We start from the raw sequence: 1,021,061 nt of genomic DNA on the forward strand, positions 1-1,021,061 counted from the left end.
AATGTTCTGCTTTAGAAGATTATTGCCAAATTATCTTCTGAAGTTATTGTATCAACTTACTCTCCTACCCTAGTGTGTACCTGTTATTGCATATCCTAGGCAACATTTGGTGTTATAAGTCTTTAAACATGAATGTACAGTATATCATATTGCACTTTCCTAATTACTAATGAGGCTGAATACCCTTTCATATGTTTAGTGGCCATTTGTATGTCCTTTTTTGTGGAGTACCTATTCAAGCGTCTATTGAGTTACCCATTTTTTTTTCTTTTTTGATTTGTAGGAGATATTAAAATTTTTATCTTTTAAAATATCCTGAATATAAGGCCTTTTTAGCTACAGGTGTTGCAAATACCTTCTCCCACTGGGCTTGCCTTTTTATTCTCTTAATGCTGCCATTGGACAAACATGTTACTAATTTTTTTTTTTTTTTTTTTGAGACAGAGTCTCGCTCTGTCACCCAGGCTGGAGTGCAGTGGCACAATCTCGCCTCACTGCAACCTCTGCCTCCTGGGTTCATGCCATTCTCCTGCCTCAGCCTTCCGAGTAGCTGGGACTACAGGCGCCCGCCACCACGCCCAGCTAATTTTTGTATTTTTAGTAGAGATGGGGTTTCAACATGTTGGCTAGGATGATCTCGATCTCTTGACCTCATGATCCACCCACCTCAGCCTCCCAAAGTGCTGGGATTACAGGCATGAGCCACAGTGCCCAGCCTTCTTCTCAATTCTTACATTGTTAAAAATGTCTTTTTCTTGAATTGTTGCACTGACTAGAACCTCCAGTGCAACGCTGAAAAGAAGCAGTGATAGTGGACTTGCTTGTCTTTTGTACCACTGCATCTCTAGTGTCTAAAATGGAGCATGGGACTCAGTAGCTTTTCAATAAATATTTTTAAATGAATGACAGTAAAGCTGAGAGAAGGGGGAAGATTGGTTCCTGCTTGATCATTTAAGCTTCCAGATCCCACCATGTCTTAAGTCATCCCTAACCTTGGACTTCTTAATGACATGAAGCAATAAATTTGTTCTCCCTTTTTATGTTGTTTTCACCACGTTAGCCAGGATGGTCTCAATCTCTTGACCTCATGATCTGCCAGCCTTGGCTGCCCAAAGTCCTGGGATTAGAGGCGTGAGCCACTGCACCCAACCGGAATCATCTTTAATCCCTACCCATTTCTTAGCTTCTTTGTCCAGCCAATCACCCAGTACTGTCAATTCTGTCTCCAAGGATATCTCTTCAATCTGTTGTTATGGACTGAATGTTTGTGTCCCACCACCCAAATTCATATGTTGAAGCCCTAACCCTCACTGTAATGGTATTTGGAGATGAGACTTTGGAAGGTAATTAGGTTTAGAAAGGGTCAGGATGGTGGGACTCCCTTGAAGGGATTAATGTCTTTATAAGAACAGGAGGAGACGGATGTTTCTCTCTCTCTCTACTATGTGAGGACATAGGTAGAAGGCAGCCATCTACAAGCCAGGAAGACAGCCCTCACCAGAAACCTGACCATACAGGCACCCTGAGTTCAGCCTCTGGAACTGTGAGAAATAAATTTCTGGTGTTTAAGCCAACCAGTCTATGGTATTTTGTTACGGCAACCCAAGCCAACGAAGACATCTGTCTAACTGGTCTTAGTCTTTACCTGACACCTGGACCCCTTGGATAACCTTCTAATTGCAGGTGCCACACCTTCTTTTGGTCATCTCCACTAATTCACTTTCCACATAGTGGGTCAAACCGATCTTTTAAAAACATGCTTATGTCACCTCATTGCCCAAAGCCCTATTATAGTTTATAATAAAGCTCAAACTCCACCAAGACCTACACCTTCTTGTATGCTCTGGCTTTGGCCCAATTGTCTCATTTAATGCCAGCCACATTGGTCCTTTGTTTCCTCTACTAGCCTACTAGTTCTTCATGCCTCAGAGCCTCTTTCTGCTGGCTGTTTCCTCTTCACCACCACTACTCCTCTTCCCTGACCAACTCCTATTCATTTTTCAGTTTAAATGTTGCTTTCTTGGGCAAGGATTCTCTGTTTATCTATGTTAAATTATACTCAGCTTGACAAGCTCTCCTAACTTCTGCCTTCTCATGATACATATCCTAACTATTGTCGAACAATTCCTATAATTGTTTAATGTCTCTCTTCTCACTCCAGATTGTAAGTTCTATGACAGCATGAATGGAACCAGTCTTGCTTACTGCTAGCTTATAGGACCCAGAACGCCCTTGATAAATATCCATTGAGTGTGAATGGATATCTGGATATTTATTTGAGAATGAGGATGTGTGCTGGGGGTTAAGGAGTTCTTGTGTAGAAATATTTTTCCTACCTCTTCATTACAATAAAAGATTTAGAATGAGAATCATAATATTAGTTCCACCATTAAGGGGAATCATAATTTTGACAAAATTTAACCTCATTCTGGGGGCAAGTAGTGAGTAACTGAGGTAGCCACCAATATACTAGAGCAAAATATAGGTAGGTCGGCAGGCAGTAAAGAATCAGCAATTTCCTTCTTGGATGCCATTAACCAGAGAGATATGCTGACCACCTGGAATCAAAGCAGCACTCCACTGGCATGCATGAGTGAGCCAGTTTAATCATAAAGACAAAGCCATTTATACAAGCTTTTTGTTTGCTCATTGATTTGATGTATGCTTGTTGTAGAGCTCTGCAGGGGGAAAAACTGTCAGTAGCCTGACTTTCAATTTGTAATAGACACAGAAATACGTATGCTTTGTAAATGTGTCCTTTATGCTCATTTTACCATTTCTTTTGCTATGCATACTGATCTGCAAAGTAAAGTTGGGACAAACTTAGAAGAATAGAAATAGGCTTTTGCATATTTATGAAGGAAGAATACACGAAAATAGGCTATACATTTTCTAAAATACTGGATTCTTGCAACCAAACAAGAGATCTATGTTTGGACTTAAGAACTGGTAAAGAGTATTTAAAATAATAAATTAATGTATGTTGATTATTTCCTAAGTTATTAAACATCTGTTACCAAGCAAAATCTTTCCTACAAGATGGTTTTTTCTTACAAGTAATGAAAAACTTCATATTTTAGTGAAAGTTCTAACTTTTCCTTTGGGGACAGTGAGAGGAGAATACAATTTTTTTTTAATTCAAGTAATAATTTCAGTTAACATAATTCTTACTTTTTCAGGTATTTGTTGTTATAGCATTTCCTCAGTATAGTGCGAGGCAAAGATCACTAGTCTTAATGTCCTTAAACCCGGTTTCTGATTGGAAATCAGCTGCCACCACTAAAACATGATCTGTCTCAGCCCTCGTCTGTCAAATGAGAGGCATCTGCTGTTCTAAAAGTCTGATTTCAGTGTTTTCTTTCTTTTGAGTTTATTAATTCTATTTTATATATTGGCTTAAAAGCTATTAAATAAAAGCATGGAAGGGAAAAAAATGCTGTTCTAAATATAAAGTTAGATTTTTGGAAGTAAGACTTCTACATTGAAACCAGATGCTGATTGAGAACTTTTTATTAGAGCTCAGGAATTCATAGCAGTAAAGAGAGTAAAAAAATACAGATGTTTCACTGCCTGGTGTAAAGGGAACCAAAATGACCAGACAGTGGCATGAGAATTAAATGACCTTTATAATGCATTTTGGTATCCAGGAAAATCCATTACATAATTGCAATCCATTCTTATATTAATCTCTTACTTTGGATTATGTTGTTAAATTTGCCTAGTTTTATGATGCTCAGGGTTGTTTTGTCTCTATTTGGCTTGCAAAATTTTCCTCACTGCTTGATTTTTATTTTTTTCCATTTAAAAATGTTATATAGTGGGGTAAGAATTTGTATGCCTTGTATTTCTACCCCTTAGGGGGTTCTACCTGAGCAACGGCTGGTGTTGTCGCATACCCAGTTCATGTATAAGGTGGTTCTTGAGAAAATCCTTTAGGAGGCCAACCCTGGCTTCTGTTTTTCTGGCAATGGATGGCTTCTAAATTGCCCACAATTTTCCTGAGAAGTTTTAAACAAAATTTCTCCTCTCCTGAGATAAGTTTTAAATGAGAGTTTTTTTTTCCTGGCTGGGTGCCCCAGCACTTTGGGAGGCCGAGGTGGGCAGATCACCTGAGGTCAGGAGTTTGAGACCAGCCTGGCCAACATGGCGAAACCCATCTCCATTAAAAATACAAAAAAATTAGCTGGGCATGGTGGTACGTGCCTGTGGTCCCAGCTGCTCAGGAGGCCAAGGCAGGAGAATCACTTGAACCCAGAAGGCGGAGGTTGCAGTGAGCTGAGATCACGCCACTGCACTCCAGCCTGGGCAACAGAGCGAGACTTTGTATCAAAAAAAAAAATGCTTTTTTCCTAGTAAATGTTTGACTGTTATATCCTTATACTTCTACTTCATTACAGAATTGCATATTTAAAACATTTTTCTAAACATTATTACTTAAATTACTCCAAATGTAAAATGAGCCAAGAGTATCATCTTGATCATAAATATAATAAATTAATAGTGGCTTACAAAAATCTTGAGTCCTATAACATATCAATGGCAAGTTGTTTTCAAGATATTAGACTAACTGGTTATTTATTCTGCTTAGTGCATGAAAGAAAGTGGTGTATACTTATAACAGCTAGTTTTTTTTTTAGTCATTCATTCATTATTTCAAGTATTTATTGAACTCTTACTTTGAACAGGCACTGTTCCAGGTGTTGGGTGGTAAAGTGGTAAGCAAACAGAAAAAAATCCTTGCCCTCAAAAGAGCTTGCATTCATGTTAGGGACAGATAAACAATAAATAAGTAAAACATATGGAGGGTTAGATAATAATAAAGGCTAAGAGGTGAAAGTGGAAAAGCAGTTAAAGCCTAGTGTTGTAATGAGAAATATGCATGTCAAGAAATGCCTCACTGAGAAGGTGACATTTGAATGAAGACCTGAAGGAAGTAAGGGAGTTAGCTATGCGGACAACTGGGGAAATTCCAGGCAGAGAGAGGTGCAAGTGCAAATGCTCTAGGGCAGGGCCATGTCTGGTGTTTCCCAGGAATCGTGAGGAGTTCAGTTGTCAGAAATAGGGGGAGCAGGAGCAGATAAAGTCAGAGAGGTAACAGTGGGATGAGATCACCTAGGGCCTTGCAAGAACTTTAACTTTTCTCTGAATGAGATGGGAGCTTCTGGAGGAATGACCTGATCTGACTTAAGTTTCAACAGGAGCAAGCTGACTATTGTTTTGAGAATAGACTGGTGGGGTCGGGGGAAGAAGGCAGAAATGGGGAGATGGCCTAGAAGACTTTTGCAAAAATCCAGGCAAGTAGGATCATTGCACTGCACAACTCCAAGAAGCATCATTCACCCTGCCGTCTGTATGAACGGTGCCTTCGGTAATAAGCAGTATATTATAGTCCAACAGCCACAGTCAGGGGCCCCGCGGGCAAGATGGCTTGGATTAGACTGGATGCAGTGTGAATGGTGAGAAGTCTTTAGTCTAGATATATTTCAAAGGTAGAAATAACAGAATTTGCTGACAAATTAGATGTGGTACATGAAAGTCAAGAATGATTTCAAGGTTGCCCACTAGTTTTATACATTATTAAAATTCATTATGCCAAATACCATTTACTAAGGATGGGTAATTCATAATTATTTTAATTCAACAAGCATCTACTGAAAGTCTACTATGTAGTATACTGTTCCAGATTCTGTAGGGAAATTTTTTAAAAGTACGCTGCAACAACAACAGAAAATCCTACCCTGGAAGTAGTTACAATTTAGTTCATTAGACATATTCTCCATAGAATAAAGAACCAAATACTGTATAAAGCAACATAAAGCAAAAATATGATAGCAGGACTAACAAAATGGTATATATAACTACTTTTCTAGGGAAATTGTTCAATTTGAAAGTAATCTTGTATTTGTCAAGATATGCCCATATCCTCTGTTCTACTCAACAATGTAGTCATTATTTTCCTATAGGAACATGACTCCTGTGTTTTCCATTCAAAATAGTTATTGAACTCTTACTTTGTACCAGGCATGGTACAGACACGTACCAGATATGCTCTGTGGTTGACTCCTGCTCCAGCAGGAAGTATATAAAAGGCTTCATGTTTGAAGTACGAATTATTTGTTTCATGTGCTCTTCTGTTGTGTCTTGGGTTGCATTTTTCGGTTTGGTTGAGAATTCATAATTTTACCTTGGCCCCTAGTTCCTATTTGTCCAGTTTCTGACCTGTCAATGTTCTCTCTCTTTCTCTCTCTCCCTTTCTCTCTCTGTCTCTGTCTCTCTCTCTCTCTCTCTCTCTCTCTCTATATATATATATATATATATATATATATAACTTTTTAAAATTATTTTAAGAGATGAGGTCTCACTATATGGCCCAGGTTGGTCTCAAACTCCTGGGCTCACGTGATCCTCCCACCTTGGCCTCCCAAAGTGCTAGGATTACAGGCATGAGCCACCACACTTGGCTTTGACTTGCTGATTTTTATACCTTCTGACCACTGATCTTACTTGCAGCCCGTGGGCTTATAAGGACTTTTGAGATCTTGTGGCTTCTCATGCCTCACCTCAACCACCTCATTCATAGTCAAATCTTGCCCCTTCCTATTTTGCGGGTTTCATTAAAACAGCTTTCCTAATAATAATGATATAGTGAAGATTATAATAATAATTATGATAGTTAACATTTTAAAGTACCAACTATGAACTAAGCATTAAATTATGCTATTTAAGTACAATCGTCCCTCAGTATCTGAGGACGATTGGTTCAGGGACTACCCCCTCCTCTGCAGTTACCAAAATCAGGGATTTGAGTAAGTCTTTTATATAAAATGGCAAAGTACTTGCATATAACCTACACACATCCTCCCAGATACTTTAAATCATCTCTAGATTACTTATACTACCTAATGCAATGTAAATGCAATGTAAATAGTTGTTATACTGTATTGTTTTTTATTGGTATTTTTTATTGTTTTTAAATATATATATATTCAATACACAGTTGGTTGAATCTATGGATGTGGAATCTGCAGATATTGAGGGCTGACTGTGCACTTTAAACGTAATCCTCACAGCACATCTACGAATTCTAAATACAATCATTATCCCACAATGAACTGAGCTTTAAAGAGCTTAAATAATATCCCAAGGTTACTTAGAAAGTGGCAAAGCTGGAATACAAACTCAGAGCCCAGGAACACTATTATGCCAGAACACGTCCTTTTGTACCTTGTACCTATTGAACATGATTCAGAGGGAGAACTGAAGCCAACCCCAGCAATGTTCTCTAAACTCTCAAAGCCTCTATGTCTAATAATGATCTTTCTAATGTTATGCATTTATCATTTTATTTATTTTTCCAAGCTCAAGTTGGAAATAACATTTGCAATACTATCCATCCTTGTTTTTAAGGTGTTGATACTAGAATTGGTTTTGAATGGCCCTAGATACAGGTGCACACACATGTACATGAACTCTGGACCCAGGGTAAATACATAGCAGTTGAAAGGGTAAAAATGCCAACTGGGACTTCTAACAGACCAGGTTCAAAATAAAAAGAGATGAGAGAAAGAGGGGGAACAAAGGGAGAAAACTAACAAGTGTTTATTGAGTATTTCATGTTACCAGTTACTGTGTTAAAATGCTCATTTAATCCGTAAACTCTATTATTAGTCTCATTTTACATGGGAGAAAAATAAAGTGCAAAGAGCTTGTTTTCCCTCTTTGCAGATGAACAAGCTATGAGTTAGAGGCTGATAATAAAGTCACATAGCTAAAGTGTCACAGCCAAGTTTAAAGCCCAAGGTTGGCCAAACTCCAAAGCCTGTGGTATTAATTATAGGCTCGAGGGTAGCCCTTCATGACTGCTACCATCAAAGGCAACCATGATTGTTCACACTTTTTGTAATCCCCTCTCCTCAAGTGTGAGTGAAACTTGTGACCTGCTTATAAACCACAGACTATAGAAAATATGCTAGGATATCACTCCATTTGGCTAGCAGATTCACTTTAGAGACTTTAAAGACACTCCTCACTGGCTGATGAAGTAAACGGCTGTGTTAGGGAAACCCACAGGGTGAGGAACTGCAGGTGGCCTCTAAAATCTGAGGGCAGCCTTGAGCCAGCAAGGAGCCAGGGCTCTCAGTCTGTAAATGCAAGAAAATGAATGCTGCCAACAACCTGAAGGAGACTGGAAGCAGATTCTTCCTCAGTCAAGCTTTCAGATGAGAATACAGGCTGATGGATGCTTTGATTGCAGCCTTGTGAAACCTTAAGCAAAGTTAAGTTGTGCTGAGACTCCTGACTCAAGAAACCATGACATAATAAACGTGTGTTGCTTTAAATTGCTAAATTAGCGATAATTTGTACACACCAATAGAAAACTAATATACCATAGTATCTTGGTTTTTCCCTATGCTTGGGGTGCAGTAAATTCTTAGTAGATTACAGCTGCTATTATTATAATAATCAAAATGGAAATCTGAAATATCGAGGTCAAGAAAAAAGTTAACAGAGAAATTTAACAGAGTTAAATAATTGCTTCCAAAGTAACCAAGCGGCTGATGTAGAAGACAAAAAGATGATATGTTGAAAACTTGTATATTACTCCCAACAAGTATTGAGTACATTACCATCACCATATAAAATATTATAAATTTTCTAGTGGTGCTTATATCTACATTTAGCTTTAATATCTTACACCATACTCAAAGTAAACTGGAAAGTTTTCCTACATTAAGATAGTCCTATATTACCTATGAAGAAATATCAAAACACAGTTTCAGGTTAGAGTCATATTGTTATATATTATCATTTATATTTTTATATACTATATATTAGCTGTATCAAAAATTATAAAATTTTTTAAATTATAAAAACACATATAATTATATATTTATAGATATAACATTTAAGAATAGCTCAAATATGATGCATAAAATAATTCAGGACATTATTGGATAGAAAATCCAAACCCTAATGAAACAATTACCAGCTTGACACCTTCAGTTCATTAGTGCATGTAAATCTTGCTTATCAAAGATAGCTTATTTATACTAAACACAGAATATAATTACACATATTTAGCTGTAGAGTAGGTTAAGAACGTGGATGGGTTTCCATTTGATAGATTCAAGGTTTGCTATCACAGAAAAAAGAAGCTACTGCTTCTATCTTACTAAATTGGAAAATGATTTTTCTCATTGTTCATTCTATCAGTGCCCCCTTTCCCCTCTGTATTTATATAGCACGTGAATGTATAGTTTCTATCAAATAAATCATTAGAAAGGCAATGTTCAGGCCGGACATGGTGGCTCACGCCTGTAATCCCAGCACTTGGGGAGGCCGAGGCGGGCAGATCGTGAGGTCAGGAGATCAAGACCATCCTGGCTAACACGGTGAAACCCCGTCTCTACTAAAAATACAAAAAATTAGCCAGGCGTGGAGGCGGGCGCCTGTAGTCCCAGCTACATTGGGAGGCTGAGGCAGGAGAATGGTATGAACCTGGGAGGTGGAGCTTGCAGTGAGTCGAGATCGTGCCACTGCACTCTAGCCTGGGTGACAGAGCAAGACTCCATCTCAAAAAAAAAAAAAGAAAGGCAGTGTTCAGTGATTGAGTAGATATTGTTAACCTTACTACTGCCACCTATACAAATATGCACAGAATACACAGTAAACATAAACATAGCCCTTTTATAGGTGTTATGGCATTAGAAAATTTGCCATTCTCCCTCTAATTAGAACATATAACCTTGATGGACTATCACCTTTCATGTGATTGGTCGGTAACAGATATAATAAATATGCCAAATACAGTGTTAGTGACATGGTAGCTAAATATTTTCTTCCTGATTCCTTTTTTTGAAGGCAATGATGGAATCTTAACTCCTATCAATTTCTTAATTTTGTATTAATTTCTTAATTTTCTATCATCTGTGCTTTCTGGAAATGTACACTAATAATATATCTATACCTATTTATTTGTGATTTGGCTTTTAGCTCTCATTCTGACTGAAATGATTCAAGTGACAGCAAGTGAACATAGTAATTAATTTGAAATTTATCTAGCTTTAAATGAAATTGCTTGCCCAGTTTACACACTTCAAAAAAATTTTTGCAAACCTGATCATCAGCATTTACTTTCCTGTTTAGATTCAAGATTATGAATTGTTCTGTGGAAAAGTAAAAGTAAAAGTAAACATTGAGCTGGATCTCTGAAAGAACTAAGCACGACACTCAATGTGTATTTTCTTCCTATGGTATGTTATCAACAGATGGATAATGAGGAAGCAAACCAGACTGTCTTGTTCTAGTGTCTGGGAGACAACTGACGGCTATCATTTAGTCCAAGTGCCAAGTTGGAATCTTTTCTGGAACAAGGTGGGGTATAAACACAAATTTTTTTTAAAGGCCAAACCAGCCAGGCTTAAGGAAGTTTTTGAACTGTTGTTGACTTCCTGAGGGGGGTCAAAATATAAGAATTTGCTAAATCCAATTCTTAGCATAATCTATGAACTGATTCTAGACATAAAGAAAAATTATTTTCCTTTCTGGCCTTAGATAAAACTTGGTTAATCCTCTTGTTAATATTTTCACAGTATAAACACATCTTTTTTAATAAAAAATTTTTAAACTGACAAATAATAATTATATATATTTATAGGATCCAATGTGATGTTTTGATATATGTACACACTGTGTAATAACTAAACCAAGCTAATTAACATATCTTTCACCTCACCTACTTTTTTTTTTTTTTTTTAAGAGATGGTGTCTGGCTATGTTGTCCAGGCTGGACTCAAACTGCTAGTTTCAAGGCATCCTTCCACTTCAGCTGAGACTACAAGTGTGGGCCACTGTACCCAGCTTATTTTTTTTATGGTGAGAACATTTAAAATGTACTCTTGGCTGGGCGTGGTGGCTCATGCCTGTAATCCCAGCACTTTGGGAGGCTGAGGCAGGTGGATCACGAGGTCAAGAGTTTGGAGACCAGCCTGGCAAATATGGTGAAACCCCATCTCTACTAAAAATACAAAAATTAGCTGGGTGTGGTGGTGCGCGCCTGTAGTCCCAGCGGCTCGGGAGGCTGAGGCAGGAGAATTGCTTCAACCTGGGAGGCAGAGGTTGCAGTGAGCCAAGATCATGCCACTGCACTCCGGCCTGGGCGACAGAGCCAGACACAGTCTCAACAAAACAAAACAAATAAAGTACTCTTTTAGCTATTCTGGAATATTAAATACATTGTTATTAACTGTGGTCATCATGCTGTGCAATAGATCACTAAAATTTATTCCTCCTACCTGAAACTTTATACCCTTTGACTCACATTTCCCCTTTCCTCATCACCCTTTACCCCCCAGTCTTTGGTAACCACCATTCTACTCTGCTTCTATGTAAACTCATCTGGTTTTATAAGCGATCAGGGATTTAACACTCTTTTACAGTTAAATTTATTTCATATTGGGGAATGATTTTCTCACTTTGTTTCTTACATAATTTTAGAGGATTGAACTTAGAAAAATATAATGTAAGAGTTTTCTCTCAACTATTTTTGATGCTTCCTTACTTTTTGTCCTCTTTCCTCAACTTTAGCTCTTTGGTGGGGAAAATATTATTTCATAAAAGTTATGTTTGCAGTTTTCAAAGTGACTTCTTAGAAGTGAAACTTGGATCAACATTTTTTTCAACCCCCCCAACTATAAGAGTTACATTTTCACTTTTGATTTGTTAAAACATACTATGTCTTATAAATTCTTGAAATTTATTTTTAGGCAAGAATTTCAACATTGAATAAAATCTTCCCAAAATTAAGCCACAAGCACTCAAATGATTGAGGATCTTTTTCTTCCTAAAATATATGTGTGTGTGTGTGTGTGTGTGTGTCTGTATATTTATATACTAAGACCTTCCCTTTCTTGTGGACTGTGTTTTATTGGTTTAAAGTTGCAAGTCCTGTGAAACCAGGCTGAAGTCAGAATTAGAAGGTATTAATTATCATACACACTCCAAGTATCTCAGTCAAGTAACAGGAATAACTGATTACAGTGTCTGGGAGGAAGGCCTGGAACTTGGGGAAGACTTGGAGGGGAGGACTGGCTGGGGAAAAGGCCTCAATAGAGAGAACTGGGTTGTTGCGGAGGGGTGACCTTTAACCTTTGGAAGGGCATTTACTAGGGAACAGCTGAAAAGCATTTACTTCGAGGGGGTGGGGGAGAGGAGGAATCTCGTGGAAGTATTTGCTTTAATAGGTCCCGGGTGATTTAGGGATGTTTCGAGTCGGTTGGTCTTGGGGGTGGCGAGGGCTACGCTGGAGGGGTCGCGTCCCAGTCCCGGGGAAGGCGGCAGGAGGTTTTCTGGGTGTTCCTGAAAACTGGGAGTTGGGGGGAAGGGTGGTGGGGAAAGTGGAATTCAGCGTGGATTTGTCTGCGTGTAGGACTATTAGAGGAGGCGCAGGGGAGCCACGCGGTGTATTCCCCGCCCCGAGAGAACTCTGGCTGCGCCTGCGACGGGCACGCCGGCCTGCGCCAAGGCCGCTTTCCCCAGGCGGCGGGCGCTCCCCCCGGCCCGGGCCGCGGCCCTCCCGCCCCGGCGGAGCCGCGCGGTGGATTGTGGGCTGGGGGCTGCGGCGGCCTCCGGCGCTGTCTCCCCGCACCCGACCGGGCCGAGCCGGCTGGGCCGGCGGGGTGAGGGAAAGCAGTGGAGCCGGGAGCAGAAGCGCTAGAGGCAGTGGTCGTGGCGCGGCGGCGGCGGCTCCCCTGGAGGCCGGGGATGTGGGAGAGGCGGTGGCAGCAGCGGCGGAGGCGGCGCTGCGGACCCGGGGGAAACTGCTGGCTGACAGGACACCCGGGAGAGACGTGAGGGAGCCGCCGCTGCCACCTCTCACCCCTGAGTGAAGCTGGGCTCGAGAGGGCGGCCCTGTGCTCCCCGGGCCGACTGGCCAGCGGGCGCGGGGCGGGGGCGGGAAGCCGGGCTCGGGCCCGGCCGGGCGCCGGGCGGCGGCGGCCGTGGAGCAGCAGCCTCGGTGCGACGTGGAGGGCTGGAGGCGGCGGCGATGCACTAGGCCTCGCTCAGGGCGACTGCCCCGGGACCCGCAGGTAGGTGTGCCCCGCGGCCCCCCGCGCGTCGCAGCCCACTCTCACCCCGACCTACAGCGGAGAGAGGGACCGAGACCCCACCCCCTCGGCTCTCCTCTCCAGCCCCAAACGGACCGAGTTTCGGTCACAGCTGACCGGCGCTGAAGCTTCCATGCTCCTCTCCGCCACCTCCTTTTTTTTTTTTTTTTTTTTTTTTCCTTTTCACTCTACCTCCGGCATCGGGGCTGGCAGCTGTGTTCCCTGCCTCCTGTCAGCGACCGCAAACGCCGCTCTTGCCCCTCTCTTATCTTTCCGGGATCCCAGCTCTGGAACTTCCATCACCCCCTTAGACGCTGCCCCCAAACTTTCCTTTTCTTTTTCCAGCCAGGCCCTTAGTCCTATTGGATTCTACTGGAATCGTTTAAACATTTGTTTGTTTTTCTCTCCGGGGAAGGCTAACCCAAAGAGTTACTCAGTATTTTGCATTTTGGCAATGTAGCTTGAAATAATTTGTGCAATAATTTTCTTCAGTTCTGCCTCCTTCCATCTCTGCATAGACAGAAAGGGCAGGCCCTCTCTGCCGTCTCTGCTCTCCCGTCGTTGACTTGGGAACTTTGGCTTGCCCATTATAATTAGCCATTTGGTCTGTTCATGTGTTGAGTTCCAGATGGTATTTTTAGCATTTTGACTGACCGGCGTTTCAAAAAAAATTTTTTTTCTTCTAACCAGCTTTATTTTTTGGTCTTTATTGAGGCTCTTTCGAAGAATTAAATTGTTTGGACTGTTTTTGTTTTTAATTGGCTGTATTTCTGATTTGTCAAATCAAGGGCAGTCTTAATACTAAACGCCTTTAAGTAATACCGTGATAAATTACTTGTAGTATACCGAGAAATATTACTGCGATAACCTAAACTGCAGATTTTGATGTACATTCACTTTTATAAATCCGAAGGGGAGTTCTAATTGGAAAAAGCACCTTCAGAGCCTAAATGATTTCTAAGCAGTTAAATGATGGAACAGAGGGAATGATGGGATTTGTTTGACTGTATTTGTAGTGTAGTCAGAATCGGATTTCCTAGAAATGGATGTTGATGGTTCGTAGTGCTCATCATTGCTTATGATAGGTTACCAGTAGCTGTAATTGATAGTTGTTTGGGACGACAGTAGATGTTTGCGATTTTATTGTAATTTGGCTATTTTTAAATTATGTTCTGATAACTTAAGAATTATTACACTACCAATCTAAGAGGCAGTCTGAGGATCACTTTTTAAATAAATGAAAAATGTTTTAATGGGTTTTTAAAATAAAGAATGCATCACAACCAAATCGTAAAGACTGTTTTGTTGTTGATATTCGTATATTTTGTTCTTGTAGAAGTATTGTTACTACAGCATTTGGCTTTCTGAAGTGTTTTTGAAATTAGAATTTAATACTAAAAGTTTACTAGGAAAAGGTGATTACTTTTGCATATGCTTATATTTTCTGGAAAGTTAAAATTGATTTCTGGATAAGATAATTTTTTGTGTCAGAATTAAAGTCAATTCCTGTATGGCCCATGAAACGGCAAATTTTGCAGAATTTCTTCATCATACTCTTTTTTTGTTTTTTTTGTTTTTGAGACGGGGTCTTGCTCTGTTGCCCAGGCTGGAGTGCAGTGGCGCTATCTTGGCTCACCGCAACCTCCGCCTACCGGCTTCAAGTGATTCTTCTGCCTCAGTCTCCTGAGTAGCTGGGACTACAGGCGCGCCCACACCTGGCTGATTTTTGTATTTTTAGTTGAGACGGGGTTTCACCATATTAGCCAGGCTGGTCTTGAACTCCTGACCTTGTGATCCACCGGCCTTGGCCTCCCAGAAAGCTGGGATTAGAGGTGTGAGCCACCGCCCCGGCCCTGGCCCATCACACTCTTTTTTTTTTTTTTTAATCAACAAAAGTTAATTACAATTCCTTTTTCCTGCTCTTTGCTTTTTAAAAACTGCTTTATTGAGATAAAATTAACATACCATAAAATACACCCATTTAAGGTGTACCACTTGGCCGGGTTCCGTGGCTCACACCTGTAATCCCACCACTTTGGGAAGCCTAGTCAGGTAGATCACCTGAGATCCAGAGTTCAAGACCAGCCTAGCCAACATGGTGAAACCCCGTCTGTACTAAAAATATAAAAATTAGCCGGGCATGGGGGCGAGCGCCTGTCATCCCAGCTACTGGGGAGGCTGAGGCTGGAGAACCGCTTGATCCTGGGAGGTGGAGGTTGCAGTGAGCCGAGATAGCACCACTGCACTCCAGGCTGGGTGACAGAACGAGACTCCATCTCAAAAAAAAAAAAAAAATGTACAATTCAGTGGTTTTTAGATTAAATAATTGTGCAACCATCACCATAATCTAATTTTAGAACATTTTCATCATTCCCTCAAAAAACCTTTATCCATTAACAGTTACTCCCCATTCTCTTCACCCCACCCCCAGCTTTAGGCAACCACTAGTCTACTTTCTGTCTCAATATTGGCCTAATGTGGGCCTTTCATATAATGCTTCTTGGCTCATAGCTTCTTGAAAAGCTTTTCCTTTAAAATCAGTGTACATGTTAAAATTTTTTATTTGAGCTAGGGAATAAGCAACTGATCACCAATATTAAAAGTGATGTTGTAAATAACTGATACACTTTTTGGTTGTATTCAGCATAAAGTTGGAGAAGGCAGGAATGGCTTCAGTAACCTCAAGAGGTAGTTTAGTCAGCTCGGAATCAATAAGTAAAAGTGGGCATTTTTGTCATTGAATATTAGAATATCAGGGAAAAGATCTTAAAGGTCATCAGCTTACTTCCTGCTCACCTCGCTATTAGTTGGCAGCAACCAGATGAGAAAACATGGAGATTAGAAGCTTGAATCTCTAGGATGTGTGGCTCAAGAACCACAGCGTGGCCATGTAAAGCAAGAAATGGGACTTTGGAAGTTAGAATTGTTTAGATTCTTGTATATATGTATGTATTTGACATTTTGCTAGCAGAGCTGAGAAAGAACTGGACATTCCCCCAACTTTAGGGGAAAAGTGGGTGACTGTATTTAGCTACATTGATGAAACCCATGTTACAAAATCCTCTAAAAATGCTTTAACCTAAGGAAGGGTAGCAAATGTATTATTTAGGTATCTTCTTGTACTATTAATGTCTTATTTTTTTAAATCCAAATTTTAAAAAATTATAATTAACAGGGCCAGTTGGAGGTTTCCTTTTTCAAATATCCAGTGCCCTAACATCTAAAACAATGGCTCTGCGAGGACGGTTTTGACTCCAAGGGAAATTTGGCAGTGTCTAGAGACATTTTTGGTTGTCATAGCTGAAGGAAATGGTATTGGCCAAGGATGTTGCTAAATACCCTACAATGCACAGGACATACTTCTGCAAGAAATTATCCGATTCAAAATGTCAGTGGTACCATTGTAAACCTAGGGGCTGCACGATTTCTGGTAAGGACCTATTGTTTTTGATTCCTACCAGGTGGGAGAATAGTCTCAGTGGGCGATGTTTGGTGAATTAGATTAACACCTTAGATCCTCTAGCAACTAACTCTATTTCTTTGCAAGAGGAGGAATTGAGGGAAAAATAAAAGGAAATCTGTTTACGACATGACGCAGATACTCTTTCGTATGTTTAGGTTGTCTTCAAATCTGAAAAAAGAACCCCTTTTTTTTCTAAAAACAGACTTAATTTACTGCAAATTTGGACTACTATTGTTTTGAATTGTTATTTTTGCATATGTTTTTGAACTTGTAAATAGAATATAGTCATATCTTTTTTATCCAGAAGTGATTTTTTTTTCCCTGGCAGCTTCAACTACCAAGAAAGGAGAAGTAAGCTAAGTGTTTAACTTTATGGATAACACTTATGTTATATATGTATGTATGTATGTATGTATAACACTTATGTTATGTATGTATGTATGTATGTTGTGAATGTCCAGAAAAATTCCAAGCTTATAATGAATCTTTTTTTCCCCTATGAGCTCCACTTTACACTATTTAATGTTTTTAACAAGCTTAATTTGTTGATGAAAGAAGGTAATTGACAGTTGAGATCACTTTTGCTATTTATCATCCATACCTTATGGATAAGTTACTCAAGTTATTCTTTCTGAGCCTCAGTTTTCTCATCTATAAAATAGGGGTAGTGATAATCCATGTATTACAAGGCTATTGTAAGAATTATTAAATGAGGTAATATGTATTAAGATGCAGTGTCAACTATAATATACTGTAGAAGAGTTATTCGCTTCAGAAGAATCAAATTAGGAAGGAATATAGAGGTTGTCAAAGGCAGGAATATAGATAGTAAGGCGGAGAATAGTGATGGCTGACAGCCTCTCTAGGGAGGAGAGAAGCACTAAATACAAATATTGATAACAAACTAGTAAAATAACTAGTATATCACTATAATCTGAAACTCCTTAATATAGGGGCAAACTGACTTCCTTCTGTAGCACCTGAGAGTATCACCGTTATAGCACAGTAAAATAACTGATTATTGGTGAAATTAACTTATTAAGAAAAGATTACCTTGTTTTCAAATATGCTATTTGAGAAGACTTGAAAATATATATTTTACTTCAGAGTTAAAATTTTTGGAAGTGACTTATACAAAAAGTTTTAGTGTTTTTAAGAGTATGCTATCGTTATTTGGATTAATTCCCTTTTGGGGAATAATACTTTTGTCTTCATTTACTATGCCTGCCTTCCTGTGTATTTGAAGGGTTTTTCTATTATCTGAAGGTAATTATTCTTCAGATGTGGGAATTTAACTGAAGAAATAGGGGTTGTAAGCCTGCTCACCATTTGTAAAATCTCATTTCCTTCTAGATTTCTTTTAAAATTATTTTTCATCTTTCTATGCAAAAAAGTCACTTTGATTTTTCTGTATGTCCCGTAGTCCACAGTTATGCTGTAGCGTTTAGAGTTGAATTAATTAAAATGCATGAAATGAATGGGCGAAAATATAATTTCTTAGAATTTTATTATTATTATTATTTTTTGAGACAGAGTCTCACTCTGTCACCCAAGCTGGAGTGCAGTGGTGCAATCTCGGCTCACTGCAACCTTTGCATCCTGGGTTCAAGCAATTCTCCTGCCTCAGCCTCCTGAGTAGCTGGGATTACAGGTGCGTGTCACTACGCCCAGCAAATTTTTGTATTTTAAATGGAGACAGGGTTTCGCCATGTTGGTCAGACTGGTCTCGAACTCCTGACCTTGTGATCCACCTGCCTCAGCCTCCCAAAGTGTTGGGATTACAGGTGTGAGCCACCGCGCCTGGCTTGTTTCTTACAATTTTGTTAACTGGTCACCTTTCTTTCAGAATCATATAAAAATAAGGGTAGAGGTGGTCAAAGGCCCAGCTATTCAGTAAGATTTTTATGGGGTAATTTGAGGGTGGAATAGTTGCAGACAATATTCAGAATAAGTAACGTGGTATTGATTGGTATTATATATGATATATATATCTCTCTCTCTATATATGATATATATATCTCTCTCTATATATGATATATATCTCTATATATGATATATATCATATATAGATATATATTTATATATCTATATATGATATATATGAATATATAAATATATGATATATAGATATATATTGATATATAAATGCTGATATATATCATATATATGATATATATTGATATATTTATATATAAATGCTGATATATATCATATATATATCAGCATTTACCTAATAACATTATTTGATGTATACTCTATACTTAAATCTTCCCATTTGTCCCGAAAATCTTTATAGCTTTTTCCCCCCTCAAATGCAGGATTCATTCAAGGTTAATGCATTGCATTTGGCTGGTATGTCTCTTTAAGTCTCCCCCAATCTGGACTAGTCCTACCGCCTTCCTCTCTTCTTTAGGTTTATCCATTGAGAAGTAGAGACCATATGTCCTGGAGCATGTTCCACATTCTGAATTGGTCTGTTCCTCATGATTAGATTCTAGTCAGACATTTCTGGTGAGACCATCACACAGATGATGTGTATTTCTGCTGTATTACATCAGGAGGCACATGATTTCAGGCTATCACTATATTGGTATTGCAAGTTTGATCACTTGGTAAAGGTGAACTGACAGATCTCTCTACTGTTTAATAAATAATTTATAGAGGATACTTAATAGCCGTGTAAATATCCTATTCCCTGACAACCCTTTAACCAGTGATTTTGGTACCCATTAATGATCCTTGCTTGAATCAGTCATTATGTTGGAGGATTACAAATGGTAACTTTTCTTTTTGCATTTCTTCTACTTTTATTACCTTCTTTGACTTTTTCAGGGCATTGAGGTCAGGTTAGATAAATTCTGAATATAGGCCACTGAATGTAGAAATCAGGTCATTCCTAACCTTTTCTGGAGCCAAGTAAATGGTGAAGATGGAAGACAGCTAAGGAGGTAGACCAAAAAGAGAACAGAGGTTTGCCAATGAAGGGGAGATGAGAAGTAGTAGCTGGAGGAGGCAGGGAGGAGGGAAAGGGCCTTCATTTGGTGCTTGAACTTTTCTTTTCTTTTTTTTTTTTTTGATGGGCCGATGAAGAGATTAAAGATAGAATTGGAGAATAACTAATAGAAAAAGGTCCCAGATGAAGCAGGAAGAGGTAAGATCAAAAACAGCTGTTGGGGGATTAACTCTGGAAAAGAGTAGACACCTATACTCTATCTCAGAAAGTTAAGAGTTGTGTATAGATGAGAATTAGGTACATTTGGATATGAACGGAAAAAACTACATCTGGGGACTTTTTTTTTTTTTTTTTTTTAAACAGTTACTTTTTGAGCCTTGGGTTGTTGGAAGTAGGCTAGGGAACTTGAGGAGAGTGATGAAAGTGTTCCACATATTGTGGGGAATGGAGAAGAGAAGTGTTTCAAGATAAATAAGTGAAAGAATTGCTGAGCAGCATCAGAGGCTCATCTGAGATTGGAACTCATAAATTTGTAATCAGCATATTTTACTGTTTTTTCTGGCAGTGTTCTGCAAGCAGGAGAAAAGCAAAGACAGACTGTATTGAAGGTGGATGAGGGAGGAGAGATGCAAGGGAGATGAAGTAATGGGGATGTAGGCTAAGTAATGAAGTTAGTAAAGTAGAGCAGGGCTAAGATAGCCAACCAGTGGTGAGAGATGTAAGGGTAATGCCAAGGAGTGATTAATTAAAATACTAATTTATTGTTTGTTTGAGGTTATAGTAATCATAAACCCTGTATTTACTTTTCCCTTAAACTAACATTTAATATTTTTATTTGTAAACTATTTACTGACTTATTGCAGATGTTTCTTAGCTATTTTGCTTTATTTTTCCTAAAATGAAAATTCCTTGAAAGCATCATCTTTGTTACTTAATAAGTGTCTAATAGTTTATATATTTGAGACATATTTATTCTTCAGTACCTCTGAATGAGAGATTTTAAGATTATCTTGCTAATATTTTTGGCTGGGACTCCAAGAAGAGAATACCAGTATCTAATATGGTTCATTTTGACTGACAAAAATTTCACTAGTAATACAATCGTATCAGTGGCCCAAAGGAGTAAGAAAGCATCCAAGCTATTTTTTGTTGTTGTTGGAATTTTTACATGCTAGAGACAGATTTTATCTTAGTATAGTTTATTCATATTCCAGGCCTGTGACCCTTAATCAATTTTTTGTTTCTTTTGAGACGGAGTCTGGCTCTGTTGCTAAGCTGGAGTGCAATGGTGTAATCACGGCTCACTGCAACCTCCCCGTTCTGTGTTCAAGCGATTGCTCTGCCTCAGCCTCCCGAGTAGCTGGGACTACAGGCGTGCACCACCATGCCCGGCTAACTTTTTGTATTTTAGTAGAGACAGGGTTTCACCATGTTGGCCATGGTGGTCAGGATATCCTGTCCTTGTGACCTGCCTGCCTCAGCCTCCCAAAGTGCTGGGATTACAGGCATGAGCCACTGTGCCCGGCCTCCTCTTAATTTTAATGGCTGCTATAATGTTATAATTCTCTGAGTGCTGGGGGAAAAAAGACATTGCTTTTATTTGGAATAATATCTAGACTTAAAAAGTATATATTTTATGAGGATATTTATGATTTTTTCTTCCTGATAAAGATATCACATGAAATAGCATTTGTTTTATAAGCCATTTAAAAATATTTAAATTTAACATTACAAATTGTTATAATTTTTATCCTCCTAGTCAATATTATTTCTTATTGTTTCTTGTCACTAAATAAAAAGTAAATAAGCAACTTTAGGAAGCGCATGCATTCAGAGTTTTCTGCAAAGCACAGGGTCTCATAAATGCCATATGAGGATGTAAAGAAAAAGAAAATTAGATTACTACAACTTTGTTCTGATTTTCTGGGTTCCTTAAGCCTCTTCCATACTTCTTTAATGCTCAAGAGGACTATAGAAGTACTTATTTATATGACAGCCCCAATGTTAGTATTTCTTGAGATTATGTTTAAATTGTACCTTCAATATTGAGATTTTTGTGAGCAATAATATGTGATATGCATTTTAAAAAAATTTAAAGATTTTTAAAAATTATGATTAAACTAGATTTTGTCCAATGATAAATCTTAAATAGTGTAGAAGTATATTGCTATTTGTGTATAGGTAGTATGAAAAACTTACATTTGCCAGAAATTGGTTTTTAGATTTCAAAAATGTTGTGGAAAGTACTTCTTAGAACATGAGATATTTGATGTATTTTGTAGTCAAACAGCAAGAAACCAACTGAAGGATGAGATTAAATAGGAACAAGAAAAGGTGGTGGAGAAAGGAGGGGGCAGAGTTTTTACTATGGTAACATAAACTCCTGAGTTCTGTCAAACTGATCTTTGGTAGGACATTACAGTGTGGTTAAGTTTTTCTTGCATATTATCAGTACTTGTAAATTTGGAGAAATGAAATTTGAGATTTTTTTGTTTGCTTTTAAAAAAACAGCAGTCAATTGTGGACTTTTAAAAAAATTAGGTCCAAAATTGTATCAAAATTATGTCAAAAAAGCTCTGTCCAGCTCCAGTGTTAAAAAGAAATTCCACTTTATCCATGTTTTCTCAAATTATAAATAGCCTTTTTTTTAAAAAGTTCATTTATAAGTCAATTATATGGGGCCAGGCGCGGTGGCTCACGCCTGTAATGCCAGCACTTTGGGAGGCCGAGGTGGGCGGATCACCTGAGGTCAGGAGTTTGAGACCAGTCTGGCCAACATGGTGAAACTTCGTCTCTACTGAAAATACAAAAATTAGGCAAGCAAGGTGACAGGCGCTTGTAGTCCCATTTTCTTGGGAGGCTGAGGCAGGAGAATCAGTTGAATCCAGAAGCAGGAAGTTGCAGTGAGCCGAGATCACGCCACTGCACTCCAGCCTGAGTGACAGAGCGAGACTGTCTCAAAAAAAAAAAGGGTCAATTATATGGAATTCAGAAGTTGTTGTTGAAATGGCCTCTCTCCACTGCCTTGGTCAGAGTGCAGTGACGCCATCACAGCTCACTGCAGCCTCAACTTCTTGGGCTCAAACTTTCTTGAAAGTGCTAAAATGATGCGCTAAAGTAGCATATTTATCCCACGTTACAGGTGCACAATTACTCCTTTGGTAAGAAAAATGCAGTAAATTACACTGATGAAAATGTAGGCTGGGCATGGTGGCTCACGCCTGTAATCCCAGCACTTTGAGAGGCTGAGGCAGGTGGATCACCTGAGGTCAGGAGTTTGAGACCAGCCTGGGCAACATGGTGAAACCCCGTCTATACTAAAAATACAAAGATTAGCCGGGCGTGGTGCTTGGGTGCCTGTAGTCTTAGCTACTCAGGAGGCTGAGGCAGGAGAATCGCTTGAACCCGGGAGGCAGAGGTTGTTGTGAACTGAGATCTTGCCACTGTACTCCAGCCTAGGCGACAACAGCGAGACTCCATCTCAAAAAAAAGAAAAGAAAATGTATAGTATCTTTTTTCTTTTGGAATAGTCCTGGTCTTATAAAATTGTCACAATTAGATGTTAATTATTTCTATCATTCAATAGAAGATGGACATAAGTAATAGTTATGAGAGTAAATAATTATTGATTCAGTCATTGATCTGATAAGGAGACAAAGACAGAAAAGGAAAGCACTAGGAGCCTGAAATGGGTGGGAAGGAGTAGTGACATAATTTAAAATTTTTTTATTGGTGCAGAGACAGTGGCATGGAACTTAGAATCAGAAAATCTGAATTCAGATTCCCTCTTCACAGTTAACTCACTGAATGGTCTGAAATCAAGTTACTCTTGAACTTGTTTCTTCATTCATATAATGGAGATCGTTGATTCATTGATTCATTCAGAAATATTTTTCTTACTAGGTTATTTTGAAGATGAACAAAAACATCTGAAAGTAATCTATTATGAACTGTATAGTGTTCACTGTATTTGACTGTATAGTCAGATATTAGTGATGATGCAATTCTTCTTGTCTTTCCATTTCATTCTTCCCTGTCATCCTTCCTTCTTTCATTGATAGCGTATTTTTACATGCTCTTGATCTAGCACTTCACAGAACCTTCAGAGCCTGCAGTCCCAGCTGATTTCCACTCCTCCTCCCACTCACACATTGGGCACAGGAGTAGGGTGTGAGGCAACTTTTCTAGGTCAGCCTGCTTATTTTCTCACTGTTGCCTGACAAAGTCCTGTCTTTCTCAAGGTGTGGCATAAACCTGAGGTGCCTTTTAGTCCCTGGGCTTGATATTCTTTCTTTCTCACTTTGCCTCTCCTTTTCCCATCCCCTCTCACCCCATTCCTGTGTGTATGTAACTCTGACCATCTCCTTTCTCCACCACTTGTTCCCTTTTTTTTTTTTGAGACAGAGTCGTGCTCTGTCACCCAGGCTGGAGTTCAATGGCATGATCTTGGCTCCTTGCAACCTCTGCCTCCCAGGTCCAAGCAGTTCTTGTGCCTCAACCTTCCGAGTAGCTGGGATTACAGGTGCATGCCACCATGCCCGGCTAATTTTTCATATTTTTTGTAGAGATGGGGTTTCACCACGTTGGCTAGGCTGATCTTGAACTCCTGACCTCAGGTGATCTAACCACCTCGTCCTCCCAAAGTGCTGGAATTACAGACATGAGCCACTGCGCCCAGCCTCTTGTTCCTCTTTAATCTCACCCTTCAATTGGCTTCTTGCTGTTTGCCTACAAATATGCTCAGGTCTCCGATAGCCTAAAAGATTCTTGCTCAACTCTTGTTCTTTTTTTTTTTTTTCCTTTTACCACCAAAGAGATGTTGATATTGTTGCCTTTATTACTTCATCACTTACCTCTTAACCTCAGTGGGATTGCTTCTTCCCTAACCACTGTCCTGAAACTGTTCTTAATCCAGTATCCTTTCTAAAGTTAGTAATCTCCTTGATCTCTTTGCAGCATGTTGATGCTACTTACTATTCGCACTTAACTTCCTGACACATCTTCCCTGTGTAAGGATGGTATTTCTGATTGCCTTTGTCTTTTCCTCTAAACATATTTGCCCTACTCCTTCCTCAGAGCTTTCATTAGCTCTCTTCTTTGGCACTTTCTCCATTTGTAATATCACTTTCCTGTGACTATCTGTAGTTATCTACTAATTCATTCCTGTAATGTAATTGAACTAGAAGCAGTAATGGAAAATTCAGGGAAGCAGGATTCTGTTGACTACAAGAATTTTTTTTCTCCAAAGTAATTATGGTTGTTTTACAGTAGTACTCTGCTTTTAAAGTAGTTAATTCTTCATTATTGAAGTTTTCAAGTAGAGGCAAAAAGACCCCTTGTAGAAAGGATTTATATATGAAGTAGAAAGTCAAGCCAGATATTCTTTTAAAGTCTTGTCCAACTCAAAAATTGTAATTTTTATCTCGTCTACTCTACTTCCATGGACTTAACTTTGACCTATGCTCAGATGTCTTCCAAACCATTATTTCCAGTCACTCCCCTACCACCTCCTCGTCTGTCTTCTCTCCCACGGGCACAATTTTGTCATCAAAGTTGCTTATGTTCTAGGCCACCATATTTTCTAGCTTCATTATCACTTTCCAATATTCTTTTTACCCCCTTTAGTGGCAAGGCAATGAGGATCATTTTTCTATGCTTTGGTGACTTTTCTGAAAGTAAGTTATGTCTGCTCATATTGGTTTAGTTTGTTATTGCTGTTTTCCCTCTACTTCCTCCTACCCACCACCTCTCTCTCCAGGATTAGGAATGCTCAAGCAAAGAAAAGGACGCTAGAAGAGGAGGCTCAGGATCCTAAAGTTTGCATTTATTTTAAAATTTTGCATGGCACAGTTGAAATGTTAATGTTTGCTGACCATTTAAAAAGTAAGATGTTTGCTGGGCGTGGTGGCTCACGCCTGTAATCCCAGCACTTTGGGAGGCCAAGGCGGGTGGATCACCTGAGGTCAGGAGTTCAAGACTAGCCTGACCAATATGGCGAAACCCTGTCTCTACTAAAATTACAGAAATTAGCTGGGCGTGGTGGCATGCGCCTGTAGTCCCAGATACTCAGGAGGCTGAGGCAGGAGAATGGCTTGAAACTGGGAGGCGGAGGTTGCAGTGAAGCCGAGATTGCGCCACTGCACTCTAGCCTGCTGACAGAGTGAGACTGTCTCAAAAAAAAAAAAAGTTTATAATAATAGTTGTTGCAATTATTTATTGAATGTCTACTATGTACCAAGTATTATGCTATGAACTCACATAAGTTATTTCATTTAAATCTTATGACATTCCTATGAGGAAGATACTGCTGCTGTCCCATTTTACAAATTAGGAAACTGAGACTTAGGAAGGTAAGACAGTTGTCACACAACTTAATAAATGACAGTGATCTAACTGATTGTATGGCCAATACTCTTAACTAGTATATCGCTTTACAAGGAAGGTGGAGATCTAGAATCAAATTTCAGAAAGTCAAGTAATGTTATACAAACAAGGAAATATATTTTGGATTTATATTTTTAGATTATTTGAAATGTATGTGAACCTTTTGAGGTATTGTGTTAGTGGCTTGTGTGTCTTACACATTTTCTGTGATATTCATTCATTTGCTCATTCGTTCATTGAATAGTCATGCAGTTTATTGAATGCTTAGACTTTGTATTGGGTGTGGTATAGGAAAGTGAATGAAACAAATATAAGTAAGTAAGTTTACAGTATAGTGGGAGAGATAGGAAACAAGCAGGTAAATAATCACATAATTTATTTTAGTCTAGAGTAGTTTCCCACCTTTTTAAAATGACTGAGTATCCAAGCCAGTTTCTTAATAGACTATCTCATACTCTTAATTTGTCTCATTGTTTCCTCATATATGGTGGTTTAAACCTTACTATCCTACTTCCTTCTATTTACTGTAAACTCAAAGGTAGGTCTAGAGCAAGGGTGCTGAACCTTGAGTTCACAGACTCTTGTAGGGTCTGTAGAATTCAGGGTATCTGTGAACTTTAGATGGGGAAAAAAATTACATCTTTATTTTAGCTTATCCCTAACTCAGTGGTTCTCAACCGGGGTGAGTTTGTCTTCTCCTTCCCCAACCCTAGGACATTTTTGATTGTCACAGCTGGGTGGGTACAAGATAGTCCCTGATAACAGAATTATCCCTTTCAAAATGTGAGTAGTGTCAAAGTTGAAAAACTCTGCCCTAACTGGATTTTAGCATTTCCTTTAATTAGGAATATAAGAAACGCTTCATGGATACAGTATGGACAGTACATTTACAGTACCTGTAGCTTTGTCACCAATAGAAATCTCAGGTATTCTCATATCACATTCAATTGCTACAGATATCTTAAGATTTAATTTATGCTCATTTATTGCCTATAAGGTAGTTACTAGATTCGTATTAAGAAGCAATAGTAGACTGGGCATGGTAGCTCATGCCTGTAATACCAGCACTCTGGGAGGCTGATGTGGGAGGACTGCCTGAGCCCAGGAGTTCAGGACCAGCCTGGACAACATAGTGAGACCTCGTCTCTACAAAAATACAAAAATTAGCCAGGTGTGGTAGCGTGCACCTGTGGTCCCAGCTACTCAGGAGGCTGAGGTGGGAGGATCGCTTGCACCCAGGAGGTTGAGATTGCAGTGAGCTGTGATTATGTCACTGCACTCCAGCCTGGGTGACAGTGAGAGCCTGTCTCAAAAAGAAGAAATAATACTATGTTATAATTTAAACAGTTATTTTTGTAGCTGTAGTTCAGTATAATTGTCCATTGTAGTGTTGTGTGTTTTATGCATTTAAAAACATTATTCTAAGAAGGCATCCATAAACTTTACCAGACTGTAAAAGAAATCCACAGGACAATAAAGCTTAACTCCTGATCTAGAGATTGGATTGGATTGGATTAAACATTTTTGAAGAGATTATTTCATAGGTAATGATGTTTATTTCCTATTTTGTCATTTCATGAATTACATAATATCAGGTTGTCCTCCTGTTATCAGTAATGTTAACTTTAATGACTTATGTAAGGTGGTGACAGCCAGGTCTCCATTTTAAAGATACATTTTCCCCTTTGTGTTGCTAAGTAATCTGTGAGGTAATACTTAGGCGCCATGAGAATATAATGTTTTTAACAACTTTTCACCTAATGGCCTTAGCATACTTTGGTGATTTTTGCCTGAATTAGCTTTTACATTGGGGGTTGCAAATTGGTGATTTTCTAATTTGGTCATTCCTTCTATATTTATTACTGGCATTCTTCAGTAGAGATTTTCTTTCCCCACCCCCTTTCCTTATCTTTTTTTTCTCCCTTAAGTATCTCTGTGTATCCATTAATTTTTACTTATTCCATATGTTATACTCTATTACTTTTAAAAAAATATGCTCAAGTTGTCCCAAATGTGGCCAGTGGGAACCCCCTTTTAACTTGGTCCTTTGTCCTCTTGATAGGTCCTGCTGGTCTTTGAGCATATCTTGCTTTCTGACACAAGAGTGCTCAGGGTAGACTTATTCTTTCTGTATTCCATGTCTGGAGTTACATATTCCTTCAAAGAGTCCTGGTTCTTTTAGTTGGAAGTGGTATTTAGAAACAGAAGTCTGGGCACCAGGTGTGTTCATTGCTTGGTGGGGTTCTGGCTGGTGGTTGGGGTTGGGGGAGGCAATGCTTCTAGTGCCTTTCAAAAGAAGTTTTTAACTGAACATAAAAAGATATTTTGAGCTATAAGAAAGAAAATCAAATCTCTATTTACTCATCCTTGGAAATCCTTTTTTTTTTGGAATGGATGATTGTTTTTTCTTTTCCTTATTAGCCCAGACCCATTCTGTTATTACTTAAGTATTATTGGCAGCTGTCTCTCTGTTTTGTCTGTTCTGATATGTTCTACATACCATCCATTTCATTCATCTATAAAATTTTTATTATATGTATGACAGGAACTGTGATAAGCAAATAGAATACACAGAAAAACAGAAACATCAAGAAATTCAAAGCCTGATAGGGAAGAACTGTATGAAAAGCAAAACCTCAGTATGATTGATGCAAAAATTGAAATACATAGAGTGACTAAGTGTGAGAAACCAAAGAAAGCTTCAAGAGAGAATAATATTTGAACATAGTATTCATACAATTATAAGGAGATTACCATGTGAAAAAGGTAGAGCTATTTATAGATTCTCATTACAATTGTTAAAATGCCAAATTTGTTTCTAGATGGTAGTTAACTTGAACTATCAGAAATCAGTAGTTCCCTGTGTTTAGTGCTTAGAGCTTTCCGTTTTCCTGTATTTTGTGTATTTTGTTTGCTTGTTTGTTTTTTCGAACTGATTTTTTTTTCTGAGTAGACAAACTATCATTGCTTATCCTGAAACCTTCTTAAGGTTTCTCATCATTTTTGTTCTTTAGCCTTTCAATGAAAGATTATTTCTTTGCTGAAATTTTGTGATTCAGATGCCATGTACATTTGTTGTATTTGTCTGTACATCTACATCTTATGAATAAATCCATGTTTTCTTACCAGTGATTGTACTTTTATAATTATGTGATGATCAGTACAAAGTTTGGTTCTTACTGTAGGGAGATCTTCTTAATAATAAGCTGTGGATGGTGAAGGCAGTGAAGAGTCAAATGTTTGGAAACTGGGACTCATCTTTATAGGCAGTCCACTAGTTTTATGTAATCCCTTTTTACTAGAGATCTTCCCTCTTGTTATAAGAATTAAGAGTGGTATAGGAAAAAAAAGAATGTGCATATGTTTTCCAATTCAAAATCTTTAAAGAGTAAACCATGTGTTTTTCTCCTCAGATACAGAAATAACTTAGAAGAATCTAGAAATATTTTTCTGCCATCTCCCTGCATATTTCTAGGTTTCTAAAATGGCACTTAGGATTTTTTTTTCTGTAAAAACAGCATGGTAAACAGAATAAATCAAGATATCAGCATAGTATTGTCAGAATGAATATCTAATTTATCTGACATTAAGCAATGGATGTTTAACATAAATACATTTTCCACATGTCTGTGGCTTAACACTTCATGTCAAAATGTATTTATTTTAGATCTGGGGGTACAGAGCAAGATGGTGGACTAGAAGGCTCCACTGGATGTCCCCCTCCATAGGAACACCAAATTTAACAACTACACACCAAAAGCACTTTCATAAGAAACAAAAATCAGGTGAGCACTCACAGAACCTGATTTTAACTTCATATTGCCCAAAGAAGCACTGAACAGGATAGGAAAGACAGTCTTGAATTGCTGACACCACCTCTCCCCCATCCCCCATGCAGCGACTATGTGGTGTGGAGAAATTTGTATGCTTGGGATAGGAGGAGTGCAGCAATTGTGAGACTTCTCATTGAATGCACTATAACAGCAAAAAGCAAAACCAGGGTGAACTCAGCTGATGCCCACACATGGAGGGAGCATTCAGACCAGCCCTAGCCAGAGGGGAATTGCCCATCACAGTGGTTGGAACTTGAGTTCTGGCAAGCCTTGCCACTGTGGGCTGAGGTGTGCCAGGGTCCTAAATAAACTTAAAAGGCAGCGTAGGCCAAAAGGACTGCAAGTCCTAGTGCTGAACTGGGCTCGGCACCAGTGGAATTAGGGGCTCATGACTTACTAAGACATCAATTGGAACACCTAAGGGAGTGCTTGTGCCACCCCTTCTCCAAGCCCAGGCAGCCCAGCTCGCAGCTCCAAAAGATACCCCTACCTTCTGCTTGGGGAGAGGAGAAGGAAGAGTAAAGAGGACTTTTGTCTTACATCTTGGATATCAGCTCAACCACAGTAGGATAGGGTACTGGTCAGGCCCCCATTCTAAGCCCTAGCTCCTGGATAACATTTCTAGACACACGCCTGGGCTAGAAGGGAACCTGTTGCCTTGAAGGGAGGGACCCAGTCCTGGCAGGATCCATCCTGTGCTGACTAAAGGGCCCTTGGGCCCTGAATAACTAGCAGTGATAACCACGTAGTATGCCATGGGCCTTGGCTGAGACTCTGAGACATGCTGGCTTCAGGTGAGACCCAGCACATTCCCAGCTATAGTGGCTACAGTGAGAGACTCTGCTTGAGAAAAGCAGATGGAAAAATAAAGGGGACTTTGTCTTGTATCTTAGGTATCACCTTGGTCATAGTGGGTTCAAACACTGAGTGGGCTCTTGGGGTCCCTGATTCCAGGCCTTGGCTCTTGGACAGCATTTCTGGACCTGCCCTGGACCAGAGGGGAGCTTACTGAAGGGTGAGTCCCAGGCCTGGCAGCCTTCACCACAAGCTGACTGAAGAGCCCTTGTATCTTGTGAACATTGACAGTAGCCTGGCAGTACTCCCTATGGGCCTTTGGTGGTGGTGGCCACAGGGGGAGGCTTCTCTGCCTGTGGAAAGGGGAGAGAGAAGTGGGAATGACAGTGTCTCATGATTTGAGGGCCAGCTCAGCTGCAGTATAATAGAATACCAGGTAGACTTCTAAGGTTTTTGATTGATTCCTAGCTCCTGGAGATAACCTCTGGACTTACATGAGGACTTGGGGGAACTTGCTGTCTTGAAGAGAAGGACAGAAGCTGGGCTGGCTTTGCCACCTGCTGATGGTAGAGCCCTAGGTCCTTGAACAAACATAGGCGGTAGCCAGGTAGTGGTTACGGTGGGCCTTGGGTGAGACTCACTGCTGTGCTGGCTTCAGGTCTGACCCAGTGCAGTGCCAGTGTTGACCACAGGGTGCTTGTGTTGCCCTGCTGCAAGCCCCAGGCAGCTCAGCAGAAAGAGACTTCATTTGTTTGGGAGAAAGTAAGGGAAGAGAACAAGAATCTCTGCCTGGTAATCCAGAGAATTCTTCCAGATTTTATTCAAGACTACCAAGGTGGTACCTCTACAAGTCTGCAAGAACCACAGCATTACTGGGCTAGGGGTGCCCCCTAAAGCAGATACAGCTTAAATCACAACACCCAAATCTATTAGAGTATCTGGAAAGCCTTCCCAGGAAGGACAGGTACAGATAAGCCCAGACAGTGAAGACTACAATAAATAACTTCAATGTCCAGACACTGAAGAACATCTACACCCATCTACATCATCCAGGAAAATATGACCTCTCAAGATGAACTAAATAAGGCACCAGGGACTAATCCTGGAGAAACAGAGTTATGTGACCTTTCAAACAGAAATCAAAACAGCTGTGTTGAGAAAACTCAGAGAAATTCAAGATAACACAGAGATGGAATTCAGAATCCTATCAGATAAATTTAACAGATTGAAATAATTAAAAATAATTAAACAGATACTCTGGAGTTGAAAAATGCAATTGACATACTGAAGAATGCATCATAATGGCTTAAAAGCAGTTGATCGGCCGGGCGTGGTGGCTTATGTCTGTAATCCCATCACTTTGGGAGGCTGAGGAGGGTGGATCATGAGGTCAGGAGTTCGAGACCAGCCCGGCCAACATGGTGAAACCCTGCCTCTACTAAAGATACAAAAAATTAGCCGGGCAAGGTGGCACATCCCTGTAATCTGAGCCACTTAGGAGGCTAAGGCAGGAGAATTGCTTGAACCTGGGAGGCAGAGGTTGCAGTGAGACGAGATCCTGCCATTGCACTCTAGTCTGGGTGACAGGGCGAGACTCCATCTAAAAACAAAAACAAAAACAAAAAACGGCAGTTGATCAAGCAGAAGAAAGAGTTAGTGAGCTTGAAGACAGGCTTTTTGAAAATACACAATCAGAGAAGACAAAAGAAAAAAGAATAAAAATAAGCACACCTACGGGATTTAGAAAGTAGCCTTGAAGGGGCAAATCTAAGAGTTATTGTCTGTAAAGAGGAGGTAGAGAAAGAGATAGGGGTAAAAAGTTTTTTCGAAGGGATAATAGAACTTTTCAAACCTAGAGAAAGATATTAATATCCAAGTACAAGAAGGTTATAGGACACTAAGTAAATTTCACCCAGAGAGGACTAACTCGAGACATTTAATAATAAAATTCCCAAAGGACAAGGATAAAGCAAGGATACTAAAAGGAGCAAGAGAAAAGAAACAACATACAATGGAGCTTCAATATGGCTGGCAGTAGACTTTTCAGTAGAAACCTTACATGCCAATAGAGTGGCATGACGTGTTTCAAATGCCGAAGGAAAAAACCTTTTACCTTAGAATACTATATCCAATGAAAATATCCTTCAAACATGAAAGAGAAATAAAGACTTTCCTAGACAAACAAAAGCCGAGGGATTTCATCAGCTCCAGACCTGTCCTATAAGAAATGCTAAAGAGGTGGCCAGGTGCAGTGGCTCACACCGGTAATCCTAGCACTTTGGGAGGCTGAGGTGGGTGGATCAGCTGAGGTCAGGAGTTGAAGACTAGCCTGGCTAACATGATGAAACCTTGTCTCTACTGAAAAACAAAAATTAGCCAGGCATGATAGATAGTCCATGCCTGTAATCCCAGCTACTTAGGAGGCTGAGGCAGGAGAATCACTTGAACCTGGGAGGTGGAGGTTGCAGTGAGCCAAGATGGTGCCACTGCACTCCAGCCTGGGTGACAGAGTGAGACTCTGTCTTAAAAAAAGAAATGCTAAAGGGTATGTACTTCAATAAAAAAGAAAAAGATTAATGAGCAAAAAGATACCATCTGAAGATGTAAAACTAACTGGCAATATAAGTACACAGAAAATCATAGAATATTATAACATGATAGCTGGTGTGTAAACTAGCCTTAATTAGAGAAATTAAAAGGGACCAATAAAAAATTATAACTACAATTTTTTCAAGACATAAGGATAGTAAAATATAAATAGAAACAACAAAAAGCTATAAAGTGGGGGGACATAATTAAAGTGCAGAGTTTTATTAGTTTTCTTTTTGCCTATTTGTTTATACAAGCAGTGTTAATTGTTATCTGCATAAAACAATGGGTTATAAGATAGTATTTGCAAGCCTCATGGTAACCTCAAATCAAAAAACATGGAACAGATACACAAAAAATTAAGAAACCAAGACATGAAGTCATAACATCAGAAAAAAATCACCTTTACTAAGAGGAAGACAGGAAGGAAGAGAAGACTACGAAACAACCAGAAAACAAACAAACAAATGGCAGGAGTAAGTCCTTACTTATCAGTAATAATATTGAATGTAAGTTGACTAACTCTCCAATCACAAGACATAAAGAGGCTGCATGGATAGAAAAACAGGACCCAGTGATCTGTTGCCCACAAGAAACACACTTCACCTATAAAGACACACACAGACAAAAAAAGGGATGGAAAAAGATATTCTCGAGTAGTTATCAGACAAAATAGATTTCAAGACACAAACTATAAGAAGAGACAATGAAGGTCACCATATAATGATAAAGGGGTCAATTCAGCATAGGATATAACAATTGTAAATATATATGCACCTAACTATTGGAGCACTCATATATAAAGCAAATATTAGAGCCAAAGAAACAGATTGGAAATAAAGAAAAAAATACAAATAATTATCAAGCATCTTCTCTGACCACAATGGAATAAAACCAGAAATCAATATTAGGAATTCTGGAAACCATACAAACACATGGAAATTACATAATATGTTCCTGAATGACCAGTGAGTCAGTGAAGAAATTAAGAAATTGAAAAATTTATTAATAATGGAAACATGACATACCAAAATCTATGAGGATACAGCAAAAATGATACAAAGAGGAAAGTTTATAGCTCTAAGTGCCTACATCAAAAAGGAAGAAAAACTTTAAATAAAAACCTAATGATGGATTTTAAAGAAAGGGAAAAGCAAGAGCAAGCCAAACAAAATTAGTGGAAAAAAAGAAATAACAAAGCTCAGAGCAGAGATAAATGAAATTGAAATGAAGAAACAGGACAAAAGATCAATAAAACGTTGGGTTTTTGAAAAGATAAAACAAAACAAAACAAAACAAAAACTGACACATCTTTTGCCAGACTAAGAAAAAAGAAGACCCCAAAAGATCAGAGATGAAAAAAGGAGATGTTAAAACTGATACCACAAAATTCAAAGGATTATTAGCGGCTACTGTGAGCAACTGTATGCCAATAAATTGCAAAATCTAGAAGAAATGGATAAATTCCTATATACATACAATCTTCCAGGACTGAACCATGAAGAAATCCAGGGTGTGAACAGACCAATAACAAGTAATAAGATAAAAGTTGTGATGAAAAGTCTCCCAGTAAAAAGTCCAGAACCTGAATGGCTTCACTGCTGAATTCTACCAAACATTTAATGAGGGTATAGTACCAATCCTACTCAAACTAGTCTGAAAAATAGGAGGAGGGAATACTTTAAAACTCATTTTACGAGGGCAGTATTACCCTGATACCAAAACCAAACAAAGACGCATCAGAAAACGAAACTGCAGGCCCATGTCTAACGGGGGAACCAGCCCCCTGTATTTCAACATAGGTTCTCTTCTATTTTCCCTAAGTGTCGGCCAGTCTGAGAAATAAAGGGAAAGAGTACAAAAGAGAGAAATTTTAAAGCTGGGTGTCTGGGTGAGACATCACATGTCAGCAGGTTCCGTGATACCCCCGAGCCATAAAACCAGCAAGTTTTTATTAGCAATTTTCAAAGGGGAGGGAGTGTATGAATAGGGTGTGGGTCACAGAGATCACATGCTTCAAGGGTGACAAAATATCACAAGGCAAATGGGCAGGGCAAGTCACCAGGCCAGGGCAAAACTAGAATTACTAATGAGGTTACTAGGCAGGAATTTCCTAATCCTAATAAGCCTGGGGGTGCTGCAGGAGACTAGGGTGTGTTTCATCCCTATCTACAACTGCATAAGGCAGACACTCCCAGAGCGGCCATTTTAGAGGCCCCCCTCCCCAGCCGGGAATGCATTCTTTTCCCAGGGCTGTTAATTATTAATATTCCTTACTGGGGAAAGAACTCAGCAATATTTCTCTTACTCGTTTTTGGCAATAAGAGAAATATGGCTCTGTCCTGCCTGGCTTCCAGGCAGTCAGACCTAATGGTTATCTCCCTTGTTCCCTGAACATCGCTGTTATCCTGCCTGTTCTTTTTTCAAGGTGCCCAGATTTCATATTGTTCGAACACACATGCTTTACGAACAATTTGTGCAGTTAACGCAATCATCACAGGGTCCTGAGGTGACATACATCCTCAGCTTATGAGGATGATGGGATTAAGAGATTAAAGACAGGCATAGGAAATTATAAGAGTATTGATTGGGGAAGTGATAAATGTCCATGAAATCTTCACGATTTATGTTCAGAGATTGCAGTAAAGACAGGCATAAGAAATTATAAAAGTATTAATTTGGAGCACTAACAAATTGTCCATGAAATTTTCACAATTTATGTTCTTCTGCCATGGCTTCAGCCAGTCCCTCCGTTCGGGGTCCCTGACTTCCCGCAACATCTCTCCCTTTCTTTTTATATAAATGTGCCATGGTGATGAAGGCTTGTTCTCTCGATTTTGACGCAGGATTCTTTGACTGGTCCAGCACACTAAAGACAAGCCAATTAAGCAGGGAAACATAATTCCAAAATTTACTACAGTGGAGCCCCCAATAGACTTAATCCAAGTTGTGGGGTTTAGTCCAGAAAGATTTTCTGCCACCTGATCTAATGCCTCAGCTCCAGGCACAATGGATAAATGAGCTTGAGAGGCTTCAAAAATTTGTTTATTTAATTTAGTCATGTCCAATGATAAATTATCTTCCCTACCCAGAAGGTGTCCTTTGACCATTTCCCATGAATGATCAGTCTCGTTATAGGAATACAGGGTGATACAGAAATCTGAAGTATTCCAGTTGCACTGCATTTGCATGTGATGTTCGAGACTCACTACCCGATCTCCAAGCCAAATAACAGACTGTCTTAAATCATTAATTTGATTAGCCAATTTTTGGTCAATGCCTTGTTGAGAATTCAACATTTGGTGGAATTGGCTTGCCAGTCATTAACAAAATGAGCCGTTTGAATAGACTGATGTAACGCCATTCCGGCAGTGGTGGCCATTGCAGTGACTATAATTAGGCCCATGATCACAGCAATTAAAGTGAAAACAAATCTCTTAGATCTTTTAAGAATTCGCTGTAACACTTCATTAATTAAATGTATTGAGGGGGAGGATTCCCAAGGTCTGGGCAAAGTTACTGGAATCCAGATTTCTTCTCCAGCTTGAACCAACATTATACTTTTCCTGGAGTCAAAATGGGAGTTAATACAAGTGTATAAATGACAATGCATTGGACAGTTTGATTCTTCGTCCAAATTTTGATATTTCCCACTAATGGCATGTAAGGAGGCTTAACACAACTCTTTGTGGAAACAGGTTGGAGGTAAGTAAAACAGAATGTCTGGATCTACGTTGATACTGAGAGAGGGGGACGGTAGCAGGGACAACAGACAAAATAGTTTCCCCTTCCCATACTTGCAGTCCAGACATGGCAATAGCCAATTTCTAAAGTTGTGGGTGTTCTGGACTCAGAATGGGGAATATCATACGAGGCCTCAGATGGGGGTAATGCCTTTATCTTCCCATTTTAAGGGAAAGAATGAGCTGAACCTCCTATGCAAAGTAGAATGATGATTCTCGTTCTCCCAATGAGAAATAAAATAAGTAGCCTCCAGGCATTCTCTTCCACCAGAAGAGCAATTGTTTTTTAAATAGCCCTTTGGTGCCCAGTCTATTACTAAACCATATGAGTCATTTTTAAACATTACTGCATGTGAGTTAACACAATCTTCCCAAATTAAGGTTTTAGATGGGCCCTCAGAATTTTTAGGGCATGGTTTTCCTGCAGGTTTATATTGAAAGTATGGGATATCTCCCATTACTCCCCCTTTCATTTGTCTTAAAGGAGAAAGGGAGAGGCCGGAGACCAAATGTCCTGGTTTCTCTGTAGCTGATCTCTCTGGAAGATAAGCAGCCCAGACTTGAGTTTCTAGATGGATACAACCAGGTGCATGTCCGAGGCACAGAGGTGGGTGTTTGTAACCCATGGTAACATTAAATGCAGTGCCTTCTTTTCCTGGTTGAGCAGGGCAATGGTCATCTGTAGCTCCAGGCATCCACACACTATCATTAGTGTAGATTTCTGCAGGAGCGTCCATCCAGGTGAGTGGTCGAATAAGTGGAGGAAAAGGCACATAAGCCCAATAAGAATAATTTTGTGTAGCAGGTAAATCACTGTGAAAGGAAACTGGTGAGACAGAAAGTATAAGGAGGGGAATCATTAAATAAAACCTAGTGTAAGCGAGATTCAGTGCCGAAGGAGGAAGAGAAGAACAGAGGGATGTTATTTTCAGGCTAATATAAATGGTGAGATTTTTAGGTTTGTAAGGAGAAAAAGAAAGGTAATTAGGAAAAGTGGGATTGGTTAGATGGGTCTGTGTTGCCATCAGGGAGGATTGAATGAGACCCATTGTGATTTGGTGGGCCAGCTTCTAAGGAGTCGGCACAGATCTCACCACATCTGAGGGCGGTTTTTGACGCGGACGTCTTTTCCCTGTGGTTTTCGTTTGATGATCTCCTGGTGAAACACAAGCATATTTTCTTTCCCACGTTAACTAGAATCAGAGACAATATTTAAAGGTTTGGGGGAAATCCTATAAGGCAGTAATTACAGCAATTTAACTCTGCCTTTTGAGCAGAGGTATAAGGGGTAGAAATAAGCTTGTTTGTAGGACCTACATAACCAGCATTTCCATTACTGGAGCCATCAGTGAACACTGTAACAGCCTCAGGAATGGGCTGATCTTTGGTCAATCGAGGGACCACCCAAGAAGTCATTTTTATAAAATCAAACAATTTGTTTTTTGGATAATGAATGTCAATAATGCCAATAAAATCAGTCAAGTTAATTTGCCACAGTATGGAATGTTGAAAGGTGACTTGAACTTCGAGCCGATTTAAAGGAACTACAATTAAATTCGGATCACATCTGGAAATTTAAAGTATTCTACACCGAGTCTGTCCAATTAAGATGGCCAGTTGGTCCAGATAAACAGACAAAGTTTTTGACACAGAATGAGGAAGAAAACACCACTTCGCTAAATCATTATGTTGAACTATTATCCCAGTAGGGGAGTGCAATGAGGCGAAAACCAGAAGCTGAAAAGGCTGAAACGGCTGTACTCTAGATAACTGGGTGGTCTGAATTCTTTATGAATTCCAGTTCCAGTGAAGCCTCAGGGGTCAAAGTCCTGGGACTGCGGAGATTGGAATATCCCTGCAGCATAGAAAACAAGTTAGCGCATAGGTCGGAATGCCTAAAGTAGGTGTTAAATAATTAATGTTACCCAAAAGTTTTTGGAAGTCATTTAAAGTTTTCAAATAATCTCTCCTAATTTGAACTTTTTGAGGTTGAATATGTTTATCGACCACGATTCCTAAATATTGAACAGGAGTGGTCTGTTGAATTTTATCCTGAGCGATGTGTAATCCAGCCTCTAACACGGTGGCTCAAAATTTGATAACAGTCAATTCTTTATCAGTGGGGACAGCAATTAAAATATCAATATAATGAAGAATATAGGCCTGGGGAAACTGGGCTCGAACTGGTGAAAGCACTTGCCCAACATAAAGCTGGCAGATTGTAGGGCTATTTAGCATTCCCTGAGGAAGTACTTTCCATTGATAATGAGCTGCAGGCTCTTGATTATTGATAGATGGTACAATAAAAGCAAATTTTTCACAATCTGATTTATGTAAAGCAATATAAAAAAATCAATAACTATGAGAGGCCAATTTTTAGGTATTAAAGCAGGGGCAGGCATGCCAAGTTGGAAGGCTCCTATAGGTTTAATTACAGCATTAATGGCCCTTAAATTGGTTACCATCCACCACTTGCCTGATTTCTTTTTTACTAGAAACACAGGAGAATTCCAGCGGGAAAGAGAAGGTTCCACATTTCTAAGTTGTAACTTTTCAGAAACTAATTGAGTTAAAGCCTCCAGTTTTTCTTTAGAGAGCAGCCACTGCTGAATCCAAATGGGTGTGTCAGATTTCCATTGTAAAGGAATAGGATCAGGAGGCGTGGCAGTGGCCGCCATTAAAAAGGATAACCTCAACCAGCCTTGTCTTCTTTTATAGTAATTGGGAGGAGTTTAGTAATCCCTTCATGTTTTGGACCGAGACCGAGTCCAGGAACATACCGCATGTTTTCCATCATATGCTGACTGGGAGTACTATAAGAGTTATGTGGAATGTTAATTTAAGCCCCAGTATATACTAGACCCTCAAACTTTTTTCCTTGAATGTGTATGGAGGTGGGCTGTTGTTCAGAAATTACATTAATCCAATAAGTGGCCTTTTCACTGCTGGAGCCCATTCCAGGGCCACGTGTCTTATCTCCTTTGTTTAAAACGATATTAAGTAGTAAAAGCAATTGAGCAATTGACTCACCGGCCCGAATGGAAACAGGAAGCTTGGCAGACACGATTAGTTTAATCTCGTCAACTGAATCAGAATTAGTGAGACCAGTATGAATGGTGATTCCTTTAGCAGAGGTGGATGCCCTACCTAACACCAGGCTCACCGAACCTTGAGGTAAAGGGCCAGTGACCCCTGTGGGGACAATTAAAGGCAAAGAGTTAGGTAGTAAATTTAGAGGAATAGTGCTACAGAGATCGACCGCCCCAACCCCTAACGTGGAGGTGGACAAGCATTGTACTGAGAAGAAGAGGCTGGGACCCATCTGGGTTGACTGTAGGTAAATTTGTTTGTGCTGGGGGCTGCGTTGGGATTGCCTGAAGTGGAAATGCAATGTTGGTCTGAGTCTGAAGCATCCCATTTGATATTGGGGCCTGGGACTGGTCCCACTTCCCGTTTCCCTGGTTCTGTGGTAGGGGGTTTCCATCTGTATCATACTTAGAGCGGCAAGTACTTGCCCAATGTTTACCTTGCGACGACGTAAGCAAACAGTAGCAGCAGCATTTGGCCATGTTTGTTGAGCCGGCTTGGCCGCTTTTAAGTTTTTAACAGTGCAATTTTTCTGAGTATGACCAAGTTGACTGCAATTATAGCAGGCTCCAAGAAAAGAATTAGTGGGGCCAGTTTGATTGGTCCTTCGTGGCCCGTGCCCACAGAATAGCTTTGTGGGTGTCTGATCCAATGCCTTCACAAGCTTTAATATATGCAGGGAACACCTCGTGATCAGGTAAATTTTGTCATCGGATGGAATGCATGGCCATTTTACATTCATGGTTCGCATTTTCAAAAGCTAACATACGAAAAAGAATACCTTAAGCATGCTCATCAGAGAGATTTTTCAATGGCATCTTGTAATTTAGCTAAAAAATCAGGGTATAATTCATCATGACCTTGTTTAACCATAGTAAAAGAAACAGGAGCTTGGTCTGGGGCACATAATTTATCCCAAGCTCTCATACACACCTTTGTTACTTGTTCCGTGGTAAGAGCATCAAAGTTTAATTGGGCATAAGTATCAGAGAAACTATCGGAGCCTGTGAGCCGAGCCTGAGTAATTAGAATGCTATTAGTCCGATTTAGCTGAGCCTGCAGATGGGCCTCTTCTGACCACCAGATACAAAATTATAAATGCTTTAATGGGGTTAGAAAAGCTTTTGCCAAAAGGTCCCAGTCTAAAGGAAAATGACCTCAGTACAAAAAGTTTGTAATACCATTTTAACATAAGGAGAAGTAGGACCATACTGAGTACAAGCATCCTTAAATTCTTTTAAAAAGCTAAGATTAAGAGGTACATAACGACACATTTGTACCCTTTGGAAGATAGGAGGTTCTAGTGTGACTGGGTAAGCCCACGTGTCTAATCCACTTGTTTCTTTGTTTTGGCATAATAAGTGTTGCATTGAAGTTTCAAGAGTAGGTATCTGAGACGGAGTTGGCATAGAAGTGATAGGAAAAGCATGTGTAGATAAGGGAAACTGAGGTTGAGGGGGTCGGACCAGGATGAGAGTGTGAGAAAGGGGAATTGAGGGAGCAGAAGGAGCAGAGGTATCCTGGTGATTACTGGCGTGCATGTGTGAAGAAGGGTACAGAGAGGCAGGCTGAGTGGATGGCAAAGTGACCGGTTGAGGAACCGAAATGACAGGAGAGTGAGGGGCTGAAGTGGACGGGGGAGGGCCGGAAGAATTATAGGTAAATTGTAGTTTGGTCCTGGAGCCATTAGGTGACTCCGGAGCTTTGAAGAGAGAAGAATTAGCGTATATGGTCCCGGGCTGTCTGAGTCGTGGCCACGGGAGCTATAAGTACTGGCTCTTCGTGAAAAGAAACAAGGTCAGCAGGGGGTAACGTTAAGCCAAAGTCACCGGAGTTAGACATTGAATTTTCAGCATCGTTAGGTGGGGGAGGAGTAGCTGAAGGGAGAGGCTGATCAGATAACGAAGGCCATGCGGGAGAGGAAAATGGGGGAAGAGGTGGAGGGTCCTCACATTCAGAAAATTGTGGTAACTGTAGGGGGTCACAGGATTGGTATGTCATTAGGATGACATGTACCAAGTCCCAATCACCCCAAAAAGTGACAGGAACACATTTCCCTGCCAGGAACAGCTCCTGGAATGTTGCACCAACACTATCCCATACTTTTACATATGGTTCCTTTTTCAGGAAACCAAGGACAGTATTTTTCCACCGCCTTGAATAGAGTGACCATATTTTCCATGGTTACTCGGACCCTTCCCTGTTTTAACAGGTCTACATCTAAGGTTGCTTTTTTAGGAAACCAAGGACAGTATTTTCCCACTGCCCTGAATAGAGTGACCATTTTTTCCATGGGCACTCAAACCCTTTTCTGTTTTAACCAGAGTGTAATATAGAAGAGATAAGTATAATTTTTAGGCTCCGTGTGACCCGTAGTTAACCTGGACAAATTCACAGACTACTCACCAGTTGTCAGGGAGTCGAAGAAGCATTTCTGTGGACCGAACCGATGACATTTCTCCGCACCTACCAAAGGGAATCGGGTTCCCACATGCACTTAGGAAAAAAAGAAAAACCATGCTGGGCACCAGATATCGGGGGAACCAGTTCCCGATATTTCAACATGGGTTCTTTTCTATTTTCCCTAAGTGTCAGCCAGTCTGAGAAATAAAGGGAAAGAGTACAAAAGAGAGAAATTTTAGAGCTGGGTATCTGAGGGAGACATCACATGTCAGCAGGTTCCATGATGCCCCCTGAGCCGAAAATCCAGCAAGTTTTTATTAGCAATTTTCAAAGAAGAGGGAGTATACGAATAGGGTGTGGGTCACAGAGATCACGTGCTTCAAGGGCAACAAAATATCACAAGGCAAATGGGCAGGGCAAGGTCACAAGGCCAGAGCAAAATTAGAATTACTAATGAGGTTCCCGGTCCCACTGTGCAGGCACTGTCATTGATAAACATCAGGAAACAGGGTTTGAGAGAAGATAGCCGGTCTGACTACAGTTTACTAGGCAGGAATTTCCTAATCCTAATAAGCCTGGGGGTGCTGCAGGAGACTAGGGCGTGTTTCATCCCTATCTACAACTGCATAAGGCAGACACTCCCAGAGCGGCCATTTTAGAGGCTCCCCTTCCCGGCCGAGAATGCATTCTTTTCCCAGGGCTGTTAATTATTAATATTCCTTACTGGGGAAAGAATTCAGCAATATTTCTCTTACTCGTTTTTGGCAATAAGAGAAATATGGCTCTGTCCTGCCTGGCTTCCAGGCAGTCAGACCTAATGGTTATCTCCCTTGTTCCCTGAACATCGCTGTTATCCTGCCTGTTCTTTTTTCAAGGTACCCAGATTTCATATTGTTCAAACACACATGCTTTACGAACAGTTTGTGCAGTTAACGCAATCATCACAGGGTCCCGAGGTGACATACATCCTCAGTTTACGAAGATGATGGGATTAAGAGATTAAAATAAAGACAGGCATAGGAAATCATAAGATTGTTGATTGGGGAAGTGATAAATGTCCATGAAATCTTCACGATTTATGTTCAGAGATTGCAGTAAAGACAGGCGTAAGAAATTATAAAAGTATTAATTTGGAGAACTAACAAATGTCCATGAAATTTTCACAATTTATGTTCTTCTGCCATGGCTTCAGCCAGTCCCTCTGTTCGGGGTCCCTGACTTCCCGCAACACATATCTGTGACTATTGATGCAAAAAATCTTCAACAAAAATACTAGCAAACCAAATTCAACAACAATTAAAAATATTATTCATCATGACCAAGTGGGATTTATTTCAGGAATGTAGATAGTTCAACATGTGCAAAGGTGATACATCATATCAAGAGAATGAAGGAGAAAAAACATATCAATTGATTCTGAAAAAGCATGTCATAGAATTAAACATCCTTTCATAATAAAAACCCTCAAAACCGGGTATAGAAGGAACATTCCTCAAAACAGTAAAAGCCATGTATGACAGACCCATAGCTGTTATCACACTGAATGAGGAAAAACTGAAAGCCCTTCTTCTAAGATCTGAAACACAGCAAGGATGCCCACTTTCACTACAGTTATTCAACATAGTACTGGAAGTCCTAGCCGGAGCAGTCAGACAGGAGAAAGAAAGAAAGCATCGAAATTGGAAAGGAAGAAGTCAAATTATCCTTGTTTGTAGATTATATGATCTTATGTTTGGATAAACCTAAAGAATTCATCAAAAATGATTAGAAGTGATAGATTCAGTAAAGTTGCAGGATACAAAATCAGCATACAAAAATCAGTATCATTTACATATGCCAACACTGAACAATGTGAAAAAGAAATCAAGAAAGTAACAACAGCTAGATTTACAACAGCTAGAAATAAAATACCTAGGAGTTAACCAAAAAAGTGAAAAGTCTCTACAGTGAAAGCTATAAAATGTTGGTTCAAGAAATTGAAGGCAAACACACACACAAAGGAAAGATATTCTGTGTTCATGGATTGGAAGAATCAATATTGTTAAAATGTCCATACTAACCAAAGCAATCTACAGATTCAGTGTATTCCCTATCAAAATACCAATTACATTCTTCAGAGAAATAGAAAAAACAATCTTGAAATTTATATAGAACCACAAAAGACTTGGAATAAACAAAGCTATCCTATGCAAAAAAAAGAAAATTGGAAGAACCACATGATGTGATTTCAAATTATACAACGTATTGGCATATAACCAGACACATAGAACAGTGGAACCAAGTAGAGAACCCAGAAATAAATCCATTCATCTACAGTGATCTCATTCTTAACAAAGGACAATCTTGGGGAAAAGGACAGTCTCTTCAATAAATTGTGCTGGGAAAACTAGATATCCATGGATAGAACAATGAAACTGGACCCTATTTCGCCATATACAAAAATAAAATGGATGCAAGACTTAAATCTAAGACTTCAAACTATGAAACAACGAAAAGAAAGCCTTGGGGAAAATGTCCAGGTCATTGAAGTGAGCAAGGATTTCTTGAATAAATACCTCACAAGCACAGGCAACCAAAGCAAAAATGAACGAATGGAATCACATCAAGTTACAAAGCTTCTGCACAGCAAAGGAAACAACAAAGTGAGGAGACATCCCACAGAATGGGAGGAAAATATTTGCAAACTACCCATCTGACAAGGGATTAATAACAAGAATATACAGGGAGCTCAAACAACCTTATAGATAAAAATCCAATATGTTGATTAAAAGATGGGCAAAATATCTGAATAGATATTACTCAAGAGAAAACATGCAAATGACACACGGGTGTATTTATCATCAGAGGAATGCAAATCAGAAGTACAATGAGCTATCTCACCCCAGTTAAAATGGCGTTTATCCAAAAGACAGGCATTAAGAAGTGCTTGCGAAGATGTGGAGAATAGGGAACCCTCATACGGTTAGTGGTAATGTAAATTAGTACAATCACCATGGAGAGCAGTTTGGAGGTCCCTCAAAAAACTGAAAATGGAGCTGCATGATCCAGCATTCCCACTCCTAAGAATATACAATAAATGAAATCAGTATATTGAAGAGATATCCATATTTATTGCAGCAGTATTCACAATAGCCTCGATTTGGAACAGCTGAAATGTCCATCAACAGACGAATGAGTAAAGAAAATGTGGTACATATACACAATAGAGAACTATTCAGCCATAGAAAAGGATGAGATCTTGTCATTTGCAACAGATGGATGGAAGTGGAGGTCACTATGTAAGCCAGGCACAGAATGAGAAACTTCACATGTTCTCCCTTACTTGTGACAGCTAAAAATGAAAATAATTGAAACTCGAGTGATGGTTACCAGAGGCCTGGAAGGATAAGTGTGGGGGAAGGGGGCCTGGAGGAGAAGGTAGTGGTGGTTAATAGGTACAGAAAAATAGAAAGAATGAACAAGACCTAGTATTTGCTTGCCTAACAGGGTGATTAGAGTAAAAAGTCATTTTTTATTGTACATTTTAAAATAACTAAAAGTATAATTTGATAGTAACACAAAGGATAAATACCTACTGTGTACTCACAAAAATTAAAAAGAAAAAGTTTCAAAAATGTTTTTTGCTGTTTTATTTGATTAATGAGAAAGTTAACATGGTCGATCTTAAATGTAGAATTGTCTTTATCACTTAGTACACAGTGTTTCTGTGTTGTACAGTGTTTCTTACCCTTTAGATAAGTATGTGTATTATCCTTTAGATAAAGATGTATTTTATCTCTCTTAAATATGTGTAAACTTTTATACAGAAACAACCATACACTTAATGTGTGTGGATATAAATGACAGAGGCCTTTCAAAGACTCTTAATTTTCCCAAAGTAACATTTTCATCACAGAACTTTTGCCACCAAACCTCTGATGTCTCATTGCATAGAGAACCAACTACAATTTAACTATACTGTGTGTGTGTGTGTGTGAATATAATTTGTCACTTCTTCCCAGTGTAAACATTTCACTTTAGTCAGGTCAGTTTCCACTATAGTCAGTTCCTTAGTCTTATGATTGATTATTCAGTGTTCATTATCTTTTGTTCATGTTATCGTAGGCTTTCTGTTTAAGCACCTTGAGGAAGTTGTTTATCTTTGTGTATTTTTAAAGCAGCTTGTTTCTTACGGTTTCAGTGAATGGTATATTTGGTTATGTTTCCTTTGCATTGAAAGTACTGAGACAGATACATATTTTTAGTTTTCCAGCAAACTAGAGGGAAGTTAGAACAGATGAACTATTTGTCACGGGTTCTTGCCTCATATCTCTGCTCCTTATTTTTTATTTATTGTTTGTTTGAGACGGGGTCTCACCATGTTGCCCAGGCTGGAGTGTAGTGGCGTGATCTTGGCTCACTGCAACCTCTGCCTCCTAGGCTCAAGCAATCCTCTCACCTCAGCCTTCCGAGTAACTGGACTACAGGCATGCACCACCACGCCCAGCTAATTTTTGTAATTTTTATAGATACGAGGTTTCATCATGTCGTTCAGGCTGGCCTTGAACTCCAGGACTCAAGTAATCGGCCTGCTTTGGCCTCCCAAAGTGCTGAGATTTACAAGCATGAGCCACTGTGCCAGCCTCTGCTCCCCATTTCCTACTCTTATTTATCTTTTTGCCAGATTTTCTAACTTGGCTTTTTGTTTTGTTTTGTTTTTTTAGACTTGTTAAACCTCATATTCTTTCCGGGCCTTTCTATTCTTCTCTGTTTTGAGAGAACTTAGACTAGGTGATCTCTAAACATTTCAGTAATAAAACAATGCATGTTCTTTAGTGTCCAGTTTCAATATTGCTTCATTTATAAAGTCTTACCTGACCCTGTAGCCTGTATTATGTTGTCTTGCCCCACAAATTCTTTCAGTACTTACTTTAAAATGTAGACATAGGTTAACTTGTGTTTTGCTTACATATATTTGTTTTAATTACTTAATACAATTGCAAGCTCTTTGAAGAATGACACTTCCTTTTTAAAGAATTTAATTACTATTTATTTTTTAATCATTATATTACTATGTAGCAGTCACATCATAGTAATAATTACAATGACAGTAACCTCTGAATACTAACTCTGAGGCAGACATTATTTTAAATGCTTTACTTATTATGTCCATTCTCATAATTGGTAACAGGATGTTGATGAGATAAGATCTCGTTTCATCTCCATTTCACTGATGAGGAAAGACACATACATAAAGGTTAAGTAAATTTCCTCACCACTAGTGAGTAAACATAGATGGACCTAAGCAGGGATACTTCAAAACCCATGCACTTATCTGTTTTGCTATAATGCATAACTACTGTGTACTTGCTGAATGAATAGAGTGTTTTTAATCTTTAATATATGTTGGGTACAACCTTGGTATTTTTTGTACTTTGAATAAAAGATTAAGGGTGTTTCACTTTTTTAAAAATGGGGACAAATAACTATCTTAGTAAACTAAATATTGTGATCAATTTTCCCAATTAAGAGCAAATATTCAAATTGCCTACTTTGAGGTATTTTGAAAAATTCTTTTGCTTTTGAAAGAAAATGTGTGACATGTATAATACTTGGATTTTGATTTGCGGTGTCTTAATTAGTATTTCTTACTCATTTTCAGTTGAGTGGTGATTTTATGCAATGGCTTCAAGCCACAGTTCTTCACCAGTGCCTCAAGGAAGCAGCAGTGATGTTTTCTTTAAAATAGAGGTAGATCCGTCAAAACACATTCGACCTGTGCCATCACTGCCAGATGTGTGTCCCAAGGAACCCACAGGTAATGCTTTTTTTTTTTTTGTAGGATTTTTACTGATGATTTCTATTATCTTTAAATGAGTAATCAGGTTTTATATACCAACGTTAGAAGAGTAAATTTTATGATGTTAAAAATCATTTGGGGGGGCCGGGCACGGTGGCTCACGCCTGTAATCCCAGCACTTTGGGAGGCCGAGGTGGGCGGTTCACGAGGTCAGGAGATCGAGATCATCCTGGCTAACATGGTGAAACCCTGTCTCTACTAAAAATAAAAAAAATTAGCCGGGTGTGGTGGCAGGCGCCTGTAGTCTTAGCTACTCTGGAGGCTGAGGCAGGAGAATGGTGTGAACTCAGGAGGTGGAGCATGCAGTGAGCTGAGATCGGGCCACTGCACTCCAGCCTGGGTGACAGACAGACTCCATCTCAAAAAAAAAAAAAAAAATCATTTGGGGCCCGGCGTGGTGGCTCACGGCTGTAATCCCAGCACTTTGGGAGGCCAAGGCAGGCAGATCACTTGAGGTCAGGATGGAGTTCAACACCAGCCTGGCCAACACGGTGAAACCCCATCTCTACCAAAAATATAAAAAATTAGCTGGGTGTGGTGGCGTGTGCCTGTAATCCCAGCTGCTTGGGAGGCTGAGGCAGGAGAATCACTTGAACCTGGGAGCTGGAGGTTGCAGTGCACTCCAGCCTGGGTGACAGAACGAGACTGTTTCTCAAAAAAAAAAAAAAAATCATTTGGAAATGATTGGGAAATTGAAATTTTTTTAAATGTATTTCATGCATTACTTATATAAACTGAAAAAGTGTTGAAAATGAAGGTACAGGTTGAAAGCTGCTTAGTTAAAACATGGTACAGTCAGCCCTCATCATTTGCATATTGTGTATTTGCAAATTCTCCTGACTCCTTAATATTTATTCATAATCCCCAAATCACTACTTGCGGCACATTTGTGGTAATTTGCAGTCATGTGCAGAGCAGTGAAAGATTTGAGATACCTGACACATGCATTCCCAGCTGAAGTTGAACAAGACAAAGCTCTGGCTTTTTGTTTCAGCTCTCATACTATAAACTAATGTTCTTTCTGTGGTCTGTTTTTACTTGGTGCCACATGTTTGGAGCTTTTTGTTGGTGATTTTGCTGTTTAAATCGCCCCTAAGCGCAGTGCTAAAATGCTATCTGGAGTTCCTAAGTGCAAGAAGGCTATGATGTCCCTTATGGAGAAAATACATGTGTTGTGTAAGCTTCATTCAGGCATAAATTATAGTACTGTTAGCCACAAGTTCGGTGTTAGTGAATCAATGATGTATACTGAATAAAGCGTCTTTAAACACACAAAACAAGGTTATGTATTGATCAGTTGATGAAACTATTGTGACCAAAGGCTCACAGGAACCTAACTCTTTAGTTTCCCCACAAGCAGTGGTTCAATATTTGCTAATTCAATATTCACAATAACTTTATAGAACAAATACACTACTAATAATGAGAATAGAGTATATATTTTTCCTTCTTGTATGGTTAATGCCACAGCAACATTTATGTCACCTAATTATAAGCCAAAGGATATTTTATCTAGGAGATCCTGCCATGATATAATAGAAAAGAGGCCTACCTCTAAAAAACAGTGGGGTATTAAAGGATAGAAAATACATAATAGAAAGCAGCATAGTTCTGATGTTGAAAAAAAAAGATAGAGTAATTGTACATTAAGGAAAGGAATTCATGAAAGACTTTCTTTACTATTCACTCCACCCTGCAATCGAAGTTCTCAAATTTTGCATATCTTTTATCTCGTGCATATTTTTCAAAGCCTTAGTAATTGATGCTGCCAGCTGAAGGTTATTCAATCAGATTGATTTTTATTAAATCATTTACTGTGGAAGATTAGTTGGTTTGCGTAAGATGGAATCTATGCATTTTTAGTTTTCTAGTGTGTACTTTCAAACATAGAACCAATTTTACAGCATTTACAGAGTTCTCTTGTTTACTTTTTGCAGGTGATTCACATAGTTTATATGTTGCCCCATCTCTAGTTACAGATCAACATAGATGGACTGTATATCATTCCAAAGTAAATCTCCCAGCAGCATTAAATGATCCTAGATTAGCAAAAAGAGAATCTGACTTCTTCACAAAAACATGGGGATTGGACTTTGTGGACACTGAAGTCATACCTTCATTCTACCTCCCACAGATCAGCAAGGAACATTTTACAGTATATCAACAGGAAATCTCTCAGGTAATATCTAATCTTGGCTAGTTATAGTCAGGTCAAAAGTAATAGAAATATTTTTAGTATGCTTTATTATAGATTTTTGACCAGTAATGTTTGATGAACCTATAGTATTCTTTTCGTTCATACAAATTATACTGTCCTGGGTTGCATTTAATTCTTTGCTTAAATATATTTTAATACATTTCTCTTACAGTAGTGATTTTTCAGAATTACACATTCCAAATAATGCTAAGATTCACCATGAAACCTACCCTGCTTACCAAGGAGAAAATGATTCTGTTAGGCCTATAAAGTCCAGATGATTTGTGAGGTTTGAGAAATTGGCAGAATATTACTGTTTCTATGTCTGATTCACTGCATACAATTCTATAGAGCACCCTAGCTCTACCAGATAGTTAAAATATCTCCAGACATAATTATAACTTAATATATTACTTTAAACCCTGTCTGAGAGCAAGAAGTGAGTATAGTGCAGAGTTTTAGATGGTCTATCAATTCATTTTCAGATTATTAGTAAGTGGCTGTTATCAATACAATTAAAGTCATTAAAGTGGTACAGGGGATATTTATATTTTTATAACCATTCCTTTTTATACTTTTTTCATTAGCAAGCCTAATTTGAATTTAGCTGGTTTTATTTTACTTACTTTGCACTTTTTTGAATATGGCTGTATTAACATTAATACTATATAGCATCTGGTTCATTTTTATTACTATCAAATATTTTTATACAGAACCTATATATTTTATTTGCCTTTGTGTGTATATATTGCCATATTAACAATCACTTAGATCTGATCATTGAAAACAACACAAAAACTGTTTTCAATGATCAGATCTAAGTGATTAAGTGGATGAACATTAATATGCCTTTGTAACCTATAATTTGGTTTTTCTATTTGTGTATTGATCAAATATTTATTGAGTGCCTTCCATGTGTCAGGTAGTCTTCTAAACATGAGGATACAGCAGAGAACAAAACTGACATCCATTCCTTCCCTTACAAAGCTATGTTTTTAGCAAGGGGTTTAACAATAAACCCTAAAGCAACCACTAAAATAGCAAAACGAAGAATTACAGCGAATAATGGAAGACAGAAATGGAATTTTAAAAATTCTCAATCCAAACAAAGCCATAAATAGAAAAAAAAGAATGGATAGGACATAAAATAAATTTCAAGATGATAATCTTAAGCCTAATCATATCAGTAGTTACACCAAATCTAAATGGTTTAAGCATCCCAATTAAAAGGCAGAGATTGTGAGATCTGATGACCCAAGTATATGCTGTATATAAGAAACATACCTTGAATAGAAAGAAAAAAGCATTTGGAAGGTTGAAAAAATATATACCATTCTTAACAGTAGTCAGAAGAAAGCAGAAATGGCTGTATTAATAACAAAGTAGATTTCAGAGCAAAAACTATTAGTATGTATAAATAATGTTATTTTATAATGATAAAAGGGTCAGCTAACCAAGAAGACATAACAGTTTTAAACATTTTTGCCCCTAATAGCATGCTTCAAAACATGTGAAGCAGAAGCTGAGAATTTTATGGCAAAGTAGCTATTCATAATTATGGAGATTTCAATAAATAATAGGACAAGCAGAATATCAGCAAGATTATAATAGACTTGAACCATTAACCAACCTGGCCTGACTTGAAAGAGCACTCCATATAACATAGAAGAATATACTTTTTTTTCAAGTGTTCATGAAACATTTATGGACATAGACTATATTCTAGGTTTGAAAACAAATTTTAATACATTTAGAAGACTTTACCTCATACACAGTATGCTCTCTGACCACAGTATAATTAAAATAGAAATTAATAATGGAAAGGTTGGTGGAAAATCCACAGATATTTGGAAACCAGAACTTTATGCTTCTAAATAAAATGTGAGTCAAAGAAGAAAGAAAAATCAGAAAGTAGTTTGAACTGAATGGAAATGAAAACACAACATATCAGGATTTGTAGGGTGATGCTCAGTTAGCACTTAGGGAGAAATTTGTAGCACTGAATGCATATATTATTGAAAGAAGAATGATTTCAAATCAGTGACCTCAGCTTCCACCTTAAGAAGCTGGAAAAATGGCTGGGTGCACTGGCTCACGCCTGTAATCCCAGCACTTTGGGAGGCCAAGGTGGGTGGATCACCTGAGGTCAGGAGTTCAAGACCAGCCTGGCCAGCATGGTGAAACCCTGTCTCTATAAAAATACAAAAAAATTAGCCAGGCATGATGGCAGGTGTCTGTAATCCCAGCTACTCAGGAGGCTGAAGTGGGAGAATAGCTTGAAACTGGGTGGTTGAGGTTGCAGTGAGCGGAGATCGCACCATTGCACTCTAGCCTGGGTGACAGAGGGAGACTCCGTCTCCAAAAAAAAAAAAAAAAAAAACAGAAAAAAGAAAGAATAAACACCAAAGTCAAAATCAGAGAAACAACAGAGAAAATTAGTGAAACAAAAAGCTGATTCTTTGAGAAGATAAACTCGATAAGCCTTTGGCAATACTGATTAGGAAAAAAAGAGAAGATAAAAGTCACCAATAACAAGAATAAGAAAGGTGATATCACTACAGATTCTACAGAGATTAAAAGCCTAATAATGAAATTTTATGCATAACTTTGTGCCAGTAAATTCAACAACTTAGATGAATTTACAGATTTCTTGAATGACACAAAATACCAAATCTCTTTCGAGAAAAAATAGATAATCTGGCTGGGCATGGTGGCTCATGCTGGTAATCCCCACACTTTGGGAGGCCATGGTGGGCAGATCACCTGAGGTCAAGAGTTTGAGACCAGCCTGGCCAACATGGTGAAACTCCGTCTCTACTAAAAATACAAAAATTAGCCGGGTGTGGTGGTGCGCGCCTGTAGTCCCAGCTACTCGGGAGGCTGAGGCAGAAGAATCCCATGAACCTGGGAGGTGGAGGTTTCAGTGAGCTGAGATCATGCCATTCCACTCCAGCCTGGGCGACAGCAAGACTCCATCTCAAAAAACAAAACAAAAAGAAATAGAAAAATCTGAAATAGCTTTATATTTATTACACTGATGTATAGTTAAATACCTTTCCACAAAGAAAGCTCAGATCCACATGGCTTCACTGGTGAATTCTACCAAACATTTACAGAAAAAGTAATTCCAAATCTACACACATTCTTTCAAATTTTGGTAAAGATGTAGAAGACAGGGCTGGTTCTAGGATAAGGTGAGGCAGGTGAGCAAAATTTGAGAGGCACTGAAATCTGAGAGTGGGTACCTCCTTAAATATTGTACCGTATGCTTCTTGCTTGCTTCATCCTACTGCCAGCCTTCATGGAGTAACTGGAACTCTCATACACCGCTGGTGGGAATTTAAAGTGCTACAACCCCTTTGGAAAAAAGTTTGGCAGTTTCTTAAAAAGCTAAACATACTTCTGATCTGTCACGTAAGGAGCTTGGAAGTTGTCACTTCTGTTCTCACAACAAAAAACCTTAGCAAACTGAAAATCAACAACTGAGAAGCATCTGTGAAGGTCGCAGCCCAGGGGCACAGGCTCACTAAGACTGAAACCTAATCATAAGATCATAGAATACTTCCCCTCCCTTCACGCATTACCACCACATCAGTGGGGTGCTTGAATAATGAGAATACAACGGAAAGGACTACATGTCTCAGACCTTATTTAAGAGGTCTGCAGAGAAACCTGAAGATAGTAGGAGAGGTGAAAAACAAGGACACCAGTGGAAATTTTAGCCTCTGACACCTGCAGCTATAGCAATCAGTAAATAAAGCCTAACTCTTAGCCAGATAAACAAAACTTCATACTAAAGGCCTATTTACCTCAGTTCTTTTTAACTTTGGTATATCATATCTGGCTTTCAGCAAAACATTACAGTGCATACCAGACAGAAAACACTGTTTAAACAGACAGATCAAGTATCAGAATCAGACTCAGATGCGGTTGTGATGTTGGAATGATCAAACTGGGTACTCAAAGTAACTATGTTTAATATACTAAGGGCTGTAGTGGAAAACATGGACAACATGCAAGAACAGATGTAAGCAGAGAGATGGAAACTAAGAATCAAAAGGAAATGCTACAAATCAAAGATAGTATAACAGAAATGAAGAATGCTTTTGATGAGTTCATTAATAGACTTGAAGTGGCAGGGGAAGAAATCAGTGAGCTTAAAGAAATGCTGATACAAACTTATAAAAATGTGTGGGATGCAAGGGAAGTAAGGCTTCAAAGAAGTCTTGCTTAAATAAGCACTGAAGGCTTCATTGAATGCTTAAGAAGAAAATTTAAAATTAATAATCCAAGCTTCTACCTTAGGAAGTTATCAAAAGAAGAGCAAATTTAATCCAAATTAAGCAGAAGAAAAGCAGTAATAAAAATTAGAGCAGAAATCAGGGAAATTGACAATAGCAAATCAGTAGAGAAAATCAACAAAAGCAAAAGCTAGTTCTTTGCGATCAATAAAACTGATAAACATTTAGCTAGATTAAGAAAAAAGAGAAGGCCAGGCATGGTGGCTCATGCCTGTAATCCCAGCACTTTGGGAGGCTGAGGTAGGTGGATCACCTGAGGCCAGGAGTTCGAGACCAGCCTGGCCAACATGATGAAACCCCATCTCTACTAAAAATACAAAAATTAGCTGGGTATGGTGGTAGGCACCTGTCATCCCAGCTACTTGGGAGGCTGAGGCAAGAGAATCACGTGAACCTGGGAGGCGGAGGTTGCAGTGAGCTGAGATCGTGCCATTGCACTCCAGCCTGGGCGACAGAGCAAGACTCCGTCTCAAAAAAAAAAAAAGAAAAAGAGAAGATATAAGCTACTAGTATTAAAAATGAAAGAGGGGCTGTTTCTACTGATCCCGCAGACATTAAAAGGATAATAAGAGAATATTGTGAACAGTTCTATGCCCAGAAATTTGATAGCCTAGGTGAAATGGACCAATTTATTTTGAAAGACACAATTTACCAAAGCTTACACAACAAGAAATAAATATTCTGAATAGGCCTATATTTATTAAAGAAATTGAATCAATCATACTGCTCAAAGCAGAAATCACCAGGCCCAGATGGGTTCCTTGGTGAATTCTACCAAACATTTCAGTAGGAAATTATACCAATTATTTATAATCTATTTCAGGAAATAGAAGCTAAGGACATACTTACTAATGCATTTGGTGAGGCTGTCATGAAGCTAATACTAAAATCAGACAAAAGCATTATAAGGAAAGAAAACTTTAGACCTCTTGTGTGTTTTTTTGTTTGTTTGTTTGTTTGTTTTTTTGAGACAAGGTCACGCTCTGTTGCCCAGGCTGGAGTGCGGTGGCAGGATCACAGCTCACTGCAGCCTCAACCTCCCAGCTCGAGCAATCCTCCCATCTCAGCACCCCCCAAGTAGCTGGGACTGCAGGCGAGCACCACCACAACACCACGCCTGGCTAATTTTTGCATATTTTGTAGTGACGGGGTTTTGCCATGTTGTCCAGGCTGGTCTCAAACTCCTCAGTTCAAGCAGTCTGCCCGTGTTGGCTATTCATTATTTTTAAAAAAAAAGAACTCTCAGCAAACTAGGAACAGGAAGAAATTTCTTTAACTTGATAAAGAATGTACCGGGTGTGTCAGCTCACACCTGTAATCCCAGCACTTCGGCAGGATGCTTGAGGCCAGGACTTGAGACCAGCCTGGCCAACGTGGTGAAACTCATCTCTACTAAAAACACAAAATTTAGCTGGGCATGGTGGCGCATGCCTGTAATCCCAGCTATGTAATTGCCAATGGGTTCACCTTGCCTGCTGCTGCCTAGGCAGCTGATGTACTGAGACAGGGGAATTGCAATAGAGAATGAATAATCCACACAGAGCTGGCTGTGTGGGAGACTAGAGTTTTGTTATTACTCAAATCAGTCTCCCCGAGCATTCGAGGATCAGAGTTTTTAAGGACAACTTGGTGGGTAAGGGGAATCCAGTGAGCCGGCAGTGCTGATTGGTCAGGTCAGCGATGATATCATAGGGAGAAGCCATCTCCATGTGCTGAGTCAGTTCCTGGGTGGGGCCAACAAGATCAAATGAGGCAGTTTATTGATCTGGGTGGTACCAGCTGATCCGTCAAGTACAGGGTCTGCAAAATATCTCAAGCATGGATCTTAGGAGCAGTTTAGGGGGAGGGTCAGAATCTTGTAGTCTCCAGTTGCATGACTCGACTCCTAAACCGTAATTTCTAATCTTGTGGCTAATTTGTTAGTCCAACAAAGGTAGTCTAGCCCCCAGGCAAGAAGGTGGTTTGTTTTGGGAAAGGACTGTTATCATCTTTGTTTTAAACTATAAGCTAAGTTCCTCCCAAAGTTAGTTCACCCTATGCCCAAGAATGGACAAGAACAGCTTGGAGGTTAGAAGCAAGATGGAGTTGGTTAGGTCAGATCTCTTTCACTGTCTCAGTTATAATTTTGCAATGGGGATTTCAGCTACTTGGGAGGCTGAGGCATGAGAATCACTTGGACCCAGGAGGTGGAGGTTGCAGTGAACCAAGATCACGCCACTGCACTACAGATTGGGTGACAGAGTGAGACTCTGTCTCAAAAAAGAAAAAAAAAATCTACAAAAACTCTATAGCTAATGGGGAAACTAGATGCTTCCCACTAAGAACAGGATCAAGGTAAGGATGTCCCCTGTCACTGTTTCTTTTAACATTGTCTTGGAAGTCCTAACTAATGTAATAAGTCAAGAAAAGGAAATAAAATATATAAAAATTAGGAAGAAGTAAAACTGTTTCCAGATGAAATGATTGTCTATGTGGAAAATCCCAAAGAATCCAAAAAGAAACTCCTGGAACTAATAAGTGACTGTAGTAAGCTTGCAAGATACAAGGTTAATATATAAAAGTTAATTACTTTCTTATATACCAGCAGTGAACAATTGGAATTTGAAATTAAAAACCCAATGCCATTTACATTAGCATCAAAGAAAATGAAGGCTTTATGTATAAATCTAAATAGATATAAGATCTATCTGAGGAAAACCACAAGACTGATGAAAGAAATTAAATATCTAAATAAATGGAGAGATAGTTCATATATGTGGATAGGAAGGCTCAATATTGTCAAGGTGTCTCTTTTTCCCAACTTGATCAATAGAGTCAACATAATCCTGATTAAAATCCTAGCAGTTGGTTTCGTGGATATTGAAAACTGACTCTAAAGCTTATGTAGAAAAAGACCCAGAATAGCTAACACAGTATTAAAAGAGGAACAAAGCTGGAGGACTGATACCACTCAGTTTGAAGTTTTGCTATAAAGCTACAGTAATCAAGACAATGTCATATTGGTGAAAGAACAGACATATGGGTCAGTGGAACAGAGAACCCAGAAATAGACCCACACAAACACAATCAACTGATTTTTAACAAAGGGGCAAAGGTAATTCAGTAGAGAAAGGATAGTTGTTTGAACAAATGGTACTGAAACAACTACACATCCACATACCAAAGAGAAAGAATATAGACACATACCACCTTGCACTATTCATGGAAATTAGCTCAAAGTTGATGATAGACCTTAATGTAAAATGCAAAACTATAAAACTTCTAGATGATAACATAGGAGAAAACCTAGGTAACCTTGGGTTTGGTAATGACTTTTTAGATATGAAAGAAAAGCACAATCCATGAAAGAAAAAATTGAAAAGTTGAACTTCATTAAAATTAAAAAGTTCTACTCTGTGAAAGACACCTTTAAGAGAATGAAAAAACAAGCCAAAGACTGGGAGTAAATACTTACAAAACACATATCTGATACAGGATTGGTGGTCAGGTGTGGTGGCTTACACCTTGTAATCCCAGCACTTTGGGAGGTGGAGGTGGAAGAATCACTTGAGACCAAGAGTTCAGGACCAGCCTGGGCAACATAGTGAGAACCCATCTCTACAAGAAAAAATTAGAAAAATTAGTCAGGCATGGTGGTGTGCACCTGTAGTCCTAGCTGCTCTGGAGGCTGAGGCAGAAAGATTCCTTGAGCCCTGAAATTTGAAGTTACAGCGAGCAACTTCAGCCTGGGCAACAGAACTAGACCCTGTCTCAAAAAACAAAAAGGGACTGGTACCAGAAATAAACAAAGGAATTAAAACTCAACAACAACAAAACAAACAGCCAAATTAAATGAGTAAAGGACTTTGAATAGACCTTTTCCCAAAAAAAGATATAGAAGTGTGCAATTAGCACATGAAAAGATGGTCAACATAGCAAATAATTTTACGTGATAAATTTTATGTTATATATATTTTTCCTTAAAAAATATGAGCAAAAGATCTAAATACCTCACCAAAGAAGATAATGCAGATGGCAAATAAGCATATAAAAAGATGCTAAATATCAAATGTCATTAGGGAATTCCTAATTAAAATGAGATGCCATTACATATCTATTAGAATAGCAAAAATCTAAAACACTGACAACACCAAATGTTGACAAGGATGTAGAACAACAGGAACTCTTATTTATTGCTGGTGGGAATGAAAAGTGGTATGGCCACTTTGGAAAACAGTCCTGTAGTAACTGATAGAATTGCTACCAGAACTCTGAACACTGCTGGCCTGCTGCTTTTCTTGTTACCACACTTCACTTTCTCAGGTATCCTTTTGGTGATATCTCTGAAAAGATAATAACATTGTTAGTGGTCATCTAATTCTAAATCAGAGTGAGATTTTTTTTTTTTGATTCAGAACATGTCAATAACTAATTTCTATCTTTCTTTCCTTTTTTTCTTTTTTTTTGTGATAGAGTCTCACTCTGCCACCCAGGCTGGAGTGCAATGGCACGATCTCGGTTCACTGCAGCCTCTGCCTCCTGGGTTTAAGTGATTCTTGTGCCTCAGCCTCCCCAATAGCTGGGATTTCAGGTGTGCGCCACTACTCCTGGCTAATTTTTGGTAGAGACAAGGTTTCACCATGTTGGCCAGGCTAGTCTTGAACTCTTGACTTCAGGTGATCGGCCCGCCTCGGCCTCTGAAAGTGCTGAGATTACAGGTGTGAGCTACCGCACCTGGCCTAATTTCTTTCTATCTTAGATATATAGGTTTTTGAATTTTCTTTCTTGATTCAAATTATTCTCCTAATTGATACATAAATATTTTCCATTTGCTTTCTCACTTTATTCTAAATATGGAGATTTTACTATAATTATATGAGATGGAATGGATGTAGGTATATAGATGTGCATAGATCTCATAGAGGTATTTGGTTTATTAAGCACACTTGTTGCTTGTATTTAAGTTCAGGAGGCTAGTGATTTCATATTAAAAGTCGTAGGACTAATTTGGCATATTCTGATATTCTGTTGCAAAACACTTTCATGCTTTGAATACTCATGTTTACACATACATTGATGATGTTATTTGTCTTTTTATTAGAGAGAGAAGATTCATGAGAGATGCAAGAATATTTGTCCTCCTAAAGATACCTTCGAAAGGACTCTTTTACATACTCATGGTATGAATATGTGTTATTTATAGATAATAAAGCATAGCATAAATATTAGTGAACAAAATCTTTATTTTGGGACCTTATTGCCTATTATATCTATAATTTTTATTTCTAGTAAAATTTTTATAACCTATGATTATAATATTTTCTAAGAACTTCTAAGAGAAAAAGTAGATCTGATAGTAGTATAATCCTTTAGTTCAACAAATATTGATTGGATATCTTCGTGCTTGGTATGTTCCTTGTTGCTTAAAAATAGATGAGTAAGCTAGACATGATGGCACATGTGTGTAGTCCCAACTACTTGGGAGGCTGAGGTGGGAGGATTGCTTGAGCCTATGAGTTTGAGAACAGTAACGTAGTGATACCCTAAAGTAAATCTATAGATAAGTAAAAAGTAGCTTTGGTCCTCAAAGAACTGATATTCTCCTGAATAAGTTTAAAGAAAGAAACCAATAATTGTATCACTGTATATTAAAGAGTAAGTTCAGTGTGGTAATGTTTTATAACATGCCTAACTTAGCTTTAGAAGCATTCCTAGAGTTGACAGTGATTACATGTGTTTTAAAGTCGTTAGTTTGAAACATTTATGTGGGAGAAGGCATTCCAAGAAAAGGGAATAGTTTATACAAAGCCATAGAATAAAGAGAGAACAGAATATTCAAGGAATTGTAAGAGTTTAATATATTGGTTCTACTGGGAGCAAGAGATGAGACTGAAGCATAGGCAGGGGTCAGATCATGAAGAACCTTATATGCTGTGGTAAGGAATTTTACCTTTTCTGAAGACACTGTAAAGCTACATAATATTTTTAACTAGGCATGATCAGATTTATGATTATACATTTATGTGAAAATAGTTGTGGATAGTGAATTATGGGATGATGATTAGACTAGAGGTAAGGAGACAGTTGGAGGCTACTGCAGTAACACAAATGAGAAATGATATTCCAGTAACAGTTACAGTGGAGATGGAGAGGGAATTAGGCCTTTGAGAAGTAACTCAGAGATTGAGACACAGGTTTTGGTGGCCAGTTATTGGTAATGGAGCAAAATGATTCAAGGACAATTCCCAGGTTTCTTGCTTGGACAACTGGGTGGGTGACAGTGCAATTCAGTGAGAGAGGCAATATAGGAGGAGGAATTTTGAGGGAGATGGAGGCAAGTTTAGTTGCAGATTTTCAGTGAAGAACATGCCTTTTTGGCAACCTGGAGCTCAGGTTGAAGATTTAGGCTGAAGATGTAGGTATGGTAGACATCATCATAGACAGGTATGCTGGACAATAGCATGGTAGTTGAATCCAAGGACGTTGGGTGAGATTGCCCAGGGAAGATGTGAATAGTGAGAAGAAAACGACTGGTGATGGAGCACTAATTAAGCTGTCGCATTTAAGGGGCAGACAGAAGATGAGATACCTGTGAAGGAGACAAAAAGTGGTCAGAGAGATAGGAAAGTCAACCAAGAGAGAATTGCACCTTAAAAGTTAAAGCTAGTGAGGATTTCAGAAAGTAAGAACAGTTAGTTGGTCTATAATGTCAGAATAGTTCAGGGATAGATCAATTTGTACACTGAGAAGTCTCCTTTATTTTGGCAATCAGGAGATCTTAGAGCATTTATGGCAGTTTCAGAAACCTCAATACTATATATTAAGGAGTGAGTACAAGAGAAAGAAATGTAGACTACCAGTATTATGTCACTAGAAGATTTGAGATAGATTATTGACTACAGGGAACAGAGTGGAAGAATATTTTTTCATGGCCAGGACTAGATCAGGTAAGAGAGGCATTTGACTATCCCTGAGAGTGAGTGCTTTTGCATCTGAGGTCCTGCCCTTCCCTCAACCTGGTCCTGGCCTGGGTTTTATCTTTTTCTATATATATATATATATATATATATATATATATGAATATGTGTGTGTGTGTATATATATATATTTTTTTTAATGGGAAAGAACTGAGCATGTTTATATACAAAGATAAGAGAGCTAGTACAAGGGAAGAGGCTGAAGATACCGAGATGGAGTAAACTGATTAACCAAGCTCACAGCAGAGGCAGGAGGCAATGGAGTCTAAGTGCAGAAAGATTGGTTTTGAAGAGGAGAGTAGTACCTTATCTGAGTTTGGATTGGCAGGATGAAAGTAAAGTAGGTTCATTTGAAGATAAGTGTGTATCTCAGCCTTAAGATGTCTGAGAAGAAAATTAATATAGTATAAAAAAGCAACCTTTGATCATAAGAAATTCTGGATGGGATGATAGATCTTTTAAACAATAAAAACAATATTCCTACTTTAGAATTTAATTCATTTTTAAAAATTACATAGCATGCCATATTCAGTCTTACCAAAACTTAAAAAGATAGCACAGCAGTCCTCAATCTTTTTGGCACCCAGGGACTGGTTTCATGGAAAACAATTTTTCCATAGACCAAGGGGTTTGGGGGGAGATAGTTTTGGGATGAACCTTTATTATGCACTTTATTTCTACTATTATTACATTGTAAAATATAATGAAATAATTATACAATTCATCATAATGGAGAGTCAGTGGGAGCCCTGAGCTTATTTTCCGGGAACTAGATGGTCCCATCTGGGGGAGATGGGAGACAGTGACAGATCATCAGGCATCAGATTCTTATAAGGAGGGCACAACCTAGATCTCTGACATGTGCAGTTGACATTAGAGTTTGTGCTCCTATGAGAACCTAGTGCCACCACTGATCTGACAGAAGGTGGAGCTCAGACGGTAATGTGATTGATGGGGACTGGCTGTAAATACAGATGAAGCTTTGCTTGTGCCCACTGCTCACCTCCTGCTGTGCAACCCGGTTCCTAACGGGCCATGGCCCGGGGGTTGGGGACCACTGAGATAGCATAAAGCCTTTTATGTCTGATTAAAAAGATTTGAGATGTATTTTGCTGTTTTATTGCTGCTATATAATTGATTACAATTACCTGAAACATTGTTTTGTTCAGCGCTTTGCCTACTACTAGGCATGTAATAGGTGCTTGATAGATATTTGTTGAAGGAATAAACTTTAGTTATTTGGATGTGACCCAGTACAGTACTGAATCTGTCAAAATGTATTTTATGGAGTTAAAATGAAAACAAGTTTTAAAAATAATATTTCCCTTCTTTTTTAAATAGATAAATCCAGGACAGATCTGGAGCAAGTACCTAAGGTAACAAAGCTTAAACATGAGAAAATTGCCTTATAATATTTGATCTTTAATTTTGCCTTACAAGCAGATTTCATTTGGCTTTTTTTTTTTTTTTTTTTGACCCTTTGGCTACTTTGTCTCTTGTGGGGCATCACTTTTCTTCTTTCTTTCTCATTCTTTTCTTTTTTTCTTTCCTTCCTTCTGTCTTTTCTGTCTTTCTTTCTTTTTCTTTCTGCTTTTCTGTTCTTTCTCTTAACTTAGACAGAATCTTGCTCCTTCTCGCAGGCTGGAGTGTAGTGGTGCGATCTCAGTTCACTGTAACCTCCGTCTCTTGGGTTCCAGTGATTCTCCTGCCTCAGCATCCTGAGTAGCTGGGATTACAGGTGCATGCCACCATGCCCAGCTACTTTTTTTGTTTTGTATTTTTAGTAGAGATGGGTTTTCACCGTGTTGGCCGGGCTGGTCTTGAACTCTTGATTTCAAGTGATCCGTCCACCTCAGCCTCCCAATGTGCTGGGATTACAGGTGTGAGCCACCATGCCTGGCCTTTTTTTTTTTTTTTTTTTTTTTTTTAATGAAAAAATGTTTTTAATTGACAAATAAAAATGATGTATATTTATGGTGTTTTTTCTCTTTTGCATCATCAGTCTCTTTCTCATCACTGAAACCTACAAATATTTAAAAATCCTTCCATTAAAAAAATTTTGCTGATCATTCAACCTCTTCAAATTATTAAGAGATACTTACTTTGTATGAAAAATTTTGTCGAGATGTATAATCCATTTTTTTCTGGGAAGAGAGTCAGTTACCTTCATCAGATTCTCAAATAGGTCTGTGACAGTTGTTCTTTAGGATAAGAAAGAGAAGATGAAAGACACAAAAAAGGTAGAAGGATATCATTTATATCATTTATTTGATCCTACAAAATAAAACTCAAAGTTTGTCATTTAAGGCTCAATGTTCACTTCATGTAATCTTTACACATTCTTTACTTCAGCCAAACTTTTTTTTGATGGCTCTGTGCTTTATTTACACTGTTTCTTGATCCTGGAAGACTTTTCCCTCATCTTCCCATATCTAATTCTCTGTAATCTTTTGCTTAAAATGGCAGCTTTACATGGGTACTTTCTTGTTCTTTCCAACAGAAGATAATTGGCCCTTTTGCCAAATTCCCATAACATTTTATCTGGGACTCTTCCCTCATCCCTCTGCTACCCCTTTAAGGATTTGTCCCTCTTCTCCTTTTAAGATTTTTTTTTTTTTTTTTTTTTGAGGCAGAGTCTCTCTCTGTCGCCCAGGCTGGAGCGCAGTGGCACAATCTTGGCTCACTGCAACCTCCGCCTCCCAGGTTCAAGCAATTCTGTTACCTCAGCCTCCTGAGTAGCTGGGATTACAGGCGCCTGCTACCAGGCCTGGCTAATTTTAGTATTTTTAGAAGAGACGGGGTTTTGCCACGTTGGCCAGGCTAGGCTGGTCTCAAACTTCTGACTTCAAGTGATCCGCCCACCTGGCCTCCGAAAGTGCTGGGATTACAAGCATGAACCACTGGGCCCAGTCTCCTTATAATATTTTATATACATGTTTTATCACATCCCTTGGATTGAAGCTTCATGAGATTGGGGTCTCTTTAATAAATTATCTTTGTTTCTCCCTCAGTGCCTAGCATCAGAAGTAGTCAGTAAATATTTATTGAATTAATCAATACTTTCAGTTATAATACCAAAGCAGGGATTAGAAAATTTACTCATGTCTCTAGATTTTTTTTCTACCATATTCATTCTAATTTTTGTATATAGGTAAAATAAATCAGTAAATATAGCATATAAATAAATACATAAATTGATTAAACCATGTTTTAGGGCCTATGCTAGGTGTTAGAGATACAAAAATAAGCTATAAATTTAACCCTGCAAGAACATATGGTCTCCAGAGGGAGATATGCATACTAAATAAATAATTTCTATAAAGTGTGAGGTAAATAATTAAGTATGCATGATATATTTGTGTTCAGAGATGGGAGTCATTATGTCATGCACAAGGACACATTTGCACTTTTGATTGGGTCATGTTCTTCAGGAAGATGTACAAGAAAAGGCATTCTAGGCCAGAAGTATGTATATAAAGATATGCATACTTTATGTATTAATACACTCATTGTAAAAAGAATAAGAGTATGGAAGAGAATTGAATATTGCTAGAGTGTAATGGGTAAATAGTGGGAGTGACAAGATACAAAGAGGTAAGTGGGTCCAGAAAAACAATGAAGGGTTTTGGATGCCATTCTAAATAGTTTGGTCTGTGGGTCATGGGAATCTATTGAGAGTTTTAAACAGGGAAGTTAATACAGTTATACTTGACATTGTAGAGGAGTATCTCTAACAGTAGTATAGGGGATAGATTAGGGAAGGATATCAGTAAATAGCTATTGAAGAGCTGAACTACTGAATGCTGTGGAAATACAGGAAAGCAGAGATTCAAGGTATATTTACAAAATATAACGGGTAGGCCTTATTGCCTAGCTGGTCGTGATATGTAAGGGAAGAGTAGTCTATTCATAAAATTGAATTTGTTTTGGTTTTAATATTTATTGTATGCTTAATCTAAACTAATTTTAAAACAATTTTGAGCAGGAGAAAATAGAAATATAGGTTAGAGAAATTGATATTTGGCATTTTAAAAACTATCAGTGGGAAAGAATGTGGAAATTTTAGGATGAGTATTATATCTGCCTCTGGTATGTACCTGTAGGACTGCATGAGTGAGTATGATCATGTAGTAATAGAATGACCATCTCCATTGGTAAAAGCAAAAAACATTTTGTATCTTTTATGAGTATTTTAAGCTTGGTGAGAAATTTACACATTTTTCTTATAGATATTTGTGTAAAGAACTCAACTGTTATCACTTGCTTTTGCTATTGATACTCAAGATCCACGTTAATTTTGTTTAATGATCATGATGTTAGAAGCGATAATGGGTATAAAGAAAATACTTATCTAATTGAGGGAAATGCATTTTTTTAATAGATTTTTATGAAACCAGATTTTGCCTTGGATGATTCCTTAACTTTTAATTCAGTTTTACCATGGTCTCATTTTAATACTGCTGGTGGAAAAGGAAATCGTGATGCAGCTTCCTCAAAGTTGCTTCAAGAAAAGGTAATTTCTTTTTGACTTTTTCCATGTAGGAAACTATTCTAGTTAAGCGGTACTGTTTGCTTGGGTTCAGATTTAGTTATTTAGTAAGCTGTACTTTTAAATTCATTTTTGTTGTTACTGATAACTATAAGCCTCCCAATCTTAACTGATAAACTAACAGCATTTTGGTTCGATGGAACACAAGTTGTGCAGATGAACAAGGAAAAACTTACTATTTGAGTGCTTCTTACCTGAAAGAGCAGTTGATGGAATTTTAATTGAAAGGCTATATTAGCTAACACAATAAATTGCTTTGCATTTGTCCCAGATATTTTATTTACATACTGGCTAATTTTATTTATTTTTATTTTTATTTTTTTGAGACGGAGTCTTGCTCTGTTGCCCAGGCTGGAGTGCAGTGGCACGATCTCCACTCACTGCAACCTCCACCTCCTGGGTTCAAGCAATTCTCCTTCCTCATCCTCCCAAGTAGCTGGGACTACAGGTGCGTGCCACCATGCTTGGCTAATTTTTTGTATTTTTAGTAGAGATGGGGTTTCACCATGTTGGCCAGGCTGGTCTCCAACTCCTGACCTCATGATCTGCCCACCTTGGCCTCCCAAAGTGCTGAGATTACAGATGTGAGCCACCGTGCCCAGCCCCACATTGGCTAATTTTGTAAGAATGATTTAAAGCACAGAAAACCAATATTTTCCGAGGTACTGTTTTTCATTTTCACCTAGGGATGATTATTTTGAAACAAAAATATCTTAAAGAATACAATATTCCTATTGTTTTTGTAGCTTTGCAAAGCCTAGTCTTTTACATGTTACTAGTCAGCAGTTCTTTACGTTTTACAATGTCATAGTCCAGAAGTCAACACCTTGAAAGTCATTTAATATTTAGATCTTTAAATATAATTTACTTATCAAGAGTCTTCTAAAGACATTTGATCTCTGTTCTTTCTTAGCATTCAGTTTAGAGCTCGTCTAAAACTGAAGGTAGTTCTTAAAATGAGAAATAGTGATTTTGTTTTACTTTAGTGATATCCCCTGGCAATCTGAAAGCTTGTCTCAGGAAGACATCAATAATATCGGGTTCAGTCCTCATTAGGAACTGAAGAAAAGACTAGCTTGGGGAGGAGAGAAGAAGAAATGTGGGGAAGGAATCATGAGTATTCCTTTTCTCACAGTTGAAAACGAAAATGAGCTTTTTCCTTTGGCAACATTTTCACCTATAAAAGGGTTTTTCCATGCATAAGAACAAATTGATAAATCTGACGAAAACCATGGGTTTAGAGACACAGGCTTGCTCATGACACAGGCTTTCATATTCTAAGTATATGCCCTGAGAGAATAATACCTTAAAAAGAGAAAAACAGCAAAAGCCAGTAAAAGTCTCATCAATCTATACAGGTACTTTTAATACAGATAATTTAAAAATTATTTCCTTTATAGCATTTTAATAGGAAATAAACTATAAAAATGTTATGCCTTGAAAAGAGTAAATCAGTGGATTATTGAAAATTCAAAAAATCTTTGAGACTCAAATGCTTTTCTTATGCTGAATGTTTAAAATGACTAAAATAATGGAAATTTTTTTATTTGTAAATTGCAGAATCAGATTTGCTATATTTACATTCTGACTCCTTTTCGTTCTGCTCTGTTCTTAGAATAGGAATAGAAGACAGGATTCCAAGAGAGCACTTTCAAACTCCTTTTATGATGGACAACAGCTGGTTTATCATGTTCGCTTTTAAGAGCAAGGATGCTATAACTAGAATTAAAGAAATTTGTATTCTATTGTACTATGCAAAGTGCTGGTCTGCAGTAAAATAAGGAGTTTGCACTGGAATGCAAATCACTGCACTGCTTACTTCATTAAGAAAGTCTGAAAAAAATATAGTGTGCTTAATGATGTAGTTCATTTACTTTCTAGCAAAATTCTTTATTTTATTATGGCCCTGTTAAACAATCCACAGATTGGCAGCAGCATATAAATCACATTCTGGGTAGCACTGTCCTAAAGTTATCTATTCTCCATTTACTATTCTGGGAATTGTGTCTATGTTACCTTGCAATTTACCCTAGTACATTTGTGCCCATTTTGCTTTTTTAGTGAATAAATGAACAGCCATATTGAAGATGAAAGAGCAAAAGGGCATAAACTCAAGATTTAAACTGTGGAAAAATTTCTTGTTTGTAACCTATTTAGATATTGTAAGATTATTGAAGGAGCATTATTGAAGATATGAATGATACTCTGTGTTTCCTTAGGGAAACAGATTTGATGACCAAATAGTCTCTTCTAATCTTATGAGACCTAAATGTTGAAAGTTCATTAACCCTTTGAAACTGTGAATTATCCCAAGACATTCAGAGATAATGCCCGAAGTCTGAGCTGTGGGTTAAAAAAATCTCAAAGTAAAAAAATGGGTGAATAATGGAAAGATAATATAGCCAAAAAAGGCATATGCAGTTAGAAAGGAAGAAAAGGCAAAACAAGTTTTAGAAGTCCATATTTGAAATTTAGAAAGCATTTTAAATATATATTACCATAAGAATTAATCTTGGTAATGCTACTAATAAAATATATATGAGCTAATTGTTTAAGGTGTTTGTCAAACTTTTAAGAGGAAAATTCGTTGGAAATAAACTGAATTTTACAAATTGATAAAAGAATCACTTTTGAAATGTAAAATAAGCAGCCTGAAAAAAATCCAAATGAATTTTAGTACCTTATCTATAATTTGTGACTGAACCATCAGTCTATCTTGGATTATTCAGCATTTTGAGGCAGAATGGTATAATAGAAACAGCTTCAGTTTTTCAGTCAGAGATATACCAACATTTTAGTTTTGCTACTTAGTAACTACATGACTGTGTTTCCTCATCTGTAAAATGATAATAATAATACCTATATTTCAAGATTGTTAAAATTAGAAAAATTAGATGTGTATAAAATACCTGTGCCTAATCCATAGGAGGAGGTCAATAAATGGAAGGTGTAATCATCTATTTAGTCAGATAAATGATGTGTGATGATATTGGGGGCTAAGGAGATCATTCTCTTTCTCTCAGATCTTAGAACATCTGAAACTGGAAGTGTAATTTGAGATGTCTATGGGGTACTCTTTTAGAAAGCAGTTGGTGTTTGGAAGGTGGTAATGACAGGAACAGAGGAGGAAAGTAAATGACCTTGTACTCTTTTGTCTTACATTTATATCTTTGGGGTGTACCCTTTATCTTCCTTCCATTTTGTTGTGCCCAATTTCAAGGATCTCACAATCAAACAATTCACACAATGGAATTTAAAGTATATGTAGAAATCTTTTATCATTGTCATAAAGTATTTGGATAATCAAGGAAGGTATGCTCATAGTACTTCATATTTTTTTTCCTTCTCTTTTAAGCTGAGCCATTATCTGGATATTGTGGAAGTAAACATTGCTCACCAGATCTCTCTACGTTCAGAAGCATTTTTTCATGCAATGACCTCTCAACACGAGTTGCAGGACTACCTCAAGAAAACTTCCCAGGCTGTAAAAATGCTTCGAGATAAAATTGCACAGATTGATAAAGTAATGTGTGAAGGATCACTCCACATTTTAAGACTGGCACTTACCAGAAATAATTGTGTTAAAGTATACAATAAGCTGAAGTTAATGGCCACTGTACACCAGACTCAGCCTACAGTACAGGTGTTATTATCTACTTCTGAATTTGTTGGAGCATTGGACTTAATAGCAACAACACAAGAGGTTCTACAGCAGGAACTTCAGGGCATTCACAGTTTCCGGTATGTTCATTAAGTAAGCCACTAGAAATAATGTTAGAAATTTTTAAAGGATAAAATTTAGCATGTACTGTTAAAAGTGTGAATGTATTCAAAGTTAAATGGATATTTTTTCTTCCAGATTCATCATTTGTTTAATAATGTTATTCTGATATTGTAGTATTAGCAAAACAAAAACCATAAGGAATAATATTTTCAGAGACATTTGGATGGAGAAGCAAAATTAAAATTTCTAGGAGATGAGATAAATGCAAGGCCAGTCACAACATTAACATTTTGAAAATGTTGAAATAGCTTTGTGTCACAATGGTAGGTCAAGGTGGAGAGAATACCAGCATATTTAAAATTAAGTTTGTGTTGAAAGCCTTTAATAGATTTAAAATTGAATAATTATTAAAATTCATTTCTGATTTGCAGTCTGTTTATCAAATTGCAAAAGAAATCCACATGGTGATAGAAAAGACCCAATTTCTCCTGTTATTATTTTGAAAATACCTTAGGTTTTAAATATTTTATATGAAATCATTCCAAAGTGTTTATTTTATAGACTAATTGCAAGCCATCAAAATTTCGTTCCATTAAGCAGGCTTGCAGTATCCTTGTAGAAGTTCATATCTGCTGGGAAAACCATCCAAACCACGTACTAGTAAGTGACTATAAAGTTTTATGGAAGATGTGCTCTGTAACTTAATCCATTATGGAAAAGTTAGCTTCAAAATACATTTATTTTAATTGAATTATAAATCTTATTGACTGAAGATATGTAATTGGAATGTTTAGGATATATTTTTAAAGCTGAAACCAAATTTAATTAGATGAACAATTGATTGATTCATTCATTTAAGGTATGGCTGTTGAGCACCTATTACATGTCAAGTACCAGACAGAATGAATACTGGGAATATAGTCATGAATGAAGTAGAGATGTTCAGTGCTCTAAAAGTCTGTACAATTTATTTGGCATGGGGAAGGAAGCAGACAAATTACTGCATAGTTATGATATAGTGTAATACAGTGTGATGAATGGAAAGATTGCTGTGGAGCTCTGACCTTAGGGGTGGAACCTAATCCAGACTTGGATGGTTATAGAAAACGTTCTGAGTCACAAACCTCTTTGAGAATCCATTGAAAGCTACTGTTGGACCATCTTTCCACAAAAATATACCTGTACATAAAATTTTGCAATCAATTTTGGGTGATTCATGTTTTTTTGAAGTCTACTTTGAATTCCCCAGCATGGAACCCAGGGCAACTAAATTATTTTTAATTTTTCTTTCACCTTTGAAATTATAAGGATTTATCTTTGAATTTGTATGTCGTATGTATTTTTTCAATAAATGTCAATTTTGTCATTGCCTTAGAAAAATGGATTTCTATAATGACAGAAGCTGTGTTTTTAACTTATCACTTACTGTATAATATCATGAGTGTTGATGAATATTGGGAGCCAGTATCCCATAGATAGTACAGAGCTGAGAAATAGAATCAAGGGTTGAATGCCGCCTTGGCAAACACAAATTCTCAAACTGTTCTAATTTTTACCTCAAAGTTCATGCAGTTTACTTTTACTTTCCTTGACTCATAAGTTTATGGTCAATACTCATGAAAAGTAATTTTAAGAAGAGGGTTGGATATTTATTTATTCTCAGTAGTTTATGATTTATTGGGTTACAGAATAAAAATTTTATAATCTTGTATTTATTATGAGCTTAAGGAAGAGCTTACCTTTGTTTTCAACCTTACTTTTTTTGTTTGTACCTTAAGTCAAAGTATAAAATATTCTTCATTTAAAAATGTCTATTATTTATGTATGTATTTATTTCGAGACAGGGTTTTTATTCTGCTGCCCAGGCTAGAGTGCAGTGGTGCGCTCTTAGCTCACTGTAACCTCTGCCCCCACCCCCAGTCCCCTGCTACCCTGTTAACTCCCCACCCACCACCAGCTCAAGCCATTCTCTCACCTCAGCCTCCTGAGTAGATGGGATTAAAAACACACACCACCATGCCCAGCTAATTTTTATTTATTTATTTTTTATTTTTTTGAGATGGAGTCTAGCTCTGTCGCCCAGGCTGGAGTGCAGTGGCACGATCTCGGTTCGCTGCAACCTCCTCCTCCTGGGTTCAAGCGATTCTCCTGCCTCAGCTCCCGAGTAGCTGGGATTACAGGCGCCCGCCACTGTGCCCAGCTAATTTTTGTATTTTTAGTAGAGACAGGTTTTCACCATATTGGCCAGGCTGGTCTCGAACTCCTGACCGCCGGTGATCTGCCCATCTTGGCCTCCCAGAGTGCTGGGATTACAAGTGTGAGCTACCGCGCCTGGCCTGATTTTTATTTTTAGTAGAAACGGAGTCTTGCCGTGTTACCCAGGCTGGTCTCGAACTCCTGAGCTCACGCCATCTACCTTCCTCGGCTCCGCAGAGTGCTGTGATTACAGGCATTAGCCACCATGCTCGGCCAAAAATGTTTATGATTTTTAAAAAGACCTTCAGATGTTCTGATTTTCTACATTTTGCTCAATATCTTTCTATTTTTTTTTAGAACCACATGTGTAAAGAGTGTTATTTCTTCATGTAAAACGTTTCTGTAAAGTTTCCTATGAAATGTCAGTTCCAATATGTTTATAACTGTTTAAAAGTTTGGTATCAGAACTTGAGTCTCTGACTTCCAATAAACATATAGCAATTTATTTTCAAAAACAAAAATACTCTAAAAGAAAATGTTTTTATAGTCAAGGAAGAATGCTGAATCATACGTGAAGTAGTTTAAGACTTGTTATTATAACCCCATTCTTTTGTTTGTGTTTTGTTTTAAATTTGTGTCAAATCCTATATGATGATTTACTTTCTTGACTTTATCTTTCCTTTTGCTAAAGGTTGTTAAATATCAACATTAGTTACTTTCTTATATAGTTTCATAGATATTTTTAAGACCATTTAACTTTATTTAGAAGCATAAGAATTAGTTTTGGACACTTTATAGATTGATTTTTATCCAGTAAAATATGTATTAGAGATCTCTTATGGTAACATAAGCATTAGGTTATAAGCTGTTCTCCTTAGTTTATTAAAATAATTACACTCTCCCATTAGGAAATAAGAAATATTCTACTTGAATTTCACACGTTTTTGTCTTTTTTATATCAGAGTCCATATTTTAGTCATTTCGTGGGCCATATACTAAGCCATAGGGTCTTACTTGAAATAAGAAACCTTTAGTAGGACAAGCAAAGGACTCTTTTAAATTTATTTGTTAATAGTCTTTCCATTTTATGAATCTTAGTCCAAGTTTTGCTTTTGGCTATACTGTTCTTTGTATTGCTTTTTAAAAATGTTCTATTTAATATACATATGCAGTCTTGCCCTGTCACCCAGGCTGGAGTGCAATGGTGCGATCATAGCTCAACTATAGCCTTGAACTCCTAGGCTCAAGTGATCCTCCTGCCCTAGCCTCCTGGGTAGCTAAGACTGTAGGTCTGTGCCACCATGCCAGGCTAATTTTTAAATTTTTTTGTAGAGATAAGGTCTTGCTGTGTTGCCCAGACTGGTTCTATTGCTTTTAAAGGGAACTTTCATACCACAATTTTCCAGTAGTTAAATTACCACAAATGCAAATCTCTGTTTTCAAAAAGGAATTTTAATAGTTGTATTTGTCTGCCATTTTTCTGTGTACTATTAACTTAACATCACATTTTTTCTAGTCATTAGTAGCAAATAATGCTTACGTGTGTCTTCTTTGACTTTGAAATTATTTTTCATGTAAACTTTTTTGGTGACCTCTGAGCTCCCAGAACACCTTGTTTATATTCTCTAATGAAATTTTACAGTCTCCTACCATGTTTTGTCATGGTTTGTGTTTTTATTTTAAATCTTTCTATCAGGCTTTGAATTTAAATGTCTTGGACAAGAGCTATGTTGTACACATCTTAATATGTATTTGTGAAATCTGTGAATTATTCAGTATATTACCAAATGTATCTTGACACTTTATTCCACTCTTTTTTTTTCCTGTCTATAATCATTGTCCCTAATTTCCCATTTATAATCTATATGACTATAATTCTTAATCCTGGCTGCATAATAAAGTCTCCAGAAGAGCTTTTAAAAAAGTGTGCCACACCTCACCCAAGCCAATTAAGTCAGACTTTCTAGAGGTTAAGGCTTGAGCATCTGTATTTTTTTGAAAGCTCTCTGGGAGATTCTAATGTGCACCATAATTGAGAAGCCTGGTTTATAACTACTATTGGATACTCAACTTTTTCATGATTTGTAATTAAAGTGGTAGCATCTTCCTACATAAATTTGTTCTTTCTAAAATGAAATTTTCAACTAACACATCTTCCTGTCTCTATTCAAAGAGGTTTCTACTAATGGATTTGGGGGTATGATGTATCTGTATAAGTTCCAAGTTTGATTTCCCCTCTTCAGAACTTGAAGGGTAATTTTGACTCATTGCATAACTCATAATTATTATAATTCTTTTGTATATTTGTAGAATTTTTAAATTTAAAAAATTTTGAATGATTTTACTGCCTGAATTGTTGCAAAATTGGGCAATTTTTATTATTAGGACATAATTTTTTTTTTTTTTTTTTGAGATGGAGTCTCGCTGTGTTGCCCAGGCTGGAGTGCAGTGGTGCAGTCTTGGCTCACTGCAAGCTCCGCCTCCCAGATTCACGCCATTCTTCTGCCTCAGCCTCCTGAGTAGCTGGGACTACAGGTGCCCGCCACCACACCCGGCTAATTTTTTGTATTTTTAGTAGAGACAGGGTTTCACCGTGTTAGCCAGGATGGCCTCAATCTCCTGACCCCGTGATCCGCCCGCCTTGGCCTCCCAAAGTGCTGGGATTACAGGTGTGAGCCACCGTGCCCGGCCGGGATGTAAATATTTTTAACCATTACATGTGAAACGAAATTTTGCTATCTATTACCAATAAAAATGATAATCATTGAAACAATATATATCATTTATATACTAATTTAACTAAAAGTATTGCTGAGGCTAATGGCATTCAAATGCTTAAGCAGATGTAGTACATAAGTCTTGTGAGCCCAAGAATGCATTCGAATGTTGATATCTTGCAGGTTTTGATACAGAAAATCTTTAGTTACCTTGAAACTTAGTGCTGTGGTGTCGTTATTTGCTCTTACTGTAAAGCTTTGTGTAGAAACTCTTAGTTTTCATACTTGTCATTAACACTCTATTCCTACTACTTCATACCATGATTACTACCACCGCCATTCTACAACAGAGGACATATATTGAATACTTGAGTATTCTATACCAGATACTGTGCTAAGTATATTGACATCACCCACTCCCCAAAAAACTGTGAGATAGGGAATGTTACCCACACTTTACAGATAGGAAAACTGAGGTCATATAGCAAGTTAAGTAACAGTACAGTAGAGATTCAACTTGGGTCTCACTGGGCTTGAGAGCTATGCTTTTTAATATATTTGTTTGAGGATCTTATGGGGCCTCAAATAGATCACTCTGAACATCAATACTAATTTGATTGTACAAACTGTGGGCATTTGAGCTATAGGTTTGCTCAGCAGCCAGGAACTACCATATTAATGGATTTTGGTGTAAAAATTACTGCAGCTAGCTTGTTTTCTACTTGTAAGCCTTTTTTTGTTTTGTTTTGAAAGAAAAGATGCAAAACACTTAGTTTATTATAGATTCCAGTTTATTATGATTTCATTGATCAGTGGCCACTGTGAGATTCCATTTAAGGGATCTTTATTATTGGATGTATCAAAAGGTATTTAACATGTTATTTGACCTTAAATCTCCTATAATTTAGATTTTAAAATATTGTAGTAAGAAAACATCCACATTGTATGTTTTGTGATGAAGAAATCAGACTTCTTACTATTTGATGAAACTAGAATTACTACAGAGTTTATTGATATACAAGGTTTTCTGATAAGAACAGCACAGAGGTCACTGTATTGAACACACAGCTTAGTAGAAGGTCTGAATTAATGTGCAAATTGAGGCATATCTAAGTAGAAAGTATTGGGATTGTTTCAGTTTACTTAGCTGGATATATTTTTCAGAAAGTGATATTTTAGTTGTCATTTCAGTAGATTCACCACTCTAAATTACTGTATGTGATTATTAGGATACTTTTAAAACAAGGTGTTAGCAGATTTATCTTAAATATTTTTGTTAAGGTTAATAATAATGCATACATCATTATTATTGCATCTATTGTCAAAGTAGCCAAGAATATAAAAGAATAGATTGAGGATGAATAGGTGAAACTTGTAAAATATTATAGTTCTGAAAGTTGCATTTAAGGATTTGTGTAGACAAATTCTTGCATATATAAAATACCTGTGATTATAAAATAAGTACTGTTTGGTGTTAGTATTGAGGTTCTTTATTAAATTAATTATATAGCCTGTATTAGATAATTAAACTTTAAAATTACTTTAAGGATACATAAAAATGAAGCTACTCAAGTTATTTAAAATAATATCTAAGGTCAAATAGAACATTGCATTTAAGTTGTGCCGAAATGAGGGAAAGTTTTATTATTTTGATGCCCAAATATCAGTAGGTACAGTCATATGGACCTCCCACCATAATTCTTTATGGAGATTTGTTGAAGACTATTTATACTTGAGGTAACACATACCTGAGTGCTAACCTCTAGTCTGCATTAAAAAAGAATCAATGATCTTCATAAAAATAATTGAGAGCCAAGCAATATTAGGTCTAAATTTATATCCTACACTGTCACTGTTTTTTTTTAAACTTATACTCAAACATACACAACAATAAAGGAAATTATATGAAAAGAATTATAGGAAGCTAGATGAATTGTTTATCTAAGTTGTCAATGCAAAGCCAAGTTTGTTTTATCTGTATCCTGTATTATTTTGTAACAAACCCCGAACATTTTGTTTCATTCATAAATATTTCATTAGGTATCTTTGAAAGATAAGGATTTTTTAAAAATATAACTCTAATGTCATTTATATTTTCAAATATAGCTAGTCAGTGTTCAGATTTTCCTGTTAGTCTCAAAATTCTTTCTTATGGTGTGTTTATTGTAATCAGGGTCCAAATAATATCTATATATTGCAATTGGTTGATATGTCTCAATTGTTTTTTGATCCATAGTTATCCATTCTAATTTTCTTTCAAAATACTAATCGAAGAAACTGGGTTAGTGGTGTGTATTTCAGTCAAGAAGCATGCAAAGTCTCTCTTTTGATGATTAGCAGCCATTTAATAATTGTTGTCTAGATTTATCATTAATTGTGGACTACAAATTATGATACTCTAATTCTATCCCACTTTCTTTACTTATTCACTGGAATATTTCTATGAATTGATGTTTCCCTATAACAATTATTTGGTCACCCTTTGAAGGACAATTCTTACAAGATTAGACAGGATAAATGCTAGATTCTTTTCCTTTATTTAGCTGTTTTCAAAATAACGAATTGGAAATCTAGCATCCTCCAAAGATAACTGATGAATTTTTAAAGATATTATAAATACATGGATTTATATGCAAAGTGTTTTAAGTTCTTTCTTTTTAATTTTTATCAATGTTCAAATTGAATTATCATTTGTAGGAACCTCCTCAAGTTCATTCTTGAGTCTTTTTGACATGATTTCCTAAGTAGTTGACAGTTTTCTTACTTTGTGTTATGACAGGATGTTTATAGTATGCATTTCCTACCCCAGACCTGTAATCTGCCATTTGTCTAGGGAGTCCTACTTTCTTTTAGTAGGAAATAGTATTTAGAAATCCATATGGGTAGTAGGCATGTTCTTGCTACTGGATTGGCCATTATTTCTAGGCTTTTGTAGTGGACAGAACTGGGAAATAATTTTCTTTTTTAAGTGACTTTGATACATCTTAAGGAAAAGAAGAGGAAAAAGTCCTATATTGTTTGTATTAATAATATTGTTCTGAGACAATCTGTGTATGTTGTGGGATAAAACAAATGAGGAATTATGTTAGTGTCATTAGTAATCACAATTTTCAGCCTGATTAAAAGGAGACGCATATGTAAGATTGAAGAAGTAAAAACCATATAGTCTTGAATTTAAATGGAAGTATCAGTATGACCTCAGTTTTTCTCCTCCACAACCCCTACCATAAGTCGCCATTTAAAAGTTTTAGTTTGTATCTATCTTTCCATCCATCTGTCTGTCTCTCATCTTAGATAAGCGTTAGCGCACTGTACATACTGTTCTCCACCTTGCTGTTTTTACCTTACAATATACTCTGGATATTGTACATGCGCTACGGCATGCATTCTCAATGGGAGATACTACCGCAAGAGGGCAAACGTTGGCTCTTGAAAGGTGAAAAAAAATCTTGAATATAACAGTGGTTTTTGACCCTTCAAAGGGCCATAGTACATAAACAGATATATAATACATTTGTGGCATTAAAGTTTCCTAGGGGTGGCTGGATACCGTGGCTCATGCTTATAATTCTAGCACTTTGGGAGGCCAAGGCGGGTGGACCACTTGAGGTCAGGAGCTCGAAACCAGCCTGGCCAATATGGTGAAACCCTGTCTTTTACTAAAAACACAAAAATTAGCTGGGTGTGGTGGTGCATACCTGTATTCCTAGCTACTTGGGAGGCTGAGGCACGAGAATTGCTTGAACCTGGGAGGTGGAGGTTGCAGTGAGCTGAGATTGCACCACTATACTCCAGCCTAGGCAACAGAGGGAGACTCTGTCTAAAAAAAAAAAAAAAAAAAAAAAAAATTAAAAATTTCATGGGGTTGTGTGTGTGTGAGATTAGAAAAGGCTTCTAGAGGGGAAATAATGAAAAAAAAACTGCTCTATAGCTGTATGTATAGGTATTTATCAATTCTTTTAAAAGTGAGTAATATCTATTTAAAATAAATGCATTGTGATTTATTTATTCAACCATTCTCCATTGGTCAGCATTTGGGTTGTTTCTATTCTGTTACAGTTACCAACAGTAGGGCAGTTAATGTATGTTCTTTGGTATTTTTGCTCATGCATCTTTGAGACAGATTCTAAGAAGTGAGATTCCTAGGTCAAAATTCCTCTGTGATTTTGCTAGATACTGCCAAATTCCTCTTGTGCCAATGTTTTAGTTTGTACTGGTGGAAATATTCTAAATTAGTCTACTGTAAGATATTGATGCCATTTATGAGAACGTTTTTAGTCTATTAACTATAAGAAATATACTTTCCTGTTGTAAGATGCAAACTTATATGTTATTTCACTTATCAGATTTGTTTCGTAATTATCACTACTCCTACTTAACATATGTTGTTTATAAAACAAGAATAATGCATCTACCCAAAAGGTCAAACGGTTTTAACTAATTTTTTGAAAATTGTGTTATATCTCATCTTTCTTAGTAAATATAGTTGCCAATATTAAGGATTTGTTTTTCAAGTAAATGTAGTGTGGATATATTTTAAATGTTTTTTAAATTTTAATGTAATATAAAATTTAAATGTTTTAAAACTGCCCCTCAAAATAGAGCTTAAAACATTTTTTTCCTTGAGATATAAACATATTTTCCATTGGACTCTTTCACTTAAGTTTTGAAATTCTTTGGACCAACTAGGTTATCTAGGCTTCTTTAGCTCATTGCTTTTACACAGCTATTTGAAAGTATGGCAGAATTCCCTTCGTATATGAAAGTACTTCATCCTTACATTTTTCAGTCTTGTGTTTCAATGACTTTCAGTTTAATGACTTAAGGGATGTTGCACAGTAACTCAAACTGATTATAAGAAAGATTGAATTGAGTCCATCTGTACATACAGTCCTTCAGATATTTATTTGCACCCAGAACAGGGCCTAGCGCAGGGTAGGCACAAATGTTTGTTGAATAAATGAATGACTAGGGAGCTACCACCATTGATATTCAGTAAATAGTTAATAAGGAAAGGACTTAGAATGTCAATATTTTGTCTGTGGAAAACAATCATAAATATACCCAGTAACCAGGTTTTCTAGAACACATTTATTTGGAGGCTAAAGGTACACCTTTGACCTTGAACAACATGGGTTTGAACTTGTGGGTCCATTTATACACAGATTTTTTTTCAGTAAATATATTGGAAAAGTTTTTGGAGATTTGTGAAAGTTTGAAAAAACTTACCACATAGCCTAGAAATATATATGCCATGAATGCATAAAATATATGTAGGTACTAGTCTATTTTATCATTTACTACCATAAAATATACACAGCACTATTTAAAAAGTTAAAATTTATCAAAAGTTGCACACAGACTGTATATGGCCCCACTCATGCAGTATTAAATCATAACTGCAGAAAACTAACTGTGGTACATATTGTACCACTGTAATAATTTCATAACCACCTCCTGTTGCTACTGTGGTGAGCTGAAGTGATGCTAGTCATCTATGTTTGAGCAGTTCCTCTCTCCAGTAAATTGAGTATCACAGTAAAAGGTGATCTCTTATAGTTTTTGCATGGTTTTTATTGTCTTTAATACATACTATACACCTTAAATAACACCATGGGACCCATACTGAGTTCACTGGTGATGCTGGAAGTACTCCCAAGAAGCAGAGAGAAGTCATAACATTTACAGTAAAAAGTTTAATTCCTTGATGTGTATAGTAGATTGAGGTCTGCAGTTGTGGTTGCCCATGACTGTAAAAAAAAAAAAAAAAAAAAGGAAATTTGTGAAGTCCTCACTCCAGCTACAACAGCATTTACAAAAACCTTTTCTTTTTGCAAGTACCTTTTTATCCATTATTGAAAATGCAGATTTTATGCAGGTGCAGGCTTACTATGAGAAAGGCATACCTATAGACTCTAATATTACTTGAGAAAAAGCTAAGATATCAAGTGGTAATTTAAAGCAAAAGGAAAGTGAAGGATCTAAAGCTGGAGAACTTAATGCCAGCAAAGGATGGTTTGATAATTTTAGAGGTTTGGCTTAAAAAAATGTCATGATAATAGGAGAAGCAGCTTCTGCTGACAAAGAGGCAGCAAATGAGTTCCTGGATACCATTTAGAAAATAATGGAGGAGAAAGAATATCTACCTGAAAGGTTTTAATGCAGACAAAAGTGCCCTACTCTGGGTGAAAAAAAAGCCACAAAGAACATTTATTAGCAAGGAAGAGAAAGTGAGCACCAGGATTTAAGACAGGAAGGGATAGGCTATCTCTTACTGTTTTGTGCAAATGAAGTCAGGTTTCTGATCAGGATTGCCCTTATCTATAAAGCTGCTAACCCACAAGCTTCAAAGGGAGAAGATAAATAACAGCTGCGAGTCTTCTGCTTATACAACAAAAGACCTGGATGAGAACCCTTTTTCTGGATTGGTGCCATTAATGCTTTGTCTCTGAAGTCAGGAAGTACCTTGCCAATAAGAGACTGCCTTTTAAAGTACTTTTGGTGTTGAACAATGCCCCTCTCCACCCAGAACCCCATGAATTCAGCACCAGAGGCATTAAAATGATCTCCTTGCCCCAAACACAACATCTCTAATCTAGCTTCTAGATCAGAGAGTCATAAGTACCTTTACAGCTCATTACACACACTACTCTATGGAAAGGATTATCAGTGCTATGGAAGAGAACCCCGATAGAACATCACAAAAGTCTGGAAGGATTACACCATTGAAGATGCCGTCATTGTTATAGAAAAAGTTGTGAAGACCATAAAGCCCGAAACAATAAATTCCTGTTAGAGAAAACTGTGTGCAGATGCTGTGAGACAATCAAGGAAATCATGAAAGAGATTGTGGATGTGACAAGGGTGAGGAATGAAGGATTTCAAGATAAGAATCTTGGAGAAATTCAACAGCTAATAGGTACCACAACAGAGGAATTAACAGAAGATGACTTGACGGAGATGAGTGTTCTCAAACCAATGCCAGACAATGAGGAAAAAGAGATAGAAGCAGCAGTGCCAGAAAACAAGATGACATTAGACAATCTGGCAGCAGAGTTCCCATTATTCAAGACTGCCTTTGACTTCTTTTATGACAGGGACTCTTCTATGGGCACTGAAACTAAAGCAAATGGTGGAAGAGGGATTGGTACCATATAGAAACAAACATTTTTAGAGAAATGCAAAAGTCAAGTCAGAAATTACAGTGCATTTCGGTAAAGTTATACTGAGTGTGCCTGCCTCTTCTGCCTCCACTTCCACCTCCTCTGCCACCCTTAAGATAGCAAGACCAACCTCTCCTCTCCCTCCTCCTCCTCAGCCTACTCAATGTGAAGATAACCTTTATGATGATCTGATTTCCAGTTAATCAATAGTCAATGTATTTTCTTTTCCATAGGATTTTCTTAGTACCATATTTTCTCTAGCTTTATTGTAAGAATATAGTATATGGTACACATAATATAGAAAAGAATGTGTTCATTGACTTTATGTTATTGGTAAGGCTTCTGGTCAACATAAGCTATTAGTAGTTAAATTTTTGGGGAGTCAAAAGTTATACACAGATTTCTGATTGCACTGGTGTTTGGTGCCTCTAACCCCCATGTTGTTCAAGGGTCAACTGTAAAGAGAAAAATGGAATTTAGAAGATGAAATGTTTGCAGTTATTTTGGTAAGTTAAAGGACTTCATTTTTTGAAAACATTGCATTATTGCACAGGTACTGTCAACTGAAAAAGTTTTACCTACTAGTTCCCTTGATTGTGGAGCGAATTTGTAGTTTTTAGTGAATATAAATATAACATTTTTCTCTTCCTTTTTAGGCATTTGGGATCACAGCTTTGTGAATTAGAAAAACTGATAGATAAAATGATGATTGCAGAATTTTCTACTTATTCTCACAGTGACTTAAATAGACCACTGGAAGATGACTGTCAAGTTTTAGAAGAGGTATGTGTTTTAACTGTGGAATGAAGTTGATGCCATTGCTTAACAGTCTTGGCTTAGAACACATTTTTCTCAGATTATAGGAATCAAAATTATCTTAAATTTCAAGGGCTATCAGACCTATGAAGTCCTTCACTAGCTATGTGAATTTAGCAAGCACCATGATTGTTCACTATCCTATGGAATTAGAGAATAAAATAATTGTATAGCTTAATTAGAAATTAGAGTTAAAATGAGCTTACAAACCAAGTTAAAAATACAGATATAGGATGAATTAATTTATATTCTGTGTTTATGTGTGCGAGTGCTGGAGCTTGTCTTTTATAAAAAGTGATCATAGTTGGGTGCATTGGCTCCATGCCTGTAATCCCAGCAGTTTGAGAGGCTGAGGTGGGAAGATTGCTTGAGCCCAGGAGTTTGAGACCAGCCTTGGCAACATAGGGAGACTCCATCTCTACGAAAAATAAAAAAATTAACTGGGTGTAGTGGTGCATGCACACCTGTAGTCCCAGCTACTTGGGTGGCTAAGGCGAGAGGATCACTTGAGTCCAGGAGTTTGAGGCTGTGAGCCATTATCGTGACATAGCAAGACCCTGTCTCAAAAAAAAAAAAAACTAAAACCGAAAAAGTGATCATTATCATATGGTAATTACCCGTCATTCAAATTTACTGAGTACCTATTATGAACATGTTTTTTATATATGTATATACAAATACATAATATCCAGGCTTCACTTAGCTGGTAACTTCTCAGTGTTAATCACTGACAACAACTAGTAAAAAATCCCAGAAACCCTGATAACTGCCTAAGTAAAGAAACTTTTGTAGATGTTAGCAGTTGACTTCCCACTGTGAGAGTCTAGGTCATTATTTCAGTTTTCTAGACTATGCGTTACAAAGCATGGGTGAGGTGCAGTGGGTCAGGCCTATAATCCAAGCACTTTAGGAGGCTGAAGCTAGAGGATCGTTTGAGCCCAGAAATTTGAGACCAGCCTGGGCAACACAGTGAGTCTACAAAACAAATTTAAAAATTAGCCAGGTGTGGTGGTGCATGCCTCTAGTCCCAGCTACTCGGGAGGCTGAGGTGGGAGGATCACTTGATCCTGGGAGATCAAGGCTGCAGTGAGCTGTAATCACCTCACTACACTCCAGCCTTGGCAACAGAGTGGAACTCTGTCTCAAAACAAAGAAGCAAAAACCAAAAAAAACCCACAGGGCCCATGGAGTATTTATTGGTCATCAGGGTGTGAGAAGGATATTTTTTACTTGTTGAAACTAGAACAAAAAATACCCTTGTATTGTTTTGCCCGAAAACCAGCTTCATTGGTTCACTGTGGTGGGGTAGGATTTATCTGTTTTACAGCACTGACTCCAAAAATCTCATGATAAGGTTGCTGTGGGAGGGGTTTTCAGGCTGCTAGAAAATACTTTGTGCAGGATAGAGATCTGAGGATCAAACAGAACTCTTGATGCTGAATATTTCTACCTCTAAGTAAAATTACTTCATATTTAAAATGTCAAGTTACATACTTTTATTTTATTTTAACAGGAAAGACTAATATCTCTTGTATTTGGACTTTTAAAACAAAGAAAGCTTAATTTTTTAGAAATCTATGGTGAAAAAATGATTATTACAGCAAAGAATATCATTAAACAGGTAATTATGCATTTTTATTTGATATATTTTGGTCTGGAACCTTTGTGAAGTTTATTTTTATGTTATCCTAGTAATAATATATATAGTGTAATAGTAATATAGCTCATTTATGTAAAAACCGAAAATTTAGAAAAATGAAAGTAAAACATAGCCCTACCAGCCAAAAGATTATTGCTATAGGAATATTTCCATGTGTAGACTGATTTTCTTATGTTGTCATTATGTGTATATGATTGTATACATGTATTTCAGTTACAATCATAAGCAGTTTCTCATATTATTATAAAAGCTTTCAGAAACATCATTTTTAATGATTGTGTAAAGTCCCATTAACATTATGTTAAATCTACTTAACTTTTCCTCTGTGTTGAATATTTAGGTTGTTTTTAATTTAATACAATAAATAGCACTGTGACAGACATCTGTGGTATAAAGTTATTTTGTTTGTTTTTCGTGCTTAAGAATGTTTGTTCTTAGACTGATTCCTAGAAGTATTGGTTAGAGAGTGAAAAGTATTTTTAAGTTATTTGATGTATAGAATTTAATTCCTATTTTAAAAGATTTGCCAATTTATACTCCCATCAGCAGTAGACAAATGTTCATTTCCTTTTTATCCTAATCTCTAAGAAATTATAAACTAGAATCCATGCGTTTTTCAGTATTCCCTGATCTTTGTTTTGACTTTTTTTAGTCAGATAAATCTTATCCACTGAACTTCAGTTTTTTAATATATGAAAAAGATAATATGATTTTAAAGGTATTTATTAGGCTTAATTGATTATTATCATTAGGTTGAATGTACATATATGAGTTTTTAAAGTTTAAGTTTAAAAGTTAAATAAGCAAAAAAATTATAATCATCCCCTCTTTCAAGCACTGATTAGAACACTATTTTTAAATTGGTACAACCACTTTGAAAAATTGTTGGCAATATATAGTAATGCCAAATTTGCATACATGTTGTGACCCAGCATTTCTATTCCTAGGTATGCACCCAACAGAAATATGTATATAAGTTCACCAAAACACAGCAGAAGAATGTTCCTGGCAGTACTATTTGTAATTTTAAAAACTGGAAACAGCCCAAATTCCATCACCAGTAGAAAGGATAAATAGAATTTTGATGTATTTGTACAGTGGAATACTATACATTAATGAGAATGAATAGATTACACAGAATAACAAATGAATATTATACACATAATGTGGAGCCAAAGAAACCAGACACAGAAAAGTATACATTGTATGATTCCACTTATGTAAAACTCAAATGCAGGCAAAATAATTCTTTGGTTTAAAAATCAAGATAATAGTATATTTTGGGAGGAAGTAGTAACTGGTAGGGGAATAGGGGAGGAGCTCTGGGTATTAGCAAGGTTGTTTCATGAGCTGAGTTCTAATTACACAGATGTACTCCATTTGTACAAAAATATTGAGCTGTAAACATAATTTGTACAATTTTCTGTATATATATTTTAAGCAATTTCTAAAAACTGATATGTTTCAATTCCCAGACTTCAAATCTAAGCATTTATTTTTTAATTTTAAACTGTTGCATGTATCACAAGGAAATGTAACTTCTAATACTAATTTCTTTTGGGATTTTAATATGGGGCTTACACGTTGTTCCTAAGTATTATAGTTCTGCTTTTCTGGTGTAGGATTTTGAACAGTTTTGAATATTAGGTGATTTTAATTATTACAATTCAAACATACTCTGAAATAATTATTTAATTGGCTAATTGTAATCAGCTTTTCAAACACTGTGAGAGATACATAAGAGATAAAAATCTGGTAAAATAATTATTGTAGCCAGTAAGAGCCTTTAAATTTTTTTTTTATCTTAAGTTCAGGGGTTCATGTGCAGGTTTATTATGTAAGTAAACATGTGACATGAGTTTTTTTGGTATAGATTATATCATCACCCAGGTATTAAGCCTAGTACTCATTAGTTATTTTTCTGGTCCTTTCTCTCCTCCCACCCTCCACTTTCCAATAGTCTCCACTGTGTGGTGTTCCCCTCTATGTGTCTGTGTGTTCTCATCGTTTAGCTCCCACTTACAAGTGAGAACATGCAGTATTTGGTTTTCAGTTTCTGTGTTAGTTTGCTAAGGATAATGAGCTCCAGCTCCATCCATGTTCCTGCAAAGGACATAACCTCATTGTTTTTTTATGGCTGCATAGTATTCCGTGGTGTACGTGTACCACATTTTCTTTATCCAGTCTATCATTGATGGGCATTTAGGTTGATTCCATGTATTTGCTATTGTGAATAGTGCTACAGTGGACATACGTGTGCATGTGTCTTTAATAATAGAACAATTTTTATTCCTCTGGGTATGTAACCAGTAATGGGATTGCTGGATTGAATGGTATTTCTCTCTTTAGGTCTTTGAGGAATCGCTACACTGTCTTCCACAATGGTTGAACTAATTTACACTCCCATCAGCAGTGTATAAGTGTTCCCTTTTCTCTACAACCTTGCCAGCACCTGTTATTGTTGACTTTTTAGTAATAGCCATTCTTACTTGTGTGAGATGGTATCTCATTGTGGTTTTGATTTGCATTTCTCTAATGATCAGTTATGTTGGCCACATGTATGTCCTCTTTTGAAAAGTGTCTGTTCATATAGTAAGGGCCTTTTTAATGTACAAATGGAACATGGAATACTTAGGATTTGAAAGACAATTAATCAAATTGTTTTTGTTTTTTCTTAAATTTTGCAGTGTGTGATTAATAAAGTTTCACAAACAGAAGAAATAGACACAGATGTTGTTGTGAAGTAAGTATAAATATATAGGTTGGTGGTTATCAGTCAGAGAAAAGATGATAGATGTAAATTAGAATAATTCGAAGTAGATTTCGTTAAGGAATTATTTACTAAGGTGTGAGCAGGGTGTAGGAAAATCACAAGTGACAGTGCGGAACGAAGACAGTGCTTAACAGAATTGAGGAGAAAGGTAGTTGAAAAAAAGCCGTGACCTTGAGTAGAGGGAAGCAGTCACCCTGAGGCAACCCTTGAGAGAGACAGGAGAAATAGGTACCTTTACTAGAGAGCTAGAGGAGTAGGTACCTTTACTCCTTCCAGTTTTTGTAAAGGCTCCTCAGTGGCCAGGCCCACATGTTAGCTTCCCAGAGCAGAGAGCAGGATGGACAGGGACAGAACATAGATATGGAGAGGTAAAATTGGAGATAATTCATTACAGGGGCATAGCAAGCATTATGTTTAAATTTGTAGCTATGTAATTAAAATCAACTTTTAATTGGCTTTGAGAAGTTTGAGTTAATGATTTTGAATTGCCCATGTTTGTATTTTTTTTTTTGTTTTCACCCTAGAAATTCCTATTCTTGGCCAGGCGCATTGACTCACACCTGTAATCCCAGCACTTTGGGAGGCCAAGGTGGGAGAATCGCTTGAGCCCAAGAGTTCGAGACCACCCTGGGCAATAAAGTGAGACCCCATCTCTACCAAAAATAAACATTAAAAAAATAAGTTGTGCATGGTGGCACATGCCTGTAGTCCTAGCTACTCAGGAGGCTAAGGTAGGAGGATGGATTGAGCCTGGGAGGTCCAGGCTTCAGTGAGCCATGATTGTGCCACTGCATTCCAGCCTGCGCAACGAAGTAAGAGCCTGTCTCAAAAAAAAAAAAAAAAAAAGAAAGAAAGAAAAGAAAAATTCCTATTCTATTATTTTAAGAAGAATAGTGATAATATTTTATGACTGAATTTCTTGTTCATATGGATATTTAAATGTTTTTAGCTGGCTTAGATATGAATAGCAATATGTACAACTGTGAAACTTTCTTGGGCCAAACTCACAGAATGGAGTATTAATTTCCACACTATTATCTAGGGAAAACTCAATTTCAGAATTAGTTGAAGCAAACTATAATAATCAGAGAATTGTTAGTGGTTGGAAAACATAAGTCATTGGGACACTATTAGAAGCTCCATGGATGTGGAGAGTCAGTTTTTCTTCTTCCCTAGGGAATTTTCTCCATAGAAGTAGAGAACTTCCTGTATATCAAGTGTTGTAGTATCTTTTTAGAATAAACTCTTAACTGAAGCTGCGTTTATTAAAAATTTAGAGTAATAAGTCATTTTGGTACTATAAAATATCTTTAGGGAATGAATTTGTACTACTTTTTTTCGCCTTGAAATTAATGATTTCTGTCAACTATCAAAATAATAATGGCTGCTGCTTACATGGTACTTTTAAAAATGTGTCATGAATTGTTCTAAGTATTTTTTATTAACTCATATAATATTTACAACAACCATATAAGGTAGGTTCTGTCAGTTTCCTCATGTTAGATGAGAAAATTGGAGCGTGGAGGGGTTAAGTTCACTTGCCAGAGCCACATAGCTAGCAATTCCAATAAGCTGCTGCTATTTTAAACCAAGGCATTGTGTTGTGGTTCCAGGGCTCTTAACTCATGCCATATTACTTCTCATATGGTATTTTTAAAGTTGTAGTTAGAAAAGCAGATTATTAAATTTTGGGGAGAGATGTATGTTTCCATTTTTATTCCAGAGTATATCTTCACACTTATTTCTCTATGGTTTATTCATTCAATGATCATAAAGCTTGTTCATATGAAATTGATATATGATATAGTTAACTTACCAGTCTTAAAAATATTTAAATAAGCCATAACTCTTTGGTAATTTACCTCTTCAACATTTTAGTTAGGTGTCTAAATGAAATTGCATTTTATCACTAGATAGTAGTCTCATTTCTTCCAGTTTGTAGATGTTATATTGATTGGCCCAGAGACAATCATTATTTTTGTTTGAATTATTTTTTTCTAGGCTTGCAGATCAGATGAGAATGTTGAATTTTCCCCAGTGGTTTGATCTGCTCAAGGATATTTTCTCTAAGTTTACAATTTTCCTACAGAGAGTGAAGGTAAGCTTATAATAAATTAGTTTGTCCAGAATATCCCTAAAATTAAGTCAGCTTTCTAGATACATAATATGTAAATAAAGACTCAAACTAGAATAAAACACAGTTTCTTTGTTTTTGTAATTTTTCTAAAGAGGCTTGTTTTTAAATAAAAATTTAGGTACCTCAGAGTTTGACAGTTTTAAGAATTTAATAAGTTATAATTTTATAACTTAAGAAATATTATGCTCTTACTTTACATTAAATATTATACAGTAATATTTCCTCTCATGATTTTTTGTTCTCCTAGGTTATCTAGAGGTACAATATTGTTAAACACCCCAAAATCACCCCAAACTATCAATTTTTCTATAAAGTCAATGTTGATATAATGGTGTTTTAAAATATATTGTTTATATTCAAATTACCTTGCTTATTTACTTTTTTTTTTTTTTTTTTTTTTGAGGTGGAGTCTTGCTGTTACCCAGGCTGGAGTGCAGTGGCGCAATCTTGGCTCACCGCAACTTCTGCCTCCCGGGTTCAAGTGATTCTTCTACCTCAGCCTCCCGAGTAGCTAGGATTATAGGCGTGTGCCACCATGCCTGGCTAATTTTTGCATTTTTAGTAGAGATGGGGTTTCACCATGTTGGCCAGGCTGGTCTCGAACTCCTGACCTCAAGTGATCTGCCCGCCTCTGCCTCCCAAAGTGCTGAGATATAGGTGTGAGCCACTGTGCCTGGCTGCTAATATTCTTTATTTACATTTTTATTCACTTTTTGGGCACGAATCCAATCAAGCATCATGTGTTACATTTAATTATTTTGTCTCTTTAGTCAAGCCACTTAATTTTAAACCACTTAGTATAACAAAAAGAACAGGTCACGTATCATTTTACAGAAGATGTCAGACTCTAATACATACTGGTTTGAATCACCAACATGTCATAGCTTTGGTTTAAGAAGAATACAGGCTGGGCACGGTGGATTACACCTGTAATCCTATCACTTTGGGAGGCCAAGGCAAGAGGATCACTTGAGCTCAGGAGTTTGAGACCAGCTTGGGCAACATAATGAGACCTCATCTCTACAAAAAAAATTTTTAAATTAGCCAAGCATAGTGATGCACACCTGTAGTCCCAGCTACTTGGGTGGCTGAGGTGGGATGATCACCTAACCCCAGCAGGTCAAGGCTGCAGTGAGGCATGATTGTGACACTGTACTCCAGCCTGGCCAACAGAGCAAGACTCCATCTCAAAAAATGAAAAAATAAACATAAAAAAAGAATACAATCATTAGGAATTACCATGTGTAACAGTTAAAAGGGACCATTTGTGAAATTAGATATTTTTTGAGTTATCAAGTGTTAACATTGTGTTTTATGTACTAGTTAACATCCCCAGCATCTCCTGAGTACCATGTTAAATAGTGCAGAGGACTTTGGTACTTGTGTATGACATTAATTTTCCTTTATTCACATTGGAGCAATGCTAAGTCACATGTGTAAGCTCTCCAATCAGGTTCACAAAAGTTTTATAGAGTGGGATTCACTGTGCTTAATTTAGACTGCTTCTAAAATGTTGATCCTATCTATAGATAGTGACAGACACAAACTTGTATCTATAGGTGTTCAATAATAAACCATGTTTTCACTTCTTATATTCTGACCATGACCTCGTCATCACACACTTCAATTATTGCATGTCTAGATATATAGAACTCTTACATTGCATAGTGTAGAATTGGCCAACTTTTTGCCAGAAATTTTTTAAAGTACAGTAAGTCTTCAATGTTATGGATAGGTCTTGGAAACTGTGACTTTAAGTGAAACAACTTATACCAAAGCTATTTTTTTCACTCATCATTATAGTGAAACATTTCCTTCAATGTTTTTTTCAATAACATTGAAGGAAACAGTGTTATTCAAAAACCTGCTGTACGTGGTTTCACTTAAAGTTACAGTCTCCCAGAATCTATCATTCAGATTAAGTGAGGATTTACTGTAGTTATTCCACTATGTGGAATGGCTCTATGTCAGTTAGACTAAGTAGAGTTATTATTTTATGTATGTGCTATATGAAAACTGATTGATTATAGTTGTAATTTCTCATTTTCACATTTGGACCACTTAAACTAGTACTTATGTACAACATCTTTACAGATGACATGAAATATGGTACTTTTTTCTGTGAAAAAAGTTTGTGATTCTGTCAAGTATTACTTCACTGAAAAATAATGTTAATTACAAGCTGTTCATTTTTATTGAAGAATTTAAAAATAACTAAAAATTGGAAAGAACCCAGATGTCTAACAATAGAGAAATGGTAAAATAAATTATGCTTGACACATTCTTTACCATGGAATATTATATACAGCCAAGGATTTTTAATGGTAGGAGAAAATACATACATTATGATATTCAGTTAAAAATGCAAGATACGGGGCCAGGCACCATGGCTCACACCTGTAATTCCAGCACTTTGGGAGGCCGAGGCAGGCAGATCACAAGGTCAAGAGATCGAGACCATCCTGGCCAATATGGTGAAACCCTGTCTCTACTAAAAATACAAAAATTAGCTGGGCGTATTGGTGCATGTTTGTCCCAGCTACTTGGGAGGCTGAGGCAGGAGAATCACTTGAACCCGGGAGGTGGAGGTTGCAGTGAGCCAAGATGGTGCCACTGTACTCCAGCCTGGTGACGGAGCAAGACTCCGTCTTAAAAAAAAAAAAAAAAAAAAAGAAAGGCAAGATGTAGATGTACTTATATAGTGTGATCTCAGCTATGTCAAAAAAAAATTTTTTTTAACCCTTTTATCTTCCTAGAACAAGGAGAAACTTTGGGGTTTTTTGGTGGTTTTCTTTAGCTGGTCAGATTAGATGTCATTTAAATTTTTTATTCTTTTCTATTTTCCCTGAATTTTCTACAAAGAGAAGTATTACTTTTATAATCAGAAAAAGTTGTTTTGTTTTTAAATAGAATTTACCACATTACAGGAATAGACTATTTGAATTTCTTGTTTGATTTACCAGGGTTAATAATTTACTTTCCTACATTGTTGCATTTATTTCTCAAAGACAAAGGATATCCAATTCTATATGTCACTTTAGTATTACGCTTTTTTCGTTTGTTTTTTTTTTGAGGTAGAGTTTCACTCTGTCGCCAGGCTGGAGTGCAGTGGCACAATCTCAGCTCACTTCAGTCTCCGCCTCCCAGGATCAAGTGATTATCTTGCCTCAGCCACCTGAGTAGCTGGGATTATAGGTGCACGCCACCATGTCTAGCTAATTTTTGTGTTTTTAGTACAGATGGGGTTTCACCATGTTGGCCAGGATGATCTCAATCTCCTGACCTTGTGATCCACCCACCTTGGCCTCCAAAAGTGCAGGGATTTAGTATTATACTTTTTAAAAGAAATTAAAGGGTACATTTTCAGCCAGAATATTTCAATAGTATTTTTATTTTGAATGGATAAATAATAAACTATTGGGATTTATAAATTTCATATTTGAGTAATTGTTAACAACTTGAGGATCTGTTGCTGTTATTTGTATTTTTTTAGTGTGTATTTTTTCTTTCTTTTTGGTCATGGTAAAAATAAACATAAAACTTATCATCTTAACTGATTTTAAGTGCACAATTCAGTGGCATTAAGTTCATTTGCACTATTGTGCTACTGTTAACAAACATCCATCCACAGAACTCTTTTTATCTTGCAAAGCTGAAACTCTGTACCTATTACATAATAACTCTGGGCCTGGCGTGGTGGCTCACGCCTGTAATCCCAGCACTTTGGGAGGCTGAGGTGGGTGGATCACCTGAGGTCAGGAATTTGAGACCAGCCGGGCCAACATGGTGAAACCCCATCTCTACTAATAATACAAAAATCAGCTGGGCATGGTGTCTCATGCCTGTAATCCCAGCTATTCCGGAGGCTGAGGCAGGAGAATCGCTTGAACCCAGGAGGTGGAGGTTGCAGTGAGCCAAGATTGTGCCACTGCACTCCAGCTTGGGTGACAAGAGCGAAACTTTGTCTCAAAATAATAATAACAACTCTGGCCAAGGTGGGGCTGAAAGTCCCAACCCTCTAATCCTGCCTTAGTCTTTCAGGTGACCAGCCTTCATCCTGTGGCTATGTAGGGACCCTCGGCTATTTGTCATCTCTTTAGCATATGAAGACATTTTTACCACTCTGGAGATTCCAAGGGTTTAGGGAGCTGCATGCCAGGGAATGGGGACAAAGACCAAATATAGGCCTGACATAGTAGCTCATGCCTATAATCCCAACACCTTGAGAGACTGAGGCAGGAGAATCGCTTGAGACCAGAGTTTGAGACCAGTCTGGGCAACCTAGGAAGATCCTGTCTGCACACACACACAGCCACGCACACATGCACACAAGTCCTGGGCAAACCTAGCAAGATCCTGTCTAGACACACACATACACACACACACCACACACACACACGTTTCCACTTTCTCCAATCCCCTGGCAACCACCATTCTACTTTCTGTCTCTATGAGTTTGACTCATAGAGCACTCATGCTGTGCACCGATTTTTAGGTATTTCATATAAGTGGAATCATACAATATTTATCCTTTTGTGACTGGCTTATTTAATGTAGCTTAATGTCCTCAAGGTGCCATCTGTGTTGTAGCATGTTAGAATTTCCTTCCTTTTTAAGGCTGAGTAATATGAATAATATTCCATTATATGTGTATATACTACATTTTGCTTATCCATTCATTTGTCAATGGACATTTGTGTTGCCTTCACCTTTTGGCTGTTGAGAATAATAATGCCATGAACATGCATATGCAAATATCTCTCTGAGGCCCCCTTTTAGTTCTTATTTTTGTCAACCCCAGAATTGGAATTTCTGGATCATACGGTCATCCTATTTGTAATTTTCTGAGGAACCTTCACACTGTTCTCCATAGCAGCTGTACCATTTTACATTTCCACCAATAGTGCAGGGTTTCAGTTTTTCTGCATCCTTGCCAAAACTTGTTATTTTCTGGATTTTGTGAGACTAGCCATCCTAATGGGTATGAGGTGGTATTTCCCTGTAGGTTTAATTTACATTTTTCTAATGATGAGTGATGTTGAGCATCTTTTTTATGTGCTTATTGGGCATTTTTATGTCTTTTTTGGAAAAATATTTTATTTGCCTATTATTTAATGGGGTGGTTTGTTTTTGTTGTTGTTGAGTTGTAGAAGTTCTTTACATATTCTGGATATTAACCTTTTATCATATACGTGATTTGCAAATATTTTCTCCCATTCCGTAGGTTGCCTTTTTATTCTGTTAATGGTGTCTTTTGAGGCATAGAAGTTTTTCTATTTTGATGTAGTCCAATTTGTCTATTTTTTTTGTTGTCGCCTATGTTTTTCATTTCATATCCAAGAAATCAATGCCAAATCCAGTGTCCTGAAGCTTTTTCCCTGTATTTTCTTCTAAGAATTTTATATTTTTAGAGCTTATATTTAGGCCTTTCATTGACTTTAGTTTGTTTTTATAGGTGGTATAAGACAGAGGTCTACTTTCATTCTTTAGCATGTGGATATTCAGTTTTCCGAGTATCATTTGTTGAAAAGACTGACCTTTCTACATTGAATGGTCTATGCCACCCTTGTCAAAAAACATTTTACTATATATGTGAGAGTTCATTTGTGGGCTCTCTGTATTCTATATGTCACTCTTTATGCCAATACCACACTGTTATGATTACCATAGTCTTGTAAGTTTTGAAATCAGGATTATAAGACTTCTGTACTTCATTCTTTACTATTGTATTTTGACTTTTTATTAAATTCTTGTTTATTGTTAGCACCCTATAGATTAGGCTAATTTTTATAGGTAAGAAAGATAACAGCCTTTAAATGCAGCTTACCTTCTTTTCAAGGAATTCTTAGCTTTTAAATTTCATTTTGTTGTATGGATAAATAATCCTAGTCTGTCATTTCAGAATGACAATATCAGTTGTCATTATGGTTATCAATATGGCTACCAGATATTTCATTAACTCCATTCTCAAGATTGGAAAATTATATTTGGCTTAGCTGTCCTGGTGTTTTTGAAACATGAACTTGTCTATAGACTGTGTAATAGTTCAGAAAGTAAACCATGTATCTACTGTTGAAACTATTATGTATTTTAAAATCTTATTTTTTGGATACCAGTCTTCTGGCATTCTTAAGAATGGCTTTGGATTTGGAAAAAATAATCAGCAAATCTTTAAAAGTGTAGCTACGGTGAAAACAGCAAAGAAGAATCCCTAGGAGAATACCTGATATACTTTATGTGGAAAATTTTAATAACTGTATAAGTGAAGATGTTATTAAAAGGAATGAAGTATTCAAATCAAACTAGTTTAAACAATACAAGGAATGTATTGGCTCTGGGAATTAAAGAAAAGTCCAAGACTAGGAAGGGCTTCATGCATGGTTTTGTCTTGGTTCTCCAGCTTAGTTTCTCTGTTTCCAATTCAGCTTTGCCTTTCTCTTTCCTCTTGGCTTCATCAGTTCTAGGTCTGCCACATTTGCCACAATTCTATACCACCTAGAAGTTTTCTATTTTTTACTTAGAGTTTTCCTTCTTCAGTCACCAAATGAAATTCCTTTATTGATTAAGCCAAATTTAGAATTTTTCACCTGGAGTTTTTCTTCTTCAGTCATCAAATGAAAGTCCTTGGCTTTAATTGATTGAACCAGTTTAGGTCACATGTCCAGTCACTGTGATCAGGAAAATGCTGTGCACTGATTATTAGTTTAAATCTGGATTTTCTTCTCATCTCTAAGCTAAACATTAGGCAAGGAGGTTGGGAGTACACTGAGTGGGCTATTTAGAACTGATACTTGAAGCTGGAAAGTGGGCTTATTTCTACCCAAATTATATGGCTGTTGTACCATGGGAAAAGTGATGTAGAATAGATGTTGGATAGGTCTGTCATGTCTTTTTATTTTAAAAAGTTAAGAAAGAAAATTAGCAAGACAGAAGAGATAAGGAAAAAGACGCAAAACAAGATGGGGGAACTAAGTATATCAAAGATTGGACAGCAGTGAGGATTAAAGCAGCAGTAGTGGAGCAGCAAGTTTGTGACAATACAGAAGAAGCTAGTGAGCAATGAAGAAAGAAAAAAAATGCAGTATCCATAGTAGACACTTTGGTCCTAAAGCTCTTGAAGGCTCTATCTTCGGTATACTGTATGGGCTATTGACTCATTTAAAATGCTTTCAGTTCCAAATAACAGGAAACACAACTCAGAGGGTCTCAAACAGTTAAGAGGATTTATTAGCTCATACAACTAAAAAAAATACACAGAGGTAGGTCAGCCTTAAGGTCTTTCATAAAGAGGTTGTTGGTGTCATCAAGCTTTGGCTTTATTTCTTTGCAATTCTCTTTTCTATGTACCTTACTAATAATTAAGCTCAGATTGTGGCGGTTCCATGTACTAATTGGACTAGCTTAGATCCTTTTGTTGATTTTGGAGACCCGAAGTTAGAGTCTGCTTCCCTAGAACCATGTAGATTCCAAAAAAACTAACCAAGCGTTTTGAGAAAGGGAGAAACAATTGTAAGACTGCAACTGTGAATGTTAAAATAGGCAAGCAGTCCTTTATTTCTTAATTGTCCATAAAGACATTAGTTTACATAAATTTACTCTTCATTTGCCTAGCTTTCAGTATTTACTGAGCACCTCCTATTTGCCAGGCACTATTCTAGGCATTAGGATTACAGTGTCATGGAATGGAGCTGACATTCTAATAGAAGGAGACCTAGAATAAACAAAGATAATTGTACATAATGATAAATGGTTTATTTTGTTTTTTGTTTTTATTTTTTTACAAAAACTGGATAATGGGATAGAGTTGCTGGGTGGAGAGTCAGGGAAGGCCTCTGAGGAAGTGACCACTGGAGCCAGAACCTCAGTGATGAGAAGGAAATATGTGCAAAGATCAAGGTGAGAAGCATTCCGGATAGAGGAAACAGCAGAGGCACTGAGGTGGGAACAATCCTGGAATGAGGGAAGAGTAGAAAGAGAAGTAGAATGTCTGGAGAGTAGTGAATAAGTGAGAGAAGATACGAGAAAAGGAGAAACAGAGGTAGGGGCTAGGCATGGTAAGTAACACAGATTCCTTTTCTTTTAGACAGGCATATCAATGTATATGATTCTCTGATGGGCAAGTTATGTTTAGTGTAACCTTTTTAAGAGGTCAGAGAAATATGCAACATATTTTAGGGAGATTTCCATTTTAAAAATTAGTTAAAATATAGGAAGTTTATTTCTAAGCTTTAGTGAACCCATTTCTCCTAGCCAGTTCTTTTTCACATCACTTTTCCTATGTAATAAAAGATCGGTAGAAATTCTGATATACATGACTTTGACTCATTTATGATTATAGATGTCCAAAATTACATGCACAGAATTCTCTTTTGGGAACTTCAGGTAAGAGATATTTTACGTCCCTTAAAAGTGTGTCCTATTTTCTTGTAGGCAACATTAAATATCATTCACAGTGTTGTTCTCTCAGTTCTTGACAAAAACCAAAGGACTAGAGAATTGGAAGAGATTTCACAACAGAAGAATGCTGCAAAAGATAATTCACTGGACACAGAGGTGGCTTATTTAATCCATGAAGGCATGTTTATAAGTGATGCATTCGGTGAGGGTGAGCTAACACCTATAGCAGTTGACACTACCTCTCAAAGAAATGCATCTCCAAATAGTGAGCCCTGCAGCAGTGATTCTGTATCCGAGCCAGAATGTACTACTGATTCTTCATCCAGCAAAGAGCACACATCATCATCTGCTATTCCAGGAGGTGCGGATATTATGTGAGTATAGTGGCTACTGCCAAATTGACAAGATTTTGAGTCATCTTATTAATGGATTCAGTAAGATTGATTATTCAGTTTATTGAAAAACCATGTAAATTTTAGAATTTAACAAAAATATATTAATTTTATGAAACGTATCTCTATAAAAATGTATGAGAAGTAAGGAGGTGAGCATTGGAAGTAATTGAAAATTATAGAGTTTTAAGTTTGCAAAAGAACTTTAAAGACCTTTTTATTAAATGCCCTCATTTCAGTGATAAGGTAATTGATGCCCAGAGAGCTTAGATGACTTGCTTACAGTGACTAGTGGCAGAACATATACTGGAACCCAGGTCAGTTTTTGCTTTGGTCATTTTTCTTTCTTCTGTGTCACCTTTGTGATTTATATGTTGTGAAGATCTGTTTGATTTATAACTTTTGGTTTTTCAAAGACATGAATTTCCAAATGGATCACATCTTCTCTTAAACCTTACTTTAAAAACTTCTTATTTTGAAATAATTTCAAATTTACAGAAAAGTTACCATAATAGAATAAAAAACTCTCATATAACCTTCATCCAGATTCCCCAGGTGTTAATACTTTACCACATTGCACTCTGCCTCCCTCCCTCTCTTTTTCTCTTTCTGTCTCCTTTTGTCTTTATCTCTTATGTTAATATTTTTTCTGAATCCTTTGACAGTAGGTTACAGACATGATGCACTATTATCCCTGGATACCTGGTGTATATTTCCTAAACACAAGAACACTCCTATATAACCTTAGTATACTGATTAAATATAAGGAAGCATTGATACAATAAATTATTAATATTACCGTCTGATCCACGGATCCCATTTAAACAAAGTTTACCAATTGACCCAGTAATCTCTGTTATCAAAAAAATAGAACCAATAAAATATTTCTGGTCCAAGAATAGTTTGGATTTAGTTATTGTTAAGAATAAGAATATTTTTATTATCTTTATATAAATCAACTCAGTACTTTATTATTACTTCTTTTTCTGTTTTTTTTTTTTTAATTTAAGTTCTGGGTTACATGTGCAGAAAGTGCAGTTTTGTTACATAGGTATACATGTGCCATGGTGGTTTGTTGCACCCATCAGCCCATCACCTACATTAGGTATTTCTCCTAATGTTATCCCTCCCCTAGCCCTCCACCCCTCACAGGCCCTGGTGTGTGATGTTCCCCTCCCTGTGTCCACGTGTTCTCATTGTTCAGCTCCCACTTATGAGTGAGAACATGCAGTGTTTGGTTTTCTGATCTTGTGATAGTTTGCTGAGAATGATGGTTTCTAGCTTCATCCATGTCCCTGCAAAGGACATGAACTCATCCTTTTTTATGGCTGCATAGTATTCCATGGTGTATATGTGCCACATTATCTTAATCCAGTCTATCATCGATGAACCTTTGGGTTGGTTCCAAGTCTTTGCTATTGTGAATAGTGCCACAGTAAACATACGTGTGCATGTGTCTTCATCGTAGAATCATTTATAATCCTTTGGGTATATGCCCAGTAATGGGATGTCTGGGTCAAATGGTATTTCTAGTTCTAGATCCTTGAGGAATCGCCACACTGTCTTCCACAATGGTTGAACTAATTAACACTCCCACCAACAGTGTAAATGCATTTCTATTTCTCCACATCCTCTCCAGCATCTGTTGTTTCCTGATTTTGTAGTGATCGCCATTCTAACTGGAGTGAGATGGTATCTCACTGTGGTTTTGATTTGCATTTCTCTAATGACCAGTGATGATGAGCATTTTTTCATATGTCTTTTGGCCACATAAATGTCCTCTTTTGAGAAGTGTCTGTTCATATCCTTTGCCCACTTTTTGATGGGGTTGTTTGCTTTTTTCTTGTAAATTTGTTTAAGTTCTTTGTAGATTTTGGATATTAGCCCTTTGTCAGATGAGTAGATTGCAAAAATTTTCACCCATTCTGTAGGTTGCCTGTTCACTCTGATGATAGTTTCTTTTGCTGTGCAGAAGCTCTTCTGTTTAGTTAGATCCCATTTGTCAATTTTGGCTTTTGTTGCCATTGCTTTTGGTGTTTTAGACATGAAGTCTTTGCCCATGCCTATGTCCTGAATGGTAATAGCCCAGGTTTTCTTCTAGGAGTTTTATGGTCCTAGGTCTTACGTTTAAGTCTTTGATCCATCTTGAGTTGATTTTTGTATATGGTGTAAGGAAGGGGTCCAGTTTCAGTTTTCTGCATATAGCTAGCCAGTTTTCCCAACACCATTTATCAAATAGGGAATCTTTTCCCCATTGCTTGTATGTGTCAGGTTTGTCAAAGATCAGATGGTTGTAGATGTGTAGTATTATTTCTGAGGCCTCTGTTCTGTTCCATTGGTCTATATATCTGTTTTGGTACCGGTATCATGTTGTTTTGATTATTGTAGCCTTGTAGTATAGTTTGATGTCAGGTAGCATGATGCCTCCAGCTTTGTTCTTCTTGCCCAGGATTGTCTTGGCTATGCGGGCTCTTTTTTGGTTCCATTAGTAGTTTTTTTCATTTCTGTGAAGAAAGTCAGTGGTAGCTTGATGGGGATGGCATTGAATCTATAAATTACTTTTGGCAGTAAGGCCATTTTCACAATATTGATTCTTCTTATCCATGAGCATGGAATGTTTTTCCATTTGTTTGTGTCCTCTCTTATTTCCTTGAGCAGTGGTTTGTAGTTCTCCTTGAAGAGGTCCTTCACATCCCTTGTAAGTTGGATTCCTAGGTATTTTATTCTCTTTGTAGCAATTGTGAATGGGAGTTTGCTCATGATTTGGCTCTCTGTTTGTCTGTTATTGGTGTATAGAAATGCTTGTGATTTTTGCACATTGATTTTGTATCCTGAGACTTTGCTGATGTTGCTTATCAGCTTAAGGAGATTTTGGGCTGAGATGATGGGGTTTTCTAAATATACAATCATGTCATCTACAAACAGAGACAATTTGACTTCCTCTTTTCCACATTGAATACCCTTTATTTTTTTCTCTTGCCTGATTGCCCTGGCCAGAACTTCCAATACTATATTGAATAGGAGTGGTGAGAAAGGGCATCTGTGTCTTGTGCCGGTTTTCAAAGTGAATGCTTCTAGTTTTTGCCCAGTCAGTATCATATTGGCTGTGGGTTTGTCATAAATAGCTCTTATTATTTTGAGATATGTTCCATCAATACCTAGTTTATTGAGAGTTTTTAGCATGAAAGGCTGCTGAATTTTTTCAAAGGCCTTTTGTGCATCTATTGAGATAATCATGTGGTTTTTGTCATTGGTTCTGCTTATGTGATGGATTACATTTATTGATTTATGAATGTCGAACCAGCCTTGCATCCCAGGGATGAAGCTGACTTGATCTTGGTGGATAAGCTTTTTGATGTGCTGCTGGATTCGGTTTGCTGGTATTTTGTTGAGGATTTTCTCATCAATGTTCATCAGGGATATTGGCCTAAAATTCTCTTTTTTTGTTGTGTCTCTTCCAGGCTTTGGTATCAGGATAATGCTGGCCTCATAAAATGAGTTAGGGTGGATTCCTATTTTCTATTGATTGGAATAGTTTCAGAAGGAATGGTACTAGCTCTTCCTCGTACCTCTGGTAGAATTCAGCTGTGAATCTGTCTGGTCCTGAACTTTTTTTGGTTGGTAGGCTATTAATTATTGCCTCAATTTCAGAACCTGTTACTGGTCTATTCAGAGATTCAACTTCTTCCTGGTTTAGTCTTGGGAGGGTGCATATGTCGAAGAATTTATCCATTTCTTCTAGATTTTCTAGTTTATTTGTGTAGAGGTGTTTATAGTATTCTCTGATGGTAGTTTGTATTTCTGTGGGGTCAGTGGTGATATCCCCTTTATCATTTTTTATTGTGTCTATTTGATTTTTCTCTCTCTTCTTATTAGTCTTGCTAGATCAATTTTGTTGATCTTTTCAAAAAACCAGCTCCTGGATTCATTGATTTTTTTTTTTTGAAGGGTTTTTTATGTCTCTATGTCCTTCAGTTCTGCTCTGATCTTAGTTATTTCTTGCCTTCTGCTAGCTTTTGAATGTGTTTGCTCTTGCTTCTCTAGTTCTTTTAATTGTGATGTTAGGGTGTTGATTTTAGATCTCTCCTGCTTTCTCTTGTGGGCATTTAGTGGTATAAATTTCCCTCTACACACTGCTTTAAATGTGTCCCAGAGATTCTGGTACGTTGTGTCTTTGTTCTCATTGGTTTCAAAGAACATCTTTGTTTCTGCCTTCATTTTGTTATTTACCCAGTAGTCATTCAGGAGCAGGTTGTTCAGTTTCCAGGTAGTTGAGTGGTTTTGATTGAGATTCTTAATCCTGAGTTCTAATTTGATTGCAGTGTGGTCTGAGAGACAGTTTGTTGTGATTTCTGTTCTTTTACATTTGCTGAGGAGTGCTTTACTTCGAGTTATGTGGTAAATTTTAGAATAAGTGTGATGTGGTGCTGAGAAGAATATATATTCTGTTGATTTGGGGTGGAGAGTTCTGCAGATGTCTATTAGGTCCGTTTGGTCCAGAGCTGATTTCAAGTCCTGGATATCCTTGTTAATTTTCTGTCGTGTTGATCTAATATTGACAGTGGGGTATTAACATCTCCCATTATTATTGTGCGGGAGTGTGTAAGGTCTCTAAGGACTTGCTTTATGAATCTGGGTGCTCCTGTATTGGGTGTATATATATTTAGGATAGTTAGTTCTTCTTGTTGAATTGATCCCTTTACCATTATATAATGGTCTTCTTTGTCTCTTTTGATTTTTGTTGGTTTAAAAGTCTGTTTCATCAGAGACCAAGATTGCAACGCCTGCTTTTTTTTTTTTTTTTTTTTTTTGCTTTCCATTTGCTTGGTAGATCTTCCTCCATCCCTTTATTTTGAGCCTATGTGTGTCTTTGCATGTGAGATGGGTCTCCTAAATGTAGCACACTGATGGGTCTTGACTCTTTATCCAGTTTGCCAGTCTGTGTCTTTTAATTGGGGCATTTAGCCCATTTACATTTAAGGTTAATATTGTTATGTGTGAATTTGATCCTGTCATTATGATGCTAGCTGGTTATTTCGCCGGTAATTGATGCAGTTTCTTCCTAGCATTGATGGTCTTTACAATTTGGCATGTTTTTGCAGTGTCTGGTACCAGTTGTTCCTTTCCATGTTTAGTGCTTCCTTCAGGAGCTCTTGTAAGGTAGGCCTGGTGGTGACAAAAATCTCTCAGCATTTGCTTGTCTGTAAAGGCTTTTATTTCTCCTTCACTTATGAAGCTTAGTTTGGCTGGATATGAAATTCTGGGTTGAAAATTCTTTAAGAATGTTGAATCTTGACCCCCACTCTCTTCTGGCTTGTAGGATTTCTGCAGAGACATCCACTGTTAGTCTGATGGGCTTCCCTTTGTGGGTAACCTGACCTTTCTCTCTGGCTGCCCTTAACATTTTTTCCTTCATTTCAACCTTGGTGAATCCGACAATTATGTGTCTTGGGGTTGTTCTTCTCAAGAAGTATCTTTATGGTGTTCTCTGTATTTCCTGAATGTGAATGTTGGCCTGCCTTTGCTAGGTTGGGGAAGTTCTCCTGGATAGTATCCTGAAGAGTGTTTTCTAACTTGGTTCCACTCTTCCCATCACTTTCAGGTACACCAATCAAACGTAGATTTGGTCTTTTCACATAGTCCCATATTTCTTGGAGGCTTTGTTCATTTCTTTTCACTCTTTTTTCTCTAATCTTGTCTTCTCGCTTTATTTCACTAATTTGATCTTCAGTCACTGATACCCTTTCTTCCACTTGATTGAATCGGCTATTGAAGCTTGTGTATGCTTCACAAAGTTCTTGTACTGTGGTTTTCAGCTCCATCAGGTCATTTAAGCTTTTCTCTAGACTGGTTATTCTAGTTAGCCACTCATCTAATCTTCTTTCAAGGTTTTTAGCTCCCTTGCAATGGGCTAGAACATGCTCCTTTAGCTCAGAGAAGTTTGTTATTACCGACCTTCTGAAGCCTACTTCTGTCAGCTCGTCAAACTCATTCTCCGTCCAGTTTTGTTCCCTTGCTGGTGAGGATTTGTGTTCCTTTGGAGAAGAGGTATTCTGGCTTTTGGAGTCTTCAGCATTTCTACTCTGGTTTCTCCCCATCTTTTTGGTTTTACCTACCTTTGGTCTTTGATGTTGGTGACCTGTCTATGGGATTTTGGTGTGGATATTCTTTTTGTTGATGTTGATGCTATTCCTTTGTTTGTTAATTTTCCTTCCAGCAGTCACATCCCTCAACTGCAGGTGTGTTGGAGTTTGCTGGAGGTCCACTCCAGACCCTGTTTGTCTGGGTATCACCAGCAGAGGCTCCAGAACAGCAAATATTGCTGCCTGATCCTTCCTTTGCAAGCTTTGTCACAGAGGGGCACCCACCTGTATGAGGTGTCTGTTGGCCCCTACTGGGAGGTGTCTCCCAGTCAGGCTGCACGGGGGTCAGGGATCCACTTGAGGAGGCAGTCTGTCCGTTATCAGAGCTCGAACACTGTGCTGGGAGAACCACAGCTCTCTTCAGAGCTCTCAGGCAGGGATGTTTAAGTCTGGAGAAGCTGTCTGCTGCCTTTTGTTCAGCTATGCCCTCCCCAGGGAGGTGGAATCCAGAGAGGCAGTAGACGTTGCTGAGCTGCGGTGCGCTCTGCCCAGTTTGAGCTTCCCTGCTGCTTTGTTTACACTCTGAGCGTAGAACTGCCTACTCAAGCCTCAGCAATGGCAGACGCCTCTCCCCCCACCAAGCTCTCACATCCCAGGTGGATCTCAGACTCCTGTGCTACCAGTGAGCAAGGCCCCATGGGTGTGGGACCCACCGCGCCAGGCACGGGAGGGGATCTCCTGGTCTGCCTGTTGCAAAGACTGTAGGAAAAGCACAGTATTTGGGCAGGAGTGTACCACTTCTCCAGGTGCAGTTACTCACAGCTTCCCTTGGCTAGGAAAGGGAAATCCCTCGACCCCTTGCGCTTCCCAGGTGAGGTGACGCCCCGCCCTGCTTCAGTGCACCCTCCATGGGCTGCACCCACTGTCCATTCAGTCCCAATGAGATGAACCAGGTACCTCAGTTGGAAATGCAGAGATCACCCGTCTTCTGCGTCGATCTCGCTGGGAGCTGTAGACAAGAGGTTCCTATTCAGCCATCTTGGGAGCGACTGGTCAACTCAGTACTTTATGTAAATCAACTTATGGTCCTGGAGCTTATAAAGGTCACAGTTACAGCATAAAGTCAGCTATAACACTGCTCTTCAGTACAAACAAACCAAACCCTGAGCTATATATTAATAAAGTTTCTTCTGTGTTCAGGCTGATATTTTCACATTTACTAGTTAGGGTGCAGTCTAAAACTGCTATAAAAAGAGATGTAAAAACTCTGTAGCTTAAACAATGTAAAATTTTGTTTCTCTCATGTAACATTTCAGATGTAGGAGATAGTCAGCTGAGAAGACAGTTCTACCATTCTCATGTGTAGTTTTCATCTGTGTCTAAGGTGGCTGTTCTGGCTTTTAGCATTTCATTTTCATCCGTAGCAGCAGGAAGGAGAGGACAAAGGGCTGATACCTTGCTTACTTTGTTTTGCTTGTTAAACATTTTAACAACAGCCATGTAATTTGGGTAGAACTAAGCCCACCTTCCATCTTCAAGTATCATTTGTATTCATCTTCCTCTCAGCCGTTTTATGATCCATTTGGAACATAAGGCACATATGGGAAAATGTAGCAATTATAAAGTGCTCAGCTCAATTAACTAGCACAAAGTGAATGTGTTGGTGTAATTGTCACCCACCTCAAGAACTATAACTTTACCAGCTCTTCAGAAGCCCCTCTTGCTGCTGTAATACTACACTACTCCTTCCCATAGGAAACCGTTAAAACAATTGGTTTTTCCAGTTTTTAAACTTTATGTTAATGGAATAATATATTTGCTCTTTTGTCTCTGATTTCTTTCGTTCAGCATTACAGTTGTGATATCTATCCAGGTTGTTACATGTAGCAGTGATTTTATTTTTTGTGTACAAATAATCCATTTTATGATACACCACAGTGTATGTATGTATTTTACTTTTGATAAGATTTGGGTTATTTTCATTTTGGATTGTCACGAACATTCTTCTAGATACCTTTGTTGCACATATTACAAGCATTGCTGTTGAATATATACCTGGAAACAAAGTATGTGAATGAATGGTCAATTTAGCTAATGCCGAACAATTTCTCAAAGTGGTTGTACTCATTTACGCTCCCCTCAGAAGTGTGGAGCAGTTTGTGTCACTCCACATCTTCCTTCACTCTTAATATTGCCAGTCTTTTACATGTTAGCCATTCTGTTGGGTATGTTGCAAGTGTAGTAATTTTATTTCCCTGATGATTGTTAGGAGAGCATCTTTTCATACATTCGTTGGCTTCTGGGATGTCCTTTTCTATGAAGTGCCTATTCAAGGCCTTTACCCATTTTTCTGTTGGTTTGTCTTGATCTGTAAAGGTTGTTTATATTATATCAGCACAAACCTTTTGCCAGTTGTCCATATTGCAGATATCTTCTCCCACTTTCTGTATTGACTTTTCACTCTTATTGGGTTTTTTGGTGAACACAAGTTCTTAATATAATTCTGTGATTCATTACTTTCCTTTATGATTTATGCTTCTTTGTGTCCTGTTTAAGAAATCTTTCTCTACCATAAAGACTTGAAGATGTTTTCTGGTTACTGTCTAGAAACTTTGTTACTGTCTTTTTCACATTAAGACCTACAGTCCATCTAGAATTGATTTTTATGTTTAGTATGAGGGTTAAGATTTTTTTCCCATATGGATGTGTTTTTGACCTTGCACCATTTATTGAAAAGGCTGTCTTTCCTACTGCTCTATAATGTCACTCTTGACATAAATCAAATATTCAGATAGGCGTATCTGTTTCTGGACTCTATTTCGTTCATTTTTCTGTCTTTACACCAGTACCATTAAGTAAAATTGTCATAGTTACTGTAGTTACTATAGCTTTTGTTTTCTTAAACAATTAGTTTGTAGAGATGGGGTCTTACTATGTTGCCCAGGCTGGTCACTCCTGGCCTCAAGTGATCCTCCTGTCTCAACCTCCCAGAGTGCTAGGCATGAACCACCATGCCCAGCAACTGTAGCTTTTTAATCCATATTAATATCTGGGAGATTAATTTCTCCCACTTTTTCTTCTTTAGGATTGCCTCAACTCTTCTTGGTCTTTTACAAATCCATATACATTTTAGATTTGTTAGTTCTCTGTTACCTTCACGTAGATTTGTTTATATTTTATTCTTTCTTTTTAAAAACAAGCACAATCCAGAATTCACACTTATTACTTCCACTCACATCCTAGTGGCCAGAATAATTACATGACTATGTCTAGCTATAAGGGAAGCTTGAGAAATAAGTCTTTAGCTTGTGGACTATTTGCCCAGCTAGAGCTGTCATTGTGGCAAAAGAGAGAACAGATACTGAAAGATAGTTAGCTTTCTGCCACACCATTTGAGATCCTTTTAAACTGGATGCAGTCTCACAGTTTTTATCCTTCCCCTCCTACCTTCATTGTGGCTCACTTTATACATTGAACCTTCTCTGGCTTGCCCCAATTGCATCCTCCTACAGCATGAAGCATAGGTTCTGTAGATGGTTCTTTCTGTGTTCAGTAGGCACATAAATGTCTGGGAACTACCCAACCCAAAGGGGCAATGAATTGAGTATACTTATATGTGTGAGTCTCACTAGTTCTTTCATACAACGGCTCTGACTATTCCTGTAGCAAGTGTTTTTGTGGTATATAATTGAATCACTGATATAGAACATGCAAAAATACGTCTGACGTTCTAACTTTGTTAGTGGTAGATTTTCCCTATTTTCTTACTTCGAAATAACCTGCAATTTTGTAAGTTTATTGCAATGCAAATATGGCACAGAATAGGAAATACTTTTCTAGGCAGGAAATAGGAAAAGAAAAACAATGGAAAATATTAGAGTTGCAGAGCATAATGTCCTCAAGTTTCATCCATGTTGAAGCATATATCAAAATTTTCTTCCTTTTTAAGGCTGAATAATATTCCATTCACATGTATGTGATATATACATACAAGATGTATATGTATATATCACATTTTGTTTATCTGTTCATCCATTAGTGGACACTTGGGTTGCTTCCACGTCTTGGCTATTTTGAATAGTGCTGTTATGAACTTGAGTGTACATATAAATCCTAGAGATCTTACTTTGTTATTTTGGATATATACCCAGAAGTAGAATTGCTGGATTATGTTTGAGTTCGTTTGTTTTTTTCCTATTGACGTGAAAGTTAGAGATCTAACTGAAGTTAAAAAATAATTTTTTTTTCTTTTTTTTTTTCCTCACTCCTTCGCCCAGGCTGGAGTGCAGTGGTGCGATCTCGGCTTACTGCAAGCTCTGCCTACCGGGTTCACACCATTCTCCTGCCTCAGCCTCCCAAGTAGCTGGGACTACAGGCGCCTGCCACCACGCCTGGCTAATTTTTTTGCATTTTTAGTAGAGACAGAGTTTCACCATGTGTTAGCCAGGATGGTCTCGGTCTCCTGACCTCATGATCTGCCCGCCTCGGCCTTCCAAAGTGCTGGGATTACAGGCGTGAGCCACCGCGCCCCAGCCCCAAAAAATCTTTTTAAAAGCAGAATTACAATGAATGAAATTATTTTAAAAAACTAACTTTGGGCTTTTTGGATTAATTCACTCTTTTTTTTTTTTTTTAAGGACTTGAGTTATTTTTATTTGCTATTTTCTGTTTATATTTTTGTGAATTGGTAGGATATTGCCAAGAGTTTCAAATTCCTTAATCATTCTGTTACATGGGGGAAATTTTAAGTAATGTTTCAGGAATTGAAAATTTACTTCAGTAGTAAAGTTGACTTTGAAATGTAAGCAAGAATTTTGCAGGTATTCTGTTTTGAAATACTACTAGACTGTTTATATAGAAATGTCGGAGCAGAGGAAGCTTACTCGATTAGAAGTAGACTAATTCTAGGTTCTAGTTCTACTCTCTTAATATTCTAACCTTGGATAGGTCACTTTAACTTTCTAAGATTCAGTGTTCTCCTCCATAGGTGGTTATTTATCTACCTACCTCAGAGTGTGAGAATGAAATGAGATAATGTTTCTGCGAGTACTTTAAGAATATTAATTCTTCTGTAATTTTGAAGCATTAGTAAACAAATTTGGTGATATTATGATTTTGAAGGATAGCAGGTAATAACCTTCTTTAATACCATAACCAATTAGAATGGTAGTTTGCCTCAAAGTCATATACACCAGAGCCTCTTTGTAGTATCTTTGAAAAGTATTTTAATTCAACTGAAAGAGACAAAAATGAGGTTAAGGTACTTCACTTGGCTCATGGTGACACTAAACTGAACTGATGGCATGGAATCATTGGTCTTTATATATGCCCCTGGGGGAAAATGTTCAAAAATAGAAAGTTTTGCATTTCCCCTCAAAATTGAAAAAAAGTACATTATGTCTTATAAATACTCCTCTTTGAGTTTAGGTTCCTTGAAAGCAGCAACCTATTATATTCCCTCTAGTGCCTAGCGCTTAAGCATGGTAAATGCTTAGTAAATATTAGTTCAGTTGAACTGAATATTTATACTCATTCATAATTACAAGTAAAAAGAGAGCCTGTTTGTCATGAAATAACATTCCTTCCCTCTTCTTGCTTCCACTGTATCATCCTAGGTGCCTATGCACAACTGTCACCTGACATAGCTACTACCTTGTACCTAATCTAAAAATTTAATTTTGCTATAGTTTCTGCAGACTTTCCAATTGGAGTCTGAACCAAGTGTTGAAAATACTACAGTGGAGAATGAAAATTCTTATTTAAGATTATGACAAAATACATTTGTGGATGGGCACAGTGGCTCACACTTGTAAATCCTAGCACTTTGGGAGGCTGAGGTGGGAGGATTGCTTGAGGCCAGGGATATTTGAGACCACCCTGGGCATTGTAGCAAGACTCTGTCTCTACAAAAAATTTTCAAAAAAGATTAGCCAGGTGTGGTGGTGCACACCTGTAGTCCTAGCTACTTGGGAGGCTGCGGTAGGGGGTTCGCTTGAGGCTAGGAGTTTGAGGTTTCAGTAAGCTCTGAATGTGCCACTGCACTCCAGCCTGGGTGACAGAGCAAGACCCTGTCTCAAAACAAATAGTAATATAGATAATAGTTGTATTATCTGAGCATGTTTAAGTAATGTTTCACTATAAAAACTATAAGATATTTGGTACATCATAGAATTTTTCTTCAAATGTGAATTTTACAGCTTTTTCATCCTTTTTATTGATAGGTCACCTGTGGAGAATACTATGTTTACAACTTTCCCTGACTAAATCTTATTTTGTCATTTTCAGGGTCAGTGAAGATATGAAATTAACTGACTCAGAGCTAGGAAAGCTGGCAAATAATATCCAGGAATTATTATATAGTGCCTCAGATATATGCCATGATCGAGCTGTCAAATTTCTCATGTCAAGAGCAAAGGTAGTTATTTTCATAAAGCTTTATATATTTTATACATAATAATTTTGAAGATCTGGAATTATGTCTTTGCTTCCTGTGTTCCCCATAATGCATATTATATTTTTAACATTTAATAAAGTCAGTGTTACCACTGATGTGGTCTACTAGGGAGATGTTGAGATATGAAGTAATCTAAAATAAATAGGAGTTATTAAAGCATTATTTTCAGATAAATGATTAAATGACATTTTGAAATATATGTTAATAACTAATTTGAAATGTTGTTTTACATATATAGTACGTGTATATATGTATACCTAAATATATGTAGTTAAACAAGTTTATAATAAAACTCCAACATTGTGAAAATTTTATAGTATGACCTAAATTCATTTGAACTACTATATTAGTTATAAAGGGATCAGAATCAAATTTGGACCTCTTAAGCATTTCATGCTCAATTTCTGGGTCTGAAGTATTGGGAAATATTATTAAAATAAAAAATATATAGATTATAATAATTGTTAAACTAACTTGGTTTCATAACTCAATTTGGTGTTATACTAACTCTCATGATTTTTGTATTAAAATTTAGGATGGTTTTCTTGAGAAGCTAAATTCCATGGAATTCATAACACTTTCTAGATTAATGGAAACATTCATTTTAGACACCGAACAGATCTGTGGAAGAAAAAGCACGTCATTACTTGGAGCACTTCAGAGCCAAGCTATTAAGTTTGTAAATAGGTTTCATGAAGAGAGAAAAACCAAGCTCAGGTATCATCACCATGTCCATTCTGTTGTTTGATTTTTTCATTTTTCTTTGTGAAACACAGTTATGTTTAAAAGAGGAAACTTAATTGGCCAGTGAAAATGCCTGATAAAGGTTTTTTTAATTAAAGGCAGATTGTGGAATTAAAATCACATTTCTTGGCTTTTCAAAGTGGAGTTAGAATGTTTAGTTCTATTAAAGTACTTATCAGGAAGATCCTCAGTAAGTTGACTTTTGTTCCCACTCAAAGTTAAGTAAATTGTTTCATCATTCTTTTTGATTAGGCTGAGATATAAAAAGGGAACTATTTTCTAAGTATTGGTCCTGCTTATTAAAGTGTTCAGCACTTTTTAAGTCTTATGTTCTCGCTCAGCTCTTCTTCCTTTTCTTTTAAACCAAGGAAGATGGTGTTGAAATGTTAAAGTTTACCTTCTTTTCTCTTTACTGTGGACTAGCCTCCTCTTAGACAATGAGCGCTGGAAGCAAGCAGATGTTCCTGCAGAATTTCAGGATCTTGTTGATTCTCTGTCAGATGGGAAGATTGCTTTACCTGAAAAAAAATCAGGAGGTATGTGTATTCATTCACACATTCTCTTTCAATTTTATATTGTTTATTTATTTTGTATTAATGCTTAATATTTCTTTAGTTGACAATGCCTATTTCAAAGCTAGAACCAATATTTCCAGCTTAGTAAATACTTGACAGGAAAACTATGGTAATTTATAATAATTATTTCAAATATTTATTGCGTGTTATAACCATATGCCAGACACTGGATCATGTTCTTTACATGCATTACTCCAGTTCATTCTCACAACGATCTGTGATACAGGTACTATTGTTACTTTGTGTAACAGTGAGGAGGCTTGAGGCTCAGAAGGGTTAAGGAATTCTTATACAAATGATGAGTTGGGATTTGAAACCAGCTTTATATAATTTCATAGCTATGTTCTTAGCTACTATACCGTATTGTTTACATACATGAATTGAGTAAGCGCTAGTTAGCTTCTACTTTGTGTCCTATATTGAGACAGAATTGAGACAGAGATAACAGCTGTAATTCTGCTTTAAAGAGGCTAAGTCTAATGAACAAAACCAAAAAATACATAAGCAATCACAAGTAATGTAGTTACATGATAGCGAAAACCCAAACATAAAGAAAGAAAACCATGAAGGAGACAAAAAAGGAAGAACCAGAGAGGCAGGGAGAAATCTAGAACATAGAAGTAAAATGATGAGAGAGTTTTCATGTGGAAGAGATGGCTGGGAAATATTTTTGTACCCTAGTTCAGGTGGAGTCATCATGTGATAATAATGTAAATTTATTTATAATAGTCCTATAAGATTTACAATTATGAAATTCTTGAGTATTTCTAATAGAGAAGGTAGTTGCACTATTTCAGATTTTATGCATTTAATCAAAGTTTTAAATTTCTACACAGAAGTATTTTTAAATTGTGTACTTCACATTCGCACAAAATGCAACTAGACTACAAGAGAAAGACTTGAGTAAAACACCAACAGTAACCATTAGTTTGATACATAGATCATTTGCAATCTCAGTAATTCAGTGGAGTGATAGTCAAATTGCAGTTCAGTGCTTAGTAACTGGAAAAGTGAGGAAAGGTAGACAAGTATATCCTACTTTTTCAACAGATTTGGCTGTGCAGGAAAAGTGAGTGATGAAATAGTAGCTAAAGAAGTTAGAGAGGGTGATTTACAGGGCAAGGTGCATGGAATCGAATCCAGTGTTTAAGAGAAAGGCTACTACTTCTGCCCCTGTGACAAGGGGAAGAGGGTTAAGGACAAGTATAAACTAGATGAGTTGATATAGGGCAGAGAAAACTTGAAGGAATGAAGTAAATTTTTGTCATATGACAGTTTTTAATAGGTAATAGCGTTGGGTGGTAGAGTTTTCTACTTGATTGTATGATATTGGCACAACTAAAGCATTCAAGTAGCAAGAGCTGATGGAAAAATAAAACCCTCTGACCACTCTAAATCACTAGTTTAAAATTATAAGACTTATCACTCATCTAGTCTTTCAAGCTATATTTAATTGACTTCCCTCTATGTGAGGTGCTGTGCTAGATGACTAGGATATGTTTTCTGTCCCTGAACAGCTCATGGTCTTTTGATTCCACTGTTAAGCAAAGAGAATGATTTCTGAATTAAAATCATAAATGTGGAATAATTGAATTAATCGTGTGTTTTGTTTGAAACATGAACTACTTGTTTTCACTTCTCTGGAGGATATTGATGGTAGGAGGTTTCTCTTACATACCTTGCTTCATCTCAGTCTTTGTTTTCCTCTCTGAATAGCATAGGTGTATGCTATTAGAAGTCCATTAACATTTTACTAGTTCTTTTCAAGTTAAGGATCCTGGATTATTACCCATTTATCCATGATACATTAATTGGGTTACTATCCACTCAGCTAGGCATTGGGGAAATGAAGATTAATGGATAGCAGCTAATATTAATTGAGTGTTTACTTACACTGTTTTGTTCTAAGTATTTTACATGTGTTATCTCATTTACAGGTCCATGAGCTAGACATTATTAGTATTCCTATTTTACAAATTTAGAAACTAAGGCACAAAGAGGTTAAGCAACTTGTCTAAGGTTACATAGCTAGGAAGTGGTAGAGCTGGGATTCCAATCCAGGCAGACTGACTTTAGGGCCATTTCTCTTTTCTACGATGCTATGCCACTTCTCTGTAACATAGAGAAGTGATGAAGACACAGTCCTTAAACTCAAAAAATATACTTCTGACATACATAGTAAATTGTGATTGGAATATATATAGCTCTCAAATAGTCAAATATATTTACAAATCCTAAAGGGATTTGAAGCTTAGGGAAGCATAATGAGCTGCCCATGGTAATCTAATCAATTTGGCGTATCCAGGATAAAATCCAGTCCACTGTTCTTTTCACCTCAATATGCTGAATTCTGTTTAAAGAAATATCACATGCTGAAAATAAAGTAACGTCTGGGTTGAAGTATGAAAAATTAAATATATAATCTTTCCATCAAATTTAGAAATTAACTTGTATTCTATAATGATAATAGTAAAGACAACCAATTTAAATGCTAGTTCTGCCTTTCCAAAACTAATAACTTTTTAAAAAACTATTTGCTGATCATTTACCTTGTGCCAGCCCTAAGGGATAGGCAGTTTGTGATAATTATTTCTACCATTAACAACAACCCTGAAAGATATTGTTGTCCACATTTAATAGATACAGATAGTGATACTCAAAGAGGTTAAATAATTGCCCCAAAGTCGTGTATCCAGTAATTGGTAGTACTGGTACTCAAATCCAAATCTCTCCAACTTCCAGTATACTTTATTTACTGTGTGCCAAATAGTTTCCCAGGAAGTAGATGTTTATTTTCAGAAATGAGAGTTTTTGGCCTTAAACAGGAATTATCTTCTTCAGCTTTTTCTCTATTTTCTTTCGTCTGGTACTCTTGTCTCTCGTTTATTTGCTTTACTCTGTAGCCACAGAAGAAAGGAAACCAGCTGAAGTTCTTATTGTCGAGGGACAACAGTATGCAGTTGTTGGGTGAGTGACACATTTTTCTTTAGCAGTTGAGTCAACTATTTAAAACACAAGTCTTCTAGTTCTCCCTTGAAGTGAATTGGAAATTTTGGATTAACAATTTTAACAGTGTTAAATTTGGATTAACTGTTTTAAATCCTGCAAAGAACTTAAAGGAAACTTTATGGATTTCTTTATCTTCTCTCTTCTGTAGCATACATTATTAAGGACTGCACTGGCTTAACACAAAAAGCTTGATTTTTATCATATAACAAGAAATCTAGACAACCCAAGAGTAATTGTAGTGGATCCATGATATTATTGCTATCCCAGGCTCTTTCTATCTTTTCTTCTGTTGGTTTCTTAGAATGTATTATAGCATAATAGTTTAAGTTGTGAACTCTGGAACCCACACAATGTGGAAAATAGTACTATACACAGAATTATTGCGAAAATTAAGTAATTCATGTAAAGCATTTAGCACAGGTCTAGCACCTAATAAGTTGATAGTTGTTGGTAGTTATTCTCATTGGCATCATTTGATTCACTAGATCTTTTACCAATAAAAGTATCTCAAATTCAAGTTAACTAAGAAGCATACAAATTCCATCTTTTTTTGTCTAGTACTATGTCTTTTATTAAATTGGTAATTAAAATATATCTTCATATTCTTTAACAGTACTTCACAGCTTAAGTGTTTTCATATATATGTGATCTCATTTGATCTTTACAACTACATTGTAAAATAAAGATATTGGGGATTATTATTTCCTTTTTCCACTATGAGAATTGAAGCTTAGAAGATTAAGTGGTTCAAGTGACCCAAATGGTGTCAGAATTCAAATCTAGGTCTAACTGCTAATATCTATCCCAGCATTCTTTTTCACTTTTCTTCTTGTCAAGTGTTTTTTGAAATGGCCACCACCTCCAGGAAGAATGTAATTCTATGTCCCTCAATCATGGCACTTACCGTAGTATAATAGAATTGTTTATTTATGTATATGTCTTCTCATTTGACTCTGAATTCCTCAAAGGTAGAGATGAGGTCTTACCGTTTTTATTTTTCTTGGCACCATCATAAGCACTCAAAAAGTATGTATAGAATTAATCCTTTTTCTGTATCTGTATTCAAATACCTGAAGTCCACACATTCTAAACTAAAGCCTCCATTCTTTTCTCTTCTGAAGTCCTTCCCTGTTTCTGGTAGGGAAAGCTTTCTTCAGTCTTCCTGTAATCCCATCCCTTCAATATAATTATGATTTCCCTCCTTAACTACTGGTTATCTGGTCACTCTTCACTTGCTTGATGGATATGGTCCCCTCTGGCCATCTTGCTTTTGGCTCTTTAAGCAGAGAGTCTGTTGCCAAAAAACTAAATTCCCTGGCTAAAGGGGAACTATTACAACTTCTGAGAGACAATTACAAAAGATAAGCAATGGATTCATGCTCATTTAGGCAGACTCTAGGAGAAATAAGCATAGAGACCAGTATGCATATATGGTCTGACAAGCTGTTATAAAGGCTAGACACCATTTTTCTTGAATCATTAGTTCCTGATATCTTTCAGGCTCTTATAAATCCTTATTTTACGTAGATCTTATTTCTGAGCATCTCATTGAACTTAGATATCCTATGATGAATGGCTTTCTCCTTAATTTCAATCTTCTTTAACCTCCCAGTAGTGTGTCTTTTTAACGTGTGATTTGTCCTTCTATGGAGGTGATAACTTTAACTTTATCATCTTTGGAAAACTTTTTTTTTTTTTTTTTTTGAGACGGAGCTTTGCTCTTGTTGCCCAGGCTGGAGTGCCATGGCATGATCTCAGCTCACCACAACCTCCGGCTCCCAGGTTCAAACGATTCTCCTGCCTCAGCCTCCCCAGTAGCTGGGATTACAGATGTGCAGCACCATGCCCAGCTAATTTTGAATTTTTAATAGACACAGGGTTTCTCCACTGTCAGGCTGGTCTTCTCCATTGTCAGGCTGGTCTCGAACTCCCGACCTCCAGTGATCTGCCTGCCTTGGCCTCCCAAAGTGCTGGGATTACAGGTGTGAGCCACCGCGCCCAGCCAGAGAACCTTTTGTGACCTACCAATAAAATTCTTAGGAGACATGTTTTCCTTAGAAGCCATTATAGATTTTTTTTTTTTTTTCCATCTCACTAAGAAAATCTGGACTAGGTTTTCTTCATCAATTCATTAGTTATGATGGAGGACCTACTATGTTGGTAATCAGAAACACTGGATAGGCTTTTTGTCAGTGTTTCTGAATTGGCTAATGAATGCAATACTTGTCTTACTGAAGAGACTCCCTTACTTAATAAGAATGCCATACAGAGAGTATTATGCCTGTTGTACAGAATTTAAGGAGCCACTCATTCTCAGTGTTGTGCAAGCTGATCCTGCAATTGCACAGGGTAAGAGCCTCTTAAAATTTTGCATTCTAGACACCTCTCTTGTCTTGTGTTAGTCAAGAACCTGCTGTACTAGTAGGTAAAATGCATACTTTAACATAGTTACCAAGGTCATTATATTCTCAGAGATCCTTTGTGCCATTAAGTAATTTGATTTTTATATGCCAAATCCTTTTGATTTTTCTTGTTTTGATTTCCTATTGGGCCATTTTTCTTTTCTTGTAGAACCGTATTGCTGTTAATAAGAATTATCCTTGAATATTGCCAGTGCGTGGATAACATCCCATCTGTTACTACTGACATGCTTACTCGTCTGTCAGATTTATTGAAGGTATGTATGACTTCACTCCATTATGGAAAAATTGTTCGAGGAATTAATACATTAGGGTGTGACTAATCTTAACTCAAAGACATTTCAAGGTCAAATTAACTTTAAGACATTAGTTTTATAACATTTGATTGTGGTTGAATCACAACATGTTATTGGAAACAGGCTGCCTGCTTCCTTCTTACTCCACAGTTAGTGATCCTCATTCACCCATAGAGTTGTTAATGACATTGGAGACAGGAGATAATTTGTTTGTTAGGTGCTGAACATGACTGAGGCCACTTAGGTCAAAAAACCTGGACTGGCTTCAAATGTGCATGGAAGGAATTCACTGAACTTTACAAAATTCATCTCACTAAGGTTAGAGATTTTTCTTGCATCATTCTTTCAGAACCATTGATATAAAATGAAAATGTGATGATTTTATTCAGCCATTTCATATTGAGATATTTTAAGCTACCAGTACGGAGGAAATGCTTTATTATTTTTTTCAAACCTCTAATCTATTAATTATGTTCTGACTTGAGTTGTCATGTTTTAGCTGAGAAAGATTTTTATAACTTTTGAAAATAGAACTTCCCAACAAGAATGACTGAAACCGAATTTGTTTTGTACATGCAAATTAAAGATTAATTTCTGCGAACTGATTTTTAGAATTTTTCAACTTTTTTCTTACCAGTAAATATTATCATTTAGAATCTCCCCTTCTCATTTCTTTTTCATTAAATAAATAGATACTAATTGCTTCTACTAGATAATTCATTTGGCCATTGAATGAGAGGAAAGGGGAATGTATTTTTATAACAGCACATTGCCAGGATATAAAGAACAGTTTTTAGTAAATTTTGGGGTTTTTTTCTCCTTCTTTTGTTAGTACTTCAATTCAAGAAGTTGCCAGTTAGTTCTTGGAGCTGGTGCACTGCAAGTTGTTGGACTAAAAACGATAACTACAAAAAATTTGGGTATGGATTCTTGCATTTAATTCACTTGCTGAAGTGTTAACAGTGATGTCACTGTACTCATCATGTTTTTTTATACCTCATGTTTTCATGGCTCTAACCAAAGTGGCATTACTCTAAAAATAAATGCTACTTACTCTTTTATGTATACTCATCACTGAAAAAAACTAACCATGGGGAAAAGGTTACGATGCATTTCCCCTCCAAGTATAAGTTACTTGGAAGTTACACCACTCTAGAAAATATTAAGATATAATGTGTATAAAGTATTTGGGGGTGAAAGCTATCCGAATGTCATAAGAGAATCAGTTGTCTTGTTATTGTGATACTGATAATACTCACAACTTGAGTCCTTTGTGAAAGCAGCATATTCATTACATTATTCAGTATCAAATTATTAGACAAAATGAAATATGTTGCCTTCTGCCATAGTGCTCTTCGTTTATGAAATAAACTGGATCTTTATAAGTGTTTTTTATTTGATTTGATTTGTAATTAAAATCAACTAATACCTTTTTTTTTTTTTTAATTTCTCCATTATATATCTACTCCCTGGATCTTCAGCTCTTTCTTCACGATGTTTGCAGTTAATTGTGCACTACATTCCTGTGATCCGGGCTCATTTTGAAGCTCGACTACCACCTAAGCAATATAGCATGCTTAGGCATTTTGATCATATCACTAAGGTACTTTTTCATATATTTTCTATTGGCGTTTCATAAGTTTAGATCCTTAATTGTTAAGTATTTTAAAAATGTGTCCCAGGGACTTAAAAATACAATTATCATTTCTCATTGCAGGACTACCATGATCACATAGCTGAAATATCAGCTAAGCTTGTAGCGATAATGGATAGCTTATTTGACAAGCTGTTATCTAAGGTAATGATTTATAGAAATTATTAGACTTTGTTCAAAGACATTATGATTTTCTATTTTATAAGGAGTACTTTATAAATTAAGATGTGAAAAGATAATCTAAACTTTCATAGGATATTTACCAATTAGTAGAATTTTAATTTTTTTTTCAGGAAAATGTGACCATGTGCTGTGACCAAGACCCCCCCCCCCCCCCCATAGTGGTCTAACCTGCAGTTTTCTAACAAATTATTCAGGGTTTAGAAAACAACTCAACAAAATTTTCGGATTTCCAAAACAGTTGATATTCTAAGAGGCTGGCAGGAGTAGGAGAGATGATTCTAAGGATGGTAGAAACCCTATGCAGAAGTATTTTTATGTTAATTCATTTCAACATTCATTTCTGTTTGTTTTTCATTCCCAATATGTCATTAAATGAAGCAGTGTTCCCCAAAGAATTCGCAATTATACTGGGAGAGTATCTTCAGAAAAATATCATTTAGTCAGCCCCAATCACTCTTGATCTATCTTTCACTCTTTCCTTTCCCTAAGTTTTTCAATTCACGTCTTAGGGGGAAAGCCAAAATTTCATAACTTGAAAAGTCTGAAAGTTTACTCAGTGTATACTGTCTGTCCAAGATCATATTTGGAATAACCTTAATAGCAAAGAACTTTGATTTGCTTTTTATCCTACTTGCATCCTTCAGATTCCGAAATGGCAGGAACAGCAGGTACATAAGAATCAAAAGGGCAAGATAAAGTGGTGTCCATTCAGTCACACACAAGACTACCCAAACACATATTCTATTAGCCTTCAGAATAATGATATCACAAGTCATCTAAAAATCCCCACTGTTCAATCATGAGAGAATGAGAGTAAAATAGATAAATAGCATCTTATTAATAATATTATTATGAAAGCGGCTTTTACTTCCCAGATTCCTGGAAAGGATCTCTGACTTCCGGGAATCCTCAGACTACACTACACCTCTGGTGTAGTTGGTAATACAGGTGTTTTATGCTTCACTTTTAAGAAGCTTAAGGAATTTGTATTTATGTACAAACATACCTATACTATGTTATGCCTATTTAAATTAGTTTCTAGTTGTGAAGGGAGAAAAATTACTGTTTAGAGATGCTTTATTTTCTTCACGGGTGCCAAGTACAAGCTACATTCAAAAGCAATTCTATTCTACCAGTTTCCTTTTTGATATACAGCATTCTTCTGTGTACCAAAAGTCGGTAACATATTGTGTCTGCTCTCAAGAAGCTTACCATCTAACAAGGTAGAAGACTGTAAACAGCTAACAGTGGAGAATAGAATATATGTTAAATAGTGGAACTAGGCTGGGAATAGTGGAACTATGCTTGAGTCCAGGAGTTCCAGCCTGCAGTGAGCTGTGATCACCCCACTGCACTCCAGTCTAGGTGACAGAGCAAGACCCGGTCTCTAAAACAAACAAACAAAAATAGTGGAACTATTAATAGGCTGTGGAATACAATGAAGAAAAGCCAAAGATGTGCTAGTACTCTTAAAACTCTGACTTTAGTCTGTCACTTTGGTCATCCACAGAGTTTTTGAATAAGAATTGTCACAGTGACTAGACTTTTTCCTATGACAACTTACTTTTTTTTCTGTAAAGAAAAAAGAGAATTGTTTAATTAACTTCCCATGTATGCATCACCTATATTTGTTATTAATAATTTGCCTTTTTTGCTAAAATATTTTATAATAAATTTGAGGCATTATGGTATTTTATCCCTAAATACCTCAGTATGCATTTTTAAAAACTAAGAACATTTTTACATAACCACACTATTATCACACCTAACAAAATTGATAATTCCTTAAAATCATCTAATATTTATCTCCTATTTGAAACTTATTAATTGTCCCAAAAATGTCTTTTTATAATAATTTGTTTGGACAAAGGCTTCTACACGGTTCACAGATTGCATTTGGTTATTACGTCTCTTAAGTCTTATAAACTAGAACACGCCCCTCCTCATTTAAAAAAATATGTATCATTGACCCATTGAAGAATATGGCCAGGCTTTTATAACATAATGTTCTCTCTAGTATCTTCTCCATTGATGACTTTTCCTATTACTCTGGCATATTACATTCTTCCTGTGTTAACAAGTCTCTCTTTGCCACTCCCTATTCTGTTTGCTTTCATGTGTTGCTCAGGAGTTTGACCCTGTTTTTAATTAATATCAAAATAGCAGACAGTGTTTGGTTTGGGTTTGCCTTTCAGTTTTTAACCTTTCATGTTCTTATCTGAAAATATAATTTTAGGAAAGGATGACACAATAACATATGGGTTGATTCTAAGAAGCTAATAAGTGGCCAGGCATGGTGGCTCAAGCCTATAATCCCAGCACTTTTGGGAGGCTAAGGCAGATGGATCACCTGAGGTCAGGAGTTCAAGACCAGCTTGGCCAATATGGTGAAACCCTGTCTCTACCAAAAATACAAAAAAATTAGCCAGGCGTGGTGGTGGGCACCTGTAATCCCAGCTACTCGGGAGGCTGAGGCAGGAGAGTTGCTTGAACCCAGGAAGCAGAGGTTGCAGTGAGCCGAGATGGCACCATTGCACTCCAGCCTAGGCAACAAGAGTGAAACTTTGTCTCAAAAAAAAAACAAAAAAAAACAAAAACGGCCGGGCGTGGTCGCTTACGCCTATAATCCCAGCACTTTGGGAGGCCGAGGTGGGTGGATCGTGAGGTCAGGAGTTCAAGACCAGCCTGGCCAAGATGGTTAAACCCTGTCTCTACTAAAAATACAAAAATTACCCGGGCATGGTAGTGGGTGCTTGTAATCCCAGCTACCCGGAGGCTATGGCAGAGAATTGCTTGAACCCACGAGGTGGAGGTTGCAGTGAGCCAAGATCGCGCCACTGCACTCCAGCCTAGGTGACAGAGTGAGACTCCATCTCAAAAAACAAAACAAAACAAAACAAAACAAAACAAAACAAAAAAGGCAGCTAATAAGTAAGGGTACCATTGCCTGGGTAGGATGAAACAATATCTAATTGTACTAACAGCTAGACTAATGTTCCAACCACCATTCATTTATTCATTCATTCTGTAAGTTATATATTAATATAAACTGTTTTGTTCAGTATCAGGGATACACAGGGGTGAATAAGCCTTTGATCTTGTCCTCCAATAGCAAAATATTTGTCAGGGAAGTACATCAATAACTATGACAGGATGTAGGATATATGTAAAGTGTTATAAATAAGGAGCTAATTTAGTGCTGGAGCTTTTAAGGCTTTGGAAGAGATGGTGTCAGCTGGTGAAGGAGATCTGGGGAAGTTTTATGAATGAGGCATGCATGTAAATTTTGCTTTTAAGGATAGATAAGATGAGGGCAAATGAAGTTGAGGAGAACAGATCTCTGAGATAACAGCATAAGCAAACATGTTGGTAGAAATTTTAAGGCAATTCATTGTCAGGGTTTTGGAGTCAGGTAGACCTAAATTCAAATCCCATGTCTGTCACATACTAGCTATTGAAGGACCTTGGGCAAATTATTAATCTCCTTAAGCCTCAGTTTCTGCCTCTAAATGAGGATAATAGTGGAGCCTACTTCATACAGTTGTATTAATGAGATAATATGTGTGGATTGCTTTCCTTTTATCATGTATCTGACTATAGCAAGTTCTAGTAAATATTGACTGCTAATACTTTTGCTATTGTTGTTACTAATAATAAAGGTAATAGTTCCATTTGACTAATACATCAGAGTGGGCACACATGAGTGGGAGATATGGTGGAAAGATAGTAGAGCGCTGTGACTACCAGTAGAAAACTAAGCAATTCATATCAGGTTTATTGAGGTATAATTTACAGTCAGTAAAATTCACCTTTTCTAAGTGTATGTATACTATCTGTATCTAAATACAGATAGTATAACTGCAAGTTATAGAACATCATTGGTAAACATTCTCTTGGGCACTTTTGTAGTCAGTTCACTCCCCATACTCAGCCTCTGAAAGCTACTGATCTGATGTTTGACCATGTAGTTTTGCCTTTTCCAGAATATCCTCTAAGTAGAATTATACAGAATGTAGTCTACTGTGCCACACTTCATTTAACATAATGTTTTTGGAGTTCATGGATGTTACAGCATGTGTCAGTGGTTTGTTCCGTTTTATTATAGAGTAGTATTCATTGTATGGATTCACTGCTATTTGTTTATCCATTCACCAATTGATAGACATTTGAATTTTCTCCAGTTTTTGGCTGTTATGAAGAAAGCTGTTATAAGCATACATGTACAGTCTTTGTGTAGGTATGTGTTTACATTTCTTTAGTATAAATACCTTGGAATAAGATTGGCGATTGTGGATTATGGAAATATAAAATTTTATGGTAACTTTATAAGAAACTGCAAAATTTTTCTAAAATTTTCTAAAACGCATCATTTTGCCTTTTTACTTGCCATGTAGAAGAGTTCCAGGTGCTCTTCACCATCACTTTATTTTTTAATGTTCATCCTCTTGTAGGTGTATATGGAGTGATACTCATTGTGGTTTTAAGTTACATAATTACAGATATGTTAAGCATCTTTTCATGTGCTTGTTTGCCATTCATATCTTTTCTTTGGTAAAGTGTCTGCTCAGATTTCTTGCTCATTTAAAAATATTAGGTTGTTTGTCTTATAAGAGTTCCTTATATATCTTAGATACAAATTCTGTATCAGTATGTGGTTTCTAAGTATTTTCTCCCAGTTTGTGGCTTGTCTTCTCCTTTCATGAACAGTGTCTTAGAGCAATTTTTGATTTTGATGAAATTCAGTTTATTTATTTATTTTCTGTTCATGCTGCTTGTGTCCTATCCTGAGAAATCTTTTCTTTTCTTTTTTTTTTTTTTTTGAGATGGAGTTTTGCTCTTGTTGCCCAGGCTGGAGTGCAATGGCGCGATCTCAGCTCACCGCAACCTCCGCCTCCCGGGTTCATGCTATTCTTCTGCCTCAGCCTCCTGAGTAACTGGGATTACGGGCATGCACCACCACGCCCAGCTAATTTTATATTTTTTTAACAGAGACGAGGTTTCTCCATGTTGGTCAGGCTGATCTCAAACTCCCGACCTCAGGTGATCTGCCCACCTCGGCCTCCCAAAGTGCTGGGATTACAGGCGTGAGCCACTGCGTCCGGCCAAGAAATCTTTGTATAACCCAAGTTACAAAGATATTCTCCAATTTTTTTTCTAGAATGTTATTGTTTTAGGTTTTATATTTAAGGCTATGATTCATTTCTAGTTGATATTTATATATAATGTAAAGTATAAGTCAGTGTTCATTTTTTCATAGTTCCAGCACCTTTTGTTAAAAAGACTATCATTTCTCCATTGGCACCTTTGTTAAAAATCAACTGTTTTTGTTTGGTTTTGAGATTATATTCTGTTCCAGTACCACACTGTCTTAGCTACTCCAGCATTATTGTAAATCTTGAAATAAGACAATGTGAGCTCACTAATTTTGTTCTTTTTCAAAATTGTTTTGGCTATTCTAGGTCCTTAGCTTTTCCCTATAAAATTTTATATCAGCTTATCAAATACTACCAAAAAGGCTGCTCAGATTTTGATTGAAATTGCATTGAATGTATAGATCACTTGGGGTGAAATTGACATTATTGAGTCTCCTGATCCACAAACAAGGTATATCCAGTTTTGTACCAGAGCCAGATTGCACCTGCTAGCCAGAAACTATGTTATGTATCTCTTCCCAATACTACATTCAGTAACAGCACACTGGTAACTTTGCCAGTGGTGTGAATATTTACACCATGGAAATTAACAAATACTACAAACCAGTGCTTTTCCCCCAGTGAGCCCATTAAATGTTTACCACACACCACTGGACCTATCTCTTTACTCCTTACATCTTTAATTTCTTTGATCAAAATTTTGTATTTTTCAGTAAACAGATAATGCACACATTTTATAAGTATTTCTTGTTTTTGATGCTATTGTACATGGTATCTTTTTTTAAGATTTACGTTTCCAATTATTCAACGCTAATATATTGAAACACCTTGGATTTTTCTATATTAACTTTGTGTCCTGCATCCTTGCTAAACTCACATATTAGTTACAATGCCAATTTTGTAGATTCTTTGGGATTTTTCTGCATACACACTCATGTTGTCTGCAAATAGAATCTTGCATCTTTTTCAATCTGTATACCTTTTATTTCTTTTCCTTGTTTTATGGCACTGGCTAGGACTTTCAGCACAACGTTGAATAAAATTGGTGAAAACAGATATGCTTGGTTTCTCCAGTCTTGGGACAAAATGTTCAGTCTTTAACCATTAAGTATGATGTTAGCTGTAGGTTTTTTTAAGAGGCCTTTATCAGGTTAAGGAAGATTCTTTCTGTTCAAGTTTGCTAAGAGGTTTATATGATGAACAGATGTTGAATTTTGTCAGATACTTTTTGTGCATCTGTTGAGATGATCATATGGTCTGCATTTCTTAGTCTGAAGAAATTAATTTCTAAATTTCTAAATATTTTAGGATTGCCTTTAGGATTGCCAAGGTGAATTAACTTCATTGATTTTTTTAAGGTTGAGCCAACCTTGCATTCATAGGATAAACCTACTTAAGGATTTTTTTGTGTGGTGGGGGGGTATTATGAAGGATATTGGTCTATAGGGTTATTTGTTTTGTTTTGAAGTGCCTATTTGATTTTGGTATCAGAGTAATACTGGACTCATAAAATGAGTTGGACAGTATTCTTCCTTCTATATTTCCTGGAAGAAGAATTTGTGGGGAGTTGGTATTATTTTTTCCCCAAGTTTTAGGTTAGAATTTACCAGTAAAGCCATTTGGTCTTTGTTCTTGATTTACAGGCAGGTTTTTAATAAGTTCATTAAAAAAAAAATACATATAGGACTATGTGGGTAATCTACTTGAGTACACTTTGGAAGTTTGTTTCTTCGAATGGATTTATCTATTTCATCTGTTATTAACTTGGAAGCATTAACTTGTATATGATATTCTTTTATTCTTTTAATGTCAGTGAGGATCTGTATTATCTGCTGTTTCTTTCATGATATTGGTAATGATGTTAATTTATAAAGTCTTCCTCACCTCCCCCTTTCTGGCTAGAAGTTTATCACATGTTTTGATCTTTTAGTAAAAGTAAATATTTCCTGCTCTTTTTCTGCTTTTTATTTTCCTGCTCCAGTGTGTGTTATTTATTTTCTATTTTCTTTTAACTTGCTTTGGATTTAATTTGCTGTTTTCTAATTTCTCAAGGTAGAAGCCCGGATTTTTGATTTGAGACCTTTCTTTTCCTTTTTTGAATATAAGCATTTGATAATCTGTGTTTTCCTTTATGTACTGCTTTTGCTGTGTCCTGCAAATTTTGATACTTTGTGCTTTTATTTTTATTTATTTCAAAATATTTTCTAATTGCTCTTGTGATTCTTCTTTGGCCTTGGGTTATTTGGAAGTCTGTTACTTAATTTCTAAATATTCCAGGATTTTTCCAGCAATCTTTGTTTTGATCTCAAGTCTAATTCTGTTTTGGTCAGCAAACAGAGTTTATGTGACTCCAGTTATTTTATGTCTAAGATTTCTTTTGTGGCCCAGAATGTGGCCAAAGAATATCTTGGCTAATGTTCCACATGCACATGAAAACAATGTGTATTTTGCTGTTGTTGGGTAGAGTGTCCTGTGTATATCAACTAAGTGGTGTTGGTTGGTAGTGTTATTTAGGTCTTTTCTGTCCTTACTGATTTTCTGTCTACTTCTTATATCAATTACTGAGAGATGAGCACTGAAGTTTTTTACTGTAATTGTAAATTTGTCTGTTTTAGTGTTCAGATCTTTGCAAGTTTTTGTTATATGTATCTTGAAGTTCTATTGCTGGATACATGCACATTTAGGATTACTGTGTTTTCTTAATATTTATTGTGTGATCTCCCTTTTTTTTTTTTTTTTTTTTTGAGACCAAGTCTTGCTCTGTTGCCTGGGCTGGAGTGCAGTGGTGCAATCTTGGCTCACTGCAACCTATGCCTCCCAGGTTCAAGTGATTGTCCTGCCTCAGCCTCCTGAGTAAGTGGGATTACAGGTGCCTGCCACCACGCCCAGCTAATTTTTGTATTTTTAGTAGATGTGGGATTTCACCATGTTGGCCAGGCTGGTCTCAACTCCTGACCTCAAGTGATCCGCCCACCTCGGCCTTCCAAAGTGCTGGGATTACAGGCGTGAGCCACCACGTCCGGCCTGTGATATCCTTTTTATGGCTGGTTATGTTCCTTTTTTTGAAGTGCATATTATCTAATACAAATGTAACCATTCCAATTTTTTTGAATAGTGTTTTTATAGTGTTTCTCTTACTATCCTTGTGTTTTTAACATATCTATGCCTTATTTAAAGTTAGTTTCTTATACCCAGAATGAAGCTGGATCTTGCTTTTTTCCCTTAGTCTTATAATTACTGTCTTTCATTGACCTATTAAACCATTTAAATTTTTTTATATAGTTAGATTTAAATCTGTCATCTTGCTAGCTGTCTTCTGTTTGTTCCTTCTGTTCTTTGACTGATTTTCCCCTCTTTTTTCAGATTAAATGTTTTTTATAGTTTCATTTTGTTTAATCTTTAAAGTTGGTGTACTAGCTATATTTCTGTTTGTTTCTAGTGGCTGCTCTAGGGATTATAACATACATCTTTCAGTTTACCTTTAAATTATATGATGAAATTACTTCCCTGATTGTGTAAGAACTTTATGACAGGATACCTGTTTTCTCTCTCTCCTGCTGTGTGCTATTATTGTCATACATTTTACTTCTACGTATTTTATAAAACCTGTGATACCTTGCCACTGTTTTTGCGTTAGATTATCAGTTATCTTTTCAAGTGATAAAAATGAGGAAAACAATGCCTTTTATATTTATCCTCATTTTTATGAAAAAATGAGGGTAAATTTTTGGAGTTCTTCATTACTTTGCTTGGATCCATCCGATACCATACTCTTCTGCCTGAAAACATTCCGCTCATATTTCTTGTGAATATATCTGCCAGCAATGAATCATCTCAGTTTTTGTTTGAAAAAGCCTGTATTTTCTCTTCACTTTTCAAAGATATTTTTGCTAGATGTAGAATTCAGTTCAGTTGTCTTCTGGCTCGCATAGTTTTCAACAAGAAGTCTGCTGTAATTCATTGTTTTTTGCTCTATTTGCCTTCAAAATATTGTCTTTGATTTTCAGCAGTTTCACTATGATGTGTCTAAGTTTTGTGTGTTTTTGATCATGCTTGAGTTTCTTCTGCACTTCTTGGACCTGTTGTGTGTTTCCTTTTTTATAGTTTCAATTTCTCTCTTGAGATTTCGGTTTCATTAGATTCTTTAACATGTTAATCAGTTATTTTATTTTTGTTATGTTATGTTATGTTATGTTATTTTTTGAGACAGTCTCACTCTTTCGCCCAGGCTGGAGCACAGTTGCATGATCTCAGCTCACTGTGACCTCCACCTCCTGAGTTTAAGCAATTCTCAGGTCTCAGCCTCTGGAGTAGCTGGGATTATAGGCATGCGCCACCACACCCAGCTAATTTTCGTATTTTTAGTAGAGATGGGGTTTTGCCATGTTGGCTAGGCTGGTCTGAACTCCTGACTTCAGGTGATCCACCCGCCTCAGCCTCCCAAAGTGGTGGGAATACAGGCTTGAGCCACTGTGCCTGGCCTAATCAGTTATTTTTATATCTCCCTCTAATCGTTTCAACATCTGGATTCTCTCTCAGTCTGGTTCTGTTGGTTGCTTTATTTCTTGACAGTGGGATATTGTATTCTTTTTTGTATATTTTGTTTTTTTTTTTTAATTAAATGCTGAACCTTGTATGTAGAAGAACAGTAGAGACTGTGAGGTAAATAGTGTTTATGCCTGGAAATGGACATGCCTCTTCTGTCAGGCTATTTTTGTTATGGTTTGAATCAAGTTATTCAATAACCAAGCTAGGTTTCTGTTTTGTTGTTGTTGCTGTTATCCTTAGTATGCCAGAGGCTTCCAACTCCTTCAGTAGTAGGCTGCTGCTACCTTGTGTTTAATGTAGGGCCTGAGGTGTTGTTAGAGGGTTTTTCTCAGTGTTTGTTTCACCCTCATCTTTTAGTCATCTCTGTACATCTCCACTACAGAGCAGGAGTCTTTCTCCAGACTCTCATTGCTAGGCTCTTAAGGGTAATAGGGGAAATGCTTGTTCTTCTTGTCTGGTCTCCATCTTAGGTAGAGCCTATATACCTGGCCTTGAACGTGGAGCCCATACTTCTGCTCTCAACTTCTGCTTTGATTGGTGCAAGATCCTGGGCTTCAGGTGTTTTTGTCCCTTTCTTCAGCAGCAGGCATGTTTTTTCATTTTGTTTTATTTTGAGACGGAGTTTTGCTCTTGTCTCCCAGGCTGGAGTGCAATGGTGTGATCTCAGCTCACTGCAACTTCTGCCTCCCGGGTTCAAGCAATTCTGCTGCCTCAGCCTTCCAAGTAGCTAGGATTACAGGCATGCACCACCATGCCCAGCTAATTTTGTATTTTTAGTAGAGACAGGGTTTCACCATGTTGGCCAGGCTGGTCTCAAACTCCTGACCTCAGGTGATCCACCCTCCTTGGTCTCCCAAAGTGCTGGAATTACAGGCATGAGCCACCATGCCCGGCCCAGGAGCAGGCATGTTTTGTTCCTGGCTTCACACCGTGACCCCAGTGGTGAGAGTTTGGTGCCCCTTCTCAGTGACTTAGGCCTTTTACTTTGTATGAGAATAGGGTTTGGGGGAAATGGATGATGGCATTTGTTTCTATTTCCTTGTGGCAACTAATCACCTCCTGAATACCTGTGCTACTGGGAGTGGATCTATATGATCTTCTCCCTTTGATCCTCCTGTTTCTTCTGATTACCTCCTGGAGGCCGTGAAGTAAAACTTGTGCATGAGTGCAAACTCTCCTTATGGCTAGGGTTTTCAGTTATCCTAAATATATCCTAGCCCACGTTTGGCCTTTAAGAATTTGTTAAAATTTTACTTATTTTCATCTTACTTGCTTCTCTTGTGGTTACCTCTTCTTTTTATGCTCTGCCAAAAGTGAGACAGTTCCTGTGTATCACCTCTCCTCAGAGGGCCTTTTCAGTCTTTGGAATTAGTTCCCCTGATCTCTGTTCTCTGATGTATGGTCTTACAGATTATCTGTTTTTTGTATTGTTAAGGTAGTAGCAATGTTCTATTGCAGCTTTCTAAATTTTAAATAAAAGTAGAACCGAAAAGTTTTTTAATGAATTAATCATACAATTAGAATGGTACTTTAGAAGTATTAATCAGATAGTGTATAAAACGGATTTGAGGTCGGACGTGGTGGCACACGCCTGTAATCCCAGCACTTTGGGAGGCCGAGGCTGGTGGATCACGAGGTCAGGAGATCAAGACCATCCTGGCCAACATGGTGAAACCCTGTCTCTACTAAAAACAAAAAATTACCCGGGCGGGGTGGCGAGTACCTGTAGTCCCAGCTACTCGGGAGGCTGAGGCAGGAGAATCATTTGAACCTGGGAGGCAGAGGTTGCAATGAGCTGAGATTGCACCACTGCACTCCAGCTTGGCATCAGAGTGAGACTCTGTCTCAAAAAATCAAAAAAACAAACAAAAAAAAACCAGATTTGAGATGATATGGCATGTCCTCTACTTGGAGTATTTTCACCTGTTTATTTTCCCTTTGAAGACTCAACACCTCAGGTGGGCAGCTCGGGAAGCCATTAGACATCATTATGTAAATATCCTTCACTTGAGTTCCTATAGCGTTCCTTGTCCACTTTTTGGAACACCAACCAGCTTTTAGACAGTTATCTCCCCAAAGGGAGATATAGTATTTAGCCCAAATTTGTCTTATAAATAAAATGGTATATAACTTCAGCTGTGTGAATTCTAAAATATAAGCTAAAAGATGGTTTTTAAAGTCATACTACCATATTGTTTCATATGTAAGAATAGTAAAATGAATTTACCTAAGTTTAAATTTTTAGCACAGAACATTGCTGAAAAAATCCTCCTTTTAATGTTAGGGTAAAATATTACTATATTGACCCACCTACAAAATAAAAAACATATTTATTCTGCCAGATTTTTCTGTTGATTTCAGATACGATCATACTGACACACTTTTTTTTTTTTTTTTGGAGACAGAGTTTCACTCTTGTCGCCCAGGGTGGAGTGCAGTGGTGCGATCTCGGCTCACTGCAACCTGCACCTCCCAGGTCCAAGCAATTCTCCTGTCTCAGCCTCCTGAGTAGCTGGGATTGCAGGTGCCTGCCACCATGCCCCAGCTAATTTTTAAATTGTTTAAAACATAATCTGTTTATTTGGAGTGGCTATATTGTATATTGAGCCAGATTAGTAGCTAATAATTTTTTGAGTACTTACTTTGTATCAAGCACTGTTTTGCGTTCTTATGAGTCCTCTTTTTTAATCCTCACAGCAGCCCTTTGAGATAGATAAATTAAATAACTTGCCCAACATCACCTACCTTAGAATGGGAGGAGCTGGGATCTGAACCCAGCAGTCTGTTCTAAGATTGGAAGCAGGCTTTGTTCTTAGTCACTGAGCTATTTTAGTTCCTTCAAAATGAATTAAGTTGTTGAATGAAAAGTTCTCAAGATTTGTATGAGTAGCGCAGATCACAGTTGAAAAGTGTAAGCTTAAGTACTATGCCAGAATTGGATATGTGGAGGGACAGTAAATATATGTCTCAGGGAATGGTGGAGACATTATGCAATTCAGAGGACATGAACATAATTCTCATTATTTTTTCCTACCAGTATGAAGTGAAGGCTCCTGTTCCTTCTGCCTGTTTCAGGAATATTTGTAAGCAAATGACAAAAATGCACGAAGCTATATTTGATCTCCTTCCAGAAGAACAAACACAGGTGAGTAGTAAGTAATTCCTAAAACTATTCATGTATATGTAACATACAATATCTGTACAGAATTGGGGTGTTTTTACATGCTTTTGGCAGTTAAGCTGTTCATGTTCCAATATGATTATCATTTTTTTACATTGTTATATTGACTGGTAGAACATGGATAAAAATTTCTAATTTCTAAGTGCTCCTTGCAGTGACAGACCAGAGCTAGAGCTTTACTATATTATAAACAATTCTAAAAAGTAGGTTTTCCATTTGTCCATGATCAGTAGTCCCAGATTCTGCTTACATCATTTATTACGCTGTTCCTTGGAAAATTAGAGTTGGCCTTTATCAATGAGTAGCAAAATATGTTATGGTGATTGTAATTCAAATTGGATATGGAAAGAATTAGTGATAGAGTTAATAAGATTAACACATATAATTAACTCAATCTGCTTTATTGTTATGTCAGCATAAGAGATCTGTAGTAAAGACAAACTAGGAAAAAGAGCAAAATGGAGGGTGGGGGAGTCTTTGGCACCTCTCAGCTATAAAGTATCCACCCTTCTATCGCTACTGTATTCCCTTACAAAAGTATTATCACAGAGTTCTCTTCACTCTTCAGTAACAGCTCTACCCCCTACACCCGTTGCCCTCTCCTGGAACTTTGAAGTTTTCAGTATTCCCTTTTTTACCAGTTTTTTTGTTTGTTTGTTTAATCTCAGCTTATTTCCTCTGAACTAAGTGTGCCTGGTTTGTAGAATAAATGGTATAATATTAAAGTCTAGTTGCTGTATGACTAATGAATTTAACTTTCACTGAGATTTCTGCTATTCAGACAAGTTTATTTATTTCAGTTTGTCTCTCTTACTTGGTTGAGTGCGTGGAAATGGTATTTGGGAGCAGAGGGTGGCTTTCTTAGTGTCTCTTGCCTACTGTTGCTCCTGCTGGTCTCCTTTCCTATGCCACCTCAAACTTCCATCCTATACTAGCTATTAACATTTTCTTCGTACTTCCCTAGGTTTTCATAAATCATACCAAACTCATGAATAAATATCATGTAACTCCTTTGGGACTCACTGAGGACTGAAGGGGAGCCATAAAATATGACGTACCCACTAGGGTCGTCTCCTTTTTCCTTCTAATTTCTTCTTAGCCAAGCCATCCTTTCCATTCCACATGTAAGATCCTCCACCTCTGACATTCTAACCTTCTGGATTTGCCATCTGAGTTCTAATTCTAGAGCAGGACTTACCCAGGTCAGGGAGCTGGGCATACAGGTACTTCATGTGTTTTATCTGTGGCGTAATTTAAAGGGTACTCTTGTCAACGCTGGGCAAATGTTATTTTATGTCACTGTTGCCACTTGAATACTAGTAATTCCACAAAACTTCCATAGATTATTATATATATTTTTCCCACAGAAAATGTTATTTCACAAAATCATTTCATAATTTCATTGTATATAATTTTAGGTTAGGTATTTCCCAAAGAAATATTGGGTCATTGCATGCAAGAACAATAAAATGCTTTGAAGTGATTTCACTAGATTAGAAGTACGAAGGTATCTTTGCCTCTATAATTATGACATTTTTTCCCCTACCAACTTCCTACTTACTATGTTACAAAATTCCCCACTACTTTTTATTATTTTTACCTGTCACAGTTGATCCCACTTACGGGAATTTTTCCAAAAAGGAGTACTGCTAAGGAGGGTAAAAAGGTTTTTCCAACTAAGGAGAAAAAATGTAGTGAAATAGCAATAGAATACTTTCAGAGGAGGATTTTTAAAGTATATGTCAAAGCAAAGGTTTTGGTTTTTAAAAATACTTTCTCTAAATAATATTGATAACTCAGATATTTACATCTTCTATTTCCGTAGAACTTTAAGAAACGTAGTTTTATTTCTTTTTCAGATGTTATTTTTAAGAATTAATGCAAGTTATAAACTCCACTTGAAAAAGCAGTTATCTCACTTAAATGTGATAAATGATGGAGGACCTCAAAATGGGTATGTTTTTTAACATTTTCACCATATACTCCCATATCAAATTGTTTTAATGATCAGTTTTGATTATTTGTGCCATCCTTTTCTGCTGTAATCACACTGAAGACCAACGTTGTAAAATCAGCAAGCTTTTGTGTTTTTTTTTTTCCCCCTGTGGAAATATCTGTTTCTATCTAACTATCTAAAAGGGGTTTATACATGGACAATTGCTTACCTGACGTTATGTATCTGTTTTGAGGCAGTGTGAATTAGTAGCACTTCCTTAGTTACCCAATAGCTTTCCCCATTCCAAACAGGATTCAAAAGTCCTACTGTGTGACCATGTGAATGTCACTTAACCTGCGTGCCACATTTATAAAATAACAAGGATGAAATCTGTCTTAATTCTTTCACAGGGTTATGAAAAATAATATATGTGTGTATATGTATATATTTTATTGTAAGCTATTGAAAAATTGTATGTATTACCGTAAAATAGCAAAGTACATAGAAAGCATAGGGTAGGATTTAGAATCTGAAAACTTGGGTTAAGTTCTAGTTCTGTCACTTACTAGCTGTTGTAACTTTGGGCAAATCACTTACTCCCCCTCAGCTTAGGTTTTTTAGATTTGAAAATAGGGATGATGATAAAAGTTTCCTTAATAGGATTGTTTGAAGAGTTATGTAGATAAAGATATGGGGAAGAGATTTTATAAAATTTAAAGCACTGATCATTTAGTTACGTCTTAATATCAATTCTTTAGTGTTCTAGGGTTTTTAGGAATAAAATTTTATTTCCTGTTAAAGGAATTTCAGGCTCAAATTTCAAACTTATAAGAACAAATGGAAAATGAAAAAAATGTATGTTGGGGTCAGAAGTTGGCCCTGCCATTTAAAAAGAAGTACAGTGAATCAATTTTGCAAAGAGCTATGTGAAAGCTTCGTTCTGTTGAATCTGTTAGGCTGAATTTAAGAGTTTTATGCAAGAATGATAGTCTTATTATCTGATTCTTCTTTTTCTTTTTAAAGAATTATTTGTTTTCAAAAATTTCAAAGCCATGAAACACTTAAAGGACAATAATGAACACTGAATAGCTTTTACCTAGATTTATCAACTGTTAAAATTTTGCCACATACTCCCTGCCACTTTTGCTCCTTCTCCCTCCCACCCCCATACCTCCCTTTTGACAAACAACCAAAAAAGTAGGCTGCAGTCATAAAATTTAACCCTTAAATACTTTGGCATGTGTCTCTAAAAACAAGAACATTTTTATACAACCGTAATACCTGAACCCCACCTAAGAAAATCAACATTAATTTAATAGCGTTATACCAACATGGAGTCAGATATTTTCAGCAAGAACATCACATGTGGTGACGCTGTGTATATCTCTCACTTGATGTCAGATGATACAAATGGTACATATATAAGAGACCTGCTCCTGAAAAGATAATAGCATATTAGAAACTTAGAGACTCTTGGTAGAGATGTATACTGCGTACCTTAAAGAGGGTGTTCAAAAAAAGCTAATAATATTTTTAAGGCCTACCCTGCTCATACCCTTTTACTTTTATTCCTATAACTAAATCTGGGTTGGTTAGTTGGGTTTTTGTAGACCAGTAGTTCTGAAGCACCCAAGCTAACTCGTTAGCTGTTACTTTTCTTTCTTAATATAGCTATTTGGAAGTCAGTCTGACCTTAGAGAATCCTCACTGTCACATGCTAACAGAAACTCATTCTTTATAAGTCAATTCATGTCTTTGAAATATCCCTGAAGATTAACCTCTACCTGTAGCCAAGGACATAAACTACCTGCTTAAAAGAATTTTTTGTTTCTGAAATTGCTCTAAAAATGTAGCTTTTGACTTTTTTTGAGGTGAAATTCACATAACATAAAATTAACTATTTTAAAGTGAACAATTCAGTGGCACTTAGTGTCTTCACAATGATGCGTAACCACCACTTCTATCTAGTTCCAAACATTTTCACTACTCCAAAAGAAAATCCTGTACCCATTAGGCAGCTGCTTCCTATTTCTCCCTCTCCCCAGCCCTGTACTTTCATTTTATTTTGAGATGGAGTATCACTCTGTCACACAGGCTGGAGCGCAGTGGCGTGATCTCAGCTCACTGCAACCTCCACCTCCCAGGTTCAAGCCATTCTCCTGCCTCAGCCTCCCAAGTAGCTGGGATTACAGGCACGTGCCACCACGCCTGGCTAATTTTTGTATTTTTAGTAGAGACGGTTTTACCATGTTGGCCAGGCTGGTCTTAAACTCCTGACCTCAGGTGATCTGCCTGCCTCGGCCTCCCAAAGTGCTGGGATTATAGGTATGAGCCACTGCACCCGGCCCAGCTCTGTACTTTTTAATGTGATTTTTTTTCCTCTAAGATATTTTAAAAATAGAGACATACAGAGAATAATAAATTATTTATATTTCTACTACCCAGAATTGATCAACATTTGTCATTTTCTCTTGAAAAAAATATTGTATTTTTAAAATGGTATTCAAAAAATTGCATTCCAGATGAAGCTAAGTACACCTTTACACCCCATCTGCAGTCCGATTCCCTTTTTCTCCCAGCCTTTAGGTAACATTTCCAGTGAATTTAGTCTACATTCTTTTAGTCTTATTTATTGTACCTAGATTTATGAAAAATATGTAGTGCTGTTTTGTAAATTTACTTATATGGTATATTGCATATATGCAGCTTGCTTTCTACTAGGCATTTTTACTGATTTATCTATGTTGATATATGTTGAGTAGTCTGTTTTTGACTGCTGTACAGTATTCCATCAAACAACCTTTTTTTTTTTTTTTTTTTGGAGACAGGGTCTCATGGTCACACAGGCTGGAGGGCAGTGGTGTGATCATGGCTCACTGCAGCCTCAACCTCCGTGGCTCAAGCAATCCTCCCACCACAGACTCCCCAATAACTGCGACTACAGGTGTGTGGCACCACACCCAGCTAATTTTTTAAATTTTTTGTAGAGACGAGGTCTCACTGTGTTGCCCAGGCTGGTCTTAAACTCCTGAGCTCAGGTGATCCTCCTGCCTCAGCCTCCCCAAGTGCTGGGATTACAGGTGTGAGCCACTGCTCCTGGCCATGAATCAGCCATAGATAAATTAGACATTTCCCCTAGTGATAAATTGCTAAGTCATTACTTTTTTCTATTATAACCATGCCATACTGAAGATCTTTATACATGTCTAACGGTGTGACCATTTCTTCAGGGCATATACCTATAAGTGAATTGGAGCTAATACACTTTTCATATTGTTAGGTATTGACAGTGGCTGTACCAACTCCCACATTAGTGGAGTAGTTTGTGAGAATTTGTTTCCCACATCTTTTCAACATTTGCTGTTAGATTTCCTAATTGTTGCTAGTCTGATCGGGGATAGTAGTACCTTGTTTTGATTTGCATTTTCCTGACGTTTACCATTTTTTCAGTTTATTGGTTATTCAGGTGTTCTCATCTGTGACTTCTTATGTTCTTTCCTATTTTTCTCTTGGGTTTTTAAAGAAATATCTAGTATCGCTTATATACATGAATACTAGTCTGTATTTAACGCCTTAGATGACACTTAGAAACCTGGCCTGCTTTTCCCTTGAGTTTACTATTTTAGTCAACACTCCTATACTCTAGTGCTAACCAATCAAAAACATTTTAGTTTAACCTGTTATTTTCTCTGTATATTAATTCATGCTGTTTCAAGATAAATCTGATTTCCTTGGGCTGAATTTATCATGAAACTGACTAACAGCCATTGGTTTATTCATTTTCCAAATATTTATTATTGAAGTACAGCATTAAATGGCCTACTTATTCATAGCAGGAATCCTGCTAAGTAAAGTATTTGGACATTTGGGCACTAAGAAATCTGAATTTTAGATAATAGGACTCTGACTCGGTGAGCACTGTTACTTTAATTATCTGAATAGAAAGTTTGAGATTTAAAAAATAATTTTCTCTCCATTATTTAGGTTGGTCACAGCAGATGTAGCTTTTTACACTGGAAATCTTCAAGCCTTAAAAGGCCTTAAAGATTTGGACCTAAATATGGCCGAAATTTGGGAGCAGAAGAGGTGATGTCATCCTGGAAAACTGGGTAGTTCATCTGACCATGGGATGTGTTTGTTATGAAGAAAATCTGGATGCCTGTGATTCGAGAATTGAACCTGAAACCCAAAGTGAACTGGGGTGGGGGAAGGGAAAAAGGAAAGTATCAAGTGTTGGGAAACTGGATTCAGTGGGATCTACAAGGAATGTCATTTTTGTGCATCCTACAGTGAGGAGTAACTGATCAGGTGTCTATAACATTTTTCATTCTCTCTGGAAACAGACTCAGGTTTCTTTGGACCAAATCCAAAAGAACACATAGCTGTAACACAGCTGTAGTTGACTAGAATGCTCTGTATACTTTATATTAAAAAATGCTTTGCATTTCTTCCAGTGCAATGAAATTCATATGGTGTCCCACCTTATTTAATGATGGTACAATTTAAAATCTTAGTCAACTTCTGTAGAAAGTTTTCTCTATGAAAGTAAAGCTGTTTGAAAAATTATTATTTTTTTACAGATCTTTCTATAAAAAATAAACATCTTTTGATTGCTTGGATTTAGGAATTCAATTTTTGTTTCAGTGACCAATGTCAAGTTGCAGGCTTTGTGTGTTGCATATTTAATATTTCTACTACCACCGTATGTCAACTGGGTAAAGCCTTCCAGAGCTCTCTAAATACCTGAAAGACTTAAGTCTTTTTTTTAAGTAATTAATACTTAAAAAAAAAAAAAGATACCGGCATCTATTTATGCAACTAAATACTTTTCAGAAATGGTATATAAAAGGCTACAGTTTAATATCTGTATTTTTATAAAAGTATGATGAAGGGTTTGGGGTGTTTTTATTTGTAGCAGAGGTAAGAATATGTATTCATATAATCTGCCTACTTTTGAGTTCTCATATTAACATTTAGATAACATATGAAGTATGGCCCCCTTGGATCCTTGTTTTTAAGTTACTTTCGATGTGTATACGAACAAAGACCAGGGAGAAACAGAACTTTTAAAACTATAGGCTGCTGTGTTGGGGCCAGAAATAAGGTGACAAGACTTTTATAATACCTACCTTCAAAATTAGAATCAGCAGCACTCTACAAATAAAGTGCCTGTGCTTCACCTCACACCAAGAATCTTGCCTAACCCTGTCAGAGTGCCTAATATCCTGTGGTGATTATGTATAATGAAACAGTCTTATTTTGTGCTCTTTGGTTTCTTAAAAGGAAAGCTTGTTTTCTTTCCTTTATCATTACAGAGGTATGTCTTTGGTTCTTAAACTATCTGTCTAAAATAAAGCTGTAAAAAATTAACAGACTTTAAAAGGCAACTTTTTTTTAAATGGTATATTGTGAACTTTAAGTTAAACAAGCAGCCTACTCAAAACAAGTATGGATGAATTTAAAGAAAAGGCATAAATTGAACTACCAGCAGACCTGAATGGAAAGATTATTAATGATCATTTTTTCAGTGATAATAAACAAGCTTCAGGAAATGAAGCTTCAGGGAAAGGAACTTTTTATGAAGCTATACCCCCTACCTCACTATAGAAGAGTACAAGGATGTGAAAGAAATGCCTTCCCTTTGCCCACTTCCGTCAGCTGGGAAAATAAATGCCACTTTGTTTCAATAAATGGAGAGTTTGTGGAAAGCATGGCAGGCATCCCAGTTTTAGAACTAGATGAAAGGTACTAAATACCTTCAGTTTAATTCCTATGGAAATAATGGTATGATTAAGATTCTTAGAAATGCCAAAAACTGGACTCATTAAGTACACACTGGCTAGGTAACTAGCCAGTGTGTACTTAAAGGGCAAATCTTTCAACTAATATAGTAACTGTCTAACAACAATAAACCATTTTATAGTTAGCATTATAAAGTACCAGTGTACACAAGTATTGCTTCACTGCTTTATTTTTGAAATCACAAGCAATTCAAAGTGATCATCATTGAGGCTTCTGTTAAAAGTTCTTCCAAAGTTGCCCAGTTTTAAGATTAAACAATATTGCACTTTAAGATGAACTAACTTTTGGGATCCTCTTCAAAGAAGGAAAGTATTGCTCCATCTGTGCTTTTCTTAGACTAAAAGCATACTGCAGAAAACTCTATTTTAAAAATCAACACTGCAGGGTACAGTAACATAGTAAAGTACCTGCCTATTTTAGAATCCTAGAGAACATTTCATTGTAAGAAACTAGCCCATTATTAAAGTGTCCACAGTATTTTTCATTTCAGTGGTCCAAGATGCGAAGGTTTCCAGACACAATCTTGTTCTCTAATACTGCTCCAGGTGGGATATCAATTCTGTCACCATGATTTGCAATGATGATAACCGTTCCCTAAGTGACAGGGAAAACAAAAGAGTGTACTTGCAACTGAAATGCAATTTGATTATCTTACAGTGATCAAGTTTATGTACAACTTTTTTTTTTTACAGTGAAGTAACTGTATTTTTTAATAAACAATATTAAACATGAAAAACAAATAACAGTTAAGGAAAATTGTAATGTGTCCTTCTGTAACAATCCTGGCAGTAGTTCTAGATTCTGTCTCCTTGTTAGAGGTAGAACTAAGAGCGGGAAGTGGACCTGGTGCCACAGCATGGCCAGCCCCCTTTTGGAGGCCTACTTGCAAGGCCACCAGCATTATCCAACCTTCATAGAGAAATTAAAAGGTGCTTGGTTTACATTTACATATAGGGCTTTTGTTGTTGTTTTTATAACAGTTCACTGATAAGATTTTTCATGTCTTAAGTCTTTAGGCAGTCTCAGCAATAAAATTCAATATATGTATTTGTTTTTTCAAGATCTTCATTTAAGTAAGTAGCTTTAATGGGAGGAGTACATGAAATCTAGTTAGGAGATTTTTAAAAAAATTACATGATTTGGAAAAAGCTATTGTATCTTTGGTGAGCTTTAATACTTTTATACCCCCATTTCCCTATTTCTTACGTGAGGCTGGAATGACACTCAGAGTACCTGAGTACTACAATAATGTAAATGAATATTCTTACAGTGATAACATTCCTTTAATAGGGTATATTCAGTACAAATTGTCATTTTTTTCTGCTTTTACTCAATCATCTTTAGTAAGCTAATGCTAATAGTGATCCTATTTTAAAGATTCTCATTTCAGTAAAATTATTTTAAGGATTCTCATTTCAGTAAAATAGTGCCAACTTAATTACTAGTGTAATTAAGACTAACAAGTATTCCTTAAAGTAAATGTAAATTTATGACTAGAAAATGAGACCTATATTGTAAAGCTGTAAGAAATATAATTTTCATTGTAACAACATACCTTTAATGAAACATTTTTTCCAAATGTCACATCTCCTGAAACTGTGAGGTGATCCAATTCAAGCATATCTGGTATACTTTCAAATCTTCTTAGATAATCTTGAACCTTACAGAAAAGTTGAAACATAAAAATTTGTCTCAAATGGGTTCAAAGAAAGACAGGAAAAATATTAACAAGAAAGTTTAACTGAACTGTAGAAACCTTTTTTGGCAAAGCTCAGGTCCTCTGTGGGAAGCACCTACTTATTAAGCACTCATTATATGCTAAATGCTGTGCAGGAAAGACCAGGAGCTACAAACATTGTTTTTATACCAAGCAATTTATAAGACAGTTGAGCAGATCTAAGGTTTTTTTTTTTTCTTTTTTTTTTTTTTTAAAGATAATCAACATGCCAAGAGCCAGATGAATAGTTCACACAATCTGAATTTAACTGAAAAAAAGAGATCATGCTTTGAAGCAGGCTAGACTGGAGCTGGACTTTAGTGGATAGGTAGGATTCTGAAAAATTAGAGCACATTTTAGGAAGAGCAACAGCACAAATTATTATGTTATCATAATAATTTGTCTTTTTATTTCCTTAGATTTACAAGCACTAGAGATTGTCCTATGTGACCCCGTTTCCTATTTTGCTGGGAAAATGGGAGCAATCAGAAAACTTCCACTTGTTTCCATCCACCACCACCACTACTTTGCCCCCATTGCCCATTACTCTGCCTTCCTAGTACTGGAATTGGACTGTTTCTATTCCTACTTAAAGCCAACCTCTCCATTTGTGCATCAGATCCCTTCTTACGGCCTATCAAGTGTTGTTTCAGCAATTCTCCCTCTTCAGTCTTTTTTCCCTCCTGACTGCATTCCCATTAATGTATAAACATCCTCCCATTAAAAAAAAACAAAAACTCAAATCCTATATTCCTTTCTACCTATAGCCCCATTTCTCTGTTTCTCTTTAAGGCAAAACTCTTGAGTTTTCGATATTCATATCTCCAGTTCCTCGTTTTTCATTCTCTTTTAAATCCATGCCTGTGAGGCTCCCAAACCTCCATACTGATAAAACTAATTCTCATCTTACTTGAATCAGCAGCAGCATTTGACACATGATCATTCCCACTTTCTTGAAATATTTTCTTCATTTGACTCTGAGGACACATGCATTCATAGTTTTCTAATTCCCCATCTGCATTCTACAAATCCACAGCAGGTGGCACCAAACCACACCTGCTGTGGACTAAAACAGACTTGGATGGCAGAGCAGGACCCCATAGGCCAACCACAAAGGCTCACAGTGTCACATTTCATTGATTAAATTTTTTGGATTTCACTTATCAGGCTAGGGTGGAGTTTTACAGCAGGTCCACAGATAGTGCTGTTTTGTTCAATGTTACTTTGTTATAACGCTGATGAGGGGAAAAAAAAGATTGCCAGCCAGGGCTACTGTCTATGTGGAGTTTGCACGTTCTCCCCACATCTGTGTGGGTTTTCTCCAACTATTCTGGTTTCTTCCCACATCCCAAAGATGTGCATGTTAGGTGAACTGGTGTGTCTACATGGTCCCAGTATGAGTGTGGATATGTGTGAGTGTGCCCCGAGATGGGATGGCGGCCTGTGCAGGGTTGGCTCCTGCCTTGTGCCCTGAGCTGCCGGGATAAGCTCTGGTCACCCGTGAACCTGAACCGGAATAAGTGAGTCAAGAATTATCTTGTTTTTATTAATCAATGTATGTACAGCTCACATTTATTTCAGGGTTTAATATTAGAAGTGTTTTGTTTTTAAAATTTGGTGATATTTTTGTGACCAGAAATAAACTGTAGGAACTGAACTCTTGTTTATATCAATTAGCCTATGGCAAAATGTGTTACACATTGTTCTGCTTACTGTGGCAGTTTCCAAGAACATACTGATGACACTGAGGACGTACTGTACTTGCTATTCCACCTGTCTAGAACACTTTTTGCACTAGATACCCATTTGTCAGACCCAATCAACTCAATGAGGCTGCCTGTGGCCACTCAATGTAAAATTACACCATCAACACCACCCCGCCACCTCCCCAGGCATTCCCTATTCTCCACCCTTGCTTTGTTTCTCCATAGCATTTTCCACCACTTGGTATATCATACATTTACTTACTTATCGTCCTTTCCCCACTAGAATGTCAATTCCGTGAAGACAAAGATTTAGTCTGTTTTGTTTAATGCTAAATCCCTAGAACCTAGAACACTGCCCAGTGCATGATAGGCGTTCAATAAGTATTTGTTAAGCCAGAATTAACCTTTTCCCACTGATGAAAGCAGTACTGGTCTTGGAAGAGACAGAAGATAAAATGCCCCAAAATTTAAAGATTATTTTCTACTCTCCATATGGCAATCATGTTTCAAATGTGAAGTAAAATATTTATCTTCTATGGTCAATTCCCTTTAAAAGGTATCAAAGACAGAGGAATACAACAGGTCAGTGGTAGAGACTGTAATTAGTCTCCAATTCACATGTATATCATATCTTTATAATTACACATTTAAGAAATATGAACTCACATATCTTTATAGTTACGTACCTTTGTAAAAGAACTGCCTAATTTAACCAAGGGCACTGTAGGAAATTCCCGCTTTTCACTCATTGTCAGAGATCCTGCATTAAGACTATAGAGGTTTGACATCACCAGCAAGAGATCTGATGTGGTTTTGACAGGCAGAAAACGGCTCCTTGGCACATTAATACCTAGAGAATTCTCAAAACTTTTGATGGCAGCCCCTACTGCAGTTTCTAATTGAATGACATTCAGGCCTCCATCCAAAGTCTGTAAGAAATTAGGGGTGGGGAATAGAAAACAGAGGTTTTAGGCACCTACAAACTTAGTTCCATGTAGGTTAGTTAATATTTGGGAAGTGATTTCAGAGATCCATTGATGGAAAAAAAAAAATTTTTTTTTTTTTTTTTTTTTTTGAGAAGGAGTCTTGATCTGTCACCCAGGCTGGAGTGCAGTGGCGCAATCTCGGCCCACTGCAGCCTCTGCCCTCCTGGGTTCAAGCAAATCTTATGCCTCAGCTTCCCGAGTAGCTGGAATTATAGGCATGTGCCACCTACCCAGCTAGTTTTTTGTATTTTTAGTAGAGATGGGGTTTCACTATGTTGGCCAGGTTGGTCCTGGCCTCAAGTGATCTGCCGGCCTCGGCCTCCCAAAATGCTGGGATTACAGGTATGAGCCACTGAGCCTGGCCAGAAAAATAATTTTGAGAACTGACATTTATCAAGCACCTATCATATGCCAAACTCTTAAACATGTAATCTTTTTTCAGTCTTAAAACTCTTCTGTTCAGTAATATCATTTCCATTTTATGATAAACCATAGGTTCAGAAAACTCATGCAAAGTACCGATGGCCAAATGACCTATGAGTGTCAGAGGAACAACTAAGACTGAAGTAGGTTCTCCACTTTTGAAGCCCAGTGTTTTTGCCACTACCACAACCCAGGGTCAAATATAGGGCACCATAACTTGGCACACTAGAGGGGTGACAGCAGATTCTGGAAGACAGGGCTAGGAACTAGAGAGTCTGAAAAGGCAAAAGGGAGTGACCAATGGAATAGATGGGATAGAGGGAGTGGGCGATGGGGTCTGTGTGTAGCCTACTATGACCTTAGGAACCAGGAAGCTCAATGGGCCACAACCTTGGCTTACCTTTGCATTCACAATGATTTCCATGTCAATGGCATTTTGCTCCTGCAGTCTTTTAACTGCTGCAAGAGAAATCCATAGGTTGTTTGTATTAAATATTTTGAACTTTGATACAGACTTGAACTCATCTACATGTGCTTTTGGCACTTGAGCAATTTCCACCAGTCTCAGTTTGCCTTCATATTGAGTGAGTGTCCCGCCCTAGAAAGGCAGAAAATAGTGAGTGCCTCCACATCAGTCCCAAGTGCATTTTTTTGTAAATACAAAGATAGTGATTATATAAAAAATATATAAATACATTATGTAGAAACAGAGTAAATTTTCATAAAAGGGACAATGAAATAACATTTAAATGCCAAACTAGAAGAGTATTAAAGGTTTGGACAACTTTACTGAAAGGTTTCACATGTTTCAGATTTTTGCCATAAATATGTATGAAATTATTTTAGTTAAAATTACTGATGTAGCTTATCCAAAAAAATAGAGATGATTTTGATACTATTTATTATGGATTTATGATACATACTATTATGTCAAACAGAACATATTAAATGTGTTGTTTAACATAGAAACTTTCAAATAAAAAAGGCTTTAACTTCATAACTTACGAAATGTGAAAACATGAAGCCCTAAACTGCTTCCTCTCGGTATTTACCTTTACATCTGCACGTGTTTTATTTGTGACTTCCATGACAAATTCACAGCGTTTTCCATTGGGTGGGTTCATTAGATGATTAAGAATATACAGATCCACTGTGGCACCCAGATTATCTATGTTAGACACAAAAATATACTCTTTGCCTTCTCCTATAAAGGTATCAAGCAATCCAGAGTTGTAGAAACTGGCGTAAATATCACCATGACCTGGAGGGTACCAAGCTTCTGTATTTTCCCCTGAGTAAGACACATCCTTTGCTACAGGAAGTAAAGATTCTTTATTAATCCTCGGGTACCTTTAAAAAAAAAAAAAGTTCTTTTTCAATATTGACCCTGTAGAGCATTTCAGGCCTTTAAATAAAATAATACATTAAAGTTAAATAAAATTTCACTTCTTTTCAGAGTCTATCAATAAGTAATTTAATTATAGGTGAATCCATTTAAGAAAATCTCTCAGTATCTGTGTTGTCCAAAATCTGTTTTCCAGATGGTGATAGCTGCTGCAAAAACATGTCTCTATGGTCACAGATGGGAGGACCCATCATATTTTTAAGATATTCATGTTTTATGACTCTCCAAAAGGAGGGATATATCAAGTAAATTTTCTCAAACTTATGTAGTTGTGAGATTGTTCTTTTCCCTGAAAACCTATCTGGGAAATACTGCCCATTCTTACAAATGGATATATTCAGGGGTGGATCTCTTTCTTTCCCAGAAAATAAGCACCAGGTTAGCATTCCAAGATGTCTGCTTCCCACCACTAGTGAGAAAGGTAAAGCTGGTGATGGGGCAAGAGGAAAACAGGAGCTAGCACCACAACAGACTAAAGACCAGAAAATAAAGGGAAAACATCTGCAAAGTAAAAAAAAAAAAATAACCATGGGAAATAGATCTTAAAAACAACCAAACTAATGACACAACTTTAGAAATGTCCTTTCTTTTTTATTTTTATTTTTATTTTATTTTTGAGATAGGGTCTTGCTCTGTTGCCTAGGCTGGAGTACAGTAGCACAAACAGCCTCGACCTCCTGGGCTCAAGTGATACTCCCACCTCAGCCTCCCAAGTAGCTGGGCTACAAGGGCACACCACCAATGCTAATTTTTAAATTTTTTTTGTAGAGACGACGTCTCATTATGTTGCCCAGGCTGGTCTCAAACTCCTAGGCTCAAGCAATCCTCCTGCCTTGGCTTTCCAAAGTGTTGGAATTACAGGTATAAGCCACCACACCCAGCCTCAAAACATCCCTTCTGTACAAGTTCATGTGGACTGATGTCCATCCCTTAAATGGAAGTCTTATTTCTCCAGTTTCCTGGCCTTCAATCAGAATTCATCATCTGAATTTACTTTTTACTCACTATTCCCCAAAGATTTCCTCCAGAATTTATTAAATTACCCCAAGCCCATAAAAGATGTTAAAGAAATTCCTTTCCATAGGAAAGGTTATCAATAATGTAGGAATATAAAAAGATTTTCACAGACCCACCTGGAGACCAAATATGCTCTCAGAAAGCAAAGGCTTAAGCTATCCCCAAATATTCTGGACATGGAACAGAGTCTCAAGCAGACTGAATTTTAAGAACTGGAAATTAGAGAACCAGAGTGATTATAACAATCACATATCAACAAATGCTCAGCTTTTATGGGCATCAAACACTTGTGAACATCAATATTTGGTACCTGTACATCTTGAAACTGCTCTGTTATAAACAAGATAAAGAAGTCCTTTCCCAGGAGTAACATACCCAGAGTTAATTTTTTACTCATTGTACCTGCTTTGATTGAAAGTGTAGATTTTCACACGACAATGATTGTACTTCTGTAGTATTTTTTTGGTATCTTCATCCGTGTTAAAAGAGTTCATTAAAACAAGAGGAACATCTGTATTGTAGGTTTTATTCAAATGCTAGGGAGGAAAATGACAATTAGATTACCCAGACTCACTTTTCTTTTGCTCAAATATGCAAAATTAGTTCTTAATGGTTAAATCATAAAATATCTAAAACATCATCTGTACGTAGCCAAATATACAGATTTGACAAAAAACTGCTCAGCATGAGCCAGACATTTTGCTAAGCAAGTCACCATGCACTTGCTCATTAAATCACTACCCTCTGAGATAGAAACTACTGTCTGCATTTTACGGATGTCTAAACTAAGGCCCAGATAGGTGGTGGGTCTGGCAATGGCAGAGGCAGGACCCCCACCTCCCCACCCTAGGCAGTTTGAGTCTGGAGCTTGTGTACAGCCACAGTGCTCCGTGGCCTTACTGGGTAGGCAAGTGCTGATTAAGCATTTACTCTATGTTAACATCTCTGTAGGGATGAAAGTACAAATGTGACAAAGACATGGATCCCTACTCTCAAAATTAATGATCAAAAATTTTGAATCACACCCCAACTGAAATCTTTTCAACCTCAGAAGAGCTACGAGGCAGCAGAGTGTGAAGAAAACAGGGTCTTAGAAGTCACACTGCCCTATGTTAAATTTTTAATTCTGCACTTACTAACTAGCTTGGGAACCTTGGGCAAGTAACCAACCTCTTGTGCTTTGGTTTCCTCATTGGTAAAATGGGGATAACAGTACTTACCTCACAGAGTTGTTGAGAGGAACAAATGAGTAAATTCATATAAAGAGCTCAGAATAATACTTGGTGGACAATAAGTGCTGAATACATGTTAGCCACTGCTACAACTTGCATTAGGATTATAGTTGCCAGCACCATACTAGGCAATAGGATAAGGAGATGGAAAAAATAAAGCCACTGCCCCAAAAGAGCTTATGGTATATGATTAATGACTTTGTCATAAGAGAGAAGCCAAGAACAGTTCTTAGCATGCATGGCCTGCAGCCAAATACACAGCATCCTCCCCACCCTCCCAAAAGGGGTTAATAAAGCAAGATCATCCCAGCCTTGATGAAGGCTGCCACCAGAAAGAAAGTGGGTAGAGCAGTGGGAGATCAAAAGAGAATCTCAACAGACCCAGAGATTTCAACAACCACAGGTGCTATTTAAGATCAAAAGCCTTTACATAACCTTAAGGATTTGCCCTTAAGAACACGAAACCTTTTTTCCACCAATAAAGAGACTAAAGATAGCAGGCTCTTTGGTTAGCTCAAATTCACATCTGCTACATTTTATAACATTTATGATAACTTAAAAACTAAAAACTATTTTAGTATCTCATGAGAAAGGCTAAATGTTACTCACTTCAATTTGCTGAACAGTCAGATCCAGAAAGGTATTCTCATTCCTCACACCAATCAGACTTTTAGGGCCTTTGCAGCCCATGCTGGTTCCCAAACCACCATTGAGTTTCACCACCACTAGTTTGTTCAACACAGAAGATATATTATCAGGCAAGCCCCTGGCCTTTATCTTTTCATAGGGTTGAATCTGAAAGAAAAATAACATTATAGGAGTAATTTAAACAGCTTTAAGGGACGTTAAAGCATATCAATCCCAGGGTTATTTCCATGCTTCCATAAAGTTTCGGTTTCTCTGTGGAAAGTTTTAATCAACTTTTCTTTAATGTCATAGGCCCTTGTGGTTCAAAATCAAGTACTTTAATAGGCAACTTCCCTTGCACACAGTAGTTCAGTGGCTCATTTACTTTACAATGGAGTACGAGAAGGGGGAAAAAGTTGTAGGCCCTATATATTGTCTGGCTGGTTAAGAACATCCAGATCTCTTGGAGTATCTTCAAACACTCAATTCCCAATTTGCATCAACATAGCAAATGATCAAGTCATTTATTTAGAATCATCAAGTCTAAATATTTCTGTTGTACTGTGGCTCTACTTCAATTCTGGAGAACTACATATAAAATTACACATTATTCCTTCTACCACAGGAGGCAAATACCAAAACACACTTGTTCTTTGCCATTCTCCTCTATGCAGTCGTAAGTTTGCCTTTCAGAGGAACGTAGCATAGACTTTTTGTCAAACTTCTAGGTATGCACAAGGACAGAATTCCTTCCTCAAGAATTTAACTTTCAGGTGTCACCATATAAAAGCCAATACTGGAAAATTAAGTGTTGTCACTGTTCTAAGAAATGCCCTGGAAGGGAGGGAAAGGGCAAGAGGTGGGGCTGAAGAAAATCCCAACTCAATCTTCTCCCCAGCATCCTCATCTATTTCTGTGAGCAGAGGGCCTTAATCTATAACTTCTCCCTTACAGGAAAGGAACAGTGACACAACTTACAGCAGAGGCCCAGATTCTTTTCTTCAAAGCAGAGGCACAAGCAAGTCTAAACATCTTACAGTAAGAAGGAAACCTTTCAGAAAGATCACAATGTATTTTCTATCCATTTATGTGACATGTTTGCTGTTATTTTGCTTTAATGGAATAGGTCTTCAAATTGACTCTTCAGTTACATCATGGTGTACGACAGCTAACACATAATGGACTGAAAAAAATAAAACTACCCCATAAGTGCTTTGTGGACGTTAGCTGTTATTTGTTCTGCTACCGTAGGAACGTGTGTGTGTGTGTGAGGGGGTGTGTGTGTGTGTGTGTGTAATGGGTAGGTGTGACTGGGAAAGAACTTGACAGGCTCACACTCCAGTGATCTAAGCCTATGGAGGCAGAAATCTCTTTATGCTTGGTCAGATGAACATACATACATATATCATATGTTGCCTCCTGATAACAAAATTCTTGTTTTTAACAGCTTTCCACAAAAAAACTAGTCTGTGGTTCTTATTTCTTCTACCCTGCAATATACTATGTTAACTGCCAAGTGTAAATTAATACACTTTCTTGTTTGGTGTAAATACAGAAGAACATGAAGCACTCTTCTCCAAGGCTCTCTACTTGTTATTGCTCCAATCATCACTAATGATCAATTCTTTCCTCATGTGGTAGGATTGTCAATCTTCCTGGTAAGTGCTGCTAAGTAGCTTTCTAAAGCCATTCATATTCATGAACCAAAATAAGGGCTGGTTACAGAAAAGATAAGAGGAGGGGACAGGCCTGTGGGCACTCCAGGGGGTGCTACATAAATATTGGGATGTGAAATGACAAGGAAGAGGAGGGAGGCAGGAAAGAACGCAGATCACACCGATGGCTGCAGACCACACTGATCGCTTCCCCTGCAGCATGTGGTCCAGGTGAGGACAACGCAGGGCGATAACAACTTGACCCCCCAACACACACACAAAGCACCCTGCAGAGTTGACAATCCTTGAAGGATGTTTTCATTTGACTCTACTGCCATGACCATCATTTGTTCAGCATTTCAAAGAAACTGGTAATATTGCTTAGGAGAGAAAAACTTCCAATTTATGCCACACTGCTAGAAAAATAAGAGAAGATGACAGTAGCACCTTTGTCACCCTGATATAACAGGGTAGCTTATAATCTTTTCTAGCCCAGCAACTGAAAGCAACCAGTCACTAAAAGAAACAGGCTGGATGTGGTGGCTCACACCTCTAATCCCAGCAATTTGGGAAGCCAAGGCAGCCTAGGGGTTTGAGACCAGTCTGGGCAACATGGTGAAACCCCATCCCTACAAAAAATACAAAAATTAGCCAGGCATGGTGGTGCATGCCTGTAGTCCCAGCTACCCAGGAGACTGAGGTGGGAGGATCACCCGAGCCCAGGTGGTCAAGGCTCAAGTAAGCTGTGATCATGCCACTGTACTCCACAGAGTGAGACCCTGTCAGAAAGAGGAGAGGGAGGAGGGGGGAGGGGTAGGGGGTAGGGGGAAGGGGGAAGGGGAGAGGGGAGAGGAGAGGAAGGAAAGAAAGACCACTGTGATCAATGGCTGTAAGTAGCCTATTACTAGTTTAGAAGAGTCAGCAAGTGGGACCAGGCCAATTATTTTCCAATTATTTTGTAAAAGCCAAGAATTTCCATTTATCAGTTATTTTTCACTTCCTAGCAAGGACCTAATATTTACAGAGGTCTCACAAGGATGTGAAAATCAGTTGAAAGTCACCGAAAACTCCTAGTTCATGCATTCATTTTAGGTAAAATTGTTAGTTCAGAGACAGTCTTACCTATTTATGTTTTGACTACACTTTTAAAAAAGAGTACACAGCAGCAATTTTCCACATGGTAGGACAGGCCTGTCTTCCAATTTTACCTAAAATTTTTAATTGTGGTACATCGCATACATAAAAGTTTATAAAATATACATATGCAGTTGAAAGAATAACATTTTTAAAAAAGGAACACTGCCATGCATCTGCCCCTAATCACATTCCTCTTCTACCCCTACGGGTATCCGGACTTTTATTCTATAGTTTTACCACCTATGTGTGTAACAATATTGTATGCCATTTTATTTGTCTCAAAACTTTTAAATAAATTGAATCGTACTATAAAGTATGACCCATCTTGTCATTTCAATATCAGGAACTTAAACAAGGGATATCATTGAGTTTGTTGTTATTTGAATATTCTATTTCAAACAGAGGTAAACGTTATCTAGATGTAACTTGGAGTGAAAATTTTCATGTAACATCAATATTTTATCAAAGTATAAATGCTTATTATAAAAGTAAAAATGCTACAATAATTCTGAAAGCTATTTTATATATAACAATGTTTTCAAATAATTCAGTAAGTTGGAAAACAGAATGACAATAAACATAAAACTCAGTACATTAGATAGGTATCTTTAGGAAAATATTCCCTTTTTGAGGGAACGAATATTTATACAAATTTAAATAATAACGTGAGGCAGAAAACTCTACATTACACCTTAATTCTAATCTTTACAGAAATGTTTGGTATACTAACATTCATAGCATTAAACAAAGTGAGCTTTAGGAACCATGTTTAATTTTGAGCTATTTAATTTGATTTAGGACATAAGTCATCAAGAAAAAGTACTAACAGGAACTTTTTTTTTTTTTTACCTCCAGTGAAAATGAATTAAAAACCAAATGTCAACCTTGCTGCCTTAAAATTTCACCAGAAGAAAACAGAACTCCAAAATCATATGTATTCATGCTAAATCAGCTTTGATCCACACACCATAAATAATAGAAAGTTCTGGCTGGATGCAAGGGCTCACATCTGTAATCCCAACACTTTGGGAGTCTGAGGCAGGAGGATCACTTAAGCCCAGGAGTTTGAGAACAGCTTGGGCAATATGGTGAGACCTTGCCTCTACAAAAAAATTTTTTTAATTACCTGAGCATGGTGGTGCACACCTATAGTCCCAGGTACTCAGTGGGAGGCTGGAGTGGGAGGACTGCTTGAGCCTGAGAGGCTACACAAATAGACTGCCAACCCTTTTAAGTAGAAGAAAACAAATATTTGCCCACGTTCTGAGTCCTAGGTACAAAGTTCCTTGTAGAAACATGTTACTGGAAAGTTTTATTATAAATTTTAGTTAATGAAATTAAATATGCTGCTTTTCTTTCCTGTACTTAGTCATGGAGACATAATCAGAGCCTTTTTTAAGTGTGAAAGCAAAATACAATGATCAATTCAACAATGCTAAAAACATACCTGATTGAAGAAATATTAAAGATAAAAGTGTTATGCAATTATCAGTGACAAATAGGGTGAGAGAACGATTTAGGAATCATCAACATTCAGTGTTTCACTCACACTTTTCACCTGCTGGCTATGAGCTAAGAGAGGGTGGGCCACTCTCATAATTCTGCTTCAAAGACAAGCTATCAGAGAACATCGCTTACATGAGATGTTTATACAAGATGGAACAGCACTTAATACATTTTATATAGGCTGTTTGCACAAAAAAAAGTCCCAAAATTATGCTTCGGAAGTAACAAAACCAACATAGCAGGACTTACTAACAACAGTTCAATCGCCAGAACTGCTAAGAAATAACCAACTTAAGTGTCCTAAGCATGCAGACTTCTTACAAGACAAGCTGTGAAGATCTTCCACTCATTCTGTTCTAGAGAAAATGTAAAAATTAATGTTTATGCAATGAAAACTGATGTTCAGAGACACACTTGTCATGACAGCCATTACTCCATCACCAAATTTCTAGATCCAAAATGTAAGATCTCAAGTGACTGTGTGAAGGAACAAGTGCATGCTGAAGTATTTTTGAAAACGCACACAAAATAAGGTAATATAAATGAGAAAGTATTCAGAAATTATCCGTCGACATGCACAAAACTTCAGTTTGTGAGATAACTTCAAGGAAATGGCATCATTGCCATAAATTAATGAAATTTACAAGCTCAGGATACTGAGAGGACAGAGCTTCACTTCAGTCAGTTACTATTAGAGAGGAAGGAAAACTTGACATCATGGCAGCTACATCATAATCAGCACATTCAATACTAGCAAAAATAGTTGGAAAATATCTTGCTCCTCCAACAACCTCCGTTGACCAAAGTAAGTCCATTTACTGTTATAGATGTGCATTATGGTGACTGCAAAAGCAATCTACCAGATAACCATGCTGATGAACTATTGTTCTTGCACTGTAACATCAACATTTTAAAGCTTGGTTACTAAATTTCTAAATAGAACTGTAACAACTGCAATTTCTTTGTTATCCCAAAAACTTATTCTATGATGGTGATATAGATTCTCAGCCTCATATTGATTTTAACACTAGGCCATTTGGCCTTCTGCCAAAAGGTATACTAAATATACTTCTAGTTTTAACTCGAATATCCCCAAGGTTGGCATCTTAAGAAACTGAGTTTCAATTTAAAATGTAATTTTGAATACTGTTCAAATATTTGGTATAAAATAAAATGAGCTGATCCACGGACAACATTAAGAATTCAAAAACCAAGTCAATAAAGACTTCTGGGAACAGGCCCTGGCAACTCACAATACAGAGACTTATGTACCATTCAAGTAAGTGCCAGATTTCTCTGTGATGTGTTGTATTTATAACCTTGCATGCTAAGTTAAGGGGGCAGAAAGCCGCCCCACCTCTTAAAATGTCAAGGAACCATGGTTCTTTATGTAGTGCTTTCAATAATATCTTCTTGTCTTGCTATATCTAACCCTTAAAAGCAGCTAATTAAATGTAGGTCCTGCCGAGGAATTTGTTAACCACAGAAGACTCTCAGAATAACTGTGGAAAGGAAAGAAAGAAGTAACAGCGTATGAAGACGGGAGAAATATTTCAAGTGGTCAAGATAACGTTACTGTTGGAAGCCTCCAGGGGAGGTCTTTCACTGATGTTTCCTGACATACCCAGCCCCTACCACCACCACCCCTCAAAAGACACAGGGGTGTGCACAAAGGTACTAGTCATTTGATTCCAGGAAGCCAGGGAACTTTCTGTCTAAAGCTTATTACATGTTAAATTTGGCGGTAAGCACAGCTTTCCATCACATAAATCACCCTATTATCAGCAGAGGTGTTCTCTCTTGGTGACACTGTCCACACCCTCTACCAGGCACCTAACCAAGCAGTCCCACAGAGCTTGGTTTAGTTCAACAAGCCAAGGGGATATGTGTTAGAAAATTGCTTAGCAACAGCTAAAGTCACACTGGACACACCTAGTCACAGAGACAAGTTTTAGGCCTGCCTTCCACTTTCCCTACTTAGCTCCCCCAGGAGAATGCACAAAGACATTTACTCAAGCAAAGATGGCTAGTGTTCAGAGACGACACAGGGAACATCACATACTACTGGATACAGCCTCAATGTTACTCTGACTGAATCACTTTAGTCAGTCACCAGTGCGATCTTTGTGCTTTCAATTCTAATCACCCTGTTTCTCTCTTTCCCAAAACATGACTAAAATTCAGTGTTCTAAGACCTCTACTGCAACTAAACAGACAGGAGGGAAACTCCACAGGTGAGGTGGGGCAAACCGCATGAGGCTCCTGGCAAAAAGTCCAGAGGAGGCCAGGCCACTCATGTTCTCTTCTCACTGGTGGAAAAGAATTGGCCAAATAGCTAACATCCTCTGGGGGATAAGTGAAAGAAAGTTAATTGGCAATCTACTGAAGAACACGCTCTAAACAACATTCAGCCCTCTAGGATGTCAATCTAGTTTTTCTGCAGAAAGTGGAATGAGATTTTTAAAAAGATCTTTTTAAAACGATCTACCATGATCTGTACCTTGCCAAGTTTGTTCACAACTTAGTTTCCAGTTAGAAGAAAAGCCAAATTCATCATCACACAGTCATAGACACACTGTTCCCATTAGTAATAGGATAACCCAGTTCTTGGTAGCATATTTGTGCTATTCCTGGAGACACTGCCAAACACCCAAAGCAAGCTAACAGTACCTGCCCTGTACGCTTCACAAGGGTATGATTATTGCAATCTGAAAGAATTTTTTTTTCAACAAAAGCAAGTTTGCCTGAAGGAAAATGAGCTGTGTAAACAGTTAACGAATTAGGAATGCCACTCCGTATGTACAGAAAGTGTTCCAAGAACACTGGCTTATTCACTAAACCCTTACTGCACAGGGTTTGTGTGCCAAATTCTGTGCTAGTCACTTTCATGTATTGTCTATTTCACATTTCTAAAGGTAATAACCAAAATCTGGATCATTTGAAAGATCCTACAAATTTACTTTATAACAGAAAAGTCATACCTAGAATAATGTCTTTGTCCAGTTGTGTTGCCATAAAGGAATCCCTGAGGCTGGGCAGTTTATAAAGAAAAGAGGTTTATTTGGTGCACGGTTCTGCAAGCTGTACAAGAAAGAAGCATGGTGTCAGCATCTGCTTCTGGTGAGCACCTCCGGAATCTTCCACTCATAGTGGAAGGCAGAGGGGAGCTGGTTTGTAGAGATCACATGGTGGGAAGCAAGAAAAAAAGGGAGGGAGGTACCAGGCTTTTTTTTTTTTTTTTAAAACAATCAGTTCTCACTATAACTAATGAAACGAGAACTCATTCATTACCACAAGGACAGCACCAAGCCATGCATGAGGGATCCGTTCCCATGACCCAAACACCTCCCACTTTGCTAAGTTGCTAAATCCTATCAATAACATCAGTACTTCTTATCTGCACTCTCAGATACATCTGACACAACAGACCAGTCCCTAAACCTTGAAGTGCTCTATTCCCCTTGACCTATGAAACACCATACTCTGTTTTCCTCCTCTTTCTGCCTGCTCCTTGAAAATCTCATTCTAAGTAGACCTCCTCTTCTACACAGTCAGCTTCAATTACTCCTGTCTCTATGGCAATATAACATACTCGGCTGCTAAGACAGAAGCCTGCTCATATGTGATCAATGACCAAGTCCTGTCAGTCTCATGACCTGTGTTGTTGCAGTGGTCTCTATGATCCTTTACCTCTTTCCAACCCACCCTCCATCTCTCAAGTGGCAGTCTTTTAAAAAAGAATTTGAGCATGTTTCCCTCCTTATTGCATCATTCATAAAATAAAGCACTGGCATGGCATGGCAGAGATTATTAGCTGCCTACCCCAACATCATTTTTTTCCCCTTTCACTTTAGAACCCTGACTTTCAGCTGGGCACATTGCCATCCAGAATAAAAGACTCCATTTCCAGCCTCCCTTGCATCTATTTGTTCCAAATTTCTGGTCAATATGATTAACTAGAAGTGAATTAAAAGATTTCCAGGAAGTCTCTGTGAAAGGGCAGGGTCTGTGCCATCTTCCTTCTTCCTGCTGTTTGGACTAGAGGCATGATGAATAGTGTTCATTCTGGTGGCCATCTGGACAATGAGGAGATAAGGGTGGCAGAGCAGCCAGACAGAGAAGCCCAAGTTTCTGATTACCACATAATTGTCTTACTAACTCTGGATTGCCTCTCTCCAGATCTACTGTGTTATTCTGGGTTTCTCTATTCTATGTAGCTGAATCTAATCCTAAGCGGAAGATAGGGTTTGTAAGGTCCTTAATGATTTGACCTTTTTTACCTTCCACTCTTTCTTCTACTCCCCCCTAACACGCTGCTCCAGGAACATGGAGCATTGGGTTCTCTCACATACCACATCTCTTGCTTGTAAAGCCTTGCACTTTTTCCTCTCATACAACTTCATTTCACCAACTACTTTTTCTTTCTCTTCCACATCTCAGCTAAGACCGGCGATTTACAGGCTTTATGAGCCAACAGGTACTTGCGAAGATAAAAAAACAGAGCCTCTTTCAGACTAGTTCACCACCCCCAAAAAAACAAAATGTTTGCTTACAATTTACTTCACTACATTGCAAATGTCATTCACAGAATATAAAATTCATCTTAGTAACAGAAGTCATTCATTTCCCAGTGAAAATTAATGTGCAAATAGAGTAAAAAATAAACTTTACCTCTCTCCAAACTAAGTTTCAATGAGAAGGCTTCTGTTTGGCTTGAATAAGAAGCTGATGCTGTGATGTGGTTTGAGATGATTACGTGCATACCATCTTTAATTGCCATTCCATTTTGACTTTTCTTTTTGATGGTCACAAGTGCTGAAAACCCTAATGTGCTCAAAAGCAAGCTCCCACAACTTTTGTTCTGTTAGTTGTATGCAGCCTGTGCTACAAACACCAGAATTCTCTAAGACTGAGAGCTGAGTGGTTCATGTGTGTCCTGTATCTTTGAAAGTCAATAAGGTCATCTTTGCAGAAGTCTGCATCATTCATACAGGATTGCACCATCCTGGATGTAAGGCTCACGGATGCAGAAGAAGGTGAATTACAGTAATACGTGGAGCTCACTCTCCTCCTCTGCAGCAGGACCAGAAGTGCTGGCTAGCATCACAGACACTCTACTGGCATACAGAGCACCAACACCTCGTCCAGCATGTTTTGCTTGGCTTAGACATGTTATCATTTAAAAAACACTTTCAGAAGAGGTTCATAAATCTTTTTTTTTTTTTTTTGAGGGCACTGGCATGCAATAGCTGGCTGCAGAGAGAAATGTCTGAAATTGCAAGGACATGCTAAAGGGAAATTATGTAGTTGCTGTTTCCTCCATGACCCGATTCAATAAACTACATCAATTCCAGTATGAATGATATCATTTGACAAAAAGCCTCCTTTAAATCTAATGAGACAGTAAAATATAGTAAGTGAGAGAGAACACAGGCTTTAATGCCAGGCTACCTGGGTTTCTTAGAATCCACCACTTACTATGGCAAATTATTTAACTGCTCTAAGTCTTTTTCATTTACTTCATTAATTCGTTATGAAGATAAATGAGATAATGCATATAAAGTGCTTAGCAAAGTGCCTGGCCCCACAGTAAATATTCAAATGTTGGCTGATATTATTACTACTTCACTGATTCAGACACACTCCCTCACCCGTACCCAACATTTTAACATTTCTGAAAGCAGGATCCACCATATAACCAATAGGTTCTTACAATTAATTGGTTGATTTCTTTTCTTTATTAGTGGTACATAAAAGGTGTAACTTATAATCAATGGCCCAAATTTGATGAAATATAGTATTGAATTTCTAGGTTTCAAGTCACGAACTAGCTGAATGATCTCCCAGACATGGGCTTCAGCCAAAGTTTCTCTCCAGTCATGTGTAGCCTGAGGATATTAAGACAGAGATCACAAACTATGGTCTGTGAGAGCTGCCACTTGTTTTCATAAAGTTTTATTGGAACATAGCCATACTCATTCGTTTACATATAGTCTACGGCTATTTTCATGCTACCATGGCTGAAATGAGTAATCATCCCCAGATTGTATGGCCTATAAAACCTAAAATATTTACTATCTGCCCCTTACAGAAAACGTTTGCCAACCCCTGGTTTAAGAAAGCCTTCTGGAAAAAACCCAAGCTTTGATAATATTTCTCCCTTTTCAAACCATGCTTCTTCTCCTAAAATAGCTCCATACTGCCTGAGACGCCTCAGGATGGCCAGAGAAAAGAGGGTCTCTCTAACTAAGGCTATATGTTGGCTTCGTGCTTCCACTGGCAAGAACGCTGCCATATAAACAACCCCCTAGGCTTTTGTATGTTCTCAAATTTCTCCAGGAAAGCAAAACCAGTAATATGTAATTGGTAACAGAAATCAGGCAATTTTCAAAACAACAGAAAGAAAACTTGAGATTTAAAAAGGTTTTTGTGGCCGTTCACAGTGGCTCACGCCTGTAATCCCAGCACACTGGGAGGCCGAGGCGGGCAGATCACCTGAGGTCAGGAGTTCAAGACCAGCCTGGCCAACACGGCGAAACTCCGTCTCTACTAAAAGTACAAAAATTAGCCAGACATGGTGGCGCATTCCTGTAATCCCAGCTACTCAGGAGGCTGAGGCAGGAAAATTGCTTGAACCTGGGAGGCAGAGGTTACAGTGAGCCAAGATTGCACCACTGCACTCCAGCCTGGGCAGTAAGAGCAAGGAGGAAAAAAAAAAGGCTTTTGTCCACTAGTGAGTCATCTAAAGTAATCAAATTCATACAGACAGAAACCAGAATGGTGCTTGCCAGGGGATTAGGGGAGAGGGGGTAGAAGGGAATGGGGAACTGTTCTTTAATGCTACAGAGTCTCAGTTTTACAAGATGAAAAAGTTCTGAAGATTGGTTGCCAAATAATAAAAATATACTTAACAACACTGAAGGATACATTTTAAAATAATTAAGATAGTAAATTTTATGTTATGTGTATTTTACAATTTAAAATTTAATTTAAAAAATATTTTGTGTGTGTATGTGCAGTCACACATGTATGCCCCATCAAGGAGTTCAAGAACCAAATGGCAAAAGTATCACTTCCTTTAGAAGCCATTTGTGACCCTCAGCCCTAGTAGTGAATCTGGTGCAGCTCTTGGCTTTGGGTGCTACCGCCTCCTATCACAGCAATTCTTACAGTCTCCAAACTGTCTGCTAAGTTCTCTGGCTCTATTATAAGACTGTTAACTCCATAAGGGCAGTAACTTCCACCTGATACTCCCCACCATATTCATCACCTTTAAACGAACGGGTTAGCTCCCCAGTGTTGGCAGCACTCAAACATTTGTGAATAAGCGAATAAATGAATAAAACAAACGGCTATTAATTAATGAAATCTGTTCTCTGAAAATTATTTCTTGTCCTACTTTTAAATCCTTAGTTTAAAATAAAAGTGGTTTGATCACTGATTAGAAACCAGATTACAACCACCCACTACTTTAATTCAAAAAATAAAATACTGGATCAATAGACGTTATACACAAGTTTGATGAAAGAAAACCTAAATAGAAAACTTTGTTTTGCATAAGAAATTTTATAGGTCATAAAATTAGTACAGGAATTACAAAGCAATCCCCCTATAACAAACAAATAGAATGAACAATCACATATCACAAGCCCAGAAAAGTAAATTTCCTAAGAAAGTTTTTTGTCTTCTACCACTTATAAATTATAAGCAAAGCAAACTATCAGATCAAGTACATATTTTTATTTTCCCAGCTATTAACTCCCATATCTTTGGGGTTTTTAAAAATTAATTTTAGGGGCGGGCACGGTGGCTCACACCTGTAATCCCAGCACTTTGGGAGAGAGAGTCAGGTGAATCACAAGGTCAGGATATCGAGATCATCCTGGCTAACATGGTGAAACCCCATCTCTATTAAAAATACAAAAAATTAGCCAGGCATGGTGGCCGGCGCCTATAGTCCCAGCTACTCAGGAGGCTGAGGCAGGAGAATGGTGTAAACCTAGGAGGTGGAGCTTGCAGTGAGCCGAGATTGCGCCACTGCACTCCAGCCTGGGTGACAGAGCAAGACTCTGTCTCAAAAAAAAAAAAAAAAAAAATTAATTTTAATTACTCTAAAATAAATGTTACTAACACTATGGAAAGGAAAACACGAAGGCAATTTTTCCAGCGATGGATGAGTCCTCACAGTCCAAAGGCAAAAATTTGTAACATTTTTACATGTAAGTAAACAGGTCTTTTCAAAGAGCTAGTTAGAAATCTTGGCACCAACACTGTCCTCCAAACAGCTACATACACCAGTACTAACACAATCATTCATGCTCAATATCCTTCAATATAATCTGCTACTTCAGTTACTAAAGTCAGCCTTAGTAAAACTCTAAGCAAAAACTACGTATTTGTCAGCCAGAATCATAAAAGTCACTCATTTTCAGCCTAAATTCTGCGCTGTCCTCTCTAGGAAGCCAAACTTGAATAGTGTGCCTTTTTGTTATATTAAAGCATCATAGCAATTCAAAATCCAATGACCAATTACTACAAATAAAAGGTTAGTTCTCTATTAAATGTTTCAAACAGCAGTTAATACAACAGCCAATGGAAAAAAGATCAACCTGCTAATAAATAAAAATCAAAGAAAAATCTAGAAATTTAAAAATATTTTTCATCTCAACTGGCAAATATGTTTTAAAGTGATAATATTCAATGCTTTAATAAATACAGTGAGATTGGCAATAAAACAGACTATAGGTCTCTACTCAAATGTCAACTTAGAGACGCCTTCTCTACCCAGCCTATCTAAAATATTACCTCTACCCCTTCATTCTCTGTTCATCTTTCTTTTTCTTCATTCACTTATCGCTACTTGAAATCATGTTACATATTTTTTATTGTCCACTTCTTTACTAGATTGTAAACTAGAAACTAGATGAATGGAGGGTTTTATCATTATGGTTCTCTACTAATATACATACAGTTGGTGCTCAAAAAACAGCTCTTGGACCAACAAATTAATATGAATGGGAGTGCAAATTGATATACTTTCTTTTTTTTTTTTGAGATGGAGTTTCACTCTTGTCGCCCAGGCTAGAGTGCGATGGCGTGATCTCAGCTCATTGCCTCCCAGGTTCAAGTGATTCTCCTGCCTCAGCCTCCCAAGTAGCTGGGATTACAGGTACATGACACCACGCCCGGCTAATTTTTGTATTTTTAGTAGAGATGGGGTTTCACCATGTTGGCTAGTCTCGAACTCCTGACCTCCGGTGATCTGCCCACCTCAGCTTCCCAAAGTGCTGGGATTAAAAGTGCTGGGATTACAGGTGTGAGCTACCGCGCCCAGCCTGATATACTCTTTTTAGAAAGCAATCAGAAATACAAAACAAAACCTTTAAAAAGTGCATATCCTCTGAAGAAAACACCATTTCTGAACATTTATTCTTAGAAAATTCAGAAATGCAAAGTTTTATATTCATTACACGGTTTTAATAACAGGAAAAAATCAGAACCAACCTACCCAACTATAAGAGAATCCGCAGAAGTAAAAGGAGCTGATATGCTCACACTACCGTCAACTACAATATTTCCTTCAAGTGATTAACTGAATCCACTGTCTTATTTTCCACCATCAAAAAATTAAGAAAAGACATTTTATTTCCAAGGTTTTGCCATGCTTAATGATAGATGATCAAAGATCCTATGATGGCCATCAACCATCCTTCCTAAAATTTCACCCAAATTTTGACAACTTAATGCCAAGGACACTGTGCAAAGCCTCCTTGGCCCACTAAACACCACATAATGAACACACACCAACTCTTTAAACATCTCCACCTCCATACAATATGAAAACGGGTACTTAATTATTTTAATAGCTACGATAGTCCTCTAAGACAAGGCCTACCTCTTACATTTATCTTGAGTTTGGTAGACATAAAACCTATAAACATGGTTGGAGTTGCTGGTTAAAGGTAATTCTACATATAACCTAGGGCTTTCAGTATGTGAATCTAGATATCCTTCAATAAAACTCATTAAACAAAATAGTCACCTAAGCATGTTCATAATGTTGTTTGTGCTCAATGACCTGACAGACTAGAGGCCTCCTGCAATCCTGAAGTTTAAAGAATTAGTTAAAGTGTATCTTTGCAATAACAAAAATTTGTTAGGCTAGATGAGTTATTTAATACAATGAAAACTGCAGACTAACAACACATTTGATAAAGAAAATTATAAGAATGTAAATATGGTTCTTCTACTTGATAGAATATCTTGCTAAAAATAAAAACAGTATTAAATTATTCATGAATCATAAATGAAACATACATCAAATTAAGTACACTGATAACAAACATATAAAAATATATTTAAAACCAAAGGCAAAGAATAAATATGAAAGTCATAGAATTTTAAAAAGCACAATCTAGACTCTTAATTCCATTGTTTTTACTGTGCCCAGCATAATACCTGACATAGAGGAGGTACTTCATAAATATTTGTTGAATGTGTAACGATAGCATCCTTTGCTGTGGTTGAGCCTTTGCCAAAATGCCTGGCACACAGTAAATGCTTTTATGAATATTGTTAATAATCCTCACTAAAATCCTATAAAGTAGGTTCTTTTATTATTTCTACTTTTTATGAGTAAGGAAACCGAGACTTAAAGAAGTTAAATAACTTGCCCAATGTTACATGGTTAAGGAGTAATGAGGCTAGGACAAATCTCTTAAGCCTGTTTTTTTATCTCACTGCCATTACTAACAAATTGGAAAAAAAAGTGTTAAATACACTGAAGGCAGAATGAATTCAAAATGTATATGTAGGTGGTCTTTGTAATGGTAGGATTTTTTAGTGATTTACATAGAGCTTGAAGTGATTTCTCAGATACCTGTTGACTGTGCACTTGTTTAAGAATATTATAGCTCTCTATCATAAAATTAGGGATTTTAAAACTATAAAAATTCACACAATAAACAACATAAATATACAGAAATTAAACCACAAGCTCAGCTATCCCTGAGAAATGGTGTTAAAAATAAAGAATTTAAAAACAGGTAAATGTCAAAGTAGCCATTTCAGTAACAGTGACCAACAACCACGAGAAATCTGTATTTCCTATGTAATTTGGAGTTTCAGATTGAGGAATTTAAAGCACAGCTACTCCCTACTTGCTTCCTAAAAAATGCATCTGCCTAGACTGCTATAAGGCATAGGATCGTCCATCCTGTGTTTTCCAGCGTCTTATTTCAGCCAAAATGATCCCCCAATTGACAATGAGCTTGCAGCATGGCCCCCACTACCTTGCCTACCCTCATTTCCCACCTATTTGCATTCTTATTCTCCAGGAGTACTATAAAAATTATAGTTCTTAGAGCACGTTCTGTTCTCTCTTGCCTGTGGGCCTTTGCATACCACATTCTCTTAAACCTGGAGTATCTGCATACCACATTCTCTTAAACCTGGAGTATCTACCCCTGATTTTTTGGGCAAACTCTTAGTCATACTTCAAGTCTCAGCTCTAACATTACCTCTTATCCTTAACTTGATTAGGACTTCACCAACTCACCAGCTGCTCCTTCTCCTGCTACACTGAGCCCATATACCAGAAACCCACTTATTTAATTATTTAGAACATCTGAACAAGTAGTCAGTTAATTTTAAAAATAAGTGCAAGCATAGAATCATGAAAAAGTTTTAGACACATTAACTGTTTTAACTTTTTACAAATAAGTCTACATTCATTCACCAGGGTCTTTTCCTTATTTATAGCACGAATCTGTTGACCCAGAGCTGTGTGTCATCTTTCTTATATAAACCACATCAATAATATACATTCTGTGATTTTCAGTTTCAGTTTCTTCCAAGTGGACCAAGAGCTTAGACATTTGTGAAACAATCTGCATGCAGAAGAATCATTCTAGATTTATGAAATTTTCCCAGTCTTTCTTAGTTGTCACACCTATTCAACATTTTTTTTTGCTATTCCTCTTTATCCAAGTTTCCCAAAGCATTCAATTCAGTTTTCTTAGAAAGAGCTTTTTTAAACCCATTTCACTAGTTTGTATAAAATTTAATTATATTATGTCATTATAACCAAGATAACTAGCATGAACACATTTGAGAACAAGCACAAATGACTTCGGTAAGCAAGCCACTCACTTTGGTGGGAGAACATATGCATAATAAAAAGTAGACCCAAGGCCAGGTGAGGTCACTCACACCTACAATCCCAGCACTTTGGGAGACCTAGGTAGGAGAATCGCTTGAGCCCAGGAGTTACCAGCCTGGGTAACAGAGCGAGACCTTGTCTTTACAAAAAATTTGAAAATTAGGTGGGCATGCTGACACGTGCCTGTAGTCCCTGCTACTCAAGAGGCCGAGGCAGGAGGATCCCTTGAGTTCACAAGTTCAAGGTAACAATGAGCTATGGTCACACCACTGCACTTCAGCCTGGGCAACAGAGTGAGACCCTGTCTCTTTAAAAAAAAAAAAAAAAAAAGTAGACCCAAGCATTCTGAGAATGGAGAACACCAGTTATTCATTCTCTCTAGGTAGAAGCCTGTTAGTGAAATATCTCCTGAACCACATTCATAGCTATTACTCAGTTGCACAATAAACATATTTTTGTGCAAACATCTCCTCACTAAACCAAAAGTTCAGAACTGGCTTGCTATTGCATGCCTGTGTTATTGACTCCTTCAACCCTCTAGGCAGCTGGGCAGGGCTGGAGGCAGCCACAGCCTCCTTCCCAACTAAACGGCCTCTTACATTTACCCTACTCATTTTCTATGGGAAAATTTGGGAAACACTGTATGGTCCAAATTTTAAGTTCTTTAAGGGGAGTGACTGTCTTTATTTTTGCATTCCCAATAATTAAAATAAAACAGTGGGTATTTGATAGGTCTGTAAAATAAATGTAATGAATAAAGGAGACTTCGACAGCCTCACATAGTGACTACAGATAAACCACAAAAAAGGACTTCAGACAGGGAGATGTGACTGTTGGGGGTAAGCCTGGGCCAGAAGAGCAGTGATGGGAAATTAGTCTTCTAAATTATTTTATTTATTTATGAATTTATGTTTTATCTCTCCCACTAGAATAGAGCTCTGTTAGTATTAGGCCCTTGACTATCTTGTTCACTTGTATCTCAGTGCCCAATGCCTATCACACAGTAGCTATTCAATAAATATTTGTTAAATGTATCGTGGGAAGAACTTCAAAGAGAAGTGAGGGTATTTTAGGCTCTAAACGAAGGAATGGAGCCTGCTCTACTCTACTCAAAGATGGAGAACTGATGGAAAGGCCATACTTTAAAGACTTTGAAGTTTCTTTCAAACACTGGTGGTAACTGGTGGGTGTTCTACAATACATCATAGTGATTAGGAATGCGGGCTGAGGTAGACCTGGGCCTAAATTCTGCCTTATTAGCTAAGGAAAATTGTGTGGATAACTCAATCCCTCTCAGCCCCCACTGTGTCTTGCATTATGAAAAAAAGGATAATAGTGAGCTCCTAGAGTTATCTGAGTATCATGTAAGAAAACACATGTAGAAGAGTTGAGAAGAATGCTTATTAGTGCTGAATAAATGTTTGTTGCTATTGTTATTACTACTGTTGTTAATAAGCACATAAAGTATGCCACATTCTGTGCACTAGAGATAAACATAGGGATGTACTCCTTATTGTTACTACAGGATACCAAAGAACCAGGTCTTAGGGCCTGACTATCTACCTGGTTCATCAGGGCCCCTTCTCTTAGGTGACTTACTCTGAACTTCAGTTTCCTCTTTTGTAAAATGACATAACAGTACCCATCTTCCAGGTCTGTTATGAATATTAAATGAAATCACAAACATAAAGGATTCAGCACAAAGCCTGACATGTGAGTACCCAAACACTGGCAATAATCATTAACTACAGAATATAGAGCTTTGCATACACAGCTTTTTACAAAGTTTTAAAAATGGAAAAATGCTTAAAGCTTTGCTTCATTAAAACCAAAAAACCCTTTGAAATGGTGTTTCTTGTTCTTTTGAAATAAGAGAATATTTTCCAATCTGCTGTTGGCATTAGGACTATGTACGATGAAGACACCTGTCTTAAATAAGCCCATCTATAAATAGAAATCTGTATTTAATGGCCTACTTCTACTTCTTTCCATATTTACTCTAGTCATAGGTATTCTCCTGGCACATCCAAGTTTCTTCTCAGCTATCTTTTATATATTTTCACTTTTGACCTTGAAAGAAAAATTCCATCAGTACTCTTAGTTATTACCTTGTCCTTCCTTTGACTCAGTGGGAATTTTAAAAATGAGATACAGATAACAAATTAGCTTGGATAGCTTTATAATGTTTCTAGTTAAAAATAGTGTATCTTTGCAACATTTTTGTAAATCAAACTATTCTAAAATTAAAAGTTGATTTTAAAACACATACTGTAAGTTGCTTCTCACTTATTCAATGCTCATGTGTTAACCTACTTACAGCATTTTATTTCTTCCTCTTGATATATTTGCCTCTCAAACTCCTGTAACTACTGCCCTTTCATTAAAAATTGTAGCAATTTCCAAAATGCTAAAGAGATGTAAAATTATAATGCTCCCAACTGTGTACTTTAAACCTGGAAAACTAGAGAAGAGATGACAATAAAAGAATTGGCAGAAAACCCAGATAAAAAAACAAGAAATAAGTAAAACACTGTGGTTACAGATGGCAAACGATCCTACAAAGTAGATAGTACCTATGAAGAGAAGGTACCAACTGCTCCCTAAACCTTACTGTATCTAGAATTTTTATAGAAATTTTAAGAAGTTCAAAGACTTCTGAGTATTTTTTAAGTGTAAAAGGTAAAAGTAATACACAGATGGTTTAAAAAAATTCAAACACTACCAACAGTTATGTATATTCATCACCTTTTTATAGAAGTCAGCTGAAGTCATAAAATTAGTCAACCTTGTGGAACATCTGACCCATATCCTTATCAGCTAAGAAGATAGTTTTAAAAGAACACTCCACTTTAGTATGATTAGAAAGGACAAAGGTAGATGACTCAGGGAGCTGGAAAGGTATGCTAACAGAAATGGAGTTCCAAATACCAACCTGCTTACGTCACAATCTGTTCCAGTAAAGTCCTTAGTAAAGGACTCTTTACTAAAATCATCTTGTATCTCCCTTCTTGTTAGCCTACCTGTGGGCAAAAGAAGTTTCAGAATAATTTATAATCCTAAGTGCGTAAAAAAAAAACCGAAAAAAACCCACAGCCTCTTACGTCATCCTGCTTATGCTGTATGCTAGCCTTAAACTCTGAGGTATTGAATAGCCTGTGATTAAAGCACTGTAAAATACAATGATAGCTGTTTTTTTTTTGAGGCAGAGTTTCGCTCTTTCACCCAGGCTGGAGTAAAGTGACGCAATCTCGGCTCACTGCAACCTCCGGCCCCCCAGGTTCAAGTGATTCTCCTGCCTCAGCCTCCTAAGTAGCTGGGATTATAAGCACCTGCCACCACACCCAGCTAATTTTTGTATTTTTAGCAGAGACGAGGTTTCGCCATGTTGGCCAGGCTGGTCTCAAACTCCTGACCTTAGTTGATCCACCTGCCTTGGCCTCCCGAAGTGCTAGGATTACAGGCATCAGCCTACACTGGTAGTTTAATTATGTAATTCACATAGTTGGAACAGCTCCAGAGAAATGAAGGTGGGAATGGGGAAAAGGCCAGAGGCTATAAAAACAAAGTTCTATAAAAGGTTAAAGGGCTGGTATGGGCGAGTTATACGAAAGGCAAGATGATATAAAACAGAGAGGAGGCAAGGCTGACCTCTTTTTTGGATGTATAAATGAAGAAAAAGGCAAGATCTGCTTAGCTTGCGTGTTTAAGGGAAAATCTATAAAGAAGTCCATTTCAAAGGGGCACAAGAAAACGATTGGAGATGATGGAAAAGTTCTGTATATTTATTGTGGTGGCAGTTACCTGACTATGAGCATCTGCCAAAACTCATAAAAATGTGCACTAAGCGGGGGAGAAAAACCCCAAAGCTATTAACAGCTAAAATTCTGATTAACCTTATGAGGTTTATCACAGTGAAAAACAAAAACAATAAGCATCTTTTAACTAATTGGGTTAATGTTTTATAATGTTGAAAAATTGAAACCAACTGTTTCAGTTATGTAATGAAGCAAGGTTTTACAAGTTTGTTCCAATCTTCTCTCCCTCAAATGGAAATTGAAGTTTCCGATATCTCCCCAGTGCAACCCACCAAGAGAAGAGGGAGGATCTCAGCCTGGAAGAAGGGCTGCAGTGGCAGGCAAAGAGACTCAGCATCTGGCTCTCAGGGGCTTTCTTCTGGCTCCAGATATGGAGCAGCAGACCCATCTACCATATGCTCCACCACCAGAGAACAGCTACATGCTATTAAGTTCATTATTTTTAGACATCTACCACTCTCAAAGCTTTTTTCTCTTTGATCATCCCTCTATCCTCAGGGAAATCTTGCCTCAAGGTTACCCCAGGAGTCTAGCCTAATGCCAGAAAGTCTTTCCTGATTCTCAGGCCAGTAAGATGCTTCCACAGCACCCTATGGACTGTTAATTGTTTGTTCTGTAGTTAGCTGTTTTTGGACCCATTTCCTCCACAAACATGGGGCCAAAATTCTGAAAAGAGACCAAGACTTATTTTTCTAGCGCCAGCATCCAACTAGTGCCTCGCAGAGAGAAGGTACCCGATAAATGTGTCTTGAATGAGATTCTAGGACAGTACTTCTTATCATCTTTACAGGTCATGAAACCCCGCCTTTGAAAATCTAATCAAAGTCAGGTAATCTACTCTAAAAAATGTACATTTACACATGGTTTCACATATGATTTTAAGAACTCTATGAAGGGACTGCAATTCCTACAAAGACCTCCCAAATTGAGATGTCTGGCGTAAACATTCTAGTCTCATCTTAGCTATATATATACAATGCGACAAGTGAAGTGTCAGCTGTTTAAGTCTGATCTAGAACAAAGAAAATGAATTAGTAGGAGATCCCCCAAGTAAGAGATGTCAGGGAAGAAAAGATAAGAAGTAGACATGGGCCACCCATCCCATTTTATATAAAGATTCCCCCAGTATTTATATTAAATAAAGATAATGGGGCCTGGCAAGGTGGCTCATGCCTGTACTCTCAGCACTTTGGGGAGGCCAGGAGTTTGAGACCAGCCTGGACAACACAGCAAGACCCAGTTTTCTAGAGAAAAAAAAAAAAAAAGTTGTTTATAGTTAGCTGGCCATAGCGACACATGCCTGTAGTCCCAGCTACTCAGGAGGCTGCGGCAGGAGGGTTGCTTGAGCCCAGGAGTTCGAGGCCACAGTGAATATAATCATGCCACTGCTGCACTACAGCTCGGGCAATAGAGGTAGTCACTTTCTCCAAAAATGTATATATGCATTTTCATTCCATTATAAGACATATGACACACTTAGGGAGTAGAATACCAAACTTATCTTTATTAGTTATCACTAGCCCTGTGACACGAGCTGAGTTCTAAAAAGACTCTCTGTGGGGTGGAAATTGGAATTGGAGGGACTGGCAATGTTCAAATAGTAGTATTACCACCTAAACCCACACTCTGATTTTCCTAATGAATTCAATTCTGTGGGACTGGACTGCCCTCTACTTTGGACACAAAGGCAGTAGTTAGAGACCCTGGTCCAACAATAAAACCTGGAGTCTATCAAATCAAATATGTAACTGCCATTAAAGTTCCATGTATTTGCTATTGCTATTTCTAAAGTGAAATTATAGACATGTAACCAGTATGGAATTAATAATCATAGGCTTGTTGTCAGTTCCTTTATCAGGTCCCCATTTCTGAAAATCCTGTACACGAAGGAATGTGAAGGAAGGTAATCCCAAGGGAAATTCAAAAACTGTTCAATTCATCATGAAATCAAAAGTTGAAGCTTTGGCAATATTTGCTAAATTAGTATGTCTGCTTAGTATCAGTATTTCTATATATTACTGTTTTAAAACTTTATGTCAAAGAAATGATGAGACTCTTTGGTATTCAGCCATGTCCTCAGAGCCATTTCTTTTAATGCCACTAATTCCTTTTTGTGGAATACTTTTTAGGATCTCATTTGTGTGTGTATCTCCACATACACACAAAACAAGTCTCTAATGGCTTTACCATTGGCTAGTTGCAGCTGGGAAATCTTCACATGCTCAAAGCAAATCATCCTATATGGCATACTATATCAGATGCTTGGCCAGATTGCCTCAAGATTTTTTTTTTTAATGTGCAAACTAAAGGCACAGTGTACTACGGTTCACCTTCAGAAAAAAAAAATGCTATGTATCTGTACTCTGCACACATAAACTGTAACTTCCTCAGACTTCCTTATAAACAATAGCTTTTAATGTTTTTTGTATTGATAGACTAAGAAAAAGTCTCAGCAATTTCATGGAACAAAACAAAAAATCCATTGGAGCTAAATACCACATTGATGCATGCTATTCTCTTCATGCCAATTCTCTACCCTATGACCCTACATAACTCCTCCCTGTTCACAAATATACCTTCACTCTTTTGATCCTATTAAATATTGAAATGAAAAAGTCGTTTTTGTTTTTTTTTTTTTTTTGAGACAGGATCTCACTCTGTTGCCCAGGCTGGAGTGCAGTGGTGATATCATAGCTTACTGTAGCCTCAAACTCCTGGGCTCAAGTGATCTTCCTACCTCAGCCTTCCAAGTAGCTGGGACTACAGGTAGATGCCACCAGGCACAGCTAACTAAAAAAAAAAAATTTGTAGAGGTGAGGTCTATGTTGCCCGTGCTGGTAAAAAAGCCTTCTTTAGAGAATATTTTGTATAGAAATGAAAATACATCACCACCAGGGGTCAGTGCCAGCCATGTGACTAACAGGTTTTAAATTAGCGCTCAAGAGAACTTTTAGCTCCAATACCTTCTTGAACAGGCCCCGTACTTCCTCGTAACTCTGATCTATTTCCCATCCCTGTCCATGCCCAACGTGTAAGCTTGGCCAAGACCAAGACACTCTCATAACCTCTCTGGAAAACAATGAAATGGTCAAATAAGCTACATATGCTGGCTTGTCCTTCCTTGCTCTAATTTAAAACATTAACCTTTATATATATATATAAAATTTTTTTACTTATGTAGTTAAATATCAAGATAATCTTATTATTACATTTAGTTAACATTTACAAAGAAGGAGCAGAGTATTATCCATAATGCTATAAACTGGGTTCTTATTAGCCATAAATCATAAAACATGAACTCAAAAGACTTCTCACAAAACATCTATGTACTCACTGAGAGCTAAAACAAAGCATTCAACACAAAAGGTAAGAATGAGTAAAACCTCACAATATAAAATTTCAATGCCTATCTATAAAATATGTCCTTCAATCTAGTATTTATGAAAAACTATTTTTATCTAAAAAGTAGTTAAGGCAGGAGGATCACTTGAGGCCAGGACTTTAAGACCAGCCTAGACAACATAGGGAGACCCTGTCTCTACAAAAAAAAAAAAAAAAATTAGCTGGGCCTGGTGGCACAATGCCTGTAGTCCTGCCTACTCAGGAGGCTGAAGCAGGAGGATCTCTTGAGCCCAGGAGTTCGAGGCTGTAGTGAGCTATGACTGTGCCACTACACTCCAGCCTGAGTGACAGAACAAGACCTCATCTCTAAAAGAAAATAAAAAATAAAGATAAAAATTAAAAGTGATCATCTGAAATGACAAAGGCAGTTTTCTGAGGGCCAAAGAAATAAAGAAAGCTACTAAAGATGTTCTGAAAATACATACACTAAAATGGGGTCAGTAAATGGGCTAGATAATAAGTATTTCAGGTTTTGTTACAAGCCATACTGTCTCCACTCCAACTATTCAACTCTGCCATTGTTGCAAAACAGCAGTTATAGACAATACATAAATGAATGTGTGGGTGTGTTCCAATAAAACTTTACTTACAAACCAGGTGGCTGACTCTGCTAATTGTCAACTCATACACAAAAATATAGATCCACTGGTATGACAATGTTTATGTCACACCTTTGCTATAAGGCTGACATGAGAAATGTTACTCTAAATGGCTGTTCTTCCACAGTAATTTCTTTTTACTCAGGAATATAAAATATTATTTGCATTTTTTTTAAAAAAGACCTATGTTCACTTTTAAAAATTACATTTTGAAAGGAAAATTGATCTCTATAATAATCTCTAAGACTTGAGAAAGGAAATCTATGGGAAAGAGAAGAGTAGGACGAGGAGGCTAGAAGGAGGAATCCAAAAGAACCAAGGTGAACAAACATTAGCTCAAGATTTGTATTCTCAGAACTATCTGCAAAAGCTGGTAACATGCATATCGTATATAAAACACATTTGTGCCCTCAAGAAACTCATGACGTAGTTGAAGAGCAAACTTATTTTTTGCCTCTGCATTCCAAAATTTTCAAGATTAAGGGCATATGGGATTGCAAATACATTTTTTGAAGAAGCTTAAAACTTATGCTTCAAAATAAAGACACTTTTAATGAAGACTTACACTTTTATAAACAGAAAAAGACGGCATAAAATCATATTACATCTAGAATTTATTTTATATTTCTATTCTTTTGTCCTATATCAATTCTGTATTACTATCAGTAACTATGGCTCACTACATGGGCATAGCCTCCTGAAAGAATTTATCAGAACTTTCTTGGGAATGGGGTAGGGTAGTACTGAACCGAAAAAATCCCATGATTCCTCTTCTCCTTCCTTCTCCACCCTCTGACCCCCACTTCAAGAATCCCTACTATATATCATGATCTCTCAAAGTACAAAAGATAGATTTCTCCACTGAAAAAAACTAATTCTTGAATCCTAAAATATATTGAACATAATAAATCTGCGTGCCTTCCTTCAAGTAGGCTCTGTCTCCGAAAAGTTAAGTTTGTACAGTAGAAAACAAAAAATTCCCAGGTCTGCAAGCAAGAATTAAGACCAAAACCACTGTCAGGAACAGTGGTTCATGTCTGTAATCCCAGCATTTTGGGAGGCCAAGGCAGGCAGATTGCTTGAGCCCAGACGTTTGAGACCAGCCTGGGCAACATGGCGAAACCCCATCTCTACAAAAAAAATACAAAAATTAGCCAGACATGTTGGTAAATGCCTGTGGTCCCAGCTACCCAGGAGGCTGAGGTGGGAGGACACAAGCCCAGGGAAACAGAGGCTGCAATGAGCCTTGATCATGCCATTGTACTCCAGCTTGGGTGACAGAGTGAGACTGTCTAAAAAAAAAAAAAAAGAAAAAAGAAAAAAGAAACTACACTTCTATACCCAGGTCCATCATAAATTATATAAGTGAGGTTACTTAAATTAGGGTAATTCCTAAGCAAAAGTTATAAGTGTTTCGGCTGGGGGGGGAATAAATAGTGCCTAAATTTATTATAATTTTAGGCTGTTCCCAAACATTTTTAAAAATCTGACTGAATTTATACCTACTTATTTTCTTAAACAACATACCTATCCAGAAGAATTCTAACTCTTTCTTGGAAGAAAATACTATTAAATCTACTACTTAAAAGTAGAAAAATAAAGCACAATTCATTCACTAGGGTCAAGGAAATTAAAGACCAAAACAGACCCTAAAAAAAAATGCATATTGTAACTGTTAAGCATTACAGCCAAGAAGAATTTTAGCTTTAACATCAAAAATAAGAGGCTCCTCAGAGAGAACATTACATGAGATTTTTATTTTTTAGCTTATTTTTTTATAGTGAGAATGTTATGTATAATTTTTAAAACATTAAGAACTGAAAGACATTTTCCACATATGCAAATAAACGTATCTCTAACTAGGAACTATATATATAATTTTCTCATTAGGAAAAAACAAGAGAGATTCATTAGCTTAAGCTATGATAAATAGTATATAAATTAATGAGTGAAGCTGTATTCCAATAAAATACAAGAAGAGAGCTTTAAGGTCTGGCTAAGCATCCATGACCCTACAGGCAATGAGAAATCAAATGTTTTGGGAGAGAGAAGGAAGAAACAAAGTAAACGAAGCTCTTACACGGTATATTTAGTACTTTGCAAAAGTCATTTCATATCCAGGGATACTGGGTACTGCCACAGGGAGATCAGACTGTTAGAGGACCTCAGCAAGACTCAGAGGTCTAAAAGAAGGGAAAGGAGCTGAAGGCTGTCTCCATAGTTTCAGGATGAGGGGTCAGAGAATTCAAAGCAAGTCCTGTCTTGTCTCGCATGATTGTTACAGGTCCCCTACACTACCCAACCGTCCTAAGTTAAAACCAGTGTCCAAGATTACCCTACATTTTCCTACATTTTATCTAAAACTTACCGAATCTTCAGGGGGTCTCTGGATTTTTCCCCAATCCACAGAAGGCCCCTTTTCTTGCAAAAATCTATGAAATAGCTTCCGAAATCCATCCAGGTCTTTTTTGGTGTGCTGTGAAAATAGAAGTCATTGTTACAACCAGCAGAATGCTTAATATTTAATAAAAACATAAAGACAGATATAAGTTACACATTTAAAATATCGTTAAATGAAATTCTTACACCATTAGGACATGGAGGGAGCAAGACTTTTTCACATCCTAAAAGCTAATACAGGCTGGGCATAGTTGGTGCATGCCTGTAATCCCAGCACTTTGGGAGGCTCAGGCCAGCTGATCGTTTGAGCTCAGGAGTTTGAAACCAGCCTCGGCAATATGGCAAAACCCGGTGTCTACAAAAAAAATACAAAAATTAGCCAGATGTGGTGGTGTGTGCCTGTAGTCTCACCTACTCAGGGGCTGAGGTGGGAGGATCACTTGAGCCCAGGAAGTTGAGGCTGCAGTGAGCAGAGATTGCACCACTGCACTCCAACCTGGGTGACAGAGTGAGATCCTGTCTCAAAAACAAACAAAAACAAACAAACACCATTTGTTTAATGGGAATTCCAACTGGCTCTGTACTTTTTTTTTTTTTTTTTTTTGAGACAGAGTCTTGGTCTGTTGTCCAGGCTAGAGTGTAGTGGCGCAATCTCGGCTCACTACAAACTTCACCTCCCAGGCTTAAACTACCCTCCCACCTCAGCCTCCCCAGTAGCTGGGACCACAGGCGCGTACCACCATGCCTGGCTAATTTTTGTATTTTTTGGTAGAGACAGGGTTTCGCCATGTTGCCCAGGCCAGTCTCAAACTCCTGAGCTCAAGCAATCCTCCTGCCTTGGTCTCCCAAAGTGCTGGGATTACAGCTAAGAGCCACTGCGCCTGGCCGCTACACTTACTTACCAATATCTTTCTCTACTTCTCAATGAAAATTAATCTTCACTAAAAGAACAAAAAGAAAGAAAACACAGCTAGCTTCAAAACATTAAGTATAAATTGAAATATAAAAATGAAAATACTAACCTATTGATTTATAAGTAAAAAAGTAAATGCCTCCCAGTTCTGGAAAACTTCTATGACAATTGTCAAAGTAGCATGGTTCTATCAGAAGTGACTCTCTGGAAAAGGCATGCAGGACATATGAAGCTAACTTCTCTCAATTACAACTGAACACAGGTATGCATTTCTCCACCCAATGACATCAAAACACAGAACAAAGTATAATTTGGTTCTGATTATTTTAATGACTTTGAAAACTTCCTAGGCTTAAATGAAAAAAAGATGATGGATTTACAAAGGGCAAATGTTAAAAGCCCGTAATTGTTAAGCAATTCTAATTTTTTTGTTTTTGATGTTATCGTACATCTTGTGCTGATTTGAGGTGATGATTATCATCATCACCAGCAGCAACTCAGCATGAAGACAGATGAAGGGGGGGGGCGGGGGGGGGGGGGAACACTGTAGAGACCTCCTTACCTCAAATTCATGTGATGATGCTGTGGTGAGTATTTTTTCTAGTTCCTTCTTCACAGATAATTCTAGCTCTTGCCGAATGACTTCTTGGAACTGAGAAGCACCATCTTGAGACATTGCTTTGCTAAGATCTTAAAACAAAAACATAAAACCACCAACAGAAAACTCCAGGAAGCCATTCAAACAGCTGGTAAGCTATAACTGATTTCTGGTATTCAGCAAATGAAAAGGGCTCAATCCCAAGGTCCCTTTATCCTGTGGCAGTAATTCAGTGGTGTCAACTAGTTAAGACTCGTTTCACTCCAGTTTCATATTCTCCACTAAACAAGAACCCCTTGAGAGGTACTGGCAATTCCAAGGTGCCTCTACTTCCCTGTATCAACGTTTTCATTTTAAAAGGAGTAGGGCATAGGGCTGCCTGCCATCTTCTGGTTCCCAATTTCAGCCAAGACTTTGCACTGCTTACGTGTGTCAGACTAGACTTTTAATGCTTTTGGCATAGCCGGGCACTTCTGTGACAGATGGATCTCACTAAAGGTGACGGAAATCCCTCTTAGATAAATACAAACAATAAAAGTAGAAAACTACAGAAAAAGGCTGGGCAATGGCAGCTCATGCCTGCAATCCCAACACTGTGGGAGGCTGAGGCGGGTAGACCCTGGAGCCCAGGAGTTTGAGACCAGGCTGGGCAACATGGCAAAACCTCATCTCTACAAAAAATACAAAAATTAGCAAGGTGTGGTGGCGCCTGTCTGTATTCCCAGCTACTTGGAAGGCTGAAGCAGGAGGATACCTTGAGCCGAGGAGGCAGAGGCTGCAGCGAGGCGAGATCGCGCCACCGCGCTCCAGCCTGGGTGACAGAGGCAGATCCTGTCTCAAAAAGAAAAGAAAAGAGAAAAAAAAAAAAAAAAAAAAAACAGAAAAAGAAACACAACACCCCAGACCCAAACACCTTGGGAGAAAAATACCAACACAGGCTGTTTTATACTTTATCTAGAAAGTAATCATCTTATTTACTTCTCATAAAATAGGGACAACTGGATTATTTGTCCACCCTTCCCCTTCTATCCTTAGTATTTGATTCAATCTTATTTTAAAAATGTATTTGTAAAGTTTCTATTCAAATAGTTTGATAACTAGTTATTTTTACAAATGCCTGTTAATTTAGCAGAATCACAGTTCAATAAGGCTAAAAACTCTTTCCCCTTATATACTCCACCTACTATAAATTCTTTCACTTATATTTGAATAAAAGACATTTATACAGATAGAATTAAAGACAACATATAAGATAAAACTAAATGTAACTACAAAGTTTAGAAGTAACTAAAGTAGCTGTTTGAGATTTGTCTAAATGAGAACCATTTGAAAACAAAACAAAACATTTTAGAAGCTCCCTCTGCAGAACAATAACTTATTAATTTACATGATTTAAGGTCAAAACACACAGAACCCAAGTCACTATCCTATCAACCCAAGCTAAGAAAGGCTGGCTGAAAGACTCACATTTAATATTGCATGTGCTCTCTGTCAACACAGGTCTAAGTTTCAGAGGCAGACTTGAAAAAATCCCAGACACAGGATCAAACTCGAGAAATGTCTCTAACCTTTGTTTCTTTCTTTTGTTTGATACAGCACCAATGCACATGAAGAATAATTTGTTTTCTTCCACCCTCTTTATAAATATAATCGGCTTAAACAAAAGAACATTACAACAAGCCTGTCACCTCTTCTACCCCTCTAAAAGCTCTGTTTTTAGTGATTAAAGAATCAGGAAGGGCTTGTAACGAATAAAAAATATTCAAGAATAAAGAATAAGGAAGAGTGCTTAGACAAGAAGTGTAGCTATCTTCAGCATCTGGGCACAGACCAGGAGGCACAGAGCAGGGAACCATTTCCCTTAGTGGTGACTTCTTCATCCATCCTGAATTTTTTAAGAAAGGTCTGAAATTTCTGGTAGGAAAAGTAGTACAGATGTTAGAAGCTTTCTTGGATTTAACATTCTCAGGTTACACTTCTGACAAGGACAGTTGTGTTTCTAAAGGAAGGTCAACTAAAATCCTCTGAATAATCCAAGATTTCTAACCTCATGAAGTGTTTTGTCCCTATTTCCTAGCAATATAAAATTGATTCCCCACGACTTTAGACATAGAGTGGATTGGGAGTCAAACATTTCATTACCTTAGTCAAACATTTTTATAGATGGGAGGGAGCATTTAACCTACTCTCATCATTTTACAGATGAGGAAACAGGTTGAAAATAGTTGAATGACTTATCCAAGGTCACAGAGCAGGCCAATGTTGGAGCCCAGAAGCAAAGCCATGTTTTTTTAGTCCCATTCCACCACAGTGAGGCAGAAATACCTTGCTAATGTTTTTTTCCTGGCCTGGCTCTCTTTAACCTTGACGCAAAAATCCCTAAATACCACACTCTCCTCCAAAAGCATTTATATCAGAACCTCTTCTTACGTTCAATCAACAGACAAGATAATTCCCCACCACATAAAACTGGACTTACTAGATACTTTAAGTCAATTTCAGATAGAACAGGCAATAACTTTTTTTCACAAGTTCCTCCTTTCCCCCAGTTTCCTAATTCTTTCTGTTCATAAGAACTAAAATTTCAACATCATGGGCTTTTTTATCCAGCTGGACCCAAAAAAGAGAGAGGGCTACAGTCAATCTGACAAGTGAATATTTTTGTTTCTTAATTCATGGATCTCATTTCATGTATTTCAGCAAGTAAGAGGGATACATAATACCCTTCCCTGACACCCTGACACTGGCGCAAACAAAATAAGTACACAAGCTAGTTTCATAATGCACAGGCCATGGAAAAACCACAGGGAAGGCACCAAGAGCAACAGAGAAGTTGAAGAGCCATCCCTAGGCCACCTCTGTCTGATCAGTCCCAACCTTCCTGGAAAATCCACAATGAGAGATACTCAAAGTCAGAGAATTGGAGAGCCCACTTAATCTTAAATCGGGAAATGACTTGTGATCCAAATAACCATAAAACTCCAAGAATTTAATGGCAACTGGAAATAATCAAGATAAAACTATCTTGATTATTTCAAGACATAATCAAGACATAATCAAGATAAAGCTATCTTGATTATTTCAAGGAAATATGAACTATGCCGGCTAGATTTACAACCAATTCAAGCTAACCAGCTTCTTCTGGGCTCATTACAGTCCTTTAAACCCAGTTATTTGTGAATATTCCTCCTAGAAAAGCTCTTTATGGGGTTCCACTACTCAAGTTTATCCTATATCTTTTCTTACCTCTCTGACCACACCTCAGTTTCCCTAACTGGCTCCTCCTTTCCTCTCCTGAGATTCCTAAAATTCTGTCCCCAGACCATTTTTTTCTCCTCAATTCTCATGCCACTCTCCTTACTGATCACTCAAACATGTGCCTCTCATCCTAAACTTTTTTCCTGAGCTCCAGGATCACATTCTTTACTTCCTTAAAGATTTCTGACACCTGGATACCCAGCTGGGTACCTCAAACTCAACATGTCCAAAACATGACTGATCATCCAAACTAAATTACTCTTTTGCCCACCCTGTTCTCCACAGCATTAACATTTCCATAGAAACTAAGGTTTAAACCTCACAGTCACAGTTGGCTCTTCCCACCTTTCCCCTCACATTGGACAATGCAATATCAAAACTTCTTAAATGATTGCTGTAATTCCATTCACTGTTTTCCATTTCCATTACTGCTACCTTAGTTCCCCTAGCATTTTTATTCTCCTAGTCATGACAACAGCTTTCTAACTAGTCTGCCCATCACTCTAATCTAATAGTGCCAAGGCGGATGGATTGATCTCCTTAAGCTGCAACCCCCATCATATCACTTCTCTTCCTTGCTTGATGAAATTCTCATTGCCTATGGAAATAAATACAAATTCCTTATCCAGGCATGTCTCAAAAGCCAAGCTGAAGTATCTTTTGGAGTAGCCAAAGCTAATGAAAGTATGAAAGCAGACTGCCTAAAGGCTGCAATTTCCTACTCCATTTGGGACATCTAGAATAGTTCTTCTAAAACTTTAATGTACATACAAATCACTTGGAGGCTGGTTAAAACACAGATTCCTGGGTAAGCTTCCAGAGAGATTCTGATTCAGTAGGTTTGGGGTGGGAAAGATATGCATATCTAATAACCAAACATTGCCAGTATGGCTTTGAGTAGCTCTGGTAGATTACACTCCATTTATCTTAACATATTTGTAACAGCCATATTCTTCATCCTTCTTGCTACTCCAATGCTATTCTGTCACCAACTCCCTGCCCCAATGCCCTGTGTTTCAGAGACGGCACCAGGCCCAGATTGGTCCAAAGCCTTCCCAGTGATTGGTTTAAGCATAAAATGTAATACGATTCTGGCCAGTAAGCCATAAGGGTATAATCTGTCACAGCACTTTGGAGAAAGGTGTTCCTCACTGAAAAAAGACATACATGAGAAAAGATAGTATTTTTTCTACTCACATAATGAGTATGTGTCCACCAATCACCCCACGTTTCTTCTGCCATGATTAGTGCCCTTGAAAGAAGCTGACCCAAGAATGAGGCAGATATGTCAAAGATAGCACAGCAGAAGGAAGGTCTGATAAGCTTTTGTACTGAATTAACCAACCCTGCATATCCTACTTCAGGATTTATGGGATAAAAAGACCCTCATTTTTGAAAGCCAAGTGAATTGGTATTTTTCTGCTCCATTAAGTTAAAAGCATCCTAACTATAAGATTGTTCGAAACCATGCACTTCAAATACCACTCAACACTTTTAGAAAAGGGGAGGCAGAAATGAGAAAAAAAGTAGAAAAATAAGAATGGCCCAGTATGAGTTCCAGAATAATGAGAATCATCCCAATCTCTGGGAAACCGCCCTGATCTCTCAATCCCCAAAGACTCAAACTGTTTTACTTGATTAGCTTCTGTCATTTTGATGGTGGTATTCCTAGTGTTCTAAGTAGTGGCTTCTGAACATTCCAAGAGGCCTTTCTTTCTACCACAACTGATTTGGGAGTTTTAATCACTCCTGTCTCTGTATTATATCAAACACCCCTCAAAACCCCAATTCTTTAGTTAAATGTCTGTCTGCAATCCTAGAACATATTCTCTTGAGGGGGAAAAAACTACATTATGTCATGCAACTTTGTTTTCCCAAAACCTACCTTAGCACCTTGCACAGTACAGGTGCCTAATAATGGTATGTAACTAAACTGTAGATCAGGACTTAAATTCTCATATAATAGTAGTTTGAATAGCTCCTATTCATTTGTCAGAGTTCAGTTTAAATATTACCTGAGATTATCCTCCTAGAAATCTTTCTAAACTAAGTTACCTATTACATGCTCATATGCTAGATCCTTGTACCTCTCCTTTATAACATCATAATTTTAAAAATTTATTCAATGTTTATCTTATCCAACAGACTGTAAATTCTGTGAAAGTATATGTCTGTAATGTTCACAGCTGTATTCCCACTGCCAAACACAGAGCCTGAGATATAGTAGATACTCACGTAACATTTATTAAATGAGTAAGAGCCTATTATGATCCAGCTATGCTCTGGGTATACAGAAGGCAAAGTCTAGTCTAGTGTAGGTAGTGCCTAGTAAGCCCAAAGTGAAACTGTACAAGAGCCATGATGTCTGGTCACAGAAAGGCAGAGTTAAGATAAGTATAGACTGTCATAAGTATCTGAAGCCCCAGTCCCTAAGGCTTCTCAAGCAGAGGCTGATTTATTAGTCAAGTATCAGGGATATGGTCAAAGAAGTTTCACACAGATAGGTAGTCTAGACAAATGACTACTAAATTTCTTTTCAATTTTATTAACCAATATAAATGCCAATGTAATGTTTTCACTAACTTTAGAGATTAAACAAAATTGGGCAATTTATATGTTTACATTTAGTTTAATTTAGGGAAAAATATAGAAAAAATATTCCATGTCATTCAATGATAAATTAAGAAAAGTAAATTCAATTAAGTTGCATCTTACATAATTTTATATGATCTTTTCATACTAAAGTTATTAGACTGTCAACTGACTACACTGAGATATATTTTTAGATGACTCAGCTTTACATTCATATGAATGCTTAATAAATGCTTTTTGATAACAAAAATAAAAGGATATCAGGCTTTCAAGAACTGTTGCAGCAACAAATATGCAGAGCAGCTCGCTAAAAAAGATTTTTGCTAATCATGCATTGCTTTACTTAAAAAAAAAACTGCTACAATTTATATATAAACCAGACTTCTCATTAACAATTAAAATTAACCCTACTCTTATACAATAGAGTAGCTCTTAAAATCTCAAAGGAAAAAGAAAACACTACTTATGGAAAACAGAACATTCAGAAGAGATTTGTTAAATAATACCACTTTGTTTTATGTTTAATGGATGAGAAGAAAGTCATCACAAAAGGCCTCACACTCCTTTATTGAGAAGAGAAAGAGGTATAACATAAAATCACGATGAAAAGCCAAAAAATGATCCGGTAGTCCTGCCGTGTAACTTGCTATGTGTGCATTTAGAGAAACTTTTATGCTTAGAAGGGCTTTAAGGTCAGTGAGTCCAATTCCTTATTTTGGAGATAAAGAAACAGGGGCCCAGAGATGCTGACTTGCCTAAGGACACAATGCCAAGCTGGAACTCAAACCCTGTTGCCTGGCGCCCTGTTTCGCATTCTTCTGGAGCAAGGTCTCTCCTTTCTCAGTTACAGTGTATTTACATGGTTTACCACCTCCAGGTGTTTGCCACTAAATCTGAATGAAAACCGGCAGCTCAACTATGTCTGCTATGTGAGGTTAAAACTACAATTAGAATAATACTTTCTTACTGCATCTCATGCTCTTCAACTCTTCCTTATACACTGTGTTGTCTAAGCAGCGAAAAAAATCGAAGAATGCTTTTATGCATTCCATAAATATTTTATTACCAAGGCTAAGCATTTTACCATTAGCACAAATGAACCCAAAACAGTGGATATAACTATGTTGTTCTGTTTTCCTGTGCTCTTTGGAAGTTTTAAAATTCTAGGCAGGCATATAACACAAATGAAATATTACATCAGCTTCTGCCAGAGCAGCAAATAGAAGAAAATACAAACTCCAATCACATTTTCATTGTGGCCAAGGAGCAAGAAGAGCTACTGTCAAAGAAAGGATCCCCTGAAATAGTATTTTTACAATATGTTGACTAGCAAGTAAAAAGGAGACTAAGCATAATACAACTAATTTCTGGTCCATGAAGACAATTAATGGCTTTTTGTTTGTTTTTTAGGACACAAGCGAAATCACAAAGAAACAATTCTCTTGATTTACACAGAAAAAACTAACAGAAATATCTAAAAATGTTTACGGAAATGAAACATTTTATTGTTTATGTATATTAACGAGACAACATAGCCAATTTCTCCAAGTTTCTCAAAAACAATCCTTAATTGTAAAATGGATTGGGGGCACAATCGATTTCATTTGTTAATGACTGAGAAAAATAAACAACAGAACTGTTGGCAGAGGCAGAATTTGAGTCTTAGACAATTACTGTGCAACAAATTAAAGGAGATGCCTGCATCACCAATCAAGAAAACTGGGAAACAGCTTTCGAACAGAGTATTATCTTTTTTCTCACACATAAGTCACCCAATCAAAAAACACACAAAGTTTAATTTTCTTTGATAGCTTCATAAAGCCAACTTTCAAAGAATGTGTTATTAATAGAAGGACACGTGCCTGGCAGTGGAATTTTAAATATCTAAGAATTGGCTGGGCACAGTGGCTCACACCTGTAATCCCAGCACTTTGGGAGGCCAAGACAGGCGGATCACATGGTCAGGAGTTCAAGACCAGCCTGGCCAACATGGTGAAACCCTGTCTCTACTAAAAATACAAAAATTAGCTGGGCATGGTGGCGTGCACCTATAATTCCAGCTACTCAGGAGGCTAAGGTAGGAGAATCACTTGAACCTGGGAGGCGGAGGTTGTGGTGAGCCAAGATCGCGCCACTGCATTCCAGCCTGGGCAACAGAGCAAGACTCCGTCTCAATGAATAAATAAATAAATATCTAAGAAGTATGGTTTCAGTTAATAGTCATTGTGCCTGGGACAATCCATTCAATTACCAAGACCAAGATGGCCACAATTTCAAACACTATTACTCCAAGTTCAAAATATGATATTTAGAAAAGAAATTGTAGGCTATGTCAAAACGGCAACAGTCTTTAGAAAAACTCTGTCTTCTAAAGAGATTCTATCCAACCAAAAAGGTAGTAACTGAATCATATTTTCTCATCCATTAAACCCCAAGCCAGAGAACTTGCCCTACTAATTTATTCATATTGCTGGAATTTTCTCCAACAGTATAAATGCTGGATATCAGGATGAATAGCATTACAGAAAGTTAACACACTCTTCTTCATTTTCACAGATAATCCAGGTTGACTTTCAAATATCTGTTTATGTTAACTTTTCAGTAATTAATATGGCTAACTTTCTGAGAACTCATAATGCCTATGTCAGGCCTCTGAGCCCAAGCCAAGCCATTGCCTCCCCTGTGACTTGCACATATACGCCCAGATGGCCTGAAGCAACTGAAGAATCACAAAAGAAGTGAATATGCCCTGCCCCACCTTAACTGATGACATTCCACCACAAAAGAAGTGTAAATGGCCGGTCCTTGCCTTAACTGATGACATTACCTTGTGAAAGTCCTTCTCCTGGCTCATCCTGGCTCAAAACCACCCCCACTGAGCACCTTGTGACCCCCACTCCTGCCCGCCAGAGAACAAACCCCCTTTGACTGTAATTTTCCTTTACCTACCCAAATCCTATAAAATGGCCCCACCCTTATCTCCCTTCGCTGACTCTCTTTTCGGACTCAGCCCACCTGCACCCAGATGAAATAGCCATGTTGCTCACACAAAGCCTATTTGGTGGTCTCTTCACACGGACGCGCATGAAAGCCTATACTTCTGCAAAAAGCTTGGTGGGAACTAGGAAACTACAGTATATTTCTTTTATTTGAAACACTTTCATTATTAGGCCAACTGATGTTCCTCACACAATCTAAGTATCCCATTATTTTAATTAAACTTGCTATAATTCATCTATGAAGGGAAAAATAATACATACCAACAAAGGGAAGGGTCTCTGTGAAACAGTATTACAAGAAAATACCTACGGACTAAAATAACACCTGAATTTCCTTTTAAGGTCATTTTTCAATTTATTCAGAATATTAAAATGGCACTCCCAAAAAGAGTACCAGTTAATATTTCTAATTTCTCTAATGTCCCTTATCAATTTTTTTTCCTCAGTAGACTTTCACAAATGAAAATCATCCATCTTATTAGAAGAAAGGCTGAGTTAGCAAGAACAGGGACAATTTAACCACAGAGATTACAAGGTCCATGTTGGAAAACAGCACTTTTCATCAGCTCAACTCTTCATTTTAAATTTCTTTAGAATTTTTTTTTTTACATTTATAACTGTGACTGAATTTAACTAAACCCTTCTCTTCAAACAATATAATAAATCTTAAATCAGATCTTTAAAAAATGAGGGGTATGCCCTAGTCATTATTTTCATGGCTCTTGTCCTCACTCAAATCCATGCCACTATCCCTGTGCTAAAAGTGCCCTCATCATCTAAATAATCAGCAACAGGCTAAATTTGGTTTTAGGATTTGAGAAGAACCAGGCCCCAGAATGCCTCTCATCTCTGTATTCCTTGGAGACCCCTCCAGTTATAATTAGCTCAGTAATCTTCCCTGGCTAGCTGCCATCTATCAAATAGGAGTCACCAAAAAAGTTATGAAAAGAATTTTAACAAATGGGAAAGCTGATAGGCCTCAAGCATTTTTTAAGTGACAGAGGTACTTAAATGGCTTTCCCTGAAATGTAAGTATGTACCTCAATTTAAGAACATCAGGGACATTTTTACATAATTTAGATAGATAATGGCACATTTAGAATCTTTTTTTAAAAAAAAACAATGCCTCTAATATTAGAGCATTAGCATCCATTATGGCCTTAGCTGGCTAGATAACATTACTCTCTTCACTATTTATTAAGTTTCAAAACATTTAGAGTGATTACCCCATAACTCTCAGAACTTTTTAAAAGCAAAATTCCAAATGGCACCCACTGACAAACCTGACAAAAACCCACAGCTGCTGATGACCCCCGCCCCTGGTACCTTAAACTATGACAGGGAGCCCCCTTTCTCACTCAGCTAGGGAAGAGATGGTACTCACATCCATTTAGAATAACTGGGGGCCCTGGAACAATCCCTGGAGCAAGGAAAACCAGAAGCAGAAGGAATGTCACAAGTAGGCAGAAGGTGACCCAACAGCAGAATAGCTAGGAATTATGCTGCAGATCCAGTAAAGAAAGGTCTTCCTAAGAGAAGGAATGTTAAGTGCCTGAGGGACAGAGACTTGGGGATGTGACCAAAGAAATGTGAACCTTTTTTTTTGACCAAGAAATATATACTAAGAACTCTCCTGCCTACCTCAATATTTTTATTAATTGAACATTTCCACCTAATAGTTTATGGTCAATGTGCTTGAGGATGGAGATACCCAGCTTTCCTGTAAGGCACAATGCCTAGGATTTGGAGAAGGAGATACAAGCCAAGTATAGCAACCATTCTACTACATTCAAAACAGGTGTACACAACACTTAGGTGTAATGCCCAGATCTGCTGAACTTCAGTGCCTACCATAAGGGATATGCCAGAAATCCTAATACAGTACGTCATACATAGTAAGAGCTCAAAACAAATTTTGTTCACTGTATTCAGAAGAAAACCGTCACCAACTTGTACTCAAGTTGAGAGGTTATAAAAACTACAACCAAATTCACATTGTCCAAACGTTACCTTGTCCCACCCCGGCACTTTTTTTTTTTTTTTTAACATAATAACACCTAGGCCTGAACATGAAACCTGGAATAGGAAAATAAAGAACTGTCATACCTGCCTTTTTTCTTTTAGTTCTGTTGATGACATGTGGTTATATTTCGGGTGGCAATGCTATCTGAAAGGCCACCATCATTTCAGGAAAGAAAAATAAAATTGACTGGCTACCTAATATGTGCCTAGCACATCCACATAGTTCATCTCATTTCAGCTTCTCAATAACCCTGAGGCATAAGCATTACTGCCCAATTTTTATCTAAGAAGAAACTGAGGTTTGAAAGGTATGTGCCTAAGATCACCTGCTAGTAACGGTATTCAAATCTAAGTCTGTACCTTTCCATCTTTCTCAACATTTATATAATCTAAGAGGTGTTATAAAAACTACAACCAAAAATGTAAGATAACCTACTAAATAGTAGATGGAAAGTGCTAAGCTGTGGGCTTCTCATTTGTCATCCATGACAAATTCATTTAGAGTATCGTCCACTTACAAAACACTGTATTTCTCCCAAGGATATAATATTATCTTTGCCCAATGGGAACTGACAGTCTAGCTGGAGAAACAGGCCATTTCCACAGTTGTTAATGTTAGAAGCAACAAAAGATGTCGGGAAGGACTAGGGTTTTAGACACACTCATGTAAGAATTTCAGTGCTGGGCACTAGCAGCTCACACCTGTAATCCCAGTACTCTGGGAGGCTGAGGCTAGAAGATCGCTTAAGACCAGGAGTTTGAGACCAGCCTGAGAAACATAGGGAAAGCCTGTCTCTTTAAAAAAGGAGAAAAGTAGCCAGGCATGGTGGTGTGCACCTGTAGTCCCAGCTACTCAGGGGGCTGAGGTGGGAAAATTGCTTAAGCCCAGGAGATCAAGGCTGCAGTGAGCTGTGATCGCACCACTGCACTCCAGCCTGGCAACAAAGTGAGACCCTGCCTCAAAATCAATCTATCAATCAGTCAGTGCTTTATACAAGCTGTTTACTTTGGACAAGATACTTAATTTTCCTCACCTGTAAGGGCAGGATAAAAAATCTACATCTCAGGACTCTTATAAAGCTTGAGAAAACCCATGAAAAAAAAAAGTTAGAAACCTAACATTTGTTAACTCTTTCCCCTATGAAGAGCATGAAGTACTAAGTGCCAGTGATTGGAAATATCAATATTTTCTGCAGCAGAGATCAAAGAATTTGATTTGCTTAAAAAAAAAATCAAAACCAAAATTTCCAACCCTTACACTTGAAAGCTCTTTTGTGGAGACAGCTGTGTCATTTGCCAATTAGGTTTATCATTTACAACAGCAGCAGAGTTAAACATATAGAGGGCTCACACTGTACAAAATTTAAACAATGATAAACAGGAGCACATTCGTGTCAAAAAATTTTGAGGAGGTGTCATATTCTTGTGCAAAACTGCCCATCTTAAAAGGAAAACTACCATTTAAAGTAAAAATGTATGACAACTATAGGCTATGGCATATGCCTAAGTCCCATCTACTCAGGAGGCTAATGCAGGAGGACAGCTTGAGCCCAGGGGCTTGAGGCTGTAGTGCACTATGATTGTTCCTGTGAATACCCACTGTACTCCAGCGTGGACAACACAGTAAGACCTTGACAAAAAAAGAAGAAAGAAAAAGAAAAAAGAAAAAAAGTGGCTGGCAACTAAGTGCAATCTGGTATCTTAGAGTGAATCATGGGAACTGTAATCTGAACAAAGTCTTTAGTTAACAGTAATGTACCTATGTTAATTTCTTAGTTTTGACAAATGTGCAACTTTTCTATAAATCCGGAAGTATTCCAAAATATAAAAAGTTTTTTTTTTAAAAAGTGGATGACAAAGTAATGACAAACATACACAGCAACTCTTACCACTTGATTTTGAATCTTCTGAGGACAAGGTGGCATTACAGCAAAGGCTGTGAAATCAGTCAATGCTTGCCAATTCTGCAACCTATTCTAAAGCATAACTCTACATGGAACACCTTGGGTTTATTAATATTTCTAACTTTTAAAGAGAAGTAACTTGTCCACTTTTACCTAGCATATTCTTGCAAAATACCGCCTTTATGGTAACTGAATATTGTTATTACAAAACCAGTACGTTTCTAACAGTTCTGCCTTTCTATTCTTGAATAAGACATTTACTCAATCAGAACATAAGCATCTCTTACCACACATAAGGTATAACATGAATTTGAAAGTCTAATAACAAGTGACATTTCTGAGCTTAGCGCTAAAGGCAAGCATAGCGTTCGATCTGTTTCGATAATAACACAGGCAGTCGAATTCTCTTACTTTAATCTACTACACAAAATTTAAAGAAGAGTTAATAAAGCGATGTAGAACTCAGTAGGGCATTTTTATTCCCAGGGTCAAATGATGGCCATTACTGACACAACTTTTTTTTCCCAAAAGTACACCTACATTTATCAGGAAGCATAATAAGTGTTTGTGAACTTTACTAGCTGTGTGTTCATCAAGATGGCTGAAGCTTTCACACACTGGAGTCTACAAGGAAAGAGTTTACTTGCATACCAGAAGGCAAATCTCATGCTACAAACTGGTGTCAAAGGTTTATGCCAGCACCAATTTCAGTGAGTACACCGTACACACATGCATTCATATACACGTTACTGATAATCTCAGTTGAGGCATTCCCTAACCCTTTTTAAATACACATGTGGAATTTAGAGAGCAGTTTTCAAACTTCAAAGGAACCTTAATCATCTTTTCATAGTTCAAAAAAGGAAAAAATAAACACAGCAATGCAGCAAAGTCATTTCTCCAGCTGAAATGACCTCCAGCTTCTTCGGGCTACTCCCAGTTTCGCAATAAGTGAATCTGAGACGCAAACCACGTACACACAAACGAAGCAGAAGCGGAGAACACTAAAGCTTCCCCAACAGTCCCGGCAAAACCCACCTGGCCTTTCTCAGTCCTCCCGCTTCCCCAGCCCTTCCCGTCTGCGTGCACGCACAGGTACCTTGACACAGACCAGGAAAAGAGAACAAGGATTAATTAGCAGCCAAAAATCCTGTTTTATCACTTACAGCCACTATCCAGGAAAGCGACGGTACTACTAACCTGATTTCAGGGAGGCAAAACTAAACCCAGCAGGGTACAGGAACATAAATTATACGCGTCTGGAACGTCAACCCAGCAGCTCAAGGCAGCTCAGATGACAATTCAACGAAAAGGGTTTCGCAAATGTTATCTCAAATGAACATTTCCACTTCCAAACCACCCACCAACCTCTCCACTGTCAGTACCCAAATTCGCCTGAAGCAACTCGGGATATAAGCAGCAGCATTTCTTACCTTGTACAAATCTCGACATTTTAGGGGCTTAGTAAAATACTCCGGCTTTTTTTTTTTTTTTTCTAGAGGAGTCACGCTATAGGGCAGGTCTCTCTTCCTCTCCTGCTTTAACAACCGATGTATTCTTTCTCCTCCTATATTTAACTACTTAAGGGAGTATTTATTCAAAGCGATTAAAACTGGCTCAAGAAAAAAAAAGAAAGAAAGAAACTCCTTCCCCAATTCCAAAAGACGGAAACTTGGTGCGACTGAGTCGGTTTGGGAACTCCTGAGCTCCGGACACAAATGAGGGCCAGCTGGAGACTCCCGGAAAAGGTAAAACCACACGAACTTAAATTTCTTCAATGAAAGAGGCGGACCTACAGCGGCTATTTCACCGCCCCCCAGTCCCCACGCCCTCCAGGGCTGGACTGCAGGAGGCTCTGGCAGGCCGCGCCCCTAGCTGCCCCCTCCCCGCGCCGCCATCCAGCCCCCAACCGCCTCCCCCGAAAACCCCGGTTAACAGCGGCTCCCGCCCAAGCAGGGGTCGGGGAGGCGGGCGAGGCCGGCAAGCGGGGGCAGTGCAACCATTTTCACCAGCCATAAACATCCTGGGACTAGGAGGCGCTACCAATTCCACGCTCTGGCTGGCCGACCAGTCGGGGCCTCAGCTCCCCGCCTTCCCGCCTCAAGCAGTGAAACCCGGCCGCAGCTTTTTCTCGGTAGGGGCCGAAGGCTACGCTGCCCCTCCCCCGCAGCGGACACTAAGGGGTCACCGGCTAGAGGCAGACCCGTGCACCGGCGCGGGAGTCCCAAGGGAGGGCACCGACCCTTCCCGCACATATTCTCGCCCCGCCTGCCCTGCGCTCCTCACAATCCCAAATTCCACCTCCGAGACCACACAGCGGGCCAGGGAGAGCGGGAAACACACTCATCCAGGGGGTCGCCGGAAGCCCAACCCCGCCCCTCCTCAAGCCGCCAGCGAGACCCACCTTCCTCTTCCTTTAGCAGCTGGGAAATTGGGGGCGTTTATGGCGCCCCGGGAAGAAGGCTCGCAGGCTGAAAGTCACCTCTGAGGCGCCCTTCTCTCTCTCTCTCTTCCCTCACACATGCACACCTTGAGCCCCTCCCTAACGGTCGTAGCCCAGCTGCTAACCCCCCCTTGTCCACCCGTCAGCCGGCTCCCGACACCCACAGCCCCTACTTTCTCCTAAACACCTCCCCTCCCCCTCCATTCGGAGCAGCCCCTTCAATGCGGAAATGTCCCTGCCGCACGGACCGACAGGCGCAGCCGCCAGTCAGGAGCCGAGGCGGACGCAGGCTCTGGCCAATGAGACGTGCGGAGGTGGCAAGGGGCGGGGCGTTGCGGCACTTGAGAGCCCGTCGGAGTTGGGCACTGAGCAGTACGCGGGGATACCGCGCGTGGGAGCAGTACTTACGGCGGCGTTGCGGCCAGGGAAGCCTCGCCAGTATATCTCAGTGAGGGAGAGCACCTGAGCACGACTGGTTATTTTTCCAATCAGTAAAAATATTCCCGCTGACTAGGGACTAAAGAAAGCCCTGCGGATAGAGCCGGAGCTCCCCACCGCAGCTGCCCCGAGGGAGCCCAGACGCTTCTCAGGGGACGCTTGCTCCCCCCATCACATCTGGTTGGGGGAGGGTGAGGATGCGTTAGGGAGTAGGCATTGGCCTGTGTGGGCCAGCTAACAAAAGGAGGGTTTAGGCATTGAAGAAAGTGACAAGTGAAGGCTCCCTCACCGGAACCACCACCATCCCCATTGCCCCGGTTCCTAATCCTGTAGAGATTTCTGCTGTGATAGGCGTTTACTTTTCTCTTCAACGTGGAACTGGCTTAAGTTACTCCTCAAGAGATGCTTTGCTTTTGGTAGATTCTTGAAGTCCTCAAGGAAAGAGGATGTTACACGGAACTTGACACTAGCCTGGGGACTGTTACAGGGCCAGCCCGCGGCTTGTCAAATCACACCTGGTACCGTCAACCCCACCTGCACCTAAGACTCAGTGTGGCTGGCAGCGAGTGCATTTCAGACTTTGCATTTCCTCTTTAAGACTCAAATAGCCTGCACCAGGACCGATGAATTGCCAGCGCCTTCTCTTAAGTGCCTCCAATAAACAAGTACAGTAATTACAGAAGAGTTTGAGGCTTTGGGCAACACTAATCAACCAAGGTAAAGTGAGAATTTTTTAATGACTCATTGTCTAAACAAAGGAACTTTGATTTTTTGGTTCTACGTCTTTATATGGAAATGTTATTAGAACAAACAACACAGAAAAGGCTAGTGAAAAATTGTTATACTAGAGAATGACAACCATTGGTACTGTGTTTCTTACATGAAATCCAAAAAGATTACACTCAAAACCTCTCGGCCGTAAAACGAATTTTCCCCAGACAAAACAAAAAAAGTGTCTAAAATCCAGATGTCTACAGTTTAATAACAGCATTTGGAGACTGAAGATCTTAACAAAATCTCTACATCCTTTGTATACAGTACAAAAATTGTTCTAGCACTGAAAAAGCAGTCTTTACCAATGAGCATTAGTACCAAAATAAAATACTACCAAAAGATTTGGGCCACGTAGGGTTACTTAGCCTGCAAAAGATGAAGGACAATGAAGAGATTTATTTGTTGTTGTTGTTTTGTTTTTGTTTTCGTTTTGAGACGGAGTCTTGCTCTGTCGCCCAGGCTGGAGTGCAATGGCACAGTCTAGGCTCACTGCAACCTCCGCCTCCCGGGTTCAAGCGATTCTCCTGCCTTAGCCTCTCGAGTAGCTGGGACCGCAGGCTCGTGCCACCGCATCTGGCTAGTTTTTGTATTTTTAGTAGAGGCGGGGTTTCGCCATGTTGGCCAGGCTGGTCTCAAACCCCTGACCTTGTGATCCGCCTGCCTCAGCCTCCCAAAGTGCTGGGATTACAGGCGTGAGCCACCGCGCCTGGCGAGTTTTTAATTATACAAGGTTTATTATAAGAAACGATGATCAGTTACTGTATTTTCTGCCTTCATGGAAGATTAAAAAGGAAATGGGTTTTAATTGCAGCAAGAGCATTTGTTAATACCTAAGAATGGCATCTTGATTTATGAGTGATTGAATATTGAGATACAGTACCAAAGGTTGTTGTACACTTGCTGCCTCAAGAACTCTCCAAAAGGTAACTAACTACCCATCTTCAGGGGTTACATCTGTAACTACTCAGTCACTAGTTCTTAGAGAAGTAGCACTCTAGAAGCTTAGTTTCCAAATATTTCCAAACAGTACTTATAAAATGAAATTTCTGTATACATCGGTATAAATTTAAATTTTGAACCCACAAACACTTTGTAAACGAGCTTCCCACTCTCTCAGAGCCACTAAGAACAACCTCACTTGACAAATCCTGTGGAGATAGGAAAGAAAGAGGTGGAGTTCTTGATGGCCATGGAGCAAAGACATGCTTAGAAAGCAGTTACCTATTTCCCTTTATATATTTCAGTCATTGAAAAATTGCTTTCTCTGGGCAAGTGTGTGTATCTTTAATCCTTTTTTTCATAAGATACTACTCTGGAATATCCCTTCAAGGTGCATGATGTTGATCATCTGTATCATTAGAAATCTGTAACATCGGTAGATTTATAGATTTTACCTTTGCAGAAACCTGGGGTGGGGGGATCCAAAGAATGAAGATGGGGGCTGATAAGAGTGTGTACAGGGTTAAGGAGGTGGAGTGAAGTGGATTGTGAATTAGAAAGAAAGCCTGGAAGCCAGTTTTTGTCTGGTTCCATATGCGACCATCCACGGATGATACAAATTCTGCCTATAATTTCTTCCTTCTTTCTACTTTCCCATAGAAACTTGAGGAAACTCAGTTTGGTTTACCCAGTCCCATATCCTAGGATGTATAACAACCTCACCATATCTTTTTCCTTTGCTTTAGACAGGAGCTCTCTATCAACAGCAAGGAAACCATGTCTGTGGTCCTATTTCTAAGCATCTTTTTTGGTGCCTTTTTAGATTTAATGCTTGGCACAGTGTCTGGTACATAGCGAACATTCCATAAGTATATATTGAATGACCAGTTTAGTGCCACTAAATCATTTTAACTCACAGTGTTGTATCCTACTCTCCACTCTTTTTTTTTTTCTTTGAGATAGAGTTTCGCTCTGTCACCCAGGCTGGAGTGCAGTGGCGCGATCTCGGCTCAATGCAACCTCCGCCTCCTGAGTAGCTGGATTCTCATGCCTCAGCCTCCTGAGTAGCCAGGATTACAGGTCCCCACCTGGCTAGTTTTTGTATTTTTAGTAGAGACAGGGTTTCGGCGTGTTGGCCAGGCTTGTCTCAAACTCCTGACCTCAGGTAATCCTCCTGCCTCAGACTCCCGAAGTGCTGGAATTACAGGCGTAAGCCACAGGCCCGCCCCTACTCTTTGCTCTTTGAGAGCCATATAAAACATAAAAAGTTTATATTTAGAGGTAACGTTTTTTAAGTTTCAGTTATTTCCACCTAGGAGATGAACCTGGGCCAAATTATAAGAATAATAGCAGCAAATGCCCTGATGACTTTACAATAAGCTGTGCTAACTACCCATGAGCATTATCTAATAAGGAGTGCTTTAGGAATTGTTAAAGGTATGAAATAAGTATACAGATCATCAATGTGTGTGGTCCTTTATTTTTTCTTGCCTATCCTCTACATTCAAGAAAATAAAGCAGTGTAGTTTGAGCGAACATGTACTAGACATAAAAATTTCTGTGTCATGCCCAAAGTGTTTAGCCAAGAGACCAGGCAACAGTTATCCACTGGACTGTTGCCCATACTCAATATTGGCTCCCATCTGTACCCATCTAAATCCTAGGCCACCCACATGAGAGAGGAAAAAGGGGCTACTGTTACTCAGTCAGCAGTTGCCAGTAACTGACTACATCTAACAATAGGGCATTTCACTTGAGTAAAAAGGTAACCAAACGGGCTTAACTGGAAAAAGATATCAAATTATATCTATGAGATGGACTACTAAGAATGAGTTGTCTAAAAATGAATGGGTTTCCAAATACTTGAGGAAGAGAAAGACTTCATTCTTTCCTGTTGCCAACACCCTGTTAATGAACCAGGAAGTTTGCTGAAACAAGTTGTGAATTTAAATTATGACATATCCTTCCATTTGTTCACAGTATGATTTTTAAGTTATATTTGAGAGTTATATAACTTTTACATCAGAGCAGTAGCAATTATTTCAAATAACTGAGATGCTTTAAAAAATGAAGTTAGTTCACATTATGAATAGTTAATTAAAGGTTCATAAACCAATCTTCTAAGTGGTTTTAAAAGTCATTAGGCTCCCAAGCATGTTTAATCAAAACATACATTATCTTGTTCATGTTTATCAATAATTCCCCTCTAGATTCTCCTCTGAAAGTTGAAGGAAGCAGGTCCTTACTATTTTGTTTTCTGTTTAGTCTGTTCTGCATGTTCCCCAGAGGAGAGTGTTGGTGAGAAATGGTGACACCCATGAGGTTGTTGTATTTCTCTCATGTGCAAAACTGTATCTCCAAATCGTGTCCGCCCCTTTGATTATAGAGGCAATAGAGCCATTCCCTTTAGTGAATGGCCCAGGAAAAAACATAAATAAACTCCCTATATTCTCTCAGGGATTTTAACAAGCGTAGATTGTTATGTGATTATAATTTGAAAAGATAAAAAAACTAAAAAGAAACCATCTTTTACCAAACTCATAGATAGAATAAATATTATTTTGATTTACTGTAGTGATATATGTATAGAAGTTCAGGTTACTTATTGACTTTGAAATCCTCACAGAGAAGAGTTGTGAAGAGAAAAGCATTCAGTTTAATTCTATTTTTTCTGCCTCTTTCAACTATATTAAAGATTCCCTGTTGTGCATTCCATCAAATGACTTTTGATGGTTTTCTAAACATCTCTGCCTCTGGTCTAGTTTATTAAATTTCCTGCTAGTGCCACCACTGGAAAGGAAAGGATAAAGAACTTCTGTTTCCTAACTTAGTCTCAGGGAATGTATTTTAAGCATTTCACACCCACCAACCTAACGAAATATTAAAGAGAAGATTCTCAGCTGGGTGCAATGGCTCACACCTGTAATCCCAGCACTTTGGGAGGCCAAAGCTGGTGGATCATCTGAGGTCAGGAGTTTGAGAGCAGCCTGGCCAACGTGATTAAACCCCCTTCTCTACTAAAATACAAAAATTAGCTGGGCTTTGTGGCAGGCGCCTGTAATCCTAGCTACTTGGGAGGCTAAGGCACAAAACTCACTTGAACATGGGAGGCGGAGTTTGCAGTGAGCTGAGGTCGCGCCACTGCACTCCAGCCTGGGCTACAGAACAAGACTTTGTCTCAAAAAATAAAAATAAAATAAAGAGAAGATTCTCAGGACTGCTTTTTGGGTGAAGATTAAATAATTGAATAATTCTATGTCATTAGATGGATAATATGATTAGAGAATAAAAAGTAACTATTTTTTCTCTCTAATGAAAAAGAGGAGGAATGTCATATTTAGAGAAAAAACTACAGGAAAAAATATGAAATACTAATGTTAAGTTCTGGTGCCATTTTATTATTATTTTTATTTAATTTAATTTTTTTTTTTTTTTTTAGATCACATAGCTACTATGTGACAGAACCAGGATCTGAACTGAAGCTATCTGACTCCAAAAACCCACAGGGAGGAAAATTTTCTCCCTTCGGTTTCTGGAGGTTGATTTGCTACCCCTCTCCATCAAAACAGAAAGGAGTGCAAATGGTCAGGCCTTTATCCGGGACAAGTAATCTCTTAATGACTGAAGTTCTCTAGTAATACTGTTTTCTTCTTTTTTTTTTTTTTTTTTTGAGATGGAGTCTCGCTCTGTCACCCAGGCTGGAGTGAAGTGGTGCAGTCTCTGCTCACTGCAACCTCCGCCTCCCAGGTTCAAGCAATTCTCCTGCCTCAGTCTCCCAAGTAGCTGGGATTACAGGGGCCTGCCACCTCACCTGGCTAATTTTTGTATTTTTTTGGTAGAGACAGGGTTTCACCATGTTGGCCAGGCTGGTCTCAAACTCCTGACCTCAAGTGATCCGCCCACCTCGGCCTCCCAAAGTGCTGGGATTACAAGTTTGAGCCATGACGCCTGGCTTCTGGTGCCATTTTAAATTGCACTTCAATTTTTTTTTTAAATTTCAGTAAGAATACACAGCTTAAAAAAAAAAATCCAGATAGTACCAAAATGCCAATAATGAATAGCAGTACTTTTTTCTAGAAAGTACTTTAAAATAATGATGAAGCTTTAATTTATAAAACATGCATGCATTGTTGGATCAGTCAGACCAAAACTACTTTGGATGCCACAAAAAGGGCACTTCAGCTGCTAACGAAAAATATCCAATGTCTACGAAATCAGAGTTTCAGAGCCACCAGAGCTGCACCATCCAGGAGCTCCATGTTGGCTGCAATGTGCTGAGCACAGCCAAGGAGGTAGGTGTTCCATTATCTGGACATCTACTTCAGGAACCAGCTACTGAACATACCACTCTTCACCTTGGATAAGAGTCCTGTGGAATTATTAGATGTTTTTTTATCATCCACTCTACCTGTAGAGATGCTGCTCCTCTTGGCCACCTTCCAGGAAGCTCTGGTAAATGCTGCTAGCAGCTGGACTGCAACCAGGCCAGGGGTTCCCAACTTGCGTGCCCCAGGCCTGAAAGAATCAATATGCTTCACAGCTTTAAGTCATTCAAAACATATAATTAGAAAATTCTGGTCTATATTACCTCTCTCACAACTGCTGAGCAGCATATTAAAAAAAAAATGAGAATTTGGAGCAGAGAGCAGTACTAGGAGAAAGACAGAGGCCATTCTCAATTATCAGTGACTTACAACAAGAGTTTACAAAGAAAATGTTAAGAGGTCAGCAACTTACTGAAGTTCTAGCTTTGCATGGATCTGTACAGCAACAAATTAAAAACAGACTATTTGGGTAATAGAAATAAATTTATTGAAGACTGCTGTCTGGATTTGCAGCATCACAGACAGACTGAGAGATGTTCAGCTGTTTGATATGTAAGCCTTTCTAACACAGACCAGCATGGAATGGAGACCAGATAAAGTCACAAATGGAGTAATAGGATAATGAAAGAAAAAAGAATACAGATAGACCTTTGCTTAAGCTATGTTAGGCTGAAGGTTTTACCAGTTTCCTAGTGAGAAGGAATAAAACAGTGATAAAACCACATTGATAATTATTTGAAATTTGTGTGTGTGTGTGTGTGTATGTTGGCATACACTTACACATGTTCATATATTTATTTATAATTTATATTCTTTCTTATTCTAAAGAGAATTTGAGGCCAAGCAAGGTGTATATATTCCTAATTAAGTTCATTGCTTAGTAAACTGACCATACTATAGTTCATTCTTATAGTGGAAATTCAATTTAGTCATTCTCATCTAAAATCCTTTTTGTTGTCTTTAGATTGTCATGTTAAAGAACCTCTTCTTATATTATTTTTTAAATGGCTTTTTCTCAACCCAGTGAACCCAAGTGATAACAGTCTAGATTCTGGGTCTAGAAAGAGTTAGGAAGTAAGCAAAATTCCTCAACATTATAGATGATATTCTAGATTAGGTATGCTATATATTACATGGTCAGTCTCTGAAACTGTAAACACTGAAGTCTCTTCAAAAGAATCTCCACAAAATATGTACCATCATGTAAGGATTGGTTGGTTGGTTTTAATTTATTGGTGTTTTTCTGTTTTCGCATATTGGTGTCTAGGGAAGCAGAGGAGTACATTGGAAAAAGCAGAGTTTGGAAAATAGGTCTTTTTTTTATTTCAAATTTTGTCACTTAAACCTGAGTAACCTTGGATAAATTACTTAGATAACCTTATGAATCTTAATTTCCTCACTTAAAGATGAGAATAACAACTAATAGCTTGTCTCAGCAGACAGAGAGTTATTATATAATACAGAGGTGTTTGTTTGTTTTTTGAGATGGAGTCTCACTCTGTCACCCAGGCTGGAGTGCAGTGGCATAGCCTCAGCTCACTGCAACCTCCACCTCCCGGGTTTAAGCGATTCTCCTGCCTCAGTCTCTTGAGTAGCTGGGATTACAGGTGCCTGCCACCACACCTGGCTAGTTTTTATATTTTTAGTAGAGATGGAGTTTCACCATGTTGGCCAGGCCGGTCTCGAACTCCTGACCTCAAGTGATCCTCCCGCCTTGGCCTCCCAAAGTGCTGGGATTACAGGTGTGAGCCACTGTGCCTGGCCTGAGTTATTATAAAGATCTTCTCACTCTGTTAGCACAGAGTGTAAGTTCAGCTAATGATTATTCCCTGTATTGCCATATCATAAGATTAATCTCAAGTTATTGTTATTAATTGATTTACTATTATAACTTATTAAATATTTATTTCCCCTTCATAGACTATAAGCTCTTTAAGAGCAAGGACCATGTCTCTCTTGTATCCCCAGAGTGTATCATAGTGCTTGACACATAATAGGCACTCAAAAGAAATTTGTTCAATGAATTATCAAATGAGATATTTATGAATGAATTTAAAAACTGTAGAGTACTGTATAGGTGTATATTAGAGTTTTCCCATTATTTCTATTGGAAACATGTTTTGGATGGCAAATAATCAACTTATAAATGTACTTTTATAACACAAAAGTGATCACTTCTAAGCAAGTCCTGCAGTAATAGATTGTTTGCAGAGATGGCCACAATTCTTCCCATCCCTGTGCCCCTTGCTCTTTTACAGTGTGACTTTGTCACTCCTCCCATTAGGAGGTGGAATTTCCCCCCCCCAACCCCAACACCTGGAGTCTGTGTTGGCCTGGTGATTTTCTTTGACCAATAGAATACAGCAGAAGTAATGTTATGTGACTTCTAAGCCTTGGCCTCAAGAAGCTTTTCAGCTTTCAACCTCATGCCTTGGAATACTGACCTGAGACTGCTGCATGAGGAAGGCCATTATTACCTGCTGGAAAATGACAAGCTACATGAAGTAGAGATGAGTTTTTCCAGTTGAGGCCCCACTAGACCAAACAGTACAGACAAACAGGCTGCCAGATGCGTTGTAGCCCATCTTAGGCTATCCAGCTCTCATTAAACTGCCTAATGAGTCAAACTGGCCACATGAGTGAACTAGGTAAGACTAGTAGAAGAATCACCCAGATAAGCTATATCCTGTGCAGTGTATTGATACATAGTAAAAGTTAATTCATACCATAATTGTAGTCTCAAAGAAAACTCAAACCACTCAAACCACACTCATTTGCTCTTTGCTTAGTCCCAGAACTGCTCTTCATCTTTCCACAAGATGGGACTATGTTTTTCAGTCCACACATTTTTCACCTGTAAACTGTATTCTCCAAATCCTTCTGAGGAAGAGATCTCCTTTTATCACTTTCCTTGTCAAATCAATGCCCCCAAACTTAGAGATGTGCTTTTCCTCTACAGTTCTGAAGATTCTTTAAATGAAAAAAGATTGGTTTTGATGTTAAAAAATATTTTTACACATGATTTAAATATATTGCTTTTGATATTCACTATATATATATACACACAAATATTCCATGCAGTGTTTTAATAGTTTAAAAACATTTTAAACATTTAAAAACTATTTAAATGTTTAAAAACGAGGATACAATTCAAATATCACTAATATGGGGATTTAAATTATGTTTTAATTTATTTAAATTATGTTTAATTTAAATTATATTATATTTAGCATCAATATAAAAGGATAGTATCACTCATTAAAAGATGTGGTGGCAGTGTGTATTGACAAAGATATTCTTTATGTCTCAAGTGGAAAAAAGATCAGCCATATAATGACCTGTGGAGCAAGTATGCCAGATAGAAAGGCAAGAACCAAGGCTCTGAAACAGAGCATTGTGTATTCTAGGAGAGAGGAGACTGGAGTGAGGAAATGAATAAGTGCAGAATGGCAAGAGGCAAGAAATGAGTTTGGAGAGGCAAGATATAAGTTTGGAGGCCTGGCTGTATATGTTTTAAATTTATCCTAAATGCAGTGGAAAGCAATCTAATCATTTTAAACAGAGAACTGACATGACCTGATTTACATTTTTAAGAGTTTAGAGATATATTTTGAAAGTGGAAATAACAGGAATTACTGATGGCTTAGATGAGGAGGGAGTTGTTAGGAGGAGGGAATGAAAAGGAAGAGTCAAGGGGAACAGTTAACCATGGGACCATTTTTTGAGTGGTAAAGAGTGAAGGAGATCCAGATTTAGAGATAGAGATCCATTTTGGTCATTTTAAGTTTGAAATTCCTAGGAGACAGACAAGACAGAGGTCAAGAAGATATTTAAAGATGTGAGTCTGAACCTCAGAAAAAAAATCTAGCCTGCTGGTATAAATTTAGGAATTGTCAACATATAGTTTTTTAAACCATAAGAATGGATGAGAGCATATAGGGAGAAGACACAGAATAGAAAAGTGGGTATAAACTCCATCATTTAGCGGTCACATAGAAAAAGGAAAACTGAGAGAGAATAAGGAAGAATAGCCAATTATTTAAGAAAACCAGGATAACGTGTGCTATAGAGCCCAGAGAGGAGAGTATCAGATATGGCCAGTTATGAGAATTCAGTTAACTGTGGAGAGAAAAGAGAGTCAGCCAAACAAAAGTCAGTTACCCTTATAAGAGCAGTAGAGTGATAGGAAGATTAAAGTAGATTGAATTTTGTCATTTATTAGCACCATTGATTATTAGATGACTATTATTAGATTATTCAAACAGCAATATCTTTATAGTTCTGAGAGAAAATTATTCTAACCTAGAATTCTACAGACAAACAAAACATTTAGGGATGAGGATAAATTAAAGATGTTCTCACCTTTTTTTGACTTTTTACCCATTTCAGGGGAAAAAATTGCTTAAGAAATGTTCTAGCAAAATAAGAAGAGAACTGAAGAGAGAACATGAGATCCCAGTAATGAGATCTCAGTAATGAGGTTCCAGTAAAGATCTGTTGAAGGTGTGCAATAAAAAGGTATTTCAGGACCACAAATATTTAGGCCATCAAGATAATTAATAATAATAGGACAAGAAACTGGAAAATTTCAGAGAATGGCTTTAAGAAAAAAGTAAATTTACTTTATGAAATATCATTATTAAAAACCTTAATCATCTTTATGATAGGCTGATGATGCTTCTCTTGTCAACAAGAAAGAAGAAATAGAATCTTTAGTAAAGGCAAAAAAATTGTATAAGCCATGGCTCAAAGACGAAATGAACTAAAATGTGTCATTATTATGAGTAATCAGTGGACATAATAAGAAAAGAAAATCCATTTGACATTGACACCTAGAACATTCTCCTTCAATAGGTGTAGATTTAATAACACGGCTTACATTTCTCTTCCCACACGTCCATTCATACCACTTGATTCTGCAGTGAATAAGATGTACAAAATTGTAATACTGAAAAAATCTTTAATTTTCAAAATAAAAGACAAAATTTAAGACAAAATGCACAAGACGATTATTCTAACAGAGCAAATAATGCAAATATCAACAATGTAAAAGTACTGGTGTAACCCATGGTATTTGGGAAATGGAAGGAAGCGAAAGGATAAAATTTTTTAATCTTACACAATGGAAAAGTCAGGAGACACTTTCTAAATTAAGTACATCAAGAAATAGGTTTAAGTATTCTTTAAAGGAATAAAGTAGCAAATAGAATGTAATATAATTTAATTTTAAAAATTGCAAAGAGAAGACTAAGGGAAGAAAAATGGAGAGTACTGGAACTGAGCTAAATTCTCATTGTTCATTCTCAAAATGTAGAGTCAATTTGTTAAAAAAGCAAGGAGTTGAACCAAACAGTGGCAGTGCAGTGCGTGTGTATTATTTTAAATTATGGAGTAACTATCAGAAGAGCTAAAAACAGTTTGATGTTGGCACCTTTTGGGCAGTGTTTTCAAGCTGTGGGAATGAAATCAATTTAGTAGGTTGCCACCTACATTAGGAGACAAGAAGGAAAAAGAAATATCAGGTTGCATTGCACTAGTAAAGACAGTAAAGATGAGTAAAATGTGTGAAACGTTTTTCAGCTTTCTGCATACCTGTAAAATGTATTTCCTACTTGAGTTTTGGTCAATAAAGTACTGTAGGAAGTAGAATTGGATTGTAAGACAGTTGTTTGGCTGCATTTTTATGTTTTATTTTTCTGCTCATCTGTAATGTTTGAGTTTTTAAACTCGTGTATTACTTTTATCATAATAATTTTAAATGTTTCTGTTTTAATACATAAAAATACAAATTTATAAGCTTTTATAACACAAAGTGATATACATATTTTCTAACAAAAGCAAATATTAAGCAATTTTCTTGAGTAAAAAAATGATAGTCAATCTTACCATTGCTTAGCAAAATAGAAAAAGTTAAACTTAATAATTTTTAAAGATTATTTAAGGCTCACAAGAGGGAAGGCTAGGGCAGGGGCAAGAGTTTAAAACATTAGAATCCAGGCAATGGATTGAATAGGAAGAAGACAAAGCAAAAGAAATAAAAAATCTTAGGTATCATTGTCACAAAGAAAACCAATGCTAAGGATGATCTTGAATACAACCTTGATGATTGTATGTAGTAGTGTTCCATCTGACAGTGAAAATATTTGGGCCATCTGCATAGTTACACAGAAAACCTCATCTGCCTAAAAAGGAGAAAATGAAGCATAGAGGAGAGGTTATTTTTTCATTAAGTCAACAAATGTTTGAGCCTTAGGCACCGTTCTAGGTACTAAGTATATAGCAATGAGTAAAACGGTCTCTCCCCACATAGATATATATTCTTGGAAGGAGAATGATGAACAAATATTTCATATAATATCAAGTAGTACTAAGTTTTATTTAAAAAGCAGGGTAAGGGATAGAAAGTTTGAAGAAGTTGGGTTCAGGGAAGTCCTCTCTGAGGAAATAGTTGGAGCAGAGGTTTGAGCCAGTTGGGAAAGCAAGCCAAAAATATATCTGGAAGAAATGCTTTCAAGCTGCAGTGCTAGGACATGCAAAAACTTTGAGTTGGGAGCATTCTGGGGAAATTCAGGAGACACAGTGGCAAGAAGAATGAAAAAAAAAAAAAAAAGTAAATCCACACCTAAATAAAGATAAAGAAGAGATCTAAAAAACATCCAGGGAGAAAAGACAGATTTCTCAATTGTTACATAAATGGATTAAAGATGGCCCCTGTGTATTAGCCCAATGTTTACTTCTTTGCAGCAGGCTAGGACCAGTAGATCAAAGCCTGCCAGTGCCAGACTCAAATTCTTGCATGTCTAGTTGCTTTAAATATAGCTCAAATGAGCATATTTTAGCCATTAGATCATACCTGCTTGGCATACCCCCATGAAACTGCACCCAACATCTTCTGGCCATAGATAAGACAAACTCTGTGGCTATAAAAGACCACAAACAGCTGCTGCCCTTCAGAGCTATTGACCTAGAGATTCCTCACCTTGCTGCTTAGTGACGTTACCTAGACATGTTAAGATCCCTCTTGTTAGGAATTCCATGAAGCCTGAAATGAAGCCAGCATAGTGGAGAATGAAGAGACAGAGTTTTGATTACAAGGTTTGAACCGTTTAACTGAGATCCGCCTCTGCAGGCTATCCATGGACTTTTAAATTATGTGAGCCAATAATTTTTTTTATTCGTTTAGGCCATTTTAAGTTGGATTGTCTGTCTTATGCAAATGAAATGATCATGTTAGAGATGGTAGACTCAGCTCACTTTCTTAAATAAATTATTATAGAATCCATGATCAGTGAATTTCTTAAAATGTTGCTGGCTATAAAGATGGCTGTGACTAATAAGGCCAATATGCAATCAACATGTATAGGAGACCATAAAACCTGTGCACTGGTTTGATTGAACTATTTGAATCATAGTAATATTACATCTTTTGAGAATTCTAAGAAAAACAAAGAGAAAAGAAACAAGAAAAATACTGAGCATATTTTGTTTAATAAAACAAAGCTGAAGGATTGAGAAAAATACAATGACACAGGGTCAGAAGGAGGGCTTAATTTTGTTAGCCAAGTAACAGGGGTAACGGGATTGTATAATAGAAAATAAACTCTTGCCTCATTTTTTGGGGTTTATTGAAGGAATTTTTACAAATATGCAGTATAAGCTGCTTTTAAAATTTGCACATTTTGTTCACTAGGGAGTCTTTCTAGGATGACTTACAAGGAAGAAAGATTCAAGGAAGTCTGAAAGTCTTGAGACACAAGAGATTACATTTGCATTTTTAGAAGATTTTTCAAAAGATGGGAGACCTAAAAGTCAAATAAATACCAAATGGATTTGTGACAAAGACAATGGTCTATAGAAGTGTTCTCAAAATTAATTTTAGCTTTGGACCATTTTTCCAAATTAAATCTTACAGAGAACTTCAAAATTAGAACTTCAAAGTTAGAAAAATGATATATTTGTTAGTACAGATTTATTTTTTAAGTTTAACTGTATAGCATTTATTTTTTAAAGAGTAGAAGAGGGATGCTATTTGGTGAACATGCAAAATATTTAAAATCAGGAGTTATGGATGACAGTTCCACTCTTATCTGCATTATCATTTAATTTATTTCTCTATTTTGGTTATGCAAGAGTAAGGTAAGTATTTCCAAATGATAATTTCAGGATACTTCTCAATTAAACTAACTTAGAAGCCTAAGAAAGAAGTAGCAGACTTTTTAAAAATTTTATTTCAAAGTTACACCACTAGTGTGTCTGTTAGTGGAATTAATTTTCATAAATATAAAAGTTAGAGAAAAAAGAACTAAAAGTTAACAAGGACTGCTTAAAATACCTATAATAGGACACAGTATTCTGGTGACAAGATGTCACCATAATGAATACTGAGAATTGTGCTAAGTCAGAAGATAAGAGCCTTTTAATATATATTGCCAAATATTACCCACTAGCGAGGCAGAGTGGCCTTTTCACAGTACTCTTGACTCCTGATTCTGAGGATATGTATTAAATTAAGCAAAGCAAAAACTTTCCTAGTAGGCAAAAAAGAAAAAATAGGATACAGTATTCTGTATCCTATTATAAGAAGTAAGACACCATACTTAATTGTTAATGTGTTATTTTTGGTACGTAAGTGACTATTTTTCCTCAACAGAGAATTTGGCAAACTGATGCATCTGAACTTTTAATGGCATTGAATTGAGCAAGATACATGTGTATGTTGGCTTTTTGCTCATTTTTATAATTTTGTGTCAGGAAATATTTGCTGATGTGTTTTAATTTTTTTAAAAAAAGATAATGCAGGACTGTAACTTTCCATTTAATCCACATTTACAAGAAGTTTAAGTGAGCACACAAAGATGTAGATAAGGAAATCATAAGAACTGTTCACAAATATTCCAATTCTCCTCCTGGATATTTGGTAAGATTGCTCTTCCTTGTCTTCTTTGGAGTTAGTTGTAGCCATGTGCCTTGCTTTGGCCAGTGAAATGTGAGCAGCAGTAATAGGTATCATTATGGGGCAGACATTTTAAGAACAAGTGTCAGTGCACAATTCTCTGTTTCCTTTCCCCTGTCACATGATTAAAGTTCACTTTTGAGATGGAGTCTCCATCAACCTCAATTCCTGGGTGATGATGAACAGAACCCCCTGCTAATCTGCACTGGATGTATAAAATCAGAAACCATATACAAGCAGAAGAATGTAGTTTGTTAGCAGAGAATAGAGAGTGGGACAGACTTGCAGAGAGAATTGGAGATGCCATCAGAGAAAGAGAGAGCAGCTGATCCCTAGAACTCTTTTGGCTCGAGGTGCTTCCCAGGTCTCATGGGTTCTAACACTAAACCTCATATTATCCTATGAAGCTTGAATAGGACTCCCAATCCTTGAACAATAGCAACAACAAAAAGCCTATATAAAACATTATTTCCACTCAGCAAGATGTCACCGTAATGAATACTGAGAACTGTGCTAAGTCAGAAGATAAGAGCCTTTTAATATATATTGCCAAATATTACCCACTAGCGAGGCAGAGTGGCCTTTTCACAGTATTCTTGACACCTGATTCTGAGGATATGTATTAAATTAAGCAAAGCAAAAACTTTCGTAGTAGGCAAAAAAGAAAAAAACTGTATTCACCGGCATTTATTAGTGAGACTGAAATTTTTTCAAATGTTTCTAAGTCATTCACCCTTTCTTTTGTAATTTTAAAAATTTATCTCGCGCCCAAATTTATTAAGGTCTTAAAGATTTCTTAAGGATTTATATGAGCTTTTGTATTATAATACCTTTCACAAATATTTGCCCAATTTGCTTTCAGCTTTCACGTTTTTATTATGTGAAAATGTCAATTATTAACTGTTATATTGTAAAATACATATTTTCCTTTGCTAGTTCACCATTGTGTCTAAGACTAAAAGTTTTACCTAACCAAAGATTATTCATTTATTTTTCCCTTTACTCTCTTTTTCTCATCTATTTGATTCTCATTTATATTGTACAAAAACCTTATATCAGTTTAAGAAAACTGTAAATACAAAAAGAGATACACAAATGACCAAACTATTATTTTCTCTTTTAATGGTAAGATTTAAGACTTTTTAACCTATAATGTATAATATATTTTAATTTGGCATACAGTATAAGATAAAGATTTGATTGATTCTTTTAAAAAATGGCTAATTATCCTGGCATTTTATTGAACAACCCTTCCTTTTCCTGTTTTTTTGTTTTTTGTTTTTTTGAAACATGGTCGCTATGTTGTCCAGGCTGGAGTGCAGTGGCGTGATCACAGCTTACAGCAGCCTGGACCTCCTGGGCGCAAGCAGTTCTCCCACTTCAGTTTCCCAAGTAGCTGGGACCATGGGTATGGGCCACCATGCCTGGCTAATTTTTTTTTTTTTTTGTAGAGATAGGTGCATTAGTGCATTTTTATACTACTGTAAGAACTGCCTGAGATTGGGTAATTTATAAAGAAAAGAAGTTTAATTGATTCACAGTTCCATGTGGCTGGGGAGTCCTCAGGAAACTTAAAATCATGGTAGAAGAGGAAGCAGGCATGTCTTACATGGTGGCAGGAGAAAGAGAAGATGTGGAGGAGGAACTGTCAAACACTAATAAAACCATCAGATCTCATGAAAACTCACTATCATGAGAACGGCATGGGGGAAACTATCCCTATGATCCAGTCACCTCTCACCAGTTCCCTCCCTTGACATGTGAGAATTAAGGGGATTACAATTCAAGATGAGATTTGAGAGGGGACACAGAGCCAAACAATATCAACAGGGGTCTCCCTATGTTGCTCAGGCTGGTCTCAAACCCTTGGGCTCAAGCAACCCTCCTGCCTTAGCCTCCCAAACTGCTGAGATTACCAGGCATGTGCCACCATGCCCAGCCCATTTCCCACTATTTTGTTGTGCTTTTCCAGTATCATTTTTGACCAAATATAATGAAGTCTTTATTTCACTGTATCCATTCTACAGTTCACATATATCTGTTTCTTTGTTTCATGGTGGCTTTTGAAAGATTCCATTGAGTATAACAAAATTTGGTTATCAAAATATCCCTTAAAGGTTACTGGTGTATTTAGGGGGAGAATGTATTTAGGGAGAGAGTGTGATGATGTCTATGATGTTTGCAACTTAATTTCATTTGGTTCTGGAAAAAGAGACAGAAAACAAACAACAAAATGTTACTCTAGTGATTCTAGTATTCACTGTACTATCTTCTATCTTTTATGTCGGTTGGAAAAGTTTTTGTTTGTTTGTTTGTTTGTTTTTGTTTTTGAGATGGAGTCTTGCTCTATCACCCAGGCTGGAGTGTAGTGGTGCAATCTCGGCTCACTACAACCCCCGCCTCCCAGGTTCAAGCAATTCTGCCTCAGCCTCCTGAGTAGCTGGGACTACAGGTGCGTGCAACCACGCTTGGCTAATTTTTGTATTTTTAGTAGAGACGGGGTATCACCGTATTGACCAGGCTGGTCTTGAACTCCTGATCTCATGATCTGTCCACCTTGGCCTCCCAAAGTGCTGGGATTACAGACGTGAGCTACTGCGCCTGGCCAAAGTTTTTTGTTTTTTTTTTTTTTGGGTGAAACTTTTTGTTCCTAAATGAAATTTTTTAAATTGAGGTATAATTTACAAACAGTAAAGTAGGCTTGAAATTTTACAAAATGAAAGTGAGGAAAAAAATAAAAACAAGACATTTTAAGTGAGATTTGGGATTTGGTTCAATGTTTAAGACAAAAAACTTGGTATCAGAGTTTTTCTGATGAGTTATTTGTTGTGCCATTTTTTCAAAGATTTAATTAAATTTGTCAATGGGTGTTTTGTATTTTTACAGACACCAAGATAGGTTAATAATAACAGAAGCAGATCTGATCAAATAAATGAATATATATATACCAAATATATATATCAAATATATATATATATTTAGAGACAAGGTCTCACTCTGTTGCCCAAGCTGAAATGCAGTTGGCTCAAGCAATCCTCCCACCTCAGCCTCCTGAGTAGCTAAGACTACCGCTGTGTGCCACCACACCCAGCTAATTAAAAATTTTCTTTTAGAGACAGGGTCTTGCTATGTTGCCCAGGCGGGTCACAAACTCTCGGCCACAAGCAGTCCTCCCACCTTGGCCCCCTAAGGTGCTGGGATTATAGGTGTGAGCCACTGTGCTCAGCTGACTGAATACTTTTCTCTGTCACTCATATTTTGAGATCTGTGTAAAAAATAAGAGCTACTTTTAATTACTGTTTGACTTTTTCAAATCTGTGAGTTATATGTTATTCATACAATAAAGTAAAATCCAAATTTAGTGTGTGCAAACTGATACTTTGAAAGTTTTAAAATAAATCTCCAAAGCTGAATTTTAATATAAAAATTCTACAAACTCCAATTTCTTTTAATTATGTGATAATAAATAGGTAACATATTGGCCAGTGCTTTGTGTTTTGACAACTTCAGTGTCAACAGTACAGAGAGTGGACCATGGTGAACTACCTCAGACAAAGTCTGGTTAGGATGCAGTCACAACAGGCCATCTATTGCTATTTCCAATGTTTGACTCAATATTAGTCTCAAATTCTATTTTAAAATTGTTACATAAAACAAAACAGTCATTTTACATAATAATTTTAAAAACAGAGATTAAAAACGGAATAATTTTAAAAAACTGGGAATAGCTATTAATATTATTCCCCATATTTTCCCTTTGAAGTTCAGATTGATTGATTCACAAACCCCATCTCTTTTCTATTTTCTTTAATAAAACATTGAATTGTTTCACAGTATATCTCAACAATCGTAATCCCTCTTCCCTCACACAGAGGTGGTTCATATTTTACTCTTATGTTAATTAGCTGAGTGACTGAAAAGGTGCTGAAAACCTATCCTTACTACTTAACTTCATACCTTAAGTGTGCGTTTGTGTGTGTATTTTTTTCTGAAATCCTTTGATATCCTCAATTTTGAGCTTTAAGCCTTTGAGTAGGGCCTATAGTTTTAGCTCATTTTCACTGACTGTTTTCATTTTATGTAACAATTTTAAAATAGAATTTGAGACTAATATTGAGTCAAACATTGGAAACAGCAATAGACGGCCTGTTGTGACCACATCCTAACTAGATTTTTGTCTGAGGTAGTTCACCATGGTCCACTCTCTGTACTGTTGAAACTGAAGTTGTCAAAACACAAATCTGATCTTGTCACTCTGCTGCTTACAAAGCTTCCACGTCTCCCAGCCACCTACAGGTAAAATCAAAACTCCTTAAACGAGAAAAAGAACCTTTCACCATCTGATCTCACCTAACTCTACCCTCCTCATTTGTACTACACTCAAAGGAACACAGGAGCTGTAGCCACGCAGTGATACTTGTAAATCTTAACAATTATTTTCCATGTCAGTGCTTTTGCACTTATTCTGTTATTTCCATTTAGATTGTCCTGCCCTTCTCTCCCTACTTCCTCACCCCAAATCTTAGTATCCTTCAAGAGCCAACCCAGAGTTCACCTTCTTAATGACACCTCCAAGTTCAGACTCCCTGGCAGAGTCAGTCACCTCCTCCTCTAGGGACTAGACAAATCATAGTCTAGTGGGTGAGAGAGACGTGGAAACAAATAGTCAAACACATGGTCAGAAGAACTGTGAACTCCTCAAGGACAAGGACATCATCATTTATTCATGTCTGTGTCTCCAGTACCTACTAGTCACATGTCGAATTAAATGTAACTGAATCATGTGGAATGAATTTATAATTGCATTTTCACTTCTAAGAATATTGACTATGTAGATTTTCAAAAGCTATAGGTTCATAATTTGGCTTTAAAAAACAAACCACAAAATGGTTGCTAAAGTTTTAGAAATAAGTATATATACTATAGTTTTTAATAAATTTAAGTTAAATTTATATGGGATTTTTGTTTGTTGTTTTTTTTACTTTAAGGTTTGTGTAATTCCTAGAACCTAGGTAAATGCCTCAGAGTAATTTGAAAGCGTATAAAGCATAGAAATAATATTGGAATGGATAACTAAGATACAAATATTAAGATTGTCCCCAGAAAACCACCAACTGTTTCCTGAAAAGAACACACGTTTTTTTGCAGAGACCAAAATGTGGAAATATTTAATGAGGCATTGCAAAATATACAAGCCCCCGCTTCTAAGGGAGGCAAAGTCAAAGTTCAGACTGAACTTTGCTTAGCAACTTTGGAACCATGTGTTTAAAGAATGAGATAGGTTTGTCAAGACTGTCTGCCAAAGCACATCACAAGCTTAACATGTGCTTACTGCCTGCTCTCAAAAACGAGTCTCAAAAACGAGCCAGCCAGCTGCTAGCATTTGTGTTATCCTCTAGCTAGTTAGGTCTCAAACTGGGTTGCATCACTATTTCCCAAAAGAAGCTCCACAAGCTTTCTGTTGTCTCCTCTGTCTCTCAGATTACTAATCTGGTCTGTTTTATAAAATTCCTCAACTTTAACCTTAGAGCCATGATACAAAAATTTATCAATATGAAAATAAATATAAAATTTATAAACATTAAAATGTTCCTTACTATTCATTTTCCTGACAAACCTGTTCATCTCATGTACTGTTTCTGTTATGATGCAACCATCTTTGCAAACATCCACTTCAAAAAAGTTGAAGTCATAACAATGACAGTAACATTTATTAAGTACTCTTAATGTCCCAGACATCATGCTTTTATCTCCCTTAATTCTCACAGAAGAAGTTTTTGGGAAGAAAATGAACACATGTTCCTGATCTCTCTCTTCCCACAATTCCTTACTGGAGCAACTCAGGGACTAAAAGCAACCACCAGAATCCCTTGGAAGTAATCCATGCTTCTGAGAAAATCTGTGAGCTCTCATAGGAGAGGGTAAATGAGCAACATATGAAGTCTGTAGCTCAGGAAGGCTGACCCCTGTCTAAGAGGAAAAGGGGGCCTGCATAGGTAGATGGAGTCACTCTCTTGCCAAGTGTCTGTGAAAACTGTCTCCTTTGTACTTGGAGAGTCTGAGAGCAAAGAAGCTCCTTCCTCTCTCTTTTAAGTGAAGGGGACCCAGTTTACCAACTTTTCTGACATTGGGCTAGAATAGAGGTTCTAGAAATACTGTGCCTGGACCAGAAGCAACAGTATCACCCGGGAACTTACTAGAACTTGTTAAATAAATGCAAATTCTCATGTCTTACTGCATGTCTATGAATTAAAACTCCGAAAGTGGAGCCCAGCAAGCTGTATTTTAATACAAGTCCTCCAGGAGATTGTGATAAACACTCATGTTTGAGAACCACTGGGCTTGCAGAGCAGAAAGCTTAATATCCTCCACCTGCTGGTTTATGACTATTAGGGTAACCCAAGCCACCTGACCTGTAAAGGTGCTGAGGAACTCACAGCCATTAGTAAAGCACAGGAAATTACAATGCAGGTAATAACTTTAGTAAATTGAGGGAGATCCCTCAGCTGATCAGTCAGAAAAGGTCACAGAAAAATAATGACAGATCAAAATTTTAATCCTAATAACAGCCCTGTTAGTTCCTCTGATAAAAATTGAGGCTTAGACAGGTTAAATAACTTGTTCAAGGTCACACTACTAATAAATAACCAAGATTTGAACCCAGAGCTGCTTTGCCCTCCATATCCTAATTAAGTCATAATTAAGTGTACCTCAGCTATTTCTGTACAATCTTTTTTAAAACCTTGATTTAAACTGTGATATATGGAGAAAACATATATAAGAGTGCATATATCTATGTGTGTATATTATATATATGTGTGTATACATCTATTTATAGTAAATATATATCAAGAGACATTTGTATTTATGTATATTTATATTTGTTATTGTTACACAGCCAGCACCCATATAATCGCCACCACTTAGGGCAAAATAGAACATTGCAGCCCCAGAAGCTCGTATATGCCTTTCTCTTCCTCCTGGAAGTAACCATTAATTTGACCCTTGTGATAATTGTTTAATCACTTTTTCTTACTAAATCACCTCTATAAGGATTCTCAAGCAACATAGTTTGGTGGGTTTTTTCCCCTGTTTAGCACCTTATGTGAAAGGAATCATACTTTTTATATTCTTTTGTATCCTGCTTCTTTTGCTCAATATAATGTTTGTGAATGCATCCGTGTTGTATGTAGCCATAGATCATTTTCATTGCTATGTAGTGATGCATTCAGTGGGTCATAAACATTTTCTTTATCCTGGAATTCATTTCTTCGTTCCCACTGTCACTCTCCTAATTCAAGAATTCAGTATATGTTTTCTTATTAATTAAATTATCCCAGTGACCCCTAACTGTTCTCCTCATCTCCAGGCTCTCTCTGACGGCTGGCAGAGTAATTTTTCTGAAGGTCAACACTGATTATGTGTTGACATTATTCAAGGCATTGGTGACCATTTTAAGGATTGTGGTTTTTATTCTAAAGGCAACGGAAAGCCCTTTCTGGCTGATAGCTTTGACTTTCTAAGTTCAGTTACTCCTACACCAGAGTCCCTAGACCATCAGCTTAGACCCTTTTAATAATTATGTCTGCAAGAATACAACCAAGTGTGCTAGGCCCTTATTATGCTCTGCATAGTGCCTTGGGATTGCTTAGGCTGCTAGTTGGTTCTGTCAGCCCTGGCCCCATTGGTTGCCAATTCTCTTTCATTACTCTGTAATGAACTGTTGTATGCCTAGCATATCTCACAGATGAGGCCATATAAGTTAATGCGTTTATGGATAACATGTGATGACTTTTGATAGTACAATAGTGAACTATTAATTTTGCTAAAAATGGCAAGTGAAAGAAAAAAATGGAATAACTAAGAATTGTAATATTTAGCTGAAAATCTCGCCTAAGTGCCCTACGGTAAAGACATTTCAAGTGTCTTAACAGACATCTCTGATTCATACCATTAAATATAATGAGAATCACAGAATGTTAGAGCAAGAAGAGGCTTCTATAGTTATAAATGTAGTCACAGACTATAATTTTTCCCCCTCACTCTTGCTGTCATCTTACAGACTATAACTTTAGTAGAGAGGTTGGCAAACTTTTTTTTGTAAAGGGACAGATAATAAATATTTTCAGCTTTGCAGACTGTCTGGTCTCTGTCACAGCTACTGAACTCTGCCTTTGTAGAGTGAAAGCAGCCATAGACAATATGTAAATGATTGGGTCTGGCTGTGTTCCAATAAAATTTTATTGGTGGCAGGCAAGATTTAACCCATGGACTATAGTTTGTCAACCCCTACCTTAATGTGTAATTTCAGTCCTCATTGCTGTTTGTTGTTTTGGTTTATTCCTTAGTTTTTAAAAATTAAGTTGTAATTTACACTCAATAAAATGTAGTAGCTTGGCTGGGTGCAGTGGCTCACTCCTGTAATCTCAGCACTTTGGGAGGCCAAGACGGGTGGATCACGAGGTCAGGAGTTCGAGACCAGCCTGGCCAACATGGCGAAACCCCGTCTCTACTAAAAAGACAACAATTAGCTGGGCTTGGTGATGGACACCTGTAATCCCAGCTACTCAGGAGGCTGAGGCAGAAGAATTGCTTGAACCTAGGAAGCAGAGGTGGCGCTGAGCCAAGATTACACCACTGCACTTCAGCCTGGGTGACAGAGCAAGACTCTGACTCAAAAAAAAAAAAAAAAAGTAGCAGCTCTTGAGTGCAGTGTCTGATGAGTTTTTGACAAACTATTCGCCTGTGTAACCCCACCGTCCTAATCAAGATATAGAATATTTCCATTGCCCCAGAAATTGCTTTCATGCCTCTTTCCCATCAGTCCTTACCTTTGCCCCCAGAGGTTAACCACTGTTCTGATTTCTATTCTCATAGAATAATTTAGCCTGTTCTTGAACTTCATATAAATAAAATTACACAGTGCATGTCTGAGTGTATGGCTTCTTTCACTCAACTTATTTGTGAGAGTCATCCATGTTGTTGAGGGTGTCAGTAGTTCATTCCTTTTATTACTGAATAGCATTCCATTTTATGAATATACCACATTTTTAGGAATATCCCTGTATTAGTTTCCTAGGGCTGCCTTAACAAATGACTACAAACGTGGTGGCTTAAAACAACAAAAGGTTATTCTCTCATAGCTCTGGAGGCCAGAAGCCCAAAATCAGGGTGTTGGCAGGGCTGTGCTCCTTCTGAAGACTCTAGGGGATAATCCTTCCTTGCTTCTTCCAGCCTCTGGTGGCTCCAGATATTCCTTGGTTTGTGGCAGCATAACTCCAATCTCTGCCTCTGTCTTTATATGGCCTTCCTCCCTGTGTCTCTGTGTCTTTCTTATCTTCTGTCTCTTATATGGACAGTGTCATTGATCTCATCTCAAGATCCTTAATTTCATCTGCAAAAATCCTTTTCCCAAATATAGGCACATTCACAGTTTCTGGGTGGAAACTTTTAGGGGGTCACTATTTAACCTACTGTAATATCACAGTTTGTCAAGTCACCTAATAATATACATCTGAAGTATTTCTTTTTTGTTGTTATTATGAATAAAGCCGCTATGAGTCATACCATACCAGGCTTTTTGTAGATTTGTTTTCAGCCTCACAGTTTTTGAATTCCAGTTTTAATTATCTTAATATAAAATGTGATTAATTTTCTTTTTAGTGATAATTACCCATAATATTTTTAATTTTGGCAGGAATTTCTGTAAGAATTGTTCAACCTGTATACATCTGACTTAGATATTTTGTACAACTGAAAACATAATAATGCCAAGAGACAAGATACGGAATTCTACTATCTTCATTTTTGTTTCTCAAGATAATATCAAGAAATGAACAAGTTCCATGAGGCAGTGCCTTTAACTCATTAAAATATCAGGAGTACCTGATTAAAGTGAAAAAAAAAATAAAAAATAAACAAACAACAACAACAACAAAACAAAGACAGTTTGACTCCATTGTGTCTTTTGTTTTGTTATGATACTTTATTAGTACTTGGAGCTATCACCTAGGCTAAATGTGATACATTTATCTCATATGGGAATGACTAATACTGACCTTCCACTGTTTTGGAATTTAAATGCAGCTCCTTAATAAACAACCAAATAAAGCCATTCATCTGGGCTGCCCTCCCACCCTTAGATTCTGATAGGCCAACTACTACTGGTATGTGGTTTGGAGACTTTCCGACTGTATTTAAGAGTATGTGTCTGAATGTCACTTTGCAATGAAAGCTTCTTAGAGAGCAAGAACTAGGTCTCATTTGTCTATGTATCTCACAACTCTAGGCCCAGCTCAATGCTTTCTTAATCTTACAAGTGTTTCCTGACTAAATAGTACCTGTTAATAAAAAATAAGGAAAAGAGTATCTTATTTCGTAGTAGAGTAATTCCACTAATGTAGAACAATTCCAGCTAATGAAATTTTTAGAAATAGTTTTAATGACTGATTCCTTTTTTTAATCCACTAGAAAGTCTCTGATTATTATTTATTATGCTGGTGGTTTCTTATTGAATATTTGTTCCCTTTGTTCAAAATTCTAGGAACTGGTGAGTGGCTTCACTACTCATTTAAAAAAGCAATTTAAAACACTTCTCAGTCCCTGTTGACACTTGGCAAATCTAACAGAGAAAAGTGTAGAGTTCTCATTATACTTTTTAGACAGCTTTAAAACATGGTCTTGTAAATGGTTTGGAGTTTTTTTAATGGGCACAGTATTATGTAATGTGCTTTGTCATTACCACTCCAGTCTTTTGCAATGTCTATAAATCGAAAATCTTATTTAACTGTTTTAGAAAAGTATAGATACAGTTTCATTATTTGGAATAGAATTACTTTGAAACTTTTAGGTAAATAAATTTGGAAGTTTATTCTGTTCCTTTCATTTCCCTTTTGGTTGTAATAGTTCTACCTCTGAAATCAGAGTTGACAAATATATCCTATTGAAACCATATTTTCTTCATTTTTGACACAATTATCCACAGGATGAGGTGTAACAGAAAAGACAGTGAAGACTATGACAACACAGTCACATGTAGATAGTGTAACTTATGATAAATATATTTAAAGACACATAGTGCTGTTTTCAAAAACACAATTTAAAATCAAATAGGCATTTTAAAGTCATTTCGTGTGTGGCATTATTAACCAGATAATATTATTAGCCAGGATTTCTAAGATATCTTCCACTAGTTCGGGAATATTTTCAACTATAAGTAACAGAATAACAGACTAACAGATCTTAAACTAGAGGAGTTTGTCTAACAACAAGAGTTAGGTGCCTTCTGGCATTGGTGTAGTGGCTTAATGTGAGGGCTCTGGATTGGTATCTCTGTGATTTCCTTTGCCTTCTCTTCATAGTCACAAGATGAATGCAAAAGCTCCAAGCACCAAAATTTTCAAATGTAGGAAGCAGGAGATATGACTGGACAGATCTTTCTGCTTTTTTTTTTTCAAACCAGGAAAGACATATTTTTTTTTCGAATCATCCATTGAGTAGATTTCCCCTTGCATTTCAATGACCAGAATGTGTCACATGACTATCTCTAGCTATAAAGGAGGCTGGGAAAATAATTGTTTACTTTGATCTCTGTAATTAGAGGGAGGCAAGGAAGAAGGGGTTGGGAATAACTTTTGGGTAACCAGTCACATATTGCATACACTAGGTGTTTGGTAACTATATGTTAAGTGATCCATACTCTTAAACAGAGCTAATATTCCAGGTATACATCCACCCCTTTGTTATCTTTCCTATCAAATTTATATTTTCTTTTCCTCATTTCTTCAGAAACAGAAGTTCTTAGTTGTACTACTAGTTATCAGCAAACATTTATGATATGGAATTTATCAGCAAACATATCTGTGATATGGAATACATTGGTATTTATTAGAAAACATATTAGTATTTATCAGCAAACATATTAGTATTTATTATCAAACATATTAATATTTATCTGCAAGCGTATCTATGATATGGAATATGTTAGTATTTATTCTGTGACTGGAGAGGGAATAAGGAATGGCTTTATATAAGACATTTATCCATTCATTCAATAAATATTTATCGAGTACCTGTTATATTCCACACACTGTTCTAGGTTTTTGAGACATCTGTGGACAAAACAAAGTGCCCTGCCCTCAAGGGAGCCCACATTCTAACAGAGCATATTGACATTTTTAAAAGGTGAGTAGGATTTTTATAAATTTGATGAGGGGGAATTGCATTTCATTCAAAGTGAACAGCATCAGCAAAGACATGGACTTGTGCGTAGGCGTGTCCTGTTTGTGGATCACCAAGTAGCTCCATGAAGTGTAGAACACATGATGAGGACTGAAAGGGCAGCTTGCTGTCAGGTTGTGACCAGAGAAATGTGAGTTTTTCCAGATCAGAACTAGCATCTTGCAAAGTTAGTACTGAAGCTTAGTAGACATCTTCACCTGGAGGACCTATGGACACTTCAAATTATCATGTCCCAAATATACTCGGTATATTAATACTTCTCCTGAAACCTGTGCTTCTCCTTTATTTCCTAACTTGGTAAATGGCACTGCTATTTTTCTGGTTTAGGCCTTCACCATTTCTCACCTGGGCTATTGCCATTATTTCCTGCCTTTTGAATCCATTCTCTCTTAAACTGCCAAGTGATTTTTGGCTGAGCATGGTGGCTCATGCCTGTAATCCCAGCACTTTGGGAGGCTAAGGTGGGAGGATCACTTGAGCCCAGCAGTACAAGACCAACCTGGGCAACGTAGTGAGACCTCATATCTACAATTTTTTTTTTTTTAATTAGCTGAGTGTGGTGTTGTGTGCCTGTAGTCCCAGCTACTCAGGAGGCTGATGTGGGAGGATCAGTTGAGCCTAGACTGAACCACTGCACTCCAGCTTGGGCACCAGAGTGAGACTCTGTCTAAAAAAAAAAAAAAAGTGATTTTTTTTCTAAAACTTACGTGACCCAGAAGTTAGATGGGGGACATAGATTATGGAATATCTGTAAACTTGAGGGATGGGGTACAGTAGCGGGAGCAAATATTTGTATTAGTTTTCTATTGCCATGTAACAAATTACCACAAATTTAGAGAGGTTTAAAACAACACCCATTGATTATTCCACAGTTTCTGTGGGTCAGGAGTCACAGGCACAGTTTAGCTGGGTCTTCTGCTTAAGGTCTCACGAGGCTGCAAAGTGTGGACAGGCAGAATGGCTATTATTAAAAAACTGAAAAAAACCAACAGATGTTGGTGAGGCTGTGGAGAAAAGGGAATGCTTATACACTGTTGGTGGAAATGTAAATTAGTTCAGCTACTGTGGAAAGCAGTCTGGAGATTTCTCAAATAACTTAAAACAGAACCATCATATGACCCAGCAATGCCGTTAGTGGGTATATATTCAAAGGAAAACAAATCATTCTACCAAAAAGACACAGCCTTACCTGTTCATCACAGCACTATTCATAATAGCAAAGACATGGAATCAATCTAGGTGCCCAGCAATGGCTGGCTGGATAAAGAAAATGTGGTATATATACACGATAGAACGGTGCCATAAAAAAAGAACAAAATCATGTCCCTTGCAGCAACATGGTTGGAGCTGGAGGCCATTATCCTAAGCAAATTAACACAGGAACAGACAACCAAATACCAGTCAGGCATGGTGGTTCATGCCTGTAATCCCAACACTTTGGGATGCTGAGGCAGGAGGATCATTTGAGCCCAGGAGTTCGAGACCAGCTTGCGCAACATGACAAAACCCCATCTCTACAAAAAAAAATACAATTAGCTGGGCATGGTGGTATACGCCTGTAGTTCCAGCTACTCAGGAGACTGAGGTGGGAGGATCACCTGAGCCCAGAGAGGTTGAGGCTGCAGTGAGCCTTGATTATGCCACTCTACTCCAGCCAGGGCGACAGAGTGCGACACCCTGTCGCAAAACAAAAAGAAAACCAAATACTGTATGTTCTTACTTGTAAGTGGGAGCTAAACAGTGGGTACACATGAACACAAAGATGAAAACAGTAGACACTGGGGACTCCAAAATGGGGAGGGAGAGTGGGGTACAAGGAATGGAAAACTGCCTATTGGGTACTATGCTCAGTACCCGAGTGACAAGGTCTTTCATACCCCAAACCTCAGCATCAAGCAATATACCCAGGTAACATACCTGCACATGTACTCCCTGACTCTAAAATAAAATTTGAAAAAAAAAAAAAAAAGTGTGGACAGGGCTCTGTTCTCATTTGGCAACTTGACTGGGAAATAATCTGCTTCCAAGTTCACTCAGGTTGTTGGCAAACTTCATTTCCTTGTGTTGGTAAGGCTGAGAGCCCCAGCTTCTTTCTGGCTATTGGCTGGAGGATGCCCTTAGCACCTAGAGACCACCTGTAGTTCCTAGAGGCTACTTACACGTGGCCTTTTCCAACTTGGCTGCTTACTTCATCAGACCAGTGAGGAAAGTCTCTAGAGTGAGTCTGTGAGCAAGACCGAGCCATGTAATTATGGGAGTGACATCCCATCACCTTTGCCGTATTAATTTATTAGTTATAAACAAGTTAAAGGTCCTGCCCACACTCAGAGAGGTATGAATACCAGAGATGTGAACACCAAGAGGCAAAGATCATGGGGAGCCACCTTATAGTGTGTTTGTCACAACATTTTCACATGGTCTTCTCTGTCCTTGGGTTCCGCTTCATGAGTACTATCTCTGGGACTGGTCTTGAAGTGAAGCCTGGTTTCTGCCAACAAACAAACCGAAAAAACAACCACTCAAAGTGTTTATGAGTTAGTATTTTATAGAAGATATAGGGGTCCTCTGCCTTTGGCAATTTTGCTGTTTTTTCTCACTTCTCTCCTATTTTCCTACAATTGTCCTAGGAAATTCCTTCTCCCTCTGGAAAGCACATCAGTCCAGCTTTTCTAGGCTTCCACTCACAAACATGTACAGTCAAATTGCTTCAGGGCTCAGCACAACAAATTTAGTCCATATTGTTTAGAAAGCAATAGGGATTAAAATAGAAAAGCTTTTCCCTACATTATATCCAAATTTGATCCTGTTTCTCCTTTGCTTAAAAAGCCCTTTAATGCTTGCTTCCCTATTGCTACATAATAGGTATAAAAAATATGGAATAAATTTGAATTCCCAAGTATAACATGTGAGACCTTCCCTGATTTGGTACTTGCCTGGTTTCTGGTTACCCCCACCTTGTACTATAAGGCCCAGATTTTAGGGAATTCTTTTATAGCTTGCTTCCTGGTTCAGAAACTTGACTCCCACTGTTCTTTTTCCCTCCAATGCCTGTCATCTGTCTCTGTCACTCCTTCCTCTAGACATCTACTGAAGTATTATTTCCTCTAGGAAGCTTTTCCTGTCTTCTTATTTTGTAAACTCACAGAACCTTGTATGAACTGATACTGGTATCTATAACACTTTTGTAACTTTTTATATGCCTGTATCTTTTTAGAAAACTTGAAGAGGTTGTCCTATCACAAAGATAAATACAGGTCAACACAGCAGGACAGAGGTGATAGCTGGAGTATATATTTGAAAGTAGTCAACATAAAAGATGGTATTTGAAGTCATGGAGTGGACGAGATCATCCAGAGGAAAATAGAAGAGGGCAGAACAAAGCAATATAGAACTTCTAATTAGGATGCCCAGTGAAGTATAAAACCAACTTCTGTTTGCAGTTCACCAGGTCTTTAGGTGCTCTTTGTATATTGCTTATTTTTTGAATTACTTTTTGTCTACACTAAATAGATTAGCCAAATGTTGTAGAGTAGTGTGGATTCTGACTACAGTCTAAATAAGGTATACAATGAAAAATTTCGTTTAAGGAAAAAATATTTATCATGAAGGAATTAATTTTAAGGAAACTCAGATAAAATGTTCTCTATGTTTTATAATTTGAGCAACTTAAATAATTTTTCAGTCTCCTGCCAGTTTAATTTCAGTAAATTCCTGTCCTAAATAGCATTTCTATTACACACCATAACATATAAACTTACAGCCTTGTGGCCTCAGTTATTTTCTTGAAATGATGAGCCCTGAGTGAATTAAAGGTCTTAATGTTCAGAGATAAGAGCTCAATTTCTCCAGATTTTATGTAGTCGCTCTTTGTAATAATTCAGTAAGTACATTGAATATCTATCATATGAATCTGTTATTGCCTTTGTTGGTTTGATTGTTTTCTGACAGATGGCTTCCATAAGATATTTGTAAACTTCATCAACCTAGTATAATGTCACTTCCTCAAATTTAATTTTTGGTTTTAAAAATACTATAAATTAGAATTAAATTGCAAGCAAAACTCAGTTTTAATCTTCAAGTTCTTTCATACAGAACAGTCTTGTATTTAGTATTCCTTCCTTCAAAATAAGTTTATTGCTAAAATTGTTCACAGTTTGAGAAGTGAGACAAATTGTTGTGATAAGATTTTGAAAGAGGAAAACATACTTATAGTGATTTTAAATTTATTAACTTTTGTGCTAATATGTTTGTGAGAGATTAGTAAAAGTCTTTTATATTTATTTATTAAGAATAGAGTTTTATGTTATTCCACTTGCATTGCCATAAAGAAATACCTGAGGCTGGGTAATTTACGAAGAAAAGACCTGTGATTGGCTCATGGTTCTGCAGGATGTACAAGAAGCGTGGTGCCAGTATCTGCTTCTGGTGAGGGCCAGAAGCTTCCAATCATGGTGTAAGGCAAAGAGGGAGCAGGCACATCACATGGCAAGAGTGGGAGCAATAGAGAGAGATGGGGAGGTGTCACACTCTTTTAAACAACCAGATCTCTTGTGAATTCAGAGCTGGAACTCACTCATTATCTCAAGAATGACGCTAAGCCATTCATGAGGGATCCCCTCTTATGGTCCAACACCTTCCTCTAGACCCCCTCCTCCAATAATGGGGATTGCTGTTGCGGGAAGTCAGGGACCCCAGACGGAGGGACCAGCTGAAGCCATGGCAGAAGAACATAGATTGTGAAGATTTCATGGACATTTATTAGTTCCCCAAATTAATACTTTTGTAATTTCTTATGCCTGTCTTTACTGCAATCTCTAAACATAAATTGTACAGATTTCATGGACACTTATCACTTCCCCAATCAATACCCTTGTGATTTCCTATGTCTGTTTTTACTTTAATCTCTTAATCCTGTCAGCTGAGTAGGATGTATATTGCCTCAGGACCCTGTAATAATTGCATTAACTGCACAAATTGTACAGCATGTGTGTTTGAGCAATATGAAATGTGGGCGCCTTGAAAAAAGAATAGGATGACAGCAATTGTTCAGGGAATAAGAGAGATAACCTTAAACTCTGACTGCCGGTGAGCCGGGTGGAACAGAGCCATATTTCTCTTCTTTCAAAAGCAAATGGGAGAAATATCGCCGAACTCTTTTTCTCAGCATGGAACATCCCTGAGAAAGAGAATGCGCACCTAGGGGTGGGTCTGTGAACTGACCCCCCCCCGGGGCGTGGTCATCTCTTATGGTTGAGACTGCAGAGGTCAGATAGACTCGTCTCCCGTAGCGCTCCCAGGCTTATTAGGAAGAGGAAATTACCGCCTAATAAATTTTGGTCAGACCGGTTGATCTCAAAACCCTGTCTCCTGATAAGATGTTATCAATGACAATGGTGCCCGAAACTTCATTAGCAATTTTAATTTTGCCTCAGTCCTGTGGTCTTGTGATCTCGCCCTGCCTCCACTTGCCTTGTGATATTCTATTACCTTGTAAAGTACTTGATGCCTGTGACCCACACCTATTCGCACACTCCCTCCCCTTCTGAAACTCCCTAATAAAAACTTGCTGGTTTTTGTGGCTTGTGGGGCATCACGGAACCTACCGACATGTGATGTCCCTCCCGGACACCTGGCTTTAAAATTTCTCTCTTTTGTACTCTGTCCCTTTATTTCTCAAGCTGGCCGACGCTTAGGAAAAATAGAAAAGAACCTACGTGAATATCAGGGCAGGTTCCCCGATAGATTACATTTCTTTTCCTTTTCTTTTTCTCTTTTTTTGAGACAGGCTCTCACTCTGTCACCCAGGCTGGAGTGCAGTGGCGCAATCCTGAATCACTGCAACCTACGCCTCCTGGGTGCAAGTGATTCTCTCACCTCAGGCTGCCCTGGGACTACAGGTGCTCACCACCACGCCTGGCTAAGTTTTGTAATTTTTGTAGAGATGGGGTTTTGCCATGTTGATTGCCTCAGCCTTTCAAAATGCTGGGATTACAGTTATGAGCCACTGCACCCAGCCAGGGATTACATTTTAACATGAGATTTGGAGGGGACAAACATCAAAATCATACTAAGTTCTGTATTAATAATTTGTGGTACATTCCTGTTCTACTGCTCTCAAATTATTTTGAAATGAAATGGAGGATTTTATTTATCAGAATTCCTATGGCATTGCCCCTCCTAATGTTGGGAGATGGTGTGCTTATCCCTACTCTTCTGTTTTCATGTGGAGGGACTTCCCCAGAGTAGTAGCACTCTGACCTCTTATTCCACCTGGTTGGTGGCTGACAGCCATTAATCTGCAGATCATAATTGGGTGGAGTGAATCTATCAAAAAATCATATAAGCACATAAATGTTCCATTCTGAACCAAACTGAGTCAGTTTCAATTTCTGTTCTGGGGTCTGATTTGGGGACAGAGTATGAGTGGGATAGGGCAGAGTATGTTAGGAAATATTAGCTAGCTCATTTAGCTCTCAGCCCTAACCCTCATTCCACAAACAGTTTTATCAATAATAAAAGTGACATTTTGACCTCTAATTTCCTAGATTCCTTCCAGTTCTGAAATTCCATGATCTTAAATGAGATTAAGTGGGTGGGTACACTCACTGAGCATATGGGTTCAAAACCCAGTAGAAAGCAATATGCTTATCAAAAGTACGTCTACTTCTTGATTTAAATTGTAAATTGTCCCTGATGCTTTTCTTTCTGTAAGGGAGAATAAAACTTCAAAAATTTGACATGAAATGGGTAGCTTTTGTTTTGCCCCTGTCTTCAGCCAGAGACACTCTGGCATGGACTCTTTCTTTTCTTTTCTTTTCTTTTTTTGAAATGGAGTTTCACTCTTTCACCCAGGCTGGAGTACAGGGGTGCCATCTTGGCTCACTGCAACCTCTGCCTTCCGGTTTCAAGCGATTCTCCTGCCTCAGCCTCCCGAGTAGCTGGAATTACAGGCGCCCGCCACCAAGCCAGGCTAATTTTTATATTTTTATTAGAGACGGGGTTTCACCATGTTGGCCAGACTGGTCTCGAGCTCTTAACCTTGTGATCTGCTCGCCTCGGCCTCCCAAAGTGCTGGTATTAGAGGCATGAGCCACCGTGCCCGGCCCAACATGGACTCTTTATATGACAAATCTAGACCATCAGGAGATAGGCCTGAGGGAGAGGGAGTTGTAGGAAGAGAGATCTTGAGTCCTTCTAAGTTATTCTAGTCGTTCACCAACATTATCTTGCAAAGGTGGGATCTGGCCACCTTGCAGCAAGGAGAAGGACACATAGAGTTAGGATAAGTGTCTGGCTTGGGTCGGGCGAGGTGGCTCACACCTGTAATCCCAGCACTTTGGGAGGCCGAGGCTGGCGGATCACGAGGTCAGGAGATCCAGACCATCCTGGGTAACACGGTGAAACCCAGTCTCTACTAAAAAATACAAAAAAAAATTAGCCGGGTGTGGTGGCAGGTGCCTGTAGTCCCAGCTACTCGGGAGGCTGAGGCAGGAGAATGGCGTGAACCCGGGAGGCGCAGCTTGCAGTGAAGCCGAGATGGCGCCACTGCACTCCAGCCTGGGCGACAGAGCGAGACTCTGCCTCAAAAAAAAAAAAAAAAAAAGGAGTATGTGGTTTGTTCTTCAGGACATTTCTATGCTTCAAAAAGCCTAGGATAGGAACTGAGAAAAACACTTCTCCTTAATGTACTGGGTAAAGTGTGGTGCCACCCCTGCTCTAGATACGAAGGGAATAATTCAGCCTGATAAAATTTCATAGTCACAAGCCCATTACCAAGTGAAGTATCATCTAGGATAAACCTGGTTTTAAATGAAAATTCCCCCCTAGAGGCAACTATTTCAATTCAATGCCAATTTTTCTCAGTCTATCACATGTAGTTTTCTGGTAATAGAAGAAATATGGAAATAGATAATTGAAAGAACAATGTGAAACTAAATACAAAAGCATGGCATTTAATTGTCAGTAATGTTAAGTACATATCTAAAACTAAACACTGAAATTATGTGTATTCATGTTCCGTAACTTAAATTCCCAAAACATATCTGAAAATGCCTTACATGTAGTAGAACACTGAGTATCATACATGGTGAGTGAAATTGAGGAGAGCCAGCTCTAGTTGTAGCCTCCTTAGTAATAATAAATAGGTAAGTTAATAGGAAATAACATATTTTTTGTGTGTCTGTTTTGTAAAAATAATGAAACAATAAATAAATGTAATATTTAATAGCTTTCTATATTTTTATATAATTCCTATATTAACAGCCATTAAAAAGTACCCCAAAAAGCCAGAAAAATAAAGAGGTAAGGGTTACAGCAGATGGTAAATGCTGGCCAATTATGTAACTCATTACTCAAAGTTACTTAGGTAGAGAGCCAAAATTTTCTACATTTGGAATATGCTAGTTCCATATTATTTAACAATATAATATAAGATGGTACTTTTCTGGTTTACGTTATACAAATTCTGCCAAAAAGAAATACCATACCAGTTTTAGTGGGTATTCCATATATTTATTGCAAGAAATAAATCCAATAACCAAATTTTTTTTCAGTATTAAAATCGATTTTTCCTTGTATGTTTAAAATACACAGGTCATACTTAACAGCATTGTCTGTCTTTAGGGTTGGTATCTCTGCCAGAGTATGAATGTCAAAGTGAAAATGTCTGAAATCTCATGAGTCAGTTTCATAACAGCTTAATTATTATTCATGATAAATACCTATAGATTGAAAACAAATGCTGGTGGGCAGGTATGTGTTCCTCTGATCACCCATTTGAGGTGTCTGTGTTACTCCATATATGGCTTGTTTGGGCCTGTGAAATGTCAGGGTCTCTAGAAATGCTATAAAGGAGCTCACTAAAAAATGAAAACCTTGAACTTTTTGTGTTATTACAATGTAAAAAGGGTTCACTCCTTGAACAGGTGCAGTGTTTCAGATGGGTAGAGTTTGAGTAATGCCCCAAGCTATATGTGTAATGTCCCAAGCCTACTTCCAATAATCGGTTTAAAATGTCCTAAAGAAATCTAAGAATTTGAATTCTTCAGAACTCTTGCTGTTTCTCTTTTAGCTGGAAGAAACATAATACATCTCTATGTGTCTTTTTTTTTTAAAGCTGTACTATATAGACTAACAATAATATAGACAATTTCCTAATTCATTTGCCGGACTAGGTACAATGCAGCAAAATTCTTAGGTGAGATGTTGTGAATTCTATGCAATTAAAAAAATCATCATCTGTAGGAAATGTTCCTTTAAGAAATTCAGTCCAAAATTCTTCACAATTTTTTTACTTTCAGTCACAGCTAGAAAAAAATCCAGCAAGGTAGTTCTTTAGGACAGTACTATACCTTGTGGCATCTGTAAACCTTATAATGAGACTGAAATATCACTGGAAATATTGTTATATGGAGAAAATAGTGTAAATGGTATTTGGTATCTATGGGTTAAAAGAAATATTTTGGTAAACTACTTGAGGCTGGTGAGTGGGACCTCCTTCCCATAGGGCATGCTGAGAATAATAAATCTTTATTTTTATTTTTTTTAAGAGAGAGGGTATCATAATGTTGCCCATGCTGGTCTCGAACTCCTGGATGCAAGTGATCTGCCCACATTGGCCTTCCAAAGTGCTGGGACTACAGGCGTGAGCCACCATACCCAGCTTACTTTGAATGATGATGTTAGAATATGCAAGTTTGAGGTTAAAGCTAAATCATTCAGAAAAAATAGAGGAGATGCAATGTGCATGTTCTTTGCTATTTGTTGTGGTTAAAATGTGTCCACAAATTCTTTGATAACCTTTCTTGAAGAGGTGGTGCTTACTAACCTTCTTCTTGACTTTATGGACTTGCTTTCCCTTGCTTGACTTTATGGACTGCATGACTTGCTACTTACAGATAGAATATGGCATAAATGACAATGTGTGACTTCTAAGACTAAGTCCTAAAAGACAATGTGACTTCCTCCTTGCTCCTTCTCTTGGATCGCTTGCTTTGTGGGAAGCTAGCTACCATGTCATTGAGAGGTGAAGCCAGCTGGACTTCCTGGGTAGAGTGGGAACTTGGGGAACTTTCCTGTCTTGCAAGAGGATTGTAAAACGCACCAATCAGGAACTTTCCTGTCTTACCAGAGGTTTGTAAAATGCACCAATCAGTGTTCTGTAAAATGCACCAATCAGCAGGATTCTAAAAGTAGCCAATCGCAGGGAGGAGTGAAAAAAGGGCATTCTGATAGGACAGAAATGGAACATGGGTGGGGACAAATAAGGGAATAACAGCTGGCCACCCCAGCCAACAGCAGGAACCCGCTGGGTCCGCCTTCCATGCTGCGGGAGCTTTGTTCTTTTGCTCTTCATGATAAATCTTGCTGCTCCTCACTCTTTGCCTCCCTACCACCTTTAAGAGCTGTAACACTCACAATGAAGGTCCACGGTTTCATTCTTGAAGTCAGCGAGACCGTGAACCCACTGGCAGGAACCCACCCCAGACACATCATGAGACACTAAAGGAGCACTATGGAGGGACTCACATGGGTGAGGAACTGATTTCTTTGAGCCATCTTGGAAATGTATTTTTTAAACTGAGGCAAACCTTCATATGATTCCTGCCCCGGCTGACAGATTGACTGCAAAGTTATGAGAGATCCTGAGCTGGAACCAACCACCCAGCTAAGATGCTCATCAATTCTTGACCTACAGAAATTGCTGAAGAAAAAATGTTTGTTGTTTTATTTTTATGTATTTATTTATTTTGAAACATGGGCATACTCTATAGTCCAGGCTGAGTATAATGGTGTAATCCCGGCTCTCTGCATCCTTGACCTGCCGGACTCAAGTGATCCTCCCACTTCAGCCTCCGGAGTAGCTGGGACTACAGGCACACACCACCATGCCTGGCTAATTTTTAAGTTTTTTGCAGAGATGGGGTTTCTCTCTTTTGCCCAGGCTGGCCTTGAACTCCTGGGCTCAAGCAGTCCTCCCCCCTCAGCCCTCCCAAAGTGCTTGGATTACAGGCGTGAGCCATGATGCCTGGCCTGTTTGCTATTTTAAATTGCTGAATTTTAGGGTAATTTGCTATGTGGTAATAGGTGCACTCTTTTCCATGAAGCACTTAGTGTTAACTATAAATAAATGTTGAGCATTTATTTTTTATATATCGCTTTAAAAAATGCCAAATTAGTACTCTGCCTAGGGGACCCACATATTTAACCCTGGAGTTATATTCCCCAGATTCATATCTGCTATGGGCAGTAATCTTTCCAACATACTTCTGAACTTTTGATTGTTTTATTTGTTCATTTATTTATTTAATTAGAAAAAAATACAACTCTCATTACTATGCTTGATGCTGTGGGAATATAGAAACATGGAAAAAATATGGTCTCTGTCTTTAAATAATTTACAATCACTTTTCTTATGTGACACCATAATAGGAGAGACAGGTCTGAAGAAAGGCTACTTCCACTGTGCAAGAACCAGAAATGCAGCTGTACTGAGCTCCGTTACTCACTATACAAAGTAACATTTTATCACACAATAAAAGGAACTCAAAAGTTTCTCAGTGGTTCTGAAATAATTGCCAGAATTCCATTGGGTTTTTTTTTAGAATTAAGTTATATGTTGCCATTCAGTTGTGAATCCTATTTGGATACATTCTAAAAGCCTAAGATGCCTTATTTGGGATCAGTGAATATTCACAAAGACTCTTAGATGTTGAGATTTCAGGGAATAATAATATATATGTAATTTTCAATTAGGTATATAGACCAGTACTTTTTTTTAACCAAGGAAGAACATAAAAAACAGAACAAGCAAAATCTTACTGTCTATGTCATCACAATTGCATACAAAAGAGAACATTTTAATGCTTCTCCATCCCCCACAATGGAGGAAGGGCATGATTTCAGAACAGAGGATAGTCCTTCATACTGAACGAATTGAGTTCATTACATTGCCCTTATTTTTTTCATTTTGCTGGGCTAATGAAAACTTTACTGACCAACACTCTCTGACATATAACAGGTATTGAAAAACTACTAGCCTAGGGGATAAATGTGGCCTTCAGCCTATTTCTTAACAGGAACTCAAGCTAAAAATGGTTTTTATATTTGTGAAGGGTTACGAATTTAAAAAAGAAGAATATGAGACAAAGACATTTTGTGGCCCATGAGACCTAAAATATTTACTATCTAAGCCTTTACAGAAATGTTCGCAGATGTCTTGCCTACATCACCCTAGAATTATATCCATCGAGAAAAGACTCTGATGTTGGTACAAACCATTGAGGCTACTATTGAGTGGTTGTCTCCATCAGGGCTAGTGTTAAGGAAAGACTGAAGTCAAGGCTACTTTGGTATATTCCAAAAACTGCCACTAACTCAGATCTTGGGCAAATCACTGAATCTCAGTAAGCTTCAGTTATCTCATTTATAAGTTGATAATAGTTGAGGTCACTTCCAAATCTAAGTCTGTTTCTAGAATACCAATTATCTTCTATGGTTCACTCTCCTTTATATTCAGTTTTTCCCCCTGAATTCAACAACTAACAAGATATTGGTGATCCTTCCTAATTTCTTCATAGGCTAGATTTCTTGGACTTTACTGTTCACTTTGAACAACATAGCTTTTCAGAAATGTAGTTGACAAACGTAATAGGGAAAATTCCAGGAACAGAAAACTATTAGTTGTATTGGCAGATTCTAAAGTGTGAAACATTCTTAGTAGGTATGGTAATTAAGCAAAGGTAAGAAACACACATTTGCTCACTTTTAAAGTATTTCAGATCATGAATAAATCTTAGATGTAGGAACACTGATCACCTACCAAAATTCAAAATAAGTAATTCTTGAAATCTATTTTGCTTGATATAAGTATAGCTACTCCGGATCTGTTTGTTTGTTTTAATTGGGATGGAATATATTGTTCCATTCCTTTATTTTCAGCCTATGTGTGTCATTTTAGGTGAAGTGTGTTTCTTAGAGGCAACAGATCACTGGGTCTTGATTTTTAATCCATTCAGCCACTCTCTGTCTTTTGATTGGAGAGTTTAGTCTATTTACGTTCAGTGTTATTATTAATAAGTAAAGACTTACTACTGCCATTTTTTATTTATTTTCTGGTTGTTTTGTGGTCTTCTTTTACTTTTTTTCTTTCCTTCCTGTCTTCCTATTAGTAAAGGTGTTTTTCTCTCATGATATGATTTAGTTTCTTGTTTTTTATTTTTTGTGTATCCATTATATGTGTTTTGGCTTGAGGTTACCATGAGGCCTGAAAATACTATCTTATAATTCATTATTTTAAGCTGATAACAACACTGTTTGCATAAGCAAACCAACAAACAAGCAAAAAGAAAACTAATGAAGACTATGCCTTAACTTCTTCCCCCTGCTTTTTAACATTTTGTTGTTTCTATTTATATTTTATCATACTATGTCTTGAAAAGTTGTTGTAGTTATTTTTGATTGGTTCATTGTTTAGTCTTTCTACTTAAGAGTAGTTTACACACCACAGTTACAGTGTTATAATAGTCTGCGTTTTTCTGTGTACTTAATTACCAGTGAGTTTTGTATCTTCAGATGATTTTTTATTACTCATTGACATTGTTTTCTTTCTAACTGAAGTTTAGCATTTCTTGTAGGACAGGCCTTGTGTTGATGAAATCCCTCAGCTTTTGTTGTTCTGGGAAAGTCTTTATTTATTCCTCATGTTTGAAGGATATTTTCACCAGGTATATTATTCTAGGGTAAAAGTTTTTTTCCTTCAGCATTTTAAATATGTCATGCCACTCTCTCCTGGCCTGTAAGGTTTCCACTGAAAAGTCTTCTGCCAGACATATTGGAGCTCCGTTGTATGTTATTTGTTTCTTTTCTCTTGGTGCTTTTAGGATCCTTTCTTTGCCCCTGACCTTTGGGAGTTTGAGTATTAAATGCCTTGAGCTAGTCTTCCTTAGGTTAAATCTGCTTGGTATTCTATAACCTCTTGTACTTGGTATTGATATCTTTCTCTAGGTATGGGTTAGTCTCTGTATTTTTCCTTTGAGTAAACCTTCTATTCCTACCTCTCTCTCTATTTCTTCAAGGCCAGTAACGCTTAGATTTGTTCTTTTGAGCCTATTTTCTAGATTTTGTAGGTGTGCTTTATTCTTTTTTCTTTAGTCTCCTCTGAATATATATTTTCTTTTCTTTTTTTTTCTTTTTCTTTGTTTTTTTCAGACCAAGTCTCAAAACACTGAATGTAAATAGACTAAACTCTCCAATCAAAAGACAGAGAGTGGCTGAATGGATTAAAAATCTTCGGTCAGTTTGTGGTGAATGCTGCCAGGCCTGGGACTCTTTCCTTCAGGGTAGTGTGCTCCCCTCTGGTCTGGGGTATGTCCAGAAATGCCGTCCAGGGGCCATGGTCTAGAATCAGGAACCCCAAGAGCCACTTGGTGCTCTGTCCTACAGTGGCTGAGCTGATACATAAGCTGCAAGACAATGTCCTCTTTACTCTTCCCTCTCCCTTTCTCAAGCAGAAAGAGTCCTCCTTGTAGGAACTGCAGCTGGGAATATTCTGGGTTACACCTGAAGCCAGCACAGCTCTGAGTCTCACCCAAGGCCCATGGCAAGTACTACCTAGGTACTGCTGCTGATTATTCAGAGTCCGAGATCTGTTTAGTTAACAGGTAATGAATCCTGGCAAGTCTGGTTTCTTCCCTTCAAGGCAGCATGTTCCCTTCTGGCCCAGTCATGTCCAGGAGATAGGGCCTGGAATGGAGCCTCAGGACTCTGCCTAGTGCCCTTTCCTTCTGTGGCTGAGCTGGTAGCCAAGTGGCAGGACAAAGTCCTCTTTAATCTTCCCTTTCCCTTTCTCAAGCAGAAGGAAAGAATCTTTCCTGGAGCTGCAAGCTGCGCTTCCTGGGGTTGGGAGAGGGGTGGTGCAAACACTCCCTTGGCCACCCCAGTTGGTGTCTTACTAGGTCTTGTGCCCCTCAAGTCCCCTGGCTCCAAGCCCAGCACAACACGAGGACTTGCCTAGGAATTGGAGTCCTTGCCGCCTAGACTGCCTTCAAGTTTATTTAGGATCCCAGAGCATTTTATCCTGTGGTAGTAAGAACTCGGTTAATTCTCCTCTGGCTACGGCTGCTCTCCTCTGGCTGGGGCTGCTCCCTCTGTGGGCTGGCTGACTTCTGCCCCATGTTGCTTTCCACCATGACAGGGCAGCACTGAGTTCCAATGCAAATGTTTCACAGTCACTGTGGCCTCCTTCTCCCAAGCACACAGATTATCTCTTTGTGCCACACAGCCACTGCCAGGGGATGGGGGAGGGGGTAGTACCAGCAATTCAAGACTGTCTTACACTCTTCAGTGCCCCTTTCAATGATATGAAGTTAAAGCCAGGTACTGTGATTGCTCACCTGATTTTTGGTTCTTATGAAGATGCCTTTTTAAGTGGATAGTTGTTCAATCTGTTGTTCCTACAGAGCAGGCAATTGGTGGAGGCTTCTATTTGACCATCTTGCTCTACCTCCTCCTGCTCCAACACTGCTTGATTAAATGTCTGAAGAACACTGTTTCTTTCCATTGTTTTCCTCTTCTTAGCATGTCAGCTTCGTACTTAGTATAAGGCTCTCCTCATGGTCACCTGATAGCTGCAGCAGGTCCATGTATCACAACCTGACATGATAAATTACAGCACACAGAGAGAAGCTATAACTCTCTTGTATCTTTTTTAAAAAGTAGAGAAACCTTTACCAGAAATCTTCTAGCAGCCTTCTCATGTCTCATTGCTCAGCACAACCATGTCTAAAACAATTACTTGCAAGGGGAATGGGAGAATCATGATTGGTCTAGACCAGTCAGGATTTACCTCTTTGGAGAGACCAATCTCTCCTGATGCACATGGACACATAGAAGGGAGTGGGTACCTGAACAAAAGTAAGATTCTTTCAATAAGGAATAATGGGGGATGGATGTGTAGTAGAGAGCCAATAGTATCATACATGGTTAGTAAAGTTTCATGCCACACATACTATCCTGGCACACATACTATCTTTAAAAATGCCCAGCCAGGCACAGTGGCTCATGCCTGTAATTCCAGCACTTTGGGAGGCCAGGGATTCTTGACCTTCTTTCCTTCTTTACTATGGGTTTTTAGTGAAAGCCCTAAGAAATAGCCAGTACACACCAGTGTTTTTCTTTCTTTCTCTTTCTTTCTTTTCTCTTTCTTTCTTTCTTTCTTTCTTTCTTTCTTTCTTTCTTTCTTTCTTTCTTTCTTTCTTTCTTTCTTCCCCTCTCTCTCTTTCTCTTTCTCTTTCTCTCTTTCTTTCTTTCTTTTTTTTTTTTTGAGACAGGGTCTCACTATGTTGCCCAGGTTGGATTCAAACTCCTTGGCTCATGTGATCCTCCTGCCTCACCCTCTCAAGTAGCTGGGATTATAGATGTGCACCACTGCACCTGGCTCAACATTCTTATTCTTACCATTTTCCCTAATACTAGAATCTCAGAAGGCTGTGCTCAGGTACAAAGTGATAGTTCAATGAAATGTTATTAACCACAGAACAAGAGTGACCATCCTCTCAGCGTGAAAACAGTGGGATCCTCATTGTTGTTCCACTCATCCAACTCCACAATTTTGGGGTTGTTATTTGCAGAATTCCACATTCTGGTAGCAAATTCTTTATCATTTAGGTTATTTTCAAATACAAACAACAGAATGCCCTAACTCAAATTGTATTAAACAATGAGAATTTCTGTTAATCAGATAATAAGAGGGCTGGAAGTAGAGTATTCCAGCAGTTAAATGACTCAGAGCTTTTTCCACTTTTCTGTGTTTTCATTTTCAGCATATTGACTTTGTCCTCAGGTGAGCTTCTCTCTTGGCTACACAAGGTTCATATAACCTGTCCTACATGATAATGTCTAGTGGGAGAAGCTATGAATAAATATTGGGTAGACAACAAACAGTGTTTACTGCAAATGACTAGATAGAAGAGTGCTGGTGATTAGAGCTAAGAAAGCCAAATGGTGCACCTGATTGGAAGCAAAGATGGTAGTCAAAAGTGGTAGGAAATTGCATCACTTAGAATGCTTTCAGCTGCAAGTAACCGAAAACCCAACTCAAAGTGGTGGCTTAAACAGTAAGGAAATGTAGTGGTGCACACAACTGGAAGTCTAGAGGTAGAATAGGCCTCGGGCTTGGCTGAAATGCAGTTCAACAAGGTCATCAAGAACGCAAGATAATATCAGGCTTATCCTAAGGTGGTTTCCTAGTGATCATAGGATGATAGTAACAAATACAGCTACGTGCTTTGTTCATGCCAGCAGGGGAAAAATGCCATCCCTTTTTAAGAGTGAGGAAACTTTTTCCTTAGCAGTCTTTTTGACATGGCTCATTGGCCTAGATACTGTTACATATCTGTTCCTAAGTCAGTCAGCCTTTTTCTAAGGGAATGCCATGTGCTACTTGGTTTAAGCATGGGTTCCTAAACCAGTTACAGGCAAAGAGGATTTTCTTGATTGAATCAGACTTATCTGAGGCTGTCTCCATTGCTGGGGTCAATTCCTTAAAACATATGGCTACTGTACGTTGTGGGAGGGGTGGAGTAGATGTTGAAGAGATGACCTCAGTGTCTACTACACAAGTAGAAGCCAACCTTAAGGAATAAAGGAGAAATGGCAAAGTACAAACATGAAAGAGAGCAATTCAGAATGGGGCTTTGGCTGGAATATGTCTTTTTTTGCATGACATGGCCGGGTTGACCACATGAAAAATAGAGGTTTCAACAACCAATATCTAATATCTTTCACCTAATATTTTATCTGTATATATGATTCAATAGTTGTCTTTAATTATAATTCAGTTTCCTTAAGTTCTTTTATAATCACTTCTTAAAAATTAAATTTCCTGCCAGCATTCTAAAAATGGCAATATGATACACACACACACACACACACACACACACACACACACACACACACACACAATGTAAGTACTAAGTATTTTACAAAATTGAGATTTCTTAAATTTCTTGATATAAATTGTCAATAATATTTATAGAGAGTTCAGTGTAGACATAGGTTTCCCCTGGTCCCGGAAAGAATAAACATTTCACATTAATTTCCATTCATAGTCATTTTCAGTCAGACCTGTGACTATCGGGGATGCATGTATAGCTATTAAGATCATAGATTTGGGAGCACATGTAGGGATCCTGATATTTCATTTTATTATTTTATTAAAATAATAAAAGAGTCTTGCTCTCTCACCCGGGCTTAGGTGCAATGGCACAATTATAGCTCACTATAATCTTGAACTCCTGGGCTCAAGCAGTCTTCCCACCTGGGCCTCCCAGAGTGTTGGGATTACAGGTATGGGCCACTACACCTGGCTAATTAAAAAATTGTTTTTAATAGAGATGGGATCTTGCTATTTTGCTCACGCTGGTCTTGAACTCCTGACCTCAAGCAGCTCTCCCACCTCAGCTTCCCAAAGGGTTGTGATTACAGGTGTGAGCCACCATGCCCAGCCTCATTTCAATCATTTTGGAAAATGTATAGTTTTGTTCTTAAAAAGAATCAAGAAGCTCAGCCTGTGGTCCCAGCTACTCAGGAGGCTGAGGCAAGAGGATCACTTGAGCCCAGGAGTTTGTGGCAATAGTGTGCTATAAATGTGCCTGCAAATAGACACTGTACTCTGGTCTGGGCAATTTAATGAGACCCTGTCTCTAAAAAAAAAAAATCAAGAAGCTCAAACTGAAAGACTTTTTATTCTAAAAATGTTTTATTTTCATTATCCTATTGTCTTTGAAATTATTCTGTGATGACATTTACATTTCAAAATTAAGAAGAGGAGAGCATACCTCTTGAGTAGCACAGGAAGGAGGAATTGTCAAACACTTATAGGCTTCTACCATGGTAGTTCTGCCTTTTTTTTTTACAGTGTTATTTGAATCTATGATGTTATTCATGAGGCCTTTGGAGTGATTTTTTTTTCTAAAACACAAATCTGATCATTTTGTTCCTCTGCTTAAAACCCATCACCTGCTACTCACAGCCCTCAGGTCTGATCCTACATTCCTTTGCCCAGCCACAAAGGCCATGATGAGAAACCCCTACTTAATTTCCACTTCCTGCTCTGACTCACCTCCCTGTCCTCTGTCTGTATTCCAGATATGTTGATAGACTACTTGCAATTTCTCAAATGCGTCAAGCTCTTTCATGCTCTGCCAGGAGCACCTTTTATCCCTCTTTTCTCCTAATCAGCTCTTTTCTTTAGGATACTCTTCCAGGATTGTCTCTCCTGGTTTAGATGCCCCTCATATGTATAGCCGTATCACTCAGGGCTGACATGTTGATATGGTTTGGCTGTGTCCCCACCCAAATCTCATCCCAAATTGTAATCCCCATAATCCCATGTGTCGAGGGAGGGACCTGGTGGGAGGTGATTGGATCATGGGGGCAGTTTCCCCCATGCTGTTCTCATGATAGTGAGTGAGTTCTCATGAGATCTGATGGTTTTATACGTGTTTGACAGTTCCTCCTTCAAGTGCCCTCTCTCGCCTGCTGCCATGTAAAACATGACTGCTTTCTTTTCTGCCATGATTGTAAGTTTCCTGAGGCCTCCCCAGCCATGTGGAACTGTGACTCAATTAAATTTCTTTTCTTTATATATTACCCAGTCTTGGGCAGTTCTTTATAACAGTGTGTAAATGGACTAATATACATGTCATTGCACTATTCACAGCACACTGTTTTGAAGATGTCTATTTGCTGATTCTTTTTCATGTCATCGCCTTTGTACCTCCAGAGCTCAATACAATAATTGGCAGCAAATAGGCAACTAAACATTTGTTGGATGAATTAATATAGTTTTTTCCCTTACATTTGCTAATAACTAAATAGCAATGATTTAAGCAGCTTTTACATGCAGGCACCGTAGTAAATGCTTTATATTATTTATCTCATTTAATTTCATAGTTGTTATGTGAATAGGAATCATTATCCTCATTTTTGCAGATGAGATAATAGGTCTGGAAACATTAAGTAATTTATCTAAAATTAAGTGACAGAGCTAGGATCAACCCTACGTCTGTTAGGTTCCAAATCTTTGCTTTTATCCTCCATGCAACACATTATGGAGATCCTCCCTGATACCCTAGGTGAAGAAAGAGACTGGAGACTCTGGTCTGATGGCCTTCAGGATCAATATTCAGTCAGCTCCATTCAGTGTCCAAGGGTGTAATGGTGCTAATCTCAGTGTTATTCTAGGCAAATATTCAAGCAGTAAGTAGTGCTCTAAGATAAGCAAGCACCATTTCCATGGCTTTAGGGTTATCATTTACCTTCCAAGAAGAATGCTAGGTGGAGGCTATGGGTATAAAAAGCAGGATTCAGTCTTTTAGGAGACAAGATCCAGAGCTAACAATGCATCAGATGTCCAGCTAGGAAGACTAGGTCTTGGTATAAGTCTCCATCCCATAAAGAATTGGAATACTAAGTAAGGAACGGAGATTGGAGCACAGTGATAGAAACTTAGCCAACATGGCAGCATTAGGGACTAATATGTGGTCATCCTGAGCTTGTCAAACACCAAGTCTATGCCAACAAGGCAAATTCTAGATTCCACTTACAATATATTGAATCCTCTAAAGTATTCCCTACCCTAGACCCAGGAATTGAGCAATTATATGTGGGGCTAAATGATAGACCCCAGTGACGTCCAGAATTGGAAACAGCCTATCTCCCTGGTGAGTCAGGCAGTGAGTCAAGAGAAAAAATGTGCTGAGTAGCTTCCTAGGTGAGGAATTCATGTCAAACAGTTGCTAAATCAGTATTAGAAAGAGAAAGCAGCTTTCTTTATCCTAACTTAATTCTTCCTGAATTTTTAAAAAAGAGGCCTTAATTACATTCTCTATTGACAGTTACTTTCTTGCCTTATTATATGTAAAGGAATACTAAAGAATGTGTGTTTTAAAAATCTGATTATTTCTTTCTTCCACTAAAAATATTTCCCCTTACTAAGAGGTCTTCTCTTTCTTAGAAGTAGCTTAGAAGAGTCAAGTTATTTTCTTTATGTCATTAAGTTTTATGTACATGTTCTCTTTTGATGTTTTATTTCAAAAGTCCTGTACAGAAATAGAACTTTCCTTTATTTCATCATCAGTTCTCGCTTGGCTCCAAGTTTCTGCAGTTCCCTTCTTCCCTCATCAAAGGCTTCATGGTCCTAACCATGAGCTGAACTTATCCTACTGTCTATTATACGACTCGAACAGAAGAGGTTTAAGGGGCTGTAGCCCAATACTATGGGATTCAGCATCAAGTCACCCATGTTGCCAGGCCAACTCTGACTACCTGCTCAAGTTCTGATTACAAGTCTCTGTCTCATCCTCCAAGATCCACTTGTGCACCTGCTTGTGCTTCAGTTTAGTTAACGGAGTTTCTGCCTTGCTTCCTTGTGGCTGGTACTGACTCTGTTATTGGTTTGGTTTCTTCTTGGTTTCGTATTTTCTCCCATTTGGGGCACCCCACTCTGAGTATCAGAATCCATAGCATCAACTGTGTGAATTTATCGATTGTTATACACTCCTTAGGTATCATGATGCACTATAATTTCGCCCAGCACCTTGAGTGAGGACTGCCCACCCCATCTCTCCCATCAGGCTCTGGGTGATCCCACCTGGTCTGATGGGTGGCTCTAGATCTAGGTGCTGGTGCTTCAGAAGCAGCTCCATCATGAAGCAGTTAACCCAGCCCCATATCTAGATTTGACTTCATCTTTAGTTAAGGGAGTTTCCTAAACTTCTAGCACTTGAAGCAATCTACAAATTTTGAGGTTAAACATTATTTTAGGGTGGAAATAGTACAAACATAAATAGAATAACAATATCACAATTCACAATTCACATGCTAATTCAAGTAAAGTATTTTAACTTGGAACTCTATGTGGAAGACTTCAGTCACTTCCAAATACTGATATCTTGGGACTTGATGTAATCCTACTCACATATGTTTCGCATTATACAGTGTAAAGGGAAGGGTGAGTAACCATATTCTTCAAATGAGAAACATAACTCAAAAGAATAAATTTCCAAGCACATGAAAATTAATTTGCATACTCTTTGGAGACAGAAAGAGTTTCTTTTCATTAATTTCAGTACCCTTCAAAAATGAAAGCATAAGGAAAAATATTGTTTCTTGACTGTAAAACAACATGACAGTCTTCGGCCTCATTTTCTCTGCCTTTGCTATCTCGGCTTCCCACTAGCTGAGTTTAGGATCTCTGCTGGCAGGTGTAGTTCTACCACTCTCCCGAAACTGGTCCAGTCTGGAGGCTGGATATGCTAAAGAACTCTCAGCATAGGCTGACTCTACTTTCACTAAGCTGAGTATGAAGTCACTACCCTTGGGTTGATAGAAACAGAGTGTTCCTTTCAACAAACACCTAATTTGCCAGGTTCTGAGCCAGGCACTGGGCAAAGGCAGACCCAGGTTTTGTGTGGCCTGAAGATTATGTAATTTGGGGGCCCTTGCTAAGAAAAAAAATACTTAATTGCAGACCAAAATTGGTATGAAAATGAATAAGAGAAAAAAAATTGTGACAAATTTAAGTTTTCAAAAACTGACAAATACCACTAAAAATTACAAAATCCAGAAAAATGATATAATGTTTCTATTAACTTACCTGGCACATCTCTGTTATATTTTTCTATACTTTTGTCTGCATATTCTTTAACCATCTTTTCATATAACAATAATTATGTGAATTTTTTATAGAAATAAAAATAGTAGTAAGAATGACAATGTTAAGCCAGGCACAGTGGTGTTTACCTGTAGTTCCAGCTACTCAGGAGGCTGAGGTGGGAGGATTGCTTGAGCCCAGGAATTCAAGACCAACCTGGGCAGCATAGTGAGGATCTATGTTTAGGGTTTAGGGTCTGAATGCTCAGAATTATAGGCATACTCTATAGATAGATATGTGTGATACTGAAGTCTGGCAATGCCAGGAGCAGAAGGTGATATCAGTGGATAGGTAAAGAAAGAAAAGGGATTTGAAAATGTGAGGTCAACCAAGGCAGATAGAATTTATGTGCACCTAATCATAGTTTTTGAAAACCATTTGCAGAATTGGTGCAAAAAAATTAAGGCAAGATTTTTTCTTTGATTTATTTCTTTTTTTAAATCAGTAGCACAAGGAACTTTGGCAGTTTGTTTATCTTGGTAAAAATAAAAATGTCCTTTAGATAATATTCATGTTGATTATAATGAATGATACAAGTAAGTAAAATAGAACTAAGTATGTATTTAGCATTAGAAAAAGAAAAAGTCCTTAAAAGGGTTCTGAGAGAGGTCCTAAAGATGTGCTCCAAGTTGTAGCTGCAAACAGTTTTCACAGGCCTCCCACTGCTGCTAAGTCTGTAAGTACTGAACCATATGTTTCTCTCAAGTATAAAAATATGAAGTTGTAAATTTTACTAAGAAAAATTCTGTTTATCGTTATATCTGTTGAGTAGACTCCCTATTGGAAAATTGCATTAGCTAATGCCCTGCGAGTCATACCCACCAATGACATATTGCTCATTTTGTTTTTTTATGGTACTTGACTGTACTGGAACATCATGGTCTGGAAAATTATACTACTTGTTTGTACGTGTGTCTTGAAGGGCTGTGTAGTCATTCTAGCTATAAAATGTTGCAACATACAGCTACAGATGTGCTAGATATCATGAGTTCTTTACAAGATTAAAATAAAAAGAGATAATATGGTATTGGACTCATTTTTTATTTTATTTTATTTATTTTATTTTATTTTTTGAGACAGAGTCTTGTTCTGTTGCCTAGGCTAGAGTGCAGTGGCACATGATCTCAGCTCACTGCAACCTCCGCCTCCCAGTTTAAGCCATTCTCCTGCCTCAGTCTCCCAAGTAGCTGGGATTACAGATGTGCGCCACCACACCCAGCTCCTTTTTGTATTTTTAGTAGAGATAGGGTTTTACCATGTTAGACAGGCTGGTCTTGAACTCCTGACCTCAGGTGATCTGCCTGCCTCAGCCTCCCAAAGTGCTGGGATTAGAGACATGAGCTACTGTGCCTGGCCTGGACTCAATTTTATCGATCAAATTAATGTAGTATTTTGGTTCCATAGTTTAGTAATTATTTATATTTACTATAATTTTAATTGACAGAAAGTGGATTATGGTCAGTGCCCAAACTTACCTATAATTTTAGACAATGCTGCTCCATGATATATGTTTTAAATATATCTTTTTAATGTAATGTGTTCTGGAACAGCCAACAAAAATCAGTCACATTTGATTCTTCATAGTTTCAGTGCCCTTAATTAATGAGGCCCTTAAATTTTTTTAAGTCAAAATTACTTTGGTCTAAGATAAGACAAACCCTCCCCAAGACTGCATATTTCATCTTTTTGTCCAGTAGTTTTACCAGCAGGTATAAGTAGAGAAACTTCTCCGTCTATTTTTCCACTCTACTTGCTTAAGCGCACTTTGCTTGTGGTGTAGGAATCTGGTTGACCCTGGCAAAATTACAAAGAAGAAACATTTGTCTTGGATGCCTGTCTCTTCTATCCTGAAGGCACACTTCCCCACAGGGGCCCATCTCCAGCAATCTGTCCTTCTAGATTCTTCCCTTCAATTCCTAATACCTTATTCTTTAAAATCACGAATACCATAATTTCTTTCTCCATTTAAAATTTAGCTATTCTGTGTTTATTTTCTTAGGATCCAAGGGTATCCTAGTTTATATAATTTTTTTAAATGTCAAGGCAGATTTACTCATAGGAGAGGGTTAGAATTGTCATGATCAAGGAATGTAAGAATCTTCTAGAAATAGTACCCTTTCCTCATTCATGTTGTCTCAATCATTCATTCATTTGACATATATTTATTGACTGACTATTGTGTGCCAGATATATTCGAGGCACTTGGAATACATCAAATAACAAAACATAAAATTCCCTGTGTTTGTTTTTCATATAACAATAATTTTGTGATTTTTTTCTGTGTGCTCACATTTGTTCAATTTTATATCTCTTGAGAGTATGAATCATTCTTTTTCATTTTGTAAGTTGTTACATCAGTGCATGCAATTTGGATTTTTTGCAGTCTGTTTCTGCTGATCATGCTTTACATATGTCTGTATTACTTGATGAAACACAATTTAGTGTCTCAGATGTGGCCGTGTAAGTGGCCAAGTGACATACTTGCTTCTCACCATATTGAAAACAAAGTGAGAGGCTGACACTTAAAGGTCACCATTTTCATGGAGGTAAGGATATAGATCAGAATTTAGTGAGAGGCTGTGCTCAACACACATATGGCACTGGCAGTATCGTGAACAAATTCTAGACCTTAAAATTTTTCCAGGACTCCTGTAGCTTTGGACTAAAATGGTTACTTAGATGCTCTCTTCCAAACTGTATAGAGCCATTCTCCTAAAGACATTCCATAATGGGACTTTTTTTAAAAAATTCAAATGTTTCACTTTCTGCTTAGTTGAATATCACATAAAAAAACAAAATGAGGCCGAGTGTGGTGGCTCACACCTGTAATTCCAGCACTTTGGGAGGCTGAGGCAGGAGGATTGCTTGAGCCCAGGAGTTTGAGACCAGCCTGGGCAATATAGTGAGACCTCGTCTCTACAAAAGAATTTAAAAATTAGCCAGGTGTGTTGAGGCTGAGGTAAAAGGATTGCTTGAGTCTGGGAGGCAGAGGTTGCAGTGAGCTGTGATTGCGCCACTGCACTCCAGCCTAGGCAACAGAGAGAGACCCTGTCTCAGAAAAAAAGAAGAAAAAACAAAAGAGAATCATAAATATTTTGAATGAGGAATTTATCTGTGGAAAACACATAACTCTTTTTTAAAAGTTTAGCTGAGCCAGGTCAGTGTGGTTAATCTTGTTTGCAATACATGAAGCTATGCTACCAAATGTGTACTCTCTTTTTCATAGTAAAAATGTATCAGTTGTTATTGTGATCATACTGTCTTAATATAGTCTTTTAAAAAAATATCTTTGTCTTGCTGCACAATCATATAAAAACTAGATGTTAAATCAGGTTTCTCCAGATGACCTAATTTAAAACTTGTAAGCCTCCAATTTGGGGACAGAAAATGAATCTAAGAAAATTGTAGTGGTTGTTTTGCTTCAGTTAAGTTGAAGACTGCATGCATTTATAAGATGCCTGATTTTCAGCTAACCAACAACAATAAAATATAGAATATAATAAAGAGAAGAACAGAGAGGGTTTATCATATTTCCTAAACCTTTCCTAAAATATGGCCCTCTAGGGAAAAAATTATCTGCTGGAGTGTTACATGAAAACTTTATAAATATTAAAGCAGAAAAGTAAATGTATATAATATAATATTTACGCGTTCTTAATTTATAAATGCCAATGTAGTATCCTTTCAAAGTAGTGACTAAAAAAAAATGACACTACCCTTCTTCAATAATGAATGAGTTCAGCTCTCCACACCAGAGAAAGGGAAAAGCAGTGAATGTGAATTCATGCTAAGTAGCCAGCCTAGGTGTGTACAAAAGAAGCAGAGGGGGAGAAGGGAGAAAGGAGGAGTAACTCCTCTGGTGTGAAAAGAACCTGGGAACAAAAAAGACATTTTCTCTCCTCTCTGCCTATGGAACATATTTTCACTAGCCTTGACTAGGAAGAATATGTTTAAATATTCTTCTTGTGGTTGAGGGAAAAAACCAACTCAGTGTAATTAAAGAGCAAAACCAATGGAGAAAGACTTTTAAGAAATATTTTTCAATGTTTGAAGGAGATAGTTTCATTTGTTTAACAGTAATTGTCATTTATTGAACTCTCATAGGGTAAGCGTAGCCAAGCTCTGTATATATTGTTTCATTTAATCTTTACAACTTTATGAGGTAGCATAATTATTTTCATGGTCCATATTAAGAAACTGAAGTTTTCAGAGATGAAACCAACTTAAAGCAGTAGGATTTATACCCAGGTTTGCCAATTTTAAAGCCTGTGTCCCAAACATAACATTGGTTCCTCATATAGTTTCAATACTGAGATTTGAATTCAAGTACTACAATACAATTGTATACATGGGTTGTGATTTTAAATTTATAAGAATATAATCATCTTAAAACATCTCAGATTGCTAAATTTGTATTGAGTAATTGGGCCTAAATTTTGACTTGTTTCTTCACTGTCTTTCTTTATTACAGCAAGATCTTTGTCAGAATTTCCCTCTAGAAGTTTCATATTCACACACACACACACACACACACACACACCAGCTAGAGATATTTTTTCAAAAGTTCAGAATTTTAAAATCATCTTTGAAGAGTTGTCTTTCACATGTTGGTGACTCTCATTTGTAATCTCTATTATTAACATTATAGAAAGAATAAGAGCTTTTTTGGACCCACATTCTCTTATGCCCAAATTCTGCTATTAAGTGCAGGCATGTTTCATTATTTTCAAAAGGAATTTCATATGCCAGCTAACCTAAGGCAACCTTATTTTAGTCTTGGGCCAAAATTTGTCTTTGGGACCCCTTCTCTCTTCCTTTGAATGCCCTTCTAACTGCTTCAGAAGTCCTTTCCTGGGACCTTCTTGATGATACTGGCTGCTCAGAGTACCCCACCCTTCCTTGACTTTTTCCTGCTTGCCCTCATTGATACACTTTTGTTCATTCACATGTCAAATATTTATTGACCATATGTCTCAAGTACAGTGCCAGATGCTAGATATACAATGATGAGAGAAGAGACATGCTCATTGCCCTCATGGAGTTAATGATGTAAAAAGGAATTAGGTGCTAATCCAATGAATAAAGTTTACACAAACAAAAGCAACACTGCAAATGTGAAACGGTGCTGGAGATTTGGTACTGGGATTTGGCTAAGTCAGGGAAATCAGGCTAAACTTTTTTCTTTTGATTTGTATAAATTTAAGGGGTACAAGTGCAATTTTGTTTCATAGATATATTGCATAGTGGTGAAGTCTGGAATTTTAGTGTCTCCATCACTTAAATAATGGTCATTGTACCCATTAAGTAATTTCCCATCATCCAGCACCCAAACCTGCCCACCCTTCCAAGCCACCAATGTCTGTCATTCCACACTTTATGCCAAGGTGTACACATTATTTAGCTCAGACTTCTAAGTGAGAACATGTGGTATTTGTCTCTTTCTGAGTCATTTCACTTAAGATAATGGCCTCCAGTTCTATCTATATAGCTGCAAAAGACATTATTTCATTCTTTTTTATGGCTGAATAGTATTCCATTGTGTATATATACTTATACTTTTTTTATCCAGTCATCTGCTGATGAACATTTAGGTTGATTCCATTTCTTTGCTGTTGCGAATAGAGCTGCAATAAACATATGACTACAGCTATGTTTTAAAATATTATTTATTTATTAAAAATTTTTTTTTAGATACAGAGTCTTCCTCTGTTGCCCAGACTGTGGTGCAGTGGTGCGAACATGTCTCACTGCAGCCTTGAACTCCTGGGCTCACTAATCTTCCCACCTTAGCCTCCCAAGTAGCTAGGACTACAGTGTGTACCATGACACCTGGCTAATTTCCTTTTTAATTTTTTTTTTTTTTTTTTTTTTTTTTGTAGAGACAGAGTCTTGCCATATTGTCCAGGCTGGTCCTGAACTCCTGGCCTCAAGTGATTTTCCTGCCTAGCCTCCCAAAGCACTGAGTTTACATGCATGAGCCACTGTGCCTGGCCAGGTATCTTTTTGATGTAATTATTTCTTTTTCTTTGAGTAGATACTCAGGAGTGGGATTTCCGGATCACATGGCAGTTCTATCTTTAGCTCTTTGAGAAACCCCCATACTGTTTTCCACAGAGGTTGTACTAATTTACATTCCCACTAGGAGTGTATAAGCATTTCCTTTGCTCCTTCTTTTAATAAGGAAGTGACACTTAGCTGCAGTTTGAAGGATGAATTAACACTGGAAAGGAGAAGGAAGGGCTTTTTTGGACTAACTGCCCATTTCTCTCTCCATTTTCCAGTCCTGAGGGAATGTGATGGCTCCAGGTTGTCCTTTTATATATTACACACACACACACACACACACACACACACACACACGTTGCCTGTGGACTGACTGCTTCAGATTAGGTGGCCAACTTTGGCCCACCTTTGCCAACATTCATTGTTTTTTGTCTTTTTAATAATATAATAGAATTTTAAAATTCTGACTGGTATAAGACAATATCTCATTGTGGTTTTAATTTGCATTTCTCTAATGATTAGTGATATCGAGCATTTTTTCATATGCTGCTTGGCCATTTGGATGTCTTCTCTTGAAAAATGTCTATTCTTGGCCTTTGCCCACTTTGCCCAGTTTTTAGTTGAGTTGTTTTGCTGTTGTTGTTGAGTTCCTTCTAGATTCTGATATTAGTACCCTGTTGGATATATAGTTAGCAAATCTTTTCTCCCATTCTGTAGGTTGTATGCTCACTCTGTTGATTATTTCTTTTGCTGTGTAGAAGCTTTTTAGTTTAATTAAATCCCATTTGTCTATTTTTGGTTTTGTTGCTTGTGCTTTTGAAGTCTTAGTCATGAATTCTTTGCCTATTCAAATGTCCAGAAGAGTTTTCCCTGGGTTTTATTCTAGTATTTTTATAGTTTCAAGTCTTACGTTTAAGTCTTTAATCCATCTTGAGTTGATTTTTTAATATGGTGTGAGATACAGGTCCAGTTTCATTCTTTTGTATATGCAAGCCAGACTTCTTAATAAGAAAGTGATACTTAGCTGCAGTTTGAAGGATGAACACTGAAAAGAGGGGAAGGAAAGGCTTTCTGGGCTACCCAATTCTCTTTGCATTTCCCAGTCCTGAGGGAATGTGATTGCTCTAAGTTCTCCTTTTATATACACACACACATAGGTTGCCTGTGGACTGACTGCTTCAGATTAGGTGCCCACCTTTGGCCCAGAGAGCTGTGGCTGGGTGAGGGAGAGTTCCTGGGTCCTGGGCTCCTTAACAAGATCTAAGCAAGTGACAACTTCACTTACTGGAACTATGGCTGTAATAATTCATTTCGGGGACACGCTGCTGCCTCCAAGAAGCTTCCCTAGTTCCCCCAAGCAAAGTGATTGCTCCCTTCTCTTTTCTTCTCTTGTATCTTATACCTGCTTCTGTTGGTTGCACATATCCCATAGATTGTTTCGTTTCTGTTGTTAACATGACTCTCTGCCTCCCAAGTAGGCTGTACTTCTTGAGGACAGAAAATATGTCTTATTTATGTCTGTTTTCCTAGAATCTAGCATAGTGACTGTACAGTGCCTAGAGTAAGCACTCAATAAATGATGCTGAATGAATGAATGAAATGACAAACTGCTACTGGAGTACTTCTCAAAAATGAATGAAATAAAGAACAGGAGAGTAGGCACTCTATCCCTTCCTTCTCTTTCTCTTCCCAAGTCACCCCACAAATATGTGTCCCATTCAACATTTCTGGTACACATATTTGGCACATGTGACATATGCTATATGGACAGGCAAGTGTGATGGCAAATATATACCAGTCATGCAATGCCCGTGCTCAGCAAATACCTACATGGCATTTTAGAGCCAACCCAAGTCCTGGCATTTGGACTGGGATTGAGTATGGAAATACTATAGGAAATAAACAGCAAGATCTTATGGTGCCCACCAGTGGTGCAGATTTGAAGTAATAATACAGAGTCGGGGGAAATAGCACTAATTAAGCTGAATGGCTCAAAGAGCAATACCGTTTCTCAAACCAATTCTGTAACAGACCTGGTTCTTCAATTTTCTATTGTTGGCTCAATTCTAACTGTGCTGAGATTCCATCCATTTCTGAAGTGGTTTTATTTGGTGAGGGAGGAATACAAAATGACTACTTGGCCCGGTTTTCAGGTCCCACATGTTGTTTGGTTTTTGTTTTGTTTTATTTTGGATTTTGTTTTAAAGAGTCTAAAAGGGCTTCATTACACTGGAATCTAACTACCTATTTATTTTCTTTACTGCTTCCATTCTGCCTGAAGTTAGTTACCATAATAAATGTTGTTCTCCAAGCTGTGCATATATTATCCATCACTGCTAGGAAACAAAGAAAGATGTGTTTTCCTGAGAAGACTGCTGTTGTTAAACAAAGCAGCAGGTGTCTTGAATCAGACCGTGTGGGCTGATTAAAACATTGTGATTCTCCTCCTGACTTTGCCTTTCATTTCTTACACTTCACCTCCTACTTCTGATTAGGCCAAGTATGTCCTTGGGAGTTACATGCTTAGAAGGAAAAGCATGTAACAGGAAAAATACCTACTTCTCTATAATTGAGGATAATAATGTTCAGCTTGGTTCATTAACAGGGTATCCTTCTGGTAAGGAGTAGAATAATCCTTCTATCTCTTTCTTCCAGATTGTATTCTGGCAGTCACAGCCCTCAAAGACCTGCACGAGAACCCTTTCCACTAGCTTCTTTTGGTGGCTGGGAGTTTCTCTCAGGGTACAGTGATACATGCAATATGCATTCATCAAACTAAAATGTGTTGAACCAAGCCTCCTCTGGTCCAGGTACTGTACCCAGGACTCGAAGGATCATCGACTGCCAATCACTTTTTGGCACCATACATTTGTGACTTCTGCAAGATGGAAATAAACAGCTGTGCATAGCTGAAAATGTGAGTGCAGGGCACAGAGCTAGAAATAAAAATAAAAGACAACATCCCTAGATTGCTTGGAGCTTACAAAACAGCCGTGAGGGGGTTATAGGTAGGCAGGGGAAAGACTAGGAAAAACCTGAGCACAGGAATTATGTGTTTATTCACCCTTGCATACCAAGAACCCTAACTATTTGATAAATTATTAAGAAATATGTCAAAGATGAGGATGGCATCTTGACTCTAAGAACTAGTTTTTGGAATCTTTTTGGAAAAAGAAATGAAAGTATAATTTAGATCTTATGTATCACAAAACTAGATTAAGCTTTAAAATCCTTTGCTTACACAGTGAATTAGAAATTGAGGCTGAGTGAGGTTTAAGGGTTTTTTTAAACAGTATTTTCAGCCCATCTGAGAAAGTGATTTGAAAAACTTTGGTGAAACTGCCTCCTCTCTTTGCACTCAAGAATGGAAAGCATCTGCTATTTATTCCTCACAAGGCGCTTAATCAACATCAAGCCCTCTTCTCTGCCCCAAGGATATACGTACCTAGAGATCGATGGTGATTTATCCTCAGGAGGAAGGTGTGGGCACCCCTCCCCACCAAAGAGGGTTGAACAGCCTTGCTCAACCGTAGAAGCACTGTGTTGCCTCTCAGGCTCAAGTGGAATCAGAATAAACCAGGACAAGCAATGCCTTATTTCTCTGAAATTTTATTTTGGCTCTTCTCAACTTAATATAATTACCCCAAGTACTCTAACATCCTACCTTTTACTGTGGGAATGAAAGTGAGATTCCAACATCTGTTGTTCCCTGAGTCTCTGCTGAAAGTATGTCTTATGTTTGGAGGCCATAGCAATACATCCTACCATAAAGTAGTCATTTATACGATAGGTTACATGTTTTGGAAAACAGTTCCAGCATTTTCACAGTTCCTGCTAGGTCTTTCAAATTCTTGAGAGGATGCTTGTTTATCCCAGTGATTTATCTAAAAGTATTTTGTCACTTAGTTTTGAACCTTCTTGTGAATTTACTGTTATTTTCCTATTGAGCCTGTCCCCTCAAAGTATAGTTGCAATTCAATTAGATTTTATAAACCTTCATTGAGAGTTTACTGTGTGTCCAACATTGGGATTCAAAGAAGGAAAAGATACATTCCCCTTCTTTAGTGAGGTGTTTCTCAATTGGGAGAGAGAGGGATGTATGCCAAAATCTAAGCAGCTGAAGGGAGGGAGAAACACATATAACTTGAAAAAAGCATATTCAATGATAAAATATTATCTTTTATTTGGAAAACAAAAATATGTTATTTTATAACACAAAGACGGAAAGTAAAGCTTGAACAAAAATTTCGGACTGGCAATATTATATAGAGGATGCGGAGATTCTCAGAACCAACAGTGAGACTAAGGGTTAAGACATTTATGTTTATCAAAAGAGAGCATAGAGTTTTTAAAAGCTGAACAGTGCTGCTCTGGCCAGTGGTAGAGTTTGAGATATAAAAAGAACATAGAATCAGTGTGTTGTAAGTTTGAAAATAGTGTTTATGCAAACCATAACAGGAGCAACATAAGACACAGGAACTTTCAGAAGGAAGTTAGGAGGCCATCTCAGAGGTCGAGACATTTTAGTTGGCTCTTGTAGGATGGGAAGAAGTTCAACAAGTGGACGAGGGAGGCTGGGCGCAGTGGCTCACGCCTGTAATCCTAGCACTTTGGGAGACCGAGGTGGGTGGATCATGAGGTCAGGGGTTCAAGACCAGCTTGGCCAAGATGGTGAAACCCTGTCTCTACTAAAAATAAAAAAAATTAGCCAGGCGCGGTGGCAGGCGCCTGTAATCCCAGCTACTTGGAAGGCTGAGGCAGGAGAATTGCTTGAAGTCGGAGGGTGGAGGTTGCAGTGGGCTGAAATCGTGCTACTGCACTCCAGCCTGGGAGACAGAGTGAGACTCTGTCTCAAAAAAAAAAACAAAAAACAAAAAAAAAACAAGTGGGCAAGGGAGAGACAACCTCTAGCTAGAGAAAACACCATGTCTAAAGACTCAGAGACATGAAGGAAGAGGCATAATCAGAGCACGTAAGCAGCTCTGTGTGCCCATAGCACAGAATGGGTCAGGTGGAGTTGAAGGAAATAGGGTAGAAATATTGTAAAAGGCATTGCATACTAGGAGTTCAGTTTTTATCCCAAAGACCAATGGCTCTCAATCTTACCTCCTTACCAGAATCATCTATACAGCTTTTAAAGACAGCTTTATTGAGGTATAATTGCATACAATAAACTGTGCATATTTCAAGTGTATAATTTGATGTTAGACATGCATATATACCCATAAAATTATCACCGCAGTCAAGATAATAAACATCTCCATCACCCCTTAAAGCTTCCTTATGCTCCTTTGTGATTCTTCCCTTTCACTCTTTTTACTCCCCTCATCTTCAGGCAACCACTGATCTGCCTTTTGTCACTATAGAACAGTTTGTATTCATTAGAATTTTATATAAATGGACTCATACACCATATATTCTTTTTTGTCTGGCTTCTTTCAGCATAATTATTTTGAGATTCATTCATATTGTTGCATGTATCAATAGTTTATTCCTTTTATTAATAAGTGAGATTTCATTTTATGGATATACTACAATTTGTTTATTCTTTCACCTGCAGATAGACATTTGGGTTGTTTCCAGTTTTGGGCTATTACAAATAGAGCTGCTGTGAACATTCAACTACAGGTCTTTGGATGTATGCTTTCAATATGGTAGTGGTATGTTTAACTTTTTAAGAAACTGCCAAACTGTCTTCCAAAATGGCTGTGACATTTTACACTCCTATCAGCTGCAGAGAGTTCCAGCTGTTCCACATCCTCACCAATTGTTGGCATCTTCAGTTTTTGAATTTTAGACTTTCTAGTAGGTATGGTTTTAATTTGCATTATGGTTTTTTAAAAGTTTTAATTGACAATTATTTTTTAAAAGTTTTAATGGACACATAATTATATATATTTATGGAGTACAATATGATATTTCAATACATGTATATATTGTATAATGGTCAAATCACGGTACTTAGGATATTCATCACATCAAACATTTGTCATTTCTTTGTGGTGGGAACATTCAAAATCCTCACTTCTAGCTATTTTGAGATATACAATACCATATTGTTAACTGTAGTTATCCTACTGTGCAATAGGACACCAGAACTTACTCAGTCTTTCTAACGGTAACTTTGTACTCATTGACCAACCTCTTCCCATTCTCTTCTATGCACTACTTCTATGAGATCAACTTTTTTTATGTATGAGTGAGATCATGTAGTATTTGTCTTTCTGGGTCTGGCTTATTTCACTTAACATAATGTTCTTCAGATTCGTCCATGTTGTCACAAATGACAGGATTTCATTTTTTATGGCTAAATAGTACTCCATGGCACTGTGGTTTTAATTTGTATTCCCTAACAACTAATGATGTTGAACATCTTTCATGTGCTTGTTTTCTATCTTTATATCTTTTTTTTTTTTTTTTTTTTTTTTTTTTTTTGAGACAGGGCCTCACTCTATTGCTCAGGCGGGAATGTAATGGCACAATCATGGCTCACTGCAGCCTTGACCTCCCAGGCTCAGGTGATCCTCTTATCTCAGCCTTCCTGGTAGCTGGGACTATAGGCATGCGCCACCACACCCAGGTAATTTTTTGTATTTTTTGTAGATATGGGGTTTCACCACGTTGCCCAGGCTGGTCCCAAACTCCTGGGCTCAAACAACCTGCCTACCTTAGCCTCCCAAAGTGCTGGGATTACTGACATGAGCCACTGCACCCAGCCTATCTTTATAACTTCTTTGGTGAAATGGCAATTCATATCTTTCCGTGTTTTATACTGGGTTGTGTGTGTTCTTATTATTGAGTTTCGGTAGTTTTTCATGTATTCTGGATACAATTCCTTTATCTGAGGTGTGATTTGCAAATATTTTCTTCCTGTCGGTGGCTTATCTTTTCATTTTCTTAAGTTTCTTTCTAAAGTTCTTTTTTTTTTTTTGAGATTCAGTTTATCAGTTGTTTCATTTGTGGAGCAACTTGTGTATGTATGTATGTATGTATGTATGTATGTATGTATGTATGTATTTATAGGCAGAGTCTCACTCTGTTGCCCAGGCTGGAGTGCAGTGGTGCAATCGTAGCTCACTGCAGCCTCAAACTCTTGGGCTCAAGCAGTTCTCCCATCCTAGCCTCCCAAAGTGCTGGGATTATAGGTGTGAGCCGCTGCACCTGGCCTGTTTTTATTTTTTAATACTAATGCCTGGGCATCTTCCCTTAAGATCCTCATTCAGTAAGTCTTGAAATAAGCCTGGGCATCTGGGTATGTATAAAACTTCAAAGATGATTTTGATATCAGCTACTGTTGGGAATACTGCATAAAACAACAGAAGATAGTAGGATTTTGTATTTATTTATTTGAATGTTTGTGTATTTATTTAGTTATCTCCTTTTATTTCACCTTGTTCCAGAAAGACTCTAAGATAGTTTATAAGGATCCAAGATAGCATAATTTGAAAGTAAATAGAAGAAATAAAAGCGAAGTGGGACTGAAGCTACTAATGAAGCTAAAGATGCATACTTTAATGATGTATACATGGACTCTGAGCAGGACACAAATTTGCCTTCAACCTTTCCAACAATTCAGTGTGTATAAGACACAAACAAGCCAACTGCTTAGGAGACATACTAGTACTAAAACTATATATGAATTTCCTCCAAAGAACCTCATAAAGAGGGAGGAGCAGTGTTGTAGACAGCAACAGTAAGTTTCAAAGGGCAGTTTGTTATAACAATGTTCAGTATGGGCTGACCGCATTACAAGTAGGTGCAATTCAATAAAAGCCATTCTTTCAGAGAGCCAGTGCAATGAAGAATAGGTATCCAGCTCACTGCTGATCTAAATTGATGCAAGAGTGTACTTAAGACTATCTGGACTATAAGAAAGGGTAAATAATCTTCATTTCAGACAATAATCCACATTTTCTCTTAAACAAGTTTTTGAAAATATTGGTTGGGGTCTGTGACGTTGAGCCCAAGATTATGCTCCCTGCTTTTCTGTGCTGCTTGTTGAATATATATATATTAAGGGAGACAGTTGGATTTGGGATTAGCATCTCTCTTTGCGAAGGCTATTGCCTAACAGAGTCATTCCACCTATGCCAGGATATCAAGGAAATCTTATAGTTAGGGACAAGAACCATTAGAGGTCTTAAAGCATGAGATTGATGTGACTTATATTTTAGACAGATGAGTTTGTTAGCAGTGTGAAGAACATATTGAAAGGGGCAGAGAAGTTAGGGAGATGGGAGACTATTGAAACAGTCTAGGAAAATGAAAATGAGGGGCCTGCTCTGAGACCATTGTAGTGGAAACTGAGAGGTGGGGATTCAAGAATGACTTGAAGAAGCTGAAGAAGAACTTGAAAATGACTCTAAGATTATTCTAGGCTGGCCAACTAGGAGGACTGTTGGCCAAGTCACTGCACTTTAGAACAATGGAGGAAGAACTGGGTATGCCATAAATGATCATGAGTTTAGCTTTTGACATTTGAAGGTTATGTCTTTAAGTTATTCAAGTGAAAATAGCAGTAGAACATTAAAAATAAATCTCTGGAGCTCAGAAAAGAGAGGTGGCTGGATATAAAGATTTGAGGAAAAATATACACACATAGGTGGTGGGTCAAAATCTTGGGAAGAGTTGAGATTTCCTGGGGAGATTTTATAGAGAAGGAACAGAAGAGAACTGAAGTGAGAAAATTGATACTAGGGAGTTTAGATATAAGATATTTTCTAAAATATTTTTCAGTAAAGATGAAAGCAAAAAAAGTTCTATCTGCAGCTATGCCTTCATTTTACATTCGCTCCATAATGCTGACCTGATTCCACTGATTTTCAGTCTGATTTTGAATATTTTCTGTCATAAACTTTTGTTATTAGATTTTATGTCCCTGGAAAGATATTTCCATAATTGTTTGGCACTGTGTAATTTCTGACCTACAATTTCCTAGGCTTTACTGATCTCACTTAAAATTATACCTGTTTTACTTTGCATATAGCCATGGCATATTTTTATTAGAGTAGGAGGTCTTTTAATCTGAGGTTCAATTTTTCCCAGACTTTTAAAATATTTTATATAATCCCTAGAATATACAGTGACTTACTATATTTTTAAGTCTCCATACCATTATTTCCTCACAATGCTCGTATTTTTTTAAAAAATCTTATTTTTTTGCTGCTCCTTGTGGACAGGGCTAACCCATAGCCAGTGTGCTCAGAGTCAGCCAATACTCAACGTTTTTATCAGTTTCCAACACTAAAACAACATGATGAGATTTAAAAATTTTTCTCTCTTTCAGAATAATGTTGAACTGAATTACATTCATTAAATTATATAGCTCTTTTGGCAAAGTTTGATTTATCTCAAAAATATTTTTGCATTGAACCTGGTATTTCTCAAAGACTTCTTATTTAACAGCCATTCATTTGCATGTACAAGTAAAAAAGATTTCTTCTTTAGTATCTTGTACAAGTATCTTTATGGATTATTTTATTGAAGTATAATATATACAGAAAAGTACAAAATTCATAAGTACTCAGCTTAATAAATTTTTATGCAATGGTTATATCCATGTAATGTCTACTTAGATGAAGAAATAAGGCACTACTGGCACCTCAGAAATCCCCCCTTTTGCCCTTCCCAGTCACCCTTCCCTGCTTTCTAAATGGTAATTGGTCTTCTGACTTCTAATCTCATAAATTAGTTTTGTCTGTTTCTGAGTGTCATATAAATGTTATTATACAACATTTACTCCTTATGTCTGGCTTTTTTCATTCAACATATTGCTTATGAGATTCTCCATATTCTTGCATCTATCATTAGTTTGTTCCTTTTTGTTGCTATATAGTATACCATTACATGAGTATATCTCAATTTATTTTTCCATTATACTGTTGTGGGCATTTGGATTATTCCCAGTTTTCTGGCTATTATAAATAATGCTGCTGTAAATGTCTTTTGGCATACATATGTACATATTTTATTGGATATATATATAGGAGTGAAATTATATAAAGAAATGCAATGCTAATGGTTTCTCTAAAGATTCTTTTGGATTTTGTACATACATGATCATATCATCTGTGAATAATAACAATTTTATCATTTTTCTTTCATTCTAATACTTTTGTTTTTCTTGACTTATTGTAGTGGCTAGGCCATTCAGAAAAATAGTGAATCACAGTGGTGACAATAGGCATCCGTGACTTGATCCCAGTATCAGGAGGAAAACTTTCAAAGTAATAAGACATTTACTGTAGGTATTTTGTAACTACTCTTTATCAGGTTAATGAAGTTTACTTTTATACCTCATTTGTTATGAGGTTGCTGTTGTTTTATTTTATGTCATGAGTAATTGTTGAACTTTTTTATTGTTGATGCCTTTTCTGCATCTACTGAATTGATATAATTGATATCTTTTATTCTATTAATGTCATGAATTACATTGATTGATAATCAAACATTAAAGCAATATTGCAGTCATAGAATAAACCCAATTTGGTTTTAGTATATTATTCTATTATGCATCCTTGGATTAAGTTTGCTAATCTTTTGTTTAGGAGTTTTGCATCTGTCATAGAAGAGATTGACCTGTGTTTCTTCCTTGTATTGGCCTTGTGAGGTTTTGGTACCAGGTTATGTGGTCTCATTAAACAAGTTGTCTATTAGACATTTATATACAGAATCTATAAGGAATAATTCAGCAAGCAAAAACCAAATAACCCCATTAAAGAGTGATCAAAGGACATAAACACTTCTCAAAAGAAGACATACAAGTGACCAACAAACATGAAAAAATGCTCAACATCACTAATCGTCAGAGAAGTGCAAATCAAAACCACAATGAGATGCCATCTCACATCAGTCAGAATGGCTATTATTAGAAAGTCAAAAAGGCAGATGCTTCAGAGAAAAGGGAATGCTTGTACACTGTTGGTGAGAATGTTAATTAGTTCAGCCAGTGTGGAAAGTAGTTTAGAGATTTCTTAAAGAACTAATAGAACTGCAATTCGACCCAGCAATCTCATTACTGGGTATATACCCAAAGAAAAATAAGTCATTCTACAAAAAAGACACATGCACTCATATGTTCATCGCAGCACTATTCACAATAGCAAAGATATGGAATCAAGTCAGGTGCCCATCCGTGGTGGACTAGATAAAGAAAATGTGGTACATATACACAATGGAATACTATGCAGCCATTAAAAAAATATCAAAAGTAAGTCCTTTGCAGCAACATGGATACAGCTGGAGGCCATTATCCTAAGAATTAATACAGGAAAAGAAAAGTAAATACATGTTCTCACTTATAAGTGGGAGCTAAACATTGGGTACACACAGACACAAAGATAAGCACAATAGACATCAGGGCCTCCAAAAGAGGGCAGGGAGAGTGAGGGGGCAAGGAAAAACTACCTATCAGGAATTATGCTTGCTACCTGGGTGACAGGATCAATTGTACCCCAAACCTCAGCATCATGCAATATAACAACCCAGACCTGCACATGTACTCCCTGAATCTAAAATAAAAGTTGAAATTAAAAAAAAAAAACAACTTGGCAAGTTTCCGCTTTTAGTCTATTCTCTTGAAGAGTTTGTGTAAGATTGGTGTTATTTATTCTTTAATTGTTTGGTAGAATTCACTGGCAAAGTCATCTGGGCCCACAGGTTTTGTGTATACCAGAGAAAGGTTTTAAATTATAGATTAAATGTTTAAATAGATATAAAATTATTTGTATTTTCTATTTTTTTGTGTGTCGCTTGAGTAAGTTTTATATTGTTAGGAATTTATCAATTTATTAAAATTTCAAATCAATTAACATAAAGATGTTTATAACATTTTATTATTTTTTAATGTCCATAGACTTTATAGTGATATCTCCTTTTTATTCTCGATATTAGAGATTCATGCCTTTATTTCTTTTTTTCTTGATCACCATCACCACTGATAAATCAATTTTATTAGCTCAGTGATTCTCAGGACTCTCTACACTTTTAAAAATTATTGAGGACCCTAAAGATATTTTGATAAATATTTATGTTACAGGTTAAAAATGTGAAAATTTTAAAATATTTATTTTTTAATTTACTTATAACTATTATACTTTAGCATAACATATTTTATGTTATTTTTAACATAATAAAGATAATAGAGATAAAATGTTTATCTCTAATGAAAACAGTAATTTTTTTTAAAACAAGAAATTGGGAAGAGTGACATCGTTTTACATTTTAAATCTCTTTTAATGTCAGGCTTAATAGAAGACAGTTAGAGTCTTTTACCTATTTTTGCTGTCAATCTGTTGCAATATTCCCTGTCATGCATCCACTGGAAAACTCTGTTGTATACTTGTGAGGAAATAAGGATGAAAACGAACATATTATTATTGTTATAAAAATAATTTTGACCCTGTAGACTCCTTGAAAGGACTTCAGAGATGTCCAAAAGTCCTCAGACCACACTTTGAGAACCACTGTATTAGTCTTCATAAAGAAGCAACTTTTGGTTTTGATTCACACCACTATAATTTTGTTTTTTTGTTTGTTTGTTTCATTATAGCTTGTTAAGTTCTGTGATTTATTATTTATTTCCTTCTATTAAATTTAACAAAATGAAATTGCTGTTTTTGTAGGTAAAAAATAGTTGAATACAGATAATTTAATATGCTTCACTTTAACACTTCCTTTAGGTTTAATTTGGTACTCTTTTCATGACTTTTTCAAATGATTTTCACCTTCTTTTTGAATATATTCATTTAAGGATACAAATATTTTTCTGAGTACAACTTAAATTGCACTCCAGTTTGAATATGTTGTATTTTCCTAATCTGAAACAAAATATTATTTTCAGATGAGTTTGGGCACGTTCAGGGTGGTATAGTGGTAGACTAAAATATTATTTTCAGCTCAAAAAGTTTCCAATATTTGTTGAAGTTACCTTAGAACCATAGGTTATCTAGAAGTGTATGTGTAATTTCCAATGACTTAGCAATTTTTAAAGTATCCTTTATTACTGATTTCTAGCTTAATTCCACTGTAGTTTGAGAACATGCTTTGTTTCGTTTCAATCATTTGAAATTTGTTCAGACTCATACATGGCATTTGTCTTGGGGGGACTCTACCTGCTTAAGGCTCTCAAAAGGAATGAGCCATGTTGAATAACACAAGGAATGACTGAAGGAAATAGTGACTCTGAACTTAGAGAAAAACTAACAGAAACTTAAAGAAAAACTAACAGAATTCTGTATCCCTCACACAGAATTAGTTACCCACCAGCAATGTATTCATTTTTTTCCCCATCAACCTTGAAATGTGAATTATAATATACCTACAGTTGTGACCCAACAGTATAATGTAGCCATTTCATGAAAGTTTCATGAAAAATTTTAAAGAACTATTTCATGGAATCAGAAACTCAGAGTAGTTACCAAACTCAGAGTAGTTCTTGCTTGTTGAATTATTCCGTATAGATTCTGTATATAGAGGTCTAATAGACAATTTGTTTAATGAGACCACATAACCTGGTACCAAAACCTCACGAGGCCAATACAAGAAAGAAACACAGGCCAATCTCTTCTATGGTCCAGAATATGGTCCATTTTGGTCAAGATTCCATATGCCCTTGAAAAAACTAATTATATTTCTAAATCTGTCAAATATTTTAGCTGCTACTTTAACTCCATACAAACTATACTCCATATAAACTTTACATTATCCTGGTCATGTGATCAATGCAATAGATTCACCCCACATATTTTTATGTTACTGGAATTTCCTACCCACAGAAGTTTCATGGTTCTGAGCTTCTTTTTCTCAGTGAGACAGTTGCATTATTACTATTTCTGTTCTCTGTCCTACATAATGCTGTATGCCCCTGTGTGTTCTTATCCCTCACACAGAATTAGTTACCCACTGGCAATGTATTCATTTTTTTCCCCAACAACCTTGAGCTATGAATAATAAGAAAGCCTACAGTTGTGGCCCAACAGTACAAAGTAGCCATTTCATGAGAATTTCATGAAGAATTTTCAAAAAGTATTTTATGGAATCAGAAACTCAGAGTAGTTACCAAACTCAGAGTAGTTCTTCCAAGAACTCTTCTGATACTGAAAAGCCTCTGCAACTTTCTTGTCAGTACATTGTAGGGAGCTGGTGAATGTTTAGTGAATGAATCCCACTAATCTCTAGGACCAAAGAGATCTCCCCTCCTAGAAAGCCCATTGTTTCTGAGGACATCATTGACTGTTGAAAGTACCTCCTTGGGCTAAGATAATGTCTGATTCCCTGAATTTTCTGTCTGTTGGGTTTGCAAGAGTCTAATTCCTCTCCTGTATGATAGCCTTTCAAGTCCATGTCTCCTTGAAAATTTTTCTCTAAGCTCAGTGTCACTATTTCCTTCAATTATTCCTTGTGTTATTCAATATAGTTCATTTCCTTTGGGAGCATTAAGCAGGCAGAGCTGCCCGCAAGACAGATGCCAGAGCTCAGTGTTCACAACTCTGGCTGTACATTAAAAGCACCTGGGGAATTTCTTAGAAAATACAATGGCTTGTCTCGTCCCCAGAGATTCTGATTGAATTGGCTTGGAGTAACCAATACCCAAGTGATTGAAGACTTGATATTTTTAAGACATCAATTATCCCCAACTTCATCTATAAATTCAATGCAACCCCTATCAAAATTTCAGCAGATTTTTTAAAAGTTGACAGATTGACTCTAAAACTCATAAAAATGCAGAGGACCTGGAATAGCCAAAACAATTTGGAAAAAAAAAAAAAAAGGAACAAAAATGGCACACTTATACTGTCTGACTTAAAGACTTAAAGATAGTGACATAAAAATAGTCAAATAGTTCAATGTTATAAAATAGAGACTTCAGAAATAGGCCTACACATGTATGGTCCATTGATTTTTAACAGAAGTACAAAGTCAATTCAGGAAAAAAGCATAGTCGTTTTCAACAAAAGGTACTAGAACAATGGGACATTTATTTGCAAATAAATGAACTTTGGTCCATACCTTCTACCATAAATAAAATCAACTAAAAATTGATCATAGACCTGAATATAAAACCTAAAATATGAAACTTATTTTTTGTTGTTTTTAAATTTGTTCTTTTTTGTTGTTGTTGTTATTTTCCTAGGCATCAACCTCAACTTAACTAAAACTATAAAACTTCTGTAAGGAAAAATTAGGAGAAAAACTTGGTAACCTTGGGCTAAACAAAGCTTCCTTAGATACCATATGAAAGAAATGATCCATTTAAAAATTTTGATAAATTAAGCTTTATCAAAATTGAGACATTTTGCTGATAGAAAGACACCAAAGAGAGTGAAAAGCCACACAGACAGGACAAAATATTTGCATATCACATATCAAATAAAGGACTTCTATCTAGAATACATAAAGAATTCTTGAAACTCAACAATAAGAACACACATACACAAATAAACCTACAGATAAGATATTTGAGCAGACTTTTTGTCAAAGAAGATATTCAGATGGCAAATAAGCACATAAAAAGATGTTCATCATCATTGATCATTACAGAATGCAAATTAAAACCACAATGATATACCTATACCCACTAGAATGTCTAAAATTAAAAAGACTAATCATACTAAGTTTTGGAGAGGTTATGGAACAACAGGAACTCTCATACAATGCTGATGAAAATGTAAAATGTTATCATTGTTTTGGAAAATGGCTCAGCAGCTTTTTAAAAAGTTAAGCCATACATCCACCAAATGACCCGTTCAACTCCTAGGTATTTACCTCAGATAAATGAAAACTTACACCCACACAAAGACTTATACATGAATATTCACAGCAGCTTTATTTGTAATAGCTCAAAACTAGAAACAACCCAAATGTCCATGTACAATGAATGAATAAGCAAATTAAGTATATATACAATGCACTATTACTCAGTAATAAAAAGGAATAAATTGTTGATACAAACAACAACATGGAGGAATCTCAAAGTAATTCTGTTGTATGAAAGAAGCCAGACTTGACAGAAAGTGTACATTATAACTCCATTTGTATGAAATTCTAAGGAACAAAAACTAATCTATAGTGATATAAAACAGATCAGTGGTTGTCTGGGGATGGGGTGAGGGTGGGGCAAGAAGGTGGCATTAAAAAAGGACAAGATGAACTTAGAGTAGTCAGAATCATAGACAGAAAGTAGAATAGTGGTTTCCATGGGCTCGGGATAGAAGGGAATTGGAGTTATTGTTTAATGGCTATGGAGTTTCAGTTTTACAAAATGAAAAGAGTTATGGAGTTATATGGTGGTGATGGTGCATAACTTTATGAATGTATTTAATAACACTGAACTGTATACTTAAAATGGTTAAGATGGTAAATTTTATGTCTATGTGTATTTTGACAAGAAGAGTCTTTTGAGAGTGATGCATATATTCACTATCTTGATTGTGGTGGTGTTTTCACAGGTGTATTAATGTGTTAAAATTTTTCATAGTGAGACTTTAAACATATGCATTTTATTATATGCCAGCTATACTTCAGTAAAGCTGTTTTTTTTTTAAGTAACATACAGAAATCCATAGATTAAGTATATCCATAGAGTAAGATAACTATACATAATCCTATTGTCAAAAAATTAATATTGGCTGGGCATGGTAGTACACGCCTATAGTCCCAGCTAAATGGAAGGCTGAGGTGGAAGTATCATTTGAACCCAAGAATTCAAGGCTTCAGTAAGCTATGATCATGCCACTGCACTCCAGCCTGGGTGACAGCACAAGATCCTGTCTAAAAAAAAAAAAAAATTTAATATTTGGGCATATTTACTTCTAGCCTAATTTCTTTATAAATATACTTTTAAAACATATCTTAAATAAAACTTATATGTATGTAATGTATATGTTCAGGGAGAGATGAGACTCACTGATTTAGCTGCTGGCTTTTCACATCTCTGCAAGCAAAGAATGCTAATCTTTTGGGTTAGCTGGGAACTGCTTTAGCAGAACTGCCTGCTGCTCTGTGCTCTACCTCCACTCATCCATTACAGTGATATTTCTTGATTTCCTAAAATGCACCTAGGTGCATGTGCTAGGTGCTAGTGCTCTAAACAAGATGGACAACTTTTGAGGCTCCCTGGAGCTATGGATGGTTGGAGGTGCTATCCCTACTCATAGAAGTTCTGCCCAAATATCTGATAGGAAGCCTGGCCCTGATGTGACTGAGAGATGTATGGCTCTTCACGCAGCTCATTCCTGGTAAAATGTTTCTGCTAGGTAAAGCACAAGCATGGCTGCATCCTTCCTACAACAAAAGAGTCAGTGTCATGAGGGGTTTCCCATGCAGATGAACAAACACATGTGCCCCCGAATTGAGCCAAAATTGTTAACCAGGCAGTAGGCCAACCCTGTCAGCACCACATGCCTTAGCTGTGGTTCCTGGTCTGAGACTTGATCCAGAGTCCAGGATAATTTTGGAGTTTCTGGAAGGGATTGAATCCATGTCTTTGGGACAATGTTGCATAGAAGCCAGAGGCATGTGACCTGGCCACACAAAAGGCCTAGTGCATCTAACTAGAGGGGTAACCAGACACCTGCCTAATCCATTTACCAAGCCCCTCAAGGCCCCAGTTCAATTCATACCCCACAACCTTACAACAGTGAAGGTCTCTCTGCCCTGCCTGTGGCTGGTTTGCTTGCTGGCAGAACAGTCCACAAGTGCAGGGAAGTAGCCAGCTCCTTCATAAACTGTTCTGCTGCTTTTCTCACTGGCCCCTATGCTTAAGCCCACTGGCCTCAAACTCCAGCTCTTCCCACCTCAAAACATTTACACACACTGTGCCTACTGCCCCACCCTCTTGACTTCCCTACCCTTTATTGTTCAGATCTCAGCTAAAATGTCTCCTCAGGGAAGTTTTCCCTGTCTTTCCAGACTGGGTTAGAGTTCTGCCATTAAACACTGCCGTTGCCTAGTGAACTATTCCTTTGTAGTCTTTATTGTAGTCAATATTTATGTAGTCCTATTTTAAATATCTACCTTTAGACTGTAAAATTCTTGGAGACAGGGAGTATATCTGTCCTGTTTACCATTGTATCTTCCATGTTTAACAAATGCCCAGCACATAGTGCTTTCCACACATCTTTGTTGAGTGGAAAAGCTACCTTAGCCTAGTTCAGGACTCCCTCTTAGATAAGCAGCTCTTTCCATTTTCAATTTTTTATTTACCATGTTCCTACTCTACCCCATCCAAACATGACCTCAAAGAGAATCTGGGCTAGGAAAGTAATCTGAATGACAATATAACTCTGGAATCAGAAAGATCACACCCCTTTGGTGACTTAGCCTTTGTTTCCAGCCCAAACTCCTCCTTCATTGTCTTGCTTTAAAATAGATTTTCTCCTCAGGAAGCCTCTCGGTCCATCCCCTAAATAAACGAAAGCCCCTTTACCAGCACAAATTCCTCATCAAGAAAGTCAAGGTTGTAAAGAGGCATTTCCTAAAGCCTGTCAGTGTGTAGTGTTTGTGGCTTTTTTCACATTCCAATCCATTTATATTTAATCTGCTTTTTAAATCACTTACCATATCTACTCTTTGCGTGGTGTTTGACAATTCAAAAATCATTTAAGTCTGAAAACCTTAAATACACTTAAAAACTCAGTTGACATTTTGGTCTTCCGGGATCATCCCAGGTAGCTTTCTCAGAGGCCTATGCAGAGATACACCTGCTGCCCCTCTGGAGGTCAGACCATGCCCATATGTTCAGCATCAGAGGTCACCACGGCATCACTCGAAGGATCACAGGCTAGCCCTTGACTGGTCTTGCAAACCCTATTATTAAAGTTACAATTTTTATACTTTTTGGAGGAAAATACTTTTCCTGTTATTTTTCTATTACAGAGCTGATAGGACTGGTGCTTATTATGTGGAGCGAGAGATTAAATAATTCTCAGGGTGACTGCTTAATGGGTATGAGGTTTTCTTCTGGGGTGATGAAAGTGCTTTGAAACTAGAGAGAAGTGATAGTTGTATAATATTGTGAATGTACTCAAAGTCACTGAATTGCACACTTCAAAATAATTTTATCTTATGTGAATTTTACCTCAATAAAAAGTAATAACAATAACTATCAGGGAACAAGAATTGATAATTATCAATAATTATCAACTGTAGAATTCCTCTCACAAGAAAAGTCCAGGAAAAGTCCAGGAATTTTAGTCAGTCATCACTGAGGTCATAGAATTCCCTAGAGATCTGGCCATCTGTGACCCTCCCCCCAACACCACCATCCTGTACCGTTTGAAGCCAGCTGGATTTAATCTACCACTTAAAGATTCTATTTTTAAAAACAACTTCTAACAGTAATTTTTTGGCACAAGTAAATAGCCATAATGGAAGAAAATGAAAATAACTCCTGACTATCTCTGAATATATCCTTTTTAGGTATATTTTTCTACATAATTTCACTAATCAAAACAGTTTTTTGTGCTACATTTCCGAATATATGAGAAGAATTTTGGTTTCATGAAGTTTTAGTCATGCTAAATTAACAACATGTGTATTTTGGATGCATTTCATGAGTTATGTTATTCTTACTGCAAATGAATTCATTTATTCCATCAACAATTTTTTTTTTTTTTTTGAGACAAAGTCTTGTTCTGTTGCCCAGGCTGGAATGCAGGGCCGCAATCTCGGCTCACTGCAACCTCTGCCTTTCAGGTTCAGGTGATTCTCTGCGTCAGCCTCCTGAGTAGCTGGGATTACAGGTGTGCCACCACACCCAGCTAATTTTTTGTATTTTTAGTGGAGATGGGGTTTCACTATATCGGCCAGGCTGGTCTCAAACTCCTGGCCTCAAGTGGTCCACCCTCCTCAGCCTCCCAAAGTGCTGGGATCACAGGCATGAGCCACCGTGCCCGGACCATCAACAAATACCTTTTTGTACTTTCTGTGTGTCAGTCAGGGTATTAGGTGCTAGGAGTACTGAGAACAATAAGGCATACCCCCAACTCAAATAAGTATGGTCTTGATAATCACATTAAATATATAGATGATCATGTTTCAAATATAGAGAGAGCTGCATCAGAAGATGAAAGTGAGCTTCAAGATATCAAGACTCTGTTTGTCATGGTCACTGTTGTATCCCAACATATATAACAGGTCTGGTATACTGGAGAAACTCAGCAAATTTTTTTAATAAATGGATGAAGCTTTCCACAATTATATACCACCTTCATTGTTTTACTTAGTTCTTATTGCTATGGTTTGAATAGCCCCTCCAAAATTCATGTTGAAACTTAATCCGCAATGTGGCAGTATTGAGAGGTGGGGTGGAGCCCTTAAGAAGTGATTGGATCGTGAAGGTTCTGCCCTCATGAGTGGTTTAATTTATTCATGGATTAATGTGTTATCATGAAAGGAGAACCAGTGGCTTTATAAGAAGAGAAAAAGATCTGAGCTAGCATGTTAGTACACTCAGCTTCCTCACCAGGTGATAACCTCCTTCGGGACCCTTCAGAGAGTTCCCACTAGCAACAAGACTCTCACTGGATATGGCCTTTCAACCTGGGATTTCTCAGCCTCTAGAATTGTAAGAAATTAATATATTCTTATAAATTACCCAGTTTCAGGTATTCTGTTATAGGCAAAAGAAAATGGGACTAAAGACCATACATTGTCCTGCATTGACTCAAACCAAAAATGCCCAGTTTATTGGCATAATCTGAAAGGGTTAATAAGTGCATTTTTTCTTACCCTCCTCAGTGTACAAATGTTATTTCGTGTTAGATTTTCAGATTGTCTGATTTTAATTCATTTAGCTTGCTCACATAATGATCAAAGGGCCACAGAAAAACCCTTATAGAAAAAGGCATCCATCCTCCTCTGCAGCCTCGTTGGTCCCCTCAGTCACCAACTCTTCTCTTTTCCCCAGTGATTCAGACTCCCACATTTACCTCTTCTCCTGCCCGACCACTTGGACTTAGTGGTTTGGTTTGGGGCTATTTGCACTGATTTGGGTCATAATGCCCCCACTCAAGGCAACTTTTAGTATCTCAATCCTGTCCTGAACCTTGGCCAGAAAGAGATGGCAATCTTGCAATGGTCTTGAAGAACCACGCTAAGACTTTTACTAATATCTCTAGTTATTTGATGCACGTATTTTTTTTAAATGTAAGTATTATTGTCCAGGAATTAGTAACTAGACCCCCAGCCCAAAAGAAGATGTGTTAATACCATGTTACAAGGCAGCCACCAGTAATGGGGACAACATATCTGTGATGGTTAATACTGAATGTCAACTTGACTGGATTGAAGGATACAAAGTATTGATCCTGGGTGTGTCTGTGAGGGTGTTGCCAAAGGAGATTAACATTTGAGTCAGTGGGCTGGGAAAGGCAGACCCACCCTTTAGCTGGGTGGGCACAATCTAATCAGCTGCCAGCATAGCTAGAATATAAGCAGGCAGAAAAATGTGAAAAGAGAGACTGCCCTAACCTCCCAGCCTGCATCTTTCTCCCATGCTGGATGCTTCCTGCCCTGGAACATGAGACTCCAAGTTCTTCAGTTTTGGCACTTGGACTGGCTCTCCTTGCTTCTTAGCCTGCAGATGGCCTATTGTGATTGCGTGAGTTAATGCTTAATAAACTCTCATATATATTATATAAAATAGTATTAGGATGATGCTAGAAAAAGGAAGAATATCAGGCTTGTGGTTTGCCTTAGTCCATTTTTTGTTGCTATAACAGGATGCCAAAGGCTAGATAATTTATAAAGAAAAGAAATTTATTTCTCATAGTTCTGAAGGCTAAGAAGTCCAACATCAAAATACTGGCATCCGGCAAGGACCTTCTTGCTGTGTCATCCCATGGCAGGAGGCAGAAGGGCAAGAGAGTGTGAGAGAGCAAGAGAGGAAGGGAACCAAATTCATCCTTTTATCAGAAACCCACTCTGAGATAACAGCATTAATCCATTTATGAAGGCAGAGCCCTCATTACCTAATCACCTCTTAAAGGTCCCACCTCTCAACATTGTTGCGTTTGGGATTAAGTTTGCAACACTTGAACTTTGGACAGGGGGACACATTCAAGCCATAACATGGTTCATCCTCCCTTGAGGGAGAAGAGGGAGCCTTCACCTCCCACCCCAAGCCAAGTGGGCAGGGGAGGAGCAGGAGAGCCTAGTAGTAAACCCAGTAATAACAGAGTATTGGATGTACCACTGAGTGGATGGGTGATGGCTGTGGTTGAGGTGGGGTGGCGTCATCTGCATTGGAGATTCCTGTGGTGGGCAGGCCTTGACTCTGAAGAACTCATACATGTACCCCACAAGGAAAGCAGAATTTAGGGACTGTCACACAGAGGGCATCCTTAGAACCACAGTGTTAGTCAGAGAGAAGTGACAACCCACCAAGTTGGAAGAGATTCTTGTCCTAGACCTTCGCCCTTTTCCTACCTAATGCTGGAGACTTCAGCTTTGGAAAAGGTAAGAAGGAAAGATGTTGCAGAAACAGATTCTCTAATAATCAGGGTCCCAGGTCAGTTCTACCCTAGGAGGAGGGGAAATGAGATTTAAGTTGAGGATGAGATTAAAGTCTTTAAATATACCGAGTTTTAATAGCCAAAATGAGTAGTTATGGAATCTGAAAGTTAGGAATCTAGTTTGCCTATAAGTTCTAGAAGTTGTTAGGGGCAGGAAGGGAGATATTCCACAGATTTCATGTTGAAAGGGAGAATTGGAGAAAAAGAAATCCTTTTCGTGTGTAAACACTCTGTGTTATAGATGCAATCAAGCCCTCCTGGAACAGAGTTGTAACACTGATATGTAACAGTGGATATCAACATCAACTCTGGCTGTCGTATTAAACTCTCAGGCAAGGCTTCCTTCATGGATGCAGTCTCATAAGGCCTCATGCTCAGAAGGGGGCTTTATGCTTGGGGTTTAATATTCTGTTGTCACCATCTTAAAGTTCTTAATACTTTATCTTCAAATTTGTGTTTGGTAAGTGAAGTCTGATAAGACAATGGAGCACGTACTTGGGGCTTGGAGCCCAGGCTCATTCACAGTCCTGCCTCCCACCACCTTCCCAAACAGCTTCTTCACTGCCCACTGCCCTATTCCCTGAAGCCCAGAGACTCATCCAGCCTCCCTCTTACTGCCCCCACCCAGTGGCAGCTATAACCCATCACCCCCTGGGTGTAGGCTTGGGGAGGGTTGGGACCAGTTGGACATGGGCAGTGCCATCTTCATCTTGTACTGATAGTGCCACAGTATATTAGGCAAGAACTTGGCTGAATGAGCCTCTAGCCTAACCCTCATCCAGGTATCTGGTATATCTGGAGGTTCTCCTGTTCATTGTGGATTGTGGCAGCAGGCCGGTGAGAAGGAGAAATGCTTGACTTAAATTTCTCACCCTGACTGTGGGCAAAGCATTGGTTTAGTGGTTGGTGGGAGGAGAAACCCAGTAGTTGGTGTATCGTGTTGGGGCAGGGGCCCCTGGCTGCTTGAAATCTCCATGCACACCAAGCCTGCATGAACATAACATTAAATGGCAAATTTAAAATACCATGACAGGTTGAGAGAGAGAAAGTGGAAGAAAGGAAAAAGATTTATATATTAGTTCCTGTAACAATACATGTTTCCTGCTTCCTGGACAAAAAGCCTCACATTTTCGTTTTGTACCAAGCCCTGCAATTGTGTAGCTGGTCCTGTGCTCAAGTCCCCTTTCCCAGGGAAGGATTAATTTCCTAATATGGAGTGTCCTTTACCTGACTCCCAGTGCCTGAAGCTGTGACAAGGCTTTCCATGCCAGCTTACTGCCTCCATACAGAGGCAGATACAGGTTGCATGGACCTGAAAGCTCATATAATTTAGGGGGCAGTCCTTTAAAAAACTACAAATACAGGATTGCTAGGTCCCCTCACAGGACCTTAGAAAGGGCCTGTGCAAGTGAGAGGTCCTAAAGCGTATGCCTTATGAGCTTCATGGTAACTCCACCCCTGCCTTCCCAGCATGCCTTCTATTCACTCCTGGGTCCACTTTAAGAATCTGGAGCTTTTTTTTTTTGGCCGTGCATGGTGCCTCACGACTGTAATCCCAGCACTTTGGGAGGCCAAAGCGGGTGGATCACCTGAGGTCAGGAGTTTGAGACCAGCCTGGCCAACATGGTGAAACCCCATCTCTACTAAAAAAATACAGAAAATTAGCCCAGCATGGTGGTGCACACCTGTAATCCCAACTACTCGGGAGGCTGAGGCAGGAGAATCGCTTGAACTCGGGAGTCTGAGGTTGCAGTGAGCCGAGACTGGGCCACTGCACTCCAGCCTGGGCAACAGAGTGAGACTCTGTCTCAAAAAATAAAAATAAAAAAAAAGAATCTGGAGCTTTTTTTAAAGATTCCAGAACTGGGCTGTACGCAGTGGCTCATGCCTGTAATCCCAGCACTTTGGGAGGCCGAGGCAGGCAGATCACTTGAGCCCAGGAGTTTGAGACTAGCCTGGGCAACACGGTGAAACCCTATCTCTACAAAAAGATACAAAAATTAGCCAGCTGTGGTGGCATGTGCCTGTAGTCCCAGCTACTTGGGAGGCTGAAGTGGGAGGATCACTTGAGCCCAGGAGGTCAAGGCTGCAGTAAGCCAAGATCGTGCCACTGCACTTCAGCCTGAGTGACAGAGCCAGATGCTGTCCCAAAAAGCAAAAACAAAACAAAAAGATTCCAGAACCTCTCCTGGTTACCCTGAAACCCACAAATTAAAAGCTAAGCAGTCATTTTTTTTTTGGTAAACTTTCATTGAGGCCCTCATAATTTCAGTGTTTTTCTCTCCTGTCTTTCACTCTTCTTTGCTGCCACAGAGTACTTATTTGTGGCCTCCTCGAAGCACCTCTTCTGCTGAACCAACCCTAGACTTCTTTATGAGAACTCTTTCCAATTCAGTGGTGCTGGGCTGCTGAGGTGAGATGGTTGACTTTATTAAATTTTTGGCCAACAATTTTACCTAGTACTGGGAAATACAATTTATTAGGTTGGTTATAAAAAAAAAAAAACCAACAACACTTTATCTCAGGTTGATTGACATTGATCCTACTTGTCTTTGTGAAGGAAATAATTTCAATGAATTAATAAAATGTGTGCTTGTGTTAATAAAAGTCTACTGCCTTTTACTGTAGTAACAAACAACTTTCATATCACAGAGGCTTGATCACAATAAATATTTATTTCTTGCTCACTCTACATTCAGAACTCAGGTTAGCAAGAAGGTCTCTGTTCAACTTAGTGACTCAAGGACCCGGGCTGAAAGAGATTCCATCTATACATGTGTTTCTGTGATCGCTATGGTAGGAGAGAAGAGAAACATGTGAATAAATGAATTTTGCCTGAAAGTGACACATATCATTTCCACTCACATTTCACTGGCCAGAGTAAATTACCTGTCTATGTCTAACTTCAAGGGGCAGGAAAGTACAGTCCCATCATATCCCCGGAAGAAGAACTAGAATATTTAGAATAGCTCTAATGGCTACATGCCTTTTGGTCACCAAATGTTTGATTTGCTCTATTTCTGAGATGCAAAATATACCCACCCATTCCCTTAGGGAGAAAGCCCCAAAGTCCTAGGCAAGCATAGCATCAAGGTCATAATCTGTGACATCTGGGTGAGGTATGGTAGTTTCTAATCATGATCTGCTTCTGTAGATCCTACTTACACCTGTGAAATAAAAAAGACAGATTTTCTGCCTTCTCTCACCTGATACATAAGGGCTGATACAGGAACAGGATAATTGTAATATTCTCCTTGGGGAAAATGGAAAACACACAGCAAATACGTGTCTATAGAATTCTGAAATCCTGTTGGGAACAAGTTTTGAGGGCCCCCTACCTGTGTTTGAGGAATGTTACCTGATTAATTCTGATTTTGAGATGCTCCTTTTGCTTAGTGGTCTCTGTAGCCCCTGGATCTGCCTTCTGAAAGTTTTGTCCTTTTTCATTTTCTTCTTTGACTGAATCTAAAGTGGACATTGGGAAATATGCCTTCTTTCAGGACTGAGCAAATTTCTCATATATAACCAATTTGGACTAAGCTTTTCCTCAGGGTGCTAAAATACTCCACATTGTAGTACCCCCAACTCCCACTACACATGTATAACCAACCAGTAAGGTCCCATACCTCCTGCAATTAATTGGTTTATATGTCCCATGCAAGAGACTTTGATATGAGCACAGTGTAGTGATAAGTGCACTAGAAAATTTCTTGGATATATGATCTTAAGCAGGTTACTTGACTTCTCTGTCTGAATTTTCCCATGTATGAAATTCTATTTTTAGATTAACAGGATTAAAGGACCAATAAACAAAACCTTTATGTGCCATATAAATGTTGGCTAAGTTCTTTTACATTTTTCCCTCTTTTAATCTATACACGGTCTTAAGAGGTTATTAGTATTTGTTTTTATATGAGGAAACTGGAACTCAAATAGACTAGATGACTTGCCCATGTAAGAAATGATATGGCTTGCCCATATATTAAATGATATGATAAAGCTAATAAATGATAGAGTCAAGATTCCCAGCTTGATATCTTGTGTACATTCTACTCCCACACAGCTGCTCCTTGTTTTGAGGTAAATGTTATTAAATTCTATAGAAAATATATAATGTATATTTGGTTTTTTATCATGAATCAAGATGTCACAGAGTGATCATAATCATTGACAAGAATTTTGCCATCTGATTTACACATTTCTCCATTACAAGGAACTGATGGACCCTGAAATAAGGCTATTGCTTTCTTAAATTGTTATAATAACAATGCAGGATGCAGCAATTCAAAGGATACAGAATTTTTTATAATGTGCTACTTCTATCATTCCAATCAAATGTAGTCAAGCAAACTTACTTTAAAAAGAATGAATATATACTATCTTCAGTGGAAATGTGGGCAAGACTAGTTCTGAGTTGTTAAATGTTTAGGAAAAATCAATAACATTCTGAATTCCAGTTCACTGATGCAGAATATGACTCAAAGCCAAAACAGAATGTTTGGGACAAATTAGGAAGAAAACTATTTTTCACTTGAGGTTCTTGTTACAACTGAGATTATCTCTTCCTCATTAAGCAAAACTAATTAAAAAATCTTTTGGTTCAATATTTAATCTTCTATCTGAGATTTTACTGTTTTAATAGGAAATGCAATGAGAATTACCTGGTCTCTGACCTAAGTCAGTGCATAGGAAACATTTCTGCAGGGGAGATTCTCAAAGAAGGGATGGAATATTTTGCACCTTGGTTACTAATTTTCCAGGCAGCAAGTGTGTAGACAAATTATATTTTCCCTGTTGTATATGTGTCTTGGATTTCACTAATGGACATTAGTATTTTTTGCACTATTTTTAAAAAGTCAGTTACTTAAATTGAAAACATTTGTTAAGGCCATGCATGACTAAGATGTTGGATTTTTAAAAACAATCTATCAGAATTTAAGAGCTTTTGCCTATGAGATTCTATAGACAAGAACAATTTTATGAAATCAGAAAAGAAATTTAAGCATTATGTAGGTTTGGGTACATAAAGAAATTTGCTCACTAACGTCAACTTTTGTTGTTCTTTTAGTTATTCTTGTCTTGAAGATTTTTTCTTCCTGTTTCATTTTCCCAATTGTAGCAGAAGCTGCCAGATGTGCATTTAAATATTTCCCTCCTCCTTCCACTGTAATAAAAGGTACATGGCTAACCAACTGTACGTCATGTCCTTGCGTCTCCTGCTATTAGATGTAGCCATGCGAGTAAGTGTACTCCAATGGAATGCAAATAGGATTTGTCCTTAAAAACCTCCCACACGTGCTCCTCTAAGATGATAGCCCACCTCCGAGATGGCTGTCAGTGATTCTTGGCTCATGGTCCCTGTATAATTCCCTCCTCTACTGAATATAGCAGACCTGTGTAACGAACAAGATAGTGCAGAAATGATGGAATGTGATTTCCAAGTCAAGGCCATAAAGGACATTTAGGCTTTCATCTTGTTCTCTTAGATTACTTTCCTGAGGGAGGTCAGCTACTATGTCATGAGGACATTCCAACAGCCCTTATAAAGAGGCCTGAGTGTCAGGAAACCAAAGCCAGCTGCGTATAGCCAGGACTAAGGAAGCCATATTGGAAGCAGATACTTCAGCCCTAGTCAAGCCTTCTTATGACTGTACCCACAAAACACATCTGATGGCAAACTCATGAATGACCTTGAGCCAGAACCATTCAGCTAAGCCACTTCCAAATTTCTGACCCAAAATAACAATGAGATAATAAATATTAATTGTTGTTTTAAGCTGCTAAGTTTGTTATGCAGCAGCAGATAATTAATACACCCAGTCAGCTGGATGGCAATACTCATGAGAGTCTTGGAAATCATGTCTTGAAGACTGCAGAGCTGCTGTCAGCTCAGGTGCCTGAATGATTGTGTAAAGGAGGGCCCTTTCCTCTAGTTTCTCCACTCCCCACATCAACCTGGACTGTTGAGAGAAATAAACTTTAGAGCCATTACATGTTTGGGGTCTAAAATTTACAACAATATAGCCAGCCCTAACAAATACACCAACTTTGTATTCTATTTCTTCCTTACATCAAGTCTTATTCATCTGTGAGAATATTATTCCCCTGAACAAGGATTATTATTGGCATAGTTCTTCAAACACTATCAAAAATATTGTATTGGCTACAAGGCATTACATTAAATATTCAAAGCACTTCCCCCACCTGCAAATCCTATTTTATTTGCCAAGGACTCTATGTTTACTATCAGAGTTGTGGTTGATACTGTGGTGCCCTGTCCAGATCCTGTTCACTTGGTTAAAGCTTCTATCCCCAAGGTCCTATGAGTGGTGGCTGGTAATAGCTTACAGCTAGCCCTCTTCTCTAGAGAATTGCCATCAACTGATAGGAGCCAACTTACTAGGGAAGTTATGCTCCCTCCATAGATGACCCACAACAGTGGCCAACTGACATGATGGCATAAAAGTCCAGCCCTTGCCACCAGGGATGACAACTCTGCTGTGCTGTTTGTATTTCAGATCCCTCCCTTCTGTGGTTTGGGCCAGGACTAGACTTTACCTAAGACCAGATCCTTGCTTGGCAGCTCTTTTCCCTTCCCTATCATGCTCCTCTCCTTCACTTACAGGTTTTTCCCAAGGAGTCCCTCAATAAACCACATCCACCCAAATCTCTGTCTCAGATTCTGGTTCCAGGGAATTTTATCTAAGGCTACCTACTTCCATAAAACTGAACACAAGAGGTAAGATCCTCTTCTCAGGTACTTACATTACTTATATGGTTTGGATCTGTGTCCCTACCCAAATCTCATGTCGAATTGTAATTTCTAGTGTTGGAGGTGGGGTCTGGTGGGAGGTGATTGGATCATGGAGGTGGTTTCTCATGGCTTAACACCATCCCCCTTGGTGTTATCATAGCGAGAGTGAGATATTGCAAGATATGCTTGTTTAAAAGTGTGTAGCACCTCCCACCTCTCACTCTTCCTCCTGCTATGGCCATGTGAAGTGCTGGTTTCCCCTTTGCCTTCTGCCATAATTGTAAATTTCCTGAGGCCTCCCTAGAAGCTGCTATGCTTCCTGTACAGCCTGTGTAACCATGAGCCAGTTGAACCTCTTTTCTTTATAAATTACCTAGTCTCAGGTATTTCATTTTTTGTTGTTGCTGTTGTTCGAGATGGAGTCTTGCACTGTCACCCAGGCTGGAGTGCAGTGGCGCGATCTTGGCTCACTGCAACCTCCACCTCCTGGGTTCAAGTGATCCTTCCACCTCAGCCTCCTGAGTAACTGGGATTACAGGCACCTACCATCATGCACGGCTAATTTTGTATTTTTGTAAAGACGGGGTTTCATCATGTTGGCCAGGCTTGTCTTGAACTACTGACCTTGGTGACCCGCCCGCCTCGGCCTCCTAAAGTGCTGGGATTACAAGCGTGAGCCACTGCGCCCAGCCCCTAGTCTCAGGTATTTCTTCATAGCAGTGCAAGAACGGACTAACACAATACTGATATATTTTATGCATGATAGGAAGAATATATATTCAGTCCAAAACTTTGAAAAAGACTTAAAAACAGAAAAACAATAAAGAATATTAAGAAATCTAAAATTTGGCTGGGTGCGGGGGCTCATACTTATAATCCTAGCACTTTGGGAGGCCGAGGTGGGTGGATCACTTGAGATCAGGAGTTCGAGACCAGCCTGGCCAACATGGTGAAGCCCCATCTCTACTTAAAAAATACAAAAATTAGCTGGGCTGGTGGTGGGCGCCTGTAATCCCAGCTACTCAGGAGGCTGAGACAGGAGAGTCGCTTGAACCTGGGAAGCGGAGGTTGCAGTGAGCTGAGTTATCAACAAAATTGATAAATCCTAAAATGGATTAAGAATATAACATAAGGATACATTCATTAACTTACTTCTTTCTGCCTGTGGTCGCTACCAAGGAAGAGTTGCTAAAGTCTCTTCCCACCGCCACCGTCATGTCTAAATCAGTCTCTTAAAGAGCCTGAGCAGCTCTTCACTGGAAGGCTGAGCTTTGAAACAACTGATGAGAGGCTGAGGAGCCATTCTGAGCAATGGGGAATGCTCACAAGCTGTGTGGTCATGAGAGATCCCAACACCAAGTGCTCCAGGGGCTTTGGGTTTGTCACCTATGCCACTGTGGAGGAGGTGGATGCAGCCACGAATGCAAGGCCACACAAGGTGGATGCGAGAGCTGTGGAACCAAAGAGGGCTGTCTCAAGAGAAGGTTCTCAAAGACCAGGTGCCCACCTAACTGTGAAAAAGGTATTTGTTGCTGGCATTAAAGAAGACACTGAAGAACATCACCTGAGAGATTATTTTGAACAGTATGGAAAAATTGAAGTGATTGAAATTATGACTGATTGAGGCAGTGGCAAAAAAAAAAAAAAGGAGCTTTGTCTTTATAAGCTTTGATGACCATGACTCCGTGGATAAAATTGTCATTCAGAAATACCGTCGTGTGAATGGCCACAACTGTGAAGTTAGGAAAGCCCTGCCAAAACAAGAGGTGGATAGTGCTTCACCCAGCCGAAGAGGTTGAAGTGGTTCTGGAAACTTTGGTGTTGGTTGTGGAGGTTGTTTCAGTGGAAATGACAACTTTGATTGTGGAGGAAACTTCAGTGGTCATGATGGCAGCTGTGGTCATGGTGGATATGGTGGCAGTGGGGATGGCTATAATGGATTTGGTGATGGAAGCAATTTTGAAGGTGGCGGAAGCTACAATGCTTTTGGCAATTACAACAATTAGTCTTCAAATTTTGGACCCATGAATGGGAGAACTTTGGAAGCAGAAGCACTGTGGTGTTGGAGGCCAATACTTTGCCAAACCACAAAACCAAGGTGACTATGTCAATTTCAGTAGCAGCAGTAGTTACAGCAATGAGAGAAGATTTTAGTTACTACCAGGAAACAAAGCTTAGCAGGAGAAGAGAGCCAGAGAAGGGACCTGGAAGCTACAGATTACAACAGATTTGTGAACTCAACCAAGCAACAGTGGTGGCAGGGCCTAGCTGCTATAAAAAAAAAGACATGTTTTAGATAAATACTCATGTGTATGGGCAAAAAACTTGAGGACTGTATTTGTGACTAAAGGTGTAACAGGTTATTTTAGTTTTTGTTCTGTAGAAAGTGTACAGCATTCCAACAAAGGGTTTTAATGTAGATTTTTTTTTGCACCCATGCTGTTGATTGCTAAATGTAATATTGTCTGATCATGACGCTGAATAAATGTGTCTTTAAAAAAAGAATAGAACATAAATCACCAGTATCAGAAATAAAAGAGAGGTTATCACTATAAATTCTACAGGCATGAAAAGGATAATAAGATACCATTACTAAAATTTTATACTAAAAATATGACAACTTAAATAAAATGGATAAGTTCTTTGAAAAATGCAATTTACCAAAGTCAATACAGGTTAAACAAAAACATTAATAGTCCTATATCCATTTTTAAAATTAAATTTATTGTCAAAAAATTCCACAGTGTAAATCTAGATTCAGATGGTTTCACTGATAAACATTCACTGAAGAAATAACACTAATCTTACACAAACCCTTATAAAAAACAGAAGGAGGGAACACTTTCCTGCTTGTTCGTGAGGCCACCATAACTCTGATACTAAAACCTAACAAAGAAATTACCAGAAAAAAATTTGCCTACCAATATTTTCCATGAACATAGACTTAAAAATCTTTGAAAACTTAATGCATTGATTGCAGCAATATATATCAGTAATAATATACAGTGACCAAGAAGGGTATGTCACAAAAATGTAAGATTGGTTTAACACCCACAAATTTATCACTATAACCACATTAACAGAATAATGAAGAAAAAAAACATAAGATCATTTCCATAGATGCAGAAATAACATTTTTCAAAATCCATCACCCAATTATAAAAACACTTTTAGCTAACTAGGAATAGAAGGGAACTTCCTCAATTTCATAAAAGGTAGTTACAAAAACCTAGAGCTAACCTCACACTTAATGATCATACATTGAATGCTTTTCCCCTCAGATCAGTAACCAAGAGTGAAGGCCCACCCTTACAACTTGTACTCAACAGTGTTAATGAAGGTCCTAGCTATTGCAATAAGACAAAAACAGGCAGCAGTGGGGAGAATAAAAACTTTAAGTAAAACTATCTCTGTATTCAGGTTTTTTTTTTTTTAAGTATATGCTTTCCTATTTATTTTACCAAGGTTGTGCGTGAAATAAACCAAAATATTTCAAGAAAACTTGAGTTTAGATAGGATTGCCTTCTGAATTAGAGTTTTTAATTTCATAGGAATTCTGTTGTAAGTTATTCTAGTTATGGTTATATAACTAAACCTAGGCAAAATTGTGAGGCAAGAGAAATTTATTTTAGTGCCTTCCTATCTTTGGGGGTTTTAAGTATATCTCTCATCCATTCTGATGCCTCCCTGTGTCTCCCAATCATCGATTGCCCAGAGTAACATACCATTCCAGTCTATTTTTCTTCAATAATATCTCATTCTTCAAAATCACTTCTCTTTTCTTACCTATTTTTATCACAAATATATATATTCTCCCACTGTTTCAGAGTTCTAGTCACAGTTGTCAGAGGAATACATCTCAAAAACTATTTCAAACTAGTAAGTTCACAGTTAATGTGTTGTCCCTCCCAAGGATATTTGCATTGGAAGAGCATATTTATAAACAATAATAGCAAAATTAAGATAACAGCAAGACTATAGGATGGGGATATAAACATTTAATATAGTAATTTCACATAATGTGGAAGAATAGGCACCTAGTTTGTCCTTTTTTAAGAAAACAACAAAAAATTCTAGATTATGTGTTCAAGAAATCTTAAAAGCATCAATGAACTACAGATGCTTCTTATAATGGGGTTACTCCCTGATACACCCATTGAAAGTTGAAAATATTGTAAGTCAAAAATGCATTTAATACACCTAACCTACTAAACATCATGGCTTAACCTAGCCTACCTTAAACAGGTAGTTGGGTGCTAAAACGCCTACATTAGCCTACAGTTGGGCAAAATCATCTAAGACAAAGCCTATTTTATAATAAAGTGTTGAATATTTTACATAATTTATTAAGTCGTGTACCGAATATGAAAAACAGAATGGTTGTATGGGTACTCAAATGGTTTCTACTGAATGCACATCACCTTTGCACCACTATAAAGTCAAAAAATTATAAGCAAACCATTGTAAATTGGGGACTGTCTGTACAAGAAAGTAAGGAAGTCTCAGATCAGGGACTAAAAGAGGAAGGGACCTTGGAGAAGTGTAGTATTTTAGCCAGTTTTCTTTCTGAGTCTATTTGTTAACTTGTGTAAATTTGAGCCTTGATTATCCTGAATCTACAGAGCCCACAGAGCAGGAAACAAAGACAAGGACTTTCAAAAGGTAGCAATTTATTAGCTCATCCCTTACTTTAAAAGAGCTGAAATATCAAAGTTCTAAACAGTCAGTGTAAGCATGACCTGGAAATAAACCCATCCCTTTCTTGTCCCTGAGGTCTAAAAAGAAAATATCCTTGACCTTTAGCAAAGAGTACAGGAGGTAAAAATAGTTGCTGAAAATTTGGAATCACAAGATGGTCCTCACACAGATTTGTAGCGCAAATTCACAGAAACTGTGTGTTACCAAAAACCACAAGTTAAGAATTTAAATTAGAGCACCCCAGACTTGTAGTGCCTTCATATGGCTGGTCAGAAACAAATGCAAATTAATCTATAGTATCCCACCATCATCTCAGTCTTCAAAGACTTCAAAGAAATGAAACTCTAAGTAAAATGAACAACTCACAACAAAAACACAGCAAAATATACGAGTGAACAAAAGCACCATGAGTGATAAACAGCAAAAGCAAGAGCTACAAGGAATATGTCCATATGTATTTCACATACCAGCTATAAAGTTAAAATGTTTACTATGCTTAAAGGAATAAGGGATAAGCTTCAAAGTATATGCCAGTAATAAAATATTACCAAAAACATACCCAGCAATGGGTATGAGATAATATATCAAATTAGGTTTATCCTGATAATTCGGGATTGGTTTATACTAAAAAATTAGTAATGTCGTTCACTATGTTAACAAATTAAAGGAGAAAATTTATATGATCATCTCAATAAATGCAGAAAAGGTGTTTGATAAAATTTAACATTCATTTATAATAAAAACATCTAGTTAACTAGGAATAGAAGGAGCTTCCTCAGTCTAATTTAAAAATAAATAAAACTAAGGAAAATATTATATCTTGTGGTTATTCAAATAATTTTATCTAAGATTAGGAACAAAACAAGGATTCCCATTTCTATTTAACATTACACTGTATGTACAAGTCACTGAAGAAAAGCAAGAAAACATAACAAAAGAATAAGGATTGAAAAAGGGATAATACTATCATTGCTTTCAAATAATACTGTTAATATGTAAAAAAATTCAAAATGAACTACCAATAAATTTTTTAAATGAATGTAAATTTAACAAAAGTTGTCAGATACCAACTCAATATAAAACTCTATTTCATTTCTATATAGCAGCTAGAGTTAGCAAATAACACATACACTCTTTTTCTTTTTCTCTTTCTATTTCCCTCACTCTCTCTCTCTGTGTATATATTCATTCCATCCACATGTATTTTTAATGGAAAATACTTATGTATTAATCTAACAGAATATACAAAACTTTTAAGAAACAATAGAACTAGAAGATTCTATATTATAAAGATATCTGTTGTCCCCAGTTTGATCTACAGAATCAATGCAATCTCAATCAAATCTCTGATAGATTTTGTTTAAAAAGTCAAACATGACCATCATATTCTAAAATGTATATGGAATAACAAAGGACCAAAAATAGCCAAAACACTCTTAAAGAGGACAAATGAGTTTGTCCTACCAGCTTTCAGGACACTAATAAAGCTGTGGTTCTTAAGATAGTATAGTATTAGTGCTGGATAGACAAATAGATCTATGGAACAGAATTAAAGCCCAGAAATAGACACTGACATATATAGATACTAGATATATGATGGAAGTGGTATTGCAGATGACAGGAAAATGATGAGTTTTTCAATAAATGGTACTGGATAAAGATATCCATATGGGAAAAAATTATATTGAGTCTCTACCTCACACTATAAACCAATAAAATTTTGGGAGAATCAAAGACCTAAAAGTAAGAGGCAAAACCAAAGCCTTTAAAAAAATATATAGGAAAATATCCTCATGGCAACAGAGTACAGAAGGATTTCTTGAACAAAGTACAAAAAGACAAACAGGTGAAAGATTGAAAATTTAAACTAAATTAAAATTAAGAATTTTAGATATGTTTCAGATCATCAAAGGACAACATAAAAAGTGCAAAGACAAGTTACAAATTAGTAGAAAATATTTGTAGCATATGTTACTAAGATCTAACATCTATAGTATGCAAGAGCTGCTACAAATCAGTGGGAAAATGACAAAATAGGACCAGACATTTTATCAGGGAAAATTCAGCCCCCGATATTTCAACGTCAGTCCTTTTCTATTTTCCCTAAGTGTCAGCCAGTCTGAGAAATAAAGGGAAAGAGTACAAAAGAGAGAAATTTTAAAGCTGGGTGTCCGGGAGAGACATCACATGTAGGCAGGTTTCGTGATGCCCCCGAGCCATAAAACCCAAGTTTTTATTAGCAATTTTCAAAGGGGAAGGAGTGTACGAATAGGGTGTGGGTCACAGAGATCACATGCCTCAAGGGCAACAAAAGATCACAAGGCAGAACGTCAGGGCGAGATCACAAGTTCAGGGCGAAACTAGAATCACTAATGAACTTCCATGTCCCGCTGGGCACGCATTATCATTGATAAACATCTTAACAGGGTTCAAGAGCAGAGAAACGGTCTGACTAGAATTCACCAGGCTGGAATTTCCTAATCCTAGCAAACCTTGGGGCGCTGCAGGAGACTAGGGCGTGTTTCATCCCTATCTACATCTGCATAAGGCAGACACTCCCAGGGCGGCCATTTTAAAGGCCCCCCCTGGGAATGCATTCTTTTCCCAGGGCTGTTAATTATTAATATTCCTTACTGGGGAAAGAATTCAGCGATATTTCTCTTACCTGTTTTTGGTAATAAGAGAAGTATGGCTCTGTCCTGCCCAGCCCACAGGCAGCCAGACTTTAAGGTTATCTCCCTTGTTCCCTGAAAATTGCTGTTATCCTGTTCTTAAGGTGCCCATATTGCATATTGTTCAAACACACATGGTCTACAAACAATTTGTTCAGTTAATGCAATCATCTCAGGGTCCTGAGGCAACATACATCCTCAGCTTACGAAGATGACAGGATTAAGAGATTGAAGTAAAGACAGGCATGGGAAATCACAAGAGTATTGATTGGGGAAGTGATAAATGTCCTGAATCTTCACAATTTATGTTCAGAGATTGCAGTAAAGACAGGTGTAAGAAATTATAAAAGTATTAATTTGGGGAACTAATAAATGTCCATGAAATCTTCACAATTTATGTTCTTCTGCCATGGCTTCAGCCGGTCCCTCTGTTTGGGGTCCCTGACTTCCCGCAACACATTTCACAAAAGAAGAAACTCAAATGGCCCATAAACATATGAAAACATGCTCACCTTCATTAGCGATTAAGAAAATGCAAATACAATGAGATATTTCCTATCTATCAGATTAACAAAAATTTTAAAATAGCCAATACCATGGGTTGATCAGCATCTGTCTTAATGGGAACTCAGCTGTGCTGGTGGGAACGTAAATGGGCACAAAAACAGTTTGGCAGTACTTCATAAAGAAGAAAAGAGGCACACTTTTTACCCTAGTAACTCCAGTAACTCCCTCATACTCATCAGGAGTCATACGGAACATTCATGGAAACATAGTTGATAATAGCCCCTATATTAGTCAAGATTCTCCAGAGAAAGGGAGCAAATAAGATGGAGTACAAGTGTGTGTGTGTGTGTGTGTGTAAGTGCGTGCATGCACATATGATTTTAATCATAATGCAGAGCTATAAGACCCATACCCAAACTCTAGGCCTTCCAGATGAAAGGGCTATAATAAAACAACAGTTGAAAAATCATTACCTTGTCTAATTAAAAATATCTAAAACCAACAACTATGAATTCTAAACTATGAATGTAAATACATATGTTTTTAAATTTAATAATGATAGTAATCAACCAACAGTGTAGAGAAACTGGTACTCATAGTTGTTGGCAGCATTGCCAGTTGATACGATCATTCAGTGGAAGTTTTAACCATATTAGAAATATGAAATGAGATATTAAAACATTGCCATTCTTTGACTCAGGTTTCTGCTTTGGGAAATTTAAGGTTATTTAAGAAAATAATTTTTAAAGGGCAGAACAAACCAATGTGTAAAATAATGTTTAAGGCAGAAATATTTATAAAGGCAAAACTTAAAACAATTCAAATTCCTTACTCTTTATAAATCCTCAAAGTAGAGTACATTACTTACGAAAATAACATAAATATATACCTTGTATTGATATATGGATATATTAAACAACATCAAATGAACAACCAGACTAAACATAAATTCGCATATTATTTATATGATTAAAAAGATCTGCAGAAGCACTGAAAATATCAGAGAAATTTAAAGTAATATAAATAGTTGTGTTAGGCTTATGGGAATGTTCAATGACGTGATTATTATTTTTAAAATAAGTGGGTATATATTTCATCTGAAAGAATATATTTAATGATGAAATTTCAGGCAGTGTTATAGACAGATGGTGAAACTATTTGTGCAGGAGGTGGGGTGGGTAGGGGAAAGGGGGACCTAGAATCTCACCACATGGAAGTTTCTATAATCAGAGGGTTTTCTCTGGGTTGTGCAGACTGTGGAGCCAAAAGGCAGACTCATACAGAAGACTTCTCAAAGGGGAAAAAAGAACTGAAAGGACTATAATTAGAAAAATGTGATTGTAAATTAATTTCCCTTTAGGATGTAAGCTGCTTTTCTTTTCTTTGTTTCTTTTATTTGTTTATGTTTAAAACAATTGCAACTTAGTGATTTACTACAGTATATGAGAGAGGCTGTTTTCCAGAGAGTCTGAGTTCTGTGTCCTTGGTCTGACTAATTTGTTTGATTTAACATTGAGAGAAGTATGGACAGTGTAACTATGGAAGAAGCTTATCAATTCACTGGCATCCAGTTCCTTTGATGGCAGCAACATTAAGGTGGCTGTCTTCTCAGAATCTTGTCTCATTTACTGAAGACAAAAACGAGGAATGATGTGCCATTCTGAACCAAAGGCCAGCATAAAAGAAGGTCAGTGAGCAAGAGGAGAGGGCTGCATTGCTGTTGCAGCTTTCAGGTTAGAGTATATTGGAAACAAAAAGAAGGCACCATTTCCTTAAACTGAAGCTGTAAAGTATGAATATTCTGCTCGAGAAAAAGTGCAATGCAGCTAAAACTGTGTTGTGCATCCAAGAACACTCTGACTGCAACAGATCACTTCTCTATTTCAGTTTCTCCAGTTATAAAACAAAATGAGAAATAACTCCCTCTGTCTACTATCCCTCCACACCCCCACCCTTCATACATCTGGAACATATTATGACAGATTAGAAAAATCAATAATTTCTTTTTAGAACATGATGTGTATAAGTTGCCCCTGCCATTAAGGGGCTTATTACACTTTAATTAGTACTGCTTTCTGTTTTGTACATTAAGTTATGTGATTTCTACTCAAGTGTTTTGTTGAGAGATCTTAAAGTCACAAAGAGTGATAAGCAATGAATAAATTTTTTAAACATAATTTTCCATTTTATTAAAGTTGCAATAAATATATCACAGACAATCAGTTGTTACTTTTAAGCAGCTCATGGTATTTTTTTTTAAAAGCTTTTAGTATCACAAGGTCTACAATGTAATCTCCCTAATAAGATCACTTGATATCAAGTTGCTCAACTGTGCACATGGCCTTTCAAATAGAATGCCATCTCTTAATGCTGTGGACTGTCATGCAAGTCTTCATAACTTGGGATTAACTTTCATATGAATTATTTGAGAAGTCTACATAATGCCAACAAAATAATTTTCTAAAAACCTCATTATCTTATTTCCAGGTATATCTTGATGTATTTTTTTAAAAACTGTAGAATCAACAAATCCCTTTGGAATCTAAAGTTTAGATGATGTCACAAACTATTCAAAGGAATTAGCAAATCTTTCCAGCAGCTGTTCTTCCATTTTCCCTGGCAGCATCAGGTGGCAAGGACAGGCGGTAACCAAATCCATTTAGTGTTAAGTGTGACTCTAACATTGATGACCTTACTGAAATAGTTGGGTCTGATGCTCTGAAGAATGATTAGGTAGGGAAGCCACGTAGCAGGCTGCACATACCACCTTATCACAGAGCTCATTTAGAATATAGTTTGAAATTTTGTTGGAATAACAACTTGCAGGTAGGAAGAACAGCTCAGGAGAAAGAGCACTGGAATGGGACAGATCTGGATTCAAATTCCAGCTCACCACTTACAACATCAACCCCTCCAAGCCTTGTTTACTCATCTGTAACATGAAAATACAAACAATATCAATTCCACGGGGTTGTTTGGGGATTAAAAAGATGTAAACATCCCTTCTGGCATAAAACAGAGGCCCAAGAAATGTTAGTTCCCTTCTTTCCGTTCACCTGCGTCATGTGTCATGCTGGCCTTTCTTATTAAATTTTCAGTTCATTTTCAATTATAGCACCCTTAAATTCTTTACAGGCTAGTAATAAAATGCAACTGATAACATTGGGCTCTGTGTTACTGAGGCAAGGACCGGGTATAGAGTTTCTCTGGTGCTGCTTGGCACATTACCCAGATGTTCTAGAAGGTCATGGTCTGTGGCATTGTGTGGAACATACAATAAACAATCCACCAACGTTTTTATGTCATCTCGTATGGGTCTTTTGTTAGTTATCACCACTCTCAAGTTTTGTGTTGATAATCTACAGATAATGTCATTAGAATTTATAAGAAAAAAGAACCCTCGTAGGCATGGCAGGCTGCATAAAATAGATTGAACAAGATGAGGCTTTTAATGCAATCTACCTCATTAGTGAGAGGATATGGATCAGGCAGGGCACGATAAATTCTGAGGACCATCCCAAAGTGATCCTTGGGACCTATTCTGTAATGAAGTAGGAAGGCCAGACCGATCTTAAAACACTAAGTCTCCCTATAACGTTGGGTGAGTATCATCCACAAGTTACATGGCACTTTAATTAAGAGGACCACTAAAATTATAAGCTAGAATACAGACATTGAAATAGAAACTTTCCTTCCTTTCTCCCTTCCTTCCTCCCTCTCTCCCTTCCTTCCTCCCTCCCTTCCTTCCTTTTCTCTTCTTCCTGTTTCTTTCTTTCCATTTTATCTTTTTACAGAAAGAACAACAGGCTACTGACAAAAACACATACACTGTAATAAGACGAACTATTAGAGATAGGGGAGACTAATATTCCTGGACATACAGTCAAGAAATTCCTCTGGGTTTATGCCAAGAGATAGACATCAGACTGAGTCAAGCCCAAGCACACATGATTGAGATCTCTAAAATATGCCTGACATGTGAGAAAAAATTTATCTGGAGTTCAGCTAATCCATATCATTCAGTTTTCTTTTTCTTTTGTTAAACTGAAGTAAACTTTAATAGTTCTTTATTAACCACCAGCTGTTGTATGATCCAATTTTAATAACATTTTCTATTTATCTTGCTTTTTGTTTGTCTAATCTTTTATCTGTATATAGGCATAGAGAAGTCTGGAATAATATTCACCTAAAGTTAGCAACAGTCATTTTCTGAGTGGTAAGAGGGGGCTTTATTTGTTGTGCTTTTATAAATTGCTTGAATTTTTAAATGATTTATTTAAAGAAATCAGAGGGTTTTTAAATAAAATAATCCACAACACTGATTTTTCACTTACCCAGTTTCTGATTAAAAGTGGCAAATGAGGAATGACGTTACGTTGTTAAGCCATTAAATTTGAAAAAAAAAGGCAAATATTGTAATCATGCAGGTAAACCAAAAAAATTTAAGATGCAATTTATCAAAGCCAGAAATCATTCAAAGTAGGCAAGCAAAGAAAGTAAACATTAAGCATAGTGAAATACAAGAGACCAACTCTACTTAAACCATTTCCCATTCAATTAAACAATTAAATGAAACATTTATTTCTAACAGCTGGCTACCAGAGATGCCCAGGAGAAACCCAGCTCTGTGCAGGTATCTTAACTCAGGGTGTACAGCGGATAAATGAGCCTGAAAAAAAAAATAAATCAAAGAAGGTCCAAGGGACCTGAGACTGACTCCCTAGCTAGTGCTTAATGGTGCCACAAAAGATGTCTTTATTAAGTGCTTTGTCTCAGTATTTTTGAAGGATCAGCTTACAGCAAAGTAAGAGACATTGCACAATATCAGAAATTTGTTACTGATTGTTAGAGTCAACCTTTATCCAGAAAATTCCAGCGTCCTTCCCTAAGGACAGACATTATCCAGAAACATCTGACTTCCTGGATATCCCATTAAGGATATAAAATTTCTCAGCAATAGCTTTCCACATACCACAATTTTGATTAATACTAAAATTGGTTAATACCAAAATCATCAGGACAGAATTTCACAAAATAGATGTGCCAAGAATGCATGAGCAGAAGGAACTAGAAGTAAAGCAATTATATATTCCTCATGGACAGGAGAAAGAACTATGTTTTTATACCAAAAGACAATTAACTGCTCATGTGTTTGGCATGGCTCTGGGCCGTAGGAACTAGGAGCAGCAAATGGACAAATTACCTTGTACAGTAAGACTAGAGTGAGGTCTTAAACTTCTTAAGGTATTATGGAAATTGTGGTTTGAGGAAGAGCATCACCTGCAGGAAAAGTTGCTACAAATAACAACTGCCTGTTACCAAATGCAAAGTAATGTTGGTTACACATTTAGATTACAGCTGCAAACACAGAGAATAATCATTATCTTCCCATTCATAATATACTTTGTGGCTTAAAAACAAACAGATAATTTATGGCAGGAGGAATATTCACTTAGACAGCAAATTCACTAAGGTATCTATTTACAAATTAGTTGCGAAGCCCAATCATTTATTAAAGAAAGATGTATGCCTTGATTGCTTGAAAGTGATAGAAGTTGTGCAGTGAACTTAAGATGTATGAAAATTAGATAAAGACACTGATAACTTAAATCTAGTCAAATCTCTCTTTAGAGTAATAAGTAAAATCCAAAGTGTTGGAAACAATGTGGAGAAACTGGAACTTTGATACACATCTAATAGAAGTATAAATTGGCACAATCACTTTGGAAAACTTTTGGGCAGAATCTCCTACAGCTGAATATACATATATCCTCTGACTCAGCAATTCTACCCCTAGCTATATACTTAATAGAAGTACACATATATGTGCAGCAAAAGACATATATGAGAATGTTTGTAGCAGCACTTTTTCTAGCCCCATCAAAATGTAAATAATCCAAATGCTCATCAATAGTAGAATGACTAAATTGTAGTGTAATCACATAATGGAATACTATACAGCAATGACAGTGAACAAATTATGATTATATATAACAATGTTAATGAACATAATGTTCATTAGTGATGTTAATGTTTATTAACCATGTTAAATTTACAAGAGAAAAAAACCCATTAAATAGTGGACAAAGGACATGAATAGACACTTCTCTAAAGAAGATATACATGTGGCCAACAAGCATATGAAAAAAAAGCTCAATATCACTGATCATTAGAGAAGTGCAAATCAAAACCAGAGTGGGATAACATTTCACACCAGTCAGAATGGCTATTATTAATAAAAGTAAAAAATAACAGATACTGGCAAGGTTGTCAAGAAAAGGGAACACATACACTGTTGGTAGAAGTGTAAATTAGTTCAACCATTCCTCTTTGAGGAATCACCACACTGCTTTCCACAAAAGTTAGATTGCTGCTACCCACAAAAGCAGTGTGGTGATTCCTCAAAGAGCTAAAAGCAGAACTACCATTCAACCCAGCAATCCCATTACTGGGTACATACCCAGAGAAATATAAACCATTCTACCATGAAGACATATACATCCGAATGTTCATTGTAGCACTATTCACAGTAGCAAAGACATGGAATCAACCTAATTGGATAAAGAATTAGGATTGGATAAAGAAAATGTGGTACATATACACCATGGAATACCATGCAGCCATAAAAAAGAATGAGATCATGTATTTTGTGGAAACATGGATGGAGCTGGAGGCTGTTATCCTCAGCAAACTAACGCAGGAACAGAAAACTAAATACCGCATGTTCTTACTTATAAGTGGGAGGTAAATGATAAGAACTTATCAATGCAAAGAAGGAAACAACAGACACTGGGGTCTACTTGAGGTGGGAGGAAGGAAAGGAGCAGAAAATATAGCTATTGGGTACTGGACTTAATACTGGGGTAATAAAATAATATGCACAACAACCCCTGTGAAACGTATTTACCTATATAACGAACCTTCACAAGTACCCCCAAACCTAAAATAAAAGTTAAAAAACAATGTTAATAAACATAATGTTGATCAAAAAAAGCCAGACACATGGAGTACATATTGTATAAGTTCATTTGTACAAATTACAAAAATAGGCAAAGCTAATCTATGCTGTTAGAAGTCAGCATAGTAGTAACCTTGGGAGTTAATATTTGAAAGGGTTGTCGGGGGGATTTTGGGGAGCTGATAATGATCTCTTTCTTGCTCTGGGTGGTAGTTACATGAGTGTGTTCAGTTGTGAAAATTCAATGATCTGTACATTTATGATGTATATACTATTCTGTTTATCTGTTAATACTTCAATAAAAAGTTTAAAAAACATAAACATTTATCCTTTATGACAGATTTAAATTATCCTCACATATTACTATGCCTATAGCTATGAATATAATCAGCATTTCGTTTTCAGGCAATGTTTGGTCTTTGACCAAGGTATAGATTAAAATTTCAAATACAGATATGCTTGAAAAATCACCATTTAATTCTAAAAGTGACATGATCAAACAGACAAAAATGAAATTGCTTTCTCATTTGTCTTAAGCATTCTGGCCTTTCTCATTTTCCACTTCTGGATTGAGCTGATATCAAGCAGATCTATGTGCACAGGAGAAGGAGTGGGGGTGGTCCCCGGAACAAGCAAATGTCAATAGTAGCCCTGATAAAAAAAATAAGAACCTGAGTATTTGCTGAACATTCTGTTGTGAGGCCATAGATAAACCACGTATTACAAGTGAAATAAAGTGGATAATATTATACAATCATCTCCATGAGTCATGCTGTAAAAGGGATTTCACCTGAAATATTGAGACTCACAGAATTTTCAGACTCACAGGCCAAGCAGTTAGTAATAGAAATGAATAAAACGGGTCAGATGAAATGCAATGGGGACTGGTGAGGGGTGTGGGAAAACTACAGAGCACCTAAGCACTGGTTGTCAGAATATGTCACCAGACCAGCTACATTAGGAACTAGGTAGACATTCAAGTTATCTGGCCCCCAACCCAGAGCCATGGAATTAGAAATGCTGGGGGTGGGGCCCAGCAATCTAAGTTTTAACAAGCCCTCGAGTTGTAACAAGCTTGATTCTGATGCACATTCAAGTATGAGGACCACTGATCTAGATGTATACTAACTCAAACAAAATTTTTAAAAATCATGTGTGCTTAAAAAAAAATCATCTGGCCAGATTCAGCCTACAGGCTGCCAATTTGTAACTCCCAATGAGATTCAAATGAAAAACAAAAACTTGAATTATTTGTATAATTATGTCAGTTCTGTATTTTCCTTTTTTAAGATGAAGAAAGATAGTATGTGGTAAAGGTTGAGCCTAAGTTTTATCTTCCCCAGGATTCAGGCATATCTGGACATGCCTGGTATCTAGTGGGATGGGCCTTCTGGAATTCTACTTTTAAGACAACTCAAGTAGCCTCCAGGAAAGAACTCATCCCAGTGGAAGGAAGAACCAAAGTACAGAGGTTGTATTAAGACAGCAGATGAAGTTGAACATGTCTGAGTACACATGATGTCTGCCACTCAGGTTGCTTCTAGCCCAGCAAGGAGGACTAATTCATTCTTTCAACAAATAGCTATTGAACATCTACCTCATCTGTCTCTGAGTTCTGTGACCCCAAAGTGTCTGTAATGTAAGACCTAGTAGAAACTAAAGGAGTTGGTGTTTGCTAATCTTCTTAGGACATGGAGAATGCAGCTTGTTTGTGTCATGAATATTGGTGCCAGTGGCAGCAGCCTTGGCTCCAGGACTATCAACATCTTTGATGCCCTTGAAGTTGAGCTTTGAGCCTTGGAGGCCTGCTTGCACACATCAGCAACTGCAACAGTGGTGGTAGTGCTTTTGGTGGGCAGTGGGACATGGCTTGAAGGATTGCCAGCAGCTGCTTATATCAGGCATGGAGAATTGTGAACCACATGGCAGCCAAGAGACCTGTTTTGGGAGTACACATGAGACATCCCTGTACATTTTTGGAGGATGAGAGCCCTCCAGGAGAGGTAGAGAAATGGTAGTTTATAGCTTGTTTTTGTGCTGTCGTTTGAGTCTATAAGGTAATATATGGTTTTTTTTTTCTTTGTCTTTGGCAGCATTTAAAGAAATTACATGCTGCATCTTGTAATAAGATTGACATAATATGCCTGCAGTGAACATGGTGGACTCAAAATCAAATCTCAAACATTTGGTTTTGTTTTTTAAAAATAAAAAGCAGCAAAATTATTATAGGTTTTGGGATATGAGGTTTAAAAAATCACAGCATTCATTCCTAATTTTTTTTTCCTTTCAAAACATCCCTATAAAATCAAACAACATTGCTGATGAGCTGTTCTTTGGCACCAGCGAGCAGCTTATTCCAGAGGAAAAATAACTTTGGAAATAGCCACTCCTTTCCTGCCAGAATTTTGAGAGATTGATGCCCTTTTCCTTCATTTCTGCAATGCCTATAGGCTGCAGATTTTCAGTTACTTCCTGAAATCCTAAATTGAATTCTATTAAAAACATATTTGGTGTTCTCAATAAAAAAAAGTTTGGTATTATATTTTGGAGACCACAAGTTCTCTGTAAGACCTAAGGAATTCCCCTAAGTAATCAGAGTTTTCCACAGAGTTAAGTGGTTGCTACATTGCATTTAAGCCAGTGTTTTATGATACCTGATAAGTAAGGCATGTGGTACATCAGTATTTCATCCAGACAGCAATACCTTGCAGATTTCCAATTTTCTGATGGAGTCATATTTTTTGTTTGCTATTTATTTGAAACCAATTTTTTAAGCCCATGTGAACTAAAAGAGTCACTTTATTTTGATACCTCAGTTCTAGCCAACATAGAATATCCACAGCAGAATATGCATTAATGAGATGAGGGTCAGAGATCAGGAGATTTGCATTCTAACCAGCAATGTTTTCCTGGACAAGTCATTTCCTCTATGGTGTTCAGTTTCACTGTCAGTAAAATTGGAGGTGGGGAAACTGGCCTAGACTTCAGTGTCTAGAATTCTGCAATCCTTAACCTCTGGATTATGAGAACTCTCCCTGGAGAATCTTAATGATGGATTAAGTATTTCAAAAAGAAAAATTTAACTGGAAAGGACTCTCGAAAACCATTGGTATTATAAGTTTCTTTTTTAACAGAGAGCTAGGGTTATTTTCTGTGTATCTTTGGGTACAGGTGCCTGATATTGTCACCAGTCAATCAAAGCTTGTTTCTATATTAACTTAATAGAATTTAGCTTTCTGGAACACAATTAACAACAAGAATATGAAACATTTATTCGATTCTGATTTCATAATATTTCTTTCTTCCATGCCTCTAGTCTGACGGTGTCTCTCTCTTTTGGACCATGGTAATAGACTCCTAACTGGTTTTCCCACTTTGGGCCCCTTCTTCCGACCCTTTTTACATGATTTTATACTTGGATTACAAGTTAATCTTTCCCACATACAGCTCTTCCCTATTACTTCCCTGCTCAAAAACCTTAATAGCTCTCTGTTGGCTACAATATAAAATATGAACTCTTTCTCATGGCATCCAAGACCTTGCACTGTCTGACTCAACCCTGTTTCCCATCCTGTGGCCCATTGCTCCTTGTCCCACAGTCTTCTGAGCTTCCTGTTCTTCCTTCACATGCCCAGAAATGCTCTGATTTTGTCCCTTTGTCCCACCGGTTCTTGCTCCCTGTTTCTACCTGTTCAGATTCTACCTCTCCTTACAGTTTAAGGCCACGGTTCTGATATCACCTTCTCTGCCTGCCCAGCTTTTCTTGGTCTCTCTTAACTGCAAGGGACCTATAATTTTTCTGAACTCCTGTAACAATTTATCTGCATCTCTATCATAGGAGCTATCACTTCCACTCTATATTATAGATATTTGTATTCATATCTTATTTTCCTCACTAGATACTCATTTTCATGAGGTCAGAAGCAATATTGTTCTGTATTTGTAGCCCTCAAGATACCTGGCACATAGTAAGTAATTCTTCTATAAATGTTTGCTTAATGAATAAATGATATCAGAGTTACCATGGAAATCTGAACTTACCCAAACTCCTTCAACTAAATTAGAACCACTCACAGGGCATATTTTTTAAGTGGGAAATTTCTTCATCTGTCTATCATCTATCTATCTGTCTGTCTGTCTGTCTGTCTGTCTATCTATCTCCATCTATCTATCCTTCTGCAACTTAAAATTTCTCAGCCTATGTTTGGTTTCAGTGAGGAAAATTAAGAAAAAAAATAAAAAGGTGCAATAACTTAAACTGCAGGTTTAGCAAGTAATTTTTATCCAGCTCCTTTCTTTCATGCATTTTGCCATGGTCAGCTTTCAACAATGGTTTAGGTTCACATTTGTTTGCATACTGTGATGTTCAAATGTTTGTTAAAGCTGATGCAACTCTGAGGAAGATCAACACTAACTCTGTAGATGGAACATACAAGTTTTAATCCAGTGAAGTGAAGATTTACTCGAGGTATTGTTTCATGTAGGGCACTGAGAAAAGTCATGGCCTTTTAATTAATTAATTTATTTTTTTGGCAAAGAGCAGCCATTCGATGGAAAATGTGTACCTAAATAGGGAAAGTTAGATGTAGATAACTGGTCACAAGATCTCATTATATAGACATTATATGCATATATATGTATATATAATAAAGTGGTTATATATGTAAATACATACATAAAGCCACTTTATTAATTTCTAGGCCTTTTGTGATGTTTGCCAATTTTTATACAAATTCTTTATCTTAAAATTAATCTTAAGAACCTTATATCACATAATTGGAATTTGTCTAGCTGAATGTAAGAATAATTTCCAAATATCTGCACACTAGAAAAAAATTAAAGGAAATTTAAAAAAACTGAAAATGTTCATCAACTGGTGAATGGATAACAAAATGTAGTTTATCTATACAATGGAATATTGTTTTGCCATAAAATGGACTGAGTACTCATACCTGCTACAACATGGATGGACATTAAAAACACTAAGTGAAAGAAACCAAACACAAAAGGTTACATATTGTGTGATTCTATTCATGTGATATTTCTAGAATAAGCACATTCATAGAGACAAAGTAGATTCTTGGTTGCCAGACGCTGGGAAGAGGGGGAAATGAGGGGCTACTTATGGGTTTAGAGGTTTTTTTTATGGTGATGAAAATGTTTAGAATGAGATAGTGGTGATGGTTGCACAATTTTGTGAATATACTAAGAGCCACTGAATTGTACACTTTCAAGGGGTGAATATTATGGTAGGTGAATTATATCCCAATTTAAAAAAAAATACAAATTGAAGATTCTGCACAAGAAGAAGATTGTCCAGAGGTTTTCTTCCAGCCAGCACTGACAAGTACAGAGAAGACAGTCGTTGGCAATCCCAGTCTTCAACACACTTGCCCTTGCTGGTCACTGTGTTTTATGGTAACCGAGCAGGACCAGCTAAATGCTTCTGCCCTCCTTGCCTGGACTGTGTGAAAGCCCATCACTGCTATGCTCCAGTGAGATAAAATCATTTATTTGTATATTAGCTTGTAATTTTTAAAGAACTTTCACTCCCACTAACTCATATGGTTCTCAAATGTTTTCTTTCCAAACATACTTATATTTTATACCCATTTATAGTTGTTCATCAAAACAGAAAAGTTTTATTTCTTATAAATGTAATGGGTTTCTCTTTGCTGTCTTTGCTGACACTTTTGTTTCACTCTCCTCTTTCTTCTAATACATTTTGCCCAGTTCTCCAGTACTGTGCATATATGTCCAATTCTCCTGACTTTTTACATATCTGTAGTTCTTCATGTTTCTGCCTCCTGAGTCTTTATTTTCAAGTTTCAGTGATTTACTCTTCATCATTCACCCTTCCCCTGAATAAGATCAATAAGCTTTTTCTTCAAAACTGTAATTCACTTCTTTCTTCCCCTTAATCTTGGTTGAGTGACTCCAAAAATAATGTCATATCCCATGCAATGGTATTTGCTGCCCCTATCGAATATTTTTATTGTAGAACCATCATTTCTTAAATAAATAAAACATTTTGTAAGATATTTCTGTTTTATATTTACTATAAACTGGTTATACTTATTCCTTTATTTCTTGTAGACTCCTATATGTTATTTTTATGTAGTACTCAGGTTTATTATTTATTCTCTAATAAGTATATATCTCCTTTAAGAGTACTTTGATAATTTCTTATTATAGTTTTTAGGTCCTCAATATTTACATTCCATTGATGATCTTCTGCATTTTATCTTATGGAAAGATACCCCTCTTCTATATTTACAAATCACCTTTCTTTGTAGCATGATTTGCCATTTCATCTTGGCCAGGGTGGAATTTGAAGCTTAGTCTCCAGCAGTTGCATTTTCTTCCATCTTGGGGCATAAGCCTAGTCTTTATAGCATCAATGCTATGGTACTCTTATGTCCCATTTTAATTTTGTTGGCATCCATAACAGCTCATGTTGCTCATTCTTTATATGTCTTAAATGCACAAATGATGCCTTGAAAGCTATGATTGCATAGCACCCTCTTTTCATTTTCCCCCATCTGTGTCTTGGATTTGGCTTGTACTTTATTGTAAGAGTGTCTACACACCATAAAACCATAAAGACCAATAGTCACATGGAGCCTTAACTATCTCCCCTCTTTCCTCATTTATTCCTAGGGAGTGGGGATTCACTTCATGTGCCCATGTAACATTTGCCTTGATTTTAGCAGTTTGTCTGGCATCTGCTTTTCATAGTCTTAAAGAGAAAATCATCATTGGCTCAAGCACTAGACTTTGCTTAATCTAAACAGAACAAATATACTTCTTATCACCTTCCTTTGGTATCTTATCCTTTCTCTATCCAGTCCCTTGTCTCTTGCTTACCTTGTACCATTGATGACATGTCTGAATTCATCTTGAGATTACAAGCTCTTTTGAAGACTAAAATCAGATTGCATTCATATTTGCTACCTTCCCTATCCTCCCTCCAACCACAGTATCCAACACTCTGCACAGTACATTGCACATTATAATGTTCCAGCAAAAATTTGTTAAATATGATTTTTAAAATATTTATTTTTATATTAATCCGTTAGCTACTTCTCACTTATTGCCATACCACTGGATCTTAGTATCTTACTTTCCTCCATTTTGCCAACTTTCCTAATAGTATTTCTTCAGACTGCATTGTTATGGGTACAGGGTTGCCTTGTGGGGTGATGAAAATTTCTTGGGAGTAGTTAGAGGTGATAAGTTGCACAACATAGTGAATATATACTAAGTGTCACTGAATTGTACATTATGGTTAATAGGTTAATTAATGTTATGTGAATTTTACCTCAATTTTTAAAACTGCACTACTATCAGTTAATAAAACAAAAAAACCCCAACAGTTTATAAACAGTCTCATTCTTGTCTTTTTTTTTTTTTTTTTTTTTTTTGAGATGGAGTCTCACTCTGTTGCCATGCAGGGGTGCAGTGTCGCAATCTCAGCTCACTGCAACCTCCGCCTCCCGGGTTCAAGTGATTCTCCTGCCTCAGCCTCCCAAGTAGCTGGAACTACAGGCACGTGCCACCACACCCAGCTAACTTTTGTATTTTTAGTAGAGACAGGGTTTCACCATGTTTGCCAGGATTGTCTCGATCTCCTGACCTCGTGATCCGCCCGCCTCGGCCTCCCAAAGTGCTGGGATTACAGGCGTGAGCCACCGTACCCAGCCTCATTCTTGTCTTTTAAGATAGTGCTTGTATTTTTTTTTTCATGTACTTGGCTATTTTACCTTTCTCTCCCATATATCATTGAAAATAACAGCAAAAGGTGAGTCCAGCCAACTTTCTAAAGATTGGAACTCAGCAGTGAGGACATCAACATTTAATCACTGCTTATTTTTTGGCTGTAATTCCTACTAGTAAATCATTATCTTTTCACTCTTTTAATGATACTCTCCTACTAGTGCCCATTCTTTCTTTTCTCTTTTCTCAGTACCTTTTCTTGCTCTTGAATTGAACTTTGCCTTACCACGGTGATCATGTCATATCTCCTGGGGATGCCCTAAAGAAGACAGTAAAATAAAAAAATTAGCGAGGTATGGTGGTGGGCACCTGTAATCCCAGCTACTCGGGAGGCTAAGGCAGGAGAATCACTTGAACGCGGGAGGCGGAGGTTGCAGTGATCTGAGATTACGCTGTTGCACTCCAGCCTGGGCAACAGAGCGAGACTCCGTCTCAAAAAAAACAAAAGAAGAAGACAGTATTACTAGAGAACTTCAGTCATTAAGAGATTACTTGTCCCTGATAAAGGCCTGACCATTTGCACTCCTTTCTATTTTGATAGCGAGGGGTAGCAAATCAACCTCCAGAAACCGAAGGGAGAAAATTTTCCTCCCTGTGGGTTTTTGGAGTCAGATAGCCTCAGTTCAGATCCTGGTTCTGTCACATAGTAGCTGTGTGATCTTGGGTCAGTCACTTTGTAAGTCAAATTCCTCATGTAAAAAAAAAAAATGAGAATAACAATAGTACCTACTTCCTAAGGTCCTTGTGAAGATTGCATGAGATAATGCATACAAATGTCGCTTGGAATTACACACATGCCTGTGTATAAGTGTCCATGTTCACACTTACTCTTTTTCTACTTGTCTCCTAGTATCTGAAACTACTCTTTCCCTCCCTTACAACAAACACTGAGCTACTTATGCCCCTGCCTGGGGAATGGCTCTTTCTCCCATTCTCACTATGCGTAAATAAATGCCAGCCAATGAAGCACCAAGTAGAAAAATGAGCATGGACTATATTTGATGAATTTCAGCATTATAAGAAAATAATACAGGAGCATGTGTCAGGCACAGGAAAAACAAACAACCTAATTCCTCTTTGTGATCCTTATTTTTGACTGTATTTTTTTTTCACTACATAAAGCAGCATAGGAAACATAACTAGTGTGCAGAAATTTGGTTAAAACTGCTGTATCCCTTTAGTCTGGGGGAGAGAGTAGCCTTAAACTATAGATGAAAGTTATTCCACATGTTAAATAAGAAAATAGAAAATTGAGTTGTGCAATATTTCTGGGTTTTTTTGTTTTGTTTTGCTTTGTTTTGGCATGAAGGTGAAATCACCTGATGTGCTATCAGGAGGCAGCAGGGTTCAGAGGAAGCGCTTTGAATTGGGGGTTAGGAGATGTGGGTCCTGGCCCTGCCACTAACTGGATGACCTTCAACAGGCTACTTCTCCTAACTGGGGCTATGTGTTTCCTGAAAAATACAAACTGAATCTGCAACCCCCACCACCGCCTATTCTGTTATTCATTTATTTTTACTCCAAAACTCCTTTCCACAGAACAACTCCACTTCTTAGGAATTAAAATTTTTTTTTTATCATTTTTTGTGGTGTATTACAAAATGGTTTTAGGTTAAAAAATTTTTAGATCAGATTTAATACAGCATCTATTAACATAATTTTAATAAAATCATTAATGTATAATCAGAATCCTATGTTTCCTTTTGTGACAACACTGGGTTAAAAAATACTGAATCATATTATCTCCAAGTCAGTGTTTGATGTAGAAAATATTTTTTTCAGGAATAATTTTATTTAGTGACACATGGCACTGTGATTGATTGATATTTACTTGGACCTTCATACGGAAGAGAATATCATGAGTGTGGATAACGTGGAGTGGCCTCTTTGAGGGGCATAATTAACTCTTGGTCAAAAGCCATTAAAAGTGTCAGTGTATGTTCTTAGAAAATATGAATCAAGGATTCTTTTTGTTAGAAATACGTAACTCTTAGTGCTGGTCCTAAATAGCGATTGGATGAATAGTTAGATGAAGAATGAGTTTATTTTAACTTCCCAAATATTTTCAGTTCATGTTCATGAGACTGTATATTGAAAATTTCCTTGATGCCTGCTGGAAGGAACCCCTGTGGAACTCAGAGAGAAGCAGTCCGTGATGGCATGGGAATGGAGCACTGAGTGGAAGGATGCCAACACTAAAGTCACAAAGCCCATGTTCAAGTCATGCTATTCAACTTGCAGTGGGATAACTGCAAGTTATCACTTAACCTTGATCCTCAGTCTCCTCATCTGTACAATGAGGATAATTATATATTTACTTCCTAGGGTTATCATAAGATGTAAATAAAATTTAGTATATGACATTACTTTTAAAAAGTATCACATTTGTCAAAAAGCATTTTCACAGGACAAGGGTGAGGTGATTAAGATGCCAGCCAGCCTAGTGGTCAGAATTTAAGGAGGCCCCTTCACTCTCAGGATCATACAAGTGCAATGTCAGCCTTGAAAGTGAGCACCTACTCAAAGTTTGAGCCCAGGCTCCTCACTTCTCTCACCCTCGTCCAGGTCCTGGTGTTTGGCCAAGTAAGCTCCTTTGAATAGGAGCCATACAGCTTCAGATGTGGGTCCAGTTTCTGAAAGACCGTTTTTGTTCACTTACACTTAGTAGGTCAGGAGCAACTTTTCCTGCTAGTTTCCAAAAAATATAATGCTACTGCTTGTATTAAACAATCTTCCTCTAACTTCTTTTTTCTTTTAATTGCCTTATTATGCTACTTATATCTCTGTGCATAGTTAGTTGTTAGAAGATACATTAATTTTGTCTTCAGATATTCTCCTGGAGGTAGTATTTCATTATGACCTATTGATAAACAATACCATGTCTGCATTATTATTTTCTGAAATTTGTAGTACTGAGGGGGAAGATCTTTTAGCTTTAGCTTCTTTAAATTGCTTACTTTCAAAAAATAAGATTGATAGACTGCTAGCTAGACTAATAAAGGAAAAAAGAGAGAAGATCCAAAAAAACACAATCAGCAATGACAAAGGGGACAGTGCCACTATTATGAGCACCTCTACACACACAAACTAGAAAACCTAGAAGAAATGCATAATTTCCTAGAAATATACAACTTCCCAAGACTGAACTAGGAAAAAATTGAAACTCTGAACAGACCAACAATGAGTTCTGAAATTGAATCAGTAATGAAAAGCCTACCAACCAGGAAAAGCCATGGATCAGACAGATTCACAGCTGAATTCTACCAGACATATAAATAAGAGTTGGCACAAATACCACTGAAACTATTCAGAAAAATAGAGGAGAAGGGACTCCTATCCAACTCATTCTATGAGGCCAACATCATGCTGATACCAAAGCCTGGCAGAGACATAACAAACAAATAAAGAAAAATTCAGGCCAATATCCCTGATGAGCATAGATGTAAAACTCCTCAACAAAATACCAGCAAACTGAATCCAGGAGGACATGAAAATGCTAATCCAATACGATCAAGTAGGCTTTATTCCTGGGATGCAAGGTTGTTTCAACACATGCAAATCACTAAATGTGATTCAATACATGGACAGAGCTAAAAACAAAAACTACATGATTATCTCAGTAGACTCAGAAAAGGCTTTCAATAAAATTCAACATTCCTTTATGTTAAAAACCCTCAACAAACTAGGCATCAAAAGAACGTACCTCAAAATAGTAAGAACCATCTTTGACAAACCCACAGCCCACATCATACTGAATGGGCAAAAGCTGAAAGCATCCTCCTTGAGAGCCACAACAAAACAAGGATGCCCATTCTCACCACTCCTATTCAACATAGTACTTACTGGAAGTGTTAGCTAGAGCAATCAGGCAAGAGAAAGAAATCAAAGATATCGAAATAGGAAGAGAAGTCAAACTTATCTCTTTGCAGACAGTGTGCTTCTGTACCTAGAAAATGCCATAGTTTCTGCCCAGACTTTCCTAGATCTGATAAACAACTTCAGCTGTTTTAGGACATAAAATAAGTATACAAAAATCAATAGTATTTCTGTGCATCAATAACATTCAAGCTGAGAGCCAAATCAAGAACTCAATCCCATTCACCATAGCCACACAAAAGGAATAAAATGCCTAGGAATACATATAGCTAACCAGGGAGATGAAAGATCTCTACAATGAGAATTACAAAACACTGCTGAAAGAAATTAGAGACAACACAAAGAAGTGGAAGAACATTCCATTATCATGGATAGTAAGAATCAATAGTGTTAAAATGGCCACACTGCCCAAAGCAGTTTACAGATGCAATACTGTTCCTATCAAACTACTGATGACACTTTTTACAGAACTAGGAATAACTATTCTAAAATTCATACGGAATGAAAAAAGAATAGCCAAAGGCAATCCTAAGCAAAAAGAACAAAGCCAGAAGCATCACACTACCTGACCTCAAACTACAGTACAGGGCTACAGTAACCCAAACAGCATGATATGGTACAAAAACAGTCATATAGATGAATGGAACAAGTTAGAGAACCCAGAAATAAAGCCGCCCACTTACAACTGTCTAATCTTCAACAAGTTCAACAAAAACAAGCAACAGGAAAAGGACTCCCTATTCAATAAATGTTGCTGTCATAACTGGCTAGCCATACGTGGAAGATTGAAACTGGACCACTTCCTTTCACCATATACAAAAATCAACTCAAGATGTATTGAAGACTTAAATGTAAAACATAAAAGTATAAAAACCCTAGAAGAAAACCTAGGAAATATTAATACTATTCTGGACATATACCCTGGCAAATATTTCATGATGAAGCCTCCAAAAGCAATTGCAACAAAAGCAAAAATTGACAAGTGGGACTTAATTAAACTAAAGAGCTTCTGCACAGCAAGAGATACTATCAATGGAGTAAGCAGACAGTTTACAGAATGGGAGAAAATATTTGCAAACTGTGCATCCAGCAAAGGTCTAATATCCAGAATCTATAAGGAACTTAAAAAATTAACAAACAAAAGAAAACCCATTAAAATTAGCAAACGACATGAATGGACACTTCTCAAAAGAAGGCATACACGCAGCCAACAAGCATATGAAAAAAATGCTCAACATCACCAATCATCAGAGAAATTTAAATCAAAACCACAATGAGATACCATCTCATACCAGTCAGAATGGTTATTATTAAAAAGTCAAAAAAATAACAGATGCTGGCAAGGTTGTGGAGAAAAGTTAACACCTACATACTGTTGGTGGGAGTGTAAATTAGTTCAGCCACTGTGGACAGCAGTTTGGAGTTTTCTCAAAGAACCTAAAACAGAGCTACCATTTGACTCAGCAATCCCACTGCTAGGTATATACCCAAAGGAATATAAATCATTCTACTGTAAAGATACATGCATGTATATATTCATTGCAGCACTATTCACAATAGCAAAGACATGGAATCAACCTAAATGCCCATCAATGTTGGACTGGATAAAGAAAATGTGGTACATATACACCATGGAATACTATACAGCCATAAAAAAGAATGAAACTATGTCCTTTGCAGCAACATGGATGCAACTGTAGGCCATTATCCTAAGCAAATTAATGCAGAAACAGAAAACCAAATACCACATGTTCACACTTATAAGTGGGAGCTACATTGAGTACACATGGACACTAAGGGAACAATAGACATGGCAGCCTGCTGGAGGGTGGAAGGGTGGGAGGAGGCTGAACATCAAAAAACTATCTATCGAGTACTGTGCTCATTACCTGAGTAAAGAAATAATCTATAAACAAAAACCTTGTGACAAACAATTTCCCCAGGTAACAAACCTGCACGTGTCCCCTCTGAACCTAAAATAAAAGTTAGAAAGAAAAAAAACTGGCTGCTTTCAAGGTAGAAGCCATTTGCTTGCCAAGTAAAAAGATGTCACAGGTTATTATTTTTAAAAATCCCGTAGGAGAATGGATATGAAAGCAGTTCTTCCAGGCTCAGAGCCAGAATTCAAGAAGCAAATATGAGTTGCCCCTCTGTACAAACAGATTTTTCAAGAGTTGTTCACATGCCCACATGTGCTGGCAGAGGTGGGCTTTTCAGGATAACAGTTCAGTGACAAACCTCTCAATGAGTTATTTAAACAAGAGAGGCTAGTGTTACTAGTTACAGTTTCAGAGCTTTCTAAATTGCTTGCTAGTAGAGTTTTAAACTTTGTTGCCCACTTTTCCATTTGGGTTTCCTCATGCTGCTGTTAAAAGGTTTGACCCACTCTTAAATTTTGCTTTATGATGCCCCATACTTGTCTTTTAAATCTTTGCAGATACCCAGGTTTTATATCCTGAAATTTTATATTTGTCTCTGATGCTCCCATAAGCATTGGTGTGATTTTATTAGTGATATTTTGAAGCTAAATCTGTCAGAGAGGAATTGTGATTTTTTTTAAAGATATGACTATTTAAGTCAGGCTCAATGACTAGCAAAATCCGTAGAAGCAGGAGAACTGGAAAGTAGGTTCCTCAGAAAATGTGATCAACAGTGTAAGTATTGATGAAATTCTTTCAAAGATTGCATTTTTTGCCCTTCAGTAGTTTAGAAGATGAAAAAAAAAAGGCTGAAGACCATTTTTTAAGTCTATTAATTTAATGGAAATTTAGGACATAGATGAAATGTGGTACTTTTAGCCCATTTTTGTTCTGTTGTTAAAGGTAGATATATTTATGGGTAAGAATTGCAGCACAGCAATGAACAACTATGTATCTACATCAAACTAGATATTTATCATTCAGGCATTTTCCTTTATTACTCAGCATTCTGCATGTTTTGGTTTATAAATTATCTCTCATAGAAACTGCTCAAATTGGGCAGGACATAGCTATATGCTAGATGTGTAGATTGTTAGTTAAAGATGAAAAAATTTCAAATTGAATCTTAGGTAGCAAATCTGAAATGGGTATGAAAGCAGTTCTTCCAGGCCCAGAGCCAGAGTTCAAGATGAGTTGCCCCTCTGTACAGATTTTTCAAGAGTTGTGTAATACCACACAAATTTATCAGAAGTCAGTGTCCTGGATGTCGAAGTTATGGGAAATTTTCCTTCTCCTTTTTTTTTTTAACTTTGCCAAATTTTCAAAATGAGAATGTCATTTAATAAGGATTTATAATCCATGTTGCCTCAGCTTTCTTGGAGATGTGCTAAGATCTCAGTGGTGCTGCAAACCAGCATTGGGTGGGGCCAGAGGTGTCACTCATCAGCAGTTTAAGTTGTTGGGGGATAGGTAAACTTGAGTACTGTCCAAACTGACATTAATATATATTCATTTGTCCATAATTCAACAACTATCTGTAGAATGCCAACTATGTGCAAAGCATTGTGTGAGGGGTTAGGCAGCCACTGATGAGCTCCAACATGGAGATTCTGTTCTGGGAGAATTCTTTAGATGCATTATGATAATTTCTACAAAGAAATTATAAGATTCTAAAAGAGCTTATAATAGCAGAATCTGACCAGGGAAAAGGGCAGAGAGACACTGGATGGTGACTATGAAGAAGTGACATATACTTTGAAATCTGAAGAGTAAGCAGGAATTAGCCAAATATGAGGGTGAGAAAAAGGGAGCATTCTAAGTAGAGGGAATGGCTTGCTGGAAGGCCCAGAAATAGGAAAAAGAGTGGCAAGGCCAAAAAATGGAAAGGCCGTTATAGCTGGAGCCAGGAGAATGAGAAAGTTACTGGTTATGAGATTTTAAAAATTTATTTATTTTTTTTTAAAAAAGACACTCTGACTGCTCTGTGGAGTGAGATTAGAAGGGGTAAGAGGGGTACAGGGAGGAAGAGGCTATTACAGTGGTCCAAGTGGGAAAGATGGTGGTCTGTGTGGCAGTTGGGGCATCAGGCTTGGGGCATAATAGACAAGTTCCAGAGATAACACAGGAGATAGAGTTGACAAGATTGCTGTCTGGTTGGTTATGGGAAGTTGTCAAGAATGATTTCCATTAGCTGGCATATACAACAGCCAGAGCACCTCCCCTCATGACACCACTCTGAAGTGGACAGATCAAGAATGCTCACTGTCATTTTGTAGATTTGCAAACAAATAAATCAAGCAATTGAATGACAGCCCCATTTATGCAGTCATGCCAATTTTCCTTGACTCATGTATCTAAATCAGTGTTTGAATTGTGAAAACAAAAATTGTCAAGGTAGTTTCTGCCTTGTATAAGGAAGCCTATTAAAGAACTGTTGTTTGCTTCAGGGTTTTCTGTTCAAATGTCCCTATTAACACTTGAAATGTCAGATGAGATATTACTTTGCTATTGACATTTCAGGCTCCAGGTTAATGACTATCTGTCAGGTATGGCAGCATACTCAGAGAACTGCTAGCTGTTTCTGACTGGGGGAACTTGGCTTAAAAATGTACAAGGTAATTTAGATACTCCATTCTTGACATTCATTTCAGTGGGCTGTGTTAATATTTAGTTCTTTGTTCTGATGATTTTATTTTTCCTCTGTATTGTTTCTGTTTAACTGCCATGGGAGTGACTGCCATCCCTAGCAGAAATTCCCAAAGAACAAGACAGTATGTATATGCAGAGATCACAGGAATGTTGTTTGTGTTCAGAAGTTCAGCTTTTATTTTTTCAGATATCACCTCAACCTAGGGGTCAATGGAAAGAGACACATTAGACTTAATAATGTTATTTTCTATGTAGGAAAAAAATCAATGGGGAGGGTAAGTGAAAATTTGGCAGAGCACCGGGTAAGCCATGGCAGCTCTTAATCATGCTACAAAACTAGCTAAGGAGTCTGCCTTGAGAATTGATTTTTTTTAATTGAGGATAGTACTTTTTTGTTGTTGTTGTTTTGTTTTGTTTTGTTTTGTTTTTTTGAGGTAGAGTCTTGCTCTGTCACCCAGGCTGGAGTGCAGTGGCGCAATCTCGGCTCGCCGCAACCTCTGCCTCACGGGATCAAGCAATTCTTCTGCCTCAGCCTCCCGAGTAGCTGGGACTACAGGCGCACACCGCCATACCTGGCTAAATTTTTTTGTATCTTATAGAGATGGGGTTTCGCCATGTACCCAGGCTGGTCTCGAACTTCTGAGCTCAGGCAATCCACCCGCCTCAGCCTCCCAAAGTGCTAGGATTACAGGCATGAGCCACTGCGCCAGACCTATTTAGCAATTTTTAAACTAGGGCTTTATTTGTTGTTTTCTTGGGATTTTTTGTTCTTTAGTAATGACACAAATATTATAAAAGATTCAGAATACCAAAAAGAAGAAAAAGGTCAATTACCCATCTACTCCAGAGGCAACCACTATTCATAGTTTCTTGGGTATCCAGGTATTTTCTGTGCATATATAAGTAGAGATAGATGATTGCTCTATAAATACTAGTATAACATAGGTAACATTCCACATCTTGCTTTTTTCGCTCAGAAAGGCTAATTTCTAAGGCTAATTAAGGTTAATTTCTGCATTTGATTTTCTTATAGCCTAGTATATGGTAAACTTTTATAAACTTTTATAACTTATAAACTTTTATAAATTATAAGCCTTATAATTTATAAACTTTTATAAATATTTCATTATGCTCCGAAATATTTCATATGCTCAAAAAGAATGTATGGGAACATACATTCTTGGGAACAAGTTGTCTCTCACTCTCTCCACACAGCCCACCCACCACACGTCTATTAAATCAAACTTGTTAATTGTATTGAACAAATATTCTGTATCTGCCTAATTTTTGATCACTTTGTCTATCAGTTTCTGACAAAGTGATGTTAAAATTTCTCACCATGATTGTTTTGCCAGTTATTCTCCATTTGTACATCAGATCCATTCTTGGCCTTTCTCTACCAGCCTCTTTTGCCTCTGATTTTCAGTTAGGTTTTGTTGGTGGGCTTGGTACTATCAAATCAGAGAGCAGACAGAAAAAGAGGTCAGGGTATTTAACCTCTCACTACTGTCGCTTGCCCTGTCCCACATTCCCTCCCTGCACCACCCAGGGTTCTGGCTGCCATCCTCTATGGCTATAACTCATTCTAAGTAGCCCCTCCTCCGCATTTCCAGTTCTCTCTGGCTCCGGTAATACTGTCCTCACCTCTTGTACTGTCATGCCTGAGGGAGTAATGTCATGCCACTCTTGCTAGTTCTTTGGTCCCTCATAGTCCCTCTTGTTCCTTCAACCTATACACCTCTGTAAATAGTACATTCATTATCTTCAGTTAAATCTCTTAAGCTTGACAACTGTTTCCTTGTCAAGACTCTGACTAAATTTTCCATATCTTCTTTTAAGTCTGTTCATTTTTGTTTGTAAATTTCAAGGCTATATTGGCAAGTACCCATAAAATTATGATTAATGTATCTCCTTGGTGGATTTCTCCTTTTATATATTAATTGTTTTTAAAAAAATATTATTTTGTCTAACAGTAACTGATAAGCCAGTCTTCTTTTGGTTTGTATTTACCTAGCATAGTTGAGTTTTTTCATCTTTTGTTTTTCAACCTTTCTGTATTTTTTTGAAGTACATTTTTGAAGCATCTTTTAGAAAGTTTACAGACTTCTACAAAGCACAAGAAATGATCCATAAAGTAAACAGACAACCTACAGAATGGGAGAAAATATTTGCAAAGAATGCATTCAACAAATGGCTAATATATAGAATCTACAAGGAACTCAAACAACTCAACAAGGAAAAAAACAACCCCATTAAAAAGTGGGCAAAGGACATGAAGAGACATTTCTCAAAAGAACACATGCAAGTAGCCAACAAACATGAAAAAATGCTCTACATCACTAATCATCAGAGAAATGCAAATTAACACCACGAGATACCATCTTACATCAGTCAGAATGGCTATTAATAAAATGTTAAAAAACAACAGATGTTGGCAAGGATGTGGAGAAAATGGAAGACTTATACATTGTTGGTAAGAACATAAATTAGTAAAACCCCTATGGAAAATAGTATGGAGATTTCTCAAATAACTAAAGATAGAACTACCCCTTGATCCAGCAATCTCACTACTGCCTATCTACCCAAAAGAAAAGAAATCATTATATAAAAAAGATATTTGCACCCTTATGTTTATTGCAGCAATATTTACAATAAGATATGGAATCAACCTAAGTAGTGTCCATCAATGGATGATTGGAGAAAGAAAATGTGACATATATATATCATATATATCATATCATATATTTATCATATATATGGGATCACTATTCATTGTTTAATGTTTTTATGTATATTTTTACCTCAAATGTATTTTCAGTGCCTCAGATACAATTTAATCTTAAGTTTTCAAAGGCCTCCTAAAATAAAAAAAAAGTACACTTTCTTTTTAAGCTTTCTTACTTTCTGGTAGTCAGTTTCCCCCACAGTCTTCAATTTTACCCTTAGAATTCACAAACTTCATCAGATCATCTGTGCTCATGGACTTGGACCTCTCTAGAGGGAGGCCTCGGGCTCGCCTTCAGATGTGCTGTGCCAGTATACCCACTGCTTATGACACCCCAAATAGTACTATGTAGTAATTCGTCTCCATCATACCGCAGTACTGGAGCAACACCCAACTGTGGGCATCAACATTGGGCCAAGGATTCTTGGCCTTGCCCTGCTCTAAGAGGATTTTGGACAGAATCTTGTATAGTTGAGCAGTCAGCTTAACATGGGGTCACTAGGCAGGTGTTTCAGAGCAAACTCTCACTGACAGGTATACCATGAATCAGTCTTCCTTAGAAGACTGCATGGCCAGAGCCTGGGACAACCTGTCCTGAGTTTGTTCGAGATGTATTCTCTTAAATGCTCATCTGACACATCTTTGCCGCCCTTAATTCTTCTCCACCTTTAGTTTTGGGCAGCAGCCTCTGGCATTCAGGGATACCATGACCTTAAAAAAACAGACACTATCATCAGGATCAAGAACTGACATTTCATGTACCAGTCCTTGGTGCCTATTGTGCCATCATTTTTCATGTTCACAGTGATTTGGCCTGCCACCATCTTGCCATGTTGCTGCCTGAAGGTCTTAATTCTGGCCTGCTTCTTACGCATCAGGTCAGCCAATATGTCTTTCAAATTCGTGGAGGAAGCACTGGCATGCTGGACAGCAAGAATACAAAAAGATGCATTCTTCATTTCCAAGAGTCAGGTGGCAACAGTGAGTAATGCCATGGCAGGTGAACTCCAGAATATAGTGGAGACAGAAGGAGGGAAGAGAGCTGCCTCAGGAATGGGAACCACCACTGCCTCTCCAGAGGTCATACCGATGAAGTGGACAAGGTTGAAAGGAGACACTTCATAATATATTTATTTTATATTAACTGAGCTTCCAAATGTGGGCAGCCTAGTTCAGTACATGTAGCACTGAATTCGTAATAAAGTACTCCTAACGTCAGTTCTGCTACTGATTGGCTGTGTAGTAGTAAGTAAACTATTTGTTGTTTCTTTGCCTCACTCAATCCTTTGGCCTTTAATTAGTAAAATATAAATGTAGCACAGGAGTTCTGGTCAGATCAGTCTTTAATATTTAATTTGAGGAATTCCTGGCCCCAGGGCCAGTTTTTATTTTCCAATAAAGTCCTCATGGGGCAGTGCATCAATACCATCTCCTTCTTGCTCCTTGTCCTCCCGTCGGCCCCACACTGCACACCCCAACCTCTTCCAAACAAGGGTTTTTCTGTGACCCTATATAAAATGATAGCAACTAGAAACAAAATGGGTGGACAACTCATGCGATCTATTATTTTTGCATATTTATTCAAATAGCACTTACACTTCCTTTCAAAAGTTGGGCCCCCCCATCATAGAGATTACTTCTGAGGACAATAAAGCGGTTTAAAATAATGACAAAAGTGCCACAGAGATGATCAAATAGATTTGTGAGAAAAAAGAACTAAACCAGAGAATGCAAAACTTAGCTGGGGTAGGGAGGAGCTTACTGCAATAGTGACTTTGATCCTTGTCCTCACTAAGGTTAGGACAATAAGAAAGTAATCATGAAGCAATTAATTATGTTAGATACAGGCAGAGAGGTCTATTAAGTTACTAGAGGTCTATTAAGTTACTAGAAAGAAAGTTGTCCTTTCTGTCCTGATCTGTTACAGCTTTCCCAGAGTCAGAGAAGTGGACTGTCCCTTCAGAGCTCATCAAGTCCACCAGCTTCTCAAAGAAATGCTTACTAACCTGAGTCTTAAAAATGTCTCCTGAAGAAACATTATACTCTCCTTTAGTGTCTTATTTTGATGTCTTTTAATTCTTGCAGCAAGAACACATTAATGCCAAATAGAAACCCCTCTGCAGTTAAGCACATTTCCTCTTTCCTCTGGGAAGGAAGAACAGAAGATCACCAACCTCGACCTCATGTGACATCCCTCAAATACTAAATTCCTATACCATGTCTTTCTTTTCTTCCTTTATTTCCCTAGCCCTCACTGGGTCTAGGTCCCAAAACCTTAAGTATTGTTCTTGCCTCTCTGATTTTATGACGAATGGCAATCCTGACACCTCCTGATGCTGAGAAGTAGAGAATTCTTGACTTTATCTTTGTATTAAAAATTTAAATGCAATGGAATGTATGAGCAGAAATAGGCTATTTTTCTTCTACAGATCACTAATTGCAAGATTCTTTTCATAAAAACAAATATATCATTTTTCTATTGAAAGTACATTTTTTGTGAAGCATGAAAAAATTTAATCTCAAGCTCTGTAGCTGTCAGAGAAAAGAATGGCTCTTCTATTTTGAAATGGCTGTCAACAAATATGAGGACTGGGTATTGTTTCTCTTTTTGGTGAACTGTCAGGCTTCTCTTTATGAAGCTGGCATGTTACAGGTAGCTAAAGTAGCTTCTCATTGTCAGGAATTGGTACAAACAGTTGTTTCTCTACCTATGGCTTATAGTCCTCTTGCCTAAGGCTGAAAGGGTATTCTGAGTTGCATCATACTTAATGCAGAGAATTGAACAAAGTGCTGTTTTGCATTTATTTTCAAATTATTTTATTGGGGCAAAATTTGCATAACATAAAATGAACCATTTTAAGGTGAAAAACTCAGAGGCATTTAGTATATTCACAGTATTTTGCAACTACCATCTATATCAAATTCCAAAATATTTTATCACCCCACAAAGAAAATCCATACCCACTTACCACAAGGCCCTAGAAACCATCTATCTGCTTTCTATCTCTATGAATTTACCTATTCGGGATATTTCATATAAATGGAATCATCCCATATGTGACCTTTGTGTCTGGCCTCTTTCCACTTAGCCTAATATTTTCAAGGTTCATCCATGTCACAGCATTCTTTTTTAATGACTGAATAATATTCTATTGTATACATATATCACAATTGGTTTATTCATTCATCTATGGATGGACACCTGGGTTGTTGCCACCTTTGACTATTGTGAATTGTGCTGCTATGAACATTTTTGTACTATTATTTATTTGTTGTTTGTTTGTTTGTTTTGAGATGGAGTCTCACTCTCTCACCCAGGCTGGAGTGCAGTGGTGCAATCTTGGCTCACTGCAACCTCCGCCTCCTGGGTTCAAGGGATTCTCCTGCCTCAGCCTCCCAAGTAGCTGGGACTACAGGTGTGTGCCACCATGCCCGGCTAATTTTTTGTATTTTTAGTAGAGACAGGGTTTTACTGTGTTACCCAGGATGGTATTGACCTCCTGACCTCGTGATCTGCCCGCCTCGGCCTCCCAAAGTGCTGGTATTTATTTGAATACCTGTTTTCAGTTCTTATGACTGGAATTGCTGGGTTGTATGGTAATTTTATGTTTTACCTTTTTAGGAACTGTCAAACTATTTTTCTATATTTATTTTTGAAAGAGAAAACCCACAGCATTAATGAAATGAACTTATCTTATAAGGGAGGTATAGTCCCCTGAACCTGAGGAGGATTTTCTGAAGAATAAAAGGAAGGCCAGGCGCGGTGGCTCAAGCCTGTAATCCCAGCACTTTGGGAGGACAAGGCGGGTGGATCACCTGAGGTCAGGAGTTCGAGACCAGCCTGGCCAGCTGGCCAAGATGGTGAAACCCCATCCCTACTAAAAATATTTTTAAAAACTAGCTGGGCATGGTGGCGGGTACCTATAATCCCAGCTACTCGGGAGGCTCAGGCAAAAGAATCACTTGAACCCGGGAGGCAGAGGTTGCAGTGAGCCAAGATGGCACCACTGCACTCCAGCCTGGGCAACAAGAATGAAACTCCGTCTCAAAAAAAAAAAAAAAAAAGAATAAAAAAGATACATAGTTGTTCGCAGCGAAGATATTTTAGCTGACTGTCCTCTGCTCCTGAACAGACAGAACCAAAATATACTTGGAACAACAACAATGACAATAACCACAATCTCTATAAATATCAGGGGAATGAATCTCAAATTAGCCGCAAAGCCCACTTAAGTTTTTGCCATGTTGTTTCTCTGAGATACTTTAATCAGCACAAATCTATTGCCCTTTGGCTATGTTCCTACTATAATTAACCTCAAACCTAATGATGAGAATTGGTTTAAATGAAGAAGCCAATTCTGATGAGGTATATTCTAAGGAAAACCTGAAAAACATTCTAGTTGGCAGAAGTCAGGTTTGTGCCCCTTTCTTCTTGTCAGCATAAGTATCTACCCTTTGGGTGTTTGACTAATGTTAGCAAATTAATTACCATTTAATTATGATGTAGAAAGACATCTACCTATTTTCCAGAAACTGCTACTCTGTTATGGGTAAATTGGTATGAAGATTAATCTAATTTGCCTATTGTAGAAATAGGCTGGACTTTAAAAATTCATGCCTTATGTTCAGTTTTCAGAACGTTCCCATAGACATTGCCTTTTATATGACATTGCTATTGAAGATGTAGTGGAGCCCTGAATGATACTCATCCTACAGTGCCAATGAAAGGCTGTAGGAGACAATTCACCATTCCTATCCCTCTATGCTTGATAAAGCTGTGCTGGTCATAAAATGAACTTGTCTTGGTAAGGGAGGTACAGCCCTTGGAACCTGAGGAGGATTTTCTGAGAATGAAAGGACCCAAAGGGGTGTGTATGGAATGGAGGTGTGTGATGGAATTAAAACTGTAACAGGATCAAAATGGAAACATTAGAAACAAAGACCTCACTCTTTCTTGGAGGTTTTGTTCAAGTCAGTATAATTGAGATAATATGCCCACATAGTGCACCCAGAAGATGAGCTCATCCATTGTGGATCCTGCCATGTTGTAATTCAGAGTTACTCCTCAAAATTACAAAGCTGTTACAGTCTGAGTGGCAGCTTTGCCAGAGAATGAATCCTCAGAGAACCCTGGCTAGCCCAAGTCAGAGGAACCACTCCTTGGCTGCTAATCCACTGTGTCTATAATAGTTCAGCCCTGATCCCTGACATTATGCTGCCTGAGTCACATGCTCTTGGAGAAGATGACATCAGGTTTAAGTAGAAAGGTCAAAAGAGGACAGGGAGGCAGGGCAACTTGGGTCTAGGCAGATGAACCCTCGATCAGATTATTTAGAAACAGATTAATGAGAACACACTACAGGGGGTCTCACTGTCTTCACACAGAAAAAGACTTCTCCTTGAGGAGGGCTCACAAATTCCTGAGAGTAATTATTATGCCTGTGGAGAAACAAAATGTCCCTGAAGTGGAATTTTTGAACCCACTTATAGATAACTGGTAGTGGCAGACAGGAGAAAGCCTGACGCTGCAGGCTTCAAACATATTCAGGAAGATGTAGTTCATAGAGTAATTCATATTAAAACCTTAAGTCTCAATCTCTCCTTATCCCAGGTTATCACTTTAAGATATTAGGCTAGTTAGATCTCTAAAGTTTGATTAACATTTTCCAAGGACAGGAGAAATTATTCTTGCTATGGGAGTTGATATTCCTCTTTCAGTAATTTATCTCCTTGAGCTATTACAAAACACTGAATATATTGCTACTTTTAATATTTTCAAAAAATATTGGAAAATGCATCTGATGCAAATTGGTAACTCACGGCAATATTTTTGGATGACACCTGGGTTCACTGCCCACATGAGCTGAGCCCAAGCCCACATTATATGGTGGAAGTTGTCAGGCAATATCCTTTCAGCTGGCACACCGGGCCCTTCCTTTTCTCACCAGAGCATAGAACAAGTTTTTGGTAAACGTGCAAAGCTCATATGACTAATGAGACTTGGTTTGGCCCCTAATGAGATTCTAAGTCCCATTACGCCAAAATAGAAATCAGAGCATCACATCAACCTTGTGAAAGCCCCAAGAACTATTCCTCTCTCTAATATAGGGAGAATGAATTGCACAACCTCAATAAAAAAAAAAATCCTTAAATGTTGCCATACTCACCAAATCCTGCATTCTGATCCCAGCAGCAGTAGCAAGGGAGTTTGTGGGAGGGCCCGGTTTCTCCAGTATCAATCCAAAAGGTCAGGAATGTGTTTCAGCTCCCATCAGGAAAGTACTATCAATTTACCACACATAGGGTTTACCTAATCCATTAGAAGCTATTTCTGTTTTATTTGTTTGTCAGTTCGTTTTAAGAACTGTGTCTTGCTCTGTCACCTAGGCTGGAGCACAATGGCACCATCACAGCTCACTGCAGCCTCGACCTTCTGAGCTCAATGAATCTTCCCCCTTTAGCCTCCCAAGAAGCTAGGACATTTGCACACCACCAGACCAAACTAACTTTGTTTTGTTTTGTTTTTTAGATAGATGGGGTCTCACTATGTTGTCCAGGCTGATCTTGAACTCCTGGGCTGAAGCGATCCTCCAACCTCGGCCTCTCAAAGTTCTGGGATTATAGGTATGAGCCACTGCACTTGGCCTAGAAGCTATTTCTGTAACCCATTTATTCCCAGATTCCCAGTCTATAACAACAATGGAAAGTATCCTTCCATTTCATACCAAAAATATTACAGTATTCTCTCCTATGAACCCACTTGCTGGAAATTCACCTCTCTCAAAGTGGTTTCAACTATATGTGAAACTTTACTGGTACTACCTTATATTTGGTCTAAAACAGAGCTCTCCCATGCTTCCTCTCTCATTTTTTTCAACTCATTGTTTTCACCTTCAGGAGAGCTCTGCTGTCATGTTCTCATATCTACCCACTGAAGCCCACTGTTATCCTGACTTCAGCCTCAGGAGAGATAAACTTTTTCCTTTGGTCCAAAGAAAACATCCTGATAATGATTCCTGCTTTTTGGTGGGGCTAGGATGAAGATGTAATACCTTTTGGGCCTAGGGGGTCTTTACCTGGCGTTTCTTATCAAAATATGCTGGTTGTTTCCTTCTCTGAACTGCTGTTGTCCCTGTTGCCACTCTGACAAAAATAGAAGCTTGATGTTGCAGCTTCCCTGGGCACAGCTTACTCCAGCATGAGCCTGCCTTTTCATACCTCAAAGTCCAGGACGAAATAGATCCCTAATACAGAGACAGGTGGAGGTCCCTCCTTCTACAGTCCATAGTTTTAGTTTATTTCCCACATGGGGATTATCCACTTCCAAGGATGACTGATAGTGGGAACATTCATTCTCTCAAAAGAAAAAGCCTACTTCCACCCAACCATTCAGCCCAACAGGTGCTCCTTGGCCCCAACAATACAATCGCAAAATGGTCTAATATTCACCTCTTTCCCAAAGTCAGGGCTAGTGTCTTATCCATGGTCACTTTTTAAACATTTGTATTTTCTACGCTTATTATTTCTTAGTTACAGAGATCTCTTGGTCCATTAATTAGTACATCAGTCAGGGTTCGGCATGGGTCTGGAAAGAGAGGGCATACTCTATGTGGGCAATTGAGAGTAGTCAAGGCACTGTTTACAAGGCCCGAGCAGGGTTTGCAGAAATCAGCAATAGCATATAGTATCTGGAATTTGCAACAATGAGGGGCTATTACTGCTCATAATTCTGAAATGGAAAGGAGAAGATATGTTTACCAGAACTCACAAAGCGTATGGAGAGAACTGTGTGACACAAGTGCTAGCTTTCAGTAGACAAACTCAGCCAACCTTGGGCACCCTGGTGGGGAGGAAGCTGGGGAATAAATACCCCGATCTTACTTTCCTCCATTTTCCACTTTCCTGCCACAGTGCTGCTCATCGCCACCCCACTCACCAAGCCCATCACTAAGCCAGAAGGCAAAGGTGCTTGTTGATGTGGTCAGTGTAGATCAGCCTACTAGGACCAGAGCAGGGTAGAAAAGGACAAAAAGTAGATCCGGAGGGGCAAAAGAAGTTACCTAATGAAATTTCCTATTGCGAAACTCAAGCTTTTTTTTCTCAATTTATTTCTTAAAAGTTGCAAGAAATCTTCTAGTGTTAGTGTAAGGATACTACAATTAGATTCACCTCATTTTTACCCCTTGATTTTAAAAGCTTTAACCATGTGCCCTCTGAATCATTGCTTTCACAAACCCAAAAGCTCTAATCATTTTTGTTGTTCCCTACTCAGCAGTAGCCCTTCGTCAAACATTTTATTGTAACTCTCTGCTCCTGAATATTTTCAACAATTTCCTTAAGGTTCAGCAACTAAAACTGCATACATTATTCTAGAAGCATACATCCCAAGGTAGGAATGGAAAATATGCTAATTAAATCATGAGAACTTTCAGGACAATAAAAGTTAAAATAAAACTTAAGGAAATAAGAAAATATAGCAATGTTAAGAATTGAAACAATTTAGAGGCAGTTAGGAATTATTAGGAATTAGCACCACATAGACCATAGACTTAAATTCATAGCAGGCCTTGGGGTGGAAGTTTCCATAAGTTTAATGTATTTCTGGTGGCTTGAAATTGATTCTATTTATTGGGAATATTTTGCATAGCGTAATCCAATACCACCCATGACTAGATATGAAATGTGCATGAATCTAGCCCCCAAATAAAATGTCAAATATGATAATAGCACCAAAGCCTGAAGGGGATGGGACTGAGGGTAAGAACGGAGGAGGGAAAAAGCAGCTAAATTTTCCATTCTTTTTTTCGAGACGGAGTTTCGGTCTGTTACCCAGGCTAGAGTGCAGGGGCACGATCTTGGCTCACTGCAACCTCCACCTCCAGGGTTCAAGTGATTCTCTGGCCTCAGCCTACCTAGTATCTGGGATTACAGGCATACATCACCAAGCCCGGGTCATTTTTTTTTTTTTTTTTTTTTTTTTTTTTTGTAGAGACAGGGTTTCACCATGTTGGCCAGGCTGGTCTTGAACTCCTGACCTCAAATGATCCACCCCCCTCGGCCTCCCAAAGTACTGGGATTACAGGCATGAGTGCCTGGCCAAATTTCCCATTCTGTTTAAGAATGGGTAGCTATTGGCCAGGCGAGGTGGCTCATGCCTGCAATCCCAGCACTTTGGGAGGCTGAGGTGGGCGGATCATGAGGTCAGGAGATCCAGACCATTCTGGCTAACACAATGAAACCCTGTCTGTACTAAAAATACAAAAAATTAGCCAGGAGGGTGGAGCCAAGATGGCCGAATGGGAACAGCTCCGATCTAGAGCTCCCAGCGTGAGCTGGGACGGGTGATTTCTGCATTTCCAACTGAGGTACCGTGTTCATCTCACTGGGGAGTGCCGGACAGTGGGTGCAGGACAGTGGGTGCAGTGCACCGTGCATGACCCAAAGCAGGGCGAGGCATCGCCTCACCCGGGAAGTGCAAGGGGTGAGGGAATTCCCTTTCCTAGTCAAAGAAAGGGGTGACAGACGGCACCTGGAAAATTGGGTCACTCCCACCCTAATACTGTGCTTTCCCAACGGGCTTAACAAACGGCACATTAGGAGATTATATCCCACACCTGGCTCGGAAGGTCCTACGCCCACGGAGCCTCGCTCATGCTAGCACAGCAGTCTGAGATCAAACTGCAAGGCAGCAGCGAGGCTGGGGGAGGGGGGCCCGCCATTGCCCAGGATTGAGTAGGTAAACAAAGCGGCCTGGAAGCTTGAACTGTGTGGAGCCCACCACAGCTCAAGGAGGCCTGCCTGCCTCTGTAGGCTCCACCTCTGGGGGCAGGGCACAGACAAACAAAAGACAGCAATAACCTCTGCAGACTTAAATGTCCCTGTCTGACAGCTTTGAAGAGAGTAGTGGTTCTCCCAGCACACAGCTTGAGATCTGAGAACGGACAGACTGCCTCCTCAAGTGGTTCCCTGACCCCCCAAGTAGCCTAACTGGGAGGCACCCCCTAGTAGGGGTGGACTGACACCTCATATGGCTGGGTACTCCTCTGAGACAAAACTTCCAGAGGAACGATCAGGCAGCAGCATCTGCAGTTCACCAATATCCATTGTTCTGCAGCCACCGCTGCTGATACCCAGGCAAACAGGGTCTGGAGTGGACCTCCAGCAAACTCCAACAGACCTGTAGCTGAGGGTCCTGACTGTTAGAAGGAAAACTAACAAACAGAAAGCACATCCACACCAAAAACCCATCTGTACATCACCATCATCAAAGACCAAAGGTAGATAAAACCACAAAGATGGGGAAAAAACAGAGCAGAAAAACCGGAAACTCTAAAAATCAGAGTGCCTCTCCTCCTCCAAAGGAACGCAGCTCCTCACCAGCAACGGAACAAAGCTGGACGAAGAATGACTTTGATGAGTTGAGAGAAGAAGGCTTCAGAAGATCAAACTATTCTGAGCTAAAGGAGGAAGTTCGAACCAATGGCAAAGAAGTTAAAAACTTTGGAAAAAAATTAGATGAATGGATAACTAGAATAACCAAGGCAGAGAAGTACTTAAAGGACCTGATGGAGCTGAAAACCATGGCACGAGATCTACGTGATGAATGCACAAGCCTCAGTAACCGATGCGATCAACTGGAAGAAAGGGTATCAGCGGTGGAAGATGAAATGAATGAAATGAAGCGTGAAGAGAACTTTAGAGAAAAAAGAATAAAAAGAAATGAACAAAGCCTCCAAGAAATATGGGACTATGTGAAAAGACCAAATCTACATCTGATTGGTGTACCTGAAAGTAACGGGGAGAATGGAACCAAGTTGGAAAACACTCTGCAGGATATTATCCAGGAGAACTTCCCCAATCTAGCAAGGCAGGCCAACATTCAAATTCAGGAAATACAGAGAACGCCACAAAGTTACTCTTCGAGAAGAGCAACTCCAAGACACGTAATTGTCAGATTCACCAAAGTTGAAATGAAGGAAAAAATGTTAAAGGCAGCCAGAAAGAAAGGTCGGGTTACCCACAAAGGGAAGCCCATCAGACTAACAACTGATCTCTCAGCAGAAACTCTACAAGCCAGAAGAGAGTAGGGGCCAATATTCAACATTCTTAAAGAAAAGAATTTTCAACCCAGAATTTCATATCCAGCCAAACTAAGCTTCATAAGTGAAGGAGAAATAAAATACTTTACAGACAAGCAAATGCTGAGAGATTCTGTCACCACCAGGCCTGCCCTAAAAGAGCTCCTGAAGGAAGCACTAAACATAGAAAGGAACAACCGGTATCAGCCACTGCAAAATCATGCCAAATTGTAAAGACCATCAAGACTAGGAAGAAACTGCATCAACTAATGAGCAAAATAACCAGCTAACATCATAATGACAGGATCAAATTCACACATAACAATACTAACCTTAAATGTAAATGGGCTAAATGCTCCAATTAAAAGGCACAGACTGGCAAATTGGATAAAGAGTCAAGACTCATCAGTGTGCTGTATTCGGGAAACCCATCTCACGTGCAGAGACACACGTAGGCTCAAAATAAAGGGATGGAGGAAGATCTACCAAGCAAATGGAAAACAAAAAAATGCAGGGGTTGCAATCCTAGTCTTGGATAAAACAGACTTTAAACCAACAGAGATCAAAAGAGACAAAGAAGGCCATTACATAATGGTAAAGGGATCAATTCAACAAGAAGAACTAACGATTCCAAATATATATGCACCCAATACAGGGGCACCCAGATTCATAAAGCAAGTCCTTAGTGACCTACAAAGAGACTTAGACTCCCACACAATAATAATGGGAGACTTTAACACCCCACTGTCAACATTAGACAGATCAACAAGACAGAAAGTTAACAAGGATACCCAGAAATTGAACTCAGCTCTGCACCAAGCAGACCTAATAGACATCTACAGAACTCTCCGCCCCAGATCAACAGAATATACATTCTTTTCAGCACCACACCACACCTATTCCAAAATTGACCACATAGTTGGAAGTAAAGCACTCCTCAGCAAATATAAAAGAACAGAAATTATAAAAAACTGTCTCTCAGACCACAGTGCAATCAAACTAGAACTCAGGATTAAGAAACTCACTCAAAGCTGCTCAACTACATGGAAACTGAACAACCCGCTCCTGAATGACTACTTGGTACATAACGAAATGAAGGCAGAAATAAAGATGTTCTTTGAAACCAACGAGAACAGAGACACAACACACCAGAATCTCTGGGACACATTCAAAGCAGTGTGAAGAGGGAAATTTATAGCACTAAATGCCCACAAGAGAAAGCAGGAAAGATCTAAAATTGACACCCTACATCACAATGAAAAGAACTAGAGAAGCAAGAGCAAACACATTCAAAAGCTAGCAGAAGGCAAGAAATAACTAAGATCAGAGCAGAACTGAAGGAAACAGAGACACAAAAAACCCTTCAAAAAGTCAATGAATCCAGGAGCTGCTTTTTTGAAAAGATTAACAAAATTGATAGACTGCTAGCAAGACTAATAAAGAAGAAAAGAGAGAAGAATCAAATAGACGCAATAAAAAATGACAAAGGGGATATCACCACCAATCCCACAGAAATACAAACTACCATCAGAGAATACTATAAACACCTCTATGCAAATAAACTAGAAAATCTAGAAGAAATGGATAAATTCCTCGACACATACAACCTCCCAAGACTAAACCAGGAAGAATTTGAATCTCTGAATAGACCGATAACAGGCTCTGAAATTGAGGCAATAATTAATAGCTTACCAATCAAAAAAAGTCCAGGACCAGATGGATTCACAGCCGAATTCTACCAGAGGTACAAGGAGGAGCTGGTACCATTCCTTCTGAAACTATTCCAATCAATAGAAAAAGAGGAAATCCTCCCTGACTCATTTTATGAGGCCAGCATCATCCTGATACCAAAGCCGGACAGAGACACAACAAAAAAAGAGCATTTTAGACCAATATCCTTGATGAACATTGATGCAAAAATCCTCAATAAAATACTGGCAAACCGAATCCAGCAACACATCAAAAAGCTTATCCACCATGATCAACTGGGCTTCATCCCTGGGATGCAAGGCTGGTTCAACATATGAAAATCAATAACGTAATCCAGCATATAAACAGAACCAAAGACAAAAACCACATGATTATCTCAATAGATGCAGAAAAGGCCTCTGACAAAATTCAACAACGCTTCATGCTAAAAACACTCAATAAATTAGGTATTGATGGGACGTATCTCAAAATAATAAGAGCTATCTATGACAAACCCACAGCCAATATCATACTGAATGGGCAAAAACTGGAAGCATTCCCTTTGAAAACTGGCACGAGACAGAGATGCCCTCTCTCACCACTCCTATTCAACATAGTGTTGGAAGTTCTGGCCAGGGCAATCAGGCAGGAGAAGGAAATAAAGGGCATTCAATTAGGAAAAGAGGAAGTCAAATTGTCCCTGTTTGCAGATGACATGATTATATATCTAGAAAACCCCATCATCTCAGCCCCAAATCTCCTGAAGCTGATAAGCAACTTCAGCAAAGTCGCAGGATACAAAATCAATGTGCAAAAATCACAAGCATTCTTATACACCAATAACAGACAGAGAGCCAAATCATGAGTGAACTCTCATTCACAATTGCTTCAAAGAGAATAAAATACCTAGGAATCCAACTTACAAGGGACGTGAAGGACCTCTTCAAGGAGCACTACAAACCACTGCTCAATGAAATAAAAGAGGATACAAACAAATGGAAGAACATTCCATGCTCATGGGTAGGAAGAATCAATATCGTGAAAATGGCCATACTGCCCAAGGTAATTTATAGATTCAATGCCATCCCCATCAAGCTACCAATGACTTTCTTCACAGAATTGGAAAAAACTACTTTAATGTTCATATGTAACCAAAAAAGCGTCCACATTGCCAAGTCAATCCTAAGCCAAAAGAACAAAGCTGGAGGCATCATGCTACCTGACTTCAAACTATACTACAAGGCTACAGTAACCAAAACAGCATGGTACTGGTACCAAAACAGAGATATAGACCCATGGAACAGAACAGAGCCCATGGAACAGAACAGAGCGAGACTCTGTCTCAAAAACAAAACAAAACAAAACCCCATCAAAAAGTGGGCAAAGGATATGAACAGACACTTCTCAAAAGAAGACATTTACGCAGCCAAAAAACACATTAAAAAATGCTCATGATCACTGGCCATCAGAGAAATGCAAATCAAAACCACAATGAGATACCATCTCACACCACTTAGAATGGCGATCATTAAAAAGTCAGGAAACAACAGGTGCTGGAGAGGATGTGGAGAAATAGGAACACTTTTACACTGTTGGTGGGACTGTAAACTAGTTCAACCATTGTGGAAGTTGGTGTGGCGATTCCTCAGGGATCTAGAATTAGAAATACCCTTTGACCCAGCCATCCCATTACTGGGTATATAACCAAAGGATTATAAATCATGCTGCTATAAAGACACATGCACACATATGTTTATTGCAGCACTATTCACAATAGCAAAGACTTGGAACCAACCCAAATGTCCAACAATGATAGACTGGATTAAGAAAATGTGGCACATATACACCATGGAATACTATGCAGCCATAAAAAATGATGAGTTCATGTCCTTTGTAGGGACATGGATGAAGCTTGAAACCATCATTCTCAGCAAACTATTTCAAGGACAAAAAACCAAACACCACATGTTCTCACTCATAGGTGGGAATTGAACAATGAGAACACATGGACACAGGAAAGGTAACATCACACATTGGGGACTGTTGTGGGGTGGGGGGAGAGGGGAGGGATAGCTTTAGGAGTTATACCCAATGCTAAATGACGAGTTAATCGGTGCAGCACACCAACATGTCACATGTATACATATGTAACAAACCTGCACGTTGTGCACATGTACCCTAAAACTTAAAGTATAATTAAAAAAAAAAAGGTAAAAAAAAAAAATTAGCTGGATGTGGTGGTGGGCGCCTGCAGTCTCAGCTACTCGGAAGGCTGAGGCAGGAGAATGGTGTGAACCCCGGAGGCGTAGCTTGCGGTGAGCCGAAATCGCGCCAATGCACTCCTCCCTGGGAGACACAGTGAGACTCCGCCCCCTACACCAAAAAAAAAAAAAGAATGGGTAGCTATTAATTTTTGATGTTGATGTAAAAATGTAGCCTTAAATATGTCAGGGCAACCATTAGCACTGTAAAGATGTTAATTAAAACTTTTTTAAATTCTACTTTTTATTGATATATACTAGGTGTACATATTTTCAGGGTATATATAATTTGTAAAGATCAATTCAGCATAATTAGAAGATCCATCACCTTAAATATTTGTCTTTGGCTGGGCACGGTGGCTCACGCCTGTAATCCCAGCACTTTGGGAGGCCGAAGCAGGCGGATCACCTGAGGTCAGGAGTTCAAGACCAGCCTGGCCAACATGGTGAAACCCCATCTCTACCAAAAATACAAAAATTAGCCGGGTGTGGTGGCATACGTCTATAATGCCAGCTACTCGGGAGGCTGAGGCAGGAGAATCGCTTGAACCTAGGAGGCGGAGGTTGCAGGGAGCAGAGATCGTGCCATTGCACTCCAGCCTGGGCAACAAGAGCGAAACTCCATCTCAAGAAAAAAAAATCGTCTTTTCTTTATGCTAGGAACAATTGAATTATTCTCATCTAATTATTTTGAAATATACAATAGATATTGTAAACTATGATCATCCTATTTATCTATGAAACACTAGGTTTTATTTCTTCTATCGAACTGTATATTTGTACCCATTAGTCAACCTCTCTTCATCCCCCTCACCCCACCGTTTCTGGTGCCTGTGGTAACCACCAATCTATTCTCTATTTCATGATAGTCACTTTTTAAGCTCCCACATATGAGTGAGAACATGTGATATTTGTCTTTCTGTGCTTGGCTTGTTTCACTTAATATAATGACCTCCAGTTCCATCCATGTTGCTGCATGTGACAGGATTTCATTCTTTCTTATGGCTGAATAATGTCCTGTTGTATATATATATAACACATTTTCTTTATCCATTCATCCATTAATGGGCTATTAATGTTGGTTGGTTCCATATTAATAAGGTTGGTTCCATATTTTGGCTATTATGAATAGTGCTGCAATAAACTTGGAAGTACAGAAGTCTCTTTGATATGCTGATTTCATTTCTTTTGGCTGTATATAAGTAGAAAAATTGCTGAACATATGATAGCTCTATTTTTAGTTTTTTGAGGAACTTCTATACAGTTTTCCATAGTGGTTGTACTAATTTACATTCCCACCAACGGTGTATGAAGGTTCTCCTTTCTTCACATCCTTGTCAGCATCTGTTATTGCCTTTTTGACAAAAGCCAGTTTTAATTGGGGTGAGATATCTCTTTGTGATTTTGATTTGCATTTCTCTGATGACTAGCAATGTTGAGCATTTTTTTTATATTCTTAATGGTCATTTATATGTCTTCTTTTGAGAAATGTCTATTCAGATCTTTTGCCCATTTTTAAATTGGATTATTTGTTGTTTTGCTATTGAGTTGTTTGAGCTCCTTATATATCCTGGTTATTAATCCTTTGTCAGATGAGCAGTTTGCAAATATTTTCTTCTATTCTGTGGATTGTCTCTACCTTGTTGCCTCCTTTGCTGTGCAGAAGGTTGATGTAATCTCATTTGTCTTTTGTTTTGGTTGCCTGTGATTTTGAGGTCTTACACCAAAAATTCTTTGCCAAGACCAATGTCCTGGAGTATTTCCCCAATGTTTTCTTCTAGTAGTTTCATAGTTTCAAGTCTTAAATTTAAGTCATCAATCCATTTTATTTGATTTTTGCATATAGTGAGAGATAGAGGTCTAGTTTCAATCTTCTGCATATGGTTATCCAGTTTTTTCAGTGCCTTTTATTGAAGAGACTGTTCTTTCCCCGTTGTATATGCTTGGTGTCTGTGTTGAAATGAGTTGGCTGTAAATACATGGATTTATGTCAGGGTTCTCTATTCTGTTCCATTGGTCTGTGTGTCTGTTTTTATGTGAGTACCATGCTGAGTATCAAAACTTTTAAACACTGTATGCGAGAGAAAAAGAATAACAAAATTTTACCATTTAGAAAAAAATCAGTAAAGGAAAAAATGTTCAACACGAAAGCATAATGAGTAGGGAACATAAATTACAATGACAGGCATACCACATTTATCTTCGTTATCCATCTGTAATTGATTTTTGACTCCTCTCTCACTCACCATGTCTGTGCAGTTGACTCACTTGATTTTTCCTTGGAAAAGTCTTGTATCTGACCCTTTCCATTCCCACTACCACTTCTCTAGTTCCCTGGAGCCTGTACTAATTAAGTAGCTCTAGCACAGCATTTTTTTCTTTTTCTTTTTCTTTTCTTTTTTTTTTTTTTTTGAGACAGGGTCTCACTCTGTCACCCAGGCTGCAGTACAGTGGCACGATCGTGGCTCACTGCAGCCTTGACCTCCCCAGGCTCAGGTGATCCTCCCACTTCAGCCTCTCAGGTAGCTGGGACTACAGGTGTGCACCACCATGCCTTGCTAATTTTTGCATTTTTTGTATGAGGTTTGGTCAGGTTGCCTAGGTGGGTCTCAGACTCCTGGGCTCAACACATCCATCTGCCTCAGCCTCTCACCATGCTAGGATTACAAGCGTGAGCCACCATGCCCAGCCCAAAGCATATTCTACCTTGGCCTTACCCACAGCAATGAGCAATCTTCATAAAACATAACCTCACACCCCTGCTCAAAAGCCTTCAGGAGCTTCTCATTTCTCACCATCTACCTTCTTAGCTGGTTTTTGAGACCTTGTATAATACTATCCCAGTTAACTGTGTTTTGTCAATTCTAAGACACATTTTTTTAAAAGACCTTTGAAACACCTCTGAAATCAGAGTGCATGTTACAATCGATGGCAATCATGGTGTCTTAGATTCAATATTTCTTTTCCCAGTTTGCCCTGGCTATGGGATACCTCTGTGCTAGAAAACGAGACTTCTCGCTTTGTTATGCCATGACTCATTCTTTTATAGCTCCAAACTTTTTTTTAGACATCTCCCTCTCTCTGGGTATCCCTCTTCCTCTGCCTCCCTTAACATATCTCCCTGTCAAAATCAGCTCATCTTTAATAAGGCCCAGCTCAAAGGCCAGCGCCTCAAAAACTGCTTTATCCACCACCTTAGTGGGAACAACCGTCCCTCTGAATCCTCTCAGTTCCTTCTTTGTAAGTCTAGCATCTGTTATCACATAGTTCTTTTTAGTTAAATACTTGCATCCAGATTCGGTCCTGCAAATTGCTTGAGTGGACAGCTAAAATTGTGACATTATGTGAAAGAACATGGGTTTCTTTCACGAGGACATTTTGAATAATTTCATTACAATCTGTGAAGTACTACCATTACAGAACTCAGTGAGAATCCTGCTTTGAACTGCCCTCTAGAGGTAGTATATTATCAGTGAGCCAGAGAGAGACCTACAACCATGGATGGGTGAAAGACAGTGGCTGCTAACCAGCTGGGAAGGGGAGCTGCTGAGAGTGTTCCTTCATCAGCAGGACTCACTAATTGGCCCTGTTTGTGGGAGTAGCCGTTGGAAGGGTCAAGCTCTGGGAAACCGTGTTGCTTGGAGATTGCCAGCCCTCTCCAGTTTGCTCAGATGAGTCACTGTGATGTCTTGGAAGGGTGGGGCCTGACTAAGTAATAGCTTCCCTCAGGAAATCCAGACTGGGCTGGAAGTCCAGGAACTCTGGGTCTTTTTCCAGGGAGATACTGAGCATAACCACATCCTGTCAGAGGGTGTAGTCTGGGAAAAGACGGCTACATGTCCATGTCATTGTCTGCAACAGGATTCTTCTCCATCACAGCTAATTTTGAACTCTCCCAAGCATAAATCTTTACTGCAATACATTCACAAAGCTTTATTCCCCCCTCCCTCTTTTTCTGAGTAAACTTCTGTGGCCACGAGAAGATAAAAGTCATCTCAGGTGTTCTCTTGCTAGCCAGGAAATTCTGTGACTAAATTTTAAATGACTTGTGAAATTTCCTGCTTACTTCTGCTTCCTAGGGCAAATGCCATTTTCTGTAAGTGCCTCCCTGTTACCTGACTTGACTTTCCATAGGCATCCCCTCCAGCCTCAGTCTGTGCCAACAGAGGGATTAGATTCTAGAGGCTCCAGGTCCCTGCCAGCTTCAACATTCTAACATCTGCTTGGTGCTCAACATAGCTTGCCTCCCAGGCACTGAGTTTACGCATTAATGAGTTTGAAGTTCATTTTCCTCTGAGGCAAATCGGTTGGCATGATGTGATCTGGGAATGTCCTTTGAAAGCTTTCCATAGGATGTGACTTCTCTCCATGTCTTCATACCAGAAGACCTTGCATAAAGGTCACAATTGTTGAGCTGATTTCACCACAAGAAATCATTTTGTCTTAGAATTTTTTCCTCATTAAAAAAGTCGAGCACTTTGGGAGGCCAAGGTGGCAGATCACCTGAGGTCAGGAGTTTGAGACCAGCCTGGCCAACATGGTGAAACCCCGTCTCTAATAAAAATACAAAAATTAGCCAGGCATGGTGCTGCACATCCGTAATCCCAGCTACTCAGGAGGCTGAGGCACGAGAATCACTTGAACCCAGGAAGTGGAGGTTGCAGTGAGCCGAGATCATGCCACTGCACTCCAGCCTGGGCAACAGGCGACAGAGCGAGACTCTATCTTAAAAAAAAAAGTCATAGGCTGGGCATGGTGACTCATACCTGTAGTCCCAGCACTTTGGGAGGCCAAGGTAGGAGGATCACTTTTGAACTCAGGAGTTCAAGACCAGCCTGGGCAACATGGCAAAACCCCATCTCTACAAGAAATACAAAAATTAGCCTGGCATGGTGGTACACCCCTGTAGTCCCAGCTACTCCAGAGGCTGAGGTGGGAGAATCACCTCAGCCCAGGAAGTCTAGGCTGCAGTGAGCCAAGATCACGCCACTGCACTCCAGCCTAGGTGACAGAGTGAGACTCTGTTTCAAAAGAAGAAATCATAAAGATTTATTATAGAAAATATAGACATTATAGAAAATTATTAAAAAGGAAATAAGAATCACTTAAATGCAACTTCTCAGAGGTAATACTATTAACACCATGGCAGGCAACACAACAATTTTTCTTTGTGTGTATGATCATACGATTTTTTAGTGCTTGATACGGAATTGGAATCACACTTTTCAAACTGTTTTTTAGCCTGCTTTTCTCCTGTAATTATAAATGATTAACATTTCATTTGTAATTATGCAACAGTTCACACAGTGGACTCTGGATCTATCTGAATTTGAATCTTGGCTCATCACTTACTGTGTGACCCTTGGGTGTGTCCTTTAACTGAAATAATTTCTGCAAATTCCTCATCTGTAAAATGGGGATAATAATGGTTCCTACTTCACAAAATGTTGTGAATATTTAAGTGAGTCAACATTTGCCAAGTACTTAGAGCAATGCTGGCAGGTAGTGTGGGCTTTATGGGGCCCACACTACTACAACTACTATAACTACTACTACTACTACAGCTACTACAACTACTACTACATTTTCTTCTACAACATCATTTTAAGACTGAAGAGGATTACATTGTTTGGTTGTGGCGTAATTTATTTAGTCAAAGTCCCATTCTTGAATAGAGTGTTCTGCTTTTTTGGTATTATAAATAATACTGCAACAAATACCCTCTTCTGTAACAGGACAGACTATGTACCAGGTAGGGGAGGAATGCAGTGATGGGAGATGGAAGAACTATGTTTTACCTTCTTTGTTTTGAGCTTGGTGGAGAGGCAAATATTTTGATATCTCACTTTTGCCTGGAAGGCTGCTACTGAGAAACCATTCAGACTTTCTGGCATCAGCCAGTCAAATATTTGGTGGTCCTTGCCAAACTGAATCACCTGGATTCCTAACCTAAGATTCTGGTCAGAAAAGGATTCTTAACCACCCAGGTCATATACTCTGGCTCTTTACCCAATTACCCAGTTGCTACCATGGGTGTCTCAGCCATGTGGGCTCTGCTCCAAGGAAGCATTGGTGTGTACTCAGTGAACTGTAGTGGGTCCCTGGAGCCTCATTTTCCAGGCTGGTGGAGATGAAGGTCCTGCTCTGCCTTCTCTTGGAGCTCTATTCCTGTGGCCCTCCCCCTCAATACTACTGGAGAGAAGGGGAAGGGACCCCTTCTGGTTTCTGTCCTTAGTTATGGTAATGATTATGATGCATTCTTGTAGAATGGGCGTAGTTATCTGTCTACAAACTGAGGGAATGATAGAAAAATTTCATGGCTTCATGGAACAACTTTATACAACAAAGCTGTGCCATTGCAGACCAACACTGCCAAGAAGAAACCTTGCTGAGGTATTAGCAACGGACCGGATCACTTCCATGAAGATGTGCATGCGGGAGTGTGTCAAATGCCTAGTTCTTACAGTCTCTCGGGTGTCATCAACCAAACCACCTGCTTGGTTCTCAGCCCCTCCTAGCCAAAATTCATAACCTGACCACATTCTGGAAGACCCACAACTTCTAGATTTCTGCCTTTATTATCTCTTAGGTCCACTGGAAGTTTCTACCCACCTGCTACTGTGGGGTTCTAGATAAATACCACTTCCTAGAGAATTCCCTTAATACATGGAGATGGAAGAGCTGTCCCCCAACCTCAACCATCTCCAAATCAAATGGTCATTTAACCTGGTGCCAGGGGGTCTTTGTTTCTATCAAGTGAGTGGATATTCTTTTAGAATACAAGGATGAGGCCACTGACACTAGATAAAAATAGTTGTGAAATAAGCAAAACTAGTTTATACTTTTAGAAGTCAGGATAATGATTACCCTTAGTGGAAAGGTCAAGCTCTGGGAAACCATGTTGCTGGAAGAGGGTACAAGGGAAGCTTCTAGGGGGTGGATAACATTTTGGGTTTTGACCTGGGTGCTGGTTACATGGGTGTGTTCAATTTGTGAAAGTTCAATGAACTATACACTCATGATAAGTATACTTTTATCTATTAAAAAAATTTAAGTAGGAGATATTGATAAACCAAAAGAGCCCAAGGAGATCCACCTCTCTTAAGACTAGTGGTTCTTTCCTAGTAGGGCTACCAGATTTAGCAAATAAAAATACAAGACAGACAGTTAAATTTGAATTTCAGGTAAACAATGAATAATTTTTAGTTTAACTATGTCCCATGCAATATATGGGACATATTTATGCTAAAAAAAGTATTCATTGCTTATCTGAAATTCAAATTTAACTGGTTGTCCTGCATGGCAGGATTTGATCTAGCAACTCTAATCTTAAATCTTCTAAATAAGTCTCTTCATCAATATAACAAAGTAAAAAAAGGATATCTATTGAATTATATATATGAAGCATATATAGTCTAGGAAGGGAATACTAAAATCTGTAAATAAAGCATAGGAGACAAAGAAATGAGAAAATAAATGTTTTAATTTTTTGTTTTATCTATTCCTCATTCATTTCATATTTCTCTTCTGTTGTTCCTTGGTTTCTCATTCCCACATTCATATCAATGAAAATAAGGGAAATAAGATAAGTAAGAGAAATAAGATAATGCCAAATACTTCACACTTTCATTTAGTAAGTTTGAATTCACAACTCTGTTGGTCAATGTTTCTGAAAATATTGTTCCTGTATTTGTCTGTGTTTTTGTTTCTTATTTTTGACTGAACTATTTCCTCCCTATTTCACTCTCTTTTAGAACTTGGCCTGCAACCTTTGACCAGACAGAAGTTGAACCCTTCTCAGTCTAATCAGTGTTTTTCCTGCCTTTTCTTATCTTTAGGTTTCATAGGCTAAATCTGAAAAATCTATTTGTTGTTGATCTCAAAAAGGCCACATTTTCCTCTCCAACAATGTTAACTTATACATACCTGCTACATTTCAATTGTTTTTTAAACAAATATGAACCAAAGTCAGAATTCCATTTCATTTCCTTTTTTATGCTTCCTACTCTTAAAGATGAAGAAATTCTGGTACAAATTATTTGGTACAACTAGGCTCTATCAGTACATGGAATTGAGTCCCCAAGATTTTGTGCTTTGATACATTTTCAGTATATATTGATGGATGGTAATAAAATAAAATTATTTCCTGCCTGAAAAGGCTCCTAAATTGTGACTTTGTCACCAAGAGTGTCATCTACTTTATTCAGAGTAAAATACTCAATAATTATTTTTATTATTTTTTTCATTTAAACAATAAATACATGTCCTACAATACTTGAGGAGAGAAAGAAGGGGAAAAGAGGGAAGTTGCCTCAACATCAAAGAAAGATTATAAGGTGCCTCTCAACAACCCGCCTTTGAAATCCTAACCATCTAAAGGCTAACTATCCTAGTCTTTTCAAGTTAGTAGTTTCCTGCAATATTGTCAACTAAAAAGTATATTTTTGATTGAATCACCTCACCAATCATTGATCTACTCTAAATGACTTCAGACAATAGTTTTCCTTTATTATCTTAGACACAACTGATTAAATCAACTGATTATCCTGTCATGGATACAACTCTTTTTCTATACCATAAAACAGACATATTTAACCTGAAACCCTCTGTTCATAAGTTTTGCTGTGAAAATACAGTAGAGAAGAGGAGGGAAGAATGATAAAGGTTTAATATGTGCAGAGAAGAATTTAAAAATATACACAGACAAATTGGTATGAAAGCATTATAAATAAGGTAGAAAAATAACACTAATTTTCAAGAAATGGTATTAGCAGAAATACATATATCAAGTAGCTCTGGATTTTTCAGAACACTCCATAAGCATTAGTGAGTGGTCCATTAATCAATAAATGATGTATACAATTGCAGAATCCTTAACAACTCTAATAGTATTTTCAACTCTAATATTCTACAGCAAATGCAATAATGACTTTAGCAGCTAAATGAGCTCCCAGGAATGTGCTGGGTTGTTAGCAACAACTTATCAATTACTTGCCCTTGTAGTCTCTAGCATTCCTAACATTCAAAGGTCTCCAAAATCTGCTCCCTCCTACTTGTCCAACCTTATTTTCCACAACCCGCCTTGGGGGTCTGTTCTGATCAGGTCTTATTGGTTTCTAATCTCTGTACTCCTGGGGCTGTCAGATTAGTACCTTTCCTACTTCCTCCTTGTCCCCTCAAATCCTCCCCACTGTTCAGGCCTAGCTCCATTCAACTCCCACCACCTCCATTAAATTCTATCTATCTATCTATCTATCTATCTATCTATCTATCTATCTATCTATCTATCTAATATCTATATCTACTCTAGTCTATAGCCATCTTTTCTTTTGCTTGGTTATATTATTAAATTACTATCTGTACCACTAATATGGTATTTTATTATACATACCAGCTTATACCATCTTCTGCACTGTTTTCTTGAAGAGTTACTTAATATTCATGGGTATATGAACATACTTTTGTAAACTATAAAACATCCTACCAATGTAAAGTTTATTCCCTAGTTTATAGTCCCCTTGTGCATATATTTTTGTATGACATCTAGGAGAGCATTGTATTCTCCAATTAATATTTTCTGATGAGTGAATGCATGGAAGACCACTGGAATTGGAGCTAAACCACCAGAGTTTGCATTTGCCACTTGTCACCTCTCTGACTTTGAACTAGTTATTTAATCTCCATGCCTCAGTTTTTTATCTGTAGAATGGGGATAATAATAGTATCTACCTCATAAAGTTGAGAATTAAATGAATTTATACATTTTAAGTGCCTAAAACAGCTTGCTTATGTAGCACATAGCCAGTGCTCAATAATGTTAGTTGAATGAATGAATGAGACAGAATGCATTTCAATTAAAATCTAGAAACAACAATGTTATATTTTATTATCCCTGGAACTGTCATTATAAAATAACACATAATACATAAGAATGTCAAGGGAAATCAGTATATCTGTTTGAGATATGAGCCATTATGTATATATTTATTCCTAGATATATTTTTCAGAATGAAGCTTATATTCTGTATCACTTAATTTGTACTTCTTAAATTTCAAAAATCATTTAAGGCCTATCTAAAAGAGATTTTAGTACAGTCACTTTTCTAAACATCACATTACTTTTAGATCTGAATAAATAATGATTGCTGAATATTCTTGACCTTGGTTTATACTGTTTAGAAGATGACACTTAAAAGCAGCAATTAATTCCAGACAATTTGCTCTTGATATCTGTGTTGAACTACTTTTGCATATATTATGGGTAAATTTTGATGTAGAAGTTGACAGTGATAACTTCATGATGAACTTCTTGAAAACTATTTTCTTCTAAAATTTTACCAAAACATTTGGCTTGCCTAAGTTAATTTAACAAGTTAAATGTTTTCATTTTTACCATTCCAGTTTCTCTCATACACACACATACACACACAGAGAGAATGTAAAAAAGATTTCCTGTAATAATGATTTACACATACATCAGTTTTAACTTATGTCGTGATTTTTTTTGTTGTTGCTCTGTAGAGCCATCTGCTGGTCAATGATGTGTTTTATATACTTATATTAAAGTTTTTCTCTGTGTAATGTAAGGCTCTAACAAAATCAGGCACTCCCAGTAAGAGTAGAGCTAGAAATCTGTGGCTCAAACAAAACTTGAAGAAAATGTCCTTCCAGGAATAACTGTTGAGAGTAACTTGTAATAGTATAATGGAGAAAATAATCATTTATAGACAATGAGTAGGTCCTATATTTTGGATAATTATTTTATTCATTCAGTAAATATTTGTAAACTTCTTCCTGTTAATAGAATAGAAAAATACACACACACACACACACTTTGTAGTATATCATTTTTTAAAATCTTGTATAGATCATACCTTTCTACTTATTAAAGTTAATAAAGTAAACCAAAACTTTTTTATTCTCCTTTTGTATGTCAATTACATTTTTATCACTTATAATTAGCATTCCTCCTTCAGCATCAGTATGAACTCACAGCCTTTTACAGTCTCAGCTGGTTTCAGTTACCCATTATTATTGATATTACTACTTCTTTTTCTTTATTTCTTTTTTTGAGATGGAGTTTCGCTCTTGTTGCCCAGGCTGGAATGCAGTGGCACAATCTTGGCTCACTGCAACCTCCGACCCCCAGGTTCAAGCGATTCTTTCACCTCAGTCTCCCGAGTAGCTAGGATTACAGGTGCCCACCACCACGCCCAGCTAATTTTTGTGTTTTTAGTGGAGGTGGGGTTTCAACGTGTTGGCCAGGCTGGTCTCCAACTCCTGACCTCAAGTGATCTGCCCGCCTCAGCCTCCCAAAGTGTTGGGATTATAGGCATGAGCCACTGCGCCCAGCCTACTACTTCTTTTCTGATACACAAATGTTCATAACCTGTTCAGGGGAGGCGTCCTTATATAGTGCCTTCTGTCCTCTAAGCATTTCTATCCTTGTATCCTATCCAAACATCCTGATGTTTCAGACCCAACATAATTTTTTCCTGCCCTCAAACTATGGAATCGACCATCCCCCAAATTTCCTGGTTCATATTAATGGATAATAGAGACTAAAAGCTGGATGCTAAGGGTGCCCACGTGAGATTTAGTTGAGAGCAAAAATGCTATCATTGATGTTATTGTTGCTTATAACAGATCTAGATAAATATATGTTTTAAGGTTATGCATGTACATTCATTTCTCCCCACTGATATACATTTGCATTACATTTCCCTACCCAACTATTCTTGAATTATGTGGTTTTGTTTTACTAGTACCATGGCATTCCCCTATGTAATTTAATATGCTACCTTTGGTAGATATTTGTATTAATTCCAATCTTTTGCTTTTAACAACTACGCAATGGAATCATTACAGGTAAACTTTACACATGTTCATAATTATTACCTCGGAGCAATCTGCTTGAAGTTTTTTGTGGGTTTTTGTTTGTTTGTTTGTTTTGTTTTGTTTTCTCGAGACAGGGTCTCACTCTGTCACCCAGGTTGAAGTGAAGTGGCACGATCATGGTTCACTGCAGGCTCTGCCTCCTGGGCTCAAATGATCCTCCCACCTCAGCCTCCTATAAGCATGCCCCCCCGACACCTGCCTAGTTTTTGTATTTTTTGTAGAGAGGAGATCTTGCTATGTTGCCCAGGCTGGTCTCAAACTCCTGGGCTCAAGCGATCTGCCCATTTCAGCCTCCCAAAGTGCTGGGATTACAGGCATGGGTCACGGCTCCTGGCCTGCTTGAAGTTTTTGATGTTACTGCTGAACTACAGAAGGCCAGGATGTTCCTAAGTGGGACTTACTGGGATGGTGTGAAAAAAGCACAGAATCAGGAATTAAATAGGGATTAAATATCTAGCTCTACATAAATCACTTAACTTCATTGTGTCTCAGTTTCCTCATTTATAAAAGTATGATAATGATAATTAGCCTTTCCAGGTGAATTTAACAGTTTTAAATAAGGTTTTACAATAATTTCTATCCAATCTACTTCATGGGAAATTGTTTTACAGGTTAATTAAAATAACCTGTTAGAAGTGCTTTGAACAGGGTAGAACAGACTGGAAGAGACAGATGGTTCACCTCATGACTGTCCTTTGTGCATGGGTCCACTTAGCTGGAGCTGTCTGGTTTCTCCTCATGCCCTCATTCTTGACATCTTTAAACACTCATTCAGGGGTATCCACCACCATCTGAATGCAAAGGTGATAAGTACATACATTATAGGATATTGCTCACATCTGTCTTAGCTCCTCTTTGAAGTCTGTGCTAGTCACTTTGCAATGATGTTTTATGGCTTTTATTATTGCTTCTGTGCAGTACACTGGGCTAATAATGTCAAGTTGACCCCTTGGCAAGGAAGATTGAATAGGCCCTGGAAGTTTCTGGAGGTCTTTATTTCATATGATACTGAGCAGCTGAATTATTCACTCTGCATAAATAAGAATAAAATTTATTTCTATTTCAGAAATCTTATATCTGAAGAAATAAGAGAGGATGATGAGGAAATGTTGGATCAGGCCTACTTTAAAATTAAGAAACTAGGCATCAGAAGCAATGATGCTGTTTTCTCCACTGAATAAGGTTAACCCCCAACAGGCATTTTTCCCCTCAACCCCTTAGAAGTATCCCTCCTGAATACATCTGTACTACTTGCATCAGGAGTTTCAGTTACTTGGGTTCACCACAGCCTGATAGAAGATAGTTGAAAGCAGATAATTCAAGAACTATCCATCACAATTACCTTAGGTATTTACTTCACCCTCCTACAAATCTCAGAATATTTCGAGGCCCCCTTTACTCCACTGAAAAGCTTTTCAGTGGAGAAAACAGCATCAAAGAGTCTGATGCCTAGTTTCTTTTCTGAAGTTAGAGGGTTTGACCAGGTTATCTAAATTTGTGAATTCTTCTGCTCTTTGAAGAAAAATTTACAGAGAAGAATAAACTAGTTGCTGACAATACCGTGGATCATTTTTTTAAAAAACAAATTGATCCATTAAAATTATATTCCCCCTCCCCATCCCAAAACAGACCCTAGTAATAATGCTTTGCCACTTTCCACAAAGCCCTGCAAGAGGGATGTCTTAGCACATTTTCTGTTGTTAAAACAGAATACCACAGACTGGATAATTTATAAAGAACAGAAGTGTATTTGGCTTACAGTTCTGGAGGCTGGGAAGTTCAAGAACATGGCCTTCATCCCATGGCAGAAGGCATCATATAGTCAAAGAGGGCAAGAGAGAGAGGGCAAGAGCTCATGAGACAGAAAAAGGAGGGCCCAACTCCTGAGATAGCTGATCCACTCCGACAATAATGGCATTAATCCATTCATGAGGACAGAAACCTCATGACCTAATCACCTTTTAAAGGCCCCACCTCCCAACATCATTATATTGGCAATCAAATTTCAACATGAATTTTTTTTTAATTTTTAATTTTTGTGAGTACATAGTAGGTATATATATTTATGGGGTATGTGAGATATTTTGATACAGGCATGCAATGCCTAATAACCCTATCAGGGTAATGGGGGTATCCATCACCTCAAGCATTTATCCTTTGTGTTACAAACAATCCAATTACACTCTTTTAGTTATTTTTAAATGTACAATTAAATTGATTTCTTTACTATAGTCACCCTGTAGTGCTAGCAAATACTAGTTCTTATTCATTCTTTCTAACTATTTTTTGCACCCTTTAATCATCCCCACTCTCCCCAACCCCGCAATAACCCTTCCTAGCCCCTGGTAACTGTCCTTCTACTCTCTATCTCCATGAGTTCAATCGTTTTAACTTTTTTTTTTTTTTAGATGGAGTCTCGCTTTGTCACTCAGGCTGGACTACAGTGGAGCGATCTCGGCTCACTGCGAGCTCCGCCTCCCAGGTTCACGCCATTTTCCTGCCTCAGCCTCCTGAGTAGCTGGGACTACAGGCGCCCACCACCACGCCCGGCTAATTTTTTTGTATTTTTAGTAGAGACGGGGTTTCACCGTGTTAGCCAGGCTGGTCTCAATCTCCTGACCTCGTGATCTGCCCGCCTCGGCCTCCCAAAGTGCTAGGATTACAGGCGTGAGCCACCGCGCCAGGCCAATCGTTTTAACTTTTAGCTCCCACAAATAAATAAGAACATGTGATGTTTGTGTTTCTTTGCCTGGCTTATTTCACTTAGCTATAATGATCTCCACTTCCATCCATGTTGTTGCAAATGACAGGATCTCATCCTTTTTATGCTGAATAGTACTCCATTGTATGTAAGTACCGCATTTTCTTTATCCATTCATCTGATGATGGACACTTGGGATGCTTCCAAAATCTCGGCTATTGTGAATAGTGCTGCAATAAACATGGGAGTACAGATACATCTTCGGTATCATGATTTCCTTTCATTTAGGTATATACCGAGTAGTGGGATTGCTGGATCACAGAGTAGCTTTATTTTTTGTTTTTTTGAGGAGCCTCCAAATTGTTCTCCATAGTGATTGTACTAATTTACATTCTTACCAACAGTGCACGGGGGTTCTTTTTTCTCCACATTCTCATCAGCATTTCTTATTGCCTGTTTTTTGGATATAAACCATTTTAACTGGGGTGAGATGATATCTCACTACAGTTTTGATTTGCATTTTGCTGATGATGAGTGATATTGAGCACCTTTTCATATGCCTGTTTGTTGTTTGTATGTCTTCTTTTGAGAAACGTCTATGCACATCTTTTGCCCATTTTCTTTGATGGGATTATTAGATTTTTTCCTATTGAGTTGTTTGAACTCCTTACATATTCTGGTTATTAATCCCTTGTCAGATGGGCAGCTTGCAAATATTTTCTCCCATTCTGCTAGTTGTCTCTTCATTTTGTTGATTGCTTCCATTGCTGGGCAGAAAGCTTTTTAACTTCATGTGATCCCATTTGTCCATTTTTGCTTTGGTTGCCTGTGCTTGTGGGATATTATTCAAGAAATCTTTGCCCACTCCAATGTCTTGAAGAGTTTCCTCAATGTTTTCTTTTAGTAGTTTTGTAATTTGAGGTCTTATATTTACATCAAGCTTGTCCAACCCATGGCCCTTGGGCTGCATGCAGCCCAAGATGGCTTTCAATGTGGCCCAACAGAAATTTGTAAACTTTGTTTAAAAATTATGAGTATTTGTGCGATTTTTTTTTAGCTCATCAGCTATCATTAGTGTTAGTGTATTTTATGTGTGGTCCAAGACAATTCTTCTTCTGATGTGGCCCAGAAAAGCCAAAAGATTGGACTCTCCTGATTTAAGTCTTTAATCCATTTTAATTTGGATTTTGTATATGGCAAGAGATAGGGGTCTATATGAATATGGATGTACAGTTTTTTCAGCACAGAATGTGGATCTGAATATGGATATACAGTTTTTTCAGCACTATTCATTGAAAAGACTGTCCTTTCTCAAGAGACTGTATGTTCTTGGCAACTTTGTCAAAAATGAGTTTACTAAAGATGTATGAATTTATTTCTGGGTTCTGTATGCTGTGCCTTTAGTCTATGTGTTTGTTTTTATGCGAGTACCATTCTGTTTTGGTTACTATAGTACTGTAGTATAATGTGATTCCTTCAGTTTTCTTCTTTTTGCTCAGGGTAGATTTGGCTATTCTGGGTCTTTTGTGGTTCCACTTAATTTTAGGATTTTTTTTCTATTTCTCTGAAGGATGTCATTGGTATTTTGATGGATTGCATCAAATCTGCAGATTGCTTTGGGTAGTAGGACATTTTAACAATACTGATTTTTGCAACCCATGAACATGAGATATCTTTCCATTTTTTAATGTTCTCTTCAATATCTAGAATCAGTGTTTTATAGCGTTCATTGCAGAGATCTTTCCCTTTTTTGGTTAAGTAAATTTGTAGGTATTTTATTTGTAGCTATCATAAACAGGTTTACTCTCTTGATTTCTTTTTCAGATTATTCGCTATTGACATATTGAAATGCCACTGATTTTGTGTATTGATTTTGTATGCAACTTTACTGAATTCGTTCATCAGTTCTAATAGTTCTCTGGTGGGGTTTTTAAGTTTTTCCAAATATAAGATCATATTTGCAAACAAGGATAACTTGACTTCTTCCTTCCACTTTGGATGCCCTTTCTTTCTCTTGTCTGATTGCTCTAGTGAAGACTTCCAGTAATATGTTCAATAACAGTGATGAAAGTCGGCATCCTTGTACTGTTCCAGATCTTAGAGAAAAGATTTTCAGTTTTACCCCATTCAGTATGATACTAGCTATGGTTCTGTCACAAATGGCTTTTATTGTGTTGACATATGTTTCTTCTGTACCCAGTTTTTTGAGGGTTTTTATCATGAAGTTATGTTGAATTGTATCAAATGCTTTTTCAGCATCAATTTAAATGATCATATGTTTTTTGTCCTTCATTCTCTTGATGTAATATGTATCACATTTATTTATTTGCACAAATCAAACCATTCTTGCATCCCTGGGATAAATCTCACTTGGTCATGATGAATGATCTTTTTAATGTGTTGTTGAATTTGGCTTGCTAGTATTTTCTTGAGGATTTTTGCATCAATATTCATCAGAGATATTGGCCTGTAGTTTTCTTTTTCTGATGTGTCTTTTCTGGTTTTTGGTATTGGGATTATACTGTCCTCATAGAACGCATTTGGAAGTATTCCCTTCACCTATATTTTATGGAACAGTTTGAACAGGATTGGTATTAGTTCTTCTTTAAATGTTTCGTAGAATTCAGCCATGAAGCCACTGGGTCCTGGGCTTTTCTTCGCTGGGAGACTTTTTTACTACAGCTTCATTCTTGTTACTTGTTATTGGTCTGTTCAGGTTTGGATTTCTTCATGGTTCAATCTTGATAGGTTGTACATGTCTAGGAATTTGTCCATTTCTCTTATATTTCCTAATCTAGTGACAAAAGTTGCTCATAGTAGCCACTAATAATCCTTTGAATTTCTGCTCTATCAGTTCTAATGTCTGCTTTTTCATCTCTGATTTTATATATATGGGTCTTCTCTCTTTTTTTCTTAGTCTGCCTAAGGGTTTGTCAATTTTGTTTATGTTTTGTAAAAAACAGCTTTTCCTTCCTTAGTTATTTGTATTGTTTTGTTCATTTCATTTATTTCTATGGCCTTGATCTGTATTATTTCTTCTACAATTTTGAGTTTGGTTTGCTCTTTCTTTTCTAGTTCTTTATGATGCATTGTTATTTGAAGTTTTTCTTTGTTTTTGGTGTAATCACTCATAGCTATAAACTTCCCTGCTAGTACTGCTTTTGCTGTACCCCATTGGTTTTGGTATTTTGCATTTCCATTTTCACTTTCTTTAAGACATTTTTTAAATTTCCTTCTTAATTTTTTCATTGACTCACTGGTTATTCAGGAGCACATTGTTTAATTTCCATGTGATTGTATAGTTTCCAAAATTCCTATTATTATTGATTTTTAGTTTTATTCCATTGTGATCAGAGAAAATGCTTGTTACTATTTCTTTTTCTTTTTTTTAAATTTTTAATGACCAAAACAAAGCATCTAAAACCGCAGCTTCTGGAAGAACCACTTGTTCTTGCCTATCTTGTATCTCTCTTCAAACTTGACCTTGACCTCTTGTCGGGCCTTGCGTTTAAGAGCAGGATCTCTGAAGACATCCTTACTGATGACAGTTTTGTTCAAGGGGATATCCACAGAGTACCTTGTGGGCATTAGGTGATCGTAGTTATAAACTGTCACAAAAGACTTGATCTTTGACCTCTTGGCGATCTTCTTCTTGCCCATGGCAGCTATCACTTTGCGGGGGTAGCAGTCAATTCCAGCCACCAGAGATGGCTGTAGGGGTGATCTGAGGTGCCATCATCAATGTTCTTCATGATGATGGCTTTGCGTCCAGAGTAGTGTCCAGCCAGGACAAGCAACACCTTCCCAGGTTTCATGAACTTGCCCATTTCAGCAGCAACCACTTGGGCCTACAGCAAAAAGGGCGTTTCTTACTATTTCAATTTTTTGAATGTTTTAAGACTTGTTTTGTGACCTAACATATGGCCTATCCTTGAAAATGATCCACGTGCTGGGGAGAAGAATACGTATTCTGCAGCTGTTGGATGAAATGTTCTGTAAGTATCTACTAGGTTTATTTGGTCTATAGTGTAGATTAAATTCAATATTTCTTTGTTAATTTTCTGTCTGGAAGATCTGTCCAATGCTGAAAGTGGTGTGTTGACGTCTCCGGCTATCATTGTATTAGGGTTAATCTCTCTCTTTAACTCTAGTAATATTTGCTTTATATATCTGGATGCTGCAGTGTTGGGTGCATATATATTTACAATTGTTATATCCTCTTGCTGAATTATCCCCTTTATCATTATATAATGACCTTCTTTGCCTGTTCTTTTTTTTTTTTTGAGATGGAGTCTCACTCTGTCACCCAGGCTGGAGTGCAGTGGCACAATCTTGGCTCACTGCAACCTCCGCCTCCCGGGTTCAAGCGATTTTCCTGCCTTAGCATCCCAAGTAGCTGGGACTACAGGCGCATGCCACCATGCCCAGCTAATTTTTGTATATTTAGTAGAGATGGGTTTTCACCATGTTGGCCAGGCTGATCTCCATCTCTTGACCTTGATCCACCCGCCTTGGCCTCCCAAAGTGCTGGGATTACAGGTGTGAGCCACTGCGCCCAGCCCTTTGTCTCTTTTTATAGCTTTTGTCTTGAAATCTATTTTGTCTGATATAAATATCATATTATGATAAATATAATGTGATAAATATCATAATATGATATTTTAAATGTGACATTTTGTCTGATATAGCTATTCCTGCTCTCTTTTGGTTTCCATTGGCATGAAATATCTTTTTCTATCCCTTTATTTTCAGTCTATGTGCATCTTTATAGATGAAATGTGTTTCTTGTAGGTAATAGATTAGTGGGTTTTGCTTTTTTTATCCATTCAGCCACCCTATGTCTTTTTGTTGAAGAGTATAGTCCATTTACATTCAATGTTACTACTGATAAGTTAGGACTTGCTTCTGACATTTTGCTTTTTGTTTTCTGGTTGTTTTGTGGTCTTCTCATCCTTTTTTCCCTCCTTCCTGTCTTCCTTTTAGTGAAGGTGATTTTCTGTGGTGGTATTATTTACTATCTTGCTTTTTATTTCTTGAGTATCAGTTGTATTTTTTTTTGAGGTTACCATGAGGCTTGCAAATAGTATCTTATAACCCATTATTTTAAACTGATGGCAATTTAACACTGATTGCATAAAAAACACAAGCAAAGAGAAAACTAATAAAAACTATAACTTCATTTCTCTGCTTTTTAACTTTTGTTGTTTCTATTTATATCTTAGTGCAGCATCTATGTCTTAAAAAGTTGTTATAGTTATTGTTTTTGATTGGTTCATCTGTTAGTCTTTCTACTCATAATATGAATAATTTACCCAACACAATTACAGTGTTGTAATATTCTGTATGTTTTTTGTTTCTTTTCTCTTGCTGCTTTTGGGATCCCTTATTTATCTTTGATCTTTGGGTGCCTTGAGGTTCTTAAATCTGCTTGGTGTTCTATAAGCTTCTTGTACTTGGATATTTATTATCTTTCTCTAGGTTTAGAAAGTTCTCTGTTATTATCCATTTGAATAAACTTTCTATCTGTATCTCTTTCTCTGCCTCCTCTTTAAGGCCAATAACTCTTAGATTTTCCCTTTTGAGACGATTTACTAGATCCTGTAGGCATGCTTCATTGTTTTTTATTCTTTTTTCTTTTGTCTCCTCTGATTGTGTATTTTCAAATAACCCATCTTCAAGCTCACTAATTCTTCTTCCTCATCAATTCTGCTATTAAAAGATTCTGATGTGTTCTTCAGTATGCCTATTGCATATTTTAGCTCCAAAATTTGTTCCATTCTTTTTAATTATTTCAATCTCTTTGTTAAATTTACCTGATAGAATTCTGAATTCCTTCTCTATGTTATCTTGAATTTCTTTGAGTTTCCCCAAAATAGCTATTTTGAATTCTCTGTCTGAAAAGTCACATGTCCCTGTTTCTCCATGATTGGCCCCTGGTACCTTATTTTGTTCATTTGGTGAGGTCATGTTTTCCTGGATGATCTTGATGCTTGTGGATGTCTGTCAGTGTATGTTTGAAGAGTTAGGTATTTGTTTTGTCTTCGCAGTCTGGGCTTGTTTGTACCTGTCCTTCTTGGGAAGGCTTTCCATGTATTCAAAAGGACTTGAATGTTGTGATCTATGTTGTATCTGCATTGGGGGCACCCCCAAACCCAGTAACACTGTGGTTCATGCAGACTTGTGGAAATATCAGCTTTGTGGTCTTGGGTAAGATCTGGAAGAATTCTCTGGATAACCAGGCAGCGACTCTTTGTTCTCTTCCTTTACTTTCTCTCAAACAAAGGGAGGGTCTCTCTCTGTGGTAAGCCACCTGGAGCTGATGGTGCAGTGATACAAGCGCCACTGTGGCCACCACTGCTGAGACTGTGCTTGGTTAGACTAGAAGCCAGCATAGTATTGAATCTTGTCCAAGGCCCTCTGTAACCACTGCATCCCTACCGCCTATATTCACTCAAGGCCTTGGGGCTCTGCAATCAGCAGATGGCAAAACCAGCCAGGCCTGTGTCCTTCCCTTCAAGGTGGTGAGTTGCCCCAGGGAAATCCATAGGTACCATAGAGGTGTCAGGGACTAGAGACAAAAACCTTAGAAGTCTGTCGGTGTTCCATTGTTTGCAGCTGAGCTGGTACTCAAACCACAAGATGCAGTCCTTCCCACTCTTCCTACCCCTTTCCAAAGGAAGAGGAGCCCCACTCCATGACCACCACCACCATAGGCCCATGGGGAGTACTACCAGACTACCACCAATATTTCCTTAAGGCTCAAGGACTCTTCAGTCAGCTTGTGGTGAATGCTACCAGGCCTGTGACTCACCCTTCGGAGCAGTGGGCTCCCCTCTGCTCCACAGCAGATCCAGAAATGCCATCCAAGAGACAAGTCCTGGAACTGGGAACTCTTAAGAGCCCTGTTGGTGCTATACGTCCCTGTGGCTGAGCTGGTAGCTAAAGTGCAAGACAAAGTTCCCCTCAGTTTTCCTTCTGCTTTTCTCAAGCAGAAGGAGTCTCTCACCATAGTTAATGCAGCTGGGAATGTGCTGGGTCTCACCTGAAGCCGGTACATCTCGGTCTCACCCAAGGCCCGTGCTGTACAACCAGGGTATCATTGCTGGTTTCAGGGCCCAAGGTTTCTTTGGTCAGCAGGTGATGAATCCTGCCAGGACTAGGTCCTTCCTTTCAAGGCAGCAGGTTCCCTTCTGGCCCAGTGTGTGTCTAGATATGTTGTCCAGGAGCTAGGGCCTGGAATGGGTGCCTCTCAACTCTGCCCAGTGTGCTATACTGTGGCTGAGCTGATATCCAAGATTCAAGACAAAGTCCTCTTTACTGTTCCCTCTCCTCTTCTCAAGTAGAAAGAAGAAGGAGTTGCTTTCGTTGCTGTGAGCTTTGCTGCCTGGGGTTGGGGAGAGGTGGCGCGAGCACTTTTTTAGCCACCCCAGCTGGTGTCTCACTGGGTCACATGTCCCCCAAGTCCCACTGACTCCAAGCCCAGAACAGCACTAGGAATTGCAGCTCCTTGTGGCCTAGATAGCCTTTCATGTTTATTTAGGACCCCAGAGACTTCATTCAGCCTGGAGTGACAAGGCTTGTGGAAACTCAAATTCTGACCACTGGGATGGGTGATTCCCTTCTGGCCAGGGCTGGTCCAAATGCTCCCTCTGTGGATGAGTGTTGGCTGACCTCAGCCTGGTTTTGCTTTCCACTGTGACAGGGCAGCACTGAGTTCAATGCAGGGTCTCACAATTGCTGTGCTGTCTCTCCTGTAAGCACACAGATTCTCCATGCTGTGCAGCCGCTGCTGAATGGGGGAGGGGGTGGCATCAGCTATTCAAGACTATCTTTCTTACCCTCTTCAGTGCCTCTTTCAGCTATGTAAAGTTAACTTTCAGCTATTTAAAATTAAAACCAGGTACTGTGATTGCTCACCTGATTTTTGGTTCTTACGAAGATGCTTTTTTGTATAGATAGTTGTTCAATTTGGTGTTCCTCTTGGGGAGATGATCAGTGAAGGCTTCTATTTAACCATCTTTCTCCACTCTGTCTCACTATGAGTTTTGATGGGGATATTCAGACCCTAGCAAGGGATGAACTTGGCCTAGAAGTAGCCAGTGTAGAAAAGATGAATGAAAACATAGTTTTGCTGAGAGAAGTGGTCTCTGCCTGCTGCCTACACTCTAAATTGCCTGCAAATGTTACAGTTTAGAACCTTGTAGTGGGGGCTTTAGGCCTTTCTCGAGCATTTTCCCTTAAAAGCTCTCTACCAGTGAGAAGAAAGAGAGGCCAGTCCCTAGGGAAAAAATTGATTAAAGGTGATATCTTTCCATAGAGGGCTATTGATTCAAAGTGCTCCATGCAGTGGCCATGAAGCTTAGGGACAGAGACTATGTCCCTAAGCTATGAGTAACTATGGTTACTCATATCTGGGATCAGCAAGAATCCGACTAACTAGAAACCTACTAACGAGGTCGTGGAAGCTGCAAAGAAATGCTGGCCTAGCTTGCTGTCAGCCAGTGACTAACTGCTCAGCCCTCAGGCTCCTAAATCCACCTCAAAAGGAGATGGTTTATAAAATCTGTATAGGAATGGAATGCTCTCCCAAATATTAATAAGATGTGGCTATGGGGGATAATGAGAAGATTCTCCCATAGGGCAGAACCAGGACTGACAGACAGATGGCTCAACCAAGGAAGTGACTCCACTGTCAGCATAGAGTACTCACCACTCCTGCCCAACAGGATTCTGCATGTGCCATGACCACTGACAGCTCCGTGTGTCATGTTCATAGTGTAGTCATTCTAATTCTCCACACACTGTACACCGAGAATGTAGAAGACAGATTAATTCCATGACTCCATGGGGAGCCCATATAGGAACTTGACAGGAATAAAAATCACTCAAGCTGATTGCAAGAATTGAGTTTAACCTGAGGGAAGGGATGACTCCCTCTAAACCAAGTATATATTTGATTAAAAGATTGAGTAGGGATATTGGGAACCTAAAGAGATGATTTGAGGCAAATTATATAGGCCAGAGTCAACTGCAGAAACATAAACTAGCTATTTTAAGCAAAGGTATTTAATGCATGGGATTAGAATTTACGACATTTTAGGTAGGAGCAAGCTCCAGGCTAGGTCTTCAAAAATAAATCCTAGAATTACCCTGCAGAAGTAGCCACCAGAGATGTTATTTCTGCCACCATCATTGGAACTGTTGGTTTCAGAAGCATGTACCAGGGATCAGGTAGCTCCGGCCACCACCGCCACTACTGCTAGCTCTAGAACTATGCTGACTCTCTTAGATGTGCATGCTCTACATCAGGCACATCCCTACCCATGAAGCTAGCGACTTGCCACTGAAATGCTGGCACAGAAAAAGCCAGTGCTTCTCTGCCTGACTGTGCCTGCCAGAAGAAAGAATCAAAAGAAATAGCAGAATCGCTTTCATCCTATCACTTCCAGGTCCCAACTCTTGCACAAGTGCATCTGATTAGCAAAAGCTAAATCACACAGGAACCTAGTTGGGAAAAGTAATTTTTAGCTCCCTAGCCTCTGCAGTACAAAAAGGTGCACTAAAAGGAGGGTAGAGTCAATGTTTAGTGAGCTAGTTGACCTTATCCCCCATGCAGGTACTGTAGGCTGGCTTACTTCAAATTAATTCCCTGCCCCATTCCCTTTTGTCTTCCTGTGCATTAGAGGCTGGAAAGATAATAAATCAATCAATTCTTAATCAATTCTCCAACCTCTTTTGCAATTGGGGTGCCCTGTGAAACAGTCTGACCAAGAGGATGTGAGTAGCAGTTTGATATGTGGTTTTGGGAAAGTATTGTTTCCCCCCTAAATGGAGAACAAATTAGCTGATGCAGCCTTTTGCTCTTCCCTTTTCTTCCTGCCTAGGATGAGACTGTGATGCCTGGATGTACAGCCATCTGTTGACCATAATACTGAAAGCCAACAAACTAAGAACGATGGAGCAGAAAGAAAAAGGCTGAGTCCTTGATTACTTTCGGCAACTGCAAATACCATAGATTTGGCATTTGCATTAATTTCTTGTTATATTAGAAAAATGAACCCCTATTTTCAAGCTTTATTTAGTTTTCAAATACTTGCAACCCACATTCCTAAATGACACACAGACTTTCCTGTCATAGAAAGATTATGAAGATGATATATCTTATATGAGAATACTTTTTGGAAGTGTTGTTACATAAACAAATATTTTGAAGCATCTACCAAAAATATATTTAATAAAATATATACAGGCAATATTCATGTAGATTTACCCACGTATTTACCCTATCCATTGCTTTTCCCAAGTTTCATCTGGGTTTGTTTTCCTTTTGCTAGAGAACACTCTTTCATATTTCCTTTAGTGACAAATTCTGTCAATTTATAGTAGTCTGAAAATGCTCTTATTTTACTTCATTTTTGAGGGATAGCTTCATCAGGCATAGAATTCTAGGTCGGTAGTAATTTTCTTTTAGCATTTTGAAGATATCACTGCATTTATTCTGCATTTCCTATTTCTGTTAGGAATTCAGCTATAAGTTTAATCTTATGGCTGTTGCTTTATAGTTTTTATTCTGTGGCTGCTTTTAAGACTTTTTTGTCTTTGATTTTTAGTACTTTTATTGTCACGTGCATAGGCATGGTTTTCTTTGTACTTTTTTCTGCTTTGAATTTTTTTCTTTGTGGCTTTTCTGTTTGTATAGCTATTTTAACTATGGCTATTTTTAAATCTTTGGCTGATAACTTCAGTATCTGGATCTTCTGTGGATCTGTGTCTATTATATGTTTTTATTCTTAGTTTTGTATGAAGTCTTGTCTTGATGTATATTGAGTATGAAAAACCATAGAGATAATTTGTGATCCTGAATGATGTTATCTTCTTACATAGAGGATTTACTTTTGCTCTGAAGGGAATGGGCCTAGTGATAATCTTAATCTATCCAAGTATTGAAATTATTAAAAGTGCCTTCATTCCCTGTAAGTCAGTGGTTCTCAATACTGGATGCACATTAGAACCACACAGGAAGCTTCAAAAATATGCATGTGCCTGGACTCTACTTCAGAGATCTGAATCAACTGATCTGGAGTGAAGCATTGATTTTTTGTGGGGGAGTAGTTTTTAAAAACATTTTTTTGAAATAATTATGGATTCACAGGAGGTTGCAAAAAATGCACTGAAAAGCTCACGTAGCCCTTCCCTAAAGCTTACCCCACTGAATGCAAACATTTCACACAACTATAGTACAATGTCAAAACCAAAAAACGAACATTGGCACAATCCATAGAGCCTATTCAGATTTTACCAGTTATACATGGACTTGTGTACATATGTGTGTGTGTGTGTATGTGTAGTTCTATGCAATTTTTTCACATCTGTAGCCTCCCTAAAAAGCACCACAAATGAGATACTCAACTATACCGTCACTCCCTGTGTTATTCCTTTATAGCCATACCCATCCTCTCTCTTTCTTTTCTAACCCCTAGCAACCACTGATCTGTTCTCCATTCCTGTAATTGTTCCACGATTGTTAGACAAAAGGAGTCATGTAATATGTATCCCTTTTTTTTGTTTGTTTTTGGTTCTTTTCACTCAGCATAATTTTGTAGAGATTTTTGGAACTATGGGGCATTGATAAATTTTTTAATCTTCGTAGGTAATTCTCATGTTTATCCATGATTGAGAACCACTGCTATAAGGGCTGGTCTGTTTCTGGTTCACTGTTACTCTTAGACCATAGCCTTTAAAAGTCCCAAACAAAAGGCTGAGGTGTTTTCCAGGGTCACTCCTCCTTTGTGGGCTTTTCCTAGCTCAAGAATCTTGCCAAAAGTTCTGCTCAACTTCTCATGCACTTAGTTACCTTTCACTTTCAGAATTAGCAATTGCCTTGAAAGAAATGGAGACCAAATGCCCAGCTCCCCTTTGTAAAGTTTCTTCTTCTTTTGGATTCTTGGCCCTGTAAATTCTCATTCCCTCAGTGGCTTTCCGATGTCTTTGAACAGATGTTTATTTTATATTTTGTCCATTTTGTGTGATTCTTATCAATGCCAGGATTACTCCAAAATAACCGAGCCAGCTATTGCCAAAGATAGAACTCTATCTAATAACATCTAAGTAAAAGTAAAAAAGATTAGTCCTAGAGAAAATATATAGACCAAAGGGAAAGTAATCGTAAACTATGAGGAAGAATTGGTCATAGAGTATCTGATCATAAGGTTTTAATATTTGGTATAACTAAACCATAAATTTGTCTGTGTTGTATTGGGCAATGCTTTGATATTAAATTATAGTTTCTATTCATCACATCACTACATTACACTTAAATAAATGATATTATTTCATATATTTGGTCTTGAAGGGGAAGATGGCTATCTCTTAAGGCAAAAAATGGCAACTGAATTCCTAAATAAATTATTAAACAGATTGAAACAATAGGCTGAAAACATTTTTATTTGCAAAACTTAGTATTTGTTAAAAGAGAAAACATTTTCTTACCATTCCACACTAGATTTAAATAGAAAATGCCAAATTTGGAGGACTAAGCATAATTTATATAAAACTGGAGTTGAAAGGAGTGCATGACAACATATAATGGAGATTTTTCTGCCCTTGCCACCCCACCACCCCGCGAAGAAAGGAAATGAGAGAGCTTGAACAGCAGTTAGAGGATATTTTGGAGGGAACCAAATAAAGCATAGGCTTTTCACTTTAGAACCATTCCCTTACCTGCTCCATTATATACATGCCACCCACCTGGACTTAAATAAAGCCCAGATGGAGAGAGTATGATAGAAACACCCAGAGAGCTTTGAGGGAATCCCAGCCAAGGAGACTGCAGAACTCATAGGGAAGCCTAGAGTTAAGTGAGTTTAGCCAAGATTCTGAGAAACTCACTGCCTGGGTGGTAGAAGAGTCCCAATGAAGGAGGCGTGTAGGCAGATGGGCCTAAGAGGGGCTTGGCAGAGTCTCACAATCCTGGGTAGTTCCAGAAGGCACTGAAAATTCCTGAGCTCCCAGTGGAGGTTAAAAAAAAGTGATGAGAGAACCAGAGGACAAAAGGAAGTTTGGGGTGGGGTTCAAAAGGAACCCCAAGACCAGGGCAGGTGAGAACCAGTTATACTCTCATGTAGACATAGGCTGGCATAAGAACAAGAGGCTGCTGCCTCATGCCAGGACATCTGCTATGTCCCCAGGATAACTTAGATCACAGACACATACATACCTGTCAAGAAGGTGGGTATTCTCAGATCTTAGGGTGGACCAGATATTTACTTACAAGGAACTACATTTTAAACCAAACTTACTGAGCTAAAATATGAGGCAAGACTGAGTATTTTCCGTCATCAAAGAAAATGAGAGTCAAAATTTGAATTCATTTATAACACACATATTATATAAATTTTAAACCATTGAATGCTTTTTTTTTTGTAGTGTCAAGAACACTTAACATGAGATCTGCCCCTTAACAAGTTCCTAAGGGTACATAGAATACAGTATTGTTAACTATAGGCTCGATATTACACAGCAGATCTCTAGAACTTATTCATCCTGCATAACTGAAACATTATGCATATTGAACAGCAACTCCCCATTTCTCTCTGCCCCAAAACAAAATTATCATTCTACTCCCTGCTTCTTATGAGTCTGACTATTTTAGATACCTAATATAAGTGGAATCATGCAGTATTTATCCTGCTGTGACTGGCTTATTTCACTTAGCATAATGTCCTCTAGCTTTACCCCTCTGTAGCTTTTCTTTTTCAGGAATGTTTTGACCCTTGCTCCTTTTTCATTCTACCTGATAAACTTTGAACCAGTTTGTTAAATTTTCCAAAAACCCATGGCAAGCTTTGATTACTCTACATAGGTCTATATAGTAATCTTGGGAATTTTTTAAATAAAACAAAAAAAAAGTTTTAACCTGTTAAAGTTGCAGCCAAAGGAAAAAGCAAATACGTAAAATCAATCGCATTGTTCTTTTTATCCATGAGGAGAAAATATTTGTTTCCCCCAGACCAATGTGTCCTTGGGACTCTGATGTGGATTTGGCTCCTCGAAACCAGAGTTGTGATCAAGAACAGGGCAGGGCTGCCTGAGGCTTTGGGGACATGAGACAAATACAGAAGCAATGGCAGTATTCTGGGGAAAAGTCAGACCTGGGAACCAATAAAGCATACCCAGCTTCACGTCCAGCAGGAATTAGGTAGAAAGGCAAATTCCACAGCAACTGGAACTGGAAAATGGAACAGGTTCCTGAGGACAATTAGAAAAACATTTGGTAAGATTGCCTCAGATGGGGATGCAGAGTGCCAAGTCCTTATGAAATTTTGCCTGTATTTGGGGAAGAAGTTTTTATAGGGACCAAGTTTGTTGAGACACTCAGGAAGACTTTCTCAAATAAGACTTTTTATAGACTGTACAGATATATGATGGAAATCTTTCTTATCCTCACAGCAAATGCAGTAAATGAGTAATGGGTTTTTGATATGCTATTATGGGGCAGGGGCATGGAGATGTGCTTTTCAGGTGTCCTGTTAGAAGAACCTCTTGTGGAGAGTGTAGCTGACCAATAGCCTCCAGCCTCTCCCACCAATGACTGGTGGCACAGTGGAGATACTCAAATCAGGCCATTCCTGCCTGATGGGGATTCCTTTAATGGGCAACTCTGGCTCAGGAACTCCCATCAGCCTGGCCAAAACTTGCTCAGAACTGCAGTATTTGAGACTCTTCCTACCCAATCTTCTTTCCTTCTCTCTCTCCTTTCACATGTGTCAAGCTGATATTGTGGTCTGAAAATAATTCCTACTTCAGCTCCCTACCACTTTATCCTTCACAGGCATTTTCTCCAATAAATCTCCTGTGTATCTATCTAATCCCACCTTGGCCTCTGTTTAGAGGAGTCAATTTGACACTATTTTCTAAGTGGTTTGGTATCTCCTCTATACTTTACCCCCACCCACACACGTCTGCATACTTGTACATTTATCAAGCACTTAAGTACCTTATGCACTTAAGGTATTATGCTAATTAACACATATTTATATTATATTTAATCCTTGTAAACAAGTGCATAGTTTAAAATGGTTAAAATGGGCCAAGAGCAATGGCTCACACCTGTAATCCCAGCACTTTGGGAGGCTGAGGCAGAAGGATCACTTGAGCCCAGGAGTCAGAGACCAACCTGGGCAACATAGGGAGACATCCCCACCCTGTACCTACAAAAAAAGTTTTAAATTAGCCTGGCATGGCTGCACATGCCTATGGTTCCAGCCACTCAGGAGGCTGAGGTAGGAGGATGGCTTGAATCCAGAAGGCTTCAGTGAGCCAGGATCATGCTACTGCCCTCCAGCCTGGACAACAGAGTGAGACCCTATCTCAAAAAATAAAATAAAATAAAATAAAGTAAAATGAAGGCTTCACTGAGCCAGGATAATGCTACTGCCCTCCAGCCTGGACAACAGAGTGAGACCCTATCTCAAAAAAATAAAATAAAAATGAAATAAAATAAAAAATAAAGTAGTTAAAATGGTAAATTTTAGGTTATGCATATTTTACCACAATTTTAAAAAGTAGAAAATCTTGGTCTCTCAAGAAAATAAAATGTCTTCTTGTTTAGACATTTATATTGTTGGAAATTTTCTTTAAACAGGAGAGAACACTATAGTTTGCATGTTTTCTATGCAAATATTTCTATGACAATTTCCCCAAGTATGTTTATTGTGTTCACATCCTCTGATTTATATAGTAATTATAAGCTCATTAAAGTAATGCTTCTCAGAAAAACAAAACAAAACTGAGGATATAGCCTTAGAGTAAACTCAGTTCTTTCTTTTTGATCCAAGATGACCTGTACAAGTATTCAGCTTTCTGACAGATCTAATGACAAATTTTAGAATCTGCAGGATTGGTTGGACAAACAAGGCTCCCCATGTGTCATTCCAAATAGGCTTCCTCTCTTTGATGGGGCAGTTCAATGTCAAGGCCTCCAAAAAGTCCTAGAGGGCAGGTACTCTATGTCTTGCTTAGGTTAGACCCCCTATAATGTAGAGATCATACACGTTAATGCCACAGTTGACTTCTTTCTAGTGGAATTTGAGGAGTAAAATCAAGCCTTTTACTTGGAAAAATGGATATCCCACCTCCCCACAGAGACGGACTGAGAGAGTGCCCACTGACAAAGCCAGAAAACTGGGTTTATTTGAGCATGGGAGTGACTAGCCAGGTCACTGAAGTGTTTACATCACACTCAGAGCATGGTAAAGGTCTGTTAGTATAATTGAGTAAGCACTGATTTAGGCCTTGTATTGTATATAATGAGTATTGAGAGCTGGGATTTTATGTTTCTGCTAGTTCTTGGATATTATATTAGTCTGAAGAGCAGGTACCAATTTGGGATTAAATATGCAAAGATTGGCAGGGTGTGGTGGCGTGCACCTGTAATCCCAGCTACTAGGGAGGCTGAAGCACGAGAATCACTTGAACTTGGGAGGTGGAAGTTGCGGTGAACCGAGATCGCACCACTGCACTCCAGCCTGGGTGACAGAGTGAGACTCCGTGTCAAAAAAAAGGCAAAGGTTATATTAGGGGGACCACTTGTGAAAGAAAATGAAGAGGGAGCCAGACAAGGCTGGGTGAGCATCGGCTAATAAAGCAAGTCTGACGCTAGGTGAAGGAGATAGAGAAGGTAGGTTGGGTAGAAGCATGCTACACTGCTGGAGTTTAAGAAAACTTCAGTTAGGCTGTTTGGGAGTCCCTAAGCCAAAGTAGCTATCAGAAGACTCCTGTGCCTCTGAGAAATGGGACTGTTAGTATCCCTGCTGCACTTTGTCATTGGCTAGGAGCAGCCTGTGGGAAGCATGGCCTGGGAACAAACGTGATGATGGATTTCAGAGTCAGGAGCTGGACCCTTAATCAATTACACTCTATGTAGTTGGAGGTCTAGTAGGCACACCTCATGGCAGTCAGAGATAGGAGAGAATCATGCCAGCAGAAGAAAGAGGATCCCAGCTACCCTCCTGGGCAGTCTAGGAATTACTCTAGCCTCTCTAAAAATCTCAAAGCTGAGCCTGAGTAGGGACAGAATTAAAGGTTTGAACTGTGCAATGGGATTCCCCTCTTTCATTCCCTTCTCTGCGGAATACTTTATGTGTAGCAGTGGCAACTATGCCTGTTACTGGTTCTCCAAAAGCTGAACTTTTTATTTAGCCTTCCCTTTTCCCTAATTTTTTCCTACTTCTTTTTTCCTCTCTTTCATTTCATACTTGTGCCTTAGATGTGCTTCCACTACCCCAAGGTAATAAGAGATTGCTACCCTTGTTATTTACGATGTTAACTTGGTCTGAAGGTGAGTGTGATTAGTAACCTCAGATGCCATTTCTGACCAGGTCCCAGACCTTGAGGCAAGTTGGCAAAGGGCAGATGGGAACATGGTCTCCAGTAACTGTTGGTTCTCATCACTGCTTTCCTCCATCTCATTTTCTCTCTTCCTCCCTGTTTTTTATACCATATCCACTTTACCTCTATACACACTCACCCTTGGGCACTCGCATTCCTATAATCTTCCTGCTGCATTGCTATTTTGCTCTGTCTGTAATTTTCCCTCATGGTCCCAGACCTGGCATTCAAGGGCAAGAAATTAAAAAATCTACAAGTCACCTTTCCCAGTGTACTTGGTCCTGGTACTTGTAGCTACTAGATCCCAGGATCACACTTTCCTTAGGTTCTAACTCTGTTCAAGATTCATATAGATTCTCCATGGTGGGCAGTCACTGGGATGGGAGAACAGAGGAAAAGGGGCTCTGTAGCCAGAGCCAAAGTATACCAGACAGCACTGGCTGTGTAGCAACCCCACAACTGCAGCAGAACTGAGGGAAGACCTGGTGATATAAAAGCCTGGCACCTTGAAAGAGCTCTCTGGAAGTCAAGATTCATAAAATTACATCATGTTAGAGCCTTTGAAAAGCTCTCCTCCCCTATGCAAATGTTCCATTTTATCAGCGTTACAGATTGTGCTCTCTGTGGCTGAGATATCAGAGAAATGGTAAGCTTATTTGTTATTTTTATCAATAATACCTAACAATTATTATCATTTTCTTAACTACCTCATTTAATCCTCACAGCAATCCTAAGGGGTAGATACCATTATCATCCCCTTTCTATAGTTGAAGAATATGAGCCTTATAGAAAATAAAAAACTTCCCTGAGTTCACACAGCTGGTAAGTAGCAGACCAGGATTCAAACCAGGAGCTCCATGTACTGTCCTGCAAGCTGTGCACTGGACAAATCCTGGGGTTGCTATTCACAGACCATGACGTGGATGGTGCTTCCTGGAGTTGTACAGTGCAGCAGCCCTGACCAAGCAAGAATGCATAAGCACAACACTGGGGTTTTGAGCAAATGCATGTAACAAGAGAAGAGCTTTTTAAATGTATCTAACAAGAGAATATACTCTTTAAATTAAAAATTAGGCTGGGCACGGTGGCTCACACTTGTAATCCCAGCACTTTGGGAGGCTGAGACGGGTGGATCACCTGAGGTCAGGAGTTCAAGACCAGCCTGGCCATCATGGCAAAACCCCATCTCTACTAAAAATATGAAAATTAGCTGGACATGGTGGCACGTACCTGTAATCCCATCTACTCGGGAGGCTGAGGCACAAGAATCGCTTGAACCCAGGAGGTGGAGGTTGCAGTGAGCCAAAATTGCACCACTGCACTCCAGCCTGGGTGATAGAGTGAGTCTTTGTCTCAAAAAAAAAAATAAAATAAAATAAAATAAAAAATTAGACATTGTAGAAGAATCAGGTTGCTTAGATTGCATTTAAGCACATATCCATGTTGTGCTTAGACATTTTACTACTTTGTACTCTGCAGACTTTAGCTGCTATTTATATCCTGCCAGATTTCATAGTTTTACCTTCTGGATTTCTAAAGAAAATGGGTAGAGTTCAGAGAAGCTAATGACGAATGTTTCTCCCTAATGTTTTGCCTGAGTATGGATCTTGGGACATCACTATCTACTTCATACCAGAAAAGAACAGATGTGTTACTGACCTAAGCATTCGACAGAAGTTTACCTAGCAATGCTAAGTAAGTGTTAGTGTTTTGTGTAACTCGGTGCTGTTGACCAGGGTCTAGCCAAAAGCATGCTGGCAGTAGTTCCCAAAGCCTGTGCTTTCTCTCCTGGGAAAGAAGGGTTATTCTAGAAAGCAATTTAGTGTCCCTAAAATTACACCAAGCACTAATATATGGGTGATATGCCAAAATCAGATTTAGATCTAATTCCTGCCTATTAGAGTCTGTCACAAAATAAGAAAAGATATAAACCTAGAAGAGAAACAGGAGTGTACAGAAAGGAGGAGGGGAGAGAGGGAGAAAGATGTGTAGAAACAGAAGAGGAAAGAATCGAAGTCTTCAGTTTACCCTGGAAAGCGGGGGCAGGGAGTAGTGTGGGTGATAAATCTTCTACCATCCTATTCTCACCCCATTTGTGGGACTGCCAGCAGGGGAGGGAAGCACAGACCTTGGTCTTGTGTCCTGCCCATGAAAATATATTTACGTTATAAATAAAAAGTATAATTTCACACTTTCGGTCAGTACCCTGTTTTACTAAAAGTACAGATCTGGATTTTCTTTTGGGGTAGACAGTTCTTTTGGGGTTGGGTTAGGAATACTCTGAATGGTTCTTTAGTTATGCTAAAACCTAATCCAGAAAAAACAGGTATAGAACAATATGAGCTAAAACTTTCCTGCTGGTTATTGTAAAACAATTGGTTTATGGAGAGAATCTTTTTTGTTGTCTTCTCCATTTTTCTGGGAACACTGAAGCTGCAGTTTTGAGGCTTGGGGAGTGGTGGGAGAGGGGATGCAGGAGAGAGTTAGAGATGACCCCAGCCAGGGAGAGATGGCCAGGGACAGCCAGGGACTCCTGCAAAGGAGGGTAGCCAGTGGGCTCTAGGAACAGAGACATCTGACATCTCACTTTGTGTCCTGTTCTGCCGTATAGTGGCCACCTATCTGTTGCCATTCCACTAACCAAAACCCTTTAAAAGGCTTTTGTTAATCATCACAATTTAGTATTAGACTTGAATTAGCACTCATTGCCTTAGGGAATTCAAGTTTTAGAACAAGGAGAACTGGAGAAAGGGCCCAGCATCCTGGAGAAGCACTAATCAGATAGAGAAAAGTGGGGAGTAGGAAGGCATCCAGAGTGTGTGAACATTCCCTGGCAGCCCTAAGAAACATATGAGAAGGGACTGGAGCATGGGGTTTGAGTTACTTTATTTGAATATTAAAGGAAGGAAACCTGGATAACATGAAGACTACTTGGGTTTCCCTAGCCAGAATCCAGAGGGTGCAGCAAGTATTAGCTAAAGCCAGCAGCTCTTCCTCCTGGGATATCATGGGACCCTATCCCTATATATTCCCTGTTCCTCTGCATTCTCCAACCTACCCTGCAAAAGAGACCCACAGAGGCTTTCTAGAGTTTAATGTAGCTCTAGAAGAAGAAGGAAAGAGAAGAAGAAAACATGATACAGGGAGAGAAACTCCAGAAATGTTCTGAACTGCTTTTGAATGTGCGTAATATAACTCCACCTTGAAAACTGGCCAAAAAAACGGAACAAACAAAAACTGGCAACAACAAAACAACCAAATCCACAAGCAACTAACTATTACTGTTAAAATGCTAGCAAAACATCATTTCAGAGTTCCATCCAGAAGTCACTGGATTGCTTGTTCAGGTTTTTGCAATGACTTTGCGTGTGGTTTGAAGTTCATACCTATCCCCAGGATCTCTGCCAGCGCTGTTCTGCCCTAGAGGACAAACCTATGCCAGCCTCACCCCATGGCGAATAAATGGGTGTGTGAACATCACTTGCCAAATTCTGAAATACAACCATGTCAGTGAGAGACCACACACAAAAATAACAGACAAGTTTGTTCAGGGGCCCACACATTTTCATAACAGTTTTCTTGGCATATACTTGACATAAACTGCTCTTATTTAATGCATACAATTTAAGTTTTAATGTATGTATGCACCCCTGAAATCGTCACTACAATCAAGATAGAGGACCACCACTTTAAAAAGTGTTTATGGGTGTTTCCAGGAGATGGTTCCATTTAGCCAAGTATCTCATCAAATGAAATAAACTTCCCCAAAAATATTTAACAAAAAGCATCTGCATTGTGATTACCTAAGCTGCTCTTTTTGTGGGTCTTTTGGGCTATATTGGTGGGAAATTTGACAAGGTTCCAATGCTGATTTCCTTGATTCTCCAGCAATGAATGTCTGTGGAATTGAGAGTGTGGTGTGGACATATTGACATGGGGTAGGATTTGTGGTAAGGTTCCGACACGTTCAGCATTTCCACTCCCCATGTTAAGCAGATGAAAATGGTGGGGTAGAAAGAGAAGGAAGTGAAAAATGCCCAGCACTGAGAAAGCTTGGCCATAGCAGGAACTTCAAAAGATCCTGGCAGCCAGGTGGTCACACCCTGGGAGAATCAGTCATTAGCACACAGGACTAAACTGTTTGCAGCCTGAAGGCAGCGGCACAAAATTCAGTTCTGCAGGATTATGCGTGAAATGAATTCACCAAAACAGTAGGGAAGTTTGAAAAGGAATAAAGCATTTCTTTCAAACTGGAGTTTTAAACATACACGGAGAACCAATTCCATGTTCTCAGTCACACATCTCTGCTTTCAGAGCTTCTCTGTTTCTGAAATACAGCAACTGACCCTAGCAAAGTGAAATGAAAACACACAGCAGGCAGTGAAATCAGCCTTCTAAATCCTAACTCCTTCCTGCTAGCAGTAGAGCTCAAAAACTATTTGAATTTGCTCTATTTGAGCTCTTGCATTTCAGAAGAGTATCTCCAGGCAGAGGACATATTTCATTTTCAGGAAATGAAAAGCATTTCATTTTCAAGGAATGAAAAAATGTCTGAAGTGTTCTATTACTCATTTAAATAACATTAACATTCAGGAGGGATATATGTAAAGGTCCTTAGTATCTAAAATTATGTCTTCATTTTGAAACACAGAAGTTTCAGTGTAAATATCCTACCCTGAATTCCTCAGAGTAACAATCACTATGGCAACACCACCACATGTTGTGCAGATGTCTACCCAAAATCAGTTGTTGACTTAAACCACAATTCCTAAAGATTTGGATTCACACGTAGGAAGTGACACCACCAAACCATAAAATTTCTGTTTATAGTATCAAGTATCTTGGTAAAGGCTATGCAGGGATCTGCCTTCCTGTGTAGGGAAAGTCTACCTTTCTTGACACATCAAACTTCTATAGAGAATTGTCTATGCTTATTCCCTCATGTCCTCCCCTAAGCCCTTCCTCCATGTCAACTTCTATAATATATGTGTACCAGCACCATGCTACTGAAATTGTTCTTGCCAAATCTCCAGCCACCTCCTAGTTGTCAAATTCAATAGTTTATTTGCAGCCAATATCCTACTTTACCTTTCTGTCACATTTGTGCAGTTGACCACTGCTATGGGTTGAATTGGGTCCCCCAAAATTCACATGTTGAAGTCCTGACTCCTAGTATCTCAGTGTGTGATCTTATTTGGAAGCAGGATCATTGTATAATAGATGTAATTAGTTATGATGAGGTCATACTGGAATAGGGTGGACCCCCATATCAATATGACTGGTGTCCTTATAAAAAGGGGAAATTTTGAGACAGACATACACAGAGTGAAGATTGTGTGAAGAGATACAAGGAGGATGCCAAGTGAAGGCAGAGATTGGGACGATGCATTTACAGGCCAAGGAACATCAGATTGCCAGCAAACCACCAGATGCTAGGAAAGAAGCCTAGAACAGATTCTTCCCTCACAGTTTTCAGAAGAAACCAACACTACTAACACCTTGATCTTGGACTTCTAACCTTGAGAACCATGAGACAACGCATTTCTGTTGTTTGAGCCACCCAGTTTGTGATAGTTTGTTACAGCAGCCCTACTGAACTAATAGAACCATAATTCCTTTAAACTCTCTTATCCTAGGCTTCTGATAGAGAGAGCACTCTCCTAAGGGATTCTGTCCAGCTCTACAATCATTTATTTCTTCTCAGTCCATCTCACTTTCTCTATCTGCTCCCTAAATGTATGTTTGCTAGAATGCCATCTTCATCCTCTCCATGCAGAGGCAGTGTAGTGTAGTGGTAAGAGCATAAGTCCTAGAGTCAGATCTCCTTGGGTGACCTGGGGCAATGTGTTTGATCACTCTGTTGATTCAGTTTCCCTACATGCAAACCAATAATTCCTACTTGAAAGGGTTATTCTAAGAAGTAAATTATTATATATATATATAAAGTGCTGAACATATAAGTGCTCAACTAACTTGCTATAATTATTATCTTCTCTTCTTATTTTCACATTTTCTCTCTCATAATCTTAGCTTCTATTCTGGTAGTGGACATTTGTTATATCTTTTGGCTACACTGCCCATTTCACCCCCTTCCCTACATTAACAGCTTCTGCCTCCTGTAATAGACGATAGATTGCTAGTCATGTTTCCAGCCTCACTTGCAGCTATGATGCAAGCATTTCAGTTGTACCCACGATAGACTGAATTGGGAGCCAAGGCAGAAAGAAGGAGTCCCTCATGGAGCTCTTTTGCCAAGGATGGAAGCAGAACCTCCAGTATCCAGGGGCAATTGCAGCAGAGCTGATGGTAGTGCCCAATCCCACATATTGGCAGTGTTGATGGTACCAGCTGCAGAGACAGAGCCCAGTCCTGCAATGTGATTTGAGAATTGTTTCTTGTCATATAGTCTCTAATCTTGGTTCTCTATCTTCCTGGACATTCTTCCAGCCACCCATTTTCACTAGTAAATTATTTTCCTACTTAAACTAACCAGGATTGGTTTCTATTGTTTGAAACCAAGAACTTTGACAGTCACAACTTTGGTTTTAATGACCACTCACGTACTGATGATGCCTAAACTGAGATTGTCAGCTTCTACTTCCCACTTGGAATTCCATCTGAGCCTCTCTATCTGCATGTTCTAAAAATGACCTTGAGACAAACATGTGCATAACCAAATGTAATGATTTAATTATCTCAAACTTCCCTAAACTGTATTTTCTCAATTTAATGAAATTGCTAGATGCTCAAATGCCCTTCAGTACTGCTTGGGTTAAAGGTGCGGTGGTTGTTGATATATGAGGGAAAATGCCCTCTTGACTTCTCAAACTGTGATGTCTGTTTCTATTAAAAACATGAAAAAAAATCCACAAATGCATGATGTGAACATCAATTATCAAATTTAAAAATTCCCATTCTAGTTCTTCCATGATAGCATGATTGAATATTTTTATCTAAATATGAAAGTGCAACATTACAACATCCAATTAATCTATAACCTCCATCCAAATGTTTTAGTCACACGACACTCAGCTTAGAAACTGAATTCACCATGAACTCTGCCCTCTTTCTCAAACTGTATTCAGTCACCAATTTTTATAAATCACACCTACAAAATCTTAAATCCTCCATGTCTTTTCTCCATTTCTATAGCCAGAGTTCAAATGATCATATCTCATCTATAATCTGCAATTGCCACTTTACAGGAGTTTCCATCTCTGCTTCCTCTCTCTCTACTCAGACTGAGTCAGGCTGGGAGCCAACCCATGCCAGCATTCATGATTGCTTTCCTCTCTGATGTTTCCTTCCAGTTATCTGTATCTAGTCCTAAGATAGAGAAGGAGTACATTATGCAACTGGTTTTATAAAGTTCCAAGTATGTGCTTCAAGTGTGAACCAGAGATATTGAAGAAGTTGGCCTCTTTGTTCTCCAGTTCCCTTATAATAAAATTTCCCAAAATAATAGTCGTCCTGCATTGTAGCTGCCAACAGTAGCAGAGGGCAAGGGGCAGGGTACAGGGAAGCTACCAATTAGTAGTTAAAATGGTTAGCCCTCCAAACACAAGATACTCTCCAGAATCTCTAATCTACAGAAATTATATTTGTGAAAGAAGCCCCAAAAAGCAGCCAACAGATTGTTGTGTTGTAAGGCAGGAAATGACCAAATGGAAGCAGGTACGACATAACATGGCTAGGGCTGTTCACCTTGAGGTACCTCATGGCTGGTGAGCTTTTGGTCTCTCAACAACAGTGGCATGGGCATCTGTGGGAAAGGGTTTAAAAGTAAAGAGCACTGTTTTCAGACTCATGAAAGAAGATAACCTTTACTGACTACCTACTGTTGGGATGCAATTCTCCATGAATATTTTCACATTTCTGCACTGTTTGGGCTTTCTGAACAAAGAACACTGGCAAACTCGGTTAAAGAATGATTGAATGGCAAACACACCTAGGAAATTAGAGATATAGTACTGTTCTGGAGAGATTTAGAGGCTTATCTTTCCTGGAGCCACCTACCCCTCTCTCCAGGAGACATTTGCTTAAATTCCAGAGCAAAGATAAGCTCTCTCTCTCTCTCTCTCTCTCTCTCTCTGGAAGAGATGATGGGCAGATAATCAGCAGCCCATATAAAGCTCCAAGTCTCATGACTTTGGTATTCCTCTCCTGTGCTGCAACCCTGGCTCTTATCATGGGCTTAACATGGTAGGCTCTTCCCACGTTGCTCTGCAGGGCTTGGGGAACCAGTGCTAAGATACTGTGTGAATAATGAATGGTATGTTCTCTGATCCAGAAATCTCATGTTTTCTGTCATAAATATGAATTTATGTGTGTGTATGCATACATACATATACACATATACACAAACAGACCATGTGGTAAACGTAGCACTATCTAATTTAATCCTCAAAAAACCCTGCAAGTGGTATAAACTATTATCACAATTTACAGATGAGGAAACCAAAGTTCAGAGAGGTAGCTGTTTGCCTAAGGTCAATCTGATAGGTGGCAGAGCTATGTTTCAAATCCAGCTATTTACCACCAAAGTACGTGCTGTTTATACTCTAATAATTTGTACTCTGTACTGGCTTGTTGTGGCACATAGGGCAAGTCATTTGACCTCTTTGTGCCTCATTTTCCCTGTATTTAACATGAAAAGATTAGATTATGTGACCATCATGATCCATTCCAATTTCATCATTTTAAGATTTTATGCTTCCCCTCTTACCTTGTCTCTAAGTTCTCCCTAAAGGCAATTTCTCTCTTGCCAGCTGTTCTATTATGGATCCCTATGCACAACATATATACCTTCGCCTTCACATCTTTGTCCCAGTGATTTTTGCCACCTGGAAGCTCCCCTTACTGACTTCCATTCATCAAGGTCCTGTTCATCAATCAAGGAACAGGAATCATTAAGATAGCCTTGGTGATGGCTCTCCCCACAGCACCCACTGTCTGCAATATTCAATTACCCTGTATTGTATTTAGCATCTATTATGTCACCTACTATTTTGTTTGTTTCGTAGATAACTTCAAAACACAATGTCAGTGTATAGCTATTTATCTCCATAGATTGACAACCGAACATTGTAACAGAAATTGTGTGTGTATTTAAGATGATTCAAGCAATACATGTCATGAATGATACTTAAATATCCTTTTGTTTTGTTCAAGCAGCAATAATTACAGCAAGTATGTTCATTCTATCATTATTTTGACAAGCATGTATTAAGTCCCACTTTTTGCCATGCATTGTACTAGGTGATAAGAACATTGTCATGAAAAATAGATGTGGTCCTAGCCTTCAAAAAGTTTACAGTCTAATGAGTAGGATATGGAGGACAGACATTAACTGAATACTCACTAAGGAAACAGCATGTGGCAAGAACCCAACAGCTTATAAGGAATTGAAGCCTCAATTCTGTAGTCTGAGAGGAAGTGAATACTACCAACAACTATTTGAGTAGGCTTAGAAGTAAATCCTCCCTAGTTGAGTCTTTAAATGAGATGTTCCCAGATGACACTTTCATTGCAGCCTTGTGAGAGATCCTAAAGCAAAAGACCCAGCTAAGCTGTACTCACAGAACCCATAGAAACTGTGAGATAATAATTGTGTGTTGTTTTAAGCCAGTAAATTTTGGGGAGATTTGTTGCATACCAATAGATAACTCATACATTCACACAAATGAACTACAGATGATGTTAAGTAAGTGCTATGAAACAAAAGTCAAGAATGGAATAAGAGATTATAACAGGATTTCCTAATTTAAATTTAGGTTTAGATCTCCACTAAATGGAGTTAAATTTTATCAAATAATGTCATTAAATGGTCATGTTTAGTGATATGGAAAAAATATTTGCAATAATAATTTATACTTTAATTCTTATATGAAGAGTTCTCACTAAACTCCACTACTAAATCTTTTTGAAAATAATACTGTGTTACTAAAATGTTATTCAAAATTAACCATACTTCTGTGTCCCTGAAATTTTCATTATCTGATAATACAAACATGTTACTTAAACACAGAAATCAAAGATAGTTTAGAATTTGATATCTCATTTTGGGACTATTCAAGGAGCTGTAGTTTTTTTATATTTCAACTTTTATTTTAGATACAGGGGGGTACATGCATAGGTTTGTGACATGGAGCCTTAGTTTTGAGGTAATAGAATAACAATATAGAGCAGAGGAGAGAAATCGGACTGGGAGGCAGGAAGCCTGTTGGAATGGACACTTGTTTTCATCTGCCTATAGCCCATCCCTTTCTTACATCCATGTTCTTAGTAAAACTACTCTTCTCCTACTCTCTGTAATTTTGCTGCAACTACCAATTGCAATTCAAGCAAGCCTTATCAGAGTTCTTCCCTGGAATTCTTTGCCTTGAAACTGGGAAAGGAATTTTTTCTTTCTCTTTGATTTGTGAATTTTAAGGGTGGAGCTTAGATTTACCAGTGTGGAGGTAGGGGCATCCCAGGGACTTTGACCTTGAGTCCCAACTTAGAAATTGATCTAGGACTTGTAGTCCTGGCAAATAAATTAATAATGAATTTTTTTAAAAAAAGAAAAAAGTAAACAAATCAACTCCAAAATATCTAAGTTACAGCTTATCATTATATTGCCAAAGATAAAAGGCTATATTTACTTTTGGGAATCAGAACTCTTGGTTTTGCGAAAAATACTTTAGTGGATCTTTGGCTGTGAAAAAATAATCTAAAAAGAGATAAGGGTAAATATAATATACAGCATATTATTTAAAAGCCAAATTGTGGCCAGAGTTGTATCTTTGCAAAGATTATTAAAATGATTGGATTATTAAAACGAAAAGTTTTCTGTGTTCTTCAGAGTAAAAGAGAAGTTGGGATCCTAGACCATGAGAGAGCAAGCTGGTCCTACAACCTTGCCACAGACCAGGGGCTAAGGATGGAGGTGGCCATTAGAGGATACTCTGTGGAAGCTCACGGGCTCATATATAGTTGTATCTACTGTATTAGTTCCTCTAGGGCTACTCTAACAAATTGCCACACACTAGGTGACTTAAAACAACAGAAATGCATTCTCTCACAATATAGAGGCCAGAAGTCCAAAATCAAGGTGTCCTCCCTCCCAAGGCTCTAGAGGAGAATCCATAGCTTGCTTCTTCCAGCTTCTAGTGGGTATAGGCCTTTTTTGGTTTGTAGCTGCAATACTCTAACCTCTGCCTTCCTGGTCACATTGCCTCCTCCTCTTGTTTGTGTGTCTGTCTCCTGTGCTTTTTTGATATAATATCCCTCTCTTTTATAAGGATACACGCAATTGCCCACCTGGATAATCCAGGATAAGCTTCTCCTTTTAAGATGCTTAACTTAATATCACATCTATAAAGTCCTCTTTTCCGAATAAGGTAACATCACAAGTTTCAGGGATTAGGATGTGTCATTTAGGGGACCACTGTGCAGCTCACGATATCTAGTTTTAATGTTTTTCTCTCGACCATTATTATAAATTCTTTCTGACATCCTGAAACTTCCAGTTAAACGTGGTTAGACCTAGTCTTATTTTGACAGAAGAGCTCACTTAACTCTTTTAGTTCATTTCTGGCCACAATTTAGCTTTTAAATAATATGCTGTATGCTATATTTACCCCATCTCTTGTTAGATTTACTTTTTCACAGCCAAAGATCCACTAAAGTATTATTTACAAAACAAGAGTTCTGGTTTCCAAAGGTGAATATAGCCTTTTATCTCCAGCAATATGATGACAGCTATAGCTCAGATATTTTGGAGTTGATTTGGTTACTTTTTTGTTTTGTTTTTGTTTTAAATCAAGACGACGAAAGTCCTAGATCAATTTCTAGGTTAGGATTCAAGGTCAAGTTAGTGAGAGGAGAACTGAGGAAACAAAAGCAGTGGACCAGAGCCTGTCGGCCAGCTGAGATGATCAACAAAAAGTGGCTCATACTTGTGGAACATGTCAGCATTTCTCAGGGATTCCCAGAAACACTTGGATCCAGCAACCCAATAAATCACAGGACTTCCTGCCATTACACAGGTTGGGGGTGCAAACTATTGTTATTTGAGCATTAAAGGCCAGGGTAGCTCCTGACCTTGGGAATTGCTAAGTTACATGTTTTCCTAAATTTTTCATAATGTTTTGATTTTCTGATACATAAGAATAAACATAAATTTTGGGGTCCTGTTTGATTGAAATACCACACTCAGTGCTTTTTTGAGTGGTTTCTTCTTTGGTATTCTCTGCTGTTTGTCCTATACAGCTATTTTTACTAACTACTGACCTTTCTGCATAGTTGGTACATAGGTCTGATTACCCCATCACAGAAATGGAGAGGAAAAGTACCTGGCTGACAAACAGCTGACACATCCCCATAAGGACTTTCTGAAGCTATTTTACTCTGTCTTTTTCCAGGGATGCATTTTGACATTAGACAGAGATTATCCAGGGCAGAGATTATCTGGACCTTGTGTACACTCCTTGCACTGTTTCAGAGTATATATGAAGCAACTCTATTCAAGCCATATAAAACACACATTGGAACTTTTCTTAAAACCAAGAATCAGAATCAAAGGTATAATGTGAAGCAAGATTAGGGCAATGGAGTTGTAGAACACTACTCAGACCCATAGAGAACAATGGGATGTTCATAAAGGGTGGACCTTCAGTTTTTTGAAGCTAAAAAAAATGCCATTAAAAAAATTATAGATTGTCCTTTATCTTCTAGAAGGAAACTAGAATTTGTCTTGGGGGATAACCAGTTAGGAAGGCAACTTTGATGGAACCTTTTAAATTAAGCAGATATAAAGCAAGGTTTGTGCTCCACAAACCTAGAGATGCCTGGGTGTTGTAGGTGGTGAGGGGTGGACAGGTCCCTGCCAAGCAGAGGCCAGCTGGACAGGGAACCAGACTGAGGGACTCTACTGTAAGGATGGGCCTGTGGGTTCTGAGAGTAGCTACCTTCACAATACTTCTATAACTTTTTTCTATTTACGAACAATGGGAAATACACTCAGTGTTTTTGCACTGAATGTTTTCAGGAACAAATTAATGACAATAAGTGGGAAATGCCAGTATATCTGAAATCCGCCCGCTTACCACCACCTGCACCACCTACATTCTAGTCTGTCATCATTTCTTGCCTAGATGATTGCAGTTGCCTTTAAATATTCCTCTTCCCCAGTCTATTCTCCACAGAACAACCAGAGTGACTTTTAAAAAATATCACTCAGAGGCCGGGCGCCACGGTGACTCACGCATGTAATCTCAGCACTTTGGGAGGCCGAGGCGGGCAGATCACGAGGTCAGAAGATCGAGACCATCCAGGCTAACACGGTGAAACCCCGTCTCTACTAAAAAATACAAAAAAATTAGCCGGGCTTGGTGGCAGGTGCCTGTAGTCCCAGCTACTCAGGAGGCTGAGGCAGGAGAATGGCATGAACCCAGGAGGCGGAGCTTGCAGTGAGTCGAGATCGGGCCGCTGCACTCTAGCCTGGGTGACAGAGCGAGACTCCGTCGCAAAAAAAAAAAAAAAAAAAAAAAAAAAAAAATCACCCAGAACCTGTCTCATCTGTACGCAAAACCCTCCCCAATAATTCATAGCCATAATTATAATAAAGTAGCCCTTACCATGGCTTGAAAGCCTCACACAACCTGGCCCTTACCACCCTCCCCAGCTTCAGCTCTTAGCACTCTGTCACTAACTCCACTCCAGCCATCCAGGCCTTCCAGCTTTTCCTTTACTTTGTGAAGCATGCTTCAACCTCAGGTCTTTGGCACTTACTTGGAATTCCCTTCCCTAGATAGTCTCATGGTTATTTCCCCCACTTTGTTCATTTCACCAAATGCCATCTTCTTGTAAAAGGCTCTCCTGACTACTCTTGTCTTAAAAGGCAGACACCTTTCATTCCTCAGCCCCCTTGCTCTTCTTCACTTTCCTTCATTGAACTTTACTACCTTGATAGCCTTTGTTTATTATTTTATTGTCTGTCCCTACGTTGAATGTAAGTTCATGAGGACAGTCACAGTCTGTTTCATTTATTGCTCTGTCTTCAGCACCTTGAATAGTGCTTGGCACATAGTAGGTACTCAGGACATTGTTTTTGATGCTGTTTTAGTTGCTCAAGTCGGCTTTTAATCTTGACTTTGTCTTCTCAGTCTCCATTCTATACATGGCTCCTGAGTAATTTCTGACTAGCTGCTCTTAGCTCTTGAAATATATCCCAATGTTTGTGTGTCTCCTTGGCTTTGGCCCATTTCTGGCTTCCAGTCAGGTTCCATGGCCCTCTCAGCCCGCCTGTAGCCCAGGTATTTGGCCTTGGCACTTCCCAATGCTAATGCCAGCCATTCTCCATGAATCTCAAGAATCGTGAATCTCTGTGACTTCCAAGCCACCAACCCAGTCTGCACCTGGGGCCAACCAAGCCTGACCCACTGTAGGGCTCTAGGTCTGAGGCAGAGAGGCAATCAGGGTATGGCCTCACTCTTCACTGGAATTGGGGAAGTAGACAGGTTGTTGCAGCAAGATCTTAAGATACTGATACCCAATGGTCAAAAGTGCTACTTGGGATCTTCCTGTTTTCCTAGAACTGGCAACTGGAACTCACAGTTGAGAACAAAAGGCACCAAGTACCCGCATTCTAAGTTCAGAGAAATAGGAGCTGTGATGTCAGCCAATTCCCCACAGGGCTTGCAAAGAGGTTCTTTTCAGCAGAACCAGCACAATAATCCCCCATCCTTCATCAGATTAATTTATATTAAAGGGTAGGAAATCCTGTTTCTGAGAATACATCCTACAGAGTCATTTGCACCATGTGAATTGATGTATATACAAGGTTACACATTGCAGTTCATAAGGAACTGGGGAAATAAATGATATGGTGCATACATACAATGGAATACTGTACAACTGTAAAGAAAGAATGAGAAAGTTCTTCATGTATTAATGGGGAAATATCTTCAAGATATATTGTTAAACTTTAAAAAAGGTTTAGAACAGCATATATAGTATTACACCTTTTGTGTAAAAAGGTAGTAAACAAGGACATATATAGATTTTGCTTCTGTGTGCATCAAGAACCTCTGGAAGGATGCACAAAAGCTAATAATAGTGATCACCTAAGAGTGAGGTGTGTGAACAGACAGAGGACAGAAGTAGTTTCTCTTTTGAATCATGTGAATGTATTAAAATATAAAAATTAACCCCTCTTAAAAATGAAAAATAAGAAAATTATCATGTACTGAGATGGAAAGATCTCTAAGACATAAGATTAAGCAAAAAAATTATAGAAGAGTGTATAGCAAGGTGTTATTTAAATATATATATATATACATGTGTATATATATACACATATGTAGCATGTATATATGTGTTTGTAATACTAGAATTTCTGTGGCAGAAGACACTGGTAATAGGCTTTCCACTGGAAAAGTAAACCAGATGGCTGGAGAAAGGGAAGGGGGTAATACGAAGAGAGAGCAATGTTCACCAAGTTCTCATTTGGTGAAGAGCCAAAATGTGTGAAAATGTGAGTTATGAGTCACACTTTCTCTGGGTTATGAGCCACACTTTCTTTGTGTCTCCCATTTGCTTCTTAACATTTCCTGGCCCCTTTGCAATTGGGCAGACCCACATGCATGGTTTTGGCCAATGAAGCATGAGTACAAATGACATGAGCCATTTCTGAGCTGAGATGGTGAAAGTCTATGTGTGATTCTCTAGTCTCTCATCTCTGGCTTGGTCTGGTTACTAGAATGGGGCTGAATATTCTGTGGGAGATGAGTGGGCTCAGGCATGAGGAGCTGAGAGCAAAGGCAAAGCTTAATCCCAGTACAGTCAGTCCCCCATATCTGTGGTTCCACATTCACAGATTCAACCAACCATAGAGTCAAAATATTTGAAAATTAAAAAAAAATAAAAATATACAAAATTTAAGACCAATACAGTATAACAATTATTTGCATGGCATTTACCTTGTACTAGGTATTATCGGTAATCCAGAGATGATTTAAAGTATGTAGGGGACTGTGCATAAGTTATATGTAAGTATTACACCATTTTATATAAGGGCCTCAACCATCCATGGATTCTGCTATCCCTGGGGGGTCCTGGAACCAATCTCCCACAGACACTGAGGGACAACTGTGCATATGTGGCTAAAGAACATGTTCCTTATTGTGGAAAGTTTGTCCTTTCACATCAAGCTTTTCCTCTGAAAGGAGAATACAAGAGAGTGAGGAAGGAAGAAGGCATCCAAATATTCAGCAACATGAAAAAAATCCATCCTCTGATCAGTGGACATCTCAGCCTGATTGTCCACATTTTCATCTTCCAATTAGTGACAAATGCATTGCCCATCTAGACCTACAGTCATTTTTTAAGTGGACAGAAATAATTTTAACTATTTCAGCCCTAAGAACCTCTATTCTGCCACTGCTTGTACCATAATGTTACAATCTTTTTCTCTCTGTGCCTCGTTTTAGATTATTTTTATTGTCTTCTCTTTAGCTTCATGGTTTATTCTTTTGCAATATCTAACCTGCTATTTAATTCTGTCCAGTAAAATTTTTACTTCAGATATTTTATTTTTCATCTCTAAAAATTTATTTTGTTTTTTACCCCAAGGTTTCTGTATCTTCCATTTATCTCTTTATTGTGCTCATATATTCTTTTAAATCCTTGAGCTTATTTATATTATTTCTGATAAGTCTTTTAAAGTTCTTGTCTAACTAATTTCATCATCTGTCATTTCTGGGTCTGTTTCTATCAACTGATTTTTCTCTGGGTTATGAGCCACACTTTCTTGTGTCTTTGCATGTCTAGTAATTTTTTTTTTTTTTTTTTTTGAGATGGAGTCTTGCTCTGTTGCACAGGCTGGAGTGCAGTGGCACGATCTCAACTCACTGCAACCTTTGTCTCCTGGCTTCAGGTGATTCTCGTGCCTCAGCCTCCCGAGTAACTGGGATTATAGGCACCGCCATTACACCTGGCTAATTTTTGTATTTTTAGTAGAGACAGGGTTTCGCCCTGTTGGCCCGGCTGGTCACGAACTCCTGACTTCAAGTGATCCACCTACCTCAGCTTCCCAAAGTGCTGGGATTACAGGCATGAGCCAACGTGTGTGGCCTCTAGTAATTTTTATTGGATATTGGACTTAAATTTTACATTGCTGAGTGCTGGATATTTTTGTATTCCTTTAAAGATTATCTTTACACTAGCAGAAAGTTATTTGCAGATTAGCTTAATCTTTTCCAGACTTGCTTTTAAGGTTTTTTGTCAGGGAGTTTATCTGGAGTAGCCTTACTCTAGGTCTAGTTTAGTCTCCCTATTAAAGTAAGTTTGACCTATCTGGGGTGTCTACTGAATTCTCCATGTATTCAGCAAAGTCTCTTCACTCTAGTTGGTGGGAACCTGATTCAGTCCCAATCCTGTGCAAGCTTTGAGTTATTTGGCTTCCAGTGTCCCAATAATTACTCTTTCCCGGCTCTTTGTTCCACCTCATAAAGTTTCCTCCTTTGCATGCACAAATTGATAGTCAAAGTCTGAAAAGGACCTCTATATAGATTTCTGGATCCTTTTTCACTGTAAAGCTCCCTTCTGTCCACTATTTATGATCTCTGTCTCCACTCAGCAAGACCACCAGGCTCTGTTTGGGTTCCCTCTTCCTGAGCTACTGCCAGGAAATAGCTTCCAGGAAGAAAGCCAGAGCAATTGAAGGATTCATCTTATTTTATTCCTTTCTCTTGAACATCATAGTACTGCACTGCCTATTATCCAATATCTGAGAATGGTTGTTTCTTTTTTGTCTAGTTATCTAGGTTTATTACCGGTAGTTGGGGAAGAGTGCAGACTTCTAGTAGTTACCCCTTAAGGGCCACAGTCTTACTTTAAACTCCCTTATCTGGGATTGTATCCATCCATATGCTCTACATTTTTGCTGAGAACAAATAGGATAAAGATCAATGGCCCACACTGAGTTGGACTTAAGTTTTCCAACCAGGTACTAAGAGCAGTTTAACTTGTAGTAAATTTGGCACATTTTATCTTCAGAGCCAACTGCATTTCATTTCTGAATCCTTTTATCCTCAGGTTCCTGCATTTCTATCAAATCTTTCCTCAGAAAGCCTAAAACATTTTAGAAGTGATCAAGCCTTAGCAGAAGAAAATGAAGCTCCAGTGCTGATAAATTGCAGCAGATGGTAGAGACTTTGTGGCAGGCGAGGAAGCCATCTGGTGGGATCCTTCCACACAGTTGCCTACCTGTAGACCCAGTGACAGTCCTGATTTCAAGCAAGTGAATTCTTTCCTTCTCGTCTCAAATAAAAACACACCTTTGCTTGCGTTGAGATCTGCTTCAGCTGAGGGCTTTCCTGTTTCTCAGTAATAAGTTCAAGTACTTGAATTTTACAAAAGTTTGTGAATTGCATAAGTGTTGTGACCCACCTTCACCCAGAGGTTGTGCCATCCAAGTTGCTGGAAGCCAAACGCAAGCCTCCAAAGTTAACTGGACATGGTGTCTGTGTCTGTGTCTGTGTGGGTGGCCAGGGAACTTATACTGGGCTAATGTTCTGTTCTTGCTAGAGCTTCACAGAAGCCTTCTGCAAATGCATCATGCCAGTGTCCATGTGTGGAACCATCAGGGCCACTTGCATCATTCAATATTGCATTATCTGAACAAATGGCCCTTCAGAATTGCAGCATTTAACTCACTGATTAAACTAGACTGTGGGTTTAAATTAATCTTTTTCTCCATATGGAGTCACGGCTTAAATTAGGCTGTTTATATCCTTGAGGAAAGTTATTATAGCTCCAGGAACACACGGCCAGATAAGAAGCATGCAGAAATCATCCTGATATAAGTCATGTGCTTATTGAAATTTTATTCATTCTTCAAGGTTAAGCTCAAATACCACTTTTTATGAGAAGTTGTGATGGGTAGTTTTACATGTCAACTGAGTTAGGTTATAGTACTGAGTTATTAGATCAAGCATTAATGTAGATGTTGCTGTGAAGGTATTTTGTAGATGTGGTGAACATCTATGATCAGCTGACTTTAAGTAATGATTACCCTCAGTAAGGCCGGTAGACCTCATCAAATCAGTTGAAGGCCTTAAGAGCAAAAACTGAGGTTTACCCAAGAAGAAATTCCATCTCAAACCTGCAACATTAACTCCTCCAGAGTTTCCAGCCTGCCTGCCTGCCTACCCAATGGATTTCAGACTTGCCAGCCCCCACATTGCACATTGTATGAGCCAATTTCTTATTTCTTAAAATAAGTCTCTGTGTGTGTGTGTGTGTGTGTGTGTGTGTTGTACACACATATAAAATAGATTTTGTTTCTCTGGAAAACCCTAATTGAAACGGAAGCCTTTTCTGACATCTCTAGACCAGAGTCACTTCCCCTTCCTCCGACTTAGCACTTAACTGTACACTACCTTTATTTTTATAATTTCATGTCTTCTATCCCCACATATTTTTGGTATGTATTTATAATATACCCATACTTGTTAAAGGACAGACTAAACTGCTATAATTAAGAAATTCAAAAGTATAGTGGCTTTTAAAAAAATAGAATTTTCCTCTCTAAACATTCCAGAGGATGAGCAGTCCAGGCTGACAGGGTGGCTCTGCTCTACACGGTCGGAAAGCAACCTAGGAACCATATTGTTGTTCTATCATCTCCAAGGGTGTTGTCTTTATTTATAAATGTCTTTATTGATAATGGTCTCAAGTTTGTCTCTTTGTATTCGAGGGAGACAAATTTCCAAAGCCCTGTACATCCAAGTCCACTAGGCTACTGCCAGTTCCCCACACTCCATCTTTCAGCCTTCTTGGCAAGGCATCTGGCAAAGTATTTTTAAAGTACTTATGTTGTTTTACCTCCTACTAACAATACTACAATTGTAATCATGTCTTTCCACCACAGACTTTGCCAACCCCAATGCATTGCACCTCTCATTGCATGTGAATGATGGCTCCTGTTCTATTCTCTCACCTTCTAACACCATGAAGTCCATGCCAGCTGGTCAGTTGCTAAGAAAACTACCTATGGTTACCAAGAAGGACCTCCAGGAAACCTCAGATTGCCCAAGGATCACTATAAGAAGTAAGAGCATCAATTCAGGATCCTTTTCACTTCACTTATCTTCCTCCAATTTTTACTCACAGCTTCCTGAGTCATACTAAGAACATATTTTTTCTTCTTTATCCCAGTTATCTCCCTAAAAGAAACTTAAGTAGGGTGAACATATGGATCATATAAGACAAGTAAAGAAGCCATGGCAAACTCCAGTACTAAAGTCACTGGGCGGGGCAAGTCCTGAAGGAATGATAGTGGGGACCACCTCCCTTCAAAATGTTTTTCAGTGGGATAAAGTCATTCACTAAAGCAGAAGTTCTCAAAGTATGTGTGGTCCCTGGACCAGCAGCATAAACATCACTGGGGAACTTGCTAGAAATACCAATTCTCAGGCCCCAACAGTGTCCTGAGTTTGAGTCATAAACTCAGGGAGTGGGGTCCAGCAATCTGTGTTTTAATAAGTCCTCCAGGTGACTGACTCAAGCTAAAGTTTGAAAACTACTGTACTGAACAAATCTTGGGAAACTTCATGTCATTCCATCTTGAGCAAAGGTCTTGGACGTAACATCCAAGCTGGTTATTCCATTATCTCATTCCAGACCCAGAGAAGAAGGCACAGCCTCTGCTGGATTCTTGGCTGTACACACCACTGTCTCAGGGGATCTCTCTGTAACACATCAACTGGTTTTCTCCTCTTATTGCCTTTGCTTCTCATTCCTGACCCCAGAGGTTGTCTGTCAGACTTGGTTTAAGCCTCTCTGGCCAAATACTGTATCTGTTGCTTTATCTGGTCTGTCTCTTTGGTTTCTGAACAAACCTTTCCCTTGGATCCTATATCTGTTTCCCTTTTGCTCCAAGTCCTGTAGCCATTGATCATTTCTGCTCTACTCCAGACCCCTCCCCACAAGCCCCCCTTTCTGGGAAAAGGAGTCAGAGTACCAAATTAACTTTTTCCATTAAAAAAGCAAAACAAGTTAATAGGCTGGCTGAGCAGAGGAATGATATTTGATGAATGATGAAATTTAAGAAGGACAAATATTAGGTATTTCTATGGAAAACAGTTATTCAGTTCCTTAGAAAATTAAGCAGAGTTATCTTATGACCTAATAATTTTACCATAGCTGTATATACCCAAGGTGTTTGAAAACATATTCCCACAAAATCTTGTACACAAATGTGTTTATAGCATCACTATTCACAATAACCAAAAGGTGGGAAAAAATCTAAGTGACTATCAGCTAATGAATGGATAAACAAAATGTGGCATATACATACAATGAAATATTATTCAGTCATAAAAGAAGTTCAGTTGTTACATGTTACCACATAAGTGAACCTTGGAAACATGCTAAGTGAAAGAAACCAGACACAAAAGACCACATGTTGTATGATTCCATTTAAATGAAATGTCCAGAATAGACAAATAGATACAGAAAGTAGTTTAGTAGTTACCAAGGGATGGGGAAGGGGAGAATAGGGACTAGCTGCTAATAGGTATGGGGTTTCTTTCTGGGGTGATGGGAATGTTCTAGAAGTAGGTAGTGATGATAGTTGCTCACCATAGTCAATATACTAAAGTGTACATACAAAATGGTGAATATGTTATATGAAGTATATATCTCAATTTTTAAATGCTATCAAAGAAAAAAAAGTTGTGGTAAGTATTGTACTTGGGCCCAAAACATCATATGAGTCCTAGCAATTGCTAAACAGCAATCCATGTGAAAATGATATGGGATTTTTAGTTAACTGGAGCCTAAACGAGGTAATTTTGCAATCTAACTGCTGAGAACACTAAGTTGATCTTTGATTGCAATTGGCAGTGTTCCACTTAAGGAAGAAGGTAGTCATTCTTTCTGCTGTGTTCACCAGAGTGGACCATTTCTAAGGTCTTGGATTCAGTTATGGGCATTTAAGAATGTTGCCAAAATTCAGCAATAAAAAGAGATTAACTACTTATTCATGCAACAAAATGGATGAATCTCAAAAGAATTATACTAATGAAAAAAGCCAGACACAAAAGTCTATACATTTTTTGGTTTCCATTTATATGACATTCTGAAAAAGACAAAACTATACGTACCCAAATCATATCAGGGGTTGCATGTTGTCAGAGGATGGAATTGACTGACTAGGGGCACCGTATTTTGGGATGATGTAAATACCTTGATTGTGGTGGTAATAATTACACAACTATACATTTCCCAACTCATTGAATGACATACACTTTAAAAGGATTAATTTTATTGTATATAAATAATACTTCAAAAAAAGAATACTGATGAATTTTAAAGTGACCAACGAGTCCAGATTTGGCCAGTATTTTCATTTTAGCACATGAAAGTCCCACATCCCTGGGACACCCCTAAGCCTCAGATAAATTGGAATTAGAGTGGCTAGATAGTGAGGAGTTTGAAACCATGAGAAAAACTTAGGGGGATAAGACTAAAGATTTGTCACATGCCTGACAGATTGGCCCACAGGGAAGCCCTAGATCATACAGAGAGGCAGATTTTGGCTCAAAAACCAAAGAATGTTCTATGATACTCTCCTATAGGCAGACGGGCTGTCTTAACCAGAAGAGTGTTCCTTTTCCTAAAAATATTCAAGGAGCTATCCGGGGCACCTGTAGGGGAGGTTTTTGGAAGGAATTCATGCATCAGTAAGAAGTTGGGTTACATCATTCATTCTCAAATGGTAGTATGCAGAGTTAAGGAAGTTGTTAGAGATATAGATTCTTGAGCCCCATTTCTGGAGTTCCTGATTGGTCAGGTTTCAGATGGGGCCCAAGAACCAAGTTTTTTTAAATTAAACTTTTTATTTTGAGATAATTATAAATTCACATGCAGTTGTAAAAAAAATAATAATAATACAGAGAGGGTCTTGTATCCTTTACCCAGTTTTACCCAGTGGTTACATCTTGCAAAAATATAGTACAATATCAAAACCAGGATATTGACATTTATACAGACAAAATAAAAAAAGGTTTCCATCACCTGAAGTTGTCCTTTTATAGGCAGTCACTTTCCTTTCACTCTCACCCACTCTGGAAACCACTAGCTTGTACTCCATGTCTATAATTTCATCACTTTATGAATGTTATATAAATGGAATCATACAGTATATAACCTTTGGGGATTGGCTTTTTTTTCACTCAGCATAATTCTCTGGAAATTCATCCAGGTTGCTGTATACATCAAGACAGGCTATTTGAAAATGCATAGGCTGGGTGTGGTGGCTCACACCTGTAATCCCAGCACTTTGGGAGGCCAAGACAGGTGGATCATGAGGTCAGGAGTTCAAGACCAACCTGGCCAAATGATGAACCCCATCTCTACTAAAAATACAAAAATTAGCTGGGCGTGGTGGCGGGCACCTGTAATCCCAGCTACTCAGGAGGCTGAGGCCAGAGAATCGTTTGAACCCAGAAGGCAGAGGTTGCAGTGAGCCAAGATTGCACCATTGCACTCCAGCCTGGGAGACAGGGTGAGACTCCATCTCAAAAACACAACAACAACAACAAAATGCATTATCAGAGGAGATGAAAGGAAAAAAGAAGAAAAAACAATGAAGCACACCTACAGGATATAGAAAATAGTCTCAAAAGGGCAAATCTAAGAATTAATGGCCTTAAAGAGGGTGTAGAGGAAGAGATAGGAGTAGAAAGTTTATTCAAAAGTATAATAAGAGAAGTTCCCAAACCTAGAGAAAGATCTCAATATCCAAGTACAAGAAGATTATAGAACACCAAGCAGATTTAACCCAAAGAAGACTACCTCAAGACATTTAAAAATCAAACTCCCAAAGATCAAGAATAAAGAAAGGATCCTAAAAGCAGCAAAAGAAAATAAACAAATAAGATGCAATGGAGCTCCAATATGTCTGGAAGCAGACTTTTCAGTGGAAACTTTACAGGCAGGAGAGAGAGGAGTGATATATTTAAAATGCTGAAGGAAAAACAAAGTTTTACTTTAGAATAGTATATCTGGTGAAAACATCCTTCAAACATGAAGGAGAAATTAAAAACTTTACCAAACGAACAAAAGCTGAGGGATTTCATTAACACCAGACCTGTCCTACAAGAAATGCTAATGGAAGGACTTAAATCAGAAAGAAAAAAAAAATGTGAACAAGCAGTATGTAATCACCTCAAGGTACAAACTTGCTGGTAATAGTAAGTACACAGAAAAACACAGAATATTATAATAATGTAACTATGGTGTGTAAACTACTCTTAAGTAAAAACATTAAATGATAAATCAATAAAAAATTGTAACTATGACAACTTTTCAAGACAGAGAGAGTACAGTAAGATACAAATGGAAACAACAAAAAGTTGAAAAGCATGGGAGGAAGGGTGAAGTTAAGGCATAGAAATTTTATTAGTTTTCTTTTTGCTTGTTTGTTTATGCAGAGTTGTTATCAGCTTAAAATAATAAGTTATAAGATAGTATTTGCAAACTTCATGGTAACCTCCAACCAAAAACCATACAATGAATACACAAAATATAAAAAGCAAGAAACTAGATCATATCATTAGAGAAAATTACCTTCACTAAAAGGAAGACAGGAAGGGAAGAAAGAAGGAAGAGAAAACCGCTAAACAACTGGAAAACAAATAACAAAATGGTAGGAGTAAGTTCTTATCAGTAATAACAATGAATGTAAATGAACTAAACTCTCCAATCAAAAGACATAGAGTGGCTGAATGGGTGAAAAACAAGAACCAGTGATCCCTTGCCTACAAGAAACACACTTCACCTATAAAGACACACGTAGACTGAATGTAAAGGGATGGAAAATGATAGTCCATGCTAACGGAAACCAAAAAAAAGCAGGAGTAGCTATACTTATATCAGACAAAATAGATTTTAAGAGAAAAACTGTAAGAAGAGACAAAGGTCACTAAATAATGATAAAGGAGTTAATTCAGCAAGAGAATATAACAATTGTAAATATATATGTGCCCAACACTGGAGCACCCAGATATATAAAGCAAATATTATTAGAGCTAAAGAGAGAGATAGACTCCAATATAATAATAGCTGGAGACTTCAACTCTCCACTTTCAACATTGGACAGATCTTCCAGACAGAAAAATAAATAAATTGCACCAGACTTAATCTGCACTATAAACCAAATGGACCAAATAGATATTTTCAGAACATTTCATCCAATGGCTGCAGAATACACATTCTTTTTCTCAGCACTTGGATCATTCTCAAGGGTAAACCATATGTTAGATCACAAAACAAGCCTTAAAACATGCAAAAAAAATTGAAATACTATCCAGCATCTTCTCTGATCACAATGGAATACAACTAAAAGCTAATAACAAGAGGAATTTTGGAAACTATGCAAATATATGGAAATTAAATAATATGTTCCTGAGTGATGAGCGTGTGAATGAAGAAATTAGGAAGAAAATAAAGCATTTCTTGAGACAAGTTATAATGGCAACACAACATACCAAAACCTTTGTGGTACAGCAAAAGCATTACTAAGAGGGAAATTTATAGCTGTAAGTGATTACATCAAAAAGAAAAAAGGCTTCAAGTAGACGACCTAACAGTGCATCTTAAATAACTAGAAAAGCAAGAGCAAAGCAAGCTCAAAATTGGTAGAAGAAAAGAAAAAATAAAGATCAGGGCAGAAATAAGTGAAATTGAAATGAAGAAAACAACACAAATGATTAATGGAAGGAAAAGTTGGTTTCTTGAAAAGATAAACAAAATGGATAAACCTTTAGCCAACTAAGAAAAAAAGAGAGGAGATCCAAATAATCAAAACAGAGATGAAAAAGGACACATTACAGCTGATACTGCAGAAACTCGAAAAATCATTAGTAGCTATATGAGCAACTATATGCCAATAAATTGGAAAATCTAGAAGAAATGGACAAATTTCTAGATGCATACCACATACCAAGATTAAACCATGAAAAAATCCAAAACCACAACAGACCAATAACAGGTGACAAGATTGAAGTCATAATAAAAAGTGTCACAGTAAAGAAAAGCCCAGGACCCAATGGCTCCAATGCTGAATTCTACCAAACATTTCATGAAAAACGAATACCAATCCTCCTAAAACTATCCTAAAAAATAGAGGAGAAGGGAGGCCGGGCACGGTGGCTCACGCCTGTAATCCCAGCACTTTGGGAGGCCGAGGTGGGTGGATCACGAGGTCAGGAGTTCAAGACCAGCCTGGCCAACATGGTGAAACCCTGTCTCTACTAAAAATACAAAAATTAGCTGGGCGTGGTGGCAGGTGCCTGTAATCCCAGCTACTTGGGAACCTGAGGCAGAGAATTGCTTGAACCCAGGAGGCGGAGTTTGCAATGAGCTGAGATTGCGCCACTGCATTCCAGCCTGGGTGACAGAGCAAGACTCTGTCTCAAAAAAAAAAAAAAAAAGTAGAGGAGAAAGAAATACTTGCAAATTCATTCTGTGAGGCCAGTATTACCCTGATACCAAAACCAGACAAAGATACATCAAAAAATAAAACTATAGGCCAATATCCCTGATGAACATTGATGCAAAAATTCTCAACAAAATACTAACAAACCAGATTAAAAAGATCATTCATCACTCTTTCTATGCCTAGCACAACCATGGCTTTGGTCCTAAGAAGCATCTGAAGTGAGTACCAGCTCCAAAGCATTGGATGCTGGATAAATTGATTGGTGTGTTTACTCCTCATCCATCCACTGGTTCCCACAAGTTGAGAAAGTACCTCCCTGTCATCATTTTCCTAAGGAACAGACTTAAGTATGCCTTGACAGGAGATGAAGTAAAGAAGATTTGCATGCAGTGGTTTATTAAGATCAATGGCAAGGTCCAAACTGATGTAACCTACCCTGCTTGGATTCATGGATGTCATCAGCATTGACAAGACTGGAGAGAATGTCCGTCTGATCTATGACACCAAGGGTCACTCTGCTGTTCATCATATTACATCTGAGGAGGCTAAGTACAAGTTGTGCAAAGTGAGAAAAATCTTTGTGGGTACAAAAAGAATTCCTCATCTGGTGATTCATGATGTTCACACCATCCACTACCCTGATCCCCTCACCAAGGTGAGTAACAGATTCAGATTGGTTTGGAGACTGGCAAGATTACTGATTTTATCAAGTTCAACATTGGTAACCTGTGTATGGTGACTGAGGGGTGCTAACCTGGGAAGAATAACCAGGGAGAGACATCCTGGATCTTTTCATGTGGTTCATGTGAAAGATGCCAGTGGCAACAGATTTGTCACCCACCTTTCCAACATTTTTGTTATTGGCAAGAGCAACAAATCATGAACTTCTCCTCCCTGAAGAAAGGGTATCTGCCTCACCATTGCTGAAGAGAGAGACAAGAGACTGGCAGCCCAACAGAGAAGTGGGCGAAATGGTCTCTAGAGACATGTTAGAAAGCTTTTTGTACTTAATTAAAGATAATATAGCATGAAGAAGAGATCATTCATCATGACCAAGTTGGATTTATCCCAGGAATGCAAGGATTGTTGAACATACACAAGTCTATGAATATGATACATCATACCAACAGAATGAAAGCCTAAAACCATATGATCATTTCAACAGATGCCAAAAAAAGCATTTGATAAAATTCAACATCCCTTCATGATAAAAGAAAAACCTCAAAAAACTGAGTGTAGAAGGAACATAACCTCAACGTAATAGAAGCCATATATAATAGACCCACAGCTAGTATCATACTAAATGGGGAAAAACTGAAAGCCTTTTCTCTCAGATCTGCAACACAACAAGGATGCCCACTTTTGTCACTGTTATTAAACATATTACTGGAAGTCCTAGCTACAGCAATCAGAGAAGAGAAGGAAATAAAGGGTCTCCAAATTGGAAAGGAAGAAGTAAAATTATCATTGTTTGAAGATGATATGATCCTATATTTGGAAAAACCTAAAGGCTCCACACACACAGAGACATATGCACACAAAAACTATTACAAGATAAACAAACTCAGTAAAGTTGAAGGATACAAAAATCAACATACAAAAATCAGTAGCATTACTGTATGTTAACAGCAAGCAATCTGAAAAAGAAATCAAAATAGTAATCCCATTTACAATAGCCACAAATAAAATAAAATCCCTAGGAATTTTCCAAAGAAGTGAAAGATCTCTATAATGAAAATTCTAAAATAGTGATGACACCAAAAAAAAAAAAAAAAAAGAAAGAAAAGATATTTCATGTTCATGGATTGGAAGAATCAGTATTGTTAAATGTCCATACTACCCAAAGCAATCTACAAATTCAATGCAATCCTTATCAAAATGCTAATGGCATTCTTCACAAAAATAGAAACAACAATTCTAAAATGTATATAAACCACAAAAACCCACACTAATCAAATCTATCCCAAGCAAAAATAACAAAACTGGAGGAATTATGTTACCCAACTTCAAATTATACTACATCAAGATAGGGTAAGAAAAAAAATTATACTACAGCGCTATAGTAAACAAAACAGCATGGGACTGGCATAAAAACAGACACATAAACCAGTGGAACAGAATAGAGAGTCCAGAAACAAATCCCCATATGAACTCATTTTCAACAAAGGTGCCAAGAACATATACTGGGAAAAAGTCTCTTCAATAAATGGTGCTGGGAAAAATGGATATTCATATGCAGAAGAAAGAAACTAGACCTCTATCTCTCACCATAAACAAAAATCAAATAAAAATGGATTAGAGACTTAAATCTAAGATCTCAAACTATGAAACTACTAAAAAAAAATTGGGGAAAGTCTCCAGGACATTGGTGTAGGCAAAAATTTCTTGAGTAATACCCCACAAGCACAGGCAACCAAAGCAAAAATGGACAAATGGGATCACATGAAGTTAAAAAGACTTTGCACAGAAATGGAAACAATCAATAAAGTGAAGAGACAACTACTAGAATGGGAGAAAATATTTGCAAGCTGCCCATCTGACAAGGGATTAATAACCAGAATAAGTAAGGAGCTCAAACAACTCTATAGGGAAAAATCTAATAATCCAATCCAAAAAATGGGCAAAAGATGTGCAGAGACATTTCTCAAAAGAAGACATGCAAACAACAAACAGGCATATGAAAAAGTGCCCAATATCACTGATCATCAGCAAAATGCAAAACAAAACTACAGTGAGATATCATCTCACCCCAGTTAAAATGGTTTATATCCGAAAGACAGGCAATAAGAAATGCTGGCAAGGATGTGGAGAAAAGGGAATCCTCATACACTGTTGATGAAAATGAAATTAGTACAACTACTATGGAGAACAGTTTGGAGGTTCCTCAAACATCTAAATATAGAGCTGGGTATATACTCAAAGGAAATCAGCATATTGAAGAGATATCTGCACTCTCATGTTTATTGTAGCACTGTTCACAATAGCCAAGATTTGGAAGCAACCCGAGTGTCCCTCAACAGATGAATGGATAAATAAAATGTGGTACATATACACAATGGAGTACTATTTAGCTATAAAAAGAATGAAATCCTGTCATTTGGAACAACATGGGTGGAACCAAAGATCATTATGTTAAGTGAAAAAAGGCAGGCGCAGAAAGACAACCATCCCATGTTCTCATTTATTTGTGGGATCTAAAAATCAAATCAACTGAATTCACGGAGATAGAGTAGAAAGATGTTTACTAGGGACTGGGAAGGTTAGTAGGAGGTTAGAAGGAAGATGGGGATGGTTAACGGGTACAAAAAATAGTTCGAAAGCATGAATAAGACCTAGCATTTGATTGCACAGCAGGGTGACTATAGTCGATAATAATTTAATTGTACATTTAAAAATAACTAAAAAAGTATAATTGGATTTTTTGTAACACAAAAAATGAATGCTTGAGGGGATGGATACCCTACTCTCCATGATGTGATTATTACGCATTGCATTCCTGTATCAAAACATCTCATATTCCTGATAAATATATACACTTACTATGTACCCACAAAAATACAAACAAAATATTTTATTTCTTTTTATTGTCAAGTAGTATTCCATGGCATGGATGTGCCACAATATGTTTAACCAATTATTCACCTGGTGAAGGACATCTAAGTTTGTTCAAGTTTTGGACCACTATAAAGAAAACTATATAAACACTCATTTGCAGGGTTTTGTTTGGTTTTGTTTTGTGTTTTTCAGAGAGTCTCACTCTTTTGCCCAGGGTGGAGTGCAGTGATGTGATCACAGCTCACTGCTGCCTCAACCTGCCAGGCTTAAGCAATCCTCCTGCCACTGCCACCTGAATAGCTGGGACTACAGGGGAACACTGCTACATGCAGCTAATTTTTCATGTGCAGGTTTGTATATTAACATTAAATCTGGCCGGGCATGGTGGCTCACACCTGTAATCCCAGCACTTTGGGAGGCCGAAGCGGGAGGATCACAAGGTCAGGAGATCGACCCCATCCTGGCTAACACGGTGAAACCCCGTCTCTACTAAAAATACAGAAAATTAGCTGGGCGTCGTGGCGGGCGCCTGTAGTCCCAGCTACTCGGGAGGCTGAGGCAGGAGAATGGCGTGAACCCGGGAGGCGGAGCGTGCAGTGAGCAGAGATCGCGCCACTGCACTCCAGCCTGGGAGACAGCGAGACTCCGTCTCAGAAAAAAACAAACAAACAAACAAACAAACAAAAACAACATTAAATCTTGATCTCTCTGGAATAAGCGCCCAAGAATGCAACTTCAGGGTGATATGGAGGTTGCATGTTTAATTTTTCAATAAACTGCAGTATTGTTTCCATAATGACTGTACCGTTTTACTTTCCTACCAGCAATGTGTGAGTGATCTAGTTTCTCCACATTTTTGACAGCATCTGATTTTGTCACTATTTTTTATTTAAGCCACTTTGTTACGTTTGTAGTAATAACTCATCATGGTTTTAATTTGTATCTCTAATGGCTAATGATGTTAAATACCTTTATATGTTCTTGACACCTGCATATCTTCTGCTATGATTTAAATGTTTTTGTCCTGTGAAACTCATGTTGAAATTTAATCCCCAATGTAACAGTATTAAGAAGTGAGGACTTGCCATGGATTAGTGGGTTACCATGGTAGTGGGTTAGTTAACATAAGAATGGGTCTGTTATAAAAGCCAGTTTGACTCTCAGTGTGCCCCTCTCACCTTGATCTTAGACTCCTCAACCTCTAGAACTATAAGAAATAAACTTCTAGGCCAGGTTAGGTTGCGCACACCTGTAATCCCAGCACTTTGGGAGGCTGAGGCAGGAGAGTTGCTTGAGGCCAGGAGTTTGATAGATCAGCCTGGGCAACACAGTAGACCCTGTCTCTACAAAATTATTTTTTAAATTAGCCAAGCATGATGGCGCATGTTTGTAATCTTAGCTACTTGAAAGGCTGAAGCAGGAGGATCTCTTTTTTTTGAGATGGAGTCTCACTCTGTCACCCAGGCTGGAGTGCAGTGGTGCAACTTGGCTCACTGTAACCTCCGCCTCCTAGGTTCACTCCACTGCACTCCAACCTGGGCAACAGAGGATTTTGAATTATGAATTCAGTTTACTTAGTAGCTATACAATGTTTCAAATTCTCTATTTCATATTGGATGAATTGTGTTTTTTAAGAAATTGATTCATTTCACCTAAGTTGCCAAATTTCTGAACATAGAATTGTTCTTAATATTCCCTTATTATTCTTTGAGTGTATGCAGGTTCTATAATGATATCCCTGTTTTCTTCTTGATATTACTAATTTGTGTCTTCTCTCTGTTTTTTCTTTTCAGCCACCCTAGAGGTTTGTCAACATTGCTAATGTTTTCAAGGAAACAGTTCTTTGTTTCATTGATTTTTTCCTTTTTTTTTTTTTTCTTTTTTTCGAGACAGAAGCTCCCTCTGTCACCCAGGCTGGAGTGCAGTGGTGTAATCACGACTCACTGCAACCTCAAACTCCTGGGCTCAAGTGATCCTCCCACCTCAGCCTCCTGATTAGCTAGGACTACAGGCATGTACAACCATACCTCGTCAATTTTTTAAATTTTATAGAGACAGAGTCTCACTATATTGCCCAGACTGGTCTCATAATTCAGGCCTCAAGCAATCCTCCTGCCTCTGCCTTCCAAAGTGTTGGGATTACAACTGAGAGTCACTGCACCCAGCCCATTTTTTCATTTTTTAAAAGCTTTATTGAGGTATAATTGATAAAATTGTATATATTTAAAGTGTACAAGATGATTTGATATATGTATAGATTGTGAAATGATTACCACAATGAAGTTAATTAACATAATCATCGCCTCACATAGATACCTTGGATGTGTGTGTGTGTGTGTGTATGTGAGAGAGAGAGAGAGAGAGAGAATGAGAGAGAGAGAATGCTTAAGATGTACTCTCATAGCAAATTTCAAGTATACAGAACAATATTTTTAAGTATAATTCTCACACTGTACATTAGAACCTCAAATTGTATTCATCTTATTACTGAAGGTTTGCACCCTTTGCCCACCATCTCTTCATTTCCCACAGCTCCAGTCCATGGCAACCACCATTCTACTCTGTTTCTATGAGATCACAATGGCAGTATTTCCTTCATTTTATGACTCAATAATATTCTATTGTACATACATGACACATTTTTTATCCATTGATAAAATCCAATCCAATGTTCATCCATCCAATGAACATGAGAGTGTAGATATCTCTTTAAGATACTGATTTCCGTGACTTCAGAGATATACCCAGACTTGGGATTGCTGGATTATATAGAAGTTTTATTTTTAGTTTTGTAAGGAACCTCCATGCTGTTTTCTATAGTAGCTATACCAATTTACATTCCCACCAAAAATTTGAGACAGTTTTCATTTATCCACATTTTTGCCAACGCTTGGTATCTTTTGATATTTTTTATTAGAGACATCCTAACAGATGTGAGATTATCTCTCATTGTGGTTTTGATTTGCATTTCCCTGACGGTTAGTGATGTTTAGTACCCTTTCCTGTATCTGCTGGCCATTTGTGTATCTTCTTGGAAAAATATTCATTCAGGTCTTTTGCCCATTTTGAAACCAGATTATTTGTGTTTTTATTGTTTTTTTGTTTGTCTGTTTGTTTGTTTTGCTATTGAGCTGTATGAGTTCCTTATACATTTTAGTTGTTAGCCCCTTATATCAGATATATTTTCTCCCATTCTGTAGGTTGCCTTTCCATTTTGTTGATTGTTTAGTTTGCTGTGCAAAAGCTTTTTTTTTTTTTTTTTTTTTTCCTGATGTAGCCACTGGTTTTTTTTGTTTGTTTCTTTGTTTTTGTTTTTTTGTTTTTTCTTTTTTTTTGTGAGACGGAGTCTTTCTCTGTCACCTAGGCTGGAGTGCAGTGGCATGATCTCGGCTCACTGCAACCCCCATCTCCCAGGTTTAAGCAATTCTCTGCCTCAGCCTCCTGAGTAGCTGGGATTAAAGGTACATGCCACCATGCCCAGCTAATTTTTTGTATTTTTAGTAGAGGTGGGGTTTCACCATCTTGGCCAGGCTGGTCTTGAACTCCTGACCTCATGATCCACCCTCTTTGGCCTCCCAAAGTTCTGGGATTACAGGCATGAGCTACTGCGCCCAGCCGCCACTCTTGTTTGTTTTTGCTTTTACTGCCTGTGCCTTTCGTGTCATAGCCAAAATATCACTGCCAAGACTAATGTCAAGGAGCTTTTCTCTTTTTCTTCTAGGAGTTTTACAATTTTGAGTTTTACACTTAAATGTTAAATCCAATTTGAGTTAATTTTTGGAAGTGATGTAAAGTGGGGATACAGTTTCATTTCCTTGCATGTGGATATCCTGTTTCCCAACACTGTTTTTTGAAGATATTATCTTTCTTCATTGTGTATTCTTGAAGCCCTTGTCAAAGACTGGTCGATTGTACATGTGTGGGTTTATTTCTGGGCTCTGTATTCTGTTCAATTGCTTGGTGTGTCTGTTTTTAGGCCAGTATTGTACTGTTTTATTACTATTTGTAATGTAGTTTGAAATTAAGAAGTGTGATGCCAGCCTGGACAACATATTGAGACCCTGTCTCTACAAAAAGTGAAAAAAGATTAGCCAGGCATGTGGTATGTACCTGTAGTCCCAGAAACATGGGAGGCTGAGATAGGAGGATGTCTTGAGCACAGAGATTGAGCCTGCAGTGAGCCATGATTGCACCATTTCACATTGCCCTCCAGTCTGGGTGACAGAGTGAGAATCTGTGTCAAAAAAATAAAGGAAGTGTGATGCCACCAGCTTTGTTTTTTCTCAAGATTGCTTTGGGTGTTTTGGGTCCTTTGTGGTTCCATCCAAATTTTAATATTGTTTTTACTATTTCTATGAAAAATGATGATAAAATTTTGACAAAGATTGTATTGAATCTATTGATCACTTTGGATAGTATGGACATTTTAACAATATTCTTCCAATCCATGAACATGGGATATCTTTCCACTTGTTTATGTCTTCAATGTCATCGTCAACGTTTTGTAGTTTTCAGTGTACAGAGCTTTTACCTCCATAGTTAAAATTATTCCCAAATACATTAATTTTTTTGATGCTATTGTAAATGGGATTGTTTTCTTGATTTGTTTTTTGGATAGTTCCTTGTTGAAATGTAGAAACTGATACAACTGATATTAATATGTTGATTTTCTATCCTGATATTATATTTCATTTGTTGATTACTTCTAACCAATTTTTGGTGAAGTCTTTAGGATTTTCTATGTACAAGACCATATCATCTGCAAACAGCAATTTTACTTCTTCCTTTCCAATGTAGATACCTTTGATCTGTTTTTCTTCCCTAATTGCTCTGGCTAGGACTTCCAGTACTATGTTAAATAGAAGCGGCAAGAGAGGACATCCTTGTCTGTCTTGTTCTACTTCTTAGAGGAAAACCTTTTAGCTTTTCACCGTTGAAATGATATTAGCTGGGAGCTTGTCATATACGGCCTTTATTATGTTGAAATACATTACTTATGTGCCTAATTTGTTAAGAGTTTTTATCATGAAACATGTTGATTTTTAAAAATGCTTTTTCTGCATCTATTGAGATGATCATATAATTTTTATCCTTTATTCTGTTAATCTGGTGTATCATCTTTATTGATTTGTGTCTATTGAACCATCCTTGCATCTCACTTGATTATGGTGTTTGATTCTTTTAATGTGCTATTGAATTCAATTTGCTAGTATTTTGTTGAGAATTTTTGCATCTGTGTTCATCAGGGATATTGACCTCTAATTTTCTTTTTTACAGTATCCTCATCTGGTTTAGGTATTAAGGTAATGCTGGCTTCATAAAATGAGGTTGGAAGTGTTCTCTCCTCTTCAATTTTCTGGAAGAGTTTGAGAAAGATTGGCATTAATTCTTCTTTGAACATTTGGTAGAATTTGCCAGTAAAGCTACTGTTCCTGGTCTTTTCTTTTTTGGGAGATTTTTGATTACTGATTCAATGTTCTTATTATTTATAAGTCTATTCAGATTTTCTATTTCTTCATGCTCCAGTCTTGGTAGGTTGTATGTTTCTAGGAATTTATACATTTCTTCTAGGTTATCCAATTTACTGATGTATAATTATTTATAGTAGTTGCCTATGATCCTTTGTATTTATGGAGTAGCAGTTGTAATGTCCCCTGTTTATGATTTTCTTTATTCAAGTCTTCTCTGTTTTTCTTACTTAATTTAGCTAAATGTTTGTCAGTTTTCTTTATCTTCTCAAGAAACCAGCTCTTAGTACCATTGATCTTTTCTATTGCTTTTCTACTCTCTATTTCACTTATTTCTGCTCTGATCTTATTTTCTTTCTTCTGATAACTTTGCACTTAGTTTATCCTTTTTTAGTTCCTTAAGGTATAACATTAGGTTATTTATTTTGTTACATTCCATAAGTTTTGGTATGTTGTGTTTTCATTTTTATTTGACTCAAGATATTTTTAAATTTCCCTTTTGATTTCTTCTTTTATCCATTGATTGTTCTGGAGTGTGTTGTTTAATTTTAACATATTTGTAAATTTTCCAGCTTCTTAAATTTGTTAAGACTTGTTTTGTAGCCTGACATATGATCTACCCTGGAGAATGTTCCATGTGTGCTTGAGATGAATGTATATTCTGCTGCCATTGGATGGAATGTTCTGGATATGTCTGTTAGGTACATTTGATCTAAATTGTAGTTCAAGTACAATATTTCCTTATGGATTTTCTGCTTGGATGACTGTCCATTTTGAAAATGAGATGTTAAAGTTTCTACTATTATTGTATTGCCATAGATTTCTCCCTTTAGGCCTTTAATATTGGCTTAATATATTTGTGTGTTCCAATACTGGGTGCATATTTACAATTGTTATATCCTCTTGATGAATTGACCCCTTTATCATTATTTTGACTTATAGTTTATTTTGTTTGATATAAGTATAGCTATCCCTGCTCTCTTTCAGTTTCCATTTGCATGGACTATCTTTTTCAATTCCTTCACTTTTTCAGCCTATGTGTTTTCTTAAAGTTGAAGTGAGTCTCTTGTAGGTAGCATATAGTTGTATCTTTTTTGTTTTTGTTTTTGTCTACTCAGGCACTCTATGTTTGCTTGTTGACTGGGGGATTTAAATCCACCTTTTTTCGAGATGGAATCTTGCTTTGTTGCTGGAGTGCAGTGGTGTGATCTCAGCTCACTGCAACCTCCACCTCCCAGGTTCAAGTGATTCTCCTTCCTCACCCTCCTGAGTAGCTGGGATTACAGGCATGCACCACCATATCTGGCTAATTTTTGTGTTTTTAGTAGAGACAGGGTTTTACCATGTTGGCCAGGCTGATCTGGAACTCCTGAACACAAGTGATCCACCCGCCTTGGCCTCCGAAAGTGCTGGGATTTCAAGCATCAGCCACTGCACCTGGCCGAATTTAACCCATTTAAATAAAAAATAATTGTTTATAGGTAAGGACTTACTATTACCATCTTGTTAATTGTTTTCTGGCTGTTTTTAGTTCCTTTGTTCCTTTCTTCCTTCTTTCCTGTCTTCCTTTGTGGTTTGATGGTTTTTCCATAGTGGTATGCTTTGATTTTTTTCTGTTTATCTTTTGTGTATCTACTATAGGTTTGTACTTTGTTGTTACCATGAGGCTTCCATAAAATATTATATAATTATAACAATCTATTTTAAGTTGATATTAACTGAACTTCAACTGCATACAAAAACTTTACTCTTTTACTCGCCTCCATTTTATATTTTTGATGTCATAATTTACTTTTTTTGTTTTTATATTATGTATCAATGAACAAATTATTGTAGCTTTAGTTATTTTTAATGCTTTTGTCTTTAAACCCTTATACTATTACAATAATTAGCACATTCTGAATTTGACTATATATTTACCTTTACCAGTCAGTTTCATACTTTCTTATGTTTTCATGTTTCTATTAGTGTCTTTTCATTTTAGCTTGAATAACTCCCTTCAGTATTTCTTACATGGAAGGTCTAGTGGTAATGAATTCCCTCAGCTTTTGTTTGTCTGGGAATGTCTTTCTCTCTCATTCATTGCTGAAGGACAGCTTTGCAGGGTAAAATATTTTTGATTGGCAGATTTTTTTCTTTCAGGACTTTGAATATATCTCACTCTCTCCTGGCCTATAAGGTTTCTGCTGAGAAGCCTGCTGGTAGCCTTATGAAGATTCCCTTGTATGAGATGAGTTTATTTTCTCGTGCTACTTTCAAAATTTTCTCTGTCTTTGATTTTTGACAGTTGTATTATAATGTGTTTTGGTGAAGTCCTCTTTGGATTGAATCTGTATGGGGATCTATGAGCTTCATATTCCTATATATCCATACATATCCCCAGACTTGGGAAGTTTTCAGACATTATTTCTTTCAATAAGCTTTCTGCATGCTTTGCTCTCTCTCTCTTCTCCTTCTGCAACTCCCATAATGTATACATTGGGCTGCTTTTTGGTGTCCTATAATTCAAATATATTTTCTTCACTTTTAAAAATTTCCTTTTTTATTTCCCTAACTGGATAATTTCAAATGACCTGTCCTTGAGTTTATAGTTTTTCCCCTCCACTTGTTCAAGTCTGCTGTTGATGCTCTCTATTTCAGTTTGCATTTTATTCATTGCATTCTTCAGCTCCAGTATTTCTGTTTCTTTTTTATAATTTCTATCTGTCTGTTGAACTTCTCATTTTGCTCGTATATTGTTTTCCTGATTGCATTGAGTTGTCTATCTGTGTTCTGGTATAGCTTACTGAACTTCCTTTAAACAATTATTTTGTATTCTTTGTTTGGCAGTTTGTAGGTCTTTATTTCTTTGGCATTGGTTATTGTAAAATTATTGTGTTCCTCTGGTGGTATTGTGTTTCCTCTTTTGGAGGAAACATCATACACAGACATGTTGATGTCTGTGTATGTTTCCACTATTTTTGTTGTTGTTGTTGTTCTCATGTTGATATCTATGTATTTTATGGAGCAAGCCTTTCTTCCAGATTTTACAAATTGGTTTTTGTGGGGAAAGACCTTCAACAAGGCGGTGCTGTGCTGGTGCAAGGGCACTGGAAGAATGGGGTGATGGTTTCAGCTCTATAGAAGGAACAGTGGTGTAATATCTGTGCAGCTCTGTCAGCTGAGATCATCATCAGTAACGATTGCAGGGGTCCTCAACATACATAACAGCCTATCCTTTTGTGGGGTGCTCAGCAGTATCTCTCTCTCTGGGGAGTCTGTGGCAGCAATGACTGTTCATTATCTCAATAATGAAAGATGCCAGTGTCCTCTGCAGAGCAGGATGCTGGGGTTGGCACCAATGAACACTACAGGGTTCTCCACAGTGAAAGCTGCACAGAGTCTGTGGCTGTCATCAGGGCTATTGAGTTCCTGAGCAGCAAAGGTTGCTGGAGTCCTCCATTGAGCAGGCCACTTGGGGTTACAATGGCACCTGCAGCATGGCTGATAAAGATAGCCCCCATGCCTTGCCTTTACTCCCAGCCATCTCCAGATATCTCTAATTAGCTAATCTCCTTAGCAATCTTTTCTGTATGGTTATTATCTTTTTTTGCTCCACTGTATTGCTGTAGTTTTTAAACGGACATTTGAGCCCTCTCAGGGCTATTTTTATCCTTGGATAGCTGTTTAATTATTATTTTTTGTTAGAGGAGGGAGGCTCCATCTTGCTGACATCATTCCTCTCCCTATTGTTTTTCTATTTTCAATTTTATTGTTTCCACTTTTATGTTTATTTTTCCCTTCTGCTTGCTTCTCTCTTCTTTTTCTAGCTTCCTTAGGTGGAAACTTAGATCATTAATTTGAAACTCTTCTTTTCTAATGTATGCATTCAGTGCTATAAATTATTTTCTCAGCACTGCTTCAGTTGTGTTTCACAATTTTTTTAAAATTTATTTTGAGATGGAGTCTCACTCTGTTGCCTAGACCGGAATGCAGTGGCGCAATCTTGCTCACTGCAACCTCTGCCTCTCGGATTCAAGTGATTCTCCTGCTTCAGCCTCCTTGGTACCTGGGATTACAGGTGTGCACTGCCACACCCAGCTAATTTTTTGTATTTTTAGTAGAGATGGTGTTTGACCATGTTGGTCAGGCTGGTGTCGAACTCCTTACCTCAGGTGTTCCATCCACCTAGGCCTCCCAAAGTGCTGAGATTATAGGTGTGAGCCCACAATTTTTGATATATTATATTTTCATTACTTGTTTACTTTCCAAGTATTTAGTGATTTTCCTATTGTCTTTCCATTGTTGATTTCTAATTTGACTTCACTGTGATCAGAGAACATACTCTGTATTATTTCAGTTCTTTTAAATTTGTTGAGGTTTGTTTTATTGCCTAGAATAAGGTCTATCTTGGTACATATTCAAGAAAACTTGAAAAGAATGCATACTTTGCTGTTTGGGGGGTAGAATTCTGTTGTTTGATGTTGTTGAGTTCTTCTATAGCTTACAGATCTTTCTGTCTCATTGATCTATCCATTGTTGAGAAAGAGGTGCTGATATCTCCAACTATGATTGTGTATTTGTCTATCTCATTAATCCCATCAGTTTTTGCTTCACATATTTTGCATCTCTGTTGTTTGGTGCATACATATGTACGACTGCTATGTCTTCTTGGTGGAATGATCATTTTATCATTACGTTAAAGGCCTTCTCTGTCCCTGGTAGTTTTTTTCTCTTTATCTGATATTAATATAGACACACTTGCTTTCTTTTTGATTAATGTTTGCATGATATCTTTTTTCATTCTTTTACTTTCAACCCTGTCTCTATCATTATATTTGAAGTAAGTTTCTTATAGACTGTATGTAGTTAGGTCATCTTTTTAAATCCCTTCTTTCAATCTGTCTTTTAACTGATGCCTTTAGACCATTTTCCTTTAAAGTAATTATTGATATATTAGAGTTTAAATTTGCCACTTCATTTTTGCTTTCTATTTGTTTCCTCTGGGTTTTGTTTCCATTTTATTTTTCCTTAATTCTTGTGGGTTACTTGAATAAGTTTGTGAATTCTATTTATTTAGATACAGTTTTTTGAGTGTATCTTTTTGTTATAATTTTTTCATGGTTGCTGTAGATATTGCACATCACTTATGCTTAGCTTTTCTGATTTTTCATTTGTTCCAAGCATGTTCATAATTTCTCATTGAAGCATTTATAATAGCTGCCTTTAAATCCTTGTCAGATTTAAATCATAACATTTCTGTCATCTCAGTATTGGCATCTATTCATTGTCTATTTTCATTCAGTTTGAAATTTTTTAGTTCATGGTGTGACAAGTAATTTTCAATGGAAATCTGGACATTTTGAGTATTACATTATGAAACTCCAGATCTTAGTTACATGTTTTGTTTTACATGGCTTTCTCTGACAGTGCTACAGCAGGAAGGGTGGGGGCACCACCGCTTTATTGCCAGCTGAGGGTAGACATTTAGGTCCCTCCCTCAACCTCCACTGATACCCAAGTGGGGTTGAGGGCTCCTTGTTACTGCTGGGTGGGAGTGGAAGTTCCAACTCTCCACTAAGCCTTTACTGATACTTCCTGACTGAAAGGGGTAGGAGTGTGTCATCATTGCTTCCCGCATGGCCTCCACTGCCACCAGGAGGGAGGTGGCTTTCTTTGCTGATATAAGTCCTTACTGTCCACTAGCTCTCCTCTGATACCACACAGCATGTAGGTGGGAGAGGAGTGCCTCACTAATACCGAGTACGGTGGAAGTCCAGACTTCCCACGTAGTCTCCACTGATACCGTAAAATTTCTCAAATTTCCTAGTGGGATGAAAGTCATAGAATTCTACTTGGCCTTCTCTGATACTTCCCCAGTGGTGGGGTTATGATGCCTTTTTACAGCACGGCCTGAGGGGAACTTTGGGCTCCCCATTTGGCATTTGCTGGTGTAGCTAAGATGGGGTTACAGTTCTTTTCTGTGGTGTAGAGCAATTATTGCCTAGAAGTTTTTTCTGTTGCAAAGCTGCCCCCTTTCCTGCTCCTTTGGCTAGAGAGAGCAGACTTATGATGGGCTTTTTTCTTTGTTTGTCTGTGCCTGTTGGTGTTTCCACTTTGCTGGCTTCTGGGATCTATACAAGGTAAAAATAAAGCCCAGAGAACTCACCACCATGTTACTCCTTTAGTTATACTTAGAGGAAATAATAGATGAAAGAATGTCTACTCTACCTTTCTAGAAGCTAAAGCCCTGTGAAACTTTTTGTTTTGTTGGGTGGTTGTTTTGTTTTGGAAACTCATTGTTGAGTCCAAGTGTGGGACCACTAGACTAGGTAACTGTGAAGCCCATTCCAGCTCCAAGTTGGTTTTCTGTATTGTGGTCCTGGATCTGGGTTCTTAGGAGGCACTTTGCAGGCATTAGGTCAATTGGTTGCTAAGCCAGTTGCCATAGGATGTGCCCTTCTCTCAGACCCCTGTGATTGTCTATTAAAAAGTTGAGCAGCTGCTGTAAAGGACATTATTACCAACTCCCTTAGGCCACATACCAAGATGTCAAATTGGGAGCTGGTCCTTTGTATGGAAAAACTGAGGCCTCCTAAACCAGATGGTATCTAAACTCACAGTTGTGAATTTCCTCATAGAACAGAAGCTTGCAAAATTTTCTGTTTTGAATCTTAAACTGAAACCTCTCTATTTTAAGATCACTCTGTCTTAGTTTTTCCTCAGTTGAAACTTATGCTTTTTAAATCGATTATTTTAAGATAGCTCTGTTTTGGTTTCTGTTTAGAAAGTCATACATAGAATTGTCAGAAGGTATGTTCATTAGCAAAATATTTTATATTATATTTGATATTATACAAAAAAGATGATATCTATTCTCTCTCACTGAGTGAATGTAATTATCTTTATGATATTCATTTTGTTTTGAAAGTGGAAAATAGCATTTTTTTCTATTGAGAAAAAAATTTTTTATCGCCATAAAATAGAAAAATAGTAGTTACCATTATCCTATTTTGTAGAGCAGAAAGCTGGTATATAGACTATATATAACATTACTGAAACAGGAGATTTTCCCTGACCCCTTTGCAGGCCTCGGCGACAAGGCTGCCTCAGCTTTCTCAGCCCACAGCTCTCAACCCCTAGCAGGACCGGGAGCACGCAGGTGGGCGGGTGCCAGGAGTCCTCGCGGCAGGATCCAGTCTGGGGATACCCATGACCCTTAAAGCCCCAGAGGGTGTGCGTTACAGTGCGCTCTTTTAGTTTTGCCGTCCGAGGACGGCTCAAGTGTTAAACAGCTTAGTGGGCCCTCTGCGTTTTTGCGTCAGGCAGTTGCTCTCCACCAGGAGGGCAGAGGGTCAGTGTGACAGCCTTTAGCATCTGCAGACATGGCACCCAAGCTCTTGTTCGGCGTCCAGGAAAAATCAGGTCCCACGAACAAATTGAAGTGGTGAATGCAGAGGATTTTATTGCCGATGGAAGTGGTGCTCAGCTGGAAAGGGAATGGAGCGGGAAGGTATTCTTCCCTTCAAGTCTGGCAGTCTCTGGAGGGACTCTGCTCCGAAGTCCCACTGTCAAGCCGTCCCGTTGAAGTTAAGCTGCTTCTCTCCAATGTTCAACTACTCCTTCTCTTTTCCCTTTCTCTGCTCTCTACCAGTGGAGCCTAGGGTTTTTATGGGTACAAGATGGGGGGCAGGTCGGGCCATGGGTGGTTGGAAAAGGCAACGTTGGAGTGGTAAAACAGGAATGCATGTTCTCACTTTGGGCTGTGGTTCCAGGCTTGAAAGTGGAGCTTCGCAAGGGACCCCGCCCTTTTCTGCCTAGAATTTCTCTGCCTCCTGTCTTTATCATTACAGATATGATTTTCAGTATTTTTAAAGAACGAAAAGAAGTTTCTCTATGTCTCTCTGATCTCTGTGTCTCTCTAATCTAGTCACTGACTAGGGTGTAAAAATCGTCAGTGGAATACTCCTTGAATATTATAACTCCAGATCATGACAATCTTGGGGGAGGTTGACAATACATGAGCTTTGTCTTTTCAACTAAATGTTGTGTTCTAGCAATCCTGTTATTGGAAAACTGAGAATAAAAATTATAGCATTTGAGATTAATGTTTTAGAAAACAAAATAACTAAGGTCAAAGCAGAAAAATTACTTATTAATGGAAGTAGTCACCAAATGTGTCATTTAACTAATTCTTGGATTTTGTTGTTGTTGTTGTTATTTATATATTTTATTCTCTTGGGCTTTTGTTTTTTAAATTATGCTTTAAGTTCTGGGATACATGTGCAGAACATGCAGGTTTGTTACACAGCATGACATGTGCCATGGTGGTTTGCTGCACCCATCAACCCGTCATCTACATTAGATATTTTTCCTAATGCTATCCCTCCCCTATCCTTGCACCCCATGGCAGACCCCAGTGTGTGATGTATTGTATTTCTGGTTCTAGATCCTTGAGGAATGGCAACAATGTCTGCCACAATGGTTGAACTAATTTACATTCCCACCAACAGTGTAAAATCGTTCCTGTTTCTCCACATCCTCTCCAGCATCTGTTGTTTCCTGACATTTTAATGATTGCCATTCTAACTGGTATGAGATGGTATCTCATTGTGGTTTTGATTTGCATTTCTCTAATGACCAGTGATGATGAGCTTTTTAAAATATGTTTATTGGCTGCATAAATGTCTTCTGTTGAGAAGTGTCTGTTCATATCCTTTTTTAATGGGGTTATTTTTTCTTGTAAATTTGTTTAAGTTCTTTGTAGATTCTGAATATTATCCCTCTGTCAGATAGATAGATTGCAGATATTTTCTCCCATTCTGTAGGTTGCCTGTTCACTCTAATGATAATTTCTTTTGCTGTGCAGAAGCTCTTAGGTTTAATTAGATCCAATTTGTCAATTTTAGCTTTTGTTGCCGTTGCTTTTGGTATTTTGGTCATGAAGTCTTTGCCCATGCCTATGTCCTGAATGATATTGCCTAGGTTTTATTCCAGGGTTTTTATGGTTTTAGGTCTTACATTTAAGTCTTTAATCCATCTTGAGTTAATTTTTGTATAAGGTGTAAGGAAGGGGTCCAGTTTCAGTTTTCTGCATATGGCTAGCCAGTTTTCCCAACACCATTTATTAAATAGGGAATCCTTTCCCCTCTGCTTGTTTTTGTCAGATTTGTCAAAGATCAGATGGTTGTAGATGTATGGCCTTATTTCTAAGGCCTCAGTTCTGTTCCATAGGTCTATATATCTGTTTTAGTATCAGTACCATGCTGTTTTGGTTACTGTAGCCTTGTAGTATCATTTGAAGTCAGGTAGCATGGTGCCTCCAGCTTTGTTATTTTTGCTTAGGATTGTCTTGGCTATATGGGCTCTTTTTTGGTTCCATATGAAATTTAAAGTAGTTTTTTCTAATTCTGTGAAGAAAGTCAATGGTAGCTTGATGGGGATAGCATTGAATCTATGAATTACTTTAGGCAGTATGGCCATTTTCACGATATTGATTCTTCCTATCCATGAGCATGGAACGTTTTTCCATTTGTTTGTGTTCTTTTATTGCCTTGAGTGTGGTTTGTAGTTCTCCTTGAAGAGGTCCTTCACATCCCTCTTCACATCCCTTGTAAGTTGTATTCCTAGACATTTTATTCTCTTTGTGGCAATTGTGAATGGGAGTTCACTCATGATTTGGCTCTCTGTTTGTCTATTATCCGTGTATAAGAATGCTTGCGATTTTTGCACATTGATTTTGTATCCTGATAGTTTGCTGAAGTTGCTTATCAGCTTAAGGAGACTTTGGGCTCAGACGATGGGGTTTTCTAAATATACAATGATGTTATCTTCAAACAGAGACAATTTGACTTCCTCTCTTCCTATTTGAATACGCTTTATTTCTTTCTCTTGCCTAATTGCCCTCGCCAGAACTTCCAATATGTTGAATAGGAGTGGTGAGAGAGAGAGCATCCTTGTCTTGTGCCTGTTTTGAAAGGGAATGCTTCCAGCTTTTGCCCATTCCGTATGATATTGGCTATGGGTTTGTCATAAATAGCTCTTATTATTTTGAGATACATTCCATCAATACCTAGATTATTGAGAGTTTTTTGCATGAAGGGGTGTTGCATTTTACCAAAGGCCTTTTCTGCATCTGTTGAGATATTCATGTGGTTTTTGTCATTGGTTCTGTTTATGTGATGGATTACGTTTATTGATTTGCATATGTGGAACCAGCCTTGTGTCCCAGGGATGAAGCTCACTTGATAGTGGTGGATAAGCTTTTTGATGTGCTGCTGGATTTGGTTTGCCAGTATTGTTTTGAGGATTTTCACATCAATGTTCATCAGGGATATTGTCATGAAATTTTCTTTTTTTGTTGCCTCTGCCAGGTTTTGGTATCAGGATGATGCTGGCCTCATAAAATGAGTTAGGGAAGCGTCCCTCTTTTTCTATTGTTTGGAATAGTTTCAGAAGGAATGGTACCAGCTCCTCTTTGTACCTTTGGTAGAATTCGGCTGTGAATCCATCTGGTTCTGGGCTTTTTTTGGTTGGTAAGCTATTAATTCCTGACTGAATTTCAGAATTTGTTATTGGTCTACTCAGGGTTTGACTTCTTCCTGGTTTAGTCTTGGGAGGGTGTATATGTGCAGGAATGTACCCATTTCTTCTAGATTTTCTAGTTTATTTGCACAGAGATGTTTATAGTATTCTCTGATGGTAGTTTGTATTTCTGTGGGATCAGTGGTGATCTCCCCTTTATCTTTTTTTATTGTGTCCATTTGATTCTTCTCTCTTTTCTCCTATATTAGTCTGGCTAGAGGTCTATCTATTTTGTTAATCTTTTCAAAAAACCAGCTCCTGGATTTATTGATTCCTTGAAGGGTTTTTCTGTTCTAATCTGCAGTTCTGCTCTAATCTTAGTTATTTCTTGTCTTCTGCTAGCTTTTGAGTTAGTTTGCTCTTGCTTCTCTAGTTCTTTTAATTGTGATGTCAGGGTGTCAATTTTAGATCTTTCCCACTTTCTCCTGTGGGCATTTAGTGCTATAAATTTCCCTCTAAACACTACTTTAGCAGTGCCCCAGAGATTCTGATACGTTGTGTCTTTGTTCTCATTGGCTTCAGAGAACTTATTTATTTCTGCCTTAATTTCGTTATTTACCCAGTAGTCATTCAGGAGCAGGTTGTTTAGTGTCCATGTAGTTGTGCAGTTTTGAGTGAGTTTCTTAATCCTGAGTTCTAATTTGATTGCACTATGGTTTGAGTGACTGTTTGTTATGATTTCTGTTCTTTTGCATTTGCTGAGGAGTGTTTCACTTCCACATATGTGGTCAGTTTTAGAATAAGTGCAATGTGGTGCTGAGAATTTATATTCTGTTGATTTTGGGTGGAGGGTTCTGAACATGTCTATTAGGTCCACTTGGTCCAGAGCTGAGTTCAAGTCCTGAATATCCTTGTTAATTTTCTGTCTTGTTGATCTGTCTGATATTGACAGTGGGGTGTTAAAGACTCCCACTATTATTGTGTGGGAGTCTAAGTCTCTTTGTAGGTCTCTAAGAACTTGCTTTATGAATCTGGGTGCTCCTGTATTGGGTTCATGTATATTTAGGATAGTTAGCTCTTCTTGTTGTGTTGATCCCTTTACAATAATGTAATGTTCTTCTTTGTCTTTTTTTATCTTTGTTGGTTTAAAGTCTGTTTTACAGAGACTAGGAATGCAATCCCTTCTTTTTTTTTTTTTCTGTTTTCCATTTGCTTGGTAAATATTCCTCCATCCCTTTATTTTGAGCCTGTATGTGTCTTTACACGCGAGGTGGGTCTCCTGAATACAGCACACTGACAGGTCTTGACTCTATCCAATTTGTCAGTCTGTGTCTTTTAATTGGGGCATTTAGCCCATTTACATTTGAGTTTAATATTGTTTTGTGTGAATTTGATCCTGTCATTATGATGCTAGCTGGTTATTTTGCCCATTGATGCAGTTTCTTCATAGTGTTGATGGTCTTTACAATTTGGTATGTTTTTGCAGTGGCAGGTACCAGTTTTTCCTTTCCATATTTAGTGCTTCCTTCAGGAGCTCTTGTAAGGCAGGCCTGGTGGTGAAAAAATCTCTCAGCATTTGCTTGTCTGTAAAAGACGTTATTTCATTTTCACTTATGAAGCTTAGTTTGATTGGATATGAGATTCTGGGCTGAAAATTCTTTTCTTTAAGAATGTTGAGCAGGGCTGCGCCGGAAGTGGCGCGCGGTCGGACAACTCATGGCGGCGGCGGCAGCTGCTTGGGCGCGGTGCGGTGGTGACTGAGCTACGAGCCTGGCAGCAGGTGTGCGCCGAGTCCTGGCCCGGCCCGGCCCCCGCGTGCCTCCCAGGCTCCGCACCCCTGATGCTGCGCGGGTGCTGAGCCCGCTTCGGCCGGGACGATGGTGAAGTATTTCCTGGGCGAGAGCGTGCTCCGGAGTTCCTGGGACCAAGTGTTCACCGCCTTCTGGCAGCGGTACCCGAATCCCTATAGCAAACATGTCTTGACGGAAGACATAGTACACCGGGAGGTGACCCCTGACCAGAAACTGCTGTCCCGGCGACTCCTGACCAAGACCAACAGAATGCCACGCTGGGCTGAGCAACTATTTCCTGCCAATGTTGCTCACTCGGTGTACATCCTGGAGGACTCTATTGTGGACCCACAGAATCAGACCATGACTACCTTCACCTGGAACATCAACCACGCCCGGCTGATGGTGGTGGAGGAACGATGTGTTTACTGTGTAAACTCTGACAACAGCGGCTGGACTGAAATCCGCCGGGAAGCCTGGGTCTCCTGTAGCTTATTTGGTGTCTCCAGAGCTGTCCAGGAATTTGGTCTTGCCCAGTTCAAAAGCAACGTGACCAAGACTATGAAGGGTTTTGAATATATCTTGGCTAAGCTGCAAGGCGAGGCCCCTTCCAAAACACTTGAGACAGCCAAGGAAGCCAAGGAGAAGGCAGAGGAGACGGCACTGGCAGCTACAGAGAAGGCCAAGGACCTCACCAGCAAGGCGGCCACCAAGAAGCAGCAGCAGCAGCAACAGTTTGTGTAGCCAGCCCACCACCACCACAGCACCCCAGACAGCTAGGCTTAGCCCCTCTGCCCTCCTTCCATTGTACTTTATCATTAAAAATCAACTTCCAAAAAAAAAAAAAAAAAAAAGAATGTTGAGGGGTGGGGGGAGGGGGGTGGGGGGAGGGGGGAGGGGGGAGGGATAGCATTGGGAGATATACCTAATGCTAGATGACGAGTTAGTGGGTGCAGTGCACCAGTACGGCACATGTATACATATGTAACTAACCTGCACATTGTGCACATGTACCCTAAAACTTAAAGTATAAAAAAAAAAAAAAAAAAAGAATGTTGAATATTGGCCCCCAGCCTCTTCTGGCTTGTAGAGTTTCTGCAAGCAGATCCACTGGTAGTCTGATGGGCTTCCCTTTTGGGTAACCCGACCTTTCTTTCTGGCTGCCCTTAACATTTTTTCCTTCATTTCAACCTTGGTGAATCTGATGATTATGTGTCTTGGGGTTGCTCCTCTTTAGGAGTATCTTAGTGGTGTTCTCTGTATTTCCTGAATTTGAATGTTGGCCTGCCTTGCTACGTTGCGGAAGTTCTCCTGGATAATATCCTGAAGAGTGTTTTCCAACTTGGTTCCATCCTCTCCATCACTTTCAGGTACACCAATCAAACGTAAGTTTAGTCATTTTACATAGTCCCGTATTTATTGGAGGCTTTGTTCATTACTTTTCATTCTTTATTCTCTAATCTTGTCTTCACATTTTATTTCATTAAGTTGATCTTCAATCTCTGATATCCTTTCTTCTGCTTGATCAGTTCGGCTATTGATACTTGTGTATGCTTCACGAAGTTCTTGTGCTGTTTTTCAGCTCCATCATGTCATTTATGTTCTTCTCTAAACTGGTTATTCTAGTTAGCAATTCCTCTAACCTTTTTTCAAGGTTCTTAGCTTTCTTACCTTGGGTTAGAATGTGCTCCTTTAGCTCAGAGGAGTTTGTTATTAGCCACCTTCTGAAGTCTACATCAGTTAATTTGTCAAACTCATTTTTCATCCAGTTTTGTTCCCTTGCTGGTGAGGAGTTGTGATCCTTTGGAAGAAAAGGGGTGTTCTGGTTTCTGGAATTTTCAGCCTTTCTGTGCTGGTTTTTCCTCATCTTTGTGGATTTATCTACCTTTGGTCTTTGATGTTGGTGACCTTCGGATGGGGTTTTGGTGTGGGTGTCCTTTTTGTTGATGTTGATGCTATTGTTTTCTGTTTGTTAGTTTTCCTTCTAACAGTCAGCCCCTCTGCTCAGGTCTGCTGGAGTTTGCTGGAGGTCCACTGCAGAGTCTGTTTGCCTGAGTATCACCATCAGTGGCTGCAGAACAGCAAAGATTGCTGCCTGTTCCTACCTCTGGAAGCTTTGTCCCAGAGGGGCACCTGCCAGATGCCAGCTGGAGCTCTCCTTTATGTCTGTTGACCCCTGCTGGGAGGTGTCTCCCAGTCAGGAGGCAGGGGGTTCAGGCACCCACTTGAGGAGACAGTCTGTCCCTTAGCAGAGCTCAAGCACTGTGCTGGGAGATCTGCTGCTCTCTTCAGAGCTAGCAGACAGGAACGTTTAAATCTGCTGAAGCTGTGCCCACACCCACCCCTTCCCCCAGGTGCTCTGTCCCAGGGAGATGGGAGTTTTATCTCTAAGCCCCTGACGGGGGCTGCTGCCTTTCTTTCAGGGATGTCCTGCCCAGAGGGGAGGAATCTAGAGAGGCAGTCCGGTTACAGTGGCTTTGCCAAGCTGCAGTGGGCTCTACTCAGTTCGAACTTCCGAAAGGCTTTGTTTACACTGTGAAGGGAAAACTGTCTACTCAAGTCTCAGTAATAGTGGATGCCCCTCCCCCTACCAAGCTTGAGCATCCCAGGTAGACTTCAGACTGCTGTGCTGGCAGTGAGAATTTCAAGCCAATGAGTCTTAGCTTGCTGGGCTCTGTTGGGGTGGGATCCTCTGAGCTAGACCAGTTGGCTCCCTGGCTTTAGCCCCCTTTCCAGGGGGGTGAACGCTTCTGTCACACTGGTGTTCCAGGTGCCACTGGGGTAGGAAAAAAAACTCCTGCAGCTAGCTCGGTGTCTGCCCAAATGGCCACCCAGTTTTGTGTTTGAAACCTAGGGCCCTGGTGGTGTAGGCACCTGAGGGGGTCCCCTGGTCTATGGGTTGCAAAGCCTATGGGAAAAGCGTAGTATCTGGGCTGGAATGCACCATTTTTCATGGCACAGTCCCTCACGGCTTCCCTTGGCTTGGGGAGGGAGTTCCCCGACCCCTTGCGCTTCCCAGGTGAAGCAATGCCCCACTCTGCTTTGGCTTGCTCTCCATGGGCCGCACCCACTGTCTAACCAGTCCCAATGAGATGAGCTGGGTACCTCAGTTGAGAATGCAAAAATCACCCACCTTCTGCATTGATCTGCCTGTGAGCTGCAGACCAGAGCTGTTGCTATTTGGCCATCTTGCCAGCCACTTCCTAATCCTTGTATTTTTGTGTGAACCAGTTGCATGGTGCTAATATTTGAAATTGATAATAATTATTGAAAGATCTCCCTAGATACAAAGCATGGTGCCAGGCACTGTTAAAGAATAGAAGATGTAGATCCTGTTTTTCAGGTGCTTACAATCTAGTAAAATAGGACATAGACCGAGGAAGAGTAAATAATGACAGCAGTTAAGTTCAAAGGGAGGCAATGCTGCAAGGAAGTGCATGACCAGTGGCCACATGAGTTAGCTGTACCAAAAATCTATGAAAGCTTTGAAGAGGAAGGCTCATTTTAGATTGAGCTTTATAGAGTAGATGATAATTGAATCAAGTCATCAAGGGTAGGAGGGATGTGGATATATGAAGGTAAAGAAGGTTGGGTACTCCAAGTCTTGAAATCCCTTCTGTTAAAATCTTTTAAAAGGAAGCTGGATAATTTTCTCTGATGATCTGTTACCCATGACCCAACATACTGATATCAGTTTAAAACTCTTCTCTGCCCTTCACTATTTTTGCGTGCTTCCTAAATGGCCAGCCAACTAACATGGATTGGAGGAAGGGAGTGGTGGTCAAGAAACAAAGAAGATGACAGAATAAAGTCCTCCTGGGAGACCTGATAGTGGTTCTGTTTAATTTTACATTTTAACACGGATCAGGATGAAATAGATCCTCTTCACACCATACAATTTACAACCCATTTAAAACAAAAAATGATTATCCAGGCTGGGCGCAGTGGCTCATGCCTGTAATCCCAGCACTTTGGGAGGGTGAGGCGGGCGAATCACTTGAGGTCAGCAGTTTGAGACCAGCCTGACCAACATGGAGAAACCCTGTCTCTACTAAAAATACAAAATTAGCTAGGCGAGGTGGTGCATACCTGTAATCCCAGCTGCTCAGGAGCTGAGGCAGGAGAATTGCTTGAACCTGGGAGGCAGAGATTGCGGTGAGCCGAGATTGCGCCATTGCACTCCAGCCTGGGCAACAAGAGTGAAACTCTGTCTCAAAAAAAAAAAAAAAAAAAAAAAAATTACTATCCCACTTCTATCCTTCTATCAAAAGTAACACATTTTAAAAGGCCCACCGTACCCATGCTTCAAAAAGTGAACCAAGGGCATGCAGAATTATCAATTAGAGCTCAAGAGTGTTGAATAAGAAATCGTTCCAGTGTGGTGGTATCAGTATCTAAGGGAGGAACATAGGGGATAATCACTGATCATTTCATAATTGCAGCAAATGAATTCAGGAAAGAAAAAGAAAATGCTTAACACCTGGGCAATTAAATTCTTAATAATAAATTGGTGATGAGACTCGAATGTACTCTGTGTGTTGAAGGAAAGCAATGAAGTCCATTTCTACCTTAGTTGCTGATTGTACTTCCCGTTAAGCTATTAAGTTCAAAGGTGCAGTTTCCCCCCAGGAAATAAAACCTTCCAGATAAAGCTTTCCCAGTTCTTCATTCCACTCTGTGCTGGCTGAGTTTTCATTCTAAGCACTTGCTTGAGCATTTTGGGGAATCTTCTTCTCAACAGGGCGTTGATATTTGAGCAGAAAAGAAAATTGTTCTCATTTCTGACTCAAAGGTGGTATATTTACATAAGCCCCTCTTTCATTTAAATCTGTCTTAATCCTCAAGGATTTAGTAATTGAAATGCAAAATGCATTTTTTTATCAATGGAAAAAAAACATAAGAGAAAACAAACAGTACAGATAAAGAATTTTTAAAAACTATTTTCTTTTTTATTTTCATGTTGTCTTGCCTAAAAGCAGTGTGGTTTCAAGATAATTGTTTGTATTTACCTGATCTGGGTTGAAAACAAATGTGTACATATATGCATATGAAGGGGTTCAGAACATTCCATTCTAAAATATGTTGCTTTGGCATGCTGATCATTTTGAGCTAAAAGAAATTGAGAACCAACTCTTTATCTCAACTGCCTAAAATAAAGTATAAATTTCCTCTTTTATAAAGGAAATTTACATTTATAAAGGAAATTTTCATTAGTAAAGGTATTTGTTCCAGGAAGATGGCCATCCCTGAAGACAACTTTTATCACCTGAGAGACTCTTATCTGTATAACAAGGCAGGCAACTTTTATTCACTATACATTTCCTCCTCTAGCCTTCCCACAATTTGCCTCCACCACCCCTGAGCAGTCCCAAACCCCTATTCCTTTCTGTAACCCCAGACAATATGAAAGTCTCAATCATCTGGCTGCTTAGTTTCATATATCTGTGGGACTCCTATGTGTACATATGTAATTATTTTTCTCCTATTAATCTATGTCAGTTTAATTCTTAGACCAGCCACAGAACCTAGAAGGGTATAAGAAAGCATTTTTTCCTCCCAAACACGTATGAAATAAGGAAGATATGAGGTTATAATTTCATTTGAAAGTACAATGTAATCATTTTAATCTTACTTTCAACCCATCTCTAAGTTCAAGATAATTTTGAAAATCCTTATTTTCAATTTCATAGCTGAATTGAAAGGCAGCTGGTCTACATTATCACTCCAACAAATACATTAAAACATGGTTAATTATCTCTTATGGCTGCAAGAGCATGGCCAATGTGGAATTTATTCTGTGTCTTGAATGGCTTTCTTGAGAGTTATTACAAATTTTTCCTGTGGTGAGGTGCTAATTACAAGTGCTCAGTTCTGCCCCAGAAGACCTGCTGCCAAATCAGAGACAAAGCAAAAGCTCCTGGTTTGCATCCATTTCTAAATTTGTTTTTCCACTTACTCCAGCTTTATTTTTACTTTTGAGGATGTTAGAGAAAGGCATTTTGTTTTTACAAACAAAAAATTCTTAAACCTTAAATATCCTTGTCATTACTTCAATTAAAAAAAAGCATTTTGTTGGATAATCTCAAAGTTTCTTCCAGCTTTAAAATCCTTCTATGGATTGTAATTTTATTTAGTCCTTTTCACATTATCACTAATATCCTTATTTGCATATACTTTTTAAAATAATGATTTTTTTCTTCTCCACGTGAGTTGCTGTGTTTAAATAATGCTACTTATTTGCATTCTAATATAGGAGGAAGGGAGGAGAGTAATATGGTCTCTTTCCACATAAGCAAAGTTGTCCACTAATCAACATTATTGGCAATGCTAAAGCCACTAGAATCTTAAAATTATTTCCTTTTTGTTTTATATTTCTTATTTTATGCTATAGAGTAAAGGATATATAAAAGACTCAAAGGTGCACATTAGACTTACTTTTGCATGTTAAAAAGAAATCTAGCCTATTAGGCTAAAGTGAGGGTCTAGCATGGACTGGCTCCTACTTACCTCTCCAATTCCATTTTCAGCCCCTTTACCCTCCCTCCCTTAATTCCCCCAGTTTGTTTTAGGCCTAAACAGACCTTTTCTTTCCTAAAACAGGAGGAGTTTTTTCCAGGCTCAAGGCTTTTCCATTTATAATTCCCTTTGTGAGGTAAGGAAGGAACTCCCCCTCTCCCTTCTTATTCTTCAGATCTTGGCCTTAAATATCAATGCCTCAGAAAGATTTAGAGAACCATCCCTATCTAAGTAGATTCTCACCTCTGTAAGTTTCTTAACATTGCACTATTTCCTGCAAAGAATTTATTGTACTATATGTGTGTTATTTATAGTATGTTCCATAAAGATAGAATTCATCAATGTACCTGGAATTAGCACAATGCCATGCACAGACTAATCTCTCTGTTGAAAAAATAAATGAACAGGAGAGCATTAACTCTGAGCAACTTTATTCTGGAAATGCCCCAGCTCAAGCCTGAGAATATTATTATTACCAAGGTAACTTCCAGCCAGAATAAGTAGTGCTATGAATTTAGCTCTATGGTGAAACAAGAAAGCTTATTCTCAGGGCCACAAAGTAAGAGAAGAAGCATGAGTAGAAAATCATGCACACATAAATCATGTGCGGAACCCAGGTGTAATCCTAAGGGTTGTGGCTGACACCCCTCTTGAAATGGCCTCATTGCCTGGGGTGGCACCTGAAGTTCTTGGTCTTGTGGCTAAGGAAATCAAGGACACAAACACACCAAGGGTGAGGTTAGAGCAGAAGTTTAATAGGCAAAAGAAACAGCTCTCTGCTGCAGAGTGGGGTCCCCAAAAGTGTTGCCATTCTGCAGGGAAATGCAAGGGTTTTTATAAATGAGTTAGTGGGGAGGGGGTATCTTATTTACCTAGGGCGTGAAAAACAGGTTAGAACCAGGTGTGCCATCTGCACAGAGCACGAATCTCTGGCAGCCCCCACCCCTACCTTTTATTATGCAGACGGCTCCTTGGCCTCAGCTTCTTCGCATTGCTTATTTCTTTCCTACTGTGCATGTGCTAAAAAAGGGAAGGTAGATCCCACATGGTGGACATGCCTGGCCCCAGGTACTCCTTTCTGTTGGTGCGGCTGCAGGCATCTCCCCATGAGTATGTCGAAAAAAGGAAAGGAATGTGCTCACTAAGGCCCATTGTGTTTACTGGGACCCACTGTATGTATGTGAAACTTGCCAATTACCCAGGAAGCTCCACCTCTGTGTCATAGCTGCTTCCTTATCTGTGTTTGCAGCCTGATCTTCCAGGCTGCTCTTTGTTAAAAGGTAAGTGATTTCCTGGGCTGCTTTTTGTTAGAAGGGAAGTTCTGCCGAGAACTCTTTGCCCTGTCTGCCTAGCTAGTTTCTTTCTACCTCCTCTCTCACTATAACAAAAACAGGTTAACAAGAGAAAAGCCTCAAAAACTTATTTTATCAAAGTTTTATGTGATACAGGAGGCTTCAGAATGAAAATCCCAAAACCTAGGGAAAATTGTCTGTTTTTATGCTTAGGTTCAATGAAGAATAGACAGTTGTGTAGAAATGTGATTGGATACAGGGTATGATCTAATGGTAATCAACTGAGGGGAGAAACCTAGCAAGGCCTGTCTGTTCAGATTCTTGAAATTCCTCTCTGGGAAGCATTTCATCCTCCAAGGTATGGGGCAGAATCCCTATGGAATGAGGTTCTTCAAGTGAAAAAGTATGATGTCTTTGTGTTCTGAGCCCTAACAGTGCCATCTCCCTCTAAGTATAAAATGATAGAGTTCATCTAGGCTTCATTAGGAGTAAGACTAAGTGGGTAGACATAGGAGTGGAGGGAAAGTTTGCCATTTGCCTTCTGAAGGTTTGCTGAAATGAACTGACAGTAGGGAGATTAACAGGAGAAAAAGGCATACAAATTTATTAACATGCAAGTGTGTACAGAAGCCATACAAAATATGAAACTCAAAGAAGGGTCAGATGGTTGAGGTTTAAAAATCTTCTTCATAGGGGAGAGGGAATGGGGGATGTGGGCAATTTTGAGGGGTAGTAAATGATTTTCAGGATAATTGAATGAGCCCAAAGAACAGACATTGGTCTGGAACAAAAATTCATTCTGAGCACTAGGGGAGGTGGTGGGATAGTGATGGGCAGAGCTTCCCTGTGAACGGAGGTTCTTATATTATGTAAATAAAGTCTCCCAGGTAATCTCTTGGAGCTGCTCTCAGAAAAATGAATAAAAAGTCTGTCCGAGCATGGTGATGATGTTTAGTCTTTTCTCCAGTGGTTAATCTTGCCTAGTTATTTGATGAGATTCCTAGGGAGGGGGTCTTAAGACAATTGCATTTCTTCTGAAAGAAGTTTTCCTCAGTCAGACAAGGGAAATTCCAGGGATAACCTCTCCCTGTGCTTGGGGTTTGGGGTAGAAATAAGAGAAGGCTAGAAACTCCTCGGTTCTTAGCCTTTCCAAGTTCCTTTAATTCAGAAGTGTTCGGCATGACAAAGCATCATACTTTGGGGTATTGTTCTCTGCACTCCAACAGTGGAAATGGTGAATAATGTTGGTGTTTCTGCCCAGATTCCTTTTAGCACCCATGCTCCCATTCCCTTGGACTTTCCTTTGCTTCTAACAGCTAGCATCTGGGGTTCTTTTTGGAGGGCTGTGCCTGTACTGCTACAGCCTGCTTTGCTGGCAGCATAGAGAGCAGGCAATGGCTGGGAATTACATTCTCCACCCCCATCCCATGATTGGGAGGTTTGGGAGTATGAAATAAAAGCCCCAGGCTCCTTGCCTAAGAACAGAAGTTTCCCTGATTTCATCAGGCTGGAGCCATCCTTGGCTAGATGCACCATTGCTTGGCTTCCTCCTTTTCCCTGCTCCTGCTCTTCTTCCTTAGAGATTTCTCCTGGGAGCACTGCCTTAGTAAATCACATGCATTTGAATCCTCAGAAACCTCATTTTAGGGTCTACTACTGGAGGACTAGTCTTAAGACAGTGGGACAAAGGTTCTTGGGATTTTTTCCCCCCTTAATCAATATGCACAAGTTGGCTACCTATGTGTAAGGCAGTCTAGAGAAGCAGAGAAGAGCATTCTAAGCAAAGAGAACAGCCAAACAAAGGCATGGAGCCATGCACGTGACTAACTGTCCAAGTACTTTAACATGGCCAGCATGGAAGGTATGGAAGGTACACGGAATAATAGTCAAAGACGGGGCTGGAAGGTGTCACTTGAGGCCACATTATAATAGACTTTGAAGTGATGCTAAGAAGTAAAAAAAAAAAAAAAAAAAAGAAAGAAAGGAAAAGAAAAGGAAAAAACCTATGGGGAGAAAAAAATAACATTTTTCCCCTACCTGCCTAGGTCCTAGCCTCCATCTCGGGCCCTGGAAATCTAACTGACAAAAGACAGATTAACAAAAGAAAAACAGAATTTACTAACACATGTAGTACACATACATGTGGGAGAAACTCAGTGATGAGTAACTGAAAACGATGGTTAGAATTTGAGTTTATATAGCATCTTCACAAAAAACCAGCCCATTTAGATGTGACGAGTCAAAGGAAAAGGTTTTAAGCTTTCAAGGGTGGTAAACTGTGGAAAGGTAAGTGTATGGGGGAAACAAAAGGAATAAGGTTTGTTTTCATATGTCCATGTCAGTGCCAACTTTCTGTCTTCTTCATGGTCATGAAACTTCCCTAGGAGAGAGGATTTATGGCAGTCCTCATTTTCAGAAGTTTCTGCTTTTAGTCAGACAAGGGAGGCGCTGGGAAGGCTGCTTCTGTATCTGTTGAATCTGAAATGACTTTAGCTCAAAATACTTCTTATGCTAAAGTGGCATATTTTGGGGTGGCGTATTTCGATCCCCTACAAACCCAATAAGTAAATTGAGCCCTTACCATGTGCTTTCCATTTAAATAATCCTCACAAAAACATTTTAAAGGTTGTACTATTAATATCCCCATTTTGTATCTGAGGGAGTCAAAACGTAGAAAGGTTGTTTAAGGACACCTAAAAAGAGTCAGAGCTGGAATCCAAGCTTGTCTGACTTCCAAGCCCATGAGTTGGTCTATTCTTCAAAAAACGTGAAGTAAAATGTCGTTGTTAATCAGTAACTCTAGAGCAAGTCTGGATTGGACTAGGGAGAGAGGGGAGGCATAGACTCCAAACTGAGCTCCCATTTCCATTGTTATTGCAGAAGTCTTTTATGAAGAAATAATGATGGCTTGGACCAGGGTGATGGTGGTAAGGACATGAGAAAACTGGATGGTTTTAAAGATGTCTATTCTGCTTAAAAGTGCTTTACTCAATTGTGCTACCCAGGTCAGGCTATGAGTTTGATTTAGAATACGAGTCTATTCCCAGCAGAGTTAGAGGGCAAATTGACAAGAACCCATTTATTCAACAATGTGTATTGAACTGTCACTATATTGTGCTGGATGATACCAATTAGGTGACACTACTGGAATGAAAGCGTATATATTTCTACTGAGTCAGTAACCATTTTAGTTTGTCTAAGAACCCACCAATATTCAGAAACCAAAACAGATATGTTTCTTGTTTTGAGGTTTGTTTAAAGCCATCAAGATCATAAAGATGATGAGTTCTCATACCAATTTCACAAGGACAACTAGGAACTTATTTTTGTTGCTTTTTGTTTTTCGTAGTCAAATTCTTAAGCTTACATACCAAAAAGGTACTTTCTAATATATTTTTCCCCTGGTCAACATTTCTTGAGAAATATTGTGGCTGGTTTAATCAAGGTATTGTTAAAAAAAAGTGGGGGGTTAGAAAGGACAGTTAAAATGGTATTAAATGTACATATAATATCAAATCCAGAAGGCTGCTGCTTTCATAACAAACTAGATTCAACAGTATTAAAAAAAAATCTGCTGTGTTTTAGGAATTTATCCTGCAGATACACTTGTACATGTATGAAATAACCAACTTACAAAAATAGTCCAGCATCTTTATAGTAGTAAAAGATTGAAAAGAATCTAAAAGTCCATCAATAGGAGACTGGCTAAATAAAGTTTGGTATATCCATTCAACAGAGTACTACATAACTTTAAAAATGAATGGGGTGGCTCTGCAGGTATCTATATAGCTTTTATGTTTTTTTTGAGACAGGGTCTTGCACTGTCACCTAAGCTGGAGTGCTGTGGCATGATCTCAGTTCTTTGCAACCTCTGCTTCTGGGGCTCAAGTAATCCTCCCATCTCAGCCTCCCAAGTAGCTGGAACCACAGGTGTGAGCCAGCAAACTGGGCTAATTGTTTTATTTTATTTTTGTAAGACGGGGTCTTGCCATGTTGCCCAGGTTGGTCTCGAACTCCTGAGCTCAAAGCGATCTGCCTGCCTGGGCCCCCCAAAGTGCTGGGATTACAGGCATGAGCCACTGTGCCTGACGCTAAGTATCTATATAGCTTTAAGATGTATTACTAAAGGAAAAACACAGAGTGCAGAACAGTGTGTTATAATTTATGTACAAAAGGGGATGGTTACATGCACACACATATATTTACATACATACTTTGGTTATGCATTGAATGTTTCTGAGCTATAGGCCATGGGACAAAAACGAGGCTTAAATGGGTGGGAGTCAGGTGAGCAAAGAACACTTCTTTTCACTATGTATTCCTTTTTTTTTTTAATTCTCAAAATAAATATGTGTATTTTTTGTCCTGTAAGGATAAACAAAAACTTGGTTTTCATTTAACACCATTTCATTGATTTTCTAATGTATATATAACTTTTATTTAAATTATGATTTAACTGGCAGTTGAATTATAGGGTTTTTCCCCCACTCCTTCTTTATGTTTTATTAGAATTAAATAAAGCTGCACTGGCCATCCACTTGTTGTTCAGGAAACATTACCAGGGTCATGATCTGCAGAGGTCAATATTCCCTTAAGGTTTAGGTTTATACAGATTGTACCTCTTTTGGAAAGCTTCTTAATCTAACTTTATTGGCTTAAAATGTAATGCCTTTTGCCCTGTAATGCACCCATGTATCATTTCCTCAAGTACTAGTAAAAATGCTTAGGAAAGGCATAGGCTTTTCACATATTATCATGCTGCTTGAAGACACAACTTCCTGGGCCTGGACTCCATTAAGAGAAGGAGCAACAAAATGCTTTGTTCTCTTGGTAAAGGTGATGGAAGTGAAGAGCATTAAAAAAATGGCATAAAGAGATAATCAGTTTCACAGTGTGAATATTCAAACCGAAACCCATGCTTCAAAGGCAAAGTTGGTGAAAAATTACTTGTTTCTACAAGTAATCTAGATCTCTCCAATAACTTTCATATATACATACTTTCTTCATATAACATTTTCTTTCGTTTTTTAAAAAGACAATCTTGCTCTGTCACCCAGACTAAAGTGCAGTGGCATGATCATGGCTCACTGCAACCTTGACCTCCAGGGTTCAAGCGACCCTCCCACCTCAGACTCCCGAGTAGTTGGGACTACAGGTGTGCACCACCATGCCTGGCTAATTTTTTATTTTTAGTAGAGATGGGGTCTCACTACATTGCTCAGGCTGGTCTGCAATCCTCCCACCTTAGCTTCCCAAAGTGTTGGGATTACACGCATGAGTCACTGCACCCAGCCAAGATTTTCTTTTTAATTCTACATGAAATTAGTTTTCATGCTTCCAACTAATTGCTCTTCTAAAGATATGTTTGATTCATTTGTTTTTTTCTTTTCTGGCTTATATAAAGTGGATAGAAGGTAATGATAGAGGAAACCAACAGGAAGGAGTAAGAGCATGTTTTCTTTCTCTTCTGCCATCCAGTCCCCCTCTAGTACCCTTTATTAGTGTGTGTATATATATATTTTTTGTTGTTGTTGTTTTGTTTTGAAATGGAGTCTTGCTGTCACCCAGGCTGGAGTGCAGTGGCATGATCTCGGTTCACTGCAACCTCTCAGGTTCAGGTGATTCTCCTGCCTCAGCCTCCTGAGTAGCTGGGATTACAGGCATGCACCACCATGCCTGACTAATTTTTGTATTTTTAGTAGTGACAGGGTTTCACCATGTTGGCCAGGCTAGTCTTGAACTCCTGACCTCAAACGATCTGCCCGCCTCGGCCTCCCAAAGTACTGGGATTATAAGCATGAGCCACCGCGCCTGGCCTATTAGCACATTTTTAACAAGGAGCAGCTGGTAAAGAAATGTGGCTTGCCAAATTCCAGTCCTAATGTCACGAGAATATAGAAGGGAGTGTTTGGAACTGAAAGAAAATAACAACTGGTACAATTCATACTTACTTTATACAAAATTTTATTCATTCTATATGAAATTTTGTTTTTGTGCTTCCGATTAATAGTAGTCCTAAAGGTAGTTTTACTCAACTTGCTTTTTCTTTTCTACATCATATAATGATCTAGGTAATTTTTAATTTTTTAAAAAGGAGACGACGGTCTCACTCTGTTGCCTAGGCTGGAGTGCAGTGGCGTGATCCTAGCTCACTGCAGCCTTGAATTCCTGTGCCTAGGTGATCCTCTTGCCTTACTTTCCGGAGTAGCTGGGATTACAGGAATCCACCACTGCACTCAGCTAATTTTTAAATTTTTTTGTAGAGATGGGGTCTTGTTTTGTTGCCCAGGCTAGCCTTGAACTCCTGGCTTCAATCAATCCTCCTGCCCTGGCCTCCCAAAGTAGTAATTTTAAATAAGTCCAACCAACAAATATTTGAGCATCCATGAAGAGTACTATGTTAGGCCTGGAGATATTTATTAATACAATATTGCCTATTACATGTGGACAGTGTGTTAAGCATGAGGATGAAAAGATAGAAAATGCCTTCTGCCATCATAGGTTTGGGGAAAAACAAGACTATTTAAAAAACTCCACTATTTTTCTAGTAATAAGCTTAGTTTATTACTTACTCCTAACATCATAACACTATGCTAGTGTTACTCCTAACACTAGCATAAACTTCTGTGGTATTTAGTGGTTTTGAAATATAAATGATTCCTTATCTGCTAAAAAGTAATACCTCCAGTGAAAACCTATTACCATTTTTTTAATATAATGAAAATATTCTAATTTCATCCAATGGCATAACACTGTTAACAATATTATCTGCAACTTATTTAATATTAGTAGCTAGCCTTAAAATCAAATTATCTACAAAGCGTAAACCTTTAAGATTTTAAAAATATGGTATTTGTTCAACGTAGGTAATGTTTACAAATATATGCTGAAATAGACTGATTCATTATCACAAGGTGGGTTTCTATATTCTATTTAAATACGAGATTTATGCTTTATCTTTCTAGCCTTACTGCCTTCCCCTGGTTAAAAAAATGTATATATATCTATCTCAAAATTATTTAGGCAACCTGGGAAACATTCGAGTTTGTTTTCTTTTCTTCTTTTTTTTTTTGAGACGGAGTCTCGCTCTGTGCCCAGGCTGGAGTGCAGTGGCGCCATCTGCTCACAGCAAGCTCCGCCTCCCGGGTTCACGCCATTCTCCTGCCTCAGCCTCCCGAGTAGCTGGGACTACAGGTGCCCGCCACCACGCCTGGCTAATTTTTTGCATTTTTAGTAGAGATGGGGTTTCACCGCGTCAGCCAGGATGGTCTCGATCTCCCGACGTAGTGATCCGCCCGCCTCTGCCTCCCAAAGTGCTGGGATTACAGGCGGGAGCCACCGCGCCCAGTCCTCTTTTTTTTGAGACGGAGTTTCCCTCGTAGCTCAGGCTGGAGTGCAGTGGCGCAATCTCGGCTCACTGCAACTTCCGCCCCCCGGGACAACCTATTCTCCTACCTCATCCTCCCAAGTAGCTGGGATTTCAGACCTGTGCCACCACGCCTGGCTAATTTTTGTATTTTTAGTAGAGATGGGGTGTAACTATTTGCCCAGGCTCGTCTCAAACTCCGGACCTCAGGTGATCTGCCCATCTCAAGCTTCCCAAAGTGCTGGGATTACAGGTGTCAGTCACTGCGCCTGTCCGCAAGTTTGCTTCCTGAATAGACACTAAATATTAGCTAGAAACAGAGTCTGAGTCACTTTCATTTGAATATATATTTATTTAGAATGCACACTAACAGCATGACGATAAACTGTCATTCACAAACCTGTACCAAGAAGCACGTAATCTTTAAAATGTGTTGTTTTTCACAAGTAATTTAAGTATAGCATTATTATTATTTGGTACTTGAGTCAAAGACGACATTTAGATTCTTCAGCTTTGAAGCATTTAGTAGCATCATTGTCTAGTCAGGCAGAGGAAAGAAATTCAAAAGCACTTTCTTTTTCTTCTGTCAGTTCCTTTGCAGTAAGATCCATCTTCTCACGTGAGAAATCATTAATAGGGAGACCTTCAACAAACTTCCAGGTCTTATTCTGTTTGAAAATAATGCAAATAAGAGATTTAAACTGGAACTGATCTTTCAGTAAGCAACAACCTTGTTTGAACTTATATTTAGAGGTATATCGTTTTAAAGTCTGATTCTAAAGTAAATAAAAATCCAGATTTTAATTAATAGATAATTCTAATAAAAACTCAACACTTGAATTTTAAACCCCTTGAATCTAAAAAAAAAAAAACTTCAAAAATGACTGACTTTAGCACAGTTATAATAAAGAACAACACTGAAAACCATTGGTTCATTTAGAAATATACTATTTGTAGGTCTCTAATACTAGAGGCATAATAACATAGTGTCTAGTGGGAAGAGCTGAATCTTCCTTTCCAGATTAATTTCAATCATAAAAACTTTTAATGACCTGAAGCTGAAATACATATAGTTTTAAAGCTGAGAAAAATGTCTATTCTAGTAAAGGAACAATTTTCTAGATTAAGTGATAACATTCTGTTTTCTTTTTTGGGGGACAGGGTCCCGTTCTGTTGCCTGGTGGAGGGGTACTGTCATGGTTCACTGCAGCCTTGATCTCCTAAGCTCAAGTGATCCTCCTACCTCAGCCTCTCAAGAACCTAGGACCACAGGTGTGTGCCACCATGCCCGGCTAATTATTTTATTTTTGCAGAGAGGGGGTCTCACTATGTTGCCCCGGCTGGTCTTGAACTCCTGGGCTCAAGCAATCTTGCCACCTTGCCCTTCCAAAGTGTTGGGATTATAGGCGTGAGCCACTGTGCCTGGCCAATAATACCATTCTTAAGAGAAACATATAACTACTTCCTCAAAGAAGGGAAATAGCTCCAAAATACCTTACCTTGATTACAACAGGGAATGAGTAGAGCAGATCATCAGGAACACCATAGGAGTTGCCATCAGAGATAACACCCATGGACACAAACTCTCCCTGAAAATAACAATGTTTCACATACTCATGATGATTAGTTTACACAACTGACACATGAACTAATAAAATTAAACCAGGTGACCCTTTCTTACTATGTTCATAACATCATTACTGTGTAAGGAACTATCATCAGCACCAGGTACTGGTGACAAGGTAACTTTCATGGATATTATTTCATTCCACGCTTCCATATCATATGTGAAGTAGGCCAGGGAAACCTAATCCTTATTTTACAGATGAGGAAGCTGTGGCATAGAAGAAAAAAATCCACCCCTACTATGTATCAGGCATTGTGCTAGGTGTTTTCCATGTGCAATCTCCTTTAACCCTCACAACCCTGTGTATAATAGTAATGTCATGTAAAAGATGACAAAACAGCTCAGAAAGGTCAAGGCTAACAAACCCCGAAGTTTACTTGTTAATAGGCAGCTGAGCTGAGAAATGAACCTAACCTGACTGACTGCTAAGGCTATATTCTTTTTATATTATATCATCAGGCAACAAAAATAAAACAGAGTGACCTGTGCAAATCACTAAATCCTTACCTCTGGGGTTCCAAACCAGATGTCCCTGACGTGGTCACAGATGGCTTTTGCAGCAGACATGGCACTGGATAGTTTTCGAGCCTTGATGACAGCAGCGCCACGCTGCTGCACAGTCTGAGAAGGGGGCAGGTGAAGGCAGCAGTATTACTTGGTCATGATAGCAAAGTTTTCATTAATTCCAAGTCGACCTTGGGGTGAAAAGCTATGACCAGAGCTTAATGTTTCCCCTCCAAAATCATGCAACAACCCAATGTCAGCCTTACCAATCCTTCTGGAAAAAGGAAACTATATATCTCCATACAAAGTTTATCATAGGTCAGACAAAGACATGGATCTTGGTATAAATCTCAACTGCTGTGCTACAGGTCACATCAGATCACACTAGATCATGACTGGCTTACTACGATCCGAAAAGTATGCAGTCATCAGAGCAACTGTGAAAGACCTGCCCTCTTTAAGGTTTTCTGCCCTAAGAGTCTCTCAAGAGTTCTTTATGCTCAGTGTTAAGAAGGCTCACAGATTTTTCTTACCGTGACAAATTCTCCCTTGAGCCAGCTGTCATCTTTCAGAGCTTCATAAACACCAACTTCCTTTCCTTGCAATTTCACCTTGGCATGGTTGACATCTGGATACTGAGTCGAGGAATGGTTTCCCCAGATAATGACATTCTTTACATCATTAGCAGTCACACCAAGTTTAAGAGCAATCTAGTTAAATTGAAAACAAATACATTACTGAGACAAATGGTTTTTATTTCCAATTGGGACCTGTTTTGACAAATGCCCTTAAATAAAGATAAAAAGCTTCTGAAATTTCAAGAGAACACAAGAGTTATATTGACTTGTAAAAAATGTAAATTTATTGCTTGGCAATTTCCTACAACAGCTTAACAGTGGTAACAACTGTGGACTTGAAACCTTATGGAGTAGAATGTTTAAGGGTATGAAGCATCCCATAGTTTGTGGTTAACTTATTAGTACAGTAGGTGTATCAAACATAAAACATTAATCGTTACTGTTATTTATTAATCAATTTACTATTTCTTGAATATGTAAATGTGATCTTTTGTTTCACTGTTAATGTTTACTTGGAGATGTCTTCTCAGTGCTTCTGAGTAATCAGGTATTTAGGCACTTTATATTTAGGTAAAATTTTTATTATATACCATATAGAAATTAATTTTCAAATAACCCTAAATATGAAATTTTAGAGTTGGATAGGACTCAAATTACCAAGATATGACTGTCTTCATTTTATATATCAGGAAACTGAAGGAAAGAGGTTTTATATATGTGTATGTGTGTGTGTGTACACACATATATACACTCTAAAATTATAACATATGTAACAATCTCTAGCTATAACTCCAGAAAGCACTTTAGGGTCCTGCAATGCCTTACAATCACATGTAGTACAGTAGCCACAAAAAAGGTTAGAAAGTTATGTCTTGGGCTGGGCATGGTGGCTTACGCCTGTAATCCCAGCACTTTGGGAGGCCAAGGCGGGCAGATCACCTGAGGTTGACAGTTCGAGACCAGCCTGACCAACATGGAGAAACCCTGTCTCTACTAAAAATACAAAGTTAGCCGGGCTTGGTGGCACATGTCTGTAATCCCAGCTACTTGGGAGGCTGAGGCAGGAGAATCGCTTGAACCTGGGAGGCGGAGGTTGCGGTGAGCCAAGATCGCACCACTGCACTCCAGCATGGGCGACGCAGCGAGACTGTCTCAAAAAAAAAAAAAAAAAAAAAAAAAGAAATGTCTTGGTAGATTTAAATAAAATCAGCCTGCTTGTTATTTGTCTGATAAGTTTATGTGCAGAAAATAAATTATGATCAGGTATATGTATAATTTGTTCCTAACTAGACAACAGAATTTATGATGAACCAGAAGGGAATGTGGAAAAATATTTTAAGAAGCTGATCTGTTTTGGTGACATTGTGGGCAATTCTTCCTTCCTCTGTGTCCCAAAAAGAATGGGAGAGAAAACTAGTTGTGCCAGAGTCTGTAGCTTTAGCACACATAAATAAAGCATTTGAGTATTTAACATGTAAGAAAAGGAATACACTTTGATATTTTAAGGAAAATTTTAAAATAAGGGTAATAACAGCTCCAAACTGAAACAACTCAAATGTCCTTCAAGAATGGTTAAATATGCCAGGTACGGTGGCTCACACCTATAATCCCAGCACTTTGGGAGGCTGAGGTGGGAGGATCAGGAGGTCGAGATGGAGACCATCATGGCCAACACGGTGAAGCCCCGTCTCTACTAAAAATACAAAAATTAGCTGGGTGTGGCGGTGTGTGCCTGTAATCCCAGCTACTCAGGAGGCTGAGGCAGGAGAATCTCTTGAACCTGGGAGGCGGAGGTTGCAGTGAGCCGAGATCGTGCCATTGCACTCCAGCCTAGGCGACAGGGCGAGACTCTGTCTCAAAAAAAAAAAAAAAAAAAAAAAAAAAAAGAACGGTTAAATAAACTGTATTATGTCTTACATAGGCAATGGAATAAATAAAAGGGGTAAGTGGAAAAACAACAAAAAGAAACAAACAACAACCTGGATGGATCTTAAAGGCATTAAACTGAGTGAAAAAGAGCCAGTCTCAAAAGGTTCCTTACTGCATGATTCCACTTTTGTAAATTCTCAAAATGACAAAATTATAGAGGTAGAGTGCAGAAAAATGATGTCAGGGACAGAGGGAGGTGTGACCATAAGGGAGAGTATGAAGGAGTTCTTTTGTGAGTGATGAAGAAATTCTGTACCTTGACTATGGGGGCAGTTACAGGAATCTACACTTGTAATTAAATGTCATAGAATCATTCATAAAGACACAGAAAAAAATAAGTGAATATAAAACTGGTTAAACTTCAGTAAGTCTAGTTAATAGTATTGTGTAGTTCATCAACTTCCTGGTTTTGATAATACTCTGTAGTTATGTAAGGTACCATCAATGGGTGATGGGTACATGGGCCTTCTCTGTACTATTTTTTTGTGACTTCAGAGTCTAAAATTATTTCAAAAGAAAAAAAAAAAAAAAAAAAAACCCAACCAACCAAGCGAAAAGGATAAAGATGAAAAAAAAAGGCCATTACCTAAAATGTCTGCAATGACTCGACTGGTCTTCATACTAATTTATTCAGTTAAGTAAGAAGTAAACTGTCTTTACTTTCACTCCCACTCTTAAACTAGTTGAGACTGCTTTCTTAAATCCTAAAATAGTTAAAAGTTTACTTAAAAATTTATGTTCGTGATATTGTAAATCACTTTTGACCGATTTAATCCCTGCAAGTCTTGCAAGTATTAGGACTATTATCTACAATATTTGCATTAGTCTCCACAAATTAGTTCACAGTTGGGTTTCTGGGGTACCCAGCTATTGATCTGCTTAGCCTGTGGGATAGGGTAGAGTGGCACGCTGTTCAATGAGTACCATTTTTTACGTGTGCCATGACCAGAAAGAACTGGGGAAGAAACTGCTCTTATATTTATACTTAAATTTAGCTGGTATGGTATATAGAAAAAGATAAATTTATACCTTGAACAATTAACTCAAGATATATATTACCAGGAAGTTAGAGCCTATAACTTCCCTGAATGTCTGCTTCAATGCTCCCAAGTACAGTGAAGACAAAATGCCTCTAGGCCTCTCCACCCTCAGTCCTCCTTGGCTCCCATGCCTTCCTTTGTTCTTGTTGCCCTCCTCCTCTTGCTCCTTCTATCTCTTGAGCTAATCCAGTTCTGTCTGGACAGCAAAGGCCAGGTACTTTGCATCCAGCAGATATAGTTTCTTAATATGATTCATGTCACAATTAGTCTAAATTAATACATACCCAGGATAACAGCTCTTTGCTCCCTTAGACACTCATGTCTGTCACATAGGTCTGTTGAAAGTTTTTGATTAATTCTCCAGCCCTAGTAATTTTCTTACAAGCTAACTGGTATCATTGTCAAATTACCTTATCTGGTATCAATGTCAAATTACCTTATCAGCAGACATAAATACAGCACTGGTTTGCAAATACACAGGCAAGTTCTGCAGGTGTTAAACAGTCCCTAAGTAGCTAAGGCCTCTGAATTCCAAGACAAAAATATCTAGCAACCAGTCCTGTAAGAAAAACTTATCTTTGGGTTTGTTATTTTTCTCACTGGATAAACAACTTCTTTTAGAGGAAGAAAGTGCTTCTTCAATGACTCCCTAAAAGCTCTCACTATGCCAGATTGACATGCTGAAACAATGCCTAGCCAAGGTCCCAGGAGTAACAAAGAACATGTCCCCAAGTGAAGGTTAAAGTCTGAGGAGATAGCACGTTCTTTCCTCTTTGCTCATTCAGACTTGAGCCCTGCAGTGAGAACTGTTTCAGCCACTAGGACAAAGTATCTCTTTGAAGTACCTTTGGAAGCAGAATTTTCCAATGCCTATCTCCACCAAAGCCTCAGGTGAAACAACAAAAAGTGGTTGTTAGTGTCATTGTTGTAGGAACTTTCTTGTTGTAGGAACTAAATAAGTCACTTTCTGGCAATCCAGAGTTTACAACTGTAACATGTATAATATCTCTTCCTTTACAACTGTCCCACAGAACTCAAACTGCCTGCCATTCAAACAACTCCTATTCGTTCTCAGCTACCACCAGACCCAGCTCACAGCCTATAGCCTCTCAGGGAATATTTGCACTTTAAGCTAAAAATTTAAGGGTTGTTATCCAACAACCCTCTAAATTAGGAATGTTTAGGCTGTATGCTTCTTAGAAAGAAGAAATCAACTAATAATAGCAGCCAACCTTTCTTGTATTTACTATGTGCAGGCACCATGCTAAGGGCTTAAAACAGATCTTATTTAATCCTCATAAGAACTCTCTGAGGTAGATACAATTATTACATTTTAAACATTGAATATACTTTCTCAAAATCACAGAGCTAGTAAGTGGACTAAGGTTAGTTGATACCATTAGGTAAGAACATACATAAGGGTTTGGAGTCAGGCAAATCAAGGTGGCTCCGTAATTTATGAGCTGTATGACTCTGAGCAGGTTCTCTGACTTCCCTGGGCCTCAGTTTTCTTACCTAATGCAGGGATAATATGAGATACCCATATGGTTACTATAAAAATTAAATGGAAAATTACATGTATAGCATTCAATTTACAGTAGATGCTTAACAAATGTATATTCTTTTCTCTTTCACTAGGCATTCCAGAGCTGAAGGATTATTAATTCTCAGGTTAGGGCAGTAGTGCTTCAGCTTAGACCTCACAGCATCTTCTGGTTAACAACAATTTTTTTTTGAAACTAAAGTTATCTTCTCTAGAAGAAAAAGCACTGAACTCATAGACCTATCTAGCAGTGATGACCTACAGACAAGAAGGGATGGCCAGAAAAGCATTAGGGCAAAGGAAAGAGGTTCTGTCCAAGAACGGGCACCAGGACCAGTTAGATCTGAAAAAGCCTAGGAAACTAGCTCAGATCAGTTGCCTGGCTTCTAATTTTTTGAAAAGCTATTGTTAATTCCCTGGTCACTGGCTCCTTGGCATACTTATCTATGGCTCTAAGAGTAAAGAAAATTAGCAACAGACTTTAGCTCCTAAGTAGTGGAAGTAGGAAATTTTACAGATACACATAGAATATTAAAAAGACATAAAACTGAAAATTAAATATAAAATTAAAAATTAAAATCTGAATTTGATGGCTTAGCTGCAGCTAAAATAGAAGCAGAACCACACAATCACACAAAGCTCAAGTCTTTGTTTATATGAGATTATATGTATCTGAAAAAATTAAACTAAATTATGTACCATCATGTATAACTAATTTTTAACCACTGTAACAACAGAACATTAGTAACTGCATTTCATTATAGTTAGCAATTGAAATATAGTTAAAGACAAAATCAAGTGGGAAGTCCAGCCTCTGGTCCTTTAAGAGAATACATTTAAAGACTCCCTAACAAATGAATAATAATTTACTTTTAATTTAATAAAAGTAATAGGTTCCTACTAAACAAAAACAAGAAAAAAGCACAAACTCAGATTCAGTTATTTTAAAAGTGAGAGAAAAATGTTTTAAAGTTCAACAACCACAAGATTTAAAAGACATTTTTCTTACTTGAGCTTTAGCTCGGTTGTGATCCAAACGAGTCAAGCAACTGAAGTTCTCCTTGGGGATGGATGGAGCCGACTTGGAAGCAGTCAGGCAGTTGGTATTGGCTGGATTACCCACAACAATAACCTAGGAGGAATGGAAGGCACTGAAGAGTTACAGACTATATAGTTACTAACTAATCTATGTTAAAATTTGACTGAAAATGTCTAACAGGTAGCCTTTGTACAGGGGAGGCCTGGGAAACATCAAATACAATATAGCATAGGAAAATGCATTTTAAGTTATAAAAATCTTTTATAAAATGGTAATAAAAAATTTTGAAATAATATCAGATTTATAGAAAAGTTACAACCATATTACAGAGACTGACTCCCATATATCTTTTTTTTTTTTGGTACCTCTTTTGACAAGCTGTAGACAAGATACTTCATTGTCTCTAAGTAGTGCAGTGCTGGCAAATATTTCTCACGAACAAGGACGCTTTGCAGAGGTGGAATTACTGTGCAAGGAGTACTTTACCTCCAAATAGCCTGCAATTTAGCAGTCTGAACAATCTTCTGATCTTTTACTGGCACCTGTGGATTTCTATTAAACTCATTTATACTATTTTCTGTGATGACAGAAAATAAGTTAACTATTTAAAATGAAGTGCACAGAAAGCAAAAAATGCAGATATCTATGAAATGTTATTGATAGAACATTATAATGGGCAACTTAAAAAATCTTAAAAATTTTTCTTTCACCTTTTTTTGAAAGATAGGAAAGTATATGGAAATCAGTTAAACCTTTAACCGGCAAGCCTATTTGCTGGGTGACAATTAAGTTCTAGTTAATTGATAGTTCACTAATAAAAGAAGGTTTGGCTGGGCGTGGTGGCTCACACCTGTAATCCCAGCACTTTGGGAGGCCAAGACAGGTGGATCACCTGAGGTCAGGAGTTCGAGACCAGCCAGGCCAACATGGTGAAATCCCGTCTCTACTAAAAATACAAAAATTATCTGGGTGTGGTGGCACGCAACTGTAGTCCCAGCTACTCACGAGGCTGAGACAGGAGAATCGCTTGAACCCGGGAGGCAGAGGTTGCAGTGAGCCAAGATTGCACCACTGCACTCCAGCCTGGGTGACAAAGCAAGACTCCGTCTCAAAAAAATTAAAAAAATAAATAAAAAATAAAAAAGGCTTACTGCAATATTAAGACATATTAGAATCTAAAGTAAATAGTTTGAACACAAAGAGAGAACTATAAGTCATACTGACTCAATTCTTCAAGAGACAAGCATATTAAAATTCCTCTGCATTAAGAAAATCTGAGCATTCAGAAACCACTATCTTCTATTCCTGAGAATAAACTTACCTTACAGCTAGCTATCTCCTTTCACAATCACACACAAATTTAAATGTCTAAATAAATATTCCCACGCAGCAAAAATGCACCAGAAGGTCCTGTGCCTTCTCTATATGTTTAAGAACTAATACTAAATTTTCACGTTATACTAATAGGAAAAATATTTTTGAGCACTCTGAATATAGATTTCTACACTGTAAGAAAAAACCCAGAAAGGGAGAGCTTATCAAGCAAAACTCTAGAGCCGTATTTACTGATGATTGTACAGAACTAGAAAAAAGGGCAAATAATTTTGGTTTTGCTTAAATGCTAAAAGCATAAGTTTCAAATGCTAATAATGAAAAATCACATAAAATACAGCGTTGGTCACCTTAACTGACTTCTTGGCGTATTTATCTAAGGCTGCACCCTGGGATTTGAAGATTTTCACATTTGCTTTCAGTAAATCTTTTCTCTCCATGCCTTCCCTTCTTGGCATGGAGCCCACAAGAATGGCCACATCCAGGTCTTTGAAGGCAACCTCTTCTTTATCTGTTGCGATGACATCTGTGGACATGGCAATAAATACGCAGAGCTACTTAAACATCAAAGTTTGAAGTTTTCTTTTTCATATTGAATCTACCCATTAATTCTTTCACTTGTTGCAAGTGTTTACATATCACACTGATATACATTTCAGGAGCCTAAGAAAGATAATATATTAATTTAACAATCATAACATTAGAAATGTCAATAGATTTATTTTGCTTTTCCTGTTTCAATAATTATCTTAAATGTCAAAACTCCATAGCTTTTATCTTTTATAATCATATATGATGCAAGATATAATGACGACTTTTGAAGTGGCACTTGTTATTCACACTAATTACCACACAACACAAAAGAGCAACTAATTCACCTAACCTTTAAACTACAATTACTTTAAGGTCTAAGACACCAATCACAAATTTAAAAATAATAAATGTTTATTGAGGAGTTTTGTGCCAGGATAATGCTAAGAGATTTATATTACTATCAAATTTAATCTTCACATTTTATAGATGGAGACACTGAGGTTTAAAGAGATTAACTCGCCACCATCAAAAGATAATGGAGCTGTAATTCCAGCCTAGGTTGGTCCAGAGTTCAACCACTACGCTCCAGTGCTAGTACAATAAGCAAACATCACTTGCTTTTTGACTAAAGAACATAAGTCATCGCACTTCTTTGTTGATTGTATTAAAAAAGCTATGACCAACATTCAGCATTTTCACTGGAAAATTGGCTAGTTGCATCATAGTCAAGGCTGCCATAAGTCTGAAAATGGGCATAGACAGGAACACCAGTTGGAGAAAAAAAAAATTATCTTCCTCTTTCCCAGTCACATGTCCTTATTTGCTGAACTTTCCCTTCCCTGTCATATTCATATCTGGCAGAGGACAAACCAACAGCAATCTGGGCCCTTTAGAGAAAAAGCACAGGGAACTCAGCAGAGAAAGGAATACAAATGGGAAAAAGCAGCAAAGCTGATTTGGAAAGAGCTGTGGGTGAGAAAAGGGAACCAACAGAATAGTGTGGGCAGTCATGTATTCTTCTACAGAACTTTGCAACCAAAAGACTTAGATGGCAGAGTATCCCTTCTAGCAAATGTTTATTCAACAGATGAAGAATTTTAAGGAAAGTTTTTCTTGGAAGGTATATATTATTTTGCTTTGTGCAAACTTCTAGGAGAGTATCATTAATTAATCCTTACCAAAAGAAAGACTATGATGAAGAAATAGCTGAAGAAAAATATTTAAATTAATTTAGAATATTTTAATAAACTTTTCGATCAAATTTAAGGCTTCCTTATTATATCTGTGTTATAGTTCAATGATTTGCAAAGGCCCTTAGCTGAGCTCTTCTGGGTTTTTTCAAACTATAGAGCATATGGTAAGGACAATTTACACTATGTCTCAACCTGATGATTGGTAGATGGGATGGGGACCGTGTAAGAGGAACCAACCAACTTCCAGAGCAATGTATAGCTATGAAGGACATCCTTCAAAACTGAGAAAGTTTTCCATTACAGGATGCTACTATTACCATTTAAGCAGACTCCGTAACAACACAATGTAGACAATTCCTACGTTGTCTATAATGTGTGTGTGTGTAGACAATTTCAGGTGTATAACCCTTGTGCAATATTACACTTAACTGGTATAATAAATTATATACACACACACACTGGGGAAAAAAGGATAGTCCTTTACCTGACATTGATTGTTGCTCATTTCTTACCCTTATTTATCCTTGGTATACATAACTAGTTAATAAGTAGTGGTAGTTCAAAATAAAAAAATCCTCTTATGAAATAATTTCTAATTGAGAGCCTTTAACAAAAACCTAAAACCTGTATTTTGTAAGAAATCAAATACCATAAAATCCCTTCTCCACTCCCCAACCCACCTTTCAGGAGGGGAAGGGCACAGTCTTGCAGTTCCATTAGGACACCGTCCAGGACACCCATCATGGGGGTGATATCCAACAGCACAAGAATTATAGGCTACCAAATAGCAAGGACAGCATCTGTTAGTGTAGGCTATTTCATTTAGACACAAGAAAGTCTTTTCACATAGTTTTTATTTGGTATGTACATGCATGTAATTCCCATTAATTAGTCATGATAATTATTTTAGGAGGTCAGGTATCTAGCACTATGCCACTTTCAGAAAGGATGCTATAAAACCAGCATTGGTTTGCTAACAGACACAGTGAGAGGAATCACCACTACTCAATTTTAACAGTATATGAAAAAAACATTAAACTGAGTGACATGCCATAGCTTGCTCTTATTGTTAATAGCTGTATATTTGATTTCAGTTCATGGAAAGCTAAGTACAGTATCTGACATGAAAGAATAATTCAGTATCCATGGATCAAGAAACTGAATAAATGAATACCTTAGAAAAGGATTTTAGTGTATATTAATCAGGCTTGCTGGAAGTCGGAGTGCCTGCTTCAGCTGGGAAGCAGATTTCCTTACTCTTTTGGTTCCAAAGGCCATTTATGAACAAGGGAGTGCTTACTGAGTAACTCTCTCCCACATGACTGTAAGTTACTGTCATTAGTGATATCTCCCATTGACTGACACCTGCTGGTTGCACCAAGTCAACTGAGTACAATATATGGAAGAGTTCTCATTTGCAAAGTGTTTTCAGTGCCTGGAGGCGTACATATAAATACCTTAGTAGCTTCCATTTATAGCAATGTGCCTATTACATTTACTGGGATTACATATTCCTTCACTGTTTAACAATTTGTGTACAACTAAATACAGATTTTTATTAACCATATTCTTACTCTAATAACTTAAGATTTATAGACACCTGTTCCTACCTGATCTTTACCAAAGACAGATCCATTTCCAATACTGTACAGCAGTGAATATGCAATTTGACCAGCTGCTCCAGTCACAAGGACTCTGATTGGTTCAGACTGTAATGAAAAAGACCCATTAACATCTTTAAGTACTACTGTACCTTAAAAATATCCAGGATTTTAATCTATAGTAAGAAATCCACATACTTTAAAAGTGAATGTAAAATTTTAAAGTCCTTTTGCATCTGGCTCAGTAGAAAATGAATGTGCTGCATATTTACGTGGTGTTATTTAACTCTCACCATGTAGGGAGCTAAAAGTGTTACCCTGGATTTACTTACATAATCTTATCCACCTTTTTTGGGATATTTTACCACTAAAATAGGCTCAACAATGTTGATGTGTTCAGTATGTGGTGATCCAAACCCTGGCAGCCACTAGAGCCACACAAATCCTTATTATGCAAAGCCCCCACTCCCATCTGCTCAATAGAATCTTCATACCAAGAAGAAGAGTGAAAGAGGCTAAAACTTTCCATTTACATTGAGCCAAAACATTTAAATAAGACAATTAATCGTGCTTCAACTTTGTCTGGAGGAGGAAAAACAAGATTTTTTATTTCGGGAGAAACAACAGCAACATGTAGTGACAGACAGCTGACAACCTGATTCCAAGGGAAAATTATTTTTAAAAGCAAGGAGGGAAGACATACAAACAGAGATTTCAACAGTTCCTGAACAAAATACAGACATAGAAACAAAGATAACTGATATTCAAAGTGATGACTCTGAGTAAAAAAAGACTAAGCTGACAGAATTTTAAAAGATAGAAATATATCTATTAAAAAGAACAAAACAATAATGTTTAGAAACGTAATGGGTAGGTTTAGTTAGACAGAAAAATTCAGTTAAGGTGAACCATTCCTTTCCCCGATAATGCTGGGTAAATGTACTTCCACTGTCACCTTTACCCCTACCTGCATGGAGAAATGGTCCACTGATGTGACTAAGCCTAGAAGTGTTTGGTTTCTTTTTACTTAAAGTTCCTTCTTCCAGATGAGAGTCACGTCTCTGAGACGAAACAAGGATGGATAGCCTCGAAGGCTTCTTTTAAGCTTCTGACACTAAGCTCTGAAAGTCAGCAGCACTCAGCAATTTGGTACTCACTCATAGAAGTCAAAGAAAAAAAAATTTTCAAAAAAGAAGTGTCAGGCCAGGGATGGTGGCTCATGCCTGTAATCTCAGCACTTTGGGAGGCCGAGGCAGGCGGATCACCTGAGGTTGGGAGTTTGAGACCAGCCTGACCAATATGGAGAAACCCCGTCTCTACTAAAAATACAAAATTAGCTGGGTGTGGTGGCAGGCATCTCCCAGCTATTTGGAAGGCTGAGGCAGGTGAATCACTTGAACCCGGGAGGCAGAGGTTGAGTGAGTGGAGATCGTGCCATTGTATTCCAGCCTGGGCAACAAGAGCAAAACTCCTTCTCAAAAAAAAAAAACAAAAAACAAACAAACAAACAAAAACAAAAAGCGTCAACTGGTGTAGAGAAATGAATTTGATCATAGCCAACTACATACTACACAATATTTTTTTCTAATTTATTACTATTTATAGAAAAATCTTTAATGGCCTACACGTTTTTCATTCTGTCATTTTCCCTTCTTTCCTTGAAGTAGAGTAGGTGATGAAAAGGGAATACAGGAAGAAATTATTACTCCCTTTCCCTTTAGAATATGAGATCCTTAAGGACAGGAACTTTGTCTATTTTATTTACTGCTGTATCTCAATTGCCTAGAACAACACCTGTCCTGTAGTTGGAACTCCGATATTTGCTTGAAGGAATAGCTGGGTCCTGTAAAACTATCAAAAAGATGGAAAAGTATAAGAACTGTTTGAAAACATATGTAACGTGCTTTAAAAAATTTTTAAAGATATTTTATTTATTTAAGCTATTTCAGGCTGAGTGCAGTGGCTCACACTTACAATCCCAGCGCATTGTGCGGGGGGACAAGGCGGGTGGATCACTTGAGCCCAGGAGTTCGAGACCAGCCTGGGCAACATAGTGAAACCCTGTCTCTTAAAAAAACAATTTAGCTGGGTGTGGTGGCAGATGCTGTAGTTCCAGCCACTCAGGAGGCTGAGGTAGGAGAATCACTTGAGCCTTGGAAGTTAAGGCTACAGTGAGCCACTACTGTGTGAGTGCACTTCAGCCTTGGTGACAGAGTGAGATCCTGTCTCAAACAAAAACTTATTCATATATACTATGAAAACAAAAGGTATTTTATTCATATATATTATGTATTGAGAAAACTGGAAACTTAGTGACCACAATAGTTCCAACTATAGCTAACAAAATTGTCATTAGTACTAATGATATTACCTTATAAATCCACTGATGAACTGTTTTCTCATTTAATTCATTCATTAAACAAAACATCATTAAGTTCCTATCATGTACTTGGTACTATTTTAGGCCAGGGAATCCATTGGTGAATCACGTGAAGGAAACAAAAGGATACACCAATTTTCTAAAACGGGGCTAGAGAAGCAGTAGAGAGTAGTAATTAAAGAGATGGACTCTGGAGTCAGACTTTCTGTGTTCAAGTCCTGGCTCCACAACTCATTAACTGCATGCTCTAGGACAAGTTACTTAACCTTTCTGTATTATTTCCCCATAGTAAAATGGAGATAATAATAGCAATTACCTAACAAACAGAGTAGTTTTAAGGATTAAAAGAGTTAACACACAAAGCACTAAGAACAGTACATAGTGAGTATTTATAATTATCATCACATAATTTTCCTCTAAAGACTTTAATAGCCTGTGGTTTTCTATTTACATTTCTGTTGCTCTGTATTAGGCCATGAAGCGCTCTTGAGAACAGTCTGTCTTTGATATGGATTTGCATTTCCACATAGTGTTCAAAAAGTATTTGTTGAATGAAGGAAGGTTAGGGTATAAAGTATGAACAGATACTACTTCAATGAACAGCAAACTAGGATAAGAAAAGGGGGGCTGGAGAGAGTGAAGATCACTATCTATTAACTTCCCATAAGGTCACCTATATGGTTAGAATAATGCAGTCAATTTTAGTAGCTACTTAAAAACATGTTCACAGTATCGCAGTCCTTAGTGAAGGGGTTGTGGCCACCTAATGAACAGTTAATTCCACCTCAGCAGTTTTCTTCTGTGTCTTTGGGGAAATTACTTTCCCAGCTAGGTAATTCCATCTTATTAATGGTAGTATGAGGCTTAGTTAGTGTTTGAATGTCTGAAGATGAAACAGAGAAAGAAAAGTCCATGTATGGTTCTTTCTGCTCTTCTGCAACATTGCAGTTGAAAAGCAGGAGGGTGGGAGAGTCCTGCTGACTTTCACAATGTTATAGTGTGAACATAGGTTACTATTCTTTGCTCAGATATCTGGGCAGTCTGCCAAGATCCAAAAAAGGAATGTCTTTGCTCTTAGCAGGGCACCAATGACTTTCCTGCAGATGCAGGCTCTGTGCTAACTTCTCAGCTATAAAGATTGAATTTAAGTGTCTCTGTTATTCCACAGACAGATCCACATATTTCTTTTTCACTTTCAAATTTATATATATTTCTAAATTACATGTATTTCTATAACACAAAAAACTAAGCATACCATTTAGATTCCTTCATACAGTTTATTTTGCTGTCACTCCCTATAGACAACAAGCAAAGAATCCTCCGCTTTGAATGAGCTTACAGAAGAAGGCTCTTTTCTAACTCTGTCCATTCACACACCCTCCTGAGGGGGCAGGGAAATTGAGTCATGTGTGAGTTTGCTGTCAGTTCCAGCAAACTGCCAGACAAATTCTTCCTCATGTTCTGTCTCTGTGTTATCTGGCACCCCAGTGACCTTCCAACGGTGGGGCCTTGCTAGGGAAACTAGCTAAGAATCTGGGGCCCAAAATCTCTGTGACCTTGGGAAAATTATCTGACCTCACCAGACTACATTATAAGAGTAGATAATATAATCTCCAAATTCCCTTTTAATTCTACAATTCCAGTATTTTGAATTGCAAGGAATAAAGCTATCAAGTCATCTACATGCTGATAACATATTTGAGTTTGTATATGCAGTATGAACTGGTAACTTCATCCGGAATCTCAGCTAGTAAAAATAAGTTTTCAGGGAGTTGAGTACACTGTCTCTCCCCCGCTGCGAGACCTCACTGCGGTGGTCCCTATAAAAATAAAAATTCAGAAAGACTTGGTAAGTGTAAGACACAATATAGAAAAATGGCAAGAGTGTGAGACTCTTGGGGCAAATCACATTCTCTCTGGGTCTCGATAAACTCAATTTTAAGATCTGAAGTGGGGAGATTCGTCAAGATGGCCTTTAAAAGAGCCCATTCAGTTCTAAAAGCAAAAAGTCCAAGGTTCTCAGATAATAAGTACCTCTGCTTTCTAGCTAAGGTTATTAGGACAGAAACTACCGAAACCATAATTTAAATGACTAATTATGTGACAAAACATTTAGGAAACCTAGGTTTAACACCTACTGGAAATTAGTAGCTGTCTCCACTGGCCCCGTTAGACAGGCAGAGAGAGTAATGCCCTTGCCTTGAAAACGTGTCTTTTCAGGTTCTGGGAAATTTCCAATTCATTCAAACATTTCTCCACATTCTCCAGCCATTTTAGTATTTTGCAGATAAAGTAGGAAAAACAGTCGCAACTATAAATACAAGCCATTGTATTGATAGTATGAAGCGATTTCTCTGAGTTTGATGACAAATGTCACCTTCAAGCAGTACGCAGATTATTCCTACGCCAGAGTTCCTTCATCAACTCTCCCCCTCCCCCTCTCTTTCAGCAGAGACAAGCGATGGAGATGCAGGTTACCCAGGTCTTCCATGACAAAATGGTTACTCTGTTACATTTAAGAGAGGTGCTTCTGGAATTCACAACATACAGTTCAATAAAGAATATTTGCAGTAGTTATTTGGTTAGTGATGCTGTCACTTCAATATGTCCTGGCATTACAAAAAAGGTCAATGAACGGGTTCCAAATAACATTTTGAGAAATTAGATATGGCGGAAACACGTCTCCTGCAAACGCAGATCGTAATCTGGAGCACCTGGTAAATACTACCTTTCCAGCTTTTTGCTTTCAAGGTCCCTGTGACAAAAGCCGTTATAAACACTGTGGGCAAATGAGGAGAAAAAGGGGTTAGGACCCAACCTTTCCCTTCCATCGCAAACCTTATCGTCCTTATCAAACACCGTAACGTCCTTTGGAAAATAGCTGCAGCGTCGCATTTTGTCCTCCCGCCATGCAGCAGGATTAAGATCGCTCCTCTCCCAGGACAACTACTTCTCCAGAGTCCTCCTAAGAGCGCCCCATACCCCGCAAGGTGGAAATCAATCCCTTCCCATTACTGGGTCACTGCGACAATCCCCAGAAGATGAGTCCGAGCTTGCCAAAGGGCGCGAAGGACAGTGCCTTGCACAGCTGCCTCCCAAAAGTCCCTAAAGTGCAAGAAACCCCACACAAGGGCGCGAGAGCCAGAGGTGGGCAGGAACCCGGGGCCCACACTCACCATGATTGAAAACTGCGGGGACAATTTCAACAACTGCAAAATGAGCCTCAGAGAGTCAGGTCACCTCTACCGCGGAACTGACTCGGAGAGGGCGAGCGGTGTTAGCGAGAAAAGGCTCCGCTCCCGACGCGGCGCTCTCTGGGAACTGTAGTTTACGCTGCCCTGGTTGTGGCGCAATCTCCAAAGCATTTCCTTCAAGTGTTGAACTACACTTCCCGATACCAGAGGTTTTTTTCAAGCTCTTCTCACTGCGCTCTGCGCCGATTGCAAAGTAGTCCCTGAGGATGAGCCTCTGTGATTGGAGGACGACAACAAACGGATGGTTTGGGCTCAGGAGGAAAGGACCTGCCTGATGGCGCCCGGCAATTGGCGGGAGAGATAGCGTGTGTAACTCTAGGGAGGGGAGAATCACCCCTTAGCGACATCACCCCCACGCGCGTGACTGAGACTGCATCCTCCCATGAGGGTAAACGTGGGAGGTAAAGAGACCTTCCGCTGCGTAAAGCTGGATCGACCCGGAAACAAAATCTTTTAAAAAACGATTGACACTCTGGAGGGGCGGGGGAATTGATAAGTTGGGACTACCGGACAGCTTCTCAGGTTGCTAAGCGACGAGGCGGGAGCGCACGCACACCCTGGCTGCTTTGTAGCACCTGAGGAAACTGTGGCGGCGGCGGCGGCGGCGGCGGCGTCCTGGAGACCCAAGAGACCAAGCGAGCGTGTCGCTCCCTCTCGGGTCCGAGGACCTAGCCCAGGAACCTTCTGCCCGGGGTAGTGTCTGGTGATGAGGCGAGAGTTTTGCTGGGACGCCTACTCCAAAGCGGCCGGGAGTCGCGCTTCTTCCCCACTCCCGAGACAGGTGAGCCCTGGCCCGAGGGCAAGGGGTTTTCTTTTAACCTTAGGATCCGGAATGCGGTTGGTGCGCCGTCCCGCTTTGCTTTTATCCGCTGTGCGGATGCCTGCAAGCTCGCCGGTCCCTTTTCTGAGCGGAGTATGAGGGCTGTGGGAATGCAGCTATTTTGGAGGGGGTGGTGCCCTGGAGTAGGTGCACCCCCGACCCCAAATGGAGCTCTTCCAGAGTTATATCAAAAATATTTATTGAGCATTTACTTTGTAGGAGGTGAGCCTCTCCCTCCAGGAGGTCACAGTATACGGTTCTAATTTGCTCTAAGCCCTCCGTGAATGTTGAGTTTTGTCCATTCCCTTTTGGAAGAAACAGGATGCGCCTTAAACCATCTTGAGTCTTAAAGTTATGCCAAACAGGCATTTCTAAGGAAAGGCTGGCAACTGAAGGGGAGACACTGGTTGTTTAGTCAGTCAGTCTCAGCTGGTAAAACAACTTAAGAGGTTCTCTTAAAAATTAATGCTGCCAAGAGAATTGCTGTGCTTTTTGAAAGCTTGTTTCTTGTGGATGTTAAAAGGAAGATATGATGCTCGGGAGTAGCATACACAGCATATACGTAATGAAAATGAATAAAACATCTCTATTAGATAACATTGTTAGAACTTCCGTTTTTTCTCTGTCACTGATAAATGAATGCCAAGAAATATCTTTCAATTTTTCTCTATTTCATTTTGGAGGATTTGCTATTTTTGGAAAGAAATGTAATGCTTTACTTTTAGCATTTATTAATATCATACCTGAATGACTCTCCTTGTATCTCTTTATTCATTTGGCTCTCAGACCACATACTTTCCTGGTTTTCCTCTTTTGTTACTGGTTCTCAGTTCTGCGGAGTTTCTAAATTTTTTTCAGTTGTGATCTCTTAACATTGGGGTGCCTGTATTCTCTGTCTATACTAAATCCCTCAGTGAGCTAATTCATAAGTTGCATCACTTCAAATGCTACTTTTAATGTCAAAAATTCTCAAATTTTTGTGTCTAGTCCTGAATTAGTAGGTGTGCATTATTCTCAAACCTAGGTTCTCTGAGTTTTACTTTTTACTCTGAGCAGTTACGAAAAATTTCTCCCATTATCCTCCTAAATGAATTCTTCTACTAGCTGCTAACAGAAAGATTTTTCCATGTTGTTGTCCTTAAAAATATCATGATTTTACCTAATGTAAATGACGAGTTAATGGGTGCAGTACACCAACATGGCATATATACGTACATATGTAACAAACTTGCACGTTGTGCACATGTACCCTAGAACTTAAAGTATAACAAAACAATCTCATGATTTTTGTCCTTGATTTACAGTGAATTTTACAAGGGAGACTTTTTATAACCAGAATTCTCACTGCAGTCCTATAGCAGGACAGGACATTCCCATACTCCAAGAAGGCCACAAACATGTAAGCCCTCGTATTCCCATCCAGTCCAGATACACAGAATTGAAGTCACCTGTGTGGTAGTTCATGGGCCTTGTTCTGTTTATTGCTAGTTGCCCTTGTAAATCAAGTTAAGGAGCATATTAGCACTGATTGTAAGTTACTTTTCTCAGGTAATATAATACACTGCAAGAGAAGATGTTTGGTAAGGTGGGTATATCAGCACATTTCCAATTATACTAATAAGATTGTCCGTGTTCTCTTCCTTTTGAACCGTCTTTGGTAATAGCTAATGTCAAGTAGCACAATATATCATTGCACTTTCACTGTGAGTTTGAATCTCCAGGTGGTTTGTGAATGTGTTGCAGACATTCATTTTTTGTTAAGGCAACAAACAGAGCATTAAACTGTTATGCTATATTTGGAGATATGCTTAACATTTTTTTTGCCCAGCCTCGCGTTATTTAGTAAGGTAATATTTAATTCAAATTGTAGAAAATGTTTGAAATACCATTCTAACAACATCCAGCAAAGATATTAAAGGATCATTAAGTTTCAATTGATACCCAAGGCACTTCGGAACTCACAAGATCTTATGCTTTTTTATAGTATACAATTATTTAACCACAGCTAGGCGTGGTGGCTCACACTTGTAATCTCAGCACTTTGAGAGGCTAAAGCCGGAGGACTGCTTGAGTCGAAGAGTTTGAGACCAGCCTGGGCAATATACTGAGACCTTGTCTCTACAAAAAATTTTTAAAAAATTAGCTGAGTGTGGTGTTGTGCACCTGTAGTCCCAGCTCCTCAAGAGGCTGAGGTGGGAGGGTTGCTTGAGCCCAGTAAGCAGAGGTTGCACTGGCATCACTGCACCCCAGCCTGGGCGACAAAGGGAGATCCTGTCTCAAAAAAAAAAAAAAAAAATTATTTAACCTTATATTAATTTTATCTGTAGCATATATAAAATTGTTATAGATCTAGTTAAAACTCATTCATCTTAATGTTTTCTTTAATGAAGTTCTATTACACTTTTAAGCTATTTTATAACAATTTTGTTATAATCTGGTTCCTTTTTGTTGAAAGTAACAATGTAATATTTAGAGAGTACTATAATGTAAAGATGCCTTTACATTGCTGTCTGTCTAAGTAGCTACATTTTTAGAAATATGTACTTTACCATAGGATCATGTAATTAGTAAACAGCCATGTTAGATAATGGAGTGTGATTGAAAATAGGATTATTTATAAAGCAAGATTAAGACTTGTGAAATAAATCAGAGACCAAATTATTACAAATATTTTTTAAAGGAAAGATTGCAGAGCTAAATAGTTGACCTTAGCTGAAAAAAAAAACTTTGGCTTTTTACCCTTTTTAAAATTTAAGTGTAATGCTAGGTATCTTGGAAATTATTTGTTGGCTTAAGTGACATGCAGGACATTTTTGAAAGTATTCTCAAGTAATTTCTTAAAATGAATATGTAGTATTTTAAAAATAATTATTACATTCACTTTAGTGAATCTTAAACATAGTAATTCCAAATTTAGTTATGGCAAAAATAAAAGTGCTTGTAATTTAATTTAAAACTGTAGTCTCAATGAGAACCACTTTATTACTATGTCTTATAATTTTATACATACACAATTTGTACACATTTTAAACTATAACATTTGACTAGAATTTTCAGGAATGGTGAAATACAGGATATTTTAATAGGATAAAAGTTTTAATCATGATCATTATGTAGTCAAGTTGCTTTGAGTGGTCAAGTGGTAGAATTGAGTGGAATAATTTGCTAGGACCTCCTCTTTTAACTTTAGTTAAACAAGATAAAACATTATTCATCAGGATTCTGTTTGATAATTACATGTTTCCAGAAGTATGAGCTACCTAACCTTGAGTTTTTTTCAAGTGAAAGGAGCAGAATTTATTGGTCTTAACTTTACTACCTAGCTGTGTGACCTTGAACAAGTTTCCTGGTCTCTATAAATCTTCATTTATTAATAAAATGAGGCTAATAACACAGAGTGATCATTATATCTGGAAACATAATGTAGCAATTCCATTTCTTTACATACCCATTTCAATCAAGAGATGTACAAGATGTTCATAAGCACTGTTTCTAAGAGCACAGCTCTAGAAATTACCCATATGGCCATCAATAGGAAAATGTAAAAATATATTGAAAATGAATAGAACATAGCTACACACCAACATGGATTCATTGAAATCCATTGGATTGATTGAAAATGAATTCATTTTCATTGGATTCATTGAAAATGAATATAGCTACACACCAACATGGATGAGCATCAAAAATACAATGTTAATTGAAAAAAGCAAACCATATAATAATATATACATTATGATTTAATTTTTATAAAAATTAAAAATTTGCAACAAATACTGTTGTTCAGGATTTCATACACATCTGGTAAAACCATAAATAAGAGCAGAGGAATGATTAATTCAGAATTCAGGATAGTGGTTGCTTGGGGAGGAGAGTAGGAGACGGGGTACTGGGGTCTTCAAAATATTAGTAATCTACTTCTTTTTAAGCTGTGTTAGTATGTGGGTATTTATTCATTCATTTATTTATTTTGAGGCCATCTCACTCTGTTTCCCAGGCTGGAGTGCAGTAGTATGATCATATCACTGTAGCCGCGATTTCCTGGGCTCAAGTGATCCTCCTGCCTTGGCCACCCAAAGTGCTGGTATTACAGGCATGAACCACTGCACATAGCCTGGTTTTATTTTTTGTTTTAGTTTAAGACATACATATACCTCTGACCACTCTTTTTTTTTCTTATTCTTCTTTGAGATGTGGTCTCGCTAGGTTGCTGAGGCTGGTCTAGAATGCCTGGGCTTGAATGATCCTCCTGCCTCAGGCTCCCAGGTAGCTGGGACTACAGGCACTGACCACTCATATGTATCCTATTTTATATGAAACATGGTGACTTAGAACTTTATCTTTTATTATTGAACAACAAATTTGAGAGAGAATACAGTCACTCATGACACTAGTACCCTAAAATAACTATTTACATTTTTCAAAATTTCTTTCTTTTTTTTTTTTTGAAACGGAGTCTTGCTCTGTCGCCAGGCTGGAGTGCAGTGGCGCAATCTTGGCTCACTGCAAGCTCCACTTCCTGGGTTCAAGCAATTCTTCTGCCTCAGCCTCCCGAATAGCTGGGACTACAGGCACGTGCCACCACACCCAGCTAATTTTTGTATTTTTAGTGGAGATGGGTTTTCACCATGTTGGTCAGATGATCTCAATCTCTTGACTTCGTGATCCGCCCGCCTGGCCTCCCAAAGTGCTTGCATTACAGGCATGAGCCACCGCGCTCTGCCAGGTTTTCAAAATTTCAAGGTTAAATTTAAATGACGTCTTGCTATTTGTCTTCAATTTGTCCCATTTGTTCTCTGTTCTCTCTTCTTTTCTTCCTTCTTTTTGATGAATTGAAATTTTTTACAATTCCATTTTATCTCCTTTATTGGCTTATTGACAGTAACTTTATTTTAGTGACTGTTGTAGGGTTTATAGCATACATCCTTTATCATAGTGTATTTTCAAGTGATACTATACCATTTCATGTATAAAAACCTGCCAATAATTTACTTCCATTTTTCCCTTCCTGACCACTTTACTTTTACATGTTATGAGCCCCATACAACATCATCGTTATTTTTGCTTAGTCAATTATTTTTAAAAGAGATTTAAATAGTGAGAAAATATCTTAAATATTCATCAATATGGTTACTATTTTCAGTCTTTTAATTTCTTTTTATAGATCTGTATTTCTAATATAATATGATTTTTCTTCTGTCTAATGTAGTTCCTTTTTAAAAATGTTTCTTGTGGTTAGGATTGGCTACTGAAAAATTCTCTCAGCTTTTGTATGTGTGGAAAAATGTTTGTTTGAAAGATATTTTCACCGGATATAGAGTTTTAGATTGATAGTTTTTTCTTTCAGTACTTTGAAGATCTTGATCCACTGTTTTTTTTCATTTGCCTTGTTTCTGATTAAAAATCTGCTATCATCTTTATCTTTCTGTATTTGTACTTAAGTGTCTGTTTTTCTCTGGCTGCTTTTAACATTTTTCTCTTTATTACTGGTTTTGAGTAATTTCATTATGATGTGCCTTGCAAGTGTAGTCTTTTTTATGTTTCTTGTGCTTGGGGTTCATGGAGCTTCTTGGATCCATAGGTTTATAGTTTTCAATGAATTTGGGGAAATTTTGACCTTGTTTCTTGAAATACTTTTTTCTGTCTGCTCTTCGATTCTTGCGCTGTTTTGGGGATGACAGTTATATGTATTGTGAGCTGATTGAAGTTGTCTCACGGCTCATTGATGCTCTGTTTATTTTTAAAATTATCTTTTCTTTCTAGGTTTCATTTTGTAAAGTTTCTGTTGCTAGGTTTTCAAGGACACCAGTTTTTTATTTTGCAATGTCTAATATGCTATTCATTCTATCCAGTATATTTTTTATTTCACATATTGTTTTTATGTGTAGAAGTTGGATTTGGGTCTTTTAAAAAATATCTTTCATGTCTACTACATTTGTTTAACATGTGGAATACAGTTATAATCATTGTTTTAATATTCTAGTCTCCAGGTTATAACATGTCTGCCAGTCCTGGGTTGGTTTTAGTTAATTTTTATTTCCATTATGGGCCATATTTTTATGCTTCTTTGGAAGTCTGGTAATTTTTTTTATTAAATGTCAGATTGCGAATATTACATTTCTTTTTTTTTTTTTTAAGATAGGGTTTTGCTCTATTGCCCAGGCTAGAGCTAGTGGCCAGTGCAGCCTCAACCTCCTAGGCTCAAGCAATCCTCCATCCTCAGCTCTCAAATAGCTGGGACTACAGGTGTGCACCGCCATACCTGGCTAATTTCTTGTAGTTTTTTGCAGATACAGGGTTTTGCCATGTTTCCAAGGCTGGTCTCAAACTCTAGGACTCAAACGATCCACCCGTCTCAGCCTCCCAAAGTGCTGGGATTATAGGCCTGAGCCACCATGCCCAGCCTGAATGATTTTATCTTTCTATAAATAACTTTGAGCTTTATTCTGTGATGCAATTAAATTATTTGAAATTAGTTTAATTCTTTCAAAACTTGCTTTTAAGATTTATTAAATATTAGTCAGGATTTGAGTATTGCTCAGCTACTAGGGGTAATAATTTCCTACTCCTGAGCCAAGACTTTTCTGCGTACTCTACCCAATGACTGTGAATCACAAAGTTTTTCTGTCGGGCTGTTGAGAACAGGCACTATTCCCAGCCCGATATGAGTGCCAAGCACTGTTATCTGTAATCATTTCTAGTTGCTCTTTCTCCAGCCTCATGGTTTGATCATATGCATGTGCTGTCAGTACTCAGCTGAATTCTCAAGCGGAACCCTCTGAAATTCTCTGGAGTTCTCTCTGTATGATTCTCCCTCTCCAGGGAACTAACTACCTTGTCTTCTCCAGTTTTTCAGTTCTGTCTGCTCAACTCAAGTTTGCCGGGCTACTCCTGGTTTCCCCTTCCTTGCACTGTACGTTCTCTCACACAAAGACATATGGAAATATGTCTTATGGAACTAAGCTCTAACACAGCTTTGTATGCCTTCTACGTTGGTTTTTAGTTCCTACTTTTTGGTGAAGAGAAGTGCTCTCTCTTACAAGCTCAGCTATTTTTTTTAGTCTTTTATTTTGAAATAATTTCAAATTTACTGAAGAGTTGTAAGAATAGTAAAAAGAACTTCTAAGGCCCCCTCAGTTAGATTTACCTTTTAAACATGTTGTCACATTTGCTTTATCACATGTTCCCACCACACTATCCCCTTGATTTTTTCTGAATCATTCGAGAGTAACTTGCAGACAATGTGTCCTTTTATATTCCTATATTCTTCAGTGAATATATTCCAAGAACAAGGCATTCTTTTGCTTAACCATTATACAGTTAAGAAACTTAACATTGATGTGTACAAGTATCTAATATACTCTCCTGTTGACATGCTGCCAGTTGTCTCAGTAATGTCCCATAATGTTTTTCCCCTCATACAGGATTGTGCATTTAATTTAGATGTCATATCTCTTTAATCTCCTGTAATCTGGAACAGTTTATCGGCCCTCTTTGTCTTTCATGACATTGACATTTCTGAAGAGTATAGGCTAGTTTTTTGGAGACCATCCCTCAATTTGGGTTTGTTTGATGTTTTTTTGTGGTTAAATTCAGGCTTGCATTTTTGGGAGGAAGATTACATAGGTGATGTTGTGGCCTTATCAGGGCATTAAATCAGTATGTCTTATTATTTATGATGTTGATTTTAATCATTTGGTTAAGGTATTCACCAGATTTCTTTACTATAAAATTACTATTTCTTCCCCCTATAATTAATAATCAGTGAGGACATACGTTGAGACTACATTAATATCCTGTTTCTCACCAAACTTTTACTCATAGTTTTAGCACTTATTGATTATTTTTGCCTGAATCAATTATTACTATGGTTGTAAAATGATTTTCAAAGTCTGTCATTTTTTCACCACTTAGTAAATGGCATTCTACTGTAAGTTTGAGTTTTTCCTTCTCATCTGCCTTTGTTTGCTGCTCCTACGTATAACAAATACTACAGACTGAGTGATTTATAAAGAATAGAAGTTTATTTGGCTCATAGTCCTGGAGGCTTGGAAGTCCAAGAGTGTGGCATTGGCTTCTGGTGAGGGTCATCTCATGGCAGAAGTCACCACATGGCAAGCAAGTGTGAGAGACAGAGAGGAAGGGGGCTGAACATATCAGGAGCCCGCTCCCACAATAATTAACCCATTCTCCTGATAGCAACATTAACCAGTTTATGAGGACAGAACCCTCATGACCTAATCACCTCTTAAAGTCCCCACCTTTTAATACTATTACAGTAGCATCAAATTTCAACATGAGATTTGGTGTAGACATCCAAACTAGCATTATCTATCTTGTCTGTCTGTCTGTCTATCTATCTGTGTATCTACCTACCTGCCTACCTACCTATCTAGTCTATCTACTCCATTTGGATTCATGACTTCTCATTTTATTCAGTGGATTGCATTAGTACGAAAGGCTTTGTTTTTCTTTAAGTGATTGTTGATGATTTTTTCTTTTTCTTTTTCTTTTTTTTGAGATGGAGTCTAGCTCTGTTGCCCAGGCTGGAGTGCAATGGAGTGATGTTGACTCACCACAACCTCTGCCTCCTGGGTTCAAGTGATTCTCCTGCCTCAGCCTCCTGAGTAGCTGGGATTACAGGTGTGTGCCACCACACCCAGCTATGTTTTGTACTTTTAGTAGGGATAGGGTTTCACCATGTTGGCCAGGCTGGTCTCAAACTCCTGACCTCCAGTGATCCACCCACCTTGGCCTCCCGAAGTGCTGGGATTACAGGCATGAACCACTGTGCCCAACCAGTTGATGACTTTTTTCTAATTTGGCATGACTTAATAAGAGGAAATGAGCTAAACATCAAGACAGATGATCTTTGATTTAGCATCTTTTATTTAACACTTATTTACTGGCCTCCAGACTGTGTGAGGTGCCCATTCCTAGTCCATTCAGGTTTATGTGTGGGGCACAGTTGGAGAAGACTTATGTTTAAAGTACACATGATCTTCTATTTAGCACTTTTAGTGAAAAGTGATATAAGATGCCCTTTCAATTATTTTCTGGAGAACGTAAGGAACAGAGACCACCTCAGGTGCTTTGTCATAGGATGCTATAGTGTAAGGATATGCATGATAATAAGAAGAGACAAATCTTGGCCACTTAGGAAGACCTCAGGGGAACCCAGGGAAAGCCAAACTGTGAGATTCCAATCCTATTCTCTCCTCTCCTAAATAGGAACAAATAGGGCCATTATTTGAGCCTCATTAAGAATAAGTGAATCTCATGGAGAATAGAATCGATAGGCCATTCTAGAATCTCAAAATGTTATGGGTTCTGTGTTACCTGTCCTAGCTTCATCAGTCCACAGATCTTAATTCTAGTGTTTTATCAATAACCTAACTTAACTTTTAAAATCTTTCTGCTTTTCTTCTTGCTCTTAATTATCTGGGTGTCCATAGTTCCTTAGAGAGACAGAGGTAGATTGGCCTGGGAGTTCATCGCTGCTGTTGTTTTGGCAGAGCTTCCCCTCCTAAGTTTCCCGTTTTACTTACCAACCTCCAGGCTATGTCAGGTGCCCATTCCCAGTCCACTCAGGTGAGGGCACAGTTGGAGAGGAATCATGATGTTTAGAACACATATTTCTTTTCATGGAATATCTTGTGGCTCCCCTTGTGGTAGGGTTGGTGGAAAGTGCAGTTTTCATAAGTTGCTACTATAGATATAATTGGCAATATGGATTTGCATCCTGTTCTTCATCCTAAAGACAGAGTCCTACTCAGAGCTGTGCTCTGTCTGTAGGTAATATAAGCTAAGTGGTTTACTTTTTGAGTTATTTTCGGGATACTAATATGGTGAGATTTATTTAAATTTATTTTAAATAATGATAATGCTGAAAATTGGTATAAAACTGGGACAAGGATTTCCAGTAATTTGATACCTTGTATTATTCACTAAAATTGTTATGAAACCATGACTGTTAATTGAGTCTGCCTTATTAATTTGGCCTGATTAAGAGATATAAATATAACACAGTGTATTTTTTTAACTTTTCCGTTATTACCGCATCATTTAGTATTTCCTTAAAAGAGCTATTCAGTATTTCTGTGAACATCTGTGTAGATTGTTTGCAGTTAACATTTTCCAGAAGCCAAAACTAGACTTCCCACAATGTATAATTTACCTTTGAAGATTTCCTGTGTTGGGTATCACTTGTTCATGTGTTCTTGTTATTTAATATGAATGAAATATTAATAACTAATTGTTTAAAGTGCAGTATTTAAGTTAATTCCATGTATAATTAAAAAATTTAAATACATTAACATTTCACAACATAGTCTATGATTGGGATTAGGACTGTTTGTGTTTGCTGTTCAAATATTCAGTATAATATTTGATATTTGGATAAACTGCTATTTTTCATATCAAGTATATTTGTTTAAAATTTTAGAGGGGATATACCAGGGAGCTTGGAAAATTTGTATTTGACATAAAATTATTTGATTATTTTCAGATATTAAAAATGTAGAACAGTTTTTGGCAATCTCACAGGCTTACATGACTATTAGATTTTGCAGGTTTGCATCCTTTAATGATATGTTACTTTTTCTGTCTACATAAAATATTTAATTTCTGGGTCATGCTTGAAATGGGATAAAGGAAGGGAAAAATGAGATGAGATGTCTTTTCACTTCTTTTCTAGAGAACATAAAGCTGTTTCATTTCCATTCAGCAAACTCTCCCAAACAATAAAATTTATTTAGAGGAAACATATCTTTAATTTAAGGTACAATACTTTCCATGTACATTGTGTGAATTGTTAAGGGTGTTGACAGTTAAAAAGCTGTCTGACTGAACCAATTATTTACAACAAGCCCAGGCCAGCCAGAACTACTTTGGGAAGGGATATAGACTTACTAATATAAGGCAAGATTACTCTAGAGACATGAAGTCTGGGTTTTGGCTTCAGGAAATATCACTTTGGAAATTACACTTTAGGTCAGATTAAATATAAAAAGTTGAAATATGCATCTAAAATGAATTAAGTTACCATATTGACTAGAACTTCTTGATTGCAAAGGGATCTTTAAAAAGCATTTTTATTACTGTTATTTGAAATTACATTCAGAATGTTTGAAACTGCATTGTGGAACTACCTTATAGTGAAGACTTCAAAAGAACATGGTCTTTTCTGGCTATGAAAATCTGATTTTATTATTAAGATGCCTGTGAGAAACCTGTTAATGATGGATATTTATATATCATTTATGATATAATTAGAAGTATATATTTGGTCTCTGCCCCTGGTTCCTGGTACACAACAACCCAAACCCTTGGAATGTCTAAAGTGATAAGTGTTTTTTGTATGCTAGTGAGATGACTGGTAGCTGGAGAGTCCTGGATAGCCTCAGGATTGGGGGGCTGGTTGCCAGAGGAGCCAACTGTGATTAGAGGGTTGGCTCTTTCAGCTGAACCCCACAACCTCTAGAAGCTGAAGGTTGGATAGATTCTGTCATGACTATTGATCTAATCAATCATGCCTACATAAAGAAACCTCCATAAAACCCCAAAAGGACAGGGTTCAGAGAGCTTCTGGATAGTTGAACAGCTGGCGGTGCCTGCAGAGTGGCATGCCCAAAGAGGACATGGCACTCTGTGCCCCTTCCCACATGCCTTGCCTTATGCATTTCTTCCATCTGGCTGTTCATCTGTATCCTTTGTAGTAACCTTTATGATAAATGGATAAGTATAAGTAAAGTGTTTCTCTGAGTTCTGGGAGCCACACTAGCAAATTAATTGAACCCAAAAAGGGGTTCGTGGGAACCCTGATATATAGCCAGTTGGTCAGATGCGCAGGTCACAACATGGGGTTTGTGATTGACATCAGAAGTGGAGGGTGGGGGACAGTCTTGTGGGACTGAGTCGTTACCTGTGGGATCCGATGTTATCTCTAGGTAGATAATGTCAGAATTGACTTAAATTATAGGACAACGCATTTGGTATCTGCTAGAGAATTGCTTATAGTGTGCAGAGAAATGCACATACATCTGGTATGAGAAATGTGTTGAGTGGTGTGTGAGGGTAGGAAAAACACTTTGGTTTGTCCTGTCTCTATACTGTGTCTAATTGAAAAAATAAAATTACTTAACTGTGTGCCTGTAAAAAGGAAATAAACTCTTAATGCCAAATTATGAATTGTGCTTTCATTGTATTAAAATAGTTTACAACTAGATGAAGAGTTAAAATGCCAGAGTTAGTCTAGGATTCATGTTATTTACTGGATTCATATTCTAAATAATATAAATTATCTCCCATTTAAATATTGGCACAGTTATTTTCTATATTGTCTATTATATACATACGCACACATGTGTTTGTATATACTGAATGCTGTATACTTTATATGTGTCTCTGTGTCGTATAGTAAATAAGACATTTTTAGTAGTATACAGTATACTGTATAGTAAATAAGATATATTTAGTAGTATACAGTATATATACTGTATAGTAAATACCTTTGGTAGTATACCGTATATATACTATAGTAAATAAGATCTTTAGTTATATAGTATATATACAGTATATACTATATATACAGTATATACAGTATATACTATATATACAGTATATACAGTATATACTATATATACAGTATATACAGTATATACTGTATATACTGTATATATAGTATATACTGTATATACTGTATATATAGTATATATAGTATATACTATATATAGTATATATAGTATATACTATATATACTATATACTATATATACAGTATATATACTGTATATATACTGTATATACTATACATACTGTATATATACTGTATATACTATATATACTGTATATATACTGTATATACTATATACTGTATATATACTGTATATACCATATATACTGTATATACCGTATATACCATATATACTGTGTATATATGTACATACTATATATACATACTATATATGTGTATATAATATGTATTATGTATAGAGAGACATACTATCTATAGTAGAGAACAATACATTTCTAGACTATTTCTATTATGTAACATAGAGAAATAATCATTGTATTGATCCCAAGTCTGTTTTGTTATGGTAGTTGTCCCCTAGGCAGCCCTCCTTTGCCATGTTTTTCAAGGTTGCATTACAGAATTATTGATGACAGATATGTATGTTGTCTTTCTATTTTAACCCTCTACCAAGCAGACCATTTTTAAAGGATAAGGTTAAAAAGTGAATATGATCATGATTCTCAAAAAAATATAAAATGATAATTTGTCAAAGATTATATTTAACTCAATAATGATATTATTGCCAGTTGAAGTACCACATATTGAATGCAAAACTGGCAAAACTGATGAATATCCACTGAGCAATAATCAGTTCCATTTTACAGGACATAATTTGCATTTCTATGGACAGGAATTGTTTGTATTATTATCAGTTTTCTACAACTTTTCTCTCTACTGAGTTGTAGCATGGCCTAGTTAATGACAGACAAATGGACAAGCTAGCCAAAACACTCACTGAATTTCAGTCTTTTACATTTTTTTTTCTTATTGTTCAATACTGGTACCCCTGGTACTTCATATTAGCTTGATTTTAGTAGCTTCAGTAGAGTAATTGATTCATGTCTACCCATGTTTTTAAGTTATTCATGTCTACCCAAGATGGAAATTCTGTGAGGGTAGGCACCTTAAAATGCATGAATCTATAAATGAATAAAATGATGTTCTTGGTATAAAAGCACAAATTGATTGGTTAAAAACTGTGTCCTGATTCAGAAAGTAGAAGAAAATAGGGATTTTCTAAATCTAATCTTATTTCAGTTGCTATCGGGGGAAATTCAGCCAGATATCGGGTAAAATTCACCCCCGATATTTCACGTAGGTTCTTTTCTATCTTCCCTAAGTGTCGGCCAGTCTGAGAAATAAAGGGACAGAGTACAAAAGAGAGAAATGTTAAAGCTGGGTGTCCGGGGGAGACATCACATGTCGGCAGCTTCCATGATGCCCCCTGAGCTGTAAAACCAGCAGGTTTTTATTAGTGATTTTCAAAAGGGGAGGGAGTGTATGAATAGGGTGTGGGTCACAGACATCACGTGCTGCACAAGGTAATAGAATATCACAAGGCAAATGGAGGCAGGGTAAGATCACAGGACCACAGGACCAGGGTGAAATTAAAATTGCTAATGAAGTTTTGGGCACACATTGTCATTGATAACATCTTATCAGGAGACAGGGTTTAAGAGCAGACAACCAGTCTGACCAAAATTTATTAGGCGAGAATTTCCTCGTCCTAATAAGCCTGGGAGTGCTACGGGAGACTGGGGCTTATTTTATCCCTACTGCTTTGACCATAAAAGACGGCTGCCCCCTGAAGCGGCCATTTTAGAGGCCTACCCTCAGGGACGCATTCTCTTTCTCAGGAATGTTCCTTGCTGAGAAAAAGAATTCAGCGGTATTTCTCCCATTTGCTTTTGAAAGAAGAGGAATATGGCTCTGTTCCACCTGGCTCACTGGCGGTCAGAGTTTAAGGTTATCTCTCTTGTTCCCTGAACATTGCTGTTATCCTGTTCTTTTTTCAAGGTGCCCAGATTTCATATTGTTCAAACACACATGCTCTACAAACAATTTGTGCAGTTAACGCAATCATCACAGGGTCCTGAGGCGGCATACATCCTCCTCAGCTTACGAAGATGATGGGATTAAGAGATTAAAGTAAAAACAGGCATAGGAAATCACAAGGGTATTGATTGGGGAAGTGATAAGTGTCCATGAAATCTTCACAATTTATGGTCAGAGATTGCAGTAAAGACAGGCATAAGAAATTATTAAAGTATTAATTTGGGGAACTAATAAATGTCCATGAAATCTTCACAATCCACATTCTTCTGCCATGGCTTCAGCCGATCCCTCCGTTCAGGGTCCCTGACTTCCCACAACAAGTTGCAATGAGGGAGCCAGTTATATAAAGGAATCCAGCAACGAATCCTTTTTCTTTTTTTCCTTTTTTTTTTTTTTTTTGAGGCAGGTCTTGCTCTGTTGCTCAGGCTAAAGTTCAGTGGCATGATCATGGCTCACTGCAGCCTCTACTTCCTGGGCTCAAGTGATCCTGGTCTCAGTCTCTTGAGTAGCTAGGAGTACAGGCACATGCCACCAGCCAATTAAAAAATTATTTTTTTTAAGAGACAGGGTCTTGCTATTTTGCCCGGGCTGCTCTCAGACTCTTGGCCCCAGTCAATCCTCCTGCCTTGGCCTCCAAAAGTGCTGGGATTATAGGTGTGAGCCACTATGCCTGGCCAATGAATACTTTTGAAGAGCAGAAATCCTCTTCTAACTAAAGTTATTTCTTGCCTTATGTGTTTTAAAAATGAGAACTTTGTATATCAGATTTTAAGTTGGGCATAACTTTTCACTCCAAAATAATTAGAAGCATTGAACCAAGGAAAAAACAAGCATGACAAGTTATTTTTACAAATTTCTCATATTGCATGATTTTGCCCTCTTTACTCTCTTGCTAGTGATTTATGCTGTCCAACTTTTTTTTTTTTTTTTTTTTTTTTTGAGACAGAGTCTCACTCTGTCACCCAGCTGGAGTACGGTGGTGCAATCTGGGCTCACTGCAACCTCCACCTCCCAGGTTCAAGCGATTCTCCTGCCTCAGCCTCCTGAGTAGCTGGGATTACAGGCGCCCGCCACCATGCCCGGCTAATTTTTGTATTTTTAGTAGAGATGGGGTTTTGCCATGTTGACCAGGCTGGTCTCAAGCTCCTGACCTCAGGTGATCCGCCCACCTTGGCCTCCCAAAGTCCTGGGATTATAGGCATGAGCCACCATGCCGCGCCTACTGTCCAATTTATAATTAATAACAACATATTAGAAATAACTTACAGCTGGATACCCTTTTTATCTGGGGCAAATACTACACATGATAAGGTAGTTTCTACCTATCTACTCCTGGCAGTTAGACTGAGCCAATCAGATAGTTCTGCCCAGAGAGCTTACTCTTAAGGAAACAATTGGTGTTAGATTAGTTAGATTAGATGAAGTAGCTGTGGAATAGTTGTGAGTCTAGCAGTATGGTGGTAGGGAGTGAGGAAAAGTATTCAGTGGGTTAAGGGATATGGGACTGGAATACACAATATAGGATTTTTGCCATTCCTTGCCTCCTTTGGTTTCCTCTGGAGTCTGATTATCTATACGTCCACTGCTTCTGTGATTTGCCTGATTTCTTTGCAGTAATTTTCCTTTCTGTTAAAGTTTACTGGAGTTGGTTTCTGTTGTTTTAAACAAAGCGAGAAGGAGAAAAAACCAAGTACATGATTATGTGTCTGGGCAGATGATCATTATCCAGTTTACATGGGAGAGAGTAAAATATATATAAAATATATGTGGGAAAAATAGAAACAGTGCTGAAATAATTAGGTTGCTGAATTATAACCCAGTAGACTACATGAATTAACTTATGGTATGATACGAATAACTATGAATATATCATGTTGAAGCATTGTAGTTCATCTTTCACCTGATGGTCTTGTGTCCAAGAATGTTTGAATATTTAAAACTTTTCTGGCATCTTAAAATACGAGCCACTTCTAGTAATGGTGGAGTAGGTCATATTGAACTAATCCTTTTACAGAAAACCATGATAAATTCTGGACAAAATACAGAAAACCCACAACTCTCTGAAGGCACTGGAGAGTGACCATAGCAGGCATAAACTGAAAGGAAGTCTATACTTAGAAAGAGGGAGTATCACTGAATAAACAAAAATGAGGTTTTGTTGCCAGCAGACCTTCACTGCAAGAAATGCTAAAGGAAATTCTTCAGGCTGAAAGGAAATGATACCAGATGGAAACTTGGATCTGAGGAATGGAGAACTCCAGAAATGGTAAGTATATGGGTAAATATATTTATTTCTCTCAATTAAAAAATGACTACGTTTAAAAATTATAACATTCTTCTGTGAGGTTTGTGGCATATGTAAATATAGTACACTGATTTATTTTACACACGAGGTAAGTGACACATGGTAATGTTAAATAATTTACCCTGACCGGGCGCGGTGGCTTATGCCTGTAATCCCAGCACTTTGGGAGGCCGAGGCAGGCAAATCATGAGGTCAGGAGATCGAGACCATACTGGCTAACACGGTGAAACCCTGTCTCTACTGAAAAAAAAAATACCAAAAATTAGCTGGACCTAGTGGCACGTACCTGTAGTCCCAGCTATTCAGGAGGCTAAGGCAGGAGAATCGCTTGAACCAAGAGGCGGAGGTTGCAGTGAGCTGAGATCGCGCCACTGCACTCCAGCCTGGGTGACAGAATGAGACTCCACCTCAAAAAAAAAAAGAAAAAAAAAATTTACCCAAAGTTTCATAAAGTGTAAGTGGCAGAGCAAGGATTTGAACACAGTGTGTCTAACTTCAGAGTTTATGCTCCAACCTACTATATTATACACCTCAGAAAATGAAAACTGAATTAAACTTCATGACTAGCATATGGCAAATAAAATACAATATATGAATAAACTAAAAGTATTTGTCAAAAATATGAAATATGAGAAACATTTAATTCCCATCTCTAGTGTACTTGGCATTCTGTTTTTCCTACATATAATATATACACTTCAATTTCTCCCCTGTAAACATGATAATGATCATCTACCTAGATGTATCCCTGTGGTTAATCCCTAGGGCAGGTAATACCTATCCCAAGTTCATCATCCCTTGGCTTTATTTTGTCACTTAGCCCTTCCTTTGCTTTCACAACCCCTATTTTAATATGTTTGACTGGAAAACAAGAGCCGACAGCCTAGAGTAGGAAAGCTAAGGGAAAAGTTGATGAGGTGAAGGTTAAGGGGAGGATAGAAAAATCAGGCTATTCTTTGGTGGGGAAGGACATAAACATCCATCAAGTTCATAAAAATTCTCCGTGTTTTGTCCAGTTTGAGAATGCATGATAATACATATGTTTTCAGACCTTTTTTAAGTAGCAAAGAACCCTTTTTCCAAGTTATATATTTCATTTTATTGCAGTGTATAAAACAAATACATTGTTTACACGGGTGTTTTTGTACTTTTACATTTATAAATATTTGCATCAAGTTAATGGGATTAGCCATTTTTTGAAAAAGGCCAAATTTGAAAATGAGAGTTGTGGATGTCAGTTGTGATCTTAGTCTCAGCACCCAGTTATTTCTGTAGTTTTAGTGAATAAGTATTGAGATAAGTGGTGAAAATGGCCCTACTAACAGAAGCAGGGAGCCAGTCATTCAACCACATCCTTAACCCCTTTTCTTGAGCTGTCTTTTGTGATTTTAACTATATATAGGTACTCGGGGTTCAAAGCATATGAGAGAGTCTGAAGGTGTTTTAAAACTACCCATTGGGGTACTTTCAATGCTATATATAGTCAGATAGTCCTTTCTGAGGGCTTCTAAGTAAACTGAAAATATGCTTGCTAGCCCCATCTACCAGGATACAGCAAATTTCATGTAGGTGGGGAATTTGGGGGGAAATAGTTATCAACACACTGTTAACTGGCTACTTGATTCTGCATGTCAGTGGTAGCTCTGACCCACTGAGCCCTTGCCCACGTGAGTTAGCAAATGTTTGTGAGGAAATTGAGTACAGGCTCCCAGCACTTAAGCTATAGAAGGAAGAAAGCCAGGTGTTCAATATCAGGTAGGATAGCGCTTATAATCTTTGGACCTTCCTGTCTTTTTTTTGTCATGACATTGCTTCCTTGGGCTTTCCCATTCTGCTGGATCTTTCTTTTTTGCATTGGTGACATAGTATAGCTTTAGCTAGATATATGTGAAACAACACATAACATATATAAGGCCAAAGGAAAAAAAAATATGTGTACCTGCTCTCCAGCTTAAGAAATAGAACATTAACAGTGCTTTTGAACCACCTACAGATCCCTTCCCAATTGCATTCTTCTTTTTCCTCACCAGTGATAACCATTGTCTCAAGTTTTTAGTTAATTATTCTCTTGGTTTTCTTCATAGACTTTTCATTTGTATTCTAAATAGAAGGTTTCATTTTGATCATTTTTGAATTTTATAGAAATTAGCGTTTTTCTGCAGCTTGTTTCTTTGTTCAACATTGTTTTTGAGAGTCATCTATGTTGTTTTCTACCTTATACTTTATTTGTTCTCCATTTTCCATTTAATGACATTTAGGTTGTTTCCAGTTTTTAACTATTTCTAACATTGGTACTGTGGAAAATAAAGTAGAGATTCCTCTTCAAAGACTTTCCTCCCCATTTAATTAGGAATAAATAGTAACTTCTCTTAGAAGCAAAATTTATTCAAAGACCTGTGCTAACATTCTTAAATATCTGCTAGCCGTGATAAAGAAATCAATGTACTTTATGTTGTTAGCTCTCACAATTTAGCCTAAATATTTGCCCTGGCATGCTTATACTGGTCCAAGCAAGCATTAGGTCATAGCCTGTTTCTCTTCCTTATTTGAAGGTGTTTTTACCTCTCTTAGCGTTCCACAAGTTACTTCCTCCTTCCTTTGTTCTCCTCTGCCTTTGCCTCTTTTAACAAGTTCTAAGTTGCTAGCCAGTCAGGACAAATACAAAATGTGAGGTCCCATTCCAGCCAATGGAAACTGGACACAGCAGTAGGGTGGACGCGTCAGGTTATAAATGACCCTGTCTCCTTTGTTTGGTGTACTCTCGTGGCAAAACTGCTGGTGAGTGTACCCTTTCTGCAGGAAGTAAAAATGGCCTTGTTGAGTAAATTAAATTTATGTTCAAGTGCTGTTTCTTTATGGCACTGGGAAACAAGCGTTTCAAATAGTACTATGTGCACTTTTATAAATATCTTCCATTACAAATGAGAGGCTGTTGTGGAATTTTTAGAGCTCTTTAGAGAGAGAGGTGTTTTTTTTTTTTTTTTTTTTTTTTTTTTTAGGAATTTATTCAGCATTTATAGTCAGAGACTTCTTCCTTCTTTCTAACCTAAAGTAGTTATATTACTCTTAAACTTGTTTCCTTTTATTCTAGAAGGCATAGTAGTTGAACTAGATTGCTTGGGTTAAAAATTCCCAGCTCTCTCATGTTTGTTTAGTCTAGGGCAAGCTAATTAATCTCTCTAACCTTGTGCCTTCACCTGCAAACAACCTCATATGGCTGTCATAAGGATCATTGAATTAATACATGTAAGTGCCTGAAACATGGGAAACTTTCAGTAAATGTTAGCTCTTATTATTCTTAATCTACCCATAATGGAAGTGGAAAAAGCTGTCATTATTTTTTATGGGATACCCATTTGTACACTTAAATTCAGTACTCCTCAACCCTATTCTAAATTCAAAGGCATACTTATTGGATTTTAATTCAAATTATATCAAAATGAGGTATATAAAAAATTATGTATTCAATGAGTTTAATATCTACTGGATGCCTGGCATCGTGAAAGGCACTGGCCAAACAATGGTCAACTAAATTGACATGGTTTCTGCCCTTAAGAAACATCAGAGTCTAACAGAGAATAAAGATCGAAAAAAATAGACAAATATCGAATTTCAAACTGTTATTAGTGCTATGAAAATAAAGAATATGGGCTATGAAGGGGAAAAAAACAAGGGATGTCTACTTTAGAGGGAAGGATTGGGGAAAGCCTCTTTTAGCAACTGATATTTAAACTGTAACTGTAGCTAAGTAGGGGGAAAAGTGCTTCTTACAGAGGGATCAGCATGTGTCCAGCTCCTCAGGTGGGAGAGAGCCTGGCGTATTGGGGGCTCAAGAGAAGCTAGAGAGGCTAGAGCTTAGTGAACAAAGTGGGAGCTGCATGAAGTTAAGTTGAGAGTGTGATATAATGGGAAATGAAATATATACTTGGTCTTTGTTCCTGGTTTTTAGCACATAGCTTCTAAAACCCTTGCAATCTCTGCAGTTGATAAGAATGTCTTTTGTATGCTAAGATGACTGGTGGCTGGGGGTCCCTAGATAGTTTTGGAATGGGGGCTGGTAGCCAGAAAGACCAAGGGAAGGATAGGGTTTGAATTTTCAGCCCCACTCCCTGACCTCTAGGGGAGGGGAGAGGGGCTAGAGGTTGAGTTCAGTCAGCAATGTCCAGAGATTTAATTATTCACGCCTATTAATGAAACCTTTAACGCCACTAAATAACAGAGTTCAGAGCTTCTGGGTTGGTGAACACATTGCAGTGCTGGGAGGGTGGCAAGCCAGTAGAAGGCATGGAAGCCCTGTCCTAACCTTTCTCCCCACAACCACACCACCCCCGACCTCAACTCCACCCGACCCCTGCTGCCATTTGCCCTATGCATCTCTTGCATTTGGCTGTTGCTAAGTTGTATTCTTTATGATAAACTGGTAACAGTAAGTAAGGTTCCTTTCTCAGTTCTATGAGCCATTCTAGCAAATTACAGAACCTGAGGAGGGGGGTCGTGGGAACCCTTGAATATATAGCTAGTCAGTCATAAGTATCAGCAACAACATGGGACTTGCAACCAATATCTGAAGTGAGGACAGTCTTATGGGACTGAGCTCTTAAACCTGTAGAGTCTGTTGCTAATTCTGGATATTGTCAGGATTGAACTGAATTGTAAGACATCCAGTTGGTGTCCAGAGAATTGGAGAATTGCTTGGTGTGGAAAACCTCCACACATTTGGTGTCAGAAGTGTGAACCCAGAAAATCTGAGACAGGTCTCAGTTAATTTAGAAAGTTTATTTTGCCAAGGTTGAGGACGCGCCTGTGACACAGCTTCAGGAAGTCCTGACAACATGTGCCCAAAGTGGTCACAGCACAGCTTAGTTTTACACATTTAGGGAGACATGAGACATCAATCAATACAAGAAAGAAGTACATTGGCTCAGTCTGGAAAGGCAGGACAACTTGAAGCAAAGGCAGGACTAGAAGTGGGGAGAGCTTCCAGGTCACAGATAGGTGAGACACAAATGGTTACATTCTTTTGAGTTTCTAATTAGCTTTTCCAAAGGACGCAAATCAGATATCCATCTATCTCAGTGAGCAGAGGAGTGACTTTGAATTGAATGAGAGGCAGCTTTGCCCTAAGCAGCTTCCAGCTTGAGTTTTCTTTGGTGATTTTGGGGGACCAAGATATTTTCTTTTCACAGACGTATAAAAACAGATCAGAGTGGTACATTCAAGGTCCTACAAACCAAGTAAAGGGAAATAGATGGGAATTCTCGAAGAATTTGAGGTTGGAGAAGAGAAGGATCCATTTTATATCTTAAAGGATCTGTCTGTAGCATAGAGAAAGTACTGAATATAGATGAGTTAGGAGACTGTAATAGATTGTTGAGGTAGAAGATGATGGTGGCAGTGGATATAAAACTAGACATTCGGAAATATTTAGGATATAGAATAGACAGGACTGGGCGATGGCTATATATGTACCTGCAGATGGTGAGAGAGAGGGAGATGTCAAGGATAAGAGTTTTGACTAATCAATCTCCTTTGCAAAGTTTTAAATTGTGTTTGTGGTTTTTTATTCAACCTGCTCAGGTTTACAACTTTTCTCTTTAGTTATATAACCTATAATATAATTCAGTATTTTTTCAAAAATAGAGGCTTAACTAATGTGGGATTCCAGGTTATATATGCTGATTTCCTGCTTGCTTTTTAAGATTATCTATCAATATAGTAATTTATTCATTAATTCCTTGAGAATTTACATTTAGCAAGGCATTGGTAAGATACAATGATTCAGAAGTGAATTGAATGAAAGCACAATGCTCAACCACTGACACCTTATTTTTCTCAGTGACTCCTTGATGTTTTATTATACTATAATTCATATCCTATAGAGTTTAAATATTTCTTTAATTTTCTAAGGTTATTTAAAATACATACTTGTGTATTTTCAAGGTGTATATCTCCAGCTTATATTCTGTTGGTTCTGACCAACAGTCATCCATACATTTATTCAAACTCTTATTGAAGCGAATTGAATTTTCAGTCTATGTATTCATAACAAATTCATAAGTTTTATAAAAAATAATGCATTACTTTTTTTGGTCTTAAAACAATATCCTGCAAGCTTTGAAGGTTGAAAATTTTAAGTCTAATAATCTGGGATTTGATAATCATTCTGTGTTCAGCCTTTTCATGACCTTCATGCTTTAGGATAAATCTCGTTTTGCTTTCATCATTCTGGACAGTAGTCTGATCTTTTTTAAAAGTGCAGTTTTGGCCAGGTGCCGTGACTCACGCCTGTAATCCCAGCACCTTTGGAGGCCAAGGCGGCAGATCATGAGGTCAGGAGATCAAGACTATCCTGGCTAATATGGTGAAACACCATCTCTACTAAAAATACAAAAAATTAGCCAGGTATGGTGGCACGCACCTGTAATACTGGCAACTCGGGAGGCTGAGGCAGGAGAATTGCTTGAACCTGGGAGGTGGAGGTTGCAGTGAGCCAAGATCGTGCCACTGCACTCCAACCTGGGCGACAGAGCAAGACTCTGTCTCAAAAAAAAAAAAAAAGTGCAGTTTTAAGCTTTAGTAACATCACAAGTATAAATACTATAGATTTAGAAAGAACATCATTTGAAAGTTTAATTATTTACATTTGTTTTATAGTCATTTATCTTTGTTAATTTTGAATAACAAAATTTTAACTTTGATTTTTCATTTCAGTTGATTGAAGATCAGCAAACATTGAAAAAAAGTTAATTGTGCTATCTGGTTAGCCGAACTCAAACTCACGATGACAGAAACAAGAAAACTCACTTCCTGTCATAAGAAGGAGGTTCCCCACAGACATTGAATTAACAACTGGATGAAAACTTCAAGGAAACTGGGTTCATAGTTCACAACAAGCCTAGATCTGGGAGATGCCAGCAAGCAGAAAAACTGTGGCTGAAATTGAGGCAGTGTTAGCAGAGTCCCAAAAGCATGCACTGCACATTTGCTGAATTGAATATTCCAAAACCACAGGTTACAGAATTCTAACAGTGAAATTCCGAAGCATACCTAAATGTATAAATGCTGCAAGTTAACCAGGCTGAACTTGGCTTCTGTCATCTAATGAAATGAGAAAATGAAATTTCCAAAAATATTCTTGACAAGTTGACCCTTATAATGAAGCACCTTTCCACCTAAGTGACATTGTTTTCTGTCAAAAGTACTTCGTTTTATGTACAGAGAAGCCACCAAAGTTTAGCAACATGAGAATCCCCAAAAGTTAATGTTTGGTGGGCCATTAAGGAATCTTGCATTACCAGCCCTCCATTTTTATTGTGATATAATTCATATACCCTAAAATTCACCCTTTTAAAGTGTACAATTTAATGGTTTTTAGTATACTCAAAAGTTTGCCACCATCGCCACTGTCTTAGCCCATTTTCTGTTGCTAGAACAGAATACCTGAGAGTGGGTAGTTTATAAAGTGAAGAAATTTATCTCCTATAGTTCTGGAGGCTGACAAGCCCAATTTCAAGGGGCTGCATGAAGGATGAAGTCCTTCTTGCTGTGTGGCAGAAGGCATCATATGGTGAGAAACAGGGAGTGTGTTTTCTTTCTCTTTTTTAAGGCCACAGTCCTTTTGCACTAGGGATCTACCCTTGTGACCTCAATTTAACCTGAATTGCCTCCTAAGAACCTATCTTAAGGGATACATTGAAACCATAGCAACCACTATCTAATTGAGAACATTTTTGTCAACCCAAAAAGCAGTCCTATATGCATTAGTAGTCATTCCCCATTTCTCCCTCCCTGCAGTCCCAGCAAGTAATCTACTCAGTGTCTCTATGGATTTGCCCCATCTACACATTTCATATATATGAAATTATACAATATGTGGCTTTATGTGTCTATTGGCTTTTTCTTTTTGAAGAACCTATAATCAATGATAAATTTTACTTGGCAGTGCTTCAGTATTTTTTCATTTCCATACTATAGTGGTTATTCCATTAAATGATGCTATTTTTCAACAAGCAGAGGACTTGTTATACGTTCCATATGTGGCATTTTCCGGATGACACTTTTTCAGACTAGTGAATTAGTAGTAGAAGAGATTGTCTTGCTTGCTGTTCTGTGTCTCACTTGTTCTATTAACATTACAATTTTTTGATGGAGTTATGTTAAAACTGTCGTATATGCATCAAAACCTTGTTCTTTGGATGGTCTTAAGACTAGAATTAGAAATGCAATCCTTTCAGTCATTGCACCAGCAGTGGGCTGTATGTATGTATGTATGTATGTATGTGTGTGTGTATTTGTGTGTATACCTACATATATTTCCTACCTCTGATCTCTGAGAGGACTTAGAAGCAATGACAGTCTAGTAGCAGTGAGCACACTAGTGTCCACATCTCTATTTTTGACTATCATTTTCCACTAAAAGGGTTCAGGGCCTCTTAGAGAAATAGCTTGCTGTGCCAGAAAACAATGAAATGTTGAGACAATGATAAAACCATGTCAAAAGCACACAGGAGCAAGCTTGAAGGAACTCCAGTGGCCAAATCTGGGACATTTTGAATGTCAGAATAAATAATAATACATTTAACTCATTGAGTAAGTTGAAATTCACAAGTACATACATGAAATTTATAAATAAGTTTCAATTGGAAAGCTCTACCTTACAGTATAATACCAACTTATGTAGAAAAATGTTGGAATTAGAAAATCATCTTTGGCGATTCTCATAGTAATAATTTATTTGGGCAGAATCATCAGTGGATTCTGTAACTGGTAGGTGAAATTTTTGTTGGAAATTTTTTATTTTTAAAAATTTTATTATTTTTAAAGTTTTAAGTTCCAGGATACATATGCAGGATGTGCAGCTTTGTTACAAATGTGTGCCATGGTTGCACCTATCAACCCATCACCTAGGTATTAAGCCCCACATGCATTAGTTATTTATCCTGGTGCACTCCCTCCCACCACAACCCCCGACAGGCTCTACCCAGTGTGTGTTGTTCCCCTTCCTGTGTCCATGTGTTCTCATTGTTCAGCTCCCACTTATAAGTGAGAATATGTGGTGTTTGATTTTCTGTTCCTGTGTTAGTTTGCTGAGGATAATGGCTTCCGGCTTCATCCATGTCCCTGCAAAGGACATGATCTTGTTCCTTTTTATGGCTGCATGCTATTCCTGGCATACATGTGCCACATTTTCTTTATCCAGTCTATCATTGATGGGCATTTGGACTAATTCCATGTTTTTGCTATTGTGAATAGTGCTGCAGTGGAAATACATTTGCATGTATCTTTATAACAGAATGATTGATATTCCTTTTGGTATATACCCAGTAATGAGATTGCTAGGTCAAATGGTATTTCTGGTTCTAGATCTTTGAGGAATCATCACACTGTTTTTCACAGTGGTTGAACCAATATGCATTCCCACCAACAGTGGAAAAGCTTTCCTGTTTCTCCACAGCCCCGCCAGCATCTGTTGTTTCTTGACTTTTTAATAACTGCCATTCTGACTGGCAAGAGATGGTATCTCATTGTGGTTTTGATTTGCATTTCTCAATGATTAGTGATGTCTAGCTTTTTTTCCCACATGTTTGTTGGCTGCATAAATGTCCTCTTTTGAAAAGTGTCTCTTCATGTCCTTTGTCCACTTCTTAGTGGGGTTGTTTTTTTCTTGTAAATTTATGTTCCTTGTAAATTCTAGATATTAGACCTTTGTCAGATGGATAGATTGCAAAATTTTCCCATTCTGTAGGTTGTTTGTTCACTCTGATGATAGTTTCTTTTGCTATGCAGAAGCTCTTTAGTTTCATTAGATCCCATTTGTCAATTTTTGCTTTTGTTGCAACTGCTTTTTTTTTTTTAATTATTATTTGAGATGGAGTCTGGCTCTGTTGCCCAGGCTGGGGTGCAGTGGCATGATCTCGGCTCACTGCAACCTCCGCCTCCCGGGTTCAAGCGATTCTCCTGCCTCAGCCTCCCGAGCAGCTGGGACTACGGGTGTGTGCCACCACGCCCAGCTGGTTTTTTGTATTTTTAGTAGAGACAGTGTTTCACCATGTTAGCCAGGAATGGTCTCAATCTCCTGACCTCATGATCTGCCTACCTCGGCCTCCCAAAGTGCTGGGATTAGAGGCGTGAGCCACCGTGCCTGGCCTGCAGCTGCTTTTGACATTTTCATTGTGAAATCTTTGTCCATGCCTATGTCCTGAATGGTTTTGCCTAGATTTTCTTCTAGGGTTTCTGTAGTTTTGGGTTTTACATTTAAGTTTTTAATTCATCTTGAGTTAAATTTTGCATAAGGTGTAGGAAAGGGGTCCAGTTTTAGTTTTTCTGCATATGGCTAGCCAGTTCTCTCAGCACCATTTATTTATTATACTTTAAGTTCTAGGGTACATGTGCACAACGTGCAGGTTTGTTACATATGTATGCATGTGCCATGTTGGTTTGCTGGACCCATCAACTGGTCATTTACATTAGGTATTTCTCCTAATGCTATGCCTCCCCCAGGCCCCTACCTCCCAACAGGCTCCAGTGTGTGATGTTCCCCTCCCTGTGTCCATGTGTTCTCATTATTTAACTCCCACTTATGAGTGAGAACATGCAGTGTTTGGTTTTCTGATCTTGTGATAGTTTGCTGAGAATGATGGTTTCCAGCTTCATCTATGTCCCTGCAAAGGACATGAACTCACCCTTTTGTATGGCTGCATAGTATTCCATGGTGTATATGTGCCACATTTTCTTAATCCGGTCTATCATTGATGGACATTTGGGTTCGTTCCAAGTCTTTGCTATTGTGAATAGTGCCACAATAAACGTATGTGTACATGTCAACAGCATTTATTAAATAGGGAATCCTTTTCCCATTGCTTATTTTTGTCAGGTTTGTTGAAGATCAGATGGTTGTAGATGTGTGGTCTTATTTCTGAGATCTCTATTCTGTTCCATTGATCTATGTGTCTGTTTTTGTACCAGTACAATGCTGGGTTGGTTACTGTAGCCTTGTAGTATAGTTTGAGGTTGGGTAGCATGATACCTCCAGCCTTGTTCTTTTTGCTTAGGATTATCTTGGCTATACACACTTTTTTTTGGTTCCATATGAATTTTATTTTATTTTATTTTATTTTCTTGCGATGGATTTTTGCTCTTGTCACCCAGGCTGGAATGAAATGGTGCGAACTTGGCTCACTGCAACTTCCACCTCCCAGCTTCAAGCAGTTCTCCTGCCTGAGCTTCCCAAATAGCTGGGATTACAGGCATGCGACACCACGCCTGGCTAATTTTTTTTGTAGTTTTAAGAGACAGGGTTTGGTCAGGTTGGTCTCGAACTCCTGACCTCAGGTGATCCACCTGTCTTGGCCTCCCAAAGTGCTGTGATTACAGGTGTGAGCCACCATGCCTGGCCCCATATGAATTTTAAAGTAGTTTTTCAAATTCTGTGAAGAATGTCAATGGCAGTTTTATGGGAATAACATTGAATCTATAAATTACTTTGGGCAATATGATCATTTTCATGATATTGATTCTTCCTATCCATGAGCATGGAATGTTTTTCCATTTGTTTGTGTCGTCTCTGATTTCCTTAAGCAGTGGATTGTAGTTATCCTTGAAGAGGTCCTTCACTTCCCTTGTTAACCATTATGTTAAATATTCCTAGATATTTTACTCCCTTTATAGCAGTTGTGAATGGGAGTTCACTCATGATTTGGCTCTCTGCTTGTCTATTGTTGGTGTATAGGAATGGTTGTGATTTTTGCACATTGATTTTGTATCTTGAAACTTTGCAGAAGTTACTTATCAGCCTAAGACACTTTTGGGCTGAGGTGAAGGGGTTTTCTAGATATAGGATCATGTCATCTGCAAACAGAGACAGTTTGACTTCCTCTCTTCCTATTTGAATACCCTTTATTTCTTTCTCTTGCCTGATTGCCCTGGCCAGAACTTCCAATACTATGTTGAATAGGAGTGGTGAGAGAGGGCATCCTTGTCTTGTGCTGGTTTTCAAAGGGAATGCTTCCAGCTTTTGCCCATTCAATATAATATTGGCTGTGGGTTGTCATAAATGGCTATTATTTTGAGATAGATTCCATCAATACCTAGTTTATTGAGAGTTTTTAACATGAAGGGATGTTGAATTTTATCAAAGGCCTTTTCTGCATCTATTGAGATAATCATGTGGTTTTTTTCTTTAGTTCTGTTTATGTGATGAAATACTGATTTGCATATGTTGAACCAGCCTTGCATTCCAGGAATGAAGCTGACTTGATCGTGGTGGATAGGCTTTTTGATGTGCTGCTGGATTCGGTTTGCCAGTATTTTATTGAGGATTTTTGCATTGATGTTCATCAGGGATGTTGGCCTGAAATTTTCTTTTTTTGTTGTATCTCTGCCAGGTTTTGGTATCAGGATGATGCTGGCATCATAAAATGAGTTAGGGAGGAGTTCCTCCTTTTCAGCTGTTTGGAATAGTTTTAAAAGAAATGGTACTAGTTCCTCTTTGTACCTGTGGTAGAGTTCAGCTGTAAATTCATTTGGTCCTGGCGTTTTTTTGGTTGGTAGGCCATTTGTTGCTGCCTCAATTTCAGAACTTGTTATTGGTCTGTTTAGGGATTCAGCTTCTTCCTGGTTCAGTCTTGGGAGGGTGTATGTGTCCAGGAATTTATTCATTTCTTCTAGATTTTCTAGTTTATTTGCATAGAGGTGTTTATAGTATTCTCCGATGTTTGTATTTTTGTGAGGTCAGTGGTGAGCTCCCCTTTATCATTTTTTATTCTATTTGATTATTCTCTCTTTTCTTTTTTCTTTCTTTCTTTTTTTTTTTGAGACAGAGTCTCACTCTGTTGCCAGGCTGGAGTGCAGTGGTGCGGTCTCGGCTCACTGCAACCTCTGACTCCCTGGTTCAAGCAATTCTCCTGCCTCAAGCCTCCCAAGTAGCTGGGATTACAGGCACGCACCACCACACCCGGCTAATTTTTGTATTTTTAGTAGAGACGGGGTTTCCCCATGTTGGCCAGGCTGGTCTCAAACTCCTGACCTCGAGATCTGCCCGCCTCACCCTCCCAAAGTGCTGGGATTACAGATGTGAGCCACCACACCCGGCCTCTTTTCTTCTTTATTAGTTTAGCTAGCCGTCTATTTTGTTAATTTTCAAAAAACCAGCTACTGGATTCATTGATTTTTTTTTTTAAGAGGTTTTTATGTCTCTTATCTCCTTCAGTTCTGCTCTGAACTTGGTTATTTCTTGTCTGCTTTGATTCTCTAGCTCTTTTAGTTGTGATGTTATGGTGTTGATTTGAGATCTTTCTAGCTTTTTGATGTGGGCATTTAGTACTATAAATTTCCCTTATGACACTGCTTCAGCTGTGCCCCAGAGATTCTTTTATGTTTTCTCTTTGTTCTCTTTGGTTTCAAAGAACTTCTTGATTTCTGTCTTAATTTCATTATTTACCCAGGAGTCATTCAGGAGGAGGTTGTTCAATTTCCATGTAGTTGTATGGTTTTGAGTGAGTTTCTTAATCTTGAGTTCTAATTTGATTGCACTGTGGTCTGAGAGACTGTTTTTATAATTTCACTTCTTTTGCATTGGCTGAGGAGTGTTTTACTTTCAATTATGTGATAGATTTTAGAGTAAGTGAATGTGGCACCGAGAAGAATGTGTATTCTGTTGTTTTTGGGTGGAGTGTTCTGTAGATGTCTGTCAAGTCTACTTGATCCAGAGCTGAGCTCAAGTCCTGAATATCCTCGTTAATTTTCTGTCTAATATTGACAGTGGGGTGTTAAAGTCTCTAGCTGTTATTGTGTGGGAGTCTAAGTCTCTGTAGGTCTCTAAGAGCTTATTTTGTGAATCTGGGTGCTCCTGTATTGGGTGCATATATGTTTAGGATAGTTAGCTTTTCTTGTTGAATTCAACCCTTTACCATTATGTAATGCCCCTTCTTTGTCTTTTTTGATCTTTGTTGGTTTAAAGTCTGTTTTGTGAGAAATTAGAATTGCAACCCCTGATTTTTTTGCTTTCCATTTGCTTGGTAAATTTTCCTTCATCGTTTTATTTTGAGCCTTTGTGTGTCTTTGCACGTGAGATGGGTCGCTTGAATACAGCACACTGTTGGGGTCTTGATTCTTTATCTAGCTTGTCATTCTGTGTCTTTTAATTGGGGGCATTTAGTCCATTTACATTTATGGTTAAATGAGTGAATTTGATTCTGTCATTGTGATGCTAGCTAGTTATTTTGCAGACATGTTGTAGTTGCTTCATAGTGTCATTGGTCTTTGTACTTCAGTGTGTTTTTGTAGTGGTTGATAACGTTCTTTCCTTTCCATATTTAGTGCTTCCTTTAGGAGCTCTTGTAAGGAAGGCCTGGTGGCCAAAAAGGATTTTATTTCCCCTTCACTTATGAAGCTTAGTTTGGCTGGATATGAAATTCTGGGTTGGAAATTCTTTTCTGTAAGAATGTTGAATATTGGCCCCCAATCTCTTCTGGCTTGTAGGGTTTCTGCTGAGAGGTCTGCTGTTAGTCTGATGGGCTTCCCTTTGTAGGTGACCTGGCCTTTCTCTCTGGCTGTCCTTAACATTTTTTCCTTCATTTTGACCTTGGAAAATCTGATGATTATGTGTCTTGCGGTTGATCTTTTCATGGAGTATCTTACTGGTGTTCTGAAAACTAAAAAAGCCAGAGTGCCTCTTCTCTTCCAAAAGATTTCAACACCTCTTCAGCAAGGGCACAGAACTGGATGGAGGCTGAGATGAATGAATTGACAGAAATAGGCTTCAGAAGGTGGGTAATAACAAATTTCACTGAGCTAAAGGAGCATGTTCCAACCCAATGCAAAGAGGCCAAATTTGAATGTTGGTCTGCTTTGCTAGTTTGGGGACGTTCTCCTGGATTATATCCTGAAGTATGTTTTCCAACTTGGTTCCATTCTCCTTATCTCTTTCAGGTACCCTGATCAATCGCAGATTCGGACTTTTTACATAACCCCATAGTTCTTAGAGGTTTTGTTCGTTCCTTTTCATTCTTTTATCTCTAATCTTGTCTGCCTTTCTTATTTCAGCAAGATAGTCTTCAAGCTCTGAAATTCTTTCCTTCACTTGGTCTATTTGGCTGTTAATACTTGTAGTTGATTTGTGAAGTTCTCATGTTACGTTTTTCAGCTCCATCAGGTCATTGATGTTCCTCTCTAAACTGGTTATTCTGGTTAACAGCTGCTGTGATGTTTTCTCATGGTTCTTAGCTTCTTTGTAGTGGATTAGAACATGCTCCTTTAGCTTAGAGAAGTTTGTTATTACTTACCTTCTGAAGCTTACTTCTGTCAATTCATCCATCTCAGCCTCCATCCAGTTCTGTGCCCTTGCTGGAGAGGATTATTTGGAGACGAGGCACTCTGGCTTTTTTATTTTTCAGCATTTTTTTCACTGATTCTTTCTCATCTTTGTGAGTTTGCCTAGCTTCAATCTTTGAGGCTGCTGACCTTTGCATGGGGTTTTTTGGGGACTTTTTTTGTTGATGCTGTTGTTGTTGTTCCTTTCTGTTTGTTTTTCTTTTAACAGTCAGACCCCTCTTCTGTAGGGCTGCTGCAGCTTGCTGGGGGTCCACTCCAGACTCTGTTTTCCTGGGTCCCTCTCACACTGGAGATGTCACCAGTGGAGGCTGCAGAACAACAAAGATGGCTGCCTGCTCCATCCTCTGGGATTTCCATTCCAGAGGGGCACCGACCTGATCCAGTGGGAATGCTCCTGTATAAGGTGTACTGCAACCCCTGTTGCGGGGGGGTCTCACCTAGTCAGGAGGCATGGGATCCGGGACCCACTTAACCAAGCACTCTGGCTGCCCCTTGGCAGAGAGGGTGTGCTGCACTGGGGGGAATCCCACTGGCCTGGACCGCCTGGATTCTCTAGAGCCAGCAGGGGGAAAGACTAAGTCCACTGATCTACGGAGATCATGGCTGCCTCTCCCTGCAGGTGTACAGTCCCAGGGAGACCAGAGTTCTGCCCATAAACCCCTGGCTAGAGTTGCTGAAATTCCCTCAGGGAGGTCCCCCCAACTAGTGAGGAGGGATGGGTCAGGGTCTGGCCTCAAGAGGCAGTCTGGCCACAATCTGCCACAGGCACTGTGCTATGCTGTGAGGAATTTCTCCCGTGTCCAAACTGCCCAGTCTCCTTGGCACTGGCAGGGGAAAAATAGCAGACCAGAGCTGCAATGATGGCTGCCGCCCCTCTCCCTGGGAACTTGGTAGTCTTAGGCAGTCTCCAGCCAAGTGGCTGTAAAGAATCTGCACATCTCTGTGCGTTAGACTAAGGCCCTGCTGGCATGAGCTCATGAGGGGATCTCCTAATCTGTGGACTGCTCAGATCTGTGGAAAAAGTGTGGTTTCTTGGGCAGGGTAGCACAATTTCTCACCCCCTCTTGGCTGAGGGGTGGGAGCTTGCTTTCCCCCATGTAGCTCCCAGGTGGGCTGTCACACCACCCTGCTTTTCCTCAGTCTCCATGGGTCTCACCAACTGCCTAGTCAGTCCCAGTGAGAGAACCTGGATACCTCAGTTGTTGGTTCAGGACTCAGTCACCATTTTTGTTCTTCTCAGTAGTAGATGAAATTTTGATGAGGAGGATACTTGCATAATTTCATAATATCTGCCCACAAAATATTTATTAATCTTTTTTTTTTTGAGACGGAGTTTCGCTTTGTTACCCAGGCTGGAGAGCAATGGCGCAATCTTGGCTCACTGCAACCTCCGCCTCCTGGGTTCAAGTGATTCTCCTGCCTCAGCCTCCAAAGTAGCTGGGATTACAGGTGCCTGCCATCACACCCAGCTAATTTTTTGTATTTTTAATAGAGATGGGGTTTTGCCACGTTGGCCAGGCTGGTCTCGAACTCCTGACCTCAGGTGATCAAGTACAAGATATTTATTAACTGGGGGAAATCATGGTAGACACCAATTTACCAAGTGACATAAGTTGCCAACCCCAATAATGGGACAAATTGACATTGTGTGCCTCCTGATATAATGAACCTAGAAGAGCATGGCATCAGTTCTGCCGTATTCTTGCCAAAAATACATAAGCCACATCTAATTCCAAGGAAACATAAGAAAAATTCAAAGCGAAGAAACTTCTATAAAGTAACCAGCCTTTATGCATCAGAAATGTCAAAATCAAGAGACAGCAGGAAGTGTTCCAAATTGAAGTGGACCAAAGAGACATAACAGTGAAATGCAAAGCATGATCCTGAATTGGATCTAAACATTATTGGAACAATGGGTGAAACTGGCATTTGGTCTCTGGTTTAAATGGTAAAATTGTGTTGATAGTAAATTATTAATTTTGATGGTTGTACTGTGGTTATGTGAAAGAGTGTCCTTGGTTTTAGGAAATACACACTGACATATCAAGGGGTAATGGAGCATTGTGTCTGCAACTTAATTTCAAATGGCTTGAAATAAATTTGTGTGTGTGTGTATAAGAGAATGTTAAATTGAATGAGGTAAAATGTTAATTGGGGAATCTGGGTCAAGGGTATATAGGAGTTTTTTTTAAAAATCATTTTTGCAACACTTCCATTAACTTGAAATTATTTCACAGCAAAGCTAGAAAAACAACCCTCTTTTCTTCTAAAATTGAATATCCCTATGACCCAATTCACATTGAATGCTCTACTTACCAAGAAAAAAGTTGTTGTTTTTTTTTTTAAAGCATCAGATTGATGTAAAGGTGAGCTTAAATATTTACACAAAATAGAAGAATGGAAAATTATGTCTTGAATATGTTGAGGTCAACATGAGACATGTTGATATTTTAAATCTTGAAAAAAATACCCTGCACTGCAAAATGCATAAATCATTTCCAAACGGAGATGAATTGAGGAAAAATAGCATCCTGGAGGACAAAACACCTCAGGCATTCATCCCCTGACCTAACCAAATGACAGATCTTGAAGCAACTTCAAAGCTGCAAAAATAACTGGCTGTAACACGTACCAGGATCGGGAGGATGGGCGGGAAATACTTCCCACAACCTTGAAATAAATGATTAGTTCTTACAGAGAATAAAAGAAAATGTTGTATCATATTTCATAAATGGAATTTAACAGTTGAAGAGTTCACATTACTCATTTGTAATTTTATTATTACTTGGCAAAAGCTCGTAAAATTAAATCAAGCTTATTTTTATATCAGTTCTTCCTCTCTCCCTCTTACAGTGGTGTGGGGAGAACTAAACGCTTAAAAAATACTGTTGCTTTCCCCAAGTGTCAGTGAGTCTGTTGGATGCTTTTCCTTCAGTGCCATCAGGCCCAGAGAGGTTAAATTTCATTTCATAATTCTTAGTTTGGCATGCAAGGCCTTCTATAGTTTAGTGGTAACCTATCTAACTTTTCTTAACTTCACTGTTTAGTAGAAATCACCTTTAGACACACTTGTATTTATTTTATGCTGAAAACAATCTTTGGTTTTTATTATGTGTGATTCTCTTATCTCTGTTACTTTCTAAAAGTTTGCTACTCATCTGACAAAACACAGGTTCTATTCCTTCCAAGAAGCTGTTTCTAATCACTGTTGGTCCATAGTGATTTCTCTGTATTAAGTGATTTATAGCTTTTCTGTTAGTGCCTTTTATTTGGCATTTAGTCACACATTTCCTATCAAATATCCTGTATTATTGTTCTGCTGTTTGTATCTGTGTCCTTTGTCTTCTCAACTAATTTGTAAACCCTAAAAGAAGAGATACCCAGCATCACGCAATATACCCATATAACAAACCCACACATGTACCCACTGCATTTAAAAGTTGAAATAAAAAAAAGAGGAGATACTGTGTTTATACCTTATAATCTTCCTGACAGTGTCTAGCTATTTTTTAAATTGAATTACTTCTTTATTACTTTTTAAAATGCAGATATCTTTTAAACACTTGTTACTTAATATGAGAATAAATCTTTAAAAATTGGCATTTTATTACTGCTTTCTAGAATCTTTAAAATTAAATAATTTTTATGCATTAGAGTAGGTATATATATATCTCTGGGAATAACTGGAATAATATAAAAGAGAAAGAATAGAGAAAATTTATTTTTTATAAGTCTTCATTCTGCTCAGTTTAACAGTGCCCAAATACAGAGTAAATATTGATACTAGTGAAATAACTTTTCACAACTTTTTTTGGGTACTATAATAGAATACTTGGATTTTAAATAGAATATAGAATATAAAATATTGTTTTAAAGAAAGCAGGGCCAAGTGTGGTGGCTCACACCTGAAAATCCAGAACCTTAGGAAGCTGAGGTAGGAAGATCACTTGAGCCCAGGAGTTGAGACCAGCCTGGGCAACATAGTGAGACCCTGTCTCTTAAAAAAAAAAAAAAAAGAAAACGAAAGCAAAACAGAATATTCATATTTAGGTTTATACTAGGATAAGAAGATTTAAGAAGGAAAGACTGTGATGGGGATAGGTTAAAAAAGGACAATGAGAAATCTGGCATATTATAAAAAAATCACCCTTTTCAAATGGGTGCCTTTTATGTAACATAATTTACATATGTGTCTTTGGTTTTAGAAAACAAAAGCATTATGCCAGCATTTTGCTTTTAACATATTTTGGGTCTTATTTGCCTTAATATTATCTAAGAGCAGTGTGTCCAACATGTCCTTGTCATGATAGGAGTCTGTATTAGTCCATTTATGTTGCTATAAAGAAATATCTGAGGCTGGTAATTTATAAAGAAAAGAGTGTTATTTTGGTTCATGGTTCTGCAGGCTGTACAGGAAGCATGGTGCTGGCATCTGCTCCTGGTGAGGCCTCAGGAAGCTTTCAATCATGGTGGAAGGCAATGGAGTCATTGTCATTGTATCACATGGCAAGAGGGGGAGGTTCCAGACTCTTAAATAACCCGATCTCACTTGAACTCAGAGTGAGAACTTGCTATCTCAAGGAGGGCAACAAGCCATTCATGAGAGATCTGCCCCCATGACCCAAACACCTCCCGCCAACACCTCCCGCCAGGCCCCATCTCCAACACTAGGGATTATATTTCAACATGAGATTTGGAGGGGACGCAATCCAAACTATATTACAGTCATATTTTTTACTAGTGGATTTTTTTTTTTGTATTTATTTATAAATGAAAGCTAAGCTACTTTTTCTTGTGGATTAGGAAAGTTTATATTGTACATAAGAAATGATGAATTTGAAGGTCTTAATTTTTGAAATCTTGGAATAAATGCTGATATTTCAGAGAAGAGATTTAGATCATTTTGAAAGACATTTATAAGGTAGACTTTAGTGGGTAGTGGTTGACTGGATGTGAGTAGCAAGGCAGAAGGAGGACAAAAGACTTATATGTAGGTTTCCGCCTTGAGCAATTGAATGAATGATAGTATTGTTTACTAAAACTGGAATCACAGGAAAATAGACAGGTTTGCCTGGCGAAGAGAAGTTCAATTTTAGTCCTTGGTAAGTAACGTTATAAGGAATTCTTATTTCAGGAGTTGGGGGTAGATGAAAGGGAAACAGCTTGCCTTTCTATGGGTGTGTATATATGTATACATATATATGTACATATGCACATATATATGTATACATATATATGTACATATGCACATATATATGTGTATATATATACATATATATACATATGCACATATATATGTATATATATATACACACACATATATGTATATGTGTGTGTATATATATATATATAAAATGCTTGAGATTTAATTTTGTAGATGGAAATTGAAGCTGTGGAAGCAGATATGATCACCCAAGGATAGCAGATAGAAGAGGACCTAAGACAGAATTTTGAGGAATATTAGACAGAAACAGAAAAATGGTACTTAAGGAAGAGTGGTCAGAAAGATAGGAAGTAAACTAGTTTGGGAGCAAAGAGAAGAAAATAGTACTAGAAAAAAGAGATGTTAACAGTGTCAAATAATAGGAGAAACCTCAAGTGAGATAAGGCCTGAGAAAGGTCCATTAGCTTTAGGGACAAGGAAATCATTGGTGATCTTAGCGAAAGCAGTTTCCTTTTGTGGTGAAAATAGAAACCATAGTGCAGGGATTGTGAATACAAGAAGAAAACTCTTTCAAGACTTGGTTTTTAAACCAAGGAGAATGGTGGTCATTGGAATTAGAGGAAGGGTGTGTGTGTGTGTGTGTGTGTGTTAAGATGGGAGACAAATATAGTTAATGCTGTTGGGAATGTGTGAGATAAAGAATCTACTCATGAGAACATAGGAGAAGCCAGTATAATGGCAGAACTAAGTTTTATAGAAGACAAGGAGAGAGAGAGAGAAAGCATTGGTTGATGCATTTGAAGATGTTTAAGACAGAGTGGAAGGAAGTTCAGAGAGTACTGCAGAAAGGTCTGGAGTGGAGGGAAGCAGTGGGAGATGGCCTAGGAAAGAGAGGGAGTGAGCACATTTTTACTGCATAAACAACTAAATTTCAGATCTCCCTTTCTTACTATTTGGAGCAACAAGATCAGAACCTTGAGTGGAAGTAGCCACTGATGTGGGTGTGTTCTTATGTCTGTCTTCCTAATTCCTGTTTATGAGAATAGTTTTGTTGTTGTTGTTTTTGTTTTTTTGAGACGGAGTCTCACTCTGTCGTCCAGGATGGAGTTGCAGTGGCTCGATCTCAGCTGACTGCAACCTCTGCCACCCTGGTTCAAGTGATTCTCCTGCCTCAGCCTCCCGAGTAGCTGGGATTACAGGCTTCTGCCACTATGCCCGCTAATTTTTGTATTTTCAGTAGAGATGGGGTTTCACCATCTTGGCCAGGCTGGTCTTGAACTCCTGACCTTGTGATCCACCCGCCTCGGCCTCCCAAAGTGTTGGGATTACAGGCGTGAGCCACCGCACTTTGCTGAGAATAATTTTAAAATTTCTTTTATGCTAATGACTTGGTAATTTTTTTTTCTAGTTTCCATTACAGTATAAAACAGTTTCTTGACTGTGGTGTTTTTGTTTCTGAATTCATTAATTCTGCTAATTTTATTATTTCCTTCCAATTACTTCAAATTTCCTTTGAGGCTCTTTTTATTTTTAATTCCTTTAGATGGATGCTTAGCACAAATGATATTTTCTTTTTTTTTTTTTTTTTTTGAGACAGTCTTGCTCTATTGCCCAGGTTGAAGTGTAATGGCAGGATCCTGGCTCACTGCAGCCTCCGCCTCCCAGGTTCAAGTGATTCTCCCTGCCTCAGCCTCCTGAGTAGCTGGGATTACAGGCGTCCACCACCATGCCCAGCTGATTTTTATATTTTTAGTAGAGACTGGGTTTCGCCATGTTGGCCAGGATGGTCTTGAACTCCTGACCTCAGGTGATCCACCCACCTCTGCCTCCTAAAATGCTGGGATTACAGGTGTGAGCCACCACGCCTGGCCAACAGATGATATTTTCATCACTGTTTAACATACATACTTAAAACTTTTTCTGCCGGTATGTTTCTTTCACCCATGGTTGTTTAGAAGTGTGTTTCCTGATTCTTAACATATAGACATTTATTTTAATTATTTTTTGGTTGAGTTCTAGCTGAATTAGTTAGAAAATGTGTTTTGCTGGGCATGATGGCTCATGCCTGTAATCCTAGCTACTCAGGATGCTGAGGCTGGAAGATCGCTTGAGGCCAGGAGTTCGAGATCAGCCTGGGCAACATGGCGAGAGCTCGGTCTCAAAAAAAAAAAAGGAAAGAAAATGTATTCTTTATGATCAAAGTACCTTAACATTTGTCAAGACTTAAGATGTGGTCCATTTGATTTTTTAATGTCCAAATTGAGTTTTAGAAGAGTACATATTCTTTAGCTTTTGAGTGTAGTGTTCTCTACATGCCAATTGTGACAGATTTGTTAATGCTGTTCTAAAATCCATATCTATTATGATTTTTTTTTCTGATTGCCATTCAGGAAACTAAGAGTAGATTTACTTCTGTTAGTTTTTGTTTTATATATTTTGAAGGTATGTTATTGGATGCATATTAATTATAAATTGTTTTTTCATGGTGAGTTGAACCTCTGTCATTATCAACTGACTCTCTTTATCTTTAGAAATAATTTAAAAAGCCTTTTTTGCTTGATATTAATACAACTGTACCAGGTATCTTTTTGTTAGTATTTTCATGAAAAATCATTTTTCCTTCTTACTTTCAATCTTTGTGTTTCCTTATATTTTAGATGTGTCTCTTATAAGTATTATGTAATACTTACATTTGCTTTTAAAAAAAAATTTGGATTGCTTCTAGTATTTATTATTTTTGTTTTGAGTTATATGTCTTAAGTTTTTAATTAATATTTTTTATTGATGCATAATAGATGTACATATTTTCAGAGTATGTGATAATTTTGATACATTCATATAATCAAATCAGGGTAATTAGAATATCTCTCACCTTAAATATTTAACTTTATGTAGAAATATTTGAATTATTCTCTTCTAGCTATTTTGAAATGTATAATAGATTACTGTTAAGTATAGTCATTCTACTGATCTATGAAACACCATTTGTATCTATTAATAAATTGCTCTTCATCATCCCCCACCCCACCTTCCCAGCCTCTGGTACCCACAAGTCTATTCTCTATCTTCATGAGAGCCACCTTTTTTTTTTTTTTTTCTTTTTCTACCTTCCACATATGAGTGAGAACATGTGATATTTGTCTTTCTCTGCTTGGCTTACTTCACTAACATGATGACCTCCAGTTCCATCTATGTTGCTGCAAATGACAGAATTTTGTTCTTTATAATGGCTGAATAATATTTCAGTGTGTGTGTCTGTGTGTGTATGTATGTGTGTGTGTCTGTGTATACATACCACATTTTCTTTATCTGTTTATCCATTGATGGGCACTTGGGTTTATTCCATACTTTAGCAAATTTTGTATAGGGCTGCAATAAAATGGGAGTGCAAATATCTCTTTGATATATTGATTTCCTTTCTTTTGGATATTTACGCAGTAGTGGAATTGCTGGATCATACGGTACTTCTGTTTTTAGTTTTTGAGAAATCTCCGTACTGTTTTCCATAATGGCTGTATTGATTTATGTTCCCACCAGCAGTGTTTAATAGTTGAGCCTACTCTCCTTTTTGTCTACATCCTTGTCAGCATATGTTGTTTTTTGGTCTTCTTGATAATAGCCATTCTAACTGGGATAGGATGATGTCTCTGTGGTTTTGATTTACATTTCGTTGATGATTAGTGATGTTGAGCATTTTTAATATATTTCTTGGTCATTTATATGTCTTTTTTGAGATATGTCTTTTCATCATTTGCCTATGTTTTAATAGAATTATTTGTTAAACTGTCTTTTAAACTAGCTCACTCTTTCATGTTTCCCAGCTCTCTAATCTGGAATTAATTCTTTCTATTCAGTTTCTAATTTCAAGTATTATATTTTTCATTTCTAGTTTATTTACTTTCTCAGAAATCTTTTGTCTTTTTTTAAAAAAAAAGTTTTCTGTTTTCTGCAGTATTTCCAACCCTGTTTTTTATGTCTTTAGATGTAAATATAGTTATTTATTTTCTGTGCCTGATTCCAATATATTAAGTTTTTGAGTTTGTTTCTGCTTTCTAATACTTTTACTGGTTCTTTTTCATGATACCTTGTTTTATTGTGTCATTTTTTAAATTTGAAAAATTAAATAAGGCTTTGGGCTCTGGAATGATCATGTAATTATTCTTCCAAGAGGAATTTTGTTTGCTTATGCTATGCATTTGAGGTCACTTACAAGCCTGGCACCAGTTTGGGCTAAGTCAAGATTTAAAATGTTTTGAATACACCAGTCAAGAGAATTTGGACTGTAACTGTATGCAGTGGCTTGCTTCAGGCTATGGTGTCTCAGATACAGAATCCCCTGGCCTCCTTTCAGTGCCAAGGCAATTTTAGTTGGAGTTCTCTAGAGTAGGAAAGATTGGGTGAGTTTACTTTTCTTTCCCTTTTATGTTGAGAATTCAAACTTGTTTTTAGAATTGGATTGTCTATTAGATCCCCTACCTTGAGCAGGCCTGGACTCTGTCTTCTTTCCTCTTGAATTTAAAAACTACATTACTGTTTTGCTCTGAGTTCATATTAAAGGTTCTGAGTTATCTATTTCCACATACGTCATGCATAAAATATCTCCTTTTACCATTTTCACTTCATTTTATTCTTTAGGAGGAACAGTAATGAGTGTTACCCCATTTCTCCATTTTGCTGATCAGAGGAGCTAATTACAGGCTAAGGCCCTCCCAAGCGTGGCTCTCATTTTTCTGCTTCAGTGAATATAGTATCCCACAATATTTTTGTAGGTATAGTTCCTTGGTGTGCTGGGTTAGACTTAGGATCCTGAGAGGTATGGCTGTCAGATCTTAGGAGATTGTATTGTTACAGTTGATCTCTAGGATCATGGGAGCAAGACCCTGCATCAGTCTAGCAAAGATAAAGGTTTTGGTAAGTTTTATGCGAGTCAGGAAAAGCCTTCAATCCACAGGCACATTTCACAGTACTTTTTTTTTTTTTTTAATCTGAGCACCTCATATCACTATAAAGCTCAGTTCTCAGGATGAGTAATAGGAACCTGTCAGAAGAAACGAGAGGGGCTGGAAGAGCCCTTTGTAGACCATTGCACCGTTTTTTGCCAAGGAGGTGTCATATTCTTGTGTACCTTCAGCCTCTAGAGAATACACCGTGGTCCATGAACACTTGAATGTTTCTAGGTGGATCTGAGTTCTACTTGACATCATGGCACCAAGAAAATCACTTGGATTGTTTTTTTTATACCCTGCTTTAGAGGAACAAATTATATAAATCATACCTCGACTAGAAAGAAGGAGAAAAATAAAATGTTTGGGTAGATTATCACAGGGTGGATAAGAAAATTCATCATTATAGAAGCCTGATGCTGGAGAACAGAGGGTAGTAGACACTATCCAAAGAAGATTTGATTGCATACCTTTGCAGTTTAAATGGGAAGCCTGGACTAGTTTTCAATTTGGATTGAAATTGAAGCCCTCCATTTTCATTCATCTGTCTCTTTTTTTCTTTCTCTTTCTCTCCCTCCTCTCTCTCTCTCTGTCTCTCTCTTTCACACACACACACACACATACACACACATACACGTGCACACACACACACAGACACACACACATTCTACTCACACACTTTAACACTTAGGACTACTACTCTAAGCCAAATTGTATTTGGCTTTCTCCTGGCTTTCAACACTGGAGGTTGGCAAGTTGGAGAACTGGTATACTTACCAGCCAGGGAATTCTGTAATCCATGGCCGTGGCACCCTGCTGCTAGAAAAGGAATAGGATTGGCTCTCCCAAGTGTAGATAATGGATCATAAAGTCTTTGGAAAGGCCTTAGAGTACCTTTCTGTTTTGCCTGAATTCCTCTTTTTCTCCCTCCAGCTTACTTTATGAATTCTTAGTTTTAACTATGTAAAGTCAATGTTGATTCTAGTAATTCACATGAATAGTTTATCACTTATGCCTGATTAAAATGTAGAACTGCAATAATGATTAGTAATAATCAGGTACATTATTAAATAAGTGTCAGGTTAATATTTTAAATTTCATATAATATGGTAATTTATCATTCACAGATGCACATTTAAAAAAGTTATTGCTCAACACTGTAACAGGAACATTAATTTTAAAAAATCTAATAACTATTGAGGAAACTAATAGTAGCATACCTTTCCTTATATACAGCTTTTAAAATATGATTCTGAGTGAAGAACAGGAAAAAGAGCCTACTCTGCCTACTACTCTGTTGTCCTCAGGAAGCCAAAGGAGTAGAGAGAAGAGGAGATATACACCATTATCGCTTTTGCCCATGAAAATGGTAGGCCACCTACCATTCTCATTTTTGTCTATTAATTTTGACATTGAAATACATTCTAGATTTTTTAAAGTGAGTCTTTTTGAAATAATAGAGAATCAGTTTGAACACATTTGAAATATGTATTTCAGTGTACACTCAGAATATTTTAAATAGATTATAATTAAAATCCAAAATTCTAACATATCCCAAACTTAATAGTTTATAAGTCTTTTTATAAGTCAAACAAAGTTAAACTTTATAAGTTAAAGATAACAAAGTTTAGATGGTTGATGTAGTATGGTGGTATCATGGTGGTGATGGTAGGGGTTTTTGTTTTGTTTTAAATGCTGAGAAAACTTTATTAAATTTGTGGAATTACTGAGTAAACACTAGGTGGTGCAATTGTGCAAGGACCATATAATGAAGTATGCATTTTTTGAAAAAAGGTGTCAGGATGAAATTAAAATTATAGTTTGAAGAAACTCTTTGGAAATAAGAATTATCAAAATACTAAAATAGAATGAATGAATCTTGCTTTGCTATTAATTGGTCTGGGATTTAAATGGGGACCTATCTTGTGATTTACACTAGAAGTCTCAAGCTATTGGTATATTGTTTGTATTGCCTTTTAAGCTCAGCTAACCATACCACCCTCCCCAGAGTACAAATAAAGTACATAAAATATAAAAGAAAATACGACAACAAAAAACTGATCCAATTTGGTTTTCTGTAAAATTTAAATATTAAATTGCTCTCTGACTACAATTAAAGAGGCTTACCTTCTACTATTTCAAAGTATTCTAAAATGCCCTAGGATTTGAGTAATTTTCTGTAATATTATATCTCATCGAGTAATTGTTGATCAGTTAAAACTTGAAAAGTAGCTTTCCTTTTGGCCTATGTGTCTTCTTTTATTCACTGAAAAAACCCTTGCATTCCTATGTATATTCAAGTCATTAAATTATTAAAGAATCAGCTTCTGCAATGAAAAATAATTATTATTGTTTTATTTATATGTTGAAATAAAGTAAAAAAAATTATATGGATAATAATTTAAAGCCTTAAGTCTTAATTTGGAGAGGTTTTATTTTCCTTTTAAGTTATTTTCCAATTTGAGACACAATACTTTTTGGGAATTAAAAAGAAAAGCCATCTGTGTTTTCCCATGATTTTGTGAATAATGTTTCTGTTACATTTGTATTTAAATATTTTTCAATATTTTTGAAGCACAAAATAAGGCTGTCTTATCATTTCAAAGCATTCAATGGTCATCACAGAAAATCAGGATCAATTTAAGTACTTCAGTAGGCTATTATAACTGACAGAATTACACAAACTATATGTGTATTCGTATATGTTATTTTTCTGTAAATAAGATAATGCTCTCTCAGATGCAGAGTCATACAAAACTGATTTTTGTACTTCACTAATGTAGTGAAACAATATAGGATATAAATGATTTTCTTTTAAAACTTATTTTCCATTAACAAACAACTGTACAAAAATTACAGCATTTTTGGAAATCTAGATTTATGTTTTATGAAATTCTTTCCCTATAATGTTTTACTACTTCTCTTCAAAACTACCACCTTTAGTATTTTTCTTTTGAATATTTGATATTTTTATTTTGAGGTAATGTTTCATTGCTTATGAATAAATTATTACACATTTATTTCAGAATATGTTCAAGTTTCCTTATATATAAGAATAATTAGATTTTTTACTAGTAATTAGCAGAGGAGGTTTGAAGGGAAGAGGTGTTTTCCTTCTGTTTGTGAAACAGATGTATATGTGCACAGACTCATGGACATACATATGCGTCAGAGACTGCCTGGGATTACTGTAAGTCCAGGTGGCTGGGCCATTGCTCATGGTTTGTTTGATGATATATATTTTCATTTTAAATTTATTTTAAGTTTCCTTTGAAACTTTTGGAATGAAACATGTAATTAATATTTTAAAAATACATATTTAGTATTTGAGTAATGCAAGCCAGTTTTAGACAAAATGTTACAGAAATAATTTGTGGAATTGTAAAATCACTATTTTTATAATAGTTGGAGCCTTTATAAAGTTACTTGCTGCTTTGCAGATATATCCATTATCGCAATTGCCACTATTTAATGGCACCCATGGTAGCTACATTACCCAGGGGGCTGAATAGCCATGAAAATGGGAGTAACCTCTGACCTCAGAAATCGTTCTTTTAAAAGAGGATTGAAACATTGGTGATAGGAAATTTGAATTGCTCTTGCAGCTGCAGTGTTTGTTCTGTGAATACTTAATTTAGTTTAGAGCTATACTTTCTCGTCCAAATCTGTCAGTCTTTCAGAAGCATCAAATTCACTTCAGGAAGAAAAAAAAAATGCTTCCTTCCCAGGCCTGTATTATTGAATGCAGTATTCAGGCTTCAAATAGTTTCATTTAGGTAATACATATAGTCTCAAGAATGGGAGTCCTCACATTTGACACGCTCTGTTAAATATATAGTTCATTCAAACCCCGTCCAAGATATTGCTATGCAGTCATTTATTTTGGATAATCCTTTTAATGACTATAACTCAACTCCTTAGCTATATAGAGAACTGATAGAGAGTGTGTGTGTGTATGAATTAATATATAAACATATATGTGTATATATACATTATGTAAATATGTTTAGGCTTTATAAAGAATTTAGATTTTTTAATAAAATTTGAAAGATAAACTATGTATAAACTATGAAGGCCTTATGTTGGGTGCATAGAGAGTTACACATAGAATACTCATTAAGGTAATGGGATTGCTATGATTAATTCTTACATGCTGACTGAAAATGTAGCCCAAAGAGATTTGGAAGTGATGTCAAAAAAGCAAGTTGGTCTGTGGTCTTATTAGTTTGATGTTATTAACTAGTTGGTATGGCACTGGCTTTTACATGACTCTTATCGCCTTACCTTTAACATTAAATAATGCATTTATTGATAAGAGAAGGGGGAAATAAGGGCAGAAACCCAGCATTTGCTGGTTTAATAACAAACGGGCAAAATGGAAACATTTGCTATATACTTTAATATTTGTTATTTTACTTTTCATTATGATAAATGGTTTTGAAAAAACAAGAAAGGATGTTATGGTGGAAAAACCAGTATTTATGAGAGTAATCTGAAATATGCTTCTTTTTCAACATTACACAATTAAGAATAATGTGAAATGAAAAACCATGTATAATTGTAACTTATTTTATTATACACTGTATTGCATTATAAATCTTGATAGTAACAAGCCATTTGTTTGCATGCAGTTTTGAAAAAAACAAAGGACTACTGAAGCCCATTTGGGTTAAAATGCTTATTAGGCTGGGCATGGTGGCTCATGTCTGTAATCCCAGCACTTTGGGAGGCCAAGGTGGGTGGATCACTTGAGGCCAGGAGTTCAAGACTAGCCTGACCAACACGGCAAAAACCTATCTCTACTAAAAATGCAAAATTAGCCAGATGTGAGGACACATGCCTGTAGTCCCAGCCACTCAAGAGTCTGAGGGAAGAGAATCACTTGAACCTGGGAGGCAAGGTTTCAATGAGCCGAGATCATGCTACTGCACTCCAGCCTGGGCCCCAGAGGGAGAGTCTACCAGAAAACAAAAAAACAAAAACCACCAGCCTGGGCAACATGGTAAAACCCCATCTCTACAAAACAAAAACAGAAAAACACAAAAATTAGCCAGATATGGTGGTGTGCACCTGTAGTCCCAGCTACTTGGAGGGAGGATCACTTGAGCCTGAGAGGTTGTGGCTGCAGTGAACTGAGATCGCCCCACTGCACTCCAGCCTGGGCAACAGAGTGAGACTCTCAAAAACAAACAAACAAACAAACAAACAAACAAAAAACCACTATATCAAAATGGATCCAATTAAAAACTGAAATATAGAATTTAATCATTTTAATTAAGAAAATGTATAACAGTTCTAGTTTGCTACTTTTTGCATTTCATATTTAACATAAGCAGTTACATACAGAGACACGTTTATAAACACATATAATATAAAACAGTCTTATATATTTTCTGGCACATCATTAGTATCTTCTTATGTCTTAAGGTTTAGAGGTGCTTCTTGGTGAACACTGAGTGCATTCCTTAGACAACCATAAGGGGGGGTCTTCTATGTCAACAAGTTGCTCTCATTACTCTCCTTATCCCACCATGAGAGGAGGTCTTTATACCAACAAGCTGCTCTGTTTGAACAGTGTGTACATAATTATCTACTCTGAAGGTGAACGTTTTGTGTAATGAATTTTCTGAATTCCATAACTCTTAATTCATTAGAATAATTGTGTTTGCACTAATTGTTTATACTCTGACTTTATATGAGTTTAAATAACCTAGTAATAAAACAGAAATATTTTGATGTTTCAGAAGAATATTGAGGCCAAATAAATATTTGTCTATTGTTTATAAAAATAATTAGTAAATTAAATACTATTTCTAATGTAGAAAACTTGTTTTTGTCTTGAATATACTTATACATAGCATGTTTAAGTCACCTTTAAGTAGTGATACTGAAAAGTTTCTATGTAGTTAATAAAAGTAATTGTTTTTAAAATTTAATTCTCAAGAGACTATTCATTGCATCGCTCTTGGAACATAACCTTTTAATGGAATATCCTGCTTTTATTTAACATTCCAGTGAGAATGGTGAAATTATTAAATTAAGTACTAAAGAATGCAAAACATGTCCTGAATAACTCAAGAGATGACTAATTATTATTTATCTACTCATCCATCTATCTATAAATAAATGGCAATACTTAATAGAATTATTGGTTCACATTCTGTGATTATCTATAGATGATAGAGTAGTTTACTGGAAAGAAATATATTACTAAAAACTTCAGTTGATACATAATCAAAGTTTTACCTGAGTTTTATTTTTTTATTATTTTTTTTGAGACAGAGTCTTGCTATGTCACCCAGGCTGGAGTGCAGTGGTATTATCTGAGCTCACTGCAACCTCCTCCTCCCAAGTTCAAATGCTTCTCCTGACTCACCCTCGCAACCAATTACAGGCATGCGCCACCACACCTGGCTAATTTCTGTATTTTTGAGACAGGGTTTCACCATGTTGGCCAGGCTGGTTTCAAACTCCTGGCCTCAAGTGATCTGCCCTCCTTGGCCTCCCAAAGTGCTGGGATTACAGGCATGAGTTGAATTTTTTTTTAACCATCATTTGTGGAACAGATATTATTCAGTGAAGTCAGTTTAGTTTAACTACATGTTACAGAAGCATTGGCAATGCAAAATAATTTCTGTCTGCTTTCACCTTGTAATATCTGTACAATTTTTACTTCAAATGAGAAAGGGGCTTTAGCTATCAAAAGCCAGATTATGATGAGATAATGCAGTTTTTCACATAAATGTAAATTATGGGTTAACTGTCTTAGTAGAAAATATAAATTTTTAAAAACTAATCTAATTGCATATTGGGGAAAGTTTCACTTTTCATCAAATACTATTTTTGATAAAATATGTTTAAATATTTTAGCAACAAACATTTAAACAATATTCTTTAATGGTATGTTAAAGGTCTAGGAGACTTGGATTCAAGAATTGCAAAGGAGAAAATTGAGAAAAGTCTGAGAAATAGACACCAGCTGTGAATTTTAATGACTGGTGTTATATTGTTTTGAAAATATTTTCACTAACCACAGTTATTTTGCAAGTCACCTTACATAATTTTTCAGAAGAGAATAAAAGTGACTGATTTCTAGTGATAGGATACTGACTCTCAGAGCTATTATATAATGAAATTCTGTCAGACTAGTTTTATCTTTTCTGCTACTTTATTACTCTGAAAAATATAAGTCTTTATAACTGCTGAGTTCTTGTCAGTTTGAAAATACATGTCAAAATATATATGCTTTAAAAATATTTTCCTTGAATGATGCATGAATGTTTTTAAAGGAGGTGTTGACACTAGTGATTTTGATGGTTGATATTAAGCTATAAAGAAAATATACAGAATGATGCAATATATTTAAAGCAGATTTATGTTAGTATATGCTAAAAGTTAGGATATGGAAATCATCTTTATAGCTGGGCAAACTTGCTTGTATGAATTTCTCTCCCATAGAATGTGCAAAACAATTTGTCAAAGGCAATTTTTTTATTATAAAGGGATGGCTTCAAATATTTTAAAATTATGAAAGCTCTAAACTCAAGTAGATTTCAGCATTCTAATTCTGTGGGATATTCACATTTCTCAGTGTTTCTTCTTTTTCTACACTAGCATATTAATGAATTCATGTAGAGTAAGTCAATTTTTATTTTAATATCTTATTTGGGGTTCTGTACATCTAATTTTGTAATTTTTCATGTTATTTTTAATAATATTGCTGACAGTAATTTATAAATACTTGATTACAGCTGAGGGATTATCTTTTATTTGTTTAAAGGCAGGGGCTTGAATTGTGTTACTCTTGAGATCTCTTTCTCAACATTATAAGTATACTTTTCTATTGTACATAATGTTCTTTAAAGTTTAAGATTTATTTTGACCTATCTGAAATTAAAAAACCCCCAAAACCTTGTTTTTTAGCGCATATTATATGATGATTGCAAATTTATCAGATTCAGATTTTGCCATGCGGGACTTATGCTCTTGTTCGGCAGAGATGGCATTTGTTTATTCATTCATTGATTAATTTATCTGACAGCAAATATTTATAGAACATTTACTATGTTTAAGAACCTGGGTATAAAATAGTAAGTTACCTGTTATGGCTCAAGTTGCTTACAGTTTTGTGGAGGAGACAAACAAGTAAATACGTAGTTAAAATCTTAAGTGTGTAAGATGATGTTATGATTGAGGAAAGTACAACCCATCTAACTGAATCCTAGTGGGGCCTGATGTTGGGGAAAGCTCCCTGGAGAAAGTTTTGGCTAATCTGAGGCCTAGCGTGTGTAAGCATTAGTCAGGCGAAGGGTTGGAAGAGGGAGGAAAGCAGGGATAGGTAAGTGCATTTCAGATTAAATGATATGTAAAAAGGCAAAGAGTCTAGGGAACATGGTATGACTCATAGGACCCTAAGACTTCAGTGTTCAGAGGTGAGGCCAGAGTTGTGAGTAAGGATCATTTCATGCATGGTCTTGTGTATCATCAGAATTTCATCCTTGGTGCAATGTGTAGTCATTAAGGCTTTTCAGAGAAGTGACATAATTGTTTTTTGGAAAAATTGCCCTGGCAACAATGTGGAGAATGGATTCGAAAGAGTCAAATTAGAGGCAGGGATACAAACTTTCTGAGTTTTTACTTGAGAGGCATTATCAGCATAAACTATGATGGTAGCAGTAGGGATGAAGAAAACTAGATGTATTTGTGAAATATTTAACTAGTAACAGCAAGAGAGTTGATTTACTAGATATGGAGGTTTGTGGAAGAAACAGTAGTAAAGGCGGCACAAATTTTTGTTAAAGATAACTGGGTGGTTGGTGCTTCCATTCAATGGGATTGGAACCAATGAAGGAGTCTGAAAGCAAAAAATGTGAATTCAGCTTTAGAAATGGTGAGCGGGGCTCCACAGCTCAGGCTCCTAATTCCAGTACTATGGGAGGCTGAGGCGGGTGGATCACTTGAGGCCCAGAGTTTGAGGCCAGCCAGGCCAACATGGCGAAACCCCGTCTCTCTTAAAAATACAAAAAAATTGGCTGGGTGTGGTGGTGCATGCCTGTAATCCCAGCTACTTGGGAGGCTGAGGCACAAGAATCATTTGAACTTGGGAGGCGAAGGTTGCAGTGAGCCAAGATCGCGCCACTGCACTCTAGCCTGGGTAACAGAGATTCCATCAAAAAAAAAAAAAAAAAAAGCATGAAGAATCTGAGATTTTTACCATTTTTTTTTGGTTGTTTGTTTTTATCTTTCCATTTATTTATCTTCCACCTATCCATTAATCCGTCTTATGTTCTGATGCACTTCTGATGCACTTCAAAGTATATTACAGATAATTTTTTTTATATTTAATTTTCTGTCCTTGCGATAGTTTGCTCAGAATGATGGTTTCCAGCTTCATCCATGTCCCTACAAAGGACATGACCTCATCCTTTTTTATGGCTGCATAGTATTCCATGGTGTATATGTGCCACATTTTCTTGATCCAGTCTATCATTGATGGACATTTGGGTTGGTTCCACGTCTTCGCTATTGTGAATAGTGCCGCAGTAAACATACGTGTGCATGTGTCTTTATAGCAGCATGATTTATATGGGTATATGCCCAGTAATGGGATGGCTGGGTCAAATGGTATTTCTAGTTCTAGATCCTTGAGGAATCGCCACACTGTCTTCCACAGTGGTTGAACTAGTTTACATTCCCACCAACAGTGTAAAAGCGTTATTTCTCCACATCCTCTCCAAGACCTGTTGTTTCCTGACTTTTTAATGATCGCCATTCTAACTGGTGTGAGATGGTATCTCATTGTGGTTTTGATTTGCATTTCTCTGATGGCCAGTGATGATAAGCATATTTTCATGTGTCTATTGGCTGCATAGATGTCTTCTTTTGAGAAGTGTCTGTTAATATCCTTCGCCCAGTTTTTGATGGGATTGTTTGACTTTTTTTTGTAAATTTGTTTAAATTCCTTGTAGATTCCAGATATTAGCCCTTTGTCAGATGGGTAGACTGCAAAAATTTTCTCCCATTCTGTAGGTTGCCTGTTCACTCTGCTGGTAGTTTCTTTTGCTGTGCAGAAGCTCTTTAGTTTAATTAGATCCCATTTGTCAATTTTGGCTTTTGTTGCCATTGCTTTTGGTGTTTTAGATATGAAGTCCTTGCCCATGCCTATGTTCTGAATGGTATTGCCTAGGTTTTCTTCTAGGGTTTTTATGGTTTTAGGTCTAACATTTAAGTCTTTAATCCATCTTGAATTAATTTTTGTATAAGGTGTAAGGAAGGGATCCAGTTTCAGCTTTCTATGTATGGCTAGCCAGTTTTCCTAGCACCATTTATTGTAATAGGGAATCCTTTCTCCATTTCTTGTTTTTCTCAGGTTTGTCAAAGATCAGATGGTTGTAGATGTGTGGTATTATTTCTGAGGGCTCTGTTCTGTTCCATTGCTCTATATCTCTGTTTTGGTACCAGTACCATGCTGTTTTGGTTACCGTAGCCTTGTAATATAGTTTGAAGTCAGGTAGCGTGATGCCTCCAGCTTTGTTCTTTTGGCTTAGGATTGACTTGGCAATGCCGGGTCTTTTTTGGTTCCATATGAACTTTAAAGTAGTTTTTCCAATTTTGTGAAGAAAGTCATTGGTAGCTTGATGGGGATGGCATTGAATCTATAAATTACCTTGGGCAGTATGGCCATTTTCACGATATTGATTCTTCCTATCCATGAGCATGGAATGTTTTTCCATTTGTTTGTGTCCTCTTTTATTTCGTTGAGCAGTGGTTTGTAGTTCTCCTTGAAGAGGTCCTTCACATCCCTTGTAAGTTGGATTCCTAGGTATTTTATTCTCTTTGAAGCAATTGTGAATGGGAGTTCACTCATGATTTGGCTCTCTGTTTGTCTATTATTGGTGTATAGGAATGCTTGTGATTTTTGCACATTGATTTTGTATCCTGAGACTTTGTTGAAGTTGCTTATCAGCTTAAGGAGATTTTGGGCTGAGATGATGGGGTTTTCTAAATATACAATCATGTCATCTGCAAACAGGAACAATTTGACTTCCTCTTTTCCTAATTGAATACCCTTTATTTCTTTCTCCTGCCTAATTGCCCTGGCCAGAACTTCCAACACTATGTTGAATAGGAGTGGTGAGAGAGGGCATCCCTGTCTTGTGTGAGTTTTCAAAGGGAATGCTTCCAGTTTTTGCCCATTCAGTATGATATTGGCTGTGGGTTGGTCATAAATAGCTTTTATTATTTTGAGATATGTCCCATGAATACCTAGTTTATTCAGAGTTTTTAGCATGAAGTGCTGTTGAATTTTGTCAAAGGCCTTTTCTGCATCTATTGAGATAATCATGTGGTTTTTGTCTTTGTTACTGTTTATATGATGGATTATGTTTATTGATTTGTATATGCTGAACCAGTCTTGCATCCCAGGGATGAAGCTGACTTGATTGTCATGGATAAGCTTTTTGATGTGCTGCTGGATTCAGTTTGCCAGTATTTTATTGAAGATTTTTGCATTGATGTTCATCAGGGATATTGATCTAAAACTCTCTTTTTTTGTTGTGTCTCTGCCAGGCTTTGGTATCAGGTTGATGCTGGCCTCATAAAATGAGTTAGGGAGGATTCCCTCTTTTTCTATTGATTGGAATAGTTTCAGAAGGAATGGTACCGGCTCCTCTTTGTACCTCTGGTAGAATTCGGCTGTGAATCCATCTGGTCCTGGAGTTTTTTAGTTGCTAAGCTATTAATTATTGCCTCAATTTCAGAGCCTGTTATTGGTCAAGTCAGAGATTCAGCTTATTCCTGATTTAGTCTTGGGAGGGTGTATGTGTCCAGGAATTTATCCATTTCTTCTAGATTTTCTAGTTTATTTGTGTAGAGGTGTTTGTAGTATTCTCTGATGGTAGTTTGTATCTCTGTGGGATCGGTGGTGATATCCCTTTTATCAATTTTTTTGCATCTATTTGATTCTCCTGTCTTTTCTTCTTTATTAGTCTTGCTAGCAGTCTATCTGTTTTGTTGATCTTTTCAAGAAAACCAGCTCCTGCATTTATTGATTTTTTGAAGGGGTTTTTGTATCTCTATCTCCTTCAGTTCTGCTCTGATCTTTGTTATTTCTTGCCTTCTGCTAGCTTGTGAATGTGTTTGCTCTTGCTTCTCTAGTTCTTTTAATTGTGATGTTAGGGTGTTGATTTTAGATCTCTGCTGTTTTCTCTTGTGGGCATTTAGTGCTATAAATTTCCCTCTACACACTGCTTTAAATGTGTCCCAGAGATTCTGGTATGTTGTGTCTTTGTTCTCATTGGTTTCAAACACATCTTTATTTCTGCCTTCATTTTGTTATGTACCCAGTAGTTATTCAGGAGCAGGTTGTTCAGTCTCCATGTAGTTGAGCAGTTTTGAGTGAGTTTCTTAATCCTGAGTTCTAATTTGATTGCACTGTGGTCCGAGAGACTGTTTGTTATAATTTCTGTTCTTTTACATTTGCTGAGGAGTGCTTTACTTCCAACTATGTGGGTCAATTTTGGAATAAGTGTGATGTGATGCTGAGAAGAATGTGTATTCTGTTGATCTGGGGTGGAGAGTTCTGTAGATGTCTATTAGGTTCGCTTGGTGCAGAGCTGTGTTCAGGTCCTGGATATCCTTGTTAACTTTCTGTCTCATCGATCTGTCTAATATTGATGGTGGGGTGTTCAAGTCTCCCATTATTATTGTGTGGGAGTCTAAGTTCTTTGTAGGTCTCTAAGGACTTGCTTTATGAATCTGGGTGCTCCTGTACTGGGTGCATATGTATTTAGGAGAGTTAGCTCTTCTTGTTGAATTGATCCCTTTACCATTATGTAATGCCCTTCTTTGTCTCTTTTGATCTTTGTTGGCTTAAAGTCTGTTTTATCAGAGACTAGGATTGCAACCCCTGCTTTTTTTTGTTTTCCATTTGCTTGGTAGATCTTCCTCCATCCCTTTATTTTGAGTCTATGTGTGTCTCTGCACATGAAATGGGTCTCCTGAATACAGCACACTGGTGGGTCTTGACTTTTTATCCAATTTGCTAGTCTGTGTCTTTTAATTAGAGCATTTAGCCCATTTATATTTAAGGTTAATATTGTTACATGTTAATTTGATCCTGTCATTATGATATTAGCTGGTTATTTTGCTCGTTAGTTGATGCAGTTTCTTCCTAGCATCGATGGTCTTTAGAATTTGACATGTTTTTGCAGTGGCTGGTACCATTTGTTCCTTTCCATGTTTAGTGCTTCCTATAGGAGATCTTGTAAGGCAAGGCTGGTGGTGACAAAATCTCTCAGCATTTGCTTGTCTGTAAAGGCTTTTATTTCTCCTTCACTTATGAAGCTTAGTTTGGCTGGATATGAAATTCTGGGTTGAAAATTCTTTTCTTTGAGAATGTTGAATATTGGCCCCCACTCTATTCTGGCTTGTAGAGTTTCTGCTGAGAGATCCGCTGTTAATCTGATGGGCTTCCCTTTGTGGGTAACCCGACCTTTCTCTCTGGCTGCCCTTAACATATTCCTTCATTTCAACCTTGGTGAATCTAACAGTTATGTGTCTTGAGGTTGCTCTTCTTGAGGAGTATCTTTGTGGCATTCTCTGTATTTCCTGAATTTGAATGTTGGCCTGCCTCACTAGGTTGGGGAAGTTCTCCTGGATAATATCCTGAAGAGTGTTTTCCAGCTTGGTTCCATCTCCCCATCACTTTCAGGTACACCAATCAGACGTAGATTTGGTCTTTTCACATATTACCATATTTCTTGGAGGCTTTGTTTGTTTCTTTTCACTCTTTTTTCTCTCAACTTCTCTTCTCGCTTCATTTCATTCATTTGATCTTCAGTCCCTGATCCCCTTTATTCCACTTGATCGAATAGGCTACTGAAGCTTGTGCATGCGTCACGTAGTTCTCGTGCCATGGTTTTCAGCCCCATCAGGTCATTTAAGGTCTTCTGTATGCTGGTTATTCTAGTTAGCTGTTTGTCTAATTTTTTTTCAAGGTTTTTAGCTTCCTTATGATGGGTTCGAACATCCTCCTTTAGCTCGGAGAAGTTTGTTATTACCGATCTTCTGAGCCTACTTCTGTTAATTCATCAAAGTCATTCTCCGTCCAGCTTTGTTCTGCTGCTGGCGAGGAGCTGCGATCCTTTGGAGGAGAAGAGGTGGTCTGATTTTTAGAATTTTCAGCTTTTCTGCTCTGGTTTCCCCCCATCTTTGTGGTTTTATCTACCTTTGGTCTTTGATAATGGTGACCTACAGATGGGGTTTTGGTGTGGATGTCCTTTTTGTTGATGTTATTCTTTTCTGCTTGCTAGTTTTCCATCTAACCATCAGGACCCTCAGCTGCAGGTCTGTTGGAGTTTGCTGGAGGTCCACTCCAGACCCTGTTTACCTGGGTAGCACCAGTGGAGGCTGCAGAACAGCATATATTACAGAATAGTAAATGTTGCTGCCTGATCCTTCCTCTGGAAGCTTCATCTTAGAGGGGCACCCAGCTGTATGAGGTGTCTGTCAGCCCTACTGGGAGGTGTCTCCCAGTTAGACTACTCAGGGGTCAGGGACCCATTTGAGGATGCAGTCTGTCCATTCTCAGATCTCAGACTCCATGCTGGGAGAACCACTGCTCTCTTCAAATCGTCAGACAGGGATGTTTAAGCCTGAAGAAGTTTCTGCTGCCTTTTGTTCAGCTATCACCTGCCCCCAGAGGTGGAGTCTACAGAGGCAGGCAGGCCTCGTTGAGGTGTGGTGTGTTCCACCCAGTTCAAGCTTCTGGGCTGCTTTGTTTACCTAGTCAAGCCTCTGCAATGGCAGATGCCCCTCCCCCAGCCTCGTTGCTGCCTCACAGTTCGATCTTGGACTGCTGTGCTAGCAATGAGCAAGGCTCTGTGGACGTGGGACCTGGCGAGCCATGCTTGGGATATAATCTCCTGGTGTGCGGTTTGCCAAGACCATTGGAAAAGTGCAGTATTAGGGCGGGAGTGTCCCGATTTCCCATGTACTGTCTGTTACTGCTTCGCTTGGCTAGGAAAGGGAATTCCCCAACCCCTTGCACTTCCTGGATGAGGCAATGCCCCACCTTGCTTTGGCTCACACTCTGTGGGCTACACCCACTGTCCAATAAGTCCCAGTGAGATGAACACAGTACCTCAGTTGGAAATGCAGAAATCACCCATCTTCTGTGTCGCTCACGCTGGGAGCTGTAGCCTGGAGCTGTTCCTATTTGGTCATCTTGGAACCTGAGCTGACCATGTTTTCAAACCAACAATTTGGCCTGCCAGTTGCATGGATCCTGTTAGAAAATATGACCTTGGGTCAGAGATGAAGGACAGTTTATTACTCACAGTAACAGAGTAGCTGAGGTATCAACATTTTTGCACTGGCTCTCTAAACCTTAATTACCTTAGAGTGACATGAAAAGGGCCAGATAACACATGTACACACAGTGGGCTGCATTATAGGAGAGGAACTCCAAGCTTAAGAAACCCAAGTCTTTTATACCATACATAAAGCATACCTGCCCTGAAATAAAGATGTTCTTTGAAACCAATGAGAACAAAGACACAGCACACCAGAATCTCTGGGACACATTTAAAGCAGTGTGTAGCAGGAAATTTATAGCACTAAATGCCCACAAGAGAAAACAGGAAAGATCTAAAATTGACACCCTAACATCACAATTAAAAGAACTAGAGAAGCAAGAGCAAACACATTCACAAGCTAGCAGAAGGCAAGAAATAACTAAGATCAGAGCAGAATTGAAGGAGATAGAGACACAAAAAACCCTACAAAAAAATCAATGAATCCAGGAGCTGGTTTTTTGAAAAGATCAACAAACTTGATAGACTGCTAGCAAGACTACTAAAGAAGAAAAGAGAGAAAAATCAAACAGATGCAATAAAAAATGGTAAAGGGGATATCACCACCGATCCCACAGAAATACAAACTACCATCAGAGAATACTATAAACACCTCTACACAAATAAACTAGAAAATCTAGAAGAAATGGATAAATTCCTAGACACATACACCCTCCCAAGACTAAACCAGGAAGAAGTTGAATCCCTGAATAGACCAATAACAGGCTCTGAAATTGAGGCAATAATTAGTAGCCTACCAACCAAAAAAATGTCGAGGACCAGATGGATTCACAGCCGAATTCTACGAGAGATACAAGGAGGAGCTGGTACCATTCCTTCTGAAACTATTCCAATCAATCCCTAACTCATTTTATGAGGCCAGCATCATCCTGATACCAAAGCCTGGCAGAGACACAACGAAAAAAGAGAATTTTAGACCAGTATCCCTGATGAACATCAATCAAAAAATCCTCAATAAAACACTGGCAAACCGAATCCAGCAGCACATCAAAAAGCTTGTCCACCATGATGAAGTTGGTTTCATCCCTGGGATGCAAGGCTGGTTCAACATATGCAAATCAATAACCGTAATCCATCACATAAACAGAACCAAAGACAAAAAACCACATGATTATCTCAATAGATGCAGAAAAGGCCTTTGACAAAATTCAACAGCACTTCATGCTAAAAACTCTGAATAAACTAGGTATTGGTGGGACATATCTCAAAGTAATAAAAGCTATTTACAACAAACCCACAGCCAATATCATACTGAATGGGCAAAAACTGGAAGCATTCCCTTTGAAAACTCACACAAGACAGGGATGCCCTCTCTCACCACTCCTATTCAACATAGTGTTGGAAGTTCTGGCCAGGGCAATCAGGCAGGAGAAGGAAATAGAGGGTATTCAATTAGGAAAAGAGGAAGTCAAATTGTTCCTGTTTGCAGATGACATGATTGTATATTTAGAAAACCCCATCGTCTCAGCCCAAAATCTCCTTAAGCTGATAAGCAACTTCAGCAAAGTCTCAGGATACAAAATCGATGTGCAAAAATCACAGTCATTCTTATACATCAATAATAGACAAACAGCCAAATCATGAGTGAACTCCCATTCACAATTGCTTCAAAGAGAATAAAATACCTAGGAATCCAACTTACTAGGGATGTGAAGGACCTCTTCAAGGAGAACTACAAACCACTGCTCAATGAAATAAAAGAGGACACAAACAAATGGAAGAACATTCCATGTTCATGGATTGGACGAATCAATATCGTGAAGATGGCCATACTGCCCAAGGTAATTTATAGATTCAATGCCATCCCCATCAAGCTACCAATGACTTTCTTCACAGAATTGGAAAAACAACTTTAAAGTTCGTATGTAACCAAAAAACAGCCCACATTGCCACGTCAATCCTAAGCCAAAAGAACAAAGCTGGAGGCATCATGCTACCTGACTTCAAACTATACTACAAGTCTACAGTAACCAACAGCATGGTACTGGTACCAAAACAGAGATATAGACCAATGGAACAGAACAGAGCCCTCAGAAATAATACCACACATCTACAACTATCTGATCTTTGACAAACCTGATAAAAACAAGAGCTGGGGAAAGGATTCCCTATTTAATAAATGGTGCTGGGAAAACTGGCTAGTCATAGGTAGACAGCTGAAACTGGATCCCTTCCTTACACCTTATACAAAAATTAATTCAAGATGGATTAAAGACTTAAATGTTAGAGCTAAAACCATAAAAACCCTAGTAGAAAACCTAGGCAATACCATTCAGGACATAGGCATGGGCAAGGACTTCATGTCTAAAACACCAAAAGCAATGGCAACAAAAGCCAAAATTGACAAATGGGATCTAATTAAACTAAAGAGCTTCTGCACAGGAAAAGAAACTACCATCAGGGTGAACAGGCAACCTACAGAATGGGAGAAAATTTTTCCAATCTACTCATCTGACAAAGGGCTAATATCCAGAATCTACAAAGAACTCAAATTTACAAGAAAAAAACAAACAAACCCCTGAAAAAGGGGGCGAAGGATATGAATAGACACTTCTCAAAAGAAGACATTTATGCAGCCAACAGACACATGAAAAAATGCTCATTGTCACTGGCCATCAGAAATGCAAATCAAAACCACAATGAGATACCATCTCACAGCAGTTAGAATGGCGATCAATAAAAAGTCAGGAAACAACAGGTCTTGGAGAGGCTGTGGAGAAATAAGAATGCTTTTACACTGTTGGTGGGAATGTAAACTAGTTCAACCATTGTGGAAGACAGTGTGGCGATTCCTCAAGGATCTAGAACTAGAAATACCATTTGACCCAGCCATCCCATTACTGGGCATATACCCAAGGGATTATAAATCATGCTGCTATAAAGACACATGCACACGTATGTTTACTGCGGCACTATTCACAATAGCGAAGACTTGGAACCAACCCAAATGTCCATCAATGATAGACTGGATTAAGAAAATGTGGCACATATACACCATGGAATACTATGCAGCCATAAAAAAGGATGAGGTCATGTCCTTTGTAGGGACATGGATGAAGCTGGAAACCATCATTCTGAGCAAACTGTCACAAGGACAGAAAACCAAACACTGCATGTTCTCACTCATAGCTGGGAATTGAACAGTGAGAACACTTGGATACTGGAAGGGGAACATCAGACACCAGGGCCTGTCGTTGGTTGGGGGTGGGGGGAGGGAGAGCATTAGGACGTATACCTAATGTAAATGACGAGATAATGGGTGTAGCACACCAACATGGCACAGGTATACATATGTAACAAACCTGCACGTTGTGCACATGTACCCTAGAACTTAAAGTAAAAAAAAAAAAAAAAAAAAAGCATGCCTGCCCTTTGCTCTGTTAGTAAACTAGCTTGATTTTCTAAGACTGCTTGCTATTTTTGAAAAAATAGTCAAGAACAAAGCAGTGCCTTGCTTGCAGAAATGTGAGAGACTTCTAGAGAATTATTGTCCAGCACCTCAAAACATAATTTTTATCCTTATTTCACTCATATTCTAAAAAATAAAAGTTATTTCTTTTCATGGCTGACACTCCAAGTTTATGAGGAAGCCTTGTTTCATTGGCTGTGTGTTCTCTTCCCTAATCTCCGTTCATCGAATATTTATTGAATACTTTGATACATTGGGGAATATTATAGAGCAAATTTATGTGGCATGCATTCTAGTTCATGTACTCAGATGAGTAAGCAAAGAAATAATCAAGGTAATCCTGGACTAGGATAAGCTCAATAAAGTTAAAACCAAAACAGAATGTGACAAAAAACTGGGATTGAAGTATGGGGGTTATTGGAGAAGACTTTTAGGAAGAAACAACATTTGCAAAGAGATCTGAATCATGAGAAGCAGCCAGCCATGTAAAAACCACAGGGAAGAGATTTCTACATAAAAGAACATCAAATACAAAGGCTCTGAAGCAGGAATGAGCTTGATATTTTTTGAGGAATAGAAAGCACAGGTTTCTGGAGGATAGTCAGCTATGGAGGAAAATGGCAAAAGGTGAATTTGGAAAGGTAGGTCACGGCAAGAGGTTTGAGTTTTATTCTGATATCTTTAACCTTTGTTACTCCCCTGTATCTTTCCTCTTAATTTACAAATATTTTAGGCCTTTTCCCTTTAAAAAATTCCTTTTCAAACAGTTGCCACTGCTTCTCCTTTTCACCCCAAATATTTTAAAATAGAGGAGAATGAAAAGATACCCATAATAGTGTTGGACAACACGAAATAGTGCCATCAAAAATTGTGAGGAATTCCTGAGAGACAGAAGCGGAAGGCTGGAAAACAAGTACTCAAAATGACACACAAGAAAAAACAACTGTATGTGAAAGTAGAGCCTCAAAAACTTCAAGACTTGGTTATAGGGATCTGTGCCTTAAATAGAAGGGCTGGTATGTCTTTTTTTCCCAGTTCCTCCTCTGTTCTCAAGTTATGCACGTGCATGGGAGAGCACATGTATGTGTGTGTACACACACACACACACACACACACACAGAGTAGCAACAGCAACGACAGAAGTATTTGCCCTTTCCTGAAATTCAAAAGCCGTACATACATAAGGTAATCCACTTATCTGGGAAAGACTTCTGGTGTGGCTGTTGCAACCTGAGGAAAGCATAACCTGAAGTGACTTGGGACTTACCTATATTATAGACACAGATGGGAGGAAAAAATGAAAAGGAAAGGCAGCCTTGCCTGGGAGGAAATTACATTAAAGTACTCCAGTGTACTTTACCAGTGTAAAGCTCTTCTTTTTTGCAGTTACGGTGCTCTCAACTTGCCTCCCTCGGCCCACACATCTTAATGTGGCCACGGCCACTAACGTGACGGCAGTCAGCCCTTCTCTCTAGGAAAGAGACCAGATGGAGGAAACAGAGCCCTGTGTACTCATCACCTTAGACCTTCATTTGTAAATATGAATAATAGCCCAGGATCATCAGACACTAAGAAAACCAATAGCCGGAAAAAGAAGAGCCAAGATGAGCAGACAATGGATTTGGATGAAACTTGGAATTTAAAGAATAGAGGAATACATAAAATGTATTTTAATCAATGATTCCAGAAGTGAATAAAATAAGAACAGATCACTATCCAAAAGAAGCAATGAGAGAAAGAGACTTTTTATTCTTTTTATTTTTTATTTTTTTAAATTTTATTTTAGGTTCAGGAGTACATGCGCGGGTTTGTTATATAGGTAAATTGCATGTCACAGAGGTTTGGTGTACAGATTATTTTGTCACCCAGGAAATAAGTATAGTACCCAACAGGTAGTTTTTCTGTCCTCACCCTACTTCCACCCTCCACCCTCAGGTAGGCCTTGGGTCTGTTGTTCCCTTCTTTGTGTCCATATGTACTCAATGTTTAGCTCTCACTTATAAGCAAGCATATGTAGTATTTGGTTTTCTGTCCCTGTGTTAGTTTGCTTACGATAATGACCTCCAGCTCCATCCATGTTGCTGCAAAGGACATGACCTTTTTCTTTTTTTTGGGCTGAGTAGTATTACTTTGTGTATCTATACCACATTTTCTTTATCCAGTCTACCATTGATGAACTTTTAGGTTGATTCTCTGTCTTTACTATTGTGAATAATGCTGTAATGAACATAAGCATGCATGTGTCTTTGTGGTAGAATAACTTATATTCCTTTAGGTATATACCAAATTGTGTGATTGCTAGGTTGAATGGTAATTCTGTTTTAAGTTCTTTGAGAAATCATTATCTCCCATTGTGTAGGTTGTCCATTTACTCTGTTGATAGTTTATGTTGCTGTGCAGAAGTTCTTTAGTTTAATTAGATCCCATGTGTTAATTTTTGCTTTTATTGCATTGCTTTTGCCATCTTCATCATGAAATCTTTGCGAAGTCCTATGTCTAGAATGGTATTTCCTAGGTTGTCTTCCGTGGTTTTCATAGTTTTAGGTTTCACATTTAAATCTTTAATCCATCTTGAGTTGATTTTTGTATGTGGTGAAAGGAAGGGGCCAAGTTTCAATCTTCTGCGTATGGCTAGCCAGTTATCCCAACACCATTTATTCAATAGGGAGTCCTTTCCCCATTGCTTGTTTTTGTTGACCTTGTCAAAGATCAGAGAGTTGTGGTTGTATGGCTTTATTTCTGGGTTCTCTGTTGTGTTCCATTGGTCTCTCTGTCTGTTTTTGTACTAGTACCATGCTGTTTGGTTACTGTAGCCTTGTATTATAGTTGGAGGTCAGGTAGTGTGATGCTTCTGGCTTTGTTCTTTTTGCTTAGGATTGCTTTGGCTATTCTTTTTTGGTTCCATATGAATTTTAGAATAGCTTTTCCCAGTTCTGTAAAAAATTGTCATTGGTAGTTTGATAGGAATAGCACTGAATCTGAACATTGCTTATGGGCAGTATGGCCATTTTAACAATATTTCCTATCTGCGAGCATGGAATATTTTTTCATTTGTTTGTGTCATCTCTGATTTGTTTGAGAAATGTTTTGCAGTTCTCATTTTGGAGGTGTTCCACTTCTCTGGTCAGCTTTATTCCTAGGTATTTTATTCTTTTTGTGGCTATTGTGAATGGGATTGCATTTTTGATTTGGCTCTCAGGTTGGATGTTTTTGGTGTGTAGGAATGCTACCGATTTTTATACATTGCTTTTTATTTTTATTTTTTGGAGACAGAGTTTCACTCTTGTTGCCCAGACTGGAGTGCAATGGTGCGATCTTGGCTCACCACAACCTCCACCTCCTGGGTTCAAGCAATTCTCCTGCCTCAGCCTCCTGAGTAGCTGGGATTACAGGCATGTGCCACCATGCCCAGCGAATTTTGTATATTTATTCGAGATGGCGTTTTGCCACATTGGCCAAACTGGTCTCGAACTCCTGACCTCAGATGATCCGCCCACCTTGGCCTCTCAAAGTGCTGGGATTACAGGTGTGAGCCACTGCGCCCAGCCTGTTGATTGCCTTTGTATCCTGAAACTTGCCCAAGTTGTTTATCAGATCAAGGAGCTTTTGGGCAGGGACCATGGAGTTTTCTAGGTATAGAATCATAGCATCTGCCAACAGGAATATTTTGACTTCCTCTCTTCCTATTTGGATGCATTTTATTTCTTTCTCTTGTCTGATTGCTCTGGGTATGACTTCCATTGCTATGTTTAATAGGAGTGGTGACAGATGACATCCTTGTCTCCTGGTTTTCAAGGAGAATGCTTCCAGCTTTTGCCCATTCAGTATGATGCTGGCTGTGGGTTTGTCATAAATGGCCCTTATTATTGTGAGGTACATTCTTTTGATGCCTAGTTTGTTGAGAGTTTTTAACATGAAGGTATGTTGACTTTTATGGGAAGCCTTTTCTGCATTTATTGAGATGATCATGTGGTTTTCATTGTTAGCTGTTTATGTGATGAATCACATTTAGTAAATTTACATATGTTGAACCAATCTTGCATCCTAGGGATGATGCCTACTTGATTGTGGTGGATTAGCTTTATGATGTGCTGCTGGATTTTGTGTGCTAGTATTTTGTTGAGGATTTTTGTGTCTCTGTTCATCTAGGATATTGGCCTGAAGTTTTCTTTTTTGTGTGTGTCTCTTCCAGGCGTTGGTATCAGGATGATGCTGGCCTCATAGAATGAGTTAAAGAAGAATCCCTTCTCAGTTTTTGGAGAAATTTCAGTAGGAATGGTACTAGCCCTTCTTTGTACATTTAGTAGAATTTAGCAGTGAATCTGTCTGGTCTAGGGTCTTTTCTGGTGGGTAGGTTTTTTATCACTGATTCAATTTTGAAACTACTTGTTGGTCTTTCCAGGGATTTAGTTTCTTCCTGGTTCAGCCTTGGGAGGTTGTATGTTCTCAAGAAGTTACTCATTTCTGGTAGATTTCCTAGCTGTGTTCATAGAGGTGTTCATAATAGTCTCTGAGGGTTTTTGGTATTTCTGTGGGGCAAGTGGTAACATCCTTTTTGTCATTTGTGATTGTGTTTATTTAGATCTTCTCTCTTTTTCTTTATTAGTCTAGCTAGTGGTCTATCTATCTTATTAATTCTTTCAAGGAACCAGCTCCTGGATTCATTGATCTTTTGTATGTTTGTGTGTGTGTGTGTGTGTGTGTGTGTGTGTGTGTGTCTGTCTGTCTGTCTGTCTGTCTTGATTTCCTTTAGTTCAGCTCTGATTTTGGTTATTTCTTGTCTTCTGCTAGCTTTGGGGTTTGTTTGCCCTTGTTTCTCTAGTTCCTCTAGGTGTGATGTTAGGTTGTTAATTTGAGATCTTTTTAACTTTTTGATGTGGGCGTTTAGTCTTATAAACTTCCCATTTAGCATGTTTTCACTCATAAGTGGAAGTTGAACAATGAGAACACATCGACACAGGGAGGGGAACATCACACACCGAGGCCTGCCAGGGGGTGGGGGGCTAGAGGAGGGATAGCATTAGAAGAAATACCTAATGTAGATGACAGGTTGATGGGTGCAGAAAACCACCATGGCACTTGTATACCTATGTAACAAGCGTGCACATTCTATACATGTATCCCAAAACTTAAAAGTATTAAAAAAACCAAAAAAAAATTGCTTTGGCTGTGTCCCAGAGATTTTGGTATGTTGTATCTTTGTTCTCATTAGTTTCAAAGACCCCCTGATTTCTGCCTTAATTTCACTGTTTACCAAGAAGTCATTCAGGAACAGGTTGTTTAATTTCCATGCAATTGTGTAGTTTTGAGTGATTTTCTTAGCAATAATTTCTGTTTTTATTGCACTGTGGCCCGAGAGTGTGGTTGCTGTAATTTTGGTGTTTTTTAATTTGCTGAGGGTTGTTTTATGCCCGATTGGGTGGTCAATTTTAGAGTATGTTCAATGCCCAGATGAGAGAAATGTATATTCCTTCTTTTGGTTTTGGGTGGAGAGTTCTGTAGATGTCTATTAGGTCCCTTTGGTCCAGTGTTGAGTTCAGGTCCCAAATATCTTTGTTAGTTTTCTGCCTTGATGATCTGTCTAATACTGTCAATGGGGTGTTGAAGTCTCCCAGTATTATTGTGTGTTTATCTAAGTCTCTTTGTAGATTTCTAAGAACTTTACTTTATGAATCTGGGTGCTCCTGTATGGGGTGTGTATTGAGCCTTTTACCATTATGTAATGCCCTTCTTTGTCTTTTTTGATTTTTGTTGATTTAAAATTTGTTTTGTCTGAAATTAGATAGCAACCCCCTGCTTTCTTCTGTTTTCCATTTGTTTGGTAGATTTTTCTCCATCCCTTTACTTTGAGCCTATGGGTCTAATGCCATGTGAGACGAGTTTCTTGAAGACAGCATATCATTGGGTTTTGCTTCTTATCCAAGCTGCCACTCTATGCCTTTTAATTAGGGCATTTAGCATGTTTACATTCAAGGTTGGTATCGATATGTGTGGATTTGATTCTGTCATGTTGTTAGCTGGTTATTATGCAGATTTGTTTGTGTGGTTGCCTTATAGTATCACTGGTCTATGAGTTTAAATGTGGTTTTGTAGTGGCTGGTGACAGTCTTTCCTTTCCATATTTAACACTCCCTTTAGGACCTCTTGTAAGGCAGGTCTGGGGGTAACAAATTCCAAATTCCCTTAGAGTTTGCTTGTCTGAAGAGGATCTTATTTGTCCTTTGAGTATCAAACTTAGTTTGGCTGGATATAAAATTCTTGGTTGAAAAATCTTTTTTTTTTTTTTTTTTTTTGAGATAGGGTCTCACTCCATTGCCCAGGCTGATGTGCCGTGGCACAATCATGGCTCACTGCAGCTTTGACCTCCCCAGGCTCATGTGATCCTCCCACCTCAGCCTTCCGAGTAGCTGGGACCACAGGTGCATCCCACCATACCTGGCTATTTTTTTATTTTTATTTTTGTAGAGATGGGATTTTGCCATGTTGCCCAGGCTGATCTCAAACTCCTGGGCTAAAGTGATCCATCCATCTTGGCCTCCCAGAGTGCTGGGATTACAGGTGTGAGCCATCACGCCTGGATGAAAATTCTTTTTTTAAAAAATGCTTAATGTAGGCATCCAATCTCTTCTGGCTTGCAGGGCCTTTGCTGACAGATCTGCAGTAAGCCTGAATGGGATCCCTTTCTAGGTGACCTGCTCCTTCTCTCTAGCTGCCTTTAACATTTTTTCTTTCATTTTGACCTTGGAGAATCTGATGACTATTTGTCTTTGGGATGATCTTCTTGGGTAGTGTTCTGCAGGAGTTCTGTGCATTTTCTGAATTTGAATGTTGGCCTCTCTAGTGAGGTTGGGGAAATTTTCATGGATGATATCTTGAAATGTGTTTTCCAAGTTGCTAGGTTTCCCTTCCTCCCTTTCAGAGATGCCAGTGAGTTGTAGATTTGGTCTCTTTATATAATCCCATATTTCTTGGAGGTTTTGTTCATTCTTTTTTATTGCTTTTTTCTTTATTTTTGTCTGACTATTTTGGAGAACCAGTCTTCAAGCTCTGAGATTCTTTCCTCAGCTTGGTTGATTCTTCTGTTAATATTTGTGATTTAATTATGAAATTCCTGTAGTGTGTTTTTCAGCTCTGTCAGATCAGTTTGGTCTTTCTTACAATGGCCATTTCACTCATCAGCTCCTGTATTATTTTATTATAATCTTAATACTCCTTGGATTGGGTTTTGACTTTCTCCTGAATGTTGATAATCTTTATTCCTATCCATATTCTGAATTCTGTATCTGTCATTTTAGCTAGTTCAGCTTGGTTAAGAACCATTGCTGGGGAACTAGTACGATGATTTGGAGGTAAGAAGACACTGTTTTTTTGAGTTGCCATTTTTTGTGCTGATTCTTTCTCATCTTTGTGGGCTGATGTTCCTTCAATCTTTGAAGTTGCTGACTTTTGATTTTTTTTTTTTCTTTTATCCTCCTTGACGTCCTTGGGGGTTTGTCTTGTGGTGTAAGGTGGGTTCAGTTGACTTCTGGATAATTTTAGGGGCCCAAGGCTCAGCTCCTGATTCCTGGGCTGCATGCTCTGACTCTGGGGAGCTGGTATCAGGCCCCCAGATTTGTTCTCTCACCCCTTGAGGTTAGGAAACTTCTGTGCTGGAGGGGCTGAGGTGTTCCAGACTACTGGTCACTAATGGTGGTGCCAGCCAAAGCTCTTTGGGCAGTGTCAGTGGGATCCATGCCCGTTTGCATTTGCCAGCCACATGGCAGCATGTACTCTCATAGTCTGTGGCAGGGCACTGGCAAGTGCAGGAGTGCCAGCCTCTCTGTGGGCATTTGCAACAGTGGTGATATTGGCTTGGGGGTGACTCAGGGCACTGGCAGGTGTGGGGTTGGGGTTCTCCATGCCAATGTTCCTGCGGGTGGCAGTGGCTCTGCAGGGCAGAGGGCAGGGCTACTGGTCTCTGTGCGCAGGTTTACAGTAATGGTCGATATGGGGCAGGGCGCTAGTGGAAAAGAGTCTGGTGATCTCTTTGTGCATGAACGTGCTGGTGACAATGATGGTGCAGTTTGGGGGCTGGGGCAACTGGTTTCCTTGTGTGCCTTTAGGTTGGCAATAGCAGCATGGGGGGGGGGTGGCAGGATGTGCACATGCTGACAGTGGTGGCACAGTGGGTGCATGTGTACCATGCACTGGCAGTGAATGGGAGGTGAGGTTTGCCCAGGTGCACATGTACCAGCAAAGTGATATGGGGGTGGCCATGGGCGAAGGGGAGTCTGTGGGTGGGAGGTGGGCATGAGCAGGTTAGTGTGCATTTGTGGGGGCCGCTCTGCTGGAGTGCTCTAATGGTCAGATCCAGTTTGCCCCTGCAAGAGCTATGATGCGACCCAACGTGGTACCCTAGTTGGGTATCCAAGGCTGCACTGTAAGCAGGCGTGGTCAGGCTGGGGCCCCAGGAGAGGCCAGGTGAAGGGGGCTACTCAGGTTGGACTGGCCCTGTCTCATGGGCAAGATTGTCCTGCACTGTTCAGGTCTGACAGTTCCCCTAAGGCTAAAGTCTCCTAGGGGTGCCTGGTGAGCTTTGGGGGGTGTGGGCATCCATGGCCATGCTCCACTACAGATGTTCCCACACCAAACCCTCTGGGCTCCCCACTGGCTTTAGTTCTGCCCCTACCACTCCTCTATGCAGCTCTCCCTGCCAGTTCAAGTGTCTGTGGGGGTTATGGGGCCTCCTGCTACCAGAATTCCAGAGGTTCCTGGTGAAAGCAGATGGCCATTTACCTGCTCAACTCACTCTGTCTCTAGGAGTCACTGGGGACCGGGAACAGGTCCTGGTGTTGGTAGCCATGTGCTGTGTTCCCAGCTTCCTTCCCCTTCAGATCAGGATTTGTGTCTTCCCTCTGTCCACTCCCAGTGTCATCCCTTCATCCACCCAATGCCTTCCCTCTGAAGATCAGAAAGAGGTCTTTGAAATTAAAAATATAATTTTTTAAAATATGAAACTAGGCCAGGCATGGTGGCTCATACTCATAATCCCAGCACTTTGGGAGGCCGAGGCGGGTGGATCACTTGAGGTCAGGGGTTCGAGACCAGCCTGGCCAACGTGGTGAAACCCCATCTCTACTAAAAGTACAAAATTAGCTGGGTGTGATGGCACATGCCTGTAGTCCCAGCTACTCGGGAGGCTGAGACAGGAGAATCGCTTGAACTTGGGAGGCAGAGGTTGTAGCGAGCTGAGATCGCACCACTGCACTCCAGTCTGGGCAAGACAGAGGGAGACTCATCTCAAAAACAAACAAACCAAAAGAAAAAAAAAGAAAGAAACTAAAAATAATGCTCTGTGTGTGTGTGTATGTACATAGAGAGCAAAACAATGTAACAGATCTAACTACAGATTGAAATAGTAATATGACATGTAAAACAAAGAAACATTTACAGATTTAAAGCTAAAAGACAAAATGTGACAGGGAAGTTGAGACTTAGAAGGGCCATCCTGTAAATGCAATACGACTAGAAATTAAGAAATAAAGGATGGCTTCCTGCATCTAACCTAAGGCCTTAGGGAACTATTCGTATTAGTGGTTGGAATGGGGCCCTGGACCTTGCTTCAACCAGTCTTTACTTGTACAAGTTTTATATATCGGAGTCTTATATAATGTTTTATTATAAGAAAAAGTGTTCTGCTAGAAAAAATGTTTGAAAACTATTCATCTGTGGGATACATTTAGACTTATTGCATTTTATCCTAGATTCTTTATAATTTCACCCCAATTTGTCTTTTTTGGGGTAATAAAGGGAGATTATGTACAAGAGACAGGCAGAGGCAATCTCACATGGGTATATAAGCCAGTATAAGGACTTGAAACATAGGAAATGAAAATCTTTTGAAGGGCCTTAGACAAATGATCTAATTCATATATTTAAAATATACTTTTTATTAAATATTATACATAATATATGAACATATAAAATAGTGTTATATTTTTATAGGAAATGGGTTATAGGGACTCAAAAGTCAAAATGGGAGTCTAGTCAGAAAGCTATTGAAGTGCTCTAGGCAAGATAAGATGAGGGCATAAACTACAGTGGTAATAGTAGAGATGAAGAAATAGAAAGATTAGGATGTAGTTTAGAAGAAGACGAGCCAAGAAGGGAAAAGAGGACATGAAGTGGTGACGGATAGTGAGATAGAGTTCAAAGGGTAGGTTTTTGTTTTTCTTTTTTTCTCTTTCACTTCTTTCTCCCATCTTCTTCCCTACCTCCCTGTTTCCCTCCATGTCCTCATCCCCCTATATAAAAGAGTGAGCAATTTTATGTAGCCACCATGTTGCTGGGAAAGGAAAAATAGTTTGTGTTAAGAGTGGGAAGATTGCTCACATTTAAGATGCATTACTCATATTTTAGAAAAGAATATCAGAACTTAAAAAAAAAAACCCATCATCCTCACAGTTTCTGTGCATCAAGTATTTGAGAATGGACCAGATAGGCCATTGTGGCTCAAGATTTCCTATGAGGTGGCAGTCATCTGAATGCTGGCCTGGAGCTGGTGGATTTCCATCCAAGGTGGCTCATTCACATGGCTGACAATGATGTGCTGGTCATTGGCAAGAGTCCAGCATCCCCTCCTCTTCACATGGGCTTCCCCACAGGCTGTTTGAGTGTCCACAACACAGTGGCTGGCTACCTCTCTCACTCTGGTCAGAGGAGACAGGTGTCTGTGAATGAAGTCTCTGAGCCTCACAGAGGGCTGTAGCAGCCCCATCATGAGGCAAAGTAGTCAGAACTTTAAAAGTAGGTAGAAGAAATAAGACTAGTGTTTAATAAATCAGTAGAGTGACTAAATAATCTATTGTATATTTCAAAATAGCTGGTAGAGAATAATTTGAATGTTCTCAGAATAAAGAAAAGATAAATTTTGAGGATGATGGGTATCCCATTTACCCTGACTTCATTATTACACATTTATGAATGTATTGCAATATCACATGTACCCCAAAATATGTCTATTATGTATCAAAAAATTGTTCTAAATACCTTACAATGAAGGAAGCATGTAGTGACGAAATGATGGGCTTTGGAATTAGACAGATTTGTGTTAAAAATATAGCTACATCACTTTTCCACTTTATAAAGTAGGGAAATACTACCTTATATGGTGATTAGAAAATCTTTTTTTTTTTTTTTGAAATGGAGTCTGGCTGTATCGCACAGGCTGGAGTGCAATAGCGTGATCTTGGCTCACTGCAACCTCCGTATCCTGGGTTCAAGCGATTCTCCTGCCTCAGCCTCCCAAGTAGCTGGGATTACAGGCGTGCACCACCACGCCCAGCTAATTTTTGTATTTTTAGTAGAGATGAGGTTTCACCATGTTGACCAGGCTGGTCTCGAACTCCTGGCCTCAAGTGATCTGCCTGCCTCGGCCTCCCAAAGTGCTGGGATTATAGGCGTGAGCCACTGCGCCCAGCGGTGATTATAGAATCTAAATGAGAAAATGCATGTAAAGCATTCAACACATAGTAGGGGCTCTATAAATAACTGAGAAGAGAACTTTCTCCTTGATCAAACATAAAATGGTAACATTAAAAGTTTTGGCGATTTTCCAAATTTGCCAAGATTTAGAAACAGATAAATGCAATCTCTAAAGGCAAATTGCACTTTTCCTAGCACAATCAGTTACTTAAATTATAAGTGAGAGGTTAACAACACCTCACACAAATGCAGTTTTTAGGAATTGACCATTTCTTTGTAACAGCATTCAACCTTTTATTGAGCATCTTTAATAGAAAGTACTTTTGAGTGTGCCACATATTGGATAACGTGCAAGTCACACAATGAAGTTTATATTTGAGATAACTAAATCATGTTCAGATATCAGTTTTGTAAATTAGGCACTTTACATAAGTCTAAATTGGAATGTTCATCAAAAGAGAATGTATAGTTATCAGTGCTTGTGCCAAATCTACCACACACTCATATGTATTAAGCTGTACCAGAAGAAATTAATACTCCTCTGGTATAGCTTACTGTAAAGCTTTTAATTTATAAATATATTAAAATATTTTACAGTTAAAATATGTATATCATCTAATTTTCATTAGAAAATAACTGACAAACAGTATTTATTACCTATTGAAAAAATGGCAAACTGTCCTTTGAATACCTAGACATCTTCTCGTTGGCTGGAACCAACTGTGATGATTTACAGACACACAGCTGCAGCCTGAATTGGCACCAAAACCAATTACTGATGCTGTGTTATTTGCAGCCCTGGCCCTGGCTAATTTTTCTTGAAAGGAGGGTATGGGAAGAGAGGTTGCAAATACAGGAGTGGCAAGAATAATTGATAGTTCATATCTATTCTGTCTTAAAATATAAACCCTCCCTTTGTCTTGAGAATCCTCTAGCTATCACTCTCTCTCTATCCACATCTGTGGCTTCAATTGCAGGGTTGGCTCCTAAACCTGTATTTTCATTCCAGATCTAACTCCTGAGCTCCATATCTGTATTTAGGTGTTTAACGTCTATCTAGAGCTATAACTTAGCCTGCCATTCTACAGAGCATGTAACTCCTAAATAATAAATGCTAACTGTGGGCAGCCCAGCAGTTTTCTACCTATTTTTAAGTGCCAGGTGACATCATGGAATGTTGCAAAGCCAAAGTGCTGAATTATCCTGGAAAAAATCCTGGTTGCACTTCTAATAGAAAATATTCTTTCATGGAAAGTACCTGTCAAGGTAATATGATTAGCTGTATCAATGGTGCAACCCATGTAGTTAAACGGACCATCAATTTGAAGGAAGAATAAGGGATGCTCACCAAGACATTAAAGGCATTAGCACAGGAGAGGGCAAAGCACCTGGGATGAGGCATTTACTCAGTGTTCACTGCTATTCCCATCTTCTAATGTGTTCTGAGTCAACTTGGTAGGAGGTGGGGCACTTAAAAAAATCCATATAGCCCATATATATAGTATAAAAGGCCAAAGAGTTCTACAAGGCTCATTACTAGCAACAGCATTCATCTTTCCCAGCTCTCTCCAGAGGCAACCAATTTTAATTCTTTAGTTATTTCTTCTGGTATTTGCTTCCATGTTTATAAACAACATGCATATACTTATTTCATCATTTAAAAAATTTTAATTTTTAACCTATTACCTTCTTACTTTGAAAGAAGAGAACTTAACTCTGGAGAGATAGCAAGGGGTGATACTTTTCCTCACCCATTATAAGAGTTATAGCCAACACTCCTTTAACAAAGGACAGGTAAACAAGAGAAAAGCGTAGTAAATTTATTTAACCAAAAGTCTTATGTGACACAAGAGCTTTCAGAAATGAAGACCTAAGGATCCAGGGAAAACTGTCTATTTTCATGCTTAGGTTCAATGAAGAATGGACAGTTGTGTAGAAATGTGACTGGACATAGTGGGGAATAATGGTAATAGACTGAGAGGGGAAACCCAGCAAGGCTTGTCTGTTCAGATTTATCTTGGCCTCTCTGTGTAGCATTCCTTCCTTAGAAGTATGGGGCAGGACCCCTGTGGAATTAGGGTCTTCAAGAGAGAAAGGAGAGAGTAACCTTTCTAGGTTTTATGGCTTGCTTTGAGGCAGAGGAGTTCTAGTGTCTATGACACTTGAGGAAGAGGAATTCTGGTTTCCGTGAATCACTTTTGGGGGAAAAAGAGGAGGGAGACAGGAGAGCAGTAGAATGTCTGAGATACCTTGCTTCAGAGACCTTCAAATCCCCTTTAAAGTGCTCAGCATGCCAGAGTGCCATACTCTGGGGTCTAGTGGTCTGAGCCTCAACAACCCCTACTTCAGCACTCATCCTCTCCCCAACATACTTCCTTTCTCCCCTCCAACATGGTTATGCCACCATTTTTGGTTAATCAATATTGTATGTTTACATTTTTCTAACGATGTAAATATTCAAAGCAAAGCCCATATAATCATGTAGCATACTATATTTTTTGTACAACTTTTTTCTCTGCAGTAAATAATTGCCTTTACTTTTTAAATGTGCTTTTTTAATAGACCTATTATTTCTTCATTCCCAACTTCCCCAGAAGTATAAGTCTTCTTTAAGTAAGTTCAGAAGCCTCAGGCCTCTATTACTCTGTAAATTTTATTTTTCCTTGAAGCTATCCCTCTGAAACTTCTTTGCTCTCCTGCTTAAACCTGAATTTACTGTCTTCCTCATGAGACACAGATATCCTTGTAGGATTTCCTTTCATCATTATCCTGGAAATTGTTTTTTCTTTGTTCTTGTGTTGAATCCCTTATTTCCTGGATTCTTTTTTTTTAATTTTTAAAAATTATACTTTAAGTTCTGGGATACATGTGCAGAATGTGCGGTTTGTTACATAGGTATACATGTGCCATGGTGGTTTGCTGAACCCATCAACCCATCATCTACATTAGGTATTTCTCCTAATGCTATCCCTCCCCTTGCCCCCCAACTCCCAACAGGCCCCAGTGTGTGACATTCCCCTCCCTGTGCCCATATGTTCTCATTGTTCAACTCCTACTTACGAGTGAGAACATGAGGTGTTTGGTTTTCTTTTGCTGTGTTAGTTTGCTGAGAATGATGGTTTCCAGTTTCATCTATGCCCCTGCAAAGGACATAAACTCATTAGTTTTTTATGGCTGCATAATATTCCATGGTATATATGTGCCACATTTTCTTCATCCAGTCTAACATTGATGGGCATTTGTGTTGGTTCCAAGTCTTTGTTATTGTGAATAGTGCTGCAATAAACAGATGTGCATATGTCTTTATAGTAGAATGATTTATAATCCTTTGGGTATATATCCAGTAATGGGATTGCTGGATCACATGGTATTTCTAGTTCTAGATCCTTGAGGAATCGCCACACTGTGTGACACAGTGACTGAACTAATTTACACTCCCACCAACAGTGTAAAAGTGTTCCTGTTTCTCCACATACTCTCCAGTATCTGTTGTTTCCTGACTTTTTAATGATTGCTATCCTAACTGGCGTAAGATAGTATCTCATTGTGGTTTTGATTTGCATTTGTTTGATAACCAGTGATGATGAGCTTTTTTTCATATGTTTGTTGGCTGCATAAATGTCTTCTTTTGAAAAGTGTCTGTTTATATCATTTGCCCACTTTTTGATGGGGTTACTTTTTTCTTGTAAATTTAAGTTCTTTGTAGATTCTGGATATTAGCCCTTTGTCAGATGGATAGATTGCAAAAATTTTCCCCCATTCTGTAGGTTGCCTGTTCACTCTGATGATAGTTTCTTTTGCTATGCAGAAGCTCTTTAGTTTAATTAGATCCCATTTGTCGATTTTGACTTTTGTTGCAATTGCTTGTAGTGTTTTAGTCATTAAGTCTTTGCCCATGCCTATGTCCTGAATGGTATTGCCTATGTTTTCTTCTAGGGTTTTCATAGTTTTAGTTCTTACGTTTAAATCTTTAATCCATCATGAGTTAATTTTTGTATAAGGTGTAAGGAAGGGGTCCAGTTTCAGTTTTCTGCATATGGCTAGCCAGTTTTCCCAGCACCATTTATTAAATAGGGAATCCTTTCCCCATTGCTTGTTTTTGTCAGGTTTGTCAAAGACCAGATGGTTGTAGATGTGTAGTATTATTTCTGAGGCCTCTGTTCTGTTCCATAGGTCTATATATCTGCTTTGGTACCAGTACCATGCTGTTTTGGTTATTGCAGCCTTGTAGTATAGTTTGAAGTCAGGTAGCATGATGCCTTCAGCTTTGTTCTTTTTGCTTAGGATTGTCTTGGCTCTATGGGCTCTTTTTTGGTTCCATATGAAATTTAAAGTAGTAGTTTTCTAATTCTGTGAAGAAAGTCAATGGTAGCTTGATGGGAATACCATTGAATCTATAAATTACTTTGGGAAGTATGGCCATTTTCATGATATTGATTCTTTCCATCCATGAGCATGGAATGTTTTTCCATTTGTTTGTGTCCTCTCTGATTTCCTTGAGCAGTGATTTGTAGTTCTTCTTGAAGAGGTCCTTCACATTCCTTGTAAGTTGTATTCCCAGGTATTTTATTCTCTTTGTAGCAGTTGTGAATGGGGGTTTGCTCATGATTTGGCTGTTTGTCTATTACTGTTGCATAGGAATGCTTGTGACTTTTGCACATTGATTTTGTATCCTGAGACTTTGCTGAAGTTGCTTATCAGCTTAAGGAGATTTTGGGCTGAGATGATGGGGTTTTATTTATTTATTTATTTTTTGAGACGGTGTCTTGCTCTGTCATCCAGGCTGGAGTGCAGTGGCTTGATCTCAGCTCACTGTAACCTCCACCACTCAGGTTCACGCCATTCTCCTACCTCAGCCTCCCAAGTAGCTGGGACTACAGGCACCCGCCACCACGCCTGGTGAATTTTTTTTGGTATTTTTTAGTAGAGACAGGGTTTGCCATGTTGGCCAGGCTGGTCTTGAGTACCTGACCTTGTGATCTGCCTGCTTTGGGCTCCCAACCTGTTGGGATTACAGGCGTGAGCCACCATGCCAAGCCAGATGATGGGGTTTTCTAAATATACAATCATGTCATCTGCAAACAGAGATAATTTGATTTCCTCTCTTCCTATTTGAATACGCTTTATTTCTTTCTTTTTCCTGATACCCCTGGCCAGAACTTCCAATACTGTGTTGAATAGGAGTGGTGAGAGAGGGCATCCTTGTCTTGTGCCGGTTTTCAAAGGGAATGCATCCAGCTTTTGCCCATTCAGTATGATACTGGTTGTGGATTTGTCATAAATAGCTCTTGTTATTTTGAGATGTGTTTCACCAATACCTAGTTTATTAAGTGTTCTTAGCGTGGAGGAGTGTTGAATTTTATCAAAGGCCTTTTCTGCATCTATTGAGATAATTACGTGGTTTTTGTCATTGGTTTTGTTTATGTGATGAATTATGCTTATTGATTTGTGTATGTTGAACCAGGCTTGCATCCCAGGGAGGAAGCCGACTTGATCGTGGTGGATAATCTTTTTAATGTGCTGCTGGATTCGGTTTGCCATTATTTGTATAAGGATTTTTGCATTGATGTTCATCAGAGATATTGGCCTGAAATTTTCTTTTTTTGTTGTGTCTCTGCCAGGTTTTGGTATGAGGATGATGCTGGCCTCATAAAATGAGAGGGAGGAGTTGCTTTTTTTTCTGTTGTTTGGAATAGTTTCAGAAGGAATGGTACCAGCTCCTCTTTGTACCTCTGGTAGAATTCGGCTGTGAATCCATCTGGTCCTTGGCTTTTTTTGGTTGGTAGGCTATATATTACTGCCTCAATTTCAGAACTTTTTTTTGGTCTGTTCAGGGATTCAACTTCTTCCTGGTTTAGTCTTGGGAGGGTATATGTGTCTAGGAATTTATCCCTTTCTTCTAGATTTTCTAGTTTATTTGTGTAGAGGTGTTTATAATATTCTCTAATGGTAGTTTGTATTTCTGTGGGATCAGTAGTGATCTTCCCTTTATCTTTTTTTATTGTGTCTATTTGATTCTTCTCTCTTTTCTCCTTTATTATTCTGGCTAGTGGTCTATCTATTTTGTTACTGCTTTCAAAAAAACCAGCTCCTGGATTCACTGATTTTTTTGAAGGGTTTTTTGTGTCTCTATCTCCTTCAATTCTGCTCTGATCTTAGTTATTTCTTGTCTTCTGTTAGCTTTTGAATTTGTTTGCTCTTCTCTAATTATTTTAATTGTGATGTTAGGGTGTCAGTTTTCGATCTTTCCTGCTTTCTCCTGTGGGCATGTAGTGCTATAAATTTTCCTCTAAACACTGGTTTAGCTGTGTCCCAGAGATTCTTGTTCTGGGACCAGAACAAGAAAAAGAATCTTTGTTCTTACTGGTTTCAAAGAACTTATTTATTTCTGCCTTAATTTTGTTATTTACCCAGTAGACATTCAGGAGCAGGTTGTTCAGTTTCCATGTAGTTGTGTGGTTTTGAGTGAGTTTCTTAATCCTGAGTTCTAATTTGATTGCATTGTGGTCTGATAAACTGTTTGTTTTGATTTCCATTCTTTTGCATTTGCTGAGGAGTGTTTTACTTCCAATTATGTGGTTAATTTTAGAATAAGGGCTATGTGGTGCTGAGAAGAATGTGTATTCTGTTGACTTGGGGTGGAGAGTTCTGTAGATGTCTATTAGGTCCGCTTGGTCCAGAGGTGAGTTCAAGTCCTGTATATCCTTGTTAATTTTCTGTCTTGTTGATGTGCCTAATATTGACAGTGGGATGTTAAAGTCTCCCACTATAATTGTGTGGGAGTCTAAGTCTCTTTGTAGGTCTCTAAGAACTTGCTTTGTGAATCTGAGTGCTCCTGTACTGGTTGCATATATATTTAGGATAGTTAGCTCTTCTTGAATTCAACCCTTTACCATTATGTAATGCCCTTCTTTGTCTTTTTTGATCTTTGTTGGTTTAAAGTCTGTTTTGTCAGAGACTAGGATTGCAACCCCTGCTTTTTTTGCTTTCCATTTGCTTGGTAAATATTCCTGCATCCCTTTATTTTGAGCCTATGTGTGTCTTTGCATGTGAGATGGGTCTCCTGAACACAGCACACCGATGGGTCCTGTCTCTATTCAGTTTGCCAGTCTGTGCCCTTTAATTGGAGCATTTGGCCAGTTTACAGTTAAGGGTAATATTGTTATGTGTGAATTTGATCCTGTCATTATGATGTTAGCTGGTTATTTTGCCCATTAGTTGATGCAGTTTCTTGATAGTGTCAATGGTCTCTAGATTTTGCTTTGTTTTTGCAGTGGCTGGTACTGGTTTTTCCTTTCCATATTTAGTGCTTCCTTCAGGAGCTCTTGTAAGGTGGGCCTGGTGGTGACACAATCCCTCAGCATTTGCTTGTCTATAAAGGATTTTATTTCTCCTTCACTTATGAAGCTTAGTTTGGTTGCATATGAAATTCTGGGTTGAAAATTCTTTTCTTTAAGATAGTTGATTATTAGCCCCCAATCTCTTCTGGCTTGTAGGATTTCTGCAGAGAGATCCGCTGTTAGCCTGATAGGCTTTCCTTTGTGGGTAACCCAACCTTTCTGTTTGGCTTCCCTTAACGTTTTTTCCCTCATTTCAACCTTGGTGAATCTGACGATCATTTGTCTTGGGGTTGCTCTTCTTGAGGAGCATCTTTGTGGTGTTCTCTGTATTTCTTGAATTTGAATGTTGGCCTGTCTTGATAGGTTAGGGAAATTCTCCTGGATAATACCCTGAAGAGTGTTTTCCAACTTGCTCCCATTCTCCCCATCACTTTCAGGTACACCAATCAAATGTAGGCTTGGTCTTTTCACATAGTCCCATATTTCTTGCAGGCTTTGTTCATTCCTTTTCATTCTTTTTTCTCTAATCTTGTCTTCACACTTTATTTCATTAAGTTGATCTTCAATCTCTGATATCCTTTCTTCCACTTGACCAATTCGGCTATTTATACTTGTGTATGCTTCATGAAGTTCTCGTGCTGTGTTTTTCAGCTCCATCAGGTCATTTATGTTCTTCTCTAAACTGGTTATTCTAGTTAGCAATTCCTCTAACCTTTTTTCAAGGTTTTTAGCTTCCTTGCATTGTGTTAGAACATGCCCCTTTAGCTCGGTGGAGTTTGTTAGTACCCACCTTCTGAAACCTATTTCTGTCAGTTTTTCAGACTAATTCTCCATCCAGTTTTGTTCCCTTCCTGGATTCTATATCATCCACCTTCTTGGGTTTATTTCATCCTTTGGTGTGACACATCCTCCAGTAACTTCCTTAAAAATAATACATGATTGTTAATTTTTGAGACTTTGGTCCTCTGAATGTTTTTTTCTAACCTCACACTCAAGTGACAATTTGGCTAGATATAGAATTATAGGTAGGAAATAATTTTCTTTCAGAAATTGAAAGCACAACTCCTTTGTCTTCTAACAGCTCCCAGTGTTGCGATTGAGAAAGTCTGTTGCCCTGATCCTTTTTATGTGACCTATTTTTTTTTCCTTCTCTGCAAACTTTTAGTATATTTTATTTATCTCCAGTATTTTGAGATTTCACAATAATATGCACAGGGATTGTATGTTTTGTAATTCATTGTATTGGGTACTTAGTGATTTCTTTCAACAGAGAAAATCATGTACTTCAGTTCTGGGGAATTTTTTTGCATTATTTCTTCATAATTTCTTTCCTTCCATTGTCTCTGTTTTTTGTCTTAGTCTGATGTCTGACTAAGAATCACTGTGACTGATCACCCAAACTCCTTCTCTCTCTCTCTTTCTCTGTACGTTTCTTTTTTTCTTCTGGGAGACTTCTTCAAAAGTATCTTTCAAGTCTTCTTTTGTTTGTTTTTGTTTTGGCTCTCATATTTTTATTTCCAGGAGTTCCTTTTCTCCCTGTTTTCAGCATAGCCTTCTCACTCTCAGCAATGTTTTACTTCTAAAGATGCTCTGATATAACCTCTCATGAGTCCATTTTCAATTTTCTTCTGTGGTAGGGAGAGATCATTGGCCAACTGTGTTGGCAGGGAAGAGCACCTAGAATTCTAAGTATTATATCCACAGACTTTCAAACAGTTCTCTTGTTTTCAGTTCTAAGCAAAGCCATTTCTTCAGAAGTACTTGGTGCTTCCAGTTTCTGAGCTTTTCTAGGGTTCCAGTACGTGTGCTTTTTGACTTCATCCACCCCGCCATTGGTACTTGCTTTCTGCTTTCTCAGATCTATTGTCCGTTATCTCTTGCCCATCTGCTTTTTACCCTCCAAAATTTTTATGACATCTGTTTTGTGGTTATCTTGCCACTAGTTCCTTTGCCTTTTTTTTTCTCCTTTATCATTTTTGTGAGAGTTTGGGAGGGAGTGCAAATAACTACATGTGCTGAATCCCCCATCTTTTCTTGGATGGTCCTCTGTGTAGGACTTTGTATATGTTGCCAAGTTATTTGGAGCCGGTCTTGCTGCCAAAGGAAATCAAGCATTGGCATATACCATGTTTCCTTGCTTCTAATCTACCATTGGTTGTAAGGTACTGTTCATTTAGGTGCAAGTTTGATGAAAAAAAGCAACACTATATTAAATGTACACCTTGATTATAAGATACATAAAATTTCAGAAACTATCAAATGTGAATTACAGTGACTTTAGAATTAGTAAATTTATGTGGATCACATGCTTGATATTCATTTTCTTTAAAGAAGTTTCAGGTTCTGAAAATGAATATATGATTTCTATTTTTATTGCGATAGAGATTTTGTTAAATGCTAGAAATTATAACTCTCTTCTTTGTACTAAATTCCTGGACATGGTTTTATTTTATTTGCCATACTCTGACGTAATTGTATTCATTATTTTTCTCCTCCATCCCAAGCTCCCCACTAAGTTTTGATATCCTCAAGAACAAGTTCTTTGGTTTGTTAACTTCATATTGTGAATGCCTAGCATGGTGCCACTCAGTGGTTGCACTTAGTAGATGCTTTGCAAATGTAGGTTGAATCATACTAAAAATAATTAGAAGATAAAATGATATCCAGTGAAACTCCTTTTTTTCAGGTAGGTATTTTTGAGATCAGACTCATTATTTTAAGGATATTGAATGTTCATGAAAGAGAAGCACATTTATTGAACAGTTATTTACCACAAATTTTCAAATATGTTTTTCCATTTACTCTTCTATGTCTTAATATAGAATTAAAAAAGCATAAGAAACATTTTTTATTAATCTGTAACTTGTTTGGGCTTTAGGGCAAAACATGGTCATAATCTAGAATCTTCCTTATTTTATTCTACGGATTTTTAAATATCAGGTAATAATTTCCTACTATATTAGGGAATTAACATTTTAAGCTGTGATGATGTATGCCTGTGTTAAATATAGTACGGCGAAATTGATCCCTTCTCAGGGGACCTTGGTGGTTTATTCACAGGCTTTCATTTCAATAAGAAAAGGCTGTTCTTTCCTAAGTTATCTACTTTGGTTCTCTATTCAACCATTGAAACAAAATACTAAAAATTTTATGTAAGTACGAACACTGTGACAAACCGTTAGTAAAGTTGAAAGCAAACAATCAGGGAAGAAAGAGTATGAAGGAAGATCCAATTACAATATTAAAGAATTCACTGCAGAATTCTTATAAATTGTGACTATTTAGGGCTTGTTTACATTTCATTAAGAACTTGTCATAAAGACTAAGGGGCTGAGAACTTAATGGGTGCCACTACCAAATAAGGGTAGTCAAAATAGAAATAAAGCTTCTGTGACGTAACACAATAACTTAACAGGAAGACCTTAATTTATTGACCAATCGGCCATAAATATTAATAATTCATATTGGAGCTTACTTTTATATCATCTGTGAAGTTTGCTAAGCAATAGTGGGAAGATTCTTTAGGGCATAAGAAATATCAAATTTAATCTGATATTTAGATACATCAATTTACTTATAAACTATTGATATACTAATTTAAAACACTCTTTAGTCATTCAGTTAACTTTCTCCAAGAGCTTTCTAAGCAAAGTAAATTAAAGTAAAAGTTGGTCAGAAGATAGTTTCCATCAATATCCCTTTCCATGGATTAATTATACAAGTCTAAACTGACATTTGTCTCAGGGGTCAAAAGGCTCCATTTAGCACAGCATTTAGGCAGAGGGAGAGAGAGTTGAAAGAGCACTGCACAGATAATTTGTGGACAGAAATTTTAGTCCTAATTGTTCCTCTAATGAGATGATTGAATTTGTGCAAATTACTTTACCCTCATAGATTTCAGTTTCCATATTTATAAATTAAGGGGTTTAGGGTCTCTCAGAGTTGATTTATGGGAGAGGAGGTACATGGACTCTGGAGAAACTGCTATTTCCTGCCCAGAAAAATATTTTTAAGAATACGTGAATAAAATACATCACACGCACACACACACACACACACACACACACACACACACACACACACACACAATTTAGTACGTAATTTCAGAAGGCTCTTGTGAGGATTAAATGAAATAATGAATATAAAGTGCATTTAGTAGGTATTTTAAAATGTTACCCACGTTTCTATTCCCCATGTTAAGAGGGTTCTTTAGCTTCTAAGTTTTTCTAGAAGCCATAGAAAAAAGGTTTTCAGGTCTCTTTTGGAAAAGAAATATTTAAAAGTATACAACTATCAAGTTGCATGAGATATTTCACTTTTTATAAGAAGCCATTTCTTTCAGCAGTTACTAGAGTTTGTTTTTCAGAGGAGTGGGTAGCAATCTGTCATCAAAGTGTTGACAAGTGAAATCTGACAAGGTAGAGGTGGTATAGCTGCGGGCCACTCCAAAATTTTCCACTATCTTTTCTATTTGTAGATAAAGGATTTCTGTTTTTTTTTTTTTTTTCATTTGAGCTCACTTCATAGCAGTCTTTGATTTCTAACCTTTTCAAAACAATAACCCTGAATTGACAAATTATTTTGGTATTTAAGCATTGGTTTAGATAAGAGCATTTCAGTGTTCTCTTGCCTTTATTTTAGCTATTTAGGAGTTATTCCTGAAATTCAGTTTATTTTCTCTTCAAAGTTACGTTTTTTCAATTTATTCAAGTGTGGCATAAAATTATATTTATAGAGTTTTAATCTAGAATTAATTATCATTGTTACATTGCTAACATTTCTGTTTTCCTTGTCCTTTTATTGTTGTGGTTGAGGTACATCCTAAAAAGAATGAAGTTCATATTTTTGAAGATCAGAAAAGTAGGTATCTGTGTTGAGTGGAGGTGGTGAGAGGTGATGATGATGATGATGATTATTTGCTTATGCAGGCATACCTCCCCCCAATGCCTGATATAAACTATTGCAATTATTTTTTGAGGTCATGGAAAAAATGCACTTCAACTAGATACAAGTCTCTTTGGGATAGTGGAAAATTGTGTGCAGCAAAATATTTAAAATGAGCATTAGCAAACAAGATGTTTGTATTAATAGGAACCTAGAAAATGACTATGCAAAGGTCAGCACCGATCTTTAAATATTAGTGAAATTTAATTTGTTGCATGTAATGAGTAGAAAGAAGAGGAAGCAGACCACAATGAAGAAGCCATTGATAAATTGTCTAAATGTCAAAACTGCTTATAATACGGAAAATGTTAAATTGACAAGATCTATTTAACTAAGTGAATTAAACCATTTGAACAATGCCCTAGAGAAAAATTTTCCAAATTTAACTAAAACAAAAGATTTTAAAAGATTTTTGCCACAATTCTTTGATGAAAGTGAAAGGATTCCTACTTTTCTTTCGAGGCATAGAATTTGTTCTAACCTCTTTTAGTAAGAACGGTGCACAGATTATCTTGGAACATAGAAATCTGTCACCTTTTGCTTCATGTTGAAATAGCATCATCTGACCAGTGGTTAGCAGCTGTGAAGAACCACAGTCTGGCTGGGGTCTAAATCTCTTTGGCACTTTGCACAGCACTAGCTTAATTGAGTTTAAAGAGCTTTTTATGTTATGCCCAGTTTTTTTTTTTTTTAAATCAGATTCTACATTCTCTTATTTTCTTCATATATGTTAGTGAAAAAAATTTTAAATGACTAAACATGCACAAACTTCATAACAAAGGATTAATATTATTCATACACACATAGGGATAAAGAACTTAATAGAAAGATGAGCAAAATATAGGAACAGGTAATTTATAGAGGGAACAAATTGTTTTAAAAATCCATGAAAAGATGTTTGGTTTCATTAATGAATGGAAAAATGAAACTTAAAATTACAAGATAAATTTTCACCTACCAGGTTGGCAACAACTTAAAACTTGGATAATGCTGCATGCTGTTGAGGATATAGGAAAAAGTACAGTCATGTTTTGGGTGGAAATGTAAATTTACCAATCATTTTGGAGGCTAATTTGGCAATATCTATCAAAATGTAAAGTGTGTATGTATATTTTCATGGTTATATTATTTGTAAGGTAAAAATTAGAAACAGATGGTTATTTATTAAGAGAATGGATAAGTCAATTATGGTCACTATTCAATTGAACATATTGTGGCTATTAAAACATCAGGTAGATCTATCTGTTTATGCTAACAGAGTATCCATGCTGTGTTGTTCAGTGAACAAAGCAAGTTGTATATATAGTAAAATTTTATCTTTATAAAAACACAAAATGAACAAGTCAGTATGGGTGTGCACGTGTTGTAAGTACATTTAGAAAGTCTGGAAGGCCACATGCCACACTGTGCAATGGCTTCCTTCAGAGTGAGGAGGGCAGCTTGGAGGAGAACACATTAATTTTTACACCAAATACTTATGTATGTTTGCATTTTTTAAAAAACAATAAGTATGTGTTGCTATTGTAATTTTAAAACCTGAGAAGAAACAAAAGACCAGTCAGGCACGGTGGCTCACACCTGGAATCCCAGCACTTTGGGAAGCTGAGGCCAGTGGATTACCTGAGGTCAGGAGTTCGAGACCAGCCTGGCCAACGTGGTGAAATGCTGTCTCTATTAAAAATACAAAATTAACCTTATGTGGTGGCTCACGCCTGTAATCCGAGATACTTGGGAGACTGAGGCAGGAGAATTGCTTGAATCCGGGAGGTGGAAGTTGCAGTGAGCTGAGATCGCGCCGCTGCACTCCCGCCTGGCTGACAAGAGTGAAACTCCATCTCCAAAAAAGAAAGAAACAAACAAAGGACCAGACAGAGGCCTAATGCATTTGAAAGTTTTTTGTTTTTTTGAAACTTGGTCTTGCTCTGTCATCTAGGCTGGAGTGCAGTGGCAGGACCATAGCTCATTGCACTCTCCAACTCCTGGTCTTGAGCCATCCTCCTCTGTCAGCCTCCTGAGTAGCTAGGAGTACAGGCAGGTGCCACCACACTTGCCTAAGTTTTATTTATTTTTTGTAGAGACAGGGTCTGACTATGTTGCCCAGGCTGATCTTGAACTCCTGACTTAGAGCAATCCTTCTACCTCGGCCTCCTAAAGTCCTTGGATTATAGATGTAAGCCTCTGCACCTGGCTTTCTCTCTTCATTTTTTGCACACTTTTAGGTTCTAAAGCTTGTTTTAAAAATAGGGACTTAGATAGTATTTTGAACATAATGCTTTGTGCTTTTGCATTTTGCTTCTATTTAGTTGCTTAGTGTTATTTGTTAAATCTGAAATTTTATAATTAAAAATACTACCTTTGGTATTTATTGAATACTTGCAGTGGGTGCTCATTTTCAAATAAATATGTCCTGAATACTTACATTTAATATTTAGGTTGAAAAAGTGTCCTAGGCTTCTGAACTGATTTAGAACTTTATATGCCATGAGATGACAGTTGTAAAATAGATCTAGATACACATTCAATAATAAATTTAATATTAACATTAGAAGCTAAATGTCACTAAGGGAGCTAGAACATTTATTTGATAACTGCTATTTGCCTAAACTTAAAGGATAACATTTCTAGTATTATAGACAATTAGTTATGTAATACTCGCTAATAATGCTCAGCACTTTTAATCTTCAAAGCATTATACACACTAGTTAATCCTTACAACACCGTTACAAATGTAGGTCAATATCATTATCCCTGTTTTTGCAGGTGGGGAAATTGAGGCAGAAGTTAAATGATTTGGAGTAAGTTTGTCATAGCAGGATTAGAATGAAGGCATTTTTGGCTTACAGCCCAGCATTCAGAACAGTAGAACCACACCTTTAGCAGACTTAACCTCTATGTACTTGATAAAACATTACTTCTCATTAAATCATATTGAGGTCATCTCTGCATTAAAATTCAGAACCAACAAGTTTGATCACTGTACAACCACTTTACACACACACACACACACACACCATTTTCTCTTTCAAGGCTTTCTTGACACTATATTATCTTAGTCTGTCTTTTAAATTAACTCTTTATTGGAGAATTACCAGACTATCTATCTTTGACTTTATTTTTCTTCTGTGATCTTACTCAATGGCTTTACTCTCTATTTAGAAAATTCCAAAGTAGTTTTTATGTAGTCCAGGCCTCTCTTCTGTATTTCTAGCTACCAGCTAGACATATCTACCCAGAGCATTTCCTTGTACCTTTATCTCCCACTGAGTCTAAAATTCAACTTATTAACAAAACTTGCTCTTCTTCTAGACTAACCTGTTTCTATGTGTGTTTCAATCCAAGTCCTGCCCTTGAAACTAGGATCAACTAGGTGGGAACAAGTCTGGGTAAGGGGTTCCTGAGAACTTGATGTGGCCAAGAAGAACAGTATTCATGGGTCCTTTGACAGGATGAAGAAGTTGAATCACAGTTTAAGAAGAAGAGCCAGAGTTACAAACTGAGGGGCAAGGCAGAAGTAAAACAGGAGACCACGTAGCCAGGTTAGTAGCTAGGAACATTGATGTGTGTGGGTTCAGTAGTTGAGGCAGTCATTGTGAACAGATGGAATGCACTGGTACCCATTTACTGGGCACATGATGATGCAGGCATGCCTGTTCAGTGACGGCATGGTCAAGGCAAGGGTCACTATATGAGCAGTAACCAGATCCCCATCCATTGATGGTCACTCCAGATTCTTCTCTCTTACTCCCTTACACTGTCTCTTACAAATCATCAGTGCCCATATGCTGTCGATTCTTTCTTTAAAAGATCACTTACAACCCTTTCTTTTGTTATATTCCAGCTGCCACCACCCCAATTCAGGTCCTTGTTACTGAATATTAGTGTTATCTGTTCCTTTAATACCTTTCTAACAGGTCACTCGTATCAAACTTTCCTTCACTCCTCCAATATTTTACCCACCAGTTAATCTTCCAACAATAATTCTGATCTATTAATTATTCTTTTTAAAAATACCTTCCCAGATCAGAAACTTCATTGTTCCTAATTAGCTACCTAGCAAATACAAAGTCCTAATTCCTGAGCTTGGCAAAGACTACCTTATTATGGCTCTGATTTATCTCTTCTACCTGAGCATCAAACCAGATTGCTTATTATTCCTCAAATAAGCCTTGCATCTTTCTAATTTATTCTTTTGGGTATTGTTCCCTCCTTTTTATCTATTTCCCTCTAGCAAAATCTGACAATCCTCAAATGCCCTTTGAACCCCCCTAGCCCTTTGTGTATGTTACCATATTAGCACTTACTACACACTTCGTATTGTTTTTGTGATTATTTTATCTGCTACCCTGATTATATGGTGTTTGATAGTAGAGGCCCATTCTATAAAACTTTGTATCTATGACTCAGTAAACATATACATAAAGTGCTCAAATTGTGATATTTAATTGGTATTTAGATCTCATAAGGCCCTGTGAGGTACAAATGAGCCATTGTTTCTAGTACTCCATTCTTTGGGTACAATAGGTTAGTCCAAGCTTGAGGTCTCCTTATTTACCTTAGGTTCTTTGCAGTCTTCTGCTAATATACCTCCATGTTAAATGTCTTATGGATGCCATGCTATCATTTATCCTTATTATAACTACAGCAATGTCTTCTATTTCTTAATTCTTTCTTTGCTATCATGTTTCACATTTGGGTTTTCTTTGCCCTCAAGCTTCCTGTCCTTCCCATGGCTGCCAAAATAGCTGACTTAAGAAACCGGGGAACTGCATAGCATACTTTACCCGGGCAGAGTACAGGTATTTTGCAGATTTATTCAGTGGCAAGTAATCTCTACTTCTAAAACATTTATTTTTCAAAAGGAGATTATCAACAGTATAGTAGTGAAACTATTTCTATTTTGCATGTTACTTTCTCAAAATTTAGTCTATATGGTAAAATTATTCTTAAGACAAATAAATATTAATTTACTCTAGTGTAACCCAAATTGGAGTGAAGGTATTAAAAACTGAAATTTTTTAAGGATGTAAGTATAAAGTGAAAAGGGGCTTTCTAGAATTCTTACATCTCTGTCCTCAAAATTTGGGCAATCATAGATTGTCCCCTGTATAAAAAAGAGCAGTCATTCTAAATGTATGTGAAGCTCAATTTAAATCATGCTGTTTATTGTCTCATGTAGGAAGCTTGGATTCAAAACGGCCTTCTGAGACTGTCATCAATGCCTTATGTAATTAAAGAGGAAATTGTAAAAGTTAGAAAGGTGTTTAAAAATAAATGAAGTTACATTATGGGTGATTTTTTGTTTGGGTTTTTCATTCTACTATTTTCATTTGGATAATTCTTTTTCTGATTCAATATTTAATAGTTGGACAACTTGCTATATATTATATTCTTTCATTCTTTCATTAATTTCTCCCAGTACAGCTACTTTTATTACAGTTCTATGCCATGTGCATTGGGTTTTATTGCTCAGGGAAATGTACAAGGGCACCGAGTGGGGCAGCATTGCTCAGCTTACTTTGGTAGATGCCCCCTGACTATTTCACTACCTTTTTAATCCCTGCCTGCACCCCCTTCTGAAAATGCAGAATCCAGCATTCTTCTGACATTCTTTTCTTCCCTCCTTCAAAACAACTATTTATGCACGAATACAATATTTGAATAATACAAGCTCAGTCTTGACTACTTCCTCCAGGCGGATTTTTCAAACCAGGAAATTACCAGCATTCTTTTTAACTGGTGGCACACTTGAGTAAGATTCAAGATGTTTAGAGCTCTTTAAAAAACTTGTGTCTTTCAAAAAACCTGCATGACATATAATGCTTGAAGACTAAAAAGGATGTTGATTTGGTCCTCTCCCACCTTGCCCATCTAGTTATTATTAAAGATTTTTACAAACTTGTTTTATTTACTCCATTAATTTTCTTTAGTTTTACCTGGTTTTCTTGGCAGATAGTTGAAGTTAAGGAAAAAAGAAGGATGAATAACCCACATTTGACTATCTTCCCCCCGCTCCCCTGTTAATGCGTGACCACTTGCAAAGCCCCCTCCTTAATCACACAGATCTTGGGGAATCCACAAGAGTTGTGACATTTTGTTCACAAACCAGTCCAGTTATCTACTAATAGACATTGGCCATTTTCTTCTCATTGATGTACCCAATACTTGCTAATTATTGCTGCTGTTTCTTCAGATGATACAGGGCACTCCTTGACCACCCATGTCTGCTTTTGCTGGATACAGATTCTGCTTTGTCTGTATACCACCACATTCACCATTCCTGCTTACTTTCTGCTGCACACCACTTCCTGCAGCCACTTCTCCATTCTTTTTTTTTTTTTTTTTTTGAGATGGAGTCTCACTCTGTCACCTAGGCTGGAGTGCAGTGGCGTGATCTTGACTCACTGCAACCTTCGCCTCCTGGGTTCCAGAGATTCTCCTGCCTCAGCTTCCCAAGTAGCTGGGATTACAGGTGCATGCCACCATGCCCAGCTAATGTTTGTATTTTTAGTAGAGATGGGGTTTTGCCATGAAGGCCAGGCTGGTCTCGAACTCTTGGTCTCAAGTGATCCGCCTGCCTCAGCCTCCCAAAGTGCTGGGATTACAGGTGTGAGCCACTGCGCCTGGCCTGCTTCCCCATCCTTTTATGATAGATTCCCTGTGGGGCCACAAAAGGGTCATTTTTAAAGTAGGAGAAGAATGTCTCTCTCCTTCTTTTGTCCTGTGCTTTTTAATGGGAAACTAGAGCAGTGTTGTTTGTACATCAGAGCATTTTGAGAAATACCTTGTACATTTTTCTCAGTCCTCCCACCACCATTGGTCCTAGATATGGATCGTTTGGTGCTGAGCTGGAAGACAAGTCCAGGTCATAGACTCTATACTGTACTATGCTCAGGATTTCTCATGTTCAAATGTAGAGAATTAATGGTTTGACTCTTGGCTTTGAAGCTCTTCACAGATCTCATTTTGCTTATTCTCCTTGAAACACTGTAATTTTTGATTAATTTAGGACTTTCAAACTTAGTGAAGATATGGGGAGTGGACCTATCAGTTTTTCAAGTAAAAGGTGTTTTTCTGCCTCGTAGAAATAGTCAGTGTAGACTATAGTGGAAACTACACTACACTCTCCAGTTCTGTTATCAGGAGAAAGTTTTGACAAATTATTACTAAATTGACTTAAACTGAAATACAGAATTTCAAGTGTTGTCTTCTTTTGATATGTAAGTAAAGGTGCAGTCTTTTGGTTTCATCTATAAAATTTTATCTGTATTTAATTTACATGATAAGACATTTTTATATAGCAACAAACAACTAAACTTCAGCCTTGTCTTATGCAGATTGTCATAAATTAGTATTACTGGTATCTGAATAAAAACTAAATTGAGTAATATGATTTTTATTTTTCTAGTATAGTCTAGAAGTTGGTGACTTTTGATGCTCAATGTCAGAGGAAGTATACACCTGTTTTACCATCTCTTTTCTTTCTTACTTGCAATGGAATATTAACCCATTTGCATGTCCTAATTCAAATACCTTCTCTTGTGTAGTAACTTCTCCACATCTGGATGTTTTTCCTTCATAAACCTCCTGTTGTGCTTAGTACTTACTTATTTCATACTGTGAGATTACCATATAAGGTCAGAGATCATATTTATTATTTTATTTTTTTCCATACAAGTTTGCATAGTGATGGATATACTGAGTAATAGCAAGCAGCAACTGCAGTGTTAAGGTAATTGAGTAAGTGTACCTTGAAAGCAGTCCTGATGTAGGTACTTTATTATACCCATTTTATAGCTGGGGACTCTTAGAAATAGAGAAGTTAGGTAATTAGTCCAAGTTAGCTACTAAGCTGAGAAATTAGAATAAGAAAAGAGGCAGGCAGATTCTAGAATGCACACATTAAGCTAAATAAATGCAAAATAAATATTTAATTCACTAACTGGTATTTTAAAACAAACATTCCAGTCCTCACATTTCCATATGAAAAGGCTGCAGTTTACTTATTCTAATACAGTAAGTATTTTAGTTAAGAAAAAAACTTAACTGTAAGATGACAATTCTAAAATAAGCCTCATAAAACTAACTGAAAGCAATTCCAAAGAACACTGCATTGGAAACATTTTGAGTAATAGTAGGCTTACTAGAGTCACTTCCAAAGTGATAACGCTGAAAGATAATACTCAGTCGAACTGAAAAATTGGTAACTAGTTTAATATCCCTTTTTCTCTACTGCTTGCTGATAATGAACTGCATTCTTTCTCTTAGTAATGCATTCCACTAGCTTTCCAACTCCATACCTGTATACAATGGCAGCCAGCATCTAGGCACAGCAGGGCAGATCTGGGGATTGAGGGGTTCCTTATTTCATCTCTTAGCTTTAAAGGCATTTAATGCACGGAAGAAAGTAAATTCAGATCAACCCAAAATTTACTATTGTAGCCTGTTTCCTCCTTACCCTTTCCTACTTCACCTATCACTATCCACTGTGCACTTTAATCTGCTGTCATACTTGGGTCATGCCATCTTTTTTTTTTTTTTTTTAAGACGGAGTCTCGCTCTGTCGCCCAGGCTGGAGTGCAGTGGCGCGATCTCGGCTCACTGCAAGCTCCGCCTCCCGCGTTCACGCCATTCTCCTGCCTCAGCCTCCCGAGTAGCTGGGACTACAGGCGCCCGCCACCACGCCCGGCTAATTTTTTGTATTTTTAGTAGAGACCGGGTTTCACCGTGTTAGCCAGGATGGTCTCGATCTCCTGACCTTGTGATCCGCCCGCCTCGGCCTCCCAAAGTACTGGGATTACAGGCATGAGCCACCGCGCCCGGCCGGGTCATGCCATCTTTTTACTCAAACATCTGTATATACTCCATCCCACAACTCTGCCTACCCCAATACGGTAGAGTACTGTGGTTGCAAACAGACTCCGGAGCTAGTCTGTGTAGATCCAAAGCCTGCCTCCACCACCTGCTAGCTATGTGACCACTCTGTGCCTAAGTTTCCTCATTACAGGAATGCTGATGGTATTACCTCAAAGAGTAGCTATGAGGATTAAGAGAGTTAATACATGTAAAATGTTTGGAACAAGTAAGTGTTATCTGTTGTTATCACCATCATTTTCTTCCTCATCTTTTTCTCCATCATCATCATCATTGTCGTCGTCGTCATCATCATCATCATCATCATCATCATCTGGTGAAATCTTATCCTTCTTTGAGGACCCACTAACATTTCACAACTTCTCTGAGCTTTCTCACAGCCCAGCTGTTCAGGCAGGATTGGGCCCCTCTTGTGTGCTGCCACATTTTTCACTCTGCCATTTCAGTCCGTAGCATACTATATCTCATTAGTTCAACATGCATCTGTTTCTTGATTGTAAGTGCATTGAGGTCAAATAAATGTAAGGATGAAGGGCGGGCCGAGGAAGTTTGTACTATGTCTGAAATTATTTTAGATTATCACCCATATGGATACTATGGGAAATATTTTTAGTCACTCCTAATGTTAAAGAAGCTGAAGGATTTTTCCTCCATTAAAATATGTCTTAAAATATTTTTCAAACTCTGTCATTCGGAAGTTTACTGGAAAGAACATTTCTTTCATGATTCTATAAAGAAAATGTCCATAGTTTAAATTATTGTATATATTTCTAATATGTAGTATAACATAAATACAGTATAGTACTATATGTATTTCCAAGCAAACATTTGAAAATTATATAAATTCCTTTCAAACTTTTGTAAAATGTTGACCTTTTTTCTAATGCAGACTAGCCTTCTCCCAATCAGTCTAAATCGATGAGGTAGTACTTGATTAAAAAAAAAAAAGTATTCATAGTGTCCATCCCTAGCCCCTGCTAGGGGGAAGACAGGATGTATATTATTACCATTTTGTTTTTTCAAAAAAAAAACCCCATAGAATAAAATATCTGGATCCATCATGACATGCAGATTAACATACTAAGTTGAATGCTAATGTGGTTTCAGAGTTTACTTTTAAGTAATTATGTTTCTTATAATAGTAACTATATACCATTTACCTTGCAAATTCCACTTTAGTTAGCCTGTTTGTATGTAGGATATTGTAAATATTTGCTTTATATACCAAAAATGCACCACAAAATGTGCTCGTACTTAATAACTACCAACAGATGTTTCCTTTCCTTAAAATAAAACTTAAAAAAATGCTTAAATACTAAATAATTCTAAATATACTCAGAGCCTTAACCAAACATATGCTATTGAAAACCCAAATACTATATATATTCTTCTTACCACATTTCTCAATGTGATGACATACTAAATCCAGGAAAAGAAGTGTATTTTTCCTCTTTCTAGAGTTTATTTCTGGATGGTTAACCAAGGATACACTAGAGCATGTTTATTCTAATGGGCCATATTTCAAATAACAGTTGTGGCGAATGATTCTTTTTACTATTTCTAAGGTATCTTGGTTTTATTGGCAATAGAAGATAATTAATTGGCACCTCTTTTTAATTATTTTTTAAACAGGACAGAGATTCCTTCTGCCATCAGATGTCTTTCTGCTTGACTGAACTGCACCTGTGGTCTTTGAAGAATACCTTACACATTGCGGGTAAATGAGCTCTGGATTAATTTCAATATTTTTCAAATATGTTACACCATTATAAATAAGTACTAGCAAAGGTTAGAGCCTGAATTCTCCAGCTGGAGTTGCATTCTTTCTTTATTCTTAATGAAAAATTGGTTAATGGAAAATAATTCCTTTTAATTACTCTTACTAACTTAATATTTACAGCTTGAGTTAGGTTTTCACTTTTGAAAATTAATCTTATTGGCTTAATATTTGTTCTCTCTTAAGATACACACGAGCCTAGGAGGTTGACGCTGCAGTGAGCCAAGATCGTGTCACTATGCTCTAGCCCAGGTGACAGAGCGAGACCCTGCCTCTAAAATAATAAATAAATAATAAAATTTATTGAATGGTAAAAAAAAAAGATACATATTCAATTTTTTTTCTGGGATTCTTCATAATAAGATTTATATTCATAAATATGTACAGGATAGCTAATGGTAAAGGCATTTCTATTTGATATTAAAATACATTTCAAACATATAGGTAAGATGTACGATTATTTTCATGTTCTTTGTTTTTCACAATTTTGGGGGGGGAGAATAATATGTGTGTTTTAACAATGCTTATTAACATATGATACAGTGTACTTTATAAGAAATATCTTTAAAAAATCTTTAATTATACGAAGTAACACTTGTATTTAGGAGAAGAATATTATTTATATCTTTTAAGCATCATTACTAAGAAAATGATTTACCTTACAAAGTATTGTTTCTTCATATCAAATATAGAATTAAGGATGACTGTGATATTTTCATCAAGTTTATCTGCTTTAAAATGTATAAAGATTGAAATTTCAGTTAAAGTAGATTTAACATTTGTTTGCTCCCTCCTAAAACTCTTCTAAGATGCCAATAAAGGAATAAAAATAAAGAAGGTATAAACCCTTTCGACAGAGGGGACAACTGAAATTGGACAAATTTTGGAAGATGGGAGGGAAAGAGGAATTAGCAGAGATGAAAAACCTGAATATAAATTGCCTGCAGAGGAGAGTTCCAATGACAGCCAATTTATGACTCAAAATTCTGGAAAGATACAGAAATTTGAGGAGCCAGATATTGTAGAAGATGGTATGTGTCATCAGAGTGACAGTAAAGGGACATGAAAGTTTGCAGAAAAAGTTGGGAGATACCTTTCATGCTGTGGAAATATTTAACTAAGGAGGCTCTAAAGTTGGGAACACCAGGGGCAGTAGAAGAAGACCTGCTGAACTGAAAACAGGCATGAAATGGAAGGAAGCCTACGTACTGATGGGTGAGGTCTTCTTAATCCCACTTGGTTCTGAGAATGTCATACCTATTTGTACACTTTCCAAGAAAGAAGGAACTTGAGATATTCCTCTCTGGAATGACTGCAAGACCCGAGAAAGAAGACCTAGTATATAGACGTTTGAGGGAGTCCTTTGGTGAAATACCCCAGTCCTTGGCTGATCAGTGAAGCCCACCAGTTGGCAAGCTCTATGTGTGTACACAGGGCTTCCAATCAGTTTTTTAGTGCCTCACTTGTAAATACAAACAGAGAACTAAGGATCACTAGATATTTGAGGAATATCTTCAACAGGAAAGAAAACAAAATGAATAGGTGAATGGGTCTCTGAAGAAACAGAGATAATGTAGGAAGGGGGGGAAAAAGTACAACAGAGACCTAAGGAAAAATACTAAATCCATGAAGCAAGAAACAAAAACAGAAGCTTCAGAAAACATTTGAAGTTATACAGGTCTCTTGGAAATTAAAAATATGTTGCAGAAAAAATTCAAAATTCAAAAGTGTAAAAGAAATCTCAGAAAATAGAAAAAAGAAATCCCAAAGTGAACTTATTTTACTGCTGGTCACAATTTTTAATTGAAATGTTTTCTTCTTTAATCATAATTGCCCATTTTTCATATTATTCCCTTATTCTCATGTAACTAGGTTTTATGCTTCTTTGAGATGGTCAACCTTTTAATCGCTTGACATTCTCCTAGTCCATTGGGTTTTCTTCACTTATCTTCCTACCCAGCTTGGACCCCATGGTTGGAAGTCTGAGCTATTCCATCTTCATCCCCTTTTACCCCTTGTCCTCTGTTCATGCCGAGCAAATTCCTTCCCTGTCCCTCCATGTGTCCTCAAGTTTTCTGTCCCTGTTCCTTCTATTCAGAGTCAGTGAATGGTTTTTAGAGAAGAATCACACAGTGGTGCACAGTAGCCCCATGAGAATAGTCTTCAACCCCAACTGCATTTTTGCAGGGCCTACCCATTCTCTCTATTGGGACATTCTTCTATTTAACCTTTTATGAATCCTACTTCTTTAGGGCTCGGCTTTATTAAGTCACTTAGAGAAGCCTTTCCTGCTATCTAGACTAAATTAGTAACCCTGTTAATGTGCTCTCATTATGCTTGATGTTTATTTTTTAAATGTTTGAAATAATCACAAACTTATAGAAAAATTGTCAGTACAGAGAATTTTTTTTCTTGAACCGTTTGAGAGTTGTAGCCTGATGCTTTATCACCTCCAAATACATTCATGTATATGTCCTACAAAAAGGATTTTGTCCTGCATTACTGTATAGCCATTGAAATCAGGAAATTAACAATGATGTACTTCAGTCTAAATGGACCAGTTCACCAATTGTCCCATCATTGTTCTTTTTTTAGGAAAAGGATTTTTGTTCACAGTAACACATTGCATTGTTGTTTCTTTAGTGTCCTTCATTATGGGTTATTCTTCATCCTCCTCCTTTTTTTTTTTTTTTTTTTACATTTTCGTGACCTTAATATTTTTGAAGATATTAGGGGAGTTATTGTGTAGGATGATTGTAAATTTGGTTATATTTGAAATTTCCTCACAATTAGATTCAGGTTATGCATTTCAGTGCATCCTATCAGGTGGTGCATAATTTCAATTTGTCCCTTTCCTGATGGTATTCATGATTACCTGATAAGATAGTGTCTGCTCGGCTTCTCCACTGCAAAGTTACTTTCTTCTTTGTGATTAGTAAGTATTTCATAGGGAAGTACCTTGAAATTATGTAAATATCCTGTTCCTCATCATGCTTTAAATATATTATTATATATGATCAATTTATTTTATCTCTGTGGACTCAAGTTTTCCACTTTATGGAGTTGTTATAGTCATATCATTATTTTATTTTATTTCATTATGTATTTTGATGTTTAAATTGTCCCTGATGTGGCCAGAGGGACCCTCTTCAAGCTGGCTTCTGTGTCTTTTTAACATGTCCCTGTCAAAATCTGAGCACTTTAATTCTTTCTGGTACAACAAATGTTCCAGACTCATGTTGTAATTTCCTTTCCCTAGCCTAGGAATCAGTCACTTCTCTAAGGAGCTTTGTTCCTTTTAGAGGGTAAGGGTTCTAGAAGCCAAGTTCTGCTTTAGGTGCACTCATTATTGGAGTATTGCTGCTGCCAGGCCCTCTCAGTGGACAGAGCTTGCAGAATGTATGTATCTATGTATACACACATATTTACATCCATATTTATTTCTGTATCTATCTCTCTATATTGAAACCATGAGTTTACATTGGTACATCTCATTCCTATCTACCACCATAGGGTTCATTCTAATTTTCTCCCTTTCCATATTTGTATTTTTCTTCTCAGACAATGGGAAACCTGGAGCTCCCCTATTTTTTATTTATGGACTTATCAGTCACCCTGTTTGCAGTCAATCCCCTATCTCTGTGGCTACTCCCTCCCTGTATAGATACCCTTCTCACCCCATGTGGGATTTGATATACCATGTTGGGTTGCCCCCATATGTAAATGTCCTCCTTACCTTGTTTAGCCTCTAATACCCCACACCAGGCTGTTGCTTCATGTGAGTATTCTTACCCTGCTGGAGTTCTAACACACCATGTCAGGCTGACTCTCTGAATGGACACCTTCCCCATCGAGCTCTGGTACCCACTGTAGGGCAGGTTTTCTTAACTGGATGCTCTTCTTATTCTGCTTGTGTTTTGACAGTTTCCACTCTGGGCCAGATGCAGTAGGTCAGACTTGTGCACATAATTCAGGATTCTTTATGATCTTGATAGTTCTATTCTAGAGTTATGATATATATTTGGATGTATGGAATGATGAGTATAATTATAGGGTGGAATATTTTAATGGAGATATTGTCTGCATATGTAGTGCCTGTGGTTCTTAGATTTTTTAAAAAAGCCTTTTTATTGAAGTATAATATATGTACTGAAAAGTGTAAAGATCATAAGATTATGTTGTGAACCATCAGAATATGAAAACACCCATAAAATCACCATCCAGGACAACAAATAAAATATCAGTATCCAAGAAGTCCTACTCATGATTTTTCGCAATAAATCCTTATTAGATATATTCAGTCTAACCAGTAGACATAAACTGCATTCTTTAAAATTGTATGCCTCTACTAATGGCATGATGAATAAAATAGAGCTTTAACAAGTACACACAATTGACTATTTTGAAAGACTATATTTGAAAAGTTAATTATAGCAGTAATACTTTTTTTTGAAGTTTTATCATTCAGTTTGAGAAAGTCTGGAGCAGTCAGTCACTAGGGGGCAGCCTGTACTGCTTCCACCTCTTTAGAAACAGTTGTATACTCTTTATCCTTATGTTAGTAACTGAGAATTATTTTGCATTGAAGAAAACAAATGTTCCTTCAATGAAAGAAATATTTTATTATTCATAGATATGAAGAAAATGGACAAAATTATTTTGTTCTCTTATATTTAAACTGGAATAATTCCTTGGTTAAATGAATCTTGACATCTGGGAAGCCCAGCTTTGCTTCTTAGGTAGCCCCAGCAAAGTGTCCGAATTTAGGTTTAGAAGGGGTTTTCCCTGTCTAAACAAGTTTCAGATAATAATGTATCCAAACGTTCCTCTAATCTTCCCTTTCTCGTCTGTGGATTTCTCCCAAATGCCGTAGAATAGGAACTAGACTCTTGAGCTAAATTGGAGAAAAGAAAACCACAGCTCAGAATCCAACAGGGCATTTTCTTCCATCCACTGATTTCATCTGGCATTGCTTAGTGGCAGTTCCTTTTGGTAGAACCCTGTGAAAAATATCAGAGGATGTGTGAAAGAGAAAACTTGGTGTTTCTTGATTTCAGTTCTTTACTAATCTTTTTCTCATGCCATTCTAGTTTTGTGTAAATCTTTTCTCATTAGATTGATAAACTTTCCAGTTTCTGCATATCCCTAGAATAGATGAACTCATCTCCAGATGCTTTTGAGCCATTTTATTTCTAGTAACATAAGGAGACTGTTTCTGCTTTTCTCCCTATCCTTCCCCTAATATAGTATGGCTTGGCTTCTTATTCTCTGTGACTTTTAAATCATAATTTAATGTTATTTCTTCCTTTCTATAGATAGAGACATTGGGATCTACCAGTATTATGACAAGAAAGATCCACCAGGTAAAGTACCTATTCTGTGCAATTAATTTTTATTAACTAAATATTCTAAACCATGAAATACTGACCATTAAAAGCTCTCTTCTCATGAGCTTTAGATAAATTCTAGAATTTTAAGAAAAGTCCCTTCAGTTCTTTAGAAAAATGCTGAGGTTGATATCTATCTGTTCTATATAAAATAAAGTAGTATCGAGAAAATGCTGTAGAAAGACATGAAAATTTTCATTTTACTGCTGATCAGGCTGATTATAGGGCAGTCTATTCACATTTATTTATCAGTGTCCCAGTAGAGGGCATTGTTAATGCATGGGTCCTACTGATGCTGGCCTCCTGGATCCTCACCTGATATCTGAAATAGGCATTTCTGAGTGAATGATCAATTTTCTTTATCTGATTAATCCTGCTAATCCCAGAAGTTTTATGATGGGCCAAAAGGTCTTTCTAGCTAGAGTTACTTCCTGTTTTGGTCTCCGTTGAAGTGGGCTTGTGTGAGCAGCCTGTGTGCTTAGCTTAGTGGTTAATAGGCTGACTTCATGGTTCTGATGACAGACTGAAGCAGCTTCTGTTCTGGGCTCTGTTGCAGTTCTCTTTCCTATCTGATCAGATTGGAAGCTCAGGATATTGGTCCACCTGTTGTGCCCTTTCACTGCAAATTTAGGAAATATCTCTATGAAATGAAAACATCCAAATTATGGCATTTTTTTCAACTGTCCTTTTAGAACCTAAGCATAATTTATTAATCTCAATAATGCATGTAATGTTAATAATACCTTATACATGTACATATTAAAATACAAGGCATTATAATAAAAATAAATTCTACTTTTGTTTTTTTCTTTCTATCCCTTCTGCCACAATATCAGCGACAGAGCATGGTAACTTAGAAAAGAAGCAGAAGCTGGCAGAGTGTAAGCTTACTTTATATTTTTTGGAATTATTATAAAACTGGAAAGTTCAGTATTATAAAATATTCATCTGGAACAAAGAGGAAACATTATTCCCTCCAAATTTTTAAAATTCCTATTACTTAGGAATATAAACATATAAGTAACAATTGTATTTGTCAGGCCTTTCTAATTTAGATCCTGGAAATCTCTATTCAATTTTGATAAAATGTTTGTTTATATAAACATAAAATTTCATAATGAACTATATATTAGTATATTTAGGATAATTATACCAAGCTTAAATTCTGATAGTAACATTTAATTATTCATACTTTGCCTAAATTGTTAACATGTCTTACCCATTTTTAAGAAAATAGTATTTGTAATATCAGTATTAGCATTTTATTCACTCTAGTCTTTTCTGATCTCCAGTATATAAGTATGTTGTATATATTATGGCGACAATGTAATACGGTTTTAATGACATAGAATTAAACATACATTAAAATTTTTTTGGATTATAGCTAGAGCTGAAAATCCCATTTGTTCTCTTGTTTTTTAAATGGTTGAACTGACATTTAATTTTAAAAAATAATGTATTAGTAGCTGCAACACAGATTTAAAAATTTGCATATACGTTCTACATCAAAATTGTTTATAGACCCAAATTCATTTGCTGAAATAAGATGTATAGCAATTCTACTCTCAAATTTAAGTATCTATGTATACTATATATATGTATATGTACATATAACACACATGTAAGCACAAATACACATATAACTCATTTAGAATTATTAATGAGGAGAATCCAAAGATGAATTCATTTTTCTGATAAAATAGACATGTTTAACATTTTAAAATTATTTTAAACAGAACTATTTTTAATTTATTTTAGGCTAACATGACTCTACTAAATAATTTTATCTTTCACTTAATTTATTTAAAGCAAAACGAAGGCTTATCATTATTCAATTGTGGTGTATACTTTAAAGATAACTGTTTTAAATTAAAAAGAGCACTATTAGGGCCTAATTTGTTAAAACTTGGATTTCCCTCAGATTTTTCCATAGTTTTAAAATGTGGAGCTTTAATGCTTAACTTCATATATTTTTATGTACAGTTTTATTTTTTATTTCTTTTCATTTTATTTTATTTCTTTGCTCATTATATTCATTTACTCATGATAATTTTTTTTTTTTTTTTTAGGTCTGAGTAGGTTACTTGTAGAATTTGGAATTTCTTTTGGATTGAACATTTAATTATTTACATGAAAAAGTTAGTAAAGACTACATCATTTACCATGAATTACTAGATTCACAAGCCTAGCACACTTTCCCAGGGATTCTCCAAGCCTTGTTGGTTGTCATTGTAAAATTATGGTTAGGGAGATTGTTTTGTGGTAAAAATCCTGTTCCTATGACAAAGCCTTTCATAAGGCTGTCATTTGATGATGGAAATGAAGCCCACTTCCTCTCGATTATAGAGGTGTTTTATTTTAATCTTCCTAAGGCACACTGCTAAGCAGAATTTCCTTTTTAAATCTTGTTTAACTAACTGTAGTACATGTTTTATTTGCCAGCACGAGATTATCCTTGGACGCTCAAAAACAGACGCCCAGAAAAACTCCGAGACTCGCTCAAAGAGTTGGAGGTATCTTTCAAAAAGTTTCAAAAATGGCAACAAACAAATCTGTTTTTAAAACATCTTTCAACAGCTTTAATTTTCATAAAGGATCAACTCTCATGGTGATGATAGCTTTGCTTTTGTCCAGTGATGAGTTCCAAAACAGTTGCATCTTTGTGTGGCATGTTGATCTTTTTTTGCTTGCAAATCAGAGGCACTTTAACTGATAATGACAATGTGTACAGCCAACTACGCTCTCTCTTTTTCTGTTGTGCTTCAGGAGCTGATGCAAAACAGTCGGTGTGTGCTAAGCAAATGGAAGAACAAATATGTCTGTCAGGTAAAATGATTTGACAAGCCTTTGCAGTGTTTAACCAATGGAGCTGAAAACTATGTAGTAATTGGTATTCTTGTGTTATGTTAGGTAATGGACAAAAACTTTTTTAGCAGTGGTTATTTCATAGTTTGAATTCTAGTTGTTCTAGAGCTAACATTAGACAGATTGACACAGGCCACCAGGCTCATTAATCAGTATTAACCAGTATAGTTGTACTAACATACAAACACTAATAAAAATCTTTTCATATTGTATTTTTTTGTTTGAAGTTGTCTGAATGTTGTAGTAGATGTTTGCTGGCATAGATTTAATAATATTTTTGAGTGAAGATGAAACCACAGGGCAAAAGACTTTTTGGCATACTACTCTTGTAAGCATTTGTGAATATCATTGCTTATGCAAATCAACAAGCCGACTACATACAGTTAGACCTATCATAACAAGACATTTAGTCTTACTTTTTGAACCCTGTAAGCTGTGCTGTTTACTATGGTAGCCACTAGTCATATGTGACTGAATAATTAAATAAAATAAAAAATTCAGTTCTTCAGTTGCACTACCCGCATTTAAGTATTCAGTAGCCACATGTTATCATATTGGACAGTGCAGATACAGAACATTTCCATCTCAGACAGTTCTATTGGACAATAGTGTTAAGGCCTAGACAAGTGATCTAAGTATTGAATGGGTAGATTCAGAACATAATAATTCGTGTACACTGATTACAAGATAATGACAAATGCTTTAGCTTTGCTGATAGGCTTAAAAAGTACTATATGCCTAGAAAAATTTAATATACTTGTGATAAAAAGAATAATTATTAGTCATCTGTGGAATTGAAGTTGCATTAGTTCTAATAATAATTATAACTGATGTATGGAATCAAATATTCCTATATTAATTTAAATTCTTTTTTACAGTGTGATTTATTTTGTGTAATCATTCTTGTTTGTAGTTTAGGCCCATGGTTCTATTCATAAAGCTACAACGTCAAATTTGTAGCAATTATAAACAGATCTTAATCTACTATTTGAATATATATACTATCATTTTTGTGGGTTCTAGTTTTTCCTCATTTTTTTGTCTAGTCTACCTTTACTCATGGAGGCAACTATTTAGTTACCTTCTCAACTGGCATAAACTTTTATTTTTCAGAGGTCGTTTACAAGGGTGAATTAGCATTTTGAGAATTATAATACTTCTTAAATTTGCCTTAGGATACTATTAAAAAGGATGGCATTTAAAAAAATTATAGCTTATTTGCATAATAGTACATTTCAATCAGACTTTAAAACTTGAATACAAAATACGCTCCAGAAAGTTTCAAACTTAGTACCAAACTTGTAGTTTTTAATGCATTACTCATGTTAAAAACAGGCTCAGAATTATTTGACCAGAGGGCCAGCCTGCCACCTATAGTAAGAGGCATGTCTCATGGCCTCCACCCTTACCCATCACACAGGGTAAATTGGAACATGTCGGGCATCTTAAAATATGCAGTGGAGCATCCCAAAAGACAATCCTTTTTAGATAGAGTTTAATGAATTTTAATTTAATAGTAATTTTGTGTGTGTCTGACGAAGGGATGTCTGGAGAAGAATGTCCCTCACTATTACATTAATTCAACTCAGAAAGGGAATTTTCATGATAAAATATATATATAATTACTTTTGTAATTTACAGTAATCTAATCGGTTAATCAGGCTGGTGTACCAATGAATCTGCTTTTAACATTTCTAATAGGACTTATCTTTTTTTGTTGTTCTGTTATATTCTGTGCTTCATTTCTATGATTATAAAGATATTTCTAAGATAGACCTTATACTCTCAGCACATTCTTGATGTGGTATATTTTAACAAGATAACTTCACCTCCACCCTGCCCACAGGTCTAGGTTAGTCTTCACATATTTAAAGTCTTTGAGAGACCTCCTAACATTATCCCTTCACTTCTTCAGTTTCTAGTTAAGACTGTTAGCTAGTTCTTCTAAAAATCTATGTAGGTTCTATTTCAAAAGATCTCTGGTATCACAATAAATTAAAATTTTGATGTTCAAGCTACATTATTAGCTTAAGGGAATGAACCCCTTAGCCCTTTTAGTTAAATTTCTGTTAAATTTTCCTTAGTTATAAAGTAAGTAAACCACCTCAACAGGCTCCCCAAGGGACCTCCTTTTGTGCACATATCCAGTATGGTGGTTCCAGAGATAACATGTCAGCTGACTGCAACATAATGCTCTATAACTCTTAGAAAAGGAGTGAAAAAGTTCATCAACATCTTCATGCTAACATGTTTGGATGCTCAGTCTTTTAATTTGGCTACCCCTCTGCTAATGTACGTCATTTTCTCCCAAGAAATGGTAAATTTAGGATTTATGAATTTATTTTAGTTGTCATCCCTTACTGCTTTAAAAAGTCCAATTGTTTAAAAATGAGCCAGGCAACCACAGCAACATAAGATTTCAGAGGATGCAATCTGAGGTTGGATCTTTCTCTGTGTCAAACAATGAGTTTTCATCATTTACCAAAGCTTAGTTGATGTTGTCAATCCAATGATCTGCACATTGTACCATTTAAAAACTAATTCCCGTCACCTGTAAATTCAGAATTATTTTCTTTCTTTTTTTGTGGAGGATAGTAGTTTATTTTATTTTTCAGGATGTTTACTTATTTTTTCTCCTGTTTTTATTTTTTAATTTTATTTTTGTTTTTTATTTCCATAGATTTTTGGGGGAACAGGTGGTGTTTGGTTACATGAATAAGTTCTTTAGTGGTGATTTCTGAGATTTTGGTGCACCCATCACCCGAGCAGTATTCACTGTATCCTATTTGTAGTCTTTTATCCCTCACCCCCCTCCCACCCTTTCCTCTGAGTCCCCAAAGTCCATTGTATCATTCTTATGCCTTTGCATCCTCACATCAAACTCCCACTTATAAGTGAGAACATACAGTGTCTGGTTTTCCATTCCTGAGTTACTTCACTTAGAATAATGGTCTGCAATTCCATCTAAATTGCTGTGAATGCCATTATTTCATTCCTTTTTATGGCTGAGTAGTATTCCATGGTATATATTTACCACAATTTCTTTATTCACTTGTTGATTGATGGGCATTTGGGCTGGTTCCATATTTTTGCAATTGCGAATTGTGCTGCTGCAAACATGCATGGGCAAGTATCTTTTTCGTATAATGACTTCTTTTCGTCTCGGTAGATACCCAGTAGTGGGATTGCTGGATCAAATGGTAGTTCCACTTTTAGTTCTTTAAGGAATCTCCACACTGTTTTCCATAGTAGTTATACTAGTTTACATTTTCACCAGCAGTGTAAAAGTGTTTCCTTTTCACCACATCCCCACTAAATCTATTATTATTTTTATTTTTTGATTATGGCCATTCTTGCAGGAGTAAGGTGGTATATCACATTGTGGTTTTGATTTGCATTTCCCTGATCATTAGTGATATTGAGCGTTTCTCCATGTGTTTGCTGGCCGTTTGTATATCTTCTTTTGAAAATTGTCCATTCATGTCCTTAACCCACTTTTTTTATGGGATTGTTTGTTTTTTTTCTTACTGATTTGTTTGAGTTCATTGTAGATTCTGGATATTAGTCCTTTGTCAGATGTATAGATTGTGAAGATTTTCTCCCACTTTGTGGGTTGTCTGTTTACTCTGCTGACTGTTCCTTTTGCTGTGCAAAAGCTCTTTAGTTTAATTAGGTCCCAGCTATTTATCTTTGTTGTTATTGCATTTGCTCTTGGGTTCTTGGTCATGAAATCCTTGCCTAAGCCAATGTCTAGAGGGGTTCTTCCAATGTTATCTTCTAGAATTTTTATAGTTTCAGGTCTTAGGTGTAAGTCCTTAATCCATCTTAAGTTGATTTTTGTATAAGGTGAGAGATGAGAATCCAGTTTCATTCTTCTACATGTGGCTTGCCAATTATCCCAGCACCATTTGTTGAATAGGGTGTCCTTTCCCCACTGTATGTTTTTGTTTGCTTTGTCAGAGATCAGTTGGCTGTAAGTATTTGGGTTTATTTCTGGGTTCTCTATTCTGTTCCATTGGTCTATGTGCCTATTTTTATACCAGCACTATGCTGTTTTGGTAACTATGGCTTTGTATTATAGTTCGAAGTCAGGAAATGTGATGCCTCCAGATTTGTTCTTTTTGTTTAGTCTTGCTTTGGCAATGCGGGCCCTTTTTTGGTTCCATATGAATTTTAGGATTGTTTTTTCTAGTTCTGTGAAGAATGGTGGTGGTATTTGATGGGAATTACATGGAATTTGTAGACTGCTTTTGGCAGTATGGCCATTTTCACGATATTGATTCTACCCATCCATGAGCATGGGATGTATTTCCATTTGTTTGTGTGATCTGTGATTTCTTTCAGCAGTGTTTTGTAGTTTTCCTTGTAGAGATCTCTCACTTCCTTGGTTAGGTATATATCTAAGTATTTTTTTTTCTTTTGCAGCTATTGTAAAAGGGTTGAGTTCTTGATTTTATTCTCAGCTTGGTAGCTGTTGGGCTACTGATAATAGCAGAGCTACTGATTTGTATACATTAATTTCGTATCCTGAAGCTTTACTGAATTAGTTTATCAGTTCTAGGAGCTTTTTGGAGGAGTCTTTAGGGTTTTCAAGGTAAACGATTGTATCATCAGCAAACAGTGACACCTTGACTTCCTCTTTACCCATTTGGATGCCTTTGATTTGTTGCTCTTGTCTGATTGCTCTGGCTGGGACTTCCAGTACTATGTTGAATAGAAGCATTGAGAGTCAGCATCCTCGTCTTGTTCCAGCTCTGGCTGGGACTTCCAGTACTATGTTGAATAGAAGTGTTGAGGGTCAGCATCCTTGTCTTGTTCCACTTCTCAGGGGAAATGCTTTCAACCTTTCCCCATTCAGTATTATGTTGGCTGTGGGTTTGTCATAGATGGCTTTTATTACATTAAGGTATGTCCCTTCTATGCCAATTTTGCTGAGGGTTTTGTCGAATGCTTTTTCTGCATCTATTGAGATGATCATGTGATTTTTGTTTTTAATTCTGTTTATGCAGTGTATCACATTTATTGAATTGAGTATGTTAAATTATCCTTGCATCCCTGGTATGAAACCCACTTGCTCATGGTGGATTATCTTGTGATGTGTTGTTGGATTCAGTTAGCTAGTATTTTGTTAAGGATTTTTGCATCTATATTCATCAGGAATATTGGTCTGTAGTGTTCTTTTTTTTGTTATGTCCTTTCCTGGTTTTGGTATTAGGGTGATACTGGCTTCATAGAATGATTTAGGGAGGATTTCCTTTTTATCTTGTGGAATAGTGTCAATAGGATTGGTACCAATTCTTCTTTGAATATCTGATAGAATTCAGCTGTGAATTTGTCTGGTCCTGGACTTTTTTTTGTTGGCAATTTTTTATATTACCATTTCAGTCTTGCTGCCTGTTACTGGTCTGTTCAGAGTTTCTATTTCTTCCTGGTTTAATCTAGGAAGGTTGTATATTTCCAGGAATTTATCCATCTCTTCTAGGTTTTCTAGTTTATGGGCATAAAGGTGTTCATAGTAGCCTTGAATGATTTTTTTCTTTTGTATTTCTGTGGTATTGGTTGTAATATCTCCCGTTTTGAACTTATTTTGATCATCTCTCTTCTTTTCTTGGTTAATCTTGCTAATGGTCTATCAATTTTATTTATCTTTTCAAAGAACCGGCTTTTTGTTGCATTTATCGTGTGTGTTTTTGTTGTTGTTGTTGTTTGTTTGTTTCAGTTTCATGTAGTTCTGCTCTGATCTTTGTTATTTCTTTTCTTCTGCTGGGTCTGGGTTTGGTTTGTTCTTGTTTCTCTAGTTCCTTGAGGTGTGACCTGAGATGGTTTGTGCTCTTTCAGACATTTTGATGTACGCATTTAAGGCTATGAACTTTCCTCTTAGCACCATCTTTGCTGTATCGCAGAGGTTTTGATAGGCTGAGTCACTATTATGGTTCAGTTCAAAGAATTTTTAAATTTCCATCTTGATTTCATTGTTGACCCAACAATCTTTCAGGAGCAGGTTATTTAATTTCCATGTATTTGCATGGTTTTGAGGGTTCCTTTTGGAGTTTTATTCTACTGTGGTCTGAGAGAGTACTTGATATAATTTCAGTTTTCTTAAATTTACTGAGACTTGTTTTGTGGCCTATTCTATGGTCCATCTTGGAGAAAGTTCCATATGCTGATGAATAGAATGTATATTCTGCAGTTGTTGGATGGAATGTTTTGTAAATATCTGTTAAATCCATTTTTTTTCCAGGGTATAGCTTAAATCCACTGTTTCTTTTTTGACTTGGTCTTGATGACCTGTCTAGTGCTGTCAGTGGAGTACTGAAGTCCCCTGCTAATACTGTGTTGCTGTCTATCTAATTTCTTAGGTCGAATAGTAATTGTTTTATAAATTTGGGGCCTCCAATGTTAGGTGCATGTATGTTTAGGATTGTGATATTTTTCCTGTTGGACAAGTCATTTTATCATTATATAATGTCACTCTTTGTCTCTTCTGTGCTGTGTCTGCACTCCCAATTCACCCCCTCCCTTGAGTTCTGTCCAGCAAACTTCACATTCACATTTGGTTGAAATTGTTACAAAGTTGAGCTGGAAGTTTCCTTCTCCCTGTGGTCTCTTCCCAGGGAGCCCTTCCCAAGGACCTCTGCAAGACAAAAGTCAGAAATGGCTTCCCTGGGGACTGAGAGCCCATAGTTCTCTTCCCACTGCTTCTTCTACCCTTTTGTTTTGCTTGGCTCTCTAAAATTGTCTCAGCTCCAGGTAAGGTGAGTTCCTTCTCCTGTGATCTAGACCTTTAGGTTCCCTATTTAGGGTGTGTGTTCGGGGGTGGATGATCCTCCTTTCCCACTTTCACACTTCGGGCACTCACGGTTTGGGGGCTGTTTCCCAGGGCCTGCAGGAGCAATCTACTTCCTTCAGAGGGTCTGTGGATTCTTTTGGCTTTTCTGTTAAGTTCCTGTGGTAGTTCTTGGAGCAAAAGTTCATGATGTGTGTCCCCACGTGCTGCTCTGTGTGTCTGAGTGGGAGCTTTAGTTTAGTCCTGCCTCCTATCCACCATTTTCCTTCTACCTCCCAGAATGGTTTTCAAATCAAGACTTACCTATACATATGTTGAGGATAAAAATTGTCTTTTAAAGTTGATTTTCTTCAGACAATGCCTGTCCCTAGTTTGGGATACATTAAAAGGTATGAGATATATAGTTTTAGTTTTACCAGCTATTTAATATATTTCTCACATTTTTTTTGTCTCCTAAAATCATTTCACTAAAAGTGTTTAATAATTTCTTGCTTTGAATTTCTTAAATCATTAGAAATCTGTTCCTAGAGAATAATAGTTTTAACATTAATATACTATTAAATTGTTCATTAGTCTGGTGGAATTTTTGAATTTAATAAAGTATTATGGTTTAAGTCACATTCATGTTTGTAGATTATTATGCAATTAGTTTAAAACAGTATTATCATTAAGTATAGATGTAACTTCATATATGTTCATTTTGGATTAAATTATTTGAATTGTGCATGTAAATTTAACTATAAAAGTATATAATATAGTCAGCTGTACCATGGTTTCCATCCATAACAACTCTGCATTTTCAGGCACAATCATAAAAGGTCAACTAAAGATAGTTTCCTTTTTAAATGCCTCTGGTAAATTATTTGACAGGCTATGTAAAAGTACAAATTATTTTCCAAGCCTATCACAGATAAATTGTGACCTTATGAAACTCATTTGATCACAACTCCCTTAATTGTAGAACTTGATTTTTCTTTTTGTCAAGTTGTGCGAAACTCAATTTGCTTTTCTCATAAAATAATAATAGACATACCATGTTTTCAAGTTATAACTATTAATAATAGCTTATTATTTATACAAAACTCATCACACAGTATTTATTGATTTCAACCATTGTGGAAAGAACTGTGGGAGTCACTAAAGAAATTTAAGGCATGGGCTGGGTCCACAGCATAACCTAGTCAAGGAAAATAGACACATGAAATCACTAGGACACTAATGAGTGCCAAATTGTATGACACTGAGTAAAATGATAGTAGAAGTTTAGAGAAAGCATAGCATAAAATAAGAACAAATTTGTGGAGAATTTATAACTTTACTTAGACCTAAAAAGCTGTGTGAAATTTGGTTAAGCCGAAAGGAAAAGTATTCCAGAAAAAGGGAATTATATTAATTGAGACTTAAATAGGGTGTCTGCATAGTATTGAGGAGGTGAGCCCATTTAGAAATACATGGTTCATGTTGAAGAATGAAGGGACTAGAAAGGCACCTTGGAACTTCCTTGTCGGGGACTTTGAATGTTATATTAAGGAACTGACACATTGTCCTGTAACACTGTAAACACTTTCATATTGCGGAGTACCATATTAAAATTAGGCTTATAGAAGGATTAGCCTGGCAGTGGGATGTAGGGTAACACGTGAGAACCAGAGGCTCTGAAATCATTTCAAATGATAAGTACAGTGAGCTTAAGGTGCAGAGGGTTTTGAAAGCCAGAAAAATTTAGAATGACAGGTAAAAAATTTAGTTTTGACTCTGTTACATGTGAAGTGACCAGAGGTAATCAAATGATGATATTATTGGAAGTATGGAACTGCAGTGAAAGGTTGGTGTTGAAAATTTGAGAGGAGACAGCCTCCCAAATCACCTAAGAGGTGATATTAAAACCATCTAATAGGGTGCCCTCAAGAAGGAGTAGATGAGTATCTTGGGAGAAGAGCTAGAGCCAAGGATCTTCTCATTTGGAGGACAGGAGAGGAAAATTAAGCCAACAGAAGAAACATAAAGATCAATTAGAGTAATGAGGAACTGTGGAGAAGTTTATTTCCCTAAAAATTAGAGGGTTTAGAAGTCAGAGGGCCTGAAAAAGCCTTAACTTATATTTTGATTCCTGTTTTAATATTTAACTACTTACAAGTCTCAATGTTGTTATTATTAAGCTGTCTATCAACAGGCATTTGTTGAGGCTCAACAAGAAACCCATCTTTATGTTAGGGACTAGTGAAAATATTAGATGGAAATTTGAAATATATTTGGGAAATGAAACTATAAAATATTAAAGGATAATTTGATATTGAATGTTATATTTGTTGATACAGTATCTAAAGTTTAATATCTAAAGTACAGTATCTTAAGTTCAGAGGTTGTTACTGATTAAAGTAGTTGGTTAAGATTTCATAAAGGAGACTGGACATAGCTGGACTTTGCAGGAAGGACATAACTTTAGGCAAGCAGAATGAGAAAGGACAACATTCCTAGTCAGGGGAAATGTACCATCAAAGAAAAACTGTCTTTTGATAAGCACAAATTAAGGGCTAGAAAGGTAGTCTGAAAAGATTGCTCCATAGATGTGTATTTGATTTCCTCTTTTGACATACTCTACAACTGTTTTGTTGCAGGGTTGGGCTAGTTTCACTATTATGATAAACAAATAAATAATACTGTGTAGGGGCTACGGAACTTAGCCAGTATGTGGCAGCTTAGCACTTTATATTTTCCCACTTAAAAAAAAAGTATTTACTGGTTTTCTTTAAAATTATGAAAATAACAGACATGCTTAAGGCAGAAAATTTGGAAAACACAGAGAAGCCCAAAGGGACATAAATCATCTAATTCAGCCACTCAGTATTACCCACTATTCACCATTTGATATTTATCTTTTTACTGTGCAGACATTTACTTACAAGTATTTGCTTAAAAGATTACATAGTTGATATACATATACTGTACATATGGCCTAATTATTTTAACACATAATATTTGAACTTACATTAATACATTACATATATTCTTTTTCATGTGTCATAAAATAAACACGTGAACCCAACACTGAACTAATGAATTAGATTATTACCAATATTGTTGAATCTGCCTATTATTCTTCCTCCACCCAGTTGCCCATCCCTCTCAGATACAGATGGTTTTAAAGAGCTTTTCCTACCAACCATTAAAATGTACAAATTAAAATAGCAGTGAGATACTATTTTTTCCACTTAGGAGATAAGCAAATATTTAACAGCCTCAGATATTAATGGTAAGTTTATAGGAAAATGAGTATTTTCATAAATCACTGGTCAGAGTGTACAATTGCCAATTGGAGGGCAATTCTATTGTTAGATATGTATACTAGAGAAACATTCACATAAATGTCCAATTAAAGTAAATGTTTAAAATTGAGAACCATCTTATGTCTGCCAATTAGTGCAGAACCTTTTATGTATACTTTGATTCCATTTATGTAACATAAATTTTCTAATTTGCCATGGATATGTATTTATGTGTGTAAAATTATTTAAAAATGCAATGGAAGACACAATTCTAGTTACCTCTGATATCCTGTAATTGGATATTCTTCAATTCTGTATGTATTTATTTAAGTTCTATATTACCTGAATATACATTTTTTATTTAAAATTTACATAGCATTTCCTATGTGCCAGGCAATCTTTGAGTATTTTATAAATATTAACTCATTTTCATTTCTCATAGAACAAATATTAACTCATTGTACTCCTCACAGCCCTATGAGATAGCTATTATGTCTCCATTTAATAGATGAGAAAACAGGAATACGGATTAATTACACAACTAGTAAGTCATACCAGGATTCACACTCAAACAAGGTGGCTTCAAAGTTCATGCCCTTAGTCACTGTATATCATACTGTTTTTCAGCAAAACGTAATTATAGAAAAAATATTCAAATAAAAATATCCTCAATCACAGTAAGATATGGAACACACATAGGTCTTCCCATTAAACATGGGTAATTAAACCTATATTATTATTCTCATTTCCTCTTATAACTTCACTAAATTATAGTAAAGCAATGGAAAAAAAAGATGTAAAGTCATGAGGACAAAGAGAATAAAAAGGCTGTGAAAATAGGAGATATCAGTTTTTGGAAGTTGCAAACCAGATGGCTATGTGGTACCTGACTTTACAGACCACAGGCTTTCCTGAAATATCAGTGGTTGCAGCAAAAGATACCAATGGGGAGTAAAAGTTTAGTACTATAGAACCCCAGAAAGGCACAAATATTGGGATGACCAAGTGCATTAGGAGGTAGAACTTAAAATAAGGGGGTATGTTGAAAGTTTGTATAAAGAGAAAATGAGATGGAATAATTTTTGGGAGACACCAACCCACAGGGTTTCTGGACTTGAAAACACTAAGCACATTAAAAAGTAAACATGAGGTGGCTAGACTGAAAATAAGGTGATTAATTGAGTCTGTATCCAGAATAGTGAGGTTTTTCCCAACTCTTTCCCTGCTCCAGCAACAAGGCTTATGTCTCTATGTTACTTGCTTAGAGGATCCTTCTCTGGAAAAACAGATTATTCTTCCCAGAGTAAAACGTATACATACTGATGTTTGACAGTTCTCTCTGAAAAGGTAGCTGTGCCAACTAACCTCCTTACAATGAGGCTCAAGTTAACAAGCCTACCCATGTAAACCAACTTTCTAATCACCTTTAAATATAATCGGAGAGCCAGAGATCACCATACTTTTGTGGAAATTCTCCATCTGTAAATCTCAGATCTGTAAGTCTAAGGCTTCAGAAAATAGAATCAGGGACAACGCCGTAAACGGAACTAAATTCAGAGAATTAAAATGTGTATCCACAGAGAAATAAGAGAAGATGTTGCATCCTGGAAACAAGAATGGTATGCTGTTTTTAACAAGGAATAATTGGCCGGGCACGGCGGCTCATGCCTGTAATCCTAGCACTTTGGGGGGCCAAGGTGGGTGGATCACCTGAGGTCAGGAGTTCCAGACCAGCCTGGCCAATGTGGCAAAACCCTATCTCTACTAAAAATACAAAAATTAGCCAGGCGTGGTGGCACACACCTGTAATCCCAGCTACTCGGGAGGAGGCGAAGGTTGCAGTGAGCCAAGATCGCACTACTGTACTCCAGCCTGGGAGACAGAGCGAGACTCCATATCAAAAAAATAAAAAATAAAAAATAAAAGTAATAATCAGGAAAAAGGGAAAGGAATTCTTGCAAGAACATGACAGCATAAATAGAAAAATTAATACATTTGAAAGATAAAGTTGAAATATCCCTATAATGTGGAACGGAATGACAAAGGGACCTGATAATGAACCAAAGGTGATAGGAGATAAAAAAAAATTAGAATATTAAGTCAAAAGATGTAATATCTAACTAATAATAGAAAACAGAAGAGAAGAATAAAAGAAATAATAAAAGAAAATTTCCCTGAACTGAAGGCATGTCTGTAGTTTGAAAGGACCCAATGATTAAAAAAAGATTAATAGGCGTATTTCGTGAATTTTAGAAAAGGCATTTTTGTTAATTTTAGGAAATCAAAGAGAAAAAAAGAAAATCCAAAAAACTTCTAGAGTTTAAAAAAAAGAAAAGAAAAAACAGCAAGATACATACAAAAGACTGGGAATCAGGATTATATCAGACTTCTCAACAGTAACACGAGGAGTTAGAATACAATGAGGCCTTCAAAATTCGGAAAGAAAGTGATTTTTAGCCTATAATTCTGTATCTAAAATTCTAAATTGTCACATGTATACATATGTAACTAACCTGCACATTGTGCACATGTACCCTAAAACTTAAAGTATAATAATAATTAAAAAAAAAATTCTAAATTGTCATTCAAGCCAGACACTTTCAGACTTATTAGCTCTCAAAAAAATTTACCTGCCAAGAACTTTTCTCAGGAAGTTATTGAAAGATGTGATGCCCTAAAGCCATAGAGTAAACAAGATTCTTAGGAATCAAGAAACAGTGAATTTCATACAGGAAAGAGGTGAAACAAAGTTTTAGAATGACTGTGCCTTAGTCTCAGAGAGCAGCTAGTCCAAATAGAGGCAGGGAATGGGAGGTTCCAGGAAGGATGTTGAAGAGATGAAAAGCAACTGATAGATCATTTAATGTAAGATAATTAATAAGAGATAATAAGAGATATGATAAATCTGCATATATGATAATGGGAAGTCAATAAGTAATGACTAAATCAAGAAACAGCATCTATTGAAGACACTACTCCTTGCTTGTCCATCATCCATTTTTCCTTATGAACTGACCTTGATGTTCAGAGTAGCAATATAACCAATTAAAAATTCTTGGCTTTCCTATTCCCCTTCCAGCTGCAGTTGGCCATATGAAGCACGTCTTGCTTTGCTAAGCAGAGGTTACTGGTGGGACTTCCAAGAATTGGGTTATAACTTCTCCGCTTCTGCTCTTCGCCTTCTTTTAGAAGTCTGAATCTGAGATATGATCCAGAAAGGGTAGGGGCAGCTTGTGACCATTCATTCACTCAATGCATATTTATTTAGTACCAACAATATGCCAGATAGTATTCTATGTGCTGGGGATAGCAGTGAACAAAAGGGACAAAAGTGACCAATATCCCTGTTCTCATGTAGCTTATGTTCTAAAAGAGGACAGAGTCAAGAAAAGATGAATAAGGAAAATATGTAAGAGAGTGCAACTACTAGAGAAAAATAAAAGCAAGCAAGAAAGCATGATGGGGGATGGTAGGGCAGGATGGGCCTCATATTTGGTGGCCAGGAAAGGCCTTAATGAAGTATCCCCAGATTGAGATTAAGATATGAAGGAAGTGAGGGAGTAAACCATGGAAGATACCTGGGGAAGAGCGTTCCAGGTAGAGGGAACAACAGGTACAAAGGCCCTGAGATGGGAGTATACCTGGCATGTTTGAAGAATAGCAGGGAGTTGATATGAGTGGGGTGAAATGAGCAAGAAGAGTAGTAGGAATTGAGGTCAGAAAGGAAATGTGACACTAGTTATATGTCTTCTAGGCCATCCAGAGGGCTTGGCTTTTACTCTAAATGAGAAGAGAAGCTCTTGAAGAGTTTTGAGTGGAGAAATATGTTTCAATTTACTTTTTAATTGGATCACTGTAGCTATTGATGGGAATAGATTGAAGAGAGTGAAAAAGATGAGTTAGAAGGCTGTTGCCGTAGTCCAGGGTAAGGTGTGATGGTGGCTTTGACTGGATGATAGCAGTGGAGTGGTGAGAAATGGCCAGATTCTGGGTATATTTTGAGTGTTGAGGCATCAGAATTTGCCGATGGATCAAATGTGGGGTATAGAGGAAATTTCTGAGGAATTGGAAGAATGGAGTTGTCATTTACTGATGTGGGGAAGATTGAGAAGAGATATTTTTGAGGGACTTATCAGAAGTTCAATTTTGGACATGGTATGTTTGAAATGCCCATTAGATAGCCAATTAGAGAAGTCAAATAGATTGTTGATTATTGGAATTTGTAGTTGAGGGAAAGATTTGGGCCAGATGTATAAATTTGAGTGGCAGCAACACAGATGGCACTAAAAGCCAAAAGACTGGTGAAGATCACCAAAGGAGTGGGTGTAGACAGAGAAACAGAGGAGACTGAAGAGCGGAGCCCTGGAGTCCACTAACATTTTAAGATTAGAGAGATGGAGAAAAGGGAAGATGAAGAAAGGAGACAGAATGGAGTAGCTAGAGAAGTAGAGCACAATGAAGGGAGTGTGGTGTCCTGGAAACCAAGTTTCAAGAATAAAGTGGAGTGTTACTAGTATGCCAAGATACCTGTAACAAGATGGTGGCCATTGGCCACTGCATGGAGGAGCATGCAGGTCATTCATGATCTAGATAAAAGCAGTTTCAATGGAAGGTGATGGTAGAAGCCTGATTGGAAACTATTTTTTAAAAAACTTTTATTTTAGGTTCAAGAGTACATGCGCAGGTTTGTTATATAGGTAAATATGTGTCATGGAGGTTTGTTATACAGATTATTTTGTCATCCTGGTACTAAGCTGAGTACCCAGTAGTGATTTCTTTTGCTCCTCTCCCACCTCCCACACTCCATCCTCAGGTAGGCCCCAGTGTCTATTGTTCCCTTCTTTTTGTTCATGTGTTCTCATCATTTAGCTCCCACTTACAAGTGAGAACATGTGGTATTTGATTTTATGTTCCTGAGTTAGTTTGCTAAGGATAATGGCCTCCAGCGCTATCCATGTTCCTGGAAAGAACATGGTCTTAGTCCTTTTTATGGCTGCATAGTATTCCATGGTATATATGTACCACATTTTCTTTATCCAGTCTACCACTGATGGGCATCTAGGTTGATTCCATGTCTTTGCTATTGTGAATAGTGCTGCAATGAATATATGCATGCATGTGTCTTTATGATAGAACTATTTATATTCCTTTGGGTATATCCCAGTAATGGGATTGCTAGGTCAAATGGTATTTCTGACTTTAGGACTTTGAGGAATCTCCACACTGCTTTCCCCCAAGTGGTTGAACTAATTTACACCCCCACCAACAGTGTATAAGCATTCCTTTTCTCTGCAACCTCACCAGCATCTGTTATGTTTTGACTTTTTAGTAATAGCCATTCTGACTGGTGTGGGATGATATCTCATTGTGGTTTTGATTTACATTTCTCTAATGCTCAGCGGTATTGAGCTTTTTCTCATATAGTTGTCGGCTGCATGTATATCTTTTTTTTTGAAAAGTGTCAGTTCATGTCCTTTGCCCACTTTTTAATGGGCTTTTTTTTTTCTTGTATTTAAGAGAAAATGGGAGGAGAGAAATTAGGGGCTTATAAGAAAGGGTTAACGTTGTAAACGAAAATGGAGAAATAGAGTAGGAGCTTGATGGAGAAATGGAGTCAAAAGAGGTTTTAATTTTTTCTTTCTTTTTTAGATGAGAGAAATAACAGATATTGGTATGCTAATGAGAATAATCCAATGGAAAGAGGGAAATCAATGCAGGGAAAGGGGAGCATTAATTGCTGGAGCTGTTGGCAAGAAAGAAGGAGAGAGAGAGACAGAAAGAAAAACATACCTGCTAAGGGGGGAGGGAATAGAACATAGGTGCCTGGTATCTGATGACATCATGGAGATGCTTTATAGTCCTGGACTGCTCAACTTCATATTTCTTCCTGAGTGAGAATAACAAGCCCTATTTGGTTAACTAGTGAGTTTTCAGGTTTGTGTTACATACACAAGAATGCATTTCTAACTAACATATCATGTTACTTAGAAGTGTGAGGTAGCAACAGAAGAAGCTGCTAAGAGAATTGAAAATGATTATCTTTGAGAGTGGGATGAGAGGCTGTGGGGTGGAGGTAAGACAGTAAACAGCTGTTTTAATTCCAAGTATTCTCTGACATTTTAACAATTTATACATGCATTCCTTTAATTGAAATCCTTTTCAATCATGCTCAGTGTCAGTTTGGGTCTTCTAAGAAGCAGATGGCAAGATAGTACTAGCCATGTGAGAGATTTGTGGGGGAGATGTGAAAGATGATGAAGAAGGGAGCAGGAGTAGGTGGGGAGAGCTTTTAAACTATGATGCTAGTCTGAACATGTGAAAGGAGAGAGAAGGAAGGAGGGTTGGATAGAAAGAGGTGCAGGCTGAAGCATGGTGCTGAGAAAGTTTCAGCCAGGCCAAATGTTATTCATTAGAGGAATCCCCTGTTGGACAGGATTGGGCTGGCCCTAGTACCCAGTGATGCTCAGTCGTTGGCTGGTAGCCACCCAGGGAAAGTGTGGCTTCTCTCCATCAACTATACCGCCAGCCTCAGTTCCTCTTGAAGGAGTTCTGAGTGGCACACAGCCATAGCCATCACACTCACAAAGATTTACATTAAAGGATGTGTGTATGTTTGTGTATACACACAACATTGTACCTGAGGAATCTTAAATGTTCAGCTAGTGAGTTTAATATCATGCCCTTGATAATTAGTCTTCCTTGGGCAATTTTTTTTTTTTTTTTTTTTTTTTGGAGACTGAGTCTTGCTCTGTCACCCAGGCTGGAGTGCAGTGGCACAATCTTCGCTCACTGCAACCTCTGCCTCCTGAGTTCAAGCAATTCTCCTGCCTTAGCCTCCCGAGTAGCTGGGACTACAGGCGTGCACCACCACACCTGACTAATTTTTTATTTTTAGTAGAGATGGGGTTTCACCATATTGGCCAGGGTGGTCTTGAACTCCTGACCTCATGATCCACCTGCCTTGGCCTCCCAAAGTGCTGGGATTACAGGCCTGAGCCACCACGCCTGGCATTTTCTTTCTTTTTTTTGTTTTTTTGAGATGGGGTCTCCGTCTGTTGCCCAGGATGGAGTGCAATCTCGGCTCACTCCAACCTCCACCTCCTGGGTTCCAGTGATTCTCCTGCCTCAGCCTCCTGAGCAGCTGGGATTATAAGTGTGTGCCACCATGCCCGGCTTATTTGTGTATTTTTAGTAGACATGGGGTTTCACCATGCTGGCCAGGCTGCTCTCAAACTCCTGACCTCAGGTGATCTGTCCACCTCGGCCTCCCAAAGTGCTGGGATTACAGGTGTGAGCCACCGCTGGACCTTGGACAAAATTTTTATTCCTTTCCAAGAAAAACAGGAAATTTACATTGTATCTTGACTACTTCAATCCAAAATTCAATGACCTATGATAATTGACTGATATATTACTTATGCTTAAGAATACAGTAGAATATTTACCCGATTTTGCAACATGGTTGTGACACAAAGAAACACTTGGTCTTCTTTTTAATAATATATCTTTGTATCATCAATCAACATTTTCTTCCTGTTCTCTTCATAAATGGTTATTTCTTTGCTTTTATTAATTGTTTTCATTTTAAAACATTTCTTTAAAGAAACTCTTAATTTCCTGGCTCCACTGTTGGCATTCATGACTAATAACGTTTTGGAAGCTTCCATGTATTTTGCTACAAAGGAAGCCAGTTCAGGACTATTAATTTTTCTCATATTTATTCAGTTATAGTTAATCATATGTGTCAAGCTAAATGAGTTCAAAATCTGAATAATCTAACTCCTCTCTTCTTGTTTTTCACGTGTCTTTTACAAACACATACCAAATATTTATCTAGTTTTTAAAGGGAGGGTAAAGTTGTACTTCCATAGTTAGCTAATGAGAAGACTTTAATAAATTATATTTAAATACTAGTACTGATTTTTTAATCAGGTTTTATCAGTTTTGTAGAAACTTAAAAAGTGACTTATTTTAAATTTATAACTTTGTATTAAATGTACAAGTTAGAATGTGATATAAATGTATGTATAAACTAAGCATCTAAGGTTAAGTGTGAAAACACAGCAAATTTATATTCACGATATTTGAGAATATTACGTTTTATATATATATATATATGTCAATGTAACTAATAGAGAAAACACATAAGGTACTTTTGCCAAATTGTAATTTATATGTCCCTTAGTTTTTTTAATAAAGTGTTTTTTTAAAAAATAAAAATATTAACTTAGCAGATAAACTACTTAACAAGTGACTGTGAAATGAAAAGCAGTTATAACTACTCATAAAATAGTATTGTGTATAAAATGTTCACAGTGGCTCTCCACAGTGAAGAAGTACCTGTCCTTTGGTAGTCCTGTTGGTCTTAGTGGAATCCTAGGTTGAATTGTGAGGCCCCACTAAGCATATAAATTGGTCTATTTTTGTGTTCATCCTTCTCCCATAATAGAACAGTCCCTTGTTTTATCTGAGCCAAGTCTTCCACCTAGACCTAAAGTTCCCAAACTATGCACAGAGGCACCCTGGGTACTACAGTGAATTCACAGGCATGCTGCAGGATGTTTTTTAAAGTCTCAAGGAAAACACAGAGACTACTGTCGAAGATACAAACTATTAGCCCCAGATAGTTCAGAGTTTCAATGTTAGTTTATGCTACATTCTTTTTCAGGTTGTCATAGCTATTTGAAGTTGGGTTTTCAGGGCTTGCTGTGATAAAAAGCAACTACTACACAATAATCAGCATAGAACAGGAATTAGGGTGAGGATGTCCAATTTGATTTCAAAATTTGACAAGTTTTGTGGTGCCTGTCTTCTGTTAGTACACACAACTTGTTAGTAAGTAGTTATTTAGGAATGAAATAAAAATCTTTTTCTTTCAATCTCTGTGTATTATATTTCCAAATGGCTATTAACTTATTAGGACATAAATACTTATTAAGTTGTTTTAATCTATTTAATAAATGGAACTATTGGTATTTCTTTTGGCCTAGGGGCACTGTAAAAAATTAGAGAGACACAAATGGTACTGTGAACTGAGAAAGAATAGGAACCTGTGGCCCTCACTTTGGATCCCAAAGTGGGATCCAAACCTTCTCAAACCTAATGTGACTGTCACTTCTCTGATGTGCAGCATAGTAGTGGAAAGCACAGACTGCTCCATTTTTCTTGGTGTCAAATTTTGGCTTTCCCAGCTGTGTGACTTTGGGGAAGTTACTTCATCTATTTGTGCCAGTTTTTATTTAGCTATCAAACAAAAATAAAAATACCTAAGTCATAGGTTTATTATGAGAACTCAGTAAGTTAACACATATGAAATACTTAGCACAGTGTCTGGCACAGGTACCTGCTTTTTAAATAAATAAATAAATAAATAAATAAATAAATAAATAAATAAATTTAACCTGTCAGTTTGATCTTCCCAGTCAGCTTTTTTTTCAGTAAAAAACTTTAAATTAATTTTTTTATTGTGATAAAAACATATGGTACTGTGTTTTTAAAACACAATTGCCCATCTTTAAGTGTACAGTTCAGTGTGTTAAGTATATTCACATTATTGTGAAACAGATGTCCAGAACTTTTTCATTTTGCAAAACAGAAACTCTATACCCATTAAACAACAATGCCCCCTTTTCCCCCTCCCCTCAACCCCTGGTAACCAGCATTCTACTTTCTGTTTCTATGAATTTGACAACTTTAGATACCCCATCTAAGTGGAATCCTACAATATATATCTTTTTGTTACTGACTGGTTTCACTTACATAATGTCCTCAAGGTTCATCCGTGTCGTAGCATGTGACAAGATTTCCTTCTTTTTTTCAGGCTGAATAATGTTCCAGTGTATGGGTATCTACATTTTTTTTTCTCCATTCATCCATAAGTGGACATCTGGATTGCTTCCACCTCTTAGAGTTTGTGAATAGTGCATCTATGAAGATGAGTGTGCAAATATCTCTTCAAGACCCCACTTTCAATTCTTTTGGATGTATACCCAGAATTGAGATCACTAGATCATATGCTAGTTCTATTTTTAATTTTTTGAGGAAACACCATACTGATTTTCATAGTGGTTGCACCATTTTACAATCTCACCAGGAGTGCATGAGGATTCTAATTTCTCCACATCTTTGCTAACACTAGATCTTTTCTGATTTGTTGTTGTTTGTTTTTGTGGTAGTAGTCATTCTACTATCAAGCTATGAAGTAGTATTTCATTGTGATTTTGATTTGCAGTTATCTAATGATTAGTAATGTTGAGTATCTTTTCATATGATTGTTGGGTATTTATATATCATCTTTGTAGAAATGTCTATTTAAGTCCTTTGCCCATTTTTAAGTTGGATTATCTGATTTTTTTGTTGTTGAATTGTAGGAGTTTTAAAATGTATTTTGAGGATTAACTCTTTCATATGTTTTGCAAATATTTTCTCCCATTCTGTAGGTTACCTTTTCATTTTGTTGATTGTGTCTTTTGATACCTAAAGGTTTTTAAGTTTGATGTCCCATTTGTCTGTTTTTGCTTTTGTAGTATGTGCTTTTGGTGTCATATGCAAGAAATCATGAAGTCCACCCCAATGTCATAAAGCTTTTCCTCTGTTTTCTTCTGGAAGTTTTATAGATTGGGTCCGTGATACTTTGCTTTTCCAGGGTTCTCTCTCTACATTTCTGTCTTTAATCCATTTTGAGTTAATTTTTGTATATTATGTAAGGTAAGGTTCAACTTCGTTCTTTTGCATATGAATATCCAGTTTTCTCAGCATCGTTTGTTGAAAAGATTGTTCTTTCTCCCCATCGAATAGTCTTGGCACCCTTGTGGAAGATCATTTGACCAATTATGTGAGGATTTATTCCTGGGATCTCTTTTCTGTTCCACTGGTTTATGTGTCTGTTTTTATGCCAGAACCACACTGTTTTTGATTAGTTTTGTAATATATTTTGAAATCAGGAAATGCGAATCCTCCAACTTTGTTCTTCTTTTTCAAAATGGTTTTGACTACTGGGGGGCCCTTGATATTCCCAGTCAGCTTTTAAACAGGCTCAACTCTTCTCCATTTAAACAAATGAACCCAACTCTTGGTCAGTACCACATTCTCCTCCAGGTACCATCATATCATATCCTTCTCCTTCCAAATCAAATTTCTCAACAAAATTGTCTGTATTTAGAGTCTCCATTTCCTTCTTGCTTACTCAGCATTCACCAACTTTAATCATGCTTTTTTCCTGATTATTACACAGCCAAATCTTCCACTAAGGTTGTAGAAAACCTCCATATCACTAAATCTAGTAGATGTAAAAAAAATCTTATCATCTTAAATACACAGTAGCAGTTAACATTACTGAGTACCCCTTGTTCTTGAAATTTTTTTTTTTTTGTTCTTTCAGTGTTCTCTCTATTTCTTTTTCAGGTCCGTGTTCCTTTCCCCTGTCTTTGAATGTTGGAATTCCTCAAGGCCCAATTCTGAACCATCTGCTCTCCATTCTGAACTTCTAGATTATCAAATTTATAACCACAGCTTCCATGGTTCCTCCTAGAGCTCAAACCTCTCCCCTGTGCTCCAAGGTTATAAATCCAGCTGACTACTTAATGTCTCCCCTTAAGCAGCTCAAAGATAGCTCAGACAGTATCTTTAAAATGAAACGCAGAGACCCCTCTTTGGTCCTCTTCCACCATTCCCAATCTCAAGGAATGGCCCTGACTTCCATCCATTTATAGAAACCAGAAACCTGGAAGTCAGCTATTTATCTTCGAAATTATCCTCTTCTTTATCCAACTCCTTCTTTCCCTCCATATCCAACTAATCTCTGGTTCTTGTTGATTTTAGTTTCTAAATTTCTCTCACCTCTGCCAGAGGTTCTCCATCCCTTTCTGCATATTTTTAGCCAGAACCTCCTCACTTCTTCTCTCTCTAGACTACTTCAAAACTTCCTAACCACTCTGTCTATTCCGTGTGTGCCCCTACCAGTCTGCTCTCCACATAGTAGTCAGAATGATTTTTTATTTAATTAATTATTTATTTATTTTTTATTATACATTAAGTTCTAGGGTACATGTGCACAACGTGCAGGTTTGTTACATATGTATTACATGTGCCATGTTGGTGTGCTGCGCCCATTAGCTCATCATTTACATTAGGTATATCTCCTAATGATATCCCTCCCCCCTCCCCGACCCCATGACAGGCCCCGGTGTGTGATGTTCCCCACCCTGTGTCTAAGCATTCTCATTGTTCAGTTCCCACCTATGAGTGAGAATATGCAGTGTTTGGTTTTCTATCCTTGTGATAGCTTGCTGAGAATGACGGTTTCCAGCTTCATCCATGTCCCTACAAAGGACATGAACTCATCCTTTTTTATGGCTGCATAGTACTCCATGATGTATATGTGCCACATTTTCTTAATCCAGTCTATCATTGATGGACATTTGGGTTGGTTCCAAGTCTTTGCTATTGTGAATAGTGCCGCAGTAAACATACGTGTGCATGTGTCTTTATAGCAGCATGATTTATAATCCTTTGGATATATACCCAGCAATGGGATGGCTGGATCAAATGGTATTTCTAGTTCTAGATCCTTGAGGAATTGCCACACTGTCTTCCACAATGGTTGAACTTTTTAAAAAACAAATTTGTTACTCCTCTGCTTAAAACCCTTCTACAACTTTGGAGGACAGGTGGGAAACTGGAAACTGATTAAAAGGGATAGAGAAACGTGGGTAAGGGGATACAGGGATGAGAAGAAGACTTTTAATGGTACACCTTGGTATAATCTGCTGTTGTGTTCTTTTGGAGCTACATGAATGTATTATATATTCCAACATGAATCAATAATTTGAATTTTAAAAATTATAACATCAACAAAACTGGTCCCAATCTACCTGCATTTTAAATTTCATCCCTTACTGCACTCTTTTTTAATCTCATTGGCCAAGCTACACCAGGTGTATTAGGCCGTTCTTGCATTGCTATAAAGAAATACTTGAGACTGGATAGTTTATAAAGAAAAGGGGTTTAATTGGCTCGTGGTTATGCAGGCTGTACAAGAAGCATGTTGCTGGCATCTGCTTGGCTTCTGGTGAAGCCTCAGGGAGCTTTCAATCATGGTGGAAGGCAAAGGGGGAAGCCAGCATCTCACATTGCAGGAGCTAGAGCAAGAGAGAGTAGGGATGGGAGGTGCTACACATTTAAACAACTAAATTTAGTGAACACTGTCTCACTATTGCCAGGATAACACCAAACCATGAGGAATCTGCCTGTGTGACCCAAATACCTCCCCGCAGGCCCCACCTCCAACACTGGGGATTACATTTCAACATGAGATTTGGGCGGGGACAAATATCCAAACTATATCACCAGGCTTCTGTCAATCCCTTATATTCTACATACTATCTCTTGCTACCTGGCCTTTGCATGCACCATTCCTAGCTCTGCCTAAAATGCCCTTTGCTTCCCCTTACATGGAAGTAACACATTCTTAACCTTAGATCCCAGACTATCAGTTGTCTCTTCCTCAAGGAAGCCTTCCCAGAGAAGCTTTATCCTTTATTTTGTGGTTTTAGAACATCATGTATTTCCTTTTTTTCTGCTTATAAGAGACTTAGTGGCTGGGCGCAGTGGCTCACACCTGTAATCCCAGCACTTTGGGAGGCTGAGGTGGGTGAATCACGAGGTCAGGAGATGAAGACCATCCTGGCTAACATGGTGAAACCCCACCTCTACTAAAAATACAAAAAATTAGCTGGGTGTGGTGGCAGGCACCTGTAGTCCCAGCAACTCAGGAGGCTGAGGCAGGAGAATGGTGTGAACCCGGGAGGCGGAGCTTGCAGTGAGCCGAGATCGAGCAAGACTCCGTTTCAAAAAAAAAAGACTTACTTTATTTTCATGTATTTTTTGTTTTGTTTTTTTTCTCTTTTATTGATACATAATTTACATATTTGTGGGGTACATGTGAGTGTTTACATGCAAAGAATGTGTAATGATCAAGTGTGAGTAATTGGGATGTCTGTTAACTTGAGCGGGTAGTATTTTTACATGTTGGTATTACTTCAAGTTCTCTCTTCTAATTATTTTGAAATATACATAATATTGTTGCTAAGTATAGTCATCCTAGTCTGCTATCAAACATTATAACATTTCTTCTATCTAACTATATGTTTGGACTCATAACCGAACTCTCTCCCCCACCCCCGATTCCCAGTCTTTGGTATCTGTGCCTTCTATTCTCTACGTCCATGAGGTCAAGCTTTTAGCTCCCATATATGAGTAAGAACATGTAGTACCTGTCTTTCTGTGCCTGGCTTATTTCATTTAACATACTGACCTCCAGTTCCATCCATGTTGCTACAAAATGGATGATTTCATTATTTTTTATGGCTGAATAATATTCCATTGGTTATATACACCACATTTTCTTTATTCATCGATCTGTTGATGGGCATTTAGATTGATTCCATATCTTTGCTGTTATGAATAGTGCTGTGATAAACATGTGAGTGCAGATATCCTTTTGATATAAATATATTTCTTTTCCTTTGGATAGATACCAAGTAGTAGGATTTCTGGATTGTATGGTAGATCTCCTTTTGTTTTGTTTTTCTTCTTTTTTTGAGACAGAATCTCACTCTGTTGCTCAGGCTGGAGTACAGTGGCGCAATCTCACCTCACTGCAACCTCCCCCTCCCAAGTTCAAGCCATTCTCTTGCCTCAGCCTCCTGAGTAGCTGGGACTACAGGCACATGCCACCACTTCTGGCTAATTTTTTGTATTTTTAGTAGGCACAGGGTTTCACCATGTTGGCCAAGCTGTTCTCAAACTCCTGAGCTCCAGTGATCTGCCTGCCTCAGCCTCCCAAAGTGCTGGGATTACAGGCGTGAGCCACCATGCCAGGCCTCCTTTTGGTTTTTGATAAATCTCCATACTATTTTCCATAGTGGTTGTACTAATTTACATTCCAACCAACAGTATATAAGAGTTCCCTTTGCTTTCTTGCCAGCATGTTATTTTTTGTCTTTTAAATAATAACCATTCTAACTGGGGTGAGATGAAATCACATTGTGGTGTTAGTCATATACCTCTTGTCTATATGTATGTCTTTTGAGAAATGTCTATTCATGTACTTTGCTCATTTTTTTAAATGAGTTTTTTTTTTTTAACTGTTGAGATGTCTGAATTCCTTGTATGTGCTGGGTATTAGTAGTCCCCTATTGGATGAGTAATTTGCAAACATTTTCTCCCATACAAGAGGTTGTTTCTTCACTCTGTTGATTGTTTCTTTTGCTGTGCAGAAGCATGTAAATTTAATATACTCTCATTTGTCTATTTTTGTTTTTGTTGCCTGTGCTTTTGAGGTCTTAGCCATAAAATCTTTGCCTAAACCAATGTCCTGAAGAGTTTTCCCTAGAACTACTACTATTTCTAGTAGTTTTATACTTTTGGGTTTAATCCATCTTGAGTTGACTTCTGTATATTGTGAGAGATAGGGGTCCAGTTTCATTCTTCTACATATAGAAGAATAAGTGGTTATCATTTATTGAAGAGGGTTTTCTTTCCCCAGTGTATGTTCTTGAGGGCTATGGAGAAGATCAGTTGGCTGTAAATATGTGGATTTATCTCTGTGTCTCTAGTCTGTTCCATTGATCTATGTGTCTGTTGTTATACGAATATCATGCTGTTTTGGTTTCTATATCCTTGTAATATGTTTTGAAGTCAGGTAGTGTGATGCCTCCAGCTTTGTTCTTTTTGGTCAGGATTGCTTTGGCTGTTTGGGTTCTTTTTTGGTTCCATACAAATTTTAGGATTATTTTTTCTATGTCTGTGAAAAGTGGCATTGGTATTACATTCAATCTGTAGATTGCTTTGGATAGTATGGTCATTTTAACTATGTTAATTCTTTTAATCCATGAGCATGGTATTTTCTTTTCACTTGTTTATGTCCTCTTCAATTTCTTTCGTCAGTGTTTTACAGTTTTTCTTGTAGAGCTCTTTCACTAAATTAGTTAAATTTATTCCTAAGTATTCTATTTTTTGTAGTTACTGTAAATGAGATTGTCTTCTTGATTTCTTTCTCGCCTAGTTCATTATCGTTGTATACTGATTTTTACATGTATGCTGATCAGTGTACTACTGATTTTTATATGTTGATTTTTGTATCCTGCAACTGAATTTGCTTATCAGTTCTAAGAGTTTTCTAGTGGAGTCTTTTGGTTTTTCTAGATATAAAATCATGTCATCTGCAAAGAGGGACAGTTTGAAATTCTGTTTTCCAATTCGAATGCCTTTGATTTTTTTTTTTTTTTTCTTGCCTGACTGCTCTGTCTAGGACTTCTAGTACTATGTCGATTAGGAATGGTGAAAGTGGGCATTCTTGTCTTATTCCAGTTTTTTGTTTTTTTTTTTTTTTTGAGACGGAGTCTCACACTGTCACCAGGCTGGAGTGTGGTGGTGCGATCTCGGCTTACTGCAACCTTGGCCTCCTGGGTTCAAGCGATTCTCCTGCCTTAGCCTCCCAAGTAGCTGGGACTACAGGTGCACACCACCACACCTAGCTAATTTTTGTATTTTTAGTAGAGATGGGGTTTCACCATGTTGGCCAAGATGGTCTTGATCTCTTGACCTCATGATCTACCTGCCTTGGCCTCCCAAAGTGCTGGGTTACAGGCGTGAGCCACCGTATTCCAGTTTTTAGAGTAAAAGCTTTCAACCTTTCCTTATTCAGTATGATGGATGGTCTTTCTATGCCTAGTTTGTTGAGAGTTTTTATCATGAAGGAGCGTTGAATTTTATTACATGCTTTTTCTGCATCTTTTGAGATGATCATATAATTTTTGTCTTTCATTCTGTTGATGTGATGTATCATGTTTATTGATGTGCATGTGTTGAACCATCCTTGCACCCCTGGGATACATTCTTCTTGATCATGATATATTATCATTTGATGTGCTGTTGGATTTGGTTTGTTAGTATTTTGTTGACGATTTTTGCATCTATTTTTATTTAGGGATATTGGCCTGCAGTTTTAGTTTTTTGTTGTATCCTTGTCTGGTTTTGGTATCATGGTAATGCTGGACTCATAGAATGAGTTAGGGTGAATTCATTCCTCTTCAATAGTTTGAGGAGGTTTAGTTCTTCTTTATACATGTGGTAGAATTCTGCAGGGAATCCATCTGGTCCTTGGCTTTTCTTTATAGGGAGACTTTTTATACTGATTCAGTCTTGTTATTGGTATGCTCAGGTTTTCTGTTTCTTCCTGATTCAGTCTTGGTGGGTTGTATGCATTCAGCAATTTATCCATTTCCTCTAGATTTTTTAGTTCGTTAGCATATAATTGTACCTCTTAGTCCCTGATGATCTTTTACATTTCTGTGGCATCAGTTGTAATGTTTCCTTTTTCACTTATGATTTTATCTGGGTCTTCTCTTTTGTTCTTGGTTATTCTAGCAAGTAGTTTATCCATTTTGTTTGTCTTTTTGAAGAACCAACTTTTCTTTTTTTGTTTTGAGATAGAGTCTTACTCTGTCACCCAGGCTGGAGTGCAGTGGAGCAACCTCGGCTCACTGCAACCTCGGCTCACTGCAACCTCCACCTCCCAGGTTTAAGTGATTCTCATGCCTCAGCCTCCCTAGTAGCTGGGATTACAGGCATGTGCCACCAAGCTCGGCAAGTCTTTGTATTTGTAGTAGAGACAGGGTTTTGCCATGTTGCCCAGGCTGGGCTTAAAGGCATCAAGTGATTCGCCTGCCTCAGCCTCCCAAAGTGCTGGGATTACAAGAGTGAGCCACCGTGCCTGGCCTGAAGAACCAACTTTTCATTTCATTGATCCTTTGTAATTTTTTTTAGTCTATTTTGTTTAGTTTTGCTCTGATCTTTATTATTTTCTTCTCTCTGCTAATTTGGGGTTTGATTTGTTCTTGCTTTTCTTGTTCCTTGAGGTCTATCATTAGATTGCTTATTTGAAATCTTTCTGTTTTTTTGATGCAGGTGTTTATGTCCCAAAAACACAGCACAGGTTTGGGTATATTGTGTTTCCATTTGCATTTATTTATTTATTCATTTATTATTTATTTATTTTAGACAATCTCACTCACTCTGTTGCCCAGGTTGTTTGATGGTGTTTGTTTTATTCTTGTAAATTTGTTTGAGTTCATTGTAGATTCTGGATATTAGCCCTTTTTCAGATGAGTAGATTGCAAAAATTTTCTCCCATTCTGCAGGTTGCCTGTTCAGTCTGATGGTAGTTTCTTTTGCTGTGCAGAAGCTCTTTAGTTTAATTAGATCCCATTTGTCAATTTTGGCTTTTGTTGCCATTGCTTTTGGTGTTTTAGACATGAAGTCCTTGTCCATGCCTATGTCCTGAATGGTATTGCATAGGTTTTCTTCTAGGGTTTTTATGGTTTTAGGTCTACCATTTAAGTCTTTAATCCATCTTGAATTAATTTTTGTTTAAGGTGTAAGGAAGGGATCCGGTTTCAGCTTTCTACCTATGGCTAGCCAGTTTTCCCAGCACCATTTATTAAATAGGGAGTTGTTTCCCCATTTCTTGTTTTTGTCAGGTTTGTCAAAGATCAGATAGTTGTAGATGTGTGGTATTATTTCTGAGGGCTCTGTTCTGTTCCATTGGTCTATATCTCTGTTTTGGTACCAGTACCATGCTGTTTTGGTTACTGTAGCCTTGTAGTATAGTTTGAAGTCAGGTAGCGTGATGCCTCCAGCTTTATTCTTTTGGTTTAGGATTGACTTGGCAATGCAGGCTGTTTTTTGGTTCCATATGAACTTTAAAGTAGTTTTTTCCAATTCTGTGAAGAAAGTCAATGGTAGCTTGATGGGGATGGCATTGAATCTATAAATTAACCTTGGGCAGTATGGCCATTTTCACGGTACTGATTCTTCCTGTCCATGAACATGGAATGTTCTCTCATTTGTTTGTGTCCTCTTTTATTTCGTTGAGTAGTGGTTTGTAGTTCTTCTTGAAGAGGTCCTTCACGTCCCTTGTAAGTTGGATTCCTAGGTATTTTATTCTCTTTGAAGCAATTGTGAATGGGAGTTCGCTTGTGATTTGGCTCTCTCTTTGTCTGTTATGGGTGCATAAGAATGCTTGTGATTTTTGCACATTGATTTTGTATCCTGAGACTTTGCTGAAGTTGCTTATCAGCTTAAGGAGATTTTGGGCTGAGACGATGGGGTTTTCTAGATATACAATCATGTCATCTGCAAACAGGAACAATTTGACTTCCTCTTTTCTTAATTGAATATCCTTTATTTCTTTCTCCTGCCTGATTGCCCTGGCCAGAACTTCCAACACTATGTTGAATAGGAGTGGTGAGAGAGGCCATCCCTGTCTTGTGCCAGTTTTCAAAGGGAATGCTTCCCATTTTTGCCCATTCAGTATGATATTGGCTGTGGGTTTGTCATAGATAGCTCTTATTATTTTGAGATACATCCCATCAATACTTAATTTATTGAGAGTTTTTAGCATGAAGCGTTGAATTTTGTCAAAGGCCTTTTCTGCATCTATTGAGATAATCATGTGGTTTTTGTCGTTGGTTCTGTTTATATGCTGGATTACGTTTATTGATTTGCATATGTTGAACCAGCCTTGCATCCCAGGGATGAAGCCCACTTGATCATGGTGGATAAGGTTTTTGATGTGCTGCTGGATTCGGTTTGCCAGTATTTTGTTGAGGATTTTTGCATCAGTGTTCATCAGGGATATTGGTCTAAAATTCTCTTTTTTTGTGTGTCTCTGCCAGGCTTTGGTGTCAGGATGATGCTGGCCTCATAAAATGAGTTAGGGAGGATTCCCTCTTTTTCTATTGATTGGAATAGTTTCAGAAGGAATGGTACCAGCTCCTCCTTGTATCTCTGGTAGAATTCGGCTGTGAATCCATCTGGTCCTGGACTTTTTTTGGTTGGCAACCTATTAATTATTGCCTCAATTTCAGATCCTGTTATTGGTCTATTCAGAGATTCAACTTCTTCCTGGTTTAGTCTTGGAAGGGTGTATGTGTCGAAGAATTTACCCATTTCTTCTAGATTTTCTAGTTTATTTGCATAGATCTTTTTTCTTTATTTTTGTCTGACTGGGATGTTTTAAAAGTCCCGTCTTCAAGTTCTGAGATTGTCTCTTCTGCTTGGTCTAGTTCATTACTGATGCTTTTGACTGTATTTTGTGTTTCATAGAAGGAATTCTTCAGTTTCTGTATTTCTCTTTGGTTCTTTTCTATATTTCTCTCTTTGGTAAATTTCTCATTCATATCTTGAATTCTTTTTCTTATTTTGTAGTATTATTTTTCAGGATTCTCTTGTATCTTACTGAGCTTCTTTAGTATCATACTTTTGAAATCTTTTTCTGGAAATTCTTGAATTCTTTTTGATTGGAATCCGATGTTGGGGGATTATTATATTTCTTTGGAGGTTTTATATTTCCTTGCTTTTTCATACTTCCCGTGCTCTTACATTGATAGCTGCCCATCTGGTGTAATAGATGTTTCTTCCAGTTTTTTGAATGTGTTTTTGTAGGGGATGACTTTTTCCTGAAGTTATATCAATTCTCTTGGTTGGATGGGGTGTTTTGGCTTTGATTCTGAGTGTGTTCAGTAGTATAGTCTCTGTATGATTTCTTCATCTGGAAACAGCATCAGTGGTATCTGTGATTTCCTCAGTGGTTTAGGGTGTGGTTATTTGTGGGGGCTATGGTGAAGTTTTGCTGAGGACAGGGGTGCCAGTTGGGCTAGTCTTCAGGCCCCAGTGGTAGTAGTGGTGGGCTGAGTGTGCCTGATCTTGGGTCCTGGGGCTGTGTGCAGTGGCACTGGTGTTAGCAGTACCAGGCAGGTCAGTTACTGGACCTTCAGATGGTTTGTTTAAATGTTAGTAGTGGCAGTGGTGGGCCAGGTGTGTGAGTGGGTTCATGAGTCCCCGGGCAGCTGGCATGGTATGGGTGATGCCAGTAGCAGTGGTGGGATGACTCTTTCGGTCCTGGGTGGTGCATACTGGTGTTGGCTGTGGCTGCAGTGCAGGGTTGCCACCCACAACCCCAGACAGGTAGCAGCACCACAATGCTGCTCAGCAATGGGGGAGGAACCCTGTCTCTCACATGTAAGCCTAGGCATGGAGGCCATTCCACTGTTGGGGACTCAATCACCACTCATAGCCCCAGACAGGCAGCCCTCCAGCTCACTTACTGACTATGCCTGCAGTGGTGTGTGGAAAGGAAGAAGGAGTCCTGGTCTCTATGTGTGAGCCCAGGAGCAGAGTTTGTGCTACTGCTCGAGGCACGGTCACTTCTCACATCCCTAGATAGGGAGCTCTGGGGCTCTGGAAAGCATGCACTTTGCTTTCCTTTGTCCTGGGGGCTCCCTTTTTGGTGCACTGCACTCTTCTTTCCCCGAGGATTAGTACTCTTTGTAGGCTAAAGTACTGGAGACCTCATGGCACCTTTGGGACCAACCAGTGCTGTATTGCTGTAGCCTTCTGAGTGGACACTGGGATGTCAGTGGAAGCTGTTAGGATGTGGATATATGGGGACTGTGGTTTTCAGGGCAGGATGCAGTCCTGTGACAGCTGTGTAATGGTGCCCAGCTGCAGCCACTTAGGTCTCAGGGGTAGGGTCCATAACCCAGTACAAGTTTTCTGTCTGGTGTAGTGCCCTCTCAGGGTCTCCAAATCACACCATGCTAATATCGGGGTTTGTGTGGGTAGAGGAGGTCTCTTGTGGTTCAGATTGCAGCAGTCCATAGTGGGGATGTGGACTGCTGAAGTTCTGTGACTTACTCTTTCCTGGCATTACCAAGCCCCTCAGGGTCCCAGTCAATCTTGGATGAGGTGGCCACTTGCTTTCTTTTCCTTCTGTACCTCAGGTGTTTCCCATGACTTCTCTGTTAGACTGTAGTTCTCTCCTAGATTTTCTATTCAAGGTGCAATTATCTATTCATAATTTTGGTCCTTCTTTCTGGAAAGTGGGGGGGTATCTGATGTCTCTAATCAGCCATATTGAACTGCATTTCATGTACTTCTTGACACTTATTGCAGTTCCAGCTGGACATTTATTGTGTGACCATCTAATGACTAACTACCTCACTGACTTGACTGAAAGTTTCAGGAGAGAGGTTATCAAATATTTGGGAGGAGAAGTTGTAAAACTCCCTGCAAATATTTTGTGATAGATTTTTTTTCACTTTTATTCAAGTTGTTAATTGATAAATAATAATTGCATATATTTATGGGGTACAATGTGATGTTTTGCTATAGGCATACATAGTGGAATGATTAAATCAAGCTAGTTAACATATCCATCGTCTCACATACCATTTTTTTTTTGTGGTGAGTACATTTGAAATCTGATACTTTAGCAATTTTGAAATATACAACACGTTATTATTAACTTTAGCCACTGTGTTGTACTATAGATCTCTAAAATGTATTTCTCCTGTCTAACAAAAACTTTGTACCTTTTGACCAGTATCTCCCCATTTCCCCTACCCCTAGCATGGTAACTACCATCATACTCTCTAGTGCTATGAGTTTTACTTTTTTAGATTCCACATGTAAGTGAGATCATGCAGTATTTGTCTTTCTGTGCCTAGCTTATTTCCCTTAGCATAATGTCCCACAGATTAATCCATGTTGTCACAAATGACAGAATTTCCCTTTTTAAAGGCTGAATAGTATTCCATTGAGGATATATACCACATTTACTTTCAGTGATCGTTTTTATTCTCAAAGATTTTGGGGTTTCATATTTCTAACTAAACAAAACATAATGGTAACAATTTAACAGTACTCACTCTAAGAGATTTCTGCTGTGCTTAAACTCACCATAATACTCTATGCTGATAAATGAGGAAGCATATCTCATTGCATATTAAGGGTGTGTGTGTGTGTGTGTGTGTGTGTGTTGATGTATTTTTAATTAACTCAGGTAGCATGGTTGTAAGTCTTTGAGAGGGGCCTATTATATGAAAAGTTGCCAAGCTTACTTTCTTGAAACATTATTCAAAGATTATTATTTCATGGACTCTGCTTTGAGAAATGGTCTTTTTTCATTTATTCTTTTTTAATTTATGCCACATTAGTATGGATTATGGAGGAGAACTGGAAGTTGTAAAGGGCAACCGTTGAGTGTGGTCCTAGTAAAAGAGAATGGACAAGGAGGTATATTAAAAGTGGTAGATCTGAGCTAAATGGAACAAAGAGTATCAGCAGAATTTACTGATGAATTTGAAGTTTGTTAGCTAAAGGTAAGAGATTAAAAAGGGCGATCTCATACCAAATGAACTGAAAAGAGATTTAGTGGAGATCTTTATTCCCTCTTTTAATGTTTTTAAATTTAAAATAATAAAATGATTTCTGGTAATCATAAAATGGCATAGTATACAAATAGATACATAGTAAAAACTATATGCCTACCCGAAACTCATTCCCTTCTCCAGTAGTAACTGTGTTCAGCAATTTGGCTTATATCTTTTTTCAAACACTCATCTGTGTATGTGTATGTATACACACATTTAAAAATAATGGAATCACTCTATACATATTTTTCTCTAACTTTCTTTACGTAACAATATATGACCATCTGTCAATGATCTATATCTACCTCCCTATTTTTACTAGATACATAGTAATCCATAATTTGTATATACCATACTTTACAATTATTAATGGCAATCTTTTTAGTAAATATGGAAATTGGACATAGATGAGTAATCAAGGCAATGTAATAAGAACAAAATGGTCTTAAAATTTTTTAATAAGTTAAATAGCAGAGACGAGGACTCATTTCAGTTTCTTATTTGATCCTTTTAGTGAGGAACAACTCTTAGTGCATTTTCAGTATTCCGACTTTTGAGAAACACATTTCTAGCATCTCTTTAAAACCATAAAATAAGAAGTATATTTGTGGCCAGATATTTTAAGCGTTCCCTTTTTTTGAAAATTTTTATAGAAAAATACTGAATAACACACAAAAGTTTTAAAAAATCATCCCTAATATCAATTTTTAAAAATTTTATAAGGCAAGAAGTTGAAGTTTGTGCCCTCTGGGTTCCAATTTTATCTCTGTGAGATGCCTGCTATCAACAGCTTTGGTTTTATTTTTTCTGATATTTTCTTGTGTTTCTACAATTTCTTTATGCGTATATGTACCCATACTACTCTTGTTTTTTTCCTAGTAAAACAGAATGATGCTACTTGTGTAGGTCTGTAACTTTTAAAAATGCCTCCCCCCACCTTCAACAAGGTATCATGCAGTTGGGAAAAAATTTCTGATTAATTAAATTTATTTATCTTTTATGTTATCTCCATTTATTTTCTTGTACTAACAACATTAACAATAGCCAAATTCAGATGTGACTGATTTATTAACTGGAATGGCAATTTATTAATTTACTATGTGAGATATATTTGGCATCATAGACATTGCTCATTTCCTTGGGGCATTACCTCACGGATAAGTTATTCAAGAGACTGAAGTATAGATAAGAAGGCTGATTGGTGAGCAGAGAATGAGAACAAAGGCAAGAGGGTGTTCTAACAAGATATTTCTTTCAAGCTAAGGTAGCTCGATTACTTGCTATGGGGCACTTTCAATCTTGAAAAGTAGCATTAGTCATCAAAGTGATAGCCCTGAACATGGTTAGAGACACACAGGGTGGGTTTCCTGTGGACTGCTGATCTGGACTGTGCACTGCCCACCACTCCATTTGAGATATCTGACCAGGCTGTCATACATGAGAGAGGATAGCTTATCACATTACCCTTTCTTTATGTGAGAAAAGGATTGATTAAAATTTGGGAAGTTTCCAAATCTGCCTAATGAAGACATGGAAAACATCTTTGCTTCCACAGCAACTCATTTAAAAGCACTCTTTTAAAGAGAGGCTCTGTGAAGATGGCTAATATATAAAGGTGGTGACAGCTGCAGTGTCTCTAGACGTTGCCAGATGTCATGTCTCCTGGTGGCCAAAATCATCCCCAGTTGAGAACACATGCACAGTTCCCAATAGGGTTTACCTCCTATGAGAATGTAATGCTGCAGCTGATCTGACAGGGGGTAGAGCTCAGGCGGTAATGCTTGCCCACTCACCGCTTACTTCCTGCTGTGTGGCCCGGTTGCTAACAGGCCACAGATGGGTACTGGTTAGTGGCTTGGGCATTGGGGACCCCTGGTTTAGAGGGAGACTGGTTTGAGTGAAGAAAAGAGCTGGAGAGAGAAAAATCAGATGGGATATTGCATGGAAGTCAACTGAGAAGTGAGAGTTAAGGATATTAGTTCCTAAATAGTGGTGAAGGAGTATATAGGATTTGTCATTAATAGACCTGTCTTGGTCTCCAGTTTCCCACTAATTATGAGACCTTTGATTAATTGCTTTACCTTTCTGATTGGGAATTAGTATGAGCATGAGATTAACCTTATTACTATTGTTTTTAAAACTTGCATACTTATTTTGTATCAGTTATACTGTCATTTTACATGCATTATGTTGCATATAAAAGTCTTCTGTAAATTATAAAATAATATACAAAAAAAGTGTTATCTGATTTGCCTTTCTCTTTACTTCTCACCACTGCTTTTAACTCTTTAGATCTTTAAAACTACTGACAAATACAAAATCTACTTTCGGACCTTGTTTTATTTTGAGATGCCTCCCTTTACCACCTTGCCTGCTCTTTTTTATTTTCTGAGCTACCAGAAGCCTCCCTCCAACCCCTTGCAATGGAATAGAACACTGTCTTGGTGCTCTTTTTCTTTTTTGTCCTACCAAATTTGACCATGTTTCTATGGTCAAATACTTTCTAGGAATGATCACTTTTCTTTTATGGAAATATAGTTAGCAGGATTTTAAAGTTAAATTAGGGATTGAAATATGGCATCATTTGTTTTATAATGAGAATAAGTGAGAAAATTAGGTTTATTAAATTGAAATAGACTTTGCAGGCAGATTTCTAGGTACATTGTATTCCATATATTGAATAACACCGTACAAATCTTTGGGAAATCCCACTGGGAGACCCCAGTGAGGAACCTCACTTCTCTATCCAGAAAAATACTTGTTTATTTCTTGTTCTTTTGTTTTTTCTCATTAAGTCAGTTCTCTGTAGTAAATCAACTAATTTTTTTAAAATTCTTAACTATATTTACTTTTGTTTCCTGACATGTAGGAGGAACTTACGTGTTTTTTTTTTAACCTACTGAATGAACAAAACTCAGATGTTATTTATGTTTTGTTTCAATTAATGATGTCATCTGATATAATTTTCTCATTTCCCTCAAAGTACCATTTCACTTCCAATTTAATCCTCAGTCTAAGTACTGTAGACTTTAGGGTTAAGAGAAGCCAATTTGAAGAGCCATCTGGGGATTGTGAGAATCATTTCTGAGTTTCTTAAAGAGAAAGCTTACCTTCCCAGTATGAGCTTATTTGAAGAAAATGAAAAGGAGCAAATGAGAAAGGCAACATAAAGAGACATGGTCAGAGCAGGAATAATAAGGAAGGTACTTTTTGTCTGGCGGGGTGTCAAAGAAAAAGAAGAGTTTCGGTTTCTATTTGCCTCAGTTATCTCCTGCACAACATTTAAACAACATTCAAATTGGGACAGTGTTGGGAGATACCACTGGCCTTCTCGTTGGTTCATCCTGCGGGTCTTTTCAGTTCAGATCTGCTTCAGAGATGCCTCCCTTTACCACCTTGCCTGCTCTTTTTTATTTTCTGAGCCACCAGAATCCTCCCTCCAACCCCTTGCAATGGAATAGGACACTGTCTTGGTGCTCTTTTTCCTTTTTGTCCTACCAAATCTTACATAGACCCTTTCCATTTTGGAGGTCTTAAGGACTAACCACTTTGGGGAAACAGGCAGAGGTGAGAATAGCACTTCCCTGTCTGGGCTGGAATATTCTTTCCTTGACTATATTTTTCTAACTCTGGTTATCTCCTTTACAATATCCAGGAGTATTTTTGGCACCAGTATTTGGCAACTCTATGCTTCCCCATAGGCTGTTTTATAAAAATGCATTAATTAGCTTATTAATTGATTTATACCTTCTTATTCCAAAATCTGGTGTCAGGGATGCCTCTAGTCCATAGGACATTTGGAAATATGAAATGGTGGACATACTTGATCTTTCAGGTGTCCAAACTCAGGTTCAATAAGAGGGCTAAACTGATCTTTTGGGTCAGAATGTCCCAGAGCTCAGACCTTAGATCTCTTTCTGTCTTTCCACTCATTTTTTAAAGGAGAGCATGTCCAGTACCATGGCTTTAAATACTACCTTTGTATTGTTGATGACTCCCAGATATACCTCTGTAGTCCCCCATGAAGTTCAGACACATTTCTGATTATGTACTAGATCTCTCCACTGGTATGTCCATAAATACTTTAAACTTAACGTGTCAGAATCAAACTCTTGATTCTCCATAATCTAAATTTGCTTTTCTTCTAGCATTCCCAATCACAGTAAACTGTTGCTCAGGCCAAAAATCTTTGAGTCTTTCTCTCATGTGCCACATTCAATTTTTCAGCAAGTGCTAGTAGATACTTTTTAAAATATATCTCAAGTCTGCCCACTTATCATTTCCTTCAGCATTACCATTCTAGTCCCAAGCCATCATCTCTCACCTCAACCACTGCAATAGGCTTGTGATGGTCTCCTTGCTTCACTCTTGCCCTGATCCCCCACTTTAAAACATAAATTATATTATAGTTCTGTGCTGCTTAAAACTCAGTAACTTCTCATCAACAAGGTCTAACCTAACCTGGTCCTTGACTGCCTCTCTGACTTCATCCTCTATGAATATCCCTTTCACTTACTCCCCTCCAGCCACACTGGCCTAGCTTTCTTCAATCAGCCTAGGCACATTGCCACCTCAGAGTTTTTGCATTAGCTCTTCTCTCTGCCTCGAACTCCTTTTCTCCAGATATTTATGTGGCTTGTTCTTTTACTTCATTTGAGTCTATATTCAAATGTTATTTCCTCAGAGAGGCTTATTTCTTTATTAGCCATCTTGCTTAAAGTAGCACCCTCCTAAATTTGCTCAATAGTTCTTATTGCTATTGTACATTATATTAAAACTATTTGTTTTATTATCTGTGTCCACACTTGAATGCAGGCTCCATGAGGCCAGGGAGGGCAAGGGCATTGTCTGTTTTGTTCATTGCTGTATTCTCAGCACTTGGAACAGTGCCTGGCTCATATGATATACTAAATATATATATTTTGGGGTAAATGAGTGAATTTATGAAAAAGTGGCTGTACCTATTCTTTGAGAAGGATTCTGAAGGAATGTCCAACCTCACTTGGCAGGATCCATAGTCTCCAAATCACTGCTCCTGCCTCCATGCATAGATCAGTTATCTAACCAGTGTATGCATGCTTTTGGCTCCATGACACTCACCCCTCTGAATCTTTTCCGGCATAAGTTCCCTCATTTACTTACTCTCACAGGCTGTACTTTCCTTCTTCATCTCATAAAAGTGGGTTTTTAAAAGAATTTTATAACAAACGCTCATACATAGAAAAAGCAGTTTTTGTTAGGATATGAGAGTTATTTCATGAGAGCAGTGGTGAGAACAGAAAACAAGGTAAAAGAAATTAGACACTTGGAAAAATTAAATTCCAGAGTTCTGAAGGAACTTGCAAATATTTTGGAGATAATATCCTTGTGAAATCATAGCCAATGGGAGAGGCAACAAAAGATTGCATTTTTTACTAATTGTAACTCACCTGAGTGTCACATATCTAACATTGAGTCCAACCTGGGTTACAAGGTTTTTAAAAAGACAAATGTGCTCAGAGTTGGTTAACAACGTAGTGAGGATATTTGTTATTTGATATAGGATTCAAAGGGGTGAGCGTCATGGAGGCAAGAGCATGCATACATTGGTTAGATAACTAATCTATGCCTGGAGGCAGGAGCAGTGATTTGGAGACTATGGACAGCATCCTACAATTAATGGTTGAATAATAATAATAATTGCAAACACTGTGTGCCAGGCATTATTCTAAATGTTTTTTGTAAAAAGTTATTTAATCCTCATCCTATGAAGTTGATACTATCATGTTTATTTTCAGGTGAGGAAATGAAGGGACAGAGAGGTTAAATTACACTGTCAGTGTCACACAGCTAGTAACAAGTAGCCAATATTGAATTTATTCTGATTTCAGAGTCTGTGCTCTTAACCACTGTGTTATTATCCTTGAATATTTGAGGTGGGTGCTACCGAAGAATAATTGGGGTGACTGTTGAAGTTGTAGGGAGTCAGTTGTATCCTCAGCCTCAATCTCAAGAGTCACCACCTCCTTATCAGTCAGACTCTGAGTCTACCCAGTATGTACTTCTATAATAGGTCTGGTAAACTGGTAACAGCACTTCATTAGTTATTTGCTTTGAACTCGACCTCTTTCTATTAACCTACTTTATTTAACCTACTTTAAGAATTATATTTGATTTCTTTTTGAGCCCTTAAATTTAATTTAGTGCTTGGCATATAATGAATATTCAGTTTTTGGTGAATTAAAAAAATGAATGAAGGATCTTTAAATTGATTACAACTGACCCATGGTAGAATAGTTTTCCTGTGAAGCAGTGAGCTCCTGATCACTGGCAATATTCAAGCATGGGCTAGATGCTTGAAGGGATGCTGCAGAAGGAACATCCATGTCATATGAAAATGGAAAATTAGACCAAGTTTTTTTTTTTTTGTAACTGCAAATTATCTGGTGTTCCATTGAGTTAGTTGTGATTCTTTCTCCAAACATTTATTGAGCACCTACTGTATTCCTGGCACTACAAAGATAAATGTGGCCAAGCCAACATCCATAAGGAGCTGGTAGTCAATGAGTAATTAGGAAAAGAAGTGCTTAAGAGTATAGGTGTAAAGCTTTAGTAGATAAAAATAAATAGAAAAGGGTAGATTTTAGAGATGTTTTGAATAAAGGAGGAAGGGGAGAAGTAGATATAAAAGATGTCCCTAAAATTGCCCATCTGAGAAGGAATTTGGGGAGTTAAGACCACCTGCTGTGTTGCTATGGGGGGATTCTTCAAAAGGGAAATATCACCATTTGCCATTAAGGTATGTGGTAGGGCTGGGTGTAATTCAGTAGAGATTAATTTGTGAAGCATTTTAAATTTCTTGAAACAAATGTGCCTTCTCTTAGTAGTCTCCAAAACCCATAAAAATGATTAAGTACCCTCCCCCCAACTCTCTGCCCCTGTAGAGGTATTAACGCAAAATGGAATAATCTGTTAACTCAAATAAAGGTAAGCTTTCTGGTGACTAGGACAAGAGTTCTAACAGTAAATGCAAAGCAACTCTTCAGTTTCTTTTCTGAATCATGTGCCTGGAATCTGTTAGGCAGTGAGGAATGGTGGTCTGTCTTTATATTACCCTGGTCCCTCATGCTGCTTATCTTTCACACATGTCCAAATATGTCTCAACACAGAATCATCCTCCCTAGCTGGGACATGATGCCTAGGTGGGTGGGGGATTCCCCTGTTTTGTTTAAAATCAAAGTTGTCTTTGAATTTGGCTAGCATGTTTGTGATTAGTTTACTGACAATTGGTTTTTTTTCTTCTTATACCATATGTTATTCCATGATTCATCAGCTTTGAGTCTGTTGCCTTGAAGGTGAAACAATTTCTTCCAATGTTGATATTTCATAATCTCATAGATAACAAGCATACGCATATGCATAGTCCTTTCAGAAGTTTTAAACATTTGGAGATGAATGAATTATGCTGCCACAAATGGAAAGGAGCAGTATAAAATTATAATGGTGATATTCAATCATCTTTTGTTGAGTGGTTTTGTGAACACTGATATTGATAAAGCCTGGATGCTCTACTATATTCCTTTATTTCTCCTTGTGAAATTGTTTCTGATATGTGTTGTTTATGATTTTAAAAATTTAACATTTTACTTAATTGCCTTGATTTACATGTATTTTAAAATTTTAGACTGACAAGATCTTTATTTTTAGAAGTAAATAGTGTTTAACTTCCAAATAAATGCATAACATTAGCTGTTTATATTGTAATAGTGGCATCTCTTCTATATTTAATGTGTAGCAATGACTATTCAAACCTCAAGAAATGTTTTAGTTTATAATAGTAATTTTTCAAAATAATAGAATACATTACATTTTCTGAATCCAAAACAAAGCAGTTATGTCTGCATATGTGCTTTCTAAGTATTTAGAAGATTAGATTTCTAATAAACATGGCCTAAATTAGGTTTCTGCATGTAGCTTTAATCAATGCATTTATTGTGTTGCATGCTTTAGCCACCTTTCTCTTTTTACTCACAATGTCAGTAATTGTTTTTCAGTGAAGAAAATCTTTATGATTTTGTAGTGTAGATGCATGTGTAAAATATCTGTATAAGTTGTATATTTGGAGAGAGGTTTTTTAAAGATTCTAAATCACAGCATGTCTTCCTCCCTCTCTCCCCCACTTACCTGGTTTTAGCTCCTTTTTGGTTCAGGTGTGCTGGTGTCTCTAAGCCTTTCTGGGCCGCAGCTGGAGAAAGTGGTGATTGACAGAAGCCTGGTGGGGAAGCTCATCTCAGACACCATCAGTGATGGTAATTACCCCCATGTGCAAATCAATTGCCTACATTAACAGTAGGGCAGGAGAAATAGTGTGTCAACAGGTAGACTAATTATTACCACTGGGGACTTGCAAACACAACAAGTAATTGCTTGTAATAGCGTACTTACACCCCCTGGGACCAATACAAGTTTCGACTAATATTTAATATCAAAGTTTTTTTCGTCTTGTCAACTGTTAAGCTTATATTCTGAGTTGTTTTTTACTTTTTCCTTAAAAGAAGTGAATATTTTTTCAAAATAGGGTTTTGTTTTCATTCTTTCAAAATTATTTCTCTATAACTGGCACTTCAAATATATATTTCATTTCCAAATGAATTTTGAATAAATAACACAAATATATCAACACAACCACCAGTACACAATTGATGCTTTGGCTCTCATAGGAAGATTCTTTGTTACTAAAGTCTTAGAGAGATTTTGGGCTATATTTTCTAAATAGTAAAGACCAATGCCTAATATATTGGACAATCAGGTCCTATTAAGTGACATCTCAATCAGTCTGTAATTGGTACAAAGCACGTAAGAAAAAGATATTAAGCCAGTTATTGTATAGGAAGGATACTGACATTTATTGAACCAAAAGGCTCTATATGCTGGGTTCCTAACCTACCTATTTAATACAAGAAAACAATTGTATAAGGTATAGTTATTTCCATTTTTACACATAAGGAAACGAAGCTGAGCTACTAAGGAACATGTCCAGAGTCATATAGCTAGAAAGTGACTGAGCTAAGATTTGAATACAGGTTCGGGCTGTGAAGCCCATTTTCCTTTCACTATACTGTTCTGACTCCTGAATTTTTAAAGATTATATTCTTTTATTCAAGGTAAAAAGGTTGAGAAACATTGTATTATCATGAAAGATTGAAAATGGTATCTTAAATTTAGTAATCAAAGGAAATATGTCCTAGTGGAAAGGACAGAGGTGAGAATAAAGAAATCTTCCGTCTGCTGTGTTCTCTCACTTGCTACCTCTGAATAAATCAGACACAATCACATCATCTTGAAGAAAAGAACTCTGCAGGATGGCCATAATTAGCAACATTACTGATAGTAATAAGCTGGGGGTAGGATTGTAAGCATGCCATTTCCCCTTCCTTACAGGAGTAAGGTGCTGAGGAAGCTTCCCTGTAGAAGAGGTTCCATTTTCATATGTCTAATAATTGACCCCTTCATTGGTACTGCAAATAAAATACTGGCTGTGATGATTTTGTTATATTGATGCTCCTCAATGAGAATTAAAAGGAAACTTTCAGCACAATTCGTGTCTCTGAGTTATCCTTTTTCATGTATTTCTTTTATTTGTACCCAAAAGAATACACTTTCATGGGAACATGGTAACAATGTGATTTCTTGGCAGTTCTCCAGATTCTCTTGTAATTGTGTAGATCCACTGTTGGTCACTGTTTGTATGGTCAGGGGTGTGAAAGTAAAGGAAAATGTATAAAACATTTAATAATTTCTTTATGCTAGGAACAATGCAAAACATTTCTCAAATTCCTGTAACATGTTTTTATCAATAATTTTATGTAACATTAATAGCCCTTTATATAATCCACAAATATTAGTTATTTACCTACTTGTGTGCTTTGGTGACAAAGCTGTAGAAATATTGTGCTAATTTTCATTATTAGATATTAATTTATGTAATGTACATATTGGTCATAATATGCTTTATTTCATCCAGCTTGTATACCCCTAAAAGAAGATTCACTGATGAAAATTTTTTAAATAAATAGACTGGTAGAGAACACTGATCAGTATCCCCTAATAAATCCACTTTATCCTCGGATGGTTTCTATCATATAAACATAGGATTAAACTCTTAGCACAAATAAAATGGAATGTTTTCATCTCTACATTCAGGTGTGAAATAATTTTCTTAAAATACCTTCATAGCCCTGTTTCTAAATACATCTCATCCATTGGTGGTCCCCAAATATCAGTGTATATTGAAACAGTCACAGGAAAAAAACATCACATATGATTAGATTGACAATTATTGTTTATTCCTAATATCTTTAATATTTTTATAAAATGCTATAATGATATTCAAGAGACTAGTGATTTCAGTTAATATGTATGTTTGAAAATAGCTTTTTGTAACATATCAGTGGAAAAATCTATTCATTATTTTATTCTAACTTGGTATTATCTAATTATGTTTTTTAGCTCTTCTCACAGACAGTTTTATCATCTTATCATTTTTGGCACAAAACAAACTATGTTTTATTCAGTTTACCAAGAAGATGGATTCTTCTGATGTAAACAAAAGACTGGAAAAACTCTCAGCCTTGGATTATAAGGTAGAGATTTTGATTTATATAGTCATATTATTAATTATTAAGGTATGTGAGAGTATCACATAAGTTGGTATTCTGCTCATTATTCTTCAACATTTCTGGATTTCAGAAAAACTGGAAATATTACAGGATTAAGCTTAATTAACTGTAAACAGTGGCCATCCTAAGTTTTCTTTTATACTCTCACTATGGGGGGTTGTCTAACAATGGCACGTTTGGAGCAATTTAGTATTTATAGACGTCAAAGACAGATAATAGAGGCAAGTTACACTTTTGAAAATGGTTTTCGTGCTAGTGGTAGTATATATACCATTCTCATTTTCCCCTAAGACCCCATATCATCTTTCTAGGGTAGGATAGCTTTCTAGGGTAGGATACTTTCCACTTCACAAGAAAAGAAAGAAAGATGAAGGCACTTTGAAAGGTTAGTAGAAAAGTGTAATAAACAAGGAGGGGGAAGAACCCTCCCCCTCCAGCTATAACTGGACAAAATGCAAAAAGAAATCTTCATGTGTTAGTATCTCACCCTTCACTAATTCCAGGTAATTTGTTTCCTTCCTGTATCAGGAGCTTTACATCTATTAAGGCAGAATTTTTATTTTAAGTGATGTGTTTAATTTGAGTTTTGCCACATTACATTTTAACTGCTGGGAAGGCATATTCTCTGCTAGGATGAGTAATACATTTTCCAGGCTGTTTCAGTTCAAGGCCTCTTTTCAACAGTGACTTGTGTTTGCAAGATTGATCCAACCTCTATGATGTGGATTTGAGACAGTTCACTGTTCACTGGGAACAGAGCTGATATACAGCTTCCTTAAAAAAGATGCACACTTATGCCATACCTAGAGCATCTGTAGCAAGAGCAAAGAGTTTGAGAAGCTAGCTCTGTAGCTTGAAATGTGTGTGTGTTTTTGGCAAAGTAGTATTTAACCTAACCTTTTGCCCTTTGGGATTATTACTTATGAATGAGGTGGTGGTAGCATGGGAGGATTTAGTTTTATTTAGTAGAAACATTTATTCTTAAAAAAAGATTTTTAATGTGGAATAAAATAAATGAGTTTTTCATTGTGGTGATAAACTACCATCTAGTTTCGTTTGCCAGCTTTGTGAAACTTCTATAAAACCTTAATATAGATTTTTTTAAAACTGGAAATTAGTGCTACTTATTATATTTGGTTAGCCAAAACAAAAATGGTATTAGCATTCTTAAAGGGATGTTAGTTCTAGAATGGCTAACTTCAGATTTACTTGAAATACTGTTTATTTACTAAAATTGATCGGTCTTTAAAATGCACCAGTGTGCATTAACTCAAACCATTTAAAGTAAGTATATATAAAATTCTGGATGACTAGTTTCTTTATCTTAGGTGTGATAGCTTGATAAAATCTTCTCAACTGAAGAGTAGTAGCTACCTGAGAACAGAGAGAAACTGTCAAGATGTCATCTTTTCTTATGAAAAGATGAGGAAAAGACATCTAGCGTTTGGGTCCTTAAACCTTAAGTAAGGGAATTACTTACTTGCTTATTCGAATATGCCTTTGGATTTAGGAAAATAGGAACATTGGCACTCCATGTCATTCCTATACATTAGAGAAGTAATCTGTTCCCCTTTGGAAAGCTCATTAATTTCATTTCCTGGTTTAATATTTAAAATGTATATTTTTAATACTTAGTCAAATCTGCTATTTGTCCATTGGAAGGATATTTTAAGAAATTTGTTTATTTTACATTCCCTCTTGGTCATCATGACAGAATACTGATAATATTAAACTCATAGGAAACATGAAATTTCCTAACATTTCATAACGTAAGTGATTTGCATTATGTGACAACTGAAAATGTCAGTCACTCATTGTGACTCAATTTCCTCATCTAGAAATTCATAGGTAACACACTTATGCAGCAAATCAGACATCGAAATAATGTATGTGTATTTTTAAGTACTTAGCAATTTCATCGTGGTATTTCTCTCAAATAAGAAGACTTAATGATATTGAGAGCTTAAATATAAGAAATTACACTTAATAGCATAAAGTACATCTGTGTTGTCTGTCATTGCCCATTTGGATTTTAAAACAAGGAAGTGGTATAGAGTATTGTACTTTTGCTTTTCTTTACAGCTGTACCATAGTTTAATTCTTTCAGATTGACATAATTTTGGCAAAGAAAATTGCAGAGTAAACATCCTTAAACTATTGACCTTTAACAAGTTTTCCTGTCTACATCTGAAAAAAATCCAATTCAATTTATTTAACAGTGAAGGGACACTGTGAGGAGTTAAATGTTTACCATGAGAGAACAACACTGGTAATTACTTTGATTTCAGTTCCTTTTGATGTGCATTCAGAGGATGAAGAGGTCAATAATATTATGGCCATGCAAATAGAAAAGGGTTCCTTTTGACCATATTGAAAAAAAATAGCAGAGGATTATTAAAGCATTAACCTTGGTTTTAATGGCCTTGGTTGAGTGGTGAGATCACAATTTGGATGAGCCTGATTATTTACTAAATACAATACATAAATGCAACGGGTTCTTAACACCCGTTGCACTCTGGCATTATCGCATTACTGCCATCCTTTGTTGCCTTGCAGACAGGAATATGAAAGCAATCTGTCATGTAGTGAGACTGGCTCCAGAAGCATTTCTCTGATAAGAAGACCCCCTGCCCTTTGCTAGTGTCTGGTCCAGTAGGCTTAGCCATGCGCTTAATCCCCAGAAAGTGGTTCGATTATTGCTGACCAGCAATGGCAAGATAGTTTTTTTTTTTCTTCCAAGCTATCAACCTTCCATTAATTCCTTAAGCAGAAATACGGTGCAATCTATATTTCCTTGGCATGTGTCACACAGATGGTGCCGTGCTTATGTTTTCAAATAACCATGTTCCAAAATAACATAGTTTGAATAATAAATTCTACAAATCCTGCCTAAGAAAGAGAAGCATAATTCTCAGAAGCTGCATAAACTTTTATGCATGATGCTGTGGCTTATCCCTTTTATGCAGAATATATGTGTATACGTCGCATATATTCTTTAAAGAGATATTTGCCTCAAGTTGTTTTTCCTTTTTTTGTTGTCAGTCATTGTTAACACGTTATGTCTTAAACAGTAGTGAGCCTCTCTTGGTCAGCAGTACTGAACTTGTCATTTTATACAGCTGGTCCTAAATCCTATGTGTAGGTCGATGCTGTCAGGCAACCATGACTGTACATTTTGGTATTGATTGGAATTGCTACATTCAATTCCTTCCTAGCTCACATTTCTCCTTTTCCTTCCTTCGCTAAAAATGGGGAGAATTTTGAACATATGTCTTTTTTATATATGTGTCAGAAGAATTTGGTAAATTCTGACACCTTCTTACGCACATGTTTAACATGCATATTTACTTGCATGTAACTACATTTCCAGATGCTTTAATTTTTGTAATACTTGAGGATTTTGCATCTTTTAAAAGAAATGTTTCATGTATGCTTTTTTAAAATTGTTAGATTTTCTATTATGAAATACCTGGCCCAATAAACAAGACAACAGAGCGACATCTAGCTATCAACTGTGTTCATGATAGAGTTGTTTGCTGGTGGCCACTGGTCAACGATGATGCTTGGCCTTGGGCCCCCATTTCTTCTGAGAAGGACAGAGCCAATCTACTCCTCCTGGGTTATGCTCAAGGAAGACTAGAGGTAAATCTAAAACAAATATGTACATTTTAATAAAGTGTAAATAAAATAGAATTATTAGATTTTCTATTCTGAAATAAATGTGAATATTTTTTACCTATAATTTATGTTTTTCAAATATTCAAAAAGTATCATATCTAGAAGATACCCAGACAATTCCAGGGCTGGCTAGAATAGTGTAGTAATTAAGAGTCCAGGCTTCCAGGTTCAAATGCTAGCTCTGCCACTATGTAGCTTCCTGTCCTTGACCAAGTTACTAACTTGTATGTGCTATAGTTTCATTATTTGAAAAATACAGTTCATGATGATAAATGAGTTAATACATGCATTTAGAGCAATATCAATGTATAGTAAGCCCTGAATCACTGTTCACTGTTATGACTCTTATTATCATTATTAGTTCTATTATTACTGTTTACTCATGATATCATGCCTGTGAAAGCTTTTATTACCAATTACTCTCTTCAGACTTCAGTCAGTTAACAAACATTAGTTAAATGCCTATATTGTGTAAGGCCCTGTCGTGCCAGACCGCATTTGGCGCAAGGATATTTAAGGAGAGCTATAGATTATGAGGTGAGGACAGTATCCTCTATCAATTCATGATAATGGTTTGATCATTCATTCATATATGTGAACCTATGTATATTTTCAGTTTGTACTAGTACTTTGGTTACAGAATTCTCTGTTTTGTTGTATTATAGCTGTAAAAAAAGCTCCCTCTCCCCCACTTTCTTATGTAGGTAAAATAGTATGTTCCTATATTTGCCTCTAAATCAGTTATCTTTTAGACTTTAAGGAGTATTTCCCAGAATTAGTATTCGAGATAAGATGAATACTCTAAGCTTCTGCCTGCTTCTAGCTAATTCTGTGTTCTGTGCCTTTGAGTAGATCACCTACCCTATCTGACTTTAGTTTTCTTATTTTTAAAAGGATTGATTTAATTCAGTTAGGTCACCTCGAGGTCTCTAACAGGTCTAAAAAGTGCTTCTGTGGATCCTGAAGCACAGATCTGATTTAGACATTGCCTGCTTAAAAGTCTTCTGTAGATGCTAAAACCAAACTCAGCCTCAGCACTAAAAAACCCACCCTGATTGCCCTTGGCCTACCTTTCCAGTGTTGTTTCCTTACATAAACCATGTCTTAGTGAAATGAATTTACTTGCTGACTCATTATTTCCTACCTCTGCATGTGCACATTAATGGTATTTCTACTTGAAATAGCCATGTCATTTAGCAACTACATATCCCCTGGTATGAAAAACACTGTATTTCATACCAGGGGATATGAATAAGAAACTGTCCCTGCCTTCAAGGATCTTAGTGTCTGCCAATAAGAGACAAATATGAAAATGTGTAAGTGCATTAAAGTGTTAATGGTGCTGTGGGTAGAGTATGTGTAGGCTATAGTGGGACCCAACAGAAAGTGGTGATCGATTCTACTTAGAGAGATGTTAAGTAGGGAAGATTGAAGAGGCTTCCCAATGTGCTTAAATATGAGCTTGGCACACAATTTTACTTTTTAAAATTATCCTTTCTTATCTAACCTTTCTAGAGTTGATATTATTAGCTCTGTGGAACGATTTGGCTAGCTTTTTCCTTTTCTCCTCTCTGTAACAGTACCAAAAGGAATTGATACTTGAAAGTTTGATAAAACTTACCTGTAAAACTTCCTGGGTGTGACGTCTTTTAAGGAGGGTAGATTTTTTTTCATTACTGATTCCATTTTTAAAGGGTTGTTTTTTTCCTTTTTTTCCCACAATTGGTGTTTCTAGAAAATTATTCATTTTATGCATTTGAATATTTTTTCATAAAGTTGTATGCAAATTTCTACATGATTCTTTATTCACCACTGATTGTATAATTTCCTCCCTTTTGATCTTATTAAGATATATAATTCATTTTTTTCTCAAGAGCTTTTGTTTTAGGAATTGGCCCTTTTAGTTATTCTAGCAACTGGAAAAATTTGTAAAGATTTCTTTTTTAGAGCTTCATGTGAAAGTCATTATGCAAAAAGTATAATCTTGTAGAAGAAATTTCTAGGGCATTAATTGTTTTTCTTGTGTGTGTGTGTGTGTGTGTGTGTGAAGACATAATCTTTAAATACGAAGTATAGAATTTTTTTTAGAATATCGTGAACCAAAAGTACCAGTCTATTAAAGTAGTATTCAGGCATATTCCTTTAATTTTTTTTTTTCAGTAGCAGCCAAGGGACTTCTTGGACTAATCATCAGAATAAAGATACAATATGCTCTTAAACCCTAAAATTCAAACTAAAAAAAGAAAACAGCCTTGTAGAGAAGAAATTTAATCATTGGATCTACTGAACTATAGAATTTTTAAAAAGCATTTATCATCTAGGTTCTATCAGAAAAGATAAGCTTTTATTTGGACAATGGCAGGATCCTAGAGCAGTAGTTCCTAGCTTTGACAACACATTAAGATCACCTACAGAGCTTTTAAAAGAGGCCCACCCAGACCAGTTACATCAGAATCTCTGGAGGGGAGGGAGTATCAGTATCTTTTACAGGTTCCCTAGGCGATTCTCGTGGGCATCCAAGTTGAGAACCACTGCTATACAGCAAACTTAAAAAAAATGTTTTTTAAGCCATCTTTTTTTACATAACAGACCATGAAAAGGATAAAGCCCACATACTGAACCAAATGAGAGTTTTAACAGTAGATTCTAAGTAGAAAATTGGCTTACCAAGCAGCTGAAAACAAAACAAAACAAAGGAAACATAGAAATAAGCTCTCTGTGACTGAATTATGTGACTTTCAGAGGAGAAACATTTTTAAATTATTTTATGGATATTAGAAAACTGCTGGTCTAATTTCACACCACAGAACTCTAAACAACAGTCCACACATATATTTTAGACGTAGTCTCGCTCTGTCACCAGGCTGGAGTCCAGTGGCGCAATCTCAGCTCACTGCAATCTCCGCCTCCCGGGTTCAAGTGATTATCCTGCCCCAGCCTCCCAAGTAGCTGAGACTACAGGCATGCACCACCATGCCCAGCTAGTTTTTGTATTTTTAGTAGAGACAGGGTTTCAACATGTTGGCCAGGATGGTCTCGATCTCTTGACCTCATGATCTGCCCGCCTCGGCCTCCCAAAGTGCTGGGATTACAGGTGTGAGCCACCACGCCCAGCCCAACAGTCCATATCTTAATTAGAAGAACAGAACAGAGAGAATTATGTAGTCTAAGAAAAAATTCTTTTGAAAAATATACAGTAAATAGTACAGAAAAAAATTTTATCAGTAAATTCATTTAAAAATATTAATATATTTTAATGTTCTATATGTAGATATCACATATAACATGGTAGTTGTTTTCATTTGAATTTCCACATACTCTTTCTTTTATTTTTCAACTTATTTTAGAATTGGGAGGTACTTGTGCAGGTTTGTTAACAAAGGTATATTGCAGGTTGCTGTGGTTTGGGGTATGATCGAAACCATCACCCAGGTAGTGAGCATAGTACCCAGTAGGTAGTTTTTTAGTCCTTGTCCTCCTCCTCCATCTCTCCCTACTCTACTATTAGTCCCCACTGTATATTGTTTCCCTCTTTATGTCCGTGTATACCCAGTGTTTAGCTCCCACTTATAAGTGAGAACTGTTGTATTTACCTTTCTGTTCCTGCATTAATTCACTTAGGATAATGGCCTCCAGCTGTATCCCTGTTGCTAGAAAGGACATACTTTTATTCTTTTTTATGGCTGCATAGTATTTCATGGTGTGTGTGTGTGTGTGTGTGTGTGTGTGTGTGTGTATCACATTTTCTTTATCCAGTCCACCATTCGATGGGCACCTGGGTGGATTCCATGTTTTTGCTATTGTGAATAGCACTGCAGTGAATTTACAGGTGCACACGTCCTTTTGGTAGAATGATTTGTTTTCTTTTCAGTGTATACCCAGTAATAGGATGGCTAGGTCGAATGGTAGTTCAACTCTTAGTTCTTTGAGAAATTTCCAGACTGCACTCCACAGTGGCTGGACTAATTTACATACCCACCAACAGTGTGTAAGTATCCCTTTTTTTCTGCAGCGTCACCAATTTCTGTTATTTTTTGACTTTTAACAAAAGCCACTCTGACTGGTGTGAGATGGTATCTCATTTTGGTTTTGATTTGCATTTCTCTGATGATTAGTGATTATGAGCATTCTTTCATATGTTTGTTGGCGATTTGTATGTCTTCTTTTGAGAAATTCATGTCCTTTGCCCGCTTTTTATAGAGGTTATTTGTTTTTTGCTTCTTGATTTGTTTATGTTCCTTATAGATCCTATGTATTAGACCTTTGTTGGATGCACAGTTTACAAATATTTTCTCTCATTCTGTAGGTTGTCTGTTTACTCTCTTTTTAGTGTTTCTTGCTGTGTAGAAGCTCTTTAGTTTAATTAGGCCCCGCTTAATTTGTGTTTTTCTTGTATTTGCTTTTGAGGACTTTACCATAAATTCTTTGCTAAGACTGATATTGAGAAGGGTGTTTCCTAGGTTTCCTTGTAGGATATTTATAGTTTGAGGTCTTACATTTAAGTTTTTTAAGTGAATTAATTTTTGTTTAATTTAATCGTGAATTAATTTTTGTTTATGCTGATAGGAGGGGTTCCAGTTTCATTCTTCTGCACATGAATAGCCAGCTATCCTAACACTATTTATTGAATAGGGAGTGTTTTCCCCATTGCTTATTTTTGTCAAGTTTGTTGAAGATCAAGATGGTTGTAGGTGTGTGACTTTTTTTCTGGGTTCTCTATTCTGTTCCATCTCTAGGTTGCTTTGGGCATTATGGCCATTTTAACAAGAATGATTCTTCCAATCTCTGAGCATGGAATGTTTTTCCATTTATTTGTGTTGTCTCTGATTTCTTTCAGCAGTATTTCGTAGTTCTTATTGCAGAGATCTTTTACCTCCCTTGTTAGCTGTCTTCTTAGGCACTTTATTCTTTTTGTGGCTATTGTGAATGGGATTGCAGTCTTGATTTGGACATTACTGGTGTAGAAAAATCTTGCGTGATTACCCTGGCAAGGACTTCCAGTACTATATTGAACAGGAGTGGTGAGAGTGGGCATCCTTGTCTTGTTCCAGTTTTCAAGGAGAATGCTCCCAACTTTTGCTCATTCAGTATGATGTTGGCTGTGGGTTTGAAATAGATGGCTTTTATTATGTTGAGGTATGTTCCTTCGATACCGAGTTTGTTGGGTGTTGTGAAAGGATGTTGGATTTTATTGAAAGCCTTTTCTGCATCTATTGAGGTAATCATGTGGTTTTGTCTTTAGTTCTGTTTATGTGATAAATCACATTTATCGATTTGTGTGTGTTGAACCAACCTTGCATCCCAGGGATAAAACCTACTTGATTGTGGTGAATTAACTTTTTGATGTGCTGCTGGATTTGGTTTTCTAGTGTTTTGTTGAGGATTTTTGCATCTGTGTTCATCAGGGATATTGGCCTGAAGTTTTCTTTTTTTGTTGTGTCTCTGCCAGATTTTGGTATCAGGATGATGCTGGCTTCGTAGAATGAGTTAGGGAGGAGTCCCTCCTCCTCGATTTTTTTTTTTTGGGGGGGAATAGTTTCAATAGGATTGGTACCAGTTCTTTTTACGTCTGGTAGAATTTGGCTGTGAATCCATCTAGTCCAAGGCTTTTTTTGGTTGGTAGGATTTTTATTACTGATTCAATTTCGGAACACATTATTGGTCTGTTCAGGTTTTCACTTTCTTTCTGGTTCAATCTTGAGGGGTTGTGTGTTTCCAGGAATGTATCTATTTCCTACAGATTTTCTAAGTTTTATGCATGGTGATGTTCATAATAGTCTCTAAGGATCTTTTGCATTCCTCTGGGATCAGTTGTAATGTCATCTTTGTCATTTCTGATTCTGCTTATTTGGATCTTCTTTCTTTTTGTCTTATTAATCTAGCTAGCACTCTATTAATCTTGTTTATTCTCTCAGAAAACAACTTTTGGTCTCATTGATCTTTTGTATGGATTTCTGTGTTTCAATTTTGTTCGGTTCTCTGATTTTGGCTTTCTTTTCTACTGCTACCTTTGGGGTTCATTTGTTATTTTTTTACTAGTTCCTCTAGGTGCAATGTTAGATTGTTAATTTGAGAGCTTTCTAACTTCGTGATGTAGGCATTTACTGCAGGAAATTTTCCTCTTAACACTCCTTTCACCCAGAGATTTTGTATGTTGTGTCTCTGTTTTCGTTAATTTCAAAAATTTTAAAATTTCTGCCTTAATTTCATTGTTTACTCAAAAGTCATTCAGGAGTAAGTTGTTTAATTTCCATGTAATTTTGTGGTTTTGGGAGAACTTTTGATATTGATTTCTATTTTTATTGCAATGTAGTCCAAGTGTATAGTTGGTATGATTTTGATTTTTAAAAAAATTTATTGATACTTGCTTTATGGCTAAGGAGGTTGTCAGTTTTTCAGTGTGTCCCTTGTGCAGATGAGAAGAATGTATGTTCTGTGGTTATTGGGTGGAGTATTCTCTTATATGTCTATCAGGTCCAATTGGTCAAGTGTTGCAATTTAGTCCAGAACTTCATTTTTAATTTTCTGCCTTGATGATCTGTCACATGCTATCAGTGGGTTGTTGAAGTCTCTCTATTATTGTGCGGCTAAGTCTTTCACATAGGTCAAGAAGAATTTGTTTTATGAATGTGGGTGCTCCAGTGTTGGATGCATATATATTTAGGATAGTTAGATCATCTTGTTGAATCGAACCTTTTTTTATTATTATTATGTAATACCCTTCTTTGTCCTTCTCGACTATTGTTAAAGTCTGTTTTATCTGATGTAAGAATAGTGGCCCCGGCTCTCTTTTGATTTCTGTTTGCATGATAGATCTTTCTCCATAGTTTCTTTCCCCTTTCATAGATCTTTCTCCTTAGTTTGAGCTTGTGGGTGTTGTTAAATGTGAATTGGCTCTCTTAAAGACAATAAACACTTGGACCTTGTCTTTTTATTCAACTTGCAACTCCATGCCTTTTAAGTGGGATGTCAGGACCATTTACATTCAAAGTTAATACTGATATGTGAGATTTTGATGCTGTCATTGTGTTACTAGCTGGTTGTTTTGTAGATGATGTTTAGTTGCTTTTGATGTGTAGTTGCTTTATAGTATTTGTGGGCTATGTGCTTGCTTGTGTTTTTGTGGTAGCAGGTATTGTTCTTTTGTTTCTATGCTTAGCACTCCCTTAAGGACCTCTTGTAAGGCTGGTGTACTGGTAATGAATTCCCTTAGCATTACTTGTTTGAAAAGGATTTTATTTCTTCTTCACTTATGAAGCTTAGTTTGGTGAGATATGAAATTCTTGGTTGGAATTTCTTTTCTTTAAAGTTGCTGAAAATAGGCCCCTAACCTATTTCTTCTGCCATTTGTTTTGTTTTGTTTTTTTTTGAGACAGAGTCTCACTCTGTCACCTAGGCTGGAGTGCAGTGATGTGATCTTGGCTCACTGCAACCTCCGCTTAAACTGGGTTCAAGCGATTCCCCTGCCTCAGACTCCTGAGTAGCTGGGACTACAGGTGTGCGCCACCACGCCCAGCTAATTTTTGTATTTTTTAGTAGAAATGGGGTTTCACCATATTGGCCAGGCTGGTCTCGAACTCCTGACCTCATGATCTGCCTGCCTCGGCCTCCCAAGAGTGCTGGGATTACAGGCGTGAGCCACCATGCCCGGCCTCCTCTTTTGCCTTTTAAGTTTCTGCTGAGAGGTCTGTTGCTAGCCTGACGTAGTTCCCTTTGTAAATGACCTGACCCTTCTGTCTAGCCCCCATTAAGATTTTTTCTTTGATGTTGACTTTGGGCAATCTGAAGAGTATGTGCCTTGGGGATGGTTGTCTTTTATAGTATCTTGCATGGGTTCTCTGTATTTCTTGAATTTGCATATCAGTCTCTCTAGGGAGATTGGGGATGTTTTCTTGGACTGTATTCTCAAATATGTTTTCCAAGTTGCTTACTCTCTCTTCTTCCCTCTGAGAAATGCCAATGAGTCATAGGTTTGATTTCTTTACATAATCCCATATTTTGTAGAGGTTTTACTCATTTTTAAAAATTCTTTTAAAAATTGTTTGTCTTACTGAGTTGATTTGAACTGGTCTTTGAGTTCTGAGATTCTTTTCCTAGTTTAGTCTATTATGTTGTTAATGCTTCCAATTGTATTTTGAAATTCTTGTAGTGAATTTTTCAGTTTCAGAAGTTGAGTTTGGTTGTTTCTTAAAATGGCTGTTTCATCTTTCTACTCTTGAATCATTTTACTGGATTCACTGGGTTCTATTGGGTTTCAACTTTCTGCTGAATCTTGATGAGCTTCATTGCCACCCAGATTCTGAATTCTATGTCTGCCATTTCTGTTGCTTCAATCTGGTAAAGAACTGTTGCTAGGGAGCTAGTGCACTTGTTTGGAGGTAGGGGGACACTCTGACTTTTGAATCACCAAAGTTCTTGCGCGGATCCTTTCTCATCTGAGCGGGCTGGTATTGTCTTTTTGGATTTGCTGTCGTTGAATGGGGCTTTTTGTTTTTATATAATTTATTTCCCTTGAGTTTTTAACTGTGGTTCACGTTGAGTATAGTCAATAGGGTTTGTTTCTGGATGCTTTCAGAAGGCCAAGTGTCTGCACAGGATCTTCATGTGTGGCTAGATTCTTGCTCTCGGTTTCACAAGCTATGTATACTGGAAGAGTATTTTTTGTGTTGTAATTTAGGCTGCAATCCAGCAGATGGCGCTTAAGAGTAATGACTGGCAGATAAGTTATTAGCCACGTGGCTCTTGTATTTCAGCACATTCGCAGCATCTCTGTGGTGTAGGGGGAAAGATAAGCCCCTCGCCAGATCCATTCCCGGGCCTTGGGGATTCCCCTCCGATCACTCGCACCGCGCCCAATACCTTTGTTAGGTATTCTAGGCCTCAGGCTTTCTTAGATAGGGGCTGTGGCTGGCAGACAGGCTATACCCTTCCCAGATAACCCTGTGGAGGGAGGCATGCCCCAGGCCCACACCAGCCCACGAATACCCATGTTTCACTCTTCTGAGTGTTCTGAAAGTGGGAGCTCTTCCCCCGCTTACATGCTGGCCACAGATCTCAGCTTGGCTCCCCTGAGCTGTGTGCTGTAACCCTGGGGGATTGGGACTGGGCCTGCAGCTTCGCTCTCTGGCCCCTGGTTTGGGTACCGGCCATATTGGGGCAAAGTGCTCCAAGGCCACCAGCAAAGCACTCAGGCTGGGCAGTGGAGGCTGTGCTATGTACACACTCTTGCAGGAGTGGCCAAGCGGGGCCTTGGGAGGGGCTGGTGGACAACGAGGGTGTGAAGAACAGTCATGCCTCAGTCTTATGAGAAAGACAGTCCTCTTCTCTCCTGGCTCAGTGGTCAGTTGGGGGATAGAACTACCTGGAGGAAAATGGAGAACCTATGACCACGTTTTGCTGCAGCTGCCCCACTTACAAGGGCTGACGCACACCCCCTCCCCCACCCCCGCCCCCAACACACACCGCGCGCCTCCCTGGGCTCCATGCTGGCTGAAGCTTTGTCTCTGCTTACTCTCTGGGCAGATACCCCTGCCAATTCAAACGTGTATGGGGGTTGTGGGATCTCTTGTAGCTAGAATCCCAGAGGTAAGCGGCGAGAGAGCGTTCCCCTGCCATCACTTCACTCACCCATTCCTTAGGAGCTGTTCAGGGCCAGGACTGCTGTCCTGGTGCTCAGCAATCCTATGCAGGGTTCCTAGTTTCTTCCATCTTCAGCTTCGTGTCTATATCCCTCTCTATTGAATGTCAGTGTTTTTTCTCCGAAGATCTGTTCCAAGTACCTTGGCTTACTCAATATTTTCGTCTCTCTCAGTGGTAGAGGTACATCCTGGCTGTGTCTAGTTGGCCATCTTATCCCTCATTAATCTCCACATACTTTTAATATTTCTTTTTGGAAAGTTATTACCATCCTCCTAGAACTAGTATTTTATTCATTTGCTTTGTCACATAATTCATTTGTCAACAAATACCTTCAGCTTGAACCAACTTTTATCAGTAATGTGAACCAGTATCAATCACGTGATGGCAACTTATTCTGCCCTTTAGTATCTAAGCAGGTACTTTAACTTTTCAGATGTGTAGACTTGATAATGCTTTCTGAGTATGGTGGTAATTTCATGATCTCTTACTCAGAACAGGTCCTTGAATTTGTTTACCAAATTAACCAAAAATATATAAGCAGAGCTATTAAACCTTAAAATATGTTGTCAGGGAAACATAACATTATGAAAACAATTTTCCCATAAGAAGAAAAAACTAGTTTTCCAGGGATTTTTCAGGAGCAGTAACTTATGGGAAAGTAATAATGTAACCAACTATTAATGTAATTTGACACAATAGGCATTCAGAAGGCATTATAAATGCATCCAACTGTAAAGGCAAAATACTTAAGAAACCTGTCTTCCCCAAAAATGCATATACTGTGTTAGCTTTCAACCAGTGACAAAGATATTCTGCTTTAGGGATGGCAATTTTTAAAGAAACCTCTTTATTATAAAATAAAGCACACATAAAACCACACAAAATAAATGCATAGTTTAATGAGCTATTACAAAGGAAACACTCCTGAAACCACCACCCAAGTGAGGAAATAGAACTGTGCAGGCACCCAGAAGTACCTCCATGTGCTCTGTCATGATCTTAACCTCTTCCCTGTCCTCCAAAGTAACTACTATCATGACTTTTTATCACTTTCTTGTATACCCATATAGCTTTTATCACCGAGTGTGCATCCCCAGAAACCATAGTTTAATATTAGCCATTTAAGACATTTTAATGTATATCTTAAATCTCTTTTAATGTAGAAGTCCCCCATCCATCCTTTCTTTTTCTGTAAAATTTGTCTGTTGAAACTGTAGTGTCCCACAGTCTGGATTTTATTGCTTGCATATTCATGTTTGGTTCAATATGTTTCTCTGTTATTTGAAAATTCCTCAAGTTAGTAGTCAGTTTTGGCAAGACTATATGAGATGGTGTGTCTTTCGTCAGGAGGCACATAATTTCATATTTTCTCTCAGTTCTTTCTCTTTTTTGATGTTAGCAGCTATTCAATGTTCAATGCCTAGATCCATTAATTCATTAGGGTTGCAAAATGGTAATATTATAATTATATTATTTATTTTTCATTGATTACTTGGGATACTTCCATAAAGAGACACTTCCACTCAACTCCTATGTGTTTCCCAATGGTTGTACTTGTATAGGGTAAACAGGACAAATGTCTGGTTATTTTCTATTTACCAGTTTTTGAGATAATGAAGTGATTCTCTAGTACTTTCTGAAGGTGCCCTGTTAGCTTTTGTTTTTAAAATAGCATTATTAATTCATGAATTTTAATACATTTGATTTGATGGGGTCCTAAATTATAATTGTTATCCTTTGGAAGCTCAGATTGTCCCATCTTAGGCCAGTGGGAGGCTCTTCAGGTTGGCTGTTCTTTTTGTATGGCCTCAGCAGTCTTGGGTAGCTTCTCTGCTATCTGGTGTGATAGTATATTCCTTGTTTATCTTGTATATTTTCTGCCCCACACCTGGAATTAGTCATTTCTCCAAGACACTGTGGTTTCCTTTTTAATGGAAAATGGTATTTTACGCCTGAGTCAGGGTGTTAGGGATATTAGGCTGTTGTTTTTGGGTTGATTATTGTTTCTAGGTTTCTTCAGTAGAAAGAGTTGGAGATTTTATACGTATACATATTCGTAATGAGTCTGTGCCAACACTTACAACTCAAATTCAGGACTACAGAGTTTTTAATTTAACCTCTTCTGTATTACATTTATATCTCCTTCTTTCTGTATCAAAAATCCTAGTTTGTAGGGACACGGATGAATAGGAATATCCCATAATTTCTCATTTACTTTAACCCACAGTACACACTTAACAGTTTCAAGATAATCATGCTATTACTACCACTACATGTAATGTTCTCTTTCTTTTAATCTTCATCTAGTTGTCCGTAGGTTTTGGGTTTTGCCCTTTAGTTTAACTGTCTGTTTTATGTGGGGACTTAGAGACATTAAAAATCTGTAGTACTCCTCGTGACAACTCTCCAGAATTAGGGATGCCATGTTTATGGTCATGATGAACACCTTTAGTTTGAACCAACTTTTTGTGAAAGCTTAAGGCCTGTGTTTAGATTCACATTTTTGCATGTGGATGTCCAGCTGTTCCACCACTATTTCTTGAGAAGACTATCCTTTCTGCATTGAATTGCCTTTGCTACTTTGTCAAATATCAGTTGATTATATTTGTGTGGGTCTATTTCTGGGCTTTCTGTTCTGTTCCATTGATCTATTTGCCTGTTTTTTTAATGAAATAAAGTTTTTAATATATTGTGTTGACTGTTATAACAAGTAGTTCTGTGGATTGGAGGATTTTATTAATATAAACATAATTTGTAACTTTCACATGCCCAAAAGTATGCATAAGAAAATGCTTATACTTACTAGTAAATATGTATGTTTTTCTAAACTTTTCTTTTTATTCTGGTAAGACATTTATATATTTATCCTGTATACAAATGACAGATTTCATTGAAAACGATTACAAATAAGAGAGGTATCCATTTGAAAACAATTGCTACTATTTTGTTTTTAATTGATAATTTGAATAAGTAAAGATGTAGAGCAATAGGGAACTCTCATTCACTATTATTGTAGAGTAAATCAGTAAACTTTAATGGAGAGCAGTTTAGCAATAGGTAATATAATTGAAGGTGAGTATCCTACACTAAGAAAAACTGGCCCATGTGCACAAAGAGGCATGTAGAATAGTGTTCATAGCATCACTGTAATAGTAAAAACACATTAGAAACAACTTAAATGCCTACCAACAGGAAAATGAAAACATCTTGTGAATTCAGAGGGTGGAATGCTCTACAGCAGTTTAAATGACTGAACTAGAGCTATGTGATCATGTGAAATCTGAAAAGAATAGGTTGAGCAAAAAGAAATTACAGTATGACAAAATACAATAACATTTACATAAAATTTTAAAACATTCAGGATAATGCTATAACACATTGTTCTTGATTGATGATGAAGTAGTAGTATGCATAGGATTAAATACCAAATTCATAATGGCGTTGCATCTGGGGAGAGAGGCAAGGGAATAGGATTTGGCAGGCCTTAACTTTATCTATGATATTTCTTTCATTCTTTTTTTTTTTTTTGAGATGGAGTTTCACTTCTGTTGCCCAGGCTGGAGTGCAATGGTGCCGTATCGGCTCACCACAACCTCCCCCTCCCGGGTTCAAGTGATTTTGCTGCCTCAGCCTCCCGAATAGCTGGGATTACAGGCATGTGCCACCATAGCCGGCTAATTTTTCTGTTTTTTTTTTTTTTTTTTTTTAGTAAAGACGGGGTGTCTCTATGTTGGTCAGGCTGGTCTCAAACTCCTGACCTCAGGTGATCTGCCCACCTTGGCCTCCCCAAGTGTTGGGATTACAGGCGTGAGCCACCATGCCTGGCCAATATTTATTTCATTAAAAGAAATGAAGCAAAAGGATAGTATTTCATGAAACTGGTTTTCACATTTATCATATTATTCTGATTTTATGTGTTTTGAATGCTTCATGGTAAAAAAGTAAAAATAAAATGTACCTTTTAAAAAAGTAAAAATAAAATGTACCTTTTAAAAAAGTAAAAATAAAGTATACCTTTTATCTCCTGTTTCTAAAAATTTCCACAAAGTAAGGAGGGAAATAGAGATTTCAGAAAAAAATTCTGCTGATAAGCTAAGAACTTTTGGTTGCTGCATAATATTTTAAATGATTGTAATAGCAAAAAATATGTAATAGCAAAAAATAATCGAAACATTAAATGTTTACCTACAGGAAAATGAAACATCTTGGTTACTTACTGGCACTTACTGGTGAAAGTTTTCAGTTCCAGAAAAGGCCACTCTTTAAGTAAATTTTTTTCCTGATTTATATATCACGTGACCTTAAAAGGATTATAATAGATATATTCCATACCTGAAACATGAAACATGAGGATCTTAAGCCTATCTCTGACTATTGTTTTTCTGCTTTTTGTGTTTTCCTGATTTTAAATATCTTCCAGAGATTGGCGTCAATCATGTTGACTGATTATTTTTCTTCCACCTTTGATGGCATTTGGATCAATTCTATCTACATTTTTCAAATGTAGCTTTTTAAAAATGAAAATGAATCATTTCAGTGATGCATTTTTCAGCAGGTTTCAACCTTAAATAAGACAATGTATGACTGATTTATAGTTGGCTGAAACAATCACTTTAAGATACACTTAAGGGGCCGGGCGCAGTGGCTCACACCTGTAATCCCAGCACTTTGGGAGGCCAAGGCCGGTGGATCACGAGGTCAGGAGTTCAAGACCAGCCTGGCCAAGATGATGAAACCCCGTCTTTACTAAAAATACAAAAATTAGCTGGGCATGGTGGTGGGTGCCTGTAATCCCAGCTACTCGGGAGGCTGAGGCAGAGAATTGCTTGAACCCGGGAGGTGGAGGTTGCAGTGAGCCAAGATCAGGGCACTGCACCCCAGCCTGGGTGACACAGCGAGACTCCATCTCAAAAAACAAAAACAAAAACAAAAGATATACTAAAGGATAAACTACTACCTTGTTCATCTTTGAAATTGGGAAATCCCAGGACTTTTAGGGACTCTTTATGTTTTCTACTCTTTGTTAGTTTGAATTTTTCAGTTCTCACCATTTCTTTCTTTACCACACAGTTTTCTTTAAAAGCAAAAAAACAAACAAGAAAAACAAAACACTGGACGCTGGCCATCCGTTTCTTGTGTAACAGTCTTCCCTCCCTGGCCATTTTTAATACTGCGTAGCCTGTGGTTTAGCTAACACACTGCCTGTGTTTCTGTGCTTTTCTTCTTTGTCCTACCCTATTGCCTTAGAATTAAAACAGATATATTTTCCTTTAGATTTTTAGACTTTCATCAGACTTTTCATCTCATAAAAGTTTTTTCTTCTTCCTTTAATTATCTATACTGTTTTCCCCCTTCTTATTGTTTGCCTTTTCACCATGCCTTTGTTAGAACTTTTTACCCTGTTCGTTATCACAGGCATTCTCTTTTGAATTCTAATGACCAGTTCCTGAAATCCCCAACATGTATTTTAAGACTCTTTAGTTATTAGATTTCAGAATTCACCAAGTCTAGGAAGTACCTGAAGACAGGATTAAGACCAAGAACCCAGTAAGTGAAGGAATTCTTGATCATGAGGTTTGCTGATAACAATAAGCATGCCTCATGGAAGATGGGAGTAGACTTCAAATTAATCTTGATAGATTACACTAATGTCACCAACCACTATCCTATCTTTTTGGATTCTTCTTTCTCCTTTGTGCTTTTCTTCAGATCATTGTCATTTAGCATTTCTCCCTTCATTACACACCATATATTTTGTTCTTTTTTCTTAGCATCATATCTTGGACTTGGTCATCTCTTGACTAGTAATTCAACCTAAGCTGATTTTGGGAGAAAAACCAGGTGCATGAATATAGGATGAGAGATGTCTTAGTATGGACAAGTTTGGATTTTTAAAAGTCTGGTTTTTTCTAGGTATTTTCAATAACTACATAATTCTATTTGATGTTTTCACCTTCTTATTTGCAAGGATCTGCTAACAGAAAGTCTTATAGCTAGAAAATATATTCACATATTTTTGTCTTTATATAGTTCTTTAGTCAACAGAGTATACTCTAATAACTTTAAAGCTGCTAAAATGCAGCTATTTGCACTTTATCATCTTGGTCTATCACATTAGCATTTTCCTAGAAGAACTGAATGAATTTTCTTCTACTGATTGCCATATTTTATCTGAGCCCATTTTTATTGATGATTGTCCATTTCTCCCTACTTTTTAAATACAAAATGTCTTACTTCAAAATTTTAATTGAAATTCCAATCTACTTTTTCTTTCAATTAAAAATATTACTATAATTTAATATATAAATATATATTAATATTAATATAATTTAATATAATATAATTTGATGTCATTTCAGTCTTCTTGATCAACTTAAACTTTTGCACCAAGGGTCTGTGCTGTGTGAATCAAATTATTTATAAACATTTCCCTGTGCAGATTTATTATCTCTATATGCTTATTCTTGTTTCTTGTTTATTATAGTACATGATACCTTTATCATAGCAGTATACAAATTTATTATTTTCATAGACATTATTTTCATTATTTCATAGACATAGAAACAGAAATATTTCATTCTAATAATATTGGTTATCTTTAAAAATCACATTGTTAAGTATGAATAAAAATAAATTTAAAATTATGAAATTAAATATGAAATGTATATTTTATTTGAAACGTATTCCATCAATAGTGTTTTATTGAGCTACTACCATATGCCAACTACAGGGTTAAATTTCATAAATCAATTAAATGAGTTTAATATTAACTTCCAAGCTACATCCTTACTATGTTTAAAACAGTTTGCACTATATAAATATCAGCCATAAATTCTAAATAACCAAATATGGATTTTATTTAGTGTCCATGTTTTTCATTCTTTTTTTGTTTCATTCTGCTATTCTTGCCAAATAATCCAGGGCTTTCTCATTAGAAACAACAATAATAGCCGCTATTTACTCAGTGCTCCTGTCCCCTGCATTTAGTTACATTATTTTTAATTTGTGCAGCAATCTTGTAACACAAGTGAATAAATCCTTATTTTAGAGATGAGAAAACTGCAGTTCTAAGAGATGATCTTGCTCAAGATCCCAGCATTCTCTATTGTCAAAACAAGGGGTCAGGCCCTGTTATTTGCCTTTTTAACTGTACAGTGTTGTCTGTGGCTGTTATACAGGGTCAGGTCCAACTTGGAATTATATTCTGAACCCAAGTATTTAAAATACTTTAAACATAAAAGTATTTTGGGCCAGGTGTGGTGGCCTACACCTGTAATCCCAGCACTTTGGGAGGCCAAGGTGGGCAGATCACGAGGTCAGGAGTTCGAGACCAGCCTGGCAAACATGGTGAAAACCCGTCTCTACTAAAAATACAAAAATTAGCTGGACGTGGTGGCGGGGACCTGTAATCCCAGCTACTCGGGAGGCTGAGGCATGAGAATCGTTTGAACCGGGGAGGTGGAGGTTGCAGTGAGCTGAGATCGTGCCATTGCACTCCAGCCTGGGCAACAGGGCGAGACTCCGTCTCAAAAAAAAAAAAAAAGTATTTTTGGTGTTAATGCTAATGTCATATCATTATAAGGGTCATATCAACTTGACCCTGCCTGTTCTTGACATACGACTACTTTCAAAAGATTCCAGCCAAGTGTGGTGGCTCGCACCTGTAATCCCAGCACTTTGGGAGGTTGAGGCAGGTGGATCACTTGAGGTCAGGAGTTCGAGACCAGCTGGGCCAACATGGTGAAACCCTGTCTCTATTAAAGATACAAAAATTAGCTGGGTGTGGTGGTGTGCACCTGTAATCGCAGCTACTCGGGAGGCTGAGGCAGGAGAATCACTTGAACCCGGGAGGCGGAGGTTGCAGTGAATGGAGATTGCACCACTGCACTCCAGTCTGGGTGACAGAGCGAGACTCTGTTTCAAAAGAAAAAAAAAAAAAGAAAAAAAAGATTTCATGCAACAGCATAGGAGGAACTTAGTTTTCCTTTTTATCTTCTATATAAACAGATGCAAAACTAGCAATAATGTTTTGTATTTGTATAATTTTTGTTTTGAGGAGATAATTTAGTTTTTATTTGGTTCATTTTAGGAATTTTTTTCATTTACATTTACAAAGCATTATCTTTATTTTTAGTACAAATCAATCAATAAAAGAATGAAGCATCTTTATGAGAAGTCAGCTTATTAAGAACTTCCCCTTCCAAACTTTTTCAACCATTCAGAGCAAAGTTACCTATATTATTAGCTACTGGACAAAAAGCACAAGCTTCTTTCTTTTCCACCCCAAAGTTAACAGGCTCTACTATCATTTGCCCTCTTTTCAGTCCCTTTACCTTTTTCTCACTCTTCTTTCTTCTGTGGGGGCTCCCTCAGCCTCACTTAAGGTGCCCTGTGGTTCCCATTTCCTCTCTCTGATTGTATAAAGGAAAAGCTGATACAGTCATGTAAACTTATTAGTTACCTATGCTTGACAACATGCAGCATGTCTTACAGAGATCTTGGTTTTTAGAGTCAGACAGACCTGGATTCAAACTGCAACTCTATCACTTATTAGTGGGACCAGGTGCAATTTATACCATCTCTCTGACCCTCACTTTCCTTATCTTTAGAATGCAGATTATAATACCTAACTTTGGGGTATTGAAAATATTAAATAAGACAATGCATGAAAAGTCAAACAGTATCCTATTTTCTTGCTTACTACTATTATTATTGGTGAGGTTACTCTTTACGGGAACTTACGCACATTCAAGTATTTTCCTTTGTTTTTTTTATAGACAGTCTTGCTTTGTCACCCAGCCTGGAATGCAGTCGCATGATACTAGCTCACTGTAGCCTCAAACTCCTGTGCTCAGGTGATCCTCCCACCTCAGCCTCCCGAGTAGCTAGGATTATAGGTACATGCCACCGTGCCTGGCTAATTTTTTAATTTTTTTGTAGAGACGAGGTCTTGCTAAGTTGCCCAGGTGGGTCTCAAACCCTTGGGCTCAAGTAATCCTCCCGCCTTGGCGTTACAAAGCACTGGGATTATACTAAAGTATTTTTTTAATCTTTAAACTTTTATGGTATCTTTAATTATGCTGTGCAAGACATTTTCCACCCTTAAATGAGTGTTAGCCATCTATCATTACGTGGACAGTTAGTTGAGAAGACAGCAAGTGATCCTCTGGCCTTGACTGGCTTTTAAGAGTAATCTAGGATTGGCAGCTGGGGAAAGGGGGTACATAAGTCCATGGTCTTACTCCTCTTTTTATTATTTTCCCATAACTTATTGGGGTACAGGTGGTATTTGGTTATATGAGTAAGTTCTTTAGTGATGATTTGGGAGATTTTGGTGCACCCATCACCCAAGCAGTATACACTGCACCATATTTGTAGTCTTTTATCCCTTCTCCCCTTCCACTCCTTCCTCCAAGTCCCCACAGTCCTTTGTATCATTCTTAGGCCTTTGCATCTTTATAACTTAGCTCCCACATATCAGTGAGAACATAAGATTTTTGGTTTTCCATTCTTGAGTTGCTTCACTTAGAATAATAGTCTCCAATCTCATCCAGGTCACTGCAAATACTGTTAATTCATTCCTTTTTATGGCTGTGTAGTATTCCATCATATGTATATATGTGTGTGTGTGTGTATATATATATGTGTGTGTGTGTATGTGTGTGTGTGTATATATATATGTGTGTATATATATATCACAGTTTCTTTATCCACTTGTTGATTGATGGGCATTTGGATTTGTTCCACAATTTTGCAATTGTGAATTGTGCTATGCAAGTATCTTCTTAATATAATGACTTTTTTTCCTCTGGGTAGATACCCAGTAGTGGGATTGCTGGATCAAATGGTAGTTCTACTTTTAGTTCTTTAAGGAATCTCCACACTGTTTTCCATAGTGGCTGTACTAGTTTACATTCCCAACAGCAGCATAGAAGTGTTCTCTGATCACTGCATCCATGCCAACATCTACTGTTTTTTTATGTTTTGATTATGGCCATTCTTGAAGGAGTAAAGTGGTATTGCACTGTGGTTTTGATTTGCATTTCCCTGATCATTAGTGATGTTGAGCATTTTTTCATATGTTTGTTGGCCATTTCTGTATCTTCTTTTGAGAATTGTCCATTCCTGTCCTTAGCCCACTTTTTTTATGGGATTTTTTTTTTCTTATTGATTTGTTTGAGGTCGTTGTAGATTCTAGATATTAATCCTTTGTCAGATGTACAGATTGTGAAGATTTTCTCCTACTGGGTTGTCTGTTTACTCTGCTGACTGTTCCTTTTGTTCTTTGCAAAAGCTCTTTAGTTTAATTAAGTCCCAGCTATTTATCTTTGTTTTTGTTTGTTTGTTTGTTTGTTTTTGAGACAGAGTCTCGCTCTGTAGCCCAGGCTGGATCTTGGCTCACTGCAACCTCCACCTCCCAGGTTCACACCATTATCCTGCCTCAGCCTCCTGAGTAGCTGGGACTACAGGCTCCCGCCACCACACCTGGCTAATTTTTTTGTATTTTTGGTAGAGATGGGATTTCACCATGTTAGCCAGGATGGTCTCGATCTCCTGACCTCATGATCCGCTCGCCTCGGCCTCCCAAAGTGCTGGGATTACAAGTGTGAGCCACCATGCCCGGCCTTATCTTTGTTTTTATTGCATTTGACTTCGGGTTCTTGGTCATGAAATCCTTGCCTAAGCCAATGTCCAGAGGGATTTTTCCAATGTTATCTTCTAGAATTTTTATAGTTTCAAGTTTTAGGTTTAAGTCCTTCATCCATCTTGAGTTGATTTTTGTATAAGGTGAGAGATGAGGATCCAGTTTCATTCTTCTACATGTGGCTAGCCAATTATCCTAGCATCATTTGTTGAATAGGGTGTCCTTTTCCCACTGTATGTTTTTGTATGCTTTGTCGAAGATCAGTTGGCTGTAAGTATTTGGGTTTATTTCTGGATTCTTTATTCTGTTCCATTGGCCTGTGTGCATATTTTTATACCAGTACCATGCTCTTTTGGTGACTATGGCCTTATAGTATAGTTTGAAATCAGGTAGTGTGATGCCTCCAGATTTGTTCTTTTTGCTTAATCTTGCTTTAGCTATGTGGGCTCTTTTTTGGTTCCATATGAATTTTAGAATTGTTTTTCTAATTCCATGAAGAATGATGGTGGTATTTTGATGGGGATTGGATTGAATTTGTAGATTGCTCTTGGCAGTATGGTCATTTTCACAACATTGATTCTACCCATCCATGAGCATGGGATGTGTTTCCATTTGTTTGTGTCATCTATGATTTCTTTCAGCAGTGTTTTATAGTTTTCCTCGTAGAGATCTTTCGACTCCTTGGTTAGGTATATTCCTAAGCATTTTTTTTTTTTGCAGCTATTATAAAAGGGGTTGAGTTCTTGATTTGATTCTCTGCTTGGATGCTGTTGTATAGAACTACTGATTTGTGTACATTAATCTTGTATACAGAAACTTTGCTGAATTCTTTTATCAGTTCTAGGAGCTTTCTGGAGGAGTACTTACGGTTTTCAAGGTAAACAATCATGTTGTCAGCAAACAGTGACAGTTTGACTTCCTCTTTACCAATCTGGTTGCTCTTTATTTCTTTCTCTTGTGTGACTGCTCTGGCTAGGACTTCCAGTACTGTGTTGAAGAGGAGTGGTGAGAGTGGGCATCCTTGTCTTGTTCCAGTTTTCAGAGGGAATACTTTCAACTTTTCCCCATTCAGTATTATGTTGGCTGTGGGACTGTCATAGATGGCATTTATTACATTGAGGTATGTCCCTTGTGTGCCAATTTTGCTAAGAGTTTTAATCATAAAAGGGTGCTGGATTTTGTCAAATGCTTTTTCTGTATCTATTGAGATGATCATGTGATTTTTGTTTTTAATTCTGTTTATGTGGTATATCACATTTATTGACTTGAGTATGTTAAACCATCCCTGCATCCCTGGTATGAAACCTACTTGATCATGGTGGATTACCTTTTTGATATGCTATTGGATTCAGTTAGCTATTATTTTGTTAAGGAGTTTAGCATCAATGTTCATCAAGGATATCGGTCTGTAGTTTTCTTTTTTGGTTATGTCCTTTCCTGGTTTTGGTATTAGGGTGATGCTGGCTTCATAGAATGAAGTAGGGAAGGTTGTTCCTTTCTCTATCTTGTGGAGTAGTATCAAAAGGATTGGTACCAATTCTTCTTTGAATGTCCATTAGAATTCTGCTGTGAATCCGTCTGATCCTGGACATTTTTTTGTTGGTAATTTTTAAATTACCGTTTCAATCTCACTGCTTGTTATTGGTCTGTTCAGGGTATCTAATTCTTCCTGACTTAAGCTAGAAGGGTTGTATTTTTCCAGGAATTTTTTCCCTCTATTCTAGGTTTTCTAGTTTATGTGTGTAAAGGTGTTCACAGTAGCCTTGAATGATCTTTTGTATTTCAGTGGTGTCAGTTGTAATGTCTCCTTTTTCGTTTATTAGTGAGGTTATTTGGATTTTCTCTCTTCTTTTCTTGGTTAATCTTGCTAATGGTCTATCACTTTTATTGATCTTTTCAAAGCACCAGCTTTTTGTTGCATTTATCTTTTGTATTTTTGTTTGTTTCAATTTCATTTAGTTCTGCTCTGATCTTGGTTATTTCCTTTCTTCTGCTGGGTTTGGATTTGGTTTGTTCTTGTTTCTGTAATTCCTTGAGGTGACCTTAGAATGTCAGTTTCTGCTCTTTCAGTCTTTTTGATGTAGGTGTTTAGGGCTATGAACTTTCCTCTTAGCACCACCTTTGCTGTATCCCAGAGGTTTTTGTAGGTTGTGTCATTGTTGTTCAGTTCGAAGAATTTTTTAAATTTCCATCTTGACTTTGTTTTTGACCCAGTGCTTATTCAGGAGCAGGTTATTAAATTTCCATGTATTTGCAAGGTTTTGAAGGTTCCTTTTGGAGTTAATTTTAGTTTTGTTCTACTGTGGTCTAAGAGAGTGTTTGATATTTCAATTTTCTTCCATTTATTGAGGTTCATTTTATGGACTATCATGTGGTTTATCTTGGAGAAGGTTCCATGTGCTGTTGAATAGAATGTGTATTCTGTGGTTGTTGGATGAAATGTTCTGTATGTTAAGTCCATTTGTTCCAAGGTATAGTTTAAATCCATTTTTTCTTTGTTCACTTTCTGTCTTGATGACCTGTCTAGTGCTGTTAGTGGAGTATTGAAGTCCCCCTCTATTATTGTGTTGCTATCTATCTCATTTGTTAGGTCAATTAGTAATTGTTTTATAAATTTGAGAGCTCCAGTGTTAGGTGCATATATATTTAGGACTGTGATATTTTCCTGTTGGGCAAGATCTTTTACCATTATATAGTGTCCCTCTTTGTCTCTTTTAACTGCTGTTGCTTTAAAGTTTATTTTGTCTGATATAAGAATAGCTACTCCTACTCACCTTTGGTGTCCATTTGCACGAAATGCCTTTTTCCATCCCTTTACTTGAAGTTTATGTGAGTCCTTATGTGTTAAGTGAGTCTCCTGAAGGCATCAGGTAGTTGGTAGGTGAGTTCTTACCCATTCTGTAGTTCTGTATGTTTTAAGTGGAGCATTTAGGCCGTTTACATTCAATGTTAGTACTGAAATGTGAGGCACCCTTGCATTCACAGTGCTATTTGTTGTCTGTGTACTTTTGGTTTTTTGTTTATTGTTTTGCTTTATAAGTTGTATTTTTGTTTTATAGGTCCCGTGTCATTTATGCTTTAAAGGTGTTCTGTTTTGATGTGTTTCCAGGATTTGTTTCAAGATTTAGAGCTCCTTTTAGCAGTTCTTGTAGTGGTTGCTTGGTAGTGGCAAATTCTCTTAGCATTTGTTTGTCTGAAAAAGACTGTATCTTTCATTCACATATGATACTTAGTTTCAATGGATACAAAATTCTTGACTGATAATTGTTTTGTTCAAGGAGGCTGAAGATAGGAGCCCAATACCTTCTAGCTTGTAGGGTTTCTGCTGAGAAATCTGCTGTTAATCTGATAGGTTTTCCTTTTTAGGTTACCAGGTGCTTCTGTCTCACAGCTCTTAACATTCTTTCCTTTGTCTTAACCTGATGACAATGTGCCTAAGCAATGATCTTTTTGCGATGAATTTCCCAGATGTTTTCTGTGCTTCTTGTATTTGGATGTCTCTAGCAAGGCTGGGGAAGTTTTCCTTGATTATTCTCCCAATTATGTTTTCCAAACTTTTCAAATTCTCTTCTTCCTCAGGAACACCAATTATTCTTAGGTTTGGTCATTTAACGTGATCCCAGACTTCTTGGAGGCTTTGTTCATATTTTCTTATTCTTTTTTCTTTGCCTTTGTTGGAAGACTTTGTCTTCCAGCTCTGAATTTCTTTCTTCTACTTGTTAATGCTATTGCTGAGACTTTCCAGAGCATTTTGCATTTCTATAAGTGTTTCCAATGTTTCCTGAATTTTTCATTGTTTTTTCTTTAAGCTCTCTATTTCCTTGAATATTTCTCCTTTCACTTCTATCGTTTTTCGAATTTCCTTGCATTAGGATTCACCTTTCTCTGGTCCCTCCCTGATTAGCTGAATAACTAACTTCCTGAATTCTTTTTCAGGTAAATCAGGGATTTCTTCTTGGTTTGGATCCATTGCTGGCGAACTAGTGTGATCTTTTGGGGGTACTAAAGAGCCTTGTTGTGTCCTGTTACCAGAGTTGGTTTTCTGGTTTCTTCTCATTTGGGTAGGCTCCGTCAGAGGGAAGGTCTAGGGTTGAAGGCTGTTGTTCAGATTCTTTTGTCCCTCTGCGTGTTCTCTTGATGTAGTACTCTCCCCCTCTTCCTATGGATGTGCCTTCCTGTGAGCCAAACTGCAGTGATTGTTGTCTCTCTTCTGGGTCTAGCCACCCAGGAAGTCTACCTGGCTCTGGTCTGGTACTGGGGGTTGTCTGCACAGAGTCCTGTGATGTGAACCATCTGTGGGTCTCTCAGCCGTGGATACCAGTGCCTGTCCTGGTGGAGGTGGTGGGGGATGCAGTGGACTTTGTGAGGGTTCTTAGCTTTGGTGGTTTAATGCTTTATTTTAGTGGTCGTTGGCCTCCTGCCGGGAGGTGGCGCTTTCCAGAGAGCATCAGCTGTGGTATTATGGAGAGGGACCTGCGGTGAGCAGGGCCCTAGAACTCCCAAGATTATATGCCCTTTGTCTTCCACTACCAGGGTGGGTAGGGAAGGATCATCAGGTGGGAGCAGGGCTAGGTGTGTCTGAGCTCAGACTCTCCTTGGGTGGGTGTTGCTGTGGCTGCTGTGGGGCATGGGGGTGAGATTCCCAGGTCACTGGATTTGTGTACCTAGGAGGATTATGGCTGCTTCTGCTGAGTCATGCAGGTTGTCAGGTAAGTCGGGGAGAGCCGGCAGTCACAGGCCTTACCCAGCTCCCACACAAACCAAAGGGCCTGTCTCACTCTCACTGCCTCACACAACAGTCCCAAGTCTGTTTCCAGGCAGTGGGCGAGCCAGGCTTGAAAACTTGCCCTAGGCTACCTGCCTCCTAGCTGTGAAAGAAAAGGGCTTGCTTCTCCCCCTGCCTGTGGAGTGTGCATCCCGGATGTCTTGTCCTGTTCGAATTGTTACACAGTTCAGCTAGAGATTTCCTTCTCCCTGTGGAGTTTTACCCGTCTTCCTTCTGGCCACCCCCTCAATGGATCCCTATGGTATCAGGTTAGGAATGGCCTGCTTGGGGACATAGTGAGCTCCCAGGGCCTTTCTGCTACTTCCACTACCCCTGTATTTTGCTCCGCTCTCTAAATTGACTCACTTCCAGTTAAGGTCAGAAACCTCTCCTACAAACAGACCTTCAGTTTCTCCATTCTGGGGGTGTGTTCAGGAGAGGAGGCTCTCCCTTTCCCACTCCGCAGTTGGGGCACTCACAGCATTTGGGGTGTCTCCTGGGTCCTGCAGGAGCAGTCCGCTTCCTTCAGAGAGTCTGTGGCTCTTCTTGGGACTGCTGGTTTGTTCTTGCAGTCTGTCTGGGCTAAAATTCACAGTGCGAGCCTCCACACACTGCTCTGTCTGGAGGCGCACTCTAGATCTGCCTCCCATCCACCTCCACTTTTTACCCCGTTTTCTTCGTGAAACTACAGAGCCTATTAGAGAGCATCTCACAAACTTTGGAAACAAGGAGGCCTGGGATCCTTTTTTCTGGATCATGAACGTAACTTGTTCAAGTCCAAGACTGCCATCTGTTTGGGCCCCTTCTTTTAGGCTGCCCCTTTGTGAGTACAGGCTCTACTCGACATGACCTGGCCTCTCAATCATCTGCCCTAAGGCTTCCTTTGCAAATCTTTAAGCTTTCTGGAAGTACGTTATTTCAACCAGCATTACAATTTTCTTTTAATTCATAGTTTAAGAAACTTCCTACCAGCACAGTTTTTGGCTAGCTGCTACACAGGTACAAAAAAGTGTAAAATATATAAGACAGATTATTTTTTTAAAGATGCCAGAAGCTAGAAGGAATCCAACAAATGAGGATACTTTTGGTGTAGCATATATGTAAGTACGGTTAGTTAAGTATGGTTGGTAGGACAAACAGAGTGTGTAGGTGAAGACTGTGGATTTCAGGCAAAAGACATGAATGAAGTTATAGAGCAGGGAAAATGTGGGGCAGGTTTTAGTTTGAACTTGGAGCAGGAGTCCTGGAGGGGAGACTGTAGGAGATAATACTGGAATTTGCAAAGCAGATCATGTCCCTCCTTTGTTCAAAACTTACAGCCTCTCATCTGATTTAGAGAAAAAATCAAAGTCCCTAGTGGCCTACAAGCTATCACACAATATCCTCCCTGTGCCTCAATTCCCATTTCCCATGACTTTCTTCCTTGCTTCCCCTTCTCTAGCTATATTAGTCTCCTTGATCTGGCCAATAGAGATTCCACCTCAGGGCTTGTTTCCTCTGCTTGAAGCTCTCCTTTCCCACATGGCTGCATGGCTCACGCCTCTTTCAGGTCACCTTTATGAGAGAGGTCTGTCTCGATCTCTCTGTATCACACCCCGAGCCCCACTCCAGCCACTCCCTATTCCCTGTACTTTGCTTTATTTTACTTCATAGTGTTTAGGATATCTATATGCTTTTATTATTATTGCCTCTGTTTTTGCTATTAGGATGTGATGGTGTGTGGAAAGTGCTACCCCCAAATACGGCATTTTTGGCATACTGAATGTTTAAAGCTGAAGGAAATTGAGAAAACCACAGAAGCAGAAAGGTCCCTTTGTCTTTGTCATTCTCTTTCTCTGACATCCTTCCACCTTTCTCCCCTGAAGCCATGAAAAGAATTCTCTGACCTAAAAGTAGATCATAAGACCCTCATGTGACAAGTGTCTACCCTATACATGGAGGAAAGGAATGAGTACACAGAGACACAGAGAAAAATCTGAACAAATAGGACTTGCTAAGTTCCCCTCAGTACATTAGGTCATACCTGCTTTTTGTCCAGCCATACTTCTACATGACTATCAATTCTTCATCAAACCTAAGCATAAAATAGTTTTCCCTGGTTCTTTGGGTCTTCATTTCTGAAGGCACCTGTGTTGCATAAAACTTTGGTTACATAAAATCGTTAAGCTTTTCTCTTATTAATCTGTCTTTTGTTATAGGGGGTGTCAGCTATGAACCTTGTGATAGGAGGGAAATGTATTACTTTTTCTCCTTTACAAGTGTATGCCCCTGATCGAGAAGATTTTATGCAATGTCATATCCCTAGCCCCCAGAACCAGTGCCTGGCACATGGCTCATATTCAAATATTTATTGGACAAAAAAGAAAATGACTGCAGCAAAAAGAGTGTGAGGGAGGGAAGGAGTTGGATATGGATCCTGTGGTAGTTTATGTTCAGGCAAAGGAATAAAAATTTAACGTATTAGTCAGTGGGTAGCCATTGAACGGTTTGAAGAGTGGAGTAAAGGCAAAAGCATTTAGTTTAGGGAGATTAATTTGGTGATAAGGTGTAGGATGGATTTTTTTTAAGTCACATCAACTCCCCACCCCTCCCCAATCCAGCACTCTGCCACACAGCTCTATGTGCTTTTTTAAAAAATGACTTTTAATCTTGAAATAGTTTGACTCACATGAAATTGTTAAACAGTACAGTAAATGCTCTTTCTGTACTTTCCCCCAGTTTCCCCAGTGACATCTTACATTACTGCAATACACTGTCAAATACAGGAAAATGACCTTGTTACTATACTGTTAACTCAGGTGCAGACCTTAGATGGATTTCATCAGATTTTACATGCATCTTTTCTGGGGGATGTACAGTTCTATAAAATTTTAATGTGTAGATATATGTTTTTTAATATTTCTGGGTCTGACCTTCTTTAATACCACTCTCCTGGTTCTTGGACTCCTGTCATTTACATATGAATAAAGTGAATGGCCTGTGGTTTTATTTGATGTTCTTCTGCATTGTGTTCCATGTTGGTAGATAGCCTTTCCTTTCTATACCAAAGATGCTTTTAAAATTTTACTCCACCAGGATTGACAAATCATATTGCAGTTGTCCCTCGATATATGTGGATGATTGGTTCCAGGACCACCCCCGCCAACACACACACACACACACACACACACACACACACACACACACACACACACACACACACACAATACCAAAATCTGCATATACTTAGCCTTGTGGAACTCAAGTATATGAAAAGTCAGTCCTCTGTTTACATAGATTTCCCACATACTGGGAATACTGTATTTTCTATTTGCATTTGGTTGAAAAACATCCATCTATAAGTGGACCCTACAGTTCAAACTCATGTTGTTCAAGGACCGACTATATATACTAGGTCTTAATTTTTTAATGTTTATTTTAAAACTAGTACATTACATTATTTCTTTCTATTGGTCACTTGTCTACTTAGAATTCCTATATATCCTTTCTGATAGTAAAATATTTCCACAAGATTGTTAACAGGGTTCTAAAGTTTTTTCCTTTGTCTACCCAGCCCTACTAATTAGAAATATATTTCTAATAAGCTATTTACCAATAATTTCAGAATTGACAAGGGTGGTAGGTTGAAGGAGATTAACTAATCATTTAAAGTCCAACTTTGTGTTGGTAAGTTCTTATTCATTCTTTTTAACTTTTTAAGATATTCTGCTAACCATATGATATTACTAAAAGCTGACTTTCTTAGTTTTTATGTACTGTGGAACATATTTAAAGTGATTTACAGGCCTTCCAAAACAAATTGTTAAAGTTAAAATCTTATAGTTTAATTCTTGCAGCTGTGCTATATGTATATTTTTTATTTTTTTAAGACAGGATCTCACTGTGTCACTATATATATTTGTATACATGCTGTATATGAGATAGATGTGCTATATGTATTTTATATACTTATATGTTGCTGATGTTTAAGATAGTAATTGATGTTCTTTAATAGGTTTCTGAATAAATATGCAGTCCTAGGTGTGAAGTTGAAGAAAAACCAAAGTTTATCTGAATGTACTTGATATATTTCTTAACAGGTTCTGAGTTCTCTCCGCACAGAATGGGACCCACTGGATGTTCGCTTTGGCACCAAACAGCCTTATCAGGTGTTCACAGTGGAGCACTCCGTAAGTGTAGACAAAGAGCCCATGGCTGACAGCTGCATCTATGAATGCATTCGGAATAAAATCCAGTGTGTGTCAGTCACCAGAATACCACTAAAGTCAAAGGCCATCAGCTGCTGCAGGAATGTTACTGAAGACAAACTGATTCTGGGCTGTGAAGATTCTTCGCTAATTCTTTATGAAACTCACCGTAGAGTGACTCTCTTAGCACAGACTGAACTTTTGCCTTCATTAATAAGCTGCCACCCAAGTGGTGCCATTCTGTTAGTTGGCAGCAACCAAGGGGAGTTGCAAATTTTTGATATGGCTCTATCCCCTATTAACATCCAACTGTTGGCTGAAGACCGCTTACCCAGGGAGACTCTGCAATTCAGTAAATTATTTGATGCCTCCAGCAGTCTTGTTCAAATGCAATGGATAGCTCCTCAGGTTGTTTCTCAGAAGGGTGAAGGTAGTGATATCTATGATCTCCTCTTCCTCAGGTTTGAAAGAGGACCTTTGGGTGTGCTGTTGTTTAAACTAGGTAAGTCAAGGAAAGTGATGAGTAAGTAAATTAAAATGTTTAGGATAGTGACATAATTAAGGCAATAAAACTATTCTTAGAATATAGATTTTTCTATTTATCATCCCATAAATATGTTTGCCTTTCAAATATCCATATAGTTCCCTTTTGTGGATGACTTTCTAACTGCCAAAGGAACACTAGATATTGAATAATTTGTAAATTGCACTAATTGTCAATCATGACGCTTCAAAAGCCCTAACTTTTACATTTGATACGCTCTAAAATAAACTACACTACTAAATAATTCCTTAAGAAATAGACATGTGAATATTTTAGAATGACTTACTTTGTCCATTGAAAAATTCTGTGTTGTAGGAATGGAATAATTTTTCTATAAAAATTATTTTAGATTATTGGTGTCTGTTGCTTCCCAGACTGGAATTGTGTGAAGCAAGTGTTTTAAAAGAAAAGAAAGCAGATATTTAGTTAGAATTTGCTGAAGATACCTGTATAACTTTTAGTTTCTCTTTTGGATAAAAATATTCAAAAGGATAGGTATTTTTATAGATGTTGATAAGTTAATAGCTATAAAATTATATATTAATATAGCCCATTTCAACCAAGAGAATTTTTTTTTAACTTTTATGTAGGTTTGTGGGTACACATGCAGGTTTGTTATATAGGTAAACGTGTCATGGGGGTTTGTTGTACATATTATTTCATCACACAGGTATTAAGCCCAGTACCCAATAGTTATCTTTTCTGCTTCTCTCCCTCCTCATATCCTCCTCCCTCAAGTAGACCCCAGTGTCTGTTTTTTTCTTCTTTGTGTTCATAAGTTTTTATCATTTAGCTCCCACTTATAAGTGAGAACATGCGGTATTTGGTTTTCTGTTTCTGCATTAGTTTGCTAAGGATAATGGCGTTCAGCTCCGTCCAAGTTCCTGCAAAAAACATTATCTTGTTCTTTTTAATGGCTGTATAATATTCCACAGTGTACCACATTTTCTTTATCCAGTCTGTGATTGATGGGCATTTAGGTTGATTCCATGTCTCTACTATTGTGAATGGTGCTGCAACAAACATTTGTGTGCATGTATCTTTATGGCAGAATGATTTATATTCCTCTGGATATATACCCAATAATGGGATTCCTAGGTCAAATAGTAGTTCTGCTTTTAGCTTTTTGAGGAATTGCTATATTGCTTTCCACAATGATTGAACTAATTTACACTCCCCCCTCACAGTGCATAAGCATTCCCTTTTTTCCACAACCTTGCCAGCATCTGTTATTTTTTTACTTTTTAATAATAGCCATTCTTTGTGGACCTGGGAGGCGGAGCTTGCAGTGAGCCGAGATCGTGCCACTGCACTCCAGCCTGGGCGACAGAGCAAGACTCCGTCTCAAAAAAAAATAGCCATTCTGACTGGTGTGTGATGGTATCTCATTGTGGTTTTGGTTTGCACTTCTCTAATAATCAGTGATACTGAGCTTTTTTTCATATGCTTCTTGGCTGCATGTATGTCTTCTTTTGAGAAGTGTCTGTTCATGTCCTTTGCCCACTTTTATTTTATTTTTATTTTTATTTTACTTTAAGTTCCAGGATACGTGTGCAGAATGTGCAAGTTTGTTACGTAGGTATACATGTGCCATGGTGGTTTGCTACACCTAGCAACCTGTCATCTAGGTTTTAAGCCCTGCATGCATCAGGTATTTGTCCTAATGCTCTCGCTCTCCTTGCTCCCCACCCCCAACAGGCCCTTGTGTGTGTTGTTCCCCTCCCTGTGTCCATGTATTCTCATTGTTCAGCTGTCACTTATGAATGAGAAAATGTGATGTTTGGTTTTCTTTTCCTGTGTTAGTTTGCTAGGATGACGGCTTCCAGCTTCATCCGTGTCCTGGCAAAGGACATGATCTCATTCTTTTTTATGGCTTCATAGTATTCCATGGTGTATATGTACCACATTTTCTTTATTCAGTCTATTATTGATGGGCATTTGGTTGGTTCCATGTCTTTGCTATCTTAAATAGTTGTGTAATAAACATGCATGTGTCTTTATAGCAGAATGATTTATATTCCTTTGGGTATATACTCAGTAATGAGATTGCTGGGTAACATGGTATTTCTGGTTCTAGATCCTTGAGGAATCACCATACTGTCTTCCACAATGGTTGAACTAATTTACATGCCCAGCAGTGTAAAAGTGTTCCTATTTCTCCACAGCCTCACCAGAATCTATTGTTTTCTTGACCTTTTTTTTTTTTTTTTTTTTTTTTGAGACAGAGTCTCACTCTGTCACCTAGGCTGGAGTGCGGTGGCGTGATCTCAGCTCATGGCAACCTCCACCTACTGGGTTCAAGCAATTCTCCTGCCTCAGCCCCCTGAGTAGCTGGGATTACAGGCATGTGCCACCACGCCTGGCTAATTTTTGTATTTTTAGTAGAGACAGGGTTTCACCATGTTGCCCAGGCTGGTCTCAAACCAGCCTCAAGTGGTCTTGAGCTGGTCTCAAATCCTGACCTGAAGTGATCTGTCTGCCTCAGCTTCCCAAAGTGCTGGGATTACAAGTGTGAGCCACTGCACCTGGCCTCTTGACTTTGTAAATAATCACCATTCTGACTGATGTGAGATGTATCTCATTGTGGTTTTGATTTGCATTTCTCTAATGATCAGTGATGATGAGCTTTTTTTCATATGTTTGTTGGCTGCATAAATGTCTTCTTCTGAGAAGTGTCTGTTTGTATCCTTTGCCCACTTTTTGATGGGGTTGTTTGTTTTGTTCTTGTAAATTTGTTTAAGTTCCTTGTAGATTCTGGATATTAGACCTTTGTCAGATGGGTAGATTGCAAAACTTTTCTCCCATTCTGTAGATTGCCTGTTCACTCTGATGATAGTTTCTTTGGCTGTGCAGAGGCTCTTTAATTTAATTAGATCCCATTTGTCAATTTTGGCTTTTGTTGCAATTGCTTTTGGTTTTTTCGTCATGAAGTCTTTGCTCATGCCTGTGTCCTGAATGGTATTACCTAGGTTTTCTTCTCGGGTTTTTATGATTTTGGGTTTTACTTTTAAGTCCTTTATCCATTTTGAGTTAATTTTTGTGTAAGGTATAAGGAAGGGGTCAGTTTCAGTTTTCTGCATATGGCTAGCCAGTTTTCCCAGCACCATTTATTAAATAGGGGATCCTCTCTCCATTGCTTGTTTTTGTGTCAGGTTTGTTGAAGATCAGATAGTTGTAGATGTGTGGTGTTATTTCTGAGGTGTCTCTTCTTTCTCTTCCATTGGTCTATATATCAGTTTTGGTACCAGTACCATGCTGTTGTGGTTACTGTAGCCTTTAGTATAGTTTGAAGTCAGGTAGTGTGATGCCTCCAGCGTGTTCTTTTGGCTTAGGATTGTCTTGGCTATATGGGCTCCTTTTTGGTTCCATATGAAATTTAAAGTAATTTTTTCTAATTCTGTGAAGAATGTCAATGGTAGTTTTATGGGAATAGCATTGAATCTGTAAATTACTCTGGCTTTGCCTGCTTTTTAATGGGTTTGTTTTTCTCTTGTAAATTTGTTTAAGTTCCTTATAGATGCTGGATATTAGACCTTTGTCAGATACACAGTTTACAAATATTTTATCCCATTCTGTAGGTTGTCTGTTTACTCTATTCATAGTTTCTTTTGTTGCAATTGCTTTTGGCATCCTTGTCATGAAATCTTTGCCTATTGTCCAGGATAGTATTGCCTAGTTGTCTTCCAGGATTTCTATACTTTTGGGTTTTATATTTAAGTCTTTAATCCATTTCCAGTTGATTTTTTATGTATCAACCAAGAGACTTTAAAATAAAATTTTATTATGATGATTCACTTGCCTATTGTAGCTTTGCATTACTAGCTGTGCCCTGAAATATATGATATACTTTAGGTAGATTTCTACAATTTAACATTCTTGAGAGAACCTCACTTAGGTGTAAAAAATAAATTTTAATTAATGTACATTATGGCTATTTGAAAACATAGAAAGGTAAATACATTTTCAAACCCTTTATGGAATTTGGCTCTGTGGTACAAAGTTAGATTTTTAAAGACATTGTAGTGTTTGTTAAATAGCTTTCAATTTACTTTGTTTTTTCATGGATCTGCTTGTCTCTGAAGTTGAATACATGAAATAAATCTAGTGAACACGATTTGATTTACCTGAAAGATATAATACATACAATGTGAGACCTATGTTCTTTTCACATAATAAAAATGCAGCTAAATCTATTCATAATGTTAATATTGTTCAAGAAAAAAATGTTTGGAGTCTCATTTATTACGAGATAATCCAGTTATACTTTGCCTAACTACATGTTTAACAGTTGTATGTCTCCATACACAACACTAATTAAAGTGGATGTTTGATGTTTTGCATGTCTGTTAAAACACACACACATGCATGCACTCATGCTCTCTCTTTCTCACATACTCTGTCTCTCTCTCTTCCCGCCCCCCGCCCTTCTTCCTCTCTCTCTCTCAATCTCTCCTTTCACCCTCTAAATTACCCAGTTACCTGTCAAACAGAAGGCTTTCTGCCCATATACACCTAGCTTTTCTTCAGCCCTCCCTTGTGGGCCTACTCACAACAGCTTTGCAAAAAGCACAGCTTTCTCTTCCTATCTCTAGCACATTTGCCTTCTTACTAAAGTAAACAGGCTCTCAGTGTAGGGATTTAGAGGGCTTCCTGCTAATTGCCAGCTTGTAAACTTAATTGGACTGTCTCCCTGGGCACTGTTCCTAAATCAATTAGGCAATGAGTTGGCTGTCACCTCTTTTTCCCAAGAAGGTCTCTTGGAAGAGAATTATCCAATAGAAGTCAAGCATTCAAATGAAAAGGTGATAACTTTTGCAACTGACATTTATCATTTAAATTTTATTTTCAATATGACTCTTAAGTTTTATAGAATAGGGAAACTGTACAGTCTTATAGGCTCTTTAAAAGATCTAAATGTGGAATTTCCAAGGATTTTTTAAAGTTTTGTTTCTCATTTTTAATGTATAAGATTAATATTTATTACAAATTATTTTTCCTCGGAAGAGTAGATTCCTTGAAATAGAAGATTCCAACTAGCAGATTTTTAAAAGAAAACCCAGTATAAAGAACAGATTTTTCTTATGATCTGCTACTAAATACATCCAAAAAAATTAATATACTTCTTGAATTTGTCAGTGCTGATTCTGGGCATCCATGTGGAGTTTTCATGTATAATTCAAGTTACTGCATATATAAACAGGTAGTTGCATGTGCAGTTTTCCCACTAGGGAGCATTTATGAGATTTTTTTTTTTTCAGATGCTTGTTATGCAAGCCTTTGGAAAATTTGACATGAAAGGTGTAGCTTACAATTTAAAATTGTAAAGATAGATCATGGATCGTAGTTTAAAATAGAATGCTTTCATATGTAAACGTGACAGTGCCTAATGCCAATATGCTAAGATTTTTGGAGTTAGACTCTTAGATTAGGTCAGTTAGTGTAATGTTGAAGGAACATTGCTCCAAGGCTAGAGCTTCCATTTCTTAATCCTTACAATGATCACACAAATGTGTTGGGCATTAAAAGTCCATCATTCTTGTCATTAGAAGAATTCAAAGATTATGTCTTCCTTAGGAGGTAATTAGAAGTGTCATTACATGGAAGCCAAGAAATGTTGTTTTATAGAAAGCAATATGTATTCAGAATCTCTTTATGTGGCAATAATTATAACATATTTCTTCATATATAGACTGAGATTAATTTTAAAAAGTGGAGGCCCTAATTATACTATTAAGATATTAAAGCTTTTCCATTCTCACCAGTACCTTTTCCAACCTTCACTGCTCTCCTTAAACTCACATTATCAGCTCCCTATTCCTCTCAACAGAGCATCTCACCTTTTGTCACTTCATTAAGTTTATCTGCTTCTTACGACGCCCCCACTCAACCACTTATCAATATGCACATGAATCTTTCCCTCTCAGTTCAGTGAAAAAGGATCCCTTCCTCTTGTCCAAGACTAGCGCCACCACTATTTGCTCTGTGGATCCCATAACATTCCCTTTGACACCTTTACTTTGTCACCCTCCCCGGCCCCATCTATCTTGGAACAGCAGCAGATAAACAGGCCCAAACTACACCATAAAAACAGACTAACAAAACTCTTCCCTAAAATGGTTTCCTCTCTGTTGCTGATCTAATATTCACCTTCCTTTCATAGCCAAACTCATTGAAATAATACTGAACATTGCCTTTTCTCTGCTTCTTCACTTCTCACTCCTCAGAACACTGTGCTCTGGCTGTATCTTCTGCGGTGTCTCAGAACTGCTCTTGGAAAAGTCACCAGTCACTTCCTACTTGATAAATACATTTCTCTTACATTGTTTGATGACTTTTCAGCATTTGATGGTTGCTGACCACTCCCACTTTCGCAGAACCCTCATCAAACAGCCTTCTATGATCCCAAATGCAACTTTCTATCACTTTTTTATGCTCTTCTTCTGCCTACTCATGAAAATGTTGGGGCCATCCAGGCTTCCATTTTTAGCCCTCACTTTGTGCAGATTTAGACTTTATTTTCAGTTTTGTTATCTGATCTCTGACTCCAGCCCAGACCATTCCTGACTCCACATCCACATATTCATCTGGCTTGCTGGATACCTTCTCTTGGATGTACATGTGTGCCTTAGACTCATTATGTGCAGACATGAAGTCATCTTTTTTCTCTCCAGACCTGCTTTTCCTCTCGTATTCTTCTTTTTGGTGAATGGTACAATTATTCAGATGGAACGTCCAAGTCAAAAGTCGTTCTAGAATCCTCCCTCACTCCTAATGCCACATCCAATTAGTGACCAAATCCTATCGATTCGGCCTTCTAAATACAGTCAAAACATTTCATTCAATTCAGCGTCACTGTCATTGCTTTAATGTAGACCTTCTCTATTTTACCATGATCAAGCAGAGGCCCTGTATCTATATTCTTCTGCCTTCCAGTCTTGTCATCCTACTCCGCAGTTAATCCCCTGAGTGCTATCCTAGTGATCCTTCTAACAGTACAGATTTGGTCATGGATTCTCCAGCTTGAAATACTTCATGTCTTTTGTGGGAACATGGATGGAGATGGAGGCTATTATACTTAGCAAACAAATGCAGGAACGAAAACCAAATACCACATGTTCTTACTTATAAGTGGGAGCTAAATGCTGACAACTCATGAACACAAACAAATGAACAGCAAACACTGGGGTCTACTTGAGGGTGGAGTTTGGGAGGAGGGAGAGAAGCAGAAAAGGTAACTATTGGGTACTGAACTTAATACCTGGGTGATTAAATAATCTGTTCAACAGGCCCCCATGATATGAGTTTACCTACGTAACAAACCTTCACATGTATCCCCAAACCTAAAATAAAAGTTAAAAAAAAAAAAAAAGAAATACTTTAGTGGTTGATAAGCCCTTTCCTGCCACTTGGTCTCTATCTCCCCAGCTGAGTTGCACTAGTGTAGCTTCCCAGCCATGGTGTGTGCTCTCACGCTCACTCCTTCCATGTTGGTGATGATAGTATTCCCTTTGCCTAAAGTGTCCCCACAATGCCCTCATAGAGTGTGCAAAGTTAGGAAAAGGTTACATGTTCAAGTAATGATGTTAAACAAGAGGTAATTAAAGCTAACATCTTCACTCTCATAGAATTTTTAAAATCACAGGCAACGTGTGTATGTATGTCTGTCTGTCTCTCTTTCTAAAAAACAAACAGTATGATTTTTCTCTTAGAAATTTGGTACAAAGCAATTTTCCTCAAGAGTTATTTTCAAAGAGTTATTTTAACATTATACTCTACCCAGGTGGTATTAGGTTATTTATTGCTGAAAATGCTAGACACTTTGTTAGATGCCTACTCATCTTAAAATTGGATCTCATATCATTTAAAATGAACTTTTATTCTAGATAGCCTTCTACTTTCTTCAAACTAGAGTGATGATGAATTTTAAAAATCAAGTTTATTGAGGTATAATTTACATAAATAAAATACACACATTTAAAATGTACAGTTAAGGCCAGGCGCGGTGGCTAATACCTGTAATCCCAGCACTTTAGGAGGCCGAGGTGGGCGGATCACCTGAGGTCAGGAGTTCAAGACCAGCCTGACCAACATGGTGAAACCTGTCTGTACTAAAAATACAAAAAAATTACCTGGGTATGGTGGCACATGCCTGTAATCCCAGCTACTCAGAAGGCTGAGACAGGAGAACCGTTTGAACTTGGGAGGCGGAGGATGCAGTGAGCCGAAATCACGCCATTGCACTCCAGCCTGGGCAGCAAGAGCAAAACTCCTTCTCAAAAAAAAAAAGTACAGTTCAATGAGTTTTGACAAATGTATATACCCTCATGATTACCACCACAATCATAATATAGAACATTTCCATCATCCCAAAAAATTCTCTCAAGGCCCTTTTCAGTTAATTCCCACCTCTCTGGAAGCTGATGAGCATTGATACGCTTTCCATTATTATAGATTATATTTGTTCATGTCCTTTGCAGCAACATGGATGGAGCTAGAGGCCATTATCCTAAGTGAAATGGCTGTAAAACAAAGTCAAAAACTGCACATTCTCATTTATAGGTGGGAGCTAAACAGTGGGTACACGTGGACATACAGAGTGGCGTAATAGACACTGGAGACTCCAAAAGGTGAGAGAGTGGGAGAGGGGTGAGGGATGAAATACTGCCTATTGAGTACAATGTTCACTATTTGGGTGATAGGTACAGTAAAAGCCCAGACTTCATCAATGCAATATGTCTATGTAACACAACTGCACTTGTATCCCTAAATCTATAAAAAACATTTTTTAGATAAAAAAATAGATTCGATTTGCCTTTTCTAGAATTTCATAGAAATGGGATCATGTAGTAGGTACTCTTGTGTCTTGGTACTTTTGCTCAGCATTATTCTGTGAGAATCTTCAACGTTAGTACGTATTTCTGTATTTTTTTGTTACATTACTGAGCAGTAGGTCATTATGTCAATACACCACAATTTTTTTAACTTTTAGGTTCAGAGGTACATGTGCAGGTTTGTTTTATAGGTACATTGCGTGTCTTGGGGGTTTGGTGTACAGATTATTTCGTCACCCAGGTAATAAGTACAGTATTCGATAGGCAGTTTTTCGATCCTTACCATCCTCCCACCCTTCACCCTCAACTAGGCCCTGTTGTCTATTGTTCCCTTCTTAGTGTCTGTAAGTACTCAATGTTTAGCTCCCACGTATAAGTGAGAAATGTGGTGTTTGGTTTTCTATTCCTGTGTTATTTCATTTAGGATAATGGCCTCCAGCTGCATCCATCTTGCTGCAGAGCATATCATCTCATTCTTTTTTATGGCTATGTAGTATTCCATGGTGTATATGTACCACATTTCCTTTATCCAGTCTACTGTTGATGGGTATTTGGTTTGATTCCAAGTCTTTGCTATTGTGAGTAATGCTGTGACAAACATACGTGTGCATGTGTCTTTATAGTAGAACAATTTATATTTCTTTGAGTATATACCCAGTAATGAGATTGTTGGGTTGAATGGCAATTCTGTTTCAAGTTCTTTGAAAAATGCCCAAACTGCTTTCCACCACGTCTGAGCTAATTTACGTTCCCACTAGCAGTGTATAAGCATCCTCTTTTCTCTGCACCCTCACCAGCATCTGTTTTTTTTTTAGCTTATTAATAATAGCCATTCTGACTGGTATGAGATGGTATCTCATTGTGGTTTTGATTTGCATTTCTCTGATAATTAGTGATGTTGAGCATTTTTTCATATGGTTGTAGGCTGCATGTATGTCTTCTTTTGAAATGTCTATGTTCTTTCCCAATTGTTAATGGGGTTGTTTGTGTTTTGGTTGTTCATTTGTTTAAGTTCCTTAAGATTCTGGATACTAAATCTTTGTCAGATGCATAATTTGCAAATATCTTCTCCTATTCTTTAGGTTGTCTGTTTACTCTGTTGATTGTTTCTTTTGCTGTGCAGAAGCTCTTTAGTCTCATTTGTCAATGTTTGGTTTTGTCACAACTGTTTTTGGCGCCTTTGTCATGAAATCTTTGCCAGGGCCTGTGCCCAAATGGTATTTCCTAGGTTACCTTGCAGGGTTTTCATAGTTTTAGGTTTTACATTTAAGTCTTTAATCCATCTTTAATTGATTTTTCTGTATGGTGTAAAGATGGGGTCCAGTTTCAGTCTTCTGTATATGGCTAGCCAGTTATCCCAGTACAATATACTGAATAAGAAGTCCTTTCCCTGCTTGTTTTTGTTGACTTTGTCAAGATCATATGGTTGTAGGTGTGTAGCATTATTTCTGGGCTCTCTATTCTGTTTCATTGCTCTCTGTGTCTGTTTTTGTACCAGTACCATGCTGTTTTGGTCATTGCATCATTGTGGTATAGTTTGAAGTTGGGTATGTTGTGATGCCTCCAGCTTTGTTCTTTTTGTTTAGGATCGTGTTAGCTATTCAGACTCTTTTTTTGGTTCCATATGAATTTTAAATTAGTTTTTCTTTTTTTTCCCCTTTTTTATTTTATTTGTTTTTATTATACTTTAAGTTCTAGGGTACATGTGCACAACATGCAGGTTTGATAAATAGGTATACATGTGACATGTTGGTTTACTGATCAACTAGTCATTTACATTAGGTATTTCTCCTAATGCTGTCCCTCCCCTAGCCCCCCACCCACTGACAGGCCCCAGTGTGTGATGTTCCCCTTCCTGTGTCCAAGTGTTCTCATTGTTCAATTCCCACCTATGAGTGAGAACATGCAGGGTTTGGTTTTCTGTCTTTGTGATAGTTTGCTGAGAATGATGGTTTCCAGCTTCATCCATGTCCTGGCAAAGGACATGAACTCATCCTTTTTTATGGCGGCATAGTATTCCATGGTGTATATGTGCCACATTTTCTTAATCCAGTCTATCACTGATGGACATTGGGTTGGTTCCAAATCTTTGCTATTGTGAATAGTGCCGCAATAAACATGTGTGCATGTGTCTTTATAGTAGCATGATTTATAATCCTTTGGGTATATACCCAGTAATGGGATTGCTTGGTCAAATGGTATTTCTAGTTCTAGATCCTTGAGGAATCGCCACACTGTCTTACACAATGGTTGAACCAGTTTACAGTCCCACCAACAATGTAAAAGTGTTCCTATTTCTCCACATCCTCCACAGCATCTGTTGTTTTCCTGACTTTTTAATGATCGCCATTATAACTGGCGTGAGATGGTATCTCATTGTGGTTTTGATTTGCATTTCTCTGATGACCAGTGATGATGAGCATTTTTTCATGTGTCTATTGGCTGCATAGATGTCTGCTTTTGAAAAGTGTCTGTTCATATGCTTTGCCCACTTTTTGATGGGGTTGTTTGTTTTTTTCTTGTAAATTTATTTGAGTTCTTTGTAGATTCTGGATATTAGCCCTTTGTCAGACGGGTAGATTGCAAAAGTTTTCTCCCATTGTGTAGGTTGCCTGTTCACTCTAATGGTAGTTTCTTTTGCTGTGCAGAAGCTCTTTAGTTTAATTAGATCCCATTTGTCAATTTTGGCTTTTGTTGCCATTGTTTTTGGTGTTTTAGACATGAAGTCCTTGCCTATGCCTATGTCCTGAATGGTATTGCCTAGGTTTTCTTCTAGGGGTTTTATGGTTTTAGGCCTAACATTTAAATCTTTGATCCATCTTGAATTAACTTTTGTATAAGGTGTAAGGAAGGGATCCAGTTTCAGCTTTCTACATATGGCTAGCCAGTTTTCCCAGCACCATTTATTAAATAGGGAATCCTTTCCCCATTGCTTGTTTTTGTCAGGTTTGTCAAAGATCAGATGGTTGTAGATGTGTGGTGTTATATCCAAGGCCCCTGTTCTGTTCCATTGGTCTATATCTCTGTTTTGGTACCACTACCATGCTGTTTTGGTTACTGTAGCCTTGTAGTATAGTTTGAAGTCAGGTAGTGTGATGCCTCCAGCTTTGTTCTTTTTGCTTAGGATTGTCTTGGCAATGCAAGCTCTTTTTTGGTTCCATATGAACTTTAAAGTAGTTTTTTCCAATTCTGTGAAGAAAGTCATTGGTAGCTTGATGGGGATGGCATTGAATCTATAAATTACCTTGGGCAGTATGGCCATTTTCACGATATTGATTCTTCCTATCCATGAGCATGGAATGTTCTTCCATTTGTTTGTGTCCTCTTTTATTTCCTTGAGCAGTGGTTTGTAGTTCTCCTTGAAGAGGTCCTTCACATCCCTTCTAAGTTTGATTCCTAGATATTTTCTTCTCTTTGTAGCAGTTTTGAATGGGAGGTCACTCCTGATTTGGCTCTGAGTCTATTATTGGTGTATAGGAATGCTTGTGATTTTTGCACATTGATTTTGTATCCTGAGATTTTGCTGACATTGCTTATCAGCTTAAGAAGATTTTGAGCTGAGATGATGGGGTTTTCTAAATGTACAATCATGTCCTCTGCAAACAGGGAAAATTTGACTTCCTCTTTTCCTAATGGAATACCCTTTATTTCTTTCTCTTGCCTGATTGCCCTAGCCAGAACTTCCAATATGTTGAATAGGAGTGGTGAGAGAGGGCATCCTTGTCTCGTGCCGGTTTTAAAAGGGAATGCTTCCCGTTTTTGCCCATTCAGTATGATATTGGCTGTGGGTTTGTCATAAATAGCTCTTATTGTTTGGGGATATATTCCATCAATACCTAGTTTATTGAGAGTTTTTATCATGAAGTGCTGTTGAATTTTGTTGAAGGCCTTTTCTGCATCTATTGAGATAATCATATGGTTTTTGTCGTTGGTTCTGTTTATGTGATGGATTACGTTTATTGATTTGCGTATGTTTAATCAGCCTTGCATCCCAGGGATGAAGCCAACTTGATCGTGGTGGATAAGCTTTTTGATGTGCTGCTGGATTCGGTTTGCCAGCGTTTTATTGAGGATTTTTGCTTCGATGTTCATCGGGGATATTGGTCTAAAATTCTCTTTTTTGTGTGTCTCTCTGCCAGGCTTTTTTATCAGGATGATGCTGGCCTCATAAAATGAGTTAGGGAGGATTCCCTCTTTTTCTATTGATTGGAATAGTTTCAGAAGGAATGGTACCAGCTCCTCTTTGTACCTCTGGTAGAATCTGGCTGTGAATCCGTCTGGTTCTGGACGTTTTTTGGTTGGTAGGCTATTAATTATTGCCTCAACTTCAGAGCCTGTTATTGGTTTATTCAGAGATTCAACTTCTTTCTGTTTTAGTCTTGGGAGAGTGTATATGTCCAGGAATTTATCCATTTCTTCTAGATTTTCTAGTTTATTTGCATAGAGGTGTTTATAGTATTCTCTGATGGTATTTCTGTAGGATAGGTGGTGATATCCCCTTTATCATTTTTTATTGCATCTATTTGATTGTTCTCTCTTCTTTATTAGTCTTGCTAGCGGTCTATCAGTTTTGTTGATCTTTTTGAAAAACCAGCTCCCGGATTCATTGATTTTTTTGAAAGGTTTTTTTGTGTCTCTATCTCTTTCAGTTCTGCTCTGATCTTAGTTATTTCTTGCCTTCTGCTAGCTTTTGAATTTGTTTGCTCTTGCTTCTCTATTCCTTTAATTGTGACGTTAGGGTGTCAATTTTAGATCTTTGCTGCTTTCTCTTGAGGGCATTTAGTGCTATAAATTTTCTCCTACACACTGCTTTAAATGTGTCCCAGAGATTTTGGTACATTGTGTCTTTGTTCTCGTTGGTTTCAAAGAACATCTTTATTTCTGCCTTAATTTCATTATTTACCCAGTAGTCATTCAGGAGCATGTTGTTCAGTTTCCATATAGTTGTGCGGTTTTGAGTGAGTTTCTTAATCCTGAGTTCTAATTTGATTGCACTGTGGTCTGAGAGACAGTTTGTTGTGATTTCTGTTCTTCTACATTTGCTGCGGAGTGCTTTACTTCTAATTATGTGGTCAATTTTAGAATAAGTGCAATGTGGTGCTGTGAAGAATGTATATTCTCTTGATTTGGGGTAGAGAATTCTGTAGATGTCTATTAGGTCTGCTTGGTGCAGAGCTGAGTTCAAGTCCTGGATGTCCTTGTTAACCTTCTGTCTCATTGATCTGTTGAATATTGACAGTGGGATGTTAAAGTCTCCCATTATTATTGTGTGGGAGTCTAAGTCTCTTTGTAGGTCTCTAAGGACTTGCTTTATGAATCTGGGTGCTCCTGTATTGGGTGCATATATATTTAGGATAGTTAGCTCTTCTTGTTGAATTGATCCCTTTACCATTATGTAATGGCCTTCTTTGTTTCTTTTGATCTTTGTTGGTTTAAAGTCTATTTTATCATACCCTAGGATTGCAACCCCTGCTTTTTTTGCTTTCTATTTGCTTGGTAGATCTTCTTCCATCCCTTTATTTTGAGCCTATGTGTCTCTGCACGTGAGATGGGTCTCCTGAATACAGCACAGTGATGGGTCTGGACTCTTTTTCCAATCTGTCTGTTTGTGTCTTTTAATTGGGGCTTTTACCCCATTTACATTTAAGGTTAATATTGTTATGTGTGAATGTGATCCTGTCATGATGTTAGCTGGTTATTTTGCCTGTTAATGGATGCAGTTTCTTTATAGCATGGATGGTCTTTATAATTTGGCATGTTTTTGCAGTGGCTGGTACCAGTTGTTCTTTTCCATGTTTAGTGCTTCCTTTAGGAGCTCTTGTAAGGCAGGCCTGGTGGTGACAAAATCTCTCAGCATTTGTTTATCTGTAAAGGATTTTATTTCTTTTTCGCTTATGAAGCTTAGTTTGGCTGGATATGAGATTCTGGGTTGAAAATTCTTTTCTTTAAGAATGTTGAATATTTGCCTCCACCCTCTTCTGGCTTGTAATGTTTCTGCAGGGAGATCCGCTGGTAGTCTGATGAGCTTCCCTTTGTGGGTAACCCAACCTTTCTTTGTGGCTTCTGTTGACGTTTTTTTCTTCATTTCAACCTTGGTGAATCTGACGATTATGTGTCTTGGGGTTGCTCTTCTTGAGGAGTATCTTTGTGGTGTGTTCTGTATTTCTTGAACTTGAATGTTGGCCTGTCTTGCTAGGTTGAGGAAGTTCTCCTCGCTAATATCCTGAAGAGTGTTTTCCAACTTGGTTCCATTCTCCCCATCACTTTTAGGTACACCTATCAAACCTAGATTTGGTCTTTTTACATAGTCCCATAATTCTTGGAGTCTTTATTCATTTCTTTTTACTCTTTTTTCTCCAACCTTGTCTTCTCGTTTTATTTCATTAATTTAATCTTCAATCACCAATACCCTTTCTTCCACTTGATTGAATCGGCTATTGAAGCTTGTGCATGCATCACGAAGTTCTCGTGCCATGGTCTTCAGCTCCATCAGGTCATTTATGTTCTTCTCTACACTGTTTATTCTAGTTAGCCATTCGTCTAACTTTTTTCAAGGTTTTTAGCTTCCTCGTGATGGGTTTGAACATGCTCCTTTAGCTTGGAGAAGTTTGTTATTACCAACCTTCTGAAGCCTACTTCTGTCAACTCGTCGAAGTCATTCTCCGTCCAGCTTTGTTCCACTTCTGGCGAGGAGCTGCGATCCTTTGGAGGAGAAGAGGCGCTCTGGTTTTTAGAATTTTCAGCTTTTCTGTTCTGGTTTCTCCTCATCTCTGTGGTTTTATCTACCTTTGGTCTTTGATGTTGGTGACCTACAGATGGGGTTTTGGTATAGATGCCCTTTTTGTTGATGTTCAATTCCTTTCTGTTAGTTAGTTTTCCTTCTAACAGTCAGATCCCTCAGCTGCAGGGCTGTTGGAGTTTGCTGGAGGTCCACTCCAGACCCTGTTTGCCTGGGTATCACCAGCCGAGGCTCAGTTGGAAATGCAGAAATCACCCGTCTTCTGTGTCAGTCACACTGGGAGATGCAGACCGGAGCTGTTCCTATTCAGCCATCTTGGAACGGCTCTCAAATTAGTTTATTTTTTTTTCTAATTCTGTGAAGAATGTCATTGGTAGTTTGATAGGAATAGCACTGGATCTGTAAATTGCTTTGGGCAGTAAAGTCATTTTAATGATATTGATTCTACCTATCCATGAGCTTTGAATGTTTTTCCATTTGTTTGTGTCATCTCTGATTTCTTTGAGCAGTGTTTTGTAATTCCTGTTGTAGAGATCTTTTACCTCTCTGTTAGCTGTATTCCCAGGTGTTTTATTCTTTTTGTGGCTTTTGTGAATGGGATTGTGTTGCTTATTTGGCTCTCAGCTTGGATGTCGTTGATGTATGGAAATACTACTGATTTGTATACTTTAGTTTTGTATCGTGAAACTTTGCTGAAATTGTTTCTCAGATCTAGGAGCTTTTGGGCAGAGACTATCGGGTTTCCAGGTATAGAATCATATTTTCTACAAACAGAGATAGTTTGACTTCATGTCTTCTATTTGGATGTGTTTTATTTCTTTCTCTTGCCTGATTGCTCTGGCTAGGACTTCCGGTTCTATATTGAACAGGAATGGTGAGAGAGGGCATCCTTGTCTTGTTCCAGTTTTCCAGCTTTTGCCCATTCAGTGTGATGTTGGCTGTGGATTTATCATAGGTTACTCTATTATTTTGATGTATATTCCTTCAATACCTAGTTTGTTGAGGTTTTTTTTCTTTTTTTTAATATGAAGGGATGTTGGATTTTATTGAAAGCCTTTTCTGTGTCTATTGAGACGATCGTGTGGTTTTTGTTTTTCATTCTGTTTATGTGATGAATCACATTTAGTGATTTGTGTATGTTGACCTAACCTTACATCTAGGGATAAAACCTACTTATTTGTGGTAGCTTTTCATTTTGATGTGCTGCTGGATTTCATTTGCTAGTATTTATTGAGGATTTTTACATCTACGTTTATCAAGGATATTGGCCATAAGTTTCCTTTTTTTGTTGTCTCTCTGCCAGATTTTGTATCAGGATGATGCTGGCCTCATAGAATGAGTTAGGGAGTCCTTCCTTCTCATTTTTTTGGAATAGTTTCAGTAGGAATGGTACCAGCTCTTCTTTATACACGTGGTAGAATTTGGCTGTGAATTGTCTGGTCCTAAGCTTTTTCTGATGGTAAGCTTTTTATTAGTGATTCAGTTTTGGAGCTTGTTATTGGTCTGTTCAGGGATTCAGTTTCTTCCTGATTCAATCTTGACAGGGTGTACGTTCCCAGAAATTTATTCATATCTTCTAGGTTTTCTAGCTTGAGTGCATAGAGGTGTTCCTAATATCCTCTGAGGGTTTTTTTTGTATTTCTGTGCCACAGTTTTTTAATCCTTTCACATATTGATGGACATTTGGTTTGTTTCCAGATTTTCGCTAACAGATTAAAAATGCTATGTACTTTCATCTACAAGTCTTTGTATGAACATATATTTTCATTTCTCTTGTCAAAAACCTACAAGTTTAAAATGGCTGGGCCATATGCTAAGTGTTTGTTCAACTTTAGAAGAAACTGTTTTCTAAAATGATTGTGTCATTTAGCATATCAGCAATTTATGGGAACTCTAGTTGCTCCAAGTTCTAACACTTGAAATTAATGGTCATTTTAATTTTAGCCATTCTAGTAAGTGTGTCGTGGTACTAATTTGCATTTCTCTGGTGACTGTTGGAATCAAGCATCTTTTCATGTGCTTATTTGTTGTATATCTTGTCTGATGAAGTATGTCTTCAAATCTTTTGCCCAAATTTAATTGGATTTTTTCTTTACTTATTCTTGAGTTGTAAGAGATTTTTTATGTATATTTTATGAATACAAGGCCTTTGTAAGATACTTGTATTGTGAATATTTTCTTTCAGCCTGTAGTTTACCCTTTCATTATTTTACCATTGTTTATAAAGTAGCAGAAGTTTTTAATTTTAATGAAATTCAGTTCATAATGTTCTTTGTTTTATGGCTTTTGCTTTTCACGTCCTAAGAAAACTGTTTAACGCAGGGTCACAAGGATTTTCTTATAGAAGTTTTGTGGGTTTAGCTCTTACATTTAGGTTTATGGTCTACTTCAAGTTAATTTTTTGCATATGGTATGAGGTATGGGTTGAGATTAATTTTTAATATAAATATTTATTGTTCCAGCACCAATTGTCAGAAAGAGTATTCTTTCTCCCATTGAATTACTTTGATCTATCAATAACTGTATTGTCTTTTAGTGAATTAAATGTCTGTACCTTAAGCAAGTACCATTCTGACTTGATTCCTGTGGCTTTACAGTAAGTGGCTTTACAGTAAGTCTTGAAATCAGGTACTGTTAGTCCTTCAACTTTATTCTTCTTTTTCCTATTATTTTGACTATTCTAGATCCTTTCCATGTCTATATAAGTTTTGAAACTGGCTTGTTTCACCTGATGGGATTTTGACTGAGATTGTGTTGGATCTATAGATCATTTTAGGGAGGAATGTTTCTTAACAATATTGAGTCTCCTAATCCATAAAAGTAGTACCCTTCTCCAATTATTTAGGTGTTCATTAGTTTCTCTCTGTGTAGTTTTATAATTTTAAGTGTAAAGGTCTTGTACATGCTTTGTTATATTTATCCCTAAGTATTGCATGTTTTTGGATTATATTGTAAATATTTTTATTACAATTTTTATTGTTCATTGGGATTATGTAGAAATAAATTTTTAAAATATTGACTATGTATCCTGCAATCCTGTTAAACTCATTCTTAGCTGAAGTAACTTGGAATCCTTAGGATTTTCTACATAGATGACCATGACAACTGGATTTAGAAGTGTTACATCATCTTATCTAAACTGTGTGCTTTTTATTTTATTCTCTTCACTTCTTACAGCTAGGACATCTGGTACAATATTAAATAGAAATGGTAAGAGAGGACATCCTTGCTTTGTTTCCAATCTTCGGTGGAAAACATTCAATCTTTCACTATAAGTATGATGGTATTATATTGAGGAAGTCCCTTTCTATTCCTAGTCTGCTGAGATATATTATCTTAAGTGGATGTTGATTTTTTTTTCAAGTGCTTTTTCTGCAGCAATTGAAATGATTATAGGTTTTTTCTCTTTTTTCTCATCATAAGGTAAATTATATTGATTGGCTTTCAGATGTTTAAGCAACCTTGCATTTGTGGGAGTAATCTTGCTTGTTCATGGTATATTATCTTTTTAATATATTGCTGGATTTGCTAATATTATGTTAAGGGTTTTTGTGTTTGTTTATGGGAAATATTGGTCTGTAGTTTTCTTTTTATTTTCTTGTGATATCTTCATTTTTGGTGTCAGTGTAATTCTAACCACATGAAATGAGTTGGGAAGTATTCTCTCTTATAATTTGAGTTGTATTGAATTTATATTATTTCTTCTTTTGTTAATTTTTTTTTTTTTTTTACGCATTACTATTTTTTTTTTAGAGACACAGTCTTGCTGTCTTGCCCAGGTTGGACTTAAAACTCTTGGGCTCAAGCAGTCCTCCCGCCTTAGCCTCCTGTGAGGCTGGGACAATAGGTGTATGCCACTGTTCCTGGCTTTATTATTTCTTCCGTTAATGTTTGAGAGAATTCACCAGTGAAGACATCTTAATATGCAGGTCGTGTTTAATTATGTGTGTGCATTGGTGCACGTGTGTGTGTGTGTATGTGTAAAGGTTTTTTTTAACACTGACTTCAAACTTAAATAATATAGAGCCATTCAAGTTTATTCCTTCTTGAGTGAGCTTTGATAGTTTGGGTCTTTCAAGGAATCCATTGCATTTAGGTTATATTTGTTCATATAAAAACTAATTATTCACTGATTTTAAATGTCAGTAGTTCTGTAGTGATCATTCTTTTATTGGTAATTGTATCATCTCTCTTTTTTTCTCAGCTGAGACAGAAGTTTGTCAATTTTACTGATCTTTTCAAAAAGCAAGCTGTTGAATTCATTGATTTTTCTATATTTGTTATTTACTATTTACTGTCTTTATTATTTCCTTCCATTTACTTTGGGTCTTACTTTAATTCAATTAAAAATATTTTCTAATATACTTTGTGACATTTTTTTCTTTGACCCATAGGTTATTTAGAAGGATGTTGCTTAACTTCTAAATATTTGGGGATTTTCCAGATAATTTTTCTGTTACTGATATTTAATTCTATTGTGGTCAGAGAAAATGCTCTTATGATTTTAAAACTTTTAAATGTATGTAGCTTCATTATATTACTCAGAATATGCTCTATCTTGGTCTGTGTTATGTGTGCACTTAAAAAGAATGTATTTTACTGTGGTTGGGTGCAGTGTTTTATAAATGTCAATTAGGTCAAATTCATTGATAGTGTTTTTCAAGTATTTCTTATACTTACTGATTTTTTGCTTACATATTCTCTTGATTATTAAAAGTGCTGAAATCTCCAATTATAATTTTATTGATTGATTGATTGATTGAGACAGAGTCTCACTCTGTCACCCAGGCTGGAGTGCAGTGGTGTGATCTCGGTTCAATGCAACCTCCACCTCCCAGATGCAAGCGATTCTCCTGCTGCAGCCTCCCGAGTAGCTGTGATTATTGGCCCCTGCCATCATGCCTGGCTAATTTTTGTATTTTTAGTAAAGACTGTTTTGCCATGTTTGCCATGCCTGTCTCGAACTCCTGACCTCAAGTGATCTGCCTGTCTTGGCCTTCCATAGTGCTCAGATTACTGGCATGAACCACCGCCCCTGGGCACCAATTATAATTTTAGATCTGGCTTTTTCTCCTTTTAGTTCTGTCAGTTTTTGCTTTATTATTTCACAGCTCTGTTATTAGGTGCATTTAAGGATTGTTATCTTTCTTCATGAATTTTGGATCATTTTTATAAAGGTATAGAATTCTAGATTAATTTTTTTACCTCTCAGTACTTTTAAAATGTCTTGTTATTGTTTTCTGGATTACATAATTTTAGATGCAAAATCTGTAATCATTCATATCTTTGCTTTTTTGTACATCCAGTGTATTTTTTTTCCTGTGGTTGCCTTTTAAGATTTTCTCTTTATCACCTTTCAATGATTTTATTATGATTATATGTTAGCTTTTCTTCTCAATAGATGAGTTCTTTCTCTTGTTACTAGTAGAAGTATTACATAGGGTATAGGTGGAGTCAACAGACTTCAGATATTTTTGGTTTCCTGCAAAGTTCCTATGAATTAATATCTACTGCCAAGGAACCACCCTGATTTATGAGGACTTCCAATGCCTGACTGCAGGCTCATGAAGGCTGTTGGACGGTCACATTCTTTGATTTTACCAACACAAAAGGAATAGTAAAGTTTTACTGCTTAGTATAGTCAGGGCAATTCCCCAGATTCCCTATCAAGTTGAGTCCTGTTAATAGCACAAGTTTTCATTTTGATGTGATTTGAAGTTAGTATGAAGAATTTTAGCATCTTTCTCATGAACTAATACATTTTTTAAAATCCTGAAGCCTATAACTATTCCAGTTAAATGATGATGATGATGATAGTAATAAAAAGAATTACAGTAATATTTTATAATACTTTGTGGCTTAAAAGTAATTTCAGATACATTTTCTCATTTTCTTTCATGATTATTTGTACTGAGAAGAAGTTTTTTAGACTTTAATCAGTAAACATTGAAGAAAAAAAGATTTTGTAACCTACCATTTTGAAAAGATTTTAAAAATTACATAAAACAAGCAAAAAACCTTGTTTTTTTTTTGCTAGTACTTATTGTCATTTAATACACAGAAATTATTAATTTCAAATGAGGTCAGCCATATTTAAAAGACAATAAAACCAGAACAGAATGCCACCCCCCAATCTTTGTTTTATGCTCTTGGTCCTAAGAGTAAAAGTGAATTTTCTTTCATTTTAAAAGGATCAACAGATGTGTTTTTGTTGTTATCAGTGTATCTTATAGCAAATATTAGTTGAGAAGGAGATCAGTCCCACATTTCTAGCACTTAATGCAAGCAATATAGGTTTTTTTCTTTATGGAAAAGTTAACTCTTTTTGTTATTCTACTTTTATTTTAAAAGATTCACCTGGTTTTCCATGTTTTGTGATAGGCGTCTTCACTCGAGGACAGCTGGGCCTGATAGACATCATCTTCCAGTACATTCACTGTGATGAGATCTATGAGGCAATAAACATCCTGAGCAGCATGAACTGGGACACTCTGGGCCACCAGTGCTTTATCAGCATGAGCGCCATTGTAAACCATCTTCTTAGACAGAAGCTCACTCCAGAGAGAGAAGGTCAGACTTGAAATATTTTTCATAGATGAGTTTTGTATATACATGAAATAGATTTTGAGTTATTTTTTGAGGTTGTTTTTGAGTCATGGTATTGGAGATTAAATGATAAAAATGTTAGTGCTCTATTAAAACTGAAAGGATCAGATATCAAATAATTGCTCCCATATAGTACTTACTGTATAGTATTTGTCAACATAAAGAACAGCTTTTCTGTATATGCTTATGTTGGAGCTTACAGTGCAGTCATTGTACAATTCAGTCTAAGCTCACAGACAGAACATGCTCAGATTTCAAACTTTGATCAAAAATTTCATGTACTCCGTGGGGTCTGCTAGACAAAGGGCACCAAACAAAAGTCTTTATTCCTCCCTCACATTAGATATCAATATTTTTTTCTCACACCGAAGTCCTCTGTCCAGACAATAGTCCTTAACACTTCCTTTTTTTGTATATCTGAATTGTAGCCCAGGCTGCTCCTTCTTGTTTTCCTTATTCTGACGTATAGTTGTAACACTCTTCTCTCTTCTGCCTGCTTGGATTTCCTTACCTTTGCCCAATAAGTAATTTTGTCGATAAATATCTAAGATGTTTAATTTTAAAAGAGAAGGTAAAAAAACTAAGGTCAGGGGGTGGGGCAGTGGGGAATGCTGTGACACATACAATAATGAAATAAATCTTTATATTTGCCAATTATCTAATAGTATTATTTTTCTTATAAGTTATTTACTTAATGTACAATGCACCTAAACATTCTAACATTTGCATCTTTCATATCTTTGTGGTAAGCATTGACATTAATGGTGGAAAACCATGGTGAATGAGAAACTGTCCCTAGGTAATTTACAAGATAGGAGGAACAGGAAATATGTCAAAAGATCTTTACTTGAAGAGCTATTCTTTTCTACTTTCTTTGCATTTTTATAGATTTTTCTTATCCCACTTTATTACATTGCCAAAATAAACAAGTTGTTTGGATAGAATTCTGTAGGTAACCTTCATTTTAGTAATTTTAGAGAAGAATAATTAGTAAGTACATGCTCTTCCAGGAAGTCTGTATCGTGGGTCTTGGCCCAAGTCACACATGGCCCACAATAAATATTTATTTAATGTTAATTAAATGTTCTTTTTGGAGGTAGTCAAAATTTATCTCGGGAAATTCCGATATTTTTCTTTTTTTATTTAGAGACAGTCTCACTCTGTTGCTCAGGCTGGCATGCAGTGGCATGATCTCGTCTCACTGCAATGCCTGCCTCCCGGGTTCAAGCGATTCTCCTGCCTTAGCCTCCTGAGTAGCTGGGATTACAGATGTGCACCACACACCCAGCTAATTTTTCTATTTTTAGTACAGGGATTTCACTATGTTGCCCAGGTTGGCCTCAAGTGATCTGCCTGCCTAAGCCTCCCAAAGTGCTGGGATTACAGGCGTGAGCCCGTACTGCACCTGGCCAAGAAATTCCAGTATTTTTACAATGAGAAAATGCCTAGTGCATGGCCCACTACTTCGGTACTCAATGAGTATTAGTTAAAAATAAAAAGAAGAGTATAACTCCATAATTTTTAGGGTACAAGGTACTACTATAATATTGCTGCCTGCAGTTATCTTAACTAATTATTTCTTAGTATTGATATACTGTAATGACTGAGTGTATACTTAAAAAAAACATGAAAGAAAAAATTTTAAAAAGCAGGGTCCCTAAAGAATGCTTATGTTATACACAATCTATATAAGAGATCATAAATTTACAGTTAAAGAAGAAATATGAAAAAGATAAAATATTGACCCTCAGCACACTGAAAAATTGCTAGCGCCTTAGTGAATTTGTCTTGTAAGATTACTGTGTTATAGGAAAGATTATTAGGGAATACACAAATGGGCATTATCAGATTCTTGCCTTAATAAAGTATATTTTCAAGGAACCATATTGGGGAGATAGGGAAATAAAAAGCTTGTATGATACTAGGCTATTAAAATAAAATTTTTGCATGATGCTGGGTTATCAGAATATGTACATTTTAAGTAGGTGTGTGCATTTTCCTCCAAGTAACTACAAAACATATTTCTAAAACATTCACAATTTTTTTTCTCTCTTGAGACCTATTCTATCTGAATCTAACAAATTTGACCTGGTAATTTGTTTTCCTTTTATTAGCGGAACCCAGTGAGCTCTTTTATTTGTAGCCATATTGTAGTTATCTTTGAGATCTTCATTTCTGCCTTAAACATCAAGCTGGGCTATCTAATGAATCTACAGCTGTGCTGGGAGTTATGAGTATTCCATGTAGGTTCAAATATTTCAGATGTACGAAACATGCTGTCAAGAAAACAAGCAATGGCAAGAGAATCTGGCTTGTTTTCACAATAGCATTGCTGTATTCAATTGTAATCTAAATTGACTGCTGCTTTGAAAGAAAATACCCCTAAAGTTCATCTTACTTTACTGTCTAGATTTGAGATTAAAAAAAGAAATTACTAACAGCTTAGCCAAGTCCATAGTAATTACTCTGATGAGGTATTTAATACTTTCAAACCCAAATATGCCTAAAACTAAAGAGTTTTGCTAAATAAGGAATTGTTTATTCAACTCAGTGCTAGTAGCATAAAAATCAGAGAAGTCTTACTGTGAACTGTAGGGTTCTCATACATACTCTTACTCTCACCATTATGGTAATTACTTAACTTCCAGGTATTTCTGGGAAAAAACCTAGTCCCATGAGCATGTCTTGGTAAAATTCTGAAACAGGCAAAATGTGCCCTTTCCCCCAATCTTAGCCCTCTAGTTTATCAAAACCTGCCTCTCCAGTCCTTCTTTCCTCTCCCAGAGGTCTTAGTTTTCACACTTGGATAAAACCAAGACTTTTGCTGTTTAGGGCAGGACTTAGGGAAGATATAGGGACTTTCACGGTTGTCTTAAAATTGCAATAGAGATATATTTCTACTCCAATATGCCTGTTTATTTGTATTATTTTAAAAAACATTTCTGCTATATCGATTTCAATTCCCAATGAAGAAAGGTCAGTTTTCTCCTTTTAGCCAAAGACAGTAAATGTTTAGCACACTGTGAGTTGATTTTACTGGAAGTACTAGTTCAAACTGTGTTACTTTGATGAGTCACTGTTTTAATTACCCATTTGTGGTGAGAGGTTGGTTCATTATGGATTTCTTCAGTTTTGACAGCTTTTTGTTGCTCAGAGTCATTGTCAGCTTTGCCTCAAGTGAAAGTTTATACACAGGTTTGTTTTTGTACCAGCTGTCATATTTTAATTTCATCTTTCCTGCAACAAGTTCATGTTTCATCCAAGTCTGCAAAACCTGACTGACTGCAAACATGAGTATTTTGTTGTAATTGAAGGAGTTTTCACTTGTTTTAGTGCTGCTATGTTTGAATTCCACAGCACAGCTTGAGACAAGCCTTGGAACCTTCTATGCTCCAACAAGACCACTTCTGGATTCCACTATATTGGAATATAGAGATCAAATCAGCAAATATGCAAGGAGATTCTTCCATCACTTGCTCAGGTGAATGATATGTTTGGATTGATTAGTGTCAGACTAATTACTTATTTCAGGAGACATCCTCTTTAATTAAAATATTCCATAGTAAGGCTACATGTTTCCTAACAGTCCATCTCCTCAAAGAAATATACATCTTCTTTTGGTCTTATTTAATTTGTTATTGTTTTCATTTTAAGGAAATATTTGAATATTATTTGGGGGTTTTATATAACCGGTACTTTTTAATATACCTTCCTCTTTAATATGAAAGCTATGTAAAGTCAATGTAGAAATATTAACTGAATTGTGCTACTCGCACTAAGTAAATATTTTCTTTTTAATTGAAGCTAATGATGTGAATGTTCTGTAAAGCTCTGAGACAGTCATTAGTTTGTTTTTCTTTAAGAATTACTGTAGAAAAACTTGTCCATTGTCTGCTTATATAATGTGGCAAGTTTCTAGCTTCACCGCACCCCATTTTCTCTGCTTTAAATGGGTATAATAAATTTTGTTAACCTAGAAAATATGTGAAAAATAATGTCAAGAAATTTCTCTAAGAAAAGTATTGCAGAAGTTAAAGGAAAAATACAATAGCATGTATATATATATATACATGAAGTTCAGAAAGCAGGATTAATGGATGGAAAGAAGGAAGATGAATGCATGGATAATTTAGGGATACATATATAAATGTGGCAGTACTATAAGTAAAAGCAAGCAAAAAAATTAGCACACAATTTAGAGCAGTCTGGAGTGAATGAAAAGAAATAATGATAAAATAAGCATATAGTAGCCTCTAAGGTATTAGTAATGTTCTGTTTCTTAAGATGAGTGGTAAATATCAGGGTATAGTAAATTATTAAATTATTAAAAATAAAAAATTATTTTTAAACTGTGTATATATACACATACATATACATATGTATGTCTGTGTATGTTTGCATATATGTATACATATATGTATAGTATTCTTTTATATATGACATGTTATACAATGGAAAGTAACAGAATTTTCAACTGTGTACCAAAAAGGAGGATTACATCAAGGAGTTGATTTTAGACTTTTAATTTTACTAATAATATAATCTGTTATAGTGCTTTTCACTCTTTCAAGGGCTTTGATGTATATTCTCTTATTTTTTTCTCAGAAACTCCTGTTAAAGTAGTAGTATCATTTGACAAGTGAGTAAACTGAGGCATAGATAAGTGGCTTGCTTAGATCAAATAACAAGTTATTGGTGGTGTCAGATCTTTGAACTGATTTTGATTCCCTGTTCCTTACTCTTCCCTTAAAACCATTTATCTATTATTGATTGTATATTTTTTAGATCCTAGCTTATAAAATAACTGGAAATTTTTATTCACTTAAGAGTAGACTGTTTGGTAACTATTTTTAACTGCCAAAAAGAAGGGGGAAACTTCAGATTGGTCAAGATTTGAGAATTTGTATTGTTGTGTAGATATTCATGTTCTATAATTAGATTTTTATATATAAAGTGGCATTTTGAAGTCTACCAAGCAGTGAAGCCTCTGGAAAACAGCAATTTTAGAAGCTGAGAAACGTTAAAATATTGCAAGGGTTATGATATGTAATTGAATCTTGCCTTTTCATCTGAATGACATTAGCATATTCCAGGACTCTTCATATAAATGAGGCTGTCTTCTATGAATGAACATATGGTAAAAAGTGCTGGGGTTAATGTCACATTTATTTGGACTTAGAGCTTTGTTCTTTGCTCTTATTGCTAATATTTGTTTCCCTGTATCTGGGGAAAATTAATGAATTCTCCTCCTGCCTAAAGAGCCCAAAAAGATGAAAGTGAATGAAACAGAAGTTTGGAAGCCTATTCTTTGTGTCCTCATTGTCTCTGGCCTCTGAGATTTTATGCAGTGATTTAGTTTTCACATAAGCATCATATTTGTAACCATCCTGCTGGCTCTAGGATGCTCTATTCTACTAATGTGAATTTTTTGTTCATTGGTTTTTCTCAAATGGTTTTCTAATTATTTTTTGGACATACTTTGATAAGGTCACTATTATTGTTATCAAAATTATTATCCTCCAGCTTTTCTATGTGGTTACATCTGGAACTGGATGTTTTCCCTTGGGGCATACTAGCTTTTTCATGTTTCTTCTTTTGCATACTTTGCTACTGTTTCAATTATAATGAGTGTTTTATTAGTTCTTCTTTTGATAGTAGGCTATACAGTATTATGAAAAAAGAAACAAAAGTTTTGAAGAAATTAAATGAGATAGCTTAAGTTGGAACCATTCTTTTGTTTAATGTGCTACCAAGAAGTTCTCATGCTTAGGGGAAGAGAAACAGGCCAAATACCTTTTTGTATTTGTGAAGTGCTAGAATTACATTACTCCCTGTCCTTTGGCTAGTCAATATTTTAATACTCTGAAAAAAGAAACCATATTAGACAATGGAATATCCCTAAACAGTAAAGACCATCATAGGGAATTTTAAATTAAAGATGAGGAAAAGTTGCCCCACAGAGATTAGGGGTGTGCCTAAAATTACTCACATGGAACTCAGATTGCCTGAATCTGGATTGGATTATTTTGATAAAGAGTAAAATATTACATTGATTTTAATTTCATCTAGCATATGAAGGGTAAGGTCATAGTATGAATTTGTGATAATAGACAAGTATATACCATGTAGATTATTAAAATAAATGTTTTATATACAATTTTATTTTTGTCTTGAGAGGAGAGGAATTCTATAGACATTGCTTTACACTTTTTGGTCTTTTTTGTCTTTAACAAATATAAAAAATTATCTGAAAGCCTTTTTCCAAATCCAAACAAATCTAAACTTTAAAATTCACTTCTCATCTTTTTGTATGCATTCAAAGTGATCAATTTTCATAAAGAAATGCTCCCTAGAAATGTAAATTAAGCTCCTAACGTTAAAGATAGGAAAACAGTAGAAGCACAGTCTTGATATGGTAGCTAATGAAGTGTTTATTATAATAAAATTTTAAAGAGATGATAGAATCTAATTTATAAAATCATTAAACTGGAAGACACTTACCTACAGAAGGTAAATGCAACTTTGCCTAAACTAAGTTTAAAAGGTAATTAGTCAGCTGCCTCCATGAAATTGAATAGTCTTCCACAAGTACTGAACAGGGAAATGATGGCAAATGAGAGCTTTTCATCATAAACAAATAGAAACTATAATAGGAACCCCTAAATATTGATGAAATGAAAGGGCAAACATTTCAAATGAATGTGCCACATATGAAGCTTATTACTAACATGGAAATATAATGTATTATAAAGAGTTAATAATTTATTTTTAACTTTTCCCCCTTCTTAACTGTGAGACTGTTGTTTTCTGACTCAAATAGTGTTATGTGATTGTGGCACAGAGAGTTGTGCTTTTTAAATGCTTATAAAAATATTAAGCAAAACTTGGGGAATTTGAGATTTATTGCCTAGAAATAAAATTTTTTGTTTATGAAATATTGGTGGGGTAATGTATTGATGTCTGCATTTTCCTTTGTAATGTAACAACAAAAAGTAATATGAATTGATGGATAAACAGAGAGATAGATAGGTAAATATGTGATAAGCAATATTGTAAAACGATAAAGTCAGAATACATGTGGTAGATAATCTTTTAACTTTGCTCTATGTTGGAAATTTTTACAGTAAGATGTTGCAGATAATATACTGGAGTCAATATTTACACTTAGAATTCAGAAAAAAAGGGCAGTCTTTTGGAAATGGCTTTTAGCTTATGTAAAATATATATGATAGGCAAAACAAAAATCATTTTGTGACTAAAACAGTTCTTAAGCAATTCCATGTATACATGGCTTTTTCAGTTATACTTTTCGCTGATAGAGCATATATAGTAAATACAACATTTGTATGAAATCATTTTAAAGAACATGAATACTAAAAAAGTTAACCTAAGAACATTCAAGGCAACAAGATAGAATGATTTTTAGAGAAAATCTCCTGGTCAGATCATCCAAAAATGCTAGATAATATATTCAAAATATTTATTGAAAGCATGGTTGAGCTGGCAGTAAAGTAAGGGAAACAGGCTGAAATGATAAGGATGCTTGATTCCGCAAGAGTAAGCAAACTCAACGTTCTCCTGGAGGGCATCCTCTGGCTCACAGTAAGATAGGTGCTTGGTTTACAAAGGTTGTGTACTCAGAGGATAGGAGACATAACTGAGAGCTCATGCAGAATGGGAGGTTGTATCAGACATCCATACATAAATCTAGAACCCTTGAATGGGACAGCATCCTTCCTGAGAGAACTGGAATGAAGGAAGTCATGAGATGCAGAAAGGAATGGTAGACAAAAAAAAAAAAAAAAAAATCATAAACTTGTGGAAACCTAAACAAAAATTGATCATATAAAGCATATACACTAATGTCTAATTCAGGGGGTTAAAAATTAAAATAAAATCTTGGACAATAACAACATATAAATCAGAAGAGGAGTGAAGAGAGTTAAAGCATTCTAAGGTCCTTATACTTTTCAAGAGGAAGATAAAGATACTCATTCTAGATTTTAGTAAGTGAAATACAGAATTTCTAGGGTAATCACTAAAAGGAAAGAAATAGAGTATATAATTTTCAAGGACGGAGAGGGAAAATGTTGGATAAAGAAAAAAAATTAACCCCAAAGATGGCAAGAATTAGGGGAAAGTGCAGCATGCAGGGGAAGAAACATGGGAAAAAAGATGGAAAATAGAAAACACACAATGAGATACTAGCAATGAATCAAAAACTCAATAATCATTGTTAATGTAAAACAGATTTTTTTCCTCAGTTTTTTTTTTTTTTTTTTTTAAAGACATCTAAAACAGAGAAGGTGGCTGGGTGCTGTGGCTCACACCTGTAATCCCAGCATTTATGGGAGGCCAAGGCAGGAGAATCGCTTCAGCCCAGGAGTTTGAGACCAGCACAAGCAACACAATGAGACCCCGTCTCTACAAAACGTTTTTTAAAAAATTAGCCAGGTGCATGGTGGCACACGCCTGTAGTCCCAGCTATTTGGAAGGCTGAGATGGGAGGATTGCTTGAGCCTGGGTGTTCAAGTCTGCAGTGAGCCTTGTTCCTGCAATTGCACTGGGCAACAGAGCAAGACCATATGTCATTTAAAAGAAAAAAAAAACAACAACAAAAAAACAAAAACAAAGAAAATTTAAATGTCAGAGAATATAAAAAAGTTTATACCAGATAAATACTCCAAAGAGGGCTAATATAGTAGTAATCGGTTTTTTTGTTTTTGGTTTGTTTGTTTGTTTGTTTGTTTGTTTGTTTTGATATGGCATTTCACTCTTGTTGCCCAGGCTGGAGTCCAATGGAGTTATCTTGGCTCACCGCAACCTCCGCCTCCCAGGTTCAAGCGATTCTCCTGCCTCATCCTCCCAGGTAGCTAGGATTACAGGAATGCGCCACCATGCCCGGCTAATTTTGTATTTTTAGTAGAGACGGGGTTTCTCCATGTTGGTCAGGCTGGTCTCAAACTCCCAACCTCAGGTGATTCACCCGCCTCGGCCTCCCAAAGTGCTGGGATTATAGAAGTGAGCTACCGTGCCCAGCCTATATTGGTAATGTAATACAAATAGTCTTTAAAGCAAAATCATTAGTAGAGATTACTAGAGATCAATATTGACAGAAAAATCAATTCTCTGGGAAGATAAAACAATTCTAAATGTGTGTAACATAGCTTCAGTGTACACAAAAGTCCACTGTCAAGAATTTTAACTCCTTTCATTTAGTAATTGATAGATTAAGCAAACAAAGTGTCAGGAAATAGGAGATTTGAACAATACTGTATAATTGAAATCTTGATTTAATGGACATGTGTAGAGTCCAACAAGTGGAGACTATACTTTTTTCCCATGAATAAACATTTATATAAATTGACCATATTCTAGGTAATAAAATTCATGAAAATGTCAAGGAGTAATTTTTATTTACTCCACAATTAATTACTGAGTACTACATGCCAAGCACTTAGCTAGGAATATGGCAAAGGGCAAAACAGACCAAAAAAACAGAAGTTTGTATATTTGCCCCTGCCTAAATCTCATGTTGAAGTGTAATCCCCAGTGTTGGAGGTGGGGCTTGGTAGGAGGTATTTGGATCATGGGGGTGGATTATTTATGGCTTGATGCTCCCTGTGATAGTGAGTTTACAAGGACAGCACCAAACCATAAGGCATCCACCCTCATGACCCAAATGACCATATTTGGTTGGTTAAACATTGGTGGCTCTCCCTCCTCTTGCTCCAGTTGTTGCCATGTGAGATGCTGGCTCCCCCTTTGCCTTCCGCCATGAGTGAAAGCTTTCTGAGACCTCACCGGAAGCCAAGCAATTGCTAGCACCATGCTACCTGTATAGGCTGCAGAACCATGAACCAATTAAACCTCTTTTCTTTATAAATTTCCCAGTGTCAGGTATTTCTTTATAGCAATGCAAGAATGGCCTAATACAATAAATAAGTGGGTAAAATACATAATATGTCAGGTAATGATACATGCCATGAAAGAGAACATGCAGGGACAGGGCTAGGAAGTATTAGATGATGGGTGAGTAGACTGCAGTTTTAAATAAGATTGCCAGATTTCTTACATTTTAATCCTTAGGTAAATTCTCTTGTTCTCCCTCATTCATCTCATCCTAGCCTTAGCCTTGGCCCTGGCCCTGGAAAATACAAATTGTTATGAAAAAGGTTTTTTTGGGGGAGTGGAGGCTTGTTTTACAAAATAAAGAATCATACTATTAAAAAAAAAAGATTGTCAGGGAAGGCCTCACTAAAAAGGCAAAATATTAGTTAAATCCCAGCAGTTTGGCTGGAGCAGTGAATGAGAAGGAGAGGAATGAGACAATGGGTCAGAGAGGCAGCAAGTGGCCAGGTCATACAGGACTTTGTAGATTATTGTAAGGAATTGAGAGTATTCTCTTGAATAATAGAGGAACTCAATAGATGATTTGAAACTACCTAGTGAATGGATAACTCAGATCCTGTGTTGAGAATTGTCCTTAGAAGGTCAAGGAGAAGGAGACCCATTGGGAGGCTATTGCAGTAATTGAGTAAGCGATGGTGGCCAGTTACAGATTGGTAGCAAAGGGAATGAAGATAGAGTGGTGGATTTTGAACATATTAAAGGTTCTGACAACAGGATTTTCTAACAGATTGGACAAAGAATATAATAGAGAAGTCAAGCATGACTTCAAGTGTTTTGACCTGAGCAATTGGAAAAACAAAATTGTTACTGACAAGATTGATAAGACTCCAGAAAGAACAGGTATGTGGGAAAAGACCAGGAGTTTGGTTTTGGAAATGTTGAGTTTGAGTGAGAAATTCAGAAGTGAGTTCTGAGACAGGGCTATGAAGGGAAATATATATATTTAAAATGTTTTTCTTGGAAAAGAAGAAAGACTCAAAATTTATAAGCCACGAAATTTTTAAAACTTGCAAAAAATATCAGTAAAATAAATCTGAAGAAGGAAGGAAGTTTAAAAATAAATGTAACAAAAACCAAAATTATAAAATAGGATTAATAAAGCTAAACATTTCTTCTTTGACAAGATTAGTCAAACAGAAAAAAAAGCAAAGGGAATACAATGAACAATTTATGACAACAAACATGAAAAATGGGGAAAACTGAAAATTTCTTAGGTAAATAAAAACCAAAACTGACTAAAAAAGAAATAGAAGATTTAAATAGTCCTGTACACATGAAAGAAAATGGTAATTAATGTTTCTCCTATAAAGTAAACTACAGTCCCAAGATGTTTTTTGCAAGTGAGGTTCCATTGCTATATTCACACAATTCTTTTCTATGTTGTTTTTTTTTAGTCCTTTTTATCAAATGCATTTTTTACATAGTTGTAATCATTGAATACATGAAATTTTAACATCTTTAAAAAATTCTAAGAAGTTTGATTCATTATGATGACATTCCAAGAGATCTGTACTCTTTGGTATGGTAGTTGGATTTAAAGGTTGTTTAAGCCTAGAGTGGTCTGCACACATCTGAACAGACCCTTGGTTAGGGAAAGGATGAAAAGGCAAAAGGAGAAATAAGCAGGAGGGAACAATAGCAAAACCTCAAGTCTTTTAACTGGAAGCACCTAGAAAAATGTGATTTTATAGATGAAGGAGCTGGTTTTTATGTGGGCACAGTTAGGGCCATTTAGGAAGGAATACCATGGGTATAAGGGCTCTTTAGATTCCTGCCAAGGGATGAGGGTTCCTTTACCATAATGGCAATTTGAAGAAAAGTTGTTATACTAATCAGTAAATTAGGATACCAAACAAAATTGACAGAATATAGGTATAAATAACTCGATGGTCATTATATGAACAAATTTTGTATACCTTGCTTTTCTTCCTTAAAGCCCCTTTCATAGCTAATTGGGTGTGTGAGTGAGGGGTGTGGCCCAAAGCATCCATGCTGTTTTTCATCTGGCAGTCTGGTTTCCTTTAACAGCATTGCCTCCTAAATATAGCAATAGCAGTAAAAGAAGTCCTTACATTTTGCTTATGTTGTTCGTATTCTAAATTATGAATGGTATTTTGTCTAAAAATCAAATGGGTAAAAACTGCAGTGTTAAAAAGGGAATATCATGATTATGTAAGAAGCTACCCTAATACCCACTCTGTTCCATTTGCATTGCTGTGATAACCTTAACAACTCTTTTTTTCTGTTGTGAGAGAAATAGACTGGATTCATTGTACAGATAGAGGTAAGAGTGGGGATAGTCTGCTTATTAGGCGTGACATTGAACAAATGAATCTTAAGACTTTTCTTCACCCTAGACATTAGTTATTTTTTTCATTTGGGATGTACAAAATGTGTTTTCTGCCCAAATTCTAGTTGAGGTATCTGTTCGGAATTGTTTATTACTCTCATTTTCTTTTGCTTGTAACTCCTCGCTGTCTTCTCTGGTACTTTTATTCAGTGAGTGAGGACCTGGGTAGAGGACCACTTTTATAAGAGAGTGAACTGCATCTGCAGACCCACCATACTCCTGATCAAGACAGTTGTTGACCTCAAACTCCAGACTGTCCCCTGCTGATGACCTCATCATGCTTCTTGTCAGCAAGCTTGGCTCTCTTTAGTTTGGCGAGGATTAAAAGACATACAGTGCCTATATTCACTGTATTAAGTAACTGACCTTTAAGGACATTTGATTATAGTACCAGCAGAAATTAGTATGTACTGGAGATGGCTATAGACACTTCTGTTACAAAGCTACAGTTGTATTAAAGCTGTGGGATGAGGACAGCCTTTACCAACATGGTCAAAATCAAAGATTTTTTTTTTTTTCTACTATGTAGTGAAGAGCATACATAGTATGTGCAAACTACAGCTATTAAGAGAGATATGATGATTTTTGGCTGTTTACATTCATGAATACTTTATAAAATCCAGGAAAAATTTTGTTAGATACTCTACTCTATTGAAGTCTGAAAAGAAACATGCAGAGAAAATATAATCAAGAATTTATTTGGCAGATTTATAACATCTGCAGAGCTCAGAGCTCAAGGAAAGACCATAACACATAAAATATGAACATCAATAAATGTTCAGAATGTGTCACTGGATGTGAAATATATTTGTATTTCCTTTGTGTTTAATACAATGTAGACACAACCTTAATAATCCTTTACACTTTTATTACATATTTAAACTTAACAGAACTTGCCAGGTGTATGCCTGTAGTTCCAGCTACTTGGGAGGCTGAGGCAAGAGGATTGCTTGAGTCCTTTTTTTTTTTTTTTCAATTAAATAAAATTGGCTGGGTGTGGTGGCTCACGCCTATAATCCCAGCACTTTGAGAGGCCGAGGTGAGTGGATCACCTGAGGTCGGGAATTCAAGACCAGCCCGGCCAACATGGTAAAACCCTGTCTCTACTAAAAATACAAAAATTAGCCAGGCATGGTGGCATGCGCCTGTAATCCCAGCTACTCAGGAGGTTGAGGCAGGAGAATCACTTGAACCTGGGAGGTGGAGGCTGCAGTGAGCCGATATTGTGCTACTGCACTCCAGCCTGGGCGACAGAGCGAGACACTGTCTCAAAAATAAATAAATAAATAAATAAAATAAAAATAAACTTAGTAGAACTCAAAAAACTATTGACAGGTGATGTAATCTTTTTCTCCTTCTAGTAAGTGCTCTCAAGCATCTGTCTCCTAGAGGAGACAAGGATAAGTACAACTCATTTCTTTTGAATTCTCCCTCTTTCCTTTTCCTTCCCCACAGATATGCATGTGTAACTAAAAAAGTATTCAGCTTGCTGTAGATTCTGGTCCTTATTCTCTATCTCATTACATTTTATTGAAAAAGGTATTTGAGTTTTGTCAATACCTGGAAACTGAGGGTCATCTGTCTAAATCTGAGGTAACAAATATTAGCTTTCCTCAAAGATCACATTGTTTATGGGCCTCAGCAGTGTTGAATTAGTTGAAAAAAATACATCACTTTTGTGAAATCTTTAATGAACACTTTGATCACATGTGGTTATTGCTATGGAAGGATATGTATTTGTCTTTTGGTTCATAGGTTTAATAAATAAAAATTGTTTAAAACTAAAGCCCTCCCATTAATTCAAGTTTTCCTGATCCATAGACTGCCCAGCCACTATAGTTCTTTGGAACACTTATGTTTTTTCTAAAGCAAAAATAGCTTTCTGATTACAGGAGTAACACATGATTTTTTTTCAAGACATAAATATTATGGCCTTCTATTTATGTTAATAAACATAGATCTATATCACACATTTATTAAGTATAGACTACCATAATTTATTCAACTATCCTGCTATATATAGACATGAACAATTTCCAGTGTCTTGCTACTATAAACAGTGCTGCAATAAACATTGTATTTGTGTGTGTATAAAACATTCACACATCACACATATCTCTGTACATTTATCTGATTATTTCCTGAAAATAAATTTCTATAAATGGAATTACTGAGTCAGAAGTGTGTATACATTTTAAGGAATCTTGATATGTATTGTCATATATTCCTGTCACTATTTTTTTGTGAAATTTACTTACTACACCCACAGTTGAAATAATCAGTATTTTTAAGTGTTGACAGTTAAACAGATGAAATTTGGCATCTTGTTGTTTTAATTGTTTTAATGTATGAGATTCTTACTTTTTTATTGGTCTTTAAGTAATTATAAGCTTTATTTTTAGAGTAGCCTTAGTCACAGTAAAATTAAACAGAAAGAACAGAGAATTCCCATATACTCCCTGTTACCACCTGCTTTAATTTTTTTTTTTTTACAAATGATGATTGCATATATTTCATATATATAAATGAATATATATATTCATATAAATATATGGATTGAATGATTACTATTTAATGTGTGCTAGTGAAAGGTAAGGGCTTTATAAACATGATCACATTTAAACCTCACATTCTACTATGTAACCATATATAATTCCTATTTTATAGATGAGTACACAGATTAAATAACTTGCTCAATAACCACAATGTGTGATAGACTAGAATTAGAACTTCAGTCCATGTGTGTGTTGTGTGTATGTTTTATGTGACCTCAAAGTCCACACCTTTCACCTTCATACTATGAAATAAACCACTTCAGGATACAAGGAATTTTCTTCTAGAGGTATTTGATAAGAAGGGAGATACATACTGATGTAGAGGGCAGTATGGTATAGAGGATAACAACACGAAAGTTTGAATATGAGGACATTCTTAATATTTCTTAGCTTCAGTTTCTTAATTTGTAAGTAAGGACAATCATGGTACCTGTCACACTGGGATGTTGTGAGAATTAATATGATAATCCATGTAACAAGAATTTAAGCGAAAGTCTGGAAGATAAGGGCACAGTGAGTGCTAACTATTATTGATGACAGTGTTGTAGAGATACACAAATTAGATAAAGGTAGACTAAATGATCTTTAGAACAGCATTTCTCAACCTTTTTTTCATTATTGCCTCTCAAAGGAGGAAAAATATACTTAAATTAATTTTAAATTAAGTGATTTTAATTTCTAACAAGATCAATTAAATGCTAAGGAATAAGACTTTTCATGTAGGGTTGGGCTTTGGAGGGACAGAAATCATTGTTATTAGCTAAGAGTTTTTTCATTCCTTAAAGACCAACTTTTGCTCCCTTGAAGGTGATGCTGCCCTTCATTGACAATATATATTTTGAAACAAAATGCCTCCTTTTGAAAATTAAACAGAACCCCACATATCAAACTAGTAAGAGAGTCATCCTGGATTTGGGAGAATTAGTGGAGGTATGTGAGATTTCCTCGTACTTTTAAGGTTCTTTCCAACATGAGATTCTATGATCCTATTTATCAGGCACCTTTGAGTAGACAAGTCAAGTCTCAGTTCCCTAAGCTAACCTCCTATCTAGTGGGTTCAAAATTTTCCAAGTTCTCATTGAACAATTAAGGAGTATCTGTAATAAGTCATGAAGAATGCCACACAAATAGTTTAGGGTTAAATAAATTTACAACAGTGTTTATCTGAGACATCCAATAATATTTACAACCATAGCTTGGCTACATGCTACTAAATGAACTTATATTTTTTACAATGAAACTTAGTTCTGCGAGTGGTAAGGTAAATGGGACCATGTGATGTCAGTTGAGGATGCTGCTCCACATTGAGCCATTGTGGCAGTTGTCTAATGTCTGCATAGGGCCATTTTCTCTTACTTTGGGCTGAGCGAACCTGTAGCGAGGAGCTTTCAAAAAATATTGGTGCTCTGATTAGTCTTACCATTAGGAAAAAAGAAGGGCTACCCCAAAAATGCCAGTCCTAAGAGATCAAAGATTATGGTTTTAGGTCCTAGTCTACTCCTAATCTGCTGTAAGAATGGGAATTTAATTTTTTTGTAGTTCTCACTTTTCTTAACTTTGTCATGGAAAGAACACCTACCATGCATACTTCTAGGGTAGTTATTGAGCTCAAATGAAATATTTGAAAGTTCTTAGCAAAAGGTAACTGAATATTATTACGATTTTTGTTATAGCTGTAGTAAATTCCTGCCATTCTTTGGGGTTACATACAGCAGAATAGTCTTCTGAATCCCTTTAGTAGAGCATAGCACTGGTTAGAATGCTGGTGCTGAAGAGACCTTGCTAGGTCAGCACATTACCTACATTGACTCATTCTTCCACATGGGCCATGTGGTGCTGAGTTCAAATTTGTGCTAGTTGGCTATTAATATAATCCTTACAACAACACTATTTAAGTCCACCCATTCCAAGTCAGTACATGGCCAGGGACCTTTACTTTGACTGCAGTTGCCAAAGTTGATTGTATAAAACAGGAGTCAGCAAATTACAACCTGCCTCTCATCTTTGTAAATACGGTTCTTTTGGAACACAGCCAAGCCCATTTGTTTGCATATTGCCGATGGCTGCTTTCATACTATAATGGCAGGGTTTACTTGTGATAGGGTTCATATATCCCTCAAAGTGTATTACTGTTTGGCCCTTTACATAAAAAGTTTGCCAACTCATTATAAACTAAACAGCAAGAGATAATTTTTTGGAGCATGCAGTCTGAATATGAAAGGAAAGAGAAGGAAGATGTAAGAAGAGTTCCATTTGTAATATTGTGTTAATTTCTTCATAAGTAAGAGGTTATTGAAAATATTGAAATGACTTCATAGGTCCTAGCACTCTGTTGAGAGTTTTATTGTGAGAATGGATTAAGAGGTAATTTTGACATACAAAACACTACAGACATGGACCAACCTAGGTGTGCTATCACAGTGGTGGGTTTGGGTCCACATATAATAGCACTGAGCTATGTGTCTTGGGGAAGAGGTAGGACAGGTGACAGGCAGGGAATAAAGACAAACAACCGTGAAAATCAAGACAGACTTGAGATAATCACAGTGAATGCACATGAAAGACAGATTAAGGCAATTAGAAATATGTATTTGATATAGAAGACAGATGATTCAGCATTAAACTAATAGGAACAGAAGATGTACTCAAAGATATAATTCAATAAAAAGTCTCTGAAAAGAAAAAAGAATCTAGAAGTGTGACCCGAGAATATTATACTTGGTTGAGATTTTTGTCACATTTAGAGGCAACAGGCAAATATTCTCAATCATGTAAATCTTCAGAGAATAATAGCATCTGTGAGTCCTTCGTGAAAAAACTGCTTAACAATGAATGTAAATAGAAGACTTATCAGAAATGGAGAATCTGAATGAAAAAACAAAGAATCATGGTGGTGAGCAATCCACTTATGAGTAACTAATGCTAAACAACCATAGATATTATGATTAGAAAAGAAATTGAGTATTTTTTTTTAAAGACAGGGACTTGCTGTGTTGCCGGAGGTGGAGTGCAGTTGCTATTCACAGGCATGATCATAGTGCATGTCTGCCTTGAACTCCTGGCCTCAGGCAATCCTCCTTGCTCTGCCTCCAGAGCAGCTGGGACTAAGGCACAGGACACTGTGCCTGGCAAAAATTGGGTATTATCTTGGTTAATGTAAAAATACAACTATATGATAAAAAGTGGAATTTGGAGGAAAGAGAAATGGAGAAAATATCAGAGTTATCACTTTCAAAACAAAGAGTCCAGAATACTGTTTAAAAGTCATTAAGTAGTTAAAAAAAATATATTCTTCCTAATCTCCTAACTTTAGAGGGATCTTACAGAAAATAAAATATGGTCAGGAAATACGTATTTGAAGGTTAATAATTCCTATAAAATTTCACTTTTCTTTTTTAAGTAAAATTAAATTTAATACTCTATATATTTTTTGAGACAGGGTCTCTGTTGCCCACTCTGGAGTGCAGTGGCCTGTTCATGACTCACTGCAGCCTCAACCTCTCAGGCTCAATCAATCGTCCCACCTTAGCCTCCCGAGTAGCTGGGACTATAGGCTCACCCCACCACACTTGGCTAATTTTTAAATTTTTTGTAGAGATAGGGTTTCACCATGTTGCCCAGGCTGGTCTCAAACTCCTGGCTCAAGCATTCTGCCTAACTCTGCCTCCCAAAGTGCTGGGATTACAGGTGTGATCCATTGCGCCCAGCCATAATACTCTTTATTAACAATAGGACGTATAACATAAACCTATTAACATAGAAGAATCCCTTCGTATCCTTCCATCTGCAAGATATGGAGGGTGATGCATATCTAATATGAACCATGTTAATTTCTGGGTATTGCAAAGTGGAAGTGATATATATTTCCATCTTTGTGCTTCTTGTATTGTTTGAATTATTTTTTATGAACATAGATACATTTTACAAAAACAAGAATAATTATTTTGTCCATATTAAAAAAAAATCTAAATAAGTGGAAGTATATATATCCAGATGTGAACAGTGGTAATTAAGTTGTTCTTTGTATTTTCTTATTTTCAAAATTTTTAAGTTTTTAAATTACAAATGAATAATAGTACTAAAATTGTACTTGAACTATAATCTTAAGGACTTTCATGTTATAGGGAAACTGAAGCAGAAAGTATGCCTAAGAGTAACCTAGTTTGTAAATAAAACATTTTATCATACTTGTTAAGAAAACTGATTTTTAGCAGGGTGTGGTAGTTCCAGCTACTTAGGGGGCTGAAGTAGGAGGATCACTTGACCCTAGGAGTTTGAGGCTGCAGTGAGCTATGATTGCACCACTGCACTCCAGCCTGGGTGACAGAGTGAGACCCCATCTCTTAAGAAAAGAAAATTGATTTAATTTATAGAAGCAAAAATTTTCATGTTCATGTAAAGTAAATTAATTTCTGAGAGAGCCAGCTCATTTTTCAAATCTATGGGAACACCTTAGAGATTTCATACATCGGGCTCACTCAGACCACAGGGGACAAGCAGAGCTAAGAAGACCAGTATTATTAACATAATTTGTTCTCCTGGCAATACTGGGTACTATTCATAGTCTTGGTGACTACAGTATTAATAAACACCACTGATGACCCAAATAATAATAACAAATTTTCTAGTCACTCTGAGCAGAATATTGTTTTACTTTCTATTTCCAGATAATCTGCCTCTTTCCCTCCCTCTCTCTTCCCCTCCCTTCACCCACTTCCTTTCTACACACACACACACACACCCACACACCCCTGACCACAAAAAAAAAAAAAAAAGGGGAATTTTACCAGGATATGCATGTAACAATACCTCATTAAAGAGGAAAAAATTGGGTTGCAAAAAATAGTTAGATGGAAAAAATAAGTTCTGTTATTCAATAGTACGGTAAGGAAATTATAGTCAACAGTAACTTGTATATTTCAAAATAATTAATAGCTAGAAGAGAAGTGAAACATTCCCAACACAAAGAAAAGATAAATGAGGTGATGGATATCCCAATTACCCTAATTTGATCCTTACACATTGTACACAGGTGTCAAAATATCACATGTACCTCCAAAATAGATGCAACTATGATATATCAATTTTTAAAAAGTGGGAAAAAAGGAAAAGCTCAAAACCTTCCTCCTCAACCCCAAATTTTTAGGTGAAGCTTCCATGCCCTGAGATACCGTGAATCTTGGAGCTTGGATGCCTCACCCCTCCCGCTCTGAGAAGCACAGCTTTAACCTTTGTCAGCCTTGTCCTCACTGCTCCTCTCTCTTTTCACCTCTTCACTTGCACTGTTTGCAAAAACCAAATAAAGAAAACAACAACAACAACAAACAAATGAAAGAATCAGGCTAGTGCTTGGAGCAGGTCATGTGCTACCAACATAAAATTAAGTAGGGAGAGTTTTCTACCCTAAATGGTGACACATGTGCATAGTTTAGATGGCACTAGACTTAACTGGCTTTATTTTCATGTTCCCTATGTTATTCTTGCTTTCCTCATAATCTTCTACAAATTTTTCTTTAGATTTTGCAAACATCATTAACTCAATAAATACTTGTTTACTATATGCCTTGCACTATGCCAAGAGTGAAGAATAGAGCTCAAAAGTCTACTTTTTTGTAGCTATTGAGGCTGTAACCCCATGCTTGGTGTAATTTAGGATTAGTGGCCAGTGATCAGTATCAGAATATTCCAATTTATACATGTATTATCTCAGTAGCTATTTTGGCCACAATAATACACTGTTTAGTCCTGATTTCTTGTTTGATCCACTCTGTAAATGTTTCTGAATATTCTCATCTAGTCCCTCCCCATCTTAATCAATTTTATGCATTTTATTTCCAGTGACTCACAGTTACTTTTAAAGAACTTTAATCTTTTCTGACTACATGTGCTAGGTGATTAAGGTCACTATGAATTCTGACCTGGTCCTTCTCCTTTCTTCCATCTTATCTTGTCATGAAAACACTCTACTAAGATCTGCGGCTGGAAGACGGACATGCATTTAGTTAATTTCCCAAGTTCCTGTTCTTATAGTTAAAATTATTCAGACACTGCATCCAGATAACTGACATTTATCATTAGAACATATTTCATTCTTAAATTAGAGCCGTGACTTAGGGCTGCCTGCATTGACTCTGTGTAGTCATCCTGATAGTTTTGCTCAGTAAAACATGGCTTTTCTGTTAAGTTTGAATGATCATCACAGTGAAAGACCTGCAGCTGGAATGGAAGAAAAGCTGCAGAAAATTATTGAAATAAAAGATGGGATTTGGACCACTGGGGGTTGAGCAAAAGAAGTGTGAAACAACAGCTGCCATGGGATGTTATCTACGTTTTTAAATTAACATCTGTTTTTAGCTGAAAGCAATTTGCAGAGAATGCACCACGTGCCTTTATTCAGAGCTAAACACCGACTACTGAGACGCCGCTAAGTAGTAAGGGGTTAGTAAAATATAAAGATTTTCCTTGGGAGGAAAGAATAATGGAGATTATTCACTGGATATAGATGTCTAAGAGAAATCTCTGTTAAACCTATGTTTGGCATAAGGTATGGTAGCAGTTTAAGAATTTTTTCATGTTGGGAAAATTGAAAGAATCTAGAGAATTGAAAAAAAAATAAAAACCAACAAGGGGTTGTGGAAGGGAGTCAAAGTAGTCTTCTTGATTAGCTTTTGTCAGATAGCGAAATATGTACTAGTTGAGACTAACTGTGCAATATTGGTGCTTAAGTTTCTCTGCATAACCACTGCATAACTGCAGTTATAACAAGACACAGACTTCCATTATTCCGCCTAAAATCGAATTCAAAGCTAAGGTTTGGTTTGGTTTGTACTGTTTGGAGGAAAAATGATTCTTAGAAATGTCTTAATAGGTACTTCTTTTTCACATATATATAAAGCTGCTAGTCTGACTCTCCTAAGAAATGTTATTTTATAAAGTACAATTTTTTTTTTTTAGATGGAGTCTTGCCTTGTCGCCCAGGCTGGAGTGCAGTGATGTGATCGCGGTTCACTGCTACCTCCATCTCCTGGGTTCAAGCGATTCTTCTGCCTCAGCCTCCCGAGTAGCTGGGACCACTGGCATGTGCCACCACACCCAGCTAATTTTTGTTGTTTTTAGTAGAGATGGGATTTCACCATGTTGGCCAGGCTGGTCTTGAATTCCTTACCTTGTGATCCACCCGCCTCAGCCTCCCAAAGTGCTGGGATTACAGGCATAAGCCACCGTGCCCGGCCATAAAGTACAATTTTTAAAAATCATGGAATTCACTTCTCAGGGGGTATTTTGGTTGTGGCCAGTTTGGGGCTATTACAAATAAAACTTCCATGAACATTCATGTACAGGTTTTTGTATGGATGTGATTTCATTTCTCTGGAATCAATGCCTAAGAGGGTGATTGCTAAGTCTGGTGCTAGGCCATGTATGGTTAGTTCTATAGGAAACTGCCATACTGTTTTCCAGAATGTCTGTGTCATTTTGCATTCCCACCAACAATGTGTGAGAGATCTGGTTTCTCCTAGCATTGCCATTTTTTATTTTAGCTATTATAATAGATATGTAATGATACCTCATTGGGGTTTTCATTTGCATTTTCCTGATGGCTAATGATATTGAACATCTTTTCATGTACTTATGTTCTATCTTTATGCTATCTAGTGAAATATCTTTTCATGTCCGTTGCCTATTTTCTAATTGAATTGTTTGAACATATGCTTCTAAAAAAGTTTATGGATTTTTCCTTGGAAATGCAAGGTTGCACGTCTTAAGCATGAGAGAAATATTGCAAGACAATTTGATGATATTATAGATGTTTAAATGTAGATGTAGGAACTAGAATGTTGTGATTGGATTATGGTAAGACTCAAATATTGGCAAAGTAGTATTGAGATACAAACATACAAGGGAGGGAGAAGGAAAAAGAAGGGGAGGGAATGAGGGAAAGTGGAAAGAGGAAGGAAGGGAGGGAAGGAAAGAGAGAGTGCAAGGACAGGGAGAAGAGATAGGTATACATAGAAATAAGAAAGCGGATAAGTAAGGGAGAGAGTGGATCCAGGGAAGAAAATGAAATATGTCAAGTCTAAGTATAACCTAGGAACAAGGGCTTTTGTCAGGGACTAGAAAGTATTTATGGGACTAATGGGCAGTGAGACTGGGTAGTCTGTATAGAAATTTTGGGGATTTAAAAAATGAGTTATAATCTGTGATAGTGGAAAAGAATTTGACTTCCTTTAAATTGCATCTATGCTGACCGTTAGTGGTAGAGTTAAGAGAGCACTGGAGGCCATCCTGGTGGCTCACACCTGTAATCCCAGAACTTTGGAAGCCAAGGTGGGAAGATTGCTTGAGGCAACTAGTTCAAGACCAGCTGATGCAACAAAGTGAGACCCCATCTCTACAAAAAATAAAATAATTAGCCAGGTGTGATGGTGCACACCTGTAGTCCCAGCTGCTCATGAGGCTGAGGTGGGAGGGTTGCTTGAGTATGAGGCTGCAGTGAGCTGTGACTGCACCTGCACTGCAACTTGGGTAACAGAGCAAGACCCTGTCTCTACCAAAGAGTAAGAGATCTTTGACAAGCTACTTATCTATATACTGGGAAATCAAATCGTCTGAATCTCCTGTATTTCTGGAGTGTTGTATCCAATAAGACAATTACTAGAAAACATTTTTAAATCTGTAAGGTGTTCTGTAAATAAAAGCTGTGAGTGCTAGTTAAAAAAAAAACAGGAATATAGTAACAGGACTGAAATATTATAAGAATGCAAATACAACCATGATTTTTTTTTCTTTTTTAAAAAACTTTTAGGTTCAGGGATACATGTGAAGGTTTGTTACATACATAAACATGTGTCATGATGGTTGTTGTACAGATTATTTCATTACCCAGGTATTAAGCCTAGTACTGAATAATTAGCTTTTCTACTCCTCTCCTTCCTCCCACCTCCACCCTCAAGTAGACCCCAGTTCATATGTTTGTATCATTTAGCTCCCACTTATAAGTGAGAACATGCAGTATTTGATTTTCTGTTACTATGTTAGTTTGCTAAGGATAATAGCCTCCAGCTCCATCCATGTCACTGCAAAAGACATGACCTCGTTCTTTTTTATGGCTGCATAGTATTCCATGGTGTATATGTACCACATTTTCTTTATCCAGTCTGTAACTGATTGGCATTTAGGTTGATTCTATGTCTTTGCTGCTATGAATAGTGCTGCAATGAACATTTGCATGCATGTGTCTTTATGGTAGAATGATTTATATTCCTCTGAGTATATACCCAGTAGTGAGATTGCTGGGTCAAATGGTAGTTCTGCTTTTAGCTCTTGGAGGAATCGCCAAACTGCTTTCCACAGTGGTTGACTAAATTAACACTCCCGCCCCCAGTGTATAAGCATTCTCTTTTCTCCGCAACCTTGCCAGCGTCTGTTGTTTCTTGACTTTTTAATAATAGCCATTCTGACTGTGAGATGGTATCTCATTGTGCTTTTGATTTCCATTTCTCTAATCAGTGATACTGAGCTTTTTTTCGTATGCTTCTTGGCTGCATGTATGTCTTCTTTTGAGGAGTGTCTGTTCATGTCCTTTGCCCACTTTTTAATGGAGTTGTTTTTCTCTTGTAAATTTAAGTTCCTTATAGATGCTGGATGTTAGACCTTTGTCAGATGCATAGTTTGCAAATATTTTCTCCTATTGTGTAGGTTGTCTGTTTACTCTGTTGGTTTCTTTAGCTGTACAGAGGCTCTTAAGTTTAATTAGATCCTACTTGTCAATTTTTGCTTTTGTTGCAGTTGCTTTTGGTGTCTTTGTCATGAAATCTTTGCCTGTTCTTATGTCTACAATGGTATTGCCTAGGTTGTCTTCCATGGTTTTTATAGTTTTAGGTTTTACATTTAAGTCTTTAATCCATCTTGAGTTGATTTTTGTATGATGTAAAGAAGACCTCCAGCTTCAATCTTCTGCATATGGCTAGCCAGTTATCCCAGCACCATTTATTGAATAGATACTCTCTTCCCCATTGCTTATATTTGTCCTTTGTTGAAGGTTAGATGGTTGTGGATGTGTGGCCTTATTTCTGGTCTCTCTCTTCTGTTTCACTGGCCTATGTGTCTGTTTTTATACCAGTAGCATGCTGTTTTAGTTACTATAGCCCTGTAGTATACTTTGAAGTAGGATAACATGATGTCTCCAGCTTTGTTCTTTTTGCTTAGGGTTGCCTTTCAGTGTGGACATGTAGTGCTATGAAATTCCTTCCTAACACTGCCTTAGCTATGTCCGAGAGATTCTGGTATGCTGTATCTTTGTTCTTATTATTTTCAAAGAACTTCTGGATTTCTGCCTTAATTTCATTGTTTATCCAAAAGTCATTCAGGAGCATATTTTTTAATTTCCATGTAATTGCATGGTTTTGAGCGATATTCATAATTTTGACTTCTATTTTTATTGTGCTGTGGTCCAAGAGTGTGTTTGGTATGCTTTCAGTTTTTTTACATTTTTTTGAGGATTATGTCCAATTATGTGGTTGATTTTAGAATATGTGCCACATGGCAATGAAAAGAATGTATATTCTGTTGTTTTGGGGTGGAGAGTTCTTTAAAGGTCTATCACATCCATTTGGTTCAATGCTGAGTTCAGGTCCTGAATATCTTTGTTAATTTTCTGCCTTGATGATCTGTCTAATACTGTTAGTGGAGTGTTGAAGTGTCCCACTATTATTGTGTGGGAGTCTATTTCTCTTTGTAGGTATTCTAAGAGCTTGCTATATGAATCTGAAGGCTCCTGTGTTGGGGTCATATATATTGAGGATAGTTAGGTCTTCTTGTGGAATTGAATCCTTTACCATTATGTAATGTCCTTCTTTGTCTTTTTTGATCATTGTTGGTTTGAAATCTGTTTTGTCTGAAATTAGGATTGCAACCCCTGCTTCTTTCTGTTTTCTATTTGTTTGGTAGATTTTCCTCTATCCCTTTATTTTGAGCCTATGAGTGTTATTACCTGTGAGTTGGGTCTCTTGAAGACAGCATACCATACCAGTTGGGTCTTGCTTTTTTATCCAGCTTGCCACATTGTACCTTTTAAAAAGTGGGGCATTTGGCTTGGTTACATTCAAAGTTAGTATTGATATATGTGGGGTTTTTTTGTTTGTTTGTTTTTTGAGACAGAGTCTTGCTCTGTCACCCAGGCTGGAGTGCAGTGGCACAGTCTCAGCTCACTGCTACCTCCACGTCCTGGGTTCAAGCAATTCTCCTGCCTCAGCCTCCCAAGTAGCTGGGATTATAGGTTTCCGCCACCATGCCCAGCTAATTTTTATATTTCAGTAGAGATGGGGGTTGGGAGGTCTCACCATGTTGGCCAGGCTGGCCTTGAATTCCTGACCTCAAGTGATCCACCTGCCTCAGCCTCCCAAAGTGCTAGGATTACAGGCATGAGCCACCGTGCCTGGCTGATATGTGGGTTTGATCCTGTCATTGTGCTGTTAGCTGGTTATTATGTTAGCTTGTTTGTGTGGTTGCTTGATAGTGACACTGGCCTGTGTGTTTAAGTGTGTTTTTGTATTAGCTGGTAGCAGCCTTTTCTTTCTATATTTAATGCTCCTTTCAAGATCTCTTGTAAGGCAGGCCTGGTGGTAATGAACTACCTCAACATTTGCCTATCTGAAAAGGATCTTATTTCTCATTCACTTTTGAAGCTTAGCTTGGCTCAAACAAGAATTTCAATTCTTGTTTGAAGATTTTTTTATTTAAGAATGTTGAATATAGGTGCCCAATCTCTTCTGGCCTGTAAGGTTTCAGCTGAGAGGTCCACTCTTAGCCTGATGGGGTTTGCTTTGAAGATGACCTGCCCTTTCTCTTTAGCTGTCTTTAACATTTTTTCCTTCATTTTGACCTTGGAAAATCTGATGATTATGTGTCTTGTGGATGTTCTTCTTGTGTGGAATGTTGGAGGAGTTCTCTGTATTTCCTGAGTTTGACTGTTGGCCCCTCTAGCAAGGATGGGGAAGTTTTCATGCACCATATCCTGAAATATGTTTTCCACATGTTTGCTTTCTCCCCCTCCCTTTCAGGGATGTCAGTGATTCATATATTTGGCCTCTTTACATAATCCCATACTTCTCCAAGTTTTTGTTCATTCCATTTTATTCTTTTTATTTTTGTCTGACTGTCATTTCAGATAATCGATCTTCAAGTTCTGAGATTCTTTCCTAAGCTTGTTTTATTCTGCTGTTAATATTTGTGATTGCATTGTGAAATTCTTGTATTGTGTTATTCAGCTCTGTCAGACCTGTTAGGTTTTATATACATATATATACACACACACACACATACACACATGTACATACATACATACATACACACATATACATACACACACACACATATATATACACACACATATATGTGGTGTGTGTGTGTGGGTGTATGTGTATATGTATTTTTAATGTTGAAGCTTTGGGGTGTGATCCACCTGGTGGCACTTAGACTTATTGGTCAGTTGGTAGACTCTTGCTTAATGATTGTGACTCCCCTATGTTTGCTCACAGTTGCAGCCATTTTCCCTATCAGTGCTCTGAATGTGTGGGTTCCTTTCCCCCTTGAGTGCTGGCTGTAGATCATGACTTGGCACTCCTGGGGTGCCTAGTTAAGCTCTGGAGAGATCTCAGTGTTTATGTTCCTTCCCCAGCTTGGAGGCAGCAGAGGAAGGGACCTCATAGTGGTTATGGCCAAGTGTTGTTTGCTTGTCTCCTGGAGGCTCTTCTCCAGAGAGATGCAGGTCAGCAGTCACTCAGTGCAATCAGCCCAGGATGGAAGGTCTGTGCTGTGGGCCCAAGCCAGGGGTTCCTTGTCTGGTGACAAGCACTTGGGGATGTGTGGGATTGGTGGGAGACGGACTGGCCTCTCTTTGGGTCTACTGCAGCTTGTAAGAGGTGTGGATAAGGCATTTAGGGTCTTTGCCCCTTTGTTAGTCTGAGGGTGGCAAGGGCGGTTCCACTGTAGAGGCAGTGGCAGAGAGGCTTTCAGTTGCCCCTGAAGGCTCTGTTCAGGGAGTTGCTGACTTGCTACTGGCTCAGTAGCTCTGGCAGGGGATGACTGGAGGCTCAGACCTGGAGGACCTGCCCAGTGAGGAGATATGGGAATGGGCAACCACATATAACAGTTTGGCCACTTTTCTATAGGGCTGCTGCAGTATTCTGGGGGCCTGCTCCCGTCCCTTGTCACTTCGGATTTTCCAGTACCTGGAGGTATCACCAGGGAAGGCTGCAAAACAACAAAGATGGCAGCCTGCCTTTCCCTCTGGGAGCTTCATCCCAGGGACATACGGGGCTGTTGCCAGCCCAAAGACACCTGTAGGAGGTGGATGGAGACCCTAGTTGGGAGGTCCTGCCAAGTGAGGAGGAACAGGATTGGGAAACTGCTTAAAAAAGCACCCTGGCCACGTTTTGGTAGAGCAGCTGTGCTGTGCTGGGGATCCTTTCCACCCCTGGTCAGCTTGGACTCTCCAAAGCCTGACTGGAGCAGCTAAGGCACCCAAATAGCAAAGAGTGTGGCCTGCCCCTCCCACCAGGAGCGCCTTCTCAGGGAGGTGCAATGCTACTACCAGGGGCTGGCTGGAATTCCAAACCAGTGGGTCTTATCTTTTGAGGTGCTGTGGAAGTGGGACTTGCAGGCTGTTTTTGCTCAGTCCCTTGGATTCAGCCTCTTTCCTAGGGGTATGTTCCGATGTCTAACCTCCCACTTTGCTGGAGCCGCAGCTACTTTTGCCAGAAAGCCCAAGTATCTAAGGCTCCATGGTCTCTACGTGTGCCTTAGGGACTGTTCTACAGAGACTCCAGGTAGCTCTGTCTGTCAGACTGAAGGCCCCGGTGGAGTGGGTTCACATAGAGATCTCTTGACCTGAGGGTTGCAAAGATCTGTAGGAGAATCGTGGTTCCCTGGGGTCACACATTCATTCACTGCTTCCCTGGCTCTGTGTTGCTTCCGGGTGGGCCATCGTCCTGTTGTGCTTTTCTTTGTTCTCTGTGGGTCAGGTTGTTTCCTTGATTAGTCCCAATGTGAGTATACAACCATGATTTTTTTTAAAAAAGGACTTTACTAATTTTTATTAGAAAGGGCCACTACCTTACTAGTTTTTTTATTAGCATAACCATTATTACACACTAATAGGACATAGCAGGAGTCAGTAAATTCATGTCATATTCACATTATTTGTGAAGTATGAATACCAGCATCCAAGGCACAGAGCTTGCACCCTCAAGTAGAGAATGTGTCATTCCTTTATGTATGTTCCTAGCCTTAATGGAGGCCAGGGAAGGTGTCTGGCACCAAGATCATATGCTCAACAGCTGCCTTTCCACTGTAGGAGATACTGGCTCCACGTTCTTCTCCTCTTTGCTTTTGAACCCAGATTGAATTAAGAATATTGAACTGTATTCAGGCTTCTGGCTGTTGTCTTGTCAAGTACAACTTACTATGATTCCCTGAATGCATTCATCCCATGATTCAGTTAAATATCCATTTAGTTTACATTTTATCATACTACTAAGTTATAAAGTATCGGCACTCAACATTGAAAATGGTTTCACATTGATTTCTGAAGCATATTTATTGCCATACATTAATTTATCACTGTAATCTCATGAATTTGTTGGGAGCAGAAATTATATCATTCTTGCCTTTTAGATAAGAATATGAAGTATAGGAAAGTACTGAAACTTAACACTTTTTGAAAACATTTTCAACTTTTAAAAAAACAAAAATAGACAAGTGCATCCTGATTAAATGAAAGAGCTTCTGCACAGCAAAAGAAACTATCAACAGAGTAAACAGACAATCTACAGAATGGGAGATGATAGTCACAGATTATGCATCCAACAGAGGTCTACTACCCAGAATCTATAAGGAAATTAAACAAATCAACAAGAAAAAACAACCCCATTAAAAAGTGGGCAAAGAACATGAACAGACACTTCTCAAAAGAATGAAGACATACAAGCAGCCAACAAACATGAAAAAATGCTCAACATCACTAATCATTAGAGAAATGCAAATCAGAACTATAGTAAGATACCATCTCACGCCAATCAGAATGGCTGGTATTAAAAAGTCAGAAAACAACAGATGCTGGTGAGGTTGCAGAGAAAAGGTTATGCTTGAATAGAGTGAAATTTTGGATGGGTTTTAAATTAACTAAAATAAAATTAAAAGAAAATAAATTTTTAGTACTTTATGACTTAGAATAATAAAATAGTACTTCTAAACATTTAAACTAAGATCTGAATTATTTTATTTTTGAAATTTATGCCCTATATATACAAAAACAATGAGTTAAAATTTCTAGTAAAGAAACAGGTACTTCCAACAACCTCATATTTCTAGAAAAAAAAACCAGGAACTTTGACTAAATCATTACTTCTATTCATACTTCACAGACAAAATTTAACATGAACAACCAATCCATGTACATTTTTTACAGATTTATTAATCACAAATTTTCATCCCTATACTAAACACACAGGCACACAGACCTCTCCTACTTCAACAGGAGAACTCGGTTGTAGTTTCCATAAGTGGCCATGAGAAACATTTCTGAAAACTTCTATGGACATCTCACTATCTCAACATGTTTTCAGGTCCACAATTTATACTGCTATTTTATCAGCTCAGCTTTTCTGAATATCCCTGATGTCTGAAGAGCCAGAATATGTTCACACTTGTTAACAGTTTTCTCCAGAGGCATATCCTTGGTTAAACAGTAGTGTTGAAACTCTCCTTTGTCGGGCCTTATCTTTTTACTCATATTCTTATTTTTTAAATATACTTGCTGCCATTAATTTGGAGTTTTATATTTTAATTTATTTTAGACTGATTTACTGTCATGGAATTATTCTTCAACTTAGTATTATTTTTCATGTAATTATAATGTCCGTAGTCATTTTGCAACATTATATCATCAATACCCATATAAGCACAATTAAATATACATGGTATCTCCTACCATTATTATATGGTAATAGAGTCAGTCTATTACCAGTTTCCTCATCATTGCTGTCAGAAAAAAGTCTTAGAAATAATGTCTTTAGAAATATAACACCAACAATAAGATTAATTGGTACATGTCATCTCAATAATCAACAGCAATTATAATTAAGAATAGGCCCTCTACTAGGTATTGAGGAGGATGCACTAGTTATGAATGCTTCCCTAATTCTTCATTGACAGCTCTGCTATAGCACTTACAGTCTGAAGTTTAAGTCAGTTGTGGAGATAGCATGCAGTAATTTTTGAAAAGTCCAAGGCTTGGAGTCAAACACAACTAAGTTTGAATCCCAGCTTCCTAATTTATTGGATGGGTAACTTTGGGTGAGTTACTTAAGCTATTACTATTATTTCCATCTTTATAGATGAAGAACTTACCAAACTTTAATTAAATGCCAAGATTATAAATAATAAATAATAAAGTGACTAGCATGTATTAAGTACTTTGTAAGTGATAGCTATTATCATTGTGTTTGTGGCTATCTCGCCTACTAGACTGAGTTTCTTAAGGTGAGAAAGACTAATGTCATTAGTTTTTCTAAACTTTTTAGTCCTACCACAGGACATCAAGCATTAGGGGATTTTGAAAATACCCCATAAAAGTAAATGTAGTTATAGCTGACATCTAGCTGATGATAACTTTTGAATGATACTAATTTTAAAACTTGCAAGGTCCAAAATGACAGAAGTTTAGGTCCCTAACATATAAGTCAAAGAGGGAGCTGGCATTAGGGAGGGCCACAATCAAAAGTCAGGGCCATAGCTGGGACTCAATAAAGCTCAGATGAATATCCAGTCGGGGGCGGGGGGGGGGGGCAATTTCCCCTCTCAGAAGTTATTTCTTCAACACCCAATGACCCCCACCCCAAAAACAGCCCAACATGGGAGCTACCTGATCATTCTTTTTCCATGACTGCAACATGGCATTTCTAATCTTGAATTCTGAAAACCAAAGAACCAGATCTAAAGAAGGATCTATAAGCCTGGGGCAAATACTTAATTCTTTTCCAATGACAGTAGAGCAACACTATGGTAAAGAGTGTGAGTTTTGGAGCAAGACTGCCAGGCTCCATGTCCTACTATGCAATTGAGTAGCTATGGGAGCTTGGACAAGTTAAGGGTTGCCAGATTTAGCAAAAATACAGAATGCCCAGTTAAGTCTGAATTTCAGATAATAAATAATTGTTTCATATAAGTATGTCCCAAATATTGTATCAGATATACTTATAATCAAAAATTATTATTCATCTGAAGTTCAAATATAACTAGGTGTCTTGTGTTTCACCTGGCAACTCTTATTTAACATCTCTGTACTTGAGTTTTCTCATTAGTTGAATGGGGATCATAGTACTACCAACTTAACAGGGCTGTTGTCAAGATTAAATGAATTAATATATGTAAGGTACTTAAAATAGTAACTAGTACACAGAAGATCCTAATAAATATTACCTGTTGTTGTTACTGTGGCTATTGTTGTTAGGGTTGTAATATTTAATGAAAATATTATTTGAGAGTTCCTGCTTTCAGCTATGATAATTATTTGGAAACAGACTGACCCTCTTGCCATAGACAATTATTAAACTGGACAAAATGCACTGAAAATTTGTCTTTAGATATTAAAAGATTGACAGTATAGGACTCTGATCCCTGAGAATTAAAAACAAATGAGGTCAACCTTATGATCCTCTGGTTTTATGATGAGAGGCACTTTCTAGACCAGAGAGCAAAGAGAGGGAATGCAAGTGGAACATGGCAGTTTTTTGAGTTAGTTGGAGTTCAGGGAAGCTGAGGCAGCTTGAATTTGCAGGTTTGTGTACTGGAGAGGCAGGTGCTTTGTGGAGAAAGAGCTCCATAAATCTACATAAGAGTCACCTTCAGTCTTTGGCTGAACTCTAAGCTATGCATTCATAGAGTGAGATGACTTGAGGCTAGGCAAAGAACAATAACAGGACAGTTCCATGTCTCCCAGAAAGGGAGCTGCCCTAGAATCCCTGCTGGGGATTGGCTGGGAGCAGCCTGTGGGAATTATATGTTCAGTGCAGATGCACTAATGGATTTCAGACCATAGCAGCCAGGGCTGCTGGTCTATTTTGTTGAATGAAGTCAGAAATCTGAGGGGTGCATTCTCAAGATCTCCACTATCCACCTATTGGCTGAATAGGTCTACTTTTCCACATAGGCTCGGCTATTCCATAGTAACTGAGGGGAGGTGAAATGGGAGGTTCATAATATAAACTGAACCCACTGTCACTGCATCTCATCTCGGCTTCAAATGATTCTTACTCTCCCTGCTATGCTTTCCATTTTTTCTTGTGCCATAACAATTGGGGTATTTCCACTTCATTGAGTATTGGACATTACTTTTTCCAGGCACCTGAGAGCCATTCCAGCAGCAATTAACTCCATCTCTTGGGCTCCTCAGTAAGGTGTTAAATCCTGTGTCCTGAAAAAGTACCTCCACATCAATGGACTCTTACCCAGTTTTCCATTCCAGCTCCCATGTTCAAGCATCCTCTTAATCCAATCCGAGGGGTGCTCCCCTATTTTTGCTGGCACATAGTGTCGAATTCTTGCAACTCTTTAGTTGTATAGTCTCCTACCTTATCAGGTTCATCATGTCCCCAGCTGGATTGTGCTGAGATTTGACTGTAGTTATCAGCCTGGCAGCCAGGATAAAGGTAGAGGCATTTCCTGAGAGAGGGGAGTAGGTACTACATTGTGGGGAAAGGTCTCTGAGCTTCTTCTAGTACAGTGGAGTGCTGGCTCAGATTCAAGAGTTCTGCAGTATCAGAATACTCAAGGGCATCTATTCAGAGGTACCCATTTCATATTTCAGGATTCCAAGTGTTACTAAGCAGTGCCCTGACTTTAGTAAAGCAGACCTGCCTTGATGTTGCATCTTAACATCTCTAGAGTTCTGATCAACAATTAGATCTTCTACTTGTCTACTATGTCTGCCCTTCAAATTAAGAAGATAAGAACCTCTGTGAGCTACCAGATTCTCTGTCACATTTAGTCATTACCTGTAAATAGCACTCAGTCTTTCACTAGCCTTCCTGAAAGCATATACAGCTTAGTAGCAATCAGCAAATTCCACTGACTTAGTGAGCCTTGCCCATCTGTGTCCTGCCAACTGCATGTACTGCAGAGCGGTTCTACAGAAAGGGCACTGGGAGTCTTCAAGCCAAAGTTGCCCAACTAAAGTGCCTTATGTCACCTAGAAACAGACTGCCTTAGTATTGCTCTTTCTGAATAATCACCCATTGCCTAGGAGCAGCTTATGGAAAGTGTAGTCCTAACATGAAAATACAGTGATAAACTTCAGAATGCAGCAACTGGGGCTGTAGTAAATTTTCTGTGTAATAGGAAATTGGAGACATATATGGTAGTAGATGCCACACTGTGGTTTATAAATAGAAGCAGGAGTGATATCATTAAACACTGCTGAGTAAGAAGCTCCAAGAATTAATGCCTCCACTGAAGCAACTGTTAAGTAGGCAAAAACTGACAGAATCAATTTTTTGAAAATTAGATTATAAAGAATCTAATGAAACAGAGCAATCAGGTGAGTGCTTAATGAAGATAGAAGCTGCTAAATTTTGGTTAGAAAGCATGGTGGCATTTTGGTTACCTGTGTATCACCCCCAGTTCCCAGTGTGATAGTGGCCATAAGGACATTTCTGGTGTGGTTAGTTGGTGCCAGAGGGCCATTACAAACCTTGTTCTCAGAAACTGTGGTTGCGTATTTTGACCAGTCTGGTAGTTTCCAGAAGAACTGATACAGAGGTTCGGTTTTTTCACATCCCTCAGGCTGGAATAGCATTTCTGGCAGTGTGTGTCTAAAGCATGTAAAGACATGTAATACCTATATGTCTGAGAAAATACCTAGCTGTCTCAATCAAGGGATGGCAAATGGGGAAAGCAGCAGACAGACCAAAGAAACCTGGGAAAGAAAAGGATGAGGAGAAAGATATTTGGGTGAATAGGAGCCATGAATAGCTACTTGCATATGTTAGTGAATTGTGTACAACACCATGCCCAGAGCTGGACACAGGCTCAGAAATAATGAGATGCACCCTGGGTTTACACCTCTGGAGGACTTTCAGAGTCTGCACAAGTAAGAAAGAAATGGTAAGGTAGAATGTCAGGCAGCCTGGCTAAACAGTGAAGGAGTGCCCTAGTTCTCGGAAAATTTTTGTCTTTGTTCATTTGTTATTGTGCTTCAGGATTTAAAGGCATCTCTGTTAGGTCACCAGCTAATGACAGAGATAATGAAATGGAGACTTCACCGACCACAAATAACAAGGAATACAGGCTTTGCAAGATTAGTTTGGGAATGTCACTAATAAAATGGGTGACTGCAGCCCTCAGCAGTAACAATAGCAAACCATGGAGAGGGAAATAATCTGATTTCCAGAGTTATAACATTAAAATATTTAAAATGTCAACAAAAGTTTAAAAGCAGGAAGGTATGGCCCATTCACATAAAAAAGAAAAAAAAATAGAAAGTATCCCTGGGGAAGCCCAGACATTGAAATTACTAGACAAAGACTTAAAATCAACTGTCTTCCTTTAAACTCAGAAAGCTAAAGGAAACCATGGACAGTAAACTAAGGGAAACCAGGATAATGATGCCTCAGCAAATAGAGAATATCAATGAAGAGATAGAAATTATAAAAATGAACCAAATAGAAAAGTTGGAGCTGGAAAATATAAGAACCAAAATGATAAATTTGCTAGATGGCATTCATCAAGTTTGACCTGGCAGAAGAAGCATTAAAATAGGACATGAAAATAGGACAATTGAAATGATCAACTCTGAGGAATAAAAATTTTAAAAATGAAGAAAAATGAACAGAGTCTGTATATGCAGCATAGCAGCATATATATTATGGGAGCCCTAGAAAAAGAAGAAAGACTATCAGAAGAAATTATGGTAGAAAAATCCCAAATTTGATTGAAGACATGCATCTGCACATGCAAGAAGCTCAACAAAATTCAAGCAGAATCAACTCAAAGATCAATACCAAAACACATTATAATCAAAACCAAATGACAAAGAGAGAATCTTTAACAGAAAGTAAGAAGTATTTTGTCATGTAGAAGGGATCCTCAATATATTAACAGATAATTTTCTCATTAGTAATCCATGTAGAAGGGATCCTCAATATGTTAACAGATACTTTTCTCATTAGTAATCATTGAGGCCAGAAGGCAGTGAGAAGACATATGCAAACTGTTTAAAGAAAGAAAAAAAATCACCTGTAATCCCAGCACTTTGGGAGGCCGAGGTGGGCAGATCACTTGAGGTCAGGAGTTTGAGACCAGCCTGGCCAACATGGCAAAATCTCATCTCTACTAAAAATGCAAAAAAAGAAAAAAAGCCAGATGTGGTGGTACAAGCCTGTAATCCCAGCTACTTGGAAGGCTGAGGCAGGAGAATCGAACCTGGGAGGCAGAGGGTGCAGTGAGCTGAGATGGCACCACTGCACTCCAGCCTGGGTAACAGAGTAAGACTCTGTCTCAAAGAAAAAAACCAACAACAAAGAATTTTATATCCAGCAAAATTATCTCTTAAAAATGAGGGAGAATTAAGACATTCTAGATAAAAGATGAGGGAGTTTTTGCTAGTAGACGTGTCTTATAAGAAATGCTAAAAGGAGTTCTTCAGACTGAAATGAAAAGACACTGGACAGTAACTCAAAGCCATAGAAAGAAATAAAGAACGTGTAAAGATAACTACATAGGTAAATATAAAAGACAATACTACTGTATTTTTAGATTGTAAGTTTTCTTCATGATTTAAAAATTAATACATGAAACAATAATTAAAACCTATGTAAATGGGGATACAATATATATACATGTAATTTATGACAATAATAACAGGGTAGATAGAGCTATAGAGAAGCAAAGTATTTGTATGTTATTGAAGCTACGTTGGTGTGAATTGAAACTAGATTGTTATAAATTTAGTACATTAATTATAATCCTTAGGATAACCGCTAAGAAAATAACTAAAAATATATACAGAAAAGGCAATGAAGATTAAAATGGTACACTGGAAAAAATTTGCAAAATAAGGCAGTATTGGAAGAATTATATAACAAAACACATATGATTTATGGAAGACATAGCGAATGGTAGATGTACTTTCTTATCAGTAATCAATTTAAATGTAAATAGATTAAATTTGATACTTAAAAGGCAAAGATTGGAACAACGGATTAAATCAGGGCTCCCCAATCCCCAGGCCATGGACCTGGTTAGGATCCCCAATCCCCAGGTACCATGGCCTGTTAGGAACCAGGCCACACAGCAGGAAGTGAGTGGTGGGAGATCGAGCATTACCACTTGAGCTCTGTCTCCAGTCAGATCAGTGGCAGCATTAGATTCTCATGAGACCATGAACCTTATTGTGAACCGCACATGCAAGGGATCTAGGTTGCATGCTCCTTATGAGAATCTAATTCCTGATGCTCTCAGGTGGAATGGTTTCATTCCAAAACTATCACCCCCTCCCCACCCCATCCATGGAAAAATTGTCAAAAAAGTTGGGGACCACTGGATTAAATAACATGATCCAACCATATATGTTCTAGGAGTGACTCACTTTATATCCAAAGACACAAATAGGTTCAAAGTGAAAGGATGAAAAAATATATTCTATGCAGTGGTAACCAAAAGAGAGGTGGGGTGGCTATACTAATAACAAATAAAATAAGATGCTAAGACAAAAATTATTACATGAGGCAAAGAAGAACATCATATATTGATGAAAGAGAAAATGCATCAAGAAGATATTACATATTTAACATGTGTGCAACAAACAGCAGAGACCAAGATATATGAAGCAAACATTGATGCAATTGAAGGGAACAGAAAGTTATACACTAATAGTTGATGACTTCAATAGCTCTGTCCCATCTCTCTAGATGTCCCACCTCTAGAGAGAAAGTCAATAAGGAAATTGAGGGTTTGAACAATGCTATAAACTAACGACACCCAATAGATACATAAACAGAATACACTACCCACTACCCACAACAGCAGAATATACATTTTTCTCAAGGGCATTCTGCAGGATAGATCCTATATTAGGTCACAAAACAAGTCTGGGGCTGGGCGTGGTGGCTCACGCCTGTAATCCCAGCACTTTGGGAGGCCGAGGAGGGTGGATCACCTGAGGTCAGGAGTTCGAGACCACCCTGGCCAATATGGCGAAACCCTGTCTCTACTAAAAATACAAAAATTAGCTGGGCATGGTGGTGCGCTCCTGCAGTCCCAGCTACTCAGGAGGCTGAGGCAGGAGAATCACTTGAACCTGGGAGGCGGAGGTTGCAGTACGCCGAGATCACGCCACTGCACTCCAGTCTGGGCAACAGAGTGAGACTCTGTCTTTAAAAAATAAACAAGTCTGAATACATTTAAAAAGACAAATCATACAAAACAGTTTCTGTCAGAGTAGAATGAACCTAGAAATTAATGAAGGAAAACTGAAAAATTCAGAAATATATTGAAATTAAACAAAAGACTCTTAAGAGGTCCCAGAAGAAATCACATTGTCAAATTTGACAGAAATTAAAAATGAAAACAATGAAACTTACGGGGTACAGCAAAATTCATGCTCACAGGGAAATTTATAGTGATAAATGCCTCCATTTTTAAAAAGGAGGAACTTCTGGATTTAAAATGGCAGTGTAAATGCAAGCTGGCTTAACTCCCCCTCCCACAGAAAACCAGAAATAAATATACAACGCTGAGATTTCTACCAACAACAACCCAGAACTCAAATATGAGGATGATACAGATCCCAGGGCCACAGAGAAGTGAAAACATTCTGAGCAGATGATAGGAGAATTGGACTTTCACATCCATCATACCCCTTACTCCTATTCTGCCTGGCAACAAGTGAATGGAAAAATCTTCACTTCAGTTCACAGTTTCTATACTGGAAAAAGTGAGATTAAGGTGGTCAACCAGCAGTCACACTATATTGGGGTCCCTGGTAGGAGACCTGCCCTTGTGTTAATCCACAAGAAGCATCATGACTGCTTAAATGAAGAAATATCCCTTAGGAGAGGCAGAGACAGAGTAGGTAGGCAGGACTACTATCCTCCACCCTGGAAACTCTGCTCTGGAACTTGGCCAAAGGAGACGCCAAATCACAGTGGTTATTCAGCAGCACCACACTTTAGGAGGTATGTTTCACAGGTCCCTTGGACAGGAACTCCTAGCCAGCCTTCACATACTGCTGGGATAATCCCTTTAGGACCGCACCATTTGGGACAGGCAGAACTCTGATCATTTACTATAGCTGAGGAAAACCTGGGCTTAAAGAGCCACCTTGAGCCAAAAAGGAGGCAGTGACCTACCAGTAAAGATAGGCTAAGCAAATATATTCAATAAAAAACAAAACAAGCTGGACAGAAAAAACAGGAATGAATAATCCTTCAATGCAAAGACGTAGATGTATACCCGTAAGAAACACCAACAAAGAGAACCATGAGCTTCCCAAAAGGACTAAGTAAAAATCCAGTGACTGACGCTAAACATGGTATATCACATTAACAGAATAAAGAACAAAAACCATATGATTATTTCAATAGATGGCAAAAAAAAGCATTTGATAAAATTCAATATACCTTTATGATTGAAAACCCTCATCAAAATAAGTATAGAAGGAACATACCTCAAAATAATAAAGGCCATCTATGACAAACCCACAGCTAAAATCATACTGATTGGGGAAAAATTGAAGACTTTTCCTCTAAGCATTGGAAAAGACAAGGATGCCCACTTTTCACCACTTTTATTCAACATAATATGGAAACTCCTGGTGAGAGCAATTAGGCAAGAGAAAAAAAGAGAAAGGGCATCCAAACTGGAAAAGGAGAAGTTAAATTAGCCCTGTTTGCAGATGACATGATCCTATATGTAGAAAAACCTAAAGACCCCACCAAAAAACTGTTAGAACTGATAAACGAATTCAGTCAAGTTGCAGGATATAAAATTAACATACAAAAATCAGCAGCGCTTATATATACCAACAGCAAACAATCTAAAAAATAAATCAGGCTGTGCACGGTGGCTCACACCTGTAATCCCAACACTTTGGGAGTCAGAGGTGGGCGGATCACTTCAGGTCAGAAGTTTGAGACCAGCCTGGCCAACACAGTGAAACCCCATCTCTACTAAAAATACGAAAATTAGCTGGACGTGATGTCGTGTGCCTATAGTCCAGCTACTCGGGAAGTTGAGGCACAAGAATTGCTTGAACCCGGGAGGCAGAGGTTGAAGTGAGCTGAGATTGCACCACTGCCCTCTAGCCTGGGTGACAGAGTGAGACTCCATCTCAAAAAATAAAAATTAAAAAAATAAGAAATCAGGAAGGCAATCCCATTTATAATAGCTACAAAAAAAAAATTAAGTACCTAGGAGTCAATATAACCAAAGAAGTGAAAGTTCTGTACAAGGAGAACTGTAAAACTCTGATGAAAGAAATTGAAGAGACACACATACAAAATAGATATTCCATGCTTGTAAATTGGAAGAATTAATATAGTTAAAATCACAATACTGCCCAAAGCAATTTACAGATTCAATGTTATCCCTATCAAAATACCAATGACATTTTTCACAAAAATAGAAAAAAAACTATAAAATTTATATGGAACCACAGAAGACCCTGAATAGCCAAAGCAATCCTGAACAAAAAGAACAAAGCTGGAGGCATTACACTACCTGACTTCAAAATTTACTACAAAGCCATAGTAACTGAAACAGCATAGCACTGGTATAAAAACAGACACATAAACCAATGGAACAGAATAGAGAACCCTGATATAAATTCACACTTTTATAGACAAGTCATTTGCGATACAGACATCAAGTACATATAATGGGGAAAGGACAGTCTTTTCTAATTATATATATATATATATATATATATATATATATTTTTTTTAGATGGAGTTTTGCTCTTGTTGCCCAGGCTGGAGTGCAGTGGTGCGATCTCGGCTCACTGCAACCTCCACCTCCTGGGTCCAAGTGGTTCTCCTGCCTCAGCTTCTGGAGTAGCTGGAATTACACGCACCCGTCACCATGCTTGGCTAATTTTTGTATCTTTAATAGAGACGGGGTTTCACCATGTTGGCCAGGCTGGTCTCAAACTCCTGACCTCATGACCTCAGGTGATCCACCCGCCTTGGCCTCCCAAAGTGCTGGGATTATGGGCGTAAGCCACTGTGCCTGGCCCTAGGAGAGTCTTTTCAATGAATGATGCTGGGAAGACTGGATTACTCTTTGAAGAACAATGAAGGTAGACCCCATCTCTCACCATACACAAAAATTAAATTAAAATGGATTAAATACTTAAACCCAAGACCTGAAAGTATAAAACTACTAGAAGGTATCATTAGGGAAAGGCTCTGGGATACTGGTTTTTGAGAAGACATTTTGTGTAAGACCTCAAAAGCACAGGTAACCAAAACAAAAATAGACAAATGAGATTACCTCAAGCAAAAAAGTTTCTGCATAGCAAAAGAGATGATCAACAAAGTGAAGAGCCAGTCCACAGAATGGGAGAAAATATTTGCAAATTATTCATTTGACAAGAGATTAATAATCAGAATATATAAGGAGCTCAAATAGCAAAAAAAATCCTATTTTTTTTAAATGGGCAAAAGATCTGAATAGACATTTTTCAAAAGAAGACATACTAATGGCCAACATATATGTGGAAAAACTGTTCAACATCACTAATCAGAGAAATGCAAATCAAAACCACAATTACCTATCATCTTATCCCAGTTAAAATGACTTGTATCCAAAAGACAATAACAGATGCTGGTGAGATTGTGGATAAAGGGGAATTCTTATACACCGTTGGTGAGAATGTAAATTAGTATAGCCACTATGAAGAACAGAATGGAGGTTCCTCGAAAAACTAAAACCAGAACTACTATATAATTCAGCCATTTTACTACTGCTTTAAATATATACTACTGCATATATATCCAAAAGAAACGAAATCACTATATCCAACAGATTTTTGCCCGCCCATGTTTATTACAGAACTGTTCACAATAGCCAAAATATGGAAGCAACCTAAGTGCCCATTAATGGATGAATGGATAAAGAAAATGTGCTATATATACACAATGGAATATTATTCAGCCATCAAAAAATGAAATCATGTCACTTGCTACGACGTGGATGGAAATGGAGGTCATTATGTTAAGTGAAATAAGCCAAGCACAGAAAGACAAATACTGCATGTTCTCACTCATAAGTGGAATCTTAAAAAGTGACTCTCATGGGCCGTGCGCAGTGGCTCACGCCTGTAATCCCAGCACTTTGGGAGGCTGAGGTGGGTGGATCACGAAGTTAAGAGATTGAGCCCATCCTGGCCAACATGGTTAAACCCCGTCTCTACTAAAACTACAAAAATTAGCTGGGCATTGTATCACAGGCCTGTAATCTCAGCCACTCGGGAGGCTGAGGCAGGAGAACCACTTGAACCTGGGAGGCGGAGGTTGCAGTGATCTGAGATCATGCCACTGCACTCCAACCTGGTGACAGAGCAAGACTCTGTCTCAAAAAAAAAAAAAAAAAAAGTGACTCTTATGAAGATAGAGAGTAGACTGGTGGTTACCAGAGGCCAGGAAGGGTAAGGAGTAGGATAAAATGGGAAAAAAAAATATATAAATATATTTATTAGCACTGAACTGTACACGTAAAAATAGTAAAGGTGGTAACTTTATATGTATATTTTACCTAAAAATTAAATTAAAAAAAGAGGAGAGATCTGAAATCAACCTAATGGGTAGATTTATCACAGGAATACAAGGGCGTTTCAACATAAGAAAATCTGTCAATCATGAGTGGAAGCAACGAGGAAAGCCATACAATAATCTTAATTGATGCAGGAAAAGTGACCACATTCAATACCCATTCATGTTAAAAACACTCAGAAAACTAAGAATAGAGGTGAACTTCCTCAACATGATAAAGGCCATTTATGGAAAACCCACAGCTAACCTTATATTCAATGGCTGAGTGGTTTCTGCCTAAGACTGGGAACAAAATAAGGATGTTCGCTTTCACCACTACTAGTCAATATTGTTCTAGAACTGCTAGTCAGAGCAATTAGGTAAAAGAAAGAAATAGCACCTAAATTGGAAAAAGAGTAGAAAAACTATATTTGCAAATGACATGATTCTATTTTGAAAATTCCAGAGAGTCCACATAAAAACCATTATGTTACAGGAAAGGGGTCCTGATCCAGACCCCAAGAGAGGGTTCTTGGATCTTGTGCAAGAAAGAATTCAGGGTGAGTCTGCAGTGCAAAGTAAAAGCAAGTTTATTTAAAAAAGTAAAGGAATAAAAGAATGGCTACTCTATAGAGCAGCCTTGAGTGCTGCTGGTTGCCCATTTTTATGGTTATTTCTTGATGAAATGCTAAACAAGGGGTGGATTATCCATGCCTCCTCTTTTTAGACCATATAGGGTAACTTCCTGATGTTGTCATGGCATTTGTAAACTGTCATGGCGCTGGTGGGAGTGTAGCAATGAGGATGACCAGAGGTCGCTCTCGTTGCCATTTTGGTTTTGGCAGGTTTTGTCTGACTCCTTTACTGCAACCTGTTTTATCAGCAAGGTCTTTATGACCTGTATTTTGTGCTAATCTCCTATCTCATCCTGTGACTTAGAATGCCTTAACTTGCTGGGTTGCAGCCCAGTAGGTTTCAGCCTCATTTTTACCCAGTTCCTATTTAAGATGGAGTTGCTCCGGTTCACGTGCCTCTGACAATTAGACCTAATAAATGAATTCAGCAAGGTTGCAGGATACAGGATCAACACACAAAAACAGTAGCATTTTTCTACACCAGCAATGAACAGTTTAAGAAGGAAATTAAGAAATCCTGGCCAGGTGTGGTGCATGCTTCTAATCACAGCTACTTGGGAGGCTGATGTGTGAGGATCTCTTGAACCTGGGAGGCTGAGGCTGGACTGATCTGAGGTCGTGCCACTGCACTCCAGCCTGGGTGACAGAGCCTACACCCTGTCTCAAAAAAAAAAAAAATATCTTTCATTCTATTTACAATAGCATCCAAAAGAATAAATTACCTAGTGTAAATCAAATGAGCAAGGAGAGTCTCAATCATTTTAGGAGGTTTATTTGCCACAGGTAAGGACATGCCCAGGAAAGAATACAGATTCACAGGAAAAATTGTGGTCCATGCTTTTTCCAAAGAGGGTCTGGGGACTTCAGTATTTAAAGGGAAAAGGGCAAGTATTGGTGAAAGAGGAAGAAATTTTAAAAGGGCATGGGTAGATAAGAGGCAAGGGGTTGCATTCTTTTGAGTCTTTGATTACCCATATACATGTGAAAGGGGTAGAAGAATAGTCACTTACGCATCTAGCTCATTAAATCTGCATTTTTTAAATAAGATAAACATAGAGCAGAGGAAGCAATCAGATATGCATTTGTCTCACTCAGGTGGGCAGAGGGATGACTTTGAGTTATGTCCTTTGTCCCTTACCTGTGAAGATAAGCTATTAATTTACATTGTCAAGGTAAAAGTCAACAGAACTGTTTTAGGGTAGAGATCTTGGGGCCCACAAGAAATTTCCTCGTGGGCAAATTGTGAAGGAGGTCTATAGCTTTTAAAAATCTTTGTATCTGTCCTATTTAGGAATAAAATTGGAGGCAGGTTCGTGTGACTCAGTTTCCAACTTGACTTTTCCCTTTGGCTTAGTGAGTTTGGATCCTAAGATTTACTTTCATTTCACACTAGCAATAACTATAACCAAGGAGATTGTGAAAGGAAAATAAATCTTGGGGCCCCAAACTCACTAAGCTAAAGGGAAAAGTCAAGCTGGGAACTGCTTAGGGCAAACCAGCCTCCTACTACTCACTCTACTCACTAAGATAAATGCATATCTGATTGCCTCCTTTGGAGAGGCTAATCAAGTTCTAAAGAATGCAACCATTTGTCTCTTGTCTACTTATGACCTGAATGTCCCCTCCCCATCTCCAGTTGTCCCACCTTTGCTTCAAGTTGTCCTGCCTTTCTGGACCGAACCAATGTTCATCTCACATATGTTGATTGATGTCACATGTCTCCCTAAAATGTATGAAACCAAACTGTGCTCTGACCACCTTGGGCACATATCAGAACCTTCTGATGCTGTGTCACAGGCACGCATCCTCAACTTTGGCAGAATAAACTTTCTAAATTAACTGAGACCTGTCTCAGTTAGATATTCAGGGTTCACAAGGTGAAAGAAATAAACACTGAAAGCTATAATACATTCCTGAAAGAAATTAAGACTTAAATAAATGTAAAGACACCCCATGTTCATGGATTAAAAGACTTGGTATTGTTAAGCCGGCAATTGTAAACAAAGTAATGTACAAGTTTGATGGTACCCCTCTCAGAATTCCAATGGATGTGTTTTTTGTTTTCTCAAAAATAGGGAAAGCCAATCTATGAATTCATATGAAACTACAAAGTGCCCCCAACAATCTTGAAAAAGAACAAAGTTTGTATATTTCCCCTTCCTGATTTCAAAACTTATTACAAGTGGGTTTTTATTAACTTGTCAAGATAATTCTATGTGGAATGTGTTGTTGAAAAGAGTCAAACTCTGTAAAATATTTTAAGAGATTTATTCTGAGCCAAATATGAGTGAACATGGCGCATGACACAGCCCTCCGGAGGTCCTGAGGACATGTGCCCAAAGTGGTCAGAGTGCAGCTTGGTTTTATATATTTTAGGGAGGCATGAGACTTAATCAAATACATTTAAGAAATACATTGGTTTGGTTCAGAAAGGCAGGACAACTCAAAGCAGGGGCTTCTGGGCTATAGGTAAATTTAAACATTTTCTAGTTGACAATTGGTTGAGTGTATCTGAAGACATGGGATCAACAGAAAGGAAATGTTCAGGTTAAGATAAAGGATTGTGGTGACCAAGTTTTATTGTGTAGCGGAAGCTCTCAGATAGCGGACTTCAGAGAGAACAGGTTGTAAAATGTTTCTTAGTGGACTTAAACGTGTTCCTAGCTCTTAGTTGATTATCTCCTGGATCTGCAAAGGAAGGAAGGAAAACAAAGGGGAAAAGGGAAAGGGGATTCTCTACAGAATGTGAATTTTTCCCACAAGAGACTTTGCATGACAATTTCAAGGTATGACAAGGAAATATATTTTGGGGTAAAACATTTTGATTTTCTTCCTTGTTATGCCAGAGTCAGATTGGAAAGTAAGTCATGATATACAGGGTTTAATAAAACCCATCTGATGAGAATTTTTGGTTTGTAGGGCATGAGTCCCCAGACCCCTTATACAGGAATTTGGGCAAGATAAAAAAAATCAGAGCTTAGTCATCAAATGAGTAATCTTTTCAATAAATGGTGCTAAAACAATCGGATATCTGTGTGGGCCAAAAAAATAAAAACTCGTGTTCTCATACCAATACAAAATGTACTTGAAATGGGTAAAGCCTAAATATAAGAGGTGAAACTGTAGACCTTCAGGAAAAGTGGATAGAAGATAAACATTAATGATTTTGATATAAAGATTTCTTAGATATAACATGGAAAAAATAGGTCGAGTGTGGTTGTACCTGTAATCTCAGTGCTTTGGGAAGCTAAGGTGGGAGGATCACCTGAGGCCAGGAGTTCCAGATCAGTCTGGGCAGCACAGTGAGACCCTGTCTCTACAAAATCAAATAAGGAAAAAATAAAGAATAAAAAAGACAGATCTTCATCAAAATTGGAAGCTTCTGCTCTTCAAAAGACACCATTAAGAAAATGAAAATGGAAGCCACAAACTGAGAATGTTCTCAATATATGTATCTGATAAAACAGTATCTGATTAGAGTATTGTATCCAGCATATATAAAGAATTCTTACAACTTAACAGTAAGATAACACAATAAAAAATGGACAGAAGATTTGAAGAGACACATTACCAAAGAAAAAATATGGATGTCTAGGTAGCACATGAACAATGTTCAACATCATTAGTCATCAGAGAAATATAAGTTTTACATATAATAAGAAGCCACTACAGTAGGAACCATTAGAAGGATAAAATTTAAAAGACAATACCAAGTGCTGGGGAGGATGTGGATATACTGGAAATTTTCTGTGTTGCTCTTGGATATATAAGATGTTATAACCATACTGGAGCATTGTTCAGCAGTTCCTTTTAAGAATACATTTACCATATTACCCAATAATTCTAACCATTCTAATCATATATATGTATTTCTGTTAGGGGGGAGATATATATTTATATTTATACATTCTAACCATTCTAATCATATGATTAGAATTATTAGAATATTATTAGAATGGTTAGAACATAAAAATATATATACACATATATATACACACACACACACATATATATGTATGTCCCCCCAAGAGAACTGAAAATACATCTCCACACAAGAACTTATACATGAATACTTAAAGCACCATTATTCATAACAGGCCCAAATGGGAACATCTCAAATGACCACCAGTTGGTAAGTGTATAAACAAACTGTTGATTAATGCTACTCAATTTTTTTTTAAAAGCTAGCTACCTGAACAAAATGGATGAATCTCTAAAGATTTATGAAAAGAAAGGTAAAAACAATAGATTCTGCACTATTCCATTTATGATATTATTGAAAAGGAAAAGCAAAGCCTGATACATTTTAGACTATATTCTGTTTGATATCACACATATGACATGCTAGGAAAAAAAGCAAAAGTATAGTGACAGAAACAAGGTGGATAAATTGTTTTTCAAAGCCTGAAGGTGGGTGGACTAAGGGCATTTGCTGCAAAATAGCACATGGAAACTTTTTTGAGATGATCTAAAAAATACTTATCTTGATTGTAGTTATTGTAACATAACTATACATTCATCTAAACCCCTTGCACTGTTTAAAGTGGTGAATTTTATTATAAGTGAATCATATCTCAATAGGTGATTAAAACATTCGAGATATCTTTCCTGAAATAGATGACTTGAATGTACGTACTGAAAGAACTCACAATGTACCTGGAAAATTAACCCAAACAGTCAGACTGTTCCATGAAATAGCTTAGTAAAACAGACTTTAAAGATAATGTATCCTCCCAGTCTCCAGGCCAAAACATTAAATCATTTTGAAAGGGTAAAAATAATCAAGTTAACATCAGATTTCATACCAACAAAAGAACACTGGTGCAGTGACTACAAAATACTCAAGGAAAAAGGGGATGGGCCAAGGATTTTCTATCTTCCCAAGCTGTTCTACATGGTGTCAAATCTGGCTTTAAAAAAATATGGCCGATGGCTTTAAAAAAATTAGGCATGATGGCTTATGCCTATAATCCCAACACTTTGGGAGGCCAAGGTGGGTGAATTTCTTGAGCTGAAGATCAGCTTGGACAACAGAGCAAAACCCTGCCTCTACTAAAAATACGAAAACTAGCTGGGTGTGCACATCTGTAGTCCTGGCTACTTGGGAGACTGAGGTGGGAGGATCCTTGAACCTGGGAGGTCAAGGCTGCAGTGAGCCATGATAGTACCTCTGCATTCCCACCTGGGTGACAGAGCAAGACCCCGTCTCAAAAAAAAAAAAAAAAAAAATAGCCTTGGGAACAGTGAACATATGCATCCTAAGGATGAAACACACAATATACCAAAACATAACTAGATGCAGCAAAACAGTTCTAAGAGGGATGCTTCTCTTATACCATACAAGCAAGTTAACTTAAAATGGATTAAAGACTTAAACATAAAACTGTGAAACTAAAACTGCTAGAAGTAAACAAAGAGGTAAAGTTTCTTGCCATTGGTTTTGGCAATGAGTTTTTAGATTTAATATCAGAATCATAGGCAACAACAGGAAAAATAAAGAAATGAAACTACATGAAACTAAAAAGTTTCTGTACTGCAAAGAAAAAAAAATCAGCAAAATGAAAGGCAACCAACTGAATGAGAGAAAATATTTGCAAACCATATAGCTGGGAAGGGAGTCAATATCTAAAATATATAAGGAACTCATACAACTCCATAGCAAATAAACAACCAAATTTTAAACTGGGCAAGGGAACTGAATAAACATCTTTCCAAAGAAGATACACAAATGTGCAACAGGTATATGGAAAGATGCTTGACATTACTAATTATCAGGAAAATGAAAATCAAAGCACAAAGAGATAACACCTTACATCTGTTACAATACCTACTAACCAAAAAGTCAAAAGGTAACAAGTGGCTGGCAAGAATGTGCATAAAAGGATACCACTTGGTGGGAATGTAAGCTGGTGTAGGCCCTGTGGAAAACAGTATAAAGGTTTCTCAAAATATTAAAAACAAAACTATCATATGGTCCAGAAATCCTACTTCTAGGTATATGTCTAAAGGAAATGAAATCAGTATCTTGAAGAGACATCTATACTCTCATGCTCATTGCAGCATTATTCACAACAGTTGAGATATGGAAACAACCTAATTTTCCCTCAAAAGTTGAATGGATAAAGAAATGAGATACATATCTATATAATGGAATATTATTCAGCCTTTAAAAAGAAGGAAATCCTGTTACTTACAACAATGTGAATGAACCTGGAGGACATTATGCTAAGCGAGTAAGCCAGACACAAAAAGACTCCATGATCTCACTTACATGTGTAATCAAAAAAAAGTTGCACTCATAGTAATACAGAATAGGATGGTGGTTACCAGAAAGTTAGGGAAATGAGGCATTCTGGAAAAGGAGAGATGTTAGGCAAAGGGTACAAAAAAAATTCAGTCAGCCCTAAAAAATTTGGATATTTCACATTAAAAATTTTTTTAAATGAAAAGACCTTTGGGGGAAGGGTAATAATGAAAAAAATTGAGAAACATTGATATACAAAACCAGAATAATAAAATTCAGACTACCAACTTCATCTACAAGGCAAATTAGGAAGTTCTGTGAGGATTAGTCAATCTCTAATTCTTAGCAGAATTAAATAGAATTCAAATACTTGCAAAGTTCTATTAATATCATCTGTATCTTTCACTTATATTGCAGTATAATCAATAAAAGCAATGTACTTGCAAAAAAAAAGTGCAGTATGTACATAAATAGAATATCATTTTGCCTTATAAAATAAAGGAAATTATAACATGGATGAACCCGGAGCACATTTTGCTGAGTAAAATAAGCCAGGAACAGAGGACAAATATGACTTACTCCACTCATATGAGAAATCTAAAGTCAGACTCATAGAAACATGGAGTAGAATAGTTATTGCCAGGGCCAGTGGGAGGGGGAACAACATGTGTTAGTCAAAGAGCACAAAGTTTCAGATATGCAAGATGAGTAAGACCTAGAGATCTAACGTACAGTGTAATACCTATCATTAACAAATACTGTACTACATACTTAAAAATTTGCTAATAGGGTACATCTTAAGTGTTCTTATCATGAAAGTAAACAAATTAAGAGGGCCAGGCATGGTGGCTCATGCCTGTAGCACTTTGGGAGGCCAAGGCCCAGCAGATGGCTTGACCCAGGAGTTCGAGACCAGCCTGGCAACATGACAAAACCCCATCTCTACAAAAGATACAAAAAATTGGCCAGGCACAGTGGTGTGTACCTGTAGCCCCAGCCTACTCAGGAGGCTGAGGTGGGAGAATCACCTGAGCCCAGGAGTTTCAGGCTGCAGTGAGCCATGACTGCTGTACTCCAGCCTGGGTGACAGAGTGAGACCCTGTGTCAAAAAGAAAAAGTAAAAATTAGAAAACAGAATAAGAGGAAATTTTTGGAAGTGATAGATATGTTTATGGCATTGAGTGTGGTAATGTGTCTGGAATTGGCGGGTTCTTGGTCTCACTGACTTCAAGAATGAAGCCGCAGACGCTCACAGTGAGTGTTACAGTTCTTAAAGATGGTGTGTCCAGAATTTGTTCCTTCATGGTCTTGCTGACTTCAGGAGTTAAGCCACAGACCTTCACAGTGAGTGTTACAGCTCTTAAAGGTGGCACGTCCAGAGTTGTTTGTTCCTCCTGGTGGATTTGTGGTCTCGCGGACTTCAGGAGTGAAGCTGCAGACCTTCGCAGTAAGTGTTAGCAGCTCATAAAGGCAGCGCGGACCCAAAGAGTGAGCAGCTGCAAGATTTATTGTGAAGAGCGAAAGAACAAAGCTTCCACAGCATGGAAGGGGACCCGAGCGGGTTGCCACTGCTGGCTCGGGTGGCCTGCTTTTATTCCCTTATCTGGGCCCACCCACATCCTGCTGATTGGTCCATTTTACAGAGTGCTGATTGGTCCATTTTACAGAGAGCTGACGGGTCCGTTTTGACAGAGTGCTTATTGGGGTGTTTACAAACCTTTAGCTAGACACAGAGTGCTGGTTGGTGCATTTACAATCCTTTAGCTAGACAGAAAAGTTCTCCAAGTCCCCAACCAACCCAGAAGCCCAGCTGGCTTCACCTCTCAATCCCCTCTCTAAACAGGACACCCCAATTGCTGTTGGGAATTTGGCCGATGACCACTCTAGCTATTTCCTGCCGGATAGGGGCGAAGAAGGGACCCTGCAGTTGTAGTGTCCTTCAGAGGGGAACTCTTTAGGCCAGTGGAAGGGCCAGCGGGTTGGTCCAGGGGTCCTTGGTAGAGGTTGTTAGTCGAACTCATTTGGGGTTCCATTTGTAAGACCATCTGTAGCTTGATGGCCTCGATTCTAGAGGAAACAAATTTGACAAGGAGGTTAAAAATACAGGGCCCTGAAGGCAAGTAATAATAAGATGGCTGTCTTGGGACCTAGAAAGGGGAGAAGACATGTTGCCCAACTCCAGAGGTTGGTTTACGAGTTTGAAAGGCGTCTGATTTCAGAAGCCTTTTCCTGTAAATGCCGGGCGATATCTCATACTGTCCCTGACTGGTTAGTGTAAAAGCAACGTTCTTCCCCTAAGAATGTGCAAAGTCCTCCTTTCTCAGCAGTGAGGAGGTCTAGGCCTCGGGGGTTTTGGAGAGTCACTGCTGCCAGAGTCTATTTGGGATTGTAGAGTAAGGATAGATTTAGTTATTTCTTGCAAACTGTCTGAGAAATCCTTTGAGAGTGTGTGGTAGTAGGATAATGCATGTTACACTGTTAAGTTTTAGCAAACTTTAGTTGAAAACCTTTAAAGTTTGGGATTTTAATTTTTCTTTGATATTAATAAAACCTCGTTCAGTCCATATTAACTTAGAATTGGTATAGATGGCTCCTTCCTGATTCTGTAAGTACTTTAAGATTTGGCTGAGTGCAAACAACTCGCAGGTTTGAGCAGATCAATTCTTAGGCAATTTTCCTAAGTCTGCTTCTACAAGAGTTTCCTTATCACTTACTGAATACCCATTGTGTCTTTTTCCCTTAATCGCCTGGGAGGAACCATCTATTGTCCTGTCCTGAAGGGAGTTCTGCCCAGATTTGATCAGAACTTTGTATGGTAATTAATTAAGATTTAGATCCCCTGTTAGGAAACCTGTTAGGTTAAGGATTTTTGATAGGAAGGCTATGGGTTGTCAGTGGCCTCAGTGTTTTCAGGCTACACCCTTGTTCACACTGACAACAAGGTGGTATTGGAGTGTTGTTACAGGGTTACAGAGAAGACCTTCAGTTATCAATTAGAGGTTTTAAATTTACCTGGCTTTTAAAGGAATAGGGTACACTGTTTTTTCTTTACTACTTTCATCTCTCTTTCTCTTTGACATCTTCGTCTCTCTTTCTGACTCCCTCTTTGTCTGTCTCTTCCTCTCTCTCTCTTTCTTCTGTTCCTTCCTCTCTCTCTCTGACTTTCTGTCTGTCTCCTTCTCTTTGACTTCCTATCTTTCTCTCTCTCTGTCTCTCTGTCACTTACTCTCCCTCTCTCTCTGTCTCTCTGTCTCTTCCTCTCTCTGTCTCTTTCTCTCTTTCCTTCTTTGACTTTGTCTCTTTCTTTCTTTCTGACTCCCTCTTTGTCTCTCCCTACCCCTCTCTGTCTCTTTCTCTCTTTCCTTTCTGCTGGTCTTTCCCTTTCCCAGTTCTAAGGCTCAGGTAAGTGCCACTAGTTCTGCTAACTGGGTGCTGGTCCCTCGGGGAAGAGGCTTACTTTCAAGTACAGTTACATCACTAACTATGGCATAACCTGCCCTTTGCATCCCACTCTCCACAAACGAACCTCCATCAACATATAGGTTAAGGTCAGGATTAGCCAAGGGGACCTCCAAGAGATCATCTCGGGCGGCATAAGTCTGGACTATAATTTGTTGGCAGTCATGCTCGATTGGTTCCTCATCCTCTGGGAGAAAAGTGGCAGGGTTGAGGGCCACGAACTTATGTATTTGAAGCACCAGTCCCTCAAGGAGTAGCGCCTGTTATCTAAGTAGGCGGTTGTCCGATAGCCATAAACTTTTTTTAGCACCTAGTACGCCATTTACATCATGAGTTGTCCAGACAGTGAGATCCTTTCCTTGTATTATTTTGATAGCCTCTGACACTAAGACAGCCACCGCTGCAACTACCTGTAAACAGTGAGGTCAACCTTTTGCTACTACATCAGTTTCCTTACTTAGGTATGCCACTGGTTGTGGGGTTGTCCCATGAGTCTGAGTAAGGACTCCAAGAGCTATCCGTGCTCTCTCTCTGACATATAAAGAGAAGTTTTGTCCTGTGGGAAGGCTTAAAGCTGGAGCTTCAGTTTGTTCCTTCCACTGCCCAGACTTCAGGGTTGATTTTCTTCTCAAGTAAGGGGCAACAAATGGGTAACTTGTTCCCCATATTCGTGTAGCTAATAGCTCCAGCTTTGGCTAATATATCCCTCCCTAATAAGGGTATGGGACTTTCAGGCATAACAAGAAAGGCATGTGAAAAGAGCAAAGTCTATCAATTACAACTGAGGAGGTGGGAGAAATACCTGGTTACAGGCTGTCCCAGGATTTCTCCGATGGTAACGGACCTTGAGGACAGTCATCTGGGACAGAAGGTTAACACTGAGAAGGCCACACCAGTGTCCAGGAGGAAGTCAATTTTCTGGCCCTCAATGGTTAACCATACCTGGGGCTCAGTGAGGGTGATGACATGAGCTGGCGCTTTCCCCAGGCACCCTCAGTCCTATTGTTGGATCATCTGGTTGGGGGCTTTTTTCTGGCCCAGAGAACCATTGCACTCTGGGGCAGTGTGCCTTCCAGTGATTGCCTCAGCATAGCGGACATGGACGAGGGGGTGGCTTGTTTCTCATTGGACAATCTTTTTTAAAGTGTCCTTGTAAACCACACTGATAACAAGCCCTACCAGATGATTGGCCTGCTCCGTTTTCTGTTCTCTCTGAACCACCAAGGTTTGTTTGTCTGAGGGCCATGACAAAGGCTGCAGCATTTCTCTGATCTTGCTTTTCCTTTTGGGCCTGTTCCTCTTCATCCCTATTATAGAACACTGAGGTTGCCAGGTTTAATAATTCCTCCAGATTTTGTTTAGGGCCCGGGGCTTGCTTTTGGAGCTTTCTCCTGATATCTGCAGCTGATTGGGTAATAAACTTATCTTTTAGAATCAATTGACCCTCGAGTGATTCAGGTGATGGGAGTATATTTTCTTAAGGCCTCCTGTAGCCACTTGAGGAAAGCAGAAGGATTTTCTTCCTTTCCCTGAGTTATGGTGGACATCATTGAATAATTCATGGGCTTTTTCCTAATTCTCCTTAGTCCTTCTAGAACACAGGTCAACAGATGTTTGTGACTCCAGTCCCTATGATCTGAGTTGAGGTCCCAGTGGGGATCCATACTGGGGACAGCTTGCTGACCAGTAGGGAATTTTCCCTTTCTTCGGCTGTCATTTTATCATTTACTTGACTAAGATGCCAGGTATCTCCAAACTCTTGGGCTGCAGCTAAAGCTGCATTCTTTTCATTAAAGGCCAGGGTTTGATCTAACAAAAGCATGACATCTTTCCAAGTGAGATCGAAGGTTTCCCCTAGACCCTGTAGGACATCTGTGTACCTATCAGGATCATCTGAAAACTTTCCCAGGTCTGCCTTGATCTACTTTAAATCAGAGAGGGAGAAGGGACATGTACCTGGGTTGGGCCAAATTCCCCTTCCCCTACAGCTTGAAGGGGACGTAACCGATAGCCCGGGGGTTTTTGTGGTCCTTTGGAGATTTCTTTGCTTATTTCCTTCTGGGCAGGGGAGATTAGAGGAGGCTTATCATTAATAGGAGGGGGAGCTATAGGGAGGCTAGGATATGGGACTAAGCTGAAAGGTCCTCCTGGGGGATGTAAATTGCAAGCTTTGCATAGTCATGTATTTTCCTTCAATGAAAAGAGTTTGGACATAAGGTATTTCACTCCATTTGCCTTCCCTCTTACAGAAAAGGTCAAGCTGCAAGATAGTATTGTGATTTATACTTCCCTCAGGTGGCCATTTTTCCCTATCAGAGAGAGAATATTGGGGCCAGGCTGTAGGGCAGAAAAAAATGAGCCACCTCTTTTTCAGGGTTTGTGGGTCAAATTGGTCCCAATGGCTTAGGATGCATTTCAAAGGTGAGCCTGTTGATGCCTGAGTGTTTCCCATCTGAAAGACAAAACCGCCTGTGGTTTTGGTTTGTTTTGTTTCTCCCCCACCCACAAACCTGCAATGGTCCCTGGACCCTGCTGATCGGAATAGTTGCGCTCCCTGACGCAGCAGCAAAAATACTAGTTTTCCTCCCAGACCACAAGGGGGACTGAGAAAGGTCGGATTTAGTGGCCCTTACCAACGCATTCTCGAAAACCTGCACCCTTGCCTGTCCTCCTAGACCACAAAGAGGACCGAGAAAAATCGGATTTAGTGGCCCTTACCGACACATTCTCGAAAACCCATTAGAGTCCTAAGCATTCACCTGTTAGTATTGGGACCTTAACCATGTCCTATAAAGATGTTATGCCCCCAAAATGAAGTGGAGGGCCATACCCTGAGGGAGGGAAGGGATGTCCAGGGTTGGAAGAGTGACACCTTTTGTCCTTACTTATATGAATAGGAAGGATACAATTTCTGAGGCTCCCCATATTCTAGCTTCAGGAATAGCTTTTGTTAGGCCTGCTAGTCTGAGGAGGGATCCTAAAATTCCAGATAGTCCCCCCTACGATGGGGCTTTGGGCAAAAATTACGTCTTTCTGATTGGCGAGCCTGGGTGCCCACAGAAGGTAACAGAATCCCAAATTTATACTAGAAATCATTCTTATAGGAGAAACTAGAAAAGCACCAGAGACAGAGAGTGGTTTTTAGAAGCAGGACTAGCCTGGAGAAGAGAGGCAAGAGGAAGTTTGTCTGGCAGGCGTTAGGACCCAGGGGGCAATGGTCAGGGTAGATAGAATAGATGGGCAAGTCTCGCTTGGGTGACATGACTTTGAGAGTTCCACTCATGGCCACAGGGTCAACCAACTTGTTGTTGGGACCCCGGAGCTGAATGGCTTTCCTCTCTGTCGACCCTGGGCTCAGCCCAGAAGTACAGGAAAAGCGGAAGCTGGTTCCAGGCAAACCAACGCTACCAACTCTGAAGAGTCAGGGATTGTTAGAGAGGCCTTTCCCAGAAAGCCTGACACCTGTGTCTTTAGTCTGGCAGCTGCGCTAGTAGCTTTTAACTGGCCGACAGGTGCCCAGTATTTAGCGCCCGAATTCTAAGGAAAAATAGGAAAGAATAGCAAGCGAAAGGGGTCCGATGGTACTCACCACTTGGCGATAGGCGATAGTCTCACTTCTTGGCGATAGGCGATGGTCCCATCTGGGTCGCCAAAATGTGTCTGGAATTGGTGGGTTCTTGGTCTTGGTGACTTCAAGAATGAAGCTGTGGACCCTTGCGGTGAGTGTTACAGTTCTTAAAGATGGTGTGTCTGGAGTTTGTTCCTTCTGATGTTCAGACATGTCCAGACTTTCTTCTTCTGGTGGGTTCATGGTCTCGCTGACTTCAAGAGTGAAGCCGCAGACCTTCGCAGTGAGTGCTACAGCTCTTAAAGGTGGCGCATCTGGAGGTGTTTCTTCCTCCCAGTGGGTTCATGGTCTCACTGACTTCAGGAGTGTAGCTGCAGACCTTCACGGTGAGTGTTACAGCTCATAAAGGCAGCACGGACCCAAAGAGTGAGCAGCAGCAAGATTTATTGTGAAGAGTGAAAGAACAAAGCTTCCACAGCATGGAAGGGGACCCGAGCGGGTTGCCACTGCTGGCTCAGGTGGCCTGCTTTTATTCCCTTATCTGGGCCCACCCACATCCTGCTGATTGGTCCATTTTACAGAGTGCTGATTGGTCCATTTTACAGAGAGCTGATTGGTCCATTTTGACAGAGTGATGATTGGTGCATTTACAAACCTTTAGCTAGACACAAAGTGCTGATTGGTGCATTTACAATCCTTTAGCTAGACAGAAAAGTTCTCCAAGCCCCCTACCTGATTAGCTAGACACAGAGTGCTGATTGGTGCATTTACAATTCTTTAGCTAGACAGAAAAGTTCTCCAAGTCCCCACCCAACCCAGAAACCCAGCTGGCTTCACCTCTCAGTAATAGCTTCAGTGGTGTCTACTTCCCTCCAAATTAATCAAGTTGTATACATTAAATATGTACAGCTTTTTGTGTGTCAATAATACCTCAGTAAAGTGATATGTAAAAAGAAGACAATAGAAATAAAGAAAAAGGAGCTCAAGAGAATTACATTAATTATACATACTTGAGTTTATAAAAATGTAAACATTCCTATATACAAAACAAATATGAAATCAAAACAATTTTTTAAAAAGTAAAGCAAAGTTGCCATATGGCAAAAAATACAAACTAAGCAGGGATTGTTATATACTGTATAACAAGACAGAATTATGCCACAGATTATTAAACAGAACAAAGAAAGTCACTCTACAATGCTGTGGGCTACCTTTCATAATAAAAAAAAGTTATATCCGTGTACCAAATAAAATGATAGGAATCTTCATAAAGCAGAAATTGTAGGAGATATAAGAAGAAACAGACAAAAGCAAACCAGTAGTTAATTTGCACGTAACATTTTCAGTCTAAGATGGGCCAGAATGACAAAAATGAGGAAATAAATCAGCAAAGTAACAATAAGGAGCTCTCATGTGGGTGGATACACACACACACACACACACACACACACACACAGAGTGTATATATATGTCTATACACACAAAGTACATATCAAAATGTATATATATATATACTCTGATAATAGAGACACACTTCAGTACTTCAGACTGATATTGTTCTATAATATCAGTTACATGAATATAGAGATCATCTATTACTTTATTTGTTTAACTTTCCATTTGTTTATCTTGCTGATTGAGGTGTGCTAAAAGCAACTGTTAATATAATTGTCTTCTTTATTTCTGTCACCTTTTTTTTGTTTCATATATTTAAGACACTCACAGTCATGATTGTTGGGTCTTCCTGATGAATTGGTGTTTTTATCATTATGAAATGTCCCTCCTTTAATACTGTTTTTTAAAGTATATTATATCTGATAATTATTGCCATTCTAGCCTTTTCATATTTACATTTTTCTATTTATGTACTTTCAAACTATCTGTGTTTGTATATTTATAGTGGACTTCTTACAAACAGCATATATTTGGTTCTTGCTCTTTTATGACAGTCTTTGTCTTTTAATTGGAATGTTCAGTTCATTAACATTTAATGTAATTATGGATGTAGTTGCAATTCAGTCTGTCATTTTGTTTTCTGTTTGTACTAATTTTTACTAATTTTTGTTTCTTCACTCCTCTTTTCCTTCCTTCTTTGGATTATTTTAATATTTTCCAGATTTTTTATTTATTTGCTTTTTCAGTCATACCTACTTGCACTGTTTTTTTAGTGGTGCTGTAAGGGTTACATTTATATCCTTAGTGTTCTACAGTCCACTTAGAATTAAAATGTAGAAATCTTCATGCAGTCCACTTCATGGAAAATGTAGAAATCTTGCAATGAACTGTATCAGTTCATTTACCCACCTTACCCCATCCTTTATGCTATTGTATAACCTACATGTTACAACCCTCACAAAATGTTATAATTTTTGCTTTCAACAGACTAGTGTATATTAAATAAAGGTAATGGAGTTCTTTATATTTGCCTAGGTATTTACTGTTTCTCCTACTTTTCATTCTTTCTTGAAGATCTGCATTTCCATCTAGCATTTATTTTAGCCTAAAGAGCTTCTTTTAGTCTTTCTTACGGTGTAGTTCTACTTGTGATAAATTTTCTTGGTTTCTTCCTGCAAATGTCTTTATTACACCTTCATTTGTGAAAGAGTCTTTGCTGCATATAAAATTTTTTGTGTGTTTCTTCCTTCCAGTACTTCAAACATGTTATTCCACTGCCTTCTTGAGATTATTCTGCTATTGTTTTTTTAAATTATTAAGTTGGATATTTAGTTTATCAATTTTTAACCTTCTTTTCAATATAAGCATGTAAGGCTATAGATTTCCCTTCAAATACCTCATTTGCTCAAGTATTTTTTTATAGTATTAGCATTTATTTAAGTATTTTAAAATTTCTATTATGATTTCTTCTTTGACTAATGACTTCATTTCTAAGTACGTGTGCATATATTGCTTATCTTTTTGTCAACTAATTACATTGTTGATGGATTAATTATAATGTTTAAAATGTATTGAGACATGCTTTTTTACTTACTACATAATATAATTTTGTAGATATCCCATTTGTGCTTAAGAAGAATGTGTATTCTCTGATTTAAGATTTAAAGTTCTCTGGGCCAGGCACAGTGGCCTGTAATCCCAGCACTTTGGGAGGCTGAGGTGGGCGGATCATGAGGTCAGGAGATGGAGACCATCCTGGCTAACACAGTGAAACCCCATCTCTACTAAAAATACAAAAAATTAGCCAGGCGCGGTAGTGGGCCCCTGTAGTCCCAGCTACTTGGGAGGCTGAGGCAGGAGAATGGTGTGAACCCAGGAGGTGGTTCTCTGATTTAAGTTCTGTGTATCCAATAAATATAACTTTGTAATTAGGTTGTTTAAGACTCCTTTTTCTTTCTAATTTACTCACTGCTTAGACTAGCAAAAATTTAGAGATAACCCTTAGTCTCACACAGTGATGGTAGTCTGATCATTTGTTTTAATTCTACTCATGTTTTGCTTTATACATTTTTGAGCCTATTTTATTAAGTACATTCAAGTTTAGAATTTTTGTATATACAGAAGATTGAAACTAGGCCCCTTCCTTTCACTGTATACAAAAATTAACTGAAGATGGATTAGAGACTTAAATGTAAAACCTACAACTATAAAACCCTTAGAAGAAAACCTAGGAAATATTGTTCTGGACATAGGCTCTGGCAAAGACATCATGACAAAGACTCCACAAGCAATTGCAACAAAAACAAAAATCGACAAATTGGAGGAGTCTCTGCTCAAAGACTTGATGCTTATTTTTCCTCCATAATTTGAAGATACTTTCTGTCTTCTACCTCCCATTGTTGCCAATGAGAAGTCTAGGGTCAGTCTATTTGTAGTTCCTTTTTAGATGATATGTCTTCTCTCTGGCAGCTTTTTCTTTTTTTAAACTTCATGTATAAGTTATTCTTTTTTTCTTGCACTTTTAGGGTCAAGGGTACATCAGCCGGTTTGTTACAAGGGTAAATTGCATGTCATGGGGGTCTGGTGTACAGCTTATTTCATCACCCAGAATAACTATGCTACTAATGAGCATAGTATTCGATAGGTACTTTTTCAATTCACCCTCCTCCCACACTCCAGCCTCAAGTAGGCCTTGGTATCTACTGTTACCTTCTTTGTGTCCCTGTGTACTCAGTGTTTAGTTCCCACTTATAAGAGAGAACATGGGGTATTTGGTTTTTTGGTCCTGTATTAATTCTCTTAGGATAGTGGCCACCAACTCCACCCATGTTGCTGCAAAGGACAATCTCTTTCTTTTATATGACTGCATAGTATTCCATGGTGTATATATACCACATTTTCTTTATCCTGTCAACCACTGATGAGCATCTAGGTTGATTCCATGTCCTTCCTATTGTGAATAGTGCTGTGATGAACATACACATCACATATCTTTATGTTAGAACAATTTATATTCCTTTGGGTATATACTCAGTAATGGGATTGCTGGGTTGAATAGTAGTTCTGTTTTAAGTTCTTTGAGAAATCTCCAGACTGCTTTCCACAGTGGCTGAACTAATTTACATTGCCAGTAGGGGTGTATAAGTGTTCTTTTTTCTCTGCACCCTTGCCAGCATCTGTTGTTTTCTGACTTTTTAATAATAGCCATTCTGACTGGTAGGAGATGGTATCTCATTGTGGTTTTGATTCACATTTCTCTAACGATTAGTGATGCTGAGGATTTTTCCATATGCTTGTTGGCTAAGTGTCTTATTTTGAGAAGTGTCTGTTCATGTCCTTTCCCCATTTTTTAATGGGGTTTTAAGTTTTTTGCCTGTTAATTTGTTTAAATTTCTCTATAGATTCTGGATATTAGACCTTTGCCAAATGCATAGTTTGTGAATATTTTCTCCCATTCTGTAGGTTCTCTGTTTACTTTTTTGATAGTTTCTTTTGTTATGAAGAAGTTCTTTAGTTTAATTGGTCTTTCCATTCATCAATTTTTTGTTTTTGTTGCAGTTGCTTGTGGAGTCTCTGTCATGACATCTTTGCCAGGGCCTATGTCCATAATGATATTTCCTAGGTTTTCTTCTAAGGTTTTTATAGTTTTGGGTTTTACATTTAAGTCTGTAGTTCATCTTGAATCGATTTTTATATACAGTGAAAGGAAGGGGCCTAGTTTCAATCATCTGTATACGACTATCCAGTTACTCCAGCACCATTTATTAAATAGGAAGTCATTTCCCCATTGCTGCTGTTGTCTATCTTGTCAAAGATCAGATGGTTGGTTGCAGGTGTTTGGCTTTATTTCTAAGTTCTCTAATCTGTTTTATTGGTTTATGTGTCTGTTTTTGTACCAGTACCATGCTGCTTAGTTTACTGTAGCTTTGTAGGAGTTCGAAGTGCATAACCTGATGCCTCCAACTTTGTTCTTTTTGCTTAGAATTGCTTTGGGTGTTCAGGCTTTTTTTGGTTCCATATAAATTTTTTTTTTTTTTTTTTTGAGATGTAGTTTCACATTTGTTGCCCAGGCTGGAGTGCAATGGTGCGATCTCGGCTCACTGCAACCTCTGCCTCCCAGATTCAAGCTATTCTTCTGCCTCAGCTTCCCAAGTAGCTGGGATTACAGGTGCCCGCCACCACGCCCAGCTAATGTTTTGTATTGTTTTTTTAAGTAGTGCTGGGATTACAGGTATGAGCCACCATGCCTGGCCTGGTTCTATATAAATCTAAGGTTTTTCTAGTTCTGTGAAAAATGTCAGTAGTAGTTGGATAGGAATAACATTGAATCTGTAGTATGGCCATTTTAACGGTATTGATTCTTATTATCCATGAGCATGAAATGGTTTTCCAATTGTTTATGTCATCTCTAATTTCTTTCCATAGTGTTTTGTAATTCTCATTGTAGAGATCTTTCACCTCCCTGGTTAGCTGTATTCCTGCTTATTTTATTCTTTTTGTGGCTATTGTGAATGGAATTGCATTCTTGATTTGGCTCTCAGCTTGGACATTATTGGTGTATAGAAATGCAACTCATTTTGCACTAATTTTGTATCCTGCAACTTTGCCAAAGCTGTGTATCAGATCTAGGAGTCTTTGGGCAGAGACTATGGGATTTTGTAGGTATAGAATCATATCATCTGAGAAGGGAGATAGTTTGACTTCCTCTCTTCCTATTTATTAATAGATGCCTTTTATTTCTTTTCTGGAAGCTTTTAGTTTTTTTTCTTTTATTTTTATTTATTTATTTATTTATTTATTTATTTTGAGGCAGAGACTCACTCTCTTGCCCAGGCTGGAATGCAGTGGCACAACCTCAGCTCACTGCAACCTCTGCCTCCCAGGTTCAAGTAATCCTTGTGCCTCAGCCTCCTGAGTAGCTGGGAATACAGGCACCCACCACCATATCTGGCTCAGTTTTGTATTTTTAGTAGAGGTGGGGTTTTACTATGTTGCCCAGGCTGGTCTTGAACTTTTAGCCTCAAGTGATAAAATCCATCTCGGCCTCCCAGAGTGCTGGGATTATAGGCGCCCGGCCTAATTTTCTTTTTTTGTTTAGTTCTGCATTTCCATTACAAATGTGGATATTTTAAATTTCCTTTTTATATCTCCTGCCTGATATACATTGTTTCTTTTGTGTTGATTGTCTCATATCATTTATCATCTCTGGAAATTCTTAGCCATTAACTTAATTCCCTGTGTAGTCATATTAGACTTTTTCATTTTCTGTAATTTGCTCAGCCTCTCTTTATATTTTTAATCTCTTTTTCCTCTGTGTAACATTCTGTGTAATTCCTGACTTATACATAATTTATGCACTTTTATTTCACCAATTCTTTCTTCAAATGTGTCAAATTGACTGAGCACAGTGGCTCCCACCTGTAGTCCCAGCATTTTGGGAGGCTGAGGCAGGAAGATCACTCGAGCTCATGGATTCAAAACCAGCCTGGGCAACATAATGAGACCTCATTTCTACAAAAAAAAAAAAAGTATTACCCCAGCATGTGGCACATGCTTGTAGTCACAGCTGCTTAGGAGACTCAAGGTCTTCTAAGACACTCGAGGTACTTACGAGGTTGATGTTGCAGTGAGCTATAATCACGCCACTGTACTCCAGCTTGGGTAACAGAGCAAGACCCAGTCCAAAACAAAAAAAAAATCAAATTATTTAACTTCAATAATTAGATTTTTATTTCTAAAAGTTCTGTTTTATTCTTTAAAATAGTAACCTGATTATTCTTTATTGTATCATATTACATGCTTATTTTCATGACTCCCTCATTTCTTTAAATATTTTATATTGAATTATTTTATATGCCTACTTTAATAATTCAATTATTTGAAATCCATGAAGATCTAAATTTGTTATTTTTCTAATTTTTAGTTATAGTGCCTTGTTTTCTTGTGTTTTTGATTATCTTTATGAACTCATACTTGTTTGATTTTAATTTATGTTAATTTTATGTTAAAAAATCATTGAGGGCCTCTATTAGAAAGGCTTTAATCCAGACATGAATTTGTTTGTTTCTGTGAAAGTTAGTGGCACTACTAACCTGGGTCTCTTTTAGCCCCTGGCTTAATCAGAATTCTTGGGTTTAGCTCTTTTACTTGCCTTAATCAACAGTCTGAGCTTATCACCTTTAACTTGAGTTTTGTTCAGGCTTATCTCCTAAGGGTGATGGCCCTGTAAGTAATTCTGCCCTGTTTTTCCCCCTTATTTGTTGTCTGCTGAGTGATCCTTACTCTGATTTCTATCAAGGGATTTTGTTTAATTGGTTATTTTTTTATGGAGGATATGGCCCCCTTGGTATTTACTTACTTTTCATAGTCCTATGATTTACTTTAACTAAGTATTTTATAAACAACCTAGTTGGGAGTCTCCTTTTGCTATTTCTGTTTCACCATGCTGCCAGATGCCAATGTCAGTTTTTTAATTTTACCATGTATCATTACCATCTACTGTCTATCATTACCTCTTACCTAGAAAGAAGAGCACATCCTAACTTATCCCCCTTAATTTCACTCTCTCCAATTTCAGTTTGCCCTCTATGATTGCCAAATTGATGTTTCAGTGAACATGTTAGACATGTTAACTTTGAGGTGCCTTGAAATAATAATTTGGAGATCAGGGAAGAGATGGATCCCAGAGGTGTAGATTTGTAAGCCACTGATAATTGATAAGCAATGCCCTGGGTGTGGTAAGGTTATTGAGGAGATTGGAGACAGTGGGTAGAAATAAAAGAGGATCATAGAATACTGATTTCATGGGGAGGCAGAGAAAAATGAACTAGCAAAGGAGACTAAGAAGAACACATCTAAGGAAGGGAAAACAAAAAATTAAGGAAAGCAGGGCAAGCCAAGGTAGGAGAGGGTTTCAAGGAAGGGCAATTTATAGAATTAGATGGGACCAAAGGGGCACAAAAGGTAAGAATTTACCTTTAAGTTTGATCCTAAGAAGATGGATGACAATGGCTCAGGCCTATAATCCCAGCACTTTTGGGACGCTGAAGTGGGTGGTTTGCTTGAGCCCATGAATTTGAGACCAGCCTGGGCAACATGGCAAAAACTCCATCTCTACAAAAAATACAAAAAATTAGCTGGGCATAGTGGCGTGCACCTGTAGTCCCAGCTACTTGGCGGGGCTGAAGTGGGAAGATCATCTGAGCCCAGGAGGTCAAGGCGATGATTGCACCACTGCACTCCAGCCTGGGTGACAGAGTGAGACCCTGTATTTAAAAAAAAGAAGATGGGGCCAGGCACAGTGGCTCACGCCTGTAATCCCAGCACTTTGGGAGGCTGAGGCAGGCGGATCACGAGGTCAAGAGATCAAGACCATCCTGGCCAATATGGTGAAACCCCATCTCTACTAAAAATACAAAAATTAGCTGGGCACGGTGGTGCGCACCTACTCCCAGCTATCGGGAGGCTGAGGCAGGAGAATCACTTGAATCAGGGAGGTGGAGGTTGCAGTGAGCCGAGATCATGCCCCTGCACTCCAGCCTGGCGACAGAGCGAGACTCCATCTCCAAAAAAAAAAAAAAAAAAATATATATATATATATATATATATATATATATATATACACACACATATATATATGTATGAATAATTAGTATTGCCAGATAGTTACAATGGAATGGGGACAAATGCAAAACTGCAGTGAATGCATGGACAAATAGTACAATTTGCTAATCCTCTGACCTCTTCCTTAGTATATCCCATCTCCACTGAATATATAATGAATCAATAAGCTTCCTAGTACAAGACACTCTTCATTCACAAAATAAACACAATTGCCTTTTGATTTCTATAGCTGAGAGGGATTCAGGCAAATATAGGAGGTACTAACAAGAAGAGGCAACGTATTTTCTAAGCTATCATAGTCAGCAGTGTCTACTTGGGGTTATGTTTATTCTTGAAAGTTATACTTAAGGCCTCCACAGGCTCTGTGCCTCAGCCCCTCCTAAATGTAATAACTTTGCACATATGGAAGATCCTAGTAGGCCAAATCCCTTCTGTTTGAAAATATTTTTCCAATCAGAAGGACAAAAACAGTATCACAGAAATATGTTAAATAAACAGCTCTTTTCTTTTATATATTCTTGTTCACAACTAACATAATATTTTTTTCTGCCTTGTAGGTACCAGAGGTTTGAAAAGGCATTTCTCCTAGCTGTTGACATTGGTGCTCGTGACCTCTTTATGGTGAGTCATTTTCAGAGATGATTTTGTGCCTTCAGTTCTAAGGCTAAGTTGTCAGCTTTTGTGACCATAAAAAGGGTTACTGTCATTTTGCAGCCTCAGACACAGGGTGGGAAAGCATTATTCCATCTTGACTTGCAGGTTTGCTTTCGTGAAACTGGTCAATAACCATCTAGTATCTTTTGATTTGTTGACATTTTGTTTGCTGGCTCCAATGGATCTTTTGTGTTTTCTAAGAATTTATAATTCTTGAACTTTTCTCCTCATGTACCTTGATGCAAGGGGATGACACCTATCTATCTAGTAAGCTTAAATGTCTTTCTAATCCATTCTCTGAAGAAAAGCTATAGAATCCAGGACATAGGGCAAAAGATGTCCCACAGATCTCGAATGTGCTTAGTTGGTCCCTTATATTTTAGTGTAGAGTAACAAAGTAGGAATGTTCTCACATGTATTTTTTCAGTAACCATAGTACAAAGTGGATCCAAGAGGTTAAATTCATGTACACTCTGGCCCTCCCATTTATTAGCTACAGAACAGTAAAACTGACCAGTTTCTTACAAATCCTTGTACTCTGTATCAGGTTTCTGTTTTATAAGATCTTGCACTACAGTGCCACATTGAGATCAAATGAACAAAGGAAAAGTCCTTTCCTAGTTTCCCAGCATATTCTGTTAGACAGCAATTTCATTGTTTCCACAGAAACAACAGAGCAAAAGGTTCTTGAAAGAAGAAATGCTTCTAGAAGGTGCTTTTGCCTGAATCTTTTGCACAATTAAGACATTTTGTAGTTTAAATTAAGCTTTGATGTTTCAGATATTCTGTTATACAGCAATTTCATTGTTGTCACAGAAACAATAAATCAAAAGCCTCTTGAAAGCCAGAAATACTTCTGGAAGGTGCTTTTCCTGAATCTTTTGCACAGTGAAGACATTTTGTAGTTTAAATGAAGCTTTGATGTTTTAGATAATATTATGGATTCATCACATTAGATCAATCATCTTTGGATTGAGTTTGATATTTAAATTCTAAATGTATGTCATTCAATTAATTATACTATTATTGATCATAAAAAATCTAATTTCAAAAGTGTGAACATTCTATTGTTCGTCATCTGCATTTTGTGATGTCTGATTGAGCAGGCATATTACATTGAGGGAAGATTTTATTATTTTCATCAAAATCTATACATGCAGAGATCACAGTGTCAGAAAATTAATTACACTTTTTAGATTTTCCAGCCCCATTGACTTTTTTCCTTATCTCCACCTTTTCACCTTTGCCACTTACCCCAATAATGGTAGATTTTCCCCATATTTCTTTATTTTTTATGTCTATAGTTTCAGTCTTTTTTCTAGCCAAGATAAGAACTAAAGAGAGGAATATTTAAATGTTTGGTGCCTGGTAAAATTTCTCTCTCAAGGTATTATGTTCTTTAATTTCTAATGTTGTAATAATTAATAGAAACATCACGAAAGGCACCTTCTAAACTTTTCTCAAATCATATCTGTTTCAGCTTTCGGTCTCAGTTTAGCCAATAACAATATAAAGTGTCCATGTTAGTTCAAATCACCTTCATCCAGTAGCCTTTCTACTGATAGGCTAATCCTAAACCATGAGGATTTTTACACATAAAAGATGAAAATCTAAAATAAGGGAAGTATAGAAGTGGTTTTACTGTCCTTTTTATTTGCAAAAGCAAACAGTCATTATTCAGAATGCTGCATTGTTACTCTTCATACATAACTTTATTGATAGCCCAAGGTCTGCTTTAAAGAAGCTCAAAATATTGAGAGCATTAAAGCCTCAAAGTTCTATTTAAGCTCATGAATCTACTATATACATTTAAGGTTCCATGTAGAAATTGCCTAAAAGGATTTATTTTTTTAATAGATTCATTCTTACTATCTAAATTTCATCTAGCCAGAGGTCTATAGCCTATAGATTGAAAAATGTTACCTCTTTTGAAATTAAAAGCTTGTAGATTAAACAGGATTATTCCTATTTATACATGATTTTCTACCCTTGAGATATCTCTTGCTAAAAGACTAAAAATAATAACATATGAATCACAATGGGATCACACAAAAGTGTATCAGTTAACCTGAAAATAGTCCTTTTTGCATTAGCATATTATCAGTGGTAAAAAGTTACAAGGCATACAACATGATAAGAAAGTTGATATGGCTGGAAAGCAGAGAGACTAAAGGGGCTTACATTCCATATAAAGGAGTTAGAATTTATCTCAAAAGCAATAGGAAGTTACTAAATCATTTTAAATAGAAGAGTGATATTATCAGTATTTTGGCTAGGAAACTTTTCCTCTAAAGGGCCAGGTAGCAAATAGTTTAGGCTTGCTTGCTTGTTTGCTTTATTGATTCATTGATTGATTGAGACAGGGTCTTGGTTTTTCACTTAGGTTGGAATGCAGTGGTGTGATCATAGCTCACTATAACCTTGAACTCCTGGGCTCAAGCAATCCTCCTATCTTAGCCTCCAAAGGAGCTAAGACTACAGGCATGTGCCACCATGCTTGGCTTAGTTTTGCAAATATTTTAGACTTTTTACAAGCCATATGGGCTCTGTTGCAGCTACTTAACTCTGCCATTATAGAGCAAAAGCAGGCATAGTCAATAAATACAGAAATAAGTTTGGCTGTGTTCCAATAAAAGTTCATATATAGACACTGAAATTTGATGTCACATAAAACTGTTCCTGTGATTTTTTTTTTTTTTTCCCAAAAACCATTCTTAGCTTGGGTTAGACTTGGATGGCAGGTCACAGTTTGCTGATTCCTTGTTTAGAGTATGATCACTTAAGGCTGCATTGTAGAAAATAAACTGAAACGAGACAAGGCTCCTAGGTACAAGTGTGAAGTAAACAAAGAGGTGGGTTCTTTCAGGCCCATTTCCTCAGGTCCAGCAACCTCATAGTAATTTTCTTATATTTAAGGCCTGTTGATTCAACTCCAAGCTCTCTCAGTTATTAGCTGCATAATTTTGTATAATTTACCTAACTTTGCTTGCTTTCATTTTATTACCTGTGGTGATGATAATGCATAAATCCCTAGTGTGCTTTAAGTATCAAATGAATTAATAATATATATGAAGTGCCTGGCATATTGTAATGACTTAAGAACTACAGTTCTAGTATATATTTTATATTACTCACTTTTCAAATATTTAGGTAGTACTTCACTTTACATTGTTTATACATTTGTCAGATTAACAATGCTGGAATTTAGGTAGCTATTGATATTTGGGTGTTTAAAAACAAGTAGTCTCTACCTGAAAGATTGGAATTGAATCAAGGCAGCCTAGTTTCAGAGTACATACTCTGTGTTTTCATTTTTATTTGTCTCTAAGCATTTTCTAATTTCCCTTGTGGTTTCTTTTTTAATCCATTAGTTGTCTGAGTGTGTTATTTACATGATTTCCAGAAACTGGGGTTTTTTTTTCTTTTAATTCTGTTATTGATTTGTAACTTCATCCCATTGTGATGGGAGAAGATACTTTGATATCTATCGTTTTAAATCTATTGAAACTTAGTTTATCCTAGAAAATGTCTTATATAGACATGAGAATAATGTGTATGTTTTGGGGAAGAATATTTTGTATTTGTACAACTAGTTGATTTATTGTGTTGTTTAAGACTTCTGTTTCCTTCTGTCTGGTTTTCTAGCAATTATTAAGAGTACGGTATTGAAGTCTCCAACTACTATTGTAGACTATTTCTCACTTCAATTCTATTTGGTTTATTTTAAGAGACAGGGTCTCACTATGTTGCTCAGACTGGACTTGAACCCTTTGGTTTATGCAATCCTGCCACATCAGCCTCCCAAGTAGCTGGGATTACAGGCATGCACCACTGTACCCCTCCTGTCAGTTTTTGCTTCATATATTTGATGATACGGTATTAGGTACATAAATGTTAATTATTGTTATTTTTCTTACTGTATTTAAATTTGCATCAGTATATGCCATGTTTTAACTTTTTTTAGTTTTACATTCAGAAGTACATGGACAGGTTTGTCACATGGATACACTGAGTAATGGTGAGGATTGGGCTTGTGGTGTACCCCTTATCCAAATAATAAACATTGTATCCAATAGGTAAATTTCTAACCCTTACTCCTCTACCAACTTTGGAGTCCCCAGTGTCTGTTATTTCCATCTTTATGTCCATGTGTACCCAATATTTAGCTCACACTTATAAGAGAGAATATGTGGTGTTTGATTACCTCAGTTACTACAACTAGGATAATGTTCTCAAACTCCATCCATGTTGCTGCAAAGGACATGATGTCATTCTTTTTTATGGCTGAACATTATTTCATGATGTATATTTACCACATTTTCTTTGATTATACTTTAGGTTCTTGGACACATGTACGGAACATGCAGGTTTGTCACATAGGTATACATGTGCCATTGGTTTTCTGCACCCATCAACCCGTCATCTACATTAGTTATTTCTCCTAATGCTGTCTCTCCCCTAGCCCCCGACCCCCTGACAGGCCTCAATGTGTGATGTTCCCCTCCCTGTGTCCATGTGTTCTCACTCTTGAGCTCCCACTTATGAGTGAGAACATGTGCTATTTGGTTTTCTGTTCCTGTGTTAGCTTGCTGAGAATGATGGTTTCCAGCTTCATCCATGTCCCTGCAAAGGACATGAACTCATCCTTTTTTATGGCTGCATAGTATTCCATACTGTATATGTGCCACATTTTCTTTATCCAGTCTATCACTGATAGGCATTTGGGTTGGTTCCAAGTCTTTGCTATTGTGAATACTGCTACAGTAAACATACGTGTGCATATGTCTTTATAGTAGAATGATTTATAATCCTTTGGGTATATACCCAGTAATGGGATTGCTGGATCACATGTTATTTCTAGTTCTACATCCCTGAGGAATTGCCACACTGTCTCCCACAATGGTTGAACTAATTTGCACTCTCACCAACGGCGTTAAAACGTTTCTATTTCTCCACATCCTCTCCAGCATCTGTTGTCCTGAGTTTTTAATGATCACCATTCTAACGGGCGTGAGATGGTATCTCACTGTGGGTCTGATTTGCATTTCTCTAATGACCAGTGATGATGAGCTTTTTTTCATATGTTTGTTGCTGCATAAATGTCTTCTTTTGAGAAGTGTCTGTTCATATTCTTTGCCCACTTTTTGACGGGGTTGTTTGTTTGTTTTCTTGTACATTTGTTTAAGTTCTTTGTTTAATTTCTTTGTGTTTAAGTTCTTGGTAGATTAGCCCTTTGTCAGATGGATACATTGCAAAAATTTTCTCCCATTCTGTAGGTTGCCTGTTTACTCTGATGATAGTTTCTTTTGCTATGGAGAAGCTCTTTAGTGTAGTTAGATCCCGTTTGTCAATTTCAGCTTTTGTTGCCATTGCTTTTGGTGTTTTAGTCATGAAGTCTTTGCCCATGCCTATGTCCTGAATGGTATTGCCTAGGTTTTCTTCTAGGGTTTTTATGGTTTTAGGTCTTACATTTAAATCATTAATCCATCTTGAGTTAATTTTTGTATAAGGGGTCCAGTTTCAGTTTTCTGCACATAGCTAGCCAATTTTCCCAACACCATTTATTAAAAAGGGAATCCTTTCCCTGTTGCTTGTTTTTGTCAGGTTTGTCAAAGATCAAATGGTTGTAGATGTGTGGCATTATTTCTGAGGCCTCTGTTCCATTTGCCTATATATCTGTTTTTGGTACCAGTACCATGCTGTTTTGTTTACTGTAGACTTGCAGTATAGTTTGAAGTCAGGTAGCATGGTGCCTCCAGCTTTGTTCTTTTTGCTTAGGATTGTCTTGGCAATGTGGGCTCTTTTTTGATTCCATATAAAATTTAAAGTAGTTTTTTTCTAATTCTGTGAAGAAAGTCAATGGTAGCTTGATGGGGATAGCATTGAGTCTATAAATTACTTTGGGCAGTATAGCCATTTTCATGATATTGATTCTTCCTATCCATGAGCATGGAATATTTTCCATTTGTTTGTGTCCTCTCTTATTTCCTTGAGCAGTGGTTTGTAGTTCTCCTTGAAGAGGTCCTTCACATTCCTTGTCAGTTGTATTCTGAGGTATTTTATTCTCTTTGTAGCAATTATGAATGGGAGTTCACTCATGATTTAGCTCTCTGTCTATTATTGGTGTATAAGAATGCTTGTGATTTTTGCACATTGATTTTGTATCCCGAGACTTTGCTGAAGTTGCTTATCAGCTTAAGGAGATTTTGGGCTGAGATGATGGGGTTTTCTAAATATACAATCATGTCATCTGCAAACAGAGACAATTTAACTTCCTCTCTTCCTATTTGATTGCCCTTTATTTCTTTCTCTTGCCTGATTGCCCTGGCCAGAACTTCCATCACTATGTTGAATAGGAGTGCTGAGAGAGGGCATCCCTGTCTTGTGCTGGTTTTCAAAGGGAATGCTTCTATCTTTTGCCCATTCAGTATGATACTGGCTGTGGGTTTGTCATAGATAGGTCTTATTATTTTGGGCTATGTTCCATCAATACCTAGTTTATTGAGAGTTTTTAGCATGAAGTGGTGTTGAATTTTATGGAAGGCCTTTTCTGCATCTATTGTGATAATCATGTGGTTTTTGTCATTGGTTCTGTTTATGTGATGGATTACGTTTATTTATTTGCATATGTGGAACCAGCCTTGCATCCCAGGGATAAAGCTGACTTGATCATGGTGGACAAAGCTTTTTGATATGCTGCCAGAGTCAGTTTGCGAGTATTTTATTGAGGATTTTTACATTGATGTTCATCAGGGATATTGGGCTGAAATTTTCTTTTTTTGTTGTGACTCTGCCAGGTGTTGGAATCAGGTTGATGCTGGCCTCATAAAATGATTTAGGGAGGAGTCCCTCTTTTTCTATCGTTTGGAATAGTTTCAGAAGGAATGGTACCAGCTCCTCTTTGTACCTCTGGTAGAATTCAGCTGTGAATCTGTCTGGTCCTGGGCTTTTTTTGGTTGGTAGGCTATTAATTACTGCCTCAATTTCAGAACTTGTTATTGGTCTATTCAGGGATTCAACTTCTTCCTGGTTTAGTCTTGGGAGGGTGTACGTGTCCAGGAATTTGTCTTATTTCTTCTAGATTTTCTAGTTGATTTGCAGAGAGGTGTTTATAGTATTCTCTGATGGTAGTTTGTATTTCTGTGATCATTGGTGGTATCCCCTTTATCATTTTTTATTGTGTCTATTTGATTCTTCTCTATTTCCTTTATTAGTCTGGCTAGCAGTCTATGTATTTTGTTAATCTTTTCAAATAGGTCCCGGATTCATTGATTTTTGAAGGGTCATTTGTGTCTCTATCTCCTTCAGTATGCTTTGTGAAGTTCTTGTGCTGTATTTTTCATCTCCATCAGGTCATTTATGTTCTTCTCTAAACTGGTTATTCTAGTTAGCAATTCCTCTAACTTTTTTTCAAGGTTCTTAGCTTCCTTGCATTGGGTTAGAACATGTTCCTTGAGCTCAGTGGAGTTTGTTATTACCCACCTTCTGAAGCCTACTGTCAATTCGTCTCACTCATTCTCCATCCAGTTTTGTTCCCTTGCTGGCAAGGAGCTGTGATCCTTTGGAGGAGAAGCAGCTTTCTGGTTTTTGGAATTTTCAGCCTTTTTGCCCTGGTTTTTCCTCATCTTTGTGGATTTATCTACCTTTGGTCTTTGATGCTGGTGACCTTCGGATGGGGTTTTTGTGTGGACGTCTTTTTTGTTGATGTTGATGCTATTTCTTTCTGTTTGTTAGTTTTCCTTCTAGTAGTCAGGCCCTTCTACTGCAGGCCTGCTGGAGTTTGCCTGGGTATCACCAGCAGAGGCTGCAGAACAGCAAAGATCGCTGCCTGTTCCTTCGTCCCAGAGGGGCATCTGTCAGATGCCAGCCGGAGCTCTCTTGTATGAGGTGTCTATTGACCCCTGCTGGGAGATGTCTCCCAGTCAGGAGTCACGGGGGTCAGGGGCACACTTGAGGAGGCAGTCTGTCCCTTAGAGCTTGAGTGCTGTGCTGGGAGATCCACTGCTCTCTTCAGAGCTAGCAGGCAGGAATGTTTAAGTCTGCTGAAGCTGTGCCCAAAGTCGCCCCTTTCCCCAGGTGCTCTGTCCCAGGGAGGTGGGAGTTTTATCTATAAGCCCCTGACTGGGGCTGCTGCCTTTCTCTCAGAGATGCCCTGCCCAGAGAGGAGGAATCTAGGGAGGCAGTCTGGCTACCGCGGCTTTGCTGATCTGTGGTGGGCTCTTCCCATTTTGAACTTCCTGGCAGCTTTGTTTACAACGTGAGGGGAAAACTGCCTACTCAAGCCTCAATAATGGTGGATGCCGCTCTCCCCACCAGGCTCGAGTGTCCCAGGTGGACTTCAAACTGCTGTGCTGGCAAGAATTTCAAGCTAGTAGATCTTAGCTTGCTGGGCTCCATGGGGGTGGGATCCGCTGAGCTAGACCACCTGGCTTCCTGCCTTCAGCCCCCTTTCCAGGGAAGTAAACGGTTGTGTCTCACTGGCATTCCAGGCACCACTGGGGTATGAAAAAAAACTCCTGCAGCTAGCTCGGTGTCTTCCCAAACAGCCGCCAAGTTTTGTGCTTGAAACCCAGGGCCCTGGTGGTATAGGCACCCGAGGGAATCTCCTGGTCTGCAAGTTGCGAAAACCATGGGAAAAGTGTAGTATCTGGGCCTAAATGCACTGTTCCTCATGGTACAGTCCCTCACAGCACAGTCCCTCACAGCTTCCCTTGGCTAGGGGAGGGAGTTCCCTGACCCCTTGTGCTTCCCATGTGAGGCGATGCCCCACCCTGCTTCAGCTCGCCTTCTGTGGGCTGCACCCACCATCTAACCAGTCTCAATTTGATGAATCAGGTACCTCAGTTGGAAATGCAGAAATCACCCACCTTCTGTGTTGATCTCACTGGGAGCTGCAGACTGGAGCTGTTCCAATTCAGCCATCTTGCCAGCCACCCATATGTCACATTTTCTTTATACAATCAACCATTGATGAAGACTTCAGTTGATTCCATGACTTTACTATTGTGAATAATACTGCAATAAACATATGAGTGCAAGTGTCTTTTTTATATAATAATTTATTTTCCTTTGGGTAGATGCCCAGTTGTAGGATTGCTGGGTTGAATGGTAGTTTTATTTTTAGTTCTTTGTAAAACATCTATACTGTTTTTTATAGAAGTAGTACTAATTCACATTCCCACCAACAGTGTACAAGGGCTCCCTTTACTCCACATCCCTGCCTACATCTGTTTTGTGTTTTTTTTTTGTTTTTTTTTTGACTTTTTACTAATAGCCATTCTGAGTCATGTAAGATGAAATGTCAGTGTGGTTTTAATTTTAATTTCTCTGATAATTAGTGATGTTGAGCATTTTTTCATATGTTTATTGACTGCTTATATGTCTTCTTTTGAGAAATGTCTATGTCTTTTGCCCACTTTTAATGGGATTGTTTGTTCTTTTCTCTTGCTGGGTTGTTTACCAAGGCCTTCTTTAGCATTCCCGTTGCCCCAGAGAGCCAAGACCAATATGCATTCATCTGGGAAAAGAGAACGGTGAATCTTTACCGTGTTGCCCCTGGTATTTTTACTTAGCCCCACTGTCTGTTGTGGCCAAAAGGCCTCCAACCTCAGTCAGTGGACCACTCCAGAGGGGTATGTGTTTTCCATTATACTGATGATATCATGCTAACTTCTGAGTCTTTTTCTAGCTTAGAAACTGCAGCCCCAACCTTGCTGTCTTACTTGACCTACAGAGGTACAATGGGTGGTCAATGCAAAGTCCAGGGTCCAGGTGTATCAGTCAAATACCTGGGTGTCATCTAGTGGGGTGAGACTAAATTTATTCAGTCTGACATTATAGAATAAGGTAAAGGCCAACCCACGTCCTACCACACCAGAGCAGCTGCAAACCTTCTTAGGCCTTCTAGGGTATTGATGTCCTTTTATTTCTCCATTTGGTACAACTCCTTAGGCCCCTAGATGGCTTAGTCAAGAAGGAGGGCCACTGGAACTGGTCCACAAAGGAGGATGTGGCCTTGAACAAGCTAAAATCGCAGTGAAATAAATGCAGGCCTTGGAAGTTCTAGTGCAGGGATAGCCTTGTGAATTGGAGGTAGCCAGTTACTCTGAGGGGCTTGGGTGGGGCCTGTGGGAAACACACGGACATATACATGTGCCTTTAGGATTCTGGTACCATCTATTGAAGTGGCTACTTTGGGGTATATACCCTGACCCCACTCAGAAAACTGGCTTCTGATTTTGTGGCCCTCACCGAGGAACTGACTTAGCACAAGAAGATAGTCACCATTGTAAAATGGCAGAGACTAAAACAAAATATTGCCATGTGTTTACAGGTCATGTTCCCAAGGACATGAAACAAGATGGAGGCCTGTAGCCAAGTTTGTTACTGATCATTTTGTTGGGCTGGCTTGAACAGCAGTCATATGGGGTCCTGGGTCTACATCTTAACCTAAAGTACCCTTTCTTCTGACAGAACCATACAGAAAGACACACAAAGCACACCAGAGTGTCTACAGCTTGAGACCAACCTCACAAATCCTTTTTCATTAAAACTTTACAGAGAATATTAGCAATTATCCTTATTTATCCCTTTTACCAATTTTCACAGGGAGAGAGAAGCCAAAAGCCCAACTGGTAAGAAATTTTTACCCTTTTGTTGGCATGTCAGGCTTCTGGGTTTCCTTCCTCCTAGCTCAACTCTAAGCCAAGCATTTTAACGGTTGGGAAATTAATTTTTCCAAAGTTGGAAGAACATTATAAAAGAGAAGCCATTTTAAACTATGAAAGAAGGAAAAACACCATAGAAAAGTCTGGTAGTTTCAATTAAGATTGTGAACAGGTATTTCCTATCCTACTGGGAATGGTATTTGCTGTATTTCTTCCCCTTTTCTATTTTCTCTTTTGGCCCACTATAGGAGACATATTGCTCATCTTTGATATTCTCTGATGCTTGCAGAGCTGCCTGCTTCTCAGCTGTGGTTAGGGTTTGGCTTAGGAGCAGCCTAACATCCTTCTATGAGAGGTCAAATACATGAGTTAAATTTTGGAAAGCTTCTATATACCTATCAGAGTCGTTAGAAAATTGACCTAAGTCTCCCTTTATTTGCCTAAGGTCCTGTAATGACAAGGGAACTTGAAGGGGCCCCAAATGAGGGGGATCATGAGGTGGTTCCCTTCGAAGTTGCTTCTCTAATTTTGGAGAAATATTCTTTTTGGGTCTGCCCGATATGATTGCTAAAAGCACTAGGTTGATTTTGTAACACTTGGAAAGATCTAGTAAAAAGGCCATGCCCTTGTGCAAAAGAAAATGAGCTGCTTTTTCTTTAAAGTCTCAGGGTGAAAGAAGTCCCAGTGCTTCAGAATGCACTCAAGGGAGTGCAGGTTTCAGATAGTACCCATCTAGAAAGAAAAGTGGAAAAAAAAAAAAAAAAAAGGCATCCCTTTTTCTCCTTCCTTTTGGTGTGACTCAGTGTGGAGAGGAAGACAGTGGGGGTGTCCCCTTGCTGTTTTCCCTCTATGGTTCCTGGGTCCTGACACCTTGTTGAACATGCTGCTCATGGTTGCTGGCGTGACCCCCAGCCATGGAACCAGAGGAACTAAGAGATTGGGATTAGTCATGCTCACCCAAGTGGCTCTAGTTCTCTGCCTGTGATTTCCCTTTGACTTCCTAGATTTGTGTGACCTGCCTGGCTCCCTGAAAAATGGATCTCCAGAAAAACTACATAATAGTTGAAGAAGGCCACTTTAATGGAGGGGGTATGCTAGATTGAACTTTATATCTTGCTATTATGGCCTGTGCTGAAGCGTTTACCCATAGAGAATGGTTCAGGCTAACTTCTGAACTTAAAATCCCCTTACTAATTAAGTACCACTCTAATTGGAGACAGAACTGGTACCTTAAAAGAACGTAGAGACTGAATGGCCATTTTCCTGCTGATGGGACAGTATCAAGACTAAAATTTGGCTTTGGAGGATATTTTAATGCAATTGTTGAAGGCAGAATTTTCCCGTTTACCAAAGCAGCAGAAAGCCTGGTTTCCAGTAGAGAGGCTCAAAAAGGGAAGATAATTGGGAGGCTAGGGTATTTTGGTGAAGGACCAACAATGTGCCTCATGGATCCCTGTTCCACTAGGTGGCACTGTTGACCTTGAAACACCATGTGCTCTCTAGACCAAGGGCAGAGTGACCTTGACATGCCATGTGCTCTTCAGACCAAGGGCAGATAGAGACCTGGAAATGCCATGTGCTCTACAGACCAAGGACAGAGAGAGACCTGGAAATGCCACATGCTCTCCAGACCAAGGGCAGAGAGAGACCTGGAAATGCCACGTACTCTCTAGACCAAGGACAGAGAGACCTGGAAATGCCATGTACTCTCCAGACCAAGGGCAGAGACCTGGAAATGACATGTGCTCTTCAGACCAAAGGCTAAGAGAGAGACAGTCACTGTGGTGGGGGGAACCCTCTGTTCCTAGAAAATGACAAAGACATCTTCCCTTGAGCTATATCCCCAGTTACTAGACATTCTCTCATATTGCCAAACAAGATTACTTACCTGAACTGTAAAACTTCCCGCATATATTTCATACACAGGATAAGAGATATGATAGTTGCAAACAGGAAAGGAGGAAAATATGATAGGAAAGTTGGGGATCCTGTTGCTGACACCCCTTCAGGGCAGTCAGAGGCTGGGGTCAGTCCAGAAGCCTTTGAATAATACCAGGTGGCAGCTCTGGCCAGAAGAAATATTCATTTGCCCAAGGACTTCTTTCAGTCCCATGCAACAACTAAGTCCTCCATGAAAGGTCTAAAATGGAGGCTGAGAGCCTCAGAAGGAAAGGACAGAGTTGGAGTTCGCTCCCCTCTACTCACCATTTTGATGAATGTTGTACTTGGTATCCTAGACAAGGTTCCCATTATGAAGTGGCTACATTGTCTGGGTTATAAACCCTGGGGTTCATTGTCATGCACCAGGAAAATTTAGGGCACAGACACACATGAGGAGTTTAGGAACAGAGGTTTAATAGGTAGAAGAGAAGAGAAAGAGAAACAGCTTCCTCCGTAGAGGAAGAGGTCTCCTAGCGGAAAGGGCCAGCTGGCCAAGTTTATAGTCCAGTTTGAGGAGGTGGTGTCTGATTTATATAGGGCTCATAGAATCTGTTCCATCAGGTATGATGTTTACATAGCAAGCAGGGAAGGCTAGTTGTCCCAGGGCTTTCCAGTTGATCAGTGCCATCTTATCTGCTCCTTACAGTACACGTGGCTGGCAGAGAAGGGAAGATGGAGCCGCCATCTTAAAAATGTCCAGTCCTTAGTTCCTGCCGGCATTCATCCATGCAAGCTCCCAGCTTGCAGGCTGTTCTTTGTTAGAAAATGATCGGGGCTGCTTTTTATTAAACAGAAAAGCCTTTCCAAGGACTCCCATGTCCTTGCTATCTGCCTAAGTGATTTCTTCTTAACTCCTGTATCACTATGGAGGGGGACTGGAGTTAAATGTAATGTCGCAGAGCAACAACTTTGTGCTACATATTATGCCTTACAAGTTGAGGACATTACAAAGAGGGTCTCGAGGCTCGTATGCACACCGTACCTCACAGCAGGTTGGCTGAAGGGTACCTTCCAGAAACCAAAGTCTATGAATGCCCAGACTGGCCAAATGTGAAGCCTGCCTTCAACGGAGGAGCACATGAACTAATAGCCCCTTGATTGCAGAGCTCCATTTGATGCTTGGACCTGTCACTTATGTTACAACTGAAGGACAGTCTTCAGTGGAGGATGCTGAGCCTCCACAAATCCCTTCCTTTTTACAGTAGGGACAGGGTCCAATTCCTACCCAGGCCTGGTACACAGATGGCTCATCACGATGCAATCCTTGCAACTAGACAGTTGTGGCCACTCAGCCATCCACTGATAGTATCTGGTTTGATACAGGTGAAGGGCATAGTAGCCAATGGGCTGAGCTGTAGGCAGCTTGGATGGTCCTCCTTCATAAGCTGGACCCAGTAGTCCTATGCACTGACAGCTGGGCTGTCTTTAAGGGACTCACAATGTGGCTACTATAGTGGAAAACACAGGATTGGTCAATAGCAGCCTGTGCCCTTTCAGGTGCTGACGTGTGGAATGACGTTCTCCATGCATCCAGAGGATGCATGTAACAGTCTACCATGTGGATGCCCACATTGCATCTACACCACCTGGAAATCAACAGGTAGACAAGCCTAGCCTACATTCTCCTCCTCAAGGAAGTGCCCACAAAAGATGTGGCTTACTGGCTACATAAAAAGACAGGACATTGGGGACCATATACCTTTTGGGACACAGTGAAAATTGAGGACTACCACTATGATATAAAGATATAGTACTCATCTATCAGCAATGTCCTACCTGTGCACAGAAACACCTCAGGCCCTTTCCACACAATACTGAACAGATAGGCCAGGGCTGCAGCCAAGTGCAACAGTGGCAGGTAGACTACATAGGACCTTTGCCTCTATGTAATGGCTGCCAAGGAACCCAGTAATGGCTCAGCCCAAGTCCCAAAACCTCAAAAGTAAGGAAGTCAACAATGTGGCCTCACAGCTGTGGCTGAAGGCCTAGAGCCCCTGGCAAACCACTGATGTAAGTCCAAGAGTCCAAAAGTTGAAGAACTTGGAGTCTTGAGAGCAGGAAGCATCCAGCATGGGAGAAAGATAAAGGCAAGAAGACTCAGCAAGTCAGCTTCTTCCACCTTCTTCTGCTTGCTTTTCTAGCCATGCTGGCAGCCAATGGGATAATGCCCACCCACATTGTGGGTGGGTCTTCCTGAAGGTGGTTCTTCCTCTCCCAGTCCACTGATTCAAATGTTAATCTCTTCTGGCGACACCCAGAAACAATACTTTGCATACGTCAATCCAATCAAGTTGACAATATTAACCATCACAGATGGCTATCCCCACAGCAATGTAACCGATCCCTTCAAATAACCAAAGATATGTGGCTGGGTGGCAGTATAACTCTCTCCACATGGGGGCCTATCCCTCCCCTTGGGGATTGTTATGGGCTGTGATACCCACAGCTGGCCTTACTTACCCTCTAATTGGACTGGTATATGCACCTGGTGACATCCTTGTCAGTATGCGTTGTGTCCCGTTTAGATACCATGCATTCCTATTCACTGGGAGAGTGTAAAAGTCAGGTACTGCCAGAAGCATGCATTCTGGAGGTTTTACCCTTTGGCCATTTTTTCTCCCCAAGTGGCAACAATAGATATAGATAGAGCTGCAAGTTGAGGCTAAACATATGGCTGCAGCCATTAATGATACCAATCATGCTATTCTTCTTCTTACTGTAGAGACCACCCAAATCAGACACATTACTTTGCAAAATGTCATGGACATCTTAACTGCTGCCCTGGGTAGAACCTGTGCATTAGTTAAAACTGAATGTTGTGTATATATCCCTGGTTACTCTCACAGTGTAACTAGGCCATGCGGGTCCTAAATACCAGTATTTAGGTCTACCCTGTGCATTATATTCTATAGTGTATATTATAATAACACTATAGAATCTCTGTCTTACACCCCTATAACAACATGGTTAAATCAACTCCCAAGCACTTGGTAGAACTTTTCTATCCAGTGAGATTGTCATTATATTTGTTATTCTTTTTTGTTGTTGTAGTTTGTATTGCTGCTGTAGCATCTGGCTGAAATGCTCCTCCACATACCTGACTGTAGGAGAATGATAGAAGTAATGGCATGATAAGAATGAGAGGGCCATTCAAGAGTATGTTAGGGTGGAGTGTATGGCACACGCACCTGACAGCAATAACTTAAGTATACCCTGAGAATGATCCTGTTGTCTTACAAGAATGTGTGTCTGGAGTCCTAAGCTAAGGAATCCAAGAGTGACGAACCTGAGGATCTATTCCATATTTACGGAGGACATCTGAACCCCCAGCCCACCCCTTGGAATGCAGGCTGTACTGGGGATTATTTTGGCCAAGTGGAGGTTGTTAAGTGAAAATGCTACATAAACCACATGCTTTTTACAAGCGGTAACAGTTCTCCTGTCCAACTCACCACCTCTGGACCATCCTTTTATGTAAGTTCCTCACTAAATGCTGTGCCTCGTTTGCTGACTCCGGGTCTCTTCTTCAGCCTCTCAGACATGGTGCCATCCTTATTGGAGTCAGTAGGCATCCAGAACAACAGCAGTCAGATAATGTGATGCTTTCAGCTTCATTCTTTTTCCTTAGGATTGCTTTGGCTATTTGGGCTCTTTTTTGATTCGATAAGAACTTTAGGATTGTTTTTTCTAATTTTGTGAAATGACATTGGTACTTTGATAGGAATTGCATTGAATCTGTAGATTGCTTTGGGCTGTGTGGTCATTTTAACAGTACTGATTTTTCAAATCCATGAGCATGGAATGTTTTCCCATTTTTTTTGTATCATCTGTGATTTCTTTTATCAGCATTTGTGGTTCTCCTTGTAGAGATCTTTCACATCCTTGGTTAAATATACTACTAGGTATTTTAATTTTTATGGCTGCTGTAAATGGGATTGAGTTCCTGATTTGACTCTCAGCTTGAATGTTATTGGTTTATAGAAATGCTACTGATTTCTGTATGTTGATTTTGTATTTGGAAATTTACTGAAGTCATTTTTCAAGTCTAGAAGTCTGTTGGAGGAGTCTTTAGGATTTTCTTGGTATAAGATCATGTAATCAGTGAATAGAGATAGTTTGACTACTCTTTTCCTAGTTGGATACGTTTTATTTCTTTCTCTTGCCTGATTGCTGCAGCTAGGACTTCCCAGTATTATGTTGAATAGTAGTGCTGAGAGTGGAAATCCTTGTCTTGTTCCTGTTTTAAGGGGGAATGCTTGCAAATTTTCTCCATTCAGTATGATGTTTGCTGTGGGCTTGTCATAGATGGCCGTTATTATTTTGAGGTATGTTCCCTCGATGCATAGTTTGCCAAGGGTTTTTATCATGAAGGGATGCTGGATTTTATCAAATGCTTTTTTTTTTTTTTTTTTTGCATCTACTGAGATGATCATATGGTTTTTGTTTTTAATTCTGTTTATGTGGTGAATCACAATTATTGATTTGTGAATGTTGAACCATCCTTGTATCCCTGGAATAAAGCCCACTTAATCGTGAGTTACCTTTTTAATATGTTGTTAGATTTGGTTTGCTAATATTTTGTTGAGGATATTTACATCTGTATTTATTAGGAATACTGGCCTGTATTATTAGGAATATTTGTTGTGTCTTTGCATGATTTTGGTATCAGGATGATACTGGTTTTGTAGAATGAATTAGGGAGGAATCCTTCCAACTTGATTTTTTTTTTTGGAATAGTTTCAGTAAGTTTGGTACCAGCTCTCCTTTGTATATCTGATAAAAGTAGTCCATGAGTTCATCTGGTCCTGGGCTTTTTTGTTGTTGTTGTTGTTGTTGTTCGAAGATTTTTTTATTACTGATTCAATTTCAGTACTCTTTATTGGTCTGTTCAGGATTTCTATTTCTTCCTGGCTCAATCTTGGGAGGACGTATAGGAATTAATATATTTCCTCAAGGTTTTCTGGTTTATGTGTGTATATATGTTCATAGTAATCTCTGATGATCTTTTATATTTCTTATCAGTTGCAATTTCACTGTTATCACTTCTGATTGTACTTATATAATATTCTTTTTTTATCTCTTGTAACCTTTTTAAATTTAAAGTCTGTTTTTTTTCTGAATATTAGTATTACCATACCTGTTATTTTGGTTACTATTTGCATGGAATATCTTTTTTTTCATCTTTTCATTTTTAATCTATTAGAGTCTTTGCATCTATAGTAAATCTCTTACAGCGTATAGTTGAGTCAGTTTTTATCTATTCTGTTAATATGTCTTTTGATTGGAAGTTTGATCCATTTGCATTAAAATTACTAATACAGAGGGTCTTCTGTTATTTTGCCAGTCGTTTTTTATACCATACAGCTTTTTTTGTCCCTCATTTCCTGGATGACTGTCTTTTTCATGTTTGGTTGATTGTTTTTGTAGTGAAATATTTTTTTCTCTCTCTTTTATTTGTGTATATTCTATAGCTATTTTCTTTGCAGTTATCATGGGGATTACATTTAAATATCCTAAAGTTATAAGGCTATAATTTGGATTTACATCTGGTTAATTTTCAGTAACACACAAAAACTCTGCTCCTTCATGCCTTTCTCTACACCCTTTTTGGTTTTTAATGTCACAAAACTACTTTGTTACAAGTTGTTTACTCTATAACATAAACTAATAATTCTTTTACATGTATCTGTCTCATATAAAATGTAAAATGTAGTATTACCAACCAAAGTTACAATAATGCTAGCTTTTAGACTCATAATTTTTAAAATGAATTAGTATCTTAATTTGTATAGAGAGCAAAAGGTGGAATTTTGAACCATTGTTACAATAATGCTAGCTTTTATAATATACCTGGCAGTTAATTTTATTGAGTTTTTTTTTCTTTGTATGGCTTTGAGTAGCTGTCTAGTGCCCTTTTATTTCACCCTACAGGACTCCCTTGCACATGTCCTGCAGGCAAGGTCTAGTGGTAATGAACTCCCTTAGTTTAGGTTTATCTGGGAATTTCTCAATTTCTTCTTCACTTTTGAAGGACAATTTTGCCAGATACGGGATTCTTGGTTGACATTTTTTTTCTTTCAGCACTTTTTTTTTTTTTTTTTTTTCCGAAACAGTCTTGTTCTGTCACCCAGGCTGGAGTGGAGTGGCATGATCTCAGCTCCCTGCAACCTCCACCTCCCGGGTTCAAGTGATTCTCCTCCCTCAGCCTCCCAAGTAGCTGGGATTACAGGGGCTTGCCAAGATGCCCAGCGAATTTTTTGTGTGCGTATTTTTAGTAGAGATGGGGTTTCCCCCTGTTGGCCAGACTGGTCCTGAACTCCTGACCCCAAGTGATCTGCCTGCCTCAGCCTCCCAAAGTGCGGGGATTACAGGCATGAGCCACCATCCCTGGCCTCTTTTGGCACTTTTATCAGCCCAGTGCTTTCTTACCTCCAAAGCCCTTGATGGGAAATCTACTGGTAGTATTACTTAGGGGCCCTTGTATGTGAAAAATCACTTCTCTCTTTCTGCTTTCAACATTCCCTTTGTCTTTGTATTTTGAACATTTAATTATAATGTGTCTCACAGTGGGTTTATTTGAGTTCATCTTACTTGGAGTTCACTGAGCTTCTTGGATGTTTGTATTCATACCTTTCATCAAATTTGGGGAGTTTTTAGCCATTATTTCTTTTAAGATTGGCAGTTTCTCTTTTCCTTCTGGAACTCCCATGATGCATATGTTGATCAGCTTGATGGTATCTCTCAGGTCCGTTAGGCTCTATTCACTTTTCTTCAGTCTTTTTTCTTTCTGTTCCTTAGGTTGATAATGTTTATTGTCCTGTCTTCAAAGTTCCTGATTCTTTTTCTGTCTGCTCAAATCTGGCTTTGAAATCATCTTGTCATTATATTTTCCAGCTCCAGAATTTCTTTTTGGTTTGCTTTTAGGTTTTCTTTTTATTGATGTTTTCATTTTGTTCATTCATAATTTTGACTTTCCCCACATCTTCCTTTAAGTCTTTGAGCAGATTTTAGACAGCTGTTTTACAGTCTAGTAGGTCTGCCATTAGGTCTTTTTTTTTTCAGGGACAGTTTCTGTTTATTTTTTCCTCTTAAAATAGGCCATACTTTCCTATTTCATTATATGCCTCATGATTTTTTGTTGCTGAAAACTGGACATTGGAATCTAATAACATGGTAACTGAGAATCAGATTCACATCCTTCCCCAGGGTTTGCTGTTTTTTATTACTGTTTTAGGGTTTTTACAATTGTTTTAGGCTGACTGTGGGCCAAAGATTATACTAAGGTGAATCTTAAGGTCTTCTCAGGCCTTGTCCAAAACTATACTTTTCCTGCCCTTGGAATGTGTGGTAACTTTCTAATTTTCCCCATATATGCAGTTGCATTTCAGAGTCCTAGTCTTTAATGTTTGGTTCGCAAAAGGGCAAGAAAGAAAAATGAAGGGGGTAATGAGAGCACAGCTCCTTAAATCAACTACAAGTCACTTCAGGCAAGGAGGAGGGGTTTGCAATAATGAGGGGTGAGGTGTAATGAGGGGTCAGGTGCCCTGCCTCCCTGTCTGCACCTCTGCAATCAAGCATCAATTCACAGAGCACAGAACCCCTATGTTTTGTTCACCCTCGTTCCAGACAGCTGACCACCAGCTGCTCTGGAAGGTGTGCACAGTTGCCCACCATACAGCTGGGGTGGTGGATGTGTAACAGATACTGTGCTAAGAGCTGAAATTGAAAATTAACTGCAATTTACCATCCAAGCCTTTCCCTAAAAGTTGCAAGCCTCAGTAGACTCCATAGTTCCAAAACAATTACATCAGACAGATTCTGCCAATGCAATTATTATTTAGGTTCCAGATTCCTGGTGCTTTCTACTCTGTCATCTTCCCAGAGATCAGTGTTCAGAATCCAGGGATGATAAGAGATCTAAAATTTTTGATATATCAGAAAGAGGGAATCCGTGTGAAGAGTTGAGACCCAGAAGTCTTTATTGTGGTCCCCTTTGGGTCCTTAATGGAGAGCTAGACTATAGGTAGACAAGGCATAGCAAAAAGCCACTGCTGTGAGATTAAGGGCTAAATGGAGATGCTAGAGTTTTCACAGTTCTGAGAAATACTAGAATTCTGACTCACCCAAACTTAAGCATCCTCATTGGGCATTTGTATAAAATCCCACATTAAACATGTCTTATATTTACTAAAAACAAAAAATTGGACAATTTGTTGTTCTGTTGTGAGATTTTTTTTTTTTAAATAAAACTGTTAGGATAGAAAATCCAGCTGCATTAAATGATGATAATGTTGATATCCTTCTCCATGACCCTCAACCTGATAATTCTATTACAGGGTTATTTTGTGGTCTTTTTAAACCTTCTCATAAATTCATTATGGAGACTAAAAGAGCCAACTTTCAAATTGCTAACAAGATCTTCCCATTTCCTCTTTGGGTTTGTCTTTTCTTTGCTTTTTCTTTTTCTTTTCTTTTCTTTTTTTTTTTTTTTTTTTTTTTTTGTAAGAGAATCTCACTCTGTTGCCCAGGCTGGAGTGCAATGGCACAATCTCAGCTCACTGCAACCTCTGCCTCCTGCATTCAAGTAATTCTCCTGCCTCTCCCTCCCAAGTACCTGGGATTACAGGCATAAGCCACCATGCCCAGCTAATTTTTGTATTTTTAGTAGAGATGGGTTTTCACCATGTTGGCCAGGCTTGTCTCAAACTCCTGGCCTTAAGAGATCTGCCCACCTTAGCCTCCCAAAGTGCTGGAATTACAGATGTGAACGACCATGCCCAGCCTCCTCTTTGTTTTTCATTTCCCTAGATTTGTAATCCAAAAATCAGAGACACAAAAACACCATCACTATGGAGACATTAATTTGCCTTATTCTTCCTTCTCTTTGACAGTGAAAAATAAGTCTGTGTAGCACATACAAAACTGTAATTGACTCTCTGGTGCAGCTGCCATTGGGTCTTTCCTATAAGAAATTGTATTAGCCTTCCTTTTAAATGTGTTCTGGGTAATAAGTCATCAGAAATGTTCAAGGATTTTCAAGGAAATGATGAACATAATGATTGAAAAGATAGGGATTCTCAGGAGAAACATAGAAACTGTATGTTTTTTTAAAAGCAAAATAGAAATTCTAGAAGTAAGAAATATAAAACCTGAAATGAAATATTTACTCAGTAGAAGATTGGACATAATAAAGGGTCAGTGAACTTAAAGACAGATCAGTATAAAGTATCCAGTCTAAAGAAAACAAAAATATTTCAAAAAATGAGCAGAGTCTCAGTGACTTATGGAACAAAATCAAATAGTCTAAAATACATGTAATTGGAGCTTGGTGAAAAACATTGGCCTACAGATCCAAAAATCTCAGTGAATTCCAAATATAAGAAATCAATACCTAGGCACACCATATCTTGGCACAGCATAGACAAATTACTGAAAACTAGTGATGAGAGATAAATCTTTAAAATACCCAGGAAACAAAAAATTGTATCTTTAAAATACCCAGGAAACAAAAAAGAGCAACAGCTAATACGAATTATGACTGACTTCAAATCAGAAACAGTGATGCCAAAAGATAATGGAACAGCATCATCAACATGCTAAACAAAACTAAAACTCTCAACTCAAAATCTTATATCCAGTGAAAATCATCCTTAAGTGAGGGTGAAATAAAGATACTTTTAAATTAGTGAAATTAAATTGAAATTAGCAGCAGCACTACTAGAAAAGCTGAAGGAGGTTTTTCAGATAGGACAAAAATGATACCAGATGAAAACTCGTCTCTACATGAAAGAATGAAGAGTCCTAAAAATCATAAGCATGTGGACTAATACTAAGTCTTTCCTCCTTATTTTAAAATTTCTTTAGTATATAATTATTTAAAGCAAAAGTAATAACAATACATTGTGATAATTATGTCTACAAGAAATGAATGACAGCAACATCAGAGGAGGGGGTAAATGGAATTATATTATTGTAAGATTTGTGCCTTTTAACTGAAGTGGTGCAGTATGAATTCTAGGTAGACTGTGATAAGTTAAAATTGCATATTATGGTGCCAAGAGGATTTTTAAAAAAATGTAAATAGGTATGTTGCTTTAAAAAGTCAAAAGAGGAAATTTTAAAATACTTTTAAAATATTCAATCCAAAAGAAGACAGAAAAGGAGGACAAACAGAAAACAAATAATAAGATGTTACACTTAACCCCAAATATATTAATAAATAACGACCGTAAGTTCAAACTGGATGGATACTCAAAAAGCAGACATGAATTTTTTTTTTTAAAGTCAGAGATTGTCAGACTGGATAAAAAGCAAGACCTAATTATGTTTGGTGTATAAGGGAAGCACTTTAATTATTATGACACAAATAAATTTAAAGAAAAAATGTGAAAAATATATATCCTGCAAACAGTAAATATAAGACAAAGTGACTTCAAAAACAAAGAAAGTATCACCAGAGATAAGAGAGACATTATAATGACAAAAGTTTAATCAGGCAGACATGACAATCCTAAAGAAGATAACTGAGCTTCAAATGCATGAAGCAAAAGCCGACAAACCAAAAAAGAAATAGATAAATATAATAATTCATAGAACATGTCAAAAAATCATGAATATATAAAATATGTGAACCAACTTGATCTGACATTTTTTGAACCTATATCCAACAACTGCAGAATACACATTCTTTTCAAATCTACATGGCATATTCCCTAAATATAAACTGTATTCTGGTTCATAAAATAAAGCTCAACAAATTCTAGAAGATTGAAATATGACAAGAAAGGAATTAAATTACAAGTCAATTACATCCAAATATCTATGAAGTTCCCAAATACAAAGTAAATAATACTTCTCTAAAAAGATCACGGATTAAAGAAGGAATCACAAGAGAAAATGAGAAATATTTTGAATTGAATTTTAAAATGAGAACATAATATATCAAAATGTGTAGGATGATTATAACATGTAGCATAAAATAAGGCACCATGACTTCATAATGATACAAGTAAATAAATCCAACTAATAAATATAAAAGTAAAGATAGAATTAGAAAATGACAATTTGGCAAACATCATAGTGATAATTTTCTAAGACAAGAATCCATAATGGATGCTATAACTGGTGAGAAAAAGTTTCATGAAAAACAGGATATTTACATAGCCTCAAAATATTTTCTCATGAAATATCTATGATTTACAAAGGGAAAAGGAATAACTTTGCAGTGGAGAAGGCTGGCAGATGCCCTGTTAATCAAGTAATCAAAATTTATATTTATATCATCAATAATGGAAGAAATAAAAGTAATTTGTCACCTCATATATTGCAGTAAGAACACAACATCCTTTCGTTGGTATTCTTGAAAAAAAAAAATGCATAACCCGAATCTAGTCATGGGGAGTATCGATTGAACCTACATTGAGAGACATTCTAATAACCAGCCTATACTCTTAAAAACTGCTAAGTTCATAGAAAGTAAGAGCAAAGAACTATTCCAGATTAAAGGAGACTAAAGAAACATTACAACTAAATGCATCAAGAAATGGATATTTGTGATAGGAAGGACATTATTTGAACAACTGGTGAAACTTCAGTGATTAAGTTTGAGTAATGATATCAGTGTTAATTTCATGATTTTATTGGTTTGATTGTGGTTATGTAAGTGAATGTCCTAATTTGTGGAAAAGAAACGCTGAAGTATTCAAGAATATGTTGGCAACTTACTCTGAAATGGTTCAGAAAAAAAGTGATCTTTGTACTGTACTTGAAACTTTCCTGTATCTTTGAGATTACTTAAAAAATATAAATTTTCACTTACTATCACAGATCTAGACTCTACTATTACATGCATTCTCTCAATAGATGCTGTGTGGTTTGGAAGTCGATTTGGCCACAGAAATGCTGCTTTTAATTCTTTGTCTTTAGGACATTATTCTGCTTTTGAAAATTCAGGTAACCTCTCCAAACTCATTATTACTGTGCCATAAAAGCTACTCATTTTACTTTACTCATTGTGGCATAAAAGCCACCCAAGATTGCATCTCTGGCTTCATGTTGGATGGCATGAGGATGAGTATGCCTTCTGAACATTCTCATGTTGGCATCCCTAATTACCTTGGCCATTGGCGCAGGTCCAGTTGGAATGTCAACTGTGCCATCTGATAATGCTATAAAAAGACCTATAGCTGCTGCTCTCCAGCCATCTGTGCCTTCCCTTGGCATGATACTGTTGGGTAGTTTGTCTTTCATTGGCATGATTTTTGTAGGATGGCTTACATCTGCCACTCCTAGGCACTTGCTTGGTGATCAAGTTGACATAGAATTGCTTTGTTGGCACTGTTTTTATATAGAGGAGTTTTATACCTGCTAACTTCTGAAACAAGACTTACCATTTATTACATACCTTATAATTGCAATTTTAAATATTATGAATATAGACTCGTTTTTGCCTCTGTTGACTCAAACCTAGCTTGGACTTTCAAGTTTAAATTCTCCCAATTGGAACTCTCCAGTCAGAAGAATTAACTATGAAATGAAATGTACTTCTGTTTTAAGATATTAGATTGAGTGTACACATAAATCTCTTCTACTTCTGTGCCAAATCTATGGAAATGATGGAAGATGCATGTGTATGCGTGTGTGTTTTAAAAATTTATAACTGGAATTCAAGACAAGAAATTTGATGGACCAGAGTTTGTGAGGAATCTATTGAAAACTGTAAAACAGAATGAAATAGAAGAAACAAAGCAGAAACCAAAATGTCAAGAGGAGAAGATTGCTACCAAAATTGGGAGGAGCACCAAAAAGTTCTTCATGCCCTGAGAAAAGGGATACTAGGAATGGGAAAGTGTTCCTGGGCAAGCAAGGATGAATAATTAGGGTGTTACAACAGGAAGAGTAGGGTGAGTGAGTGGAGAAAAGTCAGAATAAGTGGATACTGATTAAACCCTAGGTATTTTTAGAAAAATAAGTTGATATGAGTATGTTGAAAATTTAAGGATATTCAGCCAAAAAAGAAAAAAAAAAAAAGAATGGATGGTGTCATGGACTGAATTATATCCACCCTTCCCCAGTTCATATGTTGAAGCCCTGACCTTCAATGTGACTATATTTGGAGATAGAACCTTTAAAGGAGGTAATTAAGGTTAAATGAGGCCATGAGGATGGGCCCCTTATCCGATATGACTGGTGTCCTTACAAGAAGTAGAAGAGACACCAGGAATGGGTGTGCACAGAAGTAAGACCATGTGAGGACACAGCAAGAAGGTGGCCATCTACAAGCCAAGGAGAGAGGTTCAGGGAGAAACCAAACCTGCCAGTTTGACAATGAATTTCCAGCTTCTGGAACTGTGAGAAAATAAATTTCTGTTGTTTAGGCCACCCACTCTGTGGTATTTTGTTATGGCAGCCTTAGCCAACTACTATAAATGGTATAACTTTAGAACTAGTAAATAGGAAAAACACAACAAAGAAAACTTGATAAAAAATTAAAAAGCAAATAGGAAATAATCAAAAGGAAATAGTTAAAGGTATGGTAAGAAACCATAGAATAAGCTAGCTAGAATGTCTAAACATCATAAATTATAATAAATGTAAATGAATTAAATTCACTTGTTGAAAATCAGTGACCATAAGATTGGATTTTTAAAATATCCATGTCACGTGTGTCTGTGTGAAGAGACCACCAAACAGGTTTTGTGTGAGCAACAGGGCTGTTTATTTCACCTGGGTGCAGGCGGGCTGAGTCCGAAAAGAGAGTCAGCAAAGGGTGGGGTGGGATTATCATTAGTTCTTACAGGTTTTGGGATAGGCGGTGGAGTTAGGAGCAATGTTTTGGGGGCAGGGGGTGGATCTCACAAAGTACTTCTAAAGGGTGGGGAGAATTACAAAGAACCTTCTTAAGTGTGGGGAAGATTACAAAGAACCTTCTTAAGGGTGGGGGAGATTACAAAGTACATTGATAGGTTAGGGTGGGGCAGAAACAAATCACAATGGTGGAATGTCATCAGTTAAGGCTATTTTCACTTCTTTTGTAGATCTTCAGTTGCTTCAGGCCATCTGGATGTATATGTGCAGGTCACAGGGGATATGATGGCTTAGCTTGGGCTCAGAGGCCTGACAATCCAGATATATATTACATTTAGAAAATTTAAAAATTTGAGTGTGGTGGTGTGCGCCTGAAGTCCTAGCTACTTGGGTGGCTGAGGTGGGAGGATTACTTGAGCCTAAGAGTTCGAGGCTGCAGTGAGCGATGATTGTCACTGCCTCTCAGCTTGGGTGACAGAGAAAGACCCTATCTAAAAAAAACAAAATGAGAGAGAGAGAGAGAGAGAGAGAAACTTGTTTCATGACCTTGTGTTATTATTTAATGTTCCATGTGTACTGAAAGAATGTATATTTTGCTCTTGCTGGATGTTGCTCTTTAAATGATAATTAGGTCAGTTGGTTAACAGTGAAGTTTAAGTCTTTATATCCACTGACTTTCTGTTTGTTCTCTCAACTACTTCGAGAGGAGTGTTTAAATCCTCTTTACTTTAGAACTAGTAAATAGGAAAATCTATTTTTACTATTTACGGTAATTGTGGATTTCACTACTTCTACTTTCAGCTCTTTCAGAGTTTGCATCAACTATTTTAAAGCCATTGACCTTCTTTTTCATGAAATGACTTTTTCCCCCAATAATAGTTACTGTTCTGAAGTTTACTGGTCCTTTATTAATATAGGCATTTCAGCTTTCTTTTGATTGGTGTTTGCATTATATATATTTTTTATTCTATTATTTCTACCTATCTTTGTCTTTAAAGTGGGTCACCCGTAGACAAAATGTAGTTGATTCCTGCTTTTTCGTCTAGTACAATAATCTCTGGGGTTTTATTTTTGGACTTTTTTTTTTTTTTTTTTTTTTTTTTTTTTTTTTTTTTGAGACGGAGTCTCACTCTGTCACCCAGGCTGGAGTGCAGTGGCACGATCTCAGCTCACTGCAAGCTCCACCTCCCGGGTTCACACCATTCTCCCGCCTCAGCCTCCTGAGTAGCTGGGACTACAGCCACCCGCCACCACACCTGGCTAATTTTGTTTTTGCATTTTTAGTAGAGCCGGGGTTTCAGCATGTTAGCCAGGATGGTCTTGATCTCCTTACCTCGTGATCCGCCCCCCTCGGCCTCCCAAAGTGCTGGGATTATAGGCATGAGCCACCGCACCCAACCTTATTTTTGGACTGTTTAGACCATCTTCATTTAATGTAATTATGTATTTCGATTTAAACCTGTCATTTCATTTTTTTGTCATATCTGTTCTTTGCCTTTTCTTCTTTTTACCTTTTTTGGTGCTTCATTTGAATTAATTTGTTTTTGTTTTGTTTTGTTTGGTATTCCAATTTACCTTCTATTTTGGTTTATTAGCTATACTTCATTTTTAAATTTTTTTGTGTGTGTATGTCCATGTGCAAATGCTTGTTCTAGGGCTTAAAATACAGTAGTCCCCTCTTATTACCAGCAGCTTCACCTTCCATGGTTTCAGTTACCCACAGTCAACTGCAGTCTAAAAATATTAAATGGAAAAGAAAATTCCAAAAATAAACAATTCATTTTAAATTGTGTGCCATTTTGAGTAGCACGATGAAATCTTGTGTTGTCCTGCTCCATCCTGCCCAGGATAAAAATCATCCCTTTGTCTAACATATTCATACTTTATACAGCTACCTGCCCATTTGTCACTTAGTAGCCATCTTAGTTATTATATCAACTGTTAAACTATTACAGTGCTTGTGTTCAAGTTACCTTTACTTTGCCAAATTATGGCCCCAAAACACAAAAGTAGTAATTCTGACAATTCGGATATACCAAAGAGAAACCTTTTTAAAGTGCTTAATTTAAAAGAAAATGTGCAAGTTCTTAACATAATAAGGAAAGATTAAAAAATCATATGCTGAGGTTGCTAAGATATATGGTTAGAACATTTTCTGTCCATGAAATTGTGAAGAAGGAAAAATAAAACCATGCACAGTATATATAGGATTCAGTATTATCCATGCTTTCAGGCATCCACTGGGGACCCCCTACAGGTAAGGGGGGACTACTTTATGCATGTTTAAGTTATAACCATCTGCTTTCAAATAATATACCACTTCATGGATAGTGTAAGAACATGACAACAGTATATATTCATTCCTCCTATCTTCTGTGCTATTGTTATTAATTTCACTTTTATATATAATACATGCCATAATACATTGAAACTGTTTTTGCTCCTAGTTTTTAATGTAAAAAAAAAAAGTCTTTTATATGTACCCATGTATTTACCATTTTGGTACTCTTCATTCCTTTATATCATTCCAAGTATCTATCCGATATATTTTCTTTTTTGACTGAATAACCTTGTTTAGTATTTTTGTTGCGCTGGCCTTTACTGATAAATCCTCTCAGCTTTGTATCACCTTCATTCCTCATTAGAATTCCTCATTGTTCTCTAAGTTACTCCTAAGATACAGGAGCAAACAGAATCGAAACAACACAACTACCTCGTTGGTCATAATATACAGCACTGCCCTAGCACTGTTTAGAACCTTAGTGCCAGTGATACGGAATTAGAGACAAAAAGTCACAACCCTAATTCCAAAGTACTCAAAATGTTACAGATTTTGAAGCATTTTGGATTTTTAGATTTGGGATGCTCTGCTTGTCCTGAGCGTGTTATTGTATTGGAGAAAGAGCTAGAACAGAGGTTGGCAAACTTTTTTTGTAAAGGCCAGATAGTAAATACTTCAGGCTCTGCAGGCCACAGTCTCTGTCACAACTATTCAACTCTGCCACTGCAGCTCAGAAACAGCCATCGGCAATATGTAAACAAATAAGTATGGCTACGTTCTAATAAAACTTTATTTACAAGAACTGGTCATAGGCTGTATTTGGCTCACAGGCTGCGCTTTATCAACATATATACAATGTTTATAGAATGTTTGAATAATTATACAAATATTAATCCTACTTGTAAAATTATAAAAGCATTCCAAAAGCTGGGTGTGGTGGCATGCACCTGTAATCCTAGTGACGCAAGGGGCTTCAGGCAGGCGGATTGCTTGAGCCCAGGCCTTTGAGGCTAGCCTGGGCAATATAGCAAAACCTCTTAAAAAAAAATTCTAAGATTTCTTTGCAGTTCTTTTCTTTGTAAATGCATCCCACAAGTGATTAAAAAACATTTACATTTTAAAGTGACTTGAAATCATGTTCTTTATAAAGTTATGCCACAAATTTGATACACAGTCAGGCCACTATATCTGTTAGTTCCCCATCCATGGATTCCACCAACCATGGATCAAAAACATTCAGAAAAAAAAATTCCGCGAAATTCCAAAAAGCAAAACTTCAATTTTTCCCAAGCCAAACGCTATGTTGAATCCACATTAAAGAAATAATGTGTAGGAATTATAGTAAGTGTTATAAGTAATCAAGAGATGATTTAAAGTGTTTTGGGAATATGTGTGTAGGTTATGTGGAAATGCCAGGCCATTTTATATAAAGGACATGAATATCAGTAGATTTTGGTATTCTTGGGGGTGGGGGAAGTCATGAGACAAATCCCTCATTAATACTGAGGGACCACTATACTACTAAGTTCATTTAGTTAATTTTGCTTCTGATTCTTGAGAACTGCCTTTCACTTTTATTTATTTTATAATTATGTAAAAATGTATATGGCTGTAAAGTAACATCAAAAAAATTACATTCAGAGAGATCCAATATTAATCTATGTTTTATAAATCAGTTGGCTGTAAAGATGTAGATTTCTTTCTGAGTTCTCTATTCTGTTCCATCGATCTATGTGTCTGTTTGTTTGTTTATTTATTTATGAGACAGAGTCTCGCTCTGTCGCCCAGGCTGGAGTGCAGTGGCGCGATCTCGGCTCACTGCAACCTCTGCCTCCCAGGTTCAAGCAGTTCTCTTGCCTCAGCCTCCTGAGTAGCTGGGACTACAGGTACGCACCACCACGCCCAGCTAATTTTTGTATTTTTAGTAGAGACAGGGTTTCACCGTGTTGGCCAGGCTGGTCTTGAACTCCCAACCTCATGATCCACCTGCCTCAGCCTCCCAAAGTGCTGGGATTACAGGCATGAGCCACTGCGCCCGAGCCCCTGTGTCTGTTTTTATACCAGTTCCGTGCTTTTTGGGTTACCATAACTTTGTATTATATTTTAGTAGAGTGCCTTCAGCTTTGGTCTTTTTGCTCACATTGCTTTGGTATTTAGAGTTGTTTGTCGTTCTATAATACTTTTAGGATTATTTTATCTATTTCTGTGAAGAATGTCATTGATATTTTGATAAGGATTGCAGTGAATCTGTAGATTGCTTTGGGTGGTATGGTTCATTTTATTTTTTTTTTATTTCAATAGGTTTTAGGGAAACAGGTTGTGTTTGGTTACATGAATAAGTTCTTTAGTGGTGATTTCTGAGATTTTGGTGCACCCATCACCCAAGTAGTGTCCATTATACCCAATTTGAAGTCTTTTATCATTCACCCCACCCCCACCATTTTCTCTGAGTCTCCAAAGTCCATTGTATCATTCTTACAATATTGTGTTGTCATAGCTTAGCTCCCACTTGTGAGTGAGAACATACGATGTTTAGTTTTCCATTCCTGAGTTACTTCACTTAGAATAATAGTCTCCAATTCCATCCAGGTTGCTGCAAATGCCATTATTCAATTCCTTTTTATGGCTGAGTAGTATTCCATAGTATATATATATCACATTTTCTTTATCTGCTCGTTGATTGGTATTTGGACTGGTTCCATATTTTTGCAATTGCAAATTTTGCTACTATAAACATGCAGGTGCAAGTATCTTTTTTGTATAATGACTTCTTTTCCTCTGAGCAGATCCCAGTAGTGGGATTTCTGGATCAAATGGTAGTTCTACTTTTAGTTCTTCACAGAATCTCCACACTGTTTTCCACAGTGGTTGTACTAGTTTACATTCCCACCAACAGTGTAAAAGTGTTCCCTTTTCACCACATCCACACCAACATTTTTTTAAAAAATTATTTTATTATGGCCATTCTTGCAGAAGTAAAGTGGTATCACATTGTGGTTTTGATTTGTGTTACCCTGATAATTAGTGATGTTAAGCATTTTCCCATATGCTTGTTGGCCATTTGTTTATCTTCTTTTGAGAATTGTCTATTCATGTCCTTAGCCTACTTTTTTTATGGGATTGTTGGGTTTTTTTTTCTTGCTGATTTGAGTTCTTTGTAGATTCTGGATATTAGTCCTTCGTTAGATGTATAGATTGTGAAGATTTTCTCCCTTTCTGTGGGTTGTCTGTTAACTCTGCTGATTATTTCTTTTCCAGTGCAGAAAAACTTTTTTAGTTTAATTAAGTCCCATCTACTTATCTTTGTTTTTGTTTCATTTGCTTTTGGGTTGTAGTCATGAAGTCTTTGCCTAAGCCACTGTCTAGAAGGGTTTCTCTGATGTTATCTTCTAGAATGTTTATAGTTTCAGGTCTTAGATTTAAGACTTCAATCCATCTTGAGTTGATTTTTGTATAAAGTAAGAGATGATAATCCAGTTTCATTTTCTGCATGTAGCTAGCCAATTATCCCAGCACCATTTATTGAAACGGGTGTCCTTTCCTCACTTTATGTATTTGTTTGCTTTGTTGAAGATCAGTTAGCTGTAAATATTTGCCTTTATTTCTGGGTTATTTATTCTGTTCCATTGGTCTATGTGCCTATTTTTATACCAGTACCATGCTGTTTTGGTGACTGTAGTCTTAGGGTATGGTTTGAAGTTGGGTAATGTGATGCTTCCAGATTTGTTCTTTTTGCTTAGTCTTGCTTTGGCTCTGTGGGCTTGATATGGTTTGGCTGTGTCCCCACCCAAATCTCAACTTGAATTGTATCTCCCAGAATTCCCACGTGTTGTGGGAGGGACCCATGGGGAGGTAATTGAATCATGGGGGTCAGTCTGTCTCATGCTATTCTTGTGATAGTGAATAAGTCTCACAAGATCTGATGGGTTTATCAGGGGTTTCCGTTTTTGCTTCTTCCTCATTTTTTCTCTTGCCTTGGCCATGTAAGAAGTGCCTTTCACCTCCTGTCATGATTCTGAGGCCTCCCCAGCCATATGGAACTGTAAGTCCAATTAAACTTCTTTTTGTTCCCACTTTTGGGTATGTCTTTATCAGCAGCATGCAAACGAACTAATACAGCGCTCTTTTTTGGTACCGTATGAATTCTAGGCTTGTTTTTTCTAGTTTTGTGAAGAATGATGGTGGTATTTGTAGACTGCTTTTGATTGCTTTTGACAGTATGGCCATTTCCACTATATTGATTCTACCCATCCATGAGCATGGGATGTGTTTCCATTTATTTGTGTTGTCTATTATTTCTTTCAGCGGTATTTTGTAGTTTTCCTTGTGGAGGTCTTTCACCTCCTTTGTTAGATATATTCCTAAGTATTTTTCTTTCCTTTTCCTTTTTTTTGCAGCTGTTGTAAAAGGGGTTGAGTTCTTGATTTCATTCTCAGCTTGGTCACTGTTAGTATATAGCAGAGCTACTGATTTGTGTGCATTAATTTTGTATCCTGAAACCTTGCTGAATTCATTTACCAGTTCTAGGAGCTTTTTGGAGAGTCTTTAAGGTGTTCTAGATATATGATCATAACATCAGCAAACAGCAACAGTCTGACTTCCTCTTTACCAATTTGGATGCCCTTGATTTCTTTCTCTTGTCTGATTGCTCTGACTAGGACTTCCAGTAATATGTTGAATAGAAGTGGTAAAAGTGAGCATCCTTGTCTTTTTCCAGTTCTCAGGGGGAATGCTTTCAACTTTTCCCCATTCAGTGTTATGTTGGCTGTGGGTTTGTCATAGATGGCTTTTATTACATTAAGGTCTGTCCCTTCTATGCTGACTTTGCTGAAGGTTTAATCCTAATGGGATGCCGGATTTTGTCTAATCCTTTTTCTGCATTTATTGAGATGATCATGTGATTTTTGTTTTTAGTTGTGTTTATGTGGTATATTAAACCATCCCTGCATCCCTGATATGAAACCCACTTGATCATGGTGGATTATCTTTTTGATAGGCTGTTGGATTCAATTAGCTAGTATTTTATTGAGGATTGTTGCATCTATGTTCATCAGAGATATTTGTCTGTAGTTTTCATTTTTTGTTATGTCCTTCCCTGGTTTTGGTATTATGGTGATACTGGTTTCATAGAATGATTTAGGGAGGATTTCCTCTTTCCCTATCCTCTGGAATAGTGTCAGTAGGATTGGTACCAATTCTTCTTTGAATGTCTGATAGAATTCAGCTGTGAATCCATCTGGTCCTGGACTTTTTTTTGTTGGCAGTCTTATTACTATTTCAATTTCACTGCTTGTTATTGGTCTGTTCAGAGTTTATATATCTCCCTGGTTTAATCTAGGAGGGTTGTATATTTCTAGGAATTTATCCATCTCCTCTAGGTTTTCTAGTTTACACACAAAAAGGTGTTCATAGCAGCCTTGAATAATCTTTTTCTATGGTATCTGTAGTAGGATCTGTCGCCCAGGCTGGAGTGCAGTGGCATGATCTCAGCTCACTGCGAGCTCTGCCTCCCAGGTTCACACCATTCTTCTGCCTCAGCCTCCTGGTAGCTGGGACTACAGGTGCCCGCCACCATGCCCGGCTAATTTTTTGTATTTTTAGTAGAGACAGGGTTTCACTGTGTTTGCCAGGATGGTCTCAATCTCCTGACCTCATGATCTGCCTGCCTCAGCCTCCCAAAGTGCTGAGATTACAGGCATGAGCCACCGTGCCCAGCTGGATGTTCTCCTTTGCTTGGTTAATCTCACTAATGTCTATCAATTTTATTTTTTCAAAGAAACAGCTTTTTGTTTCATTTATCTTTTGTATTTTTTTGTGCGTTGTTTCAATCGATTTCATTTAGTTCTGCTCTCATCTTCGGTATTTCTTTTCTTCTGCTGGTTTTGGGTTTGGATTGTCCTTCTTTGTCCAGTTCCATGAGGTGTGACTTTAGATTGTCTCTTTGTGCTCTTTCAGACTTTTTGATGTAGGCATTTAGTGCTATGAACTTTCCTCATAGCACCGCTTTTGCTGTATCCCAGAGATTTTGATGGGTTGTGTTACTATTCTCATTCAGTTCAAAGAATTTTTAAATTTCCATCTTGATTTCATTGTTAACGTAAAGATCATACAGGAGCAGGTTATTTAATTTCCATGTATTTGCATGGTTTTGAGGATTCCTTTTGGAGTTGATTTCCAATTTTATTCCACTGTTGTCTGAAAGTACTTGATAGAATTTAGGTTTTTCTTAAATTTAGTGAGACTTGTTTTGTGGCCTGTCATATGGTCTTCATATGCTCTGTCTTGGAGAATGTTCCATGTGCTGGTGAATAGAATGTATATTCTGCAGTTGTTGGGTAGAATGTTCTGTAAATATCTGTTAATTTCATTTGCTCTGGAGTATAGTTTAAGTCCATTGTTTCTTTGTTGACTTTCTGTCTTGACGACCTGTTTAGTACTGTCAGTAAAGTATTAAAGGCCCCCACTATTATTGTGTTGCCATCTATCTCATTTCTTAGGTCTAGTAGTAATTGTTTTATAAATCTGGGAGCTCCAGTGTTAGGTGCTTATATATTTAAGATTGTGATATTTTCCTGTTGGACTAGCCCTTTTATCATTATATAATGTCTCTCTTCATCTTTTTAAACTGCTGTTGTCTTAAAGTTTGTTTTGTCTGATATAAAAATAGCTACTCCTGCTCACTTTTGTTGTCCATTTGCATGGAATATTTTTTTCCACCTCTTTACCTTAAATATATGGGAGTCCTTATGTGTTAGTTGAGTTTCCTGAAGACAAGAGAAATTTGGTTGGTGAATTCTTATGCATTCTGCCATTCTGTATCTTTTAAGTGAAGCATTTAGGCCATTTACATTCAACATTAATATTGAGATGTGAGGTACTATTCTATTCACCATGCTGTTTGTTGCCTGAATACCTTGTGGTGGTTGTGTTTTTGTTTTTGTTTTTCCCATTGTGTTATTGTTATGTAGGTCCTGTGAGAGTCATGCTTTAAGGAGGTTCGATTTTGGTGTGTTTTGAGGATTTATTTCAAGATTTAGCTTTTTTTTTTAGCAGTACTTGTCATGCTGGCATGGTAGTGGCGAATTCTCTCAGCATTTGTCTGTCTGGAAAAGACTGTATCTTTTCTTCATTTATGAAGCATAGTTTCTCTGGATACAAAATTCTTGGCTGATAATTGCTTTGTTTAAGGAGGCTAAAAATAGGACCCCAATTCCTTTTAGCTTATAGGGTTTCTGCTGAGAAATATGCATTACTCTGATAGGTTTTCCTTTATAGGTTACCTCATGCCTTTGCCTCACAGCTCTTAAGATTCTTTCCTTCATCTTAACTTTAGATAACTTGATGACTATGTGCCTAAACAATGATCTTTTTGTGATAAATTTCCCAGGTGTTCTTTGAGCTTCTTGTATTTTCATGTCTAGATCTCTAGCAAGGCTAAGGAAGTTTTCCTCGATTATTCCCTCAAATATGTCTTCCAGACTTTTAGATTTCTCTTCTTCCTTGGGTACACCAATTATTCTTAGGTTTGGACACTTAACAAATCCCAAACTTCTTATAGGCTTTCTTCACATTTATAAATTATTTTTTCTTTGTCTTTGATGGATTGGGTTAATTTGAAAGCCTTGTCCTCAAGCTCTGAAGTTCTTTCTTCTGTTTGTTCAGTTCTATTGCTGAGACTTTCCAGTGCATTTTGCATTTCTCTAAGTGTGTCCTTGATTATCAGAAGTTGTGATTGTTTTTTATTTATGCTAGCTATTTCAATGAAGATTTTTCTTTTCATACCCTGTGTCATGTTTTTTATTTCTTTAAGTTGGACTTCACCTTTCTCTGGTACCTCCTTGATTAGCTTAATAATTAACCTTCTGAATTCTTTTTCTGGCAATTCAGATTTAATCTTGGTTTGGATCCATTACTGGTGAGCTGGTATGTTCTCTTGAGGGTGTTAAAGAACCTTGTTTTATCATATTACCAGAATTGTTCTGGTCCCTTCTCATTTGGTGGACTATATCAGAGGGAAGATCTGGAACTCAAGGACTGCTATTCAGATTCTTTTGTTCCATGGAGTGCTCCCTTGATGTGGTGTTCTCCACCTTTCCCCTAGGGATGGGGTTTCCTGGGAGTGGAACTGCAGTGATTGTTTTTGCTCTTCTGGGTTTAGCCACCCAGTAGAGCTACTGGGCTCTGGGCTGGTAGTGGGGAATGTCTGCAGAGTCCTTTGATGTGATTTGTCTTCAGATCTTTCAGCCATGGATACCCGCACAGTTTTTCAGTGTCTCAGGGAGCCTGCAGGGTGATCAAGTTCCTTCAAAGAGTCTATGGATTCTCTCAGCTTTCTTGGTATGTTCTTGCAGTAGTTCTTGGAGCAAAAGTTCATGATGTGAGTTTCTATACACTGTTTTATCTGTCCAAGCAGGAGCTGCAAGCTAGTCCTGCCTCCTATGCACCATCTTTCTGGTGCTCTCTGATTCATTTTAATGAGATTAAATCTTCTGATCCATGAGCATGGGATGTCTTTCCATTTGTTTGTGTCCTCTTTGGTTTTTTTTACTGGTGTTATTTCATTTTCCTCATACAGGTCTTTCACCTTCTTGGTTAAACATTTCTTATGTATTTTTTTGTGGCCATTGCAAATGGGATTTCTTTCTTGATTTATTTTTCAGCTAGTTCATTATTGATATATAGAAACTCTGATATTTATATGTTGATTTTGTAAACTGAAACTTTACTGAGTTCATTTATCATTTCTAATAACTTTCTAGGTATAAGATCATGCCGTCTGCAAATCTGACTTTGTTTTTTCCAGCTTTCCTTCTCTTGCTTGATTGTTCTAGCTAGTACTTACAGTACTGTACTGATCAGGAGTGGTGAAAGTGGGCATCCTTTTCTTGTTCAGTTCTTAGAAGGAATACTTTCAGCTTTTGCCTATTCAGTATGATGCTAGCTGTCTGTTTTTCATATATGGCCTTTATTATATTGAGGTAGGTTCCTTTTTTGCCTAACTTGAGAGTTTTTACCAGGAATGGATATTGAATTTTATCATGTTTGTTCTGCATCTATTTGATGATCAAATGGTTTTTGTCCTTCATTCTGTTTTTTATCGATTTGCCTATGTCGAAGCATCCTTGCATCCCTGGGATAAATCCCACTTGATCATGGTGTATTGTCTTGTTGATGTCTTGTTGGATTCAGTTTGCTAGTATTTTGTTGAGGATTTTTGCAACTGTGTTCATCAGGCATATTGGCCCGTAGGTTTTTGGCCTATAGGTTTTTTTCTTTGTCATATCCTTGTCTGGTTTTGGTACTGAGGTAATGTTGACCTCATAGAATGAGTTAGGAGAATTTTTGCTCTTCAGTCTTCTGAAATAGTTTGAGAGGAATTGGTATTCATTTCTAAGTTTGGTAGAACTCAATAATAAAACAGTTGGCTTTTCTTTGTTGGGAGAGTTTTTATTACTGATTAAATCTTGTTAATGAAGAAAAAACTCGCTCTCTTCAGGTTTTCTATTTCTTCCTGGTATAATCTTGGTAGGTTGTATATGTCCAGGAACTTATGCATTTCCTGTAGGTTTTCCAATTTGTTGGTGTATAGTTGTTCATAAAAGTCTCAGATGATCCTTTCTGTTTCTTTGATATCAGTTGTAATGTCTCCTTTACCCTTTTTTGATCTTATTTATTTCAGCTTTTCTCCTTTTTTCTTGTTAGTCTAGCTAGAAATGTATAGATTTTCATCTTTTCAGTGAACCAATTTTCTTGTGTTATTTATTAGTCTCTATCTTGTTTAGTTCTGCCCTGATCTTTATTATTTCTCTTTTTCTACTAATTTTGGGTTTTGTTTGCTGCTTTTCTAGTTCCTTCAGGTGCCTTGTTAGGTAGTTTATTTGAAATCTTCTTACTTTTCTGATGTACAAAAAAGTACTTCTTAGCACTGCTTTGGCTGTATCCCATTGGTTTTAGTATGTTGTATTTCCATTTTCATTTGTTTCCATTTTTTTATTTCCTTCTTAATTTCTTATTTGATTCAGGGGTCATTGAGGAACATATTGTTTAATTTCCCTGTATTTGTACATTTTCCATAGTTCCTCTTAGTATTGACTTCTAGTTTTCTTCCTTTGTGGTCTGAGAAGATACTTGATATGATTTTTTTAAAATTTGTTGAGAGTTGTTTTGTGGCCTAACACATATGGTCAATCCTGGAGAATATTCCATGTGCTGACGAGAAGAGTACATATTTCGTAACTGTTGAATAAAATGTTCTGTAAATGTCTGTTAGGTCCATTTGGTCTGCAGTGCAGTTTCAATCCAATGTTTCTTTGTTCATTTTCTATCTAGATTATCTGTCCAATGCTGAGAATGAAAAGTGTTGAAGTCTCCAACTATTGTATTTAAGTCTGTCTCTCCATTTATATATAACAATATTTGTTCTGTGTGTGTGTGTTTCTGCGTTGGGTGCATACATATTTAGAGTTGTTAGACCCTCTTGCTGAAATGATCCCTTCATCATTACATAATCACCTTCCTTGTCTCTTTTTAGTTTTTTATTTAAATTCTATTTTACCTGATATGAATATAGTTACTCCTATTCATTGTTGGTTTCCATTTGTGCAACACATATTTTTCTATCCCTTTACTTTGTTTATTGTACCTTTACAGGTGAAGTCAGTGTCTTATAGGAAGCATATAGTTGGGTCATGTCTTTTTAATACATTCAAGCTGTCTGTATCTTTTAAATGGGGAATTTAATCCATTTACATTCAAGGTTTTATTGTTAGATGAGGACTTATTTCTGGGTTTTTTTTTTTTTTACATGTTTTAAGTTTGTTTTGTATATTCTTTATTCTTTTCTTCCTCTCTTACTGTTTATTATTGTAGTTTGTTGGGTTTCTGTAGTAGTAACATTTGACTCCTTTCTCTTATCGTGTGTCTGCTCTACCAGTGAGTTTTATACTTTATGTGTTTTCATGGTGGTAGATATCATCCTTTTGCTTCCAGATCTAGGACTTCCTTAAATATTTCTTGTAGGACCAGTCTAGTGGTGATGAATTCCCTCAGTTTTTGCTTATCTGGGAAACATTTTATTTATTTTTCCTTCATTTTTGAAAAGCAGCTTTTCTGGGTACAGTACTCTTGGCTGACATGGTTTTTTTTCTTTCAGTAGTTTGAATATATCATCCTATTCTCTCCTGTCTTGTAAAAAGAGAAATCCAGTGTTAGTCTGATGGGATTCCCTTATATGTGACTTGACACTTTTCTCTTGCTGTTTTTAGAATTCTGTCTTTCTTTGACTCTTAACAGTGACTATAACGTGGCTTGAAAACCTTTTTGGATTGTATCTATTTAGGAACCTTTTGATATTCCTGTATGTGAATGTCCATGTCTCTTGTAAGATTTGGGAATTATTCAGCTATTATTTTGTTAAATAGGTTTTCTATACCTTTGCCCATATTGTCTCCTTCTGGGACTCTGAAAATTCAAATATTTGGTAGATTTATGGTGTCAAAACTGTCTTCCAGTTCTTAGATTATTTCTTGTATTTGATCTAATCTGTTGTTTAAACCCTCAGTTGTGTTTTTTATTTCATTCATTGAATTCTTCAGTTTCAGAATTTTTAAAATGATATCTCTGTTGAATTTCTCATTCGGATCATGAATTGTGTTTCTGATTGTTTTAAAATTTTTATCTGTATCTCATTTTGCTTCTTTAACATTTTTATTTTGAATCCTCTTTCAGGCATTTTACAGATTTCTTTTTCATTGCAATCTGTTGCTGGAGAATTATTATGTTCTTTTGACAGTGTCAGGTTTCCTTGCCTTTTCATGTTTCTTGTGTCTTTATGTTGATATCTGCACATCTAGTGAACAGTTGCTTCTTCCAGTTTTATAGATTGGCTTTCATAGGGTAAGACATTTTCCTAAATATGTATCTATAGTGTTGGTTGGGTAGGTTGATTTGGCTTTGATTCTGGTTGGGCATACTCATGTAGTTGTCATATGATTTCATTGGCTGTCATCAGAATTAGTGGTGTCTGTTAATTCCTCAGTTGCTTGGGCTGCAGTTGTTAGTGAAAGGTATAGTGAGGCTTTGCTGAGGATGGGAATGTCAGGAGGGCTGGTCTTCAGGCAGCAATAGTGGTGGTGGTGGTGGGCTGGATGTGCACCAATTCTTGGACCCCCAGGTGACATATGGGGGCACTGGTGGTAAGTCCATGTAGGCTAACCCTTGGACCTCCAGGTTGCTTGTTCAGGGACCAACAGTGGCAGTGGTTGGTGGGTGGGTGGGTCCTTGGGCAGCATGTATGATGTTAGCAATGACGGTAGCAGTGTTGGGACAACCTAGAGGCTCATAAGCAATACATACTGGCACCAGTGGTTGCAGCAGTCTGGGCAAGCCAGTTTCCTGTCTCCCAGGTGGCACATGTAGGTTGATGTTGGCAGCAGTAGTGGCAGCAGGCTGGGTGGGCCTGATGTCATGCTCTCAAAAGGCAGGTGCAGGTGCTAGTGTTGGTGGGTGGGATGGGTTGATTCCCCACGTCCTCAAATGGTGTGCTTGGGCAGTGGAAGCAGTGGCAGTGGGCAGAGTAGACCTATCTTCAGGTTTCTTTATGGTACATGCAGTCACTGGCAGTGGGCAGGGCAGGCCTGTTTTCAAGCCCCCTCCCCCGCACCACAATGATGCATGTAGGCACCAGTGACAGTGATGGGAAGAGTCAGTCCCGAGGACCCTAGATAGTGTACTCAGATGCCAGTGACCAGGGGAGACCTATTCTCAGGCTCCTCAGTGGTACATGTGGGCACCAGCAGTGGTGGCCAGATAAGCCAGTCCTGAAGCTCCTTAATGTTTCACTCAACCACAGGCTGTGGCAGACAAGCAGATCAATCCTCAGGGCCCTGGACAGTGCACTCATGCAGTAGTGGGTAAGATGGGCCTGTCCTTAGGCCTTAGGATGGTGCCCAGGTTGGCTGGTCTCTGGGCTCCTCAAAGGTGTGTGCAAGTGCACATTGGCTTTGCTGCTGGGAGCAAGGAAGGGCTGCTCTCAGTGACAGTGGACCTAGGAAGTTGGCTCTCAGGCTCTGGTGAGCACACACTTTGGTTCTGGCTCCCATTGTCCCAGAGGCAGCCTCCCCAGTACACATCACTGCCCATTTCCCAGGTGCAGGACAGTATGTGGGCTAGAGTGCTGCAAACCTGGGCATACCACTGAGTCTAGCCGGTGCCTCAATGCTACAGCCCTCTGGGCTGATGTTGGGGGAAATGTCAGCAGGGCTCCAGTGATGTGGACATTCAGGGGCTATTGTGCCCCAGAGAAGCATATCATTTCTTGTGACTGGGCTCTCAAAGTGACGTCATGCTACAGCTGCTTGAGTCTTGGGGGATGTGGGATGCAGCGCAAACTACCTGTCTGGAACAGTGCCACTGCATGGACTCCGAGAAGTCCCTATACTAGTCTCAGGGTCCATAAGGACTGAGGGGCTCTCCTGTGACTAGGACTGTAGGAGTCCATCATGGGAGAGCAGACTGCTATAAACCTCTCACTTTAACCTTTTCCCTGCACTGGGGAGTTTCTCTTGGCTCTTTGTCAATCCTGGCTGGCTGGCAACTTTTCTTCCCTCTCCTTCTGTGTCTCAGAGGTTCCCTGTCACTTCTCTCTGAATTCTAATGTTCTCTCTTAAATGCTGTATTCAATATGTGATTATCTACTTGATATTCTGGTCCTTCTTTGTGGAGGTGGTGAGTGCTGGTGCCTCTAGTTAGCCATCTTGAAAGCCTCCTCCCCACCGTGAATAATTTCCAGAAAAATATAAATGGCTAAAATCGACATAAGAAATAAAAAAAAATTAAATAGTCCAGTAACCCCATAGAGAAAATTCAAACAGTAGTCAAAAATAGAACTCCTGAAAGGAAGCACTTGGTTTTATTTACAAGTTCTACAAAACCTTCAAAAACATGTAATTCCTACAAGCTTATTCTAACATGAGAATATACGACAAGCCAAGTAAATTCTTAATTTGGTAAAATAAAATATCGATTCTTTCCATATATTTTCACTTTTAAAGTGATGATTCATTGTTGTGACCTAATATAAGAAAGACTGTGGAACATTTATATGAATGTTAACAATTGATTACTAAAATTTTTGTTTCTATTAACGTAACTCTGAGGTAAGTTATTTAACATACTTCCTTATCTTGAAAGTTACATTCATTCTCTTCAAAGCTACAAAATATGGTGCTTCTAAAATACAGCATTAGAAACGATATTTTTCCCCAATTCTTAAAGCTGCTTATTGATCAGATTTGTCCAAAGGAAATGTTATTTTAAAATAAACATAAAGAGGATTGTATCAATATTTTACACATTTATGTGTAGGTGAAATAGCATGAATTTGAATGTGTTGAAGGCAACTTTGACCAGAGATTAAACCTGTAAAGCTGTAGAATATGAATAAAATTTTTCAATTATCAATGGATTTGAACTAATCAAAGCATCATACAGGACAAGAACACAGTAATCATAAATATGTATAAGCTGTTGCATGTCTTTGTTAGTGCTTCCATATCTCATAGAAACCTATCAATCCTAGGAACATTTCACAAATTAGAAAAGGTTATAACAACATCAATATGTTATAGTACTTATAATTATCTGTCAATAACTGATCCAAAGTATGATTTAAGATGAAACTCCATTCAAGATTTTTTTAGCTTTAAATGCTTTTTTTGCTGTAAATTTGCATATTCATTCTGGTAGCACATTCAGAAGTCTTCTGTGAAAGGTAATGAAGTCCCAGGAACAGCAAGTTTTTTATTTAGATCTTACATGTATAGACAGAATATGTGTACATTTTGAAATCTGGATCAAGTCCAGAGACTGTCAGTTTGTCATCTTTTGTTGAGTGGAAGCCAATTTCATTTAATAGTGCTAAATGATGATGCTAATATAAGTCAAATTGGCAAATGATAAATTATAAAATTGTCATTGAGAATGACAGAAACTAAGTGGTATTCATTCTTCTGAATATCTTTCTGAAAACTTGATTCCAAGTTAGTAACACTTTTATAAGTTAACCATCTATCAACTAAGTAACACTGGTTGGGTTGAAGTAAAAGTTAAAAATTGTCAATATGACACTTTTCAAATCTGTTATGTATAATGTCCATTTAGACTTGTGATATGACATTTTAATTTTATAAAGTGACTCCAAAAAGGGGCCAACAAATAAAAAAAAAGACTAAACATCTTACAATGTTTTATTATGGCTCTCTCCAAGATGCATGATTCTTTTATATTTTTAATTGACAGATAACAATTGTGTCTATTTATGGGGTACAATGTGATGTGTGTATATTTGTGGGGTACAATGTGATGTTTTGATCTATGTATACATTGCAGAAAGATTCCCTTGAGCTAATTCACATATCGTTACCTTACCAATTTATTTTTTATGATCATAACATTAAAAATCTTTTTTGAAGGCCAGGAGCAGTGACTTATGCCTGTAATCCCATCACTTTGGGAGGCTACAGTGAGAGGATCACTTGAGCCCAGGAGTTTGAAACCAGCCGGGGCAACATGGCAAATTTGTCTCTACAAAAAAAAATAAAAACAAAAACGAAACAAAACTAGCCAAGTGGGGTGGCATGTGCCTGTAGTCCCACTACTTGGGAGGCTGAGATGGGAGGATCACCTGAGCCCTGGAGGTCAAGGTTGCAGTGAGCCATGGTCGTGCCACTGTACTGCAGCCTGGGTGACAGAGTGAGATCCTGTTTTACAAAATAAAATATAAAGATAAAAAATAAAAATCTATTTTGAAATATACAATACATTGCTATTAATGCTGGTCATCATACAGTGTAAATGATCACTAAACTTATTCCTACGGTCTAACTGAAACTTTGTATGTTTTGATCAGCATCTTCCCTTTCCCCACCACTATCACCTCCAGCCTCTGTCATCACCTTCCTGTTTCTATGAAATCAATTTAAAAAAAATCCATATATAACAAGTGAGATCATACAGTATCTGTCTTTCTGTACCTAGCTTCTTTCACTTAGCATAATGTCCTCTAGTTCCATCCATATTGTCACAAATGAAAAAATTTTCTTATTTTTAAAGGCTATATATATAATATCTCATTGTGTTCATATACCATATTGCCTTTATCCATTCAACCATTGATGGACACTTAGGTTGCTCCATAACTTGGCTATTGTGAAAAATCTTGAAATATATGGGATTACCAACGTCTGCTTGACATATCAATTTCAATTCCTTTGGATATATACCCAGAAGCACAATTGCTAGATCATATGGTATTTTTAGTTTTTTTTAAGAAACCTCCATACTGTTTTCAAAATGGCTGTACTAATTTGCATTCCCAGCAGCAGTATATACAGGTTCCCTTCTCCTCATATCCTCACCAACACTTATTCTTTTTTTCTTTTTTGACATTAGTAGCTATTCTAACAGGCATGAGGTGATATCTCGTTGTGGTTTTAATTTGTGTTTCCTTGGTGATTAGAGATGTTGAGTGTTTTTCATGTATCTGTTGGCATCTACCTCTCTTTTGAGAAATGTCTGCTCAGATACTTTTACCAGCTTTTAACTGAGTTTTCTTCCTATTGAGTTGTTTGAATTCCTTATATATTTTGGATATTGGCCCCTTATCAGATGTATGGTTTGTAAATATTTTCTCCCAATACATGGTTTATCTCTTCACTGTTACTTCTTTCTTTTGCTGTCCATAATCTTTTTCATTCATTGCAGTCTCATTTATCTATTTTTGCTTTTGCTGCTTGTGCTTTTGGAATCCTAGCCAAGAAATCATTGCCCAGGCAAATGTTGAGGAGTTTTTCCCTCCTCCTCAAGTTTCAAGTCTTGTGCTTAACATACTATCTTTTATCCATTTTGAGTTGATTTTTATATGTGGTTTGATGTAAGGGTCCAATTTTATTATTCTGCACATGAATATCCAGTTTTCCCAACACCATTTATTAAATAAATTGGAAAGGACAATAAATTGTTCTTTCCCATTGCATGTTCTTGGCCGCTTTGTTGAAAATCAACTGACCATAAATACTTGGATTTGTATCTGGGCTTTCTATCTTGTACCATTCTTCAGTGTGTCTGTTTTTATGCCAGTACTATGCTGCTTTTGTTTCAATAGCTTTATAATATGTTTTGAAGTTATTGTGTTGCCTCCAGCTTTGTTCCTTTTGTGCAAGATTGTTGGCTCTCTAGGGTATTATCTGGTTCCATATTAATTTTAGGACTGTTTTTTCTATTTTGCTAAAAAAAATGACATTGGAATTTTGATAGGAATTGCAATGAATTAGTACATTACTTTGGGTAGTATGAACATTTTAACACTACTGTTTCTACTAATCCATGAATATGGGATATCTTTCCATTTATTTATTTTTTAATTTTATTGATTGATTGGTTGATTGAGACAGAGTCTCACTCTGTTGCCCAGGCTAGAGTGCAGTGGAGTGATCTTGACTGATGGCAGCCTCCACCCCCCGAGTTCAAATGATTCTCCTGCCTCAGCCTCCTGAGTAGCTGGGATTACAGGCGCCTGCCACCGCACCCAGCTAATTTTTGTATTTTTAGTAGAGATGGGGTTTCACCATCTTGGCCAGGTTGGTCTTGAACTCCTGACCTCGTGATCCACCCGCCTCAGCGTCCCAAAGTGCTGGGATTACAGGCGTGAGCCACCATGCCCAGCCGATATCTTTCCATTTATTTGTGTCTTCTTTAATTTCTTTCATCAATGTTTTACAGTTTTCAGTGTATAGGTTTTTCATCTGTTTGGTTAAATTTGCTCCTATGTATTTTCTTTTTTGGTGCTAGTATAAATGGAATTGTTTTCTTAATTTTTTTTTGGATAAGTTTTTGTATGTTGATTTTATAACCTGCAACTTTACTGATTTTATAAGCTGCAAAATCAACCAAATTTGGTTTTGCAACTTGCAAATTTATCATTTCGAACAATTTTTTGTTTTTTCTGTATGTAAGATTGTGTCATCAACAAACAGAATTTCACACCTTCCTTTCCTATAAGGATACTTTTTATTTCTTTTCCATGTATAATTGCACTGGCTAGGATTTCCAGTGCTGTGTTGAATAGAAGTGATAAGAGTAGGTATCCTTGTCTTATTTCTGATCTTAGAGGAAAAACTTTCAACTTTTCACAAATGAGTATGACATTAGCTGTGGGCTTATCATATATGGCCTTTATTGTGTTGAGGTATATTCCTTCCATATTTTTTTGAGTTTTTATCATGACCAGATGTTGAATTTTGTCAGGTGCTTTTTCTGCATCTATTGAGATGGTCATGCAGTTTTTGTCCTTCATCTTGTTAATACACTGTATCACACTTATTGATTTATATATGTTGAACCATACTTGTGTTTCTGGGATAAATACCACTTCATCATGGTGAATGATCTTTTTTAATGTGCCACTGAATTTGGTTTGATAGTATTTTGTTGAGGATTTTTGCATCTATGTTCATCAGGGACACTGGGCTGTAATTTTCTTTTATTGTAATGTCTTTGTCTGGCTTTGGTATCAGGGTAATGCTGGCCTCATAGTGAGTTTGGAAGTACGTCCTCTTCAGTTTGTTGGAAGGGCTTGAGAAGGATTGGTTTTACTTTTTCTTTCATTGTTTGGTATAATTCAGCAGTGAAACCATCAGATCCTGGGCTTTCCTTTTTGATTATTTATTCAGTCTCCTTTCTCATTATTGGTCTGTTCAGGTTTTCTATTTCTTTCTTTCCTGACTTAGTAGACTGCACGTTTCTTGGAGCTCATTCATTTCTTCTAGGTTATCCAAGTTGTTGGTATACAGCTGTTCATAGTAGTAGTAGTATGTTGTGATTCTTTGTATTTCTGTGGTATACAGTTATAATGTCTCCTCTTTCATTTCTGATTTTATTTGAATCTTCTCTTTTTTCTTTGTTAGTTTACCAAAAGGTTAGTCAGTTTTGTTTATCTTTTCAAAAACCAACTTTTAGTTTTCTTGATCTCTTCTGTTATTTTTCTAGTATCTGTTTTGTTTCCTTTTTCTCTATTATTTCCTTCCAAGTTTGGGCTTATTCTTCTTTTTCTGGTTCCTTGAGGTGTAATGTTAGATTGTTTATTTGAGATATTCTTTTCTGAAGTAGGCACTTTTTACCATATACTCTCTTAGGACTACTTTTGCTGCATCTTATACGTTTTGGTATATTGTGTTTTCATTTTTGTTTGTCACAAGGTATTTGTAAATTTCATCTTTGGCCAATTGGTTGTTCAGAAAGATGCTTCATTTATACATGTTTGTGAGTTTTCCAAGATTGTTCCTGTTACTGATTTATAGTTTCATGCCATCGTGGTCAGAAAATATATGATTTCAGTCTTCCTAAATTTGTTAAGACTTGTTTTGTGGCCCAGCATATCATATGTTCTGAAGAATGTTCAATGTACTCTTGAAAAGAATTTATATTCTGTTTCTGTTGGATGCTGATGCTGTAAAATATCTGTTAGGTCCATTTTTTAAATTGTAGTTTAAATTGATGTCTCCTCATTGATTTTCTCTTTAGATGATCCAGTGTTGAAAGTGGGGGTAATGAAGTCTACTACTATTATTGTATTGCAATCTCTCTCCCCTTCAAACTTATTAATATTTGCTTTATATATTCATGGGCTCCAATGTTTAATGCAAATATATTTACCATTGTTATAACTTCTTGATGAACTGAACCCTTTATCACTATAAGATGACCTTCTTTTTCTCTTTTCATAGTGGGGTTTCACCATGTTAGCCAGGATGGTCTCGATCTCCTGACCTTGTGATCCACCCGCCTCGGCCTCCCAAAGTGCTGGGATTACAGGCATGAGCCACCGCACCCAGCCTTTTTACTAAAAGTATATCTTGTCTGATGGAAGTATAGCTATCTCCAATCTTTCCGTTTCTATTTGAATGGAATATCTTTTTCCCATCCATTTACTTTCAGTCTGTGTGTCCTCAGAGGTGAAGTGAGCCTCTTGTACACAGCATGTAGTTGCGTCTTCCAGACAAGTGATTCTAAACAAGTAGCATATAGTAACATAGTCCACTAGTCTGTTATAACCATGATAGCTAGGCATCTGGCCGGGGGTACATCCATGTTTTACAGGGCCTGAAGCTGATATAATTTGAGGAATTTTTTTTTTAAGAAAAAGGATTTACATTTTCAGATACAAAATTAGATACCAGAAAGGACTTCTACAAGTAAGAGGTAATGAAGCTTAAGCTTCATTAGCTTCATGGAAAATTCATCTCTGTATCTGGCACATAGTAAACATTGCATAGTTATTTGCAGAATGATTTTTGATTAGCTAATATCTGTTGATTAAAACTAATGTTACAATGAGTATGACTACCCCGCTGGTGGCCGCTTGTTTGCAATTTCTTCAGTATATTTAGACTTAACAGTACCTTAGCATTAGTCTCAATGAGCTTTACTCCATGTCCATTATTCCTGTATGTGCTAGCCTACTCAGGTAAAGGACATAAAAATGAAATATACAGCCAAGTGGGTTTTATTTTCTTGATTCATTTAGACTATGACCATTTCCCAGACATTTGTTGTCTTAATCCGTTTTCTGCTGCTACAACAGCATACCACAGACTGGGTAATTTATAAAGAAAACAGATTAACTGGCACAAGACAGGGATGCCCTCTCTCACCGCTCCTATTCAACATAGTGTTGGAAGTTCTGGCCAGGGCAATCAGGCAGGAGAAGGAAATAAAGGGTATTCAATTAGGAAAAGAGGAAGTCAAATTGTCCCTGTTTGCAGACGACATGATTGTTTATCTAGAAAACCCCATCGTCTCAGCCCAAAATCTCCTTAAGCTGATAAGCAACTTCAGCAAAGTCTTAGGATACAAAATCAGTGTACAAAAATCACAAGCATTCTTATACACCAACAACAGACAAACAGAGAGCCAAATCATGAGTGAACTCCCATTCACAATTGCTTCAAAGAGAATAAAATACCTAGGAATCCAACTTACAAGGGATGTGAAGCACCTCTTCAAGGAGAACTACAAACCACTGCTCAAGGAAATAAAAGAGGATACAAACAAATGGAAGAACATTCCTTGCTCATGGGTAGGAAGAATCAATATCGTGAAAATGGCCATACTGCCCAAGGTAATTTACAGATTCAATGCCATCCCCATCAAGCTACCAATGACTTTCTTCACAGAATTGGAAAAAACTACTTTAAAGTTCATATGGAACCAAAAGAGAGCCCGCATCGCCAAGTCAATCCTAAGCCAAAAGAACAAAGCTGGAGGCATCACACTACCTGACTTCAAACTATACTACAAGGCTACAGTAACCAAAACAGCATGGTACTGGTACCAAAACAGAAATATAGATCAATGGAACAGAACAGAGCCCTCAGAAATAACGCCGCTTACCTACAACTATCTGATCTTTGACAAACCTGAGAAAAACAAGCAATGGGGAAAGGATTCCCTATTTAATAAATGGTGCTGGGAAAACTGGCTAGCCATATGTAGAAAGCTGAAACTGGATCCCTTCCTTACACCTTATACAAAAATCAATTCAAGATGGATTAAAGATTTAAACGTTAGACCTAAAACCATAAAAACCCTAGAAGAAAACCTAGGCATTACCATTCAGGACATAGGCATGGGCAAGGACTTCATGTCCAAAACACCAAAAGCAATGGCAACAAAAGCCAAAATTGACAAATGGGATCTAATTAAACTAAAGAGCTTCTGCACAGCAAAAGAAACTACCATCAGAGTGAACAGGCAACCTACAAAATGGGAGAAAATTTTCGCAACCTACTCATCTGACAAAGGGCTAATATCCAGAATCTACAGTGAACTCAAACAAATTTACAAGAAAAAAACAAACAACCCCATCAAAAAGTGGGCAAAGGACATGAACAGGCACTTCTCAAAAGAAGACATTTATGCAGCCAAAAAACACATGAAAAAATGCTCATCATCACTGGCCATCAGAGAAATGCAAATCAAAACCACTATGAGATATCATCTCACACCAGTTAGAATGGCAATCATTCAAAAGTCAGGAAACAACAGGTGCTGGAGAGGATGTGGAGAAATAGGAACACTTTTACACTGTTGGTGGGACTGTAAACTAGTTCAACCATTGTGGAAGTCAGTGTGGCGATTCCTCAGGGATCTAGAACTAGAAATACCATTTGACCCAGCCATCCCATTACTGGGTATGTACCCAAATGACTATAAATCATGCTGCTATAAAGACACATGCACACGTATGTTTATTGCGGCATTATTCACAATAGCAAAGACTTGGAACCAACCCAAATGTCCAACAATGATAGACTGGATTAAGAAAATGTGGCACATATACACCATGGAATACTATGCAGCCATAAAAAATGATGAGTTCATATCCTTTGTAGGGACATGGATGAAATTGGAAACCATCATTCTCAGTAAACTATCGCAAGAACAAAAAACCAAACACCACATATTCTCACTCATAGGTGGGAATTGAACAATGAGATCACATGGACACAGGAAGGGGAATATCATACTCTGGGGACTGTGGTGGGGAGGGGGGAGGGGGGAGGGATAGCATTGGGAGATATACCTAATGCTGGATGACGAGTTAGTGGGTGCAGCGCACCAGCATGGCACACGTATACATATGTAACTAACCTGCACAATGTGCACATGTACCCTAAAACTTAAAGTATAATAAAAAGAAAATTAAAAAAAAAAAAAAAAAAAAAGAAAACAGATTTATTCAGTTAACAGCTCTAGAGGCTGGGAAGTCCGAGAGCATGCTGCTGGGATCTGGTAAGAGTGATCCCATGGTGAAGGGTGGATGGCAGAGTAAACACATGAGACAGAGAAAGGAAATTGGGCCAAATTCACTTTTACAACAAACCCATTTTTTTGATAACTAACCCACTCCTGTGATAACAGCATTAATTTGTTCATGATGGCAGAGACCTCATGACCTAATCCTCTCTTAAGGGCCCCACCTTCCAATACCATTGCATTGGCAATTAAGTTTCAACATGTGTTTTGGTGGGACATTCATATCATAGCATTTAATTGTGTAAATCAAACATTTAAACTAAATTCCTAGGCTAAATCTATCAAAAATTATTAAATGAAGTCAGAAGATAGCCACTTGAGAGCTGATATAGATACTAGATATGTCTTTCACCAGATCCTAAAGCTTAATTAACTCTGTCAGACCTCAGGGGCATGGAATTATAGAGATATACTCTTGAATGCATTTTGCTTAAGTCCACATTCAAATATATGAATAATGAGGAGGTCCACAAGTGAATCAGCAAATAAATGGACTGCATAGTATGTTTCCAAACAGATTATGAAATTAAGACTTTCATGGGAGAGATATAATATCAACTTAAGAACTATTAATGTTTGCCCTCTTAGCCAGTACCTGTAGTCCCACCTACTCAGGAGACTGAAGCAGAAGGTTCACTTGAGCCCAGGAGTTTGAATCTAGCCTGGGCAGAGTAAAACATGATCTTTTTTATTTTTATGTTTTAATTTGCCCTCTTCAAATCGACGACCCCAATTCCCTAGAACTTTTTTTAAAATACAGGGGAGAAATCAGAGAATTAAGGAAGAATGCAAAAATAGGAGACAGAAAATGTTCCAGAAATCATTTGTTGACCACAGATCTTATAGCCCACACTTACATCTAAACATAAAGTACTCATAATAGTACCACAAATAGAACCATCTATATATGGGTATGTTTCTTGTTTCTTTTCTTTTCTTTTTTTTTTTTTTTGGCTTATATGGTTGTATATCAGTGTTCTATAGTTTTAAAATTAACTAGAATAAGTTTTAGATATTCTTGACCATTTGTTTTGACCTATTAATTTTAAGATCAGTTTATCAAGTTGAGGGGATTTTGATTAGAGCTCCACTGAGTTTTACAGAATATATGGGGTCAGAATTGAAATCTTCATAAATGTATGGTCTTCCTAGATATAAACATGTGTATGTCTGTATTTTAATCAGATGTTCATTTATGTTCTTTAGTAATGGTTGGTAATGTCTTCTCAAATGTATTGCATATTTTTTGCTTTCAATAATAAATACAAAGTTTATCAAAGAACAGAAAACAGGGAAAGCCACCTAACTCATTTTATAAGGCCAGTGTAATGTTGATACCAGTCAAGGGCAGTCCAAGTAAACAAAGTCACAGACTATTCTTAAGAGCATAGATGTAAAAATCTTAAATATTAGCAAAGTTGAAAAAAGTATATATTTTCAACTTACCAAATTCTTCTCTGAATATAAGGATCTATTATGAAAGTATCATGCTATTCTTGGATTAAAAATTAAAAACCACATGATTATTTTGATTGTACATTTTAGTTGCCCCCAGTTTTTCACTGTTATAAACAATGCTTTAATTACCAGTCTTGGACACTGTCCCATCATTTCCTTAGGGAGATTTACCAAAAGTATATTTTAAATTATGATATATTGTTAAAATACAGGGCCAGCAAACCTTCTCTACAAAGGGCCAGATAGCAAATATTAGAGATTTGTGAGCCAAGAGGCAAAACTGAAGTTATCATGTAGGTACTTATATAACAAGACAGAAAATTTCCATAAATCTTTATTGATGAAATTAAAAGAGGACAATTTTTGTGATATAGCTCTATATATGTGAAGAATGGAATCCTTTTCAGAGGAGGTAACATTTCACTTAATTGGGTTTGAAAGCTGGTGTTTCCTATCATCAAAATCTTTAGCTGACGTTCATCTGTTAATGCTTATCTACAATGAGATTTTACATATTTCACCTTTGAAAATGTCTTTCCACATATATAAGTACTGCCAAATACTGATATCAATCCATGAGTATATGCTTTTAATTGAGTATATTCAACAGACTGGCAGGCATTTTTAGAATTCTATTAGCTAAAAGGCTAGAATGCCTTTTAGCATGTCATTACATTGCAAATCACTTCCAATTAAAGTTCCTCAATTGCACAGTTAAATGGATTTTGGAATATGTAAATTTCCTTTGCACTTGCATCAAGGTCTGAAAAACACTGCTGTAGTTTGAAATCAGAAAATATATTGCTGAAAATTTGTGTAGGAATGGAGATTAAAAAAAAAAAAAACAGAAAAAAAAAAACCTTTCGACAGTGCAGGAAGTATGTGATGCAGCCTGACATTACTTGCAATTCAAACAATGTTCTCGTTGAAATGAAATGACTTTATCACAGTATGTTTCACATATAAGCACTGTTTTACATTGTAGCTTTAGCTTGAAACCTTTTCAAATCTGCAGCAAAAGCTAATTTCAAAGCCACTCAGCATTCAATAGCAGTGATTGAGCACAGTTCTTCCAACCATTAAAAATGTAAAAACCATTCTTAACTTGAGGACTGTATCAAAAGCAGGCTAGATTTGGCCCATGGGCCATAGCTTACTGATCCTTGGCTCTATAAAGTCTTTACCGGCCGGGTGCTGGTGGCTCACGCCTGTAATCCCAGCACTTTTGGAGGCCGAGGCGGGCAGATCACAAGGTCAGGAGTTCGAGACTAGCCTGATCATCATGTTGAAACCCCGTCTCTACTAAAAATACAAAAGCTAGCCAGGCGTGGTGGTGCGTGCCTGTAATCCCGGCTACTCAAGAGGCAGAGGCAAGAGAATCACTTGAACTGAAGAGGCAGAGGTTTCAGTGAGCTGAGATCATGCCACTGCACTCCAGCCTGGCAACAGAGTGAGACTCTGTCTCAAAAAATAAATTAATAAATAAAGTCTTAACCAATTATATTCCCAGTAAATGTTACATGCCTGTTTTCCCAAAACTTTGCAACCTGTAATTATTATTTACTTTTAAAGATTTATCCAATTTGAAATTACATTTTTCAGCTTGCATTTATTTGCAGAAGGTCACATATCTTTTAATGATAAGCCATTTATATTTATTTCTTCACTGTAAACTGGTTGTTCATATTCTTTTCCCATTTTTATTTCAATAAAATTTTCATTCCAACAATCATTCCGCGTAGCAAAAAGAGATCTAAATCCTTTTTAGTGGCTCCACTTGTTCAGTATTATTTTTCACTGCTTTCTCCCACACATCCAACACTCCTTCCATATCGAAAGATCTGCCATTGTCAGAGAGAGTTGTGTTTTCTCAAGCTTCTCTGCATATCTGCACCAGATGTCATTCATTCCCTGTCAGTCACCTTTTCTCCATTTTCCCCCTCTTATAGTAACTCTTATTCACCCTTCAAGACTACCATCAGAGATCAGTTCCTCCTCTTTGGCTCCACAGCACTCTGCACATATGTGCTATAAAATCTATCATACTTTTTTGTAATTAACTATTGGTTTACAGTGGTCTCTCTCCCCACTGGGCATACAGCTTTCTGAGATATGGTATTATAATTGATCGCCATACTCCAAAACAGTGCCCAGCAATTAGTCGGTACTAATTATTTGAGTTCAAAATACTAGTAATATTAATAATAACAAATATATGCCATATGCAGCAACAAATCTGTTTAGTATCCCTTGTATCGTGCTTAGCGTAATATACAATTAAAATTTGAAGACACACTCTTGGATATTAATGTCTTACCAAAGAAAAATAGCAATTAACATTTTTATTCCCTGACAAAACTATGTCAAACACTTTATTAAAAACTTGTATTTTCCCTCACAGCTTAAAATAATTTATTTAAATACTTGCCTTTAGTTATAGCTGTGATCTCCAATTCAGAAAAATTTGCTTATACTAGAAAACTAAGAAACTTAAAATACAGAAAAGAATATTTACAAACTGTTTCTATTTTGTAATCTGGACAATAAGTTTCCTTCAAAATCCTCCTTGTAACTTGGGCAAGGTTCATTTTGAATCAATCTTTTATTTTGCTTTATTTCCTCAGGATATTCATTACCTTGCACTAGATAAAGGTGAATTGGCACTAGCTGAAGTGGCAAGAAAAAGAGCTAGTGACATTGATGCAGAATCAATAACCTCTGGGGTTGGTAAGAATTAACGCTGTTTTTAAGTGCTTTTTATTTTAATCAATAGTTAGTATCATTTCTATTTATGTTTGGAGGACATGGATGGTTAATTTGAATTACTTTGTTTGTAAAGACAGTGCCTTATAAAAAGAAGAATCAAGCTTTGACAAACAGCACAATGTTGATACACAAGTTGGAATTGTGTTTATGTGAAAATTTCTAATCAGTGATTACTATAGTCATCATTTAGCAAAAAGTCAAAAGGATATTCTTTTCATAAGATTTTGGGAGAAAGAGCTTAGTATTATCATAGTGCTGTTACTAAAATTAACCAACACAGAAATTTATATAATCCTTTATTTATACACAGACATGTCATTTCTCAAAAGAATTCTCTCCTATATCAGGCAAAGTATTTCATATGAGATTTTGGGTTTGATGGGTGATTGTTTTTGTTTAGAAGCTGCTAGAATCATTTTAAACCATAGTATTCTGAAGAAGACAGATCAGAAGCCTTAGAATGAATTTGAAAGTCCATTTAAATTTTATAACATAAAAAATGAAAGTTTATAAAAAGTATTGTAATATCAACGCTAACATCTTTTTTTAAAACTCAGTTTATCTAATGCTGCTAAATTGAGCAATATTGATACTTACAAATCCAATTCCTTTTCTTCCTGAGTATTTATTATTCCTAAAGTAGGCAAAGAACCCTCAGGATTGTACTAGAATTCATTTTTCTGTGGAACTCCTCTGAAACAAATAAGTTTTAAAGCGATTTCCACTTTGTAAGTGCTTGAAAAATCTTATACAAGCCTTTCCATTGACAGATCTTGTGCTTTGTTTTTGTAATGCTGCTTGCAGCCAAAGGGACCAATTGTCAGCTTCTCTCTGATGCCACCACATAGATCTAATCTTCAAGGTGGTACTGAAGGACTCAAAGCCATTCCAGCAGGGTAGCTCTAAACCTGAATACCAGGGCTGACAGGTACTAGCAAGATAATCCCATTCTCCTTCCCCCATCCTGAAAGAGTTCCAGATTGATTAGACCACTTTCATATCTCTGTTTCTAATGGATAGGGAATACTCACTATTAATGCAGTATTGGATAAGAATAACTGTAATTGACCTATCACTATATCTTGTTACTTTCTAGGGAGGGATATTAATGTGTGTACTACTACTAATAATAGCACCTAATATTTATTGAATGTTAAGTTACAGATAACTAATTTTCACCACAACTCTGTGAAGTAAGTACAATTTATATTTGCTATGAGAAGTCACTTCTAACTAAATGATGAAAGCATACCATGTTTATAGGAATGATGACGTTATATGATGGGGAAATATCCTCCATCCCTATCCCTCTAGCCATTTAGGAAAACAAAGCAGGAAGTTAAGTCCTAGCCAATTTTCTGGGAATTTTCCTTAGTTGTCCTGTACCCTGCCTTTTATTCCAGGGTATCAGATATAATGAGGGCCATCTTTGCATTTTAAAGCTATTTAAAACTAGTAAGAGTGAAAGAGAATGTGAAGAGATTATCACAAAATTTCAGCAAAATGAAGAAACTCCCCAGTTCACCAAAATGCATCTCATTTCCTGTGTATTCTCTGATGAGGTTACTGTGGCCAGCGGATAATTCCTAGCCAGAAAGCTTAGTGTACCCACTTTGAGCCCTGCGTCATTTCTAGCAAATATATTTTCACTGATACCCTGTGACTTCCCTTTTCTCAGCCTTGTCTCAGGCCTCAGCCTTTGACCTAGATTACTATGTTTTGACAAAGATACTATTAAATAACATCAGTAACTTTCAAGAGGTTGCCCTATTACATGAATGTTCTACTCTAGTTTTGCTGCAGAAAACTGGGTGATTCTCACTCATAATTCCGAATGGAATTAACAAAGAATTTCTTGTTTCCTCATCATGGTCTCTACCTAGTTCTTTTTTGCAGCCCACATCATGCTGGGGAAAGCTAATTTTCTTTCAAATTCCCTCAATTTAATTCAATTATTCTCTTAAACTTATCCCAAAGCTGAAAGTTATTAAATTTTTGGCTTTCAAAGTGGTTCTTTGATGCAAGCAAGGAGCCAAATTATGTGAGATAGCAAAAGAGTAGTTCCATTTACATGGGAAAGTCTGTAAAAAAGCATCAGACATAAATACTGTCACCATAGTTAAAAGCAAGAGGCGCCAAAGGAAAAGCTGGATGATGATAATCTGAACAATTTGGTAATTTTTAAAACTTTTTATTGAAGTCTAACATGCATACAGAAAAGTGCACAAAACATAAGCATGTGACAATGAATTTCACAAAGTGAACACATCCTTGTAAACAGTATCCTGACCAAGTAACATATGTTACCAGGACCCCAGAAGCCTTCCTATACCCACTTCGAGATGCTATAATCTCAGCCCAACTGTCCAGATTTGTAACATTATAGACTAATTTTGCCTTTTTTCAAACTTAAATGGATTCATACCTATATTCTTTTGTATTTGGCTCCTTTTATTCAACATTATGAATCTGAGAATCTTTCATATGTTGCATATAGTTATAATTCTTCCACTCTTCTTGCTGTATAACAATATTCCAATGCATGAATGTACTTCAATTTATTCTACTTTAGATGGATATTTGGGTTGTTTCAAGTTTGGGGCTAATGTGAATAGTGTTGCTATGAACATTCTTGTGTATGTCTTTTAATGGACATAGGTAGGCAGATCTGTTTGACTGTGCTTAGAAGTTGAATTCCTGTGACGTAGGATATGCAGCCTTAGTAGCTACTTCCAGTTTTCCAAAGTAGTTGTTAACAATTTCCCTTCTCACCAGCAGTATGTAAGAGTTCCAGTTTTGGCCATCCTCAATGATGCTTGATATTGTCTCTCTTTTTCATTTTAGCCATTCCGGTGGAAAAGGTATTGTAATTTTGTATATGTGACAGTATAATATATAGGCTGTTTCTGGACCATGTTCTATTTTATTACTCTGTTTGTCTATACTTGCACAAATATCTCACTGCTTTAAGCAACTCTGGCTGTCAATGTTATTATTTAGTAGTGAAAATTGCCCAGCTTTGTTCTTTAAGATAGACTTGGCTATCCTTCCATATAAATCTCAAAATCAGCTTATACCCTGACTCACTCAAGGAAAAAAAAGAAACAAAAACAGTGGGGGCTGAAATTCTGGTTAGAATCTCATTTAATTCATAGATACATTTGGGCTGAATTTATTTCTTTATAATATTGTTTTCCAATCCATGAATATGATCTATCCCTCCATTTATTTAGGTCTTCTCTATTTCTTATGAAAAATGTTTTGTAGTTTTCATAGTAGTGGTCTTCCACATCTTCCTTTAGATTTAAGTATTTCTTTTTCTCCTTTGTATGTGGTAATCTTATTTTTAAATTTCATTTTCTGTTTTATTTCTGGTATATATACAATTGACTGTTGTATATATTGACCTTATATCTAGCAATAAGTGATAAATTTGCTTATTAATGCCAACAGTTAGTAAATTCTTTTGAATTTTCTGCATCCACATCATGTCGTCTGGAAATGTGTTCGTCTCTTTGCATTGCTATAAAGGAATACCTGAGACTGAGTAATTTATAAAGAAAAAAGGTTTATTTTGGTTCAAGGTTCTTCAGGCTATATGAGAAGTATGGTGCTGGCATCTGCACCTGGTGAGGCCTCAGGAAGCTTCAAATCATGGTAGAAGGTAAAGGGGGAGATGCCATATCACATGGTAAGAGAGGAAGAAACAGAGAGAGGAGGAGGACCCAGGCTCCTGTAAACAACTAGCTCTCATGTGAACTAACAGAGCAAGAACTCAGTTCTTACCATGGGGAGGGCACCAAGCCATGTAAGAGGGATCTGCCTTCATGACCCAAACACCTCCCATGAGGCCCTACCTCCAACATGGGGGATTACATTTCAATATGAGAGTTGGAGGGGACAAACATCCAAACCATATCAGCAAATAAGGACATTTTAATTCCTTCCTTTCTAGTTCTTATGCTTTTTACTTCTCTTTCCTTATTATTGCACTGACTAGAAGCTCTAGTATAAAGATAAGTAGAAGTTGTGACCGGCATTATTTTCTATTTCTTGATTCTTAGGGAAAGCTTTCAATAATTCACCAGTTAGCATAAAGTTTTCCCCAGGTTTTTAATAAACCTTTTATTCATATTAATAAAGTTCCCTTCAGTAACTAGTTTGCTAAGAGTTTCTATCATGAATAGGTATTGAATTTTATCGAATACTTCTCCTGTGCCTATCAAGATTATCATGATCTTTCTCCTTTGTTCTATTAATATCGTGAATTGCATTGATTTTCAAATGGCAAACTAACCTTACGTTCCAGAATAAATACTTCTTAATTGTGATGATGTATTTTTACATATTCCTGCATTTCATTTACTATTTTTAAATGTTGGCATTTACATTCATGAGGGATCAGACTTACAGACTCATGGTTTTGCTTCAATATCTCTGCCTAGTTTTGATATCTAGATTATTTTGACCTAATGCCTAAATGTCAAACATTCTAGAAAGGATACATTTGAACATGTAATAGTACTTTATGATCCAGCTCTTTATATATGGCATATGTAACACTTCCTACAACTTAAAAATTTTACATTAATCTTGACTGTATTAATGTGAATATTTTGGTTGTAACATTGTATTAAATTTTTGTAAAATATTATCATTGGAAGAAACTGGATAAAAGAGACATGGGACTTCTCCATTATTTCTTAGAACTGCATATTAATATATAATTATCTTTAAAAGTTTAATTTTTAAAGTTTATATTAATATAGTGTCCTATGTTAAGTACTGTGACAAACATTACCTTATTTGGTCCTCCCAAATTATCTCTAAAGGAGAAACTACTGTATTGGTGAATTTTTTAGAAGTTTTTTTCTTTAATAATTTCAACTTTTATTTTAGATTCAGGGGGCATATGTGCAGGTTTGTTACATGGGTATATTGCATGATGCTAAGATTTGGGGTATGAATGATCCCCATCACCCAGGTAGTAAGCAATAGTACCCAAGAAGTAGTTTTTCAGCCCTTGCTCCTTGCCCTTCTATTAGTCCCCAGTGTTTATTATTCCCATCTGTATGTCCATGTGTACCTAACGCTTTACTCCCACTTACATATGAGAATATGTGGTATTTGGTTTTCTATTACTGAGTTAATTCACTTACAATAATGGCTTCCAGCTACAACTATGTTGCTGCAAAGGATGTTATTTCAGTCTTTTTTATGGCTGTATAGTTTTCCATGGTGTATATATACTACATTTTCTTTATTCAATCCATCATTGATGGGTTCCTAGGTTGACTCCATGTCTTTGCTATTGTGAGTAGTGCTGTGATGAACATACAAGTGCATGTGTCTTTTTGGCAAAACAATTTATTTTCCTTTGGGTATATACCCAGGAATGGGATCAACGGGTTGAATGATAGTTCTCAGTTTTTGAGAAATCTCCAGACTGTTTTCCACAGTGGCTGAATTAATTTACATTCCCACCAGCAGTGTATAAGCATTCCCTTTTCTCCACAACCTCACAGCATATGTTATTTTCTGACTTTTTAACAAAAGCCATTCTGACTGGTGTGAGATGGTATCTCATTGTGGTTTTGATCTGCATCGCTTTGATTAGTGACATTGAGCATTTTTTCATGTTTGTTGACTGCTTGTATGTCTGCTTTTGAGTAATGATTGTTCATGTCATTTGCATGCTTTTTAATGGACTTATTTGTTTTTATCTTGTTGATTTCAAGTTCTTCATAGATTCTGCTTATTAGTCCTTTGTTAAATGCATAGCATAGTTTGCAAATATTTTCTCTCATTCTGTAGGCTGTCTGTTTACTTTGTTGATAGTTTTTTTGATGTGCAGAAGCTCTTTGGTTTAATTGGGCCCCACTTGTCAATTTTTGTTATTGTTGCATTTATTTTTGAGGACTTACTTAATCATAAATTTTTTACCCAGGCCAATGTCCAGAAGGACATTTCCTAGGTTTTCTTCTAGGATTCTTATATGGTATGAGGTCATACATTTAATTATTTAATTAATCTTAAGTTAATTTTTGTATATGGTGAAAAGATATGGCTAGCAAGCTATTCCAGAACCATTTATTGGATAGGGAGTCCTTTCCCAACTTCTTTTCTTGACTGTTGAAGATCAGATGCCTGTAGATGTGTGGCTTTATTTCAGTGTTCTCTATTTTGTTACATTGGTCTCTGTGTCTGTTTTTGTACTACTACTATGTTGTTTTGGTTACTGCAGACTTGTAGTATAGTTTAAAGTTGGGTAATGGTGATCCCTCCAGCTCTGTTCTTCATGCTTAGGATTGCTTTGGTTATCTGGGCTCTTTTTTGGTTCCATATGAATTTTAGAATGGTTTTTGTTCTATTTCTATGAAAAATGACCTTGGTAGTTTGATAGATACAGAGTTGAATCCATAGATTGCTTTGGGCAGTATGGACATTTTAATGATATTGATTTTTCCAATCCAGGCACGTGGAAGTTTTTCCATTTGTTGGTGTCGTCTGTGATTTCTTTCAGCGGTATTTTGTAGTTCATTCACTTCCTTGGTTAGGTGTATTCCTGTGTATTTTATTTTGTTTGTGTATTGATATTGTAAGTGGGATTATGTTCTTGACTTGGCTCTCAGCTTGAATGTTATTAGTATACAGAAATGGCACTGATTTTTCTGTTGATTTTTGTATCCAAAACTTTACAGAAGTCATTTATCAGGTCTAGGAGTCTTCTGGTGAAGTCCTTAGGGTTTTCTGTGTACAGAATCATATCATCAGCAAAGAGAGATAATCTTTTCCTATTTGGATGCCTTTCATTTCTTTCTCTTCTCCTGATTTCTCTGGCTAGGACTTCCAGTACTTTTTTGAACAGGAATGATGAGTGTGGGCATCTTTGTCTTATTCCTGTTCTTAAGGGGAATGCTTCCAGCTTTTGCCATTTAGTATGATGTTGGCTATGGGTTTGTCATAGATGGCTCTTACTTTGAGGTCTGTTCCTTCTATGCCTAGCTTGTTGAGGGTTTTTTATCAAGGAGGATGTTGGATTTTATCAAAGGTTTTTTCCATGTGTATTGAGATAATCATATGGTTTTTGTTTTTAATTCTGTTCATGTGGTGAATCACGCTTATTGATCTGCATATGTTGAACCAACCTTGCATCCCAAGGGTAAAGCCTGCTTGATCATGGTGAATTAACTTTTTGATTTGCTGCTGGATTCAATGTGTTAGAATTTTGTTGAGGATTTTTGCATTTATGTTCATCAGGCATATTGGCCTGTGGTTTTCTTTTTTCATTGTGTCTTTGCCAGGTTTTGGTATCAGAGTGGTTCTGGCTTCATAGAATGAGTTATGAAGGAGTTCCCTCCTACCTGATTTTTGGAATAGTTTCAGTAGGACTGGTACAAGTTCTTCTTTATACATCTAGTATAATTCAGCTGCAAATCCATCTGGTCCGGGGCTTTTTAAAAATTGATAGGCTTTCTGGCTAGGCACGGTGGCTCATGCCTGTAATCCCAGCACTTTGGGAGGCCGAGGCGGGCAGATCATGAGGTCAGGAGATCGAGACCATCCTGGCTAACACGGTGAAACCCCGTCTCTACTAAAAATACAAAAAATTAGCCAGGCATGATGGTGAGTGACTGTAGTCCCAGCTACCTGGGAGGCTGAGGCAGGAGAATGGCGTGAACCCAGGAGGCGGAGATTGCAGTGAGCCGAGATCATGCCACTGCACTCCAGCCTCGACGACAGAGCGAGACTCTGTCTCAAAAAAAAAAAAAAAAAAAGGTAGGCTTTTTATTATTGATTGAATTTCATAACTTGTTTATTGTTCTGTTCAGGGTTTCACTTTCTTTCTGGCTCAATCTTGGGAGGTTGTGTGTTTCCAGGAATTTATCTATTTCCTCTACATTTTCTAGTTCATGTGCATTCAGATGTTTGTATTAGTTTCTAAGGATCTTTTGTATATCTGTGGGATCACTGATAATATTACCTTTGTCATTTCTGATTGTGCTTATTTAGATCATCCTTTTTTCCTTTGTTATCAAATGAGTGGTCTATCATACCTGTTTATCCTTTCAAAGTATAAACTTTTGGTGTCGTTCATTCTTTGTATGGATTTTTGGATCTCAAGTTCGTTTAGTTCTGCTCTGATATTAGTTACTTCATTTCTTCTGCTATCTTTGGGGTTAGTTTATTCTTGTTTTTCTAGTTCCTCTAGGTGTGATGTTAGATTGTTAATCTGAGATCTTTCTAACTTTTTGGTGCAGGCATTTAGTTCTATAAACTTTGGAGAGATCTTTTTTGTATAGGCAATGAAATGAGGTTACAGTGGAAATGCTCCATAAATTGCAAAAAATTGAGAGCCAGTGCTCTATAGCAATTCTAATCAGTTTTCTATGGATATAGTTCCCAGATTGAACTCCTTAATATAATAGTGCCATAAAACACTCAGTAAAATAAAATATATATGGCTAAATACTTGAAGGATATATTAAGACAAACTAATTTCTTTAAAAATTTCTGGTGTACATGAAATGTTCTCAGAAATCACAAACTTAACTATTTGTTTATCTTAACATTTCCAAAAATTTTGACCATACAACCCTCATCTTTCTCATCGTTCCAGGCAAGAGCTATAAATTCACAGAACTTGAGATTTTTATAATTCACATGGGGAAACTTATAGCTTAATTGCACAGCTGTAAATCTTTATCCTTGCTAATAGGCTTAGCATGATGGTACTAGCTATTAAAATAATAATAATCATTCAATTGAGGTAAAGAACTCAGATATTTATACTGTTATTATAGTAGTCTCCCCTTATCTGCTAATTTCCTTTCTGTGGTATCAATTACCTGCAGTCAACCACAGCCCAAAAATATTATATGGAAAATTCCAGAAATAGATAATTCATAATTTTTAAATCGTGCACTGTTGAGTAGTGTGATGAAATCTCACACTGTCCTTTTTTGTTTTGTCCAGGATGTGAATCCCTTTGTCCAGTGTACCCACACTGTATATGCCACCTGCCCATAAGTCACTTAGCAGCCATCTTGGTTAAAAGATGGACTGTAATGGTGTAGCACTGCTTGTATTCACGCAACCTGTATTTTACTTAATAATGACTCCAAAGCACAAAAGTAGTGATGCTGGCAATTCAGATATACCAAAGAGATGCATCTTATGGTGCTCTCAGTGAGTAAAAAGGTGAAAGTTCTCAACTTAATAACGAAATATATCATATGCGGAGCTTGCTAAGATCTATGGTACATTACATATGAATCCTCTATCCATGACATTGTGAAGAAGGAAACAGAAATTCATGAGTTGTGCTGTTGCACCTCAAACTGCAAAAGTTACAGCCACAGTGTGTGATAAGTGCTTAGCTACGATGGAAGTCATTAAATTTGCAGGTGAAAGACACAAACAGAAAGGTGTTCGAATTGACAGCCATCAGATTCGGTAATATCTGCTATTTCAAGCATTCACTGGGGGTCTTTGAACATATACCCCATGGATAAAGGAAGACTACCATACCTGGAAAATTCCTCTCCCCTCAGCCTCTTCCTTCTTTCAGTTCCACACTCTGAGTGACATACAGCCAAATTTCAGAATAGGAAGCTCTTTGTCCTTGTTACCCCACAGTTAACATAAAAAATCAGAGGTAAAGACATGTGCAGCTGGTAATGTCTCAGACTTTCTTGACAAAACTGGAGAGATTAAATAAGCATTCTCATGAGGGGTTATATTGCCAAAACCCATGATCACTGTAGAGGCTAGATAAAACATCTTTATTAGGGATTATCTATGCTACAGGCATTGTCTAAAGAACTTGCTGCAGAACACCTTGGTATGTAGGAGTCAAACATCCATCATCATGTCAGTTTTGCTTCAAGATGACATCACTGTTGCCATGCAACAGGCCATTTTCTTACAGAAATTAAGGCATTCAAAAGCAGCCATGTATACAGGGGAATTGAGAAAGCCACACACAGGCCCAGTCAACACACATTTCAGAAAAGACCTGACAAGACCATAAGCTTTTACCTCAGGCCAATTCCTATGCTCAGAGCAAACCTAGCTAATTAGTGGGACTGTCCCAGCACACAGCTAGTCTGCAAAGACCGGGAAAGATGGCTTTTTCAAATGCCCAGTTTCACACACACACACACACCCCACAAGGCATACAAAGAAACAGGAAAACATGGCCTATTCAAAGGAGCAAAATTAACTGGTAGAAATCAAACCTGAGAAGGCACAGACATCTTACTAACTAGGCAAAGTCTTTAAAACAGCTGCCTTAAATATGTTCAAAGAGTGAAAGGAAACCATACAAAGAACTAAAGAATATTAAAAAAAAAACACATAAGAACAAAATGAAAATATCAAAAAAGAAAAATTATAAAAAGGAACCAAACAAATCCTGAAGCAACTGAAAAGTCCAATAACTGAATTTAAAAATTTACTAGAGAAGTTCAAGGTTTGAGTAGGCAGAAGAAAAAAAATCAGCCAACTTTATGATATGATATTTGAAATTATCAATTCTAAGGACCAAGAAGAATTATGAAAAGTGAACTAAACCTATGAGATTTATGGGACATCATCAAATATACCAATATATACATTATGGGAGTCCCAGAAGGGGAAGAGAGAAAGGATCAGAAAGATTATGTGAAGAAATAATGACCAAAACCCTCCCAAATTTTAGGAAATACATGGATCCACAAATCCAAGATGCTCATTGAACAGAGAAAGGATCAGAAGGATGATATGAAGAAATAATGACCAAAACCCTCCCAAATTTTAGGAAATACATGGATCCACAAATGTAAGATGCTCAATGAACTTCAAGTAGAATCAACCCAAAGGATACCTTATAATCAAATTGTTGAAAGAGAATCTGCAAGCAGCAAGAGAGAATAAACTCATCATATGCAAGGGATTCTCAATAATGAGGGATTCTGACTTCTCAGCAGAAGCTTTGGAGGCCAGAAGGTATAATTAAAGTGCTAGAAGAAAAATAAAGATTAACCAAGAATTATATGTCCAGGAAGACTGGGCAGTCAAATATAAAAATCAGTATTATTATAATTTTAGTTTGTAACTCTACTTATTATTATCAACCTGAATTAAAACACAAAGGCATAAAAATAATTATAAAGCTCTTTAGTAGGTACACAATATATAAAGATGTAATTTGTGACATGAATAACAAAGTAGGGGAAGTGACAATGCTTTATAAGAGTTTTTGTATACACTTGAGGTTAACTTGATATCAATTTAAATTAGATTGTTGTAACTTTAGAATGTTATACATAATTCCCATGATAACCACAGAGAAAATAACTATCGAGTGTGTACAAAAGGAAATGAGAAGGGAATCAAAACTTGTCACAACTAAAAACAAAAGAAGGCAGCAATGGAGGAAATGAGTAACAAAAAGCCTATATGTAAAAAACAAAACAAAACAAACAAAAAACAGCTCTAAGACATAAGTCCTTCTCTCAGTAATTACAGGTTAACTGTTCACTGTCTGAAATGCTTGTGACCAGAAGTGTTTTGGATTTGGGGTTTGTTTGGTGGTGGTTTTTTTTTTTTTTCAATTTTGGAATATTTGCAGGTACATACTGAGATATCTTGAGGATGGTACCCAGGTCTAAACACAAAACACCTTACACACATAGCCTGAAGGCAATTTTATATAATATTTTTGATAATTTTGTGCATGCAACAAAGCTGTCTACATTGAACCAATGGAATGTAAAGGTGTCACTGTCTGAGCCACCCATGTGGACAATCTGTAATTGTTTGGCATCACCATCATTCCTGACTGAATTTATATGCTACCAATAAGCAGTCATTTTCTTACACATTCATTCATAAGTACTTAAGAGTAAACATGTGACATACCATTACTACAGTAAAAAAATGTGTTCAGGATAACTAAGTAGTACAGTAGCATCATCAGAATACCTGTTATCAGCTGTTACACAACAGCAACAACAAACAATGGCAAGCTTTCTGCCTCTACCTACAATGTTGTGTTCTGAGTAAAAGATTACTGCATAGGGCATTTTATTTTTCTGGGTGAGAAAAACAGCAGCAGCAGTTAAAGAATCCGGAAGTGGGTCATCTAGGGATAAGAAGGAATCCTGTTCGATGGCATTTTGAAATGTTTCCTTTAGAGTTATCTGCCTCATTAACAAAGGTTTTTGTCTTACAAATTTCTTTTTGGTTTTATAAACTGACATGATTTCTTGTTCATGCTGCTCTAGTCTTTCAATAAGCCCATCACACATTTTCACAGTGTCACTTCCAGGCACTTTTTCTGCAGTGTTAACAGTTTCATCATCACTATTATCATAATCACCTTGATTCAGAACCATTTTGGCTATTTCACCATTGGTCAATGAATGAACAACTGGAGGCTCATTAGTGATGTTAAAAACCACTCCAATATCCATCTCTTCCAGCTTACTGATGGACTCTGAAGGTATATTTGTTGCATATGTAAAGAGGTCAGACATTTTTCTCTCACTTGACATACAGAATCCTTCAAAGTCACCACCTTGTTTATCATCATCAGTTAACGTAATCACAGGCCAGAGATTGTGCCAGTCATGCACAACTGTGTCTTTAATCATGTGTTCAAAGTGTTGGCAACAGCACATGTGGCATCCTTCATGCTAAACATCCTTTTGAAAACCTTCTGCACTCATGCTTCTGCTCACTGCTGATAGGATGCTCTTTAAGAAAGTGTTTTTATATTTACTCTTCATTGATCTAAGGATACCCACCCTGGTCACATGGCTGAATTAATGAAGTCACACTTGGGGGAAAATACATGGCATAAACATTTTTTAATGAGAATTTCAGATGGAAGATGAGCAGAAGTTATCAAGGAATAACAAAATCTTGCAGTCATCACCCAGGCCAGCTTCCCTGCAGTGAGCACAAACCACTGGTATACAATGTTTATGAAACCGACCAGGAAAGATGGCCCTGGTGATCCATGCCTTTTTGTTAGCATAATAATGGACTGGTGAGAAATTCACTCCTGGAAAATAGCAAGGATGCAAACTTTTGCCTATCATAGCAAGTTTATAATTATGCGGGCCTGCTGTATTAACATATCTCAGCAGAGTTCTTCTGTCATTGGTATCCTTAATTCATATAGGGGCTGTCTCACCTGGGGCAGTAACAAAAACAGTGATGTTTCATCAATATTATAGACTCGTTCTGGTGTCAGATTTTTATTTCTGATGACCTTAGTGAACTCGTCAGTGAATCTGTCCACTGCTTTATAATCAGCAGATGCTTTATCACCACAAATTTTTAAAACAACTAAGAAAGCAGAATTGTAATGTTCCTAACACGAAAAATAGTAAGTGCTAAGGTGATGGATACCCCAGTTATCCTGATTTATTACATATTTTATCCCTATATCGAACATCACATGTACCCATAAATATATAGAACTATTATGTGCCCATAAGTAAAAGTAATAATAAAAATTTAATGCCATATCTTCCTTAAATTTCTGCAACCAGCTTATTGAATATCCACAGTTCCCTTCAATTTTTAGTTCATCATGATCTTTGCTGGTTTCATGATCAGTATACCATTAAGTGGCATGTGTTCACTGCAATACTGATGGATCTACTCAATACATGATCAAAATCTTCATTTTTAGCTTGATGGCATGCATTGTTTTTCTATTTTTCATTAACTTAATCACTTTTAGCATAAAACAACAGTTTATCCTCCTGTTTATACAAGTCATTTATAGTGGTTGTTCCAACACCCTTCTGCTCTCCAAGATGTTTTACACTTACACCACTGTCCTTTTCTCAAAAAGCTCGACTTTCTGTGCAATAAATATAAATGCTGCTTCTTTTTCTTATCACTGTTACCCGTACAATTATTTAATATAGACTATTTGGACATTTCATGAATATCTTTACAAAGAGCAGAGAATACACAAAACGACACAGTGAGTAATACACATAGGTCTTGGCCTTATGCAGGGTATCATGGGGAACCTGACATTGGCACACCTGGCTTGCGCTTGTGCCATTTTATTAACCTTTGTGGGTGTGCTTGTGTGAGGGCATCTAGCTGTGTCTGGAAAAGATATGACAGCTGAGGGGGCGGGGGAAGGTCTTTCTTCCTTGGGAACATTTAATAAACTGTGCGTGCATGCATTTTTATTGCCACCTGTCACAGGCGGTCAGATGTAGAATTTCCACTTATGCCATCAATATTGGCACTCAAAAAAATTTGAGATTTTGGGTCACTTCAGATTTTGGATTTTTGGATTGAGGATGCTCAACCTATGCTTTAAATGTAATGGATTAAACTCTCTAGTCAACTTCACACTGATAGAAGTTGCAGATAGGACTTGGCGTGTGAGTTATGTGAATAAGGATAACTGACCGACACCCATCTCAAAATAAGTGAAAATGGGAATACGTCACTGCAATCATGGGATACATACTAGCAGCAAAGAGGGGAAATGCGGCTGTACCTCAGAAATAGCTGGACTTACTAAAAATTACTTATTTGATTTCGGAATTTGTTATTGGTCTGTTTAGGGTTTTAATTTCTTCCTGGCTCAGTAGTGGGAGGTTGTGTGTTTACAGGAATTTATCCATTTCCTCTAGATTTTCCAGTTTGTGTGCATAGAGGTGTTCATCATAATCTGTAAGGATCTTTTATATTTTTATGGGATCAGTTGTAATGTCATGTTTGTCATTTCGGATTGTGCTTATTTGGATCTCTCTTTTTTTCGTTGTTAATCTAGCCAAGCTAGCAGTCTACCAATCATTTATCCTTTCAAAGAACCAACTTTTGGTTTCATTGATCTTTTGTATGGATTTTTGCCTCTCAATTTTGTTCAGTTTTGCTCTGATATTATTTCTTTTCTTCTGCTATCTTTGGGGTTAGTTTTTTGCTGTGGTTGTTGTTCCTCTATGTGTGATGTTAGATTGTTAATTTGAACTTTTTCTAACTTCTTGATGTAGGTGTTTAACTATAAACTTTCCTCTTAATACTGTGTTTACTGCACCCAGAGATTTCGGTAAGTTGTGTCTCTGTTTTCATTAATTTCAAGAAATTATTTGATTTCTGCCTTAATGCCCAAAGTAATTCAAGAGTAAGTTGTTTAATTTCCATGTAATTGTGTGGTTTTGAGAGACCTTTGATATTGATTTCTATTTTTATTGCACTGTGGTCTAAGAGTGTCATTTGGTATGATTTTAATTTTTTTTTTCATTTATTGAGACTTGGCTTTATGGCCAAGCATGTGGTCAATCCTATGTGGTCAATCCTAGAATATGTTGTGTGTGCAGATAAGAAGAATGTATATTCTGTGGTTGTTGCATGGAGCATTCTGTAGATGTTTATTAGGTCTAATTGGCCAAGTGTTGAGTTGAAGTCTAGAAGTTCTTTGTTACTTTTCTGCCTTGATGACCTGTCTAATGCTGTCAGTGTGCTGTTGAAGCCCCCGAAGTCCCCCATTATTATTGTACGGCTGTCTTAGTCTTTTCATAGGTCTAGAAGTACTTGTTTTATGAATTTGGGAGCTCCAGTGTTGGGTGTATATACATTTAGGATAGTTAAGTCTTCCTGATAAATTGAACACTTTATCATTATATGATACCCTTCTTTGTCCTTTTTGATGCTTGCTGGTTTAAAGTCTGTTTTCTATGATCTAAGAATAGCAACTCCTGCTCTTTTTTGTTTTCTGCTTTCATGAAAGAGCTTCAGCACAGCAATAGAAACTGTCAATGAAGTAAACAGGCAGTCTACAAAATGGGAGATGTTCACAAACTATGCATACAACAAAGGCCTAATATCCAGAATCTTTGAGAAAATTAAATAAATCACAAGAAAAAAATAACCCAATTAAAAGTGGGCAAAGGACATGAACTATGCAAAAGAAGACATACAAGCCCCCAAGAAACATGAAAAAATGCTAATCATCACTAACCATCAGAGAGATGCAAATCAAAACCACAATGAGACACTCTATCACACCAGCCATTTGTGTGAGGAAAGTAATAGAGATGGCCATTCAATAAGTTTTCCCTTAAATAAGACTGTATTTTTATATTGTGTCATTTCTAGCATAAGCCTGAGAAGTCAGATTGACATATGTCTACAGTACAATATGGTTATGAAGTGAAATAGTCTAAGCTACTGTAAAACAAGAGACCATGAAACCCAGTAACTTCAGCAAGAGAATTTTCTTTCCTTCTTGTATAACAATCCTGGGACGTGTTCCAGGACTGGTAAGGCATGCTGGTATTAGATTACTAGGCCTTATCTGTTGTGTTACTTTGTCATCTCTAGGGTAAAGCCTTCATCTACATCATTGAAGATTTGCATCCCAGCCTACAAAAGGAGGAGAAAGGAGGCAGGCATAGTCCTATCTTGTTCAGGCTACAACCCAGGAGTTGTTACATATCACTTCTGTACATATCCCATTGGACAGAACCTGTTCCTAAGGCTACACTAACCATAAGAAAGTCTGGGGTGATTATGCACCCAGCAAAACACCAGTTACTGTAAAAGCAAAAGCCATTTGGGGACAGCTAGCAGTTCATCTGTTACACTGAGATTTGAAGAATAGCATTTATTTATTTTTTAGAGACAATGTCTCACTCTGTTGCCACGGCTAGAGTGCAGTGGTGCCATCATAGCTCACTGCAGCCTCAAACTTCCAGGCACAAGCAATCCTCCTGCCTCAGCTTCCTGTGTAGCTGGGACTATAGGAGTGCAACACCATTCCTGGTTAACTTCTTATTTGAAGAATATTATTTAGAAAAAGAAAAACATGGAGAAACAACTTCTTTTATATAATCCTCATATGCAGAGAAATGAAAATATAAAAGAAATCCTTTTCAAAGACATCCCAGCTGTACTTAATGTGGCGGTCTACAAATTTGCATATTATGAAATCCTTCCAAATGCATTATATTTCCAAATACATTTATCATATATGATCTTGCAGATACTATGCTATAAAAAAGCTGTAGCATTATAAGTTGCCATCTCCTTTTAAAATGTATTTTAAAATTCTGATATAACAGCTTATTCATGCTTAAATGGGTAACGTTAGAGAATGTAACATAAAGAATGTAAAAGATAAAGATCACTCATATTATTACCTGGAGATAACTGATAAAAAGAGTTATTTTAGTGTATTTAATTCCCTTTTTTCTATGCATATATTTAACAAAATTGGAATCATTATTTATCTTCCTATTTGTTACCAGAGACATGTCATCACTACATTACCACGTCATTTTAAAAATCATTCAAAAGCTTGATTTTTTATGTTATCTTCTTCCTAAAATGGCATTAAAGTCATGAGCCTAGGTGCAGTGGCTCACACATGTCATCCCAGCACTTGCAGAGGCTGAGGCAGGAGGATTGCTTGAGCCCAGAAGTTTGAGACCAGCCTGGACAGCACAGTGAGACCTCATGTCTACAAAAATTAAAAATTTAGCTGGGCATGGTGGCAAACACCTGTAATCTAGCTACTTGAGAAGCTGAGATAGAACATCATTTGAGCCCAGGAGTTTGAGGTCACAGGGAGTTATGATCAGGCCACTATACTCTAGCCTTGACTACAGAGCAAGACTGTCTCTAAAAATACTTTAAAAATTAAAAATCATGGTACCATTGTAAACATATATAAAAATTCTATCCAAGAGGTGATACATGGATGAAGGTAAAGATTTGCTCTTATACTTTAAATATCTTATTGTAAATACAAAATTCTTCTAAACTGAAGCTACAAAAGCAGTTTTTAATTCTATAAACAATTGAAACTGCGGCCAACTGTTTAACTTCCCACACTGTGCATTACAGGGTGCGTTATATTATTTGTTTGACTTAGATATATTCCTGCCAATCTACTTTTGGCTTCACTTCACCTTTCCTCCTTTATTATGTAATGATGTCAGTTTTGATCTAAACCTTACTACCTATAGGCATCTTTCCCTAAAGACATCCTAAATATTTCATAATTATGAGCACATCAAAGACTAACTGCTTGCTTGACTGCAGAGGTCTATACAAGACTGTATTACTTGTATATCTTAAGAGATGTACAGTTTTCAGTAAACTTATTAAGTATGCTATGATTATCAAACCTTTGTTCCTTTCTTTGTGGTGACATAATGTCAATCACAGAATGTGACATATGGTAATTAAGAATTGGTGTTATTGAATAAGTACGGATTTTCTCTAAATTAGTTATTTTCAGATGGAAACTTTCCATAATTTAAATGTTATTTAACATATTTTTGAATTCTGAAATACTAGATTACTATATTCCAAAACAAGTTGTCAACTCTTCAGAACTTACCTAGTCATAAAATGACAGTTACTAAGCAAAAGGTAGTGGTCTTTTCCTGTGGAGAAAGGTACAAATGTTAAATGTTATGCTTTTAGCCCTTCTGTTTTTCTTTCTGAGACAGGAGTTGAATGTCTCAAACCTCTTTCTCTGCTTTAGTTATTAGACTAGCAAATTATGCCAATCTGGGGCAGAATAACCCATATTCACATTTTCTATAAGAAAATAATGAAAGAATTTTGCTCAAGGATTGGTATATAACATTAAGGGTAACTAATGAAACTATGTAGTTAAAGAATAAACAGAATACGTGTCCAATGTAGCTAGTGTGGAGTATAACAAAAATATCTTCTATCAATAATTCCAAAATGTGGATGGACAAGTAGATTTATGCAGTTATATGGTACAAACTAAGAATATACTAAGGATGGGCCAGTCATGGTGGTTCATGCCTGTAATACCAAAGACTCAAGAGGCCAAGGTGGGAGGATAGCTTGAGGCCAGGAGTTTGAGACCAGCTTGGGCAATATATCAAGACCACAACTCTACCAAAAATTTTAAAGCTAGCTCGGGGTGGTGGCACGCACCTGCAGCCCTAGCTACTTGGGAGGCTGAGGTAGGAGGATCACTTGGGCCAAGAGTTTGAGGTTACAGTGAGTTGTGATCATGCCACTGCACTCCAGCCTGGGCAACAGAGCGAGACCCTGTCTCTAAAAAACAAAAAATACTAAGAGTGATGGGAAAGCTGAGGTCTAGTCTTGGCTAAACTAGTAAAGACTAGCCAAATAACACTTCAACAGTCCCTTTTTGGGGTCTCAGTTTGCTCTATTATAAAATAAAGACACAGAAGAGTCTGTCTTTTCCAGCAGTAAAATTTTATGCATGTGATTAGATATGACAAAATAGAATCCAAACTCAGGCACTATAAAATTCTAGCCAACATATAACTCTGTGAAAAAATCATTTATTCATATCCATTTAATAGTACAAACAAACCCATACTAAAATAATAAGCTTGAATATTCTCTTAGAGGATTTCCTTAGAGGGGAAATTGCTTTATTCAAAAGATACTTTTAAATTAAATCCTCTTAGATACTGCCTTTAAAAGACGTTATACTAAATTTAAAAGTGTAGCAAAAAGCATAACATTAAAGTGCCCAAGCAGAGGAGCTATTATAGAAACAAGAATTTCTAAATAAACAGAATGATTTAACATATATTAGCTAACAAAACTCATAAAATTATCGAACTTTAGAGCTAAATTTGGACCTCTTACAGATATTTTACATGTATAAAATTCTCAATATGTCAGAATTTATATCAATTCTGAAGGTAATCTTCCTATGCCCTTATTATGTCCCTAGGAAATCTCTATTCACAAATGTTTGTTATGTAGTTGGCCTACTAAGTTTCTAAGTTACAATCATGTATCTTGTTTTATCAAAATTAAATGTCTTCACCTGTTTTTACCATTTTACAATTTACAAAATGGCTTCATGTAACCATAAATCTATATTCTCAAGGGGAATATGGAAAGAATCAGAGTTTTTATAGTCACTTAGTTTCCAAAGGCTTAAAGAAAATGAAATGCCCTGAACCCAGGAGGCGGAGCTTGCAGTGAGCAGAGATCACGCCACTGCACTCCAGCCTGGGTGACAGAGCGAGACTCCGTCTCAAAAAAAAGAAAAGAAAATGCCCTACTTTCATAGAAATAATAATCCTATAATACTTTTTTGCTATAGGGCAGAATTTAATTTAAAGCTGATCTATTTCAGCTCCCACATACACCCATATATACACACACATATCTTTCAAGAATATAGATGTCAGCAACTCAAAGTATTCCAGTGCTGCACTGAGGCTGGATTCTACGGCCTCATGAGTGCCAATTATGTGCATCTCTTCCCAACTGTATGTTCAGTGACCATGTTGGTAGCTCGAAATTGGCCCTGGTAGGAATATTTATGTCGTGGAAATTGGCAAACTCTACAAATTGGTTGTTTTTTGGTTTGGGTTCTGGTTTGGTTTGTGGAGAGCTAGTTGTTAATCATTTAATAGTGCATAACTGAAGTAATGCCAGGTCATAGTTCATGAAGGCCATGTCTTCACCTATCAAAGAAAAGACCTATTACTCCCCTATTCTACAAATACAAGAACTGAAATTTTTTACTTTCACATATACTATTCCAACTTCCTAGGTTTGGACTAGAAGGATTAAAAAAGGGAGTAACGTCCATGTCATATATGGTTTGTTGTGTGTCTTTAAACCTGTGTAGCAATGATGTCCAATAGAAATATAATGCAAGCCACAGACAGAATTTTTTTTTTTTTTTAACATTGGTGAAATCCACAGAGTTTATTCAGATTTTACAGGTTTTACGTGCACTTATTGTATGTGTGTGTGTGCCCATCTGTGTGTATGGTTATATGAAATTTTACTAACCTGCACATTGTGCACATGTACCCCAAAACTTAAAGAATAAAAAAAAAAAAAGAAAAGAAACTGGATCACTTACACACTGCTGGTGGAAATTTCTTTTTTTTTTTTTTTTTCTTTTTTTTTTTTTTAATTATACTTTAAGTTTTAGGGTACATGTGCACATTGTGCAGGTTAGTTACATATGTATACAAGTGCCATGCTGGTGCGCTGCACCCACCAACTCGTCATCCAGCATTAGGTATATCTCCCAATGCTATCCCTCCCCCCTCCCCCCTCCCCACCACAGTCCCCAGAGTATGATATTCCCCTTCCTGTGTCCATGTGATCTCATTGTTCAATTCCCACCTATGAGTGAGAATATGCGGTGTTTGGTTTTTTGTTCTTGCGATAGTTTACTGAGAATGATGGTTTCCAATTTCATCCATGTCCCTACAAAGGATATGAACTCATCATTTTTTATGGCTGCATAGTATTCCATGGTGTATATGTGCCACATTTTCTTAATCCAGTCTATCATTGTTGGACATTTGGGTTGGTTCCAAGTCTTTGCTATTGTGAATAATGCCGCAATAAACATACGTGTGCATGTGTCTTTATAGCAGCATGATTTATAGTCATTTGGGTATATACCCAGTAATGGGATGGCTGGGTCAAATGGTATTTCTAGTTCTAGATCCCTGAGGAATCGCCACACTGACTTCCACAATGGTTGAACTAGTTTACAGTCCCACCAACAGTGTAAAAGTGTTCCTATTTCTCCACATCCTCTCCAGCACCTGTTGTTTCCTGACTTTTGAATGATTGCCATTCTAACTGGGGTGAGATGATATCTCATAGTGGTTTTGATTTGCATTTCTCTGATGGCCAGTGATGATGAGCATTTTTTCATGTGTTTTTTGGCTGCATAAATGTCTTCTTTTGAGAAGTGCCTGTTCATGTCCTTCGCCCACTTTTTGATGGGGTTGTTTGTTTTTTTCTTGTAAATTTGTTTGAGTTCACTGTAGATTCTGGATATTAGCCCTTTGTCAGATGAGTAGGTTGCGAAAATTTTCTCCCAGAATTTTAAATTATCTACTACATCTTAGGGTACATCTCAAATCAGATGTTAAATTTTCATTGGAAATACATGATCTATATTCATATTTCATAAAATTTACAGTTGAAGTAGTTTGTTACCCAAGTCGTTGTACACATTCTTTAAAATTTCACAATTACTAGATAGAATATCAATTTTTTAATTTAATTGAAATTAAATAAAATTTTAAAATGTAGTTCCCCAGTCACATGAGCCGTGTTTCAAGATTCAGTAGTCACATGCAGTAGTGTCTACCATATTGGAAACTGCGGCTTTACAACATCAATAATTCAGGAGTTTCCCAGAAGCTTAGGCCTTTTTCTGTGCTTGCTTATATTGTAGAATCAAAAATGAATTATTTCACTTTTCAGTGGTGTAATTATCTGAGACAAAAATAACCTTTGAAGAATGAGTTGCTAATAGTTATTAATAGCTGTCTAATAAAAGAAATTTGTATTATTGCTATAATCATGAAAAGGTTCACATGATATACCACCTGCCATTTTGGGCATGTCATCTTATTTAACAATCAACTCATGAAGCTGTAGCTGCATTTTGTTTTTTTTTTTTTTTAGAAAATATTTATTTTTAATTTTCATTTGAGATTAGGGGAATGCATGTACAGGTTTGTTACAAGGGTATATTGCCTAATGCTGAGGTTTCGGCTTCTATTGACCCTGTCACCCAGAGAGTGAATATAGTACCTAACAAGTTTTTCAGCCCTTGCCCCTCTCTTTCCCTCTTTCCTTTTGGAGCCACCAGTGTGTGTTGTTCCCATATTTACATCTGTGTATACCCAGGGTTTAGCTGCTCCTACTTTATAAGAGAACATAGAATATTTCATTTTCTGTTTCTGCATTATTTCACTTATGATAATGCCTCCAGTTGCATCCATGTTGCTGCAAAGGACATGATTTCATTCTTTTTTATGACTGACTACATAGTATTCCATGGTGTATATGTACCACATTTTCATTATCCAGTTCACCATTATGGGCACTAAGGTTGTTTCCATATCTTTGCACTTGTGAGTAGTGCTACAATAAGCTTACAAGGCCGGGTATCTTTGGTAGCACAATTTTCCTTTGGGTATAAACACGGTAGTGGGATTACTGGATGTAACTGTAGTTCAACTCATTTTTTTTAGAAATCTCCAAACTGGTTTCTACTGGGGCTGAACTGATTTTTACATTCCCACCAACAGTGTATAAGCATTCCCTTTTCTCTGTAGCCTTGCCAACATCTGCTGTTTTTTAATTTTTTAACAAAAGCCATTCTGATTGGTGTGAGATGGTATCTCATTGTGGTTTTGATTTGCATTCCTCTGATGATTAATGATATTGAGCATGTTTTTAATGTTTGGCCACTTGTATGTCTTCTTTTGAGTAGTGTCTTTTCATGTCCTTTGCCCACTTTTTAATGGGGTTATTTTTTTTTCTTAATGATTTGTTTAAGTTCCTTATAGATTCCGGATATTAGTCCTTTGTTGGAGGTGTAGTTTGTAAATATTTTCTCCCATTCTGTAGGTTATCTATTTATTCTGTTGAAAGTTTCTTTTGCTGTGCAGAAGCTCTTTAGTTTAAGCAGGTCCTGATATTCCATTTTTGTTACTGTTGCAATTGCTTTTGAGGATGTCTATCAAGTCATAAATTCTTTGGCTGTGTCAATTTCCACAAGAGTATTTCTTAGGTTTTGTTCTAGGATTTTTATATTTTGAGGTTTTACATTGAAGTCTTATTCATCTTGACTTAATTTTTGTATATGTTGAGAGGTAGGGGTCCAGCTTCATTCTTCTGCATATGGCTAGCCTATTTTCCCAGCATCATTTAATATATAGGGAGTCCTTTCCCCATTGCTTATTTTTGTTGGCTTTTTGAAGATCAGTTGGTTGTAGGCATACAGCTTTATTTCAGCATTCTCTATTCTGTTCCACTCTATTCTGTATATCTGTTTTTGTACCAGTACCATGCTGTTTCGGTTACTGCAGTCTTGTAATGTCGTTTGAAGTCAGATAGTCTGATGCCTCCAGCTTTATTCTTTTTGCTTAGGATTGCTATGGCTATTCAGCCTCTTTTTAAATTCCATGTGAATTTTGGAATAGTTTTTTCTAATTCTGTGAAAAATGACCTTGGTAACTGGATAGGAATAGCATTTAATCTGTAGATTGCTTTGGGTGGTATGGACATTTTAGTGACATTAATTCTTCCAATCCATGCACATGGAAGTTTTTCCATTTGTTTGTGTCATCTATTATTTCTTTCAGCAGTGTTTTGTGGTTCTTGTGGAGATCTTTCACTTTCTTGGTTAGGTGTATTCTTAAGTATTTCATTTTGTGTGTGGCTACTGTAAGTGGGATTAAGTTCTTGACTTGGCTCTCAGCTTGAACGTTATTGGGATATAGAAATGGCACTGATTTTTGTACATTGATTTTGTATCCAAAACTTTACAGAAGTCATTTATCAGGTCTAGGAGTCTCCTGGTGAAGTACTTAGGGTTTTCTACATACAGAATCATATTATCAGCAAAGAGAGATGATTTGACTTCCTTTTTGGATGCCTTTTCCTATTTGGACGCCTTTGATTTCTTTCTCTTCTCCTGATTTCTCTGACTAGGGCTTCCTGTACTTTTTTGAATGGGAGTGTGGGCATCTTTGTGTTGTTCCTGTTCCTAAGGGGAATGCTTCCAGCTTTTGCCCACGCAGTACGATGTTGGCTGTGGGTTTGTCATAGATGGCTCTTATTATTGTGAGGTTTGTTCTTTCTATGCCTAGTTTGTTGAGGGTTTTTATCAAGAAGGATGTTGGATGTTATCAAAGGCTTTTTCCGTGTCTCTTGAAATGATCATATGGTTTTTTTTTAATTCTGTTTATGTGGTGAATCACATCTATTGATTTGCGTATGTTGAACCAACCTTGCATCCCAGAAATAAAGCCTGCTTGATCATGGTGAATTGACTTTTTAATTTGCTGCTGGATTCGATGTGTTAGAATTTTGTCGAGGATTTTTGCATATATGTTCATCAGGGATGTTGGCCTGTGGTTTTCTGTTTTCATTGTGTCTTTGCCAGGTGTTGGTATCAAGGTGGTTCTGGCATCATAGAATGAGTTAAGAAGGAGTTGCCTTCTACTCAATTTCTGGAATAGTTTCAGTAGGATTGGTACAAGTTCTTCTTTGTACATCTGGTTTAATTCACCTGTGAATCCATCTGGGCCAGGGCTTTTTTTGATTGGTAGCCTTTTTATTACTGATTCATTTTCACAACTTGTTGTTTACTGTTCTGTTCAGGGTTTCACCTTCTTTCTGGCTCAGTCTTGGGTGGTTGTGTGTTTCCAGGAGTTTATCTGTTTCCTCTACATTTTCTACTTTGTGTACATTGAGGTGTTTGTATCAGTTTCTGAGGATCTTTTGTATATCTGTGGGATCTGTTGTAATGTCTCCTTTGTCACTTCTAATTGTGCTTATTTGGATCTTCTCTCTTTTTTCTTTGTTATTGTAGCTAGTGGCCTATTAATCCTGCTTAGCCTTTCAAAGAACCAACTTTTCGTTTATCCTTTATATTATTTTTGGTGTCAGTTTCTTTAGTTCTGCTCTAATTTTAGTTATTTAGCTTCTTCTGTCTTCACAGCATTTTGAAGAAGAGCTTAATGATGTTTATATTAGTGGTAATAAATGCTAAGCATTTATGGAGTACTTTTCATCTTTGAAGGGCTTTACAAATAGTTATTAATCTGATAACATAAAAATATATCATTTCTGTTAGAAGTGAATTATAGAGCCAAAGAGGGCATTTCTTCTCAACAAAAACCATGAGTACGCTTGTCATACATTCTATACTACAATGTACATAAACTTATGTTAATATCTTATTCCTGAATAAGACAAAATATTCATATTAACTAAGTTTTCTGATTCTAAGTACCATAATAAACTAATCACAGAGAAAAATGATTCTTCTTTAATGTTTATCACCTGTGTATTGTCTACAAAATTAACAAAAGCTAGCCACAGCTTTCTTGATTATATATATTTTAAAATGACATTTTTATGTTATTTATCCTCTCAACTGCCATCCAAATTATTATATCATCCATTTTGTAGACATTCCAGCTTTCAAAGGGATTACTTGCATCATTTTTTTAAGAGATGAAATCTTGCTCTGTCACCCAGGCTGGAGTGCAGTGGCATGGTCATAGCTCACTGCAGCCTCAAACTCGTGGGCTTAAGCAATCATCCTGCCTCATTTTCCCAAGGATCTGGGATTACAGGTGCAAGCCACAGTGCCCACTTCATTTAATATTGTTATCTCAACAACACTAAAAGATAGATGGTAACAGGCGTTGTTATACCCATTTATTCTTTTCTATGAAACTCAGGCTAGGTGACTTGCTCAAAGTTAACATACTGATTGGTGCAAGAACTAGAGCCAGAATCTAGGTATTGTGATTTTAGCCACCCTTATTTAGTATTTACTGTATGATGGAGAATGTGTTGAACACTGTTCATACATTATCTCATTTTATGGTTACGGCCACCTCACAACATATCTATTTTACCCATGAGTAAAAATTATGATGCTGAGAGACTGTTACATATAGGTCCTTTTTACCCTAAGCATATGTTCTTAATTTTTATAATACTATGCTGAATCTACAAATGGAATACTGGGTAGGTTGGCTGGGCACAGGAGATGGCTGCACCTCCTGCAGAGTTAACCTTGGCTGAGCAAGAGGCTCCAGGGCTGGGCACCAGATCAACCTCATACCCCTAAGTGAGGGCATCATTAATGTCTGTGGCCTGCAAGTCGAGGCATGCAGGCAGTCACTGGGTCAACATCTGAGCACTCCTGGACCAGAACCAGTGCATTCCAGAATTCTTGAATTGAGGATACTAAGACAGGGATTCATAATGCCCTCTGCTTGATGTGCTGATGGTTGCCAGGAGGCTTGGCTTCAGATTCAGAAGAAGATACCAAAAAACTCATCGTTTCCTTGAATTGGCTTTTCTATTTACTTTGTCTGTGTCTCTCATATTGAGTATCTTAAGAGAGATGCTGGAATATTTTGGCGTTCCTCTAGAAGAAGTTTTACCGATTTGAGAAAATAAAGAATGTGGATCGAGTAGGAATATCATTTGTATTATCGGGAAAATGCTTCCATTAGAACTTTGTAGAGGACTTAATTTTGAGTTGGTCCCACTCTTGAACTGTGTAGACTCTGTGGATTTATGCTTCCTTCTTTTGCTGACATTTTCTGTGTGGCAAATGATGAAGAAGCCAGCTAGCTCTGATTTTTTAATAGTATACAGAAAAAAGAAAAGAACAAAATTGAATTTTTCCATATTTTGCAACTAATTTGGGATCCATTGTCACCTACCCTAAGACATAACAAACCGGTGAAAAAAGATCTGCCTGCAAATGAAGCTGCAATTTAAAAAAGTAGTTGTCCTTGAAGTTAATTTTTGTTTTGGCTGTCACATTGCTGCAATTGTGGAAATGCAGGAACTTAAAAAGAGTACAAATTCTAGCTCATTTGGCTTGAACGACAGGCCCATTAGTTTGAGACAAATGCCAACATTGGGGGCTGCTCAGATGAGTTTCCAACTTAAAGTCAGATCAGTTTCCAAGTTCAATGCTTTCTTTTCCTCCTTGCTTCCTTCTCCACCACCACCACTTCCTCCTCAGTTTTCTTCTCTCCAGCCTCCATATTCCTCCCATACAACCAGGATCTAATATTTGTAACTCAGATAATCCAGCTACTGAAATAAACAAAGAGCATGCAGGTGCTAGTAAGACCAATTATAATTATCATTAAAAAAAGCTAGAGAAATATATTCCAAACATATTGGATGTTCTAAAGGATATGAAAAAGGTTAAGCTTAATGTGATTGAATGGTCACCTAGCAGCAAACCCGTTCATAAGAGGAAAAGACAAAATTCATATTAGGACCCGATGTCTTTAATATCTCATGCACTTATGCAGAAATTTGCGTTTCAGGATTCTTTTGAGAAAGTAAATACATCTTGAGAGTCTTCCCCATTTTCTAGTTCAATAACTTCAAGGTTTGGACATCACATTTCGCAGTAAGAACAGTGAACTAAAGCAAAACTGATAAACACTGCAGCTGTTGGCCAAGGTATCAGCAACAAAATCTGTGTCTAAACTTAGAAGGAAAGATTGCAAAAATACACCAGCCTGTCTTTCACTACATTTCAAAGGATCTTCTCTTCTGTTAAATGAAGTTAAATAAACTCTGTATGCTGGAATATGCTAGTGTGGAGGTCTGAAAAGTCTGGACTCTTAAGAATACCTTGTCTCAAAGTCCTTGGCCATGCCTATGGTCTGAATGGTATTTCCTAGGTTTGCTTCTAGGGTTTTTATGGTTTTAGGTCTAACATTTAAGTCTTTAATCCATCTTGAATTAATTTCTGTATAAGGCGTAAGGAAGGGATCCAGTTTCAGCTTTCTACCTATGGCTAGCCAGTTTTCCCAGTACCATTTATTAAATAGGGAATCCTTTCCCCATTGCTTGTTTTTGTCAGGTTTGTCAAAGACCAGATGGTTGTAGATGTGTGGTATTATTTCCGGGGGCTCTATTCTCTTGCATTGGTCTATATCTCTGTTTTGGTACCAGTACCATGCTTTTTTGGGTACTGTAGCCTTGTAGTATAGTTTGAAGTGAGGTAACATGATGCCTCCAGATTTGTTCCTTTGGCTTAGGATTATCTTGGCAATGTGGGCTCTTTTTTGTCTCCATATGAACTTTAAAGTAGTTTTTTCCAATTCTGTGAAGAAAGTCAATGGTAGCTTGATGGGGATGGCATTGAATCTATAAATTACCTTGGGCAGTATGGCCATTTTCATGATATTGATTCTTCCTATCCATGAGCATGGAATGTTCTTCCATTTGTTTGTGTCCTCTTTTATTTCATCAAGCAGTGGTTTGTAGTTCTCCTTGAAGAGGTCCTTCACATCCCTTGTAAGTTGGATTCCTAGGTATTTTATTCTCTTTGAAGCAATTGTGAATGACAGTTCACTCATGATTTGGCTCTCGGCTTGTCTGTTATTGGTGTATAGGAATTCTTGTGATTTTTGCACATTGATTTTGTATCCTGAAACTTTGCTGAAGTTGCTTATCAGCTTAAGGAGATTTTGGGCTGAGATGATGGGGTTTTCTAAATATACAATCATGTCATCTGCAAACAGGGACAATTTGACTTCCTCTTTTCCTAACTGAATACTCTTTATTTCCTTCTCTTGCCTGATTGCCCTGGCCAGAACTTCCAAAACTATGTTGAATAGGAGTGGTGAGAGAGGGCATCCCTGTCTTGAGCGACTTTTCAAAGGAATGCTTCCAGTTTTTGCCCATTCGGTATGACACTGGCTGTGGGTTTGTCATAAATAGCTCTTATTATTTTGAGATATATCCCATGAATACCTAGTTTACATGTGGTATTTGTCTTTGGTTCTGTTTATATGATGGATTACGTTTATTGATTTGCATATATTGAACCAGCCTTGCATCCCAGGGATGAAGCCCACTTGATCGTGGTGGATAAGCTTTTTGATGTGCTGCTGGATTCGGTTTGCCAGTATTTTATTGAGGATTAAAACATCAAAAGCAATGGCAACAAAAGCCAAAGTTGAGAAATGGGATCTAATTAAATTAAGGAGCTTCTGCACAGTGAAAGAAACTACCATCAGAGTGAACAGGCAACCTACAGAATGGGAGAAAATTTTTGCAATCTACCCATCTGACAAAGGGCTAATATCTAGAATCTACAAAGAACTTAAACAAATTCACAAGAAAAAAATCAACCCCATCAAAAAGTGGGCAAAGGATATGAACATACACTTCTCAAAAGAAGACACTTATGCAGCCAGCAGACACATGAAAAAATGCTCATCATCACTGGCCATCAGAGAAATGCAAATCAATACCACAATGAGATACCATCTCACACCAGTTAGAATGGCGATCACTAAAAAGTCAGGAAACAACAGGTGCTGGAGAGGATGTGGAGAAATAGGAACATTTTTACACTGTTGGTGGGACTGTAAACTAGTTCAACCATTGTGGAAGACAGTGTGGCGATTCCTCAAGGATCTAGAACTAGAAATACCATTTGACCCAGCCATCCCATTACTGGGCATATACCCAAAGGATTATAAATCATTGCTGCTATAAAGACACATACACACGTATGTTTATTGTGGCACTATTCACAATAGCAAAGACTTGGAACCAACCCAAATGTCCATCAATGATAGACTGGATTAAGAAAATGTGGCACATATACACCATGGAATACTATGCAGCCATAAAAAAGGATGAGTTCATGTCCATTGTAGGGACATGGATGAAGCTGGAAACCATCATTCTGAGCAAACTATCACAAGGACAGAAAACCAAACACTGCATCTTCTCACTCATAAATGGGAATTGAAGAATAAGAATACTTGGACACAGGGTGGGGAACATCACACACCAGGGCCTGTTGTGGGGTGGGGGGAGGGAGGATGGATAGCATTAGGAGACATACCTAATGCAAATGATGAGTTAAGGGGTGCAGCACACCAACATGGCACATGTATACCTGTGTAACAAACCTGCACATTGTGCACATGTACCCTAGAACTTAAAGTATAATAAAAAATAAAAATAAAAACTAGTTACGCTTATTTTTTTGTCTTTTTTCTTTTTTCCTTTTTCTGGAGAACAAGGCATCATGCTACCTGACTTCAAACTATACTACAAGGCTACAGTAACCAAAACAGCATGGTACTGGTCCCAAAACAGAGATATAGACCAATGGAACAGAACAGAGCCCTCAGAAATAATGCCGCATATCTACAACTATCTGATCTTTGACAAACCTGACAAAAACAAGAAATGGGCCGGGCGCGGTGGCTCACGCCTGTAATCCCAGCACTTTGGGAGGCCGAGGCGGGCGGATCACGAGGTCGGGAGATCGAGACCATCCTGGCTAACACGGTGAAACCCCGTCTCTACTAAAAATACAAAAAATTAGCCGGGCGTGGTAGTGGGCGCCTGTAGTCCCAGCTACTCGGGAGGCTGAGGCAGGAGAATGGCGTGAACCCGGGAGGCGGAGCTTGCAGTGAGCCGAGATCGCGCCACTGCACTCCAGCCTGGGCAACAGAGCGAGACTCTGTCTCAAAAAAAAAAAAAAAAAAAACAGAAATGGGGAAAGGATTCCCTATTTAATAAATGGTGCTGGGAAAACTGGCTAGCCATATGTAGAAAGCTGAAACTGGATCCCTTCCTTACACCTTATACAAAAATTAATTCAAGATGGATTAAAGACTTAAATGTTAGACCTAAAACCATAAAAGCCCTAGAAGAAAACCTAGGCAATACCATTCAGGACATAGGCATGGGCAAGGACTTCATGTCTAAAACACCAAAAGCAATGGCAACAAAAGCCAAAATTGACAAATGGGATCTCATTAAACTAAAGAGCTTCTGCACAGCAAAAGAAACTACCATCAGAGTGGACAGGCAACCTACAGAATGGGAGAAAATTTTTGCAACCTACTCATCTGACAAAGGGCTAATATCCAGAATCTACAAAGAACTCAAATAAATTTACAAGAAAAAACAAACAACCCCATCCAAAAGTGGGCAAAGGATATGAACAGACACTTCTCAAAAGAAGACATTTATGCAGCCAAAAAACACATGAAAAAATGCTCATCATCACTGGCCATCAGAGAAATGCAAATCAAAACCACAATGAGATACCGTCTCACACCAGTTAGAATGGTGATCGTTAAAAAGTCAGGAAACAGGTGCTGGAGAGGATGTGGAGAAATAGGAACACTTTTACACTGTTGATGGGACTGTAAACTAGTTCAACCATTGTGGAAGTCAGTGTGGCGATTCCTAAGGGATCTGGAACTAGAAATACCATTTGACCCAGCCATCCCATTACTGGGTATATACCCAAAGGATTATAAATCATGCTGCTATAAAGACACATGCACACGTATGTTTATTGCAGCACTATTCACAATAGCTAAGACTTGGAACCAACCTAAATGTCCAACAACGATAGACTGGGTTAAGAAAATGTGGCACATATACACCATGGAATACTATGCAGCCAGAAAAAAGGATGAGTTCATGTCCTTTGTAGGGACATGGATGAAGCTGGAAACCATCATTCTCAGCAAACTACCGCAAGGACAAAAAAACCAAACACCATATGTTCTCACTCATAGGTGGGAATGGAACAATGAGAACACATGGACACAAGAAGGGGAACATCACACACCGGGGACTGTTGTGCGGTGGGGGTAGGGGGGAGGGATAGCATTAGGAGATATACCTAATGCTAAATGATGAGTTAATGGGTGCAGCACACCACCATGGCACATGTATACATATGTAACAAACCTGCACGTTGTGCACATGTACCCTAAAACTTAAAGTAAAATAAAATTTGAAAAAGGAATATAGAATCAATCAAAAAATTCAAAAAAAAAAAAAAAGAAAAAGAACGAAATAAAACAAAAATAAAAGAATACCTCATCTCTGTTTTGGAAGATCCAGCAACATATTACTGATTATAGTTAGGTGTAAGGATTTTTTTTCATGTGTTAATATTACTGAAAGTTGAAATATATACTTCAAATAGTTTTCCTAAGCAATTGTGACTTGCTAATTTAAGAGCCTTTGAATCTTTTAAAAATTGGCAGTGATCTGATGTACATGACCTCCAGCAACTTGGAGATTTTCAGAAGATAAAAGTAAACTTTTTTCATTAAGAAAGTCATAGTTTGAGTCATATATGTTGAGCCTTCTAAAACTTCTTCCTGAGATGATAAATTATTCTTAGCAACTGATTTTGACTATTAAATGATACAAGTAGTAACATTTAAAGAAAGACTCTTCTCAACAAATTTTGCTATACTTGGTATGTAAATATGTATGCCTGTCATTTTTGTTTCCTTTGTTCCCTGTTAGATTTATACTCTGTTCCTTTGTAAATACAGTGTAAAATAAATGTACCTTTTGAACTTGAAATAAATAAAAATGGAATATTATCAAGGTTAGGGAATATAGGAACCAATCTTCATTAAAAATAACTACTATTAGCACATGCTATTTGCAAGCCATAATGCTAAGCTCTGTAATTACTATCATATTTCATAGTTACAACTACAGAGTTAAATATTAGTTTTCCCATTTACAAATGAGGACACAGACTCAGACTGTCAGTGGCAGATTTTGAAACCATGCCTGTTTGACTACAAATCTCATACTCTAAATCACTTTGCTAGTCTGCTTTTTAAGTCCACTGCCATTTCCCATATTTTTTACCACCATAATGTTGCATGTTACAGATTAGTTGTGTGGTTCTTTTTTAATTTTGGCATAGAAAAGATAGCAAGAAAGGTTTTCTTTGTCTTGTTTACCATATTATATTAACAATGCTACAAGCAAGTGCTTACACCACTTACATAGCACAGTGCAGCAAAGTAGCTTTGAGCCTTGTATCACACAATCACTGTAACACCTTTGCATGGTATCATACTGACAGGTTTTAATACTAATGTGGAACTGGAGGTTTTTACCTTAAACCTTGATCTAAGCAATTCCTTCATTTATGAAATGGAAACTTCTACAATTCCTCTAGAACTAAAGGAAGTTGTTCATTCAGTGGGCATTTTAAAGCTATATTTATAATAAAATATGAGATAGAGGATAAAACATTGCTTATCATAGCTAAATAATTTACATTAATGGGGACTGTTAATTATGTGCATAGAGTGATTCCTTTTCCTTAGGAAAATTTTTTTCTACATTACCTGAATATCCTTCTGAGAGCCTCACTTTATTTTGCCTTATTAATCAAAAAAGACGTGTTTGGAGCTATTCTAGGTTACTTAGATGTTCATAATAATGCTTTTTCATAACAAATTGTGTGTTAAGTTCCATAAACACTTTCTGGCCAAATTTTCTGTTAACTTTCAATTAGTTCTTTCTTCTTTATTTTCTGGCTAAATTCCACTTACAGTAGATAGTTACCATGTTGTGCATAAGACTGCTTCCAAGAAAGAAGTAAAACAAGTTTGTACATGTACATTCATATGAAAAGACAAAATGTGAAAGAGAAACATAATATTTCTAGTAAAACTCTACCCTTATCTAGAATTAAGTATACTCATAAATGTATGTTCTACAGTAATACAGAGAGATTACTCTTTCATTATTTTGTAAAGTGTGTAATTTTTCCAAGCTAATAATCTAGGTATTTGAGATGCATTCATTTAAGCAGAAGGAATAGCTGGCAAATATTTTCATGTCAGGTGGTATGCATGCTAGGTTTTTATAACCTTTCTTCTGTTTATTCGATGTAAGGTAACTTAATGTGACAGGGTGTGACACATCACAAAGATGACTCAGGTCAGGAATTTCAAGAAATCTTGAAAACAATACCTTAAAATGATTTAAATAAATAGTATTTTAAGGTCGTATAGAATATATAGTCTTTTTTTTCCTATCAAAGAATTTAGTTCAAATGCTTAGGAAAATCTTTTACTCAAAAAAAAGGAAAATATATGGCAATTGAAGTAAGGGAGGAATCCCTAGGTTTCTCTGGGTTAGAGTCCCTTCCAGCAGACACAGCTATTTAGTTAGAGTTTACACATTCCATTGTTGACCAAACCATTCTAGTAATAAAATTATGTTTTCCTCATCTACCTTTATTTTTCTAAAGCCTCTGCAGTATATTTAGCTGTCATCACAAACTCCTGTTCCAAAGCATGGGATTTCAACATAGAGTATGGGTAGATGAGTTGATAACAAGATTTGCTTTGGAAGAGCCAAATTTTGTTTCTATTATAGTGAATATACATATTGTAAGTGTTCAACTCAAAGAATTTTGACTAAGTGAACACACACATATAATTGGCATCCAGACCGTGAAACTAAATTTTACCAGCACTCCAAAAGGCTCCTTTGTCCCATCTTCTTATACTGCAAAGGATTAAAGTTCCTGCATTCTAATACTATAAATCAGTTTCACCTGGTTTTGGAAGAGAATTACACATCCTTATCCAGAAATAAGTTCATTCATAAATATATATACTATAGTAATACACAGAGATGACTATTTGCACCTTTCTGTGTGTTGGCAGAGGTAGATGAGGAAAACATAATTTTATTACTATTATGTTTGTGAAATGCACCCATATTGTTATGTATATTATCCCACTGTATACCACAATTTGTTTATTCATTTCATCATTAAGAAGCATTTGGGTTGTCTCCAGTTTGAGGCTATTATAAATATTATTCTGCATGTCCTTTGTGAATGTATATACCCATTTCTTTTGAGTATAATATCTGGGACTTGAATTGTTGGGTCTTAGGGCATGTGTTTTTTCGGCTTTAGTAGATACCTCTTAGGATTTTTCCAGAGTAACTATAGCAATTTATGTTCTCACTGCCAATACGTGAGAATTCTCTTACATCTCCATCCTTGCCAACACTTGGTATCCTCAGCCCCCAACCACCACTACCATTTTACTTAATTTGTATTTTTCTGATGATTCACAAAGTTTCTTTTTATATGTTTATTGGGAATTTGGATATATCTTTTGTGAGGTGCCCTTTCAAGACTTTTGCCTTCTGCCTATTGTTCTGTAGAGTTATCATCCCTATTCTTACACTTTCCAAGAGTTCTTCATATATTCCTTATACAAATCTTTTGTTAAATGTATGTACTGCAGAACAAGCCCAAAGTCTGAAAAGTACTTTTTAATTCCTGAGTATCTTTATAAAAATTATCTTAATAGGTTTCTTTTTTTTTTTTTAGTCATTGTAGGTTCACAGCAAAATTAAGCTGAAGGTACAGAGATTTCCCCTATAACCCCAGTTCCCACACATATAACAGTCTTCCCCTATAACAACATCCCCTTCTAGAATGGTACATCTGTTACAATTGGTGAGCCTATATTTATACATCATTATCCTCCAGAATAATAATTTACATTAGTGTTTGCTCTTTGTGTTGCATATTCTATAGGTTTAGACAAATATATGTACAATGACATATATCCACCATGTAATATCATATAGACTAGTTTCACTGTCCTTAGAATCCTCTGTGCTCTGCCTGTTCATCCCTCTCTCCTCCCTAGTCCCTGGTAACCACTGATGCTTTTATTGTTTCTATAGTTTTGTCTTTTCTAGAATGTCACATAGTTGGAATCATACAGCCTTTTCAGATTGGCTTCTTTCACTTGGTGATATGCATTTAATAAGGTTTCTTCATGTTTTTTTCATTGCTTGATACCTCGTTTACTTTTAGTGTTGAATAATACTCCATTATCTAAATGTACCGCAGTTTATCTAGTCATCGACTGAAGAACAACTTGGTTACTTCTGAGTTCTGGCAGTTATGAATAAAGCTATGATAAATATCTGTGTGCAGGATTTTGTGTGGACATAAGTTTTCAGTTCCCTTAGGTAAATATCAAGGAGTGCAAGCATTGGGTCATACAGTATGAGTATGTTTAGTTTTGTAAGGAAGCACCAAACTTTCCTCCAAAGTGACTGTACCATTTTGCATTCCCACCATTGATGAATAAGAATCCTTGTTGTTCCACCAGCATTTTATGTCATGAGTGTGCTAGATTTTGGTCATCCCAATAGGTGTGTAGTCGTATCTCCTTGTTATTTTAATTATTGAAAATTGCATTTCCTTAATGACATATGATGTGGCGTATCTTTTCCTATGCTTATTTGCCATATGTATATCTTCTTTGGTAAGGTGTCTCTTTAGGCCTATAACAGTATTTTTGGTGTAAACTGACAACTGATTATAAGATGAAAATGGAAATGCAAAGGACCAAGAATAGCTAAGGCAATTCTGAAGAACAACAAAGCCGGAAGACTTACAGTGCTGGAAATCAAGAACTTTTACAAGTCTATAGTAATTGAATAGTGATATTGATGCAAGAATAGACAAACAGACCAACGGAAGCAAATAAGCCAGAAACACACCCCATATATAGTATGGCCATATGATTTATGACAAAGGTGACACTGTAGTGCAGAAAAGAAAGGATAATCTTTTAAATAAATGGTGCTAGGTTATTTGGGATATCTATGTGATTAAAATGTAAGTTTTTAAACCCCCGCCTAATAGCATACACACAAAGCAATTCCTTATGGATTAAATAGTTTAGAAGCAGAGGGCCAATCTCTTGAAACATATTGCTGCTAGGTATTTACCTGGCCATGCTATAGCCCTGCCACCATATGCCACAATTGTAGTGAGTCTTATGTTTCGCAGAATTCACTCAATCCTTGCCCACTTACTGCCCTGGAATAAGGCCTCTTGTAAGCTCCACAGAAAAGCACAGACTGGATTATTACTATTTAGTTTCTCTTTTCCAGGGGAGCCTTTATGTAACTGTAGGAATATTGCCTTTATAATGGCTAGTTTGTGAGTGCCAATCAGATTTTCACAACCAAACAATATGCTATCTCGGGATTCTCACACGTGAGGGTGGTAAAACGTTCTCTGATAATATCATTAGGTTAATGAAGAATCTAGGTCTTTGCTGATTGCCATCTGTGTATAAGAAATTATCCGAATAGTTGCAAATGCATTGCCCAATTTAGTCAAAACTCACCCAACATTCAAGTATGAATAGAATTCATAAGCCTATTTGATAGCAGGTGAGTTGTTTCGTCAAATAGGAATTGCTAGCTTTCTCATTTAAAATGTAAGACATCCTACATATAGACATATTTATATTTAGTACTGATACAGTCATATTTTGTTCAATTAAGGACTAAAAGATTATACCCATTTTATCTTATCTGGTTATAGATAATTGGTTTGTTAGGATCATTTTCCCATTTTTTCTTATGTTTTATATCAATCAGGTGTTCTTAACCCTCTTAGACCTTTTCCCCCTTTTAAAACATATTTCAAAGAAGATCAATTTTACTTTACTCAAATCGAACTCATAATGAACACATGTATATGTACACATATTATTAATGACAATGAAATGTCATAACTTTATAGAGAAGAAATAAATGGAAAATAATTTATAAGTTAAAAAATAGATTCATGTAACAATTCTATACTAAAAGACATAAATTATTTAGTTGCTTATACCTGTACACAAAATCACAGTAAATGTTACAGCTACAAATGCAGCTGATACAGCTATGTGTAGTGCTGACTTAAACTATGATAAGCTTCACCTCCAGGCACTGCCTTAAGCATAGTCTGCAAACTACCTACCTAGATGTGCCATATGCTCTATCCACTCCTAAAATTCTAACCAAATGTACTGCTTCCTATAGATCTTCTCAGACGAGGAGACAAAGGAGTTACATTGTCACCAGAACTGCAGGTGAAACACTAGGTGCTTGACATGATAAACAGTGTATTTAATATCTAAGCCAGAGGCCCTTGCTCCCACATTCCTGATCTATGGCCACGCCAGTGTCTTGTTTTTTAAAAGTTGGGAGTTGAGGGAATCCTGTTGTGCTAAATCCCCACAAGTCTGATGGTAGAAGTTTTAAAGAAGCTAAACTTAAACAGTAGAATTGTAAGTGAGGAAGCCTTCCAGACACTGTTAAAAGTGTCTGTTACTAAAAGTAACTGGTGATGTTCTTAAGTCCATAAAATGCTATAGGCACATTACAAAGGTTGGTCCGTAATATTAGGAGTAAACATATATAGAGAGAGATGAAACTGCTTTCTCTCTTTAGCCTCAACTGCATATGAGTCTCTGTCCAGGCAAAAGTGAATTGCCTGCAAGAGTACTACCACTGGACCAATCCCTAAAATTGTATCTTTGAGAGCCTGGTGGTGACTCTTATAAGTAATGTTCTCTCCAACTATGGGAAAGGATCCAACCCAGAATGGGACAGCCCGCACCCCTCCTCAAAGATATTTAAATGTTCCTAGGATTTGCAGGTTATTTCATCACCCATTTTTCTAATGTCATTGCCCTACCTAATGAACTTTCTCAAAAAAATACAAGGTTTTGCTTGAGGTCTGGTCATAAATTCTCTACACAATTTTAATTAACTGAGATAATTAGGAGGAAACAACAAGTGGACACCTACATATAGCAATGCCTGACCTAATCGAGAACCTTTTAGAGTCAAGCCCCTGAAGATAAGGAATGCAGGCCAGGAAATGGAGGGGAATTTATCTACCAATACACCTGGTTCTATGTATCTTTTAAAAAGCTCCAGCAAAGCTTTACTTTTGTGATACATGTACCTCCAGCAAAGACCCAGAACGTCCAAGAAGTTGCTACATCTGAACTGTCTTCTAAATACCTTTAGGAAAGTGTTGCTATGGATGTTATAACAAACATGTCCTCTCAAGGATGACCTTTAATCCTGATAGTGGTAGATGTGCTTATCGAAATGGCTCTATTACCTTCACTGGGCCTATTGGCTCCTCTGTTCTATTAGTATATCATTCATCAAAGTTTTCTACCACTATTAACTTCCCCACAGCCTATTCCCTTATCCCACAGTTTATGTATGCAATTGTGGAAAGCATTACAAAACAGCTGCTTTAGCTGGAAGAATTCATATTCTTCTATTCACCATTCAGATGAAGGGAAGAGAAAACTAACACTACATGAATCCTGGAAAAATAGTTCTACAGCTACATATGATATAGACAACACTCCTGGTTCTCTTATCTCATTGTTGAAAAATAGACATATACTATTCACAATAGCAAAGACATGGAATCAACCCAAATGCCCATCAATGATAGACTGGATAAAGAAAATGTGGTACATACACACCATGGAATACTATACAGCCATAAAAAGAATAGGATCATGTCCTTTGCGGGACAGGGATGGAGCTCAAAGCCATTATCCTTAGCAAACTAATGCAGGAACAGAAAACCAAATACTACATGTTGTCACTTGTAAATGGGAGCTGCACAATGAGAACTCATGGACACAGGGAGGGGAACAACACACACTGGGGCCTTTTGGTGGGCAGGGGGAGGGAGAGCATCAGGATAAATATAGCTAATGCATGCAGGGCTTAGTACCTAGGTGATGGGTTGATAGGCAAACCACCATGGCACATGTTTACCTATGTAACAAACCTGCACATCCTGCACGTGTATCCTGGAACTTTAAATTAAATTTAAAAAAAGAAAAATATGCATATAATAATGTACTACATTCATTTTTACATCACTGCATAGTAACTTTAACTTCCATACCTGCATTTTGTCTGCACTACTGGGTAATTTCACAAACCCTTGCCAATCGACAGCTAGAAAGAACTTCAGACAAAAAAAAACTAAAACGACTCAGAGTAAACCTTCTAATATGCCAAGCAATAAACAGTAGTTATCAGAAGACATAATCCAAGTTGGAGACACCATTTTCCTCCAGAACATATCCATACTATCAATTTTAGCTAAACATTTCCTAGAGCCATTCAGGGTCACAGATGCAACCAACCACCTAATATTCAGCCTAGAGTTGTTTATGTTCAGTCAGATTTACCCCCCTTCTCTTTTTCTGCTGATCCCTACTTCTCTCATTAAGTTCTCACCCCATTCTCCAATCCCAGAAGCTAACAAATTCTCAAAAACTCCATGGCCAGCTCTGAAATTGATGATAATGGGAATCAATCAGTTTTCTAAAACCAGAAAGTGCTAAAATACATGTGCAACTTTTATTGGCTTAAAATCTGGCTTCAGCTACCCAAATCTATGCCTTTAACTTAAAACTTAAGGATAACATATTTCAGGTAGCAGAAGAAGGAGGTGCAGTCAGTGTAGCCAAAGGCTTTTGTTGTTTGTTGTGTTTTTACTATACCTTTTTATTTTTTATTTTTTTTGGGAGACAGAGCCTCACTCTGTCGCCCAGGCTGGATTGCAGTGGTGCGATCTTGGCTAACTGCAACCTCTGCCTCCTGGGTTCAAGCGATTCTTCTGCCTCAGTCTCCCGAGTAGCTGGGACTATAGGTGCTGCCACCACCCCCGGCTAATTTTTGTATTTTCAGTAGAGATTGGGTTTCACCATATTGGTTGGCCAGGCTGGTCTCGAACTCCTGACCTCGTGATCTGCCCGCCTCAGCCTCCCAAAATGCTGGGATTACAGGCGTGAGCCACCGTGTCCAGCCTGTTTTTACTATATCTTAATATGCATACATTCAGTGAAAATGATACATATTTTAATTCATTCACATTAGAATTTTTTAGATGTGTAAAAATTATAGAAAATGTTGGAAGCAAGATGAATAACCAAAGTTTTAACAATTTTGTTAAAATATTAAGTTTTTATCATTCTTACATCAATCACTTTAAGAAAATACAAGACTACTCTTTTAAATGGAAGAAAAGTATCTGCTTGAGGACTTCAACTTTAATCTGGGGTTTTCAAACACTGATATGGTTGCATGGCCTTTTAAAAGCCTTTGGGCACAAAACTGATAAAATGTGGTTTTACTTATTGGCATGTCTGTGCAACAAAGCATTTGAGAGGCATGACTGACAGGCCGGAAGTATGTATGAGGGAAAACCTATGCTTATGTCTGCTTCAGTGACTTTTTTAGCCACACCCTACTTGTAAATTGTAAACTGTCATTCAGAGTAGCATAGTGATGTTTCAAACAAGTCAGGTTATAATACCTCTACTTCTTTTGTCTTAATGCCCAGAGGTGAATTCAGAAAATGCTCCTATGTTTTGGCTCATAAAAGCATCCATCTGGAAAATACTAAATAACAAACCCTAATAGTAAAGAGCATTGCAAAGATTTATGACACTATGCATACATGTAAATTGTATATTCAAACATCATAATTAGCTAACTCAGCCTTCATTATAGTTCAGCACGTATTTCAGGTTGAGGACAAAGAAAAGCATTCTATTGTTTTGTGTCAGGTTTTAAGCCATATTTTAAAACATACTATTAACCCTATACACTGAATTAAAATTGCAATTAATAACAAAAACTTCATTGGAGATTTTTAGTATCTAAAAAGAACTATAGAACAATCTGTATTTTCGCTAGCTGCAGTGGCTCATGCCTGTAATCCCAGCACTTTGGGAGGCCGAGGTGGGCAGATCATGAGGTCAAGAGATCAAGACCATCCTGGCCAACCAACATGGTGAAACCCCGTCTCTACTAAAAAAATACAAAAATTAGCTGGGCGTAGTGTCGCACGCCTTTAGTCCCAGCTACTCAGGAGGCTGATGCAGGAGAATCGCTTGAACCCGGGAGGCGGAGGTTGCAATGAGCCGAGATAGGGCCACTGCACTCCAGCCTGGGTAACAGAGGGAGGCTCCGTCTCAAAAAATAATAATAATAAAATAAATAAAAGAACAATCTGTGTTTTAAAGCATGCTGTATTTTATGAGAAACATCCAATTTAACTTTAAGATATTAAACAGAAACACATATATGTTCCCATCATACTTTTCTTACAACTGTACAGTTCTGAACTGAAATAAGGCATGAAAACAAATATTAGTTTGACTTTTATTAATACTGCTAATATCCCTTCCTGAATATAAGATAACGCTATCATATTTCTAATAAAAGTAATATATATTCATTTGTAAAATTCATACAGTACAGGAAAGCATAATATATTCAATAAAAATGCCCCATAATCCCCTCCTTCACTGACCAAAAACTTTACTTAAAACAAAATAATTTTTGTGGTCTAAATTTCAATAAGGGTAGTAATTCAAATGTATAGCTTTTAGATAAGTATTAAAGGTTTTAATCCATTTACCATAAATTATCAAATTGAATTCTCATTAGTACTCAAATTTTAAGGTAAAGAGCATTCTGTATAACTGCTCAGTAAATTAGTACTCAATAATGATACTTCAAATTTTTCATTTCTGAAGGATATCTCCACAGAGGCAACCTTAAGGGGACAACCTTAAATAGTCTAATCTTTATCAAGGAGTTCAATTGTGGGATTCTTGGGTTTTTCTTTTTGAGGTGGACCAAACTGCAAAATGATGTCTCAGGAACCCCATTTATCTGACAACTAAGAAAAGATAAACACCTGTAAGTCGATGTTTAAAGCCCAAACTAGTTTTGAAGTAACAAGAAAGAGAAAGCTAATAGTTCAAATTTCAGTCGCTTTTCATCTAAACCCATCAATGTGTGCACTGGTCCATTAATTATGTGGCTCAGCACAAAATGATATGTTAGTCTTCCCTTTTACTCTAAGATGACAGCTGAGAGGTAAAGTTTTAGTTCAGGAGAAAGAAAGCTATTTCAAATACTTTATTTGTTGGTCTCAAGAATGTACATAAATCATGAATGAAAATGAAAAATTTTCCTAATTGAGGATCAAACCAATTATTTCTTTGATCACTCTGTTAGAAACTAAATAATACTAAGGTCAAGGATTTAAAACTCATGATACTAATACACCCAGCTTTTCCAGATTAATGAAATATTTTAAAGCAGAGGTAGGCAATTTATTTTTCTGTAAAGGGCCAGATAGTATTTTAGGTTTTGTGGGCCACACAGTTTCTGTCACAACTACTTGACTCTGCCCTTGTAGTCCAAAAGCAGCCATAGATGATACATAAATGAATAATCAAGGCTGAGTTCAATAAAACTGAATTTATGGACATAAATATAAATTCTATATAATGTTGACAGATCCCAGAAAATTCTTTTGATGTTTTTCCAACCATTAAAAAGTAAAAACCATTCTTACCTCAAAAGTTAAAGAATAACAGGCATCAGCCTGGATTTTGTCTGAACTTAGTTTGGTGAACCCTGTTCTAACAGATTGTTTTGGTTCTTGATTTATAGACTGTACCTATGCTTCAAAGGAAAAACATATCACTGAGGTATTTTTTTAAATTTTGTTTAAAGTATTTGATAGGTTCAAGAATCCTACCAATTGCCAGAATAATTATTGGAAGTAATGCCATTTAAAATATTTCTTTCAGGTGAACCCAATTCAGTGTCTTTAGACCACATTTTCATTACAGTAGTCCTTAGTAGAAAACATCAGTTTTCAGTATAAAACCTTTTGTTCCATTTACTTCATTAAAAAATTTCCTAAGCTAATAAATTTTTAGGAAAAAAATTAAGTTTGGCCATGTTCTACATTAACTATTTTATTTATTTTTTTTAGTTTATTTTTTTATTAAACTTTAAGTTCTAGGGTACATGTACCCAATGTGCAGATTTGTTACATATGTATCATGTGCCATGTTGGTGTGCTGCACCCATTAACTCATCATTTACATTAGGTATGTCTCCTAATGCTATCCCTCCCCACTCCCCCAACACCACGACAGGCCCTGGTGTGTGGTGTTCCCCATCCTGTGTCCAAGTGTTCTCATTCTTCAATTCCCACCTATAAGTGAGAACACATGCAGTGTTTGGTTTTCTATCCTTGTGATAGTTTGCTTAGAATGATGGTTTCCAGCTTCATCCATGTCCCTAGAATGGACATGAACTCATCCTTTTTATGGCTGCATAGTATTCCATGGTGTATATGTGCCACATTTTCTTAATCCAGTCTATCATTGTTGGACATTTGGCTTGGTTCCAAGTCTTTGCTATTGTGAATAGTGTTGCAATAAACATACGTGTGCATGTGTCTTTATAGCAGCATGATTTATAGTCCTTTGGGTATATGCCCAGTGATAGGATGGATGGGTCAAATCGTATTTCCAGTTCTAGATCCTTGAGGAATCGCCACACCGACTTCCACGATGGTTGAACTAGTTTACAGTCCCACCAAAAGTGTAAAAGTGTTCCTATTTCTCCAGATCCTCTCCAGCACCTGTTGTCTCCTGACTTTTTAGTGATCGCCGTTCTAACTGGTGTGAGATGGTATCTCATTGTGGTTTTGATTTGCATTTCTCTGATGGCCAGTGATGATGAGCATTTTTTCATGTGTCTGCTGGCTGCATAAATGTCTTCTTTTGAGAAATGTCTGTTCATATCCTTTGCCCACTTTTGGATGGGGTTGTTTTTTTCTTGTAAATTTATTTGAGTTCTTTGTACATTCTGGATATTAGCCCTTTGTCAGATGGGTAGATTGCAAAAATTTTCTCCCATTCTGTAGGTTGCCTGTTCACCCTGATGGTAGTTTCTTTTGCTGTGCAGAAGCTCTTTAGTTTAATTAGATCCCATTTGTCAATTTTGGCTTTTGTTGCCATTGCTTTTGGTGTTTTAGACATGAAGTCCTTGCCCATGCCTATGTCCTGAATGGTACTGCCTAGGTTTTCTTCTAGGGTTTTTATGGTTTTAGGTCTAACATTTAAGTCTTTAAATCCATCTTGAATTAATTTTTGTATAAGGTGTAAGGAAGGGATCCAGTTTCAGCTTTCTACATATGGCTAGCCAGTTTTCCCAGCACCATTTATTAAATAGGGAATCCTTTCCCCATTTCTTGTTTTTGTCAGGTTTGTCAAAGATCAGATAGTTGCAGATATGCGGCATTATTTCTGAGGGCTCTGTTCTGTTCCATTGTTCTATATCTCTGTTTTGGTACCAGCACCATGCTATTTTGGTTACTGTAGCCTTGTAGTATAGTTTGAAGTCAGGGTTATTTCTGAGGGCTCTGTTCTGATCCATTGGTCTATATCTCTGTTTTGGTTACTGTAGCCTTGTAGTGTAGTTTGAAGTCAGGTAGCATGATGCCTCCAGCTTTGTTCTTTTTGCTTAGGATTGTCTTGGCAATGCGGGCTCTTTTTTGGTTCCATGTGAACTTTAAAGTAGTTTTTTCCAATTCTGTGAGGAAAGTCATTGGTAGCTTGATGGGGATGGCATTGAATCTATAGATTACCTTGGGCAGTATGGCCATTTTCATGATATTGATTCTTCCTATCCATGAGCATGGAATGTTCTTCCATTTGTTTGTGTCCTCTTTTATTTTGTTGAGCAATGGTTTGTAATTCTCCTTGAAGTGGTCCTTCCCATCCCTTGTAAGTTGGATTCCTAGGTATTTTATTCTCTTTGAAGCAATTGTGAATGGGAGTTCCCTCATGATTTGGCTCTCTGTTTGTCTGTTATTGGTGTACAGGAATGCTTGTGATTTTTGCACATTGATTTTGTATCCTGAGACTTTGCTGATGTTGCATATCAGCTTAAGGAGATATTCGGCTGAGACGATGGGGTTTTCTAAATATACAATCATGTCATCTGCAAACAGGGACAACTTGACTTCCTCTTTTACTAATTGAATACCCTTTATTTCCTTCTTTTGCCTGACTGCCCTGGCCAGTACTTCCAACACTATGTTGAATAGGAGTGGTGAGAGAGGGCATCTCTGTCTTGTGCCAGTTTTCAAAGGGAATGCTTCCAGTTTTTGCCCATTCAGTATGATACTGGCTGTGGGTTTGTCATAAATAGCTCTTATTATTTTGAGATACATCCCATGAATACCTAGTTTATTGAGAGTTTTTAGCATGAAGCACTGTTGAATTTTGTCGAAGGCCTTTTCTACATCTATTGAGATAATCATGTGGTTTTTGTCTTTGGTTCTGTTTATCTAATGGATTATGTTTATTGATTTGCATATAATGAACCAGCCTTGCATCCCAGGGATGAAGCCCACTTGATCATGGTGGATAAGCTTTTTGATGTGCGGCTGGATTCGGTTTGCCTGTATTTTATTGAGGATTTTTGCATCAATGTTCATCATGGATATTGGTCTAAAATTCTCTTTTTTGTTGTGTCTCTGCCAGGCTTTGGTATCAGGATGATGCTGGCCTCACAAAATCAGTTAGGGAGGATTTCCTCTTTTTCTATTGACTGGAACAGTTTCAGAAGGCATGGTACCAGCTCCTCTTTGTACCTCAGGTAGAATTCGGCTGTGAATCCATCTGGTCCTGGAGTTTTTTTGGTTGGTAGGCTATTAATTATTGCCTCAATTTCAGAGCCTGTTATTGGTCTATTCAGGGATTCAACTTCCTCCTGGTGTATTCTTGGGAGGGTGTATGTGTACAGGAATTTATCCATTTCTTCTAGATTTTCCAGTTTATTTGTGTAGAGGTGTTTGTAGTATTCTCTGAGGGTAGTTTGTATCTCTGTGGGATCGGTGTTGATATCCCCTTTATCATTTTTGTTGTGTCTATTTAATTCTTCGTCTTTTCTTCTTTATTAGTCTTGCTAGCAGTCTATCAATTTTGTTGATCTTTTCAAAAACCCAGCTCCTGGATTCATTGATTTTTTGAAGGGTTTTTTGGTTCTCTGTCTCCTTCAGTTCTGTTCTGTTCTTAGTTATTTCTTGCCTTGTGCTCGCTTTTGAATGTGTTTGCTCTTGCTTCTCTAGTTCGTTTAATTGTGATGTTAGGGTGTCAATTTTAGATCTTTCCTGCTTTCTCTTGTGGGCATTTAGTGCTATAAGTTTCCCTCTCCACACTGCTTTAAATGTGTCCCAGAGATTCTGGTATGTTGTGTGTTTGTTCTCATTGGTTTCAAAGAACATCTTTATTTCTGCCTTCATTTCATTACGTACCCAGTAGTCATTCAGGAGAAGGTTGTTCAGTTTCCATGTAGTTGAGCGGTTTTGAGTGAGTTTCTTAATCCTGAGTTCTAGTTTGATTGCCCTGTGGTCTGAGAGACAGTTTGTTATAATTTCTGTTCCTTTACATTTGCTGAGGAGTGCTTTACTTCCAACTATGTGGTCAATTTTGGAAAAAGTGCGATGTGGTGCTGAGAAGAATGTATATTCTGTTGCTTTGGGGTGAAGAGTTCTGTAGCTGTCTATTAGGTCCACTTGGTGCAGAATTGAGTTCAATTCCTGGATAATTTTGTTAACTTTCTGTCTCATGGATCTGTCTAATGTTGAAAGTGGGGTGTTTGAGTCTCCCATTATTATTGTGTGGGAGTCTAAGTCTCTTTGTAGGTCTCTAAGGACTTGCTTTATGAATCTGGGTGCTCCTGTACTGGGTGCATATATATTTAGGATAGTTAGCTCTTCTTGTTGAATTGATCTCTTTACCATTATGTAATTGCCTTCTTTGTCTCTTTTGATCTTTGTTGGTTTAAAGTCTGTTTTATCAGAGACTAGGATTGCAACCCCTGCTTTTTTTTTGTTTTCCATTTTTGTGGTAGATCTTCCTCCATCCCTTTATTTTCAGGCTATGTGTGTCTCTGAACGTGAAATGAGTCTCCTGAATACAGCACATTGATGGGTCTTGACTCTTTATCCAATTTGCCAGTCTGTGTCTTTTAATTGGGGCATTTAGTCCATTTACATGTAAGGTTAATATTGTTATGTGTGAATTTGTTCCTGTCATTATGATGTTAGCTGGTTATTTTGCTCGTTAGTTGATGCAGTTTCTTCCTAGCATCAATGGTCTTTACAATTTGGCATGTTTTTGCAGTGGCTGGTACCATTTCTTCCTTTCCATGTTTAGTGCTTCCTTCAGGAGCTCTTGTAAGGCAGGCCTGGTGGTGACAAAATCTCTCAGCATTTGCTTGTCTGTAAAGGATTTTATTTCTCCTTCACTTATGAAGCTTAGTTTGGCTGGATATAAAATTCTGGGTTGAAAATTCTTTTCTTTAAGAATGTTGAATATTGGCCCCCACTCTCTTCTGGCTTGTAGAGTTTCTGTGAAGAGATCTGCTGTTAGTCTGATGGGCTTCCCTTTGTGGGTAACCCAACCTTTCTCTCTGGTTGCCCTTAACATTTTTTCCTTCATTTCAACTTTGGTGAATCTGACAATTATGTGTCCTGGAGTTGCTCTTCTCGAGGAGTATCTGTGGCGTTCTCTGTATTTCCTTAATTTGAATGTTGGCCTGCCTTGCTAGCTGGAGAAGTTCTCTTTGATAATATCCTGAAGAGTGTTTTCCAACTTGGTTCCATTCTCCCTGTCACTTTCAGATACACCAATCAGATGTAGATTTGGTCTTTTCACATAGTCCCCGTATTTCTTGGAGGCTTTGTTCATTTCTTTTTACTCTTTTTTCTCTGAACTTCTCTTCTTGCTCCATTTCATTCATTTGATCTTCAATCACTGATACCCTTTATTCCACTTGATCGAATTGGCTACTGAAGCTTGTGCACGCATCACATAGTTCTCGTGCCATGGTTTTCAGCTCCATCAGGTCATCTAAGGTCTTCTCTACACTGTTGATTCTAGTTAGCCATTCGTCCAGTATTTTTTCAAGGTTTTTAGCTTCTTTGCGATGGGTTCAAACTTCCTCCTTTAGCTCAGAGAAGTTTGTTATTACCGATCTTCTGAAGCCTTCTTCTCTCAACTCGTCAAAGTCATTCTCCATCCAGCTTTGTTCTGTTGCTGGCAAGGAGCTGCGTTCCTTTGGAGGAGAAGAGGCACTCTGATTTTTAGAATTTTCAGCTTTTCTGCTCTGGTTTCTCCCTATCTTTGTGGTTTTATCTACCTTTGGTATTTGATGATGTTGACATACAAATGGTGTTTTGGTGTGGATGTCCTTTCTGTTTGTTAGTTTTCCTTCTAAAAGTCAGGACCCTCATCTGCAGGTCTGTCGGAGTTTGCTGGAGGTCCACTCCAGACCCTGTTTGCCTGGGTATCACCAGCGGAGGCTGCAGAGCCATAAATATTGCAGAATGGCAAATGTTGCTGCCTGATCCTTCCTCTGGAAGCTTCGTCTCAGAGGGGCACCTGGCCGGCTGTATGAGGTGTCAGTCAGCCCCTACTCAGAGGTGCCTCCCAGTTAGGCTACTCGGGGGTCAGGGACCCACTTGAGGAGGCAGTCTGTCCATTCTCAGATCTCAAACTCCATGCTGGGAGAACCACTACTCTCTTCAAGGCTGTCTGACAGGGACGTTTAAGTCTGCAGAAGTTTCTGCTGCCTTTTGTTCAGCTATGCCCTGCCCCCCAAAAGCAGAGTCTACAGAGGCAGGCAGGCCTCCTTGAGCTGCAGTGGGCTCCACCCATTTCGAGCTTCCTGGCTGCTTTGTTTACCTAGTCAAGCCTCAGCAATGGCGGGCGCCCCTCCCCCAGCCTTGCTGCCCCCTTGCAGTTTGATCTCAGACTGCTGTGCTAGCAGTGAGCAAGGCTCCGTGGGCATGGGACCCGCCAATCCAGGCATGGAATATAATCTCCTGGTGTGCCATTTGCTAAGACCATTGGAAAAGCGCAGTATTAGGGTGGGAGTGATCTGATTTTCCAGGTGCCGTCTGTCATGGCTTCCCTTGGCTGGGAAAGGGAATTCCCTGACCCCTTGCGCTTCCTGGGTGAGGCACTGCCTTGCCCTTCTTCAGCTCACAGTCCGTGGGCTGCACCCACTGTCTGACAAGCCCCAGTGAGATGAACCCAGTACCTCAGTTGGAAATGCAGAAATCACCTGTCTTCTGCATCACTCACGGTGGGAAATGTAGACTGGAGCTGTTCCTATTCCGCCATCTTGGAACTTCCCCCTACATTAACTATTTTAAATGAGTTTTAAATGTGTGTAAAGTTAATTTACACAAATTTTAATTTAAAAAATTTTAATTTGTGTAAATTAATTACACCAAAGAAGTTTTAATCTGTGAAACTTTTAATTTTAAATTACATTTAATTTTTTGAATAATAAATACACACATGGCTCAGAATTCCAAAGGTTTCTAGTTAAAGGGTCTACTGCCAAACTTGTTCTGTAGTCATCCAGTCTTCTCTTCAGAGGCAAATAATGTTAACTGTTAGAAACCTAACAGCCCATATTAGGTTTGCAATTACATATGTATATTCTGAAAATATATAACATTTATAATTTTATATGTATATTAATTTTATCTTAATTTTATAGCATAGCCATTGTTTTCAAAATGTACTCTTCTTTCTAATGACAAGTTAATACATTCACATTACATAAAACTCAAACATTTAGAAAATAAGAGATCTGTATAATGCCACCAACCAGAAAAGGAATCTTAACATAGTACATATTTTCTAGCTTTTCCCCTTTCACATATTTTTAACAAAATATAATCATGCTTCCTGTTTTGCAAAATGACTTTTTAAAAATTTAACAAAATATTTTGGAACACTATGTGTCAGTATACGTAGACTGACCCCTTCTCTTTTTTATAGCTATATTATTCAATTGTATGAATATATTACAATTTAATCAGTACCCAATTAGTGGGTGTTTGGATTATTCCTTGTTTTTACTAAAATCTGTGCTGCTAGATAATTCTAAAAAGATGCTGTCATTGAAGTATTTTAATCCCCTGGAACCTCTCTTAACAGAAAGAGCAACTACAATAATGAACACCAATATCCATGGACAGCATCTACAACAAACTTTAGTGACAACATATTCTTATAAACCCCAAAACATAAGTGGACAGGGATAAATCACCAACAGCTACAGGACCCACTAAAAACTTCATGAGGTCTAGAGGGTCCACAGTGGGTGTTGAAGCAATGTGATTTCTGTGCAGTCCTCTGAATGCCAACATGAAAAAATTCAGTGAGGCTCAGGTAAGTGGCAGTAGCAACTATAGGTCTCTCAAGGAACCCTAAAGCTTGGTCATTTAATTAGTGACACACATGAATGGATGACCAAGATTCCTACTGTCCCTATCTACTGTCCAGTGAAACCTCAGCCAAGGGAATGAGTATGGCAGAAACAGCTATGAAAGGTGAACAATAAGTGTGAGGGAGAACATTTATTCTATTTTATGGAATAAAGTGTTATGCAATTCTACAATTACAAAAAGTAAAATAATTAGAGGCACCCCTGTGAAGGAGTGGGATGGAGGCAGCCTTTTGGGCTGCCTGTGAAATATATCACTACTCTTACTGTTTTTGTTTTTGTTTTTTACTGGCCCAGTATGGGGAGAGTAGAAAGCGAGCCCTAATGGGCTGTTACTTCCGGCTGTAAGCACCCAGTCACACCAGCCAGATACAACCCTTGCCAGAGCCAGAGCCAAATGGGGAGTTAAACTGGGGGGAAGCAGTGTGGGAGGGTGCAGGTATACCTATGAAATAATAATGCAGGTGTTCCAAGGCAAGCTCAGGGAGGGTATAAACCTCCTATGGAGCAGAAGGGCAAAAGCTGACTTGATCTTGATTTTCAGTATAAATACAGACCATGAAAGCAGAGTCTCACACAAACAAAAATAACAACAACAACAGCTTCATGGGAGAAACACACAGAAGGTAGGGGGACTTCTAATGGTCCAGACAGATGAAAACTTCAACTACTAATTGGAAGATTTTGTGAAGTCATTCTCAGAACAGCAGCAGAAAATAGAGATGATTCTGTAGATTCCAATTTGTGGATACAAGAAAACTGTAGAAAGTATGGAGGTGCTGGGATGGTCTAGATTCTGGATCCTATAAATGCTTAAGACTAACAAATCAAAATAATCTTTCTAGATAAATCCCCAAACTTAGGAGAAACAGTTCAGAGTAGAGCCCAAATTGAGCACACCAGGCACAATGGGGGAAAGGAAAAAGAATGTAGAAATTAAAGGGGTAAAATAGAAGACCATATTTTTCTCTATATGATGAACACAACAAACTCAGAAGCTCCAGACCTATGCAGATAAGAAAGCTTTCTTGGCACACTCACCCCCTTAAAAGTACAGAAAAGGCAGTTTTCCATAAAAATGAACAAGAACAAAGGGTTGCAATCACATCCCATACAAAGCAGCATTTGAAAAACAGAATAAGAATAATAATTTCCCTATCAACAATGAAAGCACTCTAGAAAGACATGCCCACAAATAGATGAGAATTGACCCCAATATTTTAAAATAATCTTAAATACAGTGATATAAGTTATGAAAGAATAATGTAAATAAGGATAACAAACTCAGAGGTGATTAAAGAAGATTTTTTAGAGAATGAAAGAATAAGAAACAGAAAAAAATCATGTTAGAAATGAACATTAACTTAGAAGGATCACAAGACTAAGTAAACACAATTGCTTATGATAACTAGAGAATTTAAAAGAGGAAACACTTAAAAATCAAAGATAAATGAAAATGGACTCAAGAAAAAGTGCTAGAGAAAGATGATAGGCAAAGAAGATCCAACATACATAAAATGAGAATTCCTAGAGAAGAAAAACCAACGCAATACAGCAGAATCCTGAAAAACTCTTAAGAAAAATTTCCTGAAATAGAAAAAAACTTTATAGTACTAATGAAAGAGCACATCATGACCTGGAAACACCAGCCCAAGTTGGTCGACATCAAGACATATTCTAATGAAATCCTCTGAGCATTCAGATGAAAAGACCAAGTTCTTATAAATGAATGAAAATGGATTATGATCACTTTTTGTCAGCAACACTTTATGCCAGAACGCAATACAGAAATATATTTAAGATACTCAAGAAAAAGGTGAGCCAAAACGACCTATTTGCATTAGGTCCATTCTCACATTGCTATAAAGAACTACCAGAGACTGGGTAATTTATTAAGAAAAGAGGTTTAATTGACTCATAGTTCCGCAGGCTGTACAGGAGGTATGGCTGGGGAGGCCTCAGGAAACTTACAATCAGGGTGGTAGAGTGAAGGGGAAGCAAGCACCTTCTTCACATGGTGGAGAGGGAGAAAGAGAGTGAAGGGGGAGGTGCTACAGAAACAACCAAATCTTGTGAGAACTCACTGTCATGAGTTTGACATGAGATTTGGGTGAGGACACAGAGCCAAACCATATCACTATTATTTCCATGAGCCACTACTAGGAAATCTATTGGATAATGAGATTCAAACAGCCAACATGACTTGAGACATCTATGTAAGGACTAGTGATAAGCATAATAAATACATCTACATTTAAAACTAACTGATGAAGCCAGTCACAAAAGGGTAAATACTATATGATTCCAGTCATATGAAGTAACTAAAGTGGTCATAACTCATAGAAACAAAGTGGTGGTTGTCAAGAGCTGGAGAAAAGGGAGGAGGAGAATTAGTTTTTAATGGGTTTCAGTTTTGCAAGATTAAAAAGAAGTTCAAGCAATTTGTTGCCCATCAATGTGAGTATAGTCAACACTACTGAAGTATTCACTTAAAAATGGTTAAGATACTAACTTTTCTTATGTGTTTTTTACCACAATAAATGAAAAACTATTAGCTTGTAAGTAAATTAAAAATAAAACTAAATGATGGTTAAAGTGAGATAATGATACAACCCAAGACAAATAAAAATATAGGGAGAATAAGAAGAGTAGAATAAAAATACAATAAGTGGGATGCTGAGACAGGAGGATCACTTGAGCCCAGCCTGGGCAACATGGCAAAACTCCATCTCTATAAAAAGTACAAAAATTAGCCAGGCATGGTGGCACACTCCTGTACTCCCAGCTTCTCAGGAGGCTGATGTGGGAAAATTGCATGAGTCCAGGAGGTCAAGGCTGCAGTGAGCCATGAGCCACTGCACTCCAGCCTGGATGACAGAGTGAGACTGTGTCTCAAAGAAAAGGAAAAAAATAAAATTAATAAAGGACTGCCTTACAGATGCTGGCTAGAAACAAGAAGTGTATTACTTCATATCTGACACTGGGAGAGAAAAAGGATAAAGGGGGAAATTGGTTACTAATTCGAGTAATGCTCATAGTAGAGAACCAACAGACAGTACTCCTCTAAAAATGACAGGAAAAAAAGAAAACAACTGGTGAATATCTCTGATGAATATTGATGCAAAAATCCTCAACAAAATACTAGCAAACCAAATTGAACAATACATTAAAAAGAGCGTTCATCATGACCCAGTGAAATTTATTCCTGGGAGGAAAGGATGGTTCAAAATACACAGATCAATGAATGTGATACATCATATCAACAGAATGAAAGACAAAAGCCATATGATCATTTTCATTTGATGCCAAAAAAGCATTTGATAAAATTCAACATCACTTCAGGATAAAAACCATCAAAAATGGTGTAGAAGGAATATACCTCAGCTTAATAAAAGCCATATATGACAGACCCACAGCTGGTAACATACCGAATGAGAAAAAACCGAAAGCCTTTCCTCTAAGTATGGGGACACAAGAAGGATGCCCACTTTCACCACTGTTACTCAACATAGTACTGGAGGTCTTAGCAAGAGCAATCGGACAAGAGAAAGAAATAAAGGGCATCCATATTGGAAAGGAAGAAGTCAAACTGTCCTTGTTTGCAGATGCTATGATCTTACACTTGAAAAAATTTAAAGAATCCACACAAAAGAACTGTGAGAACTGATAAATTCAGTGAAGCTGCGGGTTACAAAATCAACCTACAAAAATCAGTAGCATTTCTATATCCCAACAATGAACAATGTGAAGAAGAAATTTAAAAAGTAATCCCATTTATAATAGCCACAAATAAAATAAAATACCTAGGAATTAATTTAACCAAAGAAGTGAAAGATCTGTATAATGAAAACGATAAAACACTGATGAAAGAAATTGAAGAGAACACCAAAAAGTAGAAAGATATTCCATGTTCATGGATTGGAGGAATCAATATTGATAAAATGTCCATACTACGAAAACAATCTACATATTCAATGCAATCCATATCAAAATACCACTGACATCCTTCACAGAAATAGAAAAAAAATCCTAAAATTTACATGGAACCACAAGAGACGCAGAGTAGCCAAAGCAATCCTAAGCAAAAAGAATCATATTACCTTACTTAAAATTATACTACAGAGCTATAGTAACCAAAACAACATGGTACTGGCATAAAAATAGACATGCAGACCAATGGAACAAAATAGCTAACCAGAAACAAATCCATGCACCTCCAGTGAACTCATTTTCAACAAAGGTGACAAAAGCATACACTGGGGGAAAGATAGTCTCTTCAATAAATGGTACTGGGAAAACTGGATATCCATATGTAGAAGAATGAAACTAAACCTGTATCTCTTGCCATATACAAAAATCAAAATAAAATGACTGAAGACTTAAATCTACAACCTCAAACTAATACAAGAAAATATTGGGGAAATGCTCCAGGGCATTGGTCTGGGTAGAAACTTCTTAAGTAATACCCCACAAGCACAGGTAACTAAAGCAAAAATGGACAAATGCGATCATATCAAGTTTAAAAGCTTCTACCCAGCAAAGGAAACGATCCACAAAGTGAAGAGACAAGCCACAGAATGGGGGAATATACCGCAAACTACCCATCTCACAGGGATTAATAACCAGAATATATAAGGAATTTAAACAACTCTGTATTAAAAAAACATGTAATAATCCTATTTAAAAATGAGCTAAAGATTTAAATAGACATTTCTCAAAAGTACAGGCCAGGCGCAGTGGCTCATGCCTGTCATCCCAACACTTTGGGAGGCTGAGGCGGGCAGATCACCTGAGTTCAGGAGTTTCAGACCAGCCTGGCCAACATGGTGAAACCCCGACTCAACTAAAAATACAAAAATTATCCGGGCGTGGTGGCAGGTGCCTGTAATCCCAGCTACTCGGGAGGCTGAGGCAAGAGAATCGCTTGAACCTTGGAGGTGGAGGCTGCAGTGAGCCAAGACTGCACCATTGCACTCCAGCCTGGGTGACCAGAGTGAGACTCTGTCTCAAAAAAAAAAAAAAAATGGCAAACGGGCATATAAAAATGTGCTCAACATCACTGATCATCAGAGAAATGCAAATCAAAACTACAGTGGGATATCATCTTACCCCAATTAAAATGGCTATTATCCAAAAGACAGGTAATAAGAAAAGCTGGTGAGGATGTGGAGAAAAGGGAAAACTCATACACTGTTGGTGGGAATGTAATTTAGTACAACCACTGTGGAGAACAGGTTGGAGGTTCCTCAAAAAACTAAAAATAGAGCTACCACATGATTCAACAATCCCACTGCTGGGTATCTACTCAAAAGAAGGTACATTAGTCTATGAAAGAGATATCTGCACTCCCATGTTTGTTGCAATGTTGTTCACAGTAGCCAAGACTTGGAAGCAACCTAAGTGTCCATCAGCAGATGAATGGATAAAGAAAATGTATATATGCACAATGGCATACTATTCAGCCATAAAAAAGAATGAGATCCTGTTATCTGCAACAACACAGATGGAACTGGATGAAATAAGCCAGGCACAGAGAGACAAACTTCTCATGTTCTCATTTATAAGAGCTAAAAATTAAAATGATGGAACTCAGAGAGAGTAGAAGGATGAAAGACAAACTTCTCATGTTCTCACTTATTTATAAGAGCTAAAAATTAAAATAATTGAACTCAGATAGCGTAGAAGGATGGTTACCAGAGGCTGGGAAGGGTAATGGAGGTAGCGGGGAAGTGAGGATGGTTATTGGGTACAACAAAATAGAATGAATAAGACCTAGTATTTGCTAGCACAACACAGTGTCTATGGTAAAAAAATAGTTGTACATTTTAAAATAACTAAAAGAGCATAATTGGATTGTAAAATAGAGAGTAGAAGGATGGTCACCAGAGCTGGGAAGGGTTAGTGGGGAGTTGGAGATGGTTAATACATACCAAAAAAAGATAGTTAGAAATAATGAATAAGACATAGTATTTGACAGCACAGCAGGGTGACTTTAGTCAATAATAATTTAATTGTACACTTTAAAATGACTAAAAGGGTATAATTGGATTGTTTGTAATAGAAAGGATAAATGCCTGAGGTGATGGATACCCCATTTCCACAATGTGATTATTATACATTGCATGCCTGTTTCAGAACATCTCATATACTCTGTAAAGATCTATACCTACTATGTACTCACAAAAATTTTTTTAAAAATTAATAAAAAAGACAGGTGCCAAGGGTATTATATAAAGCAATTGATATAAATGCAACTATTGGAATAAATACAAACTTTACTAAGTATTAAAAGTTTATACACACACACACGCACCCCAAATAAGGCAGACAACACAGACTCTGTACGTGTGTACAATGAAACAATATGACAAATTTGAGGCCAGATATAAAGATCTTATCGATGAATGTAAATGGGCTGAACTCACTTATAAAAAGTTCAGATTAGTAACAGAGCAAAATCTAAAACTAGGCTGAATATAAGATACACAGATAGATACACAGACAAGGGAAGGAAGGAGGAGGAGGAAGAATGAGAGATTGATTTAGAATGGTTGAAAATAAAGGATAAACAAAGATGCAGACAAATGTAATGTGATGCGCAGTCTTGGTATCTGAGAAAGGTATATAATTCAGATCAAAAAGAGACAGAAGGAGGGCTTTCATAATGCTAAATACTACAATTCACAATGAAGATGTAATGCTTTATGGAATCTCCTAATAACACAGCAACAGCTTTCATTAAGCAGAAGTTACAGGGCTGCAAGTAGAGATAGAAAGAACTGCACTATAAAAGGAAACTTTAACATACCTCTCTCAATTTAAGAAAAATCAAGTGGACAAAAAATTATGGAGGAAATAGAAAATCTAAACAACATAATCAATGAGGTAGATCTTTTAGATCTGTAGTAAACTCTGAATTCTGATAATGGAGGATATGCCTTTTTTTAAGTGCTGATGGGAACATTCAGGAAAAGTTGGCCATATCTTAGGCAACAAATGAAACTTCAATCATAAGTCAATTTCAAAGAACAGAAACAATAGAGAAAAATACACCCTGATCTGAAAGCAATAAAATGAGAAATGATTAACAAAATACAATCAAAAGGCCTGCTATTTGGCATCTTAAAAACATAACTATTGAATAATTCTTAAACTGCAGAATTTCTTGAAAATAAAACTAAAGAAAATCCTATATATATATAAAATGATTGAGTTATTAGGGTAAAATATATAGTACTTAATGTTTATATCAATAAAAATGAAATTTAAGAAAATCAGAAAATCTTAAAAGCTGTGAAATAAAGCAGTCCTCAAAAAAAAAGGCAGAAGGAAGGACAGAATTAAAAACGCAGAAATTAATGCTAGAATTTATAGAAGTTAAATCTAGAAAATAGAAAAACAACAGAACTAACAAATCCCAAATTTGGCCACTTGAAAAATGAATCACAAAAATAATCAGCTGTTGGAGGAAGGGAAAAGGCACAAATATACAAAATAGAAATGATGAATAATTACCAAACAGAAAATTTTAAGTATTATAAGAGAATACTTCATACAACTCTGTGCAAATAAATTTGAAGAGTCACATTGGATGGATAATTTCTAAGAAAATTACGGTTTACCAGACTAACATTAAGTCCTAAATGACAAATTACCTTAGAAGAGAATAAGAAACTTAAAGTGCTCCCCCCACAATAATAGTCCTGGCTCAAAAAGTTTAGTGATGAAATTCTACCTAACCTGTAAAAATCAGATTACCCGTGGTTCTTAAACTTTACTAGAACATTAAAAAAGAGGAAATTGTCAAAATTGATATTATAAAGTACAACATTGATCTAAAACCTTAAAACCTATTGTACTGCAGATCATTCTCACTCAATGAGTATCAGTGTAAAAACTTTTAAGTATTAGCATGTGGAATCCAAAGCACATTTTAAAAATACTATATCATGACCAAGTGGGGTTTATTCCAGTTTGCAAGTATGATTTTTGTATTTGTCCATTCTCACATTGCTAAAAGGCACTACCTCCTGAGACTGGGTAATTTATAAAGAAAATAGGTTTAACTGACTCACAGTTCTGCAGGCTGTACAGGAAGCATGGCTGGGGAGGCCTCAGGAAACTTATAATCATGGTGGAAGGCAAAGAGGAAGCAGGCATGTCCTACATGTCTGGAGCAGGAGGAAGAGAGTGAAGGTGAAGGTGAAGGTGCCACACACTTTTAAACATCCAGATCTCATGAGAACTCACTCTCTATTATGAGAACAGCAAGGGGGAAATCCTCCCCCATGATCTAATTACCTCCCACCAGGCTCCTCCTCCAACATTGGGAAATACAATTTGACATTAGATTTGGTAGATTTGGGTGATGACACAGACCCAAACCATATCATTTAGCCCCTGACCCCTCCCATATCTCATGTCCTTCTCACATTTCAAAACACAATCATGCCTTCCTAACAGTCCCCCAAAGTCTTAACTCATCCTCACCTCCCCACTACCCTTCCCAGCTCTAGTAACCATCCTTCTACTGTCTATCTTACATACAATCCAATTATACTCCTTTAGTTATTTTTAAATGTACAATTATTTTTTACCGTAGATACCCTGTTGTGCTAGCAAATACTAGGTCTTATTCATTCTTTCCATTTTGTTGTACCCAATAAACATCCTCACTCTCCCCCACTACCCTTCCCAGCCTCTGGGTTCCTCTGGGTTCTATTCTCTCTGAGTTCCATCATTCTAATTTTTAGCTCTCATAAATAAGTGAACATGATAAGTTTGTCTTTCTGTGCCTGGCTTATTTCATCCAGTTCCATCCGTGTTGTTGCAGATAAAAGGATCTCATTCTTTTTTATGGCTGAATAGTATACCATTGTGTATATATACCACATTTTCTTTATCCATTCATCTGCTAATGGACACTTAGGTTGCTTCCAAGTCTTGGCTCCTGTGAACAATATTGCAACAAACATGGGAGTGCAGATATCTCTTTGATAGGCTAATATACCTTCTTTTGAGTAGATACCCAGCAGTGGGATTGTTGAATCATATGGTAGCTCTATTTTTAGTTTTTTGAGGAACCTCCAACCTGTTCTCCATAGTGGATGTACTAAATTACATTCCCACCAACAATGCATGAGTTTTCCCTTTTCTCGTCTTAAAAAAGACAAGTCCCTTCCACCTATGAACCTGTAAAATCAAAAACTAGTTACTTCCAAGATACAATGGGGGTACAGGCATTGGATAAATACACCCATTCCAAAAGGGATAAATCAGCCAAAACAAAGGGACTACAGGCCCCATGCAAGTTTGAAACCCACCAGAGCAGTCATTAGCTCTTAAAGCTCCAAAATAATCTCCCTTGACTCCATGTCTCACATCAAGCACATGCTGATGCAAGCAGTGGGCTCCCAAGGCCTTGGACAGCTCTGCCCCTTTGGCTCTGCAGGGCTCAGCTCCCATGGCTGCTTTCATGAGCTGCTGTTGAGTGCCTGTGGTTTTTCCAGGTGCACAGTACAAGTTATTGGTGTATCTACCATTCTGGGGTCTGGGGGATGATGGCCCACTTCTCACAGCTCCACTAGACAGTGCCCCAGTGGGGACTCTGTGGGTCGGCGGGGGGGCCTCCAACCCCACAGTTCCCATCTGCACTGCTGTAGTAGAAGTTCTCCATGAGGGTCCTGCCCCTGCAGCAGACTTCTGCCTGGACATCCAGGCGTTTCCATACATCCTCTGAAATCTAGGCTGACGTTCCCAAGCCTCAACTCTAACACTGTGCACCTGCAGGCTTAACACCACATGGAAGCCACCAAGGCTTAGGGCTTGTACTCTCTGAAGCAATGGCCCAAGCTATACCTTGGCTCATTTTAGCCATGGCTGGAGTTGGAACAGTCACAATGAAGGGCGCCATGTCTGGAGGCTGCACAGAGCAGCAGGGCCCCGGCCCTTGCCCACAAAACTATTCTTCCCTCCTAGGCCTCCAGGCTTGTGATAGGAGGGGCTGCTGCAAAGGTCTCTGAAATGCCTTGGAGGCATTTTCCTTATTGTCTTTACTAACATTCAGCTCCTCTTATGCAAATTTCTGCAGCCAGCTTGAATTCCTCCCAGAAAGTGGATTTTTCTTTTCTACCACATGGTCAGGCTGCAAATTTTCCAAACTTTTACACTCTGCTTCCCCTTTAAATATAAATTCCAGTTTCAGATCATCTCTACTCACTCATATGACCACACATTGTTAGAAGCAGCTGGGCCAAACCTTGAATGCTTTGCTGCTTAGAAATCCTTCCGCCATATACCCTAAATCATGACTCTCAAGTTGAAAGTTCCACAGATCCCCAGAGCAGGGGCACAATGCTGTCAGTCTCTGCTAAAGCATAGCAAGAGTGACTTTACTCCAGTTCCCAGTAAGTTTCCATCTCCATCTGAGACCACCTTAGCCTGGACTTCAACAATTTAACCAGTCTCTAAGAAGCTCCAAACTTTCCCTCATCTTCCTGTCTTCTTCTGAGCCCTCCAAACTGTTCCAACTTCTGCCCACTACCCAGTTCCAAAGTTGCTTCCACATTTTCAGGTATCTTTATAGCAATGCCCCTCTCCCAGTACCACTTGTCTGTATTAGTCCTTTCTCACATTGCTATAAAGAACTATCTGAAACTGGGTAATTTACAAAGTTAAGAGGCCTCAGAAAACTTATAGTCATGGCAGAAGGCGAAGGGTGAGCAGGAGGAAGAGAGTGAAGGTGAAGGTGCCACACACTTTCAAACAATCTGATCTCCTGATAACTCACTCACTATTACTAGAACAGCAAGGGCAAAATCTGCCTCCATGATCCAATCACCTCCCACCAGGCTCTTCCTCCAACACAGGGGATCACCCCTCCCAAAGTTAACTTACAAATTTAACATTATGCATATAAAAATACCATCAGACTGTTTTTCCCTGGCATCCACAAGTTAATTGTAAAATTTATTTGGAAAGCCAATTAAAAAAAAATCTGGGAATATCCTGCAAAAGAATAGTAAAAAGAACCTAGCCCCATAGACATTTAAACATACTGTAAAAACTCTTTAATTAAAATTACAGAGTATATTGGTATCCCAATGGAAATGAGCAGAAAATCTGTATGGAAATTTAGTGTATGATAAAAGCAGTTCAAATCAGTGGAGAAAAGATGAACTTCAGCTTTTTAATAAATGGAATTTCCATAAGTGTATTAGATTTTTTAATGATAAAATTGGATTCACTCCTCACACCATAATAAATTCCAGAAGGATGAGGGATTTAAATGTAAACAAACGAAACCATATAAGTACTAGAAGAAAACAAAGGTCAACTCTGGTATAACCTGTAAATGGGAGAACTCTTCCTAAAAATGAGTAGTAGACAAAATATCTCCCCTGAGAGATGTTCACATTCTAATCCCTAGAACCTGTCAATATGCTACGTTACATGGCAAAAGGGACTTTGAAGATTTAACTAAGATTACAGAGAAATTATTCTGTATTATCCAGGTGGGCCCAATCTAATTAAATGATCCAGAGAACTTTCTTTGGCTAGGTAAGATGTGGTAGAAAAGGAGGTCTTGCAGCAACATGGATAGAACTGGAGGCCATTATATTAAGTGAAACAAGTCAAACACAGAAAGACAAATATTGCATGTTCTCACTTATAAGTGGGAGCTAAATAATGGCTAGTTTCAGATATGTTGAAATTTCCATAATAAATAATGTATGTTTAATCACAAGCTTGCATAAGTACCCTTATACATATCTTCATGCTCATTCTATTGATGTTTTTTACAGGATATACTTCAATAGGTAGGCTTTCTAGGCCAAAGAGTATGAATATTTTTATTTTTATTTTTATTAATACTGCCAAATTGCCCTTTTAAGAGTACAACTAACCCTTGAACAAGGTGGGGGTTTAGGGGCACCCCCATGAAGTAGAAAATACATGTATAACTTCTGACTTTACCAAAACTTAACTACTAGTAGCCAACTGTTGATTGGAAGCATTACCAATAGCATAAACAATCAATTAACATATGTTTTATATGTTATATTATATACTATCTTCTTACAATAGAGTAAGCTAGAAAAAAAGAAAATTTTATTATAAAAATCATAAGGAAGGGAAAATACATTTACCATTAAATGGAAGTGAATTATCATAAAGGTCTTCATCCGTGTTGTCTTTGTGTTGAGTAGGCTGAGAAGGAGGAAGAGGAGGGGTGGGTATTGCTGTCTTGGGGTGGCAGAGGCAGAATACGTGAAGGAGGTTGAAGGAGAGGCAAGAGAGAGGTAGGCATACTTGGTGTAACTTTATGGAAATACATCATAATTTGTTTATTTCTTTTTCATTTCTCTAACAATGTTTCTGTATTGTACCAATCCTTCTTCCATTGTTTGCTTTAGTTTCAGTGCTTGTTTCATAGAAGGGTCTGTGTCAGAAGTAGTCAAAAGCAGTCTTGAACAGTCAGAACCCTTCTGCCAGATTATCAATTTGTTTTCTGGCACTGGTTCTTCTATGTCTTCTTCCTCATGGTCTGACTACTCATAGTCGGAGGCACTCATGTCTTCCTTACTAATAAATGTCCTTTGTGGCATATTTTTCCCCAAGAGTCAAGCACTTCTGTCTACATTAAACACCTCAGGTAGATATCCTTTCTTCTCAATGATTTTCTTAATCGTGGCTGAGAACTTGTCTGCTGCTTCTTGGTCAGCAGAAGCTGCTTCTCTTGTTATCTTGATATTTTTAAAGCCAAACACCTGTCTAAAATTATCAGACCATCCTTTGCTGGCATTAAATTCTCCAGCTTTAGATCCTTCACCTTCCTTTTGCTTTAAGTTGTCATATAATGACTTCACATTTTCTCAAATCATTATAGTCTATGGATATGTCTTTCTCATAGGAATCCTGTACCCACATGAAAGCTGTATTTTCAAAACAAGATAAAAGGGTATTTTGCAAAAAGTGCAAGATTTTAGCACCTGCTGGCATAGCTTCAGTGACAGCGTCATGAATTTCCTTTTCCTTATTTAGAATGGTCCTCATGCTGGATTCATTTATCTTGAAATGGTGAGCAACCACAGCTGCAGATCCCCAGTCTATTGTACATATCAAGCAATTCAACATTATTCAACATTTTCTTGTAACGTCAGGACTTTTCTCTGCTTCTTGGCAGAAATTCCAGCATCACTAGTGGCACTTCACAGGGAATTGATAGTGTTATTCAAGGTTTCTGGTATTGCACTAAATATAATGAAAAATACACAAGAACCACAAAAGATCACTTTTTACTATGATACACAATTTACTTAAGAGACAAACTGCTCGTGGATAGATGATTAGCATCATGCAGCATTTTAAGCAGATACTCAAAAACCTCAAATCCACCACAGTAGCAACAGGAGGTGGCTATACAATTATTACAGTAGTACATTATGTGTACTACAGTTAATTTGATGCTATTATGACTTAATATTCAATCTTTATATTTGTTAACATTTCTTTTGATTGAATGGTTCCATGTATGGTCTATAAGTGTGTGTATACATTTTGATAAATTTTAACTTTTTATAACAGATTGTATTTATCTTAGCCTAGTATCTACATGTTTTTTTGAATTCATGAAATATCCTTTTCTTAATTTTTTTGGATATTTTTAGCCTACGTGGTTCATCTGTGAGTTTTTTCAAATTGTCACAAACCTCCAAAAACTTTTTTAAAATATATTTGTTGAAAAAATCTATGTCTGTCCTGGCATGGTGGCTCACGCCTATAACCCTTTGGGAGGCTGAGGCAGGAGGATCACTTAAGCCCAGGAGTTTGAGGCTGCAGTGATCTGTGATCACTGCACTCCAGCCTGGATGCCAGAATGAGACCCTGTCTCAAAAAAAAATCCATGTATAAGTGGACCCATGCAGTTCAAACCCATGTTGTCAAGGGTAAACTGTATTGATTTACCAATAATATGTAAGATGCCCACTTCTAAATGCCACTTCCAACAATCTGAGAGATTACGTGACCTGCTTAAGATCACATGGCAGAGTCTAGAATAAACCTCATAATTATCAGTAATTATTGTTGCCTGACTCAGTACAGTTTATTTGAACAGTTTGTAAATTTGCGTCTATGAAACACTGAATAAAAAGGCTCATCAGCCTTTGACTCCTCTACCAATTATAAAAATGTCATCTTGGTTTTGAGTCAATAAAAATTTAAAGAATAAGTGCAAAATAAGTTAAATATTAACTCTAAAAGAAAAAATTTCTGAAATGTAAAGATTAAGTCATTTACTCAAGACTACTCACTTGTTTATATATTTCCTAGCCCTATATTTAACTACAAAATTACCATACATTTTTGAGAAAATATATTTTAAAAAAACAGTAATAACTAGTATCCTACCAGTACATTTTAGATGTAAAAAACCATCTGATTACTACTGAAATACCATAAACAGATTTTGTGATTCCTGATATTGATTATATTTTCTACTTGCAACAAGCAATGAAAACTGAAATCTGATCTTGTTTAAGAAAATTTGTTTTCCTATCAAGTTATGCTGGAATAAACTGGTTCAAATATCTACTTTTTCCTGTGATATGCTTTGATAATATATAGACACTGAAACTCAATGTATCAATCAACACATAGTAATGATAACTGAAAATGAAATTTTTAGAAAATACTTTAATCTCAATACCTTTACATCTCCCCAAAGAATGACTACTTAGTTCCATATAGGCACATCAACTCATATCAAAGATTTCTAAGATGAGAAGGGAAAACTCAATGTTAAAGACAAACTTTTGTACATAAATATAACACGTTATCATTAATTGCGTATTTTTCCTGTTTTGCTTACTTATTTTTCTAATGAAAAGAACTGTCAACAATATATATGTGGGTATTTCTTACACAGGAAGGCATAACTTCCATAGAGATCACATCAACACTTTGAAGTAACTAAGACCAACAGTATGGGACTTCATAACATTTACCCTAAAAGATAAGTTGCCTGTTATCACCCTTTTGGGTCAAGGTAACACTATCTTTTTTCTTTCTTTCTTTTGATAAGCTGCTGACACTTATTGAACATCCTAACACTTCCTCCATCATCATCTTAGTCTCTTGCCTTCTTCTAGTTCTAAAAAATGGAAAAATATTATTTTCTTTAAGAGCAGCATGGAAAATACTGTATTTGGAAGGACAACAAAGTGTGAACTAAGTGAACTTGAAGGTAGAAAAAATAATATCAAAACATTTTTAAAGGTTTGTAATAATTCCATAATTTACAGGGATACTTAAAAATGAAAGTATGTGGTTTTCTCAAGCTATTAGTATATCACAGATTTAGAAATCACTACCAGAAGGTTTTCTTTCTTTTCAATCTAATGGTCTTACCAGTAAGTAGCAGTCATTAAATAAATCAGCAAGCTCATGTTATCAAGGATCATGACCAGTATCATTCTTCCATTAACTCAAAATTTCCCAAAAAGCCACCTTCACATACATATAAACTTTTTTCCTTATGAATAACCTTGGGTTGTAAAAGTTACATATGACTGCTCTATTTTGATAAAATTAATTTTACCCAACAATGCAAATTTTTAATGTTTACTTTTTTTTAAAAAATCACTTAGCTTATATATAAAATATCAAATTACTAGCCTAGGCAACATAGTTAGACCCCATATCTACAAAAGTAATTTAAAAATTAGCCAGGCATGGTGGTTCGTGCTTGTACTTCCAACTACCCAGGAGGCTGAGCTAGGGAGGATTGCTTAAGCCTAGCAGTTAGAGGTTGCAGTGAGCTGTGATCATGCCACTGCACTCCAGCCTGGAAAACACAGCAAGGCCTTGTTTCTAAATAAATAAATAATGTCATATGAACAGATAAAGGCATAAAATGCAAATGTTCAGTTACTTTTAAACATTTTTGTTAACATATATTGGTTTGCTCTCTTGATCTATTTCCCACAACTTCTAATTATTTATATAAGAAACTTGGCTGTAATTCTAGTAGAATATAAAATGCAACTGAGTTCAATAGAGATTCATTCATATGTAACTATCTTCTAAAAACAAAGCTTTTTTTGGAAAAAAATAAAAAACACCTAAAATGTAAAGCTTATTAAAGGATTATGTTTGGGGGTTCCGTAAATTGTTTCCAAGATCAGTATGGAAAATTCTTGTAAACAGTTCAGTTCTTACTCAGCCTGTGTCCTTTTAACTTAAAAGGCTTTGTAGTATAATTGCTGTGTAAATATCAGAATTTTCCATATATTGTGCAATGTACATAAAGAAGTCACCAAATGGCTTATCTCATACTTATCAACTAGTTTATTTTTATGCCTCCAAAAAGCTGTATTTTTTTACAAGAGCAGCTGCTACTTTGTAAATATTTTAATGGTTTCTGTTAAGTAGAGCTGTCAGTTTAACAAACAATATTATAAAAGATTTTCATTCTTCCATGTGATTGAACATCTTGAAAAGTGTTTTACCTTGAAAATCCTTTGGAGATTTTAGACTGGAAAGGATATCTCCTTTGAAGGCACAAAGCCAACAAAAGAATAGATAGGTTTAAAAAATAATGTATAAGATCACCAGAGAAACAGTGCCATTTATTTCAGAAGACAAATGTATAACAGCAATAAGTTCTCTTAGCTCACTTCTCTTCTTTTGACTTCAGCAGTTTGTTGAAATGGAAGAGCACTGGCTTTGTGCCAGACATTTCAGGTATGAACCTTGATTCTTTTGCCACTTAATAGATATTGGTTTAGAGCAAGCCAATTAACCTCTTTGACCCTCAGTTTCTGTATCTGCAAATGGGGTAATGATACCTACCTTAAAGGGTCATTATGAGAATTAGAGATAATATATGCAAATGGGCTAACTGAATAAAGGTGGCAATTATTATTCTATCCTACCTACCTAGCAACCAGGAGTCTCCCAATCATTCTTTAGTCTTTGTCCTTTACATTTTTATTCACCCAGCTTATCTCTTCTTTCTTTTTTGTCTACTTCATGGAATTGAAAGTAAGAAATATTTTAGAGATGATCTAATTTAGCACTTTTGTTGAACAAATGAGGAAATAGAAGCTCAGAGAGATTAAATGACTTGTCTAAGATCACAGATAGTTAAACACAGAGATCAGAACCCTGGTCTCCTGAGTTTTTCACTGTTTTCATTCTTGCTGTGAAATGGAATTTGATAAGGTAATTCTAGCCTGGATCTAAAGGAACATGTTAAGATAGGACAGCAAAAAAACAGTGAAAGAGACAAGAAAAGGAAAAAATTTAAAGGGGGGTAAGGAGAGCTTTTCCTTTTGTTCTGCATCAAGGCTGAGCAAATTTTTTAAAGGGCCAGATAGTAAATAGTTTAGGCTTCTCAAGTCATATGGCCTCTATCTCAACTACTCAACTCCGACACTATAGTACAAAAGCAGCCTTAGACAATATGTAAACAAACAAGCATGGCTATGCTCCAATAAAACTTTATTTGGACACTGAAATTTGAATTTCATATAATTTTCACATCTAAAAATATATCTTTCTTGTATTTTTTCAACCATTTGAAAATATAAAAACCATTCTTAGATTGTGGGCCATAAAAAAAACAGATGTGGGGCTGCATTTGGCCCATGTGATCTATAGTTTGATGCCTTTAGAAGTATAAGCCTGATAAGTAGAACAGATATTCAGCCTTGATGTCATAGAAATAATAGAGTTTAATGGGGACTGGGATGAAGTGGAGTGTGCCTGCCCCACTAAAGTGGGCAGTAGCCATTCTGATTAAGGAGACTGTGGCTCTTAGGAATTGGAGGCCAAATACTGCAAAATCTGAGTTTTCAAAAAGCCTGAACACTGGATTTTTATGCTAAATCCCTCCATTTTTTTTATGAATTAGGGTAGCTTCCATTGCACAAAACAGAATGAAAGGTCACCTAAATGTCCCAATTTTTTCTTTTTTTTCTTTTGAGATGGAGTCTGGCTCTGTCGCCCAGGCTGGAGTGCAGTGGTGCAATCTCAGCTCACTGCAAGCTCTGCCTCCCGGGTTCACGCCATTCTCCTGCCTCAGCCTCCCGAGTAGCTGGGACTACAGGGGCCCGCCACCACGCCTGGCTAATATTTGTAATTTTTAGTAGAGACAGGGTTTCACCATGTTATCCAGGATGGTCTCGATCTCCTGACCTTGTGATCCACCTGCCTCAGCCTCCCAAAGTGCTGGGATTACAGGCGTGAGCCACCATGCCCAGCCCTAAATGTCCCAATTTTTAAGTGTTGGTAAATAATTCAAAATAGTTGTTAAATACTGTAGATCAAACATCTATAAACTGAATTTGGCACATGGACTCCCAGTCTAAAATCTGTGTTCTAGGAAGACAAAGCAAAATTCTAGGTAATTCATGCTTCCGAGCAATAATTCAAATTTACCCAATTCAGGATCTTTCAGACCAAACACTTAACCTTTCCATAAACTGAACACAAAGGTGATTATAAAGTAATAGGTCATTCAGGCTATAATCACTCCCTATCCCATCCTGTACCCCACCCCCACCAAAATTCTGCTTCTTTGTAGTTTATTAATTTAAGACATTAAGCTTTGTTTAGTAGGTGGTACCAAAGTACTAGTCACATCTAGAACCTTTCCTGGAATTGAGTACACTCAGTATTATATTTCAAAAATATAATCACATATTATAGCTGTAATCTAAGACTATCAGATTTAAAATAGTTAATATAAATTTTTTTTCTAACTCTTGTTGTCCTTTCTCAAAGTTATAACCATATTAAATTGCTGCCACTATGGATCTTACTTTCATTTTATATTGAGGAAAACACAATTTAAACATATTTACAAATATAAAGGACCCAAAATATGTCCTTTAGCATCTTCTAAAAACTTTTCTCCTCTACTTTTTTTTTTTTTTTTTTTTTTTTTTTGAGACAAGGTCTCACCCTGTCACCCAGGCTGGAGTGCAGTGGCATGATCACGGCTCACTGCAGCCCTCAACCTCCTCAGGTCAGGTGCTCCTCCCATTCAGCCTCCCAAGTAGCTGGGAGTACATGTGTCTGCCACCATGCTTGGCTAGTTTTTGTATTTCTTTTTTTTAAGAGATGGGGTTTGGCCATGTTTCCCAAGCTGGTCTTGAACTGCTTGGCTCAAGCAATCCGCCCGCCTCAGCCTCCCAAACTGCTGGCATTACGGGCGTGAACCACAGCACCTGGCCTCTTCTCTACTTCTATGTTGTCACTATTTGTTTATTTTTTTCTGCCCCCTCTCCCCACCCTGCTATCACACTGTAAGCTCATTAAGGATGGGATTATGTCAGCTTCATCTTTATATCCCCCAATCAGTAAAGATATCTGCACAAAATAGACCTTCAATAAATGTTTGCTTTTAAGAATGAACAATGAAACCTAATTTTCACACTTGAAAATGAAACCATCTAAGAACTCCATTTACTGGTAGAGATACATTTTCATTTTATCTTAATGAATAGCAAAGAGTACAATTGATCCATGTAGTGATATTCTGGAAAATAAGTATGTTAATAGAAGGACCTACTACACTTTTCATCCTTAAAATAGTACTAGCATATCCAAGCAGAATGTATTACAGAAAGTTTTGGGAGGAGACAGTCCATATGCTATATGTATCTTCTAATGGAATATAAAAAGAAATTCAATAACAGTAAGGATTGGGAAAAGGACTCAAGGTGAGAATAAATATAATGTTTTGTCTGTCAAGGAAAAAGCATTTAGTCCTCACCTGCTGCAGTTTTCACATATATATATCTATGTAGATCTATATACACACTGTGGAAATAATATACATAAGTGACATTAGCAAGATGGCAGATTAGGAAGCTCCAGGCCCTCATTTTTCTAGGGAGACAAATCATCTGTAACATATACATAAAAATAGCTTTGTGATAAATCTAGAAATTAGTTAATGGACTACAGGACTCAGGCAAGTGCAAAAACAAGAGAATGGATGGTGCCTGAGAGGGTAAGAGAGTTCATTGCATTTTGCTTGCCTGACCCCTCCCTTGGAACAGAAGAAATAGAGTGAAACTTAAGTCCAGCATGCTAACTTGTTTGTGGGCTGCAGTACTTTGCTCAGGGAACTGATGAGAATGACAGTTTGCATAGTTTGGATACAAGATTAGAGGCCACTGAAAACAGAGGTTAATGCCTTAGCATGTTAGACAGGAGAGACTCTGCGGTTCTGCAGGCAGGCTCTAGGGGGAGCAAGAGATTAAGGGCAGAGGACTACAACAGAAACAGCTCCCGCGAAGACACAGGAAAGAAGACAGTCAGAAGCACCCAGATACACTAAAAGTAAACATACAACCCCAAAGAAAACGCATCCCCAGGAAAAATCTGAGAGGTCTTAGAACCTCTAGCCAGCCTGACTGGTCACAGTTTTCCCCTAAGTAAAAGTAGTTCATAAAGATTGAGAAAGGTGGCTGTTTCTTCAAATGCTCAAATCCCAACAAAAGACGACAAGGCATACAAAGAAACGGGACCATGGCCTGACCAAAGGAACAAAATTAAGCTCCAGAAATTTGCCTTAAAGAAATGCAGATCTGTAAGCTTCCTAAAAAAGAATTTATAATAACTCTCATAAAGATGATCAAGACCTACAAGAGAACACAGAACTGCACAGAAATCAGGAAGACAATGCATGAACAAAATAAGAATATCAACAAAGAGAAACTATTTTCAAAAAATTATAAAGCCAGGCATGATGGCTCAAGCCTCTGATCCTAGCACTTTGGGAGGCTGAGAAGGGAGGATTGCTTGAGCTCAGGAGTTCAAGACTAGCCTGGGCAACATAGCAAGACCCTGTCTCTTGAAAAAAAACAAAAATAAACTGTGGACCTGAAAAATATAAGTGAACTAAATAATTCACTAGAGGGGTTCAATGGCAGACTTAAGCAAGCAGAAGAATCAGTGTTCTTGAAGTTAGCACATTTGGAATTATTGAGACTGAGGAGAAAAAAGAAAAAAAAATGAAGATAAATTAACAGAACCTGAGCAGAATAATATATGTAGTATGGGAGTCTCAAAAGGAGGAAAGAAAGGGAAAGGGACAAAGAGCTTATCTGAACAAACAGTGGCTACAGACTTCCCAAGGCTGATAAAACAAATGGACCTACACACTCAAAACTCAATGAACTCCAACTATGATAAACCTGAAGAGACCCATACCAAGACACATTATAATCAAATTGTTATGAGTCAAAGGAAGAATCTTGAAACCAGCCAGAGAAAAACAACTCATCACGTACAAGTGAGCCAACTAAGGTTATCAGCAGATTTCTCAATAGAAACCTTGAAGGCTAAAAAGAAATGGGATGATTACAGTGCTAAAAGAAAAAAAAATCAACTAAGAATACTGTATCCAGCAAAACTGTCCTTCAGAAATGAAGAAGAAATGAAGACCTTTCCAGATAAACAAAAGCTGTTTAGTCAATGTTACTAGACAATAAATACTAAGGAGAGTTCCTCAAATTAAACAAAGGATGGTAGGCACCAACATAGTAATATGAAATTATAAAGTTCTCCACTAATGATAAACATTTAAATAAATATAGAATCCTATATTGTAATTCTAGTGCATAAATCCACTTTTAATTCTTGTATATACAAGTCTAAATGAGTAAATCACAGACACACACAATTATAAATCTATGTTAATTGGTACACAATATATATAACAGGTAATTTATGACAATAACATAAGGGGGGAAATGGCAGCTGTAAAGGAGAATTTGTGTATGCAATTGAAATTAAGTTATTAGCCTAAAATAGATTTGTTATAACTTTAAGATACTTTCTGCAATTGCAGTGGTAACCACAAAATATCCATACAATGCACACAAAAGGACAAAGAAGGGAGTCAAAGACAGACAGTAACAGAAGAATGAGGGTCCAAAAAGCCACAAGATATACAGGAAACAGGTAACAAAATGGCAACAGAAAATCCTTCCATATCGGTAATTAAAGTGAGGCAATTAAACCCCTCAGCCAAAAGACATATTGGCTAAAATGGATAAAAAAAAAAAAAATAGGATCCAGTGATATGCTGCATAGAAGCACTTTAAATCTAACACCACATAAAGGCTGAACTTGAAGGATGAAAAAAGATATGCTATGCAGACAATAACCAAAAGAGAGCAGGGATATCTATACTAATATGAGGCAGAATAGACTTTAAGTCAAAAACTGTCACAAGAGACTAAGAAGGATACTATATAATGATTAAAGGGTCAATTCACCAGGATGATATAGTAATTATAAATATTTATGCACTAAATATCAGAGCTCTTAAATATGTGAAGCAAACATTGACAGAATTGAAGGGATAAATACATATCAACACAGTAATAGTAGGAGATTTCAATAGCCCACTTTCAATAATGGATAGGACCACCAGATATAAGATAAGATCAATAAAGAAATAAAGGACTTCTCTTTTTTTTCCCCCAAGGCGGCAGATCAGAGACTCTTTTAGCATGCTTCACCTATTTGGAAGCAAAAAAAAAACACACACACACAAAAAACAGTGCATAGTCATATAGTGCTCTTTTATTCAAGTGCTCTTTTATTCAAGGAAATTCAAATCCTGGAAAATAAAAGGTGAGAAGGCACCCTGAGTAGCAGCATCTGGCTGAGAACTGTGAGTGAAGCCCCCGATATGGTAGAGGAGCAAAGAGTGTACCTCTGTGATCTACCTTTCCTCTGAGAAACCATGCCACCCAGGCCATGGGAAACTACCTCGGCCCTTCTAAGCCCTGGGGCTAACATGGCGAGAGGCCAGGAGACTGAGAAAGAAAAATACTGGGAAATGCTCCAGTATTTTTCTCAGACCTGGGATCTAACAGGAGGATGCCCTTCTCAATCTTGGCTCACAACAAACTGGGCAGGATTCAGTAACCTGGCAACAGTAGCCATGGGCATTAGAGATTCTTGGGCTGGAGAATGGAGTGCTGGGACTGGAGGTGGGGAAGGGCCCCCACATCCAGAACTGAGTGGTGATTGTGGAGTGCATTCAAGCCATGGGTTCTGAAATTGGGCTTTCCCCCTTTGTGGAACCAGAGAGGGAGGAGATTTGCTAGAGAGCCATGGTTTTCCCCAAGTGGCAAGATTTGTGGACAGGGATGGCACTGTGATCTAAAGCCAGTCTGCACTGACTTTCCTGAGTGCCCCAGCTCATACCAGGGTGGGATTCAACTCCATTGGTTCTGAGGAGTGAGAGGGAGGCAGATTCCCACACCAGCTCACCTGGTCTAGGAGCTTTGGCTGCCCTGGTCTTCACATGTGAGGAACTTGGTGCATCAGCAGTGTTTCTACCCTTTACTGGGCATATCTCCAGGCATTTGGTGACTGCTCCCTAAACTCTCCTCAGAGATAGTGGTTGCATTCACTGTTTGGGAGGTGGGGGGGCCGGGAGGCGGGAGTAGCGCAAGTGCAGGGTTGCCTGGTCCAGCTCTGTCCAGCTTCACACACTCTCTCAGGCTGAGGATAAAACCCAAACCACTGAGCATTCCATAATCCAGCCCATTGCCTGGGACACTGGAGAGTTTCTCTTGGTAAACAAAGATCAAGCATGAATTTTACTACTACCACCACAGCCAGCTCTTACTTACAAGTGCCACTGACTGGCCTGGAGGTCAACCTGCACAATACAGGACAAAATCTGGTAACACAAGCCCATAGCACTTATGAATGAGATGAGCTCCTTGTGACCTATAACCCTGGCTTCACAGGAGGTCATGAGCCTGCTCACCTGCCTGGTATACCGCTACTACAAACAGCATTTGAAAAAGCCACCACATGATGGTAATTTACAACCAAGGAATTCATACATAGTCTTTGCCACTGAATGCACCCAGAAGCAAAGCCAAACAGCCCTGCACAACATATATTACAGTCACATCCTCAAGGATTTGGGGGTGGGGGAGGGGGGGAAGTCCTGTCCAAACCCAAGTAAATTCAATAATAAGAAGTGACTATTTCTCCAAATGAGAAAAAATCTGCATAATACTGGAAGCATGAAAAGTCAAGTCAGGGAGTTATGACACCCCTCAAAGGATTACACTAACTCTCTAGCAATGGATGCTGACCAAAAGGAAATTTCTGAAATGCCAGATAAAGAGTTCAAAATATTGATTTTATAGAAGCTCAATCAGATCCAAAAGAAATCTGAAAACCAATAGAAAGAAATCAGAAAATTAATTCTGGATATGAATGAGAAATTTATCACGGAGAACTTCACCAGTTTTTTCTTATCTAAAAATGAACAAACATAACTTTTGGAAATGAAAAATTCACTGAAGGAATTACAAAATATGGCTGAAAGGGTCAATAACTGACTAGATAAAGCAGAAGACAAAATCTCAAAATTTGAAGAAAATCCTTTGAATTAATCTAGTTAGACAAAGATAAAGAAAAAAGAATAAAATAGAATGAATATTTTGAGAAGCATGGGATTATATAAAGAATCTAAACTTACGAATCATTGGTGTTCCTGAGGGGGAAGAAAAAACAAAGTTTTGAAAATCATTTAAGGAAATAATAGATGAAAATTTCCCTAATTTTATAAGAGATTTAGACATGCAAATACAAGAGGCCAAATGAATACTAGGAGAACACACTGCCAGGTGGATTTCACCACAACGTATAGTCATTAAATTGTCTAAAATTAATATAAAGGAAGAAATCCTAAAATCAGCAAGAGAAAATCATCTAGTCACTTGTAAAGGAAGCTCCATCAGACTAACAGTGGACTTCTCAGTGGGAACTTTATAAGCCAGTAAAAGATTGGGATTCTATTTTCAATGTGCTTAAAGGAAAAAAAAATTGTCAACCACAGATTTTGTATTCTGCTAAAATAAGTTTCATAAATAAAGGAGGTACTTCCCAAACACTGATGGAATTTATCACCACTAGACGAACCCTATAAAAATATTCAAAGGAGTTCTAAACATGGAACAAAATGGTCAATGTTTGCCATCATAAAAAATACACAAAACTATAAAACTCACAGGTCTTATAAAAACAGTTAGTTACACAAAGGAGGAAGAGAAAGAAATCAAATTACAACGGGACAGAACTCCACCAAACAACAAAGACAAACAGAAAGAGGGAAAAAAAGATGCAAATAATGTACAAAGCAATTTGATAACAATTAACATTATGACAGAAACAAACCTCACATATAACTATGAACATTGTAAATAAATAGATAAAATGCTTAATTTAAAAGGTATAGATTGGCAGATGGGTTTTTTAAAATATGAACCATATTTTCATAAGAACTATAAGAAACTCCCCATATTGGTAAAGATTCTTATAGCCTGAAGGTAAAGGACTAGAAACAGATCTCCTGCACAAACAGAAACTAAAAGTGAGCAGGAGTATCTACGCTTATATCAGATAAAACAGACTTTTAATCAACAAAAGTAAAAAAAAGACAAAGTCAGTCATTATATAATGTAAAGGGATCAATTCTACAGAAGGATATAAAAATCCTGAATATATACACACCAAACACTGGAGCAGTCAGAGTCACAAAACAAATATTACTGGACATAAAGAGATAGACAGCAATATAATAATGGTGGGAGACTTCAACACTGTACCTGTAGCAGTTCACAGATCACTGAGACAGAAAAACAAGGAAACACTGGACTTAAATTGATCTTGAGACCAAATGTACCTGACAGACATTTACAGAACACTCTACCCAACAACAGCGGAATATAGATTCTTCTCATCAGTGCATGCAGCATTCTCAAACACAGACCATATATTAGGTCACAAAACAAATCTCAATAAATTTTTAAAAATTGAAATCATACCAAGTATTTTCTCAGACCACAGAAAAATAAAACTATAAATCAATACCAGGAGGAACTGTTGAAACTATACAAATACATGGAAATTGGATAACATATCCCTGAATGGTCTTTAGGTCAAAGACAAAATTAAGATGGAAACTTAAAAATTTTTAGAAATGAATGAAAATGAAAACAACATACCAAAACCTCTGGGATACAGCAAAAGCAGTGCTAAGAGGGACGTTTATAGCATTAAATGCTTACAACCGAAGAACAGAAAAATCAAATTAACAACCTAACATCACACCTCAAGAAACTAGAAAAAAAAGAACAAAGAAAACTCAAAGCTAACAGAAAACAAATAACAAATCAGGGAAGAAGTAAATGAAATTGTGAACAAAAGAACATTATAAAGGGTCAAAGAAACAGAAAGTTGGTTCGTTGATAAAGTTGACAAACTGCTAGCTAGACTAATCAAGAAAAGAAGACAGAAGATCCAATAAACAATCAGAAATTTAAAAGGAGACATTAGAACTGATACCACAATACAAGTGATCATCAAAGACCACCATGAACATCTCTACACTCACAAACTAGAAAATCTAGAAGACATATAAATTCCTGGAAACATAAAACCACCCGAGATTGAACACATAGAAATCCTAAGCAGACCAATAACAAGTAGTGACACTTAATCAGTAATAAAAAAGTCTCCTAAGGAAAAAAAAAAAAAAAAAAAAAAAAAGTCCAGGGCCAAATGGATTCACAGCCAAATTCTACCAAATCTACAAAGAACTGGTACCAATGCCCTCTGAAATGCTTCCAAAACTTCAATGAGAAGGGAAGCCTCCCTGACTCATTCTACAGAGCCAGTATTATTCTGATACTAAAGCCAGACTAGCACACAACAAAAAATGAAAACTATAGACCAAAATCTCTGATGAACATAGATGCAAAAATCTGCAGCAAAGTACTAGCAAACCCAATACAACAGCACATCAAAAACATAATACATCACAATCAAATGGTTTTATTCCAAAGATGCAAGTATAGTTCAACATACTCAAGTAAACAAATTTGATTCATTACATAAGAATTAAAAACAAACTATATAAATATCTCAATAGATACAGAAAAAGCATTTGATAAAATTAAGGATCCTTTTGTGATAAAATCCTCAACAAACTAGGCATAGAGGGAACATACTGCAAAATAATAAAAGCAATATATGATGATAAGACCACAGAAAACATTATACTAAACAGGGAAAATTTGAAAGCAGTCTCCCGAAGAACTGGAACAAGACAATGATGACCACTTTCACCACTCCTATTCAACATACTAGAAGCCCAAGCCAGAGCAATCAGGCAAGAGAAGAAATAAAAGGCATCCAAATTTGGAAAAGATGAAGTCAACTTATCTCTGTTTGCTCATGATATGATCTTATACCTAGAAAATCCCAAAGACTCCCAGATGTCATAAGTTCAGTAAAGTTTCAGAATATGAAATTGGTGTACAAAAATCAGTGTCATTTCTATACATCAACAACAAACTGAGAACCAAATCAAGAACTACAATAGCTACAAAAAAAGTAAAATATTTAGGAATATATTTTAAACAAGGGGGTGAAAGATCTTTACAAGGAAAACTACAAAACACTGATGATAGAAATCATACATGACACAAATGGAAAAACCTCCCATGTTCATGGATCACAAAAATCAATATCATTAAAAAAAAACCATACAGAGGTATAGATTGAATGTAATTCCTATTTTTAAAATGTAATTTTTCATAGAATTAGAAAAAACAATCCTAAAATTCATATAGAATGAAAAAAGAGCCTGAATATCCAAAGCAATTGTAAGCAAAAAGAACAAAGCTGGAGGCATCACATTACTTGACTTCAAATTATACTATGAGGTTATAGTAACCAAAACAGCGTGGTACTTGTATAAAAATAGACATACAGATCAATGTAACAGAATAGAGAACTCAGAAATAAAGCCATATACCTACAGACAACTGATCTTTGACAATGTCAACACAAACATACCCTGAGGAAAGGACATCCTTTACAATAAGTGGTGCTAGGAAAATTGGATTACCTGTGCAGAAGAATGAAACTGGACTTCTGTCTCTCACCATCTACAAGCCAACTCAAGATCAATTAAAAGCTTAAATGTAAGACCTGAAACTATAAAAATACTAGAAGAAAACCTACGGAAAACTCCTCTGGACATTGGCCTAGATGAGCAATTTATGACTAAGGCCTCGAAAGCAAATGCAACAAAAACACAAATAGACAAATGGGACTTAATTAAACTAAAGAACTTCTGCAAAGCAAAAAGAAATAAGAGAACAGACAATGTGTAGAATGGGAGAAAACATTTACAAACTATGCATACAACAAGGGACTAATATACAAGGAACTCAAACAACTCAACAACAACAAAAACAAATAAAAGAACATAAATATTTTCTCATCCTTTACCCACCTCCTACACTACTGAATGGGCAAAGAACATGAATATTTTTTCAAAAGAAAACATACAAATGTCTAACCTGGATATGAAAAAATTTTTAACATCACTCACGATCAGAGAAATGCAAATTAAAACCACAATGACATATTTCACGCAAGTCATAATGGCTAATACTAAAAATTCAAAAAATAACAGATGTTGGTAAGGATGCAGAGAAAATGGAACACTTACACACTGTTAGTGGGAATGTAAATTAGTATAACCTGTATGAAAAACCGTATGGAGATTTCTCATAGAACTGCAAATAGAACTGCCATTCTAGGCAGCAACCCCACTACTGGCTATCTACTCAAAGGAAAAATAATTAGATCTAAAAGATACCCACACTCATATGTTTATCACTGCACTATTCACAATACCAAAGAGATGGAATCACCTACGTTTACATCAGTGAAGGACTAGATACAGAAAATGTAGTATATATGTGCAACGGAATACTACTCAGCCATATAAAAGAATAAAATCATCTTTTGCAGCAACATTGATGGAACTGGAGGCTATAATCTTAAGTGAAATAACTCAGAAACAGAAAGTCAAACACCACAAGTTCTCACAAGTGAGAGCTAAATAATGTGTACATATGGACATAAAGTATGGAATAATGGACACTGGAGATTCAGTAGTGTAGGAGGTGGGTAAAGGATGAGAAATAAATTAATGGGTACTATGTATATTATTCAGGTGGTGGTTACACTAAATGGCCAGACTTTACCACTACACAGTATATCCATGTAACAAAACTGCACTTGTACCCCTTAAATGCATACCAAAAAAAAGTAATAGAGGTCTTCAACAACACAGTCACCACCCTCCCACTGTTCTGAGGCTCCAGTGTCTATTATTGTACACTCTATTTCCATGTGTTCACAGTATTTAGCTCCTATTTATAAATGAGAACATATGGTATTTGACTTTCTGTTTTCTGAGTTATTTCACTTAAGATAATGACCTCCAGGTCTATATAAAGAACAGAACATATACAGAACACTCACCCATCAACTGCAAAAAAACACATTATTTTCAAGTGCACATGCAACATTCTCCAAAACAGACCACATGAAGGCCACAAAACAAATCTTAACAAATTTTAAAAGACAGCAATCACAGAAAATATCTTCTCTGATTACAGTGAAATGACACTACACATCAACAACAGAAGGAAAACTGGAAAATCCACAAATACATGAAAATTAAGCAATGCACTCTTAAACAGGTCAAAGAAGAAATCACAAGGAAAATTAGAAAGCCTCTTGAGACAAATGAAAATGAAAAAATGTTCCTGTGTTAGGCCATTCTTGGATTGCTATAAAGGAATACTCCAGACTGGGTAATTCATAAAGAAAAGAAGTTTTATTGATAGTTCTGCAGGATCTACAAGCACAGTGCTGGCATCTACTCAGCTTCTGAGGAGGCCTTAGGGAGCTTTTCCTCATGGCAGAAGGTGAAATGGGAAGAGCAAGGGAAGGCTGCAGAAGGAGAAAGAGAAGGGGGAGGTGCCACACACTTTTAAACAGCCAGATCTCATGAGAACTCACTATTGCAAAGACAGCACCAAGGGGATGGTGCTAAACCATTTATGAGAAATCTGCCCCCATAATCCAGTCACCTTCCATTTCACCTTCCTCCATGAGGAAAAGTTCCCTGAGTCCTCCCCAGAAGCTGAGCAGATGCCAGCATCATGCATATACAGCCTGCAGAACAATGAGTCAATTAAACCCCTTTTCTTTATAAATTACCCAGTCTCTGATATTTCTTTCCCCCCCCCCCCCCCCCAAGACAGGGTCTCACTCTGTCACCCAGGCTGGAGTGCAGTGGTGCAGTCTCAGCTCACTGCAACCTCCATTTCCCTGGTCAAGCGATTCTCCAGCCTCAAATTCCTGAGTAACTGCAACTGCAGGCATGAGCTACCACGCCTAGGTAATTTTTGTACTTCTTGTAGAAATGAGGTTTTGACATGTTGCTCAGGTTGTATGGTATTTCTTTATAGTGATGCAAGAACAGCCTAATACAAGGTCCCACCTCCAACACTGGGGATTACATCTCAACATGAGATTTGGAGGGAACATCCAAGCCATATCAGTGCCCAAACTTGTGAGACGCAGTGAAAACAGTACTAACAGAGAAGTTTATGGCTATGTTTACGTTAAAAAAGAAGAAAGATTGAAAATTAATAACCTAACTTTGTACCTTAAGAAACTGAAAAGAAAGAAAAACAAACTAAACCCAAAGCTAACAGAAGAAAATAATAAAGTTTAGAGCAAAGATCAATGAAATACAGAATACAAAAGCAATAGAAAAAAATCAACAAAACTTAAGAGGTGGTTTTTCTAAAATATCTACAAAACTGACCAATTATTAGGTATACTAATTAAAAAAAAGAGAGAAGACTCAAATAACTAAAATCAAAAGTGAAAGAGGGGATATTACAGCCAATACGACATAAAATAAAGAGGGTTGTAAGAGAATATTACAAACAGTCGTATGCCAACAAACTGGAAAACTTACATAAATGGACAAAATCTTTTAAACACACAACTAACCAAGACTGGATAATGAAGAATTACATAATCTGGACAGACTTACAACTATTAAAGAGATTGCATCAGTAACCAATACTCCACACAAAGAAAAGCCCAAGACCTCATGCCTTCATTAGAATATTCCAGCAAATATTTAAAGAATTAGCACCCATTCTCCTCAAACTCTTCCAAAAAAATTAAAAGAAGGGAAAATCCAAAATTCATTATATAAGGCCAGCATTACCCTAGTAACAAAGCCAGATGAAGACAAAGAAAACTACAGACCAACGTTCTTGATAGATATTGGAGCAAAAGTCATTAACAAAATACCAGCCAACGAAATTCTTAGGCATAGTAAAAAGATAATACACCATGATCAAGTAAAATTTACTGATGTAAAGTAAGGATGGTTCAACATAAGAAAATCATTCTAATCACATTAACAGAATGAAAGATGAGAACTACATAATCATCTCAATTGATACACACAAAAAAAAGCATTTGACAAAATTTGATGTTCTTTCATGCTAAAAATGTTCAACAAACTAGGATGTAAGGAAACTATTAATACTCCAACATAATAAAGGCTATACATGAAAAGACCACAGGTAACATCAGTCTCAATGGTGAAAAACTGAAAGCCCTTTCTCTAGGATCAGGAACAAGACAAAGATGCCTGCTTTCACCCCTTCTATTTAACATAATACTGGAATGTCCTAGTCAAAGCAATTATGCAAGTGAAATAAAAGGCACCAAAATCAGAAAGGAAGTAAAATTGTCTCTGGTTATAGATATCTTAATTTCCTATGCAGCAAGCCCTAAAGATCCCATTTAAAAACTTTAGAATAATTGAATTCAGCAAAGTTGCAAGATACAAGTCAACATACAAAAATTCATTGCATTTCTGACACTAAAAATGAGCAATCTGCAAAGGACAGTAAGAAAACAATTTCATTTACAATAGCATCAAAAAGAATAAAATACTTTGGAATAAACCTAACCAAGGAGGTAAAAGATTTAAAACTAGAAAACACTGCTGATAGGTATTAAAGACACAAATAAATTGAAAGACATCCAATATTCATGGATTGGAATACTTCATGTTGTTAAAATGTCAGTATTGCCCAAGGTAATCTACCAATTCAGTGCAATCCCTATCAAAATCCCAATGGCATCTTTGGAAACATAGAAAAATCCATTTAAAAATTCATATGGAATCACAAGGGATGCTGAATAGCCAGAACAATCTTGAAAAGTGAAAAAGAGGTCTTTCTGATTCAAAACATATTACAAGGCTACAGTAATCTAAACATTAGTATTGGCATAAACACAGACATATAGACCAACAAAAATGAACAGAATTGAGAGCCCAGATATAAACCATTAACCATATGGTCAAACAATTTTTGACAGATGTCAACACCATTCAATGCAAAAGGAACTATCTCTTCAACAAACGTTGCTGGGAAACTGGATATCCCCATGCAAAAGAGCAAGTTGGACCCTTTTGTTACACCACAAACAAAAATTAACTCAAAATGAATTAAAGACCTAAACATAAGAAACAAAAGTATAAAACTGCTAGAAGAAAGCATTAGAGAAAAGCTTCATGATATTGGATATGACAATGATTTCTTGTATGTGACACCAAAAGCATAGGCAACAAAAGCAAAATAGACAAATGGGACTACAAATGGGGCTTAATCCAACTTAAAAACTTTTATGCATTAAAGGACACAATAAAGTACCAATAAAGTGAACAGACAGCCTAAGGAATGGGAGAAAATATTTGCAAATCTGACAAAGCATTAATATCTAGACTACATACAGAGCTCCTACAACTTAAAAACAAAAACAACCTAATTAAAAATGGGCAAGGGGGCTGGGCGCCATGGCTCATGCCTGTAATGCCAGCACTTTGGGAGGCAGGATTACAGGCATGAGCCACCACAGGAAGTGGGAAGATTGCTTGACCCCAGGAGTTCAAGACCAGCCTGGGCAACCTAGTGAAAGCCCCCTCTCTACAATAATGTTTTTTTTAAATGAGTCATGCATTGTGGTACACACCTGTAGTCCCAGCTACTCAAGAGGGCTGAGGTGGGAGGATCACTTGAGCCTGAGAGGTCAAGACTTTAGTGAGCCATGATTGTGATACTGCACTCCAGCCTGGGCAACAGAGTGAGACTCTGTCTCAAAGAAAAAAAGGACAAGTGACTTGAATCCACATTTCTTCAATGAAGGTATACAAATGACCAACAAGCATATAAAAAGATGCTCAGTATCACTTATTAGAGAAATGCAAATCAAAACCATAAGGTAGCATGTCACATTCATTAGGATGACTAGTTTTAAAAAAACAGAAAATAACAAGTTTGTCAAGGATTTGGAGAAATTAGAATCTTTGTGCACTGTTGGTAGGATTGTAAAATGGTGAACCACAATGAAAACAGTATGGCATTTCCTCAAAAATTTAAAGATAGATCCACTGTATGATAGGCAATCCCCCTCCTGAGTATATGTCCAAAAGCATTGATAGCAGGGTCTCGGAGATATCTGCACATCCATGTTCATAGCAGCATTATTCACAATAGCCAAGAGGTGGAAGCAACCCAAATGTCAATAGATAGAGAATGGAAAAACAAAGCATGGTATATACATACAACAGCTTACTATTCAGTCTTAAAAAGGAAGAAATCTTGTCACATACTACAACACGGATAAACCTTGAAGACATTATGCTAAGTGAAATAAGCCAGTGACAAAAACATGAATACTGTATGATACCACTTATACAAGATCTAAAGTTATCAAATTCATAGAAACAGAAAATAACATGTTGGTTATCAAACTGGGAGAGGGGCAAATGGGGAATTGTACAATGGGTGCAGTTTCAGTTTTGCAAGACAAAAAAGTTCTGGAGATTTGCTTCACAACAATGTGAATATACTTAACACTATTGAACTGTATGCTTTAAAATGTTTAAGATGGTAAAAAATATGTTTTGCCATACACGGTGGTCCTAAGAGGTTTTTTTTTTGGTTTTTAGTAAGGTTTATGTTTCTTACAAAAAATATATTTTTCACAGCTTCATTATGTTTCAAACAACATTTTTAAACAATGCCCTGTCAAAGTTGCCAATATCTCTCTATACACCTCTGTACATCTCTAAGATATGGGAGTATATATCTCCCTATAAAGTTTAAAATGCTAATTGAAAGCAAATATTGGGAAAGATATTTTCCTTTTCTTTTCAAGTTATGTGCTATATGTGAAAGAGTAAAATCACTTCCTGCAATATTCCAAGATAAAATATTCCAGTAATTGGCTAACAAAAACAAAAAAATTTTATAAATAATATGCTCGTTAAAAACACTACACATAAGCAAGATATAAATGAATTTTTTAAAATCTATACTTGAAAACATTCACTATTCTGTTATCAAACTGCTGAAGTAAGTATAAGAATGACAGAAGTCATAGGGAACTAGGACAACAAGATTTTGAAATTGACAAAGAAAAAAGTTCCACTGGGATATGTGAATGTTGTTCTGTAATCTTACTTATAAGGGAGTTAGCAGAAATTGTACTTAGTATTTCACTCACATATTAATCATTTTTAACAGAACTCCTGGGACCCTTGGACAGAGGGGATATGCTAAATGAAGCATTTATTGGCCTGTCTTTAGCACCTCAAGGAGAAGACTCATTTCCAGATAACCTCCCTCCCTCTTGCCCAACCCACAGACATATTTTACAACAAAGAATACTGAATGGCTCTTCTAACAGGTAAGAAATGTTGAACTGAGGAAATTGCTCCATAAAGTATTTAGTATTACCTGTTCAAATGCGAACTAATAGCAAAGCAAGAATATTTCAAAATGTCAAGGAGAAAAATTTGCATTTCTCATGGCTCAGACTTTGCAGTAGTTTGGTTATTTGGAGCAGGCATAATGAATGGCAGAAGTGAATGTAAAAATAATATTGCTACAATAAATGTTACTCTGGGCCAAAATGAAATTACTATAAGATATTGAATTGTTTGTATTCTGCTGTTAAATTCTAGGATTGTTAGGCTACCTTTAATAAATATTAATTTTTAGAATATGTAGTTTGAATTATAATTTATATAATATTTATTTAATGCAAGTTTACCATTAGTTTTTGAAATCTGATAAATGATAGTTTAAATATCTGATATCTGTCCAGTTTGCTACATGGGGTTATTGAGAAGATAAAGAATAAATATGAAATTTAAAAAACAAACAAAAGTAATAATGTTATTTAAAGTGGTAATTATAATATTAATTATGATAATGATTCTCTCAAGCAAGGGTCAGCAAGCTTTTTGTGTAAAGGGCTAGAGAGCAAATATGTTAGGCTTTGCAGCCCAGACAAACTTTTGCAACTACTCAATCCTGCTGTTACAGTAAAAAAGTGGCCAGAGACAATATATAAATGAATGAGAATGGCAGTGTTACAATAAAACTTCATAAAAATAGGCAGTGGGTCAGATCTGTTCCCTGGTTTATGCATAACATCCCTGCTTTTGAGGATCCTATTTTCAGTAATTGTAAAGAGGCCACATTAAAAAATACGTATATATCAATTATACATACCCACCTATAATACCCTCAAGAAAAATGCCTCAAACTGTACACATTAACAGCAAATAAAGAGGGGGAGGATTTCCAAGTATCAAAGAGTTTATTTGGATATCAGCAAATCCTCTCCCCAAGAAACAAATATAAAACTAGACAAAAGCCATCATTTCTGGGCTTTGGAAATCACACAAAGGCAAACAACAAATTGAGAAGCATTTATTCATGAAAAATTGCTGAACTTCTAGTAATAAAGTAGAAGTCTCTTATTTTCTTGCCTGAAGCTGCTTCCATCCTCCTGCCCATCCCCAAACTAATTCTACCATGGTAGGACTGGCTTTGAAAACCAACAGCTGACTTGAGCTGAGGGTGGGAAAACTCTGCCTAGCAGCATTGTCTAATAAAAGTAGCAAACTATTGTCAGTAAAATTGACAAACTTGATAGGAAATGCCAGTTCTGCCCGCCTCATTAGGGCAAGTGACAGAATGGCAAACTAGCCAAAAATTCAACAGGGAGAGGCTGGAAATGAGAAAAACAAAGAGGGGCTAATTAAGCTCTCCACAATTTTTTTTTTTTTTTTTTTTTTTTTTTTTTTTTTTTTTTTTTTTTTTTTTTTTTGAGACAGAGTTTCACTCTAGTTGCCCAGGCTGGAGTGCAATGGCATGACCTCAGCTCACTGCAACCCCCACCTCCTGGGTTCACGCGACTCTCCTGCTTCACCCTCCATAGTAGCTGGGATTACAGGTGCCCACGACTGTGCCCTGCTAATTTTTTATTTTTTATTTTTAGTAGAGACAGGGTTTCACCATGTTGGCCAGGCTGGTCTCAAACTCCTGACCTCAGGTGATCCACCCGCCTCAGCCTCCCAAAGTGCTAGGATTACAGGCATGAGCAACCACACCCAGCCCACAAATTCTTGATGGGATTGTATGACCTCTCATTTTTTGGTTTTCTCTTGTCCAGTATTTTCCTCCTTATGCTTCTTTCTTCCTTCACACCCAAATGCCAAAAGTGCCCCTCTCTTTCTGCCTTTTCCCTGAGAAGCTATCTTTTTGAAAACTGCCTCTTCAGACTGCATGGTACTTTATAGCGTCTTCCCTGTAGTCCATGCTCCGATGTACCAGAATATCAGGAGCTAGAGAGATCATGCATTGGCATTTGGTGTTTTTTCCATTTTATTTACAATTATTTTGAAGTTTGGACATTCTCTGTCTTCAAGTCATGCTAAGAACATGATTGTCATGTAGTTTCATTTTTCCTTGTATACTGTTCTGTATTGTTTATAAAAGAAGTATTGGGAGCTAGAACATAGGCTACTGCTGTTATCTTCAGCTACCTAGAAGTCCTACCTCTTTATTATTATTTTTTGGAGGGGTGGGGGGCGGCATCTCACTCTGTCACCCAAGCTGGAATGCAGTGGTGCGATCATGGCTTACTGCAGCCTTGACCTCCCAGGCTCAGGTGATTCTCCCACCTCAGCCTCCCAAGCAACTGCAACTACAGGCACGTGCCACCATACCAGGCTAATTTTTGTATTTTTTCTGTAGAAACAGGGTTTCACCATGTTGCCCAGGCAGGTATCAGACTCCTGGGCTCAAGTGATCCTTTTGCCTCGGCCTTTCAAAGTGCTGGGATTACAGGCGTGAGCCACCACATCTGGATACTTCTTTAGAAACAATTTTACTGAGATATAACTTACATATACCATAAAATTCACCCATTGTAAGTATACAAGTCAGTGATATTTGGTAAATTTATAAAGCTGTATGACCATCACCACAGTTTAGGTTTAGAGCATTTCCATCACCCCCAAATAGTTCCCTTATGCCCAATTTCCACTCTCCTAACCCAGCCTGAGGCAAACATTGCTCTGCTTTCTGTCTCTAGAGAAATTTTATAAAAATGAAATCATATAATCTGGACATTTCATATAAATGAAGTCATACAATATATTGTCTTTTGTATCTGGCTTCTTTCACTTAGCATTATGTTACTGAGGCTCATGTAATGTGTAGTTTATTCCTTCTTAATTGCTGAATAGTATTCTATTACATGGATGTGCCACATTTTGCTTATCCACTCACCAGCTGATGGTATCTGGGTTATTTCCATTTTGGGGCTATTATGAATAATGTTGCTGTAAACATTCACATTTAAGTTTCTAAGTGGACATATATTTTCATTTCCCTTGGGCAGATATCTAGGAATTGAATTGCTGGGTCTTATTCTAAGTTTATATTTAATTCGCTAGTTTTAAGAAACTGCCAAATTGTTTTCCAAAGTGCCTGTAACATTTTACATACCCACCAGCAATATATAAGGGTTCCAATTTCTCAGTATCCTCACCAATATTTAATATTGTCAATGTTTTTTTATTATAACTATTCTGTTGGGTGAAGAATGGTATCTAATTGTAGCTTTAATTTGCATTTCCCTAACAACTAATGATGTTGAACATTTCTTATTTGCTCATTAGCATTCTTTGTTGTTATAACTATTCAAATTTGTTGTCCATTCTTTAGTTGTCTTGTTATTGAATTGTAAGATACTTTTATGTATTCTGAATACAAGTTCCTTATTAAATACCTGATGTGCAAGTATTTTCTCCGTCTGTGGTTTGCCTTTTCATTTTCCAGTAGTGTCTTTTGAAGTGCAAAAGTTTCCAAATTTTGGTGAAGCCAAGGATAGCAATTTTTTCTTTTTTTGATTGTCTTTTATGTGTTGTACTTAAATTTCTTTCTAATCTGAAAATGTGGATATTTTCTCATGTTTTCTTCTAGAAGTTTTATAGTTCCAGCTCTTAAAGTCCATTTTGAGTTAATTTTTATGTAGGATGTGAATAAGGGTCTAAGGTCATTATGTAGTACATAGAAATACACGTTTCCCCAGTGTTTTTTTTTTTTTTTTGAGGAAAAAAAAACTCATTTTCCCCACTGAATTGCCTTTACACCTTCATCAAAAATCAACTGACTATAGGTGTTAAGTGTTTATTTCTGGATTTGTCATTCTGCTCTATTGATCTATACGTCTATTCGATGAATATATGCTAACAAGTGCCTAGACTTTGCTCTACTGAGGACCCCACTGAACTAGGATCTCACAAAACATAGCCAATACCACAAAAATAAGCAGGAAAAAGATGAACAGTTGCATACAAAGTAACAGAAAATGAAAACTACACACATCAGTTAAGGAAAATTATCCTCCCCCAAAACAATCATGATGTCAAAGAAAACTGTATAACACCACACCAGGCAGAATTAGATACATTGGAATAAGCAACTGGGTATATTGAAACCCACTCTGAATTATAAAGACAAAATGAGGCCAGGCACGGTGGCTCACGCCTGTAATACCAGCACTTTGGGAGGCTGAGGCGGATCACCTGAGGTCAGGAGTTCAAGACTAGCCTGGCCAACATGGTGAAACCCTATCTCTACTAAAAATATAAAAATTAGCCTGGTGTGATGGCACACGTCTGTAATCCCAGCTCCTTGGGAGGCTGAGGCAGGGGAATTGCTTGAACCCAGGAGGTGGAGGTTGCAGTGAGCTGAGATTGCACCATTGCACTCCAGCCAGGGTGACAGAGTGAGACTCCATCTCAAAAAAAAAAAAAGAAAGAAAGAAAAAGAAAAAAATGGAAAATAGAAATGGACAGGAGAGGAGGAGGGAGGGATGGAAGAAGACACCAAGAAAATTGTCCAGGTGTGGTGGCTTGCACCTGTAATCCAAACACTTTGGGAGGCCAAGGTGGGAGGATCCCTTGAGCCCAGGGACTCAAGACCAGCCTGGGCAACATAGCGAGACCTCATCTCTACTGAAAAAAAAAAAAAATTAGCCTGGCATGGTGGTCCACGCCTGCGGTCCCAGCTACTTGGGAGACTGAGGTAGGAGGATCGCTTGGGGCCCTAAACATTAAGGCTTCAATGAGTCCTGATTATGCCACTGCACTCCAGCCTGGGTGGCAGAGTGATAGAGTCTCAAAAAAAAAAAAAAAAGTCCACTGTAACAAATAAATGAAAATAAAAAGCATAATATTATCCAAAAATGAAAAATAAGTTACAGGGTACCCAAATGAGAATAAACTCATAATAAAACTTAATTAAAAACATTGAAAATGGCGGAAAACAAATGAAAATGAGAAGTAAAAAAGTCAAAGAAAAAGTAATGGAATGGGAGATAAGACAGAGAAGCAACAGCATTTGTATAATTGGATTCCTTGAAAAAGAAAAAATAAAACAATGTAACAGAATACTTGAAACTAAAAATCCAAGAAAATGTTGCAAAATATATTCATGTACTTTTGCTTATGTAAGTTATTTGATCTTTTTACCAGAAGGCCCTAAACATTTTTTAAATTAATCATTGAAATATAAGAGTATAGCTAGGATATTTCTTGGAGCTGATTGTTCTAATTTTTCTCAGACACCCGAAGTGCACTTTCAGGAAAAAAGTATCGAACTTTTCAAACAAGTATCAAACTTTTCAAAAAAATAAAATATAAGGCAAGGCAAAAGCAGAACTACAATTTTCAAAAACTCAGTGACTGAAAGTGTGAACCAAGGATAGTATAGTCATCCATGATCTCCTTCAAGTATGAACGCTAAAAGAAACAGTTTTCAATATAGGAAATTCTGTACCCATGAACCCTTCTTGAGGAATACTAGAGGAAGAGTTTCATCTAACCATGAGATGAGTAACAAAGTGTCAGTACAAGGACCGACTATATTTTAATAAATATAAATGTAGGCAGAAGATAAAAGGGGTGGAAGACCCATATACAAATACTGTATGTTAAGTAGAAGTAATACAACTTTAGAAAATGGGAGTGGAACAGAGAGTGAAAGAGTAAGATAGAATAAGCTCACTGATGGTTGTATAGCCAATAGTTGGGAGTTAAAAGAGACAATAAAATCTCATATGCCACATAATAAAAGGTTAACTAGGAAAAGAAGAGACTAAAGGCATTAGAAAAGACACAAGTACAAAGGTAACCACTAGAACAAAACCACAAGCCTTACTAACTACCATTTACTTTTTATTTTTTTAAGAGATGGAGTCTCACTGTGTTGCCCAGGCTGGAGTGCAATGGTTATTCACCAGGCACAATCCCACTACTGATTGACCCCCTTTCCAGTCTGGCCCGGTTCACCCCACCTTATGCAACCTGGTGGTCCTCAGCTCCCAGGAGGTCACCATGTTGATGCCAAACTCAGTGTGGTACCCAATGGGCATTTTGCAGCCCACAACTCCTGGGCTCAAGTGATAAATAAGTGAGAAGAAAGGAAACACATACCTCAGAGAGAAACACAGCAAATATATCAAAATTCACAAAATTATAAAATATTAGTAAAAGAGTTGAAACCTAGCATATCAGTCATATCAATTGATGTAAATGGACTCACCTCACCTATTAAAAGAAAAAGATTCAATTTGCTCATAAAGCAAGATCCAGCTATGTACTGTAAGAAAGACATACATCTAAATAAAATGATTCAGAAAGGGTAAAAATAAAGGAATGGGGAAAGATATTCAGGCAAATGAAAATAATAAGAAACCAATAGTAACCATACTAATTACAGAATTCAAGCCCAAAAGCATAAAATCCAACAAAGAAAAAAAAATTAATGCAAATTTCACATAGATAAAACACTTAAGAATATTTGTACAACAAATAATATAGAAGTCACCTTTATAAAGGAAAATCTATAAAAGATGCAAGGAGATATAGAGAGATATGAGTAATAGGAGATTTTAACTTACTATTCCTTTATTTATTTATTTATTTTTTGGCAGGGTCTCACTCTTGCCCAGCCTGGAGTGCAGTGGCGTGATCATGGCTCACCACAGTCTTGACCTCCTGGGCTCAGGTGATCCACCTCAGCCTCCTGGGTGGCTGGGACAACAGGCATGTGTCACCACATGCAGCTAATTTTTTGTATTTTTTGTAGAGATGGCGTTTTGCCATGTTGCCCAGGCTAGTCTTGAACTTCTGGGCTCAAGTGATCCACCTGCCTTGGCCTCCCAAAGTGCTGGGATTATAGGCATGAGCCACCACACCCAGCCTAACTCACTATGCTTACTACAGAATAGATCAAGTAGGCAAAAAGTAACAAGAAATAATACCTAAACATAATAATGTAGATATTATGAATATTCATCAAATTCTATTCCTTGATAAAAGAAAATAAGTTTTCTTCCTAAGAATTCATGGACTATTTACAAAAAAGGTATGTTACTTGCCAAAATATATCATTAAATTTCACTAAATATTACAAACACTCTCCAATCACAATGTAATACAACCAGCAATGTTTAACAAGAACCAACATGCCCTTTCTTGTGGAAATTTTAAAACCTTTTATTAAACAATTTTTGGATGAAAGAAGAAATACAACATGAAATTTCTAAGAAGTAATTATAATAAAACACTACATATCAGAATATATGGGATGTATTTAAGTAATAATCAGAGGAAAATTGATACCACTAAGCATTTTTACCAGAAAAAAAATGAGAAAAGGGAACAATTCTAACTCAAAAGCTTTAAAAAATAACAAGACACTACACCAAAATAAAGCACAAGGAAAGAAATAATAAAGATAAAACCAGAAATTAATGAGGCAGAGCAGGGATTGGCAAACTTTTTTCCTAAATGGCTTCAGTGTAAATATTTTAGGCTTATGGACCATATGTTCTCTGCTGCAACTATTTAACTCTGTTGTAGCATGAAAACAGTCATAGACAATACATAAATGAACGGATGTGGCTGTGGTCCAATAAAACTTTATTTACATGGAACTGGAGAACATTATGTTAAGTGAAATAAGCCAGGCACAGAATGACAAACTTCACATGTTCTCACTCATTTGTGGGAAGCTAAAAATTAAAACAATTGAACTCATAGAGATAGTGAATATAATAATGGTTACCAGAGGCTGTGAAAGGTAATTGATGGTGGTGGGGATGGTTAATGGGTACAAAAATACAATCAGATAGAATGAGTGAGATCTAGTATTTGATAGCACAACAGGGTAATTACAGTCAACAGTAATTTATTGTATATTTTAATAAAAATAAATAAATGAGTATAATTGGAATGTTTGTAACACAAGGAAATGATAAATGCTTTAGGTGATGGACACCTCATTTACCCTGATGTGCTTATTACACATTGTTTACCTATATCAAAATATCTCATGTACAGCCAGGCACGGTGGCTAATGCCTGTAATTCCAACATTTAGGGAGGCTGAGGCAGGCAGATCACTTGAGGCCAGGAGTTCGAGACCAGCTCGGCAAATATGGCGAAACCCTGTCTCTACTAAAAATACAAAAAAATTAGCCAGGCGTGGTGGAACACGCCTCAGGAAGAGTGAGGCATGAGAATCGCTGAAACCCGGGAGGCAGAAGTTTTAGTGAGCTGATCGCGCCCCTGCACTCCAGCCTGGGTGACAGAGCAAGACCCTGTCTCAAAAATTTCATGTACCCCATAAATATATACACCTACTACGTATCCAACAAATTAAAAATTAGCCAGGCACGGTGGCTCATGCCTGTAATCCCAGCACTTTGGGAGGCCGAGGCAGGCGAATCACGAGGTCAGGGGTTTGAGATCAGCCTGGCCAACATGGTGAAACCCCGTCTCTACTAAAAATACAAAAATTAGCCAGGTGTGGTGGCACACACCTGTAGTCCCAGCTACTCGGGAGGCTGAGGCAGGAGAATTGCTTGGACCCGAGAGGCGGAGGTTGCACTGAGGCTAGACTGCGTCATTGCACTCCAGCCTGGACGACTGGGCTTGACTCCGTTTCAAAATAAAAAAATTAAAATTAAAATTAAAAAAAATAAATTTACAAAGCAAAAAACAAAACAAACAAAAAACTTTATTTACAAAAACAGGCAACCAGTCCATAAGCCATAGATTACTGACACCTCAGGTAGAAGACAAAGAACAAAACAAACAAACAAAAAACTGTAGTAAGATATCAAATCCAAATGTTTTTGAAACAACAAAATGGACCAACTTGATCAAAAAAAGGAGAGAAAACAAAACATATAAAATTAAGAAATGGCAGAGGGAGGAAGGGAGAAATTAACCATTTAAACAAGGGAGGGTTTTTTCTTTTTAATCATAAGAGACTACTTCGCAAATTTCTATGCAAATGAATTTGAAAACTTAGAAAACAATAGATAATATACTAGATAAATACAGATTGCCAAAAGTGTCCACCACTGAATTTAGAAATCTGAAGCACACCAATTTTCATAAAAGAAATAGACAAGATTATTAAGAAATTACCCTGTAAAAGAGCAAAAGGCCCAGATGACCAGGTAGAATTCTACCAAACCTTCAAAGATCAGATACTCCGAATGCTCTATAAATTATTCCAAAGCATTGAAAATAAAGAAAAACTTTTCCACAGAAAAATGACAAGCCAATATCATTCATGTAAAAAATATTAAGTAAAATATTAGTGAAAAAAATCCAACACTTGGATCCACCCTGAAAATACAAGGTTGTTTTAGTGTTACCAAATCCATTAATATCATATACCATATTAATAGATCTAAGGTTGATAAAAATCATACAATTATTTATATAGATGTTGAAAATGCCTTTGACAAAATTCAGCTCAATTCAGCTCCCAGTCCTGATGAAAACACAACAGGAATTGAGGGACACTCACTTTACGTAAGAAAAACAATATATTTTTTAAATTCTCTTTTAAAGTTTCCACTTTGTCTCTTACATAGTGTCACATATCTTAAAAGATTTGAAAGTGATTCTTTTTAAATTCATTCCACCAATCTCTTCCTTTTAATTGGAGGGTTTAATCCATTTATTATTAATGTAATTACTAAATAAGTCAGGATTTACATCAGTCATTTTGCTGTCATATTCTACATTCCTTGTAGCTATTCCTCTATTCCTCACTTATTGCCTTCTCTTGTGTTAAGTAGGTATTTTAATACCCTTGTAATTTCTTTGGAGGATTTTTCTTTTGTGGTTCACCTGATGATTATAAATCTTAATTTATAACAACTTAGTTTGTTTTAATATCAATTTAACAACAATAGTATATAAAAACTTTGCTCCTGTATTGCTCCATTCCTCTCTCTTGCTCCTTTGTGTTGTTATAAATTACATCTTTATACATACACATTTGTGTGTAATAAAGCCTTAAATATTATATTGGTCTGTCCTCACATTCTTATAAAGAAATACCTGAGACTGGGTAATTTATAAAGAAAAGATGTTTAATTGGCTCACTCTTCCTCAGGCTGTACAGGAAGCATGATGCTAGCATCTGCTCAGTTTCTGGGGAGGCCTCAGGAAACTTACAGTCATGGCAGAAGGCAAAGGGGGAGCCAGCACTTCACATGGTCAGAGCAGGAGGAATAGAGGGGTTTGGGAGGAGGTGCCACACACTTTTAAACCACCAGATCTCATGAGAACTTACTTGCTATCACAAGAACAGCACCAAGGGGACAGTGCTAAGCCATTCATGAGAAACCACTCCCACGATCCAATCACCTCCCACCAGGTCTGACCTCCAACTCTGGAGATTACAGTTTGACATATCTAATGTCAAATTTGATTTGGTGAGGACACAGATCTAAACCATGTCAGACACTGTATAAACAAAATGAATGATCCTAGGACTAAATTAAAAATAATTAGATTAGGTACAGCCCTAAACTAGTTCTTGTATTTCAAATAAGTCAACTTCTCTGCTTGCCTCAATTTTCTCATTAGTATTAGATTATCCTTTCCAAGGTCTAAAATTATTTATTGTAGAACAAATAAACCTTGTATTTGCAGTAAATATATCTACTTTGATATTTACAGCTAGAAATTAACTACAATATTGGTTGGTTTCCTGCTATTATAATGAACCAGTATTGAATTCATACATAAGAAACTCCAAATGAAATACTATCTTGTTAAAAGTTGTTAAATTTTGGCGTGATTTTATTTGATTCATGTCTAAGCAGTTTTCCTTTAAGTTGGAACAAACCAAAAATACTGATCTATTCAGAATCCTGGTGTGTGCCTATAAACAATATAATGGATGAAAATTTTCAGTGTTTACAAAACAAAGAAATTGTCAACAGAATGCCTGGCAGTAGACTTACCAGAAAAAAAAAATTACAGCCTATAATTCATGAAGATTGGCTCAAAACAAACTGTCCCTGCCAACAGAAAATCTGACAATTATTCTGTTGTCTAATTTGGCTCAGCCTAAGTTGACCTTGTTTATTCATCTCAGTCTTTTAATTCTTGTTAACTTGGCATGAGAGGAGAACATATGGCATATGTCTAGGAGTCCATTTCTGTATCTTAAACTGAAATAAATGTAGAATATACTAAGCATTTCCAGTGTGTTGAGCTCTTAAGGTAGCTTTAATGTATATTACATAAAACTGTAAGTTCATATTGTGCCCACCAGGTGCTTTATGTTTGCTGCCTATAAAACCAGAAACTCACTAGAGACATCCTTTTCTAAGCCTTGGTATATGATTAAATGTGTCTAATTTTAAACATCTTTCCAAAGAAGATAAACAATCTTAAGCTCTTTTAAAACATAAAAATGAAAGGGTATAATCAATTTGGCAATCTAAAGATGTTTACACGTTTTCACTGACTCTATAGCTATTTTTAAGAAAACTGATAATGTGAGAAAGACAATGGGAGTTGAAGAACAAAAAGATTTCCATTTTCTCTCCAGCTTAATCTGGCCTATTTTCTTAGTTTCTTTTTCTGATCCACTAAAGCTTATTGAGTAGGAGAAGTTATATTTTATTGTGGCTTTAATATGTCTCAAGAAAAGCTGGAAGGAAATGAGCTGCTTTATAGATTCACAGCTCTTTTATGGAACTGCAGTTAGTTCTCCAGTACCAGAACTAGACAAATGAAAACCTTAGAAAATCTAAGGCACCAAAATTTATGTATTTTAAGAAGTGTTTTCACTTGGAATGTTTCATTTTCTTTTTAGTAACTAAGTCAAATGAGGTATAATTTCATGTATAAAGCCTTATCTATATTACATATTTTGAAATCCTTAACCTTTATTAGTGGACTTCATGTGACATTTACTATTTGCATAGTACTTTTATCCCACAAAGCTCAGAGCATTCAAACTTCATAAGTTGCATTCAAAGATATAATTTTTTAACTACAGGGGTTCCTAATTACCCAAGTATTCATTATCTGAGACCCTGTAGTTATGAGTTTACATAGAACAATAGTCCTTATAACATGAAATATTTAATAATAAGTTAACTACTTGTAAACTCAGTCCTCTCCCCATTCAAATATCCCTCCTCAGTGAAGACTAGCATTTATCTACACCTATGAAATATTAGTTTATCAGTATTTTCACTGATTGTCAGCTCTTTAAATACCCAACACAGCAATACAAACATATTTCAAAACAACTAAAAATCTTGTAAAAACAATGTTTCATGAAGTCAATGAAAGAGATGTTACAGAAATGTCCAGATCTCATGTAAAACTATTGATAAATCAGGAAAAGGAACTTAGACCAATTAAAAAGAGAAATTCAACAAGAATAATAAAACTGCAAATGAATTTATCAAAGTATTAATAGAATCCCTCAGAAAAGTGATTAAGTCCTTGAATATTTTTTGAAAAAAAAATGGTCCTCTTTCTGAACTTGTATGCTGTGCAAGTCGAATATGAAGTTAAATATGCCATATCATACTGTAAGACAATTTGGTCAGAAAAAGTAGAACCATTCCCCACTCTCCAAATCAAACTGACTGACTTTGTTCCATCTAAGAATTTACGCACAGATGGCTGGGCACAGTAGCTCACGCCAGTAATCCCAGCATTTTGGGATGCTGAGGCACGCGGATCACTTGAGGTCAGGAGTTAAAGACCAGCCTGGCCAACATGATGAAACCCCATCTCTACTAAAAATAAAAATACAAAAATTAACTGGGTGTGGTGGCACACGCCTGCAGTCCCAGCTACTCAGGAGGCTGAGGCAGGAGAATCGCCTGAACACAGGAGGCGGAGGTTGCAGTGAATTGAGATCGTGCCACTGCACTCCAGCCTGAGCAACAGAGCAAGACTCCGTGTCAAAAAAAAAAAAGAAAAAAATGAATTTATGAACAGTTGAAATTACAACGTATATTTTATTAATACAAGTAAAAGAAGCTTATCTATATATTTTTACCTCTTATTTTTAGTCAAATTATATTGTCACCATTTATTATGATTTTCAACCCCAGTTTAAATTGATTCACTTTAAGGGGCTTTTTTTGTTTTATTTTCTGAAAGCAGTTATTCTCAGATATGGAACTCCTGCAGCTTTGTTAGTGAATAATGAAATATTGAAGTGTGTGTTTCAAAATCATGAAATATTGCCATTGCAGAACAGCCAGAAATGTCCTTTTCACTATTTCTTTGGGTCTATTTATTATCTCTGTGCCATATTCTTTGAATCTAGGTTCACATACCTTTCTGTGTCAAGAAGGAGTGACAAAAAGGTTAAGAAATTCAGACTTTCAGAGAGGGAATTACGGAAAGTGAAAAGCACATAAGGAATATGGCGCCATTTATATATATATATGCAAAAATTATAACTAAATAATAGATGCTTTTGTCTTTGCTGTTTCCTGCACAACTGAAAACGGAGCTAGACAAGGGTACTGAACTGCCTTCTGCAGATATGGCAGAGGCCCAGAAAATTCCTTAAGTATGCCCTGACTCACTTCCACAGCATCATGTAGTATTTTCCTTACAGACCATATCTATTAACTATGGTTCAACGTACATCAAGCTTTGTATGCTTCTTCCCACAGATACACTGCATATCTGGAACAAGGGAGAAGAGCACATGTCATCTGCAAATCCCCTATATTTATACATTTTTATTATTTTGCTTTCTTACTTATGGTTCTATAAGCAAATTTGGGGAAATTGTTGCTTTGTGTCCAAGTAATGCATAGTAGATGGTGCTGTGGGCTTCCTATTACATCACAACATGAGGTATATAATGTCTTTTAGTGAAGCAAAGACTGATTAATGGAATTCTCCATTATAAACTTCCCCATCAACCTTTCACCTGATGTTTTTTAAATCACTGATGAACATTGCCTAGATTATTTTATTAGGGGTTGTGAAATGATGATTTTCTAATTTTGTAACTCCTTCTGCATTTATAAGTTTGAGTAATTCTATACATAATAAAAGTTTCCTTATCAACTATTCAGTTACCTCGAAAGGCAGAGTAAATGCTTGATAACTTCCCTAGATTTATCAGTTTTTAGGATAATAAATTAACCCAGCAACCCCCAGTAGTGGCCACTGTTTGGGTAGTAGGGGAGGGGAGGTTCATATGGATTTTTAAATATCATTTGATGTGTTTTAATGAATTGTGGTCAATATTCTTTGTGATGGTCAAATTTGTAAATCAGTATCAATCTTTCAGAAACTAATTTTAGCAACATATAACAAAAGCCCAAAAATGCCATAACTTTAAATTTCATTTTTGTAATATAAACATAAAAATGTTAATCACATTGTTATTGTATAAGTGAATGACCTAAAAATATATGTGGGGAATTAATGACTAAATTACAGTATATCTAAATAACAGATACTATATACTCACTTAAAAATCACGATTATCAGGTTCTGGTTCCCAGTAAGATGGAGTAAGCACATTCCTCCTGTCTCACCCATTGAATGCAGCTAAAAATCCTAGGTAGAATATATTGGAGCAGCTGTTTGGGGAGTCTGAAAAGTAAATAATACAGAAGAAATAAGGACGAAGACAAGAACTTAAGATGCCTCTGAACCTATGGCAAGTTTACTAGTGTGTTTTCCTTTAGTTCATCACCACTTGGGCCTAGTCAAGTGCAACCATGGAGGTACACGGAAGCATAAGATAACTAAAGATGCAGCTTCCTGGATCCAGAAAGCACCAAAGGAGATTGCAGACATGAAAGCTTGTGAAAACAACCTCATTAAATTGTTTATAAACTCCAGGGCTTACCCCAGGGTATGCATGTGTGGATCTGATTCTAACCAGTATATAAAAGACTTTGAGATCTAAACTGATAGATAAACTATCACCCAGGTTATATATTTGCTACTGGATGGTACACACACTGACAGCACTGCAAATATCACCAAATAGCACGACAAACAGCCCTGCAAAGAGGCTTTGAAAAGTAAACTGACATACCATAGCTCACAGAGGAACACTGTAACTTGAAGCCTAAACATAAGATAATTGCTTGCTAAAACAAAAATAACATTCATCACAGAATTTTAACAAGATCAAGTCTTAAAATATTCAAAATTTCCAGGATACCAAAAATTACTTGATATATAAAGCGGCAGGAAAATCTCAACTCACATGAGAAAAGATTAGTAAAAGACAATAATGCTGAGATGACAAATGTTGGAATTATCTGACAAACTTTAAGGATCTCCAACAATCAGTAAAATTACTGAAACAAGCCAGGCATGGTGGCATGCACCAGTAGTCCCAGCTACTTGGGAGACTGAGGCAGGAAGATCACTTGAGCCCAGGAGTTGGAGGGTAGCCTAGGCAACTAGTGACATCTTATCTCTTTAAAAAACCAACAAACAAAAAAAACCCAAGTATCAAAAAGAAATAGAAGGTATAAAGAAGAAACAAATAAAGAATTCAAAAGTAAATTAACCAAAAAAAAAAAAAAGTTTTTTTTTGAGACAGGGTCTCATTCTGTCTCACAGGCTAGATTGCAATGGTGCAATCACAGCTCACTGCAGCCTTAACCTCCTGGGCTCAAGCGATCCTCCTGCCTCAGCCACCCAAAGAGCTGGGACTACAGGGGCATGCCGCCACACCCTGCTAATTTTTGCTTTTTTTTTTTTTTTTTTGTAGAGATGAGGTTTTACCATGTTACCCAGGCTGGTCTCGAACTCCTGAACTCAAATGATCCAACCACCTCAGCCTGCCAGAGTGCTGGCATTACAGGTGTGAGCCACCATGCCTGGCCACCACAAAATTTTTTAACTCATTGATAGGTTTGATAATAGCAGAATAGAGATAACAAAGGGAAGTCAATGAACTTGAAGACAGATCAATTGATAGTATCCAATGAACAACAAAGAAAACATATTTTTTTAAAAAAATGAACCGAGGGACCTGTGAGGCAATGCCAAAAGGTCTAACATTCATGACATTAGAGCTGTAGAAGGAGAGGATAAAGAATGCAATGCTGAAAAATATATATATACAAAGAATACCTGAAAACTTCAAATTTGGTGAAGGAAAACTTAGTAAATATGTTTCCAGTAGATTTGTTATTAAAGAATTACTAAAAGTTCTTGAGACATAAGGTAAATGATACCAGAGGGAAACTTGGGACACCAGCAAAGAAGGAAAAGATGATAAAAGAGCCAATTTATCAAGAAAGCATAACAATTCTAAATGTGTTTGCATCTGACAAGAGAATGTCATAATATATAAGAAAAAATGATAGAGATCACAATGGGAACAGACAGATCTACATTTGCATTTGGAGACTGCATCAGTCCTTTCTCAACAACTGATAGAACTAGTGACAGAAAATCATTCCACCCAACAACAGTAGAACGCACATCCTTTTGCACGTGAACATTTACCAAAACAGACCATATCCTGGGTCATAAAACAAACCTAGAAGAATACACAAAGTATGTCCTCTGACCATAATGGGAATAGATTAGAAATAAATAAAAGAAAGAAATAGAGAAAATTCTCCAAACGCTTAGAAATTAACAAACTTCTAAATAATCCCTAGGTCAAAGAGATGGTCTTAAGGAAATCAGAAAAGATTATAAACTGAAAAAAAAATCACAGCTTAAAATAAGAATTTTACTCAATTAAATGCTTATAGAGAAAAGAAGAAATGCCTCAGTCAACAATCTAAGCTTCCATCTAAACAGACTAAAGGAAGAAAAGCAAAGTAAACTCAAAGGAAGCAGAAGAAAGGAAATAATAAAGAGCATATATCATTGAAGTTGAAAACAAAAAAATTAATGAAGTCAAAAGCCTGTTTGAAAAGATCAACAAAATTGAAAAAACTCTAGTCAGACAAAGAGAAAAAGAAGACATAGATTATTGATATCAGGAACGAAAGAGGGTATATTATCTTAAACTTTACCGACATTAAGTAGATAAAAAATAATGTCATGAACTACTGTATGCAAATAAGTTTAACAACATAATTTGAATGGAATAATTCCTTGAAAGCCACAAACTCCCAAACTGGCAGAAAATGAAAGAGATCATCTGAATCCTATGGCTATTAAAGGAATTAAATTTGTAGTTTAAAACAAAACAAAAAACTCTGTAAAAGATATCTCCGGGTCCCGATGGTTTCACTGGTGAATTCGTTGAGAGAAAAATACACTAGCAATTGTGCACATTTCTTTCAGAAAATATGAGATGATAATTCAACACATCCCAGCTCATTTTCTGAGGCTACTACCCAAAGACAGTACAAAAAAATATATCAAGCAGTCCCATGGAATTTTTTACAAAACGAAAGAAAAAAAAGTACAAAAAACTATAGACTACTGTCTCTCATACATATAGAAGTAAAAATCCTCAACAAGGATTAAGAATTTAGTAATATATAAAAATAATAGTATACCAGAATTAAGTGGGATTTACCTTGGGAATGCACAGCTTATTCAATATTCAAAAATTAATGTAATCCACAATTTTAGCAATATAAATAAGAAAAATCAACTGATCAAATCAACTGGTACAAAACGCATGTCTGACAAAATTCCATACCCATTCATAATTAAAAAAAAAAAAAGCTCAGAAAACTAGGAGTAGAAGGGGGCTTCCTCAAACTATAAAGAGTTTCTACCAAGAAGGAAAAAGAGAATACTACAGCTATTATCCTACTTGATAGAGAAAGACTGAATGTTCTCCTCCTAAGATTGGAAACATGGTAAAAATGTCCACTTTTACCACTCTTATGGAACACTGTACTAAAGAAGAAATGAAACCATCCCTTTTTGAAGACAAAATGGTTCCTACAACTAATAAGTGCATTTAGCAAGGTCACAAGATATATGGTCAACACATAAAAATCAGTTGTATTTCTTTTTTTTCTTTTTTTTGAGACAGTCTCGCTCTGTCACCCAGGCTAGAGTGCAATGGCACGACCTCGGCTCACTGCAACCTCCACCTCCCTGGTTCAAGCAATTCCCCTGCCTCAGCCTCCCTAGTAGCTGGGATTACAGGCGCATGCCACCACGCCTGGCTAATTTTTTTGTATTTTTAGTAGAGATGGGGTTTTACCATGTTGGCCAGACGGGTCTCGAACTCCTGAACTCAGGCGATCTGCCTGCCTCGGCCTCCCAAAGTGCTGCGATTACAGGCATGAGCCACTGCTCCCGGCCCAATTGTATTTCTATATACTAGTAATGTACAATTGAAAACCAAAAAAGCTTTTTAAATTACAGTAGCTCCAAAATAAAAGAAATACTGTGTTATAAGTCTAACAAAACATTCCATCTGTATGCTAAAAACTTAAGAAGATTAAAATAAATGGGCCTGGCATGGTGGCTCATGCTTGTAATCCCAACACTTTGGGAGGCCTAGGAGGGCGGATCACCTGAGGTCAGGAGTTCGAGACCAGCCTGGGCAACATGGTGAAACACCGTCTCTGTTAAAAATTAAAAAAAAATTAGCCGGGTGTGGTGGCACACGCCTGTAGTCCCAGCTACTCGGGAGGCTGAGGCAGGAGAATCGCTGGAATCCGGGGGGCGGAGGTTGCAGTGAGCCAAGATCCCGCCACTGCTCTCCAGTCTGAGCAACAGAGCGAGACTCTGTCAAATAAATAAATAAACAAATAAATAGACGTGTTTACGGTTTGGACTCAATATAGTAAAGATGTCAGCTGTCTCCTGACTAATCTAAAGATTTCTGATTAATCTAAAGATTTGATAAAATTCTGATCAAAATCCCAGAAGGATTTTTTAAAGATATCAACAAGCTGATTCTAAAATTTATACAAAGAGACAAAGAAGCTAGAATAACAAAAAACATTTTGAAAAAGGAAAATAATGTTGGAAGAATCATACATGATCTTAGGACTTTTGCTAAAGCAGGGGTTGACAAACATTTTCTGTGAAGGGCCATTTAGTAAAGATTTTTCGTTTTGCAGGTCACATAGTCTGTCACAACTACTTAACTGTCATCATAGCAAGGAAGCAGCCATAGATAATATAAAATGAAGGTGTTCCAATAAAACTTTATTTACTAAAATATGTATGAACTGGATTTGGCCTAGGGACTGTGGTTTGCCATCCCCAAAGCTATAACTAATCAAGAAATTACAGTATTAGTAAAAGGACACACACAGATTAATGAAACAGAACATATAACCCAGAAATAGACCCATATAAATATGCCCAGCTGATTTTTGACAAAAGTACAAAGGTAATTCAATGGAGAAAGGACAGTTTTTCAACAAATGGTATTGGCACAATACACATCTATGCACACACAGACACACAAAGAATCTCAAACTAAACCTCACACATTACTCTCAAAAATTAACTAAAAATAAATCATAGATCTAAATATAAAATGTAAAACTATCAAACTTTTAGAAGAAAGCATAGGAGGAAATATTTGTGACCTGGGATTAACAAAGAATTCTCCAACTAGACACCAAAAGCATGATCCATTTTAAAAAAAATTGGTAACTTCATCAACTGTTGTTCCTCAAAAGGCACTGTTAGGAGCCTGAAAAGACAAGCTACATGATGGGAGCAAATATTTGCAAGTCACATATCCAGCAAAGGAGTTGTATCCAGAATATATACAGAACTCTCAAAGCTCAACAGTAAGAAAACAAATAGCCCAACTACAGTGGTCAAAAGACTTGGACGGACATTTCAATAAGGAGATATATGGATAGCAAACAAATAAATTTAATATCATTAGCTATTTGGGAAATTGAAATTAAAACCATGATGAGATAGATACCTCTGTACACCTATTAGAATGTCAATAATTTTTAAAAATACTGATAATTCCAGGTGCTGGTGAGGATGATGCAAAGTAACTGAACTCTCATTCATTGTCACATGAAATGTAATATAAAATGGTACAACTCTTCTGGGAAATGGTTTTGCAGTTTCTTATAAAGTTAAACATGTATTCACCATATGATTCAACAATCCCATTAAGTATTTACACTAGAAAAGTAAAAACAGGTTCACACAAGAACCTGTACATGAATGCTTGTAGCAGTTTTATTCATAATTTTCAAAAACTGAGAAAAATACCCTTCAAAAGGTGAATAAATAAACTGGTACACACATCTGTAATGGAATACTGCTCAGCAATAAAAAGCAGTGAACCATTGATACACGTTTAACAACTTGGATGAATATCAGGGCATTATACTGAATGACAGAAGTCAGTCACAAAAGTTTATATGGTATAATTCCAATTATACAACATTCGTGAAGTCAAAACTATAGTTATGAAGAAGATTTCTGTGGTTGCCAGGGTGTATAGGTTGAGGGGGGTGTGACTATAAAGTATATAAGGGAGGGTTTTTTGGCATGATGAAACTGTTCTATATTCTGTAATGGTAATAACAGGAATCTAAACATCTGTTAAAATTCACAAAACTCTATACCTTAAGAAAGTCAGTTTTAACATATAAACAGTACAAATTTTGAAACAAAAAAAAATAAGTGAAAGATGATGACATGAAATTTCACAAGACCACATTATCTCAGTTTTATTTTTTTAAAAGATACATAATAATAAGTAGTGGAGCTAAATATCCAGAGAACAACTCTGGATATTTATATTATTCTTTTTCTATGTTTTGGTGGGGGGTTTTCTACATCAAAAGTGAATTACTTTTACAAGTTTATAAAACTTCATCATTCATTTTAATTTTATAATAACCATGAGTTCAGAGCATCACATTTGGTTTCCATGATTGTTTCTCTTAAAACTTCATATGTAAAATACATTATCTGTATGTTAAAGTTTAATTTAACTGCTCTTTGAAATGTCCGGTAAAATATTTAATGGTGGAAAAATTAAAAGTGGCTTTCTCTGTTTTTAAATATAATGGTATTTAAATGATTACTATATTGTTGAAAGTTTCCAAAGAAATTTTTTAATTACATTTTTTAACCCAGAAATTTTAAAATATTTTAATACTTTAAAATCTATAACTTATACCTAACCTTAAAATTTTCTTTTTTAATCCTTTTTCCAATTAAAAACACCCATATACTGCAGACAAATAATTGACAGAAGGAATGAACTTGAAAAAGACATCTGTTCTGGATTTTTGATGACTAATACCTGTAATGCAGAAGGTAATGGTATTCAAGACACCCAAGTATTCAAAGTATAACAGAAAAACTATGTTATAGCTTGCAAGAACTTTCAGTAAATTAATAAAAATAGGAAAACTCTGAGCATTTCTAGTTGGTATAAGACTGCTTGTCATTGATATAAAATACCAAGTTGCCTGATTATTACAAAGGTGAAATTTCAATGATCATACAAATAAATATAGATAAATTTGGAGATCTTGTTAAAAAGTTGATTCTGATTCAGTAGATCTGGGCTGGAGCCTATGGCTCTGCATTTCTAATAAGCTCTCAAGTGATATGCTGCTAGTATATACTATAGTATATACTGTACATAGTAAATACTGTAATGCAAGGTAGCCATACACATATATATGAAAATGATTGGCACTTTCATACTATGTTAAGGTTTGGTTTTTTATTTCTCTAGAGTTCTCAGCATTGTAACTTGTTATTATTTTAAGCATTTCTGTTTTTAGTGTTGTAAAAAAATTTTCTTAAGGTCCATTATTAGACTTTTAAGATAATTAATGTTTTAATCTTTTACTTTAGACGGAGAACTGAGAGAAGACGGCAGAGAACAGGTAAAACACTTTCTCTGTTTATTACTAGACATTTAAATTCTAAGAGAAAAGCATAATGTATGTGATTATTTTGAACTCAAGAAATGCTATCTATTGGTCTACATTAACTGGACTACATTAACTAGATTAACTGGTCTACATTAACTACACTAACAGCTTCTAAAAAACTATTCAGCTTTTCAGTATTCCCAAGTTGTAATTATTATTTAAAAGCTATTTTAAAATAAAATTGTGCATAACAGAGTAGGTACAAATGAAATTACACATCTTCAAGTTGACTCAAAATGATTCAGTAGGGAGAAAGTAGAAGGGATATAGGTGAATTAAGAGTAACCAGATGTTGGCAGGGTGCGGTGGCTCATGCCTGTAATCCCAGCATTTTGGCAGGCCGAGGCAGGTGGATCACTTGAAGCCAGGAGTTTGAGACCAGCCTGGCCAACATGGCAAAACCCTCTCTACTAAAAATACAAAAATTAGCCAGGTGTGGCGGCTGCACCTGTAATCCCAGCTGCTTGGGAGGCTAAGGCATGAGAATTACTTGAACCCAGGAGGAAGAAATTGCAGTGAGCCAAGATCATGCCACTGCACTCCAGCCTGGGTGACAGAGCAAGACTCTGTGTCACAGAAAAAAAAAAAAAGAGTAGCCAGGAGTTGATAACTGATGAAGCTGGGTAGCAGTTTGCAAATGTCATTCTCTCTTTGGTATATGTTTGAGATTATCCAAAGTAAAAAATTTAAAAATAAAAGGTGTATAATAATGATTAAATTATTCAATATATTTTATTACATATAATTTTTATAAATAATGCATATAAAATATCACATCTGACAGGTAGTTCTGAACCCTTCTCCCTGTCTGTCTCTGACATCGCATCTCAGTTCATTTTGAGAGGAAATAGCAATTCCCTGTTATACCAATTACAGAAAGGCTAGGATTTATTGTGAGACTTGAGTCTGAATGATAGTCCCACAATTTCTAGCATTATAACTTTGGGCGAGTCATTTCATCTCTCTAAGCCTCAACTTCTTCATTCCTAAAATAGAGATAATGCCACACACTCCACGGGATTTTTATGAAGCTCTTTTGTGAACACAAATGTGATAGGACTTTGCTAATTATATGGAACTATACTAATGATAGTAATGGTCAATATCATTGCTTCAATCTACTTCTTTCTGGACATACCTGCATTGAAAATAAAAATAATAATCTTTATTTGCTTGGAGGGAAATACGCCATATTACAGTTGAATATACATGCCTAAAAATTTGTTTAATTTGCGAAAGCTTCAAGAAACTTTACCATAAATTGTATATATTTTAAATAGCTTATTTTTTTAGAATACTTGTTTTAAAAAAAGAACAACAACAACATCCTGGCCAGGTGCAGTGGCTCACACCCAAGCACTTTGCGAAGCTAAGGAAGGTGGATTGCATAAGCCCAGGAGTTCGAGACCAGCCTGGACAACATGGCAAAACCCCATCTCTACTAAAAATACAAAAAGTAGCCAGGCACAGTGGCGTGTACCTGTAGTCACAGCTACTCAGGAGGCTAAGGTGGGAAGATCACTTGAGCCCAGGAGCTGGAGATTGTAGTGAGCTGAGATCACACCACTGCACTCCACCCCGAGCAATAGCAGAGTAAGACCCTGTCTTGAAATAAGCAAACAAACAAAAAAACAGCATCCTGTCACAACTTTACAGACACATCCACTTGGATAAACAAGTGTACATGAAATTCAATCAAGAAACTGACTTCCCAAGGATCTTTCTGGAAGGGTCTTTATAGAGAATACGGGAAATATCAGTTTGTGTACTAAAGTATAGGATGGTTTTTGTAATGTAATTTGTCACAACACTGAGTTCAGTTACTAATATAGCTTAAATTCAGATTAGCACTAACTCATATACACTTTATGTTCAGTGCTCTGGTTTCTTGTTTAGAAATTGCTATTAAGTACAGATAAGATACGGATTATAACAGGCTGTCATTGTTTGCAAAGTCTTCTTGTGAAATTTCCACATGCTACATTTTAAAGTAGGGTTTCTGCATATGTGTGTCTTTGCATAATTTTCTATTGCTATAATAACTATTTTTCAACATATTTCTTTTAATCAACTTTTTTCTCAACCAATTGAATATATTCAACAAAAATAATAATAAAACATTATTGTTAGTATTTATCAAGTACTTCTTATTTTTCTGGTTCTGGACTCAATACCTTATGTTTTAATTCAGTTAATTCTCACAACAAACCTATAAGATGGATACTACTATTAGCCTCATATAAACAATGATACTGAGACATACAGATTAGTAATTTCCCATAGTCTCCCAGGTTGTAAAGTGCAAAGCTGGAATTCAAACCCAAAGAGTCTGGCTCTTAGAACAGGGTTTCTGAACCTTAGCGCTATTGACATTTTGGGCCAAATAATTATTTGCTCTTGGGCTGTCCTGTGCATTGTAGGATGTTTAGCAGCAATCCCTGGCCTCTGTCTACTGAATGCCAGTAGTTTCCCAACCCCAGTCACGGCAACCAAATAACTCTCCAGACATTGCCAAATGTCTCCTGGGGGGAGGAAGATAGTAAAAAGTCATCCTTGGTTAAGAAACACAACCCTAGAGAAACCCCTACATGACATCACCTCTCAGAAAGCCACACATACAAAAATATGGAAAGCCAGAAAACAAAATAGAAATCACCTTCATCCCACCATTGAGAGAAAAATCATTAACATTACCAGTACCTTTGAAGTCCCCTGGGTGTCCCTCCTCAATTACATTTCTTCTTCCATCTACTCTCAGTCTTAAATTTTGTCTTAACCATTCCTTTGCTTGTCTTTATGGTTTTCCCATATGAGGCAAGTTCCATAAATAAAATCTTTTTTTTTTTTAAGAGAAAGAGTCTCACTCTGTCACCCAGGCTGGAGTGCAGTTGCATGAATACAGCTCACTGTAACCTCAAACTCCTGGGCATAAGCAGTCATCCCACCTCAGCCCTCTGAGTAGCTAGAATTATAGGTGCATGCCACCATGCCTAGCTAATTTTGGGCTTTTTGTAGAGACAGGGTCTTGCTATATTGTTGGTCTCAAACTCATTTAACAACTTGTTTAATTTTACTTCTTTCTGAACTTTATATAAGTGGAAACATAGTGCATTCTTCTTGTTACTTACTTTTTTCACTAAATATTATTTTTGAATATAGCCATGCTGACATATGTAGATGTAGGTATGTTCATTTTCACTGCCTATAGTATTTCACCAACTGAATACAATTTATTCATCCACTACTCAGTTTATTCATTCTTCTGTTAATGGACATTTATGTTGATTCTAGCTTTTTCTATTACAAACAGGGCAACTATATATTCCTAGGGTATATACTTAGGAGTGAAATTTCTGGTCACAGGCAATACACATCTTTAATTTTAATAAATAATTCCAAATATTTCCTAGAGTAGTTTTGCCAATTTATATTTCCACTAAACAAGTATAAGAGTTTCCATTTCTCCACATCTTGCTAATACTTAAACACTCAGGTTTTTAAATGTTTGCCATCCCTAGTAGCTGTGTAGTGGTTTCTCATTGAGGTTTTAATTTGTATTTGCCTGATTAATAATGAGGTTGAACATCTTTTCATATGTTTCTTGTCATCTTGTTTCTTCTTCCTTGAAATGCCTATTCCTATGTTTTACTCATTTTTCCACTGAGTTCTTTGCCTTTTTCTCACTGATTTGTAGTAGTCTTTATATATTTTAGAAACTAATCCTTTGTCAGTGTTACAAATAACTCCTCCCAAGTTGTTGCTTATCTTTTTCCTGTCTTTGTGGTTGACGAAAAAAAATTTTGACTATATTAAAGACAAGAATGCACCATTATACCTTTATGGTATGCTTTTATATCTTGTTTAAGATGTCCTTCCTTATTTCCAATCTCATACAGATAATCTCCTTTCATTAAAGTTTTTACCTTTCACATTTGTCTTTAATCCATTGGGGTTTGGGGGGTGTGTGTGTGTGTGTGTGTGTGTGTGTGTGTGTGTGTGTGTGTTGGCTCCTGTGTCCTTTTAACCCTATTAGTCTTTGGCAGCAGCCTAACTTTTATGGCATGAGATGTCCCAGACTCATCTTGTAAATTCCTTGTAAATTCCCTGTCTTACACCTAGAATCTACTATTTCTCCATTTCTTCTGTTTTCTCTGGGTTAATCTTGGCTTTTAGACTTTTTTCGTGGACAGAAAAGAAAATACTTTTTTTTTTTTTCTCAGCTAGGAGTAGTGGTTCACACCTGTAATCCCAGCACTTTGGGAGGTGGGTGGATCACGTGAGGCCAGAAATTCAAGACCAGCCTGGTGAACATGGTGAAACCCTGTCTCTACTAAAACAAAAACAAAAACAAAAACAAATATTAGCTGGCGTGGTGGTACACGCCTGTAATCCCAGCTACTCGGGAGACTGAGACACAAGAATCGTTTCAACCCAGGAGGCAGAGGTTGCAGTGAGGAAAGGTCATGCCACTGCACTCCAGCCTGGGCGACAGAATGAGACTCTGTCTCAAAAGGAAAAATGAATAACTTTTTTTTTCTTGATACAGTGTCTCATTCTGTCACCCAGACTGGAGTGCAGTGGTGTGATCACAGCTCACTGCAGCCTTAACCTCCCAAGCTCAAGCCATCCTCCCACCTCAGCCTCCTGAGTTGCTGGGACATTTTTATCAACTCTCAGGAATCAGCAGCAGAAAGACATTAATTGGTATCTCCAGTCCAGGCTTCATCCCAGGCTTCAAACTGATAATAACTACAAGCCAATGTTAAAATAACTGTTCCTTCTAGGAAGTTCCATACCATCTTGTACTTTTCCTATCACCATAAATATCACTTTTTATTATAACTCTGGTTTAATTATCTCCTTCACTAGGCTGTAACTTTTTTTTTTTTTGAGACAGAGTCTTACTCTGTCACCCAGACTGCAGTGCAGTGGCACGATCTTGGCTCACTGCAACCTCTGCCTCCGGGTTCAAGCACTTCCCCTGCCTCAGCCTCCCAAGTAGCTGAGATGACAGGCACGTGCCACCACTCCCAGCTAATTTTTGCATTTTTAGTACAGATGAGGTTTCACCATGTTACCCAGGTTGGTCTCGAACTACTGAGCTCAAGTGATCTGCCCACCTTGGCCCCCCAAAGTGCTGGGATTACAGGCATAAGCCACCGCACCCAGCCTATTAGGCTGTAACTTTCTAAAAGGCAGTATCTGTATCCATTTTGCTCTACATCTTACTGTTAGCAACAGACATGGAATTCTATAGTGAATGTTTTTAAAATAACGTAGGCAAAAATGCATGAATAAAGAAGTCTTTGACTAGATAATATCCCAAACATAAGATGTCTTAAACTAAACTCATCATTTTCCCCTCAAACTCCAAACTTGCTCCTCCATATGTGGTCTCTGTCGTTCTTGATTCTCTATAACCCACTTACAATTAATCCAACCAATCAAATTCAATTGATTAATGCTCCTAAATATTTCTAGAAACTAGCCCTATAACCATTGGAATTTAGGCTAATCAATCATCTTCACTTGGAGTACTGCTTCCTAATTATTATCTTTGTCTTTAGTCTATACCCACTACCACCACCACCACCTCCTGAAATCTAGCCTCCACAATGCTGCTAAAGTAACCTACCTAAGTATCATTCCCCTCCCTAAAACCCCATAGGATAAAGTCCAAGCTCCTTATCATGGTGTATAAGACTCTCTATTAACTAACCTGTGCTTTCCAGTTTTATTTCCTGCCACTCTTTACCTCAAAGAGTCTGAGTTACTTCATTCTTACATCCCTAATACTTATTATATCACTTTGAGCACTATAGGTGTCACTAAATGTTGACTGAACCAAACTAGACCTATGTAGGCTTAGATACCTTCTCAGTAACACTAGTTTTACCAAAATTTTATTATGAAAAGTTTTAAATATACAGTAAAGTTCTAAGAAGGTACAGTAAACATCCGTATGCCCACTATTTGGATTCGACCATTAATGTCTTACAATAATTGCGTTATCACTTATCTGTCCATTAACCTGTCCCTTTATCAATCCATCTTATTTTTTTCAACTTTTATTGCATTGAAACATCTTATTTTTGATACATTTCAAAGTAAGTTGCAGATATCCATACGCTTCGCCTCTTTAGCCACTTTAGCATACATATCATTAACATGTTAAAAACTCTCGGCCGGGAACAGTGGCTTACGCCTGTAATCCCAGCACTTTGGGAGGCCGAGGCGGGTAGATCACGAGGTCAGGAGATCAAGGCCATCCTGGCCAACATGGAAACCCCATCTCTACTAAAAATACAAAAATTAGCTGGGCATGGTGGCGTATGCCTATAGTCCCAGCTACTCAGGAGGCGGAGGCAGAGATTACAATGAGCTAAGATTGCACGACTGCACTCCAGCCTGGGCAATACAGCAAGACTCTGTCAAAAAAAAAAAAAAAAAAAAACATGCTCTCAATAAACTAGGTACTGAAGGAACATACCTCAAAAAAAAAGAGCCATATATGACAAACCCATAGCCAAAATCATACTGAACGGGCAAAAGCTGGAAACATTCCCCTAGAAAACTGACACAAGACAAGGATGCCCTCTCTCACCACTCCTATTCAACAGAGTATTGGAAGTTATAGCCAGAGCAACCAGGCAAGAGAAAGAAATAAAGGGCATCCAAATAGGAAGAGAGGAAGTCAAACTATCCCTGTTTGCAGACAACATGGTCCTATATCTAGAGAACCCCATAATCTCAGCCCAGAAGCTCCTTCAGCTGATAAACAACTTCAGCAGTTTCAGGATACAAAACCAATGTACAAAAATCACTAGCATTCCTATACACCAACAATAGCCAAGCCAAGAGCCAAATCAGGAACACAATCCCATTCACAATTGTTACAAAAAGAATAAAACACCTAGGAATGCAGCTAATCCAAGAGGTGAAAGATCTTTACAATGAGAACTACAAAACACTGCTCAAGGAAATCAGAGATGACACAAACAAATGGAAAAACATTCCATGCTCATGAACAGGAAGAATCAATATTGTTAAAATGGCCATACTACCCAAAGCAATGTATAGATTCAATGCTATTTCTATTAAACTACCACTGAGATTCTTCACAGAACTAGATAAAAACTACTTTAAAATTCAGGCCCTTTTCTTTTGCAGCTGGGAGGCAGGTAGCCCAGGACAAGTTTTCAAGCCCATCATGCCCTCTGCCTGGAAAAAGACTCAGGACTGTTGTTGGGGGGCATGGTGGGAGTGAGACAGGCCCTTCAGTTTGCATGGGAGCTGGGTGAGGCCAGTGACTGCCGGCTTTCCCCTACTTCCCTGAGAAACTGCATTTCTCAGCAGAGGCAGCCATAATCCTCCTAGGTACCCAACTCCAGTGACCTGGGGATCTCACCCCCATCCGCCACAGCAGGCACAGCAAGACCTGCCCAAGGAGAGTCTGAGCTCAGACATTCCTAGCCCCACCCCCACCTGATGGTACTTCCCTATCCACCCTGGTAGCAGAAGACAAATGGCATATAATCTTCGGAGTGCCAGGGCCCACCCACCGCTGGTCCCTCTCTATATTACTACAGCTGATGCTTTCTGGAAAGCGCACCTCCTGGCAAGAGTCCAACCAGCCCAAAAATAGAGCATTAAACCACCAAAGCCAAGAACCCTCACGGAGTCCATCACACAGCCCTGCCATCTCCACTGGAACAGGCACTGGTATCCATGAATGAGAGACCCATAGATGCTTCATATCACAGGACTCTGTGCAGACAACCCCCAGTACCAGCCTGGAGCCAGATAAACCAGCTGGGTAGCTAGACCCAGAAGAGAAACAACAATCACTGTAGTACGGCTCACAGGAAGCCACATCCATAGGAAAAGGGGGAGAGTACTACATCAAGGGAACACCCTGTGGGACAGAAGAACCTGAACAGCAGCCTTCAGCCGTAAACCTTCCCTCTGATAGAGCCTACCCAAATGAGAAGGAACCAGAAAACAAACCCTGGTAATATGACAAAACAAGGCTCTTCAACACCCCCAAAAAATCACACTAGTTCAGCAGCAGTGGATCCAAATCAAGAAGAAATCCCTGATTTACCTGAAAAAGAATTTAGGGAGGTTAGTTATTAAGCTAAAGAGGGATGGACTAGAGAAAGGTGAAGCCCAATTTTAATGCGAGGAAATCCAAAAAGTGATGCAACAAGTGAAGGGAGAAATATTCAAGGAAACAGATAGCTTAAAGAAAAAACAACCAAAAAATCAGGAAACTTTGGACGCACTTTTAGAAATGTGAAATGCTGCCCAGGCATGGTGGCTCACCCCTCTAATCCCAGTACTTTGGGAGGGTGAGGCGGGCAGACCACAAGGCCAGGATTTTGAGACCAGTCTGGCCAACATGGCGAAACCCCATCTCTACTAAAAATACAAAAATTAGCTGGACAAAAATACAAAAATTAGCCAGGGAATCACTGGAACCCAGGAGGTGGAGGTTGCATTGAGCCATTGAGCCGTGCCACTGCACTCCAGCCTGGGTGACAGGGCGAGACTCCGTCTCAAAATAAAATAAAATAAAATAAAATAAAGGGTAAATGCTCTGGAAAGTCTCACCAATAGAATTGAACAAGGAGAAGAAAGAAACTCAGAGCTCGAAAACAAGGTCTTTGAACTAACCCAATCCAACAAGGTCAAAGAAAAAAGAATAAGAAAATATGAACAAAGTCATGAAGAAGTCTGGGATTACGTTAAACAACCAAACTTAAGAATAATCAGTGTTCCTGAGGAAGAAGAGAATTCTAAAAGCTTGGAAAACATATTTGGGGGAATAATCAAGGAAAACTTCCCCAGCCTTGCTAGAGACCTAGACATCCAAATACAAGAAGCACAAAGAACACCTGGAAAATTCATTGCAAAAAGATCTTCGCCTAGGCACATAGTCATCAGGTTATCCAAAGTTAAGACAAAAGAAAGAATCTTAAAACCTGTAAGACGGAAGAACCAAGTAACCTATAAAGGAAAACCTATCAGATTAACAGCAGATTTCTCAGCAGAACCCCTACAAGCTAGAAGAGATTGGTGCCCTATCTTCAGCCTCCTCAAACAAAACAATTATCAGCCAAGAATTTAGTATCCAGCAAAAGTAAGCATCATGTATGAAGCAAAGATACAGTTGTTTTCAGACAAACAAATGCTGAGAGAATTTGCCATTACCAAGCCACCACTATAAGAACTGCTAGAAGGAGCTGTAAATCTTGAAACAAATTCTGGAAACACATCAAAACAGAACCTCTTTAAAGCATAAATCACACAGGACCTATAAAACAAAAATACATGTTAAAAAGCAAAAACAACAAAAAAAACAAAGTACGCAGGCAACAAAAATCACAATGAATGCAACGGTACCTCATATTTCAATACTAACATTGAATGTAAATGGCCTAAATGCTCCTCTTAAAAAATACAGAACTACAGAATGGATAAGAACTCACCAACCAACTCTCTGCTGCCTTCAGAAGACTCACCTAACACATAAGGACTCACATAAACTTAAAGTAAAGGGGCAGAAAAAGGCATTTCATGCAAATGGACACCAAAAGCGAGCAGGGGCAGCTATTCTTATACCAGACAAAACAAATTTTAAAGTAACAGCAGTTAAAAGAGACCAAGAGGGACATTATATAATGGTAAAAACCTTGTCCAACAGGAAATATCACAATCCTAAAAACAGAGGCACCTGCGGTGACATGTGCCTGTAGTCCCCGCTACTCCAGGAGGCTGGGGCAGGAGAATCGCTTGAACTTGGGAGGCAGAAGGTGTAGTGAGCCAAGATCGCACCACTGCACTCCAGCCTGGATGACAGCAAAACTCTGTCTCAAAATATGTATATAGATGGGTGTGTGTGTGTGTGTGTGTGTGTATATATATATGTATGTGTATATATATGTGTGTGTGTATATATATGTATGTGTATATATGTATGTGTGTATATATATGTGTATATATATATACACACACACACACACACCCCTAACACTGCAGCTCCCAAATTTATATAACAATTACTAATAGACCTAAGAAACAATTACTAATAGACCTAAGAATAGACCTAAGACCTACACTACTCCACTGACAGCACTAGACAGGACATCAAGACAGAAACTCAACAAAGAAACAATGGATTTAAACTATACCTTAAAACAAATGGACTTAACAGATATAAACAGAACATTTCATCCAACAACCACAGAACACACAGTGCATGGAACTTTCTCCAAGATACAGCATATGATAGCCCACAAAACGAGCCTCAATAAATTTTAAAAATTTGAAATTATATCAAGCATGCTCTCAGATCACAGTGGAATAAAACTGGAAATCAACTCCAAAAGGAACCTTCAGAACCATGCAAATACATAGAAATTAAATAACGTGCTCCTGAATGAGCATTGAGTCAAAAATGAAATCAAGATGGAAATTAAAAAATTATTTGAACTGAATGACAATAATGACACAACCTATCAAAACCTCTAGGATACAGCAAAGGCGGTGCTAAGATGAAAGTTCATAGCCCTAAGCACCTACATCAAAAAGACTGAAAGGGCACAAACTCACATTCTAAGGTCATACCTCAAGGAACTACAGAAACAAGAACAAACCAAACTCAAACCCAGCAGAAATAAGAGAACTGCCAAGATGAGAGCAGAACTAAATGAAATTGAAACAAACAAAAAATACAAAAGATAAATGAGACAAAAAGCTGGTTCTTTGAAAAGATAAATAAAACTGATAGATCATTAGCAAGATTAACCAAGAGAAGAAGAGAGAGAAGCCAAATAACCTCAATAAGAAACGAAACAGGAGATATTACAACTGACACCACTGAAATACAAAAGATCATTCAAGTCTACTATGAACACCTTTAGGCACATGAACTAGAAAACCCAGAAGAGATGGATAAATTCCTGGAAAAAATACAGCCCTTCTAGCTTAAATCAGGAAAAATTAGATACCCTGAACAGACCAATAACAAGCAGCGAGATTGAAATGGTATTTTTAAAATTACCAACAACAACAAAAAAAAGAGTCCAGGCCAGATGGATTCACAGGAGACATTCGGATTCTACCAGACATTCAAAGAAGAATTGGTACCAATCCTTTTGATACTATTCCACAAGATAGAGAAAGAAGGAACCCTCCGTAATTCATTTTATGAAGCCAGCATCACCCTAATACCAAATCCAGGAAAGGACATAACCAAAAAAGAAAACTATAGACCGATATCCTTGATGAACATTGATGTTAAACTTCTTAACAACTACTAGCTCTAGCTAACCAAATCCAACAACATATCAAAGAGATAATCCACCATGATCAAGTGGGTTTCATACCAGGGATGATGTAGGGATGGTTTAACATATGCAAGCCAATAAATGTGATACACCACAGAAACAGAATTAAAAGTAAAAATCAGCTGGACATGGTGGCTCATGCCTGTAATCCCAGCACTTTGGGGGGCTGAGGCGGGTGGATCACGAGGTCAGGAGTTTGAGGCCAGCCTGACCAACATGGTGAAACCCTGTCTCTACTAAAAATACAAAAATTAGCCGGGCCTGGTGGCGCACGCCTGTAATCCCAACTACTCGGGAGGCTGAGACAGGAGAATCACTTGAACCCAGGAGGCGGAGGTTGCAGGAGCCAAGATTGCACCATTGCACTACAGCCTGGGCAACAGAGTGAGACTCTGTCTCAAAAAAAAAAAAAGTAAAAATCACATGATCATCTCAATAGATGCAGAAAAAGCATTCGACAAAATCCAGCATCCCTTTATGATTAAAACTCTCAGCAAAATCAGCATTCAAAGGACATACCTTAATGTAATAAACTCCATCTATGACAAACCAACAGCAAACGTGATACTGAATGGGGAAAAGTTGAAAGCATTCCCTCTGGGAACTGGAACAAGACAAGAATGCCCGCTGTCACCACTCCTGTTCAACATAGTACTGGAAGTCCTAGCCAGAGCAATCAGACAAGAGAAAGAAATAAAGGGCATCCAAATCAGTAAAGAGGAAGTCAAACTGTCACTGTTTGCTGATGATACAATCGTTTACCTTGAAAACCCTAAGGACTCCTCCAGAAAGCTCCTAGAACTGATAAAAGAATTCAGCAAAGTTTCTGGATACAAGATTAATATACAAAATCAGTAGCTCTTCTATACACCAACAGCAACCAAGTGGAGAATCAGATCAAGAACTCAACCCCTTTTATAATAGCTGCAAAAAAAAAAAAAAAAATACTTAGGAATATACCTAACCAAGGAGTTGAAAGACCTCTACAAGGAAAACTACAAAACACTGCTGAAAGAAATCATAGATGACGCAAACGGAAACACATCCCATGCTCATGAATGGGTAGAATCAATATTGTGAAAATGACCATACTGCCAAAAGCAATCTACAAATTCAATGTAGTCCCCATCAAAATACCACCATCATTCTTCACAAAATTAAAAAAACAATTCTAAAATTCATATGGAACCAAGAAAGAGCCCACACAGCCAAAGCAAGACTAAGCAAAAAGAACAAATCTAGAGGAAGCACACTACCTGATTTCAAACTATAATATAAGGCCATAGTCACCAAAACAGCATGGTACTGGTATAAAAATAGGCATACAGATCAATGGAACTGAATAGAGAACCCAGAAATAAGTGCAAATACTTACAGCCAACTGATTTTCAACAAAGCAAACAAAAACATAAAGTGGGGAAAGGACACCCTTTTCAACAAATGGTGCTGGGATAATTGGCTAGCCACATGTAGGAGAATGAAACTGGATCCTCATCTCTCACCTTATACAAAAATCAACTCAAGATGGATTAAGTACTTAAACCTAAGTCGTGAAACTATAAAAATTTTAGAAGATAACATTGGAAAAACCCTTCTAGACATTGGCTTAGGCAAAGATTTCATTACCAAGAACCCAAAAGCAAATGCAATAAAAACAAAGATAAATAGCTGGGACCTAATTAAACTAAAGAGCTTTTTCACAGCAAAAGAAACAGTCAGCAGAATAAACAGACAACCCACAGAGTGGGAGAAAATCTTCACAATCTATACATCTAACAAAGGACTAATATCCAGAATCTACAACAAACTCAAATCAGTAAGAAAAAAACAATCCCATAAAAAAGTGGGCTAAGGACATGAATGGACAATTCTCAAAAGAACATATACAAATGGCCAACAAACATGAAAAAATGCTCAACATCACTAATGATCAGGGAAATACAAATCAAAACCACAATGCGACACCACCTTACTCCTGCAAGAATGGCCATAATAAAAAAAATCAAACAGTAGATGTGGGCGTGGATGTGGTGAACAGGGAACACTTCTACACTGCTGGTGGGAATGTAAACTCATACAGCCACTATGGAAAACAGTGTGGAGATTTCTTAAAGAACTAAGAGTAGAACTACCATTTGATCCAGCAACCCCACTATTGGGTGTCTACACAGAAGAAAAGAAGTCATTACTCAAAAAAGATACTTGTACATGCATTTTTATAGTGGAGCAATTCACAATTGCAAAATCATGGAACCAACCCAAATGCCCATCATCAACAAGTGGATAAAGAAACTGGTGTGTGTGTGTGTGTGTGTGTGTGTGTGTATACACATATATACATACACATATACACACACATACGTGTATATATGTGTATATATACGTGTATATATGTGTATATGTGTATATACACATATATATACACACACACATACATACATACACAGTGGAATACTATGCAGCCATAAAAAGGAGTGAATTAACAGCATTTGTAGTGATCTGGATGAGATTAGAGACTATTATTCTACGTGAAGTAACTCAGGAATGGAAACCAAACATCGTATGTTCTCACTGATATGTAGGAGCTAAGCTATGAGGACACAAAGGTATAAGAATGATACAGAGGACTTTGGGGACTTGGGGGGAAGAGTAGGAAGGGGGTGAGGGATAAAAGAGTACTAATATGGTGCAGTGTATACCCATATTTGATGGGTGCACCAAAATCTCCCAAATCATCACTAAAGAACTTACTCATGGGCCGGGCGCGGTGGCTCACGCCTGTAATCCCAGAACTTTCGGAGGCTGAGGCAGGTGGATCACGAGGTCAGGAGATCGAGACCATCCTGGCTAACATGGTGAAACCTCATCTCTACTAAAAATACAAAAAATTAGCTGGGCGAGGTGACGGGCGCCTGTAGTCCCAGCTATGTGGGAGGCTGAGGCAGGAGAATGGCGTGAACCCCGGGGAGCGGAGCCTGCAGTGAGCCGAGATTGCACCACTGCACTCCAGCCTGGGCAACAGCGAGACTCCGTCTCAAAAAAAAAAAAAAAAAAGAACTTACTCATGTAACCAAATACCACCTGTACCCAATAACATATGGAAAAATTAATTAATTAATTAAAATAAAGTAGCAATATCTGGTGTTGCCAAGGTTGCAAGGAAATGGGCACTGGTATACACTGCTGAGCATGCACACAGTAGCACAACCTCTCCTCAGGGCAGCTTGACACTATGCATTGAAAGAGTTAAATGTGAACTGTAATTCACTCTCTGGAAATTCATCCTAAAAAGATAATTAAGGATGAGTACAAAAATTTAATCATAAGGATGCTCACTGCAGTGCAATTTTTTATTACAAATAAAAGTGGGAAATAATCTAAATCACCAAACAGAGGAGTGTTAAATAAACTATGTGCACCAAAAAAAAAAAAAAAAAAAAAATCATATGGAACCTAAAAAGAGTCCAAAAGGCCAAGGAAATCCTAAGGAGAAAAAAAGAAAAACAAAAAGCTGGAGGCATCATTGCTACCCAACTTCAAACTATACTACAGAACTACAGTAACCAAAACAGCATGGTACCTGTACAAAAACAGACACATGGACCAGTGGAACAGAATAGAGAATGCAGAAATAAGACTGCATACCTACAACTATCTGTTCTTCAAAAAACCTGACAAAAACAAGCAATGGAGAAATGCATCCCTATTCAATAAATGGTGCTGGGATAAGTAGCTAGCTATATGTAGAAAATTGAAACTGGACCCCTTCATTAGATCATATACAAAAATTAACTCGAGATGGATTAAAGACTTAAATGTAAAACCCAAAACTATAAAAACCCTAGAAGAAAACCTAGATAATAGCATTCAGGACACAGGCATGGGCACAGATTTCATGATGAAGATGCCAAAAGTAACTGCAACAAAAGCAAAATTGACTAATGGGATCCAATTAAACTAAACTAAAGAGCTTCTGCACAGCAAAAGAAACTATCAACAGAGTAAACAGATAACCTGCAGAATGGGAGAAAATGTTTGCAAACTATGCATCTGACAAATGTCCAACATCTATAAGGAACTTAATATACAAGAAGAAAAAAAATCTATTAAAAGTGGGCAGCGGACACAAGCAGATACTTTTCAAGAAAATCATACATACAAACAACAATCATGAAAAAATGCTCAACATCTTTGATCATCAGAGAAATGCAAATCAAAACCACAATGAGATACCACCTCACACCAGTCAGAGTGACTATTAAAAAGTAAAAAACAACAACAACAACAACAACAACAGATGTTGGCAAGTTTGTGGAGAAAAAGGAATGCTTATACATTGTTGGTGGGTGTGTAAGTTAGTTCAACCACTGTGGAAGAGAGTGTGGTGATTCCTCAACGTCCTACAGCCAGACATGCCATTTGACCCAGCAATCCCATTACTGAGTATATACTCAAAGAAATATAGATCATTCTGTTATAAAGACATGCATGCATATGTTCATTGCAGCACTATTCACAATAGCAAAGACATGGAGTCAACCTAAATGCCCATCAATAATAGACTGGATAAAGAAAATGTGGTACATATATACTGTGGAATACTATACAGCCATGAAAAAGAACAAGATCATGTCCCATTCAGGGACATGGATGGAGCTGGAAGCCATATCGTTAGCAAACTAATACAGGAACAGAAAATCAAATTTTGCATGTTCTCACTTACAACTGGGAGCTAAATGATGAGAACACATGGACACATAGAGGGAAACAACAGACCATAAGGCCTATTGGAGGGTACTGGAGGGTGGAGGGTGGGAGAAGGGAGAGGATCAGTAAAAATAACTAATGGGTACTAGGCTTAATACCTGGATGATGAAATAATATACACAAAAAACCTCAAATCCCCACTACACAAGTTTACCTATGTTACAAACCTACACATGTATTCCTGAACCGAAAAGTTAAAAAAAAGAATATTTGTTTATACTCCTTTCCCTCCCCCGTAAAATGCATATAAATAAAATGCACCCATCTTAAGTGTTCTATTATGTGTCTGTATATAATACATAATACATTATATATTTTATTATACCCATATTATAATAGATTGTCTCTTTCTCTTCCTCTCTCTCACTCTCTCCATCAATCCCTGCAGGACTTTTTTCCCAAATAATTTTCTTAAATTTCATATTCTGCTCAGACCTGAAGTTAGTTTACGATTAAAGTAAGCAATGAACTATTTTTAAAATCACTACTTATTTTAACCATTACCTAGCTCTAGGCTTCATGAGATTATAAACTTTAATTCTAAGAAAACTGTTTGGGTAAAAGTCCTCTGGGGAATATATATATATAGAGAGAGAGTAATTTAAGTATAAAGTTCTCTGACACTTTGAATTAGTTTACTAAACCTTTGGTACTACAATGGCTACATCTTTAATAGAATACATTACTGCCTGTTTACTTCTCAAGAAAAAGTATGTCCCTCAGATTTCCTTGTTCAGTGCAGTGGCTCACACCTGTAATCCTAGCACTTTGGGAGGCCAAGGTGGAAGGATTACTTAAGGCCTGGAGTTTGAACCAGCCTGGGCAACATAGCAGGACCCCATCTCTAAAAAAAATTTTTTTTTAATTAGCCAGACACGGTACACGTGCCTGTAGTCCCAGCTACTCAGAAGGCTGAGGCAGGAGCATTGCCTGAGCCCAGGAGTTAGAGGCTGCAGTAAGCCATAATCACACCTCTGCACTCCAGCCTGGATGACAGAGTGAGACCCTGTCTCAAAACAAACAAACAAAAAAACTTAATTTCCTTGTTCATATTCTCTTTTGTGGAAAAACATAAAGAGAGGATTATGTTGCCATAATTATGAGAATTTTATTAACTTGAAATAATAACATTTGGCTGGGCACAGTGGCACATGCCTATAATCCTAACACTGGGAGGCTGAGGTGGATGGATCACCTGAGGTTAGGAGTTCAAGATCAGCCTGGCCAACATGGTGAAACGCTGTCTCTCCTAAAAATGCAAAAATTAGCTGGGCGTGGTGACGCATGCCTGTAATCCCAGCTCCTCGGAAGGCTGAGGCAGGAGAATCGCTTGAATCCGGGAGGCCGAGGTGGCAGTGAGCCAAGATTGCGCCACTGCACTCCAGCCTGGACAATAGAGCAAGACTGCATCTCAAAATAAAAGAAATAATGACATTTGAAGAACAATTATATTAGCCTTTGTGAAAACAAAAATATGTTCTGACAGTGCTTGGCTAATTCCTCCTTAAAGTTTATGAACACGTTCACTGAGATCTTAAAAACATCACGTGCCCTGAATTTAGTAGACTATTCTCTGATGGATGTGGTCCATTTTAAGATTTTTGCACACTTTATCTAGAGCTTTTTGTTTTGTTTTATTTGAGACAGGGTCTGGCTCTGTTGCCCAGGCTGGAGTGCAGTGGTGCGATCTCAGCTCACTGCAACTTCTACCTCATGGCTTTAAGTGATCCTCCCACCTGAGCCTCCCAGGTAGCTAGCACTACAGGCCCGTGCCACCACACCTGGCTAATTTTTGTATTTTTTGTAGAGACAGGGTTTCACCTTGTTGCCCAGGCTAGTCTCAACCTCCTGAGTTCAAGCAATCCACCTGCATTGGCCTCCCAAAGTGCTGGGGTTACAGGTGTGAGCCACAGCGCCCCCCCATCTTGAGCTTTGAAAAACACATTTAAATGGACCTTAACTGAGATACACAGCAATTTCCCTATACTCAGCCACAATGAAGGAAAAAATTAGGAAATTCATAATTTTTTAAATACATACTTCAAAGATGGACACAATATTGACTTAATCAGAAGCCATCAGAGGTCACTAATAAATGAAGCAATTTGCATATGTGAATTTTACAAGTTTCATATTTGATACCAAGAACAAAAGGTTCTCAGAATTTCATATTAAAAACACCAGTGTTCAAAGTGCTCATAGTATAAGCCAAGTATCTAAAACCTTTGAAAACACAGCATTCTATGAAAACAATATGTGTACATGTATGTGTATGTCTGTGTGGGTGTTTGTGTATGCATATATATAAATTTACCAAATACTTTTCTGGCATTCTGTGAAACTTAGCCAGAATTTAATTTTTATTTCCTTTATTTACATGCCGAGTGGGTATTATTGATCATAATTGTGATCTATTATATTGGAGCAGGAAAGGATATGAGTTAAATCATAGAAATAAAATATGAATTTTGGAGGAAAAATAAAATAAAACTGGGGAAGAGAGATACAACAGAGAAATTACATTCTATAACCACAGAAGTGGGGTGGGCAAAATAACAAGGATTTGACCAGGTGGGATTAGAATTTCACTAAAGTTCTCACACTGCATATATTATTCAGGGTTGTATTGACAGTGGAGTCCCCTTCCCATGCAGTAAGGAAACCACATACAACCAGAGGAAACAACGATTAGAAAACCCCTAGGAAGAATGACATCAGCAAAATGTGACTAAGAAGCTTCAGACCCTCATTCTCCTTAATAAACATTAAAGAAACAACTATACAGTGACTAAATAACTTTATAGGAACTCTGGAAAACAGTCAAAGGTCTACAGAAACCAAGTAAACAAACAATCAAGAACAAGCTACATCCCGAACAGTAGGACATGTCATGGCATTTTTGCTCACCCTTGTTCCACTCCTCCCCAGCCGTTGTCTTGGTTTGGAGGAGATGGCAGTTCCTAATTCCACCTGTATTAGTCCATTCTCATGCTGCTATGGATAAATATCTAAGACTGGGTAATTTATAAAGGAAAGAGGTTTAGTTGACTCACAGTTCTGCATAGCTGAGGAGACCTCAGGAACCTTATAATCATGGCAAAAGGCAAAGGAGAAGCAGACAGGACAGAGTGAATGCCAGCAGGGGAAATGCCAGACGCTTATAAAACCATCAAATCTTGTGAGAACTCATCACTATCATAAGAACGGCATGGGGAAAACTGCCCCCATGATTCAGTTACCTCCACTTGGTCCCACCCTTGACACGTGGGAATTATTACAATTCAAGGTGAGATTTGGGTGGGGACACACAGCCAAATCATATCACCATCCCTTGAACCAAAACGAACAAGGCTGACCTTATTTGCAACATTCTAACTTGTCTAAAGGCTGCCTGAAGAATTGATCCCTGATTCACCTAACTCAGATCTCTGCTAGGAGACAAGCATGGCCTTAATCTCAGATGAGGAGAAGCAGTAGTCATGGCTCAGAAAGCTGCAGAGAGACCCTACAGATTCCTGGGGCAAAAGATTAAAGGTGGAGACATATGACAGACCATCAAGACCCCACAAAGATCTCTTGGGAAATTTAAGACAATTAAAAGCAGCCATCTATACAGAGATTCAAAAAACCACAAACAGGTCCAGGCAAGATGCATGCTCAGTAAAGACCTGAGAAGACCTTTAGCTTTCTCTTTGATGTGATCTCAAAATTCAGAAGCAAGGCCAAGATAATTAGGAAAGGACTTCCATGGCAAAGAGCCAGTCTACAGAGAATGGGAGAAGTAGCTGTTTTTCTTTTTGTTTTCAAATCCCCAACATAACTATTGTGAATTTAAAATCCCAAAATCACAATGCATAAAAAGAAACGGAAACATGGACCATTCAATAATAATAATAAATTGGCAGAAACTATCCCTGAAAAAATACAGGTATCAGACTTACTAGAAAAAGATTTTCAAACAATGTTTTAAATATGTTCAAACAGTAAAGAACAACATGGACAGAGACCTAAAGGAAATCAGGTAAATTATATGAACAAAGGGGAATTTCAACAGAGATAGACATTATTAAAAGAACCAACCAGAAATTCTGGAAATGAAAAATATAATGGGCACACTGGGGATAGTCAAACTTAAAAATTCACTAGAGGGATTCAATAGCAGACTTGGACAGAAGAAAGAATAAACAAGCTTAAAGATAACTTATTTGAAATTATCTAGTATGAGGTGCAAAAAGAACAAAAGAATAAAAAAGTGAACAGAGCTTAAGAGACACTATCAAGCAGGACAATATATCCATTATGAAGATCCCAGAAGGAGAAGACAATAAGAAAAAGGTAGGGAACTTATTTGAAATATAATGGCCAAAAACTTACCCAATCTGAGGACAGAAATAGACATATAAACTCAAGAAGTTCAACAAATTCTAAGTATAATAAACCCAAAGAGACACACAACAAGACACATTACAATCAAACTGCTGAAAGTCAAAGACAAAGAGATAATCTTGAGAGCTACAAGAGAAAAATGACTCATCACATACAAGGGAGCCTAATAAGATTATCAGCAAAGTTCTCAGTATGAATCTTGCAGGCTAAAAAGGAATGGGAAAGTATATTCAAAAACATCAACTGGGCCGGGCGTGATGGCTCACACTTGTCATCCTAGCACTTTGGGAGCCCGAGGCAGGCAGACCACTTGAGATCAGGAGTTCAAGACCAGCCTGGCCAACATGTTGAAACCCCATCTCTACTAAAAATACAAAATATTAGCCAGGCATGGTGGCACACACCTGTAATCCCAGCTACTCAGGAGGCTGAGACAGGAGAATAGCTGGAACCTGGGAGGTGGAGGTTGCAGTGAGCTGAGATCGCACCACTGTACTCCAACCTGGGAGTCAGAGCGAGACCCCATCTCAAAAAAAAAAAAAAAAAAAAAGAATACTGTATCTAGCAAAACTGTCCTTCAAATGTGAAGAAATGATGACATTCCCAGACAAAAGATGTATAGTCAACACCACTAGATGTTCCCTACAAGAAATGCTAAAGAGGGTCCTTCAAATTGAAACAAAAAGATACTAGACAGCTATACAAAGTCACATGAAAGTATAATGTTCTCCATTAAAGGTAAACATATGGGCAACTATAGAATCCCGTGTTATTGTAATTCTGGTGCATAAATCCACTTTTAATTCTTGTATAGAATCTATAAAATTACTCACACAAAAAATCTATAAATCTAAGTTAATAAGTACACAATATATAAATGTAAGTTTTAACAATAAAAAAAGGAGGAACTGTAAAGGAGAATTTTTGTATGCTAATGAAGATTAGTTATCAGTGTAACATAAATTGCATAAATTTGAAATGTGTTACATAATCACAATGCTAGCCACCAAGAAAAATATCTATATAGTGCACACAAAAGGAAATGAAAAGGGAATCAAAGTATGTCACTATAAAAAAAAATCAATGGATTACAAAGGGAGGGCAGTAAGAAAAGAAATGAGGAACCAAAAAGCCACAAGACATACAGAAAACAGGTGACAAACCAGCAATAGTAAATCCTTCCATATCAATCATTACTTTAAATATGAATAATCCAACTACTAGTCAAAAGACATATTGACTGAATGGATTTTTTTAAAAACTCTAACACTCCGCTGCACACAAGAGACTCATTTTAGATCCAACACATAAGCTGAAATGGAAAGGATGGAAAAAATATTTCATGTAACTAGTAACCACAAGAGAGCAGGGGTACCTATAATGGTATCAGATAAAATAGACTTTCAATGAAAAATCATCACAAGAGACTAGGAAGGATAATACATGATTAAAGAGTCAATTCACCAAGATATAATTATTATAAATATGTATGTACCAAACATCAGAACTCTTAAATATATGAAGCAAACATTAACATAATTGAAGAAAGAAATAGACAGCAATGCAGTAATATTAGGAGACTTCAATAACCTGCTTTCAATAATCGATAGGACAACCAGACAGAAGATCAATAAGGACAACAGAAGACTTGAAAAACACTACAGACCAACTGGATGGAACAGACACATACAGAACTCTCCACTCAATTCCTACCAAAATCTCAATATATCTTTGCAGAAATAGAAAAAAAAATACTCATCCTTAAATTAATATGGAAAATCAAGGGACCTTGAAAAGCCAAAATAATCTTGAAAACAAACAATAAAGTTGAAGAACTCACACTTTCTGACTTCAAAATTTACTACAAAGCTACAGTAATCAAAATATGTGCTAGCATAAAGACAGACATATAGAACCATGGAACAGAATCGAGAACCTAAATAAAACCTTTGTGTATGTGGATAAATGATTTCTGACAAGGGTGCCAAGACCATTTAATGGGGGAAAAGACAGTCTTTTCATCAAATATTGCTGGGAAAACAGGATGTCCATATGCAAAAGTATGAAGTTAGACTCTTACCTTACACCATATACAAAAATCAACTCAAAATGTATCAAAGATCTACACACAGGCCTAAAACTATAATTCTCTTGGAGAAAACATAGGAGAAAATGTAGCATTGAATTTGGCAATGATTTCACAGGTAAGACACCAAAAGTACAGGCAATAAAAACAACAACAAAAAAACAGATAAACTAGACTTCATTAAAATTATTGTTTGTCCATCAAAGGATACTATCAACAGAGTAAAAAGGCAACCCACACAACAGGAGAAAATACAGTTGGCCCTCTGTATCCATGAGTTCCTCATCTGTGGATTCCACCAACAAGAGATTGAAAACATTGGGGAAAAAACCATCTGTACTAAACATGTACAGACTTTTTTTCTTGTAAATTATTCCCTAAATAATACAGTATAACAATGATTTACATAACAATTACATTGTATTAGGTATTATAAGTAATGCAGAGATTATTTAAAATATATGTGAGGATATGTATAGATTATATGCAGATACGACGCATTTAATATCAGGGACACAAGCATCTGCAGATTTTAGTATCTCTAGGGGGTCCTGGAATCAATCCCCACAAATACTGAGCGACAACTGTATTTGCAAATCACATATATAATAAGTGACAAATAACCAGAATATAGAAGAACTACAACCCAATAAAAAAAATTTAATGTGCAAAGAACTTCCAAGATATACAAATGGACAAAAAGTACATGAAATGATGTTCAACATCACTAATTGTTAGAAAAATGCAGATCAAACCACAATGAGAAACTACATACATTGGAATGGCTATTATTTGATTTTAGCCAAAAGGCTGAGAAGCAATAAGATGGCCATTACCAAAAAACAGAAAGCAAAAAGTGTTGATAAGGATGTGGAGAAACTAGAACATTTGTACATTGCCAGTGGGAATATAAAATGGTGTTACCCCTGTGGAAAACAGTATGGTAGTTCCTCAAAAAATTAAACATAAAACCATTATATGATCCAGCAATTTTACTTCTGGTATACACCCCAAAGAATTGAAAGCAAGGACAAGAACAGATATTTTTACACCTGTGTTCATAGCAACATTAGTCACAATACCCAAAAGGTGGAAACAACCAAAATGGCCACTGACAGATGAATGAATAAACAAAAGGTGGTATATACATATAATGAAATATTATTCAGCCCTAAAAAGGGAATGAAGTTCTGATACCTGCTACAGCATGGATGAACTTTGCAGACATTATGCTAAGTGAAATGAGGCTCAAAAGGACAAATATTGCATTACTCCACTTATATGAAGTACCTGGAATAGTCAAATTCTTAGAGACACAAAGTAGAACACCGTGCACAGTGGCTCATGCCTGTAATCCCAGCACTTTCAGAGGCCAAGGTGGGTGGATCACCTGAGGTCAGGAGTTCAAGACCAGCCTGACCAACATGGAGAAACCCCATCTCTAATAAAAATACAAAATTAGCAGGGCATGGTGGCACATGCCTGTAATCCCAGCTACTCGAGAGGTTGAGGCAGGAGAATCGCTTGAACCCAGGAGGCGGAGGTTGTGGTGAGTCGAGATTGCACCACTGCACTCCGGCCTGGGCAACAAGAGCAAAATTCCATCTCAAATAAGTAGAACAGTGGTTATCAGAGGCTTAAGGAAGTATGAAATGGGAAATTGTTATTTATTGAGTACAGAATTTCAGTTGAATGATTAAAAAGTTCTGGAGATGGAGAGTGGTGATGGTTACATGATGATGTGAATGTGCCTAATCCCACTAAAGTATACACTTAAAAATAAAGTGGTAAATTTTATGTTAAATATATTTTACCACAATAAAAAATAAAGGAAAGGGAAAGGAAAGAAATGAAACCACTAGTGATCTAGTTACCTCTTGGGAACATTCTGGAAAAAATTTGTGGTAATGACAGAAACGGAAGGAAAAAGTTTTAATTATCTTTTAAACTTTAATAGGTAAATTTAGAGGTTATCTTGGGGCTACATGTTTGAGTGAGTTTCTAGGTATGGGGCAAACCTCTTGTTTCCTCCCACTGACTTTGCTCATAGTCAAGGGTAATAAATCATGTAGTTACCTATCTACATTGTCTTGTTTGTACTATTCATTGGCATACTGTCTGAAAGAAATCTTATATTTATTTATTTATTTTTTTTGAGGTGGAGTATCATTCTGTCACCCAGGCTGGAGTGCAGAGGTGTGATCTCAGCTCACTGCAACCTCCGCCTCGCGGGTTCAAGTGATTCTCCTGCCTCAGCCTCCAGAGTAGCTGGGATTACAGAAGCACGCTACCACACCCGGCTAATTTGTTTATTTTTAGAAGAGACAGGGTTTCACCATGTTGGCCAGGCTGGTCTTGAACTTCTGACCTGAAGTGATCCACCCGCCTTGACCTCCCAAGTGCTGGGATTACAGTCGTGAGCCACCGTGCCAGGCCACAGAAATCTTGTATTTAGAAATGGCAGAAACCCATTCTTTTAATGTGGAATTATGGTAGATATAGCAACCTGCTGCATTTCCTGTTTTTACTATCACCCAAAGAGGGGAGTAATACATATAGAATAGGGAATGTGTGCATATATATATGTGTGTGTGTGTGTGTGTGTGTGTATATATATATACACGCACATACACATACATGGTATTTACATGTTGACAATTACACTAATACAGCATCTTGAAGTATAAGTGTATAACCTCTAAAAATGATAAAGTAGCAATTTTTGTGTTTGCTACTACTTCTATCATAAGTTTATCAATTTACTTGATGGAATATAGTATCTTCAAGTATTGGTTGAGATGGAGTAATTGATAAACTATTCTCATTCTTTCCTCTAAAAATTGATTTTTAAAAAATATTTTCAGGCCGGGTGCGGTGGCTCACGCTTGTAATCCCAGCACTTTGGGAGGCCGAGGCGGGCGGATCACGAGGTCAGGAGATCAAGACCATCCTGGCCAACATGGTGAAACCCCGTCTCTACTAAAAATACAAAAAAAATTAGCTGGGTATGGCGGCTCATGCCTGTAGTCTCAGCTACTCGGGAGGCTGAGGCAGGAGAATTGCTTGAACCTCGGAGGCGGAGACTGCAGTGAGCCAAGATTGTGCTACTGCACTCCAGCCTAGTGACAGAGCGAGACTCCATCTCAAAAAAAAAAAAAAAAAAGTTAAATATGTCAACATACTTTATCTCAGCATTTATGATCTATTTACTTTCTGAAAGATTTGGGGCATTTCACTAAAGTATTTTATATATCATATCTAAAATAAATTATATACACAGCAAAAGTCAATTAAAAGTTGCAGGCCAGGCATGGTGACTTACGCCTGTAATCCTAGTGATTTGGGAGGCTAAGGCAAAAAGTTCGCTAGAGCCCAGTAGTTTCAGACTAGCTTAGGCAACATAGCAAGACCTTGTCTCTACAAAAATAAAAGTTTAAAAAAATTATCCAGGCACGGTGGTGCACACCTGTAGTCCCAGCTACTTGGGAGGCTGAGGCAAGATCACCTGAGCCCGAAAGTTTGAGCTGTACTTTTGCTGTGAGCTATAATTGTGCCACTGTTCTCCAGCCTGGGCAACAGAGCACAACCCTATCTCAAAAAAAAAAAAAAAAAAAAAAACACAAAACAAGTTGCACAGTTATGTGATGTTGAATATCGGGCTGTTTTATACAAGTTAAAACTGTGTTTAGCTCTGAATTTGGGAAGGCAAAGGCAAAAAAGTGAAATAGGTTTACTTTGAGAAGCATCATGGTATAACAGAAAGAATGCAGTATTATAAGCAAACTGTCTCAGTCTAATTTTGTTCCACTACCTCCTCACTGCTACACACCTCTATACCTGTTTCTTCATCTGTAAAATGAGAATAGTTATGTTTAATTTAGTAATATTACATGATTAATCTGTCAAATTAGGTAATGGAAAACCATTCTGTTCTAAAACATGGTTCATGATTATTGTTTTTATTAATTTTTTAACACATGCAAATAGTAAATTTATCTAGATGGAAACACTTTTTCAGCATTCTATAGTCACACTCAAGAATGTTTGTGCAGCCCAGGTGCATTGGCTTACACCTGTAATCCCAGCACTTTGGGAGGTCAAGGCAGGCGGATCACTTGAGGCCAGGAGTTCAAGACCAGCCTGGCCAAAATGGTGAAACCCTGTCTCTACAAAAAATACAAAAATAGCCTGGTGTGGTGGTGCATGCCTGTAGTCCCAGCTACTTGGGAGGCTAGGGTGGGAAAATCACCTGAGTCTCGGAGGTCAAGGCTGCATTGAGCCTTGATTGTACCACTACACTCCAGCCTGGGTGACAGAGTGAGACCTTATCTCAAAAAAAAAAAAAGCTTGTGTAAAAAAAAACTGAAAAGCAGCCCGGCGAGGTGGCTCACGCCTGTAATCCCAGCACTTTGGGAGGCCAAGGTGGGGAGATTGCCTGAGGTCAAGAGTTCAAGACCAGCCCGGCCAACACGGGAAAACCCCATCTCTACTAAAAATACAAAAAAATTAGCCAGATGTGGTGACATGCGCCTGTAGTCTCAGCTACTCAGAAGGCTGAGGCAGGGAGAACTGCTTGAATCCGGGAAGCGGAGGTTGCAGTGAGCTGAGATCACGCCACTGCACTCCAGCCTGGGCAACAGAGCAAGACACCATCTTATTAAAAAACAAAACAAAAAAAACTGAAAAGCAAGCTGGGTGTGGTAGTGTATCCCTACAGTCCCAGCTCCTTTGGAGGCTGAGGTAGGGGAAGTGCTTGAGCCCAGGAGTTTTAGGCCAGCATGGAGAACCTAGCAAGACCCAATCTCTAAATTTTTAACTGAAAAACAAACTACACATGTCTTAGAGTTTTGAAAAGGATAGACATTCTAGTCACATAGATGTTTCTTATTATAACTCCTCTTTATAAGGTAAAATACTTAAATCATAATCACTAAAGGCATTCCTGTGGAAAGGTGAAATGACAAGTTCTAAGTACACTCCTTTCTGATGGCTTACTTAACACAGAAGTTAGAAAGTTAGTTAGCTTATCTATAAACTTGTCTCTCGTATGTACCAGAAGCCTCAAGCCAACCTTTGGCAAGTGCTAGACTACAGTCAGTTTGAGACTGCATTCTCTACAAAAAATGTCAAGTACCAAACTCTGCCATGTTGATGAAAAAGAAACCTATATATGATACCAAATATGCAAGAAGCAGAGTTCAATTTCACAATGTTCAGTAGTGAAACTTGAATAGCTGGTCAACTTACTCAGAAAAGCGTCTCCTGCCACATAGGGTGGACCACTAGCTAGCATGCTTATAAGCAAAAGCCTTAAATGAGAGGAATAGGGAATCAGAGAAGTTAATCATAAAGCAGCCTGTGGAACAAGTATTGTTAGTACATTAAAAAACTACAGTGGAAAAAAAAAAACCCCTTTACAGAGAAATAAGAACAAAATTATAATCCCAACTCTGCCACTAACTGACTTTGGACAAAACACTTAACCCATATGAGCCTCAACTTCTTCATCTATAAAATAAAACAATTTCAGATTAGGGAGTTTTAAGATTTCTTCCATGTCTAAAATATTATACTTCTGGGATTTAATTATTATTAAACCAAATCAGAAACTTCAAGACAGACTGTTAGTAACACAGAGGAAACCTAACATAATAAACTGAGATGATCACTTACTGTATTAAAATTTAAAAATCTGCATTAAGTGAGCCACAGGTCAAAATCCAGTTTATAGCAAAGCAAAGCTTAACTTGTCTGCTGAATTTACTTACAAAAGTCTGTGTACATTTAAAGGAAAGTGACCTGATATCACCCAATATTAGGTAACAGCAAAAGGGTGTGGCTCAGAAAATGCACTTAACCACATGTAGAAAGCAATGAGGGACTGGGGAAAACCCTTTCGTTGCTGTAAAATTACTACAAGAATTAACACGTAGTTTCATTCAGTCAAGGCTGAGCACAATTTCAACACATTAAAAAAAAAATAAAGATCAGTCTTCCTTGGAACCACAACTTCCTATTATTGAACAAAATCACCTCCTCCCAAACTAGGAAACAAACAAAGCAAAACTACCAATTCTACAGTGTTTATCCAGAAGCTTAAAATTTCATAAGCTTTTGGTCCAATAATTCTATTTCTACAGTTCTATACCAAGGAAATAATCCTACAAACAGAAAAAAAAAAAAAAATTCATGCCTATCTATCATAGGGTTATTTATGAAAAAGAAGAAATTGGAAGCAATATAAATTTAACCAAAAAAGGAGTGGTTAAATAAAGCTATAGTATTTAATGGAATAATAAAATTCAGCCATTAAAAACAGACTATGTAGGAACATTAAAAAGTTTTAAAGTGTTATAAGGCCAAAAAAAAAAAAAAAGAAAAGAAAAGATACAGAATTATATATATATACACAATATAATTCAAGCTGTGTTTAAAATAAATAAATAAAACATGTGGAGAAAAAGAGACTAGAAGCAAATTCATGTTAACTTTAGTTTTGTATAACTGGTAGGACTGTGGGTAAATTTTCATAGTTTCCTGTTTTCCAAATTTTATTTAATGATTATGTTTTACTTCAAATAATGTTTAAAAACTTGAATGTAAAATAAATTATTTTATAAATCTTCAAAATATCTGTGTAAGGTACGTAGAGTATAAGTCAAGGTTATATAGCAATGGAAACCTTGGAAATGCCCTGAAGTCTTTTTAAAATGCAATGGATTTTAAAGAAAATCCCCCAAAGGAATATTTTTTGTTTTGTTTTTTTAAATCCTGGAAGATCTTGAGAAGTTAATTCTATGATTCTTACTTTTTAAAATGTAATTCCTAAGGTAAGAGAGGATTAAATCATGGATAGAAGACACTACATAACAACAACAACATGGCTGAACTACACGATAGTTCTTAGGTATGCCATCAGCCTTCTAGCAACAAGTATATCTAGATATTAAGAAAATAAAATAATTTACCTAGGATCTCTGCCAGTTGATGAACAAGGCCAAAACCTAACTCATTTTCTCAATGACCATTCTCGTGGTATAGAAACTAGACTTTGGTATGGTAGTTTATAAGCCAAGAGTTGAAGCTTATGTTTTAAAAAATGACAGTGCTTAGTTTTCTTTTTAAATTGAAAGCTACCTAAAAGCCTGGAACTTGCCAGCACACACTCAAGCCTCAGGCACTATTAAATTACGCATTCTTCTTGCTACCTGTTTTTCCAGGTTTTTTTTTTTTTTTTTTCAATTTTGTGTACATCAAGGTCTACAGGCACATACCTACATACATGTGTTGCCCTTATTTTTTAGCCGCATATCTGTTTCCTTTGATATGTGACTACTTAAAATAGTATAAATGCAGACTTTCTGAAAGGCTTCTCTTAGTAAAAATAACTTTTAAGATATAACTTACAGAATAACTTTAAATTTATTTTTTAAAATTACTTTCACCTATACTTTAAGTAAAATGTCTCCAATTATGACATGATAGTGTAAGTGCTGTTATCCCTACTCTCTTTACCTTTTACTTTTACCATTTCAACTCTAAGTAGGTTATCTTCAAATTTTAAAAACTGTCCCCACTGTATTATTTTTCACATAATATCACTCATCTTTAGTCTTATCTTCACACATCATCCAACTTCAGAAGCCCATAAGATCTTCTGTTTTTCTGTAACTGACAGGGATGGGCAGAAGGTGCAAAAGAAAGAATAACAAATGCGAAATAGATGAAGTTGTTGTTAATATTTCTTTGCAGCTTCATAAAATGTTATGAAAGTCTTATAAAACCACAATCTTTTCTATTTTATAAACTATTATCTCAATAGCCATTATCAAATACTCAGTAAAACACCAAAATTAGGAAATATATGCTATATAATACCTTTTAGAACACACAGTATTGAAGATATTCAGAGAAGGACTGTGTGGTAGATAGAGCTCCCTCTCCCCTCTCCCCTCTCCCCTCTCCCCTCCCCCCTCCCCCCTCTCCCCTCTCCCCTCTCCCCTCTTTCCACGGTCTCCCTCTGATGCCGAGCCGAAGCTGGACGGTACTGCTGCCATCTCAGCTCACTGCAACCTCCCTGCCCGATTCTCCTGCCTCAGCCTGCCGAGTGCCTGCGATTGCAGGCGTGCGCCGCCACGCCTGACTGGTTTTCGTATTTTTTTGGTGGAGACGGGGTTTCGATGTGTCGGCTGGGCTGGTCTCCAGCTCCTAACCGCGAGTGATCCGCCAGCCTCGGCCTCCCAAGGTGCCAGGATTGCAGACGGAGTCTCGTTAACTCAGTGCTCAATGGCGCCCAGGCTGGAGTGCAGTGGCGTGATCTCGGCTCGCTACAACCACCTCCCAGCCGCCTGCCTTGGCCTCCCTAAGTGCCGAGATTGCAGCCTCTGCCTGGCAGCCACCCCGTCTGGGAAGTGAGGAGCGTCTCCGCCTGACTGCCCATCGTCTGGGATGTGAGGAGCCCCTCTGCCTGGCTGCCCAGTCTGGAAAGTGAGGAGCGTCTCTGCCCGGCCGCCATCCCATCTAGGAAGTGAGGAGCGCCTCTTCCCGGCCGCCATCACATCTGGGAAGTGAGGAGCGTCTCTGCCCGGCCGCCCATCGTCTGAGATGTGGGGAGCACCTCTGCCCTGCCGCCCCGTCTGGGATGTGAGGAGTGTCTCTGCCTGGCCGCCCTGTCTGAGAAGTGAGGAGACCCTCTGCCTGGCAACCGCCCCGTCTGAGAAGTGAGGAGCCCCTCCGCCCGGCAGCCACCCCGTCTGAGAAGTGAGGAGCGTCCTCCCTCCTCGTCTGGGAGGGAGGTGGGGGGGTCAGCCCCCCGCCCGGCCAGCCGCCCCGTCCGGGAGGGGCACCTCTGCCCGGCCGCCCCTACCGGGAAGTGAGGAGCCCCTCTGCCCGGCCAGCCGCCTCGTCCGGGAGGGAGGTGGGGGGGTCAGCCCCCCGCCTGGCCAGCCGCCCCGTCCAGGAGGCGAGGGGTGCCTCTGCCCGGCCGCCCCTGCTGGGAAGTGAGGAGCCCCTCTGCCCGGCCAGCCGCCCCGTCCGGGAGGGAGGTGGGGGGGTCAGCCCCCCTCCCGGCCAGCCGCCCCATCCGGGAGGGAGGTGGGGGGGTCAGCCCCCCGCCCGGCCAGCCGCCCCATCCGGGAGGGAGGTGGGGGGATCAGCCCCCCGCCTGGCCAGCCGCCCCATCCGGGAGGGAGGTGGGGGGATCAGCCCCCTGCCCGGCCAGCCACCCTGTCCAGGAGGTGGGGGGGCGCCTCTGCCCGGCCGCCCCTACTGGGAAGTGAGGAGCCCCTCTGCCCGGCCAGCCGCTCTGTCTGGGAGGGAGGTGGGGGGGTCAGCCCCCGGCCCGGCCAGCCGCCCCATCCGGGAGGTGAGGGGCGCCTCTGCCCGGCCGCCCCTTCTGGGAAGTGAGGAGCCCCTCTGCCCGGCCAGCCGCCCCGTCCGGGAGGGAGGTGGGGGGGTCAGCCCCCCGCCCGGCCAGCCGCCCCGTCCGGGAGGGAGGTGGGGGGGGTCAGCCCCCCGCCCGGCCAGCCGCCCCGTCCGGGAGGGAGGTGGGGGGGTCAGCCCCCCGCCCGGCCAGCCGCCCCGTCCGGGAGGGAGGTGGGGGGGTCAGCCCCCCGCCCGGCCAGCCGCCCCGTCCGGGAGGGAGGTGGGGGGGTCAGCACCCCGCCCGGCCAGCCGCCCCGTCCGGGAGGGAGGTGGGGGGGTCAGCCCCCCGCCCGGCCAGCCGCCCCGTCCGGGAGGGAGGTGGGGGGGTCAGCCCCCCGCCCGGCCAGCCGCCCCGTCCGGGAGGGAGGTGGGGGGGTCAGCCCCCCGCCCGGCCAGCCACCCCGTCCGGGAGGGAGGTGGGGGGGTCAGCCCCCCGCCCGGCCAGCCGCCCTGTCCGGGAGGTAATGGGCGCCTCTGCCCGGCCGCCCCTACCGGGAAGTGAGGAGCCCCTCTGCCCGGCCAGCCGCCCCCTCCGGGAGGGAGGTGGGGGGGTCAGCCCCCCGCCGGGCCAGCTGCCCCGTCGGGGAAGTGAGGGGCGCCTCTGCCCGGCCGCCCCTACTGGGAAGTGAGGAGCCCCTCTGCCCGGCCAGCCGCCCTGTCCGGGAGGGAGGTGGGGGGTCAGCCCCCCGCCCGGCCAGCCGCCCCGTCCGGGAGGGAGGTGGGGGGGGGTCAGCCCCCCGCCCGGCCAGCCGCCCCGTCCGGGAGGTGAGGGGCTCTTCTGCCCGGCCGCCCCTACTGGGAAGTGAGGAGCTCCTCTGCCCGGCCACCACCCCATCTGGGAGGTGTACTCAACAGCTCATTGAGAACGGGCCATGAAGACAATGGCGGTTTTGTGGAATAGAAAGGGGGGAAAGGTGGGGAAAAGATTGAGAAATCGGATGGTTGCTGTGTCTGTGTAGAAAGAGGTAGACATGGGAGACTTTTCATTTTGTTCTGTACTAAGAAAAATTCTTCTGCCTTGGGATCCTGTTGATCTGTGACCTTACCCCCAACCCTGTGCTCTCTGAAACATGTGCTGTATCCACTCAGGGTTGAATGGATTAAGGGCGGTGCAAGATGTGCTTTGTTAAACAGATGCTTGAAGGCAGCATGTTCGTTAAGAGTCATCACCACTCCTTAATCTCAAGTACCCAGGGACACAAACACTGCGGAAGGCCGCAGGGTCCTCTGCCTAGGAAAACCAGAGAACTTTGTTCACTTGTTTATCTGCTGACCTTCCCTCCACTATTGTCCTGTGACCCTGCCAAATCCCCCTCTGCGAGAAACACCCAAGAATGATCAATAAAAAAGAAAAAAAAAAAAAAAGAACACACAGTATTTTAAAATCACACTGTAGAATCCAAATGATGACCCACAGTGTGCAGTTTTTCATTGGAGGAACCCTCAGATGCTTCTAAATTCCAATTAACATCCTGTCCTTTCTTTGCCTTTTAATGCTTATTATTTCTTGACTAGTTTTTATAAATATCGTATCAAAATTTTGATGACCAAGTCAGGTAAGTATACAGTTATCTTATGTATCTATGTGCAGTACATTTTAAACTATTTTATTTTGTTTCACTATTTTTAAGTACTTAAAAATAATAAAGATACAAATGTTAAGTCAATTACTTTTTACTCTGCTTAAACATTATTTTTATTTGTTTATTTGCAGGAAATCAGAGATGGTGGTTCTCTCAAAATGATTCACTTTGGTCTGGTGTAAACATTAAGAAAAAAAGAGAACTGCCTTCTTCATATCTAAACTTTTCATGGCCTGATACAGACTTAAAATCCCCCGTGTGGATTTTTAACAAGAGACAGTATGAATCATATAAATTAGTTAAGAGTTTTGAGTTGAGTGTTTTCAAAATAAAGTTTTATTATTTCAAAAACATGCAGCATAACAGCAAAGTGATCGTAAGTAAAAGTCTTCAACCTACTTATTTTCAATAATGTAAAATTTTGAAAGTGTCTTAAATTGTATGTTAATTAGGTGCTACAAAAATAGAATATTTAAACTTTGTTCTCCCAGGTACTTTAAAAAAGGGGCAGTAGGGGGCAGGCATAGTGCTCATGCCTGTAGTCCCAGTGCTTTAGGAGGCCAAGGCTGAAGGATCACTTGAGCCCAGGAGTTCAAGACTAGCCTGTGCAACATAGTGAAACGCTGTCTCTAGAAAAAATTTTAAAAATTAGCCAGGCATGGTGGTACACGCTTGTGAAGCTGAGGCAGAAGAATTGCTTGAGCCCAGGAGTTCAAGGCTACAGTGAGCTGTGATCGCGCCACTGCACTCTAACCTGGGCAACAGAGAGTGACCCAGTCTCCAAAAAAAAAAAAAAAAAGAAAAAGAAAAGAAAAGAAAGAAAGTCCTCTTCTGCTCTTGTTTACATTATTAATTTACATTACAAATACAGTATTTATTATGTAAATTTTTCAGCCCAGATCCATTGTTAGAAGACAATTCTCCATGGTTCTCTCGAATTACTGCTATGAGTAATTTGCCCTGACTGCCCCTTAGAACACAGATACTGTTACCCTCTGGAGAAAGGGGCAGGCATGCTTATCAACTTTTATATGAGATTTGAGTTCTTTAAACTCAGAATGCCTCTCCTTTACACTGCCCATTGAGTGTGCAGGTGTCATCTAGCCCTCTTAACATTGCTCTATAGGAATAGGGCTCAGAGAATCCATAAAGAAAAGAAAAAAATGCCGATACCCTGGTTACTATCGTTTGTCTCTGACTCAGGAGTCTCATGTCTTCTAACAGCATCCATGAAACTATAGTGTGGTAACTTGTTAGCTAGTAAGTAGGGTAAAATCTCATACCCTTCACAGTTATTGACACCCATTCTTTAGCAGATAACTGATATTTCACAATTATAGACATCTATAGGCCAGGCACGGTGGCTCACACCTGTAATCCCAGCACTTTGGGAGGCCAAGGCGGGCGAATCACGAGGTCAGGAGATGGAGACCATCCTAGACAACATGGTGAAACCCCGTCTCTACTAAAAATACAAAAAAAAAAAAAATTAGCCGGGCGTGGTGGCATGCACCTGTAGTCCCAACTTCTTGGGAGGCTGAAGCAGGAGAATGGCGTGAACCCGGGGGGTCGGAGGTTGCAGTGAGCTGAGGTCACGCCATTACGCTCCAGCCTGGGTGACAAAGTAAGACTCCGTCGCAAAAAAAAAAAAAATTATAGACATCTATAATAATAATCAACATTGTTTAATATTAGACAATAATTACATTACATAATTAAATCTTAGAGTTCAAAGTTAATCAGACTGAAGGCTTTTATACTTCAAATTTTTCTTTCTACTTCCCATTTATCTGTACCTCTACCAGAGGGTATGACAAAAAAAGGTGAAACTCAAATTAGATTTTTCATTTTGTTATTGCTCTGAAAAAATTTTAATAATGCATAACATGTAAGCCAAACTGAGTTACCAGCAAATTTTCATTCTCCTATTCCCAACCTTCTTTATCACACAGATAATCAAAAGTTAACTAATTTTTAGAGAAAAAATTGTATTTAAAAAAATAGGGTTTTGTCAAGATTGCAGAATTTTCTCCAGATTTTCTGGGTAAATAGTCATTAACCCAAAATACCTTTCCTGTGAGATATTAAAGATAAAATATGGATATTGATACATCTATGTTTTTCTACATAATGATAATAATAATGAAAACGTTTGCCAGTTATGTAGGTGAAAATTAAACAAATCATAGTTCTTAAAGTACCCATTTTCCCCACTTCACATACCTCTAGAAAAATTAAATGTACAGAAAACCAAGTTTAGATAGTAAGAATATATTATGAATGATCTTTGATAATGTCCATGATTTATAAATGCTGTTATTTCCCAGATGTTGTAAATCTGAGAATATTAATTAAATTGATATTCCTCCTTTGCTAGAACCTGAAAGGATTATGAAGGGGCTACCATAGCTCTAAAGTAAGAAGAATGGTATAGGCAGGAACAGCTAGGTAGTATCTGTCCTAGCACTGACAGGTTCACAGGTTGTCCTTTAGGAATAGACCCATGAGCTTTTTCAACTATTTTCCAGATTTCTCAGATCTGAGGTAATTTCCACAGTAATTTATATTAGCTGTCACATTGTGTCTTATTGCTAGAATAAACTTTGCTTGGAATGCTAATGTCTAAAAGTTTTTGCTTCATTAAAAGGCTGTGTAACCAAAACTTGGTATTATACTTTCTTCTTAGTATCTTGAAATGTTTGTTAAGGAGTTATAATTATACCACTCTCTACTGAGAGTTTGATCAGTGCTACAACACACATAGCCCTGTACCTACATAGGGATTCTCAATGAAACTCAGTGAGGAAGATACATCATCATCATCATCATCATCCCTACTCTATCGATGAAGAAACCTGATGAGCCTTCTAGCACCAGGTGTCACCTAGAAAGGACAGAGGGACCTGGCCTCCCCTCCCACAATGTGCCAAGTGGAGTTTGAGCTGGCCCACACTGCCCTCAAGCAGCTGAAGGGTACTGTGTGCGATCAGGAGAAAACTGCTGGTGTATAGCTTCTGCAAACAGCCCACCCAGAGCGACTGCAACATCCCTGCCCCTTCAGCCTCAGATGTGAAAGCCAAGGCCAAGTAGGAGGCATGGAATGTGAACAAAGGAATGTCTAAGATGGACACCATGAGGATCTATGTTGCCAAAGTAGAAAAGCTGAAGAAGAATGAGGCTGGCTAAGGACACATTAGCAAACACAAGGAAGCAGCATGGCTCCTCTGGTACAGAATGCTCTTCCTTAAAAACCTTGATGGCTGAAATGTCCTGAAACAAAAGCAAGTTTAGCTGAGACATCAATAAATCACTTAAACTGCATGAGAGTGACTGTCTGCTGCTGGAAAAGAGAAACACAGTGACTGTGAGTGCTCGGGAGGTGTCCAAATGTACAAACTGGTTTTTTGTATGGTTTTGAGTGGAGTTCCCAGCTTTCCTATTATAAGAGTTAGGTAGGCATTTGGCAGGAGTAGAGGGGTTAGGGGGAAAATGTGCTATGGAAATGCCCAAGGGCTGAGGTCAGTGAGACCATTCTCCAGTGACAGCCTCTTGGGAGGCTGAGGCTCCAACCCTTTACCTCTTCAGGGTTGATTCACTAATAACCCAACACTATAAGGGGAAAGGGACTCTGTCCTCCAAAAAGCTGAAGTCAAGTCCAAAAGGCCCCATTGGCACACAGGCCCTAAGAAGTTAATGTTTTTAGGGAGACCAAGTTTTTAGTGATAATGTGGTGAAACAATTGATGCAGCACAATACAGCAGATGAGAAACAATGGAGCACATAGTGTCAAAATACCAGCCTCAGAAAGACTCATCTATGGCCTAGCAACCAAAATTTTCTTGAGGTTATTCTGCCCCTAACTCTGGTTTCTGCTTGGGGATGTTTGTGGAACAATATGCATATGTATGTATATGTGGGATTTGTTACAAGAACACAACATACCCCTCGACCTATGCAAGAGCCAGAGTGTCTAAGCCCAACTTCTACTCCTCACTGTTAGTTATCGTGGAGGCATCATTGCACAACCAATATGCCTGGTGGCTGGAGTATAGACTGCTAAATGGTATTCAGCGAAGCAGGTCTATAGTGACATGAGATTTCCTGGTACTTCTTCCTTAATTAAAAATTATATTCATAGATCATGACATCAGGTCAGTTCCAGTTCTTGCTGGGAACAATAATAGAAACAACAACTGTAAAGACTTCAGAGAACAGACCGGGCATGGTGGCTTATGCCTGTAATCCTAGCACTTTGGGAGGCCAGGGTGGATGGATCACGAGGTCAGGAGATTGAGACCATCCTGGCTAACATGGTGAAACCCCGTCTCTACTAAAAATGCAAAAAAAAAAAAATTAGCTGGGCCTGGTGGCACGTGCCTGTACTCCCAGCTACTTGGGAGGCTGGGGCAGGAGAATCGCTTGAAGCCAGAAGGCAGAGGTTGCAGTGAGCCGAGATCATGCCACTGGCCTCCAGCCTGGGCGACAAAGTGAGACTCCATCTCCAAAAAAAAAAAAAAAAAAGACTTCAGAGAACAAAGGCAACCAAACCTCACCATGTATCTTCAAGATATTCTGTTCACATATACATATTTGCAGGGAGTTACTATAGACAAAGTACATTACTTAAGAATGAAGCCTACCCAGGGCATCACAACAACTAAAGAACTATTTCTTGTAACTGTAGACTGGGCAAGAGCCACAGTGTAGAACAGCAGTGCTGTTCTGTCTTCTTTGTAGGATGTTATGAAGACACTTTGATGCTTTTAGGATCATGATTCATGTTAAATGTAAATAGTAAAAATAATAATACATTTTGCTCCAAAATATGGTAACAACTTACAAGCTGTAATACATAGCCATACCACTCTTCAAATCATAGAACCTAAAAAGTAAAAATGTGCTGTAATTAGGACAGTAAAAAGTAACTGTAAGATAGATTAAGTTTAAAAAAGGAGAAACAATAGGATTTATATATGTGTATTTCCTTATGACGTCGTTACCTATAGGATGCAGGGGAAATGGGACTGATGCAGATGGGGTAGGAGCAAGATTTTTCTATGGTTACTGTGAAAAGAAAAGAAAATCTCAGGACTCACTAATGAAAAAAATTATACCATTCTGGCATATTAACTATTTAAGTTAATAGAGCACTTGAAAAACAGCAGGTGAAAAAAAGATCGCTATGACATTCATGCTGGTTCCTAAGGCAAGAAATGAAATTCCTATATAAAAGATGCAACATTCTTACCATGGAGGACAAAAAGCTGAGGCCAAAGGAATACTGTACAAACAAACCTAGTTACACCAACGCTTATCTTCCTGGCTACTTACCTACACAATTAGCTATCCTAGCCTAATCCCCTTTGCCTTATCACATTTTCCCAACTTACTGTTCTTTGTCCAATTCAGTATTTAAGTAATTGACTCTAACAGCTTCTTCAGTTCTTCATTTCTTTATGAAGGCTCCCATGCCACATAAAACTTATATTGAATAAATGTGCATGCTTTTCTCCCGTTAATCTAACTTATATCAGTTTAGTTATTGGGCCCAGTCAGGACCCTAAGAGAATGTAGGTGAAGTTTCACCATTTCTACATTAGTAAAGACTATCAAATTTACAACTAAGACTTTATTTTAAAACATACTAATTGGCCAGGCATGGTGGCTCACGCCTGTAATTCCAGCACATTGGGAGGCCGAGGTGAGCAGATCACCTGAGGTCAGGTGTTCAAGAACAGCCTGGCCAACATGGCGAAACCCCATTTCTACTAAAAATACAAAAATTAGTTGGGCATGTGGTGCGCGCCTGTAGTCTCAACTACTCATGGAGGCTGAGGCAGGAGAATTGCTTGAACCCAGGAGGTGGAGGTTGCAGTGAGCCAAGATCGCACCACTGCACTCTAGGCTGGGTGACAGCGTGAGACTCTCTATGAAAAAAAGAAAAAAAGAAACAGAAAGAAAATACTAATTAATTAATTATATTATTTAAATATATATATATATACAAACAGACATATAGACCAATTGAAGAAATACAGAGCCAAGAAATAAACCTTAGAGTATATGGTCAAATTATTTTTGATGAGGGTGCCAAGACCATTAAATGGGGAGGGAAAGGGCAGTCTTTTCAACATATGCTGCTGCTGGGAAAACTGGATATCCACATGCAAAAGAATGAAGTTGGACCCTTACCTTATGCCATATACAAAAATAACTCAAAATTGATCAAAGACCCAAACATAAGACCTAAAAATATAAAACTATTAGAAGAAAACACAAGGAAAACTTCTTTACATTTGATTTGGTGATGATTTCTTGGATATAAAGCCCAGCAACAAAAGTAAAAATAGATAAACTGGACTCCAAATCAAAAACTTCTGTGCATCAAAGGACACTACCAGCAGATTGAAAAAGCAGTCTATGAAATGGAAGAAAACATTTGCAAGTCATATCTGATAAGGGCTTAATATCTAGACTATATAAAGAACTCCTACAACTCACACAAAAAATAGCAAAATATTTTTAAATGGGCAAAGAACTTGAACAGACATTTCTCCAAAGAAGATATACAAATGGCCAATGAGCACATGAAATAATGCTCAACATTGCTAATGTAGTCGCTAGTGGAAATGAAAATCAAAACCACAATCACATACTACTTTACATACCTTAGGATGGCTATTACATTATAAAAGAAAGAAAGAAAATAACAAGTGTTACCAGGGATGTAGAACATTTATACACTGTTGATAGAAAGTTAAAATTGCACGGCCATTACAGAAAACAGTACGTTCATTCCTCAAAAAATTGAAAATACAAAGATCTTATGATCCAACAATTCCACTTCCGGTATATAGCCAAAAGAATTTTAAGCAGTGACTCAAATAGATATTTGTACACCCATATTAATAACAGTATTGTTATTCACAATGGCCAAAAGGCAAAAAGAACCCAAATGTCCACCGACAGATACATAAACAAAATGTGGTGCTTATGTATGTCTGTACACACACACACACACACACACACACACACACACACTAGAACATTGAGCCTAAAAAAGGAAGTAAATTGTGACACATGCTACAACATACATGAACCTTGAATATATTATGCTAAGTGAAATAAGTTAGTCACAAAAAGACAAATATTTTATGATTCCACCTATACGAGGTATCCAAAATAGTCAAATTCATAAAAACAAAAATAGAATGGTAGTTGCCAGGGGATGAGGGGAGAGGAAAATTGTGAGTTGTTATTTAATTGATAGAGAGTTCCAGTTTTGCAAGATAAAAAAAGTTCTGGAGGTTGGCTGCACAGCAGTGTGAATATACATAGCCCACTAAGCTGTACACTTAAAATGGGTAAGATGGTAAATTATATGTTATGTGTATTTATCACAATTTTGAGAAATATATATGTAACATATAGTTTTTCCTTAATATGACTTTGAAGACTGAAATTCACTGAGATCTGCTCTCTCCTAAAATAACTCCAAAAAAGCTGACTTTCAGAAGTAGCAAGATTTTGCTAAGAATATTTCTATATTTTAATAATCTACAACTATAACCCTAGTTACGTAACTACCAATTTGCTTTTTTAAAAAAAATCATGGAAGAAAATCCAAAAGAATTCACAAGAAATCTGGAATAAGCAATTATAGCAAGATTGCAGGATACAAAGCTAATATACAAAGGTCAATTGCTTTCCTATATACCAGCAATGAACAAGTGCAATTTGAAATAAAAAACACGATACCATTTACATAAGCACCAAAAAACTGAAATACTTAGGTATAACTCTAACAAAATATTTACAAGATCTATATGAGGAAAACTATAAATAAATTGGAAGATATTCCATATTCATAGATAGGAAGACTTAATATTATCAAGACATCAGTTTTTCCAACTTGATCTATAAATTCAATGCCATCCCAATCAAAATCCCAACAAGTTATTTTGTAAACATGAACAAACCAATTCTAATGTTTATATGCAGAGGCAAAAGACTCAGAATAGCCAATACAATATTGAAGGGGCATAAAGTTAGAGGACTGACACTACTCAACTTAAAGACTTACTGTAACACTACAATAATCAAGACAGTGTGGTACTGGTGAAGGAGAAATAGGTCAATGGAATAGAATAGAGAGCACAGAAACGGAGCCACTAAATACAGTCACCTAATCTTTGACAAAGGAGCAAAGGCAATACATTGTAAAAAAAAAAAAAAAATATATATATATATATATATATATAGCCTTTTCAATAAATGATGTTGGAACAATGGACACCCACATGCAAAAGATGAATCTGGGCCGGGTGCAGTGGCTCACGCCTGTAATCCCAGCACTTTGGGAGACCGAGGTGGGCGGATCACCTGAGGTCAGGAGTTCGAGACCAGCCTGGCCAACATGGTGAAACCCCATCTCTACTAAAAAAAATACAAAAATTAGCTGGGCGTGGTGGCAGGCGCCTTAATCCCAGCTACTTGGGAGGCAGAGGCAGGAGAATCATTTGAACCCAGGAGGCGGAGATTGCAGTGAGCTGAGATCAAGCCATTGCACTCAAACTTGGGGGACAAGAACGAGATTTCTCTTATTAAAAAAAAAAAAGATAAATTTAGAGGAAGACCTTCACAAAAATTAACTCAAAATGTATCACAAGCCTTAATGTAGAATACAAAACTATAAAACTCCTAGAAGATAACAGGAGAAAATCTAGATGACCTTAGATTTGGTGATGACTTTTTAGATGTGACACTGAAGACATGATTTATAAAAGAAAAGAGTCAATTAGCTGGATTTCATTAAAATTAAACATTTCTGCTCTACAAAAGACACTGCCAAGAGAATGAAAACATGGTCACAGACTAGGAGAAAATATTTGCAAAAGACCTATCTCATAAAGGACTATTATCCAAAATATACAAAGAATTCCCAAAACTCAAAAATAAGAAAACAACCCAATTAAAAAATGGACCACCATCCTGGCTGACACGGTGAAACGCCATCTCTACTAAAAATACAAAAAATTAGCTGGGCGTGGTGGCGGGCACCTGTAGTCCCAGCTACTCAGGAGACTGAGGTAGGAGAATGGCGTGAACCCGGGAGGCGGAGCTGGCAGTGAGCTGAGATCGCACCACTATACTCCAGCCTGGGCGACAGAGCGAGACTCCATCTCAAAAAAAAGAAAAGGACCAAAGACCTTAACAGACTTCTCACCAAAGAAGACATAGAGATGCAAAAAAAAGCATATGAAAAGATGCTCCACATCATATGTCATGAGGGAAATGCAAATTAAAAAAGAAGGTAACCACTGCACACTTATTAGAATGGCCAAAATCCAGAACATTGATAGCACCAAATGCTAGCAGGGAGGTGGAACAAGAAATATCATTTATTGCACATGGGAACACAAAATGGTACAGGCAGTTTGGAAGAAAGTTTTGTGGTTTCTCAACAAAACTAGACATACTCTTACCATATATATCATTCAGCAATTGAGCTCCTTGGTATTTATCCAAAAGAATGGAAAATTTATGTCCACACAAAAGCTGCACATGGATGTTTATCAAAGTTTTATTCATAAGTAACAAAACTTGGAAGCAATCAAGATGCCCTTCAGTAGGTGAATGGATAAACTGTAGTACATCCAAATAATGGAGTATTATTCAACACTAAAATAAATTAGCTATCAAGCCATGAAAAGACATGAAGAAACCTTAAATGCATAATACCAAGTGAAAGAAGTCAATCTGAAATGGCTACATAATGTATGATTCCATCAATATGACATTCTGGAAAAGGGGACTCTGGAAAACTATGAAGACAATAAAAAGATCAGTGGGTTCCAGGGGTTACAGGAAAAGGAGGGATGAACAGGTGGAGCACAGAGGATTCTTAGGGCAGTAAAACTATTTTATATGATACGATAGAGTAGATACAGCTCATCATACATTTGTCAAGACCCAGAGAATGTACAACATCAAGAGTAAACCCTAATATAACCTATGGACTTTGGGTGATGATACATCAATGGAGAGTCATCATCTGTAACAAAGACACCATTCTGGTGGGGGATGTTGATGGGGGGAAGCTATTGCATCTGTGGGGACAGTACATATATGGGAAATCTCTGTACCTTCCTCTCAACTTTGTTGTGAACTTAAAACTGCTCTAAAAAATTAGCTCTTGCCAGGCGCGGTGGCTCATGCCTGTAATCCCAGCACTTTGGGAGGCTGAGGCTGGTGGATCACAAGGTCAGGAGTTCGAGACCAGCCTGGCCAATATGGTGAAACCCCATCTCTACTAAAAATACAAAAATTAGCTGGGTGTGACGGCATGTGCCTGTAGTCCCAGCTACTCGGGAGGCTGAGGCAGGAGGATCGCTTGAACCTAGGAGGTGGAGGTTGCAGTGAGCCGAGATCATGCCACTGCACTCCACCCTGGGTGACAGAGCAAGACTCTTGTCTAAAAAAAAATTAGGTCTTATAAAAAATAAGTCATGAAGTTTACTACTCAGGAGGCTGAGACAGGAGAATCGCTTGAACCCAGGAGGTGGAGGTTGCAGTGAGCCGAGATCATGCCACTGCACTCCAGCCTGGGTGACGGAGTGAGACTCCGTCTAAAAAAAAAAATTAGGTCTTGTAAAAAACAAGTCATGATGTTTAAAATACAATTCATTTTAAAAATCAGATTTTAACAATCTAGTTCAGTATTCTACTTTTATTCTCAACTTTTCGAAAAAAGCAGTATTCCTTTATCCTCTTACAATGATTTTAACATAAATTACATAATATTGTTCATGTGTTATGTAAAAGTTTATTAATACTTTTAACTTTTTTTTTGAGACAGAGTCTTGCTTTGTCACTCAGGCTGGAGTGCAGTGGCACGACCACAGCTCACTGCAGCCTCACCTCCCAGGCTCACACAGTTCTCCCGGCTTAGCCTCCTGAGAAGCTGGGACTATAGGTGCATGCCACCACACCTGACTAATTTTTAATTTTTTTATAGAGACAGGGTCTCACTATGTTACCCAGGCTGGTCTTAAACTTCTGAACTCAAACTATCCTCCTGCCTCAGCCTCCCAAAGTGCTGGGATTACAGGCGTGAGCCACTGTGCCCACCTATTTATTTTCAACTTTTTAATTAATTTTTTATGTTAATATTTCTGCTCTATAGCTGAACTATTTACCTAAATATGATACATTTAAATTCTTTCATGCAACCTCTCGTTAGGACAAAAACACATTGCTTTACTTTATTTAAATTTCCTTTAACTATTAAATATACATTAATTTCAAACTATAATCCTCACTGCTATCTTTATTTTTCACACTCCCTTTTAACATTCATTTATATGCATATAATTTTACCTATTTCATTCAAAAACATATAAGCAAATGGAGTAATGTTCTCATAGTATTAACTATTTTGTTTAAATGCAAAAGTTTATCTGTACTTGTTTCATGAGAAAATTTAAGTTTAAAATAATGCAGAAACTTTTATATAAAAATACAAAATTATCCTCATTCAGTAACTTTAACACACTTTAAGCCTAATAAAGTGGGAAGAATCACAGAATATTTATATTGTTCTATTTCACCACATAAGCTATCAGAGATACCTTTTCCATGAATCCTTATGAAACTCTGAGAAAAATGCGTGATTATGAGGTTTATTTAAATTTAATTTGGAGAATTATACAATCAGTCAAGAAGCATACATTCTTCATTCTACATAAAATAATGAAATGGTTACTTATCCATTGAATTTTTTGGTGAATTACAGTCATATTTCTATCAGGTCAAGTGACAATCTATGTATGAGAGATTAATCTGACACAAGACAGTGAAGCTTAATCCTTCAATATATCATAATCTACTTACTCTGTATGCTAGAAGAATTTCAGATTTTAAAATTACACAGGAAGTAATGCTAAACATGTACATAGAACAAAAGCAATTTTCCTAAAATATTTAGTTTTAATATCTACATAGCATGAATGGACTTATTTTAAAAGGTGAAATACAATGCTTATTTAATTTTATGGGGTAGAATTAAAATCATCATTTGATAACATTTTATAATTTTTTTAAACTTTTTAAAATTTTTGAGGGTACAGAGTAGATGTATATATTTACAGGGTACATGAGATGTTTTGATACAGGCATGCAATGTGAAATAAGCACATCATACAAATGGGGTATGTATCCCCTCAAGCATTTATTCTTTGAGTTACAAATAATCAAATTACATTATTTAGGTTATTTAAAAAATAAATTTAAGTTATTATTGACTATAGTCACCCAATTGTGCTATCAAATAGTAGGTCTTATTCATTCTTTCTATTTTTTTTTTTGTACCTATTAACCATCCCTACTTCCTCCCTAACCTCCTACTACGCTTCCCAGCATCTGGTAACCATCCTACTACTCTCTGTGTTCGTGAGTTCAATTGACATGATTTTTAGATCCCACAAATAAGTGAGAACATGCTGAAATCTTCAATCCAGAGATTTACTTAAGATAATTCTATCTAGACATCAATATGTTCTCATTTTGTGACCACTCTATGAAGCTACCATTACTGTGTTCACATAATTCACAAGTACAGTGGAAGACACTGAGACTTAAAAAAAAAATCCTTTGCTTTATCTGTGATTATTCACATTACATATAAAAATTAAAATTATTCACAACATGTATCAGAGATGCCAATAATTTCTTCTTTAAGAATCTGTCCTGCTTATAACCCTGGAAGGAACAGATCCTTTGTACTATTTGACCCTGTTCCTTCACTCCCAACCCTGTCCCCAGAACATAAATGACTGAAGCAATTAGATACTCTTTCTTGGGGATTTGGAATTAGAACATGAACACTTAAGTACGTGTGGGAGAGCCAGAAGTCATGTAGACTCTGGGTCTGAGGCTATCATTCTGAGATGGTCACGATGAGACCGTAACTAAGAACTTCCAAAAACATGACAACAAAGAAACAACCCCAAAACTCCTTATATTCCTTTTAAAATATCTAAGAGCTGCTGCTTTTTCAAGTGTGAGAAACCAGGGGAAAATGGCACCATTAAATAGATATTGTCTTCTACCTCTCAGCAATCTTCAGACAGTCACTAAAGCTATGAAACTTCCTCAGCTCAGAAAACTCTTTTTATTCTCATTCTTACAGAATGTTAATGTGAAGATTTAATCTGGGTATCTACCTTATTTACTTCTTCCAGTTTAGTGTGATTTTGTTTTTAAAATTCATTAATATTAGATTATTTTATTATATTATTTAAACATTGTATCACTTTATTATTCAATCTTTTACCTTCTGGTTTTAATTGGCTTATATTGATTAATCTTAGCATACATTATTGTCTTACCATTTTTGCTATCTTATCACTTTAAACTCATATTTTTATCCTCTTATGAATACTTAAGTTTGCATTCATTTCTTTTTATTTCTTTCATATGCAATATATATCTTAAATTTGTTTATTGATAATTATACAAATGTATGGAGTACATATGATAGTTTTATACATGCATACAATGTGCAATGATCAAATCAGGGTAATTAGGATATCTATTACCTCAAACATTTATAATTTGTTTTGGGAACATCTCAAATCTTCTAACTTTTTTGAAATATACAGTTAGCAGAAGTGCCCTTTCTTCCTTTCTGATGTAGGCCTACTTGGTTGTTGTCGAAATGGGCAAGTTTGTGAAACCTGGGAGAGTGGTGCTGGTCCTGGCCTGATGCTACTCTGGACTCAAAGCCAACACATCATCATGTAGAACATCGATGACGGCACTTCAGATCACCCCTACAACCGTATCTCTGGTGTCTGGAATTGACCACTGTCCCTACAAAGTGACAGGTGCCATAGGCAAGAAGATCACCAAAAGGTCAAAGATCAAGTCTGTTGCGCAAATTTATAAATACAATCATTTCATGCCCACAAATACTCTGTGATATCCCCTGGGGCAAAACTGTCTTCAACAAGGATGGCTTCAGAGACCCTGCTCTTAAACACAAGGCCCAGTGGGATTATTGTTAACTATAGTCATGCTACTGTGCTATACAACCCTAGCACTTTTTCCTTCCATCTAATTATTTTATACCCATTAACCAACCTTTCTTCCACTGCACCCCTTCCCAGCTCTAGAACCATCGGAGAACAGATATCTCTTAATCTTATTATTTTTCCTCTAAATTTAAGAATATATATTCATGATGGAACATTTGAAAAAATTACGTAAGTTATTACAAAATAAAATTAAAAATGTGTGCTTCCTTTCATTGTCCTTTATTATAAATATATTTTTCTTATAAAACTAGGGTCACATAATATGTATAGTTTACTATCCTGTTTTTTGTAATGAGCATTTTGTAATTACACTTAAACATTTATCTGTTGATTAACATTTTAATCACTTTTCAGTTTAAGGTTTATATTAATACTAATGTCTTTTTGTTGTTTATATATACATATTTCTGGTTATTTCCTTAGGACAAACTGGAATGTTGTGTGAAAGAAAATAAGTATTTTTAAGAATTGTAAAATACATTACCACATTGTTTTCCACAAAGTTTTATAAATTCTGAGGAAACATGTTTGTATGTGGTATTTTTTAAACTGAATCCTCAATATATTGGTTTCATTTTTCTCTGTAAATTTGACAAGCTATTTTCATTGCACTTATTATATTGTGAACAACTTTTCAAATATGTCTCATTTTATTTTTTGAAAACTTTATATTCTACCTTCTAAAGTAGAAATATCTTTATTAATTTTTCTAAGTACAAAAATTATAGGTCTTCCGAGAGCTGGTTGGAAGGCAGAGTAAAACCACATCACAGTTTCTCTTTGTCAAAGCCTAACAAAAGCAATTTAAGAGTACTTTAAATGGCAAAAAAAACCAAACAGTAAAGGATAAACGATATGCTATGAATCTTCAAAAAATAATAACTAAGGAAATCTGTGGGATGGCTATAATCTCTATCCCAAAGAAGAGGTTCTAAGAAAAGAAGCAGCTTCAGAAAAATCATGAGGCGAGTTGATTCAAGATGACTGACTAGATCCTACTAGTATGCACCTCATCCATGGAAAGGAACCAAAATATCATATAGATACTTACAGTTAGAATAGATCCTCTAGGAGAAAACACTGGAATTCAACCGAGAAGTTCTAGGAAGCACCGAAAGCAAGGAAAGGACAGAAATGAGGCAGCCTCCTTGGCCAAGATGCACTGGAAGCCAGGAGAAGCTCTGTGACACAGAGAAAAGGTAAGTCAGAGACCCCAAGGGTCCACACTCCTGCCACGAACTCTTACAATCCTAGCTAGAGGAGAGCCCCTTGACACTCATGGGCCTTGAGACTCACATAGGGAGCTGCCTAAAGATTGTGCAGAGGCATTGCTACAGAGAGGGAGCTGACACTGTGACCCACAGGCCCCTAAGCCTTGAGTAGCTACCACAAGGCACCATTCTGAGACCCTAGTCCCAAAAGGACTGTGTCCTGCCCTGGAGCCGATGCTACTGCTGCTACTCCCAGGCCAAGGAGGGAGAGGGGAGGCTGAGCACTTTCATGTGCCCCAAAGACAAATCCGATGACTGCTGCTGCTGCAAGCTGTTGCAGGACTGAAGTGCAAGAAAATCATACACTCCAGAACTGTCTGCGTTTGCTGCTCCCACTGAGAGTGGCCCCACTTTCCCCAGTGGCAGGCTTCTGCAGCACAGTTGCCACTGTCCCTATCTGAGCATTTTTCCAGTGGCCTAGAGACAACTCTACCCCTATTATCATAGCTAGTGCCTAAACACACTACCAGGGACCTGATAACAAGTCTGCTGGACCAGTGTGTCCCCCTAATACTTGAGCATGCTGTCCAGGTGCCTAAAAATTGCCCAACCCAGCCCATCACTGTTGACATCTGAGCACTCCTCCTGAGGTCTGAGATCAGGCTGATGCAACTGGTCAATACCACCACAGCTGGCACCCAAACACATATGCCACCTGTGGATCAGAGGATTGGTCTTCCCAACCCATTGCAGCCACCACCAACAGCAGCTTGAACCACTTGGGTTCCAGTGATTTGCCCCACCACTGCCACTACCATCACCCACATCACACCTGCTGCCCAGGAGCCCAAGAACATCCCCACATGCCTGGCCTACCACTGCCAGTGCCAGCATCCAAGCAAACCACCTGGAGGCCCAGGAACCAGCCATCTGGACCCACTAATGCTAGAATCAGCATACACCACTCCAGGGCTCAAGGATAATCACTTCAGTCTACCACTGCCACCCCTGGGGCCCAAAGACTGGCCTACCTGGCATCCCAGTCCCGAGCAAAACTTCAGCACAACCTCCACTAATAATTGCACCTAAGCTACACAGAAGTCACAGGTACCACTAACACTGTTTATAGCCAAAGAAACCATACAGGAACTACACTACTGCATGCACCCGAATCAACACCAAAGTGCCCTACCCAACCAACGTCATAGATACATCTTCAGGAAAAAGTCCTCCACTACAAAGGCAAATTCAAAAATGTGGAAGAAGCAACAGTTACACCAGATGTACAGATATCAATAAAAGAACATAAGAATCACAAAAAAGCAAAGAAATATGACACCCCCAAAGAAACACAATAATTCTCTAGCAACAGATACCAATTAAAAAGAAATTCGTTAAACCTTAGACAAAGAATTCAAAATGCTCATTTAGAGAGGCTCGATGAGATACAAGAAAATTCTGAAAAACAATACAAAGAAATTTGAAAAACAATTCAGGATATGCACGAGAAATCTACCAGATAGATATTTTTTAAAAGGATCAAACAAATTCTGGAATGGAGAATTAATTGAAATACAAAATACATTCAAAAGCTTCAACAATAGACTAGTTTAAGCAGAAGAAAGAATCTCAGAACTTGAAGACGGGTTTTTTGAAATAGTCCAATGAGAGAAAAATAAAGAAAAAAAAAAGGATTTAAAGGAATAAGCAAAGTCTTTGTGACATCTGGGACAACATAAAGCAACCAAATATTTGAATGACTGGTGTCCCCAAGGGCAAAGGGAGAATGAAAGGCCTAGAAAACCTATTTGACAAAATAATTGATAAAAACTTCCCAAGTCTGGCAGGAGACTGACATGCAGATCCAGGAAGTTCAGAGATTCCCCCAACAGATAAAATGCAAAAAGGCTTACTCCACAGCACGTTATAATCAAAATGTCTAAAGTCAAAGACAAAGACAAGATTCTAAAAACAGAAAGAGGCAAGTATCGATATATCTATAAAGGAAACCCCATCACTGGATTTCTCAGCTGAAACCTTACACCCCAGAGGAGAATGGAATGACATATTCAACAAGCTGAAAGAAAGAAACTGCCAAGCAAGGATACTATATCCACCAAAATAAGCCTTCATAAATGAAGAAATAAGGTCTTTCCCAGACAAGCAAACACTAAGGGAATTCATCACCCCTGGGCCAGATCTATAAAAAATGCTCAAGGAAGTCCTAAACCTGGAAATGAAAGGATGACATTTATCATCAAGAAAACACATGAAACTATAAAACTCACTCATAAACCAAATACAAATAAAGAAGAGAAAGGACTCAAAAGGTATCACTATAGAAAACTATCAAACTACAATAACCAGCAATAACAGAAAAAGAAAAAAAAACACAAAGAATACAGAAAACCACACGAAAACGATTAACAAGAACAAATAAAAAACCTCACATGTCAATAATAACCTTGAATGTAAACAGATTAAATTCTCCACTTAAAAGATAGAGACTGGCTGAATGGATAAAGAAACAGGAACCAACTATATGCTGCCTACAGGAAATGCACTTCCCCTGTAAAGACAAATATGACTCAAAGCAAAGGAATGGAAAAAAATATTCCATATACACAGAAACCAGAAGCAAGCAGAAGAAGCTATACTTACATCAGAGAAAACAGACTTCGAGTCAAAAACATTTTAAAAAGATGTAGAATGTCATTATATGATGATAAAGGTATCAATCCCACAAGAGGATACAATAATTCTAGACATATGTGCACCCAATACTGCAGCACAGATTCATAAAGCAATATTACTAGATCTAAAGAGAGAGATAGACTCCAATTTAATAATAGTAAGGAACTTCAACACTCTATTCTCAGCATTAGTCAGATCATGTACACAGAAAATCAACAAAGAAGCATTCAATTTAAACTGGACTTTAGACCAAATGGTCCTAAAGACATTTACAGAACATTTTATCAAACAACTGCTGAATATACATTCTTCTTATCAGCACATGGAACAGTCTCTAAGATATGTTAGGCCACAAAAGAAGTCAACATTTTAAAAAAATCTAAATGATATCAAGTGCCTTCTCAGACCACAATAAAATAAAAGTAGAAATCAACACCAAGAGGAACTTTGGAAACTACGCAAATATGTGGAAAATTAAACAACATGCTCCTGAACAACCATTGGGTTACAGCAAAGAGGGAATTTTATTACAATACCTACATCAAAAAGGTAGAAACATTTCAAAAAAAAACAACCTAACAATACAATTAAAGGAACTAGAAAACCAAGAACAAACCAATCCCCAAATTGGCAGAAAGAAAAAATAAAGATCAAAGCAGAACTAAACAAAATAGAGACTAAGAAAACAATACAAAGGAGCAACAAAATGAAAAGTTGGTTCTTCAAAAAGATAAACAAAATTGCTAAACTGCTAGTTAGACTAACCAAGAAAAAAAAAGAGAGAAGACTCAAATAAACAAAATCAGAAAAATGAAACAGTACAACTGATACCACAGAAATACAAAAGATCACAGACTATTATATACAACTCTACACTAACAAACTGAAAAACATAGAGGAAATGAATAGATTGCTGAAAATATACATGCTACCAAGACTGACTCAAGAAGAAATAGAAAACCTGAGCAGGCTGGGTGTGCTGGCTCATGCCTATAATCCTAGCACTTTGGGAGACCAACAGGGGCAGATCACTTGACGCCAGAGGTTTGAGATCAGCCTGACCAACATGGTGAAACCTCATTTCTACTAAAAATACAAAAATTAGCATGCATGTTGGTACATGCCTGTAATCCCAGCAACTCAGGAGGCTGAGGCAGGAGAATTGCTTGAACCTGGGAGGCAGAGGTTGAGTGAGCCGAGATCATACCATTGCACTCCAGCCTGGTTGACAGAGTGAGACTCCATCTCAAAAACAACAACAACAAAAATCAAAAACCTGAGCAGACCAGTAATGAGTGTCAAGATTGAATCAGTAATAAAAAGTCTCCAAAGAAAAGCCCAGGACTGGATATACTCACAGTCAAATTCTATTACTGTAGAAAGAAGAATTAATACCTATCTTCCTGAAACTATCCTAGAACACTGAAGAGGAAGCTCTCCCTAACTCGTTCTGAGAGGCCAACATCACCCTGATACTAAAACCAGACAATAACACAATAAAAAAGGAAAATGACAGGCCAATATCCCTGATGAACATAGATATAAAAATCCTCAACAACATTGTAACAAACTGAATCCAGCAACCCAGCAAAAAGGCAATAGACCATGACCAAGTGGGATTTATACCAGTGATGCAAGGATGGTTCAAGATATGCAAACGTCAATAAATGTGACATATCACATCAACAGAATGAAGGAAAAAAAATATGATCATCTTAATAGATGCAGAAAAAAGGCATTTGATAAAATTCAACATCCCTTCATGGTAAAAACTCTCAACAAACTAGGAATAGAAGAAACATACCTCAAAATAATAAAGACCAAGTATAACAAACACATTGGTAACATCATACTGAACGGGAAAAAAGCTAAAAGCCTTTTCTCCAAGATCTAGAAAAAGACGAGGCTGTCCACTTTTACCACTTCTATTCAATGTCATAATGTAAGTCCTAGCCAGAGCAACCAGGGAAGAGAAAGAAATAAAAGGCAACCAGATTGGAAAAGAGGAAGTCAAATTGTACTCCTTTACTGATATGATCCTATATTTAGAAAAACCTAAAGATTCCACCAAAAACTTCCTGGATTAGATTAATAAATTCAGTAATTGTATGCAAAATCTGCATTAAAAAAATCAGTAGTTTCCATATACCAATAATCAACTAGCTGAGAAAGCAATCAAGAAAGCAATCCCATTTAAAATAGTTACAAAAAAAAATCTAGTAATGCTTCTAACCAAGGAGGTGAAATATGTATACCAGGAAAACAACAAAACATTAATGAAATAAATTGAAGAGTACACACACAAACAAATGGAAAGACATCCCATGCTCATGGACTGGAAGAATTAATCTCATTAAAATGACTAAACTGCCCAAAGCAATCTATAGATTCAATATAATCCCTATCAAAATACCAATGTCTTTTTTATAGAATTAAAAAAAAATCCTAAAATTCATATGGAACAAGAAAGGAGCATGAATAGCCAAAGCAATCCTGAGCAAACAAAGTGAGAGGCATCACACTGCCTGACTTCAAAATATATTAAAAGGCTATAGTAACCAAAACAGCATGGTATTGGTATAAAATCAGACATATAGACCAATGAAACAGAAGAGGGAACCAAGAAATAAATCCACATGTTTACAGCCAACTAATTTTCAATGAAGGCACCAAGAACATATATTGGGGAAAGAACACGATCTTGAATAAATGGTGCTGGGAAAACTGAATATCTATACACACAGGAATGAAACTGGACCCTTCTCTACATGTAAAATCAACTCAAGATTAATTAAAGACTTAAATATAAGACCCCAAGCCATAAAACTACTGGAAGAAGACATAGGGGAAACACTTAAGGACAACTGGTAGGCAGATTTTATGCCTAAGACCTCAAAAGCACAGACAATAAAAACAAAAATAGACAAATGGGACTATATTAAACCAAAAAGCTCCTGCACAGCAAAGGAAACAATCAACAGAATGAAGAGGCAACTTGTTGAATGGGAGAAAATATTTGCAAATTATTCACCTAATAAACTAACATCCAGAATATACAAGAAATTCAAACAACAGGAAAAAACAATCCCCTGAAACAATGGGCAAAGGATCTGAATAGATATTTGTTATAAGAAGACAAACAAATGGCTAACAAGTTTATGAAGATAAAAGTTCAACATCACTAATTATCAGGGAAATGCAAATGAGAACTTCAATGAGAGATCATCTTACCCCAGTTAGAATGGCTGTTATTAAAAAGACAAAAAATAACAGATGCTGGTGAGGGTGCTGAGAAAAGGGAATTCTTATACACAGTTGGTGGGAATGTAAATTAGTAAAACCACTATGAAAACCAGTATGGACATTTTTTAGAAAACTAAAAACAGAACTACCCTATGATCTGGCAATCCCACTAATGGATATTTATCCAAGGAAAAGAAATCTGTATATCAAAAGGATACCTGCACTGGCATATTATATGGCACCATTATATGGAACCAACCTAAGTGTCTATCAACAGATAAATGAATAAAGGAAATGGTGGTATATATACACAATGGAATACTAGTCAGCCCGAAGAATGAATTCCTGTCATTTGCAACAACATAAATGGAACTGGAGGACATTATGTTAAGGGAAATAAGCCAGACACACAAACTCTCAGGCACATCATTTAAAATACAGGCAGTGCTAACTATCCCCAACAATAAACAGGAATTTAGCAAAACCAAACACCAAACACACAAAGACAGATAACGTGTTCTCAGTCATATGTAGGAGCTAAAAATGTTGGTCCCACAGAGGTAGTGAATAGAATGATAGATACCAGAGAGTGGGGTGAGTGTGGGTGGGAGAGTGGCATAAAGAGAGGTTGGTTAGTAGGTACAAACATACAGTTAGATAGAAGAAATAAGCTCCAATATTTAATAGCAGAGTAGGGTGACTATAGTTAGCAAGAATATATTACATATTTCAAAGTAGCTAGAAGAGCAGATGTGAAATGTTCCCAACACGTAGAAATGATAAATATCCAAGGTGATGGACACCCCAAATACCCTGGCTTGATCATTATAGTCTATACATGTAAAAATACTCATATGTATCCCATAAATATGTAAAATATTTTATTGCTGCACATTATAATTAATTAAATTTATTTATTTTGGTAACAAAAATAAAAATTATGAGGTTTCTCACTGGTGCCCCAATTTGGAAAAAAGCAGACTGAGGAAATGAATAAGTGAGTAAGTGGCTCATGGAAAAGAAACCAAAACTATCTTTTTATTTTTATTTATTTATTTATTTATTTATTTATTTATTTATTTATTTATTTTGAGACAGAGTCTCACTCTGTAGCCCAGGCTGGAGGGCAGTGGTGCAATCTGGGCTTGCTGCAACCTCCGCCTCCCAGGTTCAAGCAATACTCTTGCCTCAGCCTCCCAAGTAGCTGGGACTACAAGCATGCACCACCACACCCAGCTTATTTTTGTAGTTTTAGTAGAGACAGGGTTTCACCATGTTGGCCAGGCTGGTCTCAAACTCCTGACCTCAAGTGATCCACTCACCTTGGCTTCCCAAAGTGCTGGGATTACAGGCGTGAGCCACCACACCCAGCTGAAAATATTTTTAGAGTAGACAAACTCTACATAAAAAAGCTAGATTCTAGTGAGGAAATGAGGTACTCTCAGACGCATCATTTAAAATACAGGCGGAGCTAACTATCCCCAACATTAAATAGGAATTTACCAAAACCAAACACAAAAGGAATGTGAATTGTTATAAACTATAAGTATTGAGGTGGAAATGAGTAAGTAAAATGGGGTAGGATGTTTTTCCCTAATGGAAGAAAAGGCACTAGAGTTACATAACACATTGGAGGAAAACATGTCAACCCTGAGCACATCCCACACAGGAAAAGGATACCCACTCATCAGGAGGAATGAACCCTGGTCAAGGACACTTAATAAAACCTGAAAGAGGAAACAAAACCCATGTCCTTTACAAAAACTTGCAAAACCTCAGCTGAATAACTCTCCCTACTCCCCTCACATTCCCAACTTTACGAGTACAGAAAGCAGGTACAAGGCATTATCCAACCACCAAACTGTAGCTCAGAAAAGACAAACTGGTCACAGAGAAGTCTAGAAAAATTCATCCATATTGCAGTAGAGCAAATAGAAAGTTGGGGTAAGGACCCAGACCTTAAGAATGAACAAGATAAGGCCGGGCGCAGTGGCTCACGCCTGTAATCCCAGCACTGTGGGAGGCTGAGGTGGGCAGATCACGAGGTCAGGAGATCAAGACTATCCTGTGAATGGTGAAACCCTGTCTCTGCTAAAAATACAAAAAATTAGCTGAGCGTGGTGGTAGGTGCCTGTAGTCCCAGCTACTCAGGAGGCTGAGGCAGGAGAATGGCATGAACCCAGGAGGCAGAGCTTACAGTGAGCCGAGATCGCGCCACTGCACTCCAGCCTGGGCAACAGAGTGAGACTCCGTCTCAGAAAAAAAAAAAAAAAAAGAATGAACAAGATAAAAGAAATAGCAAATCAACTAGAAAATCATAGAGTAGCATAATGAAAAGAAGAAAACTGTCTATATGGAAAATCCAAAGACAGAAGCTTAGATTATTGAGTTGAGTTGTTTTTTTTTTTTTTTTGGAGATGGAGTCTTGCTCTGGAGTCTCGCTCTGTTGCCCAGGCTGGAGTGCAGTGGTGCGATCTCAGCTCACTGCAACCTCCGCCTCCCGGGTTCAAGCAATTCCTCTGCCTCAGCCTCCCGAGTAGCTGGGATTACAGGTGCGCACCACCACACCCTGCTAATTTTTGTATTTTTACTAGAAACGGGGTTTCACCATGTTGGTCAGGATGGTCTCGAACTCCTGACCTCATGATCCACCCACCTCGGCCTCCCAAAGTGCTAGGATTACAGGCATGAGCCACCGCGCCCAGCCAAGTTGTTCTTTTCTAAGTGTTACGGGAAAGGCATCTGGATCCAGACCCCAAGAGAGGGTTCTTGGATCTTGTGCAAGAAAGAATTCAGGAAGAGTCCACAGAGCAAAGTGAAAGCAAGTTTATTAAGAAAGTAAAGGAATAAAATAATAGCTATTCCATAGACAAAGCAGCCTGAGGGCTGCTGGTTGCCCATTTTTATGGTTATTTCTTGATTATACGCTAAACAAGGGGTGGACTATTCGTGCCTCTCCTTTTAGACCATATAGGGTAAGTTCCTGATGTTACCATGGCATCTGTAAACTGTCATGGTACTGGTGGGAGTGTGGCAGTGAGGACAACCAGAGGTTACTCTCATGACCATCTTGGTTTTGGAGGGTTTTGCTGGCTTCTTTACTGCAACCTGTTTTATCAGCAATGTCTTTATGACCTATATATTGTGCCAACCTCCTATCTTATCCTGTAACTTAGAGTGCCTTAACCATCCGGGAATGCAACCCAGTAGGTCTCAGCCTCATTTTACCCAGCTCCTATTCAAGATGGAGTTGCTCTGGTTTAAACGCCTCTGACATAAGCGTTTAATTCTATTAATTTTCCTCTATTTTTAGGCCAGGCACAGTGGCTCATGACTGTAATCTCAGCATTTTGGGAAGTCAAGGTGGGCAGATCACCTGAGGTCAGGAGTTTCGAGACTAGCCTGCCCAACATGGTGAAACCCCGTCTCCACTAAAAATACAAAAATTAGTCAGGCATTGTGGTGGTGTGCGCCTGTAGTCCCACCTACTCGGGAGGCTGAGGTACAAGAATCACTTGAACCTGGGAGGCAAAGATTGCAGTGAGCTGAGATCATGCCACTGCACTCCAGCCTGGGAGATAGAGTGAGACTCTGTCTCAAAAATAAAAATAGAAATAAAAATAATAAATTTCTGTCTATTTTTAGTGCTATAAATTTCCCTGTATTCTGTATCCCACAAATTATGTTATGTTGTATTTTCATTTAATTCAAACTATGTCAATTTCTCATGAGATATCTTTGACCCATGAGTTATTTAGAACTATGTTGTTTACTTTCTAAATATTTTCAGACTTTCTAGATATCTTTTTTTGATATTTTTCTAGTTTAAATCCATTATTGCCAGAGAACAGACTTTGCAGGATTTCAATTTTTTTAAATGTGTTAAGGTTTGTTTTATGAACCAGAATATTGTTTATTTTGGTCAGGGGAGTGCAAACTACGGCCTTTGCACCAAACCCCGCCGCTGACAATTTTTGTATGGCGCATGTACTAGGGATTATATTTATATTTTAAATGACTGAAAATATCAAAAGAAGAATATTTCATGATGTGAAAATTACATGAAATTCAAATGTCAGTGTCCATGTATAAACTTTTATTGGAACATAGTCACACCCATTTATTTATGAATTATCTAAGGCTGAGTTTGCACTACAATGACAGAACTGAGTAGTTGTGACACAGACCACACGGCTCACAATGCTTAAAATATTTACTATCTGGCACTTTACACAAAATATTTGCTGACCCCTTATCTTGGTATGTTCCATGAGTATTTGAAAAGAATATATATTTGGCTCTGTTGGGTGATATGTTCTTTAAATTCAATTAGATCTAGTTGATTGATGGTGTTATTCAATTGTTGATCTTCTCTTTTTTTTTTTTTTTTTTTTTTTTTTTGAGGCAGAGTCTCACTCTGTCACCCAGGCTGGAGTGCAGTGGTATGATCTTGGCTCATTGCAACCTCTGCCTCCCGGATTCAAGCAATTCCCCTGCCTCAGCCTCCCGAGTAGCCGAGACTACAGGCATGTACCACCACACCTGGCTAATTTTTGTACTTTTAGTAGAGACGGGGTTTCACCATGTTGGCCAGGCTGGTCTCGAACTCCTGACTTCAAGTGATCTGCCCACCTCGGCCTCCCAAAGTGCTGGGATGACAGGTGTGAGCCACCATGCCCGGCCTCTCTCTTCTTTCTTTATCACTTAGGATAGTGATTGGAGTGGATAGGAAAGGAGTCTTGAAGTCTCCACCTACAAGTGGATTTTCCCATTTCTCCTTTCTACCAGTTTTTGCTCCATGAATTTCAAAGCGCTGTTGTTAGGCACACAGTTGTTTTAAATTGGTAGAGTCTTCTTGGCAAATAGACCCCTTTATCAGTATGTAATGCACCTACTAATTTTCCTTGTACTGAAATCTATTTGGTGAGGTATCATCCAAGTATCTTTTGATTAGTATTTGCAAGGTATATCTTTTTCCATCCTCTTGTTTTAATCTGTCTGTATCATTGTATTTAAAGTGGGTTTCTTGTATAGACAGATATTGTGGGGTCTTTTTATTATTATTATTGAATCTGACAATTGCTGTATTTTAGTTCTTGTATTCAGACCACTTATATGCATATAGATATAGATACAGATATGTTTGGATTTAGGACTACCATTTTATTGTTTTCTGTTTGTCTCTGTTTTCTTCTGTTTCCCATTTCCTGCCTTTTTGACAATTTGAATATTATTTAGTATTTGATTTAAATTTATCTATTGTGCTATTACTATATATCTTTGTATCTTTTTTAGTGGTAGCTTTAGGGATTACAATAAAAACTACTCAGTCTTCTTAGAATCACAATTTAACAATTAAAGTAGACTATAGAAACATTACCATCATATAGGTCCTTTTGCTCTCCCCTTTGGTTATAGTTATCTATATATCTATACACATTGAAAACCCCATTAGACAGTGTTATTTTTTATTTCAACTGTAAAACATTTACTAAAGAACTAAAAAAAAAACTGTTTATGATATTTACCATTCCAGATGTTCACACAAATGAACAGACTGGTACCACTGAAAATGCATAGTTACCTATCTCAGTTTGGTTCTCAGCTCTACCAAACAACCCTTCTTCACTTCCCTAGTCAGTTCCCTCCCATTCTTCTTTACTTTCCTGACACCTCCCATCCTGCTGTTTCTCTACTTGGTCTCAGCAAATGACCTTGCCTGCTATTTTAGTAAAAGACATCAGCTAAGAACTCCTCGAATTCTTGCTATCACACTTAAAGTGACATATACCCATAACTATCCATTTCTCGGAGCTGGATTAAAGGGTTGACTCACCAAATAGAAGCCTGAGCACCAGTCTTCAAGTGGCACTATAACATCACTGGAATAAACTGATAATAAAGAACCATTTAATGCAACTGCTTCATAACCAGGCAAATGTGTAATGGTCCCTAACTCCTCAAAGTTGAAAGCATTTTTAAAAAAAATTTTAATACCTCTTGCCAACATCAACCTATCCTCATCAAATATTTTTTGCAGACTGTACTATACAGTACTACTGAAGGTTGTACCACCAATCCTGATCCAGATGGTTAAAAGGGACTTAAAACTGATAGTCACAATCTCCAGAAAACTAGAAATTAAACCATGCATTGCATGGTGCTATTTACCAGGAGCAAGTAATTTATTTTTTAAATTTAAATTTGAAATCTTTAATATGCCTCACAGGAAGCTGTCTGGTTCAGAAAACAGCACAAGAAAACTGATTAAAGAAAAAAATACAGAAAAGTGAGAAGCATGTTGCCAACACAAAAACCATAAAAGTAACCTGAAAATATATTTTGAACAAGACTTTTCGACTTTAATAATGTATTCAACAATATTATTGAGCACCAATTATATACCAGGTACAGTTCTGGGAAACCAAGGATATAATGGTAAACAGGACAAACAAGGTCCCTGCTCTTGTGGGATTTACATTCTAGGAGGAACAGATACCAAACATATAAATGAAGATGATACATAATAAACACTATTTTTAGAATAACATAGGGGGACACATAGAGAAGACTGGGGATAAAGAAGTTGCCAATAGAGATTAAAAGTAAGGAAAAGCCACATTGAGGTACAAAAGACCTAAAGGATAAAAAGGAAATAGCCATGCAAAGATAGAGAAGAGTAGAGAACAGCACATGCTAAGCAGAGGAAAGTGGCAAGTACCAAAAACAGAAACAAGGACCTCTCTGTGGCTGAAATGAACAAGGAAGCAAATTACAGGAGATGACTTCAAAAAGGGAGGGAGGAGTCAGATCAAGTATAGGCCACTACCCCAATCCTTAATGAGTGTGAATAAATAATGCTACCTAATTTTCAGTGGTAGTATATCAATGAGTTTTTAAATATATATATAAATTAAAATATTAAACTATGTTCTGTGCATGTTAATAAATCTTTTATTATGAACATACAGAGGTATGCAATATTTTTTACTAGGAAGTAAATATCTCCTTACTCTGAATAAAATATTAAACAAATATTTGAAGGAGAGTCTTTAGATTTTCCTTTCTACACTCCTACTATCATTACGGAACAGGAATCAATCACTTCTGGCCTCTGGAACTCATCTCTGTCCACCAGAGCCTCTGAGAGCTCATGCTGTTACACTTTGTTAAGAGAAAGGCTCCTCCTCTAGGTACACAATCTCTACACAAGGGCACAGGTTTAGCAGACAAAGCACACAATTTCAGTCCCTCCTCACCCACTTGGCCCAGCATCCTTATGCACAACCATTTAAGTTGGCCTTACTAACCACCTCCTCAGAAATCTTATTCTACCAGTTAACTCCTTTAGGCTGTAACTTCAACTACTCCCTCATGGGTAAAAGATACATATGTCAGAAACTGTCCAAAGTTATACCTTTTCCGTCAAGAAATGCTGAGCATTACTGTACTGTATATATACCATTATGTACTGCCAAAATCTTGACAGAGTGCTAAGGCTTTGAATGTTTTGTTAACTTAAAATAATCAAAGTTATAATAGTTCAAAAGCTCTCATCTTTTTATTAGGCTACCTATTTTTATTTGGGTAGCTTTAAAACCACGTATACACCTAGTTATTTGTAATCTACACCCTACTTCCTATGGTTGTGAGATAAATCACAGTTTGAGAATGAATTTTTGGATCATCTATAACTCCAACTACCATATATCTGAATTCTGGCATTACAGCTAATTATCCTGCCAAAAATAATGATGCAAAAACTGGCAGAGATGCTGATTTGTCTGTCAAGAAAATCTTTTTCAGATAATATAACATTTTAAAATTTCCTAGTCAGCACTTAAAACTTTCAAATGTTTCTAAGCAGAATAGCTTCCTTAACATGGAACCTATAAATTAATTACAGCAAACAGCAATTACAGCAAACAGCTCATTTGTTATTACACTTGCACAACTGGTAAGCTAAGAAAATAATGAAGACTAAATTTAATAGTCTAATAATATATTAAAATTCATACATAAGATAGTTCTCTAATTTAGAACATTTTAATTAACTGTAAAATATTTATTGTAATAATGTGCAAATTATGACAGTTATACAAAATGTTTGCTTCCTCCTCCCCTCCCCAATCTAAAAATATACTTATGAATTATAGGGGCCTGTAATAATTATCAGCAAATTAAACACTCTGCCTTTGGTCATACATTGAGACTGCCTGAAGTAACCCCATAGCACAGAGAGAATTTAGGCTTGAAAAATAAGCTGTAACATTTCAGATAAAAAAATCACAGCTAATTGGCTCTGAACAAAATGTTATATCCAGCTCTTCTTCAGCCATTTGTACAACAAAATTGACCCTTCTCATGCACCACTGATTTGGTCATCTCATATTACACAGGTAAGTAAAGAACCCTCAATTACAAATCACTTTCTACTTTTAATAGTAATCGTAAAGATAGTCCAATTTTTAAAAATTAAATATTACCCATAATCCCACTACCCTAAAAACAAATAGCTTTTATTTACCATATCTGAAATATGGTAATATGTGAAAAGACCAAATCCACGTCTGATTGGTGTACCTGAAAGTGATGGGGAGATGGAACCAAGTTGGAAAACACTCTTCAGGATATTATCCAGGAGAACTTCCCCAACCTAGTGAGGCAGGCCAACATTCAAATTCAGGAAATACAGAGAATGCCACAAAGATACTCCTCGAGAAGAGCAACCCCAAGACACACAACTGTTAGATTCACCAAGGTTGAAATGAAGGAATACGTTAAGGGCAGCCAGAGAGAAAGGTTGGGTTACCCACAAAGGGAAGCCCATCAGATTAACAGCGCATCTCTCAGCAGAAACTCTACAAGCCAGAAGAGAGTGGGGGCCAATATTCAACATTCTTAAAGAAAAGAATTTTCAACCCAGAATTTCATATCCAGCCAAACTAAGCTTCATAAGTGAAGGAGAAATAAAATATTTTACAGACAAGCAAATGCTGAGAGATTTTGTCACCACCAGGCCTGCCCTGAAAGAGCTCCTGAAGGAAGCACTAAACATGGAAAGGAATAACCGGTACCAGCCACTGCAAAAACATGCCAAATTGTAAAGACCATCGAGGCTAGGAAGAAACTGCATCAACTAATGAGCAAAATAACCAGCTAACATCATAATGACAGGAACAAATTCACACATAACAATATTAACTTTAAATGTAAATGGACTAAATGCTCCAATTAAAAGACACAGACTGGCAAATTGGATAAAGAGTCAAGACCCATCAGTGTGCTGTAGTCAGGAAACCCATCTCATGTGCAGAGACACACATAGGCTCAAAATAAAAGGATGGAGGAAGATCTACCAAGCAAATGGAAAACAAAAAAAGGCAGGAGTTGCAATCCTAGTCTCTGATAAAACAGACTTTAAACCAACAAAGATCAAAAGAGACAAAGGAAGGCCATCACATAATGGTAAAGGGATCAATTCAACAAGAAGAGCTAACTATCCTCGATATATATGCACCCAATACAGGAGCACCCAGATTCATAAAGCAAGTCCTGAGTGACCTACAAAGAGACTTAGACTCCCACACAATAATAATGGGAGACTTTAACAACCCACTGTCAACATTAGACAGATCCATGAGACAGAAAGTTAACAAGGATACCCAGGAATTGAACTCAGCTCTGCACCAAGCAGACCTAATAGACATCTACAGAACTCTCTACCCCAAATCAACAGAATATACATTCTTCTTAGCACCACACCACACTTACTCCAAAATTGACCACATAGTTGGAAGTAAAGCTCTCCTCAGCAAATGTAAAAGAACATAAATTATAACAAACTGTCTCTCAGACCACAGGGCAATCAAACTAGAACTCAGGATTAAGAAACTCACTCAAAACTGCTCAACTACATGGAAACTGAACAACCTGCTCCTGAATGACTACTGGGTACATAACGAAATAAAGGCAGAAATAAAGATGTTCTTTGAAACCAACGAGAACAAAGACACAACACACCAGAATCTCTGGGACACATTTAAAGCAGTGTGTAGAGGGAAATTTATAGCACTAAATGCCCACAAGAGAAAGCAGGAAAGATCCAAAATTGACAACCTAACATCACAATTAAAAGAACTAGAAAAGCAAGAGCAAACACATTCAAAAGCTAGCAGAAGGCAAGAAATAATTAAGATCAGAGCAGAACTGAAGGAAACAGAGACACAAAAAACCCTTCAAAAAATTAATGAATCCAGGAGCTGGTTTTTTGAAAGGATCAACAAAATTGATAGACCGCTAGCAAGATGAATAAAGAAGAAAAGAGAGAAGAATCAAACAGACGCAATAAAAAATGATAAAGGGGATATCACCACTGATCCCACAGAAATACCAACTACCATCAGAGAATACTACAAACACCTCTACGCAAATAAACTAGAAAATCTAGAAGAAATGGGTAAATTCCTCGACACATACACCCTCCCAAAACTAAACCAGGAAGAAATTGAATCTCTGAATAGACCAATAACAAGCTCTGAAATTGTGGCAATAATCAATACCTTACCAACCAAAAAGAGTCCAGGACCAGATGGATTCACAGCCAAATTCTACCAGAGGTACAAGGAGGAACTGTTACCATTCCTTCTGAAACTATTCCAATCAACAGAAAAAGAGGGAATCCTCCCTAACTCATTTTATGAGGCCAGCATCATCCTGATACCAAAGCCGGGCAGAGACACAACCAAAAAAGAATTTTAGACCAATATCCTTGATGAACATTGATGCAAAAATCCTCAATAAAATACTGGCAAACCAAATCCAGCAGCACATCAAAAAGCTTATCCACCATGATCAAGTGGGCTTCATCCCTGGGATGCAAGGCTGGTTCAATATATGCAAATCAATAAATGTAATCCAGCATATAAACAGAACCAAAGACAAAAACCACATGATTATCTCAATAGATGCAGAAAAGGCCTTTGACAAAATTCAACAACTCTTCATGCTAAAAACTCTCAATAAATTAGGTACTGATGGGACATATCTCAAAATAATAAGAGCTATCTATGACAAACCCACAGCCAATATCATACTGAATGGGCAAAAACTGGAAGCATTCCCTTTGAAAACTGGCACAAGACAGGGATGCCCTCTCTCACCACTCCTATTCAACATAATGTTGGAAGTTCTGGCCAGGGCAATTAGGCAGGAGAAGGAAATAAAGGGTATTCAATTAGGAAAAGAGGAAGTCAAATTGTCCCTGTTTGCAGACGACATGATTGTATATCTAGACAACCCTGTTGTCTCAGCCCAAAATCTCCTTAAGCTGATAAGCAACTTCAGCAAAGTCTCAGGATACAAAATCAATGTACAAAAATCACAAGCATTCTTATATACCAATAACAGACAAACAGAGAGCCAAATCATGAGGGAACTCCCATTCACAATTGCTTCAAAGAGAATAAAATACCTAGGAATCCAACTTACAAGGGATGTGAAGGACCTCTTCAAGGAGAACTACAAACCACTGCTCAAGGAAATAAAAGAGGATACAAACAAATGGAAGAACGTTCCGTGCTCATGGGTAGGAAGAATCAATATCGTGAAAATGGCCATACTGCCCAAGGTAATTTATAGATTCAATGCCATCCCCATCCTGCTACCAATGACTTTCTTCACAGAATTGGAAAAAACTACTTTAAAGTTCATATGGAACCAAAAAAGAGCCTGCATCGCCAAGTCAATCCTAAGCCAAAAGAACAAAGCTGGAGGCATCACGCTATCTGACTTCAAACTACACTACAAGGCTACAGTAACAAAAACAGCATGGTACTGGTACCAAAACAGAGATATAGATCAATGGAACAGAACACAGCCCTCAGAAATAACGCCACATATCTACAACTATCTGATCTTTGACAAACCTGAGAAAAACAAGAAATGGGGAAAGGATTCTCTATTTAATAAATGGTGCTGGGAAAACTGGCTAGCCATATGTAGAAAGCTGAAACTGGATCCCTTCCTTACACCTTATACAAAAATTAATTCAAGATGGATTAAAGACTTAAACGTTATTCCTAAAACCATAAAAACCCTAGAAGAAAACCTAGGCATCACCATTCAGGACATAGGCATGGGCAAGGACTTCATGTCTAAAACACCAAAAGCAATGGCAACAAAAGCCAAAATTGACAAATGGGATCTCATTAAACTAAAGAGCTTCTGCACAGCAAAAGAAACTACCATCAGAGTGAACAGGCAACCTACAAAATGGGAGAAAATTTTTGCAACCTACTCATCTGACAAAGTGCTAATATCCAGAATGTACAATGAACTTAAACAAATTTACAAGAAAAAAACAAACAACCCCATCAAAAAGTGGCCAAAGGACATGAACAGACACTTCTGAAAAGAAGACATTTATGCAGCCAAAAAACAAATGAAAAAATGCTCACCATCACTGGCCATCAGAGAAATGCAAATCAAAACCACAATGAGATACCATCTCACACCAGTTAGAATGGCAATCATTAAAAAGTCAGGAAACAACAGGTGCTGGAGAGGATGTGGAGAAATAGGAACACTTTTACACTGTTGGTGGGACTGTCAACTAGTTCAACCATTGTGGAAGTCAGTGTGGCGATTCCTCAAGGATCTAGAACTAGAAATACCATTTGACCCAGCCATCCCATTACTGGGTATATACCCAAAGGACTATAAATCATGCTGCTATAAAGACACATGCACACATATGTTTATTGAGGCACTATTCACAATAGCAAAGACTTGGAACCAAGCCAAATGTCCAACAATGATAGACTGGATTAAGAAAATGTGGCACATATACACCATGGAATACTATGCAGCCATAAAAAATGATGAGTTCATGTCCTTTGTAGGGACATGGATGAAATTGGAAATCATCATTCTCAGTAAACTATTGCAAGAACAAAAAACCAAACACTGCATATTCTCACTCATAGGTGGGAATTGAACAATGAGAACACATGGACACAGGAAGGGGAACATCACATTCTGGGGACTGTTGTGGGGTGGGGGGAGAGGGGAGGGATAGCTTTAGGAGATATACCTAATGCTAATTGACGAGTTAATGGGTGCAGCACAACAGCATGGCACATGTATACATATGTAACTAACCTGCACATTGTGCACATGTACCCTAAAACTTAAAGTATAATAATAACAAAATAAAATAAAAAAAGAAAACAAAGATGTCTCAACTCTTAAATGGTGAGAGAAGTAATGAGCCATTTAATTAAACACACTTACAATTTCTTTCCTGGCTGGAGCATCTCCCCTCAAAACAACTGCATTTAGGATAACTTAAACTTTATGTTCCCCTTTGTGAGTCCTGGAGTAGAAATAACATGGTCCTGTCATTAACATTTGGTAGAATTACCTATTTTGCTATCCTGGGAGAGACAAGCTATGATTTTACTTAACTCAACAGGAAGGATCCTGGGACCAACAACCTGAAGTGTCCACACTCACATTCCTTTACCTGCATTTGATCTTGGTGAATTTCAATAATGTTTTTCACATATTATTGGTACTGTGGATCATTTACCACTGATGATCAGAGTTTCACAGTAGCCAAGAGGTTTTCTCCACTTAGGCAGTTTTGCTACCTTTAAATTTTTAGGAGATATGATTTCTAGCTTGGACACACGTGCCTCAAAAGTACAATCACTTTTAGAAGCAGCTGCTCTTATTGACAAACATTCCAAATAATGTTTTGGAGAATTTGGTGAATGGAATGACCCTACATTTCTCAGATAAACTCACCATGCTAATAATGCTAATCCTATGGATGGATCCAGGACATGGAGCTGCCATAGTCACTATTTCCTTCTCATTTTCTTCCAGCAAATCTGTATATGAGAATGATAACCAACCCCATGCCTAAATTCCCATAAAATCAGCCACCTTTTCCTTCAGAGACAGTGTGATGATGACGTCACCTTGTACAAAGTTAAGGTCTTATCAGCAGTATGTGAAAAAATCGATTTTATGTTTTTTCATCATGTTCAGTCCAGTTACAACAGAAACCAGTCACTGTTAACAAGGATAATTTGAAGTATTTGTGGATTATTTATCCTTTCTCAACCCTCTGGAACTGTTAACATGCTGTTAAACTTATCAGTCAAAGATCTGGTATATGTTCTGGCTAAAGGAGCTGGGTACTTTCAATGGAGAGGTAGGGTGGACATAAGTGTGTAGTATGCTTTTGATCTAATTATGTTGTTTCTATTACTGATGAAGGTTGATGCGTTCTAGATATTGAGAGAGAGACTAAAGTCTTTATTTTTGCCTATCATATTCATTCATTATTTTTTCTGGTTCTTTGATATTATCATCACAGATTGTTTGCCACCAAGGCAATGTGAAATTAAGTAATTCTGCACACTGTGAGTGATGATAATGTATGTAATTCATAAAACTACAATGTTTGTCAGCCAAAAAACAGACTCCCTTGTTCTTCAAGTGGAGCTTCTTTGAAAACTTCTGTAATAAATTTCTGGACTTCACTTGAGCAACAAGTAATGGTTTCCAACAAATACATGGAAACTGAAAAACTGCCTCCTGAATGACATGTGGGTAAACAACAAAATTATGGCAGATATGAAAAAATGCTTTGAAACAAATGAAAATAGAGACACAATGTACCAAAACCTCTGTAATGTGGCAAAAGCAGTGTTAAGAGAAAAGTTTATAGCACTGAATGCTTATGTCAAAAAGACAGAAAGATCTCAAATTAACAACCTAACCTCACACCTAAAGGAACTAAAGAAAACAAAGACAAACTAAACCCAGAGTTAGCAGAAGAAAAGAAATAACTAAAATCAGAGCAGAACTAAATGGAGACCCCAAAAAAAATGCAAAGGATCAATGAAATGAAAAATTGGTTGTTTGAAACAATAAACTAGACAGATCACTAGCCAGATTAACAAAGAAAAAAAGAGGGCGTATCCAAATAATTACAGTTAGAATGACAAAGGAGATATTACTACCAAGCTCATAGAAATACAGAAGACCCTCAGAGAGTACTATTAACATCTCTATGCACACAAACTAGCAAATCTAGAGGAAACTGATACATTCCTGGAAACACACAACCTTCCAAGATTGAATCAGGAAGAAACAAAAATTCTGAACAGACCAATAACAAGTCATGGAACTGGATCAGTAATTTTTCTAAAAACATACCAATCAAACAAAGCCCTGGACCAGATGGATTCACAGCTGAATTCTACTAGACATACAATGAAGAGCTGGTACTGACCCTACTGAAACTATTACAAAAATTCAAGGAGGAAGAACTCCTCCAATAACATTCAAGCTGAGAACCAAATCAAGAACACAATCCCATTTATAATAGCCACAGGAAAAAAAGTACCTTGGAATACATCTAGCCAAGAAGGTGAAGCAACTCTGTAAGGAAGACTACAAAGCACTGCTGAAAGAAATCAGAGACAACATTAACAAATAGAAAAGCATTCCATGCTCATGAGTTGGAAAAATCAATATGATTCAAATGTCCGTACTTCTCAAATTAATATACAGATTCAATGCTTTCCTATCTAATTACCAGTAACATTTTTCCTAGAATTAGAAAAACTACTCTAAAATTCATATGGAACCAAAAAAATAGACCAAATAGCCAAGGTAATCTTAAGCAAAAAGAATAAAGCCAAAGGTATCACATTACCTGACTTCAAACAATACTACAAGGCTACAGTAACCTAAACAGCATAGTACTGGTAATAAAAATATACACATAGACCAATGAAACAGAATAGAGACCCCTGAAAGAAAGTCACACACCTAACCAACTGATCTTCAACAAAGTTGACAAAAATAAACAATGAGGAAAAAATATCTTCTTCAAGAAATAGTGCTAGGAAAACTGGCTAACCACACGCAGAAGAAAGAAATATTGGACTCCTGCTTCTTACCATGTATAAACATTAACTCAAGATGAATTAAAGACTTAAATGTAAGACCTGAAACTATAAAAAATCCTAGAAGACAACCAAGAAATACTCTTCTAAACAGTGGCCTAGGCAAAAAATGTATGATGAAGATCCCCAAAGCAAATGCCACAAAATAAAAAATAAGCAAACAGGACTTAATTAAACTAAAGCGCTTCTGCACAGCAAAAGAAACTATGAACAGAGTAAACAGACAACCTACAGAATGGGAGAAAATATTTGCAAACTATGGATCCAACAACAGACTAATATCCAGAGTCTATAAGGAACTTAAATCAATAAGAGAAAAACAAAAATCCCATTAAAAAATGGGCAAAGGATATAGACACTTCTCAAAAGAAGACATACAGCAGCCAACAAACATAAAAAATGTTCAACATCACTAATCATCAGAGAGATGCAAATCATAACCACAATGAGATACCACCAGTCAGAATGGCTATTATGAAAAAAATTTTAAAGTAACAGATAGGCCAGGTACGGTGGCTCACGCCTGTAATCCTAGCACTTTGGGAGGCCGAGGTGGGTGGATCACGAGGTCAGGATTTCGAGACAAGCCTGGCCAATATGGTGAAACCCCGTCTCTACTAAAAATACAGAAATTAGCTAGGTATGGTGGCAGATGCCTGTAGTCCCAGCTATTCAGGAGGCTGAGGCAAAAGAATCACTTGAACCCAGGAGGCAGAGGTTGCAGTGAACTGATATCACGCCACTGCACTCCAGTCTGGGCGACAGAGTGAGACTCTGTCTCAAAATAAATAAATAAATGAAAAATACCAGATATTGGTGAGGTTGAGAAGAAATTCCTGTGGCAGGAATGCAAATTATTAATAGTTCAGCCCCTGTGGAAAACAGTTTGGAGATTTCTCAAAGAACTAAAAATAGAATTACCATTCAACCCAACAATTCCATTACTGGGTATATACCCAAAAGAAAATAGATCGTTCTACCAAAAAGATACCTGCACTCACATGTTTATCACAACACTATTCAAAATAGCAAAGACATGGAATCAACCCAAGTGCCTATCAATGGTGGATTGGATAAAGAAAATGTGGTACATATACACCATGGAATGCTATGCAGTCATCAACAAGAATGAAATCATGTCCTTTGCAGCAACATGGATGCAGCTGGAGGCCATTATGTTAAGAGGACTAACACAGAAAAAAAGCCAAGTAAGGCATGTTCTTACTTGTAAGTGGGAGCTAAACACTGAGTACACATGGACACAAAGATAGGAACAACAGACACTGTGGACTCCAAAAGTGGGGAGGGAGGGAGGGAAAGGAACAAGGGCTGAAAAACTGCCTAGTATGCTCAATACTTGGGCAATGGGATCATTAGAAGCCCAAACCTCAGCATCACTCAATATATCCACAAAATAAACCTGCACATGTACCCCCTGAAACTAAAATTTTTTAAATGTAATGGTTTCCACATATTTCATTGATTTGTTTTCTTTGTGTTCTTTTGTGTGTTTCACTGATATTTCTATCTGATCATCAATTTTCCTTCAGATTTCTCCAAAGAATCTAATTTATTTATATGTCCATTTTAGTACATTTTTAGAGATGCATTCATATATTTTTCATTGAATGCTGTCTCCTCTAATTTGCATATAATCCCGTTATGAAAATTATTTGAACTATTAACAGAAGAAAAATTTTACCAGTATTATCAACATAGGAAACCTAGGGTTTACTTATTTTGGCCACTCCATCTTCCTGCCACTTTTAGGTTGATATACAATATAGTTGTGCATATTAGTTTTCCATAATTTTTTTCATAACTTTTCCTAGGTTTATTAAATTTCACAGCTCAGGGTTGAATTATTCCATAACATTCTGGTAGAACAGACATGCTTACAAATAATAGCAAGACATATGCAACTCAAAGTTCTCTAGGTGACCAAAGGCTGCCTAGATCCTACTGTAAATGGAACACATTACAGACATTCTTGTCTTTATCTTCAAAGTGCAACCCACAGAATCTAATATGCCTACAGGGGTTATATTTTAAACAAGTGAGTTCAGCAATTTCCAAAGGAATCCACAATGAAATTGTTTGGGGAAATAATGCATCTTCCTCTAGTAAATTGAAAAATATTCATTGACACATTAAAGGCCATGAAAAATCATGCAATTAGGAGAAAAAGAAAACTATTTTAATTCAACCTTAGACTATTCCCTGCCCCCCATGGGTATTCTGTTAACATGTCAAAAACTAGTTCATCACAAAACACAATCTGGGAAGTCCTGATTTCATCTGAAAATCAAAATCGTTTTTAAAATTATTCTCAATGGGGCAGCATCCCCTAAGAAAAGGATTTATTTTCTATGGAAAATAAAATTTTTTTGTCTTAAAAATTTGGTGGTGATGGCTGGGCACAGTGGCTGAAGCCTGTAATCCCAGCACTTTGGGAGGCAAAGGTGGGCAGATCACTTGAGCCCAGGAGTTCGAGACTAGCCTGGGCAACATGGTGAAACCCCATCTCTATAAAATAAAATTTAAAAAAAAATTAAAAAAAAATTTGGTGAGGAGCCAGGCATGGTGGTTCATGCCTGAAATCCCAGCACTTTGAGAGGCTGAGGGGGACAGATCACTTGAGCCCATGAGTTTGAGATCAGCCTGGGCAACATGACAAAACCCTGTCTCTACAAAAAATACAAAAATTAGCCAGGCATGGTGTCATGCGCCTGTAGTCCCAGCTACTCAGAGGATCGCTCGGGCTTGGGAGGTCAAGGCTACAGTGAGCCATAATCACACCACTGCACTCCAGCCTGGGCAACACAGTGAGACCCTGTCTCAACAACAACAACAACAACAACAAAATAATAATTAAAAAAATACAGGCCGGGCACGGTGGCTCACGCCTGAAATCCCAGCACTTTGGGAGGCCGAGGCAGGAGGATCACGAGGTCAGGAGATCAAGACCATCCTGGCTAACACGGTGAAACCGCGTCTCTACTAAAAATACAAAAAATTAGCTGGGCGTGGTGGCGGGTGCCTGTAGTCCCAGCTACTCGGGAGGCTGAGACAGGAGAATGGCGTTAACCCAGGAGGCGGAGCTTGCAGTGAGCCAAGATTGAGCCACTGCACTCCAGCCTGGGTGACAGAGCAAGACTCTGTCTCAAAAAAAATGAAAAAGATATCTGGTAGGGGCATTTTTGGTTGTTACAATCACAATAATCAGTTGCTACTGATATTTAATGAGCAGTAAGCAAGTGGGCAGGAAGTGGTAACTACACAGAACAAAGAATAGTCTCATCACTTTCAACTCCTGTTGGATGGTCATATAAGGGAAAAACGTGTTTATAATTATGTGAGCTTAGACTCTCCATGTTACATATAAACACAATATATTCTTGTACAGCATTGATATGTGCTGAATTTTTCAGGAATGAAAAGTTTGGAACTTTGTAGTTATTCACCATTTCAGAAAATCACACTACTGAAAGAAACACTACTCATTATACTCATTATATTTTAAACATCAATACAACTTACCTCAATCAGTTTGTATACATAGTTGTCTATTTCATGGTGATTCTGTGTACAAACATCTGACTACTTCATTGGGACTTCCAGTGTGGTCATGCCTAAGCATTTACATATAGAAATATCTAATATTTTATTATAAAACAGTTTCCTTTATTGCTTCTTAGTGTGATTTCAGGCATTCTATTTTATTTTTATATTAGATATATAAATAGGTTGTATTGTCCATACATTTTTTTCAGGATAATAAAGTGATTGTTACAAAGTATTTAATTTTAAAAAGGGGGTTGTTCATCCCATTGAGATTGAGAATCACTGTTCTATAGGGAACCTTTGGTTCCCTAAAGGTGAGGATTTGAATTAGGACAACTTATGACTGACCAAAAACCTGATTAAATTAAATTGACCCACAAAAATGGTATGGTTAAGGTATGTATTGGAAGATACTGTATGTTTAAAATAAAACAACTTATCAGCAAGCCATTTCTATGTACCTAGCGTTTGATTACACTGGAGCACACACAAAGAGGTATAACATAGGTCTGCCTGCCTTCACGGAACTTACAGGGTGCTAAAGAAAACAGGCAATAGGAAAAACAAAGAATTACACGTCAGTCACTTTCTAAACATTTGTGAAATAAATGTTCATAATTCCTTCAGCTGTGCATTCTATAATTAAATGGACAGCATCAGCAAGGTGTGTTCACCATGGCAAAGAGGAGACCAGCCTAATACCAAGAGGTTAGGGGCAGGGTGAGGTTAGATCCTGGGAGGGACCAGTGAGAGAGAGATGACCGAACTAGTTAATGAAACCTTGAAAGCACAGGAGCCTGAACTTAAAGCAATGGACAAAATGAAGCCCCTATAAACTTCTAGGGAAAGTAATAAAGGTGAATTACTTACTGGGAGTCAACTAAACCTCTTTATATTATATTTTTAAAATTTAAATTTAAATTATATTATTGATAGTAATATATATGACAGACACACTTATGGAGAGAAAGACAGATACAAATGACCTTGGGTAGCTGGGGAAAGGAGTCTGACATACAAAAATGAATTAAGCTTTAGATTTGATGAAATTGAGATAATCAGTCTGAACAGACTGCTTTAAAAGTCAACATAGAAGTAATAGCTGAATCTTTCACCAGAATGAATGAGCTCATGAAGAGAATGAACATGGCGAAGGAAAGAGGTAGAAAACAGGGCCTTGGGAAACACCCACAGGTTAGGGAACCAAAAGAAGGGCTGGCAAAGCAGCCAAAGAAGGCAAATATGACTTTCCATTCAAATGTTAAAACAATGAAAAGCTTTAGTCTTGCCAGGGGGGTTGCAGAAACTAAAAACATGATAAACCAATCATCTTTTAAGATTTAAGAAAGGTTATGGACCACAGAATCATGATTGTTTACCAATATGTTATGACAGAAATTCCTAAACTTTTAGGTTGATATCAAAGATTATAGCCCTGTATATAAATAACACATACATCCATGAGGGAGGCTATTCTAAAAGGAAGACATACTACCTACAGAAAACAAATCCAGTTATATATAGGTGAGTCAAATGGCTCATAGATACTATTATAAACTCAGAAAATAACAGTAAGCTAAAATGAGCTATAAATTCATCATCAATCATCACTGAAAGTTGCATTACCACAGGATTACTCTGACTCAATCTAATAGGCAAAGAAATTGCCTAAAGGGCAGTATAGCTTTGAGCATAAATTTAGTTGTATGCAATAGCAGAAGCAACTGCAACAGAAATCCCTACATTCTTCACAAATTATCCTTTATTTTCTATGTTCATGTGTGAACTGAAGCTATTTATATTAAATGTCTCAACCTTATGAATCCACCTCTAGCAGTTAATTATTAACAGAATAATTAACTGTTTTAGCAGTTAATTATTAACAGAAATTAACGTGCCATCATGACTAAACATTCCCAAGATTAAATGCTAACTACAGTTGCCATCTAAGAATGTGAAGAACTCTACAAATAGGATATCCTGTGTCCCAGTTTGCCTGGGACAGTCAGTTTATACCTGCTTTTCAGGAAGGATCATTAATAGTACCCCCTTTCACTCTTAAAGTATGGATGGTAAATCACATGGACCCTATATCGATGAAGACAAGCACACAGGAAATTATTATTTTCTACTTCATGTTTATTCCTAATTTACAAAAATATCTGTCATATCCTATGAACATCCATTATAGTTGCTAGTACTCATAGAATGCTGCTCATACTTTCAGAAACTAGCCCTGAAACAGCTAGGGACTGCCTCCTAGTGGTGGGGTGAGTCTCGGATGTCTCTGACCCCTTGACAAAACAACATTTTGTCAAGCCTAGTGAGGTTCTCCCATACCTACCAATCAGCTTCGAAGGACCCTTTCCATCCCATACTTTTCCCTCTTGTGCTTAATAAGCTCTTATGTTTCCTCATTCAAACCAAGCTAATGAGAAGTGTATCCCAAATATGACTTTCTCCACAGATGGAAATTTTTACTTTATAGAAAAAAATAGGCTTGATTTCCTGTAAGATCAGGAACAAATCAGGGGTGCCTGCTTTTGTCACTTCTATTCAAAAAGTACTGGATTTCTAGCCAGAGCAATTAGGGAGGAAAAAGAAAATTACAGGCATTCAAGTTGGAAAGGAAGAAGTAAAACTATCTCTGTTTGCAGATGAAATGATCTTCTGTATTAGTCTGTTTTCATACTGCTACAAAGAACTGCCTGAGACTGAGTAATCTATAGAAGAAAGAGGTTTAATGGACTCACAGTTCAGCATGGCTGGGGAAGTGTCAGGAAACTTACAATCATGGCAGAAGGCGAAGGGGAAAAAAGGCACCTTCTTCACAAGGTGGCAGGAAGGAGGAGTGCCTAGTGAACGGGGAAGAGCCCCTGATAAAACCATCAGATCTTATCAGAACTCACCCGCCATCTCCAGAACAGCATGGGGGAAACTGTCCCCATGATTCACTGACGTTCACTTGGTTTCTCCCTTGAAACATGGGGACTGTGGGGATTATAATTCAAAATGAAACTTGGGTGGAGACACAAAGCCTAACCATATCATCTTCTATGTAGAAAAAACCCTAAAGGATCCACATAAAACCCAGGCATGGTGGTTCATGCCTGTAATCCCAATACTTTGGATGGCCAAGGTGAGAGGATCACTTGAAACCAGGAGTTCAAGATCAGCCTGGGCAACATAGTGAGACCCCATCTCTACAAAAAAAAAAAAAAAAGTTTTCAACCTGTCAGAGCTAATAAACAAATTATGCAAAGTTACAGGATACAAGATCAACACACACAAAAATCAGCTGCATTTCTACAGGTTAGGAGGAAACAATACAAGAAAGAAGAAAATAATTTCATTTATAACATTATCAAAAAGAATAAAATGCAACCATTAGGAAGACTATTATTAAAAAAACAGAAAACAATAAGTGTTGCTCAGGATGTGTAGAAATTGAAACCCCTGTACACTGTTGGTGGGAATGTAAAATGGTATAGCTGCTCTGGATAACAGTACAGTGGTTCCTCAAAAAATTAAAAATTAAATTACCATATGAACCAGAAATTCTACTTCTAGGTACGTACACAAAAGAATTAAAGCAGAATCTCAAACAGATATTTGCTGTTATACACTAAATTGTGTCCTCCTCAAAATTTACATGTTGAAGTCCTAACCCTCAGTACACCTCAGAATATGTCTCTATATTTGGAGACAATACATTTAAAAAGGTAATTACGGTTAAATGAGGTCACATGGATGGGACTTAATCCAATATGACTGGTGATCTTATAAGAAGAAGAGGAGACACCAGAGATGTGTCCACATAGTGAGAACATGACCATCTGCAAGCCAAGGAGACAGGCCTCAGGAAAAACTGCCCCCGACAACACCTTGATCTCAGACTTCTAGCCTCTAGAACTGTGAGAAAATTAATTGCTGTTGTTTAAGCCACCGAGACTGTGGCATTTTGTTATGCTGCTCCTAGTGAACTAATACATTTGTACACTCATGTTCAGAGCAGGATTATTCGGAATAGCTAAAAAGTGCAGGCAACCCAAGTGTCATCTACCAGTGATACATATATTGTTTATCTCATATATATATATCATATATATATATATATACCCACACAATAGAATATTATTCAGCATTAAAAAGGAATAAAATTCGGCCGGGCGCGGTGGCTCACACCTATAATCCCAGCACTTTGGAAGGCCAAGACGGGTGGATCACGAGGTCAGGAGATCAAGATCATCTTGGCTAACATAGTGAAACCCTGTCTCTACTAAAAATACAAAAAAAAAATTAGCCGGGCGTGGTGGCGGGCGCCCATAGTCCCAGCTACTTGGGAGGCTGAGGCAGAAGAATGGCGTGAATCCAGGAGGCGGAGCTTGCAGTGAGCCGAGATCGCGCCACTGCACTCCAGCCTGGGCGACAGAGCGAGACTCCATCTCAAAAAAAAAAAGAAAAAAAAAAAGGAATAAAATTCTGACACATGCTACAACATAGATGAACCTTGAGGACATTATGTTAAGTGAAATAAGCCAGTCACATAAAGACAAATATTTTATGGTGCCACTTATATGAGGTAATTAGAGGATTCAAATTCCTAGAGACAGGAAGTAGAAGGGTGTGTGCCACAGGCTGGGGGAGGAAAAATGGAGAGTGGTTGTTTCATAGATACAGAGTTTGTTTTGACAGATGAAAGGAGTTCTGGAGACTGGTTGTACAACAACGTGAATACTTAAACTGAACTGCACACTTAAAAAATGGCTAAGATGGTTAATGTTATATGTATTTTACCATAATTAAAATTTGGTTTAAAAAATAAAATACTGAGGAATCAATTTAGCAAAGGAGGTGCAAGACTTGTACACTGAAAACTACAAAATTTTGCTGAAAGAAATTAAGGAAAACAAATAAATGGAAAGACATCCAATGTTCATGAGTTGGAAGACTTAATACTGCTAAGATAATACCACCCAAAGCAATACACAGATTCAATTCAAAGACCCAATAGCATTTTTTGCAGAAATAGAAAAGTCCATCCTAAAATTTATATGAAATTCCAAAGGTCCCAGAAGAGCAAAAACAATCTTGAAAAAAAATGACAAAGTGGGAGGACTTGCACATTCTGATTTCAAAAGCTACAAATATGCCTTAAATATACACAATAAAATTTATTTTTTAAATGCTACAAATAATGGAAAAAGTATAGTACTGGCATAAAGACATACATAAAGACCAATGCGATAGACAGCCTAGAAATAAACCTTAGAGTACCTTGTCAAATGATTTTTGACAAGGATGCCAAGACCATTCAATTGGTAAAAGACAGTCTTTTTCAACAAATGGTGCTGGAAAACCTGGATATCCACATGCAAAAGAATGAAGTTCTCTTACTTTACACCACATACAAAAATTAACTCAAAATGGATCAAAGACCTAAATATAAGACCTAAAATTACAAAACTCTTAGGGAAAAAAAAGGGAGAAATCATCATGACACTGAATTTAGCAATAATTTATTGGATATGATACCAAAAGCACAGCCAACAAACTAAAGAAATAGATAAATTGAACTACTTCAAAATATACTCTCAGCAGAGTGAAACAGCAACCAACAGAATGGGAGAAAATATTTCCAAATCATATATCTGATAAGGACTTAATATCCTGAACACATACAGAATTCCTACAATTCAACAACATAAAAACAAACAATCTGATTTTTAAAATGGACACAGGACTTAAATAAACCTTTCTCCAAAGAAAATATACACATGGCCAACAGGCACATGAAAAGATGCTCACCATTACTAATCATTAGGAAGATGAAAGTCAAAATCACAATGAGATACCACTTCCTACCCATTAGGATGACTATTATTAAAAGGAAAAAAACAAGTGTCAGCAAGGACGTGGAGAAACAGGAACACCTGTGCATTGCTGGGGCGGGGGGAATGTAAAATGGTACAGCTGCTATGGAAAATATGATGGTCCCTCAAAAAATTACAAATAGAATTACCACATATTCCAGCAATTCCACTTTTGGGTATATACCCGAAAGAATTCAAAGCAGAGGCTTGAACAGACATTTGTACACCCATGTTCACACCAGCATTATTCACAACAGCTAAAAGGAAGACACAACCCAAGTGTCCAACAAAGGATAAATAAACAAAATGTATATATGTATACAATAGAATATTCAGCCTTAAAAGGAAGAAAATTCTGACACACGCCACATGAATGAATCTTGAAGACATTATGCTAAGTGAAATCAACCAGACACAAAGGGATAAATATTGTATGATTTCACTTACATGAGAATCTAAAATAGGTAAATTCACAGAAAGGGAAAGTATATTAAGGGTTTCTAGACTCTGGAGGAAGGGGAAAATTACAGTTTATTGTTTAATGACACAGAGGTTCTGTTTGGAATAATGAAAAAAAAATTGGAAACAGACAGTGGTGATGGTGGCACAATATTGTGAATGTAATTAACACCACTAAATTGTACACTTAAAATGGCTAAAAGGGGCCAGGCACAGTGGCTCACGCCTGTAATCCCAGCACTTGGGGAGGCCAGGGTGGGCGGATCACCTGAGGTCAGAAGTTCGAGACAAGTCTAGCCAACATGGTGAAACCCCATCTCTACTAAAAACACAAAAATTACCCAGGCATGGTGGTGTGCACCTGTAGTCCCAGCTACTCAGGAGGCTGAGGCCAGAGAATCACTTGAACTCAGGGGGCGGAGGTTGCAGTGAGCCAAGATTGCGCCACTGCACTCCAGCCTGGATAGCAGAGTGAGACTTTGTCTCAAAAAAAAAAAAAAAAGGCTAAAATGACAAATCTGTATTTATATATATTTCACTAAAATAAAAAAAGAATTTAAAAAGGCATGAATTTAGGCTTTTATTTGGATTGATATGATGAAATGTGAATAATCTGAATTCATTCATCCATTTAGTAATTCTTATTTTTTTTTTTTTTTTTTTTTTTTTGAGAACAGGTTTTGCTCTGTCACCCAGGCTGGAGTGCAGTGGCATAATCACAGCTCACTGCAACTCTGAACTTCCGGGCTTAAGCAATCCCCCCATTTCAGTCTCCTGAATAGCTAGGACTACGAGCACACACACCACACTTAGCTGATTTTTGAAAATATTTTTGTGGAGATGGGGGTCTCACTACGTTGCCCAGGCTGGTCTTGAACTCCTGGCTTCAAGCAACCCTCCCATCACAGCCTCCCAAAATGGTGGGATTATAGGCATGAGCCACTGCCTCTGGACTCACTGACATTCCATATAGCACATATTATGTTGTAGGCTCTTTGCTAGACTCTAAAGTGATAAACAGACACTTATGGTAATGTTTTTGTTGTCGCTTTTTGAGACAGGGTCTTGCTCTGTTGCCCAGGCTGGAGTGCAATGGCACAATCTCAGCTTACTGCAGCCTCAACCTTCTAAACTCAAGCAATTCTCCCACCTCAGCCTCCTAAGCAGCTAGGACTATAGCGGGCACCACCATGCCCAGCAACTTTTGTTTATTTTTTGTAGAGACTAAGTCTCACTATGTTGTCGCCCAGGTTGGTCCCGAACTCCTGGCCTCAAGAAATCCTCATGCCTCGGCCTCCCAAAGTGCTGGGATTACAGGCATGAGCCATTGCACCTGGGCTGTGATAATGTTTTCACAACATTAATAATCATTAACAGTTTTTGGGTTTTTAAAATTTCAACTTTTCTTTTAGATTCAAGCGGTATATGAGCAGGTTTGTTACTTGGGTATACTGAGTGATGCTGAGGTCTGGGATACAAATGATCCACCCAGGTAGTGAGCATAGTACCTAATAGTTTTTCAACCCTTGCCTTTCTCCCTCCCTCCTACCTCTAGTCGTCCTCAGTGTCTATTGTGCCATGTTTAGCTCCCACTTGTAAGTGAGAACACAATATTTGGGTTCCTCTTCCTATGTTAATTCACTTAGAATAATGGCCTCCAGCTGCATCCATGTTGCTGCACAGGACATGATTTCATTCCTCTTTGTTTTTGAGACAGTCTCGCTCTGTCTCCCAGGCTGGAGTGCAGTGGCGCGGTCTCAGCTCACTGCAAGCTCCGCCTCCCGGGTTCACGCCATTCTCCTGCCTCAGCCTCCCAAGTAGCTGGGACTACAGGTGCCCACCACCACACCTGGCTAAGTTTTTGTATTTTTAGTAGAGACGGGGTTTCACCATGTTAGCCAGGATGGTCTGGATCTCCTGACTTCATGATCTGCCTGCTTCGGCCTCCCAAAGTGCTGGGATTACAGGTGTGAGCCACCACACCCGGCCGATTTCATCGTTTTTTATGGCTGCATAGTATTCCATGGTATATGCATACCACCATTGATAGCCACCTAGGTTGATTCCATGTCTTTGCTTAATGATAGTTAAATGTTTTTGAACGTTCTTACATACTCCCAACAAACTTATGGGTTAATTTATATGATTATCCTCATTTTACTGATGAAGAAACTGGAGGCTTACAGAGAATAGGCAACTTGCGAAAAGATCACTGCTCAACTATGTATTCTCAACCATTATTCTGCCAGCAAGTGTATTTGCTACTATGAGAGTACATTAGCAATGCAATTAAATTAGTCACCTAGGATTTTAGGGATGTCTAAGCAAAAATTTGAAAGCTAAGTAGGAATTTTGGTAGGGCAAAGGTTATAAGTTAAATAAGAAAATGTTTCTAGGCCAGGTGTGGGAGCTCATGCCTGTATTCCCAGCACTTTGAGAGGCCTAGGCAGGAGGATCACTTGAGGCCAGGAGTTCAAAACCACTCTGGGCAACACAGAGAGACCCTGTCTCTACAAATAATTTAAAACTTAGCCAGGCATGGTGGTGCATGCCTGTAGTCCCAGACAGTTAAGAGGCTAAGGTAGGCAGATCACCTGAGCCCAGGAGTTCAAGGCTACAGTGCGCCATGATTGCACCACTGTACTACAGCCTGGGTGACAAGGCGAGACCCTGTCTGAAAAAAAGTAAAGAAAAGAAAATGTTTCTAACAGTGGGAACAAAAAGCCTAGAAGAAAAGGCAGAGGGGATTCGGGGAACTTCAAGCAGCTTAGTGAAGGAATATCTTAAAGTGTCAAAGGTAAACTGTCAGAGATGAGACTGGAGTAGTAAGTACAACAAAGAGAGGTTTAGTTTTGGCTTTACCTATTGTGAAATAAACCACCACAATGTTTAGTGGTTTAAAACAACAACCATTTTGTTATTTGTCATTATTCTGTGGATTGATTAGGCTCAGTTAGACAGTTCTATAACTCCATATGATGCTGCCTGAGGCTGAAGTCATCTGAGGGTTTCACAGATGTGGAACATCAAAGATGGCTCTCTCACACATATGGCATCTTGTCAGGGACATCTAGAAGGCTAGATTCACCTGGGGTACCGGGATGCCTGAGCCCTTCTCTTCCTCCATCTAGTTTCAGGCACAGTCTTTCCACTTTCTAGTCCTCCAGCAGGGGAGCTGGAGACTTACTATGAGGCACTTTAGTTGCAAAAGTTAAAGCTATCAAACATTCAAGTTTTGCTATATGGCGGAGGCCTGGAACTGACACAGCATCCCTTCTACCATATTACTTAAAGTGAGTGACTAGGTCAGCTCAGATTCAATATGGGAGGGAACCACACAAGGGCATAAATCCTGGAAGATGTGATTCATTGGGGGCCATCTTTGGAAACTAACTACCACAGGTTTTATGTATAGGATCAGGATTGAGGAAAGCATAATCAGTAAGGAGGTTATTGGAACAGACTAGGCGAGAGATTATAGAGGCATTTTGTATTTGGAATATAGACAGGTAAGTAGAATTAAGACCTGTTAAGTGATAAAATGAACTGAATTTGTTGAGTAACTGACAATGGAAATTGAAGAAGGACCAAGGTGGATGGAATGTAGATAACTTTCTGGTTTCCTTCTGTGGTCAGGAGTTCATAGAGTTGTTATTCACTGAGATACAGGATAAAGTACAAGGAGCAGATGTGGTAGTGTAGGTACCATTGTATGTGCATCACGCAGATAGAAATTGGGTCAGAGATTAAGGCTGAAAACACATATGCAGAGCAACTAAAAACATGGGAATAGATGAATTACCCATAGAGGGTATGTAAACTGAGAAGACAGCCCAGGGAAGGAGTCTTGAGGAAAAACAATATTTAATGCATAAGCAGAAAAGGAGTAGCCACAAAGCAGACTAAGAAGAAAAAAAAAAACCTGCAAGAATAGAGAATCCCAAAACCTGGGGGGAAAAGGTGTTTCACAGAAGATAAAATGATTACTAGTATCAAATGCTATTGAGGAGTTAAATATGATTAAGACTAAGAATTGTCCCCTTGGATCTTAGACATATAATTATTGGCTTTGGCAAAAGCAGTCTTGGGGAGAAGCTTTACTGCAGTGAATTAAGATATAAACAGAAGGTGATGACATAGAAACAGTAAGTAGGCAATTTCTTCAAGAAGCTCAGCTGTTAGAAGAAGACCTAGTAGTAAGTATAGGAGGACAAAGGATCAAGAGAGGATTTTTAAAGATGGCAGAGGTCAGTACATCTTTAAGTTCTGTTGGGATAAAGCCAGTAAGGAGGGAGAAAGAAACTGAAGATGCCAAAAGAAGCCTCTGAGGAAGCTTAAGGGGATAAGAGCAAGAATACAGAATCAGAGATTAACTTCAGACAGAAGAGAATCACTGTGCCTAACATTTGACAGAAGTAAAGGAATGGTTATGAACTGTGATGGTTAATACTGAGTGTCAACTTGATTGAATTGAAGGATACAAAGTATTGATCCTGGGAGTGTCTGTGAAGGTGTTGCAAAATGAGATTAACATTTGAGTCAGTGGGCTGGGAAAGGTAGACCCACCCTTAATCTGGGTGGGCACAATCTAATCAGCTGCCAGTGCAGCTAGTATATAATCAGGGATAAAAATGTGAAAAGACAGACTGGCCTAGCCTCCCAGCCTACATCTTTCTCCCGTGCTAGATACTTCCTGCCCTCGAATATCGGACTCCAAGTTCTTCAGTTTTGGAACTTGGACTGGCTCTCCTTGCTCCTCAGCCTGCAGATGGTCGATTGTGGGACCTTGTGATCGTGTAAGTTCATACTTAATAAACTCATATATATATATATATATAAACTCAACTCATATATATATATAAACTCATATATATATATATGTAAACTCATATATATATATATATATATATATATATATATATATATATATATTCCATTAGTTCTGTCCCTCTAGAGAACCCTAATTCACAAGTAGAGATAAGATTGCAGGTATGGTAGCTGAAAGACAAGGGAATTCCTCTCTGATGGCTTCTACAGTATTTTCTCAGTAAAGTAGAAAGTAAGGTCATCTGCTAAGAAAAAGGATAGAGGGTTTGAGAAGAATAGAGGGGGGTTTTATGGCCACCATGAAGACTAGGTTAAAGAGATGACTAGAGGCTGGGCAAGGTGGCTTACACCTGTAATCCCAGCACTTTGGGATGCCAAGGTAGGAGGATCACTTGAGCTCAGGAGTTCAAGAGCAGCCTGGGCAACATAGTGAGATCTTGTTTCTACAAAAATTTTTTAAATTAGCTAGGCATGGTGACATGAGCCTGTAGTCCCCGCTACTTGGGAGGCTTAGGTGGGAGCACTGCTTGAGCCCACGAGGTCAAAGCTACAGTGGGCCACGGTTGTGCCACTGCACTCCAGCCCAGGTGGCAGAGTGAAACCCTGTCTCAAAAAAAGAGATAAATGATTAGAAAAACACAGAAACATTGCAAAGATTGTTAAAAAGCTTGAGAATCCACGGCCAGGTTGGCAACAGTGCCTCTATGGAATCCTGTCTGCTCAGCTGTGAGGTTTTCTCTTTTGGCATTCAATAATCAGGTACAAAAAATAAGTCACATAGATTCAAGGGAGGAATTGTGCTACAGAGGCATTGACAGGTGGGTAACATTCAAGAAAATTAACAATTTTAGCAAGACGTCTATTGATAACTGTAGGCAATTACCTTTTATTCAGTTAAGAGACTCACAACTCACAATGTTATTAGTTTTGTAGTTTGCCAAAAGTACATATTTGTAGCACTTTCGGTGATACTCATATGTACTATAGAGTATGGATGGGGTCCCCATTTAGAGTTCTTTCTGTCCCTGTAAGAGATAGACCAGAGAACCACACCAGCCATCTTAGGGATCTCTATTCAGAGGTGAATTAAAGAAAAATAACAGAAGCCACAAACATAATTTAAAATGTTCTAAAATCTACATTAGAAAAGTAAAGAGAAACTGGTGAAATTATTTTTAGTAATATATTTGATTTAACCAGTATATCCAAGATATTTTTTTCAAAAGCAATTAATGTAAAAGTTAATGAGATGTCACATTCTCTTTTTTTTATACTCAGTCCTTGAAAACTAGGAAGAGTTGTATACTTACATTGCATCTCGATTCAGACTAGCCACATTTCAAGTGCTCAAAAGCCACATGTGGCTAATGGCTACCATAATGGACAGTGCGGGTCCAGATGTTATGTTTCCACAGTTACTCTTGCTGAATTAACAGAGCCACTGAGGTTCTTCCTTAGATACCATCATCCTACTCCCATAATCAAACGTAATTCATAACATGCTTACATAGCATACTGCATCTATAATGTTCAGTTATTTGTAGGCTCAAAAATGTAGACACATGTGTTACAATGAGATCATCTCAAGACAGCTCTGGTCCCCCCTAATTTCATGCTGACCACTTGCTTGGAACCACCAGTATCTGCACAGCCATTGGCTATTATTTGCTATCCCAGCTAGCCAGGTGTGGCAGGTAGAAAGTAGCTGCACAGTCAGGGATTCAGCTTTCTTTACTAAGTTAGTTATCACTCACCCACTAACAATCCAGCTTCCAAAATTCTGTTGATGTCTCCTTTCATGTTCCCTTTGTCCTTATGGAGTTTATGCCTTTTTTTATTCCTTGACTTTCATTTTACTGTGTTTTCATGACAGAGTAAAAATGAACACATGTATTCAGTTGACCATGTTTATCTAAAAGTTGCTTTTATGATTAGGGGCTGATTTATTTCAAAATATATATAATTATCAGAAGATACTGATCTGCAGACATAGAAGACAAACTTTTTCAAGTTTCTTTAAAGATCTACTTCAATCTGAATTCCAAATGTAAATAATATATAATATCTTAATGAAAAATCAATTTTCTCTTAAATTTTCTCTATTAAGAACATTTTATATTCAGAATATTCTTGTGCATATGACAAATAAGCTAACATGAAAAGAGAGAAAGATAACGTTATCAAACGCTACTAACCCTGCTTTCTCCAGATGAACAGTAAAAAATTGTCTAACCACAATTCAATTGTTTTGTATGTGCTGTGTGAGCCTCAGGTAAATATTTGGACTCTAGTCACCAGAGGTTTTATATTTTGTGGAAGTCTGCAAAATTATCACACGTAGAAACTGTTAACCTATCACCATTATGATTAAACCCAAGGAGTACCTAATTCCAGCACCTTCCAGACTAGACGTTAGCAAGCACTGTCAAAACAAATATATTCATCAGTATAACACTTGTAATAGGATAGACTGTGCTCATTAATGTGTTCTCTGAAAAAAAACACACACACATTTCTCCATCAGTGTTGCAAATTTCTTACTTTTCTAAAACTAATTTTTAACTAACTTTGTATTCTAAGTCTGTTTGAAACAAGTCATCCTTTTAAAAATGAGAGTTCAGTCAATTTTATTTGTTCTTTTAAGATTATTTTTGCCCCTTCATTAGCATGGAGCCAGAGCAGTATGCTGTAATCTTTTTATCTAGAACCCACCCACATAAAACAGCCCAGATAACTAATTAAGCTGAGATTACGGTACAGCAAAACACAACAGCTTTAATCAACTTCACAATAGGTAATGGATATAAATCTTTTCTAAAACAGTTTAGAAACATTGATATTGTACTCTTTCATCAACATTTTTCTCTACTCATGACCTTTTAGTCAATGCATATATTTCTATTTCCTTTTTTAAGATTAGCAGAATTTTTAAATTTAATTCTAGTATGTTTTAGTACTATTATGTATCAGGCACTGCTAGGTGCTAAGAATAAAAATATTACCAAAACATATTCTCTGTCTTGAAAGACCTCAAAATCTATAGCATGAGAGACAGGTACATAAACTAACAACTATAAAGCAGTATGATAAGTACTGCAATAAAGATATGAACAAAGTGTTATGGGAAGCCCAGAGGCAGGAGTGATTAATTTTGTCTGGGAATGGTGGTGGAAGGAATAGGATTTTCCCAGTGGGAAGAGGTAGAAGGAAGACTACTCCAAGCAGAGGGAACAACATGAAAAAAGGCATAATGAAAGTACGCAGCTTCTTTGGGAAACAATAAGTAGCCTGGTGTGGCTAAAACATGAGATTCCCGCAGAGTAATGGTAGAAGCCATGTGAAAGATTTAAACTTTTTGTTATAATGAAGGCAATGAAAAGCCATAAAAGCAGGAAAGAGGTGTGATTTGTCTTAGAAAGAAAACTCTGTGGCAGTGTGAATGACTGACTACAGAAGGGGGATAGAAGGAAGGCAGGAAAACCAATTAGGAAGCTATTGTACTGGACTAGGTGGAACTCTGAGCAGTAATTGTGGAACTGGAGAGAAGGAAAAGAAGAATGGATTTGAGATGTATTTCAAAGGTAGCATCACTTGGACATGATGGCTATGTGGATGGGGAAGGAAAGGGGAAAAATCTCAAAGATTCCACCACGTACTTTGGCTTACATGATGATTTAATCTAAACAGAAAGCAAGGATTAAACAAATGAGCTCAGTGTAGCAGATATTTTCCAAATTCGTTGTGTTATTGATTGGATTCAAGTGGAGAGATCCAGGAGGCAGCTGGAAATAAGGGTCTCAGCTAAGGAATGTAGTCAATACCAAAAAATACACAGTTTTGGAATTAGCAACATAAAGATGATATTTGCAGTCATGTGAGCAGATGAAGTTTCAAGAAGGAACAGGAGGAACCATTGCCAAATACTTCACTCACACAAAAGTCAGATGATAAATATTTAAGGCAAAACTTTTAAAAGAAATCTTTTATAAGAAAATATAGAGAAATATTTTCATGATCATGAGGTAAGAAAGGACTCCCTAAACAAGACATATAAAAAGCACCAATCAGAAAGAAAAAATTTAACAAATTCAGCTAAGAGTGAAAGTGCAATCCACAAAGTGGGGAAAATATCTGCAACACATATAACTGACAAAGGACTAATATGCAGAACATACAAGGAGCTCTTACAAATCAGAGAAAAGGCAGACAATCTAATAGAAAAAAAAGACCAAGGCAAATATAAGAATAGGCACTTCACAAAAGAAGAAATAAAAATAGACAACAAACATATGAAAAGGGGCTCAATCTCATCAGTAATCAAGAAAATATAAATTAAAACCACAACGAGATATTACTACACACCCAACAGAGAGACAAAATTTTTAAAGTCTAACAATACTAAACTCTGGCAAAGATATGGAGCAATTAGAATTCTCATTCACTATTCGAGAACATGAACTAACACAACCAATTTGGAAAATTATGCCAGTATTTAGTCAATATATACATGTCTTATGGCTCAGAAACTTTACTCCTACAACATATCCTAGAGACCTGCATTCTTATATGCATCAGGATATGCATAAAAGAATGTTCAGAGTGGCACCATTATAACTGTCCCAAACTGGAAACAACCCAAACACCTATCAACAGTAAAACAGATAAATTTTGGTATATTCACACTATGTAATATTATACAACATATAGCAATAAAAATGAACAAGCTACAGATACATAATTATAAACATTACAATGTTAAGTGAAAATAGTTACAAAGATAATACAATATAATTTTATTCTTATAAAATTCAAAACTGGCTAAATAGATCTATAATTGTTTAGGAATACATATAGAGGTGGTTAAGATAGAAAAGAAATGCAAGAAAAAATTATAGACAGTTCCCAACTTACAATGGTTCATTTCAGGATTTTTCAACTTTATGATAGTGCAAAAGCAATACACATTCAGTAGAAACCATATGTTAAGTTCCCGTGTATTCATTCGGGTTTTCACTTTTAGTACAGTTCTCAATAAATTGTATGAGATATTCAACAGTTTATTATAAAATAGGCTTTCTGTTAGGTTATTTTGCCCAACTGTAGGTTAATATAAGTGCTTTTCACACATTTAAGGTAGGTTAAGCTAAGCTATGATGCTTGGTAGGTTAGATGTATTAAATGTATTTTCGACTTACAATATTTTCCCTTTTTTTTATTTGACTCTAGCCAATAAACTTATGATATTTTTAACTTACTATGGGTTTATTGGGACATAACCTCATGGTGAGTAAAGGAGTGTCAGTAACACGAACAACAGAAGAGCAGTTACCCCTGGGGAGACAGAAGAGATTATGATGGATAAAGAATAACCTAAAAAATTCTGTGGTCCCAATAATATTCTATTTCTTGACGTGGGGGTAGTGATTACATGGTGTTAAGTTGATAACCATTTGATAAAATGTACATATACATTTTACAAACTTTTAAATAATTTTATAACATAAAATTTTAATGAAATAAATTTGGAAAGAGATGTGATAGTGAGAACCAAAAAAGTCTTATTTATAAGGATGATCAAAAGAGATTAAGAAAGGATGCTATCAAATCCATTCAAAACCAACTTTAAAAATCACAAAGAAACAAAGGCAATTCTGTATCTGAGAAGAATTACAGATATGATATAAATCTGCTTCATGGCTGATGACTGGGCTTCACTCTTTCATTCACTCAATAAACACTGTTGAGTCCTACCTTGTGTCTGGCACTGTGCCAAGGCCTAAGACTACAGGAAAACTTAGTGCAACCTCTTAGGTTTCTCTTAGCACTAGGAAGCCCGCTGATTTCTAATCTCTCTTGGATAAAAGGTTTAGCTGACTTATTAATTGGAATACAATCTCAGGGTAAAGAAAAATCTCAGTTCCTAATAAAAAGTCCAAATAAAAGGTATGCAGGATTATCAGGTGCTGAGCTGAGTACACGATAAAGTTGATGCCTCAACTGAGAAAATACAGGGAGAAAATAGGTGCTATTTATTTTCTCTAAACATAATAAACATGAATAGACAACGTTTATTTTTCACATCAAGTAAGGGGAAGACTGAAGAAGTCATTAGCATGAATAGAATCATAAAATAAGGGTTTTTAAAAACCTGAAGAATAAAGGTACAACTTAAATAAGACTTTGGCTCTTCACTTTTCCATAAAAAAGACCTATAGTGATATGATCTCTGCCACCCAACTTGTTAACCCATTTCTTAATTTCCAGAGTTAGCTCTGAAAAATAAAATTTACCCAAAAAGACAAGGATTTGCCATTAGTGAGATTTTAAAAATCACTCTACAAGCTTCAAAACTCAAAAATAGATGTTTCCAAGTTAGTGTAGTTAGGGAAAAAAAAAAAAACCTTAATGTTTACTTACACATAAACTAAGCCTCAAATACAGAGCCACTAATCTAATCCCAACTCCATATCTGGTTTAAACTTATTCTCTGGATTAGAACTCCTATAATGTAGCAATATTCTGAGCAAAGAAGGCTCAGTCAAGAACAGAAAACACCACGGATAAATATGAACCCACCAATAAGAAATTTTTTAATTACTTAGAAATGAAAATTAGTAAGAAATTAAAATTAATAAGGAATTAATGGGGAAAATAGAAAGATGAGACTTGGTATCACACTAGTCTCCTTAATTAATGTTAATATCTCTCAGAAAACTCATTAAAATGAAATTTAAGTGATGCCCAGAAACAGGTAAGAATATCCCAAGACATAATTTTCAATGACCGAAACTCAAATTTTTACAACTTGAATTTAGATGAAGCATGTTTTATTAATATTAATCTGGCAATCAGATTCTCAAATGATATGTTATGTATTTTAAAATTAATGTTTGTTAATATACTTAAAATTTTAGGTACCTCTTAGAGCAAATGAGAATGGAATCTGAAGACTGAGTACCAAGATCTGCTACCTACCAATAATGCAACCTTGAATAAGTGACCAAACCACTTAGTCTCACTTTACCATTGCCAACTTCACAAGACTTGGGCAACTTAAAGAAAACAATATATGTGAATAATATTGTACAAACACCAAAGCATGGGAAGCGCAATTTTTTTCAATCTACTACAAAGACTACTTTTGACGAACTAATAAAATATCTTTTATTCACAGTAGAGAAAAAAATTTAAATCTACAAAAGCATAGTATAATAAAGTCTTAGTTCTCTCCCTCAGCTTCAAAAATTATCAAGTCAAGACTAATCTTATTTCTTCTATTTTTGACCTACTCTCTCTCTTCCTTGACTATTCTGAAGCAAGTCCCAGACATCATATCATTAACTTCCCTAAGGGCTTAAATTCAATAGCCTCTATTTAGTTCATGTACAGGTATGGTATCCGAAGTCTAACAGAGAAGTCTGCGCTAGAAACATGGATTTGAGCAATGAAACACCAGCAATGAAATCAAGATTTGACGCAATAGCTCTGGATGAGGTCAAATATTCATGCTTGAGAAACAAGAAGGTAGATTATCTGGGTGCTCGTTCATAAAAAATACAAATAGACATAAAGCACATCTCTTCCACCCAAGAAAAACCCTATGAATTTACAAAGGCCTATAGATTTTTTTTTAATCTTATGATTTAAAGTGCTTTTCTCCCTTAAAAAGTGTCCCTACGTAGTAGCAGTAACTACTCTAAAAGATTTAACAAATCCCCCAAACATGAAGATATATTTAATGCAACATCAAATTTAAACACTGATATTGTAACCAACAACAAATCTACTTTTCAAAGTATTTGTTAAAAACTTGTTGCTCCATGTATATTTTATTCCTTGCAGTGTACAAATCTTTTTAATTTCTTTTGTATATTTCACAGCAAAATTTTTAAAACAAATTTTAAAAATAAAATATGATTCCTATTGAAATAGCTATGATAGATGATGTATCTTACAAGCATTTAGAGCGCTGAACATACATGAGAATATTTGTGTACTGAAAATGTTTATACATTCTTTAGACACCAAATGTTTTATATACTCTTTAGAAGCTGAATCAGAGATCATTTATTCTTACATTTTATTTTTTACCCCGAGTGTAAAGATTAGTTATGATCTATTTATACTCCAATCCTGAAAATGTTTTGACTCAAGTTCCTTAAATCCTAATTTACAATCCACTTTAAAAGAATTTCTAAAATTTTCTAAAATAGCATTCATAATCTGTTTAGTAAAGATGAACCTTTGTAAAAAAGTATTTGCGACCATTGGAAAGGAATGCAATTTTGTCCCTTTAGTTATATTAGTCACCAAGTAAAGGATTCAAAGGAGGTAAAAGAGGCACAATTTTTAGAAACACCATAGATTTCCAATGTTTCAATGTTGATGGACCATCATTGATTAAATGGAGCCTAAGTCCTATTTGGTCAGAAAGAACTCCAACATATTTTAAGCATATCCCTATCTTTCAAGTAATAGTTTTAGAAACAAAAGTGTACAATTTCATAAATTAGAGTGATACGCATTTTAGTTTCAAGCACACTATACACTTCTTTGCTCTATTTTTTCCCTGAGAAAAAAACTAGATATATTTAAAAGCAGTGTCAATTTTGGCTGTATCATGTAACTGCCATTTCACCTAAATTACTGGATTTTTTTGGCAAATATTTTTGATTTTTAAAACTTTTGAGGAACTGCACCTAATGTGTTTTAAGTAAAATCCAACTCAGTTTTAAAACATGATTGAAGAATCATTAGATCAAAATGGCATGTTCCCCTCCTCCACACACACTAAAATTCAATTCTTTTTTCAGATATCAGTAAATATCAACAGGATAATTAAGAGGCATAATTGCTTTCTCAGGAACCATCTACTAAACACAGCCAAAAAAGCTTCTGGTTTTCAAAAAAGTACAGTCTAGACACCCAAACATTTATTTAAAACAGATTCTTTCCTTAATGAAGATGTTTTCTTGTTGTCAAATAGGCAAGACATTGTTATTATTTAGTATTCATTTAAAATGTGATGGGTTTTAATTCAAGTATTGTTTAATATAAATATTTCTTGAGGGTTTTTTTCATTTTCATTTTAAACATGAAAATGCATGGGGGAAGGGAGAGAACGTGTGAAAAATGTAGAATAACTTGTTGAGAACTTATTCTGTTTTTAATTAGGGAATTTTATAAAAATATCTTGTTGCTGTTCTTAAATTAATTCCGCATCAGAAGCCAAGTGATTTTTTGGTCTTGAATAGTAATGATACAGATTCTCTCTACCAATAATGTATATAATAACAACATTTATATATCAGATAGATTTTATTTCTTTACCTCTAAAGGAAACCTTAGTGCTTGTCATCAGGCACTAATGACATCATTAACATTAATTAATTCTGCCAGAGCGAGTAGTGAATTTATATTTTCACAATTGAAAAAAAATCACAATTTAGCTGTGGAAATTGCTATTTTGCACAAAATACATTAAAAACTAGTAATTTTTTTTTGATACAAGAAATGAAACCACTCCGTTTTTTGGTCTCTGTAATTCAGCAGAAAAGAATTTGCTGACATCCAGCGTCTTAAGGTTTTTACCTGTTTTTCTTATGAATCAGATTCCCCCTTACGTTTAATACCCTGTAGCTTTAAGATTTTTTTCTCAAAAAAAAAAAAAAAAAACCCCCCACTAATGAATTAGAGAAACATTGTCTCTATATATCCTCAATAACTGGTATAAAAAATTACAGAAAGGCTCAACAAACGAGGTTACTTCACCGAATCTGTTCAGAACTTCAGCAAATTGAAGCAGTGCCCTTGAGAGAGTTTTAACATTAAAAGCAATCTTTAAAATCATAAATATGACCCATCCCTTACCCTTAAAGCACTTCACACACGTTTGTCTAAGAGTAGACTTTTTTGCCCCTACAGTATAAGCAGAGAATACAAGGTATGAGTAGAAAACGTCAAGTTTTCGTTGACCACTCAAAGAAAGAAAACTGTTGACGTCTGAACGTTGCTAAATTTTCGCGGGTTGCTAAATCTCCTGAAGTTGCTTCAATTGTAATTGCTCCGATTGTGTCACGAACACCCAAACCCAAACCGAACAAACTTCCTGGACAGAAGGGCGAGCTGAAGTCGGTTCTCAGAGAACCTGCCTGTCAACAGGTGGCCGGCCCGGGGGTGGGGGTGGGGGTGGGGGGAACCTTCCGCGTTCCCGCCGCCGCTGCCCAGGGACTCCCGGCCAACGCCAGCGCCCTCACCCTGCCGGGCCTGGCCACCTCCCGCCGTCCCCCGCCGCCCCCGGCCTGGCGGCGCACTCACCCCACTCCCCCACGCTCCAGCGTCCCGGCAGCCTGAGGTGGCGCCGCGGCCCGGCAGGCCCTGGGCGCCTTCCCTCTTCCGGTTTCCACTCAGTGCCGTGGGGTTTCAGCACCTGGCGGGAGGCCCTGGGAGAAGCACGTGCCTCTTTTCGAAGCCTCGTTCCCCGGGCGGGAACTCCGGCCGGGCCTCGCTGTGCCTGGCTGCCAGCCCCCTCCGGCCTTAGTATGCAGGTGCCGAAGCTTCTAGACGCCCCCGAGGGGCGGCCCAGGGGTCGCATCTGCCCTTCCCGCCCGCAGCCGCGACCTAAAGTGTGAAGCTCTGGCACGTCCCAGGCCGAGTGGGTTCAAATAACAACTGCGACGAAACTGAGGCCCAAGGGTTTGGGTACCTTGCTCCGGAGGCCACACAGTTGTCCAAACGAGTGCAAAGCCGGGTCTCCTGGTTTCGTTCCATTTAGCAGCCAAGAGGACTGCTGGGCCCCGCAGAGCTCGCCTCAGGGAGCCGCGGGCCTCGAGCGGCATTGGCAGCTGCTGCCTGAGCCAAAGCGGCCCTGGGGCCGCTACAGGCAGGGTCACTGAGGGGAGGGCCCAAAAGGCCCTGCAGCCCGGGTGCCCAGGCCAGTGCGGCGCAAGCTAGAAGCCTCCTCGCCCTGGCCGCCTGCCAGTTCTCCCCGGCACGTGCGGGGTCCGCACCAGAGATGCCACGGGGCACCCCGGCAGGTCAGGCTTGGCCCCGCATTTCACCCTAAGGCGCCGCCTAAGGGAGACCCTGCGTGGCGCGGGCCGGCCCTGCCTTCAGGCCTGGCGTACCAGGGCGGCGCCGCTGGGCCAAGGGCGGAGGGACAGCGGCTGCGCCCCTGTGGGCCTCTGCTGAGTCGGGAAAGATGGTTTGTTGGTGTGGGAAGGGCGCGCCCGAGCCTGGCCTACCGAATCCGGAGGGAGGACGCGGCCGAGAAAGCTTTCCTACAGCCGGGCTCGCAGCCCTGCGACCCCGCTGGGCGCGGAACGCGGGAGGGGTCGTTCTCCGAACCCCGCTTCACAGTGTGTTCTCAGGTCTCACACGGAATTTTTAAAAAATAGGGGATGTTGGTCACTTCGCAGGAAACTTTTCGTTGTTTCCTTGTTTCCTTCCCGCCCGTGAGCAAGTCGAGCAGATTCATGGCCTTACACCCAGGAGGTTTCAGGGCAGAGTCTGGACAGTTCCAGGCTCTGCATTTTCTGGGGGAGGATTACCCCTCAACCCCGTCTTCCCTCAGAGGGAGATGGAACTGTCCTTCCTGACCCCCAGATGCAAGCCAGTCGTCTTCTTCCCCTGCCAAAGTGAAAGGCGTCCTTGTCGACTTTTCCAGGTTATGAGTTTGTATGTTTTAAAGGAAGTTTACAGTACGAAGAAAGGTAATTTGGCTACTTCTGGCAGGAGCTGAGGGCTTAGAGGGACATCTTAGCACGTGGAAGGAATGGCTTGGATTCCCCAGCCGCGGTGAAGCCACCCGGGACAGCTCAGCAGCAAGGAAGGTTGTCTGCTGCCAACATGCAGGACACGGATCAGTTTTTTGTCGTTTTGCTTTCTTTTCCTTTTTGGCTCAGCTCTGAGAGCATTACAGAGCTATCCTTTCCCGCCTCCCGACCCTCTTCCCCTCCCCCTCTTCTTTCTGGTGCAGGCAATTAGGGTGAAGAAATCAGTGCCAGGCTCCTGCCTCTGAAGAGAAAGGAATTGCTTCGGGAATTGAGTCCTGACACCTGTCTCTGTCCTGGATGGCGAGGGGGGATGCGGGGTCAAAACGCCTGGGGGAAGAGGCCAGGCTGACGCAGAGGGGCGTGGTGGGGGTGGGGGGAGACACTCCCTAAGCGAAAGTTTCTGGGGACTTCTCTTGCCAAGTCCTCCCGCCTCATCCTTTGGCCTCCAGCTTCACTCAGGTCATTAACACGCGGGTTATTAACACGGAGTTTCCCTCGCTTTTAGCCCCCCGAGACCAGGACCTCGGGCTGGAATCAGAAGAGCAACACTGACAAGCCGTTCATTAATTTGCATTTATTTTCGGGAAGTAATGTAGATAAAGAGGAGGAGGGGGACTGCCTTACATTTCAACAAGTAATTTGTGATCTTCACATCAGACAAATCAAATTTACAAATTACTTTCCCACCTACTGGACGAAGCGGCCAAAGCCAAAATTGATACACAGGTGCGCGGGCTCTCCGCAGATTTCGGAGAACGAAGGTGCACTAAAAACTCACTAGACAAAACAAGGGTGTTGAAAGAGAGAAGCCGACAGAGGAGTTGGAACTGGGTTTGGGGCCTGGGTTTGTTTGTTTTTCCCTAATGCTGTACTTTTACGGATTTTGTTTTGTTTTGTTGTTTTGTTCCCTGGTTTTGGTTTTCTTGTTTTAGGTTTGTAAACTGGAACTGCGACCCTGTGCTTAGACCGGGTGAGGGGGTCAGCCCTGCGCCCCTGCCCAACCCCCACCTCTGTACCCTGACTTGTCTGTTTCCTCCACACTTCGGATATCCCGCGCCCAGCTTCCTGAAACCAAGCAGTTCTCTTCAATAAATACACAGAGGGAGAAGATGTGAAGAGGGCAGGGCAGCTTTGCAACAACTGAAAAAGAAAAAGCGCCATTGATTGAGGAAGAGCAGAAGGGGGACGGACAGAGGGAAAATATTTTTTGCTTTTGTTTTTTATATATGTGTATATATATGTGTATATATATATATGTGCTGTATATATCTTAAAGTTCTGTTTCCTGGGTGCTAAGACAAGATATGTTCAGTTCAACCAACCAACAGCAACTAAAAAGTTTAAGTGGTCCCTGGAACGGACCTGACTATGTACAGCGTTCCCGCCGAGGCGGAAGCTTGAACCAGTCCAGCGCAGGGCGGGGCGGGATGCGGCTCTGTGCGCGGAAGGCTGGGGACGCGCTCCTCCGGCGGGCCTAGCCCTGGCGCGCCCCAGCGCACTCCGCTGGGGCGGAAGAAACGCCGGGAGGCTCTGGCCGGCAGGCGTGGAGCAAAATCGAGGGCAGCTGAAGGGGCAGCAGTCTGCGCGGGAGGAACTCTTAGTGGTTTTGATTTGGAGTAGTGTGCGGGTGCTCCAATGGGCAGAAACACGCCAGTTAGTGACTCCAGTGTCCAGAAAGAATAAATTAAAGTGTTGGGCTCAAACAGCGGATCAGAGCGCAGAGCCTCCGAAGGCTGCAAGTGCTTAATAGCTGTCCAGAAAGACTGGAAGGGGAGGCTTAAGAGTTTAGTAGGGGCTGAAGGGGGGAAATAATACATCTCTCCTGTATAGAATGTGTAGGCCAAGCCGAAGCACCGGTCCCCCCATCCAAGGGGCAGGGCGGGTTTGCACATCCCCCCAAGCAAGTGGCACAAAAATGGGGGCGGCAGTGCAGGCAATGGACATCTTTTTGGGGGGTGAAAATTCAGTTTTGGAGAAGACGAGGCAAAGGCGGGCGGTGCAGCAGCAGCAACAGGATCGGGACCACGGAGGGCGCAGGTAGTTGCGTTTCTTCTCCTCTTTCATTCCTGGGCTCACAAGACCTGGAACCGCCATGAGGCTTGGTCCTTATAGTCCAGACAGTCGGGGGAGTTGAAGTTGAGTTTCCAGGCGGAGGAAGCAGCAGCGGCGCCAGGCTCCTTGTAATCCAAGCAGTCGGCAGAGTTGAAGGCAAGCCCAGAGCCACCGTAGCCTTGGTGGTGGTGGTGGTGATGGTGGTGGTGGTGGCCTGAGGACTGGCTCAACGGGTGGTGCGCATGTGGGTGGTGATGATGGTGGCCCGCCATGGAGGAGGGTGCCATGGGGCTGAGCTGGTGCGGGTGGTGATGTGAGTGCATGGGCGCTAGGTATGAGCTGCAGTCCACGCCGCCAAAGTAGGAAGAGGAGGGCGTAGGGTAGCCTTGGCCGTAGCTGCCGCCCTGGCCGTAGGACATGGGATAAGAGGCTGCTGCGGTGGCGGCGCCTGCAGCTACGGAGCGCTGCATACACGAGGTGTTGCTAGGCGCGGCCAATGGCTCCGGCACCGACACGGACGCGGGCGCTGAGCCTGGCGAGATGGAGGCCGGGCTCCAGATAGATGAGGCAGCTGGTGTACTCAGCGACGACGCGGCCGCCACCGGGTTCCCACCTAGTCCCGCAGCCGCTGCAGCCGCTGGGTTGGCGGAAGAGCTGGACGCCGAGCTAGAGGACGAGGCAGAGCTGGACACAGCTGGCGGCGTGAATTGGCCACTGCTTTCGGAGCCCGAGCTCTCCCGCACTGGAGAGGACTTCTTCTTGGCTGGGCGGCTCTTGGTTCCGCTCCCGCTCTGCTGCTGCTGGCGGCATTTGGCGCGGCGGTTCTTGAACCAGACCTGCAGTGGGCCGGATGGGGGAGAGTGGGTCAAAGGGAGCTAGGGGAGCTTGTTGCTCCACCGCCCCGTGGACCCAACTCCCGGCCCAGAATATCGCAACCCTTTCTCACCGAGGCCTCCGCCCCTTCCTGTCTCTGGCCTGGCCAGACCCTGCCCCCTACCTCGGTTCCCAGCTCCTCCACCCTCCCCCATCCTTCTGCTCAAAGCCCCTCCTCAGCTGGCTCCAGAGCAGGGATGCGCACCTCCCCACCCCTACCGCAACTCTGCCCTAGGGCGGAATATTTCAGTCTGCCCAGTCAGAAGTTCTGCCATCTCTAAATTGCTGCTGTTGGCTGCTTCCGTGTATGTTTGGAGGCCCCGTGTGTGTTTGGAGGCCCAGTTTTCTACTAATAGAGCTCAGGCAACAGTGGAGAGGTACAGAGCCGAAGAGTGTGGAACAGTCACCAAGTCTAGGGCCTGAGCCGTTTCACTGAGCAGCTCCTGGAGGCCAGAACTGGGCAGGGCGAGTATTTGGGTGGGGGTAGGAGCAAGGCCAGAGGCTAAACAGAGGTAGTACTTGAGGGACTCGGGAAGGAAGCCTGGGTGAGATTTCGTTGGCCCTTTGGCTCCAGGTGGGGAACCAAATGGAATGGTTACTCTTCAAGGAGAGCCCCAGCACATGGCACTGCATTCCTGGTCCCCCTTCTCAAGCTTTCGAGTAAAGGAGGCGAGACTCTTGAGGAGAGTTCTGAGTTAGAATCCGAACGTTATCATCGGAACCCTTTCATCTCAAAAACAGAAATAAGAAAGCCGGCAGCAGGATTTTGCACTTAGCATCCTCTGTAAGCAGAGGAAGCGTCTAATGAGACCCAGGCAGAGCACCAGGTTCCAGCCAATCTCCGCTCTTCCATTTCTAGGATTCCCGGGGTGGAAGACAAGGGCAGAGGCAGAATTCAGGCCTCTAAGGGAAACTGCCAAGTCCTGGGGCAGGCGAAGAAGCAGGGGCAAGTGTCAGGCCCGCAGGGCGCTTTACATTCGGGAGCTTCCCTAGTCCTCCGGCAATTCTAAAAAGTACTTTCGATACCGATACCGAAGGCGCCCTAGGGCTAAAGGCGGAATCCAGGGCTCTAAGCCATTTCCTTTAACTTTTGCCCCCTTTCCTGGCTGGGGCCCAGCGCTAGGGGGAGTCCGAGAGCGGCTGCCCAGTCTGTAAGCCCACCCCCACAGGATGGTCTCCTCCAGAACTACTCAAGAGCCTTCCTAGACCTTCCCCGAGCAGCCTCAGCTCCCCTACCCAGACCCTGGAGCCCGGGGAGTGCGCACCTGGACTCTAGACTCCGGCAGGTTGATCTTGAGCGCCACCTCCTCCCGCATGAAGATGTCAGGGTAGCGAGTCTTGGCGAAGAGCGCCTCGAGCACGTCCAGCTGTGAACGCGTGAAGGTGGTGCGCTCCCGCCGCTGCTTCCGCGGAGTGGCTGCGGGGACACGCGGGGGCGCCGCGGGTCATTGGTGGCCACGTGGACCCGCGATAGAGGACTCGGGCAGGCCCCTGGCAGGCCCAGATCTCGGCCTTCGCAAAAGAAAGCCGAACTGGGAATAAAAGAAACTCCCTCGGGCGGCCGAGCCTGAGAGGCCACAGGTGGGAGAAAGTGCAGAGAAGCCAGTGTCTCCAAGATTCGAGGGCTGCCCCTCTCTATGCCTCTCAGAGGTTAAAAAAGTAAGAGAAGTCTACAATCTCCCTTCTTCTACATCCCCCCTCCCCTGCACACACACACACACACGCACACACACACTCTGGATGGGGGACAGGGAGTGGGGAAGAGGTAGGCAGAAACACGACCTGAAAAACACTTTCGGAGAAAATAAATGAGGTAAAGGAGCGGGAGCTAAAAAAGAAACCCCGGCTTTGGCTCAAGTCGTCCTCTACAGCAGCGCAAAAATGGGTGCAGGACATCGATTTAGAGGACAATTTAATTAGGGAGGAAGAATATTCCTTCAGTGCAGCCTGCCGCTTCGCATAAGGAAAGTTTGGCTCTTTCTGTCAGGGCCTAACGAGTGTCCAGATTACACATTCCATGTTGGGGAAAAAGGAAAAATACTAGCCGCCCCTGGGTAGCGAATCCGCAGGTAAATGAGCTCTGCGCTGGCGGTGGGACCACAACCGGAGAAAGGTTGCCGGTGACCCGGCCGGGAAGGCGCATATTGCGCGTTTTCTCAGCCCTGGCCACCTCACACGCCCACGACTCTGCCCCATGCGCCGGCAGTGGGCCCTGTATTGTAAACAGACAGTGGGCCGTGTGTTGCAGCCGGCTCCCTGGGCCTGCTCAGCAACAAAGCTTGCACTCAAATCCAACAGTCTGGGGGTCCCCAACATTTGAGAGGCTGAGGCAGGGTCGGGAGGGCTGGTGCTCACCCGGATAGCCCACGGATGGGTGCAGGAGGTCCATGGCGGGCCCGGCCAGGCCCAGCCCGTTCATGCCGTATGGGGGTTGTTTGAGGTAAGACATCATGCTAACAGCTGGGTGGAGGCGCCCCGACGGATCCAGGGGGCCCGGGGCCAGGAGCGGTGCAGGGCTCCCACCACGCAGTCCTTCAGGGTCTGATGCGTCTGGGGGCCTGGCCTATGAAGACACGAGACACACGGAAACCGTCAATCGGAGCCACTTGGCTGCCAAGTCTTGCCCCGGGATAGACAGGGAAGGCAGGTTACAGAACTGCGCAGGGTGGTCAACTGGGATCCACAAGGCCTTAGCCCAGAAACCACAGTTACTTTGAAAAGTAAAGTTTTCTGGGTCGTCTGGCTCTAGGGTTGGAATGAGCCAAAGACACTGGTAGGGAGTCCATAGGAGTAAGGAGAAGTTAAAAGCAGGCCCAGGCTGGGGAGGTCAGAGCCAGAACCGCGGAGTGTACAAGCTCCCAAGTCCAGGCAAAATTCTGAATCCGGCAGAAGCCAGCTTCATGTTGCACAAGCAAAGGTTCACTTGGTGCCCGGACGGCAGGCCGCCCAGAGCATGAGGGGTTGTTTCATTTTGTTTCACGTGTTTTTGAAAAGGTAGAGACTACAAAGGGCCAATGTGGAGGGCTAATTGCACCTCTTGTCCACTTAGACACTTGGTTCCTTTAAAGGTCTCCAGGGCTGCGCCCCTGCCCCAGATCCCGCAATCACCACTCCAGCTGACCTCTCTGTGCCCAGCCACTGAAAGATCGCTGACGCGAAATCCCACCGCACCTCAACCACAGTAACGGGCCCAGGCTTCGCAGAGGGCCAGAGGACGCCGAAGGGGCCACTGTAGAGGGGGGCGACCCCAAGATGCGGCCTGAGGTCGGGAGCGCCTCAGCTGCGGCCAGCGTCCTTCGTTGCCAGCGCGCACCCGGCCTTCTCTCTGCCCAGTCTGGGCTGCGGACCGCAGGGTCCCAGCAGGGGGTGAAGGGTGACTGGCCTAGCACCTCAAAGGGTCTCGGGGATTTGTGAAGCCGGAGGGCAGCAAGTCGCGTGCTGCCATCCTTGTAGCTGAACCCGCGGCCCCAGGACACGGTCGAGAACAGAGAACTAGGCCTTAGCGGCGTAGCCCACGCAGACCCGAGCTGGGAGGTCGAAGCCTCGCCCCCGCCGCTGCCGGGAACCCGGGGTGCCACTCTCAGGAGTCAGGGAGGGGCGCTGGAAACTGGGCCTGGGGCCCTGGGGGGCCATCGCTACACCCCGCTTAGCAGGATCGCTGTGAAGCAAGCCAGGGACTCGGGCTAGGACGTTCAAGGAGAGAAGTTAGAGCTAAAGAAGCTCCCCCCAGCCCCGTTCCCGCCCCCGTCTTCTGGGACCCAAGACCTGGGCTGAGGGAGTCCAGCTTGTAGGAAGGGGACCGGAAGGGAAGCAGCCAGGGCTCTAGGGCCGAAGGAAAATGGGACTCAAAGCTGCGACGGCTTTGCGAAGCTGCAGCGTGAGTTTTCAAAGACTTTCTCCAAACTTAGCACTTCAGCTTGGTTACTTCGGAGGAGGCGGGGGAGGGGGCTGCGGGCCGCGACAGCGCCCCGGGGTCCTCGGCTCACCAAGAGGGGAGCCAGGCCGCTCCCACAGCCCCGCCCACCTGCTGGGGACCGGGGAAGCCGGGATCCATTTGAGGAGGGGGAGGTAAGGGTAACCAACGCGCTCCCGGAGTCCGGGGTGGCCCCGCGGCTTTCTCCTTACCTGCCCTCAGCTGCCGGGGCCGTTCACCATCTACCTGGATCTCTCACAGAGACCCGCCGGGCAGCCAACCTGCAAAACAGAGCAGCACTGGAATTACCCTGGCGGCTGGTCTAGGACCCCCAGGTTTCTTTCTTTTCCCAACTTCCTTCTTCCCACCTCTATCTTTTTTTCAATGGCTTTGTGCGTGTCCTTCTGGGTTTCACTTTATTGCACAGACACTTTGTTTGCTAAGCCCCACACGTTCTCAGGACATTGCCTCGCCCGGGATCGCGCCGAGGGGCCGCAAGGGGGGGAATTCGAGGGGCAGAGTTGGGAGGTGGCTCGGCGTTGCCGCGGCACTCCCGGTGCAACGTGGAGGCAGTGGGGACTGGGAAGTCCTGCAGAGTCACTTTGCAAACTAAATAAATCAAGCGATTTACCTTGTCGGAGTGGCTTGTCTTGCTCGGTTGTTTAGGTGATTGGAAATGTAGCCTGATGAAGATTGATCACCTTTCTACTGCCCTCCCCGGGTATGTGAACGCGAGGCGAGTGCGTAACGGGGCTAGGCCGCCAATCGGGGGCCCCGCGCGGGCTGAGTGACAGGGAGCCGGGCAATGGCTGCGCGAGCCGGGGGTTACCTCCGCGCGCCCCCGCCCTCCCCCGCCCCCCACACCCCGCCCTCCCCGCCCGCCCGCCCCGCCCCGGTCGCGCGCTAACTCCGGGACTCGGCTGGCAAAAGCGGCGCAGAGCTAGGTGAGGAAGGCGAGCGGAGAGCCCGAGTCCTGGCCGCGGAGGGGGCCGTGGGTCTCCAGGCTGCCCTGGGAGCCCCCGCCCTTCTCGCGCTCTCGGCGCTCCGGAGGGAGTGGCAGGGAGGAGGCGAGGTGCTGGAGAACCGGTTCCTTCGCTCTCCCGCGCGCTACAGGGCTCAGCCGCTCGGGTGTGGGCGCCAGGACCCGGGGGCGGCGGGCTGGAGGAGCCCGGGCCTCGGCCCCTCTCCCGGCGCCGCGGGCCCCAGCGTTTTCTTCCTCGGCGCCGCCACCTGAGACCGACGCCGCGGGCTGCTCGTGCCGGCGCAGGCTACTTTGCAGAGCGCGGGAGCAGCTCCGGGCGTGCAGATCTCTCCTCGGCCCCTCCGGACTCTCGCGCCTGGGAAGAGCACCCACTGGGAGGGCGCCGCCACTTACCTGCTTGCTCGTCGGCATCTCCCGGGGTTCCAGGTCCCCACCAAGGGTGTTTGCAAGTCTTAAGCGCTTCTACTGAAACGTTGGAGCCCAGCGTCCTCTTCCCCTCACACGTACACCCTACTTCTTAATTGAAACATTTTGATAGGAAAGTTTCTTTTTCGCTCTTTCTCTCTCTTTCTTAGACTGCCTCTAACAGGGACTTTTTGATGGAAAATGTGGCCACAGACCCCTGCCCTCAACTTTTTTCCACATGCTGCGTAAGGATCCTCCTTGAGGCGATTTCCCCGGATTGTTCGTACGGGCGAAGCCCATTTCCCAGCCGAAAAAACTTCCCAAACACGTCTACCTGGGTGGACTTTTAAAAGTGCAAAAAAGAGTTTTCGTTCCAACTCTAAGCTAGGCGAGTCTTTTAAATGGCACCTCCTCCTGAAAATTAGGCACTTTATTCCCTTTCGAGGAATTTCTACCCCTTGTTTCTAATCTCCCCCACTCCCCCACCCCGACAGGCGGGGTAAAAAGTTTGCACAGGATTAAGTGTGAGGGCAAGTCAAGGAGCCTCCAGGCGCATCGCAGTGGGGAGCACTCGCGCTGCCCGGGCTGCGGGGTCGGGCGCCGAGAGCGGACCGGGCGCTGGGTGAGGAGGAGGAGAACGAAGGGGGAGCCCGCTGAGTGAAAAGGGGCCGCGGCCGCCGCTCATCAAAGTGCTTCCCCCTCCCCCAAGCGACACTTTCCTTTGGAGTCCGAATAAAATACGGTAACAGAATATGATGGAGGGCACACTGTTTCCTTAACTGCTTCTCAAAGGACCCGGGAGATCTTCTTAGGACCTTTAATAAGGCTTTGGTCGGTTCTTTTGTTGATCTCTCAAAATCAACTCCTTCTAATTGAAGTTGGAGCTGAAAGCGAGCTAATGTTCAAAGAAAGTGGCCGCCAGACCAACGAAATTACATTTTTTTTTTTTTGACGATGAGGGAACATCTAATCAAAGGGGCAGGGGAGGAGGGGTGGGAGTGGGGGCGTACGAAGGAGAAAAGGAGGTTTTACAAGATCCTTCTCTGGTTCACAAAAGTCAGCGACACGGGCGCTTCTCTCCAGAACAAAGACACCGCGGCCCATTCACAAAAGGGAGAGAAAGAGAGAAAGCTGAATAAAAGAACGAGAGAAATGGGGAAAAAATGAGAGAGAGAAGGAGGGAGAGAGTGAGTGGGAAAGAAGCTTTAAGAGGAAAAGAAACAGTGCAGAGCGCAGCGCTAACCCAGGCGGGGACACACCTTAGGCTCGCGCAGGCCCCTACCAGGAGTAGCCCGCGAGGCCCGCGGTCAGCCGCCCGCGGCTCGGAGCCACTGTGATCGTGCTGAGGTTTAAAGAAAGCAACGAAATATACCCCTTCCTTAGGTTCCGAGGAAAGGCGCCGGCTGGAGCGCACTAGTTTTGGGGGAAAGAATATGCGGACGTCCCGGGGTGCGCTTCGCCGGCGTCCGCGTCCATAGCCCGGCGCTGCCCTAGTCCCGGCCAGTCCGCTGTGTGCCGGGGTTGGCCCTCCAGTGCCGGGGCGCGTGACCTTGCCCCATTCCTCCACCTTAACGCATTCCTCCCTCCACCAGGCCCTGTTTCGCCTGCAGCCTCAGCACCTGACCTGGGTCCGGCGCAGCGAGGTGGGACGGCAGTGCGCGCTGGAATGTGCCCGCGCGGTCCCCGGGGTACGCCTCGCGGGAGTCCGGCGCTCTCGGTTCCAGATGCTGCCACCATTCTCGGGGAAGTTGGGAGGTATCAAGTAGCACGGATTTTTTTTTTCCCCTAATTAGAGTATTTATCTAATCCCAAATTGCAGGCGAATTTTCTTAACGCTCAGCCCATAAAACCCCAGGATTAAGAAAAGAAAGAGGAGAGGGGGAGAGGGAGGAGAATGGAGAGGGAGAGAGACTGGGATGAAAGTTTCTTGAAAGCAGCGCAGAGGATTGAGGCGGCCGTCGCTAGGCAAATGTCCAGGTGGGAGATGCTGGGCCAGAAGCCATGACCGTTCCAGCATCGGCCGCGGTGCGGGAAGGGGAAGTGGGGACACCACTGGAGGAGGTGAAGCCGTCCAGCTCAAGGCCCTCGAGCCGGGAAGGGGCGAGGGAGCTTGGTGTGGAGACAAGGATCCAGCATCCAGGTGACCTCCAGGCCGGGCCAGGCTCTGGAAGACACTTGGGACAAGGGGAGGGCTTTGGATCTGAGGCCGAGGGATCTGACCAGGGGCGGAAGTTCTGCTCCGGCCCGCAGACTGTGCCCAAGCAAGCCCGCTGCCAACGCCCCTGCTCCTCTGCGACCCTCGGACCGATAGTCTCTTTTCCCGCAGCGCGGGCTTTCGAGTTCCGGGTCCTCCGGCGTGCTGGGCTCGTGCCCGTTCTCGGGAGCCAGCGTCTGGGCACCACGCAGCGATGTCCGGATGCAGCGCCCTTGCCGCGGGCCTTACCCCGCCAGGCGCCGGAGTCCACGCTCCACCGCCGCTGAGGGGCGTTCGGGCGCCACCGAGCAGCCCAAATTGAAACCCCGAGAGGCTCGGGACTAAAGCTGAAGGGGCAGGTAGAGGGGCCGCCCGGCGGTCCCAGACCATCCTAGCAAATCTGGGGCGAGGGAAGGGTTGTCAGTTGGCCGATTGGGAGCGGCTTCGGGAGCGAAGGAGCTGCTTTTCGGCGAGGCCCCTCGGGAGTGAAGGTTCCTCGAATCAAGCGTAAACTGGGTGGGTGCTGTTGGCCGCCCAGGCCCCAGGCTGCTTGGGGCAGGCGATTTCTGTCTGCTGAGTTTTCCCGGGGTTAGAACGGGATTCTGAGAGCGTTCCCCAGAGAGCAGCAGCTCTCTCTCTGCTCTCGTGCTCGAATAAAGAGGGCAAATACCGACTTCATTTACTTAAAATAACTTTTCAATAACTTAAAAGAAATGCTCATCATGAAGGAATTCTACCGTAGCAAGTTTTTATCATTTTGAAAGACTGGCAACTGGAGGTGGCTGCATACTTGGAACGAAATTTGTTTGTGTGTACATACATACGATCTACGCTGAAGTATAAATGCTAGTGGACTTTTTTCTCTAAGTTTCTGGACTTGTTGAACAAGCTTTCTTTGTTTGGACACCCCTGTGGGGGAATGAAGGAAACTAGCATAGAATCGCTTTTTTTTTTTTTTTCTGTAGCCTAGAACTTCTTGTTAAAAGTTCTGTTTCCCTCATTTCATACACACATACCTGCACACATTCCCCCCGCCCCCCAACAATAACCCTCTTCCTTTCACTTCAGTACCTACAGACTTGCCGGTTATCAGAAGACACGACTCTCCCTAATACGACTTCAAAACTCTAACAATTCAAAGTAATGACGTGGAAAATTCAAGATATAAATATTGGTTTTTCATTGGTGTGGAATCACAAATTTCCTCAAATCTTTAGCAGAGATGACCCTTTACAAAAGACATGATAGTTTATACTGCTTAAGAATATGACTAATTACTTTTCAATTCGCATTCGTGTGTCAGTAGGGCCCCCTCTGGGATGGTGTAAACTTATTCAGCTTCAAATGCAGCCCAGTATCCTGCCCTAAGTTCCAGAGGACCATTTTCCACATGAAAAGTCTTACGGATAGACAAACTTCCATTCAAGCCAATGTCAAGTTTTCATTGCAAGAAAGTAGCAGCCGTGTTTAAGGTAAGAAAGTTTCTGCTTTTATTGAAAATTTATATATGACTCAGTATTGTAATAAATAAACATAACCATTTTCACAAAAAATGACAGTGCTATGCTAAAGAAGAAAATATTAAATGGGGGATTTACTTGTAGTGGCAAGACAGACTTTTTATCAATACAGAATAAATATTAACAGCATTCGTGAGCCAATGTTGAGACCCAACAAAATGTAGGAATCAAGCATGATGTAAGAAATAATTATCCAGAGAAAAAGATGGTGTATTCTCGGATGATAAGACTGTCTTTGTAAACTGGTGCATATCAATTAGTCCCATCCTCACAGCTCACCTTCAAACCACAGGGCTTGTTTCTGGCTATGTTAAAGGACCATCCTCTGAGGAAAGCAGAGGAGAGGAACTCCATTATCCTTACAGTGAAACGCAACCACTGCAGAAAAACTCCGCTGGTAAATAGAACACAGTTTAATAAGTAGATTGGATATGATCTAACTATAAAATTTAGGTAACAGAGTAAGTGTTACATATGGCAGGACTGGAAAAAAATCATGACATTTTTCTTATCCCCTTGTACCCCCTCCCACTGTCATTATGCTATTACCAACAACAACAATAATAATGTTTCAAATTTTCCTCTGATCAAAAAATGAGAGAAAATAACGAGGGAAGTGTTTTTGTTCTTTTTCGAACAGTTTCTTGAACACCTCCAATACCAATCACTCACAAGGTGTCTGTGCAAATCTATTTCACAGGATTTCAAGGAAATTGTTAACTCACAAAAAAATCCTTAAATGAAGCTATTTTGGAGTTCTGTATATTATTTGGAAAGGAGGGAGGAAAAGGGTGGTGGTGGTAAAGTAGAGGTAAAGTAGTACAATCCAGCCAAACAAAATGTTAAAAGTTTTAAATCAACAATGAGTCTGACTTTTTCTGGTTTGGGAAGCAAGACTCTAAAATGTTGGGAGAGATTCTTTCTGATTTGATGGCTACTGAAGAACACATTTCTCCTCTTTCTTGGCCATCTTGCCTTTGTTTTGCTCCAGAGTTCGCTCCAAATGCTCATCTTCTTCTTCGGCCCTGGATGTCAGACAAACAGGACAAACAGGAAACAAAATTATTTTTCTTCGTGGAGGGCAGAGCAGCACTCCCCCGTCGCCCAGTATTTGGATCCCCAGCGGGAATGGGGAGCACCAGGCCAGTGGGAGGCTGCCCCGGCCCTCCCGCGACCTCTGGATTGAACTTTCCGCACACTTCTCGGCCCCTCGGCAGGTGGCCCAGCCTCGACCCGACCCCACTGCCCACTCACTGCTTCTCCTGCGCGTCCAGGTCCCTGACGAGCGCATCGCGCTTGTTCACCAGGGCCACCAGCTCATCTAGCAGAAGCTGTTCGCGTCGCTTCTGGGCCTCGGTCTTCTGCCAGTCTGCAGAAGACGGGAGGCTAGTTACCCACCGGCAGGGCCTCCGAACACCCGGCCCCCCGCCCTCCCCTTCCCGCCTTTTCCAGTTTCCTTATATTTCTCAGCAAACCACATTATAGAGCCACTAGCTAGTGTTTTCTGGGGAGTTTGGCTGTTGTGGTGAAGGCTTCCTCGCTAAAAGTCTACTTCCTAAACAGGTCCTGTGAATGGAGATGGCTGCAGCAGGGTTGGAACCTGCTTAGAACCAGGTGTGAACTGGTGGCTAGCCTGAGGTGCGCACCTGAATCCAGCCAAAGTGGGGGAGGGGAGCTAGAGGCCCAGAAGAGGTTGGCCCAGGGGTTGGTAGTGGGGGAAGTGGGTAAATGAGGAGGCGGGAAACAGTGATGGGCGATAAAATCATTCTGAAAAGGCTAGAGAATCTGCCTGAGAACCTATCCTCCTCCCCCACCCCCACTCTCACCCCAAACAGCCCATTCTTCGCTAATTTCCTCTTCGCTCTATTTTAGCAGTTGGATGTATCTCACACTGGGCGCCATATGCTTCACAATAACTTTAAAAGTAGTGAATCGGCTAATTAGCATTTTTCTTTGAAGTAAAAAATAAATTTGCTCTGCAATATTACACTGCAGCTCTCGATCGCATCACAGCCAGTTTTCTTTTGGAGACGTTTGCTGGGTGGTTTCAAATCAAAGCACTTTTGCAAAGGAAAAATTACATATTTCTTTCTGAAACCCTATGTTAAAGGTTGGAAAACCCGATGGGCAGTGCTCTTTCCATGGATGGGGGGCTTTTTTTTTTTTTTGAAGGTTTTAGACCCCAATAATATATTTCCTAATCTTTGCTGGTCTGATGATTTCCTTAAGATGAGCAGCAGTTTCATTTAATAGAAACAGGACCAAATCGAACATTTAAAACACTTTTGAAACCAAAGCCAACTGCTCTCTGGCCAGACTGTAAGGGCTTGTAGCTGTCAATCAACCCCCAGTCTACCCCGCCTCCCTCATTAGGAAGGTAAACAATGAAAAGAAGAAGTAGATGATGAGGCAGATAGCAGAACAAATGAGGACCTAGAGGGAAACAGGACACCAGCTTAAAAAAAAAAAAAAAAAAAAAAAAAAGAACCATGGCCACTGACTCCTGCAGCCCCCTCCCCCAGCAAATGCACTTTCCAAAAAACAGAGAGAAGTGCAATCCTTTTGGGTTTCTCTCTTCTCTCTCCATTGCCCTGGGCAATCATGTTAAAACTCACATGGCTGGTGCTTATTCAGATAAACCTAACAATGCACACCGCTGGTTACCATGTGAATCTTCACAAACCACACAAGAATGTGCTGGTTCAAATCCCCCCCGACCCCCTCCAAAGCAAAATTTATTCAAGACAGCAAACTGCTCAGCAGCTTTATGAAAGCAAATGGTGCTAGAGGGAATTCTATCTTGTATTTACAAATTAAAAATTAGATGCATCATCATGCAATAAAGGTTAGAAAAGCAGCAAAAAGCTAGACTGTTTTATTCAATTTATCACTATTTCTTTCATTATAAGCTCTAACACATACATACATATTTATATGAAACATGCTATATGTTAATTATCCACATTCGATATAAAACCACACAAATACATTAAATAACTGATCACTATTACATTTTTATTTTAAAAATGAAATATTCTATAGCATGGAGATGAATACAGAAACTATTTGGAAAGGGTTTCTTTGAATATAATAATTTAAAAAATAATAAACAGCAAAATTGAAGAGCAGCCATATATATCACAATTTTATTCTTTGGATTTAAATGCAACTGAGGAGACGAATGCTGGAAAATTTTTTAATCTGGTTCTTGTTCTTAAATCAGTCTTATTCAGCAGGTAAATTAATAGGCTCTCCAGGTTGAAAAGATCTTAAAGGTCATCTAGTCTAATTTCAGGTAACTATAATTCTAGAAATATTATTTCAGAAAAAAACCTAAATGTGTAATAGATTTGAGACTAAATTTTATATTAAGATTACTAGTTTAATGAATGTTAATTTTTTTCACTTCCAACCTCAAGAAATCATTCTGATTATAAGCTTTGATTTATAATTATTTACTTCGAAACCATTTTGCTAACAGCTTTACAATTGAATACATTTTCAAAAATAGAATTAAATTGAAAATTATATTTAAAAAAATTAAACCAAGAAAACATAAATTTTAACAACACATATAATTTTCTTAATTATTCCTTCTCTGAACTTGACCAGTTGCTTTTAAGGCTTTAATTAGTAATTAAAAATACCAAGATTTCATTAATATTGAAAAAATTAGGACTTTAACAAAATGGATAAAAGAGGACATTAAAGAAAATTTTAACCTTTGAAGTATTGAGTAATTTAAAATATCTTAACTTTTCCCTAGCTCAGTAATGACATTTTCTATAACTGTAATGAAATCATTTAAAAATTAAGAATATTTAGGTAATTTTCATCATTTCAGAGTCAAATTTAAATGACATTAGAATTTAAAATATCCCAGCATAAATTTATAGGTTTTTAAAATATTAAATCTGTCATTACAGTGCTACATTAATATCTGTCTACAAAATATTAGTCAACTGTACAGGAAATAGCAATGTGCAGTGAATAGATTTTACATTAGCAAACTATACTTTTACTTCATGTTTGTTTTCTCAAAATGGGAATAAATTATATAATATATATGTACACAAACTCATACATATGTATACATATACATATATATTTGAATGCTAATTTGAGAAATTAAGTAAACTATTTTTATCTTTTTTAAAAAATGTAATATTACATTTAAAATTGATCAAGATTCACATTCGCATGTTCAAGCCTAACTGCACTGACTTTGGCTTGGACAAACTACAATGTGGGTTCTGATTAATTTAAAGATTCCAGTGTACTTTTGCTACAAAAGCCATATCCTCTTGTAACAAATAGGATTAAGTTTTGATGCTGCATTTGAGCCAAAGTGTTGAAATAAAGAGATTCTGTTTATGTCCATCTGCACTGAGCTGTTTTGTTAGTTTAAAAAACTCTTTTTTATATATAGGGCCAATTATTCACTCCCTGATTCAGTTTATTTGCTGAAGTTGATAATTACCTTGAAAAAAGGCAAGAGAAATACCTATAAACACTTTAATAGAAAGGACCTAAAGTTCTTGTAGTAAACCTTCAACCTTGCCACTATAAATAAGCCTGGCACTTTGATGAAAATTAACACTAGTTTTGTAAAGAGCACATTGGGGGATTGCAGTCAAGTCTTATCTTTAGTTCCAGTCAACTAGCAATCCTGAAAGAGTTTGCATCATCATCAGAACAGGCCATTTGATAGGATTCTACCGCTGTACCTAATCAATCTATGGAAGACTGTGGCTGTACTGTGTAACAAAGCTAAAATAGATTTACAAATGGGGTTTTAGGGGATAAGCTCCTCCACAGGATTACATATTGATTTTAAATATAAAAAGCTTATCATATAAACCATAACTACAAAAATAGTGAACCTATGCATAAATCCCTTTAGAAGAGCACCCACTTCAAACTCTAAGCCAGGAATAAATCAAGATGTACAAAATCCTAGAGAAGATCCATTTCTTGTGCAGAAAATGAACATACCACTTTCTAAAAGCCCACCCCAATGTGTGCAGAAATGAATTTATCTTTCTTGAGGGGGCATTAAATAATCTGGAACAAAAAAAAACTATAGGAAAAGTATCTAAAAGATGTTTGTTAGCTTGAGGGATCCTACAACTTAGTTCAGTAGAGTGAAACTCCTGCTATGAAAAACACCTCAGGAGAAAAAGAGTAAAAAACAGGCCAAAGTGATTATGGATTCTCAGAAGAATGGATATATTGAATATTTTTTTTTTTTTGCTCTCAAACCAAGCTGTTAATATTTCTTTCAGTGTGCTATGGTTATCAATATTCTATGCTGTTCTCCTGGTGAATGGTTTCAGCAGCAGATTTATTTGAAAAGATTTTAGTTTATTTATTACTAAAACCATCTTATGGCTACTAAGTAGGAGGGATGGGAAAAGAGAAATGAACTTTAAAATAAAAGAAAGCAAAACAAAACTAACTACTGTTGCTTATTCATGTGTTTTTTTCTGTGGTGTGTTAACACTTAAAAAGGCTATTCATCTGAATGTGTGTCCACTCTAAGGGTTGGCTCAGAGGACACTGTCTTCACAGAGCTGGTCTTCACAGAGCTGATCTTCACAGTGATCACCACCTCTCTGGGACATCCCAGCCCATGTACTGCCCAGGCTAGTGGGGCAGGCCTCTTTCTTAAGACAGTATCTTTATTTGTAATCAACAGGCTGCTCCTTTTCTCAAGTCTCCTTTTTCCCTCAACCAGCAATGGAAACTGGCCGAGAGATTTAAGGCACAGTCATATATATACAGACAATGTATTTAAAACACAAAAGAGAATGATAATGCAAAACACTAACAACTGTAGTAAAACTGCTTTAAAAAGAAAAATATTTTTCCCCTTTTCTTCAAATATATGACTTTCTACTGCTTTTCTGTATGTGCAAGCAGGTCAGGCAGATAAAATATTCAATTATTTAACACTGTAAATCTGGTATATAGGGATAGGACTGCTGATGAAATTGAATTATTTAATGTGTCATGGCCCTGCTTTTAAGACAGTTATTTGGTTATAACATTGGTTTTGGGGTTAGAACCAATATCTATCTTAAAGTCAACTGTATTGTATCAAGCTGTATTTTGGGGATAGTTTATCTTTTTATACGTGAAAGCGTAGATAAAAATGTAAAGAATATTCTGTGTTGAGTGTAGTGTACAATGAATCTATAAATAATAAACTGTATGATGAGTTATATGTATTATATATACTATATATAAACATTATATATTACACATACATATATATAATATAAATAGTATTTGCTGTGTCTACTTTTCAACTGACTATTTTGCTCTTTTAAAGACTATACCATGACTACAAAAACTATATCAAGAGGAAAAATACCATTTAGTATAGTTGTGCACTTTATTTCAATGGCAAGTTTCACAGAACTTCTTAAATAATTTTGACAAATTTTATAGTCATTATCAATGCTATAATTTGATACATCTGGGTAGCCACTTGAAGGAAATTGGCTAACTGAAGCCTTTCAAAATAAGGTAAATCAGATTTCTAAATGAGGATATACAAATGTTGCCAGTGATATTTATCAAATGAGTTTATGAATATAAAAGTAACTAAAAATGAAATGTCTACAAGCATATATGATAGTATTTAGACAAATAGCATGCACTTTGGTGACAATATTTATTAAAATATTTTAAGAATATAAGGCTTCACTTGGCTTTCCCTTATGTACTTAAATTTCCAGTTTCTGAACTAATTAGAATTGACTTATTATGGATCAGGTACCTTATCAGGTGAAGAACAAAATTACCATGGACAGTCAATGGGTTAAGAGGTCAATATAGAATAGGAAAATCAGTTTGCATTGATTAGACAAAAGGTCCATTTTACAGAGCCCAAAGGATTAGCTTTTAAGCAGACATCTTTGAACTATAAGACATTTTCAACTGAGATATAAGGAGAACAGCATTATAAAACACCTAAGAATTAAAAAAAAATCATATATAGTAAATGCCAGATAAGCTAGCTGATGTTTACTGATATATGAACCATGCATAGGATTACTATATAATTCATTTAAAAGCTTTATGAAAAGCATGAAACTGTTTCATTTATCTCTTATGCCAATCTTTGCCCAGATATTCACTTAATACAAGTTGGAATCTTAAGAACTGTAGTAGACTGAACAGGAATATATTTCAATGTTGACATCAATTAAATATTAAAGTAAAATTTAGAGTCTGGATGTAAAAAATCAAAATGAAAAATCTTTTCCAAACCTCCCGAGTGGAAACAACTTTAAATCACACTTAAGTAAAATGTAATTAAATCAATCAACTCCTTATATTTTCCATTTTATGGACATATAAGCTTACTGAATCAAAAGTTAAGACAATTTTGTGCTATTATTAATAGCAAACATAATGATTATCTATCTGAATTAGGGTCCTTAAGTTCATATGGATACTGCTTTCTGCCTCCACGGCATTTATTTGCAATTCCGGAAGGTCCCTAGTACACCAGATCTAGTAAGACCAGAAGTGTATTATATTCTTTAAATCTCTTTGACAACTGACACGTCACATACCTCACCCCACCATAGCATTTCTTACCTTCAATGGCTAGCATTGCCCTCAATTCCCGGTTCAGCAGCTCATACCGTCGTTCTAAATCATGTTCTTTTTCCCTGGGCAAGGTGCAAAAGTTCATCAATATGCTAATTACTAAATCATTAAACACTTAAAAGAACCTTTAGGTTACATTGATTTTAGGACTCATAACTGACTTTTCTCTTTAAGTTTAAGCCACTCCAAATGAATGATACACAAACCTAAAACCTTCCTCAGTCGAATATTTACTAGTGCTATTATTTTCCTCCTTCAATTCTGAATGTTACATAGGTATATTTTAATCTAAGGATAATTACTCACTTTCTTCATTGCTTCTTGTAGTAAATGCCAAGTATAAGGCTATTTTCTAAAATATTTTTCATAATTTATAATCTCTTTTTTCCAAAACTCCATATGAAAAGAATACAAGAAACATGAAAGTACCAGCAGTGCAAATTTAATACAGAGACCACAATTCAGGATTTGTAAAGTTTTGTGCTTCTTCATAACTCTTTTATCAAGTTCAGGCATGGCAGAAATTATAAAATTAGACTTTTTCACTAAAATAAACCACGTAAGCCTGCTCATTCTCACGCTAGGTGGCATACTAGAAGAATACTGCTAGTGAGCAGAAAGGAACGTGCTTAAGTCCTCCGGTGAACTAAAATGCTAAAAACTAAGAATGCTTACATTTTGTCTAGACTCCATTTTACTGTAATTCTTATAATCACAAAAAGGTCACTTTTGTTTTAGTAACTTATCTTTTATCCCAAAATTTAGAGTAACATCACCTGAGACTATAAATGTACTTTTGTCCTTATTAAGAGTTATTTTATTTAACTTAGAATTTGTTGTTAAATAAACTTTAATTTTATTTATCTTCCCCTCTCTCAATATAAACCAAACTTCCTTTCCTTGTATAAGTGATTTACTTCTTAAATACAATAATTGTTTATATTCCTTGGCTTTCTGTATAATAAACACTTTTTCAGTGTCTACTGTTCCATTTAAAAATTCTTATAAGATGAAAACCGTCATATACTATTTTTTATTTTTTTATAAAACATGTAATCGCTAAGGAAAGGGAAAATACCGAATAAATATTAAATCCCAAAGAAGGCAATAACAAGAGGCCTAAGATTTATCAATGTTGTAGGCAAAACAAGCATAATGATGAGTACTTACAGAAGAGAGAGCTGATTCATTCTTCTTATTAAGGCATTTTTCTTATTAACTAACATAAACCATTCCTGCATCATAGCTTCTTCTTCTTCTGTGTTCCTTCCTATAATTCGGGAAGAGTTACCTTTTACTATACGATGTTAAAACAGGCCAAATAGTAGTTTAGCACATAATTTTTTAAACATAGAAAACATTTTACTTATTCTAATACTATATATTAAACTGCTTATAAGAAGGTTAAAGTCTAAGTCCTGAAAAAAGAAAAGTCAATGTTAAGGTGGTATTATTCGGCATGCATATTTTACTCTCCGTGAACATACCGATAGATCATATTAACACTAAGTAGAGTAAACAAAATGTCCTACCTTTTAAATTCTCCCTAGAGGCTGACTTGCTATTATGTTTCAATAAGGAACTCACAGTGCTGAGAGACATATGGTCATGATTAAAAAAAATTAAAAAATCATTATGAGACTCACAAGACTAGCAGGAAGATCAGGGAAGTCCAGAGATTGTGTGAAAGCTTCCATTTTTAACAACTTGCTATTTTCTTATTTTCCTCCCCAAAAGTAAACTAGAGATATATATGACATTTTGGAACTCATCATCCCTAATAGGGTAGACTACTTATAAATTACTAAATACACTGTAAATGACCAGGCTACAAAAAAATACCCACAGCTATCTATGAAAAAAAAAATTTAATGAACATCATGATGTTCAGAAAACATGTGAGCAGAGTGACAACTGAACATTTTAGATTATAACTGATTGTACACAGGAGATACTTAAAATTCTCCATTGCTAATATCCATCCCATCATCTAATACCACCCTGCCACTTCCTCACAAAGGCCAATATAATCCATATTAAGGATTATAATATAGTATATGTTTGGCATTTGTTCATGTAGAAGTAGGCCACAATTATACTGAAGAAAAATATTAATTTTCCTAGCTTCCTTTCTCTCCCTTCAAATTATACCTACTCGAATTTCTAATTCTTCAATGTTTATTTATTGAATTTTTCCCATGACTGGTTTATTGTTTTGCTAAGCTATTATTTAATATTTCAGTCTAACTTCTGTATGGCATTCATAAGGTTAATTTAAATATCTATTAAAAATTAAATAATTCCCCTCAGATTGTTATTCCCTAAGTTTGATTTTCTTTTCAAGTAAAATGTCAAGGATAGCCCTCTTCCACCAACCCCACACTTCCCTTCTCCACAGGTAAGTATGATTATAGTTTAACATATCTCCTTGAGACCACATTGATAGCTATGTCTATCACACATGTGTATATACTGTATCTATAGACACATACGTTTCTTTCACATAAAAGCTCATATTACATATTCATCTATGATTTGTTTTGTCATATTGTCCAAATATCTATCTCATTCTTTATAGTGCTTGCATAAATTATGAGCATACCATAATTTATTTAAATATTTCTACATTAATACAAATTTAAATAATTTTTAGAATACAAATAGAATATAAAAAGCTAATCTGTGTGTAAGGGATTAAACATGTATTTCAGAGCATCCCTATAAAATAGATAGCTGTTGTTTACCAGTAGGGAGAATAGTTGAGAATATATGCCTTCATTCAATGCTGTTAAAACTAATGGTACGAAGCCGACTTAGGACAGATTCTTTTAGAGTCTGAACAAAAGTCTTTATTGTTTTACAGTATTTTTAATCTCTCTTTTAGGGTAGCTGGTTTTGTATTCACTTTGGACCATGTGATGTCTTGACACTGGTCATGTGATATAGGCTGCGATAGGCACAAATCCCTGGGTAGCAACAAAAGAAGAAAGAGTAAAAAGAAAAAGCTGAGAAAAAGCTTGCAATTTGGAAAAAGGCCAATTGTACCCTGGTGAAGGCCTTTTTGATCAGTGAAATGCCACATGTGTGCAATATTAATAGGTGTAGATTTTATGATATTTTACTTTCCGATTAAAGACTTAATTCTTGTGTTCATAACCTATGTGATTTCTAAAAATATAGACTTATTAAAACTTTCTTTTGCGTTTAACTTAACCTATAATTTGAGGTTTTCAGGCAATACTAGAAGCCATCAGCCTACTCTTAAATTAGCATCATTTTCTTCAATGGAAGGCTGCTTCCTTCAGAATAACAATATTGATGTGGTACTGTGTTATTTTCAGTTTAACTTATGCCTATGAATTCTAGTGAAGAATAAGAGATCTCCTTCCTCTAATTGTTAGGAAATGACTAATAACAAAAGAATCTCATGTTTTACAAGGAAATAAGCCTAAAAATAAGAAATATTTAAGGACACATTACTCATTGCTTCACAGAGCATTTAACTGGAAAAACATATTTGAAGATAAATCAATTCTGTATCACCAAATCCTTATCTGCGATAGTATACAATGATGGACATCTATACGTAACCTCATACTAAAAAAATTAAAATTTCTTCTAATACATCATTACACTATTGTTTTCAGGGCTCTCAAATTTTTTTAATTTAAAAAGTTTTTAAAAGCCAGTAAGTTGAACCATTACAAATTAATCCTGACTTTAATAACTGGTTAAAGACCCCTTTAGCTTTATAAGTAACAAAAAATATTAAAGCCTGTGATCACAGTGAGCTTTTCTCATTTCTCCTCTAACCATTTGTTATTTAATCCAATACTAGTAATCCAATTTGTCCATCAGACTTTTAAAGGGCAGAATGCAACTTCCTCAGCTTAGACACTTTTCAAAGTACAATATATTTTTCAAATGAATGCTGGATGTTTCATTTTTCCCAACTGTTCGTAGCTCTAATGCATGAGGAAAAAAAGAACAAGATGAACATTGTTCATACTGATTAAGTAAGAGCTCATTAAAGAGCTGTCAGTGCGGTACTTTGAATATGCATGAAGCATATAATCAGATCTAGTACCGTCACTAGAGGAGAATACGGTAAGTACAAAGGATTGATTTAATTACTTAGAGTGGGCTGTGGTGGTAAAGCAGTCTTGTTAGTGCAAAAAGAAAAAGAGGTTGTATTCTGGCACTGCTAGAAAAAAAGGCAGTTTTAGCTTCTGCCACAATACCTAATCTCAGAATAAAGCACTTTACATTGTAGCTTAAAATGAAGACTGTCATTATTTTATAAAATGGCCATAAATCGTTTAATCTTATTTAACCTAACCTGGTTAACTACCTCTTTTTCAAAATTATCTTTAATTTGTAATTACAACCACATTTTTGTCACCTAGACCAACAATAATCCTTTTTAAATTTTTTTTCAGTTTCACCATTTAAAAAATTCAAGACATACACTATTGAAAGCCATTTTGAAATTAAAAATGACAAAATAATATACTACAGTATACAATTACTAAAATGTGAAAGCATGGCTGAGTTGTTACACTATATTTTAAAACATAGTACCTCACGTTTATTATAAATAAATTACCAATAAAAACATAAAAACTACTTAACTAGTTTTAACCTTAACATTTTAAAGTATTGGACTACTTAATATAATCTCTGGTAATATTTTTTCCTACTTTGTTTCCTTAAAAACTTGTTTTTTATTTTGCCTCCAAGACAATGTAACATTTATTTCGATATCACAATCCTTAAAGTCAGTTTTTTCTTTTAATCCATTATTGCAGCTGGAGTATGATTTGTAAAAATTATTAAATAATCAAGGATAATGATAATAGCAGGAAAAGTAACTATTTGTAAATATAACTTCAAATTATTCTTCCTATCACATAGTTAACAAAAACCACTTGATAGAAGCATATGATGCAGAGCAGTACATGCAATAGTCAGTGTTAACTGACAATATCAACTACTTTACATTACATATCTTCCAAGAAATCTTCAAAGTTATTATTTTTATTTAGCAATTCATTCATTTATCCAAGAATCTGTATGTAATTTTTATTTATTTTTTCAGAAGTAGTATTTTCAACATAAGTTTTAAAATGAATAAAAGTGAGGTCAAAAACCAGAAATTATGAATGTTTTAAAAACTGTCTTCTCATTAGCTTTTCCTAATTAATCTTTCACCATAAAATTATCTATCTATAAAGATATATTTTAGACAATGAATTCTTATATAAATGCAAAATAAGGAATAAAACAATTTTAGCTGAATAGAAGACGAATTCAATGGGAAAGAGTAAATACATATAAATGTAGGCTGCTGTTATACAAGTACACAAATTCAAGATTTTCTACCATGAAATCATTAAAGAATGCTGAAATCTTGCCATAGCCCCATAGTGGTGATGGCTGAGTAGTAATCACATATAGCCCTTAAAGGACAGAACATAGCAAAGCTAAACCAAACACAAAAACAAAAAAACCTGCCATTACAAATTGTCCTGATGGTGATTATAAGAATATGATGACCTTTGAAAGACATATGACAAAAAGACATATGATACATGAAGGTATCCAAGTAACTGGTATTTAATGGACGAAAGAGATGAATTTGGTGCAGTTACGTAGGGTCATGTAGACATTAACTCCAAAGCCAACATTATTGCAGGACTCCAGTGCCTCAGTTTTAGAAAATATTTAAACTTAGGAAATAGAGCTATATTATGAAAATAAATTTTACTACAAATGTTTCTGATCCAACAATATCCTCAAACAGCATCAGCATAGAAGAATCTCATAATCTTGATGTTTTCAGCAGTTTTAATTGTCTTAAAACCATTTGCTCAGCCTGATATATTTATAATATTAAGAGTACAAACTTTGGGAAAAATCCTGTCTCCTTTGGTTGAAGCAAAAGAAAAACTGCCATATTCTCTCACACATATCTTTTATTTACCTGTCTGCTAAGACAGAATGTGGGGAGAGATGTGAGGTAGCAACTTTCTACACATGACTTCTAACAGACCCCTGTGCATGGACTTTCTACAGGAGGAGGCACAGACAACTTCACCAAAGTTCTTCCTCAATAAACTTACGCATAGGAAGAAGCTATTTCTAAAGGTTGGAAGTTTACAGCAGTCTTCTTGTACCAACTCCTTACTCCTTAATGGGGTCTGAACTGACTTTTTTTTTTTTTTTTTTTTGAGACAGAGTCTCGCTCTGTCGCCCAGGCTGTAGTGCAGTGGCGCGATCTTGGCTCACTGCAACCTCCGCCTCCAGGGTTCAAACAATTCTCCTGCCTCAGCCTCCAAGTAGCTGGGACTACAGGCGCCCGCCACCACGCCCAGCTAATTTTTTGTATTTTCAGTAGAGACGGGGTTTCACTGTGTTAGCCAGGATGGTCTTGATTTCCTGACGTCATGATCCACCCGCCTGCGCCTCCCAAAACGCTGGGATTACAGGCGTGAGGCACCGCGCCCAGCCTGAACTGACCTTTTTTTTTTTTTTTAAATCATTTTATTTATTTATTTTTTATATTATACTTTAAGTTGTAGGGTACATGTGCACAATGTACAGGTTTGTTACATATGTATACATCTGCCATGTTGGTGTGCTGCACCCGTTAACTTGTCATTTACATTAGGTATATCTCCTAATGCTTGAACTGACCTTTTTTATACTGAAGGTCAGCACTGGATTTCTCAAAAGGTAACACACTAAACACAAAGTTAAGGCAGAATAAAAAAGCATCAAAGTAGTCATTACGGAAAAAAATATAACTGATAAAATTATTTATATTTACTTATAGCTTAGGTTTTTTTTGTTTTTGTTTTTTGTTTTGAGACAGGGTCTTGCTCTGTCACCCAGGCTGAAGTGCAGTGACACGATCTCAGCTCACTGCAACCTCCACCTCCAGGGTTCAAACGATTCTCTGGCCTCAGCCTCTCGTGTTGCTGGGATCACAGGTGTGAGCCACCACACCTGGCTGATTTTTGTATTTTCAGTAGACGTGGGGTTTCGCCATGGTGGCCAGGCTGGTCTCACACTGCTGGCTTCAAATGATTTGCCCACCTCGGCCTTCCAAAGTGTTGGGATTACAGGTGTGAGACACTGTGCCCAGCCAATAGTTTAGTATTTTTTTTAAATTACATATGGATGATGATGCATCCATAACTTTTTTATTGCTAAGAGCCTTTAAAGGTAAATGACTCACATTTCAGGTAACGCATGACTATCTTGACCATCTACAGATGAGCATTTGACTAAAGTTAAAACACTCAGAACTCCAAAGCTGTATTTATTTTTTAAGGTACATTTAATGTATTTTGTAAAATAGGATAAAATACAGTCAGTCACTTTTACAGGCATAATTCTACTGGATAGACAGTAGTATTCTTGGAGAATCAATTAAGCGACCTCTAGTAAGGGGAAAACTTGAATTGTAAGCTTCCCTTACAGATGGATGCCTCCCCCTGCCAGCTCTCCACTCTCCTGAAGGCCTTTTTGTTTGGGCTGCATCTGGCTGACTCCATTCTACCCACTCCCTGTCCTACAGCCTTCTCACAGTCATGTCATGGGAATGACTCAAGTGGCTCTAGAAGTGACAGATATATTAATATCAAAGATGAACATGAATAGTTGAGTAAAATAATTTCTTTAAAAGTGGGAGTGGAAGCTGGGCGCAGTGGCTCACGCCTGTAATCTCAGCACTTTGGGAGGCTGAGGTGGGCGGATCACCTGAGGTCAGGAGTTCGAGACTAGGCTGGCCAACATGGTGAAACCCTGTCTCTACTAAAAATACAAAAAATTAGCTGGGCGTGGTGGCGCATGCCTGTGATCCCAGCTACTCAGGAGGCCAAGGCAGGAGAATCACTTGAACCTAAGAGGCGGAGGTTGCAGTGAGCCGAGACCACACCACTGCACTCCAGCCTGGACGACAGAGCGAAACTCCATCTCAAAAAAAAAAGCTGGGCATGCTGGTTCATGCCTGTAATCCCAGCACTTTGGGATGCCGAGGCGGGCAGATCATTAGATCACAAAATCAAGACCACCCTGGCTAACACAGTGAAACCCCGTCTCTACTAAAAATACAAAAAAAAAAATTAGCTGGGTGTGGTGGTGGGCGCCTGTAGTCCCAGCTACTTGGGAGGCTGAGGCAGGAGAATGGCATGAACCTGGGAGGTGGAGCTTGCAGTGGGCCGAGATTGCGCCACTGCACTCCAGCCTGGGCGATAGAGCGAGACTCCATCTCAAAAAAAAGAAAAAAAATGGAAGTGGAGAAAAGCAATATTTCTAGGTTAATGTATTTTAAGATGTGATTTTTAGATATGTGTGTGTGTGTGTATATATATATATATATAGCTAAATATTAAAACAGATATTCATAAGCATTTATACATTCATGTAGGCCAAAATTTCAGGGGGGATATTCTCATTGGGAGAATGGGGTTCATCTTTATTTAGGTTATTTGGATACACGTGATAGAGCAACTGACTCATAAATGAACTTTAGAATAAAGACCTCTTATAAATTAAGGAGCATATTATGAATGTTTACTTACATTAATTCTGAGAAACTCCTGTAGATATAACTATAAATTCTGGTAGTGTCAAGCATGATATATAATTATATAGTATCTATAGTTTCATGGTTGGTTAGATCAGTCATTCTGAATATAATGCAAATAAGATGAACATTGCATCCACACCCAATATGGCTTCTGTTGGCCAGGCATGGCGGCTCATGCCTGTAATCCCAGCACTTTGGGAGGCTGAGGTGGGCAGATCACCTGAGATCAGGAGTTTGAGACCAGCCTGACCAACATGGTGAAACCCCATCTCTACTAAAAATACAAAAAAATTGGCCAGGCATGGTGGCGTGTGCCTGTAATCCCAGCTACTCGGGAGGCTGAGGCAGAAGAATCGCTTGAATCTGGGAGGTGAAGGTTGTGAGCTGAGACTGCGCCACTGCACTCTAGCCTGGGCGACAGAGCAAGACTTCATCTCAAAAACAAAAAATATAGCTTTTGTTCAGTTTAGCTTTTAAAATAATTGAGCCCCTTGATCTCAGACTAATTATTGAAACTCTCTAAACCTCAGTTTCTTCATCTCTATATGGATAATGGTATTACTTACTTCACGATTGTTGTAAGAATTGAGAAAATCCACATAAAGTACTTAGTGCAGAACCCAAGACTACAAGCTATGATGATAATAATGAAGGGGGTGATGATGGTGTATATAGCCCTGAGGCAGGAACTGGAGATACAAGATAACCAAGATGTGGTCCCTGCCCTCAAAGGCCGCATAGTCTAGTATGGAGACAGACATAACCAGGGATAGCTAGATGAAGGGTAAATCTGTAAACAATTTCATGGACACAAATTGTATTTTTAATCTTGGCTCCCATAACAAAGTCTATAGTTAGTGTTCCATTAGTCATATGCAGGATAGGTGAAAAATGTGGGTGAATCAGTACAAACCCATCTCTGCAGCTGGAAAAACAAAGCAGATGCCCTACAGGGTCAGCAGTGTCACTGTGGCCTACAAAAGATAGCCATAGCTATGGTAACATAACAATGTGGCTGTGCTCCAAATAATGATAGTCTAGTTATTGACAGTGGGTTTTAGAGACTTAAAAAAAAAGTAGATAATGGAATACTGCTTAATATCAAAAAATAAAAAAGGTACATTTTAAGATTGAAAATTATGGACTAACAGAACACATCTACAAGTTTGCTGGTTATGAACATAAAGTTTAAAAAATGAGAATTACAATATGAAGTACAAATTGATATAATTTGAAGAAAAGAATGACAACAACAGAATATCAAATACTTATAAAGCAAAAAGCTTCAGTGGGAAAGTAAGTTTTCATCATTTTTATAGGAAGATATTTTGGTGTTAAAAGCACAGCACCTTTAAAATCAGCTTATGAAATTGTCAGTGTAGATGAAATAGCTTATTTACTAAATGCCAAGTGGGACTGTGATTAGATTCTACTGAAAGTATGGAAAATTAAATATATATAATTTTTAAAATATAGAAATACAAATTCAGACAGATAGGTTTTAAATGTGTTCCAGATAGGTTCTTTCCTAAGAAAGGGTTTCTCCAAAGATGTATCATGCAGTCGGACAACTACTCTTGTAGGTAACCTGCTCCAGTGTTGCTTAAAGTCTCTACAAATTGGCTCGGGGTGGTGGAGCATGCCTGTAGTATCAGGTACTCAGGAGGCTGAGGGGAGGATCACTCGAGCCTAGAAGTTCCAGGCCAGCCTGTGGAACATAGCAAGACCAAAACTCTTAAAAAAAAAAAAAATCTTTAAAAGTCCTTAAAATATCATACCCAGGGTGTCTCCAGAGCCTCCAGTTTCCAATAAGGGATGAGTTCAAACCTCAATTAGCTGCCCGCACAGTAAGTTTCTTTTCCACTCTATACCTGCTTTGATCATGCTTGGGTTCAGATAACCAGGTAACACTGTGATATATCCTTCCTATGTACCTTCTCATTTACTTATTTAATTGACAAAAAGCGTATATATTTATCATGTCCATGTTTTGAAATAGGTAAACATTGTGGAATGTCTAAACTATGGTAATTAACATACGGATTACATCATATACTTATCTTTTTTTGTGGTAAGAACACTTAAAATCAACTCTCTTAGCAATTTTGAAGTAAAATACACTGTTAAAGGCCAGGTGTGGTGGCTCACGCCTGTAATCCCAGCACTTTCAGAGGCCAAGACAGGAGGATCGCTTGAGCCCAAGAGTTCAAGGCAAGCATGGACAACATAGCGAGATCCTGTTACTGAAAAACAAACAAACAAACAAACAAAAACATATACTCACCACGTTGCACAATAGATTTGGTGAACGTATTCCTCCTATCGAACTAAAATTTTGTATCCTTTCACCAACATCTTCCCTGACCTTACCCCTACCTCCCCTACCATCTTAGCCCCTGGTAACCACCGTGTTCTCTATGAGTTCAATGTTTTTTGATTATAAATATAAGTAAGGTCATATGATATTTGTCTTTCTGTGCCAGCCCTATTTCACTTAACATAATGTCCTCATATGCACCTTCCTAAATATCTATAGGGGAGAGCTGATGGGAATTATGCTTCCCCACTTGCAGCCCGCACCCACATTTATTCTCAAACCACAGAAGCCTAAGCAAAGCAGGACAGTGTAGATCCTTCTCCAGCAGCTTTCTAACTTGAACAGGATTTCAACAATTACACAACATCTTGAAATCAAATGCAATAAATGCTGTTCTTCCAGACCAGGCCAGGTGATTAGTGTGAATTTCAACACCATAATACCACATCCAGTGCCCCTCAGTGGTTCTCTGGAGAACCATTCTCTTCACTTGGGTACACGTTATCTTCACTAGAGTACACTCATGACGAACTTGGGTCTGTATTGCCATTTCCTGAAGTTGAGAACAACAATGTCTCAAAGAGACTGTCATGTATTTCCTTCATCAGATCACTGACAACCAATAACTTTCTTATAGGCTGGGAATAATAATGGTAGTGATGTTGATGATGATGATAATAATAGCATCAACTGTTTAATGAGGTTATATAATTTACCTCAAGTCATATAGCTAGTCAGTGGTGGAACCAGGCCTCAAATGCAGCCAGTTTGTCTTGTGAGCCACCACTCTTAGCCACCCATTTGACACTTAAGGACTCACAGGTAATCAGTCTTACCAGAACAGACTCTTTATTTAGAATTCAGGCCAACTTTGACAAAGCCTTCAGAGTGGCTCTGATAAACAAATGAACACAAAAAACCTTCAAAACTCTGAGAAACAAGAAAACCCTCATGCTGTTCACTTAGTTCATCCATAACAGAGGGGATTTCATTTAGTCTTCCCATGTGTATGCCATTGGGACTTAGCAATGATGTCAGAGCAGCGTACCATTCTTCATAGGAGGAGTCAACCTTTCTTCCTATGCAAACATGTCCATAAGATCCTTGAATTATAGGTTGGTATATGATATCTTACAGAAATGGGATGCCTAGACGAGACCTGTTCACTTCTTGGGTAACCACAAGTTACCTGTGATTCCAATTGAGGCAATGGAAATGGCCATTCAATGAAAATGGCCAAGCAAGAATACTCTGCCTAGCACTGGATTATCAGGATACATTCAAGTCCAGCTATGCTCTTTAAGAGCTATATGAACTTGTGTAAGTTATTTATTCTCCCTAAGACTCAGTTTCCTCATCTGTAAAAAGGAAACAATGGTACTACTTCATAGAGTTCTGTGAAGATTAAATGAATTCAAATATGTAAAGCACTTAGAATAGTGCCAGGCTCATGGTAAATAAATGCTATGTAAGTAATATGATATTGCTATTATTGTTTCTTTCTTTCTCTCACTCTCTCTCTATACACACAGACACAAACACACACACACACACACACACACAAGGTAGAGAGCCATATTCATTACTCAAACTTCGGTATCCTCTCTTGATTCCTAGAATTACTGATAGAGCAAGGCATGGTGATTCCTCCCAGCAGAGTGTCAAGAGTTTTTCTGACTGCCTATGCAAGCATTAGAAAGGACTATCCACAGAAGTAAATATGTTGGGCAACTCAGTGCAAGTCTGAAGTTGTTAGTTTCATTGAGTATATTTCTAATGTCTTTATGTATTCATTTTACTGCACCAATCAACCAAAATGCATCCTAACATCATTCGGCCTTTTTAAATCCCCTCAATGCACCCAAACCCATCAACTACCCATTACCCATTTTTCGTTTCTTAAAGCAGCTACTCAATTGCAAACCCTCCATTAGACATTCCCCTTTCCAAGGTTACACATGTTCTGTTAAGTGTATTCCAAAATCCTTGTGCTAATTGCCATTTTGTTCAGTTAGAAGTCTAGAGAAAATCTAATGTGTGACTCCCAGAATCTCTAAAATTCCCAAGGATTAAGTTATTTTCATATTTCTTCTCAACTTAATCCCCAGGATATGTTCAGTTGCCCCTTTTACCATGATATAAATTTGAAAATACCCCATAGAGTGAAGAATATCACGGTACCCCAATAGTTCACCTCAGATTCTGGCATAAATCTTATGCGTCAATCTCAAGCAGTTAGCTTTATGTCCTTGTGTTGTAATGTCCTTTCCCTTCTCTCCAAAGCTACAGCCCATTTAAAAAGGGCCAGAGCCTCACGCCTATAATCCTAGCACTTTGGGTGGCCGAAGTGACAGGATCATTTAAGCTCAGGAGTTCAAGACCAGCCTGAACATAGCAAGGCTTTGTCTCTACTAAAAATCAAAAAAGTTAGTTAGCTGGGTGTGGTGGTGTGCACCTGCAGTACCAGCCACTCAGAGCCTGAGGCGGGAGGATTGCCCGAGCCCAACAGATGGAGGCTGCAGCGAGCTATGACTGCATCAAAGCAATCCAGCCTGGGTGACAGATCAAAACCCTGTCTAAAATCTGTTTAGTCCTCACAATACACCTGTTGACACAGTACTTCATTTTCATTTCCCATACTTGTCGCCATCAAATCAAATTACATATTTCAGAGCTTAGCAAAATATCTACCTAATCTACACTAATAATTTTGTAGGATGATTTTAAAGAAAACATTTTTATCATCTATAAATGATGAAAACTAATCTTTTAATGAAATTCCATTATCTGAAACCAAACTTTGTTGGCTTTATGAATGTTTAGTACTTTTTTCTAGAATGGCATTCTGCTTTTTTTTTTTTCCCAGAGTGGATCTCGCTCTGTTGCCCAGGCTAGAATTCGGGAGAGCAATCATAGCTCACTGTAACCTTGAACTCCTGGGGTCAAGCAATCCTCCTGCCTCAGCCTCCTAAGTAGCTGAGACTACAGGTGCACACCACCATGCCTGGCTAATTTTTAAATTTTTTGTAGACATGGGGTTTCACTCTGTTGCCCAGGCTGGGCTCAAGCAATCCTCCTACCTCAGCCTTCCAAAGCATTGGGATTACAGGTGTGAACCACCATGCCCAACCAGTATTCTACTTTTGAATAGCAATGTTCAGTATAACTTTGATTCAAAATAAGCATTTGAGTAAAAACAAATGGTCTTAAAAGTGTTAAATTTTGACTCCATCTAATTTTTTTTTTTTTTTTTTTTGAGACAGGGTCTTGCTGTGTTGCCAAGGCAGGAATACAGTGGCATCATCACAGCTCACTATAGCCTTGACCTCCTGGGTTCAGGCAATCCTCCTGCCTCAGGCTCCTGAGTAGCTGGGACCACAAGCACATGCCACCATGCTGAGCTCATTTTAAGTTATTTGTAGAGACAGGGTATTGCTGTGTTGCCCAGCTGGTCTTGAACATCTAGGCGCAAGTGATCTTCCCATCTTTTTTGTTTTGTTTTTTGTTCTTTTTGAGACAGAGTCTCGCTCTTGTCATCCAGGCGGCAGTGAGATTGTGCAGTCTTGGCTCACTGCAATCTCCACCTCCTGAGTTCAAGTGATTCTCGTGCCTCAGCCTCCCAAGTAGCTGGGATTACAGGCACCTGCCACCACGCCTGGCTAATTTTTGTGTTTTTAGTAGAGATGGGGTTTCACCATGTTGGCCAGGCTGGTCTCGAACTCCTGACCTCATGATCCGCCCACCTTGGCCTCCCAAAGTGTTGGGATTACAGGCGTGAGCCACCGCGCCTGGCTGATCCTCCCACTTTGGCCTCCCAAAGTGCTTGGATTACAGGTATGAACCACCAGACCTTGCATTGGCTCCCTCTAATTTTATTCTCATAAGAAAATAAAATATTTATGACTTTTAATAATTCAATTCTCTAGAAAATTTTTATACCTGAAATATAAAACTATCTCTAATTTTTTAAAGCACTAAAATTTGTAATAAACTCATTTTTAAAATAAACAATTATATCAATCTAAATGTCTTCCTTGACTTATATCTTTAACTTTCCTTATGGAGCTAGATCCTTCAAAAGCACAACAGATATAGCCATGAAGAGATCTGTCAGGTTCCAGTTCAGAAGTGTCTAATGTGGAGGACAACATGCTAGTAGGGAAGAAATGTTAGTGCTTGACACAATTCCTAGTTTTGGCCACCAAGTGGTGCTATTAATTCAGAGTGAACTGGCACTGGGGGCATGGGATTGGTTGGCTTTGGGGTGGGTAAAGAGTAGAAGAGCAGTCTACAACCAGTCAGTAAGTACAAGGGACACTGACAAGCCAGATGTTTGCAACTCTGTATACTGTGAATTCATGTATCAATGTCAGTAGTTTAAACACAGAGGATAAAACTAACTTACATACTTTCATTTTTACAGGTAAAGTCCACTGTCTTTCCTTAGGAAAATAACCATTTATGTATATATATTTGTATCAAATCTGAGCCTGTAAAGCTACACAGCTGTAAAAATAATCACACTATTTTGATTAATCTTTGTTTCTCTAAAAAATTCCTCCAAATTCCATTAAAACAAAACAAAAAACCGTTAAAGAAAACCAAACTATTAAGCAAACATTACAAACATTAATTAGTAATATTAAGCATCTAAAAATATCTGATTTATTACTATTATTATTTGATACAGAGTCTTGCTATGTTGTCCAGGCTGGAGTGCAGTGGTGTCATCTCGGCTCACTGCAACCTTCACTGCTCAGGGTTCCAGCGATTCTCTTGCCTCAGCCTCTTCTGTGGCTAGGATTACAGGTGCACACCACCACGCCCAGCTAATTATTGAATATTTAGTAGACATAGGGTTCTGACATATTGGCCAGGCTGGTCTCGAATTCCTGACCTCAGGTGATCTGCCTGCCTCAGCCTCCCAAAATGCTAGGATTACAGGCGTGAGCCACTGTGCCCGGCCTCTAATGTTTTTTAAAAAAATAGGTATCAACTCAACAGGTTTTCTTTAACTTACACTGTAAACTTTTTCTGATGAGATAGCTCCTTTGAGTGCATGAATACTTTTCACATTTCAGCTCAGAAGTGACAAGTGCGGATAGGGAACAGATACAATGACTATATAAGTTCAGTTTTCTTATGCAAACCACCTACAGGCCTATGAAAAGTGTTAAAAACATAATGAGTAACTAAAAGAAAGACTTAATAATCTACCATCCACTAGAAGAACTGGCAATGTTGGCCAGGTGCGGTGGCTCATGTCTGTGATCCCAGCACTTTGGGAGGCGGAGGCAGGCGGACCACCTGAGGTCAGGAGTTCGAGATCAGCCTGGCCAACATGGTGAAACCCCATCTCTACTAAAAATACAAAAATAACCTGAGCGTGGTGGTGCATGTCTGTAGTCCCAGCTACTCGGGAGGCTGAGGCAAGAGAATCACTTGAACCTAGGAGGCGGAGGTTGCAGTGAGCTGAGATCGCGCCATTGCACTCCAGCCTGTGCGACAGAGTGAGATTCTGTCAAAAGGAAAAAGAAGAAAGAGGAGGAGGAGGAGGAAGGAGGAAAGAGGAAGGAGGAAGGAGGAGAGGAGGAACTGGCAATGTCTCCACAATAGAATGGCCAATGATGTGAAAACACAACTTTGTAAGCCTGCATAACAATGAAAGTAAGGTTCACGACTATTCAGTTGGACAGCTCTGTCTCCAAGATGAAGGACCTAACAAGGGTCAGTAATGCATCCAGTTGTTTCTATACATTAGCATCCGTATTTTTAAGTAAAAATGTTTCGAATGCCAGGCACGGTGGCTCACTCCTGTAATACCAGCACTTTGGGAGGCCGAGGTGGGCGGATAACGAGGTCAGGAGTTTGAGAGCAGCCTGGCCAACATAGTGAAACCCCGTCTCTACTAAAAATACAAAAAATTAGCTGTGCGTGGTGGCAGGTGCCTGTAATCCCAGCTACTCAGAAGGCTGAGGCAGGATAATTGCTTGAACCTGGGAGGCGGAGGTTGTAGTGAGCAGAGATCGAGCCACTACACTCTAGCTTGGGCGACAGTGTGAGACTCCGTTTAAAAAAAAAAAAGTTTACATTTGGGGAAACTGGGAGAAAGGTGTCGGAACAGAGCTTGCACCCTTCTATAAACTACCTTGATTTTGGTTCGGGACTGAGGGGCCAACGCATACATACTTATCCATCTCTGATGTCATTCTCTGTCAAAACAAATTATGAAATGTTGGTTAATCTTCTTAGGGGATGAAGTCAGGATGAAACAGAGGAGGATAAATGCATTTGTAAAGTTGACTCTTACCTGATGTCCTAAAATAGATTTCTCAAAATACAATGTCTAAGTTCAGTTTGCTTCTGTAAGTGCCTAACACTCATATGATAAGTGTAGGAATTCAGATAAAGGGACTAGCACAATTCCTAAGGCTTCCTCCTAGTTATTAATCTATCTGTGAAAATTATGGCATTCACAAAACATTCATCAAAGTTACTTTTTACATATAACCTAAGGGTTGAAAAACAACACAATAACAACAAAAATAATTCTCTAGCCTTATGTCAAATTCCTAAACCAGTACTTTTGGCTTTTCTGGGGGGCTGGGGGAGAGACAGAGGGAGAGACGGAGGGAGTATAAGTGGGTGTATGTGAGTTGCAGAGAAGAGGAGAGTTATGATAGAACGAGATGTGTATATTAGAAGCTAAGGAAAATTTAAAGTAAATGTAGAAACAGCTGGGTGTGGTGGTGCATGCCTGTGATCCCAGCTACTTGGAAGGCTGAGGTGGGAGGATCACGAGTCCAGGAGTTTGAGAACAGCTTGGGCAACATAGAGAGACCTTGTCTCAAAAAAAAAAAAAAAAAAAAAAAATGAGGCCAGGCACGGTGGCTCATACCTGTAATCCCAGCACTTTGGGAGGCCAAGGCAGGTGGATCACCTGAGATCAAGAGTTCAAGGCCATCCTGGCCAACATGGTGAAACCTGTCTCTACTAAAAATACAAAAATTAGCTGGGCATGGTGGCACGTGTCTGTAATCCCAGCTACTCAGGAGGCTGAGGCAGGAGAATGGCTTGAACCTGGGAGGCAAATGTTGCAGTGAGCCGAGATCGCGCTACTGCACTCCAGCCTAGGCGACTGAGCAAGACTCCATCTCAAAAAACAAAAAAAAAAAAAAAAGAAAGAAAAAAGGCAGAAACAATAATAAATAATTAAACTACTCTGACTGATAGCAGTAGCTACTACTGTATTGAGTGCTCATCCTCTGCCAAGTTCTGTGCTAAGTACTCATAACTTTCTGAAGTAGGTATTATCAGCCTTTTCTTTTCTTTCTTTTTTCTTTCTTTTTTTTTTTTTGAGATGGAGTCTCATTCTGTTGTGCAGGCTTGAGTGCAGTGGTACAATCTCGGGTCATTGCAACCTCCACCTCCTGGGTTCAAGCGATTCTCCTGACTCAGTCTCCCAAATAGCTGGGATTATAAGCGCCTGCCACCACACCCAGCTAATGTTTTCTTTTCTTTCTTTTTTTTTTTTTGAGACAGAGTCTCACTCTGTTGCACAGGCTGGCGTGCAATGGCATGATCTCGGCTCACTGCAACCTCCACCACCCAGGTTCAAGTGATTCTCCTGACTCAGCCTCTCAAGTAGCTGGGATTACAGGCACCTGCCAACACGCCTGGCTAATTTTTTGTATTTTTAGTACAGACGGGCTTCACCATGTTAACCACGCTGGTCTCAAACTCCTGACCTCGTGATCTGCTTGCCTTGGCCTCCCAAAGTGCTAGAATTACAGGCATGAGCCACCTCGTCCGGCCTTAATTTTCGTACTTTTAGTAGAGACAGGGTTTCACCATGTTGGCCAGGCTGGTCTCCAATTCCTGACCTCAGGCAATCCGCCTGCCTCGGCCTCCCAAAGTGCTAGAATTACAGGCATGAGCCACCGCACCCAGCCCAGCATTTCTTTTTTTTTTCCTTCCTTCCTTCCTTCCTTCCCTCCCCCTCTTCCCTTCCCTATCCTTTCCTTTCCCTCCCCCTTTCCCTTCCCTCCCCCTTTCCCTTCTCCTCCCCTCCTCTCCCCTCCCCTCCTCTTCCCTTCCCTTTCTTTCTTTTTCTTTTTTTGAGATGGAGTCTCGCTCTGTTGCCCGGGCTGGAGTGCAATGGCATGCTCTTGGTTCATTGCAACCTCCACCTTCTGGGTTCAAGTGATTCTTCTGCCTCAGCCTCCCGAGTAGCTGGGACTACAGGTGTGTGCCACCACACCCGGCTAATTTTTGTATTTTTAGTAGAGATGGGGTTTCACCATATTGGCCAGGCTGGTCTCAAACTCATAACCTCGTGATCTGCCCGCCTCGGCCTCCCAGTGCTGGGATTACAGACGTGAGCCACTGCTGCCTTTATCTTTTTTAAAACATCTGATCAAACAGAGGCTCGGAGAGATTAACTAACTTGTCTAAGAACACCCAGATTCTAGTTGGGATCTTACTGATTTTAAAGTCTATGCTCTTAAATCTCTATGCTGTGCTACTTCTCTTAGCGCTTGTAACACTATGAGTTTAGCACATCTTCACTCTGTTTCTCAAATGTGGTCTGTGGATCACCTGTATTAGAATTGCCTAGAAGACTGGCTCCATACCAGGTCCAGTGAATCAAAATCTTCTAAGTAAGACTTGGGAATCTATGTTTTTAACAAATTTCTCAGGCATTTTTTTAATGGATATAAAAGTTTGAGAATCACTGTCTTGGCCCTTTCACAAAGAAGTCACTGAGATTAATTTTTCTTAAAAAAAGAAAGGGTGATATTCCATGTATAACATGTTATTTTAGCATTGGCATGACATTACACAAATTTAATTTCACATTCAGAAGAAAAACACGTTGCTGCCAAGTCAGTTCAAATGCCTAAATTTTGTTTCATAGATAGTTGTTGAGGAAAAACACATTTTCCTGGAATTTCTACTTTTTTAAATGTTAAAAAATTTTATTGCAATCTAGAATAAGGATGTTCCTCACTTCAGGCAACAGACATGTTCCAAATTGAAAATTATGGTGATGTGTTAATTCTTTAGGTTCAAAAATTATACTTTACATTTCCAATTCAAAATTTCTAGTAGTGGAAAATACTTTCTAAATATCACGGGTAGAAACTGTATACATTTGTTTTTCTGGATAAATGAATAAACATGAGTCAGCAGATGAGAAAGTCAACTTAATACTGTATATAGTAAAAAGTTGGGGCATCCAGTGAGTGCCAAGGAGAGAAGAAGAAATAAATGTTAGAAATGAGAACCTTAGGAAGCCCTCTGCATTTCTGAATCAGCAAGGTTCCTTTCTAGAAATCCTATGATCCAGAACCTATCGCATGAACCAGAATGATTCAACAATTAAGTGCTAGTGCTTCTATATATAATTTATATTTTCCTTCTTAAATGGTCTAAATAATGAAATACAGATAGCAACAGAAGCTTGAATTAGCTGAACAAATTGTGAGAATAAAGAAGACTTGAAAGTATGACATTTTAATTTTCCTTGTAACTACAGAAAAAAACTATAGAAAGACAAGAATTAAATTACCAGTTTTTAAAATTGAAAGTAGAAAAAGTAAAAAACAAAAGTACTATAAGCACCTTAAATATAAACTCTCCTTTTATTTATTTTATTTCAGTTTTAGAGACAAGGTCTCTCATTCTGTTGCTCAGGCTGGAGTGCAATCATAGCTCACTGTAGCTGCAAACTCTTGGGCTCAAGCAATGCTCCTGCCTCAGCCTCTTGAGTAGCTGGGAACTACAGTCATGTGCCACCACAACCAGCTAAATTTTTTAGTTTTTGTAGAGACAAGGTCTTGCTTTGTTGCCCAGGCTTGTCTTCAACTCTTGGCTTCAAGCAATCCTCCTGCCTAAGCCTCCCAAAGTGCTGGGATTACAGGTGGGTGCCACCACACTCAGCTCCCTAAACTCTCCTTTTAAAACAAAATTTACTATTTTCTTTAAACTATATGTCTGTTCATTATTGATTATTCCCAATAATCAAATGCCTCTATACTACATATGTAATACAGAATAATAAATAAAATGTAGAAATGTGAGAAGAGAACAATATTAATTCATTATACCTTTTTTTAGTGCTTGATGATGATAGGTAAAATTCCCAGCATATTGGTGTTTTTCATCTTTTATTTCAAAGGAGACCTTGAGAAATTTAAGTATTAAAAAGATTATATAAATAATAATAGCTAACATTTATGGAGCTCCAAGTGCTTGGTTGCAAATACCAAGTACTTGGTTGCAAATGTTATACTCCAAGTGTTTGGTTGCAAATGCTTGATATAAAGTATCTAATTTAATTCTCACATTTCTCTTAGTTGCCATACTACATCAACTTTGACTTAGTGTGACTATATGTAAACTAATTAGGTTCACTAACCAGGGTTAAGGTTCTACATTCAGTATAAGCATACCAAGGATCAAAACCTCAGGCATAATGAGGGATCCAAGTATATTGGCTGGGCCGGGGACGGTGGCTCATGCCTGTAATCCCAGCACTTTGGGAGGCCGAGGCAGGCAGGTCACTGAAGGTTGGGAGTTCAAGACCAGCCTGGCCAACATGGTGAAACCCCATCTCTATCACAGGACATGAAAGAATGGAAACAAATTTCATCCTTTATGGGAATTAAAGTTGGGTTCTTTACTCCAATTTTTATTTCTAAAGCCATAGTGTCCTCATTCTATTAGTGTACAAACTGAGGGTCCCAGCTGTGAAGATGAGTTAGTAAGCAGGTATCATTCCCCCAGCCAGGGTCCCACCTCACTGCTGCAAGGGATAAGTCCATGTTTTCAGATGAAGGTATGATATGGATTAAATATTGAAGAACAGCCTCTCCTGTAGTTATGCTAACAACAGTAAAAGACCTATGGGCCCTGGGTCCTAATGGACAGGAGCATAGGAGCAATGGTTCACATGAAGACCTTGGAGAGCTGGGCCTTGGAGCACTGTTCTTCTGCCTGGCTGTGATTCCATCAAGATGTGGCAGAATCAATTGTTTGACATGTTCTTATATGCTTTTTTACCTTCTGCATATTGAATTAAAACATAATTTCAGGCTGGGCGCGATGGCTCATGCCTGTAATCCCAGCACTTTGGGAGGCTGAGGCAGGTGGATCACCTGAGCTCAGGAGTTCGAGACCAGCCTGGCCAACATGATGAAACCCCATCTCTACTAAAAATACAAAAATTAGTCAGGCGTGGTGGTGGGTACCTGTAATCCCAGGTACTCGGGGGGCTGAGGTGGGAGAATCACTTGAACCTGGGAGGCAGAGGTTGCTGGGAGCCGAGATGACGCCATTGCACTCCAGCCTGGGCGACAAGAACGAGACTCCATTCCCCCAACCCCCCAAAACAGAAAAACAAACAAAAAACCCCCCAAAACCCCACATAATTGCATGAAGTTTTATCACTCCTTGTAATTAGAAAATGATGCTGTATTATTTTGCATTCTTGGAGTTAGGTAACATAAAGTAACTAAAATCTTGACACAGTTAAAAACACATATATACAAAACAGACCTATAACACCATATTTATCAAAATCATGTCAGCATTTTGCTTCCAGAAAGGAACAATACTATCAACTCTTAGAGTCTATCAACAGATGTGGCTTATTGCCTCTGAAAATTGTGTTAAAAATTCACTTTGTAGAAAATTTTCAGATATAAAGTATCATTTTTTCTGGTTTCTTTATTATTACAGATTCAGTACTCTATAAATTTTAGTAGAGAAGAATAGGGTAACTCTATACTACTTCAGAACCTTAGTAATCATTTTATTTGCTTTATAACATCGAATTCCCTCATTTATTTTGTTTCTGTTTATGAAAAGTTCCTTTGCAGAGGAAATATTAAAGCCTTGTCTGTCCATCTTATATTTTATATGAGTAGATGTCAACTGGGTATTCAACTTTAATAACCTAGAAAACTTTATTTTTTCAGGATAAGAGAAAAATTTAAAGAACAGTATATAGAAACATCAAATATATGTGTTAAATGTGAGAAACACTGGCAAAATTTTTCCTCATATAAAATTTGGAAAGAGTTATTATATCAACATCTTTTCCTTCCTTTCCTGGTTATTTATTAGTTGTACAGAATTAATTCAACTCTAAGCTCAAATATCTTTTTTTTTTTTGAGACAGAGTTTCACTCTTGTTGCCCCGGTTGGAGTGCAATGGCGTGATCTCGGCTCACTGTAACCTCCACCTCCCGGGCTCAAGCGATTCTCCTGCCTCAGCCTCCCGAGTAGCTGGGATTACAGGCATGCGCCACCACACTCGGCTAATTTTTGTATCTTTAGTAGAGACGGGGTTTCTCCATGTTGGTCAGGCTGGTCTTGAACTCCCGACCTCAGGTGATCCACCTGCTTCGGCCTCCCAAAGTACTGGGATTACAGGCATGAGCCTGTGCCCAGCCGTGTTCAAATATCTTTATATATAAAAATGTACCCAGTTTTGGTTTTTTCTTCTTTCTAGGTATGGATGGATATGGTGAGAAATGGAGTTGACTACTCTTATTCTCCTGGTAAGTGTACAGTGATTGCTAAAGAAAAGAGAGATTGTGAAAAATATGTTCCTTATAAATACATAATTAAAATCTCATAACATATTATCAACGAACATATTTTTATAACATTTATGCAGATAATCTTAAATTTATGTTGTTATTTATGCCCTAAACAAGTATGTAATATGCCATTTTCTAACTCATAGACTCTAATAGTCTATATAGATCCTGTTTTAATGTTAATGAATTTATAGACACAAATAGCTAGCATCAAGGCTACATGGAAAAGCAGAACACTTCAAGCATTTAATACAGCTAAAGGGGCAGATTAGAGATCAATAACAAAATCACCTGGTAAAAAGGAAAAAGGTGTTGCATTAAAAGGCTTTTTGCTTTACATGTGAAACAATACTGAGAAACCTGTATTTTAGCACTTGTACTCAACAGGCACTCCAAACTATGCAATGATGAGAACAGAAACCCATCCTTTCTAATAATCTTGTGACAAAAGCTAAAAGACATCATCCTATTAACTAGTGATCTCAACTGCTAATGCGGAGTACTTCCTGGTGCCTTTTATGTAGAATGCTGCTATTAAAAAACCACTAAACATTCACTGTGAACAACACAGAATCATTCATCTTTTATCAGCATCTCTTGTTAGAAGAGTATGAGTGGGGCTGAAGGTGTCATTGATATTATGGAGTGGAAATTAATCAGAAATTTTTCTCATATTTTCCTCATCTCACTAATTTACTTTTGTTCAAATTTCCTCCTGTTAAAAAGTTCATACCCAACCCCCTGTTGTACTCTTTTAAGTTGAGAATATTCAACGAGTGCGTCCACTGAAAAGCACCAGGTCCTAACACAAAAAGCATTCGAAATTCTCATTTAGTTGTCTTTATTTTGCTAGCACCATGTGGTCCTTGAAGATGTAGAAAACACGGGAAGCCGAGTAAAGATCAGAGCAAGCTCATTAGCATTCTGACAAAATTGGAGTGGTGGAGATGTATAGTTTGCCTAGTTTGTCGTTTTGAAAGCTACCGGTGGTAAGCTTTCTATTTCATTGTGCCTTTGTCTTTTGGGGGGGTTTCAAAGCAGCAGGGTATTTGTTAGCCCTAGGTTTGCACAATGCATTGTGGGAAACTTTCCTGCACATTCAGCCCTACATAGTATCATTCCAGTTTGAGTCAAAAAGTTTTTTTCACTCTTTATAGGAAAGGACTGTGTGTGAATCTTAATGCATACCTTTAATATGTTCATCACAGCTCTGACTTTTCCTTTTGCCTGAATCATAAAGTCCAAAGAGAGTCAGAACCTAAAGTAGATTATTTTCAATTGTTTATAAATGCTGCCAGTCATTTCAGAATATAACATTAAAACATTAATGTACTTTCTGCTCTTTGTTATAAACAACTAACAAGTAACACAGGACTGATTCGCTTAGTTACAATTTAAAGGCTTATTGCTCACTATGTAAGACCCGATTCTATTTTTGAAACTGTGTAGAGAACAGAAATGGTCTGTGCTTTAGAATCATGTAAATAAATACCTCTTAGAAGACTTAAATAAGTTATTGCCCTACTCGTTTGATTTTCTTCATCATCTTCTTCATTTTCTTTTCTTTTTTCCTCTTCTTTTTTTAAACATAAGACTCACTTTGAAGAGCTAAATAGGCTACATTAATGCTACTATTCAACATGAATGTTTCCAAGTTGCAGTGAAATGGATAAAGGTCTTTGGGGATGAATTTATCTGCTAAATCCTTGTGGTTGCCCTCGTATCTTGAATGATGACCCAAAAGAATGTCAACAGCTCATTTTCCCAGAGAGCTGGAAGGAGTCCCTATGCAAGCCATAATCTGCACGTTCTCAAAGAACCATTTCAAACGTTATATTTCACAAGCTGTTTTAAGTGATTTTCCTCTCATCTCCAGTATCCTAACAGTACTTTGGACATTAGTGCCTCTGAAATGAGGGCCAAAATTTTACGAGACTTCTACATATGGCATATACATTTTGAGATTTACTTAGTGTACATTTTAGAAACATGGTTAGCTTTTGTTACAATAACATATTTGTGGCATAAATGAAAAAAAAGTCTAAACTGAAGATTAGTATTTTTTATCACTGCAGAAAAAGTGCTTTTTTATTATTAGCTATTATATATTTTGCTTAGAATCAAACCTAATTTATGACAAGTATCTACAGTCTTTCTTAATTTATAATTATTAAAAGCCTAGGGGAAGCTAAAGAGCAGTGAGTGAGATATAGTATATGAATAATCTGGTGAAGGTAGTTTAACAGTAAGAGATTGGATCATTTCTATATGACACAGTAGCATTTGGTTATATCATGTTTTATTTCCTTTGTATGACAGGAAACCACTAGAATAGTATGTCATCATCAAGGCAGGTTTTACAATATTAACTGTTCATATTATATTAGAGCATGAAATTAAAATGATGCAACTTTTATTTCTAATTTAGGTTCTAATTTTCACCCCCTACAGCTTTGGTTAGCCTTTTCTATGTTTAAAAGTTCATTAAAAAAACAACAACGGTAACAACAAAACTAGAGACCTACTATGTATTATTTTGTGGCTATGATGTGGCTACTTATATTTTGTTAGAACTTGAAACTTGACTAACAAAGCTTAATATTTAAATGTATCCCAACATTGAGCTGTTCTACTGCTCACTTTAAAGCTAAAGAACAGATGTTACTACAGTCATAATGATTGAATTAGTTCTATACTTTGCAATATGAGTATAGCTGCAAAATTATTTATCTCCTTCACTGAATTTTCCTGCCAAAATTTCTTGAATAAAATCATTTTGACTAGCTATATCAAATTAGAGAGCAGTCAGGAATGTTTAAGTCCAGCTTTAAAACAAATATTTTAAGAATTACTTAGACATATGCAAAATAGGGAATGTCCCTCCTGAAACCATGTTTAAAATATATTTTCTATCTTGAATTTAGACTACATTAGAAACCATTTTTGACTTGTAATACCAAGATTGCTGTAATGTTATTCTGTTAAACAACCACAAAAAGATGTAAAAAGGCTGAACTTCTTAAAGCTGCAAATTAACAATTTTCTAATCTTTAAAGCACATTACACTTGGATTTATAATACTGTCAAAGTCCAAAAAAACTAAGTGGAGTTAAAGTATTATAAGTAAACAAATTCTGTTGTATGGTTAGATAAAGCTACACACACTAACATTGCTTTTTTATGCTAAACCAAACTTGAAGCTTCTTCACAAGTGTTAACATTATACTGGTGTTTAGGTTCCTATGACTTAAAGGCCAGATGTTTTTCACAAATGACCAACAATTGTAGTTAGAATAAATTAATGATTGATTTTTTTAAGCTTTGATGGAATTAAGCAAACTTCTTTTCTCAACGTGCCCATGTGAATGTTTGCCTGTTAAACCTTTTTTTTTTTTTTTTTTTTGACAAGTGAGGCCACCCGGCAGAAAACAACTGATGCAAAACCCAGGAGTAATCCCTCTGTTTAGTTCAACACTATGGTTAGCCTTAACACTGCCTCTATTATCCAATGGATTTAGAGAAACTTTCATTTATTTATTGGCCTCAGTTTTCAATTCTGTTGCCCTCTTTAAGGAAACCTAGATTTATTCCTATGTAAATACATTTGCATACTGGTACAAAGAAATGTTCTAGAATTTGGTTACCTTAGAAAGCTAAATTGGGGTTGTGTACTTAAGTAGTTTGAAGAAATAAGTGAAAAGAATCAAGACATAGGTTAATAATCCTACTAAGGATTTTAAGACATATTGGAATGAACGTATAATGTTCATGGTACAAGACTAATGTAATTATTTCTAACAATATTTTAACAATATATGGACATCTATTTTTAAAAACCCTAAAACCACTGGAACCTAGGAAACTTACTCTATTTTCACAAAGTCAGTGTCAAATTGCTACATTAAAATGTGTTATATTTTCCTAAATAAATGTTTTACAATTTTTTTATTATACATATTTACATTCTATAACATTTAGAGTCTAAATTACAAAAGGTTTACTCCACATGAGTAAGGTAGACTACGATTTTTTTAGTTTACTTAGGAGACTCAAATTAGGGATTCATTTAGCTGTGAACACACTATGGAAAATAATCCAGTATAATTTTTTTAATAGGTTTTAAAAATCTAGATGGTTTTTCCTTGAGACATTTAGGTATTGATTTTTCTTTCTTTATTTCTTTTTAAACAAACTATGTAAGAGTATGGCTTAAGAGAAGGGAATCAGGCTGGAATGTGAGTCAGAAAATACCTGCTCTAATTATAGCTTTGAGCCAACCTCTAATTCTGGATTCAGTGTTTTTATCAGTAAACTAAAAGGTCTATACTAGATGATCTCTAAGACTTGTCATATTTGCAAACATTTATAGTTACGTGGTAGTATTATATACAAAACAAAGTACCATAATATTAGAAGCTAATATTAGGAATTTGTATTCAAAAGTTGACTCTTAGCCTTCCTTGCTCCAAGTGGCTTTAAAAATTGAATACAGTAGTCCCCCCTTATCACTTACTGAAGTCCAAAAATAGGTGAGTATAGTACAAAATTTTGGGGGGAGGGGAACATAGAGGGGAGAGATTACATTTACATGACTTTTATTACAGTATATTGTTATAATTGTTCTATTTGATTATTAGTTATTGCTATTAATCTCTTACTGTGCCTAATTTATAAATTAAACTTTATCATAGGTATGTATGTATAGGAAAAAACATAGTATATATGGGAACCACATATACATTGTATGTATAGAATCCACAGTACAGTCTGAGGTTTCAGGCATCCACTGGGGATCCCCTGAGGATAAGGAGGGACTACTGTACAGCAGTACAAATTGTACTATGTATACATAGATTGCATAAGACTAACAGTAATAGAACTTCATAATAAAGTCCATCTTTATTATGGACTTTACTCCATATACTCCAATTACTCCATCTACAGTAAATGAATCACATAAGGCTTATAAGGATATCTTAAAATTATTTGGAATACTGTTTCTTAGCAGTTTTCCCTAGTTAAAGCAATGAGCACTTATGGTGAGAAAAATACCTCACCCATAATGTTATTTACACCTTAACCTAAAGAGGGTGAAATCAGCAATCCCACCCATACCCCATTCCTTCCTTTTTCTTCTCAGCATGTTTATCCTAGAAACATGACATTAGTTTCTAGAAATGTTCAGCTAAGAAAAGTTTCATATAGATTCAGACATTCAAATGTTCATACAGGACATCTGAACTTTATCAAAAGAGTAAAACAGAAAAATGATCAGACATTCCACTATCCAGAAGAGAAGCAGAGGTCTCCAACTGCAAATGTACTTGAGTTTTACAGTATAAAGTATTCTCTTGGGAATCAAAAATAAACATGCATTTTAGGGTGCTAGCAAGTCATGCAATTTCTCCTATAAAATTGATTTCCCCATTGGACTAATCACATCAATACAAAAACAAATGAACTACCAAAGTGCACTAATTAACAATTTTGCAAGTGAATACAGACATTAGTGCAACACTGCTGCCATTAAAGCCCATTCCACGGTATATCTGTTTCTGTTAACATTTCAATAGGCCAATTAAATGACCTTTCCCCCTTCAAACTCAATTAAGCTATCTGAACTTCAAATGCCACCTTACAACATATTTATACAAAATTTGCATACAAGAAATTAATTTTTTAGTTTTAATGGGCTTATTCATTCAACACTTAGATCACAGAATTTAATATAATGTAAATATAGAATATTATCTGCATATGCAATTGGTGAAATCAATCTTTCCAATCTAACCTTATATATTTTTATTTCTGGTT

General features: G+C 37.9%; 6 protein-coding genes and 6 pseudogenes across 94 annotated transcripts in view; 7 read left to right on the forward strand and 5 right to left on the reverse strand.

The window, feature by feature from the left end:
* Positions 1–12,597: 12,597 nt before the first annotated feature.
* Positions 12,598–139,784, forward strand: VPS54 (VPS54 subunit of GARP complex). 9 transcript variants are annotated; one of them, XR_010149485.1, is made up of 24 exons: positions 12,948–13,088; positions 47,998–48,153; positions 50,133–50,374; positions 59,774–59,852; positions 62,991–63,025; positions 66,031–66,162; positions 69,554–69,939; positions 82,655–82,781; positions 84,328–84,435; positions 87,162–87,217; positions 89,249–89,345; positions 97,815–98,155; positions 110,542–110,671; positions 111,246–111,427; positions 111,878–111,990; positions 114,933–114,996; positions 117,610–117,715; positions 117,972–118,072; positions 118,587–118,674; positions 119,236–119,357; positions 119,472–119,552; positions 132,330–132,437; positions 134,333–134,427; positions 138,394–139,784. XR_010149485.1 is itself a non-coding variant. In XM_001165146.8 (23 exons), the coding sequence occupies exons 2-23, from the start codon at positions 48,018–48,020 to the stop codon at positions 138,497–138,499; spliced, it is 2,934 nt and encodes a 977-aa protein (XP_001165146.3). In that variant the 5' UTR covers positions 12,598–13,088; positions 47,998–48,017; the 3' UTR covers positions 138,500–139,784. The 9 variants fall into 9 exon arrangements, 7 of the variants coding, with proteins under 7 accessions (XP_001165146.3, XP_515511.4, XP_009440828.3 ...); XM_001165146.8 differs by lacking the exon at positions 117,972–118,072 and having other exon boundaries at positions 12,598–13,088; XM_515511.9 differs by lacking the exon at positions 117,972–118,072 and having other exon boundaries at positions 12,598–13,088; positions 50,169–50,374.
* A 578-nt stretch (positions 139,785–140,362) lies between these two features.
* Positions 140,363–193,025, reverse strand: UGP2 (UDP-glucose pyrophosphorylase 2). 12 transcript variants are annotated; one of them, XM_063789791.1, is made up of 12 exons: positions 192,689–192,971; positions 191,718–191,861; positions 191,323–191,383; positions 177,474–177,601; positions 175,967–176,074; positions 149,307–149,492; positions 147,868–148,001; positions 146,096–146,393; positions 145,444–145,641; positions 144,321–144,563; positions 141,767–141,871; positions 140,363–140,805 (listed from the first exon to the last, which is right to left on the reverse strand). In XM_063789791.1, the coding sequence occupies exons 4-12, from the start codon at positions 177,585–177,587 to the stop codon at positions 140,698–140,700; spliced, it is 1,494 nt and encodes a 497-aa protein (XP_063645861.1). In that variant the 5' UTR covers positions 177,588–177,601; positions 191,323–191,383; positions 191,718–191,861; positions 192,689–192,971; the 3' UTR covers positions 140,363–140,697. The 12 variants fall into 12 exon arrangements, with proteins under 12 accessions (XP_063645861.1, XP_063645860.1, XP_063645864.1 ...); XM_063789790.1 differs by having other exon boundaries at positions 191,718–191,864; XM_063789794.1 differs by lacking the exon at positions 191,718–191,861 and adding an exon at positions 176,185–176,353 and having other exon boundaries at positions 192,689–192,827.
* Positions 193,026–193,652: 627 nt separating this feature from the next.
* WDPCP (WD repeat containing planar cell polarity effector) lies at positions 193,653–923,172 on the forward strand. 22 transcript variants are annotated; one of them, XM_054678456.2, is made up of 19 exons: positions 193,653–193,882; positions 318,691–318,785; positions 536,935–537,019; positions 542,395–542,442; positions 543,303–543,347; positions 544,909–544,979; positions 545,233–545,292; positions 586,834–586,948; positions 589,149–589,282; positions 592,769–592,960; positions 622,125–622,734; positions 644,728–644,916; positions 648,310–648,433; positions 711,054–711,117; positions 766,800–766,902; positions 852,855–853,017; positions 874,762–874,793; positions 908,569–908,813; positions 922,134–923,172. In XM_054678456.2, exons 3-19 carry the CDS (start codon positions 536,959–536,961, stop codon positions 922,200–922,202), a joined length of 2,325 nt encoding a protein of 774 aa, XP_054534431.1. In that variant the 5' UTR covers positions 193,653–193,882; positions 318,691–318,785; positions 536,935–536,958; the 3' UTR covers positions 922,203–923,172. The 22 variants fall into 22 exon arrangements, 19 of the variants coding, with proteins under 19 accessions (XP_054534431.1, XP_063645853.1, XP_001163097.3 ...); XM_063789783.1 differs by lacking the exon at positions 922,134–923,172 and adding an exon at positions 874,133–874,212 and having other exon boundaries at positions 908,569–908,839; XM_016948623.4 differs by lacking the exons at positions 193,653–193,882; positions 318,691–318,785 and adding exons at positions 441,162–441,492; positions 458,328–458,425.
* Positions 279,574–280,622, forward strand: LOC129141148 (heterogeneous nuclear ribonucleoprotein A1-like; annotated as a pseudogene).
* Positions 345,177–345,625, reverse strand: LOC470385 (large ribosomal subunit protein eL27-like; annotated as a pseudogene).
* On the forward strand, positions 385,826–386,724 carry LOC134807901 (small ribosomal subunit protein eS4-like; annotated as a pseudogene).
* LOC744211 (PRELI domain containing 1 pseudogene) lies at positions 406,885–407,819 on the forward strand (annotated as a pseudogene).
* On the reverse strand, positions 422,700–440,712 carry MDH1 (malate dehydrogenase 1). Of its 2 annotated transcripts, none has more exon segments than NM_001243069.1 (9): positions 422,700–422,825; positions 423,657–423,746; positions 424,292–424,405; positions 424,822–424,998; positions 430,388–430,510; positions 432,100–432,275; positions 434,157–434,253; positions 435,087–435,185; positions 440,634–440,712. In NM_001243069.1, coding segments are annotated over 9 exon segments (1,005 nt in total). In that variant the 5' UTR covers positions 440,637–440,712.
* Positions 510,278–511,070, forward strand: LOC134807902 (uncharacterized; annotated as a pseudogene).
* On the forward strand, positions 911,379–911,557 carry ELP1P (endozepine-like peptide 1 pseudogene; annotated as a pseudogene).
* A 50,922-nt stretch (positions 923,173–974,094) lies between the features above and the next one.
* OTX1 (orthodenticle homeobox 1) lies at positions 974,095–979,733 on the reverse strand. The gene is made up of 5 exons (XM_016948618.4): positions 979,634–979,733; positions 979,215–979,283; positions 977,445–977,652; positions 976,355–976,506; positions 974,095–975,052 (listed from the first exon to the last, which is right to left on the reverse strand). The coding sequence occupies exons 3-5, from the start codon at positions 977,539–977,541 to the stop codon at positions 974,237–974,239; spliced, it is 1,065 nt and encodes a 354-aa protein (XP_016804107.1). The 5' UTR covers positions 977,542–977,652; positions 979,215–979,283; positions 979,634–979,733; the 3' UTR covers positions 974,095–974,236.
* A 4,316-nt stretch (positions 979,734–984,049) lies between these two features.
* Positions 984,050–1,021,061, reverse strand: part of EHBP1 (EH domain binding protein 1) — a 364,085-nt gene continuing 327,073 nt past the window's right edge. For 46 of the 48 annotated variants that reach the window (XM_063789818.1, XM_054678447.2, XM_054678444.2 and 43 more), the window contains 4 exons: positions 992,897–992,996; positions 991,715–991,788; positions 985,358–985,472; positions 984,050–985,128 (listed from right to left, as the gene is read on the reverse strand). In XM_063789818.1, the coding sequence (XP_063645888.1) occupies positions 985,038–985,128; positions 985,358–985,472; positions 991,715–991,788; positions 992,897–992,996 (380 nt within the window). In that variant the 3' untranslated portion in view covers positions 984,050–985,037. Of the gene's footprint in view, positions 985,129–985,357; positions 985,473–991,714; positions 991,789–992,896; positions 992,997–1,002,328; positions 1,002,566–1,021,061 lie in introns of those variants that run through there. The other 2 variants (XM_063789805.1, XM_063789807.1) reach the window with 2 other exon arrangements.

This window comes from Pan troglodytes, chromosome 12 (assembly GCF_028858775.2).
Source record: "Pan troglodytes isolate AG18354 chromosome 12, NHGRI_mPanTro3-v2.0_pri, whole genome shotgun sequence".
NCBI classification, from domain to species: Eukaryota; Metazoa; Chordata; class Mammalia; order Primates; family Hominidae; genus Pan; species Pan troglodytes.

Bases quoted from the DNA above. Each gene is read 5' to 3' on its own strand.
- VPS54 (XM_001165146.8), top strand. From the start codon at position 48,018: ATGGCTTCAAGCCACAGTTCTTCACCAGTGCCTCAAGGAAGCAGCAGT. The intron at 66,163-69,553 runs GTAATTTCTTTT...TTCTCTTTTAAG, and splicing joins CAAAGTTGCTTCAAGAAAAG to CTGAGCCATTATCTGGATAT. The intron at 134,428-138,393 runs GTATGTTTTTTA...TCCATTATTTAG, and splicing joins GATGGAGGACCTCAAAATGG to GTTGGTCACAGCAGATGTAG.
- UGP2 (XM_063789786.1), bottom strand. The intron at 148,002-149,306 runs GTGAGTAACATT...TTTCCTCCCTAG, and splicing joins TGACTGTTCAGCAAATTGAA to CATTTGAATAAAACCTACAA. The intron at 144,564-145,443 runs GTAAGCCAAGGT...AATTTCTTACAG, and splicing joins AAATCATTGTGAATGCAAAG to ACTTTGGATGGAGGCCTGAA.
- WDPCP (XM_016948620.4), top strand. From the start codon at position 441,418: ATGAGGCGAGAGTTTTGCTGGGACGCCTACTCCAAAGCGGCCGGGAGT. The intron at 545,293-586,833 runs GTAAAATGATTT...ACCTGGTTTTAG, and splicing joins AGAACAAATATGTCTGTCAG to CTCCTTTTTGGTTCAGGTGT. The intron at 908,814-922,133 runs GTAAGTAAAAGT...TTTCTGATGTAG, and splicing joins AGCATAACAGCAAAGTGATC to GCCTACTTGGTTGTTGTCGA.
- OTX1 (XM_016948618.4), bottom strand. From the start codon at position 977,541: ATGATGTCTTACCTCAAACAACCCCCATACGGCATGAACGGGCTGGGC. The intron at 976,507-977,444 runs GTGAGCACCAGC...GTGTCCCCGCAG, and splicing joins CCCATCCGTGGGCTATCCGG to CCACTCCGCGGAAGCAGCGG. The intron at 975,053-976,354 runs GTGCGCACTCCC...GGCCCACTGCAG, and splicing joins TGCCGGAGTCTAGAGTCCAG to GTCTGGTTCAAGAACCGCCG.